The 1,153,433-nt window shown below is 43.3% G+C and overlaps 2 protein-coding genes and 1 pseudogene across 3 annotated transcripts; 1 reads left to right on the top strand and 2 right to left on the bottom strand.

The window, feature by feature from the left end:
- The first annotated feature begins 79,393 nt into the window (after window positions 1-79,393).
- Window positions 79,394-710,615, top strand: SH3RF3 (SH3 domain containing ring finger 3). 2 transcript variants are annotated; one of them, XM_073590505.1, is made up of 10 exons: window positions 79,394-80,256; window positions 355,135-355,410; window positions 402,029-402,124; window positions 491,409-491,762; window positions 591,218-591,327; window positions 613,557-613,727; window positions 657,399-657,646; window positions 659,068-659,405; window positions 692,168-692,502; window positions 709,122-710,615. In XM_073590505.1, the coding sequence occupies exons 1-10, from the start codon at window positions 79,738-79,740 to the stop codon at window positions 709,288-709,290; spliced, it is 2,616 nt and encodes an 871-aa protein (XP_073446606.1). In that variant the 5' UTR covers window positions 79,394-79,737; the 3' UTR covers window positions 709,291-710,615. The 2 variants fall into 2 exon arrangements, with proteins under 2 accessions (XP_073446606.1, XP_073446607.1); XM_073590506.1 differs by lacking the exon at window positions 491,409-491,762 and having other exon boundaries at window positions 79,396-80,256.
- On the bottom strand, window positions 111,434-112,729 carry LOC141101476 (ras association domain-containing protein 8-like; annotated as a pseudogene).
- A 326,176-nt stretch (window positions 710,616-1,036,791) lies between the features above and the next one.
- Window positions 1,036,792-1,137,120, bottom strand: CYBB (cytochrome b-245 beta chain). Its single transcript, XM_073590508.1, has 13 exons — window positions 1,137,012-1,137,120; window positions 1,128,435-1,128,530; window positions 1,126,576-1,126,686; window positions 1,123,025-1,123,109; window positions 1,119,986-1,120,134; window positions 1,110,062-1,110,252; window positions 1,107,891-1,108,017; window positions 1,093,684-1,093,776; window positions 1,093,253-1,093,506; window positions 1,088,610-1,088,772; window positions 1,058,846-1,058,992; window positions 1,047,338-1,047,462; window positions 1,036,792-1,037,476 (listed from the first exon to the last, which is right to left on the bottom strand). The coding sequence occupies exons 1-13, from the start codon at window positions 1,137,054-1,137,056 to the stop codon at window positions 1,037,350-1,037,352; spliced, it is 1,713 nt and encodes a 570-aa protein (XP_073446609.1). The 5' UTR covers window positions 1,137,057-1,137,120; the 3' UTR covers window positions 1,036,792-1,037,349.
- Window positions 1,137,121-1,153,433: the final 16,313 nt, after the last annotated feature.

Raw genomic sequence — 1,153,433 nt, forward strand, 5'->3', positions numbered from 1 at the left:
CAGTGGAAACCCCCACAAATGACCCCATTTTGGAAACTAGACCCCCTAAGGAACTTATCTAGATGTGAGGTGAACACTTTGAACCCCCAAGGGCTTCACAGAAGTTTATAATGCCAGGGCATGAAAATAAAAAAAATCGTATTTTTTCCACAAACATGATCAATTAGTCCCCAATTTTTTTATTTTCCCAAGGGTAACAGGAGAAATTGAACCCCAAAATTTGTTGTCTAATTTGTCCTGAGTATGCTGATACCCCATATGTGGGAGAAAACTACTGTATGGGCACACGTCGGGGCTCGGAAGGGAAGTAGTGACGTTTTGGAATGCAGACTTTGATGGAATGGTCTGCGGGTGTCATGTTGCCTTTGGAGAGCCCCTAATGTACCTAAACAGTGGAAACCCCCACAAATGACCCCATTTTGAAAACTAGACCCCCTAAGGAACTTATCTAGATGTGAGGTGAGCACTTTGAACCCCCAATGGCTTCACAGAAGTTTATAATGCCAGGGCATGAAAATAAAAAAATCGTATTTTTTCCACAAACATGATCAATTAGTCCCCAATTTTTTTTATTTTCCCAAGGGTAACAGGAGAAATTGAACCCCAAAAGTTGTTGTCCAATTTGACCTGAGTACGCTGACACCCCATATGTGGGAGAAAACTACTGTATGGACACACGTCGGGGCTCGGAAGGGAAGTAGTGACGTTTTGGAATGCAGACTTTGATGGAATGGTCTGCGGGTGTCATGTTGCTTTTGGAGAGCCCCTAATGTACCTAAACAGTGGAAACCCCCACAAATGACCCCATTTTGGAAACTAGACCCGCTAAGGAACTTATCTAGATGTGAGGTGAACACTTTGAACCCCCAAGGGCTTCACAGAAGTTTATAATGCCAGGGCATGAAAATAAAAAAAATCGTATTTTTTCCACAAACATGATCAATTAGTCCCCAATTTTTTTATTTTCCCAAGGGTAACAGGAGAAATTGAACCCCAAAAGTTGTTGTCTAATTTGTCCTGAGTATGCTGATACCCCATATGTGGGAGAAAACTACTGTATGGGCACACGTCGGGGCTCGGAAGGGAAGTAGTGACGTTTTGGAATGCAGACTTTGATGGAATGGTCTGCGGGTGTCATGTTGCCTTTGGAGAGCCCCTAATGTACCTAAACAGTGGAAACCCCCACAAATGACCCCATTTTGAAAACTAGACCCCCTAAGGAACTTATCTAGATGTGAGGTGAGCACTTTGAACCCCCAATGGCTTCACAGAAGTTTATAATGCCAGGGCATGAAAATAAAAAAATCGTATTTTTTCCACAAACATGATCAATTAGTCCCCAATTTTTTTTATTTTCCCAAGGGTAACAAGAGAAATTGAACCCCAAAAGTTGTTTTCCAATTTGACCTGAGTACGCTGACACTCCATATGTGGGAGAAAACTACTGTATGGACACACATCAGGGCTCGGAAGGGAAGTAGTGACGTTTTGGAATGCAGACTTTGATGGAATGGTCTGCGGGTGTCATGTTGCTTTTGGAGAGCCCCTAATGTACCTAAACAGTGGAAACACCCACAAATGACCCCATTTTGGAAACTAGACCCCCTAAGGAACTTATCTAGATGTGTGGTGAGCACTTTGAACCCCCAAGGGCTTCACAGAAGTTTATAATGCCCGGGCATGAAAATAAAAAAATCGTATTTTTTCCACAAACATGATCAATTAGTCCCCAATTTTTTTATTTTCCCAAGGGTAACAGGAGAAATTGAACCCCAAAAGTTGTTGTCCAATTTGTCCTGAGTACGCTGACGCCCCATATGTGGGAGAAAACTACTGTATGGACACACGTCGGGGCTAAAAAGGGAAGTAGTGACATTTTGGAATGCAGACTTTGAGGGAATGTTCTGCGGGTGTCATCTTGCCTTTGGAGAGCCCCTAATGTACCTAAACAGTGGAAACCCCCCACAAATGACCCCATTTTGGAAACAAGACCCCCTAAGGAACTTATCTAGATGTGTGGTGAGCACTTTGAACCCCCAAGGGCTTCACAGAAGTTTATAATGCCCGGGCATGAAAATAAAAAAATCATATTTTTTCCACAAACATGATCAATTAGTCCCCAATTTTTTCATTTTCCCAAGGGTAACAGGAGAAATTGGACCACAAAAGTTGTTGTCCAATTTGTCATGAGTACGCTGACACCCCATATGTGGGAGAAAACTACTGTATGGACACACGTCGGGGCTCGGAAGGGAAGTAGTGACGTTTTGGAATGTAGACTTTGATGGAATGGTCTGCGGGTGTCATGTGCGTTTGGAGAGCCCCTGATGTACCTAAACTATTGAAACTCCCCACAAGTGACCCCATTTTGGACACTAGACCCCCCCACGGAACTTATCTAGATGTGTCGTGAGCACTTTGAACCCCCAAGTGCTTCACAGAAGTTTATAACGCTCGGACATGAAAATAAAAGAAACATTTTTTTCCACAAAAATGATATTTTTGCCCCCAATTTTTTATTTTCCTAAGGGTAACAGGAGAAACTGGACCCCAAAAATTGTTTTGCAATTTGTCCTGAGTAGGCTGATACCCTACATGTGGGGGTAAAACACTGTTTGGGCGCATGGCAGAGCTTGGAATGGAAGGAGCACCATTTGATTTTTTCAACTCAGAATTGGCTGGAATTGAGATCAGACGCCATGTTGCATTTGGAGAGCCCCTGATGTGCCCAAACAGTGGAAAGCCCCAATTCTAACTCCAACCCGAATCCCAAAACACCCCTAACCCTAATCTCAGCCCTAACCCTAACCCTAGCCCTAACCCTAGCCCTAACCCTAACCCTAGCCCTAGCCCTAACCCTAGCCCTGGACCTAACCCTAGCCCTAATGCAAAAATGGAAATAAATACATTTTTTTTATTTTATTATTTTTCCCTAACTAAGGGGGTGATAACGGGGGGGTTTGATTTACTATTTATGGCGGTTTTTATGTTTGGCAGCTGTCGCACGCTAAAAGACGCTTTTTATTGTAAAAATAGTTTTTGCATCACCACATATTGAGAGCTATAATTTTTCCGTATTTTGAGCCACCGAGTCATGTGAGGTCTTATTTTTTGCGGGACGAGTTGACGTTTTTATTTGTACCATTTTCGGGCACGTGACATTTTTTGATCGCTTTTTATTCCGATTTTTGGGACGCAGAATGAACAAAAACCAGCGTTTCATGAATTTCTTTTGGGGGGGTGCGTTTACACCGTTCCGCGTGCGGTAAAATTGATAAAGCGGTTTTATTCTTCGGGTCAGTACGGTTACAGCGATACCTCACTTAGGTCGTTTTTTTATGTTTTGTCGGTTTTTTGCAATGAAAACTATTTTATATAAAAAATAGTTATTTTTGCATCGCTTTAGTCTGCGAGCTATAACTTTTTTATTTTTTCGCTGATGATGCTGTGTGGCAGCTCGTTTTTTGCGGGACAAGATAACGTTTTCAGCGGTACCATGGATATTTATATACGTCTTTTTGATCGCGCGTTATTGCACTTTATGTTCGGCAGTATGATAATAAATCATTATTTTTTGCTTTGTTTTTTATTTTTATTTTTTAAGGGGTTCGCTAAGGGGTTAACTAATGGGACAGTTTTATAGGGCGGGTCGTTACGGACGCCGCGATACCTAATATGTGTACTTTTATTGTTTTGGGTTTTTTTATTTCCAAAAAATGGATTTATTAGGGGAATATTTTTTTTTTTTTTCTAATTTTTTGGCGATTTTTTTTTAATTATTTTAACACTTTTTTTTATTTTTTTTTTTACTTTATTACATAGTCCCAGGTGGGACATCACTGTCCTGTGACAGATCGCTGATCTGTCACAGTGATCTGTGATAGATCAGCGATCTGTCACAGGCAGTGCAGAAGGCTTCCTCATGCCTGCGCTTTGCAGGCACTGAGGAAGCCAGCTTCCTGCAGGCCCCCGAAGGCCCCCGTCGCCATCTTGGATTCGGGGGCCTGCAGGAAAGGAGCCCCCCGCAGCAGCGCTGCACATTGCGCTGCCGTGGGGGGCTCAGGGAAGCACGGAGGGAGCCCCCTCCCTGCCGATGCTTCCCTTTAACCCCCAATACACCGCGATCATGTTTGATCGCGGTGTGCAAGGGGTTAACGTGTCGGGGGCGGTCCGTGACTGCCCCTGACACATTGTGCCGGGTGTCAGCTGTGATAATCAGCTGACACCCGGCCGCGATCAGCGGCACTCACCACGTGGGCGCCGCTGATCGCGGTAGACGTACTATCCCATCCATGGGCATAGGGTCCCGGGTCCCATGGACGGGATAGTACGTCGGATGTCAGGAAGGGGTTAAAGGAACTCAACAGGGAGAATGTTACAAATATCTAAGAGAACTAGCTACAGAATTGCTCAAATCCTTCTGTCTCTTCGTATAATCTCACACAGACTTGATGAAATTAGGGCTCGGTAGAGGGCCGTATCATCGTTTCCGAGACTACTTCTTTGTTCTATGGTATTGCATGATGGATAAATATCTGCCTGTATTTCTCAGTATTGAGGACACCATTAATATTGACCAAATGCCCAACTCCATTTGCTGAAATGCAACCTCAAACTTTCAAGAAACCTTAACCATACCTCATTGTTACTGCTGAAACTCATTATTGTACTAGTTTCCTATTTACTTTTTATAGACAAATATTTTACATTCTGACTCATTAATTCAGAGCACCTGCTGCCATTTTTCTGATGCCCAGACCCTATTTTTTCATGTATGGTTGAGTCACTCTGCCTTGTTTCCAAGTTGAATGTGTGGCTATTTCACTACAATTCTTCCATGAAATCTCCTTCTGTCCAGAGTTCTCCAAACAGTAGATGAGTGTAACTGGGTCTCACTGGCAGTTGATAGTTCTGAGCTTATGGCATTGCTGGATATCTTCTGATTTTGAAGGGAAGTATGGTGTACCTTTCATTTGCTGTACTAAGTTTTTTTAGTTGACCATTGTGTCTACGATCTTCAAAATGTACCATTACCTGATGCTTCAAAATAGCATGAACATTACATCTTAACACCCCATTCTTATTTGAAATGTATGCCCAGAAGAAACCTTGCTGATGCAGCATAATTACCCTGTGTCTTGTTGCTGTGCTCATTCTTGCTGTGGTATATGACCTATGACATAAAACTGTCTTCCATAATGTCAGCTTTGTAACATACTGTAGTTTGACTGTTTCTCCCCCAGTTTTAAGCCTCCTACAAAGCTGTTTCCATTTCAGTTAATGACTGCATTTCAACTAACATGGAAATATTGATCATTATCACCTATTTTGTATTGGTTAATTATTCACTGTACTTTAATTCTACAAAATTCCTGACTTTGACTAGAAGAACTGATGCTGTTTTGAAGGCAAACGGTGCTCACATCTAATATTGAGTTAATTTAGATTGTCTTCATTCACTTTAAATTGAGGTAATTGATAAAAAAAAATAAACTACTAACGCTTCTACAGTATAGTTGAAAAAAAATCTAATTTTGCTGTATTTTTTCCACAAGCGCCTAAAACTTTATTTACAGTACTCTATTATTTTTTTTTTTGTGAAGATGTCAGTTGAAATTAATAGGCGGTAGATATGGTAAAGGAAATGTTGGGAGGCATAACTGAAATATGCTTAGCAAACAAGCCAATAAAAACACATCCAAAATTCCGTAATTATTTTCTGATTATTCCTGACACATATTGACCTTTATGGATCCATACAAATTCTATAACCATTAAAGAGCTCCAACATTGTTCTCTGGGGGCTCCACTGTACCCCTGTATACTGTATCGCTATAATTTTATACATCGTGTATTATGAAGGCATTCTCTGCCAAACGGTACCACACAAAACAAGAACTGTGAGGTAAAAGGGAGTTTCATTAATTTTTGGCACTTTAAACTTTTTTTTATCCAAAACTATTTTGCTTACATTTTCAAACTATGTAAAAATATACGATGCTCACAAACCACAATTTCATAATTTGCACTGCTAACTTTGTGGAGCAAAGTTTCTATTTGCTGTTGTGGGGTTAATTAGTAGATTAATCCTTTATCTGAAACTCAAAGTGAGTCAAAAGAACATGTTAATTATATTATATTCTGCTAATTGTATTTTATGCACCCTCATCAGGAAGGATATTTCTCATACTCTGAGGCTTGATATTTGACATTGTTCCAACCTTTCTACAAAGACTAATGTTTCCTCTCAGTCAGACAAATTAGTGGATTAATCAGCTTGTAAAGAATTATGTATTAGAGTTTATGATTAATAGCAATAGTTAGTGTATAGTGCAGGGTCTGGTTCAATGGGGAAGCCGAGCTCATGTGAAATGTTCTCTCCATAAGTCACTTGCAACCAACACAACAGTGTGAAACTAGAAAGAATTATAATTAATCTATTTAAGAACCAATACACAGTGCCCCTCGTAATCTATTTATTATATACCTGAGATTTACACCAAGAACAATTAGAGCGGATTGACCTTCTACACTATGAATCACTGCTGAGCTGCAGAAGGTGTCTTGCTATTCAGTGATATACTGTCATTTTTAGTTTAGCTCCTATTGTCTTCTAACACTTACGAAAAAGGAGAAGTCTGCATGCTGAAGAAAATCCATGTTCATTATGGAAAGAGCAATTAATAAGTGGAAACATTTTTGCATATAAATACATTCTTTGCTGAAGTTGCCTTGGTTTCTTGAAGCTAAGAAGAATAATTTCAGTCCAAATGCTGAAAGTCTGGATACCCCCACTGATGGATCCAGCACTGCCTACTAATATTACCCCCGCTACCTCTAAGGTCTCAGCCAGACAATCACAATTTTGGTTATTTTGTCCATGTGTGTGATGGGCCACATACAGACAGCACATGGACCCACTGTATCCAATGTGGCAGTGCACATGAACTATTTTCTTAATTTTTTGAACATGAGCAGTGTGAGCAATAGAAGCGGCTCCTTCACTCGTCTGTTGATGTGAACGAGAACATGGAGGTGTGCATAGCACAATCACATCCACAATTTTGGATTTTGCATACAGCCATCTAAACAAGCCTTAGAGATTTCTATGGCATTGTGAACTTTCTGGTCTTTGACGAGAATGATAGAACTGCAGTGAAAGCCTATGGATATACATATACTGTACAGTTGTGTCTAAAAGTATTGACACCCCTGCAATTTTGTCAGATAATACTCAGTTTCTTCCTGAAAATGATTGCAAGCACAAATTCTTTGGTATTATTATCTTCATTTAATTTGTCTTAAATGAAAAACACAAAAGAGAATGAAGCAAAAAGCAAAACATTGATCATTTCACTCAAAACTCCAAAAATGGGCCAGACAAAAGTATTGGCACCCTCAGCCTAATACTTGGCTGCACCACCTTTAGCCAAAATAACTGCGACCAACCGCTTCCGGTAACCATCAATAAGTTTCTTACAATGCTCTGCTGGAATTTTAGACCATTCTTCTTTGGCAAACTGCTCCAGGTCCCTGATATTAGAAGGGTGCCTTCTCCAAACTGCTATTTTTAGATCTCTCCACAGGTGTTCTATGGGATTCAGGTCTGGACTCATTGCTGGCCACCTTAGAAGTCTCCAGTGCTTTCTCTAAAACCATTTTCTAGTGCTTTTTGAAGTGTGTTTTGGGTCATTGTCCTGCTGGAAGACCCATGACCACTGAGGGAGACCCAGCTTTCTCACACTGGGCCCTACATTATGCTGCAAAATTTGTTGGTAGTATTCAGACTTCATAATGCCATGCTCACGGTCAAGCAGTCCAGTGCCAGAGGCAGCAAATTAACCCCAGAACATCAGGGAACCTCCGCCATGTTTGACTGTAAGGACCGTGTTTTTTTCTTTGAATGCCTCTTTTTTTTCTCCTGTAAACTGTATGTTGATGCCTTTGCCCAAAAAGCTCTACTTTTGTCTCATCTGACCAGAGAACATTCTTCCAAAATGTTTTAGGCTTTTTCAGGTAAGTTTTGGCAAACTCCAGCCTGGCTTTTTTATGTCTCGGGGTAAGAAGTGGGGTCTTCCTGGGTCTCCTACCATACAGTCCCTTTTCATTCAGACGCCGACGGATAGTACGGGTTCACACTGTTGTACCCTCGGACAGCAGGGCAGCTTGAACTTGTTTGGATGTTAGTCGAGATTCTTTATCCAACATCCGCACAATCTTGCGTTGAAATCTCTTGTCAATTTTTCTTTTCCATCCACATCTAGGGAGGTTAGCCACAGTGCCATGAGCTTTAAACTTCTTGATGACACTGCGCACGGTAGACACAGGAACATTCAGGTCTTTGGAGATGGACTTGTAGCCTTGAGATTGCTCATGCTTCCTCACAATTTGGTTTCTCAAGTCCTCAGACAGTTCTTTGGTCTTCTTTCTTTTCTCCATGCTCAATGTGGGACACACAAGGACACAGGACAGAGGTTGAGTCAACTTTAATCCATGTCAACTGGCTGCAAGTGTGATTTAGTTATTGCCAACACCTGTTAGGTGCCACAGGTAAGTTACAGGTGCTGTTAATTACACAAATTAGAGAAGCATCACATGATTTTTCAAACAGTGCCAATACTTTTGTCCACCCTCTTTTTTATGTTTGGTGTGGAATTATATCCAATTTGGCTTTAGGACAATTCTTTTCGTGTTTTTTAATTTAAGACAAATTAAATGAAGATAATAATAACAAAGAATTTGTGTTTGCAATAATTTTCAGGAAGAAACTGAGTATTATCTGACAAAATTGCAGGGGTGTCAATACTTTTGGCCACAACTGTATGTCATAAGACTTTGTAGCAGAGCTCATAATGAGCTCCACTCCTAATAGAAAGCTTTGTCAAATAATCAACAACTTTATTAATTATTATGTCCAACGTTCTATTTTTTGTCCAAAATTATGTACTGATTACCTAATACATATGAATAGAAGAGTTTTTGACATGGACCTTTGACCTTTGACGTGCACTTCCTTTTGGAAGTGCATTGAGCAGCAAGGTGGTGTGCTGGTAAAAGGGGAAAAAAAAAAAAAAAACCTCTTTTAAATCTTCTTCCTGAGCGAGTGTGAATGAGCTGAGTGTGACCTGAGTGTAAGTGCGAACTGTGGTAAGTGTGTGACTTGAAATTCAGTGAAGAGGTATTTGGAAAACCTTTAACAAATACCTGTGTGAGTTGCTGAATTGTAAGTTGCTGAGTGCTTTCTACCTGTTCAATTTTTGTGGGGCTTTGGGGGCTTGTTTAACCTATATTTTCTCTCTTCAGGGTTAATCTCTTATTTTACTATCTGTGTTTTTAAGGGTAAACTATATTGCATTTAAATCTTGAGGTGTAACTATATTCACAAGGGGTTAATTAAGGGTGGGAGTTCATACAGTAATTAAGGGTTTATAAGGGGCAGCTGGTTGGGGCTCAACTCCTTTTGGAAGTGCATTGAGCAGCAAGGTGGTGTGCTGGTAAAAGGGGGGTAAAAAAAAACCAAAAAACTCTTTTAAATCTTCTTCCTGAGCGAGTGTGAACGAGCTGAGTGTGACCTGAGCGTAAGTGTGAACTGTGGTAAGTGTGTGACTTGAAATTCAGTGACTTTAGATTCAGGGAGTTTCCAAGGGAGGTCTTACTGAATTGCTGTTATATTAATACTTTTTTTTTTTTTTTTTAATTTATTTTTGCTTATCTTATTGTCTGGTGCAATCCCCATTAGGATGTGCTCCACTATTGCCAATGCCATCCAGTGCACATCTTGCCGCATGTATGAAATCCTTGAACAGCCGGTCGAGGGTGCATACTGCTGTGCAAGATGTGAGCACGTTGTGCATTTGGAAGCCCAGATACTGGATCTAAATGTGCAGCTGGCAACACTGAGATCCATAGACAATATGGAAAGGAGTCTTCTGCTCACTGAGCAGACGCTCAATGGGATAGATGAGGGGGGGGATGCTAGGTTGGAGCTGCAGGACAATGAAGCAGCTAGCTGGGTGACAGTTAGAAGGCGGGGTAGAGGGAAGAGCACCAGGGAGGCTAGTCCTGATCTGGCACACCCCAATAAGTTTGCTAAGTTGGCAGATGAGGGGAGTGTTAGTGCAGGAGTAGCACTGCTGCAGCAAGGCATGTCCTCTGAAAGCCGGAGGAGTGTCTGCTCCAGTAAGGGGGGAAATAGGAGAGTAGGGCAGGCCAGACAGGTTCTGGTAGTGGGAGACTCAATTATTAGGGGAACAGATAGGGCAATCTGTCACAAAGACAGGGATCGTCGAACGGTGTGCTGCCTACCTGGCGCTCGAGTCCGACACATCGCTGATCGGGTTGACAGATTACTGGGAGGGGCTGGAGAGGATCCAGCGGTCATGGTGCACATTGGCACAAATGACAAAGTTAGAGGTAGGTGGAAGGTCCTTAAAGATGATTTCAGGGAATTAGGCTGTAAGCTTAAAGCAAGGACCTCCAAGTTGGTATTTTCGGAAATACTTCCTGTACCACGTGCCACGCCAGAGAGGCAACGGGAGATTAGGGAGGTTAATAAGTGGCTCAGGAATTGGTGTAGGAAGGAGGGGTTTGGGTTCCTGCAGAACTGGGCCGACTTCTCAGTTGGCTACAGGTTCTACGCTAGGGACGGGCTGCACCTCAATGGGGAGGGTGCCGCTGTGCTGGGGGAGAAAATGGCTAGAAGGTTGGAGGAGTGTTTAAACTAGGGACGGGGGGGGAGGGTATTCCTTTTATAGGAGGGGAAGACAGTCCAGATAGAGACCTGGGCACAAATAATGACATTGGGGTGGAGGTGGCATGGGGGGTGGGGTTAGAACAGTTAATAATTTAAGAAAGAATAGAGGTACAGAGAGATACATAAAGTGCATGTATACTAATGCCAGAAGTCTCACCAACAAAATGGAGGAATTGGAGTTAATGTTGTTGGAACATAATTATGACATGGTGGGGATATCTGAGACATGGCTGGATGAGAGCCATGACTGGGCTGTTAATTTACAGGGCTATAGTCTGTTCAGAAATGACCGAACAAATAAGCGAGGGGGAGGCGTGTGTTTATATGTAAAATCATCCTTAAAACCCATCCTTCGTGATAATATATATGAATCTAATGAAAATGTAGAGTCCCTGTGGGTAGAGATAAGGGGAGGGGGGAAAAATAATAAATTACTGATAGGGGTTTGTTATAAATCTCCAAAAATAATGGAAGCTACAGAGAATATCCTCATAAAGCAAATAGATGGAGCAGCGACTCAAGGAGAAGTCATTATTATGGGGGACTTCAACTACCCTGAAATACATTGGGGAACCGAAACCTGCAGTTCCAGCAAGGGTAATAGGTTTCTGACAACGATGAGAGACAATTACCTTTCACAACTGGTTCAGGACCCAACAAGAGGGGGGGCACTGCTAGACCTAATATTAACCAACAGGCCAGACCGCATATCAAATGTAAGGGTTGAGGGTCACTTGGGTAATAGTGATCACAAATTAATAAGTTTTCATGTATCCTTTAATAAGATGTGTAGTAGAGGGGTTACAAGGACACTAAACTTCAGGAAGGCAAATTTCCAACGGATGAGAGATGATCTTGGTGCAATTAACTGGGACGATATCCTGAGACATAAAAATACACAAAGAAAATGGGAGACGTTTATTAGCATCCTGAATAGGACCTGTGCACAATATATACCGTATGGGAATAAACATGCGAGAAATAGGAGGAAACCACTATGGCTAAATAGAGCAGTAAGGGGCGCAATAAGAGATAAAAATAAAGCATTTAGAGAATTAAAGCAAGTAGGTAGTGATGAGGCATTAAATAAATACAGAAGATTAAATAAATTCTGTAAAAAGCAAATCAAGACAGCAAAGATTGAGACAGAGAGACTCATTGCCAGACAAAGTAAAAATAATCCCAAAATATTCTTTAACTACAAAAATAATAAGAAGCTAAAAAATGATAGTGTTGGTCCCCTTAAAAATAGTCTGGGTGAAATGGTGGATGAGGATGAGGAAAAAGCCAATATGCTAAATAACTTTTTTTCAACAGTATTTACACAAGAAAATCCCATGACGGATAACATGATCAGGGATAAAAATTCTCTGTTAAATGTCACCTGCTTAACTCAGCAGGAAGTACGGCGGCGTCTAAAAATTACTAAAATTGACAAATCCCCGGGCCCGGATGGGATACACCCACGAGTACTGCAGGAATTAAGCACAGTCATAGATAGACCATTATTTTTAATCTTTAAAGATTCCATAATAACAGGGTCTGTACCACAGGACTGGCGTATAGCAAATGTGGTGCCAATATTCAAAAAGGGGACAAAAACTGAACTTGGAAATTATAGGCCAGTTAGTTTAACCTCAACTGTGGGTAAAATCATGGAGGGTTTTCTAAGAGATACTATACTGGAGTATCTGGAGAAGAATAACCTCATGACCCAATATCAACATGGGTTTACAAGGGACCGTTCCTGTAAGACTAATCTGATAAGCTTTTATGAAGAGGTAAGTTCCGGACTGGACCAAGGGAATGCAGTGGACGTGGTGTACATGGACTTTTCAAAAGCTTTTGATACGGTGCCACACAAAAGGTTGATACATAAAATGAGAACAATGGGGATAGGGGAAAATATGTGTAGGTGGGTTAAGAGCTGGCTCAGGGATAGGAAACAAAGGGTGGTTATTAATGGAGCACACTCGGACTGGGTCACGGTTAGCAGTTGGGTACCACAGGGTTCAGTTTTGGGCCCGCTTCTTTTTAACATATTTATTAATGACCTTGTAGGGGGCATAGAGAGTAGAATTTCAATATTTGCAGATGACACTAAACTCTGTAGGGTAATTAATACAGAGGAGGACAATTTTATATTACAGGAGGATTTATGTAAACTAGAAGCTTGGGCTGATAAATGGCAAATGAGCTTTAATGGGGATAAATGTAAGGTCATGCACTTGGGTAGAACAAACAAGATGTATAATTATGTGCTTAATTGTAAAACACTGGGCAAAACAGTCACTGAAAAAGACCTGGGTGTATGGTTGGACGACAAACTCACATTTAGTGTCCAGAGTCAAGCAGCTGCTGCAAAGGCAAATAAAATAATGGGATGCATTAAAAGAGGCATAGATGCTCATGAGGAGAACATAATTTTACCTCTATATAAGTCACTAGTGCGACCACACTTAGAATACTGTGTACAGTTCTGGTCTCCGGTGTATAAGAAAGACATAGCTGAACTGGAGCGGGTGCAGAGAAGAGCGACCAAGGTTATTAGGGAACTAGGGGGTCTGCAATACCAAGACAGGTTATTACACTTGGGGTTATTTAGTTTGGAGAATCGAAGGCTTAGGGGTGATCTTATTACAATGTATAAATATATGTGGGGACAATACAAAGACCTTTCTAATGATCTTTTTACTCTTAGACCTGTGACGGGGACAAGGGGGCATCCTCTACGTCTGGAGGAAAGAAGGTTTAAGCATACTCACAGACGCGGATTCTTTACTGTAAGAGCAGTGAGACTATGGAACTCTCTGCCATATGATGTTGTAATGAGTGATTCACTACTAAAATTTAAGAAGGGACTGGATGCCTTTCTTGAAAAGTATAATATTACAGGGTATATACACTAGTCTCCTTAATATTGCGTTGATCCAGGGAGCTAGTCTGATTGCCGTATGTGGAGTCGGGAAGGAATTTTTTTCCCCAATGTGAAGCTTACTGTTGCCACATGGGTTTTTTTTTGCCTTCCTCTGGATCAACATGTTAGGGCAAGTTAGGATAGGATATGGGTTGAACTAGATGGACTTAAAGTCTCCCTTCAACCTTAATAACTATGTTACTATGTTACTATGTTACTATGTTACTATGTATTATAGCCAAAATATTGACCAATACATCATGCATATTTTATACATTTTATTGCAATTTTTTCCTTCTTATGCAGGATGCAGCCTGGCCCATCTATGTTGATCTTGTAAACTAGGGTGCCTGTCCCTGTGGAGTGCACTTATTTAATGCTGGGGAGGCCGCCTGATCTAATAGTTTAGCTGTAAGCCAGACACTGTGCACTACACCTGTGTGACTGGTGCCCTACGCAAGCCTTATCCGTTTTCAATTCTAGTAATAGGCGACCACCCACGCCATGAATTGGTAGGTGAGTGGGTGGCTTGTTTCATTGGTATTTTGCACCTGTGTTGCCTCTGCCTTTATCAAGGGAGCCTGCTGTATCCTGTGAGAGCTTTAGGTTTCTGACCTGTGATGGTAAATATGGCTACCCTTTTTTCTACTATGCTTTTCTAAATTTATGTGTCATTTTGCTGTGTTTTTGTTTTTGAACCTAGGTAAGAAGGTATACACTGTAGGAAAAGGGGTGCCATCAACAAGTTGAGTTGCTTTGGGCCCCATGGTTAGATACTCTGGAGCTGTCTTCTTGAGAATAAAGGAGCTTCATATACAGCTAAACTTATAATTCACTTAGTGGTACACTACGAGCCATCTTTGAAATTCGACTCCATCTTCATTGTTACTTATTAGTGATCTCCATCTACATGGTTCTTTAAGTCATAAATCATGTTGATTGATACTTCTCTCCAGGCCCGGATTTAGGGGGGTGCCCAAGGGGCCCGGGCCCTGGGTCACCAACCAATATAGGGATAAATATCTCAAAAGATGTAAAATACACATCTCTCTTTGCTGTGAACCGTTTCTAATGATAAGGAACATTTAACAAAAGAGAAACTATTGAAAGTGTAGGGACCTGGCTACGGTCCTACATCTCAGTGGCTGGTGCAGAGCGGCTGAGTCATGGCACCTGCATCAGAATCCACTGACCTGGCTAGCCAGACTTCCTTAGTACCTGTACCTAATGCTTAGCTTATGGCAAGCGGCAGCCAGCCTTCTCCGATCCCAACAGAAGCTTCTAGGCGCGCCGCGCTACCTATTCAGCTATATCGCTCCCTCGGATTAGATCAGATGAGAGTTTGTTCAGTTCAGCTACCTTCGAGGAAGGAGGCGGAGCCATGATGTCAGCGCAAGAAGAGGATTCTCCACTCCGTCAAAACTTATGAGAAGCAAGGCGAAGAGCTGTCTGGTTCATCTGAGTATGTTCAGACGATAACTCAACACAGGCGCCGAAACGTGTGTCTCAATCCATTGGATTATGGCCATACGGAAGAAGTACAACTCAGCCCTTCTGAAAAATGCAGAACAGAAACTTTCTTGCCTATCATTGATCAGTTTATCGCTTCTCTTGACCAACGTCTTCAAGCATATAAAGATATATCAAGCAAATTTAGCTTTTTTAGCCATGTGAAAGAACTGTCTTCAGACGAGATTAAGGCCACAGCAGAGCAACTCATCAGGTGTTATTCAGATGACTTGGACATTACATTTATCGATGAACTGTGTAGTTTGTAACATTTGCCAATTTCTTCACAGACGAGGAGCCAAAAGATATCAGCACTGAACTTTTCATGTACAAGCTTATCGTGAAAAAGGGTGTGCAGGACACTTTCCCAAATATTGAGATAGCTCTAAGGATAAAGCTAATTTTGATGGTAACAAATTGCAGTGGTGAGCGTTCCTTCTCAAAACTCAAATTAGTTGAAAACTGATTAAGGACATCCATGAAGCATCATGAGCATCGAGTAAGATATACTGAGTGAATTGGACTTTAGTGACATCATTAGTGATTTTGCAGCACGAAAATCAAGGAAAGTGCCTGGATTGTAAAAAATGAATGATTTTACCTGAATTAATCTGCGTAAATGATTTTTGTAAATAAACTTGCATTTGTTTCATTTTGTGTTTTTGCATTATATATTGTAACACCTTGAAAAATGGGCCATCCTCCAAAATGGGCCACGGACCACCCACCTCTTAAATCCGGCCCTGTCTACACATACTAACGACATTACGTAATACCAATAAATATATGCATATATATAAATTTTGTACACTTTACACAGGGACATGCTTAGAGTTCCAGGATGGCTACCGTGACCCCCTTACACAGAGAAGAACTGTGTATGTGAAAAGTCACCAAGGCATCTGGACGAGTTAGCGATGAAAAGAAAGAAAAGACTTAATCAGAGAAGATATACAAAAGTTGACTCACAGCACCTTACTGAAAGATAGGGTCAACATTACCCAAAGATGAAGCACAAGTCACATCCAAGGAGTCCTTTTTGGAACACGTCCAAATACCAGAAAATAAATAAGGACAGGGCCTCACAAGTTGGTGAATTTGCATCACATTTATTCCACCTCACATCGCAACTGAAGGTGGAATAAATATGATGCAAATTCACCAACTTGTTTGATGCTGTCCTTATTTATTTTCTGGCACTCAATCAGAGAAGATGTCACCCATAAGGTACCTGGAATTAAATATTTACTTGTTGATATGGACTACGTCTCATAAGTTCTGTGGTTCCTGTATGGTCTGCAGTCTGGTAATAACGGATTATAACAACTGCCAGCATCTCCTTACCATTGTTAAGGACATACTGGAAGTTGTAGGTTCGTGAGATACAAATGCATATGGACCTGACTAAGACAGATTCAGTTCATCAGTTTTTAATCAAGACTTAATGGAAAAGGGAAGAATTAACTGGATGCAAAGGCAAAATGAGCAATTGTAAGTACACAGTGCTATACAATAAGATGGTTGTGATATATTAGGATAAAAACTTTGATGAAAGGAGGGGGAGGATGAGGATGAGGAGGAGGAGTGCTTCTTTAAAAATAAGAATACATATCCGTATCCCTTTAACTGTTTTGTATCCATTAGGGCATCTGCCAAATGATGGACACTTTTGAAACCAAATGGCCCCACTACCTGTTGAGCCTCACCCCTAAAGTACATCACTTTTTTTTTAGTTTTGCTAGAATTTTTTGGTAAAAAAGGGGGGTTACTTTAGGGGTCCTTTTACCTTAGTCTCTGACCCATTTCTTTACTTGGGTGCTGAGGGTTCATCGGGGTGGGTTGTAGCGTGCGCCGTCAGCTTCATCTGCCTAGGGCATCAAAATACCTTGTCCCGGCCCTTATACAGACACAAAATAATTGATATAAATCACTATGTGTGCATATGTATTAGTATGAACACCAACTGGTGTGCGAAATCATATAATAAAGATGCTATACACTAGAAAAACACAACATGTGGAATCCATGAATATTCATACATTACAAAAGTAAAGTTATAAAGATGCGCATATTATAATGACCATACATTATACAGAAAGTTGTATGCTAATAAATGAATAAAGGATCTAATGATTAATGTAATATCACACCATTAAAACATAACATACATATCAAAGATGAAAATCCAAGTAGAAAGCAAGTATATCCTAAAATCAAGGAAAAACATCTCCATGCACCAAATATACGGTATGCGGAAACTGATGCAAACATAAAAATGAACAAGAGACTGCACAGTGTGTGAACAGGTGTCAAGTTGCATCATAAGTTAGGGGCCTATAAAAAGTAATAGATCAAACATCCCGATATTAGATAAAATCCATAAGAATAGAGCATCTATAAACTGTTTGAAAACAAAAAAAGCACATGTGCTCTGAGAATGGCAGTAGGGGGATGAGGAATTGGTGTCACCTGATTGCACCAATCATGTCCCACCGAGTCGGGTGCATAGATGACATGTGTATGATCGTGCTGGTGGTGGTTAGGTTTTTAGTGGTCAGGCCCCTGCTGATCTTGGCATGACACAGGTTGCAAATAGCCATTTAATTTGTCTCAGAACAAACCTTAAAAAAGTCCCAGACTGGGCAGCATCTAAATCGTTGACAGAGAAATTCAAGACTGTCTTTGCTCTGCAGAACAATTGCCCGCCTTCTCCCTCTGGTTACCCCACTGCCTCTTCCTGTCTGTTTCAGTGATGCCGATCTTACCCCTTAAGCACTGCTGCCCTTGCTCTGCATGCCAGCTTGCCAGGTTGGGTCGGCGAATTTGTAATCCAACACCTCGTCATTCACCACCGCACCCTGGTAATCTTGACTTCATAACTTAACAACATTAAGACTTAGCGGCATCTGAATCTCATCATCATCTTCCTCCTCATCCCATATTTGCCATTCCCCACCGTCATGTTTTTGTGGTCATGGCTGCTCTAAGTTTTGTTCATATATAGGAAGGAGAGAAGTCCGGCTTTCAGGATCGCGCTGTTCCAGTCCAAAGTTCACAAGGAGTTAATCCAAGGACCAAGCAGTGATTATAACTTTCTTTTTATTCCATAAACTCTACGCGTTTCGTGTACACACTGTACACTTCCTCAGGAGCAAAGTTACACTGGCATCACATTCCATTCTCCTTATATACTAACTCCCCCAGGAAGTGAGGTAGGTGCTCATTGCACTTAAAAAAATTCACACATAACTATCAACATAATGTAAAATCACAAAAATCACTAAAATTCATCTGTAAAACACACTTCTATAAAAACACACATAGGTAAAACTTCACACTAGAAAAAGTGTAAAACATTATAATAAAATTATGATTATACTCAATAAAAATCTAAAATTCTTGGTACATCATATCAATTAGCAGAACAACATACACAAATCTCTTATATAACCGCACTTATATTTTCCTTCCAGTATTAACCCTTGATTCAACATATTATACTTTCCTTATATTTCAGGCAGATGATCATATACTAATTAATGTATGTACTCCTATGCGGATTCAATCCTGCACAGCAGGCCCATGCTCTGCACTCAAGAAACGTTTCTGTTCTCTCAGCCAAAGGCTCCACATCTCCAGAGCTGTCAGTTCCTTTTCAAGGCACCAGCCAACTATTCCAATCATAGTAAAATACTGCCGATTGTATCTCTTTATATGTTAGCAATATGATCATTCCCTTGCTGTAATGTTATAGCATGGACATCACACAATTATCAGATGCCAATACTACTCTAATCCTTAGCAGACAAATATGCAGAGCACCAAAATTATTTAAAGATGTCAGATATTTCATTTAAACCGTATGGTTGCAGAGTCTGCAACCTATGAATCCAGTAAATTTCCTTTCTCATCAGAATGACACTCCGGTTCACAGTGTCTTCTGAAACATAATCAATTGGGGCCACTTTAATACATGGTTTCTTCCCATGTTTTATAGTGCAATGTTTTGATACTCCATGGAACATAAAACCTTCAATTATATTGTGTCTGTGCGAATTCATGCGGTTATGCAGTTCTTGTGTGGTTTTACCCACATACTGTAAACCACATTCGCATTCTATCAGATATATCACAAAACTACTTTTACAATTCAGGGAAAACTTTATATCAAACACCTTATTATTCTGAATTGATCTGAATGTGGTCATATTATGCATAATCATGCCACAACACAGACACCGAGCGGTATTACATTTAAAGACTCCTGGTTTTTTGCATTGTTCATCCCTAATTTTTTCTTTTTTCAGGCGACTGGGGGCCAGTATATTTCTAAGAGTAGAGGATCTTCTAAAGGTTAGTCCTGGTTTGTTCGGTAGCATACTCCCCAACACTGGATCATTAAGAAGAACAGACCAATGATCCTGTAAAATATTCCTAATTTTTTGATTTTGTTTAGTAAAATTAGTTAAAAAGTTTAAGGAGAAACTATCATTCTCTTTTTCTTTTTTCTTAGGATTTACTAGGTCCATCTGTTCCAAACCTGCGCACTCATTATATGCTTTTTCTAGCAGTTTTTTTGGGTAGTTTTTCTCAATAAACCTATTTTTCAATTCCTTGGCTTGTGATACAAAATCTGACTCTAAACTACAATTTTTCTTAATCCTTTTATACTGGTTCTTCGGGACATTGATTAACCATTTATAATAATGGCCACTATTAAAATCTAACAAACTATTTGCATCACACTTCTTAAAAAAAGTTTTAGTAAAAATCTTCCCTTCTGAATGGAAAATGGTCAGATCCAAATAATCTTTACTCTCCATATTATATACCCATGAAAAGGTGAGACCCCAATCATTCCTCTGAATGCTCTCCAGAAATTGTTCTATGTTATTACATTTATTATCAAAGACTATCATAAGGGCATCTATGTACCATTTAAAAAATATAATATGCTCTAAAAATAGGGAATTTTCTATATAAATGAATTAAAAAATGGCCATAAATAGGTTAGCGAAAGTAGCGCCAACTTTCGCTAACCTATTTATGGCCATTTTTGAATTCATTTATATAGAAAATTCCATTTTTTCAGAGCATATTATATTTTTTAAATGGTACATAGATGACCTAATGGTAGTCTTTGATAATAAATGTAATAACATAGAACAATTTCTGGAGAGCATTCAGAGGAATGATTGGGGTCTCACCTTTTCATGGGTATATAATATGGAGAGTATAGATTATTTGGATCTGACCATTTTCTATTCAGAAGGGAAGATTTTTACTAAAACTTTTTTTAAGAAGTGTGATGCAAATAGTTTGTTAGATTTTAATAGTGGCCATTATTATAAATGGTTAATCAATGTCCCGAAGAACCAGTATAAAAGGATTAAGAAAAATTGTAGTTTAGAGTCAGATTTTGTATCACAAGCCAAGGAATTGAAAAATAGGTTTATTGAGAAAAACTACCCAAAAAAACTGCTAGAAAAAGCATATAATGAGTGCGCAGGTTTGGAACAGATGGACCTAGTAAATCCTAAGAAAAAAGAAAAAGAGAATGATAGTTTCTCCTTAAACTTTTTAACTAATTTTACTAAACAAAATCAAACAATTAAGAATATTTTACAGGATCATTGGTCTGTTCTTCTTAATGATCCAGTGTTGGGGAGTATGCTACCGAATAAACCAGGACTAACCTTTAGAAGATCCTCTACTCTTAGAAATATACTGGCCCCCAGTCGCCTGAAAAAAGAAAAAATTAGGGATGAACAATGCAAAAAACCAGGAGTCTTTAAATGTAATACCGCTCGGTGTCTGTGTTGTGGCATGATTATGCATAATATGACCACATTCAGATCAATTCAGAACAATAAGGTGTTTGATATAAAGTTTTCCCTGAATTGTAAAAGTAGTTTTGTGATATATCTGACAGAATGCGAATGTGGTTTACAGTATGTGGGTAAAACCACACAAGAACTGCATAACCGCATGAATTCGCACAGACACAATATAATTGAAGGTTTTATGTTCCATGGAGTATCAAAATATTGCACTATAAAACATGGGAAGAAACCATGTATTAAAGTGGCCCCAATTGATTATGTTTCAGAAGACACTGTGAACAGAAGTGTCATTCTGATGAGAAAGGAAATTTACTGGATTCATAGGTTGCAGACTCTGCAACCATACGGTTTAAATGAAATATCTGACATCTTTAAATAATTTTGGTGCTCTGCATATTTGTCTGCTAAGGATTAGAGTAGTATTGGCATCTGATAATTGTGTGATGTCCATGCTATAACATTACAGCAAGGGAATGATCATATCGCTAACATATAAAGAGATACAATCGGCGGTATTTTACTATGATTGGAATAGTTGGCTGGTGCCTTGAAAAGGAACTGACAGCTCTGGAGATGTGGAGCCTTTGGCTGAGAGAACAGAAACGTTTCTTGAGTGCAGAGGGTCTGCTGTGCAGGATCGAATCCGCATAGGAGTACATACATTAATTAGTATATGATCATCTGCCTGAAATATAAGGAAAGTATAATATGTTGAATCAAGGGTTAATACTGAAAGGAAAATATAAGTGCGGTTATATAAGAGATTTGTGTATGTTGTTCTGCTAATTGATATGATGTACCAAGAATTTTAGATTTTTATTGAGTATAATCATAATTTTATTATAAAGTTTTACATTTTTTCTAGTGTGAAGTTTTACATATGTGTGTTTTTATAGAAGTGTGTTTTACAGATGAATTTTAGTGATTTTTGTGATTTTACATTATGTTGATAGTTATGTGTGAATTTTTTTAAGTGCAATGAGCACCTACCTCGCTTCCTGGGGGAGTTAGTATATAAGGAGAATGGAATGTGATGCCAGTGTAACTTTGCTCCTGAGGAAGTGTACAGTGTGTACACGAAACGCGTAGAGTTTATGGATTAAAAAGAAAGTTATAATCACTGCTTGGTCCTTGGATTAACTCCTTGTGAACTTTGGACTGGAACAGCGCGATCCTGAAAGCCAGACTTCTCTCCTTCCTATATATGCAATTCTAGTGACCGGCTGATTGCTGCAGTTTATCGGATGCTACCCATTTGTGCTTATGGTTGTTGTGTTCCACACAACTGAACCAAGTGAGTGGATCCATATCTGTGAAACGTTTATATCATTGGATAAGACCCTATTGTGCGCTTCTGTCTCCCCCTTTTTTCTAAGTTTTGTTCATGCAGGTTGAGAATCTACAATCAAGAAATGATGTTGTAAAGATCTGCTCAGAGTGTCTTGGTGTGGGATCACTAGCCTCCTGAAACTAAACCTGGTGGGAGGAAGGAGGATTAGGGTGACAATTAAGTGATCGAGACTTTAGGCTGGTGAGACTGGACAATGTGGAAGATTGTGTGGTGCTGCTAAACATGCTGGAAGTATTATCTGCTATATAACCAACCACTTGTTTACACTGCTCTGGCTTCAGGAGTGTGGTACCATGCCTCCCTGCAAAGTGGGACTGGAACCTATGTGTCGTGAATGGACATGTTTCTTCTGCTCCAGCAACACGTGTAGTCGCATCTGCCCCACATCCTTGGCATCTGCATGCACCGTCATCAACACTTCCACTTCCCCGTCCCTTAATACATGCCTTATGCATTTTGCAATTGCTTGGTCTCTTGAAACCAAGTTTATTTTTAATAAAAGAAAAAATTGGTCACCTGCAGCAATCAAAGCTGTTTTTGTGAGTTTACTCCACCATAATGTAAAAGAAAGAACACAAAAGATTTTGGATGACAATCAAATTCAATCCAGAAAAATGTTTCAATGCTTTTTCTCATTTTTAGAGATCACAGAAATGTTCGCTGACCACGTAACACTGTATGATTGATAAATGGAAGCCTAATTTTTTTAAAAAGCTTTTTATCAGTTTTAGAGATCACAGAATTGTTCAAAGACCATATAATACTGTCTGTCTAAGAAATAGAGGCCTACAAAATTTCTAAAAGCTTTTTACAGATCACAGAAATGTTCACAGACCACGTAACACTGTATGTCTGAGAAATGGAAGCCTACAAAATATTTAAAAGATTTTGTTCACTTTTAGAGATTACGGAAATATTCACAAACCAAGTAACACTGTATGTCTGAGAAATGGAAGCCTACAACATTTAAAAAAAAAATTTTTTAGCAGTTTTACAGATCACAGAAATGTTCACAGACCATGTAACACTATGTTAGGCGTCGAGTTCCCACCTCCACACAGGGGGAATCTCAAGCCATCTCCTCTGCGGTCTCCCATTCTTCCACAGCCGCAGAGGTTCCTGCTCAGCAGATACATCGGTCCCAGCGTTTTGCTCAGAATAATGCTACGTGTCTGGGTGCTGCTGCTGCCCCAGGTTCATCTTTAGCATTCAGCATTAGTCAGCAGCAAGCAGACACTCCTGGGACTGTCCTGCTTTTCTCCTTCTGAGCATGCCCATGAGACAACCGCTCATTGGTGGTCGGAGGTCACATGCTCAGGTCCTCAAGCAGCTCAGGTTGGCCCATTAGCAAGGTCCTGGAAGGCTGCGGTTATAAAAGGATCGCGGAAAAAGAAAAAAGGTCCAGCTTTGCAAAATTCAAGTCCAATTTATTGTTAAAAACAAGTCCAAAACAGAGCAAAAAATGGTGTGTTCACATGAGTAACAAGTAGAATTGTTGTTACTCATGCCATTCATGCTGGTGTCACTCTGAATATCATTTGAGCTAATATCAGTGGATTCCACATCTGAGGAGCTAAAGGAAACCCGTCGTTCAGGTGTGTTAGAAAAAACATAGCTGCGTTTTAAAATTGACCTGGGAGTTCTTTGAGGTTTCTGCCATCTTCCCCATTCATAAACTTGATTCATCTGATAATCATCCAAGTCACGCTGGAACTTATTCCGCTTACGTTTCATAATAATTTCTTCCAACTTGGAGATAGATTTTTTTATGTTGGCAAGTTCTTCCTCAAACTTAGCATTATTATTCAACTCCAACTTTGACTTAATTTGGTCAATTTCAGTTTGAAAATCCTTTAGCTTGGTGGACTCATATTTCATGATTAATTGCATGAGCTGTATAGAGCAATTGCTGAGAATCAGATTCCATTCTTTGACAAAGTCTTGGGAGTACACAGTAGTTGGAACCTTTATTATGCGTAAACCCCTTGGAATCATATTTTTATGGACATAGTTCTCCAGGGTTGTATAGTCCCACCATACTTTGGTTTCATTAATCATTGTTTTCTCTAACTTGCTAATATCTGTCACAGCCATGTGCTAGTATAGTCCATGTGGAGTGAGTGTTGTATGCACATATGAATGTCTCTGGTGAGTGACTCATTATGAAACGCCTACCCTTGGTACGCATGTGTTGGTCAGCCTTGCCAGTTAGTGCCCAGGCTGATAGTGCAGGTAGGAGGTAGAGTCAGGAACTAGATTCAGGGCCAAGTAGTGGCTTGCCTGTATGCCACTGTGCATTTGGTCTGCACTCCACAGTAGCCAGCCTTTATTAGTGGCGTTCGCAGGTGCGACGCCGTGCGCTTAGTGGGTCTAGAGAGGCAATTACCCCGCATCCTTGGGGCAGAGTCTAGTGACCGTACACTAGCGCTGATTCAGCAGCGCCTTGTGACAGTTAACAGGGTACGGCATTTGTGTTATGCGGTACCGTGGCTCTGTGAAGCAACAGAGCCCGTCGCTACTACATACTGGGTGGCATCGAACCCACGTGTGTCCAGTGCGATACCGCCATTTAGTGTCCTCCATTACCGAGCTGCAGTTAACATCTCTGCACGGTGGACCCCGGACTGCGAACGCACCTTATTACCATCTTTATATTACTTGGTGCGTTCCGCCAGCCCTAACACACTGTATGTCTGAGAATTTAAAGCTGTGAGGCGGTGAGGGGAATCATATGCGAGGGTCATTATGTGTCCCCCAGGATGTGCATAGAAGCATATTAAACCCACTGGAGTGCATTGTAAGTTTAGCCTCGCCTGTGGTTACAATACAGATTAATAGTGAGTGTGGATTTGATCTAACTATTTGACCAAGTCAGATTTTAGGAAAGATTTTTGGAGAGATTTGCAGGTTTGGTAGTGAGGCGAATCTCTCCCTCAACTCCGGTGTTTGGAAATAACCATGTCCACAATTCACATTTAAACTTTGAGTTGAGGTTTGGGTGTGTCAGTGTTTTGTTTACAAGCTGCAGAGCAGTCGCTATGCAATACAGGCCTTTGTATGGTTGAACACAAAGCCAGGGAAAGCAAAGCTTCTGACGCACCCAAAAGTGGTATGGTGGGGCAGACGTCCACGGAAATGAGTTTTGATACGGACTATTTGGATGACCCGGTTGCGATCCGGTGGATAACGGTTGCCTTTATTTTGTGAGTTTTGGAAATAAAGACGTTTTAGTTGAACTTTCTTAGGTTTATCGGACTGTGTGAATACTGCTGCACTACAAAGCCTATACAATTTTCAAAAGCTGTTGTTCACTTTTAGAGATCACAGAAATTTTCTCCACACTATGGAATATTGTATAGCTGAGAGATGTAGCACAGGAAAATGTTTCAACGATTTTGGGTTTTGTTATATAACACAAAAAAGGACCTCAAAGCACCTAATACTTGATGGATCAAAATATGTTCAATTTCTCCAGCACCCAGAAAAAAAACTGTAGCTATCTATTTGCCAACAGACTGCACTGGCCTAATCCTTGTCTACATACTGGAGTCTGTCATCCTTCCTGCTCCTGCGAATCTCTCTCCCTCTCTAGGCTAAATGCAGATTGTATGTGCTGCAAACGATTAGACCTTAGAAGGGCTGTTAGGCTGGGGTCACACTTACGAGAAACTCGCACGAGTCTCATGTCTCAATACCCGGCACTGCCGCCGGCACTCGGACCGGAGTGTGCGGCTGCATGTATTTCTATGCAGTTGTGCGCTTCGGTCCAAGTGTCGGTGGCAGTGCCAGGGATTGAGACGCGAAACTCGTGCAATTTTATTGCAAGTGTGACACACTCTTTGTATGATGGCTCAGCTTCACCACCAGTATCTACACTACAGGCCTCTGATTCGTTTTATTGTGGCACACAGGCCTTGACAAGCACTCTCACCCTCCAATATGAAGTGTCACAGAGCTGTGCAATGGGGTCAGTGTGCCAAGCCAGGCAGTACCTGTCCTTTTATAATCTCTGCTGATGTCAGACAACCAGCCAATCACATTAATGCCACAACCAAGATGGCCATGGCATCACAGTGACTCACAGGTATCGGCTGTGCCACAGGCACCAAAAAATGCGGGGAAGGGGTTTGAGTTTCACATTGAGCACCTCCCATTGCTCACTAAGTAATGAGTACATCTTAACACCGTGATTCTCAAGTGATGACTGAGTATCACTGAGCATGTTCGATCATCCCTAGTATATTCCTCTGAAATGCCTCAGCATTTCAGAGTCAAACATACTTGGCTAAAATCATGCAGCCAGCATCTGATATTTGCTGCCCGTGGATCGATGTGATGTTACCACAGGCCAGTGAGGTTTCTAAATTGACAGTTAATTGGCACACGGTTTTCTGGATTAAACCTACAAAAGCATGCAGACATTAACAAATAAGTTGTAAATTGCGCAAAAAATGGAACTTAACACAGGCCAGTGGCCACTAGTTATGCTCTTACTCTGTACAGGTTATTACTGTCACTGGCATTTTCAATTACTGGGGTGATGTCTGTAAAGCGCTGTGGAATTAATGCCGCTACATAAGTGAGTAAAATAAATAACTAAATGTGAGCCCATAATTTCCAGTCTGCCACATTCTGACACATCCCAGAAACAACTTTACTGGTGGGCCATTGGCACCCCAATCAAACACTGGTGGTTTGGATGCCAGCAGTGAGGGAATAAAGCATTTTCCTACAAATTATGTACAGTATAAAAACTTTTGGATGGAAATTACCAATCATTCATTGCTAGAACAATACTTCAATGTGTTCCTGAAAAGAAGAAAAAAAACATATTTCAAGTGATGATCTGTTCAACTGTACTTTTTTTTCACATTGTGTGAACTTAGCTTTATTTTTAATCAGAGATGCAAATATAGAGCAGTAAACCCTATATGCAGTAATATTGCCAGTGCAGTAATAATTACTCTCTCAGAATTGCGTCTAAGGACAACTTCTCTCTAGATTTCTGGTCTCCGCTTTTCTATTTTGATCACGCTGAACAAGCAACATTATAGCTTCTTTGATTATGTTTATTTCTTGAGCAAACATTCATCAGCATGATTTTCAGCATAGTGTTTATGCATGTAAATTACCTATGTACGGGAGCTGATGTATATATTGTGTGAGAAATCACATTAAAAGGCCATTTATGTGCAAAAAGAGCCTTCTTGGTAAAATTAGCATTTATTAAATTGCTAAAACTCATAAGGCTGAATTGACTACCCCCCCTCTTCTGCCGGATGTAAATACCAACACTACTGTGATCGTATAGATTAAAGGGCTTTCCGGAAAACTTCACAGCTATATAAATATATTTAATAGAAATTCACATGTGGACTCTTTTTCAATTAAACAAAAAGCCCTAAAGCAAGCAGCTGCATTAAAACAGGGAAACATTTTTAACATATTTTTCCTAAAATATTAAAGAGTATTTTCCCTACTTGGATCCATTATTAGTAAAAATGTAACAATGCTCATTCTACTAACATACCATCCAACACGTATAGCTGAAAAATATACATATCAGAAAATAGGCTAAAGTAAGCCATAAATGCCCACCAAATGCCACCTATACCTACCAGAAAGGTTCTTTAAAATGATTTTCTAAGAATTACTTGTTTACGCCATAGGCTTGCTGACATTAAAAATAACAAACGCAGTTACTGTATTCTCATCTTCCTGTCTGCAAAAGGTTGGAAGAGAAGTTGACTGCCATTGATTATGTGCTGTCACAAGATATGTTCTCAAGTGTGGAAGCTTTGGGGGGGTGAAATTCTGCTGACAGATTGCGTATTCTCAAATTTGAACGTTATCTCCTATCCATGGGATAAGGGATATCTTTATAATCGCTAATGGTGCAACCGCTGGGACACTTACTGATCCCGAGAAGCAGGGATCTGAAGAGCCCCACTGTGAATGGTGGTTGGTCATGTGCGCTGCAGCTCCATTCATTGTTATGGGAATGCTGACTACCAGTGAAGTGCAGTGCTCAACAATCTCCAGCAGTCCCTTTAAAATTGAATGAGACAGCAGCATGCATGTTTGACCACAGCTCCATCCTCATGGGGCTCTTCAGAGTCCCGGCTCTTAGGACTGGTGAAGGTCTCAGTGGTCAGATATTTCTTATTCCATGAAGAGGAGATGACTTTTAATCTTGATAATACTAAAAGGAATCTATCAGGAAGATTTCACACCCCAAACTATCTAAATATGCATGTAGTGTGGCTTGCAAAAATATTCGCTCCCTTGACTTTTTACCTATTTTGTTACATTGCAACCTGTGTTTAAATATTTTTGTAATCTGATTTGTGTGTGATGGATCAGCACTAAAATGTCTAGGTTCGTGAAGTGAAAAAATATAGGCATAAATTTACTTTATGGGATCTAATAACCAATAATTGGCATGTGCATATGTATTCACTCCTTTTACTGTGAAGCCCCTAAAAATTTCTGGTGCAAGTAATTACCTTCATAAGTCTCATACATAGTGAAAGGACGTCCACCTGTGTGCAATCTAAGTGTCACATGGTCTGTCAGTATATACACACCTTTTCTGAAAGGCCACAGAGGCTTCCAACACGATTAAGCAAGAGGCTCCTCTAACCAAACCACACCATGAAGACCAAGGAGATCTCCAAACAAGTCAGGGACAAAGTTGTTCAGAGGTAGAAATCAGGGTTAGGTTGTAAAAAAAATCACAATCTTTGATGATTCCCCAGAGTTTTATCAAATCTGTTACAATTAAATGGAAAGAACATGGTACCACAACAAATTTGCCAAGAGAGGGACGCCCATCTAAAACTCTCATCCCCGGCAAGGAGGGCATTAATTAGAGAGGCAACACAGAGGCCAAAGGTAAACCTGAAGGAACTGCAGAGTTCCCAAGCAGAGACTGGAGTATCTGTCTGTACAACCACACTACCCCGTACACTCCATAGGATTGGCCTTCATGGAAGAGTGGGCAGAAAAAAAGCCTTCACTTACACACACATACTGTAAGGCTTGTTTTGAGTTTGACCAAAAGACATGTGGGAGACTCCCCAAATGTATGGAGGAAGGTGCTGTGGTCAGATGAGAACAAAATTGAACTTTTTGGCCGCCAAGGTAAATGCTATCTCTGGAACAAAACCAACAGAGCCCATCACCCCAAGAATGCCATGTTTTTCACCAGGCGGGACAGAGAAAATGGTCTGAGTCGAAAGGAAGATGGATGATGCGAAATACAGGGATATTCTTAAGCAAAATCTGTTTCAGTCTGTCAGTGATATGATCTGTCAGTGACTTGCAGCTCTAATCACCTATTTTAATTATTTGTTGTTTGCTTTACAATAAAAAGAACACCAAATGTTCACAGTAGTAGGCATGTTATTTATATGCACTGTTGCAAACCCTCAAAAAAAAATTGAAATTCAAGATTGTGAGTAGAGTTGAGCGAAACGGGTCGAAAAATTTCAAAAGTCGCCGACTTTTGGCAAAGTCGGGTTTCATGAAACGAAACCCGACCCTAGGATGAGGTCGGCCACGAGGTCGGCGACTTACGCGCCAAAGTCGCGTTTCAAAAGTTTGTTTTGTGCTCTTTTTCAGCCAATCAGGATCCACGGACACTGTGGGCAACGTGATGACATAGGCAGGGGTCACCACCATCTTTCAGAAGGGCATGCAAGTGATTGGCTTGCTTTGGTGGGCGTCACAGGGGGTATAAAAGGGCGTGCACACCGACCGCCATCTTACTTCTGCCGATCTCAGTATAGGGAGAGGTTGCTGCTGATTCTGTAGGGAGAGCGTTAGGCAGGGAAGAAGACAAAAAAACTGCTTCTGCTGCTAGCAATTTGGCCTGCACAACACACCAGTCACTGTGTGTGCAGTGCAAGGGGAGGCTATATAGTGGTGTATCAGTGGTGTTGGTTGTTGGGCTGCCTTCTAAGGCTTCCTGACATTCCTGCATTGCTGTTTACCAACTGCTCCGCAAACTGCTTTTTTAAAAGCAATCCCAATTTTTTTTTTGTCCTGCTGAGAAGAAAAAAAAACTGCTTCTGCTGCTAGCAATTTGGCCTGCACAACACACCAGTCACTGTGTGTGCAGTGCAAGGGGAGGCTATATTGTGGTGTATCAGTGGTGTTGGTTGTTGGGCTGCCTTTTAAGGCTTCCTGACAGGCTGGCATTGCTGTTTACCCACTGCTCTGCAAACTGCTTTCTTAAAAGCAATCCAATCTCCCTTATCCTCTAGTCACTTTTGTCACAGCTGTGCCATCGAGCCTGTGACATAGCGCTCAGATATCAGTGGGCCTCACACAATCCAAAAGTGTCCAGTGTCCAAAAGTGTGTGCAGAGATTCAAAATCTCCCTTATCCTCTAGTCACTTTGGTCACAGCTGTGCCATCGAGCCTGTCACATAGCGCTCAGATATTCATTGGGCCTCACACAATCCAAAAGTGTCCAGTGTCCAAAAGTGTGTGCAGAGATTCAAAATCTCCCTTGTCCTCTAGTCACTTTGGTCACAGCTGTGCCATCGAGCCTGTCACATAGCGCTCAGATATTCATTGGGCCTCACACAATCCAAAAGTGTCCAGTGTCCAAAAGTGTGTGCAGAGATTCAAAATCTCCCTTATCCTCTAGTCACTTTGGTCACAGCTGTGCCATCGAGCCTGTCACATAGCGCTCAGATATTCATTGGGCCTCACACAATCCAAAAGTGTCCAGTGTCCAAAAGTGTGTGCAGAGATTCAAAATCTCCCTTATCCTCTAGTCACTTTGGTCACAGCTGTGCCATCGAGCCTGTCACATAGCGCTCAGATATTCATTGGGCCTCACACAATCCAAAAGTGTCCAGTGTCCAAAAGTGTGTGCAGAGATTCAAAATCTCCCTTATCCTCTAGTCACTTTGGTCACAGCTGTGCCATCGAGCCTGTCACATAGCGCTCAGATATTCATTGCGCTTCACACAATCCAAAAGTGTCCAGTGTCCAAAAGTGTGTGCAGAGATTCAAAATCTCCCTTATCCTCTAGTCACTTTGGTCACAGCTGTGCCATCGAGCCTGTCACATAGCGCTCAGATATTCATTGGGCCTCACACAATCCAAAAGTGTCCAGTGTCCAAAAGTGTGTGCAGAGATTCAAAATCTCCCTTATCCTCTAGTCACTTTGGTCACAGCTGTGCCATCGAGCCTGTCACATAGCGCTCAGATATTCATTGGGCCTCACACAATCCAAAAGTGTCCAGTGTCCAAAAGTGTGTGCAGAGATTCAAAATCTCCCTTATCCTCTAGTCACTTTGGTCACAGCTGTGCCATCGAGCCTGTCACATAGCGCTCAGATATTCATTGGGCCTCACACAATCCAAAAGTGTCCAGTGTCCAAAAGTGTGTGCAGAGATTCAAAATCTCCCTTATCCTCTAGTCACTTTGGTCACAGCTGTGCCATCGAGCCTGTCACATAGCGCTCAGATATTCATTGGGCCTCACACAATCCAAAAGTGTCCAGTGTCCAAAAGTGTGTGCAGAGATTCAAAATCTCCCTTATCCTCTAGTCACTTTGGTCACAGCTGTGCCATCGAGCCTGTCACATAGCGCTCAGATATTCATTGGGCCTCACACAATCCAAAAGTGTCCAGTGTCCAAAAGTGTGTGCAGAGATTCAAAATCTCCCTTATCCTCTAGTCACTTTGGTCACAGCTGTGCCATCGAGCCTGTCACATAGCGCTCAGATATTCATTGGGCCTCACACAATCCAAAAGTGTCCAGTGTCCAAAAGTGTGTGCAGAGATTCAAAATCTCCCTTATCCTCTAGTCACTTTGGTCACAGCTGTGCCATCGAGCCTGTCACATAGCGCTCAGATATTCATTGGGCCTCACACAATCCAAAAGTGTCCAGTGTCCAAAAGTGTGTGCAGAGATTCAAAATCTCCCTTATCCTCTAGTCACTTTGGTCACAGCTGTGCCATCGAGCCTGTCACATAGCGCTCAGATATTCATTGGGCCTCACACAATCCAAAAGTGTCCAGTGTCCAAAAGTGTGTGCAGAGATTCAAAATCTCCCTTATCCTCTAATCACTTTGGTCACAGCTGTGCCATCGAGCCTGTCACATAGCGCTCAGATATTCATTGGGCCTCACACAATCCAAAAGTGTCCAGTGTCCAAAAGTGTGTGCAGAGATTCAAAATCTCCCTTATCCTCTAGTCACTTTGGTCACAGCTGTGCAATCGAGCCTGTCACATAGCGCTCAGATATTCATTGGGCCTCACACAATCCAAAAGTGTCCAGTGTCCAAAAGTGTGTGCAGAGATTCAAAATCTCCCTTATCCTCTAGTCACTTTGGTCACAGCTGTGCCATCGAGCCTGTCACATAGCGCTCAGATATTCATTGGGCCTCACACAATCCAAAAGTGTCCAGTGTCCAAAAGTTTGTGCAGAGATTCAAAATCTCCCTTATCCTCTAGTCACTTTGGTCACAGCTGTGCCATCGAGCCTGTCACATAGCGCTCAGATATTCATTGGGCCTCACACAATCCAAAAGTGTCCATTGTCCAAAAGTGTGTGCAGAGATTCAAAATCTCCCTTATCCTCTAGTCACTTTGGTCACAGCTGTGCCATCGAGCCTGTCACATAGCGCTCAGATATTCATTGGGCCTCACACAATCCAAAAGTGTCCAGTGTCCAAAAGTGTGTGCAGAGATTCAAAATCTCCCTTATCCTCTAGTCACTTTGGTCACAGCTGTGCCATCGAGCCTGTCACATAGCGCTCAGATATTCATTGGACCTCACACAATCCAAAAGTGTCCAGTGTCCAAAAGTGTGTGCAGAGATTCAAAATCTCCCTTATCCTCTAGTCACTTTGGTCACAGCTGTGCCATCGAGCCTGTCACATAGCGCTCAGATATTCATTGGGCCTCACACAATCCAAAAGTGTCCAGTGTCCAAAAGTGTGTGCAGAGATTCAAAATCTCCCTTATCCTCTAGTCACTTTGGTCACAGCTGTGCCATCGAGCCTGTCACATAGCGCTCAGATATTCATTGGGCCTCACACAATCCAAAAGTGTCCAGTGTCCAAAAGTGTGTGCAGAGATTCAAAATCTCCCTTATCCTCTAGTCACTTTGGTCACAGCTGTGCCATCGAGCCTGTCACATAGCGCTCAGATATTCATTGGGCCTCACACAATCCAAAAGTGTCCAGTGTCCAAAAGTGTGTGCAGAGATTCAAAATCTCCCTTATCCTCTAGTCACTTTGGTCAGAGCTGTGCCATCGAGCCTGTCACATAGCGCTCAGATATTCATTGGGCCTCACACAATCAAAAAGTGTCCAGTGTCCAAAAGTGTGTGCAGAGATTCAAAATCTCCCTTATCCTCTAGTCACTTTGGTCACAGCTGTGCCATCGAGCCTGTCACATAGCGCTCAGATATTCATTGCGCCTCACACAATCCAAAAGTGTCCAGTGTCCAAAAGTGTGTGCAGAGATTCAAAATCTCCCTTATCCTCTAGTCACTTTGGTCACAGCTGTGCCATCGAGCCTGTCACATAGCGCTCAGATATTCATTGGGCCTCACACAATCCAAAAGTGTCCAGTGTCCAAAAGTGTGTGCAGAGATTCAAAATCTCCCTTATCCTCTAGTCACTTTGGTCACAGCTGTGCCATCGAGCCTGTCACATAGCGCTCAGATATTCATTGGGCCTCACACAATCCAAAAGTGTCCAGTGTCCAAAAGTGTGTGCAGAGATTCAAAATCTCCCTTATCCTCTAGTCACTTTGGTCACAGCTGTGCCATCGAGCCTGTCACATAGCGCTCAGATATTCATTGGGCCTCACACAATCCAAAAGTGTCCAGTGTCCAAAAGTGTGTGCAGAGATTCAAAATCTCCCTTATCCTCTAGTCACTTTGGTCACAGCTGTGCCATCGAGCCTGTCACATAGCGCTCAGATATTCATTGGACCTCACACAATCCAAAAGTGTCCAGTGTCCAAAAGTGTGTGCAGAGATTCAAAATCTCCCTTATCCTCTAGTCACTTTGGTCACAGCTGTGCCATCGAGCCTGTCACATAGCGCTCAGATATTCATTGGGCCTCACACAATCCAAAAGTGTCCAGTGTCCAAAAGTGTGTGCAGAGATTCAAAATCTCCCTTATCCTCTAGTCACTTTGGTCACAGCTGTGCCATCGAGCCTGTCACATAGCGCTCAGATATTCATTGGGCCTCACACAATCCAAAAGTGTCCAGTGTCCAAAAGTGTGTGCAGAGATTCAAAATCTCCCTTATCCTCTAGTCACTTTGGTCACAGCTGTGCCATCGAGCCTGTCACATAGCGCTCAGATATTCATTGGGCCTCACACAATCCAAAAGTGTCCAGTGTCCAAAAGTGTGTGCAGAGATTCAAAATCTCCCTTATCCTCTAGTCACTTTGGTCACAGCTGTGCCATCGAGCCTGTCACATAGCGCTCAGATATTCATTGGGCCTCACACAATCCAAAAGTGTCCAGTGTCCAAAAGTGTGTGCAGAGATTCAAAATCTCCCTTATCCTCTAATCACTTTGGTCACAGCTGTGCCATCGAGCCTGTCACATAGCGCTCAGATATTCATTGGGCCTCACACAATCCAAAAGTGTCCAGTGTCCAAAAGTGTGTGCAGAGATTCAAAATCTCCCTTATCCTCTAGTCACTTTGGTCACAGCTGTGCAATCGAGCCTGTCACATAGCGCTCAGATATTCATTGGGCCTCACACAATCCAAAAGTGTCCAGTGTCCAAAAGTGTGTGCAGAGATTCAAAATCTCCCTTATCCTCTAGTCACTTTGGTCACAGCTGTGCCATCGAGCCTGTCACATAGCGCTCAGATATTCATTGGGCCTCACACAATCCAAAAGTGTCCAGTGTCCAAAAGTTTGTGCAGAGATTCAAAATCTCCCTTATCCTCTAGTCACTTTGGTCACAGCTGTGCCATCGAGCCTGTCACATAGCGCTCAGATATTCATTGGGCCTCACACAATCCAAAAGTGTCCAGTGTCCAAAAGTGTGTGCAGAGATTCAAAATCTCCCTTATCCTCTAGTCACTTTGGTCACAGCTGTGCCATCGAGCCTGTCACATAGCGCTCAGATATTCATTGGGCCTCACACAATCCAAAAGTGTCCAGTGTCCAAAAGTGTGTGCAGAGATTCAAAATCTCCCTTATCCTCTAGTCACTTTGGTCAGAGCTGTGCCATCGAGCCTGTCACATAGCGCTCAGATATTCATTGGACCTCACACAATCCAAAAGTGTCCAGTGTCCAAAAGTGTGTGCAGAGATTCAAAATCTCCCTTATCCTCTAGTCACTTTGGTCACAGCTGTGCCATCGAGCCTGTCACATAGCGCTCAGATATTCATTGGGCCTCACACAATCCAAAAGTGTCCAGTGTCCAAAAGTGTGTGCAGAGATTCAAAATCTCCCTTATCCTCTAGTCACTTTGGTCACAGCTGTGCCATCGAGCCTGTCACATAGCGCTCAGATATTCATTGGGCCTCACACAATCCAAAAGTGTCCAGTGTCCAAAAGTGTGTGCAGAGATTCAAAATCTCCCTTATCCTCTAGTCACTTTGGTCACAGCTGTGCCATCGAGCCTGTCACATAGCGCTCAGATATTCATTGGGCCTCACACAATCCAAAAGTGTCCAGTGTCCAAAAGTGTGTGCAGAGATTCAAAATCTCCCTTATCCTCTAGTCACTTTGGTCACAGCTGTGCCATCGAGCCTGTCACATAGCGCTCAGATATTCATTGGGCCTCACACAATCCAAAAGTGTCCAGTGTCCAAAAGTGTGTGCAGAGATTCAAAATCTCCCTTATCCTCTAGTCACTTTGGTCACAGCTGTGCCATCGAGCCTGTCACATAGCGCTCAGATATTCATTGGGCCTCATACAATCCAAAAGTGTCCAGTGTCCAAAAGTGTGTGCAGAGATTCAAAATCTCCCTTATCCTCTAGTCACTTTGGTCACAGCTGTGCCATCGAGCCTGTCACATAGCGCTCAGATATTCATTGGGCCTCACACAATCCAAAAGTGTCCAGTGTCCAAAAGTGTGTGCAGAGATTCAAAATCTCCCTTATCCTCTAGTCACTTTGGTCACAGCTGTGCCATCGAGCCTGTCACATAGCGCTCAGATATTCATTGGGCCTCACACAATCCAAAAGTGTCCAGTGTCCAAAAGTGTGTGCAGAAATTCAAAATCTCCCTTATCCTCTAGTCACTTTGGTCACAGCTGTGCCATCGAGCCTGTCACATAGCGCTCAGATATTCATTGGGCCTCACACAATCCAAAAGTGTCCAGTGTCCACAAGTGTGTGCAGAGATTCAAAATCTCCCTTATCCTCTAGTCACTTTGGTCACAGCTGTGCCATCGAGCCTGTCACATAGCGCTCAGATATCAGTGGGTCTCACACAATCCAAAAGTGTCCAGTGTCCACAAGTGTCTGCAGAAATTCAAAATCTCCCCTGTCCTATAGACACCTTGTACCTTGTTTTACATTACTATATAGTTTGTTGGATTTTGTCTACATTTCTACCAAAAATGAGGAAGGCTGGTGGAAGAGGCCGTGGAATTGGGTGGGGGTTGGCAGCTGGTAATGATGGTGTTGGTGGTGGATCTGATGGTAGTGGCAAGAGCAAAATAGGACCGAATGCAGGAGGTGATGAGCCTGCGTCATCGTCTGGCTACATAAGGCCTCGAACGCTTAGTTTTCTAGGAGTTGGCAAACCGCTATTAAAGCCAGAGCATCAGGAAAAAGTTTTGTCTTACATTGCTGACTCAGCCTCCAGCTCTATCGCCTCCTCTTCTTCAGTTGTAAAAAGTAAAAGCACTGAGTCGTCATTGGAGGCTCATGTTCATGAACCACACCTTGTGTCCTTCACCCCAACCAAGATTGAAGGATGACGCAGGCCATACTACTGTTTACTCCATGGCGCTGTTTTCACATACCATGCCTGGATTATCAAGTCAAATGGTGAATTACCCAGGCCAAGATGAATCTGACATGGAGTGCACTGATGCACAGCCGCTGATGGATGATTCTGCTGGTACATTCACTCAGAGCACTACATTGTCCTCGCAGTGTACAGAGCCAGATTCTGACCCTGATGAGACTCAGGTGCCCCTTCCCGCACACTATACCACCATACACGGTGACACAGAGGAAGGTGCACATGACATAGAAGAGGAGGTGATGGATGACCCAGTTGTTGACCCAGATTGGCATCCATTGGGGGAAGAGGGTGCTGCTTCCAATAGCTCAGATGAGGAGCATCCACAGCAGACATCGACATCGCAACAGCTGTTATCTGGCAGGCCCGGAGCACTCCAAAGACAGGTTCCAAACATCAAAAGAGTTGCTGGACAGCTTGTCCAGAGGGTCAAAAGATCACAGCGTGCTAGGCCGCAAAATGTCTGCCAAAGTAGGAAGAGTGCAGTGTGGCACTTTTTTGAACAAAATCCTCATGATCAGGCCAAGGTTATCTGTAAGAAGTGCGCAAAGACCTTTAGCCGAGGGAAAAATCTGAAAAATTTGAATACCAGTTGCATGCTTAGACATTTAACCAGCATGCACTTGCAAGCGTGGACACAACACCAAACCTCAAGTGCCACATGTGCAACTGATCACAACGAAGGTAGTCAGCAACGCTACATTGTTTCCCCCACTGTAAGCCCACCGGTTAGCACAGCAGCAAATGTTGAGGTGTCGTTGCAAGGCCACAGCAGTCAGGGAATCCCACTGTTATATCAACGAAAGACTGATTCTAGGCCATCAGAAAGAACACCAACTCCATCACCATCATCAACCCTCTCTCAGTCCGCCCTGTCCACCGCTACTTCCACCATATGCAGCTCTCAAGTCCAGCTCACCCTCCCACTATGTTATCACACTATGAATAGGTCAAGAAAGTACTCAGTCTCTCATCCGCGTACACTGGGTTTGAACGCCCACATTGCCAAACTAATCTCGTTTGAGATGATGCCCTTTCGGTTGGTGGAAAGCACAGCTTTCCGCGAACTCATGGCCTATGCAGTACCACGCTATGACCTACCCAGTCGCCACTTCTTCTCTCGCAAAGCCATCCCAGCCCTCCACCATCATGTGAAAGACCGCATTGTCCATGCACTCAAGCAGTCAGTGAGCGGAAAGGTGCACCTCACAACTGATGCATGGTCCAGTCGGCATGGCCAGGGCCGTTACGTGTCCATCACTGCGCACTGGGTTAATGTGGTGGATGCAGGGTCCACAGGGGACAGCGGTGGTGGGACAGTGCTGCCTAGCCCACGGTATAGGAAACAGTTGGCTGTAGGCGTTCGACCCTCCTCCTCCTCTTCCAGAAGCGAAAGCTCGTCCACAGAGCGCAGTCGTACGAGCACTCCATCTGCAGCTGCCACTGTTGCACACGATGTGTCCCCCTATCGAGCAGCTAGTGGAAAGCGTCAGCAGGCTGTGTTGCAGATGATGTGTTTGGGCAACAGACACACCGCCGAGGTGCTGGCCGAGTACTTGAAGCGACAAACTGAGTCATGGCTGGGCAGTGTACATCTTGAGGCAGGCAAGGTAGTTAGTGATAACGGCCATAATTTTGTGGCAGCCATAGCCCTTTCAAAACTCAGCCATATACCTTGCTTGACTCACACCTTGAACCTGGTGGTGCAGTGCTTCCTCAAAAATTATCCGGAGTTAACAGCCCTGCTTCACAAGGTGCGAAGACTGTGCGCGCACATCCGCCGGTCGCCTGTACACTCCGTTCGTATGCAGAAGCTGCAGCGATTGCTCCACCTTCCCAACCACCGCCTCATTATCGACATTGCAACAAGGTGGAACTCCACCCTGCACATGGTGGAGCGGCTGTGCGAGCAGAGGCAGGCCATAATGCATTTGTGGGAGGATACACGGCCAGGCACTTTGAGAGCAGACATGGAGTTGACAGGTGTGCAGTGGTCGAAGCTGAAAGACCTCTGTAAAGTCCTTCAGTGTTTTGAGGAATGCACACGGCTGGTAAGCGCAGACGACGCCATCCTAAGCATGAGCATCCCACTTATGCGTCTGCTCATGCAAACTTTGACGCACCTTAAGGAGCAGGCGTCTGCAGCCAATGTTGATGAGGAGGAAGAGGAGGAGGGAATCCTTGATGACATTCAGCCATTGTCTGCTCAGGGACCTCTCCTGGACGAGGTGGAGGAAGAAGAGGAGGATGAGGAGGATTATGGGGATGATTACTTAGGGGAGGAGGATGCATCTCGTGGGGCAAGTGAAAATGTTGGCGTGGCAAGGTCTGGTACAGGGTTTGTGCGTGACTGGAGGGATGTGGATTTGCCAGAAAGTGCTCCTCCAACCAGCACTCGCAGTGCATCATTGACACCGGGAACATTGGCCCACATGTCAGATTATGCCTTGCAGATCCTAAAAAGGGACCCACGCATTGCCAAAATGATGAACGATGACGACTACTGGTTGGCCAGCATCCTGGATCCACGCTATAAAGGCAAATTACAAAACATCATGCCACAGGAGAACCTTGACCTAATATTGGCTAATAAACAAGCAACTCTGGTAAATCGGTTGCTTGAGGCATTCCCAGCACACAGCAGCGGTGATGGTTCTCACACGAGCCGTACGGGCCGGGGGCAGCTTGGCAGAGGTGTTCGTGGTGCACACAGCAGAAGTGGCGTTGGAGACAGGGGTTTCATGACAATGTTGTGGACTGATTTTTCAAGTACCGCTCACACAACTGGTAATACTACATCGATGGAAAGTGACAGGAGACAGCAGTTGTCAACTATGGTTACAAACTACTTTTCCTCCCATATCGATGTTCTCCCACACAGGTCATTCCCCTTTGACTATTGGGCCGCTAAACTGGACACCTGGCCTGAATTGGCACAATATGCCTTACAGGAGCTCGCTTGCCCAGCTGCAAGTGTGCTATCGGAAAGAGTCTTCAGTGCAGCTGGATCAATCCTGACAGAAAAAAGGACCCGTCTGTCAACCCAAAATCTGGATGATCTAACCTTCATTAAAATGAACCACGCATGGGTTTCCAAGGATTTTGTCCCACCTTCCTCTGATGACACATAGGGTGACAGAAAAATGGCTTGCTTTGGTCCACCTCTTCCTGGGACTTGACCTATTTCACCTTTTGCATCAGCTGAATGTCCAACATCAACATATGCCACTTTCTAAAACTCCCTAACTGTGCTGCCTCCCCCCCCCCATGGCCGGGGTCACCACCTAGCTCACGACACCGTGCGAGTGCCGTTGCCCTGGACAGGTGGGTAGGCCGACTCTTGGGCGCGGGCACTGGTACAGGGTCCTTCATAGTGCAATCAAGTGTCTCTGACGGTGGTGGTGCACACCCGCCGTCAGACACACCGCCGTACTATGAGGGGCCCAGTGCCAGTACCGACGCCCACGAGTGGGCCCCCCTTGCTTGGGCAGGGCCCCAGCATTTGCAATCTTTACCTCTCCCTGCTCCTCCGCTGTGTAGTCTGGGCCGTCAAATCCATACTGTGCCTGACACCGTCTGAGCCTGCCTCCTGATGTATAGACATATATTTTGAATGTGTACGCTATCCATACATGTTATCCGGGGAAACGGTACCCTTTCTAACCTTTGTGCAATCACGTGCAATCCATACTGGGCCTAACACCGTCTGAGCCTGCCTCCTGAGACATATATTTTGAATGTGTACGCTATCCATACATGTTATCCGGGGAAACGGTACCCTTTCTAACCTTTGTGCAATCACGTGCAATCCATACTGGGCCTAACACCGTCTGAGCCTGCCTCCTGAGACATATATTTTGAATGTGTACGCTATCCATACATGTTATCTGGGGATACGGTACCCTTTCTAACCTTTGTGCAATCACGTGCAATCCATACTGGGCCTAACACCGTCTGAGCCTGCCTCCTGAGACATATATTTTGAATGTGTACGCTATCCATACATGTTATCCGGGGATACGGTACCCTTTCTAACCTTTGTGCAATCACGTGCAATCCATACTGGGCCTAACACCGTCTGAGCCTGCCTCCTGAGACATATATTTTGAATGTGTACGCTATCCATACATGTTATCTGGGGATACGGTACCCTTTCTAACCTTTGTGCAATCACATGCAATCCATACTGGGCCTAACACCGTCTGAGCCTGCCTCCTGAGACATATATTTTGAATGTGTACGCTATCCATACATGTTATCCGGGGAAACGGTACCCTTTCTAACCTTTGTGCAATCACGTGCAATCCATACTGGGCCTAACACCGTCTGAGCCTGCCTCCTGAGACATATATTTTGAATGTGTACGCTATCCATACATGTTATCCGGGGAAACGGTACCCTTTCTAACCTTTGTGCAATCACGTGCAATCCATACTGGGCCTAACACCGTCTGAGCCTGCCTCCTGAGACATATATTTTGAATGTGTACGCTATCCATACATGTTATCCGGGGAAACGGTACCCTTTCTAACCTTTGTGCAATCACGTGCAATCCATACTGGGCCTAACACCGTCTGAGCCTGCCTCCTGAGACATATATTTTGAATGTGTACGCTATCCATACATGTTATCCGGGGATACGGTACCCTTTCTAACCTTTGTGCAATCACGTGCAATCCATACTGGGCCTAACACCGTCTGAGCCTGCCTCCTGAGACATATATTTTGAATGTGTACGCTATCCATACATGATATCCGGGGATACGGTACCCTTTCTAACCTTTGTGCAATCACGTGCAATCCATACTGGGCCTAACACCGTCTGAGCCTGCCTCCTGAGACATATATTTTGAATGTGTACGCTATCCATACATGTTATCCGGGGATACAGTACCCTTTCTAACCTTTGTGCAATCACGTGCAATCCATACTGGGCCTAACACCGTCTGAGCCTGCCTCCTAAGACATATATTTTGAATGTGTACGCTATCCATACATGTTATCCGGGGATACGGTACCCTTTCTAACCTTTGTGCAATCACGTGCAATCCATACTGGGCCTAACACCGTGTGAGCCTTCCTCCTGAGACATATATTTTGAATGTGTACGCTATCCATACATGTTATCTGGGGATACGGTACCCTTTCTAACCTTTGTGCAATCACGTGCAATCCATACTGGGCCTAACACCGTCTGAGCCTGCCTCCTGAGACATATATTTTGAATGTGTGCGCTATCCATACATGTTATCCGGGGATACGGTACCCTTTCTAACCTTTGTGCAATCACGTGCAATCCATACTGGGCCTAACACCGTCTGAGCCTGCCTCCTGAGACATATATTTTGAATGTGTACGCTATCCATACATGTTATCCGGGGATACGGTACCCTTTCTAACCTTTGTGCAATCACGTGCAATCCATACTGGGCCTAACACCGTCTGAGCCTGCCTCCTGAGACATATATTTTGAATGTGTACGCTATCCATACATGTTATCCGGGGATACGGTACCCTTTCTAACCTTTGTGCAATCACGTGCAATCCATACTGGGCCTAACACCGTCTGAGCCTGCCTCCTGAGACATATATTTTGAATGTGTACTCTATCCATACATGTTATCTGGGGATACGGTACCCTTTCTAACCTTTGTGCAATCACATGCAATCCATACTGGGCCTAACACCGTCTGAGCCTGCCTCCTGAGACATATATTTTGAATGTGTACGCTATCCATACATGTTATCCGGGGAAACGGTACCCTTTCTAACCTTTGTGCAATCACATGCAATCCATACTGGGCCTAACACCGTCTGAGCCTGCCTCCTGAGACATATATTTTGAATGTGTACGCTATCCATACATGTTATCCGGGGAAACGGTACCCTTTCTAACCTTTGTGCAATCACGTGCAGTCCATACTGGGCCTAACACCGTCTGAGCCTGCCTCCTGAGACATATATTTTGAATGTGTACGCTATCCATACATGTTATCCGGGGAAACGGTACCCTTTCTAACCTTTGTGCAATCACGTGCAATCCATACTGGGCCTAACACTGTCTGAGCCTGCCTCCTGAGACATATATTTTGAATGTGTACGCTATCCATACATGTTATCCGGGGATACGGTACCCTTTCTAACCTTTGTGCAATCACGTGCAATCCATACTGGGCCTAACACCGTCTGAGCCTGCCTCCTGAGACATATATTTTGAATGTGTACGCTATCCATACATGTTATCCGGGGATACGGTACCCTTTCTAACCTTTGTGCAATCACGTGCAATCCATACTGGGCCTAACATCGTCTGAGCCTGCCTCCTGAGACATATATTTTGAATGTGTACGCTATCCATACATGTTATCCGGGGATACGGTACCCTTTCTAACCTTTGTGCAATCACGTGCAATCCATACTGGGCCTAACACCGTCTGAGCCTGCCTCCTGAGACATATATTTTGAATGTGTACGCTATCCATACATGTTATCCGGGGATACGGTACCCTTTCTAACCTTTGTGCAATCACGTGCAATCCATACTGGGCCTAACACCGTGTGAGCCTGCCTCCTGAGACATATATTTTGAATGTGTACGCTATCCATACATGTTATCTGGGGATACGGTACCCTTTCTAACCTTTGTGCAATCACGTGCAATCCATACTGGGCCTAACACCGTCTGAGCCTGCCTCCTGAGACATATATTTTGAATGTGTACGCTATCCATACATGTTATCCGGTGATACGGTACCCTTTCTAACCTTTGTGCAATCACGTGCAATCCATACTGGGCCTAACACCGTCTGATCCTGCCTCCTGATGTATAGACATATATTTTGAATGTGTACGCTATCCATACATGTTATCTGGGGATACGGTACCCTTTCTCACCTTTGTTCAATCACGTGTAATCCATACTGGGCGTGAGAACGGCTGGCGAGCTGTTAAGCAAGCTACAGCACCTGTGGTTTGCACACGTAAGTTTTTCATTTTTTCAGGAATGACGGTTAGGCCTAATTCCGGAACTGCGGTTGACCTGCACTTACTGGGAAATCATTGTTCGCGGGTAATAATTGTAATCAGTGATCCCCATCACTAACGTTGTTCAGCGGGTTATCTGCACCTGTAAGCGACAAACGCTGGCCTTTTCAGTGTAGCGCACATGCAGCCACGGACATGTAAGGGAATGACACACCAGTTATTGGCCAATCTCATGTGCCAGAGCCTCACGTGTCCCTCTAGTAAGCCGGACTCGGACAGCGGGGCATGACGGAGTCTCGTTCGTTAACGGAATTAAGCTTGCAATGTGTGCATCTGTTCTGTAGCTGGCATGGTTGAGGTTTCCCAGGTGGAGTCGAATTTAACCGTAGGCTCCACTCCTGGTAGTGCCCTTCTGGACATTCCTTTAAGGTTCAGCTTTGCAACCATACTGCCCACGTAAAACAAACACTTTGCCTTCATGAACGCTGTTTGGAGGGTCATGACTCGTGGGAATAACGCCGCCCAATCAGTTAACCTGCTAGAGAGATCCTTCGTTGCTCCCAAGCATGACATCACACTCCCTAGGAAGAAGGTAATGCCACTGTGGCGACTGTACTCCTGGGGGCGACACAAGTGCACTGATGCCCAGCCACTGCTCGATGAATCTGCTGGTACATTGACCCAGACCACTACATTCCCCTCGCACGCTACACGACCTGAATCTGACCCTGATGAAACTCAGGTTACCCTTCCCATATACAGTTCCATCTTACACGGTGACAAAGAGGAAGCTGCAGATGAAAGTGCAGGTTTGGCCCACCCGCCATCAGACACACCACCGTACTATCAGGGGCCCTGTGCCAGTGCCGTCGCCAACGAGTGGGCCCCCCCTGCTTGCCCAGGATCACAGCACTTGCAAAGTTGAAATACTGTGCAGTGAGATGGAAGATGGGGACGACGAGGAATCCAGACAAGTACAGGGATTCCCTAGCGAGGAGACTTATTTGATTGTTTTCAATGTTGGGACAGCAATTTTTGGGGAGCACTATACTCTGGAGAATGATAGATGGGGCCCACCATACACTGGAACATTCCAAAGGTGGACATCAGACACTGGAGCAGCATTTACAGGGCCCATTATACACTAGAGCATTAGAAATGGGGCCCATTATGTTTGGAGCATTATTTGGGCCCATAAGACAGTGGAGCTTCATCCATGGGGACCAACATATACTGTAGCATTATGTGGAGCTCATCATATACTGTTTCAAACATTATATGGGACCAATGATTCTGTATGGAGAAATAGATGGGCCTCGTCATGAGATGTAAAAAGTGAGGTATTTTTCATTGTACTATACCGCTATTTCTCTGCCGTATCGGAGCATGATGAGTTGTGGTATGTGTTAAAGGGGCGCTCTTTCGCCCAGGGCACATGAAAACCTGCAGCCAGCCCTCCCCCCCCACAACTTTAGCCAAATAACCCCCATTTTTCAGTGCGTAACTTGTATTATGAAGTTAATTAAGGTTGACAAGCTTAAGTAAGAAGAATTGATGCTTTTGGCATTCAAATGGGCACTGTAGGTGTGTTTCCTGTCCTCCTCTCACTGCCGACTTTTATTCCCCATTGACTTACATTGGGTTTCGTGTTTCGGGACGACCCCGACTTTTCCCTATAATCGGACGATCTTGCTCGACCCGACTTTTGGAAAAGTCGGGTTTCACGAAACGAAACGCGACCCTAAAAAATCAAAAGTCGCTCAACTCTAATTGTGAGGAAGCAAAGCACAAAAAATATCTAGAGGGGTGGGGGGATGGCAATAATTTCACTAGCTACTGTAGCTCTTTCAAAGACAAGCTCAGCACCACCTCTATTTGGCCAGTCTATTCCTCCTTTACTGATAAATTGGTGCTTGAATTGATATGTAAATGAGGCTGTGGATCTGAAGCCTCCGTCACTCCACATCTATTCCCACTCCTGCTTGACTGACAGCCTGTGTGACTTCGGGAAAAAAGAGCCGTCAGTCAAGCAAAAGGAGGCATGTGAAATCCTTCTGACAGATTCCCTTTAAGTACTTTAGGTGGCAGAATTGTGAATTGTTGGCTGCAGCTTAAAATTTCAGTTTAGGTGTTTAAAAAGGCTTATTTTATACAATTCCTGGTGCATTTCATGGCATAGGTTGCAGATACTGCTCAGATTAATAACTGTTAATAATATAGCAGCTATACCCGTCCAACATATTGACTAGACACATGCCCAACCAACCTCTAGACTAGATGATCCACATCTGTTTCACCTATGTCCTTGTTATACACCTCTAGGGGTGGCCAGCACAATGAATATTAGTATCTTTGTAATTTTGCTGGTACCTTTGTAATATTGTTCTAGATTATTATTTTTTAAGAAGCTCTAAGCATAATGTCTATTTATCTTTCATGTGACTGCTATTGTTTTCTGTAACTAATGTTGACATTTTAGTGTTATTATTGTTTACCCTGTCCCGCACCCTGACGTTATAGCTTGTCAAAGATTTCAAGTAATTAATCACAGGTAGAGATTCTGTATAGTATGTGGAGCATTGGTCTGCTGAAGATGAGAACCAGGAGACACTTGTCAGATACTAAGCATCCATGTAATAAACAATGCACAAATGTCCGAAATTTTATGTACAGTTGTGGCCAAAAGTATTGACACCCCTGCAATTCTGTCAGATAATACTCAGTTTCTTCCTGAAAATCATTGCAATCACAAATTCTTTGGTATTATTATCTTCATTTAATTTGTCTTAAATGAAAAAACACAAAAGAGAATGAAGCAAAAAGCAAAACATTGATCATTTCACACAAAACTCCAAAAATGGGCCAGACAAAAGTATTGGCACCCTCAGCCTAATACTTGGTTGCACAACCTTTAGCCAAAATAACTGCGACCAACCGCTTCCGGTAGCCATCAATGAGTTTCTTAAAATGCTCTGCTGGAATTTTAGACCATTCTTCTTTGGCAAACTGCTCCAGGTCCCTGATATTTGAAGGGTGCCTTCTCCAAACTGCCATATCTAGATAAGTTCCTTAGGGGGTCTAGTTTCAAAAATTGGGTCACTTGTGGGGGGTTTCCACTGTTTAGGTACATCAGGGGCTCTCCAAACGCGACATGGCGTCCGATCAGAATTTCAGCCAATTTTGCATTGAAAAAGTCAAACGGCGCTCCTTCCCTTCTGAGCTCTGCCATGCGCCGAAACAGTGGTTCCCCCCCACATATCAGGTATCAGCGTGCTCAGGACAAATTGCACAATAATTTTTGCAGTCCAATTTCTCCTGTTACACTTGGTAAAAAAAAAAAATTGAACCTGAAGTAATTTTTTTTGTGAAAAAAAGTTAAATGTTAATTTTTTTTAAATATTCAAAAAATTCCTGTGACGCACCTGAAGGGTTAATAAACTCCTTGAATGTGATTTTAAGCACCTTAAGGGGTGCAGTTTTTAGAATGGTGTCACTTTTGGGTATTTTCTATCATATAGACCCCTCAAAGTGGCTTCAAATGTGATGTGGTCCGTAAAAATAAAATGGTGTTGCAAAAATGAGAGATCGCTGGTCAACTTTTAACCCTTATATCTTACTAACAAATAAAAATTTTGGTTCCAAAATTGTGCTGATGTAAAGTAAACATGTGGCAAATGTTACTTATTAACTTTTTTGTGTGCCTTATCTCTGTGATTTAAGGGCATAAAAATTCAAAGTTGGAAAATTGCGGAATTTTCAAAATTTTCGCCAAATTTCCGTTTTTCTCACAAATAAACGCAAGTTATATGAATGAAATTTTACCACTAACATGAAGTACAATATGTCATGAGAAAACATTGTCAGAATCACCGGGATCCATGGAAGCGTTTCAGAGTTATTACCTCATAAAGGGACAGTGGTCAGGATTGTAAAAATTGGCCCGGTAGTTAACGTGCAAACCACCCTTGGTAGTGAAGGGGTTAAGCATAAAAGCACGGTCAGCCACAGTTTTGTGCACTTCTGAAAAGAAGGACATTGTTGAACAAAGACCAGTCACTTGTTGTGGTTTCCACTATTTAGGCACATTAGCGGCTCTGCAAACGAGACATGGCGTCCGCAATCTCTTTCACACAATTTTGTGCTTCAAAATTCTAATGGTGTTCTTTCACTTTTGAGTCATGACATGCACCCAAACAGTAGATTTCCACTACATATGGGGTATAGGCGCACTCAGGAGAAATTGCACAACAAATTGTATCGAGCATTTTCTCCTGTTACCCTTGTGAAAATGCCAAATTTGGAACTAAAGTAAAAATTTTGTGGGAAAAAAATAACATTTTCATTTTTTCCTTTTTTCTTTCCACATTGCTTTAGTTTCTATGACGCACATGAAGAGTTAATAAACTTCTTGAATGTGGTTTTTGAGCAGTTTGAGGGGTGCAGTTTTTAGAATGGTGTCACTTTTGGGCATTTTCTTTCATATAGGCCCCTCAAAGTCACTTTAAATGTGATACAGCCCCTAAAATTATGGTTTTGTACATTTTGTTGGAAAAATGAGAAATTGATGAGAAACTTTTAATCCTTCTAAATTCCTAACAAAAGAAAAGTTTCAAAAATTGTGCTTATGTAGACATGTGGGAAATGCTATTTATTAACTACTAGATGGTGGCCCGATTCTAACGCATCGGGTATTCTAGAATATGGCCAGCGGGAGACCGACTTTCAAAAGATGGTCCAAGACGATCCACCGCAATTGACGATCTCACAACGGGGGCCTGGTCGCTGCTGCGTGTCACACTGAGGCTAAGTACCCACGTTGCAGAAATGCTGCGGAAATTTCGCATGCTCTCCCTCTCCTCCGGACTCTGGGTACCATCCGCACATTGAGCGCTGCGCTGGTCATCTCCCGGCTGTGTCTCTGCAGACCTCCATGCGGCAGGAGATGACCTAGAGCTGCAGATCTCCCCACAGTAGCGGTGGCATGCGTCGTTCGAATGCCGCGCCAATTCGCGACCGGACTGCACCTGTCGCTGATTGGTCGCAGCCAGCCGGGATTTCCGTTACAGACAGACAGTATTAGGCGATTAGATAGTAGATTTTGTGTGATATATCTCTGTAGTTTAGGGGCATAAAAATTAAAAGATTGGAAATTGCGAAATTTCTGAAATTTTCTCAAATAAATAAAAGTCATATGGAACAAATTTTACCACTATCATGAAGTACAATATGTAAGGAAAACCAGTCTCAGAATCACTGGAATATGTTGAAGTGTTCCAGAATTATTAACTCATAGGCCGGAGTCACACTACAGCGAGATACGGCCGAGTCTCGCAGGGTAAAACCAAGCTCTGGCACCGGCACTACGGAGTGGAGCGTGCAGCTCCATGTATTGCTGTGCGGCTGCCCGCTCCGCTCCAGCACCAGAGCTTGGTTTTAACCTGCGAGACTCGGCCGTATCTCGCTGTGTGTGATCCCGGCCATAAGCTGACACTAGGCAGATTGGCCTGGTCAGGATGGTGAACACATGCTGGTGGTTGAAAGAATTAAAGGGGTTGTCCACTACTAGGACAACCCTTTCTTGATCAAAATGTTTGGCCCTCATAATATAATAAAGCTTAATCTCACTTCCCTTGCAGACGCAGTTCCCGCTGTGTTGGCACTCGCGGTCCCAAGGCTCTCGTGCTGTGTTGTGACACATGACCCCGTCACCCAATCAGCGCTGGCGTCACTGTCTCCGCCTTCGGACAAATCAAACATGAATAGGAAGTGAAGGCTGCAGCTGATCTTGGACTTCCTGTTCATGTTCAAATCGACAGTAGGCGTGTCATTAACACCAGCGCTGATTGGGCGACGGCGTCACGTGTCACAAGATCAGCAAGTGAGTCCCGGGAGAAGGAGTGGCAACACCGCGGGAACGGCTCCAGAAAGGTAGGTGAGTTTTAGCTTTATTATTTATGAGGCCCTAGTAAGGAGAATGATTAGAAGTTGCCCAAGTAGTGGACAACTTCTTTAAGGTACATATGTTGGATTTGTAGCATGAACCGAATGAAAGAGGTTAATCCACTGTCTTTTCCGTGCAGAATCTATGCAGAAAAGGAGCAAGTTACTTATTAACATGAAATTTTATTTTCTGTTTTGTGGACATTAATCTGCACAGATTTTTTTGCTGGTGCATGTGAACATTGTTACAAAAACCACATCAATATACACTAAATGCTACTTGCTATTACTGTAGATGTCACGTGGATATTACAAAAGAAAATCTGCATCAGATCCTGAACTTGTGAATGAACCCTAAGGAATAGTTTACTCTGAATTAGGTCACTGAGCCTTGCTACCTGCATTTATATTATGAAGCTGAATTATTGATTTTTAGCTGCACCAGTAAAGGAAAACACATGCTTGTGTATTGGCCTCACACTTCTAGGGAAAGCTGGCACTAAGGTCACGTTCACACGTTCAGTATTTATTCAGTATTTTACCTCAGTATTGGTAAGCCAAAATCAGAAGTGGGACAATCAGAGGAAAAGTATAATAGAAACACGTCACCACTTCTGTATTTATCACCCACTCCTGGTTTTGGCTTACAAATACTGAGGTAAAAAACTCACCAAATATTGGATGACTGCATGTGGCCTTAACCTTTTGAAAAACACCAGTTACTTAAGGCCACGTTCACACGTTCAGTATTTGATCAGTATTTTACCTCAGTATTTGTAAGCCACAACGAGGAGTGGGTGATAAATACAGAAGTGGTGACGTGTTTCTATTATACTTTTCTGCTGATTGTCCCTCTCCTGGTTTTGGCTTACACATACTGAGGTAAAATAATTCATCACATACTGAACATGTGAATGTAGCCTAAGTAACGTTTTTTTTTCAAAAGGTTAAAGCCACATGCACACGTTCAGTATTTGGTCAGTATTTACCTCAGTATCTGTAAGCCAAAACCAGGAGTGGGTGATAAATCCAGAAGTGGTGATGTGTTTCTATTATACTTTTCCTCTGACTGTCCCTCTCCTGGTTTGGGCTTACAAATACTGAGGTAAAATACTGAACATGTGAACGTGGCATTATATCAATTAGTGAACTGTGTCTTTCTGCCCACTTTAATACCAGTTTTTAACGTCCAGCTGTAAAGGTCGGCCAGGGCAGTAGTCGTGGCTGAGCTTAACAGGCTTTGCGTGCCCTGGCCTCCCTTTACATAAAAATAACGTTTAACTTTCAGCTTACTTGCCTCTCCGTTCTCTGCGCCGTTAGAGTTCTTCCTTTGCTGTCTAAAGTCACCTTTGGCTGTTTATGGAATAACAGAGACACAGTCCAGTTGTAACTCAAAACGCAAAACTTTACTCTCATATCTTCGCAGCACATCCAGGTTCAATACAGCATCTACAGCAGATTCCACATTACACATCACTCCAGCTTTTCCTTCACTTCTCTCCCTGTCACACAGCTTGAGGTCGGGTCGTAACTTCTTGTACGTTTTCTCGGCGTCCTCCATGTCCAGACTCACTGCCACCGGGTGTTGCCTCAGCCGTTTCACCCCGAATCTGAAGGCATCAGTTCATGCCATGACCTGCCACATGGTGAGCGACCCGCCCGCCTTTCCTGCCGTGTCTTCTCCTGTAGCTTACACACTTGTAGCTCCTGCAGCTGGACTGTGCCATCCCACTTGCCCTGGATGTGTGGACTCCTGCTTGGACATAACATTATGGGGTATCTAAGTTGCCCGGGCTATTAGCCGACCCGAGCTCTATGGGCGTCCTCTCCTTTCTGCTCCTAATCAGGAAGCTCCCTTCCCTTAACTACAATGACCCCTCTTATATTAACTATTTACACTAATACACTACCATGCTAAACTAGGTGCACTAAAATGCCCCCATCTAGTGGCCTAACACAAATATTACACTTTACATCGGGACATGCGTAGAGGTCCTGGACGGCTACCGTGACAACCTTATACAGCACCCGTTTGGACGCCATAGCTGTGTGACTGCAATGTTGGTTATTTAAATCAGTGAAAAGTATAACTTTGCCCATTTTGATGGCGGCCTTTATGCCAGTCTGAACCAGCCCTGAGAGAACTGAATTTAATGAGATGAGGGGCATTCCTATCTGTGTGTTGGCAGAGTGAGTCAGCAGCTTAACCCCTTAACGTCCATAGCCCGTCATGGCAGGATGTCAGTTCACTCATTAGGATGGACTATGCCTGTCATGCAATTAAACTATCATGTGTGTAGTAGTAGTTCAGTGCTGACAGCTTTCTGTGACAGATGAGAGGTATGGGAAGAGGTGCAGGGACCCATGCCGTAGGACCCCGCACCGAGATCGCTGTGATCGGTCAGTCAAACTGACTGACCGATCACACAGGAGATGCTGAAATATCAGCATCTCCCGCCCAATCAGTGCAGCAGCTCAGCTCTGCCAGTGGCTGGGCATCTGCAAGAACAGTCAGGAGCGGTGTCCGCACCGCCCCTGGCTGTTAACCCCCTAATTGCTGCGATCGAGCATGATTGCATCGTTCAGGAGGGAGGCAGAGGGATGGGAGCTCTCTCTGTCTTCAGATCGGCGTCGCCGTGACATCAATGCGGGGCCCAATCGTTGCCATGGTGATCAAGCTACAGAAAGCCTGGTGTCAGTATAGGTATAATGCACTGCAATGCTGGAGCATTGCAATGCATTATACCTTCAATCAAAGTGAAAAAAGTGAAAGTCCCATAAAGGGACTAGGTAAGAAAGAAAACATTCTTTAAAAAATAAGTAAAAAATTATTACATAATAATAATAATAATAATAATAATAATAATAATAAATCCACTAATAAATACACATTTTTATGTAAAAAAAAAATATAAACAAAAAAAGTACACGTTTGGTATCACCGTGTCCGGAACAATTCGATCTATAAAAGTGTCACACTAGTTAACCTCTTCAGTGAGGGCTGTAAAAAAAACACAAAAACGTAGCAAATTATGCTTTATCATCATACTGCTTGGAAAAAGTGGAGTAAAACGTGATAAAAAAGACGAATGTAAATAAAAATAGTGTCACTGAAAACGCCATCTTGTCCCGCAAAAAAAAAGCCGCCATACAGCTCCATCAGCGGAAAAATAAAAAAGTTATTGCTCGCAGAATAAAGCAATGCAAAAATAATTATTTTTTCTATAAAAGTTTTTATTGTGTAAAAACGCCAAAACATAGAAAAGATATAAATGAGGCATTGCTATAATCGTACTGACCCGAAGAATAAAACTGCCTTATCATTTTACCACACACAGAATGAAGAAAAAAGACAAACAAAAATGAAACAATTCCTGAATTGCTGGTTTTTGTTTATTCTGTCTCCACAAAAATCGAAATAGAAAGCGAACAAAAAATGTCATGTGCCCGAACATGGTACCAATAAAAAAGTCAGCTTGTCCCGCAAAAACAAGCCCTCATATGACTTTGTTTATTCTGTCTCCACAAAAATCGAAATAGAAAGCGAACAAAAAATGTCATGTGCCCGAACATGGTACCAATAAAAAAGTCAGCTTGTCCCGCAAAAACAAGCCCTCATATGACTCTGTGGGCCGGAATATGGAAAAATTATAGCTCTCAAAATATGCCGATACAAAAATTTCTTCTTGCAAAAAAAGCATCTTTTAGTGTGTGACAGAAGCTAAACATAAAAAAAGGATATAAATCTGGTATCGCTGTAATCACACTGACCCAAAGAATAAAGTTGACTAATCACTTATACTGCACAAGGAACGGTGTAAAAAATAAATAGCACCAATTCTTCACCTGCTGTGGATTTGTTCATTCTGCCTCCCAAAGATCGCAGTAAGGCTTGGAGCACATTTATCCTGCGCTCTATGCTGTGCCTGCATCGGGGTTTCCATGTAAATCTCTGAAAAACGTAATTCAGACAGAACCACCAGCGGAAGATTCCTTATAATGAGGCAGATGGAGGCACTGTGAACGCCATAGGACCTGTGATCCGGCGGTGTCCATCTTTTACGTTGTGCATAAAAACGCAGTCCACCATAGTTTTATGCACCTCTGAAAGGAAGAAAGACGCTGAACAGAGGCCAGACTGAGTCCAGAGTAACTCTGCTAGCCTCAATATAGTGAATGAATTCCTCAGGGGTTTCATCTGTCATGTAGCTCAGAGATTTAGAAGAAAACCCCAAAGTATGTGCTCAGCGGAGAGCGCCAGATAAATGTGATCACAAACGTTATGTAAAATGTTCCCAATAAAAGCTTCATGCAATCCACAAAAAAACTCCCCACTCAGGTCTGTCATCTGTTAACAGAAATATAGGAGGCTTCACGTTACTGGTAGTACAAAGGCTCTGGAAAAGCCAAAAGAAATTCTGAAAATTCTGCACTAACAAATCCAAATGCCCCCCTTGCTTCTGAGACCAAGTGTGCATAAACCACCTTTAGCATTCACATTTGGCAGGGGTATAATTTCCAAAATGGGGTCACTTGGGGGGGAATTCTGCTCTCTAGCACTTAGAGGGCTCTGTATATGGAGTCTGCAAACTATTTTAGAAAAATCTGTGCTCCAGAAGGCAAATAGCACTCCATCCCTACTGAGACTCTCCATATGGCTAACAGTACTGTACAGCTACATATGGTGTATTTCTACTGTTTATTCAGCAGAAATTGTGGGACACATTCTGTTGTCAATTTTACCCACTTCTTGTATGAAAATGTTAAATCTGGGGCCAAAAATTTTTTTTTGTGGAAAATGTAATTATTTGTTCTTCACTGCCCAATGGTATAGAATTCTGTGACACACCCTTGGTATCAATATGATCATTACACCCCTATATGAATTTATTGAGAGGTGTAGTTTGTAAAATGGGGCTACTTATGGGGCGTTCTACTGTTCTGGCACCTCAGGGGCTCTCCAAGTGGGTCATGGCACCCTCAAACCATAATAGTAAAATCTGCACTATAATATGGCGCTCCTTCCCTTTTGAGCTTTGCACTGTGCCTCAAAAGTAGTTTTCACCCACGCATGAAGTAGTGGCACATTCAGGAGAGATTGCACAACAAATTCTGGGGTCCATTTTCTCCCGTTACCATTTAGAAAATAAAAAAATTTGGGGCTAAAAGAAAAATTTTGCAGGAAAAATGTTTTTTTTTAATTTTCTTACTTCTGTAAAGCACCCGGTGGTTCAAGCTACTCACCACACATCTAGATAAGTTCCTTGAGGGGTCTAGTTTCCAAATTGGTATCACTTGTGGGGGGTTTCCACTGTTTGGGCACATCAGGGGCCATCCAAAAGTGACATGGCTCTTGATTCCAGCCAATTTTGTGTTCAAAAAGTCAAACCTTTTTCCTTCCGTTCGGGGTCCTGCCATGCACCCAAACAGTGATCTTCCTGCACACATGGGGTATCGGCGAACTCAGGAGAAATTGCACAACAATTTTTGGGGTCCATTTTCTCCTACTACCTTTGTTAAAATAAAAAATGTGGTGGTAAATATGATTTTTGAGGAAAAAATGTGATTTTTAATTTTCACAGCTCTATGTTATAAACTTCTGTGAAGCATCTGGGGGTTCAAAGTGCTCACCATGCATCTAAATACATTCTTTGAGGGGTCTAGTTTCCAAAATGGGGTCACTTGTGGAGGGTTTTCACTGTTTAGGCACATCAGGGGCTCTTCAAATGCGACATGGCGTCCGATCTCAATTCCAGCCAATTTTGCGTTGAAAAAATCAAACGACGCTCCTTCACTTCTGAGCTCTGCCATGCGCCCAAACAGTGGTTTACCCCCATATATGGGGTATCATCATACTCAGGACAAATTGCACAACAACCTTTGGGGTCCAATTTCTCCTGTTACCCTTGGGAAAATAAAAAATTGGGAGCAAAAAAGATAATTTTTGTGGAAAAAAATATGATTTTTTATTTTCACGGCTCTACGGTATAAACTTCTGTGAAGTATTTGGGGGTTCAAAGTGCTCACCACACATCTAAATAAGTTTCTTTGGGGGTCTAGTTTCCAAAATGGGGTCACTTATGGGGGGATTCAACTGTTTAGGTACATCAGGGACTCTCCAAATGCGACATGGCATCCAATCTCAATTCCAGTCAATTTTGAGTTGAAAAAAATCAAATGGCTCTCCTTCCCTTCCGAGCTCTTCCATGCACCCTAACAGTGGTTTACCCCCACATATGGGGTATCAGCATATTCAGAACAAATTGCACAACAACTTTTAGGGTCCAATTTCTCCTGTTACCCTTTGGAAAATAAAAAATTGAAATTGGGGGTGAAATTATCACTTTTGTGGAAACAATATGATTTTTTTATTTTCACGGCTCTACGTTATTAACCCTCCGTCAGGAACGATATTCGCACTAACTCGTAATGGAACAATGTGCCTGTCAAGCGCAGGCTAGAAAAATGCCTAGAATATCTAATTTTCTCAATTTCACAATTTCAGTGATCTAAAAGTGATCAGAGACCTTCATAGGGATGTAATAAAAGAGACTACACATTATCAGGTGCAAAACAAACCCATTTACTCAACATAAAAGTAATAACTTTGATATACACAAATTTCAAAACTCCTGAGAAGTACACTTTCATTTGTAAGAAAATCTGCCTTATTTATATGAAATATCCACAAACCTTTCTCTATCCATTCATAAAACAAGCTAAATAAACAATAGTAATGACTAAAAATATTACATACCAACCTTATAAAGTGTGATGTATTCGGGACCAATGAGCCTGAGAAGCCAGCACAGCTATATCTTCCTTCCTGAAGCTCTGCAGACCAACTGTGGTATCAGGTTTCACACAGCAGCTAGAGCCAGGAGACTATCTAGAGGGAGGGGGTTTCCTGAAAATCTGGTGAGAAGGGAGAAATGAATGTAGAAGAGCTGCGCCTGTCAGATCCATTGTTCCTGATGGAGGGTGAACTACTGTGAAGCACTTGGAGGTTCAAAATGCTCACCACACATCTAGATAAGTTCCTTTGGGGGTCTAGTTTCCAAAACGGGGTCACTTATGGGGGGTTTCCACTGTTTAGGTACATCAGGGCTCTCCAAACGCAACGTGGTGTCCGCTCTCGATTCCAGCCAATTTTAAGTTCAAAACCTGAAATGGTATTCCTTCCCTTTCGAGCCCTGCCGTGCACAAAAAGAGTGGTCTTCCTTCACACATGGGGTATCGGTGTACTCAGAAGAAATTGCACTACAAATATTGTGGTTCATTTTTTCCTGATACCCTTGACAAAATAAAAAAAAATTGTGTCCGAAGTAAAATTTTTGTGGAAAAAAGTAAAATGTTCATTTTTTCCTTCCACATTGCTTCAATTCTTGTGAAGCACCTGAATAGTTAATAAACTTTTTGAATGTGGTTTTGAATACTTCGAGGGGTGCAGTTATTAGAATGATGTCACTTTTGGGTATTTTCTGTCATATAGGCCCCCAAAGTGACTTCAAATGTGAAGTGGTCCCTAAAATAAATGGTTTTGTAAATTTTGTTGTAAAAATGAGAAATCGCTGGTCAAATTTTAACTCTTATAACTTCCTAACAAAAAAAATATGTTTCAAAAATTGTGCTGATGTAAAGTAGATATGTGGGAAATGTTTTTTATTAACTATTTTGTGTGACATACCGCTCTGATTTAGGGGCATAAAAATTAAAAGTTTGAAAATTGTGAAATTTTGAAATGTTTTGCCAAATTTACATTTTTTTCACAAATCAATACAATAAATTTTGAAGAATTGTTACCACTATCATAAAGTACAATATGTCACGAAAAAACAATCTCAGAATCAGCGGGATCCGTTAGAGCGTTCCAGAGTTATAACCACATAAAGTGACAGTGGTCAGATTTCAAAAGTAAAACACAAGCCGCGGAGTCACCATCACATGTTTCTCAACGCAAGCAATGACTAGCCAGGTCTTTCCCCGGGAAGGAACAACCAAGGGAAGGGCAGTCTCCAATGAAGGAAACCACCTATGCCAAAACATGGTATCCATCCACAGACAGCTGTTTCAGGGTATTGCCCCTCATCAGTGTGGAGTAGGAAACTGGCTAGTAGGAGCAATGCCTAGTAAAAGACTGTGAAAAATGAGGATGAATGAACTCATGGAGATCAACATCCAACACTGCGGAGACACCATCACATGTTTCTCAATGCAGTGATCTAGAGCAATGCCCCCATCCCTTATGGGAAATATGCAAAAACATGCAAAACACAAGCCGCGGAGACACCATCACATGTTTCTCAACGCAAGCAATGACTAGCCAGGTCTGCGTTGAGAAACATGTGATGGTGTCTCCGTGGCTTGTGTTTTGCATGTTTTTGCATATTTCCCATAAGGGATGGGGGCATTGCTCTAGGTCACTGCGTTGAGAAACATGTGATGGTGTCTCCGCAGTGTTGGATGTTAATCTCCATGAGTTCATTCATCCTCATTTTTCACAGTCTTTTACTAGGCATTGCTCCTACTAGCCAGTTTCCTACTCCACACTGATGAGGGGCAATACCCCGAAACAGCTGTCTGTGGATGGATACCATGTTTTGGCATAGGTGGTTTCCTTCATTGGAGACTGCCCTTCCCTTGGTTGTTCCTTCCCGGGGAAAGACCTGGCTAGTCATTGCTTGCGTTGAGAAACATGTGATGGTGTCTCCGTGGCTTGTGTTTTGCATGTTTTTGCATATTTCCCATAAGGGATGGGGGCATTGCTCTAGATCACTGCATTGAGAAACATGTGATGGTGTCTTCGCAGTGTTGGATTTTGCTCTCCATGAGTTCATTCATCCTCATTTTTCACAGATTTCAAAAGTAAGGCCTGGCCATTAACCTACAAAGTGGCTTGGTCTTTAAGGGGTTAAACTAATGTAATCCTTTGTATACACCACATACTTATTTGGAGCAGTGATAAATAGCTGTTTGAACACTTTGATGCCAGCTTTTATACCTAGTGCCCAATTGGGACAGTTTAGAGTGAAATGAATTTGATGCAGCACATCCCTTTTTCTGTGCTCTGGCTTCTTGAGTTTAGCGGACCAAAGTTACTAAATTCTTTGACAACGCCAGTTATTTAATCAAGTTATTGAAGTGGTCGTCTGTCCACTTTGATGAAAGCTTTTATGCCCAGAACTCACTGGGTATAGTGTGGTGTGAAATTGTGACACGTTGCAATCCTTTCTGTGTGTTGGCAGTGTAGTATCAGTGACTCAAAGTTATTTAACCCTGTAAATAAAAGTTGGGGCTTATTCAGATGTCAATTTTTCACATACAAATTTTGTTCATGATTTTCAACGAAATAACGTGAACCTATTATAGTCTATGAGGCTGCTCACATGTCTGTGGTTTTTTTGTAGACTGAGTGGTCCACACCAAAATGCTGCGAGATATCCATTTTTGATTGTAGTCATGGCTCAAAGTTGCCTATCCAAGTCTAGGGGTCTGTGGAAAGCAAAGCCAACACTTCGATGCCATCTGCGCGCTGCCCGTGTGCTGTCTGTTTTTCACTGACTGATAGGAAAAGCTTGAGAAACCTCCATCAGTATTTATTTTTGCAGATGAGGAAAACTGATTAAACTCTGATGGTAAAAATTACACAGTGACTAAACACTGGTGAAAATCTGATCCAAAACGTGGCTGAACAACGGACTGGTATTTTGCATACAAAAAAACTGATGAAACTCTGATGCAAAAATCTGATCCCAAACACTAATGAAAATCTGATCAAAACCACTGATGAAAATCTAATCAAAAACACTGATAACATCTGATAAAAACACTGATAACATCTGATAAAAAACACTGATGACATCTGACCATTTTTGCATACGAGAAAAATCACGGACTTATGATTGAAGCCCTATGGCATACGTTTGTGGATTTTGGTTGGATCACACACTGCAATGCACATGACAGCATCATCTCTATATTTAAAACTGAATGTATGTGTGTGTGTGTGTGTGTATTACCAACCAATCACGAAGCATCTTTCATTTCACCAGAGCTGTTCAAAAGAAGCAGAGCTGTGATTGGTTGCTATGAGCAACAGTTTTCCTTGCAACCAATCATTAAGCATCTCTCATTTCACAAGAGCTGGTTAAAATTAGCTGAGCTGTGACTGGTTGCTATGACCAAGTTTTCCCACTTGACAACACCTCAGCAGACATTGACATGGTGGGAGAAATCTAGCATCCCCGGGAACATAAGCTCCCAGCCATTGTCTGCTCACCTGAAAGGAGCAGAGAGCACATGACAGAACTGAATCCCCACCTCCCTGCCCATATCCCCATTACACATCCTCCATCCCATAGGCACATCTTTCCTCATAAAGGGATCGTTGGTATGGAAGTCAGAGCAAATCCATCGAGGGCTTTGGTTTTGACCCCAGGCCTCTCTTAAAGGGATCCCTGGTATGGAAGTTAGGACCGTTCCACTCAGCTCTGTGGTTCTGACCCCAGGGTCTCTTAAAGGGATCATTGGTATGGAAGATAGGGCAAATCCACTCTGCGCTTTGGTACTGACCACAGGCCTTTCTTAAAGGGATCTCCGGTATGCAAGTCAAGGCAAATCCATCCAGCGCTTTAGTTCTGATCCCAGGCTCTCTAAAAGGGATCTCCTGTATGGACGTTAGCGCAAATCCCTCAACACTCTGATTCTGACCCCAGGGTTGTATTAAAGGGATCATTGGTATGCAAGTCATGGCAAATCCACTCAGCGCTCTGGTTCTGATCCCAGTCTCTCTTAAATGGATCCCAGGTATGGAAGTGAGGGCAAATCCACTCAGCGCTCTGGTTCTGACCCAAGGCCCCTCTTAAATGGATCCCCGGTATGGAAGTGAGGGCAAATCCACTCTGTGCTTTGGTACTGACCCCAGGCCTCTCTTAAAGGGATCTCTGGTATGGAAGTTAGGGTAAGTCCCTCAGCACTCTGATTCTCACCCCAGACTTCTATTAAAGGGATCATTGCAAATCACAACATTATATATTGCCTAGATATGAGGCACTTCCGATTATCAACAAATCATACAAAAAAGGAATGGAAGCTATATACCATAAAATCAGTAAAGTTTTATTAGAAATAAGTTAAAAATGCCTTATAGCACAGTACAATACATATGGGGGCAATAAAATGCAAAAAGAAAATGGCCTTAAATACCAGTACATGAGGTTCAAAAAGATATATACAGTGGGGCAAAAAAGTATTTAGTCAAGTCAGCAATAGTGCAAGTTCCACCACTTAAAAAGATGAGAGGCGTCTGTAATTTACATCATAGGTAGACCTCAACTATGGGAGACAAACTGAGAAAAAAAAATCCAGAAAATCACATTGTCTGTTTTTTTTTCATTTTATTTGCATATTATGGTGGAAAATAAGTATTTGGTCAGAAACAAAATTTCATCTCAATACTTTGTGATATATCCTTTGTTGGCAATGACAGAGGTCAAACGTTTTCTGTAAGTCTTCACAAGGTTGCCACACACTGTTGTTGGTATGTTGGCCCATTCCTCCATGCAGATCTCCTCTAGAGCAGTGATGTTTTTGGCTTTTCGCTTGGCAACACGGACTTTCAACTCCCTCCAAAGGTTTTCTATAGGGTTGAGATCTGGAGACTGGCTAGGCCACTCCAGGACCTTGAAATGCTTCTTACGAAGCCACTCCTTCGTTGCCCTGGCGGTGTGCTTTGGATCATTGTCATGTTGAAAGACCCAGCCACGTTTCATCTTCAATGCCCTTGCTGATGGAAGGAGGTTTGCACTCAAAATCTCACGATACATGGCCCCATTCATTCTTTCATGTACCCGGATCAGTCGTCCTGGCCCCTTTGCAGAGAAACAGCCCCAAAGCATGATGTTTCCACCACCATGCTTTACAGTAGGTATGGTGTTTGATGGATGCAACTCAGTATTCTTTTTCCTCCAAACACGACAAGTTGTGTTTCTACCAAACAGTTCCAGTTTGGTTTCATCAGACCATAGGACATTCTCCCAAAACTCCTCTGGATCATCCAAATGCTCTCTAGCAAACTTCAGACGGGCCCGGACATGTACAGGCTTAAGCAGTGGGACATGTCTGGCACTGCAGGATCTGAGTCCATGGTGGCGTAGTGTGTTACTTATGGTAGGCCTTGTTACATTGGTCCCAGCTCTCTGCAGTTCATTCACTAGGTCCCCCCGCGTGGTTCTGGGATTTTTGCTCACCGTTCTTGTGATCATTCTGACCCCACGGGGTGGGATTTTGCATGGAGCACCAGATCGAGGGAGATTATCAGTGGTCTTGTATGTCTTCCATTTTCTAATTATTGCTCCCACAGTTGATTTCTTCACTCCAAGCTGGTTGGCTATTGCAGATTCAGTCTTCCCAGCCTGGTGCAGGGCTACAATTTTGTTTCTGGTGTCCTTTGACAGCTCTTTGGTCTTCACCATAGTGGAGTTTGGAGTCAGACTGTTTGAGGGTGTGCACAGGTGTCTTTTTATACTGATAACAAGTTTAAACAGGTGCCATTACTACAGGTAATGAGTGGAGGAAAGAGGAGACTCTTAAAGAAGAAGTTACAGGTCTGTGAGAGCCAGAAATCTTGATTGCTTGTTTCTGACCAAATACTTATTTTCCACCATAATATGCAAATAAAATGAAAAAAAAACAGACAATGTGATTTTCTGGATTTTTTTTTCTCAGTTTGTCTCCCATAGTTGAGGTCTACCTATGATGTAAATTACAGACGCCTCTCATCTTTTTAAGTGGTGGAACTTGCACTATTGCTGACTGACTAAATACTTTTTTGCCCCACTGTACATGAATTCTATTATTGATCCGTAAAGGTGTCCCAAAAAAATAATCAATAATTAATGGAGCTGGTAATATAACGCTTCCAAAAGGAATGACTCCTAAAGCAGGTCAATATATGAGTAAATAACAATTGATCTTGTGAAAAAACCCCATTGAATCAGCCGAATCCTAATTCTGAAATGGCTATGATAGCCATATGCCGTATAAATGCATAGTGCAGTATGTAGACAGACGTGCTATATAGGGTAATGCATAGTGCAATAAATGAACATGCTGGCTAGATAAGGCAAAGTATGTAAACCGCCAGAAAGGAAAGGGTTACTGCTGATAATAATAATAATAATAATAATCTTTATTTATATAGCGCCAACATATTCCGCAGCGCTTTACAGTTTAACAGCTGATAAATGGATAGTATACCTGGAAGGCCGTGGCACCCCTGACGCGCGTTTCGCGGCTAAGCTTCGTCTTAAGGGATCATTGGTATGGAAGTCAGGACAAATCCACTCAGCGCTCTGGTTCTGACACCAGGCATCTCTTAAAGGGATCCCCGGTATAGAAGTTAGGACCGTTCAACTCAGCGCTCTGGGTCTGACCCCAGGCTGACGGGTGATGTGGGATATTAGGGGTAGTAGTCCGGTGACTCTGGCTGACAGGGTGATGTGGGATATTAGGGGTAGTAGTCCGGTGGCTCTGGCTGATGGAATGATGTGGGATATTAGTGGTATTAGTCTGGTAGCTCTGGCTGACGGGATGATGTAGGATATTAGTGGTAGTAGTCTGGTGGCTCTGGCTGACGGGATGATGTGGGATATTAGTGGTAGTAGTCCGGAAGCTCTGGCTGACGGGATGATGTGGGATATTAGTGTTAGTAGTCCAGTGGCTCTGGCTGATGGGATGATGTGGGATATTAGGGGTAGTAGTCCGGTGGCTCTGGCTGATGTGGGATATTAGGGGTAGTAGTCCGGTGGCTCTGGCTGACAGGGTGATGTGGGATATTAGGGGTAGTAGTCCGGTGGCTCTGGCTGACGGAATGATGTGGGATATTAGTGGTAGTAGTCTGGTAGCTCTGGCTGACGGGATGATGTAGGATATTAGTGGTAGTAGTCTGGTGGCTCTGGCTGATGGAATGATGTGGGATATTAGTGGTAGTAGTCCGGTAGCTCTGGCTGACGGGATGATGTGGCATATTAGTGGTAGTAGTTCAGTGGCTCTGGCTGATGGGATGATGTGGGATTTTAGGGGTAGTAGTCTGGTGGCTCTGCCTGACGGAATGATGTGGGAAATTAGTGGTAGTAGTCCGGTAGCTCTGGCTGACGGGATGATGTGGGATATTAGTGGTAGTAGTCCAGTGGCTCTGGCTGACGGGATGATGTGGGATATTAGGGGGAGTAGTCCGGTGGCTCTGGGCTGATGGGATGATGTGGGATATTAGGGGTAGTTGTCCGGTGGCTCTGGCTGACAGGATGATGTGGAACATTAGTGGAAGTAGTCCGGCATCTGTGACGGGATGATGTGGGATATTAGTGGTAGTTGTCCAGGGCTCTGGCTGACGGGATGATTTGGGATATTAGTAATCCAGTGGCTCTGGCTGACAGGATGATGTGGCATATTAGAATGAATGTGGCTATGCGGATTGGGCGGGGCTCTACACTCAGCTTTATATCTATATATATAAGAGGCATCGTGATTACTTGCTAATCCCGCCCCCTGCACAGTAGCTCCGCCCCCACCACATTACCATACAATCCCGCCCCCCACACCATTACCACACACAATCCCGCCCCCCACCACATTACCACACACAATCCCACCCCCCACATTACCACACACAATCCGGCCCCCACACCACATCACCACACACAATCCCGCCCCCCACCACATCACCACACATAATCTCGCCCCCCACCACATCACCACACATAATCCCGCCCCCCCACCACATTACCACACATAATCCCACCCCCCACCACATCACCACACATAATCCCGCCCCCCCACATCACCACACATAATCCCGCCCCCCACCACATTACCACACATAATCCCTGCCCCCACCACATCACCACACATAATCCCGCCCCCCCACATTACCACACATAATCCCGCCCCCCCACCACATCACCACACATAATCCCACCCCCCACCACACATAATCCTGCTCCCCACCACATCACCACACATAATCCCTGCCCCCACCACATCACCACACATCCCGGCCCCCCACCACATCACCACACATAATCCCGCCCCCCTCATCACCACACATAATCCCGCCCCCCACCACATCACCACACATAATCCCGCCCCCACATCACCACACATAATCCCGCCCCCCCACATTACCACACATAATCCCGCCCCCCACATTACCACACATAATCCCGCCCCCACCACATCACCACACATAATCCTGCCCCCCCACCACATCACCACACATAATCCCGCCCCCACCACATCACCACACATCCCGGCCCCCACCACATCACCACACATAATCCCGCCCCCCACCACATCACCACACATAATCCCGCCCCCCCACCACATCACCACACATAATCCCGCCTCCCACCACATTACCACACATAATCCCTGCCCCCACCACATTACCACACATAATCCCACCCCCCACCACATCACCACACATAATCCCGCCCCCCCACATCACCACACATAATCCCGCCCCCCACCACATTACCACACATAATCCCTGCCCCCACCACATCACCACACATAATCCCGCCCCCCCACATTGCCACACATAATCCCGCCCCCCCACCACATCACTACACATAATCCCACCCCCCCACCACACATAATCCTGCTCCCCACCACATCACCACACATAATCCCTGCCCCCACCACATCACCACACATCCCGGCCCCCCACCACATCACCACACATAATCCCGCCCCCCTCATCACCACACATAATCCCGCCCCCCACCACATCACCACACATAATCCCACCCCCACATCACCACACATAATCCCGCCCCCCCACATTACCACACATAATCCCGCCCCCCACATTACCACACATAATCCCGCCCCACCACATCACCACACATAATCCTGCCCCCCACCACATCACCACACATAATCCCGCCCCCACCACATCACCACACATCCCGGCCCCCACCACATCACCACACATAATCCCGCCCCCCACCACATCACCACACATAATCCCGCCCCCCACCACATCACCACACATAATCCTGCCTCCCACCACATTACCACACATAATCCCTGCCCCCACCACATCACCACACATAATCCCGCCCCCCCACCACATCACCACACATAATCCCGCCCCCACCACATCACCACACATAATCCCGCCCCCCACCACATCACCACATTCGATAAGATTGGCGTTCTCCTACCTGATCCTGTATTCACACATGGTCAATTATACACTGCATTCTCTAGAGTAACAAGTTGTAAAGGTCTTTCAGTTCAAATTGTACCTGGTAGAAGTCAAGGAAAGATCTTTGAAAATGACTATACATTTAATTGTGTTTACAGAGAAATTTTAACTTAATTTATGTTTCGTTATGAAATTTGTTTAGATGCTGGAATGAATAAAAAATGCACATCTTTGGGTCGTTTCACATTAGCGTTTCAGGGCGCAGCGACAGCCTGTGCACGGCCGCCGCTATGCCCCGCCCCTGCCGCGCCTCCTTCGGTAGCGCCGCCTATCGGCGCATGACGCTGAATGTGTCCTGCGTCCCCTATCTTTATCACTGGGGACGCAGGCCGTGCGCAGTATGCGTTTGGCGGCGCATGCCTCCTTTTGACGGTGCGCTGACCAGCACCAAACGCAACCTGTTGCAATTTGGTTGCGCTCGGCGCACCGTCAAAAGGGCGCATGCGCCGCCAAGCGCATACTGCGCACGGCCTGTGTCCCCAGTGATAAAGATAGGGGATGCAGGACACATGCAGCGTCATGCGCCCGTAGGTGGAGCTACCGGAGGAGGCACGGCAGGGGCGGGGCTTAGCGGCGGCCATGCGCAGGCCATCGCTACACCCTGAAACGCTAATGTGAAACCACCCTTACTGAATCCAGTTTATTTTTGATTTTACACTGTGAATAAAATGTATCATTAGTATTACTCAGATTTTTGATGATTATTATTGTTATTAACTTCATTTTAATTTACCACCTGCGTAAGCGCTATTGAATGTTGTCATTATTTACTTTAGTTTAATCACCAGCAGCGTTAATTAGATAGCAATGACCGTGCCGAGCGTTAGCTGGCTGGAAACAGCTAGTCTAATATATAAAGCTCAATGTGTGTGTTTATGTACTGTATATGTGTATGTCCAGGATTGGCATCTGCACCGTCGAATCTACAGCCACAAAATTTTGCACAGTCACACGTCTGGACCCCGAGAGCGTCATAGGCTATGTTGTGAGGCAAAATTTTAACCTCACCCGTTCCAATTCACCAAGCAATTTTGCCGCTATGTACATAATGGGGAAAAAGTGTATGTATGTCCGGGATTGGCATCTGCACCGTCGCAGCTACAGCCACAAAATTTTGCAGTCACACGTCTGGACCCCGAGAGCGTCATAGGCTATGTTGAGGCGAAATTTTAACCCCGCGCCTTCCAATTCACCAAACAATTTTGCCTATTAGGCTGGAGTCACACACCACGATTAAAAAATCAGTCCGATTTTTACGGTACGAAATCGCACAAAGATTTCTTGTCAGAGATCCGTCTGTCATCCCATTTTCTGGCGATGAACCAATTTTATTCGCATCTAAGCATCAAATTGATATCCAATGCCTGATGCTCTTTCCTGTTAACCAGGAGAAGTCTTGCGATTTAATCGCAAGTCACACGTGTGGTCCGTTTTCAATGCGATTTTTAATCGCATCCATAGACTTGCATTGTCGATTCCGATCCGAAAATCGGTGACAATTGCAGCATGCTGCGATTGTCTCGGTCCGAGGAACGGATCCGATCAAAAAACGGATGATGGGAGCAGCACCATAGAATAACATTGGGACGAATGCAATGCGATTTTTCATCGCATTGCATTCGTCCGATTTAATCGCTAGTGTGACTCCGGCCTTATTCTTATCATTTCTATGGTGTTATCCTCCTTCTGTAAAGCTGGAAATAACACAATTTATTACCGTGCCAACACAGACCACCCTCTGACACAGACTGCAGGGGGAGCCCAGTAGCACACAGGATAGGATTAGATACACGGCTCAGCAGTCAGTATCACACAGGATAGGATTAGATACACAGCTCAGCAGTCAGTATCACACAGGATAGGATTAGATACACGGCTGAGCAGTCAGTAACACACATGATAGGATTAGGTACACGGCTCAGCAGTCAGTATCACACAGGATAGGGTTAGATACATGGCTCAGCAGTCAGTATCACACAGGATAGGATTAGATACATAGCTCAGCAGTCAGTATCACACAGGAGAGGATTAGACACATGGCTCAGCAGTCAGTATCACACAGGATAGAATTAGATACACAGCACCGCAGTCAGTATCACACAGGATAGGATTATATACACAGCTCAGTAGTCAGTATCACATAGGATAGGAATAGATACGACGCTCAGCACACAGTATCACACAGAATAGTATTAGATACACGGCTCAGCAGACAGTATCACACAGAATAGGATTAGATACACGGCTCAGCAGTCAGTATCACACAGGATAGGATTAGATACACGGCTGAGCAGTCAGTATAACACAGGATAGGGTTAGATACATGGCTCAGCACACGGTATCACACAGGATAGGATTAGATACACTGCTCAGCAGTCAGTATCACACAGGAAAGGATTCACGGCTCAGCAGTCAGTATCACACAGGATAGGATTAGATACACAGCTCAGCAGTCAGTATCACACAGGAGAGGATTAGACACATGGCTCAGCAGGCAGTATCACACAGGATAGGATTAAATACACAGCTCAGCAGTCAGTATCACACAGGATAGGATTAGATACACAGCTCAGTAGTCAGTATCACACAGGATAGGAATAGATACACGGCTCAGCAGACAGTATCACACAGAATAGTATTAGATACACGGCTCAGCAGACAGTATCACACAGAATAAGATTAGATACACGGCTCTGCAGTCAGTATCACACAGGATAGATTAGATACACGGCTCAGCAGTCAGTATCGCACAGGATGGGATTAGATACACGGCTGAGCAGTCAGTAACACACGATAGGATTAGGTACACGGCTCAGCAGTCAGTATCACACAGGATAGGATTAGATATACTGCTCAGCAGTCAGTATCACACAGGATAGGATTAGATACACGGCTGAGCAGTCAGAATCACACAGGATAGGATTAGATACACGGCTGAGCAGTCAGTAACACACGATAGGATTAGATACACGGCTCAGCAGTCAGTATCATCACACAGGATAGGATTAGATACACGGCTCAGCAGTCAGTAACACATGATAGGATTAGATACACAGCCCAGCAGAAAGTATCACACAGGAGAGGATTAGGTACACAGCTCAGCAGACATTATCACACAGGATAGGGTTAGGCTACTTTCAGACTTCAGTTTGGAAGCATCAGGTGCGATGCGGCGAAAAATGTAAAAGCCGGATCCGGCGCCGGTTGCCACCGGATCCGGCTTTTCCCCCATAGACTAGCATTATCGCCGCATTGCGCCTGATGGCCATGCGGCGTGTCCGGCTTTTGCCGGAAACGGCAAAAAATGCCTGTCCGGCGTCTGCAAAAAACGTTCCCTGCAACGTTTTTTGACAGCGCCGGACCGCTTTTTTCCACTGCGCATGCCCGAAGTCTCTCTCGCCCTCTCCCTCTCCTACACCGTCTCCGGCCTCAACAGATGATCCGGCAGGCTGCGGCTTCTACCGGATCAGGTTTGACAACTTTTCGCCACAGCCCGCCGGAATTAAAAATCTGAAGTCTGAAAGTAGCCTAAGATACACAGATACACATGTCGTTTATCAAGAGACTCTTGAATGAGTTGAAAATAAAATACTATCAATACTTGGGTAATCGTTTAGGTAATTTGTGTTGCAAATCTGTAGTGTTGAATATATGATGTGAAATGTTTTTACGTGCAATATAATCATTATAATTTGTTATACCTAACCACAGTTGGTTACTCTGACCAGGCAACGCCGGGCTCTTCAGCTAGTATCTATAATAATAAATGCCCTAACCAGCTTCCCGTTGTAACAACTTCCGTCCAGTTGTAACCGGTGACGTCACCACACACACACGCACGTTAACCCTCAACACACCACACCGCCTCAACACACACTCCTCTCACCTTTCACCTCCACTCATGTCCACTCACTCTTTCACTCCACATACGTTCCTTTCTCTCACTCCGTTTCTCATACTCACAACGTCATCGTCGCTGCCCCGACATCTTCCTCCACCACCGCGATCCAGGATCCAGACGTTCTCCAGGCCGCCGACATCGGGATCCAAAAAGATGGCGTCGGCGAAATCTCGCGAGATTACGCCGACGCCATTTTGGATCCCGATGTCGCCCATGCCAGCGACATGTTGTTGCGGCGACGCCATCTTGAATATCGCGGGACTTCACGAAATCAAAGATGGCGTCCCGCAAGAACATGTCGGCGGCCTGGAGAACGTCTGGATCCTGGATCGCGGCGGCGGAGGAAGATGTCGGGGCAGCGACGATGACGGTGTGAGTATGAGAAACGGAGTGAGAGAAAGGAACGTATGTGGAGTGAAAGAGTGAGTGGACATGAGTGGAGGTGAAAGGTGAGAGGAGTGTGTGTTGAGGCGGTGTGGTGTGTTGAGGGTTAACATGGCAAGAGGTGTGAGGCTGTGTGCACACGCTGCGGATTTTGCTGCGGTGTACAGTACCATGATTCCCTATGGGAATCAAAAACCGCAGTGCAGACGGTGTGGAATTTTCCGCGCGGATTATCTGCGGTTTTCAATCCGCAGAAAGAATTGACATGTCAATTCTTTCTGCGGATTCCCCTGCGGTTTGCCATCTCCTCCATTGAGGAGATGAAAAACCGCAGGGCAAAACCGCAGAGCAATCCACAGGTAAAACCGCAGGTCTTTTGACCTGCGGTTTCACCTGCGGATTTTACAAAATCCGCGCGGATGAATCCGCACCTAATCCGCAGCATGTGCACACAGCCTCAACGACGTCGGCGAAATCTCGCGAGATTTCGCCGACGCCATCTTGCATTCGTGAAATTGCGTCATTTACCTCACGCCGACTTGCTGTGCGGATGCTTGGCATTGCCTGTACCACCATAACTACTGCTGCCTTGGTCCTATGCCTGTTTACTGCCGGTGTCTAATTACAGGGCCAATTTGCCTATACTGCCATAACTATTGCTACCTTGCTACTCTGCCGGTGTCTAATTACAGGGCTAATTTGCCTCTACCGCCATAACTACTGCTGCCTTGCTCCTCTGCCGGTGTCTAATTACAGGGCTAATTTGCCTCTACCGCCATAACTACTGCTGCCTTGCTCCTCTGCCGGTGTCTAATTACAGGGCCAATTTGCCAATACCGCCATAACTACTGCTGCCTTGCTCCTCTGCCGGTGTCTAATTACAGGGCCAATTTGCCTATACCGCCATAACTACTGCTGCATTGCTCCTCTGCCGGTGTCTAATTACAGGGCTAATTTGCCTATACCGCCATAACTACTGCTGCCTTGCTCCTCTGCCGGTGTCTAATTACAGGGCTAATTTGCCTCTACTGCCATAACTACTGCTGCATTGCTCCTCTGCCGGTGTCTAATTACAGGGCCAATTTGCCTATACCGCCATAACTACTGCTGCCTTGCTCCTCTGCCGGTGTCTAATTACAGGGCTAATTTGCCTCTACCGCCATAACTACTGCTGCATTGCTCCTCTGCCGGTGTCTAATTACAGGATCAATTTGCCTCTACCGCCATAACTACTGCTGCCTTGCTCCTCTGCCGGTGTCTAATTACAGGGCTAATTTGCCTCTACCGCCATAACTACTGCTGCCTTGCTCCTCTGCCGGTGTCTAATTACAGGATCAATTTGCCTCTACCGCCATAACTACTGCTGCATTGCTCCTCTGCTGGTGTCTAATTACAGGGCCAATTTGCCAATACCGCCATAACTACTGCTGCCTTGCTCCTCTGCCGGTGTCTAATTACAGGGCCAATTTGCCTCTACCGCCATAACTACTGCTGCCTTGCTCCTCTGCCGGTGTCTAATTACAGGATCAATTTGCCTCTACCGCCATAACTACTGCTGCATTGCTCCTCTGCTGGTGTCTAATTACAGGATCAATTTGCCTCTACCGCCATAACTACTGCTGCCTTGCTCCTCTGCCGGTGTCTAATTACAGGATCAATTTGCCTCTACCGCCATAACTACTGCTGCATTGCTCCTCTGCTAGTGTCTAATTACAGGGCCAATTTGCCTATACCGCCATAACTACTGCTGTCTTGCTCCTCTGCCGGTGTCTAATTACAGGGCCAATTTGCCTCTACCGCCATAAGTACTGCTGCCTTGCTCCTCTGCCGGTGTTTAATTACAGGGCCAATTTGCCTCTACCGCCATAACTACTGCTGCCTTGCTCCTCTGCCGGTGTCTAATTACAGGGCCAATTTGCCTCTACCGCCATAACTACTGCTGCCTTGCTCCTCTGCCGGTGTTTAATTACAGGGCCAATTTGCCTCTACCGCCATAACTACTGCTGCCTTGCTCCTCTGCCGGTGTCTAATTACAGGGCCAATTTGCCTCTACCGCCATAACTACTGCTGCCTTGCTCCTCTGCCGGTGTCTAATTACAGGGCCAATTTACCTCTACCGCCATAACTACTGCTGCCTTGCTCCTCTGCCGGTGTCTAATTACAGGCCCAATTTACCTCTACCGCCATAACTAATGCTGCCTTGCTCCTCTGCCGGTGTCTAACTACAGGGCCAATTTGCCACTACCACTTCATAACTACTGCTGGGCAATTACAGGGTCAATTAGTATCTGTTTACTCTACAATACTCCAGGACGCCTTCTTCACTGCCAGATAACTGCCAAATAGACTCCTTTACCTGTGCCAACATGAGTCATAACAAAAAGTATGCCAATGCCAGTGAAAGGAAAGCAGCTTTAGCACTACGACAAAAACAACGCCGTGCTAATGAGACTCCTGAGGAAAAACACCATCGCCTTGAGAAGATTAAGGCTTATAAACGCCGTCGCCTCACACATGAATCCCCTAACTCTAAATCCATAAGATTGGCTGAAGAAGCCTCTGCACGCCGTCACCGCCGACAACAGACGGCCTCTTCCTCATCATTATTATTAGACTCACAACAGGATGCTTCCACATCAGCATGTGGAACAATTTACTGCTACACTTCATCCCATATGCCGTTCACTGACATAACTAATCAGCAATCTGTTTCTGCCCTATCAATACCACCATTCAATACCAATGCACAGTATGCCAATGCCAGTGAAAGGAAAGCAGCTTTAGCACTACGACAAAAACAACGCCGTGCTAATGAGACTCCTGAGGAAAAACAGCATCGACTTGACAAGATTAAGGCTTATAAACGCCGTCGTCTCACACACGAATCCTCTAACTCTAAATCTATTACATTGGCTGAAGAAGCCTCTACACGCCATCACCGCCAACAACAGACGGCTTCTTCCTCATCATCTATAATAATAAATGCCCTAAGCAGCTTCCGGTTGTAACAACTTCCGTCCAGTTGTAACCGGTGACGTCACCACACACACGCACATGTTAACCCTCAACACACCACACCGCCTCAACACACACTCCTCTCACCTTTCACCTCCACTCACGTCCACTCACTCTTTCACTCCACATACGTTCCTTTCTCTCACTCCGTTTCTCATACTCACACCGTCATCGTCGCTGCCCCGACATCTTCCTCCGCCGCCACGATCCTGGATCCAGACGTTCTCCAGGCCGCCGACATGTTCTTGCGGCGACGCCATCTCGGATTTCGTGAAATCCCACGAGATTCAAGATGGCGTCGCCGCAAGAACATGTCGCTGCCGTGGACGACTCGGGATCCAAAAAGATGGCGTCGGCGAAATCTCGCGAGATTACGCCGACGCCATTTTGGATCCCGATGTCGTCCACGCCGGCGACATGTTCTTGCGGCGACGCCATTTTGGATCGGCGAAATCCCGCGATAGTCAAGATGGCGTTGCCGCAAGAACATGTCGCCGGCGAGGACGACGTCGGGATCCAAAATGGCGTCGGCGAAAACTCGCGAGATTTCGCCGACGCCATTTTGGATCCCGACGTCGTCCACGCCGGCGACATGTTCTTCCGGCGACGCTATCTTGACTATCGCGGGATTTCACGATACTCAAGATGGCGTCGCCGCAAGAACATGTCGCCGGCGTTGACAACGTCTGGATCCAGGATGGCGCCGGCGGAAGAAGATGTCGGGGATCGTGGAGCAGCGGCGATGACGACATGAGTATGAGAGATGGAGTGAGAGAAGGGGTCGTATGTGGAGTGAAAGAGTGAGTGGAGATGGTGAAAGGTGAGAGGAGTGTGTGTTGAGGAGTGTGTGTGTTGAGGGTTAACATGGCAAGAGGTGTGATGCTATCGCATCCTCCCGATGCGATAGCATCGGGCCATAATCTAGTATAGATATAATCATTATAATTTGTTATAACTAACCGTAGTTAGTCAATATGCCCGGGCAGCGCCAGGCTCTTCAGCTAGTAGATATATAAGAAGTTGTCATGCTCCGGTCAGGAGACCTGCAGCCGATCTGTGCATTGCGGTCCGTGATCCGACATCTGCATGAGCCCTTACGTATGTAAATCAATAAAACGTGTTGTACTGCCAAACTTGGTGCCACCTTTTATGCCCAGATCCTATTTGGACCAAGCTATAATTGCTTTCAAGGAGAGGAAGAGATGTCAGCACTCACGCAGTCTGCAGATAAATCAGAACGTAATTACAGACCTGTAGAAGCGCAAAACAATTGTTGTCCGCCATGTCTCGCGTTTGTTTCTGTAATCCCTGCTCCTGCATTTGCAATATTAGCATTACCGCACTTTATGATATTGTCCAGGATTTACCTGCAGACTGCGTGAGCGCTGCCATCTCTGGGAAATAGCTATATGTGTCATGCAGACACTAAAAATAGGCTTCAGAAACTGGTGCCCGGGTATTCATCTCTTGCATATTATGATAATAACTGTGGTTAATAAGAGGAATCTCTCTCTGCGTTAACCCTTTCTATAACACCAGGGTTGTTCTGTCCAGCTTGATACCAGCTTTGTGTCCAGAACCCCTCTGGACCAGCCAGCCATTTATTGTCCCTCTCTGTTAGGCCTGTTTCACATTTCAGTTTTTTTACGTCAGTCAAAATCCGCCAGAGTGTGAAAAAACAGATCCGTTTCCGTTTTGCCACAAACGGATGACACAGGATCCGTTTTTTGACGGATCCGTTTTTAGCTGATAGTTCATGAAATGTAAAGTGACACGACTCTGGAAAAGAGAGAGAGAGAGAGACTCTGGAAAAGAGAGAGAGAGCCAGAGAGAGATTTTGCTGCCAAAGTTGTTTGAGGAGCCCCCACGTTACACGTCCCTGCATTGCCTCTTATGATGATGGCACCGTCACTGTAGGAGCAGGAACAGCAGAGATGAAGGCTGACTGCACCTCATCCCTGGCAGTCAGTCAGCCCCACCGTCAGTCAGTCACACCGTCAGCCCATCCCACTGTCAGTCCCACCGTCAGTCATTCGCAATTCCCACTGTCAGCCCCACCGTCAGTCAGTCCTACCGTCAGTCAGTCACACCGTCAGTCAGTCCCACCGTCACAGTCCCACCGTCAGTCAGTCCCACCGTCAGTCAGTCCCACCGTCACAGTCCCACCGTCAGCCAGTCCCGTCAGCAGGGCTGTGGAGTCGGAGTCGGAGTCGTGGAGTCGGAGTCGGAGCTCATTTTGGTGGAGTCGGAGTCGGAGTTGGAGTCGGTATAAAATGGACCGACTCCGACTCCTAAAATATATAATAAATTGGGCACAGTAGTTCAATGCAGGATGTGCTGAATATTTTTTCATAGGAGTTTGGGAAAGTTATGAAATGTCCTATAAATGGCTGTTCTATTCCTGATCTAAGGCTACATTCACACACAGCGTTTTTCCTGTGTTTTTTGAGGATATGTTTTTCAGCTGCAAAAGTTGATCATCTTTTTAAAAAACTGCATCACCTGAAAGGTTTTTGAGCTCATAGATAATGTTTTCAATAGCAAAAGCAGATTAGAAATCTGCTCTATCTATCCATTTATCCATATCTGTCTATCCATATCGTATCTGTACCAAAAAGAATGAAAACCGGGTAGTACACCAATATATATTCTGTTCTATCTAAATATCTTGATTATTGGATCATAAAAATGATTAAATGTCTGAGGTTCACATTGTACTACAATAAATTTTTCACTTAAATATAAGCAATATGTGTGGGAGTCGGAGTCGGAGTCGTGGAGTCGGAGTTGGAGTCGGAGTCGGTGTAAAGGAAATTGAGGAGTCGGAGTCGCAGGTTTGGCTTACCGACTCCACAGCCCTGCCCGTCAGTCAGTCCCACCGTCAGCCAGTCCCATCAGTCAGTCCCACCGTCACAGTCCCACCGTCAGCCAGTCCCACCGTCAGTCAGTCCCACCGTCAGCCAGTCCCACCTTTAGTCAGCCCAACCATTAGTCAGTCAGTCCCACCGTCAGTCCCACCATCAGTCAGTCCCACCGTCAGTCAGTTCCACCGTCAGTCAGTCCCACCGTCAGTCGGTCCCACCGTCTGTCAGCCCAACCGTTAGTCAGTCAGTCCCACCATCAGTAAGTCCCACCGTCAGTCCCACCATCAGTCAGTCCCACCGTCAGTCAGTCCCACCGTCAGTCAGTCCCACCATCAGTCAGCCCAACCGTCAGTCAGCCCAACCGTCAGTCAGTCCCACCGCCAGTCGGTCCCACCGTCTGTCAGCCCAACCGTTAGTCAATCAGTCCCACCATCAGTCAGTCCCACCATCAGTCAGTCCCACCATCAGTCAGTCCCACCGTCAGTCAGTCCCACCATCAGTCAGTCCCACCATCAGTCAGTCCCACCGTCAGTCAGTCCCACCGTTAGTCAGTCCCACTGTTAGTCAGCCCAACCGTTAGTCAGTCCCACTGTTAGTCAGTTCCACCGTCAGTCAGCCCAACCGTTAGTCAGTCAGTCCCACCGTCAGTCCCACCATCAGTCAGTCCCACCGTCAGTCAGCTCCACCGTCAGTCAGTTCCACCGTCAGTCAGCCCCACCGTCTGTCAGCCCAACCGTTAGTCAGTCAGTCCCACCGTCAGTCAGTTCCACCGTCAGTCAGTTCCACCGTCAGTCAGCCCCACCGTCTGTCAGCCCAACCGTTAGTCAGTCCCACTGTTAGTCAGTTCCACCGTCAGTCAGCCCAACCGTTAGTCAGTCAGTCCCACCGTCAGTCCCACCATCAGTCAGTCCCACCGTCAGTCAGTTCCACCGTCAGTCAGTTCCACCGTCAGTCAGCCCCACCGTCTGTCAGCCCAACCGTTAGTCAGTCAGTCCCACCGTCAGTCCCACAGTCAGTCAGTTCCACCGTCAGTCAGTCCCACCCTCAGTCAGTTCCACAGTCAGTCAGTCCCACCGTTAGTCAGTCCCCCGTCAGTCGGTCCCACCGTCAGTCAGTTGCACCGTCAGTCAGTCCCACAGTCAGCCAGTCCCACCGTCAGTCAGTTCCACCGCCAGTCAGTCCCACCGTCAGTCAGTCCCACAGTTAGTCAGTCCCACCGTCAATCAGTTCCACCGTCAGTCCCACCATCAGTCAGTCCCACCGTCAGTCAGTCCCACCGCCAGTCGGTCCCACCGTCTGTCAGCCCAACCGTTAGTCAGTCAGTCCCACCGTCAGTCCCACCATCAGTCAGTCCCACCGTCAGTCCCACCATCAGTCAGTCCCACCGTCAGTCAGTCCCACCATCAGTCAGTCCCACCGTTAGTCAGTTCCACCGTCAGTCAGCCCAACCGTTAGTCAGTCAGTCCCACCGTCAATCCCACCATCAGTCAGTCCCACCATCAGTCGGTCCCACCGTCAGTCAGTTCCACCGTCAGTCAGCCCCACCGTCAGTCAGCCCAACCGTTAGTCAGTCCCACCGTCAGTCGGTCCCACCGTCAGTCAGTTCCACCGTCAGTCAGCCCCACCGTCTGTCAGCCCAACCGTTAGTCAGTCAGTCCCACCGTCAGTCAGTTCCACCGTCAGTCAGTCAGCCCCACCGTCAGTCGGTTCCACCGTCAGTCAGTCCCACAGTCAGTCGGTCCCACCGTCAGTCGGTCCCATCGTCAGTCAGTCCCACCGTCAGTCAGTCCCACAGTCAGTCCCACCGTCAGTCAGTCCCACCATCAGTCAGTCCCATCGTCAGTCAGTCCCACCGTCAGTCAGTTCCACCGTCAGTCAGTCAGTCCCACCGTCAGTCAGTCCCACAGTCAGTCGGTCCCACCGTCAGTCGGTCCCATCGTCAGTCAGTCCCACCGTCAGTCAGTCGCACAGTCAGTCAGTCCCACCGTCAGTCAGTCCCACCATCAGTCAGTCCCATCGTCAGTCAGTCCCACCGTCAGTCAGTTCCACCGTCAGTCAGTCAGCCCCACCGTCAGTCGGTTCCACCGTCAGTCAGTCCCACAGTCAGTCGGTCCCACCGTCAGTCAGTCCCACCGTCAGTCAGTCCCACAGTCAGTCAGTCCCACCATCAGTCAGTCCCATCGTCAGTCAGTCCCACCGTCAGTCAGTCCCACAGTCAGTCAGTCCCATCGTCAGTCAGTCCCATCGTCAGTCAGTCCCACCGTCAGTCAGTCCCACCGTCAGTCAGTCCCATCGTCAGTTAGTCCCACCGTCAGTCAGTCCCACCGTCAGTCAGTCCCATCGTCAGTCAGTCCCACCGTCAGTCAGTCCCACCGTCAGTCAGTCCCATCGTCAGTCAGTCCCATCGTCAGTCAGTCCCACCGTCAGTCCCCCCGTCAGTCAGTCCCACAGTCAGTCAGTCCCACAGTCAGTCAGTCCCATCGTCAGTTAGTCCCACCGTCAGTCAGTCCCACCGTCAGTCAGTCCCATCGTCAGTCAGTCCCACCGTCAGTCAGTCCCACCGTCAGTCAGTCCCATCGTCAGTCAGTCCCATCGTCAGTCAGTCCCACCGTCAGTCCCCCCGTCAGTCAGTCCCACCGTCAGTCAGTCCCACCGTCAGTCAGTCCCATCGTCAGTCAGTCCCACCGTCAATCGGTCCCACCGTCAGTCCCCCCGTCAGTCAGCCCCGACCAGCCTGCTCCTCCTCCCTCCATTGGCAGGCTGCGCTCAGGTTACACAGCTGCTGTGGAGCTGCAGAGGGGGTGAGGGACAGGTCACCAGAAGGCAGCACAATGCCGCACATGCCCCGCTGCTGATCAGGGGCACTGCCATGAAGTTAGGGGCTGGCACGGAGGCGGTGAGGGGCTGCGCTGTGCTTCCATGAAGTGGCCCATGTGAGGCACCACAGTGCCAGGCAGCCTCCAGATTCCGGGACTGTGGAGTTGGACATTTCCCTGCCTGGCTTGTGCCCCCTCCGGCTGTTCTAGATGCTCCTCGGGGCATCCTGGCTGTGCACCTCTAAGGGACCACAGAAGCCATCCAAGGGGGAAGAGGAGGAGAGGAGACGGGGAGGCAGCAGGAGAGACGGGGCGGCAGACATGGACGAGTCCTCGCTGCTGGATCTGCTGGAGTGCTCCGTGTGCCTGGAGCGGCTGGACACCAGTGCCCGGGTATTGCCGTGCCAGCACACCTTCTGCCGCCGCTGCCTGCAGAGCATCGTCAGCTCCCGGAACGAGCTCCGCTGCCCGGAGTGCCGCATCCTGGTGGAGTGCGGGGTGGATGATCTACCGGCCAATATCCTGCTAGTCCGGCTCCTGGATGGGATCCGGCAGAGACCCAGAAACAGCCCCACGGGGAGCCCCACTGCTGGCGGGCACCACTGTGCTGGCAGTAACAACAGCAACAACCACAGCCCGGGATGTGCTGCCACCGGAGGGACTCACCCGCACACCTCCAGCCTGAGGGACCTGGCTGCTGCCAGCCAAAATGCCATCCTGCTAGCCAAGGTATGTGCCAGTGGCTCACGTGTTACGGATTTGCTTTGTGTGCCAGCTGATGTGGCATCTTCATACTGCCTGTGCCATGTGAGCGATCTACTGCTGTGCCCAGCTGTGCCAGTCTGCAGGTTCACGTATCACTCGGGGCACAGCTGGGGGCACGGTGCCATAGTGTCACCTAATGCAGGGGCACAGCTACACATGGCATTCACGACTCCTCTGCCATGTGAAATCAGGGGCTCCTGTCCTCATTCACTATGGTGCTGTGAATGGCACACATCTATGGACCATGGAATGACTCATTGGTTAGGGGGCTGTGGCAGTCCCAGCATGCCAGTGGTGGCATGTCATCCTGAGATGTAGGATGCCAGGCTTGTGCCCCCTGTTGGCACTGGGCACATAACTGATTACATGTATGGCCGGCATGTACATCGCCCAGGCTAGGAATCCAGTATAAATGATTTACCATGCGATTATTCCGCATTACATCACAATATTAACCCTGTCCTGCCCGGGAGACTCTCTACTCTTATATGTCTCACAGTTTCCATACAGGGCAGGAGTGATGGCTGACAGCTGTATTCTGCTGGCTTCTGCTTGTGCAGTGATATTTTACATGTATTTTATATTTTCTTGTTATATCACGTAGTCCCGTGTACTGACATGCTGCTATGGAGATGATGGTAGCCAAGGTGGCTGTTGTTGGGGGCTGTAGCTGGACGAGGTCCCCTGGAGACACCTGGGTCACTGGTAGCCCCACATATGATATAATATGTCCATAAAGTTTTATGGGCACTGTCACCATGCTGATGTCTGAATTGTCATGTACAGAGCTGACTCTGGAGGTGTCTCCTATCACAACTGAGGCCATGGAAACTGTTATACAAGGCGCTCCTGATGAAGGGCAGATGGAAGGGCCAGGACGAGCCTTACAACTCTGTGCTGTTCCCATTCCCTCTCTTCTGATGTCAGTATCTCAGCAGGGGCCATAGGTAGGTGGGCTCACCTCCAGCTCCACAGCAGTGAAGCCCCTGATGTGCATTGTAATGAGCTATGGGACTGCAAAGGGGCCATATACTGTTATTGCTGCTCCATCTTGGTCCGCCCCGCTTTGAACTGCCATGCCTTATGCCACTTACGCAGACCTTGCTCTTTAAGGGAACCATATGCTGAGAAGGTTCACATGATAGAAATCTCTACTAGCTAGACCTTTGCATCTGATTGGCCAGCGTTATTGGGGTCTGCCCTGGTGACAGGCGGCCGATAACTGCAGATCTGAAGGATGCTTTAGTTGCTGTAGATTTTTTGTCCCCAAGATTTTTTAAACTAATTTGCCATATTTGAACATACCTAAAGGCAGCCATATACTTTCATTAGCAGTTGGCTGACAGCTATTCTTCTTGACCTACCATACTTATGCATGCTTACTTGGGTGAGCATACGTGTATTCTTAGTGGAGAAAGGAATTTATGGACCAGCGACACTAAATGTCCACCCATCACTAAATATTTAAGGATTGGCCATTGTTTAAAGGGAATCTGTCACCAGGTTTTTGCTACCCAATCTGAGAGTACAATAATGTAGAGACTGAGACCCTGATTCCAGCGATGTATCACTTACTGAGCTGCTTGCTGTTCTTTTTAAAAATCCGTCTTCTCTGCTTCAGACCTAGCAGATATCCAAATGTCTGTATAACCCAGTCCACATCCCTGATTGGCAACTTTCTGCTAATACATAAAGCTGCCAATCAGAGATGGGGGTGAGACTATTCCGAGCGCATGAATATGGAACATTACATGGCAGCAGGTTTACTAGTCCTATAATGTTCATCTCCTGCTGATAAAACAGTGATTTTATCCAAACTACAGAAAGCAGCCCAGTAAGTGACTCATCGCTGGAATCAGGGTCTCTGTCTCTACATTATGCTGCTCTCAGATTAGATGGCAATACCTGGTGACAAATTCCCTTTAAAAGCCTGTTTACACGGACCGATTGCACTAAACGATGCGACCTGAGCAATGTGTAATAGATCGCTCAGTGTGCATAGACCGCCATTGTTCTTGGCAGCACAAGTTATATTTACGTTGCCAAGAACGATGATTTTAAAGGAAGCTTAAAAATAATTTCACCCGATGAAGAAGCGTTTTGCTGATAGTCGGGTGATTGTCAGCCTGTTTACACTGCGAAATTACTGTGAAACGAGCGTTCTTACAAAAGCTTGTTCACGAGAATCTCAGTGTAATGCGCTGTAAGTTACTACCAAACACCTCTGAGAACAAAAAGAATATTAAGGTTGTACAGAATGTAGACCACCCTTTGGACCCTCTATAACTACTGTATACTATTATTTGATTGCTGGTGACATTACTGACGTTATTAGAACAATCAGTGATGTTACTTGTAGCCCAATGTAAAATGTGAAACAGGACCTCCAACCATCACCGTCATGAATATTGTTCTTCTTCTATGTGTCAATGGGACGATTTGTGCCCACTAGGCTCCAAGGCCCAGCTGCAACTTCACGCCCTGCACCCGCTATTGTTATGCCCCTAAGAACAATGCTATAATGATCTATATCTATCTAATGAGAAATACTATAAACGGTAATATATCCATATTTAGGGGCGTACCGCCATGTGATAACTGCTTTCTATTGACCCCCGCTCTCTTACAGCTTCTTGTCAATGGAATGCTCTACTACTTAAAGGGCTTGTCCATGTACTTTGGAAAGGGTAAAATATTAGATCCCTGGAGGTTTGACTTCTGGTATCTCCCCAGCCCGTTGAACCATCTAATCGGTGGAGGTGCTGGGAGTTGGACATATAATAACGGGCCGATAATGGTAAACTGTGCTGAAGAACATCGGCCCACCTAAACATGGTGCTAATCAGCAGACGTACAGTATGATGACGACTCTTTCATTGTGTGATTGGATCTTTTATGCCGCCACTTTACAGGGCACGCATGCTGCATGGGAGCAGAACAATGGCATTAACGGTCGTTCTGTCCCATATACTATGTGCCGGCCAATGTGATGAATGCCCATTGACCTGTATATAGTCGATTACAGCTCATTTATGGCCTATATAAGAGGGCACTACTTTGATTTTGGGTATAAATAGCTCAACTGTTTTCCTAAACAAAGATACTAAAATCTCCATCTTAAATTGAGTGTAAATCCAACTACCAGCAGTAGTATAGTACTGGAGCCAGGCCAAGCACCTGAACACGGGCAGTAAAATGCGTCACAACGCCAAAGGCTTGGATGATTGTGTCCCTACAGCTGTCTGTTCTTTCCTACATTTCAGATTAAATGAGGGATGTATTATGTGTGCAGTGTAATCCAATGCCAGCAATGCTAAAGACATCAAGAGCCATTCATTGTGCTGTATATTATAATGGTGACCTGAAGAAGTCAACAGTAATCCTGAGAATTGTACGAGTATGGTACATTAATGTCGCTTTATATGACTGGTTACACATTAATATAAAAGAAATGCGCACAATGTACATTGTCCTAATTGTTATGTAACTCACTATGTCCGACAGTTACCATACTGCTATGCCAGGCGGCACAAGCGCAACGGGCACCATGTAGTCTCATTCTTTGTATCGGAGGAATCTAGCCCTGATACCCCGGTATCATCTCTAAACTCTTAAAATGCCATGATTTTCCAATCTCAGGCATCTTCTGTCCTATTAATAATAATAATAAATTTTATTTCTATAGCGCCGACATATTCCGCAGCACTTTACATTATAGAGGGGACTTGTACAGACAATAGACATTACAGCATAACAATAATCACATACAGTAGATTATAACAAATACCAAGAGGAGTGAGGGCCCTGCTCGCAAGCTTTCAATCTATGAGGAAAAAGGGGAGACACGAAAGGTGGATGGTAACAGTTGCCCTGATTGTATGGACCAGCCATAATGTTAAGTGTGTAACAGTACAGACACAGAGGGCTAATGGATGCATAAAGCATGTGGGAACATGATGTGGGGAACCTGGTTATGGTAAAACTTTTGGCTGTGCCACACAGGGATAGATTAGGTTAATGTGTTGGGGCGGTAGGCCAGTCTGAATAAATGCGTTTTCAGGGCACGCTTCAACTTGTGGGGATTGAGGACTAATCGTATTGACCTGGGAAGTGCATTCCAAAGAATTGGCGCAGCACGTGTAAAGTCTTGGAGACGGGAGTGGGAGGTTCTGATTGTTGAGGATGCTAACCTCAGGTCATCAGCAGAACGGAGGGTGTGGGTAGGGTGGTAGACTGAAACAAGAGAGGAGATGTAGGGTGGTGCTGAGCCATGGAGAGCTTTGTGGGTTAGGGTAATAAGTTTATACTGAATTCTGGAGTGGATGGGTAGCCAGTGTAATGACTGGCACAAGGTAGAGGCATCGGTGTAACGATTGGTGAGGAATATGATCCTGGCTGCAGCATTCAAGACAGATTGGAGAGGGGAGAGTTTGGTAAGAGGGAGACTGATTAGAAGAGAGTTACAATAGTTGAGACGAGAATGGATTATAGAAACAGTAAGAGTTTTTGCGGAGTCAAAAGTAAGAAAAGGTCGAATTCTAGAGATGTTTGTGAGGTGCAGATGACAAGAGCGAGCCAGTGATCGGATGTGGGGGGCAAAGGAAAGCTCAGAGTCAAGTATGACCCCAAGACAGCGGGCATGTTGCTGAGGAGTAATAGTGGAACCACACACGGAAATGGCAATGTCGGGTATAGTTACATTAGTAGTGGGAGGAAACACAAGGAGTTCAGTCTTTGACAAGTTCAGTTTCAGATATAGTGAGGACATGATGTTAGACACAGCGTTTAGACAATCGCCGGTGTTTTCTAGAAAGGCAGGCGTGATGTCAGGACAGGAAGCGTATAATTGGGTGTCATCAGCATAGAGATGGTACTGGAAACCAAATCTACTGATTCTTTGACCAATAGGGGCAGTGTACAAGGAGAAGAAGAGGGCGCCTAGGACTGATCCTTGAGGAACCCCAACAGTAAGGGGAAGGTGAGAGGAGGAGGAATCAGCAAAAGATACAGTAAAGGAGCTATTAGAATATCTATAATTAATGCAGGATGACTGTGTATAGTGAACCTCACAGAATTTCCATTTCTGTGCTGTTGCCTGATCTTCTCCTTATCACTGTTAAAAGGAATTTGTCTGCAGATTTTTGCTATATAATCTGAGCACAGCATATTATAGAGCAAGGGAGCCTGATTCCAGGGATGTATCACTTATTAGGTTGTGTGATGTAGTTTAAATACAATCAGTGTTTTATTAGCCGGAGATTATCACTGCCTGACTAGGTCTCATGTGCAAGCCAGTCCAGCTAATCTGTGTAACCCCGTCCCACCAATGATTGGCAGCTTGTTGACAGTGTAAAGTGTACAGAGGAGGATGTTATTCAGGGCTGAGGGCTGGGTTATACACAAAGTAGAATTCTAACCTCTGCTACATTTTTAATAACAAAGAAAACAAGGATTCTATCAAAAATACACCAAGCAGTCCAATAAGTGATACATCACTGGATCGGAGTTTTTGCCTCTATATCATGCTACTGTCAGATTACATAGCAAAAAAATGCTAACAAATTCCCTCTACACAAGCAGCCTCAGTGCAGGAAAGGTCATCTTTTAGTTTGCAGGTAATGGATGGTATATGTCATTTTCTTTTTTCTGTCTTTTGCTTGATTCAGAGGATTCTTAAGAAGTTTTAAAACCTGTGTTGTCAAACAATCTAATGAAAAACATCCACAACCCATTGAGTCATAGAATGAATATCCAGATAGCCTGGTATCAGATCACATTACCGCAAGAAGAGCCAGAGTTCTCGCTAAAAGGCCAGTGCAGATCATTCATCAACTATTCCTTGTTCATGCCGCCAGACCGTGCAAACTCTCCAGGCTGCTACAGATGATTGGAGCTCAGCATTTTCCTAAGAGGAAATTTAGTCTGAGTAGACAATCCCCTTTGGAAAATATTCGTAAAGATCTAGGTCACTTTGAAGCCTTTCATCGTCGTGAGGAGGACTGTACTATCGTCCTTTTGCTGTTCGGAAGAGAAGGGTTAATGCTTCATAGATGTATGTCAGAAGGGTATAGGGTCAGCAGATTTATAGTAATTAGTGAACACTAGTGAGCCGTGGCGCTGATTCTCAGCATGTGCATCTAGATTTGTCTTCACGTATGGAAATTGTGGATATTCCTGTTTTCCTTAAAGGAAATCTGTCACCACTTTTGAGCTATGCAATCTACTATTATGGGCATACAGGTGATAGACGGCTGAAAAAAGTCCTCCCTGTGTCTCATATCAGATACTCTGTTGTTGAGAAATCTGCTTTTATCACTGGGGTGATGGTGCCCGGAAGATAACTCTGCCCGTACTTCATTATCATGTGAGTCGCGTCCCACAGCGTCACTGTGTGCCTGTGATGTCGGGTTCTTGTTCTGTAATCTGGGAGCGGAAGTACCGGTGACTCGCCGGCACCATAGGGAAGTACGGAGGCAGAGTTATCTTCCAGGCAGCGTCCTCCCCAGAGTCGGGAAGAAGGCATTTATATAAAGTGATAAAGGATGATTTATCTACAGCAAGGCATCTGATATGAGACACAGGGAGGACTGTTTTCCGCCGTCTATAACCTGTATGCCCATATTCATAGGTTACGTAGCTCAAAAGTGGTGACAAATTCCCTTTAAAGAAGGTCAAGTTCTTTGCTATTTTTTTTAAAACTAGTAAGAGGGAAGAGTTTGTAAAAAAGTGGAAAATAAAAGAAAAAAAACAAAAAAATTGTTGCTTACCAGATTGTACCACCTTCCCTTTGCTACTGCCAGTGGCGTAACTTGAAGCACATGGTCTATAATGCAAACGCTCCAATGGGCCCCCAAGTTTTTATTAACATTGGTCTTTTCACTTAGGCCAAAGGGACGTCATGAGCCCTTTAGGCTCCAGGGCCCGGGTGTGATTGCAGATCCCCTGACTAGTGCATCTGTCTATAAAGTCGACGCACTGCAGTGCTGAGGCCATTGATTGGCTCTAGGGTTGGGCGACTTATATCAGATGTCAGTACTGCTGCCGGTGCCATCAAAAGCCAGCATGGTGACAGCGCTGTAGAGGCAGCAATTCAGATTGATAAGTAACGCTGATTTCATCATATTTGACAACCCCTTCCCAATACTCAGTTTTGAGAAAGAGATCGAAACCCACTTTGCAGGGCAACTTGTTAGTTGCTGCTTTGATGGAGGAATGCCCAATGTGCAACATGTTTTTCTTTTCTTTTTTATTGTCCTATAGCATGTTAAATGATGAAGCAACTTTGCCAAACATCATTAAAACTGACCTATTGCTTTGTGCCTACAGCTCCGACACAGACCGGTGTGTCTCCATGGTAATAGACAACAAACCAAGGTCCTGTATGTTCTACATCAGTTATATTTCCTTTCACTTTCATTCTTTCCACGGGCAATGAGACAATAAATAAAATTGCAAAAGTGGACGTGCGGTGCACTTCAGCATAAGAGCTTGCGCACTCAGTCCATGTGTGATCCAACAAAATGTTATTCTGTGGGACCGTGCACATGTTCAGTTTTTCCTCGGAGCGAGGAAAAAATCTTTGTATGCTCATTTGATCCAATAGTAGGATAGTACTTGGCCATGCAATTCAATGAGTGCGTGAAAAACATCAGACTATACTCGGATGACATCTGAGTGCAGTCCAATTTCAGAACAGAGAAGAAAGATCTCATTATGATCGCATGCTGATCTGAGTGTGATTAGCATAATCCGCCCGATTGTCTCGGATGAGAGAATGTACGCTCGTCGGCACGTTAGCTAGACGTGGTATGATGTGGAGAGTGGCGTTACATAGCTCACCAAGTAATGCATTCTCTTTTAGTAAATGGAGTATCTTGCTTACTGTAATGTTGGTTTGCGTTATTGATCAAGGTGGTTACTAAATTGTCAAAGCTTCATTGACGATATAGATTGCGCTAGATTCAAGGCTAGAATTCTCCTTTATATTACTTATGTAAAATACACACTGGTGAAATCAATAGCGTCTGGCATTGAAGGGGAAGTCTGGACAACTTACAAGTGCATTCATGCTGTTCATTATTGGAAGTCATTAAGCCGGTGTTGTCCCAGTTTTTCCATGGAGTGGGCAGCTTTCTCACACAAAGAACTAGATGCAGGTGACTCCTGCTGATGTAAATGGAGCTTTTCCCTTTAGTTTTTCCGTATTAATGCATATTTTAAATTGAGTGCAGACTGTAAAGCGACGTTCAGACCAGTGACTGCGCACGCTGGTGTGGATTATTCTAGAGCTGAGGGTGATAATTCCTCGCATACAAGGATTTTTGGGAGGAAATTACAATCCAACCCATTATCAACGTTAAAATTTGCCTTTACTGGCTGAGCGTGCCCAGAAAAAGGAATGGCCCAGCGGTTCTAAAAACTGTCGTTACCGAAAATGTTCCATAAAGACAACCCTTCGCCGTGTGCCCCATATGGCCAACTCTCGACGCTCCCTCCATGGGTTGGAACGGAGACACTATCTAATGCAATGGTCACACATTTTGGATGTACCTGGGGCAGATAGGACATGCATTTTTTGGAGAATCTGCGGCAGAAATCAGAGTTTTCTGCCGATGTGAATGCAGGTCCGCACATGGATTAGCCCCATTGTCATTATAGTTATTAAAGGGAATCTATTTGTAAGTTTTTACTGTGTACTCTGAGAGTATCATGATATAGGGACAGAGATCCTGATTCCAGCGATACATCCCTTACAATACTGGTTGCTGCAGTGTTGATAAAATCATTGTTTTTGCTGCTGCAGATCTACGAATTCTATACAAGCTGAGCTTTTTATAACCCTGATTGGCAGCTTTCTGTATACACTGTGCATAGGCAGACAGCTGTTAAAATCAGTTGTTGGGAGTGTGGTTACACACAGCAGGACTACATGGCAGGAGACAACTAGTCCTCTTGGGATAATCTCCAGTTGATAAAACACTGATTTTACTGAAACTACACCAAGCAGCCTAATAAGTCATACTGATCACTGGAATCAGGGTCTCTGCCCCTACATCATGCTGCTCTCAGATTACATACCAAAAACCTGCTGATAGATTAACACTTGATAAGCTTTACTGTGTATACCTTTAGAGTGTACTGTAATTGACCTAAGGAACAAAAATGACTGAACTACATCATTTGTCTTTTTTAAAGTTTCAGTCTAAAGTGTTGTTGAAAATAAAGAACTTTTGTTTCATACACAAAACATAACAGGTTCTGAATTTGCTTGAACCTAAATGATGTCTTTATGTTTTGATTTTCATAATGTATATGCATTAATATGACATAATCAGGCCCCAAATGCATAAAAAAGGTTAAAAAATATTTGCAGATTTTGTTGAGCTTGTTTTTTGACATCTGTTTCCAATTAGTCATGCCGATGAACGGAGTGTTGGATTTTCAAACCTTTCCAAGTGCTGTCATCCTGGGATATTTTGAATATGTCTGGATTATAGTTTGGCACAATGCTCTTGAAGCATCGCAATGGAATGCATGAACAATTCTTCGTTGGAAAATCATTGTGTTTCACATTGATGTTTTTTTCTTTCTGGCTGATTTTAATCGTGAGTCACGTTAGATATTTATATATCTGGTCAGATGGTGAAGACATGTAAGGCATCCTATACAAATGATGTTATTGGCTTTATTTTGTTTTTGCCTTCAACCTAAAAGGTGTCTTCAGCCTTGTGTTGTCTGCTTATGTGGATCGTGTGCCAAAACTCAAGATCTTGCCCTGCTTAGCGGGGATAATTAACACTTGGCAGTTATTAGCGCATAACCAGAACTGACAGTAGGATGATCGAGAAGCCGGCTGTGTATCCTATGGCTATACAAAGATGCTGAAGTGCAAACCGCTGCTAAAGAGGGCAATTTGATACATAAGTCATGCACTGTAACATGGAGTTTATACAGTACAACACTTTGAGGTCACGGAACAAGCTGTTTTTGGTAATAACATTAAAAATCTTCAACCAACGTTTGCAGGAAATTTGTTCCAACAGCTGCATATGTGGGAGGCAGAAGTGACATGGATTGTTTCATGCCTCAAGGTCTGGATGATTGGTGATGACCTGAACTCCATTCAGGACAGTCCAAGTTGTGGGATGCCTACATAAATAATATAAGTTGTGCATGTGATTCAGACCATGCTTCCCGTCTGGAAAAGAGCAGGTGAAGTTAGAAACTATTGCTTATGACGGCGGTAGCCATCACGGGCAATAGTATAGATGGTATATGACCCACTGTATGATGCTCTTATATCTCATCATTTGGCTTATTAAATTTCTAGCTTTTTTAGGCTATGTATGGTACAATTATTTGGGTACTGTAATATAGTAATATTGTTTTACTCTATGGCAGATCCAATACTGAAAATACATGACAATTTACAGTACAATATCATACCTCCCAACTTTTGAAGAAGGGAAAGAGGGACAAAGGCTGCGGCAAATTTTAGGCCATGCCCCTGGCCACACCCATGTCTGCGCCCCAACCGCACCCATTTAGCACTGCTGATCACACTGACTGGTACTGAGAGCACAGTGGCTGGCATTACGGGCACAGTGGCTGGCATTATGGGCACAGTGGCTGGTACTGTTGGCACATTGACTGGTACTGAGGAAAAGAAAGAACAGAGAGAAAGAAAGAAAGAAAGAAAAAACAGAGAGGGAAAGAAATAAGGGGAAAAAAGAAGAAAGAAACAGAGAGAAAGAAAGAAAGAACAGAGAGAGAAAGAGAAAGAAAGAACAAAGAGAGAACAGCGAGAAAGAAAGAACAGAGAGAAAGAAAGGAAAACAGAGAGCGAGAAAGAAAAAGATTACAGAGAGAAAGAAACAGGGGACAGAAAGAATAGAGCGAAAGAAAGAACAAAGAGAAAAAGAAAGAGAGGAACGAAAGAAACGGAGAAAGAAAGAACAGAGAGAATGAAAGAGGGGACAGAAAAAAGAACAGAGAGAGAGAAAAAAAGAAAGAGGGGAAAGAAAGAACAGAGAAAAAGAGAGAGAGGATAGAGAAAAGAACAGAGAGAGAAACAAAGAAAGAGGGGAAGGAAAGAAAGAACAAAGAGGGAAAGAAAGAGAAAGAAAGACAGAACAGAGAAAGAAAGAAAGAATGAGAAAGAAAGAACACAGAGAGAGAAAGAAAGGGGAAAGAAAGAAAGAAAAGAGTGAAAGAAAGAGAACAGAGAGAGAAAGAAAGAAAGAGGGGAAAGAAAGAAAGAACAGAGAGAGAGAGAAAGAAAGAACAGAGAGAAAGAACAGAGAAAGAAAGAACAGAGAAAAAAAGAACAGATAGAGAGAAAGAGAGGAAAGAAAGAATGGAGAGAGAGAAGGAAAGAGGGGAAAGTAAGAGAACAGAGTGAGAAAGAAAGAACAGAGAAAGAAATAACAGAGAGAGAAAGAAAGATTAGAGCTCTCTTGATTTAGGGGAAAGAAAGATAGAAAGAACAGAGCGAAAGAAAGAACAGAGAGGGAGAAAGGAAGAGGGGAAAGAAAGAAGAGAGAGAGATAAAGAAACAGAGAGAGAAAGAAATACAGATTCTATAAAGATACTATAGCAGCCCGGCTCCCATTGTAGTGCCCACCTGAGCCTCCCGATGCAGGACATATCATGATCTGCTCACATGGCCGGCATCCCCGATTCCAAGGCAGTCCCGCTCTCCACGCTGTCGGAGGAGGACACGGTGATGGATCTGAAGCACTCCCTGAAGTGCATTCATGGTTCCGTCATAATCTCCTCCTGAAATTACCTCATTTCCGGTCAGCTTCCAGCACGTCACTTCCGGTGGAATGTCACGTGCGAATTTTAAAGTGCTCCTCGGGGCTCCGCCGTGTACTCCTGTGTCCGCGGGAAAAGTAACCTCCTGGCCGGGGCAGTGTGGCAGACTCAAGTCGGGACTGTCCTGCTGGATCTGGGACAGTTGGGATGTATGAATGCTCGCCACCATACACCTTGTACACGCATGGCTCCGCACACCTCATACACAAGCGGTTCTGCTCCGTACACCTCGTACATATGCGGCTCCGTTCCATACACACGCAGCTCCACTCCGTACACCCCGTACACAAACGACTCCGCTCCGTACACACGTGGCTCCACTCCGTACACCCCGTACACACAAGGCTCTGTTACATACACACGCGGCTCCACTCCGTACACAATGCTCTGCTCAGCTCTGTAAACACACGGCTCAGCTCAGTACACTTTGTACACACAGGGCTCCGTTCCATACACCTCGTACACACAGGACTCCGTTCCGTACAACTCGTACACACAGGGCTCCGTTTGGTATACCTCATACACACGCGGCTCCACTCTGTACACCTTGTACACAAGCGGCTCCGCTCTGTACACACGGCTCTGCTCAGCTCCGTAAACACACGGCTCAGCTCCGTACACCTCGTACACACAGGGCTCTGTTCCGTACACCCCATACACACAGGGCTCTGTTCCGTACACCTCGTACACACAGGGCTCCGTTCCGTACACCTCACACACACGTGACTCTGCTCCGTACACCTCGTACACACGCGTTTCCGCTCTGTACACCTCGTACACACGTGACTCCGCTCCGTACACCTTGTACACATGTGGCTCTGCTCCGTACACCTCTCCACTCCGTACACCTCGTACACATCTCCCCTCCATACACCTCATACACATCTCCGCTCCGTACACCTCGTACACATCTCTGTTATGAACGGGTCACCGAGGAGGATGGCAGGAACAGGCTAAGTCACCAGGAAACCAGAGAGGTTGGTAACTCAGCGGATTGTAGACCCCTAATCCTAACAACACAACTAGCAGTAGCCGTGTAGCATTCCTACAATACCCTAGATGCTTCGTCACAGCCGGAGAACTAAGTGAGCCTAAATCCAGAAAGGTGAAATCTAAACTGCCCCGGAGCATATCCCCAAAGGAATAGACAGCCCCCAAACATATATTGTTGGTGAGACAAGATAACACACAAACGCAGGCAGAAAACAGACTGAGCAAACGGTGGGGCCCAAGCTGTCTAGACGGGACAGGACAGAAAAGATACTGTCTGCAATCACGCACAAAACCCTAAAAGAAATCCAACACTTCTGATATACAAAAAACCTGAGGCCACACAACCTCACCCCCGCTAGATCATCTCTCTGGTATAAACTGGAAGCAAAGCAAAAGATACTAACATAACAGGGGACTGAACAAACTGACACAAGCTGTAACATATGGAGCAAGGTCCAGCGCTGCCCCCAGCAGGGAGTACGCTGAACCCTAGCAACAAAGCAGAAAGCAAAAAAAAGGCACAACCAGATTAGATGCAAAGGATTAGCAAAAGAATAACTTAACATGCAGATCAGGCTGGGGACAAAAGAACTCCAAATGCACAGGGAGGAAATCACCAGCAACCAGCAAGAGCAGCCAGCTCACTTATATGCTCCCAGCCAGTAATCCCAGGTTCCCAATTATCGTCAGGTGGGGAACTTCCATCAACCTGGCCAGCTCCACTACTCTCAGTAGCCACCAGAGGGAGCAGAGGGAGCTTCGGCTCAGAAATCTGAGCAAGAGAATTCACAACACAAAACCCTATCACATTGCATGGGTTCAGAAGTTTGTTCAAAAGGCAGCACCACCTCTCGCGTACTTTTACGTTCACATAAAAGTCGATCAATTTGAATGGCTAATGACATGGAGTCATTAAGACCAGAGGGGACAGGAAATCCCACCATAACATCTTTTACGATTTCTGCCAGGCCTTTCCAAAAGAGAGCTGCTAGGGCATCATCATTCCATTTAGTAAGCACCGCCCACTTTCAAAACATCTGGCAATATAACTCTGCAGCATCCTGACCCTGGTTCAATGCCAAAAAGGTTTTCTCAGCTTGATCAATAGCATTAGGTTCATCATACAACATCCCCAGGGCCTGAAAAAAAGCATCTACATTAGCCAGAATAGGATCTCCAGGTGTCAGAGAAAAAGCCCAATCCTGGGGATCGCCGTGCAGCAGGGAGATGACAATTTTAACCTGCTGCACTGAGCTCCCCAATGAATTAGGTTTGAAAGCAAGAAATAGTTTACAGTTATTCTTGAAATTCAAAAATTTTGACCGATCCCCCGAAAACACATCAGGAGTAGGGATCTTTGGTTCTACAGCAGATGATTGAGCGAGAAAGGCAGAAATTCCCCGCACTTAAGTGGTGAGCTGCTCAACACGATCGGACAATTGCTTAGTCTCCATTAAGGAAAAAATCCTCCTACGGCCCCAGAGAAAAAGAGGAAAAAAATATATAAAAACCTGACCCTTTTTTTTTTTTACAATTCTTTCTTCTTTTGAGTACCCTAGAGTCTACAGTTTTGGCTGGTGATTCTGTTATGAACAGGTCACCGAGGAGGATTGCAGGAACAGGCTAAGCCACCAAGAAACCAGAGAGGTTGGTAACTCAGCGGATTGCAGACCTGATCCTAACAACACAACTTGCAGTAGTTGTGGAGTGTTCCTACGATGCCCTAGACGCCTCGGCACAGCCAGAGAACTAACTAAGCCTAAAGCCAGAAAGGTGAAATCTAAATTGCCCCAGAGCAGATCCCCAAAGGAATAGACAGCCCCCAAACATGTATTGTCGGTGAGACAAGATGAGACACAAACATAGGCAGAAAATAGACTGTGCAAATGGTGGGGCCAAACCTGTCTAGATAGGACAGCGCACAAAAGATACTGTCTGCAATCACGCAAAAACCCTAAAAAATCCAACACATCTGATATACAAAAAACCTGAGGCCACACGACCTCACCCCCGCTAGATCAGCACTCTGGTGTGAACTGGAAGCAAAGCAAAAGATACTAATATAACAGGGGACTGAACAAACGGACACAAGCTGTAACATATGGAGCGGGGCCCAGCGTTGCCCCAGCAGGGAGTACGCTGAAACCTCGCCACAAAGCAGAAAGCAAAAAAAAGGCACAACCAGATTAGATGCAAAGGATTAGCAAAAGGATCACTTAACTGAACCATGCAGATCAGGCAGGAGACAGAAGAACTTAAAATGCACAAGAAGGAAATCACCAGCAACCACTAAGGGAAACCTGCTCACTTATATGCTCCCAGTCAGTAATCCTAGATTCCCAATCATCGTCATCAGGTGGCAAACTTCCATCAAACTGGCCAGCTCCACTACTCCCAGTAACCACCAGAGGGAGCTCCAGTTCAGAAGTCCGAGCAAGGGAATTCTCAACACATCTCCGCTCCGTACCTCTCATACACACGCGGCTCCGCTCCGGACACCTCGTGCATACGTGACTCTGCTCCGTACACCTCGTACACACATGGCTCCCCTCCGTACACCTCGTACACACGCAACTCTGCTCCGTACACCTTGTACACATGTGGCTCCTCTCCATACACACACGGCTCCGCTCTGTACACCCCTTACACACGCAGCTCCGCTCCGTACACCTCGCACACAAAAGGCTCCACTCCGTAAACCTCGTACACACCCGGCTCGGCTCTGTACACCTTGTACATGCGCAGCTCCGCTCCGTACACCTTATACACACACGGCTCTGCTCCGTACACCTTGTACACACACGGCTCTGCTACATCCACCTTTTAAACCCCTCCTGACCCCACACAAACTTTCCTCAATCAGCACCATGACAACCAGCACAGCAGAGTCCTGCATACACCGAGGCTTCTGATCATGTGACCCCTGACTCCTCCCCTCCTGTGACCTCATCACCTCCTGTGACCTCATCACAGGTCCTGTGCCACAGAAGAGAACAGCCTAGCGACGTCATTGCAGGCTATAAGGGGCTGCGGTGGGTCTCTGGAAGGGCGATGATGGGGTCGGTGCATGGGGGCTTGCGGCTTATCTCTCTGCAGTACGGGAAAAATAGAGTCCTGGGCGGGACAGCGGGTGGGTGGGGCAAAAACGGGACTGTCCCACGGAATCTGGGAGGATTGGGAGCTATGCAATATGTGTGGGTGGTAGACTTGGTTTGAATCAAATAGAGAGATGGAGAAATCTGCAACATGATCTGTTTTGGAAAATCTTTACTATAGTTGTACTTGTTCGTTAGAAGGTGATATTTACCATTGCTTGGTGTAGTATCATAAGCACCCTGATAATTTCTTGTTTTGCGGATTAAAGGGAATTTGTCACCATGTTTTTGTTACCCCATCAGAGTCTGGGATCATGTAGGTGCAAAGACCCTGATTCCAATATATATCACGTACTGAGCTGTTCATGATCATTTTGGTAAAATCACTGTTTTATCTGCTGCAGATCTAGCAGTTCTCTGAATACTGAGCTCTGTAAAACCCCGCCCGCACCACTGATTAGCAGCTTCCTCCCCATGTACAATGTATACACAAAGCTGCTAATCAGTGATGGGCAGGCTGCAGGTTTACTAGTCCTCAAATGATTATCTTCTGATAAAACAGTGATTTTATCAAAACTGTACTAAACAGCCCAGAAAGTGACACATTGCTGGAATCAGGGTCTCTGTCTCCATATTATGGTGCATTCAGATTAGGTGGCAAAAACCTGGTGTCAGATTCCCTTAAAGATCTTTTAAAAAGCTTCCAGTACCTTTAATGGTAGCAGACATTACCTTTATGCAATGTGTATTTTCTATGGGCTTTAAAATCGCCTGTGTCTATAATATGCACGCCACCTTACCCAACAACACCTGGCTTGTGTTCTGCTTGCTTCTTTTTTGGCAAACGTGGCCTTTACTACATAACTGGTGTATATTTAGCTTGCGTCTGCTACCTAATCCATCACTCGTGTCTCTGGATGATGTTTTCGTTCGTTCTTCATCTGTAAACAGCAAACTGTTGTGAAGTTCTTACCATTACCACAGCCCTCAGCAATTTACCAACGTCTAATTGTTACTGGTCATTAAGCGAGCACCGGAAAGTTTATACACTGTCAGACACACACACATCCTGGCTAGATTTGTATATGCATGGACCCTCGTGGTCAGTCAGTGCTAATAGGGTTATGACAAGTTTTAAATGATTATTTGTCATGATAGATATGCTGAAATATACAGAAAATGTTGTAGACTGTAGCAATTCATTAAAAATTCAATTAAGTATCTCCGGCTCTGCTAATCTCCAATACAGCACATTCATAATTAATCTGTTACTTTGTAAACAAAATTGACCTCTTTTAGACACAATTATATGCTCATTGGTCACTCTAATACTTGAAGTCTTCTGTAATAATACTCTCCAGCAAATATGTGGTGGGGTGGAGGGTGGAAAACAAATGAGTGCTTAAGGAAGATCTGTCACCACCCTTGACATGTTTGTCCTAGTAAATACTTGTATTCCCCAGGAACATATTATTTCTAGCTGATTTAAGCGGTTCTTCTGTTATTTCTCATGAAAACATATGAATCAATTGACAATTGGGAGCTGCGGTACTCCGTGTCATTGTAAGCATTGGAGAGTGGCAGAGTGTGTGGAGGTATGTCCCCCGCTGGTCTGCCCTGACACGTCTAGGAGACATACACATTTAACTTCTCTGAATTTCACCAACATTCCCATCTGACTCCATATCTGGCTGATACCCCATGCTGTGCCTGTTGCTGTTGGTCTTGTCCATTTTATTCCACATACTGTAACTAGTTATGAGCGAGTACACTCGTTGCTTGGGTGTCCTCCAAGTATTTTGGATGTGCACGGAGATTTAGTTTTCGTCGCCGCAGCTGCATGTTTAGTAGCAATGCCCCTTGAGTTCCCCGACAAAAAAAAGCAATCATGCTTCAGAAAATAAAAATGTATATATCCTCACCCAACACCAGATTCTGGCAAATTCACACTTAGTCTCCTTGTGCAGGCAAAGCGTTGTAGTAACATGATTGCGCGTCCTGCGTCAAGATGCTGATTGACATCTTGGGTGAAGTAAGTCCTAAAAAAAGGAGAGTAGGATTTAACTATCGGTGCACTATGCAGTCCATTACAGTTGAGAATGGCAGTTGCTTGGGTGGGCCGCACTGTCCCTGGACGACCTTATTTCGCCCTACTACCTTCGCTAGGTATGTTACTGAGCACAGTGTAAAATTATCGGAACATATGTTAGAGATATATATTTATTAAACAGTTATTTACTAAAACACACATCAGGAAAGCTGACCGGTCTTTTTCAAGTAAGGGCATGTTTCCACAGTCAGGAAGCACTCAGAATTTGCTGCGGACTGAACGCTGCATCCTTCCACAGCGTTTAATCCGCAGTGGCCAGGTGTTCCTGCATAGTGAAGGGGATTTTATGAAATCCCGACTCCACTTTGCGTCCGATTACGTAGGTGGCACACCGGACATGCGGCGCGTCTTTCCAAACCGCAGCATGTTGGTTTACCTTGTGGAGACGCTCAGTCTCCACAAGGTAAACTGCCTACTTTATGGCAAACCTGCGGTGATTCCGGATGTGTTCACTGAGCACATCCGGAATCACCGCATGGCCAGAAAGGGGTGGGGCTTTGGGTGGAGCAAGGTTTCCGCTCCGTCCAAAACGCTGCCATTACGGTGCGTGGAAACGTACCCTTAGGGCAGGGTTCCCCAACTCCAGTCCTCAAGGCCCACCAACAGGTCATGTTTTCAGGATTTCCTTAGTATTGCCCAGGTGATAATTGCATCACCTGTAGAATGCAAGAGAAATCCTGAAAACATGATCTGTTGGTGGGCCTTGAGGACTGGAGTTGGGGAACCCTGCCTTAGGGTCATTCCGCACATGTAGTGTCAACTGTTTGCCTATTTCCGGTTGTGACACATCCAAAATTATGACATAGAATGAGCACTAATTTTATTAATGTTGAATATACCAAATCCCACAATGCACTTAGAGCGCCAATTTTGTCTGACAAAGAGCTCATTCACACCACTGTATCTCCAGTCTGAGTGCTATCCATGACAAAAATGGACAGCACCCGGACCAATGTAATTCAGTGGGGCAGGGCAGATGAAAATTTTTTATCGCTGACTGAGTCTGCATGTGACAAAAACAGCAACTTGCCCTAGTATCTAACGTAACTCGGATGAGACTCGCCCATTAATGACTATGGGTGTAAGAAAAAAAATCGGATGCTATGCAGACACAATACATCATCCAATTTTTACGGATACATTGCAATTCTGTAAGATAGGAAACTGTAAATGGTCTTGTGAATGATTAGTAGCTGCTGTATATATACTTCACACGGATGAAAAATCAGAAATCATCACGGTGGCTCAGTGGTTAGCACTGCAGCCTTGCAGAGCTGGGGTCCTGGGTTCGAATCCCACCAAGGACAACATCTGCAAGGAGTTTGTATGTTCTCCCCGTGTTTGCATGGGTTTCCTCTGGGTACTCCGGTTTCCTCCCACACTCCAAAGACATACTGATAGGGAATTCAGATTGTGAGCCCCATCGGGGACAGTGATGAAAATGTGTGTAAAACTGTAAAGCGCTGCGGAATATGTTAGCGCCATATAAAAATAAAAGATTATTATTATTAAATCATCCCATTTAGGCCTGGATCACACTTCCGTTTTTTTAAAATCTGTCTAAATCCGTTGTTTTCCGTTAAAAAACAGATCCGCCATTTTTTTGGAGGATCCGTTTTTTTGTCCCATAGACTTCCATTAGCGGCTACCGCGGATCCGTCCAAAAAACGGATCCGTTTGCGGCAAAACGGAAACGGATCCGTTTTTTCACACTTTGACGGATGCATGCGGATGCCAAAAAATGGATGTGTGAAACAGGCCTTATCTGGATGAAACTGACCGATTTTTTTTTCCTATGTTTGTGTGACCCTTACTAGGATGCCAAATTTATATTTGCATTTGTGGTGCCTTACATTTGTGTATGTACATTGGATTCTACGTCTTTTGCTCATTTTTAATTTTTTTTAAAGACTTGTATTTATAAATGTCACTAGGTACAATCACTCATGGCTGATGTCTCTTAAGTGTAATGCAGCTAGAGATGTTGTGCCCAACCTGTATACTATGTTATTTTTCCTTTCAATTATTTCCATATATGTACATTTTGTCTCTGTAACTGTGCAGAATGAGGAGCTTTTTGCTGGTGTGGAACTTTGACCAGTCACCTACCCCACCCTTCTCTTTAGTAGTTGAGCTTTTCATCATGTCCCTGAACTTCAATGAAGTGATATGTCTCTTAATGACCTATGGTATAGACAGTCATGGCCAAAAGTGTTGGTACGCTTGAAATTATTCAAGAAAATTAAGTATTTCTCCCAGAAAATTATTGCAATTGCACATTTTATTATATATGCATGTTTATTTCCTTTGTGTGTGTGTGGTAAGAACACCCCCCCAAAAAAATAACAGAAAAACAGGCAAATTGGACAGAATTTGACTCAAAACCCCAAAAATGGACCGGACAAAATTGCTGACACTTTTGCAAAATTGTCGATAAACAACTTTGTTTTAAACATGTGATTCTCATTCAAAGTCACCTGAGGCAAGTGATAAGTGTGACCAAGATGAAAATCACACCTGAAACCAGATAAAAAGGGGAGACGTCGACTCAATCTTTGCATTGTCTGCCTGTGTGTCACACTAATCATGGAGATCAGAAAAAGGAGAAGAGAACTGTCTGAGGACTTGAGAACCCACATTATTAAAAATTATGAACAATCTCAAGGTTACAAGTCCATCTCCAGAGATCTTGATGTTCCTTTGTCCACAGTAAGCAACATAATTAAGAAGTTTATATATAACCTTAGACATATTCACATATATACAGGTATATGTTTCAGGCCAGATTCTGAGGTATGGAGCAGGTTCAGGAACTGAGCCCCCAACTATACTAATGGGGTGCCTGATGTTACCGGACGTTATACAGCCAGCTTCTGCCTTAAGCAGCAACAACCATAGCTAACTCCAATTGCTGCTGTTTTTTTGAAGAGTTCAAAAACATGAGTTTTTCAAGCAGAAACTGTTTTTAAGGAAATCTCACTGCTTTGGGCTATGTGCACAAATTTCTTATTAACTCAGGCGAACCCAACAAAGGTTTTCAAGCAGAAAACGCATCACGAATCTCTATGGAGTTTCTTCATGAGGCGTCTGTTTGTCGCTTTTTGGCTGTGTGCACACAACATCTTTTTGAGATTCTGCGGAAACTGACTGAAAAACCTTTAAAAAAAAACGTTCAAAGCAATGATCATAAGCAGTTCTATGTAAAAACGCCTTTGCTCACGTGCTGACTTTTCAACATCTTTTAATTATTTTAGATTTCTTTTGGCGTTTTCCACTGTGAAGACGCTCAGTACTTTACAATACAAATCAATGGGAAAACTCAAAAAAACTTATTTGAAATTGTAAAATGGCCAGATGTTTTTTGGAGTGCTTTGCCATCCTTTTTGGCTTAAAAAATACTAGCGGTTTCTCCTTTAATGGGATAAAAAAAAAAGGAAAACAGCAGCAATGGCAGTGAAAAGGTTACATTAATTTGGTATTTATTTGCAATTTAAAATTATTAGGAACAGCAAATAAAACCCACATTACAAAGTGAAAAATAGAGAAAAAAACAAATACAAGCTTCATATAATTGGAAATGTGCAAAGTCCTGAAATCAAGGTATTGAAAGGAGATGGCCAGGTATTGTTTCAACTTTATATTGATGTTCTTAGTAATTGAGTGTTTCCTTTTAGAGGCCATGTTATTTAGTGGAATTTACAAATCCGCCTTTTAGCTAGGCAGTTTGTTAAAAAGAGGAGCCGGTCTGAAGAGGCTGCATAAACTGAACTGCTGTGACTGCAAAGACATTGTTTGGCTCAGACACTTATTCAATCAGCTCTTTTACTCAATCAAAGTCAAGCACTGCCTAAAATAGCAGAGTTAGCACCCTCCACTCCTCACTCCTGGCTCTGTTCCTTTCAAGTTGAAGTTACAGAGATATGAAAGTGTATAGGGATGACACAGCACTCCTCTGGATGAGAAGCATTAGTCTTAGCCCTGGCCAGAAGGGGACTGATGGTGCACAAGTTATGCTTTCAGGCTGAGATTAGAGCCCAATATGCAACCAATAGGCTAACCAAGTCTTCTAAAGGGGTCTAGCCATTTCAGTGTCAGACTGAAGAACAATGGGCCCACCAGAGAATTTGATTCTGAGGGACCACCTTTCTCCCTCACTGAAGAGCCCCATGGCAACTGCAAGGTTTGCACTATGAACTCTCCTGAAGGAGAAGCCAGGGTCCACAGGAGGATTCTCCGGTCAATGGGTGTCTAGTATTTCAAGGAACTTTTGAGGCTCCCCAGAGCTGGGAGCTAATCCAGATTCAATTTTTATGGAGATTAGAAATACTGAAGTATGGAAGAGTGGTATTACCCTAGGATACCATAGCTAATAAATTAACTGGATAACGACCACGTGTCATAAATTTATGGCGCTTGGTCCTGAGCTTTAACCCTGCGCCATTGTAAATTTACGGCACAGAGTTAAAGATCTTGCTTCTGTAATTTAGCCAGTCAGACACAGCTGATGGCAGCAAGGGACCCTTAGAAGGTGACAGAAGCAGTTTATTACTGCTTCTGTCTTCTCCCTTGCCTGCTAATTAGCGTTTAGCGCTATACAGTGAACAGAAGCTACATTACGCTTAGTTACAGAAGCTTGGGCATTGTTGATCATTCTGGTGTTGTGAATACATGTAGTATAACAAGTTTAAGCACTCTCTGAGATGTAAAAGATGTTAATGAATTAATGGAAATTGTCCTTTGTGTTGGTTTTGGTTCTGTTTCAAATCAATGATGTAACTGTTAATTTTCTAAAAGGGAACCTGTCTGTAGACTTGTTGATTCTAGCATCATGAATCAGAGCCCGACTGCGCCTTTTCAGCCAGGTATCTTTCTCTGAAACTCTGTCTTCAGAGAAAACATAGTTTGAAAAGAAGGTTGAGGACTATAGGAAGAGATGTGACCAGTACGGCACGGCCCCTTTCGGCTTCTCCCTTCCCTACTCCAATTGATTGATAGGTCTCTTCTTATGTACACAAATATAAGAACCATGGCAATCATCTGGAACAGAGAGAAGTCGGCTAGGAGCCACATCAGACTATTCTCGTCTCTGCCTATGGTCCCCGACAGGCTTTTCAAACTATGTTTCCTCTGAAATGCCACCCAGTTTCATACACAGACATACACGACTTTATTAGTGCAGCCAGGCTCTGATTTATGCTGTACATGGTTCAGGCAGGATGAATCTTGTGGCATGATACGGTACTTATATTTTTTTGTTTGCTTACCAAACAGTTTTGTTTTCAAGACAACTACTGTATACTTAGGATGACTTTCCCTTAAGTACATTTCACATTGATGGAAATATGTAGTAAGGTATGATTACTGTTTCAGTTTTATAGTTATTTCATTTTTCATGCCACCTTTAGGCACACATTAAGTGCCCCATCATCTGTTGACAGCAGGAGACAGAAGTTGAGGTGTAGTAAATAAAATCTCAGAAAATGAAAAATGTGCAAATTTGGCAAACGTAATATATTATTTCTAAAACCCTTTAGCTCATACATAAAACATAACAGCAAAACACCCTCATCGACTAAACCTCAGGTTGTAGGGATGTCCAAAACCAACAATGCTCTCTGCGATGAATCTGAAAATGGAAGTTGTTATGTAGTTGCGTATCTATACATACAGTATAACTATTAGATCTGTTTTATATGGATGATTCATTGAAAATTTCTATTTGACTGATGTTTCTCGAGTCAGGAAAGAATTTATGAAGTGTAATTATTTAGCGATGTCACAGCCAAAAGTGTTGGCACCCTTGAAATTGTTCCAGAAAATGAAGTTTTTCTCCCATAAAATTATTTCAATTACACATATTTATTTCCTTTATGTGTATTGGAGCAACAAAAAAAAACTGAGAAAAATGGAAAATTCGACATAATTTCACCCTAAACACGAAAAATGGGCCTGCCAAAATTGTTGGCACCATTCCAAAAATGTGGGTAAACAACTTTGTTTCAAGCATGTGATGCTCGTTCAAACTCACCTGTGGTAAGTAACAGGTGTGGGTATTATGAAAATTATACCTGAAACCAGATAAAAAGGGGTGACGTTGGCTCAATCTTTGCATTGTGTGTATGTGTGTGCCACACTAAGCATGGAGAACAGAAAGAGAAGAAATCTGAAGCTTACAATTCCATCTTCAGAGATATTGATGTTCCTTTGTCCACAGTGCACAACATAATCAAGAAGTTTACAACCCATGGCACTGTAGTTAATCTCATTGGACGTGGACAGCAGAGAAAAATTGATGAAAGGTTGCAACACAAGATTGTCCAGATAGTGGATAAGCAGCCTTGATCAAGTTACAAAGAAATTCAAGCTGTCCTGCAGGTTCAGTGTTAATCAGTTGTCAGCATGAACTATTCATCGACATTTGAATTAAATGAAACGCTATGGCAGGACACTCAAGAGGACCCCACTGCTGACACAGACAATAAAAAGCTAGACTCCAGTTTGCCAAAATGTACTTGAGTAAGCGAAAATCTTTCTGGGAAAGCGTCTTGTGGACAGATGAGACCAAGATAGAGCTTTTTGGTAAAGCACATTATTCTACTGTTTACCAAAAACAGAATGAGGCCTACAAAGAAAAGAACACAGTGCCTACAGTCAAATATAGTGGCAGTTCAAAGATTTTTTTTTTGTTTTTGCTGCCTCTGACACTGGGTGCCTTAAGTGTGTGAAAGGCATCATGAAATCTGTAGACTGCCAAAGGATTTTGGGTCACAATGTAGTGCCCAGTGTTAGAAAGCAGAGTTTGTCTTATAGGTCATGAGTCTTCCAGCAGGACAATGACCCCAAACATACTTCAAGAAGCACCCAGAAATGGTTAGAAAATAAGCGCTGGAGAGTTCTGAAGTGGTCAGTTATGAGTCCAGATCTAAATCCCATTGAACACCTGTGGAGAGATCTTAAAATTGTGCATCTATCTATTATCTATCTATCTATCTACAGTGGGAAAAAAAGTAGTGCCATTACTACAGGACTACAGGTAATGAGTGGAGGACAGAGGAGCCTCTTAAAGAAGAAGTTGCAGGTCTGCGAGAGCAAGAAATCTTGCATGTTTTTAGGTGACCAAATACTTATTTTCCACCATAATTTGCAAAATAAATCTTGCCAAATCAGACAAGGTGATTTTCTGGATTTTTTTTCCTCATTTTGACTCTCATAGTTGTGGTTTACCTATGATGTCAATTACAGGCCTCTCATCTTTTTAAGTGGGAGAACTTGCACAATTGGTGGCTGACTAAATACTTTTTCCCCCCACTGTATCTATCTGTCTGTCTGTCTATCTTATCCACATGGGTAAGGATCATTCCTGAACTAGCCATTACACTTTTAGCCTTTTAAAGGTGTATTTACACATTTATTTGACTTGGGTCTATTTCTCAGGAACATGATTCCCCCGATCCTTTTACCATAATGTCTTGTGTTGACTCCCAGACCCGCTCTGCCTGAGTCCTTTACAATATACCTGTTGTTTTGTACTATTCTGGTGGAAAATATTTTACTAAATGTTGTTGTATTATAAAGGAAAAAGACTTTATTTTTGTATTCGTTATAGACAGACTTTTTGATTCCATCTTTCTAAGTTTTCATGTTTCAAATAAAGCAGTCCATTCTCCCACAATGTCTTGAGTGCTGATGATTCTGCAAAAAAGATGAAATCTGCAAGTGGCATGGAAGATGAGAATATCCCTTTAAAGGGACTCTGTCACCAGGTTTTTTTCTACATCATCTGAAAGCAGCATAATGTAGGGAAAGTTTATTGGGTGCAACAGTATTGACACAATCAGAGTTTTTTTACATGCAGTGTGTAGCAGTACTCTGAAGGCTAACCCTGCCCACACCACAGCTCTCTGTGTATAGTGTCTATTGACAGTAAGTTGCTAATCAGTCCCTGGGCAGAGTTGGACCAGGATGCACATGAGCTGTAGTCCTGTAGTGTTAATCTCCTGCTGATGAAACACTCATTGCATTGAAGCAGCAGTACACAACATATTTAGTGGCACATTGCTGAAATCAGTGTCTCAGCCCATGCTACAACATGCTGCCCTCCGAATAAATAGCAAAAACCTGCTGACAGATTCCCTTTAATTAATAAAGACAAATAGGCCCTGGGTTATGTTATCACTATCACATTAAAAAGCAGTACCCCATAACCCTGATATCAAGTAACAATGTATGCTTGTGCCTCCACTCTGCCTGTAGCGTGAGAGAAGAGCTCAATCTTTCTCTGATCATTATGGCAGCTGCGCTGGCACACCCTTCTGTACAAAAAAGCCCCACTGCCAATCAGCTGTCACAAGATTGGCATCTTAAACCTCTAGATTAGCCAAGAGTACATGGCCTGGGTGGTCCTCTAGAGTAGCAGTTATGCTTAATTAGCAGTTTTCTGCTTTGGATTATACTACAGGGTGGGCCATTTATATGGATACATCTAAATAAAATGGTCACCACCCATCTTGAAAAGTTTCCCCCCTCCCATATACTAATGTGCCACAAACAGGAAGTTGATATCACCAACCATTCCCATTTCATTTAGGTGTATCCATATAAATGGCCCACCCTGTACTGTAAAAAGAATAGAGTTGTTTGGTGAAACAACTATTAAATATTATATGAAGACTTTTCAGAAGGATGGAAGAAGGTGCTTGGTCAAAATCGGTAATAGCAGCCTTTACTGGCTGGGCCTACACTCTCTAGCCACCGAAGAAAGGGAGACACAGATGTCAGTTCATTGCTTAGATGCTTAGCGTGACCCTTACTTGTACTTACAGTATAGATCCGTTCATATGGACTGCCCAGCGGCATGATACAACTGTTGATCAGTAACCTTTACCAATCGGCGGTGAATTGACTTCCTGTTTACACAAGCAGACCAAAGCAAACGATGTGCAGTGAGCGATCATTGCTGATTGCACATAGGCTGCCATAGTTCTGGGCAGTGGGTCCTATTCACACCTCACGTTGTACTGCCCTGAGCGGCGATCTCATGTACTGCATTCTGCTCATTCATCGGTTGATCGGCAGCCTGTTTAGGCTACTTTCACACATCCGGTGTGTGGGGTCCGGCGGCGTGCGGCGAAAAGCCGGGCCGCCGGATCCGGCCTGCAGCCGTGACACCGGATGTGTGTGCGGCGTCTGATACGGCTCGGACGTGATTTAAAGGAGCCGCAGCAGGAGGTGGACAGAGACAGCCGCTGAGAGAGACAGCTGCTGAAAGGGAGGTGAGGGGAGGGTAGGAGAGGAGAGGGGAGAGGAGAGGGGAGGGGAGAGGAGAGGGGGTTGGAGAGAGAGAGAGACATGTGGGGTTAACACTCAGTGTCCGGGCGAGAGAATCTCTCTCTCTTGCCGGGCACTTGTGGGGTTAACCCCACAGAGAGATCTCTCTCTCTCACCCAGACACTGTGAGTGTTAACCCCACAAGTGCCCGGCGAGAGAGATCTCTCACAAGTGTCTGGGTGACAGAGAGAGATCTCTCTCTCTCTCACCGGGCACTTGTGGGGTTAACATTCACAGAGTCCGGGCATGCGCTGTGGAAAAAGCCGGTCCGGCGCTGAGAAAAAACGTTGCAGAGAACGTTTTTTCCAGACGCCGGACCGGCTGTTTTTGCCGGATCTGGCAAAAACCGGATACGCCGCATAGGCATCAGGCGCAATGCGGCGATAATGAAACTCTATGGGGAAAAAACCGGATCCGGTGGCAACAGGCGCCGGATCCGGTTTTTACACTTTTCGCCGCATCGCGCCTGATGCACAAAAACTGATGTGTGAAAGTAACCTAAATCAGCAAGTTAACAGTGAAGTGAGCATTTTAATAACACTCATGCACGATGATCTTGCAGCATAAATGCCCTTTATCCCTGTTATTGTTAATGCACAGAGCATTCATGTAGAGTTAACATTGTTTGTCTGGTCATTATCACCGTAATGTAATAAACAATCTATTGCATTTGTAATGACTAACAGGTGCGGGGGATAAAATACGCTAAGATTATTTTTTTCTCTTGACTGCGGATGTCTTTCAGCCTACAGTCTAAAATGAATTCAACAGCTGCAGATAGCACGACAATGTGTTGGCACGGCGGAGTCCCATTGTCTGCTTACAGTTATAGGTGGAGATTGTCAGTATGGGCGTTTCTGGAAGGGTTAAGGTATGATCTTAGGTGGTCTAATTAATCTCTGGAACTAAAGGGTCTTCTTTTCTGGCTTTGCATGCTGACGTGACTAGCAATGTGGAAAGCTGTGTAGAAAGGTTTGACTAGTCGAGTTCACATATTTGAGTTTGCTACCCAAACCAAGAAAGCCCTGTAAGTCCTGGAGACACTTATCTGACCTCTATCCTATCACTTACTACGGGCATATCTATTTCCATACAGATGGCACTGAAGAAATGTAATTCTCAGCATGCACATCTGCCTCATGCTAAGGGCGCGTTCACGTTGCGTTCAGGCACCCGGTTGTTGGTCTCCATAGGGGCTTATGTCCGAACCCACCAGCAAAATGGGGCCATAGACTATAATGTGCCAACAGAGTGATATAGAAAATGTGATGGTGCCTCATTCATCATTCCTACACTGGTCTGTATGATGATGATCTCTAGTTCCACTGTCCACCTCTACTGGTTCGTAAGGGTAAAGATTGTTAGCAGGAGGCATGGAATGTCCTTGGCATTGCCTGGTTTTGTAGATCTCTGAATCTTTCACTTGAAGGCAGAATTATTATTCTAAGAAACCTTGGCCTGCACAAGCCTGTTTTCATGATTACCACTTCCTATTTCTATCCCCCCTTATTTCATTACTTCAGTCCTAAACCTCTGTCTGCTCCTTTGTTGCCAACATGTTTCTTTTTTTTCCACAATCTGTGAAATCACCCAGGCATAGATTACACATACTGTACCTTAGCCTGAGCAGAAATAAAATATGTCCTAATCATCCATCTATCTAGCTAGAAATATAGAGCATCAGTTTTAGGAAATGAAGGTGCACCGTCTCCCTGGTACGTACCAACCATCCAGCATAAAAAAGGGTGCAAAAGTTGATGGTTTTGATTCCAGTTTGTGAAAAAGGAACCAAAACGTCGTCACAGTGGGCTCATAAATAACTTTTGTACACTCTCGTGGTGTGCTGCCTCCAGTTTTTTTTCTTATCTATTTGTATCCATCTATCATCTATATATATAATATCTGTATATCTCAGATCTATGTATCCATCTATGTCTAATTATATCTATCTTATTTATCTTATCTATCTTACGTATCTATCTAATCTACCTATCTTATCTATCTCTATATTTTATCTATATATCTATCTATCTATCTTATCTATCTCATCTATCTATATATTTTATCTATCTATCTATCTATCTATCTATCTATCTATCTATCTATCTTCTCTATCTATCTAATCTATCTACCTTATCTATCCACAGGTGAGATACAGAGGTAGAGTCTAATTTTCTAGCTAAATTACATAAAAAGGGCTTGGTATGAAATGAACACAAGAGTTTAGCAGCCTAATCTTAAACATGCACTCCTCCCATCAAAGTTTGTATCCTCTTACTATATTGTAATCATCATATCATATAGCACTGTTCACTTACAATTGCTCATTTTGCCTTTCTATCCAGCTAATTCTTTTTTCTCTGCTCTAGTCTAGAGACAGGAAGTCTCTTTCCATGCATGAGTCATTCCCCTCTTCAACTCCTGACCCAGCTGCTCTCCTCCTCACCCTTGCCAGGAACTTTTGCAATGTTGACTCATGTAGGGAAAATTGACCTCCTGTTTCTACATAGATCTTAGAAGTTTTTAGCTAGTCAGTTTCTAATCACGTGATTTCAAAGACCTAATGGGAAACGGAAGAAATAACAGAACAAAGGCAAAATGAACAATTGGAAATACACAGTGTTATTTAATATGATGATTGCAAAATATTAAGAGAATAAAAAGTTTTGATGGGAGGAGGAGTGCTTCTTTAATTCAGAAAGTTTCTCGACACTGAAGATTTCAGGGTTACCATAATTCTGTGTAAATGCAGAACTATTTAAAGAATAAGATTTTTTTTACTAGTATTAGCCTACAATAGATGTTTGCTGGTTTAATGGAGCATAATAGCTTTTTTCTTTGCTAAATATACAAGGGGAATTTTACATTTTTTAAACATCACTCCGGGCTTGTATAAAAATATTATTTTTGTCAGATGTCCTCTTCTATTCTGCTTCCATCTGCTGAAGTTGGTCCTTAGCCAGTAATGTATTTTAATGGTGTAGCTGAGAGAAGATGATGGGACTCTGTGACATGACTGAAGTTCTTGGAAACTAGAATGATGCTTGAATGCAGTGATGGAGGATTTATCTGCACTTTCACACTTTTCCGCCTGATAAAGACCAGTGCTGATATTAATGAAGAAGGAACAGAGTTTATACACTACACGTAAAGCAGACGACAACGCTACAAGGAGGAGGGTGTAAGGATTTTGTTATAAATCAGTGATAGTTTACACCCATGTGCCAAAGGGTAATTAGTTCTTTTTTAACTCATTGTCTTCCTCAGGGTGCAGTATTATGTTCTAGCAGACACTGCTTTTGACAGTTAAAGTCTTAATATCTGATGTCATATGGTTTCTTGCCATCAGATATAGTTACTGTAGCAGCATATAAACAGGACACAAAACAGTTTTACGTGATTACTTGACAAGTCAGACAACCATCAACTTCATGTTTATTTTTTAACATTGTGTGCAGAACATTTTCCATAATAAAATAAACATAAAATGATATTTTGGGCAGGGCTGTGGAGTCTGTAAGCCAAACCTCCAACTCCGACTCCTCAGTTTCCATGACACAGACTCCGACTCCAACAAAATGGGCTCCGACTCCACGACTCCGACTCCACAGCCCTGGTTTTGGGACGCTGCTTGTTTCTGGAGATGTGTCCAGAATGCTCTGTATGGGTGCTACAAAATTATATAAACAATTAGATAAATACATAATATATAGATATACTTTTTCAACAATGTCATTTCATATATAGATATAGTATTTAAACAAAGTGGAGATACTGGTCGTAGTTTCGATGAGATCCTTCAAATCCAAGAGGTATCCCGGGATGGTAAAACCTCAGGGTTCCGGGTGGAGAGGAGAGGATAAAGCAAGTTCCGTGGGTGACCTGTGAGATGGTTGGGGGTTGATCACGGAAGGGAATCTGTGCGTCCGCTACATCTATGCACTTCTTCCCATTGTGAGCTGCTTTGATCAAAGAGACTCTTCGTCTAGGTGTCCTTGGTCATTCGTGACTGTAGAACCGGTCTGTAGGATGAACTGTTGGAGGTTACACTGTCTGAAGTCCTTATTTAAGCTTCTCCACGTCCTGATTTCTTGTCTCTTCGTTTCGTCTGGCCTCCTCACAAGCTCTTTCCACATTAGATAGATTACTTTCCAGTTCTGGGCTCTGTCCAATTTTGGCTACCAATTCTTTTCTCATTTTTGCTACCATTTATTCAATATCAGCAGGGCTGGGTTGCCCTAAAACTCTTTTTGAGGTTTCTTTTTGAATTTCCTGCTCTAAGGCCTCAGTCCTTTTGCTCAGTTCTTTAATTTTACGGTTGTAATCCTCCATCGTAGCTCGTAGTTGTCTAATTTTATCTGGCCTTTTTTTGTTCATCTAGCCGCTCGCTTTCGATTTCATCCAAGCAGAACATCTCTGTCAGCCCTTCATCATTTCGGCGGATAAGTCGTTCCAAATAAGCGATCTCGTCATCCTCCTCGTGAGGTCCGCCAGCTCTGTCCCTTTCCCATGTTTGAATGTCCTTGCCGATGGAGGAATTTTGTATTTCCAGGGCTTTGAGTTGTTCTTGTTGTTGCAGCACCTGCTTCAATATTTCCTCTTTGGTTGGTTGTCTCTGGGCAGTTTCTTTACCAGCAGTGCCATTTTGATACTTTTGTCTGTGCTTATGTAAAATATCATTTGAATTCATAGGTCCCAAATTAAAAGTCAAAGATTTTTTGGGTTCTTTTAACTTTGTAACTTCTGTACTATGTGTCCGAGGATTAAGATGCAAACTAGACCTGACAAAAGTTCTTTCTGGAGGAGGAGGAACACGTCTGAAGAAGGGCGTTCTGTTAAGCTGGGTTCAGTGAGCTTTAATACAAAATGGTCATCATTGGCATATTTTCCACTCTTGGACAAGAATTCCAGTGGTTTCTTGTGAGGCAGAAGTTGCTTTTCTTTCTCCCTCCCATCTTAGAGTCTGGATCAGGACATATCGTCCTGTCTGACCAATGGCCTGCGCCAAGGCGATGACCACATCCTGGCAGGATGTCTGCTCCGTTACCCCACACATGACTCTTTGTACCCCATCTACCCAAACTTTTAGTTCCATGATGTAGTCAGATGATTTGGAGCCGCAAAGACGACTGGGCAAAATGGCTCAGTCCTTGCCAGCGCAGGGTGGGGGAAGAATCAACTGATCGGCGCTGCTGCTGCTGGAGGTGCAGGAGTGACGGGAGCCGGGATCTCTCCTTCTGCTTGTTGGATCTCCTTCAGTCCTGGGATCCGGTTTACATCTTGGGAACTGTGATGAGATACTAAACAGACCATCGGCCATTTTGCCCAGTCGTCTTTGCGGCTCCAAATCATCTGACTACATCATGGAACTAAAAGTTTGGGTAGATGGGGTACAAAGAGTCGTGTGTGGGGTAACGGAGCAGACATCCTGCCAGGATGTGGTCATCGCCTTGGCGCAGGCCATTGGTCAGACAGGACGATATGTCCTCATCCAGACTCTAAGGGAGAAAGAAAGGCAACTTCTGCCTCAGGAGAAACCACTGGAATTCTTGTCCAAAAGTGGACAATATGCCAATGATGTCTTTTCTACTAAGCATGTTTCGGTTATCAATTCCCATACATGATCAAAAACCGTGTGACGAACAAGCCAATCACCTCAAAGGTCAGGTTGTGGAAGACAGTTGAAGTCACAGTTCCACAATGTAGTTAGCCTGAGCACAGCAACTTAATGTAGTTATACTGTATCATCAAAGTCTCTCCCAGGCAAAGATTTCAAAGCAAATTTGGGTTTCAAGATGTGTAATCTTTTTGAAGAAGTGACAGCTGTAGAGCGGTACAATAATGAGTGTCTGCAGACAATAGTAAAGCATGGTGGAGGCTCCTTGTAAGTGTGGGGCTTCTTTTCCACTACTGCAGTTGAGAATTTGGTTAGAGTTATTGGTGCCCTCAATACTGAAAAATAAAGGCATCTAGTTATACATTATACAATAGCATCAGGGAGGCGTCTGATTGTCTGCAATTTCTATTCTACAGCAGGTCAATAACCCCAAACATACATTCAATGTCATTAAGAACTATCTTTGACTTAAAAATAAAGAGTCCTGGAAGAGACATGGCCCCCATAGAACCCTGGTTTCAGCATCATTGAGTCTATCTGGGTTACATGAAAAGACAATAGAATTGACATAAATCTACATCCAAAGAAATCCTGTGGTTAGTTCTCCAAGATGCTTGGAAAAACTTAACTTGTCGAGTTCCTTCAAAAACTGCATACATGTGCATCTAGAAGAATTGATGGTGCTTTGAAGGCAAAGTGAGGTCTCACCAAATATTGATCTGAATTAAGGTTTCTCATTTGAACAATCACTTTGCATTTTGCTAATTAAAATTACATTAACACTTCTATTTGTGAAATCATTCTGATTCTACAGATTTTTTTCCATACCTTCTTAAAGGGATTTTGTGACCAGCTTTTCGACATAATGTAGGAAAAGAGACCATGAATCCAATGATATATCACTTATTTTACTGGATGCAGCCTTTTTGACACAATCAAGTTTTGAGGGTGTGTTCACACGTAGTTTTCTTGGTGTGCGGATTTTGTAGAGAAAACCGCAGGTAAATCCGCAGGACAAAAGTCCTGCGGTTTATCTGCGGTTTTGCCTGCGGTTTTACACCTCATAATGGATGAGGTGTAAAACTGCAGCGTTTCTGCACCAAACAATTGACATGCTGCGGATTGTAAACCGCAGCAAAACCGCGCGGAAAAATCTGCAGCATGTGCACTGCGTTTTTTTTTTTTCCATAGGAAATAAAGGTACTGTACAACGCAGCAGAATCTGCTGCAGACCCGCAGGTGCAGAAACGCTGCGGAGCCGCAGCAGAATCCGCACCGTGTGCACATACCCTGAGATGTAGAATGCAGCAGAGATCAGAAAGCTAACCCTACACCAGGATTTATATGTACATAGTTTATTAACAGTGTTCTGCTTATGACAGGAGGGGGCTGAAATGGGCCAGGAGGCAAGCGCCAGCTGTTCACAGGTATGATAATATCCCGGTGATAAAACCTTCATTGTAAATAAACATCAGCACACAGCTTGATAAGTGACACCGTTGAATTCAGTGTTTTAACCCCTACCTCATGCTGTCCTTAGATTATATAACAAAAACCTGCTGACAGATTCCCTTTAAACTTTTATACAGTACTAAATATAAAATGCACAGTAGGGACATGTATCCTAAATAATTTCTAATAATCAGTGCCAATACCATTGTAGTATTTCTAGGATGTGAATATGCTGAGATTTGACATTCATCTCTACTATACGTGCACAATATACAATTTGGTATAATGATGCAAGGCAAATACAATAGTGCTCATTCCCTGGAATTAGGGTGTCCGGATATAGAATAACATGCAGGATGGGAAGACATTTACAAACATTCACTATTTTCGGCTTGATTTTCTTTTTGTACAGTGAAGTTTTGTTTCCTATTGTAATCGTATTTGCTTCATGTTTGAGAACAGCAAATGCAGAATCGGGAGAACAGTTCTAGGAGTTTGTTTAATCTGTAAAGCATTGTGAGTGCCAACAGGGATAGAAACATTACTTCCTTAACTGTACTTTGTATGCAGCTTTTCATCTTTGCCAGTACTGTGATATGGAAAATCATGTGAAAGCTGCCTATGGCAAGCAGCTTTACTGAGACATTGGCAGTGTACAACTCAAGCTTTACGAATTATGAATTAGCTCTAAAAAGCATCAAGGCCACAGGGTTTAACCCTTTAAGAACAAGGAAAATGTTTGCAATATGGCTGCATAACTGAAACATTATGTCATGTTTCCAGTTATAGAATGCATAGGTACAGTATATCAATTGCAAAATGTTAGGCACATCTTGTCGATTTATATATTCTCTTCATTAGTTAAAGGGAAAATGCCAGCAGGTTTTTTTTATGTAATCTGAAGACAGCATTAGGGTAGGGGCTGAGATACAGTTATCAGCGATGTGACTTCAGTATTTTTCTATCAGACGTGTTGGGCATTTTTTGCAGCGTTTTTTTGCGTGATTGCAGACAGTGTCTTTCCATTCCTGTCCTGTCTAGTTAGTGTGGACCCCATCGTTTTGCTCAGTCTATTTTTCTATCTGTGTTTGTGTTTTCATCTTGTCTCACCGACAATACATGTTTGGGGGCTGTCTATTGCTTTGGGGTCTGCTCTGGGGCAGTTTAGATTCCCCCTTTTCTTGCTTTAGGCTTATTTAGTTCTCCGGCTGTGTCGAGGCGTCTAGGTTCATTGCAGGTACGCTCCACGGCTACTGCTAGCTGTGTGGATAGGATCAGGGGTCTGCAATCCCCTTAGTTACCAACCTCTGGTTTTCTGTGGCTTAGCTTGGTCTTGCTTTCCTCCTCGGTGACCCATTCATAACAGTACCGGCTACAGTTATCTTTTCAATGCCAGAACACCCCCCCTGGACGTTTTTCTTACAAGCAAGAGATGATATCTTGGAAACCCTGCAAACTGGCCACAGAAGGTAAATTACTTATTGTCAACATTCTGCAGCCCAGATATGCACTGAGATTATGTGAAAAGCCCAGACAACCCCTTTAAATTTTACATTATTTACCTCTTTGTATTATAGTTTTCTTCGTCAGGTAGTGGAAACTACTGTATGTGAGATGCTGAGATATTTGACATTACATCATAAAATTCTTCTACAACTTATGATGAAAATAAAAAAAAAAATCGTAAAACCATCATCATAAAGTCATGATAAACTTTGATCCTTTTTGAAAAAATTATCGCAGGCACATGCTGTGTGGTGAAGGAAGCTGAAGGACATCTGGTGTTAGCTGCATGAAAGAATTTTACTTCTTTTTTTTCTGCTGCAACCAGAAGAAACATCCCAGGAGCTTATAAAAAGGGATGATGAAGAGGTTTCTTTCAGCCGCGCTACAAGGTCTTGAAGTACCGTGATTACCACCACGCATTTGCCTCCCTTTAATAACCAAGGGTAGTTTGATTGAAATATGAATGAAGATGATATTGGCAAAGATGAAAATAAGAAATCGTGTTCTGCTCTATTTATTGCTCATACATTCATGTACAGTTTGTCTAAAACAGACAAGAGAATAAATCCCTGAAAAATGCATAGTGTATAGTATCTGAATTCCACTTACATATTCTGTTATGCATTATGTATATTTTCCTTGCACAAGGTGAACCAACCATACTGGACACCTTTTTATGATTTGTGAAAATTTGAAGAACTGTGTTCTGGTTTTGGGATAACATTTTCAGAATTTACCACCGTACTTTTATTTGCTGCAATAAAACCTAATGAGGGTAAATATGTAAGGGATAGCCACAGTATAAGTAGTAGAAGATACACCACACTGTAATACATGAGTGCAGGAGAAGGTGCCTAACGCTGTCGTATACATAGTCTGCCCTCAAAGTGCCATAACTACAGCGATGCTGACCCATTCCTTACTGCTTGGCTGCTATTCTTCTTTCTTCACCTCTGTTTTTAACATCTGGATGACAATCTGTGTTTGATAGACGTTTGTTATCTGAGGAACCTAATGTGACAAGTTTATTTGTACTGACTTGATTGTGGAGTTCTTCTTTATGTGTGGTGATACTATAAGCTATCAAGAATAATTTGTGTGGGGGTGTCATTTCTGGTGCTACCAATTATCAGAAGAAACAGAATGTTCCATTCCAGATAAACAGTGCCCTTTTTCATTTCAGTTCCTCTATTCCAGTTCCAGATATACAGTAGTCGCTCAGTAATACTAGAGAAACCAACATCACTAAAGAAACATATAACATTAGAAAAACCAATAACACTAGAGAAACCAATAACTCTAGAGAATCCAACAGCACTGGAGGAACCAACAGCACTAGAGAAACATAAAACACTGGAGAAACCAACAGCACTAGAGAAACTAATAACACTAGAGAAACCAACAGCACTTTAGGAACCAACAGCACTAGAGAAACTTATAACACTAGAGAAAACAACAGCACTAGAGAAACCAATAACACTAGAGAAACCAACAGCACTAGAGAAACCAACAGCACTGGAGGAACCAACAACACTAGAGAAACTAACAGCACTAGAGAAACCAATAACACTAGAGAAACCAACAGCACTGGAGGAACTAACAGCACTAGAAAAACCAACAACACTAGAGACACCAACAGCATTAGAGAAACCAACAGCACTAGAGAAACCAATAACACTAGAGAAATCAATAACACTAGAGAAACCAACAGCACTGGAGGAACCAACAGCACTAGAGAAACCAACAGCACTGGAGGAACCAACAGCACTAGACAAATAAACATCACTAGAGAAACCAACAGCACTAGAGAAACCAACAGCACAAGAGAAACCAACAGCACTAGAGAAACTAACAGCACTAGAAAAACCAACAACACTAGAGACATCAACAGCAGTAGAGAAACTAACAGCACTAGAAAAACCAACAACACTAGAGACACCAACAGCACTAGAGAAAGCAATAACACTAGAGAAACCAACAGCAGTAGAAAAATCAATAACACTAGAGAAACCAACAGCACTGGAGAAACCAACAGCACCGGAGGAGCCAACAGCACTAGAAAAAACAACAACACTAGAGAAACCAACAGCACTAGAGAAACCAACAACACCACAGAAACCAACAGCACTAGAGAAGCCAACAGCACTACAGAAACATAGTATCTTTAGATTTTTCCCATTTCCATCATTCCTGTATTGCATTTTCTTCCAGAGGCTTTTAAGGGCCATCCCAATAGTTTTTGGGGTGAGAAGATCCATTAAAAGTTGAAGGTGACGCCTTTGATTTATTATGGGACTGATAATACAAAATGCTCATATAATTCTGTTATTAAGCTTGGGCAGTTGCCACATTATGATGCATTTTAAAAGATTGTTTGATGTGTAGAAGCTGAAGGCAACAAGCTGATATAAGACGATTTGCACACAATCTCTTTTTCAGGCAGATTCCGCCCAGAATCCACCTAAGGCTATGTGCACACTGAGTCTTTTATATGCTGCCTCAGCCGTCAAGGTTTCCCAGGCAAAGTTGTTTCAGGAAAATGCCAGTAGTCATTGTCCTGGGGCTGACTTCAACTGCGGTGCCTTTCAGTCTATAATGTTTATAGAGAGCAGGTGGCTTCCACAATGCTTTTACTTTTTGAGATGTCTTGTGCACATAGCCTGAACGAGCACCTTAAAAACATCTCATGAAATGAACATAGTGCACAGCAATGTTGTTTTGATATTGCTGTGCGCTTTCTTCCTTTTATGAGCGGTTACGCCTTGTGTCACTTTTTTTTAGTTACTCAGGGTTCGGAAGCCTTGAAGTGGATAAAAGAAGTAACGTTTATTTTTCTCAGTAGCCTCCAGCTATCTATACTTGGCCGCACAGAGTAAAAGACATTGGCGGTGAAGCTGCTGCAAGAACGACGACACAGCCCATTTGGGAAAGGCCTGCTGGCATTTTCCTGAAAATGGGAAAACTATGCAATATAAAAGATATATGTGCATACAGTCTAAGAATTATTAGAAGGTTATGAAGTTACCACCAGTTAATTCTGCCATTTTTTCCCACAAAATGCAATTTATAGAAATATTCCAGATAAGTAGATTTTTGTTTGGATTCACTCTCACCCCAGCTGGCACGGTGGTTCCATGTATCCCACTGGTCATTTGTATAATGTAGAGACGGTGCTTTATATGTTGTGTGCGATGGCTTAGAAGACATAAAATGGAAATCTTGTCTTGCTGGAACCCCCTACAAGTAAATGCCTGTAGTAATAATAACTCCATAGTGCTTGAGAATAAAGAAGTGGTCGGAAGCCGTCTTTTCAGAATGCAGATACCCAGCGTTCATGAATTTGCAGGAGGAATCAAAGTCCTTGCAGCAGGAGACCTGTTTTATTATGTCATTTTCAGTCCCCAGAAATCATGTAATAATACCATGTACGCCTCGCTAGCAGCGAGAGGATTAAACTCAGCTCTGTCGATTTCCTGACTCTTTTTGGGGTTTAGATGTCTACCAAGGGCTGTTTGAAGGAGCGCACTGGCATCCAGAGGCCCATAACTGTTTGCAGCTGTGTTTATTTTCTTGGATTTTGACTCTTCTTGGCTGAAATCCATTGCTGAGAAATGAAATCCTTAAAGCAGCAGTTCATTTCCTACCGCCTGCTAGACAGAACGGGGTTGCTCTGGCGTACTGTATACTGATGTTGAGCGTTGTTTTAATAATGGTAATAACTATAAAAATATAGAATATTCTATATTTCTGGGCATTGCTTTATTTTCATAAGTTGATAAGAAGTAGTGTAATTATAGCTTTGTGTATATATAGAGACATTTGTGATATGCCTTGGGATTTATAACAATAACGTTAGGCCTAAATTCCAGAAAAACGCAGTAAAGCTGGATAGACTGTAATAATCACCGTTTTCCCAATTTATATGGAATAGTTCCGAATATGTTTTATATACGGTATATCCTTATACTCAGATGTTCACTTAATTATGCCAAAAAATAAAAATGAAATGCTTCCCATATAGGAAATAATCCTGGGCATTGTTTAGTAGCATGTGGAACGTTTGATCATACCTTTGCGTAAGACCTACAATCCTTATTATTGGGTAAATGATCTTAAACAATCTATTCTGTTTCTTCACATATCTGTGAATGCGGATGTGAGGTTACGGTAAATTCTGAAACACATTGAAAGGATTTCCTGGGCTTTAAAAAAGGCATATGTGAAAACATAATAAAAGAGCAACTAGTCAACTTTTTCCCTTGTGGTTTAGTGCCAGGATCCAGTAGCCCTCCACTAGTCTGTTTCTACTTTTCTGAAGCTACAGTGTGATGACAACTGGAATACATGTGCCTTGTGACCATTTCTGATGGAATAGAGGAGCGCTAACACACCGGCGTCACCTCTCCAAGATCAGTGGAATGTACCGGAGGACTACCGGAGTGACGGCACAGGAGAAGAAGAGGATTTCATAGGTAAGTAATATGTTATATCATGTGCAGATGGGTCCATTAACTATTACCAGCAAAACTGAAATATAATGATATTACTATTAGAAATGTTGCATCAGTAATTAATGATCTTGATTTAATTTTTTGGTAAACCACGAACAAGTCCAAACTTTTTAAACAAAGTTATCAATCCAAGCTTAGGCCTCTTTCACACTTCAGTTATTTGCATCAGTTACAATCCGCCAAAAAGGCAGACAAGCGGATCCGTTCTCAACTGATGTGAACGGATGGCACAGGATCCATTTTTAGACGGATCCTGAAAATGAGGAAATTTAAAGGAATTGCTGGGAGAGAGAGAGCGAGAGAGAGATTTTTTTTTTGTCCGGCACCCAGACAGAATTTAGGGTTAATTCAGTGTGTGGCGGATCCTCAAAAAAACGGATGCAACGGACGGCAATCAGTCAGGATCCGCCAATAATGAAAGTCAATGAGGAAAAAAACGGATCCGCAAAGAAAAATGGCGGATCCGTTTTTTTTCAAAATTGGCGGATCTTGACTGATTGTCAAAAACGGAAGTGTGAAAGAGGCCTTAGTGTCTACATTTTTCTAAACCCTAAATAGATTTTCAGAAAAATCCCATAAAAGCTAAGTTTATATACTGATTCACAATTGTAAATTAAGCTTATTATTAATATTGATTTGAATTTGCTAATATCCATTAACTTAGAAAATTTGACGATGCAATGATCCTCCTAGTACCAAATTAGGCTATGCGCACACAACAGTTTTTAAAGGCAAATCACGCTAAAAAGCTTCATGAAAGCGCCCCGTAAAATGAGAATAATGCACAAGAATGTTAAAACTACATAACTGGGTACATGTTCCATCTGATGTCACTTCTTTTAACCGCATCAGGGTTTGGAAACCTTTAAGTGGTTAAAAGAAGTGAAATGTTCATTGTTCATGTAGCTGGAACTGGGAAGCCACCTGCTCTCTGTACGTCGCAGTATAGAGTAGAAGACCCCGGTGGAGACACCGCAAGAACATTGGCTTGCGTTGTCATGTAGCTTTGCCTAGGAAAGCTTGTCGACTGCGCCAGTGGCTAAAATACACCATGCGCACATAGAATTAAAGAGTTTTTCAGATGACCGGAAGTGCTGTCAAAAGCTATGAAATCCACTAATAACTAGAATGAATGGGTTTCTTTACTGTAAACTGCTCACACTCCTGACCTGGTGATGGTCAAGAACTGAAGCTCAACTACATTGGATTGTGTTGGCTCTGACAATTTGTAAGTGAAAACATATAGTAAAAACAAAGCAAAGTCACTAAGAGCTAATTACATCTTCACGGGAGAAAGTAGCAAGATGTAAAGTGGGAAATAGCCATTTTGCGTTCACTAACGCCTTCTCTAGGCCTTCCTTTGAAAGCAAATCTTAGCAATGTACTATAATTTACTTTAACCCCGGGAAGGAATTTTATAATACATAGAGCATGTCGGGTCCGAGACAGTAACATAGGCCAGAATATGCTATTGTAATAGATGTAAATTATGCTCTCTATAACAATATATATTAAATTATCATAATACAACGTAAAACACAAAACCTACAAGTGAATGACTTAGGATAAAGTCATATTGTCATATTGCAAGACTCGTTAAGGGTCAACTGTGACTTGTAGGATTGCTCCTTCCAATAGATGGTGCTATAGAGTTCAAGTCCTCTTCCTCTCTGAAGAGGCAAATTGCATATAACATTTCCGAGAGGAGACTAGCACAGCGAGTAAGCCTCCTTACCTTGGCATGCCAGAGCTGGCATGTCACTCTCCTCAAGGAGAAATGTTATCCCTTAAAATAAAGAAATACAGTCAAGTTGCGCTCTCTCTGTCCATCATTTTCTTACTATTTAAATCTAAAGCAGTTAAGATATGTTCCCACGGTCAGTAAACGCAGCGGGTTGGACGCTGCGTACATCCACAGCATCCAACCCACAGCGGCCAGATGTTACACCATAGTGGATGGGATTTCATAAAATCTCATGTCCAATATACGTGCTCAGACGCCTCCGGCTTCCCTGCGTAGACGCATATGCGGCGCATCTTTCCAGACAGCAGCATGTTAATTTATCTTGCAGAGACGTGAGTGTCCGCAAGATAAATATCACCAGTGCAAAGTATAGGACACAGTGATTCCGCAAGGTTCAATGAAAACATGCGGAATCACCTGCGTTCAAAAGTCGACAGCGCTTTGCACGGAGCGGACATGTGCTGCGTCTAAACTGCTGCTGGTTACTGACCGTGGGAACGTAACCTTAGTCTTGAAGACATCCTACAGGAAACAAAGAACAGGACACAGGCAATATGGTGTCCCAGGCAATCACAGGCAATATGGTGTCCCAGGCAATATTTTGTCCTATTGCAGATAGAGCTTTGGGGGAGGTTCCTGCTGCAGCAACTTGTTTTATAGCTAGCTACAGGACAGGAGTAGAAAATGGGACATTGGTGATCTTGTAAGACAAGGAGAGATCTGTTTGTCTACAGTATTTCTCAGTGTTAGGGTACCGTCAGATTTAGCGATGCACCAGCGATCCCGACAACGATACGACCCGGTCAGGATCGCTGGTGCATCGCTAAATGGTCGCTAGTAATCTGCCAAACAGGCAGATCTCACCAGCGATGCAGCAGCGGTCGGCAGGCGTTACTTACCTGTCAGACGCGGCGATGAAGACGTCCTCCCGCCCGCGTCCACGGGTCACTCGTCGGCGCCAGCAGGAAGCCCAGCAGGAAGCGGCCAAAGAGAAACGGCCCAGGACGTTCTCGCGCGATCAGCGACAGTCAGTGGGGGAGCCGGTCGGAGGTAAGTATCACATTTAGCGATATCGCTAGCAATATCCCTGCTGCGTCACAAAATCGGTGACACTTAAGCGATATCGCTAGCGATCTCGCTTAGTGTGACGGGGCCTTAAGTTGTAAAGTAGGACAAAATAGGAGCAATAGAGAGAGGAGATTAATTAAGGAATTGCTTGGATATTTTTGTGCATTTTCTATGTTTATTCTGTGAATAAGCATTGACATTGTGATCATAATATCTTGTAGAGAATTATCTCTACGTACGTGTGAGATCAGCAGTGCTGTTTACAATATCTCAAATTTTTAGCTTGATTGTGTCATTAGTAAAAAAATATTTTTCTGTAATTCCTTGTTGGAGCAAAATCATTTGGGATGTACATTTATTTCCCCTACTTTCCAGGTGCTGATGTTACTGTGAGGTTTTGTGGCTTACTTGCAGTAAAGTCCCATCGTATAGAGTCATAATATAGTTTGAGAGTAATTCTTCACCAGAAATGGAGACTTGAGGGCCAATTCATTAAGCTTGCATTGCACACACCACTATTAATAAAGGGTTTACGCCTCTTAATAAATTCAGTGCCTCTTTGTTGTGGCACGCGCCTCATCAAAAATGCTAATTCAGTCAGAGACTGGAGTAGCATTTCTGGCCTCAGAAATGGCATCAGTTTATTTAAGCTGATGGGTGGGCACAGGGGTGGATTAAGGGTAGTCAGGGCCCCGGGCTGTTCAGACTCTGTGGGCCCCCCGATCATGTGACGGGGTCGGGAAGTCACTAGTTTTCATGACGCATACGGTGCGTCAAGGGACGGGAAGGGGTTAAATACTGAGGTAAAGAAACTCTGCAAATACGCAACGTGTGCACGAGGCCTCACAAATACTGAGGTAAAAAACACCAAATGCTCAGTGTGTCCATGAGGCCTTACAAATACTGAGTGAAAAACTCACCAAATACTCAGCGTGTGCACGAGGCCTTATAAACACTGAGGTAAAAACTCACCAAAGACTCAGCATGTGCATGAGGCCTTATAAATACTGAGGTAAAACCTCACCAAATACTCAGCATGTGCACAAGGCCTTATAAATACTGAAGTAAAAACTCACCAAATACTCAGCGTGTGCACGAGGCCTTATAAATACTGAGGTAAAAACTCAAATACTCAGCCTGTGCACGAGGCCTTACAAATACTGGAAGGCTTCCACTCAACATCTAGTCCTGACTCACCTGTACCTTACGTCGAAACCAGCTAATAGTGTGCAATCACCTGCTGACCTGGACCCATGACCTGTATGACCTGTCAGACAAGTTACTTCACATGAGTCACACAGAGGCTTCTGCTTCATGAACTTCCCCAGATAGAAGAAGCAGCCTCCAATGTGCAGCCTGTGGCAGGATACACAGGAAGAGATGCTCCTCGTCACAGGCTGTGCCCAACATGGCAGCAGAGGGGTTAACGCCACAGACAAGTTGCCGTCTCCTCACACACTGGACACGACGCTGCATCTGGCGACAAACAAGTGCACAATGCGCAATGTTAGTCATGTCCCAGATGTTCAGCATGTGGAGGACCAAGGGGGGACAAAAAAGACCCCAGGATTGGGTAGGGTTTATATAGGGATCGGAGTAAGTAAAAAAAAAAAAAAAAATTATATATATATATATATATACACACACACACAGACACATATTACTACATGCGGGCAGTGCACACATGCACAATCCTCAGGTTGTATAACTTTCAACTGGTCAAAACATTTCAGTAGGCCAAGAAAGAAATGTGGCAGGAATAACGTACACCTCATAGTAACTTATGTGTGAGGCAGAGGCGACAAGACCCGCCATCTCGTGCCCACCTTACTAGAGGTGCCCACTTCCCACATACTGTATAACAAAGTTGATGGAAACAGATGACAGCCACTATGATGATTGGTTACTGGCCGCCCGACCACACCCATTTCACAACTAGTCACACCCATGTCCATGCCCCAACCACACCCATTTAGCACTGCTGATCACACTGACTGGTACTGAGGGCACAGTGGCTGGCATTATGGGCACAGTGGCTGGTACTGTGGGTACATTGACTGGTACTGAGGAAAAGAAAGAAAGAACAGAGAGAAAGAAAAAAGAAAAAGAGAGAAAGAACAGAGAGAAAGAAAGAAGAAACAGAGAGAGAAAGGAAAAAAGAACAGAGAGCAAGAAAGAGGGGACAGAAAAAAAGAACAGAGAGAAAAAAAGTAAGAGAAGAAAGGAAGAACAGAGAGGGAGAGAGAAACAAAGAGGGGAAAGAAGGAACAAAGAGAGAAAGAAAGGTGACAGAACAAAGAGAAAAAAAGAAAGAAATGGGAAAGAAAGAACAGAGAGGGAGAGAGAAACAAAGAGGGGAAAGAAAGAACAGAAATTGAAAGAAAGAACAGAGAAAGAAAGAAAGACAAGGAAAGAGGGGAAAGAAAGATTCTATAAAGATACTATACCAGCCTGGCTCACATTGTAGTGCCCACCTGAGCCTCCTGTGCAGGACATACAGTCATGGCCAAAAGTATTGACACCCCTGCAATTCTGTCAGATAATATTCAGTTTCTTCCTGAAAATGATTGCAAACACAAATTCTTTGGTATTATTATCTTCATTTAATTTGTCTTAAATGAAAAAACACAAAAGAGAATGAAGCAAAAAGCAAAACATTGATCATTTCACACAAAACTCCAAAAATGGGCCAGACAAAAGTATTGGCACCCTCAGCCTAATACTTGGTTGCACAACCTTTAGCCAAAATAACTGCGACCAACCACTTCCGGTAACCATCAGTGAGTTTCTTACAATGCTCTGCTGGAATTTTAGACCATTCTTCTTTGGCAAACTACTCCAGGTCCCTGATATTTGAAGGGTGCCTTCTCCAAACTGCCATTTTTAGATCTCTCCACAGGTGTTCTATGGGATTCAGGTCTGGACTCATTGCTGGCCACCTTAGAAGTCTCCAGTGCTTTCTCTCAAACCATTTTCTAGTGCTTTTTGAAGTGTGTTTTGGGTTATTGTCCTGCTGGAAGACCCATGACCTCTGAGGTAGACCCAGCTTTCTCACACTGGGCCCTAAATTATGCTGCAAAATTTGTTGGTAGTCTTCTGATTTCATAATGCCATGCACACGGTCAAGCAGTCCAGTGCCAGAGGCAGCAAAACAACCCCAAAACATCAGGGAACCTCCACCATGTTTGACTGTAGGGACCGTGTACTTTTCTTTGAATACCTCTTTTTTCTCCTGTAAACTCTATGTTGATGCTTTTGCCCTAAAAGCTCTACTTTTGTCTCATCTGACCAGAGAACATTCTTCCAAAATGTTTTAGGCTTTTTCAGGTAAGTTTTGGCAAACTCCATCCTGGCTTTTTTATGTCTCGGGGTAAGAAGTGGAGTCTTCCTGGGTCTCCTACCATACAGTCCCTGTTCATTCAGACACCGACGGATAGTATGGGTTGACACCATTGTACCCTCGGACTGCAGGGCAGCTTGAACTTGTTTGGATGTTAGTGGAGGTTCTTTATCCAACATCCGCACAATCTTGCATTGAAATCTCATCAATTTTTCTTTTCCGGCCACATCTAGGGAGGTTAGCCACAGTGCCATGGGCTTTAAACTTCTTGATGACACTGCGCACGGTAGACACAGGAACATTCAGGTCTTTGGAGATGGACTTGTAGCCTTGAGATTGCTCATGCTTCCTCACAATTTGGTTTCTCAAGTCCTCAGACAGTTCTTTGGTCTTCTTTCTTTTCTCCATGCTCAATGTGGTACACACAAGGACACAGGACAGAGGTTGAGTCAACTTTAATCCATGTCAACTGGCTGCAAGTGTGATTTAGTTATTGCCAACACCTGTTAGGTGCCACAGGTAAGTTATAGGTGCTGTTAATTACACAAATTAGAGAAGCATCACATGATTGTTCGAACAGTGCCAATACTTTTGTCCACCCTCTTTGTTATGTTTGGTGTGGAATTATATCCAATTTGGCTTTAGGACAATTCTTTTTGTGTTTTTTCATTTAAGACAAATTAAATGAAGATAATAATACCAAAGAATTTGTGTTTGCAATCATTTTCAGGAAGAAACTGAGTATTATCTGACAGAATTGCAGGGGTGTCAATACTTTTGGCCATGACTGTTTTATGATCCACTCACATGGCCGACATCCCCGAATCCAAGGCGATCCCGCTGTCCGCGCTGTCGGAGGAGGATATGGTGATGATCTGAAGCATTCCCTGAAGTGCCTCCATGGTTCCATAACAATCTCCTCTGGTCAGCTTCCAGCACGTCACTTCTGATGGAATGTCACGTGCGAGTTTTCTAGTGCTCCTCGGGGCTCCGCCGTATACTCCTGTGTCCGCGGGAAAAGTAAGCTCTCGGTCGGGGCAGTGGGGCAGACACTCAAAATCTGGGATGGTTGGGAGGTATGAATGCTCCCCATCATACACCTTGTATACGCATGGCTCCGCACACCTCATTCACACACTGTCCCGCTTACACACGGCTTCGCTCCGTACACCTCGCACACACACGGCTCCACTCAGTACACACATGGCTCCACTCCGTAAACCTCGTACACATGCAGCTCTGCTCCGTACACCTTTTACACATGCGGCCACGCTCTATACACCTTGTACACACATGGCTCTGCTCTGTAAACCTTGTACACATGCGGCTTTGCTCCTTACACCTTGTACACATGCGGCTCCGCTCCGTAAACACATGGCTCAGCTTTGTACACTTTGTACACACAGGGCTCCGTTCCGTACACCTCGTACACATACGCGGCTTCGCTCCATACACACATGCAGCTCCACTCCATATACCTCGTACACACATGCGGCTCCGCTCTGTACATCTCGCACACCTCACCTCAGCTCTGTATACACAGGGCTCCGCTCCGTACAACTCGTAAACCTCGTGCGTGCGGCTCCGCTCTCTTCACCTCGTACACACACGGCTCCGCTCCACACACCTCGTACACCTCGCACATTCGCGGTTCCGCTCTGTACACCTCGCACATTCGCGGCTCCACTCTGTACACCTCGTACACACACGGCTCCGCTCCTTACACCTCGCACATTCGCAGTTCTGCTCCATACACCTCGCACACACACAGCTACATCCACCCTGTAAACCCTTCCTGACCCCACACATACTTCGCTCATCCAGCACCATGACAATGAGTACAGCAGAGTCCCGCATACAATACATTGATGGCTGTGTGCACAGGACCTGTGATGAGGTCACAGGAGGGGAGGAGTCAGGGGTCACATGATCAGGGGCCTCCGACTGAAACCCCTGATCATGTAACCCCTGACTTCTCCCCTCCTGTGACCTCATCACAGGTCCTGTGCACACAGAGCAGGGATTTATCAGTGAGGGGCTGGCGCTGCGGTGTCCGGTGGGTCTGAGAGGGGGAGGAAAGGGTCAGTACATGGGGGGGGCGTGGCGCTATGGTGGCGGATTATTATGGGCCAATTTTCCCTGGGTTCCTGGGCCCCCCCACACCACTGGGCCCTGGGCTACTGCCCAGATTGACCTCATTATAATCCGCCACTGGGTGGGCATATCCCTGGCTCTTTCCCAGCTCTACGCATTTTGGTGGAGCTGGCGCAATCTGGCATGAATATGCCAAGAGTCGCTACATTTTTGTGCAACTCCACACTGTGCAAAAAATTTGCAACTTTTCAAAATGTTGAATGAATCTGATGAATCAGCCCCATAGTGTTACAAATATTTAGCAATGAATTTTTGGATTACTTACTAATTTTGTGTGCTAGTTCACATGCATAGCAGCAGAGAACAGCCATGTTACATTTTAGAATAGAGCGAGTTGATCTAGATTGGTTACGAGCACTCTGATGTTCTAATGTTTAAGTATCCATTTGGCAGAAAGGTGACGTAATGTTTTTGATCTAAGTACCGGAACCTTTGAATCACCTCCCTCTCATTAAAGCTGAACTGTTTACTCACATTATCATATGAAAATGGATTTGTTCCATGTCAATTTGACATCATGTACAATTCTCCAGCGAGGATAGTTGCTAAGTAATTAGTGAGGCTGCAATAAGCATCCCCCTAATTGCATGAGAGGGAGCCAGACTTCATATTCTTGGAATTCCGGGAATACAATACTTATAGCATATTTGGCCCACAGCATCCATTTTATTGGACTGGATTTACTAATGTGTGTTTATAAAGGACATTCTGCATTTAGGATTGTAGGAAACATTTAATACAGTACATTGTAAAAAGTAAGTTGTAATACTGTACATGTATACAACGTACCACTTTATGAAACCGGAAGATGATGGCAGTAGCTATATGGTAGGCAAGTTATTTTCCATAGAGAAACTCCAGCTAAGGCCTGTTTCACACTTCAGTTTTTTTGTGTCAGTTAAAATCCGCCAAAATGGCGGAAAGCGGATCCGTTGCTAACTGATGTGAACGGATGCCACCGGACCGTTTTTTTGACGGATCCGATGAATGAAGAATTTTAAAGGAACCGCAGCCCGAGAGAGAGATTTTTTTTCCAGGCGCCAGAACAGACTTTAGGGTTAAATTTCAGGCTGAGTGAAGTCTTTCGGGCATGCGCAGTGTGAAGTGCGGATCCTGCCGCCCGAAAAAACGTTACATGCTCCGTTCGGACATGTCGGCGGACGGAAAAATTTTGGCAGATCCGCAAAAAAACGGATCCAACGGATGGCCGTCCGTCAAGATCCGCCGGTAATGCAACTCAATGGGAAAAAAAACGGAACCGCCAAACAAAATAGCGGATCCGTTTTTTTTGCGAAACGGCGGATCTTGACTGATGGACAAAAACTGAAGTGTGAAACAGGCCTAATGGACAGGAAATGTAAAGTTGCAAAGCTGGAGGGAAAGGGAAGACCAACTGAACAACCACAGATCTGCCACATCCTACTGTATGTAACAGTGCCTAGCATTTCTCACAAAATAAATGGAGGTTTGGGGCCAAATAAGATTTATATTTTTTTTATTTCTTACCCTTTGGAAATGATTACGGTATATATTTAAGAATAATACCTCTTATGACAATAGCATTAGGAGAGCTGGTATATCAGAGACACACAATACTCATGGGCAGCATGGTGGCTCAGAGGTGTTAGGCTATATGCACACGCTGCGGTTTTTGCTGCAGTTCCGCTGCGGTTTTGGGCCTGCGGAACTGCAGCAGTTCCGCAGACATGGTACAGTACCATGTAACCCTATGGGTTTTCAAAACCGCTGTGCTCACGTTGCGTTTTTTTCCGCGCGGTTTTGCTGCATTTTTTTTCCCGCAGCATGTCAATTGTTTCTGCGGATTCTGCTGCGGTTTCACACCTTTAACATAGTAGAGGTGTGAAACCGCAGGGCAAAACCACAAGCCAAACCGCAGCAAAACCGCAGGTCACTTGCGGTTTTACCTGCGGTTCCGCGGGAAAAAACCCGCAGGTGAATCTGCAGTGTGTGCACTTAGCCTTAATGCGCGGTTAGGACCGCCCCGTTTGGGTAGACCTTGTCACTAGTAGAACACAGAAAAAACACAGTATAACAAATGTGTAAAAATACTCTGTTGTAAAAATTCTATATAACAGTAAAGAACAAGTGCTAGTAAAAAATGATAACAAAAACAGGGTATTTAGTTGATACTTTTTTTTTGCAAAAAATGTTTGCTAAGCCACTCCACCAAACGTCAAGATATACCCATCTTAGAGCAGTCTTATCCAATGTATTTAAAACCAGATCATGCGAACAGTACCTATATGAGCAGGATTCAGAAAGGTAATGCCCGATGTGGATACGCTGTGCAAGACGGCTTTTTATGTGCATGGCTCACAAGAGAGGGGCGGGGATCTCCCAAACCTTGCAAAAGCAAGAAACTAATAGATTACAAACACATGAGCCACGCACAAAGTGAACAAGTCGGTAGAACAAGTAAACACTGTCCTACCGACTTGTTCACTTTGTGCATGGCTCATGTGTTTGTAATCTCTTGTCACTTGTGGGATGGCTTCAAGCTTTTTTTGATCAAAAACAGTGTTTACTAAGTACCCAGTGTTATTTATGCACATTATTGCTTTTACTTAATCAAGGTAGATGTTCATTTTGTTTTTATCTTAGGTTTTGTCTATTTAATGACCAGTGTGAACATGCTCCTACTCGTTGAATGTATACCAATGCATACTCAAGTTCATGTCTTTCTATTTTGCTCAGTGGTTAGCACTGTAGCCTTCTAGTGCTGAGATTGTGGATTCAAATCCCACCAAGGACAACATCTGCAAAGCGCTGGTATGTTCTTCTCATGTTTGCATGGGTTTCCGAGTTCCTTCCACACTCCAAAGACATAGGGAATTTAGTGAGCCCCAATGTGGACAGTGCTGATGATAGCTCTAAAGTGCTGTGGAAATAATGGCGCTTTATAAATTAGTAAAATAAATAAATAGACTGTAAAATAGCAATACATAGAGCCATGCAAAAAGTTTTACAGATCGTAGACCTCACACAGGTCCTTTTGAGCCAAGAGGATTTTTCATCATTTTATTGTAAAGAACAGAGATTTGATTTTGCCCATCCTACATAATAAAGATAATTGCAAGAATGGACAGAAAAGTGAAGTTGTCCCTAGCAAACATAAAATCATAAGTATCTGTTGGAATATAACAGATGTCGTGTAAGTTTTTGGAGTACATCAGCCGCATTACAGCAAAAACATCTCCACATGAGCAAAGTATAAATTGCAGAGGACGAGTCATTGGTATGAATATGGTGTCTTGTATAATGACTTTCCCATTAAGATATGAACAGCAGCTCTGCAGAACAGAGGCATGGCAGGGATGCTCGGCAGACTTTTACAGCCACAGAATGAAACAGCAGGAGAACTTTGGGAGTTTCTAAGTTCCAAAAGATCCCACTGTCTAGTCCGGTAAAAATCAGCTTCTCTTGTGCGGCACATGCTATTGTAGACTGAACTCAGAATAAAATTACTGCTATCAAAGGCAATCTACAATGCAAAATATTTCTCTCCGGCTCTCATTCGCCGACCTCTGCTGCTTGTTACTGCTTACTTACTGCCTGCATTCTTTCTAAAAGCATAGCAGCTCCTGCACTGTCATTAGTCACAATGGTTATATTCCCTGATTGTGACTTTTTTTGTCATATCATTTCTGATATGGATGTCTAAAATCGCATCACTGTTGCGAATAGATAACATCAATTAAGTGAAATTTTCTACTTTTATCACCACGGCAGGTCACAATAGAATGGTTGTGAGCTCTTTGCAGCATTTGATTTGTATCAGTATTGATAATAGTATATGTTTTCTGTACACTTTCAATGTAGTACAGCCTGATCTAGGTCTTAAAGCTAGACAATCCAGTGTGCTTAAAGCCTTTAGCCATTATTTTTTTATTGTTGGCCTAGCCTTAAAACAGGTCATCAATGTTTGATCATTGGGGATGCAATGTACAGCACCCCCACCAATCATCTGTTACCTTCAGCAGTGGCGGCCAGAAGTTCTCAGATGTGGACGAAATACAGCAACTCTGTCATATATATCTATATTGACCGCGGACGAATACTGCAGATCCAAGTCTATTCAAATGAATATGGGATGGATCTGTAGTGCCCGGCCTTGGCCATTACAACTCTGATGGAGCTGCCGTGTTCCAGCTGCATCCGAGAACTTCTGTCCGCCACCAGCGCTAGTAATAGCTGATTGGCAGGGGTGCTGAGTTTCACACCCCCACCGCGGACGAATACTGCAGATCCAAGTCTATTCAAATGAATATGGAATTGATCTGTAGTGCCCGGCCTTGGCCATTACAATTCTGATGGAGCTGCCGTGTTTCAGCTGCACCCGAGAACTTCTGTCCGCCACCAGCGCTAGTAATAGCTGATTGGCAAAGGTGCTGAGTTTCACACCCCGACCAATCAAATATTGATGACCTAGCCGAAGGACAGACCATCAATTAAAAAGTACTATCCAAACCCTTTAAGATGAACTACTTACTGGTGCATATATACAGAAGTATGGGCCATTTGAAGGCATTTTTACTTCAATTGTAACTGAACATCTGAAGAATTCACTATTATTTTTAGATTTTATTCACTATTGTATTTTATGATGATTTTTCATTCCAATACATCATTGTAGGGCCAATGACTTAGAAGTAAAGGTTGAGTACTTTGCAAATATAATATGTCCCCTATATAATAGGGCTCTCGTGCCACATTTTAACCGTATAAATGCAGCTGGTGATGATGCATCACAGTAGTCCATAACAAAGTTGCTGACATTATTCCAGTACATGAATAAATACTTACAGTCTACAGAAATCAAAATGTTGAAATTTGACAAACAGCAGGAAAAGTGATAAAATAAATGATCACTGATTAGTTCCCCACTGCTCCCCCTGGTATTTGTCTGTTTCCTTTCAGCATTGATGCCAAGTACATCCATGTAGATTGTACACCAATCACTGGACTCCGCAGTATTATGCCATGTATGACAAGCCGTACATTGCTGCAGGGAAGTAACTAAAGACCTTATTTTATTTTCTGCTGTTAGCTATTATTTAAAATCCCTGACAACCTCTTTCACCAACTCTTTTAAGCAACAGCAGCAACTGATAGTTCTTGTCTAGCTAAAAGGTAGATTGGAAACCCATTCTAATTTATTTGGAAACCTATTTATCACTTTTCCTAAAAAGACAAGGAGGCACTCCCTTCATTTGGAGAAAAAGAGGTTCAAACTCGAGAGGCAACGAGGCTTTTTTACTCTATTTGTAGAATCGCCTCCCTCAACGGTTGGTCAAACTGGTAACTGTTGGAGGCCTCAAAAAGTTTTAGATGATTTCTTAGAGCAAAATAACATCAATGTTTTTGTAAATGCATTAATATAGAAGTATTCTTCAAAATGTTAATCCGATCTGATCAACACTTGGGATAATGAGGGAAAGTTTTCACTCTTAGGCCAAATTGGTTTATTCATTCTATTTTTTTGTCTTCGTGTAGATCAATAGAGGATCAAATTTCCATTTAGTTCTAAGGGGTAGTTCACACTAAGCGAGATCGCTAAGTAGATCGCTGATGCGTCACCGATTTTGTGACACATCAGCGATCTCGCCTGCGACCTCGCTGTGTGTAGCATGCATCAGCGACCGCCCCCCCCCCCCGCTGGGTATCGCTGATCGTGCAGGAATGTCCTGGGCCATTTTTTGATCGTTGTTCTCCCACTGGCATCGCTGGGTGTGGCAGCGGGAGACCAACGATCAGCGAGCTCCCAGCTCTGTAAGCAGACTCTGGGAGCTGGTATCCAGGGAAAATAGCGGGTAACTAAGCACCGCTCGGGCTTAGTGACCCGCTGTTTACCCTGGATACCAGCTCCCAGCGCGAGCACGCTGGTATCCAGGGTAAACAGCGGGTAACTAAGGGACGCGCACGCTTAGTTACCCGTTATTTACCCTGGATACCAGCGTCCTCGCTGGTCCTGATCGCTGGTGAGTCTGCCTCTTTGACAGTTCACCAGCGATCATGTAACGACGCACCAGCGATCCTGACCAGGTCGTATCGTTGTCGGGATCGTTGGTGCGTCGTCTAGTGTAACGGGACCCTAACTCTCACCTTCCTTCATATTCTTTGGTCTGATCAACGCTCTGGATAATGAGGGAATGTTTTCACTCTTAGGTAAAATTGGTTTATTCATTTTGGTTTTTTGTTTGCCTTCTTGGGGATAAATAGTGGGTCAAATTTCCAAAGTTTGCTTACATCCCTTACCTTCCTTCATATTCTTCCATCCCTCGGTCGAACTTGATTGACATACCATATGTCTTTCTTCAACCCTACTATGAGTTATAAAGAATACTACTAATAGCAAATCATCTGAAAGATGTCATCACTTTTACATTCCTACTTTCAATATGTTTTTATACTACTTTGTCTGTGTGGAAGTGGCCCTGTCCTATACACATGGTCAAAATTATATGGAATCAAGTTGACCTTTTAGACTTTTTGATATCTGGAAAGGTTACAAGCCTCTCCTGATCCTGCCAGGCCACAAAGTCTCGGCTATTCAGGATTGAACATTGTTTTTCTTTAGTTTTTAGAGAAACGTTTTTATGTTTTAAACAACTGTAACGAGTTCTGCATGCCAATAAAAATTATTCACACAAAACTTCAATCAATAATTCAATTCAAAAATGCCATTTATTTGCTGAGCTGTTCTTACAAGGAGAAATATTATTAGAAAAGCTGTTTTTTAATGCTTAAGTCAGCATGATTTATTGAGCTGCCTCATTCATAGACAAACGCAACTACTTTTCTCAGTTTCATTTTTTTACGCTCGCCAGTATAAAAGTTGCATATCATGTTTTACAAGCTCTTGGTTATGTAACGCTACATCAACAATGCGATATCAGATCATGTACTTTACAAACTTTACCGGCAACTAGCACCTATGGGAAATCATTGCTATTAAGGCTGCATTCACACATCCACATGTCACATCATAATATTATCCGTTTTTTTATCGAACAGCACCTGGACCCATAGAATGGAATGGATGTACTAACACATCAGTTAAAATAATTGAGACTCAGATCTGTAGGACTCAGAGCATGTCCTATTCTGAACTGATTTTGTGGATCAGACTCTGCAATTAAAGGGGGTTTTCTGAAACTAGCAGTGAATTTCATTCTACGTGTCTATGTAATGTAATTATCTAGCCACTTTAATGAACTTTGACTAATGTACTCCAATGTACTTCAACTTAAAGAGCACTGCCATTCCCTTTCTACTCTGACTTCCTCTCTGTGCTTTTTTTCTTATTTCAAGTGACTGTTTGAGTTCTGGAAATTACTTACCATAGATGTTTTCACTGCCATCCCATGTTGACATCCTGTCTCAGTAGGGGTGATGTATGAACAAATGCAACTTCTATCACACGTCCACCAGTCCCTGCCAACCACTACACTTCTTCAGTCCCTGCTGCTCTGTATATTCAGTCCACACTGCCACATTGCTTTTGTTGTCATCATCTCTTTCACTGACATGATATCATCAGGGAGCGGTGATAGAAGCAGGGTGAGTGACAACAGCTCCATCCCACAGTTTCTGTCACTGCCGTTGAACAGAATATCCATGTTAAAAAAATCCATATTTTGGAAGAGACTCGCCTATCCAAGTTTATGGGTGCACAAAAATAATCGAATCCCATACGTATCATTTGTATTGCATCCAATTTTTATGAATATGTTGCAATTCCTAACATAGGAAACTGTTTGCTCTAGTAAATATTATTAACTGCTTAAGTATAGTTGCCTAAAATAAAGTCAGATAGTACGTAGAAAAGAGATTGTGTACTTCTATATACCAGTCATAGGTTTGAGTCCTTTCCTGGTTCAATCAGAAGTGTTATCATGTAGTATCCATCAATCACTTTATCTAAAAACTTCGTCCTGCAGTGTCAGAGTCTAGAAAATGGTGTAGGAATCATCATGGCAGTCAAATAGCCTGCATTGATTTTCCCATAATAGTGTCTTGACTCGTGACTATGGATATCACCCAGAGTAGATGCACCCGGACCACAGGCAGCAAAATAGGTTCATTTTGTATGTGTTTAATCACATATCTGGTTTTGACATGTTTGTCTGCCTTGTATTTACATTTTTGAAGCACGTTCTACCATATAATTCGAGTGCATTCTACCCCATAAATTTGCCCTGTTGGATATATTAAGACCTTTTTTGTCTGCTACAAAAACTTTATACAAGCTCAATGAAAATGCTTAAATAATGCTTATACATCTTTATCATAAGTCATTCGCCGTGGAGTCGATTTCAGCAGACATTTTTTTCCAGGTATATTAAATCTAGAAAATATAACTTATTAGTGATTTTTGCTATAGACCATTAGCTTGAAAAAAACCCTTATTTTATTTTTTAATAATATTACGTTGCCCATTTGGATTAAGTACTAAATGTCATTTTCCATCTTGGAGCTACCTTAAATCATATATTAGGGATCTGAACTTCCAGTGTCTTTTATTGACAGTGCTAATTTTAAGTGAAGGAAAATTGGGTTTTTGGTGAAGGAGTTTTTTCATGGCAGAATGTAAATGGAGAGAAATGAAAGGTTGTTGCAGAGTCCTGGAGACCATTGAGACAACTGCTGATATTGTCAGATCAACAATGGGAATTAGAACCTCCTGCAGGTGCCCTACTCTATTACCTAAATCTCTTCTACTTAGGAAGTCATTTACATAGTAGACACACAAGGAGCTACTGAAAATGTAATAGCCTAAAACAGGGTTCCCCAACTCCAGTCCCCAAGGCCCACCAACAGATCATGTTTTCAGGATTTCCTTTGTATTGCACAGGTGATGCAATTATCACCTGAGCAATACTAAGGAAATCCTGAAAACATGATCTGTTGGTGGGCCTTGAGGACTGGAGTTGAGGATCCCTGGCCTAAAATATTAAAAGGGATTTTCTACCTGGAGCATTTATCTAACATTTATGGAACATTTGTGTTTTGTAAGAGTCTTCATACTAGAGCCTCCACCAAAAACAAAACTGATCGTCATCTTCTCCAGTTCCCGGGCCGTACCAGTCCTCTCCTCACATATGTGACTTCTATTCCGACTCACACATACCTGTTTCTTGACCGGGGGGCAGGTCTTTCCCCCTCTGACACAGATGCCTCACTCAATCATTTCTTCCTGCCTTGTTTGGTCCGCCTCCTCATCTTTCTTTTCAAATCCTGGCGCCTGCGCTGTAGTATATATTCTTGGGCATGCGCAGCTAGCGCTGCCCGTTCTGTCTCATCACATCCTGGCCTTGCTATCGTGCCTGCGTGGACGCGCTGCCAGAGATCCCGCCCTGCAGTCACTTATGATTTATTCACACTGTGGGGTTGGGAATCTTGGGCATGAGAGCCGAAGAGAACTACTGTGCATGCCCAAGATTCCCAGCCCTGCAGGGTGAATAAATCATAAGCGACTGTGGGGCGGGATCTCTGGCAGCGCGTCCACGCAGCCACGATAGCAAGGCCAGAATGTGATGAGACAGAACGGGCAGCGCTAGCTGCGCATGCCCAAGAATATATACTACAGCGCAGGCGCCAGGATTTGAAATGAAAGATGAGGAGGCGGACCAAACAAGGCAGGAAGAAATGAGTGACTGATGTGAGGCATTTGTGTCAGAGGGGGAAAGACCTGCCCCCCGGTCAAGAAACAGGTATGTGTGACAACTTTTAAAAACGATTATTTCTGCGGTGGAAGGGACGATAAGTAAATGAGCCACCTTGACAAAATGCAGCATTAGTGCTGCACAAGGTGGCTCTTTTACTTAAAAACACCAGGAGGGTGACAGGTTCCATTTAAGAGTCAAAAAATAATATGTTCCTACACAGTGGAGTACTCCTTTAAATTGAAAACACAGAAAAGAACAACTGATGAAGTAGCCACAAACCACCAATCAAATATTAAAAATAACATTTTATTTAGAAAAATAAACATAGTAACCATTATATACATCAAGGTCTAGAAAGTAGGAAAAATATCTCCAATAGTGTATACCAATACCAGTTTAGACCACATAAAAATGGTCCTTTTAAACAGTAATTATAGTATATCATCAAAGTGCCCATAACCTAGAATCCAACTGTAAATGATATATGCTGTTTTAGTATAAGATGTATTGCTTACCTATGATAAGGGAGGATAGATGAGCCCACCACGCTGCCCCGATGCGCGCTTCGCATAATTGCTTTCTCAAGGGGAATGTCATATACATTTGCACAGGTCAAGCTAATTGAACATGTTTGGGAGTGCTTCTTTAAATTGGTATCACTTCCCTGCCAGCTGAATACATGGGCATAACACTTGGCATTCAGTCTGCTCTCACACACGCCTGAGGATCACATTCCAGTCACATTTCAGTTGGCAATATAGCTCTTCTATTTCTAGGGTTTACTCAAAATTAAATTGGGATTGAGCGCAGCAGCCTCGACAATATTTGCCTGGGTGCGTTCAGTGGCGGCTCTCACAAATATCCATCCAAATACTTCTCCTCCTAATCCCTGATCTTCTGCCTCTCTCATCTCGTCTTCCAGCACACCTTTATTGTTTTTCAAGGCGGGTAGAGACGTCAGTGAATTGCTGTAGTGCTAACTGTGGCTTTAGAGTTAGAGCACCATAGTGCTGTTTATTGCTTTATCACACCATTGGTTTGGGTTGTAATGGATGTCAGTATTGACAAAGCAAGGCGTTTTATGAAATCGGCGTCTATGACAATTTGTGTTCATGAGGACTTTTGGAAATCAGACTAAAGTAGTAAAGATTATGAGCCAGAAGAAGACTAAATATGACATCGGAAAATAATGGGGATTTATTTTGTCTGTTTATTTTTTAGAATTTGATTTTTGCACTTTCTCGTACTACAGATCCCGGTTTCTCTGCTGCCCTAGATTTTCTGGTCTCAACGAAAAAATAATTTGTTTCTAATAATATTTTCCAGCATTTTTGTATATTTATGGCTAAGCTTGCTGCATGCAAAATGCTTTTTCACAGCCCATAGTGAATTGGTACAAAGATTGCTGTAGCTTTCCCTTAGTGCCACCGATCTATGTATAATAAGGAATGGTTACTGTAAGGAGAAGGTAAAGGATGACCTCAGCACAGCCACTCAGCAGGCTACTAAATCACCTTGCAGCTTGCTTCATTACTGGCTACAATTTGATGGATTACCTGTTTTATCTCAAAGATTCTCTAGTGGGATATTTGATGACTATGATGAATGAGACTTGGAAATTTCAAAAAAGAACATATATATTTCTAAGCAAAATATATTATTGCGAAATATGATTTGTAATAACAGCGGATATTGCTCTATTTGCTTCACTGACTTGCATCATAACCTGCGCTGTACTTTAAAGGGACGTTATATAGATAAATTACTCATTGAAGTCCATGTTTTATAAATCAACCCCTATCGAATTAAGTAAGGCCTGTTTCACACTTCCGTTTTTGACCATCAGTCAAAATCCGCCATTTTTTTTGGCGGATCGTTTTTTTCCCCCATTGATTTGCATTACCTGCGGATCTTGACGGATGGCCATCCGTTGGATCCGTTTTTATGCGGATCCGTCAATTTTTTTGCATCCGCCAAGATGCCTGGACGGACCATGCAACGTTTTTTTTGCTGCAGGATCCGCATTTTTATAGTGCGCATGCCCGGAGGAATGAAGTCAGCCGGAAATTTAACCCTGAAATCATTTCTGGCGGACAGAAAAATCTCTCTCTCTCTCTCCTTCCTTCCCGGGCAGCAGTTCCTTTAAAATTCTTCATCCATCGGATCCGTCAAAAAAATGGATCCGGTGGCATCCGTTCACATCAGTTAGCAACGGATCCGCTTTCCGCCATTTTGGCGGATTTTAACTAACACAAAAAAACTGAAGTGTGAAACAGGCCTAAGGCTGATCACACGTCACACAGAGAGCCGTGCTTACCAATTGTACATTTAAGCATCTTATTCCTAAGTCATTGTTCAGCCATTATTCATCTTCCAGTCAGTATCCCCACGAAGCTGCACGTCAGTGTGGTTGCAATGCTTAGTGATTGGGCAGAGTGATCCTAAATCACTCAGCCTGATAGTAGAGAGAAATGTGGACATGTACCACAAGAGATCTCTCCATCCACTTACTGTACTTATGCCTGCACTATGATAGGGAGGAAACTGGAAGCTGAAAAATCGGTGTCTACTGTCCTGGTAGGGTCCATTGTCAAAACGTGCCGGGGCGCAGTTACAGCTGCCACTCGCTATACACAGAGCAGGTGACTGAACGCACGCCAGCGCCACCCGAATGCTGCCAGGACGAATAAAGTTCATTTCCTTCTAGCAGTGGGGCTCAAAGTGTCGGCACTGGGCAGGTTCAGAACCCTATTAACCTGCAGATTAACTCTACATCTGCAGAGTAATAGTGTTTTTTTTCACGTGACATGTTCATTTTAAAGCAAACCAGTCAGCAGGATTTTGCTAAGTAAACTAAAGGCATTGTCATGTTGATGTTGTAACACTGATTAAAATAATACCTGGGGTGAAGAAATCTGTCTTGTGGTACTTGTGTTATCAGTGTAGGAGTTTTTAGTTAATGAGATGCTGGTGCTTCAGGGCGATCCTGTAGGCAGGGTCTTATCTTTCTGCTCCAAGCCAGAGAAACCAATAAGAAACCTGCCCACAGGCCACCCCAAAGCACAAACAGTATGTCTCTATGATGAGGAACATGTTTGTGTTTTGGGGTGGGACTGTGATAATATCAGACCCTGCCTACCATTCCGGTCTGTAGCACAGGCATATCATTAACTGAAAACTTCTAACACTGATACAACAACCACAAGATGGATTTCTTCACCCTAGGTATCATTTTAATCAGTATAACAGCGGCAACATGACAGTGTCTGTAGTTTACTTAGCAAAATCCTGCTGACAGATTCGCTTTAAGGATACAGTCATTATACCTATACTATACCACTATGAGTGCTGAACTTAACCTTCACTGCCTTAGTTATGGATGCTATGTAACGCTACTTCTGTGAATGATATGTGGCCATGTATGTCTGTTTGCGTTATATCTAATTACTAAGGCTCTGTATGCTAATATTTAGTCTGTGCAGCACGCTGGTCCCAAGTTAATTCCTAAGGTATGATGGGAGGATTGGCTCCAATCCACTCATTTCTGAACTAAAAGTCCTTCATTAAAGCTTTTTGAATGAGACAAAATATCTCATGTGCAATCTAGAAAAATAATGTGCGTCTTACTGTATGTTATCACCTTTATTTTTTATATACCATAGCTGCCTTCTCCAGTCTTATGGTCTTATGTTTGTGTCAGACTTTAAAGGGGTTGTCCGGGCTTTTCACATAATCTCAGTACATATTTGGGCTGCAGAATTATGACAGTAAGTAATTTACTTTCTGTCACTAGTTTGCATGGTTTTCTAGATATTCTGAACAGAACGTCCAAGGGGGGTCTGTGTTATGGCATTGAAATGAGAACTAGTCGTAACCTCCTACTCTACTCCAAACATGCCCTCTATAGCAACAACCCCACCCTCCATAGCTACAGGCCCTCCCCGTCCACATGAAGAAGCCCTCATCACACAGTAACAAATCCTCCCCCTCTAGCAGTCTCACTGCAGAGAGCAGCTGCTCTTCCCCCAGACACACATTGACCAGTGATCTATGGAAAGTGAAACTAGTGAGGAGGGAAAATCGTCCCGTACTCTGGGCCACTCCATGATTACAATACATAACTCATTATCAGTAATTCCTTCCCTCACTGTCCCAGGCTGCTGGCAGCAGTGAGAACAGACTGTGTGATGGCCAGTGATGGGGGTCTGCAGCTTCTAATCTGCACAGGGGATGGCAGTCACTGATGTAATCTGTTCTGTGACAAAGCCTCTGCTGTGTGAATGAGACAGCTCTGTGTCACTGATGTCTTCACACAGCAGCAGATTTGGTACAGTGTATGTGTGAGCACTGTGTCTCTAATGACACAAATACTGATGGGAGCAGCCTGTCCAATCAGCAGTGAGACTGCTAGAGGGGGAGGATTTGTTACTGTGTGATGAGGGCTTCTTCATGTGGACGGGGAGGGCCTGTAGCTATGGAGGGTGGGGTTGTTGCTATAGAGGGCATGTTTGGAGTAGAGTAGGAGGTTACGACTAGTTCTCATTTCAATGCCATAACACCCCCCCCTTGGACGTTCCGTTCAGAATATCTAGAAAACCGTGCAAACTAGTGACAGAAAGTAAATTACTTATTGTCATAATTCTGCAGCCCAGATATATACTGAGATTATGTGAAAAGCCCGGACAACCCCTTTAAATGCTGCTTATATTATTTACTTCATGTAGGCAGATACTGTCATGTGAGTACTAATCTTCATTATTAAGAAAAAAATTCATTGAGAAGTAATATTTCATGGGGATGTAGTGAAAGTAGAAAATGTAGAGTTCCTACAGCTCTGTTCTTTAGTCTCAAAGCCTAATCATTTTCTGTGTATGACTGGATAACAAGGGGTCATTAATGTAATGTTTTGTAATAACACTTATAAAACCTCCTACCCTTACCAGTAATATTTGATGGAAGGTATTGGGTTACATTATTCATCTGCACATCACCAGCCCTAAAGGCTTATTATAACCCATTATTTGAGCTACTTGGACAGCTCAGGGGTAAATTACATCTTGTGATCTGCTTATTTTGGGTAAGATGTTTGGCACAAGAAGAATTTTCACTTTAAGGCTATGTTCACACATTGTGTTTATGCTACGGTTTTTTTTTCTGTAGGCAAAACCTGCTCTTTTGGAAGTATAGAATCTGCTTACAAAAAGCAGGTTTTGCTGTGTTTTTTTTTTTTGCTGCATTTTTCAGGATCCCATAGTTTAGCTTTGCTTCCACCAGAGAAGTATGAACACAGGTCACCAATGCATATGTGAAACCATAAAACCATTTTTGTAAAAAGGGTAATTAATTTGATCAAATTATTTAGGGGAATAAGATTTTTATGTCTGAAAAAATAGTGACTGTTCTAGACAAAAAAGTTCATGGGCAGAGCATTGAGTTTGTAGGACACTGTTTACTTTCACACTTGGGTCTGCCCTTGAGTTGGTCAGGTATTGTTCAATCTCACACCTTGGTTGGCCAAGGTTTACTTTGTACACTTCTGTAATTTAATTAAACTGTACAAATCCTAATTGCAATTCTCAACTGCCATAAACACAAGACATTATAGTTTAAATTTGAGAAAACCACAAAAATAAATGGGTTTCATATAGTGGTGCACACGCTTTTTTCACTAAATACACAGCAACACCTGATATCTACGCTTTTGCTGTGATATTTGCACTCATCCACTGTTTCTTATGGGTGAAAACATTCTGAAAGAAATCACATGCTGCATTTTTCAAAAACACAGCAGTTTTCCAAATTATTCAGGAAAATAAAACCAATGTGTGCATAAAATTTCTGAAATCTCATAGGCTTTGTAAAACGCAGCTTAAAATTTGCATAAAAAAGTGGCAAAAAAACGTGTGAACTTAGCCTGAGACAGGGAATAAAGTTCAAAACTTGTCATCACCAAGTGAATATCTTCGTAGATCAAGCACTTTGCACAAAACCCAAAATGGAGTGAATGGAAATGTCATGCCCCTTCCAACCTTCCAACCATTCCCTTAAAAATCCTGGCCCAGAAAATACAATTCTAAAAAACTCATAAAATTCATATTTCATGTACTTTTCTATCTCACCCTGGATAAGATGTATAGATCATTCCAGAAAACGTCATGATATTTGTTTGGTCATTGATTTAATCACTAAATAAACACTTTCTGACTAAGCAGCTTTTTTGGCTTACATATTATATCTGTATAGTAATAACTTCATTGCGCAGCTTTAGGATAGCTCATTTACCAAACACTCTGCTCTGCTTTCTTCTCCAGAGGACTAACATCTTGAATGTTAATACTAGAGTGGAGAAGCAGTGAAGGATTTCTGGCTGGCCTGCCAATGTGGGTCACATGGGAAGAAGCGAGGATTTTGGAAAAACTTCAGGCATGCAGATGAGATGCCTGCTGTTCTCAGCAGGTGGACCTGCCTGACCTGCTGTGCACAACTGACACTGTGTGACCTTATGGGAAAAGAATCATTTCTCTGCAACTGTTACTGCTTCTAATCCCTCATCAACCGTTTAGCACACCCCTCTTAGAGCCCAAATCCAGACACGGCCCTCAGGTTCTGATGGCTGCTTCTGGAAATGCTAAGTAGTGGTTAATGGTATCCCCAGATGGTATACATCGGGGGTCTACCTTACCGGCAAATCATTTCACATGTCATTTTGTATAGAATGATGGTGGTTATGGTTTTGAAAAAATGTCTATGTGTCAAAACTAGTGAATAATCTCCACGAGAAGCAATGTAATAAAACTGAAAGGGAGAAGCTACAGATTAGATATTAGAAAGAGCTTTTTGACAGTGAAGGTGATCAATGAGTGGAACAGGCTGCCACGAGAGGTGGCAAGTTCTCCTTCAATGGAAGCCTTCAAGCAGATGCTGGACAGATATGTGTCTGAGATGATTTAGTGAACCCTACATTGAGCAGGGGGTTGGACACGATGACCCTGTAGGTCTCTTCCAACGCTAACATTCTATGATTGTATGATTCCATGTAGATGTTATCTAAATTTGCACTCACACATGTCCTCAGCTTGACAAAAATGGTATATGTTATACAGACTGATTTCCCGGGTGTTATAAGCTTCTGTGAAGCACTTGGGGATTCAAAGTGCTCACCACACATCTAGATAAGTTCTGTGGGGGGTCTAGTTTCCAAAATGGGGTCACTTGTGGGGAGTTTCAATAGTTTAGGTACATCAGGGGCTCTCCAAACGCACATGACACCCGCAGACCATTCCATCAAAGTCTGTTTGCCTTTACACTGTTGCTGGAATTTCTAGAAGACATTTTCTGAATGACCTGTCCTGCACTTCTTGATCGTAAAACTTGAAGCTTTGTACTGAAAATGAAAAGATAATACTAAATTACAAAATATTTTATAATATTCCAGAATGTTCTAGATGTGAATAAAATACCACTTTTTGTTACAACTTAGAAAGATATTTTCTTTATAGATTTAAATTAAAACACGAAAAATCTTTTTTTTTTAAATTTTGAAATGAAAAAGAGGGGGAACTTTTTTGAATATTTTACAAATTTGATGATACTAATGTCATTTGTATGGAATTGTTCCACCAATGTTGCAAAATTTTTAAAATAGTCATCACCCTACTGAACACTCTTGTCATTTTACTAACCCTTTCCCTTGCATTCAGATTTTAATAGAAAGTATTAAAATTAATAAAACGTACATTCAGGCATTACTGACAATTGCCAATTTCTCATCCTTTCACAGCTATTATTAAATGGCTGCTTCTATGAAATAATTACGTTTTTCCTATGCCTAGTCAGTCCCTGCAGCTTGAAGGCTTTTGTTGGTGAATGTTTAAGTGAGTGTATTAGTCAGCGGGCAGCAAAGTTCCTGTGAATAGATTGGCAGTCTATGCATATATTCACACTGCACTGGCTAGCATCCAGCACTCATTCCTACGGTAATGTGCTTTGATGGGGATTTAACTGCATTTCTTAGATAGGATGAGATAAGGTGCTGGAGAAATTCAATAAATTGTTCTGTGAACAAATGGATTTATAAAAGTGTCAAATTTACTACCTACCGAGCAAGAAAAATTCTGGAAGCCAAAGACATGAATTTCCCACTTCGCAATAAGAGCTATTGGCTTCCTTGGTTAATATGTAGCTAAAAAATATGTAGTACTTTTGTGTCATTGTTCATGTCTTCTATAGGAACAGCGACAGACATCATTTTTAATTGAACTGAAGAATTTATTTCCACTGTTCTTTGTAAATAGGTCCGGTTGGATAGGAATAAGATGGATTTATTTGGGCTCATATCATTGGTGGAGATTAGTTTTATTATCCCAGATATTTCCTACTAATATAATCATTTATCAAAGTAGTCTGCTTATGAAAAAAATGTATAGACACGTGATTGTTTTATTTGCTTTAATATGGCAGATATTTTATTATACTTTGTACACATACTCATTTGGATCTTTGGGATCTGCATTTCCTCTGTGTTTCCTCTAAGTTGGCATTCTGTTAGGTTGTTTATACTTACAGGATAAAATCCAGAGTGAGGACACAAATCACCAGTTATTCTTCACATAAAAACGCATTAAAGTGCAGTTTACAGATCGTCTGGAGAGAAAACTTTTCCATGTATTGATTACGTCTCCGCTAACAGTGAAGCATTCCGTTTTACTCTGTCACTTGTAAATTAGTGTACAAAGAGCATCTGGTCAGGGATTGCATATTTTCAGCTTTTTTTTGCGCATGGTGACATCTGCACAATCTTTTATGGTGTAAATAAAAGACAAAATTGGGAACCTTGGTAAGGGTTTTGTTGTTTTAGAGAAATTGTGCTGTAGGATTTGGAAAAGTGCATTGCTATGTAGGTAGTCTCTAAGTCTTTATTATTATTAATAATAATAAGCAGGTTGCTTGCTTTTATACAAGTACACATATATACTGTATGTTGAATATTTGTGTATATCTGGTGCATATGAATAAGGTTATGAATATCTAGAACCAGGGGTGGACACTGAAAGTGCAGGGCTCTTGTGCAGGACTTGTGTCTCGGCCCCCCATCCTCCCACAGAAACTTACACACATTTAGGGGTCACTCACACTGGAGTATAACACGGCCGAGTGCTATTTGATGTTATACTATGCTGTAGTGCAGTGGTCCCAAAGCTTTCTGATCTAGAGAGCCACATTCAGCTTAGAGAGAGCGTCACGAGCCACATTCAGCACTGAGAGAGGGGCGCGAACCACATCCAGCTCCCACCCCCTTCAAAGTAGTGTCAACCAAAACCCCCATTACAGGTATAATGATAACCAAAGATTTTCCACAGAAATCACTCCAAAGCAGTACACTGAGATCCATGGGTTCCCTCAGTACCCCCCATTCAGGATTCTCACATCAAGGACTCTCAACACACTGTGACATCCAGCTTTGAGCACCTCCTCTAACCGGTACTACCATCCTCCAGCGTACCATACCTAAAATATCTCTAAACCCCTAAGACCACTAAATGTGCATCCATCTATTTTGAGATGTACTCTTCATAGTTGTTTGCTAGACCTGGACCTAACGCACCAAGCTGGCAGACAGTTGCGAGCCACAATTCATGGGACCGCGAGCCACATGTGGCTCCCGAGCTACAGGTTGGGGACCCCTGCTGTAGTGCATAGATGCGATTATTTTCTCAGGACGATTCGGCATTGTGTGGTGGTATCCAATAATCATATCACACGCACTCACACAAGTCTATGGATGTGATCTGAGGTCTGATGTGCACTCATAGAGACATTAGAGAAGTTAAGTTCTTCCGTCTTCTCCGCACCTTTGCTGCGATCTCTCATGTGAGACAATCCAATCCCACTCAGATGACGGTGATCTCTGAGAGAGTTGGAGTCGAGTATTATTAGCATAATCGGCCTGATTCTCTCATATGATAGAATATATTCCAGTGCGAGCGAACCCTAACACTTATATTCACATTAAGCACGATACAATAAAATATGGACATACTCATTTACATAGTATTACTGTACATAGCACACACCACCATAGAAAACATCACTTTCAGATCATGAGAAATTTTAAAAAGACAAAAACAAAGACGAGCGCATTATCTTCCCGTATGTAAAAAGCGCGCGATGCAGACAGCACACTGAGCAGTGCATGTCAGTGATGTAGTGAGTCTAGAGATGAGCAAATTTGTTCGGGTTCCCTGTTATTCGGCAAGTTATAGCGCTTAACGAATAAGCTGCAGGGGGGAACCCAGCTTCCTGGATCACACCGGCTGATCGGCTGATCAGCTGATCGGCTCTGCAGCTGCATGTGTCGCGGCTGTGTGAAAGGCACAGTACATGCATGGACAGCCTGTGTGTTGGTTCCCCATGCATGTGTCGTGACTGTGCCCGCACCCATGACTGACACTCACCCTACATTGGTGTTGGCTGTCAGTCAGGGAAGGGGGCACGGTTACAGCCGCTGCTCTGTATACTCAGGGTGGTGACTGAACCGGCGCCACCCCCGTGACTGAAACCAGAACGCTGTGAGGGGAATATGCAGTAGTTCAGCTACATGACAGTGCCAGGCAGGTTAGCAACGCTATTAACCTGCAGATTAACCACATATCTGCTGGTTAATAGCGTTTTTTCTGGTGACAGGTTCCCTTGAACACATGAAACTGCCTTTGTATGGTATTTTATTGATGAGGTATTTCTGTTCATACTAGTAGAGACAGTGGCTCTGGACTAGACTATGGTTCAGGATCACAACAACAGAATGTAATGGAATGTATGTACATTTTATGTCTATGTAATCTGTGAAAATAATGTTCATGAAAATACCCCGTGGGAATCTTTTTTTAAGTGCATATCTTTCCTAGATCCCAGAAATACTAGGTTGGCTTCTAAATTCTACATCCGTCTAGGATAATTAATTATATATGATTGCCAGATAAATAAAACGTATGAATCAGACATTAAGGCTGTAATGCTCACCTTTTCTGTAATATACTGCTGTTCTTACATACATCAGACCTATGGTAGTTGTATAGCTTGTGTGCCTAAGACTCTTTAGTGTAAAATTTAGAAGAATAGGACTAGTTAGCCACTACTTTGTCACGCCGCCACCGCTTACTCATCCGGCCTCCGCTCCGCGCCGCAGCCCCCCACCGTCCGACGTCCACGGCGGTCCCTTCTGGCAGGTCCGCGGCAGACGGTGTCTCTCCTCTGAACTGGTTTGGAATAACGTGGCATTGGTGGGGGCGTTCTAGCGCAGGGTTTTGAGTAGAATAAAGGATGAACTCGCGGGTCGGGATACCCCGACCACCCTAGAGGACCTTATCTCACTGGCCACCTGCATCGACCTGCGCTTCCAGGAGCGCGCCCAGGAATGAGCGAGAGACAAGGTCTACTAGACCGCCTTCCCTTTCCTACCGGTCCGCTAGTCCCCGTCCTGCCGGCCCCCTTCTCTCTCCTCGGTCGTACCCATGCAGGTGGATCGCCTCAAGTTGGCCGAAATGCGTCGGAGGGAGAGACGGGCTCTAGGCTTATGCCTCTATTGCGGGAGTTCGGCTCATTTTGTCCGCACCTGTCCTGAGAGACCGGGAAACTCCTCCACTTAGGTCATGTAAGAGAGGCCTCCCTAGGTGCTAATGATTCCTCTCAACCTCTTACTATTTCTGTTCTTGTGGTTTCAGGGCAGAGACGTGGGTCCGAGGTGGCCTACGTGGATTCGGGCTCGGCAGGTAACTTTATCCGGCGTGAAGCGGTGGACAAGTACCAAATTCCCATGGTTACCCTATGTAATCCTCGCCTGATTGCCGCAGTGGATGGCAAACCGTTACAGGAGACTGTCACCTTGGTCACTGCGGAAGTGAAGTTACAAGTCGGAGCCTTACATCGAGAGAAGATAGCCTTTTACGTTTTGCCCAAGCTCTCCCATGCGATTCGGTCTCCCTTGGTTAAGGACTCATCAGCCTGTCCTAGACTGGTCTTCAGGGGAGGTACTCCGCTGGAGCCACCCGCGCCAAGCTCGCTGCCTGACTCCAGTCCGTCTTGCGGCCGCTCCTCAGCCACCTCCTGACCTTGCAGGCCTTCCTTCAGCCTACAATTCTTACGCTGATGTCTTTGATAAGAATGAAGCGGAGGTTCTTCCTCCACATCGGTCTTTTGACTGCCCAATTGAACTAATTCCTGGTTCGAACCCTCCTAGGGGCAGAATCTACCCTCTGTCTCCCGCAGAGACTGTAGCCATGTCCGAGTACGTCAGGGAGAACCTTGCTAAAGACTTTATAAGGAAGTCCTCTTCGCCCGCGGGAGCCGGGTTTTTCTTCGTCAAGAAAAAGGACGGATCTCTACGGCCGTGCATTGACTATAGGGGCTTGAATGAAATCACCATCAAGAACAGATATCCTCTTCCACTCATTCCGGAGCTGTTTGACTGTCTCAGAGGGGCTTGGGTTTTCTCCAAGTTAGACCTTAGGGGAGCTTACAATCTGGTCCGTATCCACGCAGGTGACGAGTGGAAGACGGCTTTCAACACTCGAGACGGCCAGTACGAGTACCTGGTCATGCCCTTTGGTCTTTGCAATGCTCCTGCGGTATTTCAAAAGTTCGTCAACGATATCTTCCGGGACCTTTTGAACTCCTGTGTGGTCGTGTACTTAGATGACATTCTCGTCTTCTCTCCGGATCTCGCATCCCATAGAAAGAGTGTTCGCCTGGTGTTACAGCGTCTTCGGGAGAATCGCCTGTACTCCAAGATTGAGAAATGTCTGTTTGAGCAAACCTCTCTACCGTTTCTGGGATACATAATCTCTGACACTGGATTAAGGATGGATCCCGAGAAGCTGATTGCCATACTCAAATGGCCTTGCCCCGTTGGAGTAAGAGCGATACAACGGTTTCTCGGATTTGCCAATTATTACAGGCAATTCATTTCTCACTTTTCCGCTATAACCAAACCAATTTCCGCCCTCACTCGTAAGGGGACAGCTCTCAATTCTTGGACTACTGAGGTGGAGGAGGCCTTTCAGACCCTAAAACGGGCTTTCTCCACGGCTCTGGTGTTGCACCGTCCTGAAAGCAATCAACCCTTTGTACTCGAGGTGGATGCTTCTTCAACAGGTGCCGGGGCAGTACTGTCCCAGAGATCCGCCTCCGGTCGTCTGCATCCCTGTGGCTTCTTCTCGAAGGCCTTCTCTCCATCCGAGTGCAACTACTCTATCGGCGACCGTGAGCTGTTGGCCATAAAATTGGCCCTGGAAGAATGGCATCATCTCCTGGAGGGGGCTGTCCATCCATTTGTAATCTTCTCTGACCACAAGAACTTGGCCTATCTCCAGTCTGCCCAGAGACTCAATCCTCGTCAGGCCAGATGGTCCTTATTTTTTGCCCGATTTGACTTCGAGCTCCACTTTCATCCCGGCAACAAGAACACCAAAGCCAATGCCCTATCCAGGGTCTTTCAGCCAATCGAAACAGTGGAGGAACCTTCACACATTATTGAGCCCACTAAAATCATCACGGTGGCTCCCGTGAACTGGCTTTCTCCACCCCTTTGGCAAGACCCTTGTGCCTGAAAATCTCAAGCAAAAGTTCCTTCTATGGGGACACTCTTCCAGATTGGCTGGTCATGCCGGAACCAAGAAGAAGCTTGCCCTTATCACGCGTCACTACTGGTGAGCTATGCTTCGCCAAGATGTGCTTGATTTTGTGGCTTCTTGTCCCTCCTGTGCTAAGAACAAAGTGCCGCGACAACTTCCATCCGGTTTATTGCTCCCGTTGCCTGTTCCAGCAGTTCCTTGGGAACAGATAGCCATGGATTTCATCACCGACCTACCCTGTTCTTCTGGCTGTACAGTCATCCTGGTGGTGGTGGACCGTTTCACCAAGATGGCCCATTTCATCCCTCTGTCCGGTCTCCCCTCGGTTCCTGAGTTGGCTAAAGGTTTTATCCACCAGATCATCAGACTACCGCAACGTATTGTGTCTGATCGGGGGGTTCAGTTCACCTCCAAGTTCTGGCGGGCACTTTGTAAGCTCATGAACGTTTGCTTCGACTTCTCCGCTGCCTACCATCCACAGTCCAACGGACAGGTGGAGCGTACCAACCAGACGTTGACTGGGTACCTATGCCATTTCTCCAACGCCCACCAGAACGACTGGGTTGACCTACTTCCCTGGGCAGAATTCGCCTATAACAACCACACTGGCGAGGCCTCGGCCAAGTCTCCGTTTTTCATTGTGTTTGGTAGACATCCTGCTGTTCCCCTTCCGGTAACCCCTGCCTCCGAGGTACCCGCGGCCAACGTCTTGTCCTCAGAATTTTCCAAGATCTGGGCTGAGACCAACACGTCACTCAAGAGAGCCGCTGACCGGATGAAAAATTATGCCGACAAGAAGAGATTGGATCCCCCACCGTATCATATCGGGGACAAAGTCTGGCTCTCGTCCAAATTTATCCGCTTGAAACTGCCCTCTTACAAGTTGGGCCCACGCTACATCGGTCCGTTTGAAATTCTTGGGCATGTTAATGAAGTTGCTTACAAATTGAGGTTGCCTACTTCGCTCCGGGTCCCGAACACCTTCAACGTCTCTCTCCTGAAACCCGTGGTACTGAACCGCTTCCACTCCGTGTCTGATCCTGTTTCTCAGCTGGTTGGTGCCGATAATATCTTTGAGGTGCAGGACATCATCGCCATGAAAAAGGTTAGAGGTAGGACTCTTTTTCTTATTGATTGGAAGGGCTTTGGTCCTGAGGAGAGATCATTGCTCCCCGTATCCTCAAGAGATTTTTTGCTAACCTCAGGAGAGGGCGGCTTAGGAGAGGGGGTACTGTCACGCCGCCACCGCTTACTCACCCGGTCTCCGCTCCCACGCCGCAGCCCCCCCGCCGTCTGACGTTCACGGCGGTCCCTTCTGGCAGGTCCGCGGCCGACGGTGTCTCTGGATGCAATGCGCATGCGCCATAGGCCGCGGCCACGCCTCCCTCCTGTCACCCGGAAGCAACACCGGACCATTAGCAGTGCAGACAGGAGCATATCAGGCTGTCCTCCTTTGAGGGAGGTGCCTGATCGCTGTGTTTGCTAGCACACTCAGTCCTGTACTCCGTGGTTCCTGCTGCAGTCTCACAGCCCTGTACTCCGTGGTTCCTGCCACAGTCTCACAGTCCTGAACTCCGTGGTTCCCTTCAGTCCTACTCTAATCCTGCCTCCTGTGTTCCTGCTCCGTCCTGCTATCTACGCTCCAGCCCTGCAGTTCTACTCCAGTCCTGCCTCCCGTGTTCCTGCTCCGTCCTGCTATCTATGCTCCAGTCCTACAGTCCTACTCCAGTCCTGCCTCCGGTGTTCCTGCTCCGTTCTGCTGTCTATGTTCCAGTCCCGCAATCCTACTCTGGTCCTACCTCCTACAGTCTCGTGCTCCTACTCCAGTCCATTCTGAGCCGCCCCTCTTGGTACCGGCTATCGTGGTACCCGAACCCCTGGGCCTGCTCCTAATGATCCCTGTATAGGGGTCGGCTCCACCTGGCAGCTCGCCCAGGGCCTCTCGGTGCCACGATCCAGAGGGTCCACTCCTGGAGATTTTCCTCACCTGACCAGCCGTGGTAACATACATCATCTTCAAAAATCACCATTAAAGGAAACCTGTCAGCAGGATTGTGCACAGTTATCTACAGACAGTGTCAGATCTGCGCTGTTATACTGATTAAAATGATACCTGGGTTGATGAAATCCGTCTTGTGGTTGTTGTGTAATTTTTGCTTTCAGTTTTGAGTAAATGATATTCTTGTGCCCTGGGGCGGCCTGTGAGGGGGATGGGGGGTCTTTATGTGGTGCTCTGATTAGGTATTCATCTGTATGGCTTCTGACAGGTCATTGATCCCTCAATGACCTGCCCACTAGTTTACATAATGAATATTATATTTACATGCTAAAAAAACACCCTTCTACAGGCAGTTACCAGCAACCGCATGGTTGAGGTAACCCTGATAGTTAAAAAAAATAAATCCATTTGAAAACGGCACCTGCTGTGACTGCACAGTAGCAGCTATCGGTGTATATAGAAGTGATCCGATAGCTGCTACTGCGCATGTGCCGGCGGATCCATCTTGCTAGAGAAGAAAAAAAATTTCCTCCTCTGAGATGGCGCCGCTGAGCCTGCACAGTAGCAGCTATCGGATCACCTCTATATACATCGAAAGCTGATACTGCTCAGGCACGGCGGGCGACATTTTCAAATGGATTTTTAAATGTCAGGTCCTAAACACACGTCAAAATCCACAATAGGCTACTTCAAAAGGCGCAAGCTGAAGGTTTTACAATGAACCTCACAGTTCCCTGATCTGAACATCATTGAAAATCTGTTGCTAGACCTCAAAATACCAGTGTATTCAAGACCACCCACAAATCTCACAGAAAGAATTTTCTAAACGAGAACGGATGAAAATCCCTCAAACATGAATTGAAAGACCCTTGTTTGGCTACAAAAAGCATTTACAAGCTGTGATACTTGCAAAAGGGGGCGCTACTAGGTACTAACATACAGGGTGCACAAACTTTTTAATCGGTCAATTTTCCTTTTTATAATTGACTGTATAAAATGTAAGATTATATATATATATATATATATATAATATATATATACTGTGTATATATTATTTTTTATTTTATTTTTTACCTAAAATAGAAAGGAAATGTGTCATCTTTTAGAGATCATTTAATCTTCAACTTGGTTAACTGTTCACAATAACGGTAATTTTGACCAGGGGTGCCCAAACTTTTACATGCCACTGTAGAATCAATTTACTCATCCCTGTTAAACAGAAGTTAGCAGAGAAAGCTCCAGTCGCTGCTGTTGCAGGCAGATAAAACACAGCCGACATCTGCCATATGATAAGCAGGCTACCATCCTGAGCCAATTCTGTACATGTGTTACCCACGGTGGACAGTTACGTCCTAATGCACCAAGGGGTTATGGACTGGAGCAGTATTGAATTTGTGGAATACAACATTTTTTTATTTAACAGATTTTATAATGCTTTGGGTTTTTTTGCAGAAGTTGTACGTGAGTTGCAGGTGCCTTTTTTGGTTAACGAAAGTGTCCAATCTCAGACATTTATTCACAATACGTGCCATCACTGTGTCCAACATTTTTCACCTATAAGAGTCCGTGTTGTCATTTCTATGGGAGATCCAACAATTGGCTAACATACAGGTTCTGCAGTTTCTGGAACTCATGTACAAGTGAATTAATAATTCCACCAATGCTAGGATTGTGCCATCATTTTGGCACTGCCTATAAATAGAGTTATAAATAGAGTTTTATATTGCATGTTCAATCCCTTTGACACTGCCTAAATATCAAAACTATGAGAAATGGCCAAATGGTTGAAGGCACTTTGTAGATTCGGGATGAAAAAAATAATAGCCTTCATCAGTGTCATGTTGTCATATGTATCTGTGGCATATCATTGGGGTGACCTTGACTTTGTATGTTAATATAGTGTCTGCTCACTTATTCAAACTACAATGTGTTGCACTATGGTCTCGATTCATCAAAGCTATTATGCCAGAAATCTAGGGTAAATCGTTTTGAAGAGTCGGAAAATTTTTGTTCAAAAATTGTGCAACGTAAGTTTCATTTAGCTCCGCAAAAATGGCGAGGACGAGGGCATGACGCCAGAGCTCGTCTAATTCATGACGAGCTGTGGCATACGTTACACCAGAAGTCTTATTCCAGTCTTTGGAGTAAGATTTGTGGCGAGTTACAAGGAGGCGCACGCAATGTGTCAGACGCTCCTGATTCATTACGAGGCACATGCTCAGGAGCGTCTAACTCCATGACACCCCATGATCAAGACCGGCATAAACATAGACGGTCTTGATGAGTACGTTTCTGATGTACCTTTTAATAAAGGAAGTAAAAATAAGAGAAGACAGTAAGATTAGACTGACGGTTCTAAATAATTTTCATAAAGGCTCAAGATTCCTTTACATTGTAAAGAAGGAGAAAAATCACTTTTGACTTGACATCTTCTACTTTATATATAAGACATTGGGGAAGCTTTTAAGTACCGTAAATAGAGTTTTGTGCCTTGTGATTACTAAAACATGCAGAACTGATTTCCATCGCCTCTAGTGTATATTTTGTCACTCTCACCTGAAGATGAGTGCTTGGTTACTATGGAAACAGTATGCAGCAGGAACGCGGACCAAGCTGACATCACTCGCAATGTGGAGCCACAGTGCCATAGAACAGTGAAGAGGTGCTAAGCCGACCATGGTAACACAAGCCCCACCCTTTTATAAAGAAATACACATGAACACCAATACCTGTGGAATAAAATGGCCGTGGCGTCTATTTTTGAGTTACTTTAAATTAAAATTTATTCAATCATAACAGATAAACCATTTAAGAATTCAGTAAAATGAAGTAAATCCTATCCAACTCTTCCAAATCCACCCCGGAAGCTGGGTGATTTTACCACAAAATAAACGACACGACAAAAAAGGTGCAAAGAAAGGGGAGGGATCTTCAATCTTCTTGAGGTAATTTAAAAAAACAGCTGTTATTTATAGCATCAGTCTTCCCGCACTTTTTGACAGGAGCCAATCAAATTGACAAGAAAAAGCGGGAACAGAAACTAGATAAAACCAGATGAAACCTGCTCATGCATAGCATAGCTTATCACTGGTTCCTTAACCCTTTGGATACCCAATTAAGGTTATGCACCAAATATCTATATATATAAAACTGAGTGTATGTGTGTTTGTATCAGCCTCGCCCACTCCACATAGCAACCAATCACTAAGCATCTTTCATTTCACCAGAGCTGTTTAAAAGAAGTTGAACTGTTATTGGTTGCTATGAGCAACAGTTTTCCTTGTAGACAGTTGTGGTAACTGAGGCCTATTATTCTTATCATTTCTATGGTGTTTCCGTCCTTCTGTAAAGTTGGAAATAACACAATTTATTACCGTGCCGACATAGACCACCCTCTGACACAGACTGCAGGGGGGAGCCCAGGGGGAGCCCAGTATCACACAGGATATGATTAGATTCATGGCTCAGCAGACTGTGTCACATAGGATAGGATTAGATACACGGCTTTGCAGACAGTATCACACAGGATAGGATTAGATACACAGCTTAGCAGACTGTATTACACAGGATAGGATTAGATACACAGCCCAGTATCACACAGGATAGGACTAGATACACACCTCAGTAGACAGTGTCACACAGGATAGGATTAGATACACAGCCCAGTATCACACAGGATAGGGCTAGATACACACCTCAGTAGACAGTATCACACAGGATAGGATTAGATACAGCTCAGCAGACTGTATCACACAGGATAGGATTAGATACACAGCCCAGTACCACACAGGATAGGATTAGATACACAGCTCAGCAGACAGTATCACACAGGACAGAATTAGATACACAGCTCAGCAGACATTATCACACAGGATAGGGTTAGATACACAGCTTAGCAAACAGTATCACACAGGATAAGATTAGATACACAGTTCAGCAGACTATCACACAGGATAGGATTAGATACACGGCTTTGCAGACAGTATCACACAGGATAGGATTAGATACACAGCTTAGCAGACTGTATCACACAGGATAGGATTAGATACACAGCCCAGTATCACACAGGATAGGACTAGATACACACCTCAGTAGACAGTATCACACAGGATAGGATTAGATACACAGCCCGGTATCACACAGGATAGGGCTAGATACACACCTCAGTAGACAGTATCACACAGGATAGGATTAGATACAGCTCAGCAGACTGTATCACACAGGATAGGATTAGATACACAGCCCAGTACCACACAGGATAGGATTAGATACACAGCTCAGCAGACAGTATCACACAGGACAGAATTAGATACACAGCTCAGTAGACATTATCACACAGGATAGGGTTAGATACACAGCTCAGCAACAGGATGTGCCAAAGGAGAGGACATTTTCATTCCAAGAATTCCACTCATTCCATCTGATTTGCCTTTTGATTTTAAGTGCATCCAGTTTCCACTTCAACTGGCATTTGCAATGTCGATTAACAATGCTCAGGGACAGTCCTTGGATGGTAGGGATCAATTTGCAATCTCCATGCTTTTCTCATGGTCAACTTTACGTGGCCTGTTCAAGAGTTGGAACTGCCAAAAATCTGTTCATCTTTGCACCGAAAGGAAAAAACAAACATGTTGTTTATCAAAAGGCTCTTGAATGAGTTAAAAATAAAATACTATCATACTTGGGTAAACGTTTAGTTAATTTGTGTTGCAAATCTGTAGTGTTGAATATATGCTGTGAAATGTTTTTATGTGCAATATAATCATTATAATTTGTTATAACTAACCACCGTCAGTTACTATGCCCAGGCAACGCCGGGCTCTTCAGCTAGTAACAAATATCCATAAACTGGGGGCTGTGTTATCATGCGAACCCTCTCATATTCATTTGAGGGGAGGGCGTTCATTAGCCATTACAAGCCATGCCAGGCTATGAATGCATGCTAGCATTTTACTACTGTGTTCCTTTCATTTGAGAAATCGTGCAGGCAGTGATTCACTGTGGAGTGGGAGCCCAGTCACATTCCTTCTTAGACAGGCAGGACAGTGGGCGGATGACATGAATCAGGTGTAAGTGGAGAAAGCATTACACTTCCATTCAAAATCTATTCAAGAGTTGCTTAAGTGGTATAGACAGGACTTTTTATTCCAGATGTGTGTGTCTAAAGGGGATTTTCTTGGATTGGATGACACTAAAACACCAGTAAATATAGAAAAATCAGGATTTTCCTACTGACATAAAGGTGATGAAAAGAATTAGTAGAACCATTTGCTGCGATTACTTACACCAATAGTTATACCTGGGTTTCATGATCATTATAGGTCTGGCTCCAGAGGTGCCGAATTATCAGCGCTAATTATTTGAAAAAATTGGATGTTCCAAACTTTTCAGTACATTTAATATTTTGTCCATACAAATGAATGGTCAGCTACCTAATACATGGGTTTTCCGGTTGCGTTTGAAAAAGTGGCTCGATTTACAGGGGGGAACTGACTAATAGAGGAGGTTTGTGATTGTAGAACCCCACCCAGGCTATGATGTCTATAGTCTCTTCTATGTTATATTGCTGTGGGTTGTCACAATGAAACAACACTTTTATGAAGAAAGACTTGGAAGTTTACTTGTAAATCAATGGCCTATTCGTAGAATGGGTCATCAATATCAGATTGTGGGGATCCAAAAGCCAGCACCCCTACCGATCAGCTGTTTTCATCTCTGACGTAAGCATTTGAGGGGGCTGTACAGAACGGCTCAGTAAACTGTGTAATGACTGGGTACTGCAGCTCAGCTCTTATTGGAGAGAGTAGGAGCTGATATACAGCCCTCGGTAGCAGCCACTAAACAGTATGCAGTTGTGGTGTTCCCTCTGTTTACATCCAGCCGCCACCAAAGGTGATAACAGCTGATTGTGGGGGAAATTCAGAAAAATCCGATGCCCCATATAGAGATCCTTATAAAATGTTAATCTTTATTCCAATATTTAAAAGATATCATAATAACAAGGAGACAAAATGAGGCAACGTTTTGGCTATATTTGGCTTTCCTCAAGCCTAAAACATACAGCTTTGCTGTACATGGCTGAATTTTTGTAATAATCACTCTGGGGCGCCTCAAATTTTTCTGAATTTTTACAGCTTTTGGACCTAGTGGGAGGCCCTACTGAGTAAACATAATTTTATCAATGGTGCGTAGGAACAGTACGTTGAACGATCCCGGGGATAGGTCATCCATGTAAAAGTATTGGATATCCCCCTTAATCTGAAATTTAGGCTGTGGCTAAGATCACTAACAAAAGGATGTGACAATGATCAGCTAAATACGTGCTTCAACATAACTGTACAGAAAAGAAATGGACTGCACATCTAGAATTTTTACATTGATCTATTGCGGTTAAGCAACAGTTGATCACAAGGTTCTTAGTTAACATTATGATCAGACTGTATAGCGCCACCTGCAACATCACAGCAAAACTCTATGTGGGTCCCTAACCTTAATGGTGCCGTGCTGTGCAGCAAACACCACCACCACCTGAATAAAAGACACCTGTCCACACAATCACTCACACTCCAACCTCGCCACCATAGCCAAGACCAAAGAGCTGTCTAAGGACACCAGGGACAAAATTGTAGACCTGCACAAGGCAGGGATGAGCTACATGACAATAGGCAAGCAGCTTGGTTAGAAGGCAACAACTGTTGGCTCAATTATTGGAAAATGGAAGAAACACAAGATGATTGTCAGTCTTTCTCGGTCTGGGGCTCTGTGCAAGATTTTGCCTTGTAGGGTAAGGATGAGTCTGAGAAAGGTCAAGAATCAGCCCAGAACTTCAAGGAAGGACCTGCTCAATTACCTGAAGAGAGTTGGGACCACCTTCTCAAACATTACCGTTAGTAACACACTATGTCGTCATGGATTAAGATCCTGCTGCTCACCACAGCACATCTAAAGGCCTGATGATCCAGAGGAGGCATGGGAGAAGGTCAGATGAGACCAAAATAGATGTTTTTGTTATCAACTCCACTCGCTGTGTTTGGAGGAAGAAGAAGGATGAGTACAACTCGACGAACACCGTCACAACAGTGAACTTTTCTGGGGGAACATCATACTTGGAGGATGCTTTTCTGTGACAGGACAACTGCACCGTATTGAAGGAAGGATGGTTGGGGTCATGTATCGTGAGACTTTGGCCCACAACCTCCTTCCATCAGTAAGAGCATTGAAGATGGGTCATGGCTGGGTCTGTTTTTCTATTGTATCAAATACTTATTTCATGCAATAAAATGCAAATTAGTTATGTAGTAATCAGATAATGTGATTTTCTGGATTTTTTTTAAAGATTCTGCCTCTAACAGTTGAAGTGTGCCCATGATAAAAGTTACAGACCTCTCCATTCTTTGTAGGTGGGAAAAGTTGTCAAATCGGTAATGTGTCAAATACTTATTATCCCTACTGTATATCCATTACCCTACCTGGGATGTTGAAGAACATCTGGAAGTTCGCTTTTTGACAAAATATAAGCAAACTTTTAAACCTAGTTCTAGAGGTAAATACCTATATTTACTGTACATGCCATGTGGGAACAAGCTGCCATTTTTCATCAGTATGTACTCCCACTTTTGCATGATAACCTCATAATTCCTTATGTCATCAGTTGTGTAGGGACATGAATGATACCCCTCCAGGTCACGTTATCATACTCGTACATCCTTATGAACATTTTTGTGAGAGCAAGCTGAAAAATAAAGCTTGAATTGTAGCCACTATGCATGACTAATCAGTATCATCTGGGTGGGATAAAACAGCTATGTATAGAGTTTATTATTAAAGGTTTTCCCTGGAATTTATGTGGTCGCTGATGAGATTTCCAATGAGAAAACACGCAAGCATAACATGCTACATTTCCCCTGCAGCAGCAGATGATGACCAGGCGGGTTACAGTTTAAAAAGAGGGTCAGACACCCCTCTTAATAGAGAAATTTGCCGTGTATGCAAAATAAGTACCCATTGACATGATTGACACTACTGAAACCTTCAAGGGTTAAACATGCAAGTGCAGAGAAGAGCAGAAAGTCATGATTAGATTACAAAGAAGGATATACAAAATCCTGGTAAATAACTGGTAAGTTTATTTGGCGTAATATTAGTTTTAAAGAGGTAAAATACTGGTAGATACATTTATAAATTAGTCTACATATATAACTTCAAATGACTACGCGCTCCATAGAGCTGTCACAGTGGGAGTGGGAAGTGGACTTGTTTGCCAATAACCTCAGAGAAGAAATTCCATAACCTGCCGTGCAGAAAAGGTCAAAGTCATTTTTGCAAACAGGAGTTCGGTTGGTTTAACCAGCGCATTACAGAACTCAGCTTCATTACTAGTAATTAATCCTCAAGGTTCTTGAATGTCAGTTCAGGGAGGCAATACCATAATGCAGGTAGGCTATGAAAAGTAATTGCTATTTTTCTTAGCTGTGTGTGACCTAATTGAGAGCCAATCCCGACTCTTGTTTTCTCTCTTTCTCACGTAGATATACCCTTAGCTAAGGACATGGTGGGGCAATAAAATGCATCTTCATCCTGGTGATTGTATGTACTAGATGAACGTTCTCCTGTTAGTAATTCCATTTTATTTTTTTAAGCCTGCCTGATACATGAAATATTCCAGATCTTACAGAGAAAATATGTTTTCCGGGGGAAGGAAGTAAGGTTTGTTCTATCTGGCTACAAAGATGTCATATTGCGCAGATGAATTCATCGTTTATATTCTGGGCTGAATGAAAAGATCTGCTTAATGTTATTGTGGTGTTTGCTGTTGGAAATCTGATTTCTTCTAGAACGTTAATACAAAATCATTTCTGGTGTGATGGTCACTGTCCATAACAATACCAAAAGGCCTTTATAAAACATAAATGATTGTTACCATATATGAGACATTTTCAACATACTGAAAGTGTTAGGAACGGCGGAACGCACTAAATAAAAATAAGAATAAAGTGTGTTCGCCGCTCGGGGTCCACCGTGCAGTAGGTGTTTCACCGCTGCTTGGTAATGACAGACGAGCAATATGGCGGTATAATGCGCACTGGTTAAACTTCACCCGAAGTGCGCAAAGCAGGCTCTGTTCACACACAGAGGCGCCGCAACATAAACATACAAAAACACTGAGCCTGTTAGTATCACAGGCCTCAGGTAAATGCACACACGGTATCTGATCACAGGAGCAGGACCCAAGACAGAGGAGTTGCATCCGTCTAGACCTACCGTGTGTGCGGTGTCGCTACTGCGGACGCCAAGGAGGGCTGCAACTGCAGCGCGGCATAGGACACTGCCGCAGGACGACACAGCTACAAAGCAGGCGCAATGTCGGACGCTAGCACAGAGGTGCGGTGTGCACAGTGGCCTAAGGCTTGCCACTGACTGGCGCTGACTGCTGAACTAATTCCCTATCCACATGCGTAATATCAGAGGGAAGGGGTTTCTTAATAAGTCAGTCACCAGAATCATACATCCGTCACCATTCACACATAGCAAGTATAGTCTATACTAGCGCATGGCCGAAAGGTCATGCGCGCTTTTTATAGCCATGCGGGACCTTCCAGATCTCCGAGATGGACCAATGAGATCTGGAGCAGGACCTGGGCACATGACTCCCAATCTCCAATGGGAGATCGTCTCATGAGCATGGCCAGTATGAGCACAGAGGAACTTAGTCTCTGGAGCGGTCTGCTGCAAAGTAATCTCTGCAGTAGATAGACAGTAGGAGACCGCAGAATGTGAGGCTCTGGATTCCTGCAGAGCAGACGCAGAAACCTGACGCCTAACAGAAAGTATATGCCATAACTGTATCATTGGCTTCCACTGAGATTCCCACCTATCAGGAGAATGGAAGTCTCCATTTTTGTGCACCAAAAAAAGGAAAATACCATGCATGCACAAGGCCCTCACCCAGATTGGTAATAGATACTCTTAAGAAGCACTACCATGAAGAATATTTTTTAATAAATCTGTGTATATGTACATGTAGTGTAGTATGTGCTAATATACTCACCAAACACCACCTTCTCTAAGATCCATCGCCATTCCGCTCCTCATTGACGTCACCACTGTTCCAATCAACTATCTCGGTTTCTATACTACACAAGCTTGAAGTCTATTTTACAATGTTAACTTATGGAGCCTAGTTCTGACGCTCTAGAGGTTTATATTTTAAAAGCAACTTCTGGAGTCAACAGAAGAGTCTGAAGAGCGGAGATGTCACTGAGAAAAAGAGCAGGACGGTGCTGGATACTGGAGAGTGGGCAGTAGGTGAGGATGTCAATGCACTGTCACTACATTACATGCACATATACACAGATGCATACAAAAATAATCTTCATTGGAGGGCTTCTTTAAGAGCTTTGGTGTTTTTCTGTGATGTCTCCTTCCAACCAATTGGCTGTGCTTTTCTTCATGTAGGAGAGCCTTTTACATGCAATACTTCCACTAGGCAAATCCAATCCCACACAATGGATACTGGTTTTCTAAAATGTTGATATTCTTCTACCAATCAGATAATTGACTTGTGATTAGACTTGAACACTTCTTTATAGCGAACCTTTCACCAGTTTTGGCCGATATGGGTTACAGCCATCACTTTTCAGGGCTGATATACAGCATTCTATAATGCTGTATTTCTGCCCCCAACCCAACCTGGAAGAGAAGAAAAATTACTTTTATTATATTCACCAGCGGGGCGTTCCAGTCCGAGGGGTGTCGCTCTTCTTGGTCTGGCGCCTCCCATCTTCTTGCATGGCCGCCCTCCTGCTTGCTTCATGTGGATGACGCGGCCCTACATCATCCACACAGTCTCCTTTGCATCGCGCTACTGTGCAGGTTTACTTCTCTGTCCTGCTGAGGGAAGAGCAAAGTACTGCAAAGAGCCCCAGCGCATGCGCACTGCAGTACCTTGCTCTTCCCTCAACAGGCAGAGAAGTGCGCTTGTGCAGGAGCGCGATGCCGAGGAGACTGTGTGGATAACGCAGGAACACATCATCCACAAGAACCAAGAAAGAGGATGGCCACAAGAAGATGGGAGGCCCCGGACAAAGACCTGCGACATACCTCAGACCGGACCGCCCTGCAGGTGAGTATAATAAGTTATTTTTCTTCTCTGTATATCAGCCCGGAAAGTTGGTGGCCTTACTTCTTAATGGTCAAAACTGATGACAGGTTCCCTTTAAGGTAATACTTCAGCTCAGCTGCTGGTACCTCCTGCATCATAGAATCCTAACTAATTGGGGTTCTAGAGATGTTTCACATGCAACTTGCCTGCTTACTCAGGTAATGGGTTGTGATGAGCATGGCTCACCGTGAATCCCATACCAGAAATAATTCACAATTTTCTGTTATTGCGCAAAATACATTTGAGTAATGCTACATATTGTTATAAAATGGTGGATAGCCATGATGAACGATGGGAAGAAACCCTTCTATCACGACTAGCCCACAACGCTCCTACTGCCGCTCGCTAGTACCTGCTTAATAGAATATAATTAGAGTCCAAAAAAGCATCTTAGTTTTACTGATAAATGTGTCACATCATACCAACTTCAGTAGTTTTTAGGATGTCTATTTTTTACTTACAGCATATTAATAATCCTGCCCGAATCTGCCCAAAATAATCTAGGCCCTAAAGGGAGTTTGACTCCAGGTTGTAACCCAGTGTGTGCTGTTTCTGAAAGGATGGCATGTTTCTTAGTAAAGCTAGCAATATGGTGAAGAACATAGGAACACTTAAAACTGTTTCCTTGCTGCCTATAGAGCAGTATAAGGGGGCAGACTCTCTAATTCCATTATTTCTGTGGGATAGCTTTTACTAGAAATCCTCATAAGACACAATGTAGGTCATGAAGTTTGAGTCTTGTAGTCACTCATTAATTGCAGATTAGTAGACTGCTTATAACCTAGGATTCTGTTTTGTCATCAACATTAGTTTCATCAAGGAAAAATAAGACACTAATTGAAATTTATCACTGCTGGGCTTTAGATTAATTGGCAGTTATGAAGTTTCTTATTAAAGTCAATGAAAAGGCCGTAGCAGAGATCTAATCCTAATGCTTGCGTCTCATATCTCATGGCTATATGTGGAAGTGGGGTATAATACTGAAACATTACAGGGCAAGTTATGTAAAGATAAAAGAAAACTGATGTCCCAACAGGTACATAGTATTGTTTCTTTTCTCTGATTTGTGAATGTGTTATGCTTTACGTTTATCTGTCTGCTTGCCTTTATACCCATATTCACATTTGCAGCCGTGCACTATGCATGAGCATAACAATCTGATTTGGAAAACAATAGATGCTGGCTAGTGATGAGTGAGCGTGCTCGGGTAAGGCCTGTTTCACACATACGTTTTTTCCATCAGTTGCAATCCGCGAAAATGGCGGGACACGGATCCGCAACTGTTTTGGAAGCAACGTGTGCTACCGGACCGTTGCTTTGACGGATGCGGCGACGGGAGAAATTTAAAGGAGCCCGGGGAGGAGAGAGAGATTTTTACCAGCCGCCAGAATGGGATTTAGGGCAAAAGCAATGCTTCCAGGCATGTGCAGTGACAAATGCGGATCCGGCCAGCCAAAAAAACGTTGCACTGTCAGTCCTGTCATGTCAGCGGATGCCAAAATTTTGTCGGATCCGTAAAAAAACGGATCCAACAGATGACCATCCGTCAAGATCCGCCGATAATGAAAGTCAATGGGGAAAAAAACGGATCCGCCAAGAAAAATAGCGGATCCGTTTTTTTTGCAAAACGGCGGATATTGACTGATGGACACAAACAGATGTGTGAAACAGGCCTAAGGTGTTAGCCGAGCATGAGTGTTAATAGGGCATCCTCAGTGCATTCTAATACTATGCTTGAGTCCCCGCGGCTGCATGTCTCAATACTATTCGACAGCCGCAACATATACAGGGATTGCCTAACAAAAAGGCAGTCTTTTTTTTTGCCTAAACTACAAAGAAAATGTGTCATCTTTTAGAGATCATTTCATCCTCAACTTGCTTAACTGTTCACAATAACAGTCATTTTGACCAGGGGTGCCCAAACTTTTAGATGCCTCTGTACTTACTATAGTAAAATTTCTCCTGCTCTCCATAACATATTCTTCCCCTACACACCAACTCGTTCTCCCAGCTGCCACTCTGCAAGTCTCAGTTCCACTAATACATTTTCTTCGGGTTGTGTGCTGTCGTTGCTGCTTGTATATTGATCTTCGAACCTGGCTTGTTTCACTAGTTTTCCTCATAAACCCTTATCGTGCTATGAACCTAGGGCGTTATCATTATATGCTATCAAAATCCGTAACGATGCAGACCACATCACAACCACTTCAGTATATCATAGACAACTTTTGATAGAGTATCACAAAATCACAATTGCTTATCTTGGGTCACTTACTGCCCCTCAGTATATGTCAAGGCAGGACGACATGTAAAGAAACACATATGTAGACCACCATTGCTGAACCCTTGGTTTGTTCTCAGCTACCTAAAACTATATGGTTCACCTGTTCTCTTTGGCTAATTTTTGGTTTATCCAGCTTGCTGTTTGCCCCTAATATGGTATCTGTATTTTACTGACTGCCTGGAAATACATAGTCTTCCAGGTATATTATAGAGACGGTTATGGTTGGCTAAACATTGTCCAAGGATTTAAAAAAAATGGAATACCTAACAATACCTAAATCTTTCTGCGAACTGAGTCAGCTGCACCTAAAGTACAGGGAAAGGAGGTTACTACAGGTATTTGGTACTTTCTCAACACCGAAATTAAAACCATTGCACTTACCAAAATTATGTAAAACTAGTGAATGTATGTCAACTGTGTCACATCCTCTATTCATCTCAAACTTTATATACAGTATCTAAAATTTAGCTCCTTGTGTTTTCACCTTTTTCTTCCTCTACTAAAAATGTTTCCATCTCCATCTATAACATAACTATCCTCTGCAGATATCAGAGTTGGCTTCTTCTCGTATACCAATAGAATGGTATTTGGGTTCCTAGCTTTGGACAACCCCTTCTTGATAGAAGGGACATATGACAATAAGCTGATCCCAGAATGTCCCTCTGTTCGGACCACCAGTGATCTTTTCTCAGTGAGGAAAGCAGACAGTAAGCATCACAAGGGAAAATAACTATTATTCAGTGCCCATTCTCATTAGTGGGCAGTCTGTATAATGCAGGACAGGCAAAAAACATTGAAAATGGATATAGAAACGATCACCAAAAATTTTCTAGCTGAACGTGCTAACAAAAAACACATTTATTTTGGCTTTATGTAACTCCACTATCTTTATGTTACTCCTTTTAAATCAGACCCCTTATATGAGAATACTGAAATAGGGACCCCTGTTATGATTGGGTCACCGAGGAGGAGCAAGCCCAAGCTAAGCCACAGAAAACCAGAGAGGTTGGTAACTAAGCGGATTTCAGACCCCTGATCCTATCCACACAACTAGCAGTAGCCGTGGAGCGTGCCTACAATGATCCTAGATGCCTCAGCACAGCCGGAGAGCTAACTAAGCCTAAAGCAAGAAAGGGCAAATCTAAAATGCCCCAGAGCAGACCCCAAAGGAATAGATTGCCCCCAAACATATATTGTCGGTGAGACAAGATGAAAACACAAACGCAGGTAGGAAAATAGACTGAGCAAACGATGGGGCCCACACTGACTAGACAGGACAGAACAGGAAAGACACTGTCTGCAATCATGCAAAAAACCCTGAAAAAAATTCCAACACGTCTGATGCAAAAAATACTGAAGTCGCACGACTTCGCCCACTATATCAGCACTCTGGTATATTCTGAAAGCAGAGCAAAAAGAGGCCAATCTAATAAGGGACAAAAACAAACTGGCACAAGCAGTAACATATGGATAGTGATTCAGCACAGCCCCAGCCGGAGCTGGCTGTCCCACACAAAACTGAATTAGACAAAACCAAATCAAATGTAAACAGAATAGCAAATGAACACTTAGCTGAACATGCAGGGACTGAGCTGGAAACTAAGACCTCTGGAGGCAGGAAGAAAATCACCAGCAGGGATAGAAGGAGTCGGCTGTCTTAAATCCCAGTCTGAAACCCCAGATCTCCAATCGTCGTCCTCATTATCAGGTGGCAAGCCTCTGTTAATCAGATCAGCTCCATTACCTCCAGTAACCATCAGATGGAGCCGAGAAAGAGAACTCGCAACCCCTCTGTCAATTTGACCAGCTCCACTACCTTCAGTAGTAACCAGAGGTATGCCAGAAAGCGAATTCACAACAGATCCCTTCTTTTAACTCGGTATTCCCTAAAAGGGTATGTGAAAATTGGTAAAACTTTAATGGGCCTCCAAAACAAATTTCTTGAGGGAGCCTTCTATAACATCAGATTTACCATATCATGCCACAAAATTATCTGTAATGCTCTACTGAGTTCTAGTTTTGTAAGGCTACGATTGTAGGCAAGTACTGGGCACCTGTAAGGAACCTCAAACTAGGAGATAAGACCCTCAAGTGCTATTATTTAGAAAGCAGAGGTAGTCGGTTTTGGTTTAAATGTAGAAAACCCTTCTGAGTGCTCTCAAGAAAGAGGTTAATTCAAGAAAAGCAGTCTTGACTTCTATTGTATAACTGTGAACGTGGGCTATGATGAAACACCGGCTAAGTCTCCATGGGCTTCTTTAATGACAAGCGCTTTGCAGAAAAGTACTCTGGAAAAACAAAAGGCAGTCTACAAATCATGTTACTTTGCAGTCTGTCATAACAGGATTTAGCCATGCTGTTTGAGTGTTTGTTTTGGCATGAGGAATTGATGAAAATGGTTTTTATTCTTACATAATATTGCATATGGCATACTTGTTCTATCTGTAACCTATAAGGCCAAATTATATTATAATTTAATGTATAGTCTATCTTTAAGTTACTTCCATATTTTTTTAGTTGCGTTTGCACTTTTTTTTTAACTTTTTGTTAAGAAACATAGTAAGTTGAGAAATAGTTTTAAATAAGGACTAAATCTATATTCTCATGTGTCAGTCATTGTACCATATGAGGCAGGCACAGTGGTCTATTTGATATTAAAGCCAACATACGTAGAAAGATGAATGGCGCTCACCAGTCAGGATTTGGAACTTTATTGAGAAATCTTCAACGGAAGAATGGGAACAGGGGTGCAGGAATGACGACAGCTGTTTTGCGCAAAGACGCCACAGATCGCGCAAAGACGCCACAGATCAAGCGTTTTGTTCAGTTTTAGGGCAGTAATTGCATGCTCCATAGTAGAGAGCTTACAAGCATTGCACTCCTTGCATAGGAGACTTCCGATAGACTGCAGAGGCGGCAGGTAACCTACGCAACAAGTAGTAAACAAACTATAGAATCGCTCCATTCTTATAAACGGAGAGGAATTTTAATAAGGTAATTTGCAAAGTTGTCTTTACAAGTACTTTGTAATTGATAAAATGAGACAACTTCTATAAATAACATACACAGTGTTTTTTTACATTACATACATGGTTGTTCTTTAGCTCACCCTAAAGTTTACACTAAATGATTATAGTGAGCGAGCCCTCTTAAAAATTCTTGTTTCATGATAATGGTTCAGTATAAATGACTGCCAATCACCTAATTAACGAGCAAAATGCTTGTTCATCAGGTGAAATGATCTTTTATGCTGCACAAACGATCATCATTCTCGACAGTGCATCATCCTATGTAAACAGCTGTGCTGCAGAGAGATACGGCAGCCTATGCGCACAGAATGATCCATTACAGATCGCTTAAGCCCCCGTTACACATAACAATGTTCCAGCGATCCCACAAACGATCCGACATGGATGGGATCGCTGGGACATCGGTAGGCTGATCGCTGGTGAGCTGTCACATAGACAGCCCCTCCAGCGATCAGGACCAGCGAGCAAGCTAGTTTCTAATGTAAACATCGGGTATCCAGGAGCCGCGGCTCCTGGATACCCGATGTTTACATTAGAAACCAGCGTCACTGATCGCTGGTCTCTCGCTGCCACACGCAGCGATGCGCGCTGGCCAGCGGGAGACCAGCGATCAAAAAATGGCCCAGGCCGATCGAGGACGATCAGCGATAACCGGCAGGGGGGCCGGTCGCTAATCCCCGTCACACACAGCGATCTCACTGGCGATATCGCTGTAGCGCCACAAAATCAGCGATCTTGCTGGTGATATCGCTGTGTGACAGCCTGGCTGTGGAGTCGGTAAGCCAAACCTGCGACTCCGACTCCGACTCCTCAATTTCCCTTACAACGACTCCGACTCCAACTCCGACTCCGACTCCTCGACTCCGACTCCCACACATATTGCTTATATTTAAGTGAAAAATTTATTGTAGTACAATGTGAACCTCAGACATTTAATCATTTTTATGATCCAATAATCAAGATGTTTAGATAGAACAGAATATATATTGGTGTACTACCCGGTTTTCATTCTTTTTGGTACAGATACGATATGGATAGACAGATATGGATAAATGGATAGATAGAGCAGATTTCTAATCTGCTTTTGCTATTGAAAACATTATCTATGAGCTCAAAAACCTTTCAGGTGATGCAGTTTTTTAAAAAGATGATCAGCTTTTGCAGCTGAAAAACGTATCCTCAAAAAACACAGGAAAAACGTTGTGTGTGAATGTAGCCTTAGATCAGGAATAGAACAGCCATTTATAGGACATTTCATAACTTTCCCAAACTCCTATGAAAAAATATTCAGCACATCCTGCATTGAATTACTGTACCCAATTTATTATATATTTTAGGAGTCGGAGTCGGTCCATTTTATACCGACTCCAACTCCACCAAAATGAGCTCCGACTCCGACTCCGACTCCACGACTCCGACTCCGACTCCACAGCCCACTGACAGGGCCTTTAGTGTGCACCATTTACAGCGGTCTGCCTGTGTATACAGGCTATTAAATGATTGGTGATAAGTAAATATTTACCTTTTGGGGGTAATTTAGTGCTGCCCATTGGTCCGTGTAAATGGATCTCTAGCCGATACATACAAAGAAATAATGCACTTTATGGTTTGAGTCGCTAAACCCTGAGAGACCTACCGTACTTCTTTACAGACTCTTTCCTCATTTTTTTAAACTCTGTAACGTACACATTTTCTTGAAATGCAAAGCTCTTAAAATATGTGCTAAAAGCAGAAAGGCAACAAATGCTCTTTAATCACTTATACCAGGATCTGACAATGGGGCATTCAAAAAGAAACATTTTTATTCTGTTTGATTTACATTTATCAGATCTCAGTTTTGCAGATGCACATGCTGTAGAATCGATGATTTATCTTAAATCTGGGAATATTTTGGTTGAAAGACCTTTTAGCCATTAGTATTTTAAAGGGAACCTGACAGCTGATATATGCAGCTTGTATCAGGCATGATGTCAGCCAGGTATGTTTAACTCTGAAGCGCTGCGGCATTTTAGGGAAAAAAAAGTTTAAAAGCCAACAGAGACCGGGCAGCACGGGAAACTAGTCAGATAGGCAAGTCCCTGGTGGCTTCTCCCCACCCAGTTCCCTGGAGTGACAGGTCTCTTCCTATACACACACTAGTCTCCTGTGCGGCTCAGTCCTCGGTGGCTATTGAGCTGTGTTCGTCTCTGACACACTGCAGCGTTTCATAGTTACACATGCATGGCAGAGCGTTTTCGCCTTTAATTTCTTGCGGTCCTTTCTTTGAACTGGAGGAAGTTTTGGTGTGATCACAGAGTTGCTGTAAGGTGTGTCACCCCCTGTCGGCATACACCATGTTGCCTGCTGTCTGGACACTCCACATCTGCAGGCACTGCCACTAGTGACACCGTTTCTCAGCTATGTGGATTGCAGATTAATTGGAGCAGCTGTGACAATGACTCTCAAGCTGTTCCTGTATTGACAGACAGAACGGAGCACGTGCAGAAGTGTTACTAATTTATTTCATTCTGCTACTCTATTCCCTGCCACGATAAAACACTTGACAGATATGCACAAGCGAGACGTATGGGACGGGAAATCTTGGAAAGCGTGTCCTCTGTAGTAAGCTGTCATTTTCTAGTGACAATATTATGTCATCGTTTTCTGACTACTTTAACACTTTTGTTTCTTTAGCTGGTCATAGACTTAAAGATTATTTCTTCATTTTGTAATAATTAGAAATGATTTTTATGTAGTGAGATCAGATGGTAATGACTCATGCATGCCATGTCCAATATGTACCGCTGTGGACATTAGCGTGTGGATATGACACCTCAGTCACCAGCTGCGTCTCAGTAGACGTTGTGCCGGGACTCAATTTTTCCTACATTGGCAATTTGAAGCATATCAAGTTATTTTTGATTTCACATTTAGTCCGAAACTCAGAAAGAAAATATGGTTGCAGAAAAAAACAACATTACAGAGCCGGGGTGCTAGATAAATTTTCTTTTGAGAGACAAAATAACAAGATGTTGCAATTTGAAAAGCTTCAAAGGGAAAACTACATATAGAAAATTGAGGAAGTAGCTCATTAGATTGATATACATTTTAATTGTAAAAAGTACGTTATAGTCATTGAAGTCCCTGCTGCTTGTAGGCGGGCCTATTCAGTGATGGACAGGCTTCACTGTATCGTTGTACATGGCAATCTGAGAAGAAACCGACTTTACAACCCAAAATATAGCAAAATTAAATAAACAAGACAACATAAGGTAGGGACGGAAACAATTATTCAGGGTCATGATCCCCTGACAAAGGCTTACGCCGAAACGCGCGTCGGAGTGGACGCATCCCCGTGACTGTGGTGGACCCCCACTCATTACCGTTCATAGGTAAATCGTACATGCCATCCTTTTACTAGTTTACTATGGTTGCGTATTATATACCATACAAATGGTCATTGTACTTAGAAAATGCACACTGCACTTTATTTGATTTTTCTGCACCACAGTAATATTGTTCTAATGAGTCCACATTAGTTATATATCTATGTTGTGATCCACAGCAGCGCCTTATATTACCTATTTATTTGGAGACAGAGACAACACTCTGCACTCTTTACACTTTTATAGTTTTTTATTCCAACATCATTTGAAACATCATTGCCTATAACTGCTTATACTTGCTATTGTGAGGTAGCGCTGTCATTCACATAGGGGATCACTCGCTTAGCCGCCACAAAACCAGATCCGGCACGGGTTTTCTATAAAACCAAAGCAAGCAACATAAAGTTCCTATCAGCATAGCGTCCTTGACAGAGCTTCTCTCTGTCCTCCCTGTGGTCACACAGGTTGGCATACACAGGCTCTTCAGTCTCATAGTTATCTCACCCACGTCCGGGTTTCCTCATGGCTGTTTCTCCATGCTGCAGACATCCATTCCCTCCTGGGAATCACCAGGCACGTGCAGCCATTACACACAGCCACTCCACATGCTGTTAGCCAGGAGACACATCTTCCAGTGGGACCTTTCACAACGGACCAACCAGGTCCCTGCATTCACCACATGTGACCTATCCTGGCCACCTTATATGGTCCATAGCCACGCCCACCGGGTCACATGTCTATGACCTCATCACAGGTCCTTGAACCCTTCACAGACACTTTGCAACAGCGTTCTTAAACACACTCCCTGGGTTTGTTTCTAGGTAACTGGGTCCGCCCGTCTCCCCAGTTACCTGGAGACTTCTCCCGGACATATTGACACAACACGTCAGCAGTATCACTGCTGATCAACACACACATCAGTCTCCATCTCAAGGCCACCCACCTTGAGATACATAATGGTCATTCATGACTCTGCCATTCATCCTTTCTCCTCGGACATCCACACAGCTCCCCCTAGCGAACACAGTGGTCACTACACCACAGTATACAGGTTTATATTGTGATTTATTAGCTAATTGCACATGTGCACGTTTGTGTTATATTACATCCTTGCTGTTACCATTGTTAATTGTCCCTTGAGTAAAGCGTTCCTTCTTTCGTGCCCCTGAATATTTGTTTCCGCCTCTACCCTATGTTGTCTTGTTTTTTTAATTTTGAAGATTAATAAAACATTTTGCTACATTTTGGGTTGTAAAGTCGGTTTCTTCTCAGATTGCTTTGCCATTTTCCGATATGCCCCTTTAACATATCCATGTTATACATGTTCTGCCAGTATAATTATATAATTTTTTTTAGATATATATAATCATATAAAAAATCTTTTAGTATAATCAATCATATTACATTTATATTTGTTTTTTGAGGTATCGTGATGTATCATTGTCCATGCAGCGCGCTGTCAGTCACTGAATAGCCCACCATCTGGACTCACATGTAATAAACTCCATGGATTACAATGAATAAAATACAAGTTATACTGATTTTTATCCAACCTATATATCATTGTGCTCAGTGTCTCCATCTCTATACCATTCTGTCCACAGATCAGATTGCATGAACAAAGTGACAGCTTCGATTTAACCATAGAGTGATGGTTCATCTATGGCCATGCTCTTTAATACACTACCTTGAATTTCTTATCAATAAGCTGCCGCATTTATTCTGCGGTTTTAATCGTCAACACTTTTCGAGGTGATCCAACCTCTTCTTCAGGACAATCCACAATCAATGAAATAAGATTAGGAGAACTGTTTTGGTGACAAAAGCGCACACATAGAGCAGTATCGCCTGGTGAGGATGGTGAAAGGCGGGAGTATGCGCTCACCTTGTGGTGCTGTGTGAGGGCAAAACATCTATAGACGCCTGCGGCCTCAAGGTTGGTGGAGAAAAACTTCCAGGTGAATCGTAGTAGAGGAGGGATATCACATTGAACAGCTATGCTGCGGTAAATGAGAAACTTTTTGTGTTCTAAAACAATTCTTTATTGTCCCAATGCATTTCGGCACTTTTCTCAAGGTGAAAAGCCATATGACGCCGAAACGCGTTGGGAATTACGGTAATCCCTTCACCCCCGGTTGATTTTTTTTTTTTTGTTTTAGTTTTTTCCTCCCCTTCTGCCAAAAGCCATAACTTTTTTATTTTTCCAGCCATATAGGCGTATGAGCACTTGTTTTTCGCGGGACAAGTTGTACTTTTAAATGACACCATTTATTCTGATTTTTTGTTTTTTTTATTTACCTTGTTTAATATATGGTAATGTATGGTAAAACTGACCTGGCAATATGATTCCTCAGGTCAGTACGAGTAAGCAGACATGAAACACATATAATTTATTTTTATTTAAGTTGGGGAAAAAAGTCAGAAATCTGTAAAAAAAAAAGAAATTCTTTTGTCGCTATTTTCCAAGACCTATAATGTTCAAATTTTTAGGGATCTAAAGCTGGGTGAGGGCTTATTTTTTGCGCCCTGAGCTGATGTTATGGCTCTCAGTATCATCTCTATGCTGATGACACACAGATCTACATCTCTGGACCAGATATCACCTCCCTACTAAACAGAATCCCTCAATGTCTGTCTGCTATTTCATCCTTCTTCTCCACTAGATTTCTAAAACTTAATATGGACAAAACAGAATTAATCATCTTTCGCCCATCTCACGTGACCCCCCCAACGGACCTATCCATTAAAGTAAACGGCTGCCCACTCTCTCCAGTCCCACAAGCTCGCTGCCTCGGGGTTATCCTTGACACTGATCTCTCTTTCAAACCACATATCCAAGCCCTTTCCGCTTCCTGCCGACTTCAACTCAAAAATATTTCATGGATCCGTACATTCCTCAACCAAGAATCTGCAAAAACCCTAGTCCATGCCCTCATCATCTCCCGCCTTGACTACTGCAACCTCCTGCTTTGTGGCCTCCCCTCTAACACTCTCGCACCCCTCCAATCTATTCTTAACTCTGCTGCCCGACTAATCCACCTGTCCCCCCGCTATTCCCCAGCCTCTCCCCTCTGTCAATCCCTGCACTGGCTCCCCATTACCCAAAGACTCCAGTTCAAAACCCTAACCATGACATACAAAGCCATCCACAACCTGAGTCCTCCGTACATCTGTGACCTAGTCTCCTGGTACTTACCTGCACGAAACCTCTGATCCTCACAAGATCTCCTTCTGTACTCCCTTCTTATCTCCTCTTCCCACAATCGCATACAAGATTTCTCCCGCGCATCCCCTCTACTCTGGAACTCTCTACCACAATATATCAGACTCTCGCCTACCATGGAAACCTTTAAAAAGAACTTGAAGACCTACCTCTTCCGACAAACCTACAACTTGCAGTAAGTACCGATCCACCAAACCGCTGCACGACCAGCTCTACCTTCACCTACTGTATCCTCACCCATCCCGTTGTAGACTGTGAGCCCTCGTGGGCAGGGTCCTCTCTCATCCTGTACCAGTCGTGACTTGTATTGTTTAAGATTACTGTACTTGTATGTATTATGTATACCCCTCCTCACATGTAAAGCGCCATGGAATATATGGCGCTATAATAATAAATAATAATAATAATAATGTCATTATTGACACCACTTTGGCATAGATACGATCTTTTGATTGCCTGTTATTGAATTTTATTGCAATGTTACGGCGACCCAAAAAATGTAATTCTGTAGTTTTGATTTTTTTTTCTTGTTACATTCATTTACCGATCAGATTAGTTTATTTTATATTTTGATAAATTGGACTTTTCTGAACGTGACTTTTCCAAACTTGTATTTTTTGCAATTGTTTTTTTTAATGGGGCAAAAAGAGGGTGATTTGAACTTTTGAGTTTTTTTATTTATTTTACTTTTTACTATCCCCTTAAAAGACTTGAATCTGCGCTTGTCCAATCGCCTTTGCTATATATAGCAAAAATCACGATCTCCTATGAACGTAGGCCACTGATCGTGATGACAGGCACGATGATCTTCTACAGACCCTCGGCTGTCATGACAATCTTTCGGTGCCCAACAATCACATGACAGGTGTGCCTATGGGTGGGATCAATGATGGTTTTCCTGTCAGCGCATGTTAAATACTGCTGTCCTTGCTTGACAGTTTTTAAATAGATAACAGCTCCCATCTGTAGTGCCGACGTCACTTCGAGCTTCCCCCCTCTCCCGGCAGGTACACCGACTTACTGCTGTGGCCCTCGTCCCACACTTTTTCCTCCTGCTGCTGCCCGGGGTCTGCGTACTGTTCTGTGCTTAGTGCATGCGTGTGTTCCCACTCTTTTACAGGTGTCAGCATTCCTAAAGTGTCCCCAGTCAATGACTTGGAGAAACTTATTATTTAAGGCACCATCACCTGTTGGGAGGTGCCTGAGCTATGTGCATAATCTGGTTGTTGCATGCTTGCTATTTCTCAGGTCTCGTGTTATAGTTTCTTTTCCATTATCTGCCTGGGCCTGCCTGTATACCAGCCATGTTTGCCATACCAGCTGGCATGTGTCGTGCTCACCTGTATACCATCCTACCACATGCCATGCTCACCTGTATACCAGCCATATCAGCCTGCACCCGCCAGTGCCTACCTGTATATCAGCCATACCAGCCTGCACCTGCCTTGCTCACTGGTATATCGGCCATACCGGCCTGCACCCACCAGTGCCTACCTGTATATCAGCCGTACCAGCCTGCACCTGCAGTTCTTGTGTTCTGGCTGTGCCTGTCTGTGCCAGCTGTATTCCCCTTCTGCGCCATTCCAGCTTGCTGCCCTTTGGGGATCAGCTGCCGTGTGTCCATGGTCTGTCCTGGTGTAGCATCTGGTGTCCACCAACAGTGAGTGATAAATACAGAAGGGGTCCACGTGTTTCTACTATACTTTTCTTCTGATTATTCCTCTCCTGGTTTTGGCTTACAAATACTGAGGTAAAAAGCTCATCAAATACTTATCGTGTGCACATGACCTTAGATATATTCCAAATTGCTTATTATTGTTTGTACTATTGATTTATTAAATAAAAATTAAAATGATGCTTAAAATATCAATGTATATAATGCATGCCTTATTCAGACATCAGGTTTTTTTTGGTCAATATTTCATCAATGTTTATAATGCAAATCCATGCGTAGGTGCGAAACATAGAACAGGTGTGAATCTTACAGTCACAGTTTTTCTCTGTGTAGGTTCTACTCCTGATTTTGGCTTACAGATACTAAGGAAATTCAGGCCATAAATGTCTGACGTATGAAAAAAGAATTATATGTAATGAATTATTCATATACTTCAATTAACAAATCTGACCCTAACTAGAGATATCAGTGCAGCCCTGGATCCCCTTCCAGTGTACATGCAACACAAAACAGCATTTCATCATCGCTGCAGTCTATAATGGGGCTTTAGTAGCTATATCAGCCCACTTCTCTCTCTTTTTCATGGGACATAACAGAGAAAAGAGATGGTAAGAAGTGATATATTGATATCTTAAAGGGAATCTGTGACCTCATTTACGGCCTATAAGCTGCGGCCACCGCCATCAGGGGTTTATCTACAGCATTCTGTAGTGCTGTAGATAAGCCCCCGATGTAACCTGAAAGATAAGAAATACGAGTTAGATTATACTCACCCGGGGGTCCGGTCCAGTCCGAAGAGTGTCGCGGTCCGGTCCGGAGCCTCCTATCTTCTAGAGATGACGTCCACCTTCTTACTTTCAGGTTACATTGGGGGCTTATCTACAGCATTGCAGAATGCTGTAGATAAGCCCCTGATGGCGGTGGCCGCAGCTTATAGGCCAAAAATGAGGTGACAGAGTCCCTTTAAGATAAGGCTGAATTTACACAGCAGTTTCTCCTAAGTTCAGTGGTTATGTTGGGGCTTATGGCTGAACCCAACGAGAAAACAGGATTTGGGCGTATGCTTCAACTGGGCGATTGACTATAATGATACAAACGGAGTCACCGCGTGCTCTGTCTGCATCATCTTCGGTCGTGTACACCTATTGGAGGTGGGTACCAAGACTACGTCAATTCAGGTCAGTTGACTGTTGATATCAGTTGCACATGAGTTTGTTATACTTGGTATATAGGGTCTACGTTTAGGTGGCTTGCAGTGCCATTCTTATTTATGTTATCACTATGTGCAAACAAATCTTAGTTTGTCTAGTTTTATTGGTATATTTGGTGGACTGGAATCTACTATTTTGCAGCAATTTTTATTTTACTCACTTTTATAGCAATATTAATTCCTCAGCACATTACAGATATTATCATCACTGTGGCTATTTGGGCTCACAATCTAGATTCCCTATCAGTATTTCCTCATATTGTGGAAGAAATGCTGAGAACCCGGAGAAAACCCATGCAAACAAAGTCAAGAACATACAAACTCCCTGCAGATGTTGTTCTTGATGAGATTTGAACTCAGGAACCCAACACTGCAGACATACAGTGCTAACCACTGAGCCACCGTGCTGTTGTGACAATATTAATTGAAGCTCCAGTTATGGATTTGTATGTTAGACTTATACTTCCTGACCTTTTCAGGAACAGTTTTCAGCAAGGCTCCTTATCAAGGGCAGGATTACAGTGACAGCTGATAGTACAGGATCCACCAAGTACAATAAATGATGTCACAACTGACCCTGCTCCTCCTCTTATCATATTGACTGTTGCACATGGTCATTAGATGCTTCAATGCAAAAGATAGGGTCAGAGTCTATTCATTGTGGCTATGTACAGTGTTGTTTCCTTAAGCAACAGTAAGGTAGAGTCTAAAAAAGCCTGAGTGACCAGTGTAAAAACTGCCAGATTTTTATTTTATTTTTTTTTTTACTAATGATATGGAGAAAAAAAAACATTGCCAAGAATAAATAAGTGAAGATGACACAAAAATTGGATTTTTGATTTACACTAGTTCAATTTCTGATGGTACAGTAACATTAACTGCATTTTTAACACTGTGTAAGTTTGGATTTTCCATTCACTGCTGATGTGATTCTTCTAAATGTTCTAAAAAAAGACCATGTTGAATATTGTATTTTTATATAAGATCATAAAAATTCATCATTATTTTCCCCTATGAATTAGAAACATCTTTATATTAATATGGTGCTCGTATCACAATTTTTTTTTTGCTGTTGTTGTATTTATGGCATTTTGTAGGTCATTCAAATGCTTACAACAGCAAAAAAATAACATTGATTGATCTGACAGCAATTGTATGTTCATGTACCATTCAACACTCAACAGGAACTGCGCCTCAGGTAATTATAACCTTGCACACTTCAGATACAGGCAACAGGAGACAGCCTGCAGAAGCAGGGGCTACTGGCTACACCATAAAATGTCATTTGTCTCTTTGATGTTTGTGTTCAAAGAACAAACCTCCTGTCCCACAGCACTCCAAGTTTCTGGTACACTTCCAATTAGTTGTTTTAGGACAGCTGAAAGTCTGGCATATCTACTCATAGACGTAGGATCTAAAAAACGACTGTCCAAGTCTCATAAATTAGTAGCGTAAAATATTACGAGATTCACAATTTTCTCTGTGTGCAAGTACACTACAAGTACAACATATAGACAGACTGATCGATACTGATAACAAATATATAGAAAGACAGATCATAAATAAATAGATCAATGGATAGATGGTAGATTAATGGAAATGTAATGGACAAATTTATAAATTGATTGATAGAGTAGATGACTGAACTATCTATTGATCACAGCTCACACAATAATAGATAATTACATAATAGCGAGATTTAAATCCAGAGAAAGAAAGAAATAGCTAGACAGATAGGATAGATAGGGGACATACAGGAGTTAGATGCTCCTGATTCATGAAGAGGTGCACACTCAAAGCGAGCCTTACAATTTGTGTGTGTAATAAAAGGCTTTTTTTTTCTGCCCACTCTTCCATAAAGACTGCCTCTATGGAATGTACGGGTTATGATAGTCGGATAGACAGATACTCCAGTTTGTGCTCTGGAACTTTGCAGCTTCTCCAGGTTACCTTTTCTTTCTGAGCTGCCTCTCTGATTAATGCCCTCCTTGCTCGAGCTGAGAGTTTTGGTGGGGTTCCCTCTCTTGGCAGGTTTGTTGTGGTACCATGTTTTTTCCATTTGATGATAAAGGATTTGATGGTGCTTCGGGGATCATCAGAGATTGGGATTTTTTATAACCCATCCTTGACTCGTACTTTAAACAACTTTGTCCCTAACTTGTCTAGAGATCTCCTTGGTCTTCATGGTGGTGTTTGGTTAGTGGTGCCTGTTACCTAATGGTGTGGCATTCTCTGTGGCATTTCAGAAAAGTTGTGAATATACTGGCAGAGCATGGGACACTTAGACCACAAACAGGTGGACTTCCTGTCACTAAGTATGACGCGAGTCACGGTAGTAAATATATATATACACTACTTACTGTAAGTAAAGGGAAGTCAGAGACAAAGTACAATACACAAGCCAAGGTCAGGAAAGCCAGAGAGACATTTTACAGGGAGCAGGCACAAGCAAAGTCAGGTCACATGCAAAGGGTCTGAGTCCGGGAAGAGAATCAAGTCAAGCTGGGTCAGGCACAGAGCGCAGAGGGATCAATGTTCCACAGGCAACAGCAAGTGTACGATTGACACTGAGGGGAGGAACTAGCATGCTTAAGTAGAAGCCTGAGTAAGGAAAATGAACACAGGTGATTGCAGCACAGACTGACAGCCCCGACACAAAGTAACAAAAAGACAGAAACAGAGTGTAAATTGTGACACTAAGCATGTGACTTATTGTGACTTATGAAGGTAACTGCTTGCACCAGAAATGTGTAGAGGCTTCACAGCAAAAAGGGTGAATACATATGCATATATCAATTTTTAGTTATTTGATCCCTTCACATTCTCACTTCACGAACTTAGACCATTTAGTATTGATCCATCACACACAAATCGGATTACAAAAATATTTAAACACGGGGTGTCTTGTAATAAAATAGGTAAAAAGCCAAGGGGTGAATACTTTTGCAAACCTGTGTATATAGTCAAAGCAGTGTCCAATTTTATTAAATAGATCCAGACAGGTCCGCCAATGCCCCAAAATGGCCACCATGTGTTTATTCTTATGTTAATACTCTACCTGACAAGTCCTTTGAATGGTATATTTGATTGTTAGTATATGGCAAAAGACAATTTTATAAATCCATTGTTGATATGCTATTTAGTCTGAGACTTGTGAAGGGAGCATTGGTTTCTACATTTCCCCAGATTAGTCGTCCTAATATTAATGTTGTCATGCCTCTATGGCCATGAGAAAATGATTTACAATAGTCAGAAGCTCCTCCGTTTCTTTACAGATCTTCCGCATATGCACAACTTTCATCCTTTATTTTCACTACACAGTGAAGCCAAGTGCATGTTCCCTGGCTTCATAGGAGCGCTGTATGATTTGGTGGTGACAGATTGGAGCTAGTAGCAAGCCGTGCTCGTAGCGTTCTCATTCCGGGGATTGTCTCCAGCTCCTTCGTGGATGGCACATTATGTCATAACGATGTGCTCCCCGGACATACTCTGTGCATCTATGAATCCTGGCCATGTACACCTGGCTTCATTGTTCACTGGCATTACATGAAAAAAGTCACGCACATGCGCGAGATTCGCAAAGTTAAGGCAGTGTCGTCATCATCATCTCTTGCAAATCATGATATCACGCCCACAGGGGCATGATAACATGATTAATGGGACGTCTTGTCTGGGATAATCAACTGCCCCTCGAATAGTCTGACATTAATTAGTGTATTGCAAGTGGTTTATAAAATTATTTTTTGCCATACACCGCATTCTAATATACAGTATAAAGGCCTCGTTAGGAAGGGTATTACCATAAGAATAAACACCTGGTGGTGGTTAGTACATGGTAACAGTTAAAACATTGCTGTGTATTTGTGAACATGAACTAGATGAAAACTAATGTCCTGTATGTTGTAATTGCTAGGCATAACAAGTACTTCATCTCTGTACCGTTCACCTGATTGCAGGATTTATTTTCATTTTTCCGAAAGTCTTTGTATGTTTTAGTCAGCCATAAAATTGTGTGGGCGGAATAAAGAGACAAATGATTGTTCTTTAATGTACTTCACTTGTGCAATTCAGATCTTACATGTTCAGGATAAATTGTCTCTTCACTTAAGTTTTTTTTAATTTATAAAGTTGTTATCAAGGTCTTTAAATAAAAAAATATTTTATGTGTTTGATATTATAAAGTGGTAAAAATGTTACAGCTTGATGTTAATTTTAAAATGTATTGCGAAATATTGAAAAGTCTAATTACACAGAGGCTTGATGAGGGATGTGCTGGAGTCAGATGCTCCTGATTCATAAATCTGGTGCTGGTAATGATTGGCGTGTGCCACCATGCACTACACCAACAATCTCACTCCAGTCAGGTACTGAATTGTGATATCTGCTATGGAGAACTAAGTTTGTCATGGATTAAATGAGGTGAGACCTCACAACCCGTCATGCCCTGTCCCACCACTGTGTCACCTCCAGCTTCATTTTGACAGAGTTGGGTGAACCTGGCAAGACAACAAAAGTTTTGCAACTTTTTCAAAACTGTTAAGACAGACTTCTGGCATGAAAGCTTTGATGATTCTGGCCTGTTGTCTTTTGATTGTGTTTTTGGGGTCAGTGATATTTTTCTATGTCAAAATAACACATATTCTTAGGGCGCAGTCAGATGGCCATATTACACGGATAACGGTTGCATTGCAATGCTCGGACTGGCCTGCGGTTTTCCTGATCTGAGCATGACAGTATATATTTCTGTGCAGCTGTCACGCTCTGGTTAGGAGAGCCGCTAGCCAGTCCATTCATTGTGAATCGATCGTCGTCCGTGTTAAACAATCATCTGACTGCGCCCATTATATGAAGTTACACCTGTCATTTTTCACATAGGTTTCTCTATATGACTTCAAAACACCAGAAAATGTATTTTTTTACAAAATTTGACAAAACTTGTATAAAAACTCTTCTAAAAAGTACTGTGATCAATTCACTCTCATAAATGTATTATCATATCATTTATTTATTTTTCTCATTTATATAGCGCCATTAATTCCACAACGCTTTACAGACATTATTAACCCCTTCACCCCCAAGGGTGGTTTGCACGTTCATGACCGGGCCAATTTCTACAATTCTGACCACTGTACCTTTATGAGGTCATAACTCTGGAATGCTTCCATGGATCCCGGTGATTCTGACATTGTTTTCTCATGACATATTGTACTTCATGTTAGTGGTAAAATTTCATTCAAATAACTTGCGTTTATTTGTGAGAAAAACGGAAATTTGGCGAAAATTTTGAAAATTTCGCAATTTTCCAACTTTGAATTTTTATGCCCTTAAATCACAGAGATACGGCACACAAAAAACTTGATAACTAACATTTCCCACATGTTTACTTTACATCAGCACAATTTTGGAACCAAAATTTTTTTTGTTAGGAAGTTATAAGGGTTAAAAGTTGACCAGCGATTTCTCATTTTTACAACACCATTTTATTTTTAGGACCACATCACATTTGAAGCCACTTTGAGGGGTCTATATGATAGAAAATACCCAAAAGTGACACCATTCTAAAAACTGCACCCCTTAAAGTGCTCAAAACCACATTCAAGAAGTTTATTAACCCTTTAGGTGCGTCACAGGAATTTTTTTGAATATTTAAAAAAAAATGAACATCTAACTTTTTTTCATAAAAAAAATACTTCAGGTTCAATTTTTTTTATTTTACCAAGGGTAACAGGAGAAATTGGACTGCAAAAGTTATTGTGCAATTTGTCCTGAGTACGCAGATACCTGATATGTGGGGGGGAACCACTGTTTCGGTGCATGGCAGAGCTCAGAATGGAAGGAGCGCCATTTGACTTTTTCAATGCAAAATTGGCTGGAATTCAGATTGGACGCCATGTCATGTTTGGAGAGTCCCTGATGTACCTAAACAGTGGAAACCCCCTACAAGTGACCCCATTTTGGAAACTAGACCCCCCAAGGAACTTATCTAGATATGTGGTGAGAACTTTGAACCCACAAGGGCTTTACAGAAGTTTATAACGTACAACCGTACAATTAAAAAATCATATTTTTTCCACAAAAATGATCTTTTCACCCCAATTTTTATTTTCCCAAGGGTAACAGGACCCTAAAAGTTATTGTGCAATTTGTCCTAAGTACGCTGATACCCCACATGTGGGGGTAAACCACTATTTGGGCGCATGGCAGAGCTCGGAAGGGAAGCAGCGCCATTTGACGTTTTTGGCTGGAATTAAGATCGGACACCATGTCGCGTTTGGAAAACCCCTGATGTACCAAAACAGTGGAAACCCCCCACAAATGACACCATTTTGGAAACTAGACCCCCTAAGGAACTTATCTAGATGTGTGGTGAGAACTTTGAACCCCCATGGGCTTCACAGAAGTTTATAACATAAAGCCATACAATTAAAAAATCATATTTTTTCCACAAAAATGATCTTTTCACCCTCAATTCTTATTTTTCCAAGGGTAACAGGACCCTAAAAGTTATTGTGCAATTTGTCCTGAGTACGCTGATACCCCACATGTGGGGGTAAACCACTATTTGGGCGCATGGCAGAGCTCGGAAGGGAAGCAGCGCCATTTGACGTTTTTGGCTGGAATTGAGATCGGACACCATGTCGCATTTGGAAAACCCCTGATGTACCAAAACAGTGGAAACCCCCCACAAATGACACCATTTTGGAAACTAGACCCCCTAAGGAACTTATCTAGATGTGTGGTGAGAACTTTGAACCCCCATGGGCTTCACAGAAGTTTATAACATAAAGCCATACAATTAAAAAATCATATTTTTTCCACAAAAATGATCTTTTCACCCTCAATTCTTATTTTTCCAAGGGTAACAGGACCGTAAAAGTTATTGTGCAATTTGTCCTGAGTACGCTGATACCCCACATGTGGGGGTAAACCACTATTTGGGCGCATGGCAGAGCTCGGAAGGGAAGAAGCGCCATTTGACGTTTTTGGCTGGAATTGAGATCGGACACCATGTCGCGTTTGGAAAACTCCTGATGTACCAAAACAGTGGAAACCCCCCACAAATGACACCATTTTGGAAACTAGACCCCCTACGGAACTTATCTAGATGTGTGGTGAGCACTTTGACCCCCCCAGTGCTTCACAGAAGTTTATAATGCCCGGGCGTGAAAATAAAAAATTCGTATTTTTTCCACAAACATGATCTTTTAGTCACCATTTTTTTATTTTTCCAAGGGTACCAGGAGAAATTGGACCCCAAAAGTTGTTGTCCAATTTGTCCTGAGTATGGTGATACCCCATATGTGGGAGAAAACTACTGTATGGGCACACGTCGGGGCTCGGAAGGGAAGTAGTGACGTTTTGGAATGCAGACTTTGATGGAATGGTCTGCGGGTGTCATGTTGCCTTTGGAGAGCCCCTAATGTACCTAAACAGTGGAAACCCCCCACAAATGACACCATTTTGTAAACTAGACCCCCCAAGGAACTTATCTAGATGTGTGGTGAGCACTTTGAACCCCCCAGTGCTTCACAGAAGTTTATAACGCCCGGGCGTGAAAATAAAAAATTCGTATTTTTTCCACAAACATGATCTTTTAGTCACCATTTTTTTATTTTCCCAAGGGTACTAGGAGAAATTGGACCCCAAAAGTTGTTGTCCAATTTGTCCTGAGTATGCTGATACCCCATATGTGGGAGAAAACTACTGTATGGGCACACGTCGGGGCTCGGAAGGGAAGTAGTGACGTTTTGGAATGCAGACTTTGATGGAATGGTCTGCGGGTGTCATGTTGCCTTTGGAGAGCCCCTAATGTACCTAAACAGTGGAAACCCCCCACAAATGACACCATTTTGTAAACTAGACCCCCCAAGGAACTTATCTAGATGTGTGGTGAGCACTTTGAACCCCCCAGTGCTTCACAGAAGTTTATAACGCCCGGGCGTGAAAAAAAAAAATTCGTATTTTTTCCACAAACATGATCTTTTAGTCACCATTTTTTTATTTTCCCAAGGGTACTAGGAGAAATTGGACCCCAAAAGTTGTTGTCCAATTTGTCCTGAGTACGCTGGTACCCCATATGTGGGAGAAAACTACTGTATGGGCACACGTCGGGGCTCGGAAGGGAAGTAGTGACGTTTTGGAATGCAGACTTTGATGGAATGGTCTGCGGGTGTCATGTTGCCTTTGGAGAGCCCCTAATGTACCTAAACAGTGGAAACCCCCCACAAATGACCCCATTTTGAAAACTAGACCCACTAAGGAACTTATCTAGATGTGAGGTGAGCACTTTGAACCCCCAAGAGCTTCACAGAAGTTTATAATGCCAGGGCATGAAAATAAAAAAATCGTATTTTTTCCAGAAACATGATCAGTTAGTCCCCAATTTTTTCATTTTCCCAAGGGTAACAGGAGAAATTGGACCCCAAAAGTTGTTGTCCAATTTGGCCTGAGTACGCTGACACCCCATATGTGGGAGAAAACTACTGTATGGACACACGTCGGGGCTCGGAAGGGAAGCAGTGACGTTTTGGAATGCAGACTTTGATGGAATGGTCTGCGGGTGTCATGTGCGTTTGGAGAGCCCCTGATGTACCTAAACTATTGAAACTCCCCACAAGTGACCCCATTTTGGACACTAGACCCCACACGGAACTTATCTAGATGTGTGGTGAGCACTTTGAACCCCCAAGTGCTTCACAGAAGTTTATAACACTCGGACGTGAAAATAAAAAAATCATTTTTTTCCACAAAAATGATATTTTTGCCCCCAATTTTTTATTTTCCTAAGGGTAACAGGAGAAATTGGACCCCAAAAATTGTTTTGCAATTTGTCCTGAGTAGGTTGATACCCTACATGTGGGGTAAAACACTGTTTGGGCGCATGGCAGAGCTTGGAAGGGAAGGAGCAACATTTGACTTTTTCAACTCAGAATTGGCTGGAATTGAGATCAGACGCCATGTTGCGTTTGGAGAGCCCCTGATGTGCCCAAACAGTGGAAACCCCCCAATTATAACTCCATCCCTAACCCCAACACACCCCTAACCCTAATCTGAGCCCTAACCCTAGCCCTAACCCTAGCCCTAGCCCTAACCCTAGCCCTAAACCTAGCCCTAACCCTAGCCCTAACCCTAGCCCTAACCCTAACCCTAGCCCTAACCCTAGCCCTAACGGGAAAATGGAGAAAAATACTTTTTTTTTAAATTTTATTATTTTTCCCGTGATGACGGGGGGTTTGATTTACTATTTATGGCGATTTTTATATTTGGCAGCTGTCGCACGCTAAAAGACGCTTTTTATTGTAAAAATAGTTTTTGCATCACCACATATTGAGAGCTATAATTTTTCCGTATTTTGACCCACCGAGTCATGTGAGGTCTTATTTTTTGCGGGACGAGTTGACGTTTTTATTGGTACCATTTTCGGGCACGTGACATTTTTTGATCGCTTTTTATTCCTATTTTTGGGACACAGAATGAACAAAAACCAGCGTTTCATGAATTTCTTTTGGGGGGGTGCGTTTACACCGTTCTGCGTGCGGTAAAATTGATGAAGCGGTTTTATTCTTCGGGTCAGTACGGTTACAGCGATACCTCATTTATGTCATTTTTTTATGTTTTTGTCGGTTTTATGCAATGAAAACTATTTTATATAAAAAATAATTATTTTTGCATCGCTTTATTCTGTGAGCTATAACTTTTTTATTTTTTCGCTGATGATGCTGTGTGGCAGCTCGTTTTTTGCGGGACAAGATGACGTTTTCAGCGGTACCATGGATATTTATATGCGTCTTTTTGATCGCGCGTTATTACACTTTTTGTTTGGCAGTATGATAATAAATCATTATTTTTTGCTTCGTTTTTTATTTTTATTTTTTAAGGGGTTCGCTAAAAGGGTTAACTAATGGGACAGTTTTATAGGGCGGGTCATTACGGACGCGGCGATACCTAATATGTGTACTTTTATTGTTTGTTTTTTTTATTATTTCCAAAAAATGGATTTATTGGGGGAATATTTTTTTTTTTTTTTCTAATTTATTTGGCGATTTTTTTTTAATTAGTTTAACACTTTTTTTTATTTTTTTTTTTACTTTATTAAATAGTCCCAGGTGGGACATCACTGTCCTGTGACAGATCGCTGATCTGTCACATCACAGATCACTGTGACAGATCAGCGATCTGACACAGGCACTGCAGAAGGCTTCCTCATGCCTGCGCTTTGCAGGCACTGAGGAAGCCAGCTTCCTCAGGCCCCCGAAGGCCCCCGTCGCCATCTTGGATCCGGGGACCTGGAGGAAAGGAGTCCCCCGCAGCAGCGCTGCACATTGCGCTGCCGTGGGGGGCTCAGGGAAGCACGGAGGGAACCCCCTCCCTGCCGATGCTTCCCTTTAACCCCCGGTACACCGCGATCATGTTTGATCGCGGTGTGCAAGGGGTTAACGTGTTGGGGGCGGTCCGTGACCGCCCCTGACACATTGTGCCGGGTGTCAGCTGTGATAATCAGCTGACACCCGGCCGCGATCAGCGGCGCTCACCACGTGGGCGCCGCTGATCGCGCTAGACGTACTATCCCGTCCATGGGCATAGGGGCCCGGGTCCCATGGACGGGATAGTACGTCTCATGTCAGGAAGGGGTTAAATTGGTTTAGTTAGTTAAACAGTAAGATAATTGTCATGATCCAGGTTGGATATGACAGAGATAAAGCACAGGTAACCTTTTTTTCTGTGCTTAGGTTTGGTTTTTGCCCCCGGTGGCCAATAGGATTATTGCACTGTGGTGTCTTTTGTTCTAAATTTGCCCCCCGGTGGTGGTGAGCGTCATTGCACTTGGTTACTTTAGTTTTGTGCACGTAATTATAAAACAGGTGTGATTTCTCTATAAAAGAGTGTCAGGTGTGGTAATCACTGTTGGTGATAGTCATCAGTTACAAGCAAGCCTGGGTGAAGGATGGAGCTGAAGGAGAGTCCCGGGCAGCTCAGTGAGAGTCCTGGAGTGGCAGCTATGGTGTCTGCGAGGAGGGCTGGCATGGCTTGGTGGAGTTGCAGCTATGGTGTCAGCAAGGAGTTCTTGCATGGCTTGGTGGAGTGGAAGCTATGGTGTAGAGCTGCACTCATGATGCTGGACTCGGTTGCTGGAAAGCTGGACTCAAGATGCTGGACTCTTTTGCTGGAAAGCTGGACTCATATGCTGGACTCTGTTTCTGGACAGCTGCACGCAGGTGGTGGACTCTGTTTGCTCCAAGGCTGCACTATGGTGTTTGATCCGGTCGGAGGAAAAGATGTACGCAGGTGGTGGGCTCTGCTGCTGGGAGCGTAAGCAACAGAGCAAAGCTAAGTGGTGTTTCCCTGTTTTGTCTCTTTTCCATATGTGTGTTTTAGTGCAGTGGTGGGATTAGTTTCCGCACCGTCCAATTCACTAGTGAGGGTTTAGGTGCAGGGCGAGTCAGGGTTTTTAGGTTCCTGATCATCGCCCGGTGCGGAACCGGCCTAGGGAACGTTAGGAGTGCAGAGACACTGACGCAGGGGAGTGCAGGAGGTCTCCACGTCCCCCGTTCCCTATTGCAAGGCCACCATTGTTATTGTTACCAAGGTTTTCCCTTTTATTGTTTAAATTCGCCTTACTGGAGGTGGGGTTTCCAGACATACGTGTATTTCCGAAATTCGCCTGTTGGAGACGGCGTATCCAGCTGCACGTTTTATTATTTAAATTCGCCCAACTGGAGGCGGTGTATCCAGGGCCACGCGTGTCATCTAAATCCGCCTTGCTGCAGGCGCTGTGTCCAGTCGCGCGTGGCCGTGACAATAAGCTAGATTGTAATTGACTTGCTTTTTCTACATGTTCTCATTTTCCTTCTGTGAGAGCTTTTACCTTACATAGTGTACAGATTGTTGCCTCTGAGATTCCAGACTGAGGAGTTGATCAGGATTGTTTTCAATGCAGCCCTTAGCTGCGCATCTCCCTCTCCCTACCTCTCGATTCCTTACTTGTTATCCAACAATTCCCGAACCCTCACTACTTGCAGTTTGTGCAAGAATGGATTTTCCCTGATCCATTATCCATATCCACCAATCTTTCACAAACAGGTTTAAATTAGCACTAAACTGGATCCTATTTCTTCCCTGACTAATTTGAGGCATAGATAGGTACCAAAAGAGGTGAGCCAATAGAAACCAAAGAGGTCACATTGTCATTAATGATGGCTTATGCAATTATGAGTAACACTGTAATCTAAGTATCTCATATATTTTATGAGTGCAGCAGTCACGTATCCATTAATTGAAGAGTGTTGTTGCATAGTGTTTGTATTTTTATAAATCTTCCAAAATGCATGATGTTTTCATTAATATTGAACCTTTTTTTTTAATTAATATTTAACCTTAAAGAGTAACTATTCTCTGAAAAAATAAATAAAGCTATGGATATTATTTTAAGCACCACTCTAGCAGGTTTTTTTTATTTCAGTGCTAGAGTGGTGCCACTAATCTAAGTTCCCTTACCTTAGTAATATACTCATCAGTCACCGTCTTCAGCTTTCCCTGATACCTCTCCGGTTCGGCACTGTCATCTTGTGACCGCAACTTCTGACTAGTCGGAAGCCTGAGTAAACAATCACAAGCTCTTTATGTAAGTCTATGAGATCTGCATTCTGGCCTTGTTCTGGCTCTCATAGGCTTACATTGAATTGTGATTTGCGGATCGCTGCAGCAAACACTGAAGCCATCTGGTAAGTCACAAACTGCTGAAGACTGACAGCAGCAGTGCCGATAATAAACTGCATGAAGATGGTGGATGGTAAATATATGACCAAGGGCAGAGAACTTCATTTAGTAACACCACTCCAGCCTTAAAACCCTTAATATTAAAGAGGCTATCTGAGACTATTTATTTCATTTTCTACCTTGAGCCTAAGAACTAACAGGCATGTAGTTGCTAATTGCCTGCTTGCTTTGCCTGCTGTTGATCTCTGCTGGCTCAAAATGGCCACAGTCTGCTCTTGCCGGTGATTCTGTGGCTTCCGCTGACGCAACTTTGACAGAGTAGCTGCTTCTCTTCCGTTTGTTATGTTGACAGGGTGTAGCTGCCGATGGTAATGTTGATTGTCAGCTGGCTCTCCACTACCTAAGTGCGAATGGCGAGCTGTCAATCAGCATGACATCAATAGTCACATCCCATCGACAGAGCAGCCCGGAAAAGGGAGAGATGTTCTGTTGACGTGAGCAGCTGGAGCTGTCCATGACCGCTCTGAATCAGCGCTGGGTTAATAAGGCAAGCACTTGGCAATTTCCTTGCTGATAGTTCTTAGGTTCACATTAAAAAAAAATTGTCCCCGAAGAGCCATTTACGCTGTTTTTGCTGATCTAAGCCCATAAAACATAGAAAATAGTAGTTTCATTTCAGGCCCGACCACCAGGGATCCTCACTTGAGCTAACATCCTCATAGGAACAGGTAAGGCATTTAGCTCAGGTCATAAGACTTGGAGGTCAGGCTGGGTAGTCTGATGCGAGCATGGTCCATGTTTCATGGATGTGTTAAACCAGTCTTAGGAAGGCTTAAAACAGTCCATAAATATTTCTTATCTAAGGAATGATATCCCTCTATTATATCTGGACTTCATTGGAGCAAATGCTTTCCACCTGCTCGTAATACATCATGAAGCATCTATGGAATTTGGTTTGATGCCTATAGATGAAGCCGTCCGTTATGCCTGATGTTCTCAGCGTATTACATATTGTATTATGTAAGTTTATGTTTTGATGGAAATGTAATACTCTAACTCGTTTTATAGACTTAGTAAAATGATCTGTATGTAATGCTCATATGAGCACAATAACAATAGCTAGAAGTGTGATATGGGCTTTGTGATACATTGTGGGCAGGCACTTCTAAAACTAATAACTAGGAGAATCCATTATCACAGTGCAAGGAACTCTGCACCAAGTTCTTTGAAATAGAATCAATTTTCCCACCGTTATGAATTATCGGAAAACACATTTGTACAAATGTACCTTCGTCTGCTCTTTGCTACTCCATCAAGTTTATTAGACTTAAATAATTAATCTACCTATTTCCAATGCTGGTGCAATTTACCATAATCAGGAAGATATTAACCTGTCTCAGCCTTTTATCTTTTGTCAATAAGCTTTTGTGGTAGTTCTCTGCTTTGTACTAACGCTTTACATACGTGCTAATTATACTCTCGAGGTGTCACCGTTAATTCATCAACATCTGAGCCTATAGTATGGGCTAAAAATATCCTACAAATCTCTATCTTTCTCGCTTTCCACCTCTATATATTATGTGTATGTAAATCACCAGCTCTCTTTTGTTTTAGTTGTTCGCTATCTCCTCACTTGTAAAGCTCTAAGCTCTTATGATATAAAAAATTTTATAAAATTTTGAAAACATCTCCATTAACTCAGTATCGAGGATGAGAGCTACTCGCGGATATACATACACTTGCACATCTTGGCACACTATCAGTGAGGTTATTGATGGTTGTTCAAGGCATGATCTGTGACACCGAATGCACTTGGGCATGTAAATCGTTAAGATCCGCTGCTGGGAGCTCCTTTGTATTTGTCCACTAATGACGTCCTACATGTGCTTGATGGTAAATAATCCCGGAGATGCTGCAGGCCATGGTAGCGCATTTATGCTGTATAGCCTGCTCACAGTAGCATGAGCAGCATGCATCCTGGCATTGTCATGTTGAAAAACTGCTCCTTGGATAATTTTGCAATTCACTGTCTTCAAGACCAAATAATTATTATTCTGAGCCAGTAGTATGCTTGCAATAAAAACAAGACGGGTCTGGTTGCTTGCTGTCATTTTGATAAAATTACAGTTTTTTTATGCTACAGATCTAGCAGTTTGTCAGCACCGCTCCCCGTTCCGCTGCCCCCGCTCCTGCAGCCATTCTCACCGCCTCCGCTCCCGGCCCGACTCCCTCCTCTGATGCAGCCTGGACGCGCGCCCCCGCTCCTCTCACTTTCCGGCAGCTGGCGTCCCGACGCACTCCTCCACTTCCCTCGGCCGCGCGCACTGTTCCTCTGCGCATGCACCGGAGGGTTAGCCCACGCACCTCTGCCGTCAGCCGCCTGACCTGCGTGACCTGACCCGGACCAGTCTCCTGACCTATCAGACACCACCACCAGGTATTTCAGGCCGCCCTCCCTTAGTGGAGGCGCCTGACTATTGAGTTACCTCTCTGTTGTCTAGGCCGCGCTCGCTGCTACTAGCTGCTTGCTAGCAGCTCGCCACCCTGGTTGCCCTTGAGTCTTCGCCTCTTCCTCCTGCTTACCCTTGTTTCTCCCGCCTGTGCCTCCTGGTAATCCTCTGTGTCTCCTTCCCTTTTCAGTTTGCCTCTTCCAGGTTCCTGCCATCCGCCTCCGTCCTTCACCTCCCTCCGGCTCTGGACCCTGGTCATCCTGTTTCCTCTCCGGATCTTCCGCTGCTCCTCATCCTCTGCTCAGTCTCCTGAGCCGACCCCTGGTCCTGGCTGCCGTGGCGCTTGAACTCCCCGAGTCTGTTCCCTAACTGTTATGAATGAGTCACCGTAGGAGGCAAAAGCAGAAATACAAGCTAAGTCCAGAAAACCAGAGAAGTTGGCAACTATCAGATTGCAGACCCCTGAACCTATCAACACAACTAGCAGTAGCCGTGGGGGTTCCTACGATGCCCTAGACCCCTCGATCACAGCCGGAGAATTACATAGGCCTAAAGAAAGAAAGGGGAAATCTAAACTGCCCCAGAGCAGACCCCAAAGCAATAGGCAGCCCCCAACATATAATGACGGTGAAGCAAGATGAAAATACTAACACAGACAGAAAGATAGACTGAGCAAAGACGGGGCCCCAAACTACCTAGATAGGAAAGGACAGGAAGGCTGCTGTCTGCAATCTGCCAAAACCCTATCAAAGACATAAGCCAACAAGCTGATATGAAAAAGGCCCTGAAGCAGCTAGGCTTCAAAAACTAAATCAGCACTCAGGTATTTTCAGAAGACAGAGCTAAATGAATTCAGCACACCCCAGCAGGGAATGGCAGAAATCCAGAAAAACAAAGCAAAACAAAGTCAAAGCACCAAAGCAAAAGGCCGAGCAGAAAACTTAGCTTTAGAGGAGCAGGAATTCAGACTGGTCTCCAAAGATGCCACAGAGAAGTCACCCGCAGGGCAGAAGGGCGTCGGCAGCCTTATATCCAGTCAGTAACTCCACTCAGCCAGTCATCATCATCATCAGCCTCAGGTGTTTGATAATCAGGCTCACTACCTTTCTTTACCAGAAGAGGGAGTTCCTCGGGCCTCAGTAATGAAGGGGAAAATGAACTCACAACAGTACCTCCCCCTTGAGGAGGGGTCACCGAACCCTCAACTACGCCACCAGGGCGATCAGGGTGAGCCCGATGAAAGGCACGCACCAATCTTTTGGCATGAATATCAGAGGTAGAGACCCCGGAATTATCCTCCTGACCATAACCCTTCCACTTAACCAAATACTGGAGTCTCCGTCTAGACAGACGGGAATCCAGTATTTTCTCTACCTCATATTCCATGTTACCTTCAACCAATACAGGGTCTGGAGGTGCCACCCCCGGAACAACAGGTTCAACAAACCTCTTCAACAAAGATTTATGGAACACATTATGGATTTTAAATGTGACAGGAAGAGCCAAACGAAAAGAGTCCGGATTAATAATCTCCAGAATCTTGTAAGGTCCAATAAATCTAGGCTTAAACTTAGGAGAAGCCACCTTAATAGCAATATTTTTTGATGATAACCACACCATATCACCAACCTTAAACTGGGGACCAATGGTCCTATGTCGGTTGGAAAACCGCTGGGCCTTTTCCTGGGAGAGAGATAACTTATCCACCACTTGGTCCCAGATCTGGTGCATTCTCTCCACCACAGTGTCAACACCTGGGCAGGCAGAGGGCTCCACCTGCCCTGAAGAAAATCGAGGATGAAACCCAAAGTTACAAAAAAAAGGTGACATCAAAGTGGCAGAACTAGCTCTATTATTTAAAGCAAATTCGGCCAAGGGCAAAAATGAAACCCAATCATCCTGATCAGCAGAAATAAAACATCTCAAATATGACTCCAAGGTCTGGTTTGTTCTCTCTGTCTGCCCATTGGTCTGAGGGTGAAAAGCAGAGGAGAAGGACAACTGAATTCCCAGCCTGGAACAGAAAGTTCTCCAAAATATAGACACAAACTGGACTCCTCTGTCAGATACAATGTTCTCAGGAATCCCGTGCAAACGAACCACCTGTTGTAAAAACAGGGGCACCAACTCAGAGGAAGACGGCAACTTAAGGAGTGGTACAAGATGAACCATCTTAGAGAACCTATCACAAATCACCCAAATAACAGTCATCCTCTGAGAGACAGGCATATCAGAGATGAAATCCATTGAAATATGGGTCCATGGCCTCTTGGGGACAGGCAAAGGCATCAACAACCCACTAGAGCGAGAACACGATTTAGACCGGGAGCACGTCCCAAATCGGGCGAAATGGCAGAAAGAACTACCCCTTCACCTAAGATGGTAGCAGGCTTGGTCACCACAGGAGAATCAGCAAAGAAGCTCCTAGAGAGGGCGTCTGCCTTGACATTCTTTGTTCCAGGAAGAAAAGAAACCACAAAATCAAAACGTGTAAAAAACAAGGCCCACCTAGCCTGTCTAGGGTTCAAGCGCTTAGCCGACGCTAGGTAAATCAAATTCTTGTGGTCAGTGAGGACCACGACTTGATGCTTAGCTCCCTCCAACCAATGTCTCCACTCCTCAAATGCCCATTTCATGGCCAACAGTTCCCTATTCCCCACATCATAGTTACGTTCAGATGGAGAGAACTTTCGGGAAAAGAAAGCACAGGGATTCATTTTAGATGTTACAGGATCCTTTTGGGACAAAACAGCTCCTGCATCAATCTCAGAAGCATCCACCTCTACCTGGAATGGAAGTGAGACATCAGGTTGCCGCAAAACCGGGGCGGAGGTGAATCTTCGCTTCAGCTCCTGAAAGGAAGAAACAGCCTCCGGAGACCAATTTAACACATCAGCACCCTTTTTAGTCAAATCAGTCTATGGCTTGGCAATACTAGAAAATTTTGCTATAAATTTCCGATAAAAATTAGCAAAACCCAAAAACTTCTGGAGGGCCTTCAAAGAAGTGGGCTGAACCCAATCGTGAATGGCCTGTACCTTGGCCGGGTCCATTTCAATAGTTGACGGGGACAAAATAAATCCCAAAAAAGAAATTCTCTGTACTCCAAAAAGGCATTTAGATCCTTTGACACACAGGGAATTCTCCCTCAAGATCCGGAACACAGTCCGAACATGTTCCACATGAGAATCCCAATCCTTGGAGAAGATCAAAATATCATCCAGATAGATAATCAAAAATTTATCGACAAAATCTCGGAAAATATCGTTCATGAAGCACTGGAAGACAGAAGGGGCATTAGTGAGCCCAAAAGGCATCACCAGGTACTCAAAATGTCCCTCCGGAGTATTAAACGCCGTCTTCCATTCATCCCCATGCTTAATGGGAATAAGATTATACGCCCCCCTGAGGTCAAGCTTGGTAAACCAGCAAGCACCTTTAACTCTGGAAAATAGATCAGAAATCAGGGGTAACGGATACTGATATTTAACAGTAATTTTGTTGAGGGCACGATAATCAATACAAGGTCTTAATGATCCATCCTTTTTGGCTACAAAAAAAAAACCGGCACCTAAGGGTGACGAGGATGGTCTAATATGACCCTTCTCCAACGCCTCCTTAATATAGGATTGCATAGCCTCGTGCTCGGGTACAGATAAATTGAAGAGCCGACCCTTGGGAAATTTACACCCCGGGCTCAGTTCAATTGCACAGTCATAACTCCTATGAGGAGGCAGAGACGCAGACTCATTCTCACTAAATACATCATAAAAGTCCGCCAAATAATCAGGAACATCATGCGACTGAGGAGAGGTGGAAAACACCGGAGCCTCACTAAAGGCACACCGACAACCCCAACTCACCACAGACACAGATTTCCAATCCAACACTGAATTATGAATCTGTAACCAGGGAAACCCCAGAACAATAGTATCATGCAGATTATGCAACACCAAAAATCTGCAATTTTCTTGATGGTCTGGGGCGACACGCATTACCACCTGGGTCCAAAACTGGGGTTTATTTTTAGCCAAAGGAGTAGCATCAATCCCCCTCAAAGGGATAGGCGTCTGCAGAGGTGTCATCGGAAATCCACAACATTTAGCAAAATCCAAGTCCATTAGGTTTAGGGCTGCTCCTGAATCCACAAAAGCCTTGGCGGAAAATGTGGACAGGGAGCAGATCAGAGTAATAGCCAGAAGAAACTTAGGTTGAACACCCCCAACAGAAAACGTGTGTGCAAAGCGTTTCTCTCGTTTAGGACAGACAGAAATAATATGCGAGGCATCTCCACAGAAAAAACACAACTTATTACGCCTTCTGAACTCCTGACGCTGCTCTCTGGAAAAAACTCTATCACATTGCATAGGTTCAGACATTTGTTCAACAGGTGGCAACACCTCTCATGCAGCTTTGCGTTCGCGCAAACGCCGATCAACCTGAATGGCTAATGACATAGAATCGTCAAGACCAGAGGGAACAGGAAATCCCACCATAGTATCTTTTACGGCTTCTGACAACCCCTTCCGAAAGAGAGCAGCCAAGGCATTATCATTCCAGGTAGTAAGTACTGCCCACTTTCGGAATTTTTGACAGTACAATTCTGCAGAATCACGACCCTGGCTCAATGCCAGCAGGGTCTTTTCAGCCTGATCAATGGCATTAGGTTTGTCATACAACAACCCCAAAGCTTGAAAGAATGCGTTCACATTAGTCAGAATAGGATCATCTGGTTTCAAAGAAAACGCCCAATCCTGGGGATCGCCACGCAGCAAAGAGATGACAATTTTAACCTGCTGCGCGGAGCTCCCTGACGAGTTAGGCTTCAAGGCAAAAAATAATTTACAATTATTTTTGAAATTCAAAAATTTAGACCGATCCCCAAAAAATACATCAGGTGTAGGAATCTTTGGTTCAGCAGCATGTGAATGAGCAAGGTAGGCGGAAATTCCCCGCACTTCCGCAGCGAGCTGCTCCACACGATCAGACAATTGCTTTATCTCCATTGAGAGAAAAAAAATTCCCCCTACGGCCTCAGAGATATAGAGGAAAAAATATACACACCTTTTTTTTTTTTTTTTTTTTTTTACAATTCTTTCCTGCTATTGAGTACCCTAGGATCTGCGGTATGGCGGGTGATTCTGTTATGAATGAGTCACCGTAGGAGGCAAAAGCAGAAATACAAGCTAAGTCCAGAAAACCAGAGAAGTTGGCAACTATCAGATTGCAGACCCCTGAACCTATCAACACAACTAGCAGTAGCCGTGGGGGGTTCCTATGATGCCCTAGACCCCTCGATCACAGCCGGAGAATTACATAGGCCTAAAGAAAGAAAGGGGAAATCTAAACTGCCCCAGAGCAGACCCCAAAGCAATAGGCAGCCCCCAACATATAATGATGGTGAAGCAAGATGAAAATACTAACACAGACAGAAAGATAGACTGAGCAAAGACGGGGCCCAAAACTACCTAGATAGGAAAGGACAGGAAGGCTGCTGTCTGCAATCTGCCAAAACCCTATCAAAAACATAAGCCAACAAGCTGATATGAAAAAGGCCCTGAAGCAGCTAGGCTTCAAAAACTAAATCAGCACTCAGGTATTTTCAGAAGACAGAGCTAAATGAATTCAGCACACCCCAGCAGGGAATGGCAGAACAGAAATCCAGAAAAACAAAGCAAAACAAAGTCAAAGCACCAAAGCAAAAGGCCGAGCAGCAAACTTAGCTTTAGAGGAGCAGGAATTCAGACTGGTCTCCAAGGATCCCACAGAGAAGTCACCTGCAGGGCAGAAGGGCGTCGGCAGCCTTATATCCAGTCAGTAACTCCACTCAGCCAGTCATCATCATCAGCCTCAGGTGTTTGATAATCAGGCTCACTACCTTTCTTTACCAGAAGAGGGAGTTCCTCGGGCCTCAGTAATGAAGGGGAAAATGAACTCACAACACTAACGGTCCCTGTATAGGGGTCGGTCCACTTGGTGTGCTCGCTCGGGGAGGGTTCGGCGTCACGGTCCAGAGGGTCCACTCTCGCTACCGTCATCCGCAGCGTAACACAGTTATTGGATTGTTGAGCTTTGCTTAACCCCACCTCCACCTCTGATTGGCAGTGTACACAGAAAGCTGCCAATCAGTGGTGGGGGCGGGGTTATACAGAGCTCATGAAAATGGGTCGCCCTCCCAGGGCTGTGGGGTACTCGGTGCCGGGCCGGTGTCAGCGGGATGTGTCACAGCAGCGGTGACCCGGTCCGTGGCCCTGGGCGCCCAATCAATACTGGAAGTTTGAATGGTGGAATGTAGTTGATTAAATGAATAGTTTGTGACGCCATCTGTGGTGTTTGGCAAGTGAGGTGTTAAGCCGACGCTGCATGCAGATCCTCTGGGACTGGTGGTGTGTTGCAGCCAAGATGGTGTATCTCCCCACAGGTAGAGCTGTAGTCCCAGGGCAGTGTAGATGTAGGGGTAGAGGAGAGGCACAGGCGGTGTAGAAGCTGGTACCCCAATGTAGTGGTACAGGGTGTGTTAGCGCAGGAATAATTGGAGGACACCAGGGCATGTAGTTCCAAAGCTTTACTCACAGTCTGTAGTACACACAGGTGCCTGCCTCCGTGCTGTGTCCTCCGGGTCAGGGACTCAGTCAACCTCCAGGTCAGATGGAATGCTCCCTTCCAACACTCCGCCAACATGTGTCTTTCTGAACGTCTCCTTTTATAGCTCCTTTGGTGTGAAGTACTCCTAGTACTGAGTTACACTGGAGTTCCTCCTAACAGATGTTCCCAAGAACCATACTTGTACGGCAGACAGCTGTAGCTTGCTTCGGGGACTCATTACTCCTGAGTCCTGGCTCTCTATCCAAGTTGCTGTTGTGCCCCCAAGTCTTAGATGGGAGTAGTGTATTTACAGCTCACTACTCCACCGGTGTCTGCTGTAGGACCATTAGTATCCATACAACCTTGGGGACCGGGCCCCGGCCTTGCGCTTAGAACTTCTAGGCAGGGTTCTCTCCTAACCCACGTCCTCTGTTCCCTTTTACTCCTTCGTTCTGTACTAGTCTCTCCTTCTTATGGAAGATCAGGTTTCTGTTGAATGCCTTTCTCCTTCTTTCCTTTCCCGTGCCAGCAGACCCAGGTCACTGAGGTCTGCTGCAGCACCTCCTTCCTCCATCCCCCTCCCAGGGATCTTCTCTCCTCACTCTCCCACTGACTGACTGACTGACCTGAAATCCTAAACCTTCCCGCTTTTTTATGTATTCTAACTCCACCCGCCTCCCCGCACGTTTCGTGTTCCAAGCAGGGAGCCACCAAAGGTGCTCTGCTACACTCCAAGCAGGGAGCCGTAATGTGGCTTTGCTGAACTACTGTGTTGTGTGGGATGCAGGTGTTGGAACGTGATCAGGAGTCTACCTGGATGGTGGGGTACCACACCTCAGGAGGAGGTGCAGTACCTCTGTGGCAACTGAATCCTCAGGGGCGCCACAAATATGCTTGACTACCCAGCAGAAGGGTTACTAGTCCTCTAATGATAATCTCTTGCTGATAAAACTGATATTTTATCAAACGTACACTCAGTAGCCCAGAAAGTGATATATTGCTCTAATCAAGGTCTCTGCTCCTACATTATGCTGCTCTCTGATTAGATGGCAAAAAACCTGCTCACAGATTCCTTTAAATAATGTGATCGTGACTCATGACTAGCAAAGAATGTCAGACAAGTGTTTATAGAGAATAGTGAAAGAAATTGTTGAACTGCGACCATTACATCATGACATCGAACATTGTGCACTGTGTTCACACAGACAAATAATTAGTCTAAGTGTGTTCAACGCTCAGTCAGCTGAAAGTCAAATTTATCATGCACGTGAAGGTTACCGTAATTTCAGTGGCCAGAATGTGGTGACTTTTTTACTTTAATTTATATGGCACTAATTGTACATTGATTTCGAGTTAAAAAAAACATTTAATACGATCTGGACGGTAAATAAACTGTAAGAGGATTTGACTTACTTGGACTGAAATGATGTGGACTAAATAGATATTCTTTAGCTAATATTGTGGTTTGGATGTACAGCATAACACCTATTAGCTCTGGTCATTTGTGTATGGATCACTTGCATTTTTGTTTTTTGTTTTTCTATTGATAATTTTATTGTTTATGACTTTGTAGCCATCCATTTTGCTGATGTTCCGCAGTTCTTACTATAAATTAAGGGGGTTGTCCGGTCTTAAGCTATAAGTCTTGTGATTTGTGAATTGTGAATCTTGTGATTTGATGGTTTCCACCCCCATCACTCCACTGAGACAGCCCTGACCAAAATTACTAACGACCTACTTACAGCCAAAGCAAACAGACAATACTCTATACTCCTACTTCTAGTCCTGTCCTCTGCTTTCGGCACAGTTGACCACTGCCTCCTACTACAGATTCTCTCCTCCTTTGGCATCAAAGACCTTGCACTATTCTGGATCTCCTCATACCTTTCCAACCGCACATTCAGCGTCTCCCATTCTCACACTACCTCCTCATCCCACCCTCTCTCTGTTTGAGTCCCCCAAGGCCTGTTCTAGGACCTCTACTCTTCTCAATCTATACACTTGGCCTAGGGCAACTCATAAAGTCCCACAGATTCCAGTACCACCTTTATGCCGATGACACTCAGATCTACCTTTCTGGCCCAGACGTCACCTGTCCGCAGACCAGAATCCCGGAGTGTCTATCAGCCACATCCTCCTTCTTCTCCTCTCGCTTCCTCAAGCTCAATGTGGACAAATCTGAACTCATCATCTTTCCTCCATCTAACAGATCTTCCTTACCTGACCTATCTATAACAGTTAATGACATCACACTTTCCCCCGTACCGGAAGTCCGCTGCCTCGGAGTAACCTTTGACTCTGCCCCGTCCCTCAAACCGCACATCCAAGCTCTTTCTACCTCCTGTTGCCTTCATCTCAACCCTCAATAAACTAAAATGCTTGTGCATGCCCTCATCATCTCCCGCCTCGACTACTGCAACATCCTTTTCTGTAGCCTCCCTGCTAACACCCTCTCACCTCTCCAGTCCATACTTAACTCTGCTGCCTGACTAATTTATCTCTCTCCTCGCTACTCCCCCGTTTCTCCTCTTTGCAAATCTCTTCACTGGCTCCCATTCCCTCAGCGTATCCAGTTCAAATTACTAATACTTACCTACAAGGCCATCTACAACCTATCTCCCCCATATGTCTCTGAACTAATCTCCTGATACCTTCCCTCATGTAATCCCCGGTCCTCCCAAGACCTCCTTCTCTCCTCCACACTTGTTCACTCCTCACCCAACCGCCTCCAAGACTTCTCCCGAATATCCCCCATCCTCTGGAATTATTTGCCCCAACATGTCCGACTATCAACCACATTCGGATCCTTCAGACGGAACCTGAAAACCCACCTCTTCAAGAAAGCTTACAGCCTGCAATGACCCTGCTACCTCCTCACCACTACCGGAGATATCACCTCAACCAACACCGGAACTGATGCAACCCACCAACCTACTGTCTTCTTCCCCACCATCCTGTAGAATGTAAGCCCGAAAGGGCAGGGTCATCTCCCCCCTGTATCAGTCTGTCATTGTTAGTTTGTTTACTGTAAGTGATATCTGTAATTTGTATGTAACCCCTTCTCATGTACAGCACCATGGAACTAATGGTGCTATATAAATAATAATGATAATTTCTGAATCCTTACATTGAGTGCACTGCATGCTATGAGGATTTTCTGCTGCTGGCATCTGAAGTTCATGGTTATGTGACCGCAAGTATGCAGTTTGCATACTTCCTGCCACATTCCTACTAGACTGTGTCCTTCCTCTCTCAATACACTCACTTGCACTGAGAAAGGCTGTGCCCATCTAGTCTGCACATGACTGCGTGTATGCAAATTGCATACCTGCTGTCACATGCACGCTGCTCCTGGCGCCGGCATCGGAGGTTCCTCAATAGCCTTAAGTGTGCGCAATGTGAGAATTCACAAGTTTTCTGATATCAGATACCACATTACTGAGGTTTTTATTACCCACATTGATTTCAGAATAGAGGTCTCCAACACGCGGCTTTCGGGCCGCTTGCACCCCACGAGACTGCAGCTCCCGTGATGATAGTGCCCCAGTCCTGGGGACCACAAGTGTCAGCTATTCTTTTCAGTTGAATGTCATCCTAAGATGCACATTCAATTAAAATGTATACCAATACAAGCCACCGGTCAATCAGAGTCCGGCAGCTGACGTTGGGCAGCTTGTGATGTCACTGTCATGTGCCACCCAGGCTTCGGGGAAGAACATGCTGTTTGCCGAGGTAGCGGAGACCAAGTGAGAATGGTTTTTTTAGATATGTATGTGAAGCGTGGCAGAATTTGTGGCTGATGGGGACCATGATGGGATATTACTACAAGATGGGGTCATTACTTCAAGATGGGAACATTACTACAAGATGGGGACATTGCTACAAGATGATGACCAGGATGGAGGACATTAGTACAACATGGGAACCAGGATGGAGGATATTACTAGGGGATGGGGATATTACTACAAGATGAGGACCAGGATGGAGGACATTACTAGTTACTACAAGCTGGGAACCAGGATGGAGGACATTACTAGGGGATGGGGATATTACTACAAGATGAGGACCAGGATGGAGGACATTACAAGATGGGAACCAGGATGGTGGACATTACTACAAGATGGTCAGAAATAATATATGGTTCTAACTGCAATGCAAAATTACTGTATGTGGCCAATTAGGGGACACAAAAAGGAAATAATTGTAAAACTATTTAAAAAAAATTCAAAATAATGCATGAATTAATTTTTTTACACTAAAAGTTCTGGTTTATATATAAACTAAAGTAAACAAAAAAGTGCATGTTTGTTATCGCTGCCCCCATAATGACCTAAGCTGTAAAACTGTACAATAACCCATATGATGAATGCCATTTAACATAATAAAATAAAAAACAATCCAAAAATGGTCAAAAAATGATCAAAAGGTATATAGAAAAAAAATATGTTATCACTGAAAAAGTCATCCCATCCCGCAAATAATTTGGCCCTTTAAATTCACATTTTTTCTATGTGTGGCCTATGTACCCACCCAAGTGTGAGAACCCTCCTCAAGAACATCTCCTTCTTCATGATTCTGTACAGAGGCCCCATTTGGTTATGCTTGCAGTTTTCACGTTAACACTGTTGTAAACCAAAATCACATACCGTATATATTTCACAAAGTATATTTGTTAGTATGCAACAAGAAAAGTTTACAATGTGCTTGGACTATGCTTTACTATATGCGATTCATCCTGACACATCCAAACATCGCATCAGTCAAGCTGATTGCTGATCTTTTGGACTTTTCTGGATAAGCAAAGCCTTAGGTACTTGTTGACATGACATGAACTGAGCTGAACTTGAAGAATGAAAAGGAAACCTCTATTTCCCTGACATAAGATCTGAGAACACAGGCAGCAGGTGGTGTGCTTAACAGTTTTTGCCATGAAAATTTCCTTCAGGATGATAAAAATCAATTTTTAGTTAAGAAGTGTGTGTAACCGAGTCCTTTTGAAAACAAAGCAAATGCGATTAGATCAAAAGTGCCGTAATAAATAATAAATCAGTTTACCTTCTAGTGTTGTGAAACGGTTTAATTATAGATCCCTCAATTAGATTAGATGTATTACAATGGGTAATTAAAACTGTATCAAAGAAGCAGCTATCATGAGAACAAATGTAACCATCTCCTGAAATGTATCTGGTAATTCCGTGTGACAGAGCGTCGCCTAAACTTTAACAACCATGTAATAAACAATATGTATCTCATTTATTTGCCCTTTCAAAATAACTATAGAACAATTCTGACATGGATCTTAAAAGTATGTACAAAAGATCTCTTTATTGAGTGTTTTGATTCATATGCAAATGAGGCGTTAAGTTCTCTGGGCATGACAAGGCACTTATAGGGAACTTGACAGCTGATACAACATGTTTGGTCACTAAGGCCAAATTAGACCCCATCCTTAAGGAGTTAAAACTGTTAGGCGTCGGGTTCCTGCAGCTGCACAGCAGGAATCCAGAGCCACCCAGCGGTCTCCCATTCCCCTCCAACCTCTCAGTGACCTACACAGCAATCTCGGCAATCCAGACGCCCTGCTCAGACCAGTTCTCTGGGTCTGGTTGTTGCTGCCACCTCTGGACCAGCAATAGTAGCGCAGCCTGCTCTGCAGCAAGCCACTCCAGAGGCTAAGTCCTCTCGCCGCGCTACTGGGCATGCTCAAGAGACGATCTCCCAATGGAGATCGGGAGTCACGTGCTCAGGTCCTTCTCCTGATCTGATTGGTCCATCTCAGAGATCTGGAAGGTCCCGGAAGCGCACGGCTATAAAAGGCCCGCATGGCCGCTCGGCCATGCGCTAATATAGACTCTTATTGCTATCTGTGTGAATGATGATGAATGCATGTGCCTGCGAATGACTCAATAAGATCCCCTCCCTCTGATATTACGTGTGTGGATAGGGACTTAGTCATAGAGTCAGCGCCAGTCAGTGGCGCGCTACAGGCCACAGTTCACATCTTACAGCACTAGCGTCCGACAGTGCGCCTCCTTTTGGGCATTGTCACGTGGCGGCTGGGTCGGTCGCCACGCTGCAGTCAGCAGCACTTGTTGGCGTCCGTGGTAGCGACGCCGCAAGCACGGTAGGTCTAGAGGGACATTGACCCTGAGTCTTGGGCCTAGTCCCGTGACCGTATACCGTGTGTGCACACCGCTGAGACCTGTGAGGTCAACAGGCTCAGCATTCACATTTAAGTTCTAAGCGTCTCTGTGGTGATAACAGAGTACGCTCAATACACACCGGGTGACGTTCAACCGGTGTGCAATATACCGCCATATTGTGCGTCTGCCATTATCTAGCAGCGGTGTAACACCTACTGCACGGTGGACCCCGGGCGGCGAACGCACTTATTATTATTTATTTATTAGTGCGTTCCGCCGTCCCTAACAAAAACATCTATAGGCCTTATTCACACCTTTATATTTTTGTTTTGGTCAGTATTTCATCAGTATTCGTACGCCAAAGCCAAATGTAGTTCTAAACCACAGAATATGCGTAAATCATTCCGTTATAGAAAAGGTTGCCCTGAACAAATACAACCTGTCGAACAAAAATCAAGCCCGCATACAGCTACATTGTTTAGAAAAGAAATGTATTATGGCCCCTAAAATACAACTACTGACAAAAAATTATGGTTGGTTATTAAAGGGAATCTGACAGCTGATACATGTGGTCCGTAGATCAGGTAGAGTATGTCAGACAGCAGCTGCATGATTTCTGCCATGTATGTTTGACTTCAGATTAAAACATACTTCAAAAGTAGCCAAATGAATGACTAGTCGCTGTGTTTCAGAGTGAAACATACATGGCTGAAATCATGCAACCAGTGTCTGATACATGCTGCCGCCTGTCATTTTGCCTTTAAGAGCCAGTGCCTCCCAAGTTTGTTTTTTTTATCTGGCACCAACCTCTTTAGCTTGATAGCTCACTTTATGGGGTCATACACAACCTTTTTAATTGGACGAGAGCGATCCATAGTTTTCACAGATAGCATTCGTACCCATGTTATTCTATGGGGTAGTTCACATGTCTAATTTTTTTCTCTGACTGAGTAATCTAAGGAAAAAAATTTGCAGTATGCAAGATTTGCTTCCGAGAATCGAATGGCACTCACCCTTTCATGCCAATGGGTCAGTGAAAAAAATCGGATTGCACTTGGGTGACTTCTGATTTTCACGAACTGGCATAATGGAGATGGTGGATCATTTTTTTTTTCTCTCCAGCTCAGAGAAAATCGGATCCCATTCTGATCAAAATCTGATCAGCATGTGATTAGCATAATCAGACCAAGAAAACGGTCTCCTCCTGCCCTATGTGTGAAACCAGACAGGGGAATTAGACAGTGAACTATCAATTAAGCTAAAGAGATTGGTGCTAGACCGAGAAACAAGCTCAGGAGACAAAGTCTAGTTAAGTGCTCTTCCACTCCTTGAGCACTTAAAGCCAAATTTGTATATGAATCAAATTACTAATTTCTCAGGAGTGCAGCAAAACATGGAAGATGTAAAGTTGTCGACAGATTTATGTTTCAAAGACCTGCATGCCCATATGTGCTGTTTGGGGAGGGAGGTTGATCTTACTGACAGGTTAGGGAATTTAATTTAAATTTGATGATTTTAGTTTAATGACTTTAGTTAAAATGAATTATTTTATTATAGGATGAATGATGCCAATACATTAGTACTAGTGATGAGCAGATCGGCCGAAATTCATCAGATTCATTTGAATTTGGATAGGAAACTGGAATTGGATCAATGGGATCAACATTTATTTCATGCACATCTGATTGGTGTGAGGTTTCTTGATAGCCCACCTGTCTTCTTCACCCCACAGCTGCTCTTGGGTCTTTAGCACCTCCGTTGCCCACTAGAATTTGGAGTGTGATAACGTTAGCGCCCAATTCATGACGTGGCGTGAGTCTAGACCTCACATGACGTCATGGTGTGCATGAGTCTGACATTATGATGTGGGTGCTGGAGGCACTGATGACCTGAAGGGACCCATAGCATGAAGAAGACCATGTGCTTGAGCATGAAAAGGGTGAAGTAGCGCAGAAAAGGTGATGGCCAGGGAAAGGTGAATATTCTTTTTTTATATACGGTATTTATTTTTTTATCCGTACCAAACCCTCTTAAATTTAGCAATAAGGTGGTCCATCCGCAATTTAGCTGGATTAGTGCACGTAGAAAACAATATTGGATTCTACTGAATCATTACATTATTATTATTACAGTTACATTCCTGATGAAATTATATAGATTTATTGATGTTTGAGGCAATCATTACCTTTGACAGTTTTCATTGATTTTACTAATTATATCTGCTGAAGGTGGTGGATTAGAGTATGCAGTGATAATAGATATTGAAGTTATTGTTGTGTGAATGATCATTTTATGCTCAAAAGGGAACATAACCAGGCCTATAGAAAGAAGGTGTTGTTTGTGTGACCGGGATATTGTGTAACCAGCAATGTGAGATAAAACATTTCTGAATGCCTTCCATAAAAAGATAACACTGCTCTATCTCACCAAATTTGTCACCTAATCAAATTATTTTTGTTGCAGCGCCAACAATTAAATTAATTCCTTGAAAAATAAGTCTAGCAGGAATAAGGTACAGTTTGAAATTAGTGATGAGCGAGTATACTCGTTGCTCGGGTTACCTTCGAGTATTTTGGCGTGCTCGGAGATTTAGATTTCGTCGCCTCAGCTTCATGATTTACGACTTGTAGACAGGCTGAATACATGTGGGAGTTCTCTAACAACAGGCATTCCAAACATGTATTCAGCCTGTCTGCAAGTCGCAAATCATGCAGCTGAGGCGACGAAATCTAAATCACCGAGGACTCAGAGGACACCTGAGCATGCTCGGGGAGACCCAAGCAACGAGTATACTCACTCATCACTATTTGAAATGAATGGGCCCAATTTATTAAGACTGGCATGATGAGTGAACATGCTCAGGTAGCGTCCTATCCGAACACACTCGAGTGTTATGCGAGCATCTGAGAGTGCTCCTATATTAAGTTCGAGTTTTTTTTTTACATATCTAAGGCTATGTTCACAGCACTTTTTACCCTACATTCAGTGACTTTGTCGGGGATTACTTACAGTATGATTTCAGGCATATTCACTCATGGGGTCATTGTCTATAAAGATAGAGAGTCACGGTGTGTTCTATTGTACATCATTTTCGCCTATCGGCGGCAGGTAGCCAGACGTAGTAGACTATATCTTACCTCCAGCCTCAACTAGACTTAAATGGACGAAAATCATGTACGACTGAACGCACTGTGACTTTATATAATGTAGACATTATAGACAATGGCCCCATCAGAGAATATGCCCAAATCCCATTTTAGGCTAAGTGCCCACGTTGAAGAAATGCTGCGGAAATGTCCGCAGCATTTCCGCAACTCCCTGCCTCTGGTAAAACGCATGCGGAATTCGCATGCGTTTTCCAGCAAAACACAAAAGTTTTGAGCTTGCAGAATGCTTGCAGCTTTTCCAAGCGATTTGAAGCATCGCTTGGAAAAGTGATTGACAGGTTGGTCACACTTGTCAAGCACTATGACCAACTTTTTACTATTGATGCTGCCTATGCAGCATCATTAGTAAAAGATAGAATGTTAAAAATGATAAAAAAAATAAAAATAGGGATATACTTACCCTCTGTCGGCCCCGGAGTTGCCCTGCCCCTCAGCCACGCTGCCAGCATCTTCCGTTCCCAGGGATGCCTTGTGACAATGACCTCTGATGACGTAGCATTACGCGAGACCGCTACGTCATCGGAGGTCATTCGCGCAATACATCCCTGGGAGCGGAAGATGCTGGCAGCGTGGCTGAGGGGCAGGACAACTCCGGGGCCGACAGAGGGTAAGTATATCCCTATTTTTTATTTTAATTCTATTTTTTACAGGAATATGGTACCCAGGGCCTGGAATAGAGTCTCCTCTCCTCCAGACCCTGGGTACCATCCGCACATGAAGCGCTCACTTTACACATGGTGGGCATAGCCACATGCGTAAAGTGAGCGTTTCAATACAATCCTATGGCGGCGGAATCGCCACGATTCCACAGAAATAATGGACATGCTGCGGATTTTACCGCTATGCGATTCCGTAGAGGTAATATCTGCAGCATTGGCACAGCAACTGCGGAATCCCATAGGATTGCATGGGGGTGCGTTTTATTAGTGTTTTTTTAAGCATTTCCGCTGCGGCAAAAATGGGGCGAAAACGCTTAAAAAAATGCAACGTGGGCACAGAGCCTAAGGTTCAGACCTAAGCCCTGACGGAGCCAATGAAAATGGGGTCAAACAGGATGTGAACCTTACCCAAAGGGTCATCAAGAGTTTATAAAGTGGCACCAAATTTCAAGCTACAATCTCTGTTATATTTTCCGACCCCCCATGACGTGCAGTTGTAAACCTGCTCCTAAAATTAAAAGTTGTCATTCTCTAGAATACCCCTACATCATCTGGACAGGGAAGGAGATCTCCTATATGGATACAAAGGTAATGGCTGAAAGAGTATAGCACACGGACAGGCTTAGCGTGGTAGACAAATGCAGTTGAATGTGTACTGACATGTGCATGATTTCAGTCTGGTCTGAAAAGCGTTTGCAGATGTTTAGTAATGATACATCTATTTAATATAATGGATGATCTGCTACTTAGATAAATTCTTGGCTTGCTCAAGCAGAAGTGATATGCAGTGCTGTTCCTTATGACTGCAGGGTTGACCCTTGTAGCTGAGTGTTGAACAAACCCATGATCTTGAATAATACAATGCATTGGATAAACCAGTTTTTTATATCTACATATAATACAGAAAATAAAATCCGATCTGCAGATTATATATGTGTGTGATGTGTGTAATATTCAGTTACTGTACAGATGTGACAGATGAGTTTTTTCTTTTGCCGTTGTATGGCATGTTTTGCATCTTTCTTTTAGAAGAAAGCCTTGCGCGTCATTCTGCGAATACATGCATTTCATTGTTAGTCTGTTCTCTGCACAGCACTGCAATAAATAGCAACTCCACGACCACTGTCTGGAGGAAAAACCTCAGCCATGTGAACAAACAGCTTGCAAAAACATTTGTAATTAGCATTGGTGATGATAATTACAGTAACATGCCGTATGAGCACCAAGGGGAATTCTTTTTCCCAGACCATCTTGCCGCCTTCTATTTTTCCTCAATTCTGTGAGAAATAGTAGAGGAAATAAGCCATGTAAGGTTTTTGGTCTCCTTTCGTAGAGCCATAACTCTTAAGTGGTGTGTCCTCCCGATTTAGTGGTTTCGGGTTTTGAACTGCAGAGTTCTTGGTGCATTCTGAATGAAGCAAGTGTAATAACAAACATAAGCAAAAATGATTATATATATATACACGGTACAGACCAATAGTTTGGACACACCTCATTCAAAGGCATGCTATTCCATCCGGTTTGCGTTTAGTTGGACCAGCATTTATTTTTCAACAGGACAATGACCCCAATCACACCTCCAGGCTGTGTAAGGACTATTTGACCAAGAAGGAGAGTGATGGGGTGCTACGCCAGATGACCTGGCCTCCACAGTCACCAGACCTGAACCCAATCGAGATGGTTTGGGGTGAGCTGGACCGCAGAGTGAAGGCAAAAGGGCCAACAAGTGCTAAGCATCTCTGGGAACTCCTTCAAGACTGTTGGAAGACCATTTCCGGTGACTACCTCTTGAAGCTCATCAAGAGAACGCCAACAGTGTGCAAAGCAGTAATCAAATCAAAAGGTGGCTACTTTGAATAACCTAGAATATAAGACATACAGTATTTTCAGTTGTTTCACACTTTTTTGTTAATTATATAATTCCACATGTGTAAATTCATAGTTTTGATGCCTTCAGAGTGAATCTACGATTTTCATAGTCATGAAAATAAAGAAAACTCTTTGAATGAGAAGGTGTGTCCAAACTTTTGGTCTGTACTGTATATATACATATATATATATTTATATAATAAAATTACAATAAATACATCTTTGCTATACACTCCTCAACATTGAAACTGCAACACAAAGAAGGAAAAGTTGTAGGGCTATGAAAATCACATGATCGGTAATCATGTTAATGATGCGCAAATGATGAAAAATTGGAAACAAAATTTTCAATACATCTCGATTTATTCTGCATCGAGTATGAACACCATGTGCAGAAATACGTACACTTATACATCTTTGCATTTTATCAATGAGGTTATTATTGGCTGTCTAAAATGTTCTGTTATCAAGATCTACTGTTGGCAGCTCCTTTTACAAGTGTTCGTAGAATCATGAAATGGTAGAGTTGGAAGGGATCCCAAGGGTCATCGTGTCCAACCCCTGCTCAAAGCAGGATTCACTAAATCATCCCAGACAGATGTCTGTCCAGCCTCTGTTTGAAGACTTCCATTGAAGGAGAACTTACCACCTCTCCTGGCAGCTTGTTCCACTTATTGATCACCATCACTGTAAAAAAAATGTTTTTTCTAATATCTAATTTTTCTAATATCCCCTTTGTCAATAAGCTTCATTTATTATAATGTGGAGGTACAACATGTCCTGAATTGTCAAAGATAAAAATATTCGCAATCTAAGGAAAGAGAATTTGCATGTGTTTTGCATAAACCGTACTACACTGTTACTGCATCCTCTGCCGCAGTTATACATCAGGCGCAGATTCTATGGCTGCACAGTTGCCCTTGAGTAATGAAAGGCTCTTCAGCTCCGGAGGATTCAGATTTCATTGTATTCTGTAAGGATAATAACGAAGATATCAGTAGAAACTGATGAGAAAATCTGTTCCAGCCATTCAGTCATCTTCCAGTGAGACAATTGTTCAGCCATTGTCACTATTAGAATAATCTCAGAGAGTACATGAAGTGTGTCGTTATGGTTGGATTCCGACAACGCAGAAGAACGTCTCGTGGGCCATGTTCAGGTCACAGACCTATAAATCCTCCAGAAGCACCTTGATGTTTAGATTGAATAAGACAAATGGAAAAATATTAATGATTTTATTATGTTCTCTAATTATGTGAGCTTCCTCTAGATACTCTGATTTTACCTAAAAGCTCTCCATTCATACCGTAAATTATAAAATAATCAATTCACAATAAAAAAGACCTTTCAAAAATGTTACCAGAATAAAATGAAAAGTCCAAATAAAATTTCAGAATATTGCACATGTAAAGCCTGTGCCTGAAATTCACGCTTCACTAATTTTGCATCAGTGTTTGTATGCCGAGACCAGGAGTGGAACATTCAGAGAAAAACTATAATTGAAAGTTACACTTGTTGGAGACATGATTTTGCACAAAAAAAATACTGATCAAAAATACTGATGTGTGAATAAAGCCAAACCTAAACATTGTGTAAAACCATTAACAAACGCTTATTCTACCATGCATTTAGCCAGTGGCCTATTGAGTTTTTTTCTGACGCCATTCAGTTAGTGATGGCGTTGAGCAGGCCTATTTTTTTTTTTAGATTTACCGTAACATTGGCATTCATTTTTTTCCCCTTTAAAATGCAGAACAATGTATGGACAGAGACTGATTTGAGGGACTGCAGTGTGTGTATGTTTCATAACATACTGTGTCTGAATTGCTAAGTAATAATATTTTTGTGTAGTAAGCCAGTACTAAAATCACTCTTTAGCCATGGGACTGCCATATTGCCCTTGGAAGGTTAGGCGTTGGCTATATTATATTAGTTACACTCTTATCTGTGAAGCAGTTATGAAATTAAATGTCAACCTTTACCACTATTTCTGAGTTTATATATAGAATTTTGATAATAAATTGCTTTTCCTATCTTGTGCTAATCCCGAGTCCCAACTATATGTAACTGTAAAATGGTATCCGGATGTTGACATATACGTTCAGAAAAAAAGACTGCTGTGTACTTGGCCAATAATTCTAACACTACACAATTTCTATTTGGGCAAAAACCTTGATTCTGATACTAAAAAGTTGGGGATTTTATGGACATTTGTGGCAATTATAATCATGGTGTCAGTTCCATCATTTGGTCAGATATAGGCCTTGTTATCAAGTCTCTTTTTTGGCTTAAATTTAAGACGTAGACCAGCTCTCAACGTACATGCCAAAAGTGTCGATAGGAGGTCATTAGCCAGACCTTGACCAAAAGAGTGTACTTTTAGCCTTCCATCTGGCTGTTATGTGCTGGTATAATGCAGGGAAAAGGTATAGAATAGAGTCGTAGATGGCTTTTTTCCATATATCAGTGTCCTGCAAAAAAATATATAATACAGAACTTGTTTTTTTTTAACATGGAAATCTATGGATGTCAACATAAGACATCCATCGCAAGCGTCCATTAACTGCATACATCTTGAGCCATTCGTGACGTGACCACCAGTACGACTCAAAACTGACCTGCAATATAAGTGAATAGCATCCCCCAATGGGTGATAGTGCCGCTGCTGTACACTACAGCTGACCCTCTCCTGCATCAGCCACGATCGGTGTTGGCACCAACCATGGCAGTTTAACCCCTTAGATGCGGCTCTCAAAAGTTATTACAGCATTTAAATGGTTAACAGAGTGTGGGGGCTCCCTGTTTAACCCCATCGGCACCCAGAGATCATGATTGTGTGGTCCTGATGTCTGCCATGGCAATTCACGGGCAAATAACAACCTATGAGTCTGCCGGCTATAGGGGCCTGTTCCAAAGTTAGCGATATTTAGGTTGTAAAAGTACGGTAATATTTTTCTCTCCTGTCATAGGTTAATAAACTACCTGAAAGCAGTTTATAATATGTTGAGGGGTGCTGTTCTTAAAATGTTATCACTTTTGGGTGTTTTTCAATGTATAGGACCCCTCAAAGTCACTACAAAACTAAATACCGTATTTTTCGCTTTATAAGACGCACCTGATTATTAGACTCACCCCCAAATGTGGTGAAGGAATAGAGAATTTTTTAATAAATGGGGTCCGTCTTATAATGCCAGTGTCCGTCTAACAAATCATATAGGGTATATGTCCCTCATAGCCCCCCCCACCCTAAAATTAGCCCCCTTAATCTGGATATGGCCACCTTATATTGAATATAGCCCCCTTGTGCTGGCACACGGGCCCCCTGTGGCTGGCACACATCACCCTGTGGCTGGCACACTGGCCCCTGTGGCTGGCACACATCACCCTGTGGCTGGCACACTGGCCCCCTGTGGCTGGCACACATCACCCTGTGGCTGGCACACTGGCCCCCCTGTGGCTGGCACACTGGCCCCCCTGTGGCTGGCACACTGGCCCCCCTGTGGCTGGCACACATCACCCTGTGGGCTGGCACACTGGCCCCCTGTGGCTGGCACACATCACCCTGTGGCTGGCACACTGGCCCCCCTGTGGCTGGCACACTGGCCCCCCTGTGGCTGGCACACTGGCCCCCCTGTGGCTGGCACACATCACCCTGTGGCTGGCACACGGCCCACAGTGGCTGGCACACATCACCCTGTGGCTGGCACACTGGCCCCCCTGTGGCTGGCACACTGGTCCCCCTGTGGCTGGCACACATCACCCTGTGGCTGGCACACTGGCCCCTGTGGCTGGCACACATCACCCTGTGGCTGGCACACTGGCCCCCTGTGGCTGGCACACATCACCCTGTGGCTGGCACACTGGCCCCCCTGTGGCTGGCACACTGGCCCCCCTGTGGCTGGCACACTGGCCCCCCTGTGGCTGGCACACATCACCCTGTGTTAGATATCGCCTCCATGCTGCTGCTTTTAGTAAAATAAACTCTTTCCTTACCTTCTCAGCGCTGTCCCTCCTTGTGTCTCCCTCAGTGTGGTTGAGCTCCTCCTCCACTTCCTGGTTCTCAGAGCCGGTCATGTGATCAGCACAGCAGAGTGCTGATGACAGCAGCAGCAGAGACACCGGGAGATCAGCGCTGGAGGAGGTAAGGAAAGAGTTTTTTATTTTACTATGGGCAGCAGCATGGGGGCGATATCTAACACAGGGGATCATGTGCGATCAAAGGAGGGCGCAGGCAGCTATAATATGCACCGCTCCCCCAGCCAGTCACCGTGGTGCGGTTTCAGCACCATGGTGATGGACAGCGGCAGTGCATATTATATGAGCGGGAGCAGGAGATCAAAGGCTCCCTTCGGCAGCTTTTACCAGCTCACAGCACCGCTCCAAAGCTGCCCCCACCTCCCCTGGACCCTGCAGTACATATATATATATACACCCCCTCCCCCGTATATTCGGATTATAAGACGCACCCCCTACTTTCCCCCAAAATTTGGGGGAACAAAAGTGCGTCTTATAAAGCGAAAAATACGGTAAGTCCCTAAAAAATAAATTTGGTAAATTACCTTGAATAAAAATGAAAACTAAATGCTAAAATTTGAAAGCTTCTAACATCGTAACAAAATAACAGAACGCTTTACATATGGTGCTGATGTAAAGGAGACATCAGGTAATTGTTATTTATAAACTATTTTGTGTGGTATAAATTAAGTGTTTAATCATTCAAAGGTTGAAAATTGCCCATTTTTAGACATTTTTGTCAAATTGCTGATTTTTTTTTTTTATAAATAAATGAAAATATATCTACCTAAATCTATCATTATCATAAAATACTGTATAATGTCTATGTGTAAAAATCACTGGGAAATGCTGAAACATTCCAGAGTTATTGCCACATTAAGTGACTCTTGTCAGATTTGAAAAATTGGGCCTGGCCACCAAGGGGTTAAGTACATCCAATAGTAGTCTATGGGTGATGGATTCCAGTGACGAATGCACCTGTTTAATGGGAAAGCTCATGACTAGTGATGAGCGAGTATACGCGTTGCTTGGGTTTTCCTGAGCATGCTCGGGTGTCCTCCGAGTATTTTTGCGTGCTCGGAGATTTAGTTTCTGTCGCCATAAATGCATGATTTGACAGCCTGAATACATGTGAGGAATGCCTGTTTGTTAGGGAATCCCCACATGTATTCAGCCTGTCTAGCAGCCGCAGATCATGCAGATAAGACAAGGAAAACTAAATCTCCAAGCACACCAAAATACTCGGAGGTCACCCGAGCAACGAGTATACTTGCTCATCACTACTCATGACATTTACATGAATGGGCCATAACAGTCCTTTTGTAGAACATGGTAGCGTTCTCCACTTTGGAGTCCATTATGTTCTAACTTGTAAAACTTTTCAGTTTTGGACTAGTTTTCCCCCTGTCCCATCGGTCTTCCCTAGCCTATAATACGCGCTTTAGACCAATGAATGCTCCTCTCACTCCATGGATGAGTGATGATGAGGAACATATGACAATATACATTGATATTTATGTGTTTAATTTGAAAGACGCCACGTGTAATCCATTCTCACAGGGAGACAGTACTGTCTTACATACAATTTTCCTGCTGATGTTTGCATGTATAGTTAATTAGAAGCAGGTAATAGACACCACATTTATCACCGTAATGTACGTCGCTAGAACACTAAGTTTGCTGAGCTTGTCAGCAGAACATGGGTCTTGTGGTGAGGAATGGAAAAGTTAAGGCAAACTTTATTAATGAACACAAGCTCCCTTGACACTACAGCATTAGTATTACCTCTGTAGGTGATGTACGTCAGGTATGATCAATGACCTGACAGAGAATTGATGAGCCTTTCTAATAGAAGGTCAGGTCATCCACAAGCATGGCGGTCACTTTGGTTGTGTCTGCCACAATCGTTATATATTTAGATTTTAAAGTAAATGATGACGTTTTATTATATGGACAGCCCACAATACAGGACCTAAAATGACCACCATGTGTCTAAATATAATATTTACGTACATCACTTTCTGTAAATGTGAATGAATTTGTAGCACAACAGTGCAATTATCCATTCATGGCTGTTGGGAGAAAAAACTAAGGACAACTGAATTTTCCACTATGTCAAGGAGGAGCATGTATTCAACACAAAATACCCTTAACCTCTAGGAAATCAAAGTTAGCAGTAAACATTTTTTGGGGTCTTGGAATGCTTCATATTAAACCATACAGTATTCATCCAGATAACTAGTATGTATAATTCTCCAAACCCGATCTAGTGACTCTTATGCAAATCCCATCTCCCCAATTTTGTATACCACCCAGTTGTTCATATAACTGGAGTTGAGCGAATATCTTTGGTTCCCCGCTTATTCGGCAAGGTACAGTGCTTGCCGAATAAGCTACAGCGGGAACCCTGCTTCCTGAACAGCTGATCGCCACCGCAGCTGCATGTGTCGCGGCTCTGTCACAGTCACATCACATGCATAGAGAGCCCAACACACAGGTTCTCCATGTATGTGCTGTGCCTGTCACACAGCCGCGACACATGCAGCTGCGGTGGCGATCAGCTGTTCAGCTGGCGCTATCCAGGAAGCTGGGTTCCTGCTGTAGCTTATTCAGCAAGCACTATACCTTGCCGAATAAGCAGGGAAATGAAGATATTTGCTCAACTCTACATATAACATCCATGGGCTGATGTGTGAGATTTTTCTGCTTGTAATAAAAAAATACTTGTTTTATTAGTGCTCAACGTCAACTATATATTTCATAATATGTGGCATACTTTATATTGACTTTTATATCTATCCTTGTAGGCAAACCTAATCTTCTGTATATCTATAAAGTATTGCCCTGATTCATCATTTGCATTTTTCGTAATTTTTTAAACCTGTCTCTATGTTTTCGATAAGGGAGTTTGTGCCAAATTGATCTAAATGGTGCAAAAAGTTTGATGCACTGGGTTCAAAAGATTTGTGTGTTCTTTTTGTTGATGCTTTTTTAGCAAAACGTTGCACAATCCTTTCAAAGAGCTTTACAATTAGAGATGAGTGGATTGTTCCGCAGAGAATCGAGATTGAGTCAAAATTCCTGAAATTTGCAGTTTCACACAAATTCAAACATTTTGAGGTTTGACTAGCGGTATTCAAAAATTAAACTTGCCCGGCACCATTTGCCATCCTGCTGATACACTAGAGAGTGGGCTTCCATAATACCCTGCAGCTGTCGCATTTAGCGTATTATCATACTTTGTACAGTGGTGGGCAGTACTTGGGTCATCAGCGGTTCACAGCGGAGTACATTTTGTATGGCAGAATAATTTTCAAGCTCCAGAGTCATTGAGTAAGTCTCTCTCCTGTAGAGTGTAAGCTCTTGTGGTCAGCAGGGTCCTCTCTCTATCTCTCTCCTATAAAGTGTAAGCTCAACTCTTATGATCTTTGGGGCCCTCTCGCTCTCGCCTGTAAAGAGTAATCTCTTATGATCTTCAGTGCCCTCTCTGTCCTGTAAAGTATAAACTCTTATGGTCAGCAATTAGAAACTTTACAGTATTGCCGCAAATCAATTTTTTAAGCGAATTGTGGGAAGTCGATGAATTCAAATTTCACACTATCCACTCATTGCCATGAAAATCAATGAAGATTAAAATAAACTAGTATAAAAATGGAACAAAAGCCTTAATGAATTTGACACAAAATGCCTAAACTCAAACTTTTACTGCCAAAAAGGAGCAAAAAGACCTATATTTGTAATAAAATGTTCAGATTCATAGAAATTCTTTAACGGATTTTTGTAATTTTATTTTAGCTGTGGCACTTTTGGATTTGGTATCAATGATTACTGTATGAAAAATCAGATGATATTTACTGAAATATTTTAAAAATATTAGTTGAAAATATTATGGCTTAATTTGTTATATTCATAATTGATCAAAAGGTGTAGTTATAGATAGCTGATGGGTGTTTTGCACAATTGTATCCATAAATTCATTGCCACTATGTATTTGGTTAGGGGACATTTGGTTACTTTAAAACAAATCTGTATTGGATGTAACATCCTTTCCGTTAGTAAAGAATGAATAGTGAAAGCTGGGGGCTCCTGTATGTTTGGGGCCCCGGCTGTCTGAAATTTCACAGAGAGATAGGGAGTTTTACAAGTTTGGAGGTGTTGAGTCTTGATATGCCTGTTAAAGAGGACCCATCATCAGAATTTTATACCCATTCTAATGGCATGTATGTAAAGGTGCTTAAATGCCAATTAAATCCTTACCTTTATTGTACAAATCCATTTTCCTGTTTTAGGGAAATCCATCGTTGTAATTGTATGCTAATGAGTTGTGAGTGCAGAGGGGCGGACATTGCTCTTACAGCTCTCCTGACTCTCTGCCGCTTCCCAGCTGCCACCTGTCTCATGTCTCTGACTGATAGGTCACCCAGAGAAAGGAGGGCGGCAGTGGGTGGGGAATAGGAAGAGAGGGCGGGAGAGATAAGTGCAGAGCCTGCCCCACTGCACTTAGATTAACAGACCATTGCAACCATGGATTTATCTAAACAGCATAACGAGTTCCTACAAGAAAAGTAAGGATTTAGTCACCTTTACATACATGCTATTAGTTTGGGATAGAAAATCCTTACGAGAACCGAATGATGATTTAGAAACATTTTTTTAGATAATGACAGTAATTTTTTTTCAGCATCTCAAAACTTTTATGTCTGAATAAAAAAGTCACATCTTTATTTGTGGAAAGTTGAAGACGAGCTATAGGTTAGTGGGAGAACTGAGCCTGACAATGTCTGAGCAATGTCTCTGCAATGAGAGAAATCAAATCCTGAAATTACCGTACTTGCAGTAAATTACTCTATATACTATTTTTTAACTCAATTTATAAAGTTCAGATTGCATGGAGGAAAAGGGCAGCCACGGCGGAGAAATGGGGAGAAGTTATAGCAGGCATTTTCCTTTGCGGTTAATAGAAGCTATCTCTATTCATGGCTCTGTATGGCACAATGACTGCAGCCTACAGGGAGGGTTCAATCTGTTACCCGTCTAGAAGTGCACTAAATAAAAAAGGAGCATATTTCCATGGAAAATCTGTGCAGATCACAAAGATCGACTGTTTGATGTGTGCCTCTTTGAAAACAGTGATGAAACAGCAGTAAAAGCGAGCACATGCTTGCATTGGCAATCTCAATTTTGCAATTATTTTTCATCTTCTCTCGATGTGGCTCACATGTAAACTTACATCTTTCATGTTGTACTAAATATCCTACTTTGCTCGTCCTGGAAAATGCAACAACCGTAAATAATATTTTTTTCTATATCATTTTTGACAAGCCAGATGTGTATGCGTAAGGCGTAAGCAAAACCTGTTAAACAGTAAAACATAGGTTTTCTGATGTATGCTGTTTTATTAATGATATATCACTTGAATATTTGTACCTGATGGACTATCCATTGACATTACATTGAAATAAATATTTGGTCCAGCTTTATTGTAGATGGGTGCATAGAGAGAAAACACACTTGAACCCCTTAGTAAAGATTGTATGTGTTAAAATTGTGCATTATACGATATATCGAAACTAAATGAAATTCAGTATTGGATGTATATTTGCTTCTTCCTGCCGCAAGACGCCATAGGAAGTGAAGCAGATGTGGCTTTGGGCACATGGTGTGACTAGGGAGGCTACATGCAGTACTATATATGTCTCAGCAGTAAAGATGAGGAAGCGTGATTGGATATGGTGTTATCCGAGCATGCTCATGTCCTAATCTAGTATTTTGGTTGTGCTAAAAAAATGCTCGAGTCGCCGCTCCTGCAGTCTCGTGGCTGTTTGACAGCCACAACACATGCAGGGATTGACTAACAAACAGGCAATCCCTGCATGTGTTGCTGCTGTCGAACAACAGTGAGACATGCACCCGCAGCGTCTCAAGCATTATTTTCCAAGGACGCCGAAAATACTAGATGGACACGAACATGCTCGGATAACACCATATCCTATCACGCTTCCTCATCACTACTCAGCAGTCAGCTGTAAGCCTGTTTAAACAGCAGCTATCACCAATTTGAGGAGGTGAAAGTGGCCATATCATTGCATAATGACTGCTGAGCTGCGTATAATTTTATTATTTAATTTCTCATCTCCGTTATCGAGATATTAAAGTGAAAAGTTGTAAAAGTCATAATTTATGTGAAGTCCACGCTGGTGTTACCAGAGACTTTTCACTTGGTGCATTTACTTTATTTCCTGTATGACACTGACCAATCATAAGCATGCAGCAACTAAGGGGAAAGAAGTACATGCCCATAGATAAGCTTAGAGTAGGTTTCTCAGTGTGAGACATGTAATAATAGGCCGTCTCCTCACTGATCTTGTAGGTGTTGGTGTGCGGGGACTTACTTGTGCTCTGCGTCCCTGTGCTTACCTTCTTAATAAAATCGGGTATGTTTTGTATATAAAGTGTCTTGTACTCTGATATTGTTTTACCGTGTATTGACGTGTCAATCAGGATACTTATGTATATGTACTGTGAATTTATGTATATATCTTTGTGAGCTAGGGATAGAGTTAAGCCCCCGTCACACATAGCGATCTCGCTAGCGAGATCGCTGCTGAGTCACAAGTTTTGTGTCGCAACAGCGATCTCACCAGCGAGATCGCTGTGTGTGACACTGACCAGCGACCGCCCCCCCTGCCGGGTATCGCTGATCGTCCTGGAATAGCCAGGACATTTTTTTGATCGCTGGTCTCCCGCTGGCCAGCATGCATCTCTGCGTGTGACAGGCGGGAGACCAGCGATCAGTGCGCTGGTAACTAAGGTAAACGCAGGGTTTCTAAGCACGGGGCAGTGCTTAGAAACCCGATGTGTACCTTAGTTACCAGTGCGCTGATGCAGGGAGCTGGTAGCCAATGTACACATCGGGTTTCTAAGAGACGCACGCCCCTTAGAAACCCGATGTGTACCTTAGTTACCAGCTCCCTGCATCAGCGCGCTGGTAACTAAAGTACACAGCGACGCTGCGCGCTCGGCATCGCTGGTGCTGATCGCTGGTGAAGCTGTCTGTTTGACAGCTCACCAGCGATCATGTAGCGACTCACCAGCGATCCTGACAAGTTCATATCGTTGTCGGGATCTCTGGTGAGTCGTTATGTGTGACGGTGCCCTAGGGTTCAGTATTAGTAAGGGGTAATATAGGATTTAGGACAGTGAGGGGCACTGTAGATTAGGAGATTAGATTGAGTTAAGATAAGAACTAGTTAATAGAATAGGAGATCTCTAGTGGGAAGAGCTAGAGAAGGCTGAGGAGAATGTGCTCCTGAGGTAGTTTGTAGTGAGTAAGATGGAAAACTGTTAGGTTGTGAAAAGAAACTGTGTTTAGTACAGTAGCTCATCAGTCCAGGCGCTATGGGTGGAAAGACACATGAGCACGAGCAAATCAGAGCAGCAAGAGGGAAACAGCGGCTCGGCTTTATGGAAATTCCTGTGACATCCAAGACCTATGGTCTGGGAATGATTGGCAGCGGCATCCTTTGGTTTCGCCCATGAAGGGGAAAATGGACGGGGAACACCAGGACAAAGTTAGCTCGGCTACTCAGGGAGTACCGGAGGATACGGTACGGAAACAAGTGATGACAGGAAGAACCAGGGACAGTTCAGGGAAAGGAATGTCTGTAACATGTAAAGATTGCTGTGCAGTGTCTGTGACTAAACTGGACGAGCTAAGTAAAGTTGTTAAAAATGAACTTGGACTCTGATGGTCTTGTGAGATGCTGAAGAACACAGGAACGTTGCCACCTGAGGAGGGCTCTAATGTACAAGTGAGTGAAACGCACTGCACACAGAGCACACATCAGACTGGACATTGTGTTTATGTTGCGAGGTGCCAGGGTGCGCCGGAACAGCAGCCCCTCGCCGTGTCTATCACCTTGGCGTCCCCGTTACAGTCTCACTGCAGAGCCATTACAAGTCCTATAAATAGAGCAGAGCTGACATGATTGCTAACAATTCTTCATTTTTCATCTTGCGACAGTAAGTTTGGAGTTAGGGGTAGTACAGCAGAACTGAACTTTGTCTCATTACAAACACAGCTGCAGCTATACCGTTCTTCTCAGTTCTCACTATTGTCAGCTTTGCTCCTCCCACACTGACAATTGTGAGATGAAAGATGCTAGAAATCTCTGCTCTAATCTACTCCCAGCACTTGTGATCACTCTGAAGTAAGACTCGTGAGGATAGCAGGCTGCCCATCATTACATTTCTCACATAGTAGAAAGCCTGTTTTAAGCTATTGTATGTTGCTGCATACTTGTGACTGGTCAACATAATGCAGGGAAGAAGTGCACACTCCCAGTGAAAAAAATTCTGATAACACCCTTTTGTATTTAACATAAAACCTAAATGTTATAACTAAACTAATATCTCTGCAGGGGTAAGGAGAAATTCAAAAAATAGAAAGTTGTTTTTGGCTCTGTATATACTATTCTATGATGTGGCCAATTTAATATGCTCTTATAAATAATCCTCTTTCACTAAATTGTAGCCTGGCAACATTGTGACGCAGCAAAGGAAAGCTGCAGAGAAAAGGAGCAGAAAATGTGCATCAGTGCATAACACAGCGCCATAGCACAGCTCAACTCTGTACAAGTGCCAGGAACAAAAGCAAATGTTTGGCACTGATCCTAGTAAACAGTGACACAATGCAAGAGCAGGCCATCAATCTTAACGTCCCGCAACACCTCTTTAACTAATATGCATTTTCTTGATCCCTAATTCAAAGAGTACTTCAAAGGCTCTTCAAAAAAGTTTGGGCACCCCTGGTCAAAATTACTGTTATTGTGAACAGTTAAGCAATTTGCAAATGAAATGATCTCTAAAAAGCCTAAAGTTAAAGATGACACAATACCTTTGTATTTTAGACAAAAAAAATGAATCTTTTAAATTTTAAAATTTACAAAAGCTAAAATAGGCCGATAACAGTAATTTTGACCAGGGGTGCCCAAACTTTTACTTGCCACTGTATAGGCCAGAGCCTTACTACAAATCCAAATCCAAGACCCTTATCAAAATAAAGATGGGAGGTTCAGTTTTCCATTTGTCAATTTCAACCAAATATCAGCATATTATTTCTCAACCAAATGCTTATCTCTGATAGAGCATACAGACAAAAATATTGTATTCCCAGTTGACCCATGAAAAACCCTGATTTGATTGCAAGTGTTTTCCTAATGTCTAAAAGTCTTCTTTTGGTAGATAAAGGGAATTGTTTCATACGGAACAGAGGCATACAAGTATTGGCTATAGCGCTCTCGTTGGCTTTTCCTCATTGAATAACATCACCTGCTAAATGTACAAAGTTTAACCATTAGGGCTCGTTCACACATCAATGTTCAAGTTCTATCCGGTTTTTTTTAGAATTCGTATCTATCAGCCTATCGGGTTGTTCACATGTTCACATATTGATTATTTTTTGCAGACCGAGTGGATTGTGTAAAATTGCAGAGACGTGTTCAATATTGATCAGAGTGTCGGATGAAACTCGGCAATGATAGTGAAAAGTTACTGACTGATAGGAGGAGATGGAGAAACCTTTTTTTTCTCATCAGTGAATAAAACTGATGAAACTTGGACCAAATTCGTGAAAATCACGAATGAAACATAGTCCGATTTCCTCGTACGCAAAAAAACCTGACGTCTGAATGAGGCCTTACTACAGAGGTAGAGCCTGATCGACCCTGCAGAGCCGCGATGTTGTCAGTCAGGGAGGTAAAGTACCCAGTGACATGCAGACTGACGATTTTATGGGTAGTAACTAGTGATGAGTGAGTATACTCGTTGTTCGGATTTTTCCGAGCATGCTGGGGTGTCCTCCAAGTATTTTGGCGTGCTCGGAGATTTAGTTTTTGTCGTCTCAGCTGCATGATTTACGGCTGCTAGACAGCCTGAATATATGTGAGAATTCCCTAACAAACAGGCAATCCTCACTTGTATTCAGGCTGTCTAGCAGTCGCAAATCATGCAGCTGAGACGACAAAAACTAAATCTCCGAGCACGCCAAAATACTTGGAGGCCACCCAAGCAACGATTATACTCGCTCATCACTAGTAGTAACATGTTGTTATCAGGCAAAATGATTATACAAACCATCTTACTAATAAATGGAATTTTTCTGAAATTAGCGCCGTGTGTTCTTCCTGGTTTCACGTGATGCAGTAAACACTAATTATTTTACTAATTGCCAGGTTTTTGCGGTACACTTTTGCATTAGAAATCCTATCATGGTAGTAAGGGTATATGAATAAGTCGTATATGTGACAGTTTTGTGTCACTTTTCATTTCTGTATACGCTACTCACCACTCATGGACTTAAAAAACAAAGCAAATCTGTCAACATAAAATGTGAATATGTGAGAGGCCTGTGATCAGGATTACATGGCTGCCATGGTCAGATGTCATTCAGCCTAGCGTGCAGACCCCACAGCTCCAGCCATGCCTGCGCGCTAACACACAAAGCACATGTCTGACATGGGAGAAATGGAATTCTTGGTGTCCATCTGTTCAAGTTCAAAGTTGTTGCCAAGGTCACAGGAAGTGAAAAGAATGAACTGTCGGGAGACACAACAGGTGCCACATAAACTCGTCAATTCTTTAACTTTTCTCCTTGGACAGAACATATTTTTTTAAATTTTTTACAGATATGAAATGACTTATATCCTTGTCATCTTATGATATGTCTTATTGTATTGGAGGATAATTATTATGGAGAGTGGACTATGCCTGTTATGATGACAGATACATAAAAGATGTTATATTTAAAGGAGAATTCCATTTCAAATGTTAAAAAAGAGCAAGTGTTAAGGGAATCTGTCACTAGGTTTTTGCTACCCTATCTGAGAGAAATGTAATGTAGGAAAAGAGACCCTGATTCCAGCGATGTATTACTTCGATTACTGGGTGCAGCCATTCTCATACAGTTAGAGTTCTTTGATATAGCATGCAGCAGAGCTGAGAAAGCTAATTCCACCCACACCAGGTTCTCTATGCACATTGTATATTGATAGTAAGCTGCATTAGAATCACTCCAGGCAGTGATAATCTCCTGCTGATAAAACACTTATTGAGCTGTGTGCTGTTATTACAATAGTGTAAGACATCGCTGAAAAATTGTCTCAGTTCGAAGCTCATTCTGCCCTCAGATTAAATAGCAAAAACCTGCTGACAGATTCCCTTTAACAATTAAAAGTGATTTCCACCAAAGCAAAAATACACTGCTAAAATAATAAAGGGAACACCTAAACAACAGAATATAACTCCAAATAAATCAAACTTCTGTGAAATCAAACTGTCCACTTAGGAAGCAACACTGATTGACAATCAATTTCACATGCTGTTGTGCAAATGGAATAGACAACAGATGGAAATTATTGGCAATTATCAAGACACCCTCAATAAAGGAGTGGTTCTGCAAGTGGGGACCACATCTCAGTACCAATGCTTTCTGGCTGATGTTTTGGTCACTTTTGAATGTTGATTGTGCTTTCACACTCATGGTACCCCTCCTACGGCCCCCTCCACGTCTCCTGGTGTACTGGCCTGTCTCCTGGTAGCGCCTCCAACCTCTGGACACTACGCTGACAGACACAGCAAACCTTGTTGCCACAGCTCGCGTTGACGTGCCATCCTGGATGAGCTGCACTACCTGAGCCACTTGTGTGGGTTGTAGAGTCCGTCTCATGCTACCACGAGTGTGAAAGCACAACCATCATTTAAAAGTGACCAAAACATCAGCCAGAAAGCATTAGTACTGAGATGTGGTCTGAGGTCTCCACCTGCAGAACCACTCCTTTATTGAGGGTGTCTTGATAACTGCCAATAATTTCCATCTGTTGTCTATTCCATTTGCACAACAGCATGTGAAATTGTCAATCAGTGTTGCTTCCTAAGTGGACAGTTTGATTTCACAGATGTTTGATTTACTTGTAGTTAGATTCTGTTGTTTAAGTGTTCCCTTTATTTTTTCTGAGCAGTGTATATATACAGAATGTTTCCTATATACAATTCTTTGATATCCTGTTTTCAGTTTTTGAGATGTCATATTGTAATAGATCCTACATTTCCAAATAAATGTTGTAATGTAATACAGATCTGTATGTAAATCAGATTTCTTATGGGATGCAGCCTAAGGCCGGGATCACACATGCGAGAAACTCGGACGAGCCTCGCATGTTAATACCCGGCACTGCCGCCGGCACTCAGGAGCGGAGCGTGCGGCTCCATGTATTGCTATGCGGCCGCACGCTCCAATGCGAGTACCGGCAGGAGTGCCGAGTATTAACATGCGAGGCTTGTCCGAGTTTCTCGCATGTGTGATCCCGGCCTAATATAAAAAAATTTCAGCTATAACATTAAGGGTGTGTTCACACAGCACTTTTTTGTAGTGTTTTGTTCCCCAGAAAAACACTGCATACATTATATGTGTTATTTTGATGTTTTTTTATGCATTTAAATAAATGTGTAAAAAAATGAAGCAAAAACTCTGAAAGAATTGACATGATGTGGTTTATAAAGAAACAATGCATCAAGAAACGCAAGAAAAAAATGCACTGTGTGAATGAGATTATTAAAATTTAATTACTGTAAAATCCTTTCTTTTTTTTTTCTGCATGAAAAAATGCAGCTAAACCGCCATGTGTATGAACAAGCCCTAACAGACAGATCAAGTGAATAACATTTGTAATCTTCTTTCAATTGTACCTGTCAAGTGGTGGAATATATGAGGCAGCAAGTGATTAGACAATTCTTGAAGCTGATGTGTAGAAAGCAAGAGAAACAAGTAAGGCCTGTTTCACATTTCCGTTTGTTTCCAATCCGTTTGTTTCCATCAGTCAAAATCCGCCGTTTTGCAAAAAAACGGATCTGCCATTTTTTTTGGCGGATCCATTTTTTTCCCATTGACTTGCATTAGCGGTGGATTTTGACGGATGGTCATCCGTTGGATCCGTTTTTTGACGGATCCGCCAAAATTTTGGCGTCCGCTGACTTGAGTGGACGGACAATGAAACTTTTTTTGTCTGCACGGATCCGCTTTTTTACACTGAGCATGCCTGGAAGAATTTGCTTGCCAGAAATTTAACCCCAAATCCCGTTTGGCAGAAAAAATATTCTCTCTCTGTCTCTCTCCTTTTCCAGGCTGCGGTTCCATTGAATTTCCGACTTCAGCGGATCCGTCAAAACAACGGTCCGGTGGTATACGTTGATGTCACAATGGAAACAGATCCGTCTTTTGCATTTTTTCACGGATTGCAACTGACCCAAAAAACGGAAGTGTAAAAGAGGCCTAAGCATAAGGATTTGAGCGGCTTTGACAGTATCTAAATTGGAATGATTGACTAAAATATTAATCATGACTATGACTTATATTTCAGATAGGTAATCAAGATCAGATCAGTGCCTGGAACTCCCGCCAATCAGCTGTTCCTATGTTTCTCAGCTACCAAAAGTACAGGGTGGGCCATTTATATGGATACACCTGGGTGGGCCACTTATATGGATACACCTAAATAAAATGGGAATGGTTGGTGATATCAATTTCCTGTTTGTGGCACCTTACTATATGGGAGGGGGAAACTTTTCAAGATGGGTGGTGACCATGGAGGCCATTTTGAAGTCGGCCATTTTGGATCCAACTTTATTTTTTCCAATGGGAAGAGGGTCATGTGACACATCAAACTTATTGAGAATTTCACAAGAAAAACAATGGTGTGCTACTAATGTGCTACAAACAGGAAGTTTATATCACCAACCATTCCCATTTTATTTAGGTGTATCCATATAAATGGCCCACCCTGTATAAAGGGTGTGCAGTCAGAACATCACTGTGTCATATTCTGTATAGTTGACAAACTCACGTACTGCAGTCCAGTTCCCATTGAGGTGCATGACCGCTGTGCTGCAGTGTATGAAGCTATGGTGTTCCAGCTTCAGAAACTGCACTACTGGTAGCTAAAGGACCTGGTAATAGCTTATCAATGGAGATGCTCCTTCCTTGGACAACTGTTTAACCTAAAGTGTTTGAGTCAGAAGAGGAGCGAAGGCTTGCTGATTCTTTCTACACGTTAACGCTGACTAATACTGGCTATTACTAGTGTATGGAAAACTACCGTTAGTAACACACTATGCCATCATGGATTAAAATCCTGCAGAGCACGCAAGAGCCTCCTGCTCATCCCAGCATATGTCCAGGCCCATTTGAAACTCAATAATAACCAGCTGGATGATCCAGATGAGGCATGGCAAAATATCTTTTGACGTCATATGAGAAAATGGAACTTTTCGTTATCAACTCTACTCACCGTACTTGGAAGAAGAATGGTGAGTACAATCCAAAGAACACTGACCCAACCATTAAGCGTAGTAGAGTAAACATACTTTTGGGGTGCTTTTCTGCAAAGGGGATGATGACTGCACCATATTGATGGGGTCATGTATCTCGTGATTTTGGCCTACAACCTTCCTCCCTCAGTAAGAACATTGAACATAGGTCGTGGCTCTGTAAGAACTATTTAAAGTCCTGGAGTGGCCAGACCTAACCGTAATAGAAAATCTTTGGAGGGAGCTGAAACTCAGTGCTACCCAGTGACAGCCCTGAAACCTGAAAGATCTGGAGAAGATCTGTATGGAACAGTGGGCAAAAATCCCTGCTGCAGTGTGTGCAAACTTGGTCAAGTAGTTCATAAAACGTCTGACCTCTGCAATTGTAAACAAAGGTTTCTGTACCAAATATTAAGGTATGTTTCTCTATTGTATCAAATACTTATTCCATGCAACAAAATGCAAATTAATTATGTAAAATCATACTGTCACAATTCCGTCCCTCAGTTTGTCTGGCATGCAGTTACTGACAGCTCGGCAGTCCAATCTTGTACAGGGGTGTGCTGAAGCTGTCACTTCTTTGATTGACAGTTTGGCCATCCAATCTGGTACAGGGGTATGCTGAGCTGTGAGTGTGTTGATAGACAGCTCGACTAGCCAATCTGTGACTGGGAGGCGTTGGCTGTCTCCAAGTGTTCATTATTCCAGGTAATTGCCATGCTACTTAACTGAGTTGCTTCTCTCAGATCTCTGCCAGACGTACATTCAGCTTGTGAGGTTTGTTCTCCTGTACCTTGAGTTCAGTATGCTTGATCTGTTGCCTGACCTTGGACTTCATTCTGACCATCCGTCTGTTTAACGCCTTCAGCTCTAATCCGTTATCCTCCCGTTTCCCTGACCTCCGAACGTTACCTGACTACGCTTTTGTCTCTTCCTTCTGTTTATGACGTACCCTCCTGGCTTCTGACCTTGGCCTCGTGCTCATTCTGACTCACAGCTACAATGTGATTTTCTGTATTTTTTTTGTAAGATTCTATCTCATATTTAAATTGTACCTACAATAAAAACTACAGCCCTCTCCATTCTTTGTAGGTGGGAAAACTTGCAAAATTGGCAGTGTATCAAATAATTATTTTCCCCACTGTATATATATCACAATGGGGAAAATATACTTGGAAATTGTTCTCTTGACAGAGAAAATATGACAGTGCCACATTAAGAAATCTTGGTACTAACATTCTTGTGACTAAATGATCATTTTGCTGAATTCATTGCATAGTTGCACAATGTAATTTTGCATAAACACTTAAATCCTTCATGGCCTATACTTGCTGAGGTTCCCTGGAGACAACCAGTAGATGGTAATTATAGAAAGCTGTGCCCATTTCTGTGTTATGTATTATAGCAGACTGAATGCCTAAACTGCTTTTTTTCATATTGATTTGTGCATATGGATTTATCATATATCCAAATGTATCATATTCCATCGCGTCTTTTCTATGAATGATGGATTTTTGTTTTGGCTGCATATTAAACTTGCAGGTAAGGCTGACATGTGGTAACATCAGCTGTCACGCTGCATTGTGGTCATTTGTTACTGGTTTCGCACTTCAATTACAGAAATATGAATTAATTATAACTTTTAGATATCTAAAAATATATTTTTCCCATAAGCCAGGAACCTTTCTTTTCAGCGGCTCCACGTGTCGTGTAATAGCCGTAATTTTAGTGTAATTTTATGCTGTATTTCAGTCACCTACATAAATGCCTGGGGTGTTTTCGCGAATTACCTTCCCTTTGTACATTAATTTAGCCTAAGCAGATAGAGTCTATTAAGAAGGTATAGGGCTGAAATACCAACCAGTCCAACGCTACTTCCACATGCATGTCATGAATGTGACTTTCTTCACATGCTTCATAAGCAGAAAATGACTGCTTCATGCACCATTTAGTGACTAAGTCATACCATGCACTGCATACTTGGCTGTACAAACTTAAAAGTAAAGATAATTCGAGCGAAATGATAGAATGAGTCAATCTGCGCTCAAATCCTTATAAAAATGTTGTCTATCTGTTCTATCTTTTGTAAAGGAATGCTAAACACAGAACATATACAAAAAATTAATAATATTCCAGCAATTTTGCCCACAATCTCCCCCTTTTCTTTCATCCTATTCAGTCTCACATTGCAATTAAAAATGAGAAATATATGCAACCCCAATTCCCCAAAAAGCAGGAGCACTGTATAATGTAAAGGAAACAAGAATGCAATGATTTGGAAATCTCTTACACATTTTTTTTCCCTGGCTGATGTGGAAAAGTAGTGCGTTTTTGAAAACTGCAGCATATCAATTCTTTCAACGTTTTTGTAGCGTTTTTTCACTCATGGAAAGCAATGAATAGGTGTAAGAAAGCAGTAAAAACGTTGACATCAGTGTCCTTACCTGAGCATGGCTGCCAGTATTATTAGTACATTAGTGATATGTGTGAAAGTAAACAAAGCCTTAGCTTCTCATTGGCCCGAGCAGTGTGAAAAAGTAAACTATGCCCTACAGTGCAAACTCAATGCACTGCCAATGTGTTAGGTAAACAATGCCCGCCCAATTCAACTCCCCCTGCTATTTTTACATTTACAATTGTGTATTTTTTCAGCAACTCATATATACCTTTTTGTTCTGAATAATCACTATTTTTTGAGACATAAAATCTTTTTCCACTAGCTAATTTGATCAAATTGCCTTTTTTTTTTCCAAAAATGTTTTTGTTGTCACATACATCTTGCATTTGTGGCCCAACACCATGTATTGTTCATGCTTGCAAGGTGGAAGCAAAACATTTTGTGGCCAACATTTCGGATTTTAAAATCATTTTTCAAGCTGATGTTATAAAGTATTCTAATTTACTGAGATAATGACTTTTGGGTTTTCATTGGCTGTAAGCCATAATCATCAACATTAACAGAAATAAACACTTGAAATAGATCACTCTGTTTGTAATGACTCTATATAATATGAGTTTCACTTTTTGTGTTGAAGAACTGAAATAAATTCACTTTTTGATGATATTCTAATTTTGTGAGAAGCACCTGTATGATGACATGGGAGCTAAGGATCCGGCATGTTCATTTTTGCACTGCTGTCCCTTTTGTTCTCGGCAATATAACCTACCATAAGAAGTCTCCCGGCAGTTCTCTCGTAGAGAACACAGGAGCTCTCAGCTAAGCGAATGTTCCTGCGTATGGATGAGTCGGTAGACATAACTGCTAGCCAACTGATCAGCTGAGCCATCAATCAGCTGATGGCTATCTATTGTCATAGTGTAACAAGAGACTAGAACTAAGCGTGGATCAAAAAGGCATCAGTGATGGGAGTCTCCATGCTGACCATTTTTATTCTGGCCGTGCACATAGATTGTAAGAATATAAAATAAAGAAATGTTATGGATTCATAAGTCAATGTATTTCCTCTTCTACTAAATCTTCTGGAGTTAGTTCCTGATCACAGAGCTGCTAGAAGGACTGTGCAATACTTAGCATGGAAGCCTGACATTTACCATACTTTTGGAGAAATCATTAGTCAAAATGGGAAGTTTAAAAAAAAATAAAAGATTTTCTTTTAGAATGGTTTAAAAATAGGCAGCGGAAAAAAGTTGACTTTTAGATGATAACTTAGGGCTGACATAACACCAGTGAGTGAGCTCATGTGGTGAGAATGTCATTGCTGCAGACCACTGGGCTGGAGACATGGAGGAATTTAGTCTGATCATCTATTTGGTGGTCAGTGTAATTTATTTTTACTGGGGAAAGGATGGCAGCTGTACCAACATTAGTAACAGACCTCCATGTGGAAAAGCCCTTCTCACCGTCATTTATTATATTATCCCAAAAAGCTGGAAAGTGAAACTTAGGGCCCCGTCACACGACTCACCAGCGATCCCGACAACGATATCAACGTGTCAGGATCGCTGGTAAGTCGCTATGTGATCGCTAGTGAGCTGTGTCAAACAGGCAGCTTCACCAGCGATCAGCACAGCAATGCCGAGCTGATCCCTGCATCAGCGCGCTGGTAACTAACGTACACATCGGGCTTCTAAGGGACGCACGTCCCTTGGATACCCGATGTGTACGTTAGTTACCAGCTGATCGCTGGTCTCCCGCCTGTCACACGCAGCGATGCGTGCTGGCCAGCGGGAGACCAGCGACCAAAGAAAAGTCCTGGGCTTTCCTACAGCGATCAGCGATACCGGCAGGGGGGCCGGTCGCTGATCGCTGTCACACACAGCGATATCGCTGGTGAGATCGCTGTTGTGTCACAAAACTTGGAGAGGTATTTACCTACCTGCTTATTCCTATTATATTTTGAGTTTATCTTTTGTGCTCTGTCCACATTTATGTTGTCACAGAGTCTGTCATATTTCAATCAAGCCAGAGTATCTGACTACAATGCAAATATGAACAACAGCCTTACTTTCTGCATGTAGCTTTCAGTATGTAGTCCAACTAGGCTTTTTCTGCTGCTGAATTTCATGGGGCTTTTTACCATTTTTCCCTCTTTAAAGAGAATCTGTTATCATATTTTTACTATGCAATTTAAGAACAGCATGAGATTCTGAGACACACATTTCAGGGATGTTTCACTTATTTGGCTGTGTTGTTTCAATACAATGAATGTCTTATCACCAGGAGATTAAGCTGATACTCCCGTGAGCCTGGAACCGACCACGCCCCCTTCTCTGATAAGCAGCTCACTGTCACTATACAATGTAGACAAAAGCTGTGGTGTTTGGGCGGGGTTAGCTTTTGAGCTCTGCTACATCTAAAAACTCTGATTGTGCCACAACTGCGGCACCTAATTTACAGTTGTGGCCAAAAGTATTAACAGCCCTGCAATTCTGTCAGATAATACTCAGTTTCTTCCTGAAAATGATTGCAAACACAAATTCTTTGGTATTATTATCTTCATTTAATTTGTCTTAAAAATGAAAAAACACAAAAGAGAATGAAGCAAAAAGCAAAACATTGATCATTTCACACAAAACTCCAAAAATGGGCCAGACAAAAGTATTGGCACCCTCAGCCTAAGGCCGGGGTCACACTGGTGAGGAATACGGCCGAGTGAGAGGCGCTAAAAGCACGCATTAGACACGGACCAATGATTCTCTATGGGGTCCCTCGCACCAGCCGTATATTTCTCATCCGTATTCTACGGTCCGTGCTAATTGCAGCATGCTGCGATTGTCAGCGTACTACGGCCATAGTACGCCAATGCAAGTCTATGGGTGCGCAAAAAATACAGATTACACACGGACCACACATGTGACTTGTGAGAAATACGCACCCGGTGTCTTTTAGAAAAGCCGGCAATTCAGTGCGCTATACAGTAAACTCACACTGACAGGTTTAATAAAGAAACGAAAGAATTGATATATACACATAGAATACATATATATATATATATATATATATATATGCATTCTATGTGTCTATATCTAATCTTTGGTTTCTGTTAGAAACCCTGTCATAGGGCTCCATTATATGTCCATTTTGCAAGCCTGCGAGAAAATCTCGCCATACGGATGCCATACGGATGCTCACATGCGCAAAATACGCGACCACACCTTGCTTACGGATGACCTACGGAGCACTATTTAGGGGTCATTCATCCGTATTTTGCCTGTAAACTACGGACCGTATTTTGCGCAGGTAAGTGTGACCCCGGCCTAATACTTGGTTGCACAACCTTTAGCCAAAATAACTGACCAACCGCTTCCGGTAACCATCAATGAGTTTCTTACAATGCTCTGCTGGAATTTTAGACCATTCTTCTTTGGCAAACGGCTCCAGGTCCCTGATATTTGAAGGGTGCCTTCTCCAAACTGCCATTTTTAGATCTCTCCACAGGTGTTCTATGGGATTCAGGTCTGGACTCATTGCTGACCACCTTAGAAGTCTCCAGTGCTTTCTCTCAAACCATTTTCTAGTGCTTTTTGAAGTGTGTTTTGGGTCATTGTCCTGCTGGAAGACCCATGACCTCTGAGGGAGACCCAGCTTTCTCATACTGGGCCCTACATTATGCTGCAAAATTTGTTGAAAAGAACAACTACTGATATAGGGAGAACCGGAATAATGGGAATGTGTATATAAACACAAAATAGAGGCAAAATATATAAAATAAGCCTTTATTAAAATTATGGCCAAACAACAACAACAGCGATGTATGAAAAAACATATATAAAAAAAGGCAAGAAAACCGCACAATAAATGGTATAAATATTTGATATAATAATGATATCACCACTTTGCGGCTTGGTTTTTTGGTCCTGGCTTATTTATCATTCTTTGCTAATAGCGCTCTTCAGGATAAATTTTTGTATAGCTACTAATGGGCGCATACTTATTATTACTCTCCTTTTTTTGCACTATTTGTTTATACATATATATAATTTTTTTGGTGCACATTATATCACTTTTATATATGCACACACACATATTTTATTTATTCATTTCTTTTCATCTATTTTGGGTATAGTTATATCATCTTTTACTATTTATTTTCATATCTTTCATTTTATTGTACCCATTATGTGCTCTGATTGCTATATATAGGGACTATTACATATGACCTATTCTACTTTCTCTATTCCTCAAGTGGTGATATCATTATTATATCAAATATTTATACCATTTATTGTGCGGTTTTCTTGCCTTTTTTTATATATGTTTTTTCATACATCGCTGTTGTTGTTGTTTGGCCATAATTTTAATAAAGGCTTATTTTATATATTTTGCCTCTATTTTGTGTTTATATACACATTGCCATTATTCCGGTTCTCCCTATATCAGTAGTTGTTCTTTTCATATATACCGGATGGTCTGCCATCCACTCTTTGGAAGAAACACATTGGTCAATTATTAATTCATTAATTTTTAATTTTCATTTGGTTGTATAATTATTTATACTCTACATTTGTGTTGTTTCTTTCTGTGTTCTTCTGCAAAATTTGTTGGTAGTCTTCAGACTTCATAATGCTATGCACACGGTCAAGCAGTCCAGTGCCAGAGGCAGCAAAGCAACCCAAAAACATCAGGGAACCTCCGCCATGTTTGACTGTAGGGACCGTGTTCTTTTCTTTGAATGCCTCTTTTTTTCTCCTGTAAACTCTATGTTGATGACTTTGCCCAAAAAGCTCTACTTTTGTCTCATCTGACCAGAGAACATTCTTCCAAAACGTTTTAGGCTTTTTCAAGGTAAGTTTTGGCAAACTCCAGCCTGGCTTTTTTATGTCTCGGGGTAAGAAGTGGGGTTTTCCTGGGTCTCCTACCATACAGTCCCTTTTCATTCAGACGCCGACGGATAGTACGGGTTGACACTGTTGTACCCTCGGACTGCAGGGCAGCTTGAACTTGTTTGGATGTTAGTCGAGGTTCTTTATCCAACAATCTTGCGTTGAAATCTCTTGTCAATTTTTCTTTTCCGACCACATCTAGGGAGGTTAGCCACAGTGCCATGGGCTTTAAACTTCTTGATGACACTGCGCACGGTAGACACAGGAACATTCAGGTCTTTGGAGATGGACTTGTAGCCTTGAGATTGCTCATGCTTCCTCACAATTTGGTTTCTCAAGTCCTCAGACAGTTCTTTGGTCTTCTTTCTTTTCTCCATGCTCAATGTGGTACACACAAGGACACAGGACAGAGGTTGAGTCAACTTTAATCCATGTCAACTGGCTGCAAGTGTGATTTAGTTATTGCCAACACCTGTTAGGTGCCACAGGTAAGTTACAGGTGCTGTTAATTACACAAATTAGAGAAGCATCACATGATTTTTCGAACAGTGCCAATACTTTTGTCCACCCTCTTTTTTATGTTTGGTGTGGAATTATATCCAATTTGGCTTTAGGACAATTCTTTTTGTGGTTTTTCATTTAAGACAAATTAAATGAAGATAATAATACCAAAAGAATTTGTGATTGCAATCATTTTCAGGAAGAAACTGAGTATTATCTGACAGAATTGCAGGGGTGTCAATACTTTTGGCCACAACTGTAAGTGACACATCACTGGATGCTTGTCTCTTTTCCTACATTATCCTGCTCTAAGATGAGGTAGCAAAATCCTAATGACAGATTCCCTTTAAAAGCAGCCAAGAAACTTGATTAACAAGCTATAAGAAAGATGATTTATGATAAGATGTTGGGATGTATGATGTGCAGCAAGACAACAGTTAAAGCACCACTCCAGCGGGGTTTTTTCAGCGCTGGAGTGGCTCTTTAAATGTAAGCCTCCTGCCCTTATTCTTATACTCATCTGGCGACTTCAACTTTCACTGACGCCGCTCCAGTCCTGTGGCGTCAACTTGTGCCCATAACTTCTGAATGGTCAGAAGATATGTCACAAGAGCTTAATGCAAGTCTTTGAGAGCCAGAACGAGGATCCCACAGAGATTTATTGAAAAGTGACCTCCGACGCACTCTGGAGCTGCCGGCAGGTAACTTTTCACCGGAGACTGAGAGAGTGAAGCTGGAAAAGGATAAAAGCGGCGGCAGGTGAGTATGAAACAGGGGGCAGAGAAATTACATTTAAAGCACCACTCTAGCGGTGCACTAAAAATAATCTTGAGTAGTGCTATAAAAACATGATAAAGTATATCTGTGCGTATCTACTTGGGTCCTATACAGTGTCGGACTGGCCCACCGGAGAACCGGAAGATTTTCCGGTGGGCCCTGGCATCTAGTGGGCCCTGGCACCTGCTGGCATACAGGGCCAGCAGTTGCCTAGGGCCCCCGCTGCTCCAGGGGCCCCCAGCCAGTGGTGTGTCGCTAATATGTGGGCCCGTGCCAGCGGAGCAGCAGCGGGTGACAGGAGGCAGGAGCCCCTGTCCCCGCTGCTAAAGAGAAATGAATATTCACTGCTTCCCACGCCCACATGGACATGGGAAGCAGTGAATATCATTTCACTTTAGCTGTCTCCACTCCTCCGGGGCCCCGCCCCAAGCCTAGGATAGCCGGCGCCGCCCTCAATTGGAATGGAAGAGAGAGCGTCTCTCTCCCATCAGTCCCCTCTTCTGACTCCCAGCCGGTGAGCGATGGCGTCACTTCATCGCACACCCGCTGTGTATCTGGCAGATGGGGCAGCTCCTGAGACTGAAGCAGGCACTGCATCAGCATGGGAGCGAGGAGGAGAGGTGAGTATTGTGCTTTGTTTTTTTATATCTCTATATCTATCTCTATATCTATCTATCTTTCTCTATATCTATCTCTCTATATCTATCTATCTCTCTCTATATATCTATCTGTCTCTATCTTAAATCAAGAAAAAAGGGCAGCACTACCAAAATAATACAGCAGGTGCAAAACCTGTTCAGCTGTGTCCAAACAGCCAAAATGACAAAAGGAAAAAAAATAGGCAGCACTCAAATTAAATGTGAAAAAAACATCAGTAGCACATACAACACACAGAAGTCAGGCTACATGGAAGGTTATAGTCAAAAGGAGGCAAGTTCAGTCTTTTTAAAGCACTGTATATGCACTGTTGCACTTTGTATTCTAGATCTTTGGTCTTATGCACATATGTTTAATGGAGCACTTGTAAACTTTACTATGACAATGGCTATTTTGAATATGTAAAACGGATTAATCATTGCAATTTTATACACATGTGTTACTACTATTTAAGTCTGTATTGACTATGAGCACATTGCTTGAGAAAGACGGGTCACAGTTGAAACGTTGCCATCTGAGGATCAGTAAAGTATCCACTTTTTTCACATTTAATTTGAGTGCTGCCTATTTTTTTTCCTTTTGTCTCTATCTTACATATAGAGATAGATAGATATAGAAATAGATATAGATAGATATAGAAATAGATAGATATAGAGATATATAGATGTAGATAGATAGATATAGAGATTGATAGATATAGACATAGATAGATATAGAGATAGCTAGATAGATAGAGATACTGTAGATAGAGAGATAGATAAATAGATATAGAGAGAGAGATAGATAGAAAGATAGATAAATGTAGAGATAGATAGATATAGAAATATATATAGAGATAGAGATAGATATATAGATATAGATAGATATAGATAGTCTATCTATCTCTATATCTATCTACATATCTATCTATCTATCTATCTATCTATCTATAGCTATCTACAGTATATCTATCTATATCTATCTCTATTATCTATTTATATATCTATCTATCCATAGATCTATCTATTTATCCCATATATATCTATCTATCTACCTATCTATCTCTATCTAGCTATATCTATCTATCATCTAACTCTATCTTTCTATCTCTATATCTATCTTTATATCTATCTATAGCTATCTATCTATATATCTATCTATTTATCCATTATCTATCTTCTATCTATCTATCTATCTCTATATCTATCTCTATCTATGGTATCTATATCTTTCTATCTATTTCTATCTATCATCTATCTCTATCTTTCTATCTCTATATCTATCTTTCTATCTATCTATAGCTATCTATATCTTATATCTATCTCTATATCTATTTATCCATTATCTATCTTCTATCTATCTATCCATAGATCTATTTATCCCAGATCTATCTATCCCTATATCTATCCATCTCTATATCTATCCATTTATCCATTATCTATCTTCTATCTACCTATACATCTATCCATAGATCTATCTATAGCTATCTATCTATATCTATATATCTATCGCTATATCTTTCTGTTATCCATTATCTATCTATCTATCTATCTATCTATCTATCTATCTATCTATCTATCTATCTATCTATCTATCCATAGATCTATTTATCCCACAACATCTATCTATCTATATATCTATATCTATCTATATACAGCATTATACCCTATGAGGGGGGCAGCATTATACGCTGTGAGGGGGCAGCATTATACTCTATGAGGGGGTGCATTATACCCTATGAGGGGGGCAGCATTATACCCTATGAGTGAGCAGCATTATACCCTATGAGGAGGCAACATTATACCCTATGAAGGGGCAGCATTATACCCTATGAGGGGGTGCATTATACCCTATGAGGCGGCAGCATTATACCCTATGAGGGGGTGCATTATACCCTATGAGGGGGTGCATTATACCCTATGAGGGGGTGCATTATACCCTATGAGGGGGCAGCATTATACCCTATGAGGGGGTGCATTATACCCTATGAGGGGGCAGCATTATACCCTATTAGGGGGTGCATTATACCCTATGAGGAGACAGCATTATACCCTATGAGGAGGCAGCATTATACCCTATGAGGGGGCAGAATTATACCCTATGAGGAGGCAGCATTATACCATATGAGGGGGTGCATTATACCCTATGAGGGGGCAGCATTATACCCTATGAGGGGGCAGCATTATACCCTATGAGGGGGTGCATTATACCCTATGAGGGGGCAGCATTATACCCTATGAGGGGATGCATTATACCCTATGAGGAGGCAGCATTATACCCTATGAGGAGGCAGCATTATACCCTATGAGGGGGCAGAATTATACCCTATGAGGAGGCAGCATTATACCCTATGAGGGGGTGCATTATTCCTTATGAGGGGGCAGCATTATACCCTATGAGTGAGCAGCATTATACCCTATGAGGAGGCAGCATTATACCCTATGAGGGGGCAGCATTATACCCTATGAGGGGGCAGCATTATACCCTATGAGGGGGTGCATTATACGTTATGAGGGGGTGCATTATACCCTATGAAGGGGCAGCATTATACCCTATGAGTGGGCAGCATTATACCCTATGAGGAGGCTACATTATACCCCATGAAGGGGCAGCATTATACCCTATGAGTGAGCAGCATTATACCCTATGAGGAGGCAACATTATACCCTATGAAGGGGCAGCATTATACCCTATGAGGGGGTGCATTATACCCTATGAGGGGGGCAGCATTATACCCTATGAGGGGGTGCATTATACCCTATGAGGAGGCAGCATTATACCCTATGAGGGGGCAGCATTATACTCAATGAGGGGGTGCATTATACCCTATGAGGGGGGCAGCATTATACCCTATGAGTGAGCAGCATTATACCCTATGAGGAGGCAACATTATACCCTATGAAGGGGCAGCATTATACCCTATGAGGGGGTGCATTATACCCTGTGAGGGGGCAGCATTATACCCTATGAGGGGGTGCATTATACCCTATGAGGGAGTGCATTATACCCTATGAGGGGGCAGCATTATACCCTATGAGGGGGTGCATTATATGAGGGGGCAGCATTATACCCTATTAGGGGGTGCATTATACCCTATGAGGAGTCAGCATTATACCCTATGAGGGGGCAGAATTATACTCTATGAGGGGGTGCATTATACCCTATGAGGGGGGCAGCATTATACCCTATGAGTGAGCAGCATTATACCCTATGAGGGGGCAGCATTATACCCTATGAGGGGGCAGCATTATACCCTATGAAGGGGCAGCATTATACCCTATGAGTGAGCAGCATTATACCCTATGAGGGGGCAGCATTATACACTATGAGGGGGCAGCGTTATACCCTATGAGGGGGTGCATTATACATTATGAGGGGGTGCATTATACCCTATGAAGGGGCAGCATTATACCCTATGAGTGAGCAGCATTATACCCTATGAGGAGGCAACATTATACCCTATGAAGGGGCAGCATTATACCCTATTAGGGGGTGCATTATACCCTATGAGGGGGCAGCATTATACCCTATGGGGGGGTGCATTATACCCTGTGAGGGGGGCAGCATTATACCCTATGAGGGGGGCAGCATTATTCCTTATGAGGGGGCAGCATTATACCCTATGAGTGAGCAGCATTATACCCTATGAGGAGGCAGCATTATACCCTATGAGGGGGCAGCATTATACCCTATGAGGGGGCAGCATTATACCCTATGAGGGGGTGCATTATACGTTATGAGGGGGTGCATTATACCCTATGAAGGGGCAGCATTATACCCTATGAGTGGGCAGCATTATACCCTATGAGGAGGCTACATTATACCCCATGAAGGGGCAGCATTATACCCTATGAGTGAGCAGCATTATACCCTATGAGGAGGCAACATTATACCCTATGAAGGGGCAGCATTATACCCTATGAGGGGGTGCATTATACCCTATGAGGGGGGCAGCATTATACCCTATGAGGGGGTGCATTATACCCTATGAGGAGGCAGCATTATACCCTATGAGGGGGCAGCATTATACTCAATGAGGGGGTGCATTATACCCTATGAGGGGGGCAGCATTATACCCTATGAGTGAGCAGCATTATACCCTATGAGGAGGCAACATTATACCCTATGAAGGGGCAGCATTATACCCTATGAGGGGGTGCATTATACCCTATGAGGGGGCAGCATTATACCCTATGAGGGGGTGCATTATACCCTATGAGGGAGTGCATTATACCCTATGAGGGGGCAGCATTATACCTTATGAGGAGGTGCATTATATGAGGGGGCAGCATTATACCCTATTAGGGGGTGCATTATACCCTATGAGGAGTCAGCATTATACCCTATGAGGGGGCAGAATTATACTCTATGAGGGGGTGCATTATACCCTATGAGGGGGGCAGCATTATACCCTATCAGTGAGCAGCATTATACCCTATGAGGAGGCAACATTATACCCTATGAAGGGGCAGCATTATACCCTATGAGGGGGTGCATTATACCCTATGAGGGGGCAGCATTATACCCTATGAGGGGGTGCATTATACCCCATGAGGGGGTGCATTATACCCTATGAGGGGGCAGCATTATACCCTATGAGGGGGTGCATTATACCCTATGAGGGGGCAGCATTATACCCTATTAGGGGGTGCATTATACCCTATGAGGAGGCAGCATTATACCCTATGAGGGGGCAGAATTATACCCTATGAGGAGGCAGCATTATACCCTATGAGGGGGTGCATTATACCTTATGAGGGGGTGCATTATACCCTATGAAGGGGCAGCATTATACCCTATGAGGAGGCAACATTATACCCTTTGAGGGGGCAGCATTATACCCTATGAGGGGGCAGCATTATACCCTATGAAGGGGCAGCATTATACCCTATGAGTGAGCAGCATTATACCCTATGAGGAGGCAACATTATACCCTTTGAGGGGGCAGCATTATTCCCTATGAGGGGGCAGCATTATACCCTATGAGGGGGCAGCGTTATACCTTATGAGGGGGTGCATTATACGTTATGAGGGGGTGCATTATACCCTATGAAGGGGCAGCATTATACCCTATGATTGAGCAGCATTATACCCTATGAGGGGGTGCATTATACCCTATGAGGGGGCAGCATTATACCCTATGAGGGGGCAGCATTATACCCTATGAGGGGGTGCATTATACCCTATGAGGGGGTGCATTATACCCTATGAGGAGGCAGCATTATACCCTATGAGGGGGCAGCATTATACTCTATGAGGGGGTGCATTATACCCTATGAGGGGGGCAGCATTATACCCTATGAGTGAGCAGCATTATACCCTATGAGGAGGCAACATTATACCCTTTGAGGGGGCAGCATTATACCCTATGAGGGGGCAGCATTATACCCTATGAAGGGGCAGCATTATACCCTATGAGTGAGCAGCATTATACCCTATGAGGGGGCAGCATTATACACTATGAGGGGGCAGCGTTATACCCTATGAGGGGTTGCATTATACATTATGAGGGGGTGCATTATACCCTATGAAGGGGCAGCATTATACCCTATGAGTGAGCAGCATTATACCCTATGAGGAGGCAACATTATACCCTATGAAGGGGCAGCATTATACCCTATTAGGGGGTGCATTATACCCTATGAGGGGGCAGCATTATACCCTATGGGGGGGTGCATTATACCCTGTGAGGGGGGCAGCATTATACCCTATGAGGGGGGCAGCATTATACCCTATGAGGGGGTGCATTATACCCTATTAGGGGGGCAGCATTATACCCTATGAGTGGGCAACATTATACCCTATGAGGGGGGCAGCATTATACCCTATGAGGGGGGCAGCATTATACCCTACAAGAGGGCAGCATTATACCCTATGAGGGGGTGCATTATACCCTATGAGGGGTCAGCATTATACCCTATGAGGGGGGCAGCATTATACCCTATGAGAGGGCAGCATTATACCCTATGAGGGGGTGCATTATACCCTATGAGGGGGGCATCATTATACTCTATGAGGGGGCAGCATTATACTCTATGAGGGGGTGCATTATACCCTATGAGGGGGGCAGCATTACACCCTATGAGGGGGGCAGCATTATACCCTATGAGGGAGGCAGCATTATACCCTATGAGGGGGTGCATTATACCCTATGAGGGGGCAGCATTATACCCTATGAGGGGGTGCATTATACCCTATGAGGGGGGCAGCATTATACCCTATGAGAGGGGCAGCACTATACCCTATGAGGGGGTGCATTATACCCTATGAGGGGGCAGCATTATACCCTATGAGTGGGAAGCATTATACCCTATGAGGGGGCTACATTATATTCTATGAGATGGCTGCATTATATTCTATGAGGGTGCTGCATTATATTCTATGAGGGGGCTACATTATATTCAATGAGGAGTCTGCATTATACTGTAAGAGGGGGCTGCTTTATATTCTATGAGGGAGGCTACCCCAACTCCTGCTACGTAATTAAGGTTTGTACTACCTTATATTATACCCGGATATTAGTGCGTTTTACCACACAATTGGTGGTCTTGCATTTATTTCTATGTAGCTACATTGGGCCCCAAGAAAGATTTTCTCTGGTGGCCCAAGGTGCTCCAGTCCGTCGCTGGTCCTATAGCATCTGTGTGATAACGCTGCTTTATAGCATAGTAGTAAACTAATAAGCTGCAACTCCCTTTATACAGCATGTCTTTTTTCTCTCCATGCTAATGATTATTCATAAAGGTTTCTGCTATGCTTCATTTCTTGATATTTCATTTGTCAGTCCATTGCTTTGTACAGTACATTTGTGAGCATTTGTCTCCACTTCGATTGTGCGGTCCACATATTAACATGAAAATGGGGATGCTTGCTTTATAGCTCTCTATTCTGGTCTCAAATTTTATTAAAATGGCATTTTATATTTGCCCATGCGGTTTTCTAGCACACATAAAGACATAGAAACATAAATTGTGCTCACCTGCAAGGATGAAATGGGCTTTTAAATAGAAGTCTCATATACAGTAATGTCTGTGGAATCATGTATATTTTATTAAAGTCCATAAAAGAGAAACTCCCGCACAGCCAGTACAATCACGGAGCCATATGCAGAGGAATCACTCGATGCTCCTGGGGCCCAATACAGCACTTATAACCAGACCTACAGTGTCAGTGTGCCATTTATAATGCTGCCGTCATCTCATGTGGCAGTATGGCCTTGGGGCCGCTGCTTCCTCTACACTTCCAATACCTATGTACTTGCCTGTCTTATGCTTTACAAATAATAAAACATACTTACTTCGTAATCTTAGTAAAGTTTTGTAAATACTATTATTGAGTGCGATGCTATTTCATTCATTAAAAAGGCGGAAACATACTGTAATATCTGATGAAAACCCTAAAGGCCCCGTTACACATAACGATGTCCCACGATCCCACCAATGATCTGACATGGATGGGAATCGCTGGGACATCGTTAGGCTGATCGCTGGTGAGCTGTCACATAGACAGCCCCTCCAGCGATCAGGAGCAGCGAGCAAGCTGGTTTCCAATGTTAACAGCGGGTATCTAAGAGCCATGCGGCTCTTGGTTACCCGCTGTTTACCTTGGAAAGGCCCAGGACGATCCTGCACAATCAGCGATACCCGACAGGGGGGCCGGTCGCTGATCCATGTCACACACAGCGATATTGCTGGCGAGCTCGCTGTGGCGTCACAAAATCAGTGATCTCGCTGGCGATATCGCTGTGTGTGACGGGGCCTTAAAGGGAATCTGTCACCTATATTTAGTGATATCATGTAAAGATATCACTAAATTGTGCATCCCATAAGGATTCTAGTCGGGCCTTTGACTCCCCCCGACCCCGCACCTTTGAGGCATAAATACCTTTTTTAGCTTCTTGTGGATGCATGCAAATCGACCCGGTCTGGTCCGATGGGTGTGGCTTAAGAGTCTTCTCCCCCGCACCTCCTCAGCTTGCTTCACGTAATCTTCGTCTGTGAATACCACAGACACCATTGGTTTCCGCGCTTGCACAATGTAAAGGCCCCTGGCGCCTGCGCAGTATACTTTGCCCGACTGTGGGCGAAGCATATAATCGATACTGCGGAAGCGCCAGTATTTTCCAGCGCGGTCTATGCCCCGGAAGTCTTCACATGCAGGACACACTTTCGGGGTATAGACCACGTTGGAAAATACCGGCCACGCCCATCGGTCCGGACCGTGGCGATTTTCATATCTCTGGTACTTTATGTCACCATTGTGCTTTACTATTTTGATATACATGATACATTTTTTATCATATTTCTATCATTTTATGTCACCATTGTTTGTGCTTTATTATAATGTGCTTATGTGTTTTTTTTTTCGGGAGTCTGGATTTTGTAGGTTTTTGTAGCTACAGTAATGGGCCACCATCCTTGAGGCAGATGTGTTGCTGCTTGGCTGAAGCCAGTGGCTTTCTTTGTCTTCCATATAATTGTTTTATATGTTTGCAGGCTAAATCTAGACAATTGTTATGATGACACTATCCATGATGGCTTTTTCTCAAGTGACATCCATCGCTCATTTAGGAACGTTGTTGGTTTCCTGTTAACAGTGCATTCTGGGAGCTCCGGTGACATTAATAGTTGGGTCAAATGTCTGAGAGCTCAGAGAAAAGAAACTCCTGGTAGCTGGAAAATAAATGTAGGCTACTATGTATATGGAAAATATCACATGTTGTAATTCGGAATCATTACGAGATGGAAAATAGAGATGTGCACTAAGTGCCACAGGTGGACTAAAGTAAGAGAAAAAAATCCAATTTTCAGTATGATGGATGACTGTTCTGCCGTCACTCACTTCTACACCCCACCTTGCATTTGTGGGATGCTCCTGTAATTGCTGGAGGCCGGCCAGATAGTATCTCTTTTCCAGAAAGCTGAAATGGACAGGAAGCATCACCTTCTGTTTTTCGCTCCAGAGGGACCTAATGGCTAAAGCTCTCACTGACCCTGTAACAAGGGGGCAAGTGCAGATCTGCAGGTGTCTTAACGGTGAAATTCGCAGGTGTCGAGAGCGGCTGAGACGTCCCAGATCGCGTAAGGAAACCAGAAGCATTGAATAACTGCACAGTGTTTACCCCCGTAATCCCTCTGTTTTTCTTACATGCTTTTTTTTTTACTTCCGCGGCTATTAAATCTCACCTTCTTACAACCAGAAGCTACTTATGTACAGCATAGTACCCTATGTTAAAAAGAACAGCTCTTGTTAGGAAACAGTAGTCCATAACCTGCGTAATAGTCATTTTTTCCAAAGTAGAATAATTTGCCTTTCACAGTGAAAACAACATCATGCAGAATAGAGGACGTCAGGTCACACAGCAGGAATAACGCACTGACAATGGCGTCCCTAGATTTGTCGCTATATATTTTGCCGTGCCTGCTATAAGATGTGCTTGAGGATTCAGACAAGTATGAACTTGCTAGGATTTGGAACAATGCTGCGCATTTTTTTTTTTATATTTGATGGTTCCCATGTTTTATAAAGCATCATTCATATGGGGTAGCATTGTGGCTCAGTGGTTAGCACTGCAGCACTGGAGTCCTGGGTTCAAATCCCACCAAGGACAACATCTGCAAGGAGTTTCTATGTTCTCCCCATGTTTCCTCCCACACTCCAAGGACAGGGAATTTAGGTTATTGGGGACAGTAACAATAATGTATGTAAAGCCCTGCAGAATAAGATGTAAGCAATGCATACTAAATCAATATGGATGTTTAATAATAATTTCATGTGGAAAATAGTATCTGACATTTGTAAGTGGCAGAATTTTCACCACATCTTTAATGTACTCACATCATTTTGGGCACTTTGAATTTATCAAATATTGCGCCTAAATGATGTGGTTTAAAGATCACTAATGCATAGTTTATTTTTTTCGTCTTCAAATCTTTAAATAATTTTTGACTCTTTTTTTTTATTTAGTAAAGCAAAAAGCCAAAATTTTAGGTATTTTAGGTTAAGTTTTTGCCTATAACATCGAAACATGTAAAAAAAAAAAGTGTCAGTTTTTCAAATTCTTTAACTTATTTTTTCACGACCTCAAAGGATTACTAAACAACATTTTAGGTTATGTTCCCCTTTCACATAACAACTATCTTATATCTATTACAATGGACACGTGTTTTATTTTTGAGGGCAAGACTAGAAACCGATTTTAACTAGCAGTTGCTTTTTATTTTGTTTTTATTTCCTGCCTTTTTTTATTCCAGAAGGAATAATAATAATCTTTATTTATATAGCGCCAACATATTCCGCAGCGCTTTATAATTTAACAGTTTCAAACACAACAGTCAAAAGTAACAGCTTTAACAATAATACAATGATTAACGCAAAATAAGTCGACCCTGCTGGTGAGAGCTTACAATCTACAAAGAGTTGGGGGAGATACAAAGTACAGGCGTGTATTTACAATGATGGTCCAGCCATCTTGAGGGAGTGGGGGATAGATAGAAATAGTGAATGAGCTACACATGCACACTAAAGGCCCCGTCACACTAAGCGAGATCGCTAGCGATATCGCTTAAGCGTCACCGATTTTGTGACACAGCAGCGATATTGCTAGCGATATCACTATGTGTGATACTTACCTCCGACCGGCCCCCCTGCAGTCTATCGCTGATTGCACGAGAATGTCCTGGGCCGTTTCTCGTCGGCCGCTTCCTGCTGGCGCCGACGAGCGACGCGTGGACGCGGGCGGGAGGACATCTTCATCGCCGTGTCTGACAGGTAAGTAATGACTGCTGACCGCTGCTGCATCGCTAGTGAGATCTGCCTGTTTGGCAGCTCACTAGCGACCATTTAGCAATGCACCAGCGATCCTGACCAGGTCTTATCGTGGTCGGGATCGCTGGTGCATCGCTAAATGTGACAGTACCCTTACACATAAAATGACTGATTAGGGAACATCGTCGGCCGCGCTGAACAAATGTGTTTTGGGGGAACGCCTAAAACTGTGCAAGTTGTGGCTGGTCCTAATTTCTTGGGGTAGAACATTCCAGAGGATTGGCGCTGCACGAGAGAAGTCTTGGAGTCGGGAGTGGGAGGTACAGATTAGTGCAGAGGTTAGTCAAAAGTTGTTTGCAAAGCGCAGGGGTCGGTTAGGCCGATAGACAGAAATGAGGAATGAGATCTAATGGGGTGCCGCACCATGGAGAGCTTTGCGGGTGAGAACAAGTACTTTGAATTGGATCCAATAATGAATGGGCAGCCAGTGTAATGACTGGCAAAGAGCGGACGCGTCCGAGTACCGATTGGCCAGATGGATGACCCTGGCTGCTGCATTAAGGATGGACTGAAGAGGGGAAACTCGAGTAATGGGGAGGCCAATTAATAGAACATTACAATTGTCCAGGCTTGAGTGGATCAGGGCGACAGTGAGGGTTTTTGTTGTTTCCATGGTGAGAAAAGGGCGGATCCTAGAGATGTTCTTTAGGCCTGTTTCACACTTCCGTTTTTGTGTCCGCCAAACGGATCCGTTTCCGTTTTTTTGACGGAAACTGATGCAAACGGATCCGTTTTTTTAAAAACGGATCCGTTTTTTTGACGGATCCGCGGTACAGTAATTGAAGTCTATGGGACAAAAAAAACGGATCCTGCAAAAAATGGCGGATCCGTTTTTTTACGGAAAACAACGGATTTTGACGGATTTGAAAAAACGGAAGTGTGAAACAGGCCTAGGTGTAAGGGGCAAGAGTGGGCAATAGATTGTATATTATTATTGTTTATTATTATTATTATTATTATTATTATTATTACATGAGGTGAAGGAGAGATTGGTGTCAAACATAACTTGCAGACAGGGCACCTGCTGTCAGGGTGTTATTATGGTGCTGCCCACGGAGAGGGCAATGTCAGATTTAGGGATGTTAGTGGACGGCGGGAGTAGAAGAACTTCAGTATTGGAAAGGTTGATTATCAGATAGAGAGCGGACATGATGTTGCAGTCAGACAGTCACTGGCATTCTGTAGTACAGCGGGGGTAAAGTCGGGGGATGACCTGTGTATAGTTGTCTCATCAGCATTAAACTGATACTGAAAGCCAAATCTGCTGGTGGTCTGTCCAATTGGGGCCGTGTAGAGAGAAGAGAAGGGGGCCAAGGACTGAGCCCTGAGGTACCCCAACAGCGAGAGGAGGAGGAGATGAGGTGGAGCCAGCGAATAAAACACTGAAAGAGCGGTCAGAAAGATAGGAAGAGAACAAGGCGAGGGCAGTGTCCTTAATGCCTAGTGACTGGAGCCTAGAGAGTAGGAGATGGTGGCCAACAGTGTCGAAAGCTGCAGAAAGGTCAAGGAGAATGAGCAAAGGAATAAAATCTTTTTAATAAAAACAGCAACCTCTTTTTTTTATACGTTTTATGTTTTGCATAGATACTAAAAAATGTGTAATAAAGAAAGTAATACATTGATCAATTTGGCTTATACATTTACGCCAATGAAATGTCACAATTTGCACAAAAAATGTTAACACATGCACAATGATAAATTTTGCCCAGCATGTTTCAGCTCCGATAGCTGCTACTGCACAGGCGGCGCCATCTTGGAGGAAGATTTTTTTTTCTTATCCAGCAATATGGCGCCGTCGGCACATGCGCAGTAGCAGCTATCGGATTACCTCTATATACACCGATGGCTGCTACTGCGCAGGCACCATTTTTAAATTGATTTATTTATTTTTTTCTAGCTGAATAATATGAAGGACATGTATTATTGGGACATGAAACATGAGGTTATGCTTCAGCGCAGGTGCCACGGCCGGAACCTGCCTGCTGAGGGTTTTTTTTTACGTATGTACAGATATTCTTTATGTAAACTAGAGAGCAGGTCAGTGAGGGAGCAATGACCTGTCAGCAGTCTGCGTTATGAATTCCTAATCGGAGCACCACATGAAGATCCTCCACAGGCCACCCCGGGGCACGGGCATATCATTAACACAAAACTGAAAATCAAGATTAAACAACAACCACAAGACGGATTTCATCAACCAAGGTATCATTTTATTCAGTATAACGGCGCCGACCTGACGCTGTGTGTAGGTGACTCAGCACAATCCTGCTGACAGGTTCCATTTAAGGAGAGCCGATCCCCACTTTGAAGCTGTGATAGAAAAAGACACTCATTTATACATATGTGACATTAGGAATGTGTTTTTCTCACCTAATTTGCAGGAAGAATAAAGCAATAATTGTTTTATAATTTTGATGCAAATTTTTAATTTACACATTTCCTGGTTTACAACAAATATGATTCTTGTTTCCAAACCGCACATTAGATCGCGGCCTCTCCTCATTGAGTACACAGGTATGTGAAATGAGTGTGAAGAGATGTTCGGCTTCATTCACACTGTGCATCAATGGGCTGTGTAAGATTAATGTCTTATATCAAAATCAGATCAAATCATGTTATAGGAAATCAAACTACAATCCAAATAGCCAGTATACTTTACAACTTTCATACTGGCTATAAATACGTTCAAGTGGATACTTGTGTTAGTAAATGCTTGTGTCACGGGGTGACTTGCCCAGTGTGACCTGACCTGACGATCGGTCGGGCACAAAACCAATGAAGACAAAAAAGGGGACACCGGGGAAACAATTACAATGGTGGGCCCTATAATAGGGAATGGTGAAGTGGACACCTTCTGCACTCTCCTAAGGAAGAGCCCTGAACTCTCCTCACGTTCCCTATACAGGTTCTTTCAACCTGTCGCCGACCAGGATACCTAGGTCCCTCATTTGCCCTGCACCTATCCCTTACTAGGGAACTGGCAAGTGTGGACACTGGTCCCACCGCTGTACTAAAAAGACACCAGGGAAAAATAACAGACAGGGAAAAACAACCATACTTAGCTTGCTCTGCACTGGACCGCAGAGTAAGGCGCCTGGACACCGCTTCCTGCAGGAAAACCACTTCTCCCGATAAACTGCAAACACCACTGCTCAAGATAGCCCCTCTCTTCAGAACGGTTGGCTTCCAGTTGACCAGTATAACCAACAGGGAGCTGCAGCAGCTGATGACCTTTTATAGGAGGGAGGGGGGAGGTCACCATCTGCTGACTAATTAAACATGTAGTAACACCAGCGGCCACCGGGGGGGGGGACCCCAGAAGCAGACTCACTAACTTGTAGTAACACCAGCGGCCACCGGTGGCAAAAAACCATATTAACCCCCGAGGGCCAGAAAGGAAAAAGGTTTCTATAAGAGAATCCAGACTCTGCCACAGCTTCAAAAATGGATCATGACAGCTTGATTCACACTCTAAAACCCAAGTTGATGAAAGTCTTTTTCTCATAAAGCACATTTTCTTTTTGCATTTTGTGGACCAGTTTTGTGTGGTTTAGATTTAATTTGGCCCCCTTCACATATGTTTGGAAGGTAGCAAGCATCTTTTATAAAGAGATCCAGTCACTTGCAATAAATTTGTAATTGTTTCACTTGGTATAAAGTTCTTGGTTTTCCTGAATCTGGAGCTCTTTTTCTTTTGTTCTGTCGTCTCCCCGCTCAGGAGATATTGCCCTTTCTTCCCTTGATATAAATCTTGTCTTTTAGCCAACAAGGCATTGTTTTCATGATGACGCCTTGAGACAAGAGTGTAGGTACAATGACCGCTAGGCGACCAAGACTAGATTTATATATAGGGAAGAGGGGACCATATCTTAGGATTAAAGAGGAGCAAAGTAATAAGCCACCAAATCAAAAAGAACAGCGGAATTTACCCTAGATAAAAAATGCATAAATATGGCAAGTGACCGTTCAAGATCCAACATCTTAGCTGTTCTCTATCCGTTGGCCTTAAGTAATTTTGAAATGTTATGTCGTCCATAGCTGCCCGCTGTGACTCTCTTCCTGCCATTGTATAGAGTTGTCTGAGCCATTTGGAATGATTTATCGTCAGGATTTGTGGCTGTGTTAAGTACTTGTCACTTATTGCTTTATTGAAAGTGCAAATACCACGACATTTCCAGCTTCTATTGTTTCTTAACATTGGAGTCATAATTTACTGTCATGAACTTATACAATGCTAGTGGGAATGATCCTGAAAATTAAAGCTGAAGTCATCCTTCATGTGGTTTAATAAAGTGTGTTTTCGGGAAAGCAGCATTCAGCACCATGACCGATGAGGCATAATAAGGCTAGTGCCGAGAGAATGTGTGCGCCCGCTATTGACAATGGAGCAACATTGTAATTGGCACTGTCTTGTGAGATCCGCTTACCTGTAACAGACTTGAAATTGACAGTATATTCTAGAGAATGGATTGGGACCGGTTCATAAGCTTGATTGTAAACTGATTGTGGAAAATAGCAGAAATAAATTTTATTTTATTCTGTAGTCCAAGAAAATGTAATGAATCTTCTTATTACTTTTTTGAATCGCATTAGCCATGTTTGTGAGCTAATAACCTTTCTAGCAAAGTGTGGAATACAAGCTGCCGCAAACACTCCATTGCATAATTTCACACATGTAGATGAAAGAGCTGACTAGAAAACTTTGTCATCTCTATTGTCATAACGGCTACAGAAAACCAAGTACATTTTTGTGAATAAAGTACACTGAAAAGCTTACTCCAAAAGCACATTACAGGGAATAGCTTGCTGATCTCTGGGGTCTGACCGCTGGGACCCCCAGTGATCCCAAGCTTAGGGCTCTGTAACTCTGAGAACAAGGCTCTGGAGGTCTGTCTAGAGTCGCATGTTCAGCGTCTACTTCATTCATTGTCTATGGGACTGCAGAATACAGAATTCGGCGATTTTTGTCAGTCCCATAGACAATGAATGGAGCGGAGCTTGATTATGCACACACCCGCTCCATTCAAAACAAGGCTCCAGAGATCTGTTCTTGGTTCCAAAGGCACCATCTTGAGATCCTTTGGATTTGTACCTCTAATGATCTGCAAGGTATTCCCTATCCTATGAATAGGGGATAATAGTTTTGGGAAAATAACCATTTATTTTGGATATGCAGAGTCTCTCAGATACAAAAGTCTGAGTTTCTCAGATTGTGTCCTTTCCTCTTTCTTAAACATTCCTAAAACATGAAATTGTATATAATTTGTGCTTTTGTGTGCTTGTACTGACAAGAAGTGCACTAGAGAAGAAGCTAGAAGGGACAAGTGTAATGTTTTAACAGCCAAACCAGTATTCCATTCAGAACAGAGCATTGCCAACATTGTATTGAGAACATTGCTACCCATTCATAAACACACCAAAAATAATACTGGAAATGTAATTTAAAGGGGCTGTCCACTGCTAGGACAACTGCTTCCTGATCTAAATGTTTGGCCCTGATAAAATAAAAAAGCCTATTCTCATTGAACATGAAGAGGAAGCTGGTGCTGCAGCTGATCTCTGACTTCCTCTTCATGTTCAAATTGTACAAAGGTGGGGACAGTGACGCCAGCGCTGATTGGGTGCCAGGCTCACGTGTCATAATAACCCACGAGAGTCCCGGGAAAGCTAGTGTCAACACCACTGGAATGGAGGTAAGTATTTATTTATTTTACTCATTTATATAGCGCCATTAATTCCATAGCGCTTTACCTACATTATTATCATCGATGTCCCCGATGGGGCTCACAATCTAAATTCCCTATCAGTATGTCTTTGGAATGTGGGAAGAAACCGGAGAACCTGGAGGAAACCCACACAAACACGGGGAGAACATACAAACTCCTTGCAGATATTGTCCTTGGTGAGATTTGAACCCAGAACCCCAGAGTTGCACAGACGTATTTTTTATTTTATCAGGGCCAAACATTTCGATCAAGAAGTAGTTGTCCTCAAAAATTCCCTCCATCTCACAACTATATGAAAAAGTTGATATGTTGTATAATGTGGCTAAACTTGTGGCCCTAGTAAACTGCTCCCAATCAACATTTGAAGAAAACTGGCGTCCAAGATTAGCTTTACAATTACAAACCAATACAACATTCTTATTAATCGTGCCAACTCCCCCTCCCCTTCCCTCTTAGGTTCTTTCCTGTTATCCACTCCCTTTACACTCTCCTTCTTTCCTTCCTCCTTCTTATACTAAATATTTCTTATGTATTCGACGTCGTGATGCGGGTTATCAGATGTCGACTTTTTTTCGTAGCAACTTAAAGGCTCTATATTTCCTTAGGAAACCGTTATTTGATAATGTTTGCGATTAGGGGAAGACGTAAACTGTCATGGCTTATGCTATATATCCAATGCTTGTTAAAGAATGATTGCCAGTTGTACACTGAGTAATGCTACAATTAGTTGTTACATGTTTATTTCAAATATCAATAAAAAAAACTATTGAAAAGAAAAGAAGGGGTTGTCCTAGTAGTGGAGAACCCTTTTAAATACGTTGTCCACTACTTGGACAACCCTTTCTCATACCCCAAGCTTGGCCAGGATAAAATAATAAAGCTTATACCCCCCTAAGGTGACAGCATCATTCCAGTGTTGTTGGCATTTGCATTCCCGGGACTCTCGTGCGGTTATGACATGTGAGCCCGGCACCAAATCAGCGCTGGCGTCACTCTTCCAGCCTTCTTACAAATTGAACATGAAGAGGAATTGAGACAGCAGCCTCAGCCCTGACGTCCTCTTCATGTTCACTTTGTACTAAGGCAGAGACAGTGACGCCAGCGCTGATTAGGTGCCGGGCTCACATGTCATAACCGCACGAGAGCCTTGGGAATGTGCAAGTGCAGACACCGCTGGAATGACACCGGCATGGGAGGAGAGTATAAGTTTTTTTATTTTATCAGGGCCAAACATTTAGCTGAAGCAAGGGTTGTCAAATTTTCCTGCAGGACTCATCATTAGAACTACAATTTTACATCGCTGCAAAGTCTCTGAAAGGGGGAGGAGCGGGGCAGCTGAGTCACCAGCTGAAAAGTAGAGGGAGCTGGGCTGTCTGGGACTTAGCAGTGATGTTGAATTGTAGTTCTAATGATGACTCATGCTGTTTTTTACATAGAGCTTAGAAGAATTCAGCTATTTAATATTTAATCTTGTGATGTTATAGCCCTAATAGAAAAGTGAAGAATATTAAGTCAAATAAAATAAATGGAAGATTTAAAGAAAATGTTAAAACCATATGGTTATACTCTGCAAATGACATAAGGCACTATACTATATAATACAGCTCTCTGCCTTTTTATTCAGCATGCATAGAGTAGTAGATGAGATCTCCTTTTGTCTTGGCTCTGCTACGCGCCACATATGCTAATGATTGTATTCTAAAAAGTGTTTTATAAATATCCTGAAATGTGTTTCTAGCTTATCTGTGTGATATACCCGGAGTGTTGCAGAGCCAGCATCCTCCAGAGTACAAGCGTAAATAATAGGCTGCGAGTCAGCATGATCTATGGCTTCTCTTCAGGCATCGCTATAAAATAAAATCACATCTCAGCACACCTGAAGCCCTGAACAGCGTACCCCCCTCAGAATCCAGTCCTGGGACAAGGAACTAAATAGCAGCACAGCTATCCTAGCTGGTGGTTCTAGGACGCTAAATGTTTCCTTTTAATGAAATATTACTTTGTGCTGGCATTTAAAGGGTTACTTAGCAGTGCTGCGAAGGCCAGGCTTTGTGAAATGCATTTTGTTTTCTTATAAACCACATAGATTTTATTGTATGGCTTCTACTTTAAGACATGAATGGTGTGGTGTCTGCTGTTCTGACGGCGTGTCACAGGGGAACATCTTCATTTAATAGATTAGCTTGTTCTTCTGGGACTCCAGCTCCAGTCCTTACAGTGGTGGCCAGATAATGCAATATTCAGACTTTTTAAAGCCTCAGGATGCTAATTAACAGATCCTTCCATATTGTAGGACCTCATTCAGACATCCATGTTTCATGTTTTTCATGGCTAGAAGAACATGTACTCAGTATATCTTATGTTATTTTGTGTCTGTATTTTGAAAATCTGATCCAGTACTTTGATGTACCATTTTTTTTTTTATCATTATTCCCCCCTCACCCAAAAAAGGATGTGTGAGTGAGGCGTAGGTCTTAGAGCTCGCTCACACGACCGTATAACACGGCCAAGTGCTCTCCAGCGTTTTATCGGATAGCACTCAGCCCAATGTTATGCTAGTTGGATCATACGCTGGGTTCTGGTATTTGTCCATGTTTAGAATGGAAAAAAGTGCATCTTGTTTATCTTTTTGCTAAAAATTGGCACAAAATGGAACCCAGACATAATCCTTTGGGCCTCTGTGTTTCTGTTTACATCTGTCATGCAATGCATACTTTTGGATATTAATTGAGTTTGGACAAATGGATTCCCTCAGGTGTGAACAGAGCCCGACAGATACATACAGGTTCTACATACTGTGGGTCTCTCATGTCTACCATTATGGGAGGCTATCTTTGTAATATAATATTGAGATATATATACAGTGTGTGTGTGTATATATATATATATATATATATATATATATATACATATATATATATATACACTATATGACTGAACCTTGCTGCGTTTTTTTAATTTAGTTTATGCTCTTCAGTGGATAAAAAAACTTCTATTACCCTGCGACCATCCACAAGCAGGCCAACCGCAGTTGAGAAACCATACAATGCCCTAAGTGTGAAGTGTCAGTAAAACACAAATGCGAGTTATATGTGAGATTTGAGATATTGTGACAAGCGTGAGATTGTCCAGCTACATACATGGATCAATTGGGCAGGCCAACCTATTTGCAAATGTGGCGCCCCTGAGGGTTCAGAAAAGAATTGTTTATCAGCATTCAAAAATTTTTGTATGTTCCTTTGTTTGTCTAACTTTGTTCACTTGCGGCCCGCGGATGTGCTGTGTTTAACGGGGGGTATGTGGTGCCCCTGAGGGTTCAGTCACCACAGAGGTACTGCACCTCCTCCTGAGGTGTGGTGCCCCACCATTCAGGTAAGGTGGAGACACCTGACCACACTCCAACACCTGCATCCCACACAACAGAGTAGTGTAGCAAAGCACCTTTGGTGGCTCCCTGCTTGGAACACGAATAGTGCTGTGAGGTGGGTGGAGCTTAGTCTGCACCAAAAGATTGGGAAGAGTTTAGGATTTAGTCAGTCAGTCAGTCAGTGAGTCTGACGGGGTGAGAAGGAGAGAGAAGATCCCCAGAGAGGGATGGATGAGGGAAGTGCTGCAGCGGACCTCAGTGACCTGGGTCTGCTGGCACAGGAAAGAGACATTGATGGAAAGCCTGATTCTTTATAAGAAAGATAGATTTGAATGGAGCGTAAGGAGAAGAGGAGGACTGAGGATTATGGTTAGAGGAGAACCCTTCTCAAGTTCAAATGCAAGGCCAGGGTACGGTCCACAAGGTTGTATGGATACTAATGGTCCTGCAGCAGAGACACGGGAGGAATAGAAGTTGTCACCACTTGATTCCCACACAAGACTTGGGGGAACAACAGCAACGTGAGTGAGCCGGGACTTGGTAGCAAGGAGTCCCCGAAGCAGGCTACAGCTGTCTGCCGTACAAGTAGAGTTCATAGGAACATCTGACAGGAAGAACTCCAGTGTAACTCAGTACTGAGAGTACTTCACTATAGGCGCAAAAGGGAGACGTTCAGAAAAGGCACATATGTTGGCGGAGTGTTTGAACGGAGTACTTCATCTTGCCTGGGAATTGACTGAGCTCCTGACCCGGAGGACACGGCACGGATGCGGGCACCTGTATGCACAAGAAACTGTGAGTAAAGCTTTGGAACTACATGCCCTGGTGTCCTCCGTTTAGTCCTGCGCCAACACCCTCAGCACTGCTACATCTTTGTGCCTGACACTGCACCATCTTGGTCTCTCCCCTATTTCTGCACCTACACTGCCCTGGGACTACTGCCCTACCTGTGCAGGGCCACAACATCATTGCTGCACTACACCATCTGTCCCAGAGGATCTGCTCGCAGCGTCGGCTTAACACCTTTCTTGCCGAACACCACAGGTGGCGTCACGAATCATTCAATGAACATTTCTACTATTTACAATGGGCGCCCAGGGCCACGGACCAGGTCATAGCTGCCGTGACAACAACCCCACTCGTGGAGATCCGCGGGCCCGGTACCGAGTACCCCACAGCCCTGGGTGTGAGGGCGACCCACAAACATTTTGAAGGGGTGGTCCGAAGGCCAATTTAATTTTCATTTAAATTCCAATCTGCTTAATGCCGTTATCTAAACTATTTCCTAATATGCTTGAATTAAAAATTCCTCATCATTCCCTCACTATACTATCTAACAATTATTGTATTTTTTCCCTACTACTGTCTGACGCTTCATTTGAGAATCCCAGTACATGCTGGGATATTTAAAAAAAGTGTCATCAGGGGCAGAGACTGCTGAGGTCACTGTCATAGCCCCTGCCTTCTTCAGTGACGCTCGTTTCAGGTGCTGGGCTAGTCCCTGCGCAATGTACACTGAGTGATGTGCACAATGACAGCGCACGCTATGTGTTGCCAGCTCAGATCAGTGGTAACAAGTCAACAGCACAAAGGCGAACTTGGTATCAGGATACCTGGCATGCAGAGACCAGTGCTGCCCCCACAAGTGACGTAATTTGCAGAGACGATGCTGTTCTCTACAAGTTGCAGGGTAATTTGACACTGCACCCTGACAGTGCACTTTGTGTTGCCAACTGGTTACTACTACTTTTCTGAGTCGGCAGTGCTTCATTTCAGGGAGTAGGCAGGGGCTGCAGCAGCCTCTGCCCCATGGTTACAGGTGCAATTAGTAAAGGTAATGAATGCAGAGTAAAAGGGCTTCTTAAAGAAAAACTAACAGGTCTGTGTGATCCAGAATTCTTGCTGTTAGTAGGTGATCAAATACTTATTTCATGACATAAAATGCAAATTCATTATTATACAAGGTGATTTTCTGGATTTTTTTTAAAGATTTTGTCTCTCACAGTTGAAGTATATCTATGATAAAAATTAGACCTCTCCATTCTTTGTAGGTGGGAAAAAACTTGCAAAATCGTCAGTGTATCATATACTTATTTTCCCCATTGTATATTAGAAATTAGTTTAGGTTACAACTTACAAGACTAACTAGATAGGGATTGAGATGAAAATTTCTTAAGCCTTCGGGCCACCCCTTTAAGGTATAAATGAGCAGTTGCTCTTCATAACACCATATGCACATAAAGCAGTAGATACGGACACATTATTAGAATAACAGATCAGTCAACAGCAGTTTGTTGACTGTTTCTAGGCAACAACACTAGATTTTCTGTGCTGAAAATATGTGAAAACATGAAATGTTAAAATACTTGTACAGCACAGAAAAGGCAATGCAAATGAGGATTTCCTAATTAGCAAATACGGTATAACTTGTTACCATTCATAACCGCTATCTTAATAGATAAAGTCTCTAGATTGTTTTGGGTAATAGCGTGAATAAATTACTGGCTAAAAGGTGCCTTTTCCCCAGAAAATATGAGATTTCCATTTCATTCTGGATGTGTTTTCTTCCTCATCATCCCTATGGAAACCTAAAAGATAGACAATGAGGTAGAAAAAGACAATGGTGAGAAGCATCGTAGAGAAGGCGATGTGCCTGGGATACATCACATAATTGGGAAATTTGTTATATCTGTATCTAGGGATATGACTATTCATGCTATACATCTGAGCAATTATATTGTTCTGTCCAGCAGAAATCACAGACGATACATAAACCAAAGCAACTTTTGGCTTTTTACATTTATGTGCCCCAAATGAAAACATCGAAAGGCGTTTTTCCAAGGCAGAAAACTCCCGTAACGATATTTCATAGCAATCAAATTTGGTTACTGGGTTATGATGGAAATTTTTGCAAACTCTAAGCTATGACGAGCATATGTCTGTCTATGGGGATATTCAGCTTTCTATATAGACAAGCATTTCTCAATTCACTGACATGAAATAATAATAGAAAAAACCTTAAACAATATATTAGAAAGTTCATAACATTTAATTATACATGGATTGCTTACAGCAAAATTTAATCAAAGGGGTCAGCCAGCACCTCAGGCACTGCCGGTATTGCGTCTCGTACGCGACTGACAGGTATCATGTACATGGCTGATTCAAATTATTGAAATATGCCAGGCATACCCAGAACCTGCCGATATTTGGTAGGCGGCCGTTAGCACCATGTAAGGAACATCTCTGAATGTGGGAGTAGAACCGTTAGCATCACGTAAGGAACATCTCCGAATGTGGGAGTAGAACCGTTAGCATCACGTAAGGAACATCTCCGAATGTGGGAGTAGAAAGCACATTGGTGCAAATCGATTTGCAGGACTGGGGCTCATCGGCCACGTCAGTAATCTGTGGCTGATGGATGGAAGCCTTGAGAACCATCTCCTACCTAACTGCACTCATGGCTCTGGACGGGGGCTCCGAGGACCACATCTTACCTGCCGGCATTCCTGGTTCTTTGTTTTGAATTAATTTGTAAAAGACCCCTATACGAGTTGCATAATAAACAAAAACTTTGCTTGGATAACAACAAAGGATTCATTTTAAAAAGTATTAAAAAAGAACCCACCGGGACTTTTTGAAGACACGGAAGGACAAAAGCACACAATGGTTTATAACACTGCATATATAAGGTCCAATTTTATTCTCTTGGTCATGAGAAGAGAAATAGTAACAGTAATAATATCATGAATAATCATTCCCAGTGGGGCTGCTTAATAATGAATATTCTCCGATAGCAATGACTCACACATGTGACAGCAGAGTATTACATATGTATCATAATGTCATAGTGAATGTATATCACAATTGTGCATATGTTTCACTTTGGGCAGTCACCCTACCCAGAGAAAAGAAGAGATGGTCATCATCTATCATGGCCCATGTAAACACATAAGGTGCCTGGTGCATGTAGGTGTTAATTCCGTATAGATGTATAGATAAAATTGCTTAACAAGAATAACACAACTTTAAATAATTAGAAAATAGAGTGCTTAGTCGAATGTTATGCCAATAACTTAGTTAATCAAGACCTCATAGACCACATCAGGAAACCAATCATACAGTTTCTCCAAATATCACATATCAATGATTGCCCCTTGACGCGCGTTTCGCATCTGGCTTCATCAGAAGTGGATGGACTGGGTCCAGAGAATCGATTCGCACAAACTCTACCTGGCATGTTTCGTTACAACTGCTACAGATCCATAAATTAAATTAGCACCCATCCTGTTGGAAAATAAAAGTTCTGTCTTTAAACGAATTGTTTTAATCCTGTATTATGGTGAATTGTAGAATCGCCTCTGAACAAAGGAGATGTTAAAGCTGCAGAACATTCTGAGTCCTGTATAAATTAATTTAAAACTTGAAGTGTTACGCAGCCATTGTACAACTTACATTTCCACTAGGCACAAGGCGCACTGATGATAATGCGTTTTCCCTATAGCTTGTGGCAATATTCTCAGCCATGATTCTAATAACATTTTAATGATGATAATCTATATTATAATTCAATTTCTAAAGAAATGATATATTGTAGCAGATCCGGAATAGTGGATTTAGCATGTCTTCTATTTTTATTCCTTAGATGTTGCAAAGTCACATTCGTATCGCTTGCTACATTTTTTCAAACCTTATAAACCTATCAAGACATGTTTCATGCTTAATGCCAGGCTATTCTAATCTTGCTCTACAAGATTAACCTGAACCAATAGGATCAGTTTCAATTTCCCATTAAGTATTAGCATAAATATCCCATGATTCCTTCAAACGTACAATTTTCTTTTCAGTATCTTATTATTGAATGTAAATTATGTTTCTTTTTATCTTAATTTAGGCTCTGACCATTTTCCTACAGTTTTCAGGGGCTATTTTTAAACAATACAATATCCTGTTTTATAACCTTATACCCTGATTTGTCAAGATTGGCCTTTCTTGTGCCTTTTTTGAAGTGTGCACTGGAATAAGATGCGCCAAATTATATCTCTACTGAAAATTTACGCCACTTGTATGATGGTCCTGGCCATGCTGCATCAGGCTGAGCGCTCTACACTTATCAAAAACTTGGCATGGCTGGTCAAAACTGGTAAAAATCTGCTAAATTTCACAAAATTGGCGTAAACTGCTTGATGAACCTTTCACAGAGCATATTGAGTTGTAAGTCAATTGCTCCATTGGTGTCTGTTTCTTGAGAGCGATGATAGCTATTTTTCACTCCTTCTACATTTTCAGATGTATGCTCTAAATGGAGTACATTTGTGAGGGGGACATTATTAATGGTTTCAACCTTGTGAGTTCTGGTAATTCTGATATGGATGTTGTCCGAAGGGACACTTTCTAGAATTGTGCTTCATATTCTTACACACAAGCGCTCTAAAGGCCCCGTCTCACATAACGAGATTGTTAGCGAGATCGCTGAAGCGTCACCGATTTTGTGACGCTACGGCGACCTCGCCAGCGATCTTGCTACGTGTCACACATAGCGGCCACTGGGCCCCCACTGGATATCGCTGATCGTGCTCGAATGTCCTAGGCCATTTTTTGATCGTTGGCGTCCCGCTGGCCAGCATGCATCGCTGTGTTTGACGCCTTTTCTTTGACACCCGGAGATCCTATTCTGGCTAATGTGGACGCATTTTTTCAAGCCTTGGGGTTGTTGTATGATGAACCTAATGCTATTGATCAAGCTGAGAAAACCTTACTGGCATTGAACCAGGGTCAAGATTCTGCAGAGTTATATTGTCAAAAATTCCGAAAGTGGGCGGTCCTTACTAAATGGAATGACGATGCCCTAGCAGCTCTCTTTCTCCTGTTTTCTCCATCTCTCCCCAGTCTCATGATATTCCTGACTATTTGGCTGATTTTTCTGATGTATTTAGTGAGAGTAAGTCTGCATCTTTGCCTCCTCATAGGAGTTATGACTGTGCAATTGAGTTAATGCCTGGGTGTAAATTTCCCAATGGTCGGCTTTTCAATTTATCGGTACCCGAACATGATGCTATGCGATCTTATATCAAGGAGTCGTTGGAGAAGGGTCATATTAGACCTTCCTCTTCACCTTTAGGTGCTGGGGTTTTTTTTGTGGCCAAGAAAGATGGCTCTTTAAGGCTATGTATTTGACTATCATTCCCTTAACAAAATCACTGTTAAATATCAGTATCCGTTACCCCTGATTTCTGATTTATTTTCTAGAGTTAAAAGTGCCTGTTGGTTTACCAAGCTTGACCTCAGGGGGGAGTATAATCTTATTCGCATCAAGCACGGGGATGAATGGAAGACGGCGTTTAATACTCCGGAGGGACATTTTGAGTACCTGGTGAGGCCTTTTGGGCTCACTAATGCCCCTTCTGTCTTCCAATCTTTTATGAACGATATTTTCTGGGACTTTGTGGATAAGTTTTTGATCATTTATCTGGATAATATTTTGATCTTTTCCAGTGATTGGGATTCTCATTTGGAACATGTCCGGACTGTGTTCAGGATTTTGAGGGAAAATTCTTTGTATGTTAAGGGATCGAAGTGCCCCTTTAGTGTACAGAGGATTTCATTTTTGGGATTCATTTTGTCCCCGTCTGCTATTGAAATGGACCCGGCCAAGATACAGGCCCTATATGATTGGGTTCAGCCCACTTCTTTGAAGGCTCTCCAGAAGTTGTTTGGTTTTGCAAATTTCTACCGTAAATTTATAAGTAATTTTTCTGGTATTGTTAAACCACTGACTGATCTGACCAAAAAGGGCGCTGATGTGGTGAATTGGTTTCCAGAGGCAGTCTCGACATTTCAGGAGCTTAAGCGGAGATTCAATTCTGCTCCTGTTCTACGGCAACCTGATGTCTCACTCCCATTTCAGGTGGAGGTAGATGCTTCTGAGATTGGTGCAGTATCTGTTTTGTCCAAAAAGGATCCGGTGACTTCTAAGATGAATCCCTGTGCCTTCTTTTCTCGAAAATTCTCCCCATCTGAACGTAACTATGACGTGGGGAATCGAGAATTGTTGGCCATGAAATGGGCATTTGAAGAGTGGTGACATTGGTTGGAGGGAGCTAGACATCAAGTTGTGGTCCTCACCGACCACAAGAATTTGATTTATCTTGAATCAGCCAAACACTTGAATCCTAGACAGGCTAGGTGGGCCTTGTTTTTCACGCGTTTTAATTTTGTGGTCTCTTTTCTTCCGGGCACTAAGAATGTCAAGGCGGACGCCCTTTCAAGGAGTTTCTTTGCGGATTCTCTTAATGTGACCGAGCCTACTACCATTTTAAATGAGGGTGTAGTTCTTTCCGCCATCTCACCCGATTTGAGACGTGCCCTGGAGGAATTTCAGGAGGACAAACCTGAACATTGCCCTATGGGAACATTGTATGTCCCTGACCAGTGGAGGAAGAGAGTAATGTCTGAAATTCATTGCTCCGCGTTGGCTGGTCATCCAGGTATTTTTGGTACCAGAGATTTGTTGAGTCGGTCTTTTTGGTGGCCTGCCTTATCTCATGATGTCAGGAATTTTGTGCAGTCCTGTGGGACTTGTTCTCTGTCCAAGCCCTGTTCTCATTCTAGTAGGTTGTTGATGCCCCTGCCAGTGCCCAGGAGGCCATGGACCCATATCTCAATGGATTTTATTTCCGATCTTCCTGTCTCTCAGAGAATGACTGTTATCTGGTTGATTTGGGATAGATTTTCTAAGATGATCCATCTTGTACCACTCCCAATGTTGTCATCTTCTTCTGAGTTGGTGCCCTTGTTTTTACAACAGGTGGTTCGGTTGCACGGGATTCCTGAGAACATTGTGTCAGACAGAGGAGTTCAGTTTGTTTCCAGATTTTGGAGAGCTTTTTGTTCCAAACTGGGAATTTAGTTATCTTTCTCCTCTGCATTTCATCCTCAGACCAATGGGCAGACTGAGAGAACAAACCAGACTTTGGAGTCATATTTGAGATGTTTCATATCTGCTGATCAGGATGACTGAGTCTCATTTTTGCTCTTGGCCGAATTCATGCTAAACAATAGAGCTAGTTCTGCCACTTTGATGTCGTCCTTTTTCTGTAACTTTGGGTTCCATCCTCGATTTTCTTCAGGGCTGGAGGAATCTTCGACCTGCCCAAGTGTGGACACTGTGGTAGAGAGAATGCAGCAGATTTGGGACCAAGTGGTGGATAAGTTGTCCCACTCTCAGGAAAAAGCCCAACGGTTTTCCAACTGGCATTGGACCATTGGTCCCCGGTTTAAAGTGGGTGATATGGTTTGGTTGTCTTCAAAGAATATTCCTATTTAGGTTGCGCCTCCAAAGTTCAAGCCAAGATTCATTGGACCTTATAAGATTTTGGAGATCCTTAATCCCGTTTCTTTCCAATTGGCTCTTCAAGTTACGTTTAAGATCCATAACGTGTTTCATAAATCTTTGTTGAAGAGGTTTGTCGAGCCAGTAGTTCCTATGGCGGCGCCTCCTGACCCTGTATTGGTTAAAGGCAGTTTGGAATATGAGGTAGAGAAAATACTGGATTTTCGTTTGGCTAGACGTAGACTCCAGTACTTGGTCAAATGGAAGGGTTATGGCCAGGAGGATAATTCTTGGGTCTCTGCTTCTGACATTCATGCCAAAAGAATGGTTCGTGCTTTTTACCGGGCCCATCCTGATCGGCCTGGTGGCGTGGATGAGAGTTCGGTGACCCCTCCTCAAGGGGGGGTACTATTGTGAATTCGCTTTCTGGCCTCCCTCTGGTTATTACTGAAGGTAGTGGAGCTGGTCAGATTGACAGAGGGGTTGCAAGTTCTCTTTCCAGGCTCCCTCTGGTGGTTACTGGAGGTAATGGAGCTGATCTGATTAACAGAGGCTTGCCACCTGATAATGAGGACGACGATTGGAGAAATTCAGATTGGGATTTAAGACAGCCGACTCCCTCTATCCCTGCTGGTGATTTTCTTCTTGCCTCCTGAGGTCTGATGTTTCCAGCTCAGTCCCTGCATGTTCAGCTAAGTGTTCATTTGCTGTTCTGTTTGCATTTGATCTGGTTTTGTCTATCTCAGTTTTGTGTGAGCCAGCCAGCTCCGGCTGGGGCTGTGCTGAATCACCGTCCATATGTTACTGCTTGTACCAGTTTGTTTTTGTCCCTTATTAGATTGGCCTCTTTTTGCTCTGCTTTCAGAATATACCAGAGTGCTGATATAGTGGGCGAAGTCGTGCGACTTCAGTGTTTTTTGCATCAGACGTGTTGGACTTTTTGCAGGGTTTTTTGCGTGATTGTAGACAGTGTCTTTCCTTTCCTGTCCTGTCTAGTCAGTGTGGGCCCAATCGTTTGATCAGCCTATTTTCCTACCTGCGTTTGTGTTTTCATCTTGTCTCACCGACAATATATGTTTGGAGGCTATCTATTCCTTTGGGGTCTGCTCTGGGGCAGTTTAGATTTCCCCTTTCTTGCTTTAGGTTTAGTTAGCTCTCCGGCTGTGCCAAGGCATCTAGGATCATCGTAGGTACGCTCCACGGCTACTGCTAGTTGTATGGATAGGATCAGGGGTCTGCAATCCGCTTAGTTACCAACCTCTCTGGTTTTCTGTGGCTTAGCTTGGGCTTGCTCTCCTCCTCGGTGACCAATCATAACATAGTTCTGTCTGTTTGACAGCTTTCTAGTGACCATGTAGCGACGCACCAGCGATTCTTACCAGGTCGTATCATTGTCGGGATCGCTGGAGCATCGCTTAGTGTAACGGGACCCTAAGAATAGTTAATGTTTAGGTATTGACCAAGTTTTCACTTTTCTTTGAAAAATAATGAGGTTCTGAATTAATAAAAGGCTTGTGGGATGAGTCTAAAAGTGTCTGATACTGTGTGACCATTGGGTGATGAAGTATTCACTGCAGAAATGTAAGGGCAGGGATGTGTTACACTGTGATTTAAATTGTCAGCTGCCTGATCCACGAGTACCACAAGCAGCCGAGCGCCATCCACGTTAGCTTATTGTGTTGGACAACTGAGACAGCTGCCGGGATTAGCGATAACTCCAATACTGGAAGTTAAATCCCTTACAAGCCAAAGTCAATAGTGATCAGGGCATCTAAACACAGACAGAGTGGGAATAATTGTGACCACTGAATTATCACGGCAGGCCAAGGCCTAGTAAATTACCCCACATTTACTATATTAGTACTGCTATCAAGCCTTACCACCAGGTACTGACTGGGGGTGAAATTCAGCCCAGGCATTTGAAATCACACAGGCCCATGCTGTCCCTGTCCTCAAGCACTAGATGGGATATATTACTAATATTACCCTGGATGGAGGAAAGCAAGATTTACTACAAGACCAATATTTCTAATGATACCCGTGGCCTGCTGGGGTAAGTGACGGAGTCAGCCACTTTGTGCTCTGTCACAACTCTTAACAGTATGGGTGTCTTGAGAACTCCGATTCTGTTGACAACGTAGCAGACAAGGCAGCCCACGACCAGACAGGCCCTTCTGGCATTTGCCTGATGGCCAGTCCGGCCCTACTTACCACTAATAGGACAAAATACTGCAATACAAATGTATTGTATCCATACAATTTGTATTAAAGAGAACTTATTTCCTCCCGGGAGCCACTTGTAAAGTGTCAGTGTGTGCTTATAGCTGCTTCTCACAGTATAGTGATTGGGGCTGTGGTGACTGAAGCCGCTGTGTGAACACCCTTGTAACTGAAAGCCGGTGGGCCCCAGGAGGAAATAAGTTCATTTTCTCCCTGTAGCTGCCTTTTCAATGCCTGGACCTGAAAGCATTTTAAAGCTATTTGCCTGCAATTAACCCAATATCTTCAGGTAAATAATATTTTTCCAAGGTGACAGGTTCCCTCTAAATAATGTGATTTTTTTAGCAGTGAATATTACTCAATATTTTCCCTTTTAGAATACATATTCAAGCGGACTCCTGAACATTGGCAATTGATCGGCCTATCAGGAAGCTTTTATTCATATCTGTGAGATTTACCATCTTGCACCACATCTGTTACATATTTTATTTTACACTATTTTAGCCTCTCACTCAACAAGGGGTCATGGTTTCTCTTCTGGGTTAGGAGACTCGGGGTCAGTCCATGCATCGGGGTCCGAGTAAGGATCGTGACACCTGGATGTGTGCCACTGACTCTAGGGTTACCCAGTAAGCCCCTGGATCTATATTATTCTGTGCATTTTTCATCAGTGCTAACTTCAGATGTTCTCATGGTTGTTTTTGGAAAAGTGCACACTATATAAACTTTCCTGACTGCCGCATTTGAAGTCCTTTGAGACTAAATCTTCCCATATGTTATGGGATTACAATTCTCAGATCAGTCAAATGGTATTTACATTTCAGAAAGAAATATGAAGGTAATAAATATCAGATTGATTATGTGTGGGTTATGCTGCATATTTTCCAAATCTGTGCATGGAAAAAACATGACCTATTTTACAGAAAGACTAGACATGAATATATACTTGGATAAAATGTATATTTTCTGCATTTTGCAATTTGATAACATTTTCTTTTTTTTACATAAGTTCTTTGTCAAACCTCGTGATTAAATATTCTTGGAATGTATGCTCTGTCGGTTTGTCAATTTACTTGTCATTATGGATATGATCTGGGAATGATGAGGCTGGTAAAACCATTATCCATTGCAATGGGGTGATCAAGAGCTAGACTGAGTCTTTTTACTTGACTTCCCTACAAACATTACCTTTGTGGAGAGGTGGAACTGGCTTTTCTTTACTTGCTGCCAAAACCACAGGCAGCATAAAATCCCGACATACTCACTTATTACAGAAAGCTTTATTTTATTCTAAAATTATACAGAATATATAGTTTAAAGGGAACCTGTCCCTTCTGAAGACACAATTTACCCGCAAATACCGTATAATGGTAATCTGTAAGTAAATAGTATGTAAATCATGTTGGGCTAGTTTACATGAAGCATGGACACAGGGAAAACATGAAGTTCTCTTTTCCCCTGAGCTGCTTTTTTCCTACCGTTAGAGTGGCACAGGGGACTGTAATAGTTGGTGCTTACTACTTAGTGAACTCATTGTAATCACTCCCTCTGGACCTTGATTGATATCCTGCTTTGTAGATTGTGTGTGCAGAATTAGCTGAAATACTCTCCCTGCAGCTGTTCACTTCATGTCATGGCAGCTTTAACAGTTGATGCTTACCACACAGTGAGCGCACTGCAATCACACAAATATGCTGCAGAGCTGCTGTCTATCAAGGTGTAAGGGGAGTGATAACAGTGCGCTCCCTTTGTAGTGAGCTCGAACTTACAGATACTTCAATGACTAGCAGCGATCGGCTGCAGGGAAAATATAACTTCATGTAGCCGTACTTCCAATAAACCGGCCTAACACGATTAAAATGCTATGAACCTGCAGATTACCACTATATTTGCAGATAAATATTGTGGGAAGAACTAGGTTGGCCATCTACCACTCTCCTCAAACAGCTTACCTTGATTCTATAAAATGCCACAGGGTTTTCTATGAACTGCTACAGCTGTGCATGGAGTCTAGCTGGCCTCACTCTATGGAAGAGAGCTTATTTGCATGTTAGAAACATTACTGAACTGCTGTTAAAGAGAATCAGTCAACTACGAGCAGCACGAATCACAATCTGATTGCACGATTGTTTCCAGGTATGGTTTTGTTCTGGAATTTCAGAGAAAATATAGTTTGAAGATCCAACCGGGGACCATAGCCGGAGACAAGACTAGTCTGGCGTCATCCCAGGTTGGATCTTCCCATTGCTGCTGGAGGAGACTGACAGTTCTCTCCCTATATACAAGCAAGGGAGTGACCTGCCAATCTCCTGCAACGGTGCAAGTCTATTGCTGGGACTAGTCTAGTTTCTAGCTATGGTTTCTTGATAAGAAAACATAATTTCTCTGAAATTTTGAAGCTTTTCCGAGATTAATATGACTGGCTGTAATCATACTGCCAGGCCGCCATTCATACTTACTGCAGTTTTGGCAGTATGAGTCACCTGACAGGTTCCCTTTAAGTAATGTAATGCAGAGATTTTAGGCTACTATGGGACTATACTGTTCAGCTTTGTGTTTCTCTGATGGCGTGTTCCAACAAATGTTCTGTTATCAGGTACTCTCCTCAGAAACATTGCTTCTAGGGAAGAATATGGCACCTTTTCGAGGCAGTGAGTGGAACACTCAGTTCCTTCATTGGGAACCATAAGGACTCTCTTTATTACCATGAGGCTTTTTACTATTTTTACTATTTGGTAAATGGAAGTGTACTTGTCCCGGCCATGAGCTGCATACTGTACTGTAAGTAGGTTTCCAGAAGTCAATATGCATTACAGCCGCTGACACGGAGAGGATAGTATTTCAACATGTGGGACACTTAAGAGTAAGTTATGCAACTTTAAAGAAAGCTCTAATTTTGTCAAGATGCTTTGGGACGTGATCTTTTTAATCCGTCATGTCAGATGTATATCTATTGTAGAAAATATGCGGCATCTGTTAGCATTCAATCCCAGAATGGAGTCCGATTCAGTGACCCCCTGGTCTAAGAGACGGGGGCATCAGGTGTCTGCGGTGTGCATTGTTTTTTCTCACTGCTATCATTTCATTATGTCGACTGGAGAGCAGTTGCATAAACTGGAAGAAATACAAATTAATGTTGTAAACTTCTATATTTTTTTGGCTGGCAATATAATAGATGATGTCTTAAAGCTACAGTATTGCTAGATGCACATTATCAAAAGAGGTAGCAGATGGCAGCAATTCTACGAAACAAATAACATGGCCAAATGGAATAAATTTGCTTTTCTTGAATCTTAATATACGAGAGAGAAAGGCAGATGCGAGGACTTGCACTTGCAAAGAGTTGGATATTATAGCTTTTCTGGGAGCCCATACCTATGAATAAATTGACAAATATATTGTAGACTTATCTGATCTGGTTGGCAGACCTTAATGGCATTCGTTGTGAACCTGAGGCTGCAGGCCGTGCTTTCAAATCGTGTTAAATGATATTGCAATGGCTGGCATATAAAGCCTCAATATGATTTTCCAAGCTGTCACCAGTGTTGAAAATATATAATTCAAAAGGAGACAAATCACTGGTATCGTAACGTAGTTTATAAGACGCAAAGAACCTCCAAGTGGCGATGCGCCAACAAATGCCACTCCGATCCCATGGCCAGGAGGGAAATATCGACTTTTATTTTTCTTACCACCATATTGGTGTTCTTCTATTGAATAGAGGACAATGTGAATAGTATCGAGACAGTGCATTCATTTAACAGCTAATATAACTTTTCAGAATATAAAAGAATCGACTGAAAGGGCTGAAAATTGCATATTCTGTTTGAAAACAGGCTTGAAAGGCTAAGCCGGGGTTTTATGTCATCGCGCTGTGGAATGCATTATATGTGATAGAAGAAAACTATATAAGTTTCATGTTAACCATTAAAAATTAAATTGTTTTACTAGATGAGCAAAGTGGGCAATCTGCGGTGCTTGTATCACGCATCTGCCTGCTCGGCACGGCCTATTTGTATGCATTAGGCGTCATAGTGTACATTATATGTCACCCATTGTATATCATGCATTATGCATGATGATCTCCACTGAAGTCACAGAATAGTGCCACATTTTTTCAAGCTTTCTATAAATAAATTCTGCTTTCCCTTGTAACAATAGTTTCTCAGACTATGTAATTAAGCACTTGCTGTTGTAAGGCTTTCGGCATCTTGCAGATCATTCATCTGAGTGCCGCCACTGGTACCTGGAGACTTTACTAGAGTTCCAGGTTTTGTCCATAGACGTGATTTTCAGTAACGTCAAACAGTCAGTTAACTGGTACATTAATACTGTGGTCAGACGTCAATACGCCGCTGTACGTTGCCGGACGTGTAAATAAGACTTGGCCACACAACACAGAACATTAGCTTTAGGACAATTACTGTGACCATCAAACTGGGAAAGGCTAAGACTAAAAATACATTCACAAAACTTGGGTGAAAAATAGCTTTACTGAGATGTAAAGGGGGGGCGTTTCTCTAGAATCACTTTATAAACAGTGGCGGTCCAAACTTCGGTGCCCCGACTGATTCTAAGAATCGCATTTTTTACCTATTTTTCCACGTGTTTGTGCCACATTTAACTGTCCCCACAAAATAAATGGGATTTGAAATCTCATGCACAATTTGCTATTTTTTTTCCTTGCAGATTTGAAGCAGCATGTGCAGCATGTCAATTCTTTCAGAGTTTTTGCATCTATTTTCACCCATTCTAATGAATGGGAAAAAAACGCATTAAAAAAACAAAGACCATGCGAAAACACAGTAAAAACACTTTTTATACAGCGCTTTGATGCAGAAATGGCTGCACAGATACTTATCGTGTGCCTATCCTCTAAATGGGATGCAGTGCGGATGCATGGTTTTGCCCCTTCACAGCACAGCCCCTCAGTTGAGCAGGAAAAAATTGAAGGTGGAACGCTACGCACAGCCTACATCCCCTTCATTCTATGATTCAGTGAGAGTCGCGGAGGTCAGACGTTACCAATCTGAAAGAGATTTTAATCAGAGGCTATCAATTTTTTGAGACCTGCAAATTCCATTATGTGATTGGTGCACTTAAACCTCATACCACATGCTAAATATATAGAGAAGTCAAAAAAACTTTTTGGTTGCATAATTACATTTTTATATCTCTACTAGATTATGACCCGATGCTATCGCATCGGGAGGATGCGATAGCATCACACCTCTTGCCATGTTAACCCTCAACACACACACTCCACTCACCTTTCACCATCTCCACTCACTCTTTCACTCCACATACGACCCCTTCTCTCACTCCGTCTCTCATACTCACGCCGTCATCGCCGCTGCTCCACGATCCCCGACATCTTCTTCCGCCGGCGCCATCCTGGATCCAGACGTTGTCCACGCCGGCGACATGTTCTTGCGGCGACGCCATCTTGAGTATCGTGAAATCCCGCGATAATCAAGATGGCGTCGCCGCAAGAACATGTCGCCGGCGTGGACGACGTCGGGATCCAAAATGGCGTCGGCGAAATCTCGCGAGTTTTCGCCGACGCCATTTTGGATCCCGACGTCGTCCTTGCCGGCGACATGTTCTTGCGGCGACGCCATCTTGAGTATCGCAGGATTTTGCTGATCCAAAATAGCGTCGCCGCAGGAACATGTCGCCGGCGTGGATGCGGTCGGGATCCAAAATGGCGTCGGCGAAATCTCGCGAGATTTCGCTGACACCATTTTGGATCCCGACGTCCTCCACGCCGACGACATGTTCTTGTGGCGACGCCATCTTGACTATCGCGGGATTTCGCCGATCCAAAATGGCGTCGCCGCAAGAACATGTCGCCGGCGTGGAGGACGTCTGGATCCAGGATGGCGCCGGCGGAAGAAGATGTCGGGGATCGTGGATCAGCGGCGATGACGGCGTGAGTATGAGAGACGGATTGAGAGAAAGGGTCGTATGTGGAGTGAAAGAGTGAGTGGACGTGAGTGGAGATGGTGAAAGGTGAGAGGAGTGTGTGTGTTGAGGAGGAGTGGTGTGTTGAGGGTTAACATGGAAAGAGCTGTGCGGTGACGTCACCGGTTACAACTGGACGGAAGTTGTTACAACTGGAAGCTGCTTAGGGCATTTATTATTATAGACTAGATTATGGCCCGATGCTATCGCATCGGGAGGATGCGATAACATCACACCTCTTGCCATGTTAACCCTCAACACACACACTCCACTCACCTTTCACCATCTCCACTCACTCTTTCACTCCACATACGACCCCTTGTCTCACTCCGTCTCTCATACTCACGCCGTCATCGCCGCTGCTCCACGATCTCCGACATCTTCTTCCGCCGGCGCCATCCTGGATCCAGACGTTGTCCACGCCGGCGACATGTTCTTGCGGCGACGCCATCTTGAGTATCGTGAAATCCCGCGATAATCAAGATGGCGTCGCCGCAAGAACATGTCGCCGGCGTGGACGACGTCGGGATCCAAAATGGCGTCGGCGAAATCTCGTGAGTTTTCGCCGACGCCATTTTGGATCCCGACGTCGTCCTTGCCGGCGACATGTTCTTGCGGCGACACCATCTTGAGTATCGCAGGATTTCGCTGATCCAGAATAGCGTCGCCGCAGGAACATGTCGCCGGCGTGGATGCGGTCGGGATCCAAAATGGCATCGGCGAAATCTCGCGAGATTTCGCCGACGCCATTTTGGATCCCGACGTCCTCCACGCCGGTGACATGTTCTTGCGGCGACGCCATCTTGACTATCGCGGGATTTCGCCGATCCAAAAAGGCGTCGCCGCAAGAACATGTCGCCGGCGTGGAGGACGTCTGGATCCAGGATGGCGCCGGCGGAAGAAGATGTCGGGGATCGTGGATCAGCGGCGATGACGGCGTGAGTATGAGAGACGGATTGAGAGAAAGGGTCGTATGTGGAGTGAAAGAGTGAGTGGACGTGAGTGGAGATGGTGAAAGGTGAGAGGAGTGTGTGTGTTGAGGAGGAGTGGTGTGTTGAGGGTTAACATGGAAAGAGCTGTGCGGTGACGTCACCGGTTACAACTGGACGGAAGTTGTTACAACCGGAAGCTGCTTAGGGCATTTATTATTATAGATAATGTGGCAAATGAAAAAATAGCTCCCAGTTGAGTTCTAGAATAATTTCCCTTGAGAAAAGAGTCATTAAGGTTATCTGCACCCACTGCAGCAGCCGTAGTCCAACTATGTATTATTTGTTTGCCCAATAGTATGAATTGGCGTTATGTAATACCATATTCCCCTGCAATGGTTGTTGGAGGAGAAAGGGGTGGATGGTCCCTACTTGAGTCGTAACTGAAGTGATTAGCTGATCCTCATAAGGCTATGTGCACATGATCCGGGGAGTTGCTGCGCTTTGGACGCTGCGTATTTATGCAGCGTCCAACCCACGTCGGCCAGATGTTACAGCATAGCGGATGGGATTTCTAGAAATCCTATGCCCACTACGTATCCACAGACGCCCGCAGATCACCCGCAGAGACGGACATGTGACGTGTCTTTCCAGACCGCAGCATGTCTATTATGTGGAGACGCTCAGTCTACGCAAGATGAATCTCACCCATACAATGTACTTGACACGGTGATTCTGCACGGTTCAGTGAACGCTTGCGAAATCACCTGCATTCAATAGACGGCAGTGCTTTAGATGCAGCGGACATGTACCCGGCCTAAGACTTCCTTTTACAAATGGGTTGTCTTACTTGGAAATTGTTTTTTAAATGTTTGGTTTTGTTCCCATGGTTCAGATGTCCATTTACATTACTAGTTTTCTATTTTACCAAAGGAGACCCTAAAGTGATGAATAGTCAGATCCATCACCTGATTGACAGCAAAAGAGAAGGATGTTTCCCATTAAGTTCTCAGTTTGCACCATGGCGTACATCATTTTACCTATACGTCAATTTAATTATAAAAATAAAACTGAATTTTGCTCCATTTTTTCTAGCAAAGACACAACTGAACCTCTGACAGGAGCTTCCATCACAGTTGAGAAGATAGCCTTGGTCATCAATGACAACAATTTTCCAGTGATTTATTATAAGTCTTAGTCCTAATCGCAGAATCATGTAAAGTGCTGTTGAATAATTTCACCGTAAAGTCTACCTTCTTAAGACTCCGGCTACTTAATTCTTCCATAGAATTTCAATTATGGAGTGTAATAAAATCCCCTTGGGGTTAGGACCGGAGAGAGTTAGAAATATTGCTGTGGGAAAGTTTCAGTCATCCAGTTATCAAATCTAATTTGTATTCCAATGCATACTCTGATTTTAAATGGCACCTATGCAATTTAATATTCATTTCTTTTGTTCTGTATCACAAGAGACTAGTGTGTAGCGAGATATAAAACATTGGTTTACGAAGAGTGTCCAGAGACTGGATACCAACAGTGAGAATAAATTTGGTTTTGCATTCAGAATAATGAATGGGATTTATGTGATTTATATTCAGCTTGTTTTCATGTTTTCAGCAATTATTTGGTGAACATTGGTTATCTATTACATGGCTTTTCTTATTCTGCAGTTTATATAACCTCAAATCAATATTGCATTAACCGTTCAAATATTATTTCTCTAAAATTGCTTTCCAATGTAATCGGCTGTGAATACTGTAGCTATTGTTATTATTTCAGCCTTGTTATTTGCACAGAGCAATTGTTGTAATTGGACTGTTTTTGGTAGGTTTTTTTTTTATACATTATCTGTGTATTCCATTATGTGTCCATGATAGTACAGTTATTTTATCAGGTAACAAATGGTAAGCATGCTTAAAATCTCGGCTTATGTCTATCAATGCATTTTGTGTCTACACTAAGTATTTTAAGATATCCTGAAAATATGGTAATTGAAGATGAATGTATAGATATATACACAGTATATATAATAAATAGTTTCCCACAGTAAAAAAAGCTGAAAAAAATTTATAAATTTATATTACATTTATATTATATATATTATATTACATTGTGTGTGTATATATATCTATATAGATATATGTATAATAATAATACTAATAATCTTTATTTTTATATAGCGCTAACATATTCCGCAGCGCTTTACAGTTTGCACACAATTCATCACTGTCCCCTATGGGGTTCACAATCTAAATTCCCTATCAGTATGTCTTTGGGATGTGGGAGGAAACTGGAGTGCCCGGATATATATATATATATATATATATATATATATATATACACAGTGGGTACGGAAAGTATTTAGACCCCTTTAAATTTTTCACTCTTTGTCTCATTGCAAACATTTGGTAAATTCAAAAAAGTTCATTTTTTTCTCTGCACCCCATCTTGGAAATTTATTAAAAAAGAAAAACTGAACTATCACATGGTCATAAGTATTCAGACCCTTGCTCAGACACTCATATTTAAGACACATGCTGACCATTTCCTTGTGATTCTCCTGGAGATGGTTCTACTCCTGCATTGGAGTCCAGCTGTGTTTAAATAAACTCATAGGACTTGATTTGTAAAGTCACACACCTGTCTATATAAGACCTCACAGCTCACAGTGCATGTCCAAATGAGAATCATGAGGTCAAAGGAACTGGCCAAGGAGCTCAGAGACAGAATTGTGGCAAGGCACAGATCTGGCCAAGGTTGCAAACAAATTTCTGCTGTACTCAAGCTTCCTAAGGGTCCCGTTTCACATAGCAATGCACCAGCGATCCTGACAACTATACGACCTGGTAGGGATCGCTGGTGCGTCGCTACATGGTCGTTAGTAAGCTGCCAAACAGGCAGATCTCTTCAACGATGCACCAGCGATCCCGACAATGATGCGACCTGGTAAGGATCGCTGGTGCATTGTCACACAGCAGTCACACAGCAGCTATTCTGAACGATTCCAGCCTGCGGCCCTGAGTTCTGCGTCACCAACGAGGTCTCCTTTCGGCGTCAAACACAGCGATGCATGTTGGCCAGCGGGATGCCGACTATGAAAAAATGGCCCAGGTCATTCGAGCACGATCAGTGATATCCAGCAGGAGGGCCGGTCTCCGCTATGTATCACATGTAGCAAGATTGCAGGCGAGATTGGTGTTGCGTCACAAAATTGGTGACGCATCAGCGATCTCACTAGTGATCACGCTATTTGAGACGGGGTCTTAAGAGTACTGCAGAAGAGTACTAAGTACTAAGTCTCCGCTACATAAATTGACATGTTACGGTCTGGAAAGACGTGCCGCATGTCCGTCTCTGCAGGGAAGCCGGAGGTGTCTCAGGACGCATAGTGGAGATAGGATTTTATGAAACCCCATCCACTATACTGTAACATCTGGCCGCTGCGGGTTTGACGCTGCGGATGTATGCAGCATCCAACCCGCAGCGTTTACTGACCGTGGAAACATGCCCTAAGGCTGTGTTCACACACAGCGTTTTTTTAGCGGTATTTTTAGCGGATTTTCCAATAAAACCACTAAAAATAAGCTTCCCATTCATTTCTATGCATTTTGCACTTTTTGTGCATATTGATGTGTTTTTACCGCGAAAAAAACGCTTTGCGGTAAAAAACGCAGCATGCTCATTAATTTCGCAGATTTTTCCGCGTTTCTGGCTATTTCTATGCGTCTTGAAAACGCGCTGGAAAAAACGCGCATTTTTTGCGCGGAAAACGCGCAGAAAAAAATGCGCGGTTTCTGGGAAGGGAGTCAGGTTTTTCAGCAGAAATTTTCTGCTACGTGTGCACATAGCCTAACAGTAATTTTGACCAGGGGTGCCCAAACTTTTACATGTCTCTGCATATTCACAGTATAGATAATTGTCCAGAACAACCTGTGTGTACTATTAGGCCTGTTTCACACTTCAGTTTTTTCAAATCAGTCAAAATCCGCCAAAAAGTGAAAATGGCGGATCCGCAAAAAATGTGTAAAAACAGATGCCAGCTGATGGTACGGATCCGTTTTTTTTACGGATCCGCTATATGGATTTTTGTACGGATCCGTACAATCAGCTGGCATCCGTTTTTTCCATCCGTTGGATCCGTTTTCTTGCGGATCCGTTTTTCCACACCTCCAAAATGGGATGCTCCCAAATATGATTGGCTCTTGGAAAATGCTCCCAAATGTGATTGGATACGGAAAACTAGGGAAAACTATATCTAGGGTGTTGTAGTACAATATCTTTGAAAGGTTTTAGAGCTAGTGGCAGCGATGGAAGGCGTTATTGCAAGTATTGACAGCTTCTGTGTGGAATTTGATCTCCACTGCAATCGGTTGGCAATTATTGCTCTCCAGAGGGAGAAAAGAAGACTGCGAATCCTGCGTATGAGGAGACGACAGCAGTGGATTCATCCGATTAATGCGCAGAGGTTTACCCATGGCGTGTTTTCAACACTATACCTGGAATTGAGGGATAACCCTGACAAGTTCTTCAACTATGTGCGCATGAGGCAGGACTTGTTCGAGATATTGGTGGAGCGTGTTGGAGAACAAGTCCGGAGAAGGGACACCTACATGCGGTTTTCTATTTTGCCGGCAGAGCGTTTCGGTAACTTATCTATTTTTTAAAATGTTTCAGATTCTGCAGACTTTTATTGTTATGTTATGGCTTGTATTTTGTATTAATTTTACTTTTTTCCCTTTTTTTCCCAAGTTTCCAGGCAACTGGACAATCATTCACCTCCCTCCATTACCAGTTCCGGCCTGGGATTTCAACTATGTCTGGAATTGTACAACAAACCTGCCGTGCATTGGTCGGATTGTCTACAGGAGGAATACATCCCAGAGCCAACACAGGAGAGGTGGCTGGAGATTGCCGACAACTTTCAACAAATCTGCCAGTTTCCAAATTGTATTGGTGCTGTGGATGGGAAGCATATCAGTATTGTGAAACCCATTGGATCTGGTTCAGAATTTTACAACTACAAGAAATTTTTCTCCATTGTACTTATGGCCATTGCAGACGCAAAATGCAAATTCATTGCCGTGGACATTGGTGCATATGGTCGTTCAAATGACTCTCAGGTCTTCAAGATGTCCGCTATGGGCCGTCGTTTGTATGGAGACAGTTTTGCTTTCCCACCTCCCAGACCACTCCCTGGGACAACCGGCCCACCAATGCCATTTGTGTGCGTCGGTGACGACGCATTTCAGCTGTCCAAACACCTACTCAAGCCATATGGTAGTCGTGGATTGACACACCGCAAAAAAATATATAACTATCGATTGACCAGAGCGCGCAGAGTGGTGGAGTGTGCTTTTGGCATTTTAACTGCAAAATGGAGAGTCCTGTTAACGGCCATAAAAATGAAAACAGAGACTGTGGATGAGGTGGTGAAGGCGTGTGTCATCCTGCACAACTTTGTACTTTCAAAGGAACCTATTTCCATAGAAGAAAATCTGTCTGAAACCACATTGTGGGATTATCAGCAGCCAACTGTTCGGAGTACTGGGTCAGTGGTAAGAATGAGGGACACATTTGCAGATTATTTTCTGACACCAGAGGGAAAACTTGCCTGGCAAGATTACATGGTATAATTTTGTTTTTTTATACCAATTGTGGGTAATAACAGTGTTGTGTTTTCACCAATGGTCTACTGTAAAATGTTACCAAGTATTGTGTTTTTTTACCTTGTACACCACCGATGTACCTTTAAATGTTACCAAGTGTTGGTTTTTTTTTTTACCTCACTACCAGTGTACTTGTGTTTTTTTTTTACCTCACCACCAGTGTACTTGTTGTGTTTGTTTGTTTTTTTTACCTCACCACCAGTGTACTTGTTGTGTTTGTTTGTTTTTTTTTTTTACCTCACCACCAGTGTACTTGTTATGTTTGTTTTTTTTTACCTCACCACCAGTATACTTGTTGTGTTTGTTTTTTTTTTTTACCTCACCACCAGTGTACTTGTTGTGTTTGTTTTTTTACCTCACCACCAGTGTACTTGTTGTGTTTGTTTGTTTGTTTTTTTACATCACCACTAGTGTACTTGTTGTGTTTTTTTTTTTTTTACCTCATCACCAGTTTACTTTAAAATGTTACCAAGTGTTGTGGTTTTTTTCCCTTTTACACCACTGATGTACTTTCAACCTTTACCAAGAATTAAATAAAAAAAAATAAACTACACAATAAAGTTTTTTTTAACAAAAAAATTTTATTTGTCAAATTTTTTTAAACTTTTTTATTGGAATATAAAAAATTTTTTGTACAAATTTTTTTTTTTAAATATATATTTTTTTTTTATTACAAACACCTTACAACTGTTGGTATTGTTGGGTGGAGATACTATCGGAGGGGATAACAGGGCTGACCACATCAAGGGGGGGTGGAGGACTGGGAAGGGAGTTGGTGAGGATCAGAGGTGGAAGGGGGGGTTGAAAACATGAGGTTGGGATGGGAGTGGATGGACAGATGAGGTTTGTGGGAACATTGAAGGTGTTTGGGGGGGTATGGTGAGGGCATTGAGGTATAATGCAATGGGGAAGGAAGGTACTGGGAAGAATGGAATGGGGAACTAGAGAAAGGAGAGGGAGTGGTAGGAGGAGGGATGGTTGTATGATCGATGGTGGTGGAAGGATGGACGGTGGAAGGATAGATGGGGAAGGATGGACAGAGGGAGGACGGACAGAGGGAGGATGGACAGATGGAGGATGGATAGAGGGAGGATGGGATGCTTCTGAGAGTACCTCCACTAGAGTATTGTGACAGGCTTGCATCACACGCATCTGCTGGTGAGTACTTAAACCTTCCATTTGCCGGACAACGGATTGAAAAAAGATATGTCTCGGCATCTGGTTTGACTCTGAATTCATCTGTTCCATGTATCTTCTGAGTTCCATGATGCTTTGATTGATCATGGTCAACCCAGAAGATAACCGTTCTCCATAAGTATGGAAACCATGCTGGACAGATGTGTTCAGACTCAAACAGTCAGACAAGGTCATCCTTTCCTGACTCCTCAGACGCTGCCGGGCAGAACCAAAAAGTTGGTCGAGATGTTGCGGCAGTGTCAGAGGGGTGGGGTAAAGGGTACTGTAAGTTGTCACCAGCAGCTTCATGTGATGAAGTCTGCCCTGCTGCTCCAGTGCTGGTGGAGGGGATAGAGGGATGAGACAAGAGGGAAGGTAGGGAGGAATTGGGGTCGGATACATCGATGTGGTCACCGGGGGCGGTCTCCGAAGGGATCCCTTCTGAGGGAGGCAACACAGAAGCAGGCTCCCGAGTGCTGCAGACAGTGCTAAAAAAAGAGAAAAATAGTATATTAATATCTTTATATTTCATTTAGCATTGCTGAAAAAAAATTAGGTTAAACATGTCAACATTTGTACTACAGAAATGGTGTGTGGAATATTTACCTTCTGCTCACCATCGTCGACCGGAGGAACGCCAGGGCTCTGTAATTTTTGCACTGGGTTCTCCTGATCCACTCGGGGCCTGCATCTCCTTGTTGAAGTCCCTCTTGAAGCGATCCCTGAGCGACCGCCACTGTGTGATAACCCTCTCACCTGTGAAGGAAAAAAACAAAGTGGTTAGTATTCAACACTTCACATGCTGTAAATCAAGTTACTGAAATTGGAATACTTACGCACAGAATCCCTGGCCCTCGCATCGAGCTCCGCCCAGTTGACTACTACCTCCGAACACACCTCATCCCAGAGCCGTCGGGTGGTCGGTTGGTCGGTTGGTCGGCATGTAAACGGTCTGCCATATTCCATAGCGGCTCCCGTGATTGCACTGCCTGGATGAGGTCGTCCGTCTCTATTATGAGACCCTCCTCAAACAGTCTCTGGGGAGCACGCTGTGAAACCTGTGAAGAAAAAAAATAAAAAAATAAAAAAATTTACATTCAATTCAAGCACGAGGTTCATTAATCAATTAGCTAAGGGTTACTTACCGTTCGACCACCAGAGCCAGCACCTCGATGACGCTGGGATGTCCTGGGAGTCGCTCTTGTGCGGGCACCAGATTGTGAAGACTGTAAAAAAAAAATAAGATAAATTTGGGTTGGATGGATGCGTAGTTATTGTGTGTGCTGTGATGAATGTTTGTGTTGGGTGTAGCATTATGTATGTATGTATGTATGTATGTGCTAAACTTACAATCTGCGCGCCCCCTCCTTGCGTCTCTCCACCCTGCATGTTTCCTCCTGGAAGCTCCTCAGATTCAGGTTCCTGTGAATACATATTAAATGTATATATTGTAAAAAAAAAAAAAAAAACCTGTAAAATAATAGTTAAATAAAAACATTTATCTAACCTCAGTTGGCTGTTGCTGTGAGGGGGAGCTCCCAGAAGAAGACATTTCTCAAACTGCTGTGGCCTAGCTGGCGGATTTCTTCTGCTGCTGCTGTGTTCTTCCAGGAGGTGCTGCTGCTTCCTGAACGGATCTGCAAGTATAAAAGACACTTGTAAAGTTACTATACAAAGGATATCAAAGCTTTCAGGTCAATATACTTACAGGAAAATAGAAGTGCTTTGCTAACTGCTGCGGCCTAGCTGGCGGATTTCTTCTGCTGCTGCTGTGTTCTTCCAGGAGGTGCTGCTGCTTCCTGAACGGATCTGCAAGTATAAAAGACACTTGTAAAGCTACTATACAAAGGATATCAAAGCTTTCAGGTCAATATACTTACAGGAAAATAGAAGTGCTTTGCTAACTGCTGCAGCCTAGCTGGCGGATTTCTTCTGCTGCTGTGTTCTTCCAGGAAGTGCTGCTGCTTCCTGAACGGATCTGCAAGTATAAAGAGAATTATCATAACATAAAAAAATAAAACCTTCATTGGTATTAATGTGTGTAAATTCCCTGAAAATCTCTCACTGACAGTAACCACACTGTGATTGCATGTGTGTAATTCCTGAGTATACCCACACTTTTAGTGTTTGGATGTGTGTAAATTCCCTTACAATCTCTCACTGAGAGTAGCACACTGTGATTGGGTGAGTAATTCCCCAAAAGTCATATAGTATACCCTTGTATTTTCATGTGTGTACATTCCCCTAAACTCTCACTGAGAGTATACCCAAGTGTTTTCATGTGTGTAAAATTCCCTTAAACTCTCACTGAGAGTATACCCAAGTCTTTCCATGTGTGTAAAATTCAAAGTGTTTTAATGTGTGTAAATTCCAACTCTCACTGAGAGTAAGTGTTTTCATGAGTAAATTCCCTGAAAAACTCTCACTTGAAAGTAACACTTGTATACCAAAACCAACACTTCATATACCCATACATAATTTTACCTGGTTTTTAAATAATACAACGGACAGTTTTTAAAAACAGTTTTTATTAATTTTTTTTTATATTTTTATTTTTTTTTCACAAGTAGGAGCTACTCTGCTCTTTATTTAAAATACCACAATAAATAAAAAATAAAAAAACAGTGATATACAACAGATACACCACATACAATACACAACACAATCACATCACAATTGCAAATATGAAAATAAAATGCAATACACATGCAACAGAAAAACAATTAAAGTATGAAAAAAAAAAACCCACACACACAAACACGCATGCTACACACACACAGACAGGCCACACACACACAGACAGGCAACACACACATGCAGACAAGCTACAGACAAACAGACATGCCCCACACAAATAGTTTAGCACAATTGCAAATATGGAAAAACATTACATTACTATGAAAATAAAATTCTGTACACATGCAACAGAAAAACAATTAAAGTATGAAAGAAAACCACACACACACAATCACTCATGTCACAGACAGACAGGCCACACACACACACACACACACACACACACACGCCACAGACATGCTCCAGGGGTCTTGCAGGTGGAAGTCTTTGCAGCTGGGCAGGCAGGTTTTATAGCTCTAGCTCGGTCTCCTTCTATCAGTCTGGCTGGTGCCGGATGTCTGGCTCTGTGTCTTCAGTGTGGCTGGTGCCGGATGTCTGGGCCCAATAACACCACATACAATACCAGTTACACCACATACAATGCGCACAGAACACAATCCCAGCATACTTGCAAATATTAAAATAAAATTACAGCAGTATGAAAATAAAATTCTGTACACATGCAACAGATAAACAATTAAAGTATGAAACAAAAGCATAATAATAATACACCCAGATTTTACATTTTCACATGTGGAAATTGGTAAAAATGGCAGCTTAATTTGTCCCACAATTTCTGCTGAATGTGGAAATACCCCATATGTGGCTGCACTGTACACCTTAGCCTCATGGCAAGACTCGGGCAGGAAGGAGGGTTATTTGACTCCTGAAGAACAAATTTTTGTAAAATAATGTACAGATTCCATCTACTAAGCCCCTACGTTCCAGAATAGCAGAATCCTCCTCTCAAGTGACCATCTTTTGGAAATTACACCCCTATGGGAATTTATTTACAAGTGTAATGACGATTTTGACTCTGTGTGTTTTTTTTTTACAGAAACAAGTAGCAATGGATGTTGCTGAGATAAAATTGCAAATCTGCCATTGTAGTGCCCATACTTTGTAGTGCACAGTACGTTGTAGTGCCCATACATTCTGCCCAGCTTGTGCTTGTGGAGACATGGGCCACATAATTTATGCAGGCTCTTATAGCTACAGAAATGCCAAATGTGGATGCTATCTGTGGTTTAGGCACACTGTGAGTCTCGAAAGAGAGAGGACGTTAGGATTTGGGAGTGTAGAATTCGCTAGATTTATTTTGGGGGGTGAGGAGCCATTTTGATTTTCCAAATCCTTTGTGCTACCAGTTTTGTTGAAGACCCCTATATCTCCATTTACAGATGGCAGACCTGAGTGGGGACTTGCTTTTTTGTGGATTGAGTTGAAACTTTTATTAGGGACATTTTACATAATATTTTGGATCATATTTCTCCTCTGCTCTACACTGAGCACTTGTATTGGGGTTTCCATCCAAATCCCCAAATAATGTGATTGAAATGAAACCCCTGTGGCATCTATTCACTATAATGAGGCAACAAAGTTACTCTGGAGTCCGTTTGGCCTCTGTTCAGCGATGACCTTCTTTTCAGATAGACTGTGATCTACCGTGCTTTTGTGCACGTCTAAAAAGATGATCTCTGCCGGATCATAGGCAAGATGGTATCCACAGTATCTCCATCTGCCTGATTGTAGGGAATCTTCCAGTAGGGGTTCAATCTGAATAACATATTTCAGATATATACACAGAAACCCCTGGTGGAAGTGCTCAGCATAGAGCGTAGGATAAAAAAGAATTGGTTCTGTATACAGCGATGAGTAACAATGTTTTGTACTTTTGACTTCAGGCTCCATATCTCAGCTTCAAATGTGAGACTACCATCATTTTATAGACTATTATCTTGGCTATCTCATACATAAATTTGACCTGCAACTTTTTAGCATATCATTACTTATACATGGTCTCTTCTACACATTCCCAAAGTTGGTGCATATTGGTCGATTCACTTTTGTATGTATACATCTTTTTCTTCATCTCTACCCACAAGTGTTCGATTGGGTTGAGGTCTGGAGACTGTGGGGGTCAATCCTGCACCTCTACTTCATTGTCATTGAACCATTTCTTCACCAATCTTGACATATGCTTTGGGTCATTGTCCTGCTGGAACACAAAGACGTCTTTTTCATACGCATAGTAATCAAGTGTACGAAGTAACTTGTCTTGTAGGATACGCACATATAGCTCAGCATTGAGACCACCATCGATCGTGGTCAAGTACCCAATGCCTCTGGCTGTGAAAAAACATTATTAAACTGAACTTGACAGTTCCTTCAATTTCTCTGTTAGCCCCTTTTTCCTTTGTTTCTTCAAGACCGATTTGCACCCATCAGAGCTAGACTATTGACTGTCATCTCACTGCTCCAAATTATCCATTTCCTATCTTCTGTTGTCCACTTTTCGTACTTTTTTTTGCAAATTCGAGTCAAGGCTTCTTTGCTTTTTTTGGGCCACAATGCTAGACTTGTGTAATGTGTTTTACACGATGCTTGTATTGTCTGTGATCTCACTGTTACTAAGCATACAAGCCACCTCCACTGTCACCTTTTTCACGCCAGAACTGATAGACCTTGTGATGAACTGCCTTGTTGACCCTTATATTTTGCCTGAACACCTCTTGACTTTTGAATGGATGGGTGGACTTCATTCATTTTGTATTCTTTCAACTGTCATGACACTTACATTATGCAATTTTCTTGGCTGAGAGACGGCTATCGATGAGCTGAATGATGCTATTTCTCTTTTCTTTGTGAAATCTTCTTCATGGCTGCCCCGCGATTCGAACGAGTGACCTTTTGCTTGAGAATCAACCTAATAACGCAATGAGCTATTAGGGAATGTGAGAACAGATTCTATTTTGTAATATAAAAGGAAAAAAAGAAAGATTTTTCCACCACCAGGAGCAAAACAGTAACAATGCAGTGACATGACATGAATCTGCATAACTAATCAAATGCAAAACAGTTGCAAGTCAAAGTTATGTATTAGATAGCCAAGATGACTGTCTATAGAATGATGGTAGTGTCACATTCAATGTAGTAGTGGATGGTGAGATATGGAGCCTGAAAATCAAAAGTTCAAAACATTGTTACCCTATTGCTCCTCGCTGTATTTTTTCTGCTGTTCCTCGTGCGGTATAAGTAATTAAACAATTTTATTTTTTGGGTAGATGCGATTACAACTATACCAGATTTATATAGTATTCTTTATGTTTTTATGTTTCGCTTCCATCACGCACCAAATTACACTTTACAAAAACAAGGTTTTGCATTGCCATATTTTGAGAGTTATATCAGGAAAACTGTGTCTCTTCATGCAATCCCATACAGACTCGATGTTGAGATTAAAGCTCTGTGGGGGCCATATCATCAATTCCAGGACCCTTGTTTGTCTTTACCCAGAAATTAGTTCTTAATTGCATTGGTTATATATTTGTGGTCTTTTAAAGTCAGTCAGACACCTCCCTAATGGTATTGCATGATGCATAAGTATCTGCCTATGTTTCTCAACATTGAGTACACTATTATTCTTGACAAAATGTCCATCTCCATTTGCTAAACTTTTGCCCTAAATGGGCAAGGAACCTCCACCATGCTTCATTGTTGCCTGAAGGCTTTAGGAAAACAAACTACCCACTGTTCCAGCCAAATATAACAGATTTTGACTCATCAGTCCAGAGAACCGGCTGTCATTTTTCTGCACCTCGGTTCCTGTTTTGTTCATGCATAGTTAAATTACTTGGACTTGTTTCCAAGTCAAAAGTATGTTTTTTGGCCCCAATTCTTCAATGAATACCAGTTCTGTCCCCAGACGTCTCCACAAAATAGATCGGTGTAGCTAGGTCCCAACTGGTCGCTGTCCATCTTGAGCTGATGGCATTTCTGGACATCTTCAAATTTTGAAAGGAAGTAAACATGATGTGTCTGCTAATGTGTCATTTCCTTAGCCAACAAGTGGTCTTCAACATCACTTTGGTTTTCTCAATGCTGAGAAATACAGTTACTTATCCATCATGTAATACCATTAGGGAGGTACCTGTCTGATGGTATTTGCCTCCAAATTCGATTCTTCAGAAGGATAACAACCCCAAACATACAGCCAATGTTATTAAAAATTATCTTCTGAGTAAGGAAGAGCACAAAATCCAATAAGTGATGTAATGGCCCCCAAAGTGTAATCTCAACATCATTGAGTCTGTATAGGATTACATGAAGAGACACAATGATTTGCAGAAGCCTTTATGCACAGAAGATCAGTGGTTAATTCTTCAAGATATTTGGAACATGCTCCTTGCTGTCTTCTCTTAAAAATTGTGTGCAAGTGCACCAAAGAATTTCATGCTTTGATGCTGTTTTGAAAGCAAAGAGTGGCCACACCAAATATTGATTTGATTTAGATTTCTCTTTTGTCTATTCGCTCTGGAAAGTGTTCATCAATAATAAGTGTATATAGGGTGAACACATAGACCTCAGGATAACCACAGCAAAAAATAATCTGCCACCCCTACTATAGGTGGTCAATGCTATTCCATGACAACAGCCTCTAACACTTCTAGCTACCATCCTCTTCCTATATCGTTAATGAGGGTCTTTGGCTTATATTGCTGTGACTGTTGTTGGTAGCGGAGGCAGTTATATTTTTACAGAACCTATGGGAAATAATGAAGCTACTCTGAACTCCACTTTCTTCTCATTCAGTCCAGACCAGCTACATAGAGGGCTTCATGATATATACATCCTTGATAAAGTAAATTTATAAGGAGGGAAATTCATTGCTTGCAGCTACCATTGAAACTTTGGATCTGAGTCTTACATAAGGAGTCCAGAATAATAGATTTTTTAACTTCTTTTGGGCATAGTTCACCTTTGCAGGCAATTCAGCATGAATGATGCATATAAAATGAGTCCTATTTATCAATGTCTCTGTACTTTCTTGAGTTTTCATTATATTTGTAAACCTTGTAAAGGACACATTGTACTTCAAGACATAAAACAACTCTATGAAGAATAGATTACGATTTTCAGTGTTAGACATGGCTTGATGTATTGTGCATCCTAGTGACCTCTGACAGAAACAAGGGACAAATTGATGTAACCAACATGTCCATGTACACTGCTTGTTTTTCTATATTTTGATTCATGACAAAAGGCTGCGTGACTCCATTCAATACTGTGAAACTCTTTTAATAAGAATGGGCATCACAGCAATTCGTTGTCTGCATTGCACCAGTTCTGTCTGTGTTTCTCAGCGAATACAATTTACAGTACAATTACTGAAATCTAGTGTCTGTTAGCCAAGATAGTCTGATAATCTGGTGCTTGAATTAAGGAATAGAACTATAATCTCACAAGATCCAGAGCACCACAGTGAGAAGCGGCATTATTTATTTTTTGCTGCTCAGTAATAGCTGTAAAGCCCCACAAGTGTCAGATTTAATGGAGGGGGTTTATTTTAAACAGTTTCTCTCCCTGAATTTGAGGTCAGAAGGGAGCAAATGTCAAGACTGTGCAACAGAAGGAAGAATTTCTGGAGGTAAAGTTTTAGAAATCACGCTAGGATAGGAATTATCATTGTGTTTGTAGTGAAATTATAAAAGCTCGATTAAAGACATAGACAGTCAGGGGCTCCATGCACGATAGATATCGTAGCTGTCGGTTTAATGATGGTTCAGCCAGTTGTTCGGCCTGCAGCTATTATTTCCTGACCTGACTCCTCCTTACACAGGAGCGCTTGCTCTGTTGATCACTCCTACACTCCTATTTTCTTTATGAGAGAGCTGCTTCTAGACTCCTCTGAAAGTGACATGCTGGATTCAACTCCCCCCGGCGTTACCTGTCAGGGAGTCAGAAACCCCTCATATACATTACATTGTTTGCTGAGTCCGCCAATATCAGTGGGTTTAGCCAACATTAGTTGAATATAGCAGTCCCCAACCTTTCGTATCTTTAGCGCCACATCCAACTCTGTGACATGGTCACAAGCCACATTCAAGCCTGCCCCCCACAGTAGCGACCCATCATTTGTAAGATAACAGTCAAAGCTTCCCCACAGAGCTCACACTGAGACATTGTGCCATTCTACAATTTAGCCAGGCGTTTCACAATTTACCCTTAATCTGTATTCTCGTATATCGCAGACCCTCCACGCTATCGCATACAGCTTCAAGCTCCCTTCTGACTAACAGTGCCGTCTAATTTCCAGCTCACCACCAGATCTTCTCTTCCATGCAAGTCACCATCTTAAAACAGTCACCATCTAGAGACCTTCTCCTCATAGTTGGTTGCTAGACCAGATTCTAATGTACCCAGCTGGCAGACAGACGCAAGTCACATGTGTCTCTCAAGCCACAGGTTGGCGACTCCTTGTGTAATGGGTACGGGGGCCTTTAGACTTTCATGTTGGCAATTCAACTTTTACAATCATTCTTTAAAGAGTAACCAACGTTTAAATTTTTATTCTATAGATCAATAATACACGTGAAAATAAGCAGCTTTGTAATATATCATAATTCTCAATTCTGAGGTAAAATCTGTATTCAGAGCAGAGAAGACAGACTGTTACATTGCTGAGTTGGAAAGGCAGTTGCTACAGATACAATTCTATGTAGATGGGAGGAATGAGGAGCTAGAGGCCCAGCTTCTCCTTCCCTCCTGTCTACATAGAATCTTATCAGTAGCAACTGCCATCTCCTATCTCAGTAATGGGAGAATCTGTCTTCACTGAATACAGATTTTACCTCAAAATTGAGAATTTTGAGAATGACTGATCAATTTTGGCAGAGAAAGAATCACATTTTTCTGATAAAGCATATTACAAAGTTACGTTTTTCACATGTATTATTGATTAATGAAATAAAAATGAAAGCAACGGTTGCGCTTTAACCCCTTCATGACCAATGACGTATATTTACATCAGCCACGTCCCTACCTTTGATGCGGTCTATGGCGCTGAGCCTGCATCTCTCCCAGCTCTTGATGGCTGATTTAATCAGTCATCAAGTGCCTCTAACAGTCGCTGATGGATCTGTGACGGGTGGAAGCGCGTCGCAAGTCCCGCACAACAGCCCCCCTGTTACTTGTTCATAGGCGCCAATGGGTTGTCATGACAGCCGTGTGTCTGCAGAAGACCCTCGTGCCTGTCATCACAATCCTCCTGTGATAGGAGATCGTGATTTTTGCTGTAAGAGGCAATCAGAACATCATATGTACCCCAAAATGGTAAAAATAAAAAAGTCAGATTAATTCACAAAAAGTAATCCATCACCCAACTCCATATCCCGAAAAATTTAAATGCTACAGGTCTTCGAAAATGGCGACATACGCAAAATCTTTTTTTCATACAAATTTCAGGTTTTTTTTTTCACCATTAAATAAAAAATAACTTATACATGTATGTTATGTGCATACTGGTGCTGACCTGGGGCATCATATTGGCAGGTCAGTTTTACCATATATTGAACATGGTAAATTAAAAAAACAATTGTGGAATTGCAACTTCACCACACTTGGGATTTTTTTTTAACATTTTCCAGTACACTATGTGGTAGAATCGATGGGGTCATTCAAAATAACAACTCGTCCCATAAAACACAAACCCTCATTCGGCTATATTGACAAACAAACAAAAAGTCATGGCTTTTAGAAGAAGGGAAGGAAGCAACAAAATCGGAAACTCGCCCTGAGGTAAAGGGGTTAAGGTGTTTTCCCATCTTGGTAATCAATGGCAATTGGTATTATATTGTTGTTGCCCAAGAATACTCATCTGCAGAGGAAGAACTGAAGAGGGTGTAACATTGAATAAGGGGTGTGACCCTGTAGTTTCCGGATCTATGTAGGTCCGAAAGATCGACCCAGCTGCTCATTTGGTTAAGGCATATATTTGTGACATACCATTGGTTTCTGAGATGAGAATAAACCTTTAATTCTACCTTTTTAAAATTCTTATAGTTTTCAAAGCCATTCAACTATGGACTGTTGCGTGATCTGGAGTAGTCCACACCGAGGTCAGGATGGCTACCAGAGTCCATTTTGCCAAAAACATTAGTAAATGTCAGAGGTATAACCTTTTCCTTGGGTAATGATTCGGTTTTCTTTGTTAGCTCTGTATGTAAGGACAGGTGAAGGTAGAGGAACTTGTTTTCATCACCTGGTCTCCAGCAAACAGGGCATGTTCCTTGCCACATCTGCAGCAGTGCCATTGGAAGAGAAATATTAGGCATTGACCGTTTATAGAAGGAACAATAATTTGTTTTCACTGATAATAAATTAAGGATAGAAACCTTTCTATAAACCTAACCTGGGCATTTTCTGCCATTAGCTCAAGAGTCGTCTTCTAATGTTCAAAGAGTTAGTTGCTAATAGCAATAGGCTTTGATGATGCCACCATTTCCCTGTCTCTGGAAGCCGATTAAAAGGGTTTATATTACACTAAATCTTCCGGTTTGTGTCCATGATAAATGGGAGTAATAATCTTCATTATGCAGCTTCTAATATTCCTTTGTTAGGGATTAGTGCATATAGAACGGTATACATTTACAATTGGAGATGCTTGTCCAGCAATCATAAAACCTTTCAATACTTTGAGTAGGAAACAGGAATAATCAATTTTTTCTCATTGGTTCCAGTGTCATAAATTTCTGTATTGGCATGAAAAGTACGGCATTTGGAATGGTCATAGTTTTATAATCTTTTCATTACTAATTCATTGTTGTTCTGTAAAAAGATTCAACCTGAAGGTGAAGTATCTGCGGGGAGGTTCTCTGATTATGGAGACTGTCTGTTCCAGGTAAATCTTAGCTTACATATCTTTGAAAAGATTTTCTTGACAGCAGTATCAAATTGTTTTCCTGTTTCTTCCCTGCTGCTATTAACGTACATATAGTCATATTTCATTCCTGCGGATTGTTGTTTTCTGCATGCATAATATTCACGAATTTCATGCAACCACATTAGGGAGGAGTAGTCCGAATGGAGGGCGTTCTAGCACGCTGTTGCTCCTCCTTACCACAGCTGAGGAAGTGCAGTGGAACAGAGGATTTGGGGTTGCTTTGCTAGAATTTGGTGGGGGTCACAGCAATAGGCTTTCAATATTCTAACATTATTGACCTGTGAATAAAAATATTTGTTGGAAAAATCTGCCTTACTACTTTATTACACATGCCCTAAATTTAAAAAAAAAATCCATTTAGTGACAGCTATGCATTTCACTTGGGATGTTGAAATAACAGGGATCCTCATGTAAAAAGCTCTCGTACTTCATATTCTCCCTGCACATAGTATCACCACTCACCACTTCTACATTTCACATCGTTTTTCTAACATGCAGAGATATATAACAGAAAGTATAAATATGTATAAGATCCTCAAAGCTCTTTTAAAGATTTAGGTCACTTTCAGGAAGAAAGATTTGGCTGTTTCCCTGAAGGCCGCAAAGTAACATTAATTATATTCAAGGACTTTCCATGATAACTTAAAGTTCTTTAAAGGTATTTTGATTCACTTACAATTCATGGACAATCTTGTTAAGACATAATATATTTAGTAATGTACTTAAAGAAATGTAATATTTAACACCTTGATTTCCCTGCACATTACTCAGTGCAATTTCTGTACTCCCGGCACTTTAACACCCGGAACATGATAGCAGCGTTCCGGAGCTGATGAGGGGTCCCAATCACTGCCATGGAGACCCGATGTAGTCTTGACAACATCCAGGTCTCCAGACCTGAGAGACTTCCTGTCATGCGCAGTGATGACCAGGAAGTCTCTGCACAAAATGAGTGTCCCATAGTGGGACACAGTGTAAAACTTAAAATGAAATATTTTTTTTTAAATAATTGTAAAAATATAAAAATAATAATAAAAAAATCAATATTTATTTGATCACTAAATAAATATTTGAATGAAAAAAAATCTAAGCTATAAAAGTACACATATTTGGTATCGCCGTGTCCATAATGACCCGGCCTATAAAACTATCCCACTAGTTAACCCCTTTAGTGAACCCCATAAAAAAACCAAGGTAAAAAACAATGCTTTATCATCATACCGCCGAACAAAAAGTGGAATAACACGCAATCAAAAAGACGGATATAAATAATCATGGTACCGCTGAAAACGTCATCTTGTCCCACAAAAAACGAGCCGCAATACAGTGTCATCAGCAAAAAATGTAAAAAGTTATAGCTCTCAGAATAAAGCTATGCAAAAATTATTTTTGTATAAAATAGTTTTTATTATATAAAAGCGCCAAAACATAAAAAAAACATAAATGAGGTATCACTGTCATCGTACTGACCCAAAGAATAAAACTGCCTTATCAATTTTACCACACGTGGAACTGTGTAAACACCCCTCCAAAAGAAATTCATGAATTGCTGGTTTTTGCTCATTCTGTCTCCGACAAATTGTAATAAAAAGCGATCAAAAAATGTCATGTTCCTGAAAGTGGTACCAATAAAAAACGTCAACTCGTCCCGCAAAGGGCAAGACCTCACATGACTCTGGGGGCCAAAATATGGAAAAATTATAACTCTCAAAATGTAGTGATGCCAAAACTATTTTTTGCAATAAAAAGCATCTTTTAGTGTGTGACATCTGCCAAACATAAAAGCCCGCGATAAATAGTAAATCAAACCCCCCTTTATCACCCCCTTAGTTATGGAAAAATAATAAAATAAAAAAATGTATTTATTTCAATTTTCCCATTAGGGTTAGGGTTGGGGCTAAAGTTAAGGTTAGGGTTGGGATTAGGGTTAGGGGTGTGTTAGGGTTAGGGGTGTGTTAGGGTTAGGTTTGTGGTTAGGGTTATGGTTAGGGTTGGGATTAGGGATAGGGGTGTGTTGGGGTTAGGGTTGGAGTTAGAATTGGGGGGGTTTCGACTGTTTAGGCACACCACGGGCTCTCCAAATGCGACATGGTGTCTGATCTCAATTCCAGCCAATTTTGCATTGAAAAAGTCAAATGTTGCTCCTTCCCTTCCAAGCTCTACCATGTGCCCAAACAGTGGTTTACCTTCACACATGGGGTATCTGCGTACTCAGGACAAATTGTACAACAACGTTTGGGGTCCAATATCTCCTGTTACCCTTGGGAAAATAAAAAACTGGCGAAAAGATAATTTTGGTGGAAAAAATATGATTTTTTATTTTCATGGCTCTACGTTATAAACTTCTGTGAAGCACTTGGCTTTTTAAAGTGCTCACCACACATCTAGATAAGTTCCTTAGGGGGTCTAGTTTCCAAAGTGGTGTCGCTTGTGGGGGATTTCCTCTGTTTAGGCATATCAGGGACTCTCCTAATGCGACATGGCGTCTGATCTCAATTCCAGCCAATTTTGCATTGAAAAGTCAAATGGCGCTCCATTCTTTCCGAGCTCTTCAATGCGCCCAGTGGTTTACCTGCATGTATGGGGTATAAGCGTACTTAGGAAAAATTGTACAACAACTTTTGGGGTCCAATTTGGCCTGTTACCCTTGGTAAAGTAAAACAAATTGGATCTCAAGTAAATTTTTTGTGAAAAAAAATTAAATATTCATTTTTTTTAAAACATTCCAAAAATTCCTATGAAGCACCTGAAGGGTTAATAAACTTCTTGAATGTGGTTTTGAGCACCTTGAGGGGTGCAGTTTTTAGAATGGTGTCTCTTTTGGGTATTTTCTATTATTTTCAACATATAGACCCCTCAAAGTGACTTCAAATTTAACCCTTATAACTTCCTAACCCCAGAAAATTTTGGTTACAAAATTGTGCTGATGTAAAGTAGACATGTTGGAAATGTTATTTATTAATTTTGTGTGACATATTCCTCTGTTCTAAGAGCATGAAAATTCAAAGTTGGAAAATTGCAATATTTTCAAAAATTTCGCCATATTTCCGTTTTTTTCACTAATAAACGCAAGTCATATCAAAGACATTTTACCACTATCATGAAGCACAATATGTCACGAGAAAACAGTATCAGAATCACCGAGATCCATGAAAGCGTTCCAGAGTTATTACCTCATAAAGGGACAGTGGTCAGAATTGTAAAAATTGACCTGGTCATTAACATGCAAACCACCCCTTGGGTAAAGGGGTTAATAAGGGAAAGTGTGGAAGTGAAACAATCAATAATTCATTAAGAAAATATTTTATGCCCTCTCTGCAGTTCTTCTTATATCTATCTTACAATCCAATAAAGTTTCAATATATGAAATATGGTCTGTCATCTGTAAAGGGAATCTATCACCAGGTTTTTGCTACAGCATCTGAGATCAGCATGCTGTACGGTTTGAGACTGTGTTTTCAGCATTTCTCTGAACACTGAGCTCTGTATAACCCTGCCCACACAATTTTTTGTGTGCCCTGTGCATAGGTAGAAATCAGCCAACCAGTGGTGGGGGTGGGATTATACAGAGTTCATGAATATGCCTGACTACCAGGCAGCAGGTTTACTAGTCCTCTATTGATGATCTCCTGTTGATACAATGACTTTAGTAAAACTTCAGTAGGCAGCTCATTAATAGACACGTCGCTTTAACCCCTACCTGACATAGTGATTTTCTTTTTTTGTTTTTTTCCTCTTCTTCTTCCAAAAACCATAACTTTTTTATTTTTCTATCAAAATGACCAACTAGGGGCTTGCTTTTTGTGGAATGAATTGTAATTTTGAATGAAACCATTTATTTTATCATATGATGTGCTAGAAAGCAGGAAAAAAAATCCACATGTGGCTTATTAGTGAAAGTATTTAAAAAAAAAAGTGCACTTGCACCCTTTTTTATATATATATATTTACCTTCTTTACTATACAGTGAAAAAGTCCTGGCAATATGATTCCCGAGGTCAGTCCGATTATGTATATTTTGATTTTCTCTTATAGCTCTTTGTTGCAGTGTTGTGGCAAACAGAAGTAAGATTTTTGGCGTAAGATAGCCACAGCTGGACACCCCCATTGAATTAGACACCCCCTTTCTGCATTAGCTCCGCCACTTATGCCAGAGCTAGGCGAAACTGACATGAAAATGCCAAAAGTTGCAAGCTCCGCAGTACACACATTTTTTAAAAACTTTTCAAGGCGATTTACATCAGAATTCTGGTGTAATGACTTTGATAAATCGAGGTCAGAGTGTTTCGTTTTCTCATACCGGCCATCATATTAAAACATTAAACAGACAACATATTGCTTTTAACCCCTTCACAACATATAATGTATAATTTCTGATTTTTTTTTGTCATCACGTAGATAAAAAAAAACGATGCATGTTTGGCATGTGTGTACTCGTACTGACCTGGAAAATCATATTGCCAGGTGAGTTTTACTATATATTGAACATGGTAAATAAACAACTCAAAAAACAATTGTGAAATTGCACTTTTTTTGCAACGCACTTGGAATTTCTTTGCCTGCTTTCCAACGAATCACAGAAGATGAATGGCGTCATTCAAAAGTACAACTTGTCCAACAAAAAAACAAGCCTTCATACTGCCATGTTAACAGTAGAATAAAAATGTTATGGCTCTTGGAGGAAAGGGAGGAAAACACGAAAACAGAAAATCGCCTGATCATGTAGAGATTAATAGTCTTATATAGACAACATGTAATGCCCAATTCCCATTTCATGGTATTGCTGAGCTATTGACCACTTAGTGCCTGGTTACCCATAGATTAAAGCTGTTTGCTAGGCGTTGTTCAAGGTGGGCAATGACTTTCTTACAACATGATAGCAATGTTGTGTATTGTAATAATGTAATTAAATAAATATTTGCCTATATATTATATAATATACTATTCATGTGAATTTAATCTCTGGATTTATATGTACTGTATATTTACTGGATGCCATCATTTGCAAACTATATGAACTTTTTTATTTATTTTTTTTTTCTGTGATTTATTGTAGAAAAATATATTTGCAAGGAAAACCGTTTTTTTCTGTGCAGCATGTTGTGAAGATCATGGATGTGTCAGATCTTTTCTCACATTTCTTACTATCGCATAAGAAAGCTTCAGTTTGATTCAGTGGACTTTTAACTCCGATATAAATACACTCTGACCACAGTGATGGCAAATAAGCACCATTTGCCCTTCTCTGTCAGCAGGAGGTTGAGTTATGAGCAACATATAACTTGCTGATGAAAGAGCCTCACAGGGTGAATTAGCTACTGGTTTAGGTTAGAACCTATGAATTCTCTGAATATCACCGCTCGTTCTCCGACTTATAAAAAGATGAGCTGCTATCAATGCAATGCAGCCAGTCAGATTAAAACAAGGAGCCTATTACTGCGTATTGATTCTCTTGAGCTAGAATGGGAACTACTATGTCAGGTCATCCATTTCTGTAGCTCATGTGCTAATAAAGGTTTACAAAATACAAGCATGCCTACGATGCTACAGAGATAGAAATGCTGCAGACTCAGCAAGAAGGATGAGGGAGGGGGCAGTGCAGTTATTGGCCTTGGACCCAGGCATTAAACTTGATTAAGATTCCAGTTAAAGTAAAATATCTCCTAATGATCCTCATCTGTCCTTTCTCTTCAACATTCTTACTCTTGTGCTGTCTAGAGATATCTTCTTTATTGCGACCTCAAAATATAAGAAAAATAAAACCGCCATCCTTGTATTTTATTTTTATATATATATTTTATGATTAAGTATACTGGGGACCGATTGGTTGTGAGTTGGCCACTATTTCCCCTTCATTGCTATGATAAAAAGAGAACAATCAAAGACATTAATATCACATCAGTGGGGGTCACAAAATCCTTCTGCGAAAGCATCTTATGGACAGATGAAACCAAGATAGAGCTTTTTGGTAAAGCACATCATTCTACTGTTTACCGAAAACAGTATGATGCCTACAATGAATATAACCCAGTACCTACAGTGAAATGTGGAGGTTCAAAGATGTTTTGGGGTTGTTTTGCTGCCTATGGCACTGGGTGCCTTGACCGTGTGCAAGGTATCATGAAATCTGAAGATTACCAAAGGATTTTGGGTCGCAATGTAGTGCCCAGTGTCAGGAAGCTGGGTTTGTGTCCTAGGTCATGTGTCTACCAGCAGGAAAATGACCCCAAACATACTTCAAGAAGCACCCAAAAATGAATAGAAACAAAGCACTGGAGAGTTCTAAAATGGCCAGCAATGAGTCCGGATCTAAGTTCCATTGAACACCTGTAAAGAGATCTTAAAATTGCTGTTGGGAGAAGGCGCCATTCAAATATGAGAAACATGGAGCAGCTTTCAAAGAGAGTGGTCCAAAATTCCAATTGAGTGGTGTAAGAAACTTGTTGATGGTTATAAGAAGCGATTGATTACAGTTATTTATTCCAAAGGGTATGCAACCAAATATTCTGTTGCGGGTGCCAACAATTTTACCTGGTCCAGTTTGAACATGTAGATGATGTCAGAGAGCAGTCGCAAATCTTACTTTCTGTTGATGTTTAATACATCTGAAGGTGGGGAGATTGTGGCTGCTGCTGATTGGACGCAGGGCTCGCATGACGTAAGAACCTCACGTGAGTCCTGGGAATGCAAGTGCCGACACAGCTGGAATGATGCTGGCACTGGCGGTGAGTATAGGTGTTTTTATTTTAACAGGGCCAAACATCAATAATGAGAAGGAGTTTTCCAAGTACTGTAATTAATAACACCTTTAAGTGTTGGTCTTTTATGTCAGATCGTTTTATGGATGGGGCCTATTCAATTTTCCCTCAAAGTGATGCCTGCCATCTATTTACTTACTGCTGATTGTAATATACTCTAATAACCCATATTCATCTAGGCTAAGTTTAGCTGAGTTTGGCCATTGATGGCTTAAGAGACGTAAGGTCTGATTTGTGCCCTAACCCATTTATTCTAGTTATTATGGTGGGAAATAGTGTGCGCATGTCTCACCAATAATAATTTCTATCACGTACCTAGGACATGTCAGACGTACTCTACAACTGGAGGCATGCTTTAAGTTCTCCTATTACATTGATTTAAACCTGCGTACATCTGAATTATAAAAGGAGCTGATGTCCCCAGATCACAAAAAGTTGATTAAATAATTATAAGTTAAATCATTCTGTTAGATATTGTATATACTTAAAAGCCCAACACTTATCCGTCTGGAACCGAAATGTGATAATCTCTGCATCCTGTTCTATAATTAAGCATTCACACTACATTAGATTTATTTTTTTAGTGTGATGTCCTGTACAGTTGCTGTCCACCCTAATATTGTTGATTTAAAAGATCCTCCTTTCTCCCTTCTGGAGCCTTCTTTATTTGAAAGGATGTGCCAGTCCCAATTACCTTCCTTTATTACTCGGTGCAATCACTTTGGAAACCAATTAATCGACAGTCACAGACTTATTTAATATAAATATGCTTTTATGATGGATTAAACATCTGCTTGTGGATCCTCCTACAACACGGGAACACTTTTTAGAAACCACAATATAATACTACAAGAAATAGTTATTTTATTCTATTTTCTTCCAGCTGCTATTGGCACTTGAATTTTAGGCCCCAAAAGCACTGTACCAGTGCCCCCCAACACACTTTTTGTATTACTGGTCTTGTCACAAGCATCATTGGAAATGATAGGCCACCTCAAGCACCAATTACTGGGTACAGCAGAAGTTTCTGCCCCTTATACAATTATGGACCTAAAAGTATACTGTCCCAGTACAGAGTAATACAACCACTAGTGCAAAAAATGTTATCAGGCACAGGAAGAAGGGTACATTGTACTGTGTGGTTTGCCCTAATGGTATCCGCTGTAACACATACATAAGCATAGTGGTTCGACTTTGAAGAGACACAATAATAGCAATATTCACAGAGAGGCGCAATTGTTTCGTTTGGACTGTACAATCTATGTGAGCTACTTAGAAGTGGTTTCCCTTTCCAAATCATTGCTGGTTAGGCGATCATAGTCTGATCCCCCCAAAAAAATCAGTTCTCCACCCATTGTGTTTCAAAATCGCTATGCATGGAGATTATCTGTCCACTTGCCCTGGTTCCTGGCATGAGGAGTTTCTTACTCAAAACCTGCTCATCCCAATTGCACCTCGATTTCCCTGCTGCCATTGTGATTGGGTATGCAAAGCTTACATGTTACACATTACAGACTCACGCCAAAGTCCAGAAATGCCTCAAAGTACTACCCTTAATATCTGTCAGCCATACACTGTGTCGCCAGACTCAGCACCATGAGATTATGTCACATCCAACCCTCCCTACCAGAGGAGCTGTGACAGCAGTCACCAGCATCATGGCATGAGGGCAAATTCCCCAAGCACCATGTCATTTAACAGGAGACAACCAATTATAGGGAAAAGCCTGAGTTTTGCCTGCAAGATAGAACACAGTGACAAAGACTTTGACACATATAACATTGAAATAAGAATAGGTGGGTAAAGCATGTCAACAGCATATTGGAAGATTTCAGTAAAAATGGGAGATGACATGTGGTTTTCACATTCTTCAGCTGGAATAATTCTTAGAGTTATGTTAAAGAGCTAGATAACACAAGATAACACAGTGGTATCCTAATACAGAGATAATAAATATGGTGATGACAAAGTAGAAGTGTAGTAAAGTCATTTCACAGTACAGAGGTAATAAATATGGTGATGCCACAGTAGAAGTGTAGTAAAATCATTTCACAGTACAGAGGTAATAAATATGGTGATGCCACAGTAGAAGTATAGTAAAGTCATTTCACAGTACAGAGATAATAAATATGGTGATGCCACAGTGGAAGTGTAGTAAAGTTATTTCACAGTGCAGAGATAATAAATATGGTGATGCCACAGTAGAAGTGTAGTAAAGTCATTTCACAGTACAGAGGTAATAAATATGGTGATGTCACAGTAGAAGTGTAGTAAAGTCATTTCACAGTACAGAGATAATAAATATGGTGATGTCACAGTAGAAGTGTAGTAAAGTCATTTCACAGTACAGAGGTAATAAAAATGGTGATATCACAGTAGAAGTGTAGTAAAATGATTTCACAGTACAGAGATAATAAATATGGTCATGACAGAGTAGAAGTGTAGTAAAATGATTTCATAGTACAGAGATAATAAATATGGTCATGACAGAGTAGAAGTGTAGTAAAGTCATTTCACAGTACAGAGGTAATAAATATGGTGATGTCACAGTAGAAGTGTAGTAAAGTCATTTCACAGTACAGAGGTAATAAAAATGGTGATATCACAGTAGAAGTGTAGTAAAATGATTTCACAGTACAGAGATAATAAATATGGTGATGCCACAGTAGAAGTGTAGTAAAATGATTTCATAGTACAGAGATAATAAATATAGTCATGACAGAGTAGAAGTGTAGTAAAATTATTTCATAGTACGGAGATAATAAATATGGTGATGACACAGTAGTAGTGTAGTAAAGTCATTTCACAGTACAGAGGTAATAAATATGGTGATGCCACAGTAGAAGTGTAGTAAAATCATTTCACAGTGCAGAGATAATAAATATGGTGATGCCACAGTGGAAGTGTAGTAAAGTCATTTCATAGTACGGAGATAATAAATATGGTGATTCCACAGTAGAAGTGTAGTAAAGTCATTTCACAGTACAGAGGTAATAAATATGGTGATGTCACAGTAGAAGTGTAGTAAAGTCATTTCACAGTACAGAGATAATAAATATGGTGATGCCACAGTGGAAGTGTAGTAAAGTTATTTCACAGTGCAGAGCTAATATATATGGTGATGCCACAGTAGAAGTGTAGTAAAGTCATTTCACAGTACAGAGGTAATAAATATGGTGATGTCACAGTAGAAGTGTAGTAAAGTCATTTCACAGTACAGAGGTAATAAAGATGGTGATATCACAGTAGAAGTGTAGTAAAATGATTTTACAGTACAGAGATAATAAATATGGTGATGCCACAGTAGAAGTGTAGTAAAATGATTTCATAGTACAGAGATAATAAATATGGTCATGACAGAGTAGAAGTGTAGTAAAGTCATTTCACAGTACAGAGATAATAAATATGGTGATGCCACAGTGGAAGTGTAGTAAAGTTATTTCACAGTACAGAGATAATAAATATGGTGATGCCACAGTAGTAGTGTAGTAAAGTCATTTCACAGTACAGAGGTAATAAATATGGTGATGCCACAGTAGAAGTGTAGTAAAGTCATTTCACAGTACAGAGATAATAAATATGGTGATGCCACAGTAGTAGTGTAGTAAAGTCATTTCACAGTACAGAGGTAATAAATATGGTGATCCCACAGTAGAAGTGTAGTAAAGTCATTTCATAGTACAGAGATAATAAATATGGTGATGCCACAGTGGAAGTGTAGTAAAGTCATTTCACAGTACAGAGGTAATAAATATGGTGATGTCACAGTAGAAGTGTAGTAAAGTTATTTCACAGTACAGAGATAATAAATATGGTGATGCCACAGTAGAAGTGTAGTAAAGTCATTTCACAGTACAGAGGTAATAAATATGGTGATGTCACAGTAGAAGTGTAGTAAAGTCATTTCACAGTGCAGAGGTAATAAATATGGTGATGCCACAGTAGAAGTGTAGTAAAGTCATTTCACAGTAAAGAGATAATAAATATGTTGATGCCACAGTAGTAGTGTAGTTAAGTCATTTCACAGTACAGAGGTAATAAATATGGTGATCCCACAGTAGAAGTGTAGTAAAGTCATTTCACAGTACAGAGGTAATAAATATTCTGGTGCCACAGTAGAAGTGTAGTAAAGTAATTTCACAGTACAGAGATAATAAAGACGGTGATGTCACAGTAGAAGTGTAGTAAAGTAATTTCACAGTACAGAGATAATAAATATGGTTATGCCACAGTAGAAGTGTAGTAAAGTTATTTCACAGTACAGAGGTAATAAATATGGTGATGCCACAGTAGACGTGTAGTAAAGTCATTTCACAGTACAGAGATAATAAATATGGTGATGCCACAGTAGAAGTGTAGTAAAGTTATTTCACAGTACAGAGATAATAAATATGGTGATGCCACAGTATTAGTGTAGTAAAGTCATTTCACAGTACAGAGGTAATAAAAATGGTGATGCCAGAATGAAAGTGTAGTAAAGTTATTTCACAGTACAGAGATAATAAATATGGTGATGCCACAGTAGAAGTGTAGTAAAGTCATTTCACAGTACAGAGATAATAAAGATGGTGATATCACAGTAGAAGTGTAATAAAATGATTTCACAGTACAGAGATAATAAATATGGGGATGCCACAGTAGAAGTGTAGTAAAATGATTTCATAGTACAGAGATAATAAATATGGTCATGACACAGTAGAAGTGTAGTAAAGTCATTTCACAGTACAGAGATAATAAATATGGTGATGCCACAGTAGAAGTGTAGTAAAGTAATTTCACAGTACAGAGATAATAAATATGGTACTGCCACAGTAGACGTGTAGTAAAGTCATTTCACAGTACAGAGATAAAAAATATGGTGATGTCACAGTAGAAGTGTAGTAAAGTGATGGCACCGTACAGAGATGATAAAGAAAGTAATGTGACAATAAAGATTTAATAAACAGTGATGTCATTGTACAGAGAGTAAGAAGCAATGATATCCCAAATCAGTGCTGGGATACTGATGTTACATCATATTGGTAATAATCTAAGTGAGGGTAATAGTTTGATATAATGGTCTGAATGTTGTCACAGTCCAGAGATGATACATGCAGTAATTATAGTAGGGGAAAACAGGGATAATGCAATACAATGTGGTGTTGCAAACACAAGTGAGTGATGTCACAGTACATGAGTAATAAATACTGTAATAAACACTATACAGTCATCAGACAGGTTTTTGGACCACAATGAAATTAAAGTATAGGAAAAATGTGCACAATGGTGTCACAGGATGGCATAGTATTACAGAAAGGTTATAATAGACTTGTGTCATACTAAAAGGCTAAGGCCTGTTTCACATTTCAGTTTTTTTGTGTCAGTTAAAATCCGCCAAAATGGTGGAAAGCAGATCCGTTGCTAACTGATGTGAACGGATGCCACCGGACCGTTTTTTTTGACGGATCCGGCAAATGAAGAATTTTAAAGGAACCGCTGCCCTGGAAGGAGAGAGAGAGAGAATTTTTTCTGTCCGCCACAAATGATTTCAGGGTTAAATTTCCGGCTGACTTCATTCCTCCGGGCATGCGCACTATAAAAATGCGGATCCTGCAGCACAAAAAACGTTGCAAGGTCTGTCCAGATATCTCGGTGGACGCAAAAAAAATTGACGGATCCGCAAAAAAACGGCTCCAATGGCCATCAAGATCCACCGGTAATGCAAATCAATGGGGGAAAAAAACGGATCCGCCAAAAAAAAGGTGGATCCGATTTTTTGCAAAAACGGCGGATTTTGACTGATGGTCAAAAACGGAAGTGTGAAACAGGCCTAAGGGCCACATAGTATTGTAATACCAAAATAATAAACAGGACAGAAAAACTGGACACTTGTAATCCCTTACACATCGAAGCCACAGTTAGGTCATATCAGCACTAGGGCACCGATAGGGCTGCAACTCCCCTGAGAATTTCCTAAAATGGACATACAAAATCCCACCTCTCATTTCCACCTCATAGTAATTAACATTTGGTTATTGATCAGTGTTCCTCAATATGTGCTTCTGTCATTACCTGCTGGGACATTCATAACTGTTGGCGAGCTGCTGGTTGCACTAGATTGAGCTAGATGATTTCTTCTCCTTTGGCTGGCCATACACGTAATGATGTTCAGCCTATATCATGCCAGAAGGAAGGTGTTGCTTGGAATTTCTCTTAGATTACTTTCTGGCTGGTTTATAGCGATTAGATCATTATTGGACAAGATGTCAATACGGTTGCGAAGAGCACAGTAACAAGCCTCACTAGGGATAGTCCTGCATTGACATCTTATTCTGGGTAGTCAAGTATCCAAGTCTCATGGGTGTAGGTTTATTAAACTGCTTGGTTTCTCTGTGTTGGTAATGTAATGGAGTCAATAATGGAAATGTCACTGGAAAGAAACACATTTTAAGAGTCTTCATGATCTATGTGTCTCCATTTAGTTTTGTTCGCCATAATGTTGCTATTCAAATTATGGTGCTGTTATTAGATTTCTAGGGTTGTTGAATACCAGAATAGTACCAGGGATTATAAAGGTAAAGAGAAAAGTAATGTTTCATGTCAATGTCATGAATGATCGTGTAAAATATTTCTAGGGTATTAGATAATCCTATGCAGATGTTAGTGTTGGTGAAAATGTTTTATACTTGTTAAGCCAACAGCGAGGCCTTCCAAAGACATACGTACGACTCATGCCAAACCCTGAATATTTCTACATACTCAAAGGTGTTAACATCAATAAATTACTAATTATTTTATGTAGTAGAATGGGTACCAATGAGTTTCCTGTACAAAGTATTATTTTTGTTATCCTTCAAAGTCTCTAAAATTTCTATAATGTCTTTTGGGTAAAAAATCAAATAAGACAATAAGGCTACCTAACAATTACTGCACTGCAACCAGGTGGTGTCTACTGTCGATGTGACCGCACTATACTAGCTCCGTCATCATGCATTAAAGGGTTATTCCTATCAGCCATTCTTTTAGCCAGACTGCTATATCTGTCAATATATGCTCACCATAGAAGGTTGGGTCCAACTCTTGGCTGCTTCTGGAATCTTAATTTCCTGTGACTGATCCACAGAAACAGATATTCCCTCGTCTTCCATGAATGGCTGAGTTGAGAATGACTATTTAAAGGGAATCTGTCAGCAGGACTTCAGCCCCAAACTTTTTATATGTGCACGTAGCTCTTTCAAAGACAAGTCCAGCAATTCCTTTAAATGGCAAGTTTGCTCCTAGGTAACTGAGAAATTAGCATTTTAATTGATATGCAAATGAGTTTGACAAGTTACTTGTAGCCACTATGCTTTGTGACTTCAGGCAAAGGAGTCCTCAGTCAGTCAGGAGGAGGCAGCAGCAGGAAGGGATTAGAGCTGGAGTGACAGAGGTTTCAGATCTACCGGTACAATATTTTTTTAGTTTTTCAGCTTCATTTGCATATCACTTCAAATATTAATTTCTGAGTAATGGAAGAATGGACCGATCATGTACAGCTATTGCCTGACTTCTCTTTAATAGAGGTATATGTGCATATAAATAGGGTAGTTTTTTTTTGGAGGAGGTGAAATCCTGCTGACAGATTTCCATGAAAGAAGTCTTAAAAATATGAACCTATAAAAATGAATAGCACTGGCTAATGATGGCTCCTGGTCCAAAATGCTTAAGCTAAACGTCCAAGATATCCACTGCACTTTTAAAATTTTGCCACATTTGAAGGAGAAGGAGAGTGGAATACTAAATGGACGGGTTTTTTTTAGTTGTTGAGTGAAGTATTTTTTATCTGTACATAAAAGTAAAGCCAGTTATATTTTGAATGAATTGTAAATTAATAGACATTACATTATTCTGCATTTCTTTCATTTAAGTTTTCATTTGCTTTCATGTTTGGATTTGTCATTATCATTTATATGATTTCATTTTTTTTTTAATCTTTTCTTCATTGTTTACTATTGTTGAAAATGTCAAACCTAAAATGTCCTTTTCAAGCTCTGGATTGATGTTTTTAGATAATAACATTATTCACTATTTATTTCTGAAGCTATTATATTCTGAGCACTCAGCCAGCAATGATCCGAGTCATTAACATTTTGACATTTTTATTGTGTGGTTGATGGGGAAAAGCATTTTTTTTGATGATTGTTTAATTTATCATTACATTTGGTTTTTATGAATGCAGAACTCAGTACTAGAAATGCCAGGATGAAAAGTGAAGTATTTTATGCAGGCGCTGTTTCTTTTTAGGGTACAGAATAAAAATTTGTTGGGAAGATTTTAATTGAAAAGTTTAATGCTGTGCATTACGAGGCTTCCCATGATCTTGCCTAGATGAAGACGGTAGCAATTACTAAACGACAAAGCCATAAAAGACGAATACTTCATACTCAGTAGCTGGTAACTATAACTTGGTGGGTGGGTCTTATCGTGGTAATATTGACCACCTCAGATATTAAACATTTATGGTCATGAATGTCATAACCATCATACTATTTCCAATATGCTTTTTATGCCGCCAGGTTTCTTTTTCGAGGATATTTTGGGTTTAGTTTTTATTGCGTTATTAGTGACCTTATCACATGATTCTATGGGTTTTATTATTTTAGTAGCGTAAAAAACTCTGAACTTTGTTAAAAAATTTAATATTTTTTTGTAGCCATCTTCCTATACTTTTTTATTTTTCTGCTTGTCTTTTTTGCATGTGAAGCACGATTTTTATATGATGCACACGCAACATTATGATCACTTTTTATTGCACTTTTTGGTAAAGGTGTGGCAACCAAAACTGGCAATTTTGGAATTTCAAAGTGTTTTCTTAGCGTTGTTTACCTTGTGGGTTAAATAATTTTAGATTTTGATACATCATAATTTTAAGGATACAGGTATACTGAATATATTTTTCTTTTTCTTTATTTTAGCTGGGAAAAAGACAGATGATTCAACTCTTTTTTTTGCCTTACACTTTATTTTTTAGTGCCCTTAAGAGACTTGAACCTGAAATTGTCTGATCACTAGTACTATATGCTGCAATAATTCAGTATTAAGATATCTGTCTTTATTTCTCAGCATTGAGGACACCGTTAATCCTGCCTATGAATGAGCAGACCCGAGCAAGTTCGGGTTCTGGTACCCGACCTCAACTTTATTGCAAAGTTCAGTTCGGGTACCAGGACTGTACCCGAACTTGGACAAGAATCCGAATTTCATTGAAAATAATGGGAACCCAAACTTTTCAGCTGGAAAATTTTCTCTCTGTCTCTCCTCTGAACATTGCAACTTCAGGGAGAAGTCTGTGTCCAGCGTTTAGCACCGGACACTAACTGTCCAGTATGAATCCTGAACTTTTTATTCCTGACTAGGGATGAGCGGATCGGTTGAAGTTTGGGTTCTGGTACTCAACCTGAACTTTATTCCAAAGTTTGGTTTGGGTATCTGAACTTGAACCAAGACCCAAATGCCATTGAAAACAATGGTGATTTGGAGTCTGGATAAGAAAATAAATTTCTCTTTATCTCCAGTGAACTTCCCCTTTACCATGTATCACTGTGGCTTGCAGACATTCATCATTGTACGTTTTTCAAGCCTTTCAGTGAACAAACTACCTTTTGTTGCAGCCAAATATTTGTAAATTTAACTCATCAGTCCAGAACACCTACTACAATTCTTCTGGACCTCAGTTCATATGTGTTTGGCATAGTTAAGTCTCTTGGTCTTGTTTTCATGTCAAAGCAAGGTTTTTAGGCAACAATTCTTCCACAAAGGCCATTACTAGCCAAATTTCTCCAAGAAGTAGGTGGCTACTGCCAGTTGGGAGCAGATGGTACTGCTGGACTTCTTCCGATTTCAAGGGAAGCATGAAGTTTTCTTGGCCAACCACTGCGTCGATAGTGCTCAACATTGCCCTCACCTGTACAATACAAAGGAGATCCTAAAAACATGATGTGTTGGGGGGCCGTAAGGATGGGGTTCGGGAAACACTGCAGTAGAGTCTCGGGTCTGATCAGATTCTTGTAGTTGTATCACCTATTGCAGACTTCTGTAACATTTATTTGACGTTTCTATTGAAAAACTTTCCATTTTAATGTAGATTCACATATATTACAATGCAACTACCATTTCAGCGTGAAATACACTGTAACTGAATGGTGTAGAACTAAAGTGATTAGTATACAGAGCCTTCATTACTCTACATTGAATTGGAATGTTATACCTGGGCTATGTTGAAAAAATTGTTTTTCACAAAAATGGGGTCTGCTTTTTTCCCATATACATAGCATTGCCTCTCTATCCTACTAGCTGTATCTTGTATTTTACCTTTGTACCAATAACCTGAAAGCAGATTACCTCCAGGACCTTACAGAGGCCATAAACAACAGAAGCGTTTTATGAAAACAAGAGCATCCTTTCCAATCACTAAAACTTTTTTTTATATAAACTGTATATCTGACACTATTTACAGTATTTAGACTTAATGATATAACAAGATATTTCTATACAAATTTAATGGACTTGTCTATATTTATTTCCAAGACCCAATGAATAAAAAAATTATTAGCCAAGAAAATGAATTGGTTTAACTATAGACAGAGTTTTAGAGATGACAGCTTCTCCATTTATATGTTATCAGTGTCAGACACGAAGCCTTATTGTTTTATGTTAGATTATTCTAAGGACATGTTTAATTTATCATTGGGACTTTATGAAATGCTGAAAAATCTGCTCCTCAGCTTATTGATATAAAACCCATACCCCATGCCTTTAAAAAACTTTTATTTATAATATATTACTTGCAATCTATGTTGTTGTTTTTTTCTCAGTTATAATAGTAAAGATACCGTTTGCTATTTTTTACCATTTAGGTCTGCATGGAAAGAAGAAAATTTTGCCATCATCATGTAATGTTCCTCCACAGGAAAGGAGTATTGCAGTCATTTGACATTCTCTATAACATAATTTTTATGACAAATGAGTAAAAAAAAATGTGGCATCCATTAGCATATAATTTTATACATTTTTTTTTTGTCTGAAAAATAGAGCACTTATTTTACATATGGCTAGGGAATGGTGGATGCCATTATATAGTAATAGACCCCTTTACAGAGTTGATAAATCTCCTGCCATTCTGGTGCTGCCGCTGTGGTGCTCCTTACCTGTCTGTCTTCGTTCCATTACCCTAGGCAGCACGGTGGCTCAGTGGCTAGCACTGCAGCCTTGCAGAACTAGGGTCCTCAGTTCAAAGACAACATCTGTACTGAGTTTGTATGTTCTCCCTTTGTTTGCATTAGTTTCCTCCCAGTAGTCCGGTTTTCTCCCACCCTACAAAGACATATTGATAGCGAATGTAGGAATGTAGACTGTGAACCCCGATGAGGACAGTGATTATGATGTCTGTACTCTTCCTCCTTATCTGTGGTGAGGTTCATCATTTTCGGGAATATCCATTGGACCCTAAGCAACAATTTTTCAAACAAACCTCCATTCGTCAATGGATTGAAAAATTGTTGCTTGAAAGTGGTCCTCACTGATCGTCTAGAATTTAAGACACGTTCACATATTGCATATTTGTTTTTGTCATGGATTCTACATATATTATTGTCAGAGAAATAAACATCATCTAGATTTTGTAAAATTGGATTTCTTCCTCAGACCTTATAGTAAAAGCTTATGACAACTCTGATCCATGTAATAATAATAATAATAAATTTTATTTCTATAGCGCCGACATATTCCGCAGCACTTTACATTTCAGAGGGGACTTGTATAGACGATAGACATTACAGCATAACAATAATCACATAGATCATAACAGATACCAAGAGGAATGAGGGCCCTGCTCGCAAGCTTACAGTCTATGAGGGAAAAAAGGGAGACACGAAAGGTGGGTGGTAACAGTTGCCCTAATTGTATGGACCAGCCATAATGTTAAGTGTGTAACAGTACAGACGCAGAGGGCTAAGGCTGGTTTCACATTAGCGCTTTTTAAGCGCACGCATGGCCGGGGGTAGCTCCGCCCCCGAGCCGGCTCTCTGCCCGGCGTGCCCGCCCCTTGCTTGTAGCGCCGCCTCCTAGCGGACAGCGGCGCCTGCGATCGGCGCACCCTATCTTTAGCATAGGGTGCGCAGATCGTGCGCAGGCCATGCGCTAGTTGCGCTTTGACCTGCGCTGCGCACTTTTGACGGTGCGCCGTGCGCGCCAAAATCGAACTTTTCAGATTTTGCGCGCACGGCGCACCGTCAAAAGTGCGCAACGCAGGTCAAAGCGCAACTAGCGCACGGCCTGCGCACGATCTGCGCACCCTATGCTAAAGATAGGGTGCGCCGATCGCAGGCGCCGCTGTCCGCTAGGAGGCGGCGCTACAAGCAAGGGGCGGGCACGCCGGGCAGAGAGCCGGCTCGGGGGCGGAGCTACCCCCGGCCGTGCGTGCGCTTAAAAAGCGCTAATGTGAAACCAGCCTAATGGATGCATAAAGCATGTGGGAACATGATGCGGGGAACCTGGTTATGGTAAAAACTTTTGGCTGTGCCACATAGGGATAGAGTAGGTTAATGTGTTGAGGCAGTAGGCCAGTGTGAATAAATGAGTTTTCAGGGCACGCTTAAAATTGTGGGGATTGGAGACAAATCGTATTGACCTGGGAAGTGCATTCCAAAGAATTGGCGCAGTACGTGTATAGTCTTGGAGACGGGAGTGGGAGGTTCTGATTATTGAGGATGCTAACCTCAGGTCATCAGCAGAACGGAGGGCATGGGTAGGGTGGTAGACTGAAACAAGGGAGGAGATGTAGGGTGGTGCTGAGCCATGAAGAGCTTTGTGGGTGAGGGTAATAAGTTTGTACTGGATTCTGGAGTGGATGGGTAGCCAGTGTAATGACTGGCACAAGGTAGAGGCATCGGTGTAACGATTGGCGAGGAATATGATCCTGGCAGAAGCATTCAAGACAGATAGGAGAGGGGAGAGTTTGGTAAGAGGGAGACCGATTAGAAGAGAGTTACAATAGTCGAGACAAGAATGAATAAGAGAAACAGTAAGAGTTTTTGCGGACTCAAAAGTAAGAAAAGATCGAATTTTAGAAATGTTTTTGAGGTGCAGATAACAAGAGCGAGCCAGTGATCGTATGTTGGGGACAAAGGAAAGCTTGGAGTCAAGCATGACCCCAAGACAACGGGCATGTTGCTGGGGAGTAATAGTGGAACCACACACGGAAATGGCAATGTTGGGTATAGGTACATTAGTAGCGGGACCCTTTCTGACTGTTTGCCGAGAGATAACCTTTGACCCTAGCATATATGGAGGAAAAAAAAAGAATTATATTTCATTATTCAGTATTAGAGTTAGAGCACATTTAGTTTCCTATTATCTGTAACACATTTGTAAAAATTATCTTTAAAAGGAATTTGTCAGAAGGTCTTTGCCAGGGGCGGACATACCATTGCAGCCGTCCATGGGCCCAAGTCTTAAGGGGGCCCATTTCCACCCCCAAAGCAGCAAGCAGCTTCTGTCACAGGCACATTGAATTGCAAAGTGCTCATATAGTGTTATTGCACAGGGGACCTCAACTGTCAGTGTCCGCCCCGGTGGCCATTTCCGACACTATGACTAATCTTTTTCTTGTAATATCTAAATGTACCATCCATGAATTTTCACTTCACACTTACAAAATAGCTGTCATCATCCTGTAGTCTTACAGCTCCTCAGTCTTAAGGGTGAATTGGTGTCATTCAATTCAAACACTTAACCTCTCGGTGTGAACCAGAGTAGATTGCGAGGCAACATCTGTCCTTCTCATGCACCCTAATGGAGTCTGCAGTCACTAAAAGCAGGATTTGTTGTATGCTGGCATCATACATTTTATTTTTTTTTTACTTACCAGGACTGATTTTTCCAAAAGAGTGGAAATTAATTACTCATGGTAAAATAATTTTAGTAGTAATTAGTGATGAGCAGTGAGTATGCTCATTACTCGAGTTTTCCGAGCATGCTCGGGTGGTCTCCGAGTATTTGGATGTGCTCAGAGATTTAGTTTGTGTTGCCTGCAGCTGCATGATTTGTGTCTGCTAGACAGCCTGAATACATGCAGGGACTGCCTGTTTGTTAGGGAATCCCCACATGTATTCAGGCTGTCCAGCAGCCACAAATCATGCAGCTACGGGGACTCAGACATAACTTATGAGCACACCCAAGATACTCGGAGAACACCCGAGCATGCTCGGAAAACTCGAGTAACGAGCACACTCGCTCATCACTAGTAGTAATGTCCATACTACAAAGACTGAGTTGGTAGGAATTAGTGATAGTGATGAGTAAATCTGCCAAAATTCAAACCGTATCAGTTCACTCAAATTCGGCCAGGAAATTCAGTTCAGATTTGATCTGAATCTGTTGGACATTATTATTCTCTGCTTGCACAATATTCTCTTAAATCATCACTTAATGATAATAAATGGATATTTCAATAGCCGATTATAACAGAGGGATTTATGGCTATTGTTAGGGTTAGCTTGACTCTATTGTACAGCTTCCCTTGTACTTTACATCAATCATAATTGCTGTCTCTCATCCTTCTACTGTCATTTAACAAATTCACGACATCAGCTGTACATGCACTGCTCAAATCAGAAGCGGGTTTACGGAGTGGTCTCACAGGGTGAATCCACCTCGAAACTGGCAGGTCATGGCTGCATATTACAGCGAGGACCTGCCTCTAACAATTACTGTTACATACCGCTGTCAAACACCGACATGTGGGCACGTCATTCTGAGCGCTCATTGGTGCACCCATGACATGATCGCTGATGGGTTGCTATGACAGCAGGAGGTCTGCTGAAGACCCCAGTGCTTGTCATTATGGTGCTCCTTTGAAACCCTGCCTGTACTGGGCTTCAAGGGAGACCTTGATTTTTGCTATATGCAGCAAAAATCGTGGTATCGCTGTATATAGAACAAGCGATCAGACGATAGCAGCTTCAAGTCTCCTAAAGGGATGAACAAATATTGTTAAAACAAAAAAAAAGTTAAAAAAAAACATAAAAGTTCAAATCATTCCCCTTTTCCCCTATTAAAAATAAAGATATTAAAAAAAACATATATGTGGTATGGTCGCATTCGGCAAGGTCTGATCTAACAAAATATAAAAATAATTAACTCAATCAGTAAACACTGTAAGCAATAAAAAAATCAAGGACACCAAAAATACCTTATTTTGGTCAGTGCAAATCCACAAAAAAATGCTGTAAGAAGCGATCAAAATATCACATCTATCCCAAAATGGTATCAATAAAAATGTCGCTTCATCTTACAAAAAATAAGCCATCACATAGCTCCATCGACCCAAAAATTTTTTAGCACTAAAATAATATTTCAAAATTGGATATGTTTGGTATCACCATAATCCTACTGATGTGGAGAATCATACAACGAGGTTATTTTGACCACAAAATGTACATCGTAAAACAATTCCCAATAAACAATGTCAGAATTATCCTTTTTTCACAATTTCTCCCCATTTGGATTTTTTTCCCCCCTTTTTCAAGTACACTAAAATGACTGGTGCATGTACTGGTTGCATTGCATATTTTTGGATTATTACCAGAGATGAGCTGACCTTTTGAAATTCGAATTTGCCGACTTTACTAAATTTTCCCAAAAAGTCGATTAGCTGTGAATACATTTTGCACAAATTTCATTACCTAAAAGGTTGTAATTGCTTCTAAAAACCATGGGAAAGAGGAGATAGAACCTCACAGACCATAAGAGCTTATAATTTAGACGCTAGAAAGAGGGGACCCCAATGACCATAAGAGCTTACACTTTACATGGAAGAGAGAGAAGACCACACTGACCATAAGAGCTTACACTCTACAGGAGAGAAAGCGAGAGAGGGAGGGGACTACAGTCACTTTAAGACCTTACACACTACAGGAGAGAAAGCGAGAAAGAGGGGAATACAGTGACCATAATAGCTTATACTCCACAGGAGAGAAAGAGAGAGAGGACTACAGTAACCTTAAGAGCTTGCACACTACAGGAGATAAAGAGAGAGGACTACAGTGACCTTAAGAGCTTGCACACTACCAGAGATAAAGAGAGAGAGAGGACTACAGTGACCTTAAGAGCTTACACACTATAGGAGATAGAAAGAGATGACCCCACTGATCATCTGTGATGGCCCAGCTACTGACCACCAGTGTACAAGGTATGATAGTCCGTAAGATGACATAGCTGCCGGACATTATGGGAAAACCCGCATGGCGACACAAAATGATATTTGCCTACTCTCTGATGCTTCAGCAATATAGGATATAGTGGTGAGCCAGTGTTTTTTTCTTGAACCGCAAATTGAATCTCAAAATGTTCAGAAAATTTGTGTGATACCGCTAATTTCTGGAAAGTCAGCTAAAACTTAATCCTCTGCTAATAGATCCGCTCATGTCTAATTTGTACCATTGGCCTAATAAGTCTATCTGCATACTTTTTCTTTATTTTACCATTGTTTCCACTACTGTACTGTGTTTTAGAACAAAGTAATCTTGACAGATTGATATACAATTTATCGGGTAAGAATCAGTACAAGTTGCATTATATTCTTTTACACCTGTGTTCATTCTGATCTTAGGAGTCCAGTGGGCAGCCGGACTTAGGCATTGACAGCTCTCCCTGTATGTACAGTCACTGAGGAGCTGACTAGGCCCGCCTACTGGACTCTTCAGCTCAGAATAAGTGTTACTTTACAGGAATAAATATCTACTTATACTTCACCTTTTTCCACAAATATGTAAATCAATCTGCTCAGCTCATCCTGCTCTAGATGATGCTGCCTACAGATTGCACTGCATTTTCAGTGGACAGATCCCCCAAGAGAAAGAGAAATGTCCAAGTTCAGAGCAGACATTCATAGTGCCAGGGCAAATAGTTTTCAGTATGACAAAGGTGGTTTTGAGATTTGCTGTGTGAAAACTGTTCTCCCTTCCTTAATAAATCATCCTGATACTGGTAAGAAACAGAGTAAATCTATCCGCAAGAGATATTGCCAGAGGCAGTCATGCTTCTGCTCCAAGTGCTTTCAGATTACATAGAATGCGGTATTAATGACCCCGCCACATAGTGAGAGTTTAATCAGCGGCTCCCACAGCACAGATATGTGAGCTCAGAGTAGCGTGTCTGTCAGGTCTGCTTATGACACTCCATAATACCCTCTCTTACGTAACACAGACATAACTATCATTGACCATTTTAAATGACTCTTACCGTAAAATGTGTCACATGCGTGATGCATATACTGTATTCTGGGGGGCCGCACACGAAACACCATGGTTTGGTTGGTCATATGAGTGTATTTTCCTTTAGTTCCATATCTGTATATATTTGAATTTGAAATTAATGGTTTAACCCAATATGTTGTACCCACGTTTAACCCCTTAGTGAACAAGCTAATTTTGACTAATGACCAGGCCAAATTTTACAATTCTGACCAGTGTCACTTCATGAGGTAATAACTCTGGAACGCTTCAACATGTCTCACTGATTCTGAGCATATTTTTTCAAGACACATTGTACTTCATGAAAGTGGTAAAATTTGTTCAATATGACTTGCGTTTATTTGTGAAAATATCTCAATTTTGGCAAAAATTTTGAAAAAAAAAAATACACATCACAATTTTCAAACTTTCACTTTTTAGATCCTTAAACCAGTTAGTCATGCTGTGCAAAATAATTAATAAGTAACAGTTCCTACGTGTCTACTTCACATCTGCATCATTTTTCAAATGTAATTTTATTTTGTTAGGATGTTATAGGGGTTAAACGTTTAGCAGCAGTTTCTAAATGTTTCAAATATTCAGAATTGAGAGTCCTGAATATTTTTTCAATCTACTGGCTACCGTGTACAAAGATATACATCTTTCCTGTATCTAAATTTTTCAACACCTTTACCAAACCTGTTTCTTTAGGGAGTCGATCTATTCAGATTTCAATGGACTTTGAGGGCCTTTATATTGGAAACTCTCCAAAAGTGATACCTTTCTAAAAACCACATCCTTCAAATATGCAGTACTGTTAATAGGAAATTTTTTAACCCTACACGTGCTACACAGGAATTAACGCAAAGTGGAATGAAAATAACATAAATTTAAATTTTACCTGAAAAATGTTGCTTTACCCCAATTTTTTCACTTTTGCAAGAGGCAACACCAAAAAGTGGATCCCACAGTTTATTACCCACTTTCTTACAAGTGCAGCGATACTCCACATGCAGTTAAAAAGTTATGTTTGGACAAACATTCGTGTGCTGTGCTTGTATCACATGTGCACTGTGTTTGTCATGTGTTCGTTGTGCTTGTGTGACTTTTGCTCTGTGGTTTTGTCCTGAGTGTGTTGTGCTTGTGTAATGTGTGTGCTGTGCTTGTGTGACTTGTGCTTTGTGATTGTGTCATGAGGGTGCTGTGCTTGTGTCACATGTGCACTGTGGTAGAGTGACATGTACACTGTGCTGGCGTGACATGGGGAGTGTCATTTTCGGATGCATGTAACATATGTTATTCTTATGTGTGTACATGTTTTTATTGTATGTCGTGTTTCTTGAGGGATGGGGCCCATATGCCTTTCTTCCACAGGTGCCTCCTGATCTCATTAGTGTCTGCCTCTGACTGGTCGTTCTGTATGTGTGCAATATGCATATTCACAATCCATAATGCTAGTCTTCCATTATATATGCTACAGAGTATTGTATATAAATCTAAAACCCAAATGATAAGACCATCACGTGGAGGGGTCCTACCTCAGTGTAGGAATGCTGTGTTGGGATGATGGGATAAATATGACATGCTATTTATTGAGGTGATTTGCTCATAGTAAGATTTTGTATATGAATTGCATTGCCGGGTTTACACTGCAAGGAGTTTCATGACATTATGCTGGAGCTACTGTACATGATGACTTTGCCATGGCACAGTTTTCACCACCATAGATCACAGTATGGGGCTGATGGAAGGCTTTGCAATGTTAGTGAACGTACAATGCAACCCCCCACATACACAGTATAGTGCAGCCCCCACACACACAGTATAATGCAGCCCCCCCACAGACACAGTAAAGTGCAGTCTCTCTACACACAGTATAGTGCAGTACCCCCACACAGACTATCGTGCAGCAGACACACACACATTCTGCAGAGCGTCTCAGTGTCTCATCGGCTCGACTGCTGAAACACGCTGAGTCAGAGGCAGAGTGATGGGAGAGGGAGCGTCACATGACACTCTCTCCATCACTGCTTTCAACTTTATCGGCAATAAGTTGAATGCGTGATGCGGGGAGGGGCCGGTGCCTCTCTTACTCTGTGGCCCCATAGCGGCCACTGTTTGGGGGACCCTGGAGGAGCGGGGGCCCTAGGCGGCTGTCTGGTCTGCCTGCAACTAAAGCCGGCCCTGATTGCAGGACCACGACACATACATGGAAAGAAAACCAAATCATGTGGATTACTTCATTCTGCATCCACTTACATTCCAGTGAATTGTTGTGGCAGCATAACACAATCTTTTTTTGGCCAAAGTCATTGTGTTCTCTCAGCCTAAGTGTTGCTCGCTTGCAGTCTTTTAAAAAGTTATTTGTGTTATTTTTTGTGTCGTTTTTACAATGTTTTTGCTTTTCTCCAAACTGTTAGTTTTTGATGTTTCTTTAAATTGGTTTTCCAGTGTTAAATGTTTTTAGTGTACAGGTCTGCACTGTGCAAAATTAACAAACACAGCTATATTCATCCACCCCTGATTCATCAGCCACTCCATCTTCAGTTGTGAGGTCAGGAGTCAATGATTGTAGTGCACATCACTGGCCTCAGTGGTCTCGTCTTGTCTGCCTCTTTATGACTGCTGATCCCAATAATTGGCAGCAGCGGTCGCTTGCACTGTACTCATGATGTTACCACTACAGCCTGTCAACAGCATCGGAGAGGTATCGCTGGACCTGGTTAAGGAGGAGAGCTGTTGTGTTTTTTTATTTTCTACGTCAATGGGCAAATAAAAATGAATGCTGGACAACCTGTTTTTGAGAGCGGTGATTATAATAAAATAAAGCAAACCTTGCATTACGCATTGTCCATTTTTTCTTCATGGGGGGAGTGGATATATTGTATGTGGGCTGGTGGGCTTGTTTGCCACTGCTACATTTTAGTCCCAATGCACCCCTGTAATGCGCCTATGAGATCCGATCGGGCTAGAATATGTGTTTCCTTGCACTATGCACTATATTCTGCATGACATTGTTAGACAGATGCAGTTTGTGACTTCCCTTACTTATTGTAACAATTCCACCTACTATAGTTACTTTACATTTGAATTGGATTACTCACATTTTTGATGGCTACAGTTTTAGTTTTGCTAGTAATATGGTATATTTCTATTTTTTCCTTATTACCATGGATCTATATCGTATACATGGTAGTAGACATGACGGTTCCAAGTGAGAAGATGGATGTTATTTAGACGGATGTGTTTGTTGAATTAACTGGAAGGATACATGATGTTTTATAAGCCTAATCATTAAATGTGGATAACTCGCAGAAGAGAGAGAACATCACAGAGATTACCAGTTAGCAGACATCTCATCTTCTCAAGCTGCGGAGGGTACAGAGTGCATTTTGAGGACACCAGTCCCCAGCATGAGCAATGTCATAATATGTATTAGGTTTATTAAAAAGATAATTATAAACAAATGGAAAGGAATGCATGTAATATATATATGGCTCTACTTTATTTCCCAATAAAAGGATATGCATTTAATGCTGTATCACATATCTTAAAATCCTAAGGGCTCAGTTTTACATTTTCCAACAACAACTGGACAGTAGTTTACTGAGAATTTTGTCGAGTAAGAATAAAAAGAATTTTTACCATTAAAAATCCTAAACTGAGGTTGCTTTTCCTATCATATATGGTAAGCGTCCTTTAATTCAGCCTCTCTGGTATTAGCTATTCTGGATTATTGTCTGGTTATAAAGAAAAGCATATAGTAATGAACCTTATGAGAGGTCAAAAGTAGTTGTGAGTGGACCCGTGGAAGTATGGGTTCTGGTACCCGACCCGAACTTTAGTCTATCGTTTGATTCTGGTGCCAGTGTCATGACTCTGTTGTCGGGTGACCCGGGACCAAGGGCTCCTACTCTGTCCCTAATGCTAGGGGCCACCCTAGCTCGCCCTGTTCCCCGGGTTACTTCTGAAGGTGAAGATGTCAGGGCCACATGCCTTGCCTTATTTCTTGAATCCGCCCTCCATCTGTACCATTCGCCCACTCAGGGAAGAGGGGAGTAGCATTGCACCGTAGTACACCAACCAAACAAACAAGATTACACAAACAGGGGACACGAAAAATACCAATCATGCAAATATACACACATAAACAACAGAGGAATGCAGCTGGGAGTGGAGGATGGGGTAAAACCAAAGTAGGAGAAGAAATGGAATTATCACACGCCTACTCTTATAACCACCAGATACTATCCTCCCAGCCATGCAGCATAAGCTAGCTCTGAAGATGTGTGTCAGTCAGGACCCAGATTATATAGGGCATAGGAATGGCTAACAGTGCTCAGCTGAGAACCTTAGCTCCCAGAGCTCTCAACATGGCCAATTAACCCCTGTAGTGCCAAAAGAAATTTACACTGTTTAAAAAGAAGGTGAAGTGCTTCTATTCAGCACAGGAGTAGGAGCAATCAGACTCTATGGTCTCCTGGCTCTTCTCTGATGCGGCAACTCCATGACAATCAGAACTGTACTCGAACTTGAACCAGATTCCGAACACCAATGAAAACAATATATACCCGAACTGTGGATCTAGAAAAAAATAAATATCTCTGCATCTCTCTTTAGCCTCCCTGACCACCCCTGGAACTCCAAACATTGCAATGGACTTCCGGGAGAAGTCTGTGTTCGGCGTTATGCACCGGTCACTAACTTTTAAGTTCAGGTTCGCTCATCTCTAGTCAAAAGCACTGATTTTATAAAAGTGCAACAAGGTGGCAAAATGCACAGGGTTGAGGCAGTTTCATGTGGGTAGTTGCACCCACAAGTTCAAGTTTCAAAGAGAATCCTACAGATTCCATTTGTATGGCTGAGTGGTTAGCATAGGCAGCCTTGCAGTACTGGGCCCTGGATTCCAATCCCACCAAGATCAATATCTGCATGGAGTTTGTTTGTTCTCCGGTTTCCTCCCACATTCAAAGCACATACTGATAGGGAATCTAGATTGTGAGCCCCAATGGTGACAGTGATTATAATGTATGTAAAGCTCTGTGGAATTAATAGTGTGATATAAGTAAAATAAATAAAAAAAAGTTATAGAGGCTAAGCGTGCTTGTAGCATTGGTGAACCCAAATGAGTATCTCCTGTCCACATGGAAGTTGAAATCTGCTGTGTATTACGGTACATGGGTGTGAGATTTTCCAAATTTCATCCACACACTGTGTAAAAAAAATCTGCATTAAATTCTGAGATATTGACCAACAGTGCAAATGTACAGCATGTGAACTTATGCTATGTAGGGTGACATCAGCAACGAATTTGCCTGTAACGCATGCATTTTGCTAATTTTGTAAATGGTTCAATTTACTTCATTCAATTTTTGACCTGTATGGATGGACATAAGGGCCTCAGGAAATTCAATGAATTTAAAAAGATTTGAAATAGAGTATAGCAGATTGATTAAGGATACATTTGAGGCACGGAAATGGTTTGTTAGATAGCAATGACATTTCAGCTTACTTATTTCTTATCAAAGGATGTCTCGAGAAAGCTCCAGCCGCACCGAAGGACGAGACAGAATAATAAGACTGTGCCCAGAAGGAGGAGCCCATGTCAGCACATTCACACTTTAAAGTGTCTCTTAATCACTAAGAGGAAAGTGTATGTCAAGATATTGCATTTAATGAGCTGTCTGTGTGTTGTACTCTGGAAAACAACCAGTCAACATCACGTTTAATTCAAAGTCCAAGTTTAAAACATTCTCAAGTGGAACTGTTTCTTTAACCACATTGATTCATTTTGTTTGAAAATAATATATCATTCTACAGAAATTCTCAGTGGATTTATATCCAGGTCATTTATTTTTATCAAATTTGTTTTATTCACAATATGAAGAAAGAGCTGAATGCACTATTAAACATGAGTGATCTCATAAACTGATATGTATAGCAGACATGAGCACGTCATTTGAAATGCAAATTTACTAGCTTTGTCAAATTTGATTTGTGTTGAATAAATTCTCCTCAAATCGCAATACTAAAAAACTCTAATTGCATGCAATATATTTGTATAGCACTATGAATTCTCTTTGAAGTGTACTGACCCCATTTTGAGCTCTGTATTGCAAACTCATCCATTTTAATTTCAAAGTGACCTCAACCCCCCTGGCTAGGGGTAAACAGATGTTAAGCTGGGGTAACCAGCAGCCTATTTAACCACACACCTTAGTTTCAGACTTTGTAGCATACTTATATTGTATAAATGGTCTAAAAATTATCCCTTCTCAGGGGCAGATGGCTGCCTTGCTATTGTTTATACACAGGCTGAAACCTAGGCATTTTCACACATTGGGGTGCAAAAATAATCCCTGTTTGGGGTAATCAATAGCTTAGCTCTTTGGTAAATGAAGAAGAGATTTTGTCACATGTCCTTCAAAAAGTATTTCTTAGCTAAGGAGGCAAAACAGGTGTATCTTTTTTTGGCACTCACAACAGGTTTGGTAATTACAGAATGATTAACCATTTACAAAGTCTTTTTCTTGAGGTGTCCAAAAATTATCCCTCTTTTTAAGGGGGCAAAACAGATGTACTGTTTTTAAAGGAAAGAAACAATGGCTTGTCACCCAGCCTTATTAAAAATCATCCCTATTTTGGTAGCTGTTTGATGTTTATGTACCCTCAACAACGTACGTTCCTCAACATCAGTAGTATTGTTTAGTTCTATAAACTACAGTGGACAGTCAGGAATTGTATATATATATTATGTTTAAAAAACAAATCTGAACTGAGAAAAGTAAGTTAATGTGTATGCACAATGTAAGTGCATATTAACACATGACCATTAACCAGAGAAAACAGAAAGCAAAAAACACAAATATCCTGAACTAAAAGTAAAAAATGTATACTGCAAATAATGCATAAAGGTAATAATAATAATAAGGGTATTTAGTAAACATAATTTTGATCAAAATAATGAACAAGCCATCCCGCCACGTCACGGCAACCCTTGTGGGACAGTCCCTACTCTAGTATTTAAAACCTTTTCACTTGCCAAGTGGCGTGAATGTGAATAAGGGTCGAGCGGCTGAACCACTAGTAACAGCTTAGGCCAGACTGGATGGCTTTCCCAGCTCAGAAAGAGGGCGGTCACAGCCATATATGCACTGAATGCACAATGAAATGAATACAAAACAAATCTGAACTGAGAAAAGTAAGTTAATGTGTATGCACAATGTAAGTGCATATTAACACATGACCATTAACCAGAGAAAACAGAAAGCAAAAAACACAAATATCCTGAACTAAAAGTAAAAAATGTATACTGCAAATAATGCATAAAGGTAATAATAATAATAAGGGTATTTAGTAAACATAATAAAAAATAATCCCTGTTTGGGGTAATCAATAGCTTAGCTCTTTGGTAAATGAAGAAGAGATTTTGTCACATGTCCTTCAAAAAGTATTTCTTAGCTAAGGAGGCAAAACAGGTGTATCTTTTTTGGCACTCACAACAGGTTTGGTAATTACAGAATGATTAACCATTTACAAAGTCTTTTTCTTGAGGTGTCCAAAAATTATCCCTCTTTTTAAGGGGGCAAAACAGATGTACTGTTTTTAAAGGAAAGAAACAATGGCTTGTCACCCAGCCTTATTAAAAATCATCCCTATTTTGGTAGCTGTTTGATGTTTATGTACCCTCAACAACGTACGTTCCTCAACATCAGTAGTATTGTTTAGTTCTATAAACTACAGTGGACAGTCAGGAATTGTATATATATATTATGTTGTAGTGCAGCGGTATCCACACTGAGAAGTGATGAGGCAGTGACTCAGCAGAGTTCAAAACAAGAGTTTCTTTAATGCTTCAGTGTACTCACAAAAATACACAGCAAGTGATATCCTCCGGTTTGCAGCCGGGAAACAGGACAGTCCACCTCCGGATTGCAGCCGGGAACAAAACAGTCCACCTCTGGTTTGCAGCCGGGCACATATCCTCCAGATTGCAGCCAATAAACACACCAGTCCATCTCTGGTTTACAGCTGGGCACAAGACAGTCCACCTCCGGATCACAGCCAGCCACAGGAGAGTCTACCTCCGAGACCGGTTTCTGTTGATGACTGCACCGCCATGTACTCTGTGGGTGCCAGGCCTTTCAGCTCTGCTTGGCTGTGTTGCCTCACAGGTAGGGCCCTGCAGATGCTTCAGCTCTGCACTCTTGCAAAAACCAAACTGACACTGACACACCCAAACCCTTCACTGCAGGGTTTTCACCTGAAATTTGAGGCCATGGGCCACATGGAAAACCCGGGCTGGGAATGAAATGGACTGCACCACTACCATCCTGTAGTCCGTTTCAAAACACAAAAGCCCAGAGCAGGTTGTCCCTAAATCTGTCGTGGACAACCAACACGTACAAGATCTATACTCACTTCTATTCTACATTGCAATCACAGCTACGCCTGTGACTGTAATGCACTCCCATGGCCCCAATACGCCTCCGTGCGCATCCTGGGGGAATACACAGCTTCCCCTTCATGTGACAGCAGTCACTGCCTTACAATGTATAGAAGAATTCAATTGAAGCAACAATGATGCAGTCATGTAGCAGGACTACTGTAAAATTCTAGGGACAAATCACATATCTGTACAAAGAAAAAGTAGGAAAAAAAACGATTGAACGTACACAGTTATTATCAAACTAATAAATACTGTATTGAAGGACCAGTAGTTGGGGGAGGAGTGTACATACACACAAAAAAGGGGCTCACATTCCATAATGACATATATCGATCATGCTACATGTATCTCAGGGAGTAACATGCGAGCTTCCCCAGAATCACAAATGTAATGTTTCCCTATCCTGCATAGTTATGCATAGTTAGACAATTTAATAACTTGAGACAGTATAATGTGGAGACTCCTTTCTGGAATGGCATTTCCCCCGATGCTCGATAAGGCGGTCTGAGTTTAATTTTTTTTTCATTACTTTCATGGGAAATTCTCCCACCCTATCCCACCTTTAACCAAGATTTACTTCACCTTAAAGAATATAGCCAGATACTTAGATGCACACACAGAAGGTAATTTTTAGCAACATCCAACAGTATTGTTGTGGCCCCTACGATTGAGAAATCTGACTAGTAAAACAGTCAGATTTTTATTATTTGTATTTTTTGAATATTAATAATCCCTGTCAACCTAACTGCAACATAATTTAAGGAACCCTAAAATGTTAATTGCAAAGAAACTACATGTACATTCAGGACCAGAAATCAACACTCAGCAACAGAATGCAGTATGGTTCGGGGGATGTACAGTTGATAAATTAGACAGTTAAACAGGTATTCAAAAGCTAAAATGGGGACTTTATTTAAAGACTAGCTGAAGAGTCCGGCGCTGCCCGGGCATAGTAACTAACTACGGTTAGTTATAACAAATTATAATGATTATATCTATATATATAAAGCTGAGTGTAGAGCCCCGCCCACTCTGCATAGCCACATTCACTATAAGATCCCTCATCCTCCCTTCAGCCAGAGGTACCGGATTACTACCCCTAATATCCCACATCGTCCTGTCACCCAGAGCCACCGGACCACTACCCCTAATATACCACATCATCCCGTCAAAGCCACCTTACTACTACCCCTAATATCCCACATCATCCCGTCAGCCAGAGCCACTGGACAACTACCCCTAATATCCCACATCGTCCTGTCACCCAGAGCCACCGGACCACTACCCCTAATATACCACATCATCCCGTCAAAGCCACCTTACTACTACCCCTAATATCCCACATCATCCCGTCAGCCAGAGCCACTGGACAACTACCACTAATATCCCACATCATCCCGTCACAGCCACCGGATTACTACCCCTAATATCCCACATCATCCCGTCAGAGCCACCGGACTACTACCCCTAATATCCCACATCATCCCGTCAGCCAGAGCCACCGGACAACTACCACTCATCCCACATCATCCTGTCAGCCAGAGCCACGGACTACTCCCCCTAATATCCTGCATCATCCCATCAGCCAGAGCCACCGGACTACTACCCCTAATATCCCATATCATCTCGTCAGCCTGGGGTCAGAACCACAGCGCTAAGTGGAACGGTCCTAACTTCCATACCGGAGATGCCTTTAAGAGAGGCATGGCATCAGAACCAGAGCGTTGAGTGGAATTGCCCTGACTTCCATACCAATGATCCCTTTTATAGAAGCCTGGGGTGAGAATCAGAGCACTGAGGGATTTACCCTAACTTCCATACCAGAGATCCCTTTAAGAAAGCCTGGGATCAGAAAGAGAGCGCTGAGTGGATTTGCCCAGACTTCCATACCAATGATCCCTTTAATAGAATCATGGGATCAGAATCAGAGCGCTGAGGGATTTGCCCTAACTTCCGTACAGGAGATCCCTTTAAGAGAGGCCTGGGGTCAGTAACAGAGCATTTGAAGGCAATTGCCCTGACTTCCATACCGGAGATCCCTTTAAGAGAGGACTGGGGTCAGAACCAAAGCACTGGATGGATTTGCCCTGCCTTCCATACCAGAGATCCCTTTAAGAGAGGCCTGGGGTCAGTACAAAATATTTAAAGATTATAAAAAAATGTAAAACTTGTGGCTTGCGCATCTCAAAAATCAGAAATCACACTTTCTGTGACACACACATCACACTTTCTGTGACACACAAGCCTTCAGAATTTGGTTTTAGCAGCAAAATTATTTTCTGGGTTGTCTGGGGGCAGATTCTTGTAGCCAGGGGGGGCAAAAACAATGGTCCCTCTCAAGGCTATTAATAACTGCCCTTAGTCACTGGCTTTCCCTCTCTGGTTGATAATTTACGGCAGGAGCCCACACATTTTTTTTCAACGAATTTACCCCTTAATTTAACACCTAGATGTCCCAAATTTTACACACAAACCCTAATCTAATTATTAGTCAAAGACATGGAAAAAAATAAATGAACTGTATGTAAACCATGTGTCATTTCATGTCAGATTTTGTATTGATTTTACAGAAGCCGGCAATTGATTTTGCGGCTATTCTGCTATGTGGAACTCTGTGAAATATAAATATATATATATTGTGATGCAGTGACCCCTTTGACAGCTAGGGGGTGCTGTATGGGACATGCATGCAGGCGTTCTTTCATGGTAATAGGGAAAATGGTGACCGGCAGGGTTATAAATGGTCGATATGTATCACAGGGGTGGGTGCCATGTGATGGAAGCTGAATCTTGTTGTGATTAGCAGATTTACTGCTACTGAGGTTTTTTGTTTTATATGGGGCGGCTTTCAGGTGACTTGGTGAGATGGTTGGGACCAGTCACCTACAAACCCACCCAGTCCCACCCAGGGGCGTGGGACTGAACGCCAAGGATAAAGCCTGCATGTGTCTGTGTGAAATAGGACCTGCGATGAGGTCATAGCCATGTGATCCACCGGTGGGTGTGGCTACGGACCATATAAGGTGACCAGGGTAGGTCACAGAGGGATAGTGCCTGGATCTGATTGGTCTGTGTGGAAGGTCCCGGAAGGCCACATGTGAGAGCAGCGTCTGTGCCAGACTGCGTTTTGGGGAGCCACTGTCCGGCTGTGGTTCTGGAACCGTGAGGCGGCCTAGTGAATAAGGCACTGTCCGGAAGGGTGAGGCCAGTGCGGCCGCTCCCCTGAGAGAAAGGACTAACAGTGAGTCGGCCTCTGGAGCCGGAGCTCCAAGAGGTAACCCGGACAGGGGGAATTAACTGAGAGACTGTTTAGTCTGATTGCTGGACAAAGCACAGCCTGTGTGAACACAGGGCTACCGGAGCGGAACTCAACTATGAACATTTGTATGGTCGGCTGTAAGACTGTTATCATTTCCTCATGCTGCCATGGTTTATGCCGTATACAATGAACCGTATGTGAGCGCTACCTTACTATATATATGTCTCAATGGCTTGTGTATATATATGTATTCTTTGTGTATATATCTATTCTTTCGTTTGAGTTTTAACCTGTCATTGGGCTCCATTATTTGTCCATTTTGCAAGCCTGCGAGAAAATCTCGTCATACGGATGCCGTACGGATGTCATATGGATGCTTACATGCGCAAAAAACGGAGCCACACCTTGACAACGGATGACATACGGATCACTGTTCAGGGAACATTTCTGCGTATTATGACTGTAAAATTCGGTCAGTATTTTTATACGTTGGGTCTGACCCCAGCCATAAGGATATTATGGGGAAGCTCGCGTGGCCATGCCTGACACCATTAACTCTCTCACTGAGTATTCAGCAGTGTGAAATGGTTCTGGGTATTTTTTATTTTTGCCAATCCTTACAAATTGAATTGCAAGGTGTTCAAATTTGTGTGGAATCCCGAATTTCAGGAAATTCGACTTAAATTCGATCCTTCCCGATCCAATATCAGCTATGTATGTAACTACGGTACGTAGCAGTGTTACCTGCTATACAGCTGTCAAATACTCTCAGTCACTGAAACTAGGACAAGCCATCTGAGAATCTATTATATTTCCGTGCCATACAGTCTACTTGATGCCCTTGTCGAATAATGTTTGAACTGGTTTGTTTAATTGGTGAGGGCATCTCGACCCTGTGTTTTTTATAGCTGTAGAGACCCTGAGTTTGTCAAGTGTACAATGGATATTTCTCTTATCCGTACCCCTAATGGGTTTACTTGCAGTAACTCAGCGTTATCACAGTGCTCAGCTGTAGAAGCTTGGTCTCCTTTTTCTGATCTGCTACATCTGGGACTTGGTAATGCCGTAATGATTTGATTACTAATTTTGATTAACATAAATGGATCATATATTTGTAAGTAGTTGTAAATATAAATGATATTGGGATTTGTGCTCTTTAAATGTTTCTTTTGTGTGCGATCAATCTGAGAAAGCATCTACATATAGATTGTAAGCTGGTTAGCAGGACCCTCACTGCTCTTGGTATCTGTTGAGTTGTGTTATTCTGTAATGTCTTTTTTGTCTGTACAATTATATGTAGAGTGCTGCAGAATATGTTGGTGCTATTGAAATAAAAATTATTCTATATTTCTTTTCCATAGATCGTTTAGGGAACTGTACATTATTACATGCTTTTATGATGTTTGAAGGGTGTTAAGTGTTGTGTGTAGAAAAAAGGTCTACATAGAGGTCGTGCCTCCTTCTTCTCCATGAGATCATTTCCTACTTTCCCACCTCACAATGAACAGTATTTGGGATGGGCAGTTTGTTTGTTTTTTATGTGCAGCAATTCTTCTACTGAACCTGGTGCTGTCCACAGTACTGAACTTCGAAAGTGAGCTCCTGTTTGGCAACTTATGATGAAAGAATCCTTATTTTGGATAAACTATTAATACTAATAATCAAAGTGCATTACTTAGATGGTTTTTCCCTAACCTTAAGTCCCCTGCATGTGACTCCCCGGTGGATAGCAGCTGTGGATATTATTATGCACCGGTGGCGGCATTACTAGAACCTGGTACTGTTATATCATTGGAAGTCAGCACTATAATAAATGTCTCCATGTCACATCTTTAATGGGATGTGCCTTTATTAATGTTAGAGTTGGTCCTACTCTATCTGCAATGTATGAGCGGGTCTTGCCGCCATAAGGGGTTAGTGACCTGTGACATAATGCATAAAAATAAAATTAAAGTTATCTGTTTTATTAGTATACCTACAGTAAAAAAAGACATCTGAAAATTAATAATCCCTACTATTATCAGTGACATCCTGACCAGTATTTGTAAGTTTTCCAGGTTGTAATTGCATACAGATTGGAATCTTTATTGAATATACTTGTAAATTATTTTGACTTTTGTGGGAACTTCATGGCCCTTTTCAAATATAGTACTTATACATCATCAATATAGTACAATGATAGTCAGTTTGTTCCAAAACCTTCCATAAAAAGTTATTTTTACCCTGACTAGTGTATTTGTTGATTTATCACTTTAATGGTATTTTGTTCCCTTTTATCTCATCATTTAATATGTTTTATTCTGTCAATTCATTAAAGGTTTTTTTCCACAAAGAAAAGTTCATTTTAATCAACAGATCTGGGAATAATAAGCATTTCCACAATTGGATGTGCTTCTCTCTGCTAATGGACTCATCAGTCATTCATTCCCAAAATTCTCAATTCAATGAAAAAAATCTGTCTTCAGTGAAGACAGATTTTCCCAATGCTGAGAAAATATTTTATAGTGAACTGTAAATGTTTTGTCAGGAGAACTTGCAGCAGAATGTCTGGGTTTGCTTCTAGCTTTTAGTTCCTTCCCCTTCTCCTCCTCCATAACATTTTAAAAGCACCAAATGTCATCTCCTGTCACAGTAATGGGATAAATCTGTCCTCACGGAATACAGACTTTACAGATTTTACCTATTAATTGACAGTGGAAGATCAGTCCTGGAGGGAACAGAAGGAAAGTTTTCTGACTAGATATATTATAGAGTTGCTTATTTCCATTTGTAGTATTACAGATTTTTCTTTAATTTAATGACCATCAGCTATTACAAGTATGCTTTGATTGGCATGGGTGATCCTTGGTCTTCTTAGTAATGTACTCTGCAATGATATCTTATAAATACTTATGGTTATGGAATTACCTTCTACTTTTCTGTCCATGCTGCTTATGTTTATCACTGTAGTTTTCCCCTCATTTTAAAGAACCTACTTTCTGCTGTAAGGAAGTGTTTTTCAGCCACGATCTGGAGAGGCACATTACATTTGATATATGATATTTATTAGTCCATGCAGTTACAGAAAGCACCGTAGGGTAGCCTAGTAATGCTTCTTTCCAACACAGCATGAGGTACTCATTGCACTATTATTTTAGTAATAAGCGAAATTTGCAAAAGAGCTAAGTAAAAGTAGGTATATTTAACTAGTTCATATAATGTGTTAGCGGAACTAAGGGAGCATTATTTTACTTCAGTCTGCGGGTGTGGTATTACATTGCAGTTCTTGATGAGGACAAATCGATAGGTTGATCATTAAAGGGTTGTCTGGTTTACAAACCTCATTTTCAAATACTGTGTCAAATACTAAGGTAATAGGTAATAGATACTCTTAACAGTATGGGTGTCTTGAGAACACCGATTCTGTTAACAACGTAGCAGACAAAGCAGCCCATGACCAGACAGGCCCTTCTGGCATTTGCCAGAATTGCCAGATGGCCAGTCCAGCCCTGCCTCCATATGCTACATTTCCATGGGAATTATACAATGTTTATTTTCCATTTTGGGGGGAACTGTCGTGTAAAACCTGTCATGTAAAATAGCGCTATTAACCTAGAGATATAGGGTTAATTTGCAGGTTAATAGCGTTCTGACACCATGCAGTGTTGGCAGTGGGAGCCCCCCGGCCAGGAGGAAATTAGCTTTATTCCCAGAGCAGCATTCAGCGTTCAGTCACAGGGGTGGCACCGACACAGTTTCAGTCACCGCTTTGTGCAGAGTTCAGCGGCTGTAACCACGTCCCCTCACTGACTTACAGTCCGATCTAACACTAATCCTGCTGTCAGTCAGTGCCGGGGCGCAGTGTACACTGAGCGGTGACTGAAACTGTTCCGGTGCAACCTCTGTGACTGGGAGCCATATTCATAAGCTCTGCATAACCCTAACACTGGATGGCCACTTTCTGCCTATGCACAATGTACACATAAAGCTGCCAATAAGTGTTGTGGGTGGAGTTATACAGAGCTCAATATTCAGAGAACTGCTAAATCTGAAGAGAAATGAGAAAACAGATAAAACAGTGATTTTATAAAAACTGCAGAAAACAGCCCAGTAAGTCATACATAGCAGGAATCAGGGACTCTTCACCTACATTATGCTGATCTCAATTTACATAGCAAAACTCTAGTAGCAGATTCACTTTAAGATGCAATAAATCACAGATCAATCAATTCACAGTCACCCTACGTGACTATACAGGTGCCACATTTCACTTATATATTACTTGGATGTTTGGATTATTATTAACAATCTGAAGCTACTACTCACATTTACAATGTGGTTCAGCACTCCTGTACTACAGCAGAGTCAGGATAGACCTTTTTCTATCCGTATGTGATGTGGCATGAGCTGTGTGCTCTGAACTCCTATCCCTACACTGTACAAGCATAAAATGACACTCTGTGGCCAGCCGCCATCTTCTATACTGGCTGTGATAGCCAACTCAAAGTTCATCCTTTGTGAATTGATCTGCTCATCTTTAATAGTTACAATAACAATTATATCATTATATTGAATTATAGGTTGAATTATACAGCTTTTTCCACTTCTTTTTGATTTGCCAATAGATACAAGTGCTTCCAACTAAATTAGAATATCATCAAAATGTTAATTTATTTCAGTTCTTCAATACAAAAAGTGAAACTCATATATTATATAGAGTCAGTAGCAACAGAGTGATCTATTTCACGTGTTTATTTCTATTAATATTGATAATTATGGCTTACAGCCAATGAAAACCCAAAAATCATTATCTCAGTAATTAGAATAATTAATTAAAAAAACCTGCAAAGGCTTCCTGAGCATTTAAAAAGGTCCCTAAGGCCGGGTTCTCACTGCGCTTTGACAGTCCATTTAATGGACTGCGTTACACCGCGGTATAACGCGGTGTAATGCAGTCCGTTAACGCTGCCATACACCACCATTATGTGGCGCATCGCGACGTATGCCGTAAAGCGGCACGTGTTCGCGATGTGCCGTTAAGCACTGACCGAGCCTCGGATGCGGCCTGCAGCGTCTGAGGCTCCATCACAGCTAGCTCTGATGATTCATTAATGGACAGTTGAGTGGAAGGAAAAAGTGCGGTAGAAAAAGGTTCAAACAACTGGGATATTCACAGGTTTGAAAAGATTGTTAAGAAAAAACATTCAAAAATTTGGGGGAGATTCACAAGGAGTGGACTGGCAGCTGCTGGAGTCATTGCTTCAAGAGCCACCACACACAGACGTATCCAGTACATGGGATACAAGTGTTGCATTCCTTGTGTCAAGCCACTCATGACAAATAGACAACACCAGAAGCGTCTTACCTGGGCCAAGGAGAAAAAGAACTGGACTGTTACTCAGTGGTCCAAGGTGTTGTTCTCAGATGAAAGTAAATTTGCATTTCATTTGGAAATCAAGGTCCCAGAGTCTGGAGGAAGAGTGGAGAGGCACACAATCCAAGCTGCTTGATGTCCAGTGTGAAGTTTCCACAATCAGTGATGGTTTGGGGAGCCATGTGATCTGCTGGTGTAGGTCCACTGTGTTTTATCAAGACCAAAGTCAGCGCAGCCATCTACCTGGAAATTTTAGAGCACTTCATGCTTCCCTCTGCTGACAAGCTTTTTGGAGATGGAAATTTCATTCTCCAGCAGGACTTGGCACCTGTCCACACTGCCAAAAGTTCCAATACCTGGTTTAAAAGCAACAGTATCACTGTGCTTGATTGGCCAGCAAACTCACCTGACCTTAACCCCGTAGAGAATCTATAGGTATTGTCAAGAGGAAGATTAGAGACACCTGACCCAACAATGCAGACGAGCTGAAGGCTGCTATCAAAGCAACCTGGGCTTCCATAACACCTCAGCAGTGCCACAGGCTGATCACCTCCATGGCAGACCGCATTGATTTAGTAATTGATGCAAAAGGAGCCATGACCAAGTATTAAGTGCATTTACTGAATATAGATTTCAGTAGGCCAACATTTTGGATTTTAAAATCATTTTTCAAGCTGGTGTTATAAAGTATTCTATTTTACTGAGATAATGACTTTTGGGTTTTCATTGGCTGTAAGCCATAATCATCAACATTAATAGAAATAAACAGTTGAAATAGATCACTCTGTTTATAATGGCTCTAGATAATATATACGTTTCACTTGTTGTATCCAAGCAGTGAGATAAATTAACTTTTTGATGATATTCTAATTTAGTGAGAAGCACTTGCAATTGCTTTAACGGTATTCTTCTAGACTTCCTTAATGATTATCGTTAAGATAGGTCATCAATAACAGAATAGTGGGGGGTCTGACCCCTGGCAGCCATGCCACGGAATAGCAAATTGAAGGTGCCTTGAAGCATTGGAAATAGAACAACTTTACACATTGTATGGTAACTGTGGGTGGTACTGCTATTTCTCTGCCATGCTTTTCTATAGAAGAAAGTCTTAACACAATTTGCGGAGCTGTGCCACTTGTGGTGCACTGGGCCCCCTTCAATCAGTTTAACACTGAGGATGAGAGGAGTTGGCCCACAACTGGCTTGATATTGATAACCTAACCGAATAAGGTTTCAAATATAAATCCTAGAAAAAACCTTTTAAAGTGAACCTGTCAACACTTTTGGCCGATATAAGATGTGGCTGCTGCCTTTCAGGGCATATCTACAGAATTCTATAATGCTGTAGATAAGCCCCTGGTCTGACCTGAAAGATAAGAAAAATAAGTTTCATAATACTCACCCGGGGGGGCGGTCCGGTCCGATGGGTGTCACAGGTCCGGGACAGCGCCTCCCATCTTCTTGTGATGCCGCCCTCCTGCTTGCTTCATTGCTCCCCGGCATCATGCTCCTGCGCAGGCGTACTTATCAGCCCTGTTGAGGGCAGAGTAAAGTACTGCAGTGCGCAGGTGCTGGGCCTCTCTGACCTTTCCCGGCGCCTGCGCACTGCAGTACTTTCCTCTGCCCTCAAAAAGAGAAGAGAAGCACGCCTGCGCAGAAGTGTGATGCCGGGGAGAGCTGTTGTGAACTCATTTTCTGGTCTACCAGTTGTGAGTTCTCCTTCCGGGCTCCCTCTGGTGGTAACAGGAGGTAGTGAGGTTGATTTAATTAGTAGAGATCTGCCACCTGATGATGAGGATAATGATTAGATCTCTGGAATCTCAGACTGGATTTAAGACAGCCGACGCCCTATTCTGGTGCTGGTGATTCCTTCTGGCTTTTCAGGTCTTGGTTTTCAGCTCTGTTCTAGTCATCTCAAGCTAAGTGTTTCTGCTAATGTTCACACTTGATTTTGTTGGTATATTCAGTTTTTTGTGTGGTCAGCCAGCCCCGGCTGGGGCTGTGCTGAATTTCCACTCTTATTTATCTGTATTTGCCAATTTGCTTTTTGTCCCTTATTAGATTGGCCTCTTTTTTGCTCTGTCTCAGAATATTTCAGAGTGCTGATATAGTGGGAGAAGTCTAGTGACTTCAGGGTTAATTTTGTTATCAGAAGTGTTGGACATTATTTTTGTAGGGTTTTTTGGGCAGATTGCAGACAGTGTCTTTCCTTTCCTGTCCTTTCTAGTTAGTTTGGGCCCCATCGTTTGCTCAGCCTATTTTCCTGCCTGTGTTTGTGTTTTCATCTTGTTTCACCGTCAATACATGTGTGGGGGCTGTCTATTCCTTTGGGGTCTGCTCTGGGGCAGTTAGTTTTCCCCTTTTCTTGCTTTAGGCTTATTTAGTCCTCCGGCCGTGACAAGGCATCTAGATTCATCGTAGGAGCATTCCACGGCTGCTGCTAGTTGTGTGGTTAGGATCAGGGGTCTGCAATCTGCATAGTTACCAACCTCTCTGGTTTTCTGTGACTTAGCTTGTTTAGTTTTCCTCCTCGGTGACCCATTCATAACAGAATCACCAGCTCTCTGAGAGACAGGAAGATCAGACATAAAATCCATTGAGATATGGGTCCATGGCCTCTTGGGCACCAGCAGGGGCTTCAGCAACCCACTAGAGTGAGAACAGGGTTTAGACCAAGAACAAGTCCCACAGGACTGTATAAAATTCCTGACATCACGAGATAAGGCAAGCCACCAAAAAGACCGACTCACCAACTCAGCGGAAGATGGCAACTTTGGGAGTGGTACAAGATGGACCATCTTCGAAAATCTATCACAAATCACCCAGATAACAGTCATTAGGTTGCCGTAAAACTTGCTGCTGAAGTGCAGGGAATTTCCACTTACTACCATTCTAGGTGAGGGGGTAGTTCTTTCTGCCATTTCGCCCGATTTGAGATGCGCCCTGGAGGAATTTCAGGAGGATAAACCTGAGCATTGCCCTATGGGAAAATTGTATGTTCCTGACCAGTGGAGAAAGAGAGTGATGTCTGAAGTTCATTGCTTCGCATTGGCTGGTCATCCAGGTATTTTTGGTACCAGAGATTTGGTTGTCGTCTAAAAATATTCCTATGAAGGTTGCATCTCCAAAATTTAAGCCAAGATTTATTGGACCTTATAATATTTTGGAGATTCTTAATCCTGTTTCTTTTCGATTGGCTCTTCCAGTTACGTTCAAGATCCATAACGTATTTCACAAATCACTGTTGAAGAGGTTTGTTGAGCCAGTAGTTCCTATGGCAGCACCTCCTGACCCTGTATTGGTTAAAGGCAATGTGGAATATGAGGTAGAGAAAATATTGGATTCTCGTTTGGTTAGACGGAGACTCCAGTATTTGGTCAAATGGAAGGGTTATGGCCAGGAGGATAATTCTTGGGTCTTTGCCTCTGATATTCATGCCAATAGATTGGTTCGTGCTTTTCACCGGGCCCATCCTGATTGGCCTGGTGGCGTGGATGAGGGTTCGGTGACCCCTCCTCAAGGGGGGGTACTGTTGTTTACTCATTTTCTGGTTTAACAGTTGTGAGTTCTCCTTCCGGGCTCCCTCTGGTGGTGACAGGAGGTAGTGAGGTTGATTTAATTAGTAGAGATCTGCCACCTGATGATGAGGATAACGATTGGATCTCTGCAATCTCAGACTGGATTTAAGACAGCCGACGCCCTATTCTGGTGCTGGTGATTCCTTCTGGCTTTTCAGGTCTTGGTTTTCAGCTCTGTTCCAGTCATCTCAGGCTAAGTGTTTCTGCTAATGTTCACACTTGATTTTGTTGGTCTATTCAATTTTTTGTTTGGTCAGCCAGCCCCTGCTGGGGCTGTGCTGAATTTCCACTCTTATTTATCTGTATTTGCCAATTTGCTTTTTGTCCCTTATTAGATTGGCCTCTTTTTTGCTCTGTCTCAGAATATTTCAGAGTGCTGATATAGTGGGAGAAGTCTAGTGACTTCAGGGTTAATTTTGTTATCAGAAGTGTTGGACATTATTTTTGTAGGGTTTTTTGGGCAGATTGCAGACAGTGTCTTTCCTTTCCTGTCCTTTCTAGTTAGTTTGGGCCCCATCGTTTGCTCAGCCTATTTTCCTGCCTGTGTTTGTGTTTTCAACTTGTTTCACCGTCAATACATGTGTGGGGGCTGTCTATTCCTTTGGGGTCTGCTCTGGGGCAGTTAGTTTTCCCCTTTTCTTGCTTTAGCTTATTTAGTCCTCCGGCTGTGACGCGGCGTCTAGATTCATCGTAGGAACGCTCCACGGCTGCTGCTAGTTGTGTGGTTAGGATCAGGGGTCTGCAATCTGCATAGTTACCAACCTCTCTGGTTTTCTGTGACTTAGCTTGTTTAGTTTTCCTCCTCGGTGACCCATTCATAACAGAGAGCAATGAAGAAACAGGAGGGTGGCATCGCAAGTAGATGGGAGGTGCCGGACCCGGACCTGCGACGCCCATCGGACCAGACCGCCCCCCCGGGTGAGTATAATAAAACGTATTTTTTTTATCTTTCAGGTCGGATCGGGGGCTTATCTACAGCATTACAGAATGCATTATAGAAATCTGTAGATAAGCCCTGAAAGGCAGTGGCCGTATCTTAGATTGGCCAAAACTACTGACAGGTTCCCTTTAAACCAGAGCCTATGATAATGATGTGTCTTCTATATGGTGTACCATGTTTTGTATTAGATATAATTTATAGTTAAAATGTTTTGATTTTCATTCGTCAAGAAAACATACAGTATGTGTAAGTTAGAAGAATCCAACTAGCCCCAAGAAAACTCAGAAACAGCATACTAACACCATACAGATTTTAGCCAGTGCTGCAAGGTAACAGCTAAATACTGAGCCATTGTCCAGCCCCATCATGTAGCATGGTGGACTTAAATCGATATAGCTGTAAATATTCAGAGACCTTTTCTCTGTGGTGTGATTAAAAGATGAACATGTACGATGTAATGCACAATGCACTGTGACACTCATCAGTCACGGTCATTGCTGAATCACATTCAATTTACAACACATTATCGCAAGGTGAAGGTTCTCTCCCCACTGACGAGCGCTCTGACAGAAGCTCAAGTAAAGATGAGAGAGATTGCTAGGACGTACTATATGATCTGTGAAATTACAGCTACCTGTCTGCGTTATCAGCATTTCTGAAGGAACAGTCATTTCGCTCTTACAGGATAAGACAAAGCTCGCCATTTGTTCTCTTGCAGTTATCTTTAAATCTGAATTACACATAATATATTATTTAAATTGTCAAACCTACTTTGGTACTTTTGCTCAACGTAGCCGTGATACAAATATATACAGTGGGGAAAATAAGTATTTGATACACTGCCGATTTTGCAAGTTTTCACACCTACAAAGAATGAAGAGGTCTGTAATTTTTATCGTAGGTACACTTCAACTGTGAGAGACAGAATCTAAAAATATAGAAAATCACATTGTATGATTTTTAAATAATTAAATTGCATTTTATTGCATGAAATAAGTATTTCCTCACCTACCAACCAGCAAGAATTCTGGCTCTCACAGATTAGTTAGTTTTTCTTTAAGAAGCCCTCCTACTCTGCACTTATTACCTGCATTAATTACACCTGTTTGAATGTGTTACCTGTATAAAAGGCACCTGTCCACACACTCAGTCACACTCCAACCTCTCCACCATGGCCAAGACCAAAGAGCTGTCTTAGGACACCAGGAACACAATTGTAAACCTGCACAAGGCTGGGATGGGCTACAGCACAATAATCAAGCAGCTTGGTGAGAAGACAACAAATCTTGACACAATTTTTAGAGATTGGAATTAACTTAAGATGAATGTCAATCTTCCTTGGTCTAGGACTCCATGCAAGATCTCTGCTCATTAGGTAAGGATGATTCTGACAAAGGTCAGGAATCAGCCGAGAATTACGTGAGAGGACCTGGTCAAAGACCTGAAGAGAGTGGGACCACAGTTTCAAAGATTGCAGATAGTAACTCACTACACCACACATGTTCAGGCCTGTTTAAAATTTGCCAGTGACCATCTGGATGATCCAGAGGAGGCATGGGACAAGGTTATGTAGTCAGATGAGACCAAAATAGAACTTTTTGGTATCAACTGCACTCGCCATGTTTGGAAAAAGAGGAGGGATGAATACAACCACAAGAATATGGTCTCAACCATGAAGCATGGTGAGGGAAACATCATACTTTGGGGGTGGTTTTCTGCAATAGGGGACAGGATTGAAGGGAGGATGTATGGTGTCATGTGTCTCAAGATTTTGACCAACAGCCTACTTTCCTAAGTAAGAGCATTGAAGATGGGCCATGGCTGGGTCTTCAAGCATGATAATGACCCAAAACACACAGCCAGGGCAACTAAAGAGTGGCTCCATAAGAAGCATTTCAAGGTCCAGGAGTGGCCAAGCCAGTCTCCAGACCTGAACCCAATAGAAAATCTTTGGAGGGAGCTAAAACTCAATGTTGCCCAGTGACAGCCCTGAAACCTGAAAGATCTAGAGAATATCTGTATAAAGTGGTGGACCAAAATCCCTGCAGCAGTGTTTGCAAACTTGGTCAAGAACTACAGGAAACGTCTGACCTCTGCAATTGCATGGAAAGGTTTCTGTACCAAATATTAAAGGGAGCTTGTCACCAGAAATAACGCTTTTAATCTGCAGATATGCAGTTAGTCTGCAGGTTAACAGCATTATTATGCCGTCCGGCGCCTGCACACAGCCGAATACAGCTGGGAGAAAATGATCTTCATTTTCCCCGCCAGCATTCGGTAATCAGTCATAGGGGTGGGGGCTCTGCAGGTAACCGCACCCCCAGCATTGGCTCTACATTGAGGCCGACTATATATATATATATTTTAGGGATTCGACTCGCTCAGGTGCAGCGGCAGACAGTCAAGAGGCAGGTTCCTTTAAAGTTAATGCGGTTTATTTGTGTCATAAACCATAAATCAGCATATCACAAAAAAATAGCCTCTAGCTTAGGCAAAAAAGAACATAAAAATGTCCATTACTTCAGGCTCAGTCCTGGAGCCTCAGCAAAACACAGGAGGCTTATCCCTCCTCTCCCTCCTCACATACAGCCAGCATACATAGGCCTCACCGGGTCAGCAGCCTCAGCACGTGGTCTTCAGGAAGGTAGCCCACCTTCCTCCACCTAGGCCTGCCGGGACCTTCCACATGGCCCAATCAGATCCATGCGCTCTCTCTTCATGTGACCAGACCTCAGGTACCTTATATGGTCCATAACCACACCCACAGGTGATCACATGGCTATCACCTCACTAAAGGCCCTATTACACACATCCACACACAGGCTTCCCTGTCACATTGTAACGGAAACATCAGCAGTACCTCTGCTGATGAATACTCAAGCCCTCGAGCCTGCATCTCAAGGCCACCTACCTTGGGATACATAGCGGTCATTCAGCATCCTATACCCATTGGATATGCCTGTAGGCCCGTCCTGGGACACCCACACAGCACCCCCTAGCGAACATAGTGGTCACTACACCACAATATATATATATATATGTATATATATATATATATATAATTTCTGCACCTTCACACTCTTTTTCTTCTCGAAAGTCAGAATACAAAGTTCATAAAATTATTATTATAAGGCATAAGAATGCTAACAAGATATGATAATCACTGAAGACAACGTAGTAAAGGAGTAGTAATGCTAAGTATCCAAACTAGGTGCTCTCTAACCACTAATCCTCAAAACTCTTTTACACAAGGATGATAACCTGCCAAATTAGCGCTAGTAAGACCCTCGTTCACTGTCACTGACGTGTGTAAACATCACTGTGATCAGCTTATGACCGAGCAAACACTAGTTCATCGCCTGATTGCATTTTATATGTGACATAAAAGATTATCGTTGTCAGTAGCACACCTATCGATGTAAACGGGATGCGCTGCCGACAATATGCATACAGTTTGTGGAATGAATTAAAGGTATTAAAGGGAATCTGTCACCAAGTTTTTGCTATGTAATCTGAGAGCTCTATAATGTAGGAGCAGAGATCCTGACTACAGCGATGTGTCACTTACTGATGCTGTGTTATACTGTTTCAATCAATCAGTTTTTTAGCAGCAGGATATTATTACTACAGGACAACTGGTCTTGTGCCACCTAGTCCAAACATGACCCCAGCATGTATTGGCAGCTCTGTTTCATAATACAATGTACACAGAGTGCTGTGGTGTGGACTGGGTTACACACAGCTCAACAACTGAGCTCTGCTAGAACTACAGCAGAGAAAACTGTGACTCTATCATAACCGCTGCTCCCCCATTAGAGGATGGGGATCCTTATCAGCCAGTCAGAGTAGAAAGCAGATGCATAGTGCCATTCGCTCTCTCTGAAAGGCCTATCTATTCAATATCCGGCAACTCTAGAGCTGCCTTTCCAGTGGTCTCTCCCGATCCTGCAGCAATGACATCACACGTTCATAATATTCAGCCAATTACTAGCTGCCAATTAATGTATGAACCATTGCATGTACAGTATGTGACTATTGAAGCCAGAGATTTATTGTAGAGGTTATGTGAATGGTGGACTTGATATTTACTGAAGAACTGGTAGAGAGTATTCAAATGGGTTGTTATCTTTCCAGACATTCCAAGTCAGTAAAAACACGGCACTTTTTTACCCTGTGAGAGGTCTGTGATTTTTTTGAAGCTGAAAAAATGTATACAGATAATTTTGACTGTAATTATCCTTATTTTACAGTTTGCAGTGAATGTAGATGATGTCTCCATATCAAAACTATGGGCATTAGGCGTGGATTGTATAATCATAATGATTTTTTATGGGTTTCCAATGTGTCTGTAAAAAATATTGTCAGTCCGTGATTTTTTGTTATCTGTCCGGAAGACATAAGCCAAATTGGCAACCCTGGTACTGAAATGGCGGTGCTCAACTGATGGGTGGTGGTCAAATAGGTAAATAATGATTATTTTAGAGATGAGAGATGAGCTAAAAGATTTGCAGGTCACCGATCCATCGGCCATGTCTGTAGTTAGTGGCCACCAGACCAGAACCCTATGAGCTACCTGCAACATCCCATTCTGATTGCTGGCCACAGCAGTGTCCTTCCATTGTCGATAAGGCATGAAGGACATCATGGTGGACTATTACAAGAATCAGGTAGTCGGAGATTCACAGGATTTTGGTTTAGCGGCCATTGACTTCCATAGATGTTGCTTAACCAGGGTCCTGTGTATATTTTTGTTATTTTACTATTATAACGCATTTCCAGCTCTTAGAAAGATTTTTTTTTAATCCTGTTTTAAACCCCCTGTGATGGCACTGCAGAGGAAATTAACAGAGATGACAGTTGATTCCTGAGAGTCCCGGCTGGGGGGCACTTTGTGATCAACGTTTTATCAAGAGAGCCTTCTAACAAATTGTCATTAACCCCTTTAATCTTCATTCATAGATGACTTATCTGCCAGCCAAAAAGGGACCATTGAGACAAGTAAATGGCTTCTAGACGTTACCCGTAGCATAACTCTAACCAAAAAACGGTTTATAAATGCTGTAATGAAAAATAAAACTTTTTTGGATCAATACAAACTGCTTCAATAACATGAATGCAAATATGAACAAAACACTTAAAACATTAAATGAAAGCCATCAGATGGCATGATAAGAATTAAGTAGATAGGATTTCTTGTGGTTGTTTGCAGCAGTAATTCTAGTCCGGCGTCATATACAAGTGTTTCCTTGAATTTTTAATCATTGACCAATGTTTAGCTGATTTACCTGCAAATAAAACCTGGAAAAGGAAAAATGGAAACATATCAGAAGACCCAATTATATAAAGCGAGTGCTTTGTGATGTCTGTAATTAGGGAAAGTTCTTGCAATCTACATGTAGTTTCCATAGAAACTGGTATTGACAGCGCGTCACCTACATCAGCATGCATGTGAAATGGCATCAACATCCATGCTCTAAGTGTGAACTTGAAGTGAAATGTTTTCCTTTAGGAATCAGCAAAGACTACTAAGAATGGTGTAGAGGTTCTTGTCTGTGACTTGTGTGTACCTCATTAGTTTGTGTGCACCTCATTAGTTTGTGTGCCATTTCGTGGTTGTCTGGCATGTTGGTTATTTCTTCCTCTCTAACATGGTTCCCGTAATGCAGACTAAATGTCCCAGAATGCCTCTTTCCTTGCAGGAGCCCTGAAATAAGGGCATTACATGGTAACATAGTTTTGAAGGCTGAAGGAAGACCTTATGTCCATCTAGCTCAGTCTATTTTTAGTGCAGCTGTTCTGCATTGTTGATCCAGGGGAAGGCAAAAAAACCACAGAGTAGAAGTCAATTTTCTCCATAGGGAAAAAAATTCCTTCCCCCTAAGCTGGGTCAACCATCTACCTATAATATTCTGTTATTCGTAACCTTCTATACTGTTACAAGAAAAGCATCCATTCCTTTCTTAAATTCATTCAGTGAGTTGGCCATAAAAAGTGGATTTGACGCATGTATATTAACGCTAAAGGTATCGCCCTCCTCAATATCCCTTTTAACATCAACCTTTTCTCCCTGATTGACTCATTAGTCTACACTATGTCAGGCTAACATTTTTACCGCCTGAGCTATTGTGTATGTGCGGTATGTGTATGTGTGATAGGGCAGTGATGTAGAACTGCAACCCTCTGCAGATCAAGGCTGAGTTCACGTACATCACTTTTTTCATTGTAGCTCACAGCAGGTCTTGTTATGGCACACATGATGAGGTGGATTTTCTAAGCTTGCACTGGAGGTGTTGCAGTAGGGATCTATAGCTAAGGTGGACAAGCTCGAGGGCTTAAGGAACAGCACAGATGGATATGCAGGGCGGCTCCTGGAATGATGGAGCTGGATATGATGGTTGGCACATGAAAGAGCGTGGAGCAGCAGAGCTGGATATGCTGAACAACGTGTGCAGCAGCATGGAATAAAGGAGCTAAATATGCTGAACAGCACATGGAGCAGCAAGGAACAGGGGATCTGGATATGCTGATCAGCACGTGACGCAGCATGGAGCAGTGGAGCTGGATATGCTGAACAGCACGTGGTGCAAAATGGAACAAGGGAGGTGAATATCCTTAACAGCATGTCAAGCCACATGGAAAAGCAGAGCTAGATATGCTGAACAGTACATGAAGCAACACGGAACAGTAGAGCTGTATATGCTGAACAGCACATGAAGCAGCATTGAACAGGGGAGCTGGATGTGCTGAACAGTGCATGAAGCAGCATGGAACAGGGGAGCTAGATGTGCTGAACAGTGCATGAAGCAGCATGGAACAGGGGAGCTGGATGTGCTGAACAGTGCATGAAGCAGCAAGGAACAGGGGAGCTGGATGTGCTGAACAGTGCATGGAGCAGGATGTATCAGCAGAACTAGATATGCTGAACAGCATGTGGAGCAGCATGGAACATTGGAGCTGGAGATGCTGAACAGCACCTGCATCAACATGGAACAGGGAAGCTGAATATGCTAAACAGCACATAGAGCAGCAAGGAACAGGGGAGCTGGATTTGATGAAATGGGTGCAGAGTCAAGTTTGCAGTCATATAGAGTTGTGTTTGACAAGAGACACGCTTTTTTAGAACTGAAGCAAAGTCCAATAATAAGCAGGGCTGGATTTCTCTTGTGGCACAAACTGAGTCCAATCAACATTGTTGTCAGCATTTCGCCACCTGATCTGGCCTAAAAAGGCCAAAGTGACTGATGTCAGAGGTGCACACTGGATTAACATGATAACCTGATACACACAAGAGCAGAGGAAGCTTGTAAAGAGCCTGGTGCTCGAATCAGGACAGGTAACACTTCCACACAGCAGATACTAACGTCTGTCTACACAGGAGACAATGTGCTGGAATGGTGAACATGTGACTATGGTATTTGGAATAAACAGTTTAAAATGTATCAACATTGACATAACAAATTTCTCTTGTTGAACTTAGCAGGTGAGTTAGTATTACATTTGCAAAAAACATTCCTGACTTCTGATTGGTGGTGGTCCAAGCCACTAATACTCCTTAGGGCCACAAGGATCCCTAGAAGTCAAGTACTTCAATACAGAAAAAAAGAGGAAGATCATCGTGTACCTCTGGTAGTGACCTACAACCCACAGCTTGAAATACTGAGAAAAATGGCTAAGAAACTTCACCATATCCTACACAAGGATGACCGGTTAAAAATACTATTCAAAGACCCCCCTTGCTATGTTACAGGCAACCTCCCAATCTAAGAAACATCATTATCCAAAGTTCAATGCCCTCAGATTCACCAAGAGGAACATATCCTTGCAATGGGAGAAGATGCAAAACCTGCATTCATATAGAGACCAAAGACAAAATCCAAAGCCCCAACACACAGCAGGACTATAAGATCCCTGGGACATTCACATGTTCCTCTTCCAATGTGGTGTATTTAATTCTATGCAATATATGTCCTGTGGGTGGCCTCTATGTTGGAGAAACAGAAAAGAGACTAAGAGCAAGGATGAGGTCTCATCGTCATACAATTGCAGGCAAAAAAAAACCATTTACATGTGGCCAAACATTTCTGTGATCCAGGACACAACATAGACAATATGAAAGTTGTCATTTTTAAAAGGCAATTTTAAATCACAGAAACATCGACGGGTGTGGGAACATAAATTCATTACAATCTTTGACTCTATTCACACAGGACTCGATCTGTCAGAAGGTTTTATGGCCCATTGCCATATCTGAGCTATTTCCTCCAAATAGCCCTTTGATCTCACAGAACTTTCACACCACCTATCTAATCTTACTTAATTAAGAATTCTCTCTTCAAGCTCATTGTTCGTTTATTGAAATGTCCATGTATCACACCAGCATGTGCTCTCCACTGTATATAAATAAGGTTTCTTCAAATATTTTGTTATATCAGCCTGATGAAGGGACGTAAGCAGTCCCGAAAGCTTGCTTTGTAACATCATTCACTATTATTTGTTAGCCATTAAAAGGTATCATACCCACAAGATTCCTATTTTATTTCTCACTGAGAGCACTTTATATATTACTAATACTCCTAAAATGATTACAATGGAGGGACTGTAGCACCCAAGCACTTGGCTCCATAACAACTTTGCTGCTCCGTAACAAGTCATTATAATTTTCTAGCTGGTACTAGATGATAAAACATTGAGTTATAACAAGATATTGTTTCATACAAAACCTACAAAAGACAAAATGAAAAAAAACCCTGCAATAATTAAATAAGTAAAAAGCAAAAGTGCATTTAAATCATACAGAGTTCTTAGTAATACTGTATTTGATCAAACATAGCATAAAAGCCGTCCCACCATCGACAAGGTGACTCTGTGGTCGGGGCGGTCCTACACTGTCTAGTATTAATAACCTTATCATGTGTCAAAGCTGACGTCTGTGTGAATAAGGGCAGAAAAGGACCGGGTCCCAACCGCTGGACACCAGTCAGGGGAAGCCTTTAGATACAATTTCCAGCTCAGGAGAGGGAGGCCGCACCCTGGCTTGCACAGAATGCAAAGATACAAAGAATAAACACAAATATTGAGCTTGGTTTGAGTTGGTACACATGCAGCATATAAATACATGTTTACATGGACAAAAAGCATACAAAACCTACAATAGACAAAATGAAAAAAACCCTGCTATAATTAAATAAGTTAAATAGCAAAAGTGCATTTAAATCATACAGAGTTCTTAGTAATACTGTATTTGATCAAACATAGCATAAAAGCCGTCGCACCATCGACAAGGTGACTCTGTGATCGGGGCGGTCCTACGCTGTCTAGTATTAATAACCTTATCATGTGTCAAAGTTGACTTCTGTGTGAAAAAGGGCAGACAAGGACCGGGTTCCAACCACTGGACACCACTTTTGCTTTTTACTTAATTATAGCAGGGTTTTTTTTCATTTTGTCTTTTGTAGGTTTTGTATGCTTTTTGGCCATATGAACATGCACTTATATGCTGCATGTGTACCAGCTCAAACCAAGCTCAATTTTTGTGTTTTCTCAAGATATTGTTTCATCTATAAATGTTTTGTTGTAGACATCGACATGAACAACCTTATGTATAAGAAAGTTCTATTGTCAGTATTACTGAAATTGTGATGAGTTTGTGTTCTGCATTTAATATAAGAAAATATTAGCAATATGTAATATAGGAAAACATAGTTCATGACCAGTCAGCATTTCTAATGTGCACTTCTGAACATTAAAATTGCAACACCAAGAAGGAAAAGTTGTCGAGCTATGAAAACCACAAGACTGAATTACATTTTAATGATATGCAAATGATGACAATAGTAACAAAAGGAGTTAGTTTCCAACACATGCCAGGCCTCATGTTGCTCCTCATGGTACTGTGAGCAGGCTTCATGGCCTAAATGTTCTACCGCAGCCTGCAGCATCTCTGGACTTATCTCCCATCAAACACAGCTTGGGCAATATTGGTTGACAATTGCAAAAGGAGCTGTCAGCTGCGGATCTTGATGATTTCTGTGTCCAAGTATATTCAGCATGACAGAACATTTCTCAGACAACCATTAATAGCTGCAATTATAGCATGCCAAGGCATGTAAGAGCATGTATTTCTGCGCATGATGCTCACACTTTATACTGAATAAATCAAGGTGTTTTGAAAATTCTGTTTCCATGTTAACATGTCTATTAATCCTACTATTTTCTTAATGCCACGATTTTTCCTTCTAGGTGCAATTTTATTGTTGTAGTTAAACACTGGTATATATTAAAACTGTGGGGATTCAGGTATTAACCTATGGCAGAACTGTTTTTTAACCCGCAAGGCATGAATGAAAATCAATGCCTTCAATTACTAAAAACCATGTTCTGAGATGAGCTTTAGTATTGTTAATCTACGCTTCAGAACAATGAGATTTAGTGAGTGCATGGCGGATAAATAAAAGGATTTAAAAAGCCGATTTGACCTACGCGATTTGAAGAAACATTATCTATTATAAGAATCAATCCAGGATTAACATACTTTAGAATATTTTATTTAATCTATACTGGTAACTAAGCTCTGGTCATGCCAATTTGCATTATCCTTTATTATAGTGCCCTGAAAAGAACCAGTAATGCTGATGTTTTCTAGAATGTTTGCATCACATTATTCTCCTCCTTGCAGACCATTGTGCACTGTGACAAATTCCTAATAGTAAACTACTAATAAGGTTTTTACCTTGGATAATGAAATGGCAGCTTAGAACTTTACCGCAGTGCCACACATCATCTAGGAACAATAAATAAAACTTGATAACAATGCAATTTATTAGTTTCCTCTGGCTTTTTCCCGCTCCAGACTCAAATGTATCATGATGGGCTTTTTCTTTTTTTTTTATTACAGCAATGATTTATTACCAATGGGCAATATAAAAATTACAGTTCTTATTAGTAAACATTTAGAATTTTAATGTGATCGCAAATTCCTTAAAGGAACATTGCTGAAAGACTGACTTGTGCCTACTTCAGGAGCTGATGCTCATCTTGCGTTCTGCACTCTGCTTAGACAGCTCTTATAAGCAGGACCATCTCTATGTATTGTACATTGATCAGGTGCATCACTGAGAGGTGTAGGCGGGTTATACGCAGCTAAGTATTCTGAGCACTGCTACATCTACTGTACAACAGAGAAAACAGGGTTTCTATCAGAACTGCACAAAGCAGCTAGGTAAGTGATACATCCCTAGAATCAGGCTCACTGCCTCTGCACCATGTTGCTCTTATATAACATAGCAAAAACCTGTGACATATTCCCTTTAACTCTTTCCCAACTGTGTGATTTACCATTTGTACACTTTTCTTTTTCTCCCCTTCCCAAAGCCGGAACATTTTTATTTTTCCATCCACATACCGATATGAAGACTTGATTTGTAAGACAAGTTGTAGTGCTGAATTACACCATTCATTTTACCATTAAAGGGAAACTTTCAGCAGGTTTTTGTCCCCTCATCTGAGAGCAGTATGACGTAGGCAAAGAGAAGCTGAGTCAACCATGTATGACTGGTACTGGTTGCAGCCGTTCTCACACAATTAGAGTTTTTAGATTTAACATGAAGCAGAGCTGAGGAAGATAACCCTGCCAACACCAGGCTCTGCATATGCAAAGTCTATAGACAGTGAGCTGCCTATCACAGGAAGGGAAGTGTGGGACCAAGGGGCACACCTGACCAGCTGGTCATAGCAATGATAAGCTCCTGGTGCTAAAACAATCATTGAAGCATACAAAACCTTGGAGCTTGATAAGAGAATTATCATTGAAATCTGTTTTAACCCCTACGGCATGCTGTCTTCAGATTACATAGTAAAAACCTGCTAACAGATTGCCTTTAACCAAAAAATCCAAATGAGGTGAAATTGCAAACAATCTCTCAATTCCTCAGTTTTTGTGGGGGTTTGTTTTTATGATGTTCATTGTGATGTAAAATGACCTGTCAACGTGATTCTTCAGGTCAGCATGGCCTATTGTAAAGTTTATTTTTTATATAAATTGTGAATAAAATTTGGAAATTTGTAAAAGAGAAAAAAAAATGTCACCAGATATCTGCCTCATGGACTAGCCATCAGACACTTGGTCCTCGCATGGCTTGTCAAAGTACCGGTATGTTTCTCTGAACCGCGCCAGCCAGCATCTAATTCCTTCTGTTGTGGTTTGGGCAGTACAGAATTCCTATCAGGTCTCCTTTGAACAATTCATGAAGAGTTGGACATCTGATTTTTTTCTGGTCAAATTACTGTTTAAACACCTTTATGAGCTTTCATTTCATTGTTTTTCTTTTTTTCAGAATATTTCTCAGCTTCCCTGTGGAAGAGCGCTTTATGCTTATGAAGGAAAAGAGCCTGGTGATCTGAAATTTAACAAGGGGGACATAATCATTCTACGACGGAAAGTGGACGAGAACTGGTACCATGGAGAACTGAATGGAAATCGTGGCTTCTTCCCAGCAAGTTATATCCAATGCATCAAACCTCTCAGCCAGCCTACTCCACAAGGGAAAGCACTTTATGACTTTGCAATCAAGGATAAAGATCAGGATAAGGACTGTCTAACATTCACCAAGGTAAATAGACAATAATCCGCTCTACATGAATATTCTATTGATCTCACTGCTGTAATAATTGCATTTAGCTTAAGAAACCACACTTCAACTTTTCAGTTTTTATGTATTGCACCAATTAGTAAGAAAACGATCTAAAAAACTGACAAATAAGCCTTCTGTTCTATTCTCAGCATGATACAAGTAAGATGAGAAGTGCAAAATATGCACACCATCACAGAATATGTTGGTCTGATTTCTGAGGATTTATATAATAGGAACATAGGAACATTTACTAAGCTTTTTTTTTTAACGTTTTGTTCGGTGAGTGGCATGGCCAGGATGGAAAAGGGATGGTATGTAACAGAGATGGGCAATGTAAGCAAACCAAATATTGGTGTAAGTGTCGTGTGAACATATAACCTTTAAAAAGTATGTTTATTAGAATTGCATATAAAATATCACCAAAAGATAACTTTAGTGCACATATAACGTGAAAGACTCACTGACAATTTAGATAAAATATTTCATATGTGACTGTTTTGATACATCATTTCTTTAAAACAGTCAAACATATATTCCAAAAGATAGCCACTATAATGTCTCCTCCTGTTCACACCAGACCATAGATAAGGGGATTGTGGGGTAGCAGGAGGGACAAAAGGGCTAGATAGACTCTAATGGAGGAAATCCCATGTCTAATCACACATGGCCTAGGAAGCTCTTTGTGTCCTCTATCATCCCTGCCTACCAGCAGAGGTTGGAACCCTACAATACGATGTTTGGCACCCTCACTCCACGGCGGCTGTCCCTCACTTACACTGCAAGCTCTGTGCTGATATATGTGCAGGGAGACTAACCCAGACAATAAACAACTAGGATAAAAGTGGAGATGGAATGCTGGGTATCAGGTTCTAGGTCAAGATAGAGATTACTTATCATTCTGATGCGGATAAATATAAGACTCTTCTATGCCTCTGCCTCAACGCGTTTCTCCTTGGGTGGTTCACCGGGAGGCTACAGTATGTTCATAAGAGGTGTAAATATATCCAAAAAGACAAAAGAAGTTGAGCCATAAAATATACAACTTTATTAAAGCACAATAGCCAATCAATAAAAACACCATAAAAGGAGATGCCAATCCAATATAACCAAACAAGGTAAGTATGTGCATATATCCCACATGTTACATGTATACCAGTAGGAGATACAGAAAGTCTTTAAACTAAATATAGTATCACTATGATTGATCAATCATGACTACCTACATGGTACATTCGAGTCCTCTCTGCAAACAAATGACATAAATGCACTTATGCAATGCTCTAACCGCTCTCACTGGATTATCGTACAGTGCTAATTATCATGTATTGTAGCCAAGACATATATGACCTGTATTGGTATTGTTCAACTTGTGTTTATGTGCTTTATATACATATTCATGTCTACCACGCTGAGTCTGTATGTCCAATAAGTAGCTATGTAGGCTCATGTTTCTTTTGTCCAGTCCTTAGTTGTCTCTATAATATTTGCTTATACACTTGTTCTCACTGCGGCACTCATTGTGCGGACACATCCGTCTGGCTAGCCCATGCAGCTCCCCTGTCCTGACACGTCGGACGGGGGTGTGGCTGGACGGCCGACGGCGGGTCCTCGTGATGTGGTACACTGTTGTGTGGTGCGTCACCCTGGGCGTCTCCGGTTCCTCCCCTCTCCTGACATGTCAGAAGGGGGAGTGACGGAGCGGTGGGTGGGCGCGCCATATGGCGGCGATACATGCCGTATTCACACTGCTGCTAGCTAATTGCCTTGAATGATGGCGGGGACGTGCTATATGGCTGTGGTATATGCCGGGTTCACACTGCTGTGAGGTAATTGCTCTGCTCGATAGGGTGAATGTGCTCGTTGGTGGCAATATATGGCGGTACTACAGTTGTGGCCAAAAGTAATGACACCCCTGCAATTCTGTCAGATAATACTCAGTTTCTTCCTGAAAATGATTACAAACACAAATTCTTTGGTATTATTATCTTCATTTAATTTGTCTTAAATGAAAAAAACACAAAAAGAATTGTCCTAAAGCCAAATTGGATATAATTCCACACCAAACATAAAAAAGAAGGTGGACAAAAGTATTGGCACTGCTCGAAAAATCATGTGATGCTTCTCTAATTTGTGTAATTAACAGCACCTGTAATTTACCTGTGGCACCTAACAGGTGTTGGCAATAACTAAATCACACTTGCAGCCAGTTGACATGGATTAAAGTTGACTCAACCTCTGTCCTGTGTCCTTGTGTGTACCACATTGAGCATGGAGAAAAGAAAGAAGACCAAAGAACTGTCTGAGGACTTGAGAAACCAAATTGTGAGGAAGCTTGAGCAATCTCAAGGTTACAAGTCCATCTCCAAAGACCTGAATGTTCCTGTGTCTACCGTGTGCAGTGTCATCAAGAAGTTTATAGCCCATGGCACTGTGGCTAACCTCCCTAGATGTGGACCAAAAAGAAAAATTGACAAGAGATTTCAATGCAAGATTGTGCGGATGTTGGATAAAGAACCTCGACTAACATCCAAACAAGTTCTAGCTGTCCTGCAGTCCGAGGGTTCAACAGTGTCTGTCAACCCATACTATCCGTCGGCGTCTGAGTGAAAAGGGACTGTATGGTAGGAGACCTAGGAAGACCCCACTTCTTACCCCGAGACATAAAAAAGCCAGGCTGGAGTTTGCCAAAACTTACCTGAAAAAGCCTAAAACGTTTTGTTAGATTGTTCTCTGGTCAGATGAGACAAAAGTAGAGCTTTTTGGGCAAAGGCATCAACATAGAGTTTACAGGAGAGAAAAAGAGGCATTCAAAGAAAAGAACACGGTCCCTACAGTCAAACATGGCAGAGGTTCCCTGATGTTTTTGGGTTGCTTTGCTGCCTCTGGTACTGGACTGCTTGACCGTGTGCATGGCATTATGAAGTCAGAAGACTACCAACAAATTTTGCTGCATAATGTTGGGCCCAGTGTGGGAAAGATGGGTCTCCCTAAGAGGTCATGGGTCTTCCAGCAGGACAATGACCCAAAACACACTTCAAAAAGCACTAGAAAATGGTTTGAGAGAAAGCACTGGAGACTTCTAAGGTGGCCAGCAGTGAGTCCAGACCTGAATCCCATAGAACACCTGTGGAGAGATCTAAAAATGGCAGTTTGGAGAAGGCACCCTTCAAATATCAGGGACCTGGAGCAGTTTGCCAAAGAAGAATGGTCTAAAATTCCAGCAGAGCATTGTAAGAAACTCATTGATGGTTACCGGAAGCGGTTGGTCGCAATTATTTTGGCTAAAGGTTGTGCAACCAAGTATTAGGCTGAGGGTGCCAATAGTTTTGTCTGGCTCACTTTTGGAGTTTTGTGTGAAATGATCAATGTTTTGCTTTTTGCTTCATTCTCTTTTGTGTTTTTTCATTTAAGACAAATTAAATGAAGATAATAATACCAAAGAATTTGTGTTTGCAATCATTTTCAGGAAGAAACTGAGTATTAGCTGACAGAATTGCAGGGGTGTCAATACTTTTGGCCACAACTGTATCTGCCTTATTCAACAGACATGTTAGGTAATTACTTGGCAGTTTAGGGCTATTTAAGGACATTAACCTATGAGAGCCACACACTTTACCCCCTTGGACGAAGCTGGAGCGAAACACGCCGGGGATTGTGCCTCACAAGGTTGTATGTCTCCTCAATGCACTCTGCACTTTTTATGAATCGAGCTGGCGCTTAGATCATTACATTGTGGACATTGGTTTGTGTGCCTATTTTAGCAACTATTAGCTGCAGTTATACGTTGGCCCTTGCCTGCACTGAAGCAGTAATATATATACATTGGTGTTTACCTTTACCATATGTGCACCTCTATCTGTGAGGCTATATTTTTCATTGCCATTTCTTGTATTGCAAGCCATATTTGCACTATACATGTATATATTTGCACATTTTAACCATATGTCCACCTTTATCTGTAAGGTCATATATGTCTTGGTTACAATACATTATCATTAGCACTGTGCGATAATCCAGTGGGAGCAGATAGAGCATTGCATAAGTGCATTTATGTCATTTGTTTGCAGAGAGGACTTGAATGTACCATGTAGGTAGTCATGGTTGAGCAATCATTGTGATACTATATTTAGTTTAAAGACTTTCTGTATCTCCTACTGGTATATATGTAACATGTGGGATATATGCACATACTTACCTTGTTTGGTTATATTGGATTGGCATCTCCTTTTATGGTGTTTTTATTGATTGGCTATTGTGCTTTAATAAAGTTGTATATTTTATGGCTCAACTTCTTTCATCTTTTTGGATATATTTGCACTTTTGAAGTGCCATTGTTGGTAGACCCATTTCTTTGGATATATCATAAGAGGTGTAGCTGCTGCAAGATGATTAAAGGCCCATGGTGGTGTACCTGGGCTACACAACATGTGCTTTTAAATATGGCCCCACCATGTGTCATGATAGGTGCCATGCAGATCCTCCCCAAGTTAAAAACTATTGGTTAGTTAAATATGTAGGAGTTTGTCCAATAAACCCCTCCCCCTTCCCCACATACTAATGATATACTTGAACTGACTCCATGCCAGAATATACTAGCATCACAAAAGTGGGATAGCCCATACCTCTCACTCCAAATTGTTTTGCCCAAGGCATCGGGTAGAGTCGATATGCGATGATGCTTCCATACTGTGCCGGCGTGATGATCTGCCAGATACTGGAAATGTTTGCGTTCCAGGTTGAGGCACATATGCGCTACATGCACGTTTGCAAGAGATATACACTTCCGCCGATTACCGGAAGAGATTGCACTCCAGACTGGAACGCAGAGCAAAGAGCGCTTTAGTATATAGCGATGGAGAGGAGGATCTCCCTGATCAATGCAGGAGCGCAAACACAACAAGACTGCTAGTGTAGACAGAATGTAACCCTATGTCCATGGCTGAGATGTCAGTCCATGGGCAGTGGCAGGCGATGCCACACAATGGTAACAGCACATTCTGGTATATGAGTGGGTAGGTAGGAGGAATTACTATGAGATAGATTATTACATTAATAACCAGGAGGTGGGATAAAAAATTAATGGGGCCAAGGTTTTCTTATAGTCCATTATCATTGATATAGATATAACTCATAATAAGGATGTCACATAAAGTGATACATTCCAGCTTCAGAGGTTACAGTGGAACCCATGGTTTATTGGGAGGGGGCGCCCGGGATGTACACTATTTACAGGAAGCATGTTTACAGGATTTGTTCATTTAGCCCCTTGAAGCTCAAGGATTGGATCCTAAAGGTCCTTTCAGCTTCCTTCTTAATAATCCTTCTATGCAAATCCCCCCCTCTAACAGATGGTTTGTCAATCTCCACCATACAGAAGGAAATATCACTGAGATGGCCATCGTACTCACTGTATATGTGCCTAGCTATCGCAGTATCTCTTTTATTCCTAGTGTCCCCCAGATGTTCACCCACCCGGCTCCTCAGTTCTCTCGTAGTATTCCAGATGTAATCAAGAGGGCAAGTGGAGGTGGCCTTATAGATGTCATGTGGACCCGTCCTGTGTGACGCGACCCGCAGGCCGGTAACTGAAACAACCCGACGCGGCACGTGAAGCTGTCCTGTGTGACACGGCCCGCAGGCTGGTAACTGTAAACAACAAGACAAGGGGGAGGGACAACAGTTACAACGGTGGGCCCTGCGATAGGGAAAGGGGACATGGAGACCTCCTGCACTCCCCTGAGTCAGTGTCCCTAACGCTCCTAACGTTCCCTATACCGGTTCCGCACCGGGCGCTGCTCAGGACATCTGTCTACCTAGCACACCCTACACCTATACCTTGCTAGGGAGCTGGGTGGCGCAGGCACTGGCCCCACCGCTGTACTAATACACACGAAGGGAAAACACAAACAGGGGAACACCACTTAGCTTTACTCTGTGCACTTGCTCCTGGCAACAGAGTCCACCACCAGAATGCAGCTCTCCTCCTGAAATGCTGCCACCAAGCTCTGTGAGAGCTACAAGGAAATCCCCTATGACTCCTTCCATACCAGGGCTAAGACAGTGCTGCAAGGAACGTTCTCCAGCTCCTTCCTCCACCAAGGATGGTTGAAATGAATACTATCACCAACTATGATTGCAACACCAGTGGCTCTTTTATAGCAGAGCCAGCAATCACACCTGCATTATAAATGTGCACGTAACTAAAGAAACAGAGTGCAATGACGCTCACCACCACTGGGGCAAACTTAGAACAAACGGCACCACAGTGCAATAATCCAAATAGCCACCAGGGGCAAAAACCTCTCTAAGCACAGCTTGAGAAAAAAAAAGGTTACTAGTGCACTATATCTGTCATGATCCAGCATGGATCATGACAATAGAGTAGACCAGATGATTTACAGTTTCCAAAGTCCCTTATAGACCTTCCCAGATGCTGAATTAGTGAAGGTCTTGCAGGGGGTCATCCACCTACAGTTGCAGCAATTTCCAGATCTGTATGAGTCACATAGTTTTCTATATAGCCATGTGCCTAGTGTTGGTGGTCTGGAGTACAGGCTATGAGTCACTCTGTAACCTATTAATCTCCTCCTCGGGTAGGTCACCCTCGGAGTTAATGGAACCAGTCTATTATTACTTCGGTCTACTAATAAGACATTCCAATGTTTCTTAAGTATGTTAAATACCCTATCCGAATGGCAGTAATATATACCTATGACCCTAGTGGATAGCCTCTATCTAGGAACCTCCATATGAGGTCCCACGCCTGTGTCCTTAACTCACTTGTGTGGGTACAGTTCTTTCTGATGGGGAGGAACTGCTCTTTAGGTATGCCCCTCTTAAGGGCTAACGGGTGGTGGCTGGTCCATTTCAGGAGACTGTTGGTAGCATTCGGCTTCCAATACTTGCGTATGCTTAGATGGCCGTCAGCTTCCATGCGTATGGTGAGGTCTAAGATTGCAATTTCCCTATTATTCTTTTCACAGGTGTATTTAAGACCAATACAGTTAGTGTTGAGGAGCTCCATGAAGGAGAGGAATTCGGCCCTTGAGCCAGACCAGCACCAAGATGTCATCGATATATCTGGCCCAGAGGCCAAAGTATGTATGCCACCATCTCTCCTGATCCTCAAACACTATGGTTTCCTACCACCAGCTGAGGAGCAGATTAGCATATGTGGGAGTACAAGGACTCCTGTTATGATTGGGTCACCGAGGAGGAAAGCAAGACCAAGCTAAGCCACAGAAAACCAGAGAGGTTGGTAACTAAGCGGATTGCAGACCCCTGATCCTATCCACACAACTAGCAGTAGCTGTGGAGCATACCTACGATGATTCTAGATGCCTCGACACAGCCGGAGAACTAAATAAGCCTAAAGCAAGAAAGGGGAAATCTAAACTGCCCCAGAGCAGACCCCAAAGGAATAGATAGCCCCCAAACATATATTGTCGGTGAGACAAGATGAAAACACAAACGCAGGCAGGAAAATAGGCTGAGCAAATGATGGGACCCAAACTAACTAGACAGGACAGGAAAGAAAAGACACTGTCTGCAATCATGCAAAAAACCCTGCAAAAAATGCCCAACACGTCTGATAGAAAAAATACTGAAGTCACTAGATTTCCCACTATATCAGCACCCTGGTATATTCTGAAAGCAGAGCAAAGAGAGGCCAATCTAATAAGTGACAAAAACAAACTGGCACAAGCAGTAACATAAGGATGGAAATTCAGCACAGCCCCAGCCGGGGCTGACTGACCACACAAAACTGAAATAGACAAAACCAAATCAAATGTGAACAATAGCAAAAGAACACTTAGCTTGAGCATGCAGGGACTGAGCTGAAAACTAAGACCTCAGGAGGCAGGAAAAAATTACCAGCAGGGATAGAGGGAGTCGGCTGTCTTAAATCCAGTCAGAAACTCCCAATGTCCAATCGTCCTCCTCATTATCAGGTGGCAGGCCTCTGTTAATTAGATCAGCTCCATTACCTTCTGTAACCACCAGAGGGAGCCCGGAAAGAGAACTTGCGACCCCTCTGTCAATATAACCATCTCCACTACCTTCACCAGTAACCAGAGGTAGGCCAGAAAGTGAATTCACAACAGACTCCCCATAGCGAGCTGGTGGAAGTACTTCCTATTTAATAGAAAATAGTTGTTTGTGAGGGTAAAGGTAAGGATATCCAGGAGGAACTTGTTATGTTCTGTGCATTGCACTGCTGGTACTGAGATAGTGCTTAGTGGCTGCCAAACTGATCTCATGTGGGATACTGCTATATAGGGACTCTTCAACAATGGATGCCAAGATGACATAGCTATCCACTACCACATCCTCTAGTTGGGTGAGGGTGTGTAGTGTATCCCGCACATGAGATGGGGGTGCAGTCACAAACGGTCACAGAACCCTATCAATCTACACCTCTAGGTTTAGTGTGATGGAATTTATGCACGACACTATAGGGCGGCCCTTCAGGTGCTCCAGGCCCTTGTGTATTTTGGGCAAGGCATAGAACCTAGGTGTGTCAGGTCCACTGGGAACCACAAATTTGAATTTATTGTCAGAGATGAGCATCTTCCCCCTGGCTGTTTCAAGGATGGCCGATTTACACTAACCGACTTACGGCATTCAACGACCGCCAACTAGTAAATATGGTATGTCTTACCGCTGATTGTTTAATATCCTGTTTACAAAGGAAGACCCCAATTCAGATGTTCAATGAACAATCTCTAGTAGCTCGTTCAGTGTGCATAGTCGGATATTGTTCTTGGCAACACAAATCTTGTTTACACAGGAGAATGATGATATTTTGTGCAGAAGATCATCACAAAACAACTTTTCACCCAAGGAATGCTCATTCATGATAATCTTGCAGAATAAAATGACCTTTAGACTATACAGTCTAAAAATGCATTGTATTTACCAAACTGCATGAGCCACTATGATAAATGTGATTCATTTTCAGGAGGAAATTTCATCTAAGAGGATTATTTAGTGTAATTTTTTTACTTGCTTTATCAATTTTTAGACAAATGTATGAAAGTATTGCAAAATGTACAGCAAATTTTGCACAATTTACTTTGTTGCCCATTTAAAAAAAATGTGACCGGAGACTAAAATAAATTCCACAGTTGTCAAAAATGCATCTACTGTAATTTAGCATAAATGGATGTTAGCAAGAAATAGCATAGAAATTAGCAAATATTGAGCAGTTATTCAAAAATTTTAGGTCAACATTTAGAAAAGAAAAGTTCAAAGGAGTGAACATTGCCTTATTTTTTTGTTTTATTTTAACCTTTGTGGTCCACCAAAATGGCGACAAGCCAGCTACCATTCTGATGAAACGAAGCAAACTACAAAAAAATTGCATTTATAGAGTAGGTATTTTTGAATAATTTGAGTAGAAATTAAACCCTTTTGAATGAATGTACAGTCTATGCTTATGTACATGAAACACAGAAAAACACAGTATTAGGCTGGTTTCACATTTGCGTTTTTTAGCGCTGGAAAAAAACGCATACCTGCGCATGCGTTTTTTCCCCTATATTTAACATGGGTGCGCATACCTGCGTGCTGGTAAGCGCATGTATGCGATTTTCATGCGCTGCGTTTTTTTGGGGTGTGCGTTTGGATTTTCCAGACGCAGCATGTTGCATTTTTTGGCCCTGCAAAAAAGCGCATGCGCACATATGCGCACGTTTTGCGCTAAAAATGGCCATTATAGCCTATGGATGCGCATACATGCGCACTGGCATGCTCATGTATGCGTTTTTTTGCACATGCGTTTTTTTTTTAACCATGGAATTTAGGGGTTTAGGGTTATGGTTAGGGTCAGGGTCAGGGTTAGGGTTGGGGTTAGGGTCAGGGTTAGGGTTAAGTATGGTTTGGTTAAGGGTCAGGGTCAGGGTTAGGGTTAGGGTTAGGGTTAGGGTCAGGGTTAGGGTCAGGGTTAGGGTTAGGGTCAGGGTTAGGGTTAAGTATGGTTTGGTTAAGGGTTAGGGTCAGGGTTAGGGTTAGGGTTAGGGTCGGGGTTAGGGTTAGGGTCAGGGTTAGGGTTAGGGTCAGGGTTAGGGTTAGGGTTAGGGTTAGTTAGGGTTTAGGGTTTGGGTTAGGGTTAAGTATGGTTTGGTTAAGGGTTAGGGTCAGGGTTAGGGTTAGGGTCAGGGTTAGGGTTAGGGTTAGGGTTAGGGTCAGGGTTAGGGTTAGTAAAGTCATGGTTTGGGTTAGTGTGAGGGGCCAACTAATGTTGGAAAAAAACGCAAACGCGGTAAAAACGCACTAAAAACGCATACAAACGATAAAAACGCTGCGTTTTTTTCATGCATGCTCATAAAAATGCTTGAAAAAAACGCAGCAGTTGTATGCTTTTGTATGCGTTTTTTCAATGCGTTTTTTTGCGGGAAAAACGCGCTGCAAAAAAAAGCAAGTGTGAAACTAGCCTAACAAACGTGTAAAAATACTCTGTTGTAAAAAGTAACAGTAAACAGTATGTGCTAGTAAAAAGATGATAACAAAACAGGGTATTTGGTTGATACGGTTTTTGCAAAAAATGTATACTAAGCCGCTCTGCCAAACATCAAGGTATACCCATATCAGAGCAGTCCCTAACTGATGTATTTAAAAACCTGACCATGTGTATGGTACCTATATGAGCATGATTCAGAAAGGTAATGTCCGATGTGGACACGCTGTGGAAGACGGCTTATATGTGCACGGCCCACACTGGAGGGGTGGAGACCTCCATAATCTTGCAGAAACAAGAAACCAATTGAATATAAACACATGGGCCATGCACATAGTGAACAAGTCTGTAGGACAGTATTCACACCACCAAAAGACTGAAACACAGAAAAACACAGTGTAACAGACGTATAAGAATACTCTGTTGTAAAAGCGGTTTGTGTACATTTTTTGCAAAAAATGTATCAACCAAATTCCCTATTTTGTTATCATCTTTTTACTAGCACTTGCTGTTTACTGTTACTTTTTTACAACAGAGTATTTTTATAGGTTTGTTATACTGTGTTTTTCTGCAGTCTTTTGGTAGTGTGTTCACTGTCCTACAGACTTGTTCACTGTGTGCATGGCCCATGTGTTTATATGCTTATGTGCATGTATATTAGGGCATCTGTTAATGATTTTGGAAGGCTCATTCAAATAATGTCAGGCCATATGTAAATTTAGAAAATATAATTTCCCATTTAACTGATCTTCAATGTATTTTAGCTTATATTATACAGAAGTCTCTAAATATTTTCTCCTATTAAAATAAATAAAACATACAAACCCCTTCACAACATTTGCGTATTTGCGAAAATATTCAACCCTTGGCATTTTTTTCTGAGGGTTTGCATCAGTTCATGTAAAGAACATGCCTATAACAGTGAACATTTGTTTTCTTTTTATTGTGAAGCAAACAACAACTAGGACAAAAAAAATGAAAACTTCAGTGTTAACAACTATTCACCCCCCCAAAGTCAGTACTTTGTAGAGCCTCTTTTTGCAGCAATTACAGCTGCAAGTCACTTTGGATAAGTCTCTATGAGCTTTCCATGTCTTTCCACTGGGATTTTTTTTTCCATTCCTCAAGGCAAAACTGCTCCATTTCCTTCAAGTTAGATGGCTTCCACTGGTGAACAGTAATCTTCAAGTCTGACCACAGATTCTCAATTGGATTAAGGTCTGGGGCTGGAACTAGGCCACTCCAAAACATTTACCTTATTTTTCGGATTATAAGATGCAACCCAAATTTTGAGGAGAAAAATAGGAATTTTTTTTTTTAATAAAATGGTGGTGCCTCTTATAATCCATGCGTCTTATTGCTTACCGGGGGTGGTGGCTGCGGTGAAGCTGGGTCCCCGGGTCGCTGCTGGAGTAGGCAGGAGTGGGGTGATGCTGCAGGCCGCATGCTGAGATGAGGTGGTGTTTCGATGTGCGGCGCACCGCTGCGGGTGTCTGGTGCTGCTGCTGATGTCTGGCACTACTGCTGGTGTCCGGCGCTGCTACGGGGGTGTCCGACGGTGCTGCTAAAGGTGTCTCCGGTGATGCGGGTGCCCAGCGATGATGCGGGTGCCTGGCGGTGCTGCCCGATGCTGCCGCGGGTGTCTCTAGTGCTGCCGGGGCTCTGGCGACATTTTGTGAAAGGCCAGAGCCCCGGCAGTTCCATGGTTTCCTGTGCGGTGGACTCCGGGAAAATGGCCAAAGGGGGCGGCACATGCACAGATGGAGATCTCGGCACCAAGATCTCGCGAGATGAGATTTCAGATTTCAGCGCTGAGCTCTCATCTCCTGAGATCTTGGGACCAAGATCATTATAACTACCTAAATTCACACGTTTAAAAAAAATAAAACACATACTCACATCGCTCCCGTTTCCCTAGCACTCTGCTTTGGTCTTTGCTGCGTGCCCTGAGGCTCCACACAGAAGACGCGATGTATTGACCTGATTGCGTTTGCTGTCTCAATTGCGCACACAGAGTGATGGAGTCGGTGGCTCCTCCTCACTTATTATACTCACTGCTTTCTGTATAATGAGGATGCGGATAACTGTGAAATCAGAACGCCAAGCAGGGGAGAGTGGTCGCTTGGTGTCGATGTTTTCAGCTCTTTGGGTGTCTAAGTTCGGAGGCCAGATATGAACAGCCAGAGGGTCGGATATGGCCAGCTGGCCGCATATTGCCCAGGTCTGCTCTGGACTTTAAAGGGAATCAGTCACCCCATTTTTGCCCCATAAGCTGCGGCCACCGCCATCCGGGGCTTATCTACAGCATTCTGTAATGCTGTAGATAAGCCCCCGATGAAACCTGAAAGATAAGAAAAACATGTTAGATTATACTCACTGGGGGGCGGAGTCGGGTGCAGTGGTTGGCGCGGTCGGGTGCGGTGGGTGGGTGGCGCGGTCCGGTCCGGCGCCTCCCATCTTCATACGATGATGTCCTCCTCCTTGCTTCTCCCTCGGCTCCGGCGTAGGCATACTTTATGTGCCCTGTTGAGGGCAGAGTAAAGTACTGCATTGCGCAGGCGCCAGGAAAGGTCAGAGGGGTCCGGCGCCTGCGCACTTCAGTACTCTGCTCTGACCTCAACAGGGTAAATAAAGTACGTGTGCGCAGGAGCCAAGGGAGAAGCAAGGAGGACATCATCGTATGAAGATGGGAGGCACCGGACGGGACGGCGACACCCATCGGACCAGGTCGAATGCCGGGGTGAGTATAATCTAACTCTTTTTTCTTATCTTTCAGGTTTCATCGGGGGCTTATCTACAGCATTACAGAATGCTGTAAATAAGCACCTGATGGCTGTGGCCGCAGCTGATAGGCCAAAAATGGGGTCACAGACTCCCTTTAATTTGTCTAATAACTGCAGTAGTGAATAACAGTGAGTGTGTTAGGCTTATGTTCACGCGACAGTATTTGACATCAATATTTGTAAGCCAAAATAAGGAGAGGAACAATCAGGTGAAAAATATAATAGAAACACGTCACCAGTTCTGTAGTTATCACCCACTCCTGGTTTTGGCTTACAAATACTGGGGTAAAATACTGACCAAATAATGAACGTGTACACGTGGTCTTAACCTGTGAATATCACAGGTCTACAAAAAAATATTTTTTGTAATCATCGCAGGTGACTTTGTACTTTTCTGAATCATCTTTTTGTCCTGATTTCAAAAATGTATATAGTTTTTCTGTAGCATGTATAGTTTCCATGGAGCAGCATCATTATTATAAGGTATAAGAAATATACTGGCGACATTAAAGGGAATCTGTCACCTATTTTTTCGTATATAAGCTGTGGCACAGCCATCAGGGCTTATCTACAGCATTCTGTAATGCTGTTGATAAGCCCCGGATGTAACCTGAAAGATAAGAAAAACGAGTTACAGTGGTGGCCAAAAGTATTGACACCCCTTCAATTCTGTCAGATAATACTCAGTTTCTTCCTGAAAATGATTTCAAACACAAATTCTTTGGTATTATTATCTTCATTTAATTTGTCTTAAATGAAAAAACACAAAAATAATTGTCCTAAAGCCAAATTGGATATAATTCCACACCAAACATAAAAAAGAGGGTGGACAAAAGTATTGGCACTGTTCGAAAAATCATGTGATGCTTCTCTAATTTGTGTAATTAACAGCACCTGTAACTTACCTGTGGCACCTAACAGGTGTTGGCAATAACTAAATCACACTTGCAGCCAGTTGACATGGATTAAAGTTGACTCAACCTCTGTCCTGTGTCCTTGTGTGTACCACATTGAGCATGGAGAAAAGAAAGAAGACCAAAGAACTGTCTGAGGACTTGAGAAACCAAATTGTGAGGAAGCATGAGCAATCTCAAGGCTATAAGTCCATCTCCAAAGACCTGAATGTTCCTGTGTCTACCGTGCGCCATGTCATCAAGAAGTTTAAAGCCCATGGCACTGTGGCTAACCTCCCTAGATGTGGACGGAAAAGAAAAATTGACAAGAGATTTCAATGCAAGATTGTGCAGATGTTGGATAAAGAACCTTGACTAACATCCAAACAAGTTCTAGCTGCCCTGCAGTCCGAGGTTACAACAGTGTCAACCCGTACTATCCGTCAGCGTCTGAATGAAAAAGGACTGTATGGTAGGAGACCCAGGAAGACCCCACTTCTTACCCCGAGACATAAAAAAGCTAGGCTGAAGTTTGCCAAAACTTACCTGAAAAAAGCCTAAAACGTTTTGGAAGAATGTTCTCTGGTCAGATGAGACAAAAGTAGAGCTTTTTGGGCAAAGGCATCAACATAGAGTTTACAGGAGAAAAAAAAGAGGCATTCAAAGAAAAGAACACGGTCCCTACAGTCAAACATGGCGGAGGTTCCCTGATGTTTTGGGGTTGGTTTGCTGCCTCTGGCACTGGACTGCTTGACCGTGTGCATGGCATTATGAAGTCTGAAGACTACCAACAAATTTTGCAGCATAATGTAGGGCCCAGTGTGAGAAAGCTGGGTCTCCCTCAGAGGTCATGGGTCTTCCAGCAGGACAATGACCCAAAACACACTTCAAAAAGCACAAGAAAATGGTTTGAGAGAAAGCACTGGAGACTTCTAAGGTGGCCAGCAATGAGTCCAAACCTGAATCCCATAGAACACCTGTGGAGAGATCTAAAAATGGCAGTTTGAGAAGGCACCCTTCAAATATCAGGGACCTGGAGCCGTTTGCCAAAGAAGAATGGTCTAAAATTCCAGCAGAGCATTGTAAGAAACTCATTGATGGTTACCGGAAGCGGTTGGTCACAGTTATTTTGGCTAAAGGTTGTGCAACCAAGTATTAGGCTGAGGATGCCAATACTTTTGTCTGGCCCATTTTTGGAGTTTTGTGTGAAATGATCAATGTTTTGCTTTTTGCTTCATTCTCTTTTGTGTTTTTTCATTTAAGACAAATTAAATGAAGATAATAATACCAAAGAATTTGTGTTTGCAATCATTTTCAGGAAGAAACTGAGTATTATCTGACAGAATTGCAGGGGTGTCAATACTTTTGGCCACAACTGTATATTATACTCACCCGGGGGTCCGGTCCGATGGGTGTCGCAGTCCGGGTCCGGCACCTCCCATCTTCTAGCGATGACGTCCTCCTCCTTGCTTCTGTCGCGCTCCTGCGCAGGCATACTTTATCTGCCCTGTTGAAGACAGAGCAAAGTACTGCAGTGCGCAGGCTCTGGGAAAGGTCATTAGAAAATGCTGTAGATAAGCCCTTGATGGTGGTGGCAGCAGCTTATATATGAAAAAATAGGGGACAGATTCCCTTTAAGAAAACAGTAATCTACATTTCAGAAAAAAATGCTTCGCCTTACAAAACCAAAATAATTTCGCATGCAAAATAGAAACCATAATATGAGCAGAAATTAAAAGTGCTTGACATTAGACTGTCGTTGATACGATTTTTCAGGGTTGTCCCTGTATAATATCCAACAGTAATCTGCCATCATTCAATCCAAAAACCCTGGTAGCGGTGTTCCATTACTTTAAAGGGAAAGTGCCATGATTTTAAATTTTTTATTAATAATTATTGATTATACAATCAATTATTTTTAATATAAAATTAAATTAACTACTTTAATAGGTTTTTTATTTATTAATATTTATGTTTGCCACTGAGGGCTGCCATTTCCATTTGTGTGGGCTTAAGTGTCTGGACACCACACTTGCACACCTCACTTATGGTGGCCATGGACATAGGAGCCAACGGTCGGACTCTGACGGAATCTCTTGCATTGAGGTCGCTCCTCCTGCTTCTTAGCTGTGATCTGGGCATGCCCCCCTAGGCTGTCCAGGTCACAGCTGTGAGAGGAGATCGCGACCATTTTGTTGTAGCCCGCAGCGTATGCTGTGGGCTTTATTTTCCCCTGTCATTGCACACTCTGTTCAGTGTGTGCGATGACAGGAGCTGCCAGTAAGACCACCCTTCAGAGCACTGCGGAGTCATGCTGTCTGATGTCAGCGTGACCCCGCATCAGTGACTGTCACTCGCGGTAACGCTACCGCCGGTACTGTCGGTCACAGCTCTGCAGGTTGATGCTGGCAGATGTTGAGAAAAACATTCATATGTGTCTTTTTAACCCCTTATTGTCTATGGATGTGCAGAATCCGTCATGGCAGGAGGTAACTTCCCGCACCATGACAGACTCTGCACGTCCTGCGTTTGAACTGTTACTGCGTGTAAACATGCAGTTTCAGTTCAGTGCCGACAGCTGTGTATGACAGCTGAGAGGCACAGCAAGGGGGGCAGGGACCCTTGCAGTCGTTCCCTGCCCCCCAAGCTCTGTGATTGGTCAGTCAATCTGACAGACCAAACACAGCAGCGATGAGCAGGAGAGGCTCAATTGTCAGCCTTTCCTGCCCAATGATCAGTGCAGGAGCTCAGTGGCTGAGCATCCTGCATTGAGAGCTAGGAGCGGAGCCCCCTCCTCCCCTGGCTGTTAACCCCATCCTGCTGCGATTGCAGCGTTCAGAGGGGGAGGAAGTGGGCCGGGGGCTCCCTCTGCCTCAGGTCGGCGTCCCCGCGATGTAATTGTGGGGCCCAACCTGTGCCATGATGACCCGGAGGTGTCATGACAACCTCCAGGTCATTTACATACGGAGAGCTACAGAGACCATGCTCATAGCAAGGTGTCTGCAGCTCTCAGCATAGGCAAAATGCATTCCAATGCTGGAGCATTGTAATGTATTATACCTAAAGTGAAAGTAAAAGTCCCATGAAGGGACAAGGTAAAAAAACACATTTTAAAAAATAATAAAAAATAGTAAAAAAAAAATCCCCTAAAATTCCCCTAAAAATACACATTTTTATGTAAAAAAATAAACAAAAAAATACACATGTTTCGTATCACCGCCTCCGTAAAAATCCTATCTATAAAATTGTCACCCTAGTTAACCACTTCAGTGAACGCTGTAAAAAACCCCCCACAAAACTGTAGCAAATTATACGTTTTCCAAGCGGTATGATGATACCGCTTGGAAAAAGTGCAATAACACGCGATAAAAAAAGCGGATTTAAATAATCATGGTACAGCTGAAAACGTCATCTTGTCCCGCAAAAAACGAGCCCGCACATGACTCTGGCGGCTGGAATACGGAAAAATTATAGCTCTCAAAATACGGCGATGCAAAAATTTCTTACAAAAAAGTCTTCCAAAAAAAAGCGTCTTTTAGTGTGTGACAGAAGCTATACACGAAAGGATATAAATATGGTAACGCTGTAATCGCACTGACCCGAGGAATAAAGTCGCCTCATCACTAATACCGCACGAGGAACAGCGTAAAAAATAAAACCAATTCTTCACCTTTTGTGGATTTGTGCATTCTGCCTCCCAAGTATCACAGTAAGGCGATCACAGTGGTTCCCCCCCACATATGGGGTATCAGCATACTCAGGACAAATTGCACAATAACTTTTGGGGTCCTATTTCTCCTGTTACCCTTGTGAAAATAAAAATTTGTGGGCAAAGAGATCATTTTTGTGGAAAAAATTATTTTATGTACACGGCTCTACTTTATAAACCTATGTGAAGCACTTGGGGGTTCAAAGTGCTCACCACACATCAAGATAAGCTCTTTGGGGGGTCTAGTGTCCAAAATGGGGTCACTTATAGCGGGTTTCCAATGTTTAGGTACATCATGGCCTCTCCAAACGCAACATGGCGTCCGCTCTCGATTCCTGCCAATTTGACAATCAAAATCTCAAATGATGCTCCTTCCCTTCTGAGCACTGCCGTGCGCCTAAAGATTGGTCTTCCTCCACACATGGGGTATCGCTGTACTCAGGAGAAATTGCACAACAAATATTGTGATTTATTTTCTCCTGAAACCCTTGACAAAATAAGAAAAATTGTGTCAAAAGAAAAATTTGGGGGAAAAAAAGGTGAATGTTATTTTTTTCCTTCCACATTGCTTCAATTCTTGTGAAGTACCTAAAGGGTTAATGAACTTCTTGAATGTGGTTTTGTGCACCTTGAGGGGTGCAGTTTTTAGAATGGTGTCACTTTTTTGTATTTTCTGTCATATTGACCCCTCAAAGTGACTTCAAATGTGAGGTGGTCCCTAAAAAAAATGGTTTTATAAATTTTGTTGTAAAAATGAGAAATCGCTGGTCAACTTTTAACCCTTATAACTTCCTAACAAAAAAAATTTAGGTTCGAAAATTGTGCTGATGTAAAGTAGACATGTGGGAAATGTTATTTATGAACTATTTTTTGTGACATATCTCTCAGATTTAAGGGCATAAAAGTTTGAACATTGCAAAATTATAAAAATTTTCGCCATATTTCCGTTTTTTCATAAATAAACTCAAGTCATATCGAAGATATTTTACCACTAACATGAAGTACAATATGTCATGAAAAAACAATGTCAGAATCAGCGGGATCCATTGAAGCGTTCCAGAGTTATAAGTGTTATGAATGGGTCACCGAGGAGAAAAAAGCAAAACAAGCTAAGTCACAGAAAACCAGAGAGGTTGGTAACTATGCAGATTGCAGATCCCTGATCTTACCACACAACTACCAGTAGCCGTGGAGCGTGCCTACGATGTTCCTAGACGCCTCATCACGACCGGAGGACTAAATAAGCCTATAGCAAGAAAAGGGGAAACTAACTGCCCCAGAGCAGACCCCAAAGGAATAGATAGCCCCCACACATGTATTGACGGTGAAACAAGATGAAGGCACAAACACAGGCAGGAAAAAAGGCTGAGCAAATGATGGGGCCCAAACTAACTAGACAGGAAAGGAAAGGAAAGACACTGTCTGCAACCTGCAAAAAATCCTACAAAAAACATGTCCAACACTTCTGATAGCAAAATTTACCCTGAAGTCACTAGACTTCTCCCACTATATCAGCACTCTGAAATATTCTGAGACAGAGCAAAAAGAGATTGAACTAGTAAGGGACATAAAGCCAATTGGCAAAATACTGATAAATAAGAATGGAAATTCAGCACAGCCCCCAGCAGGGGCTGGCTGACCACACCAAAAAAACTGAATAGACCAACAAAATCAAGTGTGAACATTAGCAGAAAAACTTAGCTTTAGGTGACTGGAACAGAGCTGAAAACCAAGAGCTGACAAGCCAGAAGGAATCACCAGCAACTGAATAGGGCGTCGGCTGTCTTAAATCCAATCTGAGACTCCTGAGATCCAATCGTCATACTCATTCTCAGGTGGCAGATCTCCACCGATCAAATCAGCCTCTCTACCTCCTGTCACCACCAGAGGGAGTCTGGAAGGAGAACTCACAACTGGTGAAGCCGAGAATGAACTCACAACATATAAGCACACAAAGTGACAGTGGTCACAACAGTACCCCACCTTGAGGAGGGGTCACCGAACCCTCATCCACGTCACCAGGCCGATCAGGATGGGCCCGGTGAAAAGCACGAACCAATCTATTGGCATGAATATCGGAGGTAGAGACCCAAGAATTATCCTCCTGACCATAACCCTTCCATTTGACCAAATACTGGAGTCTCCATCTAACCAAACGAGAATCCAATATTTTCTCTACCTCATATTCCACATTGCCTTCAACCAACACAGGGTCAGGAGGTGCTGCCATGGGAACCACTGACTCAACAAACCTCTTCAACAGAGATTTGTGAAATACGTTATGGATCTTGAATGTAACTGGAAGAGCCAATTGAAACGAAACAGGATTAAGAATTTCCAAAATCTTATAAGGACCAATAAATCTTGGCTTAAATTTAGGAGATGCAACCTTCATAGGAATATTCTTAGACGACAACCAAACCATATCACCCACTTTAAACCGGGGACCAATGGTCCTATGCCGGTTGGAAAATCGCTGGGCCTTTTCCTGCGAGAGTGACAACTTATCCACCACTTGGTCCCATATCTGCTGCATTCTCTTAACCACAGTGTCCACACCTGGGCAGGATGAAGATTCTACTTGCCCTGAAGAGAATCGAGGATGAAACTCAAAATTACAGAAAAAGGGTGACATCAAAGTGGCAGAACTAACTCTATTGTTCAGCCCGAATTCGGCCAAGGGCAAAAATGAGACCCAATCATCCTGATCAGCAGATATAAAACATCTCAAATAAGACTCCAAGGTCTGGTTTGTTCTCTCAGTCTGTCCATTGGTCTGGGGATGAAACGCGGAGGAGAAGGATAACTGAATTCCCAGATTGGAACAAAAGGCTTTCCAGAATCTGAAAACAAACTGGACTCCTCTGTCGAACACAATATTCTCAGGAATCCCATGTAACCGAACCACCTGTTGTAAAAACAAGGGCACCAACTCAGCGGAAGATGGCAACTTTGGGAGTGGTACAAGATGGACCATCTTCGAAAATCTATCACAAATCACCCAGATAACAATCATTCTCTGAGAGACAGGAAGATCAGAAATAAAATCCATTGAGATATGGGTCCATGGCCTCTTGGGCACTGCAGGGGCATCAGCAACCCACTAGAATGAGAACAGGGTTTAGACCGAGAGCAAGTCCCACAGGACTGTACAAAGTTCCTGATGTCATGAGATAACGCAGGCCACCAAAAGGACCGACACCAAATCTCTGGTACCAAAAATACCTGGATGACCAGCCAATGCGGAGCAATGAATTTCAGACATCACTCTCTTTCTCCACTGGTGAGGAACATACAATTTTCCCATAGGGCAACGCTCAGGTTTATCCTCCTGAAATTTCTCCAGGGCGCGTCTCAAATCGGGCAAAATGGCAGAAAGAACTACCCCCTCACCTAGGATGGTAGTAGGCTCGGTCACACTAAGAGAATCGGCAAAGAAACTCCTAGAAAGGGCGTCTGCCTTAACATTCTTAGTGCCTGGAAGAAAAGAGACCACAAAATTAAAACGCGTGAAAAACAAGGCCCATCTAGCCTGTCTAGGATTCAAGCGTTTGGCCGACTCCAGATAAATCAAATTCTTGTGATCGGTGAGGACCACAACTTGATGTCTAGCTCCCTCCAACCAATGTCTCCACTCCTTAAATGCCCACTTCATGGCCAACATTCCCAATTCCCCACGTCATAGTTGCGTTCGGATGGGGAGAACTTTCGAGAAAAGAAGGCACAGTGATTCATCTTAGAAGTCACAGGGTCTTTTTGGGACAAAACAGCTCCTGCACCAATCTCAGAAGCATCTACCTCCACCTGAAATGGAAGTGAGACATCAGGTTGCCGTAAAACTGGAGCTGAAGTAAATCTCTGCTTAAGCTCCTGAAATGCTGAGATAGCCTCAGGAGACCAATTCAGCACATCAGCGCCCTTCTTGGTCAGATCAGTCAGTGGTTTGACAATACCAGAAAAATTACCTATAAATTTACGATAGAAATTAGCAAAGCCCAAAAACTTCTGGAGGGCCTTCAAAGAAGTAGGCTGAACTCAATCATAAATGGCCTGTACCTTGGCCGGGTCCATTTCAATAGTCAGTGGAGATAAGATAAATCCCAAAAATGAAATCCTCTGTACACCAAAGAGGCATTTCGATCCCTTAACAAACAGGGAATTCTCCCTCAAAATCCGGAACACAGTCCGGACGTGTTCTACATGAGAATCCCAATCACTAGAAAAGATCAAAATATCATCCAGATAGATGATCAAAAACGTATCCACAAGGTCACGGAAAATAACTTTCATAAAGGACTGGAAGACAGAAGGGGCATTAGTGAGCCCAAAAGGCATCACCCGGTACTCAAAATGTCCCTCCGGAGTATTAAACGCCATCTTCCATTCATCCCCGTGCTTGATGCGAATAATATTATACGCCCCCCTGAGGTCAAGCTTAGTAAACCAGCAGGCACTCTTAACTCTGGAGAATAAATCAGACATCAGAAGTAACGGGTACTGATATTTAACCGTCATCTTCTTAAGGGAACGATAATCTATACACGGTCTTAATGAACCATCTTTCTTGGCCACAAAAAAAACCCCAGCACCTAAAGGTGACGAGGATGGTCTAATATGACCCTTCTCCAATGACTCCTTAATATAGGATCGCATAGCATCATGTTCGGGTACTGATAAGTTGAAAAGCAGACCCTTGGGAAATTTACACCCAGGCATCAACTCAATTGCACAGTCATAACTCCTATGAGGAGGCAAAGACGCAGACTTGCTCTCACTAAATACATCAGAAAAATCGGCTAGATAATCAGGAATGTCATGAGACTGAGGAGAGGTGGAGAAAACAGGAGCGTCCCTAAGAACACACTGACAACCCCAACTCACCACAGACCCAGATTTCCAATCCAAAACTGGATTATGAGTTTGCAACCAAGGAAAACCCAGAACGATAGTATCATGCAGATTATGCAGCACCAAAAATTTACAATTTTCTTGGTGGTCTGGGGCAACAAGCATTATCACCTGGGTCCAAAACTGAGGTTTATTCTCCGCCAAAGGAGTAGCATCAATACCCCTCAAAGGAATAGGCGTCCGCAGCGGCGTCATGGAAAAATCACAACGTTTAGCAAAGTCCAAATCCATCAGATTCAACGCCGCTCCTGAATCCACAAAAGCCTTCGTGGAAAACGTGGATAAGGAGCAGATCAGAGTAATTGCCAAAAGAAACTTAGGTTGCATATTGCCCACAGCAAATGTGTGTGCAAAACATTTCTCTCATTTTGGGCAGACAGAAATAATATGAGAGGCGTCTCCACAGAAAAAACACAGCTTATTACGCCTTCTAAACTCCTGACGTTGCGCCCTAGACAAAACCCCGTCACATTGCATAGGTTCAGACGTTTGTTCAAAAGGTGGCAGCGCCTCCCGTGTAGTTTTACGTTCACGTAAACGCCGATCAACTTGAATGGCTAATGACATAGAATCATCCAGACCAGAGGGAACAGGAAATCCCACCATAACATCTTTTATGGTCTCTGATAAACCCTTCCGAAAGAGAGCTGCCAATGCACTATCATTCCATGTAGTAAGGACCGCCCACTTTCGGAGTTTTTGACAGTATAACTCTGCAGAATCCTGACCCTGGATTAATGCCAACAGGGTTCTCTCAGCTTGATCAACAGCATTAGGTTCATCATACAACAACCCCAAGGCTTGAAAAAATGCATCCACATTAGTCAGAATAGGATTTTCAGGTGTCAGAGAAAAAGCCCAATCCTGGGGATCGCCGCGCAGCAAGGAGATGACAATTTTAACCTACTGCACAGAGCTCCCCGATGAGTTAGGCTTCAAGGCCATAAATAATTTACAATTATTCTTAAAATTCAGAAATTTAGACCGATCCCCAGAAAACACATCAGGAGTAGGGATCTTAGGTTCAGCAGCATGTGACTGAATGAGGTAGGTGGAAATTCCCTGCACTTCAGCAGCCTGCTGCTCCACACGATCAGACAATTGCTTAATCTCCATTAGGAAAAAGAAAAAAAAAATCCTCCTACGGCCCCAGAGAAAAAAGAGGAAACAATATACAAGAAAAAAAATTCTGACACTTTTTTTTTTTAACAACTTTTTCCTGCATTTGAGTACCCTAGAATCTGCGGTATGGCTGGTGATTCTGTTATGAATGGGTCACCAAGGAGAAAAAAGCAAAACAAGCTAAGTCACAGAAAACCAGAGTGGTTGGTAACTATGCAGATTGCAGATCCCTGATCTTACCACACAACTAGCAGTTGCCGTGGAGCGTGCTTACAATATTCCTAGATGCCTCGTCACGGCCGGAGGACTAAATAAGCATAAAGCAAGAAAAGGGAAAACTAACTGTCCCAGAGCAGACCCCAAAGGAATAGATAGCCCCCACACATGTATTGACGGTGAAACAAGATGAATGCACAAACACAGGCAGGAAAATAGGCTGAGCAAATGTTGGGGCCCAAACTAACTAGACAGGAAAGGAAAGACACTGTCTGCAACCTGCAAAAAACCCTACAAAAATCACGTCCAACACTTCTGATAGCAAAATTAACCCTGAAGTCACTAGACTTCTCCCACTATATCAGCACTCTGAAATATTCTGAGACAGAGCAAAAAGAGACCGAACTAGTAAGGGACAAAAAGCCAATTGGCAAAATACTGATAAATAAGAGTGGAAATTCAGCACAGCCCCCAGAAGGGGCTGGCTGACCACACCAAAAAAACTCAATAGACCAACAAAATCAAGTGTGAACATTAGCAGAAAAACTTAGCTTTAGATGACTGGAACAGAGCTGAAAACCAAGAGCTGACAAGCCAGAAGGAATCACCAGCAACTGAATAGGGCGTCGGCTGTCTTAATTCCAATCTGAGACTCCTGAGATCCAATCGTCATCCTCATTCTCAGGTGGCAGATCTCCACCGATCAAATCAGCCTCTCTACCTCCTGTCACCACCAGAGGGAGTCTGGAAGGAGAACTCACAACAGGTGAAGCCGAGAATGAACTCACAACATATAAGCACACAAAGTGACAGTGGTCTGATTTCAAAATTAAGACCTGGTCTTTAACCTACAAAATGGCGTGGTCGTTAAGGGGTTAAATAGTGTATGTAAACTTTTGGTTTCAGCTGTATCTATACTGTGGCCTGCTGCCACATTTTGTTTCATGTACCTGTGCTTACCAACCTAAATATTATTGCTGCATTTTTTTATAATAATTGGGAATGAAAAAATTACTAGAAAGATAATTATAGTGTTGTACAAAAAACATTTGGTGAAAGAAAAAGCTGCAATGGCAATGGACAAGGTACTGTATTAAAAAAATATATAACCTCGCTAAGCATGTGGGAGCCGCTAACAGCAGCAGAAGCACCAACACCACTGTCGCCAGCTGTAAGGACAGTAGTACTAAAAAAGGCAAGTCACAATCGGCCTCCTTTTCTTGCACCAAGCTCATTAATGGGGAGGAAGTGGAGGACATTTTGTAATACATGACACATCATTTGTTTCACAGCAAGATGATGTTACCTCTGACATTGACAACTTCAGACGGTCAGTGTTCTGCACAGAATGGATTGCCTATTCCCAATAGTTTTGAACAGTTTTTTTTAAATTTAAAAGATACATGAAAATTCAGTTTGTTGTAGATGAGTCCGTTTTCCTGGTGTTGTAACTTTTACTAAGGCTAGTTTCACATTAGCGTTTTTTAGCGCTGCGCTTCGTGCGCAATAGAAACGCATGCAAAAAACAGATCATGCATTTTGCCTGCATTTGCGTTTTTTTAGGCGCATACATTTTAACCAGTTTGAAGCCATGTTAACTTTTAAAAAGCATGTGATTTCAAATGCTGGCGTGCGCATGTCCATGCGCACGCCTGCGCTCCCATAGACTGCAGTGTGTTATTTTTGCTCATTCTGTGTGCTAGCATGCACATGCGTTTTTTTTTTTTACGCTGTTGGATGGACACAAAAATGCAACAGGTTGCGTCGGGCGCGCCTAGGCGCACACTACAAAAAAAGCATGCGCACAAAAACGCATACGTGCGCGTGCAAAGTTTAGACCATGCGCCCGCCATGTTAAACACAGGGGCTCATGGCGCATGCGCATGGACGCGCACGATGCGCTGCGCTAAAAATGCTAATGTGAAAGCAGCCTAAGGGCCCCGCCACACATAGCGACTCACCAGTGATCCCGACAACGATATCAACGTATCAGGATCGCTGGTGAGTCGCTACATGATTGCTGGTGAGCTGTCAGACAGAACAGCTTCGCCAGCTATCAGGACCAGTGACGCCGCACGCTGTGTACTTTAGTTACCAGGACGCTGATGCAGGGAGCTGGTAACTAAGGTACACATCGGGTTTCTAAGGGACGCGCGTCACTTAGAAACCCGATGTGTACCTTAGTCACCAGCTCCCTGCATCAGCGTGCTGGTAACTAAGGTACACAGAGGGTTTCTAAGCACAGAGCTGTGCTTATAAACCCTGCGTTTACCTTAGTTACCAGCTGATCACTGGTCTCCCGCTTGTCACACGCAGTGATGCGTGCTGGCCAGTGGGAGACCAGCGACCAAAAAAATGTCCAGGACTTTCCTACAGCGATCAGCGATACCGACAGGGGGGCCGGTCGCTGATCGCTCTCACACACAGCGATCTCGCTGGTGAGATCGCTGTAACGTCATAAAACTTGTGACTCAGCAGCGATCTCGCTAGCGAGATCGCTATGTGTCACGGGGCCCTAAGACTGTGTTTGTGTCAAAGAGCTTGAATGGAGATAGATTGTTTACACACATCTTTTTTGATGGGGCATTGGAGGATTTTGCTTGGTGAATCAATTCTCTGTAAATCAAATTTTTTTTAAGAATTTGTCGAACCTGTCAATTTTGAATTTCAAAAGATTTGATCATCTATTTTACAATATGAAGTTTTTATATCAAATCATTTTGGGTAAGAATAAGGTGCGTGAAATGGCTGTATGTACTGTATGCTAAAACCTATTTTGAAATAACAGATCCCCTTTGAAGATGGATTTGACATGTAGTCCAGGACAACTGTGGGGTTTATTAATGTTTTAAGCACTGAAATGAAAAACATGCTCCTTTGCTGCTGTCTTATCACACATGCATGACCCAGCACTATGTGAATCGATACCACCTTAAAAGAAGTACTTGGTAAGATTCCTAGATAAGATTACAAAGTGCCTTGAGTGCTAGACTCAGTACTGCCCCTTTGTTATGAGGATCGATGGGGGTCCCAGCTGTTATCTACTGATATGTCTCTATTATCATAGATAGAAAGTGAATGGAACTCCACAGATAGAGGTTCATGGATAATTCACATTATTCCAGTAAGGTAACATTAACTATAGACTTGGCTGTTTGTATATATCAGATACGCGTATATTAGCATGGCTCGATTCATTTTAATATTCATTTTGAAGGAAAAAAAAACTAAAATATGGTCAGCAGTATTGAAGAGTGGTTTATTTAGGATTCGAATTTGCCAGTATAGACAAATTTTTCAAAGCAATGTATTCGCGATGGAGAAATTTGCTGCAAATTGAATGTTCCTTACTATGTTCTGGGGTCCCACCAGACCCCAGAGCATAATAACTGTAAGATGTAAAATAAATAGTACCTCTTCTTTCCTACCACCACAGTGCTTGCTACCATTCGTCCATTGTTCGTCTTTCTGCCATCACGCGGTGCACATCTCCATCCTCTTCACTGCAGGCCAGACTTCCAGCCTGGTCACTGTGCACTGTAAAGTTATGGAGCGTGTTTTGGCATAAAAACTTGCAATTCCAGTGATACAAAAGGAATGATTGTGGTCAAAAGTCCTGACCTTTAGAGAAGAGATCAGCGATGTGGTGCACAACCGCGGAAAGAAAACTAAATGGCAAATAGGTGAGCAGCCAGGTGAGTATCCTTTATAGTTTTTAAGTCTTTTTTTTACCATTTACCTAAATTGTTCAACAAAATGTCGGCTGGATATTTATTTATTTTCTGCAAATCATGAATTGAATCTCAAAGAGTATGAATTTACGTGGAACCGTGACTTTTAATTTGATCCACTGCAGATCAAAGCAATCATCAGCGGAGAGGAAAGGTATGAAATTGCCTAAGTTTACCCTCTTAAAAGTTTGAGCATTTCACAACCAATGTGGATGCTCTAGGGGGTTGCAAGAAATAGAAGAGCGGCAATTTGCTGTGAGTTCCAGAAGAAGACTGAAAACATAAAGGGACACAGAACAGAGAAAAGGCGAGGCGAGAGCATATGGTTTAGTGACAAAGCTGGCTTAGGAGGGTCAACTTCAATACAATGAACAGGGTAGAAGTTTAATTGGGAAAAAAATTTCAAAGGCTGAGCTGCTGATCAAATGGACTGTGCAAGGGATGCCAGACAGAAAGGAATTAAATAAAATGCCGTCTAGGAGTCTGCAAGGTACTTTATGAGACAAGAAAGAACAAGAATGAACATTGTTCAAGGGCAAATATAATAATGTAATAATAATAATAATGTTCATTAACTAAAAGGTTATAGAAATTAACAGAGGAATAGTTGGACTGGTATTTTGCTTTGCACTTCAATTAATTACAGATATTTATGTAATTTTCTATTATATGTAAATTTTAGCAATCAGAATTGTGGGATTCTTCTCTTATTTGCTTTACTATTTATAGATCTTATAGTGTAATACAAAATGTAAATAGCAAAAAAATAAACTACGGGTAGACGTAGAAAGTCTAGCCATTGCTTCTACTTGTAGTAATTTTCCAACTGACCTGTGAAGTACAAATGTTGTCAAAATTCTTGTTTTGGTGTTGACTGTTCCCAAGTAATGACAGAACTCACACATGCATGAGTTGTTAAAGTGTATTATTACGCAGTCAGTATAGGTGAGTGTTCCCATCTTGCCTGTGACCTTTGACTGGCAGAACATATACACAACGCAATGAGGGTTGTGCTTGGACCTGAGAGTGAGTCGATGAATTCTCAAGCGTATAGTATTCTGCTCAGAACAAGTATATTGTTGCACAACTGATAGGATGGGCGTTTGCAGTAAAGATGGATAATATGCCAAGAGCAATCCAATAGTTTGTTAAAGGGAACCTGTCACCCCCCCAGGGTGTTTTTAACTAAAAAAGCCACCTTCAGCAGCACTAAGGCTGCATTCTGTGAAGGTGGCTCTTCTGTTTTTGACCCCCATTAACGGCGAAATATTGACTTTTATAATTAGGTCCTCATACCTGGAATCAGTCACAGAGGTATGGTGTGTCCCTCTGTATAATTCGCCTCCCAGCTGTTCATCAACCCCCCTGTAGCATCCGGCACCGCCTCCTCCTGTGTTGGATTCCGGAGGGCGCCTGCGTTGTTCCAACAGTTCTCGGGCATGCGCAGTGTGCGGTGCCTGAGAACTGACATCAGGCTGTCAAGCCTGCGTGTTTTGGAGTCCCCTGATCCCGCCCCTCAATGTGCTATGAAGTATTCACACTGCGGGGCTGGGAATCTTGCACCTGCACATTGAACAGCTTTAGCTTTGCCTGCCCCCATCTCCCTCTTTCATTTTCCTCCTTTGGCAGTGTACGATGAGCTGAGCGTTCACTGGCAGTTCAGCTCATCCAGGGATTTAGCAGAAAGTACACACTTGATAGGCTTAGGTACAATAGCTCAGTAAGCATCTTGCAATATAGGTTTAGATACAACATCTCAGTAAACAATATTGCACCTCAAATTAGGGTTGACAGCCACCTTGTTTTCTTATTAGAAGTTTTGTATTTTGCATGTTTTCATCCATAGTATGTACTAATCAAGGAGCCTAAAGGGGTATTCCCATTTCATACCTTTTTGCCAAATCCACACCGTAGACCATAAATGAATAATAAAAGCGGTTCCACCAATGCGATCTACATTTATCTCAACCACGGGGCCCTGATATGAACTTCTTGTCAATAGAGAGCTAGTTGGAATTCCTATTAATTTCTATGTGAACTCCTTCCACCTCAGCAGCATGTCACAGGACCCTGTTATTGAGCTCTGTAGTTAGCATTGTTGCTTTGCCGCATTGGGGTCCTGTGTTCAAATCCCATCATGTACATCTGCAAGGAGTTTGTTTGGTTTCTTAGAGTTTGGGTGAATTTCCTATGATACTCCAAAGACATACAGGTAGGGAATGTACAGGGTGGGCCATTTATATGGATACACCTAAATAAAATGGGAATGGTTGGTGATATCAACTTCCTGATTGTGGCACATTAGTATATGCGAGAGAGGAAACTTTTCAAGATGGGTGTTGACCATGGCGGCCATTTTGATTGTGGCCATTTTGGATCCAACTTGTTGTGTTGCTATCAGTGTGTCAAGAGTGGGAGAAGAGGGTTGCACTGACAATCCAACACAATGGGCATAATAATAATAATAATTTTTATTTATATAGCGCCAACATATTCCGCAGCACTTTACAATTAAGCGGGGACATGTACAGACAATAAATTCAATACAAGTTAAGACAATTTAAATAGTGACATTAGGAGTGAGGTCCCTGCTCGCAAGCTTACAATCTACAAGGAAATGGGGGGGACACAGTAGGTGAAAAGTGCTTGTTATTTCAGGTCTGGCAATTATAATCACTTTGAACACATTTTATAAGTGGTCATAAACTTGTAAATAACTCATGAAAGAATAAAGTTACGTTAAAACCAAGCACACCATTGTTTTTCCTGTGAAATTCTCAATACGTTTGATGTGTCATATGACCCTCTTCCCATTGAAAAAAATAAAGTTGGATCCAAAATGGCCGAATTCAAAATGGCTGCCATGATCTCCACCCATCTTGAAAAGTTTCCCCCCTCCCATATACTAATGTGCCACAAACAGGAATTGATATCACCAACCATTCCCATTTTATTTAGGTGTATCCATAAAAATGGCCCACCCTGTAGTTTATGAGCCCATGCGCCCTAATGGGGTCATGTCAGTTGGCGGCTTTCTCATAGAGAACACAGGAGCCCTTGGCCGAACAAGTGCTCCTGTATATGGGACAGTCGGATGAGATAGTTGTCTGCAGTACGATTGGCCAAAGCATCGTTTGGCTGACAGCTGTCTAGTGTTTGGCCAGCATAAGCAAGTTTATGAATAAACTGAATGGTACATGTTGAAAAAGGGATATGCAAAAAGAGAAATGTCTTCATAAAGTTTTCTAAGGTTTGGGGACCTTGGTCAAGCCCATCTGGCCTACCATCAAAAACCTCTTGAGAGATAATATGATGTACATGTTAATTTCAACATTCTAACTTTCGAATTAGCTCATGTATGTGTATATTTATCCTATATGTTCAAGCAATAAGTGGATATACCATATAGTTTGCATCTACATAGGGAAACCTCCTGGTCTCCCAGGGACACAAACTCTCTTGGTTTATGTAATTCATTAGTGGATTCACTGCTGAGGAGGGGCTGCAGAAATGGTGTGGCTAAGCATCTCTAGGGAGAGAATACATTAGGCCTTTATTGCAAAGTATTTCTATTCCAGCATTAAAAATAATGTTTATATTTATAATGATGTTAGTTTAGCCAATTATTGTGAGCCACTGGAAAATAGAGTCCATAATTCCGAAACATTTAATGCAATATTAATTTTAAAAACTTAGAATTACATGTTGAAAGCCCTCTATCTTATTGGAATGCATAGGCTAAATTATGAAACTTAAATTTCTGTCCAAATACAACCATAACTCCAAAATAGTTGGGACGCTGTGTAAAATTTAAAGAAAACAAGAATGCAATGATTTTGAAATCTTTTAGAGCCATATTTCATTTTTAAAACAACAAAGAACGTGAATCAGAAGATGAAAGTTAGACATTTTTCCATCTCATTTGAAAAAATTAATACATTTACAAATTGATGGCATATCTCAAAAAAATTCTTGTTACAACAGTCAGTAAATATCTGTGAAGTGATGAGACAATTGCTGTACTTTTGTGAAAGGATTGTTGTCCCATTGTGTAATGTAGGATTCTTGCTGCTCCACAGTCCTGGGTCTTCTTTGCTGGAGTTTTTATTTCATAATGCACCAAATGTTTTCTTTTGGTGAAAGGTCTGGACTGCAGACCGCCAGTTCATCACCAAAACTCTTGTGATGGGTGCAATATGTGGTTTAGCATTGTTTTCTTGCTAAAATATGCAAGGCTTTGCCTGAAATGGACATTGTCTGGATGAGGGCAGAAGTTGTAAAACCTCTCTATAATGATCAGTATTGATAGTGCGCTTCAAGATGTATAAGCTGCCCATGCCATAGGCACTAATGCTGCAACCCCATACCATCAGATGTGGAGAGTTTTGAACTGTGCGCTGATAACAAGCTTGATGGTCCCACTCCTCTTGAGTCCCTAGTACTCAATGTCTGTGGTTTCCATATAGAGTTTCACATTTTATTTCATCTGATCACAGAACTGTTTGGCCTACAGAAGACGACAGTGTATTTGGATTGTGTTGACATGTAGCCGTCTCATTGCATGATAGAGCTTTTACTTGCACTTGTGGATTATACTGTGTTCACAGACAATGATTTCTGGATGTGTTCTTGAGCCTATGCAGTAATTTACACTGTCACACACTTGTTTTTCACGCAGTGCCATCTTAGGCCTGTTTCACACATCCGTCTGTTACCATCAGTCAAAATTCGCTGTTTTGCCAAAAAAACGGATCCGCCATTTTGCTTGGCGGATCCGTTTTTTTCCCATTGAGTTGCATTACCGGCGGATCTTGACGGATGGTCATCTGTTGGATCCGTTTTTTTGCGGATCCGCCAAAATTTTGGCGTCCGCCGACATGCCTGGACGGACAATGCAATGTTTTTTCGGCCGGCCGGATCTGCATTTTACATTGCGCATGCCCGGAGGACTTGCCTCGGCCGCAAATTTAACCCTAATCTCTGTTCTGGCGGCTGAAAAATTATTTCTCTCTCTCTCTCTCTCCTCCCCAGACAGCGGTTCCTTTAAATTTCTTCCTTCGCCGGATCCGTCAAAAAAAGGTCCGGTGGCACACGTTGATGTCCCTACGCAGGCGGATCCGTTTTCCGCCATTTTGGCGGATTACAACTGACACAAAAAACTGATGTGTGAAACAGGCCTTAGGGCCCATTTTTACTTCTGTGAATCACTGCCCTTCTAACATTCTATTTTATACACAGTCATTTGCCTTAATTGAAAATTGACCTTTTAGCTGTTTTACTTTCCTGCCACTTACTATTTTAGCCTTTTTTTATCCCTGTCCCAACATTTTGAGATATGTTGCTGTCATCAGTGTCAAAATTAGTTAATTTTTCCAAATTTAATGTAAAAATGTCTAACTTTCAGCTTCTGATCTGTGTTCTATGTTCTATCGTGAATAAAATATGAGTGAGATTTTAATATCATTCCATTCTTGTTTTCATTTTATACAGTTTACAAACTTTTTTGGAATTCGGGTTGTCATTCTCGACCCAACTGCATCATCATTTTCTCATTATTCCAAGAATATTTAAAGGGTAACTGTCACCTGATTCATTTAGAGGATGGCTCAGCGATTGCAGTCAGGTCTGTTTTTTTCCTGAAATGCTTCGGTGTTTGAGAGAAGTTGTAGTTTAAAGAACTTAGTACAGTGCTGTACCCAGCTCACTTATCTTAGCAGTGCTAAAGGTTATTGACATGTCTCTCATTATGGTAGAGAAGTGTCAGTCACTTGGAACTGTTCTTGGAGAGGCCAGGCACAGGCAAAGCCGGCTAGGGTCCCTGGCCAGATCCTTAAAGTATATTTTCTCAGGCATTTCTGGGTAAAACATTAAAGCATTTTGGTGTAACATATACCTCACTGCAATCGTGCAGTTAGGCTCTGTTCTGGCCATGATTTGAGTGACAGGTTTCCTTCAACCCCTTCATGACATACGCCATATACACTCACTGGCCACTTTATTAGGTACACCTGTCCAACTGTGTGTTAAGACTTAATTTCTAATCAGCCAATCACATGGCGGCAACTCAGTGCATTTAGGCATGTAGACATGGTCAAGACAATCTCCTGCAGTTCAAACTGAGCATCAGTATGGGGAAGAAAGGTGATTTGAGTGCCTTTGAACGTGGCATGATTGTTGGTGCCAGAAGGGCTGGTTTGAGAATTTCAGAAACTGCTGATCTACTGGGATTTTCACGCACAACCATCTCTAGGGTTTACAGAGAATGGTCCGAAAAAGAAAAAAAATCCAGTGAGCGGCAGTTCTGTGGCCGGAAATGCCATGTTGATGCCAGAGGTCAGAGGAGAATGGGCAGACTGGTTCGAGCTGATAGAAAGGCAACAGTGACTCAAATTGCCACCCGTTACAACCAAGGTAGGCAGAAGAGCATCTCTGAACGCACAGTGCGTTGAACTTTGAGGCAGATGGGCTACAGCAGCAGAAGACCACACTGGGTACCACTCCTCTCAGCTAAGAACAGGAAACTGAGGCTACAATTTGCACAAGCTCATCGAAATTGGACAGTAGAAGATTGGAAAAACGTTGCCTGGTCTGATGAGTCTCGATTTCTGCTGCGACATTCGGATGGTAAGGTCAGAATTTGGCGTAAACAACATGAAAGCATGGATCCATCCTGCCTTGTATCAACGGTTCAGGCTGGTGGTGGTGGTGTCATGGTGTGGGGAATTTTTTCTGGGCACTCTTTGGGCCCCTTGGTACCAATTGAGCATCGTTGCAACGCCACAGCCTACCTGAGTATTGTTGCTGACCATGTCCATCCCTTTATGACCACAATGTACCCAACATCTGATGGCTACTTTCAGCAGGATAATGCGCCATGTCATAAAGCTCGAATCATCTCAGATTGGTTTCTTGAACATGACAATGAGTTTACTGTACTCAAATGGCCTCCTCAGTCACCAGATCTCAATCCAATAGAGCATCTTTGGGATGTGGTGGAACGGGAGATTCGCATCAGGGATGTGCAGCCGACAAATCTGCGCCAACTGTGTGATGCCATCATGTCAATATGGTCCAAAATCTCTGAGGAATGCTTCCAGCACCTTGTTGAATCTCTGCCACGAAGAATTGAGGCAGTTCTGAAGGCAAAAGGGGGTCCAACCCCTTACTAGCATGGTGTACCTAATAAAGTGGCCAGTGAGTGTATATACGGCACTGTGAGCGCTGCATCCCTGCAAACTGCAGTATACATATGTAAGGTTCAAGCAGGAACGCGGGATACAGTGATGGACGGGAGGCAGAGCAAGTTTTGACAGGTTTATTTACAAGGAAATACTCCATGCAGGGAGGTAAGGGGTTAATCAGGGGATTAAACAGAATAAAAAGCAAAAGACATGGAAAAGTGGAGAACTAAGTTTCAGATAACGGCAGTTACTTAGCATGTGTGTCAGGAAGTCCTTAAACTGCAGCTCCTGCTGCGAACTCAATAGCTTGGGCAACGGCTGGCACGGTGTATCTTCCGAGAAGGTCCTGTGTGCAACAAAACCCCATCTTCTGGTGACAGCAGTCAGCCTCCGGCACCTTCCACTGCCCCTTGTGAAGTCAGGTCACAAGTGTCAGGGCAGCTGCTCACTGCCAATGTCAGGGCACAAGTGTCAGTTTCATATGCACTCTCTCTTGGGCAGCGTGTGTGTGGTACTCACAGTCATGTAGTGTACGGCACCCGGTTCTCTGGCAGTCACTGGACACACACTGCACGTCCCGCTCTGCCTGGTCCCCGCTTTTGGTGGCAGATGACGGTGGTCTGTGTGGCACTGATGATCCCGGCCGGTGCGCTACTCTCTGTGGCTGCTGTAACACCCGGCACGGCTCTGCTCTGTGTGCACGGCTCTGCTCCGCACAGCTCTGCCCTGCACGGCTCTGCTCTGCAGCCTTCTCTGGATTGCTGCTGGGCACACAACTCTCAATGCAGCTGTCCCTGTTCTTCAGGTCTGCTGCAGCATGGCCTGTCACAGCCCCGGCACTCTCTGGAGAGGGAAGCAGAGCACACTGCTCTGCGCTGACGCCACACTGACTTGCTTTGTGCACTTTTTCCTCTGCTGCTGCGTGCGCTTTTCTGGCTCTCCCTGTCCCCCTTGGTCAGGAGGAAGGTCTGGCTTACTCAGGCTTCCCCCAGGCTGTAAGGGAAGGTCCGCCTCCTTCAAGCTTCCCCCCAGGAACAGTGGATGCAGCCTCTCAATTTCTAGACCAGGCATGCAGGTACCCAATGTCTCTTTGTCCCCCCTACACTCCTCCTCTCCTTTAGCTCGCCATTCCATGGGCGAGAACACTTGGTATTTCACTATGCTCATCTAAGGGGTGACAGATGCCCACAATTTCTGCATACACTCCTGCCTCCCTTTCACCACATTCTGCCAGTAAGGCTGGTTAGGGATACTACAGATTTCAGGTTGAGTGGTAGAGTACAGGAGTTCATCCGGATTCCTCGGAGCAGCAATCTCTGAGGCCTGTTCCTCTTCTGGGTCAACATATGACCGGTCAAGAAATTCTTCCTCTTTACTTTCCACAGCTGCAGGAGGAAACATCCTGATGCACTTTGTATCTCCTCCATTTGGTCAGGATCCCTTGGGCTGGCGAGCGGCAAACTTTCCACTTCAGAGGACGAGATAAGTGGTTCTTCCTTCTCACAATCGGGAACTGTGGGAGCGGGCATTTCAGGGACATTTGACTCTTTCTCTTCTTCGGGCTGAGTCTCACAGATCGAAGCTTCGGATCCAAGTTGGAACTTCAACAGACTTGCTTCCATGTGCCTGATGAACGCAGACATCCCACCGTAGACACCTTACCTATCTCTTCCCAGCGTCCGATGTTGTGGCTCTGTCTGGCTTTGGGTGCGGCTTCTCTCTTCCCGCCATACCATTTCTCCCAGGGGAGGCGTTCTCTCCAATTAGCCGGACCTTTGGAGGGAAGAGTGGATCTTCTCCGTCGTTTGTCTCGGGTAGGGCAACTTCTGGACAGGTGTCCCATTCTTCTACACGTCCAACAATCTCTTCTGCACCTGTCTGGTGAACGTATTGGTCTGGATCGCATTTCTGCCGCGGGTATCCTGAGGAAGGGACCCTGTTCAGGTACACTCCACACTGCCCACCGCCGCAGCATCGCCACACCTCTGCCGCCGTTACACCACTGCTGCAACCCCGTCCGGTAAGCCTGCTTTCGCACTTTAAAACGCACCCCCCATTTTCCTAAATTTTGGGAAAAAAGTGCGTCTTATAGTCCGAAAAATACGGTATGACATTACAGAGTAAACAATCCTTTATACCAAGAAGAGTGAGGTTCATGCTCGCAAGCTTATAATCTATGAAGACATAGTGAAGACACAATAGGTAAAAAAGTAAAAAGTGCTTGTATTCTATGGTCCAGCCATTAATATTAATAAATAGGATACTCACACATAATGCTGCATGAACCAGTCACCAGCCAGCATGTGTGCAAGTACAGACACAAACTGCTATTAAATGGATGGAAGAGAGAATAGGGAATGGTTAGATTAGTAAACTGAGGTGATTTGCTCGTCTAAAGAAATGTGTTTTTAAGTGACGCTTAACCCCTTCACCGCCGGGTGACTTTTCATTTTTTTCTTTTTTCATTTTTTTCTCTCCTTTTCTTCCAAATCCACAACTTTTTTATTTTTATGTCCACATAACCACATGAGCACATTTTTTGTGGGATGAGCTCTGCTTTTGAATGTCATCATTCATTTTATCATATAATGCACTGGAAAACGAGAAAAAAGTTCTAAGTACGTTAAAACTGCAAAAAGAAGTGCAATTCCACAATTGTTTTTGTTTATTTTTTTACCATGTTCTTTTTATGATTAAACTGACCTGGCAATATTATTCACCAGGTTTGTACAAGTACGCAGATGCCAAACATGCATAATTATACAGGTCTGCGACTAAAAAGCTGTTTGATTATTTTCATCTAATTTCCATGTATTTTGGTGTGCTGAAAACGAAAAAAATATTGAAAAAAATCCTGGACGTCAGGATTTGCCACAAAATGCAAAATTCTCTTCAAATTTAGTAAATTTTTCTCAATTTTTGTTTTTTTTTTATCTTAGGGTTTTGAAAGTCAAAATTACTATTAATTAATTCACATCAATGCATTGAAGATATACAATGCCAAAAAAATATAACTTTCAAAGAAAAGAACTTGCAGAGTGAGCTAATGAAACCAGCATCAACATGTTGCAAGCTGAACGAGCGGGCTCTGACATGCCCGGGCTTGTTTCAATTGTTTTATCTTGGTTCTCGCCTGTTTACACTTTTTAATCTCAGTTCGTGTTAGCTCGTCATATTCAACCGTGATTTCCAAAATTAGCATTATGGCTCAGCGGAAGTGTATTAATTCGCCAGACAGTTTCTGTTACATTTGTGGTGAATATACAGTGTTGAAGCAACAGCTGAATATTACAGACTTTGTGAAAAAAGTATACTTCGCATATTTCGGACTAAAGCTTGGAGATCAAGATATAGCTTGGGCGCCTCATAAAGTGTGCAAGCGGTGTGTTGAGGACCTCTGAAATTGGTTCAAGGGTAAGAAAAAAGCTTTCCGTTATGGGATTCCTATGCTATGGCGAGAGCAAAAGAACCATAGTGACGATTGTTACTTTTGTTCATGCGATGTGAAAGGGTATAATTCAAAATGGAAGCATTCCATTTCATACCCCAATATTCACTCAGCAATTCGTCCCATCCCCCATGGCACAGATATACCAGTACCCAAGGCCCCTGCTACCTTGGAAGAGATAACTAGCTCTGATGAAGGTGGAGTCATACCTGAACCAGATGATGAATCAAGTTCTGACTTTGAAGATGATACAAGACCAAAATTGTTTTCCCAGGAGGAGATGAATGATTTGGCAAGAGACTTGAATCTTCCCAAAGATGCCGCTGAGTTACTTGGATCAAGGCTCAAAAGCAAGAATTTATTGTTGCGAGGAGTGTCTTTTTCATGGTTCAGACATCGTGAAGACGAGTTCGTTCCTTACTTTGCCCAGGAAGATAAGTTGGTTTATTGCATCGATGTTGAAGGTTTGATGGGTCAATTCAAAATCCAATATGATTCAGTGCAATGGCGTCTTTTTATAGATTCTTCAAAAAGAAATCTCAAAGCAGTTTTACTCCACAACGGCGGTTTTATACTTCCATCCCTGTAGGTCATTCCGTACACCTCAAGGAAACCTACGAGAACTTGGAATTGGTTCTTCGTAAACTTAAATTTGAAGACCATGGATGGCAGGTGTGTGGGGATTTGAAAGTCTTGTGCATGTTGCTCGGGCAACAAGCTGGGTATACCAAATACCCTTGTTTTCTGTGTCTATGGGACAGTCGAGACCGACAAAATCACTGGACCAAGAAGAATTGGCAGCCGAGGGTGCTCACAGTTGGTGAAAAAATGTCCTCCGAGAAACTTTGGTTCCTCCCGATAAAGTTCTTCTACCACCTCTCCACATCAAATTGGGATTGATGAAGCAATTCGTAAAATCACTTCCAAAAGATGGAGAATGCTTCAAATACTTGGTCACCAAGTTTCCAAGCCTCTCGAAGGCAAAATTGAAGGAAGGTGTGTTCGTCGGACCAGACATTAGAAGGCTTATAGCTGATTAAGAGTTTATCAATACCATGACGCATCCTCAAAAAGAAGGGTGGATTGCATTTAAAGAGGACGTAGAGAAATTTTTAGGCAATAACAAAGACCCTGACTACAAAAAAATCGTCGGACAAATGCTGAAAGCATTTCAAGCGTTAGGTTGCCTGATGAGTTTGAAAGTGCATTTCCTCCATTCCCACCTTGACAACTTTCCTGAAAATTTGGGAGCTGTGAGTGAAGAGCAAGGTGAACGATTCCACCAGGACATTAAAGAGATGGAAAGAAGATACCAGGGAAGATGGAGCATTACATTGATGGCAGACTACTGTTGGACGCTTCAGAGAGACATTACAGATGCTACTCACAAGCGTAAATGGACCAAGAGAAGCCTCACAGGGAAGAAGAATCGATTTTAGTGTGTGTTAGTGAGCTCATTGCAGTTAAAAAAATGATTTTCATGAAACATTTGTAATAAAAAATTAATTTTATGAGTCTATTTTAATTTATTTTGAGGTATTGTCTTATTTAACATAGTTATTTAAATTGTCAGAAAACGTGATGTCCTATGACAAAACCAAGGTCATTTTTGGATTCAGCGCACTCAAAAACATAAAGATTACGTGGAATAACTAAAACAGCTCTTGAAAAATTTTTTTTTTGCAGACCTCTATATTTTTATTTAAGTAATGAGAAACAATTCAGTAATTTGTACGAAAAAAAAATGTTTCCTTTGGTCGCCATATTCCGAAACCCAATTTTTGGGATATGGGGCTGTAGGATCAGCTGAGAAGTCTATTTTTAATCAGATAAATTTTATTAACGAAATTCAAACAGAGAACAATGTCCAGACATTACAATGTCCAACAAGGTCACATATTTAACAATCTCTTGTTAACGGTTCCACTTTTTGTGACTCTGTAGCCTGACACTCTCTGAAGTCCCCGTGGGTAGCAGAATGTCGGTGGTGTTCGGTGTAATGTCTGTTGGTGTCCTCGCCTAGCACACGTTCCTTCTTCTGGCGACTGTGGGCGGGCTCCGGTTCTACCTGCTTGAGCCCCTAGTCCATTTGTGGAGTAAGAGAGTATAGCTCCCCACAAGATTCCTCTCGGCGAGGGTTTCCTTAAGCAGCCATTGTGACCTGAAGAGCTGCCGTCCTTTCTCTTCATGCCGCCGCCTGTCGCTCCCCTCTCAGCGTTTGTGGTCTGTACTTCTTCAACGTACTGGCGTGAAGACCGCTTCCGTTGCCATGCAACCCATTTTACCTCACACTGACTGGCCACTCCCCTTTCACCCTGGTTACTTACTCGCTCTGGCTACAATCTCATTCCCCCCTGGAACAGGAGGTTTGGCCCCAGCTGTTCCGGACCCAGCACTTCAGCAGCTCTGGCAGCCCAGTCTTCCCTTCTACAATACAATCAGGAACTTACAGCAAGAGCATGGTTAACCACAGGACAGCATAAACCTATATGCAGTCAGGAACTTGCAGCAGGGACATGGTTAATATTTGTTTAGCAGCGATGTATTGGCAAATTAGTAACTTGCTAGTCGATGTTCTGTAAGACACAAATACATTGATAACATCGACTTGGTGTATGAACAACACCAAGAACAGTTGAAAGAATTTGGTAATCTGTAATCTTTATAGCAGAATAGAAGGTGTTGAGAACACCATCAGAAGCTGACCAAGCCTGGAAATAAATGCTGAAGGCAAAATGGAATTGAAGAGTCACATTGGAGATTAGACATCTGTTTGAACCAAGTAGAAGGAGAATCAATTCCTGATAAATACATAGTTGCTGAGCGCTATGCTTTCCTTACAATCAAGCAATGTAAAGCTGTCTCCACCGATCTTAAAAAGATTAGATGATGACATGAATGGTGCGTTTCAGGATACCACAGTAAGGCTAGTTTCACACTTGCTTTTTTTTGCAGCGCGTTTTTCCCGCAAAAAAACGCATTGAAAAAACGCATACAAAAGCATACAACTGCTGCGTTTTTTTCAAGCATTTTTATGAGCATGCATGAAAAAAACGCAGCGTTTTTATGCGTTTGTATGCGTTTTTAGTGCGTTTTTACCGCGTTTGCGTTTTTTTCCAACATTAGGTGGCCCCTCACACTAACCCAAACCATGACTTTACTAACCCTAACCCTGACCCTAACCCTAACCCTAACCCTGACCCTAACCCTAACCCTGACCCTAACCCTTAACCAAATCATACTTAACCCTAACCCAAACCCTAAACCCTAACTAACCCTAACCCTAACCCTAACCCTGACCCTAACCCTAACCCTAACCCTGACCCTAACCCTTAACAAAACCATACTTAACCCTAACCCTGACCCTAACCCTAACCCTGACCCTAACCCTAACCCTAACCCTGACCCTAACCCTTAACCAAACCATACTTAACCCTAATCCTGACCCTAACCCTGACCCTAACCCTTAACAAAACCATACTTAACCCTAACCCTGACCCTAACCCTAACCCTAACCCTGACCCTAACCCTGACCCTAACCCTAACCCTGACCCTAACCCTTAACCAAACCATACTTAACCCTAATCCTGACCCTAACCCTTAACAAAACAATACTTAACCCTAACCCTGACCCTAACCCTAACCCTAACCCTGACCCTAACCCTAACCCTAACCCTGACCCTAACCCTTAACCAAACCATACTTAACCCTAATCCTGACCCTAACCCTAACCCTTAACAAAACCATACTTAACCCTAACCCTGACCCTAACCCTAACCCTAACCCTGACCCTAACCCTAACCCTAACCCTGACCCTAACCCTTAACCAAACCATACTTAACCCTAATCCTGACCCTAACCCTGACCCTAACCCTTAACAAAACCATACTTAACCCTAACCCTGACCCAAACCCCAACCCTAACCCTGACCCTGACCCTAACCCTAACCCTAAACCCCCTTAACTAACCCTAACTCTAACCCAAACCCCTAAATTCCATGGTTAAAAAAAAAAACGCATATGCAAAAAAACGCATACATGAGCATGCCAGTGCGCACATATGCGCATCCATAGGCTATAATGGCCATTTTTAGCGCAAAATGTGCGCATATGTGCGCATGCGCTTTTTTGCAGGGCCAAAAAATGCAACATGCTGCGTCTGGAAAATACAAACGCACACCCCAAAAAAACGCAGCGCATGAAAATCGCATACATGCGCTTACAAGCGCGCAGGTATGCGCACCCATGTTAAATATAGGGGAAAAAACGCATGCGCACATATGCGTTTTTTTCCAGCGCTAAAAAACGCAAATGTGAAACCAGCCTAAGGCAGGAAAACACTAGCGTTGAATACGGATGAGTGCTATGCGATAAAACATTGCATAGCACTCGGACCGCTGTTAATCTATGGGGCAGCTCCCATCACTGTTTTTTTTCTCAGGCATATTCGGCATGCTGTGATTGTACGCGTATATCGGCCGAGTCTCACCAATGCAAGTCTGAGGGTATGTAGGGTTCTAGCAGGTTCTTAGGATACAGAGACGAGACACGAGACAGGGTATGACTTGTATAATAAACTTTTATAAATTGATGCCACTGGGGCTAGGCTGAGCGGGCAAAACGGGTTATCAAACAATCTGTCCTCGCAGGGACTCAATAAGATAAACAATACTTTCTGTGTAACTGGGAGTAACCCGGCTAGTCCGGGTGTCAGAGGCCAGAATATGGCCAAACTAATACACTTATCTCTAATGTCCACTTATCCTTCCATGCGTCGCTCGGGATTTCAGATGCAGCCGCTTAGAGGTCGTTGATGCGGCTGCCTTGATGCCTCGATTTTCCGGGAAGGTTTGGGCTCGTCGGGCCCTGTAGAAACTGTACTGGTGGGGCGCAACAGGCCCTGAAGAAACTATGCCGGTGGGGCACAACAGGCCCTGAAGAAACGGTGCCAGTGGGGTGCAACAGGCCCTGAAGAAACAATGCCGGTGGGGCACAACAGGCCCTGAAGAAACGGTGCCGGTGGGGCGCAACAGGCCCTGAAGAAACGGTGCCGGTGGGGCGCAACAGGCCCTGAAGTAACGGTGCCGGTGGGGCGCAACAAGCCCTGAAGAAATGATGCCGGTGGGGCACAACAGGCCCTGAAGAAATGATGCCGGTGGGGTGCAACAGGCCCTGAAGAAATGATGCCGGTGGGGCGCAACAGGCCCTGAAGAAATGATGCCGGTGGGGCGCAACAGGCCCTGAAGAAACGATGCTGGGGAGGGGCACGGTAGTGACGCAGTCTCTAAATCTAACCGCTCACCAATCTCGGCCCAGAGTCCCTCAGCAAACCGGATGGGGGCCTCTACGGATGCCTGTAGCAGGGTGGCGCCCCCTGGGGCCGGTGATGACGGGGCCGCAGCTGTGGTAGAAGGCAGGGGGGTAGTGCCCTGGACGCTGTAACGGAATGATCTCGCATTGCAGCGGTCACTTGAGGTAGCGGCCTTGTCACAACAGGGTGGGAAGCAGCGTGAGTGGCTGTATGCGACCGTATGCGGGGAGCGGCCGCCGGTGCCAATCTCTCACGTGTCACTTGTCGGTAAATCTGTAACTTTCCCCTCACAGACCCCTCCCGGTCTCTCCAAAACACACCGTCTGCTCCCTTGGTCCTCTCTCTTTCACACGGCTCCCTGTCTGTTGTCCGGCTCTCTGTCAACTGCCACTTCAGCGTGCACCCAGCTCCTTTAAAGCTTGCGCCGCCCCCTGTTTCCCTGACAACTCCAGTCAAGTCTTTCCTTTTACTGTCCTCCCAGTATCGTTCCCTCAGGAACCCTGATGGCGGTCCCCTGGGTACCTGCCCATTCACTGTCTGGGAGTCCTCCTCCCCACAGGTGCAAGAAAAAATCGGATACCACACGGACCATCAGTGTAGCTTGCGAGAAATACGCATACATTTTCTTCATTGCAGCCCATTGAGCCATTTAATTCAAAGGGGGAAATCAGTGAGAAATGCATAGCCATACGGATATCATACGGTTACATAGATGCGAGGAAATCGCATCATTGCATTGCAAACGGATTACACACGGATCACCATACGGAGAACATTGGTGCGATTCTCGGCTGACAGAATCGGACTGATTTTTCATACGTTAAGTGTGACTCTGGCCTATCCCTGAGCAATCTAGCACAAATGGAGTCAACCATAGAGGAAGGTTACAAGGCCGGCCGCCGCTGGAGCCAGGATATGTGAGTAACAGTTATTTGGCATAAGACCCATAGAGTGTTGTTAGATAACATTCAGATTTCTATATCTGTCTGTAATTATGGTTTTTTTATTTTATGCTTTTTTGTACAAAATGTATTTTAGCATATTTATTTCAATTTATGATCTGTACTTGACCCTTTTTTGGTGCAACAGTTACAATGTATGTTGCTATATGCATTATTCTAAACTATGTGTAACTATTTTTATAAGGCAGCAGTTATTCTATTTTTTTATTGCATTCATTTTTTTTTCGTATGTTATTTTACACACTCGATGGTACAGCAGTTACTATAATTTTTGGTGGTTTGGAACAAAGACCATCTCAAATTTGGAATCAAGCTTTGCCGTTTCAGATCCCAGCGTGACTTGCACGTAACAGCATATATATTATGCTACTCCCGGTGTGCAGTGTAATAACATTGCGGGGTGTTACATAAACATTGCATCATGTTTGGTAAAAATATGTTTAAATATAATGTCTTTTTGCTAGATTCCATTGATTCTGTCAGGCTCCTCCAGCAATTTTGAATGAATTATTTGAAAAATAGTTGTAATATTTTAATATGACATCTGTATATCATCCCTGACAAATTAGATTTATCAGCTAGGTATTAAAAAAGGAAATGTGAGAATCCAGAGGAGTTCATTACTTTCAAAGTAGGTCACTTGCAGGGAGACCAGAAAACTCCCACAGAGGAAAATGCTTGAGGTTTCAAAAAAAAAATTGAAAAATAGTGAAAGCGCATCAGTTATACAGTGTAGAGAATCTTCCCAACCTTAGTCTGCCGGCTCCACTCTGCCTTTGATTATCTAGCAGTGGGTGGCTATTGAATGTTATCCTCTACGCTACAAGTAAAGCGGGTTAATATGGAGCTTGTTATGTCACTCACATCATTCACTATGGAGTGAGTTGAAAAGAGACCTTCTCTAGTGACCCCCATACAGCAAGGCTCAGTTCTGTGGAGCCCTGCTGAATACTGGCATGTTCAGCAGCGCCAGTGTAGTTTTATCTACCTCAAAAGACTCCTTGCGGAAAATCCTTAAAAAATTTTTTTCATAATAGAACTAAACAAATCTTTTTTTCTTTCTGTATATTACATTCTCAACTCTCATCAAATATATATTTTTGTGCGCTGCATTAACAAGTGACATGCACATGGTAAATGCCATCACGGTAATGCGCCTCTCTTATTAATCTTGACCAAACCCGATTTAGCAGAGATAATAAATCGCTTAATGCTTCAATGACAGTGTGCCGTAAAAAAAGACTTTAATCCCGCGCACAGTAATTTTGTGCTTGTTACTTACATGCAGCCGCAGGTAGGGGGTCCGCCTGTTAGTGCCGGCAGGACACCTCAAAGAGGGACTTTATTTAACTGCTTCCACCTTTTGTGATCATTTTGTAGAAAGCATTCGCTGAGTGGTGAAGTTTTACCACTCTATTTTAGGGACACTTTATGTTATTAAGGACTAGAACAGTTCAATATTGGAAAAAGTGCCTGGTATTATTATTACCTACCTTATCAATAATGACAGATCCATTTATTATCCAGCACATTTTAAAATAGCTAAGTTACATCTGGAAAATAGTTTTCAGGATGGACATTAGCTATAAGATTATGGATATTTTTTAAGAATTATTTACAATTACACTAGTCAGACACCCATGGTAATTCTTACAGTATGTGAGTGTGTCCGGCATAATGTGCATGTCCTTTATTCACTTTACAGCAAAATTTGGCTGATGAACTTGAAGTTCAACAAGGTCCTATCAAGTTCTTCACAACAGTTGCTCTGAGCGGTGTAAATGCTAACTTTGCAAATCATACGTGATAAATTTATTTCTATGCATCAAAAATTGTAAATGTATAACCCTTTGAAATCTACATGTTGTTTTTCAGGATGAAATTCTGACAGTGATCAGACGTGTAGATGACAATTGGGCTGAAGGAATGTTGGGAGAAAAGATTGGGATTTTTCCAATTCTCTATGTCGAGGTGAGGAATTTTCAGTCGTGGAAATACAAATAGTAACAAGAGTCTAAATTATTTTAAATCAGACAATTAAAGTTATATTCTGTAGATGGTAAAGTGAAATATCAATCAATCAATCAATCAAATTTATTATCGCCAAGTACATACTACATATATACAAGGAATTCTTTGTGGCAAAGAGGCAACATAATATATAACAACAGATACAACAAGTAACATCTAACAAGACAGATACAGTATATAGTCTACACATGACGATTTAATTGTTGAACAGAGTGGATAAAAGCTGTTCATATGGCGGTTGGTGCTGCATTTGGGGACTCTGAAGCGACGTCCTGAAGGGAGTAGTTGGAATAAGGAGTGTCCCGGGTGAGAGGGATCGGATGAAATTTTCAATGCGTGGGATCGAATACTCTTATCATAAAGATCCTGGATTTTAGGCAGGGGGGAACCTATAATTCTCTCTGCTGTTCTGAAAGTCCTTTGTAAGCGGAGTTTGTCATGCGCAGTGGCTCCCCCATACCAGACTATATGCTGTACTAAGTGTGAAGATTTATGGACTTGATGGACCTAGGTCTTTTTTCAACATTTGTAACTATGGAAGTGAAGGAATATATTTGAGTACAACTGAATTTTGATATCACACAAAGTGCAAAATATGAGAAGATAGTCCTGATGCCCTAAGGGCCTTCAATGATTTTTATGGACAGAAGATTCATCATTTCTGTCTTGTGACATTGTTGACCTATACTCTTGCATTCCGCACGAATTTGCCCCTTTGGCAGTTGAGTACCACCTTGCCACCTGCAGCATCTATAGCCTTGAATACAGAAGTTTATTTTAAGTGTGATTGAGTTTTTATTCCATCATAATTATTTCATTTTTTGATGACACTTATTATTTTCAAATTAAGGGCGTCCCAACGGGCGTCAAATTCACACCATCGTTGGCAGCGCTGTATGTGTCATGGTGGGAAGTATGGTTCATTTTTATTTTTTCACCTAGTACCCATAGCCTGGTATGGTCGCTTCATAGATGATATTTTTCATGTGTGGATTGGTGGTGAAGTGACCATGCCGGGCTTTTGTGATTATAGCAATAGGAATGATCTAAACCTGAAATTCACTAATATTGGTGCAGTAAAACAGATTTCCTTGTTAGATTTATGGCTGACAGGGGACATTGTTTCATAAACAATAACCACCACCATTTACAGTAAACCCAATACCGGTAACACCAGTTTGAAAGCAACAAGGAGGGGCTGCCGCTGTTGTTGTAGATGTCGGTAGGAGAATGGAGGGCAGAACGCTCTGACTCCACCCAAATATGATCTCCTGACGATGGCACATCCCAGGATGTAAGCTTACATTGCATGTGCTGCAGCGTTCAGAAGTGCATGCATTGTCAGGAGCGAGTAAAGCTCCTGAGCTCTGCGACCCCCTGGAATCTGTCAACCCTGCTCGAAATCATGTCCCATTTTCAAACGAGACATCAAAAGGGTCTAACACACATAATATACAATATATGGTACAAGGCATGTAGTCCATTTTTTTAATGCAAATTTAGCCAAATTTTTGGCTCCTCTTTCCCCTTGTCATTTTCAGTTTATAAAATTATGTTTAATGGATCTGAAATGTACAGCAGATGTATTATGTCACAGTCATTTTGTTTTGCCCTTTTCACATCTAGGCGTGTACACTCTTACCACATGAAGCAATCCACAGTCCTTGAGGTCATTTACATAAATCATACCATTCCATTACTATGCTTGGCCTAAGTCGTAACTTTCCAGTGTAACTGATCCTGTTCTCCATGACACACAGTAACCTTAAATTACATGTGACAAGTAACAAATAATATCAGATAAATAAAACAATGATATATAAATAGTTGTTTATACAGTATATACATATATTGTAGATATATACGGTAAATATATGAATAAATTGTATATCCAACATGTGTAATCACATTTTAACTTGCAGCATAATCACATTTTTGTTGAAGTATCTATTCATGGTTAATGTGTGGAACACTGTAGAACAAACAGAAATGTCAATATGTATTTCCAATTTTGACCGGGCAATAGTAAACTATGCTTTTATGCACTTAAATGGTTTGGTCACTTTATATTTCTTTTGACAAATGTGGTGGGGACATGATTTTCTTGTACTTACTAATATTTACTGTAGGAATTAAAGTGAACCTGACGGCTCATACATACTGCCCGTGCATTGACTTCAGCCATGTATGTTTGACTATGGAACGCTGCAGCATTCCAGAGAAAAACATACTTTAAAATCCATTTGGGACCAAGCAACATGGCTTGTGTATAGGCAGAGACCTGTCACTCCAGGGCAGTAGGTAGGGAGAAGCCACCGGGGATCCACCTTTCTGACTAGTCTCCTATGTGGCTTATTCCCTGGTGGCTTTTAATGTTATTTTTTCTCTGAAATGTCGCAGTCTTTCAGAGTCAAACATACATGGCTGATATCATACATCCAGTGTCAAACACATGCTGCCTGTGGATCAGGCAGCATGTATCAGTTGTCAGGTTCCCTTTATTTCTCTTCCTGTTTGTCTTAATATAGCTTTCCTCTCTGCATAGAACTTCTAGTCTCAAAATAGCTGTAGGTGGAGGTTATGTGAACCGACCTGTCCATCAGTCAACAGGAGAGCCCGCAGTCTGTGAGAACAGCAGCACTAACAGGTTCAGAAGAACCTGTAATACTTCAAAAAGTCCTACAAAAAATCATGTCTCTAAAAAATATGATAAAGTAAAGATAAACAAGATATACAATTTGTTTAAGTATATTTCATAGAGTGGTCTTTGGATCCATGGCAAGCATGCATGTCCAATTTACAGTGGATTTCTAGATAAGATTACTCAATAATACCTTCAAAGATTAGAAATTTATGGCACTTACACTATACAATACAGCCATTCACTCAGGCTAGGTGTACACAAAGCAGAGTGCCGAAGAGATCCAAAATATTAAAAAAATACATTTTTATTGAAAAATGTTAAAAAACAATAAAACAGAATGTCCTATGGGAAACCCTAGAGTGGCCAACCAAAAGTAAGCGATATGTGCAGTCCCGGAAGATGTCTAGCAATCTAATATATAAAGCACAAGTGTATGTATGTATGTATGTGTGTATGTGTGTGTGTATGTATGTGTGTGTGTGTGTATGTCCGGGATAGGTATCCGCACCGTCGCAGCTACAGCCACAAAATTTGGCACAGTCACACTTCTGGACCCCGAGAGTGTCCTAAGCTATGTTGTGAGGCGAAATTTTAACCCTGCGCATTCCAATTCACCAAACAATTTGACCTATTATTCTTATCATTTCTATGGTGTTATCGTCCTTCTGAAAAGCTGGAAATAACACAATTTATTACCGTGCCAACACAGACCACCCTCTGACACAGACTGCAGGGGGAGCCAAGTATCACACAGGATAGGATTGGATACAAGGCTCCGCAGTCAGTATCACACAGGATAAGATTAGATACAGAGCTCAGCAGTCAGTATCACACAGGAGAGGATTAGACACATAGCTTAGCAGTCAGTATCACACAGGATAGGATTAGATACACAGCTCAGCACACAGTATCACACAGAATAGGATTAGATACACGGCTCTGCAGTCAGTATCACACATGATAGGATTAGATACACGGCTGAGCAGTCAGTAACACACATGATAGGATTAGGTACACGGCTCAGCAGTCAGTATCACACAGGATAGGGTTAGATACACGGCTCAGCAGACGGTATCACACATTTTTCAGGATCGTGAGCACCTGGCCAAAGACTCTTGGCTGACTGTAAAAAGCATTTATAAGCTATGATGCTGTGACAGTTTTGAAAGGGGGTACTACTAGGTACTCACCATGCATGGTGTCCAAACTTTTGCATCAAGTTATTTTCCTTTTTATAATTTTTAAAATGTAAACAATTACTATATACCAAATATACTTGAGGATAAGCTGACCTGAGTATAAGCCAAGGCCCCAAACTGGGAAAACTTATTGACTCAAGTATAAGCCTAGGAGGAAAATGCAGCAGCTACTGGTAAATATCAAAAATAAAAATAGATACCAATAAAAGTAAAACTAATTGAGATATCAGTAGGTTAAATGTTTTTGAATATCCATATTGAGGCTATGTGCCCACGATGCAATTTTTAAGCGTTTTTGCTGCGATTTTCGGCGTGAAAACGCAGCGAAAACGTTTAAAAATCGTATACAGAACGCCCCCCCATGCATTCCTATGGCATTCCGCACATGCTGTGCTAATGCTGCGCTTTTTTCCGCGGCGGAAACTCATCGCGGAAAAAAATCGCAGCATGCTCATTCTTTTGTGCGGAATCGCAAAGAATTGCCACGATTCCGCACCCATAGGAATGCATGAGAATCGCTTACTTCCCGCATGTGGCTATGCCCACCATGCGGGAAGTTAAGCGCCTCATGTGCGGTTGGTACCCACAGTGTGGAGGAGAGGAGACTGTCCTCCAGGCTCTGGGTACCATACCCTTGTAAAAAAAAGAATAAAAAATCACCAGCCGACTCCCTAGTTTCTTGCTGGTGATTTTTCCTGACTGTGGCTTCTGGTTTCCAGTTTGGTTCCTGCCTTGTCTGGTTTTCTTAGTTTTTGTGTTCAGCCAGCCCTGGCTGGGACTGGGCTGAATCCCCATTTTGTCTCTGATCAGTTGATCTCTTTTGCTCTGTCTTCAGAATATACCTGAGTGCTGATATAGTGTTTTGAAGTCTAGCGACTTCAGGGCCTTTTTCTATCAGACGTGTTGGACATTATTTTTGGCAGGGTTTTTTGCGTGATTGCAGACAGTGGCTTTTCTTTCCTGTCCTTTCTAGTTAGTGAGGGCCCCATCGTTTGCTCAGCCTATCTTTCTATCTGTGTCTGTGTTTTCATCTTGTTTCACTGACAATACATGTTGGGGGCTGTTTATTGCTTTGGGGTCTGCTCTGGGGCAGTTTAGATTTCTGCTCTGGGGCAGTTTAGATTTTACCTTTCTTTAGGCTTATTTAGTTCTCCGGCCGTGACGAGGCATCTAGGACCACCGTAGGGACGCTCCACGGCTACTGCTAGTTGTTGTGGATAGGATCAGGGGTCTGCAATCCGCTAGTTACCAACCTCCGGTTTTCTGGGCTTAGCTTGCTTTTTGTTTTTTCCTCCTCGGTGACTCATTCATAACATATTAAAATATGCCCTGTATAATGCGCCATAAAGGTTGCTGACCCCATAAGATGCTCCATATTAAAATACACTCCATATAATGCTCCATAAAGGTTGATGGTCCCATAAGATACTCCATATTAAAATATGCCCCATAGAGTGCTTCATAAAGGTTGATGGTCCCATAAGATGCTCCATATTAAAATATGCCCCATATAATCTAATATATAAAGCTCAAGTGTGTGTATGTATGTATGTCCAGGATTGGCATCCACACCGTCGTAGCTACAGCCACAAAATTTGGCACAGTCACACGTCTGGACCCTGAGAGTGTCCTAGGCTATGTTGTGAGGTGAAATTTTAACCCCGCGCGTTCCAATTCACCAAACAATTTTGCCCCTATCTACATAATGGGGAAAAAGTGTGTGTGTCAAGCCCCGCCCCTCATTATAATGTCATAATGGTTGCCATGGCGACGCTGATGTCATCATAGGTTGCAAGCCCCGCCGCTCATTATGTTGTCATAATGGTTGACTATGGGATGTAGGATGTGTGATGGGTATATGGGCACTGGACTATGGGATGAGGATATGTATGACGGGTATATGAGCATGGGACTATGGGATGGCGGATATGTATGATGGGTATATGGGCACGGGACTATGGGATGGAGGATATGCATGATGGGTATATGGGCATGGGACTATGAGATGAAGGATGTGTGATGGGTATATGGGCACTGGACTATGGGATGAGGATATGTATGACGGGTATATGAGCATGGGACTATGGGATGGCGGATATGTATGATGGGTATATGGGCACGGGACTATGGGATGGAGGATATGTATGATGGGTATATGGGCATGGGACTATGAGATGAAGGATGTGTGATGGGTATATGGGCACTCGACTATGGGATGGCGAATATGTATGATGGGTATATGGGCATGGGACTATGGGATGGAGGATGTGTGATGGGTATATGGGCACCTGACTATGGGATGGAGGATATGTATGATGGGTATATGGGCACGGGCCTATGGGATCATGGATATGTATGATGGGTATATGGGCACGGGACTATGGGAAGGAGGATAATTATAATTTGCTATAACTAGCCACAGTTAGTTACTATGCCCGGGCAGCGCCGGGCTCTTCAGCTAGTCTAATATATAAAGCTCAAGTGTGCGTATGTATGTATGTCCGGGATTGGCATCCGCACCGTCGCAGCTACAGCCACAAAATTTGGCACAGTCACACATCTTGACCCCGAGAGTGTCCTAGGCTATGTTGTGAGGCTAAATTTTAACCCTGCGCGTTCCAATTCACCAAACAATTTTGCCCCTATCTACATAATGGGGGAAAAGTGTGTGTATCAATCCCCTCTCCTCATTATGATGTCATAATGGTTGCCATGGCGACACTGATGTCATCATAGGTTGCAAGCCCTGCCACTCATTATGATGTCATACTGGTTGACTATGGGAAGGAGGATGTGTGATGGGTATATGGGCACTGGACTATGGGATGGAGGATATGTATGATGGGTATATGGGCACGGGACAATGGGATGGAGGATGTGTGATGGGTATATGGGCACTGGACTATGGGATGGAGGATATGTATGACGGGTATATGGGCACTGGACTATGGGATGGCGGATATGTATGATGGGTATATGGGCACGGGACTATGGGATGGAGGATAAGTATGATGGGTATATGGGCATGGGACTATGAGATGAAGGATGTGTAATGGGTATATGGGCACTCGACTATGGGATGGCGAATATGTATGATGGGTATATGGGATTGGGACTATGGGATGGAGGATGTGTGATGGGTATATGGGCATGGGACTATGGGATGGAGGATGTGTGATGGGTATATGGGCACGGGCCTATGGGATCGTGGATATTTATGATGGGTATATGCGCACGGGACTATGGGATGGAGGATAATTATAATCTAATATATAAAGCTCAAGTGTGTGTATGTATGTATGTATGTGTGTATGTATGTGTGTGTGTGTGTGTGTGTGTGTATGTCCGGGATTGGCATCCGCACCGTCGCAGCTACAGCCACAAAATTTGGCACAGTCACACTTCTGGACCCCGAGAGCGTCCTAAGCTATGTTGTGAGGCGAAATTTTAACCCTGCGCATTCCAATTCGCCAAACAATTTTGCCCCTGTCTACATACTGGGGAAAAAGTGTGTGCGCGTCAAGCCACACCCCTCATTATGATGTCATAATGCCCCTATCTACATAATGGGGAAACAGTGTGTGCGTATCAAGCCCCACCCCTCATTATGATGTCACAATGGTTGCCATGGTGACGCTGATGTCATCATAGGTTGCAAGCCCCGCCGCTCATTATGATGTCATAATGGTTGACTATGGGATGGAGGATGTGTGATGGGTATATGGGCACTGGACTATGGGACAGGATATGTATGATGGGTATATGGGCACGGGACTATGGGATGGAGGATGTATGATGGGTATATGGGACTATGGGATGGAGGATGTGTGATGGTATATAGGCATGGGACTATGGGATGGGGGATGTGTGATGGTATATGGGCATGGGACTATGAGATGAAGGATGTGTGATGGGTATATGGGCAAAGGACTATGGGATGGCGAATATGTATGATGGGTATATGGGCATGGGACTATGGGATGGAGAATGTGTGATGGGTATATGGGCATGGGCCTATGGGATGGAGGATATGTGTGATGGGTATATGGGCATGGGACTTTGAGATGAAGGATGTGTGATGGGTATATGGGCACTTGACTATGGGATGGCGAATATGTATGATGGGTATATGGGCATGGGACTATGGGATGGAGAATATGTATGATGGGTATATGGGCATGAGACTATGGGATGGAGGATGTGTGAGGGGTATATGGGCACTCGACTATGGGATGGCGAATATGTATGATGGGTATATGGGCACGGGCCTATGGGATGGTGGATATGTATGATGAGTATATGGGCACGGGACTATGGGATGGAGGATAATTATAATTTGTTATAACTAACCACAGTTAGTTACTATGCCCGGGCAGCGCCGGGCTCTTCAGTTAGTTTGCTATAACTAACCACAGTTAGTTACTATGCCTGGGCAGCGCCGGGCTCTTCAGCTAGTACTCCATAAAGGTTGATGGCCCCATGAGATGCTCCATATTAAAATATGCCCCATTATAATGCTCCATAAAGGTTGATGGCCCCATAAGATGCTCCATATTAAAATATGCCCCATATGCTGCTGCTGCGATTAAAAAAAAATGACATACTCACCTCTCGTCGCTGGGGGTCAGGTGCCAGTGTTGCTGCTGGCTCAGTCCCCCGGCATTTACGATATTCACCTGTCCCCGTTCCACCGCTGTGTCTTCCCGGTCTCTGCAGTGACTGTTCATTCAGAGGGCTCGCACTAAACATGTCATCGCTCCCTCTGACCTGAGCCAGAAGACGCGGAAGACAGCACAGCGTGGCGGTTTAACGGTGACAGGTGAATATCGCATGGCTCACCCTCCCCCAGTCCTACTCACTCTCCTGGCGCTGCTACATCTCAGTCCGGGGTGGGTGTAAAATACAAAGGAAATTTGTAATCTTTAACTTTAACTCTTTTAGAAATCATTTAATCTTCAACGTGTTTAACTGTTCACAATAGCAGTCATTTTGATCAGGGGTGCCCAAGCTTTTACATGTCACTTTAGTATACTGGAAAATGGACAAAAAATGAGAAATGCAGTGAAATTTTAAAAAAGTGCATGCAATTCCACGATTTTTTTTTTGTTGCCATGTTCAATGAATGATAAAACTGACCTGGCAATATTATTACCCAGCTCATTACGAGTTCGCACATACCAAACATGTATAGGTATACTGTATGTAAAATCCAAAGTTTGTAAAAGAAATAAATTTAAAAAATAGTGCCATTTTCCAAGACCCGTAGCATCTATATCTTTAAAGATCTATGTCTGGGTGAGGGCTTATTCTTTGCACACCAAGCTGATGTTTTATTGTTACAATTTTGGGGTAGACACAATATTTTGATTGCCTCTTATTGCATTTTATAACAATGCTGCTGTGATCAAAAAACGTAACTCTGGCGTTTTGATTTTTTTTCTCGTTACGCCGTTTGCCTATTAGATTAATGTACTTCATGTTTTGATGTATCGGACATTTCTGAACGTAGCAGTACCAAACATGTATTTTTCAATTTTTTTTAATTTTATTTTGAATGGGGCAATAGGGCGGTGGTTTGAACTTTTACATTTTTTTAATTTTTGAAATATTTTTTAAAACTTTTTTTAACTTTTTGCTTGCTTCAATAGTCCTTTTAGGAAGACTTGAATCTGCGATCTTATCATCGCTTGTGCTACACATGGCAAGGAATCAGCCCTGCTTTGTGTAGCAGAAATGATCTCCTATGAACGAGGATTATAATCTCAGGCACAGGGGTCTTCGGCAGAAACCTGGCTGTCATGCCAACCAATTGGCTTCCTGCAATCATGTGACAGAGGCATTGATGGAAGGGTCGCTTCCAGTGTGCTGGAGTCAAATGCCACTCTCACTGATTAACAGTGGAATTTAACATGTTAACGGCCATGGGTGGATTGGGATTCCACCTGCGTTTGTTAGGGGAACATGACAGCTGATCAAAACAGCTGTCATGTGCCAGGAAACATGCGGGCTCAGCACCAGAGCCTGAATCAAAAGGGGTTAGACAACCTTTAACGTACCTATATAGTTGTGTTCAAAAGTTTACATACCCCGGCAGAATTTTTGCTTTCTTGGCCTTTTTTTCAGAGAATATGATTGATAACACCAAAACTTTTTCTCCACTCATGGTTAGTGGTTGGGTGAAGCCATTTATTGTCAAAGTACTGTGTTTTCTCTTTTTAAATCATAATGACAGCCCAAAACATCCAAATGACCCTGATAAAAAGTTGACATACTGCATTTCTTAATGCAGTGTATTGCCCCCTCTAACATCAATGACAGCTTGAAGTCTTTTGTGGTAGTTGCAGATGAGGATCTTTATTTTCTCAGATGATAAAGCTGCCCACTGTTCATGTCAAAAAGCCTCCAGTTCCTGTAAATTCCTGGGCTGTCTAGCATGAAGTGCGCACTTGAAATCTCCCCAGAGTGGCTCAAGAATATTGAAGTCAAGAGACTGAGGTGGCCACTCCAGAACCTTTACTTTGTTCTGTTGTAGCCATTGACAGGTCGACTTGGCCTTGTGTTTTGAATCATTGTCATGTTGGAATGTCCAAGTACATCCCATGCGCAGCTTCCGGGCTGATGATTGCAAGTCTACCTCCAGTATCTGCCAATAACATGCTGCATTCATCTTTCCTTCAACTTCGACCAAGTTTCCTGTGCCTTTGTAGCTCACACATTCCCAAAACATCAGTGATCTACTGCCGTGCTTTACAGTAGGAATGGTGTTTCTTTCATCATAGACCTTGTTGACCTCTCTCCAAATGTATTGTTTACATTTGTGGCCAAAAAGTTAAATTTTGGCCTCATCACTCCAAGTTACCTTGTTCCAAAACTTTTGAGGCTTGTCTCTGTGCTGTTTTGCGTATTGTAGGTGAGATACTTTGTGGCATTTGCACGTTATGGCTTTCTTCTGGCGACTCGACCATGCAGCCCATTTGTAAGGATTCCAGACTTTCCTTTGTGCCTGTTTGCCCTTATTCAAGATGGAGTCTTGTATCTCGCCTTGTCATGGAACTTCCTGTCTGTTCTGATTATTGAAGTCTGGGCCGTGTGTTCATCTTTGCCTGAGTATTTTGTTGCTGTTGGCTCTGAGTTCCTTCCTGTCTACTGGTGGACTCCCTGCTGCTGCTGCTCATTACTCGGTGCTCTGCCTCTTCACGTTATGCTGTCTACAGTCCTCTGTGTGTCTCCTTGATGCTGTCTGTGCTTTACTACTGTCTGGACATCTAGTGTGGAACTATTCGCCTCTGGATCTGCTGTGGCCTGTAGTGAATCCTGACATCACGATCTCCTCTAGGCCTGTGTTTGTTGGCTGCAGTGCTGGACTTATGCAGGTCTTTCAGCCCGAAAAGGTACATATAGTGACCTTCTCCTGTTAATGCCACTCCTGTATAATGCTGGTCTTCTACGTTTAAGTGCCATGTGCAATTCCACCCATATGGTTGCTGGACTTCTACACTTTAGTGCTGTGGGCGTGCTCATTCATAATATAGCTGGACTTCCTTATTAAACGTGGTGTGCTTACTCTAATACTTATTGCTGGATTCCCACGTTTAGTGCCTTGTACATACCTGCGTCATATTACTGTTGGACTGGTTCATATTAGCGGTCACGCCCCGTTCTTCAGTCACACTGGACATTTCCATATTGTGCTGTGCATTCGTTACTGTTGCGGGAAGTGCTCTGTTAGTTTTGCTTTACGTGCATCATTCTATATTGTGCTGTGTTTTTATTTCTATTGCAGGAAGTGCTCTGTTAGTTTTGCTTTACTTGCATCATTCTGTATTGTGCTGTGTTTTCATTTCTATTGCAGGAAGTGCTCTGTTAGTTTTGTTTCACTTGCATTATTCTATATTGTCCTGTGTTTTTGTTACTATTGCAGGAAGTGCTCTGTTATTTTTGTTTCTCTTGTTAATATACTCATTTGTATCAACTTTAGTCTCAGTTTTGTATTATTCCACGCAATCAGCTTCCGTAGTACCCATACAATTGTTACACCATTTTTCGTCAAGTGCCTCCTTATTGTGCATCTTGAAACAGCTACGCTGCTAGTTTTCAGAGAATTCAGTATTTCAGCTGATGTTATTTGTGGGTCTTTCTTTGCATCCCGAACAATTTTCCTGGCAGTTGTGGATGAAACTTTTGTTGGTCTACCTGACCGGTTTTGTTTTTGCAGAGCCCCTGATTTTCCATTTGTTAATAACATTTTAAATCTACTGACTGCCATTATTATTTTCTTGGATATCTTTTTGTATCCCTTTCCTTTTTTATACAGTTCAACTACCTTTTCCTGTAGTTCCTTTGACAATTCATTTGCTTTCCCCCTGACTCACAATCCAGAAACATCAGTGGCTGGATGAAAGGTGCAAGAGTCTTTCTAGATCCCAGAAACTCACTCAGCTTTTATGCACACACACTGATTATATGCAAACAGGTCACAGGTGAGGATGTTGCCTTTAGTAGCCATTCAAACCCATTTGTGTCAACTTCTGTGCATGTTATCAGGCCAAAATCACCAGGGTATGAAAAGTTTTGATCAGGGTCATTTGGATGTTTTGGGTTGTCATTATGATTTGAAAAGAGAAAACACAGTAGTTTGTTAAATGGCTTCACCCAACCACTAACCATGAGTAGAGAAAAAGTTTTGGGGTTATCAGTCATATTCTCTGAAAAAAGGTCAAGAAAGCAAACATTCTGCCGGGCATGTAAACTTTTGAGCACAACTGTACACCCAAGGTCATAAAGGGGTTAAACCTCAAATTTAAATGAGCTTTGAAACAACTCATTTGAAAACCACTCATGCAAATCTGTGTAATGTTCTTCTTCATTGTGGTCATGTGACATCCACTTCTTAGGACCCTACTATTTTTATGCATGCATTTTAGTTAATTCCCTTCAACTGTGCATAATAACACAGCACTGTGCCATTTTTATAAAATATTTGGAGATGTCAAATACTGCGTCTTAAAGATGTTTAACATTAGTGCTTGCAAAATCTTTTTCAAAGTGCTATATACCAGAATTTTCATAAAAAAGGACTTGCAGACGTTTTATTTGTTCATGAAATTGTTTGAGGAATGCTTTATGCAAACAGCAGAGCCGCCTTCCAGTGAATACCGAGATATCTCCCTGTGGATGCGAACGAGGGAAGGACATGAATTTTATACTGATGTTATTACTGTGTTTGTGATGTTATTATAATATATTATGTTATATTTTGTATTATGAGGTTTTAAAACCAGCTTGATTCAACAACATAGAAGACAAAACTTGCTCATTTCAGATTCTGGGAGTAGAGGAATATTGTTCAAAACTTGCTTCCTAAACTAAATATTTCATTTATCATAAAAATTGGTCTTGGATTTCAAAAAAAGATCTGTTTTTATTTCATAAGCAGCCCACCTTTTGTACAAAGGCCGTACCTGGTAATACAGGTCATCCTCTGAAGTGATGGAAAAAGGTAAACTTTAATTAAGCTTAATGGGAACCTGTCAGGTGGGACTGGTACAATGGACAAGTCAAGACCTGATTCATTAACCCCTTTCTGACATAAGACGTACTATCCCATCCATGGGACCCGGGCCCCTATGCCCATGGACGGGATAGTACGTCTAGCGCGATCAGCGGCGCCCACGTGGTGAGCGCCGCTGATCGCGGCCGGATGTCAGCTGATTATCACAGCTGACACCTGGCACAATGTGTCAGGGGCGGTCACGGACCGCCCCCGACACGTTAACCCCTTGCACACCGCGGTCAAACATGATCGCAGTGTACCGGGGGTTAAAGGGAAGCATCGGCAGGGAGGGGGCTCCCTCAGTTCTTCCCTGAGCCCCCCACAGCAGCGCAATGTGCAGCGCTGCTGCGGGGGGCTCCTTTCCTGCAGGCCCCCGAATCCAAGATGGCGACGGGGGCCTTCGGGGGCCTGCAGGGAGCTGACTTCCTCAGTGCCTGCAAAGCGCAGGCATGAGGAAGTCTGCAGCAGTGCCTGTGACAGATCGCTGATCTGTCACAGTGATCTGTGATGTGACAGATCAGCGATCTGTCACAGGACAGTGATGTCCCACCTGGGACTATGTAATAAAGTAAAAAAAAAAAAGTGTTAAAATAATTTTAAAAAAATCGCCAAATAAATTAGAAAAAAAAAAAATATTCCCCCAATAAAACCATTTTTTTGAAATATAAAAAAAAAACAATAAAAGTACACATATTAGGTATCGCCGCGTCCGTAACGACCTGCCCTATAAAACTGTTCCATTAGTTAACCCCTTTAGCAAACCCCTTAAAAAATAAAAATAAAAAACGAAGCAAAAAATAATGATTTATTATCATACCACCAAACAAAAAGTGCAATAACGCGCGATCAAAAAGACGCATATAAATATCTATGGTACCGCTGAAAACGTCATCTTGTCCCGCAAAAAACGAGCTGCCATACAGCATCATCAGCGAAAAAATAAAAAAGTTATAGCTCGCAGAATAAAGCGATGCAAAGATAATTATTTTTTATATAAAATAGTTTTCATTGCATAAAACCGCCAAAAACATAAAAAAAGACATAAATGAGATATCGCTGTAACCGTACTGACCCGAAGAATAAAAGCGCTTTATCAACTTTACCGCACGCGGAACGGTGTAAACGCACCCCCCAAAAGAAATTCATGAAACCCTAGTTTTTGTTCATCCTGTGTCCCAAAATTCAGAATAAAAAGCGATCAAAAAATGTCACGTGCCCGAAAATGGTACCAATGAAAGCGTCAACTCCTCCCACAAAAAATAAGACCTCACATGACTCGGTGGGTCAAAATACGGAAAAATTATAGCTCTCAATATGTGGTGATGCAAAAACTATTTTTACAATAAAAAGCGTCTTTTAGCGTATGACAGCTGCCAAATATAAAAACCCGCCATAAATAGTAAATCAAACCCCCCGTTATCACCCCCTTAGTTAGGGAAAAATAATAAAATTAAAAGAAAATGTATTTATTTCCATTTTCCCATTAGGGTTAGGGCTAGGCTTAGGGCCAGGGCTAGGGTTAGGGCTAGGGTTAGGGCTAGGGTTAGGGCTGAGATTAGGGTTAGGGGTGTGTTGGGGTTCGGGTTGGAGTTAGAATTGGGGGTTTCCACTGTTTGGGCACATCAGGTGCTCTCCAAATGCAACATGGCGTCTGATCTCAATTCCAGCCAATTCTGAGTTGAAAAAGTCAAATGGTGCTCCTTCCCTTCCAAGCTCTGCCATGCGCCCAAACAGTGTTTTACCCCCACATGTAGGGTATCAGCCTACTCAGGACAAATTGCAAAACAACTTTTGGGGTCCAATTTCTCCTGTTACCCTTAGGAAAATAAAAAATTGGGGGCAAAAATATCATTTTTGTGGAAAAAAATGATTTTTTTATTTTCACGCCCGAGCGTTATAAACTTCTGTGAAGCACTTGGGGGTTCAAAGTGCTCACCACACATCTAGGTAAGTTCCGTGGGGGGTCTAGTGTCCAAAATAGGGACACTTGTGGGGAGTTTCAATAGTTTAGGTACATCAGGCGCTCTCCAAACGCACATGACACCCGCAGACCATTCCATCAAAGTCTGCATTCCAAAACGTCACTACTTCCCTTCCGAGCCCCGACGTGTGTCCATACAGTAGTTTTCTCCCACATATGGGGTGTCAGCGTACTCAGGATAAATTGGACAACAACTTTTGGGGTTCAATTTCTCCTGTTACCCTTGGGAAAATAAAAAAATTGGGGACTAATTGATCATGTTTGTGGAAAAAATAAAAAAAAATTATTTTCATGCCTGGGCATTATAAACTTCTGTGAAGTCCTTGGGGGTTCAAAGTGCTCACCACACATCTAGATAAGTTCCTTAGGGGGTCTAGTTTCCAAAATGGGGTCATTTGTCGGTGGTTTCCACTGTTTAGGTACATTAGGGGCTCTCCAAAGGCAACATGACACCCGCAGACCATTCCATCAAAGTCTGCATTCCAAAACGTCACTACTTCCCTTCCGGGCCCCGACGTGTGCCCATACAGTAGTTTTCTCCCACATATGAGGTATGAGCGTACTCAGGACAAATTGGACAACAACTTTTGGGGTCCAATTTCTCCTGGTACCATTGGGAAAATAAAAAAAATTGGTGACTAAAAGATCATGTTTGTTGAAAAAATACGAATTTTTTATTTTCACTCCCGGGCGTTATAAACTTCTGTGAAGCACTGGGGGGTTCAAAGTGCTCACCACACATCTAGATAAGTTCCTTGGGGGGTCTAGTTTCCAAAATGGTGTCATTTGTGGGGGGTTTCCACTGTTTTGGTACATCAGAGGTTTTCCAATCGCGACATGGTGTCCGATCTCAATTCCAGACAAAAACGTCAAATGGCGCTGCTTCCCCCCTTCCGAGCTCTGCCATGCGCCCAAATAGTGGTTTACCCCCACATGTGGGGTATCAGCGTACTCAGGACAAATTGCACAATAGCTTTTAGGGTCCTGTTACCCTTGGAAAAATAAGAATTGAGGGTGAAAAGATCATTTTTGTGGAAAAAATATGATTTTTTATTTGTACGGCTGTATGTTATAAACTTCTGTGAAGCCTTGGGGGTTCAAAGTTCTCACCACACATCTAGATAAGTTCCTTGGGGGGGTCTAGTTTCCAAAATGGTGTCATTTGTGGGGGGTTTCCACTGTTTTGGTACATTAGGGGTTTTCCAATCGCGACATGGTGTCCGATCTCAATTCCAGCCAAAAACGTCAAATGGCGCTGCTTCCCTTCCGAGCTCTGCCATGCGCCCAAATAGTGGTTTACCCCCACATGTGGGGTATCAGTGTACTCAGGACAAATGGCACAATAACTTTTAGGGTCCTGTTACCCTTGGGAAAATAAAAGTTGGGGGTGAAAAGATCATTTTTGTGGAAAAAATATGATTTTTTAATTGTACCGCTGTACGTTATAAACTTCTGTGACGCCCTTGTGGGTTCAAAGTTCTCACCACATATTTAGATAAGTTCCTTGGGGGGTCTAGTTTCCAAAATGGGGTCACTTGTGGGGGGTTTCCACTGTTTAGGTACATCAGGGGTTCTCCAAACGTGACATGGCGTCCGATCTGAATTCCAGCCAATTTTGCATTGAAAAAGTCAAACGGCACTCCTTCCCTTCTGAGCTCTGCCGTGCGCCGAAACAGTGGTTCCCCCGCACATATCAGGTATCAGCGTACTCAGGACAAATTGCACAATAACTTTTGCTGTCCAATTTCTCCTGATACCCTTGGTAAAATAAAAAAAATTGAACCTGAAGTATTTTTTTTGTGAAAAAAAGTTAGATGTTCATTTTTTTTTTAAATATTCCAAAAATTCCTGTGACGCACCTAAAGGGTTAATAATCTTCTTGAATGTGGTTTTGAGCACCTTAAGGGGTGCAGTTTTTAGAATGGTGTCACTTTTGGGTATTTTCTATCAGATAGACCCCTCAAAGTGGCTTCAAATGTGATGTGGTCCGTAAAAATAAAATGGTGTTGCAAAAATGAGAAATCGCTGCTCAATTTTTAACCCTTATAACTTCTTAACAAAAAAATTTTGGTTACAAAATTGTGCTGATGTAAAGTAAACATGTGGGAAATGTTACTTATCAAGTTTTTTGTGTGCCGTATCTCTGTGATTTAAGGGCATCAAAATTCAAATTTGGAAAATTGGGAAATTTTCAAAATTTTCGCCAAATTTCCGTTTTTTTCACAAATAAACGCAAGTTATTAGAATTAAATTTTACTGCTATCATGAAGTACAATATGTCACGAGAAAACAAAGTCAGAATCACCGGGATCCATGGAAGCGTTCCAGAGTTATGACCTCATAAATGGACAGTGACTCACCCGCAATGTAGGGGTACCGGGGTCAGGTACAGCCAGAAAGTACCGATGCACAGGACCTGTGGATGCTGAAGTTTAGGAAGCCAGCATAGGACCTATGGTCATGTGAATGGTCATGTGACTGCAAGGGGGCGGGGCTTAGTGTCCTGCACACAGAGAAGGAAGAGAACTCAGAGTCCAAGCAAAGCAGAGGTTATGCACAGTACAGACCAGCGAGGTACAGGAGAGATAAACAGATGGGAGGTCAGACAAAGCCAAAGGTCATACACAGGATCACAGTACAGTACCAGGGAGGAGACAGAGCGGATAATCAGGGCCAAGCAGAGATCAAAACCAAACAGACATAGGAGGTACCAGGCAGAATCCAAAGCGATATCCAGGGAACAGACCGAGTCGTACACAGAGTATCAAGCAACCAGAACACAGCACAAACACACTCAGGGGTCACCACACAATGCCAAGGGCGAAAGTATAACTGACAGGGATGGGAGCGTCCTGAGGCTATAAGAAGCCTCCCCCAGAACCAGGGAGAGGCCACAATCATAGCCCCAGGTGTGCAGGTAAGCCTGCACCGGGATCACAACCTTTAACCCCAGAAATGCCAGTCATCAGCACTGGTTCCAAACATTAACCCCACGTGTGCGAGTCAAACCCGCACTGAGATCATGACAAGAGTACAAACTTTTGTTTATAAAGAAAATACAGATGAAGGATATTGAGGGGAAGCAAAAGGGAGAGAGGGTGGGGGGAAATATGCCCATGCAGTAGAGGGCCTTAGAGAAAAAAAAAGCTTGCATCCTTCTCTGAAAGACCTGAACTCCTTTTTGTCCCCTGAGAAAAAGTCTGGCAATTTGACCGGAGATTCGGGGGACGCCAATGACACATCCCTACCCCCAGAACTAGAAGCCCCTGCATCGACAGCCTCCTGCACAGTAACTACCAACTGTTGCTGGGTCTGGGCCATCGTGCGTTGTTCCACATTGAGCTTATGGAACATTTGGGTCAGGTACTTGACCTGATCAGACAAGGCTTGTATGGGATCCATGAGGATAACACACACCTTTTTTTTTTTTTTTTTCTGAAGAAAAAAAAACTGAAATGGTCAGTTATAATGTCAGGAACACCGCACTGTACTTGCTCACTGAGCCAGTGCGCGTGTCCTGAGTGTCAGCGCCGGCGTGCAGCCTCCGCTGAGCAGTGACTCACCCGCAATGTAGGGGTACCGGGGTCAGGTACAGCCAGAAAGTACCGATGCACAGGACCTGTGGATGCTGAAGTTTAGGAAGCCAGCATAGGACCTATGGTCATGTGAATGGTCATGTGACTGCAAGGGGGCGGGGCTTAGCGTCCTGCACACAGAGAAGGAAGAGACCTCAGAGTCCAAGCAAAGCAGAGGTTATGCACAGTACAGACCAGGAGGTACAGGAGAGATAAACAGATGGGAGGTCAGACAAAGCTAAAGGTCATACACAGGATCACAGTACAGTACCAGGGAGGAGACAGAGCGGATAATCAGGGCCAAGCAGAGATCAAAACCAAACAGACATAGGAGGTACCAGGCAGAATCCAAAGCGATATCCAGGGAACAGACCGAGTCGTACACAGAGTATCAAGCAACCAGAACACAGCACAAACACACTCAGGGGTCACCACACAATGCCAAGGGCGAAAGTATAACTGACAGGGATGGGAGCATCCTGAGGCTATAAGAAGCCTCCCCCAGAACCAGGGAGAGGCCACAATCATAGCCCCAGGTGTGCAGGTAAGCCTGCACCGGGATCACAACCTTTAACCCCAGAAATGCCAGTCATCAGCACTGGTTCCAAACATTAACCCCACGTGTGCGAGTCAAACCCGCACTGAGATCATGACAGTACCCCCCTCTCAACGTGGGGCCTCTGGACCCCCAGGCTTGCCCGGGTACTTAGCATGGAAAGCCCGCACCAGGCGATCAGCATGCATCAACCGGGCTGGTACCCAGGACCTGTCCTCCGGTCCATACCCCTTCCAATGAACCAGGTACTGTACCGACCGCCGTACCAACCTGGAATCTACGATATGACCAACCTCGTACTCCACCTGCCCCTCGACCAAAACCGGAGGAGCAGCAGACTCGGAGTCTCCCCGTACTGCTTCAAAAGGTTTCAGTAGAGATTTGTGGAAGACGTTAGGGATCTTGAAAGAGGGTGGAAGGCACAGCCTATACGCCACTGGATTGATTTTTTCCACAATCTTGTACGGGCCAATGAATTTGGGTCCCAACTTGGCTGACGGAATCTTTAACTTAATGTTTCGCGTGGAGAGCCAAACTTTCTCTCCCACCCGAAACATGGGACCAGGTGTTCGTTTCCTGTCCGCGAAAAACTTATACCTGCCTTGAGACCTAGATATACGCCGCTGGACTTCTGCCCATGTATCTTTTAACCGCTGAACAGAATCCTCAGCCCCGGGACACCCCGAATCCAGACGAGAAAACTCACCAAAATGAGGACTGAACCCATAGTTAATCAAGAAAGGGGACCTACCAGTGGATTGACTCACCCGACTATTGAAGGCAAATTCAGCCAACGGCAGTGCATCGCACCAGTCATTCTGTCTAGCAGAGGTTAGACACCTGAGGATCTGTTCCAGGGACTGGTTAGTGCGCTCCGTCTGCCCATTGCTCTCAGGATGGTATGCAGACGAAAAGGACAGAGACATATCTAATTTTTTGCAGAAAGCACGCCAAAACTTAGCCACAAACTGCACACCACGATCAGACACCACATTCAGGGGTACCCCATGCAACCGGATCACATGCTGCACAAACAACCTGGACAACGTCTCAGCTGACGGTAGTGCGGACAGGGGTACGAAATGAGCCTGCTTAGAAAACCTGTCCACCACTACCCATACCACTGTATTACCCTTAGATGGAGGGAGATTGGTAACAAAATCCATGGATAAATGAGTCCATGGCCTTTCGGGCACTGCCAAGGGTATCAGCTCCCCTGCCGGCCAGCTATGAGAGCTTTTAGAACGAGCGCAGACCCCACAACCAGCAATGAATTTTTTTATGTCCGAACCAAGGGTAGGCCACCAAAAGATCCTAGCCACCGCCAGACGTGTGGCTGAAATACCAGGGTGAGCACTCAGCTTGGATTCATGGAACTCCTGCAAGAGTTTCAGGCGAAGTTGCTCTGGGACAAACAACTTCCCCTCCGGCTTGGCCGCCGAGGCCTGCGACTGGGCCCCCAGAATCTCCCGTTCCAATTCAGATGAGACCTCTGCTATCACAACCCCAGGGTGAAGAATGGAGGACGGTGGCTCAGGGGGCGACACCGGCTGAAAACTGCGTGATAAGGCGTCAGCCTTGACATTCTTAGACCCTGGACGAAATGTAATCGTAAACTGAAAACGGGAAGAAAAAATGTGACCAACGGGCCTGTCTGGGCGTTAGTCTTTTAGCAGACTCAATGTATGACAGATTTTTGTGATCCGTGATCACCGTAACCGGGTGACTGGCCCCCTCCAAAAAGTGCCTCCATTCTTCAAACGCCAATTTGACCGCAAGAAGCTCTCTATTGCCTACGTCGTAATTTCTTTCCGCAGCAGAGAACTTCTTGGAAAAGAAAGCACATGGCCTGAGGTTGGTTAGAGTGGCAGGCCCTTGGGACAACACCGCCCCCACCCCCACCTCAGAGGCGTCCACTTCCACGACGAATGGTTTGGACGGATCTTGCTGCACTAACACAGGAGCAGACATAAAACATTTTTTCAGCGTTGCAAAGGCCTCTTTTGCGAGCGAGGACCAATTTCTCACATCCGCACCTTTGCATGTTAGATCCGTGAGAGGTTTGACCACTTGCGAAAACCCCCGGATAAATTTGTGGTAATGGTGAACCCCAAGAAGCGCTGAAGACCCTTAAGATCTCGGGGTTGCACCCAATCCGCAATGGCCTGCACCTTCTTGGGGTCCATGCGAAAACCCTCCTTAGTGAGGGGAGATGAGTCAATGGCCATCACCTTGATCGGAACCTTGAGCCTAACTGTCCCTATCTTGCAGTGTGTGACCAATTGGGAGTCAATGAGGTTAATAGATGATCCGCAGTCGACGAAGGCTGTAGAGGAAAAAGAACTACCGTCCACAAATAGTTCCACAGGCAGTAATACTTTAGAAAACGAGGAAAATGGTACCTGAGGGTCTGAGCAGCCTCCCCGTTGACTACCCAGACCTAGTCGTTTCCCGCCGACCGGGTTTGAAGACGGGCAATTCGGGCACTCCCTTTTCCAATGTCCCGTTTTACCGCAGTAAAAGCATAACTGCTTGTCCTTCCGGCGTTTCCTCTCCGTATCCTTCAGGGAGAGGGCGCCTACATCCATGGGCTCAGGGGCAGTCTCTTTTCCACTGGGGAATAATGGAGTATCCACCTGCATCACCCCTCTGGCCCGCAGCCTGCGGTCCATCCGGACGGCCTGGGTCATGGCGTCCTCAAGAGAGTTAGGTGGGGGATGTAACTCCAAGGCATCCTGCAGCCACTCGGACAAGCCTCTGCGAAAGAGTCCTCGGAGTGCGGCGTCGCTCCAAGAGACCTCTGCCGCCCAGCGGCGGAACTCAGAACAAAACCACTCAGCTGAATGTTTCCCCTGACAGACACTCATCAACATATCCTCTGCCAATCGCACTCGGTCAGGTTCATCATAAATGTGCCCGAGGGCCTCAAAGAATGCGTTCACTGACATACATTCAGGAGCAGAGGAAGACAGAGAGAAAGCCCATGCTTGCGGAGCCCCCCGAAGTAGGGAAATAATGACCCCCACCCTCTGGAACTCATCCCCGGAGGAGCGGGGCCTTAGAGAAAAAAAAAGCTTGCATCCTTCTCTGAAAGACCTGAACTCCTTTTTGTCCCCTGAGAAAAAGTCTGGCAATTTGACCGGAGATTCGGGGGACGCTAATGACACATCCCTACCCCCAGAACTAGAAGCCCCTGCATCGACAGCCTCCTGCACAGTAACTACCAACTGTTGCTGGGTCTGGGCCATCGTGCGTTGTTCCACATTGAGCTTATGGAACATTTGAGTCAGGTACTTGACCTGATCAGACAAGGCTTGTATGGGATCCATGAGGATAACACACACCTTTTTTTTTTTTTTTTTCTGAAGAAAAAAAAACTGAAATGGTCAGTTATAATGTCAGGAACACCGCACTGTACTTGCTCACTGAGCCAGTGCGCGTGTCCTGAGTGTCAGCGCCGGCGTGCAGCCTCCGCTGAGCAGTGACTCACCCGCAATGTAGGGGTACCGGGGTCAGGTACAGCCAGAAAGTACCGATGCACAGGACCTGTGGATGCTGAAGTTTAGGAAGCCAGCATAGGACCTATGGTCATGTGAATGGTCATGTGACTGCAAGGGGGCGGGGCTTAGCGTCCTGCACACAGAGAAGGAAGAGACCTCAGAGTCCAAGCAAAGCAGAGGTTATGCACAGTACAGACCAGCGAGGTACAGGAGAGATAAACAGATGGGAGGTCAGACAAAGCTAAAGGTCATACACAGGATCACAGTACAGTACCAGGGAGGAGACAGAGCGGATAATCAGGGCCAAGCAGAGATCAAAACCAAACAGACATAGGAGGTACCAGGCAGAATCCAAAGCGATATCCAGGGAACAGACCGAGTCGTACACAGAGTATCAAGCAACCAGAACACAGCACAAACACACTCAGGGGTCACCACACAATGCCAAGGGCGAAAGTATAACTGACAGGGATGGGAGCATCCTGAGGCTATAAGAAGCCTCCCCCAGAACCAGGGAGAGGCCACAATCATAGCCCCAGGTGTGCAGGTAAGCCTGCACCGGGATCACAACCTTTAACCCCAGAAATGCCAGTCATCAGCACTGGTTCCAAACATTAACCCCACGTGTGCGAGTCAAACCCGCACTGAGATCATGACAAGAGTACAAACTTTTGTTTATAAAGAAAATACAGATGAAGGATATTGAGGGGAAGCAAAAGGGAGAGAGGGTGGGGGGAAATATGCCCATGCAGTAGAGAATCCCTACATAGTGGACATGTATATTATCCACTTGTTTGCGTGGTTCTCCTCAGGGTTCTCCGGTTTCCTCCCACACTTCAAAGACATGTCCCAACCAGTGCCGATAATGTCTGTTAAGTGCTGTGGAATTAATGGTGCTATATAAGTGAGATGAATAAAAGAAATAATTGATTTGTTAAAAAAAATCAGAAGCTATGGATTCTTGTAGGAGTTGGGGTGGTACAGCAAAAGGAGTATAACTGCTGTATTCTGACCAGGATGACCAGATTTTCCCAAATGTATCTACTTTTGTCAGATAATATAGCTGAAAATATCTTGTTAATTATGTACCAGGAAATTTGTTTATTGACATCCATGAGGTCTAAAGGGCCCGTCACACTAAGCGATATCGCTAGCAATATCGCTATAACGTCACTGGTTTTGTGACGTAGCAGCGATATTGCTAGCGATATCGCTATGTGTGATACTTACCACCGACCGGCTCCCCCGCTGGTTATCACTGATCACGCGAGAACGGCCGGGGCCGTTTCTCGTCATCAGCTTCCTGCTGTGGCAACGAGCGATGCTTGGACGCGGGCGGGAGGACGTCTTCATCGCCTCGTCTGACAGGTAAGTAGCGACCGCCAACCGCTGCTATATCGCTGGTGAGATCTTCCTGTTTGGCAGCTCACTAGCGACCACTTAGCGATGCACCAGCGATCCTGACCGGGTCATGTCGTTGTCGGGATCGCTGGTGCATCGCTAAGTGTGACAGTACCTTAAGCCTAGTTTTCTCCAGGTTGAAGCAATGGATTTCTTTGAGTCCATGAAATGTCAGCATGGGAGTATTTAGAAATTTTGGGGATATGTTTATTTAGCAAAGCTTCCAAGGGGTTTTTATGTTAGATTGTAGCCTGTAACTGAGAGGATAAGAATGTATACTCTAATCCAGTGCCTATGCACTTTGGGGCAAAGGCACCATATTATTATTCAATTGATACAACCTATGAGATTCACAGAACGTAAGCTATAAGAACCTACTAAGAATGTAATGCCATTCAGTGTCTTCAATTTTCCTTAATAAACAGCAGTGCTATTTCATGTACTTTCACCAATCTGGGTTTGTACGGCCCAGAAATGAGACCTGCAGAGATCCACTAAAGAGACAAGAGGATGAGTATCAACAGATAAATTTTGGCTGTCATTGCCAACCTCCTTATTGACAGCTTGACAAAATTGAAGTTACTAAAAAAATTGATTGTGTGAAAAAACATGCTCAGATTGTAATTTTGAGAATTACCGGTAAGTGTTCCATTCATCATTAAATGTGCTATCCTACAATGTTCTTCCATTTCCAATTCCTGAACCCCACCAGACTAGCTAGCTGCAGTAACCACACTAGGTGTAATACAGGTGCATAGCACAAAATTAGAATATCATCAGAAGTAACCTGGGCTTCCATAACACCTCAGCAGTACCACAGGCTGATTGCCTCCATGCCACGCCACATTGATGCATTAATTCATGCAAAAGGAGCCCCGACCAAGTATTGAGTGCATTTACTGAACATACATTTCAGTAGGCCCACATTTCAGATATTAAAATCGTTTTTTCAAGCTGGGGTTATAAAGTATTCTAATTTACTGAGATAATGACTTTTGGGTCTTTATTGGCTGTAAGCCATAATCATCAACATTAACGGAAATAGACACTTGAAATAGATCACTCTGTTTGTAATGACTCTATATAATATGAGTTTCACTTTTTGTATTGAAGAACTGAAATAAATTAACTTTTGATGATATTCTAATTTTGTATGATGCACCTGTATGTGCCAAGGTTTTGATGTTTAAAATATAAGATAGTCCTGCATTGGCAACAAGATTTTGTTGATCAAGAATAAAGTGGGAATAGGTTAAGGATTAGATTTGAACATGTGTAACACCGACACTACAAACAAGTTATTGATGTTTTGATAGTGGCTAATCATCACTTTGATAGAGTTTCTCAACCTTTGAGTAGCTCCAATATTATATGTGCAGAAATTTTGGACAGCTAGTTTGTCCTCCTGTTTAGACCTTTGCAAGGTGTGTAGTTTAATTCTGGCAATGCCTCCATTCCATTTTAGATCTTTAAGGCCATTTTCCCAGATAGTGTAAATACTGTGAATCTTCCTCTCCAGTTTTGTGTGCAGAAAATCTGCTGCATTTCACTATCCAAGTAAACTGAATGTGATTTTATGAAAATTCACCACCATTGTGCTTTAAAAGACACTGTTGAGCTGTGCATATTTGGTGCGGTTTTTTCCCTATATGCTTTTTTGGGGAGTTTGAAAAACAAATATAAAAACAAAGTTGCATTTTTTGCTCAGACATTCATATTTAAGTCACATGCTGTCCATTTCCTTGTGATCCTCCTTGAGATGGTTCTACTCCTTCATTGGAGTCCAGCTGTGTTTAATTAAACTAATAGGACTTGATTTGCAAAGGCACATACCTGTCTATATAAGACCTCACAGCTCACAGTCCATGTCAGACCAAATGTGAATCATGAGGTCAAAGGAACTGGCCAAGAAGCTCAGAGACAGATTTGTGGCAAGGCACAGATCTGGCCAAGGTTATAAAAGATTTTCTGCAGTACTCAAGGTTCCTAAAAGCAGAGTGGCCTGCATACTCCTTAAATGGAAGAAGTTTGGGACCACCAGAAGTCTTCCTAGATATGGGCATCCAGCCAAACTGAGCAATCATGGGAGCAGAACCTTGGTGAGAGAGGTAAAGAAGAACCCCAAGATTACTGTGGCTGAGCTCCTGAGATTCAGTAGGGAGATGGGAGAAAGTTCCACAAAGTCAACTATCACAGCAGCCCTCCACCAGTCGGGCCTTTATGGCAGAGTGGCCCGACGGAAGCCTATCCTCAGTGCAAGACATATGAAAGCTTGCACAGAGTTTGCTTAAAAACACATGAAGATAGAACTTTTTGGTGATAATTCTAAGCGGTATGTGTGGAGAAAACCAGGCACTGCTCATCACCTCCCCAATACAATCCCAACAGTGAAACATGGTGGTGGCAGCATCATGCTATGGGGGTCTTTTTCAGCTGCAGGGACAGAACGACTGGTTGCAATTGAAGGAATCATGAATGCGGCCAAGTACAGAGATATCCTGGATGAAAACCTCTTCCAGAGTGCTCTCGACCTCAGACTTGGCAGAAGGTTCACCTTCCAACAAGACAATGACCCTAAGCACACAGCTAAAATAACAAAGGTGTGGCTTCAGAACAACTCTATGACCATTCTTGACTGGCCCAGCCAGAGCTCTGACCTAAACCCAATTGAGCATCTCTGGAGAGACCTGAAAATGGCTGTCCACCAACGTTCATCATCCAACCTGACGGAACTGGAGAGGATCTGCATGGAAGAATGGCAGAGAATCCCCAATTCCAGGTGTGAAAAACTTGTTGCATCATTCCCAAGAATACTCATGACTGTACTAGCTCAAAAGGGTGCTTCTACTCGATACTGATCAAAGGGTCTGAATACTTATGACCATGTGATATTTCAGTTTTTCTTTTTTAACAAATTTGCAAAAATGTATATATTTCTGTTTTTTTTTTTAAATCAAGAAGGGGTGCAGAGTGTCATTAATGAGGAAAAAATGAACTTTTTTGAATTTACCAAATGGCTGCAATGAAACAAAGAGTGAAAAATTTAAAGGGGTCTGAATACTTTTCATACCCACTGTATGTTCAAATCTAAATAATTATAATCTATATTTTAATCAACTTTGGATTTTTTGAAAGATGATCTCTTAAATATTTGATTGTGCTTTTGAATTCTTTTAGAATCCTATAGTTATCTAGTTACACCCCCTGCCCATCAGTTGTCAAAAGTTCCGAATTATTCCAATTAATGAAAAGACCAGAATACTTTTTAGAAGATTCAATAGTCAAGATAGTGTGACAGGAGTGTCTTTTCAATAAACTCTTATTCTAAAAGTTTAATATAGAAAATGAAGAATATGTGGTAACAGATTTAAGCAAAATACATAGAAACTTTGTAACATGCAAACTGCATTGAAGCAAATTTATTAATACCAAAACAACAATGAATTCTTCCAAATTTGCCATACTAATGTACAACCTTACCTCCTAAAAAGTTGGGATGCTGTGTAAAATGCAAAGAAAACAAGAATGCAATGATTTGGAAATCTCTTATAGCCATATTTTATTCACAACAAAAAATAGATCAGAAGATGAAAAACATTTTACCAGTTTCTTTGAAAACAAAAAACTCATTTAGAAATTATGGCAGCAAGACATCCACTCCACCAGCAGCTGTATGGCTACAGAGAAGACCTGGCAACCCAGCAATGTGCCCCTGTCCAACCCAAAAGCTACCATGAAAGCTCTGTGAATCTGAACCCTAACATTCTGATCAGATCGTACGAAGGCCACTTCCACGTCATAGCGAACCTCTCAGTGGATACCTAATTTTTTCTAGCTTTAAAGATGCAGTGCCTTGTGCTAACCACAGATGCTCCATTATTGCACCAGCAGGGTGGGTGACCTGGTGCTTCACAGAACCTATACTGCAAGGCTGAATCCTCATGATTCCAGGCCACACCAACCCACAGGCACAGCACCACAGCAACAATGGCTGCCACAACGCACCAAAACCAAGTGAAAAGAGCTGAAAAATTCCTCTTCCGCAAGTTCTCAGACTGTTAACTAAGCATATGGTATGATTTTTAAATAATTAAATTGCATTTTATTGCATGATATAAGTATTTGATACAATAGATAAACAAAACTTAATATTTGGTACAGAAACCTTTGTTTGCATTTACAGAGGTCAGACGTTTCCTGTAGTTCTTGACCTACTCCTCCATACAGATCTTCTCCAAGTCTTTCAGGTTTCGGGGCTGTATATAGTGCCAGTGTACAGGTACCACAGTGATTACCAGCGATATTATAAACAGGATCTCTGTATATAATATATAGATTACTGATAACACAGCGATCACCAGTGACGTTACAGTGGCATTTAAAAGTTTGGGCACCCCTGGTCAAAATTACTGTTATTGTGACCAGTTAAGCAAGTTGAAGATGGAATGATCTCTAAAAGGGCTAAAGTTAAAGATGACACATTTTCTCTGTATTTTAGGCCCAAAAAATTATATATTGTCATTTTTTACATTTTAAAAATTACAATAAGGAAAATAGGCCAATGCACTCCCTTTTAAAATATCACAGCTTGTAAACGCTTTTAGTAGCCAGCCAAGAGTCTTTCAATTCTTGTTTGATGGATTTTCATCCATTCTTCCTTGGAAAATTCTTCCATTTCTGTGAGATTCCTGGGTCGTCTTGCATGCACTGCTATTTTGAGGACTAGCCACAGATTTTCAATGATGATCGAATCGGGGGACTGTGAGGGCTATTGAAAAACCTTTAGCTATCGCCTTTTGAGGTAGTCTATTGTGGATTTTGATGTGTGTGATCATTATCCATTTGTAGAAGCCATCCTGTTTTCAAATTCAGCTTTTTTACACATGGTGTTATGTTTGCATCAAGAATTTGTTGAAATTTCATTGACTCCATTCTTCCCTCTACCTGTGAAATGTTCCTTGTGCCATTGTCTGCAACACAACTCCAAAGCATGATTGATCCATCCCCATGCTTAATGGTTGGAGAGATGTTCTTTTCCTGAAATTCTATGCAATTTTTTCTCTGCACATACCTTTGATCATTGCAACCAAAGAGTTTTATTTTAACTTCAGCGATTCACAGTACTTGTTTCTAAAATGCATTGGGCTTGTTTAGATGTTCTTTTGCATACCTCTGATGCTAAATTTTATGGTGAGGGTGCAGAAGAGGTTTTCTTCTGATGACTCTTCCATGAAGGCCATATTTGATAAGGTGTCTCTGAACAGTAGAACAATTACCACAACTCCAGAATCTGCTAAATCTTTCTGAAGGTCTTTTGCAGTCAAGTGGGGGTTCTGATATGCCTTTCTAGCAATCCTACAAGCAGCTCTCTCGGAAATTTTGCTTGGCCTTCCAGACCTTATCTTGACCTCCACTGTTCCTGTAAACTTCTATTTCTGAATTACATATTGAACTAAGGAAAGGACAACTTGAAAAAGCTTTGATATCTTCTTATAGCCTTCTCCTGCTTTGTGGGCCTCCACCATTTTCATTTTCAGAGTGCTAGGCAGCTGCTTAAAAGAACCCATGGTGGCTGTTTTTTTGGACAAGGTTAGAGGAGGCTATGTGTTTCTAAACCTGTGGAATCTGCATCAGCTGGCCTTTCCTAACATTGAGGGTGAACAAGCCATATCCCTTACAGGCTAATTGAGGTCTGAAACCTTGGTCAAAGTTATCTGAGCACACAAATCTCCAAAGGTGCCCAAACTTTAGCATCGGACCATTTTTCTTTTTGTAATTTTTAAATGTGAAAAAATTACAATGTGTATTACTTTTTAGCCTAAAATACAAAACAAATGTGTCATCTTTAACTTTAGGCCTTTTAGAGATCATTTTATCTTCAACTTGCTTAATTGTTCACAATAACAGTAATTTTGACCAGGGGTGCCTAAACTTTTGCATGCCACTGTATACACAGGAGCTCTGTATATCATGTAACGTGTGCGTGTACATGTGATACAGTGACTCACTAGTGATGTTTGTAGGTAAAGTCCTTCATCTTCGCTTTTCTTCTTCATCTGCACAGACCACCATCACTTTTTCCTGCCAAGACTTGTCTCTGCAGAAAATAGCAGTCAATTATAGCTGATATCTTCTTGAGTACATTGCCCACTTTTTTCCCGATTTCTATGCTACATGAAGAAAAAAAGCCACATAGTGCCGCCTTGCACAGTAATAGCATCCCCTTTTGCACCCACCCCCATGGAAAACAGTCTCCTAAAAAGTAAATTATATTACAGGATAATAATGTCCCCCTCTTACCATCATAAACTAATAATGCATGTTCCTCAATCTGGCACCCATACATACAGTAGTTAAATCCCTCATCCTGGCTCCCTTTATTTAATAATGTGCCCTATCCTGGTCTACGAATGTCCCTTGGCCTGGCTGGCCCCCTATGTCCCTTAGTCTGGCTGGTCCCCTATATCCCTTGGCTTGGCTGGCCCCCTTATGACCCTTGGCCTGGCTGTACCCCCCTGTCCCTTGGCCTGGCTGTACCCCACTGTCCCTTAACAGAAAGATAAAAGTAGTAGGCAGATCTTAAATAGTAAACTTCAGCCAATAAGAGATAATGTCTCACAATCTGTGAAAGGTATGTTGCTGTAGATTGGTGCATGCAGTGTTGATGTGTTCTGGGGATCTGCATCACCGAAGGCATCATTGGGACAAGCAACCCCCGGCACATGTCACCGCTGCATGTGTGTTGTCATGTTGAATAATGGCTCCTGCGACACTTTGGATAAATGGCTGCGCCTCTGGGGCCAAAATCAAATTAATGTGAGCGTGTTTTTCTGTGCATCCTGCTCAATACTGAATAAATCAAGATATTTTGAAAATTTTCTTCCCATTTTCTCATCATTTTCATCATCATTAACATGTCTATTGATCCTGTGATTTCAATAACTACAAAACTTCATTTGTGGTGCCGCATTTTCACTGTTAAGGAGTGTGTAATATATATTTATAGAATAACTTGAACTTCTTTGTACTGTGGTACAGTAAAGGGTGTTTTACTGGATGGGAGATACATTTCTCCCAGCAGGTTAAAGTTTGGCCAGGTTTTTCCCTAAAGACAGGACCTGCGATGATGTCATGGTCACGTGATAAGCCCATGTGATGTTTACCTCACTTGTAGGAGGGGTTATGGGCTATGTAAGGGAGGTTAGTGTTTGGCACATGGTGAGTGTGTCTGGAAGTTACAGGAACATGGCTGGACTTAGCCTGAACTTGTATACAGGATCCCCGTGCTGCAGGACTATAGAAGCAAGACTCATCAACCCTGGGAATGGCACCTGGCGGATGCAGCAGACCTGGCAGCCGCTTAGTTAAGCCCGTCCCGTGCAAGGGGTGAGTCTGGGACCAGTGGTTCTCCAAGCTGGAGTATATTTACGTTTTTCCTTACTTTCTGTTAACCTACTGTTTGCGACGTGACATTAAACCACTGAAATTGGACTTTAAGACTGTGTTGCCTCATTACTGCAGCCCTGCCATTACCTACCAGAGCGAATCCCTACAGTACATATGAAACTTTTCATACTTTAAATTTGTTTTACTTCATTATTATGTTTTCATTCATTTCCTTTTAACTGCCATTTTTAGAACAAATAATTATATCGGCATTTATATGGTAATGCAAGCCTTCCCTACCTCCTGCACCTAGGATACTTGTGTTACAGCATAATTACTCCAGAGCTTTGATTGTACAAAGTTCTGAACAATAGATCTTCAGAAAAAGACTTCAGTAATAAAGGGTTTGTTAGTTAATTGCTTTGTGCAAAACTGGACCAATTAGCCCAAAAGAAACCTTATTAATCAGACAAGCAGAATAACATTTCTTCTTTCATAACAGCTCAGGAATGAATATTATATCTTAAATATAGAGAAAATAACACTCCAGTTATAATCATCGCATTATTCTGTGTTATTTTGCAGAGGCAATTTTTCAAAATTTCCAAACTTCCGAATATCCAGAACTTCTTGAAGAGTTGGACATGTGCAGTATCGGACAGGGGTGGCAAGGGTCCACCAATAACATTGACTCTGGAGCCCCAGTTTTCTACTATGTGAAATTATTACATTACTTTCTTTCATAATTTTTCCTATTCTTCAGTTTAATAATAAACTAGGTATTTTGTTGACTGAATGATGAAATGTTGCTTTTTCTATTCATAGTAAATCACATGTATTGGGTCAACTACTGCTGATGTTGGGGATAAGTGGCTTACTTCTGCACAGGGGTCCAACTAGGGATTCACCTGTTCACCAATCCAAGCAGAGACATGGGCAGCAGCATCTCTTGCTTGGAAAATCAGATCTGGGCCACTGCACTGTCATCTTCATCCTTATTTCCAGCAGCAGAGTAGCTTTTATAGGCAGAATAACATAATTAAGCTGAAAAAAGAGAGAGGACAGCACCTCCCAAAATCATACAATGATATAATGCCTCTCAGCAAAATTATATAACTGAACATGAGGTTCTTAGTTTAGCATTTTGATCAGACTGTATGAAGCCCACTGCCACGTCACGGCAAACCTCCTAGTGGGTCCTACCGCCCTAACGGAGCGGAGCCATGCGCTGACCACCGCCACCGCGGCAATGCGCCATCAGAGCAGATGGTTCGGTGTCTTGAGACCACACAGCTCCACTATCACAAAACCACAGCAACAATGGCCACCACACAGCACCAACACCAAATGAAAGGAGTCCCCATTGCCCCCATGGTGCAGAGCTGTGCACCAACCACCGCCACAGCGGCAATGCAGCAGCAAGGCAGGCGGCCTGGTGTCTCACAGCACCCTTGCTGCAAGACCGAGTCCCCATGACTCCATACGGCACCGCCCCACCATTACACAACAATGGCCGCCACACAGCACCACACCAAACGTAAGGAGTAAAGAAACTCACCTCTATCAAGCTCTTCAGTGAGAGCAGAAATGGGCTAGACCCATTACTTTGCAGTCGCCTGCTATTTAAAATCACCTGTGTCAAATGGGAGGAGTGCACATCCAAAGCAAAAAAAAGGACAGATCAGGCAACCGCCGGCAATTCACCATTAGAGCAGACGGCCCAGTATCACCAGACCGTGCAGCTCCACCAGCACAAAACCACAGCAACAGTGGCTGCCACACAGCACCAACACCAAATAAAAGGAGTCCCCAACACACCCACAGAGCAGAGCCGTGCGCTGACCACCTCCACAGCAGCAATGCAGCAGCAGGGCAGACGGCCTGGTGTCTCACAGCACCCATGCTGAAGACCGAGTCCCCATGACTCCAGACCACGCCGCCCCACCATTACGCTATCACAGCAACAATGGCTGCCACTCATATCAAATGTAAGGCGTAAAGAAACTCACCTCCATCAAGCTCTTCAGTGAGAGGCGGTAGGACCCACTACGAGGTATGCCGTGACGTGGCAGTGGGCTTCTTACAGTCTGATCAGAATGTTAATCTAAGAACCTCATGTTGTCACGTGGGGCTTAGTCCCACTAAGGCTGTAATACCCGGGGGCCCTGTGATGTCCCTATAACTAGGGGAAACCCTGTCTGACCCTCAACCCAGGGTTTTTGCTGAAGGTGCAAATGCCTGAGCCTCCACCCTTTCCTTGTCTCCTGCTCAGCCCTGCACTTAACCCTCCACCCTCCACCCAGTGAGGAGACACACCACCAAAGCCCCCACACAAATAATGACAGACAGGGAGAACTTAAACTGCACCGCGCCGCATACACACAGGACTATACAGTAATGTGAACAGGGCACAACTAAACACAAATATGGGAAGGAGAAAGGATAACAACGGATCATACGACACCAGATACGAATCTCTCTCTCTGCAACACCTCCACTCCAGACCGGAACCACTTGGTATGAAACACAAGCTATAATCGGCGACGCCCATAGGCCAGCATGACTATTTAAAGACCGTGGGCGTGACTAACCATCCAACCTGGTCTCCAGCAGGATTAACCCCCGAGAGCCTACAGATCAGGCCGGCGCCACTGAGGCTATAGTGGCTGGAGGTGGAACTACCTCTGCCTGCCGGACGCTGTGGTGTGAACAGCGTCCGACATGACACATGTTCAGTTATATAAATTTTTGACTGACAGCATTAGATCAACTTATGATTTTTGGAGGTGCGGTTCATGTTCTTTTTTTTTGGAGTATAACATAATTAAGACCTTGTCTGCTATAAGGTGACGTTGACACGATAGGATGGCATTTGTAACAATTGTTCAAGAGTCTTGTTACTCGGTGTGAAGTTTTTCTTTAGCAAAATGATGCTTGCCTTCTTGAACTTCAGTGCTATCACCATTAGGGCTTCTTCTAATGATAAGTGATCTGTAAGGTGCTAATGTACAGAAGTGTATCCAGTGTGACAGGTCCTCTTTAAAGCTACAAATCAATGAACTATTGAGTAAAGCATAAAAGCTAACTGTTACATTATCCTCTTAGATAAAAGCTTGGAATATACCATTTTAGTGATTCATCCTTAATGAAGGCCTATTGTATTTCATAAGATGCCATTTCTCCAAACAACTTTTTATGAATCCCCATTTTGGTAGACAGTTGAAGATAGATTGCAATGGATTTTGTGGCAGAAAGCCTACATTTATGTTGCTCATCACCATCTTCATCCTGACCCTAATGACATAATTGAGATGATTAAGAACAGCTCTTAGAACAGAGTGAGGCTTTTATTGACTTGTCAGACAATAACTTGTGTGATTACTTCTTCAAATTGTCTTTTACTAAAGGTCATTTTAGCAAATACCAATATAAAGCCTCATTTCATCTTTCCAATGTTTTATTGCCACAAATATAAAGAAGTTGCTTTTATTCTGCCTGTGCACATTTTTGCTAATGGCCATTCAATGAATGGCTGGAGAAAATTGACTTGCTTTTTAAGCATGAGCCTGTTGATAAACTTTTAGCACCACTTTGGTTAGGAATAGGAAATTATGGTACTTTACTTGCTTGACTTGAGGGACAAAGTTACTTTCTGCCACTTTTCTCCTAAGATTTGTAGCAATTAACAGAGTTCTATTGTAGCGAGTCCTACTAGATTATTAAGTCAATAGTTGATTTTGTCTTTTTTGGAATAGCATAGGATGAGTGTACTAAAGGGAACCTGTCTCATACTTTTCCATGCTGCTTCTACGTAGTCAGTGTAATGAGGCCTAATTCTCTTGACCCCCATCGGATAATGGAGTACCATTCACTGTACATAGATGAGCCAATTAATTTAGCTATTCTATAGTGTATAGCACAAGAACATACAGTGGGTGCGGAAAGTATTCAGACCCCTTTAAATTTTTCACTCTTTGCTTCATTGCAGCCATTTGGTAAGTTCAAAAATGTTCATTTTTTTTCTCATTAATGTATACTCTGCACCCCATTCTGTCTCTGAGCTACTTGGCCAGTTCCTTTGACCTCATGATTCTCATTTGGTCTGACATGCACTATGAGCTGTAAGGTCTTATACAGACAGGTGTGAGCCTTTACAAATCAAGTCCTATCAGTTTAATTAAACACAGATGGACTCCAATGAAGGAGTAGAACCATCTCAAGGAGAATCACAAGGAAATGGACTGCATGTGATTTAAATATGAGTGTCTGAGCAAAGGGTCTGAATACTTATGACCATGTAATATTTCAATTGTTCTTTTTTAATAAATTTGCAAAAATTTCTACATTTCTGTTTTTTTTAGTCAAGATGGGGTGCAGAGTATATTAATGAGAAAAAATGAACTTTTTTAAATTTACCAAATTGCTGCAATGAAACAAAGAGTGAAACATTTAAAGGGGTCTGAATACTTTCCGTACTCACTGTAACTACATAGCTATCCCCCCTAAACTAATAAATAATAAATAGTATAAAATCATGTCAGCTTTATTCATACTACTATATACCAATCTAAACTATATTTACACCATCATATATACAATATTATATACAATCATAAACACTATAAACACATAACACTAAACCTAAATATTATACAATGGACACATATAACTGCAAACAGAACAAATGCTTTCTACTGGTCCCACTGCCTTACCTTACAGTCACTCCCTTACATCACTACATTCACACTACAACAAATTTAAATACAACAGTTTATAAGCATATGCAAAATTAACAGAATTCTTTTTTTTAATAAATTTTCAATTTTTACATTTTTTTCCCTATATATAAACACACACCTACACTAAATATCTCTCCACCCCTGATACAGCTCTGGCCACAAAGTTCAGGATTCTCCAAGATAGGATCCGGCAATGTCTAGTATGGTTATAACCCTTTGAGTACTCATTTCTGAAAATAATTTGTAGGATAAATTTCTGATTCGTAAAACTAGATGCTGTAATACTGATGACATTGTAGATGAAATTATTGACTCTTCCATCTAAGCCTTCACACTGTTCCGATGTGCGTGCGTTTTAAATAATTTGTTTATTGCCTGAGATTTATTGCCTTCATACCTTTGTTTATACCTATTTGCTGTTTTTTATCAATTATGATCATATTTGAGGCAGTTCTTAATTACATAATTGGAACCTGATTATTTCATTAACTCTGATACAGTAAAATTAATTTCCTCTTTTATCTAGTAACATTCATTTTATCTGGCATTCATGGCACTTGGCAGATGACAGATGATAAAACATTGCAGTTTATATAACAGATATGGACAAGTAAAATATATGTGAAATATACAGTATGTAATGTAGCAGGAAGAAATGCAGCCTAATAAAACTGATGTAGCATAATTTTAATATTCAATATGTAATTTGTTCTTGGATCACAAGTGTCTTCTACTTGTTTATTTTGCTAAAACCTTTACTTAAAGGGGTTGGCCACTACTAGGACAATCCTTTCTCACTCTGAATGTTTGCCCCCTTTAAAATAAAAATACCTATACTCGCCTCTGGTGTTGCCGCCATTCCACCGGTGTCAGCGCTCGCATTCCCGAGCTCACATTAGGTTGTTATGCGACGTGAGCTCTGTACCCAATCAGCACTGGCGTCACTGTCGCCACCTTCGGATGTATAAGCAGGGCTGCCACTAGGAATTTCGGGGCCCCATGCTGGCAAAATTTTTGGGGCCCCCTTGAGACTCCAACCAGGCTCCACCTCAGCCCCATCTCTACCCCTCGAGCTGCCCACAGTCCCACCGCCCTCTCTTAGAAAAACTCTATTTCTGCACCACGTCCTCACCAATCACACATTATCAGTTCCCATCACCATATCACATGCATAGCCAGGAGCATTTTTTAATCCACCACCACGGCAAAATAAACTCTTTTGGCTAAGCCCTGCTCTACTCTATCTTATTTATCATTTGTTAAAATATCCAATACAATTTAGGTACATTTTTATTTAATTTTCAATATTTAAAATTACCAATAATACCAAATACAAGGGACAAATACTACTGCACCATGACCAGACAACATATTACCACCACAGTGACCGAATAATAGCACATGCAAGAAACAAATACCGCCACACCATGACCAGATCACAAATTACCACCACAGTGACCGAATAATACTACATACAAGGAATAAATAACACCGCACCATGACCAGACAACATTTTACCACCACATAGTGACCTACAATCCCACATGCAAAGAACAAATACAGCCACACCATGGCCGGACCATATATTACCACCACATAGTGACTGAATACTACAATACTGATTATTAATAAAAAAAACACAATACTAATATCACCATAAATGCCAATATACACAGGAGATCTGTACTTAGTATGCAGTGTTCGTATACAGGTAATAAATACAGTGATCAGTGACATTACACACAGGATCTCTGTGTACACTGTCAATGTGCAGGTAATACAGAGATCATCAGTGACATTATACACAGGAACTCTATATATAGTGTAAGTGTACAGGTAATACAGGGATCACCAGTGACATTATACACAGGAGCTCTGTATATAGTGTATAGTGTACAGGTAATACAGTGATCACTGGTGGCATTATACACAGGAGCTCTGTATACAGTGTCAGTGTACAGGTAATACAGTGATCACTGTTGACATTATACACAGGAACTCTGTATACAGTGTCAGTGTGCAGGTAATACAGTGATCACTGGTCACATTATACACAGGAGCTCTGTATACAGTGTAAAGGTAATACAGTGATCACTGGTATTATACACAGGAAATCTGTATATAGTGTCAGCGAATAGGTAATACAGTTATCACTGGTGACATTGTACACAGGAGCTCTGTATAAAGTGTACAGTGTATAGTGTCAGTGTACAGGTAGCACACTGACTCATGTGACGTCTCTAGGTGAAGTCCTTCATCTTCACTTTTCATCTTTATCTAGCACAGACTGCCATCACTTCTTCCAGCCAGGGCTCATCTCTGCAGTAAATAAAAAGTTATCTAGAGCACCGCTTGCAGAGCACAGTACTTAATTTTTTGCCAACTTCTACACTACACCAGATGAAGAAAAAAAGATGCCATAGTGTCATTCTGCACAGTAACAGGACCCCCCATTGAAAACAGTATCATAAAATACATGATTGTAGTAATAATATCCCTTAATTAACCCCTAGGAAAATAATCTTCCCCATCTTGGCCCCTGTGAGTCTCATTCCTGGCTCCATCCATATGTTTTCCCACCCTGCCATCATGAGTATCCATTCTCCCCATGTGATGTCTCATCCCGCCCCATATGATCTCCTCAACCTGCTCAATCTGTCTCCATCCTGCCCCATCTGTCTACATCCTGCTCCATCTGTCTCCATCCTGCCCCATCTGTCCCATGATCCTGCCCCATCTGTGCCATGATCCTGTCTCATCTGTGCCATGATCCTGCCTCATCTGTCCAATGATCCTACCCTGTCTATCTCCATCGTATTCATCCTCCATGAAACTGCACAATGTGTCTCCATCCTACCCCATGTTTCTGCCCCATCTGTCTCCATCCCTCCCTATCTCTCTCCATCCCTCCTATCTGTCTCCATCCTGCCCCATGAATCCTGTTCCATGTGTCTCCATTTTGCCACATCTGTCTCCATCCCTCCCTATCTCTCTCCATCCCTCCCTATCTGTCTCCATCCTGCCCCATGATCCTATGCCATCTGTCTCCATCCTGCCCCATCTGTCTCCATCCTGCCCCATGTTCCTGCCCCATCTGTCTCCATCCTGCCCCATCTGTCTCCATCCTGCCCCATGTTCCTGCCCCATCTGTCTCCATCCTGTCCCATCTGTCTCCATCCTGCCTCATGATTCTACCCCATCTGTCTCCCACCTGCCCCATCTGACTCTTTCCTGCCACATGTTCCTGCCCCATCTGTCTCCATCCTGCCCCATAATCTGGCACCATCTATCTCCATCTGGCCCCATGATCCTGCACCATCAATTGTTTCCTTCCTGTACCATGTCTCCATCCTGCCCATGATCCTGCACCACCTATCTCTATCCTGCACCATGTCTCCATCCTACACCATGTGTCTCCATTGTGTCCCATCTGTCTCCATCCTGGCCCATGATCTTGCACCATGTGTCTCCATCCTGCACCATGTCACACAGTAATAGAGTTTAACTGCGTCTCGGACGCAGGTTCAGTTACTGCACCGGCAGAATCCTGCTGTTGGGGCCCAGTGAGCAGAAAAGAGGGGGTGCGATGAAGGCCCCCTCTGCTCAGTGGGACCCATATGCCTGTCAGGGGAGTAATACCCTGATGGCAACCATGGTGATAATTCTTGCATGGAGAGAATCGGCTCAATTATGCTACTGACACTCAACTAAAACCCTCATTCGAGTGTCATCTTGGTGTGCTCCGAGTTTCTTAGATGAGGGAATATGATAACATTGAGAAGACAGAGAACTTAATTTCTCTATCTTCTCCATTGTTTGAGGCCGTGGATTTCGGATTGCGCTTAGATGACAGCTGAGTGCAGTCCGATGTGTCACTCGCGACCATAGACTTGAATAGGTGCGTGTGATCCGAATTTCGGAGTTACTCAAGTTACAGCATACTGCAGATTATTTTTCCACAGACCAATTTGGTCTGTGGAAAAAAATCACAGATCTGCACTGCCCCATAGTATAACATTTGGCCGATTGCTATCTGATAAACCATCAGATAGCACTCGTCCATGTTATACGCTCGTGTGAGTGAGGTAAGACCCTTTATTCCCCCTGCAGATCTTCTCCAATTAGCCTTTCAAGCTGGAGTCCAGCCTCAATTACTTTTTTTTGCAATACTGTCAAATTTTCGATACTTCTACATATACTGTGCTTATGATATATGTACACTATAGATATATTGTGTGTTTCTGTTACATGATATCCCTAGAAGGTGAATCTATTTGTCAGCTATAAATCATGATGCACAGTGTCCTGCTGACCCCCTGACACTCTACAGAGGAGGATAAGGCTGCTGTGCCCCATTTGCCTTCTGACAGGACACAGCAGCTCAATTCTGAAGACTGAAGTTTTTCAGAGCAGTTCGGAGAGTAAATGCCACCTGTAGGGATCTTGAGAGGAGGCTGCTGTGTCCTGTCAGGGGGTAGATTGGGAACAGCAGTCTTATGCTTCTCTGCAGGAGGCGAGAGGGGAGGGATCACCAGCACAGACCACGCTGTGCTCTTATCAGGACCTATTGCTGACACATAGACAGGAGTCAGGACATGGCCGCATCCTCAGTGATCCGGCCGCTGTGCTGATACAATGGCTGATGCAGTGACTGAGCACACCAGCCGGCTCACTGACAATGCATCTGCTGCAGGGACTGGACTGGAGCCTGTCAAGACACCATCCACCAGCACAGGCTCAGGCACTCACCCTGCGGGGGCTGTGCTGCTCCTGCTGCTCTGTGATGACTGCCTGGGGAGAATACTGCAGGAGCGTGGGCTCAGCTGGAATTGAATGTTGGAGAGTCTCGCCCTCCTGTGGCTCAGCATTGGTTGCCTCTCCTAGCTGTCTGTCACAGTGACGCTCCTCCTACTGCTTCCTCCACACGCCGCTCCTGTTTATAAAAGCCCTGATACCGGGCCCCTCCAGCTCACGGGCCTCATACATCAGTAGGGGTAATAATGCCCTGATGGCTGCCCTGTGTATAAGTAATCGAGAGGAATTGAGATGCGATCTCCTATGAACACCAGCTAAGGGCTGGTTTTCATAGGAGGATCATAATTACAGGCACGGGTTAGACTCAAGGCTGTCATGTCAACCCATCAGGACGTCACGATCACGTCACGGGCATGGAACTATGAGCCCCCCTGCTGGAGCATGTTAAGTGTTGCTGTAAGAGATTATCAGCGGTATTTAAAAGGTTAACAGTCACGGGCAGAGAACCACTCCACCTATGGCTGTTAAAGGTACATGCGAGCCCGCATAAAAGTCAGGGACACCACATATTATGTAAGTTTATGTCATATGTCATGAAGTGTTTAAGAAGGTTATCACCTTCTAAAGATCTCCTCCTTAAAGGGAATCTGTCACCCTATTTTTCGCCTATCAGCTGCCGACACCGACATCAGGGGCTTATCTACAGCATTCTGTAATGCTGTAGATAAGCCCCCCCAATGTAACCTGAAAGATAAGAAAAAGGAGTTAGATTATACTCACCAGGGGGCGGTACGGTCTTGGTCTGATGGGTGTGAGCTCCTTGTAGCAAATAACAGAGTTCTATTGTAGCGAGTCCTACTAGATTATTAAGTCAATAGTTGATTTTGTCTTTGTTGGAATAGCACAGGATCAATGTACTAAAGGGAACTTGTCTCATACTTTTTCATGCTGCTTCTACGTAGTCAATGGGATGAGGCCTAATTCTCTTGACCCCCATGGGATAATGGAGTACCATTCACTGTACATAGATGTGCCAATTAGTTTGGCTATTCTATAGTATAGAACAAGAACATACAGTGGATACGGAAAGTATTCAGACCTCTTTAAATTTTTCGCTCTTTTGTTTCATTGCAGCCATTTGGTAAGTTCAAAAATGTTTTCTCATTAATGTACACTCTGCACCCCATTCTGTCTCTGAGCTCCTTGGCCAGTTCCTTTGACCTCATGATTCTCATTTGGTCTGACATGCACTGTGAGCTGTGAGGTCTTATATAGACAGGTGTGTGCCTTTTCAAATCAAGTCCTATCAATTTTATTAAACACAGCTGGACTTCAGTGAAGGAGTAGAACCATCTCAAGAGGATCACAAGAAAATGGACAGCTTGTGACTTAAATATGAGTGTCTGAGAAAAGGGTCTGAATACTTATGACTATGTGATATTTCGATTTTTCTTTTTTAATAAATTTGCCAAAATTTCTATATTTCTGTTTTTTTTCATTCAGCAGAAGTTGTGGGACAAATTTTGATGTCATTTTCACCCATTTCCCAGTATGAAAATGTAAAACTTAGGGCTAACACACAATCTTGGTGGTTAAAATGTAAATTATTTTTTCTTCACTGCCCAATGGTATAAAAGTCTGTGACACACTTATGGTGTTAATATAATCACTGCACCCCTAGATCAATTCATTGAGAGGTTTAGTTTGCAAAATGTAGTCACTTATGGGGGTTCTGCTGTTCTGGCACCTCAGGGGCCCTGCCAATGCAACATGGCACCCTCAAACAAGTGCAGCAAAATCTGCACTGCTATATGGTGCTACTTCCCTTCTGAGCTTTGCACCGTGCCTCAAAGGTAGTTTTTGACCACATATTGAGTATCGGTGAAGAATTTGCAGAACAAATTTTGTGGACCATTTTCTCCTGTTACCCTTATGAAAATGCAAAATTTAGAGCTAAAAAAGATTTACTTGGGAAAAATTTATTTTTTTATTTCCATGGCTGTACATTATAAACTTCTGTACCGGTGGGTTCAAGTTGCTCAATACACATCTAGATATGTATATAGGGATATAGTTTCCAAAATGGGGTAAGTTGTGGAGGGTTTCCACTGTTTAGTCACATCAGGGGCTCTCCAAACATGACATGGCGTCTGCTAATTATGCAAGCAAATTTTACATTCAAAAAGTGAAATGGCGCTCCTTCCCTTCCGAGCCCTGCCGTGTGCCCAAACAGTGGTTTTCCCCCACATATGGCATATCGGCATGCTCAGGAGAAATTGCACAACAAATGTTATGCTCCATTTTCTCCTGTTACCCTTGCGAAAGTAAAAAAAAAATAGGTCTAAAGGAAAATTTTTGTGAAAGAAAGTTAAATGTTTATATTTCCTTCCACATTCCATTAATTCCTGTGATGCACCTGAAGGGTTAATAAACATTTTGAATGTGGTTTTGAGTGCCTTGAGGGGTGCAGTTTTTAGAATGGTGTCACTTTTGAATATTTTAATAATAATAATAATTTTATTTCTATATCGCCCACATATTCCGCAGCGCTTTACATTATAGAGGGGACGTCTACAAACAATAGACATTACAGCATACCGATAAACACATAGATCAAAGCAGATACCAAGAGGAATGAGGGCCCTGCTAACAAGATTGCAATCTATAAGGAGAAAGGGGAGACACGAAAGGTGCATGGTAACAATTGCTATTATTGTTCGGACCAGCCATAGTGTAAGATTCGGGTGTTCCTGTGATGCTGCATGAACTAGTTAACAGTCTAAATATGTAACAGTACAGACACAGAGCGCTCTTAAATGCATAAAACATGTGAGAACATGATGCGAGGACTCTGGTTATGGTAAATAATTTTTTATGAGCCACACAGGGATATTTAGGTTAATGTGTTGAGGCGATAGGCTAGTCTGAACTAATGCATTTTTAGGGCACGCTTAAAACTGTGGGGATTAATCGTATTAACCTGGGTAGTGCATTCCAAAGAATTGATTTTTTTTCTACTAGAGATCACAGCCAATGTCTGATGGGACTACTATCCCATCAGCGGCAATGCTGTCATTGTGAGTATTCATTGACGGATGGGAGCAGTAGTCCCATCAGATAATGGATGCCTACACAGACCCACACACAGGGACACACACACATATGCACACACAGACCCGCACACACACAGCCCTGCAGACCCCGCCCACACACAGACACGCACAGTCACCGCCCACACACTTCCCTCTTCCCGGTCCGCAGCGTTTCTTGCACCCACATCTGCAGCAAAACTGCAGATCTTTTTTACATCTGAGGTTTTGATGCGGATGTGCCTGACTCAGTGCAAGTCAATGGGTGCAGAAACGCTGCAGATCTACAAAAAGAATTGACATGCTGCGGAAAATAAAACGCTGTGATTCCGCGTGTTTTTTTCCGCAGCATTTGCACAGTATTTTTGGATTTCCGATTGATTAACATTGTGTGCACACTACCCTGCGGATTTGATGCATTTCCGCGCGTCCAAAAGCGCTGCAGAAACGCATCAAAATCCACAACGTGTGCACATACCCTAAAACATCTGGTACATTCAGTTCCAATCATGAAAGAGAGATAATGTAGTGATATTTATGGTCAATCTGCAGGATTGTGTACGTAGGAAGCCCCCTGCAGAGAGGAGAAAATACACACATACCCCTTACCAGATTCAGTACTTGAAATGCCAATGGATGGCCAGATTAGGTTATGGTCCATGATGACAGATTGGGGGTGATACACTTTTATATGCTGATTAAAGGAGGACCATATCTGCAGGCACAGGTTGGTGTTTAATCATATTTCTTTGAACATTTTGAAATATATGTTTGCATTTATTTCATATGGTTTTTATGTACATGTGCAATGCATGAAACTATATCATGGCTTTATTTGTTGAAAGTAACATTATCTGGTGGAGGTGAAGATATATGTCAGGGTAGCTTTGTATGATGTAAGAAGAACACAGAGTTTCAGCTTCCAGAACACCATGAATGTCTCTTTCCAAGCTCTCCGAGCAATAAATCTGCCAGTGATAAAGGTCACAGTATGTTGTAGCATAAAGTAAGACAACAAATGTTAGTGGAGTAAATAGTAATAGAAGGCACATGGAGAACCAGAATATCTGCTCTGAATCTTCACAATGGCTTGTGGGATGCTGGCGTAGCAGTATCATAAACCATTTTATAGGACTTATTGTTCTTTCTCGGAAGCCTCCAACCTGCTACGCCAAAAAACAGCTGGCAGCTCATGTTTCCCATGGACTGTACTTCAGAAATAATGTACGATGGATGCAGCTGGATGTTACTTATATGTGGGAATAAATGCAAAGCGGCACAGTACTATAGCTATAAACCTGATCTGTGGCTTATAGATACAATGTTGTATATACAGTGAAGAAAATAAGTATTTGATCCCTCGCTCATTTTGTAAGTTTGCCCATTGACAAAGACATGAAAAGTCTATAATTTTAAGGGTATGTTAATTTTAACATTGAGAGATAATATATCAAAAATAAAATCCAGAAAATCACATTGTATAAATTATATAAATTTATTTGCATTTTGCAGTAAGAAATAAGTATTTAATCCAATACTAACCATTAAGAGTTCTGCTCCTACAGACCAGTTAGACACTCCTAATCAACTCGTTATCTGCATTAAAGACAGCTGTCTTACATAGTCACCTTTATAAAAAGACTCCTGTCCACAGACTCAATCAGTCAGACTCTAACCGCTACAACATGTCTAAGACCTGCACAAAGCTTTAATGGGCTACAGAACCATACGTAGGGCGCTGGGTGATAAGGAGACAACTATTGGTGCAATAGTAAGAAAATGGAAGAAATACAAAATGATTGTCAATCGACATCGTTCTGGGGCACCATGCAAAATTTCATCTCGTGGGGTATCCTTGATCATGAGTAAGGTGAGAGATCAGCCTAAAACTACACGGGGGAGTCTTGTTAATGATCTCAAGGCAACTGAAATCACAGTCACCAAGAAAACCATTTGTGACACTTTACGCCATAAAGGTTTAAAATCCTGCAGTGCCCACAAGGTCCCCCTGCTCAAGAAGGCACATGTGCAGACCCATCTGAAGTTTGTCAATGAACCCCTGAATGATTCTGTGAGTGATTGGGAGAAGGTGCTGTGGTCAGATGAGACAAAAATTGAGTTCTTTGGCATTAACTCAACTCGCCGTGTTTGGAGGAAGAGAAATGCTGCCTATGACCCAAAGAACACTGTCCCCATTGTCAAGCATGGAGGTGGAAAGATTGTGTTTTGGGGGTGTTTCTCTGCCAAGGGCACTGGACTACTTCATCGCATCAATGGGAAAATTGATGGAGCCATGTACCTAAAAATCCTGAGTGACAACCTCCTTCCCTCTGCCAGCTGATCTGTGCCGCAGGGGCATGTGTCGCAGCTGTGTCACAGTCACAACACACAGGCTCTCCATGAATGTGTTGTGACTGTGACAAACCCCGACACATTCAGCTGTGATGCAGATCAGCCAGCGCACTCCAAGTATCCGGGTTCCCTCTATAGCTTATTCGGAAAGTGCTATAGCTTGCCGAATAAGTGGGGACCCGAACAAATTTGCTGAACTCTAATAATGAGTCAATGGTTTTCACTAAATTAAAAATGTTGGAAGTGTTAATATTCCTAATATTTGAGGAAGAAGATAAAAGTTTTGGAGATATTTTATAATACGTGAACCTCTCATTCATTTAAAGATTAAAAAAAGCAATAGCAACACAAAATATCCAGTATATAAATTTGAAAAGTGACCATTTCTCAAGACCAAGCCTCTTTAGATTGGATCTGAGTGATGGTGTGCTGTGCTTTTCATTCTTCAGTGGTTATCTGTGACAGTTAAATATGATCCAGCTGTCTTGTTAAACTCCTTGTGCAAAAATAAGCCATTCCGTTATTTCATGTTTTTTAGCTTTTGGATCCTAAATATATGAAATGGATTGAATCCAAACTTTGAAAATGGTTTACAGATCATAAAATGTGGATGACATTTTTCAAGCTTTGGAGAAAATGTCAGATCAGAATTTCATTTAGCAACATTTTTATCATTCTAAATACAATTTCCAGGGCCATTTCAATGCTTGGCAGGTGCTTCCATATACATCACTTATGCTGCTATTTAGAAACAAGTACTAAGGCTACTTTCACACATCAGGTTTTCGGCGTCAGGCGCGATCCGGCGTCGTGCCGGAACGCCGGATCCGGCAAATGTTTCGTAAAACCGGATGTGACGGATCCGGTTTTCTGGCGGATCCGTCTTTTTCTGGACAGACAAAACCGGATCCGTCTCATCCGGTTCATCCGTTTTTCTATCCGTTTTTCGACGGATTACGCCGGATCCGGTTTTTAAAATTGACCCTTGTGGCCTTCCGAACGGGATTGGCTACTGGAAAACTATATATAGCATGTTCCTACAGCCCTTCTTTGACAGGTTGTAGAGGAGAAAGTGCAGGTTGGAGAGAAGAGCAAGTTACTGGCGAAGATGGATGTTGTCATTGGAAATATTTTGAAGAATTTGGCGGATTTTACAGCGGAGGCAAATCGTTTGAGGGTGATTGTTCTGGAGAAGGAGAGAGCGAGACAGCAGCGCATCAGGCATCGTAGACAACGTTTGTGGATCCACCCCATCACAGCGAAGAGAATGAGGCGTGGGGTCTATTCTACACTATGCATGGACCTTCGACGAAACCCGGATAAATTTTTTGGATATGTTAGGATGAAAATGGAGAATTTTGATTACTTGGTGGAGCGCATTGCACACCTCATAAGAAAAGCGGACACCTATTGCCGCTTCTCTGTTTCACCCGCAGAGCGTCTGATGGTGACTTTAAGGTAAGCCACATTTATTGGATATGATCGCATCAGAGCACACTTTCACTGCAATCTTGTTGGTGGTAATTTGTATCTCCAAGTGTTATAGGTCAGTTTTGGTATGTAATGCTGTGATTTAAAACTAATTTATTGTTTTTTAATTCCCCACAGATTTCTTGCAACTGGAGAATCCCTTTCGTCACTGCATTTCCAGTACAGACTCGGGATTTCCACCATATCTGGAATTGTGAAGTACACATGCCGTGCACTGTGGGACTCCTTAGCTGAAGAGTTTTTACCAGAGCCCACAACAGAGAGGTGGATTGAAATTGCTGACAAGTTTCAACAGATATGTCAGTTTCCAAACTGCTTGGGCGCTGTGGACGGGAAACATATCTGCATTGTAAAGCCAGCTGGATCGGGATCGGAATATTTCAATTACAAGAAATATTTTTCAATTGTCCTCATGGCCATCGCTGACGCGGAATACAAATTTATTGCTGTTGATATTGGGGCCTATGGCCGCTCCAATGACTCTCAAGTTTTCAAACTGTCTGCCATGGGGCGTAAACTGTATGGAAACACCTTCCAGTTCCCACCACCTAGACCGCTGCCGCAAACATCTGGTCCACCTATGCCATTTGTCTGTGTAGGGGATGAAGCCTTCCAGCTGTCAGAACACCTTTTGAAACCGTACTCTAGCAGAGGATTGACAAGACCAAAACGCATTTTTAATTACCGCCTCACAAGAGCAAGAAGAATGGTTGAATGTACCTTTGGTATTCTGACAGCCAAATGGCGGGTCCTATTGACTGCGATCAACCTCAAGACAGAAACTGTGGACGAGGTGATCAAAGCGTGCGTGGTACTCCACAATTTTGTTATCTGCAAGGAACCCATTTCCATTGAGGACACCTCTGAAGAAACCACCTTGCAAGATTACCATGACATTACCACTAGAAGTTCTGTGACGGTTTCAGTAATGAGGGACAATTTTGCACTATACTTTATGTCACCTCAAGGCAGAGTACACTGGCAGGATGACAGAGTGTGAAAGATTTGTGCCCTAACCAAACTTGTGTACCTTCTGTACCAACAGTATATACCTTTGCCAACCAAAGTTGGCTATCTTGTCATGGTCTCTATTTTTAGGCCACAGGTGTGTACCTGGTTGTGTTTTATGCAAAGTATTTCACCTTTTAACAAAAGTTGTGTACATTGTTAGGAAATCATCAACAATAAACACAACTTTTTAGGTGAAATACTTTGCTTCAAACACAACCAGGAACACAACTGTGGCAAAAAGCTAAAATTTACCCACAGTTATATACCTAGTTTTGAATACCATTTCACCTTTTAAATACCCTGTATTTAACCTTTTTCGCCGCAGAAAGAAATGACAGACAACCAGTGTAAAATAATTTAACTTTTATTGAAAAATGTTTTTTTTAGTAAACTTTTTTAAAATTTTAATAAACTTGTTTAATAAAACTTTGAAACTATAAAACTGAAACCATAAAACTGGTCATTTTTATTTAAATACACACATTATAAATCTGTGTAGTGTGTGGTGGAAATACTGCTGTAGGGGCTGCGGGACACTTCGACACTGGGAGTGTGGAGAGAGGACTGGGATCGTGGTGGGGAAGGAACAGTTAGAGGTGAAGGTGTGGAAAAAACTACAGAATGGGTGGACATGTGGGAAGCAGAAGAGGTGGTGGGTGGTGGAGTGGAGGGTTGGGCAGGGACTGTAGGAGCAGATGATGTTGATGGCAAGTTGTATGGGGAAGGAGTTTGGTACGGGGCAGGTTGCTGGAAGTGGGGAGATGTCTGGTACGGGGCAGGTTGCTGGAAGTGGGGAGATGTCTGGTACGGGGCAGGTTGCTGGAAGTGGGGAGATGTCTGGTACGGGGCAGGTTGCTGGTGCTGGGGAGGTTGCTGGTGCTGGGGAGGTGGATGGTGCTGGGGAGGTGGATGGTGCTGGGGAGGTGGATGGTGCTGGGGAGGTGGATGGTATGTAATAGGAGGGGGAGGATGGAAAGTGGCTGGAGGTGGATGGTATGTAATAGGAGGGGGAGGATGGAAAGTGGCTGGAGGGGGTGTAGATGTAATAGGAGGGGGAGGATGGAAAGTGGCTGGAGGGGGTGCAGGTGGAGGAACTACTGTGGTGGGAGGAGGAGGTTGGGAGGTAACTTGCTGGAGAGCAGCGTGGCATGAATGCATTACATGCATCTGCTGGGCAGGAGAGAGCGTTTCCATGCGCTCCACAACAGACCTGAAAAAGGTGTGGTTTGGCGAAGATCTTGCTTCTGAATGCATGGTTTGCAGAAGTGTCTTCACCTCCAGAATGCTGGAGTTGATCTGCTGATAGCCTGCGGAGATTTGCTCTGACAAGACTTTTAGACAGTTCTGGAAAGATGCATTCAGATGCAATAACTCTGGCGCATAAGTCTTTTCCTGACCCCTCTGCCGCTGCCGCCCAGTACCCGCAGGTGTACTAGAGGTGGCAGGGGCAGAAGGGTGGGGTAAAGGGAAAGCGATCTCCTCACCAGCAGCTTCATGTAATGTAGGCGGCCACGATGCTCCTGTGCTGGTGGATGGGACAGATGGGTCGAATGTGTGGGAAGGCTGGGAAGGTGCAGATGTACCGGGGCGGTCGAAGTGTCCCTCGGTGCCGGTCTCCTCAGGGATCGCCTCAGAAGGGTCCAATCGTGCCGGCTCCCGAGTGCTGCTCACCGTGCTGTGGAATAAAGAGAAAAAAAAACAATTAAAATACTGACATGGTATGGCCCTGGCTGAAAAAAAAATTTACATATAACATTTTTTTTCACATGTGGTGTGTAATATTTACCTTCTGGTGACCATTGTTTCCCGGAGGAACGACAGGGCTTCTGCGTACTTGTACTTGCTCCTGCGTCCTCCAGATCCACTCGGGGCCCGCATCTCTTTATTGAACTCCTTCTTGAAACGATCTCTCACAGACCGCCACCGATTCACAATTCTGTTCCCTGAAACGAGAAAGGAGTGGTTAGTATACAACATCAGTGTTTCCCAAACTCCAGTCCTCATGGTCCCCAGGGGTCATGTTTTCAGGATTTCCATAGTAAATAGAAATCCTGAACACATGATCCGTGGGGACCACGAGGACTGGAGTTCGGGAAACACTGGTTTACATCAAGCAACCGGTACTGTATATACTTACGCTCTTTAATCTGGGCCCGAGCTTCGAGGTCCTCCCAGCGGCCCACAAGGAGCGAACAGATTTCCTCCCAGAGTCGTCGGGTAACGATCAGGTCAGCGTGGCGGCGGTCAGCCATATTCCAGAGCGGCTCCCTTTCTCTGACGAGATCGATGAGGCGGTCCACATCAATCCCTCCATCCTCACCGTCAGAGTCAGGAGCACGCTGTGAAGGCTGTTAAAGAAAAAGACAAAAATAACATAATTAGCCTCCACAAAAGAAATGAAATAAAAAGTGCAAAAAAACAAAGCAAAAATATTTATACTTACACGCTGGTGACCGCCGCGTTGCTGTCGCCGACGACCCTGGGAGGCACTGCGAGGACCTCTTGGCCAAGCACCAGATTGGGAAGACTAGAGAAGAAAACAAAAAATGTTATGTCTTTGGATGTAGGCATTTGTTTGCTGTGTGTGGTCTGCAGAACATTGTTTTCTATGTGTTGTGTGTAGTGTGATGTTGTGTTTCTGCGTTTGATGCAAAAAACTTACCAATTGTGAGCCCACTCCAGGTGTCTGTCCACCCCTTCCTTCTTCTTCTGGGAGCTCCTCTTCATCTTGTGATTCCTGTTTTGAAATAAAAGGCAATGAATAGACATATATTACAGAGAAGATTGATTTTGGAAATAAAAACTTACCGTCAAACGCTGACGATGCGAGGGAGGGCTCCCAGAAGAAGATGTGCTGTCTTCCTGGTGGCCACACTCCATGCCTGTGGGTGGTGTTCCAGCTGCTGCCATTGCTGCTGCTGCTGCTGCATCTATTGGGTGGCTGTTGAATAAAGAAAAACAAAGGGCCAATGAATATCTTGATATTCAATAGCCCTAGTTTGGAGGAATGGGTTATTTGATAATTACCGTCTCTCATCTGCTGCTGGCCTCCCCTCCTCAGCATGTTCTATTTGCTGCTCCATTTGGGGTGGTGGTGGTGCGGATGGTGCTGCAGTGGTCTCCTGCCTTCTCCTGCTTCGCTTGGTTGCTTTCTTGGGTGGCATGTTGGGTGTGGCTGTGGGTCCCACTGTCTTGCTTTTATATATGTCTTGTGGGCAGAGCTACTGAGCATGCTCAGACCAAAAAACCAGATCCGGCCGCCGGATCCGGCGCATTGCGGCGCTCATAGGCTTTTATTGTGTGAAAAAGCCGGACGCGCCGGATCCGGCGTGTCCGGCTTTTTCGCCGGAGACAAAAAACGTTACAGTCACCGTTTTTTCCAGACGCCGGATCGCGACACATTGCCAGATCCGGCGAAAAGCGGATGAAACGCATGGCCATCCGGCGCGATCCGGCGCAAATGCAAGTCAATGGGGGGGAAACCGGATCCGGCATTGCATTTCGCCGGATCCGGTTTCTGTCAAAAGCGCCGGATCGCGCCTGACGGCGAAAACCTGATGTGTGAAAGAGGCCTTACATATATATTTCCTCTCTGAACATGATGTCCATAAACCAGATATATATTCTGTTCTGTTAAACTAAGGCCTCTTTCACACTTCAGTTTTTTACAATCAGTCACAATCCGCCAGGTTTTGAAAAAAACGGATCCTCAATTTTTTTTTGAGGATCCGTTTTTTTTCCCCATTGACTTGCATTAATGGCGGATTGTGACGGATTGCTGTCCGTTGCATCCTTTTTTTGTGAGGATCCGCCAAAAGTTGCTGTCCGTCACCATCCTCAAAGATTTCAAAACGGAGCTTGTAACGTTTTTTTCTCTGACGGATCCTCAATAAGTAGGACATTTGAGGCCACTTAAAATTTGCATTTCAAAGTTACAAAGAAATTAGAAATTGTAATTGTTTTACAGACAGGATATTTTAGAGAAATTGTGACATAACCAATGTGTTACCTATCAGCTTGTTGACTTTTGAAAGTTTAAATTGCATATCAAGTATTTATTTTTTGTTTTGAGCCAAACCCAGAAGTGGATCCAAGTAAAAAAAAAAACAGAAAAAAATACCAATCATTAGTATTGGCCGAGTCTCACAATAAACTCAATTTGGTAATATGTCAAACAGATACTGTAAGTGACTTATTCATCCCTATTCCGAATAGGTGCATTTTCAATTTTGATTTAAATATGTCAATGGAGGATATCTGTCTGAAATGGGTCGACAAGCACATTTAATTAATAACCCTTAAATTAATCAAGAGATATTACAGATTCCACAGCTCATTTTTCAGACTTCAAGAAACATAAATAGTCCACAATTCTCTTATATTATAATTTTTTTTCCTGTATGTTTATCAGTAAGAAATTAATCACTTATACAACATGAACAAATTTAAAAAGTTCACAGACCTTTGGTAATACTGTTTCTGCAGTGTGCAGTCCAGTCCTGCATTCAATCATTATTTCTTCCATGTAGACCACAATAAGGAAACTGCCACTTCCACAGCAGAGACATTAACCAGACCTCAGATCTTACACTTATAGGCACCCAGCATCACAATAAGCATGTAACTTTATAAGGAAATGTAAGGAGGTTGGGGGGACCATAATTTGCCTCCTCTCTCACCTATATGCCGGACATGAGTACTCCCATGCGGTGCCCTGACGGCTTGGTTACAAATTAATGTAATCATCCTGTGTATTATTGTTTTATTAATGTGCTCTGTCTGTATGTCTGATGTTGTAGTGTAAAAACCTGTACTGCATATGTTAGATTAGGGTTAGAACAGGTTAGCAAAAAGGGGGCTGGGTTAGCAGCCTGAAAGAGGCAGAGAGTTTCTGCTTCTGGAGCAGTACCTGGGCAGGCTTGCCCAAAGCAGGACATGCTCCCTTGTTGGGAGTGGAGGATATCCCTGGTTACTTACATACCGCCAAGGACTGCCGGGTAGTTAAACTGCCAAATACTGCCAAGCAGTGAAAATGGGCCCCAGGACTGTGAAAGTGGCCACCAAAGGACTGTCAGTTCTCAGGAACCGTATGGGAACTGATGCTGTGACAGAACTTAATAGAGAAAGCGCAGGAAGTAATACCTCTTCTATTTCACCTTTATTAAAGTTTTCTACTGTTGGAGCTGAAGCGTACAGTGTGATACATCTGGAGGACGCTGTTAATGTGTGGAGGATAACCGTGTGCTGGAGGTAATTGATTGTGCTACAGGGCTGGGACTTTATATGCCTTTTCATGTACAAGGGGCCGGGGTGCTCGCTGACTGTGACCTAGTGGACTCGCCCATAACTACCACCCCGCGCCACCTTGTTACAGAGACACACCATCAACCTGAAATGTGAATGTTGCCTGTGCTGTATAAACTATGTCTCTGATTAAGGTCCAGAGAGCAAGGGCTACATGATAGAAAGCTCTGACTCCAAGTTAATTTGTCTTTGATCTCTTTGATTTTGGCTAGTAGACTACTGAAAGGTGGTGCTTGATCAAAGTTCTAAAGCTTAAAGGGATTGTTATGAACCTTAGAAAACTATTTATTTTTACTTAAATACAGTATTTGTGGCTAAAGATCATTCTTGCTTTTGGGTTTCATTAAAAATTGTACATCGTTTGGCATCTACAGCATCTGTATTGCATTATGTTTTTCTGGCTGCAAAAAGTCAACAATCTGTTTGTCAGATAATTTGTAACTCGTTTACCTGCCTATTTCTGTGCTTCTCTCAGCTGATTTATGACCACAGACCACATTGAAGTTGGCTGTGCAGTGAAACAGATAGATCATAAAAGATAAATGGTGCAACATGTTTAATGAAAAGCAAAAATGATATTTAGCCCCAAATGCACTTAAAAGGGCTTGCTAGTCTAAAATTAAAAATTTGCAGTTGCGGTTTTGCCGGTTTCTGAGCTAAGAATATCGGTGATGTATGCGTTATGCATACTCCCAGCCAGAGCCTGTCAAGTGGATGCGACCTCGCTCCGTACACTTATATGGAGCGAGACCGAGAACACTCCCCCGTCCAGTGACTCGGCCCAACTAGTGGGGTTCTGCCCGGGTGTATGCATAATGCATACATCATCGCCGTTCCCATCTCAGAAATTGACAAATCCTCGCAGAGCACTGTGCATGCACTTGGGGGGCTTCATAGGTCTACAGTCACTCGGTGACCAGACAACCCCTTCAAGTAAAAAATCCAACCCCTTTTTTCATTGATCATCTCCAAGTCCAGACTGAGCAGAGGGGGACGCTCCTTGTGCAGCCTTTTGTCTACACAGGATTTTAAGTTGGAGAAGGAAAAGGGCTAACCTCTTCCATAGAAACTATTTCTCTGTTCAGATTGCATTGTGAGACAGAAAAAAATTCAGAAGAGGAAAAGGTTTTGGCCGGGTCACACTTGTGAGTGTGATGTGGGAAACTCGTGCGAGTCTCTCGCATCAATACCTGGCAATGCCGCTGGCACTCGGACCGGAGCATTCAGCTGCATACTAATACTTGTAACCGCACACTCCGGTCCCGAGTGCCGGCAGCAGTGCTGGGTATTGATGCGAGATATTCGGGCGAGTTTCTCGCATCACACTCGCAAGTGTGACCGCGGTCTTAAGGATAAATTGCTTGGATTTGTTGTATCTGTAAGCAGGCTTGTGTGTCGGTTATTGACTTTAAATATCCCTCAAAAGTGATTGTGTGGTTGAATTGTCAACTTATCTGTGTAAACTGAATACACTTGTACTAGAAATCTAGTTTGGTAGAACTCAGATCTTTGCTGTAATATATGATCCACTTTATAGGGCCGTGTGGAATCATTCTTTTCTTTTCCTTTAGTTTTTCAGGTCATTGTAAAGCTATCATCACATCTTTGTATTTATGAGCAATAGACAATGCATAGCCTGATTAATGGACATAATGGGACATATAACTTCCTTGCTCTCTACTTTGATGGCTCTGTGTGCCTTTTCATTTGTATTATTTACTTCGTGAATGATGACACATATTTTCCAGCTCATGCTGTTCCGGTATAAAACATTCTTTCATTCCCACGATACAGATGAAATCATTTCCAGCTTTGAAATAGAGAGGAATTTGTTCAGCGCAGAACTTCAAATAAAACATGCCAGAAAATTACTAACTACTGAGCATAAAAAAGATTGCAATACAGAAAACAACATATTTCAAGTGCAATAATTTGTCTGTAGACAATACAGTATAACACCACTAAGGTTCTTCTGGGTTGTGTTCATGCAGAAAACATAGTTTCTTCTGAGGTAGAAACCCCCCATCTTATATATGAGCCTAGGGTCATCAGTCATGTTAAAGCCTATGTCAGACCCCACATGTCAGACACTGGCATCACTTTTCTTCACTTCTTTCCAAGCAGAACACTGATAAAAGTTGTCATTTTTGGAAGACCTTTCTTCTTATTTCTTGAAAATGAGGTTTTTGCTTTAGCATTTGTTTTTTATTTAATATCCAGACCTAATTGATGGGGTAATTTTGTTTTCTGAAGCTTCACTTTTACAATAATATATCTATTTTTCCTGGAATTTTTTTTATCAATATAGTATGCTGGTCGCATTTTTTTTCCTCCATAAAAGGAAGCTATCATCAGAAAATGAGCTCTTGTTTAAATCAGGTTATGCGTTAAATGTATTTAAAAAAAAAAAAGCAATATTTAATTTTCTTTAGTTCTTACAAGGTATTAAAAATAAAAAATAGAAATCTTACAATTTTCTCGCTGGCCACAGCTGATTTTTAAACTCTAATTTCCTATTGTTTCAGGAAACAACACATATACATAGCCATAATGGTCAGAATCCTCTATCTTTGGTATTTAAGTAGCCAATGAGCATGAGCAAAAGTCACTGTGAAAGAGGGAGAGCAGGGACAGCTGTGACTAAAGGCCCTTTTACATTTAGCGATGCACCAGCGATCCAACCAGCGATCCGACCCGGTCAGGATCGCTGGTGCATCGCTAAATGATCGCTAGTGAGCTTTCATACAGAAAGATCTCACAGCGATGCAGCAGCGATGCAGCGCACGATACTCACCTTTCACACACAGCGATCCTGCGTCCTCCCGCCCGCCTCCACGCGTCGCTGGACGTCACAGCAGGAAGTCTCAGCAGGAAGCAGACGACGAGAAATGGAGCCAGACATTCTCGCGCGATCAGCGATGAGCAGCGGGGGAGCCGGTCGCTGGTAAGTATCACACATAGCGATATCGCTAGCAATATCGCTATAACGTCACAAAACCAGTGACGTTTTAGCGATATTGCTAGCGATATTGCTTAGTGTAAAACCCCCTTAATATATTGTGATTGGTGGATCCTGTTTTATCAGTTGTGTGTAGAGGTGTTGCCTGACATTTTAATCCTGCCTCTGATAAGAAGACTTGCTGAAAACTCTTTCTGAAAGGACATAAAGTATGAGTCTAAAAAAAAATTACAATTTTACTAATTTAGTTTTAATTTTAAATATAGATCTTGATATAAAAAAATTGCCTTTTTTAAATATATAATCCTACAAATATATATATAGGAAGAAGAAGAGGTCCCAATAATAAAACAGCAGTTTTATTTATATCATGTTAAAATACATAAAAAAGCAAAAATGCCGTAGGGGACACCACAAAATTACCAAATACAATCAGTAGGACGGTATCTCATTAACATATTCACCAAAGGACAAAGGTTAACCAGAAAAAATAACTCACGCCCCCCCGAAGAAGCAGGAGCGAAACGCGCGTCGGGATGAGGGGACACCACGCTTACCTATTTAGGTAAATGAATCCCTCTTTTATATGGTATTTACTTGGGCTAAGAACAGTGGATGTTAATGTATAGTGCTCCTATTATATTGTATGCCATCTCTTACCTAGAAGAGGCTATATATTTGGTACCTTTTGCTCTCGTGAGTTATTTTTTCTCAGAGGCATGTGTGGGTTATACTGTTATTAGAATGGCACAATTTACTGATTATATTGCCACATGAAGGGGAATCTTCACTGTTGGAGGGTTTTTTTCAGTTAACAATTGTATATACCTTCATGTTATCTATGCTTATTGGAAGTTATTATATGGATACAGTGCACATTTTTTCTTGTTAACCTTTGTACTTTGGTGAATATGTTAATGAGATACCCTCCTACTGATTGCATTTGGCAATTTTGTGGTGTCCCATACAGCATTTTTGCTTTTTTATGTATTTTAACATGATATAAATAAAATTGCTGTTTTATTATAGGGACCTCCTCTTCTTCCTATATATATATTTTTGTAGGATTAGTGGTATTATTGATGTGAAGTGCCCTTTGCATTTAGGACATAGGTTGATATTTTAAATATATGTAAGACAAATTCCTGATTAAAAAGATTAGTCATTTTCTGATGAAAGTGTCCCTTTTAAATGAATGCTTGAAGCAACCAACTTTGCACGGTGTGAAAACGTGCCAACATATTTTAACTGCTCATATGAACCACATATAAAGTATATTTGTACAAAGAGACCCAATGTTATTAACCTTACATTGGAATTATAACAGGTGTCTTTAATAGAGACTAGTGATGAGCGAATAGCTTTGGATAACTCCTTATCCGAATAGCTATATCGCTTTCCGAATAACTGAATCGGGAACCTCGATACCTGGAGCGCTCCCGATAATTAGCTGTTCAGTCCCGCAGCTGCATGTGTCACATACGCTCATCCCTAGTTGAGACCTATGAATTTTTTTCATGTTTCTTAATGTAGTTTGCTGAATTATAACTGACGTTGAAGACTTTGATTCTACAACATCTTCTAATATGCAGATATTCACCGTAATTCACTACATGCCTTGTCTGTCCTCCAAAAAAGAAATACATTTTAGGCTCTTGGCCTATTAATGCAACCACTACTATAAACCATATGCCATTCTCCAATGGCAGACAGCTGAGATATAACTTGACTGTGGTGTAAATCAGTAGAAAATGGAAATTGTAGTGTAGATTAGAAGATTAGGTTATGACAATAGGTGTAAAGTGTGTAGAATTCATATGTTTAGAAGTAAGGTTGGTTCTATGTCCTGCCAATCAAAACAGCGCAACAGATTATATTATGTACAGTACAGAGAACAGCAATGGTGCACCTGCAGCAGAGGCAGAGCGGGCAGCTGGGATCAAGAGGAATCACCTACAGCTTTCTACCAAGTTCATAAATTCTTGACTGTAAAATCTGGAGGCTATACATTTTGCCTAAGAGACCTTCTCTCCATTCTTGTCCGCTGTACAAATCATACAACTCATTTATAATGTCTTCACAGAATTGTAATGGGAAAGTTATGATTTTGTTATGGAGTCTTAAATCTAACGATACATCCCAGCTAAAAAAAAAACTACCCATTATAATTAAGATGAATGTCAGTATTAAATTGTCATTTAAATTTTTGTTTCATAAATCAATAGTACCTATGAAAATAAGAAGCAGCTCTGTAAAAAATGTTATCAGAGAAATTCTTTCATTTTGTGCATTGATCTTTTACTCTCAATTCAAGGGTAAAATCTGTATAAGGCCTCCTTCACACGTCCTGATATTTCCAGTACTGGAAAAAACAGAACTGGTGCTATCCGTGTGTCCGTATGTATCATACGTGTGGTTTCTGTGTGCTCCATCATTGTGACACTTACTGGGATAGAATGCAGAATAGAAATTACATGTTTAGGTGTTAGATAGAGAAAGATAGATAATAGATAAATATATACATAGAAGGAACGAAGTTCATGAGATACATAATTAGTACCGTGCGTGTGTAGTTTACTGTACATGTGTGTTTATTTCTTTGGACTACAGGGTTAGTAATGGAGTGTCAGACACCTCTCCATTACTAACCCCAGGGCTTGATGTCAGCGGCAACTGACATCAACCCCACAATCCCATTAACCCGATTGTCACTAAACCAGGGCAGTTGGGAAGAGCCAAGGCTAAGAGCCAGCATTGACGCATCTAATGGATGCAACATTTTTGGGTTTACTGAGAGCTGGTCTTATTAGACTGGGAATGAGCCAATATCCACGAACCTTCCTAGCCTATTAATATCAGCCTGCAGCTGTCTGCTTAGCCTTTGTTGGTTATTAAAAATAGGGGTGACTTCAAGTCATTTTTTTAGGGTCCCCCCTTTTTTAATAACCAGTAAAGGCAAAGTAGACAGTTGTGAGCTGATATTAATAGGCTTGGAAGCTCCATGGTTATTGGACCCTTTCCAGCATAATAACACCAGCTCACAGCTGTCTGCTTTCCCTTAGCTGGTTATTAAAAATAAGGGGTACCACACGCCATTTTTTTAATCTATTTATTCATTTTTTAGCTAAATACATGTACAGTAAACAACTACAGGCATGGCACAAATTATATATCTCACAGATATCTTTCTATCTACACCATATCTCTCTATGTATTTTTCATCTTTGCACATCTAACACTTAAACATCTGTCATTACTAGTCTGCATTCTATTCTGGTACGTGCCACACGGATGACATGTGTGTGGGACATATTGACATTCGTTCTGCCAGAAAAAACGGACACGTCCAAGTATTGGTCACACGGACATGTGCACAGCCCCACACACATGTCATCCGTGTGGCACGTACCAGAATAGAATGCAGACTAGTAATGACAGATGTTTAAGTGTTACATGTGTAAGTATCTCCAGTATGTGTGAAAACTGTCACCACTATACAATATGGAGGACTATGAGGAGTGCATCCTTAAGTATTTATGGCAAAAGTATTATCTCTCTAAACAGAACATTACCAACTTTACTAATGAAGCAGTAGGAACATTGATGGACAAACCTATGTCAGTATATATATAAAAAATGAGATATGCCCTCCAGCAAGAGTCAAAGCATTGGTTTTTACAATATATTGTACAGATAAAAATCTAAAAAAATTATAGAATCATAGAATCGTAGAGTTGGAAGGGACCTCCTGGGCCATCTGGTCCAACCCCCTGCTCAAAGCAGGATTCGCTAAATCATCCCCAGACAGATGTCTGTCCAGCCTCTGTTTGAAGACTTCTATTGAAGGAGAACTCACCACCTCTCGTGGCAGCCTGTTCCACTCATTGATCACTCTAACTGTCAAAAAGTTTTTTCTAATATCTAATTTGTGTCTCCTCCCATTCAGTTTCATCTCATTGCTTCTAATCTTTCCTTGTGCAAATGAGAATAAAGATGATCCTTCTACAATGTGACAGCCCTTGAGATATTTGTAGACAGCTATTAAGTCTTCTCTCAGTCTTCTCTTCTGCAAGCTAAACATTCCCAAATCCTGCAACCTTTCCTCATAAGACAGGGTTTGCAGACTGGTCACCATTTTGGTCACTTTTTTCTGAACTTGCTCCAGTTTGTTGATGTCTTTTTTAAAATGTGGCACCCAAAACTGGACACAGTATTCCAGATGAGGTCTGACCAAAGAGGAGTAGAGGGCAATAATGACTTCATGTGATCTAGACTGTATTCTTCTGTTAATACATCCTAGAATTGCATTTGCCTTTTTTGCTGCTGCATCACACTGTTGACTCATATTCAGTCTGTAATCTATTAGTATACCCAAGTCTTTTTCACATGTGCTGTTGCTTAGCCCTATTCCTCCCATTCTGTATATGCTTTTTTCATTTTTATTGCCCAGATGTAGTACTTTGCATTTGCATTTTATTCCAGATTATGCTGGAGCTGAGCAATGTTTTCAATAATGTTGTACCGTTTGGATACCTTTTTGCTTTCTACTTTAACTAAACTTTCTATGCATAATATTTAATTTTCTGATAATACAATATGTAATATCGATTTTGTTAACCTATGTATTGCATTTCTCTATAATTGATTATCATATAAAATTGACATGGCCTTCAAGAGCAGAATGTAGAAAAGGTCAGATATTTTGCACTGATGCATACCTATTAGGCACATCTACTATACTTTTTGCCAGGTTTAATACACTACTGAATGATCAGTAATTTCAGTAACTGTTGAGTTGCGAGTATCTGGTGGGTATTTCAGCCAGTACAGTCATTGTACAAATACAGACATATTTGAATCCAAGTTATTTTTCATGTAAATGCCAAAGTCACTCTTTCCTGTACACTAATATTAAAATAAATAAAAAATAAAATTGCCCCAAATAGGTTATTTTTTCGCATATATGAATGTGAGTATTTTCAGCATACATGAGCAACCATTTATGAAAGATTGCACTGCTTTATGTATGGAATGAGTATAATATATAATTATGTCCATATTGTATGCCCATAAACATTTAAAAGTTCTCTTAAATGTATCCATAGTCCCCTATAAACCCCACCGGGGTCGTATGCATCACCTTTTTTACATTTTATAAGAAAGCACAGTAGACCGTTCTTTTATTTACAGTGGGTCACCACAAAAAAATACATATACTGCACACAGTAGCGTAGCTACCAGGGGGTCAGAGAGTGCGGTCGCCCCGGGCCTTTTTAACTGTATTGGCGTGCGACGATCTCTGTGCAATGCCACAAGCTGCGTGGTTGCTATGGAGCCTGAATGGCCAGCCCATCATTGGACTCATTTGTTGCACTGTATGTAATACTTACTGCTTTAGATCCATGACTGGGGCCTCGGTAGATGTTATCAGGTGGAAGGTGCTATAGCACATTGACACCGCCTGGTCTAGTGCCTTTGATCATCTAACAATCCCCTGGTGTGCTGGCCCCAGCTGCCAAATTATACCCAACCAGCTCCCACAATCCCTCTCCCCTGGCCCTGTAGTGTGGCCTATATATGTAATAGTTGCTAAGGGGAATCACGCAGTGTGGCGTGCAGCACGCAAGCATCCCATAAGCAAAGCATCACAGAAGCTAAGCATCATGAAAACGGCAGTTATACATGGCAGTTAGTCAGGGCAAGAGTCAGGTAACCCACACTTTGCTCTCCCCTTTAACCATGTGCTTTATTTTTATCCTCCTGTGTTCCTTTGCCATCCATATTCACCACCCTATCCCCCCTCCATCACGACTCATACACATCAGCCCCTCATACATACGGGATGTTGAGAGGGCTGAACTTTTGGATTCCTGTTTTGCATCTGTTTTCTCTCAGAGGGGAAGTGTAACATCAACTGTTCTTCACAGTCCTATTAAGGGAATAGAAGAATCCAGGATATCTATAAACAGAAAGATAGTGAGGAAACACTTAGCTAACCTAAATGAATTCAAGTCTCCAGGTCCAGATGAATTACACCCCAGAGTACTGAAGGAGATAGCAGAAGAAATTTTTGAACCCCTCTCCATAATCTTTGAAAATTCTTGGAGAACAGGAGAAGTGCCAGAAGACTGGAGAAGAGCAAATGTTGTTCCTATCTTCAAAAAGGGGAAGAAGGTGGACCCAGGCAACTATAGGCCGGTGAGTCTGACTTCTATACCAGGAAAGATCTTTGAACAAATTATTAAACAACATGTATGTCAATACCTGGATAAGAATGGAGTGATTAAACAGAGTCAGCATGGGTTTGTAACTAATAAGTCATGTCAGACTAACTTAATTTCCTTCTATGACGGTATCACTGATTGGGTGGATCAAGGAAATGCTGTAGATATATCTTGACTTCAGCAAAGCATTTGACAAAGTATCTCATACAATCCTTATTGAAAAAATGACTAAGTATGGAATGGACAAGGCAACTGTTAGGTGGATTCATAACTGGCTTAGTGATCGGACCCAAAGAGTGGTCGTAAATGGCTGCACATCCAGTTGGAAGAATGTTTCAAGTGGGGTACCACAGGGCTCTGTCCTGGGCCCTGTATTGTTCAACATCTTTATCAACGATTTAGATGAAGGAATTGAGGGTAAACTAATTAAATTTGCTGATGACACAAAGCTAGGAGGGATAGCTAATACTAGAGAAGAGAGAGAGAGGATTCAAAAAGATTTAAATAAACTGGAGAAGTGGGCAGCAACTAACAGAATGGTTTTTAACAGGGAGAAATGCAAAGTACTACATCTGGGCAATAAAAATGAAAAAAGCATATACAGAATGGGAGGAATAGGGCTAAGTGACAGCACATGTGAAAAAGACTTGGGTATACTAATAGATCACAGACTGAATATGAGTCAACAGTGTGATGCAGCAGCAAAAAAGGCAAATGCAATTCTAGGATGTATTAACAGAAGCATACAGTCTAGATCACGTGAAGTCATTATTTCCCTCTACTCCTCTTTGGTCAGACCTCATCTGGAATATTGTGTCCAGTTTTGGACGCCACATTTTAAAAAAGACATCAACAAACTGGAGCAAGTTCAGAAAAGAGCGACCAGAATGGTGACCGGTCTGCAAACCCTGTCTTATGAGGAAAGGTTGCAGGATTTGGGAATGTTTAGTTTGCAAAAGAGAAGACTGAGAGGAGACTTAATAGCTGTCTACAAATATCTAAAGGGCTGTCACATTGTAGAAGGATCAACTTTATTCTCATTTGCACAAGGAAAGACTAGAAGCAATGGGATGAAACTGAATGGGAGGAGACACAGATTAGATATTAGAAAAAACTTTTTGACAGTTAGAGTGATCAATGAGTGGAACAGGCTGCCACGAGAACTGGTGAGTTCTCCTTCAATGGAAGTCTTCAAACAGAGGCTGGACAGACATCTGACTGGGATGATTTAGGGAATCCTGCTTTGAGCAGGGGGTTGGACCAGATGGCCCAGGAGGTCCCTTCCAACTCTACAATTCTATGATTCTATGATTCTATGATCCTCTCCCATGTACAGCTCCCATGCACTCCTCACCTTCCTGAGAAACCTCAGCCCATCTTGCCCAAACACATCGCAAAAAAAAACTACCTACAATTCCAACAACTATTTGCTCTTTTTCTTCCTAAGCCTACTGATTTCAGGTGACATCTCCCCCAACCCTGGTCCCCCATCCCCCAACCTCAACCCCTACCCTACCTCATATCGATACCATAATAATCTTATTAATATTACTTGCACTCCCTCATCTCAATCTTTTAATTGTGCCCTCTGGAATCCACGGTGTGCTTGTAACAAGCTTCCTTTCCTACACAACTACTTTCTGAACAACTCTCTTAATCTGTTGGCCCTCACTGAAACCTGGATTCAGGATTCTGACACTGCCTCTCCTGCTGCCATTTCCTACGGTGGCTTACAATTCTCCCACTCCCCGAGACCCACAAACAGACATGGTGGTGGAGTCGGCATACTCCTGTCTCCACAATGCACTTTCCAGGTCATCCCCCCGGTTCCATCACTCTTATTCCCTTCTTTTGAGGTCCACACCATCAGGCTCTTTCGTCCCCTCATATACCGGCCCCCAGGCTCACCCACCCACTTCCTTGACCACTTTTCAGCCTGGCTGCCGCACTTCATGTCCTCAGAACTTCCAACCCTTATCCTGGGAGACTTCAACATCCCCATTAACAGCCCTACTTCCACATCTGCATCCCAGCCTCTTTTGAGGTCCACACCATCAGGCTCTTTCGTCCCCTCATATACCGGCCCCCAGGCTCACCCACCCACTTCCTTGACCACTTTTCAGCCTGGCTGCCGCACTTCATGTCCTCAGAACTTCCAACCCTTATACTGGGAGACTTCAACATCCCCATTAACAGCCCTACTTCCACATCTGCATCCCAGCTTCTATCACTAACCACCTCTCTAGGCCTCTCACAGCTTTCAACCTCTGAGACACACAAGGACGGTAACACCCTTGATCTGGTCTTTGTCCGGCTCTGCTCAATCTCCCACCTAAATAACTCACTGCTTCCACTCTCTGACCACAAAATTCTCTCCTTCACACTCACAAATCCTCGCCCACCCCAGCTCACTCCTACCTACCACACAGTCAGAAATCTACAAGCCATTAACCCTCAGACACTTTCAGACTCCCTACGCTCATCACTGTCCCCAATCTCCTCTTCTTCCTGTCCTAATCTGGCTGTTCATCACTACAATGACACTCTTAGAAGCACCCTTGACCAAGTAGCTCCCCTCACCCTCAGAACCTCCAAGCACAGAGTAAAACAGCCTTGGCTCACATCGCAAACTAAACTTCTCCAGCGATGCTCTAGGAGTGCTGAACGCCTATGGAGAAAAACCTGCACACCAGAAAACTTCATCCACTTCAAATTTATGTTAAGAACCTATAACGCTGCCCTTCACCTCGCTAAACAGACCTACTTCACCACCCTGATCTCACTAGCCAACAACCCCAAGAAACTTTTGACACTTTTCACTCCCTCCTCAGGCCAAAAGCACAAGCCCCTATCACAGACATTTGTGCTGATGACCTGGCCTCCCACTTTACAGAAAAAATAGATAATATCCGTCAGGAAATCTGCTCTCAACCACCAAGTGCTGTGACTCCCATCCCTTCCTGCATCTTCCCTGGCTCACTTTCCACATTTGATCCCATCACAGAAGAAGACTCCAGACTCCTCTCTTCTTCTCGTCCGACTACATGCACTACCGATCCCATTCCCTCACATCTCCTCCAGTCTCTCTCTCCAGTCGTCACAACCCACCTAACTACAATCTTTAATCTCTCCCTCTCCTCGGGCATTTTCCCATCCTCCTTCAAACACGCCATCGTTACTCCATTACTAAAGAAACCCGCTCTCGACCCATCCTGCACAAACAACTACAGACCAGTCTCCAATCTCCCCTTCATCTTTAAACTTTTGGAGCGCCTTGTCTACTCCTGCCTTACCCGTTACCTCTCCACTCACTCCCTTCTAGACCCTTCACAGTCCGGCTTCCGCCCCCTGTATTTGACTGAAACTGCACTCATCAAAGTGACCAATGACCTTCTGACAGCAAAATGTAATGGTCACCACTCTCTGCTCATTCTTCTTGACCTATCTGCAGCTTTCGATACTGTTGACCACCATCTCCTACTCTCTAGGCTCCAGTCACTAGGCATTAAGGACATTGCTCTCTCCTGGTTCTCTTCCTATCTCTCTGACCGCTCCTTCAGTGTTTTGTTCTCTGGCTCCACTTCATCTCCTCTTCCTCTTGCTGTCGGGGTACCTCAGGGCTCAGTCCTTGGCCCCCTTCTCTTCTCTCTCTACACAGCCCCAATTGGACAGACCATCAGCAGATTAGACTTTCAGTACCATCTTTATGCTGATGACACACAACTATACACTCCATTCCCCGACCTTACCCCCTCTGTACTACAGAACGCCAGTGACTGTCCGCAGTCTCCAATATCATGTCCACTCTCTATCTGAAACTCAATCTCTCCAAAACTGAACTTCTTCTGCTCCCGCCATCTACTAACCTCCCTAAATCTGACATTTCCCTCTCTGTGTGTGGCACCACAATAACACCCCAGCAGCAGGTGCGCTGTCTGGGTGTTATGTTTGACACCAATCTCTCCTTCACATCCCATATACAATCTCTTGCCCGCTCTTGCCGCTTACACCTAAAGAACATCTCTAGAATCCGCCCTTTTCTCACCATGGACACGACAAAAACCCTCACTGTAGCATTGATCCACTCCCGGCTGGATTACTGCAATGCTCTATTAATTGGCCTCCCCGTCTCTCGACTATCCCCTCTCCAGTCCATACTTAATGCAGCAGCCAGGGTTGTCCATCTGGCTAATCGGTACTTGGACGTGTCTGCTCTTCGTCAGTCATTACACTGGCTGCCCATTCATTATAGGATCCAATTCAAATTACTTGTTCTCACCCACAAAGCTCTCCGTGGTGCGGCACCCCCCTACATTTTCCCTCATTTCTGTCTATCGGCCTAGCCGATCGCTGCGCTCCGCAAACGACTTTCGACTAACCTCTGCACTAATCCGTACCTCCCACTCCCGACTCCAAGACTTCTCCCGTGCTGCTCCTATCCTCTGGAATGCTTTACCCCAAGAAATTAGGACTAACCACAGTTTGCACAGTTTTAGACGCTCCCTCAAAATACATTTGTTCAGAGCGGCTTATCACGTTCACTAATCAAAGTCATTCTATGTGTAATGGTGCGTGTGTAGCCCATTCACTATCTCCATCCATCTTTCACTCCCTCAAGATGGCTGGACCATCATTATAAATACACCTGTCACGCTCACGCCTTGGCTGAGTGGCGTGAGCCAGGGGGTTGTGCCCCACTGTGCCACAAACCAGGCTACCCTGGAAGGGGCATGACTACGACAGCTACCTCGGTCTTCACTGGAGCCTCTGATGGTGAGGTCAGGCTTGTGCGGCAGGTAGCTGTCGGGTGCCACTCCAGGGTGGTGTCTGGCTGCGGCTGCTGATCCCACTCGGGGACAAGTCACTTGGACAGGTGTGACTAACAGGCAGGCTGAGACACTGGGCAAGCAGGCACGGCTTGGTACACTGGCAGGCAGGCATGGCTTGGAGACACTGGGCAAACGGGCACGGCTTGGAGACACTTGGTAAGCGGGCATGGCTTGAAGACACTGGGCAAGCGGGCACGGCTTGGAGACACAGGGCAGGCGGGCACGGCTTGGAGACACGGGACAGGCGGGCATGGCTTGGAGACACAGGACAGGCGGGCACGGCTTGGAGACACAGGACAGGCGGGCACAGCTTGGAGACACAGGACTGGCGGGCACGGCTTGGAGACACAGGACTGGCGGGCACGGCTTGGAGACACAGGACAGGCGGGCACGGCTTGAGACAGAGCAGGTAGGTGACGGCTTGAGACACAGGGCAAGCAGGAGTGGTATATGAGAGAACAGGTTTGGACCTGTTCACACAGGAGGTGCAGGTATGGATATAGGCAGGGAGGAGTGGAATATGAAGGAACAGGTTTGGACCTGTTCACACAGGAGGTGCAGGTAGGCAGAGCCGCAGGAGTGCGGAGTAGGCAGACCCGCAGGAGTGCAGTGTAGGCAGAGCCACAGGAGTGCGGAGTAGGCAGAGCCGCAGGAATGCGGAGTAGGCTAGGCTCCAAGGGAGCCAGGCAGGCAGAGCGGCTAGGTAGCCGTGCAGGCAGAGCAGCTAGGGAGCCATGCAGGCAGAGCGGCTAGGGAGCCATGCAGGCAGAGCGGCTAGGGAGCTGTGCAGGCAGAGCGGCTAGGGAGCCGAGCAGGCAGAGCGGCTAGGGAGCCGATCAGGCAGAGCGGCTAGGGAGCAGAGCTGCAAGGGAGCAGAGCAGGCAGAGCTGCAAGGAAGCAGAGCAGGCAGAGCTGCAAGAGAGCAGAGCAGGCAGAGCTGCAAGAGAGCAGAGCCTCAGATAGGAAGGACACAAGGAAAGACACAGCAGAGAAGGAACCACAGACAAGGAGACTGACAGACAGAGGTAAGACTGAGTTCAGACAGACACAGGGACAAAGACACAAGGGCCAGGATATTCTGCCTCCTGGCAGGCAGACAGAGAAGTACTAGGCTAGGTACCAAGACACAGGAATTAGCAATAAGAGCCTTCAGAGGGCAAGACATAGGACAGGGCCTGGCTAGCTCAGCAGCAAGGAGCTAACTGAGATTAGGCATTGCACAGGCAATGTTTCAGTGGGTGTGGTGGAACTAAATAGTCAAGGGCTCTAGGTGATTGGTCAGGGACAGATTAGACCGGTGCACCCTGACTGCATAAGAACCAGAGAGTTCTGGTGCCGCCCCCCTATACACACATAGTCAGGAAACATACAGGAGAGCAGAGGCACGGAGCACAGAGCACAGGACTGGCAACAGACAGAATTCACAGCATGACACAGAGCAGCGAGTAAGTTGATGTGCGGGGGATGGGAGGCCATGCAGTGACACCAGCAGGGTTGTTACAACACCATTGTAAATACACCCCTGTACTCTGTATCTCTCCCACCTCATTGTAGATTGTAAGCTCTCACGAGCAGGGTCATCTTATTTCATCTTATTTTGCTTAAATTATTGTATTGTTAATGTTGTTACTTATGACTTGTGTTTTGAAACTGTTAAACTGTAAAGCGCTGCGGAATATGTTGGCGCTATATAAATAAAGATTATTATTATTATTATTGGACCCCCCCGCCCATCATTGCAGGTTAAATTATTTCGGTATTCTTGATGCCGATGCAGTTGTAATCAGTGATGAAAGGGAGTGTCAGCTGATGCTTCCTCCCCATCATTCTTCATTTGCGTTTAACGTCTCAGTGCAGCAGGCGCAATGAAGCAACTACATGGCGCCCTCAGTGCCATGTGCAGTGCTTTAGAAGAACACTCACTGTGGAGACTGGAGCAGTCGAGAAACGATGAGGAAAGGTGATTATTATATTTTTTTTTCTTTTCACATCAGTGAGAAAATTGTGCTGGCCAGAATACTGTATGGAGGACTAATGGGAGTGCATTTTACTATATGGGGGACTATGGAGAGTGCAGTATACTGTATGGAGGAGTATGGGGAGTGCATTATACTATATGGAGGACTATGGGGAGTGCAGTATACTGTATGGAAGACTATCGGGAGTGCATTATACTATATGGAGAACTATGGGCAGTGCAGTAACCTGTTTGGAGGACTATGGTGAGTGCAGTAAAGTGTGTGGAGGAGTATGGGGAGTGCATTATACTACGTGCAGTATGTAGTATGGGGAATGCGTTATGTGCGCATGGGGAATGTGTTATACTGTATACATTAAAATGGGGAGTGTGTTATACTACAGTCATGGCCAAAAGTATTGACACCCCTGTAATTCTGTCAGATAATATTCAGTTTCTTCCTGAAAATGATTGCAAACACAAATTCTTTGGTATTATTATCTTCATTTAATTTGTCTTAAATGAAAAAACACAAAAGAGAATGAAGCAAAAAGCAAAACATTGATCATTTCACACAAAACTCCAAAAATGGGCCGGACAAAAGTATTGGCACCCTCAGCCTAATACTTGGTTGCACAACCTTTAGCCAAAATAACTGCGACCAACCGCTTCCGGTAACCATCAATGAGTTTCTTACAATGCTCTGCTGGAATTTTAGACCATTCTTCTTTGGCAAACTACTCCAGGTCCCTGATATTTGAAGGGTGCCTTCTCCAAACTGCCATTTTTAGATCTCTCCACAGGTGTTCTATGGGATTCAGGTCTGGACTCATTGCTGGCCACCTTAGATGTCTCCAGTGCTTTGTCTCAAACCATTTTCTAGTGCTTTTTGAAGTGTGTTTTGGGTCATTGTCCTGCTGGAAGACCCATGACCTCTGAGGGAGACCCAGCTTTCTCACACTGGGCCCTACATTATGCTGCAAAATTTGTTGGTAGTCTTCAGACTTCATAATGCCATGCACATGGTCAAGCAGTCCAGTGCCAGAGGCAGCAAAGCAACCCCAAAACATCAGGGAACCTCCGCCATGTTTGACTGTAGGGACCGTGTACTTTTCTTTGAATGCCTCTTTTTTCTCCTGTAAACTCTATGTTGATGCTTTTGCCCTAAAAGCTCTACTTTTGTCTCATCTGACCAGAGAACATTCTTCCAAAATGTTTTAGGCTTTTTCAGGTAAGTTTTGGCAAACTCCAGCCTGGCTTTTTTATGTCTCGGGGTAAGAAGTGGAGTCTTCCTGAGTCTCCTACCATACAGTCCCTTTTCATTCAGACGCCGACGGATTGTACGGGTTGACACCGTTGTACCCTTGGACTGCAGGGCAGCTTGAACTTGTTTGGATGTTAGTGGAGGTTCTTTATCCAACATCCGCACAATCTTGCGTTGAAATCTCTTGTCAATTTTTCTTTTCCGGCCACATCTAGGGAGGTTAGCCACAGTGCCATGGGCTTTAAACTTCTTGATGACACTGTGCACGGTAGACACAGGAACATTCAGGTCTTTGGAGATGGACTTGTAGCCTTGAAATTGCTCATGCTTCCTCACAATTTGGTTTCTCAAGTCCTCAGACAGTTCTTTGGTCTTCTTTCTTTTCTCCATGCTCAATGTGGTACACACAAGGACACAGGACAGAGGTTGAGTCAACTTTAATCCATGTTAACTGGCTGCAAGTGTGATTTAGTTATTGCCAAGACCTGTTAGGTGCCACAGGTAAGTTACAGGTGCTGTTAATTACATAAATTAGAGAAGCATCACATGATTTTTCAAACAGTGCCAATACTTTTGTCCACCCTCTTTGTTATGTTTGGTGTGGAATTATATCCAATTTGGCTTTAGGACAATTCTTTTTGTGTTTTTTCATTTAAGACAAATTAAATGAAGATAATAATACCAAAGAATTTGTGTTTGCAATCATTTTCAGGAAGAAACTGAGTATTATCTGACAGAATTGCAGGGGTGTCAATACTTTTGGCCATGACTGTATATACAGGACTATGTGGAGTGCATTATACTATATGCAGGAATATGAGTGCATTATATTATATGGAGGACTATGGGGTGCATTATAATGAATGCAGGTATGCAGTACTATACGGTACATTATACTATTATTATTTATTTATATAGCACCATTGGTTATGTTATATGCATTATACTATACTAAGGGTTGCATTATACTATATGCCGGACTATGGGGTGCATTATACTATATGCAGTACTATAAAAGGTGCATTATATTGTGTGGAGGACAATGGGGTGCATTACACTACAAGGAGGACAATAGGGAGTGTATTATGCTATATGCAGGACTGTTGGGGAGTGCATTATACTATATACAGGACTATAGGGAGTGCATTATACTATATACAGTGCTATGGGGAGTGCATTATACTATATGCAGTAGTCTGGGGAGTGCATTATGCTATATGGATGACTATGGGGAGTGCATTATACTATATACAGGACTATGGGGAGTGCATTATGTTATATGCAGAAGTATGGGCAGTGCATTATACTATGGGGAGAGCATTATACTATACGCAGGACTATTGGGAGTGCATTAAACCATATGCAATATTGTGGGGTGCATTGTACTGTATGGAGGACTATGGGTGTGTAATAAGCAGGTACTGGGATGCAGTAACACAAATGCTGCATAGCAGGGATTAACTATATTTAATTATCCAACACCAGTAAACTCCTCGCAGGGAGATAACAGCGGAAAAGGAGTATAAAAACTAAAATGAATAACGGTTGTTAAACTAGACAGTCTTTTGATAACAGTTCACTTATTGTGGCTCCACAGTCCATCACTCTCTGAAGGTCCCGTGGGTACTAGAATGCCGAAGATGGTCTGTGCAGCGTCTTTGGGCATCCGCGTTACAGGTTCACATAACCAGGCGGCAGCATGACTACAGGTATACTGGCAGCATACATATGGTGATTTTCTTCTATGTGCCACATGATATGGTGATATGTTGCACTTTGGAACTTGCCTATTTTTTCATTACATGGGATATGTAATCCTTCTATATGGTGCACATTGAGAGCCATTAAGATTACGGGCCACTGCTGCTTTTGTATCTGGCTATTGTGATCCTTTTACAGTTTGTCCTTTATTCACAACTATGACCTTTTGTATTTAGGGTTAGGTATTTCCCTCCCTTTATGTACTCTGTATCTTATAAATTAGTACATGGTGTTGCTATGATATATGCTTTTTATCTATAGTATAATAAAATTTGGTATTTTTTGGATCTTTTGCTCCTTCGTTTGCTTTGGTGTTACAGTATATGCAGAAAAATGGGAAGTACATTATACTATATACATGACTATGGGGAGTGCCTTATGCTATTAGAAGGACTTTGGGATGCATTATACTATGTGGAAGTCTATGTGGAGATTATTATAATATTTGGAGGGCTATGTAGGAGCCTTTATACTGTATGCAAACAATTATACAGTGTGAAGGTTTGTGTGGGGTCCATCATACTGTGAAAAGATGGAAAAGTGAATGACTCCACCAGAAAGAACATCAGCTGTAAGTCACCTTCAATAACTGTACTGTAATCTCTTACATGTTCTGCAACACTGATATCTACCACTATATAGTGGTAATATCAATGGTGGTCTTTGTATAGAGATTTTTTTTAGTAACAGCGTGGTTATCTGCTGAGGTTCTCCTACATCTACTATTAAGGTGCAGCACCATGGTTGTTATCAGGATTACCTGGCTAGTGGCCCACTCAGAAGTTTCTCCCTTCACTCCCAAACCAAACCCTAGCTACACCTCTGACTGCACACTATATCTTCTTTTTACATTGGGACCAATTGTCAATACAGCCAGTAACAGTACAGTAACATACATAAACCTTCCATCCAAGGGTGAAGAATACTATACATCACATCTGAGCCTTTCTTCTGGCGTATACATCAGAACAGAGCCTTAAATGCCCTTTTAAACTGATCAATGATTTGCTGAATTAACTTTTACAGAAAAGTCTGTTCTTGATCATTGCTTCATGTAATCCATGGCAATGGCAGGCCCCAAAAATTACTTTAATAAAAGAGAGGGAGAAAGAATTATCATTAATGTCAACTGTCTTATAACCATTTTCCAATGGAAATAAAAGCAAACATGTAATGGTGGGCCTTAAGGTTGGAGGTGATATTGGATGGGTATTTTGCGACTCAATCAATATGCAGAAACCTTGCTAATTAGCTTTTTTCATGAAAGACAATTAAGGGCAACTAATGCATTAGAAATTAGTAATCTTGCCTTCAGCAGATTGAAGACCTACAGAACTGCAAGAGAACAATAGCTAGAAGGTGATTCTTAGCTTTGGATAAAGAAATCAGAGTTCATCAGGACAACCAGAGCCCTAATGCATATAACAGGTCAATGGTGCAGTGATGCAATGTCAGGCTTCTGTCTTTACCATATCACGAAAAATAAGAAATAACCTCAATACCTGCTTTAAAAATACATTAAAAACAATATTTCAACACCAAAATGGATCTTTATCTTAGTTGTCTTTATAAGTAATCTTAGATATTCTGTTTGTGTTAGGAAAAGAAAAATCTTAACATGTGTGCATTATTGTTTCCCACTTATCTTCAACATATTTACTGACTAAACCTGTAGAGTTGTTTGTTTTGGATTTTTACTAGATCCATGATAGCCGATTCTTTTAATGGCTGTGACATGGTCAAAACTCATTTTGGCATTTTGGAATTATTAAACAGAGCTTTGATTGTCAACAATTCACAAGGATAGTACAGAAGCTCAACTCTGTGAGGTTGCCATCAAACTACTTTTTGTATCTCAGCTTTCCTGATAATTGTCAGATTTCAGAGGTTGATCAAGATTAGACAATGGTAACGTATCACTACAAATTGTTGCAAATTTTCAACTATAACCACGTCAATCGTTAAATTGAAGTAGCTATGCTCCTGGTAGCTTTTTTCTGTTATGAAATGTCCATTAAAGTCAATGGCTGACCACGTGGTCACCTGCTTAAAAAAGAAGAGAAAGAGACAAATGTTATACTTCAATGATAATGCACTGCTTACTAAAGAATCTATTGAAACTTGAATACAACGTACTGTACACTTAAGACAGAAGTTGTTGGATTCGTACCTAAGCAGTGGCAATGATTACCCCATTTTCCATGAAGTACATATTACAACAATAGCCATGTATTCAATATTGACATATTAGAAAGAAAAGTGCGGTGTGGTGGGCGCTGTCATATAAACACTATCGTATAACACAAAATCACAGGTTTACTTAAAGTGAACCTGTCACCAGGTTTGGCTGATAGGAGTTACGGCCACCGCCTTTCAGGGCTAATCTAAGGCATTCTATAATGCTGTAGATAACTTTTATTATACTCACCTGCTTGGTGGTCCGGTCCAATGGGTGTCACAGGTCTTGGTCCTGTGCCTCATCTTCTTGCGATGCCACCCTCCTCCTTGCTTCATGGCTCCCCAGCATTGCGCTCCTGCGCAGGCGTACTACTCTGAACTCTTGAGTGCCGAGCAAATGACCTTTCCCGGCGTCTGCGCACTGTGGTACTTTGCTCTGCCCTCAACAGGGCAGATAAGTATGACTGAGCAGGAGCGCAATGCCTGGGAGCCTGTGTGAATGATGCAGGGACGCGTCATCCACATGAAGCAAGAAGGAGGACGGTATCACAAGAAGATGCGTGGTGCCGGACCAGGACCTGCAACACCCATTGGACTGGACCGCCCGCAGATGAGTATGATAAAAGTTATTTTTCTTCTCTTGCAGGTCGGATCGGGGGGCTTATCTACAGCGTTATAGAATCCCTGAAAGGCAGTAGCCGTAACTCGTATTGGCCTAACCTGGTGACAGGTTTGCTTTAAAAGCAACGCATTTTAAAGTCAGTCCGACTTCTTCCTTAATTCCTTCTTCATTTGAAATGCGTTGCTTTTAAGTAAATTAGTGATTTTTATTATAAAACGGTCTTTATATGACAGTATCCACCACACTGCAGTTTTCTATCTAATACTTCCCACCTGTTTTATTTTATAGTACTGTATTAGATAAGCATTAATGTCACGTGGACCCGTCCTGTGTGACACGGCTCGCTTGCCGGTAACTAAAACAACAAGACAAGGGTATAGGGAAACATTTACAATGGTGGGCCCTGCGATAGGGAACGGGGGGATGTGGAGACCTCCTGCACGCCCCTGAGTCAGTGTCCCTAACGCTTCTAACGTTCCCTATGCCGATTCCGCACCGTGCGCCGATCACGAACCTGTCGCCCTAGCACACCCTTCACCTATCCCTTGCTAGGGAGCTGGGTGGTGCAGGCACTGGCCCCACCGCTGTACTAACACCAACATGAGGAAAAGTGACAAACAGGGAAACACTTAGCTTTGCTCTGATGCACTTGCTCCAGGCAACAGAGTCCAACACCTGAGTGCATATTCCTCCCACCATGTCCAACACCTGGGTACAGCTGTCCAGCACCTGAGTGCAGCTGTCCAGCAATGGAGTCCAGCACCGGAGTGCAGCTTCCAGTAAGAGTCCAGCAACAGAGTGCAGCTCTACACCATAGCTGCCACTCCACCAAGCTTTGTAAGAATTCTTCACTGACACCATAGCTGCCACTCCACCATGCTTTACACGAACTCCTCGCCAGTAATGGAGTCCAGCACCTGAGTGCAGCTGTCCAGCAACGAAGTCCAGCACCTGAGTGCAGCTTCCAGCAAAAGAGTCCAGCAACTGAGTGCAGCTCTACACCATAGCTGCCACTCCACCAAGCTTTGCAAGAATTCTTCACTGACACCATAGCTGCCACTCCACCATGCTTTACATGAACTCCTCGCTGACACCATAGCTGCCACTCCAGGACTCTGACTGAACTGTCCTGGACTCTTCTCAGCTCCTTCCTTCACCCATCATGGTTGGAAAAGCCCAACAATATCACCAACGTGAGTCAGAACAACTGACACACCTTTATTGAGTAAACACACCTGTTAGTGATTCCCATGCAATTACACTAACCACCACCGGGGGAAAACTGTCTCTAAAACACCAGTGCAATGACCATACTGGCCACCGAGGCAAAACTATCTCTAAGCACAAAGCTTAGAGAGAGGAAAAAAAAAGGTTACCAGAACTCTTATCTGACATGATCCCGCAGAGATCATGACAATTAATAATGCAGGTTAGCTAATATTTATCTTAAACAAAATTGCTTAATGAGGCATTTTCCCTTTGAGCAACTATGTAAAAATGGGGACAACTCTCCTAATGCTGCCGCCATTTTGTTCTAGAAGGAAGTGGGTCACCATGATAATCCTCTGATCAGACGTTGTTATTTTAACAATATGCCATGAATGGCGACAACCTATCCTGTGACAACCCAGTCAACTGTGGTCATACCGGTATGTGATTTTTAGTAAAGTTAGACTTTAAAATGCTCCCCCTGAACTTCCATTATCAAGATAAAAATTCTAATTAGTAGAATTGTACTATCTACACAGTCACTAGCTGTGAGATGTCACCTTATTGTACTAACATTTTTCATGTATTTTTAAGGTTGGGTGTAGTAGCTTTCATACTAGGTAGATTTCAGATATGTAATAATGCACAGCCTTACAATAGTCTTTGGTTTATCTTAAATCAATTGTGAAACATGAAAACAGCGTGTGTGAGATAATAAATCATCCCTCTATGTGAAGGGTGTTTTATTGATCCACAAAAGATCAGTTTTCTTAGAATTATATGTGTAGTGAAAGAGCACAATAAATCTAAGAAGCGTTCCATGTATAACATCAATTGAAAGGGAACATTTGCACCATCTGGTTGTTCCGAGTACACTTGGGATGTAAAAAATTTGTTCTAAAATCTTTTTATTTGGGAAGCTTAGAAAAGGCTAATAACTAAGTAAGTAAACATAGTAGTGTCACTGATGTCTTTACATATCATGGGGGGATGGTTGCATGTACTACTTTACCGTTTACCAGTAGATTCAGTTACAACGAAAGTTGGCCTTACACTATAGATTAAAACAACAACAAAAAAACAGAACCTGCTGATTTTGATGGGATTAGCAGACCCTAACTCACTCCTTTTCCTTTGATGGAAGGGCTAGAAATATATTGTATTTGTCTATTTCATTGACATTTCCAGAAACATGACAAAGTATACTTAGTTGTGTCATAAGTGATATCAAAGGTATGGCCATCAAAAGTTATATTCATTAATCAGATAGAGATATTAGATTAATCTCTATAGTGCAAAAGATAATCAGTTTTTAGAAGAATAATGCAATAAATATAATTTACTAGTGTTATTCATTCTTGGATTAGACACCAGACATTCAAGACAATCTGCATGATAGAAATATTTTTTATTGCTAGTCTCACAACTATGAATTGCCATAGTTTTCTCATATGGTGCTGTTGGCCCACCTATTGTACCAAGTTCAAGGTGTGATTGCAATTTCTTCACCATCTAAAACCTTGCCTCTGCAAATCACTTTACTTGTGTATAAGATATATTAAAACAACTTGTTGACATGTATTTCTCCATTAGTTGAAACTACTGTAATTTTTAGTTTACTGTATTTAATTTACTGTATATATGCTGTCATAGCCGAAAGTGTGGGCACCCTTGAAGTTGGTCCAGAAAATTAAGTAGTTATCGGAGGAAATTATTGCAATTACACATTTTGTTATACACATGTTTATTTCCTTTGTGTATATTGGAACAACTCAAAAAACAGAGAAAAAAGGCCAAATGGACATAATTTTACACAAAACCCCAAAAATGGGCACCCTCAATTTAATATTTGGTTGCACGCCCTTTGGAATAAATAACTGCGATCAATCTATTCCTATGAACATCAACAGGCTTCTTACACCACTCAACTGGAATTTTGGACCACTCTTGTTTTGCAAACTGCACCAGATCTCTCATATTTGAAGGGTGCCTTCTCCCAACAGCAAATTTAACCCCTTTACCCCCGAGGGTGGTTTGCCGATGAAGCAGCATCTGCATGCTATAGAAGCTGTCAGCGCTGCACTTACTGCACTGACCCGAGTAACTTGCTGATCATTCACTACGCATGACCGGGAAGTTTCTCAGCTCTGTTAACCTGGATGTTGTCATGACGACATCAGGTTACCATGGCAGTGATGGGGACCCGCGTCATGCTGTGGGGTCTCTGATCCAAAGGCAGAGGGGCTGTCAGCCCTTTGCCTGCTCCCGGAATTCTGCGATCGTGTTCAATCGCAGCATTTCGGAGGTTAAAGTTCCAGTAGCAGTCTGTGACCACTCCTGGCACTTAGTGCCGGGTGTCAGCTGTGAGAATCAGCTGACACCCGGCCGCTATCGGCCGCACACCCCGGTGTGCGCGGCCGATCGCTGAGATGTACTATCCCGTCCATGGTCAAATAGGCCCAGGGCACATGGATGGGATAGTACGTCTGATGTCAGAGAGGGGTTAAGAACTCTCAGATGTTCAATGGGATTTAGATCCAGACTCATGCTATCCACTTCAGAACTCGCCAGCACTTTGTTTCCATCCACTTTTGGGTGCTTTTTGAAGCACGTTTGGGGTCATTGTCCTACTGGAAAATCAATGACCTTGGACACCAAATCCAACTTTTTGACATTGGGCACTACATTGTGGCCCTTTGGTAATCTTCAGATTTCATGATGCCTTACACACAGTCAAGAAACCCAATGCCAGAGGCAGCAAAAGAAACCGAAAACAACTCTGAACCTTCACCGTATTTGACTGTAGGTACTGTCTTCTTTTCTTTTTGGCTTCATTCCATTTTCAGTAAACAGTAGAATGATGTGCTTTACCAAACAGCTCTATTTGGTGTTATCTGTCCACAAGACGCTTTCCCAGAAGGCTTTTGGCTTACTCATGTATATTTTGGCAAGCTGCAGTCTCGCTTTTTTTATATCTCTGTGTTAGCAGTGGGGTCCTCCTGGGTCTCTTTCCATAGCATTTTCAGTTCACTCAAATGTCGACGGATAGTACACGCTGACACCAATGCACCTGAGCCTGCAGTACAGCTTGAATTTCTTTGGAACTTAATTGAGACTCCATCATCCAGACTATCCTGCATTGCAACCTTTCATCAATTTTTCTCTACCATCCATGTCCAGGGAGATTAGCTACAGTGCCATGGGTTCTAAACTTCTTGATTATCCTGTACATCATGGACAAAGGAACAACAAGATCTCTACAGATGGATGTATAACCTTGAGATTGTTGATATTGTTCAGCAATTTTGGTTCTCAAGTCATCAGACAGTTCTCTTCTCCTCTTTCTGTTTTCCATGCTTTGTGTGGTACACAGGCACACAATGCAAATATTGAGTCAACCTCCCCCCCTTTTTATCTGGTTTCAGGTGTGATTGTCATATTGACCAGACCTGTTACTTGCCACAGGTGAGTTTGAACAAGCATCACATGCTTGAAACAAAGATGTTTACCCACAATTTTGGAAAGCTACAAACAATTTTCTCCAGCCCATTATGGGGGGTTTTGTGTGAAAGTTTGCCCAATTTGCCTTTTTTCCCTGTTTTTTTGTTGTTGTTCAAATACACACAAAGACAATAAACATGTGTATAACAAAACACGTGTAATTGCAATAATTTTCGGCCATCACTGTATTTAGTAACCAGATTTGATGATTACACAAGTTTTGCTAAAGATTTGTTCTGTACTATGCCACATATTAAAAACAAAATGAAAATTCTCAATAATAACCTAAGTCTTTACAGTAATGAAATGTGTGTTTAACAGAAATTGGTATATCACTTAGAAAAATGTTCTGTAACAAGTTAGAAGTTATACAGGCATTACATCAAGGGCTCCTTTCAGATTTCCCCAAAAACTTGGTTCCCATTGGAATACAGTTTTTTGGTATTCCTATGGACACCCCAATGTAGTTCTCAATGTAGAGCACTGTTTCTGTGAACCTACCTTTACTGTGCAGATTCTTATGTGCTGATTATCCAGATAATCTATGACCTAGCAAATATTTTGGTGGACTTGATATAAATCTCTGAAATTGGGAAATTTAATCAATAGTCTCCACTAAAATGTAAAAAATAAACCTAAATGATGGAATCAGCTAGAATAGAGAATTTGTGAAAAATTGGGACAGCAATTTAAGTTTTTAATTAAAAAAAATCTGCAAATATATGCATTAGAGATAAGCGTATATATTTGATGCAAATCGAATTTGTGGGGAATTTTTAAGAGTTTGCTTAAACCCAGCTAATTTGAATATGTTGTAATTCAATATACATGAATTGCTAAAAATGAGCACTGCCATTTTACACATTGCAGAAGATTGCATCAGCCATAAAAGGCTCACATAACATTGGGCAGAGCTGGATGGCCTTCCCCATAATGCCTTGCAGCTTTTACGTTACGTTATGCAGCGTAGATAACGAGGAAGCACTATCATAGCTTGTATAAAAGCAGAAGCAGGGAATGCAGTAGCCATTTGGGGTAAATATGGATAGTGAGAGGACATCACAGCTCACAGCTTAGCAATAGATATAGGGAGAAAAAGCTATAAAATATTGATTAAACATTACAGATAGTCACAGCATAAAAGTGAAGAACAGTTGCCATTTCATATATGAAAATGGTACTTGTACAATACTAAGGAAGTGTTTGCAATAACAAGATTAAAAGGGATTACATGCAGTCCTAGGAGAACCCAGAGTGGTATAGACATCTTTTCAGGGCAATTGTCATATTTCTGATTCATTTCGAACTGATTCTCCATTAATCAATTTTTTTTAAAATGTGCTGAAGCTTGCTGAATTGAATTTCAAAAGATTTGCTCATCTTTGAATGGCATATGTCTTAGCTTACTGCACTCATATTAATATTGAAGAAAGCAAAACACCAGTTGCTACCATCAGGTGGTCACTCCTATGTCCTAATGTACAGTCATATGTTAAAGTTTGGGCACCCCTATTAATGTTAACCTTTTTTCTTTATAACAATTTTGGTTTTTGCAACAGCTATTTCAGTTTCATATATCTAATAACTGATGGACTCAGTTATATTTCTGGATTCAAATTAGGTTTATTGTACTAACAGAAAATGTGCAATCTGCATTTAAACAAAATTTGACCGGTGCAAAAGTATGGGCACCCTTATCATTTTCTTGATTTGAACACTCCTAACTACTTTTTACTGACTTCCTGAAGCACTAAATTGGTTTTGTAACCTCATTGAGCTTTGAACTTCATAGCCAGGTGTATCAAATCATGAGAAAAGGTATTTAAGGTGGCCACTTGCAAGTAGTTCTCCTATTTGATTCTCCTATGAAGAGTGGCATCATGGGCTGCTCAAAACAACTCTCAAATGATCTGAAAACAAAGATTATTCAACATAACTTTTCAGGGGAAGGATACAAAAAGTTGTCTCAGAGATTTAACCTGTCAGTTTCCACTGTGAGGAACATAGTAAGGAAATGGAAGAACACAGGTACAGTCCTTGTTAAGCCCAGAAGTGGCAGGCCAAGAAAAATATCAGAAAGGCAGAGAAGAAGAATGGTGATAACAGTCAAGGACAATCCACTGACCACCTCCAAAGACCTGCAGCATCATCTTGCTGCAGATGGTGTCACTGTGCATCGGTCAACAATACAGCGCACTTTGCACAAGGAGAAGCTGTATGGGAGAGTGATGCGAAAGAAGCCGTTTCTGCAAGCACGTCACAAGCAGAGTCGCCTGAGGTATGCAAAAGCACATTTGGACAAGCCAGTTACATTTTGGAAGAAGGTCCTGTGGACTGATGAAACAAAGATTGAGTTGTTTGGTCATACAAAAAGGCGTTATGCATGGAGGCTAAAATGCACAGCATTCCAAGAAAAACACTTGCTACCCACAGTAAAATTTGGTGGAGATTCCATCATGCTTTGGGGCTGTGTGGCCAATGCCGGCACCGGGAATCTTGTTAAAGTTGAGGGTCGCATGGATTCAACTCAGTATCAGCAGATTCTTGACAATAATGTGCAAGAATCAGTGACGAAGTTGAAGTTACGCAGGGGATGGATATTTCAGCAAGACAATGATCCAAAACACCGCTCCAAATCTACTGAGGCATTCATGCAGAGGAACAATTACAATGTTCTGGAATGGCCATCCCAGTCCCCAGACCTGAATATCATTGAACATCTGTGGGATGATTTGAAGCGGGCTGTCCATGCTCGGCGACCATCAAACTTAACTGAACTGGAATTGTTTTGTAAACAGGAATGGTCACAAATACCTTCATCCAGGATCCAGGAACTCATTAATAGCTACAGGAAGCGACTAGAGGCTGTTATTTTTGCAAAAGGAGGATCTGCGAAATATTAATGTCACTTTTATGTTGAGGTGCCCATACTTTTGCAGCGGTCAAATTTTGTTTAAATGCAGATTGCACATTTTCTGTTAGTACAATAAACCTCATTTGAATCCAGAAATATAACTGAGTCCATCAGTTATTAGATATATGAAACTGAAATAGCTGTTGCAAAAACCAAAATTGTTATAAAGAAAAAAGGTTAACTTTAATAGGGGTGCCCAAACTTTTACATATGACTGTAATAGCGAAACAGTCCAGGTTCTCAGCCTGATCCAAATACTTTATATACTCTATATATTAAAATTGTGGTGGACAAGAATTAATATGACTAAATCGACTTACACCTGAATTTATAGTGTTTTGGTTTAGGTTTACTTGAAAGGGAACCCGCTATCTGATTCTTGCTTCCCATACTGCGATTGTGGGTATATTGTTCTCTGAAACGCTGTGGTATTTCAGAGAAGGCATAAGTAGAAGACCTGCAGTGCTGGGAAGAGCTGAACGTTGGCGGCGGTCAGCTCCGGTTATGGTCTCCGGCTATGGTCCCCTGATCTATATGTCTTCTGATACACCGGAGCGTTTCTGAGAACAATATACCTGGCAGCAATCAGTCAGCCAGGCTCTGATTTATGCTGCCCACAGTTTGGGCAGAGTGAATAAGATGACAGGTTCCCTTTAAGGTCCTGTTCATAGTCCACTGGTAGACAACCTGTATATGGCCAGAGTATTGCTACTAAAAGAAGAACTCTGGGAATCAGGACTATGACATGTGTGTGCTCTCTGGGGTGTGAAGGAGCTTCTTAAAATTCAAAATGGCACAATTTAGTTTTCAATACAGATTACAAATAATCACCTCAGGCCTCTGGAGGAATGGCAGACATAATATACAGAGTGAGAATGCAGAACATATAACAAAAGAATCTCAAGAAGTAATCTGTTATACTGCCACAAGTTAGGAACAATTGTTTGCAAAGAAATCAAAAGCAGGGCATTTGTTATTGTCTCGATGCAAAACTTTAGAAATCAAATCCCAATAGCGACATATACAGATGTGGCGGGCTCCAAATGAACTGAATTAGTGGGTTGAGCTGGTAATGAAACATGCAGAACCTGTTTATAAATGCACAATTTTGTCTGATTTCGGAAAGGAGGACAGAGACTGTTCACATAGGCGATAACACACAAGTAATTTCAGGCCGTGCTCTTTTTCAGCTGCGCAAAAGCTTGTGTAGTGCTTTAATGGCTACTGATAAAATGTGGCATTTAAAGCAGTCAATGTGTTTTATACACTCCGGCATTTCATCTCAGGCTGAAAAGTGCGAGGGGGTTAAAGTACTCTACATGGCAGATTCTTCTCAGAGAACACTGTTTTCACATTAACGTTTTTCCCATTGTCTTTAGATGATGCGATCAACAATAAAACAGCTGTGCTGATCATTTTTTTTCCTGCATATACCCAGCAACCTGGATGTACACATTTATGGCATAGGATAATGTAATTTTTCTATAAGGGCTTCAAAACGACCAACTAAGCTGGAAGGAACATGCATTACATTTACTTAATCTTGCATTAGATGGTGGGATGCTGGCACAATTCCCTGAGGACAATACCTACATCACACCTGATATCTGTCCAAGACATATCACATTTATCACTGAAAGCATCAATTTGTGAGGTTTTTACTGCACGTCATGCATAATGTACCAAATCTATGTTAGGAAGGTGCAGCATATGTAAAGAACTGACCGGTTGCCAAGATGATAAATAGGATAATTACTTTAAAGCATTTTTAATGTGCTGCAGGCAGCAGTTTAGCTGATTTTCAGATATTTATTGACACTGAATAGAGAGGCAAAGAAAGCATTTTTATTTTTAGGAAGACAACCCATTCACATTTACCATGTTGATACATATGGTTATCATATGGTTATGATAAAGGGCAATCCACTTTTCCAAACTTCTTAGATGAACTACAACAAATAGCATCCTTTCTCCTCCTTATCTAGCCCGTGCATGTATTATGCTTCCAGCTGTTACAGTTTTTGGCCAAAGATCAAGAAGTGAGATCTGCAGAAGTAATCTAATCACAGCATTTTTGTAAGGTGCCTGTCATCTTGGCACAACTTTAAATTCTAATTCCTAAAAGCTAAAAAAAATATCAAGTAAAATAGGATTTAAACTGGTTTTAACTGCGAGAAAGACTATTTATACTTATTCATCCAATTGTCAGCCATATCCCTGCCAATTACTCTTGTTTAAAAGGCAAATTATCAAGTCTTTCAATTTAATTTGCCATGTATAATTTGTCTTCTCGAAGGTTTTGTACCTATTTATTTTAGAATGCGGAAAGAACAGGATCCAGCAGTCTGCATTGCTGTGCATTACATGCAAGCTCTACGTATGAATCAGAAATTTTGTAATAAATACAATTAAAATCTGTTTTATTCATTCATACAATTGAAAAAAATGTTATAAGGTATATATAGCCTTTACTACCCACCAATCAGCTGTTTAGATAATGTAGCATCATTTTGACACCTGTTCGGTTTTAGATGTGATGAATCTGTTCCAACAGTGTTTGACTATGTTCTGCCAGATCTGTCCCAATGTGGATTACCATTGATGCCCATTGGACCTTAAGACTTACAAAACTTTTTATTGAGTACAATTGTAGTGTGCATGCAGCAACATTCTTCCCATCAAATCAAACCAAAATGCACAGAAGGCTACAAATGGAGCCTCCAATGCAAATATGAAGTATGGAATATGACTTTGAGTGTATAACTCTTAATAAATGTCCTAAAACATGATTTTATGATGTGAGAGAATAATAATATGTACTAAGGAGAAAGCAACGCAAATAAGCTTACTGCCAGGAAGATAATAGTTGGTATTCTAGTCAACTTTTAGAGGCAGCTATAATAAAAGTCAAACAACAACAGGCTCTTCAAAGTACCTACTGTACCTGGGGTTGAATAAAAGCTTCTTCCATATAATGGCTTCCTTCACCTAGCAATCCCTTAAAGAATAAGCAGGCTTAGTGACAAAATTGATTATTTTGTGCATATATGAATCTTTCACTGGTTTATGAAACAAAAAATAGACTAAGCAATATTGGCCTGGATTTCCACTGTCATTGTTAAAGGGAATCTGTCACCCTCTGGACACTTTTAAGCTATTACTATGGGCATACAGGTAATAGAATGGTTAAACCAGTTCTACTTGTATGCCTCATAGCTGTGATCTAGATGTTGAGAAATGCACTTTTAATGTTTTATGTTAATGATTTTGTCCCTGCAAGAAATCCCTGCCTCCTCTCTTCATTACAATAGCGCCTCCTCGTGTCTTCATCCTGCTTCTTGCGTCGGCAAGTCTCTGCTACGGCACATGACTTACAGCGCCTGTGCAGAAGCAGGATGAAGACACTGCCCATAGAAGGGCGGAGAAGGCACCCATAACCACTTGAGTGCAAAACGCATGCGCGGGATTATGGTGCCGCAACTGCACGTCACAGGGCAGTGTGCCATGTATGGGAGGGGAGTTGGTATTGTAATGAAAATAGGAGTCAGGGATTTCTTAAAGGCACCGCATACCCCGGAGCCTGGAACAAAATCATTAATATAAAAATTAAAAGTGCATTTCACAATATCTACACCGCAGCTATCAGGCATACAAGTAAAACCTAGTTTAACCATTCTATTATCTGTATGTATAATGATAGCTCCCAGGAGGTGACAGATTATTATTATGCAATTATATAGCGCCATTTATTTCATGGCGCTTTATATGTGAAAAGGGGAAATATAGACAAGAATAATAAACATGTGTAAGACAAGGGACACACAAGTACATAAGGAGAGGGGACCCTGCCCGTGAGGGCTCACAATCTACAGGGATGGGTGAGGATACAGTAGGAGAGGGTAGAGCAGGTCGGGTGGTGGTTCAGTAGACCGAGGATCATTGCAGGCTTTAGGCTTGTCGGAACAGGTGGGTCTTCAGGTTCTTCTTGAAGGTTTCCGTTGATTGTGAGAGTCTGATGTGTTGCGGCAGAGAGTTCCAGAGTATGGGGGAAGCACGGGAGAAGTCTTGTATGCGGTTGTGGGAAGAAGAGATAAGGGGAGAGTAGAGAAGGAGATCTTGAGAGGATCGAAGGTTGCATGCCGGTAGGTACCTGGAGACCATGTCACAGATGTATGGAGGAGATAGGTTGTGGATGGCTTTGTATGTCATGGTTAGGGTTTTGAATTGGAGCCTCTGGGCAATAGGAAGCCAGTGAAGGGTCTGGCATAGGGGGGAAGCTGGGGAATAGCGGGGAGAGAGGTGGATTAGTCGGGCAGCAGAGTGTAGGATGGACTGGAGTGGTGCCAGAGTGCTAGAGGGGAGGCCAGAGAGTAGGAGATTGCAGTAGTCGAGGCGGGAGATGATAAGAGCATGCACTAGTGTTATTGTGGTTTCGTGGTTGAGGAATGAGCGGATCCGGGAAATATTTTTGAGTTTGAGGCGGCAGGAGGAGGCGAGGGCTTGGATATGTGTTTTGAAAGAGAGCGCAGAGTCGAGGATCACCCCAAGGCACTGAGCGTTCGGGACTGGAGAAAGCGAGCAGCCATTGACATTGATGGATAGGTCTGGTGGAGGGGTAGAGTGAGATGGGGGAAAGATGATGAATTCTGTTTTGTCCATGTTCAGTTTGAGAAAGCGAGCAGAGAAGAAGGCTGAGATAGCAGACAGACATTGTGGGATTTTGGTCAGTAAGGAGGTGAGGTCGGGTCCAGATAGGTAGATCTGCGTGTCATCGGCATAGAAGTGATACTGCAAACCGTAGGATATTATGAGCTATCCCAAGCCGAATGTGTAGATGGAGAATAGTAGGGGTCCTTGGACTGAACCTTGAGGAACACCGACAGACAGGGGGCAAGGTGAGGCGGTGGTGTGTGAGAGGGAGACACTAAATGTTCGGTCTGTTAGTATTCCCTATAAAGCTAAGGAATCCTTATTTTATATCTGTTGAGGCCTTTATAGAAAAAAATAAGAAAATACCTGAGGTCGTTAGATCTTTTTTAATCTTACAGGTGTCATATCTGGATATTTTGGCTAAAGGTAATTGGAAAATGTTGGTTAATACAGTAACTAATAATGAGAATAATGCAGATACTTTACTGTTAGATTTTTTTAATTATTGTGTTCACTTATCTCAGCAAATGGCACGGAAATATAGGCAACAGGATACAACTTGACAGCCATTTAATTTCTTTTCTTTTTTTTTCTTTCCCCTTAATGTTCCTTGCACTCAGCTGAACGAGGCAGCCAAACAACTTATTGAGAAGGACAAGACAAGCTTATCCTCAGCACCAGGCTATGAGGTCCCTGTCTCTGTTGATGCCAACATGGTACTCAGTGTGACCCAGACTCCTATTCTAAACAATACCGGAGTTGTCAGTGACAACCAGAGGCATGTCGACATCAAGAAGAATGCCAAGAAACGACACTCATTCACAGCCCTCAGTATGATGCACAAATCCTCCCATGCCATGAATAACAGGCATTCCATGGAAATTAGTGCTCCAGTATTGATCAGTTCTAGTGATCCTCGCGCTGCTGCCAGAATCGGAGGCATGGCTCAACTTTCATCCAGTGCACCAGTCCAGGTAACTGTTTCTAGAACAGCCACATGAGGGCATAACTAACCATTAGGAGCCCATTCAGATGGCGTATAGAGAAAACTAGCCAATATTTGCAATCTATAACTATAGTGTGTTGCCTGTGCTGTGCGATATATTTATTTTGTGCGTAATGCATACATGTATCCTTCATACATGTGCCCATTATGGGAATCTCAACATGCTTTCTTTCAGATCCCTTTTGCATGTATATCTCTACTACTATTAAATCTAATATATAACATATTCCAATACTAAACCTGTTCTGCCCTCATTATGACAGCATAAGCAGGATCACATTATAATATTCTGTTGACTCTCCTTGTTATTCATGGCTGTTGGAAGGTTAACTAGTCACATAAATTATCATTTATTAGCCTAATAAAATGTAATGCTTATTAAACCCTGCATATAGATGGACCTAATCCATAGAAATCCCAGGCCTATTAACACCCTGCTATTTCCATTGACTATTTTGTGCCTTTGTCCTTAATGCATGGGCAAGTACAGTACTTGATTTATACTGCACCTTACTAACCGTTTGTAGGAACAGCATTTCAAAGCTACTCGGTTCATTAGTAATCTGTTGTAACTATTTTATTTCTAAGGTTTTAATATTTTTTTCCTATTTGATCTAGTCCGGTGGAAGCGTAAGTATTGTCAAATACGTATTAAATATTGTATTGTATCAGTATCTGTCTAAATCATGGTTGGGGTCACAGGAACAAAGCTCAATAAGATTGCTTGTTAGATATGTGTATCTGCTTACTTTCTATACCGTTTCATAGCTTTTCCTACAAGTAGAAACTTTTGGATGAAAAACATTAATCTTGTTTCTTAATGTCTCCTAAAAGGCATAAACTTGGTTGTTATGCAACAGCAGTAATCATTACAATGGAGCCTCTCTTGTGTCATGTATGCGCGATGGTGCTTAGAATGTCAGGTCTCAGATGGTGGAGGCTGCGGTCCTATTATTAACAATTAACTATTCTTGACAGATGCTTGGCAAGGTGCTGACTTGCATTTATCTCAAAAGGATCTCATGAATAATGTAGCATCGCTTAATGCCAATACTGGTAACATTGTGCCAGTTTGAGGCTATAGCCATACAACATAAAGTAGATATGATGAATTAAAATGACGATGTTTATAAGATTTATTCACCCATCATTATAAGGTTAGGTGTTGTTCTAGGGACATTGATCACCTGCAGTGAGTTCCTACATATTGTCATTTAGGTTTATATGGTGTTTAGTTATTTAAATATAGTAGCTATAAAACATTCAGGAGCTGTCATACTGTATGTGGAACCCGTTGAACTGCACAGGAGCCCCTGAAATAAAGGAGCTCATGTGCATCATTAAGGGGACTATGTCATAATTTTTGTTTCAATGTTTGGACTTTATGTTAAAAGGTTTATTTATTAGTGTATAAAATGTAATGGTTTTATGTTTTTTTGTAAACTTTTTAACTCGGCTACTAGCTGGGTCCTGCCATTTTTATTTGCTGGTGAATGTTTCAAAGTATGGGATATACCACAAATACGGCAGCCCCATGCCATTGGAGACCGTGGTTGGCATCCGACCATATCTCTTATACTGTGGCTACGTAAACGGTGAACTGGGCACGCCCCCTTGTGTGCCCAGTTAACAGCTGTAGGTGGAGCCTGACACCATTTTATAGTAACCCAGCACTGTGCATTTGGCTTCAATTTCCCCTGGTCACCTGCAATTGCTGTGATCGCAATGAAGCTGTCATGTCACTGCAGCGCTCATATCACAGTAATGAGCGGTAAGGACAGGTTCCGGAACCAGCTTTGTGGCAGTTATTTACCTAATGATAGGTATTCACCCCTAGATGAAGTCACCACTGCAGTCCTGGCGCCAGACCTGGTGAGTGCTCTCTGGAAATTACTGCGATCTGAGCAGAGCAGTCATGTCACTGTGGAGCTCAGATCACAGTAATAGCCAGTAAACGCTCATCAGATCCAAGTAACAGAACTGGGGCAGTGACTCTTTCTGCAATGCGTACATGTCTCCACAATGATTCCTCCCCCCACAGTTTCACCCAACACATAAAGTATGATGACTCCACAGTGCCTCCAACAAAGTATGATGCCTGTACAGTGCCACAAATGCAGTATACCACCACAGCATTATGTTTCTGATGTACCCCCCTATGATATCCCCATAGTGCCCCCACACACACTCACACAGTATTATGCCACCCACACTGTATGATGACCTTTCAGTATAATGCCCCCCACTCAGTATGATGGCCCTTTTCTCATTATGAGGGTCCTAACAGCGTCCTACTTAGTATGAGGGCCCCCACATCACCCTACTCACTATAATGGCCCCAGAGCGCCCTACTCAGTATAATGGGCCCCTACAGCCCCTCACAGAGTGAGACCCCCACGCAGAAAGAGAGCCTCCATAGCCACCTAGTATGTCTCTGCACTGTGATCTTAAACTTCATCCTTCCTTATCTTTTTGAAAACACCCAGAAGAGGAGGGAAGGGGAATAGTGACATCACACACGTGTGAGCATTTCCTGCCCACATACATTTACTGCAGTCGTAAAGGAGCTAGCATTACACTAGGTTTTCATGACAAATGTCAGCTGCTGTCATCCCAGTGTTTAAAAGTTGAAAATATAACACAAATTAAATCATTTTTCACATTTTATACCATTAAAAATTTTAAATATTTTAAACAAATTAATATTTACTTTTTTCAATTGTTGAAAAAAATAGTTTTGATATATTACCTTTAAAACTTTGTTCTAATGCCCATTAGATTGTATGCAATATTGTCCTCAGCTAGAGGTGGTGCACTATAATGAGCTGTATAATGACCATATACTCATCATGCATGGGGCCCTCTGCTGTTTTCTAATAAACCAGTGTTTCTTACTGTTATTAAGCTAAGTGCCCCCTGCTGAAATAACTGTACCTCTAGTGATCTTACACTGAGATTCCTACTGCCCAACAAGAATGCACATGTCCGTCTTAGGGGTAAGGTTTCTCCTTGTGGTGAATGACGAACCAGCTCTGGCTTGTCATGGTAAGGAGGCTTATTCGCCGTGCAATGCTCCTCTGGGAAATTTAATATGCAAATTGCCTCTTCAGGGAGAAAGAGGACTTGAACTCTTTAGCGTCACCTGTTGGTAGTAGCGATCCTACAAGTCACAATCAACCCTTTAACGAGTCTTTTAATATCATTTAGGATAAAAGCCAAATCAGAATCTCAATTTGCAGACACGGTGTTTTGGGCTATTGGCCACTCATCAGTGCAAAGTATGAGAACTGATTTGTCTAGGTGAGAGGCTCTGGACTGAGGTCTAAGGGGTAGTACAAGTAAGAATCTAGGGTATATACCGCTTGTCTAGTGAACACAAATATTGTGGTGTACACCAATATTACAACTTGACACATAATAACTATAGCAATATCACATTTTCAATTTTACCTCATGCCATAAATACCAGCTAAATGTCCTTAGGCTTTGAGGTTGAAGTGATTCATATCAATAAATAAATTAATTATGACAATCGTACATAGGTGTAGCTTGTTACAAAGTGTAATTTCGCAAGCAAACATTGCAGGTTAATTGGGAAGAGGGGTCAGTGGCTTCTGAATTTTGATTAAACGAGGAGCTATAGTTTGCAATTTCCGCAGTGTTGGCTGAGGGTCGCAAATTTCACATTATGTTTTTTTCATCCGCGTGAAAAATAGAATGCTTTTTTGTTTGTTTGCTGGTTTGATATTTGGTCCATGTATCAGTTTTTACAATTAGCGCTGATTCCGCTTTTGTTGTAATAATTCAAAGTTTCTTCTATCAACTACTTAGCGAAGAACAACATTCAGACGACACATGAGTCCTGTCCCTTTTATTTCACGGACCATTGGCTTGAATCAAAGATCCTTCATGTGAAATTCCTATCAAAATAGGACATGTTCATTGTTTTTTTTTTAAAGTTAGAATGGTCCACAAAAAAATGATATATTAATGTAACAATCGAAATGAATATGTCTGGGTTTAGTCCGCAAAAAGGGAAAGCATACATATGACAATCACTGTCTGAATGAGCGCCAACGAATACAATTAGATATCTACAGTATTTAGAAATACCGATAAGGAGAATATCAGCATTCACCAAGTTTCCCATCTTTTCTAATTTTTTATAAAATGACTGATTACCTTGTAAATGTATGGAAATTATTATTATTATATGTTTTATCTTTGTGGAATGTAATTCGCACTGAATAATTTGAAATTGAAATTCCTTCATTGAGAAACCAAGCAGAAAGAAATGCAGGTCCGGTTGAGGTCCGTTAATATTTAGTCAAGCAGTTGAATGCACATATCTAATGAGGTCGCTTTTTATCCCACTCATGTGGACATCTTGAGTTGAAGCATGTGAGGCGTTTTAATATGTGGCAAGCAATTTACTCAGGTAACTGCGCAAATTGCATCTGACATCTAAAACGTGAGTGGAGAGAAGCGCACTGAAGAGGTGGAGGAGGAAGAGGCCTTTCCAAGTAGCAGTCACATTAATTCAGCAAATGCATCAATACATCTGTTCTGTGTGATATCGCCTAATGCAATAACAACATTGACAAGCTCCACTGAACTAATCTTCTTTTAGCAGGGCAGAAATGCGCTTCCAATTTTAATACCATTTACCTGGCGACAGGTAACAGGAGATACCAGGGAAAAAGATTAAAAGAGAACTTTAATGTTTCCTACATTTGTAATGTCTGTCAATTCGGATTTAGCGGGTACAAGGTAACAGGATTACGGAAGGCATACAAGGTGGAAACAAAGCAGCATCATGTTAAACATATGAAGTGGTTGAGTAATGTGCCGTCTTTTCTTATAAGACATTGATTATCCATCTGCTTTTTTGAGTACACCCTGTCAAGGAAAGGATAAAGCCTGGCAATGATTTCATGAACATGCATTGATGCATCGGTAAGATATCCTTCTTCCCAAAGCCTGTTGAGACAGAATTATACAAAAAGTTTGAAGAATATTTAGTACCGTAAATAGCCGCAATTTCTTCACTTTGGCACATAAGTGAACACAGTGATATATTGGATGAAAGATATATAGCAACAGCAAAAACATATCTACTGCACAGTAGATTTTGACCAATTGAGCTACAGAAAATCGATGTAGAAAGCGTTATATCATTTTCTAGGAAAGGCGAAGCATATGGCTTGCTAGTTGTAGTGTTGCTACATACTCATACCAGTTATTCAACCGTCTAGTCCATTATCAAATATTACCGTTGCTCGGCCTGTGCCAAATTTATGCAGTGAAATAGGTTGCTGATGTCAATATTATTGTTGCCATTTCCAGAAAAATGAACTTGCTGTGCAAATGATACTATTTATCCATAGATTATTTATTCACTCTGAAACATCAGGTCTTTTATGTATTGGTTTCTCCATCTTGACCTGCCAGGGAAGTGACATTTAACCAGGGGGTCCATGGCAAAATTTGACCTTGTTTTCCAAGCATCAGCTGGGAATTTTAGGATTTGGGATGATATAATATGCACATAGCTAATATGATGACATATTAGTAAATAGAAGTTTTGGTATGTTGGTGTCTTTATTTTCTTTTATTACTTTGCTATAGCTTCTGAATACTTAAAGTGGCAGTCCAGGTTGGTTTGTTTGGTAATTAATCCTGTAAGTAGTCCCCCAGTATATATAATTCACCTAGTATTTTCTTATTTAGCTGTTACTTTCTATCTGGAAATTCATAGTATACTTATTTTTAGTTAAATCATGTAATCCCATGCTGGCCCTCTGGGAATAGTATGCCTTTTTGTTCTCTGAAGTTGATCACCATCTCAAACAACAGAAGTTGTCTGATTAACCATCAAAGTCAAGTGAAGACAGAAGCTTCTATCAGAGATAAAGATGATCATTTCACAGCTCCTGTTTTGTTGTCAATTATAATGAATGATATCACAGTTCTTCCTCCTGACTGTATAATTATAATCAAATTTTCATCTCCGCATACAGAAATTGTATAACTATACTGGCTTTAACTGGTCATGTGATTTAGCACTGGCGCATCATAGTTTTTTTCTAGCAGTGCATAAAGGAAAAAATGCAAGATGAAATCTAAGAAACAAAATAGTATCTGCAGGGAAGAAATCCAGGCTTAGCTAAATGTAAGTGAGCACTATAAGCATAAAAGAAGTACATTAAAGAAAAATAGTAAATGCTATTTTAAATTATATTGTTTTACAACCAAAAAGTACCAGTAAAAACATTTTCAATTGTCTTTGCCTCACAGCCCCCAACACATTATTATGCATCTAAAGAGAAGAGTAACAGTAATATGTTCTCACAGTACCACACACAGTATGATGCTCCCACAGTATAATGTCCTCCAGGGGCCCCAAACTCAAAGTGTAATGACCACCAGAACCCCCCATATGTTATGATGGTCCCCATAACCTCCAAAACAATGTGATGCCCACCACACAGTATGATTGCCCCTACATCCCATCTTATAGTATGATGGCCCCCACAACACCTCAAACAATATGATGGCCCCCACAGCCCTTTACACAGTCTGATGTCATCATGGCCACCCCTTCCCCATTTTAAGATGCCCCTAAATATTATTACTTTTTATCATGCTATGCTTATATAGCGCCATCATATTCCTCAGGGTTTTAAAGACATTATAATCGCTGTCCCGAATGGGGATCACAATCTAAATTCTCTATCAGTGTTTTTTTGGAATGTGGGAGGAAACCACGCAAACATGGGAAAGAACATACAAACTCCTTGTAGATGTTGTCCCTGGTGGGATTTCAACCCAGGACCTCAGGACTGCAAAACAACAGTGCTAACCTCTAAGCCACCTTGTTGTACTTTGTACAGTAGGATGGCCCTCACAGCCTCCCGTACACAGTATTATTGACTGACAACGTCACCTATACACAGTATCATTGCCCCTACTCACAGCATCATGCTCATACAGTTCCCTCACAAGTACTGACAACATTAGTAGAAAAAAAGCTCACCAAACTTAGTTCCCTCAATGTGTGGCTCTGCTCTGTGTAGCGTGTGGTTTGAGGCTTTGCACAGTAGATGTGATCTAATGACATAATTTCACCTGCTGTGATGAGACTGAGAAACACAAACTGAATGGTGGAACAGGGAGCAAGTGTCTTCATGCCCTTCCCTTGAATTCAACTGTATCTGCATCCTCAGGATGCAGATATAATTGAAATTCACATGCTGGGCAGTGAAGGTACCATTCACCTCTTGTCTCGGGGTGAGAATCCTCTAACGAGCCCTGGCTTCTCCTTCAGGGGTATCCATCTTAGCAGACCTCGTGAGTTGGGAAGAACCCAGTGCTCAACAGCTGCCCACAAAGCAATGCTGCCACCGTCATTTCGATTTGAACTTTACATGCACCCTGAGGATGCAGATGCCGTTGAATACAATGGTCTAGGAGAGAGTTGATATCACTCTCTTTCATCATTTAGCATATGTACTTAAGCAAGGATGTGGTAGGCATGAGGATGGGATATGGAAAGGCGTTACTGTATATAGGGAGCTTTTGAGGCCATCATAATGTGGGGGCCTTCATACTTTGTATACGGAGTTGTGGGGGCTATCATACTGTGTATAGAGGAACTGGGGGGAAATCATACTGTATATAGGGATCTGTGGTGCCATCATGCAGTGTATAGGGCGTTAAAGGGGCCATCATGCTGTATATAGGAATCCATTGTACTGTGTATAAGGAGCTGTGAATGGCATTATATTGAGTATAAAGGAGCAGTTTGGACATTATACTGCATATAGAGGGCTGTAGGGCATCATACTGGAAATAGGGAGCTGTGGGCCATCATACTATTTGTAGGGGACTTGTCACGGGGCGACTGGTCCTGCGTGACGCGACCCAACGATCACAAAACCAACAAAGACAAACGAGGGGACACCGGGGACACAATTACAATGATGGGCCCTGCAAATAGGGAACGGGGAAATGGACACAGTATAAAACGTGCACAGTATATTCACTAAACAGCACAAGCCCCTCGAGGGAAGCTGGGCGAAACGTGCACGTCGGGGTGGAGGGATCTGTCTCCCTTGTGACTTTCACTAACGCTGCCAGGATCCAGGTAATGGCCTCAGTAGCTCTAGCGCTAATTAGTTAACATAGATACATTCTCTATGTTGTTATAAATTATAAACTGAATTTTGGTCTAGCATTCGGATAGCCCAGACTATTGTTTATCTTGGCCCCTGGGCTTGTGCTGTTTAGTGAATATACTGTGCACGTTTTATCAAACAGCAGACACTTCAGTATAGGTTTCTAGCAGCAAATACAAATGGATTGCTTACCAGCCATGAGGTTTATTACTATGCAGCTAAATATATATAATGGGAGTTGTTGGTCTCTTTTTTTGCACTGATCTTGAGAACATGTATGTCTTTTAAATGTTTGACTTTTGTACTAATAAAAGATTTAACATTTTACCATTTGAATGCTCTGGTGGTGATCTGTACTTCAATTGGAGGTGATCCTTAGGTTTTTCTCACTAAAATTGTAGTAACACCAGCGGCCACCGGGGGCAAAAACCCATATTAACCCCCGAGGGCCAGAAAGGAAAAAGGTTTATATAAGAGAGTCCAGAATCTGACAGATTCAAAAAAGGATCGTGACAGTACCCTCCTTACAATAAGGGACCTCTAGACCCTCAACACTGCACCTCACCGGAAAACCACCTACAGTGAGGATGCCTAGAGTTCACCTCAGCCACCACCTGACTCTCAGGTTTATGGCAAACATGGACTGATGGAAGTGACAATAACGTATGCTCCGGAGGTGCCACAAATCTCCAGGGCGCCGACCTGGGGAATGAGTTGTATATGGGCAGTCCCCGGGCCGAGGATGGCCGATACCAGATACGGCCCGATCACCTGAGAACTCCAGATCCCAGCAGCACACTTCCACTGGATGTTTTTGATGGACACCCATACGTACTCATTCACACAAAGGTTCGGACCTGAACGTTTATTGTCACATACACGTTTGCCACAAGATGGTGAACTCTTCAAGGAACTCACAACAGAGGCGTCCCCCTGTGTCACCACACTCACACCCCCACAATTCTGAGAGGGAACCACCACCCTCCACCAACCCCTCCTCCTACGAGGACTCCGACACTCAGGGTTAGCTTGTGGTGAGGGTTGAGACTTGCTCCTACTCCCTGGCAGCACCTCTGCTGCCTCCATTGGAGAAGAAGGGAACAGCTGTAGAATGACGGCAGAGACAGTAGCCCCCAGGCAGCAGCCCTCACATGACTGACCCCAGCCGACTACTTCCCTAGACCGCCAATCTATTACCGGGTTGTGTTTTTTCAACCAAGGGAGGCCTAAAATGATAGGCGATGGCATTCCCCCCAAGACGTAGCATGGCAGGGACTCTTCATGATGAATCCCTATACGCAGATGTATATTATCCATAACTTGGGTCAACCTCCCCTGGCTCAGTGGGACAGAATCAATGACCTGGACGCTTAGGGGATTAGCTAGCGTCCTACACCTCAGGCCATGGGTCTGGACAAAGCGGGCATCCACCAAATTGACTCCTGCTCCACTGTCCACAATCACCGGTATGCACTCAGTTACCCCGCCAACCACCACCTCTGCTGACAAGGTACACTGAGGAGACAAAATGGAGGAAATATACACTCCCTGGTCGCCTCCCTCCACACGACCAGGGGGACGCGGCTTCTTAGCTGGTACAGATGATTTGGCGCACGCTGGGCAGACCCCGATGAAATGACCAGTCTGCCCACAGTGAAAACATACCCCCACACCACGACAAACCGCAGGTGACACCATTTGGGAACTAGCTCCTCCCACTTGCATGGGTTCGTCCGTCGGCTTTGGTGTGTCCTCCTCCCTAACAAGGACTACCAGGGGCACATTTGGTGTATGTCTCTCCCTGAGGCATCTATCCACCCGGATGGCAAGGGACATGGAGGCTTCCAATGACCTGGGGGTGGCATACTGCACCAGAGTATCCTGCAACTTAGGGGACAGACCCTGCACAAAATGACTCGTAAGAGCAGGGTCGTTCCACTGTGTGTTGGTGGCCCACCTCCAGAACTCTGAGCAGTACTCCTCAGCCGGCCGGCCCCCCTGCTTGATTTTACGGAGTCAGGATTCCGCCAGGGAGACGCCATCGGGATCTCCATACACCAGCGCCAGAGCCACAAAAAACCCGTCCACCGACCGTAACGATGGTGACATGGTCGGCAGGGAGAAGGCCCAGGATTGGGGATCACCGTTAAGAAGGGAGACCATAATCCCCACACACTGTTCCTCACTCCCTGATGAACGGGGGCAGAGCCTGAAATATAATTTAAAGGCCTCCTGAAACACAAGAAATTGTTCTCTCTCTCCAGCAAACCTGTCAGGAAGAGATATCTTGGGTTCTGGTTGAGCCTGCACCTGAGCCGAGGCCCAGAACCCCACTAACTGCTGCAGCTGCTGCAGCACCATAAGCTCATCAGTGAGGGACTGAAGCAGTGTGGCAAAGGCCTGCATTTGGGCCATGGCTCACCAGAAAAAAAAAGTGTGGGTTAGTAATAATGTCACGGGGCAACTGGCCCTGCGTGACGCGACCCGACGATCGTTCGGTCACAGAACCAAAAAAGACAAGGGGACACCGGGGACACAATTACAACGATGGGCCCTGCAAATAGGGAACGGGGAAATGGACACCTGCACTCTCCTAAGGATGTGCCCTGAACTCTCCTCGCATTCCCTATACAGGTTCTTTCAACCTATCGCCGACCAGGATACCTCAGTCCCTCTCTTGCCCTGCACCTATCCCTTACTAGGAAATTGGCAAGTGCGGACACTGGTCCCACCGCTGTACTAAAAAAACACCAAGGAAAATAACAGACAGGGAAACGCAAACAACATATAGTTTCCTCTGCAGTCATGCACTGGACCGCAGAGTAAGTCACCCGAACACAGCTTCCAGCAGGAAAACCACTGCGCCAGATCTGCTGCAAACACCACTGCTCAAGATAGCTTGTCTCTTCAGAACAGTTGGCTTCCAAATGATCTGTATCACCAACAGTGAGTGCAGCACCTGATGACCCTTTATAGGAAGGAGGGAGGGGTCACGCCTGCTGACTGATTAAAAATGTAGTAACACCAGCGACCACTGGGGGGGGAAGCCCAGCAGCAGACTCACTAAACTTGTAGTAACACCAGCGGCCACCGGGGGCAAAAACCCATATTAACCACTGAAGGCCAGAAAGGAAAAAGGTTTATATAAGAGAGTCCAGAATCTGACAGATCCAAAAAAGGATCGTTACAGGACTGTGAAGCTCATCATACTGTGTATAATATTATGAGGCCATTATACTGTGTATAAGTAGCTGTGACATCATCATACGGTATATAGGGAGCTATTGGAACATTATAGTGTGTATAGAGGCAGTTGGGACATCATATTGTATATAGGTGGCTGTGGGAGCCATCATTCTATGTATAGTTGGGCTGTGGGTCATCATAAATTATACTGTGTATAAAGAGCTGTGGGGTTATCACACTTTTAATAGAAAGCTGTCAGCACATTATACTGTGTGTATGTGGGCTGTGCAAACAAAAACAAAGGGTGTGCAACCAAGTATTAAGTTGAGAGTGCCCACAATTTTGATCTATTTTGGGGGTTTTGTGTAAAATTATGTCCAATTTGCCCTTTTTTCTGTTTTTCTGTGTTCTTCCAATACACACAAAGGAAATATACATGTGTTTAACAAAACGTGTAATTGCAATAATTTTTTGGGAGAAATACTAGATTTTCTGGAACATTTTCAAGGGTGCTAACATTTTCGGCCATGACTATCTCTTTCTGTTCCATCTTTTTACATCATATTCTTCAGTATATCTTTCCTTTCTGTCCCTTCTATACAGCCCATTCTGCATTATAACTAATAGTAAATCATAGAGTTGAGCGACTTTTGGTTTTTTAGGGTCGAGTTTCGTTTCGTGAAACCAGACTTTTCCAAAAGTTGGGTCGAACAAGATCGGCCGATTATAGGGAAAAGTCGGGGTCGTCCCGAAACACGAAACCCAATGTAAGTCAATGGGGAATAAAAGTCGGCAGTGAGAGGAGGACAGGAAACACACCTACAGTGCCCATTTGAATGCCAAAAGCATCAATTCTTCTTACTTAAGCTTGTCAACCTTAATTAACTTCATAATACAAGTTACGCACTGAAAAATGGGGGTTATTTGGCTAAAGTTGTGGGGGGGTAGGGCTGGCTCCAGGTTTTCATGTGCCCTGGGCGAAAGAGCGCCCCTTTAACACATACCACAACTCATCATGCTCCGATACGGCAGAGAAATAGCGGTATAGTACAATGAAAAATACTTCACTTTTTACATCTCATGACGAGGCCCATCTATTTCTCCATACAGAATCATTGGACCCATATAATGTTTGAAACAGTATATGATGAGCTCCACATAATGCTACAGTATATGTTGGTCCCCATGGATGAAGCTCCACTGTCTTATGGGCCCAAATAATGCTCCAAACATAATGGGCCCCATTTCTAAAGCTCTAGTGTATAATGGGCCCTGTAAATGCTGCTCCAGTGTCTGATGTCCACCTTTGGAATGTTCCAGTGTATGGTGGGCCCCATCTATCATTCTCCAGAGTATAGTGCTCCCCAAAAATTGCTGTCCCAACATTGAAAACAATCAAATAAGTCTCCTCGCTAGGGAATCCCTGTACTAGTCTGGACTCCTCGTCGTCCCCATCTTCCATCTCACTGCACAGTATTTCAACCTTGCAAGTGCTGTGATCCTGAGCAAGCAGGGGGGGCCCACTCGTTGGCGACGGCACTGGCACAGGGCCCCTGATAGTACGGTGGTGTGTCTGATGGCGGGTGGGCCGAACCTGCACTTTCATCTGCAGCTTCCTCTTTGTCACCGTGTAAGATGGAACTGTATATGGGAAGGGTAACCTGAGTTTCATCAGGGTCAGATTCAGGCCGTGTAGCGTGCGAGGGGAATGTAGTGGTCTGGGTCAATGTACCAGCAGATTCATCGAGCAGTGGCTGGGCATCAGTGCACTTGTGTCGCCCCCAGGAGTACGGTCGCCACAGTGGCATTACCTTCCTCCTAGGGAGTGTGATGTCATGCTTGGGAGCAACGAAGGATCTCTCTAGCAGGTTAACTGATTGGGCGGCGTTATTCCCACGAGTCATGACCCTCCAAACAGCGTTCATGAAGGCAAAGTGTTTGTTTTACGTGGGCAGTATGGTTGCAAAGCTGAACCTTAAAGGAATGTCCAGAAGGGCACCACCAGGAGTGGAGCCTACGGTTAAATTCAACTCCACCTGGGAAACCTCAACCATGCCAGCTACAGAAAAGATGCACACATTGCAAGCTTAATTCCGTTAACGAACGAGACTCCGTCATGCCCCGCGGTCCGAGTCCGGCTTACTAGAGGGACACGTGAGGCTCTGGCACATGAGATTGGCCAATAACTGGTGTGTCATGCCCTTACATGTCCGTGGCTGCATGTGCGCTACACTGAAAAGGCCAGCATTTGTCGCTTACAGGTGCAGATAACCCGCTGAACAATGTTAGTGATGGGGATCACTGATTACAATTATTACCCGCGAACGATGATTTCCCAGTAAGTGCAGGTCAACCGCAGTTCCGGAATTAGGCCTAACCGTCATTCCTGAAAAAATGAAAAACTTACGTGTGCAAACCACAGGTGCTGTAGCTTGCTTAACAGCTCGCCAGCCGTTCTCACGCCCAGTATGGATTACACGTGATTGCACAAAGGTGAGAAAGGGTACCGTATCCCCGGATAACATGTATGGATAGCGTACACATTCAAAATATATGTCAATACATCAGGAGGCAGGCTCAGACGGTGTTAGGCCCAGTATGGCTTGCACGTGATTGCACAAAGGTGAGAAAGGGTACCGTATCCCCGGATAACATGTATGGATAGCGTACACATTCAAAATATATGTCTATACATCAGGAGACAGGCTCAGACGGTGTTAGGCCCAGTATGGCTTGCACGTGATTGCACAAAGGTGAGAAAGGGTACCGTATCCCCGGATAACATGTATGGATAGCGTACGCATTCAAAATATATGTCTATACATCAGGAGGCAGGCTCAGACGGTGTTAGGCCCAGTATGGATTGCACGTGATTGCACAAAGGTGAGAAAGGGTACCGTATCCCCGGATAACATGTATGGATAGCGTACACATTCAAAATATATGTCTATACATCAGGAGGCAGGCTCAGACGGTGTTAGGCCCAGTATGGATTGCACGTGATTGCACAAAGGTGAGAAAGGGTACTGTATCCCCGGATGACATGTATGGATAGCATACACATTCAAAATATATGTCTATACATCAGGAGGCAGGCTCAGACGGTGTCAGGCACAGTATGGATTTGATGGCCCAGACTACACAGCGGAGGAGCAGGGAGAGGTAAAGATTGCAAATGCTGGGGCCCTGCCCAAGCAAGGGGGGGCCCACTCATGGGCGTCGGTACTGGCACTGGGCCCCTCATAGTACGGCGGTGTGTCTGACGGCGGGTGTGCACTACCACCGTCAGAGACACTTGATTGCACTATGAGGGACCCTGTGCCAGTGCCCGCGCCCAAGAGTCGGCCTACCCACCTGTCCAGGGCAACGGCACTCGCACGGTGTCGTGCGCTAGGTGGTGACCCCGGCCATGGGGGGGGAGGCAGCACAGTTAGGGATTTTTAGAAAGTGGCATATGTTGATGTTGGACATTCAGCTGATGCAAAAGGCGAAATAGGTCAAGTCCCAGGAAGAGGTGGACCAAAGCAAGCCATTTTTCTGTCACCCTATGTGTCATCAGGGGAAGGTGGGACAAAATCCTTGGAAACCCATGCATGGTTCATTTTAATGAAGGTTAGATTATCCACATTTTGGGTTGACAGACGGGTCCTTTTTTCTGTCAGGATTGATCCAGCTGCACTGAAGACTCTTTCCGATAGCACACTTGCAGCTGGGCAAGCGAGCTCCTGTAAGGCATATTGTGCCAATTCAGGCCAGGTGTCCAGTTTAGCGGCCCAATAGTCAAAGGGGAATGACCTGTGTGGGAGAACATCGATATGGGAGGAAAAGTAGTTTGTAACCATAGTTGACAACTGCTGTCTCCTGTCACTTTCCATCGATGCAGTATTACCAGTTGTGTGAGCGGTACTTGAAAAATCAGTCCACAACATTGTCATGAAACCCCTGTCTCCAACGCCACTTCTGCTGTGTGCACCATGAACACCTCTGCCAAGCTGCCCTCGGCCCGTACGGCTCGTGTGAGAACCATCACCGCTGCTGTGTGCTGGGAATGCCTCAAGCAACCGATTTACCAGAGTTGCTTGTTTATTAGCCAATATTAGGTCAAGGTTCTCCTGTGGCATGATGTTTTGTAATTTGCCTTTATAGCGTGGATCCAGGATGCTGGCCAACCAGTAGTCATCATCGTTCATCATTTTGGCAATGCGGGGGTCCCTTTTTAGGATCTGCAAGGCATAATCTGCCATGTGGGCCAATGTTCCTGGTGTCAATGATGCACTGCGAGTGCTAGTTGGAGGAGCACTTTCTGGCAAATCCACATGCCTCCAGTCACGCACAAACCCTGTACCAGACCTTGCCACGCCAACATTTTCACTTGCCCCACGAGATGCATACTCCTCCCCTAAGTAATCATCCCCATCATCATCCTCCTCCTCCTCTTCTTCCTCCACCTCGTCCAGGAGAGGTCCCTGAGCAGACAATGGCTGAATGTCATCAAGGATTCCCTCCTCCTCTTCCTCCTCATCAACATTGGCTGCAGACGCCTGCTCCTTAAGGTGCGTCAAAGTTTGCATGAGCAGACACATAAGTGGGATGCTCATGCTTAGGATTGCGTCGTCTGCGCTTACCAGCCGTGTGCATTCCTCAAAACACTGAAGGTCTTTCAGCTTCGACCACTGCACACCTGTCAACTCCATGTCTGCTCTCAAAGTGCCTGGCCGTGTATCCTCCCACAAATGCATTATGGCCTGCCTCTGCTCGCACAGCCGCTCCACCATGTGCAGGGTGGAGTTCCACCTTGTTGCAATGTCGATAATGAGGCAGTGGATGGGAAGGTGGAGCAATCGCTGCAGCTTCTGCATACGAATGGAGTGTACAGGCGATCGGCGGATGTGCGCGCACAGTCTTCGCACCTTCTGGAGCAGGGCTGTTAACTCCGGATAATTTTTGAGGAAGCACTGCACCACCAGGTTCAAGGTGTGAGCCAAGCAAGGTATGTGGCTGAGTTTTGAAAGGGCTATGGCTGCCACAAAATTACGGCCGTTATCACTAACTACCTTGCCTGCCTCAAGATGTACACTGCCCAGCCATGACTCAGTTTGTCGCTTCAAGTACTCGGCCAGCACCTCGGCGGTGTGTCTGTCGCCCAAACACATCATCTGCAACACAGCCTGCTGACGCTTTCCACTAGCTGCTCGATAGGGGGACACCTCGTGTGCAACAGTGGCAGCTGTAGATGGAGTGCTCGTACGACTGCGCTCTGTGGACGAGCTTTCGCTTCTGGAGGAGGAGGAGGAGGGTCGAACGCCTACAGCCAACTGTTTCCTATACCGTGGGCTAGGCAGCACTGTCCCACCACCGCTGTCCCCTGTGGACCCTGCATCCACCACATTAACCCAGTGCGCAGTGATGGACACGTAACGGCCCTGGCCATGCCGACTGGACCATGCATCAGTTGTGAGGTGCACCTTTCCACTCACTGACTGCTTGAGTGCATGGACAATGCGGTCTTTTACATGATGGTGGAGGGCTGGAATGGCTTTGCGAGAGAAGAAGTGGCGACTAGGTAGGTCATAGCATGGTACTGCATAGGCCATGAGTTCACGGAAAGCTGCGCTTTCCACCAACCGATAGGGCATCATCTCAAACGAGATTAGTTTGGCAATGTGGGTGTTCAAACCCAGTGTACGTGGATGAGAGACTGAGTACTTTCTTGACCTACTCATAGTGTCTGGGAGGGTGAGCTGGACTTGAGAGCTGCATATGGTGGAAGTAGCGGTGGACAGGGCGGACTGAGAGAGGGTTGATGATGGTGATGGAGTTGGTGTTCTTTCTGATGGCCTAGATTCAGTATTTCGTTGATATAACAGTGGGATTCCCTGACTGCTGTGGCCTTGCAACGACACCTCAACATTTGCTGCTGTGCTAACCGGTGGGCTTACAGTGGGGGAAACAATGTAGCGTTGCTGACTACCTTCTTTGTGATCAGTTGCACATGTGGCACTTGAAGTTTGGTGTTGTGTCCACGCTTGCAAGTGCATCGTGGTTAAATGTCTAAGCATGCAACTGGTATTCAAATTTTTCAGATTTTTCCCTCGGCTAAAGGTCTTTGCGCACTTCTTACAGATAACCTTGGCCTGATCATGAGGATTTTGTTCAAAAAAGTGCCACACTGCACTCTTCCTACTTTGGCAGACATTTTGCGGCCTAGCACGCTGTGATCTTTTGACCCTCTGGACAAGCTGTCCAGCAACTCTTTTGATTTTTGGAACCTGTCTTTGGAGTGCTCCGGGCCTGCCAGATTACAGCTGTTGCGATGTCCATGTCTGCTGTGGATGCTCCTCATCTGAGCTATTGGAAGCAGCACCCTCTTCCCCCAATGGATGCCAATCTGGGTCAACAACTGGGTCATCCATCACCTCCTCTTCAATGTCATGTGCACCTTCCTCTGTGTCACCGTGTATGGTGGTATAGTGTGCGGGAAGGGGCACCTGAGTCTCATCAGGGTCAGAATCTGGCTCTGTACACTGCGAGGACAATGTAGTGCTCTGAGTGAATGTACCAGCAGAATCATCTATCAGCGGCTGTGCATCAGTGCACTCCATGTCAGATTCATCTTGGCCTGGGTAATTCACCATTTCACTTGATAATCCAGGCATGGTATGTGAAAACAGCCCCATGGAGTAATCAGTAGTATGGCCTGCGTCATCCTTCAATCTTGGTTGGGGTGAAGGACACAAGGAAAGGTGTGGTTCATGAACATGAGCCTCCAATGACGACTCAGTGCTTTTACTTTTTACAACTTCAGAAGAGGAGGCGATAGAGCTGGAGGCTGAGTCAGCAATGTAAGAAAAAACTTTTTCCTGATGCTCTGGCTTTAAAAGCGGTTTGCCAACTCCTAGAAAACTAAGCCTTCGAAGCCTTATGGAGCCAGACGATGACGCAGGCTCAACACCTCCTGCATTCGGTCCTATTTTGCTCTTGCCACTACCATCAGATCCACCACCAACACCATCATTACCAGCTGCCAACCCCCGCCCAGTTCCACGGCCTCTTCCACCAACCTTCCTCATTTTTTGTAGAAATGTAGACAAAATCCAACAAACTATATAGTAATGTAAAACAAGGTACAGGGTGTCTATAGGACAGGGGAGATTTTGAATTTCTGCACACACTTGTGGACACTGGACACTTATGGATTGTGTGAGGCCCACTGAATATCACAGCGCTATGTCACAGGCTCGATGGCACAGGTGTGAAAAAAGTGACTACAGGATAAGGGAGATTTTGAATTTCTGCACACACTAGTGGACACTGGACACTTTTGGATTGTGTGAGGCCCACTGAATATCAGAGCACTATGTCACAGGCTCGATGGCACAGGTGTGAAAAAAGTGACTACAGGATAAGGGAGATTTTGAATTTCTGCACACACTAGTGGACACTGGACACTTTTGGATTGTGTGAGGCCCACTGAATATCAGAGCGCTATGTCACAGGCTCGATGGCACAGGTGTGAAAAAAGTGACTACAGGATCACAGAGATTTTGAATTTCTGCACACACTTGTGGACACTGGACACTTATGGATTGTGTGAGGCCCACTGAATATCAGAGCGCTATGTCACAGGCTCGATGGCACAGGTGTGAAAAAAGTGACTACAGGATAAGGGAGATTTTGAATTTCTGCACACACTAGTGGACACTGGACACTTTTGGATTGTGTGAGGCCCACTGAATATCAGAGCGCTATGTCACAGGCTCGATGGCACAGGTGTGAAAAAAGTGACTACAGGATCACAGAGATTTTGAATTTCTGCACACACTAGTGGACACTGGACACTTTTGGATTGTGTGAGGCCCACTGAATATCAGAGCGCTATGTCACAGGCTCGATGGCACAGGTGTGAAAAAAGTGACTACAGGATAAGGGAGATTTTGAATTTCTGCACACACTAGTGGACACTGGACACTTTTGGATTGTGTGAGGCCCACTGAATATCAGAGCGCTATGTCACAGGCTCGATGGCACAGGTGTGAAAAAAGTGACTACAGGATAAGGGAGATTTTGAATTTCTGCACACACTAGTGGACACTGGACACTTTTGGATTGTGTGAGGCCCACTGAATATCACAGCGCTATGTCACAGGCTCGATGGCACAGGTGTGAAAAAAGTGACTACAGGATCACAGAGATTTTGAATTTCTGCACACACTTGTGGACACTGGACACTTATGGATTGTGTGAGGCCCACTGAATATCACAGCGCTATGTCACAGGCTCGATGGCACAGGTGTGAAAAAAGTGACTACAGGTAAGGGAGATTTTGAATTTCTGCACACACTAGTGGACACTGGACACTTTTGGATTGTGTGAGGCCCACTGAATATCAGAGCGCTATGTCACAGGCAGAAATTGGCTAGTGTATCACAAACTACAAGGTGTATGTAGAATTGGGCAGAATAGGAATCTCCCTAGAGTGTAGGTCTGTAAGAACGGAACAAGTCCTCCACTTATCCTTCCACAGTGACACACAGATAGCTTCACTATGGCCGTGATAACAGCCGTTACACGGTACTGAGAGGAGCGTGCACGTACACGGCTGTCCGGTGTACGTAAAATTGTCAGGCTCCGTGTTTTTTAAGTATACGGACTGACACACGCTGTCTCTCTATAGTTTTGAATGTGATCAAACAGCAATTATATTTAACTGTTTGAAAGCTAGACAAAACTAGTAGGTGCAGGTCTGTAAGAACGGAACATGTCCTCGACTTATTCTCACAGAGTGACACACAGATAGCTTCACTGTGGCTGTGATAACAGCCGTTACACGGTACTGTGTAAGGAGCGTACACCGCTGTATGGTGTGAAAAAATGCACGCTCAGTACCTCAGCAGGACAAAAAAAAAAAATTGGGATTGCTTTTAAAAAAGTAGTTTGCAGAGCAGTGGGTAAACAGCAATGCAGCTGTCAGGAAGCCTTAGAAGGCAGCCTAACAACCAACACCGCTGATCCACCACAATATAGCCTCCCCTTGCATTGCACACACAGTGATGTGGTGTGTTGTACAGGCAAAATCGCTAGCAGCAGAAGCAGTTTTTTTTCTTCCCTGCCTAACGCTCTCCCTACAGAATCAGCAGCAGCAACCTCTCCCTATGCTAAGATCGGCAGAAGTAAGATGGCGGTCGGCGTGCACGCCCTTTTATAACCCGTGACGCCCACCAAAGCAAGCCAATCACTTGCATGCCCTTCTGAAAGATGGTGGTGACCCCTGCCTATGTCATCACGTTGCCCACAGTGTCCGTGGATTCTGATTGGCTGAAAAAGAGCGCAAAACAAACTTTTGAAACGCGACTTTGGCGCGTAAGTCGCCGACCTCGTGGCCGACCTCATCCTAGGGTCGGGTTTCGTTTCATGAAACCCGACTTTGCCAAAAGTCGGCGACTTTTGAAATTTTTCGACCCGTTTCGCTCAACTCTAGTAAATCACTCTTCTCAATTAACAGCACACACATGCTGCTGTTTCCTGGTATTACCCCTGCACTGTAATTATGGAGGCTCTGTTCCTTTCTGTTGACATAATCTTTGTCAGTAGAAGCTCCGATTTAGATACTGAACAACTATGCTGGCAACATGACAGCTGTCACTCTGTGACTGTTTGTGATTATTAGGGAAAGTGGCCCTACACTGTTCCTAGGGCTAGAGTCCTAACTATCCCTGCTCCCAAAGGTACCTCTAATGGTGAGGAGGCTTGGGCCACCAGCCTTACTGTTCTTCTGTTATAACCTAAGCTGTCCCCTCCCCCCTCCCACAGGAAGCTGGGAAGAAATGCTAGTGTATAAACATGTAAGATAAACAGGGATAACAAAAAAGCAACTAACATGCAAAACACTCACCAAAGATACTGAGGTATATAGGGAAGGGTAGGTGTCACGGGGTCCTTCTCTGGTAACACACAATCAACAGAGCAAGCGAAGAGTGAACAATTCCAAGACCTTTATTCAGGCAAAAATACGAAAAGGTCCATATTCAGTCCACCACACAAAAGATAAGATAGTCCAGAGTAAGAATGCAGTCCAGTATCAGGATAAAATGTCCAGGGAAACGAGATTTCAAAACTCTAGCACCAGAGGATAAAAATTGGTCCTTCTCTCTGAAATGCAGCCTTTTCACCATCTTGTCTCTACCGGAACTGACTTGTCCAGCTGCCGTTCTTCCCCCCACCCCCCCTTCCTTGTCCAGGGGTAGTCAAACAAGTTGCCTCCCAGAGGAGAACAAAGAGCCTTAGGGATTAATGCACTACAGGGGGTCATCAAGAGACAGATACAGTGAGGCTGTAGGCTTACAATGTAATAAGAAAAACACTATGAAAATAACTGGAATTGTTACAAATAGGAATATACAAAAAATGACATCCACATAACATATCACACCATCACAACCTCTCCCCCCATAATAAGTGAGCACGCCATGAGGTCTACACAGACCTCTGGCCTGCTCACTTTAGTCCACATTGCTCAGTTATTTATAGTTCCTTGTACAGTGGCAGGGGTAGGTCGGCCTGGGGAGCCTATGGTTCTTCTTGTCGAGACAGTCCATCAGCGTTCTGGTGTTGGCTTCCTCGCTTGTATTGGATGGAGAAGCTGTAGGGTAGTAAGGACAAGCTCCACCGCAGCAATCTTCCATTGTCCCCTGATACTCGATTCAGCCATGTGAGGGGGTTGTGGTCTGTAACAATTGTAAAGTCTCTGCCATACAAGTAGGGTTGCAATTTTTTTAGCGCCCATACGATGGCAAGGCACTCCTTTTCAATAGTGGCATAGGCAGCTTCCCGATCCAGTAGTTTCCGACTGGCAAAAGCAACAGGATGTTCTTCTCCGGCGGCGTTCACTTGGCTAAGTACTGCCCCAATCCCAAAGGTGGATGCATCTGTCTGCACGAGGAACCTGCGTTTATAATGCGGGGCAGCCAAGACAGGAGCAGTGACGAGGGCAGTCTTTAACGCTGAAAAGGCATCCTCGCATGCCGTCGTCCACGTCACATTCCTAGGCATGTTCTTGCGGGTCAGGTCGGTTAGGGGCTTGGCCAAGGTGCTGAAATTAGAAACAAATTTGCGATAGTAACCAGCAGTTCCTAAAAACGCAAGTACCTGCTTTTTAGTCTGGGGTCTACACCAGTTGCTAATGGCTTCCACCTTGGCAGGCTCAGGCCTTAGTGTCCCACCCCCTACTCTATGCCCGAGGTACTGCACCTCAGCCATCCCTATTTGGCACTTATCAGGGCGAATGGTCAGTCCCGCAGTAAGGATACAGTCCAGCACTATGCCCAAGTGTTTAAGATGTTCCTCCCAGGTTGTGCTAAAAATGGCGATGTCGTCTAAGTAAGCACAGGCAAAGTCCTGACATTGTTGTAACAGTCGATCCACCAGTCTCTGGAAAGTAGCGGGGGCAGTTTTCATCCCAAAGGGCATTCCCAGGAACTCATAAAGCCCAAATGGAGTAATGAAGGCTGAGCGCTCCCGAGCGTCCTCCGTTAGGGGTATCTGCCAGTACCCCTTGCTCAAGTCTAAGGTGGTCACAAATTGGGCACTGGCCAGATGATCCAATAGATCATCAATCCTGGGCATGGGATAAGCATCACTCTTGGTGGCATCATTTAGTCATCTGTAATCAATGCAGAATCGTGTTGTACCATCCTTCTTGGAGACCAGGGCGACAGGAGAGGCCCAAGAACTGTGAAATGGCTGAATAACTCCCAGCTGTTTCATCTTCTCCAGTTCGTTCTTTATCATGCCTTGAACAGCCTCTGGAACCCGGTAGGCAGCCTGCTGGATGGGGCATTGTCCGGGGGTTTCCACATGGTGACTGGTGAGGGTAGTCTTCCCCAGCTTTGAGGAGAAAGCAGCAGCCCTCGGCCTTAGTACGGCGACAATATCGTCCTTTTGTATATCCCATAAATGGGAGCCCAGGGGCACTTGTTCCAGTGATCCTCCCACTTGGGCAACCTGGAGGAGATCTTGGAGATACTCGTCGTCGACGGTATCACTAGGGGGGTGGCAGACAGCTAGAACAGGCAGAGATCGGTCGTGGTAGTCTTTCAGCATGTTAATGTGGACGGTTTTCTGTCGTCGACCACTAGAGTCCAGGGCAATAACATAGTGTCATTAATTTTCTTGACAACCTGATAAGCGCCTTCCCACACTGCTTGAAGCTTGTTGGCAGGGGAAGCAGTAATCATGAGCACTTGCTGTCCTTCCATAAATTCCCGGTTCCTGGCATTACGGTCATACCAGGTTTTTTGTCTGGACTGGGCCATTCGCTGATGTTCTTTAGCGAAGGTAGCTAGCTGGGCGAGATGGTTTCTGAGCTCTAGAACATAGGGAACGATGGGCATTCCGGTATCTGAGATGTCTCCCTCCAAATGTTCTTTCAGAAGAGTGAGAGGCCCACGGACCTTCTGGCTAAACAGTAGTTCGAAGGGAGAGAACCCTGTGGACTCTTGGGGAACCTCCCGATAGGCGAAGAGGAGATGTGGCAGGTACTTTTCCCAGTCTTTTTCAACGTCAACAAAAGCCCTCAGCATATTTTTTAGGGTTCCATTAAAGCGTTCACATAGTCCGTTGGTCTGCGGGTGGTATGGGGTGGTGCGAATGGCTCGAACACCACAGGTATGCCATAGGGACTGGACCAGATCTGACATGAACTGAGTGCCTTGATCCGACAATATTTCACTAGGAAACCCTACCCGGGTAAAGATGGTAACAAGGGCCTTGGCTACCTTTATTGCTGTAATACTGGACAGGGCCACAGCTTCAGGATACCTAGTGGCATAATCCACCACGGTCAGGATATATTTTTCCATGACCTGCTGGGGTGGGCCAGAGGACCTATGATGTCGACGGCTACACGTTGAAATGGTTCCTCAATTATGGGCAGGGATTGCAGGGGTACCTTATGTCGAGCTCCTGGATGCCGCATTCGCTGGCACACATCACAGGTGCAGCAATAATGGGCTACCGACTGCGAGACGCCCGGCCAGTAAAAACTTTGGGTGAGTCTCTTTTCAGTCCTTTTTCTCCCTTGATGCCCAGCCAAAGGGATGTCATGGGCCAGTTGAAGTAGCTGTGCCGTGTACTTCTGAGGGACAATGAGTTGCCTGGTCGTTGCATCAGGGTTGCCCTGGTCACTGCCCTTTGTTACATGATAATACAGTCCGTTTTCTCGAGTGAAGCCATCCCCATTATCTCCCATGTGCCTAGTTTCTGCCTTTCGCCTAAGGGCTGCTAAGGTAGTGTCACCATCTATTTCTCTCCTAAACTCCTCTCTGTCCCAAGACTCTTCCAATGTAGTAGCAGCGAAAGTATTGCTTACTGACTCTGATGCGGTTCGTGGTGGTTGCTCCCCGGTGGGGTCCGGATGACGTAGTGCTTGAAGGGCCTGTAGTCGGGTGACTGCTCCCACAAATTAGCACTGTAACTCCCCAATGTCGTTCCCAAGGAGGATATCTGCAGGAAGTCCTCCCATAACTCCAATCCAACACAGTTTTTCTCCACAACCATAATCCAAACGCACAGAAGCTCGCTGTATATATTTGCGGGCACCGCCCGCCAGGACAATGGGAATTCCCAGACCCTGGTAAATTGCCTCGGGTCGAACCACACGGGGGTCAGCGATAGTCAAGAATGCCCCCGTGTCTCTAAATCCTGACACTTTGTATCCATCAATAAAGACATCCTGCAGGTGGCGTTGCCGTTGCTCTGAGTAGCTAAAGGACAGAGGCCGGAGTCCGTACACTCCAGGAGGGGTATCTATGGTGCCGTGGTCGGTAGTCCATTCTGGTGGTGGTGGTGGTAGCTCTTCCTCAGGTGTGGTGGAATGTACAAGATGCACTGGACGAGGTGGGGCTGCGTGGGGCTCCCTCCGTATCCTGGAGGGACAGCCAGACTGCAAATGTCCAGGTTGCCCACACCCATAACACCTCCTCTCTGTGATACCCCCAGGTCGTGGTCGGAACTGTTGGGGCCTAGGATTGTGAGGCGTAATTGTCATCGGCTTGCGACTAGGTGGAAGGGCAGATATAATTGGAGGGGGACGGGGCGCGGGAGCAGGTCGTGGTTCATTGTCCAGAAGCCTCCTCCATTGCAGCCGGATAGTAAGGGCTTCATCGGCCAGGGCTGCAGCTCTATCCACGGTACACGGCGTGCGCTCCCGGACCCATTCCCATACCTCTGCAGGGCACTTGGCAAGAAATTGTTCTATAAGGAACGCCTGTATAACATCTTCCACAGTAAAGGCGTTTTCTGCTTCCAGCCATCTCCGACATGCCTCGGACATCTTATGTGCATACATCCTAAATGATCCCCCCGTGGTGCATGGGAGGTCTCGGAACTTGGCCTTATTTGAGTCTGGGGGTGATAGCATGGTAATCCAGGATAGTCCGCTTTACAATGTTATAATCCCGATTCCGCAGTGCATCAATGGTTCGGTAAGCCTCCGCCAAGCTTCCGTTCAGGAGCCCCACTAACAAACGCATCCAGCTAGAGTGGGGCACCTCCATCACAGCACACTGCTGCTCAAAGTCTTTGAAGAACCCCTCCACATCTCCAGAAGCCTCATCAAATGGCTTAAACTCTGTCCGGGTGATCCGTACAGGCTCCCGGATTGTTGGGGTTACACTCCACATTGCATTACTCCCTTTTTCAAGCTCCATTGCTTCCTGTCTCCGCTGTGCCCGGCGGGCAGCCTCCTTGTACTCCTGAGAGACGCCGGGGCCCAGAACCGCCATCTCTTCTTCATACCACACCAACCACTGGCTTTTCTGGATGGGGATCCTTGTCTCCAGTGCTCGTCCTTCAGACATCTGGGAGGAGGTGGCCGGGCTAGCGCCCACCAGTAGATCGATTAAGGCCTCTTTAGTCAGTCCCTGGTAGATCAGGCCCAGGTCTCTGGCTCTCTCCTGTAAACTGCATACAGTCCAATTTCTGTACTCACTCTGTGGGTGGTTCTCCATTGGGTGACGCTCTGTTGATCCCACTGCTGCCACCAGTTGTCACGGGGTCCTTCTCTGGTAACACACAATCAACAGAGCAAGTGAAGAGTGAACAATTCCAAGACCTTTATTCAGGCAAAAATACGAAAAGGTCCATATTCAGTCCACCACACAAAGGATAAGATAGTCCAGAGTAAGAATGCAGTCCAGTATCAGGATAAAATGTCCAGGGAAACGAGATTTCAAAACTCTAGCACCAGAGGATAAAAATTGGTCCTTCTCTCTGAAATGCAGCCTTTTCACCATCTTGTCTCTACCGGAACTGACTTGTCCAGCTGCCGTTCTTCCCCCCACCAGGGGGTAGTCCAGGGGTAGTCAAACAAGTTGCCTCCCAGAGGAGAACAAAGAGCCTTAGGGATTAATGCACTACAGGGAGTCATCAAGAGACAGATACAGTGAGGCTGTAGGCTTACAATGTAATAAGTAAAACACTATGAAAATAACTGGAATTGTTACAAATAGGAATATACAAAAAATGACATCCACATAACATATCACACCATCACAGTAGTAATGTACAAACCAAATGGGAATAGGAAAATGAGGAAAGTATACACCCAAAAACAGCATACAACAATCTCCAGTATCAAATCGATTTCCAACACCGCACAACAACTCCAGGGAACCAGGAAGTGAACTTTCACTGGTGAAAAAGAGAAGGTCTGGCCAGATTTTAAAGAGATAGGAAATTACCAGGTCAGGAGCAGCTGTGAAATGGTCGAGTTTCAGCCTTTCTTACCTTCACCATGTCTCTGAGCAGTGAACACCTTGGTCTTCTGGGCACTCCAGGGAGGTTACAGTTCTGAAATATGACAACACTGGAGGACAATGGGTACCTGGTCTTGGTCGCTTCACGTTTGATTCTTCTCAAATCTTTTGCAGTTAGTGTGTGAGGCGTCAGGATTCTCCCGCTGCAAGGCATAGATCCTAAGCCTTGTCTGCCTCTGCAGTCTCCCATTCAGACTTAGCCGCTGCAAGTGCTGCTCAGCATAGACGTTGGTCCCAGCCTCTTGCTCAGGCTCATGCTGGTCGTTTGGTTTCTGCTGGCTCTCCAGCCAAGTCTATGGTTACCAGCGATAGGCAGCAGCGACTTGATGCTTTGGAGCCAAAGTCCAGAAATCACCTTGCTGAGCATGTCTGTGATGTTGTGTCTGCTCATTGGTGGTCGGACATTTGCTGCACTGTTGAGGTGGCGGCTCCGGATTGACCCACGGGTGATGTCTCGTCCGGCTGGACGTGAGTGTTTGGGGAGGAGCCTGATGCGTAAAAAGCTTCCAGTGGCGCCTGCAAGTGCGCTTGTATCATTTTGTGACTGTGAGTGGATACACTACCACTCTGTTTATTCGTGTGTGTGTGCCGCTCTTATACCAGTGACTGTGTGTCTAGGCAGGTAGTGTAGGGTGGGAAACCTCCGCTTGGCTTAGCATCTGTTTCCGTCGTGTGTGCAGTTAGTACAGCTGAGTTACAGAGCAAGTCCAACCTTCAGCCTAGACTTCCCTAGGAAAGCAATAGGGTTCCAGTCCTAGCGTCCTATTAGCTTTTACCCCTGTGATGTTTAACAGGATTAGTACTTGCTTACTGTTTGTAGTTCCGCTCTGTGGAGTAACAGAGCTTGGAACTCAGCTCACTGTTCACACTAAGTGGCGTTAACTCTGTGTGTACAAGCAATTGCTCGCTGTGTGTTCCGTCATTGCTTTCTAGCAGCAGTTTAACATCTCTGCACGTGGACCCCGGTTTGCAATTGCACTTTCATATTAATTTTGATTTTGTGCAAACCAAACCTAACATGGTGTGCGTCGTTTTTCTCAATATATTTTTTTGTCCCTGTTGACTATTTGCTTCAAAATGTTTGAGAGTTCTGTGATTGCATCCTAATATCTTAGGCTGGAGTCACACTGCGTTAAGGTATTCCGTTTAATGGATTGCGTTACACCGCGTAAAGTAGTTTAACGCCATCCGTTAATGCTGCCAATAACCCCCATTATCGGGCGCATCGCCAATGCATGCCATTATCGGCATGCGCCATTGATGTGCGGTCATTCAGTGACGGACCCTCGGACGCGGGCTGCAGCATCCGAGGGTCCATCCCCGCTAGCACAGATGAAGCATCTGCGCCAGCGTTATAGCATAACGCGATCGCGTTATGCTATAGCGTTAATGCAGCCCGTCAACGCTATGCGTTGAACGGGCAGCTTTAACACAGTATGAACCTAGCCTTAGCAATTTTTAGAGTTCTGCATTCCTCTCTAAGACTTAGAACAAATTTTGACTTTTCCGAGTCACTGAAATCTCTTTTTTGGCTCATTTTGCATGAGGGAAACAAGCTGCCTAATAATTATGCACACCTTAATAAAGATTGTTGATATCTTTAGTCAACAACCTTCCTCTTTGCAGAGATACCCTGGCCTAATAATTATGCACCCAGGGTATGTATGGCATGTAATGAACAGGTGATACTATATGTCCTATTTCCAAGATTAGCAATGTTGTAGTTAATTCACGTGATTTTCTGCAGAATTTTTTTACTATATACTAAAGTACATGTAAATGCGCTTTCCTTTTTATGTAAATACAACTTAACTATAGCAGTTAAAAAGCTGCTATAATGCGTGTTGTAGTTCTTCAGTATGATACAATATCTTCTATTTGGTAGTGGGAAAATTCTACTCTTAGTTGACAATTGCAATAAACATATCCAGTCTATGCAGTTTTTGAGATAAACATCACTATTTCATAGATAACTGGTTGATATATTTTAATCGAAGTAAGTTTCAGTAAACAGCGTCAAGGATCCATCTTTAAAAGGTTGAATCAGAAGCCATAAAAGTGAATGTAATAAAATGTAAAAACTGCCAAAAATTACAGAAAGCAAATGGAAAGGAGACTGATGGTATCAGAAAAAGTCATTGAACTCAGTAAAGCATGTAACAGAAAAGTTTTTAACAAATTGTTGTAAACTTGACATTTCACAATAATATAGAGAAAATATCCAATGTGAAAAGTCCCTTCCACCCACTCTGTTGGATACTTAGTAATCCTATACACTTGGAAAAGGCACCAACTTTTACATTTTAAAGCTGCGTTCTCACTTCAGTTACGATGAGGTTTTCTTTTTTTGCGGCAATCACAATAAAATTACATTTTTGCTGATATTTTCGAAAATTGAGGCACATTCTGTTTTTTTTTCTGCTATGGTTGCTAGAATGTGTGAGCTCAACCTCTGATTGGGGTGTCTCCATAACTCTCACACCCTGCAGTGGAGAGGGCCATGTACATGCGATCAGTTGGGGATGGGTCCCAACTGATCCCACAAACTTTAATCCAGCTCTGAATAATAATAATAATAATAGGCAATACTATTTATTTATAAAGCCCTACCAAGCTTTGGTCCATTTTACAATAATAAAAATAGTATTGAAAAAATAATACTAATATTGATAAACATCTATGAGTTTAGTATTAACGACCGCTGATACGCCTTTTAACTGCGGCAGTTAAGGGTACTTATTCCTCAGTGCCGCTTTTTAGGGGCACTGAGATATAAATGTATAGTGCCCCCCAGCGTCAGAATTTCTTCGGGGTCTCAGCTGATTTGGGTCAGTTGTTACCGACCCCAGAGTTGCAATCGCCGTTATTAACAGAATAACCGCAACCGCAAAAGAAAGTCAGATTTCCCATTTAATTTCTCTCTATTCTGATGTGATCACACATTAGGGAAGAGAGAAATGGGGTCCCCCGATCCACCACCCCGGTACTTCCACTGTCCTTGGATCCTCCTGTATCCCCTCGTTATGTCCCTTAGCCGGCGGCATCTTCTGGGAAGAAAATGGCGGGCACATACGCAGTGCGCCAGCCAAGATCTGCCTGCCGGCACCCGGCAACAGTAGGAAATTTTTCCTATTTGTTCATTTTGATCACTGTGATAGACCCTATCACAGTGATTAAAATAAAAAAATAGTAAATCGAACCCCCTTTATCACCCCCTTAGTTAGGTAAAAATAATAAAATATTTTTTTTTTATTTCTATTTTTCCATTAGGGTTGGGATAGGGCTAGGGTTAGAGTTGGGGCTAGGGTTAGGGTTGGGGCTAGAGCTAGGGTTAGAGTTGGGCTAGGTTTAGGGTTGGTCTAGGGTTAGGGTTGGGGCTAGGGTTAGGGTTGGGCTAAAGTTAGTGTGCTAAAGTTAGTGTTAAAATTGGGGCTAGAGCTAGGGTTAGAGTTGGGTTAGAGTTAGGGTTAGGGTTGGATTAGGGTTAGGGCTGGGCTAAAGTTAGTGTTGGGCTAAAGATAGGGTTAGGGTTAAGATTGGGGTTAGGGTTAACGTTAGGCTAGGGTTAGGGTTTGGCTAAAGATAGGGTTAGGCTAAAATTAGGGTTGGGCTAGGGTTAGGGTTGTGGCTATGTTGGGATTAAGGTTAGGGATGGGATTAGGGAGGGGGGGTGTTAGGATTTTGGTTGTGGTTAGGCTTATGGTTAGGGTTGGGAGTAGGGTTAGGGGTGTGTTGGGGTTAGGGTTGGAGTTAGAATTGGGGGTTCCACTGTCAAGGCATCTCCAAACGCGACATGGCGCCACCATTTATTCCAGCCAATTTTGCATTAAAAAAAGTCAAACGATACTCCCTCCCTTCTGAGCCCTGCCATGCACCCAAACAGGGGCTTTCCCCCTCATACGGGGTATTGGCGTACTCAAGAGAAATTGAACAACAAATTTTGTGGCCAATTTTCTCCTGATACCCTTGTTAAAATAAAAAAATGTGGTTCCAAAGTAAATTTTTTGTGGAAAATGTAAAACGTTCATTTTTTTCTTCCACATTGCTTTAGTTCTCGTGAAACACCTGAAGGGTCAATAAACTTCTTGAATGTGGTTTTGCGCACCTTGAGAGCTGTAGTTTTTAGAATGGTGTCACTTTTGGGTATTTTCTGTTATATTGTGATAAGTATAGCGTGGCACTACCGCAGGGTGCACAAGTAGGTTACCCAGACCCAAATGAATAGCAAATAGTAACTTGGCACTCAACTTGAATGATCCTTTTTGAAAGAAAATTTTATTATGTGCAGTCTCAGAAACGTTTCAGCCCACAACTGGCCTTCGTCGGTCTGCTGTATCAGATATGAGACAGAGATATAAAACAATCATAACAAGTCCTCATATACAATGCATAGATGACAAGTATCCAGTCACAAAAAAAAGAATCACAAAATCATAGAGATTACACATAAAGAATACATCATATAACATAATGACCAAATAGCACAAAGAACCAGGTGGCGAGAAAAAGGTGATTATTAAAAAGGTGGCCTACCCGACTGATGTCACAGTATGGTGACTAAATGCAGGTCCAAAATTTCGTATATATTGATTCCTAAATAGGTAAATGCAGCGAGGTAAGATAATTGTGGTTCATAGTAATCAAGGTCTTAAAGAGATTAATATTCTAAATATACCTGTTATCAAGGTTGGTGCAGGTGTGCACTGTGCACTCACTTGGTACTGTTTGCGTATGGACTATAATATAAGTAAAGATAACATTAAGAAATATACAACGGTGGGCAAATGATAAGGACTCGTGGGTAATATATACCTGGTAAACTAGCCAGACTCAATATATATTGATTTTGGTGCGGTATCTAACTCCTTGGATTCAAATTAGGATGATGCACATTGTGAGATGCTTGGCCTGAAATAGTCAGGAGAGGGTAAAGATAAAATATACCTGCTTTTTTCTTTTTCTTTATAATGCTTTAAGTTTCAATGCCCATAAAGGGCTAATAATAAGACAGAGCGCATCACAATAAGAACTGAGCATGGCAGTATCAGTAAACTGAAGACAGGCTGGCACATCACTGCTTACCATATAAGAAAGGCGTTTGATATGAAAAACTAAGTGCTCTTGAACCATAGGTCCATCCAGGACTGTAACTGAGAGGGAGCACAAGATAAGCGGTGTGATCAATGTGGTGGTATCCCCTAAAGCTGTAATACAGCAGGAGCACAGGTAAATACTAGTAACAGCAGTTGTGGTGAAAAAGAAAGGGTGCGCTATTAATCAGGAACGCTTACCTTGTGAAGGTCGGTTTGGGGTGTGTAGATCAAAGCGCGGTATCCACCGCTTGTATGACAGCTCAAATAGCCATAACCGGCATGTTTATATGCTGGTGAGGCGGGACTAAGATCGCGCCGACAGGAAGTAGTAAACCAGAAGTGCCGGCTGAACATGTCAATCAACATTGCCCTGTGTGTTCAGTCATAGAAAGAATAGGAGCAGACGTGCTCCAATAGAATGAGTGAAACAGGGTCACATGTCAGGAATGGGAGGGGCAATGGGACTCACATTGTCAATCACATTGCCCTATGTGTTCAGTAATGGAGAGAATAGGAGTAGATGTGCTCCAATAGAATGAGTGAAACAGGGTCACATGTGAGAAATGGGAGGAGTAATCGGACTCCATGTCAGGGCTGGCAAGTGGCCCATAGTTATAAAGGGAATAATGTAACGTTCATGTTAAAGAAGAATAGCCCTGTCAAATAAAGCGGGTTTTGTGAGGAGAAATATCAAATTCTGGATATATTTGTAAATCATTAGTTAGGATATGTAATATATTAGAGAAAGGATAGGTTTACCAGGTCAGGTAAGAGAGTAATAAGTGGTGGGATATAAGCTGAATATATCACAATGTATAATATGAACCTACCCATCACATTTATAATATAGAAAAGTATAGTAAGGTGAATTGCTGATAATCATAGTCGGGTGAGATTGGTGGTGCAGTGAAGTCCAGATGGACGTGACCCGTGAAGGTAATCGATTTGTTATCAGTAGAGACGACTCTAAAATAGAGGAAAAAAACAGTATTAATATTCATGATGGCAATTATATAATCCTACGAAATAAAGGTATAGACGCTTCTATAACCCTCTGAAAATCAAGAAAATCAAGAAAAACCATAGTTACTGTAAAGATAACATACACATTATTATACAATAAAGTCACATTACAGATAACAAATCATATTCCCTATTTAACCCCTTAGGGGCCAATGTTTGCAGCTCATGTATCCAGGATGTTTCCCTCCATTTTAAAGTCTTAATGCGGTCTCCTCCGCGTCTGGGGATGGGGATGTGTTCAATGACTTGGAACTTAAGCTGCGTGACTTTATGTCCATGTGTATGAAAATGATGGGGTAAGGGGAGAAGTAGATTCTGACATCTGATAGTAGATTTATGTTTACTAATCCTATCACGTATTGCCTGAGTTGTTTCTCCCACGTAGAGGAGCCCGCAGGTGCATTTAATCAGATAAATTACGTAGTTCGTATCGCAAGTGAAGAAGTCCTTAATCGGGTATTTTTTACCTGAATGTGGATGAAAAAAAGCGTCACCTTTCTGTACGTTATTGCATTGATGACAATGCAGACAGGGATATGTGCCCATACGAGGATTCTGTAAGAACCTCTGTGTAGATATTCTCTGTTTCGGACCAATATCTGCCCTGATGAGGGAGTCTCGTATGTTGTTCGGTCTCTTGTAGCAAGGAAGAAAAGGATTACGAAATTCAGGAATCTCTGGATGTGCAGTAGAAAGAAGGCTCCAATGTTTCCTTATGGTTTTATGAAGGATATTAACGTATGGGTGGTAGGTATGAATAAATGGTAAACGGGAAGATACTTCCGTACGAGTGGTCGTATGTGTGTCCAAAGCTTCTGTAAGTATGTTTGGTGGATAGCCGCTTTCCCTGAATCTAGAATCCATCTGTTGTAAGCGTATTGCTCTTTTCTCAGGGTCGGAGACTATCCTTTCTACGCTTTTAAATTGGCATTTGGGAATTGCCTTTTTCACTGCGGGTGGGTGTAGACTAGAATAATGATTGTTTTATATCTCTGTCTCATATCTGAGACAGCAGACCGACGAAGGCCTGTTGTGGGCCGAAACGTTTCTGAGACTGCACATAATAAAATTTTCTTTCAAAAAGGATCATTCAAGTTGACTGCCAAGTTACTATTTGCTTTTCTGTTATATTGACCCCAAATTTACTTCATATGTGAGGTGGTCCCTAAAAAAAAATGGTTTTGTAAATTTTGTTGGAAAAGTGAGAAATCGCTGGTCAACTTTTAACCCTTATAAAGTCCTAACAAAGAAAATATGTTTTCAAAATTGTGCTGATGTAAAGATGACATGTGGGAAATGTTATTTATTAACTATATTGTGAGGTTTGACGCTCTAATTTAAGGGTACAAAAATTAAAAGTTTGAAAATTGCTAAATTTTCAACATTTTTGCAAAATTTCCATTTTTTCATAAGTAAACATGTTATATTGAAGAAATTTTAGCACTAACATGAAGTACAATATGTCACGAAAAAAACAGACTCAGAATCAGTGGGATCCATTGAAGCTTTTCAGAGCTATAACCTTATAAAGTGACGCTGGTCACAATTGTAAAAATTGGCCTGGTCATTAAGTACCAAATTGGCTCTGTCACTAAGGAGAACTAAACCATGCAAGAAAATACTTCTAAAAAAAGGCCAGTTTGAACCCAGCATAACACTGGCAATATATTGGCAAAAAAATAGAGATGCAGCAATTGTGTAAAAGCAGAAGTATAATAAATTATGGCTATAAAAACATTTTTTTCCAGCAGTGATAACGTATTACCCCTTTGCCCCTTTTCTTTCAGAAGGTACAGGTGTAAATACTGTTTTCCCAAGGCCGCCACAGAGAATGCTGCTAATCTACACCAGTCATGATTATTATCAGCTTTACAGAGGCTTACTGAGTCTTAAGGGATTGCAGCAGGCACTTAATCATTTCCAGAGCACAAAGACCAGAGTGATGCTCCAGTGCCCTGGCGATCCCAGAAGTGTATGATTTTTCTGGAAGTAAAACAGTTCTCCCAAACCAGTAATAGCGAATCATATTCCAGAATTCGCATTTCATATCTAGAACTGTTTCTTATAAAATATTAAACCTATTGTATAAAATGAAGGCAAAAGAGTTTCTTCCTAAATGTCTCAAGTACATTGCAAAAGTAGAAAAAAAAACATACTGTTAATGAAAAGAAAAAATTCAATTGATTTCTCTCAGATTGTTTTATAAATTCACTTAAAGTGAGCACAGTCATAAAATAAACTACTGGCACAACTGTGAGGATAGTGCTCCAACTACAAAAAGTGGCATATTAACAAATATGCTGTAGGGTTAGGCCATGCTCACGTTGCCCGAACTTGGCAAATCCAGAACAACATATTGTGTGACATTTAGATTTGTGCCATGAATTAGCAATTAGATTATGGGCACCAGAGGCGTAGCTAGGGTTTTGGCTCAGGGGGGCAAAACTTCTCAGTGGGCCCCTAACCAGGTAACCTTGATTACAGCTGGGTGACGTACCCTTATAGTAGATGTAGGAGAACCTCAGTAGATGACTATGATGTTACTGAAAATAATCTCTATATAAAGACGAACATGGATATTACCGTCATATGGTCAGTGGTAGATACCAGTCCTACGCAACATGTAAGAGATCACAGCACAGTTACAGATAATGACTTACTGCTGATGTTCTTTCTTATTGGAGTCATTCACTTTTCACGTCTTTTCCATTTGGTCCAGACCGACATTACAACTTCTTCCAGCCAGGACTCGGCTGCAGAGAATACAACAAAGACACATTTTACATCTCATATTTTCAGCACTGTCACCAATGGGACTATTCCCAACCTGCACAAACTCCTCATCCTGCTGATACCCTAATGCTGAGCCGCTGCTGCCGTGTGTCCCAATTACTGCACCTGCTGTATGGTTCTGTGTGATCTATAAATTCTAAAGCAACCCTGTAGAATATAGTAATGCCAGATGCAAGTGCCCTAGAAAACAGTGCCCACATGTTGTCCCCTAAAAAGTAATATTACCCTGTGTATGACCCTTTGACAGTCACAGTCACCTGAGTTCCCCTATAACAATAAGTGCCCACTTTACATTTAATAATGTCCCAAGTCTTCCGCCTGTACAGCTCCCCTATACACAGTATGCTGCTCTCTTATACACAGTATAATGCCCCCTCACTGTATATACTGACCCCTTAATATCCCCCAAGCTGTTAAATGGCTCCAACACTGTATGATGGCCCCCTCACTGTAATCTCCACACTGTATTATGGCCCCCTAGATAGCCTCCATATAGCATAATACACCAGATAGCCCTCAATGTAGTATAATGCACTCCCCATAAGCAGACTCTATATAGTATAATGCAATCCCCATAGGCAGACTCTATAGTTTAATGTACCCCCTATTGGCAGACTCTACAGTATATTGCACTCCTCATAGGCAAACTCTATAGTGTAAAGTAGTTCACATAGGTAGACTATAGTATAATGCACTTCCCATAGGAAGACTATATAGTATAATGCACTTCCCATAGGAAGACTATATAGTATAATGCAACTTCCCATAGGCAGCCTCTATAGCGTAATGCATGCCCATAGGCAGCCTCTATAGCGTAATGCATCCCCATAGGCAGCCTCTATATTGAAGGCTGTAAATCTGTCCCCAGTCTCCCCTGCAAGGCATAAAAATGACCTTTCATTATACTCACGGCGCTCACCAAGGCATAGCTGTTTTTTTTTCCAGTAAATATATTTATTGAAGTTTTAAACAGTAAAAGCAGTACAAAGAGCCGTTACCATGTCCAGGGCTAAACATTACATCTCTGTAAAAGCAGCACACTTATAGTCAAACAAGGACTCTGGCATATATAGGATACATACTTGCACTCTTGAGAAACATCTCCAGATATGAACCTTATATACAAAGTAAATAACCTGTAAGAAAAGCAGTTATAGAGATAGAAGAAGAAGGAAAGCAAGAGAAAAAGAGAGAAGAGAGAAAGGAAAAAAAAAGGGGGGGGATAGGAAAAAGGGGAGTAGGGAGGGAGAGGGTTAAAGGGGACCCAATAGCATCAGTGTCCACGTATTGAGGGTTGTGAATATGTACGTAGCCTGTTCAGGAACCCCGCGCTGTCCTTGAAGGATTGCCAGAGGAACCAGGTGCGCCCCTGTTCAAATGCAACATCACCGTCACCACCGCCACCCGCCGCCATTGACTCCAGACGATGAAGTCTCTCCATTTCAGATATCCATTCCTCCGTGGAGGGAACCTCAGTGGACCTCCAATGCCGAGGAATAACTGCTCTGGCAGCCGTTAAATAGAATCTTAGAATCCCCTTTTTAACCGAAGCTATCGAATTGGGAATCAGGGACAGTAGGGCAATTTGGGGGGAGGGCTCATGGCGGACCCCAGTCATCAGATGAAAGCCATCAAACACCGAGCTCCAGAAGGGTTACAGGAGACCACAGGACCACCAAACATGAAGCATAGAGCCTGCGGTGGATCCACATCTCCAACAGGCATCCTGGGTCTCCGGGTTAATCCTATGGAGAAGTGTGGGACACCTATACCAGCGCGTCAGCAATTTATAATTCCTCTCCTGCGACTGACTGGACATTGTCATCTTGTGCGCAAGAGTGAAAATTTTTAAACTATCCGCCTCAGAAAAGGTGATCCCCAGGTCCCTCTCCCAAGCCTCCTTGAAGCCAAGCGTAGTAGAGGGAAGTCAGTTCGACCAGGCCATAGAGCACCGAAACCACATGAGAGGGATCTTCGGTAGGGAGCATCAGGGACTCAAATGGCGTCGGCTCCCCTAATGGTATACTGAGAAGGAAGCTCCGCAATTGCAGAAACTCCAGCCAGGACAGAGGCGTCACTTGACCAGGGCCTCGCAACCCCCGCACATCGGAGAGCCCCGCAAGTTTATCCCTCACCTGACCCAGTACCACCTCGTCAGGTCGCGACCAACACAAAAACGTAGATCTATTCATTGCTGGGGGAAAGGCCGGATTGTCAAAAAGGGGACTCAATCAGCTCAATCGAGAGGTCAGGCGTAATTTCACGTAGGATCTGTCCCAGAACCTCAGAACAACCTGTGTGAGTGGAGCATAATTTGACACAGGCGGGCGTCCGATCCCCCCCAGCCAAGGTAGCCAATACAAAGAAGAGGGTGATAAAAGTTTCTCCAAGAACACCCACTGTTTATGAGCATCGCCAAACCTCCAATTGACTATCCTAGAGAGCAAGACTGACTGATAATAACGTTTAAAATCAGGGAGGCCTACCCCCCTTTAGTCTTGGGTCTCACTAGTACCGAGAACCGAGTCCGTGGTTTCCTAGTTCCCCAAATAAAGCTATTGATAGCCGATTGCAGGCGCCTGAAAAAGCAATCCGGGACCTGCACTGGAGCCGTCTGAAAAAGATAGAGGAATCGGGGCAAGATTTCCATCTTGATCACTCCCACCCATCCGAACCAAGATAGCTGAGGTCCAAGATAGTTTTCCACAGGAGCGGGACATAGTTCAGAGCATATGTTGCGTTAATGTCAGCAGGAATTAAGACTCCTAAATATTTCAAGGCGGCCGTCTTCCACTTAAAAGAAAAGGACGTTTGGAGCTGAGAAACCAGATCATCAGGCAAGGAGATACTGAGCGCCTCCGTCTTGGAGTAGTTGACTTTAAAATTTGAGACCTCCCCAAACCTACGGAACTCTCGGAGGAGTACAGGAAAGGCCACAATCGGATTGGTAATGTATAGCAGTAAGTCATCCGCATATAGGGATATCTTAAACTCATGTTGACCAATCCGCAAACCCTCAATATCGAGTGTCTTCCGTAATGCCACTGCTAGGTGCTCCATCGCGAGGATATAGAGTAAAGGAGAGAGGGGGCAACCCTGGCGAGTCCTGTTCCTTATATTAATGGATGGGGAGAGGGTGCCATTAACTCTGAGACAGGCTGTAGGTCTATGATACAGAGCAAAAATCCTCTCCATCATGTTAGGACCCACTCCTAGTTGCTTCAGAGAAGTACGCAGAAAGGGCCAACCTAGGTGGTCAAACGCCTTCTCAGCGTCAATGGATAATAAGCATGCTGGTACCTTTCCTGTGCGCATGTACGAAGTCAGAAGCAACGTCTTCACCGTGTTATCCTTGGCCTCCCTGTGTGGCACAAAGCCCGCCTGATCATTATAGATGGACCCAGGGAGAACAGGGTTCAGTCTGCCAGCTAATATTTTCGCGAACACCTTCACATCTACATTAATAAGGGATATGGGCCTATAACTTGCACATAAGAGGGGATCTTTACCCGGTTTAGGAATCACGGTGATTGTAGCCATCAGCGTTTGGTGGGCAAAGGGACAGCTGGCCGAGATAGAGTTAAACAGTTTGATCATGAAGGGGACCAGGGAGTTCGCAAACAATTTATAAAAGGCAGTGGAAAATCCATCCGGGCCAGGACTTTTACCATTAGCTAAGGATTTTATTGTGTCGAGAACCTCCTGCTCCGAAAGAGGACTCTCCAGGGTCTCAGACTCCTCCACCGACATAGTCGGGAGCTCAGTACCCTGGATGTAATCATCCACCCGTGCTTGAAACTCGGGGGGGGGGGACATCAGACAACGGGCCATTTAAATTATAAAGAGAGTCGTAATATGCTCTGAATGAGTCCACAATCTCCCCAGGAAAATGGACCAGTTCACCCGTAGCAGATCTCATGGTAGGAATATAAGTGGTAGGGGCACGGGGATGCAAAAACCTCGCCAGGGCTCTCCCAGGTTTATCAGAATATTTGTACAAAAATTTACGGAAGCGGTCCCTCTGTCGTGCTAACGTCGTGTCCAACAAGGTGCTCAACTCACAGTGCGCCCAGAGGAGATCAGTCAGCACACCAGCATCTCTAGTCCGTTTATGGTCCGTCTCCAAAGCTTGGACACGAGTCAACAAACCCATTATATTAGTCTCCCTCTCTCTTTTCAGTCTGGCCCCTTGTGGTATAAATACCCCCCGTATGACTCCTTTCAAAGCTTCCCATTGATACGGAATAGCCGTAGGGTCGTGTTTGTGAAAATCTAGAAAGTCCGAGATTGCTGTCCGCACGGCCGCCTGACACGTTAGGTCTCCATGGAGACCAGGGTTTAAGGACCAAGTCCATTCTTTCGGAACGAGACTCGGCAACCGCAGGGAGAGCAAGACCGGGGCATGGTCCGACCACAACATAGTGTCAATGTCGGACCTAGGGTCAAAAAATAATCCAATCTACTGTAGGAATTATGTATTGTGGAAAAATAGGTATAATCCCGGGCAGTGGGGTGCAGTAACCTCCAGACATCCACCAACCTTGATTCCGTCAGGGCCCGACGTAGTCTCTCCATCTGCGAGGGGGACACCGCCGACCTGCCCGAAGAGGAATTCATAGCGCGGTCCAACACCTCCCATGATCACGTAGCCCTCCGCAAAAGCCGATAGGTCCCACAAGTACTTTCTGCATGCTCGGACCTGGTCTTGATTGGGGAGATAAATGTTAGCTATGGTGAACAGATCGTGGGCGATTTTAAACTTCAGAAACACATATCGATCACCAGAATCCGTCTTAGAGGCGACAACCTGAGCCTGCAGAGACTTATGTAATGCAATGCTGACTACTTTAGACTTGGAATCAGAATTACTTCCATGCAACCACTGTGTGTAGTATTTATTGCTAAGCGTAGGAATTCTGTCTGATTGGAAATGCGTCTCCTGTAGCAAAAGTACGTCAACCCGTTGCTTATGCATACCGTATAGAACTTTCAATCTCTTTTCGGGGACATTAAACCCCCTGACATTAAGTGAGCAGAGTTGTAGGGATGCCATATGAACTATCGGGCCCACAGGTGGCACAATCGGGTCAGGGAGGATAGAGATAGTAAAAGTAAAGCACCAAGGAAAGAGAGTAGTTCAGCCGGGGGACAAGGAACCGACCGAAAAGAGAAAAGAAATAAAGGGAAGACCAAGAGGCCACTAGACCTCTGGTGTAAAGAACAATATCAGAGAAAACTCTGAGAAGTAGTGTCACAGACTCACCCTAGTGGGGAGGTGATTGGGCAAAGAGCAAGCAGCCAACAGCCAAGCCCTTGCAGCAAAAAAAAAATAAAGGAAAAAGAAAGAAATCCAAACTCTACCCCATAGGTCCGTAGACCTGTCAATATATTATTAACAAACACAACAGGACGAGTCATAAACCAGTTACATTTGCAGAAGTGAACACAGTCGGAACAGGTCTCCGAAGTGGCATCTCCGAGTGCTAAATTTAGGAGAGAGAGTAGCGTTAGTCAGCCTAGGATATAATTAGTGGAATTATAAAGTAATACAACAGGTAAGTACATCATTTGGGGTGCCCATCGGAGTAGGAAACCATTCATAAACAGTGTAAAATAGGCTATGCTGGGAGCTCCGTTCAAGAGTCCCAGATAGAGTCAGATGAAAATGAAACCACTACCAAACATATGGTTCCATTCCCCCTGCATTAATCAAACTTGAGCAAAGTTACGACCAGACTCCCCTTGGGAGCCCGACAATATGCAGGGGCAATGCAGGCGGAACAAAAGAGACAATAGAAAACATATAGTCTAGGATAGATGATCAAGTCTCATTGGCCTGAGTGACAGATCCATGTTTCCGGCGGGAGCTCCACTTCCTCTTTCCCATAGACCCAGCAGGAGGTCCTCCATCGCGACGCAGTCCCCATAAGTCAGACGCAGTGAGGCGAGGCCAGTCCCCCAGCGCAACCGTGGGTAAGCCCAAAGCAGCTGTGAAGTTCCGGAGATCCGGCGGGGATCTCAAAGTTGTCAAACCCTTATCACTGCGTACTTGCAATTGGAATGGGTAGCCCCAACTATAGGGGATCCTCTTTTCCCGCAACATCTCCAAGAGGGGACGTAGAGCCCTCCGTTTGAGAGATCAGACAGAAGAAGAATATCAGATCCATAAAGTCTATAGCATCGTGGTCCCTCGCCTTACGCATGATGTCATCCTTAGTTTGGAAGTAGTGGATCCTGCATATGACGTCCCTCGGCTTAGATGTGTCGGGGTTCCTTGGCCCTAGCGAGCGATGAGCTCTATCAATTTCAATGTGTTCAGTGGATGGTTTCCCTAAGAGAGAATTAAAAATGCCGTGAAGGGCCAAGGAAAGGTCATGTGGGGCCATAGACTCAGGGATCCCACGGAGCCTGATATTATTCCTCCGGTTCCTGCTCTCAGAGTCCTCCAGCATATCTAGGACCATATTAAAATACTCCGAGTGTAGATCCAAAAGTTGTTGCTGGCTCTGTAATTGTGAGGAGAGCGACTCCACTTTCGCCTACAATGCAGAGACGTTAGTAGTAAGGTGGGACACGTCCTCCTTAAGGGACCCTATTTCACCCCTGCACACCGCCTCCAGGCGCTGAATATAGCCCTCCATATCGGCCCTGGTGGGGATGGCACTCAGCTGCGCTCTCAGCTCTGAAGCATTTATGGAATCATCAGGGCCCACAGGTCTAGAAGGAGCTTGTGCAGGGGGGCCATGAGATGTAGTGGTGGCGGGGACACGGTCCTGGGACACCAGACAGAGAGAAGCCCCACTTTCATATCCCCCTGATGGTAGTGAAGGGACCGCTTCTGTCATCTGGGTCTGGTAGGGCTGTAATATAGGAAGAGACCTGTCCTCAGCCTGTTCAGACTGTGCCATGGTCTGACCAGGGGGTGGGGGGCAGGACGCAGCTCTCACTTCTCCCATGCTTTGTGCCAGGCTCCCTCCTGTCTGCATCTGCGGTGAACGGCCAGTCTCAGGAGCAGCAGTCCTCCCTCCCCCATCCAGCTCCTTCCCTGCTGCAGCTCCATTCTTCTGTGTGCTCGTGGTCCCAGGCGAAGGGCGCCCATGTGCGTCCACACAGGGGAGGCACCTCCCCCCTCCACCATTGCCGAGGGCGCCGTTCTCTTTCCCGCGCCTCCCTGGGCCGACATGTATCTGGCTATTCCGGCGCCTCTGGGACCCGCAGCAAGTTCTCTGGGTGCCTGGGAACGGAGACCAGTCTTGCCCTTCATAACGACGGGTGAGTGGAGCTAGATATAGCTGATTAATTGCTGCAGGGGCCTCAGGCACGCCGGAGCTCAGCAGAGATGCGGCAGAGATGCGGCCTCACAGCTCCATGTCCAAGCCACACCGGCATAGCTGGTTTTGACTCAAGATCGCCATCCTCCATTACTGCATCATCTGGATGACGCGTCCTTTGTCATCCAAACAGTGTCACCAATTGTGCTCCTGTGTGCAGGCGCACTTTTCTCTGGGCTGCTGAAAGCATTGCTACGTACTGTAGTGTGTATGCACTGGGAAAGGCCAAAGGGCGCTGATGACCTGGAAATAAAGCCGGCGCATGCGCACTACAATACTGTGCTCTGACTTCAGTAGGGCAAAGATAAGTGCAGCTGCACAGGAGTGGGATAAAGGACACTAAATGCATGATGTAAGATGCATCATCAACATGTAGCGGGACAGTGATCACAAGAAGAGGGTAGGCGCTGGATCAAGACTAGAGACGCCCAGACCGCGTCGTCTGTGAGGATAATAAAAGCACTTTTTTGCACCTTGCATAGAGGATTGAGGACATATAGAGAGCATTCTAGATCACTGTATGTGAGGGCGTACAGATGCTAGCCGGACCTTATATGGGGACAGCCTGCTGAAAGGCTCCCTTTAATCTGTAAGACCTGTAGCCACCGTCTTTTAGCCACATTTAAAGGCCAGCTGCTCGCAAACAAGAAAATAATCAATCTCCTTCTCGTAAGCTAATCAGCAGCATCCAGATGAGTGTCTATGGTCCCTGCTCAGCACCTCCTCTGACCCCACAATTGCCATCCTCCTGCCTTTACTGACGTGGCTGACATCTCCTATGTCATCCAGTCTGTTGTGCTGCGCAGCTCCTGTTCCCTCCTGTGCAGGTGCGAGAGCTGGACAGACAGTGGATGACATAGGAGACGTCAGCCATGTTAATCAAGGCTAGAGAGACGGTGAATCAGGCCCATAGTGAGCAACTGTTGACCACACAACCCCTATATCTGGGGAGCTGGCTCAGCCCCTCTTTCTCTTCACTAGTGCTCTCTGTTATCAGCTTGGCCATTTAGATACTTCAGATTACAGAGTATATAGTTTTACAAGGATACAGGACTAACTTCTAACATAAACATCCCCTAAAATATAAACTTTATTAAGATAATTCTAAAATGTCCAAGCAAAAACTCCACCGAAAGCAACTGTGAAAAAATGTGTAAAAAGATAAATATTATTACACTTTGAGTCCGTACCACAGCCAATACAATCATTGATCCTGAGTTACTGGTCTAACACGTGGCCATCTTGTCCACATGATCAATGCGTTGGCCACTGCCAAAGAGGATCTCCATATTATTGTAGGCAAGTTAGTGAATGTATATATAACATAACCTACCAGATGGGACCTGCATGATAGTCAAAACCTATAAAACTGAAAAGCAACATGGTTTCTTGAACTTACATGCCTATACACAGATCAGATAAATCTTTTTATGCTTTGGTGTGCCTACATAAAATAAATGTCATTTCCCAAGATGCTTGTTAATCCACATGTCAGTCTTTGATTTTTATCATGTCAAGCAATAAAATTTCAAAAAACTTGTATGACCCCTACAGATCTGATATAGCTTTGTGCTAGTGTAAACTCATGAAATAAATTATGTGCCAACACACTTATCAATCACGTCAGTTTTCAGTCTTTGTCCAGCTAGTATTGCTTTATATACCTGTATATATATATTCGACCAACAGATGAGACATATCAAATAGTAAATGACATGTGCCAAGATACTCATCAGTCCTCATGCAGTGTAGTGTGTCCTCTGGTCCTGGGTGCTGCTCCTCGGCTGTCAGGCTCCTCCCAGGCAGAAGCAGACAAGTGCCGACAGTAAGCTGAGCTCACAGGCAGAGGCAGAGCGGAGCTGCGTCCCAGCTGCTGCTGGAGCTGTTCACTTCTCTGCAGCAGGGAGCTTTGCAGGAGAGCGCGCTCAGCCAGGATTGGGTGGGTGCGTGACCTACCTTCCCCCTCTCCACAGACTGCAGTAGAGTGGTCACATGACTCACTCCCTGCACTCTGATTGGAGGCCTGTCATTCCTTCTCTCTGTTGACTCCCTGTGATCGCATTTGTACCGTGCATGTTACTTTAGATACATGCGCAGTACAAACGCAGGGGAAATAAAAGATAATCATTGATCGGAGGCAGAGGCCCCTTAGGGGATGGGGCCCCTAATGCCGGCCTTGACAGTGGTGTAGCTCCCGGTGGGCCCCCTCAGAGCGCAGGGCCTGGGGCGACCGCCCCCTCTGCCCCCCGGTAGCCCTGATTTATTAAGACTGGTATTGTACAGGCCAGTCTAAATAAATAGGTGTAGCAGAATAAGAGGAGCCTGATGTGCCACTTAATGAATTAGGCCTCGTTCACACATTCAGTATTTGGTCAGTATCTTACATCATTATGTGTAAGTCAAAACCAAGAGTAGAACAATCAGAAGAATACTATAATAGAAACACGTCACCACTTCTGTATTTCTCATCCACTCCTGGTTTCGGCTTACAAATACTGATGTAAGATACTGACCAAACACTGAATGTGTGATCAAGGCCTTAGGCGCATCTTACAAGTAGTAATGACAATCCCACGGCACTCATAGGGATCCAAGTGATATTCATATTTATTAATGCAGCATGCGTCTGTAGAGAAGAGGGCCAACCTTTTGGCAAACAGGCCTTTTTCACAGTCAGTTCTAACCTGCCTCACATTTTTCACTGACCGTGAAAAATATCTGTTGATGAAACGTTGGTCCTCTTTTTTACAGATGCGTTTCACAAAACAATTGTGACTTTTCAAAAAGTTTTTACGCCAGGAAACTGTCTTTAAACACTTTCGTGTATTGGCCTCTACATCTTACCAGGGTGAAATTCATGGAACTAATGTGAGGAGACAGCCGGCACGTAGGATGCAGTAATAGACCATATACAGACCAAGGGTAACAGGGATTTATTGTATAATTGATTCTCCATGCAGGGAGGGAACAGAGCGATAATTTTCCCTAATACAGCCATTAACAACAGACAATAACTTAATTAACAGAACAAACTAGACAGCAAGTTCAACGATCAACACTTATCATTCTGGCGCCAGTCACTGTTGAACTCCTGAAGGTCGCTAGTGGCGCCTAGACTGTGAAGCAGTAAGGGTCTGACGCAGTCCTAAGGTAGTTGGTGTTCTGAATTCTGACAATGGTGGTGCTTCCTTGTGTCCTGACGTTGGCGGTGTTTCCTCAGGGTCCTGATGCGGGTCTTCGGCATAGAAGTCATGGAGGAGGAGAAGAAAACGTCCTTATCACCAGCTGTGATTGTCCCAGCACGACGGAGGCGTGCAGCACTCTCAAAACACAGTTCACAATGGACAGCCCGGTTCATCATACCGTATAGATGTGCTCTTACATCCCGCTCACAGACCTTATCCCTCACAGTCAGTGATGATGGCAGAGTCATCTGTGACAGTGGTGTCAGTGGTGTCCGTACAGCACTCAGTAGACAGTTTCTATAGGTATCTCTGTCACGTCCCAGGTTTGGACCTAATTCTCCGTGCCGCCTCACAGCTCTCTCCTTCCCACAGGTGTCTCGTTCGTTCGACGTTCCCTCCCAAACTGTCTGATTACACGCGCACTGCAGTTTGCTCCGCTTAACCACGCCCTTTTTTCTCAAGTGCAGGGAACGGTTCAGGGCCCTACGCTCCCTCTCTTACAACATAGGTGACAGCCCCAATGGTTTCGGACCCTCCACAGAGGAAGCACGCCTAGCTGGGTTCTTCTCCTTACATATGGTATGTTTCCTCTGGTAATGAATTAGATGGCTGAGGTTTGCCAGATTCCGGTCCTGCCGCAGCACCACCCATTATGGCACACATTGATGAAAATGAAAAGGTAACATTTGTGCACAACTTTGCGTTTCACAAAACAATTGTGACTTTTCAAAATGTTTTTTACACCAGGAAACTGTCTTTAAACACTTTCATGTATTGGCCTCTACATCTTACCAGGGTGAAGTTCATTGGACTAATGAACATGTTTTGGATTTTAAAACCCTGCACTGCTTTACTCAGTTTGCAACGATATTTTCATGTGTGCATTAGGTACAAATTATCTTATTCACCTGCATTTCAAGAGAATTAGGCATGAAGTTTATGTCTGAATATTCACCATAAGTTGGCGTTTGGTTCTTACTAAAACCTAACGGGTTTAAGAAAAGTATACAGTCATGAATAAGCAAAGAAATGGTAAATATGTAATTGTAAAAATGAGTACAACACATCACCATCACCCTTTGAACAATCTCTATCAAAAAGAAAATAAAAGGAAAGTGAAGAATATGTTAGGAAGTTTCTCAGAATATTAATTTAGGGGTACATTTTTAAATTTTTAATTGTAATTCCTAATAGTTGATTTTAGATATACAACTGTACACTTTCCCTTCTTCATTTTTCCCTTTTCTAATGAACTATATGTGGATATACATCAAATATTCCATTAGGTTATTGATAATTACTATTTCATGGTATTCATCAAGTAACAACCCCCACCCTGATGTGGTATCTGAATCCAAATCCCAAAATAAGTTCAGACTCTAAACACTAAAATTAATGCAGACTTTGGACCCTAAAATCAATTGTGACTCGGAAGAGAATTGAAACATCAGATTTCAGACCCTATCGTGTATTACACTGAAGCCGTCCTTTTTTTAGCTTCACCCAGAGTGCATCGACATTAGGGCAACATAGAAAGGTATTCATCATCATCTCTAGCTCATCTCCAGCATCTCGGTGACACTGAGATAGATACTGGATGACAGCAAGAAGTAACACTTGTCTTTTCTTTTAGTAATCCAAAATAGATTCCCTTTAACCTTTTACCCTTCTTTGAGCAGGAAGCTACATACCACCAGCAAATTTTCAACTGTTGACTTCTTCATCAGTCTGACTAAAAGACCAATGCAAGACGTACATATAGCATGATCATTATATGCTGTCTAAACCTGGTATATACCAAGTTAAAGAGGTGGTTCACTACTTTAATATTGATAACCTATCGTGATGATAGGTCATCAATGTCTGATCGGCCAGGATCCAACACCCGGCACCCACGCTGATCAGCTGTTATCGACAGTGGCCGCCGGCCGGAAGTACTCACTTGCTGAGCTGATCCGTCTTCTAGTAGTGGGCGGAGCTTGGAACTGCTCATGTGCCTCTTATTCAAATCAACAGGAGGCGGATGTGTCGTACTCTGCAGCAGCCACTATCAGAAATCGGAGCAGCTCGGCAAGTGAGCACTTCCAGCCCGCGGAATACCTCTTTTTATTAAAACGCTGGAGTAAAGTGTTGCAAATTTATTAAAAGGATATTTCAAAATTGTATCAAAACTAAGTGAAAAATGTTGAAAGTATGGAGGGTTTATGGAGTTATTTTGCGCCGCTAGTTATTGAAGACGTCAATTGCCAGGAAATATTAAACATGCGTTTTTATTTGATGCGTTTTGAAGTATAACACACTTCTTATTCGTGAATTATCCACATATCTATTTGATTTATTTAATATTTCCTGGCAACTTACGTCTTCAATAGACAGCAGCACGGAATAACTCCACAAATCCTCCATGCTTTCATTTTAATTGGTGTGAAGACCTGTAGATTTGCAGCAGCAGAGCAACATTTTAAAGTGCATAATTCTACGGATCAGGTTATGATAATCTGTTATTTATTATTAAATGTTTGTCGGATAAGCTCCGATTTGCGCTACTTTCTCTCCAGCCTCTCTATCTTTATGAAAAATATTGCGAGAGACCCCAAAATTGCAACAGATTTGTAAAATATGTGGTAATTGCCTCAAAATGGTGTAATGTGGTAAAATTGCCCATAATTAAGCCAACCAAAAATGTGGCTTACCGGTCCAATTTTTTCAATTCTGACCAGTGCCACTTTATGTGGTAATAACTCTTGAATGCTTCAAATGATGCCAGTGATTTTGAGACTGTTTTTTCATGACATGTTGTACTTCATATTAATGGTAAATTTTGTTGTTATGGTTTGCGTTTATTTATTAAAATATTGAAAATTTCACAAAAAATTGTTAAACTTTGAATCTTTAAGCCTTTAAACCAGATAGTTATACCATTCAAAATAGATACTAAATAACATTTTCCACTTGTCTACTTCACATAAGTATCATTTTTGAAGCATAATCTTTTTGTTAGGAAGTTAGAAATGTCAAAAGTTTATCAGCAATTTCTAATTTTTCCCCATCCCTTTTGAAGTGAATTTGAGGGCCCTATGTGAAAGAAAATACCCCAAAGTAACACCATTTTATAAGTTGCACCCCTCTAAGTGCTCAGAACCACATTAAAGAAGTGTATTAACTGTCAGGTAGCGCTGTCATTTACTTAGGGGATTCTCGCTTGCAGCGAACAAAAACCAGTTCCGGCACGGATTTTCCATCAAATCATACAGTCCTTGCGGTTTATTCACGCCTCATAAACCACAGGAGCAACAGAAAGTTCACTTAATAGCATTACCAGCATAGCGTCCATTATAATGCTTCACTCTTATTATCAATGTCCAGTACGCAGACTCACTTAGCCTCACAATTATCTCACCCACGTCAGGGTTCCTCATGCGGCTGCAGCATTCCGCACATGTTCGTTCCCTCCAGGGAACTCTCAGGCACACATCGCCATTGCTCCCAGCCACTTCACACGTGCTGTCTGGCAGGAAGTTCCATCTCTGCAGGACCTTCCACACTGGACCAACCAGGTCCCAGCATTCACCACATGTGACCTACCCTGGCCACATTATATGGTCTATAGCCACACCCACCGGGTCACGTGACTATGACCTCATCACAGGTCCTTCACACCCTCACATAGTCTTTTACTACAGGCGTTTTCAGACACACCCCTGGGTGGGTTTGTAGGTAACTGGCCCGCCCAACTCCCAAGTTACCTGGAGACTTCTCCCTTATACCTTGAAATAACACAGCAGCAATATCATTGCTGCTCAATATGCATAACTAAGTCTCCCTCTCAAAGCCACCCCTTTGAGATACACAACCATCCTTCAGGATTCTGCCACTCATCCTCTCCCTTGGAACCTCCACACAGCGCCCCCTAGCGGACATAGTGGTTACTACACCACATAACCCTTTAGGGTGTTCATCAGAATTTAAGCAATGTGGAGTGAAAAAAATGAAAATTTTACTTTTTCCTACCAAAATATTGATTTAGCCCCAATTTTTGCATTTTCTAACTGGCAACAGGAGAAAATGGACAGTAGAATTTGTTGTGTAGATTCTCCTGAGTACACCGATATTCCATATGTAGTAGAAACCTACTGTTTGGGCAAACGGCAGGGCTCGGAAGAGAAGAAGCGACCTTTAACTTGTGCAACTCATAATAGGCTGGAATAGATAGCCAATTCCATGTCACATTTGCAGAGTCCCTGATTTGCCTAAACAGTGGAAATTCCCCACAAGGTACCCCACTTTGGAAACTACAAACCTTAAGGAACTTATCTAGAGATGTGTTGATCACTTTGAACCTGCAGATCCTTCACCGAATTTTATAATGTTGAGCCATGAAAATAAAAAATCACATTATTCCCACAAAAATGATACTTTAGCCCCAAATTATTAATTTTAACATGGGTAATAGTAGGAAATGGATCATAATATTTGTGGTGCAATTTCTCTTTCATACACTGATACTCTATATGTGGTGGAAAACTACACTTGGGTGCAAAGAAGTGATTGGAAGGGAAGAAGCACCAATTGAGTTCTGGAGCACAATTTTTGGGTGGAATAGATTGCGGATGCCATGTCACATTTGAAGACCCCTGACAACGCAAAACAGCAGAAACCCCCACAAGTGACCCCATTTTGGAAACTGCACCTCTTGAGTAATTCATCTTGGGGTGTCGTAAGCATTTTTAACCCTCAGGCAAATCACAGAATTATATAACATTGCTGAGTCAAAGGAAAATCACCATTTTTTCCACTAAAATGTTGCTTAGGACTCAAGTTTTTCATTTCCAAAAGGAATAATAGGAGAAATTGGACTGTATAATTTGTGTGTCACAGAAAATGTGTCACAGAATTTTATACCATTGGACAGTGATGGAAAAATGATTACATTTTTACCACAAAAATTTTGTTTTAGCCACTGATTTTACATTTTCACATGTGGAAATGAGTAAAGCTGACAGCAAAATTTGTCGGGAACTGCTATCTGACCATGTCGTATGGGCACGCCAAAGGTTGTGTAGAAAGATGTGCCAAATCTATTACAGAAACTGCTCTACTGTGATAAATTTGGTGAATATTTTCTTGCCTAATTTAGCTTATTGCTGTCTAGATTTCATATTAATAATAATAAATCTCACTAAATTTTTTCGTTCCTGCTGTTTTTGCTGATTTATGTTTCTTACAGTAGCCATTCTACGAGATGTTTTTAGAGACGCATCAAAAACTAAAGCAGTGGGTTTTTTTATGCTTCATTTATGTTGCATTTCTTTTTCCCATTGAAATCTTGCAGACAATATCTTAGCCATCGAAGAACACTTTAAATTCCTTCTATGCGAGTAAAATATATAAATTCATAGAGGAAGCTAATTTGAAATTCATACTAAGTTATGCAAATGAACTAAGACCATGTAAATTTCATGATGTTGATGAACAGATCAAACACTGAGTTATTATATCAGGAAAATGATCTAAATTACCCAGACATGAAACAAGATTATTTCAATCTCAATATATTACTAAAATGTTTGCAAGTGACATTTTCTAAAGACTTTTTGCAGGGATTTTATAGTGTTTAGTAGGGTAAATACACACCAATGTATCATACATTTGTTTCATTCATTTGGTGAATCCTGTGATTTAATAATTGCCATTGTGTTATTTAATGGGGTTTTTCAGTTCCACTCACGTTACTGTGGCTGGTTTCATACACAGCATTAAAAAAAAAAAAACACTGTAGGTTTTGACATTTGTTTTTTAAGCAAGCCAGATGTACAAGGTGGGCCATTTATATGGATACACCTAAATAAAATGGGAATGGTTGGTGATATCAACTTCCTGTTTTGTGGCACATTAGTTTATAGGAGGAGAAAACTTTTCAAGATGGTTGGTGACCGTGGTGGCCATTTTGAAGTCGGCCATTTTGGATCCAACTTTATTTTTTCCAATGGGAAGAGGGTCATGTGACACATCAAACTTATTGAGAATTACACACAAAAAACAATGGTGTGCTTGGTTTTACTGTAACTTCATTCTTTCAAGAGTTATTTACAAGTTTATGACCACTTATAAAATGTGTTCAAAGTGCTGCCCATTGTGTTGGATTGTCAATGCAACCCTCTTCTCCCACTCTTGACACACTATTGAAGCATGTCAATATTAAAAAAATGTTTTAAAAAATATGAAAAAAATAAAAAAAATATAAAAGTTTAATTCACCCTCCTTTCGCCCCATTCAAAATAAAACAATAAAAAAAAATCACACATACACATGTTAGGTATCGCCGCATTCAGAATCTCCCGATCTATCAATAAAAAAATGGATTAACTCGATCGCTAAACGGCATAGCGGGGGAAAAAAATAAAAAACGCCAGAATTACTGTTTTTTGGTCGCTGCGACATTGCATTAAAATGCAATAATGGGTGATCAAAAGATCGTATCTGCACATAAATGGTATCCTTAACAACGTCAGCTCGGCACGCAAAAAATAAGCCCCCACCCAACCCCAGATCATGAAAAATGGAGACACTACGGGTATCGAAAAGAAGAAGTTTTCACCACTTAGATAAAAAAGAACCTAGATATGTTTGGTGTCTACGAACTCATAATGACTTGGATAATGTTAATGGCAGGTCAGTTTTAGCACTTAGTGAACCTAGCAAAGAAGCCACCAAAAACCCAGCGTGGGATTGCACTTGTTTGCAATTTCACCGCGCTTGGAATTTTTTTTCCGTACATGACATGGTGCCGTTCAAATGTACAACTCGTCCTGCAAAAAATAAGCTCTCACATAGCCATAATGACAGAAAAATAAAAAAGTTATGGCTCTGGGAAGAAGGGAAGCGAAAAACGAAAACGCATAACTGAAAACAGCTCTGGTCATTAAGGGGTTAATGGACTATAATAAATTTTATTTGTTTTGCATCATCAACCCTATGAGTGTGCGGTGAACGATCCTCCTCACAGTAGTGGCAGCCAAAGCCCTCATTATGGGTATCATGATAACCAAAGTTTTTCCACACAAATCATCCCAAATCAGTATACCAAAATCCAAGGTTTACCACAATACCGCTATTCAGTATTCTTCCATAATGCACTCCCAGTACACTGTCACATCCTGTTAGTCTTATATTTATCTTCGGACAGTGTGTTCTTTCTCCACTGAGATACTCCAAAGTAGACTAGTAGCTCTCTAGTAGAGACATGAAGCATGTAACAAGGATGTAATATCATTTTTAGGCACTGGCACTTTACTATTACTGTTTTTCTAAATATATACTTTTTCTTGGCGTATATCCCATACCCCTTACATAGAATTTTTGGATGAACTAGTCCTATCACCTAAGATTTTTTATTGACCTTGTCTATTCATATATACTGTATATGTATTTGTTTGTATAGCTGTTTTGTAATTTTTGGAATAAAATTAAGATATTTTTACTGGATTTTTTGACTCCATGTTTTTCGGTGATCAAACCTTAATAATTTTAGTTTATCTGAGATCTAAATCTGTATGTAACTTCACCCCAACCATAAACCCCTTCACACTGCTTTCCTCCCATGTTTTATCTCACTAGATTCGCCACACCATCATTTCTAACTGTTGTGTAGTTTGAGCTATTATTGAACTTGGCATCCGTTTCATTGCCTGGTAGTAATCACATCATCATAATCATCAATTTGCATGTTCACACTAATCATGGTTATTGCTTCAATTAAACAGTTAAGGCCAAAGATTGCTCCAGAAAGGATGAGTAAGAGCACAGCCTAATTGCAGCTCATAAATAACCAAACAGTAGTTAGCGTAATAGGCGTTATTCATCGTAGTGTTTGACTCTACATCTCAATCTCTATTCTGCCATTTTTTCACAAAGTTATAAACAAGTAGTGATGAGCAAATCGATTTGACATAAATCAAATTTGAATTGAATTTGTGTCCCCATCTTCATGAATCCGCTATATCCATCTTAAACTACAAGTCTGCAGTCAGTCCATGTGATTGAAGACTTGTGAATCCTCACATTGCACGCACTGCATGTTCTGAGGATTTTCTGGGGCCAGCGCTGGGAGCCGGTGGTCATGTGACCACAAGTATACAATTTGGATACTTCCAGCAAGACTTATCCGGACAATACACTTGCATTGAATGAGGTGGCGCTAATCTAGTTTGCACGTATCCGCATGTATGCAAATAATATATATTTTGGTCAAGCGCTCGCCTTTAACAGTGCTGGAATCGGAGAATCCTCACAGCACTCAGTGTGCAAAAGGTGAGGATTCACAAGCTTGCAGTCACATAGAATCACTTGTAGCCTAAAGCCTGACAACCCCTTTAAATTTGAAAGAAGAGTTAAGTCCATCAAGTTCCTCTGACACTTCCTCTATATTGGGGCTGGCTATCAGTCAGGGCCGGCGGCACGATTACAGCTGGTCTTCTGTATACTTAACGGTGTGGCTGCACCAAGGCTGGTGCCTCCATTTGGCTACGTGTAGGCGCCGGGCAGTTTGGTGACACTATTAACCTGGAGACTAACCTCATATCTGCAGGTTAATAGCGTTATTTCTGGTGACAGACTCCCTTTAAAGATTTTTTGTAATGTGCTTAGGGAAGAATAGGAGATAAAAGATAAGAGAGGGTGTTACCTGCTCTTTTATTGTGTATGAATATGGAAATTTCTATGGATTTTGTAAGAAAAATATTAAAATATATTTAAAGTATACTTTTGCTAACAATAAATGCGAAGTCAGTCTTACCTCATATGACGTTAGCTTTTTTAAGAAAGCAAGTATGATAATGACGTGTTCAGAAAAGCTGTTAAAGTTATTTTCTAATATATATATTTGTAGTCATCAAAGCTGAATTTATACTGTTAAAAAGGCAGAATAAACAATTATATGCACCACTAATAATGGCAGATACAATAACAATTGTATAACCTTCGTCTGAATGAACTCTATATATATTACTCGTATATGTTTAATCAGTGAGATACCCTTTTTCTCTGGACACTGTATTTTCACTTTTTTTGGAATGGACTTGTTAGTTTTCTTCCAAGCTTTTTGCTCCGTTCAATGAAAATAATAACATTTGTATAAAAATTATGCAAAAATGTAGTAGATTGTGATAAATTGCCTCCGCCATGGCTATGTGTCCTAGGCACAGTTCCATGGAAGGTTATAGAGTGATTGCCTACGTCTTTGTTTTATTGAGTGTATGAATTTACTGAACTGAGTCTCAAAGGTCATTAGAAATTTACCAAATCATATACATCTAGGAAGCAAGCCTCTATATACGCCATGAGCCAGCCCCGTCTGCACCACTTATGTAACTAAAGGAATTAATAAATAAAGCTGAGCACAAGATAAGATGTAAGTAAGCATCTGAGACATAGAAGTACATTTTCCCTCTGAATTAATGAAAGTGGCAGTGGCCTGCGGTGAGACAGTTCTAGATTCACTTTGAAGTCAGAATAGAGATTTCAGGCTGGTGATTTTATTGATGATAATAACACTGAGCTTATTGCTGAAGCAATTACTTTTAGTGTGTTTCTGGAATTGCTGCTATGTCTTGTACTTGCACACTTATCAATTCAGCCATCAAATATCTCATTCGGATGGCAAGATGCATTCTCGAGCAGTATTGGAGCAGTGTTAAACTGAAATCCAGTGGGCCATGGGCACTTAAGAGTCTTCAAATGTTTAGTTCACTATGCTTATGGCACATGGGCAATCATGTATGATGGGGGTGAAGGGTGAAACGCATCATATGGAAATGTAGATTATTTGTCTTAATTCATGAATTGATATTTTAATATTACGATGGGTGAGTTTAGAATTTTAACAACTGGGAACTTGAAGGAAGAAGGAAAAAGGGGGGGGTGCACATTTTATGAGCTATTTGAGCATTGCATAATAAAAACTAAGGCCCCAATCCATCAAAACTTGAATTGTTCATGCTAGGCTTGATGAGGAGATGTTCTGGAGTAAGACGCTTCTGATTTATGAAGAGGCGTACGCGTCTTCATGATTCAGGAAAGTTGGACGAGTGGAAGGCAACTTTATGTGCCCCACCATAAATCCTACTCCAACTTCTGCTCTTCATGAATTTGACGAGCAGCGGTCAACATGCCCCTATCCCATCCCTGCTTTTCCCATTTTGTTGGAGTTGGACGAAAAAGGTGTGAGAATGCCAAAAGTCGCATAATTTTAGGACAGCCTCTGGTTGCACCAAAATTATGTGACTTTTCAAAACTGACATTGTACTTGTAAAACATAAATACGCTTTCAACTTTTCTTTTTAACAATGTCCACACATCAGTATCACATTACAGTCACCAACAGAATGTCTGTTATCCTACAGGAAATATGTATATCTTTGTACCGTGTTTGCCAGTAGATAGAAAAATATTCAGAATTGAGAGACCTCAGTGGTTGATACCTTTTAGACTGTGTGCACATGTTGCTACTTTTAAGCGTTTTTCGCCACAAAAACGCTGCGAAAACGCTTAAAGACACATACAGAACGCACTCCATGCTTTCCTATGGCATTCTGCACATGCTGTGCTAATGCTGCGATTTTTCCCGAGGCGGAATCGCATCGCGGAAAAAAACGCAGCATGCTCATTCTTTTTGCAGAATCGCCACAATTCACATGCACAAAGTGAGCGGCTCATGTGTGGATGGTACCCACGGTGTGGAGGAGAGGAGACTGTCCTCCAGGCCCTGGATACCACATCCTTGTAAAAAAAAAGACTAAAAAATAAAAAATCGGGTTATATTCACCTTCCAGCGTCCAGCACACCCTTCCCAGTCCTCAGCGGTGCTACCGTTCCCAGTAATGCCTTGCGGCAAGGACCTTTGATGACGTAGCGATCTCACGAGACCGCTACAGTATCGCGAGACTTTACGTCATCAAAGGTCTCGCAAGGCATTACTGGGAACGGGAGCATTGCTGAGGCCTGGGAAGGCTGCGCGGGATGTCGGAAAGTGAGAATATCATGATTTTTTATTTTTTTTAATTTTTAACATTCTATCTTTTACTATTGATGCCGCATAGGCAGCCTCAATAGTAAAAAGTTTGTCACACTAGTCAAACACTATGTTTGACGAGTGTGACCAACCTGTCAATCACATTCCAAGTGATGCTTCAAATCGCTTGGAAAGTGCTTGAATTTCGCACGTGAAAATTGCGGGAAAAACGCGAAAAAACATGCAAAAAAATCACAATTTTTTTTCCCTCCAGAACTGTCACTTAAGGAGGAGAGCACACCCTGTCAGAAACCAGAAAGTAAGGAGACTGTAAGGACACCACAAAGCTCTGAGCTGCTCAAGCGACAACTTGATAATATCCCTTTAATATGTTTTAATGGTACAAAAAATTAAAACTTATTAAAAAAGTTTTGACGCTTTCAACTTTGAAACACTATAGAAAGCAGATCACATTTGACATGAAAATTTATTGTACTGCTAGCTGGTACTAAGATTGCTGTAAATGTTGGCACACAGGATCTATTCACATGTGTTGGATGTAACTCCTTTCCTCCCCTTCTGGGTGTTTGCAAAAGAAGGGTAAAAAAGTTTAGGATAACAGAAAAATATTCAGAATTGAGAGTCCTCAGTGGTTGATACCTTTTAATGGCTAACTGAAAAGATGGTAACACATTGCAAGCTTTCGAGACTACTCAGGTCTCTTCATCAGGCATTGACTAACACATAATCTGAAGAATCACATATTTATACACAACACAGCACAGAAAAAGTGCAATAGATAAGACAAGTGACGCGAAGCAGAACTATCATTGTGGGAGAGGGAGAAACATAAATATTGGACCAGTCCAGAAAGGAGATATCAAAGTGTCAGAGCTAGCCCTATTGTTTAGCGCGATTTCGGCCAAGGGCAAAAATGAGACCCAATCGTCCTGATCAGCAGATATGAAACATCTCAAATAGGACTTGTTTGTTCTCTCAGTCTGCCCATTGGTCTTAGGATGAAATGCAGAGGAGAAAGACAACTTCCCAGTTTGGAACAAAAAGCCCTCCAAAATCTGGAAACAAACTGGACCCCTCTGTCCGACACAATGTTCTCAGGAATCCCGTGCAAATGAACCACTTGTTGTAAAAATAAGGGCACCAACTCAGAAGATGGCAACTTTGGGAGTGGTACAACAAGGACCATCTTAGAAAATCTATCACAGATCACCCAAATAACAGTCAATCTCTGAGAGACAGGGAGATCAGAGATAAAATCGATTGAGATATGGGTCCATGGCCTCCTGGGCACTGGCAGGGGCATCAACAAACCACTAGCACGAGAACAGGGCTTAGACCGAGAACAAGTCCCACAGGACTGCACAAAATTCCCGACATCACGAGATAAGGCAGGCCACCAAAAAGACCGACTCACCAAATCTCTGGTACCAAAGATACCTGGATAACCAGCCAACACAGAACAATGAATTTCAGACATTACTCTTTTCCTCCACTGGTCAGGGACATACAATTTTCCCATAGGGCAACGTTCAGGTTTATCCTCTGAAATTCCTCCAGGGCACGTCTCAAATCAGGAGCGATGGCGGAAAGAACTACACCCTCATTTAGAATGGTCGTAGGCTCGGTCACGTCAAGAGAATCCGCAAAGAAACTCCTAGAAAGGGCGTCTGCCTTAACATTCTTAGTGCCCGGAAAAAAGGAGACCACATAATTATAACGCGTGAAAAACAAGGCCCACCTAGCCTGTCTAGGATTCAACCGCTTGGCTGATTCAAGATAAATCAAATTCTTGTGATCTGTGAGGACCACAACTTGATGTCTGGCTCCCTCCAACCAGTTTCTCCACTCTACAAATGCCCAGTTCATGGCCAATAATTCCCGATTCCCCACGTCATAGTTACGTGCAGAAGGAGAACATTTTCGAGAAAAGAAGGCACAGGGATTCATCTTAGAGGTTACCGGATCTCTTTGAGACAAACCGTCTCCTGCACCAATCTCAGAAGCATCTATCTCCACCTGAAAAGAGAGTGAAACATCAGGTTGCCGTAGAACCGGAGCAGAAGTGAATCTCTGCTTAAGCTCCTGAAATGCCGAGACTGCCTCTGGAGACCAATTTACCACATCAGCGTCCTTTTTGGTCAAATCCATCAAAGGTTTAACAATACCAGAAAAATTACTTATAAATTTACGGTAGAAATTAGCAAAACCCAAAAACTTCTGAAGAGCCTTCAGAGAAGTGGGCTGAACCCAATCATAAATGGCCTGTACCTTGGCCGGGTCCATTTCAATAGCAGACGGGGACAAAATGAATCCCAAAAACGAAATCCTCTCACCAAAAAGACATTTCGATCCCTTAACATACAGAGTATTTTTCCTCAAAATCCGGAACACAGTCCGGACATGTTCCACATGAGAATCCCAATCACTGGAAAAAGTCAAAATATCATCCAGATAAATGATCAAAAATTTATCCACAAGGTCCCGGAAAATATCGTTCATAAAAGATTGGAAGACGGAAGGGGTTTTAGTGAGCCCAAAAGGCATCACCAGGTACTCAAAATGTCCCTCCGGAGTATTAAACGCCGTCTTCCATTCATCCCCGTGCTTGATGCGAATAAGATTATATGCCCCCTGAGGTCAAGTTTGGTAAACCAACAAGCACTTTTAACTCTGGAAAATAAATCAGAAATAAGGGGTAACGGGTACTGATATTTAACAGTGATCTTGTTAAGGGAACGATAGTCAATACATGGCATAAATGAGCCATCTTTTTTGGCCACAAAGAAAAAAACAGCACCCAAAGGCGAAGAGGATGGTCTGATATAACCCTTCTCCAATGATTCCTTGATATAAGATCGCATAGCATCATGTTCAGGTACAGATAAGTTGAAAAGCCGACCCTTGGGAAATTTACAACCTGGCATTAACTCAATTGCGCAGTCATAACTCCTATGAGGAGGCAAAGACGTGGACTTACTCTCACTAAATACATCAGAAAAATCAGCCAAATAGTCAGGAACGTCTTGAGACTGGGGAGAGGTGGAGAAAACAGGAGTGTCACTAAGAACACATTCACAACCCCAACTCACCACAGACAAAGATTTCCAATCTAAAACAGGATTATGGGTTTGCAACCAAGGAAAACCCAGTACAATAGTATCATGTAAATTGTGCAACACCAAAAATTTACAGTTCTCTTCATGGTCCGGGGCGACCCGCATTACCACCTGGGTCCAAAACTGGGGTTTATTCTCCTCCAAAGGGGTAGCATCAATCCCCCTCAAAGGAATAGGGGTTCTCAGGGGCACCATGGGGAAACCACAATGCTTGGCAAAGTCAAGATCCATCAGATTCAAAGCTGCTCCTGAATCCACAAAGGCCTTAGCAGAAAAAGTAGACATAACTGGCTTAGTGATCGGACCCAAAGAGTGGTTGTAAATGGCTGCACATCCAGTTGGAAGAATGTCTCAAGTGGGGTACCACAGGGCTCTGTCCTGGGCCCTGTATTGTTCAACATCTTTATCAACGATTTAGATGAAGGAATTGAGGGTAAACTGATTAAATTTGCTGATGACACAAAGCTAGGAGGGATAGCTAATACTAGAGAAGAGAGAGAGAGGATTCAAAAAGATTTAAATAAACTGGAGAAGTGGGCAGCAACTAACAGAATGGTTTTTAACAGGGAGAAATGCAAAGTACTACATCTGGGCAATAAAAATGAAAAAAGCATATATAGAATGGGAGGAATAGGGCTAAGTGACAGCACATGTGAAAAAGACTTGGTTATACTAATAGATCACAGACTGAATATGAGTCAACAGTGTGATGCAGCAGCAAAAAAGGCAAATGCAATTCTAGGATGTATTAACAGAAGCATACAGTCTAGATCACGTGAAGTCATTATTTCCCTCTACTCCTCTTTGGTCAGACCTCATCTGGAATATTGTGTCCAGTTTTGGGCACCACATTTTAAAAAAGACATCAACAAACTGGAGCAAGTTCAGAAAAGAGCGACCAGAATGGTGACCGGTCTGCAAACCCTGTCTTACGAGGAAAGGTTGCAGGATTTGGGAATGTTTAGTTTGCAAAAGAGAAGACTGAGAGGAGACTTAATAGCTGTCTACAAATATCTAAAGGGCTGTCACATTGTAGAAGGATCAACTTTATTCTCATTTGCACAAGGAAAGACTAGAAGCAATGGGATGAAACTGAATGGGAGGAGACACAGATTAGATATTAGAAAAAACTTTTTGACAGTTAGAGTGATCAATGAGTGGAACAGGCTGCCACGAGAAGTTGTGAGTTTTCCTTCAATGGAAGTCTTCAAACAGAGGCTGGACAGACATCTGACTGGGATGATTTAGCGAATCCGGCTTTGAGCAGGGGGTTGGACCAGATGGCCCAGGAGGTCCCTTCCAACTCTACGATTCTATGATTCTATGATTCTATGATTCTAGATCAAGGTAACCGCCAAAAGGAACTTAGGCTGTACACTGCCCACCGCAAATGCGTGAGCAAAACATTTTTCTCATTTAGGGCAGACAGAAATAACATGAGAGGCGTCCCCACAAAAGAAGCCTAACTTATTACGCCTTCTAAACTCTTGACGTTGCGTCCTAGACAGAACCCTATCACATTGCATGGGTTCAGAAGTTTGCTCAAAAGGCAGCACTGCCTCTCGTGTACTTTTACGTTCACGTAAACATCGATCAATTTGAATGGCTAATGACATGGAGTCGTTAAGACCAGAGAGGACAGGAAATCCCACCATAACATCTTCTACGGTTTCTGCCAGACCTTTCCGAAAGTGAGCTGCTAGGGCATCATCATTCCATTTAGTAAGGACCATCCACTTTCGGAACTTCTGGCAATATAACTCTGCAGCATCCTGACCCTGGTTTAATGCCAATAAGGTCTTCTCAGCTTGATCAATAGTATTAGGTTCATCATACAACAACCCCAGGGCTTGAAAAAACACATCCACATTAGCTAGAATAGGATCTCCAGGTGCCAGAGAAAAAGCCCAATCCTGGGGATCGCCGCGCAGCAGTGAGATGACAATTTTAACCTGCTGCACCGAGCTCCCCGTTGAATTAGGCTTCAAGGCAAGAAATAGTTTAGAGTTATTCTTGAAATTCAAAAATTTAGACCGATCCCCAGAAAACACATCAGGAGTAGGGATCTTTGGTTCTACAGCAGATGATTGAGCAAGATAGGCAGAAATTCCCCGCACTTCAGCAGCGAGCTGCTCAACACGATCGGATAATTGCTTAGTCTCCATTAAAGAAAAAAAAATCCTCCTACAGCCCCAGAGAAAAAGAGGAAAAAATATATTTAAAAAAATTCTGACACTTTTTTCTTTTTTTTTTTACAATTCTTTCCTTCTTTTGAGTACCCTAGAGTCTGCGGTTAGGCTGGTGATTCTGTTATAAATGGGTCACCGAGGAGGATGGCAGGAACAGGCTAAGCCACCAGAAGACCAGAGAGGTTGGTAACTAAGCGGATTGTAGACCCCTGATCCTATCCACACAACTAGCAGTAGCCGTGGAGTGTTCCTACGATGCCCTAGACGCTTCGTCACAGTCGGAGGACTAACTAAGCCTAAAGACAGAAAGATGAAATCTAAACTGCCCCAGAGCAGATCCCCAAAGGAATAGACAACCCCCAAACATATATTGTTGGTGAGACAAGATGAGACACAAACACAGGCAGAGAACAGACTGAGCAAATGGTGGGGCCCAAGCTGTCTAGACAGGACAGGACAGAAAAAGATACTGTCTGCAATCATGCACAAAACCCTGAAAAAGTCCAACACTTCTGATATACAAAAAAACCTGAGATCACACGATCTCACCCCGGCTAGATCAGTACTCTGGTATAAACTGGCAGCAAGCAAAAATATACTAATATAACAAGGGACTGAACAAGCTGCAACATATGAAGCAGGGCCCACGCTGAACCCTAACAGCAAAACAGAAAGCAAAAAAGACACAACCAGACTAGATGCAAAGGATTAGCAAAAGAATCACTTAGCTGAACATGCAGATCAGGCAGGGGACAAAAGAGCTCCAAATGCACACAGAGGAAAAAATCACCAGCAACCTTCAAGAACAGCCAGCTCCATTATATGCTCCCAGCCAACAATCCCAGATTCCCAATTATCATCATCAGGTGGAGAACCTCCATCCACCTGGCCAGCTCCACTACTCTCAGTAACCACCAGAGGGAGCAGAGGGAGCTTCAGCTCAGAAATCCGAGCAACGGAGTTCACATCACATGACCAGTCTATAATTTTAAGGGTAGGTTAATGTTAACTTTGAGAGATAGAATATCAAAAATAAAATCAAGAAAATCCCATTGTATAAATTACATAAATGTATTTGCATTTTGCAGTGAGAAATAAGCATTTGATCCCTCTGACAAACAAGACTTAATACTTGGTGGCAAAACCCTTGTTGGTAAGCACAGCAGTCAGATGTTTTTTTGTAGTTGATGATGAGGTTTGCGCACATGTCAAAAGGAATTTTGTTCCACTCCTCTTTGCAGATCATTTCTAAATCATTAAGATTTTGACACTGTTGCTTGGCAACTCAGCGCTTCAACTCCCTCCATAAGTTTTCTATGGGATTAAGGTCAGGAGACTGGCTAGGCCACTCCATGACCTTAATGTGCTTCTTTTTGAGCCTCTCCTTTGTTGCCTTGGCTTTATGTTTTAGGTCATTGTCTTGCTGGAAGACCCAGCCACGACCCATTTTTAATGTCCTGGCGGAGGTAAAGAGGTTGTCACTCAGGATTTTAAGGTACATGGCTACATCCATTCTCCCTTTGATGCGGTGAAGTAGTCCTGTGTCCTTAGCAGAGAAACACCCCCAAAACAATGTTCCCACCTCCATGCTTGACAGTGGGGACGGTGTTCTTTTGGTCATAGGCAGCATTTCTCTTCCTCCAAACAGAGAGTTGAGTTAATGTCAAAGAGCTCAATTTTTGTCTCATCTGACCACAGCACCTTCTCCCAATTACTCACAGAATCATCCAGGTGTTCATTGACAAACTTCAGACTGGCCTTCACATGTGCCTCCATGAGCAGAGGGACCATGCGGGCACTGCAGGATTTTAAACCTTGACAGTGTAATGTGTTACTAATGGTTTTCTAGGTAACTGTGGTCCCAGCTGCGTTGAGATCATTAACAAGTTCCCCCCATGTAGTTTAAGGCTGATCTCTTACCTTCCTCATGATCAAGGATAGCTCATGAGGTGAGATTTTCCATGGTGCCCCAGATCGATGTCGATTGACAGTCATTTTATATTTCTTCCAATTTCTTGCTATTGCACCAACAGTTGCCTCCTCCTCACCCAGCACCTTACGTATGGTTTTGTAGCCCATTCCAGCTTTGTGCAGGTCTATGATCTTGCCCCTGACATCCTTAGAAAGCTCTTTGGTCTTGCCCATGTTTTAGAGGTTAGAGTCTGCCTGATTAATTGAGCCTGTGGACAGGAGCCTTTTATAAAGGTGACTATGTAAGACAGCTGTCTTTAATTCGGGTAAAGTTGATTAGGAGCATCTAACTGGTCTGTAGGAGCCAGAACTCTTAATGCTTGGTAGGGGATCAAATATTTCTCACTGCAAAATGCAAATAAATTTATATAATTTATACAATGTGATTTTCTGGATTTTTTTTTTATATTCTATCTCTCAATGTTAAACTTAACCTACCCTTAAAATTATAGACTGTTCATGTCTTTGTCAGTGGACAAACTTGCAAACTCAACAAGGGACCAAATAACTATTTCCTTTACTGTGTAAAGCTCAGTACAAGTATGGCAGGCACAATACTAAGTAAGGAACATGCCTCTGACTGGGGAGCCCATATGGCTAAAGTTAGAACAAATGCAGTTCAGTGCCCAATTCCCTCCTCCCACTACCCCCCAGGTGATGCACTAATTGGGATGCCCAGCTATCCAATGGGTTTAAAGGGGTAGGGTTCCATAGTCACTCCTGCAGGGGTTAATTCCAGATGCCTGGATCAGTGACTTCCTTTTCCTCTGGAATCCTGGAAGCTTATTGTCCCACCCTCCCTCTCTTATATATTTCAACGGTGCTTAGATTGCCATACTAATTGTACGTATATATATATATATATATAAATATGTATATAAATAAAATTTAAAAAACCCAGTTATATATATATAGCCCTTAATCAGAAAATTCAGAAAAAATTCATAACACGGAGGACCGTGAAGCCAGAAACAAAGAACAAGAGAAAAGGATCTCCAAAGAAGGTTTAAAAATTGTAAATTTTATTAATCAAGTAAATGCAAGATAAAATAAGACTAGGCAGACCATACAGAAATATGATAGCAAGAAATAAGCACACTGGGTGACTACATAAGTAATTAAAAATGAATTACATTATAAATAGCACATGTGGGAACACAGAAAATTGACATCAAGACAATACATAAAGTGCTTTAGTGCAAAGATATCCTTTCATAAGTCTTAAACATCTATATTAGTCCATGCTGATATTGCTGATTATACCCAAATCCAGCCTGCTCAGAAAGGGATCAAAAGACCCTTGAATAAAGAATGTAAATAAAAAACAAAGAAAGCCGGGTATAAAAAAGTTCACTTCATGGCTGTAAAGAAAAATAAATGTAAATTATAATTACCACAATGCAATGTCACCCAGGGACCCCCTGACGTGCGTTTCGATTGATATCTTCCTCAGAAGGGGTGCTGCTATATATAGCCCTTGTTAATGCTATTAAGTCACAGTGGAAGATGTGGAGGAAGGCAAACCGCTCATTGGCCTGCGCGCCTGTCGGTCACGCGATGAGCCTGGTATTACATGTAATTACCTTTCTCTGTTTCTCTACCTTTCCAAGTAATTAATAAACTGTGACCAACCTGTTTCAACCCATCTAGGCCTGGTTGTGTTTCATTACGGGATTGGGGGAGGGGGGAAGGCACTGTTTAGGACACACAGTCTTGGTGTTACACATTCAGCCATCAGTGTTTTGTTCTGGGGCCTACACTACTGTCACTATAGTTATATATGGAGATAAAACATTTGAGCAAGCAGGCAGCTCTGGACAGCAAGAGCTAGAGCTGTTATTAGAAGACCTGATCTGAAAGCTGCATAGCTGGTGATTTTGCAAACTTAATAACAGCAGCTCCTCAGAAACTGAGAGAGAGGGAGGAGGACGTGAGCAGCTAACTGCTGAATAGAATGGGGCTGGAGAGTGGTGACTGGGATAGGAGGAGGCAACCATTCTCCTGCAATGTAGCTATGGAAACCAGCTATACACTATGTAAACTAAAAGCTGTCATTGCATTAGAATGACAATAGATGGAACAAGCAAGTCAATTGCAAACTTGCTTATTTCCTTGCTGTCTAACTAAAGCAATTTATTGACTGTAGAATACCCCTTTAAATATTTGTGTAAGTCCACATCCCTTTACAAGGGTTAAAGGGTGAAAACCGGGACATTCCCTGGAATCTAGTAAATGCAGTGGCTAGAGGTAAGTCTGTCATTTAAGAGCTGCCAGGCTAACATGAACAGTGCCCTTATGACAGCTCCCCAACTAATGCGTCATGAATGGTGCCTAGGCTCCTCGCTTCTGATTCTGACGTCAATGATAACTGCAATTATTATTGTAGACCATTGACAAGTGGTGGGTATAGAATAGGGTCCTCATTTTTTTCTTCTATTAGCCTTAGCTAGACAGAAGATGCTGATAACTGGGACTCAAGTGTGCTTGAAGTCCATGAAAAAAAAGGTTAATTTGCTGACAACCTTGACAGTTGGGATAATATCATGCTTTATTAGTACATGGAAGAGTACAACCCAAAAATACTCCTGTTTGGGGTTGTGCATATAGTGGAGATTGCATCCACAGTTTTTACCCTTCATAAAAATCTTGACGACCTACTGTAACTGTTTAGTGAACTTATATTTCAGGAAAAGTGCAAAAACATCAAAGAGCACTTAAAACATCAAAACTGTTTTGTGATGTGACATAATTCAGATATGTTCATTCAATATTTCATCTTATTACCCTGTTATTTAATCTTTTCTGAGTTAAACAATAGGATATTTATATCATGCCCAGTTGGTAAGGCAAATACAGCAAAATGTCGCTAATATCTCCTTGGTGGCCTCTTATTCAGGCCCGTGTAGCTCTCTTAGTGTGATAACACAATCTAGTTAAAAGTAGAGGTTGTGAATTGCAGAGTGACAGCTTCTTATCTGAACTCACAGACCATGTCAGCTATTACAGTATAAATCACTTATATCCACTGCCATTAATCCTTTATAGTTACTTCACGTATTGGGTGATAAGTGCCTTCTATCAAATGTCTTAGGCTAGATAATGCTTTTTTTCTGGACTCCTATACTACTTTGTGGAGTTAATAACTTGCATTAGTAACACTCTGCTCTTTATATTTCTAAGCAAAAGGTCATATACAGTGGATATAAAAACTCTACACACCTATGTTAGAATAACAGTTTTTTGTCATTTAAAATAATCATACCAAGAAGAAGAATTTCAGAACTTTTTTCACCTTTAATATCACCCATAATCTGTAAGTCATTGCTCATATGTTCAGTAATGATCCTTTAGAACGGATCCAGCTTAGAAATCCAGCTGCAGCCCGGACTTCCTCTTCATGTTCGGTTCGTCCGAAGGTGAAGACAGTGACACCAGTGCTGATTGGGCACCTGGGTCACATGTCACAACACCGTGGGAATGGGCCTGGCACGGGAAGTAAGTATAGGCTTTATTATATTATGAGGGCCAAACATTTTGATCAACAAGGAGTTATCCTAGTAGTGGACAACCCTTTAATGATTGTTCTGTGTACTTTGGAGGAGAACAGACCTCCATAGCTGGGCTCTTGATAAACAGAGCTGAATCCTGTTTTCTGTGTGGGCAAACCCCACAGCTATAAGCAATATAGTGAGTGCTCTTTGGTTTATGTCAAGAAGACTGAATATGATATCAATTCAGAGATGGCACACAGCACTTCATGGAGATATAGGGTCAACTTTACCCAAGGGAAGCTCATGTCCTATCCAAGGAGTCCCTCTTGGAAAGAAGTCCAATATCCATAAACAGAGGAGACAGCGCCTCACAAGTTGGTGATAAGAAATTCACATTTATTCTGCCTTCTGTGGCGACATTTCAATCCAATGATCTTTATCAGTCTCTGACCTTTCATCAGTAGTGGTAAATATGTACTTTTGACATGTGCATTTTATGTCCTTATTAGCTCCCATTAAACCATGATTAAGTTGTTTTATATATTTTTATATTTATTGTTCCCATACATTTTCAGAATGCAGGCACAATGCTACATGTAGTATATGATCTATTGGTAGCAGCTTCACATGAGGTACAAGCATTTTCAACAATTATTTAATTGCTATTTCTCTCATGCATTAGCTGCTTGCTTTGTTCAGTCACCACAGGTACTACCTATTCATTTGCAGCAGCTTCATGTGAAGCATATCAACATTCATGTAATATTTGATTGGTATTTTTAATTCATGTACCTGTTGATTACTTTATTCAGCCATTATGCTATTCACAGGATTCACGTCATCCACGTTTACTTTTTTCTTTTGTGGACAATATAAAGTTGTTATATTTCATTTTCAATATAACACAACTTATATGCAATATTGTTAAATGATTGTTACTTTTCGTGCCTGTAGTGTTCCAGTTTTTTTTGCACGTCTTGTTACTCTTTGGGATCATCTATCCTTTATTTGTCTGCCCTTGCTTTCTCACACAGTCATTCCACAGGGTGATTGTTTTTAAATGTGTGTTTTTGTTTGTACTTACCTGGTCAATAAAGTTTTTGCAATTTGATTATATTGGTGTGAATGCACTATTTGCACAAGTTTCTCAGGCTGTCTGCAATGTGCCTTAGGCTAGTTTCACATTTGCATATGGAGGAGCTGCAGAGGGCTGTGGACTTCCTCCATGAAGCTCCGCCCACTGCCATACCTCCTCCGGTCAGCTCCGCCTACATCCGCATACTTCTGCATGCAGCCTGCGTACCCTATCTTTGACATTGGGTACACATTTCGTGCGGATGTATGCAGATGCGACCCGCGTTGAACGCAAAATGATGGAATTTGAAGCAGTCGCCGCATCATCAAAACGACACATGCAGAGGCATCCGCATACATGCACATGACCTGCGTACCCAATGTCAAAGATAGGGTACGCAGGCCACATGTAAAAGTATGCGGACATAGGTGGAGCTGATCGGAGGTGGTGCGGCAGTGGGCGGAGCTTCATGGAGGAAGTCCGCAGCCATCTGCAGCTCCTCCATACGCAAATGTGAAACTAGCCTTACACAGTCCTCTTCCTCTGTTTTTGAGTGACAGCTCGAGCGGTTCCCTGGGTGGATAAAACAGCTGTCACTCTGGAGGGCGTTTTCTTGTGTGATCTACAGAGTGATGTTATTTGCTTGTGTATGGCCACTGTATGGTAGAATTATTTTTGTACTAGTATAGTGGTAGTATACATTTGGCCCCTGATTGACAAAGCAACCATGTGTTTTCCCTGAATATCTGACCTCTGTGTTTCTGTGTACCACTTTTATTTTCTTGTGTTGATAGTTTGGTTTACATTCTGCACTTGAAAGACTGGCGCGAGGCATGACCAAACAGCAAAATTTGCTCAAGCATGCATATTGCCCTGCTTTTTTTTCTGGAATATAGGAGGGGGCCGTCATTGTTTGTGGGTTGGTGGGGTTTGTGCCACAGAACTGCTTCTTAGTCCCAGTCTGTCCCTGGCTGCGGGACTGAGGTTAAACAGGGTTGGAAGGTAAAAGTGTGTTTCCAGCTATCCCGGTCAGCCACTTTATAGTGCTTACAAGTTCAGGGCCGAAGAGCTTGCAAGCGCTGCTCATATTTCCCGTGACAATGAGCAGTAAATAAAATAAAGAAGGAGTGATATCTGGGTAATGGAGAATAATTTTTATAAAAGCTAAATAGCAAAGTTGCTTGTTACATTTTTTTTACCCATCCTAGAAAAAATGAGAATGACTATTTAAATATGTGCAATAGTAGTATAGCTAGACATTTTTGTAGTCAGTTATAAGTATTTTCTGGTGATTAATTATGGGCAATAAAGCATTTGATTTATCAGCATGTCATGACTTGAAAAGCAGAAAGTTTATTTAAAGTTACTCGACATTATGTATAGGACAATGTACAGCTCTGGCAAAAATTAAGAGACTACCACATCAAAGCCCTGTCATGGGTAACCCATTCTCCAGACCTGAACCCCATTGAAAACCCCTGGAATGTAATCAAGAGGAAGATGGATAGTCACAAGCCATCAAACAAAGAAGAACTGCTTGAATTTTTGCACCAGAATCAGTATTAAAGACTAGTGGCAAGCATGCCAAGACGCATGTAAGCTGTTTTTAAAAATCATGGTTATTCCACAAAATATTGATTTTAGGACTCTTCCTGAGTTAAAACATTAGTATTGTTGTTTCTAAATGATTATGAACTTGTTTTCTTTGCATTATTTGGGGTCTGAAAGCACTGGATTTTTTTTTTAATTTTGACCATTTTTCTTTGCCAGAAAAAAAAAAGAAAAAATGTATTGCTTGGAATTTCAGAGACATGTTGTCAGAAGTTTATAGACTAAAAGAACAATTTACATTTTACCCAAAAATATACCTATAAAGAGAAAAATCAGACAAACCGAACATTTGAAAGTGGTCTCTTAATTTTTGCCAGAGCTGTATCAGGAATCTCATGACCTTATAAATAAATAAGGCTATAGGCAGTGGGTTTATACCGTGCATAGAACTGGGCGAATCCTCAGGTGGATTGTAATAGGTTTTACAACTTATACTTTTTTGCATGTGTTTTCCCATAGATTTCCCTGTAAGAAAGAATACTTATGATGAAGCACTCCTCCTCCCATCAAAATGTGCATGCACTTAGTATATTAGAATCATCATATTATATAGCACTGTGTACTAACTATTGCTTATTTTTCCTTTCTACCCAGCTAATTCTTCTTTTTTTCTATTAGGTCTGTGACCTCATATGATAAAAACTGACTAACTTAATCCTTCTAAGCTCTATGTAGAAACAGGAGGTCCATTTTCTCTACATGAGTGATGAGTCACTGCAAAAGTCCCTGGCTGAGGGGGCAGGGAGCAGCTGGGTCAGGAGTTGAAGAGGGGAATGGTAAATGCAGGAAAAACAAGACTTCCTGCTTCTACACAGAGCTGAGAAAAGAGAAAAATTAACTGGGCAGAAAGGCAAAATGAGCAATTGTAAGTGCACAGTGCTATATAATATGACAATTGCAATATATTAAGAGGATAGACATTTTGATGGGAGGAGAAGTGCTTCTTTAATGTGAATACAAAGTACAGGCTGACGGCAGAGGCATCTGGAACATCTGAGCTTATCATCTGAAGGGAAAGAAATAAAATCCCAAGGTTATATTCAACACAAGGACATTTAGGAAGAGAGAGGCGTTTGGAGACAAGAAACTGCATTAAGGGATAATATTTACTCATATTTTGGAGTATGATCCCATAGTTTAGACACTTCTAAGCCATTTTTCAGTATGATACAGACATCAGGTTAGAAATATATTGGAATTGGGAAGAGTTGTTATGTTGCTGTTTGCTTGGTGAGTGCTACGTAACTTACTGGAAGTTAAATATTTATGTCTTGCTGAGGACGTGGTCTAAAATTCCCATCTAATTGGTGGTATGATCTCATGAAACAAAATTGTATATTGCATGTTAGTGAGCACTCTTTATTAAACTGATGAATGTGTTAAGCAAGTCGTCGTTTTCTTGCTGGCGCTGAATGGCTGAATAATTATCTCAGCCTTATGAAGCAGCAAACAGTTGTAGATCTTGAAATAATGTTTCTCCAAGAAGAAGCATTCTCAATTTACATGGAGAATTTGCAGTTCTTGATATGTGTAGTAAAGTGGCATAATGTGTGTTTATAGTGAAGGAGAATGTTTTATCTGATGCCTGACATGATGCAGTTGCTGGGAGATGGGATTGGGGAATTGGGAATATTTCATGTAATATTTTACATTCTAGTGAAGTTTTGCCCTCTCATCCTACACATACGGTACATCTGATTTGTGCAGTTGTATATTTAGCCCTTGATTTGGTGATGTGAAGGTTTAATAATTTCTGAAGTGGATTAGCTATAAAATTTGTTTATTTCATAGGGAGCTGGAGGAAATCTCAAAGATATACACTTCTTGGTAATTGTCTTATCTGTCAATGTGTTGTACAGTATATGTTTTTGCTTTTATCTGGTGTTCAGGAAATCTGACTCTTCTTTATTGAATTATTTCACAGTTTTGTTTGCCATCAGGGTCCTTTATGATCTATAGATGGATAAATTCTCTATAAAAACGATATACACTCTTCTTAACACAGCGTTGCAGTCTTCATTATAATCAAAAGCTGCATTAGTACGATAATTTTGCATCTTCAGAGCTGAAATCTTCTACCATTAATGATTTGCATTTTTGGAAGTTAAGTCCTTTTTTTTCAGTTTTTAGTGTAAAAAAAAAAAGTTACAAACCTTTCAAATTTCAAGCGTTAATATATTGCAGTGGACTACCTAATAAGTTAGGTATTAATCTACCAATATCTGTGGAATTCAACTAAATAGGGTGTTTACAGTAGATACTGTACAGTAATTAAATGAAGAAAAAACAGACTCTTCCCGTCTATTTGTGAGACGACTGTGTAATAATAAAAGAGGGTGAAGACATTGGCGGTAGTTCTAGCAGTTAATCCACTATGGGAAATGTACTTTACACTTTCAGTTATACTCATGTTAATGGCTCCTTTAACACCTTACCCCTCGGAGCTTTTTTTGGCTTTGCGTTTTCGTTTTTCGCTCCCCTTCTTCTCAGAGCCATAACTTTTTTATTTTTCCGTCAGTATGGCCATGTGAGGGCTTATTTTTTGCGGGACGATTTGTACGACACCATTGGTTTTACCATGTCGTGTACTCGAAAACGGGAAAAAAATTCCAAGTGCGGTGAAATTGCAAGAAAAGTGCAATCCCACACTTGTTTTTTGTTTGGCTTTTTTGTTAGGTTCACTAAATGCGAAAATTGACCTGCCATTATGATTCTGCAGGTCATTACAAGTTCAGAGACACCAAACATTTCTAGGTTTTTATTTATCTAAGTGGTGAAAAAAAATTCCAAGCGTTGCTAAAAAAAATAAAAAATTTGTGCCATTTTCCGATACCCGTAGCGTCTCCATTTTTCGTGATCTGGGGTTGGGTGAGAGCTAATTTTTTGTGCGCCGAGCTGGCATTTTTAAGGATACCATCTATGTGCAGATACGATCTTTTGATCACCCGTTATTGCATTTTAATGCAATGTTGCAACGACCAAGAAAACCATAATTCTGGCGTTTTGATTTTTTCCCCCGCTGTGCCGTTTAGTGATTGGATTAATCCTTTTTTTTATTGATCGGGTGATTCTTAACGCAGCGATACCGAATATGTGGATGTGTGAATTTTTTTTATTGTTTTATTTTGAATGGGGCAAAACTTTTATTTTTTTTATTTTTTTCATATTTTTTAAAACATTTTTTTAAAATTTTGGCATACTTCAATAGCCTCCATGGCAGGCTAAAAGCATCCACAACTCGATTGGCTCTGCTACATATAGGCAATGAGCAGATCGACTATATGTATCAGAATTACAGCATTGCTATGTGCGCTGACCACCTGGTCATAGCAATTCCTCATCAACAACCATTGAGGTCTCTATGAGACCTCAGGTTGTTATGGCAGCGCATCGCTGACCCCCCGATCACGTGACGGGGGGTCGGCAATGCACTCATTTCCGGCCGCGTGGCCCGGAAGCTCTAGTTAGAGCCCGCTGTCAGCGTTTGATTGGGATTTAACTAGTTAATCGGCGCAGGCGGATCGCGATTCTGCTCGCGCCTATTGCGGGCACATGTCAGCAGTTGAAAACAGTGGACATGTTGTGGCTTTGAGGTGGGCTCACCGCCGGAGCCCACCTCAAAGCGGGGTATACCGACCGCTGACGCAATAGTACGTCAGCGGTCATTAAGGGGTTAATGTTCATGTGTTTCTTATAGAATGCAATTTGATGTTTGGCTCTGTCAAATATGAAGTTCAGAGTATAGAATATCATAAAGCTTTCTTTGGGACTTTATTACTGACCCTGCACCAACATTAAAAAGCTGCAGAAGTCATAACTTGCACAAAACATTTACAGTGGGTACGGAAAGTATTCAGACTCCTTTAAATTTTTCTCTCTTTGTTTCATTGCAACCATTTGATAAATTCAAAAAAGTTCATTTTTTTCTCATTAATGTACACTCAACACTTGTCTGGAGAAAAAAAACAGAAATGTAGACATTTGTGCAAATTTATTAAAACAAAAAACTGAAATATCACATGGTCATAAGTATTCAGACCCGTTGCTCATTATTGAGTAGAAGCACCCTTTTGAGCTAGTACAGCCATGAGTCATCTTGGGAATGGTGCAGCAAGTTTTCCACAAGTGGATTTGGGGATTCTCTGCCATTTTTCCTTGCAGATCCTCTCCAGTTCCGTCAGCTTGGATGGTGAACGCTGGTGGACAGCCATTTTCAGGTCTCTCCAGAGATGCTCATTTGGGTTTAGGTCAGGTCTCTGGCTGGGCCAGTCAAGAATGGTCACAGAGTTGTTCTAAAGCCACTCCTTTGTTATTTTAGCTGTGTGATTAGGGTCATTGTCTTGTTGGAAGGTGAACCTTTGGCCAAGTCTGAGGTCCAGAGCACTCTGGAAGAGGTTTTCATCCAGGAAATCAATGTACTTGGCCACATCATGTTTTCTTCAATTGCAACCAGTCGTCCTTTTCCTGCAGCTGAAAAACAACCCCATAGCATGATGCTGCCACAACTATGTTTCACTGTTGGGATTGTATTGGGCAGGTGATGAGCAGTGCCTGGCTTTCTCCACACATACCACTTAGAATTATCACCAAAAAGTTCTATCTTCATCTCATCAGATCAGAGAATCTTATTTCTCATAGTCTGGGAGTCCTTCATGTGTTTTTTAGCAAACTCTTTGCGGGCTTTCATATGTCTTGCACTGAGGAGAGGCTTCCGTCAGACCACTCTGCCATAAATATATAGTAAACACTGGGCACACTCAGATGAGTTGATGTGAAAAAAAGGGATTTTTTAATACATACAGTAGTCACAAGTCACAAATGTTTTGGTAGTGGAAGACCTTCATCAGTGTACTACAAAAGAAAAAAATGAAATAAAGTGGAACTAAAATAAAATAAAACTATACCAATACAAAACAAAAGTATATACAAGAGGTCAAAAGGTCACATGTATAGTAACAATAGGCACTCTAGAGGATATATCCAGCATTATTAAACATGATTGTAGAGGCAGACATGGTAAATGATAGATGCAAAGGAATAGAAGCTGAGTTAAAGAGCTACCTAGAGACAATAGTAGGGAATGGGGTGATGTCACGCTCGCGCCTTGGCTGATTGGCACGAGCCGGGGGGTTGTGGCCCCACTGTGCCACAAACCAGACTACCCTGGAAGGGGCGTGACTACGACAGCTACCCCGGTCTTCACTGGAGCCTCTGATGGTGAGGTCAGGCTTGTGCGGCAGATAGCTGTCGGGTGCCACTCCAGGGTGGTGTCTGACTGTGACTGCTGATCCTACTCGGGGACTAGTCACTTGGGCAGAAGCTACAGACAAACAGGCAGGTAGGCACAGCAGGCACAGCTGAGACACAGGGCAAGCAGGCGTGGCTTGGAGACACAGGGCAAGCAGGCGTGGCTTGGAGACACGGCAAGCAGGCACGGCTTGGAGACACTGGGCAAGCAGGCACGGCTTGGAGACACTGGCCAAGCAGGCACGGCTTGGAGACACTGGGCAAGCAGGCACAGCTTGGAGACACTGGGCAAGCAGGCACGGCTTGGAGACGCTGGGCAAGCAGGTACGACTTGGAGACACTGGGCAAGCAGGCACGGCTTGGAGACACTGGGCAGGTACGGCTTGGAGACACAGGGCAGGCAGGTGTGGTGTATGAAGGAAAAGGTAGGGACCTGTACACACAGCAGGAACTGATACTGTCAGGAAGGAATGGAATATGACGGGAAAAGTTTGGACCTGTTCACACGGTAGGAGCAGGTATGGATACAGGCAGGAGTGCAGAGTGGGCGGAGCCGCAGGAGTGCGGAGTAACACTGCAGCAAGAGGTTCTCCAGCGACAGCAGGAGCGGAGCAAAGCTGAACCACAAGGTCTGTGGAGAGAAGCTGCAGTAAGAGGTTCTGCAGCAGCAGGAGTGGAGCAAAGTTGAATCACAAGGTCTGTGGAGAGAAGCTGCAGTTAGAGGTTCTGCAGCAGCAGAGCAAAGCTGAACCACAAGGTCTGTGGAGAGAAGCTGCAGCAGGAGGTTCTGCAGCAGCAGGACTGGAGCAAAGCTGAATCACAAGGTCTGTGGAGAGAAGCTGCAGTAAGAGATTATGCAGCAGCAGAGCAAAGCTGAACCACAAGGTCTGTGGAAAGAAGCTGCAGCAAGAAGTTCTGCAGCAGCAGGAGCAGAGCAAAGCTGAACCACAAGGTCTGTGGAGAGAATCTGCAGTAAGAGGTTCTGCAGCAGCAGAGTAAAGGTGAACGGGTGCAGAGCAGAGACAGAACTTGCAAAGGTGCTGAGCACAGACAGGGAGGACACAAAGAAAGACACAGTGGGGAAGGAAGCCACAGACAAGGAGACAGGGAGACAGTACAAGACAGGGTACAGGGAACAAAGACTCAAGGACCAGGGTATACTGCCACCTGGTGGGCAGACGGGGGTACTAAGCAAGACAAGGACAAGAGGAATAGCATAGAGTCCAGGATATGCAGCCTCCTGGAGGGCAGACAAAGAGCACAAAGCAAGGCTGGAAGTATTCCTCCAGAGAAGGAGATACACAGAACAGGGCCTGGCTTCCTCAGCAGCAAGGCACTAACTGAGTTTAGACATTGCACAGGCCATGTTCCAGTGTGTGTGGCAGACATAAATAGTCCCGGGCTCTAGGTCATTGGTCAGGGACAGATTAGACAGGTGCTTCCTGACTGCATAAGAACCAGATAGTTCTGGCACCGTCCCCCTATACACACATAGCCAGTAAGCATGCAGGAGAGCAGAGGCACAGAGCACAGATCATAGGACTGGCAGCAAACAGAATTCACAGCATGACCCGGAGCAGTGAGTATGTTGGTGTGCGGGGGATGGCAGGCCATGCAATGATGCCAGCAGGGTTGTTACAGTACCCCCCTTTACGGCCCCTCTTCCTCAAGCCTGCCAGAATGACTTGCAGAAGAAGGATAGGAGCACACAGTCCAGGCTGACAGGGCATCCTTCAGGTGAGATGAAGTAGGCGTGCCATTCGAAATCACAGAGTGCCAAGTTTCTTGGTGCCCGATAGAATCAGCTTCCAACACAGAGGGTACAAGGGCCAGGACCTCCTCCTCCTGGTTAGCAGAAAGCAGGGATTTGAAAGCTTCTGTTTCTACCTCTACATCAGCCGGCCATTTGAAAACTGAAAACCCGATCAGAGGGTCCAACTTCAGCCCGATATCCCAAGAAAATTGGACCTCCTCCTTAGGATCAGAGGGAAGCATCTCCGCCCTGGTATCTTCACCAACTGGCAAAATGGAAGCTGAGGGTACCTGCACAGGATCCATCCTCTGCACGTAAACAAAAGAAAATTGGATTTCTTCCTCTGGGTTGGTGAAAAACGGAGATACATAGGCCTCTGTTCCAACCTCTTCATCCACCTGCCACACGGAGGCTGTAGGCATACATACAGGGAGCCATTTCAGCCTGTTACCCTGAAAAAACTGGACCACCTCCTCCTGGTTAGAGTTTGAGTGAAGCTTTGTCTTGGGACCTTCACACATAGGCCACAGGGGAGCTGAAGGCATACACTTCGGATCTATTTTCAGCCCTTTCTCCGGGGGAAGACAATCAAGAGGCAGGGATGCTCCAGGGAGCAGATCACCGGAATAATCACTGGGGATGTGTGAGGAGACTGAGACCACCTCACCCTCTTCAGAGACGTCCTCACACCTTGACTCAGCGCTCAGCAGACTGGATGAAGAAGACGATACTGCCGACTGACTCTGATGCAAGGGAACCAGACACCTTTTGTCACTTGGATGTTTCAAGTGAAGCACCTTGCTGGGTCTCCAGACATAAATGGGTACATAATTCTCTGGTTCAGAATGACCCATGGGAATATCAGAGAGCATGTGGAAGACGAACTTCTTCATGTTTAAAGCTCCGATCTGGAGCTGTAGTTGTCCTTGCAGGACTCCACTGTTCTCAAGTAGGGTTCGGCCACCTCGAGACAACGCCCACGCGGGCTTCAGGAGCTGTATGACAGAGACCACACACTGACTCTGTGTGGCTGGCGGCTTAAACACACCAAAGCTCCCTGAAGGCAGAGAAACAGTCATTGGCTTCACAGGAAAGAGACCGTCAGGATGTTCCTTCACCAGACCAGATTGCAGCTGCAAGCTTGCTAGCCGCTTTTTCTTAGACCTCTTTGCTCTTACACGGGAGGCCGACTTGGCAGGCTGTGGAACAGAAGTGTCAGGGGTGGTCACAGGCGGTTGAGATGATTCACCCACAGGTTCCTCTTGTCTGGTCTGTCTCTGGAAGCTTGGAGGGGAAGACTTTTCAGGAGCAGCTGGACGAGGCATGTCGAACACTTTACGGAAGGCCACCAGGAAGGCCCCCAGGCTCATGACGACAGGGTCCCCTGTTTCCCAAAGGGGACAGATCCACATCAAGGCGTCACCAGCTAGGTAGGACATGATGTATCCCACCTTGGCCCAGTCAGAGAGAAAACAAACTGTATTCCGCAGGATGAAGCGCGGGCACATTTTCAGAAACCCTTGGCACTCTTTAGGGTCCCCATAGAACCTAGGAGGGTCATCTGGGTTGTGCTCCTCATAGGCCAGAAGGTGCTCATACATAGCCCTGGAGACAATGAGTGGTTCAGAAGTCTCAACAATTGGAACCACGCAAGGCAGAACAAATTATTCCGGTGGCTCATACTGGCAGGGAGAAAGTTCATCATGCTCTGCGAGCGGAAGGACATGGGACTCAGCGGGGACCATGGCCTGTGCAAACTGTCACGCTTGCGCTTTGGCTGACTGGTTCGAGCCAGGGGGTTGTGGCCCCACTGTGCCACAAACCAGACTACCCTGGAAGGGGCGTGACTACAACAGCTACTCCGGTCTTCACTGGAGCCTCTGATGGTGAGGTCAGGCTTGTGCGGCAGATAGCTGTCGGGTGCCACTCCAAGGTGGTGTCTGACTGTGCCTGCTGATCCCACTCGCGGACTAGTCACTTGGACAGAAGCTACAGACAGTCAGGTAGGCACGGCAGGCACAGCTGAGACACAGGGCAAGCAGGCGTGGCTTGGAGACACAGGGCAAGCAGGCGTGGCTTGGAGACACAGGGCAAGCAGGCATGGCTTGGAGACACAGGGCAAGCAGGCACGGCTTGGAGACACTGGGCAAGCAGGCACGGCTCGGAGACACTGGGCAAGCAGGTACGGCTTGGAGACACTGGGCAAGCAGGCACGGCTTGGAGACACTGGACAGGTGTGGAGTAACACTGCAGCAAGAGGTTCTGCAGCGACAGCAGGAGCGGAGCAAAGCTGAACCACAAGGTCTGTGGAGAGAAGCTGCAGTAAGAGGTTCTGCAGCAGCAGAGCAAAGCTGAATCACAAGGTCTGTGGAGAGAAACTGCAGTTAGAGGTTCTGCAGCAGCAGAGCAAAGCTGAACCCAAGGTCTGTGGAGAGAAGCTGCAGCAAGAAGTTCTGCAGCAGCAGCAGGAGCGGAGCAAAGCTGAACCACAAGGTCTGTGGAGAGAAGCTGCAGTAACCGCGCAGAATTTTGGCTCATCGTTCATCGTTTTTAAGAAATCTCAAGATGGAAGAGGCCAGGAGCCATTTGGTGAGCTGCATTTCTTGCTACATGTTCACAGATTTACCAGTGGAAAAGCCAAACTTCACATGCCACAAATGCAAGCTTGTGTCCCTGTTGGAGGAAAAGTTGCAAAATCTCGAAGAGAGGTTAGCTACATTGAAGATCATTAAGGAAGGTGAAGAGTTCTTGGACAGAGCAGAATTATCTCTTCATGTTACAGAAAGAGAAGAAATTCGAAGTGCACCTGAAGAAACAGAGGAATGGAGACATGTGACCCAGAGAAGCAGGAGGATCAGGAGGTAGTCAGCACCCATACTGCTCAGAAACCAGTACCAGGCTCTCACGCAGGAAAACGATGAAGAAATACATCAGGATAAGACTTTACCAACAAACAGCAACCTTGTACGCCTTCAGAGTCCTCCTGGATGGAGAAAGAAATATGTTGTGAAGAAGAAACGGAGAGTGGTGGTCATGGGGGATTCCCTGTTGAGAGGAACAGAGGCCGCTATCTGCAGACTGGATATAACTTCAAGAGAAATGTGCTGTCTTCCAGGTGCAAAAATTAAAGATGTGTCTGACAGGATATCAGGACTCTTCAGACCTACAGATGACTACCCATTCCTGCTACTACATGTGGGGACAAATGACACCGCAAGAAACGACCTGGAAACCATCTTCAGAGACTTTGAAGACTTAGGCAAGAAAGTGAAAGAACTGGGAGCGCAGGTGGTCTTCTCTTCCATCCTCCCAGTGGATGGCCATGGAACAAGGAGGTGGAATAAGATTCTGCAGGTGAACAACTGGCTACGTCGATGGTGCCGTCAGGAACGATTTGGATTTCTGGATCACGGAGTGAACTACTTATACGATGGACTACTTGCTAGAGATGGGGTGCACCTTACGAAGACTGGAAAGCATGTATTTGGAAGTCGCCTTGCTACACTTGTAAGGAGAGCTTTAAACTAGAACAACATTGGAAGGGAAGCAAAAGACCAGAAAAACCCATACACCTGACAAATGCTATTGAGAACTCTGCTATTAGAAGTGGAAAGGAAGAACAAAGACGAAAGAATCTAATTAATAAAAATATTGGAGAAAGAGAAACCAATCACAAACTAAAATGTTTCTATACTAATGCACAAAGCATGGGCAACAAACAAGGAGAATTGGAACTACTAACACAGGAAAAGAAATATGATGTCATTGGAATCACTGAAACTTGGTGGGACAATACACATGATTGGAATACAAGACTAGAAGGATACAACTTATTTGCAAGAAACAGACTTGATAAACGAGGAGGGGGTGTCTCATTGTATGTTAGAAACGTGTATATCTGCACAGAGATTGAAGCTTCAGAGACTGGGAGTTCTGTGGAAACTGTTTGGGTAAGAATACAAGGACAGAACAATGGAAAGGACACCATTGTAGGCATTTACTGCAGGCCGCCTGTGCAAGCTGAAGATATGGATGAACTCTTTATGCATCAAATGGCCAAGTTCTCCAAAAAATATGACATAGTTGTCATGGGAGATTTCAACTATCCAGACATTTGTTGGGAATCTCTCTCAGGCAAAACTAACAGGTCAAGGAAATTCTTATCCTCTCTTGCTGACAACTTTATCTTCCAAAAGGTAAGGGAGAAAACAAGGGGAACTGCTACCTTGGATCTGATCCTTATAAACAGGGAGGAAATGGTTGAGGAGGTAACAGTGGCTGGGACCCTAGGAGGTAGCGACCATGCTATTTTGGAATTTTGGATAACTAGAGGCGGAAGACCTGTGAAGACTCAGACGTCAAGGTTAGATTTCAGAAAGGCAGATTTTAAGGGATTCAGAAAGAGAATTGGAGGGATCCAATGGCTGGATATCCTTAAAGACAAAAATGTCCAGGAAGGATGGGAAATCTTGAAAAATGAAATTCTCAAAGCACAGTTGTTAACAATTCCGAAAAGAGGGAAGAATAGGAAGCATTTAAGGAAACCAGGATGGATGAACACAGAACTTAAGCACATGCTAAAAAGGAAGAAAAAAATGTTTATAAAATGGAAAGAGGGAGGCATATCTAAAGAAGAATATAATGCTGTCTGCAGGACCTGCAGGGCACAAATCAGATTACTAAAGCTGAAAATGAATTGAGGCTTGCAAGAGATGTCAAAAGCAATAATAAAGGATTTTGGGGATATGTCAAAAGTAAAAGAAAAGTCAAAGATGCTATAGGAATTTTACAGGATGAAAATGATGAAATGGTAAGACAGGATGTTGAGAAGGCTGAACTTTTAAATTCCTATTTTGCATCTGTTTTCTCTCAGAAAGGAAATGTAACATCAACTGTTATTCACTGTCCTATTAAGGGAATAGAAGAATCCAGGATATCTATAAACAGAAAGATAGTGAGGAAACACTTAGCTAACCTAAATGAATTCAAGTCTCCAGGTCCAGATAAATTACACCCCAGAGTACTGAAGGAGATAGCAGAAGAAATTTTTGAACCCCTCTCCATAATCTTTGAAAATTCTTGGAGAACAGGAGAAGTGCCAGAAGACTGGAGAAGAGCAAATGTTGTTCCTATCTTCAAAAAGGGGAAGAAGGTGGACCCAGGCAACTATAGGCCGGTGAGTCTGACTTCTATACCAGGAAAGATCTTTGAACAAATTATTAAACAACATGTATGTCAATACCTGGATAAGAATGAAGTGATTAAACAGAGTCAGCATGGGTTTGTAACTAATAAGTCATGTCAGACTAACTTAATTTCCTTCTATGACGGTATCACTGATTGGGTGGATCAAGGCAATGCTGTAGATATAGTATATCTTGACTTCAGCAAAGCATTTGACAAAGTCTCTCATGCAATCCTTATTGAAAAAATGACTAAGTATGGAATGGACAAGGCAACTGTTAGGTGGATTCATAACTGGCTTAGTGATTGGACCCAAAGAGTGGTCGTAAATGGCTGCACATCCAGTTGGAAGAATGTCTCAAGTGGGGTACCACAGGGCTCTGTCCTGGGCCCTGTATTGTTCAACATCTTTATCAACGGTTTAGATGAAGGAATTGAGGGTAAACTGATTAAATTTGCTGATGACACAAAGCTAGGAGGGATAGCTAATACTAGAGAAGAGAGAGAGAGGATTCAAAAAGATTTAAATAAACTGGAGAAGTGGGCAGCAACTAACAGAATGGTTTTTAACAGGGAGAAATGCAAAGTACTACATCTGGGCAATAAAAATGAAAAAAGCATATATAGAATGGGAGGAATAGGGCTAAGTGACAGCACATGTGAAAAAGACTTGGTTATACTAATAGATCACAGACTGAATATGAGTCAACAGTGTGATGCAGAAGCAAAAAAGGCAAATGCAATTCTAGGATGTATTAACAGAAGCATACAGTCTAGATCACGTGAAGTCATTATATCAGCAGACCAACTACAGATGTAGTAAACCCCAGCGGCCACCGGGGGCAAAAACTCATATTAAACACCCAATGGGCGAAAAGAGAAAAAGATTTAAATGTGAGGAAATTCAGACCTGACACAGATCCAAGAAATGGATCGTGACAGTACCCCTCCCACAAGGAGGGGCCTCTGGACCCTCAACCAAGAGCCTCACCCAAAAAAAAACCACTATGATGAGGACGCCTGGACACAGTTGAGTTTACCTAGATAAACACCTGACTCACAGGTTTATGGCAAATGTGGTTATATACATGTTCCGGAGGCGGCACACATCTCCAGAGCGCCGACCTGGGGAACGAATTGTGTATGGGCATGACAGAGGGTAACTCCAGCTGGTAGGTTGCTGGGCCGAGAATGGCGGACACCCAATAAGGACCGATAACTCGAGAGTTCCAGAATCCAGCAGCACACTTCCACCGGATGTGATTGGTGGACACCCATACAAACTCGTTCACACACAAGTCCGGACCTAAACGTTTAATACGACTCATGCATCTGCCACAAAATGGTGAACTCTTTGAACGACTGACCACAGAGGCGTCCCTCTGTCACCACACTCACACCCCCACGATTTTCAGCGGAAACCATCACCTTTCGCTGACCCCTCCTCCTACGAGGACTCCGACTACCAGGGTTAGCTACTGGTGACGGTTGAGACTGGTCCCTACTCCCGGGCAGCACCTCTGCTGCCCCTATTGAGGAAGAAGGGAACGGTTGTAGCAAGACGGTGGAGACAGTTGTCGCAGGGCAGCAGCCCTCACACGACTGCCCCCCAGCTGACAACTTCCCCAGACCACCAATCTATCACCGGGTTGTGTTTCTTTAACCAAGGGAGGCCTAGAATGATGGGTGATGGTATTCCACCCAAGACGTAGCATGACAGGGATTCCTCATGATGAGTCCCTATATGAAGATGTATATTGTCCACGACTTAGGTAAGGCTCCTCTGGCTTAGAGGGACAGAGTCAATGGCCTGGATGCTTAAGGGTTTGGCTAGCGTCCTACACCTGAGGCCATGGGTCTCGACAAAGTGGGCATCCACCAGGTTGACTCCAGCTCCACTGTGCACAAGTACCGGAAGGCCCTCAGTTTCCCCACCCACCATAAGCTCTGCCCATAGGGTACAATGAGGGGAAGAAATGGAGGAAATATACACTCCCTGGTTGTCTCCCTCCACACGACCAGGGGGGGCTGCTTCTTCGGTGGTATGGAAGATTTGGCGCACACTGGGCAGACTCCAATAAAATGGCCAGTCTGCCCACAGTAAAAACATGCCCCCACACCTTGGCAAACCGCCGGCAACTCCTTTTTGGAAACCACTACTCCAAGCTGCATGGGTTCCTCCGATTGTTCAGGTGTGTCCTCCTCCCTAGCAAGGACTATAGGGGGCACATATGGTGCATGTCTCTCCCTGAGGTGTCTATGCACCCGGATGGCAAGGGACATGGTGGCCTCCAGCGACCTGGGGGTGGCGTACTGCACCAGAGTATCCTGCAACTTCGGAGACAGACCCTGCACAAAATTACTTCTCAGTGCAGGGTCATTCCACTGCGTGTCAGTGGCCCACCTCCTGAACTCTGAGCAGTACTCCTCAACAAGCCAGCCTCCCTGCTTGATCTTACAGAGTCAGGATTCCGCCAGGGAGACGCCATCAGGATCATCATACACCAGCGCCAGAGCAGTAAAAAACCCATCTACCGACCGTAAAGATGGCAAACCGGTCGGCAGGGAGAAAGCCCAGGCCTGGGGACCACCCCTAAGCAGGGAGACAATAATTCACCGACATAAAGGAGACCACATGGGCATTTAATCAGGTATACCACAAAATTCGAGTCACATGTGAAAAATTGGTTGATGGTATATCTTTTGCCAGTGTGAGGGTGGTGAATGATGTTACCCTTGAGAATATTGCTGCACTGATTGCAGTAAAGGCAGGGGAATGTGCCCATTTTTAGGTTACGTAAGAAGCGTGTCATGAATGGCTTGGTAGTGCCAATATCAACTCTAACAAAGGTGTCACGTATATTACGTACCCTCCTGAAGCAGGGTAAAAAGGGCTGTTTGTATGCCTCAATGGCTGGATGGGCAGTTTGTAAGATATGCCAGTGTTTACGTATTGCTCTGTGATGATATATGCTGATGGATGGTAGTGGTGAATGAATGGAATGCGGTTACCAATGTTATTATGCCTGGTACTGGAAGTGTTATTGGAATCCAGGATCCGTGATGGGTAACCTCTATCCAAAAATTTTGATTTCATTTCCCTGATGCAGAGTTGTTGTGAATGGGAACTGTAATTATTCTGGTGACTCTTTGAATTTGGGAGTGTGGTATAGAGTTCTTCATCTTGGTAGGGTGGAAACTATCATAGTGAGGTAAACTATTCCTGTCTGTAGGTTTCGAATACAGGTCCGTTGTTAAGTTACTCAGGGGGTCTTTAATTACTAGGGTGTCAAGAAAATTAATATGATCACTGTGGTACGTCATAGTAAAATCTAGTCCTGGCTAGGAGGCCTTAAGGAATGAGAAAAAGCATTCAAGGGACATGAGGTCTCCTATCCAGATACAGAAGATGTCATCTATTTATCTTTTCCAAACTAGAACGTTAGTGTGGAAAAGGTCATTGGTATAGATTAGAGAATCTTTGTAGAGAGCCATGTAGGCATTGGCGTAAGGTGGCGCAACGTTTGAGCCCATTGCTGTGCCCTTTATCTGGAGGTAATAAGTCTCCTCAAAAAGGAAAAAATTCCTGGTGAGGACTATGGAAAGAAGGTCACAGCTAAGGTCATTTTGTCTGGATCCATATTGGGGTTGGATAGACGATGGCATGCGGAGACTATGCCGTTGGAGTTAGGACTTGTCTGCCTCTACAATCATGTTTAATAATGCTGGATATATCCTCTGGAGTGCCCATTGTTACTATACATGTGACCTTTTGACCTCTTGTATATTCTTTTGTTTTGTATCGTTGTAGTTTTATTTTAATTTAGTTTCACTTTGTTTTATTTTTTTCATTTGTAGATCACTGATAAAGGTCTTCCATGACTGAAATGTTTGTGTCTTGTGACTACTGTATGTATTAAAAATCCCTTTTTTTCACACCAACTCATCTGAGTGTGCCCAGTGTTTACTATATAGTTTCAAAGTTTGGGAACATACTGTTTGGCACCTCCCCCATTGGCTGTGCTAACATCTACTATAATGCCATTCTGCCATAAAGACCTGACTAGTGGAGGGCTGCAGTGATAGTTGACTTTGGAACTTTCTCCCATCTCCCTACTGAAACTGTGGAGCTCAGCCACAGTGATCGTGGGGTTCTTCTTTACCTGTCTCACCAAGGCCCTTCTACCACGGATTGCTCAGTTTGGTTAGACGGCCAGGTCTAGGAAGACTTCTGGTGTTCCCAAACTTCTTCCATTTAAGGATTATGGAGGCCACTGTGCACTTAGGAACCTTGAGTACTGCAGAAATTCTTTTGTAACCTTGGCCAGACGTGTGCCTTGCCACAATCCTGTCTCTGAACTCCTTGGCCAAGTCCTTTGACCTCATGATTCTCATTTGGTGTGACATGCACTGTGAGCTGTGAGGTCTTAAGCCCTCGTCACACATAGCGATCTCGCTAGCGAGATCGATGCTGAGTCACAAGTTTTGTGACGCAACAGCGATCTCACCAGCGAGATTGCTGTATGTGACACTTCTCAGCGACCGGCCCCCCTGCCGGGTATCGCTGATCGTCCTGGAATGGTCAGGACATTTTTTTGATCGCTGGTCTCCCACTGACTAGCACGCATCGCGGGAGACCAGCGATCAGCGAGCTGCAGCTGGTAACTAAGGTAAACATCGGGTTTCTAAGCGGCGCGCAGCGCTTAGAAACCCGATGTGTACCTTAGTTACCAGCGTGCTGGTGCAGGGAGCTGGTAACCAAGGTACACATCGGGTTTCTAAGTGCCGCGCGCCGCTTAGAAACCCGATGTGTACCTTGGTTACCAGCTCCCTGCACCATCGCCCTGGTAACTAAGGTACACAGTGGGTAACTAAGCGACGTGCGCCACTTGTTACCCACGTGTCGCTGATGCTGATCGCTGGTGAAGCTGCCTGTTTGGCAGCTCACCAGCGATCATGTAGCGACACACCAGCGATCCTGACAAGGTAATATCGTTGTCGGGATCGCTTGTGTGTCGCTATGTGTGACAGGGCCCTAATATATACAAGTGACTTTCCAAATCAAGTCCTATCAGTTTAATTAAACACAGCTGGACTCCAGTGAAGGAGTAGAACCATCTCAAGGAGGATTACAAGGAAATGGACAGCATGTGACTTAAATATGAGTGTCTGAGCAAAGGGTCTGAATACTTACAGTATGACCATGTGATATTTCAGTTTTTCTTTTTTAATAAATTTGCAAAAATTTCTACATTTCTGTTTTTTTCAGTCAAGATGAGGTGCAGAGTGTATATTAGTGAGAAAAAATGAACTTTTTTGAATTTATCAAATGGCTGCAATGAAACAAAGAGTGAAAAATTTAAAGGGGTTTGAATACTTTCCATACCCACTGTACATATTTTCATCCTCTTTACAGAGCTTTTACTACTTTTCATCCTCTTTACAGAGCTTTTATTACTTTTCTAAAAAGTGGTTGGTGCTTCGCAGGTTAGGGTCACCCATTGGCTGATAGACTATAATTTATATTGGAATTGGCTTAAATTATAATGGAAATCAAGAGTTTTTGGTGCACAGGCTGCACAACATGCACCAAGTCTCATAAGCGGTATTATTATTATTTATTAATATAGTGCGCTTTATTCCATGGCGCTTTACATGTGAAAGTATACATAATAAAAACAAGTACAATAATCTTAATACAATTCACGACTGGTACAGGAGGAGAGATGATCCTGCCCTCGAGGGCTGACAATCTACAAGGACTGGATGAGGATACAATAGGTGAGGGCAGAGCTGGTCGTGCAGCGGTTTGGTGGAATGGTGGTTACTGCAGGTTGTAGGCTTGTTGGAAGAGGTAGGTCTTCAGGTTCCTTTTGAAGGTTTCCATGGTAAGTGACAGTCTGATATGTTGGGGTAGAGAGTTCCAGAGGAGGGGGATCCGCAGGAGAAAACTTGTATGCGATTGTGAGAAAAGGAGATGAGGAGAGTAAAAGATCTTGTAAGGATCGGAGGTTATGTGCTGGTAGGTACCAGGAGACGAGGTCACAGATGTATGGAGGAGACAGTTTGTGGATGTCTTTGTATGCCATGATTAGGGTTTTGAACTGGAGTCGCTGGGTAATGGGGAGCCAGTGAAGGGATTGACAGAGAGATTTGGTGGATCGGTTTGGTGGATCGGTGGTTACTGAAGGTTGTAGGCTTGTTGGAAGAGGTAGGTCTTCAGGTTCCTTTTGAAGGTTTCCATGGTAAGTGAGAGTCTGATATGTTGGGGTATAGAGTTCCAGAGGAGGGGGGATGTGCAGGAGAAAACTTGTATGCGATTGTGAGAAAAGGAGATAAGAGGAGAGTAAAGAAAGAGATCTTGTAAGGATCGGAGGTTGTGTGCTGGTAGGTACCAGGAGACGAGGTCACAGATGTATGGAGGAGACAGGTTGTGGATGTCTTTGTATGCCATGGTTATGGTTTTGAAATGGAGTCGCTGGGTAATTGGGAGCCAGTGAAGGGAATGACAGAGAGATGATGAATTTTCCTTTGTCCATGTTAAGTTTTAGAAATCTGGCAGAGAAGAAGGATGAAATAGCTGACAGACATTGTGGGATTTTGGTTAGTAAGCAGATGATAGCTGGTCCAGAGAGGTAGATCTGTATGTCATCTGCATAGAAGTGATACTGCAAGCCATGAGATTTTATGAGCTGTCCCAGGCCGAAGGTTGTAAATGGAGAAGAGCAGGGGCCCTAGGACTGAACCTTCCAGGACTCCGACATATAGGGGGCGAGGTGAGGAGGTGGTGGTTGAGTGGGAGACACTGAATGTCTGGTTTGTTAGGTATAACGCAATCCAAGAAAGGGCCAGGTCTGTGATGCCAAGAGATGAGAGGGTCTGTAGTAATAGGGAGTGGTCCACTGTGTCAAAGGCAGATGACAGGTCCCAGAGAAGGAGGACAGAGTAGTGTCACTTGGCTTTGGCAGTCAGCAGGTCATTGGTGACTTTAGGTAGGGCAGTTTCAGTGGCGTGATGTGGTCGGAAGCCAGATTGTAAGCGGTTGAAGAGGGAGCAGGAAGAGAGGAGGGTGGACAGTTCAAAATGGACATGTTGTTCCAGTAGTTTTGAGGCAAAGGGGGAAGTGATATGGGGTGATAGCTAGAAACAGAGGATAGTTCAAGAGAGGGCTTTTTGAGGGTTGGTGTGTTTGAGGCATATTTGAAGCATGAGGGGAAAACACCAATTCTTATTGATAGGTTGAAGAGATGGGTTAGAGATGAGATGAAGACTGTGGTGAGGTTTGGGATGAAGTGGGATGGGATCAGGTTAAGCAAACAGGTGGTAACATGTGATCTCGAGAGTAGGAAAGGAAATTGGACTTCTATAATGGTAGAGAAGCTAGTTTTGGTGGAGGAGGGCTGAGTAGTTAGGAAGAGGGGTTGTGGGGTTGGAGGACAAAGCTTTCTCTGATGTTATCAATCTTATGTTTGAAGAATGAGGCAAAGTCTTCAGCTGAGATGAGTGAGAGGGAGGAGGTGCTGGCAGATGGAGGATAGTATTGAAGGTGTTGAATAGCTGTTTAGGGTTGTGAGACAGGGAGGATATGAGAGTTGAGAAGTAGGTTTGTTTTGCTGCAGCGAGTGTGGCCTTGAAAGTAGTGAAGGACTGTTTGAATGCAATGAAGTGCTCGTTGGAGTGGGATCTTTTCCATCTCCACTCAGCAACCCTGGAAGCCTGCCTCAGTTCTATGGTCAGGCTGGTGTGCCAGGGTTGTCTGTTGATTTTGCGAGCTTTGGTATGTGTGAGAGGGGCGACTGATTCAAGAGCTGCAGCTATTATGGTGTTATACAAAAGCAGCAGCGGTATCCGCATTGTGTAGGGAACTTATGTCTGTAAGAGGGAAAAGGGATTCAGACAGTGAGTGTAGATTAAGGTGTTTAAGATTTCTGCGAGGATGTGCAAGTTTGTGGGGTGGGGATTGTGGATCTGGAGAGGAGAGGGAAGAGAATATAAGCAGGTTGTGGTCAGAAAGAGGTAGAGGTGAGTTAGGGAAGACCATTGAGCGACGCTGAAGGAGGAAGTGAGAGATAGAAGATTAGTGACAACTGAGAGGGAAGTGTCAATGGCGATGTTGAAGTCGTCCATGATGATAGTGGGGATGTCAGCAGAGAGGAAATGAAGTAGCCAAGTGGTGAAGTGGTCAAAGAAGGTGGTGACTGGCCCTGGGGGGCGGTAAATGATGGCCAGTAGGTGGGGTAGTAGATGCACACAGAGTGAATCTCAAAGGAAGGGAGGGTAACAGAGGGTGGCAGTGGGATGTGGGTGAAGGAGCAGTTATCTGACAGGAGAAACCCAACTCTTCCACCATGCTTGCTGCTGTGGCGGAGGGTGTGGGAAAGGTGGAATCCACCATATGAAAATGCAGCTGGAGAGGCTGTGTCAGAGGGGGTGAGCCAGGTTTCGGTGATAGCGAGGAAGGAAAGCTTGTTAGTAATGAAAAGATCATGGATGTAGAAAAGTTTGTTGCAGACAGAGCGAGCGTTCCATAGAGCTCCTGTTACTGGGACTGGAGAAGCTGGGGCTGGGCGGATGGGTATAAGGTTAGAGAGGATACAGAAATTTGTGATAGCGCGTGGATGAGAGGTAGAAATGACTGTGGGGATGTGGTGAGGAGGGCCAGGATTTGAAGAGATATCACCGTCAGTGAGGAGGAGCAGAGAAAGTGATAGCAGGTGGAAGCATGAGGGGGCTGTCTGTGTTTGGAGACAAAGGATTGTATGTTGAGGAACAGTTTGAGGAGGAAGTGAGATGGATGGGGAGGATGGACGGAGAGATAACCTGTTCCTTTATTCCAATTCATTATTAAAAGGTATGCACCTTTTAATGAATTAAGCACATCTCTAGCAATGTTTTGATTCATTTAATAAATCTTCCCCTATGTGTCTTCTGACAGTGAGTTAGTGAGGATTATTAATTCCTAAGTCTGCCATGCACAAGTATTAGAGTTATCCAGATGCCTGAAAAAGGTCTTTAATATTGAATTGTTATTCATATTCTAGCCTAATGGACTGGCTTATTAGCACTTCAAATTAGTTTTTAGCAAGTGTGTGAAGTTGGCTGAAAATTCATTTTCTTTCTCTGTGCTGAACTGGCTGGATCTTGTATGCAATTCAATTTCATTGCACTATTTTGCTTGTAATAGAATAAGATTTTTGCGTTTTGTGGTGTCTGAAGTAGCCTGTAACCCCTTAGCCAGCAGATAAGCCAAAGTAAGGTTGCTTACCTTCCAGCTCAGGACCACTAGCCACAGAGTGCGGAAGCTGACACAATAATGAGGTGTTTGGTTGCTTTCTTCTTCCCATTTAAGTTCCAGTAGAGAAGCTTTACTGAGCCTGTAGAGAATCTGTTAACAAGCTGATGTCCCTTGTGGCAACATGGGATTGCTGGAGTTTCAAAAAAGAGCTTGGAGTCATGCTAACATGTCATGCATTGCAGTGACAAATTGTCAGATCAACCCCCCTGTGCTGCCGAAAGGAGCAGACAATTTTCTTGATGTCTACAATGATCATAGTCATTTATCTAGAGAGTGATATATCTGAATAGGACCATAAAGGCCCGGGTTGTATGTTTCTATACCTATATCATGTTACATTAAATACAATTGCATTGATGCTCTCTGAATAGCAGGTATCTATTATAGCATATGATAAGAATAGGTTCTGCTTGACACATAAGTGTAGAAGGATTTGTAGCGTGCAGTATTCATATGCTACTCATGCTCATTATAAAGACCTAAATTCCCTATTACCAATGGAGAAAAAGTGATCTAGCTCACCGCAATAGTTCCTCCCTACAGTCCGGAGCACCGAGGCGTCTCTGCCAGGACGTGATGCACATAGAATGGAAATCCAGCCCTGTAAACTCATAATCTTCTTCATGTAAGTGTATACAAATGGATAATATGGTTAAAACATGCCTGCTACTGACATCTACGCATTTCAGGTGCAGTGAGACCCTTAATGCTAGTGGCATCTACGCGTTTCAATTGCCGTGAGACCCTTAATGCTACTGACAGCTATGAGTTTCAGGTGCCGTAGCATCCTTAATGCTACTGGCATCTCCAAGTTGCAGGTGCCGTTAGACTCATAATCATGATTAAGGGTGCTACGGCACTTGAAATGCAAAAGATATCAGTAGCAAATGGCACGTTGCTTTGTTTTAAAATCATAACACAGTGGCAATTCTATTTGTTTTGCAGCTCACATACAAATTGAAGGAGTGTCTGCCTCAGGACTTAGTGTGCCACACTCATTTGAGTTCTCCTACATCTGTATATGACATGTATAGGTGAAAAAATAAAACGTCCAACTACACACCTCTATCAATTAGATTAATTTTATATTTTGATAGATCAGACTTTTATGAATGCAGCAAAACCAAATATGTGTATTTTTTTGTTTTATTTTTAATGGCGCAAAGGGGAATGGTTTGAACTTGCGTTTTTTGTTTTCTCTTCATATTTTTTAAAATCTTTTTTTATTTCTTACTGTATTTAATAGTCCCCTTAGGGGACTTGAAGCTGCAATTTGATAGTTTGTGCTATACATAGCAGAGCATCAGTACTCCTATGTATAGAGAAAATCACAATCTCCTATGAATGCTATCTAAAAGCTGGCTTTCATAGGATGATTGTAATGACTGGGGTCTTCAGCAGCCACTCAGCTGTCATAATAACCTATTTTTGCCCCACAATCACGTCATGTGTGTGGAATGATGCGCTCACTGCCATCTTGTGTTAAATCCCACCATCAGAGACTTATAGTGAGTTTTAACAGGTTAACAGCAGTGGACGGAGCTCCGCTCCACCCGCGACTGTTAAAGGCACATGACGAATGATGCCACCATGTGCTGGGATCGATGCCAGATCAGCATCAAAGTCAGGGAGCTGACATATGACGTACCAGTATGTCATATGTCGGTAAGGGGTTAATAATAATTAAGCTACTATGCATGATAACTGGGTAGCTATGATTAGATAATCTAATCTACCATAATTATATGCATTGCTAATTAGATATGTGGATCAGTGAGGCTCAAAGAAAAGGGAAGAAAGGCAAAAAGTACTGTATATATTAAAAACTACCTGGAACAAAGACACATGTGCAGTATTAAATTTTGCATTATCGCTAGTTACTGTGTATGTCATATTTAAATAGCCAGAATGCCCATAATGTGATCTCCATGTTATATTTAGTTCCCACCCCCTCTTGTCTTCGTCTGTAAAAGGAATCTGACAACTGATACATGCTGCTCGATTCCCGTACAGCATGTATCAAACACTCAGCACATGTGCATGCAAGGAGGGTACTGTCACTCAAAGACATCGGTTGGGGAGAAGCTACCGGGGACCCGCCTGTCCGACTAGTCTCTCACCACAGCATTTCAGAGTTGAATGTATATGGCTGACATCATGCAGCCAGTGTCTGATTCATGCTGCTCGTGGATCAGGCAGAGTGAATGAGCTTTCAGATTCTCTTTAGTGCTGAGTCTACGAGCAGATGTCAGAGCAGACTTTATATGTGAGATATGTTTATGGTGGGTTGTGGGTCCCCTTAGTAAACATAAGGCAAATATGTGCATTTGGCTGCACCAGAAAAGTTTCCTTATATAACAATTAGACCCCTATTATACTTACTATACGTCTGAAATGAGATGAAACCATGGCACAGATATGTAACATGTAGTTATGGTATAATTGTAATGTAAAACTATATTTACAAATTCTACCCGTTTTCTGACATAAATGACATAAGAAAAAAACACTCAGGAAAACTCTTGTGACAAGGTTATTGAAAAACTGGAACTAGAAGATGAAGTCACTGAATATTTCTTGGAAAGCAGATAAGTTAATCAATAAAAAGCAGAAAGAATATTACAATATGCTACAGATATAAATCTGACCAGAGATAACTGTTCTCAGTACTGAGACAATGTAAAGAGGGCAGTGGTAGTAAAAATATCAGGCATTTTTGCATTATTTCTATGTTCTTTTCATTTCATTGTTCTTTCTACTGAAATATTAGTTGAAAGAAACAAAGAACTTCTTAGTAAAAATCTTGAGACGTTCTTAATACAAATCTAGTCAGACAATGTGAATGATTACAATGCCATTATTGTTCAAAGTTCAGTATAACACAAAAAAGTTCAATGTTAAGGTGATCAGAGGAGCCACAGTTGTTTTGCTCAACAAAGGTTCCCACTAAATGCTTATTTAGTTGATTATTGTTGATGCAATTACATTTTTCTTAAGAGAATAAATAGGAAGTGGAGGGGCGGGGGAGATCGGTGGTGTTGCGGCAGTCGCTTAATGTTTATTCAATTGAAACAGTGTAGTAAAGTTAACTTGTAACAACACAGTAACATCAGGATGTTGAGATTGAAGAGTGGGGTTATATAGCGGTATTATGTAGTTATGTCTTATCCACTCTTATGGGAGTTCCAAAGACCAGCCTAATGCCTAATGACCTGCTGGTCCTATTAAGAATGGATAGAGCAGTATTGTGCTGATAGACCACCCCACCAAAATCATAAATGGCTCTTAAAAACCTAAGTTCTCAAGATCAGTGGAGGTCCTATCAGTCTGATCCCCAACGATGAATAGGGGATAACATTCAAACTTGAAAGTATGTCTTTGAGACTTTGTGCTAATCTCTAAAAAGAGGGGAATGAAGGTCCCCTTAAACATTGGACTAACGTCAGCCAAACCGGACAATATTGGCCTTCTCAGCCAACAGTCTAATGTCTATGAGGTCCTCCTGACTCTTTCCCAACATATAAAGTTGGGAGAGGTAAGGATCCAGCATGTCTGATTTTTGATTGCCAATCCTTTTATACTTGGTGAGATAAGCCATCATTAGAGGACTATGTTAGCGGCTCTGTCTTAAGAAGCAGAGGAGTACGTGGCAGAACAAGTACTCTTATGTATAGAGTACTTGGGAAAGCAATTGGGTATGGTGTCTCAACAGTTTAGTCCCTTCTAGTAGATGGATCAGAGATATTTTCACATTGAGAAAGATAGTTTGTAAAGACAATTGTCTTGGTATCTGGCAGATTTTAGATGAGAGGTCAAAGACCAAAAAGTTTTAAGGCAGGAGCAGGACCACCATACTTGTAGATGTGTCCTCTTGTCTAGGTTGCACCGTCAGCACACCTTTGTGATATATTGATGACATTTTTGAGACAGACAAGGTGTACCAGCACAATCTACATTCGTTTGTTATTCTACTTCCGTATACAGTTTCATGCCCAATGGTAGGATTGTTATATGCGTTGAATTTTGCTTTCTGAAAGAGTTGTGTTCAGATCTCTTTAATGATAGATAACATGGTTCCAAAGGTGTATTCCTTTAAAGCAATATCTGATATATGGATGATAATAATTTATTTGGGTCTCATGATTGAGCTAAGAGCACCTTGTATTGGCTAATGGACCCATAACAATTTAGGATAAAATCACCTTCTTATGAAGTATTAGAAAATGTATTTTGGGAAGCAATAGGTTATTTTAAAGAGTCAATGTGGATCACAGTTCTTTTAGTTAGGAAACAGTTGTGCATGACCTGTAATTTGTAGGGAGACATACAATCTGAACATTGGATTTAATATTATAAAAGTCTAGCGTTGTGTTGGACTGAGGATCTTTGAATGGATGGTCAAAGTTTTATTGTTTTTTTTTTATTGTAAGCCAGCTTGTGAATGTTATCATTTTGTGGTCTTCTATTGTGGTCCAGATCTTGTTGTTGGCTTGTCATGTCCAGTCTAATGTTCTCATGAGAAGAGATGCTTTGGTTGTAAAAGTATAGGTTGGTATAGCCAAAGTTTGAAGGACCAGTATAAGAAGGATTTGGAAAAAGTAATTCAATTTAGGGTGGCTTAAGACTTTCTCTAGGGTTTTTCTGCCCATTTAGGAGATGATGGATGCTGATCAAGAACGTAACACATTCTTAGCAGTGGGCAACTGCAAGTAATGTCCTAAAAACAAGTCCGACCAATAAGTGCTCAACTTTTTCCTTAAAAATGTGATGCATTTAGGGAGTTTATAAAATATATACCGTATTTTTCGGACTATAAGACGCACCGGACCATAAGACGCACCCCAAATTTTCAGAAGGAAAATAGGGAAAAAAATAATGTGTCAAATGGGGGTCCGTCTTACAGTCCAAATTCAGCTTACCAGGGAAGGGATCCAGAACAGGTGGAGGAGAGGTCACAGGGGTCATTCAGTGGTCCAGGCTGGTGCGGTGGTGGCGGCTCTGTGCTAGGGCACTGTGCTGGGGCAGGTGGGCTGCGCTGGGGCAGCTGGGCTCTGTGGTGTGGTGGTGGCGGCGGGCTGTGCTCTGGTGCAGGGGCGGCGGCTCCGATGCAGGAGCAGCGGCTCCGCCAGCATTTCCTCAGAGCCCGGAGGCCCCCGCACATGCGTTGCTGGCTGCTGCCATGTTGCGGTGGCCTCCGGGAACATGGACGCTGGGAAGATGGTCGCCAGTCCGGGGACAGCGCATGCTCAGGTTCAGATCTCATCCCGATATCTCGGGAGACGAGATTCAAATCTGAACCTGAGCATGTGCCGTCCCCGGACCGGCGGCCAGCAACGGATGTGCAGGGGCCTCCGGGCTTTGAGGAAATGGCGGTGGAGCCCCCCACAGAGCACAGAGAGCCGCTGCCCCTGCACTGGAGCACAGCCCGCCACCACAGAGCCCCACGGCACCCGCACCAGCCACCAGCCATGGTCGCAAGTGAGTATATGGCGACCATAAGATGCACCCCCCACTTTCCTCCAAAATTTTTTGGGAAAAAAGTGCGTCTTATGGTCTGAAAAATACGGTAGTTTTTGGTTTATTTTCATGATCAGTGCTTCTTTTTTATCTACATTTCTCTTGAAATTAGATATTTTTTTAAATTGCTTGAAAAAGTTTTTATAGCTGGTACTTTAACTTTTGGATCAGACATAAATAGGGCTAATAAAAAAGCAGCCAGCAGTTATGTGTTGCATGCATCTAATTTCTATGTGTTTGACAAATGGTTTTCCATGATACTTTGTGTAATTGTCTCCATAACGTACATGAAAAGATTAGCAACTATTGTGTAAGTAAAAATACACTAATTATACTATGGTGCATGGTGTCTCATATCTCCTCCCCACCACCTAAATGAGAATTCAGGGGGCCAGTCACTTGAGTAATAATACTAACCAATCCCTTAAAGTAAGAAGATGTTAGCATAAAAGGGGAATCGTAGGGAATTCTTAAAGCAAGCATATTAGAAAATAGTTTAGATTATGGCATCAAGTAGATTGGGATTTAGGTAAAATTTGCTTTATCTTTGGACCACCGCTTTTTCCATAGATTGCGCCTTAGGGAAGAATGGTGTATTGGAATTGTTTCTACTTTCAACACACTTATAACCTTCAGACTAAGGCCTGTTTCACATTTCCGTGTTTTTTTGTCAGTCAAAATCCGCCAGAGGTGGGAATAATGGATCTGTTTCTGTTATGGGCCAAACGGATGCTACAAGATCCGTTTTTAGGTCGGATCCGTTGCAGACTGGAAGTGGAAGAAATTTAAAGAAATCGTGGTCTGGAAAAGGAAGGAGAGAGAGAGATTTCACGGACTTTCCGGAACACTATTCAGGGTTAAAATCCCTGGCAGAGCAAATCTGGCGGCCATGCGCAGTAGAAAATAGCGGACGGTCGCTCAGAAAAAACGTTTCAGAGTCCGTCTCCTCCGCCCGGGAGCCGATACAATTCTGACGGATCCGTCAAAAAACGGATGCGACGGACGACCGTCAGTCAAAATCCACCACTAATGTAAGTCTATGGGGGAAAAATGGATCTGCCAAAAAAGGGGCGGATCCGTTTTTTCTAAAACTGACGGATTTTGATTGACGTCAAAAAACGGAAATGTGAAACAGGCCTAAGTCTGTTTTCTGCTATATAGGGTTGCATATTTGTTATATTATTGATGGTATATTACATATTGTATTCTCCAATGTGCTGAGTATGTTAAAGTTATATAAACTATGGGAAATAAATGAATTTGCATATGTCACAACAGATCCTCAGATAACGTCTTGTAATAGCTCCTTTCTGTTAAAGCCATCCCTTATGTTGTTTTTCTGCAGGATTCGTCTACATTTGGCACTGCAGCTGCTGCTGGTGCCGCTAGTCCAAAAACAAGCACACTCAATGGAGAACAAGCAAATTCATCAAAAGTTCAAATACCTCTTAATGTGTAAGTAGAAATGTTATGTGTTGTATGTATTTATGTACACTCATTCAAAATGGAAATCAGTGTTTCTTCTCTTTAGGTAGTTGACAGATGAGTTTGCTTAGCTGTAGAGCTGAATAAAACATAATTGTATTTTTGAATTTCTCATCTCTGTTGTGGAGATATTAACTAGTAAAGTTTATATGCTAATTTTTGCCAAGACCAAGGGGCCATTAGCAGAGATTCTCATTTATGGGCACTTATTTTTTACCCTGCATGACATTATCCAATCATAAGCAAGAGGCGTCAAAAAAGAACACGTCCCCAAAAATATTCAGACCTCTCTGTTTGAGACATGTAATGGCACACAGCGTTGCTCATCTCACTGACCTCACTGCTGCCACATAATGTGATTACAAGTTAAGTAGGGAAATAGAGCAGAGCTGTGTGTCATGACATACACTTCTTGCAGCTTTCATCTCATGGTAGTCAGTGTGGTGGGAGGGAGAGTAGAGCAGAGTTGATAGTGTTGTGAGAAGAGAACTGAACTTGTAATGACCCATATTCCTGTTCTACTTCTCTGCTCATAATCACAATAGATGCTAGCAGTGAGAACAGCTAGGAGAGCAGGGCTGTGTGTTTCACACAGAGAAAGCCAGGTCTGGCCATCTCTGGGGAGGGCCTGGTCATTTTTTCCTCCTGTATTCCTCTTGCTTATGACTGATCATTTACATGTAGCGGTAAAAGTAAATGCCACCCGGAAGCGAATCTCTGCTAACCTTTTCATGATCTTAGCAAAGCTTAGCATATACAAGAAATGAAAAAATTAAAACTATTCCATAATGTGACCACTTTAACCTGCTAACTGGAAAAAGTTATTGTTTAACTAGTCGCAGACCATTCCCACCATGTGTTTAATATTTTTATACCATAAAGTCTTTAAAGTTTTTTCGAGCTTAGAATGGTTTAAAACAACAAACTGACCAATATTCACCTTGTCTTTTCTGTGCCAAGACTTACTGGATCCTTTAGCAGTCCTCATCCATTTCGGATTTTAAAATCATTTTTCAAGCTGGTGTTATAAAGTATTCTAATTTACTGAGATAGTGACTTTTGGGTTTTCATTGTCTGTAAGCCATAATCATCAACATTAGCAGAAATAAACACTTGAAATAGATCACTATGTTTGTAACGACTCTATATAATATATGAGTCTCACTTTTTGTATTGAATGTATTGAATGCTTCTTAAGGAAGCTCTGAACTACCAAATTCGGCACATGTGCCAGACAAGCGATGTACGTGAAACTGGCTAGGCCCATAGCTAATACAAGATGCCGCCCGTTATCGCATATCACCAGGCCGGTCTACACATTGCAGAAATACGCTGCAGTTGGCAACTGTATTTCATCATCTTCTGAGATATTCTGCGGTGGTCCACTGACGGTGTGCATTAGTCCTCCCACATACTCATCCTCCAACATAACAAGTGGTTGGGCATCAGTGCACTCAGTCTGTGTTTTTAAGCATGCATAAAAGCGTGGGCAACCACAATTTTGTGTACCTCTGAAAAGAAGGACACCACTGAACAGGAACCAGACATAGTTCAGAGTAACTCTGCTGCCTCAGTATAGGGAATGGATCCCTTAAGTGTTTCATATGAATCACGCCTTTTGGAGATATAGATGGAAACCCCGATGTAAGTGCTCAGCATAGAGTTCAGGATAAATTTCCTGAGAACGAAGAGAAGAGGTGGCACTCACTGTCCCTTTAAAAGTCCTTTATTGCATGTCATTAAAACATGACAGCAAGAGAATGGAGTGGATACTTGATGGACTGCAGCCGTTTTGCACCTTCTGTGCAACCAATTGAAGCACAGAAGTCGCGAAATGACCATCGTCCATCAAGTGTCCACTCCATTCTCTTGGACAATTTTTGTTACATTCATTGATTTCCATTTTTTTGGGGTGTCTGGTCTATTTTGGGGTCTTTTTGGCCGCTTGGAGCATGGACCCTTACAAGAAGAAACATATTAAAGCAATTTTCCATCTATAAAATATTTTGGAAAAAAAACATGCAACAGACCCTAAAGATATAATAATATCCTACTCTCTTGACTTCGACCATATGCCCGTTCTGTCTGGAGGAGAAAGCACTGAGTCCAGCGAAAGACATAGGCAATGTTAAAAAAATATTTGCAGGGTTCAGTACAGTGATTAGGTTAAAAGCCCCTCTAAATGTTTTTATTTTCTTGTCTTTTTTTTGTAATTTACATTTTTAAACTTAGAGTAAAAATCCTCTTTAAAGCTGACAGATACACCCTAGTTAGATTTCAGTTGATTGAAGATTAATAAACAATTTATTTTTGTTCTTTTTTTAATTGTTTTAGTCATCTCATTTTTATATTTTTAAACGCTTTTCTGGGCACATTTTTATTTTAGACACAAACTTTCTTTTATAGACTGTGGAATAAAATAACTAAATTGGAGTCAATTGACAGGGAGATGTTATAGATTATTACAGTCCCTGTGACGTGATGGTGTACAGCCCTATCCCCAGAGATTAGAGAGTGGCAGAGGAGATGCATATGGAGACTTATGTGCAAGTATTACTTTGTTGTACTGCCACATTTGTGCAAAAGATTGTGTGATTTTCCTCTCATAGCGGCGGGAGATAACAAAAGCTGTGGACCAACCAAAAGTTGGGAGAAAGTGGATATCGCCTGGGATGGGGGCAGTGGAACTACTGATCCAGGTTGGAAGATTGTGTTGATTTGTGTAATAAAGAAATGCAGAGTTGGTGTAATAAAAGTCCAGCCAGTGACATGCACACTTTATGGAACTTCAGTAAATTGGCCCAAGACTTGCTGTCATGAATCTGGGCACCTCTTTAACCAACCCATAATTGAATGAGGCCCAGTATGTTGGATTTCTAGGGTTTGTCCCCTTTAACACCCTTTAATTCGCCTGTATAGGAAGTAACTTATCGAAAGGTGGACATTTGCTTTGAATATAACCAAAACATCCTACATTATAATGATAATTACATATTTTGATTGTTTTTCGGGTCCAATATAAGGGAGCCAGAACAGCAGACAATTGGGAAGAAACTATACAATATTTTTTTATATTTTGGTATTTCAATATAGCCTTTGAAGCGAAAATAACTAATGTGAGGCGTGGAGTCCACAGCTCTACGGGATGAGACTTTTTCCAGCACGGAGCACAGGTTATGTCGATATCATTGCTGTGTTTTGTTAAGAGATTTCCTTGCTTTGATGGATTAGAGATTTGCTGGCTTGTCAATTTAGCTTCAGGAATCAAAGTGTCCATTAATTGACAGCAAGCAGAGGAAGACATGCTGGATGGATCTTATGTATACATAAGGCCAGACAGGAGATTGCTAAAGGTAATATGTAAAGCAATCATTCTATTAATCTCATCAATATCCCGGGGGGCCTCAAGCGATTGTTCTCCCAGCTCCTAGGCCCATTGTGTGGATGGGGATAGTAAACCCAGGGGAGCCGTCACCACAGGGGGTCCCATATGCATTACCAGGTGATGGGGCTCAGCCTGAGTGAGACACCCACCAAAGCAGTTAGGTTTGGAGGAGGATATTTCCATAGGGCCGGGCTTAATTCCAGGGGGTGGCTTGAGGTATTGAGGAGACTCACAAGGAAATGTTGTTGTTGCCTGGAGGGATAACCATTAGCTATGGTCATGATATCCGTCATCTGGAGGAACATAGGCTGTGACTGCACACCGTACCGGCGGGAGATAGCAAAAGCTGTGGGCCAACCAAAAGTTGGGAGAGAGTGGATATCGCCTGGTATGGGGGCAGTGGAACTACTGATCCCAGGTTGGAAACTTGTGGACTGAGGACATTGTATTTTGGACATCTACATTGATTTGCTGTATAACCGTGGATGAAAGAAATAAAGCAAGTTAGTTTTATCGTTAATCTGCCTAGGTGATTATTACAACCCACAACCTCAGATCTTCATAGCTAAATAAATAAATCAATAACATTTGTTATCCATCGGTATATTTAGAAAAGATATTTGAATATAGCTTTAATGGCGCAGCTGAGACATTAGTTATAAGTGAGAAATCGCAAAGCTTTCTTCTTTTATGTACTGAAATAAGTGTGACTTGTTATCTGCATCCATTCAAATAGAAAAGAGCTAGAGTGAAGGATTTCATTATACTATAGTCTAGGATAGTAACATAATTAAGATGGCAATATGAGATAGTAAAGAAAATGAATGGTATCTAATAAGACTGCTCATGTGTGAAAAATGCATGTAGGTGCTTACTTTGAAAAAAAAACAGCAAAAAAGTACAGAGAGGCTGATATATTCAATCAGCTCCATTTTCTTCTTTAATTCATCTAACCCTTCTATAATAATCATCAAGTTATAATAATGACATAAAGAATATCTTGATGTGGTGAAGTCAAGGAGTCCGAGGTCAAAAGCCAGGAAGGTACATCATAAATAGAGGGGTGAGGCAAATGCGCTCAAGTCACAGTACGGGGTCAGAATTCCAAGGAGGGTAGCGGATAAGACAAAGGGGGTAGGCAAACGGATGGCCAAAAGCAAATCCAAGGTCGGGCAACAAAGATCAGAATACTTGAACCCAAACCACACAGTAACACAGACCACTTGAGTTTTTAGGCGTCAGGTTTCTGTTTCTGCATTGGAGATCGGGAGTCATGTGCCCAGGTCCTGCTCCAGATCTCATTGGTCCATCTTTGAGATCTGGAAGCTTCTGGAAGGTCCCGGCTATAAAAAGTGCGCATGACCGTTCGGCCATGCGCTAGTATAGTCTCTAGTTGCTACTGTGTGAATGATGATGGATGTATGAACCTGCGAATGACTCATTAAGATCCCCTCCCTCTAATATTACGAATGTGTACAGGGACTTAGATTAGAGTCAGCGCCAGCGCGTGGCAAGCCTCAAGCCACTACACCATCATCCACAGTGCTAGCGTCCGACATTGCACCTGCTTCTTTGCTTTGACGACTAGCGGCAGTGTCCTACGCCGCGCTGCAGTTGCAGCTCTCCTTGGCGTCCGCAGTAGTGACGCCGCACGCACGGTAGGTCTAGACAGACGCAGCTCCTCTGCCTTGGGTCCTGCTCCTGTGACCAGATTCCGTTTGTGCATTTACCTGAGGCCTGTGACACTAACAGGCTCAGCTTTTTGTATGTTTATGTTACAGCGCCTCTATGAGTTAACAGAGTCTGCTTTGAACACTTCGGGTGAAGTTGAACCCATGCGCATTATACCGCCATATAGCACGTCTGCCATTACTCAGCAGTAGTTATAACACCTTCTGCATGGTGGACACCGAGCGGCGAGCGCACTTTATTATTTTATTTAGTGCGTTCCGCCGTTCCTAACATTATACTAGCGCCAGGGTCTGGCTAGTAATTTGCGATCAGCAGCATCTCCTACAGTACATTCGCCAGCTAGAGGGCTGGTTGGCTACTCTTGAGAGTGCTATCTCAGCTGCGAAGTCTACTGAGGCTGCTTTACAGGCAATCGCAGAGGCGGTTCCACGTATGTCCACGTCCTCCCCTGCGCCGACAGTTTCCCGCCTCCTGTTGCCCGATAAATTTTCTGGCGATGATGCCTCCTGCAGGGGTTTTGTAAGCCAGTGCCCTATCCAGCTGGAGATACTGGCTGCGCGATTCCCCACGGAACGGGCTAAGGTGGGGTTTATTGTTTCCCTTCTGTCGGGCAGGGCGTTGGAGTGGGCCACGCCACTGTGGGAGCGTGTTGACCCAGAGGTTCGGACCGCTGCTCAGTTCTTAACATCTATCAAGCAGGTCTTCCTGGGACCACGGGTCACGCACAACACCTCTCTTCAGCTCCTTGCATTAACTCTGGGATCTCTTTCGGTCAGTCAGTATGCTGTTCGTTTTCGGACACTGACTTCTGAGCTGGAGTGGTCTGATAAAGCCCTCTTCCCTGTGTTTTGGAGAGGTTTAGCGGAGCATGCTAAGGATGCTCTTTCTACCAGAGAGGTTCCTGCAAGTCTGGAGGAGCTGATTGCCATTTCCACCCGCATTGATCTCCGTTTTTCGGAGCGTGGGCTGGAGCGTGCTCATTCCAGACGGAAAGTTACTCCGGCTCCCAATCGCTTTGAACCTCTGGAATCACCTGAGCCAGAGTGTTCACTCCCAGAGCCCATTGAGGTGTCTCGCGTCAGTCTTGAGGCATGTCCGGCACTAAGCTCCACTTGCGGTTACCACTGTCAGCACTGTTCCCCAGGATAACGGGGCCACGCAATGGCCAAATTCTGTGCCGCTGGGCAAGACCTTTGTCCCCCCTCACCTTCGGCCGGAGGTTCTCGCGTGGGCACACGCATCCAGGGCGGGTGGTCACTGTGGCTACATGCAGACCACAAAACTCCTGGCAGGGTCTTATTGGTGGCCGCACAGGGCTCAGGACATTAAAAAGTATATTCGGGCATGCGCCTCTTGTGCTCGGAATAGCCTCCTTAAACAGAGAGAGAAGACGCCTGCAGACACACTGCGGCGTTCCACTTCAATTTCTGCTGCTGGTGGTTTTGCCGCTCCCGTTGTCTCCCTAGTGTCTCTTCTTAAACCTGGCGATTTTGCCACCTCTGATGCCTTCCACGTGTCCCGGTTATCTGTGTCACCTGCCGGGACATCAGACTTGCCTTCGGCCGAGTCTGAGGCCTATGCCTCTGATGGGCACAAGGTGGTGGATTGGAAAGCTCAGAGGGGAGGGGACCCTAGGGGGGGTAATGTTAGGCGTCAGGTTTCTGCATCTGCTCTGCAGGAATCCAGAGCTTCACATTCTGCGGTTTCCTGCTGTCTATCTACCGCAGAAGAGATTGCGTTGCAGCAGATCGCTCCAGAGACTAAGTCCCTCTGTTCTCCTACTGGGCATGCTCACGAGATGATCTCCCATTGGAGATCAGGAGTCATGTGCCCAGGTCCTGCTCCAGATCTCATTGGTCCATCTCGGAGATCTGGAAGCTTACGGAAGGTCCCGGCTATAAAAAGCGCGCATGACCATTCGGCCATGCGCTAATATAGTCTCTAGTTGCTACTGTGTGAATGATGATGGATGTATGAACCTGCGAATGACTCATTAGGATCCCCTCCCTCTAATATTACGAATGTGTACAGGGACTTAGATTAGAGTCAGCGCCAGCGCGTGGCAAGCCTCAAGCCACTACACCATCATCCACAGTGCTAGCGTCCGACATTGCGCCTGCTTCTTTGCTTTGTTGACTAGCGGCAGTGTCCTATGCAGCGCTGCAGTTGCAGCCCTCCTTGGCGTCCGCAGTAGCGACGCCGCACGCACGGTAGGTCTAGACGGATGCAGCTCCTCTGCCTTGGGTCCTGCTCCTGTGACCAGATACCATGTGTGCATTTACCTGAGGCCTGTGACACTAACAGGCTCAGCTTTTTGTATGTTTATGTTACAGCGCCTCTGTGAGTTAACAGAGTCCGCTTTGCTCACTTCGGGTGAAGTTGAACCTGTGCGCATTATACCGCCATATAGCACGTCTGCCATAACTCAGCAGCAGTTATAACACCTTCTGCACGGTGGACCCCGAGCGGCGAACGCACTTTATTATTTATTTTATTTAGTGCGTTCCGCCGTTCCTAACATGAGTAGAGCTACAACTATCAGAGATCAGAGGCAGACAGACAGCTAAATAGCATGAAAATAGTTCCGAACAGTAGATACCTGTAGGAAACCAGCACACCCCGGCATTGATTAGGACTGTCACTCACACCACTGACAACTCAGCACGCCCCTGCTCTAGATTGGACAGCTGAGCTGCCACTCACCACACTGAGTGGAGAAATCATGATATTGAGTCAGTGGAATATTAAACTGCAGCCCATCTGGTGATAAGTATATTTAAGAAATCCTCCTGTTCTTCACTAGGGACTCACACAAGGAAGGTTAAACTTAACCGGTCAGACTCATAGGCCGGAATCACACATGTGAGGAATACGGCCGAGTCTCATATGTTAATACCTGGCACTGCCGCGGGCACTCAGGAGCGGAGTGTGCACCTCCATGTATTGCTATGCGGCCAGACACTCCGATCCGAGTGCTGGCGGCAGTGCCGGGTATTAAAATGTGAGAATCGGCCGTATTCCTTGCATGTGTGATCCCGGCCTTAAGGTCAATGTACTCTGCAGGATTATAGTAAATAAGCTTTCTTAGGAACGCTCGTTTCCTGAAAATTGTACAGTCTAAACATGCTATAAAATGATCTTTTGCGCTGCCCCAAAGATACAGTAAACAGGACTCACACTGCCAAGAAAAAAAAGTCAGTCTCAGTGTGCACTAAATTATCTATTCCAAATCAGTGTTCAGTGCACATTTAAACATTCACTAATCAGCAAGCATGTTGCCAGGTGGCGTTCATATAACTCTGTGCATCAATGAATTCAAATAGACTCTTAGATTGCATAGTTCCTATTTACACAGAAAAAAACAATTTCAAGATCTGCATCACTGTACATCAGAACATATTCACATTGAATATCGACCTATTAAAGTCAATGATCCAAGTCAATGATCCAATTCACATGTGCCAATATTTTCCTCAACCTATAACAAAATCACAGCATGTTACTTTGGCCCTGTTCTCAGGAAAGTCTACACCTAAGCTTGCTCAATAGGTCAGCAAAGGGATACAAAAGTGCTGACCTATTGAATATCACAACAGCAAGAAGAAAAAAAGCATTTTTCAGCAGCAAAAGCATGTGGTCATGGAAAAGGGATAGCGTAACGTACATAAATCACCTATAAAATGTATTTTCCCTTCCCAAGAATATATCAACTTATTTTGTAACATCATTGAATCACATTGGACTCCTTTTCGAAAAAGGAAACCTTTAACTTCAAAGTAAAATATACCGGTACTTCTGTACCTACAAACATTTGATACATGGATTAGTCCCCTTGAACAGAAGTCCTGTAAATGTAGAATGTACATTTAAAGTATCAAACACAGAAAAAATAATATTTTCCGTATTATGTGCAATTTTAACAGCTAAACCTAGTTTTGGGAGAGATAACTCAATTTTCTTTTGCCATGGTACATTGACTGTTATCCTGGCTTTGGCTTTTACTGTCTCTTGTTTCATAAAATATGTGCTGGCATGTTCTCATACAACAGATTTTTTCCCCTCCCAGAGTCATGAGTCATCTTGGGAATGATGCAACAAGTTTTTCACACCTGGATTTGGGGATCCTCTGCCATTCTTCCTTGCAGATTCTCTCCAGTTCCGTAAGGTTGGATGGTGAATGTTGGTGGACAGCCATTTTCAGGTCTCTCCAGAGATGCTCAATTGGGTTTAGGTCAGGGCTCTGGCTGGGCCAGTCAAGAATGGTCACATAGTTGTTCTGAAGCCACTCCTTTGTTATTTTAGCTGTGTGCTTAGGGTCATTGTCTTGTTGGAAGGTGAACCTTCGGCCAAGTCTGAGGTCCAGAGCACTCTGGAAGAGGTTTTCATCCAGGATATCTCTGTACTTGGCCGCATTCATGTTTCCTTCAATTGCAACCAGTTGGCCTGTCCCTGCAGCTGAAAAACACCGCCATAGCATGATGCTGCCACCACCATGTTTCACTGTTGGAATTGTATTGGGCAGGTGATGAGCAGAGCCTGGTTTTCTCCACACATACCGCTTAGAATTATCACCAAAAAGTTCTATCTTCGTCTCATCTGACCAGAGAATCTTATTTCTCATAGTCTGGGAGTCCTTCATGTGTTTTTTAGAAAACTCTATTATTATTATTATTATTATTTATTTATATAGCGCCATTAATTCCATGGTGCTGTAAATATGATGGGGGGGTTACATACAAAGTTATAGATATCGTTACATACAAAGTTATAGATATCGTTAACAGTAAACAAATTTACAATGACGGACTGGCACAGAGGGGCAAGGACCCTGTCCTTGCGGACTTACATTCCACGGGATAGTGGGGAAGAGACAGAAGGTCAGGGGTGCAGCAGCTCAGGCAGTGGTGAGGCGGCAGAATGGTTATTGCAGGCTGTAAGTTTTCCTGAAAAGATGGGTTTTCAGGTTCTGTTTGAAGGATCCGAAGATGGTGGATAATCGGATGTGTTGAGGCATGGTATTCCAGAGGATAGGGGATATTCGGGAGAAATCTTGGAGGCGGTTATGTGAGGAACGAATAAGTGTGGAGGAGAGTAGGAGGTCTTGGGAGGATCGGAGATTACGTGAGGGAACATATTGGGAGATTAGTTCAGAGATATAGGGAGTGGAAAGGTTGTGGATGGCTTTGTAGGTCAGTGTTAGTAGTTTGAACTGGATTCGTTGGGGAATTGAGAGCCAATGGAGGGATTTTCAGAGGGGAGAGACAGGGGAGTAGAGAGGAGAGAGGTGGATTAGTCGGGCAGCAGAATTGAGGACAGACTGGAGTGGTGCAAGAGAGTTGGCAGGGAGGCCACAGAGGAGAGTGTTGCAGTAGTCAAGGCGGGAGATGATGAGGGCATGTACAAGAGTTTTAGTAGATTGAGAACTGAGGAAGGGACGGATTCTGGAAATATTTTTGAGTTGGAGGCGACAGGAGGTGGTAAGAGTTTGGACGTGTGGTTTGAAGGATAGGGCAGAGTCAAAAGTTACTCCGAGGCAGCGGGTTTCAGGTGCGGGAGAGAGCATGATGCCGTTTACCATAATAGATAGATCGGGTAGGGAAGATACGTGAGATGGAGGAAAGATAATGAGTTCAGTTTTGTCTATGTTCAGTGTCTATGCGGGCTTTCAAATATCTGGCACTGAGGAGATGCTTCCGTCGGGCCACTCTGCCATAAAGGCCCGACTGATGGAGGGCTGTAGTGATAGTTGACTTTGTGGAACTTTCTCCCATCTCCCTATTGCATCATAAAAGCTCAGACATAGTGATCTTGGGGTTCTTCTTTACCTCTCTCACTAAGGCTATTCTCCCACGATTGCTCAGTTTGGCTGAACGGCCAGTTCTAGGAAGACTTCTGGTGGTCCCAAACTTCTTCCATTTAAGGATTATGGAGGCCACTCTGCTCTTAGGATCCTTGAGTACTGCAGAAATTCTTTTGTAACCTTGGCCAGATCTGTGTCTTGCCACAATTCTATCTCTGAGCTCCTTGGCCAGTTCCTTTGACCTTAATATTTCTCATTTGGTCTGACATGCACTGTGAGCTGTAAGGTCTTATATAGACAAGTGTGTGCCTTTACAAATCAAGTCCTATCAGTATAATTAAACATAGCTGGACTCCAGTGAAGAAGTAGAACCATCTCAAGGAGGATCACAAGGAAATGGACAGCATGTGACTTAAATATGAGTGTCTGAGCAAAAGGTCTGAATACTTATGACCATGTGACATTTCAGTTTTTCTTTTTTAATAAATTTGCAAAAATGTCTACATTTCTGTTTTTTTCAGTCAAGATTGGGGTGCAGAGTCTACATTAATGAGAAAAAATGAACTTTTTTGAATTTACCAAATGGCTGCAATGAAACAAAGAGTGACAATTTTATAGAGGTCAGAATAGAGTCTGAATACTTTCTGTACCCACTGTATTACTTCAACATCAATTTTTTGGCTTCTGCTTTTAAGGTTGCTTTAAGTTGTGGCCATACCTCAGGCCATCTTGAAAATCACACAAGCATAGGCATACTGTACTCATATGTGCTTATCTTTGGTAACAATGTTAAATCAAGCTGCAGTTGCTGGAGCGGGTACAGTGGCTTTGGGTTGCATCCTTGCAGGTCTTTGTCAGTCTTTCGCAATTAGGTTGTAGAGGGACAGACACTACAGGCAGAAACATATGCAGGAACAGTCTGACTGAACCATGGTTTTAGTGAATGTTGATTTGCCAAACTTACCATGTCTTCTGTAGCACAGGCCATGGTTCAAGTGCCTGTAACTGCACTAAATGCCTTAAGCTTTTCCTCCTGCACTGAACAGGAAAGCAGAGGTGCTTCTTGTATCAAGACTTCTTCAAAAGGTATGCAGTACCTTGAGGCTATGTGCACATGCCGCGAATTGGTCTGCGGATTTTTCCGCGCGGATTTTGCAAAATCCGCAGGTAAATCCGCAGGTCAGAAGACCTGCGGTTTATCTGTGGATTAGCCTGCAGGTTTGCCCTGCGGTTTATCACCTCTACAATGGAGGAGATGGCAAACTGCAGCGGAATCCGCAGAAAAGAAAGACATGTAAATTCTTTCTGCGGATTGGAAACCGCAGAAAAAAACGCACGGAAAATTCCTCACCGTGTGCACTGCGGTTTCCATTTTCCATAGGTTATAATGGTATTGTACAACGCAGCAGAATCCGCAGCATGTGCACATACCCTGAGCCACTTTAACCCCTTCATGACCCAGCCTATTTTGACCTTAATGACCTGGCTATTTTTTGCAATTCTGACCAGAGTTCCTTGATGAGGTAATAACTCAGGAACACTTCAACGCATCCTAGCGATTCTGAGATTGTTTTTTCATGACATATTGGGCTTCATGATAGTGGTAAATTTAGGTTGATAATTTTTGCGTTTATTTGTGCAAAAAAAAGCGGAAATTTGGCGAAAATTTTGAAAACTTCACCATTTTCAAATTTTGAAATTTTATTCTGTTAAACCAGATAGTTATGTGTCACAAAATAGTTAATAAATATATTTTCCACATGTCTACTTTACATCAGCACAATTTTGGAATTTTTTTTTATTTTGTTAGGAAGTTATAAGAGTTAAAAGTTGACCAGCGATTTCTCATTTTTGCAACAAAATTTTCAAAACCATTTTTTTAGGGACCACCTCACATTTGAAGTCACTTTGAGGGGTCTATATGGCAGAAAATACCCAAAAGTGACACCATTCTAAAAACTGCACCCCCTCAAGCTACTCAAAAATACATTCAAGAAGATTATTAACCCATTCAGGTGCTTCACAGGAACTAAAGCAACGTGGAAGGAAAAAGTGGACATTTTAATTTTTCCAACAAAAATTTTCTTTTAGCATCAATTTTTTCATTTTCACATGGGCATCAGGATAACATGGATCAAAAATTTTGGGCAATTTCTCCTGAGTACACCGATACCTCAAATGTTGTCATAAACCAATGTTTGGGCGCATGGCAGGGCTCAGAAGGGAAGGAGCGCCATTTGACTTTTTGAATGGAAAATTAGCTCCAATCGTTAGCGGACACCATGTCGCATTTGGAGAGCCCCTGTGTGCCTAAACATTGGAGCACCCCAACAAGTGACACCATTTTGGAAACTAGAGCCCTTATGGAACTTATCTAGAGGTATGGTGAGCACTTTGATCCCCCAAGTGTTTCACAGAAGTTTATAACGCAGAGCAGTGTAAATAAAAAAAAAATTTTTTTTCAAGAATGATTTTTTATCCCGCTATTTTTTATTTTCACAAGGGTAACAGGATAAATTGTTGTTGTCCAGTTTGTCCTGAGTACGCTGGTACCCCAAATGTGGGGGGAACCATTGTTTGGGCACATGTCGGGGCTCGGAATGGAAGTAGTGACGTTTTGAAATGCAGACTTTGATGGAATGGTCTGCAGGCGTCGTTATGTTTGCAGAGCCCCTGATGTGCTTAAACAGTAGAAACCCCCCAGAAGTGACCCCATTTTGGAAACTAGACCTCCCAAGTAACTTATCTAGATGTCTGATGAGCACTTTGAACCTCCAAGTGCTTCACAGAAGTTTATAACACAGAGCCGTGAAAATAAAAAATCATATTTTTTCCACAAAAATAATTTTTTAGCTCCCAATTTTTTATTTTCCTAAGGTTGAGTTCACACGTGGCGTTTTTTTCGCGTTTCTGCGGCGGTTTTAACCGCGCGACTTTGCCGCGAAAGTGTGAAAAATAAGCATCCCATGCATTCCTATGGGATTCCGCAATCCTGTGCTAATGCTGCGGTTTTTACCGTGGCAGAATCGCTTCGCGGTAAAAACGCAGCATGCTCATTAATTTTGTGGAATCGCGGCGATCCCGCACCCATAGGAATGCATTGTTCTGCTTACTTTCCGCATGTGGCTGTGCACACCATGCGAAAAGTAAGCAGAACATTTGCGGATGGTACCCACGGTCCGGAGGAGAGGAGACTGTCCTCCGGGCTTTGGGTACCATATCCCTGTAAAAAATAGAATTTAAAATAAAAAATATTGTTATTCTCACCATCCAATGTCCCGCACAGCCTTCCCGCCTCTCTTCACGCTCCCGATCCCAGTAAGCCTTTGTGAGTGATGACGTCCCTTCTCGCGGGATCGCGAAGTCTCGCGGTCATTCGCGCGATGTCATCGCGAATGACCGCGAGAAGTCGCGATCCCGCGAGAACATCATCGCGGTAATTCTCGCAAAGGATTACTGGGACCGGGAGCGTGGAGAGAGGCAGGAAGGCTGCGCGGGACATCGGAAGGTGAGAATAATTTTTTTTTTTATTATTATTTTTTACATCCTATCTTTTAGTATTGAGGCCGCATAGGCGGCCTCAATAGTAAGAAGTTGGTTAGACTCGTCAAACTATGTTTGACGAGTGTGAGCAACCTGTCAATCAGTTCTCCAAGCGATGCTCCAGATCGCTTGGAAAACGCCAGCAATTCTGCAAGCTAATTACACTTGCAAAATGCTAGTTTTTCCACAGGAATATTGCAGGAATTTAAAATGCGATTTTCCTGCGGAATGGAATTCCGGAATTCTTGCGGTAATTTCCGCGAGAGTTCCGTTACGTGTGAACCCAGCCTAAGGGTAACGGGAGAAATTAGACCCCCAAAGTTGTGCAATTTTTCCTGAGTACGCTGATACCCCATATGTTGGGGTAAACCACTGTTTGGGCACACATCAGGGCTTGGAAGGGAGGGAGCACCATTTGACTTTTTGAACGCAAAATTGGCTGGAATAAATGGTGGCACCATGTCGCGTTTGGTGACCCCCTGATGTGCCTAAACAGTGGAAACCCCTCAATTCTATCTCCAACCCTAACCCCAACACACCCCTAACCACAACCCTAACCCCAACACATCCCTATCCCTAATCCCAACCCTAACCATAACCCTAACCACACCCCTAACCCTAATCTTAACCCTAATGCCAACCCTAACCCTAATTCCAACCCTAACCCTAATTCTACCCCTAACACTAATTCTAACTTTAACCCTAATTCTAACCCTAATAGAAAAATAAAAATATTTTATTTATTTTATTATTTGTCCCTACCTATGGGTGTGGTAAGGGGGGGTGATTTACTATTTTTTTATTTTGGTCACTGTGATAGGATCTATCACAGTGATCAAAATGAATGAATGCCATTTGGCAGATTCGAGGGGTGCACTGCGCATGTGCCCGCCATTTTGGAAGATGGCGGCGCCCATGATCCGGGACACCGGGAGCCACAGTGGAACTCAGAGGGTACCGGGGGAGGGGGGGTGATCGGAAGGCTGGGGGAGCGGAGGGAGTTGGAGCAGATGATGACTGCGACGGCAGATCGCAGCTGTCATTCGGTGGGAGGGTCGGATCGGTGTCTCCAGCCATGCCCGATGCTATTTCAGCATCGGCCATGACTGGATTGTAATATTTCATCAAATTTCATTGACGAAATATTACTATCGCTCTGATTGGCTGTTTCACTTTTAACAGCCAATCAGAGCGATCGTAGCCATGGGGGGGCGAAGCCACCCCCCTGGGGTGAAGCACAATGGGTACTGTAACTGCGGGTTGGGTGACCTTTCAGTGACCCCAGTCACCCGACCCGCAGGAATTCTATTTATACCATGATGCCAATGTAGGCGTCATGGGTCGTATTGGCACAGATTTTCATGATGCCTACATTGGTGTCATGGGTCGGGAAGGGGCTAAAAATGCTCAAAATATGCATTAGCAATTGGGATTTTCATAAAGTTCATAAATCAATAGCAAATAAGCAACTTTGTAATACATCTCATCAGAGAAATTTGTTTTTTTCTCTGCCAGAATTGATTCGTCATTACCAAACTTCTCAATTCTTCGCTAAAATCAGTATTCAGTGAAAACAGACTTTCCCGGTACTAAGATAGGAGATGGCAGTTGCTGCTGATAAGGATCTATCTAGATAGAAGGGGAGGAGGAAGGAGATCTGCCACTAGCTCCTCCTTTCCGTCTACGTAGAATTCTATCTGTAGCGGTTGCCATTTCATTTCTCAGTAATGGGAAAGTCTGTCTTCACTGAATAGAGATTTTACCTCAGAATTGAGAGTTTTGATAATGGCTGATCAATTATGGGACAGAAAGAAGCAAATTTCTCTGATAAGATGTATTGCGAAGTAGCTTATTTTCATGTGTACTACTGAGTTATGAAATAAAAAATACAGCAACGGTTCCACTTTAAACAACAATAATATATGATTGAAAACAAAAATTAAGCAAGTTCAGTTCATGATACATAATAACTTAGAATGCTGTAGATAAGCCATGAAAGGTGGTGGCCCTAACTCGTATCTGCCAAACCTGATGACAGATTCGCTTCAATGGAGGTGTTGGAACCCCATCAATCTGATATTGAAACCTATGTAGGTCTTCAGTAATACTGTAGTGGTCACCCCTATCAACTATCTAACTACTACTTTTGTCTGGAGAAATGTGCTGGGTTGCGGAGGTCCTTTTGGATATGTGCAGTTCTGGCCACCTCATTGCTGCAATTGATCATAGGCCCCAGTGGTCAGGAGGCCAACCAAATAGTAGGTCACCATTTTCTGTCCTGAGATAGTCCACCAGAGTGGCCTACACTGGATCTAAGAGGGTTAGAGCAGGAGAACTCCCCTTATTTTATTATTTTGTAACTATCCCTGCCTCCAGTAAAGTTTATGTTGAGGCAGGTAAACAGTTGAAAAAGGACATGTCACTAGATGAAAAGTAGCTAGTTTTTTCACTTATTTTATTGTCGCTACTCCACTGAGTATTCCTTTTATTTAACCCCCTACTGACATAGGACGGTATAGTATGTCTGATATTAGTACCCCCGCTTTAATGTTTGCCTCGGCCCCAATAGGCGCGGGTGGAATTGCAATCCATCCGCGCCTATTAACTAGCTAAATGCCGCTGTCAATTCAGTAATTCTGTAGTAATTCTGCTACATATAGGCGATCTGTAGCAGAGGTGATCGAGCTATGGCAGCTTCTAGCCTCGCATTGAGGCTATTGAAGCATGCCAAAAGTTAAAAAAAAAAAAGTGTTTAAAAATATTAAAAAAATAAAAAAAAAGCATAAAAGTTCAAATCACCCCCCTTTTGCCCCATTCAAAATAAACCAATAAAAAAAAATCACACATACACATATTTGATATCGCCACATTCAGAATTGCCCGAACTATCAATAAAAAAAAGAATTAACCTGAACGCTAAACCATGTAGCGAGAAAAAAATCGAAACGTCAGAATTACTTTTTTTGGTCTCCACGACATCGAATTAAAATGCAATAATGGGCGATCAAAAGAACGTATCTGCACAAAAGTGGTATCATTAAAAATGTTAGCTCGGCATGAAAAAATATGCCCTCACCCAACTCGAGATCACGAAAAATTTAGTACATTAAGAAGGTTATAATGCAAAGAAGAAATCCTTGGTTTTGACTTGGTTTAGTAACAGTAATGTCAACAACTTAGTCCAGGAGGTCCCATCAGTTTTTCCTTAATTTTATGTCGGTGGGAATTTAACCGACAATGAAGTGGGTGGTACGTCCAACATAGATTTTGGGACAAGTGCATGTAATGATATAGAAGACATGTGAGGACAGACAAGTGAGGTGGTATTTGATGGGGAATTTTTCTTGAATGATGGGATGTGAGAAAGTGATAGTCTGATGTGCAATATTGTGACAGCAACTACATTTAGAGTGATGACATTTATAGATGCCAGGAGATAAGAAATTGTTCTGCTTGTGAGATGGAATGTGAGCCTGCTGGGTGCCAGTGTGTTTTTTAAGGATTTAGCCTTCCTGAAGGTTTAAGCAGGTTTATCTGGAATGATTTTGTTTAAAATGGGGTCTCTTTTGATAATATGCCACAGACCCTCCATGATGTTCCTGATAGATTTGTGTTGTGAACTGTAGGTGGTGATAATGTTGGTACAGAATTTGTCACCTGAGGGTTTGGGAGTGGGTTTTCTGGACAGTAAGAGATCTTGATTAGAATTTTTAAAAACATTCTCACATGTGGAAGAAACTAATTTTCTAGGATATTTCTGACTTAAAAACCTCTCCTTTAAAATGTTAGCCTGGCTAGTAAAATCATCATCACTAGTACAGTTCTTGCAGATTCTTTGGAACTGGTTGTGAGGGATATTAAAGACTATAAAAGTAGCACTTAATAAAAAAGTGCATACTTCTAGATCTGTATGATGCAGTAAAAAAATAGCGCAGCAGGAATAAAAAAGAGCTAAAACTGGCAACTTTAGACGTGGTGCCAGGTTTTCTGTAATGCATTCGTGTGTGCTGAAACGGTCCATTAATAGCTATACTGGTAAAATCTCTACATTAAGGTCTGTATGTTACCCCTAATCTAAAGAAGCTTTATGGCCAACTGCAGATTTTAGTGTCATGGAGATTAACTGGGTGCGGCGATGGTATCTGAAGTGCTTGTTATGTCCAGACCGAAGCATATTAAACCTTTGAAACCTTTGTGGTTCGGTTGGGCAGACTTGTAAAATGCATGTACAGTTTACTATAAAGCATATAAGAGAGTGAAGTCAAGTGGTCAAGGTTATGTTATCTTATAGGATAAAAACTTATGTAGATGAAAAACAACATTTAAACATCGAAAACAAACAATGCTTAGTTCATTGGAAGCTAAATGTAGCATAAAACATATTCGATCTACAAAGCTAGTTGTGGCAGTAAAGAACAGCAAAAATCTAAAGTAAAGCCTGCAGCATAAAGAACTGAAAAAAATAATATTTTTTTTTCGTTAAGATGATGCCAAAAATAAAACCAAATCTACAGAGAACATCTGAAAAATGCAAGGTTTATGTCCAGAACTTTATCCAATTAAGAACTTATGGTTTGACTTGACAAAACTTAATCACTAACAGTCCACATGCAACTCAGCAGAACACTATTGTAAAGAATAATTGGCACACATTATAGAGAGGCAGCAATACAGCAAAAAAAGAACTACACAGTTATGAACAGTGGCCGGTGTCCCATAACGAGAGCACAGTGCTAGACTTAAGCAAAATTGTCACGTAGTCAATAGGGACTGTGGGCGCTTACCTGATCCATCAAAGTTAAGGGCGCCATACTCTCTCTCACTGTTCCCTAGATTATGCCGGGGTCACAAACCTTGCTATGCTTTTATCTTAGCCCTTATCTGTTCCCTCCCTCACCCAGGGAGGTATGAGGCCAAAGTGAATAGGATTAAACTAACCAGACAGACTGGGATAAAAGATAATTACAATCATTCAAATACAGTCACAAAACAACAGAATAAAACACAGGGGAGGGATAGGTAGGAGAATCCAAATAGGTGAGGATAAGCACTCAAACCAACTCCAAGCAGCAATTTCCAGATTATGTCTCCAAACACCTACTCCAAACATGAACTACACCTCCAACACCAAACCAGGCAGAATAAACTATCTCTGGCAAGGTCAGAAGCAAGGAGGAGGGTTCTTATACCTGTTGGGAGTAATGAATTTAGAACAGCTAATACCACCAAAATCCAAGAACTCCATGAGTCCAACTAAGCAGTTTAACCTTTGCGGCGCCAGAGCAAAGAAAGCCAAAACTGCTTAAAGGACAGTTAAGCTGTTCTAACTACCCCAGGTGTACGTGTCACCAGATACTGAAATTGTCTGACCCCACTCTCTCATGATATCCCTGTGACAATAACTCTGATTAACAGTACAAGAGAACACTTTTAATTCACCTTTGAATTTTACCTCCTACGGATTTTACAAAAAGCTATAAAATTAGCATTTGACTTTTTAACAGATCAAACTAAAAAGTACAAAGTATGTAAATTGCGAGAGACAACAGTAATTTGAGAGATTGAATGATAACTACTGCCAATCTGAAATCAATGGGGCCATTAAAGAGGACCTGTCACCAGGTCAAAAGTGGCTATTTTTTGTTCATACTTTATTCTTGTAGAGCAGGGTTCCCCAACTCCAGTCCTCAAGGCCCACCAACAGATCATGTTTTCAGGATTTCCTTAGTATTGCTCAGGTGATAATTAGAGATGAGCGACTTTGGTCGGATCGGGTTTCGTGAAACCCGAATAAAACAGAATTTGAGTCGGATGAAACTGGTCCAACTAGGGCAAAAAAAAGTCGGAGTTTCATCCGAAACCTGACCCCAGTGCAAGTCAATGGGGAATAAAAGTCGGCATTGGGTGGATGAATGTCATCCGCTCAATGCCGACTTTTATTTCCCATTGACTTGCATTGGGGTCAGGTTTCGGACAAAACGCCGACTTTTTTTGCCCTAGTCGGACCAGTTTCATCCGACTCAAATTTTGTTTTATTCGGGTTTCACGAAATCTGATCCGACCAAAGTCGCTCAACTCTAGTGATAATAGCTTCACCTGTGCAATACAAACGAAATCCTGAAAACATGATCTGTTAGTGGACCTTGAGGACTAGAGTTGGGGAACCCTGTTGTAGAGTATATATGTGTGTGTGTATATATATATATATATATATATATATATATAAACATACAGTATATATGTATTATATAATTCCCTATGTGCTAAATTTTGTGCTCTTTATCAAGAAGGTGTTGCTCATAGGATTCTCTGGGGTCATGTCTTGAGGCTGCTTTGCATTATTACTCAATGAACCACGCGCCCATAGTAAAGAGTTTGGTAAAGACCATAAAAGTAGCAAAAAAAATAAAGAAATAAGTAAATAAAAATGGCCCTATTTCTGGTACCATATAATGGTTCAAGAAAAAAAAACAATACCTAGGGGATTGGTGGAATAATATAAGAGCAAAAACTGGCCACTTTGACCTAGTGACAGGTCATCTTTAATTGAAAGTTTATTTCCTCTTTTGTCAGTGTCCTCTTAGTGCCCCGTCACACATAGCGACTCACCAGCGATCCCAACAACGATATTAACGTGTCAGGATCGCTGGTGTGTCGCTACATGATCGCTGGTGAGCTGCCAAACAGGCAGCTTCACCAGCGATCAGCACCAGCGACGAGCGCTCGCGTCGCTGTGTACCTTAGTTACCAGAGTGCTGATGCAGGGAGCTGGTAACCAAGGTAAGCAGCGGGTTTATAAGCGGCGCGCGGCGCTTGGAAACCCGCTGTTTACCTTGGTTACCAGCTCCAGCTTGCTGATCGCTGGTCTCCCGCCTGCCACACGCAGCGATGCGTGCTGGCCAACGGGAGACCAACGATCAAAAAAATGTCCACCCCTTTCCACAACGATCAGCGATACCCGGCAGGGGGGCCGGTTGCTGATAGGTGTCACACACAGTGATCTCGCTGGTGAGATCGCTGTTGCGTCACAAAACTTGTGACTCAGCAGCGATCTCGCTAATGAGATCGCTGTGTGTGACGGGGGATTTACTTAAAGGGAACCTGTCACCTGTTTTGGCCACTATAAGATACGGCCACTGCCTTTCAGTTCTTATATACGGCATTCTATAATGCTGTAGGTACGCACCCGATCAGACCTTCAAGTGAAGAAAAATAAGTGTTATTATACTCACCCGGGGAGGGGTCCGGTGCGGTCTTGTCCAAAGGGCGTCAAAGGTCTTGCAGTGCAGGACCTGTGACAGAGCACAGGCGCTGGGCCTCTGACCTTTACCGGCGCCTGTGCACTGCAGTACTTTGCTCTGCCCTCAACAGGGCAGATAAGTACGCCTGTGCAGTAGCCCGATGCCAGGGAGTGATGAAGAAGCAGGAGGGCAGCATCGCAAGAAGATGGGAGGTGGCGGACCTGGACCTGCGACATCAGCCCCGACCGCACCAGACCGCCCCCCCCTCCAGGGGTGAGTATAATAAAACTTATTTTTCTTATCTTTCAGGTCAGATCGGGGGCTTATCTACAGCATGATAGAATGCTGTAGATAAGCCCAGAAAGGCAGCGGCCGCATCTTATAGCGGCCAAAACAGCTGATAGGTTCGCTTTAAAACATGTATAAATTGAAATATTGTAGATTAAATAGAATGGTTGAAAATGATTTTGTATTGCCTAATGCATTCACTTTAGTGTGACCTGTTATTTTGCATTACAATGGTATTTTCTTTCTGCAGGTATTTAGCCCTATACGCCTACAAGCCACAAAAGAATGATGAGCTGGAACTGCGGAAAGGGGAGATGTACAGAGTCACTGAAAAATGTCAAGATGGTTGGTTTAAAGGCACATCGCTCCGTACTGGGGCATCAGGAGTTTTCCCTGGAAATTATGTTACTCCAGTTTCCAGGTGACTGGTTTTACCGTAGTCCCATTGATAACTAAAGTAACTGAGTGTGCTTGTACAAAAATATGACTATTCTATGTGTCTCCAGGGTAATAGACTACAATCAAATCCTGCTTAGTCTTAGGGCCGGTTTTAGGCAAAGTGGAGCCCTAGGCAAAAGTTTAAAATGGGGCCCCAAATGCTAATATATTGCACATCACACAGAAGCATTTCTGTTGTATTTACATGCGCTGAGTTCAGGCCGCTAAACGAGTGTGATCGACAATATTGAAGTCGTTCGCGTGTTTCCCTGCCTTTTTACACCAACTGAGAAAGAAGGATGGGAACAGAACAATCACTGTTAGATCAGTCTGTCCCCATACAGTATCATGTTATCAGCAGCACATCAACAGTTTACACTGGCGATGTGCTGCTGAGAACAATGATTTTTGTTCCGGCATAAACAATCCAATCACTCGATGAATATGCAGCATTTTGCTTGTTTAGTATAATACACCCCATATAATATAATGTGCCCCATAGTCCGCCATATAGTATAATACACTCACCATAGTCCTCCATATAATATAATACATCCCTATAGTCCTCCATATATATCCATAAATTAAAATACACTCCTCAGTCCTCCATATAGTATTATGCACTACCCATAGTCCTCCATATAGTATAATACATCCCTATAGTCTTCCATATATATCCATAAATTAAAATACACTCCTCAGTCCTTCATATAGTATTATGCACTACCCATAGTCCTCCATATAGTATAATACACTCCTCATAGTCCTCCATATAATAAAATACACTCCTCAGTCCTCCATATAGTATTATGCACTACCCATAGTCCTCCATATAGTATAATACACTCCTCATAGTCCTCCATATACTAAAATACACTCCTCAGTCCTCCATATAGTATAATACACTCATCATAGTCCTCCATATATTATAATACACTGCTCAGTCCTCCATATAGTATAATACATGTCTCATAGTGCGCCATACAGTTTTTACACTCCCCATAGTCCTCCATATAGTATTATACACTCCCCATAGTCCTCCATATAGTATAATACACTCCTCAGTCCTCCATGTAGTATAATACACTCCTCAGTCCTCCATATAGTATAATACACTCCTCATAGTCCTCCATATATTAAAATACACTGCTCAGTCCTCCATATAGTATAATACACTCCTCAGCCCTCCATATAGTATAATAAACTCCTCAGTCCTCTATATATTGTAATACACTCCTCATAGTCCTCTATATAGTATAACACACTGCTCATAGTCCTCTATATAGTATAACACACTCCTCATAGTGCTCCTTATTGTATAATGCATCTCCATAGTCATCCATGTAGTACAATTCACTTCCCATAGTATACTGCACCCCATAGTTCTTCATATAGTATAATGTATTCCCCATAGTCCTTGATACAGTATAAAGCAGCCCACATATAGTATAATGCAGCCACCCCACAGAGTATAATGCAGCCACCTCACAGAATATAATGTAGCCCCCTGAGTATAATGCAGCCCCGCCATACAATATAATGTAACCTCCCATAGAATATAATGCAGCCCCTCTCATATAATATAATGCAGCCCCTCCATAGAATATATGGTAGCCCCCTCATAGAGTATAATACAGCCCCTATAGAATATAATGCAGCCCCCAAAGAATATAATGTAGCCCCTCCCATAGAATACAATGTAGCCCTCCTCATATAGAATAATGCAGCCCCCATAGAATATAATGTAGTCCCCTCATAGAGTATAATGAAGCCCCCCCATACTATATATAATCTAGCCCCCCATAGAATATAATACAGCCCACCTCCCCATAGAATATAATGTAGTCCCATAAGAGTATGATGCAATCCTCCCTCATAGAATATAATACAGCCTCCCATAGAATATAAAATAGCCCCCATAGAATATAATACAGCCCACCTCCCGATAGAATATAATGTAGCCCCATAAGAGTATGATGCAATCCTCCCCCATAGAATATAATGTAGCCCCCCATAGAATATAATACAGCCCACCTCCCACAGAATATAATGTAGCCACCCCCGAATGGCCCCACAGTCCAGTACTCACTCACTTATTTATTTAAAAAAAACCACAATCCTCACCTTTCTTCGTGCCCCGCACTGCTTCAGTCTCAGCGGCTGCAGTCTACCCAGCACACAGCGGGGTACATGATGAAGTGACATCATCGCGCACCCGCAATGTCAGAGGCAGAGGGGAATGATGTGAGAGGGAGCATCAGCTGACGCTCTATCCTCCATCATTGCTTTGAACTGAGTCGGCGCTGGTGAGGGGGAGTCGGCGCTGTCTGCAGGCGACTGCCTGGGGGAGCGGGGGCCCTAGGCATCTGCCTGGTCTGCCTGCCGCTAACGCCGGCCCTGTCCTGCAGTCATACTAGTTCCATTAGTCCATTAGTTATTAGTTAACCTAAAAAGAATAAAAAATGGCAGATGTTAGCAAGGCTGAATTATCAGAAACTATATAGAGTTTCTTTCAATTTGCATATACAAAAATAATCATAAAGAAGGAATCATTGCAAAATAAAAAAAGAAGTGTTAGGGCAGAGTCACACTGCCGTATTTTTCGTCCGAGAATCGCATTGTAAAACTCACACTGGCTGTCTGCTCTCCTGACCTGAGCTTGACAGCTGCATAGTAATCCATCATGCTGTCATGCTCAGGTCAGGAGAGGTGCCGGGCCAGTCCGTTCAGTGCAATGCGATTATAGCACAAGAAATATGCCAGTGTGTCTCTGCCCTTACCTCTCTAAACTCTCACCTCTCCAGCGCCCCCAATCACATGCTTTCCGCCAAGAGTGAAAGTGATAATGTCTGTCCATACAGTCATTTCATGGCAAAGGCTACCGATTTGAGTCCCAGTAGAATCAAGTAGTGAAATGGCTGGGTTTCAGGGAGGTGTAATTAGCACTTTGTTCTTTATTTTATATTGAGCACTTCCCTCTGTACACTTTTCCAAAAGTGATGAAAACCCCCTTAATTTTTTTTAATCTCGGCTGTATTGCAGTATTAAAAACCAATTAGAAAGTAAAGGACGTTTTAATCTCTATTTGATAAATCAATAGTACACCTCAAAATAAGTAACTTTGTTAGATATTTTAGTAGATTAATTTACTTCTTCATTGGTAGAATGTGTATTCAGTGACGACAGGTTTCACATTACTGAAAACGTAGTTGACAGTTGGTGCATTTAAAGTTCTATGGAGTGACGATCTAGAGGCAGACACAGACATTCTGCTGCAAGTTCTCCTGAGTCGACAGTTACCGGTTTTCATAGAGCTTTATGAGCACTAATTGTCATCTCATATCTCAGTAGAATGGGATCATTAATATTCACTGAAGACAGAATTTAGCAATGAACTGAGAATTTTTTTCAGGAAAAGAAAAGGATATTTCTCTGATAAGATAGACCATATTTCAAATTTTCATGTATACTATTGATTTCTGAAAAAATGACGGATACTGTAACTATGTTTTAAGGCATTCCTGTCTTTACATTAATTTTATTTTAGTTATAGAAAACAATCTAAGAAAAAACTTTACATTGTTGTTTTCATCCTCTTCTACTGCAATAAGATTTAAAATATCTTGTTTTTCAATTAATTTATGTTTTTAATTAGGAAAACCATAGGCATTTAGGTTGCATACTCGTTAGAGTTGAGCGACTTTGGTCGGATTGGGTTTCATGAAACAAAATTTGAGTCGGATGAAACTGATCCGACTAGTGCAAAAAAAAGTCGGAGTTTCGTCCGAAACCCGACCCCAATGCAAGTCAATGGGGAATAAAAGTCGGCATTGAGCGGATGAATGTCATCCGCTCAATGCCGACTTTTATTTCCCATTGACTTGCATTGGAGTCGGGTTTCGGACGAAACTCCGACTTTTTTTTGCACTAGTCGGATCAGTTTCATCCGAAACAAATTTTGTTTCAGGAAACCCGATCCGACCAAAGTCGCTCAACTCTAATACTCGTCACTATACATTACTAATTTTGTTTCTAGGAAGAAAAAGACCCAAACACCCAATGCAGTGCTATGAAAAGTATTTTCCCTTCATAGGCTATACAGTCATGTAAATTGTTTTCACTTTTGTATGATCTACATAAGGTGGTTGAAGATTCTGCTTCCATTATAACAGGGAGTCATTATTCTAATTTCTACTTATTTATTTTCTGCTGCCTTTCGGACATGCTCAAAAGTATTGGACACATTGTGGGTTTTTTTGTGTGTGTGCAAAAAGTGTGCGTTTAACAGTGAAATCTAAATGGATGAGATTAGTGATGAGCGAGTATACTCGGTGCCCGGGTTTCTTGTGATGAGCGCGTATACTCGTTGCTCAGGTTTTCCCAAGCATGCTTGGGTGATCTCCGAGTATTTTGGCGTGCTCGGAGATTTAGTGTTTGTCGACGCAGCTGCATGATTTATGGCTACTGGACAGGCTGAATACATGTGTGGAATTCCTAACAAACAGACAATCCCCACATGTATTCAGGCTGTCTAGCAGCCGCAAATCACGCAGCTACGTCGACACAAACTAAATCTCCGAGCACGCCAAAGTACTTGGGGAAAACCCAAGCAACGGGTATACTCGCTCATCACTAGATGTGATTTAATGCAAACTCCTGTCCACTGTGTTTTTAAAGATGCTGATGAATTATGCATTTTTGGTGCATTTAGTCCATTTTAGTGAATCCCTATGTCTCTGCGCTAAACAATGAATTAAAAAAATGCTGCTTCAAATCTGCACCACGAAAACATAAAATAGGGGGAAAGCAGGAAAAAAAAACCAAATAAGACACATTATCATAGAATCATAGAATCATAGAATTGTAGAGTTGGAAGGGACCTCCTGGGCCATCTGGTCCAACCCCCTGCTCAAAGCAGGATTCGCTAAATCATCCCAGTCAGATGTCTGTCCAGCCTCTGTTTGAAGACTTCCATTGAAGGAGAACTCACCACTTCTCGTGGCAGCCTGTTCCACTCATTGATCACTCTAACTGTCAAAAAGTTTTTTCTAATATCTAATCTGTGTCTCCTCCCATTCAGTTTCATCCCATTGCTTCTAGTCTTTCCTTGTGCAAATGAGAATAAAGTTGATCCTTCTACAATGTGACAGCCCTTTAGATATTTGTAGACAGCTATTAAGTCTCCTCTCAGTCTTCTCTTTTGCAAACTAAACATTCCCAAATCCTGCAACCTTTCTTCATAAGACAGGGTTTGCAGACCGGTCACCATTCTGGTCGCTCTTTTCTGAACTTGCTCCAGTTTGTTGATGTCTTTTTTAAAATGTGGTGCCCAAAACTGGACACAATATTCCAGATGAGGTCTGACCAAAGAGGAGTAGAGGGAAATAATGACTTCACGTGATCTAGACTGTATGCTTCTGTTAATACATCCTAGAATTGCATTTGCCTTTTTTGCTGCTGCATCACACTGTTGACTCATATTCAGTCTGTGATCTATTAGTATACCCAAGTCTTTTTCACATGTGCTGTCACTTAGCCCTATTCCTCCCATTCTATATATGCTTTTTCCATTTTTATTGCCCAGATGTAGTACTTTGCATTTCTCCCTGTTAAAAACCATTCTGTTAGTTGCTGCCCACTTCTCCAGTTTATTTAAATCTTTTTGAATCCTCTCTCTCTCTTCTCTAGTATTAGCTATCCCTCCTAGCTTTGTGTCATCAGCAAATTTAATCAGTTTACCCTCAATTCCTTCATCTAAATCGTTGATAAAGATGTTGAACAATACAGGGCCCAGGACAGAGCCCTGTGGTACCCCACTTGAGACATTCTTCCAACTGGATGTGCAGCCATTTACGACCACTCTTTGGGTCCGATCACTAAGCCAGTTATGAATCCACCTAACAGTTGCCTTGTCCATTCCATACTTAATCATTTTTTCAATAAGGATTGTATGAGAGACTTTGTCAAATGCTTTGCTGAAGTCAAGATATACTATATCTACAGCATTTCCTTGATCCACCCAATCAGTGATACCGTCATAGAAGGAAATTAAGTTAGTCTGACATGACTTATTAGTTACAAACCCATGCTGACTCTGTTTAATCACTTCATTCTTATCCAGGTATTGACATACATGTTGTTTAATAATTTGTTCAAAGATCTTTCCTGGTATAGAAGTCAGACTCACCGGCCTATAGTTACCTGGGTCCACCTTCTTCCCCTTTTTGAAGATAGGAACAACATTTGCTCTTCTCCAGTCTTCTGGCACTTCTCCTGTTCTCCAAGAATTTTCAAAGATTATAGAGAGGGGTTCAAAAATTTCTTCTGCTATCTCCTTCAGTACTCTGGGGTGTAATTCATCTGGACCTGGAGACTTGAATTCATTTAGGCTAGCTAAGTGTTTCCTCACTATCTTTCTGTTTATAGATATCCTGGATTCTTCTATTCCCTTAATAGGACAGTGAATAACAGTTGATGTTACATTTCCTTTCTGAGAGAAAACAGATGCAAAATAGGAATTTAAAAGTTCAGCCTTCTCAACATCCTGTCTTACCATTTCATCATTTTCATCCTGTAAAAATCCTATAGCATCTTTGACTTTTCTTTTACTTTTGACATATCCCCAAAATCCTTTATTATTGCTTTTGACATCTCTTGCAAGCCTCAATTCATTTTCAGCTTTAGCTAATCTGATTTGTGCCCTGCAGGTTCTGCAGACAGCATTATATTCTTCTTTAGATATGCCTCCCTCTTTCCATTTTATAAACATTTTTTTCTTCCTTTTTAGCATGTGCTTAAGTTCTGTGTTCATCCATCCTGGTTTCCTTAACTGCTTCCTATTCTTCCCTCTTTTCGGAATTGTTAACAACTGTGCTTTGAGAATTTCATTTTTCAAGATTTCCCATCCTTCCTGGACATTTTTGTCTTTAAGGATATCCAGCCATTGGATCCCTCCAATTCTCTTTCTGAATCCCTTAAAATCTGCCTTTCTGAAATCTAACCTTGACGTCTGAGTCTTCACAGGTCTTCCGCCTCTAGTTATCCAAAATTCCAAAATAGCATGGTCGCTACCTCCTAGGGTCCCAGCCACTTTTACCTCCTCAACCATTTCCTCCCTGTTTATAAGGATTAGATCCAAGGTAGCAGTTCCCCTTGTTTTCTCCCTTACCTTTTGGAAGATAAAGTTGTCAGCAAGAGAGGATAAGAATTTCCTTGACCTGTTAGTTTTGCCTGAGAGAGATTCCCAACAAATGTCTGGATAGTTGAAATCTCCCATGACAACTATGTCATATTTTTTGGAGAACTTGGCCATTTGATGCATAAAGAGTTCATCCATATCTTCAGCTTGCACAGGCGGCCTGTAGTAAATGCCTACAATGGTGTCCTTTCCATTGTTCTGTCCTTGTATTCTTACCCAAACAGTTTCCACAGAACTCCCAGTCTCTGAAGCTTCAATCTCTGTGCAGATATACGCGTTTCTAACATACAATGCGACACCCCCTCCTCGTTTATCAAGTCTGTTTCTTGCAAATAAGTTGTATCCTTCTAGTCTTGTATTCCAATCATGTGTATTGTCCCACCAAGTTTCAGTGATTCCAATGACATCATATTTCTTTTCCTGTGTTAGTAGTTCCAATTCTCCTTGTTTGTTGCCCATGCTTTGTGCATTAGTATAGAAACATTTTAGTTTGTGATTGGTTTCTCTTTCTCCAATATTTTTATTAATTAGATTCTTTCGTCTTTGTTCTTCCTTTCCACTTCTAATAGCAGAGTTCTCAATAGCATTTGTCAGGTGTATGGCTTTTTCTGGTCTTTTGCTTCCCTTCCCATGTTGTTCTAGTTTAAAGCTCTCCTTACAAGTGTAGCAAGGCGACTTCCAAATACATGCTTTCCAGTCTTCGTAAGGTGCACCCCATCTCTAGCAAGTAGTCCATCGTATAAGTAGTTCACTCCGTGATCCAGAAATCCAAATCGTTGCTGACGGCACCATCGACGTAGCCAGTTGTTCACCTGCAGAATCTTATTCCACCTCCTTGTTCCATGGCCATCCACTGGGAGGATGGAAGAGAAGACCACCTGCGCTCCCAGTTCTTTCACTTTCTTGCCTAAGTCTTCAAAGTCTCTGCAGATGGTTTCCAGGTCGTTTCTTGCAGTGTCATTTGTCCCCACATGTAGTAGCAGGAATGGGTAGTCATCTGTAGGTCTGAAGAGTCCTGATATCCTGTCAGACACATCTTTAATTTTTGCACCTGGAAGACAACACATTTCTCTTGAAGTTATATCCGGTCTGCAGATAGCGGCCTCTGTTCCTCTCAACAGGGAATCCCCCATGACCACCACTCTCCGTTTCTTCTTCACAACATTTTTCTTTCTCCATCCAGGAGGACTCTGAAGGCGTACAAGGTTGCTGTTTGTTGGCAAAGTCTTATCCTGATGTATTTCTTCATTGTTTTCCTGCGTGAGAGCCTGGTACTGGTTTCTGAGCAGTATGGGTGCTGACTGCCTCCAGATCCTCCTGCTTCTCTGGGTCACATGTCTCCATTCCTCTGTTTCTTCAGGTGCACTTCGAATTTCTTCTCTTTCTGTAACATGAAGAGATAATTCTGCTCTGTCCAAGAACTCTTCACCTTCCTTAATGATCTTCAACGTAGCTAACCTCTCTTCGAGATTTTGCAACTTTTCCTCCAACAGGGACACAAGCTTGCATTTGTGGCATGTGAAGTTTGGCTTTTCCACTGGTAAGTCTGTGAACATGTAGCAAGAAATGCAGCTCACCAAATGGCTCCTGGCCTCTTCCATCTTGAGATTTCTTAAAAACGATGAAGGATGAGCCCAAATTCGCGCGCCGATAGGCGCGCAGTTTTTCCGATTTCCTCTTTTCAGCTGCAACGGCCAAAACCCAGTGATCGTTGAGCTCGCGGAGACTCTTCACTTATCCCAGAAGGCACTGGGAATATGCAAATGATCTCCTCAAGACTCTTCCCCTGGTTTTCCGATTTCCTCTTTTCAGCTGCAACGGCCAAAACCCAGTGATCGTTGAGCTCGCGGAGACTCTTCACTTATCCCAGAAGGCACTGGGAATATGCAAATGATCTCCTCAAGACTCTTCCCCTGGTTTTCCGATTTCCTCTTTTCAGCTGCAACGGCCAAAACCCAGTGATCGTTGAGCTCGCGGAGACTCTTCACTTATCCCAGAAGGCACTGGGAATATGCAAATGATCTCCTCAAGACTCTTCCCCTGGTTTTCCGATTTCCTCTTTTCAGCTGCAACGGCCAAAACCCAGTGATCGTTGAGCTCGCGGAGACTCTTCACTTATCCCAGAAGGCACTGGGAATATGCAAATGATCTCCTCAAGACTCTTCCCCTGGTTTTCCGATTTCCTCTTTTCAGCTGCAACGGCCAAAACCCAGTGATCGTTGAGCTCGCGGAGACTCTTCACTTATCCCAGAAGGCACTGGGAATATGCAAATGATCTCCTCAAGACTCTTCCCCTGGTTTTCCGATTTCCTCTTTTCAGCTGCAACGGCCAAAACCCAGTGATCGTTGAGCTCGCGGAGACTCTTCACTTATCCCAGAAGGCACTGGGAATATGCAAATGATCTCCTCAAGACTCTTCCCCTGGTTTTCCGATTTCCTCTTTTCAGCTGCAACGGCCAAAACCCAGTGATCGTTGAGCTCGCGGAGACTCTTCACTTATCCCAGAAGGCACTGGGAATATGCAAATGATCTCCTCAAGACTCTTCCCCTGGTTATCAAAGCGTATTCTGATGTGCACAGCTGAAGAAAAAAATGCAGTGGAAAAAAGCAGCTTGTTTGTACCTAGGAATATGGCTTTCTATTACTAACATATTCCTCAACATTAGACCATGTTCACACGGTCAGTATTTGGTCAATATTTTACATTAGTAAGGCAAAACCAGAAATGGGTGAAAAATGCACAAGTGTCTCACAAGTATCTATTATACTTTATCTTGAAGGGCGCAGTCAGATGGATGATCGCATCACAGTGCTCGGACTGACCGGCAGCTCTCCTGACAGCCTCATGTATTTCAATGCATGTGTCACGCTCGGATCAGGAGAACCACCAGCCAGTCCGTGCACTTTGATACGATCGTCGACTGTCTTATACGGCCATCTGACCACGCCCTAAATGTTCCACTCCTGATTTTGGGCTTATAAATACTGATGTAAAATACTCACCAAATACTGAACATGTGAACATGGTCTTAGTAAATTTGTAATCACAAATGTCCCCATTGGAGCTCAGACACTGATCTCAAACACTGCTAAACTAGCTATACATCTTAGCTTTATCAAAAAAGCAGAGCTGAAGAAGCTAACACCGCCCACACCAGGCTTTGCATATACAGTGTCCATAGGCAGTGAGCTGCCTATCACAGGAGGGGGCCTGTCAAACTAGCATGCTCGGGCTGCTGTGTTCCAACAATGAAAAGCTGGCAGGTGCTAAAACAATCATTGCAAGCAAACAAAACTACAGATCGTGATAAGAGAGGCATTGCTGAAATCTGTGTTTTAAACCCTACCTCCTGCTGTTATCAGATTACATAGCAAGAACCTGCTGACAGATTCCCTTTAACAGAAGTTCACCAAAGGATAAACTAAGAAGTGTCTTTCTAAACACAATGCCGTAAGTTAAAGAGGCCCCTTGATGTAACACATGACGTACTCGTCCAGAAAAGATACTTGAACATTGAGATAGCTTATGTCTAAAATATGCATACTGTACACTTTCTTAGAGAGCCTTTTAATTTTGGTGTTTGCAAAAAACAGGAGTACTCATAGGAAACTCATGAAAGCACAAGGAGAATATGAAAAAAGGACCCTAAGGCCGGAATCACACATACGAGAAACTCGAATGAGTCTCGCATGTTAATTGCCGGCACTGCCGCCGGCACTCGGGAGCGGAGCGTGCGGCCGCATAGAAATACATGGAGACATACACTCCGCCCCCGAGTGCCGGCGGCAGTGCTGAGTATTAACATGCGAGACTCATCCGAGTTTCTCGCATGTGTGATCCCGGCCTAAGACTGCAAAGCAAAAGTCCTATCCCCTATAATATAACTACTTTTTAAGACAATAATCTGGACAAACTTTCTAAAGGCTACCGTTAGAGTTAATATTTTAAGATAAGAAATACATTAAAATTGTTGTGCTGCAGCTCTGCTCTTACAAATCTGGTAGCTGCTATACCACCCCGTAGCTGTTTCTTTAAGATATTGGCTTTGTATTCTAACCCTATAGAACCTATCTGATATATTTAACTCTCACTTTGCAGCTTAACAGTTCAAATATAAAATTTCAGCTCAGCCATATGTACTCATTTTATATACATGAGTGTTTATACAAAACAATGACTAACTTTTTAGCCTTCATCTGAACTGTCAATGGAAACATCAAGTGCAAGAAAAAAAAAAGTGTTCAGCTCACCCTTTGTACTTCCATGTTGCTTTCAAGCACGGGCCACAGCTCTGTCAGGCAGTAGACAAAATATGGAAAAGACGGTCCAGCTCAAAAGGGTAAAATCCAAAATATTTTATTTAGATATCCATAAAATAGGTATACAAAATACGAAAAATGCATATACCGGGGGGAAGGTTGAGGAGACACTGTACGCGTTTCTAACGAAAAGTTCTTAAACTTGGAAACATGACAACTAATATTATTTGGTAGCTTTGACATATGCTTTGTTATGTCTAGAGCTCTCTTAAAGAGAACACAGGCTCTCTCGGCTGAACGAGCTCTCCTGTGTGTGGGAGAGATGGCTGAAATGGATGCCTACCGAACCACATGGCCATCTAATGGCTATGGCGTGCTTTATTTTGTTTATTTGTATATTACTGTAAGGCTGCCTTTGTACATCCATGTTTCATGGTCTAAGTACAGACCACAACGTATGGAATGGTCATGAATCTCGTTACCCGAACTTGACAGCGTCAATATATGCCTATGAGGATTTGGCTCGAGAGTTGGAGCACGGGGGGACCATAAAACATGGATGTAAGAATCTGGCCTTACTGACTCATAAATGGTGATACTTGTACCCATCTGAGTTTCTTGACACCTTTTATAGCCTAGCCCACGGTGATACCTCCTATACTGGGCTAATCACAAATCTCCCACTACAGTGTTGGCCGCTGACCTCAAAAAGTGCCAGCCAGAGTGCTTGCTGTGAAATGGACGCACCTCGGCTATGCTTTTTATATTGGCACAATTGGCAAGTTCTAACAACAGAATGTAAATTATTTATATAGACTTTAATGTCAAAAGTCAATTAGTATTGTGTATGTGTATTACATAATAATGATTAATAATTGTTTTTATAGTGTTGCTATGACTGGCTCGTGTCCATTTTTTCGTTATTCCATGCTATAGAGCAGTGCTTAGGGCATCTACTCCATATGTTTGTAATGGCATTGTGTTGTCATAGCATCAGATTGTCCCGGGGATTTATTTGCATCTCTTAACGGTTGGCAATAGTAAAAACATGGCAAACCAAATGAGTTCCCGGGGACCAGTCTTGAACCAACACTTTTTATGTAAAACTGCTGCAGCAGCACAGCTTCACTGGTACACGATCATATGTAATATTTATCTGTGCTTTCTGGTAAGGATAGCATAGACCTTACGGGAAATAATTTGCCGGTCTGAATGGCTTTTTGCACAATCAATACTTTAAGTCAATTGCCTGCTGACTTTCTCACTCATTTAACCATTCGCTGCCAAAGACAATTTTGACTATAGGACTTGGGGACTATTTTTTATATTTTAATATATTTACCATAGATTGTTGGGTTGGTTGATATGGCCTTCTTTGTAGGTCAAATTTACATTGTATATTGCACTATAGAAACATATTTTGCTCATATTTTTCCTTGTTGTTATATTTTTAGAGCCATATCTTGTTTTCCCTTTCTTTTGACCGAGCTATTAGAGGGATTGTTGTTTGCAGGTTGTGCTGATATTTTTATTGTTGTTATTTAGGACCGGGGTGTGTTTTTATGGATTTTGGTAAGGTGGGTGAACAAAAACAGCAATTCTGATATTTATGGCTATATGCTAGAAGAGTACGATGCATATAGTAATGGCTGAAAATATTGGCACCATTGAAATTGCTCCAGAAAATGAAGTATTTATTGTTTGCCCCCTGTATTGTCTGTCTTGGGACCCTCATTTTTATTGCATTTTTAGATGAAAAAGTTTTTCAATTGATTTTAACCAGGAGCTGGAAGTTCTACTTTTTTCTCTATACATTGCACAAGCAGTTGTATCTTGGTTTCCGTGCACACTAAACTACATTTTGGTGAGCTGGCAATTACCTTTTTTTTTTTTCTTCAGAACTCTCTAGCGCTTTGTTTCCATCCATTTCTGGGTGCTTCATGAAGTGTATTTGGGGCCATTGTCTTCCTGGAAGACATATTACCTAGGATGCAAACACATCTTTCTGATACTGGGCACTACATTGCGACCCAAAATCCTTTGGTAATCTTAAGATTTTATGATGCCTTGCACACAATCAGGGCACACAGTGCCAGAGTCAGCAAAACAACCCCAAAACATCTTTGAACGTCCACCATATTTGATTGTAGGTACTGTGTTATTTTCTTAATAGGCCTCGTAAAGGTCTCGGTAAACAGTAGAATGGTGTGCCTTACCAAAAAGCTCTATCTTGTTCTCCCCTATGCACAAGATGTTTTCCCAGAAGGATTTTGGCTTACACACATACATTTTGGCAAACTGTAGTCTAACTTTTTTATGTTTCTGTGTACAGTAGTAAGATTTTCCTGGATCTTCTGCTATAGTGTTTCATTTCATTCAAATGTCGACAGTTAGTTCACGATGACAATGATGCACCCTGATTCTGTAAGATAGCTTGAATTTCTTTGCGACTTTATTGGATGTGCTTATCCACCTTCCAGTGTTGCAACATTTCATCAATTTTTCTCTGCTGTCCACGTCCAAAGAGACTGGCTACAATGCCATAGGTTGTAAGCTTCTTGATTATGTTGCACACCTTGGAAATAGGAACATCAAGATCTCTGGAGATGTAGTTGTAACCTTGAGATTGTTTATATTTTTCAACACACACAGACAAACAATGCAAAGATTGAGTTAACTTCTCCCCTTTGTATCTGATTTATGGTGTGATTTACATATTGTCCACATCTGTTACTTGTCACATGTGAGTATGAACGAGCATCACGTGCTTGAAACAAAATTGTTTACCCACATTTTTGTGTGAAATTAAGTCCAATTTGCCTATTCTTATCTGTTTTTTGTGTTGTTCCAATACACACAAAGGAAACAAACATGTGTATAACAAAAAATGTATAATTGCAGTAATTTTCTGGGATAAATAGATCATGTTCTATAACAATTTCAAGGGTGCCAGCACTTTTTGCCTTGATTGTATAGATTGTATAATATGTGCTTTTCCATACTTTTTAAGTTTTACATACCATGTGCTTTAATTACTAACTATTTTTAAGTCCTGAGCTGGCTGCTGTTTAACCACTTCAAGACTGCGCATACAAGACCTAAAGTTAAAGATAACACATTTCCTTTGTATTTTAGGCCATATACTGTATATATCTATTATATAAAGCTCAAGTGTGTGTATGTATGTATGTGTGTGTATGTATGTATGTGTGTATGTCCGGGATTGGCATCCGCACCGTCGCAGCTACAGCCACAAAATTTGGCACAGTCACACGTCTGGACCCTGAAAGCGTCCTAGGCTATGATGTGAGGTGAAATTTTAACCCCGCGCGTTCCAATTCACCAAACAATTTTGCCCTTATCCACATAATGGGGAAAAAAGTGTGTGTGTATCAAGCCTCACCCCTCATTATGATGTCATAATGGTTGCCATGGCAACGCTGATGTCATCATAGGCTGCAAGCCCCGCCGCTCATTATGATGTCATAATGGTTGACTATGGGATGGAGGATGTGTGATGGGTATGTGGGCACTGGACTATGGGATGGAGGATATGTATGACGGGTATATGGGCACGGGACTATGAGATGAAGGATGTGTGATGGGTATATGGGCACTCGACTATGGGATGGCGAATATGTATGATGGGTAAATGGGCATGGGACTATGGGATGGAGGATGTGTGATGGGCATATGGGCTTGGGACTATGGGATGGAGGATGTGTGATGGGTATATGGGCACTCGACTATGGGATGGAGGATATGTATGATATGTATGATGGGTATATGGGCACGGTCCTATGGGATCGTGGATATGTATGATGGGTATATGGGCACGGGACTATGGGATGGAGGATAATTATAATTTGCTATAACTTACCACAGTTAGTTACTATGCCCGGGCAGCGCCGGGCTCTTCAGCTAATATATATATATATATATATATATATATACCAGCTGAAGAGCCCGGCGCTGCCCGGGCATAGTAACTAACTGTGGTTAGTTATAGCAAATTATAATTATCCTCCATCCCATAGTCCCGTGCCCATATACCCCTTATACATATCCACGATCCCATAGGCCCATGCCCATATACCCATCATACATATCCTCCATCCCATAGTCGAGTGCCCATATACCCATTACACATCCTCCATCCCATAGTCCCATACCCATATACCCATCACACATCCTCCATCCCATAGTCCCATGCCCATATACCCATCATACATATTCGCCATCCCATAGTCGAGTGCCCATATACCCATCACACAGCTTTCATCTCATAGTCCCATGCCCATATACCCACCATACATATCCTCCATCCCATAGTCCCGTGCCCATATACCCATCATACATATCCGCCATCCCATAGTCCCGTGCCCATATACCCGTCATACATATCCTCCATCCCATAGTCCAGTGCCCATATACCCATCACACATCCTCCATCCCATAGTCCCGTGCCCATATACCGGTCATACATATCCTCCATCCCATAGTCCAGTGCCCATATACCCATCACACATTCTCCATCCCATAGTCAACCATTATGAAATCATAATGAGCGGCGGGGCTTGCAACCTATGATGACATCAGAGTCGCCATGGCAACTATTATGACATCATAATGAGGGGCGGGGCTTGACACACACACACTTTTTCCCCATTATGTAGATAGGGGCAAAATTGGTGAATTGGAACATGCGGGGTTAAAATTTCTCCTCACAACATAGCCTAGGACTCTCTCGGGGTCCAGACGTATGACTGTGCCAAATTTTGTGGCTGTAGCTGCGACAGTGTGGATGCCAATCCTGGACATACACGCACACACATACATACATACATACATACACACACTTGAGCTTTATATAATATATATATATTTATATATATATATATATATACAGTGTATATATACACTGCCCAAAAAAATAAGGGGAACACTAAAATACTACATCCTAGATATTACTGAATGAAATATTCCAATTGCAAATCTTTATTCATTACATAGTGGCAAGCATTGAGAACAATTAAATATAGAAATGATCAATGTAAATCAAAATTAATATCCCATGGAGGTCTGGATTTGGAAGTATACTGAAAATGAAAGTTGAAAATCAAATTACAGTCTGATCCAATTTCAGTATAAATGCTTGAAGACAAGGAAATGATGCTCAGTAGTGTTTGGCCTACACGTGCCTGTATGACCTCCCTACAACGCCTAGGCATGCTCATGGTGAGGCGGCGGATGGTCTTCTGAGGGATCTCCTCCCAGACCCAGACTAAAGCATCCACCAACTGCTGGACAGTCTGTGGTGCAACGTGACATTGGTGGATGGAGCAAGACATGATGTCCCAGATGTGCTCAATTGGATTGCGGTCTGGGGAACGGACGGGCCAGTCCATAGATTCAATGCCTTCAGCTTGCAGGAACTGCTGACACACTCCAGCCACATGAGGTCTGGCATTGTCCTGCATTAGGAGGAACCCAGGGCCAAATGCAGCAGCATATGGTCTCACAAGGGGTCTGAGGATCTCATCTTGGTACCTAATGGCAGTCAGGCTACCTCTGGTGAGCACATGGAGGGCTGTGCGACCCCCCAAAGAAATGCCACCCTGTTATGAATGAGTCACCGAAAAGGGAAAAAACAAAAATACAAGCTAAGTCCAGGAAACCGGAGAGGTTGATAGCTATCGGATTGAAGACCCCTGATCCTATCCACAACAACTAACAGTAGCCGTGGGGGCTTCCTACGATGCCCTAGACCCCTCGATCACATCCGGAGAACTAAATAGGCCTAAAGAAAGAAAGGGGAAATCTAAACTACCCCAGAGCAGACCCCAAAGCAATAGGCAGCCCCCAACATATAATGACGGTGAAGCAAGATGAAAACACTAACACAGATAGAAAGATAGGTTGAGCAAACGATGGGGCCCAAGCTAACTAAAAAGGACAGGATAGAAAAGCTGCTGTCTGCAATCCGTAAAAAACCCTACCAAAAAATGTCCCAACCGTCTGATAAGAAAAACATGCCCTGAAGTCGCTAGGACTTCAAAAAGACTATATCAGCACTCAGGTAAATTCTGAAGACAGAGCAAAGAGACAAACTGATCAGAGACAAAAATGGAACTCAGCACACCCCCGACCCGGGATGGTTGAACTCCAAAGAACAAGGTAAACAAAGCAAAGCTAATAAGTTCAATAGCAGAGCAAAAACTTATCTTTGGGAATCAGGAATCAGACTGGTCTCCAAGAATCCAGCAGAGAAATCAACAGCGACTCAGAAGGGCGTCGGCTGCCTTATATCCAGTCAGAATTTCCTGTTACCCAGTCATCATCTACCAGATCAGGTGTTTGGTAATCAGCCTCACTACCTTCCTTCACCAGAAGAGGGAGTTCATCAGACATCGACTGTGAAGTGGAAAATTAACTCACAACAGTACCTCCCCCTTGAGGAGGGGTCACCGAACCCTCATCCACGACACCAGGGCGATCGGGATGGGCCCGATGAAAGGCACGAACCAATCTTTCGGCATGAATATCGGATGCAGGGACCCAAGAATTATCCTCCTGGCCATAACCCTTCCATTTAACCAAATACTGGAGTCTCCGTCTAGCCAGGCGAGAATCCAGTATCTTCTCAACCTCATATTCCACATTACCTTCAACCAATACCGGGTCAGGAGGTGCCACCACAGGAACTACTGGCTCAACAAACCTCTTTAACAGAGACTTATGAAACACGTTATGGATCTTAAATGTAACAGGAAGAGCCAATCGAGAAGAGACTGGATTAAGAATCTCCAAAATCTTGTAAGGTCCAATAAATCTAGGTTTAAACTTTGGAGAAGCCACCTTCATAGTGATATTCTTTGATGACAACCAAACCATATCACCCAACTTAAACTGGGGACCAATGGTCCTATGCCGGTTGGAAAACCGCTGGGCCTTTTCCTGGGAGAGAGACAACTTATCCACCACTTGGTCCCAGATCTGGTGCATTCTCTCCACCACAGTGTCAACACCTGGGCAGGCAGAAGGCTCCACCTGCCCTGAAGAGAATCGAGGATGAAACCCAAAGTTACAAAAAAAAGGTGACATCAAAGTGGCAGAACTAGCTCTATTATTTAAAGTAAATTCGGCCAAGGGCAAAAATGAAACTCAATCATCCTGATCAGCAGAAATAAAACATCTCAAATACGACTCCAAAGTCTGGTTTGTTCTCTCCGTCTGCCCATTGGTCTGAGGGTGAAACGCAGAGGAGAAGGACAACTGAATTCCCAGCTTGGAACAGAAAGTCCTCCAAAATCTAGACACAAACTGAACTCCTCTGTCAGATACAATGTTCTCAGGAATCCCGTGCAAGCGAACCACCTGTTGCAAAAACAGGGGCACCAACTCAGAGGAAGATGGCAACTTAGGGAGTGGTACAAGATGAACCATCTTAGAGAACCTATCACAAATCACCCAAATAACAGTCATTCTCTGAGAGACAGGCATATCAGAGATAAAATCCATTGAAATATGGGTCCATGGCCTCCTGGGCATCGGCAAAGGCATCAACAACCCACTAGAGCGAGAAAAAGGTTTAGACCGAGAGCAAGTCCCACAGGACTGCAGAATATTCCTGACATCACGAGACAAGGCGGGCCACCAAAAAGACCGACTCACCAAATCTCTAGTACCAAAAATACCTGGATGACCAGCCAATGCAGAGCAATGAACTTCAGACATCACTCTCTTCCTCCACTGGTCAGGAACATACAATTTTCCAATGGGACAACGCTCAGGTTTGTCCTCCTGAAACTCTTCCAGAGCACGTCTCAAATCGGGCGAGATGGCAGAAAGAACTACCCCCTCACCTAAGATGGTAGCAGGCTTGGTCACAACAGGAGAATCAGCAAAGAAACTCCTAGAGAGGGCGTCTGCCTTGACATTCTTAGTGCCCGGAAGAAAAGAGACCACAAAATCAAATCGTGTGAAAAACAAGGCCCACCTAGCCTGTCTAGAATTCAGGCGTTTGGCCGACTCCAGGTAAATCAAATTCTTGTGGTCAGTAAGGACCACGACTTGATGTTTAGCTCCCTCCAGCCAATGTCTCCACTCCTCAAATGCCCATTTCATGGCTAACAGTTCCCGATTCCCCACATCATAGTTACGTTCGGATGGGGAGAACTTTCGGGAAAAGAAATCACAGGGATTCATTTTAGATGTTACAGGATCTATTTGGGACAAAACAGCTCCTGCACCAATCTGAGAAGCGTCCACCTCTACCTGAAACGGGAGTGAGACATCAGGTTGCCGCAAAACCGGAGCAGAAGTGAACCTTCGCTTCAGCTCCTGAAAGGAAGAAACAGCCTCCGGAGACCAATTCAGCACATCAGCACCCTTCTTAGTCAAATCAGTCAATGGTTTGGCAATACCAGAAAAATTAACTATAAATTTACGATAAAAATTAGCAAAACCCTAAAATTTCTGGAGGGCCTTCAAAGAAGTGGGCTGAACCCAATCATAAATGGCCTGTACCTTGGCCGGGTCCATTTCAATAGTTGACGGAGACAAAATAAATCCCAAAAATGAAATCCTCTGTACACCAAAAAGGCATTTCGATCCCTTGACATACAGGGAATTCTCCCTCAAAATCCGGAACACAGTCCGAACTTGTTCCACATGAGAGTCCCAATCCTTGAAAAAGATCAAAATATCATCCAGATAGATGATCAAAAATTTATCCACCAAGTCTCGGAAAATATCATTCATGAAGCACTGGAAGACAGAAGGGGCATTAGTGAGCCCAAAAGGCATCACCAGGTACTCAAAATGTCCCTCCGGAGTATTAAACGCCGTCTTCCATTCATCCCCATGCTTAATGCGAATAAGATTATACGCCCCCCTGAGGTCAAGCTTTGTAAACCAGAAAGCACCTTTAACTCTGGAGAATAGATCAGAAATCTAACGGATACTGATATTTAACAGTAATTTTGTTGAGGGAACGATAGTCAATACAAGGCCTTAATGACCCATCTTTCTTAGCCACGAAAAAAACCCAGCACCTAAGGGTGAAGAGGATGGTCTAATATGACCCTTCTCCATCGACTCCTTAATATAGGATCGCATAGCCTCGTGTTCGGGTACAGATAAATTGAAAAGTCGACCCTTGGGAAATTTACACCCAGGGCTCAGCTCAATTGCACAGTCATAACTCCTATGAGGAGGCAAAGACGCAGACTCATTCTCACTAAATACATCATAATAATCAGCCAAATAGTCAGGAACATCATGCGACTGGGGAGAGGTGGAGAAAACAGGCGCATCACTAAGGGCACACCGACAACCCCAACTCACCACAGACACAGATTTCCAATCCAAAGCTGGATTATGGATTTGCAACCAGAGAAACCCCAGAATGATGGTATCATGCAAATTATGCAACACCATATATCTGCAATTTTCTTGATGGTCTGGGGCGACCCGCATTATCACCTTGTTCCAAACCTGAGGTTTATTCTTCGCCAAAGGAGTAGCATCAATACCCCTCAAAGGGATAGGCGTCCGCAGAGGTGTCATAGGAAACCCACAACGTTTAGTAAAATCCAAGTCCATCAGGTTCAGAGCTGCTCCCGAATCCACAAAAGCCTTAGCGGAAAATGTGGACAGGGAGCAGATCAGAGTAATTGCCAGAAGAAACTTAGGTTGAACACCACCCACAGCAAATGTGTGTGCAAAACGTTTCTCTCGTTTAGGGCAGACAGAAATCATATGCGAGGCATCACCACAGAAGAAACACAGCTTATTACGCCTTCTGAACTCCTGACGTTGCGCCCTAGACAAAACTCTATCACATTGCATAGGTTCAGACAATTGTTCATCAGGTGGCAACACCTCTCGTGCGGTTTTGCGTTCACACAAACGCCGATCAACCTGAATGGCTAATGACATAGAATCGTCAAGACCAGAGGGAACAGGAAATCCCACCATAGTATCTTTTACGGTTTCTGACAAACCCTTCCGAAAGAGAGCTGCCAAGGCACCATCATTCCAGGTAGTAAGGACCGCCCACTTTCAGAATTTTTGACAGTACAACTCTGCAGAATCCCGACCCTGGCTCAATGCCAACAGGGCCTTTTCAGCCTGATCAATAGCATTAGGTTCATCATACAACAACCCCAAGGCCTGAAAAAATGCATTCACATCAGTCAGAATAGGATCATCAGGTTTCAAAGAAAACGCCCAATCCTGGGGATTGCCGCGCAGCAAAGAGATGACAATTTTAACCTGCTGCACGGAGCTCCCCGATGAGTTAGGCTTCAAGGCAAAAAATAATTTACAATTATTCTTAAAATTCAAAAATTTAGACCGATCCCCAAAAAACACATCAGGAGTAGGGATCTTTGGTTCAGCAGCATGTGAATGAGCAAGATAGGCGGAAATTCCCCGCACTTCAGCAGTGAGCTGCTCCACATGATCAGACAATTGCTTAATCTCCATTGAGAAAAAATTCCTCCTACGGCCTCAGAGAAATAGAGGAAAAAATATACACAAAAAAAAAAATTCTGACACTTTTTTTTTTTTTTTTACAATTCTTTCCTGCTATTGAGTACCCTAGAATCTGCTGTATGGCTGGTGATTCTGTTATGAATGAATCACCAAAGGAGGAAAAAACAAAAATACAAGCTGAGTCCAGAAAACCGGAGAGGTTGGTAGCTGTCAGATTGCAGACCCCTGATCCTATCCACAACAACTAACAGTAGCCGTGGGGGGTTCCTACGATGCCCTAGACCCCTCGATCACATCCGGAGAACTAAATAGGCCTACAGAAAGAAAGGGGAAATCTAGACTGCCCCAGAGCAGACCCCAAAGCAATAGGCAGCCCCCAACATATAATGACGGTGAAGCAAGATTAAAACACTAACACAGATAGAAAGATAGGTTGAGCAAATGATGGGGCCCAAGCTAACTAAAAAGGACAGGATAGAAAAGCTGCTGTCTGCAATCCGTAAAAAACCCTACCAAAAAATGTCCCAACCGTCTGATAGGAAAAACATGCCCTGAAGTCGCTAGGACTTCAAAAAGACTATATCAGCACTCAGGTAAATTCTGAAGACAGAGCAAAGAGACAAACTGATCAGAGACAAAAATGGAACTCAGCACACCCCCGGCCGGGGATGGCTGAACTCCAAAAAACAAGGTAAACAAAACAAAACTAATAAGTTCAATAGCAGAGCAAAAAATTATCTTTGGGAAGCAGGAATCAGACTGGTCTCCAAGAATCCAGCAGAGAAATCACCAGCGACTCAGAAGGGCGTCGGCTGTCTTATATCCAGTCAGAATTTCCTGTTACTCAGTCATCATCTACCAGATCAGGTGTTTGGTAATCAGCCTCACTGCCTTCCTTCACCAGAAGAGGGAGTTCATCAGACATCGACGGTGAAGGGGAAAATGAACTCACAACACCACCCCACACCATTACTGACCCACTGCCAAACCGGTCATGTGCTCAGTGTGAACCTGCTTTCATCTGTGAAGAGCACAGGGCACCAATGGAGAATTTGCCAATCCTGGTGTTCTGTGGCAAATGCCAAGCGTCCTGCACGGTGTTGGGCTGTGAGCACAACCCCCATCTGTGGACATTGGGCACTCAGACCATCCTCATGGAGTCAGTCTAACCGTTTGTGCAGACACATGCACATTTGTGGCCTGCTGCAGGTCATTTTGCAGGGCTTTGGCATTGCTCCTCCTTGCACAAAGGCTGAGGTAGCAGTCCTGCGGCTGGGTTGTTGCCATCCTACGGCCCCCTCCACATCTCCTGGTGTAATGGTCTGTCTCCTGGTAGCGTCTCCAGCCTCTGGACACTACGCTAACAGACACAGCAAACCTTCTTGCCACAGCTCGCATTGATGTGCCATCCTGGATGAGCTGCACTACCTGAGCCACTTGTGTGGGTTGTAGAGTCCATCTCATGCTACCACGAGTGTGAAAGCACAACCAACATTCAAAAGTGACCTAAACATCATCCAGAAAGCATTGGTACTGAGATGTGGTCTGTGGTCACCACCTGCAGAACCACTCCTTTATTGAGTGAGTCTTGATAATTGCCAATAATTTCCATCTGTTGTCTATTCCATTTGCACAACAGCATGTGAAATTGATTGTCAATCAGTGTTGCTTCCTAAGTGGACAGTTTGATTTCACAGAAGTTTGATTTACTTGGAGTTATATTCTGTTGTTTAAGTGTTCCCTTTATTTTTTTGAGCAGTGTGTACACAGGGTGGGCCATTTATATGGATGCACCTAAATAAAATGGAAATGGTTGGTGATATCAACTTCCTGTTTGTGGCAGTTAGTATATGTGAGGGGGAAACTTTTCAAGATGGTTGGTGACCATGGTGGCCATTTTGAAGTCGGTAATTTTGGGATTCAACTTTATTTTTTCCAATGGGAAGGTCATGTGACACTTGAAACTTATTGAGAATTTCAAAAGAAAAACAATGGTGTGCTTGATTTTAACGTAACTTTATTCTTTCATGAGTTATTTACAAGTTTATGACCACTTATAAACTGTGTTCAAAGTGCTGCCCATTGTGTTGGATTGTCAATGCAACCCTCTTCTCCCACTCTTGACACCCTGATAGCAACACTGCAGAAGAAATGCTAGCACAGGCTTCCAGTATCCATTGTTTCAGATGCTGCACATCTCGTATCTTCACAACATAGACAATTGCCTTCAGATGACCTCAAAGATAAAAGTCTAAGGGGGTCAGATCGGGAGACCTTGGTGACCATTCAACTGGCTCACAGCGACCAATCCAGTGTCAGCCCCCAGCTATCTGCATAGCTTTTGCTTGTTATTATGGAAGGACCCTACGTCATTTTTTTGCAGTCCCTCATTTTAATAGCCAGTAAAGGCTATGCAGACAGCTGTGAGGTGATACTAATAGCCTGGGAAGCTCAATGGGTATTATCCCCTTCCCAGGCTATAAACATCTGCTCTCAGCCATCGGCTTTCCCTCTGCTGGTTAAAAAATTACGTGGGAGCCCACACCATTTTTTTCAGAAAAATATTTTTTAATTAAATACATGTACAGTAAGCTGCACACACACTGCACTAATTCTATATGTCACTGACATCTATATATCTATCTATTCTATGTGTATTTACTGTGTGTAATCCATCTCTTCTATCCTGTTGGTTCCTACTGTGATTTTACACTGCACGGCTGCTGAATTGCCGGCTTTTATATCTATCTATCTATCTATCTATCTATCTATCTATCTATCTATCTATCTATCATCTATCTATCTCTATTTGAAAAATATTTCCTTAGAGAATTGCTCTATGTAAAAGCTCATGTTAAAATCGCATTGCAGTCGGATAGCAATCACACTGCATTCAGATTGTACTCCCACGAAAAACACATGACACTTGCATTACACTCGTCCAACTTTGCAGGAACAAAATCTGACCGATTTCTGCCCCTTTTCCTTTTTGTAATTTTTAAAATGTAAAAGATAACTACAGTTAGGTCCATATATATTTGGACAGAGACAACATTTTTCTCATTTTGGTTCTAGACATTACCACAATGAATTTTAAACAAAACAATTCAGATGCAGTTGAAGTTGAAGTTCAGACTTTCAGCTTTCATTAGAGGGTATCCACATTAAAATTGAATGAAGGGTTTAGGAGTTTCAGCTCCTTAACATGTGCCACCCTGTTTTTAAAGGGACCAAAAGAAATTGGACAATTGACTCCAAGGCTATTTCATGGACAGGTGTGGGCAATCCCGTCGTTATGTCATTCTCAATTAAGCAGATAAAAGGCCTGGAGTTGATTTGAGGTGTGGTGCTTGCATTTGAAGGTTTTGCTGTGAAGGAAACAAGCGGTCAAAGGAGAAATGAAAATGAAATGAAATCAAGATCAGCCTCTACCAGAATGATGGAAAGAGAAAAGTATGGCGAAGGCGTGGTACAGCTCATGATCCAAAGCATACCACATCGTCTGTAAAACACGGCGGCGGCAGTGTGATGGCTTGGGCATGCATGGCTGCCAGTGGCACTGGGTCACTAGTGTTTATTGATGATGTGACACAGGACAGAGGCCGCCAAATGAATTCTGAGGTATTCAGAGCCATACTGTGTGCTCAGATCCAGCCAAATGCAGCCAAACTGATTGGTCGTCGTTTCATACTACAGATGGACAATGACCCAAAACATAAAGCCAAAGCAACCCAGGAGTTTATTAAAGCAAAGAAGTGGAATATTCTTGAATGGCCAAGTCAGTCACCTGATCTCAACCCAACTGAGCATGCATTTCACTTGTTAAAGACTAAACTTCAGACAGAAAGGCCCACAAACAAACAGCAACTGAAAACCACCACAGTGAAGGCCTGGCAGAGCATCAAAAAGGAGGAAACACAGCGTCTGGTGATGTCCATGAGTTCAAGACTTCAGGCAGTCATTGCGAACAAAGGGTTTTCAACCAAGTACTAGAAATGAACATTTTATTTACAATTATTTAATCTGTCCAATTACTTTTGGTCCCTTTAAAAACAGGGTGGCACATGTTAAGGAGCTGAAACTCCTAAACCCTTCATCCAATTTTAATGTGGATACCCTCAAATGAAAGCTGAAAGTCTGAACTTCAACTGCATCTGAATTGTTTTGTTTAAAATTCATTGTGGTAATGTCTAGAACCAAAATTAGAAAAATGTTGCCTCTGTCCAAATATAAAAAAAAACTGAAATGTAGACATTTTTGCAAATTTATTAAAAAGAAAAACTGAAATATCACATGGTCATAAGTATTCAGACCCTTTGCTCAGTGTTGAGTAGAAGCACCCTTTTGAGCTAGTACAGCCATGAGTCTTCTTAGGAATGACGCAACAAGTTTTTCACACCTGGATTTCGGTATCCTCTGCCATTCTTCCTTGCAGATCCTCTCCAGTTCCATCAGGTTGGATGGTGAATGTTGGTGGAAAGCCATTTTCAAGTCTCTCCCGAGATGCGCAAATGGATTTAAGTGGTCAGTGCTCTGGCTGGGCGAGTCAAGAATGGTCACAGAGTTGTTTCAAAGCCACTCCTTTGTTATTTTAGCTGTGTGCTTAGTGTCATTGTCTTGTTGGAAGGTGAACCTTCGGCCAAGTCTGAGGTCTAGAGCAATCTGGAAGAGGTTTTCATCCAGGATATCTCTGTACTTGGCTGCATTCATGTTTCCTTCAATGGCAACCAGATGTCCTGTCCCTGCAGCTGAAAAACACCCCCATAGCATGATGCTGTCACCACCATATTTCACTGTTGGGATTGTATTGGGCAGATGATGATCAGTGTCTGGTTTTCTCCACACATACCGCTTAGAATTATCACCAAAAAGGTTTATCTTTGTCGCATCAGATTAGAGAATCTTATTTCTCATAGTTTGGGAGTCCTTTGTGTGTTTTTTAGCAAACTCTATGTGGGCTTTCATTTGACTTGCACTGAGAAGAGTGTTATGATTGAGTCACTGTAGGAGGCAAAAACAGAAATGCTAGCTAAGTCCTGAAAACCAGAGAAGTTGCCAACTATCAGATTGCAGACCCCTGAACCTATCAACACAACTAGCAGTAGCTGTGGGGGGTTCCTACGATGACCTAGACCCCTCGATCACAGCCGGAGAGATACATAGGCCTAAAGAAGGAAAGGGGAAATCTAACTGCCCCAGAGCAGACCCCAAAGCAATAGGCAGCCCCCCACATATAATGATGGTGAAGCAAGATGAAAACACTTACACAGACAGAAAGACAGGCTGAGCAAAGACGGGGCCAAAAACTACCTAGATAGGAACGGATAGGAAGGCTGCTGTCTGCAATCTGCCAAAACCCTATCAGAGACAAAAGCCAACAAGCTGATATAAAAATGGCCCTGAAGCAACTAAGCTTCAAAAACTAAATCAGCACTCAGGTACTTTCAGAAGACAGAGCTCAAGGAACACTGCACACTCCAGCAGGGAGTGGCAGAATCCAAAAAGCAAGAAAAACAAAAACAAATCTTAGATGCAAAAAGGCAAAACAGAAAACTTAGCTTTAGGAGAGCAGGAAACAGACTGGTGTCCAAGAGTCCACAGAGAAATCACCCGCAGGGCAGAAAGGGCGTAGGCTGCCTTAAATCCAGTCAGTGACTCCACTCAGGCAATCGTCCTCATTAGTCCCAGGTGCCTGACAATCAGGCCCACTACCTTCCTTCACCAGAATAGGGAGTTCACCAGGCCTCAGTGACGGAGGGGAAAATGAACTCACAACAGTACCCCCCCTTGAGGAGGGGTCACCGAACCCTCAACAACGCTAGCAGGGCGATCAGGGTGAGCCCGATGAAAGGCACGCACCAATCTTTTGGCATGAATATCAGAGGCAGAGACCCAGGAATTATCCTCCTGACCATAACCCTTCCACTTAACCAAATACTGGAGTCTCCGTCTAGCCAGACGGGAATCCAGAATTTTCTCTACCTCATATTCCAAGTTACCTTCAACCAATACAGGGTCTGGAGGTGCCACCTCAGGCACAACTGGCTCAACAAACCTCTTCAACAAGGACTTATGGAACACATTATGGATCTTAAATGTGACAGGAAGAGCCAAACGAAAAGAGACCGGATTAATAATCTCCAAAATCTTGTAAGGTCCAATAAATCTAGGCTTAAACTTAGGAGAAGCCACCTTCATAGCAATATTTTTTGATGATAACCACACCATATCACCAATCTTAAACTGGGGACCAATGGTCCTATGTCGATTGGAAAACCGCTGGGCCTTTTCCTGGGAGAGAGATAACTTATCCACCACTTGGTCCCAGATCTGGTGCATTTTCTCCACCACAGTGTCAACACCTGGGCAGGCAGAAGGCTCCACCTGCCCTGAAGAAAATCGAGGGTGAAAAAAAAAGGTGACATCAAAGTGGCAGAACTAGCTCTATTATTCAAAGCAAATTCGGCCAAGGGCAAAAATGAAACCCAATCATCCTGATCAGCGGAAATAAAACATCTCAAATACGACTCCAAGGTCTGGTTTGTTCTCTCTGTCTGCCCATTGGTCTGAGGGTGAAAAGCAGAGGAGAAGGACAACTGAATTCCCAACTTGGAACAGAACGTCCTCCAAAATTTAGACACAAATTGAACTCCTCTGTCAGATACAATGTTCTCAGGAATCCCGTGCAAGCGAACCACCTGTTGCAAAAACAGAGGCACCAACTCAGAGGAAGATGGCAACTTAGGGAGTGGTACAAGATGAACCATCTTAGAGAACCTATCACAAATCACCCAAATAACAGTCATTCTTTGAGAGACCGGCATATCAGAGATAAAATCCATTGAAATATGGGTCCATGGCCTCCTGGGGACCGGCAAAGGCATCAACAACCCACTAGAGCGAGAACAAGATTTAGACCGGGAGCAAGTCCCACAGGACTGCACAAAATTCCTGACATCATGAGACAAGGTGGGCCACCAAAAAGAGCGACTCACCAGATCTCTAGTACCAAAAATACCTGGATGACCAGCCAATGCAGAGCAATGAACTTCAGACATCACTCTCTTCTTCCACTGGTCAGGAACATACAACTTTCCACTGGGGCAATGCTCAGGTTTGTCCTCCTGGAACTCTTGCAGAGCAAGTCTCAAATCGGGCGAGATGGCAGAAAGAACTACCCCTTCGCCTAGGATGGTGGCAGGCTTGGTCACCACAGGAGAATCAGCAAAGAAACTCCTAGAGAGGGCGTCTGCCTTGACATTCTTAGTTCCAGGAAGGAAAGAGACCACAAAATCAAAACGTGTAAAAAACAACGCCCACCTAGCCTGTCTAGGGTTCAAGCGTTTAGCCGACTCTAGGTAAATCAAATTTTTGTGGTCAGTGAGGACCACAACTTGATGTTTGGCTCCCTCCAACCAATGTCTCCACTCCTCAAATGCCCATTTCATGGCCAACAGTTCCCGATTCCCCACATCATAGTTACGTTCAGATGAAGAGAACTTACGGGAAAAGAAAGCACAGGGATTCATTTTAGATGTTACCGGATCCTTTTGGGACAACACCGCTCCTGCACCAATCTCAGAAGCATCCACCTCTACCTGGAACGGGAGTGAGACATCAGGTTGCCGCAGAACCGGGGCGGAGGTAAATCTACGCTTCAGCTCCTGAAAGGAAGCAACCGCCTCCGGAGACCAATTCAACACATCCGCACCCTTCCAGGTCAGGTCAGTCAATGGTTTGGCAATACTAGAAAATTTTGCTATAAATTTCCGATAAAAATTAGCAAAACCCAAAAACTTCTGGAGGGCCTTCAAAGAAGTGGGCTGAACCCAATCATAAATGGCCTGTACCTTGGCCGGGTCCATTTCAATAGTTGACAGAGACAAAATAAATCCCAAAAAAGAAATTCTCTGTACTCCAAAAAGGCATTTTGATCCTTTGACATACAGAGAATTCTCTCTCAAGATCCGGAACACAGTCCGAATATGTTCCACATGAGAATCCCAATCCTTGGAGAAGATCAAAATATCATCCAGATAGATAATCAAAAATTTATCGACAAAGTCTCGGAAAATATCGTTCATGAAGCACTGGAAGACAGAAGGGGCATTAGTGAGCTCAAAAGGCATCACCAGGTAATCAAAATGTCCCTCCGGAGTATTAAACGCCATCTTCCATTCATCCCCCTGCTTAATGCGGATAAGATTATACGCCCCTCTGAGGTCAAGCTTGGTAAACCAGCAAGCACCTCTGACTCTAGAGAATAGATCCGAAATCAGGGGTAACGGATACTGATATTTAATAGTAATTTTATTGAGGGCACGATAATCAATACAAGGTCTTAAAGAACCATCCTTCTTGGCCACAAAAAAAAAACCGGCACCTAAGGGTGAAGAGGATGGTCTAATATGACCCTTCTCCAACGCCTCCTTAATATAGGACCGCATAGCCTCGTGCTCGGGTACAGATAAATTGAAGAGCCGACCCTTAGGAAATTTACACCCCGGGTTTAGTTCAATTGCACAGTCATAACTCCTATGAGGAGGCAAGGATGCAGACTCATTCTCACTAAATACATCATAGTAGTCCGCCAAATAGTCAGGAACCTCATGCGACTGAGGAGAGGTGGAAAAAACCGGAGCCTCACTAAAGGTACCCCGGCATCCCCAACTCACCACAGACACAGACTTCCAATCCAAAACTGGATTATGAATCTGCAACCAGGGAAACCCCAGAACAACGGCATCATGCAGACCATGCAACACCAAAAATCTGCAATTTTCTTGGTGGTCTGGGGCGACCCGCATGACCAACTGGGTCCAAAACTGAGGTTTATTTTTAGCCAGAGGGGTAGCATCAATCCCCCTCAAAGGGATAGGCGTCTGCAGAGGTGTCAACGGAAATCCACAACGTTTAGCAAAATCCAAGTCCATTAGGTTTAGCGCTGCTCCCGAATCCACAAAAGCCTTGGCGGAAAATGTGGACAGGGAACAGATCAGAGTAATCGCCAAAAGAAACTTAGGCTGAACCCCACCAACAGAAAACGTGTGTGCAAAGCGTTTCTCACGTTTAGGACAAACAGAAATAACATGTGAGGCACAGAAAAAACACAGCTTATTACGCCTTCTGAATTCCTGACGTTGCGCCTTAGACAAAACTCTATCACATTGCATAGGTTCAGACGTCTGTTCAACCGGTGGCAACACCTCTCGTGTAATTCTGCATTCACGTAAACGCCGATCAGCCTGAATGGCTAAAGACATTGAATCGTCCAGACCAGAGGGAACAGGAAATCCCACCATAGTATCTTTTACGGCTTCTGACAAACCCTTCCGAAAGAGAGCAGCCAAGGCACTATCATTCCAGGTAGTAAGGACCGCCCACTTTCGGAACTTTTGACAGTACAACTCTGCAGATTCTCGACCCTGGTTCAATGCTAACAGGGTCTTTTCAGCCTGATCAATAGCATTAGGTTCGTCATACAGCAACCCCAAGGCTTGAAAAAATGCGTTCACATTAGTCAGAATAGGGTCATCTGGTTTCAAAGAAAACGCCCAATCCTGGGGATCGCCGCGCAGCAAAGAGATGACAATTTTAACCTGCTGCGCGGGGCTCCCTGACGAGTTAGGCTTCAAAGCAAAAAATAATTTACAATTATTTTTGAAACTCAAAAATTTAGATCGATCCCCAAAAAATACATCAGGTGTGGGGATCTTTGGTTCAACAGCATGAGAACGAGCAAGATAGGCAGAAATTCCTCGCACTTCAGCAGCGAGCTGCTCCACACGATCAGACACTGGCTTTATCTCCATTGAGAGAAAAAAAAAAAATTTCCCCTACGGCCTCAGAGATATAGAGGAAAGAATATACAAACACCTTTTTTTTTTTTTTTAAACACAATTCTTACCTGCTATTGAGTACCCTAGGATCTGCGGTTTGGCGGGTGATTCTGTTATGATTGAGTCACCGTAGGAGGCAAAAACAGAAATGCTAGCTAAGTCCTGAAAACCAGAGAAGTTGCCAACTATCAGATTGCAGACCCCTGAACCTATCAACACAACTAGCAGTAGCCGTGGGGGGTTCCTACGATGACCTAGACCCCTCGATCACAGCTGGAGAGATACATAGGCCTAAAGAAGGAAAGGGGAAATCTAACTGCCCCAGAGCAGACCCCAAAGCAATAGGCAGCCCCCCACATATAATGACGGTGAAGCAAGATGAAAACACTTACACAGACAGAAAGACAGGCTGAGCAAAGACGGGGCCCAAAAACTACCTAGATAGGAACGGATAGGAATGCTGCTGTCTGCAATCTGTCAAAACCCTATCAGAGACAAAAGCCAACAAGCTGATATAAAAATGGCCCTGAAGCAACTAAGCTTCAAAAACTAAATCAGCACTCAGGTACTTTCAGAAGACAGAGCTCAAGGAACACTGCACACTCCAGCAGGGAGTGGCAGAATCCAAAAAGCAAGAAAAACAAAAACAAATCTTTAGATGCAAAAAGGCAAAACAGAAAACTTAGCTTTAGGAGAGCAGGAAACAGACTGGTGTACAAGAGTCCACAGAGAAATCACCCGCAGGGCAGAAAGGGCGTAGGCTGCCTTAAATCCAGTCAGTGACTCCACTCAGCCAATCATCCTCATTAGTCCCAGGTGCCTGACAATGAGGCCCACTACATTCCTTCACCAGAATAGGGAGTTCACCAGGCCTCAGTGACGGAGGGGAAAATGAACTCACAACAGAAGAGGCTTCCGTCGGGGCACTCTGCCATAAAGGCCTGACTGGTGGAGGGCTGCAGTGATAGTTTACTTTGTGGGATTTTCTCCCATCTCCCTACTGCATCTCTGAGGCTCAGCCACAGTGATCTTGCGGTTCTTCATCTCTCTCACCAAGGCTCTTCTCCCAAGATTGCTTAGTTTGGCTGCAGAATGCTGACAATAAGTAATTTACCTTCTGTGGCCAGTTTGCAGGGTTTGCTAGATATCATCTCTTGCTTGTAAGAAAAACGACCAGGGGGGTGTGTTCTGGCATTGAAATGAGAACTGGTCGTTTCCTCCTCACTAGTTTCACTTTCCATAGAACACTGTTCAGTGTGTGTCTGGGGAGGAGCAGCTGGGTGGTTCTGCTCTCTGCACTGAGGCTGCTAGAGGGGGAGGATTTGTTACTGTGTGAGGAGGGCTTGTTCATGTGGTCGGGGAGGGCCTGTTGCTATGGAGGGTGGGGTTGTTGCTATAGAGGGCAGGTTTTTAGTAGAGTAGGAGGAAACGACCAGTTCTCATTTCAATGCCAGAACACACACCCCCGGACGTTTTTCTTACAAGCAAGAGATGATATCTAGCAAACCCTGCAAACTGGCCACAGAAGGTAAATTACTTATTGTCAGCATTCTGCAGCCCAGATATGCACTGAGATTATGTGAAAAGCCCGGACAACCCCTTTAAGGATTATGGAGGCCACTGTGCTCTTAGGAACCTTGAGTACTGCAGAAATTCTTTTGTAACCTTGGCCAGATCTGTGCATTGCCACAATTCTGTCTCTGAGCTCCTTGGCCAGTTTCTTTGACCTCATGATTCTCAATTGGTCTGACATGCACTATAAGCTGTGAGGTCTTATATAGACAGCAGTGTGCCTTTACAAATCAAATCCTATCAGTTTAATTAAACACAGCTGGACTCCAATGAAGAGGTAGAACCATCTCAAGTAGGATCACAAGGAAATGGACAGCATGTGACTTCAATATGAGTGTCTGAGCAAAGGGTCTGAATACTTAGGACCATGTGATATTTCAGCTTCTCTTTTTTAATAAATTTGCAAAAATTTCTACATTTCTGATTTATTTTTCCTGTCAAGATGGGGTGCAGAGTGTATATTAATGAGAAAAAAAATGAACTTTTTTCAATTTACCAAAAGGATGCAATGAAACAAAGAGTGAAGAATTTAAAGAGGTCTGAATACTTTCCTTCCCTGGGATAAATATTCATAAGAACACCAAGATAGAGGCACTGCTATAGTACAGAAGACTCAGGTGCACCTAGGCCCAGTCATCAAAAATGTGGAACTTAAAACCGAATTGAAGTGTAGCAACAATAGTAAAAAGGGGCTAGTATGTACAAATCTGCAAATCTCTAAACAAGACACAATTAAAAATAAAAAGGCACAGAAAAAAGGCAGCCTGAAGGATGTAGCAGGTCCACATGATAAACGTCTAGTATTATAGATACACATGGATAATGGCTTGCATAGAGCACCAGTCACACAGATATGTGTAATGCTCAGTGTCTAGCTTACAGCCTATAAGATCAGGCAGGCTGATCAGCACTATATAAGTGCACCCCACAAGGACAAACACCCAAAATTCACCCAGCCAACACTAAAGCACTGCATAAGATCAAAAAACAGAATAGGATGAAAAAGATATACAAAGGACATGAGGTATTGGTCAATTTTGGCCAAAATACAGAAGCTGGCAACCTTATTGTTTTGCAAGCTTCTGGAGTAAAATTCAAAGCAACTCCCCGAAACAGACATAAAATTCAAAAAACATCAAAGAAAAAAGGCAAATGTATTTACAAACACTAGGTCACTGTACTAATGCACTATAGGATACAGCAGGCCCCCATGAGAAAGGTGCCGGGAACACAGGTACAAAATCCTGATGAGGAACCACTCACACGCCTACCCTTCATGGAGGGGGTGGTTAACTAGTGTTATATATGCTTGGATAAGCCCACCTGATCTAGTAGGATGGGTGTCACTAGTAGGCTGTAAGCTGGACACTTTGCAATATACTTATCTGTGTGACTGGCGCCCTACAGAAGCAACCACCCCCACTATGAATGGTAGGGGGGTGAGTGGTTGTTTGCACCTGTTAGTATTTTGCACCTATGTTCTGTCGCCTTTATCATCTAGCTCATTAGTATTGTGACCTGGTCTAGGTTATTACACCTGGGTTTTTTCTGTTACATCTTAATAATTTTATTTTCCTACACAAAGACGCAATATGCTGTCTTTTTTCTTATTCCACCTGCCACCATTACCCACGTCCCTTGTTCGTGCAGTTCTACTGTTACACTCTCCTCTTATAGCACCGTGACAGCGTGTGTGAATCGGTGTCATTACCGCTGTGATCGCAGGACCTTATTAAATAGAAAGTTTCCTCTAAAACAACGCAAATCTTTTTTCATTCCGTTTGTGTAAGGGTGGCAGGGGTTCAAGTCTCCTGTTTTACGTCATAATGAAATGAATGAAGTGTGCAGCCTGCAAGCGAATGAATGAAGATGACTGATCATCTAATTGTAATTTCCACCATGAGCTATATATCCTATAGATCCTAGGAGTGCCGTTTTGTAGGTACTCTTAAAGTTAGTGGGCAAAAGTCCTGATTAAACAGGAGGTAAGATTTGAAGTTCGATATGACACTTGATAGGGATAAAATGATAGAAAAATGTTTGGAATGACATTCGGCCATAAATGTGACATATCGTCTATTTGATGCTATTCTGTAAAAGGGAAAACAGCTGCTTCTTCACTCAGGCATTGCCGTTTATGGGATGTTTGATGCAACTAACATGTTTTTGCCAATAAATAGAGAACATTGAGAACAAAGAATGCCAAACAGCCCAGAAGCTGAATACAGAACATCTGCTTTTGTTTTTTCCTTTTCTTTCCAGGAATCTTTTTGTGCCTCCTCTTTTGCTATATGAGATGGTGATTTGTATGTTTAGTATATAGCTGGTGTGAAAAAATAAACTATTGTGAATTTACTAGTTTCCTTAAAATTTTTAAAATGAAATATTGATGTTTTGGTAATATTGGGAACCTAGAGAAAAGGTTGGTTTGTGGTTACTTTGATGATTCTAAAGCCACATTCAGCCATCTGTTTTTGTATGTGTTATATCCATGTTTTTCACAGATACAGTTAGGTCCAGATATATTTGGACAGAGACAACATTTTTCTAATTTTGGTTCTAGACATTACCACAATGAATGGCCAACAAAGGGTTTTCAACCAAGTACTAGAAATGAACATTTTATTTACAATTATTTAATCTGTCCAATTACTTTTGGTCCCTTTAAAAACAGGGTGGCACATGTTAAGGAGCTGACACTCCTAAACCCTTCATCCAATTTTAATGTGGATACCCTCAAATGAAAGCTGATAGTCTGAACTTCAACTGCATCTGAATTGTTTTGTTTAAAATTCATTGTGGTAATGTCTAGAACCAAAATTAGAAAAATGTTGTCTCTGTCCAAATATATATGGACCTAAGTGTATAGAATGGTAAAGAGGACACACAAATCAAAAACAGATGAAAATAAGATAAAAATAAGATGAAAATCGATTTTTCTCAATCCCAAAAAAATGGACGTGTGGCTGGCATGTTGTACACTGTATGCATGACTATTAGAAAATTTGTATTTTTGATGATTAATTTCATTATTGAACAATTACACTGCTGTCAGTCAATCCATCAACCTGAAAATGTCAGGCCGGCGTCACACTTGCCGTATGAAAAATCGGTCCGATTTTCTCGGCGGAGAATCGCAGGAGTGTTCTTTGTATGGTGATCCGTATGTAATCCGTTTGCAATGTGATGATGCAATTTCCTCGCATCTAGTATCGGTATGACATTCGTATGCAATCCATATGCAATGCGATTTTAACATAAGCTTTTATATACAGCAGTTCTCTGTCATTGACACATTGTTTTAAAACAAAATATTCTTTAAAACATACAGTATATACAGCTCTGGCAAAAGTTAAGAGACCACTGCACAGTTTTATAAAAATTAGCTTCTCTACATGTCTGACAGCCATTCCATTCCAGTGTCAGTTGAATTCCAACCAGAGTACACCTCATTCTACTTAATGTGCTTCTGATTAGGTGATCACCTGAACCAAATCTTATTTAACGAAGAAAAGTATAAAAAACCCTGCTGTGGTGTTCACAATCCTCTTGCAATAGGACAAGCTATATGGCAAAACAAGTGCTAGTAATATCCCAAAAGTAATAGGAATGAAAAAATAACTTTTAACCATGCAAAAGGAGTTTAAAAGAAAAGTTCAAGCAGCAGATATTGGGAACAACAAAGCTACAGACCGGCAGAGGGTGAAAACGATTTTCCACTCACCGGGATGACCGTCATCTTATTCGAATGTCACTCAGCAATCATAGGATGACATCAAGTGACCTACAAAAGGAATGGAAAATGTGCACGGCAAGAACAGTACCTAACAGGATCCTAGAGGCAGGGCTCAAGTCATGTAAAGCTAGAAAAAAGCCTTTAATCAATGAGAAGCAAAGGAGAGGCAGGCTGAAGTTTGCCAAAGACCGTAAGGATTGAATCATAGAGGAATGTAGTAAGGTAATCTTCTCTGATGAGTCTAATTTTCAGCTTGGCCAAACACCTGGTTGTCTAATGGTTAGACGGACATCTGGTGAGGCATACAAGCCACAGTGTCTTGCACCCACTGTGAAATTTGGTGGAAGATCGGTGATGATCTGGAGATGCTTCAGCAAGGCTGGAATTGGGCAGGTTTCACCTTTGCGAAGGATGTATGAATCAAGCTGCATACAAGGTTATCCTGGAAAAACCGTTGATTCCTTCTGCTCAGGCAATGTTCCCCAACTCTGAGGACTGGTTTTAACAGCAGGACAATGCGCCATGCCACACAGCTAGGTCAATGAATGTGTGGATGAAGGACCACCACATCAAATCCCTGTCATGGCCAACCCAATCTCCAGACCTGAACCCCATTGAAAATCTCTGGAATGTAATCAAGTGGAAGATGGATAGTCACAAGCCATCAAACAAAGACAAAGTGCTTACATTTTTGCACCAGGAGTGGTATAAGGTCACCCAAAAGCAGTGTGAAAGACTGGTGGAAAGCATGCCAAGACGCATGAAAGCTGTCTGACCGATTACAGCATGACCGTGAAGGAGATTCTGAAATATCAGCACCTCCCACCCGGTCAGTGCAGGAGCTCAGCGCTGCCAGTGCTGAGCTTCTGCACTAACAGCCAGGAGCCACCCCTGGCTGTTAACCCCCTAATTGCTGCAATCGAGCGCGATCGCCACATTCAGGAGGGAGGCAGAGGAACGGGTCATCAAGCTACGGAAAGCCTCTGAGACCATGCTCACAGCATGGTGTCAAAAGCTTTCAGCATAGATATAATGCACTGCAATGCTGGAGCAATGTATTATACCTGCAACCAAAGTGAAAAAAGTGAAAGTCCCATAAAGGGACTAGGTAAAAAAGAAAACTTTTAAAAAAATATGTAAAAAAAAGTATTAAATAATAATAACAATTAAAAATATCTACTAATAAATACACATTTTTATGTTTAAAAAATTAAAAAAAGTACATATGTCTGGTATCCCAGTGTCCGTAAAAATCTGATCTATAAAAGTGTCATGCTAGTTAACCCCTTCAGTGAATGTTGTAAAACAAAAAAAATAGTAGCACATTATGCTTTATCATCATGCCGCTTGGAAAAAGTGGAATAAAACACGATCAAAAAGACGAATGTAAATAAAAATAGTATCAGTGAAAGCACCATCTTGTCCTGCAAAAAAACAATCCACCATACAGATCCATCAGCAGAAAAATTAAAAGGTTATAGCTCAGAATAAAGCAATGCTAAAATAATTGTTTTTTCTATAAAAAATGTTATTGTCTAAAAATGCCAAAACATAAAAAAGATTTAAATGAGGTATCGCTGTAATCGTACTGACCTGGAGAATAAAACTGCCTTATCAATTTTACCACACGCAGAACGTAGAAAATTTTTTTTTCCTGAATTGTTGGTATTTGTTCATTCTGCCTCCACAAAAATCAGAATAGAAAGCGATCAAAAAATGTCATGTGCCCGAAAATGGTACCAATAAAAAAGTCAGCTTATCCCACAAAAAAACAAAAAACAAGCTCTCACATGACTCTGTGGGCCGAAATATGGAAAAATTATAGCTCTCAAAATATGGCAATGCAAAAACTTCTTACAAAAAAAGTGTCTTTCAGTGTGTGACGGAAGCTAAACATAAAAAAGGATATAAATCTGGTATTTCTGTAATCGCACCGACCCGAAGAATAAAGTTGCCTAATCACTTATACCAAAAGATGAACGGTGTAAAAAATAAAACCAATTTTTCACCTTTTTGTGGATTTGGTTATTCGGCTTCCCAAAGATTGCAGTAAGGCAATCACAGTGGTTTAACCCCATATATCGAGTATCATGTACTCAGGACAAATTGCACAACAACTTTTGGGGTCCAATTTCTCCTGTTACCCTTGGGGAAAATGAAAAATTTGGGGGCGAAAAGATCATTTTTGTGGAAAAAATTTCATTTTTTATTTTCCCAGCTCTACGTTATAAACTTCTGTGAATTACTTGGGGGTTCAAAGTGCTCACCTCACATCTAGATAAGTTCCACGGGGGGTCTAGTTTTCAAAATAGTGTCACTTGTGGGGGGTTTCCTCTGTTTAGGCACATCAGGGACTCTCTAAATACAACATGGCGTCCGATCTCAATTCCAGTCAAATTTGCGTTGAAAAAGTAAAACGGCACTCTTTCCCTTCCGAGCTCTGCCATGCGCCCAAACAGTGGTTTACCCCCACATATGGGGTATCAGCATACTCAGGACAAATTGCATAAAAACAATTTCTCCTGTTACCCTTGGGAAAATAAAAAATTTGGGGTAAAAAGATCATTTATGTGGAAAAAATATGATTTTTTATTTCCACGGCTCTAAGTTATTAACTTCTGTGAATCACTTGGGGGTTCAAAGTGCTGACCACACAGCCAGATAAGTTCCTTGGGGGGTCTAGTTTCAAAAATGGGGTCACTTATGGGGGTTTCCACTAAGGGACATCAGGGGCTCTACAAACTCGACATGGCATCTGCGCTCGATTCCATCCAATTTTACGTTCAAAACCACAAATGATGCTCCTTCCCTTCCGAGTCCTGTCATGCGCCTAAAGAGTGGTCTTCCTCCACACATGGGGTATCAGTGTACTCAGGAGAAGTTGCAAACAACACATATTGTGGTTCATTTTCTCCTGATGACAAAATATAAAAAAATTGTGTCTGAAGTAAAATCTTTGTGAAAAAAAGTTAAATGTTCATTTTTTCCTTCCATATTGCTTCAATTTTTGTGAAGCACCTGAATAGTTAATAAACTTTTTGAATGCGGTTTTGAGCACCTTGAGGGGTGCAGTTTTTAGAATGGTGTCACTGTTGGATATTTTCTGTCATATTGACTCCTCAAAGTGACTTCAAATATGTGGTTCATTAAAAAAATGGTTTTGTAAATTTTGTTGAAAAAATGAGAAATCGCTGGTCAAATTTTAACCCTTACAACTTCCTAGCGAAAAAAAAAATATGTTACAAAAATTGTGCTGATATAAAGTAGACATTTGGGAAATGTTATTTATTGACTATTTTGTGTGACATAATGCTCTGATTTAGGGGCATAAAAATTAAGACATTAAAATTAAAATTGTGACATTTTCAAAATTTTTGCCAAATTTACGTTTTTTTCACAAATAAACACAAGAACTTTTGAAGATATTTTTACTACTGTCATAAAGTACAATATATCACGAAAAAACATTCTCAGAATCAGCTGGATACTTTCCGCAGTTATAACCACATAAAGTGACAGTGGCCAGATTTCAAAATGAAGGCCTGGTCATTAACCTACAAAGTGGCTTGGTCCTTAAGTGGGTTAATCTTATTAGGACTGCCAGAGATAGCAAGGTGTGGCCCTCGGTTACCTCAGTCCCATAGTCCAATGTGCATATATGCACATTGTACAGACAGCCCAAGTTTCTAATGACTTTTACAGATCTTAGAGGTCAGATTGTCAACCATCTGCAAGTTATCACCTACCTATCCTGTGGATAACTGTTAACGTATTATAACTGTAATACCCCTTTTAATGCTTTTGTTTTTTTGTTTTTTTTTTCTAGAAAAGCTTTCAACTTCATATACTTTAATTACAACCATATCAAATTAGCCTTGAGTGCAGGTTTTGCTTTAATTGGTTTAATACAGCATACACTTTCATGCTGCGCAGCTAGATTACCACTGTGAGCAGGCAGCAGCATTAGCATATAAACTGCATCAAACATTAGGCATACCTGCTTCCTCTTCTACCTTGCAGAGTGCGCAGTATGTCTGCTGTATGGCTATGGATGTGTAATTAGAATATAGGTCAGGTTCTTGCTCATTTAAAAATATTGTAGAGTAAAGACAAAAGTACACGGAAGATATGTTGTGTTTGTATCATCGTAAAGGGAGGTTGATTTTTTTTTTATCAAGACTTTAAGCATCAGTAAAACCCACGCCCAGAATTGGACATGGAGCAAAACCAAATATTTCAAATTATGTCTCCCTTGTTGGATAACACAAGTAAGAGATAATTCATTAAGACTGGCCTAGCAAACGCCTGTCTTAATAAAGAGCTCACTGGAGTACAATATGCCAACTACATCAAACCACTTAAAAGGAATCTGTCACCTATTCTTAGCCCTATCAGCTGCCGGCACCACCATCAGGGGCTTATCTACAGCGTTCTGTAATGCTGTAGATAAGCCCCCAATGTAACCTGAAATATAAGAAACACAAGTTAGATTATACTCACCCTGGTGTCCGATCCAATGGGTGTCGTGGTCCGACACCTCCCATTTTCTAGTGATGCCGTCCTCCTTCTTAATTCTGCTGCGGCTCCGGCACAGGCGTACTTTACCTGCCCTGTTGAGGGCAGAGTAAAGTACTGCAGTGCGCAGGTGCCGGACTCCTCTGACCTTTCCAGGCGTCTGTGCACTTCAGTACTTTACTCTGCCCTCAATAGGGCAGAGAAAGTACACCTGCGCAGGAGCCGCAGCAGAAGTAAGAAGGAGGACAGCATCGCTAGAAGATGGGAGGTGCCGGACCGGACCGCAACATCCACTGCACCTGACTGCGCCCCCCGGTAAGTATAATCTAACTCGTTTTTCTTATCTTTCAGGTTACATCGGGGGCTTATCTACAGAATTACAGAATGCTGTAGATAAGCCCCTGATGGCGGTGCCGGCAGCTGATAGGGCTAAAAATAGGTGACAGATTCCCTTTAAAGGCTATGGTGCATCTCATCAGTGCTGTGCACCTTCGTGTATCTCCCCAGAAATGTTACTCAGGTTCTTGACTGAGTAGCATTTCTGAGGTACAAAACTCATAAAGTTTTAGTTAATTGGGTGAGTGGGCGTTGGGCACACCTTACCCTGCCCAGACTCCTTTTACGCTTTGCGCAGGGTATCAGTGTACTCGTACTGACCTGGAAAATCATACTGCCAGGTTAGTTTTGCCATGTAGTGAACCTGGTAAATAAAAAACAACCCAAAAACAACTGTGATTGCAATTTCAACCCACTTGGAATTTGTTTCCTATTATCAGTAAAAGATGCAGTAGAGTTAATGGTTTTATTCAAAAGCACAACTCATCCCACCAAAAAAAGAAGCCCCTGTATTACTATATTGTTGGAAAAATAAAAAAGTTATGGTTCTTGGAAGAATGGTAGAAAAAAAACAAAAACGGAAAATGGCCAAGGCATGAAGGAGAAAATGGGTTGTACCAAGAACAAAGTACATTTTAATCATTATATCTAGAAAAAAAATAAGTTCCACAATTGGATGTGTTAAAAAAAATGTTGCTGTGCATAGATACTCTTATAAATGTACCATGTAATGGATATGTGCAATCATGCAGCGCTGAATGAAAATTCATGGTCTGCACATACCACAGCTCCTAACCTGCTGATGACGCAAAAGAGTATACAGACAGGACAGCAGGGGATCTCAGATGATTCTGTGAAGAAAAACAGTTTTTTTTTAAAACAGAAATATGTTTTACCTCACAGAAAATATATGTGATCCCCGGTTGTCCTGTCTTTATACTCTCTTGCTTCCTCCCCTGCCCAGGAGCTCTGATATGATCAGACCATGTTCCCGTACGGTCAGACACGGCCATTACACAGGATACAGCAGGGACACATTTATAAGATTATCTCAGCACAGGAACATTTTTTTAAAACACCAAATTATAGAACTTATTGATCTGTTAGTAAAAATGTATTTGTTCATGGGACAACCATTTTAATATAGATGGCTTAGAACAGGCCATAAATACAGGATCAGTTGCAGTCGAACTCCTGGCACCTCCACAGTTGATTAAAAGGGGTGCAGCAGTAAGCACTACGTCCACTTCATTATTTATCCGGCAGTGTCTTCATGCATTTTTTAGTGGCTGTATCTAGTATTGCAAGTCACTGTCATAAACCTGAGCCCACCAATTTGATATTGAGGACTTATCCTAAGGTAGGCCATAAATATTAACGTCCCATAAAATTTCTCTTTCTTCACTCCTCAAGGTATCTTATCTGTCCACCTGTATGTCAACACCAATAGTATGATTGCATAATGCCACAATAATACAGTTAACCATTTTATTGTTCATAAAAACGTAATTAAAAATAAAAAGAACAATAAAAGTTACAAAAAATAGCCAAATAATTTAAAGTCATTCTGTAAAAAAACAGTTTTGCTCCCAAAAAAAAAATCTGGAGTGAATGTGATGTTATAGAAATACTTTATTACGTGAAGCATAGGGTACAGAATTTTACGTCATGTTGCTTGTTTTTGTTTTATTGCTTTAGGATGCCTGCTGGACTTGCCCAGTCACGAAACTGCACCATGGGAGTTCCGCTAACAAGCAGAAGTTCTCCGCTAGCTACACATGCGTCACCTGGTGGGATGACAAATTGTACCAATGTTGTCAGACCTGTTCTCCCTATTACTGTACCTCAGATACATGCTCACCAATCTCCAACATCCTCTCTGAACAATTCATCCAAGATTTCCAACCAGCAAGCTATTAATCACACGCGCACCTGTGTGCCGATAGGTAAGTTGTAGGAAAAAAATGAAATGCTTGTGATATTTGATTGCACAAATATATAAAGTTTGCACAATATATTGGATGTTCTTTTAAAATGCAGAATTGGTGAGAAGAGCAGATCTTTAGTTCATGTAAATCTAATCATTTCATTTTGGCTGTACCTTAAAGATGAACAGCAATTAAAAGATAGCCCCTCAGCCCTTTTTTTCTGTGAGTCTTGAAGATCACATTGGCGCATCTACATTTTAACTGCATGCAGACAGTTATAGCGTTTTGTTATTACAGGTTTGAAGGAATTCTTTCAAGTAGATAAGCAGCTTGGGCTCTCAGCAGGGGTTCATCCTTCCAGAAAGGCCTTGGTACCAGCTAGGCTGCTACCAGTGTGAGCTTTTTCGCTTGGAGCTGTTGAAGCTGGATCACCTGCTAAGCCAGGTGTCCTTTATCAGCTTCACATTTTGAAGGCGGCCTACAATCTTGAGCCAGATATGATACAGTCAATTGGCATGCAATTATATCCCTTATATTCTTCAGAGGGCTATGTGTGGGCCATTATACTATTTGGAGGGCTGTGTGGGGGCCATTTACTATATTGAGGGCTGTAGGGCGGCCTTATACAATTTTGAGGGCTAAGTGGCTGCCATTATACTGTTTGCAGGTCTATATGGGGTCATTATACTGTTTGCAGGTATGTGTTGGGGGCCATTATACTGTTTGCATGGGCTGTGTCGAGGGCCATGATGCCATTTGGAGGGCTAGATAGAGAACATTATACTGTTTGAAGGGCTGTGTGGGGGCTATTATATTGTTTGGAGGGCTATGTATGGGCCATTATACTGTATGTAATTATACAGTGTGAAGGTTTTGTGAGGTCCATAATGCTGTGTGGGGGTCAGTATGCTGTTAGAAGGGCTAGTGAAGGACACTATAATGTGTGCATGGTTATATAGGGGACATCATACTGCTACTGCGTGGAGGTGTGTGAGGCCCATTATACTGTTTGGAGGGATGTATGGCGATCATGATTGGGGCATCATACAGTGTTGGGGTCACCATACTTTGACGGGGTAGGGTTGAGGGAGAGGTGGGTACAGTAGATTCATCATACCGTGTGTGGAGGGTACTGTGGAAGAATTCGCTGTGGTGGTATCATGCTGTGTTTCGAGGGAACACTACAGTTGGCATAATACTTTATGGTGGAAATTAAAGGGAAATCCAGGGGCTTCAATATGAGGAAAATTACTTTGCAAGAGCAGCAAGATTGTGAAATATGTTCTTCTATGACTCTGTCGAATATTAAGGTTTTTCTTTGTGGGAGGGGCCAAGTAGAACTTCTGCATTGGGGCTCCATGATTTCTATGTACACCCCTTTATCTGTTTGTGTGTATATTTGTATATATTAATTGATGTATTTTTTTCATCCTTTATAGCACATCCTTTGGCACAACCTCAAGAACGTCCCACAGCTACCGTGTCCCCTATAAGAACTCACAATTCACCATGTCGACTTCCTACTAGCCCACATAGGTCACAAACAACGGTTTCTCCACAACACATACCCCAGCAGCAGTCCTCCATACAGACTACTATTGCAGTACACTGTACTCGGCCAGTTATCCCTCTCACTTCAGCAGCAGCAGCCATCACCCCGCCAAATGTTACTGCAACCAGCATTAGTGCCGAAGCTTGTAATGGCCCAGTCAACTGTATGCCAACGGCCAGCCCCACAAACACTGGCTGCAAGACAGAAGAGAGGAAGACTGAGAAAGTAAGTGCCTTTTAGGTGTAGGAAGAGTAACATGACCTCATTTTTTCAGACCTCTACTAGAATAATTTATTAATTAAAAGGCATTGGCACGGGAGGAATATACAGAGAGTGGACAACGGCCGTTTCACGCACTTGCGCTTCAACGGGCCCTGAGACGGAAGTGCGTGAAATGGCCGTTGTCCACTCTCTGTACGTTCCTCCCATGCCAATGTCTTTGAATTAATAAAGAATTTTCACGACAGAATGATACAGGAAAGATGTATATCTTTGTACCGTGTTAGCCAGTAGATAGAAAAATATTCAGGATTGAGAGTCCTCAGTAGTTGATACCTTTTAATGGCTAACTGAAAAGATGGTAACACATTGCAAGCTTTCGAGACTACTCAGGTCTCTTCATCAGGCTAGACTAATACAAAATCTGAAGTCACATATTTATGCACAATACAGCCTAGAAAAAATGCAATAGATAAGACAAGTGACGTGAAGCAGAACTATCAATATGGGAGAGGGGGAAACATAAATATAAACATTGGACCAGTTCATAGATAAGGAGTCCGCATGTTTTATGGTCCTCTGATTGGACCATAAAATCAGAGGACCATAAAACATCCGGACTCCTTATCTATGAACTGGTCCAATGTTTATATTTATGTTTCTCCCTCTCCCATATTGATAGTTCTGCTTCACGTCACTTGTCTTATCTATTGCATTTTTTCTAGGCTGTATTGTGCATAAATATGTGACTTCAGATTTTGTATTAGTCAAGCCTGATGAAGAGACCTGAGTAGTCTCGAAAGCTTGCAATGTATTACCATCTTTTCAGTTAGCCATTAAAAGGTATCAACTACTGAGGACTCTCAATCCTGAATATTTTTCACGACAGAATGGTGAGTGCCATCACTTTTTTTTTTTTTTCTCTTTTGTACAAAATCAGATTACATGTTTGCTTTTCTGGATTGAGCACCTGTTCTGACGGTATTTTGGCGGTCGGTCCAGGTGTGTGATTTTCGACTTGAATAGCAGTCATGGAACTGCTTTGGGGTTAAGGAGTAGTGCCGAATCTTCTGTCTCCCTTATGTATTTTGCTCTACTAGAATTAGTATAGATGTGCATTAGTCCTTTTCTGTACTGTTAATCTCAAATGCCTCCAATTTCAACCAGAATAATGTATAGTTCTTTTTTGACAGACTTGTATAGGATTGAGACAGAATAATTCCATACATAAGGCTCTTTAGAAACCTTCTATTCCATCATTGCCGTATAGGCCCCGCTGGGTGCATGAGGTTTTAAGAGAATGAAATCATTCCATGTTTTGTACAATATTCCAATTTAAAGAGCGAATTATTAGAATGAAATTGCTTATAGACGAATGTTGTGTAGCTAGAGCTGTGAGTTTCCAGCTCTGTGTAGATGTTTATATACTGTAATGAAAAAAGAAAGCCTGTCTATAGCAAGTGTTTTCAGCCTTGGGTGATTTAATAGTTTAATATAAGTTCATCCTCTTTGGATAACTAATTCTTTATTTTTATTGAATTTTTTCCATGCCTTCCATGCCACACTCTTACCTTTGATTTGTTCTTTACTTGTGCATAAGTGTTTCTGTGCAGATGGAACATATCCATAGATACAGTATGCAGGTGGTTTATCTATAGAGCACAAATGGAGAATTAAATGCACGGTGAGAATAAGCATTGGATCTAAAGGAATAGAAAATCCTTCTCATATAAATAAGATGTTGTCGTGTTGAAGACATGATGATTTATAAAAATCTCTAGATGCACATAATACATTTTATATCCTGTTTCAAGGAAATTTGTAAAAAAAAATCTGTTAGTTATGAGCAATATAGAGTGTGCTGTGCCATGATGTTTTGTGACACTAATGTGAAACGCAGAGCGCAAGGAACCGAGTACATTGGGCATGGGTCGGATCCTTCTGGTTATAGGTGGTGGCGGCCATGCTTGGCACCAGGCGCTCTGGTGTAGTGAAAAGGGCACATGCTATGGATGTGTGGGGATTTATGCCGGCAATTTATTGTTCCCTCATATGTAGGTGGTAGTGCCATTCCCCATGATGTAATGAAGTAGAGGAAACAAGAGAGAGTCAGCAGGCAGGCATTGTAGGAATGCAGATGTAAAACTTTACTAAATGGCAGCAGGTGGTAACACAGCAGTAGAAGGTAACAGCAAATGATGGTACAATTTCTTAAAGGAAGTTTCCATGATACAGACCATCAGCAGCAGATGTAGAAACTAGGAGTACATGAGGAGTGCATTATAGCAAGTCCGTCCAGTGTCTAAAGCTGGTGTCCAGTACTGACACTATGGATGTTATTGTCCTTTCTAGGGCCGTGACCCCTAGCTGGCCTCGGTGTCCCAAATCCCACTAACCTTCACTATTTGTGGGTAGCTAATATCCCCATTTGCTCTATGGATGATTTACTTCAGTCCATGAGTACTCCTCCTGCGTCCATGGTGTACTTATTACTACACTGAGTGCACTGGGGATCAGGGTATTTCTCCGATGGGTACTGCAAGTATTCCATGTGCTGTCCCACATCTTCTCAGATTAGTCTGCTCCATCCGGCCTGCTGGAGCAGGGAGAGCAAATCTCCTACATGTGCTGGCTGTTCGCTGCTCTTCTCTGACTGAACTCTGCCCAACAGTCAGAGGCTGAAGCTTTTACAAATTTTATTCCCTCCAATCAATCATTACCTAGTTACCAACTAAGTGATGTGATTAACTACTTAACTACCTGAAGCTGGGAACTCTACGGTATATGAAATACTTTATGGAGTATGAATTGCTGAATCATCCTTCTTAAAATAATACACACATTAAAAAAAGCAAATAGTAAATCTAAATACATAAAACAATGCAGTTCTCTACAGGAAAGAGTGCAAAACTTCAAGTATTTAAAGAAATATATAAAACATACTTCACTTTATTGTAATCCCCAACTTTGGGGTATTAAACTAAGATCAGGTTCACATCATGTTTTTGCCAACCGTCATTGGCGCCGTCGGGATTCTTGCCCTGTAAAACAAGATTCAGGTGTATCTACCGACAGGGCCATTGACTTTAATGAAGCAGACAGAGTCACTTTGTACTCTGACTTCTTTTCCACCTTTTTCAGGTTCACACAAAAATGTGGTCGGCTACGTTTTTGTGCCCTCCTCAAAAAGGCAGACATAGCAGAAAATAAGGCTAGACAGGAGGCATAGTGACTCCATGTACTTTATTAAAATCAGTGGCTAAAACATGATATGAGCCCGACCTTAGAAATACTCTAGCATCAAAGGTTGCAGATTTCTGAGACAGCATATAGAATACTTGCAGTACCCATCGCAGAAATACCCCGGTCCCCAGTGCACTCAGTGTAGTTACAAGTAGACATGAGCAAATTTGTTCGGGTCCCTCCTTATTCGGCAAGCTATAGCACTTACTGAAGAAGCTGCATCGGGAACCCGGATTCCTGTTGCGCTCCTGATAATCATGTGTCCAGCACCACAGCTGCATGTGTCATGGCTGTGTGACAATCACAACACATGCATGGAAATGAATTAATTTTGACTACAGGAAAATATTTAGTTAGAATCTCCAGCTTTTTCATCTGATGGATCTGTTTGCCAGCCTTAGTCAGTGGGCATTCTGGAGATCTTATTGTTTGGTGAGGTAAGCAAACTGATGAGCTGTTTCCCTATTGAACCAAAAAATTTGTTATTGACTATTCAAAAATTGTGAGGTTGTTTTGCAGACTGACATTCCCCATGATATTCCAAAATGGCACCGTAGCATTTTCATGATATTCTAACATAACACCATGACATAATAAATAAGAAATGCTAATGTTTTTGCGACAGGAGCCATAGGTGGTTTTCTAAGCATTCATCTGTGCATGTTAATCTTGAACTCCTAATTCTCAAATGACCTGCCTTTTTGACATTAAGGGCCCGTTACACTAAGCGATATCGCTAGCAATATCGCTATAACGTCACTAGTTTTGTGACGCATCAGCGATATTGCTAGCGATATCGCTATGTGTGATACTTACCTCCGACCAGCTCCCCCGCTGGTTATCGCTGATCGCGCGAGAAGGTCCAGGGCCGTTTCTCGTCGGCCGCTTCCTGCTGTTGGAACGAGCGACGCGTGGACGCAGGTGGGAGGACGTCTTCATCTCCTTGTCTGACAGGTAAGTAGCGACCGCCAACCACTGCTATGTCGCTGGTGAGATCTGCCTGTTTGGCAGCTCACTAGCGACCACTTAGCGATGCACCAGTGATCCTGACCGGATCATATCGTTGTCGGGATCGCTGGTGCATCGCTAAGTGTAACGGTACCCTTAGGTTACAAGCTCTCTGTCTTCAACTTTCAGAATCTGTTATCACCCACCTGACGCTTTTCAGCAAGAAGCACCTGGATCGTTGTGTTTAATGTTCATTTTATACATTATTGGTTTTACATTTTGATGAGTTTGTACTGCAGAAAAGCATGGTATCACTTTCCTTTCTCTTAGCTGACATGTTTATGAATTAGGGAATGAGACCTTTCTGAACGACACAAGTTCATTCCATCTTCTATATGTAAAACTTTTACTAGAAATTACTGAAGTTTTCACTTGTAAGGAGATAAAATTTCAGTCTATAAATTGTTTGGCCCATACATCAGTTGAGAATAGTCTGACATGCAAAGGGAGGAAACTAAGTAAAACACCAACACCCCCTTACAAAAAAATGTAACCTTGAACTACACTCAAGACATTGAAGTAACTTTCAATCCTGAGGTATGATCCATCATTTTTTTGTGGGTTCTCTCCTTTTGCAGAGAACTTATGTGACATTAGGCTGTAAGAACATAGCCAGGCTTATAAATGATTCTATATAAATATATGTATAAATATATACAACTCTGGCAAAAATTAAGAGACCACTCCTCAGCTTCTCTACATGTCTGACAGTCATTCCATTCCAGTGTCAGTTGAATCCCAACCAGAGTACACCTCATTCTACTTAATGTGCTTCTGATTAGGTGATCACCTGAACCAAATCTTATTTAACGAAAGAAAGTATAAAAAACCCTGCTGTGGTGTTCATAATCCTCTTGCAATAGGTCAAGCTTGATGGCAAAACAAGTGCTAGTAATATCCCAAAAGTAATAGGAATGAAAAAATAACTTTTAACCATGCCAAAGGAGTTGAAAAGAAACGTTTTAAGTGAGGAAAAGATGGGCTCAATTCTGGCTTTACTTACAGATGGATACAGTAAGTATCATGTTGCCTCCACCCTTAAAATTTCTAAGATGGAAGTCCATTACAACAAGGTCAAGCAGCAGAATTTGGGGACATCAAAGCTACAGACTGGCAGAGGGCAAAAACGACTCTCCACTGACCGGGATGACCGTCATCTTATTCGAATGTCTCTCAGCAATCGCAGGATGACCTCAAGTGACCTACAAAAGGAATGGCAAATGGCAGGTGGGGTGAAGTGCATGGAAAGAACAGTTCGTAACAGGCTCCTAGAGGCAGGGCTCAAGTCATGTAAAGCTAGAAAAAAGCCTTTCATCAATGAGAAGCAAAGAAGAGCCAGGCTGAAGTTTGCCAAAGACCGTAAGGAATGGACCATAGAGGACTGGAGTAAGGTAATCTTCTCTGTTGAGTCTAATTTTCAGCTTTGCAAAACACCTGGTCGTCTAATGATTAGACAGAGACCTGGAGTGGCATCCAAGCCACAGTGTCTTGAACCCACTGTGAAATTTGGTGGAGGATCAGTGATGATCTGGGGATGCTTCAGCAAGGCTGGAATTGGCAGGTTAAACTGTGTGAAGGACGTGTGAATCAAGCTGCATACAAGGTTATCTTGGAAAAACAGTTGACTCCTTCTGCTCAGGCAATGTTCCCCAACTCTGAGGACTGTTTTTTCCAGCAGGACAATGCACCATGCCACACAGCTAGGTCAATCAATGTGTGGATGAAGGACCACCACATGAAATCCCTGTCATGGCCAGCCCAATCTCTAGACCTGAACCCCATTAAAAACCTTTGGAATGTAATCAAGAGGAAGATGGATAATCACAAGCCATCAACCAAAGAAGAACTGTTTACATTTTTGTACCAGGAGTGGCTTAAGGTCACCCAAAAGCAGTGTGAAAGACTGGTGGTAAGCATGCCAAGATGCATGAAAGCTGTGAATAAAAATCATGGTTATTCCACAAAATATTGATTTCTGAACTCTTCCTGAGTTAATACATATGTATTGTTGTTTCTAAATGATTATGAACTTGTTTTCTTAGCATTATTTGAGGTCTGCAAGCACTGCATTTTTTTATTACTTTGACCATTTCTCATTTTCTAAAAATAAATACAAAATTTAGTGCTTGGAAATTCGAAAACGTGTTGTCAGTAGAGTTGAGCGATACCGTCCGATACTTCAAAGTATTGTATCGGATGGTATCGGCCGATCTTTAAAAAAAGTATCGGTATCGCCGATTCCGATACCGGAAGTCCCATTCAAGTCTATGGGACTTCCGGTATCGGAATAAGAAAAACCCTTTCCTGCCCTTGTACAGCCTCTCTGGGGTCTGTACGGGCCTTTCGGGGGGCTGTGCCGGCCTGCCAGGGGGTCTGTGCAGGCTCCGGTGGTCTGTGCCGGCCTGCCGGTGGTCTGTGCAGGCTCCGGGGGGCTGTGCCGGCCTGCCGGGGGGCTGTGCCGGCCTGCCGGGGGGCTGTGCAGGCTCCGGGGGGCTGTGCCGGCCTGCCGGGGGGCTGTGCCGGCCTGCCGGTGGTCTGTGCAGGCTCCGGGGGTCTGTGAAGGCATCGTCCGATGGGACTACAAGTCCCATCGGGCGATGCCTGCTACCATGACAGTGATTGACACATTAGCCAATGATGGGACAGTAGTAGTCCCATCATCCGGCTAATGTGTTAAATGTAAAAAAAAAAAAAAAAAAAAAAAAAATTACATGCTACATACATACAACATGCATACTACATACATGCTACATTCATACTACATACTACATACATGCTACATTCATACTACATAAATACTACATGCAACATACATACTACATACACTCACTGGCCACTTTATTAGGTACACCATGCTAGTAACGGGTTGGACCCCCTTTTGCCTTCAGAACTGCCTCAATTCTTCGTGGCAGAGATTCAACAAGGTGCTGGAAGCATTCCTCAGAGATTTTGGACCATATTGACATGATGGCATCACACAGTTGGCGCAGATTTGTCGGCTGCACATCCCTGATGCGAATCTCCCGTTCCACCACATCCCAAAGATGCTCTATTGGATTGAGATCTGGTGACTGAGGAGGCCATTTGAGTACAGTGAACTCATTGTCATGTTCAAGAAACCAATCTGAGATGATTCGAGCTTTATGACATGGCGCATTATCCTGCTGAAAGTAGCCATCAGATGTTGGGTACATTGTGGTCATAAAGGGATGGACATGGTCAGCAACAATACTCAGGTAGGCTGTGGCGTTGCAACGATGCTCAATTGGTACCAAGGGGCCCAAAGAGTGCCAAGAAAAAAATTCCCCACACCATGACACCACCACCACCAGCCTGAACCGTTGATACAAGGCAGGATGGATCCATGCTTTCATGTTGTTTACGCCAAATTCTGACCCTACCATCCGAATGTCGCAGCAGAAATCGAGACTCATCAGACCAGGCAAAGTTTTTCCAATCTTCTACTGTCCAATTTCGATGAGCTTGTGCAAATTGTAGCCTCAGTTTCCTGTTCTTAGCTGAGAGGAGTGGTACCCAGTGTGGTCTTCTGCTGCTGTAGCCCATCTGCCTCAAAGTTCGACGCACTGTGCGTTCAGAGATGCTCTTCTGCCTACCTTGGTTGTAACGGGTGGCAATTTGAGTCACTGTTGCCTTTCTATCAGCTCGAACCAGTCTGCCCATTCTCCTCTGACCTCTGGCATCAACAAGGCATTTCCGGCCACAGAACTGCCGCTCACTGGATTTTTTTTCTTTTTCGGACCATTCTCTGTAAACCCTAGAGATGGTTGTGCGTGAAAATCCCAGTAGATCAGCAGTTTCTGAAATACTCAGACCAGCCCTTCTGGCACCAACAATCATGCCACGTTCAAAGGCACTCAAATCACCTTTCTTCCCCATACTGATGCTCGGTTTGAACTGCAGGAGATTGTCTTGACCATGTCTACATGCCTAAATGCACTGAGTTGCCGCCATGTGATTGGCTGATTAGAAATTAAGTCTTAACACACAGTTGGACAGGTGTACCTAATAAAGTGGCCAGTGAGTGTATATACTACATGCATGCTACATACATACTGCATGCTACATACATACCACATATATACTACATATATACTACATGCATGCTACATGCATGCTACATGCTACATACATAACACATATATACTACATACATACTACATACATACTACATGCTACATACATACCATATACATACTACATGCATGCTACATACATACTACATGCATGCTACATACATACTACATGCTACATACATACTACATATATACTACATGCATGCTACATACATACTACATGCTACATACATACCATATACATACTACATGCATGCTACATACATACTACATGCATGCTACATACATACTACATGCTACATACTACATATATACTACATGCATGCTACATACATACTACATGCTACATACATACTACATATATACTACATGCATGCTACATACTACATGCTACATACATACTACATACATACTACATGCTACATACATACCACATATATACTACATACATACAATACATTCATACAATACATACATAGACATACAGTACATATAACATAGAGTAACATACTTACCAATACTTGTCACATTGTTCCCCGAAGCCATTGTCTTTTCCGGGATAAATATTAACATAACAAACCACAAAAATACTCACCCACGATCCGAAGCAGTCCACGAGTGTGTCCCACGACGATCTTGGGTAGAGAACTGCAGCATCAGATGATGCTGCCGTTCTCTACGGGCTGCAGGAATCCAATGACGGAAGGTAGGTATCCTTCCGCACTGTATTCCTCCGCCACTTAAAAAAAAAAAAAGTCCCTAGTCTCACTTTATGCCATTGCTGTGTGGGAAATTCCCACGCAGCAATGGCATAAAGTGAGACTAGGGACTTTTTTTTTTTTAAGTGGCGGAGGAATACAGTGCGGAAGGATACCTACCTTCCGTCATTGGATTCCTGCAGCCCGTAGAGAACGGCAGCATCATCTGATGCTGCAGTTCTCTACCCAAGATCGTCGTGGGACACACTCGTGGACTGCTTCGGATCGTGGGTGAGTATTTTTGTGGTTTGTTATGTTAATATTTATCCCGGAAAAGACAATGGCTTCGGGGAACAATGTGACAAGTATTGGTAAGTATGTTACTCTATGTTATATGTACTGTATGTCTATGTATGTATTGTATGAATGTATTGTATGTATGTAGTATATATGTGGTATGTATGTAGCATGTAGTATGTATGTAGTATGTATGTAGCATGCATGTAGCATGTAGTATGTATGTAGCATGCATGTAGTATATATGTAGTATGTATGTAGCATGCATGTAGTATATATGTAGCATGTATGTAGTATGTATGTGGTATGTATGTAGCATGTAGTATGTATGTAGCATGCATGTAGTATATATGTAGTATGTATGTAGCATGTAGTATGTATGTAGTATGTATGTAGTATGTATGTGGTATGTATGTAGCATGTAGTATGTATGTAGCATGCATGTAGTATATATGTAGTATGTAGTATGTATGTAGTATGTATGTGGTATGTATGTAGCATGTAGTATGTATGTAGCATGCATGTAGTATGTATATAGCATGCATGTAGTATGTATGTAGCATGCATGTAGTATGTATGTAGTATGTATGTAGTATGTATGTAGCATGCAGTATGTATGTAGCATGTATGTAGTATGTATGTAGTATATATGTAGTATGTATGTAGCATGTAGTATGTATGTAGCATGCATGTAGTATATATGTAGTATGTATGTAGCATGCATGTAGTATGTATGTAGTATGTATGTAGTATATATGTAGTATGTATGTAGCATGCAGTATGTATGTAGCATGTATGTAGTATGTATGTAGCATGTAGTATGTATGTAGCATGCATGTAGCATGTATGTAGTATGTATGTAGTATGTATGTAGCATGTAGTATGTATGTAGCATGCATGTAGTATGTATGTAGTATTTTTTTTTTTTTTTTTTTTTTTTTAACATTTAACACATTAGCCGGATGATGGGACTACTACTGTCCCATCATTGGCTAATGTGTCAATCACTGTCATGGTAGCAGGCATCGCCCGATGGGACTTGTAGTCCCATCGGACGATGCTTGCACAGACCCCCGGACATCAGCACAGCCCCCCGGCAGGCCGGCACAGCCCCCCGGCAGGCCGGTACAGACCCCCACAGGGTGCACAGACCACCGGCAGGCCGGCACAGCCCCCCGGCAGGCCGGTACAGACCCCGGGCAGTCCACACAGCCCCCCGGCAGGCCGGCACAGCCCCCCGGCAGGCCGGCACAGCCCCCCGGCAGGCCGGCAGAGACCCCCGGAAGGCCCGAAATGACGGCGCATCATGATGCGCACACACCGCGCATCATGATGACGTCAGGCCGTCAATCAACTGAACTTCCGATTCCGATGCCGAATTCCGATATTGAAAAAATATCGGAAGTCGGTATCGGAATTCCGATACAGCAAGTATCGGCCGATACCCGATACTTGCGGTATCGGAATGCTCAACACTAGTTGTCAGTAGTTTATAGAATGAAAGAGCAATTTACATTGGACTAAAAAATATACCTATAAAAAGAAAAATCAAACTGAAAATTTTCCAGTGGTCTCTTTATTTTTTTGCCAGGGCTGTATATTTGATTTTTTTAAAGACCTCTATGGGAGCAAGAGCGCACAAGACCATTGGGTGATAATCTATTGGGTACAAGGAAAGTAAAGGGATGGTGCTCACCTGAGCAGGTTTTGTGCAGGCACAACCTCTATGAACACCTGAAAATATCAGCTGCTGCTGTATCGCGGCTTTGGGATGCCTCTTCTAGGATAACTGACCAATTTGGATGATATCAGGCGGCGCTGCTGTAATGAACAATCTTTAGAACCAAAACAAATTAAATGTTTTTTTATTTCCACAATGTGTTTCAATGCAGGACTAGTATCTTTCAAGTGAAAAAAACAATTGCATATCCAGGATGCCAAAGAGGTCACTTGCGGGTGGTGGCTCTGGTCTCTGCTTTTCTTGCACACCAGGTATTCCTTTTACAATGCACACTGACAGTGCGCTCTATTGCTAACTTGTCACTTATCAAAGCCAGTGAGGGAGCGCATCGTCACTATGCATGTTGCACAGTGAAAAGAATCTACTGAGCATACGTCAAAATTGACAACCAAAGCTTGCTCAGTAGAGCATTAACTAGCCTGGCCCCTGAAATGGATGTCATTGATGACACTTCATTTTGGAGAAGGGGCAGAGGCTGTGACACTAACCTCATTCTCTGCCCCCTGATGAACACTCGTTTGACTATCGCAGCAATCACTGAGATTTTCAAACTAAGTGTCATCAATGAGGAAGTAAAAAGAACCAAAATTATGCAGATGGAGTAGTAAGGGAAGTATAGAGATCTTTTAGTATATTACAAGAGATTAGATTATGACATTATATAGACATTTGGGAGTAAAATAAATTTTAGCTTCAGATCACCCCCCCTTAAGTGGAAAAGGAAAAATATATCAACAGAGATGTAAATAAAAATCATTCAGTTTCAGACTAATCGCTGATTACTGATTTTCCTTGAGCAACTTTACTATTTGTTATCATGCATTGTGTCACCCAGGGATGTTATCAGGAAACCAGCAAACACTGCATTTCCTATTCCTTTGCACTAGATGTATAAATGGGTATTCACCATAAACATACTGGAATATTTACCATGTAAATGGATTATAGTCTCAATACAATCCAAGTTAACCCTGTCAGGTCCATGGCTAAATAATTACTGCTGTCAGTCTGTAGGTCTTCAAGGCCACTGATGATTTATTTGCTTTGTCTGTTCATGTTTACGCTGAATAAATAGATAGTTGACATTGCTGTAGGGGTAAATTACAATCCAGCCTTGGCTGCACTGATGTCTTGCATTATCTTGTGGTCATACTTTGTATACTGTAATGGAATTGTAATGCGTTTCTGCGCTGGCTGTCAGAAGGACCAGCAACATGTCGTGTGCATTGGCAATTATTAACCTCTGTGTCTGCTGAACCGGAGCAGCTGAAATCTGTATTCTGAATGGTGTGGTCAATACCTCCCTTTATTTGTGGAATATAAAGCAATGGAACAGATTCATAGTGATGGTTTAAATGGAAATGTAAACTTGCAAAGTTAAGTGTTCAGACCAAGGCGAAACCATCTATTATAGTGATTTGCTGAGGAAAAAGGACATGTCCCCATAAACATCTATGACACGGACAACTTTCCCAATCAGGACTTGTATATTAAAACTATTGCAAGAAAAAAATAAGTGTCTCAGACTCCAAGTCTCATTACTAAAATTGGGACATAAAAGCAGAGATTTGACACTTGCTTTATTTTTTGTCAGTGCTTGTTTTGGTACAAGGAGCCCGGTAAGTTTAATAACTGGGCACACTTAAAAGAACCTGTCACATGGATAATGCTATTTATCTGCTGATATGGGGTTCATCTGTAGATAAATAGCCTATGATAACAGGGCTGTGGAGTTGGATTCGGTGTCCACTTTGGTGGAGTCGGAGTCTGTATAACATGGACCGACTCCTAAAATATATAATAAATTGCGTACAGTAGTACAGTGCAGGATGTGCTCTAAATGTTTTCATAAGAATTTGGGAAAGTTATGAAATGTCCTATAAATGTCTGTTCTGTTCCTGATCTAAGGATCTTGGTTCTTAGTGGAGATGAATCTGTGCTGCACTTTATGGACATGCTCAGTAGTGACCAGTGCTGTGGAGTCGGGAGTCTGAGTCAGAGTCGGAGTTGGTGGTCTGGCTTCCCGACTCCACAGCCCTATTTGAAAAGTGTCCGGACGACAAACTGAAAGTGCAGCTACGAAGAGTAAATTTGTTCTTCCCATGAGTCATTGGCTTTCAGTCATACAGATGTGGGTGCGCGACTTCAGTCATGGCTCACAGTACTTTGAGTGAAGGATGTAAGCATGCACTTTCACTGAGTGCTGGCTCCCGGAAGGAATAAAGTTAATTTTCACCAGAGTGCTGCACTTTCACTATGGTGGCTATGAACCTTTATAATGCTTCTTTACTTGTAGATTAATCCTTTATTTGCAGGTGGACAGGTTCCCTTTAAGGCCCTTATAAACATTAAACTAAAGTTGGCTGAACCTACCAATATCGGCGAGATCGGATGACAGTCTAGTATGTATGAGAGTCTTCCAAATCTTTTGGGACAGATTATGTCCGTGGAAAGAAGCATTTGGCTTGTTGGAATTCTGACGACTGATGGTATTATTCTCTCTGGAAATAAGCAGCAGAGGCGGCTCTCTTGTAGAGAACACAGGAACGCTTGGTTGATCCAACGATTGCTGTGTCAGGGGGAGTCGGGAGAGATAGTTGCCTGCCGGACAATCACTCAGCGAGAGCTAGCTAATGTGTATGGGTGCCTTTAGAGTGAATTGTAACTTGTTCAGAAATGGCGGATTTATTGCTCTTTTTCTGTTTCGAAATTTGTGACAGCTTACACTACTAGATTATATATATTTAACACTCATTATTTGGCAATGTCAGAATTGTTTCCAGCTTGAGTTAGCAGTCACATAGTCATATGTATGCAGTTTGCATACATTCAGTCACATGGCAACTAACTTCTCATTCACTTCTCTCAGCACAAGGAAAAGCTAGTTAGCCGCTCAAGCTGGAAATAGAGGGGAATCCACACAGTGTGCACATTGTACACTGTCAGGATTCAGCAATCTGCATGCACAGTTACTGCATACAATTATTTTGAGCTCAGAAAACCCCTTTAAGGGTACGTTACCGTTGTCAATAAATGCTGCCGATTGGACTCTGTGTACAGCCGCAGTGGACAGATGTTACAGCATAGTGGAGGGGATTTTATGAAATCTCATCTCCACTATGCGTGCAGGGACGCCTTCGGCTTCCCTGCATAATCGGACATGCAGCGTGTCTTTCCAGATCGCAGCATGTCTATTTATCTTGCAAAGACGCTCAGTCTCTGCCAAGATAAATATCGCAGTCCTATGTATAAGACGCAGTGATTCCGCATGGTTCAGTGAACACATGCGGAATCACCACACGTACAAAAGCCGGCAGCGTTTTGGACGAAGCTGCGTCCAAAGCGCTGCCAATACTGACCGTGGAAACATACCCTAAGACCTTAAATGGAATCTATCACCTATTTTATCGACTATCAGCTGCTAAAACGAGTTATATTATACTCACCTGGGGGCGGTCTGGGTCTGGTCTTGGTCTGATGGGTGTCGCGGTCCGGTCTGGCGCTTCCCATCTTCTAACGATGACATCCTCTTTGCTTTCCGTCGCGGCTCCTGCGCAGGCGCCGGACCTCTCTGACCTTTCCCGGCGCCTGCGCACTGCAGTACTCTGCAAGTGAGCATTTTAACTACATAGAGCAGGGCTGAAACCCTGCTCTGTGTAGCACAAGCGATCAGATGATCGCAGTTTCTAGTCTCACGTGAAGACTATTGAAATAAAAAGTAAAAAAAAAGTTTTAAAAAATATTAACCCCTTTCCGACATCGAGCATATTAATATGTCATTGTCGGACACCCTTCCTTTGATGTGGGCTCCGGCGGTGATCCCACATCTTTTCCGGCACATGCCAGCTGACATGTGCCGCTAACAACTGCAGGAAGAATTGCGATCCACCCGCGGCTGTTAACCTGTTAAATGCCTCTGTCAAACTCTGACAGCGACATTTAACACGTGCATCCGGCAAGTGTACCGGAAATCCTGCACATTGGCGCCCATGTCACATGACCGCGGGTCGCCGATGGGATGGCATGACAACCAGAGGTCTCCAGCCTGGTGGTCGGCGCTCATACAGTAGCAAGTGAGCAATTCTGCTACATACAGGCTATTTGATCATCGCCTGTATGTAGCAGATGCGATTTGGTTATAGCAGCTTCTAGCCGACCAAGGAGACTATTGAAGTGTGTCAATAGTAAAAAAAAAGTTTTTAAAAATATTTAAAAAATAAAGAAATATAAAAGTTCACATCACCCCCTTTTCGCCCCATTCAAAATAAAACAATAAAAAAATCAAATATACACATATTTGGTATCACCGCTTTCAGAATTGCCTGATCTATCAATATAAAAAAAGAATTAACCTGATCACTAAACGGCATAATGAGAAAAAAATCAAAACGCCAGAAGTAAGTTTTTTTTAAAATGCAATAACGGGGGAATCAAAAGATCGTATCTGCACCAAAATGGTTTCTTCAAAAACGTCAGCTCGGCGTGAAAATGTACCGTAAGCCTTCACCCAACCTGAGATCATGAAATGGAGATGCTACAGGTATCGGAAAATGGCACAATTTTTTTTTTAACAAAATTTGGAATTTTTTTCACCACTTAGATAAAGAACCTAGATTTGTTTGGTGTCTATGAACTCGTAATGACCTGGAGAATCATAATGGCAGGTCAGTTTTAGCATTTAGTGAACATGGTAAAATAGCAAAACAAAAAAACAGTTGTGGAATTGCACTTTTTTTTGCAATTTCACCGTACGTTTAATTTTTTTCCTGTTTTCCAGTACACTATATGGCAAAACCAATGCTGTAGTTTAAAAGTGCAACTCGTCCTGCAAAATAACAAGCACTCACATGGCCATATTGACGGAAAAGTATAGAAGTTATGGTGCTGGGAAGAAGAGGAACAAGAAACAGATACTCAAAAATGGAAAAACCAAAGGTTGTGAAGGGGTTAATGTATAAACTTGATTTTAAACAATAGCTCATTTTCTTTAAAAAAATAAAGAGACTCAGGCAGTCTCGATGTAGAGGTTACCCACATTGACATGCCATTTCCGACAAATCTGTGAGGTTTTTACATTGATTGTTAATGACCACATGATGTCAGTTTTATTTAAAACTCCATGTACAGTTTTAGGTCGTTGTGTAGCCACGTTTTGGCTCCTGAGGCAAGAATCTATGACTCGTCGTAAATTAAAAATAAACTACACCAGAAGGTGTTAACTAGGCTTTAGGCATACAATGTAATGTAAGTGACTTTCACACTTTCTCATGCATGTATTGTTGCAGAAAATACAGCAGTTGTATGAATGGGCAGATATATGGACATACTGTCATTCATGTTCTGTATGTAGGAATACCCATTTCTCCAGGGCTGAAATTAACGAGGACGTAATATCTAACTTATGCATACTATTTTATAATATACCGGTAATTACGGTATGTCTTGTAAGGCCTACTTAGTACATGTCTGACGCATCCATTAGAGCCTCTTACAGTTTGTCAGAGTGCGGCTTTTCCGATTTAGCAACCAGTGACTCATGTCTCAATGATGTTGTCTTCTGGCTTCACCTGCTGCAAGCTTCACATTTGATGGATGGTCGGTCGGACAGCTGCCACTACTGTCAAGTACATCAAGTAGATTGCAGAGTTACTGTAGATTAGAATAATGAGAATACTTTTTCATCTTCCACATGTAATAGAATGGTGCAGAATATGTTTTAGTACAGACGAGGCTGTACACGTGACCATGGGGATTGCAGACATGTGATCATGTAGCTTTTTTCTCCAGCCCAACATGGGCAAGGAAGGTTAGGATGCAATCGGTACATATAGTATGTTGGTGTGAAACAAACCAAATGTATTACTGTCGGCCCCCTCGTCTTCACGAATACCCCCAAATAGGATGATTCATAATGAAATTTCAGAAAAATATTTCTTATCTGCTTGACTACAGAAGCCATCACAGATTTACCTGCTGTGATGAATGCCAAAGGATATATCACTTGAAATAAAGCTTACCTACACTTTTTTTTTTACAGAATACGTAACAGGGCCTGTAATACCCTGCAAATCATTGAAGGTCTGGGTCCTGAAACCACCACCGAATGCTCAATTTATTTGTCACACATGTGCTGGTCATGAAACAAGAGCTTTCTGCTTGTTCATGGGTACAGTTTATGGACTAGCAAGACCTGTCATATACTGGAAAATATGTATTTTCTCTTTAAAGGGGTTATCCAGATGTAAACATTTTTTTTATTATGAGCCAAGAAACTAACAGGCAGGAGGTTGCGAACTAGTTAGCAACTACCTGACTATTTTATCTGATGCTGGCTCAGAGAGGTCACTGACCACTGCTTCTTCACGTCAACAGAGCAGCTTTTCCTCTTCTAGACTGTTCTGTTGACTGGGCATGACTGCCAACTTCATGCTAATTCACAACCGGCTCTCCACAGTGAGGCAGCGGGTAGCCAGCTGTCAATCAGCCTGACATCGTCAGTCACCAGCCCGTCATCAGAGGAGAGTGGAAGAGAAGCCACTGCTCTGTTGATGTGATGTCAGAGGAAGCTTCAGAATTGCCAGTAGGAGCAGTCAGAAAAAGCAGGTAGTTGACAACAACTGTTAGTTCTTAGGCCTACAGTAAAAATTAATATAGTCCTTGATAACTCCTTTTAAAGGGAAACTGTCACTTGTTTTGGCCACTATAAGATGCGGCCACCGCCTTTCAGGGCTTACCTATAGCATTCTATAATGCTGTAGATAAGCTCCTGGTCCGACTTGAAAGATAAGAAAAATAAGTTTTATTATACTAACCCAGGGGGGCAGTCCAATGCGGTCCGGTCCGATGGGTGTCACAGGTCCGGGCCCGGCGCCTCCCATCTTCTTGTGACGCCGCCCTCCTGCTTGCTTCCTCGCTCCCGGCATAGCACTTGTTGAGACAGAGCAAAGTACTGAAGTACTGCAGTGTACTGTGTCGGGAAAAGGTCAGAGGCGCCGGACCCGGACCTGCGACACACCACCAGATCGGACCGCATTGGACCCCCCCCGGGTGAGTATAATAAAACTTATTTTTCTTATCTTGCAGGTCAGACAGGGGGCTTAGCTTTAGCATTATAAAATTCTGTAGATAAGTCCTAAAAGGCAGCGGCCGCATCTTATAGCAGCCAAAACAGGTGACAGGTGCACTTTAAGTATAGTTTGAACTCGATAGTCCTCAAGTAAAAATTGTGCTGTGGTTATGGTTGGCAATAATCTGCCTCATAAAAAGCAGAACCAAGTGTAGGAACTAATGAAGAAAGCAGACTACATTCCAGTCTTGAATGTAGGAATTGCCGTGTGCGGTTTGAAGCTCTCTCAATGTTCTCATGGCTTTTCTCTGTGCACACTGTACATTTGAAAAACATAATTAAGTTAATTGGATTCTAGAATTTGGCTGTAATATGCAATTTCATGTTTGCATGATACATGGATATTGAATTGTGGCGACTGAAAAAGATGTGTGTAAATACATGATACGTACAGCAATGCAGAGTATAGCAGCACTGTGTAATAACAGATAATGACTAAATAAGCATCAAGATTGGTGGCCAACTGGCAAGGCAGCAGAAATCTAATTCTATGTCTGGAACTTCACATTAAAAAAGCCTTTCTGCAGAAAGACAACACATAAGACCGCTTTACCCAAACTACAATAATGTGAATAGTGAAAGAGTTGCGGCTGCTCCTGGATACCCGATGTTTACTTTAGAAACCAGCGTCCAGCGTCGCTGATCCTGATCACTGGGGCTGTCTATGTGACAGCTCACCAGCAATCAGCCTAATGATGTCTCAGCGATCCCATCATGTCCGATCGTTGGTGGGATCGCTGGGACATCGTTATGTGTAACGGGGGCTTAACACAACGAGCAATGACACCTACTGCTACATATTAGCACCCTGTGTGTTAAGGCCCCGTTACATTTAGCGATGCACCAGCTATCCCAACCACGATATGACCCGCTCAGGATTGCTGGTGCATCGCTAAATGGTCTCTAGTGAGCTGCCAAACAGGCAGATCTCACTAGCGATGCAGCAGCGGTCGGCGATCGTACTCACCTGTCAGATGCAGCGAGGGTGACCGTCTTCCGCCTGCGTCCATGGCTCGCTCGTTGGCGCAAGCAGGAAGTCGACAACGAGAAATGGACCAGGCCGATCTCGCGCGATCAGCGATAGCCAACAGGGGAGCCGGTCGGAGGTGAGTATCACATGTAGCGATATCGCTAGTGATATCGTTGCTGCGTCACAAAATCGGTGACGCTTTAGCGATATCGCTAGCGATATCGCTATGTGTAAAGGGCCCTTTACCCTTACCACTTGGCAGAAGTTGCACCCCACAGAATTCCCGCTGTATGCTATGTACATTCCAGTAATGTCGAGGACTTTCTGCTCTATTGTAACTGCATCATCATGTTTTTGGCTAAATATCTATTTATATTACTGAATATTGCACGTAGCTGCTATTATGAAATGATTCATTTTTATAGATGTCTTTTACTGGTAATACTTTCAATCGTAGACTATATTTAAGCTAATTTTCTGTACACTTTCATTCCTAGAAAATGGTCTAGAATTAGAAATTACAAAATAATAGTATAATTGCATGAATAGATGATTTTTAGCAGACTTTACTAAAATATAATTGCAGCCGAACAATTCAAATGGAAGAATAAAATTACATGAGTTGGTGTTTCCATTGAATAAAACAATGAAAATCCATTATTTTGTGAATAGTTGCTTTTTACAAACATTGCGTTTTACAAGTTTTGTTCCCAGTAGATTTCCGACACTCACAATGTTGGAAATGTACTGTATATATCCAGAAAGAAGGCAGCATTAATTGTAATAGATTTAGTAAAGGGACCAAGACTCAAGTTTCCAACCCAGCATCTTCTATATGCATAGAGCTAAAAATAGAAGCAGTCCAGGTGTAGGATAGTGAAAAATCTGTTCTTACATAAACAAATAAAGATCTGTATATATATATATATATATATATATATATATATACAGTGCTCAGCATAAATGCATTCACCCCAAAAAAACTAATTTGTCAGAAAACCTTTGGTTTAGAATAAACATTTTCTATGAGATAGAACCATGCAAAATACTCCACAATTGAGCCATTGATTTCAAACAAGAATTGCTACTTTGCGCATCAAATAAAGTATTTTTTATAATAAATTCATTAAAGACCATATTACAAAAATGAGTTTGCCACAATGAAAGTCTTAAGAGCATAGCTAAAGTTTAGACTAGTCTACAAAATTTTAATTAACAAAAATTCAATCACAGGTAAAACAGGTGTCCAGAAGGCAGTTGACTATAGAATGTTGTTACTTAACACAGAAAACCCCTTCCCATTTCATTCTGTCAGCAATGGCACCACATGGAAGAGAAATGTCACAAAACTCAAGAAATAAAATAATTTTTTTTACACATGAAAGGTGAAAGCTGCAAAAAGATCAGCCATGCTTTACTCATCAGGCCACATACTGTAGCAAAAGTGATGCAAAAATTTAACAAAGATTGAACTGCAACCATCTCACATAGACATCCAGGCTGACCACAGAAGTTAACATGTAAGCAAAAGCGTATTCTGATAACAAATGCTGAAGAAAATCGACATGCAAGTTCATTCCAGTTAGCTGAAGAAGAATAAATCCAAACCGGAGTGAGTGTTTCCCGGGACACAATACGGTACACACGGCAAAGGAATGGAATGCGTGAGTGTTATCCACAAAGTAAGCCTCTCCTAAAGCTCATGCATTAAAAAGCCTGCATAAAATTTGCCATGCTTAAAAATATAGATATTATTGAGACTGTTTATTCTGGAGACCAAAATAAATGAACTGATGACTTCAAAATTATACATCGCAAGGAAATATCCATGGGGACTACTGTGAAATTTGGTGATGGCAGTATCCTTTGCAGGGCTGTATGACTGCTGCTGGTGTCGGGGAGCTAAATTTCATTGATGGTATCATGAATTCACAGATGTACTGCTCTATATAGATCGGGTGATTCTGAATGCAGCAATACCAAATATGATATTTTTAATTTTTTTAATTGTTTTATTTTGAATGAGGCGAATGGGGGGTGATTTGAACTTTTATATATTTTTATTTTTTTAATATTTTTAAAAACATGTTTTTTTTTACTTTTAGCATGCTTCAATAGTCTCCATGGGAAACTATAAGCTGCAGTTGTCCGATCGCCTCTGCTACACACAGGCGATGATCAGATTGCCTGTGTGTAGCAGAAATGCTCACTTGCTATGAGCGCTGACCACTGGGCGACGCTCATAGCAATCTGGCTATGACAACCATACATATCTGCTGGAGACCTCTTGTTGTCATGCCAACCCATCAGTGACCCGCGATCAGGTGACAGGGTCACTGATAGGTGGGATTTCCAGCATGCTTGCCGGAAGCGCGAGTTAGTATTTTTCAGACTATAAGACGCATCTAGGTTTTAGAGGAGGAAATTAGGAAAAAAAATTGAAGCAAAAAATGTGGTCAATTCTGTACGTAATATCCCCTATCCTGGTATATACGATCCCCTCATCCCCATCCTGAATCACATGGCCCCCTCATCCCTACCCTGGTATGCATGGCCTCCTCATCCCTTTCCTGGTATGCATGGATCCTTCATCCCTATACTGATATGCATGTCCCCTCATCCCTATCCTGGCAGGAATAATCGCCCTCATCCCTATACTAGTATGCATAGCATCATCCCTATCCTGGTATGCAGGGCCCCCCATCTTGTCCTAGTATGCATGGCCCCATCCCTATCCTGGTATGCAGCACCCCCTTCTCGTCTTGGTATGCAGGGCCCCCATCTCATTCTGGTATGCAGAGCCCCCTTCTCGTCCTGGTATGCATGGCCCCAAGCCCTATTCTGGTATGCATGGACCCATCCTTATAATTGGCCCCCACCCCATCCTGGTATGCATGGCCCCATCAGAAAACATTAAAAAAACAAACCATTACGCTTACATTCCTGCACTGCCTCGCAGCGTCCTGCTCCGATGCCAGCAACTGCTTTATGCTTGTAAGCAGCGCATGGCAGGGCCGTCATGCGCTGCTCACAAGCAGAGCACAGCTGCCGGAATACTCACCGGAACTATGCGCGCTGAGAGCAGTGAGTATTCATTGCTCTTCAGTAGCATGCAGTGTCAGCCACCGGCTTCCTGCTGCTGCCGGTGGTCACGTGTGCTGCTATTTAAGAGAAATTAATATTTAATGAATGAATACTCACTGCTCTCTGAGCACACAGTCTCCCTGCTCTGCCCCAAGGCTTAACCGTATCAGCATTCTGAGCACGTCATTGCATTTAAATAGCTCCGTGTAGGCCCTCAGAGTGTGGTGCCCAAGACAACCGCCCCCCTCTGCCTCCCCCGGAAGCTACGCTGCTAATTTACACACTACATGGCCTAATGAATTGGGACATCTACACATTACACCCATAGGAGCTTTTATGACATTTAATCCTAAATCAATAGGCATTAATATGGAGTTGGTCCCACCTCTGCAGTTATACAGTTTTTCCACTCTTCTGGAAAGTGTTTCTACAAGACTTTGGAGTGAGTCTGTGGATATTTTTGCCCATTTATCCAGAAGGTCATTTGTGAGGTCAGACACTGATGTTGAATGAGAGAGCCTGGCTTACAATCACTATTTTAATTTATGCCAAAGGTGTTCGATGGTATTGAGGCCAGAGGTCTATGCTGGTCAGTCAAGTTCTTCCCCACCAAACTCATACAACCTGTCATGATCTGCTTAGTTTGTGGGATTAGGTAGTTCAGAGGATAATCTGGACAGCCTCACTCTAAGATTCTGGGAGGCTTTTTATAGCCTCATTGTGGGCTTATTCCCCGTTGCTTATACTCAGACCCTTGGCCCAGTGTGTCTGACCCTGCTGTGCTTTGTGTCTGTGTTACTTTATGCTTGTTTGGTTTTGATCCGGTTCTGTCCCTGTTACAAGTTCTGCCTGTCCCTCTTGTACTGTGCTAACCTCTCTGTGTATGACTCATTGCCTATGACCTGTCTATTCTCTGATTGCCCCTCTTGTACTGCGCAGCAATCTCCGTGTATGACTCATTGCTTACGTTCTGACTATTTTCTGCTCGCCCCTCTGGTACCGCGCCGCCGTCTCCGTCTATGACCCCCCGTTTGTCTGACCTGAGTTCCCCTCGCCTCTACTCCAGGATTCCTGTAGTAGAATCCTACAATCATCTCCAGCAGTGGGACGCTAAGTCCCGTCCCCTGTGGTCACATGATTGTAGGTCCTTGTGCTTCTTACAACCTTCAACGTCGCAGGTCCCGTCTGCCTGACCTTTCCCTGCAGCATCTGACCCCGGGCCCTCCCGCAGTGTGGGTGAGTCACCCTGCTCAGCCGTGGCAGTTCGCCGGCGCTGACAGGATCCTGATATTACCGTGTCTTGCCTTTATAATTTTTTTTTTGCAGTAGCTCACAGTTTTGCTGGAACAGAGAAGGGACTGCCACAAACTCTTCCCACAAAGTTGGAAGCATACAATTGTTCAAAATATGTTATAATGTATGCTGAAGCTTTACTGTTTACCTGCACTGAAACTAAAGTGTCTAGGCAAACCTCTGTAAAACAACCCCATAGCATTATTGTAATGCTGTGTCACAAATGTGACGCTGAGTCACTACTCACAGACAAGTCTTGAAGCAGGGTAGTGAAGAGGTCTGGGGTCAAACGCAAAGAGAGCTCATCAAAACAAGAGTAGTAAGACAAAGGCGTAGTCAGGTCACAGTCTGAGATCAGAATTCCAGTAAGATAGCGGATCATGACAAAGGAGCTAGGCAAACAGATGGTGAAAGGCAAGGTCCAAGCTATGACTGGCAATCAGATACTGACAGCCAGCTATATCACCACGTAATCATCCAGACACATGGAAGAAACCCAGCACACCCCTGCCCTGCTTAGAGGCTGGACTGTAATTCACAGTACTGACAGCTCAGCACACACCTGCCCATATTGGACAGCTGAGCTGTCACTCACAATACTGACAGCTCAGCACCACCTTGATACTATAGGGCGGATGAGCTGTCATTCATTGCGACTATGACACAGTGAGTGGTGAATCTTGACATTTCTCACTTCTCCTCTAAACTTTACAGTTGGCACAATTCTATCAGGCGGGCAAAGGTGTATCTAGGCTTTCTGGCACCCGGGGCAAGAATTCAGTTTGGCGCCCCCCCAAGTACATATGCGATTTGTAAACTTAGTCATGTACCAAGGAGATGCTCTCCCTATTGCTGTCAATGTTCAGTGAAAAACTGAGAGAAGCAGGAAGAGAAGCTAGTGGTCACAGGACCATAAGTATGAAAGTCGCATATAAGTGAAGTGTCCATGTGATGACTATTGGAACCTGCAGAGCTGAATCCTGACATTGCAGGCTTCTGAATTCTCACAACTCACTGCCCACTTTTAGGAATCTCCCTTGCCGGTGGCAAGAGTGGACAGTCATGTCAGCACAAGCATGTGATTTTTATACTTCTGGCCACATTCCGACTAGTCGTGCCCGGCCTTGCTCTGTTCATTTTCATTGAATGAGACCACACATGTCTAGTCAATATGTGACCGCATGTATGTATGTAAATCACCGGTACCAGAAAATCCTAACAATGTGCAGTGTGCACTGTGAGAATTCAGAAGTCTTCAGTCACATAAAATGACTGCAGACTCATCACAAACCTGGACAACCCCTTTAATGCTCCTAACATAAATAAAAACATGAGAAGTCAGTTTCACAAATAATATTTACATCCAGGTACCTTATAGATGACGTAGTCTCTGGAGTCGTTCTCCTTCTTGTCTTCATCTTGTCCAGACTCCATGAGTTTTCTCATCCACAGCCCAACTCTGCAGACCTCCATCTTCTCCGGTCTTGAGCAGCACATCCCCACACGATGCCCTTAAAGATAGTAGTGTCATTATAATGCTCCTGAATAAAAATATCTGCCCCACCCTGAACCCCTGAATAAATAATTGCCCCTCACTATATTGTCTGTACAAAATATGACCCCACACTGTCCCTCTTATGGTACATGCCCTCCACACTGACCTCTCCTTTCCATACTGGACCCCTTTTCACACTGTCCTCTAACAATGTCCTTCCTATAGGGCTCAGTCTCTATACTCTACCCTTTCATCACACTCCCCCTCCTTGGAATACTGTCCCTCCTGGCTGTACCCTTACAATGTCGCCCCATACTACGGCCCCACTACTCAGTCTCTATTCTGTGCCCACTCGCTTTTCTCCTCACATACTGTCAGCTCACACTATTCCCCTCACTCCTCATACTGTCTCCTCTCACATCCCCCCTGTTCACCATACTGTCTCCTCATATATTTACCCCCTCAAACATACCCCTGACTCCCCATACTGTGTCTGCACACATCCCATCACCCTCACTCCCCATACAGTGTCCACATACATTGTTCCCATCACTTCTCATACTGTGTCCGCATACATTCCCCATTCGCTCCCTATACTGTCTGCACCCATCCTCCACTCACCACACTGTCTGCACCCATCCCCCATACTGTTTCCTCATACATGTCCTCCATTCCCCCATACTGTTTCCTCATCCATGCCCCCATTCTCCCATAATGTTTCCTCATACATGCCCCCCATACTGTTTCCTCATACATGACCTGCATCTCCCCCTTTGCTCCTCATTTTGCATCCTCAAATCCCCCCACACATTAAATCCTCCATCCCCACTCCAAATTTCCCCAACATATTAAATCCCCCTATCCCCACTCCAAATCTCCTGCACACATTAAATCCCTCATCCCCACTCCAAATCTCCCCACACACATTATATCCCCCACATCCCCACTCCAAATCTCCCCATACATTAAATCCCCCACATCTCCACTCCAAATCTCCCCCCACACATTAAATCCCCCATCCTCACCTCAAATCTCCCCACACACATTAAATCCCCATCCACACTCCAAATCTCCCCACACACATTAAATCCCCCACTCCAAATCTCCCCCCACACATTATATCCCCCATCCCCAATCCAAATCTTCCCCCACACATTATGTCCCCCCATCCCCACTCCAAATCTCCCCACACACATTAAATCCCCCATCCACACTCCAAATCTCCCCACACACATTAAATCCCCCCCATCCCCAAGCTAAATCACCCCCCCTGCACTTAATCTTCTGAAGCACTTACCACCAATGTGTGCACCTGCAGGGCGGGGAGTAATGTCAGCAGCATGATCACATGACCTTGATCATGCTGCTGGTGTCGCTCTGACCCAGCGATCAGAGCTTCAATTGTACTTGCGTCTTACACGCGAGCACAATTGATCCCTGGGAGCTGGTGCTCTGCAGCTTCTCTGTGTCGGCTGTCAAACTGACAGCCGACACAGAGAACAGCCGACTCACATTCCGAGGGTCAGCAGAGTGCAGCCGCTTGGGGAGACACTGCGGACTGCCGCATTAGGTGGCTTGACTGCACCCACATGCCCCAGCTGCCCCCCCTAGGTACACCTCTGCAGGCAGGTATTATTCTAGCATTTGCTGAACCAAGATCCATCCATCAGACTGACAGAAAAAAAAGCAATGCTTTGTCTTTCCACAGAACATGTTTCTACTGCTCCATAGTTCGGTGGCAGCATGATTTATAAGCCATTTGATGCCTTGGATTGTGCTTAAAATGTAAGGCTTGCAAGCAGCAGCTCAACCATGGAAACCCATGCCATTAAGCTCCCATAACATAGTTTTAGTGCAGGTGTAAATCCCCAAGGAGGTCTGGAACTTGACAGTTATTGAATTAGCAGTGGGTTGATGACTTTTATGCACTATGCGCCTCAGCACTCAGCGACTCCACTCTAACTTTACGTGGTCTGCTACTTTGTGGATATGGGGCTATACCTCCAAACTCTTCCACACACCAGTAACAACACTCACTGTTTATTGTGTAATATTTTGTTGGGGTAAAAAATCTCAAAATAGCTTGTTGCAATGGTGGCATCACATTACAGGACCCTGTGCTTTCATATTTTTGTCCATATAACATATATATAGCCAATCAGCCATAACATTTAAACCAAATTAAGTGAAAGAAGTGACTTAGACAATTGTAAGGAACTGAGTAACTTTGCAAAAAGTTTACATTTTGATGCCTAGGTGACCTTGTCAGAGCATCTCCAAACTGACAGGCATTGTGGAGTTTTCCCAGTATGCAATAGCAAGTTAGCTAGTAAGCAGGTATAAGAATATGCTAATCCATCTTGTCTGCATCACAGATTGCTGCCTGTGGGTCTGTGTGATCACAGCAAGTTAAAATGTCAGTCCTGAAAGTATCTGCTATGGGCAAATGACCATCAAAACTAGACCATGGAGCACTGGAAGGAAGTGGTCTGTTCTGTATTCTTCCTTTAACATCATGTATATGGTTAGGTACATGTAGATGAGGCAGTAGGATTCTCTGGTCAATGTTCTGTTGGGTAGTCTTGAGTACTGACATATACAGTTGTGCTCAAAAGTTTAAATACCCCAGCAGAATTTTTGCTTTCTTGGCCTTTTTTTTTTTTTTAGAAAATATGAATGATAACATCAAAACATTTAATCCACTCATAGTTTGTGGTTGGGTGAAGCCATTTTTTGTCAAACTACTGTTTTCTCTTTTTAAATCATAATGACAACCCAAAACATCCAAGTGACCCTGATCAAAAGTTCACATACTCTGGTGATTTTGGACTGATAACATGCACAGAAGTTGATACAAATGAGTTTGAATTGCTACTAAAGATAACATCCTCACCTGTGACCTGTTTGCTTGTAATCAGTGTGTGTGCATAAAAGCTGAGTGAGTTTCTGGGATCCAGACAGACTCATGCATCTTTTACTCAACCACTCACATATCTGGATTGTGAGTCATGGAGAAAGCAAAACAATTGTCACTGGATCTGAGGGAAAAGGTAGTTGAACTGTATAAAACAGGAAAGGGATACAAAATTATAGCCAAGGAATTGATAATCGCAGTCAGCAGCATTCAAACTGTGTTTAACAAATGGAAAATCAGGGGCTCTGTTAAAACAAAACCACGATCAGGTTAGACCAAAAAAAATTTTGGCCACAACTGCCAGGAAAATGTTCGGGATGCAAAGAAAAACCTACAAATAACATCAGCTGAAATACTAGACTCTCTGAAGACTAGCGGTGTGGCTGTTTCAAGATGCACAAAAAGGAGGCACTTGAAGAAAAATGGGCTGCATGGTCGAGTTGCCAGAAGAAAGCCATTACTGCGCAAATGCCACAAAGTTTCTCACCTATAATATGCAAAACAGCACAGAGACAAGCCTCTAAACTTCTGGAACAAGGTAATTTGGAGTGATCAGACCAAAATGTAACTTTTTTGGCCACAACCATAAACGCTACATTTGGAGAGAGGTCAACAAGGCCTATGATGAAAGGAATAAACATTCCCACTGTAAAGCACGGATGTGGATTGTTGATGTTTTGGGGATGTGTGAGCTACAAAGGCACAGGAAACTGGGTTAAAGTTTAAGGAAAGATGAATACAGCATGTTTTCAGCAAATACTGGAGGCAAATTTGCAATCATCAGCCCAGAAGCTGCACATGGGACGTACTTGGATGTTCCAACGTGACAATGATTCAAAATACAAGGCCAAGTTAACTTGTCATTGGCTATAGCTTAACAAAATTAAGGTTCTGGAGTGGCTAAGTTTCCTGACCTCAATATCATTGAGCCACTCTGGGGAGATCTCAAGCGCGCAGTTCATGCTAGACAGCCCATGAATTTTCAGGAACTGGAGGCTTTTTGCCAAGAAGAGTGGGCAGCTTTACCATCTGAGAAAATAAAGAACTTCATGCACAACTACCACAAAAGACTTCAAGCTGTCATTGATACTAGAAAGGGCAGTACACGGTATTAAGAAATGAGGCATGTGAACTTTTGCTCAGGGTCATTTGAATGTTTTGGGTTGTCATTATGATTTAAAAAGAGAAAACACAGTAGTTTGACAATAAAAGGCTTCACCCAACCACTAACCATGAGTGAAGAAAAAGTTTTGGTGTTATCATTCAAATTCTCTGAAAAAAGGCCATTTAAGCAAAAATTCAGCCGGAGTTTGTAAACTTTTGAGCACAACTGTATATTGATGTTACTTTTAAGTGTACAACTTACCTAAACATTGTTGCAGATCAAGTATACCTCATTATGGCAATGCTATTTCCTAATGGCAGTGGTCTTTTTTAGTAGGATAATTTTGCCACTTGGCTTCCACATTTTCTCTCCTGTGACATCCCTACCCTCATCATGGGCAATTTCAACATCCCCGTTGCTCTTCCCCTCTCCCCATCTGCTACTCACCTTTTATCTCTAACCTCCTCATTTGGCCTTTCGCAGCATACTAACTCCCCCACGCATGAAGATGGAATCTCCCTCGACTTGGTCTTCTCTTGGCTTTGTGCAGTGGATGATTTCGCAAACTCCCCTCTCCCGCTCTCTGACAACAATCTTCTTTCATTCTCTATCACGAACTGCCAGGCCGCTCAGGTCAACCCCACTGTCCATACTTATAGAAACATACAGGCCATTAACACCAGTCTTCATTGGCCCCTATCTCCTCCCTCTCATGTCCTGATTCTGCACTGAAGCATTACAATGAAACACTTCAAAGTGCCCTGGATGAATTTGCATCTCCTATACATAGAACAACAACGACACAGATGGCGACAACCCTGGCACACCCTGGAAACATGTTTCCTGCAGCGGTGCACCGGGTGCACCGAACATCTGTGGAGAAAATCCAATCTACACGAAGATTTCATCCATTATAAGTTTATGCTTAGAACATACAACATTGCCCTTCACCTCTCCAAACAAACCTATTTCAACACCCTCATCACCTCACTGTCCAATAACCTTAAACGTCTCTTTGACACTTTTCATTCCCTGCTCAACCCAAGAGTGCAGGCCCCAACCACAGAAGAAAAAATTGACCTTATCCCACAGGAAATTATCTCCCAATCACCTTATACCATGCATTTTCCTTCCTCCCCCACTGCATCTAGCTCACTCTCTGATTTTGATCCAGTCATAGAAGAAGAAGTAAGCAGGCTCCTTGCATCTTCTCGCCCAACCACTTGCACTAGTGACCCATTTCCGTCACATCTCCTCCAGTCCCTTTCCCCTGCTGTCACCACTCACCTAACTAAAATATTTAACCTCTCTCTCTCTTCTGGTATCTTTCCCTCTTCAATTAAGCATGCCATCATACATCCACTACTTAAAAACCATCCCTCGATCAAAACTGTGCCGCTAACTATAGACCTGTCTCTAATCTTCCCTTCATCTCTAAACTCCTGGAACGCCTGGTCCACTCCCGTCTGATCCGCTATCTCTCTGATAACTCTCTTCTCGACCCTCTCCAATCTGGTTTCCGCTCTTTACACTGTACTGAAACTGCACTCACTAAAGTCTCTAATGATCTACTAACAGTTAAATCTAATGGTCACTACTCCATGCTAATTCTCTTGGATCTCTCTGCAGCATTCGACACTGTGGATCATCAGCTCCTCCTTACTATGCTCCGCTCCATCGGCATCAAGGACACCGTTCTCTCATGGTTTTCCTCCTATCTCTTTGACCGCTCCATTACTGTATCTTTTGCTGGTTCCTCCTCCTCTCATCTTCCCCTTACTGTTGGGGTTCCTCAAGGATCAGTCCTAGGCCCCCTCCTCTTCTCTATGTACACTGCCCCTATTAGTCAAACAATCAGTAGATTTGGTTTCCAGTACCATTTCTCTGCTGATGACTCCCAATTATATGCTTCTTCTCCTGACATCACACCTGCCTTTTTAGAAAACATCAGTGATTGTCTAAACGCTGTGTCTAACATCATGTCCTCACTATATCTGAAACTGAACCTGTCAAACACTAAGCTCCTTGTGTTTCCTCCCGCTACTAATGTACCTATACCTGACATTGCCATTTCCGGCTGTGGTTCCACTATTACTCCCCAGCAACATGCCCGCTGTCTTGGGGTCATACTTGACTCCGAGCTTTCCTTTGCCCCCCACATCCGATCACTGGCTTGCTCTTGTTATCTGCACCTCAAAAACATTTCTAGAAGTCGACCTTTTCTTACTTTTGACTCCGCAAAAACTCATACTGTTTCTCTTATTCATTCTCGTCTGGACTATTGTAACTCTTCTAATCGGTCTCCCTCTTACCAAACTCTCCCCCCTCCAATCTGTCTTGAATGCTGCAGCTAGGATCATATTCCTCGCCAATCGTTACACCGATGCCTCTACCTTGTGCCAGTCATTATACTGGCTACCCATCCACTCCAGAATCCAGTACAAACTTATTACCCTCACCCAGAAAGCACTCCATGGCTCAGCACCACCCTACATCACCTCCCTCGTTTCAGTCTACCACCCTACCCGTGCCCTCCGTTCTGCTGACGACCTGAGGTTAGCATCCTCAATAATCAGAACCTCCCACTCCCGTCTCCAAGACTATACACATGCTGCGCCAATTCATTAGACTGCACTTCCCAGGTCAATACGATTAGTCCCCAATCCCTACAATTTTAAGCGTGCCATGAAAACGCATTTATTCAGACTGGCCTACCGCCTCAACACATTAACCTAACAATCCCTGTGTGGCACAGTCAAAAGTTTTACCATAACCAGGTTCCCGCATCATGTTCCCACATGCTTTATGCATCTATCAGCCCTCTGTGTCTGTACTGTTACACACTTAACATTATGGCTGGTCCGAACAATGAAGGCAACTGTTACCACCCACCTTTCGTGTCTACCTTTTTTCCTCATAGATTGTAAGCTTGCGAGCAGGGCCCTCATTCCTCTTGGTATCTGTTATGAGCTATGTGATTATTGTTATGCTGTAATGTCTATCATCTGTACAAGTCCCCTCTGAAATGTAAAGTGCTGCAGAATATGTCGGCGCTATAGAAATAAAATTTATTATTATTATTATTATTATTATTACCCTGCAAAAAATGTTTAAGATTAATTTGAGAAACATGACAAAAGTTGAGTTTGTTCTTGTGGACTGCATATACTCCAGCTTCAAAACCAATCATACATCTATCCAAATCTGGCTGCCAGACACCCAGGATTTGTTCGGAGGTCTTGTGGAGTCCATGCATTGATGACTCAGAACTAATTTGGCATCATGAAGGAGATTTACACCATATTAATCATGTGGTTTAACTCCTTACTGACATTTGGCGTACATGTACTTTTCAAGGCTATAGTGTGTGTATGGAGCCTCATACCTGGCAGAAAATGGCTATGACACACAGGCAGGCCCTGCCTCTAAAAGCCACAAGTGGAGCGTAGCTCCATCTGCGACTGTTAACCTGTTTAATGTAGCTATCATTTTTTGACAGATGCCTTAACAGCATGCTGACATAGGGGCGCTACATTCTATTTTTCTATGCGCACATCAGTGCCCCTGTGATGCAATAGATAGAGTAATTTTATATACTGTATGTGTTGACAAATAGTTTTTCTATTGTGCGGTTATTTTTTTAATGTATCCTATACACCCTGTCACTGTATAATTAAATATTAAATATATTATCTTCCAGAGAGAAAAAAAGGGTGGATTGCTGAAACTTCTTGCTGGAGCCTCTGCAAAAAAGAAATCCCGTTCTCCGCCTTCTATCTCACCAACTCATGATCCCCAGGCTATGATGGAAGGAGTAATTCAAGGTGCAATAGGACTTGAGTTCTCAATAACCAATCATGGAAGAGCGGGGTCATGTCCCATTGAAAGTGAAATGCAGGGAGCAATGGGAATGCACCCGCTACACAGAAAAACTGGTTCTTTAGATCTAAATTTTTCAATTCCATCTCCAGTAAGACAGCCTGCCTGTGCAATGGTAGCCGTACGCCCAGAACCTAAATCACTCTCCAGAGAAAGGTAAGAACAAATAATAATGTTTGATTAGATGCTAACTTGTTAGTTTGAGTAATGGAAAGAAAACATACAGCTGAAATTTATAAGTTATTGGGATATAACCACATTTATGGTTAAAATTGAGGATTTAATTTATATTGTGTATATAACATCAACATATTCTGCAGTATTGTAGAGAAATTGTTAGTCCCTTTCCTTAGTGTGGCTCTGCTATGAGCACTGTTCCTGGATTATGGAAATTCTTAAGAGGGCTTCCATGGACATTTTTCATGCTAGGCAGTCCACAAAGTAGGTCCCAGGGAATGGTTTTGTATTCAGCCTTTCATCACTGTATAGAGATCTGTCATTCTCTGCAAAACCCACTGGGCTGCATTTCATCCTCAAGTAGTTACTGGCTAGTTAAGCAAGTTGGCAGTCAAAGTTTCTATCCAGCTAACACAGCAGAGTGGTAGTTAGTGAGGCAGGTCAGGTATCAGAAATAGTGATCAGGAATCTAGCAACAGTAGTAGAATAAAAGTAGAATAAATATACAGGTGCTTCTCACAAAATTAGAATATCATCAAAAAGTTAATTTATTTCTGTTCTTCAATACAAAGAGTGAAATTCATATATAGAGTCATTACAAACAGAGTGATGTATTTCAAGTGTTTATTTCTGTTGATGTTGATGATTATGGCTTACAGCCAATGAAAACCCAAAAGTCATTTTCTCAGTAAATTAGAATACTTTATAACACCAGCTTGAAAAATTATTTTAAATCTGAAATGTTGGCCTACTGAAATGTATGTTCAGTAAATGCACTCAATACTTGGTCGGAGCTTTTTTTGCATCAATTACTGCATCAATGTGGCGTGGCATGAAGGTGATCAGCATGTGGCATTGCTGTAGTGTTGGGGAAGCCCAGGTTGGTTTGATAGCAGCCTTCTGCTAATCTGCCTTGTTGGGTCCTATCTTCCTTTTGACAATACCCCATAGATTCTCTATGAAGTTAAGGTCAGGTGAGTTTGCTGGCCAACCAAGCACAGTGATACTGTTGTTTTTCAACCAGGTATTGGTACTTTTGGCAGTGAGCACAGGTGCCAAGTCCTACTGGAGAATGAAATTTCCATCTCCAAAAAGCTTGTCAGCAGAGGGAAGCATGAAGAGCTCTAAAATTTTCTGGAAGATGGCTGCGCTGACTTTGGTCTCGATAAAACACAGTGGACCTACGCCAGCAGATGACAAGGCTCCACATACCATCACTGATTGTGGAAACTTCACACAAGACCTCAAGCAGCTTGGATTGTGTGCCTCTCCACTCTTCCTCCAGACTCTGGAAACTTGATTTCCAAATGAAATGCAAAATTTACTTTCATCTGAAAACAACACCTTGGACCACTGAGCAACAGTCCAGTTCTTTTTCTCCTTGGCCCATTGAAGAAGATTCTGGCATTGTCTATTGGTCATGAGTGGCTTGATACAAGGAATGCAACACTTGTAGCCAATGTCCTCGATATGTCTGTGTGTGATGGCACTTGAAGCAATGACTCCAGCAGCAGTACAGTCGTTGTGAATCTTCCCCAAATTTTTGAATTGCCTTTTCTTAACAATCCTTTCAAGGCTGTGGTTATCCCGGTTGCTTGTGCATCTTTTTCTACCATACTTTTTCCTTCCACTCAACTATGAATTAATATGCTTGGTTACAGCATTCTGTGAACAGCCAGTTTCTTTAGCAATGACCTTTTGTGGCTTATGTTACGTGCATGCCGCTAGGTTCAGATAGGGGCGGAACAGGTCTCATGAATTCTTTGGAACTCTGGGGGAACCGTTACTCAGGGTGACCATGTACTGCAGCTCCCTTAGGCACAAGATGAATCCACTTGCTCACACATATACAAATAATAGAGTCCTCATGAACATGAACAGTGTAGTTTAATGTCACAGCACATTCAGTACAATTCAAGTCTCTTAAGTACAGACTTTAAAACAGTACAGCTGCTTCTTAGAGGCACATTGACTAACAGTCTCTTGTTAGCACAGTTCAGCACAGATCAGGACAATACAAAGGCACAGCAGTACACAGCATTTCTTCTAGCACAGTGAGATGGAGGAGGGGGGAGGGTTTGCTGAGGGAGATTATCCCTGTAACACAACTTCTTATCGTATTTATCTTTCTGCTCATGATAGGCTTTCTCCAGTAGCAGTATAGGGATTATCCCAGTTCCACTCTGTAATGGAATCCTGTGTCCCTCTGGTTCACTTGCCTGAACATATTTTAGGGACAGATTATACACCACTCATCACTTTTGGCTGCTGCCAGAATGTAATCAGGTTTCCCATAATCCCCCTGGGGCTCTGCTAACCACTCCCTGTCTCCTGTGACTGTGTTAACTACCTCTACTTGCTGGATGATTTTGAAGCAGAAGCAGTTAGCACTATTTCTGCGTGTCTCACTTACGCTCCTTTGTGGAGTGTGTCAATGACTGCCTTCTGGACATCTGTTAAGTCAGCAGTCTTCCCCATGATTGTGGAGCCTGCTGAAACAGACTAAGGGGCCTTTTTAAATGCTTAGGAAGCCTTTGCAGATGTTTTGTTTGTTAATTATTCTTATTTACTGAGATAATGACGCTTGAGTTTTCATTGACTGTAAGTCATAATCATCAACATAAGCAGAAATAAACACTAGAAATAGATCACTCTGTTTGTAATGACTCTATATAATATATTAGTTTCACTTTTTGTATTAAAGAACTGAAATAAACTAATTTTTTGATGATATTCTAATTTTGTGAAAAGCACCTGTAACTTTCATCAGAAGAAAATATAAAAAGGATTCCATGCTCTGCCACAGGCCACTAAGCTCCACTGGCCAGGCTGGGCATTGAGCGCACTGCCCAGCAATGATACAAGCACTGCCCTGGTTTCCTCCATCACCAATCAATTAGTAAAAGTGGTGGCTCACGATAGCATAGGCAGCTATTACAGGAAAGGGCCAAGTAAGTATATTACAGGCTCAGTTTCTAATGTGCACATTTCAAATACACAAATGGGCACAATTTCATTTAAAGCCAATTACCCTACTGGCATCTTTTACCTGCAGGAAACATGGGGAGAACATACACATTTATATATAGTGATTCCAGCTCAAATAAGCACCAAAGATGAGCGGTTTCCAACAGTATATTAGGTCAATAGATGTGATTAGATTTTTCTTGGAACTTTAAAGTATTAAATATTTTCTACATGGAGACTCCAAGGGAATATTTTCCCGTCACCTCTAGAACATCTGAATCTTAACAAGTTTTTCACAGTAAAATACCTACACAGGTCAAGGACATTTTCTTTTAAGCACAAGAAAATTCATTCTAAAGACTCAAAATGAATTTACATATATTAAAAAATGAATTCCCAAGAAATACGTAGAACTCTTTTTGAGTTAAAATTAGTATGTTTAAATGTGATTTCAGTCTTTTGTGAAAGTGGCCATTGATGTGATTTTATGCTGTCAATGCAGAATTATTACTCTCTCCATTCACTTGGAAAGATAGTGCCAGGCACTAAAACCATCTAAGCAATTTCACGTTAACTGGTCCCTTCTTATGTATTCACAACACGATGACACTTCTAGCTAAGCTAATAAACTCATCTGCAGCACACAATGATTTTCTTGAGCTAATTTTACTTTTCACTGTCACAAGCTGACATCTGGAAGGCAGGGGCTTGTGTCGGTGTCTAAGAGGGCTCATAGAGTACTGCATGGCTCAGAAGTTGAAATACTCCTTAATTAACATGGGTTCGAAGTCACATGCAGCCCACACAATATCATCTTTAAGTCACGTTATCTACAATATACACGAAAATATAATTTAATTTCCTTACAAAATGTAAACCCAATTTTATTTTCTTGCTTGAAAATTATTAAGTTCACCAAGATAGTTAATGATTAAAGGGAATCTGTCAGCACAGAATGACTATTCCAATCAAGCAGAAGCACTTGGTGTGCCCTTGGCATGGCCAAACATTAAGTGCACATTCCCACCTATTTGTTTTTCTTCTCTTTTTCCCCCATTTTCTTTGATTTACAGCTCTGGCTTTATAGAGCTAGAGAAGGGCTGAGATGGATGGAAAACAAGTAAGTGGGAAGGTACACTTAATGTTTGGCCACACCAAGGGCGCACTAAGCGACTGTACTTGGTATGAATAGTCATTCTGTGCTGACAGACTGTCTTTAAAGATCCTGAATTATTCAAATAATTTTATTTTTGACCCCTAATTTTAATAATGTGTGTCCAACACGTACTGAAATAACACTCTCCACAACCTGTTATCGTAGCAGCCGATTGTATATAACTGTGACGCTAAAATAAGCTTGCAACTAAGACTATATATTGCTTCAGTAATGATAATTACTGGTTATTTAGTTGCACTGGCTCTAGGTAAGTTTTTAACACACTTAGACATAATTGTGATGGCATAATCAGGCGGAAAAGGAAACGTGACAGTGCTGTGGAAGCTTTATATACATTGGTTGTGTGTAGCACTCACCTAGGAAGCTGAGCCATTTGTTCCCTATGCATCTCATCAATTTCAACCATAATAGTTCCAAGAGGTCAGTGTTTACTCATATTAGGTGTCCTAGCCTTCCTTTAATTGGATCACTCATAAATAGTGTTGAGCATTCCGATACCGCAAGTATCGGGTATCGGCCGATACTTGCTGTATCGGAATTCCGATACCGACTTCCGATATTTTTTCAATATCGGAATTCGGCATCGGAATCGGAAGTTCAGTTGATTGACGGCCTGACGTCATCATGATGCGCGGTGTGTGCGCATCATGATGCGCCGTCATTTCGGGCCTTCCGGGGGTCTCTGCCGGCCTGCCGGGGGGCTGTGCCGGCCTGCCGGGGGGCTGTGTGGACTGCCCGGGGTCTGTACCGGCCTGCCGGGGGGCTGTGCCGGCCTGCCAGGGGGCTGTGCACCCTGTGGGGGTCTGTACCGGCCTGCCGGGGGGCTGTGCCGGCCTGCCGGGGGGCTGTGCTGATGTCCGGGGGTCTGTGCAAGCATCGTCCGATGGGACTATAAGTCCCATCGGGCGATGCCTGCTACCATGACAGTGATTGACACATTAGCCAATGATGGGACAGTAGTAGTCCCATCATCCGGCTAATGTGTTAAATGTTAAAAAAAAAAAAAAAATACTACATACATACTACATGCATGCTACATACATACTACATGCTACATACATACTACATATATACTACATACATACTACATACATACTACATATATACTACATACATACTACATACATGCTACATACATACTACATGCTACATACATACTACATGCATGCTACATACATACTACATATATACTACATACATGCTACATACATACTGCATGCTACATACATACTACATACATACTACATACATACTACATGCATGCTACATACATACTACATATATACTACATGCATGCTACATACATACTACATACATACTACATACATACTACATACATACTACATACATACTACATGCATGCTACATACATACTACATGCATGCTACATGCATGCTACATACATACTACATGCTACATACATACCACATACATACTACATACATACTACATACTACATATATACTACATGCATGCTACATACATACTACATGCTACATACATACCACATATATACTACATACATACAATACATACTACATACATACTACATGCTACATACATACTACATATATACTACATGCATGCTACATACATACTACATGCTACATACATACTACATACATACTACATACATACTACATGCTACATACATACTACATATATACTACATGCATGCTACATACATACTACATGCTACATGCATGCTACATACATACTACATACATACTACATGCTACATACATACCACATATATACTACATACATACAATACATTCATACAATACATACATAGACATACAGTACATATAACATAGAGTAACATACTTACCAATACTTGTCACATTGTTCCCCGAAGCCATTGTCTTTTCCGGAATAAATATTAACATAACAAACCACAAAAATACTCACCCACGATCCGAAGCAGTCCACGAGTGTGTCCCACGACGATCTTGGGTAGAGAACGGCAGCATCAGATGATGCTGCCGTTCTCTACGGGCTGCAGGAATCCAATGACGGAAGGTAGGTATCCTTCCGCACTGTATTCCTCCGCCACTTAAAAAAAAAAAGTCCCTAGTCTCACTTTATGCCATTGCTGCGTGGGAATTTCCCACACAGCAATGGCATAAAGTGAGACTAGGGACTTTTTTTTTTTAAGTGGCGGAGGAATACAGTGCGGAAGGATACCTACCTTCCGTCATTGGATTCCTGCAGCCCGTAGAGAACGGCAGCAACAGCTGATGCTGCAGTTCTCTACCCAAGATCGTCGTGGGACACACTCGTGGACTGCTTCGGATCGTGGGTGAGTATTTTTGTGGTTTGTTATGTTAATATTTATTCCGTAGACGACAATGGCTTCGGGGAACAATGTGACAAGTATTGGTAAGTATGTTACTCTATGTTATATGTACTGTATGTCTATGTATGTATTGTATGGATGTATTGTATGTAGTATGTATGTAGTATATATGTGGTATGTATGTAGCATGTAGTATGTATGTAGTATGTATGTAGCATGCATGTAGTATATATGTAGTATGTATGTAGCATGTAGTATGTATGTAGCATGCATGTAGTATATATGTAGTATGTATGTAGCATGTAGTATGTATGTAGCATGCATGTAGTATATATGTGTTATGTATGTGGTATGTATGTAGCATGCATGTAGCATGCATGTAGTATATATGTAGTATGTATGTAGCATGTAGTATGTATGTAGTATGTATGTAGCATGCATGTAGCATGCAGTATGTATGTAGCATGCATGTAGTATATATGTAGTATGTATGTAGCATGTAGTATGTAGCATGCATGTAGTATATATGTAGTATGTAGCATGTAGTATGTATGTGTTATGTATGTAGCATGTAGCATGCATGTAGTATGTATGTAGTATATATGTGGTATGTATGTAGCATGCAGTATGTATGTAGCATGCATGTAGTATATATGTAGTATGTATGTTGCATGTAGTATTTATGTAGTATGAATGTAGCATGTATGTAGTATGCATGTTGTATGTATGTAGCATGTAATTTTTTTTTTTTTTTTTTTTTTTTTTTACATTTAACACATTAGCCGGATGATGGGACTACTACTGTCCCATCATTGGCTAATGTGTCAATCACTGTCATGGTAGCAGGCATCGCCCGATGGGACTTGTAGTCCCATCGGACGATGCCTGCACAGACCCCCGGAGCCTGCACAGACCACCGGCAGGCCGGCACAGCCCCCCGGCAGGCCGGCACAGCCCCCCGGCAGGCCGGCACAGCCCCCCGGAGCCTGCACAGACCACCGGCAGGCCGGCACAGACCACCGGAGCCTGCACAGACCCCCTGGCAGGCCGGCACAGCCCCCCGAAAGGCCCGTACAGACCCCAGAGAGGCTGTACAAGGGCAGGAAAGGGTTTTTCTTATTCCGATACCGGAAGTCCCATAGACTTGAATGGGACTTCCGGTATCGGAATCGGCGATACCGATACTTTTTTTAAAGATCGGCCGATACCATCCGATACGATACTTTGAAGTATCGGACGGTATCGCTCAACTCTACTCATAAATGAAATTGAATGAGATGTTAATTCATTGTACTTCATAGGCTTAAGGCCCCTTTACATTTAGCGATGCACCAGCGATCCGACCCGGTCAGGATTGCTAGTGCATCGCTAAATGATCGCTAGTGAGCCGTCACACAGGCAGACCTCACAGTGATGCAGCAGCGATGCAGCGCACGATACTCACCTTTCACACACAGCGATCCTGACGTCCTCCCGCCCGCCTCCATGCATCGCTCATCGGCGCCAGCAGGAAGCCCAGCAGGAAGCGGACGACGAGAAATGGAGCAAGACATTCTCGCGCGGTCAGCGATAACCAGCGGGGGAGCCGGTCGGAGGTAAGTATCTCACAAAATCGGTGACGTTATAGCTATCGCTATGTGTAAAACCCCCTTAACACCAAGTAACAATTCTTCTAGAATGGTATCTCTGGAGTTGGCATCCTGGAAGGCACAGGTCTCTGGGAGATCCATAAAAATGGGAAATAGCAAAGTGGACAGAATTGCCTTATCAAGGTGAAACAGTGGGGTGAGGTCTCATCACAAGTCAGCTTGATAGGCCTTTGCCTGGACCTCTAACTCAAGCTGGGAAACCCTAAATCTCTTCTATCTATGTACAAAGTATTGGTTCACTTTTTGTTCTTGCTCAGTAATGCATTTACCTGTACAGTCATAGGGAAGGAGTAAGGAAGAATTGTCGTACATTGATTGACTGACCCAGTGAGCTGATAAAGGGAAGGGCCATTACATTAGCTCATCTTACCCTATAGGAGGTGTCAAAACCTGGACTATTCAACTTACTATTATAGCGCTTCAGTAAACATTTTTTAATCAACACTTTAAAGGGCATGAATAGACCAAAGCTATAATTTTACACACTCCACATACCAATAGAGGTTAACCCTAAGCTCGGGAGAAATATTATGCAAAACTCAATAATGCATGTCAAAAGAAATGTAGTTACTCTATATATCCTTTACAAACAATGTGCATCATTCTATATACATTATATTTTCATTTGTAATAGTACCCTCTTGCGTGTCCAAGTGTATTCAGCATGGCAGAACATTTGTGTGACAACAATTAATAACCTTATTAATAACATGCCAAGGTGTATAAGTGCGTGTATTTCTGTGTCCTGTTATTTCCATAATTCTATGACTTTCCTTCTTGATGATGCAATTTCACTGTTGAAGACTGTACTTTGCGTATGATGTATTTAATACGCACATAGATTCTGCTTTACATAAATTTCCGTCTCTTTACAATACTCCTGCCAGGCCAGTACTTACTGATCTTTCTTTAGGATCATTGCCTCAGATAGTCTCCCTCTACTATGCCGGGCTTGAGATGTGTAATAAGTAGCTTGTACTAGAGTTGGCTTTGCACCATTGTTATTGGAATTGTGTTTTGATGCTAAAAATTCCAGTACATAAAGTGGCCACGTTGTTATCTGCTACTAGTCTTGCTGGCCATCTGTAAGAATTCTTTAGTTTTAATGAGGAATCTCTAAGATTATTTTGGAGGACACAATAAAGGCTTATCAGGGGGAATAATCAAAAAAGAATAAGTAAACCTAGAAATGAATGTTTAAATGAAACAAGAAATACAGTATTGTTTCCTTTGTTATTCTGCTGTGTTTTCTGCATGATCCTGAACTAGTCAGTCTTATAGAGCTTCCGCAGAGGACAGAGGGGCTAGGCACTTGCTTATTAGTTTCTGCTTTGGTTGGTGCCTGGCTGAAGGGCTTTGCTATCCTTGGTCCCTTATAGCTAGACTCAAAGAGTAAGGAGCAGGAGTCAGAGCAGATATTCTGAGACATGGTTGATTTTTTTATGTTATAACTATAATAGGAGACAAAATATCTTCAAAGAAAGCAAAAAAAATTAAGGAATTGATTCCTCAGACATTTTTCATTTTTTTAATCAAATCATTTTTATTGAATACTCTCTAAATACAATTTTTCCATTGTTAGTTATCATGTATAACATGTAATTCCATATCATAAAACATCACAACTTCCAATCCTTAGCCATCCTTTTAACCAAATCACAACATTCCTGATAGAATCAATTTCATTTACAGTGCATTTCTAGAATAAAGGAGTATCAAATTTGTCTGGGGAGGACGAGGGAGGGAGAAAAAAGGGGCTAACGACAAGGGAGTAACATTGTATATACCGTATTCTAGCTCTAATGAGAAGATTTTGTTGGTAGCCCAGGAGTATCTTTGAACATTTGGTTTTCTTTTTATTGTGAGCAAACATCAAGTAGGACAAAATAACTGAAAACTTCTGTGTGCATAACTATTCAAACCCCCTAAAATCAGTACTTGCAGAGCATCCTTTTCTGGCAATTACAGTCTCTATGAGCTTTCCACATCTTGTCACTGAGATTTTTGCCTATTCCTCACTGCGAAACTGCTCCACTCCTTCAAGTTAGATAGTTTCCTCTGGTGAACAGAATCTTCAAGTCGGACCCCACAGATTCTCAATTTGATTAATGTCTGGGCTTTGACTAGGCCACTCCAAAACATTTATACGTTTCCCCTTAAACCAACCACTCAAGTGTAGCTTTTGTAATATGCTTTGGGTCATTGTCTTCTTGGAAGGTGAACCTCCATCTAAGTCTCAAACCACTGACAGACTGAAACAGGTTTTGCTCAAGAATATCCCTGTATTTTGCACCATCCATCTTCCCCTTGACTTGGACCATCTTCCCTGTTCCTGCTGCCAAAAAACATCCCTGTAGAATGATGTTGCCACCATCATGTTTCATTGTGGGCATGGTGTTTTTGGGGTGATGAGCTGTGTTGGTTTGGCTCCAAACATAGCATATACTGTACCTTAGGCTACTTTCACACATCAGTTTTTTGCCGTCAGGCATGATCCGGCTTTTTTTAGAAAAAACGGATCCGGCATAAATTTTGGAGAACTGTAGAAACGGATCCGTTTTTTTGCTGGATCCGTCTCTGTTCCTGGAGGCTGGCCAATTGGATCTGAGCATGCGCAGACTTACAAAAACCGGATCCGGTTGCTGGATCCGTCTTTTTCTGGATCCGGCGCATTCCGGCGCCCATAGACTTTCATTGTAGCAAAAAGCTGGAAGCGCTGGATCCGGCGCTTCCGGCTTTTTCGCCGGAGACAAAAAACGTTACAGTAGACGTTTTTTCAAGACGCCGGAATGAGACAAGTTGCCGGATCCGGCAAAAAACGGATGAAACGCAATGCCATCCGGCACGATCCGGCGCTAATGCAAGTCAATGGGGAAAAACCGGATCCGGCATTGCATTTTGCCGGATCCGTTTTTTCCAAAAAAAGCCGGATCGCGCCTGAAGGCAAAAAACTGATGTGTGAAAGAGGCCTTAGTGGCCAAAAAGTTCAATTTTGGTCTCATCTGAACATAGCACCTTCATCCATACATTGTGGAGTCTCCCACATGTCTTTTGGCAATCTCAAAATGAGCCTTACAATTTATGCGTGTATGGAAAGGGTTTTTTTCTGCCCACTCTTCCATAAAGGCCACCTCTATGGCGTGTAGTAATATGGATGTATACTCCAGTCTTTGCTTGGGAACTCTTCAGGGTTACCTTTTCTTTGTGTGATGCCTCTCTGATTAATACCCTCCTTTCCCAGGCTGAGAGTTTTGGTGGGCGGCCCTCTCTTGGCAGGTTTGTTGTGGTACCGTGTTCCATTTCATGATATTGGATTTGATGGTCCTTTGGGGGATCATCGGAGATTGGGATATTTTTTATAACTTATAACCCTCACTTGTACGTCTCAACAACTTTGTCCTTGACTTGTTTGGAGATCTCCTTGGTCTTTAAGGTGTTATTTGGTTAGTGGTGCCTCATTCTTAATGGTGTTGCAGCCTTTGTGGCTGTGAAGGAGACCGGTTTCTCCCACATCACCAATGTGACGTAACTACACAGGCACAGCTCTCCGGCGCCCCCTTTGTCTCTCAGGTCAGTGAGGGAACTGCACCTAGAGCAAATGGCCGCCGGGGAGGATGTCCTGTTACCCACTGGGTATTCTAAGATTTGTAATCAGAGTAAAAGCATCAGCCCAAGATTAATTTTATGGTTTAATTGCCTTAAGGGCGCAATAGATAATTACAGAAATATACAGTAAGCTATACAATAGAATTACAGTGGATTTGCAGTCAGAGTAAAATCTAACAATAATGGTACAAGACTTAGAGATATTAAGCTGGAGGTCAATTTACCAGGTTGTAGGTTGCATGTGGATGCCGGGAGCTCTGCAGTCCACAGGTATAAGAATCTTAGTTGCTGGACAGACCCCAAAGCACGTGCCGCTGCTCCCTTGGCAGATCCGTCCCCAGTTCCTTGTTAGATCATCATCATCTGGTTCTTCTGTGAGGGTGGATGAGTCTGCCATGTGCTCTCAGTTCTTAAGCATGATGGGTTCCTCCCCCCTGTGTCAGAGGGTGGGCTAATAATCTCCACCCTTTAGCTCCCTGCAGAATTCATTCCCAATATTTAAGAAAGGGGTAACTTTCTCCAGGATGATCGGATCAGGACACGAGAGGTACCAGTGAATGCGGTTTGTTTTGCCTGTCGTGTGGAGAGCAAACGGCCCCATTGGGTCGCTGTGGAGGGCCAATCTCTATATCTCAGGTCCCAGAGCCCTCACCGACTCGGGAGTCGCACTGACAGATGAGTGATTTCCTCAGGGTCACGCGGATATTTTTATGAGTCTGTAACTCGAAAGGTGTGCTCATAATCCATGATCCTAGGATGGAGTCGGAGTGGCTGGGAGAGACAATGGATGTGTATTTCTGTGTCCAGCTGACAGGTATATTCTAATTGAAGCCCCATGGCGTCACTGGGACAGGCCAAGCTCAGACATGAGATGAGCATTATGCTCCATATCCAAGATGGCGGCTGCTCCTTCATCACAGTGGCCTTTCAGAAAAGGTGTGTATATACTGACAGACCATGTGACACTCAGATTGCACACAGGTCTACTTCCTTTCACTAAGCATGTGACTTATGAAGGTAATTGCTAGCACCAGAAATTTTTAGGAGTTTCATAGCAAAAGGGGTGAACACATATGCACATGCCATTTTTTAACTATTTGATTCCATACATTTAATTTATACCTATATTTTACCCACTTCACCAATTTAGGCTATTTAGTGTTGATGTATCACACACAAATCCGATTACAAAAATATTTAAACACAGGTTGTAATGTAACAAAATATGTAAAAGGCCAATGAGGTGAATACTCCCACAAGCCATTATACCGTATATGGTAGAGATTAAACCCTTTGTGTGGCCTAAAGCAGCAATAGTATCTAATATGATTTATTATTATAGTGCCATTTATTCCATGGCGTTTTAAATGTGAAAAGGGATATACAAAATTATAAAAACAAATACTATAATCTTAAACAATACCAGTCACTGACTGGTACTGGAGGAGAGAGGACCCTGTAGGCTTGAAGGCTTAGGGGATCTATTAGGGGATGATGTTGTATACTAAGGTCTATCAGTCCTGATTGCGCAGAGAAAGCATGTTGGATTTGTAGATATTGGTAAAAAGAGTTACGTGATAAATTAAATTCCTCTTGGAGTTGTTGAAAGCTTTTAAGAACAGAGATTGCCCAGAGCCTTCTTTTGCTCCCAGTCAGAGAAACCTTTTAGCTTTGACACTTCACCCAGAGTTTGATTACACCATAGCAGTATGTATTTAGTGTATTCCTTAAATCCAATGAGGGACCAAGAGTATTTCCCCTGGGAGGAATTCCAGCCTCCAGAATTCCTTTCCAACTATAACATTCTATGATTCTATGATGGTTTAATGAATCCTGCATTGAGCAGGGGGTAGGACCCTGGAGGTCCCTTTCAACTCTTAAATTCTATGAATACACAGAAGAAAGGCCCATTTCACATTCTGTATAAGAAGAGCACCCGATTTGCCTATGCCATTTTTATTTCCTCATCCATGGAAGTGTTGTAGTTGGGATGTAATAACTTACAACCATGGATCAATAATAGACAATCCACCCTCATTCTTATTACTGGAAGTTGTAAAGTTTGTAGTATTATTCGAGCATGCTGTTTACTCCATAGTAATACCCTAAATATGGTTTGTACTTTACGAAGTATGTGTGGAGGTAGCCACCAAGGAGCGCTATGTAGCACATATAACAATTGTGGCATATGGATCATCTTGATAAGATTTCCTCTACTTATAACTGATTGCGGGAGTTTGGACCGTGCATTCACCCTAATTCTAAATTGATCTAACAAAGGTTCTACGTTTAATGTTACATACTTTTTAGGCTTAGTACTGACAGTTATTCCCAAGTATTTAACCCTTTTCCGTCATCGAGCATAATAGTGTGCCGATGTCGGACTCCCTCGCTTTGATGTAGGCTCCAACGGTGATCCCACATCTTTCCCGGCACATGTCAGCTGTTTTAAACAACTGACAAGTGCCCGGAACAGCCGCGGGTGGAATCTCGATCCATCCGCAGCTTTTAACCCATTAAATAATGCTGTCAAACGCTGACAGCAGCATTTATCATGTGCTTCCGGCAACCGTGACGGAAATCCGCCCACAGGTGACCTCCGTCATGTGATTGAGGGTCATCAGTGGGTTGGCATGACAACCAGAGGTCTCCTGGAGACCTCTATGGTTGTCACTGCTGGCTTGCTGTGAGCGCTGACCAGTGGTCGGCACTCATAGCAAGTGAATAATTCAGCTACATATAGGCGATCTGATCATCGCTTGTATGTAGCAGTGCCGATTGGGCTAAAGCAGCTTGTAGTCTCCTATGGAGATTATTGAAGCATGCCAAAAGTAAAAAAAAAGTCTTTAAAAAATATAAAAAAATTTTTTTTAAAAATGTTAAAGTTCAAATCACCCTCCTTTTGCCCCATTCAAAATAAAACAATGAAAAAATCAAACATACACATATTTGGTATTGCTGCATTCAGAATCGCCCGATCTATCAATAAAAAAGATTAAACGGCGTAGGTAGAGAAAAAGTCAAACAAAACACCAGAATTATGTTTGTGGTCGCCGCGACATTGCATTAAAATGTAATAACGGACTATCAAAAGATCATATCTGCACCAAATTGGTATCATTATAAACGTCGGCTTGGCACCCAAAAAATAAGCCCTCACCCAACCCGAGATTGAGATCACAAAAAATGGAGACGCTATGGTTATCAGAAAATGGCGCAATTTTTTTTCTTTTTTTAACAGAGTTTGGAATTTTTTTCACCTCTTAGAGAAAAAAGAACCTAGACATGTTTAGTGCCTATGAACTGGTAGTTATGTATGAAAACGTTGTAGCACAACTAGAAAGTGGTGGTGCACAAGTAGGATCCCAATCCATATACTAGTATAGAAGAACTTGGCACACACATAGATGATTGCAAGTGATTGCAAGCGGTGGAAACCGTGTCTAGGTTATTTACCGATCCACGTTATCACCAACGGCTCTTTTACAAGGAGACTAATTAACCATTTATGCTTCTAGCATCTTTCCCTTATGAACAGGTTGCCCTGTATACAAGTGCAGTCAGTACATTATATAGTACGTTGACGAAGGTCGTTTGTGACCGAAACGTTTACTGTATGTACTGTATCTTATTAAAATACCCCCTTTTCACTTGCAATCATCTATGTGTGTGCCAAGTTCTTCTATGAACTGGTAGTGACCTTGAGAATCATAGTGGCAGGTCAGTTTAAGCATTTAATGAACCTAGCAAAAAAGCCAAACAAAAAACAAGTCTGGGATTGCACTTTTTTGCAATTTCACCGCACTTGGAATTTTTTCCCGTTTTCTAGTACACAGCATGGTAAAACCAATGGTGTCGTTCAAATGTACAACTCATCCCACAAAAACAAGCCCTCACATATTGACGGAAAAATAAAAAAGTTATGGCTATGGGAAGAAGAGGTGCAAAGAACGAAAATGCAAAAATGATAATACCTCCGGGGGTTAAGGGGTTAAACTTGTCAACAATTTGTAATTGAGATTTTTCCACTCTTGGAAAATGGGGCAGAGGATCTATTGGCATCAGGACAGATTTGTTCCAATTGACTGATAAACCTGACATCCTTCCGAAGTTTGTTATAACTGACATTATTGGACTCGTTTAAGATGTTCCGTTAAAAATCTGCATATAATCTGCATATAGGCTCACTCGCTTCCATATTTCTCCATATCTAAACCCAGTAAAACCCTTTGACTGTCTTAGGTGACACGCCAAGGGTTCAATGGCCAAAGTAAAGAGGACGGGTGACAATGGACAGCCCTGTCTAGTCCCTCTCCGAAATGTGATAGTCTCATAGATTTGGCCATTCACTCAAAGTTTAGCAACTGGGGAATGATACAACAGCTTGGTTAAAGCAATGTAGTAGGGATCAAAGCCCATCTTTTTCAAAACCACCGACAAATAATTCCATTCTACACTGTTAAATGCTATGGCAGCATCCAAGGACATGATCGCCCTTGTACCATCTCTCTTTCAACTCCTTTGGAGTTTGAGAAATAGACGTCTTAGATCTATAGCAGTAGATGCATTTCGGCACAAATCAAGAGTGTCCCTCATCTACTACTTTTCTAATAAGTTTAATCTATTGGCTAAAGCCTAAGCTGGTAGCGTTATTTAAGTTTTGCATGCATTTTCTGTCTTTAGTGTTCTTTTAATAGATTTGCTTCTATTAAAACCAATATTAAACATTCATGCCATCTTTTACATGACTGCATCCAGTCGGCACAGTCATCCTATCACTATTGGTCCGATGCAACGGTTTTAATATACTTACAGAGACAATTAATGCAAATAGTATGTTCAAATATCTGTCAATTTGTTTTACTGTTTTAATTTATCACTTAAATGTCCTGAATTTCAGATATCGAGTTGTTGTTCCCTATCCACCACAAAGTGAAGCAGAAATTGAACTAAAAGAAGGCGACATTGTATTTGTTCACAAGAAGCGAGAAGATGGTTGGTATAAAGGCACATTGCAGAGAAATGGAAGGACAGGGCTTTTCCCTGGAAGCTTTGTGGAAAGTTTTTGATTTTGTCAAGCACCATTTCTAATACAACAAAGGAGCATCCAGCAAAGTATCATATGCTAAGTTGGAAACATGGTGGGAGAAAACACACAATAAGCACAAAACATCAGAGAAAGAAAGCGGATGCCAAAACAAAATGAGTTGCCATTTTGACTTCCAAAGATACCCTTAGCCCATCAGCCTATGATCTAAAGAGAAAAGTATGTTGGATGTCCATCACTGAGAAATGGCAGACTACAAAATCCCTCGGTATGTTGGAGTAGTGCCTTCTGCTTGGAACCATGAACTGAGAAGATGCACATTTTGACCATGTTTGCGAATTGTGATGTATACATGATAAATGAAATTACTTTCAAATGAATCTTTTATTGTATGCTAACTTATTTGTATACACTGCAGTGTTCTTATTACTTGCCTATGCAAGAGGAATAAATTATATGAATCGGCCAATGGGCTTTGCACATTGTACATTTGATGTACCGGATTATGGTAGATTCTTCTACAGTAATACCTGCACAATAAAAGGCACAAGATCATTGTTGTTTTTAAAAAATCTGTTACGATGTAGGGAATATTTAGCAACCCATTGAATGTTGGTCTTTCATTTACTTATCAGATGAGTTGTTGGTAGGAAGGTTTCTATATTATGTTTACATTTTTAGATATTATCCATTATAGTCATATTACATTTTGCTGAATGGTTTCGCTCAATGATCTGTCAGTACGAATAAAACTGACATCGAGAACCAACGTAATAAAAGAAAGCACAAAGGTAGAGAAGGGAAGGTGAGGTTTGACAAGGCATGACATCTGAAAAACACAGCTGCTGCCATGAACTGCACCACTCATGTCCGTGGGCCGTGTCTGCTGTCACAGCTCCGCTGTATTTAACTGAGCGAATCTGTGCTGTAAACCAGGACACATCCAATGGAGAAGATTGGCATGTTTTTGGAAGGTAGCCTCCATGTTTTTTTTTTTTAAATCTCCTACAATCTTAAAAATCTGACAAAGAAAATGATATGTAAATGCAGTTGTAAGTTATTTGTGAAATGAAGAAAAGCAGTATTTAAAGTATAAAAAAAATAATAATTCAGAATCATATATTTATTAATGACACATTTAGGGGGAGGAGAATTTAGTTAGATACATGTTAAAATGATATAGTAAAATGTGCTTGTAAAAAGAACACTGCAAACCCCGTGAGGAAAATGTTTGTGTACAGATTGTAAAATCGTGTCCTCATTTAGATAATGTTCTGGAACTGTGTTAATGAAATACAATGTCTGGCTAGTCTTCATCTACTCTAAGCCATTAAAATAATCAACAACATGTAGACCTATCAGTGCAATAATTATGACGGGCAAATTATTATTAAAGTCAATCTGTCACCAGACTTTTGCTATGTAATCTGAGAACACCATGATGTAAGGGAAGAGAGCCCGAGTCCAGGAAGGTGTCACTTACTGGGCTGCATTTTGCTGTTTCAATACAATACAATCAGTGTTTTATCAGCAGGAGATTATCACTACAGGATAAGCTGCCTCATGCCTCCTAGTCCAGCTATGTCTCCAGCACTGATTAGCCGCTTTCTGTCATTATACACTGTACACAGAATGCTGTAATCAGTGGTTTGGGTAGGGCTATATACAGTGCTCGGCATTCTGAGCTCGCCAAATCTGAAATGTAGAAAATGTGATTATATCATAACTACTGCACTTAGTAAACTAAGTGATACACCACTGGAATCGCTCTCTCTGTCCCAATGTCATGCTGCTGTCAGATTACATGGCAATATCCTGCTGGCGGATTCCCTTTAACACAAGGAAAAATGTTAAGTGCTAGATGTATTTCCAGCAGTGTAACTGTATGACACCATACCTGAGCAATCAATATGAATTGTCAAAAATAAGCTAAGGAAAATGATGATCGACAGTGGGGATTATTTATCTACTGTATTCTGCCTACCTTTAAGACATTGTATGCAGCCTTAAAATGTGCCATTTTTATTAAGGTTCATGCTACTTAGTAAAATTAGCGCCTCTATACTGTCTAGTCTAAGTTTACACCAACTATTACTTGGTTCACTTTGTGCCAGAAATGTGCACCACCATTTTGGTACATTTTTGGCATACCTTGTCATATTTGGACCATACCCCTTTCCAATGAAATCACACCCTTTTCCTGTGAAGCCACATCCTTTGTTGGACAAGGAACAGTTGTAAAACACAGTTGTTGGCACATATTGCACCAGAATGCTAATCTGAACCAACCCACTGGAAATAAATGCTGATCCTCTATGGAGCCATACAGTCCACATGCACTGCTCTACGCGCTAAATCCGACTCCACTTGTTTGGAAATGTTCTTCCCTAAAATCAAAAAGCAATGATTCTAGAGGAGAATACCTGTGTATATCCGATATCCAGTAAGGTATATCATTTGCTTTTGTTGAAATTGTTCAGATTTTTATAAAGAACTTAAAAAAAAGTAATGCCTGTGTGTGAAATCAGAGACATATGAAGGTTGAGTACAAGGGTCATGGACCTCAAGAAAGTCCTTTTATAGTCCCATGAACAAGCACCATGCTCATGAGCCCTTAGGACTGGCTACAGTAATAAATCTTTAAGTGAAATATTATGTATATGCATTCAATCTGAGGGAACAATAACACAATTATTTATCAAAATCAGGCTTCACACAACAATGTAGACAGCAATGAGGATTTACAATAATTGTACTAGAAAACAATTAGGAAAAAGGTTTGTTTAATACTGTACATTGAAATATAGGGTTGTGTCATGTAATCAACGTATGAAATCTAAGATGTTAATATATTTGATGATGTCGTGCATTAAAGGATAATTTCACCCAAGAAACATTAACAAAATTTACTAACACTCAATAGACACAATTGAAACCGATATCCATGGTATTCAGCACTGCTTGATCTCTACTTGAGTCATACTTTTTTCTTCCGCTTATCTTTTGCACTGTCTGTTATTCAACTTTTTTGCTTAAAGAGGTTTTCCAAGATTATGAAAAATCAGACCTGTAGGGTTCTGAAACCCAGCAAGCTCACCAATCAGATGCCTTCAGCTCCGGTGGCAGCTGGATGTAAACTGTACAAAGCAGGAACAGCACAGCTCCATACGCTGTGCAGAGACCATTTTCCGGTCCTCCCTTACCTGAGCACCAGTTTTGATAAATCTTCCCAAATCCTATTTGCTGCTTATTTTCACAGTGAGAAAAAGCTAAAGTTTACTATCGACATTGCATGTACTTGTGTATTTCTATAGTTTTTTTATTTTGCTGTAAACTATGAGAACTTGTGAAATTACATTGAATACTATAGGACTGTACTAATTAATAATGCCGCTTTATAGTGCACAAAAAACCCATCCATATAATGATAGCCTGAATGCCGTGGATAACAGCACCATCCGAGGACCCCAGTTAATAGTGTCATCAAAGCCAGCAGAGTGTTCCTCTAAGCAATAGTGGCAATAGAGTGCCCCCTATTCACAGTGCCAGCAGAATGTCCCCTTATACACAATAGTGCCAGCAGAGTATTTACTGTAAAGTGTTAAGGTATTATCTATGACTCTCTAGGGCAGTAAATGGGTTACATTTTCACCATCATTTAGTTTTTTTACTAATACAACCACTATGTATCTATGTATTTTATAGGGGTTGGAGCTTTATTTTCTGGGGTATAGCCATAGAGAATGAAATAGTAAAGAAATCTCACTTTATGAAAACGTATACAGCCCCCATTAGTTATAGGATCTCTACAGTAATGGTTGGCAGCCGACAACTGAATCAGAGAAAGGGGAGTTATCACAATTTAACAACCACATCCTGCCTTGGGTATGCTCCTGTGTACAATATGAGAGGCCTGCCCCCATTTAATTTCTGCATTATAAATAAAATAAAAATGTAAATGGTGAAATAAATTCTTTGTTCCATCTGGGAAAGGTCATCTTTATTTAAAGGGGTATTTTCACGCTTGTAAGTTGTCCATGAGATAGGTGGTGACTTACCAATCAATAGGGGCCCAACTGTTGGGACCTCATAGATCCTGAAAACTCTAAAGAGCCCCATGTGAAAGAAGTGGAGGTTGATAATATGCACCGCCGCTCAGTTCATTGTTATGGATGTGCTGAAGACCAGCTGAGTGCTTCGCTTAGTGTATAGGGGATAATGTTGGAGCTTAAGAGTACACCTTTAAGTAGCCTTAGAAAAGGAAGTACTGGTGACTTGTATTTATTATGTGTTTCCTCAAACTACAAAAGTATACTACCACTGATATTCACATTATATTAACTATGATGATACATTTTCTATAATAAATTAGATGAGAAGTATGCAAGATCTTTCCAAAACAACTCCCTATTGAGAAGACCACACCTGATCTAGGCCAGATAACTCTCTGTGGTATATTTAAAATTCTTAAATTTCCTTAGTATATTGACTTTCTCTTTTGAGAGGAACAGCCCTCTAGAAGACCACTTTTTCAGAATTTTAAGTGATTGGTCTAATCAGATTTCACTGTATAGCATACTTTTAAAATTGATGCTGTGACGTTAACACATAACTAATCAGGCTCCTTCTTAAAGTGCAAAATGAAGCAACAGCAAGAAGGGTACGCCCCTATACAGATGCAGTAAAGCTATAGAACATTAAAAGAAACTTGCTAAGAATTATTTACTTGGTGCAGTTATGATATAAATGAGAGGTTGGCATGAAGTGCACTTGTATTGTCAATTTCAGATTTTGTTATTACAGTGTATATGTCCATTTAAGCTGTTGCAAGTGTCAGAGTGCTTGCTTTAATCATTTTCCCTTTTTTATTCATTTTAATTAACATTTTAGAGCCAAAGCCAAAAAAAATAATTTCTAGAACAAAAAGTTCAGCTTAGCTAAAAATACAAATTAACCTTATTTTAGGGCATAAGCATTCATTTGAGTATTTACAAGCCCAAACATTTTCTTTTTCATTGGTGGTTTTGGCCTAATGATTCAGCTTTTTTCATTAATATATTCTTTGCCTTCAGACATTTTCTGTGGTTTGTTATACCATTTTATTTTCATAATTTATTAATTTATCATGCAATAATTTCTCAGCATTACAGCTTTGCTAAAATCTAGATCATTTCCCCAAATATATATGTCTGTACAACGCACACACTACTTGGCATAAAGAATGTCACTAATATGGAGTAAGCTTGTTTGTAGTTGGCATACTTCTTTTGAATTTTTCTAAAAGCGCATTTACAATTTACTTTAATGCTAATGTTTACTCATAATTTCTACTGATTAAAAGAATAAATAACAATTATTGGATTATCCTAAAAAAATCAAATCTGCAGTAGATGTGATTAAGTAATAAAATAAATTATACTTCCCTCTAGAAATCAGGCACTCGTGATCCGGTGGTTCACCCAGTCTGTGTTTACAAGAGCTGGCATGTGAACTTGGTGGGCATTCATTGGACTTGGCGATCACGTTCCATATTACTGGCATCACTGCTTGGCATTGAGAGCCATACTAGTCCCTTGTAAACACAGACTAAGAACGTCAGCTGAGCTTCTTTGTTGAATCTCCAGAGTAAGAAAGAGGTGAGTATAGTTTATTTTGCTTTTTTATCACATGTGCTGCAGCTTTTTTTCTAAAGCTGAATAATCTCATGAAGTTATTGCTTTAGTTCAGATTTGGCTGCAAAAACAGATTTAGCAACAACTAAACCTAAAAAGCACAAAAGTAAAAGTCACAAATTGCAACACATAACACTGGGCTGATAGCAGACCAAGCTTCATCTATACAATAAAGGTATGTATCTGTACATATAACAAAGTATAAAGACTAACTGTCCAGTATCTTTAGGTTTCTATTGTGGAGACATATACTAAACATTGTACTTTTGGCAGTCCTGCAAAAGAAGTAATAAGTTTGCACACTAGACCATCAATAGTAGACAGATGACATGAACATTTGTATAGTAAATGTTTAGATTGATTTGAGGAAAAAAAAGAGCAAAAACACTTCAATTCCTCAAAAAGGATCAACAGTGTAGGAGCTATATGTAATCCTATCTGCATAGTGCAGGTACAATCTCTTGGGGTTAGGTGCTTGTTTTGATGGCTTGGTACCTTAAGAAGAAATGATTGACTTGAAAAATTCACGGCAATACCCCACCACTATATCTTCTGCTTTCAAATGTAATCACTGATATTGAATCAAATTCCAATTGCTTTACTGCAGGGCTATTTTACTTCTGAGTACTATCCATAAAGTGTAAGCATGTATAAGAAGAGAAGGTCCAACCTTGGATGGTCTCATGCTCTTTCCACATAGGACTCCCATGTCTGTAGTAACCTGATTGTTAAAAGCAAGCTTTTTGAGAATCAATCCAAAGAGAATGGAAAGGGATTCCATCTTTTTTGCCAAAACCCAGCACCATAATCTTTACATTGAATAAACTTATGTTACACCTTCTTAAAGTTTATGTTAATTTCTCATGATGTTACCATTGTGTAAAATTGGGTTCATCATAATATATAATGTGTACATTAGGCTAAACTACAGTCATGGGCAAAAGTGCTTGCACCCTTGTTCCAGAAAATTATGTATTGCTCCCAGAAAATTATTGCAATTACAGCTTTGTTATACACATGTTTATTTATTTTGTGTGTATTGGAACAACAAAAAAACAGAGAAAAAAAGAATTGGATATCATTTCACACAAAATCTCCAAAATGGGTTGGATAAAATTATTGCCACCATTCCATAATTGTTGGTAAACAACTTTATTTCAAGCATGTAATGATCATTCAAACGCACATGTTGAAAGTAACAGTTATGGGAAATATGAAAAGCACACCTGAAACCAGATAAAAAGGGGATAAGTTCACTCAATCTTTGCTTTGTGTGTCTGTATGTGCCGTACTAAGCATGGATAAAAAGAGAAGAAAACTGACAACTTGAGAACCAAAATTGTTGAAAAATATCAAAAATCCCAAGGATACAAGTTCATCTCCAGAAATCTTGTTGTTCCTTTGTCCACAGTACTCAACATAATCAACAAATTTATACCCATGCCACAGTAGCTAATCTCCCCCGACTTGCATGGCAGAGAAAAATTGCTGAAAGGTTGCAATACATGATAGTCTGGATGGTGGATAAGCAGCCCCAATCAAGTTCCAAAGAAATTCAAGCTCTCCAGCAGGCTAAAGGTACATCAGTGTCAGCACAAACTATCCATCAACATTTGAATGAAATGAAATGCTGTGACATGAGACCCAGGAGGATACCACTGCTGACACAGAGACATAAAAAAGCTACACTGCAGTTTGTCAAAATGTACGTAAGCCAAAATTCTTCTGGGAAAGCTTCTTGCCAACAGATCTTTCCAAGATAGAGCTTTTTGGTATGTCACATCATGCTATTGTTTAATGAAAAGGGAATTAGGCCTACAAAGAAAAGAGCACAGTACCTACAGTCAAATATGGTGGAGGTTCAAAGATGTTTTATGGTTGTTTAGCTGCCTCTAGCACTGGACACCTTGTGTGTGCAAGGCATCGTGAAATCTGAAGATTACCAACCTATTTCGGGTCACAGTGTAGTGCCCAGTGTTAGATAGCTGTGTTTGCATTCTAGGTCATGGATCTTTAAGCAGGACGATGACCCCATACATTCTTCAAGATGCACCTGGAAATGGATACAAACAAAGCACTGGAGATTTCTGAAGTGGCCAGAAATGAGTCCAGATCTAAATCCCATTGACAACCTATGGAGAGATCTTAACATGGCTGTTGGGAGAAGGCACCTTTAAAATATGAGAGACCTAGAGTAGTTTGCAAAAGAAGAGTGGTCAAACATTCCAGTTGAGAGTTATAAAAAGCTTGTTGATGGTTATAGGGAGAGATTGATTACAGTTATTTATTCCAAAGGGCGTACAACCAAATATTAAGTTGACTGTACCAACAATTTTGTCTGTCCCATTTTGAGGATTTTGTGTGGAATGATGTCCAAATTGCCATTTTTTCTAGGGTTTTTTTAGCGTTGTTCCAATACAAATAAAGCAAATAAACATGTGTAAAACAAATCATGTGTAATTGCAATAAATTTCTGGGAGAAATACTTCATTTTCTGGAACAATTTCAAGGGTGCAAACACTTTTGGCCATGACTGTGTATATGTTAAGTTTTCCACAGTTACTGTCACAAATGGAATGTGCCAGATGAGGTTTTTTATCCATTTTCAAGTTTTATATTATATGTAAATTACATAAAATAAGTTAGATATAAATACCATAAGAAAGTAAGAAATCTTGCAGCTTGTTGCTCAGACGGTCTTTTCCAGACTTGAGGCAGTAAACAAAATCAATTTGCAGTTTATTCCCAATGATTGCAATAAATGACTAGCAATCATCATCTTAATCACCACATTTGCTTCTAAACATAATTTGGTCATGTTCGACTTGATGAATGATGCACTTTTCAGAGAAACTCACAAGATTTATGACAAGCTTCATTCACTAAATCACTTCCAATTTTTTAGATTGCCTTAAAAGTGATCTTCCCGAGAATTAAACTTTCTGAACTGATGGAAAATTAGGAAAGCTTTGTAAACTTTACAAACAAAATTATGACTGAATCTAAACAGTATGAGTACATCCTTCATGATTTCATCTTTTTGGTTAGAAAACGATATGCTGAAGAATTTACTCATATTTTTTGGGTCAATTCATAATTTTATTTGTAAAGTTTAAAAAGTTTTCCTAATTTTCCACCAGATCAGAAATTTAAATGAAAATCTGAGATTGATACAGACATACAAGTACTTACAAATTAGGATCACCCATGTGGCTGACACATAGCACAATTTGCTATTGGATATGGAATTGTCCAAATCATAAGGAATTGGCAAAGAAGGTAGAAAAAAAACTCCAGGTAATTCTAAACCCACCATCAGAATAGCTATACAGTAAACATATATAGATTTGGTGAAGCTCATATGTCAATTTCTGTTTTTTCTTTCTGTTTTGGTGTCACTCATAAAATTCCTACTTAGGCTTCTTTTACACTTGCCGTGTTTTTGCTGGCCATTTTTGCGGCCCCAATGCATTTCTATGGGGCCGTAAAAACGGCCTGCAAAAATTAGTAGGAAGGCCGTGCTCCGTATGGCCGTATTTGCTGCCGTGAAAATATATCGAGCTTGCATTTCAATGGTACAGTAAAAACAAGGTTAAGTTGCTTTTAAGGTACACCGTATTTGCAGATCGCTGTTTTTTCCCTGCTATTTGTTATAACAGGGAAAAATGGTGATCCGAGATGGTTTTTTGAGGCCCATTTTTGCGGAATACCGTGAAAATCATGGCAATACGGGCCGCAAAACATACGGCAAGTGTAAAAGCAGCCTTAGGCTAGTTTCACATTAGCGTTTACGGCCGCAGCGTTGGGCTGCGCACTGCCGCCGCTAAGCCCCGCCCCTCCGCCGGTAGCTCTGCCTACGGACACATGATGCTGCATGCCTCCTGCGTCCCCTATCTTTAGCACTGGGGACGCAGCCCATGCGCAGGTATGCATTTGGCGGCGCATGCATCCTTTTGACGCTGCGTCGAGCGCACCAAACGCAACAGGTTGCAATTTGGTGCACTCGGCGCAGCGTCAAACAGACGCATGCGCCGCCAAAATGCATACCTGCACAAGGCCTGCGCCCCAGTGCTAAAGATAGGGGATGCAGGACGCATGCAGCGTCATGCGCCCGTAGGCGGAGCTACCGGCGGAGGCGCGGCGGGGGGCAGGGCTTAGCGGCGGCCGTGCGCAGCCCGACGCTGCGGCCGTAAACGCTAATGTGAAACTAGCCTTAGATGTATATTTCAGCCAAGTACAAATTAATGTGATGTACAAGCAAAACACTTACACAGGATCGATGAAGCAGCTATCGTCACACATAGGATACTCTTGGACTTGACAGTACAAGAATGAGTAATTTTATTTAAAAACCATGTATTAAGATCCAGCAATGAGAATTGTGGTCTGCCACATGTTAGCTAACTACAAAAAATCGCGTAAAGTAGGGATAATTGACAACCTAAGCTAAAAGGGGTGTTATCCACTTTAGGATTATGTTCACAAATGGGCTGTAAAACAATTATAAGGTACTTAGTAAGATATTGTTAAAAAAGCCAATATCTTTGTAAAGTGCAGCCCCTTTGTTTAATATAGTCTTTTGAACAGACTGCTTGGCAATCTTGTCCTCGACATGGCAGCTGATGGAGGATCATGTGACCCTTAACGTCTATTAGAAACCTCAATTAAGACACACTAGTAGGTCTGTGATAGTAATGTTAGGTCTTTTGCCCTTCCATTAGGGGCCATGTTTGAGATTTCTGTCCAAAAAAAAGGTACTAAACAAGGGTGTAGCACACATATCGCTAAGTACGGTACTTTATTATGCAGTTTACAGTATAATTGTGAAAATTATATTAAATTTACAATAAAGTGGACAACCCCTTTAAAGGACATGAGCTATAGTATAGCAATATGCAGCAGTGCTTGATATGTTTCTGGTTTATCTACTTTCCCACACTCCCTCCTTAAAAAGGTTGTCTTAGGAAAAATGTCTGCAGTCAGTCTATGTGAGAGCAGTCAGTCACATGACCACAAGTATGTGATGTGCTTCATTCAATTCATTTGTATTGAGCAAGGCCAAACACACCTAGTTGGGATGTGTAACCAAAATGGGCCAACCAATTATTTTATTAGTATTTACAAAAAAGATTACCATGTCATTTTATAAAAAATGACCTATACTTCAGAGAATTCAACAAATTTTATTGATACAAAAATAACAATACACCATAAAAGCTATAAGCCTGTGAGGTGGTACATAAAAACTGCATCACGTGGCCATACATAATTGGTATAGATGAGTGGAAGGTAATAAAACGTGATTCTTGTACATATGATTTCACAATCTCTCATATGTGCTTATACAATGAGGAAAATATGAATTTGATACCCTGCTGATTTTGCAAGTTTTCCCACTTACAAAGAATGGAGAGGTCTGTAATTTTTATCGTAGCTACACTTTAACTGTGAGAGACAGAATCTAAATAAAATCCAGAAAATCACATTGCATGATAATTAATTTGCATTTTATTGCATAAAATAAGTATTTAATACAATAGAAAAGCAGAACTTAATGCTTGGTACAGAATCCTTTGTTTGCAAATACAGAAGTCAGATGTTTCCTCTACTCTTGATCAAGTTTGCACACACTGCAGCAGGGATTTTGGCTCACTCCTCCATACAGTTCTTCTCCAGATCTTTCAGGTTTTGGGGCTGTCGCCAGGCAACATTGATTTTCAGCTCCCTTCAAAGATTTTTTATTGGGTTCAGGTCTGGAGGCCGCTCAAGGACCTTGAAATGCTTCTTACGAAGCCAATCCTTAGTTGCCCTGGCTGTGTGTTTCGTTCATTGTTATGCTGGAAGACCCAGCCACAGCCAAACTTCAATGTTCTTACTGAGGGAAGGAGGTTATTGGACAAAATTGGACATGACCCCATTCATCCTCCCTTCACTATGGTGCAGTCATCCTGTCCCCTTTGCAGAAAAGCACCCTCAAAGTATGATGTTTCCACCACTATGCTTCAAGGTTAGGATGATGTTATTGGGGTTGTACTCATCCTTCTTCCTCCAAACTCGGTGAGTGGAGAAAAAGTTCTATTTTGGTGTGATCTGTCTACATGACCTTCTCCCATGCCTCCTCTGGATCATCCAGATGGTCATTGGGGAACTTCAAACAGGCTTGGATATGCTGGACTTGTGCTGGCATGAGCAGGGGGACCTTGCATGCCTTGCAGGATTTTAATCCATGATGGCATAGTGTGTTACTAACAAAAATGTTTGAGACAGTGGTCCCAGCTCTCTTCAGGTCATTGATCAGGTCCTCCAGTGTAGTTCTGGACTGATTCTTGGCCTTTCTCAGAATCATCCTTACCCCACGAGGCAAGATCTTGCATAGAGCCTCAGATCGAGGAAGATTATCTTGTGGTTCTTCCATTTTCTAACAATTGCACCAACAGTGGTCCCCTCAGCAAGCTGCTTGCCTATTGTTCTTTAGCCCATCACAGCTTTGTCCAGATATACAATTTTGTCCCTCATGTCCTTAGACAGCTCTTTGGTCTTGGCCATGGTGGATAGGTTTGAGTGTGATTGATTGAGTGTGTGAACAGGTGTCTTTTATACAGGTAGCAAATTCAAACAGGTGCAACTAATACAGGTAATGAGTACAGAGTAGGAGAGCTTCTTAAAGAAAAACTAACTGGTCTGTGAGAGCCAGAATTTTTACTGGTTGGTAGGTGAGCAAATACTTATTTCATGCCATAAAATGCAATCTAATTATTTAAAAATCATACAATATGATTTTCTTTTTTTATGTTTAGACTCTGTCTCTCACAGTTGAAGTGTACCTACGCTAAGAATTACAGACCTCTCCATTCTTTGTAGGTGGGAAAACTTGCAAGATCAGCAGTGTATCAAATATTTATTTTTCCCACTGTAGATCTGAGTTTAAAAATGTCAACACCAATATGCAAACAATTTGGATATGACCTAGTAAGGATTCATATAGAATTGTCTAGAATTTGAACATCACTGCAATGGGCTAATAAATAATAAAGTGCATAGTGCACCCAAAAAGAGGTATTATACAGATCGAACTATATTACCATATGAAATGCAATAAGATATAACCATCAAGTGATATAGAAAATTAATCACATTAGTCTTTAGCTCATTAGAAAAAAGGGGAACTCTTAACAGTGGTAATCAGTATGCTTTGGTATGTAAAATGGATGTTTCACATACATATACTACACTACACATGGTAAAAATCTCTACTGGGAATTTGCTTATTTTTGCACTTGGTGCTTTGTAAGTCTATGATGTTGAACCACTAGCAACAGTATCTCATATAATTTATCCCGTTTGCCGCGGTATATATCTTACCAAACATCCATATTTGGGAGTATACTGCATGTTGTTTATAACCAAACACTTTATTTTTTTGGTGAAAATTCCAGACTAATACCTGGATTGTAGACCCTAGTGGATTAATAATGGAAAGGATCTTGTCTGAGCATTGACCTATTGAATTAGGTATATACCATTAGGTTGCAGTATTTTATGAAGATCAAATTTGCATTATGCACTTTTTTCTAATGATCTAAAGAGTAATGTGATTAATTTTCAATATCACTTGATGATTATATCAAGTAGTACCTTGTAATATAGTTCGAACTGTATAATACCTCTTTTTGGATGCACTATGCACTTTAGTTTTATGAGTCCATTGCATTGATATTCACATTCTAGGCAATTCTATATGAAACCTTACTAGGTCCTATACGATTTGTGTGTATATTGGCGTTGACTTTCAAAATCCAGATTTATAAGCACATATGAGAGATTATGAATAGTGATTAGCGAGTATGCTCGTTGCTCGGGTTTCCCCAAGCATGCTCGGGTGGTCTCCCAGTATTTGGAAGTGCTCGGAGATTTAGTTTCTGTCACCGCATCTGCGTGATTTGCAGCTGCTAGACAGCCTGAATACATGTGGGGAATGCCTGTTTGTCAGGGAATTCCTACATGTATTCAGGCTCGTAGGTCGGGAAAACCCAAGCAACGAGCATACTCGCTCATCACTAATTATGAAATCATGTGAACAAGAATCCATTTAACTTCTGCTGTTCTATACCAATTATGTATGGCCACGTGATGCATTTTTTATGTACCACCTCACAGTCTTATAGTTTTTATGGTATACAGTCGGAATGTTGCCAGATGTATGCAAATCACATACTTGTGGTCACATGACCATCGCCTCATCAAAAAAGTTGGTGAATCCTGGCAGTGTGGACAATGCCTTAAATGGTATTTCATGTGTATTGGCTCATTTAGATTGTTAGTCTATAGATGCTAAAGTCACATTCTGTTCACATGTTGCAATCAAATCACGTTCCTTACAGTGTTTTTGTGAAAAATAATGACCGAAAAACTATTATGACCACCATGTGTGATGAGACCCTTATACAATGCTGCTCTACATGGTCACTGGGCACCTGCATATTGAGCTACACCCTGTACCAACCTGAAGAAAAGAGGGTTTTATAGAGTTTTTTTTATAAGTAACATGTTTTTGTGCGTGAAAGACATACATTTTCATTCTTCAACACAATGTACAAGGATTACACAATCATTACTGAGTATGCCATGTGTATCATATTACTCTATAAGACTTAGGGCAGAGATGATGACTAACCAGATTAGCATTTTCATTTTTCATTTCTAATTCTACATTGTGGAAGTACTTACTGCCCTGAGTCATCTGTGGACTTTTATTGAAAATGTTCTGTATATTCAATGATTGCAGCAGTGTTTTCTGTTTTTTTATAAGCTGGCATTAAATGGATGACATAATGTAAGTTAACTTGTGAAAATGTTAGATGTTCTCAAATTTCAGTGCCAATAAAGAAAGCAAGTATGATTTCATATTGTGCACCTTAACCTATGGGGTCCATGGAAGCTTGTGTAGTCACCTCTGATGGACTATTTTGTACAAAGCATTATCTGGTGTATTCAACTTGTACATGATGAATTCCTTTGTAGTTTGCACAAACCTCAAAATGTTTCTACCAAGTATGAATGTTAACATTGAGTCTTGGACATGCCAGCCCACCTGGTGACCATCGAACAATGAGAGTGTGTTTTGTTCTTCAAATAAAACAAAGTATTATAATGTATTCATATGAGTAAGTGTTTCATTGTCTACAACTATGACATGTTTTTAGATGCAGTGAAACTGCTTACATTTTAAGATGTAATACATTACCAAAATAATAAAACTGCAATTCACTGATTGTACACCTGGGGGAAACTGTTATAAGTATTTCAAATTAGTATCATGCCTTAGCATTGTACTGGTGAAAAAGTAAAAAGTTGCAAATACCCCTTATGCCAAATTTTATGACTTTTTGATACCAGAAAGTTAGAGTCAGTTCTGTACCTAAAATATCCTTTCTAAAGAACTATATTTTCATCCTAACTAGGGATGAGCATTAAAGTGCTTGGATGTTCGTTACTCGAACCGAGCAATTCCTAATGCTTGGATGCTCATTTTGAGTAACGAGTCTAATTGGAGTTAATGGGAATTCTGTGGATTTTTCCAGCAGACTCTACAAGGAGGTCTGGTGAGCAGTGAAAATGTTGAAATGGATGGTAAAAGTGCTGACTGGAGGGAGAACAGAGTGGGGAAGACCCCTGGAAGCATGTCTGACTCCAAGATCGCTGCTGAGAACAATATTGTCACACTTTTGCTCCACATAAAGCCACATAAAGGACTCACCATAAAACATCCAAAATTGAAGAAGAATTGAAGTTTACAGGAAACATTTTTTAAGAAACATTCATGTTTAATGAAAGGCACAATGTATGTAAGGCACAATTTAAAACGGATTAAAAATGAATTAAGAGTACCAAAATTTAAATTTTCCCCCAAAAATTGGAAGTTTCAGTGTCATTTATAATTGATGGAAGAGGGATTCAGATACACCATGTATTAAATATAAAGAAGGGCCTCATACATATTCTGTTCAAATTGTCAAGTAGTGGTACTCAAAGACTCATCAAGGCTATCCACTAAGTGCAAATTCTGCCAAAAATTACAAGCAGGGTCATCCATACAGCCTTGAAGGCACCAACTGTAGTGCCCCATTCAAATATTGTGAACAAAGTGTAGTTGTGGTACGCCTACACTCAAAAAAATTCTGCATATAGTGAAAATCCTGCCAAAAATTACAAGCAGGGTCAATCATACACCCTTGCCGGCCCCAACTAGAGTGCCTCATTCAAATATTGTGAACAAAGTGTAATTGTTTTGCTCCCATACACAAAAATAATCTGCACACAGTGCAAAATCTGGCAAAAATTACAAACAGGGTTACAAATATACCCTTGAAGGCACCAATTGCAGTATCCCATTCAAATATTGTGAACAAAGTGTAGTTGTGGCACTAAAGAAAAAAAAGTTTTCAACTCACCGCTTCTGCATCTTGGTAATGCCTGGAGCACAGACCCGCTGTGTCAGGGCATGGGAAATTCAAATGAAGAAGAATGTCCAGCTCAACTGCGTAGTGAAAAGCAGAGTTTTTTATTCACTACAAACACATTCCATAGAGAGGATAAAACATCAGAATGACACCTTACACATGGTCGGATAGACGCGTTTCTGGAGATCAGATTTTATTGTTTTATTTTATGTGCTTCAGTGTCCTATTTTGTATGTTTTATGTAGACACATTTCACTCATGTGCTGTGTTTCCACCTTGTTCAATTTGTCTTAATTATTTCACCTGTGTGTATCCCGGATCTCAGCATAAAAGTGCTGTATTTTCAAATGTCGGTCATCATGATTAAGGGAGCTTGGTCTCCAGAAACGCGTCGATCTGACCATGTGTAAGGTGTCATGCTGATGTTTTATCCTCTCTATGGAATGTGTTTGTAGTGAATAAAAAACTCTGCTTTTCACTATGCTGACATTCTTCTTCATTTGTAGTTGTGGCACTCCCACACTCATAAAATGTCTGGACATAGTGCAAAGTCTGCCAAAAATTACAAGCAGGGTCATCCACACACTCTTCAAAATTTCAACTGTATATACGTGACCAAAAACTAATAATTTTATATAAATATATATATATGTATATATATATATATATATATATATAATTTGAAAACAACATGGCTCATTGAACTGTGAGGCTTATTCATTAAAACTATATTTTATACAGTGCTTAAGAGGCAGTTTAGCATTGGTTTTGAAATGTTTCAGTTAGCTGTAGGGTAGTTTTTTTTTCTCTCCATTACCTTTGTTATTGGATTGCGACATTTTTTTCTGGTTTGTCCCCTTTCTGCCATTTTATATTTTCTGATGTTCATCTTACTATGTATAACACAGCTCTGTGAATGAAAAAGGAAAAGGGAAAAAAGGAACCAAAATTACGATCAGTGTCAGTGGTTGAGGACAAAATTATTTATTATAAAATTAATAGTATGCAGTGGTAATGCAACAGAGATGCAACCACTGACCTCAATCTCAGTTCATTTTTTTCCCCTTACCTACATCGTCCTGGTTTCTTCTGTAATTACACGGCACTAGAATAGCATGGCACAAAAAAGTGCAATTTGACATCTAAATTGAGGTCATTCAATGGCATAAGCAATGTTTAGTAATCTTAAACCTCTTAAAGGGATTGTTTCATATTTCTGTTTTCAGGAGCACACCACTTCCGTGTCTCTTGCTTCCCTGGTGCAGTGTGCTAAAAAGCAACGCTGAGCCTCTGGTTTGAAATGTGCATTCTACCATGCTATCAACAGAGGCACCTTTGGTTCTGCAGCATAGGAGAAGCACAGGGTCGCTCAGGCTGGCCTAATCCTGTGATCCTGCCAGCTTCAGAGCAACGCATACAAGCCGTATATCAAAGAGCTTGGAAGTGCATGCTTCTTGCCTAGGAAACCAGACACCTGAGGTGAACAGTAACCTAGAAGCATATCTGGGGGGGCAGGTGGGCATCTACCCTGGGAGTCGTTGGCAAGGGAGCGCCATTGGGCCACCTAATGGGGTAGTCTGAAGTGTTTTCCCTGGCGGCTGCATTTTGTTGCCCTCGGACAGGGAGTCAGTCATTCTCTGAGCCGGCTGTCAGCTCACAGAATGTGCAGGGTGCAGGCTTCGAGCGATGAATGAAGCTCTTACCGCTGGGTCGGAGCAGCAGCATGATCAGGTCATGTGATCACGCTGCTGACATCACTCGCCAGTGCACAGAGGCGAGCGATGAACATCGGTGGTAAGAGCTCCTGTGGAGCTGAGAAAACTGAAGATTATGTTTATTGGGGGAGATATAGTGTGGGCATGGGGGTATTTAGTGTGTGGGGAGATTTATGATAGGTTTATTTAGTGTGTGTGGGATTTAGTGTGGGGATGGGGGTATTCAGTGTGTGGGGGAGATTTATGGTAATGCGGATGGGGAAGCTTTGAGGATAAAGTTTTGGGAGCAAGGAAGGGACAGGTGCAGACACAATATCGGGAGCAAGGGTTGGGTGGGGACCATGTATGACTAAATGGAATGGGGATAGTTGCGGACACAGTAGTGTGAATGTTGGGATGTGTGCAGATACCATTTGGTGAGTGAAGCAATGGTGCGGAAAAAGTATAAGCAGCAAGGGGAAATGTATGAGGGAGATACGGGTACAGACACAGTATGGCGAGGGGGGATGGGTGCGGACACAATATGAATAGCAAGGGGAAAAAATGTATGGGTAGCAGATGAGAAGCAAAATGTTCCTACAATATCCTAACCTATTTATGACTAAACTAAAGGAGGAGTTTTGTCATCTGCTCTATTAAACCTCCCGTATACTTCCGCTACATTGATGATCTGCTAATAATCTGGACAGGCTCTAAGATGATCTGCTTACCTTCCACAATAATTTCAACAAGTCCCACCCAACCATGAAGCTCACCCTCAACTTCTTAAATTCCTAAATACATTTTCTGGACAAGACCATATACATCAAGGACAACACCATACAATCATCAATTTACAATAAGCCCACAGAGTGTCCTGCGTATCTTATATGGAACAACTTTCATCCAAAACACACAGAAAAATCCATGATCTCAGTCAAGCTCTGAGGTACATTCTAAGGAAAATTGGTGCTGATCTCCAACCCATATTCCACAGAGACCACTAATTGAAAGAAATATTCCCAGAACAACCACTTCTCTCCTACAAACAGCCCCCTATCTTAATGAATCTCCTTGTCAGATGTGTCCTCTCATCACCATCAGTGACAGGCACATTCCAATGTAACAATAAAAAATGCAAAACTTGTACCCACATATTACCCACAAATACAGTCCACTTACCAAACTCAAATCAGGACTATAATCTCATGGATTTCTATTCATGTACATCCTCCAATGTGATTTTCATGATACAATGAACAAGGTGCCCTGGAGGTATCTATATTGAGGAAACCATGCAAAAACTACCAACAAGGATGAATCTACACAGACACACAATCAGGAATGAAATGAACACACCTGTGGGAAAACATTTCTTTGGACCTGAACACTGCATGTCAGACTTACAGTGGAGGAAATATGTATTTGATCCCTTGCTGATTTTGTAAGTTTGCCCACTGACAAAGACATGAACAGTCTATAATTTTAAGGGTAGGTTAATTTTATCATTGAGAGATAGAATATCAAAAATAACATTCAGAAAATCACATTGTATAAATTACATCAATTTATTTGCATTTTACAGTGAGAAATAAGTATTTGAACCATCTGGCAAACAAGACTTAATACTTAGTGGCAAAAGTCTTGTTGGCAAGCACAGCAGTCAGATGGTTTTTGTAGTTGATGATGAGGTTTGCAGACATGTCAGGAGGAATTTTGTCCCACTCCTCTTTGCAGATCATCTCTAAATCATTGAGGCTGTTGCTTGACAAATCAGAGCTTCAACTCCCTCCATAAGTTTTCTATGGGATTAAGGTCTGGAGACTGGCTAGGCCACTCCATGACCTTAATGTGCTTCTTTTTGAGCCACTACTTTGTTGCCTTGGCTGTATATTTTGGGTCATTGTCTTGCTGGAAGACCCAGCCATGACCAATTTTTAATGTCCTGTCGGAGGGAAGGAGGTTGTCACTTAAGGTTTTATGGTACATGGCTCCATCCATTCTCCCATTGACACGGTGAAGTAGTTCTATGCCCTTAGCTGACAAACACCCCCAAAATATAATGTTGGGGACAGTGTTCTTTGAGTCATAGGCAGCATTTCTCTTCCTCCAAACACGGCGAGTTGAGTTAATGCCAAAGAGCTCAATTTTTGTCTCATCTGACAACAGCAATTTCTCCCAATCAATCACAGAATCCTCCAGGTGTTCATTGGCAAAATTCAGACGGGCCTGCACATGTGCCTTCTTGAGCAGGGGGACCTTGCGGGCACTGCAGGATTTTAAACCTTTACGGCGTAATGTGTTACTAATGGTTTTCTTGGTGACTGTGGTCCCAGCTGCCTTGAGATCGTTAACATGTTCCCCCCATGTAGTTTTAGGCTGATCTCTCACTCACCTTCCTCATGATCAAAGATACCCCACGAGGTGAGATTTTGCATGGTGCCCCAGATCGATATGAATTGACAGTCATTTTTTATTTCTTCCATTTTCTTACTATTGCATTATTGCAGTTGTCTCTTTCTCACCCAGCGTCTTACTTATAATTTTGTAGCCCATTCCAGCTTTGTGCAGGTCTATGATCTTGCCCCTGACATCCTTAGAAAGCTCTTTGATCTTGCCCATGTTGTAGAAGTCAGAGTCTGACTGATTAATTGAGTTTGTGGACATGAGGCTTTTATAAAGTTGACTATGTAAAGGCCCCGTTACATTTAGCGATGCACCAGCGATCCCGACCACGATATGACCCGGTCAGGATCGCTGGTGCATTGCTAAATGGTCGCTAGTGAGTTTCTAAACAGGCAGATCTCACTAGTGATACAGCAGCGGTCGGCGGTCGTACTCACCTGTCAGACGTGGCGAGGGAGACCGTCTTCCACCTGCGTCCATGGCTCGCTCGTCGGCACCAGCAGGAAGCCGACGACGAGAAATGGACCATGCTGATCTCACGCGATCAGCGATAACCAGCGGGGGAGCCGGTCGGAGGTGAGTATCACATGTAGCAATATCGCTAGTGTTATCGCTGCTGCGTCACAAAATCGGTGACGCTTTAGCGATATCGCTATGTGTAAAGGGCCCTTAAGATAGCTGTCTATAATGCAGGTAAGTAACGAGTTGATTAGGAGCATCTAACTGGTTTGTAGGAGCAAGAATCCTTAATGGTTAAACTTACTAAATTGGCAAGGGATCAAATACTTATTTCTTCCACTGTAAAAGTCTTAATACTAAAAGGTCATTTTAAGAATGACAGAGAGAGAAAATTTGAGAATTCAAACTGATAAAGATGTTCAATTCTTTGACACTAGGACTCAGTTTAACACCAGGATTTATGACTCACTCAGCCCCGGATTGATAATCTGCCCAACCGGGCATTTTCCCGCTGGGCTGGGATGTGTGCGACTCTGTGGGCCGCTGGAGTGGCAGCACCCGCTCATCTGGCCGCCGCCGATTCGGTCACTGGCCCGTTTTAAATTTTTGCCGCCGGCCCTTTAAATCTGCGGGCACGGCGGTTTTACACAGGCTCGCACTGGCAGCAGTAGCTGCATCATCACTCACCACAAGTCATTGGCAAGGAAGGGGTTAAGAATGTCTGACGTTGCAGTCAGGACATTCTTTGTGGGAGGAGAGAGCCGCTCTGCTCTCCTGCTCCAGGCTGCAGCACTGACGTATCAGAAGAGACTCAGGACACCTGGCCTACCTTCGCGTGCTTGCAATAATCACTGGATGCTGCCAGGATTGGAGTGATGGACGGGTCTGGGACCTGGTGAGTGAGTGAATACAGGTGCTGCTGGGCTGCAGTGGGGTGGCTGGCTGGTATATACAGTGCTGCTGGGCTGCAGTGGGGTGGCTGGCTGGTATATACAGTGCTGCTGGGCTGCAGTGGGGTGGCTGGCTGGTATATACAGTGCTACTGGGCTGCAGTGGGGTGGCTGACTGGTATATATAGTGCTGCTGGGCTGCAGTGGGGGGGCTGGCTGGCATATACATTGCTGCTGGGCCACAGTGGGGTGGCTGGCTGGTATATACAGTGCTGCTGGACTGCAGTGGCATGACTGGCTGGTATATACAGTGCTGCTGGGCCGCAGTGGGGTGGCTGGCTGGTATATACAGTGCTGCTGGGCTGCAGTGTCGTGACTGGCTGGTATATACAGTGCTGCTGGGCTGCAGTAGGGTGGCTGGCTGGTATATACAGTGCTCAGTGCTGCAGTGGGGTGACTGGCTGGTATATACAGTGCTGCTGGGCCGCAGTGGGGTGGCTGGCTGGTATATACAGTGCTGCTGGGCCGCAGTGGGGTGGCTGGCTAGTATATACAGTGCTGCTGGACTGCAGTGGTGTGACTGGCTGTTATATACAGTGCTCAGTGGTGCAGTGGGGTAACTGGCTGGTATATACAGTGCTGCTGGGCTGCTGTGGGTTGGCGGGCTGGTATATACAGTGCTGCTGGGCTGCAGTGGGGTGACTGGCTGTTATATACAGTGCTCAGTGCTGCAGTGGGGTGACTGGCTGGTATATATAGTGCTGCTGGGCTGCTGTGGGGTGGCGGGCTGGAATATACAGTGCTGCTGGGCCGCAGTGGGGTGGCTGGCTGGTATATACAGTACTGCTGGGCTGCAGTGGGGTGGCTGGCTAGTACATACAGTGTTGCTGGGCTGCAGCGGGGTGGCTGGCTGGTATATACAGTGCTGCAGGGCTGCAGAGGGGTGGCTGGCTGGCATATACATTGCTGTTGGGCAGCAGAGGGGTGGCTGGCTGGTATATACAGTGCTGCTGGACTGCAGTTGGGTGGCTGGCTGGTATATATAGTGCTGCTGGGCTGCAGTGAGGTGGCTGGCTGGCATATACATTGCTGCTGGGCCACAGTGGGGTGGCTGGCTGGTATATACAGTGCTGCTGGACTGCAGTGGCATGACTGGCTGGTATATACAGTGCTGCTGGGCCAGAGTGGGGTGGCTGGCTGGTATATACAGTGCTGCTGGCCTGCAGTGGGGTGGCTGGCTGGTGTATACAGGTGCTGTTGGGCTTCAGTGGGGTGGCTGGCTGGGGTATACCTGTGCTGCTGGGCTGCAGTGAGGTGGCTGGCTGGCATATACAGTGCAGCTGGGCCGCAGTGGGGTGGCTGGCTGGCATATACAGTGCTGCTGGGCTGCAGTGGGGTGGCTGGTTGGTATATACAGGTGCTGCTAGGCCGCAGTGGGGTGGCTGGCTGGTATATACAGGTGCTGCCGAGCTGCAGTGGGGTGGCTGGCTGGTGTATACAGGTGCTGCTGGGCTGCAGTGGGGTGGCTGGCTGGTGTATACAGGTGCTGCTGGGCTGCAGTGGGGTGGCTGGCTGGTATATACAGTGCTGCTGGCCTGCAGTGGGGTGGCTGGCTGGCATATTCAGTGCTGCTGGGCTGCAGTGGGGTTCCTGCCTGGTATATACAGGTGCTGCTGTGCTGCAGTGGGGTGGCTGGCTGGCATAAACAGTGCTGCTGTGCTGCAGTGGGGTGGCTGGCTGGAATATACAGGTGATGCAGTGGGGTGGCTGGCTGGTGTACACAGGTGCTGCTGGGCTGCATTGGGGTGACAGGCTGGTATATACAGTGCTGCTGGGCCGCAGTGGGGTGGCTGGCTGGTATATACAGTGCTGCTGGGCTGCAGTGGGGTGGCTGGCTGGTTTATGCAGGTGCTGCAGTGGGGTGGCTGGCTGGTGTATACATGTGCTGCTGGGCTGCAGTGGGGTGGCTGACTGTTATATACAGTGCTGCTGGACTGCAATGGCGTGACTTGCTGGTATATACAGTGCTACTGGGCTGCAGTGGGGTGACTGACTGGTATATACAGTGCTGAGTGCTGCAGTGGGGTGGCTGGCTGGTATATACAGTGCTGCTGGGCTGCAGTGGGGTGGCTGGCTGGTATACACAAGTACAACAGTGGGGTGGCTGGCGGGTGTATACAGGTGCTGCTGGGCTGCAGTGGGGTGGCTTGTTGGTATATACAGGTGCTGCTGGGCTGGAGTGTGATGGCTGGCTGGCATATACAGTACTGCTGGGCCACAGTGGGCTGGCTGGTTGGTATATACAGTGCTGCTGGGCTGCAGTGAGGTGGCTGGATGGCATATACAGTGCTGCTGGGCTGCAGTGGGTTGGCTGGCTGGTATATACAGTGCTACTGGGCTGCAGTGAGGTGGCTGGCTGGCATATACAGTGCTGCTGGGCTGCAGTGGGGTGGCTGGCTGGCATATACAGCTACAGTGGGGTGGCTGGCTGGTATATACAGGTGCTGCAGTGGGGTGGCTGGCTGGTGTACACAGGTGCTGCTGGGCTGCAGTGGGGTGGCTGGATGGCATATACAGTGCTGCTGGGCTGCAGTGGGTTGGCTGGCTGGTATATACAGTGCTACTGGGCTGCAGTGAGGTGGCTGGCTGGTGTATACAGGTGCTGCTGTGCTGCAGTGGGGTGGCTGGCTGGCATATACAGCTACAGTGGGGTGGCTGGCTGGTATATACAGGTGCTGCAGTGGGGTGGCTGGCTGGTATAAACAGTGCTGCTGGGCCGCAGTGGGGTGGCTGGCTGGTATATACAGTGCTGCTGGGCTGCAGTGGGGTGGCTGGATGGTATATACAGTGCTGCTGGGCTGCAGTGGGGTGGCTGGCTGGTATATACATGTGCTGCATTGGGGTGGCTGGCTGGTGTATACAGGTGCTGCTGGGCTGCAGTGGGGTGGCTGACTGGTATATACAGTGCTGATGGACTGCAATGGCTTGACTGGCTGGTATATACAGTGTTGCTGGGCTGCAGTGGGGTGACTGGCTGGTACAGTATATACAGTGCTGCTGGGCTGCAGTGAGGTGTCTGGCTGGCCCAAACAGTGCTGTTGGGCCACAGTGGGATGGCCGGCTGGTATAAACAGTGCTGCTGGGCCGCAGTGGGGTGGCTGGCTAGTATATACATTGCTGTTGGGCTGCAGTGGGGTGGCTGGCTGGTATATACAGGTGCTGCAGTGGGGTGGCTGGCTGTTGTATACATGTACTGCTGTGCTGCAGTGGGGTGGCTGACTGGTATATACAGTGCTGCTGGACTGCAGTAGGGTGGCTGGCTGGTGTATACAGGTGCTGCTGGGCTTCAGTGGGGTGGCTGTCTGGTGTATACAGGTGCTGCTGGGCTGCAGTGGGGTGGCTGGCTGGTTTATACAGTGCTGCTGGCCTGCAGTGGGGTGGCTGGCTGGTGTATACAGGTGCTGCTGGGCTGCAGTGGGGTGGCTGGTTGGTATATTCAGGTGCTGCTGGGCTGCAGTGGGATGGCTGGCTGGCATATACAGTGCTGCTGGGCCGCAGTGGGGTGGCTGGCTGGTATATCCAGTGCTGCTGGGCTGCAGTGGGCTGGCTGTCTGGTATATACAGTGCTGCTGGACTGCATTGAGGTGGCTGGTTGGTATATACAGTGCTGCTGGGCTGCAGTTGGTTGGCTGGCTGGTATATTCAGTGCTGCTGGGCTGTAGTGAGGTGGCTGGCTGGCATATACAGTACTTCTGGACCACAGTGGGGTGGCTCGCTGGTATATACAGGTGCTGCTGGGCTGCAGTGGGGTGGCTGGCTGGCATATACAGTGCTGCTGGGCTGCAGTGGTGTGGCTGGCTGGTTTATACAGCTGCTGTAGTGGGGTGGCTGACTGGTGTATACAGGTGCTGCTGGGCTGCAGTGGGGTGACTGACTGGTATATACAGTGCTGCTGGACTGCAATGGCGTGACTGGCTGGTATATACAGTGACTATACCAGAAAAAAGGTGAACACAAGGCCAAAATAGCATATAAAAAATACAATTTTATTAAAGCATCTAGTAAAATCCAATCGACAGGTATATATGGGAAAGATGTAGAAAAACGCACACATAATGGAGGTACATAAGCACATGCAAAGGGACGTACACATCCAGATTGATATATACTAGCAATATATACAATGATCACACAATTGTGATTTAACCCAAACGGGGAAGAAAAAACCACTATAGTATATAATATCAAAGGGGAAATAATGGACACACAAGCGCACAGCTGGGATATATACCACAATCATTTCCCTTAGCTATGTCCATAAAGATCCCACCCTGCTTGCTGCAAGTGACCTCCCATGTTATTAATCACTACCCCAAAATTACCAATCAAATGAGGACTTAAATTACCAGCAAGTCGCGGCAGCAGCAGGGACAGTGGTATAACCCGGATGAGCACGTCAGCCCCGACACGCGTTTCGATCCTCCTTCATCAGGGGGCATAACTACATTGATGACTGCCTGTCTTTTTATACCGCCTGGTCAAAGCGCGTTTGACCGCGCGACCGGAAGTATCGGTCCTGGACCGGAAGTGATGCGCTCCGTTGTCAAGACACCAACAACGCCAGCCAGCGTCGGCGTCATGCTGGAGGAGGAGCCGCGAGGAACCACCAACGCATAGAGACGCCGAAAGCAGGCGGGCGCAGGAGGGTAGTGACAAACAGGCGCGTACAGGTCGGGAGAGCTGATCACACAGAAATAAACAAATACAATTAAAAAGTACACCAAGGTGACTAAAGTGTGAAACTGGAAGCATCATAAATAGAAAATTATGCAGAAAATATACAAAGAAATATAGATACCGCATATATATAGGGAAAAGAAGAAAGATTGAGAGAATCCTATATACATACTGTATATACCAATATAAAAGGAAGTATTCAATAACAAGGTAGACATATGTATGAATATCAATCACTTCTTCATCAGCGCTTCCAACACTGATCATACGGCGTAGTTTCTCATACGTTGTCAGAAAAACCGCTGATCCGATACACATCTAGCACACATAGGCCATCATCATGATGATAATTTTACTAAAACATAAAATCAAAAATTAAAATATGGACCACACAAAACTTGAGCGTTCTCTCTAAATCAGAACAGTGTGATCAAAGGAATAGGGCAAAACTAATATGTTCATTTAATCCAGATGGATGGACAGTGCCAAGTGTCCAAATCCACCTGGATTCTAACTGGGCCAACCTTTTAGACGTGTCTCCACCCCAAATACCAACATTCAACATGTCTATGCCTCTAACCCTGAGAAGACTACCATTGCAGTTATGGAACCTCCTGAAATGACGGGGGATGGTTTTTAGCGATGCGGGGACCTCAGTGGACACCGCTGCCTCGATCCCCAATACGTGCTCACGTACACGTTTTTTAAGCTGTCTAGTGGTCATGCCCACATATATCAAATTACATGGGCAGACGGCATAGTAAATCACGTTTCGACTCTCACATGTGATATGTTTTTTAATTTTATATTCATGTACATCATCTTGGCTCATGAATACCTCAGTGCGGTCCATATTGGGGCAGGCCACGCAATGTCCACAAGAGGAACTCCCACATCGCCTGGCCATCTGATCCAAAAACGTATCAGGTATCACACCCGTATAGTGACTACTGACTAATGTATCACGTAGGTTCCTAGATCTCCTAGCCGCAATGGCAGCCCTCTCAGGGAGGAACCCAGATAGTACCGGGTCAGCCTTCAAGATATGCCAGGATTTATCCAATATTTGCCTCATATGAGAAAAATGTGAGTGAAAATTGGTAACAAATCTAACTTTATTTGTCTCATCCCTAGACTTCTTCCCATACAAGAGCACATCTCTCGATGAATGTCTAGCCCTGTTGAATGCTCGTTTAATCCTTCTATTACTATACCCACGTTCAGACAGTCTTACTTTTAGGTCATCACTCTGTCTAAAGAAATCCTCGTCGGTGGAACACAGCACACGTAATCTCAAGAATTGACCCATTGGAACAGATTGAATCATGTGGCCAGGATGGGAAGAGGTCGCATGCAATAACATATTCGTGGAAGTTGGCTTCCTAAATATGTTAGTCTGTATTTCCCCTCTAGCGTCTTTTTTCAAAGTGACGTCCAAAAATTCAATCGTCACAGGATCAAATTTGTACGTAATAAAAATATTCATTCCATTAATGTTGAGTGACCTCATGAAAGTATGGAGATTGTCACCTGAACCCTGCCAGATCAGTAAGATTTCATCGATGTACCGCGTCCATGAGAGGACGCGGCACATCGGCGATGATCCATCTGGCAGGTTAGCATACGCAGGGGAGAAAGACGCCCCCATAGCTGTCCCCTGGAGCTGTAGGAAGAAGGACCCCTTAAAAATGAAGAAATTATGAGTTAACGTAAAAGTTAATAATTCCAAAATCAGTTCTCTGATGTCACCCGGCAGATTTGACATATTAAAGAAGAATGATGTGGCACGGATGCCATCTTCATGCTTAATACTGGTGTATAGAGACTCGACGTCTCCAGTCACCATTAACATATCATCCTCCAATTGGAGTCCATCAACCCGCCTAAGTAATTCACCTGTATCCATCAAAAATGATGGCAACGCCTCCACAAGCGGTTGCAGTTTGGAGTCTATCCATCGATTGACGTGTTCTAAATAGTTACCTCTCCCTGAAATAATTGGGCGACCTGGGGGTGTCTGCACGTCCTTATGGATCTTAGGTAATAAATAAAAAGTAGAGATAGTTGGTTCAGATACAATTAAAGCACTAGCCAACTCCTTAGATATTACACCAGCCTCCTTAGCTCTATTAATAATCGTAGAGAGCTGTGTGGAGTAGGCGGACAAGGGGTTAAACGTTAATTTCTTATAACATATTTTATTGTCGAGTTGTCGAAAGGCTTCCTGCTCATAAAGCACCTTTGGCCAAACGACCACGTTACCCCCCTTGTCCGCCGGCTTGAACACAACATCATCAAGATCCTGTAGGGCGCGCAGACGTCCCCGCTCCTCTCTGGTCAAATTGTCGCCATGGATATATCGTGGAATCTCAAGAAATTCCCTACTCACAATTTGTACGAAAAGGTCCACATTAGGACATGAAGATAGAGGAGGGAATTTCCTAGACCTGGGACGTATCGATGGTGGTACCTTACCTCCTTCAGGGGTGTCATGTTCGGCGGACAGTTCCTCCAAAGTCTGCAGCGCTATTTGCTCTTCTTCTGTAGGAAAAAATTTGGAGAGGTTGCGATCAAAGAAATGTTTTTTGAAGATAAGGGAACGGGATGTGTATGTCCCTTTGCATGTGCTTATGTACCACCATTATGTGTGCGTTTTTCTACATCTTTCCCATATATACCTGTCGATTGGATTTTACTAGATGCTTTAATAAAATTGTATTTTTTATATGCTATTTTGGCCTTGTGTTCACCTTTTTTCTGGTATAGTCTATGTGTTGTTGGTGATAGGTAGCTAAATCCGCAAAAAAATTATGGTAGATGTACAAGTAAAATACCATGTACATGTGTTTGACCTGCTGGTGTCTGGTATATACAGTGCAGCTGGGCTGCAGTGGGGTGACTGGCTGGTATATACAGTGCTCAGTGCTGCTGTGGGGTGGCTGGCTGGTATATACTGTGCTGCTGGGTTGCAGTGGGCTGGCTGGCTTGTATATAGTGCTGCTGGGCTGCAGTGAGGTGGCTGGCTGGCATATACAGTACTGCTGGGCTGCAGTGGGTTGGCTGGCTGGTATATACAGTGCTGCTGGGCTGCAGTGAGGTAGCTGGCTGGCATATACAGTGCAGCTGGACCACAGTGGGGTGGCTAGCTGGTATATACAGGTGCTGCTGTGCTGCAGTGGGGTGGCTGGCTGGAATATACATTGCTGCTGGGCTGCAGTGGGGTGGCTGGCTGGTTTATACAGGTGCTGCAGTGGAGTGGCTGGCTGGTGTACACAGGTGCTGCAGGGCTGCAGTGGGTGGCTGGCTGGTATATACAGTGCTGCTGGGCCGCAGTGGGGTGGCTGGCTGGTATATACAGTGCTGCTGGGTTGCAGTGGGGTGGCTTGCTGGTGTATACTGGTGCTGCAGTGAGTTGGCTGGCTGGTGTACACAGGTGCTGCTGGGCTGCAGTGGGGTGGCTGACTGGTATATACAGTGCTGCTGGGCCGCAGTGTGGTGGCTGGCTGGTATATACAGTGCTGCTGGGTTGCAGTGGGGTGGCTGGCTGGTATATACAGTGCTGCTGGGCTGCAGTGGTGTGGCTGGCTGGTTTATACAGCTGCTGTAGTGGGGTGGCTGACTGGTGTATACAGGTGCTGCTGGGCTGCAGTGGGGTGACTGACTGGTATATACAGTGCTCCTGGACTGCAATGGCGTGACTGGCTGGTATATACAGTGCAGCTGGGCTGCAGTGGGGTGACTGGCTGGTATATACAGTGCTCAGTGCTGCTGTGGGGTGGCTGGCTGGTATATACTGTGCTGCTGGGTTGCAGTGGGCTGGCTGGCTTGTATATACAGTGCTGCTGGGCTGCAGTGAGGTGGCTTGCTGGCATATACAGTGCTGCTGGCCTGCAGTGGGTTGGCTGGCTGGTATATACAGTGCTGGTGGGCTGCAGTGAGGTAGCTGGCTGGTATATACAGTGCTGCCGGGCCACAGTGGGGTGGCTGGCTGGTATATACATGTGCTGCTGTGCTGCAGTGGGGTGGCTGGCTGGAATATACATTGCTGCTGGGCTGCAGTGGGGTGGCTGGTTGGTTTATACAGGTGCTGCAGTGGGGTGGCTGGCTGGTGTACACAGGTGCTGCTGGGCTGCAGTGGGTGGCTGGTATATACAGTGCTGCTGGGCCGCAGTGGGGTGGCTGGTATATATGGGTCGCCCTCCCAGGGCTGCAGGGTTACTCGGTACCGGGCCGGTATCAGCGGGTGGTGTGTCACAGCAGCGGTGACCCGGTCCGTGGACCTGGGCGCCCAAGTAGTGGCGGGATAATGCTTATGGTGGAATGTAGTTAATGGAATAGTTTGTGACGCCACCTGTGGTGTTCGGCAAGTGAAATGTTAGGCCGACGCTGCATACAGATCCTCTGGGACAGATGGTGTGGTGTAGCAGTGATGTTATAGCCCTCCACAGGCAGGGCTGTTGTCCCAGGGCAGAATAGGTGAAGTGACACTTAGATGGTGTAGTGTCCAGCGCAGGGGATGCAGCAGTGCCAAGCAGGCGGACGCAGGAAGGAATGGAGGACACCCGGGCATGTAGTTCCGAGGCTTTACTCACAGTCTGTAGTGCCCGCTTCCATGCCGTGTCCTCCGGGTCAAGGACTCAGTCAACCTCCAGGCAAGATGGAATGCTCTCTTCCAACACTCCACCAACTTATGTACCTTTTCTGAACGTATCCTCTATAGCACCTTTAAGTTTGAAGATCTCCTAGTACCGAGTTACACTGGAGTTCCTCCTATCAGATGTTCCCAAGAACTCTACTTGTACGGCAGACAGCTGTAGCCTGCTTCGGGGACTCCTTACTCCTGAGTCCCGGCTCTCTATCCGTGTTGCTGTTGTGCCCCCAAGTCCTAGATGGGAGTAGTGCATTTACAGCCCACTACTCCACCGGTGTCTGCTGCAGAACCATTAGTGTTCATACAACCTCGGGGACCGGGCCCTGGCCTTGCGCTTAGAACTTCTAGGCAGGGTTCTCTCCTAACCCACGTCCTCTGTGTTCCCTTTTCTCCTACGTTCCGTACTTGTCTTTCTTTCCTATGGAAGCTCAGGCTTCAGTTCAATGTCTTTCTCTTTCTTTCCTTTCCCGTGCCAGCAGACCTGGGTCACTCAGGCCTGCTGCAGCACTCCTTCCTCCATCCCTCTTCCAGGGATCTCCTTCCCTCACTCCTCTCCGACTGACTTCCTCTGACTGACTCTCCTTCAAACTGACCTCTAATCCTAAACCTTCCCACTCTTTTATGTATTCTCAACTCCACCCACCTCCCAGCACATTTAGTGTTCCGAGCAGGGAACCACCAAAGGTGCTCTGCTTTTCTCTAAGCAAGGAGCCGCAATGTGGTTTTGCTGAACTACTCTATTATGTGGGGTGCAGTGTTGAAGTGTGGTCAGGAGTTCCCACCTTACCTGGATGGTGGGGCACCACACCTTATGAGAAGGTACAGTACCTCTGTGGCGACTGAGCCTCAGGGGCGCCACATATACAGTGCTGCTGGGCTGCAGTGAGGTGGCTGGCTGGTATATACAGTGCTGCTGGGCTGCAGTGGGGTGGCTGGCTTGGATATACAGGTGCTGCAGTGGGGTGGCTGGCTGGTGTATACAGGTGCTGCTGGGCTGCAGTGGGGTGGCTGACTGATATATACAGTGCTGCTGGACTGCAGTGGCGTGACTGGCTGGTATATACAGTGCTGCTGAGCTGCAGTGGGGTGACAGGTTGGTATATACAGTGCTCAGTGCTGCAGTTGGGTGGCTGGCTGGTATATACAGTGCTGCTGGGCTGCAGTGGGGTGGCTGGCTGGTATATGCAGTGCTGCTGGGCTGCAGTGGGGTGGCTGGCTGGTGTAAATGTGGTGATTGCAAGTACGCAGGATGCAGTGACGAGTCGCGAGACAGTTAGGTGCTTTCTATATTAACGTTTATAAGACCAGAGGGAACTTTCCTCAGTCCCGGCCTGATCACCAAAAGGGGTAACATGGGTTGCCCTCGCAGGGGGTTCTGTACAAGCACATACAAACGGGTAGAACACGACTACTTCCGGCAACAGCCGGTCACAATAGGGCCACGGTATGGCCGACTACGGGTCCTTAATTATAAAGTCAACTTAGCCGTCCAGACGTCCCTCGCCATCCGGGTTGGTGGTCTTTCGGTGTAGTAGTTGCTGGGCCCAGTTGCTGAGGTGATGACGAAGACTTCGCGCACTCCGGCGCGCTGATGACACTGGAGCCCCACAGGCTCCGGCGTAGTCCTTAGACAGTTGGGCCGCAGCCCCTGCCCTGGGGCAAGCGACAGCAATGTATGGTGGCGAATGACTGGCCACCTGCGCAGCTAAAAGCTGCGATGGGGAGTCCGCGGTCAGCAGAGGCCGGCCCCTGCTGCGGACCGGAGCGGGACAGTGGCAGCTGCCGGCGGTACTGTACTTGCCGCAGCCACTGGTGAGAACAGGGCGGCTGTAGGTGGCGGGGAACAGGCCGCAGCTGCGAGCTGGAGTGAGACCGCAGCGGCCGCGGGTGACCGTGGGTAGGCCGCAGCCGCGGGCTAGAAGAAGGCGGCGGCCGCTGGTCGACGCAGGGCAGCGGTTCTCGGACGGGCGTCTCGGCGCCGTCCCACTGATGACGAGGGGAAGTATCCCTCCTGTCTCTGGCCTCCTTTCTGGCTCTGGTGAGTCTCTGGCTCTCAGTCGCTCCCACAATCTCCTGCTCCTTCTGTGTCGTTCTGCTGACTTATCCCGGGAATTCCCCTCCTCCCTGTCACAACGGTCCGTCCCCAAACTCTGTCCCCGGAAACAGTTTCCCCCGGAACCCAGGTGACGGTCCCCTTGGTTCCGACCCGGACACTCGATGGGGACCCTCTCTCCCACACTCCCCCACCCTGTATGCTCACCAGTCCTCGGGTGAGGGCTTTAGTACAGTAGACTCAAGTTAGTCTTTGGAGATGACAGTTCTTGTCACCATACGAACTGGTCCTGTTCGTAACGTTCAGGGGGTTTGCCAGCTGTTGACCGCTTGGAGTGTCTAACCAGAGTGGAGCTTTCTGGGGTGGTGGATGGTGGTGGGTAGGTCGATTCTGGCATGCTAACTGGGCCTGCTGCAATGTCATTACTTGGAGAGCCCGCAGATGTGGCTGGGAAGTCCTCTTCGTCATCCAGGTCCCAGACCGTTGACGGGGGGTCGGGTACCTGAGTGATCGGCTCAGGTCGCATGGGATCAGTGGACGCACAGGGGCGCAACATATTTCGGTGCACAGTACAAGTGAGAGGTGCACCGTCTCTTTCCGATTGTATTTCATACACAGGCCCGTCGGGGCTTATCCGGCCCAACACTCGGTACGGGTTCTCCTCCCACCGTGGTTCTAACTTGTTTTGGGGGTGTTGATCCAGTACGAGTACCCGATCCCCAGCCTGGAAGTCAATTGGTGGGGGCAGCTCTCCCCCCGGGTGTTCTAGATCCTGGAGCTTTGTATGGACGATTCGGTGGAGGGTCTGCAGCCGGTGCCGGTGGTTTCGGACCCACGAGGATACTCCAGTCCAGGGTAGAGGTTCCTCCGGGTTTAACTCCACTTCCGTGATTCCTTTGCCTTCCCGTCCAAACAGCAATGAGTAGGGGGTGTAGCCAGTCACCCGGTGCACCCAGTTATTATATACATTATATACCCACACCAGCTCAGGGACGTATTCAGGCCAGCGGGCCTTTTGGTCACTCTCCAGGGTACGCAGCATTTTGGATTAGTGTCCGATTGAATCGCTTGCAGGCTCCGTTTCCCTGCGGGTGGTATGGTGTAGTCCGAGACTTATCGATACCGTAGAGATGATGTAGTTCTTCCTTGACTCTTCCTAGAAACACACTCCTTGGTCCGAATGTATTCGTTGCGGGCAGCCGTACACTTGGATAAAGTTTTTACAAATCGCGTAGGCGGCAGACTCTGCTGTCTGGTCTCGAGTGGGGGTGACCATGGCGAACTTGGTGAAATGGTCCACCATAACGAGACAATGTTCATAGCCCTGATAGGCTGGACCTATGGTTAGATAGTCCACCGTAAGAAGCTCCAGAGGGGCTGATGTTGCAATAGTTTGCACCGGGGCTCGGGGGGTTTAGCAAGCTTGCACGGGCGGCAGGTTCGACAAACTTCTTCTACAGCAGCGTGCAAGCGTGGGTGGTATGCTATCTGCTACAACCTTTGTAAAGTCTTTTGAGCACCAAAATGAGCCCCCTTCTCATGGGCTTCCCGGGCCAGTTGGTTGAGATGGGCTCCAGGCACGATCACCTGCCATATCGTAGCTGACGTGGTTTGTGACATGGCTTTTCGATATAAAAGTCCCTTTTTGATGACTAGTTTTTCCCACTGGCGCAACATCAGCAACATATCTTGGGTCAAAGTCTGTCTCTGTGAGTCCATGGGCAATTTACTGGTGGCCACCCATCGGCGTAGGAGTCCAACTTCTGTATCTTCCTGTTGCTGATGAATCAATTTGTCCTAGGAGTCCCGGATGAGGCGCTTCTTGCGTGTTGACTGTAAGCACGGCGGTGGTGAGGGCAAACGGTGTCTCATCTGCTTCTAATTCGTTGTCTCGACTTCTTACTGGGGTGGTATGTCGGATTCTGGAGAGCACGTCGGCGTGCACGTTTTCAGCTCCCCGTTTGTAGATGATCATATAATTGAATTTGGCCATCCGAGCCACCCGAATTTGGCCACCCGAGCTGCTCTAGGGCCCCCAGTTTGGCATTCTCCAAATGGGCTCCGTCATTGCTCACACTACCGTGAGGAGCTCGAGCTTACAGGAGCTGTAATTGTCCGGGTTGCGTTCTGAGTCGTGCAGCGACCGACTACCATAGGCGATCACTTTCTCCTGGCCGTCCTGCACCTGTGACAACAAAGATCCTAATCCCTGGAGGCTCCCGTCGGTATGCAGGATGAACGGTTGCGAGAAATCCGCATATGCCAATACCGGGGAGTCTGAGAGAGCAGCTTTGAGATCTTGAAACGCATCCTCTTGCGGTTGCTGCCACTGGATCTTCCGTCCATTCGCCCCGGCGGGAGCCCCCTTCTGCAGGTCTTGCAGAGCTCGAGCTCGGCATGCAAAATTCTTCACAAATCTACGGTAGTAGCCGGCCAACCCCGAGAAGGTCCGCACGTCCTTCACCGTCTCGGGGGTAGGCCACCCCTTGATGGCAGCGACCTTTTCCAGGGATGGTCGGACACCCTCTGCCAAGACGATATGCCCCAGGTATTCAATCTGGGTGTGGAACAGGTGGCATTTCTGGGGCTTTACCTTTAACCCGTACTTCTGCAGCCGGCCGTGCACCTGCCCCAACCGCTTCAGGTGTTCCTCAAACGTGGCGGAATAGATGATAATATCGTCCAGGTATATCAATGTGACTTCAAAGTTGAGGTCTCCTAGACACCGCTCCATCAACCGCTGAAAAGTTCCTGGGGCGTTGGCCAGCCCAAACGGCATCCGATTGAACTTGAACAGTCCCATGGGAAGGATGAATGCCGTCTTGGCCCTGTCTTCCTCCGACATCGGCACTTGCCAGTACCCACTGGCCAGGTCAAGGGTTGAAAAGTATGTTGTGTTCCCAGGGCGGACAGAGACTCTTCTATGCGGGGCAGTGGATACGAATCCTTGATAGTGCAGGCGTTCAACTTCCGATAATCCACGCAAAAACGCAAAGTGCCATCTTTTTTCCGAACCAGGACAATAGGGGCCGCCCAAGGGCTTTGGCTTTCTCTTATGACCCCCTTCCGGAGCATTTGGGCTAGCAGAGTTTTCACTTCCTGGTATAGCTGCGGTGGTATTTGCCGATATCGATCCTGGATGGGGGCCACTCCTGCCTTGAGGATCCCATGCGTGATGGCCGTGGTACATCCGAAGTCGTCCTCGTGGCTGGCGAAGACACTAAAATTGTCCAAGAAGTGTCTCTACTTGGAGAAGCTGGGCTGGCGTTAGGCCAGAAAGTTCAGCCCGCATTCTCTGCAGGTTGACTCGACCTTTCTCCTGGGTCGAGGATACGGCAGTCTGTTGGGTTCGTACCGTTACTGCCCAAGGATCTTCAGGCTGCACCTTCAACTGGACCGCGGGGTCCGGCAGCATCTCCTCCAAAGGCCTCACTAGTTTGGCCATTTCGGCCCGGGGCTTCAGGGCGATATCTTGGTCTTCCAAGTTGACACAACGCACCAGGACGGTCTCCTCCAGCACCGTGGCCAGGGAGCGGGCTACCAGTATGCCAGGGTGCAGGTGCTCCAAGTAACATGGTTCCACCTGCACCTCCACGCCCTCCAGTGGCATTGGGGCGCGGATCGGCAGAGCTACCACCGTCTGCCCTGGAGGAAGCATGAGCGGGGGGGCCGCCGGCACGATGACCTTGCCCAGCGCCTCATCCTCCTGGCACTCCTGGAGCACTCACGCCTCCTGCACCAACCGCTGGAAGACCTGCCCTTGGGCCGTGCGAGAACCCCAGTGGCTCAGAGTCTCTTGTGTGGGTTCGCTGAGGAGGAGGTTGATGAACTCTCGTAGTATGTTCATACCCTGAATAACCGAATGTTTGCTGTTTGTGTCTCCCTGGGTCAGGACCACTCCCCAGCGGCCGAGTGATTTGCCGCTTATCGAAATCTGCATCCAGGCTACTCCGACGACAGGAACTGGTAGCTGGTTGGCGGCTACCAACTTTATCACTGTCCCCCACTGAGGTCTCACTGCTTCGGGAAAATGCTGCCAAAAATAAGTCTCTGGCATGGTCATAACCTGCGATCCCTTGTCCACTAGGCATCGCACGGCACGGCCCTCGATCTCTGCCCATACCACTGGGCACCGTGCGACCAGGTCTTCGTGACTTCCTCCACCCCGTGTGACAGGCTCCAGCTCCGGGTGGCATCTCCATGGCTCAGGGTCCTCTGCTGCCCTGGAACGTGGGAACTCTCGGGTGGAGCGTCCCAATTCTCCACAATCGTAACAGGCGAACGGTCATGGGGACCAACTTGGGTGGGGGCCGCGATGGTTCATGCCCCCTTTACCCGGCCCTGGCCGACTCCTTGTGGCCGCTTTCTTGGCTTCGGCCAGTTCACCTTTAATACACTGTATCTCTCGCTTCACCTCTTGTACCCAGTGGGGTTTGCTCAGGGCGCTTGCGGATGCTTCGATACTCCGAGCCATCCCCACCGGGACCGTCACCGCTTGCTCCTGTTCCCGAACCCGTGCCTCCTTCCCTATCCCTAAAAAGGTCAGATGTGGGTCCACTCGCACCCGCTCTCGCAAAGCCTGTCTTGTCAGGGTGTCTCGTAACCTGGTCACTAACAGGTCACGTAATGTTACATCCACGGTCCCCACGACGACTCCATCCTTCCTTTCAATGGCTAAAAACAGTTCCTGCAAAATATTCATATACTGGGTCACTGTTTCCCCCTCTTTCTGCATGCGTCCAAACATCAGGTTTCTCAGTTTCCCCCACAGAAATGCTAGGCCGGGGGCCCCCGTTGTCCGCGCTCGGAGACTGCATCCTGACGACTACGCCAAATGTGGTGATTGCAGGTACGCAGGATGCAGTGACGAGTCGCGAGACAGTTAGGTGCTTTCTATATTAGCGCTTAAAAGACCAGAGGGAACTTTCCTCAGTCCCGGCCTGATCACCAAAAGGGGTAACACGGGTTGCCCTCGCAGGGGGTTCTATACAAGCACACACAAATGGGTAGAACACGACTACTTCCGTCAACAGCCGGTCACTATAGGGCCGCTGTGTGGTCGACTACGGGTCCTTAATTATAAAGTCAACTTAGCCGTTCAGACGTCCCTCGCCAACCGGGTTGGAGGTCTTTTGGCGTAGTAGTTGCTGGGCCCAATTGCTGAGGCAATGACGAAGACTTCGCGCACTCTGGTGCGCTGATGACACTGGAGCCCCACAGGCTCCAGCGTAGTCCTTGGATGGTTGGGCCGCAGCCCCTGCCCTGGGGCAAGCGGCAGCAATGTATGGTGGCGAATGACAGGCCACCTGCGCAGCTAACGGCTGCGACGGGGAGTCCGCGGTCAGCAGAGGCCCGGCCCCAGCTGTGGACCGGAGCGGGACAGTGGTGGCCGCCGGCGGTACTGTACTTGCCGCGGCCACTGGTGAGAACAGGGCAGCTGCAGGTGGCGGGGAACAGGCCGCAGCCACAAGCTGGAGCGAGACCGCAGCGGCTGCGGGTAGGCCGCAGCCGCGGGCTGGAAGAAGGCGGCGGCCGCTGGTCGACTCGGGGCAGCGGTTCTCGGACGGTCGTCTCGGCGCCGTCCCACTGATGTACAGGGGAAGTATCCCTCCTGTCTCTGGCCTCCTTTCTGGCTCTGGTGAGTCACTCTGGGTCTCAGTCGTTCCCACGATCTCCTGCTCCTTCTGTGTCGTTCTGCTGACTCATCGTCCTGGGAATTCCCCTCCTTTATACTGGTCCCTCCCCCAGCCCATCTGTCTGTCACAACGGTCCATGTTATGAGCTCATTTTCTGCTCCTCCACTTGAGAGTACTCCTTCCGTTCTCCCTCTGGAGGTGACAGGAGGTAGTGAGGTTGGTTTAAGTGGTAGTGATCTGCCACCTGATGAGGATAACGATTGGATCTCTGGAGTATCAGACTGGATATAAGACCACCGACGCCCTATCCTGCTGCTGGTGATTCAGTCTGCTTCTCAGGTCTTGGACTTCAGCTCGCTTCCAGTCTTCTTAAGTTAAGTTTGTTAATTTGCTAATGTTCACACTTGCGCTTGTTGGTCAATTCAGTTTCTTGTGTGGTAAGCTTGCCCCTGCTGGGGCTATGCAGAACTTCCACTCCTATTTATCTGAATTTGCCTTTTTGTCCCTTATTAGATTGGCCTCCATTTGCTCTGTTTCAGAATATTTCAGAGTGCTGATATAGTGGGAGAAGTCTAGTGACTTCAGGTTAATTTTGCTATCAGTTGTGTTGGACATTATTTTTGGTAGGGTTTTTTGGCAGATTGCAGACAGTGGCTTTCCTTTCCTGTCCTTTCTAGTTAGTCGGGCCCCATCGTTTACTCAGCCTATTTTCCTGCCTGTGTATGTGTTTTCATCTTGCTTCACGTCAATACATGTGTGGGGGCTGTCTTTTCCGTTGGGGTCTGCTCTGGGGCAGTTAGTTTTCCTTTTTCTTTCTTTAGGTTTATGTAGTCCTCCGGCGGTGACGAGGCGTCTAGGAGCAACGTAGGAAAACACTCCACTGCTGCTATTAGTTGTGTGGATAAGATCAGGGATCTGCAATCTGCATAGTGACCAACCTCTCTGGTTTTCTGGGACTTAGCTTTTTGTTGTTCCTCCTCGGTGACCCCTTCATAACAGGTCCGTCCCCGAACTCTGTTCCCGGAAAGAGTTTCCCCCGGAACCCAGGTGACGGTCCCCTTGGTTCCGACCCGGACACTCAACGGGGACCCTCTCTCCCACATATACAGGTGCTGCTGGGCTGTAGTGGGCAGTAAGGCAGATAATGATGATATATATACAGGTGGTGCTGAGCTCAGTGGACTGGACCTGGTGATATATATATACAGGTGGTGGTGCTGGGCTCAGTGGGCTGTGGACATGGTGATGATATATATACAGGTGGTGTTGGTCTCAGTGGGCTGGTGCTGGACCTGGTGATGATATATATACAGTTGGTGGTGCTGGGCTCTGTGGGCTGGGGCTTTACCTGGTGATGTATATACAGGTGGTAGTGCTGGGCTCAGTGGGCTGGTGCTGGACCTGGTGATGATATATATACAGGTGGTGGTGCTGGGCTCAGTGGGCTGGGGCTTTACCTGGTGATGTATATACAGGTAGTGCTGAGCTCAGTGGGCTGGTGCAGGACCTGGTGATGCTATATATACAGGTGGTGGTGCTGGGCTCAGTGGGCTGCGGCTTTACCTGGTGATGATATACTGTATATATACAGTTGGTGTTGGGATAAGTGGGCTGGGGCTTTACAGGTGGTGGTGCTGGGCTCAGTGGGCTTGTGGTGGACCTGGTGATGATATATATACAGGCGGTGCTGGGCTCAGTGGGCTGGGTCTTTACCTTGTGATGTATATACAGGAGGTGCTGGGCTCAGTGGGCTGGTGCAGGACCTGGTGATGATATACTGTATATATACAGTTGGTGTTGGGATAAGTGGGCTGGGGCTTTACAGGTGGTGGTGCTGGGCTCAGTGGGCTTGTGGTGGACCTGGTGAAGATATATATACAGTAGGTGCTCGGCTCAGTGGGCTGGGGCTGGACCTGGTGATGATTTATATACAGGTGCTGGGGCTGATGTATATACACCAGCCCCCAGCACCTGTATATATCAGCCACAGCACCTGTGTATACACCAGTACCTCCATATACTTATAAAATAAAAATACTTTATTATAAATAAAACAAAACAGTTTTAATTTAAAAATAACAAACAGTTATATTCGGCTAACGCCTAATTCCACCAAAGCCCCTGTTCTTCTGTAATAAAACAGAAATAAAAAATAACAATATACCATACCCGTCCATCATTGTGTCACACGCCGTAATCCATGTCAGTGAGAAAGGCCTAGTAGACAGTCAATTGGGGTTTCCCCTTACAAAACTAAAAAATGTCAGTGGGGTCACACTGCAGTCACAGAAGTCTGTATCTCCCAGATCTTAAAGGCAGGGAGAGGGACATGTATTGTAGCACTTACAAAGTCATTTTCCCCTATTGAACCCCCTTAGTGTTCTCACCTACTACGATAATCAATTAATGGCCACCATAAAGCATGATACCAACACATTTTTCCCACAAACGCATTATTATTATATATTTATATAGCGCCATTGATTCCATGGTGCTGTACATGAGAAGGGGTTACATACGAATTACAGATTTCACTTACAGTAAGCAAACTAACAATCACAGACTGATACAGAGGGGAGAGGACCCTGCCCTTACGGGCTTACATGCTACAGGATGGTGGGGAAGGAGACAGTAGGTTGGGGGGTTGCAGCAGCTCCAGTGATGGTGAGGCGGTAGCACCAGCAGTGCTGAGGAGGCAGCGGGGTCACTTGACACCCTCACCGTTAATGCCTCAACACTTGTTTTTCCACAATGCTAATATAATTACAAATGGTAGCTTTGTATTATTGTTTATTCAAGTTAGAGCAATCCACCTTGATAAAACTGTAACATGAAGCAGAATTACCACACGCAAACCTGCAACCAAAAATTGTGTTGTGAATTTATCCTGTAGGACCTTACTTTAAAGATGTCTGTTTTATTGAAAATGTGTTTCTGTGGATCTGTAGAATTTCCCAGATATTTCTGATTAATCAAACTGTAGAGAAAAGGTTGTATTGAAAAAGATATCCTCACAATTTATTTATTTATTTATTTTTTTAAATGTATGTGGGCTGCTTTGGTTGGTGTGCCAGGGCTGATTTTCAGTCCCAGTCTGGCCCTGCTCACTACATGGTTACAATTCACACCTCCACCAGAGGGACTCTAGATAACTAAGAACATTCCCACTGCTTCTCCATTTGTAACAAAATGCCTAATTTGATATCTTAGGCTTATCTTTAGGCGGTATCACCCCTCCCACCTCATGATCAAATGTCCTGCTGTAATATCTCTTAAATGTTGTGCCTTTTTCTTATTAATTAATTTGTAATTGTGTTCTGAAAGTTTGCAAACATACAGTATTTTATTTTCTGGGTAGCCAATAAAGGTATCACTTCAAGAATACTTTTGTCATCATTGGCAGAAAAGTATTCACATTGATTTGTGATACTAATTCTCATATTTTTATTTATGTTAGGAGCATTAAAGGGGTTATCCAAGTCATCAGTCATTCCATGTGACTACAGACTTCTAAATTTTCACAATGCACACTGCACGCTGTCAGCATTCTCTGGCGCTGGCGATTTTTATATATGCGGTCACATGCCGACTAGACATGTGTGGCCTTACTTAATTAAAATTAATTGAGTGAGGACAGACATGTCTAGTCGAAATGTGGCCAGAAGTATACAAATTGCATACTTGTGACTGTCCACTCATGCCAACTGAGAATCCTAAATATCTGCAGTGAGTGCACTGTGAAAATTCAGAAGCTTGCAGCCACCTATAGTGACTGCAGACTTTCGTCTCAAACCTGGACAAGCCCTTTAGTTATAAAATGCAGCCCTGTAGCATGTCAATCATAGCAGTGTGTAATATACTCACTGTCAGCATTCTGCGCTGCTTGCTGGTTCCAGCAGTCTTCACACGGCTGAACATTGAAGAATTAGGGAGAGCACCGAAGTGACATAAATTTCACGAGAGTAGAAATAGTATAAAAGGGACCGATCCATCTTCCAACCCAGCAGATGGAGACCAACCATGACTGTTCACATTTCCACAAATTTGTGTTAACATCTGAAGCAGCAACAGCAGGCATGGAAGATTAATGCAGCACACTAAAAAATGCAACATCGCCGAGTCTGTACACTCTGCGATTGGGGTGCAAAAGTCCTTGGAGATCCATGACTTATTCATCTTCACTACATCACCGATGAAGGCAAGAAATTTGTTTCTTACAAACTCTGTGTCTTCATTTGTCTCACAGTCTGCAGACGGGATTCCGGGTACGCTATAGCTGTCTTCTTACATTACCAGCTCATATTGTTTGGTAAAGAACCATAGAATATCCTAGTGATATGTAAACAGTATATTGGATTGGTTGATTCTCTGTAATTTCTATTATATATTATTATATATTGTAGTTTGATTGTATGATTTTGTCTTGTCTAGACTGACTTTTGTGTTGTTGGATAACTGTGTGAGAGAAGGCGATTGACATATGAGACTCCTTGAATGAACTGAATGGCCGTGTGCTAGTAATAAGGATTTAAACATACAAATCCTGATTGTATAAGGGAGTCCAACTAGGTGTGCTAAGGTGTGATCCTTTGGTCACCTGGCACGAAGGATAAAAGTAGAGGAACACTAGAAAGTGAAGCACATAGTCACACTGGTAAGAGTGAGATAAGCTGAAACCATAATATTGTGTTGTTGTGAAGCTAAGCAGAAAGACTGGGAGCATGTTGTCGGGTTTGTCCTGTCCGTGTCTTCTGGTGGCCTATGGTTTTGCAATAATCTAGCCAATATTTGGGGAGGTTGCGAGTTGAGCAACTGTGGTAAAAGTTCCGCATCTGCAAAGTTTGTGTGGATTGTGCATGACAAGAATCGGGATCTTTTATGGTGTAAGTCTGTCTGTCTTCTGTCATGTTGTATGCACACAAGCTGCTCCCACATGGTGTTAGAGAGTCTTGAGACAGTTTGGATCATATTAGTCTGCCTATGGTTAGTTGGGTTTGCTCTCTGGTTGATATATATAAAATTTCTGTGTATGCCAGGCTAAATTTTAAGGGCATGCCATTTCTCACTGAGAGACCACCCTAACATTTGGTGACCTAACATTTGATGTCCGTGGGTGGGAAAAGTCTAAAACTGATATTGTACATATGCCAGTCCCTCCAGTAATGATTCACCTGAAGCCAGGAGCAAAGCCTCCTCAAATTAGACAATATCCACTAAGAGCTGCCCAGGACGTCGCAATAGGGAAAAACATTACAGATCTCATTGCTTCTGGGGCCACAAAACCAACAGTCTATAGCAAACACTCCCTTATTTCCAGTAAAAAAAGTGCAAGAAACGTGAGCCAGTCAACTACAGGATGGTTCATGATCTCAGAGACATAAATGAAGTCACCGAACTGCTAACACCAGTGATACCGAACCCCCACACGATTCTGTTACAAATTCCGATCACTGCAGCTTGCTTCACTTGCATTGCCCTAGCAAATGCTTACTTTTCTGTGCCTCTACACCCTGATTGTCAATATATGTTTGCTTTCACGTTCATGGGTCAGCAGTATACTTGAATGGTGCTGCTGCAGGGAGCCCATAACTCCCCAACCCTTTATACTGCTGCGTTACAACTTGTGTTGCAGGACTGGGTCATTACATATGCTGAGGTAGTCTTGCTCCAGTATGTGGATGACCTACTCCTTTGCGCCCCAAATAGAGATGTATTCTGTGAAGCTACAATCTCGCTGCTTCAACACCTCTCTTCCAAAGGGTGTAAGGCGTCAAGAGAGAAATTACAGTTCTGTCAACTAAAAGTTGTATTTCTGGGACATTGTATATGAAAGGGAGCATGCCACTTGACAGAGGATAGGAAGAAGGCAATTGAACTGCTCAAACCACCCACAGGTGTTCAACACCTACGCACCTTCCTGAGGCTGCCATCATATTGTAGGCCTTGGATTCATTCTGAATCCATTCTCATGCAGCCACTCTATGATTGTCTACCCACACAACCTTTCCAACTCAATCAGGAAGCATTAGACAGTTTTTACTCACTCAAACTGGCAATTGACTCTGCTCCAGCCCTTGGCAGCCCAGATTATGCTAAACTTTTTCTCCTCTACTGTACAGAAATCCTGGGACATGCTACAGGGGTCCTAGCCCAGAAACATGGCCAACAGAACAGGTCTGTAGCATATTACTCTGCTCGATTGCACCCTGTTGCACGAGGAGCCCCATCAAGTGTCCAAGCAGTGGCAGCTGTCTCACTTCTACTAGACAAAGCCTCAGAGATTGTACTGGACTATCCAGTAAGTAACTACACTCCACATGATTTACACAGCATCCTCAGCCAGGTCCAACCCAAGCACTTCGCTGTAGCCAGACATCTTAAGCTTCAATGTGCCCTCTTAATGCCTCCCAATGTCACCTTAAAACGATGCATGACTTTGAATCCAGCTACCCTAATTCCAATTGATGTAGCAGATTCAAAAGGGGGAGAAGGAAGGGAAGGACAAGGAAAACCATTGTTTTTGAAAAATTTGTCAGAGCATGAACTATTTGACCCATACCATGAGCATGACTGTATAGCTCAAGAGACTGCAGGGTTTTCACATGTTTCTGATGTACCTCTCACTAATCCAGATGTTGAGCTTTTTGTAGATGGTTCAAGGAGCATCGGTGAGGACGGCTGCTTCTACACTGGTTATGCAGTGGTCACACAGCAGGAGGTAATAAAAGCAGAACCACTCCCTCCTCACATGTCTGCAGAAGAGGCAGAGTTGACGGCACTCATTGAAGTGCATAAAGGGGCTGAAGGTAAATGGTAAACCATTTACACAGATTTGAGGTATTGTTTTAGAGAGGCCCATGACTATGGTCCCATATGGAGGGCGAGAGATTTTCTTACATCAGCAGGCACTCCTATCAAACATGGGCATCTCATCAAACAATTAATGAAGGCACTCCTGCTCCCAAAAGAGGTCGCAATAGTTAAGGTAAGGGCACATAAGAAATTCACTACAGATTAAGCAAGAGGCAATGACAAGGTGGACCAGACAGCGAAGGAAGCTGCAAGAAAGCTGAGGCAACATAAGACCTCTGGTGCATCTCCACTGATCATGGTAAGCACTGAGTGTCACCAGGTAGACTTCAATATCTTACAGGCCCTGACTCGGCAAGCCACCAGGGAGGAGAAAAAGGTCTGGTTGAAAGCTGGAGCTCAGGACCATGAAGGTTTGTGGATGGTGGGACAACAGGTATGCCTACCAAGATCCTTGTACCCCATGATGACTCAAGTGGCCCATGGCCCAACACACCTATCCAAGAATGACATGTGTGCATTGGTAGATAGACAATGGGTCACCCCTGGTTTCACAGTGGTTGCAACTAGATCTACACAGGCATGTCTAACGTGTGCACAACACAATCCAAGTAAGTGTAGTGAAGGTACCACAGAAACACACACCTAAGCCCCTCTACCCATTTCAACTGCTGCAGATCGACTTCATACAGTTACCTAAAGTGGAAACATATGAATATGTTCTTGTTTGTGTTGACCTCTTCTCAGGGTGGCCAGAGGCTTCTGTAGATTTCGAAGTGAGATGTTTGTTAGTAACTCAACAAATATTTTTTTTAGTGTGGAGGACACCTGTATAACCTAGAAGATATGCTCCAAACAATTTCAAAATCGGATTTAGCCTGCTGTATCACGCTTGTAAAATCAAAAAATGTTTGTTTTTTTATGTGCAATAGCTCTGCACACCCACAACAATTTCACAGCCACAAAAGTATTAGAACGTGGGATATGGGTTCTATCACGTTTATCAATAGAAATTATTTTATACTGTAAGTGCATGAGGTCTGCAGACAGCGTAATTTCAACCCCAAAAAATTACAACAGGGAATATGGCAAGCTGTATAACGTTTAGCAACAGAAAAAATATTTTTTTTTAATGTGCGTGAGGTCTGCAGACAGGTTCATATCACTGCTACAAAATTACAACTTGGGATACGGCGGCCTGTATTACGTTTACAACAGAAATTTTTTTTATTTTTTTGAAGTGCATGAGCTATGCAGACTGTGGAATTTCACCACCACTAAATAACAAGATGAGATATGGCATGGTGAGTCACAGTAGCAACTGCCCAAAAAAGTATTTTTTTGCAGCTCAAATCACAGAACAATGTCACCAGACCACTAAATGACATTGTGGGATATGGCATGCTGTTTCACATTTAGCTAGTGAAAAAATAAGATTTAGAACGGTCTGCTCATGCATGGAGCATAATAGAAGTAGTGCAAAACATACTGTTAGGCACCGGGATTCTCCCACTGCACAGGGTAGATTCCAAACCTTGTCCGCCTCTGCAGTCCCCCATTCTGCTCCAACCGCATTGGGGTCTGTTCGGCAAAGACGTCGGTCTCAGTGTCTTGATCAGACCCATGCGGTTCACTTAGTTACTGATGGCCTTCCAGCCAAAGCTATGGTAACCAGCAATAAGCAGTGGCTAACAGACACTCCAGAGGCTAAGTTCAGAAATCACTCTACTGAGCATGCTCATGAGGTGGCGACCTCTCATTGGTGGTCGGTCGTCAGCTGCTCAGGTGATGTGGCAGTTCCAGATTGGTCCACGAGCAAGGTCCTGTCTGACTGGACTTAAGCAGAGCATATAAAAGGGTCTTTGGGGCGCATGTCGGCGCGCTAAGATCCTTTATGCTATGTGTGTGTCAGTGGACACGGTACCACCCTGTGTGCACATGTGCCGCTTCTAGCACGGCGATTGTGTGTCTAGGCAAGCAGTGTAGGATGGGAACCCCACTTGGCTCAGCATCTTACTCTGGGTATCCTAAGTTGCGTGTTCCATTACCACAGCGAAGTGTCAGAGCGAGCACAACCACCAGCCTAGATTTTCCCATGGGGTAGCTATAGGGACCCCAAACTAGTGTCATTATTTGCTGTACTCCTGTGACATCTAATCTAACAGGGTATAGCTCCGAGTGCTCTATGTTATTGTACTGCTCTGTGAAGCAACCGAGCAGGTACTTTGCACTCTGTCCACACGGAGTGACCTTTAACTCCGTGTGTTTACGGTGCTTGCACGCAGCATTGCTCCATCATTGTTCTTTAGCTGCTGTTCTCCATCACTGCGCGGTGGACCCCGGGTTGCAATCGCACCATCTCATAATTTATATTTGGTGTGATCCGCAAACCCTAACACATACTTGTTTGACATGTGCCCTGTTGTCGTTGTGTGTGAACCTCAGTAATGGCAAAAAAAATGCTGGAAGGTCGATTTCACAGCCACACAGGACACTACCTAGCTAAACTATCTGACTAAGGCCAGGGTCACACTTGCAAGAAACTCGCACGAGTCTCACGTCTCAATACCCTGCACTGCCGCCGGCACTCAGAACCAGAGTGTGCGGCTGCATATATTTCTATGCAGCTGAGCGGTCCGAGTGCCGGCGGCAGTGCCAAGTATTGAGACTCGTGCGAGATTCTCGCAAGTGTGATCCCGGCCTAAGAAACAACCACCTAGCTATCTACCTAAAATCTAGCTGCTAACACTGCCAGCATCAGGAGCAGCCTCTCTGCACGGCTACTGTGTCAAAATGGTGCTAAAACAAGATGTCCACTCTTTATATGGAGAGGGACATGTGTTTTCAGGAGCTAATGACACAAGCCATTGTGTCAGGACATTGTGGATGTTTCCTGGACCCTGATTTCCTAGCCGCAAAGTGCACACTTAAAGTTTGAAAAAAAAATTACAGTTTACAAGCACGCCGCGCCTCTGAGCTCTGCAAATCTCCTACTCTCATCAAACACGTGCCCCATGGTCATGATACACCACATTTATCATAGCCAAAGTGCAACGCAGATATTTCCCTGCACTTTTTACCGAATGTTACCGATTTTTTCAAATTTTGCTTTTATTTCTAATCACGAATCTAATGTGCCATATTCGTGTCGAATTTATGTTTGGTGATCGTTTTTTTGAACAAATTCGCTCATCACTATGAAAGTCGGTTCATTAGTGTAATGTACAACAGAATTCAGCCACATTTACCTTAATTCATCTTCCCTTATGTTTCTATTAGGTAACGAGCAGAAAGACAGGAACTAAGAGCAACTTGAAATTCAATACCTTTAGGTTATCACAGGGCGTGATATAATGCTAAATGGGCCAACTAGTCTGAGGAAATGAACGCTCCATCCACTTCTCAAAGCCCTCATTTACATTTCATAAACAGACTTTAGAAATACTTTTTCAAAAGATCTGTTCCTGTATGTAATGTAATACAGGGACTGTTAGGTAGGGTGCATCACGATCCACCCGCCGCTGTTAACTAGTCAATCTCTGACAGTGGCATTTCACTCATGGAAACCGGACGCAAGTCTTAGCTCTGCCCATCGCCGTCCGTGTTACCTGATCGCAGGTCGCCAGTGGGTTGTCATGACAACCCGGGGTCTGCAGAAGACCCCTGTGGCTGTCATTACCGAACTGCTACGAGCGCCACAGAGCAGGGCTTCAGCACTGATATCTGTAAGAAAAGCATTCAGAAGATTGCAGCTTCTAGTCTCCCATGGAGACTATAGAAGGAAGTAAAAAGTAACAAAAAATTTAAAACAAATATAAAAAAATATAAAAGTTCAAATCACCCCTTTTTGCTCCATTCAAAATAAAACAATAAAAAAAACAGATATTTGGTATCACCACATTCAGAAATGACCGATTCATCAAGATATAAAAAGAATTAACCCCATTGGTAAACGACGCAACGAGAAAACAAATCAAAACATCAAAATTAGGGGTTTTTTTGGTTTGAAGCAACATTGCAATAAAATGCAATAACGGGCAATAAAAACATCGTATCTATCCTAAAATGGTATAAAAAAAAATGTCTGCCCCAGATCACGAAAAATGGAGACTCTACGGGTCTCGGAAAATGGCGCCTTTTCTTTTGAAAAATGTTGGATTTAAATAAAATAGAACCCATACATGTTTGGTATTTACAAACATGTAATGACCTGGAGAATCATAATGGGAGGTCAGTTTTAGCATTTTGTGAACATGGTAAAAAGAAAAAAATCTGTTGTGGAATTGCACTTTTTTTTGCAGTTTCACTGGACTTAGATTGTTTTTCCCATTTTCCAGTACACAATATGTTAAAAGCAATGGTGTTGTTCAAGAGTAAAACTTGTCCCGCAAAAAATAAGCCCTCACTTGGCCTTATTGACAGAAAAGTAAAAAGTTATGGCTGTGGAAAGAAGGGTTGCAAAAAACAGACCCTGTTGCGTCTCGTCCACCTATACTGGATATTTTTCAAGAAACCATTGAAGAAGAATTTCCGTCATTAAAACGAAGGAAAAAATGCAACATTCAACTACTATTTTACTAAAAAAAAACTTTTGGAAGTGTTGTCTGAGGGTACAGTACCTAAAAACCAGTACATAGATTACATGTGATGTAATAGCTCTATATACCCTTCCATTCCTCATGAGTTAGCTATTAAAGCTTTACCCTATCATTTGCAAAAATATAGTACATATTTACCACTAATCAACAATTCGTTATTATGGCCATGGAGTATTTATTAAGACGTAATTATTTTTGTCCAATGGGGTCTTTAATTTACAACAACAAAGAGCATCTATGCAAGTGGGCTTCTCCCCATCCATAGAAAATATTTTTATGTAATATTGGGAAGATTTTTTTTTACGCTAATCCCTTCTCCTCCCATATCAGGTGGTATGGTCACTTCATTAATGACCTGCTCCTGATATGTAATGGACCAAGGGCATAGGCATCTGAATTTCTGTCCTACATTAATAACAACAATTTATATCTAAACTTCACTCAAAATTTTCCAAAGAATTATATCAGTTTTTTGGACATTACTCTCAACTTTGATCATGACATGAGAGCTATAGCGTCCCCCTGTCGGAAAGAGACAGCAACCAACTCAATCCTTTATGCCACATCTTGTCATTCTAAAAAAGCAGTGAATAATATCCCTGTGGGCAAATTCTTTAGTTACAAACACAATTGTACTTTAGAGACGCCTTACAAAATTGAATTACAAGCGGCAAAGAATAGACTACTAGCCCGTCATTTACAACAATGGATATTAGATAGAGTAGAATGTATAATCAGTGGAAAAAATTGAGAAATAATATTGGAAGATAAAAAAAATTGGCAAAAATAGATAAAAAATTAGTGCCTATATTTAGTCCACAATTTTAAGCTTTCAGTAAAATCATTAAGGAACGCATACCGATGTTATTTCAAGATAAAAATCTCAAGCCCACCTTTTCCGAAGCAGTGTGGTTTGCTGCTAATAAAGCGCCCACTGTTAGAGATATTCTGAGATATTCTTTCACCCAGTATGTATTTGAGCGAACCCTTGAATTCTAATCACACATGGTTGGCCACTAAAGGATCGTACAAATGTGGACATTATATTTGTAAATGTGGTAAATATATGCAGAACACAAAAAATGTATCTTCCTCAGTGACCAATAAAATTCAACTGCAATACTACACACGTAGTTTATCTAATCACCTGTACTCACTGCAATTTGCATTGTGTTGGCTTCACAGTTGGTCCATTAAGGGTACGTTTCCACGTACCGTAATCCCTGCGTTTTGGACGGAGCAGAAACCCCGCTCCGCCCAAAGCCCCGCCCCCTTCTGTACATGCGGTGATTCCAGATGTGCTCATTGAACACATCCGAAATCGCCATAGCGTATCCATAGAGTAGTCTATTTACCTTGCGGAGACTGAGCATCTCCGCAAGGTAAACAGACATGCTGCAGTCTAAAAAGACGCGCCGCATGTCCGGTTTAGCGGGTGTGTCACCCGCGTATTAGGATGCATAGTGGAGACGGGATTTCATAAAATCCCCTCCACTATGCTGGAACATCTGACCGCTGCGGATTAAACGTTGCGGCAGGACGCAGCGTTCAATCTGCAGCAAATACTGAATGTTTCCGCTACGTGGAAACATGCCATAAAGATCAGAATCCATAGACAACTAGCGGAATGCTGTGAATAAACTGCTATTTAAAAGCCAGCTGTGTGGAGATGTTTCTCCCTTTCAGACACATGGTATAGAGAGGTTTAAACAACCACACTGTGGTGGTTATCATAAGGAAAAACTCAACAATAGGGAAACGTGTTGCATGTATATTTTAAAAACGTGGCCTCCTTCAAGTATGAATGTAGGGCAAGATTTGATCTATCATTATGAATAGTTCCACCTATTTACTCCTCATCTGTGTATTGAATCTCTTCAGTAATTGGTTTGATTTAGACAGCTGTCAAGTACAGGATATGACATAACACACCGTTTTTTTTACTCAGTTTAGTGCGATGACTACGGACATGCATCCGAAAAGCGTCTGATAATTTTTTAATGGACATGGGTGGTGGTGGGATAGGTTGCTTTTTGACTTTTATAAATGTTTTCTAATAAAATATTGGATTTTACTGGATCCTCCTGCTGCTGGAATCGCTTGTCTTCAACAACCTCTGGAATTTTCCACAAAATTAGATTTCTGAAGCACCTTCTAATAGTAAAACTCAGTTGTAAACGTTCCTGTGAATTTTCAAGAGGAATAACAGAGAAGCACATTGTAGTATTCTAAAAGATGTTCCATATTTTTTATTTCATTGGGAATATAATTATTTACTGAATCAGAAATGTCAGATTTGTTGACAGGTCTTCCTTAATATGAAAGCTTTTTGTTTTGACGTGGTTTTTTTTTCTTTGGTGTTTATTCATGTTGCATATGTAGATTAGCAGTGTGAAAATCCACTGTAAGAAATTGTTGAAAACTCATGTTGCCTCTATATTGTTTTCTGCACAGATAATGTGCATATTTATGGGATGAAATTGCTTAATGTTCCACTAGCTGTGCTCACTGTCAGCAGGAGGGGGGTCAGCATTAATGCTTCATATAAATTGTACCTAAGGCATAAAGTCTTTCAGCCAGAAAATGTTCTTCCTCTGCTTCCAACAGAGCACTTTCCTGTACTTTGTTTCTAAAGGGTTTTGTGGTGCTTAATATTTTAAAGCATTTTATGAATACTATTAATTATAATATAATGCAGAAACACAAGAACATTGTATGAATGTAATCAAATGTTTACTGCAGTAGCTAGACAATTTAATTAAAAGGCTCGATAACCCTTGTGCTCATATGTATGACCGTATGGAAATATCATGGCTTAAACAGTTTGAGGGCATCTATGTACCACTAGTGGATTTATCATGACTGGGAAATTAAACTTTTTTCTATATTTTGTTTTGTACATGTGTTACAATATTTGTAGAAATCATACTGTGATTAGGGATGAGTGAGTGTGTTCAGTGACACTCGGATATCACTTGAGCATGCTAGATGAGCATTGGCTGATGCTCAGATTTGGAGCTAAAATGCCCACCCTGCATGTTTGGCGTCTGTTAAACAGCCAATAAACTTGTGGGGATTACCTGTCATTCACTGTAATGCCATAGCCATCTTGGTAGTGGCATTACTATGATTGGCTGGTCGCATGCCCTCATGAGAGGTTAAAAAAGAATTTGGGTTGCCATGATCGACACACTGATGCCATTGCACAGCTCAGGGACAGGTGTGATTGGAGGAAGAGAGCAGTTATCCAGGCTTGTGTGTGCACAGTTTAATAAGAGTCCTCTAGTGTTGATACTGGTGCTGAAGCTGAACCATAATACTAACAGTCCTTCTAAGGATTAATCTTTTGTTTTGCTATTTGTATCAGATACATTATGCATTTAGCCTAGGGACAGTTGCAGCAGCAGGGAGCGTGGCAGAATACAGCCTCAAGGCAGGGCTTAAGGCCCCATCTCACATAGCAAGATCGCTAATGTGTCACCGATTTTGTGACGCAACAGCGATCTCGCCTGCGATCTCGCTACATGTGACATGCAGCAGCGACTGGCCCCCCTGCTGGATGTCACTGATCGTGCAGGAATGTCCGTCGGCGTCCTGCTGGTCAGCATGCATCGCTGTGTTTGATCGCTGGATCATTGCTGCGTCGCTGAAGAGATCTGCCTGTTTGGCAGCTTACTAGCGATCATTTAGCGACGCACCAGTGATCGCTACAGGCCGTATCGTTGTCAGGATCACTGGAGCGTCGCTAAGTGAAACGGGACCCTTTTGCAGTCTGTTGCTAAATATATAGCTGCTGCTCATGACCACATTCTTTTTTGGGGGGGTGAAAAAATTTTCTATATCGTCAAATACAGTTTAACGTGTTTAGTGTTACATTACGGTGGTATATAAACCTCTTAAAAATGGTAAGAAAAAAAATTCTGAATTGAATTAGCCATCCATAGGCTTTAACTCATTGCTTAATGTAATATTACGGTATGTGATAAAACACTCCGGGATCGACTTTGCTGGGGTCAAAGGTCACGTGCGTTCAGCATGAAACTCAGGCGCAGAGCTGGGATTCGGGTGTAACTGACCCTGGGTCAGGTTTATTAATGGTGAAAGCAATGCAAAAGGAAATAAAACATAAAACAAATCCTTGCCTGTCTGGCACTAACTAAACAATGGACAACCTAACTACCAACTGGCGGGCTTCTCCCGTCCAGCCAAACCACAGTTGCAGTGGGCACTGCTTTCACTCACGTGTGTCTCTCACACAGACAGGCTCTCTGTGTTCCCAGGCTGAGACACTCACACAACCACCTGGCATCCTTTTATATCCACCTCCCATTATTCATTAGCAAGCAGGTGCGATACTGACCAGACTAGGCCACATAGGAAAGGAATCTGGGTGAGATATACCTGCCCTCATCCACTATTCTCACATGATTCTCACATATCCCCCCCCTCTGCTCAGACCACTCCGGTCGAGCAATGACACCCACCAAACAGTGCACTCGGGACAGGGCATCTGCATTTCCCATCTGTGCCCCTGGGCGGTGCTCCACCGTAAAAGTGTAGGCCTGCAGGGCAAGGAACCACCAGGTCACCCGGATATTCCGTTCCTTGTTCAAGTGCATCCACTTGAGAGGGGCATGGTCAGTGATCAGCCTGAACTTTCGGCCCACCAGGTAATATTTGAGGGCCTCTAGAGCCCACTTAATGGCGAGGCACTCTTTTTCTACGACTGCATACCTTTGCTCGTGTTTATTCAGCTTCCTGCTGAGATAGAGGACTGGGTGTTCCACTCCGTCCCTCACTTGTGAGAGTATGGCCCCGATACCGGTATCAGAGGCATCTGTTTGTACCACAAACTCGCTGCGGAAGTCCGGAGTTACCAGCACGGGCTGAGAGCAAAGTGCCCGTTTTAGGCCATGGAAGGCTTCTTCAGCTGCTAAACTCCATTTAATCATGACGGAGTCCTTCCCCTTTGTAAGATCCGTCAGGGGGGTAGCGATGGCTGCAAAATTGGGTATGAACCGGCGATAATAGCCGGCGATCCCCAGGAAGGCTTGCACCTGCTTCTTGTTGACAGGTTGTGGCCAGTCCTGAACCGCCTGAATCTTATCAACCTGGGGTTTAACAACACCCCTCCCAATTACATACCCCAAATACCGGGCTTCTTCTAGCCCGATGTGACATTTCTTGGGGTTCGCGGTTAGACCTGCCTCCCACAGGTTGTCAATCACAGCTTGTACTTTCTGGAGATGAGTCTCCCAGTCCAAGCTGTAAATGACAATGTCGTCCAAATAGGCCGAAGCGTACTGCCTATGTGGCCTCAGGACTCGATCCATCAGTCTCTGGAAGGTCGCCGGTGCTCCGTGCAGTCCAAACGGCATATACACATACTGAAATAGACCTTCTGGGGTAGCAAATGCCGTCTTTTCTCTGGCACCCTCCGCCAGAGGGATCTGCCAATACCCCTTTGTTAGGTCTAGGGTCGTAATATACCGGGCTTTTCCTAACCGATCTATTAACTCGTCGACCCGGGGCATAGGATAGGCATCAAATTTTGAGACCACATTCAGTTTCCTGAAGTCATTGCAGAACCGGATGGTGCCGTCCGGTTTAGGAATTAGCACAATCGGGCTGGACCAAGCACTGTGCGATTCCTCAATGACACCTAACTCTAACATTGCCTTCACTTCTCGGGAAACGGCTTCACGGCGCGCTTCCGGGATTCGGTAGGGCTTTACGTGAACTGTGACACCAGGTTCCGTTACGATGTCATGTTTCATTAGCGTAGTCTGCCCGGGTTTTTCTGAGAAAAACTTTTGGTTGTGAAGTAGAAACTGCCTGACCTCAGTCTTTTGCCGCTCCGAGAGAGTCTCTGCAACCCGTACCTCCGGTACGGTATGCGAGCAGACGGGACGGGCCAGCTCCGCTGACAAGGCAGACCGATCTTTCCAGGGTTTTATCAGATTTACATGATAAATTTGTTCAGGTTTCCGTTTACCTGCCTGGTATACCTTGTAGTTTACTTCACCAACTCTTTCCTTAATCTCAAAGGGGCCCTGCCACTTTGCCAGGAACTTACTGTCCACCGTGGGGACCAGGATCAACACCCTATCTCCGGGTGCAAACATACTGATCTTGGCGCCCCTATCATAGATTCTTTTTTGGGCTCCTTGAGCCTGTGTCATGTGTTCTTTGACGATAGGCATAACAGCCGCAATACGGTCCTGCATTTGTGTGACGTGATCTATCACTGTTTTAAACGGAGTGACCTGACCCTCCCAGGTTTCTTTTGCAACGTCTAACAGTCCGCGAGGACGTCGGGCGTACAATAACTCGAAAGGCGAGAATCCCGTGGAAGACTGGGGTACTTCCCTGATGGCAAAAAGCAAATATGGAAGTAAATAGTCCCAGTTCTTCCCATCCTTGTCTATCACCTTTCTCAGCATCTGCTTCAGAGTTTTATTGAACCGTTCGACCAACCCGTCTGTTTGAGGGTGATACACGGATGTGCGTAACGGTTCGATTTGTAACAATCGGCAGAGCTCCTTCATTACCCTGGACATAAAGGGGGTCCCCTGGTCGGTGAGTATCTGTTTTGGTATACAGACCCGACTAAACACATGTACCAGTTCCTTGGCAATCGTCTTGGTGGCCGTGTTACGCAAAGGGATGGCCTCCGGGTAATGAGTGGCATAATCCAAGATGACCAGGATATGTTGGTGTCCACGTGCAGACCGTGGAAGGGGCCCAACTAAATCCATCCCAATCCTCTCAAACAGGACTTCAATAATAGGTAGGGGTACCAAAGGGCTACAGAACCGGGGCTTAGGTGCAGAGGCTTGGCAGTCAGGACAAGACTCACAATATACACGAATATCGTGATGCATGCCTGGCCAAACAAAACAGTGTAATATCCTTTCGGTGGTTTTCTGGACTCCCAGGTGACCTCCCATCACATGTCCATGGGCCAGGTCCAGCACCTGCCGCCGGTAGGGTTTTGGCACGACTAATAGTTGCACCGTATCTTCCCCCTTTTTCTCTATCTGATAGAGTAAATCATTCTCCAGAACCATGTAAGGATATGCCAGCCTAGAGCCAGGTTCTACGGGTACCCCATTTATCACTTTTACATTTGTCCTAGCCTGAGAAAGGGTAGGATCCTTTATTTGCTCGCTTTGGAAGTCATCTTTCTGAACTTCTAAATCCGGCAAACGGGGAGGTGGACGGCTGTCGGCCTCCTCCTCTTCCCCGGTCTCCTCCGTATCACCCGCCATGACTGAAAACGGGAACTGCAGGTCATTTTCCGCAGACTCTTCCCCCGAGTCTTCCAGGGAGACCTCTTCCAGGGGTTCGGGACCCACACGCGCCCTGGGAGAAGAATCATGTACACTATTACCCTGGGGTATCAACTGATTCTCCCACAATTGCCAGAAGTGGGGAAAATCCCGGCCCAGGATAACATCATGCAATAACGCCGGGACGAGTCCCACTTTAAGTTGCACAGACCCATAGGAAGTAGTAATGCATATGACCATGGTGAGGTACGAACAGGTGTCTCCATGCACACACGTAACAGAAAATTTGTCTGATGGTCCAGTCGGGGCTGACACCAGACTGGCCTTCACCAGAGTCACCACACTTCCCGAGTCTAACAATGCCACCACATTTTTGCCATCAACAGTTAAATCACACAAGTGTTTTTCCACATCCTTTTGACCGGCATTGACACTCACTACCCGTGCAACCATAGACATGCGGTTTTTAGAGTCTGTGACGTCGCACTGCATGGGTTCAGTAGTGACCGGACAGTTCGCAGCAATATGTCCCATCTCTTGGCAGCGGAAACACCTAACGGGCCCCTTGCTTAGACCATAGTTCGTTACTCTCGGCCTCACAGTGGGGGCAGTCCCGTTTTCCTCCCCCACTGTCTTAGGGATTTTTCCATCTCCCCTACTCCCTGGAACAGTCTTACCGGTTCCACGTGGAGATGATGAAGAACGAGGTGGGGTAGCGTCGTCTCGGAGTCCTTCCGCCACGGAGTAACGTTCAACCAGATCCACCAGTTAATCTGCCGTCGTAGGATTTCCATGGCTTACCCACTTCCTCAGGGCTGGCGGTAGAGCTCTCAGGTACTTGTCCATGACGACTCTCTGGATTATCTCTGGCGCTGTCAACACCTCGGGTTGTAGCCACTTCTTCGTCACGTGGATCAGGTCGAACATCTGTGACCGCGGTGGTTTATCCGGCTGATAAGTCCATTGATGCACTCTCTGTGCACGGACAGCGGTCGTCACTCCCAGCCGGGCCAAGATCTCGGCTTTCAGTTTGTCAAAGTCCTGCGCAGCTTCAGGTTCCAAGTCATAATATGCCTTTTGGGCCTCACCGGAAAGAAACGGGGCAATCAGGCCGGCCCATCGTGCCTTCGGCCATTTTTCTCGCACTGATGTCCGTTCAAACGTGGTCAGGTATGCCTCGACGTCATCTTCGGTCGTCATCTTCTGCCAGTTCCGACTCACGTGAATCACTCTCGACTCTGCTTCCAGGTTAACCTCAGGTAAGCTTGCCAGGCGCTGTGCCACCTGCTGGAGAAGCGAACGATCGGTAGCTGTCATGTCCACCAACTCCTTCAGCTGGGCCATCATCACCCGATTAGCTTCTTGCTGGACGGCGGTGGACTGTACCAGCACTTTCACCACGTCCTCCATGCTCATGCTTGCAACGTGATGCCCGCGTTCTCCACCACAATGTGATAAAACACTCCGGGATCGACTTTGCTGGGGTCAAAGGTCACGTGCGTTCAGCATGAAACTCAGGCGCAGAGCTGGGATTCGGGTGTAACTGACCCTGGGTCAGGTTTATTAACGGTGAAAGCAATGCAAAAGGAAATAAAACATAAAACAAATCCTTGCCTGTCCGGCACTAACTAAACAATGGACAACCTAACTACCAACTGGCTGACTTCTCCCGTCCAGCCAAACCACAGTTGCAGTGGGCATTGCTTTCACTCACGTGTGTCTCTCACACAGACAGGCTCTCTGTGTTCCCAGGCTGAGACACTCACACAACCACCTGGCATCCTTTTATATCCACCTCCCATTATTCATTAGCAAGCAGGTGTGATACTGACCAGACTAGGCCACATAGGAAAGGAATCTGGGCGAGATATACCTGCCCTCATCCACTATTCCCACATGATTCTCACAGGTATTATATAAAACTCAAAAGAGACGTTCAACAAATTTTCTGGATTCAATGAGTCATTTATAGAGTTTAACGTGCTTAGTGTTACATTACAGTGGTATATAAAGCTAAAAAAAAAATGTATCTGGATTCAATTAATCATCTGTAGACCTTAACGCACAAAGAAACCAAAGTATATACATGCATGAACACAGTCATTCATAGGATCTTTGATTTTTATAGAGAGGCATGGTAAACCACAAGCAAACATGGTACAGAGTATAAGTGCCAAAAGGGTAAAGAGAGTAAGTTGATAGATGGGTGGGTATTGAAGTAGTGTAAAATATAGGATTTCCTATGAATGCTTGGTTGAAAAAACAAGTCTGGAATGGATGTGTCAGCATCTGGGATAAGAAGGTGGTGTTACTAAGTGTAAAGGCAATAATATGTAACTGTTATGGGGTGGAACACCTACCCGTGGGGATAAAGTACTAGAACTCATTCCACAAGGTAATCTTTTTTTCGGTGGATTATTTTAACTTTAAACTATATACTGGTGGTCTCCACTTACAAAAGTCTTCATTATTTTCAGATCGCTTATTAAGGCCTACTAGACAGTTCTAGTACTTAATCCCCACGGGTAGGTGTCCGGATAAGAGCTTATCCGAATAGCTATAGCGCTTACCAAATAGCTGCATCGGGAACCCGGATACCTGGAGCGCTTCCTATGATCAGCTGTTCGACTGTGTTTCATAGTGCTAGATAGTACTAGTGATACTGGGCAATTAGAGGATTTTATGTGATTCCCAGCAAATTTATTCTGCGCAAATCAATTTTATTTTGGGCAAACTCTGTGAAACCAGAGAATTTCAATTGCAAATGATTCACTCATCTCTAATTATAATAGGTGTCTTTATAATTTCCACCTTTTAGAGCAATAAAAAGTAGTTTTCACTTTACCAAAACTGGTCTTCAAATGCTTTTACTTATGTGAAATAACACAACAGGTATTCACTCTTTCCAGATACAGCTCCAGCTCTCCACCGCTGCTCTGTTTTTTTTTTTTGATTGCAGTAATGACATCACGACTACATCACACCACAGCTGCCTCCAGTCACTGAGTTCAACAGCTCTGCTGATGTATAGGCACAAGCCGGTGACCTAAGTGATTGGCTGCAGTGTTGATGTGTGCTGTAGTCATGATGTCACCACTGCAGTCAAAATAAAAAGTCTAGAGCAGCAGCAGATACCCAGGGATGGTGCTATGCTTATTATTTTACATGTATAAAAGCGTTTGGGGACCAATTTTGTTCATGTGGAAAATACCTTTATAGTTATCAATTTAACTGGTTAATTTAGTTACCTTGACACTAAATATCTAATTTTTCCAAGGGCTGAAAGTGCACATTGCAGAACTTCATCCTTTAACCATTTCTAGAATCGACTGTTCTGTGCAATGATAAAAGCATGGTGTGAGCAACTTTAATATTAAATGCTTGCACTCTGCACATAAATTTGTAGCTAAGAGCTCATTTTTAGAGATCAAATTTTAAGCCATCAAAGTTTATGAGGACAATATTTATTATTTCAGTAATTCTTGACTAGACTGTAAATTTGCCATTATCATAATCAATCTAGAAGACTTAAAGGAATCTCCCAAGAAAAGTTATGTACAAAACTCAAAAAAGCTAGTAAAATGAATTGTATTTTGTAGTGCATATCCATTAAAAAAATTGTGTAATTTTGTATTTACATTACATTTTCACCTGTAAAAGTGATTGGTGCTAGATAGATAGACAGATAGATAGACAGACAGAGAGATAGATAGATAAATTCTAGTGATAGGCGAACACTAAAATGCTCAGGTGCTCATTGCTTGGGTCGAGCAAATTGGAATGCTTGGGTGCTCGACCTGAGCAAAGAGCCCAATGTAAGTCTATGAGAAACCCGAGCATTTTTGCCATGACCCCCCCGGGTCTTTTTAGGTTCTGAAAACGTCTGAAATCAATGGGAACAGTGCTGAATTGACATGGGAACATCCTGGGGAAGACCCCTGTAAGCATTTCTGACTCCCAGGTCACTGCTATGAACAATGTTGTCAGAGTCTTACACCACTTTTCCGGGCGAACAATAAAACATACAAAATTTTAACCAAAATTGATTTTCCTGGGAAATATGTTAAGGAACATCCTTCCAAGGATAAGAATTTGTATGTAAGGCCAAATAAATAAATTAAAACAAAAATGTTCCTCCTCCACTTGGGCTATGTATTCTCTTATCTTGGCAACCAGCGCAACCTTCCCAATTGTTTCCTAAATGCATAGTATTTCATACTCACAGTGCTACTGTGTTAAGCCCCCCGTCACACTAAGCGAGATCGCTAGCGAGATCGCTGCTGAGTCACAAGTTTTGTGACGTAACAGCGATCTCGCCAGCGATCTCGCTGTGTGTGACACGTATCAGCGACCGCCCCCCCGCCGGGTATGGCTGATCGTGCTCTAATGTCCTGGGCCATTTTTTGATCGCTGGTCTCCCGCTGGCTAGCACGCATCGCTGCGTGTGGCAGTGGATGACCATCGATCAGTGAGCTCCCATCGCTGTAAGCAGACGCTGGGAGCTGGTACCCACTGTGTACCCTGGATACCAGCGTGCTCGCGCTGGGAGCTGGTATCCAAGGTAAACAGCGGGTAACTAAGCGCTTGATACCCGTGTCATCGCTGGTCCTGATCGCTGATGAGATCTACCTGTTTGACAGCTCACCAGCGATCATGTAGCGACACACCAACGATCCTGATCAGGTCATATCGTTGTCGGGATCGCTGGTGTGTCGCTATGTGTAACGGGACCCTTAGCATTTCTTTTTCTTTTACTTTTTTTACTATGCTTCCAAATCAATGGATATTGAACTCTCTGGACAGTTTTGAGTGGTAACTCTTTAATAATGATAAACCTTGACATGTGATTGTTTTTTCACCAGTTTAATACAGTCTTGACCAAGATGTGTCTGACAGGATATCAGGACTCTTCAGACTTACAGATGACTACCCATTCCTGCTAGTACATGTGGGGACAAATGACACAGCAAGAAACAACCTGGAAACCATCTGCAATGACTTTGATAACTTAGGTAAGAAAGTGAAAGAACTGGGAGCGCAGGTGGTCTCCTCTTCCATCCTCCCAGTGGATGGCCATGGAACAAGGAGGTGGAATAAGATTCTGCAGGTGAACAACTGGCTACGTCGATGGTGCCGTCAGCAAGGATTTGGATTTCTGGATCACGGAGTGAATTACCTATACGATGGACTACTTGCTAGAGATGGGGTGCACCTTTTGAAGACTGGAAAACATGTATTTGGAAACCGCCTTGCTACACTCATCAGGAGAGCTTTAAACTAGAACAATGTGGGAAGGGAAGCAAAAGGCCAGAAAAAGCCATACACCTGACAAATGCTATTGAGAACTCTGCTATTAGAAGTGGAAAGGAAGAACAAAGACAAAAGAATCTAAATAATAAAAATATTGGAGAAAGAGAAACCAATCACAAACTAAAATTTTTCTATACTAATGCACAAAGCATGGGCAACAAACAAGGAGAATTGGAACTACTAACACAGGAAAAGAAATATGATGTCATTGGAATCACAGAAACTTGGTGGGATATTACACATGATTGGAATACAAGGCTAGAAGGATACAACTTATTTGCTAGAAACAGACTTAATAAACGAAGAGGAGGTGTCGCATTGTATGTCAGAAACGCGTATATCTGCACAGAGATTGAAGCTTCAGAGACTGGGAGTTCTGTGGAAAATGGGTAAGGATACAAGGACAGAACAATGGAAAGGACACCATTGTAGGCATTTACTACAGGCCGCCTGTGCAAGCTGAAGATATGGATGAACTCTTTATGCATCAAATTGCCAAGTTCTCCAAAAAATATGACATAGTTGTCATGGGAGATTTCAGTTATCCTGACATTTGTTGGAAATCTCTCTCAGGCAAAACTAACAGTTCAAGGAAATTCTTATCCCCTCTTGCTGACAACTTTATTTTCCAAAAGGTAGGGGAGAAAACAAGGGGAACTGCTACCTTGGATCTAATCCTTATAAACAGGGAGGAAATGGTTGAGGAGGTAAAAGTGGCTGGGACCCTAGGAGGAAGCGACCATGCTATTTTAGAATTTTTGATAACTAGAGGAGGAAGACCTGTGAAGACTCAGACGTCAAGGTTAGATTTCAGAAAGGCAGATTTTAAGGGAATCAGAAAGAGAATTGGAGGGATCCAATGGCTGGATATGGGATCCAATGGCTGGATATCCTTAAGGGCAAAAATGTCCAGGAAGGATGGGAAATCTTGAAAAATGAAATTATCGAAGCACAATCGTTAACAATTCCGAAAAGAAAGAAGAATAGGAAGCGGTTAAGGAAACCAGGATGGATGAACACAGAACTTAAGCACATGCTAAAAAGGAAGAAAGAAATGTTTATAAAATGGAAAGAGGGAGGCATATCTGTTGTGAGTTCATTTTTTCCCTTCACCATTGAGGTCTGATGAACTCCCTCCTCTAGTGAAGGAGGGTAGTGAGACTGATTACCAAACACCTGGGCAGCTAGATGATGACTGGGTGGCTGGAATTGAGGACTGGATATAAGGCTGCCGACGCCCTTATTCCTGGCTGGTGATTTTCCTGCTGGATTCTTGGAGACCAGTCTGATTCCTGCATCTCATAGCTAAGTTTTTCTGCTCTGCTTTGTACTCTTCAGTTTTGTTTTTGTTTTGCCTTGATTTTTGGGAGTTCTGCCATCCCCGGCCGGGGGTGAGCTGAATTCCATTTTTGTCTCTGATCTGTTGATATTTTGCTCTGTCTTCAGAATATACCTGAGTGCTGATATAGTCTTTTGAAGCCTAGCGACTTCAGGGCCTGTTTTTCCTATCAGTCGGTTGGCTCATTTGATAGGGTTTTTGCGGTTGGCAGACAGCAGCTTTCCTATCCTGTCCTATGTAGTTAGCTTGGGCCCCATCATTTGCTCAACCTATCTTTCTATCTGTGTTAGTGTTTTCATCTTGCTTCACCGTCATTATCTGTTGGGGGCTGCCTATTGCTTTGGGGTCTGCTCTGGGGCAGTTTAGTTTTTCCCCTTTCTGTCTTTAGGCTATATAGTTCTCCGGCTGTGATCGAGGGGTCTAGGGCACCGTAGGAACCCCCCACGGCTACTGCTAGTTGTTGTGGATAGGTTCAGGGGTCTGCAATCCGATAGCTGCCAACCTCTCTGGTTTTTCTGGACTTAGCTGGTATTTTGTGTTTTCCTCCTTTGGTGACTCATCATAACAGAATCACCAGCCATACCGCAGATCCTAGGGTACTCAATAGCAGGAGAGAATTGTAAAAAAAAAAAAAAAACAGTGTCAGAATTTTTTTTTTTTTTCTGTGTGCATATTTTTTCCTCTATATCTCTGAGGCCGTAGGGGGAATTTTTCTCTCAATGGAGATGAAGCAATTGTCTGATCGTGTGGAGCAGCTCGCTGCTGAAGTGCGGGGAATTTCCGCCTATCTTGCTCATTCACATGCTGCTGAACCAAAGATTCCTTCTCCTGATGTATTTGTGGGGGATCGGTCTAAATTCTTGAATTTCAAGAATAATTGTAAATTATTTTTTGCCTTGAAGCCTAACTCATCGGGGAACTCCGCGCAGCAGGCTAAAATTGTCATCTCTTTGCTGTGCGGCGATCCCCAGGATTGGGCGCTTTCTTTGAAACCCGATGATCCTATTCTGAATAATGTGAATGCATTTTTTCAAGCCTTGGGGTTGTTGTATGATGAACCTAATGCTAATGATCAGGCTGAAAAGACCCTGTTGGCATTAAGCCAGGGTCGGGATTCGGCAGAGTTGTACTGTCAAAAATTCCGAAAGTGGGCGGTCCTTACTACCTGGATTGATGGTGCCTTGGCAGCCCTCTTTCGGAAGGGTTTGTCAGAAACTGGAAAAGATACTATGGTAGGATTTCCTGTTCCCTCTGGTCTTGACGATTCTATGTCATTAGCCATTCAGGTGGATCGGCATTTACGTGAACGCAAAACTACACAAGAGATGTTACACCTGTTGAACAAATGTCTGAACCTATGCAATGTGATAGAGTTTTGTCTAGGGCGCAACGTCAGGAGTTCAGAAGGCGTAATAAGCTGTGTTTTTTTTGTGGAGATGCCTCGCATATTATTTCTGTCTGCCCTAAACGAGAGAAACGTTGTGCACACACGTTTTCTGTGGGTGGTGTTCAACCTAAGTTTCTTCTGGCAATTACTCTGATCTGCTCCCTGTCCACATTTTCCGCCAAGACTTTTGTGGATTCAGGAGCAGCTCTGAACCTGATGGACTTGGATTTTGCTAAACGTTGTGGATTTCCTATGACACCTCTGCGGACGCCTATCCCTTTGAGGGGTATTGATGCTACTCCTTTGGCGAAGAATAAACCTCAGTTTTGGACCCAGGTGGTAATGCGGGTAACCCCAGACCATCAAGAAAATTGCAGATTTTTGGTGTTGCATAATTTGCATGATACCATTGTTCTGGGGTTTCCCTGGTTGCAAATCCATAATCCAGTTCTGGATTGGAAATCTTTGTCTGTGGTGAGTTGGGGTTGTCGGTGTGCCCTTAGTGATGCCCCTGTTTTCTTCACCTCTCCCCAGTCACATGATGTTCCTGACTATTTGGCTGACTTTTATGATGTGTTTAGTGAGAATGAGTCTGCGTCTTTGCCTCCTCATAGGAGTTATGACTGTGCTATTGAGCTGAACCCGGGGTGTAAATTCCCCAAGGGTCGGCTTTTCAATTTATCTGTTCCCTAGCACGAGGCTATGCGATCCTATATTAAGGAGGCATTGGAGAAGGGTCATATTAGACCATCCTCTTTACCCTTAGGTGCTGGGGTTTTTTTTGTGGCTAAAAAGGATGGTTCATTAAGGCCTTGTATTGACTATCGTGCCCTCAACAAAATTACTGTTAAATATCAGTATCCGTCACCCCTGATTTCTGATCTATTCTCCAGAGTTAAAGGTGCTTGCTGGTTTACCAAGCTTGACCTCAGGGGGGCGTATAATCTTATTCGCATTAAGCATGGGGATGAATGGAAGACGGCGTTTAATACTCCGGAGGGACATTTTGAGTACCTGGTGATGCCTTTTGGGCTCACTAATGCCCCTTCTGTCTTCCAGTGCTTCATGAACGATATATTCCGAAACTTTGTGGATAAATTTTTGATTATCTATCTGGATGATATTTTGATCTTCTCCAAGAATTGGGACTCTCATGTGGAACATGTTCGGACTGTGTTCCGGATTTTGAGGGAGAATTCCCTGTATGTCAAGGGATCGAAATGCCTTTTTGGGATTTATTTTGTCTCCGTCAACTATTGAAATGGACCCGGCCAAGGTACAGGCCATTTATGATTGGGTTCAGCCCACTTCTTTGAAGGCCCTCCAGAAGTTTTTGGGTTTTGCTAATTTTTATCGGAAATTTATAGCTAATTTTTCTGGTATTGCCAAGCCATTGACGGATTTGACTAGGAAGGGTGCTGATGTGCTGAATTGGTCTCCGGAGGCTGTTTCTTCCTTTCAGGAGCTGAAGCGAAGATTCACTTCTGCTCCGGTTTTGCGGCAACCTGATGTCTCACTCCTGTTTCTGGTGGAGGTGGACGCTTCTGAGATTGGTGCAGGAGCGGTGTTGTCCCAAAAAGATCCTGTGACATCTAAAATGAATCCTTGTGCTTTCTTTTCCCGAAAGTTCTCCCCATCCGAACGTAACTATGATGTGGGGAATCGGGAACTGTTGGCCATGAAATGGGCATTTGAGGAGTGGAGACATTGGTTGGAGGGAGCCAAACACCAAGTCGTGGTCCTTACTGACCACAAGAATTTGATTTACCTGAGTCGGCCAAGCGCTTGAATCCTAGACAGGCTAGGTGGGCCTTGTTTTTCACACGTTTTGATTTTGTGGTCTCTTTTCTTCCGGGCACTAAGAATGTCAAGGCAGACGCCCTCTCTAGGAGTTTCCTTGCTGATTCTCCTGTTGTGACTATGGCTGGTTTCACATTTGCGTTTTTTTTCGCGGTAATTTAGCGCTAAATAGCGCATGCGTTTTTTTTCCTATACTTTGCATGGGATGCGCTTATGTGCGCATACACATGCGTTTGTACGCGTTTTACCGCGCATGCGTTTTTTTGCGGTATGCGCTCGGGCGCACAAAATGCAACTTGTTGCATTTTTTGTGTGTCCAATTTGCCTCAAAAAAACGCATGCGCGCGCAATGCGTTTTTTTACAGCAAGACACCCAATATAAGTCTATGGGTGCGCATATGTGCGCATTGGCATGCTTATGTATGCGTTTTTTTGCAAATGCGTTTTTTTTTGTTAACCATGGAATTTAGGGGTTTGGGTTAGAGTTAGGGTTAGTTAAGGGGGTTTAGGGTTAGGGTTAGGGTCAGGGTTAGGGTTAGGGTTAGGGTTAAGTATGGTTTGGTTAAGGGTTAGGGTCAGGGTTAGGGTTAGGGTTAGGGTCAGGGTTAGGGTTAGGGTTAAGGTTAGTTAGGGTTTGGGTTAGGGTTAAGTATGGTTTGGTTAAGGGTTAGGGTCAGGGTTAGGGTTAAGTATGGTTTGGTTAAGGGTTAGGGTCAGGGTTAGGGTTAGGGTTAAGTATGGTTTGGTTAAGGGTTAGGGTCAGGGTTAGGGTTAGGGTTAGGGTCAGGGTTAGGGTCAGGGCTAGGGTTAAGTATGGTTTGGTTAAGGGTTAGGGTCAGGGTTAGGGTTAGGGTTAGGGTCAGGGTTAGGGTTAGTAAAGTCATGGTTTGGGTTAGTGTGAGGGGCCACCTAATGTTGGAAAAAAACGCAAACGCGGTAAAAACGCATACAAACGCATAAAAACGCTGCGTTTTTTTCATGCATGCTCATAAAAATGCTTGAAAAAAATGCAGCAGTTGTATGCTTTTGTATGCGTTTTTCAATGCCTTTTTTTGCGGGAAAAACGCGCTGCAAAAAAAAGCAAGTGTGAAACAGGCCTAAGCCTGCTACCATCTTAGGCGAGGGGGTAGTTCTTTCTGCCATCTCGCCCGATTTGAGACGTTTCAGGAGGACAAACCTGAGCGTTGTCCCAGTGGAAAGTTGTATGTTCCTGACCAGTGGAGGAAGAGAGTGATGTCTGAAGTTCATTGCTCTGCATTGGCTGGTCATCCAGGTATTTATGGTACTAGAGATCTGGTGAGCCGATCTTTTTGGTGGCCCACCTTGTCTCGTGATGTCAGGAATTTTGTGCAGTCCTGTGGGACTTGCTCCCGGTCTAAACCTTGTTCTCGCTCTAGTGGCTTGTTGATGCCTTTGCCGGTGCCCAGGAGGCCATGGACCCATATTTCAATGGATTTTATCTCTGATATGCCTGTCTCTCAGAGAATGACTGTTATTTGGGTGATTTGTGATAGATTCTCTAAGATGGTCCATCTTGTACCACTCCCTAAGTTGCCATCTTCCTCTGAGTTGGTGCCCTTGTTTTTGCAACAGGTGGTTCACTTGCATGGGATTCCTGAGAACATTGTATCTGACAGAGGAGTTCAGTTTGTGTCTAGATTTTAGAGGACTTTCTGTTCCAAGCTGGGAATTCAGTTGTCCTTCTCCTCTGCGTTTCACCCTCAGACCAATGGGCAGACGGAGAGAACAAACCAGACTTTGGAGTCGTATTTGAGATGTTTTATTTCTGCCGATCAGGATGATTGGGTTTCATTTTTGCCCTTGGCCGAATTTGCTTTAAATAATAGAGCTAGTTCTGCCACTTTGATGTCACCTTTTTTTTGTAACTTTGGTTTTCACCCTCGATTTTCTTCAGGGCAGGTGGAGCCTTCTGCCTGCCCAGGTGTTGACACTATGGTGGAGAGAATGCACCAGATCTGGGACCAAGTAGTGGATAAGTTGTCTCTCTCCCAGGAAAAGGCCCAGCGGTTTTCCAACCTGCGTAGGACCGCTGGTCCCCAGTTTAAGGTGGGTGATATGGTTTGGTTTTCATCAAAAAATATCGCTATGAAGGTGGCTTCTCCTAAGTTTAAGCCTAGATTTATTGGACCTTACAAGATTTTGGAGATCATTAATCCGGTCTCTTTTCGGTTGGCTCTTCCTGTCACATTTAAAATTCATAATGTGTTTCATAAGTCCTTGTTGAAGAGGTTTGTTGAACCAGTAGTTCCTGTGGTGGCACCTCCTGACCCTATATTGGTTGAAGGTAACATGGAATATGAGGTAGAGAAGATACTGGATTCCCGTCTGGCTAGACGGAGACTCCAGTATTTGGTTAAGTGGAAGGGTTATGGTCAGGAGGATAATTCCTGGGTCTCTGCCTCTGATATTCATGCCGAAAGATGGGTGCGTGCCTTTCATCGGGCTCACCCGGATCGCCCTGGTGGCATGGATGAGAGTTCGGTGACCCCTCCTCAAGGGGGAGGTACTGTTGTGAGTTCATTTTTTCCCTTCACCATTGAGGTCTGATGAACTCCCTCCTCTAGTGAAGGAGGGTAGTGAGACTGATTACCAAACACCTGGGCAGCTACATGATGACTGGGTGGCTGGAATTGAGGACTGGATATAAGTCTGCCGATGCCCTTCTTCCTGGCTGGTGATTTTCCTGCTGGATTCTTGGAGACCAGTCTGATTCCTGCATCTCAAAGCTAAGTTTTTCTGCTCTGCTTTGTACTCTTCAGTTTTGTTTTTGTTTTGCCTTGATTTTTGGGAGTTCTGCCATCCCCGGCCGGGGGTGAGCTGAATTCCATTTTTGTCTCTGATCTGTTGATATTTTGCTCTGTCTTCAGAATATACCTGAGTGCTGATATAGTCTTTTGAAGCCTAGCGACTTCAGGGCCTGTTTTTCCTATCAGTCGGTTGGCTCATTTGATAGGGTTTTTGCGGTTGGCAGACAGCAGCTTTCCTATCCTGTCCTATGTAGTTAGCTTGGGCCCCATCATTTGCTCAACCTATCTTTCTATCTGTGTTAGTGTTTTCATCTTGCTTCACCGTCATTATCTGTTGGGGTCTGCCTATTTCTTTGGGGTCTGCTCTGGGGCAGTTTAGTTTTTCCCCTTTCTGTCTTTAGGCTATATAGTTCTCCGGCTGTGATCGAGGGGTCTAGGGCACCGTAGGAACCCCCCACGGCTACTGCTAGTTGTTGTGGATAGGTTCAGGGGTCTGCAATCCGATAGCTGCTAACCTCTCTGGTTTTTCTGGACTTAGCTGGTATTTTGTTTTTTCCTCCTTCGGTGACTCATCATAACACATACAGTGGGGCAAAAAAGTATTTAGTCAGTCAGCAATAGTGCAAGTTCCACCACTTAAAAAGATGAGAGGCGTCTGTAATTTACATCATAGGTAGACCTCAACTATGGGAGACAAACTGAGAAAAAAAAATCCAGAAAATCACATTGTCTGTTTTTTTTTCATTTTATTTGTATATTATGGTGGAAAATAAGTATTTGGTCAGAAACAAGCAATCAAGATTTCTGGCTCTCACAGACCTGTAACTTCTTCTTTAAGAGTCTCCTCTTTCCTCCACTCATTACCTGTAGTAATGGCACCTGTTTAAACTTGTTATCAGTATAAAAAGACACCTGTGCACACCCTCAAACAGTCTGACTCCAAACTCCAGTATGGTGAAGACCAAAGAGCTGTCAAAGGACACCAGAAACAAAATTGTAGCCCTGCACCAGGCTGGGAAGACTGAATCTGCAATAGCCAACCAGCTTGGAGTGAAGAAATCAACTGTGGGAGCAATAATTAGAAAATGGAAGACATACAAGACCACTGATAATCTCCCTCGATCTGGTGCTCCACGCAAAATCCCACCCCGTGGGGTCAGAATGATCACAAGAACGGTGAGCAAAAATCCCAGAACCACGCGGGGGGACCTAGTGAATGAACTGCAGAGAGCTGGGACCAATGTAACAAGGCCTACCATAAGTAACACACTACGCCACCATGGACTCAGATCCTGCAGTGCCAGACGTGTCCCACTGCTTAAGCCTGTACATGTCCGGGCCCGTCTGAAGTTTGCTAGAGAGCATTTGGATGATCCAGAGGAGTTTTGGGAGAATGTCCTATGGTCTGATGAAACCAAACTGGAACTGTTTGGTAGAAACACAACTTGTCGTGTTTGGAGGAAAAAGAATACTGAGTTGCATCCATCAAACACCATACCTACTGTAAAGCATGGTGGTGGAAACATCATGCTTTGGGGCTGTTTCTCTGCAAAGGGGCCAGGACGACTGATCCGGGTACATGAAAGAATGAATGGGGCCATGTATCGTGAGATTTTGAGTGCAAACCTCCTTCCATCAGCAAGGGCATTGAAGATGAAACGTGGCTGGGTCTTTCAACATGACAATGATCCAAAGCACACCGCCAGGGCAACGAAGGAGTGGCTTCGTAAGAAGCATTTCAAGGTCCTGGAGTGGCCTAGCCAGTCTCCAGATCTCAACCCTATAGAAAACCTTTGGAGGGAGTTGAAAGTCCGTGTTGCCAAGCGAAAAGCCAAAAACATCACTGCTCTAGAGGAGATCTGCATGGAGGAATGGGCCGACATACCAACAACAGTGTGTGGCAACCTTGTGAAGACTTACAGAAAACGTTTGACCTCTTTCAATGCCAACAAAGGATATATCACAAAGTATTGAGATGAAATTTTGTTTCTGACCAAATACTTATTTTCCACCATAATATGCAAATAAAATGAAAAAAAAACAGACAATGTGATTTTCTGGATTTTTTTTTCTCAGTTTGTCTCCCATAGTTGAGGTCTACCTATGATGTAAATTACAGACGCCTCTCATCTTTTTAAGTGGTGGAACTTGCACTATTGCTGACTGACTAAATACTTTTTTGCCCCACTGTATCTAAAGAAGAATATAATGCTGTCTGCAGAAATTGCAGGGCACAAATCAGATTACTAAAGCTGAAAATGAATTGAGGCTTGCAAGAGATGTCAAAAGCAATAATAAAGTATTTTGGGGATATGTCAAAAGTAAAAGAAAAGTCAAACATGCTATAGGATTTTTACAGGATGAAAATGATGAAATGGTAAGACAGGATGTTGAGAAGGCCGAACTTTTAAATTCCCATTTTGCATCTGTTTTCTCTCAGAAAGGAAATGTAACATCAACGATTCTTCACTGTCCTATTAAGGGAATAGAAGAATTCAGGATATCTATAAACAGAAAGTTAGTGAGGAAACACTTAGCTAATCTAAATGAATTCAAGTCTCCAGGTCCAGATGAATTACACCCCAGAGTTCTGAAGGAGATAGCAGAAGACATTTTTGAACCCCTCTCCATAATCTTTGTAAATTCTTGGAGAACAGGAGAAGTCTCAGAAGACTGGAGAAGAGTAAATGTTGTTCCTATCTTCAAAAAGGGGAAGAAGGTGGACCCAGGCAACTATAGGCCGGTGAGTCTGACTTCTATACCAAGAAAGATCTTTGAGCAAATTATTAAACAACATGTATGTAAGTACCTGGACAAGAATGAAGTGATTAAACAGAGTCGCATGGTTTTGTAACTAATAAGTCATGTCAGACTAACTTACTTTCCTTCTATGACAGAATCACTGATTGGGTGGATCAGGGAAATGCTGTAGATATAGTATATCTTGACTTCAGCAAAGCAATTGACAAAGTATCTCACACAATCCTTATAGAAAAAATGGCTAAGTATGGAATGGACAAGGCAACTGTTAGGTGGATTCATAAATGGCTTAGTGATCGGACCCAAAGAGTGGTCGTAAATGGCTGCACATCCAGTTGGAAGAATGTCTCAAGTGGGGTACCACAGGGCTCTGTCCTGGGCCCTGTATTGTTCAACATCTTTATCAACTATTTAGATGAAGGAATTGAGGATAAACTGATTAAATTTGCTGATGACACAAAGCTAGGAGGGATAGCTAATACTAGAGAAGAGAGAGGATTCAAAAAGATATAAATAAACTGGAGCAGTGGGCAGCAACTTACAGAATGGTTTTTAACAGGGAAAAATGCAAAGTACTACATCTTGGCAATAAAAATGAAAAAAGCATATACAAAATGGGAGGAATCGGGCTAAGCAACAGCACATGTGAAAAAGACTTGGGTATACTAATTGATCACAGACTGAATATGAGTCAACAGTGTGATGCAGCAGCAAAAAAGGCAAATGCAATTTTAAGAAGTATAAACAGAAGCATACAGTCTAGATCATGTGAAGTCATTATTTCCCTCTACTCCTCTTTGGTCAGACCTCATCTGGAATACTGTGTCAAGTTTTGGGCGCCACATTTTAAAAAAGACATCAACAAACTGGAGCAAGTTCAGAAAAGAGCGACCAGAATGGTGACCGGTCTGCAAACCCTGTCTTATGAGGAAAGGTTGCAGGATTTGGGAATGTTTAGCTTGCAGAAGAGAAGACTGAGAGGAGACGTAATAGCTGTCTACAAATTTCTCAAGGGCTGTCACATTGTAGAAGGATCATCTTTATTCTCATTTGCACAAGGAAAGACTAGAAGCAATGGGATTAAACTGAATGGGAGGAGACACAGATTAGATATTAGAAAAAACTTTTTGACAGTTAGAGTGATCAATGAGTGGAACAGGCTGCCACGAGAGGTGGTGAGTTCTCCTTCAATAGAAGTCTTCAAAAAGAGGCTGGACAGACATCTGTCTGGGATGATTTAGCGAATCCTGCTTTGAGCAGGGGGTTGGACGAGATGGCCCAGGAGGTCCCTTCCAACTCTACGATTCTATGATTCTATGAGATATTGATGGTTTTTTGTAAATGCACTATGTCAACTGATTTGTCAGTATGATATTTTGACAATTTTTCCCCCCTCCCTTCCCCTCCCTTTTTTTCCTTTCCTGTATACCCATGATTCCTTTTTAGTTCTGATGAAGGTCCCCAGTAGGACCAAAAATGTTCAACAACAATGAATGCATATTAAAATAAAAGGAAATTCTCAAAGAAATTGCCGTCTGAGTGCCAAGTTTATTTGAAACTAGTAGAATACATGAGGCTTCTCTCGAGTAAAATATGTTAAATTGTTGGTTATGGTAGCTAAAGTAAAATTTTCAGTGTCAGCCTGAAAGTGATATTTTCAGAGGAGAAAGAAAGCTGTCAATTTTGTATTGGGTGGTCGAGCAGCTCTTTCCTCTGCATTGTTGGGAGTAAAATAAACTGTTCTATTTTCAAGATGGACACTGAGATGAACTACAGTCGGATGTCTTTCATGGATGGGAAAATTTAGTAATCGCCACATGGCTTCATTACTACCTTCCCATCTGATACAGCATAATCTCATCAGATGTACATTTTTGATTCTCTAGCTGGAAAACTGCCATATCACTGCCATTGTTAACATATTTGCAAATGTATTTGATTGATGTAACAGAGTTACAATATTCTACGTTAATGTGCACATCAAACATTTTTGAAAGTAGTGGAGAGTAAGGTACAACCCATCGATTGTCTATTTCAATATCTGTGTTTTGTTTAACCCTTTTTAAATCTGATTGTTGCAGTATATCCTCCCTCTTCAGGTTTCCATCTTCTGTAAAGAGGATAATTATCATCTCCTGTTTGTGTTTTCTACAATCAAGTTGTGAGGATACTTTTTACTACATTTTCCTTCCTTCATACTTGGCGATCTTAGGTTAAGTGGCCCCACATGGGCCATGGATCATATTTTTTAGAAATAGTTTCAAAAAGTACTGGGTCCTCTTCTGGACTTGGAAGCTCAGCAGAAATAACACTGTCAATTTGATCAGGGCGTATCTTAACCTTTAACCATATCAGTAAATGAACATGTGGAAGACCTCTTTTTGGCCACTCAATTGAATACATCCAACACTGACTTTCACCAAAAATGTAACACTTTGTAATTGCATCCATGAGCTTGATTAGTTTTTGTTTAAAAACCCTTGCTGTTAAATCATGTCGATCAGAGGGGCCCTGACCATTCTGAAGCTCTTCCCTTATCTCTGGCCAAGTTGGATTACATGTAGCTGTAATAAACAAATCAGGACGACCATACACGCACTGGCCACTTTATTAGGTACACCTGTCCAACTGTGTGTTAAGACTTAATTTCTAATCAGCCAATCACATGGCGGCAACTCAGTGCATTTAGGCATGTAGACATGGTCAAGACAATCTCCTGCAGTTCAAACCGAGCATCAGTATGGGGAAGAAAGGTGATTTGAGTGCCTTTGAACGTGGCATGATTGTTGGTGCCAGAAGGGCTGGTCTGAGAATTTCAGAAACTGCTGATCTACTGGGATTTTCACGCACAACCATCTCTAGGGTTTACAGAGAATGGTCCGAAAAAGAAAAAAAATCCAGTGAGCGGCAGTTCTGTGGCGGAAATGCCATGTTGATGCCAGAGGTCAGAGGAGAATGGGCAGACTGGTTCGAGCTGATAGAAAGGCAACAGTGACTCAAATTGCCACCCGTTACAACCAAGGTAGGCAGAAGAGCATCTCTGAACGCACAGTGCGTCGAACTTTGAGGCAGATGGGCTACAGCAGCAGAAGACCACACTGGGTACCACTCCTCTCAGCTAAGAACAGGAAACTGAGGCTACAATTTGCACAAGCTCATCGAAATTGGACAGTAGAAGATTGGAAAAACGTTGCCTGGTCTGATGAGTCTCGATTTCTGCTGCGACATTCGGATGGTAGGGTCAGAATTTGGCGTAAACAACATGAAAGCATGGATCCATCCTGCCTTGTATCAACGGTTCAGGCTGGTGGTGGTGGTGTCATGGTGTGGGGAATTTTTTCTGGGCACTCTTTGGGCCCCTTGGTACCAATTGAGCATCGTTGCAACGCCACAGCCTACCTGAGTATTGTTGCTGACCATGTCCATCCCTTTATGACCACAATGTACCCAACATCTGATGGCTACTTTCAGCAGGATAATGCGCCATGTCATAAAGCTCGAATCATCTCAGATTGGTTTCTTGAACATGACAATGAGTTTACTGTACTCAAATGGCCTCCTCAGTCACCAGATCTCAATCCAATAGAGCATCTTTGGGATGTGGTGGAACGGGAGATTCGCATCAGGGATGTGCAGCCGACAAATCTGCGCCAACTGTGTGATGCCATCATGTCAATATGGTCCAAAATCTCTGAGGAATGCTTCCAGCACCTTGTTGAATCTCTGCCACGAAGAATTGAGGCAGTTCTGAAGGCAAAAGGGGGTCCAACCCCTTACTAGCATGGTGTACCTAATAAAGTGGCCAGTGAGTGTATATCTGAGCATATGTCATTGCGTCCTGAGCATACTCATGCATATGTCTGGAACTTCCAGCAAATGTAGCCGGTAAAATAAACATACGCCCAATGTCAGCCACGTTGCCATCATTAGCAACAGCATCCCTTAACCCCTTCACTACCAAGGGTGGTTTGCACGTTAACTACCGGGCCAATTTTTACAATTCTGACCACTGTACCTTTATGAGGTCATAACTCTGGAACGCTTTCATGGATCCCGGTGATTCTGACATTGTTTTCTCGTGACATATTGTACTTCATGTTAGTGGTAAAATTGCATTCAAATTGCGTTTATTTGTGAAAAAAACGGAAATTTGGCGAAAATTTTGAAAATTTCGCAATTTTCCAACTTTGAATTTTTATGCCCTTAAATCACAGCGATACGGCACACAAAAAACTTAATACATAACATTTCCCACATGTTTACTTTACATCAGCACAATTTTGGAACCAAAATTTTTTTTTGTTCGGAAGTTATAAGGGTTAAAAATTGACCAGCGATTTCTCATTTTTGCAACACCATTTTATTTTTAGGGACCACTTCACATTTGAAGCCACTTTGAGGGGTCTATATGATAGAAAATACCCAAAAGTGACAACATTCTAAAAACTGCACCCCTTAAGGTGCTTAAAACCACATTCAAGAAGTTTATTAACCCTTTAGGTGCGTCACAGGAATTTTTTGAATATTAAAAAAAAAATGAACATTTAACTTTTTTTCACAAAAAAAATACTTCAGGTTCAATTTTCTTTATTTTACCAAGGGTAACAGGAGAAATTGGACTGCAAAAGTTATTGTGCAATTTGTCCTGAGTACGCTGATACCTGATATGTGGGGGGGAACCACTGTTTCGGCGCATGGCAGAGCTCAGAATGGAAGGAGCGCCGTTTGACTTTTTCAATGCAAAATTGGCTGGAATTCAGATCGGACGCCATGTCACGTTTGGCGAGCCCCTGATGTACCTAAACAGTGGAAACCCCCCCAAGTGACCCCATTTTGGAAACTAGACCCCCCAAGGAACTTATCTAGATATGTGGTGAGAACTTTGAACCCACAAGGGCTTCACAGAAGTTTATAACGTACAGCGGTACAATTAAAAAATCATATTTTTTCCACAAAAATGATCTTTTCACCCCCAATTTTTATTTTTCCAAGGGTAACAGGACCCTAAAAGTTATTGTGCAATTTGTCCTGAGTACGCTGATACCCCACATGTGGGTGTAAACCACTATTTGGGCGTATGGCAGAGCTCGGAAGGGAAGCAGCGCCATTTGACGTTTTTGGCTGGAATTGAGATCGGACACCATGTCGCGTTAGGAAAGCCCCTGATGTACCAAAACAGTAGAAACCCCCCACAAATGACACCATTTTGGAAACTAGACCCCCCAAGGAACTTATCTGAAAATAAAAAAAACATTTTTTTCCGCAAAATTATATTTTTGCCCCCAATTTTTTATTTTCCTAAGGGTAACAGGAGAAATTGGACCCCAAAAGTTGTTTTGTAATTTGTCCTGAGTAGGCTGATACCCTACATGTGGGGGTAAAACACTGTTTGGGCACATGACAGAGCTTGGAAGGGAAGGAGCACCATTTGACTTTTTCAACGCAGAATTGGCTGGAATTGAGATCAGACGCCATGTTGCCTTTGGAGAGCACCTGATGTGCCCAAACAGTGGAAACCCCCAATTATAACTCCAACCCTAACCTCAACACACCCCTAACCCTAATCTGAGCCCTAGCCCTAACCCTAGCCCTAACCCTAACCCTAACCCTAACCCTAGCCCTAACCCTAACCCTAACCCTAACCCTAGCCCTAACCCTACCCTAACCCTAACCCTAGCGGGAAAATGGAAATAAATACATTTTCTTTTAGTTTTATTATTTTTCCCTAACTAAGGGGGTGATAACGGGGGGTTTGATTTACGATTTATGGCGGTTTTTATGTTTGGCGGCTGTCGCACGCTAAAAGACGCTTTTTATTGTAAAAATAGTTTTTGCATCACCACATATTGTGAGCTATAATTTTTCCGTATTTTGACCCACCGAGTCATGTGAGGTCTTATTTTTTGCGGGACGAGTTGACGTTTTTATTGGTACCATTTTCGGGCACGTGACATTTTTTGATTGCTTTTTATTCCGATTTTTGGGACGCAGAATGAACAAAAACCAGCATTTCATGAATTTCTTTTGGGGGGTGCGTTTACACCGTTCCGCGTGCGGTAAAATTGATAACGGGTTTTTATTCTTCGGGTCAGTACGGTTACAGCGATACCTCATTTAGGTCGTTTTTTTATGTTTTGTCGGTTTTTTGCAATGAAAACAATTTTATATAAAAAATAATTATTTTTGTATCGCTTTATTCTGCGAGCTATAACTTTTTTATTTTTTGCAGATGATGCTGTATGGTGGCTCGTTTTTTGCGGGACAAGATGACGTTTTCAGTGGTACCAAGCATATTTATATGCGTCTTTTTGATCGCGCGTTATTGCACTTTTTGTTCGGTGGTATGATAATATATCATTATTTTTTGCTTCGTTTTTTATTTTTATTTTTTAAGGGGTTCGCTAAAGGGGTTAACTAATGGGACAGTTTTATAGGGCAGGTCATTACGGACGCGGCGATACCAAATATGTGTACTTTTATTGTTTTTGTTTATTTTGAAAAAATGGATTTATTGGGGAATATTTTTTTTTTTTTTTTACTAATTTATTTAGCGATTTTTTTTTAAATTATTTTTAACACTTTTTTTTTTTTTTACTTTATTACCTTGTCCCAGGTGGGACATCACTGTCCTGTGACAGATCGCTGATCTGTCACATCACAGATCACTGTGACAGATCAGCGATCTGTCACAGGCACTGCTGCAGACTTCCTCATGCCTGCGCTTTGCAGGCAGTGAGGAAGTCAGCTCCCTGCAGGCCCCCGTCGCCATCTTGGATCCGGGGGCCTGTAGGGAAAGAGCCCCCCGCAGCAGCGCTGCACATTGCGCTGCCGTGGGGGGCTCAGGGAAGCACGGAGGGAGCCCCCTCCCTGCCGATGCTTCCCTTTAACCCCCGGTACACCGCGATCGTGTTTGATCGCGGTGTGCAAGGGGTTAACGTGTCGGGGGCGGTCCGTGACTGCCCCTGACACATTGTGCCGGGTGTCAGCTATGATAATTAGCTGACACTCGGCCGCGGTCAGCGGCGCTCACCACGTGGGCGCCGCTGATCGCGATGACGTAATATTCCGTCCATGGTAATTAGGTCCATGGTCACATGGACGGAATATTACGTCAATTGTAGGTAAGGGGTTAAATGAATGTATTCGTCCACTCTAAGTTTTTGTTGGTTTAATCGTCTGTACAAAAGACGCTCACTTTCCACCTTGGCAAACATATCAACTATAAATTGATGAAAAGGTTGACTACATTGTAAAATGTGGTTAGAAGACCCATGTCCGATCATTATTTGGTAGACATAAAAGTCCATAGCTGATATTTTTTATTGGTTGGCCTAGCAATCTTGGGATCAGTCTGTGTTAGATTAAAATGATAGCCATCTTGGCAATTCCAAAATATTGTCGGATACCTCAGAGCATCATATGATCTATGTGTTTCTGCAATATGTTGAAGATTGTCGCTTGGTTGCTGAATAATTATATCTCGGCTTTGAAAATCCTGTCCAACCATTACAATAGTTACTTCGTTAAAAGTGGGAGAATTAAATCGCCTTTCATGCTCACCAACCGGTGTCTTGTCTGCTCTTATTACAACTTGATATTCATTACTTGGCATTCTTCTAAAAAATTTTGAAAAGGTTTACTAACTAATTGTGCTGATGGAAAAATCTTTGCAATTCAGCACAATCTCTTTTTTTGTCTCAAGTATAGCTTCGCAACATCTATCAGCTTGCATTTGTTCATCTCCCAAAAAATACATTTGTAAAAACTTTGGATCTTCATTTGCTACAGGAAGCATTGAACCGATTTTGTGATATATTTGGCCCTGGACTTTAAAAGTTGGCATAAATCCTGCTTCCTGGAGTACAGCTGTCGTACCAAAGGATGTCATCTGGAAGGATGAATTGTATCTCCTAATATTTTTCAGAAAATGCTTGAACTCGAGACTTGTTCCTGACATGTATGAAAGAAGTGGTTCAGGAGGTAGCTCTAAAGGTGGCATACTGACTTTGCCTTTTGAGCAGCACATACAAGGCAATTCCAAATTAAACTTCTTTGCTTGACAATGCTTGCATATTATGTCCATTTTGCCAATTATGACTTTCTGATGTGACCTATAGTCTTGAATTGTGTTGTTGTGAAATGCTTCCAAACTCAAATCAGCCTGCCTACATCTTTGCACACGTTGCATATGTTGTATGCGGTCATTTTCCAACGGTCATCCTTCTGTTCAGATGTTTCCATATTCCTTGCTTCAGCCTGCCTTATCCGATTCTTGTGAAGACGACGTTCCTGTTCCTCTGATGTCTCAGCTACCTTACATTTATCCTGTCTCATCTGTTTCTTTTCAAGCCACGAGTCATGTTGTTCACTTGTCTCAGCTCTTTGACACAATTTTGCTTTCTTAGCTTTTGGATGAACTTTCCCAATAGATGGTCGTTTTTTGGGCAGCATTTTAAAAAAACAGTCCTTAGTATTATGACCCTTTAGTATTCACCTGACACTGATAAGAGATGTAATAGGATGAATAGTAAATACATAGCAGCCCTCACACAGTATTACTATGACCTGAAGGAGCTCACATCTCAGTAATGAAAACCGCCTCAAAGGTAGACTTGTCTAGTTGCCCATAGCAACCAATGAGAGCTCAGATTTCACTTTACCTCAGCAGCTTCAGTGATGAAAGCTCCCTGTATAGTGAGCAATAATGACAATCTTACGATGAGGCATTTTTCAACTGAGCAATATTGCTGCTCAGTAATGTTCGTCCGTGTGCGAAGGGTGCATCCATCTGAATGTGTTTGCATGCGTGTGTGGTCCTTGCGTGCGTGTGTGTTGTGTGGTGGTGGAGCCCCTTTAGCAGTGACTCTTTGGCGCCGTTGCTATAATCCATCCCTGTCATTCACAACTGGTGTTTTCCTCTCAGCACTTTTACTTTCACCTTCACATTTCTCCATTATATGTATAGGGCCTAAATCCGGAGGCCACAATCTCATGACAGGGGGACACTAGGGAGATTTAACATGATCAGTATTCTGTCCCTCTGGGTGGAGAGGGGGCGTGCCAAATTTCACCCAAAGACTTTGAAGACTTAGGCAAGAAAGTGAAAGAACTGGGAGCGCAGGTGGTCTTCTCTTCCATCCTCCCAGTGGATGGCCATGGAACAAGGAGGTGGAATAAGATTCTGCAGGTGAACAACTGGCTACGTCGATGGTGCCGTCAGCAACGATTTGGATTTCTGGATCACGGAGTGAACTACTTATACGATGGACTACTTGCTAGAGATGGGGTGCACCTTACGAAGACTGGTAAGCATGTATTTGGAAGTCGCCTTGCTACACTTGTAAGGAGAGCTTTAAACTAGAACAACATGGGAAGGGAAGCAAAAGACCAGAAAAAGCCATACACCTGACAAATGCTATTGAGAACTCTGCTATTAGAAGTGGAAAGGAAGAACAAAGACGAAAGAATCTAATTAATAAAAATATTGGAGAAAGAGAAACCAATCACAAACTAAAATGTTTCTATACTAATGCACAAAGCATGGGCAACAAACAAGGAGAATTGGAACTACTAACACAGGAAAAGAAATATGATGTCATTGGAATCACTGAAACTTGGTGGGACAATACACATGATTGGAATACAAGACTAGAAGGATACAACTTATTTGCAAGAAACAGACTTGATAAACGAGGAGGGGGTGTCGCATTGTATGTTAGAAACGCGTATATCTGCACAGAGATTGAAGCTTCAGAGACTGGGAGTTCTGTGGAAACTGTTTGGGTAAGAATACAAGGACAGAACAATGGAAAGGACACCATTGTAGGCATTTACTACAGGCCGCCTGTGCAAGCTGAAGCTATGGATGAACTCTTTATGCATCAAATGGCCAAGTTCTCCAAAAAATATGACATAGTTGTCATGGGAGATTTCAACTATCCAGACATTTGTTGGGAATCTCTCTCAGGCAAAACTAACAGGTCAAGGAAATTCTTATCCTCTCTTGCTGACAACTTTATCTTCCAAAAGGTAAGGGAGAAAACAAGGGGAACTGCTACCTTGGATCTAATCCTTATAAACAGGGAGGAAATGGTTGAGGAGGTAAAAGTGGCTGGGACCCTAGGAGGTAGCGACCATGCTATTTTAGAATTTTGGATAACTAGAGGCGGAAGACCTGTGAAGACTCAGACGTCAAGGTTAGATTTCAGAAAGGCAGATTTTAAGGGATTCAGAAAGAGAATTGGAGGGATCCAATGGCTGGATATCCTTAAAGACAAAAATGTCCAGGAAGGATGGGAAATCTTGAAAAATGAAATTCTCAAAGCACAGTTGTTAACAATTCCGAAAAGAGGGAAGAATAGGAAGCAGTTAAGGAAACCAGGATGGATGAACACAGAACTTAAGCACATGCTAAAAAGGAAGAAAAAAATGTTTATAAAATGGAAAGAGGGAGGCATATCTAAAGAAGAATATAATGCTGTCTGCAGAACCTGCAGGGCACAAATCAGATTAGCTAAAGCTGAAAATGAATTGAGGCTTGCAAGAGATGTCAAAAGCAATAATAAAGGATTTTGGGGATATGTCAAAAGTAAAAGAAAAGTCAAAGATGCTATAGGATTTTTACAGGATGAAAATGATGAAATGGTAAGACAGGATGTTGAGAAGGCTGAACTTTTAAATTCCTATTTTGCATCTGCTTTCTCTCAGAAAGGAAATGTAACATCAACTGTTATTCACTGTCCTATTAAGGGAATAGAAGAATCCAGGATATCTATAAACAGAAAGATAGTGAGGAAACACTTAGCTAGCCTAAATTAATTCAAGTCTCCAGGTCCAGATGAATTACACCCCAGAGTACTGAAGGAGATAGCAGAAGAAATTTTTGAACCCCTCTCTATAATCTTTGAAAATTCTTGGAGAACAGGAGAAGTGCCAGAAGACTGGAGAAGAGCAAATGTTGTTCCTATCTTCAAAAAGGGGAAGAAGGTGGACCCAGGTAACTATAGGCCGGTGAGTCTGACTTCTATACCAGGAAAGATCTTTGAACAAATTATTAAACAACATGTATGTCAATACCTGGATAAGAATGAAGTGATTAAACAGAGTCAGCATGGGTTTGTAACTAATAAGTCATGTCAGACTAACTTAATTTCCTTCTATGACGGTATCACTGATTGGGTGGATCAAGGAAATGCTGTAGATATAGTATATCTTGACTTCAGCAAAGCATTTGACAAAGTCTCTCATACAATCCTTATTGAAAAAATGATTAAGTAATGAATGGACAAGGCAACTGTTAGGTGGATTCATAACTGGCTTAGTGATCGGACCCAAAGAGTGGTCGTAAATGGCTGCACATCCAGTTGGAAGAATGTCTCAAGTGGGGTACCACAGGGCTCTGTCCTGGGCCCTGTATTGTTCAACATCTTTATCAACGATTTAGATGAAGGAATTGAGGGTAAACTGATTAAATTTGCTGATGACACAAAGCTAGGAGGGATAGCTAATACTAGAGAAGAGAGAGAGAGGATTCAAAAAGATTTAAATAAACTGGAGAAGTGGGCAGCAACTAACAGAATGGTTTTTAACAGGGAGAAATGCAAAGTACTACATCTGGGCAATAAAAATGGAAAAAGCATATATAGAATGGGAGGAATAGGGCTAAGTGACAGCACATGTGAAAAAGACTTGGGTATACTAATAGATCACAGACTGAATATGAGTCAACAGTGTGATGCAGCAGCAAAAAAGGCAAATGCAATTCTAGGATGTATTAACAGAAGCATACAGTCTAGATCACGTGAAGTCATTATTTCCCTCTACTCCTCTTTGGTCAGACCTCATCTGGAATATTGTGTCCAGTTTTGGGCACCACATTTTAAAAAAGACATCAACAAACTGGAGCAAGTTCAGAAAAGAGCGACCAGAATGGTGACCGGTCTGCAAACCCTGTCTTATGAGGAAAGGTTGCAGGATTTGGGAATGTTTAGTTTGCAAAAGAGAAGACTGAGAGGAGACTTAATAGCTGTCTACAAATATCTAAAGGGCTGTCACATTGTAGAAGGATCAACTTTATTCTCATTTGCACAAGGAAAGACTAGAAGCAATGGGATGAAACTGAATGGGAGGAGACACAGATTAGATATTAGAAAAAACTTTTTGACAGTTAGAGTGATCAATGAGTGGAACAGGCTGCCACGAGAAGTGGTGAGTTCTCCTTCAATGGAAGTCTTCAAACAGAGGCTGGACAGACATCTGACTGGGATGATTTAGCGAATCCTGCTTTGAGCAGGGGGTTGGACCAGATGGCCCAGGAGGTCCCTTCCAACTCTACGATTCTATGATTCTATGATTCTAAGAATTGGGTGAGAACTGTGGATTTGTATAGAGCGCGCTACTACAGATTTCACATTTCCCCATTATATGTATAGGCCCTAACTTTGGGGGGGCCCAATCTCATGACGGGGGGACGCTAGCGAGATGTAACATACTCAGTGTTCTGCTCCTGTGGGTGGACAGGGGGCATGCCAAATTTCACCCAAATCGGGTGAGAACTGTGGATTTGTATAGAGCGGGCTACTACAGATTTTGAGTTTTATATATATATATATATATATATATAAATATATACACACACTTGTGGCCAAAAGTATTGACACCCCTGCAATTCTGTCAGATAATACTCAGTTTCTTCCTGAAAATTATTGCAAACACAAATTCTTTGGTATTATTATCTTCATTTAATTTTTCTTAAATGAAAAAACACAAAAGAGAATGAAGCAAAAAGCAAAACATTGATCATTTCACACAAAACTCCAAAAATGGGCCAGACAAAAGTATTAACACCCTCAGCCTAATACTTGGTTGCACAACCTTTAGCCAAAATAACTGTGACCAACCGCTTCCGGTAACCATCAATGAGTTTCTTACAATGCTCTGCTGGAATTTTAGACCATTCTTCTTTGGCAAACTGCTCCAGGTCCCTGATATTTGAAGGGTGCCTTCTCCAAACTGCCATTTTTAGATCTCTCCACAGGTGTTCTATGGGATTCAGGTCTGGACTCATTGCTGGCCTCCTTAGAAGTCTCCAGTGCTTTCTCTCAAACCATTTTCTAGTGCTTTTTGAAGTGTGTTTTGGGTCATTGTCCTGCTGGAAACCCATGACCTCTGAGGGAGACCCAACTTTCTCACACTGGGCCCTACATTATGCTGCAAAATTTGTTGGTAGTCTTCAGACTTCATAATGCCATGTACAGGGTTAAGCAGTCCAGTGCCAGAGGCAGCAAAGCAACTCCAAAACATCAGGGAACCTCCGCCATGTTTGACTGTAGGGACTGTGTTCTTTTCTTTGAATGCCTCTTTTTTTCTCCTGTAAACTCTATGTTGATGCCTTTGCCCCAAAAGCTCTACTTTTGTCTCATCTGACCAGAGAACACTTTTCCAAAACGTTTTAGGCTTTTTCAGGTAAGTTTTGGCAAACTCCAGCCTGGCTTTCTTATGTCTCGGGGTAAGAAGTGGGGTCTTCCTGGGTCTCCTACCATACAGTCCCTTTTCATTCAGACGCCGACGGAGAGTACGGGTTGACACTGTTGTACCCTCGGACTGCAGGGCAGCTTGAACTTGTTTGGATGTTAGTCGAGGTTCTTTATCCAACATCCACACAATCTTGCGTTGAAATCTCTTGTCAATTTTTCTTTTCCGTCCACATCTAGGGAGGTTAGCCACAGTGCCATGGGCTTTAAACTTTTTGATGACACTGCGCACAGTAGACACAGGAACATTCAGGTCTTTGGAGATGGACTTGTAGCCTTGAGATTGCTCATGCTTCCTCACAATTTGGTTTCTCAAGTCCTCAGACAGTTCTTTGGTCTTCTTTCTTTTCTCCATGCTCAATGTGGTACACACAAGGACACAGAACTGAGGTTGAGTCAACTTTAATCCATGTCAACTGGCTGCAAGTGTGATTTAGTTATTGCCAACACCTGTTAGGTGCCACAGGTAAGTTACAGGTGCTGTTAATTACATAAACTAGTGAAGCATCACATGATTTTTCGAACAGTGCCAATACTTTTGTCCACCCTCTTTTTTATGTTTGGTGTGGAATTATATCCAATTTGGCTTTAGGACAATTCTTTTTGTGTTTTTTCATTTAAGACAAATTAAATGAAGATAATAATACCAAAGAATTTGTGTTTGCGATCATTTTCAGGAAGAAACTGAGTATTATCTGACAGAATTGCAGGGGTGTCAATACTTTTGGCCACAACTGTAGATTCTCCTAGATGAGTTGAGCACCCTACTTGGGCACCTTATCTTTTACTTCAAGAGTGCTGTATATTACCTTATGTAGTGCTTTTATAGTCCAAAAAAATACGGTACTTAAAATGCATTTTAACCCCTTCTCGGCCTGTGACACAGTTTATGCGCCATGAAAGTCGGTGCCAATCCGACCTGTGATGCATATGCGGTGTCATGGGGGGGATCGTGGTCCTGCAGGTCGGGTGACTGGGGTCAATGAAAGGTCACCCAACCCGCAGGTACAGGGCTCTTTGTACTTCACCCCAGGGGGGCGTGGCTTAGCCCCCCATGGCTACGATCGCTCTGATTTACTGTTAATAGTGAAACAGCCTATCAGAGCGATTGTAATATTTCACCAATTAAATTTGGTGAAATATTACAATCCAGCCATGGCCGATGCTGCAATAGCATCGGGCATGGCTGGAGACCGAGATCCAACCCACCCACGACTGACGGGAGCGATCTGCCGCTGCCGTCAACATCTGCTCCCTCTCCCCTTCCTTCCGCTCCCCCCCGCCTTCCGCTCCCCCCCAGCCCCCCGGTACCTCCCATCTCCCAGTGTCCCTCCCAATGTCCCTCAGTCTTCCATCATGGGTGCCACCATCTTCCAAAAAGACGGGCGCATGCGCAGGGCGCCCGCCGAATATTCCACTGGCAGATTCATTCATTCAGGTACAATTTTGATCACTGTGATAGACCCTATCACAGTGAACAAAATAAAGAAAAGGAAATAAACCCCCGTTTATCACCCCCCTAGGTAGGGACAAATAATAAAATAAAGAAAAATTTTTTTTTACCATTAGGATTAGAATTAGAGTTAGGGTTAGAATTAGGGTTAGGGTTGGAATTAGGTTTGGGATTAGGGTTGGGGTTGGAATTAAGGTTAGGGTTGGAATTAAGGTTAGGGTTGGAATTAGGGTTAAGATTAGGGTTAGGGTTGGGATTATGGTTAGGCTTGTGGTTAGGGTTGGTATTAGGGTTGTGGTTAGGGTTAGGGGTGTGTTGGGGTTAGGGTTGAGTTAGAATTGGGTTTCCTTTATTTAGGCACATCAGGGGGTCTCCAAACGTGACATGGCGTCACCATTGATTCCAGCCAATTTTGCGTTAAAAAATCAAACGGTGCTCCCTCCCTTCCGAGCCCCGACGTGTGCCCAAACAGTGGTCCACCCACATATGGAGTACCAGTGTACTCAGGACAAACTGGACAACAACTTTTGGGGTCCAATTTTTCCTGTTACTCTTGTGAAAATAAAAAAATTGCGGGCTAAAAAAATCACTTTTTGAGGAAAATTTTTTTTATTTTCACAGCTCTGCGTTATAAACTTCTGTGAAGCACTTGGGGGTTCAAAGTGCACACCACACATCTAGAGAAGCTCCATGGTTGGGTCTAGTTTAAAAAATGGGATCACTTGTGGGGGGTTTCTACTGTTTAGGCACATCAGGGGCTCTGCAAACGCAACATGACGCCCGCAGACCATTTCATCAAGTCAGCATTTCAAAACGTCACTACTTCCCTTCCGAGCCCTGACGTGTGCCCAAACAGTGGTTCCCCTCCACATATAGGGTACCAGCGTACTCAGGACAAACTGGACAACATCTTTTGGGGTCCAATTCCTCCTGTTACCCTTGTGAAAATAAAAAATTGCGGGCTAAAAAATCTTTTTTGATGAAAAAAAAGATTTTTTTATTTTCACGGCTCTGCATTATAAACTTCTGTGAAGCACTCTGGGGTTCAGAGTGCTCACCACACATCTAGATAAGTTCCCTGGGGGGGTCTATTTTCCAAAATGGGGTCACTTGTGGGGGAGCCCCAATGTTTAGGCAGACAGGGGCTCTCCATTCTCGACATGGTGTCCGCTAACGATTGGAGCTAATTTTACATTCAAAAAGTCAAATGGCGCTCCTTCCCTTCCGAGCCCTGCCGTGCACCCAAACAGTGGTTCCCCCCACATATGGGGTACCAGCGTACTCAAGACAAACTGGACAACAACTTTTGGGGTCCAATTTCTCCTGTTACCCTTGTGAAAATAAAAAATTGTTTTCCTTCCATGTTGCTTCTGCTGCTGTGAAACACCTGAAGGGTTAATAAACTTCTTGAATGTGGTTTTGATCAGCTTGAGGGGTGCAGTTTTTAGAATGGTGTCACTTTTGGGTATTTTCAGCCATACAGACCCCTCAAACTGACTCCAAATATGAGGTGGTCCCTAAAAAAATGGTTTTGTAAATTTTGTTGTAAAAATGAGAAATTGCTAGTGAACTTTTAACCCTTATAACTTCCTAACAAAGCAAAAAAATTGCTTCCAAAATTGTGCTGATGTAACATAGACATGTGGGAAATGTTATTCATTAACTATTTTGTGTCACATAATTCTCTGGTTTAACAGAATAAAAATTAAAAATTTGAAAATTGCAAAATTTTCGCCAAATTTCTGTTTTTTTCACAAATAAATGCAAAAATTATTGACCTAAATTTATCACTAACATGAAGCCCAATATGTCATGAAAAAAAGTCTCAGAATCGTTAGGATCCGTTGAAGCGTTCCTGAGTTATTGCCTCATAAAGGGACACCGGTCAGAATTGCAAAAAATGGCCAGGTCATTAATGTCAAAATAGGCTGGGTCATGAAGGGGTTAATACATTAAATAAGTATTTAATCACCTACCAACTAGCAACAATTCTGGCTCCCACAGACAGTTTTTTTTTTAAGAAGACCTCCTACTCTGCTCTCATTACCTGTATTAATTGCACCCGTTTGAACTTGTTATGTGTATAAAAGACACCTGTCCACACACTCAATCATTCAAAGTCCAACCTCTCCACCATGGTCAAGACCAAAGAACAGTCTAAGGACACAAGGAGCAAAATTGTAGACCTACATAATGTAGGGATGGGCTACATGACAGTAGGCAAGCAACATAGTGAGAAGGCAACAACTATTGACACAATTGTTAGAAAATGGAACACAAGATGACTGCCAATCTTCCTCGGTCTGGCACTCCATGCAGGATCTCACTTCCTGGGGTATGGATGAGTCTGAGAAAGATCAAGAATCAGCCCAGAACTACAAAGGAGGACCTCGTCAATGACTTGAAAAGAGCTGGGACCACAGTCTCAAACATTACCCTTAGTAATGCACTAAATTCCAGCAGGGCACGCAAGGTCCTCCTGCTCACACCAGCACATGTCCAGGCCTGTTGGAAATTTACCCATGACTCACTGGATGATCAAGAGAAGGCATGGGAGAAGGTCATGTGGTCAGATGAGACCAAAATAGAACTTTTTGGTATCAATGCCACTCTCCGTGTTTCGAGGAAGAAGAAGGATAAGTGCAACTCCAAGAACAGTGTCCCAACCTGTCACAGGTGTGTTAGAAGTAACAGACAGTCTCCTTTCATCTGGCTGTAGTAGGTCTCTGCATTTGGCATTGCAGACGCCTTATTAATCCTTCTGAAACTTGGACCCAGCGTCAACCTCCCTCCGGCTCTAATTGACACACCTGGACCTTGGTGTTTATAAACCTCCAGTCTGCTTCAGGTAGTATCCGGTGATATTCCCATTTTTCCTTGTGAAGGCTTGGAGCTATAGCAGTCGGCTATCTTCCTCTCTGGTGCTGTTGGAGGACGTTTGGTGTTACCTCTCTGAGTCTACTCAAGATAAGTTTCTTCCCCCTTGATTGTCTCCCTTCGGGTCTTTAGTGTAGAGTGGGGACTGACCAGTGCTCATCCCCCATTCCCTATCCAGGGCCTAACTCTAAGGATATACAGGTCTTAGGTTCCTGCTTGGCGATTGGTGTGGAACCAATTTACGGACGGTAGGGGAGGCAGGGTGTTATTACATCTTCCTAAGGGTCTCCATTCTCCCTTTCCCTAGCGTTTGGGCTTCCTTCCCCTCTTCCCCTCAAGTTGCACTTCGTCTTCCCTCACTGTGTGTGACAATATCACCGGCTGTGCATATTTAGGAAAAAAAAACCTGACACGGTTTTATTTGTGTATGTTTTTTCCCTTGGTTGTGTTCTTTTTTTTTTCATTTTCTCCCTTGTTATGGATCCGGTTGCAGGGCTGGCAGAGCAGCTGCACTGTGTCTCTGGAGGTGCCTGACCTCTACTCTGAGGTTCAGCAGCAGCAACAGCGAATGCAGGTCGCTAATGTTGGAGTCTCTGCAGGTAGGTCTGTCCAGCTGGAACCCAAGCCCATTCCCATCGACTCAGAGCCACATGCACAGAAATCTCTCACTCAGATTGTACATAATGTAAGAATGAGGGTGGGGTTGGTTCATTTTGAGATAATTCATTGCTATGTCCTGATTGGTCTTCCCACACCAATTGTATTGGGTCTTCCCTGGTTGGTGAAACATAATCCATTGATGGATTGGTAAGCCAGGGAGATCAGTGAGTGAGGAGATAACTGCCATGAAAACTATTTAAATATATCCCTTTCTACAGTCTCTGCAGAAACCTTACTTGCATTATTGTCTGGGTTTGAGGACGTTTTTCTGAGAGAGGGTGTCAGGATCTGCCTCCTCATCATGTATGTGACTGTCCTATTAATCTGATAGCCGGAGCTAAAATACCAAAGTCCAGACTGAATAATCTTTCTGGCCCTGAGAGACAAGCCATGAAGGATTTCATTGCGGAAAGTCTGGAGAAGGGACATATCAGACCCTCATCTTTGTGTGTGGCAGCAGGGTTCTTCTTAGTGAAGAAAAAAGATGGTGGTCTCTGTCCCTGTTTAGATTTCTTGGAATTTAATCAAATTACCATCCAAGATCGATACCCCTGTTTAGATTTCCGGGAATTTAATCAAATTACCATCCGAGATCCATACCCTCTTCCTCTGATTCTGGATCTGTTCAGCCAGGTGGGGAGAGCTCAGGAGTTCTCCAAGTTGAATTTAAGGGGGCCTATATCCTGGTTACAATCAGAGAAGGGGATGAATGGAAAATGGCATTCAATACTCCTGAGGGTTGTTTCGAGAGTTTGGTCATGTCTTTCGATCTGACCAATGCACCTGCTGTTTTCCAACATTTCATTAATACTTTCCATCATTTGTTGGGAAGGTTTGTAGAGGCCTATCTACATGATATTTTGGTTTACTCACCTTATCTTGAGACACATTGGGGGCATGTTAAACTCGTGTTGCAAATATTATGGTATTAAAAATTATATGCCAAACTTGAAAAATGTGTTTTCGCCATCCAGGAGTTACCGTTTTTGGGGTGCCTGTTGTAATCTTCAGGTTTTCAGATGTATCCGGAGAAGATCCGTGCTGTCCTGGATTCGGACCATCCTGAGAACGTGAAGTCTCTACAACATTTTCTGGGCTTTACTCATTTTTACCGGAAATTTATCCAAAATTATTCAGGAATTGTGAAACCCCTGGTGGTGGCGACCATGAGAACCCTGCCCCGATTTTGCAGAAGGGGGTAGTCATTTTGCCATTGTACCCTGAGCTGAAGAGTGAGGTGTTGGAGGCCCAGGGGGACGCCCCTGCCTCCTGCCCCCAGGAAGGTTATTTGTACCATTTAATCTGTAACGCAAAGTAATTATGGAACATCACAACTCTGTGCTTGCTCTTCATCCAGGTGGTAAGGCAACTATGGACCTCCTTTCTCATCACTTTTGGTGGCCGGGGTTGCATCAGGTTGTGTTTGAACACGTATCTGCTTGTAGTATCTGTGTGCATTCTAAAGTATCACATACTCATCTGTCTGATACTCTTCTTCTGCTAACTATTCCTAGCAGACCATGGACACACTTGTCAATGGATTTTATTACTGACCTACCAATATCTGAAGGCTAGACTGAGGTTTTGGTGGCTGTAGATAGGTTCAGTAAAATGGTTCACTTCGTCGCATTACAGGCACTTCCGAATACCAAGACTCTTCCTCAATACAAAAAATGGTGGGGGGAACAAGAGGCGCAATAGTGCCCTATCAGTGACACTTGAAATATGAGCGGTATAATACAGTTCCACTCACCTATTCCAGTTGTGTAACCCACAACTGGCTTGAGAGCATATCACAGAATCAGCTGCTGCAGGACCTCCACCAGCCACTCACACGTGAAAAAACCTTCAGAAAGTTGTGGGAAGCAGGGTTTGTTGCAGTCCGTGCTGCCGAGATTCACAAATCACCTGGGATACAAGATGTTGTAGCAGTATACTCCTTTATTTCCAGGTGCCAGGAAGGGCGCCGAAACGCGTAGGAGGAAATAAAGGAGTATACTGCTACAACATCTTGTATCCCAGGTGATTTGTGAATCTCGGCATCGCGGACTGCAACACACCCTGCTTCCCACAACTTTCTGAAAGACTCTTCCTCAGGTATTTATTAATGAGATTGTTAAGCTTCACGGGGTTCCCTTCGATGTGGTGTCAGATCGGGGGACCCAGTTTGTTTCCAAGTTCTGGAGGGCGTTCTGTACTTGACTAGGGGTGCAACTGTCCTTTTCCTCTGCTTTCCATCCTCAGTCGAATGGACAGACTGAACGCGATAATCAGAGACTTACCTCAGGTGTTTTGTCTCCAAAAATCAGGAGGATTGGGCAGTCTACTTTCCACTGGCAGAATTTTCTATTAATAATCACCATATTGATCGTGCGGCAATTATGCAGCATGGTGATCAAGAAGTGTTTAAAAATAGGATTAGACTTACCGGTAATTCAGTTTCTAGAAACCTTCCACGACAGCATATCAGCATAGGAGGTTGTCTCCACGCCCTAATGGGGGACAGGAAGCACAAAGAGGTTAAAAGGTCCCTCCCACCTCCCTCTCACTTATAACTGAACACCATAGCACCGGTTACCTTAAGATTCTCAGAATTTGTCCAAGAATACAGGGAGGGAAATAGTGCTGTCGTGGAAGGTTTCTAGAAACCAAATTACCGTTAAGTCTAATTCTATTTTCTCTGGCAACCTTCCACGACAGCATAGGAGGAATACCAACCTATACTACACTAGGGGGGACAACGGCCTGAAGAACTTTTCAGCCAAAGACTAAATCCCTGTTGGACACAAGGTCCAACCTATAATGTTTAGTAAAGGTATGTAACGTGGACTAAGTTGCAGCACTGCAGATCTGCTCGGAGGATGCACCTGCCCTTTCAGGCCATGAAACAGAGGTGGACTGTGTTGAATGAGCCTTAATTCCTGCAGGGGGTGTGATGTTCTGTGCCAGATATGCTTCAGAAATGGCTTTCTTGATCCAGTTGGAAATGGTGTTTTTTGTCACCTTCTTTCCCTTATTTGTGCCCGACAAATGGATGAACAGATTGTGGTCGATTCTATAGGGTTTAGTAAAACTCAAGTAATGCAGGATTATATGCCTTACATCCAGTGTATGGAACATTTCCTCTTTTTGCTGGGTTTTGGCAGAATGAGGGAAGTATTATATTCTGCGATCTTTGGAAGTCAGACACAACCTTCGGAAGAAAGGATGGATTAAGAGAGAGAACTAGGGAATCATCCCTAATAGTTAGGTAGGGCTCTCTAATTGAAAGAGCCAGCAGCTCTCCTATATGCCTTGCTGAGGTTATTGCGACAATTAAGGCGGCTTTACAAGAGAGGAGCTGAGGAGTACAAGATGACAGAGGCTCAATTGGGGATTGTGTAAGCCCCTTAAGCACCACATTTAGGTCCCATGGGGGAATGACAATTTGTTTCTTCGGATGTAGTCTGGTGGCTGATGTCATAAACCTCTTTATCCACTGGTGGTTGGCTAAGTCCCAGTCAAACATGGAGCTTAAAGCCGAGACTTGCACTTTCAAGGTGCTAGGCTTTAAGCCTAACTCAATCCCCTTCTGTAAGAATTCCAGGATGTGAGAGACATTAGGATGTGCTGGGTCAGGAGGATTCGGCAGACACTATGATGAAAATCTCTTCCACACCTTGCTGTAGATGGCATTGGTGACTGGCTTCCTTGAATTCTGAAGGGTCACAATTACTGCATCCGATATACCTTTGGCCCTTAGGACCTGGGCCTCAGTAACCAGGCAGATAGTTTCATTCCCCGATGGTTTGGGTGGTGTAGGGGGCCCTGCAGGAGGAGGTCGTCTTCCAAAGGTAAGAGGAGTGGTCCATCTAACTGTAGTTCTGTTATTAAGGAAAACCAACTCCTTTTTGGCCACACTGGAGCCAACAAGATGGTCGGAGTTCGATCTTCTCTGATCTTTTTCAGGGTTACGGCTAGGATTGGAATTGGGGGAAAGGCATATGCCAGATGGAATTCCAACTTGTGAGAGAAGGCATCTACCCCCCGTGATCTGTCCCTGGGGTTCAGGGAGAAGTAGTTTCTTACTTGAGCATTTCTGCTTGATGCTAGCAGATCTACCTCCGGAAGGCCCCACCTGCTCACCAGCTTCTGAAAAATTCTTCCATTCAGACTCCATTCACCAGGCTGGATACATCTTCTGCTCAGGAAGTCTGCCTGAAGATTGGAGGTTCCCTTTAGGTGGACTGCCGTTAGTGAAAGGAGGTGCCTTTTGGCCCAGGAAAATATTCGTCCTGAAAGATTATTTAGGCTGTTGAACTTCAAGCTATCCTGGTGTTTGAGGTGTGCCACTGTTGTCATATTGTCAGAGTAGACCTTGATATGATGACCCTGGACCAGGTCCCTTGCGGTCAGGAGAGCTTCCTCCATGGCCTTCAGCTCTCTGAAATTGGAAGGTCTCGTACTTACTTCCTGACTACATAACCTCTGGAATGGTATCTGGGATAATATGGCTCCCCAGCCTTTTTTGCTGGCATCTGACGTTACCGTGACCAAGGGGAATCGAGACCAACTGACGCCTTTGCGCAGATTCTTGTGGTCCATCCACCACTTTTCCTGGAGTCAGGACCCTTTCTGTTTAAAGAACGGTGATCTCTGTTCCAGTTTCCCAGGATATGGGACTGGAGGATTGTGGAATGGGCCTGCGCCCAGGGCACTGATGGAATGCAGGTCGTCATTGACCCTAGCAATGACATGGCTGACCGGAGGGTCGGGGACCTCTGTTTTCTGAAATTCAAGATCTTTGACATTATAGCAACTTGATGATCCTCCGGAAGAAAGGACATCTGTCTTCTTGAATCTAAGAGGACTCCCAGAAATCTTACTCTCTGAGAGGGTTGAATCTAGGATTTTTTTTATATTCGGGATCCACCCCAGGGATCGGAGAATATCTAGAGTTTGGGCTACCTGGTTTTCCAGGGCCTGGTAGGAGGTTCCTATTATCAATAGGTCATCCAGGTAAGGTACGATGCATATACCTGGGCTCTGGATGTGGGACACAGCTTCTGCCATTATTTTTTAAAATACTTGTGGGGCAGAAGATATACCAGAGGGAAGCACGTTGTATTGGTAGTACTTGATCTCTGGACCCTGACAAACCACAAACCTCAGATATTTCTTGTGAGCAGGATGTATAGGAATATGAAAATAGGCATCTTTCAGGTCTATAGTTGCCATGAAGGAGTGAGGGCCTATCAGGGGAATGGCAGTTTTTACTGACTCCATTTTGAATCTGCGGTATGCAATGTATCGGTTGAGGTTATTTAAGTTTATTATTATCCTCGCCTCTCCTGTGGGCTTTTTTTTAATAAATTCTTTATTTAAGAATGCTGTTACAGAAATATTATCAGAATACAAGTCAATATAATCAACATTCAAATTTTCTTTAATGAGGGAATTCAGGGAAGGAATGGGAGAAGAGGTGGGAAGAGGAAACATGGAAACCAGTGTTTTTTTTTACTAGGAATAGTCTGGAATAATGACCCTTTCCGTGTTCTCCCACAGGGACCTGAGAAATGGCGTTTGATTGTAGGAGGAGCTGTATGCCAGATTTTAGCGTTGTCAGAGCCTCCCGAGATGGTAGGGAGGTGACTCTCAGACCTCAGGGGGGAAATCCAACTCCAGAAGAAGGCCCTCTTTGATGACACGGAGGACCCAAAGGCAGTTGGAGATCAACTGCCAAGTGTGGAAAAAATTTGAAAGCCTTCCCCCCACTGGGTCGGAGTCATTCTTTCTCCTGCTGTTGCTGATGCTGGGGAACAAGGATATTCCTACCTCTCCCCTTAGCATAGCTCCATCTCCCTGTCTTCCCTTTCCCTTTTGGCTGGGATGACTGGCTCTGGGGTGCTCGAAAAACCCGCTTCCTTGGGGTCTTCTGCTCAGGAAGAGCTTTCTTTTTATCCGTGGCCTTTTCAAGGATCTCATCTAGAGCCAGGCCAAAGACATGTTCACCTTTGAAAGGGATGGAGCAGAGTTTGACCTTGGAGGTAGCGTCCCCACTCCACGTTTTAAGCCAGAGAGCTCACCTGGCAGAATTAGACTGTACTAGAGACCTGGCAGAGGTACGGATTATCTCCATGGATGCGCCCGCCAGGAAGCCCGTAGCCCTCTGTAGTATGGGAAGGGAGTCAAGAAGCTCACCCCTTGAGGTCCCTTGGGAAATATGATTCTCTAGCTCCTCGAGCCACCAGAAGAGGGATCTAGAAACACATGTGGAAGCAATTCCCGATTTTAAGGCAGAGGTCTCCCAGGCTTTTCTTAGAAGGCTCTCTATTTTACGGTCCATTGGATCCTTAAGCTGGGATGCATCGTCAAATGGAAGACCTGTCTTTTTTACTACTCTTGCCACTTGGACATCCACTTTCAGAATGTCCCATTTATATGCATCACCCTCCAGGGGGAACCTATGTTTAATTTCCAATGGAGCGGAATAGCGTTTTTCCGGGTATTCCCATTCCTGGGAGATCATATCCACTATGCTCATATGCACTGGGAAACCTGCCTGTTTGGCTCCCTCCAAACCCCCAAATATCTTATCCTGGGCCGACTGAGGGACTGGCTCGTCCTCTAGTCCCATGGTGGCATGAACTGCACTAACCAGCTCCTCCACATACTCTGAAGAAAAAGGATATCTTCTGGCTTCAGAGGCTCTAGGGGCTCTCGACTCTTCCCATCTTTCAGAGCATGAGTCACATGAGTGCTCCGACTCAGAGTCCGAGTCTTCTAGCTGAAGCTTCCACTTTTTTGAGGGAGATGAGCCCGCAAGTGGAGGAGGTGGAGGAGGGGAGAAAGCAGCTAAGGAGGTCTGAACCTCCTGTTTGACCATGCTGCGGATTTCATCAATCAATGAGGGATGCTCAGCCCTGACCACTCCATCTGTGCATGCGTGACACAATTTCTTCCTCCATGCTGTGGGAAGCTTTATGTTACATATGGCGCATTTAACTGCTTTTTTGGTGGTGTTGGTGCCTTTATGGAAAGACTTGCCTCCCTACAAGAGAGGAGAGAAGTATTTCAAGAATTTAGACCCCTATACCCAGGACAGCACCACTAGGACCCACCCCATTAAACACTCACTGTGGCTGGGGCAGCGCTGGGCTCTGCAGATGCAGGGCAGGAAGAGCTATAATATAAAGATATGGGCTGAAAAACCCTAGCCAGCTCACCAACCAAACAGCCGGAGCACGGAACCTCATCTGGACTTCAGCGAAGCATTGATTCCAGCTACTAAAAAACTTGCTTTATTGAAGAAAATTTAAAATAACAGCATGTCTGCTTTCTCCTCTCCAGCAAAGGATACACTGGGGGGCGCTAGAAACAGCTACGCGTTTCGATCCACTAAGGATCTTTTTCACAGCTGTAGATTGATGGAGTAACACAAATCTTATACACATCAGGAACCAATAGCATTGGTTAAATTTTCTTCAATAAAGCAAGTTTTTTAGTAGCTGGAACGATCCCTTTTTTTTTCTCTTCAGGAAGAGCTATCCATGCTGACAGGGGATTTTCGCCTTACCTGTCGGCGTCTTCCAGCGGGGTCGGAGTGGGCACAGTCATTTCTGGCATGCTCTGCACACTGTCAGCTGTCCAGGGGCCGCCATAGGCCGGAACGGAAGTCACCTGCGCTCCAGGGTGGAACGCGTACCCCAGAAGTGACCGCGCATGTGACGTCACTTCCGGGACGCCGACAGCGTGTGTCAGGAGGAGGAGAGACTGGTGGGCTGCGGGGGGCCTGCGGTCAGGGATCACTGGCCTGCTTTACCCCCGAGGGGGTGCGGGTGGGCCAGGAAGGTCCTGAATTAAAAGAAAACCGGAGCAGCACGGAGGAGGGAAGGCAGAGCCACTGACCACCACTGCCCAGCTACTGGAATTCTCAGGTACACTGCAGCAGCCTGCCACGCAGCATACCCCTTAACCTCTCCATGCCCCATGGGGGACAAGAAAGACACTGGTAAGAGGGAGGTGGGAGGGGCCTTTTAACCTCTTTGTGCTTCCCGTCCCCCATTAGGGCATGGAGACAACCTCCTATGCTGCTATGCTGTCGGAGAAGGTTGCTAGAGAAAATGGCGACATAAAATAAAACACTTTATTTCAACATAAGTTAAAAAAATTCACAAAACACAGACAGTAATAATAAAAAGGTGCCTCAAACCATACCCCACATAAAATGGAAGGACAGCTACAGCAGTTACCACCACCAGTGTATTGGTAAATGTATGCCTTATTTGTCATTAGGAAAGTCTCCTAATTAGGAGAAAGTATCGCCACATTGTGCAGGATCTGATAGTGTTGGGGGATTGATAGATTAGCTGCATTACACACAAGACTTCATCACCATGTCAGAAATGATAAATAGAATATTCAAAAACACCCCCATATGGATGCATGGGGGTACAAATTTGTAGTCCCCCCAAAAGGAGCATGTTCCTGAAAAAAAAAAAATATATATATATTTATACATATATATACGTGTACACACTGCATACCGCCATCTCCGACGCCATACTTACCTAACCGGGAGGAGCGTTGCCACGGCGCTTCTCTTCGGCCGGAGACCGGGGCAGGAGTGCAGCTGGAATCGCGCATACGCATAGCGTGATCCGGCGTCATTTTACTGAAGACACATTTGCAGTGTGTCTTCAGCAATATGGCACCGGACAGCGCTATGGACATGCGCATACTCCGGCGCCAGACTATTCCCCCGGCCTCCAGCAGAATGTGACAGCGCTGGAGCACAAGAAAGAAGGGTGAGTATGTTTTTTTTGTATGTGTGTAGTTTAATAGGGGTGAGGGGGACCATGCATATCACGAAAGGGGGGAGAGGGGACCATGCATACCATGAAAGGGGGGAGAGAGGACCGTGCATACCATGAAAGGGGGGAGAGAGGACCGTGCATACCACGAAAGGGGGGAGAGAGGACCGTGCATACCACGAAAGGGGGGAGAGGGGACCGTGCATACCAGGATAGGGGGGTGGGGGGACCATGCATACCAGGAAAGGGGGGGTGAGGGGACCATGCATACTAGTATTGTGGGGTGAGGGGACCATGCATACCACGAAAGGGGAGTAAGGGGACCATGCATACCAGTATTGGGGGGTGAGGGGACCATGCATACCATGAAAGGGGAGTGAGGGGACCATGCATACCACAAAAGGGGGGTGAGGGGACCATGCATACCACGAAAGGGGAGTAAGGGGACCGAGCATACCAGTATTGGGGGGTGAGGGGACCATGCATACCATGAAAGGGGAGTGAGGGGACCATGCATACTACGAAAGGGGGGTGAGGGGACCATGCATACCATGAAAGGGGGTGAGGGGACCATGCATACCATGAAAGGGGGTGAGGGGACCATGCATACCATGAAAGGGGGGTGAGGGGACCATGCATACCACGAAAGGGGGGTTGGGGGACCACGCATACCAGGAAAGGGGGTGAGAAGACCACGCATACCAGGAAAGGGGGGTGAGAAGACCACGCATACCAGGAAAGGAGGGTGAGGGGACCATGCATACCACGAAAGGGGAGTGAGGGGACCATGCATACCACGAAAGGAGGGTGAGGGGACCATGCATACCATGAAAGGGGGGTGAGGGGTCCATGCATACCACGAAAGGGGAGTAAGGGGACCATGCATACCACGAAAGGGGGGTGAGGGGGACAATGCATACCAGGATTGGGGGGTAAGAAGACCATGTATACCTGTATAGGGGGGTGAGGGGACCATGCATACCATGAAAAAGGAGTGAGGGGACCATGCATACCACGAAAGGGGGGTGAGGGGACCATACATACCACGAAAGGGGAGTGAGGGGACCATGCATACCACGATAGGAGGGTGAGGGGACCATGCATACCACGAAAGGGGAGTGAGGAGACCATGCATACCATGAAAGGGGAGTGAGGGGACCATGCATACCACGAAAGGAGGGTGAGGAGACCATGCATACCAGGAAAGGGAGGTGAGGGGACCATGCATACCACGAAAGGGGAGTGAGGGGACCATGCATACCACGATAGGAGGGTGAGGGGACCATGCATACCATGAAAGGAGGGTGAGGGGACCATGCATCCCATGAAAGGAGGGTGAGGGGACCATGCATACCGCGAAAGGGGAGTGAGGGGACCATGCATTCCATGAAAGGGGGGTGAGGGGGACCATGCATACCAGGATTGGGGGGTAAGAAGACCATGCATACCACGATAGGGGGGGTGAGGGGACCATGCATACCACGAAAGGGGAGTGAGGGGACCATGCATACCATGAAAGGGGAGTGAGGGGACCATGCATACCACGAAAGGGGAGTGAGGGGACCATGCATAGCACGAAAGGGGGGTGAGGGGACCATGAATACAAGGATTGGGGGGCAAGAAGACCATGCATACCACGAAAGGGGAGTGAGGGGACCATGCATTCCACGAAAGGGGGGTGAGGGGGACCATGCATACCAGGATTGGGGGGTATGAAGACCATGCATACCAGGATAGGGGGGGTGAGGGGACCATGCATACCACGAAAGGGGAGTGAGGGGACCATGCATACCATGAAAGGGGAGTGAGGGGACCATGCATATCATGATAGGAGGGTGAGGGGACCATGCATACCACGAAAGGGGAGTGAGGGGACCATGCATAGCACGAAAGGGGGGTGAGGGGACCATGAATACAAGGATTGGGGGGCAAGAAGACCATGCATACCAGGATAGGGGGGGTGAGAGGACAATGCATACCAGGATAAGGGGGTGAGAGGACCATGCATACCAGGATACAGGAGTGAGAGGACCATGCATACCAGGATAGGGGGTGAGGGGACCACGCATACCAGGATTGGGGGGTGAGGGGACCATGTATACCAGGATTGGGGGGGTGAGAGGGCCATGCATACCAGGATTGGGGGGGTGAGAGGACCATGGATACCAGGATACGGGAGTGAGAGGACCATGCATATCAGGATAGGGGGGGTGAGGGAACCATGCATACCAGGATTGGGAGGTGAGAGGACCATGCATATCGGGATTGGGCGGTGAGGGGGCCATGCATACCAGGATAGGGGGGTGAGGGGACCATGCGCACCAGGATGAGGAATAGGCTGCCATGCTTACCAGGATTGGGGGGGTGAGGGTACCATGCATACCAGGATAGGGATGAGGGGTGCCATGCACACCAGAACAGGAGGGGGGGCAGCACATACCAGGATGGGAAACCATATACCAATAAAAATGCTTGCCACCTGGCCGTAGAACGGGTTCATAGCTAGTATATATATACCCACGCATACATACAGCTCTGGCAAAAATTAAAATACCACTTTCAAATGTTCAGTTTGTCTGATTTTTCTCTTTATAGGTATATTTTTGAGCAAAATGTAAATTGTTCTTTTCATATATAAACTTCTGACAACATGTCTCCGAATTTCCAAGCAATAAATTTCGTATTTTTTTTTCTGACAAAGAAAAATGATTAGAAACAACAATACTAATGTTTTAACTCAGGAACAGTTCTGAAATCATTATTTTGTGGAATAACTATGATTTTTAATCACAGCTTTCATGCGTCTTGGCATGCTTGCCACCAGTCTTTCACACTGCTTCTGGCACAAAAATTTAAGCAGTTCTTCTTTGTTTGATGGCTTGATTACACTCCAGAGGTTTTCAGTGGGGTTCAGGTCTGGAGAATCGGCAGCCCATGACAGGGTTTTGATGTGGTGGTTTCTTAATTTTTACCAGAGCTGTATATGTAGCTTTGCTGCCATAAAAAGATGGGGGCCCAGTTGCATTTCATGCACAGGGTCCCAAGCTGTTAGTGTCAGCCCCTGACCCAAAACACACTGCAAAAGCAACCCAGGAGTTTTTTTTAATGCAAAGAAGGGAAATATTCTACAGTCGGCGAGTCAGTCACTAGATCTCAACCCAATCTAGCATGCATTTCACATGCGTAAGACAAGAATGAAGGCAGAAAGACCCAAAACAAGCAACAACTGAAGTCAGCAGCAGCAAAGGCCTGGCAAAGTATCACAAAGGAGAAATCCCAGTGTTTGGTGATATCCATGGCTTTCAGACTTCAGGCAGTCATTGCCTGGAAATAATTTGATCAGCTGACATGTGCCTGGAACACCCGCCTGTGGAATCGCCTTTCACCCGTGGCTGTTAACATGTTAAATGCCACTGTCAAATGCTGACAGCAGCATTTAACATGATCGTGCAGGAAGCGCGCCACTATCTCCTCCCATCGGTGCCTGTGTCACATGACCTCGGATCGCCAATGGGTTCGCATGACAGCACAGGGTCAGCAGGAGATCCCTGTGGTTGTCATTGCTGGATCGCTATGAGCATCGCCTGGTGGTCAGCGCTCATACCAAGTGGGCATATCTGCTACATAGAGCAGGGCTGCAGCTTCTAGTATATACAGTATATATGCACAAAGGTAAAATAACTGGAAAATCCCTAGTACCTTCAAACATCAGTTTAGCAGCTCAGGTGTTAACACACATGAGTTAAAGTGCAGTGCATATATAAATAGATTCCACTAGGGAAAAGAAATGCTCCTATACTGGAACACAGATCCAGCAATTGATATACGATAAACCTTAACCATAATGTTTATTTGCATACTGAATCAGGCTGTGCTTCATACATATTGTCTGTGAATGTCATGCTGCACATATGGATGTCAAGTGGCACGCTGTCTCTCCCGACTCCGATACTCGTTTCGGTTGTGCTTCTTCCTGGGGGAAAACTTGCAAAATTGGCAGTGTATCAAATAATTATTTCCCCCACTGTATCGTGTTTATTTTATGGTAATTGTTTTTGTTTTATCTTTTTTAGTAATTCGTTGGTATCCACCATGATGTGTGGAAGGCCTTTGAATGCTGAGAACCTGCTGCAAGATACAGACATGCAAAGTCACCTACAGATTGAAGAATCTCTTCCTGGAGGTCTAGAAAGCTGGGGACATTTTTAGTTATGAACTCTTCTTACATTACTTTAATTTACATGTACCCTCACCAGTTTTTCTTTTTGTGAGACTGTTAGACGATATGGAGATGTTGCATCATTGTTTTAATGGGGAAGATTTTCGTGGAAGTCAATAAGTTTTAGACTGTTCAAAATATGGACATTTTTTCTCCATTCAAATCATAATGCATCAATTGAATTAATATTTATCCTTTCCTGCTCTACATTTGCATATTGTTGGTCACATGGTTTGAGTGGCTTTTAATAGGATATATGAAATAATACAACTCTGGTATTCCTACTTTACAACTATTTAGTAAGATGTGTTTCAATATTTTTCTATAATAGGGCACTATTTATTATGAGGGCCAAACTGGTATCACAGGACTAATAAGTGCATTGATTATTTAAACTTAGTGAAGTTGGTGTAAAAGAAATAAAACAATGTTGTATGTATATAAATTAATAATATATACTAAATATAATATACCTAAGTGTATAGAATATGCACTACATGATCAGATGATTGTATGGAAATGTGATATGACAAAAAAAATTACGTAAATATATTATATACTAGATGGAGGCCCGATGCTATCGCATCGGGAGGGCGATAATGTCACGATGGGGGCAGACTTTGCAGCATTGAAAATCTCTCCCCCCCATGTGCTCACCCACCTATCCACGCTCTCTTTCCCCATGTGTTGCCTTCTCCCATCTGTGCTCTCTTACATAGTTACATAGTTACATAGTTTTGAAGGCTCAAGGAAGACCTTATGTCCATCTAGTTCAGCCTAATTTTAGTGCAGCTGTTCTGCATTGTTGATCCTGGGGAAGGAAAAAACTCACAGAGTAGCAGCCAATTTTCTCCATAGGGAAAAAAGTTCCTTCCCCTAAGCTGGGTCAACCATCTACCTAGAATATTATGTTATTCGCAACCTTCTTTGATCTGTCTACCCCATGTGCTATCCTCCTTGTCTGCTGTCTCTCTACTTCCTGTGCTGTGTTCTCCCCTCCTGTGCTGTCCCTTTTGAGCTGTCTCCCCCCTGTGTTCTGTCTCTCACTCCTGTGTCTTACCATGTGCAGAACATACCACAGCTCCTGGGCAGGGGAGGAAGCAAAAGACAATACTGATATTACATCAGGAGATCGCAGAGGATACATTTTGTGAGGTAAAATATTGTTTAAAAACCATCAGTGAAATATTTTACCTCACAAAATTAATCCTCTGTGATCCCCTGCTGTAATGTGAGCATGCCTCTTTTGCTTCCTCCCCTGCCCAGGAGATGTGGTATGCGCTGTACATGGTCAGACACAGACAATTTTTAAAATGAACTTTTATTCTTGGGAGAACCCCTTTAACGTGACTAGCTTCCTCTACCTGTAGACACATCGCGCATCTGCCTCCAGGATCAGCCGAATGATTCACTGCGCCTGTGCAGAATTTATGCAGGCGCAGTGCGACGGTGTTCCGCTGGTGGTACCGTGCAAGAGACTGCATGTGAGTGTGAGTCTGAGTGTGTGAGTCTGAGTGTGTGAGTCTGAGTGTGTGTATGAGAGCGTGTGAGTGTGAGAATGAGTGAGAGAGTATGAGTATGAGTGAGAGAGTGTGAGTATGAGAGCATGAGTGAGAGAGTGAGTGTGAGAGTGTGAGTATGAGTGTGAGAGTGTGAGTATGAGTGAGAGCATGTGAGAGTGTGAGTATGAGTGAGAGAGTGTGAGTATGAGAGCATGAGTGAGAGAGTGAGTGTGAGAGTGTGAGTGAGTGTGAATGTGAGTGTGTGTGTGTGAGAGTGAATGTGAGTGTGTATGAGTGTGAGAGTGTTAGTATGAGTGTATGAGTGAGTGTGAGTGTGTGAGAGAGAGAGTGTGAATGTGAGAGTGAGTGTGTGAGTCTGAGTGTGAATGTGAGTGTGACTGTGAGAGCGTGAGTGAAAGTGTGTTTGAGTGTGTGAGTGTGAGTGTGTGAATGTGAGTGTGACTATGACTGTGAGTGTGAATGTGAGAGTGTGATGCGTACGGCGTATAGAGTGTGTGTGTGGTGCGACGGTGTTCCACTGGTAGTACCGCATAATAGGTTGGTACCAGCAACAGTTTCCATATTGAGACACCCATCACTTGGGTGTCCCAATATGGCAGTCGGTGAACTTCCTCTGCTTGGAATTCTGGGATACGGTGACATCTGGACAGAACATGAAATGAAAACATTACAAGGCAATTATATAAATAGATAATATGAGATGAGATTGATGGATGAATAAAGTGAACTAGTCCATTAATGAATATATATAGGTCAAGATTATAGACCTACTTAAAGTGAGTATGTGTAACCAATACATGTAATAGTGAATACTATGTCCATAGTAAAATATGTCTATTCTATGTCATCAGAGACCTGGTCCATGTTAAGAAAATCTAAAACACTATATAAACGAAACACATTCAGATGTGAAAAATTTTATTAGTCAAGTAATATACCAGACTTGTCCTAATATATACCTATCATTCAGTGTGGCAATCCATTATTTAGCATGGTTTTTCTTACCCCAGCATGAGGCTATGATGGGAATTGTTATTATATTAAATATGTAAGAGTGCATACCCGTGGACATCTCCTAGTGTCCCTCTAGTACAGACATCCTAATGATTGCTCTATAGTATGGGTTTAGGTTAGGAATTCTATTGTACCAGGTATACAATCCAGAGAGGGAGAAAGAAGCCAGTGGCACTGAAAGGTCAGTAGAACATAAATCTTCTTTTATTTGAGACAAATCATGGATGCAAGGGAGCGGGGAAAAACGTGTATGAGGTATAATATCAGATATATAAAGTATCCCCTTTTAGAAGCCTCCGTTTTAATTTTGGATTGCATATAGTGTTATGTATCTCCTCGTTGTTTGCAAAATGGTGCTTAACGTGTATGGGTCGACCTCCCAGGGCTGTGGGATACTCGGTACTGGGTCAGTGTCAGTGGGATGTGTCACAGCAGCGGTGACCCGGTCTGTGGCCCTGGGTGCCCAAGTATTAGGGGAGATTGAATGGTGGAATGTAGTTAATGGAATAGTTCGTGACGCCACCTGTGGTGTTCGGCAAGTGAGAAGCTAAGCCGACGCTGCATGCAGATCCACTGGGACTGATGGTATGGTGCAGCACAGACGTAAAAGCTCTCCACAGGTGAAGCTGTAGTCCCAGGGCAGTGTAGATGTGGTTGGCACGGGGATGTAGCAGTGCCGGAAGGGTAGGAAGCAGACAAAGACACAGTGCAATTTCTGTACCTTTACTTGATAATAGTTCAGGGTCCTGATTACAGATGGTACTGGAGCAGGCTAGCCTGGAAGCAGCTCAGGGATTCTCTCTCAGCAAATGGGCTGTGCAGTCTCCTTCCCTAGTGCTTATTTGAGTGAAGTACTCCTAGTACTGAGTTACACTGAAGTTCCTCCTAATTCTCTTCTACTAGCACTCCTCGTATGGCAGACAGCTGTAGCCGCTATTCCTCTCTTGGCTCACTCCGTGCTGTTGTGCCTCTGAGTCTTAGATGGGGGTAGGGCATTTACAGCCTCCTACTCCTCTGGTGTCTGTTGCAGGACCATTAGTATCCGTACAACCGTGGAGACCAAGCTCCAGTTCATGCGCTCTCACTGGAGATGAGCCTTTCCTCTCTGCTCAATCTCCGCGCTTCTCCACACGTCTGCACACATGGACCTCCTCACACTAACTGACCACTCCTTCATCTTGGCCCTCAGAGAGCACTCCTCCCTTCAAATCCGGTTCAGAGTCCCCTCTGCTGGCCTGGAGTGGAACTGTGTTGCATGTATAGGTTAACTGCGAGAGAGACCCTTTACTGCTTCCAAGCCTGGCATTACCCTCCCTGGAGGAGGGCAAAGCCACTGTGGCGGCCATACTCCTGGGGGCGCCACATGTACATTCTTAGAGACAACTCCACTTCAGACTCATTGAACACGTTACGCAGCCAGGGAGAGGTGGTGACAGAACAAATATATTTAAGCAACTTGAACTCAAATGGATATTGTAGGGATTCTACTCACTCAGGTGCAGCGGGAGACAATCAGGAGGCAGGTTCCTTTAAAGTTCATGCGGTTTATTGCGTCATAAACCCATCAAGCAGCAAGTAACAAAGAAAATAGCCTTTAGCTTAGGCAAACGAGAACAGAAATGTCCGTTAAGTCAGGCTCAGACCTGGAGCTTCAGCACACACGGGAGGCTTAGTCCTCCCCACATACAACTCCCTGGTTCAGGAGCAGGCTACATTATAAGGGTGTAGCCACACCCACGAACCCAGCAGCTGACTGGTCATGTGACTGTGACATCACCACAGGTCCTTGCAAAACAGTAATATAGCAATATCTATTATGCCTTACATTACGGAGACAAGCCATCTCAGAGACACATGTCTCTCATCGATTATACAACCCTTAGCCACACCACAATATATAGATTTAAAACACTGGTAATGCCTTTATTGCTGTCTCCTTATATGTGTAAATTTTCTCAGGATACTTGCGGTGATCCCCTTGAGATCACCGCAGTTCATGAGGCTGCTCACAGTGAGGTGTGGGAATGCAGCTTCAATGACAGGCGTAACCTCTATGACGTCACCGCTCGTCACTGAAACTGCTCGCAGCACTTCATTGTATCCTGCTCTTCAGACAGTCACATCATGGCACCATTCAGGTTGTAAAGCACTTATCGCTGAGATGTATTACGGCGTGGGACATTATGGATTATCATCACTTCGGGTAGATGAGGGATATGGTTGTTCATTTTTTTAAAAAAATTTTTCAGTGGACAATGTCTTCAATGGAATGGGCGTAAAGTGAGCATAACTGTGTTTTTTTTTTAAATAAATGTGTTAAACAGGGTGTTTTGTATTATTTCAAATAAAGGACTTTATTCTTGCTGTGTGTTTACTTACGAACTTACTATGAGGTCAGTAATGGGGGCTTCTTATAGACGGCTCTCCGTTAGTAACCCCTGAGCTTGATGTCACCTGACAATACAAAGGTAACATCAATCCCACAATCCTATTACCCCACTTGAAACTGCCACAGGGTAACTGGAAAGAATGAAGCTAAACGCCAGATTTGGCATATCTTATGGATGCGCCATTTCTGGGGTGATTGAGGGCTGACATTGGTAGCCTCGGGGGGAGGGCAATATCTCTGACCTCTTCCCAGGCTATAAACATGAACCCACAGCTATCTGTTTAGCCTTTGCTGGTTTGAATTTGTAGGGGGGACTCTATGTCATTATTTTCTGGGGTCCCCCGTAAATTTTCCTGGAAAGGATAAGTAAACAGCTGTGAGCTGTTTTTAATAGCCTGAGTACCTTATGGGGTATTGTACCTTGTTTCAGGTTATTAACATCAATCCAGCCGTGGGCTTTCCCTCTGCTGGTTATAAAAAGTGCACGGGAGCCCCTGACGTTTTTTATTTAATTATTTATTTTACACATGGGTTACACAGCTGCTGCTGAATACATATCCCATCATTGTTTCCTTGTCGTGCTGATTTCATAGCGAGCAGAAGACAATGATGACAGCTGCCTCCAGCAACAGCCGGTGACTGGGATCAGCGAGAACTGTACCGCTTCTCATTCGCTTCTTTTCTCATTACGCCGTTTACCGATCAGATTAATTTGCTTTATATTTTAATAGATTGCAACACAGACATATCAAATATGTGTATTTTTATTTTTTTATTGTTTTATTTTTAATGGAGCAAAAAAGGGGTGATTTGAACTTTTTTTTAATGTTTTTTCCTTTATTTAATAGTCCACTTAGGAGACTTGAAGCAGGGATCATCTGACCACCTGTGCTATACATAGCAGTGCTTCAATATAGCTATATATACCAAAAATCACTATCTTGTATGTTCACAGAAGCATATTGATGACAGGAATGGGGATCTTCTGCAGACCACGGCTTTCATGACAATCCATAGGCACCCCGAGCTGTGATCGCGCTATGGGGCACCGATGGGCGGGGTTTGTGACACGCTTCTGGCCAGCACCTGTTAAATGCCATTGTTAGTAATTTACAGCGACATTTAACTGGTTAACAGCTTTGGTTGGATCACCCGTGGCTGTTAGAGGCACTTGATGATTGATTAAATCAGCCATCAAGTATGGTTGAAAGATGTAGGCTCACCGTCGGAGCCTGCATCAAAAGGCTAGGACACTCACTACCAAGGACGTAAATATACATCATGAAGGGGTTAATACTGTACTTTCCTTTCTTTACAAGTCAACTATTCTCTATAATGAATTTTTATTTACATTATATCTTTTTCTGCTCTATCTATATTTCCTATGCTCTGTCATCTTTTGGTAATACAGCTTTATCTTTTGTTAGATATTTCTGTTTGTACAGAATCAGGTTATGAGTTTGCATGAGATTTAAAGAACAAAAAACTCCTTTATCTTGTATAGAATATCTCAACACTTTGTCAGATCTGATGAAAGACTGGCTGCAGACTGGAAAGTTGGAAAGTCAGTTTTTGTAATTAATTTTGCTCTTGTCCATGAAAAGAAATGTTCATGACCTTTACTTAATTAAAAAAATCAAAGGGACTAAAGACTTTCTATTAATATTGCTGTATTTAAATCACTAGCAGATCACTACACAGATATGCAGAGAACAGCTGACTAATGTTGCTGGGTTGGCATTTTGACTGTTGGGTCCATCATTTTTAACTAGAGTTGAGCGAAACGGGTCGAAAAATTTCAAAAGTCGCCGACTTTTGGCAAAGTCGGGTTTCATGAAACGAAACCCGACCCAAGGATGAGGTCGGCCACGAGGTCGGCGACTTACGCGCCAAAGTCGCGTTTCAAAAGTTTGTTTTGCGCTCTTTTTCAGCCAATCAGGATCCACGGACACTGTGGGCAACGTGATGACATAGGCACGGGTCACCACCATCTTTCAGAAGGGCATGCAAGTGATTGGCTTGCTTTGGGGGGCGTCACAGGGGGTATAAAAGGGCGTGCACGCCGACCGCCATGTTACTCATGCTGATCTCAGAATAGGGAGAGCTGCTGCTGCTGCTGATTTTGTAGGGAGAGCGTTAGGCAGGGAAGAAGACACCAAAAACTGCTTCTGCTGCTAGCGATTTTGCCTGTACAACACACCAGTCACTGTGTGTGCAGTGCAAGGGGAGGCTATATAGTGGTGTATCAGTGGTGTTGGTTGTTGGTCTGCCTTCTAAGGCTTCCTGACATTCCTGCATTGCTGTTTACCCACTGCTCCGCAAACTGCTTTTTTAAAAGCAATCCCAATTTTTTTTTTTGTCCTGCTGAGAAGAAAAAAAAACTGCTTCTGCTGCTAGCGATTTTGCCTGTACAACACACCAGTCACTGTGTGTGCAGTGCAAGGGGAGGCTATATAGTGGTGTATCAGTGGTGTTGGTTATTGGGCTGCCTTCTAAGGCTTCCTGACATTCCTGCATTGCTGTTTACCCACTGCTCCGCAAACTGCTTTTTTAAAAGCAATCCCAATTTTTTTTTTTGTCCTGCTGAGAAGAAAAAAAAACTGCTTCTGCTGCTAGCGATTTTGCCTGTACAACACATCAGTCACTGTGTGTGCAGTGCAAGGGGAGGCTATATAGTGGTGTATCAGTGGTGTTGGTTGTTGGGCTGCCTTCTAAGGCTTCCTGACATTCCTGCATTGCTGTTTACCCACTGCTCCGCAAACTGCTTTTTTAAAAGCAATCCCAATTTTTTTTTTTTGTCCTGCTGAGGTACTGAGCGTGCATTTTTTCACACCATACAGCGGTGTACGCTCCTCACACAGTACTGTGTAACGGCTGTTATCACAGCCACAGTGAAGCTATCAGTGTGTCACTCTGTGAGAATAAAACGAGGACATGTTTAGTGTTGAGCATTCCGATACCGCAAGTATCGGGTATCGGCCGATACTTGCTGTATCGGAATTCCGATACAGACTTCCGATATTTTTTCAATATCGGAAGTCGGCATCGGAATCGGAAGTTCAAAGTTGATTGACAGCCTGACGTCATCATGATGCGCGGTGTGTGCGCATCATGATGCGCCGTCATTTCGGGCCTTCCGGGGGTCTCTGCCGGCCTGCCGGGGGGCTGTGTGGACTGCCCGGGGTCTGTACCGGCCTGCCGGGGGGCTGTGCCGGCCTGCCGGGGGGCTGTGTGGACTGCCCGGGGTCTGTACCGGCCTGCCGTGGGGCTGTGCCGGCCTGCCGGTGGTCTGTCCACCCTGTGGGGGTCTGTACCGGCCTGCCGGGGGGCTGTGCCGGCCTGCCGGGGGGCTGTGCTGATGTCCGGGGGTCTGTGCAAGCATCGTCCGATGGGACTATAAGTCCCATCTGGCGATGCCTGCTACCATGACAGTGATTGACACATTAGCCAATGATGGGACAGTAGTAGTCCCATCATCCGGCTAATGTGTTAAATGTTAAAAAAAAAAAATACTACATACATACTACATACATACTACATGCATGCTACATACATACTACATGCTACATACATACTACATATATACTACATGCATGCTACATACATACTGCTTGCTACATACATACTACATACATACCACATATATACTACATACATACTACATGCATGCTACATACATACTACATACATACTACATGCATGCTACATACATACTACATGCTACATACATACTACATACATGCTACATACATACTACATACATACTACATATATACTACATGCTACATACATGCTACATACATACTACATGTTACATACATACTACATATATACTACATACATACTACATACATACTACATGCATGCTACATACATACTACATGCATGCTACATACATACTACATGCATGCTACATACATACTACATACATACTGCATGCTACATACATACTACATACATACCACATATATACTACATACATACTACATGCATACTACATACATACTACATGCATGCTACATACATAACACATATATACTACATGCATGCTACATGCTACATACATACCACATACATACTACATACATACTACATACATACTACATGCATGCTACATACATACTACATGCTACATACATACTACATATATACTACATGCATGCTACTTACATACTGCATGCTACATACATACTACATACATACCACATATATACTACATACATACTACATGCATGCTACATACATACTACATACATACTACATGCATGCTACATACATACTACATGCTACATACATACTACATACATGCTACATACATACTACATACATACTACATATATACTACATGCTACATACATACTACATACATACTACATGCTACATACATACTACATATATACTACATACATACTACATACATACTACATGCATGCTACATACATACTACATGCATGCTACATACATACTACATGCATGCTACATACATACTACATGCATGCTACATACATACTACATACATACTACATACATACTGCATGCTACATACATACTACATACATACCACATATATACTACATACATACTACATGCATACTACATACATACTACATGCATGCTACATACATAACACATATATACTACATGCATGCTACATGCTACATACATACCACATACATACTACATACATACTACATACATACTACATGCATGCTACATACATACTACATGCTACATACATACTACATATATACTACATGCATGCTACATATATACTACATGCTACATACATGCTACATACATACTACATGCATGCTACATACATACTACATACATACTACATACATACTACATGCATGCTACATACATACTACATGCTACTTACATACTACATATATACTACATGCATGCTACATACATACTACATGCTACATATATACTACATGCTACATACATGCTACATGCATGCTACATACATACTACATACATACTACATGCATGCTACATACATACCACATACATACTACATACATACTACATACATACTACATGCATGCTACATACATACTACATGCTACATACATACTACATATATACTACATGCATGCTACATACATACTACATGCTACATACATACTACATACATACTACATGCATGCTACATACATACTACATACATACTACATACATACTACATGCATGCTACATACATACTACATGCTACATACATACTACATATATACTACATGCATGCTACATGCATACTACATGCTACATATATACTACATGCTACATACATACTACATGCATGCTACATACATACTACATACATACTACATGCATGCTACATACCTACTACATGCTACATACATACCACATACATACTACATATATACTACATGCATGCTACATGCATGCTACATACATACTACATACATACTACATGCTACATACATACCACATATATACTACATACATACTACATACAATACATTCATACAATACATACATAGACATACAGTACATATAACATAGAGTAACATACTTACCAATACTTGTCACATTGTTCCCCGAAGCCATTGTCTTTTAAAGGAATAAATATTAACATAACAAACCACAAAAATACTCACCCACGATCCGAAGCAGTCCACGAGTGTGTCCCACGACGATCTTGGGTAGAGAACTGCAGCATCAGCTGATGCCGCCGTTCTCTACGGGCTGCAGGAATCCAATGACGGAAGGTAGGTATCCTTCCGCACTGTATTCCTCCGCCACTTAAAAAAAAAAAGTCCCTAGTCTCACTTTATGCCATTTCCCACGCAGCAATGGCATAAAGTGAGACTAGGGACTTTTTTTTTTTTAAGTGGCGGAGGAATACAGTGCGGAAGGATACCTACCTTCCGTCATTGGATTCCTGCAGCCCGTAGAGAACGGCGGCATCAGCTGATGCTGCAGTTCTCTACCCAAGATCGTCGTGGGACACACTCGTGGACTGCTTCGGATAGTGGGTGAGTATTTTTGTGGTTTGTTATGTTAATATTTATTCCTTTAAAAGACAATGGCTTCGGGGAACAATGTGACAAGTATTGGTAAGTATGTTACTCTATGTTATATGTACTGTATGTCTATGTATGTATTGTATGAATGTATTGTATGTAGTATGTATGTAGTATATATGTGGTATGTATGTAGCATGTAGTATGTATGTAGTATGTATGTAGCATGCATGTAGCATGCAGTATGTATGTAGCATGCATGTAGTATATATGTAGTATGTATGTGGTATGTATGTAGCATGTAGTATGTATGTAGCATGCATGTAGTATGTATGTAGTATGTATGTAGCATGCATGTAGTATGTATGTAGCATGTAGTATATATGTAGCATGTAGTATGTATGTAGCATGCATGTAGTATATATGTAGTATGTATGTAGCATGTAGTATGTATGTAGCATGCATGTAGTATGTATGTAGTATGTATGTAGCATGCATGTAGTATGTATGTAGCATGTAGTATATATGTAGCATGTAGTATGTATGTAGCATGCATGTAGTATATATGTAGTATGTATGTAGCATGTAGTATGTATGTAGTATGTATGTAGTATGTATGTGGTATGTATGTAGCATGTAGCATGCATGTAGTATGTATGTAGTATATATGTAGTATGTATGTAGCATGAATGTAGTATATATGTAGAATATATGTAGCATGCAGTATGTATGTAGCATGCATGTAGTATATATGTAGCATATATGTAGTATGTATGTAGCATGTAGTATATATGTAGTATGCATGTTGCATGCATGTAGTATATATGTAGTATGCATGTTGCATGCATGTAGTATATATGTAGTATGTATGTTGCATGTAGTATATATGTAGTATGTATGTAGTATGTATGTAGCATGTATGTAGCATGTAATTTTTTTTTTTTTTTTTTACATTCAACACATTAGCCGGATGATGGGACTACTACTGTCCCATCATTGGCTAATGTGTCAATCACTGTCATGGTAGCAGGCATCGCCCGATGGGACTTGTAGTCCCATCGGACGATGCCTGCACAGACCCCCGAAGCCTGCACAGCCCCCCGGCAGGCCGGCACAGCCCCCCGGCAGGCCGGCACAGCCCTCCGGAGCCTGCACAGACCACCGGCAGGCCGGCACAGCCCACCGGAGCCTGCACAGACCACCGGCAGGCCGGCACAGCCCAACGGAGCCTGCACAGCCCCCCGGCAGGCCGGCACAGCCCACCGGAGCCTGCACAGCCCCCCCGGCAGGCCGGCACAGCCCCCCGGCAGGCCGGCACAGACCACCGGAGCCTGCACAGACCCCTGGCAGGCCGGCACAGCCCCCCGAAAGGCCCGTACAGACCCCAGAGAGGCTGTACAAGGCAAAAACAGGGTTTTTCTTATTCCGATACCGGAAGTCCCATAGACTTGAATGGACTTCCGGTATCGGAATCGGCGATACCGATACTTTTTTTTAAGATCGGCCGATCCATTCCGATCCCATACTTTGAAGTATCGGACGGTATCGCTCAACTCTAGACATGTTCCGTTCTTACAGACCTGCACTCTAGGGATATTCCTATTCTGCCCAATTCTACATACACCTTGTAGTTTGTGATACACTAGCCAATTTCTGCCTGTGACATAGCGCTGTGATATTCAGTGGGCCTCACACAATCCATAAGTGTCCAGTGTCCACAAGTGTGTGCAGAAATTCAAAATCTCCCTTATCCTCTAGTCACTTTGGTCACAGCTGTGCCATCGAGCCTGTGACAGAGCGCTCAGATATTCAGTGGGCCTCACACAATCCAAAAGTGTCCAGTGTCCACAAGTGTCTGCTGAAATTCAAAATCTCCCTTATCCTCTAGTCACTTTTGTCACAGCTGTGCCATCGAGCCTGTGACATAGCGCTCAGATATCAGTGGGCCTCACACAATCCAAAAGTGTCCAGTGTCCACAAGTGTCTGCTGAAATTCAAAATCTCCCTTATCCTCTAGTCACTTTTGTCACAGCTGTGCCATCGAGCCTGTGACATAGCGCTCAGATATCAGTGGGCCTCACACAATCCAAAAGTGTCCAGTGTCCACAAGTGTCTGCAGAAATTCAAAATCTCCCTTATCCTCTCGTCACTTTTGTCACAGCTGTGCCATCGAGCCTGTCACATAGCGCTCAGATATTCATTGGGCCTCACACAATCCAAAAGTGTCCAGTGTCCACAAGTGTCTGCTGAAATTCAAAATCTCACTTATCCTCTAGTCACTTTGGTCACAGCTGTGCCATCGAGCCTGTCACATAGCGCTCAGATATTCATTGGGCCTCACACAATCCAAAAGTGTCCAGTGTCCACAAGTGTCTGCTGAAATTCAAAATCTCCCTTATCCTCTAGTCACTTTTGTCACAGCTGTGCCATCGAGCCTGTGACATAGCGCTCAGATATCAGTGGGCCTCACACAATCCAAAAGTGTCCAGTGTCCACAAGTGTCTGCAGAAATTCAAAATCTCCCTTATCCTCTCGTCACTTTTGTCACAGCTGTGCCATCGAGCCTGTCACATAGCGCTCAGATATTCTTTGGGCCTCACACAATCCAAAAGTGTCCAGTGTCCACAAGTGTCAGCTGAAATTCAAAATCTCCCTTATCCTCTCGTCACTTTTGTCACAGCTGTGCCATCGAGCCTGTGACATAGCGCTCAGATATCAGTGGGCCTCACACAATCCAAAAGTGTCCAGTGTCCACAAGTGTCTGCTGAAATTCAAAATCTCCCTTATCCTCTAGTCACTTTTGTCACAGCTGTGCCATCGAGCCTGTCACATAGCGCTCAGATATTCATTGGGCCTCACACAATCCAAAAGTGTCCAGTGTCCACAAGTGTCTGCTGAAATTCAAAATCTCACTTATCCTCTAGTCACTTTGGTCACAGCTGTGCCATCGAGCCTGTCACATAGCGCTCAGATATTCATTGGGACTCACACAATCCAAAAGTGTCCAGTGTCCACAAGTGTCTGCTGAAATTCAAAATCTCCCTTATCCTCTAGTCACTTTTGTCACAGCTGTGCCATCGAGCCTGTGACATAGCGCTCAGATATCAGTGGGCCTCACACAATCCAAAAGTGTCCAGTGTCCACAAGTGTCTGCAGAAATTCAAAATCTCCCTTATCCTCTCGTCACTTTTGTCACAGCTGTGCCATCGAGCCTGTCACATAGCGCTCAGATATTCTTTGGGCCTCACACAATCCAAAAGTGTCCAGTGTCCACAAGTGTCAGCTGAAATTCAAAATCTCCCTTATCCTCTCGTCACTTTTGTCACAGCTGTGCCATCGAGCCTGTGACATAGCGCTCAGATATCAGTGGGCCTCACACAATCCAAAAGTGTCCAGTGTCCACAAGTGTCTGCTGAAATTCAAAATCTCCCTTATCCTCTAGTCACTTTTGTCACAGCTGTGCCATCAAGCCTGTGACATAGCGCTCAGATATCTCAGATATCAGTGGGCTTCACACAATCCAAAAGTGTCCAGTGTCCACAAGTGTCTGCTGAAATTCAAAATCTCCCTTATCCTCTAGTCACTTTTGTCACAGCTGTGCCATCGAGCCTGTGACATAGCGCTCAGATATCAGTGGGCCTCACACAATCCAAAAGTGTCCAGTGTCCACAAGTGTCTGCTGAAATTCAAAATCTCCCTTATCCTCTTGTCACTTTTGTCACAGCTGTGCCATCGAGCCTGTCACATAGCGCTCAGATATTCATTGGGCCTCACACAATCCAAAAGTGTCCAGTGTCCACAAGTGTCTGCTGAAATTCAAAATCTCACTTATCCTCTAGTCACTTTTGTCACAGCTGTGCCGTCGAGCCTGTGACATAGCGCTCAGATATCAGTGGGCCTCACACAATCCAAAAGTGTCCAGTGTCCACAAGTGTCTGCAGAAATTCAAAATCTCCCTTATCCTCTCATCACTTTTGTCACAGCTGTGCCATCGAGCCTGTCACATAGCGCTCAGATATTCATTGGGCCTCACACAATCCAAAAGTGTCCAGTGTCCACAAGTGTCTGCTGAAATTCAAAATCTCACTTATCCTCTAGTCACTTTTGTCACAGCTGTGCCATCGAGCCTGTGACATAGCGCTCAGATATCAGTGGGCCTCACAGAATCCAAAAGTGTCCAGTGTCCACAAGTGTGTGCAGAAATTCAAAATCTCCCTTATCCTCTAGTCACTTTGGTCACAGCTGTGCCATCGAGCCTGTGACAGAGCGCTCAGATATTCAGTGGGCCTCACACAATCCAAAAGTGTCCAGTGTCCACAAGTGTGTGCAGAAATTCAAAATCTCCCTTATCCTCTAGTCACTTTGGTCACAGCTGTGCCATCGAGCCTGTGACAGAGCGCTCAGATATTCAGTGGGCCTCACACAATCCAAAAGTGTCCCGTGTCCACAAGTGTGTGCAGAAATTCAAAATCTCCCCTGTCCTATAGACACCTTGTACCTTGTTTTACATTACTATATAGTTTGTTGGATTTTGTCTACATTTCTACCAAAAATGAGGAAGGCTGGTGGAAGAGGCCGTGGAATTGGGCGGGGGTTGGCAGCTGGTAATGATGGTGTTGGTGGTGGATCTGATGGTAGTGGCAAGAGCAAAATAGGACCGAGTGCAGGAGGTGTTGAGCCTGCGTCATCGTCTGGCTACATAAGGCCTCGAACGCTTAGTTTTCTAGGAGTTGGCAAACCGCTTTTAAAGCCAGAGCATCAGGAAAAAGTTTTGTCTTACATTGCTGACTCAGCCTCCAGCTCTATCGCCTCCTCTTCTTCAGTTGTAAAAAGTAAAAGCACTGAGTCGTCATTGGAGGCTCATGTTCATGAACCACACCTTTCCTTGTGTCCTTCACCCCAACCAAGATTGAAGGATGATGCAGGCCATACTACTGATTACTCCATGGAGCTGTTTTCACATACCATGCCTGGATTATCAAGTGAAATGGTGAATTACCCAGGCCAAGATGAATCTGACATGGAGTGCACTGATGCACAGCCGCTGATAGCTGATTCTACTGGTACATTCACTCAGAGCACTACATTGTCCTCGCAGTGTACAGAGCCAGATTCTGACCCTGATGAGACTCAGGTGCCCCTTCCCGCACTCTATACCACCATACACGGTGACACAGAGGAAGGTGCACATGACATAGAAGAGGAGGTGATGGATGACCCAGTTGTTGACCCAGATTGGCATCCATTGGGGAAGAGGGTGCTGCTTCCAATAGCTCAGATGAGGAGCATCCACAGCAGACATCGACATCGCAACAGCTGTTATCTGGCAGGCCCGAAGCACTCCAAAGACAGGTTCCAAACATCAAAAGAGTTGCTGGACAGCTTGTCCAGAGGGTCAAAAGATCACAGCGTGCTAGGCCGCAAAATGTCTGCCAAAGTAGGAAGAGTGCAGTGTGGCACTTTTTTGAACAAAATCCTCATGATCAGGCCAAGGTTATCTGTAAGAAGTGCGCAAAGACCTTTAGCCGAGGGAAAAATCTGAAAAATTTGAATACCAGTTGCATGCTTAGACATTTAACCAGCATGCACTTGCAAGCGTGGACACAACACCAAACCTCAAGTGCCACATGTGCAACTGATCACAACGAAGGTAGTCAGCAACGCTACATTGTTTCCCCCACTGTAAGCCCACCGGTTAGCACAGCAGCAAATGTTGAGGTGTCGTTGCAAGGCCACAGCAGTCAGGGAATCCCACTGTTATATCAACGAAAGACTGATTCTAGGCCATCAGAAAGAACACCAACTCCATCACCATCATCAACCCTCTCTCAGTCCGCCCTGTCCACCGCTACTTCCACCATATGCAGCTCTCAAGTCCAGCTCACCCTCCCAGACACTATGAGTAGGTCAAGAAAGTACTCAGTCTCTCATCCGCGTACACTGGGTTTGAACGCCCACATTGCCAAACTAATCTCGTTTGAGATGATGCCCTTTCGGTTGGTGGAAAGCGCAGCTTTCCGCGAACTCATGGCCTATGCAGTACCACGCTATGACCTACCCAGTCGCCACGTCTTCTCTCGCAAAGCCATCCCAGCCCTCCACCATCATGTGAAAGACCGCATTGTCCATGCACTCAAGCAGTCAGTGAGCGGAAAGGTGCACCTCACAACTGATGCATGGTCCAGTCGGCATGGCCAGGGCCGTTACGTGTCCATCACTGCGCACTGGGTTAATGTGGTGGATGCAGGGTCCACAGGGGACAGCTGTGGTGGGACAGTGCTGCCTAGCCCACGGTATAGGAAACAGTTGGCTGTAGGCGTTCGACCCTCCTCCTCCTCCTCCTCCAGAAGCGAAAGCTCGTCCACAGAGCGCAGTCGTACGAGCACTCCATCTGCAGCTGCCACTGTTGCACACGAGGTGTCCCCCTATCGAGCAGCTAGTGGAAAGCGTCAGCAGGCAGTGTTGCAGATGATGTGTTTGGGCGACAGACACACCGCCGAGATGCTGGCCGAGTACTTTCAGCGACAAACTGAGTCATGGCTGGGCAGTGTACATCTTGAGGCAGGCAAGGTAGTTAGTGATAACGGGCGTAATTTTGTGGCAGCCATAGCCCTTTCAAAACTCAGCCACATACCTTGCTTGGCTCACACCTTGAACCTGGTGGTGCAGTGCTTCCTCAAAAATTATCCGGAGTTAACAGCCCTGCTCCAGAAGGTGCGAAGACTGTGCGCGCACATCCGCCGGTCGCCTGTACACTCCGTTCGTATGCAGAAGCTGCAGCGATTGCTCCACCTTCCCAACCACCGCCTCATTATCGACATTGCAACAAGGTGGAACTCCACCCTGCACATGGTGGAGCGGCTGTGCGAGCAGAGGCAGGCCATAATGCATTTGTGGGAGGATACACGGCCAGGCACTTTGAGAGCAGACATGGAGTTGACCGGTGTGCAGTGGTCAAAGCTGAAAGACCTCTGTAAAGTCCTTCAGTGTTTTGAGGAATGCACACGGCTGGTAAGTGCAGATGACGCCATCCTAAGCATGAGCATCCCACTTATGCGTCTGCTCATGCAAACTGTGACGCACCTTAAGGAGCAGGCTTCTGCAGCCAATGTTGAAGAGGAGGAGGGAATCCTTGATGACATTCAGCCATTGTCTGCTCAGGGACCTCTCCTGGACGAGGTGGAGGAAGAAGAGGAGGAGGAGGAGGATGATGGGGATGATTACTTAGGGGAGGAGGATGCATCTCGTGGGGCAAGTGAAAATGTTGGTGTGGCAAGGTCTGGTACAGGGTTTGTGCGTGACTGGAGGGATGTGGATTTGCCAGAAAGTGCTCCTCCAACCAGCACTCGCAGTGCATCATTGACACCGGGAACATTGGCCCACATGTCAGATTATGCCTTGCAGATCCTAAAAAGGGACCCCCGCATTGCCAAAATGATAAACGATGACGACTACTGGTTGGCCAGCATCCTGGATCCACGCTATAAAGGCAAATTACAAAACATCATGCACACACAGGAGAACCTTGACCTAATATTGGCTAATAAACAAGCAACTCTGGTAAATCGGTTGCTTGAGGCATTCCCAGCACACAGCAGCGGTGATGGTTCTCACACGAGCCGTATGGGCCGGGGGCAGCTTGGCAAAGGTGTTCGTGGTGCACACAGCAGAAGTGGCGTTGGAGACAGGGGTTTCATGACAATGTTGTGGACGGATAGATTTTTCAAGTACCGCTCACACAACTGGTAATACTGCATCGATGGAAAGTGACAGGAGACAGCAGTTGTCAACTATGGTTACAAACTACTTTTCCTCCCATATCGATGTTCTCCCACACAGGTCATTCCCCTTTGACTATTGGGCCGCTAAACTGGACACCTGGCCTGAATTGGCACAATATGCCTTACAGGAGCTCACTTGCCCAGCTGCAAGTGTGCTATCGGAAAGGGTCTTCAGTGCAGCTGGATCAATCCTGACAGAAAAAAGGACCCGTCTGTCAACCCAAAATGTGGATGATCTAACCTTCATTAAAATGAACCACGCATGGGTTTCCAAGGATTTTGTCCCACCTTCCCCTGATGACACATAGGGTGACAGAAAAATGGCTTGCTTTGGTCCACCTCTTCCTGGGACTTGACCTATTTCACCTTTTGCATCAGCTGAATGTCCAACATCAACATATGCCACTTTCTAAAACTCCCTAACTGTGCTGCCTCCCCCCCCATGGCCGGGGTCACCACCTAGCGCACGACACCGTGCGAGTGCCGTTGCCCTGGACAGGTGGGTAGGCCGACTCTTGGGCGCGGGCACTGGCACAGGGTCCTTCATAGTGCAATCAAGTGTCTCTGACGGTGGTGGTGCACACCCGCCGTCAGACACACCGCCGTACTATGAGGGGCCCAGTGCCAGTACCGACGCCCACGAGTGGGCCCCCCTTGCTTGGGCAGGGCCCCAGCATTTGCAATCTTTACCTCTCCCTGCTCCTCCGCTGTGTAGTCTGGGCCGTCAAATCCATACTGTGCCTGACACCGTCTGAGCCTGCCTCCTGATGTATAGACATATTTTTTGAATGTTTACGCTATCCATACATGTTATCCGGGGAAATGGTACCCTTTCTAACCTTTGTGCAATCACGTGCAATCCATACTGGGCCTAACACCGTCTGAGCCTGCCTCCTGATGTATAGACATATATTTTGAATGTGTACGCTATCCATACATGTTATCTGGGGATACGGTACCCTTTCTAACCTTTGTGCAATCACGTGCAATCCATACTGGGCCTAACACCGTCTGAGCCTGCCTCCTGATGTATAGACATATATTTTGAATGTGTACGCTATCCATACATGTTATCCGGGGAAACGGTACCCTTTCTAACCTTTGTGCAATCACGTGCAATCCATACTGGGCCTAACACCGTCTGAACCTGCCTCCTGATGTATAGACATATATTTTGAATGTGTACGCTATCCATACATGTTATCCGGGGATACGGTACCCTTTCTAACCTTTGTGCAATCACGTGCAATCCATACTGGGCCTAACACCGTCTGAGCCTGCCTCCTGATGTATAGACATATATTTTGAATGTGTACGCTATCCATACATGTTATCTGGGGATACGGTACCCTTTCTCACCTTTGTGCAATCACGTGTAATCCATACTGGGCGTGAGAACGGCTGGCGAGCTGTTATGCAAGCTACAGCACCTGTGGTTTGCACACGTAAGTTTTTCATTTTTTCAGGAATGACGGTTAGGCCTAATTCCGGAACTGCGGTTGACCTGCACTTACTGGGAAATCATTGTTCGCCGGTAATAATTGTAATCAGTGATCCCCATCACTAACATTGTTCAGCGGGTTATCTGCACCTGTAAGCGACAAATGCTGGCCTTTTCAGTGTAGCGCACATGCAGCCATGGACATGTAAGGGCATGACACACCAGTTATTGGCCAATCTCATGTGCCAGAGCCTCACGTGTCCCTCTAGTAAGCCGGACTCGGACTGCGGGGCATGACGGAGTCTCGTTCGTTAACGGAATTAAGCTTGCAATGTGTGCATCTGTTCTGTAGCTGGCATGGTTGAGGTTTCCCAGGTGGAGTTGAATTTAACCGTAGGCTCCACTCCTGGTGGTGCCCTTCTGGACATTCCCTTAAGGTTCAGCTTTGCAACCATACTGCCCACGTAAAACAAACACTTTGCCTTCATGAACGCTGTTTGGAGGGTCATGACTCGTGGGAATAACGCCGCCCAATCAGTTAACCTGCTAGAGAGATCGCTCGTTGCTCCCAAGCATGACATCACACTCCCTAGGAAGAAGGTAATGCCACTGTGGCGACCGTACTCCTGGGGGCGACACAAGTGCACTGATGCCCAGCCACTGCTCGATGAATCTGCTGGTACATTGACCCAGACCACTACATTCCCCTCGCACGCTACACGACCTGAATCTAACCCTGATGAAACTCAGGTTACCCTTCCCATATACAGTTCCATCTTACATGGTGACAAAGAGGAAGCTGCAGATGAAAGTGCAGGTTCGGCCCACCCGCAATCAGACACACCACCGTACTATCAGGGGCCCTGTCCCAGTGCCGTCTCCAACGAGTGGGCCCCCCCTGCTTGCTCAGGATCAGAGCACTTGCAAAGTTGAAATACTGTGCAGTGAGATGGAAGATGGGGACGACGAGGAGTCCAGACAAGTACAGGGATTCCCTAGCGAGGAGACTTATTTGATTGTTTTCAATGTTGGGACAGCAATTTTTGGGGAGCACTATACTCTGGAGAATGATAGATGGGGCCCACCATACACTGGAACATTCCAAAGGTGGACATCAGACACTGGAGCAGCATTTACAGGGCCCATTATACACTAGAGCATTAGAAATGGGGCCCATTATGTTTGGAGCATTATTTGGGCCCATAAGACAGTGGAGCTTCATCCATGGGGACCAACATATACTGTAGCATTATGTGGAGCTCATCATATACTGTTTCAAACATTATATGGGACCAATGATTCTGTATGGAGAAATATATGGGCCTCGTCATGAGATGTAAAAAGTGAAGTATTTTTCATTGTACTATACCGCTATTTCTCTGCCGTATCGGAGCATGATGAGTTGTGGTATGTGTTAAAGGGGCGCTCTTTCGCCCAGGGCACATGAAAACCTGCAGCCAGCCCTCCCCCCCCACAACTTTAGCCAAATAACCCCCACTTTTCAGTGCGTAACTTGTATTATGAAGTTAATTAAGGTTGACAAGCTTAAGTAAGAAGAATTGATGCTTTTGGCATTCAAATGGGCACTGTAGGTGTGTTTCCTGTCCTCCTCTCACTGCCGACTTTTATTCCCCATTGACTTACATTGGGTTTCGTGTTTCGGGACGACCCCGACTTTTCCCTATAATCGGACGATCTTGCTCGACCTGACTTTTGGAAAAGTCGGGTTTCACGAAACGAAACTCGACCCTAAAAAAACAAAAGTCGCTCAACTCTATTTTTAACATATCTTTATTTACATACTGCCACAATCCATTCAGAAATAATGATTTTGCTATCCAAAATGCCTATATGAAATATAAAATGCTTGTTTATCTTAGATGAGACTGTGAAATGTCTGTATAAGTAAATGTGGCCAAGATTTATGACTCACAACTCGAATTGATAAGAAAGTATGAACTCCTCAATTAGTAGAGATATCATATTACCATTGAAAGGAACCTGTACTCTGGTTTTTGACACTAAATTTTTTTTATTTTAGCAAAGGTATCAGGAGAAAATGGACCTCAAAAATTGTTGTAAAGTTTCTCCTGAGTTCGTCAATACCCCATGTGTCGAGGAAGACCTCTGTTTGGGTGCACAGCAGCCGGCAGGACCCGGAAGAGAGGGAGAAAGGCTTGACTTTTTGAACACAGAATTGTCTGGAATCAAGAGCAGATGCCATGTCACATTTGGAGTGACCCTGATGTGCCTAAACAGTGGAAACCCCCCACAAGTGATACCTTTTTGGAAACTAGAACCTTCATGGAACTTATCTAGATGTGTGGTAAGGATCTTGAACCACCAGGTGCTTTACAAAAGTTTATAACAAAGCTACGATACTTAAAAAAATACATTTTTCCAGCTAAATTTTTCTTTTAGCCCCAAATTTTTTATTTTCTCCAGTGTAACTGGAGAAAGTGGACCTCAGAATTTGTTGTGAAATTTCTCCTGAGTGTGCCAATACCTCATGTGTGGGTGAAAACTACTTTTGAGGCACAGTGCAAAGCTCAAAAGGGATGGAGCGCCATATTATAGTGCAGATTTTACTATTATGGTTTGAGGGTACCATGACCCACTGGGAGAGCCCCTGAGGTGCCAGAACAGTAGAATGCCCCATAAGTGACCCCATTTTACAAACTAAACCTCTCAATAAATTCATCTAGGGGTGTAATAATCATATTGATACCAAGGGTGTGTCACAGAATTTTATACCATTGGGCAGTGAAGAAAAAATAATTACATTTTTACCACAAAAATTAAGTTTTGACCCCAGATTTAACAGTTTCACACAAGAAGTGGGTAAAATTGGCACCAGAATGTGTCCCACAATTTTTGCTGAATATAGAAATACACCACATGTGGCTGTACAGTACTGTTTAGCCATACAGAAAGTCTCAGTAGATATGGAGTGCTATTGGCCTCCTGGAGCGCAGATTTTCCTAGAATAGTTTGCGGACTCCATATACAGAGCCCCCTAAGTGCTAGAGAGCAGAATACTCCTTCCCTCCCAAGTGACCACATTTTGGAAATTATACAGCTGCCAAATGCGAATGCTAAAGGTGGTTTATGCACACTGGGGCTCAGAAGCGAGGGGGACATTTGGATTTGGGAGCATAGAATTTGCCAAATTTCGTTTGGTTGTTCCAGAGCCTATGTGCTACCAGTAGAGTTGAGCGATACAGTCCAATACTTCAAAGTATCGGATCGGAATGGATCGGCCGATCTTAAAAAAAAGTATCGGTATCGCCGATTCCGATACCGGAAGTCCCATTCAAGTCTATGGGACTTCCGGTATCGGAATAAGAAAAATCCTGTTTTTCCCTTGTACAGCCTCTCTGGGGTCTGTACGGGCCTTTCGGGGGGCTGTGCCGGCCTGCCAGGGGGTCTGTGCAGGCTCCGGTGGGCTGTGCCGGCCTGCCGGGGGGCTGTGCCGGCCTGCCGGGGGGCTGTGCAGGCTCCGGGGGGCTGTGCCGGCCTGCCGGGGGGCTGTGCAGGCTTCGGGGGTCTGTGCAGGCATCGTCCGATGGGACTACAAGTCCCATCGGGCGATGCCTGCTACCATGACAGTGATTGACACATTAGCCAATGATGGGACAGTAGTAGTCCCATCATCCGGCTAATGTGTTGAATGTAAAAAAAAAAAAAATTACATGCTACATACATACAACATGCATACTACATACATGCTACATTCATACTACATACTACATACATGCTACATTCATACTACATATATACTACATGCAACATACATACTACATATATACTACATGCAACATGCATACTACATATATACTACATGCTACATACATACTACATATATGCTACATACATACTACATATATACTACATGCATGCTACATACATACTACATACATACTACATATATGCTACATACATACTACATGCTACATACATACTACATATATACTACATGCATGCTACATACATACTACATGCTACATACATACTACATATATACTACATACATACCACATACATACTACATACATACTACATACATACTACATGCTACATACATACTACATATATACTACATGCATGCTACATACATACTACATGCTACATACATACTACATATATACTACATACATACTACATACATACTACATGCATGCTACATACATACTACATGCTACATACATACTACATATATACTACATACATACCACATACATACTACATACATACTACATACATACTACATGCTACATACATACTACATATATACTACATGCATGCTACATACATACTACATGCTACATACATACTACATATATACTACATACATACTACATACATACTACATGCATGCTACATACATACTACATGCTACATACATACTACATATATACTACATGCATGCTACATACATACTACATATATACTACATGCATGCTACATACATACTGCATGCTAAATGCATGCTACATACATACTACATACATACTACATGCTACATACATACCACATATATACTACATACATACTACATACAATACATTCATACAATACATACATAGACATACAGTACATATAACATAGAGTAACATACTTACCAATACTTGTCACATTGTTCCCCGAAGCCATTGTCTTTTACGGAATAAATATTAACATAACAAACCACAAAAATACTCACCCACGATCCGAAGCAGTCCACGAGTGTGTCCCACGACGATCTTGGGTAGAGAACTGCAGCATCAGCTGTTGCTGCCGTTCTCTACGGGCTGCAGGTATCCAATGACGGAAGGTAGGTATCCTTCTGCACTGTATTCCTCCGCCACTTAAAAAAAAAAAAAGTCCCTAGTCTCACTTTATGCCATTGCTGTGTGGGAAATTCCCACGCAGCAATGGCTTAAAGTGAGACTAGGGACTTTTTTTTTTTTAAGTGGCGGAGGAATACAGTGCGGAAGGATACCTACCTTCCGTCATTGGATACCTGCAGCCCGTAGAGAACGGCAGCAACAGCTGATGCTGCAGTTCTCTACCCAAGATCGTCGTGGGACACACTCGTGGACTGCTTCGGATCGTGGGTGAGTATTTTTGTGGTTTGTTATGTTAATATTTATTCCGTAAAAGACAATGGCTTCGGGGAACAATGTGACAAGTATTGGTAAGTATGTTACTCTATGTTATATGTACTGTATGTCTATGTATGTATTGTATGAATGTATTGTATGTAGTATGTATGTAGTATATATGTGGTATGTATGTAGCATGTAGTATGTATGTAGTATGTATGTAGCATGCATGTAGCATGCAGTATGTATGTAGCATGCATGTAGTATATATGTAGTATGTATGTAGCATGTAGTATGTATGTAGCATGCATGTAGTATATATGTAGTATGTATGTAGCATGTAGTATGTATGTAGCATGCATGTAGTATGTATGTAGTATGTATGTAGTATATATGTAGTATGTATGTAGCATGTAGTATGTATGTAGCATGCATGTAGTATATATGTAGTATGTATGTAGCATGTAGTATGTATGTAGCATGCATGTAGTATATATGTAGTATGTATGTAGTATATATGTAGTATGTATGTAGCATGTAGTATGTATGTAGCATGCATGTAGTATATATGTAGTATGTATGTAGCATGTAGTATGTATGTAGCATGCATGTAGTATGTATGTAGTATGTATGTAGTATATATGTAGTATGTATGTAGCATGTAGTATGTATGTAGCATGCATGTAGTATATATGTAGTATGTATGTAGCATGTAGTATGTATGTAGCATGCATGTAGTATGTATGTAGTATGTATGTAGTATATATGTAGTATGTATGTAGCATGTAGTATGTATGTAGCATGCATGTAGTATATATGTAGTATGTATGTAGCATGTAGTATGTATGTAGCATGCATGTAGTATGTATGTAGTATGTATGTAGTATATATATAGTATGTATGTAGCATGTAGTATGTATGTAGCATGCATGTAGTATATATGTAGTATGTATGTAGCATGTAGTATGTATGTAGCATGCATGTAGTATGTATGTAGTATGTATGTAGTATGTATGTAGCATGCATGTAGTATGTAGAGTGAACTACTTATACGATGGACTACTTGCTAGAGATGGGGTGCACCTTACGAAGACTGGAAAGCATGTATTTGGAAGTCGCCTTGCTACACTTGTAAGGAGAGCTTTAAACTAGAACAACATGGGAAGGGAAGCAAAAGACCAGAAAAAGCCATACACCTGACAAATGCTATTGAGAACTCTGCTAATAGAAGTGGAAAGGAAGAACAAAGACGAAAGAATCTAATTAATAAAAATATTGGAGAAAGAGAAACCAATCACAAACTAAAATGTTTCTATACTAATGCACAAAGCATGGGCAACAAACAAGGAGAATTGGAACTACTAACACAGGAAAAGAAATATGATGTCATTGGAATCACTGAAACTTGGTGGGACGATACACATGATTGGAATACAAGACTAGAAGGATACAACTTATTTGCAAGAAACAGACTTGATAAACGAGGAGGGGGTGTTGCATTGTATGTTAGAAACGCGTATATCTGCACAGAGATTGAAGCTTCAGGGACTGGGAGTTCTGTGGAAACTGTTTGGGTAAGAATACAAGGACAGAACAATGGAAAGGACACCATTGTAGGCATTTACTACAGGCCGCCTGTGCAAGCTGAAGATATGGATGAACTCTTTATGCATCAAATGGCCAAGTTCTCCAAAAAATATGACATAGTTGTCATGGGAGATTTCAACTATCCAGACATTTGTTGGGAATCTCTCTCAGGCAAAACTAACAGGTCAAGGAAATTCTTATCCTCTCTTGCTGACAACTTTATCTTCCAAAAGGTAGGGGAGAAAACAAGGGGAACTGCTACCTTGGATCTAATCCTTATAAACAGGGAGGAAATGGTTGAGGAGGTAAAAGTTCCTGGAACCCTAGGAGGTAGCGACCATGCTATTTTAGAATTTTGGATAACTAGAGGCGGAAGACCTGTGAAGACTCAGACGTCAAGGTTAGATTTCAGAAAGGCAGATTTTAAGGGATTCAGAAAGAGAATTGGAGGGATCCAATGGCTGGATATCCTTAAAGACAAAAATGTCCAGGAAGGATGGGAAATCTTGAAAAATGAAATTCTCAAAGCACAGTTGTTAACAATTCCGAAAAGAGGGAAGAATAGGAAGCATTTAAGGAAACCAGGATGGGTGAACACAGAACTTAAGCACATGCTAAAAAGGAAGAAAAAAATGTTTATAAAATGGAAAGAGGGAGGCATATCTAAAGAAGAATATAATGCTGTCTGCAGAATCTGCAGGGCACAAATCAGATTAGCTAAAGCTGAAAATGAATTGAGGCTTGCAAGAGATGTCAAAAGCAATAATAAAGGATTTTGGGGATATGTCAAAAGTAAAAGAAAAGTCAAAGATGCTATAGGATTTTTACAGGATGAAAATGATGAAATGGTAAGACAGGATGTTCAGAAGGCTGAACTTTTAAATTCCTATTTTGCATCTGTTTTCTCTCAGAAAGGAAATGTAACACCAACTGTTATTCACTGTCCTATTGAGGGAATAGAAGAATCCAGGATATCTATAAACAGAAAGATAGTGAGGAAACACTTAGCTAACCTAAATGAATTCAAGTCTCCAGGTCCAGATGAATTACACCCCAGAGTACTGAAGGAGATAGCAGAAGAAATTTCTGAACCACTCTCCATAATCTTTGAAAATTCTTGGAGAACAGGAGAAGTGCCAGAAGACTGGAGAAGAGCAAATGTTGTTCCTATCTTCAAAAAGGGGAAGAAGGTGGACCCAGGCAACTATAGGCCGGTGAGTCTGACTTCTATACCAGGAAAGATCTTTGAACAAATTATTAAACAACATTTAAGTCAATACCTGGATAAGAATGAAGTGATCAAACAGAGTCAGCATGGGTTTGTAACTAATAAGTCATGTCAGACTAACTTAATTTCCTTCTATGACGGTATCACTGATTGGGTGGATCAAGGAAATGCTGTAGATATAGTATATCTTGACTTCAGCAAAGCATTTGACAAAGTCTCTCATACAATCCTTATTGAAAAAATGACTAAGTATGGAATGGACAAGGCAACTGTTAGGTGGATTCATAGCTGGCTTAGTGATCGGACCCAAAGAGTGGTCGTAAATGGCTGCACATCCAGTTGGAAGAATGTCTCAAGTGGGGTACCACAGGGCTCTGTCCTGGGCCCTGTATTGTTCAACATCTTTATCAACGATTTAGATGAAGGAATTGAGGGTAAACTGATTAAATTTGCTGATGACACAAAGCTAGGAGGGATAGCTAATACTAGAGAAGAGAGAGAGAGGATTCAAAAAGATTTAAATAAACTGGAGAAGTGGGCAGTAACTAACAGAATGGTTTTTAACAGGGAGAAATGCAAAGTACTACATCTGGGCAATAAAAATGAAAAAAGCATATATAGAATGGGAGGAATAGGGCTAAGTGACAGCACATGTGAAAAAGACTTGGGTATACTAATAGATCACAGACTGAATATGAGTCAACAGTGTGATGCAGCAGCAAAAAAGGCAAATGCAATTCTAGGATGTATTAACAGAAGCATACAGTCTAGATCACGTGAAGTCATTATTTCCCTCTACTCCTCTTTGGTCAGACCTCATCTGGAATATTGTGTCCAGTTTTGGGCACCACATTTTAAAAAAGACATCAACAAACTGGAGCAAGTTCAGAAAAGAGCGACCAGAATGGTGACCGATCTGCAAACCCTGTCTTATGAGGAAAGGTTGCAGGATTTGGGAATGTTTAGTTTGCAAAAGAGAAGACTGAGAGGAGACTTAATTGCTGTCTACAAATATCTAAAGGGCTGTCACATTGTAGAAGGATCAACTTTATTCTCATTTGCACAAGGAAAGACTAGAAGCAATGGGATGAAACTGAATGGGAGGAGACACAGATTAGATATTAGAAAAAACTTTTTGACAGTTAGAGTGATCAATGAGTGGAACAGGCTGCCACGAGAAGTGGTGAGTTCTCCTTCAATGGAAGTCTTCAAACAGAGGCTGGACAGACATCTGACTGGGATGATTTAGCGAATCCTGCTTTGAGCAGGGGGTTGGACCAGATGGCCCAGGAGGTCCCTTCCAACTCTACGATTCTATGATTCTATGATTCTATGTAGTATGTATGTAGTATGTATGTAGTATATATGTGTTATGTATGTAGTATGTATGTAGTATGTATGTAGTATGTATGTAGTATGTATGTAGCATGTAGTATGTATGTAGCATGCATGTAGTATATATGTAGTATGTATGTAGTATGTATGTAGTATGTATGTAGTATATATGTGTTATGTATGTAGTATGTATGTAGTATGTATGTAGTATGTATGTAGCATGTAGTATGTATGTAGCATGCATGTAGTATATATGTAGTATGTATGTAGTATGTATGTAGTATGTATGTAGTATGTATGTGGTATGTATGTAGTATGTATGTAGTATGTATGTAGTATGTATGTAGCATGTAGTATGTATGTAGCATGCATGTAGTATTTTTTTTTTTTTTATTTTTTATTTTTTTTAACATTTAACACATTAGCCGGATGATGGGACTACTACTGTCCCATCATTGGCTAATGTGTCAATCACTGTCATGGTAGCAGGCATCGCCAGATGGGACTTGTAGTCCCATCGGACGATGCTTGCACAGACCCCCGGACATCAGCACAGCCCCCCGGCAGGCCGGCACAGCCCCCCGGCAGGCCGGTACAGACCCCCACAGGGTGCACAGACCACCGGCAGGCCGGCACAGCCCCCCGGCAGGCCGGTACAGACGCCCACAGGGTGCACAGACCACCGGCAGGCCGGCACAGCCCCCCGGCAGGCCGGTACAGACCCCGGGCAGTCCACACAGCCCCCCGGCAGGCCGGCACAGCCCCCCGGCAGGCCGGCAGAGACCCCCGGAAGGCCCGAAATGACGGCGCATCATGATGCGCACACACCGCGCATCATGATGACGTCAGGCTGTCAATCAACTTTGAACTTCCGATTCCGATGCCGACTTCCGATATTGAAAAAATATCGGAAGTCGGTATCGGAATTCCGATACAGCAAGTATCGGCCGATACCCGATACTTGCGGTATCGGAATGCTCAACACTAGCTACCAGTAATGTGGAAGCCTCCTATATTTCTAACAGATGACAGACCTGAGTGGGGACTTTTTTTTGTGGATTGAGTTGAAGCTTTTATTGGGAACATTTTTCATAACGTTTGTGACCACATTTATCTGGTGCTCTACGCTGAGCACATATTTTGGGGTTTCCATGTAAATCTCCGAGCTAAGTGACAGATGAAACCCCTGAGGGATCCATTCACTATAATGAGGCAAAAGAGTTAGTCTGGACTCTGTCTGTCCTCTGTTAAGCGTCGTCCTTCCTTTCAGAAGTGCACAAAACTGTGGTGGACTGCATTATTTGGCACCCCGAAAAAGACGGACACCGCCGGATCACAGGTCCTATGGCATTCACAGTGCCTCCATCTGCCTCATTATAGGGAATCTTCTGCCAGTGGTTCTGTCTGAATCACGTATTTCAGAGATTTATTTGGAAACCACGATGCAAGCGCTCAGCGTAGAATGCAGGATAAATTTGCACCAAGCCTTACTGAGATCTTTGGGAGGCAGGATGAACAAATCCACAGCAGGTGAAGAATTGGTTTTATTTATTTTTTACACTGTACCTTGTGCGGTATAAGTGATTAGGTGACTTTATTCTTTGGGTTGCTGTGATTACAGTGATACCAGATTTATATCCTTTTCTAATGTTTAGTTTCTGTCACACACTAAAAGATGCTTTTTTTGCAAGAAGTTTTTGCATTGCCATATTTTGGGAGCTATAATTTTTACATATTTCAGCCCACAGAGTCATATGAGGTCTTGTTTTTTGCAAGGCGAGCTGACGTTTCTATTGTTGGTACTATTTTTGGGCACATGACATTTTTTGATCGCTTTCCATTCTGATTTTTGTGGATGCAGTATGGACAAAAATCAGCAATTCAGGAATTGTTTTCTTTTTGTTTTATTTCCCTCCGTTCTGCGTTGTTTTATTCTTCGGGTCAGTACGATTACAGCAATGCCACATTTATATTTTTTATGTTTTGGCGCTTTTACACAATGAAAACTTTTATAGAAAAAAAATATTTTTGTATTGCTTTATTCTGAGAACTATAACTTTTTTATTTTTCCACTGATGTAGCTGTAAGAAGGTGCTTTCAGTGATTTGTCTTTTTGATCGCGTTTTATTCCACTTCTTCCAAGCTGTGTGATGATAAAGTATAATTTGCTACTTTTTTTGTGGTTTTTTTACGGCATTCACTGAAGGGGTTAACTAGCGTGACACTTCTATAGATCGGATTGTTCCGGACGCAGCGATGTGTATTTATTAGTGGATTTTTTATTATTATTATTATTTTGTAATTTTTTTGTTACATATTTTTAAAAAAAAATGTTTCCTTTTTTACATAGTCCCTTTACGGGACTTTCAGTTTTTTCACTTTAATTGCAGGTATAATGCATTGGAATGCACTATGAATTGCAATGCATTATGTCTATACTGAAAGATTCTGACACCATGCTGTGAGCATGGTCTCAGAGGCTTTCCATAGCTTGATGACCCGGGGGGTCATCATGCCGACCCCTGGTCACCATGGCTGCAATCGAGCTCCGCGATGACATCACGGGGACTCCGATCTGAAGGCAGAGGGAGTTCCTATCCCTGTGCCTCCCTCCTGAACACTGCGATCATGCTCGAGCACAGCAATTAGGGAGTTAACAGTCAGGGGCGGCGTGGACACTGCTCCTGGCTGTTAGTGCAGATGCTCAGGGCAGGAAGTGCTGATCGGGCAGGAAGTAACTTCCACCTGATGAAGACGGATCCTCCATCGAAACGCGTTGTGGTTTAAACCCATCTCTTGTCTGAGTCTCTTTCCTGCGCTCCTAAGACCGTTTTTCATTTTCTCAGAGTCTTCGTAGTGACAGACAACATCAGTGTCTGACAAAAGTCTTTGATTGGTAGTGGGGTCTGAACCGTTCCAATGTGGTTTTCAGCTTTACAAGTGAATCAAGAGTAAGTGATCAGTGCAGCAGACAGGGATAATAAGTCTGATAGAGAAAGAAAGATTCATTTTTTTCTGTAGTAACATATTATAAAGTTTCATTCCAATAAAGATAACTCGTATCCAAATAGACAGCTGCACATTTGGTGCATTAGAAACTAAAAGATTCCACCAGATACAAAGACATCTAAAAACAAAACCATCAAAATACCTGAATATTCTGGTCCCAGCCCTGAATTCCGGCTCAATTCCATATACGTATTCAGGAAGCAACCGCAGTACAGATATAGAAACAGTCATGGCTGAAAGTGTTGGCACCCTTGAAATTGTTCCAGAAAATGAAGCATTTCTCCCAAATTATTGCAATTACACGTTTTTGCTATAGACTTGTTTATTTAATTTGTGTGTATTCCATCAATGCAAAAATAAAACAGAGAAAAAATGGCAAACTGGACACAGTTTCACACAAAACCCCCAAAATAGGCCAAACAAAATTGTTGGCACCTATTATGGTGGTGGGAGCTGATGGATAGTTCCCTTACATTCAAGGGTCTGAAAACAAAGTTGTTCATCATTAATTTTGGAAAGGTGCAAACAATTTTGCCCATTTGTGGCATTTTGTGTGAAATTATGTCCAATTTGCCTTTTTTTCTGTTTTATTTTGTGTTGTTCCAATACACACAAAGGAAATAAATATGTGCTTAACAAAACATGTGTAATTATAATAATTTTCTGGGAGAAATACTTCATTTTCTAGAACAATTTCAAGGGTGCCAACACTTTCGTCTATGACTGTATATAATTTGATATTTCTATGTTTGTTTTGTGATTGCATCGTAATTTCCTATGTGCAGTTGCTAATGTATGTGAGGGGGATTCAAAGAGATTGTCCACAACTAGGAAAACCCCTTCTCAATCTGTATGTTTGCCCTCATTAAAATAACAACACTTATACTCACCTCCGGTGCCAATCTGGCGCTGTCATTGTTGGCTCTTCCAGCGATCATGTGACATTGTTACATCACTCAATCTCTGTTGCCAAGAAGTGGCCTCTTCTCTCTACTCGCCTTCAGACAAATTGCTTCCATCCGGAGTAAATGAAAGAGCAGTAGTGCTATGTGTCCGAAGAAGGGGAGAGTGAAGCTGCCACAGATTGGTCGCAGGGATTGAGTGATGTAATAATCACGCTATCGCAGGGAGAGCAGACACCACTGGAACGGCACCAGAGGTGAGAATACTGTAATTGTTATTGTTTTAATGGTGGCAAACATACAAACTGAGTAGGGCTTATCCTAGTAATGGAAAACCCCGTTAAGCCAGATTTCTAGGTTGAGACAATGACATTCTTGCCTTTTATGGAGATAACTGTTTTTAGATATCTTTATATATACGAGAGACTGCAGTCTGCAGCTTCTACTGTAGTGCTTTACTGTCTCACCATCATGCTGGATTTACAAGCATCACAATATGGCTCCATAGGCTTGTATTGTAAAAGTGACTTCCTTCTCACACATGACCTCCAATCGGAACAGAAGTCACGTTGAGTGAGAAGATTGGAGAAGATCTGGAAACTGAAGAAGAAGGTGATTGGTAAGTATATTAACACGTTTGCAATACATTACACACACTTAAGGGCCTGTCACACTAAGAGATATCGCTAGCAATATCGCTATAACTAGTGACGTTATAGCGATATTGCTAGCGATATCTCTGTGTCTGATACTTACCTACGACCGGCTCCCCCGCTGCTTATCGCTGATCGTGCGAGAACGTTCAGGACTGTTTCTCGTAGTCAGCTTCCTGTGGTGCTTCCTGCTGTGAAGACGAGCGACGCGTGGAGCCGGGCGGGAGGACGCAGGATCGCCTGGTGTGACAGGTAAGTAGCGACCCCCGTCCCCAGCGATGTCGCTAGTGAGATCTGCCTATGTGGCAGCTCACTAGCGACCACTTAGCGATGTACCAGCGATCCTGACCGCGTCATATCGCTGGTCGGGATCGCTGGTACATCGCTAAGTGTGACAGTACCTTTACACATGTTTAGCTAATAATAAAATATTGGGAATTCTTCGTTTAGGAGGCAGGGGGAGCAGGAAAGGCCGTGCGACATAATCTCAGCACAGTGCCACCGCTTGCTTATGAAGGCCCATCATGGCATTATTTATTGAACTAGAGCCATCTTCATCACATGCTGCCCTACGGATGTCTGCTACAAAGTTCCTATGAGGCACTAGTAATAATGCCTCTTTCCTATTGTGTTTTAGTCTTGCCATTGAATTTTACACCAAGCCTAACACAGAGACTAAGAAAAAGACTTTCAGAAAAGATAGCTTTAATAAATCCATGTAGCAGCAATGTTTTTATTCATCTCATCTTAAAATTTCAATTATGAAATGGAAAAGAAAATCATAAAAGGATCTTTAGTGCTCTTTAAATCTGATATAAAGCAAATAGTCTATGAAAGAACCATAATTAGAGGAACACTGTACAGCCAAATACCTGAATGCATTTATATTGCAGCCATAACTCAGAACAACGCTCAAAAACAACACATTGCAATAAGAAGTGTTTATCTGTAATGCACGTAATACAGGACATGTAAGGATGCACAAGACTGTAAAACTGCAATCTACAACAAATTAATGTGCAGTCCTAGTGGATAGGTTTTTCAAAAGTTCAATGATAGAAAGAAATAAAATCTGCGTGGTGACGATTTTAGACTCACAAGATTTAAGTGAAGACCTTACCTGTCTGCTCTCTTCACATCAGTAATTTAAAGGCAAGGCAGACATGTTTTAAATAGAGTCACCTTGTTTTCAGCCTCCCTCAACATGTTCGATATAGTCATCACTGTTTCCAAGAAAGAAATGTAGGACCCAAAGCTTAAAGAAAACAATAAATGCATTTTAATAATAAACATCAGTTAAAGGGAATCTGTCAGCAGGTTTTTGCTAGGTAATCTGATAAAATCTACAATTTGTCACATTCTATCACCAAGAAAATATCAATGTCAGGACTGGTCCTCACATGAGTAGTTGTCTGACCACGCTCCCTCCTCTGATAAGCAGCTCACTGTCTATAGACAATGTATATAGAGAGCCTTGTGTGAGTGGGGTTCGTTTGCAGAGTTTTACTATGTCCTACATCTAAAAACTCTGATTGTGCCACAACTGCTGCACCCAGTAAACTAAGTGATACATTGTTGGAATTAGGGTCTATTTTCCTACATTATACTGCTTTCAGATGAGGTAGAAAAAACTTGCTGACAGGTTCTTTTTAAACAGTAATTGGGGTAGAGGAGGTGTCCTGGTGGAGGGCTCCAGTTTTTCTTTAAATTTTTGTAAGGGGTGCTATGCTATCAATAATATTTATAGCGTGTACTCAGAATGTCCCAAATTAGATATGACTGCCCCTATTTTGTGTTGCGCTTTAAAAATAAAGTGGTAAAGTCACACAAATTCAATCACAGTGCAATCGCATTTTGGCTGTGAATTGATCGATGCCTACAGGAGTGATGGACTAAGTCAGAGTCAGAAACATGAAGGGTAAGCGTATAATCTGCTATAGGGGCAAGATTGAGTTAGGGGTTGACATCTCAATAAAGGGGTTGACTCATCAGGACAAGCCCCCATAGTGCAGCAACCCTGATTATTTTCTAACACTCGCAGAACAGCCGTTATTGCCAGAATGTATTAACATATGGTGTGGATAGAAATCAATTAGCAAGTATATAATACTTAGTATTGCCACGTCCTGCCAGATAAGAGACATTTTTGCTGTGGCTATTCACTCTGACTGATAAGTGGGTAGGATCCAACAATGGGCACTCCTCTATAACAACTGCCCCATGATGGGCAGGTGTTCATGCAATAGCTGCCCTGCTGTAAGTCACCTGTGACCACTGTCTTCTTTGTCATGCTGTGATTGGGGGCTGAACTGCAGAACTTGAGATTTGCCACTGCATGCCCACCATGAGTCCTGTAAGCAGCTGCTCAGCAGGGATGCTAAGTGTACCCCACCGATCTCCTATTAGTGAACTGTTTTGAAGGGGCAAACCACCGCTTTGATAGAATAGTTAAAACTGCAGCCAATCAGTAGGTCAAGAGATAAAAAACAACACTACAATACTGGCGACACAACCCACTTTTAACTGCACTTCTATAGAAGGTACTTTCAGACGTGGTGCTGAAGCTGAGTCCAAGGGTTTCATAACACTCTATAATCATACCTTTGGCATTAATTCTGTGTGCTGCATAACCTTATGGTTTTGCTCTAAGGAAATGTTTTCTGCTTCTAAAATGAATTGTCATTGACTTTTAACATGAATATTAGGAAAAAGAAGAGACATAGGCGATTCCAAAATATGAACTCAGTGATGTACGGATGATAGCGATACATACATATCAGTCCATAAATAACCTTAAATATCATTGTCACACTCCGTATCACAATAAGCCCAACATACCCTCACACACAACAAAAGGGAAAAGGAGTGTATATTACAAATTCATTTTATTAAACATATCAATACAAAATTGATAAAAGGATGCCTCAAGTCAATAAAAAGACTGGGCAAAAAGTGACTACCACTGATCACGGAAGGTTTTTTCACCCTAAATAAACCTAAATGGTTCCATACATAAATTATGTGTTAAAGGCACCCAAAACTGCCTAAACACCTATTTCTATAAAATTAATAAATAACTAGCAATTAATAATATCAAAAACGTATGAACATGCCCCACGGAAAAAGAATCGGCGAAACGCATGTTGGGGTGGGAGACATGGCAAACCCCAGGCTTACCATTGAGGTAAAATGACTAATATGCACCTTTTCCATTTGGTCCGCTGCTTTGCTGGTAGTTCAGGTTACCATGCATTGAGGCACTTTCTGACCAATTAGTCTGCTTTATCCAATTAGACACAAATTTAAACTCTAACATTGACCTCTATACTGTCCTTTACCTCTTTACATGTCACCTGCCTAGGGTGTATATATATATGTCACAAATATAAAGAAAAGGCATTTTGAAATGATTAATTCCCAGTTATTTATTTATTTTTATATAAATTCTCATCCACTTGGCTGCTACTTTATTCTGCTGCAAATTATCATCCTGAAAATTCATACAGAAAATTCACAGCATCTCTGTTATATGTGAAGAAGTCTTAGACTGTGTTCACACACAGCGTTTTTTTAGCTGTTTTTACTTCGGTTTTCACTATAAAACCGCTATAAAACCGCTAAAAATAAGGTGCACAGTCATTTCTATGCATTTTGCACTTTTTGTGCACATTGATGCGTTTTTTTCCGCGAAAAAACCGCATCGCGGTAAAAACCGCAGCATGCACATTAATTTTGCGGTTTTTTCCGCGGTTTAGGCTTCTCCCATGCTTTTAGAAACCGCTGCGGTAAAAAACGCATCAAAAACGCATCAAAACCGCGCAAAAAACGCACCGCCGCGGAAAAATAGGTGCGGTTTCTGGGAAGGGATTCAGGTTTTTGTGCAGAAATGTTCTGCAATGTGTGCACATACCTTAAACTCCTCCCCAGATTAGCCTGTACAAACGTAGAAACGGGGAAAGTAAGATAAACGGTTGGGGAGTTATCCCCTTTTTCCCTTCCTCCTCCTGCCCCCTCCCCAATGACCAGCCTCTATGTATCTAAATATATATGCCTCAATAGTGAGCAGGGTATGAGGAACTGGACCATCTGTCTGCTTTACTCTTCATTAATTGCTGGTAACCAAGTAGCACAATAGTTTTGTGCCCTTTGGGTTAACATCACAGCAGATCAGTCCCTTTAACATGTTGCCCTTGAAAGACATTGAAGGTGAAAAAAAAATATCTTTCGTAGGGTCATGTAAATTAAGCATATAAAATAATCAGCGCACAAATCTTGGCTAGAAGGTTACAAATTGTATTTTACTTCTGCTCCTTCAAAGAAGCCAATTCGAATGGAGAATTTTTTTCATTTCCAATACTTCATCACCTGTAATAGCACTAGAATAATCGTAAGAGATGATTATCATTAATAATATTAACATCACAGAGCTATTATCAGTCTCTACCTAGATTTTTATGTCTATTATTCTAGGTGTATTTCCTTTTGTCTCACTTTTCCTCTTCTCTCACTTATTCACTGGAGTCGATTTCTGTAAATTAAATTTTTCAGACAGTGGCTTGTTTTATTAAGAATTTTTCCCAGATAATTGTCTTGGACCTGCCTTAATGGAAATGTAATTTGACTGCCTCTGTGTTAAATAACATTCTGCTTTGCTTTGACAGAGACGGAAAGTATCTTATTCAGAAGTTGGCACTAAACAATCTAAATGCAAATGTAAGAATTTTTGGGAAAGAGTGGTGAACTTTTCCATTAACCCCTTATATCCCATGTTTCTTGTCCCTAAATCATCTTTGCTTTATTCTATAAATGCATCCACTGTGCCATTATGTGCTCTGCTAAAAGAGCTGTGGATTGTTATTTCTAAAGGTTAACTTCTCAGTTAAACAACAGAATATTGCAAAATTCTAAAACATTAGTTCCCTCACATAGTAGCAACATCCATGCAAACCTCTGTCCACATCTGTATCAGGGTTGAAGGAAGAAATAGCACCGTCCCGTTGTGTAACTACAATGGATATTATTGTAGGTCGACAGGGATTGGGACCCTGGCAAAAAAAAGTGCAGTGTCTTCCATGAAAAATGGAAGCCACTACCCAGATGTGAACGAAGATGTGAAAAGAGCTTTATGAATGTTTGTATCATTTGTATCAATTGATTACAACTTTGATAAAATGTGTTGGTCTGCTTCCATACATGTTGTATGTTTTGCTTACATATACAAACAAGTTCTATTGTGATTTGCCATAATGCATTATTGCATTAATTGGAAATACACAACACATGCAAAAATTGATCACAACGACCTCAATATTGTTTTCAGTCATGTATATACACCATGGTTCTGGAGTTTGAAACTTCTCAGGGTTCCCGTGGGTACATTGTAGCATTTCCAGTAATTTTAGGGAAAGAATATAACCAATGACTACATCATTCCGTCCAGGCAGCTAACACAGATCTCCTGTATGAGGTAGACACTAGTGTTTGAGCAGTGAAATGCTTGACGTGCTCAACTTTTAACATCCGTACCCGTACCTCCTGGGGTCTCCATTGGGGTCCCCACTCTCACACTGCTCTCTGCTGCTCAGCCTCGGCTCCTGGTGGCTCTCCTGTTCCTGCTTCCTGGCATGCGGCCAACAGATCTCCAGGGATGACACTGAGGTCGCACGCACACTCCTGGTCTCTTAAGGAAACAGCGTGCATTTTTAAAATATGCTTCTATCCAATGGTGTTATAGTGTGTACTATTTCTGGCTCCTCTGTCATAGAGAGGGTGCCGGAGCAACAAGTCTATCCTGTTGCTAATTTACGGTTTAGTGTTCTGTAGTACTTGTGTTCAGTTGTACACCGCTAGTGTTTTGCCTGTACCCAGCTAAGATTGTTTGTCTTCTCAGACTACCAGCGGCCCTATGCTCCATACCTGGGATGATACCAGTGCTGCTTGTGCAAGTTCCATTCTGCTTAGCCGTCCGTCAATCTGTTCTCCTGTGCAAAGTCATTACTGCCTGTGCCAGCTGCGTTCCGTGCTGCTGCCTACCATCTGTCAAGTTCGGTGCTTCCTGTTATCCCTGCCTGTTCACCTGTTCTGCTGGGCCAGTTTCCACGTATCTGGGGTCTAACTGGAGGTAGCACCTGCATCCTCTGAACACTTCAATCTGATCCTGTTTGAGGGGTCTTGCTACGGGTGTCTGGGGCTCGCACAGTCATGCCCCCTTTCCTTGCCCCCCCGGTCCATGGTCCCATAAAAATAGCAATATAGAATGTGCACTACAACATTTGTGCCTCTGTTTCCAGTCATTACACAACATGAATAACGAGTAGTCAAGGGTGGACCTGAACAGTAAAGTTTGGGGTCCATAGCGAACACCTACTCTTTAGGCATGTACTTCTCCAGGAAATCCATGTAACTGTTTGGGTTTGGCACCCTAAACATTAAATTTTTCCCATGCAATCATCTACGTGACAGCGCAAGAAACACTGGCGGCTCTGATCTGTGGTAAGATTATTCTCAGGATTCGAACTCAGCAGCTCTTGTGCAACAGGTGGCAGCTCTTCCCTATGAGCTATTCAGCTCACTAGACAGGTCCTTGTTAAATCAAGTACTAGTACCTTTGTTGTTCCTCTGGTCTCCAACCTTAGTTCCTAATGTCTCCACCCCAGGTTCCTGACTGGCTCACTCTGTGATCTCCTGATTGAGTACCCTAATTAAATCTGGCACTGCACTTGCTTTATTGCAAGATTAGTGAGCTCCCAGCCTTTTTTGTCTACCTTCTTCCCAACTGCCGCTTATCCTCAAGATCCTACTATTGCTCCATGTACCAATCTCTGGCTATATCCTGACTACATCTGCTTAACCTCCAAACTATATTGCACTCCGTGTACCAACCTCTGGCTATATCCTGACTATGATTGCAACTTACCCTCAAGATCCTACTGCTGGTCCGTGTACCAACCTCTGCCTAAGTCCTGACTACATTACCTGCTTATCCTCCTAATTATACTGCTGCTCTGTGTAACGACCTTTAGCTATATCCTAACAACGCTAACTGTCGGTGCTGCCCCTAGTGGTTGCAATATCACAATTGCAACCCAGGACAGTTAATAACAATTATTAACCCCCAGTAAGAGCGCCAGTATCTGTGACCGGTGGTAAAAAGTTTTCCACCGGTCACAAAGGCGTTGGCTGATGAGGGAGTATTACTCCTCCCAGCCTATGCCTGCTGCTGCTAATAACAGCTAGTGCAGGTGCCGCTGATGGGTGTCTTCATTAACCAGCACCTGCGCTATAAATAAATAGATTAAAGAATGGCATGGGGTCTGTTCTATTTTTGATAACCAGCATAGCAAAACTGACAGCCTAGAGCTGCAACCCTCAGTTGCCAGCTGTATCATGGCTAGTTATCAAGAATAGAGGGGTCCCATCCCTTTTTTTTACATTATTTAAATAAATAATAGAAAAAAAACTAGTGGGGTCCCCCTATTTTTGGCAACCAGCCATGCTCAAGCAGACATCTTGGGTCTGGTGATCTCAGGCTGGTAAGGGGTCATGGATATTGCCCCCCAACCAAAAAATAGCAGCCAGCAGCCGCTATAGAAAAGGCACATCTATTAGATGTGACAATTAGGGCACTTTGCCCGGCTATTCCCACTTGTCCTGTGGCGGTGGCAAGTGGAGTTAATATTTGTGAGGTACCGCAGGGGTCAGTGTTGGGACCTATTGTCTTCAACATATTTATTAACGATCTGATAGAAGGCTTACACAGTAAATTATCAATATTTGCAGATGATACAAAACTATGTAAAGCAGACAATACAAGAGAAGATAGTATTCTGCTACAGATGGATCTGTTTAAGTTGGAAACTTGGGCCAAAAGGTGGCAGATGCGGTTTAACAATGATAAATGTAAGGTTATACATGGGAAGAAGGAATCAATATCACCATTAAACACTGAATGGGAAACCACTGAGTAAATCTGACATGTAGAAGGACTTAGGGATCCTAGTTAGTGATAAATTTACTTGAAACAGCCAGTGCCAGGCAGCAGCTGTCAAGGCAAACAGGATCATGGGGTGCATTAAAAGAGGTCTGGATACACATAATGTGAGCATTATACTGCCTCTGTACAAATCCCTGGTTAGACTGCACATGGAGTACTGTGTACAGTTTTGGGCGCCGGTGCTTAGGAAGGATATAATGGAACTAGAGCGAGTACAAAGGAGGGCAACAAAATTAATAAAGAGGATGGGGAACTACAATACCCAGAGTGATTAGCAAAATTAGGATTATTTAGTCTAGAAAAAAGATGACTGAGGGGCGATCTAATAACCATGTATAAGTATATAAGGGGTCAATACAAATATCTCTCCGAGGATCTGTTTATACCAAGGAAGGTGACGGTCACAAGGGGACATTCTCAGTGTCTGGAGGAGAGAAGGTTTTTCCACCAACATAGAAGAGGATTTTTTTACTCTTAGGGCAGTGAGAATCTAGAATTCATTGCCTGAGGAGGTGGTGATGGTGAACTCAGTCGAGGGGTTCAAAAGAGGCATGGATGTCTTCCTGGAGCATAACAATATTGTATCTTACAGCTATTAGGTTCTTTAGAAGGACGTAGATGTGGGAATTTATTCTGACGGAATATAGGCTTAACTGGATGGACAAATGTGTTTTTTCGGCCTTGCTAAGTATGTTACTATGTCACCTTTGCATTGTCAGGTGACATCAAGCCCACAGGTTAGTAATGGAGAAGCCTATCCATTATTAACCCCATAGTCATATTGTAAATAACAAACACCCAGAATAAAGTCCTTTATTTGAAATAAAAATCCACACCATGTTTTACAAATTTGTTTAAAGATACAAAGACAGTTATATCCACCATCCCATTCCAATTCTAAATTTGGTAGACATTATGGCAATCTAAACCGTAAATTTTTAACACAATGAAGCGGTCCAAAATCCCTGCTATAGTGTGTGCAAACTTGGTCAAGAGCTACAGGAAATGTCTGACCTCTGCAATTTCAAACAAAGGTTTCTGTACTAAATATTAAGTTAAAATATTAAGTTAATATTATTCTATTTTTCTATTGTATCAAATACTTATTTCATGTAATACAATGCAAATTAATTATGTAAAAATCATACAATGTGATGTTCTGTTTTTTTCTTTCTTTCTTTCATTCTCTTTCTTTCTTTCTTTCTTCCCTTTAATAGTCCTTCTCTCATCACAGTTGAAGTGTACTTACGATAAATATTACAAACCTCTCCATTCTTTGTAGGTGGAAAAGCTTGCAAAATCAGCAATGTATCAAATACTTATTTTTACCACTGTACATGTCATACCATATACTCACCATATGGCATAATTAACAATGGTGTATATATAATTATATGCATTTTTCAAATTTGCACTTTAGTATCCTTAGTTAAGTTTCATTTAAATAATTAGCATACCATTGATATAATCATCAACTGTTCAGCACTATTGCACTTTGATTTGAGTGCTTGCAATCATAATACTACTCTATATCATATACATATAGAGTGGGTTTACTTTAATGTGATATATTTTTATTATGTTGATTGTTCAGTATTTGTATTTATTTGGATGTGCTATGTATCTAACAATCATCCTTATTGAAAAAATTATTTATTTATCATGAATATTTATATGATGTTTGTACAATATCACTTTATTATACATCAAATGAATATGTGAAGTACGGTATATCTTTTTCAATGTGCAGCTATGAATTTAGTGTGATCCTTTTGGCATTCTCATAATTTACACCTATTTATATATGATTTATCCATACATATATATGAGATTTGTGTGTTTGGATTATCCTCTGGGTGTTTAAAGATAGCGGGCAGATGTGAGCATGCGCTCCCTGTGTCCTGTCATCTTCCTTTGCCCATATCTCTATGCGGCCCAGCCTACCCGTCATGTGATGTGTCAGCTGATGTGTCATGTGGCTGATGACGTCTGCAGCTGCATGACTCGGGTGCCGGCTGACTGCTGAGTCCTTCTGGGACCGGATCCACTGTTACCCCTCTGCTCTCCCCCACTGGACTGCGGGATGTACATATACCACACTTCCCCAAACAGATGCCACCTTCTGGCAAAGGTTTGGCCTAAAATATGAATTGGGGTTTGGTGCCACACCACCAGCAGCTTTCTAAATTTTATAGGTATATACAGTATGTCTAATTATACCTACCAATGACCAATATATTATGATTGCATCCTATGTCTAATCCCTGTAATATGTGGTCTACTGATTGATTCATACACCTCATATATTCTGCAGTATATGTCTATTGGACTGTGATCTTAATTAGATTTTCCATATACACAGCGTAGGTCTAGTAAACTGTAGAAGATACAGTAAACAGGCTTATTGCGTCAACAGATCTATTGTTTTATTAGCAATTGTGTATATATGATTATATATATTTTTCAAATTTGCACTCATTCATTCATGTGATCCATATACCATTCATCTAATAATCAATTGTTGTTCAGCACTATTGCACTAACATAGACCAAAAAATTGTGATTTCATGGACCAAACATTCTATGCTGCCTTATATGATCTATTTTGTCAATGTGTAATTCATTGTTTTAACCATTGTGTGTGTGCCTTCAGTGCCATCACATGGTCAAATATACTACAATAAAGATATTTTTATTTAAATTATCTTTTTGTATTTATTCTATTAACCGGTTCTTGGCTGCTCTCTTTTGGTATTCTTTCCCACACATGGCATGCAGAGTAGAAAAATAGGTTAGGCACACTACACCCACAGACACAGGTGCAGAGTACACACAGAGGTTTTTTTGAAAATCACGCACACACAAAACTTAATATTGTCCTTCTATCCAGCTGTGTCCTGTTTATATGCTAAGAAAAGAAACGAAAACCCAAAACATGGAAAGCCAAAAGATATCCAGACAACGAATATATAGTCAAAAGATATATCTTTGTTCAATAAAATAACAGAAAATGACAAAAAAAAGTGGCACATTAAAAGATGTGCACGTGCCAAGATACATAGATGGTTTAGCGTAACAAGAAGATATAAAAGAGAGTATTTTATATATACTATATATATATATACAGTGGGGCAAAAAAGTATTTAGTCAGTCAGCAATAGTGCAAGTTCCACCACTTAAAAAGATGAGAGGCGTCTGTAATTTACATCATAGGTAGACCTCAACTATGGGAGACAAACTGAGAAAAAAAAATCCAGAAAATCACATTGTCTGTTTTTTTTTCCTTTTATTTGCATATTATGGTGGAAAATAAGTATTTGGTCAGAAACAAGCAATCAAGATTTCTGGCTCTCACAGACCTGTAACTTCTTCTTTAAGAGTCTCCTCTTTCCTCCACTCATTACCTGTAGTAATGGCACCTGTTTAAACTTATTATCAGTATAAAAAGACACCTGTGCACACCCTCAAACAGTCTGACTCCAAACTCCACTATGGTGAAGACCAAAGAGCTGTCAAAGGACACCAGAAACAAAATTGTAGCCCTGCACCAGGCTGGGAAGACTGAATCTGCAGTAGCCAACCAGCTTGGAGTGAAGAAATCAACTGTGGGAGCAATAATTAGAAAATGGAAGACATACAAGACCACTGATAATCTCCCTCAATCTGGTGCTCCACGCAAAATCCCACCCCGTGGGGTCAGAATGATCACAAGAACGGTGAGCAAAAATCCCAGAACCACGCGGGGGGACCTAGTGAATGAACTGCAGAGAGCTGGGACCAATGTAACAAGGCCTACCATAAGTAACACACTACGCCACCATGGACTCAGATCCTGCAGTGCCAGACGTGTCCCACAGCTTAAGCCTGTACATGTCCGGGCCCGTCTGAAGTTTGCTAGAGAGCATTTGGATGATCCAGAGGAGTTTTGGGAGAATGTCCTATGGTCTGATGAAACCAAACTGGAACTGTTTGGTAGAAACACAACTTGTCGTGTTTGGAGGAAAAAAGAATACTGAGTTGCATCCATCAAACACCATACCTACTGTAAAGCATGGTGGTGGAAACATCATGCTTTGGGGCTGTTTCTCTGCAAAGGGGCCAGGACGACTGATCCGGGTACATGAAAGAATGAATGGGGCCATGTATCGTGAGATTTTGAGTGCAAACCTCCTTCCATCAGCAAGGGCATTGATGATGAAACGTGGCTGGGTCTTTCAACATGACAATGATCCAAAGCACACCGCCAGGGCAACGAAGGAGTGGCTTCGTAAGAAGCATTTCAAGGTCCTGGAGTGGCCTAGCCAGTCTCCAGATCTCAACCTTATAGAAAACCTTTGGAGGGAGTTGAAAGTCCGTGTTGCCAAGCGAAAGCCAAAAACATCACTGCTCTAGAGGAGATCTGCATGGAGGAATGGGCCAACATACCAACAACAGTGTGTGGCAACCTTGTGAAGACTTACAGAAAACGTTTGACCTCTGTCATTGCCAACAAAGGATATATCACAAAGTATTGAGATGAAATTTTGTTTCTGACCAAATACTTATTTTCCACCATAATATGCAAATAAAAGGAAAAAAAAACAGACAATGTGATTTTCTGGATTTTTTTTTCTCAGTTTGTCTCCCATAGTTGAGGTCTACCTATGATATAAATTACAGACGCCTCTCATCTTTTTAAGTGGTGGAACCTGCACTATTGCTGACTGACTAAATACTTTTTTGCCCCACTGTATATATATATATATATAAACCAATATTACAAATGGCAAATTATAGGTATTAGTGACATAATTATCTAAAATATAATTAGAATCAGAATAAATAAATGCCAAAAAAGTTCATCAAAAAGTACCAATAAAGGAATAAAATTATTTCAAATGTGTAAAAAAAATAAATATAAATAAATAAGAGCCTCACATGGAAGCAAAGGAATAAATAAGGTGCACAAGTGTCAAAATATTAATGACCTAAAATAATCAAATGAACAATCAAAGTCAGGGGCCATAAATAGCGGTAGAGACTAAAGTGCACGTGTCAGAGTAAACGATCAGTAAGGTTGTGAGGTATTGCATATGCATGTGTAATTCATTATTTCATGGGGGTTGATTCAACTTCCACTTCCATTTTTTCAAACATTTGGCAGCAGTGGTCATGTGCAATAACAGCTGATGAATTTTGCAATTGATCGGAAATGGTAGAACATTGAGTAAATAAAATTTAGGATTGAGTTGAGGGGAAACCAGTGAACTTAAAAATTAGATCCTTAACGGATTCCCAAAAGCCTTGGACACCTACACATGATCAAAATGTGTGAGGTAAATCCCCCTCAGTGTTTCCACATATCCAACAGCAGTTAGGAATGTTAGGGTCAAATTTATGCAGCAGGGAAGGGGCGTGATACAAAAACATAAGTAGCATAAAATGAAAGAAAAAATGCGGACGGCACCACTATTACCGTATATCCTCAGCTGGTGTGCGGCATTCGGAGTGCTGATAACTGGCAGCTTCGGGTGCTAGACCTGAGAATTCACAATGCTCTGTATATCCAAGTAGAAATGAGGTCGCACTCAACGAGCTGGTGAAGATATTGCTTGAATTATTGGCACATGTTACACATGTCGGGCTGGGGGAGTGACATCAGGAGTGCACAGGGAGCTGACAATGATCGTTTCGCGCTATCCAAGCACTTGGATAGCACGAAACGATCGTTGTCAGCTCCCTCTGCACTCCTGATGTCACTCCCCTGGCCCGACATGTGTAACATGTGCCAATAAATCAAGCAATATCTTCACCATCTCGTTGAGTCCGACCTCATTTCTACTTGGATATAAAAAACATAAGTAGTTTATATTGGTTTTCCCTACTGGCGAACCCAAAACACTTCCCACTTACTCATACAGTGTCATGTAAATGTTTGGGCACATGATCAAAATTAGTTATTGTGAACAGTTAAGCAAGTTGAAGATGAAATTAATTCTAAAAGGCCTAAAGTTAAAGATGACACATTTACTTTTTATAATTTTCATTTTATAATTTTAGCTATAATTTTTCAACTTAAGCATATTACTGCGAAGTTTAAATAAAAAATGTGCTGAAAATTCATTGAATCCATTCTTCCCTTTACCTGTGAAATGTTCCAGGTGCCGTTGGCTGCAACACAAACCCCAAAGCATGATTGATCCACCCCCATGCTTAATGGTTGGTGAGATGTTCTTTTCTTGAAATTCTGTGCCCTTTTTTCTCCACAAGTAGCTTTGATCATTGTGGCCAAAGAGTTCTATTTTAACCTCATTGATCCACAGGATTGTTTCTAAAACGCATCAGGCTTGTTTAGATGTTCTTTTGCATACTTACGACAATGATGACTCTTCCATGAAGACCGTATTTGTGCAGGTGTCTGAACAGTAGAACAATGTACCACAACTCCAGAGTCTGCTAAATCTTTCTGATGGTCTTTTGCACTGAAGTGGAGATTCTGATTTGCTTCTGCAGCAATCATACAAGCAGCTCTCACTGAAATATTGCTTGGTCTTCCAGACCTTTTCTTGACCTCTACTGTTCCTGTTAACTGTCATTTCTTAACTACATTTTGAACTGAGGAATGGGCAACTTAAAAATGCTTTACTATCTTCTTATAGCCTTCTCCTGTTTTGAGGGTCTCCACCATTTTTATTTTCAGAGTAATAGGCAGCTGCCTGGAAGAACCCATGACTGCTTTTTTTTTGGCACAAGGTTAGAGGCGACTGGATTCTTATAACGCTGGGAAATTTGCATCATATGACCTTTCCTAGCAATAATAGTGAATAATCCCTAACATTAACAGTCAAATGAAGGTCTAAAATCTTTGTCAAAGTTATCTGAGCATACAAATCTCCATGCCTAAATTTATGCATCGGCCTATTTTCCTTCTAGTAATTTTTAAATTGTAAACAATTACAGTATATTTTTTTTGCCTAAGTTAAAAAGGAAATGTTTCATCTATAACTTTAGTCCTTTTAGAGATCATTTCATCTTCAACTTGCTTAACTGATTATAATGCCTAATTTGCATGTTATGATAGTGAAAGTTAAATGGTATATCAAACTGGGATTGTAGAGTCTCAAAGGATAGTAGAACCATAGAACCATTGTATGCATGTCAACTGTATCCGCAAAGCAAAAAAGTAACTTATTGAACCACGGCCTAATGAATTTACTTTTCAAATTGTCAAGTAATGGAGGGTTAAATAGGAATGAGGTCATCTGGGAATGTTCAGACATTAGTGGAATATTTTAGACCATGTTTTCAAGATTATTTTAGTGAAAGTTAGTTATTGATCCCAATATGGAAGAGTGGAATTTGCTTGAGGTGGTTGCCCAAAGATAGGAGTTTGGGTAGATGGGGGCCAACCACAATTTTTCAATTACCATCCAACTGGAGAGTAGTCCAAGCTGGAATATGATGCAGATGAGTTGCCCAGTAATATTTAATCACATCTGGTACCCACAGGCCACCTCTCGTCTTGCTTGTTATTAGAATCTTACTTCTGTGTCTTTTATGGGTCCAAATAAATTGTAGAATAAATGATTGAAAGCTTTCTAACTCCATATAGGGAACACAAATAGGCAGTGTTTCAAACAAGTATAAAAGTATTTACAGTATTTACACAAGAAAATCCCATGACGGATAACATGATCAGGGATAAAAATTCTCCATTAAATGTCACCTGCTTAACTCAGCAGGAAGTACGGCGGCGTCTACAAATCACTAAAATTGACAAATCCCCGGGCCCGGATGGGATACACCCCCGAGTACTGCAGGAATTAAGCACAGTCATAGATAGACCACTATTTTTAATCTTTAAAGATTCCATAATAACAGGGTCTGTACCACAGGATTGGCGTATAGCAAATGTGGTGCCAATATTCAAAAAGGGGACAAAAACTGAACTTGGAAATTATAGGCCAGTAAGTTTAACCTCAACTGTGGGTAAAATCCTGGAGGGTTTTCTAAGAGATACTATACTGGAGTATCTGGAGAAGAATAACCTTATGACCCAATATCAACATGGGTTTACAAGAGACCGTTCCTGTCAGACTAATCTGATAAGCTTTTATGAAGAGGTAAGTTCCGGACTGGACCAAGGGAATGCAGTGGACGTGGTGTACATGGACTTTTCAAAAGCTTTTGATAAGGTGCCACACAAAAGGTTGATACATAAAATGAGAACAATGGGGATAGGGGAAAATATGTGTAGGTGGGTTAAGAGCTGGGTCAGGGATAGGAAACAAAGGGTGGTTATTAATGGAACACACTCGGACTGGGTCACGGTTAGCAGTGGGATACCACAGGGGTCAGTTTTGGGCCCGCTTCTTTTTAACATATTTATTAATGACCTTGTAGGGGGCATAGAGAGTAGAATTTCAATATTTGCAGATGACACTAAACTCTGCAGGGTAATTAATACAGAGGAGGACAATTTTATATTACAGGAGGATTTATGTAAACTAGAAGCTTGGGCTGATAAATGGCAAATGAGCTTTAATGGGGATAAATGTAAGGTCATGCACTTGGGTAGAACGAACAAGTTGTATAATTATGTGCTTAATTGTAAAACACTGGGCAAAACAGTCACTGAAAAAGACCTGGGTGTATGGGTGGACGACAAACTCACATTTAGTGGCCAGAGTCAAGCAGCTGCTGCAAAGGCAAATAAAATAATGGGATGCATTAAAAGAGGCATAGATGCTCATGAGGAGAACTTAATTTTACCTCTATATAAGTCACTAGTGCGACCACACTTAGAATACTGTGTACAGTTCTGGTCTCCGGTGTATAAGAAAGACATAGCTGAACTGGAGCGGGTGCAGAGAAGAGCGACCAAGGTTATTAGGGAACTAGGGGGTCTGCAATACCAAGACAGGTTATTACACTTGGGGTTATTTAGTTTGGAGAATCGAAGGCTTAGGGGTGATCTTATTACAATGTATAAATATATGCGGGGACAATACAAAGACCTTTCTAATGATCTTTTTACTCTTAGACCTGTGACGGGGACAAGGGGGCATCCTCTACGTCTGGAGGAAAGAAGGTTTAAGCATACTCACAGACGCGGATTCTTTACTGTAAGAGCAGTGAGACTATGGAACTCTCTGCCATATGATGTTGTAATGAGTGATTCACTACTAAAATTTAAGAAGGGACTGGATGCCTTTCTTGAAAAGTATAATATTACAGGGTATATACACTAGTCTCCTTAATATTGCGTTGATCCAGGGAGCTAGTCTGATTGCCGTATGTGGAGTCGGGAAGGAATTTTTTTCCCCAATGTGAAGCCTACTGTTGCCACATGGGGTTTTTTTGCCTTCCTCTGGATCAACATGTTAGGGCAAGTTAGGATAGGATATGGGTTGAACTAGATGGACTTAAAGTCTCCCTTCAACCTTAATAACTATGTTACTATGTTACTATGTTACTATGTTACAGGCCACCTCTCGTCTTGCTTGTTATTAGAATCTTACTTCTGTGTCTTTTATGGGTCCAAATAAATTGTAGAATAAATGATTGAAAGCTTTCTAACTCCATATAGGGAACACAAATAGGCAGTGTTTCAAACAAGTATAAAAGTTTAGCGAGTACAGTCATTTTGACATTCTCCCAAATATAGGTAGTGGAAGACCATTCTACTTATTCAGTAATTGTTTAAGTTCAAGAAACAACTGAAAATAATTATGTTGATACAGTGATTTACAGTTGGAGGTCAAAGGAACCCCCAAATATTTCAGAGATGAGTGCATCCATTTATATTTATAGTGTTCTATTAACGAACTTAACAATGTTGGCTGGCCATATTTAGGGGAAGATCTTCTGTCTTATCGTTATTAGCCTTATAGCCTGGGAGGTAGTGAAATCTCTCTAAAAGGGCATGCAGGTTGGGAAGAGTGATATCCAATTAGTCAGTAATACATCATCTGCAAATTAAAACAGTTTGAATTCATTATCTCTTACAAACTCACCATTGATATTTGGGTTGAGGCGTATAACAGCTGCGAGGGGCTCTAAATACATTACAAAGACCAAGGGTGATAGGGGACAACCTTGGCGAGTTCTATTATAGATTTGAAAGGGTTGAGATAACGCAAGTGGTAGTTTATCTATTGCTTAGGGTTGTGAATAGAAACTCTTTAAAGCAGTAGCAAATGGTGCTGATATTCCAAAGTGAGTTTCAGACATGAATAAGCAACTGACGCGATCAAATGCCTTTTCAGCATCTAGGCTGAGTAATAGTTCTGTACGCCCAGTCCTATTTACCATGTCAATATCCTTTCTAGTCTATTACCTTTCTAGTGTTATCTCCAATTCATGCCATGTAAATGCCATGACACTTTCCAATGCCTACTGTAACAATTATAGTGGAACACTCAGGAACCTCTTGGCTTGAGACAAATGAGTCAACAAGAGTACAATTAATAAGTCTGTATTACACAAATAGACGTAGGTGCAGCAAGTGAGCAACAGCAAACAGGGATATACTAGAAGTAGTACATATGGAGTACTGCTGCAAGCAAAGTCTCTTGGGAGAGGCACACACTAGGGAGTGCTGATCAGAAGACACAGTCACAACAGGGCTGGCAGTCTCTGAATAAGAGCCCTGAAAACAGTGCAGAGCTGTGAGTCTCTTAGGAAGTCCAGAACAGTCAAATATACTGCCACTGCACACAAATAAAATTAGCTGAAGCAGGCCGAGCTTACGTATACTAAGCAGGTAGGCTGAGGCAGATGCAGAGAAACACACACACAGCTTACTACTGAGAGCTGGGGAGGTTTGCTGGAAGGGCTGAACCGGATCTTCTAGAGAGGAGAAGTCTCTTGCAGCACAGAGGCATGGATTCAATCAGAATACACAAGCATGGACTGGAAGGCAAACCAGGGTTATAAAGACAAGGAAAGCGGATCACATGAGCAGGAATGAGGCAGACGCCATCTTGAAAAAGGGCGCTAAAACACCCAAGTTGAACAGAGAATCCAGAGTTCTGACATTTACATTGTGTAAACAATAAACATACATATTTTACATACATACATACATATATACAACCACAAACAGGCAAGTCATACTCTATACAAGGCTGTTTTTACTGTGACTCTAACGTTGTTGAATATTTTAATCAAACCTCCATGTGGCGGAAATCATACAACACATATAATACTGGATTGCCAGACACAAGTCAACAATTACATGTAAAAAAAAATCTGGCTACTTATGCCACACCATTTTCAAACAGCAGTTCAATTTGTCTTCCAATTGTGATATCAGATCATTAAACAGGTTCCTAGACCCAGACGAGGAAGCATGTTTACTTAAGCTATGTTAGTTATTTTGCCTAATATAAGTTAAAAATCACACCAAAATGATGAAACAGTAAGCTTTACATAGTTTTCCCAAATAATATAAGTTGCCCCTGCCCCCCTTTAAAGAATCCTCCTCTGTGCTATTTATGCATGATAAATTATTTGTCAGAGACACCGCACTGCACTTGCTCATAGAGCCAGTGCGCGTGTCCTGAGTACAGAAGCAGTGCTAACAGATACCTGTGGAGCAGGGCAGCAGAGGTGACCAGGCGTGCTTCAGGCTAATAGTGTCAGGGTCCAGTCAGCGCTGGAAAGTAAAGAGGCATAGGACCTGCGGACACTGAAACTGAATAGTCTGCACGGGACCTATGGTCATGTGACTGCAAGGGGGCGGGGCTTAGCGTCCTGTATTCAGATAGGACAGGGCACCATACAACAACTCAGAGTCAGGCAAAACAGAGGTCACAGCAGTACGGGCAAACGAGGTACAGGAGGGACAAACAGACGGGTAGTCAGACAGAGCCAAAGGTCATACACAAGAGGGCGACGTGGTACCAAGGGGACGAGCAGAGAGAAATCGGGTCACAAGCAGAGAGTCATACACGAGAGGTAGCGCAGTACAAGAGGGTCAGGCAGAACTCGTAACAGGGACAGAACCAGATCACAACCGAACAAGCAAGCAAGATATCAGGCACAAGGCACACGTATACAAGAGGTCACTTAACTCAGCCGAGGGCAGGAGTATAACTGACACCGGACCCAGGTCCAGTGAGCACTAAATAGCCTCCTGCTGCCAGAGAGAGGCAGCACAATTAACCCATAGTCTAACCAGGACGGGTCAAAGCGAAATCCCGTCCTGGATCATGACAGTACCCTCCTCTCAATGGGGGGCCACCGGACCCCCAGGTCTCTCAGGGTACTTGGCGTGAAAGGCTCGGATCAACCGATCCGCATGAACTAATCGAGCAGGAACCCACGAGCGTTCCTCAGGACCGTAGCCCTTCCAATGTATCAGATACTGAAGGGCGCGACGGACCAACCTGGAGTCGACAATTCGTTCCACCTCGTACTCAGCCTGCCCATCTACCAGAACCGGTGTCGGGGAAGATGATGATCCCTCCCCACTGGACCTCACAGGTTTCAAAAGGGCCTTATGGAAAACATTAGGGATCCTTAGAGATGGCGGAAGACTCAACCGAAAAGCCACCGGGTTAACTGCTTCGGTAATTACATAGCGACCTATAAACTTGGGTCCAAGCTTCGCAGAGGGGACCTTGAGCCTTATATTTTTGGTGGATAACCATACCTTATCTCCGACCTGAAACACTGGACCCACGGATCGTTTTTTGTCCGCAAAAAATTTAAATTTGTCCTGGGCCTTCGTAATGTTATTCTGGACCTCCCGCCATACCTCCCCCAACCGCTGGATCGTCTCGTCCACCCCAGGACACCCAGAATTCAAGCGGGAAAATTCTCCAAAATGAGGATGAAACCCATAATTGCAAAAAAAAGGAGATGTACCCGTAGACTGGTTAGTGCGGTTGTTAAATGCAAACTCAGCCAATGGTAACACAGAACACCAATCATACTGTCGGGCTGAGGTCAAACAACGCAGAATTTGCTCCAGAGACTGATTGGTCCGCTCAGTCTGCCCATTAGTCTCTGGATGCTAGGCGGATGAAAAGGACAGACCAATACCCAACCTCCTACAAAAAGCTCTCCAAAATCTGGACACAAATTGCACTCCCCTATCAGACACCACATTCAGGGGTACCCCATGCAACCGCACCACATGCTCCACAAACAATCTGGACAATGTTTCCGCATTAGGTAGAGCTGCCAAAGGTACAAAATGTGCCTGCTTAGTAAACCTGTCCACTACGACCCAGACCACGGTATTACCCTTGGAAGGGGGAAGGTTGGTGATGAAATCCATGGACAGATGAGTCCATGGTCTCTCAGGAATTGGCAGTGGTACCAATTCCCCGGCCGGCCGGTTATGGGGAGTTTTCGTACGGGCACAAACCTCACACGCAGACACATACTCCCCAACATCAGAGGCTAAAGAAGACCACCAGAATATTCTAGCAATGGCCTTCCGGGTCGCAGAGATCCCGGGATGTCCACCCAGAACTGAGTCATGGAACTCCTGGAGGACCTTGAGACGAAACTGAGCTGGCACAAAAAGTTTATCCAACGGCTTAGCTGGAGGTGCAAGAGCCTGGGCTTCTCAAATCTCCCGTTCCAACACATTAGAAACCTCTGCCACCACCACCCCAGGCTGAAGAATGGAGGATGGAGGTTCCGGGGGGGGACACCGGATCAAGACTGCGTGACAATGCATCCGCTCTGATATTCTTGGATCCTGGTCGAAAAGTGATCGAGAAGTTGAATCGGGAAAAAAAAAGTGACCATCTAGCCTGTCTGGGTGTCAACCTTTTAGCTGACTCAATGTAAGCTAGGTTTTTGTGGTCCGTGATTACCGATATAGGATGAACAGCCCCCTCCAAAAAATGCCTCCATTCTGCAAAAGCCAATTTTACGGCCAGAAGTTCCCGATTCCCCACATCATAGTTTCTCTCCGCAGGGGAGAACTTCTTTGAGAAAAAGGCGCAAGGTCTTAAATTGGTCAAAGTGGCGGGTCCCTGGGACAATACCGCCCCCACCCCCACCTCTGAGGCATCTACCTCAACAATAAATGGTTCAGAGGGGTCCGGTTGGACAAGAACCGGGGCCGACATGAAACATTTTTTCAAAAACTGAAATGCCGCTACCGCTGCGGTTGACCAATTCTTGATATCGGCCCCCTTTTGAGTCATGTCTGTGAGGGGTTTTACCACCTGTGAGAACCCCCTTATAACTTTCCGATAATAATTAGCGAACCCTAGGAAACGTTGCAGACCCTTCAAATCACACAGTTGAACCCACTCGAGAATGGCCTGCACCTTATTAGGATCCATGCGATACCCTTCAGCAGACACGATGAACCCCAGAAAGGACAGTTCCTGAACAAAAAATAAACATTTTTCAAGTTTAGCAAACAGACAGTTCTCCCTGAGCCTTTGGAGAACTGCCCGAACATGACCAATGTGAGTCTGTTTATCAGGCGAGTAGATTAAAATGTCATCCAAATACACCACCATAAAACGTCCAATCAAATCGGAGAACACATGATTTATGAAACTTTGGAAGACCGCTGGAGCGTTGGTCAGGCCGAAGGGCATGACCAAATTTTCAAACAACCCTTCAGTAGTGAGAAAAGCGGTCTTCCATTCATCTCCGTCCCGGACTCTGATAAGGTTATACACTCCCCGTAGATCTAATTTCGAAAACCACTTAGCTCCGGACAACTGATTGTATAAATCAGGAATAAGTGGAAGGGGATAAGTATTCCTCACAGTTATTTTATTTAACTCACGAAAATCGAGGCATGGGCGCAAACCACCGTCTTTTTTTTTTACAAAAAAGAACCCTGCCGCCACAGGAGAAACAGAAGGACAAATATGTCCCTTACGGAGGCTCTCGGAAATATATTCCTTCATCACAGCCCGTTCCGGACCCGAGAGGTTATACAGGCGGGTTTTGGGCAATTTAGCACCTGGAACCAGGTCAATGGCACAATCAAATGGGCGGTGTGGTGGTAAAACCTCAGCCTCTTTTTCGGAGAAAACGTCAGTATAATCTATCAGGCACTCCGGAATGCCTTCTAGACCCACGGACGACACAGACACAGAAACAAGACATTTCTCAGAGCAATAGGGACCCCATTTAACAATATCCCGAGATTCCCAATTAATCACAGGATTATGCAGCTGTAACCAGGGGAACCCCAACACCAGTCCCGCAGGCAGGTTGTTCATTTCAAAACATGAAATACGTTCCTGGTGTAAGGAACTCACTTTAAGGAGAAACTCTTCAGTACAAAACACAATGTCATTCTTAACCAGTGGTGTTTTGTCAATAGCAACAAGGTGAATCGGAGTTTCCAACCTAAGTGTCCCTAACTTACACCTGGCCACCAAGTCAGAGTCAATAAAGTTCAATGATGAACACGAAGGCAGAAGTGGATGTGGAGACACCCCCACAACAAAGTTCCACTTGAAATGACATTTTAGAAAATGCAGAAAAGGGTACCTGAGAGCCTGGGTGACCTCCACGAAAATCACCCGGGCTCAGTCGCTTGTTGGTTAGTGGCCGGGAGGGGCAATCCTTTTTCCAATGTCCAGACTCGCCACTGTGAACACAGCATTTTCTCACGTGCCGTTGTCTCCTTTCTTCCTCCTTAAGGTTGATGGTTCCCATCTCCGTGATTTTCAATGAAGAACTGGCTCCCCTTCCTTGGGAGAATAATGATGTCTCGGTTTGTATCACTCCCCTTGCCCGTAACCTGCGATCCATTTGGACGGCCTGTGTCATAGCTTCCTCCAGGGCATCAGGTGGGGGGTGGAGAGCCAAGGCGTCTTTCAGATGCTCAGACAGGCCTCTACGGAACAACCCCCGGAGAGCGGCGTCGTTCCAGCAGACCTCAGCAGCCCAGCGTCTGAACTCTGAGCAAAACCACTCGGCTGAGTGTTTCCCCTGGCAAACATTCATCAGCCTGTCCACAGCCATACGCACCCGATCAGGCTCATCATAAATATGCCCCAGGGCCTCAAAAAATGCATCCACAGTCAAACGCTCAGGGGCCGTGGTAGGAAGGGAGAAATCCCAAGCTTGGGGGGCTCCCCTTAACAGAGACATAATGACCCCCACTCTCTGACTTTCATCCCCAGAAGAGTGTGGTCTTAAGGAAAAAAAAAGCTTACAGCCTTCCTTGAAAACTCTGAAGTCATTTTTATCTCCAGAAAAGGTATCTGGTAACTTCACTGGAGACTCAGGGGAAATTAATGTAACATCCCGAGCCCCCCATGAAAGAACTCCCTGCATAGTGTCGGCGATCAGCTGCTGAGACTGAGCCAGGACTCTTTGTTCTCCAAAGAGTTTCTGAGACATCTGTATCAGATGCTTAACCTGCTCAGAAAGAGTGTGCATAGGATCCATCACACACACAGGTGAATGGGAGCAGAGAAAAAATAATGGCTTGGGTCAGTTATAATGTCAGAGACACCGCACTGCACTTGCTCATAGAGCCAGTGCGCGTGTCCTAACAGATACCTGTGGAGCAGGGCATCAGAGGTGACCAGGCGTGCTTCAGGCTAATAGTGTCAGGGTCCAGTCAGCGCTGGAAAGTAAAGAGGCATAGGACCTGCGGACACTGAAACTGAATAGTCTGCACGGGACCTATGGTCATGTGACTGCAAGGGGGCGGGGCTTAGCATCCTGTATTCAGATAGGACAGGGCACCATACAACAACTCAGAGTCAGGCAAAACAGAGGTCACAGCAGTACGGGCAAACGAGGTACAGGAGGGACAAATAGACGGGTAGTCAGACAGAGCCAAAGGTCATACACAAGAGGGCGACGTGGTACCAAGGGGACGACCAGAGAGAAATCGGGTCACAAGCAGAGAGTCATACACGAGAGGTAGTGCAGTACAAGAGGGTCAGGCAGAACTCGTAACAGGGACAGAACCAGATCACAACCGAACAAGCAAGCAAGATATCAGGCACAAGGCACACGTATACAAGAGGTCACTTAACTCAGCCGAGGGCAGGAGTATAACTGACACCGGACCCAGGTCCAGTGAGCACTAAATAGCCTCCTGCTGCCAGAGAGAGGCAGCACAATTAACCCCTAGTCTAACCAGGACGGGTCAAAGCGAAATCCCGTCCTGGATCATGACATTATTTACCCATGAGTTTTCTATCTTGAAACACCTCTAGGTTTAGAATATCTCTAAATTTTGCTATCTTCCTATCACATGTTGCATTCTTTAGATTGGCTGTACCTGTATCAGAGATTACATACACAATTCAATGGGCATGCTAGACAAAAAAATATTTGTGCTGTGCCTCAACCAAGCCGTTTGAAGTGTCTTCATGTTCTTTCTTCTTTATCTCTAGAGTATATGCAATATTTTATGTGGCATTTCCACAGTATTAAATGTAGATATGGCACATTCTCTAAAGTTAACTCCACTGAGTGAAATGTATTGTAATATGTTTTATTGAAATGACATGCATTCAATTGAAAGTAAAAACGTGCTTTGTGCAATTTACTGTAACTTTTCCATATCTCTTCTTTTCATACCAAGCTCCTGAATATTTTCTTTGTATGTATTTTGTTAACACAATGCAAACAATTTAAATTCCTTTAAAAAAAAAAAAATATTGAATTTGTATAGAAGTGACTTTCTGCCAAGAAATCTTCTAGATAAATTAAAATAACTGTGCAGTTAGCTAAAGACTGGACACATAAAGTTGTTCAGCTGGATGAAAAAAGACATGTCTATCAAGCTCAACAAGAAGAAGGGCGATGGAGTGAATTTTAAATCCAGAAGTAGGTAAAAGCACATGAACCAATCAGCCCTAAAATGGAAATGTAATCCTTCCTGATCCCATGTGACAATATGACTAGAAAGTTGAACAATCGTTATACTGCAGCATATAGGCACTGATCTTATTTAGCATTAACCTTCCTTAACTCAACCTACACTACCGTTCAAAAGTTTAGGGTCACTTAGAAATTTCCTTATTTTTTAAAGAAAAGCACAGTTTTTTCCAATGAAGCTAACATTAAATGATTAAGAAATACACTCTATACATTGTTAATGTGGTAAATGACTATTCTAGCTGCAAATGTCTGGTTTGTAGTCAATATCTTCATAGGTGTATAGAGGCCCATTTCCAACAACCATCACTACAGTGTTCTTATGGTACTTTGTGTTTGCCAACTGTGTAAGAAGGCTAATGGATGGTTAGAACACCCTTGAAAACCCTTGTGTAAGTATGTTAGCACAGCTGAAAACAGTTTGACTAATTAGAGAAGCTATAAACCTGACCTTCCTTTGAGCTAGTTGAGAATCTGAAGCATTACATTTGATGGTTCCATTAAAACCTCAAAATGGCCAGAAAAGAAGAACTTTCATGTGAAACTTCCTTAGTGTTCTTCCTCTCATCTCTTTGTGCTTTAAGGTACTGTCACACTAAGCGATATCTCTAGCAATATCGCTATAACTTGTGACGTTATAGCGATATTGCTAGCGATATCGCTGTGTGTGACACTTACCTTCAACCGCTCCCCCGCTGGTTATCGCTGATTGCGCGAGAACGTCCAGGACCGTTTCTCGTTGTCAGCTTCCTGCGGCGCTTCCTGTGGAGAGGCGAGCGACGAGCGTGGACTCAGGCGGGAGGACGCAGGATCACCTAGTGTGACAGGTAAGTAGCGACCCCCGTCGCCAGCGATGTCGCTGGTGAGATCTGCCTGTGTGGTAGCTCACTAGCGACCACTTAGCGATGTACCAGCGATCCTGACCGCGTCATATCGCTGGTCGGAATCACTGGTACATCGCTAAGTGTGACAGTACCTTAACTCCCAGAGGTTCTTGCAGAGGTACATGGTTCATGACTAGGTACTGGCTGTGTCACCATACACCAGCTGCCAGGCGACAGGTGGCCTGGGAAGTGCTCTCCCGAAGTTTCCCTTCTGTCTCTGGGAACTGGTTGAAGAGTTTTTGTGGCTCTCCAAAAGTCCTCCTAGCTGTACAACTTGCGCCAATTGCATCTGTGGCTTCGCCTTTGCTGATTAGGTGCCAGTCTTGCTGGGTCCTCTGCCTAGTGCATAACAGTTATGACTGATATTGCTAGAGATATCGCTTAGTGTGACAGTACCTAAAAACACAAAAAGACGAGAGGAAGAACACTAAGGAAAACCCTGAAAAGATAGCTATCAATATTGCCAACACCACTCACCTCCAAAGCACATAAGAATTGCAATAAACAGCAAAGAACTGAGCAGTGAGTAGTGTTAAACAGCCTGCCGGATGCTGAAGTAACTGATCTGATGTTAACTACCTCCCAATCATCCTCAGATAACCACTCCCTGCTAACTTGCATAGTGGAATGGACACAATCCCACCACTGCCTAGTACAAGACACAGCAGTGTCCTGCATTGCCTGGCAACTGGGGAACATAGCGTCCCATATTCACCCAAGCAGTGGAATCTGAGGGAGATACAGAAGCAAACTGCTCCAAAATGCAACGCTCCAAGAAATTGAAATTCTTTCCCTGCGCATGTGGTAGCTCCGCCTCAAAGGTCAGGACAATGGTGGCACTTGTGACCGAAGCAGCATTGCATTTGACCCAAACCATTCCCAGGTGAGTGCCCAGAGCCACAATTCCTAACAAAAACGCCCCCTGAAGTGGCAGGGTGAAATGTGCGTTGAGGCTTCCATATACAGTGCCTTGCGAAACGATCTCCATCAAACCTCACTGAGCTCGAGCTGTTTGCCAAGGAAGAATGGGCAAGAATTTCAGTCTCTCGATGTACAAAACTGATAGAGGCATACCCCAAGCGACTTGCAGCTGTAATCACAGCAAAAGGTGGCGCAACAAAGTATTAAGTTAAAGGGGTCGAATAATATTGCACGCCCCGCTTTTCAGTTTTTGAATTTCCACAAAAATTTAAAATAACCAATAAATTTCGTTCAACTTCACAATTGTGTCTCTCTTCTTGTTGATTCTTCACCAAAAAGTTACATTTGGTATCTTTATGTTTGAAGCATGATACTGTATGTGGGAAAAGGTTGAAAAGTTCCAGGGAGCTGAATACTTTCGCAAGGCACTGTGTGGACATGGTAAGCTCAACTTTACTTTCTAATATCTGAGTGACTGAGATCTACATAAATTTCATGCCTGGTATACCTGTATACAATATTGAGTTTTATCACCATTGGGAACGTTGCTTACTATAGGCATTCATGGGTAATGGTCAGGATTATTATATGCAATTTTTTCTGATATGGGTATCTTGACATTAACTAACATTATCATGCACATGCACAATGTACTTTAGTCTTCCACAAGGCCTTTGCAATTTACCTACCATTTGGTGACACTAGCTATACAGACTGTTATACTCTTTAGAGCAATATTTGCTATCTCTAACTTTCTATGTCATTTTAAGATACGCAACAAATATACGTGTACATTTTGGGAAATAAGGAAAAAATATCTGGCAGACATATGTCCAGGGTTTATATATACTTGCATGTACGTGCATGTTTCTGAGGTATTCTTGCTTTTTAGTGATTTGTGTATGTACGTTTTTTTTTCTGATTTTAGAAAATATCTAATAAAAAAAAATTTTTTTATGTGAATCTTGGCATTGGATTGATCTTATTTAGCTGAAAGAAACCATCTAAAGGCCCCCATACCATATAGAGCACAGGACAAAAAGAGATTCCAGCTCATAATTCCACTTTTGCGCACACAGAGAGAAGCAGCAGCATTGGGGAAATTATACAACAGTATTGGCTGTGCATGAAGCTCTGTAGTGAAGTAAAAGACGTGTTAGAAAGAAGAGCAGTATGATCTTTTTGTTACTCCTTCTGATTATTTTCTCTCTTTGCTCCTCATTCCTCCTCTACCCTTCTCTTTCCATAGAGTATAATTGGAAGCATAATCCGACACCACATTGAGCTGACAGTCTTGCTCAAGACAGAGTTGACCTTTTTTCCATTTTTTTCCACTGAAAGGGAATCTGTCCCACATTTGACAATCTAAACCATTAATAAGGGCATACAGGTTATAGATTACTGGGTTACTCCATCTGGCCTCTGTTCAGCGTTTTTTTCAGAGAGCGCTCAGCACAGAGCGCAGGATAAATGTGTGCCATGCCTTACTGCGATCTTTGGGAGGCAGAATGAAAAATCAACAGCATGTGAAGAACTAGTTTTATTTATTTGCACACATTTTACACACTAAAAGATATTTTTTATTGTAAAAAAATAGTTTTTGCATCACCACATTTTGAGAGCTATGATTTTTCTATATTTTGGCCCACAGAGTCATGTTAGGTCTTGTTTTTTGCAGGACAAGTTGACATGTTTATTTGTATCATTTTCGGGCACATGACATTTTTTGATTGCTTTCCATTCCGATTTTTAGGAGGCAGAATGAGCAAAAATCAGCAATTCTGGAATTTCTTTTGGGAGGAAGAGGGTTTATGCCTTTCCGTTTGTGGTTAAAATTGATGAGGCAGTTTTATTCTTCAGGTCAGTATGATTACAGCGATACCTAATTTATATTTTTATTATGTTTTGGCGTTTTTATACAATAAAAACTATTATACAGAAAAATTCATTATTTTTTGCATTGCTTTATTCTGAAAGCTATAACTTTTTTATTTTTCCACTGATGGAGCTGTTTGGTGGCTTGTTTTTTTGCAGGATAAGATTACGTTTTAAGCGGTACCATGTTTATTTATATCTGTCTTTTTGATTGCGTTTTATTCCACTTTTTGTTCAGCAGTATGATGATAAAGCATTGTTTTTGCCTTGTTTTTTTATGTTGTTCACTGAAGGGATTAACTAGTGGACAGTTTTATAGGTCGGGTTGTTGCAGACACAGTGATGCCATATACTGTATGTGTAACTTTTATTGTTTATATTTTTTTCATTCAAATATTTATTTAGAGATAAAACATCTTTTTATTTTTCTATCATTATTTTTGATTTTTTAAATATTTATTACAATTCTTTAAAAACTGTTTTTACTTTTTTCTAACTTCTTTACTTTGTCCCATTATGGGACAATCATTTTTTGCAGGCTGATCGCTTCCACAGCATAGAGCAGCATCCCCATGCTGTAGAAACTGTGAGCTCTGCACTGACAGGCAAACTTGCATTGGGCATGATCAGCAAGTTTTCTAGGTCTGGTGACCTGGATGTCATCAGGACCACATCAGGTCACCATGGCAACGATCAGGACCCCACGTTACCGGTCTCCGAGCTAAAGGCATAGGTACTGTCAGTTCCCTGCCGGCTCCTGGATTACTGTGATCTCATTCAATCGCAGCATTTCAGGGTTTAAAGTGAACGCTCCTGGCACTTAGTGCAGGGAGTCAGCTGTCATTCACTCTGGAGAGCAGAATTTTTTGTAATAGTTTGCGAACTCCATATATGGCCTCTAAGTGCTAGAAGAGCAGAATTCCCCCTCAAGATACCCCATTTTGAAAATTATACCTCTTTGGGAAATTATCTACAGATGTAATGATGTTTTAGTCTCCATAAAGGTTTTCCAGAAACAAGCAGCAATGAACGTTGCTGAGTGAAAATTGCAAACATCCGTTGTAATGACCAGTACATTGTAGTTACAAGTGCGTTGAACCCAGCTCATGCACCAGTAAATTATGCGGGCTCTCATCGCTACAGAAATTACAAACATGTGGATGCTAAATGTGGATTGGGCACACTGTGGGGCTGAGAATTGAGGGGGCATTTGGATTTGGGAGCACAGAATTTGCTGAATTTCTTTTGGAGGGTGAAGAGTCATTTTGCTTTTCCAGAGCCTTTGTACTGCCAGTAATGTGGAAGCCCCTTATATTTCCGTTAACAGATGACTGACCTGAGTGGGGACTTGCTTTTTTGTGGATTCAATTGAAGCTTTTATTGAGAAGATTTTGCATAACATCAATAGCAGGTGAAGAATTTATTTTATTTATTTTTTACGCTGTTCCTTGTGCGGGATTTTAATTGGCTGCTGTCACACACTAAAATATGCTTTTTTATTTTTAAAAACTAGTTTTTTATCACCATATTTTTAGAGCTATAATTTTTCAATATTTCTAGACCCCATCCAGACCTCCGGGGGGCCACCGGAAAAATGATCGAGTTTCCTCATTGATTATCCAAACATTTTAGTGCTCGCTCATCACTAATAATGACTCCAAACACACGTCAAAATCCATAATAGACTACCTCAAAAGGCCAAAGCTGAAATGTTTACAATAGCCCTCACAATCCCCTGATCTGAACATCATTGAAAATCTGTGGCTAGACCCCAAATTAGCAGTGCATGCAAGATGACCCAGTTATCTCACAAAACTGGAAGACTTATCCAAGGAAGAATTGATGAAAATCCATTGAACAAGAATTGGCTGGCTACAAAAAGCATTTACAATGTGATATTTTCAAAAGGGGGTGCCACTAGGTACTAATCAAACATGGGCCCAAACTTTTGCATAAGCCCATTTTCCTTTTTGCAATTTTAAAATTGCAAAATATGACAATATACAATCATATGTTAAAGTTTGGGCACCCCTATTAATGTTAACCTTTTTTCTTTATAACAATTTTGGTTTTTGCAACAGCTATTTCTGTTTCATATATCTAATAACTGATGGACTCAGTTATATTTCTGGATCCAAATGAGGTTTATTGTACTAACAGAAAATGTGCAATCTGCATTTTAACAAAATTTGACCGGTGCAAAAGTATGGGCACCCTTATCATTTTTTTTATTTGAACACTCCTAACTACTTTTTACTGACTTCCTGAAGCACTAAATTGGTTGTGTAACCTCATTGAGCTTTGAACTTCATAGCCAGGTGTATCAAATCATGAGAAAAGGTATTTAAGGTGGCCACTTGCAAGTAGTTCTCCTATTTTATTCTCCTATGAAGAGTGGCATCATGGGCTCCTCAAAACAACTCTCAAATGATCTGAAAACAAAGATTATTCAACATAGCTTTTCAAGGGAAGGATACAAAAAGTTTTCTCAGAGATTTAACCTGTCAGTTTCCACTGTGAGGAACATAGTAAGGAATTGGAAGAACACAAGTACAGTTCTTGTTAAGCCCAGAAGTGGCAGGCCAAGAAAAATATCAGAAAGGCAGAGAAGAAGAATGGTGAGAACAGTCAAGGACAATCCACAGACCACCTCCAAAGACCTGCAGCATCATCTTGCTGCAGATGGTGTCACTGTGCATCGGTCAACAATACACCGCACTTTGCACAAGGAGAAGCTGTATGGGAGAGTGATGCTAAAGAAGTCGTTTCTGCAAGCACGCCACAAACAGAGTCGCCTGAGGTATGCAAAAGCACATTTGGACAAGCCAGTTACATTTTGAAAGAAGGTCCTGTGGACTGATGAAACAAAGATTGAGTTGTTTGGTCATACAAAAAGGCGTTATGCATGGAGGCTAAAAAACACAGCATTCCAAGAAAAACACTTGCTACCCACAGTAAAATTTGGTAGAGGTTCCATCATGCTTTGGGGTTGTGTGGCCAATGCCGGCACCGGGAATCTTGTTAAAGTTGAGGGTCGCATGGATTCAACTCAGTATCAGCAGATTCTTGACAATAATGTGCAAGAATCAGTGACGAAGTTGAAGTTACGCAGGGGATGGATATTTCAGAAAGACAATGATCCAAAACACAGCTCGAAATCTACTCAGGCATTCATGCAGAGAAACATTTACAATGTTCTGGAATGGCCATCCCAGTCCCCAGACCTGAATATCATTGAACATCTGTGGGATGATTTGAAGCGGGCTGTCCATGCTCGGCGACCATCAAACTTAACTAAACTGGAATTGTTTTGTAAACAGGAATGGTCACAAATACCTTCATCCAGGATCCAGGAACTCATAAATAGCTACAGGAGGCGACTAGAGGCTGTTATTTTTGCAAAAGGAGGATCTACGAAATATTAATGTCACTTTTATGATGAGGTGCCCACACTTTTGCACCGGTCAAATTTTGTTAAAATGCAGTTTGCACATTTTCTGTTAATACAATAAACCTCATTTGAATCCAGAAATATAACTGAGTCCATCAGTTATTAGATATATGAAACTGAAATAGCTGTTGCAAAAACCAAAATTGGACCCCGAGGGGCTATACCCACAAAATCAGACCCTGAGGGGCCCCACCCACAAAATCGGACCCTGAGGGGCCCCACCCACAAAATCGGACCCTGAGGGGCCCCATCCACAAAATCGGACCTTGAGGGGCCCCTACCATAAAATCGGACCCTGAGGGGCCACACCCACAAAATCAGACCCTGAGGGGCCCCGACCACTAATCCGGACCCTGTGGGGCCCCGCCCACCAAATTAGACCCTGAGGGGCCCCACCCACAAAATCGGACCCTGAGGGGCCCCGCCCACCAAATCGGACCCAGAGGGGCCCCGCCCAAAAAATCGGTACCAGAGGGGCTTCGCCCACCAAATCGGACCCAGAGTGGCCCCGCCCACGAAATCAGACCCTGAGGGGCCCCGCTCAGCAAATCGGACCCTGAGGGGCCCCGCTCACCAAATCAGACCCTGAGAGGCCCCGCTCACCAAATCGGACCCAGAGTGGCCCCGCCCACCAAATCGGACCTTGAGGGGCCCCGCCCACCAATTCAAGCCCTGAGGAGCCCAGGCCACTGAATCGGATCCTGAGGGGCACCACAGGCCAAAGTGGCCCCTGAGGGGCCCCGCTCACCAAATCGGACTCTGAGGGGCCCTGCCCACCAAATCGGACCCTGAGGGGCCTCGCCCATCAAATCGGACCCTGAGGGGCCCCGCCCACCAAATCGGACCCTGAGGGGCTCCACCCACCAAATCGGACCCTGAGGGGCCCCGCCCACCAAATCGGACACAGAGTGACGGCGCCCACCAAATCGGACCCTGAGGGGCCCCGCTCAGCAAAGCGGACTCTGAGGGGCCCCACCCACCAAATCAGACCCTGAAGGGCCCCGCCCACCAAATTAGACCCAGTGGCCCCGCCCACCAAATCGGACAAAGTGGCCCCGCCCACCAAATCGGACCCTGAGGGGCCCCGCTCACAAATTGGACTCTGAGGGGCCCCGCCCACCAAACCAGACCCAGAGTGGCCCTGCCCACTAAATCGGACCCTGAGGGGCCCACTCAACAAATCGGACCCTGAGGGGCCCCACCCACCAAATCGAACCCTGAGGGGCCCACTCACCAAATCGGACCCTGAGGGGCCCCGGCCACGAAATCGGACCCTGAGGGGCCCCACCCACAAAATCGGACCCTGAGGGGCCCCAGCCATAAAATCGGACCCTGAGGGGCCCCACCCACAAAATCGGACCCTGAGGGGCCCTGGCCACAAAATCGGACCCTAAGGGGCCCCACCCACAAAATCGGACCCTGAGGGGCCCCGGCCGCAAAATCGGACCCTGAGGGGCCCCACCCACAAAATCGGACCCTGAGGGGCCCTGGCCACAAAATCGGACCCTAAGGGGCCCCACCCACAAAATCGGACCCTGAGGGGCCCCGGCCACAAAATCGGACCCTGAGGGGCCCCACCCACAAAATCAAACCCTGAGGGATCCCAGCCAGCAATTCAAGCCCTGAGGAGCCCAGGCCACCGAATTGGATCCTGAGGGGCCACACCCACCAAATCAGACCCTGAGGCCAAAGTGGCCCCTGAGAGGCACCCACAGTTAAAACGGATCCTGAGTTGAAAGTCTTGCAGGGGCAGCAGGCAAGTCTCTCTTAAAGGGGCAGCCCAGGCACCATTTCAAACCACTATCTGTACTTCCTTCAGGAAATACACGTCTAGTTACCATTGAAAAGCATTGAGACAATGCATTCCAATGATGGGAAAAAAAAATTTCTAACCCTAATTGCGCAAAAACTGCAAATCCGATCGACACAAAAAATACTTAGCACACCACTCATGGACGCTGGCTTCGAAACGACACCTCAACGGAGTCTGTGCGTGTAGCGGTTTGGGCCGCATTAATTGCAGAAATCAACTGAATAATAAGAATAAGTTAGCAGTAGAGTTGAGCGAAACGGGTCGAAAAAATTCAAAAGTCGCCGACTTTTGGCAAAGTCGGGTTTCATGAAACGAAACCCGACCCTAGGATGAGGTCGGCCACGAGGTCGGCGACTTACGCGCCAAAGTCGCGTTTCAAAAGTTTGTTTTGCGCTCTTTTTCAGCCAATCAGGATCCACGGACACTGTGGGCAACGTGATGACATAGGCACGGGTCACCACCATCTTTCAGAAGGGCATGCAAGTGATTGGCTTGCTTTGGTGGGCGTCACAGGGGGTATAAAAGGGCGTGCACGCCGACCTCCATCTTACTTCTGCTGATCTTAGCATAGGGAGAGGTTGCTGCTGATTCTGTAGGGAGAGCGTTAGGCAGGGAAGAAGACAAAAAAACTGCTTCTGCTGCTAGCGATTTGGCCTGCACAACACACCAGTCACTGTGTGTGCAGTGCAAGGGGAGGCTATATAGTGGTGTATCAGTGGTGTTGGTTGTTGGGCTGCCTTCTAAGGCTTCCTGACAGGCTGGCATTGCTGTTTACCCACTGCTCCGCAAACTGCTTTTTTAAAAGCAATCCAATCTCCCTTATCCTCTAGTCACTTTGGTCACAGCTGCGCCATCGAGCCTGTCACATAGCGCTCAGATATTCATTGGGCCTCAAACTGCTTTTTTAAAAGCAATCCCAATTTTTTTTTTTTGTCCTGCTGAGAAGAAAAAAAAACTGCTTCTGCTGCTGATAGCAATTTGGCCTGCACAACACACCAGTCACTGTGTGTGCAGTGCAAGGGGAGGCTATATTGTGATGTATCAGTAGTGTTGGTTGTTGGGCTGCCTTTTAAGGCTTCCTGACAGGCTGGCATTGCTGTTTACCCACTGCTCCGCAAACTGCTTTTTTAAAAGCAATCCAATCTCCCTTATCCTCTAGTCACTTTGGTCACAGCTGTGCCATCGAGCCTGTCACATAGCGCTCAGATATTCATTGGGCCTCACACAATCCAAAAGTGTCCAGTGTCCAAAAGTGTGTGCAGAGATTCAAAATCTCCCTTATCCTCTAGTCACTTAGGTCACAGCTGTGCCATTGAGCCTGTCACATAGCGCTCAGATATTCATTGGGCCTCACACAATCCAAAAGTGTCCAGTGTCCAAAAGTGTGTGCAGAGATTCAAAATCTCACTTATCCTCTAGTCACTTAGGTCACAGCTGTGCCATCGAGCCTGTCTCATAGTGCTCAGATATTCATTGGGCCTCACACAATCCAAAAGTGTCCAGTGTCCAAAAGTGTGTGCAGAGATTCAAAATCTCACTTATCCTCTAGTCACTTAGGTCACAGCTGTGCCATCGAGCCTGTCACATAGCGCTCAGATATTCATTGGGCCTCACACAATCCAAAAGTGTCCAGTGTCCAAAAGTGTGTGCAGAGATTCAAAACCTCACTTATCCTCTAGTCACTTAGGTCACAGCTGTGCCATCGAGCCTGTCACATAGCGCTCAGATATCAGTGGGCCTCACACAATCCAAAAGTGTCCAGTGTCCAAAAGTGTGTGCAGAGATTCAAAATCTCACTTATCCTCTAGTCACTTAGGTCACAGCTGTGCCATCGAGCCTGTCACATAGCGCTCAGATATCAGTGGGCCTCACACAATCCAAAAGTGTCCAGTGTCCAAAAGTGTGTGCAGAGATTCAAAATCTCACTTATCCTCTAGTCACTTAGGTCACAGCTGTGCCATCGAGCCTGTCACATAGCGCTCAGATATTCATTGGGCCTCACACAATCCAAAAGTGTCCAGTGTCCAAAAGTGTGTGCAGAGATTCAAAATCTCACTTATCCTCTAGTCACTTAGGTCACAGCTGTGCCATCGAGCCTGTCACATAGCGCTCAGATATTCATTGGGCCTCACACAATCCAAAAGTGTCCAGTGTCCAAAAGTGTGTGCAGAGATTCAAAATCTCACTTATCCTCTAGTCACTTAGGTCACAGCTGTGCCATCGAGCCTGTCACATAGCGCTCAGATATCAGTGGGTCTCACACAATCCAAAAGTGTCCAGTGTCCAAAAGTGTGTGCAGAGATTCAAAATCTCACTTATCCTCTAGTCACTTAGGTCACAGCTGTGCCATCGAGCCTGTCACATAGCGCTCAGATATCAGTGGGCTTCACACAATCCAAAAGTGTCCAGTGTCCAAAAGTGTGTGCAGAGATTCAAAATATCACTTATCCTCTAGTCACTTAGGTCACAGCTGTGCCATCGAGCCTGTCACATAGCGCTCAGATATCAGTGGGCCTCACACAATCCAAAAGTGTCCAGTGTCCAAAAGTGTGTGCAGAGATTCAAAATATCACTTATCCTCTAGTCACTTAGGTCACAGCTGTGCCATCGAGCCTGTCACATAGCGCTCAGATATCAGTGGGCCTCACACAATCCAAAAGTGTCCAGTGTCCAAAAGTGTGTGCAGAGATTCAAAATCTCACTTATCCTCTAGTCACTTAGGTCACAGCTGTGCCATCGAGCCTGTCACATAGCGCTCAGATATCAGTGGGCCTCACACAATCCAAAAGTGTCCAGTGTCCAAAAGTGTGTGCAGAAATTCAAAATCTCCCCTGTCCTATAGACACCTTGTACCTTGTTTTACATACTATATAGTTTGTTGGATTTTGTCTACATTTCTACCAAAAATGAGGAAGGCTGGTGGAAGAGGCCGTGGAATTGGGCGGGGGTTGGCAGCTGGTAATGATGGTGTTGGTGGTGGATTTGATGGTAGTGGCAAGAGCAAAATAGGACCGAATGCAGGAGGTGTTGAGCCTGCGTCATCGTCTGGCTACATAAGGCCTCGAACGCTTAGTTTTCTAGGAGTTGGCAAACCGCTTTTAAAGCATCAGGAAAAAGTTTTGTCTTACATTGCTGACTCAGCCTCCAGCTCTATCGCCTCCTCTTCTTCAGTTGTAAAAAGTAAAAGCACTGAGTCGTCATTGGAGGCTCATGTTCATGAACCACACCTTTCCTTGTGTCCTTCACCCCAACCAAGATTGAAGGATGACGCAGGCCATACTACTGATTACTCCATGGAGCTGTTTTCACATACCATGCCTGGATTATCAAGTCAAATGGTGAATTACCCAGGCCAAGATGAATCTGACATGGAGTGCACTGATGCACAGCCGCTGATGGATGATTCTGCTGGTACATTCACTCAGAGCAATACATTGTCCTCGCAGTGTACAGAGCCAGATTCTGACCCTGATGAGACTCAGGTGCCCCTTCCCGCACACTATACCACCATACACGGTGACACAGAGGAAGGTGCACATGACATAGAAGAGGAGGTGATGGATGACCCAGTTGTTGACCCAGATTGGCATCCATTGGGGGAAGAGGGTGCTGCTTCCAATAGCTCAGATGAGGAGCATCCACAGCAGACATCGACATCGCAACAGCTGTTATCTGGCAGGCCCGGAGCACTCCAAAGACAGGTTCCAAACATCAAAAGAGTTGCTGGACAGCTTGTCCAGAGGGTCAAAAGATCACAGCGTGCTAGGCCGCAAAATGTCTGAAGAGTGCAGTGTGGCACTTTTTTGAACAAAATCCTCATGATCAGGCCAAGGTTATCTGTAAGAAGTGCGCAAAGACCTTTAGCCAAGGGAAAAATCTGAAAAATTTGAATACCAGTTGCATGCTTAGACATTTAACCAGCATGCACTTGCAAGCGTGGACACAACACCAAACCTCAAGTGCCACATGTGCAACTGATCACAACGAAGGTAGTCAGCAACGCTACATTGTTTCCCCCACTGTAAGCCCACCGGTTAGCACAGCAGCAAATGTTGAGGTGACATTGCAAGGCCACAGCAGTCAGGGAATCCCACTGTTATATCAACGAAAGACTGATTCTAGGCCATCAGAAAGAACGCCAACTCCATCACCATCATCAACCCTCTCTCAGTCCACCCTGTCCACCGCTACTTCCACCATATGCAGCTCTCAAGTCCAGCTCACCCTCCCAGACACTATGAGTAGGTCAAGAAAGTACTCAGTCTCTCATCCGCGTACACTGGGTTTGAACGCCCACATTGCCAAACTAATCTCGTTTGAGATGATGCCCTTTCGGTTGGTGGAAAGCACAGCTTTCCGCGAACTCATGGCCTATGCAGTACCACGCTATGACCTACCCAGTCGCCACTTCTTCTCTCGCAAAGCCATCCCAGCCCTCCACCATCATGTGAAAGACCGCATTGTCCATGCACTCAAGCAGTCAGTGAGCGGAAAGGTGCACCTCACAACTGATGCATGGTCCAGTCGGCATGGCCAGGGCCGTTACGTGTCCATCACTGCGCACTGGGTTAATGTGGTGGATGCAGGGTCCACAGGGGACAGCGGTGGTGGGACAGTGCTGCCTAGCCCACGGTATAGGAAACAGTTGGCTGTAGGCGTTCCACCCTCCTCCTCCTCCTCCAGAAGCGAAAGCTCGTCCACAGAGCGCAGTCGTACGAGCACTCCATCTGCAGCTGCCATTGTTGCACACGAGGTGTCCCCCTATCGAGCAGCTAGTGGAAAGCGTCAGCAGGCTGTGTTGCAGATGATGTGTTTGGGCGACAGACATACCGCCGAGGTGCTGGCCGAGTACTTGAAGCGACAAACTGAGTCATGGCTGGGCAGTGTACATCTTGAGGCAGGCAAGGTAGTTAGTGATAACGGCCGTAATTTTGTGGCAGCCATAGCCCTTTCAAAACTCAGCCACATACCTTGCTTGGCTCACACCTTGAACCTGGTGGTGCAGTGCTTCCTCAAAAATTATCCGGAGTTAACAGCCCTGCTCCAGAAGGTGCGAAGACTGTGCGCGCACATCCGCCGGTCGCCTGTACACTCCGTTCGTATGCAGAAGCTGCAGCGATTGCTCCACCTTCCCAACCACCGCCTCATTATCGACATTGCAACAAGGTGGAACTCCACCCTGCACATGGTGGAGCGGCTGTGAGAGCAGAGGCAGGCCATAATGCATTTGTGGGAGGATACACGGCCAGGCACTTTGAGAGCAGACATGGAGTTGACAGGTGTGCAGTGGTCGAAGCTGAAAGACCTCTGTAAAGTCCTTCAGTGTTTTGAGGAATGCACACGGCTGGTAAGCGCAGACGACGCCATCCTAAGCATGAGCATCCCACTTATGCGTCTGCTCATGCAAACTATGACGCACCTTAAGGAGCAGGCGTCTGCAGCCAATGTTGATGAGGAGGAAGAGGAGGAGGGAATCCTTGATGACATTCAGCCATTGTCTGCTCAGGGACCTCTCCTGGACGAGGTGGAGGAAGAAGAGGAGGATGATGATGGGGATGATTACTTAGGGGAGGAGGATGCATCTCGTGGGGCAAGTGAAAATGTTGGCGTGGCAAGGTCTGGTACAGGGTTTGTGCGTGACTGGAGGGATGTGGATTTGCCAGAAAGTGCTCCTCCAACCAGCACTCGCAGTGCATCATTGACACCGGGAACATTGGCCCACATGTCAGATTATGCCTTGCGGATCCTAAAAAGGGACCCCCGCATTGCCAAAATGATGAACGATGACGACTACTGGTTGGCCAGCATCCTGGATCCACGCTATAAAGGCAAATTACAAAACATCATGCCACAGGAGAACCTTGACCTAATATTGGCTAATAAACAAGCAACTCTGGTAAATCGGTTGCTTGAGGCATTCCCAGCACACAGCAGCGGTGATGGTTCTCACACGAGCCGTACGGGCCGGGGGCAGCTTGGCAGAGGTGTTCGTGGTGCACACAGCAGAAGTGGCGTTGGAGACAGGGGTTTCATGACATTGTTGTGGACTGATTTTTCAAATACCGCTCACACAACTGGTAATACTGCATCGATGGAAAGTGACAGGAGACAGCAGTTGTCAACCATGGTTACAAACTATTTTTCCTCCCATATCGATGTTCTCCCACACCGGTCATTCCCCTTTGACTATTGGGCCGCTAAACTGGACACCTGGCCTGAATTGGCCCAATATGCCTTACAGGAGCTCGCTTGCCCAGCTGCAAGTGTGCTATCGGAAAGAGTCTTCAGTGCAGCTGGATCAATCCTGACAGAAAAAAGGACCCGTCTGTCAACCCAAAATGTGGATGATCTAACCTTCATTAAAATGAACCATGCATGGGTTTCCAAGGATTTTGTCCCACCTTCCCTTGATGACACATAGGGTGACAGAAAAATGGCTTGCTTTGGTCCACCTCTTCCTGGGACTTGACCTATTTCGCCTTTTGCATCAGCTGAATGTCCAACATCAACATATGCCACTTTCTAAAACTCCCTAACTGTGCTGCCTCCCCCCCCATGGCCGGGGTCACCACCTAGCGCACGACACCGTGCGAGTGCCGTTGCCCTGGACAGGTGGGTAGGCCGACTCTTGGGCGCGGGCACTGGCACAGGGTCCCTCATAGTGCAATCAAGTGTCTCTGACGGTGGTGGTGCACACCCGCCGTCAGACACACCGCTGTACTATGAGGGGCCCAGTGCCAGTACCGACGCCCACGAGTGGGCCCCCCTTGCTTGGGCAGGGCCCCAGCATTTGCAATCTTTACCTCTCCCTGCTCCTCCGCTGTGTAGTCTGGGCCGTCAAATCCATACTGTGCCTGACACCGTATGAGCCTGCCTCCTGAGACATATATTTTGAATGTGTACACTATCCATACATGTTATCCGGGGATACGGTACCCTTTCTAACCTTTGTGCAATCACGTGCAATCCATACTGGGCCTAACACCGTCTGAGCCTGCCTCCTGAGACATATATTTTGAATGTGTACGCTATCCATACATGTTATCCGGGGATACGGTACCCTTTCTAACCTTTGTGCAATCACGTGCAATCCATACTGGGCCTAACACCGTCTGAGCCTGCCTCCTGAGACATATATTTTGAATGTGTACGCTATCCATACATGTTATCCGGGGATACGGTACCCTTTCTAACCTTTGTGCAATCACGTGCAATCCATACTGGGCCTAACACCGTCTGAGCCTGCCTCCTGAGACATATATTTTGAATGTGTACGCTATCCATACATGTTATCCGGGGATACGGTACCCTTTCTCACCTTTGTGCAATCACGTGCAATCCATACTGGGCCTAACACCGTCTGAGCCTGCCTCCTGAGACATATATTTTGAATGTGTACGCTATCCATACATGTTATCCGGGGATACGGTACCCTTTCTAACCTTTGTGCAATCACGTGCAATCCATACTGGGCCTAACACCGTCTGAGCCTGCCTCCTGAGACATATATTTTGAATGTGTACGCTATCCATACATGTTATCCGGGGATACGGTACCCTTTCTAACCTTTGTGCAATCACGTGCAATCCATACTGGGCCTAACACCGTCTGAGCCTGCCTCCTGAGACATATATTTTGAATGTGTACGCTATCCATACATGTTATCCTGGGATACGGTACCCTTTCTAACCTTTGTGCAATCACGTGCAATCCATACTGGGCCTAACACCGTCTGAGCCTGCCTCCTGAGACATATATTTTGAATGTGTACGCAATCCATACATGTTATCTGGGGATACGGTACCATTTCTAACCTTTGTGCAATCACGTGTAATCCATACTGGGCGTGAGAACGGCTGGCGAGCTGTTAAGCAAGCTACAGCACCTGTGGTTTGCACACGTAAGTTTTTCATTTTTTCAGGAATGACGGTTAGGCCTAATTCCGGAACTGCAGTTGACCTGCACTTACTGGGAAATCATTGTTCGCGGGTAATAATTGTAATCAGTGATCCCCATCACTAACGTTGTTCAGCGGGTTATCTGCACCTGTAAGCGACAATCGCTGGCCTTTTCAGTGTAGCGCACATGCAGCCACGGACATGTAAGGGCATGACACACCAGTTATTGGCCAATCTCATGTTCCAGAGCCTCACGTGTCCCTCTAGTAAGCCGGACTCGAACCGCGGGGCATGACGGAGTCTCGTTCGTTAACGGAATTAAGCTTGCAATGTGTGCATCTGTTCTGTAGCTGGCATGGTTGAGGTTTCCCAGGTGGAGTCGAATTTAACCGTAGGCTCCACTCCTGGTGGTGCCCTTCTGGACATTCCTTTAAGGTTCAGCTATGCAACCATACTGCCCACGTAAAACAAACAATTTGCCTTCATGAACGCTGTTTGGAGGGTCATGACTCGTGGGAATAATGCCGCCCAATCAGTTAACCTGCTAGAGAGATCCTTCGTTGCTCCCAAGCATGACATCACACTCCCTAGGAGGAAGGTAATGCCACTGTGGCGACCGTACTCCTGGGGGCGACACAAGTGCACTGATGCCCAGCCACTGCTCGATGAATCTGCTGGTACATTGACCCAGACCACTACATTCCCCTCGCACGCTACACGGCCTGAATCTGACCCTGATGAAACTCAGGTTACCCTTCCCATATACAGTTCCACCTTACACGGTGACAAAGAGGAAGCTGCAGATGAAAGTGCAGGTTCGGCCCACCCGCCATCAGACACACCACCGTACTATCAGGGGCCCTGTGCCAGTGCCGTCGCCAACGAGTGGGCCCCCCCTGCTTGCTCAGGATCACAGCACTTGCAAGGTTGAAATACTGTGCAGTGAGATGGAAGATGGGGACGACGAGGAGTCCAGACTAGTACAGGGATTCCCTAGCGAGGAGACTTATTTGATTGTTTTCAATGTTGGGACAGCAATTTTTGGGGAGCACGTTACTCTGGAGAATGATAGATGGGGCCCACCATACACTGGAACATTCCAAAGGTGGACATCAGACACTGGAGCAGCATTTACAGGGCCCATTATACACTAGAGCATTAGAAATGGGGCCCATTATGTTTGGAGCATTATTTGGGCCCATAAGACAGTGGAGCTTCATCCATGGGGACCAACATATTCTGTAGCATTATGTGGAGCTCATCATATACTGTTTCAAACATTATATGGGACCAATGATTCTGTATGGAGAAATAGATGGGCCTCGTCATGAGATGTAAAAAGCGAAGTATTTTTCATTGTACTATACCGCTATTTCTCTGCCGTATCGGAGCATGATGAGTTTTGGTATGTGTTAAAGGGGCGCTCTTTCGCCCAGGGCACATGAAAACCTGGAGCCAGCCCCCCCCCCCACAACTTTAGCTAAATAACCCCCATTTTTCAGTGCGTATCTTGTATTATGAAGTTAATTAAGGTTGACAAGCTTAAGTAAGAAGAATTGATGCTTTTGGCATTCAAATGGGCACTGTAGGTGTGTTTCCTGTCCTCCTCTCACTGCCGACTTTTATTCCCCATTGACTTACATTGGGTTTCGTGTTTCTGGACGACCCCGACTTTTCCCTATAATCGGACGATCTTGCTCGACCCGACTTTTGGAAAAGTCGGGTTTCACGAAACGAAACGCGACACTAAAAAACCAAAAGTCGCTCAACTCTAGTTAGCAGCATTCGGATTGCAATATAGTGGATTTTTCAAGCCACTATAAAGAAGAAGCAGAACAAGAATAAGTTAGCAGCGTTCGGATTACAAGATAATGCTTTCTTCAAAGCACTATAAAAAATGACTGGAACAATTTCCTACATTGGTGATGCATCAGAAAACAGATTAACCTCATTTTGCATTGCTGCATGGGCCTCTCTCTCCTGTAAAGTGTAAGCTCTTTCTGTCAGCAGGTGTGACGCTAGTCACTACTCAATGTGATACCAGTCACTAGAGTTGAGCGACTTTTGGTTTTTTAGGGTCGCGTTGAAAACAATCAACATTGAAAACAATCAAATAAGTCTCCTCGCTAGGGAATCCCTGTACTAGTCTGGACTCGTCGTCCCCATCTTCCATCTCACTGCACAGTATTTCAACCTTGCAAGTGCTGTGATCCTGAGCAAGCAGGGGGGGCCCACTCGTTGGCGACAGCACTGGGACAGGGCCCCTGATAGTACGGTGGTGTGTCTGATGGTGGGTGGGCCGAACCTGCACTTTCATCTGCAGCTTCCTCTTTGTCACCGTGTAAGATGGAACTGTATATGGGAAGGGTAACCTGAGTTTCATCAGGGTCAGATTCAGGCCGTGTAGCGTGCGAGGGGAATGTAGTGGTCTGGGTCAATGTACCAGCAGATTCATCGAGCAGTGGCTGGGCATCAGTGCACTTGTGTCGCCCCCAGGAGTACGGTCGCCACAGTGGCATTACCTTCCTCCTAGGGAGTGTGATGTCATGCTTGGGAGCAACGAAGGATCTCTCTAGCAGGTTAACTGATTGGGCGGCGTTATTCCCACGAGTCATGACCCTCCAAACAGCGTTCATGAAGGCAAATTGTTTGTTTTACGTGGGCAGTATGGTTGCAAAGCTGAACCTTAAAGGAATGTCCAGAAGGGCACCACCAGGAGTGGAGCCTACGGTTAAATTCGACTCCACCTGGGAAACCTCAACCATGCCAGCTACAGAACAGATGCACACATTGCAAGCTTAATTCCGTTAACGAACGAGACTCCGTCATGCCCCGCGGTCCGAGTCCGGCTTACTAGAGGGACACGTGAGGCTCTGGAACATGAGATTGGCCAATAACTGGTGTGTCATGCCCTTACATGTCCGTGGCTGCATGTGCGCTACACTGAAAAGGCCAGCATTTGTCGCTTACAGGTGCAGATAACCCGCTGAACAACGTTAGTGATGGGGATCACTGATTCCCAGTAAGTGCAGGTCAACTGCAGTTCCGGAATTAGGCCTAACCGTCATTCCTGAAAAAATGAAAAACTTACGTGTGCAAACCACAGGTGCTGTAGCTTGCTTAACAGCTCGCCAGCCGTTCTCACGCCCAGTATGGATTACACGTGATTGCACAAAGGTTAGAAAGGGTACCGTATCCCCAGATAACATGTATGGATAGCGTACACATTCAAAATATATGTCTCAGGAGGCAGGCTCAGACGGTGTTAGGCCCAGTATGGATTGCACGTGATTGCACAAAGGTTAGAAAGGGTACCGTATCCCCAGATAACATGTATGGATAGCGTACACATTCAAAATATATGTCTCAGGAGGCAGGCTCAGACGGTGTTAGGCCCAGTAAGGATTGCACGTGATTGCACAAAGGTTAGAAAGGGTACCGTATCCCCGGATAACATGTATGGATAGCGTACACATTCAAAATATATGTCTCAGGAGGCAGGCTCAGACGGTGTTAGGCCCAGTATGGATTGCACGTGATTGCACAAAGGTTAGAAAGGGTACCGTATCCCCGGATAACATGTATGGATAGCGTATACATTCAAAATATATGTCTCAGGAGGCAGGCTCAGACGGTGTTAGGCCCAGTATGGATTGCACGTGATTGCACAAAGGTTAGAAAGGGTACCGTATCCCCGGATAACATGTATGGATAGCGTACACATTCAAAATATATGTCTCAGGAGGCAGGCTCAGACGGTGTTAGGCCCAGTATGGATTGCACGTGATTGCACAAAGGTTAGAAAGGGTACCGTATCCCCGGATAACATGTATGGATAGCGTACACATTCAAAATATATGTCTCAGGAGGCAGGCTCAGACGGTGTTAGGCCCAGTATGGATTGCACGTGATTGCACAAAGGTTAGAAAGGGTACCGTATCCCCGGATAACATGTATGGATAGCGTACACATTCAAAATATATGTCTCAGGAGGCAGGCTCAGACGGTGTTAGGCCCAGTATGGATTGCACGTGATTGCACAAAGGTTAGAAAGGGTACCGTATCCCCGGATAACATGTATGGATAGCGTACACATTCAAAATATATGTCTCAGGAGGCAGGCTCAGACGGTGTCAGGCACAGTATGGATTTGACGGCCCAGATTACACAGCGGAGGAGCAGGGAGAGGTAAAGATTGCAAATGCTGGGGCCCTGCCCAAGCAAGGGGGGCCCACTCGTGGGCGTCGGTACTGGCACTGGGCCCCTCATAGTACAGCGGTGTGTCTGACGGCGGGTGTGCACCACCACCGTCAGAGACACTTGATTGCACTATGAGGGACCCTGTGCCAGTGCCCGCGCCCAAGAGTCGGCCTACCCACCTGTCCAGGGCAACGGCACTCGCACGGTGTCGTGCGCTAGGTGGTGACCCCGGCCATGGGGGGGGAGGCAGCACAGTTAGGGAGTTTTAGAAAGTGGCATATGTTGATGTTGGACATTCAGCTGATGCAAAAGGCGAAATAGGTCAAGTCCCAGGAAGAGGTGGACCAAAGCAAGCCATTTTTCTGTCACCCTATGTGTCATCAGGGGAAGGTGGGACAAAATCCTTGGAAACCCATGCATGGTTCATTTTAATGAAGGTTAGATCATCCACATTTTGGGTTGACAGACGGGTCCTTTTTTCTGTCAGGATTGATCCAGCTGCACTGAAGACTCTTTCTGATAGCACACTTGCAGCTGGGCAAGAGAGCTCCTGTAAGGCATATTGGGCCAATTCAGGCCAGGTGTCCAGTTTAGCGGCCCAATAGTCAAAGGGGAATGACCTGTGTGGGAGAACATCAATATGGGAGGAAAAATAGTTTGTAACCATGGTTGACAACTGCTGTCTCCTGTCACTTTCCATCGATGCAGTATTACCAGTTGTGTGAGCGGTATTTGAAAAATCAGTCCACAACATTGTCATGAAACCCCTGTCTCCAACGCCACTTCTGCTGTGTGCACCACGAACACCTCTGCCAAGCTGCCCCCGGCCCGTACGGCTCGTGTGAGAACCATCACCGCTGCTGTGTGCTGGGAATGCCTCAAGCAACCGATTTACTAGAGTTGCTTGTTTATTAGCCAATATTAGGTCAAGGTTCTCCTGTGGCATGATGTTTTGTAATTTGCCTTTATAGCATGGATCCAGGATGCTGGCCAACCAGTAGTCGTCATCGTTCATCATTTTGGCAATGCGGGGGTCCCTTTTTAGGATCCGCAAGGCATAATCTGACATGTGGGCCAATGTTCCCGGTGTCAATGATGCACTGCGAGTGCTGGTTGGAGGAGCACTTTCTGGCAAATCCACATCCCTCCAGTCACGCACAAACCCTGTACCAGACCTTGCCACGCCAACATTTTCACTTGCCCCACGAGATGCATCCTCCTCCCCTAAGTAATCATCCCCATCATCATCCTCCTCTTCTTCCTCCACCTCGTCCAGGAGAGGTCCCTGAGCAGACAATGGCTGAATGTCATCAAGGATTCCCTCCTCCTCTTCCTCCTCATCAACATTGGCTGCAGACGCCTGCTCCTTAAGGTGCGTCAAAGTTTGCATGAGCAGACGCATAAGTGGGATGCTCATGCTTAGGATGGCGTCGTCTGCGCTTACCAGCCGTGTGCATTCCTCAAAACACTGAAGGACTTTACAGAGGTCTTTCAGCTTCGACCACTGCACACCTGTCAACTCCATGTCTGCTCTCAACGTGCCTGGCCGTGTATCCTCCCACAAATGCATTATGGCCTGCCTCTGCTCTCACAGCCGCTCCACCATGTGCAGGGTGGAGTTCCACCTTGTTGCAATGTCGATAATGAGGCGGTGGTTGGGAAGGTGGAGCAATCACTGCAGCTTCTGCATACGAACGGAGTGTACAGGCGACCGGCGGATGTGCGCGCACAGTCTTCGCACCTTCTGGAGCAGGGCTGTTAACTCCGGATAATTTTTGAGGAAGCACTGCACCACCAGGTTCAAGGTGTGAGCCAAGCAAGGTATGTGGCTGAGTTTTGAAAGGGCTATGGCTGCCACAAAATTACGGCCGTTATCACTAACTACCTTGCCTGCCTCAAGATGTACACTGCCCAGCCATGACTCAGTTTGTCGCTTCAAGTACTCGGCCAGCACCTCGGCGGTATGTCTGTCGCCCAAACACATCATCTGCAACACAGCCTGCTGACGCTTTCCACTAGCTGCTCGATAGGGGGACACATCGTGTGCAACAGTGGCAGCTGCAGATGGAGTGCTCGTACGACTGCGCTCTGTGGACGAGCTTTCGCTTCTGGAGGAGGAGGGTGGAACGCCTACAGCCAACTGTTTCCTATACCGTGGGCTAGGCAGCACTGTCCCACCACCGCTGTCCCCTGTGGACCCTGCATCCACCACATTAACCCAGTGCGCAGTGATGGACACGTAACGGCCCTGGCCATGCCGACTGGACCATGCATCAGTAGTGAGGTGCACCTTTCCGCTCACTGACTGCTTGAGTGCATGGACAATGCGGTCTTTCACATGATGGTGGAGGGCTGGGATGGCTTTGCGAGAGAAGAAGTGGCGACTGGGTAGGTCATAGCGTGGTACTGCATAGGCCATGAGTTCGCGGAAAGCTGTGCTTTCCACCAACCGAAAGGGCATCATCTCAAACGAGATTAGTTTGGCAATGTGGGCGTTCAAACCCAGTGTACGCGGATGAGAGACTGAGTACTTTCTTGACCTACTCATAGTGTCTGGGAGGGTGAGCTGGACTTGAGAGCTGCATATGGTGGAAGTAGCGGTGGACAGGGCGGACTGAGAGAGGGTTGATGATGGTGATGGAGTTGGCGTTCTTTCTGATGGCCTAGAATCAGTCTTTCGTTGATATAACAGTGGGATTCCCTGACTGCTGTGGCCTTGCAACGACACCTCAACATTTGCTGCTGTGCTAACCGGTGGGCTTACAGTGGGGGAAACAATGTAGCGTTGCTGACTACCTTCGTTGTGATCAGTTGCACATGTGGCACTTGAGGTTTGGTGTTGTGTCCACGCTTGCAAGTGCATGCTGGTTAAATGTCTAAGCATGCAACTGGTATTCAAATTTTTCAGATTTTTCCCTCGGCTAAAGGTCTTTGCGCACTTCTTACAGATAACCTTGGCCTGATCATGAGGATTTTGTTCAAAAAAGTGCCACACTGCACTCTTCCTACTTTGGCAGACATTTTGCGGCCTAGCACGCTGTGATATTTTGACCCTCTGGACAAGCTGTCCAGCAACTCTTTTGATGTTTGGAACCTGTCTTTGGAGTGCTCCGGGCCTGCCAGATAACAGCTGTTGCGATGTCGATGTCTGCTGTGGATACTCCTCATCTGAGCTATTGGAAGCAGCACCCTCTTCCCCCAATGGATGCCAATCTGGGTCAACAACTGGGTCATCCATCACCTCCTCTTCTATGTCATGTGCACCTTCCTCTGTGTCACCGTGTATGGTGGTATAGTGTGCGGGAAGGGGCACCTGAGTCTCATCAGGGTCAGAATCTGGCTCTGTACACTGCGAGGACAATGTAGTGCTCTGAGTGAATGTACCAGCAGAATCATCCATCAGCGGCTGTGCATCAGTGCACTCCATGTCAGATTCATCTTGGCCTGGGTAATTCACCATTTCACTTGATAATCCAGGCATGGTATGTGAAAACAGCTCCATGGAGTAATCAGTAGTATGGCCTGCATCATCCTTCAATCTTGGTTGGGGTGAAGGACACAAGGAAAGGTGTGGTTCATGAACATGAGCCTCCAATGATGACTCAGTGCTTTTACTTTTTACAACTGAAGAAGAGGAGGCGATAGAGCTGGAGGCTGAGTCAGCAATGTAAGACAAAACTTTTTCCTGATGCTCTGGCTTTAAAAGCGGTTTGCCAACTCCTAGAAAACTAAGCGTTCGAGGCCTTATGTAGCCAGACGATGACGCAGGCTCAACACCTCCTGCATTCGGTCCTATTTTGCTCTTGCCACTACCATCAGATCCACCACCAACACCATCATTACCAGCTGCCAACCCTCGCCCAATTCCACGGCCTCTTCCACCAGCCTTCCTCATTTTTGGTAGAAATGTAGACAAAATCCAACAAACTATATAGTATGTAAAACAAGGTACAAGGTGTCTATAGGACAGGGGAGATTTTGAATTTCTGCACACACTTTTGGACACTGGACACTTTTGGATTGTGTGAGGCCCACTGATATCTGAGCGCTATGTGACAGGCTCGATGGCACAGCTGTGACCTAAGTGACTAGAGGATAAGTGAGATTTTGAATCTCTGCACACACTTTTGGACACTGGACACTTTTGGATTGTGTGAGGCCCACTGATATCTGAGCGCTATGTGACAGGCTCGATGGCACAGCTGTGACCTAAGTGACTAGAGGATAAGTGAGATTTTGAATCTCTGCACACACTTTTGGACACTGGACACTTTTGGATTGTGTGAGGCCCACTGATATCTGAGCGCTATGTGACAGGCTCGATGGCACAGCTGTGACCTAAGTGACTAGAGGATAAGTGAGATTTTGAATCTCTGCACACACTTTTGGACACTGGACACTTTTGGATTGTGTGAGGCCCACTGATATCTGAGCGCTATGTGACAGGCTCGATGGCACAGCTGTGACCTAAGTGACTAGAGGATAAGTGAGATTTTGAATCTCTGCACACACTTTTGGACACTGGACACTTTTGGATTGTGTGAGGCCCACTGATATCTGAGCGCTATGTGACAGGCTCGATGGCACAGCTGTGACCTAAGTGACTAGAGGATAAGTGAGATTTTGAATCTCTGCACACACTTTTGGACACTGGACACTTTTGGATTGTGTGAGGCCCAATGAATATCTGAGCGCTATGTGACAGGCTCGATGGCACAGCTGTGACCTAAGTGACTAGAGGATAAGGGAGATTTTGAATCTCTGCACACACTTTTGGACACTGGACACTTTTGGATTGTGTGAGGCCCAATGAATATCTGAGCACTATGAGACAGGCTCGATGGCACAGCTGTGACCTAAGTGACTAGAGGATAAGTGAGATTTTGAATCTCTGCAAACACTTTTGGACACTGGACACTTTTGGATTGTGTGAGGCCCAATGAATATCTGAGCGCTATGTGACAGGCTCGATGGCACAGCTGTGACCTAAGTGACTAGAGGATAAGTGAGATTTTGAATCTCTGCACACACTTTTGGACACTGGACACTTTTGGATTGTGTGAGGCCCACTGATATCTGAGCGCTATGTGACAGGCTCGATGGCACAGCTGTGACCTAAGTGACTAGAGGATAAGTGAGATTTTGAATCTCTGCACACACTTTTGGACACTGGACACTTTTGGATTGTGTGAGGCCCACTGATATCTGAGCGCTATGTGACAGGCTCGATGGCACAGCTGTGACCTAAGTGACTAGAGGATAAGTGAGATTTTGAATCTTTGCACACACTTTTGGACACTGGACACTTTTGGATTGTGTGAGGCACACTGATATCTGAGCGCTATGTGACAGGCTCGATGGCAAAGCTGTGACCTAAGTGACTAGAGGATAAGTGAGATTTTGAATCTCTGCAAACACTTTTGGACACTGGACACTTTTGGATTGTGTGAGGCCCAATGAATATCTGAGCACTATGAGACAGGCTCGATGGCACAGCTGTGACCTAAGTGACTAGAGGATAAGTGAGATTTTGAATCTCTGCACACACTTTTGGACACTGGACACTTTTGGATTGTGTGAGGCCCAATGAATATCTGAGCACTATGAGACAGGCTCGATGGCACAGCTGTGACCTAAGTGACTAGAGGATAAGTGAGATTTTGAATCTCTGCACACACTTTTGGACACTGGACACTTTTGGATTGTGTGAGGCCCAATGAATATCTGAGCGCTATGTGACAGGCTCGATGGCACAGCTGTGACCTAAGTGACTAGAGGATAAGGGAGATTTTGAATCTCTGCACACACTTTTGGACACTGGACACTTTTGGATTGTGTGAGGCCCAATGAATATCTGAGCGCTATGTGACAGGCTCGATGGCACAGCTGTGACCTAAGTGACTAGAGGATAAGTGAGATTTTGAATCTCTGCACACACTTTTGGACACTGGACACTTTTGGATTGTGTGAGGCCCAATGAATATCTGAGCGCTATGTGACAGGCTCGATGGCACAGCTGTGACCAAAGTGACTAGAGGATAAGTGAGATTGGATTGCTTTTAAAAAAGCAGTTTGCGGAGCAGTGGGTAAACAGCAATGCCAGCCTGTCAGGAAGCCTTAGAAGGCAGCCCAACAACCAACACCACTGATACACCACTATATAGCCTCCCCTTGCACTGCACACACAGTGACTGGTGTGTTGTGCAGGCCAAATCGCTAGCAGCAGAAGCAGTTTTTTTGTCTTCTTCCCTGCCTAACGCTCTCCCTACAGAATCAGCAGCAACCTCTCCCTATGCTAAGATCGGCAGAAGTAAGATGGCGGTCGGCGTGCACGCCCTTTTATACCCCCTGTGACGCCCACCAAAGCAAGCCAATCACTTGCATGCCCTTCTGAAAGATGGTGGTGACCCGTGCCTATGTCATCACGTTGCCCACAGTGTCCGTGGATCCTGATTGGCTGAAAAAGAGCGCAAAACAAACTTTTGAAACGCGACTTTGGCGCGTAAGTCGCCGACCTCGTGGCCGACCTCATCCTAGGGTCGGGTTTCGTTTCATGAAACCCGACTTTGCCAAAAGTCGGCGACTTTTGAATTTTTTCGACCCGTTTCGCTCAACTCTACCAGTCACTACTCACGGACTTACTGTGAGGCAGGATAGTCAAGAGGTCTGGGGTCAGTAGCAAGAGGGCATGTAATAGACACAAGAAAATGACAAAAGCGTAGTCAGGTAACATATAAACCAAAACAACTAGAAAAATCAGGGATTTTAAAATGCGTTTTGATGAAGCTGACACAAATTATCGTAGAAAAAATAAATTATGACTCACGGATCAAATGTCCAAGGGTCACAAATCTCTCACCAAAATAGTGTTACTATTAACAGCAAAATGCCAAGTAGTCCCTGATAAAAGTAGAGGCTCAGATCAAAATATCGTGAAAATAACATATTTTATTGGTGATAATACATATATAAAGTGACAACAAGCACAGCATGAATCCAGGAAGGAGCAAGAGGTGGCAATTAGAATATAAAAGGTATGACACAGTACATGATATAGTATAGGTAGATAGAGAACTCCTCATAAACCATATAAATATATTGATATATTGAGTCCGCAGCTAATAAGAAGTAAATAGCAATGAGTCTCAAAAGAATATTGCCTAAAAGAAATTACTAATAAGGTTGCTAGAGACAAAGTATCTGCAGTATGTGTGGTGCGGCTCATCAAAGGTAAGAATGGTATGGGAGGCTAATATCTTCCCATGTAGAAGTTGGTAAGCGTGTATACCAGACAGAGAATGGAAGAGTCTCACTTAGCTAGATTGCACGTGCCCAGCTGCTCTACAGCAAACGAAAAGAGTGATCTCATCACAGTCTGACACATTGTTGCTGGCTATTAAATAATAAAGTAGCCATACGATCGCTAGTCAGTGGATAGCAGTAACTTAGAGGTAGAGAAAACTCTAGGGTTAAATACCTTGGGTCATGTTGTGGCTGGATCTCGGTGCAAGGAGCACAGGTGAGACACGGAGAGCCTCAACACGCGTTTCGCCTATGGCTTCGTCGGGAGGTGCGCCCGCCCCTCCCCGCCGTGGGCGGGAGCATCACACAGGATGCGCGTCGATTCGCTGAGAAGCTGCAATGTCTAGCATAAATACCCACACCTCTTTTAATTAAGCCATGCCTCCCAACGAAGTTGGGGCACCCCTGGCCAAAATTATTGTTACTGTGAACAGGTAAGCAAGTTGAAGATGAAATGATCTTTAAAAGGAGTAAAGATAAAGATGACAAATTTACTTTGCTTTTTAGGCAAAAATATAACTATATTGTCATCTTTTACATTTTGAAAATTACAAAACGGAAAATGGGCTTATGCAAAAGTTTGGGCCCATGTTTGATCAGTACCTAGTGGCACCCCCTTTTGAAAATATCACATTGTAAATGCTTTTTGTAGCCAGCCAATCCTTGTTCAATGGATTTTCATCAATTCTTCCTTGGATAAGTCTTCCAGTTGTGTGAGATAACTGGGTCATCTTGCATGCACTGCTAATTTGGGGTCTAGCCACAGGTTTTCCATGATGCTTAGATCAGGGGATTGTGAGGGCTATTGTAAACATTTCAGCTTTGGCCTTTTGAGGTAGTCTATTATGGATTTTGACGTGTGTTTGGAGTCATTATTAGTGATGAGCGAGCACTAAAATGCTTGGATAATCAATGGGAAACGCAAACATTTTTCCGGTGGCCCCCCGGAGGTCTGGATGGGGTCTAGAAATATTGAAAAATTATAGCTCTAAAAATATGGTGATGAAAAAAACTAGTTTTTAAAAATAAAAAAGCATATTTTAGTGTGTGACAGCAGCCAATTAAAAAACCCGCACAAGGAACAGCGTAAAAAATAAATAAAATAAATTCTTCACCTGCTATTGATGTTATGCAAAATCTTCTCAATAAAAGCTTCAATTGAATCCACAAAAAAGCAAGTCCCCACTCAGGTCAGTCATCTGTTAACGGAAATATAAGGGGCTTCCACATTACTGGCAGTACAAAGGCTCTGGAAAAGCAAAATGACTCTTCACCCTCCAAAAGAAATTCAGCAAATTCTGTGCTCCCAAATCCAAATGCCCCCTCAATTCTCAGCCCCACAGTGTGCCCAATCCACATTTAGCATCCACATGTTTGTAATTTCTGTAGCGATGAGAGCCCGCATAATTTACTGGTGCATGAGCTGGGTTCAACGCACTTGTAACTACAATGTACTGGTCATTACAACGGATGTTTGCAATTTTCACTCAGCAACGTTCATTGCTGTTTGTTTCTGGAAAACCTTTATGGAGACTAAAACATCACTACATCTGTAGATAAATTCCCAAAGAGGTATAATTTTCAAAATGGGGTATCTTGAGGGGGAATTCTGCTCTTCTAGCACTTAGAGGCCATATATGGAGTTCGCAAACTATTATAAAAAATTCTGCTCTCCAGAGTGAATGACAGCTGACTCCCTGCACTAAGTGCCAGGAGCGTTCACTTTAAACCCTGAAATGCTGCGTTTGAACGAGATCACAGTATTCCTGGAGCCAGCAGGGAACTGACAGTACCTATGCCTTTAGCTCGGAGACCGATGACGTGGGGTCCTGATCGTTGCCATGGTGACCCGATGTGGTCCTGATGACATCCAGGTCACCAGACCTAGAAAACTTACTGATCATGCCCAATGCGAGTTTGTCTGTCAGTGCAGAGCTCACAGTTTCTACAGCATGGGGATGCTGCTCTATGCTGTGGAAGCGATCAGCCTGCAAAAAATGATTGTCCCATAATGGGACAAAGTAAAGAAGTTAGAAAAAAGTTAGAAAAAAGTAAAAACAGTTTTTAAATAATTGTAAAAAATATTTAAAAAATCAAAAATAATAATACAAAAATAAAAAGATGTTTTATCTCTAAATATTTGAATGAAAAAAATATAAACAATAAAAGTACACATACAGTATATGGTATCACTGTGTCTGCAATGACCCAACCTATAAAACTGTCCACTAGTTAACCCCTTTAGTGAACAACATAAAAAAACAAGGCAAAAACAATGCTTTATCATCATACTGCTGAACAAAAAGTGGAATAAAACGCGATCAAAAAGACAGATATAAATAAACATGGTACCGCTTAAAACGTAATCTTATCCTGCAAAAAACAAGCCACCATACAGCTCCATCAGTGGAAAAATAAAAAAGATATAGCTTTCAGAATAAAGCAATGCAAAAAATAATGAATTTTTCTGTATAATAGTTTTTATTGTATAAAAACGCCAAAGCATAATAAAAATTAGGTATCGCTGTAATCATACTGACCTGAAGAAAAAAACTGCCTTATCAATTTTAACCACAAACGGAAAGGCACAAACCCTCTTCCTCCCAAAAGAAATTCCAGAATTGCTGATTTTTGCTCATTCTGCCTCCTTAAAATCGGAATGGAAAGCAATCAAAAAATGTCATGTGCCCGAAAATGATACTAATAAACATGTCAACTTGTCCTGCAAAAAACAAGACCTAACATGACTCTGTGGGCCAAAATATAGAAAAATCATAGCTCTCAAAATGTGGTGATGCAAAAACTATTTTTTTACAATAAAAAATATCTTTTAGGGCAGTTTCACACGTCAGTGTCTCCGGTACGTGTAGTGACAGTTTTCTCACGCATCTGAGACACTGACACACGTAGACACATTCTCAGGAATGTGTCTATGCAGATGTCAGCGTGTTTTCACGGACCGTGTGTCCATGTGCAAAACACGCTGACATGTCCGTTTTTGTACAACAGCACGGATCACACGGACCCATACAAGTCAATGGGTCCATGTAAACACGTACCGCACACGGATGCTGTCCGTGTGCTGTCCGTGTGCGATCCGTGTGCATTTTTAAAAGTCAAAAGGTTAACATTAAAAATAATTTTTCAAAAACACGGACACACGGACAGCATACGGACAGCACACGGACAGCACACGGACATACAGATAGCACACGGATGTCACACGGATGACCTCCGTATGCACACGGACACGGATAGCTCCGGTACCGGTTTTTCCGGTACCGGAATTATCTGCCCTTAGTGTGTAAAATGTGTGTAAATAAATAAAACTAGTTCTTCACATGCTGTTGATTTTTCATTCTGCCTCCCAAAGATCGCAGTAAGGCATGGCACACATTTATCCTGCGCTCTGTGCTGAGCGCTCTCTGAAAACACAGCTGAACAGAGGCCAGACGGAGTAACTCAGTAATCTATAACCTGTATGTCCATATTAATGGTTTAGATTGTAAAATGTGGGGACAGATTCCCTTTCAGTGGAAAAAAATGGAAAAAAAACAGGTCAACTCTGTCTTGAGCAAGACTGTCAGCTCAATGTGGTGTCGGATTATACTTCCAATTATACTCTATGGAGAGGGAAGGGTAGAGGAGGAATGAGGAGCAGAGAGAGAAAATAATCAGAAGGAGTAACAAAAAGATCATACTGCTCCTCTTTCTAACATGTCTTTTACTTCACTACAGAGCTTTATGCACAGCCAATACTGCTGTATAATTTCCCCAATGCTGCTGCTTCTCTCTGTGTGCGCAAAAGTGGAATTATGAGCTGGAATCGCTTTTGGTCCTGTGCTCTATATGGGAGAGATCATAGCAGCTTTCCTTCCACCAACTCAAAGTCAATTGTATATTAAACGATAAAGCCTGCAGAGGAAAAAGCTGGCTAAAATGCAGGATAGAGTTATATAAGGGTCAGAAATAGTATCAATCCTTATTTATGTGCACATGATTACTTATTTTGAAAAGTTATTTAAAAGTAAAGTTACCCTTTCTCCTCGCTATACACATGAAACAGTTATGGCCAAGCAGTAATATGTATTCAACAGCGAGAGAGAGGAGAAGGCTACTGCCAGATAATTGATGCAGGGGTTTATGACCCCTGAAAATAAAAATATTAGGGATTGAAATTCCAAATCACTGCATCCAGATGACATTCATATAATGCGTATGGGGGCCTTTAGATGGTTTCTTTCAGCTAAATAAGATCAATCCAATGCCAAGATTCACATAAAAAAATATTTTTTATTAGATATTTTCTAAAATCAGAAAAAAAACGTACATACACAAATCACTAAAAAGCAAGAATACCTCAGAAACATGCACGTACATGCAAGTATATATAAACCCTGGACATATGTCTGCCAGATATTTTTTCCTTATTTCCCAAAATGTACACGTATACTTGTTGCGTATCTTAAAACGACTTAGAAAGTTAGAGATAGCAAATATTGCTCTAAAGAGTATAACAGTCTGTATAGCTAGTGTCACCAAATGGTAGGTAAATTGCAAAGGCCTTGTGGAAGACTAAAGTACATTGTGCATGATAATGTTAGTTAATGTCAAGATATGCATATCAGAAAAAATTGCATATAATAATCCTGACTATTACCCCCATGAATGCCTATAGTAAGCAATGTTCCCAATGGTGATAAAACTCAATATTGTATACAGGTATACCAGGCATGAAAATTATGTAGATCTCAGTCACTCAGATATTAGAAAGTAACGTTGAGTTTACCATGTCCATACAGTGCCTTACGAAAGTATTCAGCTCCCTGGAACTTTTCAACCTTTTCCCACATATCATGCTTCAAATATAAAGATACCGAATGTAAATTTTTGGTGAAGAATCAACAACAAGTGGAACACAATTGTGAAGTTGAACGAAATTTATTGGTTATTTTAAATTTTTGTGGAAATTCAAAAACTGAAAAGTGAGGCGTGCAATATTATTTGACCCCTTTAAATTAATACTTTGTTGCTCCACCTTTTGCTGCGATTACAGCTGCAAGTCGCTTGGGGTATGTCTCTATCAGTTTTGTACATCGAGAGACTGAAATTCTTGCCCATTCTTCCTTGGCAAACAGCTCGAGCTCAGTGAGGTTTGATGGAGATCGCTTCACAAGGCACTGTATATGGAAGCCTCAACGCACATTTCACCCTGCCGCTTCAGGGGGCGTTTTTGTTAGGAATTGTGGCTCTGGGCACTCACCTGGGAATGGTTTGGGTCAAATGCAATGCTGCTTCGGTCACAAGTGCCACCATTGTCCTGACCTTTGAGGCGGAGCTACCACATGCGCAGGGAAAGAATTTCAATTTCTTGGAGCGTTGCGTTCTGGAGCAGTTTGATTCTGTATCTCCCTCAGATTCCACTGCTTGGGTGAATATGGGACGCTATGTTCCCCAGTTGCCAGGCAATGCAGGACACTGCTGTGTCTTGTACTAGGCAGTGGTGGGATTGTGTCCATTCCACTATGCAAGTTAGCAGGGAGTGGTTATCTGAGGATGATTGGGAGGTAGTTAACATCCGATCAGTTCCTTCAGCATCAGGCAGGCTATTTAACACTACTCACTGCTCAGTTCTTTGCTGTTTATTGCAATTCTTATGTGCTTTGGAGGTGAGTGGTGTTGGCAATATTGATAGTTCTAAGTGGTGAAAAAAAATTTCAAAGTTTGCTTAAAAAAAAAATTGTGCCATTTTCTGAGACTCGTAGCGTCTCCATTTTTTGAGATCTCAGGTTGGCTAAGGGCTTATTTTTTGCGTACTGAGCTGATGATTTTAGTGATACTGACGTTGTGCAGATACGATCTTTTGATCGCCCGTTATTGCATTTTAATTCAATGTCACGGCGACCAAAAAAAATGTAATTCTGGTGTTTTGATTTTTTTTCTCGCTACGCCGTTTAGCGATCAGGATGGCTTCGTCGGGAGGCGTGGCTTAATTAAAAGAAGTGTGGTTGTTTATGCTGGACATTGCAGCTTTACAGCAAATCGACGCGCATCCTGTGTGATACTCCCGTCCATAGCGGGGAGGGGTGGGCGCACCTCCCGACGAAGCCATAGGCGAAATGCGCATCGAGGCTCTCCGTGTCTCACCTGTGCTCCTTGCACCGAGATCCAGCCGCAACATTACCGAAGGTATTTAACCCTAGAGTCTTCTCTACCTCTAAGTTACTGCTATCCACTGACTAGCGATCATATGGCTACTTTATTATTTAATAGCCAGCAACAATGTGTCAGACTCTGATGAGATCACTCTTTTCATTTGCTGTAGAGCTGCTGGGCACGTGCAATCTAGCTAAGTGAGACTTTTCCGTTCTCTGTCTGGTATACACGTTTACCATCTTCTACAAGGGAAGATATTAGCCTCCCGTACCATCCTTACCTTTGTTGAGCCACACCACACATAGATACTTTGTCTCTAACAACCTTATTAGTAATTTCTTTTAGGCAATAATCTTTTGAGACTCATTGCTATTTACTTCTTATTAGCTGCGGACTCAATATATCTATATATTTATATGGTTTATGAGGAGTTCTCTATCTCCCTATACTATATCATGTACTGTGTCATACCTTTTATATTCTAATTGCCGCCTCTTGCTCCTTCCTGGATTCATCCTGTGCATGTTGTCACTTTATATATGTATTATCACCAATAAAATATATTATTTTCACAATATTTTGATCTGAGCCTCTACTTTTATCAGGGACTATTTGGCATTTTGCTGTTAATAATAACACTATTTTTGTGACAGATTTAGGACCCTTAGACATTTGATCCATGAGTCATAATTTATCTTTTCTACGATAATTTGTGTCAGCTTCATCAAAACGCATTTTACAATCCCTGATTTTTCTAGTTGTTTTGGTTTATATGTTCTTGGTCTAGAGGCTTTTTCCACCTGATCATGTGGAATTCTCTTTGTTCGGCTTAAGTAGTCAGGTAATAGTCTGAAACCAGAGCACCAGGAAGGTAGCAGATCAAGACAAAGGGGTAAGTCAAAAGGATAGTCAAAGTTTAATCCAAGGTCAGCAACAGAGATCAGAATACAACTCAGAGCAGAGAGCAAAAACACACATCACTACAAAGCTACATTGGGCAATGGCCTGACAATTATCAGAGTGCTAAATATCCCTGTAATCACCTAGATTAAATGAAACCTGGAAGAGATCCCATAGACCCAGCTAGATAGGATGGCTGAGCTGTCATTCACAATGCTCACACCTCTGCCTCAGATTGGGCAGTTGAGCTGTCACTCACAATCCTGGCAGTTCAGAAAGTCCTTGATCCCATATGGTGGCAGAGCTGTAATTCACAGCGTCCATAGGACCAATTAGTCGTGGTATCATGATAGCAGGGTTCTCTCGCTCTTTTCTCCCTACATGTATTTTACAAATAATTACAAGCTTTTCAGTATTGACATTTGTTAAAATTTATTCACCGCAATCCAAGTTTTATTGGAAAATTTGGAGAAGTCAGAGAATTTGAATCTCAAAAGATCTGTTCATCGCTACCTAGAACAATCAGGCTTTTTCTGACTTTTGTACATAAAGTGGAAAATCCGTTCAAAGCATTGTCATGGTCAGTTATGTATGGCAGCAACATCACACTTAGGTCATGATTTCTGTGTTAAAAAACCCTCAAATATAGTGACCGTGTCACAGGTTTACCGTGATAGAGAGGAGACAGAAGACCGCAGCATCTGATACTCCTTCTCCTGCTCTGATTAGAAGCACTTCACCTTCCAATTTAGCAGTGTAAATTTCTTTTAGAAGTGCAGGGGATAATCTGCTGATTTCAGAGCTCATGGAATCTTTCCTGCATTAAGGCTCTCAGCCTGCACAGTTAGCCACTCCCATCTCCTATATAAACTAGAACCTAGCAAGCACTCATTGTCCTCGAAAGCTTATGCTGCATGGCTGGAAGTTGTTGGTGGTTGCTGTTGGAGAAGGTGTTTTGAGGATTAATCTGTGACTGTTGCTAGGTTTTGAGTGTGTGATAACTCCCTTTCTTCTCCTTCTTTGGTACTCCATCCTCCACTCCCTGGTGTTTATCTCTGCTGTTTATGTGTGTATATTTGCATTATTGGTATTTTGCTTTATCTCTGTTCGTATTACCTTGTTAGTCTGGTTGGTGCATTGCGGTACACTATTACTCCCCTCTTCCCTGGGTGGGGGAAGGATACAGACTGAGGGTGGCCTGTAAGCTATACTTCAGGTTACATCCCTGTACCTCAGGAACAGAGTAGCAACGATGGGGATAATAATCTCTCTTCTTCAGGGTGACTCCCCAGGCATGGATATTCTCTATCCCATCTGACTCCCAGTCACCCTAGAAGATGGAGGAATTTTTTCTGGCACTGGGTCATAAAAACGACGACCCCAACCTCATCTTCCTGGCAGAGTCTACACTACATCAGCTTCCGCCGGTGAGTCTGGCTGGCAGAGGAGTATTGCTCTGAGTTTCAGAGGTGGTCCACTGACACTAAGTGATAAAACCCAGTGCTCCGCAGCCAGTTCAGTGAAGGACTATCAGTAAGGATGTAGGATGCCTTAGCCCTGCAGTAGACTACAGTTTTCCTTGAGGCTGCCATGTCTCTGGCTACCCATGGGGATCGCTGTCTTCGCCAGAGACATAAAAAGACACCTCAATGTGCGGGAGGTCCAGGGCCAAGGAAAACCTGGTCTGAGGCATATGAGAAACCTATGCAGTTGGGTGGGACAACTCGTTCTGGAAAGCAATATATTGCTCGGCACAAAGGTGGAGTATGTTTTTACAGTTTTAGAAAGGGCCACTTCATGGGCATGTGTCCTTTGCTATCTCACTGTAAACAACTGTTGGAAGACTAAGGAGCACAGGTTGCAGGGAGATTAGCAACTTGGGTGTACATATATCCTCAATGGGTGGGGCACCATTTCTATTGCCTGCTGAAATCCATCTGGTCAAAAATAGGGTGGCTGTTTCTGCCTTTCGGGACCATGGGACAGGGTTTAACTTGATTGATGATAGGTTCGTCCATGTCCAGGGCCTCAAACGACATACACTGTCCGGACCTATACCTAAAATCTACATCGACTCTGGGGGTATTTTACTCAAGTCATCTGAGGGTTACATCTACAGGTAGGGGCCATGCACTCAGCAGATATTGACTGTTATGTGCCAGAGGGCTTGCCCTCCTCTGTGGTTCTTGAACTTCCTTGGCTCACTCTGCCCAACCCTGTGGTAGATTGGCAGACTCGGGAGGTGGTACAGTGGAGTGAGTATTGTCAAGATCACTGCTTGGGCACCAACCTTGCAAGGGTGGATACCTAGTCTGTGCCTAAATACCGGTCTGACTTTGGGGATGTGTTTTTGGAGCAGGTATGCCAAGAAATTCCTCCCCATTGTCCTTATGACTGCAATATTAGTCTTTCCCCTGGGGCCAAGTTGCCAAGCAGACTATATAATATTTTTGGTCCTGAGAGGCAAACCATGAAGCACTATATCTCAAAAAGTTTGGCAAAGGGTCATATCAGATTATCCTCATCCCCCATTTCTGCAGAGTTTTTCTGAAGAAGAAAATCAGGGGGTTATGCCCCTACCTAGATTTCTGTGAATTCAATCAGATCACGGTCCAGGATCCGGATCTGCTCCCTCTCATCGCGCACCTCTTGAATCAGATTGAAGGAGCAAAATGGTTTTCTAAACTGGATCTTAGGGGGCATATAATCTTATTCTTATTAAAGAGGGGGATGAGTGGAAAACAGCTTTCAATACGCAGGAGGAACACTATGAGATGCCATTTGTGATGACTAATGCTCCCGCCATCTTTCAGCACTTTGTAAATGACATGTTTAGTCACCTGGTAGGTAGATTTGTTGTAATCTATCTTGATGACATATTAATTTAGTCACCTGACCTTGAGTCACGTCAGGTACATGTCAGGCAGGTATTACAGATACTCAGACACAAATAATTATTTGTCAAACCAGAGAAATGTATGTTCTCGGTTGAGGAGATCCATTTTATAAGATATGTTTTATCGTTCACTGACTTTCGCATGGATCCAGCGAAAGTCCTGGTGGTACTGGATTGGTATCATCCTGAGGATTTGAAGGCGTTACAAAGGTTTTTGGATTTCTACAATTACTACCGTAGGTTCATCAAAAACTTTTCGGTAGTGGCCAAACCACTGACGTATATGAGCAGGAAAGGGACAGACTTTTCCAGGTGGTCCATTCCGGCCAGGTAGGCATTCGATACCTTGAAGGAGAATTTTACATCTATGCCAATTCTCATACAGCCTGATGTCACTCAGCCTTTTATTGTAGACGTTTATGTGTCTGAAGTGGCGCTGGGGGCTGTATTGGCACAGGGTGTGCCTACGGGTAAATGGCGTCCATTTGCATACTTTTCTAAAAAAAAACTGTCATCTGCAAAGAGAAATTATGACATTGGTAACAGGGAACTCTTGGCTATCTAGTTGGCCTTTGAAGAGTGGCATAATTTTTTGGAGGGGGCAGTTCATCTAGTTATAGTAATCACGGATGATAATAAGAATCTCCTATATATAGAGTCTGTGATACGTCTTACGCCTCAACAGGCAAGATGGGCATTGTTCTTCACCAGGTTTAACTTTTTTGTTACATATAGGCCAGGGAACAAGAACATTAAGGTGGATGCCTTATCTCATTGTTTTCCTGGGGGTGGAGATAATTATGAACTGGTTCCTATACTACAAAAGGGGTGGTAATTGTGTCTATATGCTTCAATCTTGAGAAAGAGGTTGTTGAGGCGCAGGGGTACACCCATGCTGTCTGTCCATTAGGGAGACTGTTTGCACCTGTGAATCTCGGTCTGAGAGTTCTTAGTGAATCTCATGATTCAATCCTGGCCAGACATCCTGGTTATAAAGCTACCACAGATCTTCTTACCCTGCATTTTTTGTGGTCAAGGGTACATCAGGATTAGTGATGAGTGAATAGTAAAATATTTGAATTTGGGAAAATCAGCACAAATATAGAAAATATTCTACCTAATAACGAATCCAATGCAAGTCAATGGAATAGCCGAATACTTTTCTGCTGGACCCAACAAACAGGTCTGGGGGCCTGAGAAAAAAGCTAAAATGGATGGGAAAGAGCTAAAACTAAATGGGAACAGCATGGAGAAGATGCCTGCATGCCTTTCTGACTCACATATGGTATCTGGGAATAATGTTGTCAGACTATTTAGCCGGTTTTACAGATTTATTAAAAGTATTAACACGAAAAGCATCCACTAAAGTAAATTAATGGCACTTCAAATCAAGCATAAACAACAATCCTTGAGACTAGTGACTCCAAGAGGAAGAAGAGATCCATAACATGTATAAAGCTTTATTAATAACAAAAAATTAAAATACAGAAACATAAATAAAAAACAGAGAACCCGGAAGAAGCCAGTGGTGAAACGCGCATTGGGGTGAGAGGAGTCCACTTTATTGAGGTATTAATTTATGATCTTCTTGCCATTTACTCTTCTCACTGTGGATTAGTTGCAATCTTGCGATGAAGTGTATTATATAGGTCTATATCCATTGGCTATAAGGATTTGATAATGTTGTAGTGCTTTAATTTACTTGAGGGGTTAAAATGGATATTGTGATTCACATGTCTTATTATTTTCATCCATTACCCCTCTACACTTATTCATATTATTGCTATATTTAAATCCAGGTTTTTGCCTTTTGGATATATACCTGTATATACTTTTCTGCCTCAATTTTTGTATAATTTACATGATTTCATACAATTGAATATATTGATTCATTGAGTGGTACTCCCCTTGAGGTTCTCTGTTTTTTTTTATTTATGTTTCTGTATTTTAATTTTTTGTTATTAATAAAGCTTAATACATTTTATGGATCTCTTCTTCCTCTTGGAGCTACTAGTCTCCAGGACTGTTGTGTAGATTTAAAAAAAGACCTACCAAATCAAACCTATTTTTTTAACCCCTTACTGACATCGGGCGTAATATTACACCAATGTCAGTATCCCCCGCTTTGATGTGGGCTCCAGCGGTAAGCCCACCTCAAAGCTGGGACATGTGAGCTGTTTTGAACAGCTGACATGTGCCCGCAATAGCCGTAGGTGGAATCGTGATCCACCCGCGGCTATTAACGAGTTAAATGCCGCTGTCAAACTCTGACAGAGGCATTTAACAAGTGCTTCCGGCCATCCGGCCGGAAATGCGCACACCGGTGACCTGTATCACATGATCGCGGGTCACCGGTGTGTCAGCATGACAACCAGAGGTCTCCTTGAAACCTCTATGGTTGTTGATGCGGGATTGCTGTGCGCGCCACTCTGTGGTCAGCGCTCATAGCAAGTCTGCAATTCAGCTACATAGAAGCGATCTGAGCATCGCCTTTATGTAGCAGAGCCGATCAAGTTGGCAAAAGTAAAAAAAAGTTTTTAAAAATATGAAAAAAATAAAAATAAAAGTTCAAATCACCCCCCTTTCGCCCCATTAACAATAAAATACTAAAAATAAAATCAAACATAGACATACTTGGTATCGCTTCGTTCAGAATTGCTCAATCAATAAAAAAAGATTAACCTGATCACTAGTGTTGAGCGATACCGTCCGATACTTAAAAGTATCGGATCGGAATGGATCGGCCGATCTTAAAAAAATATTGGGTATCGCCGATTCCGATACCGGAAGTCCCATTCAAGTCTATGGGACTTCCGGTATCGGAATAAGAAAAACCCTATTTTTGCCTTGTACAGCCTCTCTGGGGTCTGTACGGGCCTTTCGGGGGGCTGTGCGGCCTGCCGGGGGGCTGTGCCAGCCTGCCAGTGGTCTGTGCAGGCTCCGGGGGTCTGTGCCGACTGCCCGGTGGTCTGTGCAGCCTGCCGGGGGGCTGTGCCAGCCTGCCGGTGGTCTGTGCAGGCTCCGGGGGTCTGTGCCGACTGCCCGGGGGGCTGTGCCGGCCTGCCAGTGGTCTGTGCAGGCTCCGGGGGTCTGTGCAGGCATCGTCCGATGGGACTACAAGTCCCATCGGGTGATGCCTGCTACCATGACAGTGATTGACACATTAGCCAATGATGGGACAGTAGTAGTCCCATCATCCGGCTAATGTGTTGAATGTAAAAAAAAAAAAAAATACATGCTACATACATACTACATACATAATACATATATACTACATGCATGCAACATACATACAACATATATACTACATGCATGCAACATGCATACTACATATATACTACATGTAACATACATACTACATATATACTACATGCAACATACATGCTACATACTACATACATGCTACATACATACTACATGCTACATACATGCAACATACATACTACATACATACTACATATATACTACATGCATGCAACATACATACAACATATATACTACATGCATGCAACATACATATATACTACATACAATACATACATATAGACAAATAGTACATATAACATAGAGTACATACTCACCGTCACTTGTCACTTTGATCCCCGAAGCCATTGTCGCCTGAGGAATAAATATCAAAATAAAAAAACACCAATATACTTACCCCGATCCGCAGAAGTCCACGAGGGTCCCACGTCGATCTTGCGTGGAGAACAGCAGCATCAGCTGATGCTACCATTCTCTACCAGCTCCAGGAATACAATGACGGACGGTAGGTATCCTTCCGCACTGTATTCCTCCACCACTGTAAAAAAAAGTCCCTAGTCTCACTTTATGCCATTGCTGCGTGAGAAAGTTCCCACGCAGCTTTTGCCATAAAGTGAGACTAGGGACTTTTTTTTCAGTGGTGGAGGAATACAGTGCGGAAGGATACCTACCTTCCGTCATTGTATTCCTGGAGCTGATGCTGCTGTTCTCCACGCAAGATTGACGTGGGACCCTCGTGGACTTCTGCGGATCGGGGTAAGTATATTGGTGTTTTTTTATTTTGATATTTATTCCTCAGGCGACAATGGCTTCGGGGATCAAAGTGACAAGTGACGGTGAGTATGTACTCTATGTTATATGTACTGTATGTCTATATGTATGTATTGTATGTAGTGTTGAGCATTCCGATACTGCAAATATCGGGTATCGGCCGATATTCGCTGTATCGGAATTCCGATATCGAGTACCGATATTTTTACAATATCGGATATCGGAATCGGAAGTTCCCATAATGCAAAGAGCCACTGCTGTGGCTCTGATTGGCTGCCGAAATGACGTCATCATGATGCGCAGTCTGTGCGCATCATGATGCGCCGTCAGTTTGGGCCTTCCGGGGGGGTCTATGCCGACTGCCCGGGGTTCTGTACCGGCCTGCCGGGGGTCTGTGCCAACTGCCCGGGGGGTCTGAGCGGACTGCCGGGGGGCCGTACCGGCCTCCCGGTGGTCTGTGCCGACTGCCCGGGGGTCTGTACCGGCCTGCCGGGGGGCTGTGCCGGCCTGCGGGTGGTCTGTACCGACTGCCGGGGGGCTGTGCCGGCCTGCGGGTGGTCTGTTCCGACTGCCCGGGTGTCTGTGCGGACTGCCGGGGGGCTGTGCCAGCCTGCCGGTGGTCTGTACCGACTGTCCGGGGGTCTGAGCAGACTGCGGGGGTCTGTGCAGGATCGTCCGATGGGACTACAAGTCCCATCGGGCGATGCCTGCTACCATGACGGTGATTGACACATTAGCCAATGATTGGACAGTAGTAGTCCCATCATCCGGCTAATGTGTTGAATGTACAAAAAAAAAAAAATCCCTACTACATACATGCTACATACATACTACATGCTACATACATGTTACATACATACTACATGCTACATACATGCTACATACATACTACATACAAGCTACATACATGCAACATATATACTACATACATACTACATGCTACATACATGCTACATACATGCAACATACATACATACTGCATATATACCACATGCATGCAACATGCATACTACATATATACCACATATATACTACATGCATGCAACATGCATACTACATATATACCGGGGGTCTGAGCGGACTGCCGGGGGTCTGTACCGGCCTGCCGGGGGGGGCTGTGCCGGCCTGCCGGTGGTCTGTGCCGACTGCCCGGGGGTTTGTGCGGACTGCCGTGGGTCTGTACCGGCCTGCCGGGGGGCTGTACCGACTGTCCGGGGGTCTGTGCAGGCTGCGGGGGTCTGTACCGGCCTGCCGGGGGGCTGTGCCGGCCTGCCGGTGGTCTGTACCGACTGTCCGGGGGTCTGAGCAGACTGCGGGGGTCTGTGCAGGATCGTCCGATGGGACTACAAGTCCCATCGGGCGATGCCTGCTACCATGACGGTGATTGACACATTAGCCATTGATGGGACAGTAGTAGTCCCATCATCCGGCTAATGTGTTGAATGTACAAAAAAAAAAAAAAATCCCTACTACATACATGCTACATACATACTACATGATACATACATGCTACATACATACTACATGCTACATACATGCTACATACATACTGCATACAAGCTACATACATGCAACATATATACTACATACATACTACATGCTACATACATGCTACATACATGCAACATACATACATACTGCATATATACCACATGCATGCAACATACTGCATATATACCACATGCATGCAACATGCATACTACATATATACCACATATATACTACATGCATGCAACATGCATACTACATATATACCGGGGGTCTGAGCGGACTGCCGGGGGTCTGTACCGGCCTGCGGGGGGGATGTGGCGGCCTGCCGGTGGTCTGTGCCGACTGCCCGGGGGTTTGTGCGGACTGCCGTGGGTCTGTACCGGCCTGCCGGGGGGCTGTGCCTGTCCGGGGGTCTGTGCAGGCTGCGGGGGTCTGTACCGGCCTGCCGGGGGGCTGTGCCGGCCTGCCGGTGGTCTGTACCGACTGTCCGGGGGTCTGAGCAGACTGCGGGGGTCTGTGCAGGATCGTCCGATGGGACTACAAGTCCCATCGGGCGATGCCTGCTACCATGACGGTGATTGACACATTAGCCAATGATGGGACAGTAGTAGTCCCATCATCCGGCTAATGTGTTGAATGTACAAAAGAAAAAAATCCCTACTACATACATGCTACATGATACATACATGCTACATACATACTACATGCTACATACATACTACATACAAGCTACATACATGCAACATATATACTACATACATACTACATGCTACATACATGCAACATACATACATACTGCATATATACCACATGCATGCAACATACATACATACTGCATATATACCACATGCATGCAACATGCATACTACATATATACCACATATATACTACATGCATGCAACATGCATACTACATATATACCGGGGGTCTGAGTGGACTGCCGGGGGTCTGTACCGGCCTGCCGGGGGGCTGTGCCGGCCTGCCGGGGGGCTGTGCCGACTGCCCAGGGGTTTGTGCGGACTGCCGTGGGTCTGTACCGGCCTGCCGGGGGGCTGTGCCAACTGTCCGGGGGTCTGCGCAGGCTGCGGGAGTCTGTACCGGCCTGCCGGGGGGCTGTGCCGGCCTGCCGGTGGTCTGTACCGACTGTCCGGGGGTCTGAGCGGACTGCCGGGTGTCTGTACCGGCCTGCCGGGGGGCTGTGCCAGCCTGCCGGGGGGCTGTGCTGGCCTGCCGGGGGGCTGTGCCGACTGCCGGGGGGTCTGTGCCGACTGCCGGGGGGTCTGTGCCGACTGCCGGGGGTCTGTACCGGCCTACCGGGGAGCTGTGCCGGCCTGCCGGGGGGCTGTGCCGACTGTCCGGGGGTCTGTGCCGACTGCCCGGGGGTCTGTTCGGACTGCCGGGGGTCTGTACCGGCCTACCGGGGGGCTGTGCTGGCCTGCCGGGGGGCTGTGCCGACTGTCCGGGGGTCTGAGCAGGCTGCGGGGGTCTGTGCAGGATCGTCCGATGGGACTACAAGTCCCATCGGGCGATGCCTGCTACCATGACGGTGATTGACACATTAGCCAATGATGGGACAGTAGTAGTCCCATCATCCGGCTAATGATTCAAAGATTCAAAGATTCAAAGAAGCTTTATTGGCAGGACTAAATACACATTAGTTTTGCCAAAGCAGGTGTACAGAAGGGAATAGGGATAGGGACTGTAGGGATGTTGGGAAGGGGCTGTAGGAAAGGTGGATGGGGCAGATCCAGGATGGGGCTATAGAAGTCCATGGCATAGGGAAGGTGGATGTGGGCATGGGGGCAGATCCAGGATGAGGCTATAGAAGTCCATGGCATAGGGAAGGTGGATGGGGGGTTGGGGCATATCCAGGGTGGGGGCCATAGAAGTCCATGGCATATCATAGTTCTCTTTCTCGCAGTCTATGGCATTCGCTCACATATTGCGCTGCTATCTCCACTGCTCTCTCTTCTTCCCCCAGCAGGATGTATGTTTTCTCTTCCTCCTTCATGGTGGTGAAATCCGGGAAGAGATGTGAGAGTCTCCTGAAGTGAGTGTCCCTCACTGCTGAGTACTTGGAGCAGTGTAGCAGGAAGTGGGTCTCATCCTCCAGGGCCTCCTGGTCACAGTGTTGGCATACTCTTTCCTCCCTGGGCTTGTAGCTCTGCCTGTGTCGGCCGGATTCGATGGCCAGACTGTGGGCACTGAGTCTATACCGGCTCAGGATCTTGCGGTCTTTGGGGTCCGGGAGTTTCTCCAGGTATGGAGCCAGTCTGTAGTCTCTCTGTAGACTCTGGTACATGGTCAGTTTCTGTGAGCTGATGATGTCGTTCTTCCAGTCACTTACGTACCTCTCCTGGCCTTCGTCTACCATCTTCCTGATACCGGCTTTTGTCAGGTTGTTGTGATTGGTTTTCTGGTCAGGTTGGGTTTGGGTGGGTTGTTCCGAGGGTCCTGGTTTTTCTGTTTCCCCTACATGTGTCAGGGCTTTATGGTGATGGGAGCTTGGATTGCTCCTACGTAGGTGAGCCCAGAATGACAGTGCCCTCTTTAGAACCGTTAGGTGTAGAGGGAATCTGCCCAGCTCGGCCTGGCAAGCACTGTTGGAGGTGCTCCGATGGACTTGGAGAAGGTGCTTGCAGAATTCCAGGTGGAATATTTCTGTTGGGCTTGAATCCCACCTTGACCAGTCTGGGTAGGTGTGAGGACCCCAGACTTCGCTGCCATACAGGAGGATTGGGGCGATGATAGAGTCGAAGATTTTTAACCAGACCCTCACTGGTGGCTTTAGATGGTAGAGTTTCCTTCGGATGGCATAGAAGGTTTTGCATGCCTTTGTCTTTCAGGGTCTCTATGGCTTGTTTGAAGCTCCCTGATCGGTGAATCTCTAGGCCCAGAAAGGTATATTTGTCCGTTCCTGTAAGGGCGCAGTTGTTGAGGATAAATGAAGGGTGCTGGCCTGATTTTCTCTTTCTCTTCTGGAACACCATGATGTTGGTTTTCTTTAGGTTGACCGGTAGAGCCCAGGTGGAGCTGAATTTCTCTAAGATTTTCAGGTTGTCTTGGAGGCCTTTCTCGGTTGGTGACAGAAGCAGCAAGTCATCTGCATACATCAGGAATTTCACCTGCGCGTCATGGAGGGTGAGACCTGGTGCTGTGGAAGACTCCAGAGCGGTAGCCAGCTCGTTGATGTAAATGTTGAAGAGCGTTGGGCTTAGGCTGCAGCCTTGTCTGACTCCCCGGCTCTGCTGGAAATAAGTCGTTCTTCTGCCGTTCACACTCACACTGCAGAGGTTCTCGGTGTAGGAGCTTTTGATAACATCATAGGTCTTTCCTCCTATTCCGCTCTCCAGCAGTTTCAGGAATAAGCCTGGGTGCCACACCGAATCAAAGGCCTTTTTAAAGTCCACAAAACAGGCGTATATCTTCCCGTTCTTTGTATTGTGGACGTGGCTCTGAATGAGGCTGGGCAGGGTGTAGATGTGGTCAGTAGTGCGGTGGTTTGGCATGAAGCCTGCTTGGCTCTTGCTGAGGACGTTGTGCTCGGTGAGGAAACTGAGGATCCTCTTGTTCAGGATGCTGTTGAACAGTTTTCCCAGGTTGCTGCTGACACATATTCCTCTGTAGTTGGCTGGGTCATACCTGTCCCCACTCTTGTGGATGGGTGTGATGAGGCCTTGATTCCAGGTAGGAGGGAAGTAGCCGGCACTTAGCACAATATTGAAGAGTTTAACCATTGCGGCCTGTATTTCTGGTGGGCTGTACTTCAGCATTTCTGGTAGGATTCCATCCAGGCCACCGGCTTTTCTACATCTTATGGAAGAGATTCTCTCTGCTACTTCCTGTAATGTAATAGGTGCATCCACGGGGTTTTAGAAATTTTTTACTTTTTCCTCCATTGCTTTTAGTTTTGCCATTATGTTTTCCTGTTCTTGGCTTAGTTCTTCCTTTGGAATGTCTTTATAGAGGTCTCTGAAGTACTGGAGCCAGATGTTGCCATTTTGGATATGGATGTTGTTTTTCTTGTCTTTTGTGCCCATGTGGTTCCATAGTTCCCAGAAGGAGTTGTCTTGGAGGGCGTCTTGGAGTTGGTTAAGTTTGGTGGAGATGTAATTCTGCTTCTTCCTACTGAGGATGGTTTTGTACTGCCTTTGTATGGTTTCATAGGCTTCCCTCAGACCCGGGTGGTTGGGGTCTCTGTGTTTCTTGTTTGAGGCTGTTCTCAGGGTCTTCCGTATGGCTTTACATTCTCTGTCAAACCATCCATTGATCTGTTTTTCTTTTGGTCTCTTGTAGTTGAATTTTTTAAGGTCGGACAGTCTGGCCATTGCATAGAATATATTGTTGAGGTCTTTTGCAGCTTGACTCACTCCCTTTGGGTTAGGCTGGTACTCGTAGTTGTAGAAGTGGTGGAGCATCCGCTGTATTTCAGGTCTGCTGGGAACCTCTTTATACTTTAATGCCGACGTTTTGTGCCATTTATAGGATGGAGGCCGGGTGAAGAGGCCGCTCTGCTGTGGCTTTTGAGTGGATGGTTTCTCTGTAGATTTCAGGTACAGAAGAAGTTTGTTGTGGTCTGACAGGTGCGTTTGTGGGGAGACTATGAAGGCGCTGACATTTGCCAGGTTCATATCTGTAATGGCATAATCTACTACACTCCTCCCTACATGGGAGTTTAGTGTGCACCTCCCTAAGGTGTCTCCTTTGGTTCGTCCGTTAAGAATATGAAGTCCTAAACTTCTGCATACATTCAGGAGCTTTTTACCACTTTTGTTGACTGTACTGTCATAGCTGTTTCTCTCTGTGACTATTGAGTCTTGGCCGTTATTCTCTGCTCCAAATATGTAGATGTTCCCATCTGTGGTCAGGAAGTCGTTTTCTCTCCCTGTTCTTGCATTGAGGTCTCCAAAGATGAGAACTTTGCCCAGGCCCTGATAGTGGGCGGCTTCTCTTTGTAAGATCTCGAAGCAGTCTGGATTGAAGTAGGGTGACTCTGGCGGTGGTATATAGGTGGCGCAGAGATAGACATCAGACTGAGAGGTGAGGATGGAGCTGCTGATCCTGATCCATATGTGGCTGCCTCCTCTCTTCACTGGTTTGATGTACTGGTGGAGCTCCTCTTTATGCCAGATCAGTATTCCTCCTGAGCTCCGGCCCTGTTTGATGTTTTTATTTTTCAGGGCAGGGACAGAGATTTCCCTGTATCCGATGGGCACCAGAGATTCGTCTTCGGCTCTGGTCCATGTTTCCAGGAGGATCTGAATGTCTATATTTCTCAGTCTTTGTATAAAGTCAGGGTCATTTGTTTTACATCCAAAGGCCGAGGTGTTGAGACCCTGAATATTCCAGCTGCTGATTGTAAGTGAGGTCATTTTTTTTTTTTCTATATCTCTTGGGTGTATATACCTTGTAATGAGTATGGCTGTGTAGGACACACCGGATCTCTGACTGGTTTATTAATGGTGTTGTTTCCGTCCAGTCACATTAGTTTCCTGCACTGTGTTGAGTAGAGTCTTTATCTCCTCCATATCTCTGCTCTGTATGTCTCTGCTCTGTATGCCTCTGTTTCGCATGTCTCTGTGTGAGGTCGGTGAACTCCTCCATGGTGGTCTCCTCCTCTGATGGTCCAATTTTGGGTGAGGGTGTATGTTTTCAGCTTCCTTTGATATAATTGTTGTTTCTTTCCTTCTTATTGTCGGGGGTCTTTTCATGGGATTCTGGTTGGTGTTGGCTCCAGGCCTAGGGTGGTCTCTGTTTAGTACAATGTCCTTCAGCTCTTTGGCCAGAAGGCTGACCCCTGATTTGTTCAGGTGCTTACTGTCATAGAGGTGATGGTGATTTATGGAGGGGTGTTGGGCCAGAATCACTCCTGGCACAGATTTCATTCTTGCTGTTAGGTCCATATTGATGTTCTGGATGTTGTGGTTGGATATGTCCTTTCTTGGGAGCAGAGATGAGTTGAATGTGTTGAATGTACAAAAAAAAAAAATCCCTACTACATACATGCTACATACATACTACATGCTGCATACATGCTACATACATACTACATGCTACATACATGCTACATACATACTACATACAAGCTACATACATGCAACATATATACTACTTACATACTACATGCTACATACATGCTACATACATGCAACATACATACATACTGCATATATACCACATGCATGCAACATACATACATACTGCATATATACCACATGCATGCAACATGCATACTACATATATACCACATATATACTACATGCATGCAACATGCATACTACATATATACCGGGGGTCTGTGCCGACTGTCCGAGGGTCTGTACCGGCCTGCCGGGGGGCTGTGCCGGCCTGCCAGTGGTCTGTACCGACTGTCCGGGGGTCTGAGCGGACTGCCGGGGGTCTGTACCGGCCTGCTGGGGGGCTGTGCCGGCCTGCTGGTGGTCTGTGCCGACTGCCCGGGGGTTTGTGCGGACTGCCGTGGGTCTGTACCGGCCTGCCGGGGGGCTGTGCTGACTGTCCGGGGGTCTGTGCAGGCTGCGGGGGTCTGTACCGGCGTGCCGGCCTGCCGGTCGTCTGTACGACTGTCCGGGGGTCTGAGCCGACTGCCGGGTGTCTGTACCGGCCTGCCGGGGGGCTGTGCCGGCCTGCCGGGGGGCTGTGCTGGCCTGCCGGGGGGCTGTGCCGACTGCCCGGGGGGCTGTACCGGCCTTCCGGGGGGTTGTGCCGACTGCCCGGGGGTTTGTGCCGACTGCCCGGGGGTCTGTGCCGACTGCCGTGGGTCTGTACCGGCCTGCCGGTGGTCTGTACCGACTGTCCGTGGGCCTGAGCGGCCTGCCGGGGGCCTGTACCGGCCCGCTGGTGGTCTGTACCGGCCTGCCGGGGGGCTGTGCAGGTTGCGGGGGTTTGTGCAGGCATCGTCCCATCGGGCGATGCCTGCTACCATGACGGTGATTGACACATTAGCCAATGATGGGACAGTAGTAGTCCCATCATCCGGCCTATGTGTTGAATGCAAAAAAAAAAAAAAATACATACTACATACATACTACATGCTACATACATACTACATACATACTACATGCTACATACATACTACATATATACTACATGCTACATACAACATATATACTACATGCATGCAACATACATACATACTGCATATATACCACATGCATGCAACATGCATACTACATATATACCACATATATACTACATGCATGCATACTTCATATATACCACATATACCGGGGGGCTGTGCCGACTGCCCGGGGGTCTGTACCGGCCTGCCGGGGGGCTGTGCCGGCCTGCCGGTGGTCTGTACCGACTGTCCGGGTGTCTGTGCAGGCTGCGGGGGTCTGTACCGGCGTGCCGGCCTGCCGGTGGTCTGTGCCGACTGCCCGGGGGTTTGTGCCGACTGCCCGGGGGTCTGTGCCGACTGCCCGGGGGTCTGTGCGGACTGCCCGGGGGTCTGTGCGGACTGCCCGGGGGTCTGTACCGGCCTGCCGAGGGGCTGTACCGGCCTGCCGGGGGGCTGTGCCGACTGCCCGGGGGTCTGTACCGGCCTTCCGGGGGGCTGTGCCGGCCTGCCGGTGGTCTGTGCCGACTGCCCGGGGGTCTGTGCGGACTGCCGTGGGTCTGTACCGGCCTGCCGGGGGGCTGTGCCGACTGCCCGGGGGTCTGTACCGGCCTTCCGGGGGGCTGTGCTGGCCTGCCGGTGGTGTGTACCGACTGTCCGGGGGTCTGAGCGGCCTGCCGGGGGTCTGTACTGGCCTGCCGGGGGTCTGTACCGGCCTGCCGGGGGGCTGTGCTGGCCTGCCGGTGGTCTATACCGACTGTCCGGGGGTCTGAGCAGGCTGCGGGGGTCTGTGCAGGATCGTCCGATGGGACTACAAGTCCCATCGGGCGATGCCTGCTACCATGACGGTGATTGACACATTAGCCAATGATGGGACAGTAGTAGTCCCATCATCTGGCCTATGTGTTGAATGTAAAAAAAAATAAAAAATACATACTACATACATACTACATGCTACATACATACTACATACATGCTACATACATACTACATGCATGCAACATACATACATACTACATGCAACATGCATACTACATGCATGCAACATACATATATACTACATATATACATGCATGCAACATGCATACTACATATATACCACATATATACTACATGCATGCAACATACATACATACAACATATATACTACATGCATGCAACATGCATACTACATATATACCACATATATACCACATGCATACAACATGCATACTACATATATACCACATATACACTACATGCATGCAACATATATATAATACATATATACTACATGCAACATACATACTACATACATACTACATATATATACCACATGCATGCAACATGCATACTACATATATACTACATATATACTACATGCATGCAACATACATACATGCTACATATATACCACATGCATGCAACATGCATACTACATATATACTACATATATACTACATGCATGCAACATACATATATACTACATACAATACATTCATACAATACATACATATAGACATACAGTACATATAACAGAGTACATACTCACCAACACTTGTCACTTTGATCCCCGAAGTCATTGTCGTCTATGGAATAAAGATTAAAATAACAAAGCACAAATATACTCACCCCTGATCCGCAGAAGTCCACGGGTGTCCCACAACGATCTTGCGTGGAGAACAGCAGCATCAGCTGATGCTACCGTTCTCTACGGGCTCCAGGAAACCAGTGTCGGGAGGTAGGTATCCTTCCGCCCTGTATTCCTCTGCCACTGTAAAGAAAAAAAAAAGTCCCTAGTCTCATTTCATGGCATTGCTGTGTGAAAAATTTCCCATGCAGTCGGAAGGTCCGTACACCCCCCCGAGAGGCTGTACAAGGAGAGAAAAGGGTTTTTCTTATTCCGATACCGGAAGTCACATAGACTTGAAAGGGACTTCCGGTATCGGAATCGGCGATACCCGATACTTTTTTTGTATCGGGCCGATACCATCCGATCCGATATTTTAGGGTATCGGATGGTATCGCTCAACACTAATTGTATGTAGTATATATGTATGTTGCATGCATGTAGTATATATGCAGTATATATGTAGTATGCATGTTGCATGCATGTGGTATATATGCAGTATGTATGTTGCATGCATGTAGTGTGTGTATGTAGTATGTATGTAGCATGTATGTAGTATGTATGTAGTATGCATGTAGTATGTAGTATATATGTAGTATGTATGTTACATGTAGTATATATAGTATATATGTAGTATGCATGTTGCATGCATGTAGTATATATGTAGTATGTATGTAGCATGTATGTAGTATGTATGTAGCAAGTATGTAGTATGTATGTTGCATGTATGTAGCATGTAGTATATATGTAGTATGCATGTTACATGTAGTATATACAGTATATATGTAGTATGCATGTTGCATGCATGTAGTATATATGTTGTATGTATGTAGTATATATGTATTATGTATGTAGTATGTATCATGTAGTATGTATGTAGTATGTAGCATGTATGTTGCATGTAGTATATATAGTATATATGTTGTATGCATGTTGCATGCATGTAGTATATATGTTGTATGTATGTTGCATGCATGTAGTATATATGTAGTATGTATGTAGCATGTAGTATGTATGTTGCACGTAGTATATATGTAGTATGTATGTTGCATGTAGTATATATGTAGTATGTATGTTACATGTAGTATATATGTAGTATGCATGTTGTATGTATGTAGTAGGGATTTTTTTTTTTTTTACATTCAACACATTAGCCGGATGATGGGACTACTACTGTCCCATCATTGGCTAATGTGTCAATCACTGTCATGGTAGCAGGCATCGCCCGATGGGAATTGTAGTCCCATCGGACGATGCCTGCACAGACCCCCGGAGCCTGCACAGACCACCGGCAGGCCGGTACAGACCCTCGGGCAGTCGGCACAGACCCCCGGAGCCTGCACAGACCACCGGCAGGCCGGCACAGCCCCCCGGCAGGCCGGTAGACCCCCGGGCAGTCGGCACAGCCCACCGGAGCCTGCACAGACCACCGGCAGGCCAGTACAGACCCCCGGACAGTCGGCACAGCCCCCCGGCAGGCCGGTACAGACCCCAGGACAGTCGGCACAGACCCCCCGAAGGCCCAAACTGACGGCGCATCATGATGCACACAGACAGCGCATCATGATGACGTCATTTCGGCAGCCAATCAGAGCCACAAAAGTGGCTCATTGCATTTTGGACTTCCGATTTCGGTATCCGATACGAAAAAAGTATCGGTACTCGGTATCGGAATTCCGATACGGCAAATATCGGCCGATACCCGATACTTGCGGTATCGGAAAGCTCAACACTACTGATCACTAAACGGCGTAATGAGAAAAAAAATCAAAACACCAGAATTACGTTTTTTTTGGTTACCGTGACATTGAATTAAAATGCAATAACGTGCAATCAAAACATCGTATCTGCACAAAGACAGTATCACTAAAATCATCAGCAAACTTTGAAATTTTTTTTTCACCACTTAGATAAAAAGATCCTAGACATGTTTGGTGCCTATGAACTCATAATGACCTGGAGAATCATAATGGCAGGTCAGTTTTAGCATTTAGTGAACGTAACAAAAAAGCCAAACAAAAAACAAGTGTGGGATTGCATTTTTTTTTTGCAATTTCACCACACTTGGAATTTCTTTACCATGTTCTGTTACAAGACATGGTAAAACCAATGGAGTCGTTCAAAATTACAACTCGTCCCGCAAAAAGTAAGACCTCACATGGCCATATTGACGGACAAATGAAAAAGTTATGGCTCTGGAAAGAAGAGGAGCGAAAAACAAAAATGCAAAACCGAAAAAAGCTCTGGTTATGAAGGGGTTAAAGGGAAAAATGCTAAGAAACATTTTTTTCCTTCATAATTACATGTGTATAAAGCAAAATTAAACAAAAAAAATATGTCCCTTTAGCATATGTTCAGACGGAGCATTTTAGCTTTAGTTTTTCCTTTAACATTTGAGAGGGCTTGCAGTCCTATATTTGGGAGGTTCCTCCATAATTCCAAATTGCTAGCTAGATAGTGGAATACATATTCCCCATCACTTTACAATGCCAGCTAAATTATGACCATTTGAATTTTGGGCTTCACCCGCCACCACCACTACATCCACCACCATGTCATTATGCGATCCTCGCTTCACATTTTCAAAATGCCAGCAGGTGCCATGAAACCTGAGTTTTGTGAGTGCCATAGTTCATTTTGACCACCGGATTCCAATGGAGCCACTGCCATAGTGGGTAGAGCCGCTCTAACATGACTATAATACAGGAGTTGTGTGAGCTGTATGCTCAATGTCAGTAAATTCGATTGTACCGGACACCAAAAGCATTAGAATTAAATTCTGAATACAATGTATGCAAGCGAGGGCCTGTATTGTGGTCAGAGTTGAGCGAAACGGGTCGAAAAATTTCAAAAGTCGCCGACTTTTGGCAAAGTCGGGTTTCATGAAACGAAACCCGACCCTAGGATGAGGTCGGCCATGAGGTCGGCGACTTACGCGCCAAAGTTGCGTTTCAAAAGTTTGTTTTGCGCTCTTTTTCAGCCAATCAGGATCCACGGACACTGTGGGCAACGTGATGACATAGGCAGGGGTCACCACCATCTTTCAGAAGGGCATGCAAGTGATTGACTTGCTTTGGTGGGCGTCACAGGGGTTATAAAAGGGCGTGCACGCCGACCACCATCTTACTTCTGCCGATCTTAGCATAGGGAGAGGTTGCTGATTCTGTAGGGAGAGCGTTAGGCAGGGAAGAAGAAAAAAAAACTGCTTCTGCTGCTAGCGATTTTGCCTGTACAACACACCAGTCACTGTGTGTGCAGTGCAAGGGGAGGCTATATTGTGGTGGATCAGCGGTGTTGGTAGTTAGGCTGCCTTCTAAGGCTTCCTTAAACAATATACAGTCACTGCACACGCTGATTGTAGTTAATGTGAAGTAAATTTATTGCTTGACAGTGAGGAAGCGACATCAAACGACGTTTCGGCCACATCGGCCTTTATCACAAAGTCACCTTTTCAATTGAATGTAGGGTCTGTTTTCACCAAATCGATAGTGTCACTGCTAGGCATAAATGAGTTGATAGCATATTCAGAGTTGCCGATAAATCCTGTTCCTTGAAGAGGTGGTGGACTGGTGAATATGCCACAGAATTATTGGTGGCTCAGTGGAGTATGAAGTCTGCACAGAGGTGCCAGAGCAGTGACTCACTGCTCTGGCACCACTGTGCAGACTTCATACTCCACTGTGACATAGCGCTCTGATATTCAGTGGGCCTCACACAATCCAAAAGTGTCCAGTGTCCACTAGTGTGTGCAGAAATTCAAAATCTCCCTTATCCTGTAGTCACTTTTTTCACACCTGTGCCATCGAGCCTGTGACATAGCGCTCTGATATTCAGTGGGCCTCACACAATCCAAAAGTGTCCAGTGTCCACTAGTGTGTGCAGAAATTCAAAATCTCCCTTATCCTGTAGTCACTTTTTTCACACCTGTGCCATCGAGCCTGTGACATAGCGCTCTGATATTCAGTGGGCCTCACACAATCCAAAAGTGTCCAGTGTCCACTAGTGTGTGCAGAAATTCAAAATCTCCCTTATCCTGTAGTCACTTTTTTCACACCTGTGCCATCGAGCCTGTGACATAGCGCTCTGATATTCAGTGGGCCTCACACAATCCAAAAGTGTCCAGTGTCCACTAGTGTGTGCAGAAATTCAAAATCTCTGTGATCCTGTAGTCACTTTTTTCACACCTGTGCCATCGAGCCTGTGACATAGCGCTCTGATATTCAGTGGGCCTCACACAATCCAAAAGTGTCCAGTGTCCACTAGTGTGTGCAGAAATTCAAAATCTCCCTTATCCTCTAGTGACATTTTTCACACCTGTGCCATCGAGCCTGTGACATAGCGCTCTGATATTCAGTGGGCCTCACACAATCCAAAAGTGTCCAGTGTCCACTAGTGTGTGCAGAAATTCAAAATCTCTGTGATCCTGTAGTCACTTTTTTCACACCTGTGCCATCGAGCCTGTGACATAGCGCTCTGATATTCAGTGGGCCTCACACAATCCAAAAGTGTCCAGTGTCCACTAGTGTGTGCAGAAATTCAAAATCTCCCTTATCCTCTAGTGACATTTTTCACACCTGCGACATCGAGCCAGTGACATAGCGCTGTGATATTCAGTGGGCCTCACACAATCCAAAAGTGTCCAGTGTCCACAAGTGTCTGCAGAAATTCAAAATCTCCCCTGTCCTATAGACACCTTGTACCTTGTTTTACATTACTATATAGTTTGTTGGATTTTGTCTACATTTCTACCAAAAATGAGGAAGGCTGGTGGAAGAGGCCGTGGAATTGGGTGGGGGTTGGCAGCTGGTAATGATGGTGTTGGTGGTGGATCTGATGGTAGTGGCAAAAGCAAAATAGGACCGAATGCAGGAGGTGTTGAGCCTGCGTCATCGTCTGGCTCCACAAGGCCTCGAAGGCTTAGTTTTCTAGGAGTTGGCAAACCGCTTTTAAAGCCAGAGCTTCAGGAAAAAGTTTTGTCTTACATTGCTGACTCAGCCTCCAGCTCTATCGCCTCCTCTTCTGAAGTTGTAAAAAATAAAAGCACTGAGTCATCATTGGAGGCTCATGTTCATGAACCACACCTTTCCTTGTGTCCTTCACCCCAACCAAGATTGAAGGATGACGCAGGCCATACTACTGATTACTCCATGGAGCTGTTTTCACATACCATGCCTGGATTATCAAGTGAAATGGTGAATTACCCAGGCCAAGATGAATCTGACATGGAGTGCACTGATGAACAGCCGCTGATAGATGATTCTGCTGGTACATTCACTCAGAGCACTACATTGTCCTCGCAGTGTACAGAGCCAGATTCTGACCCTGATGAGACTCAGGTGCCCCTTCCCTCACACTATACCACCATACATGGTGACACAGAGGAAGGTGCACATGACATTGAAGTGGAGGTGATGGATGACCCAGTTGTTGACCCAGATTGGCATCCATTGGGGGAAGAGAGTGCTGCTTCCAATAGCTCAGATGAGGAGGAGCATCGACATCGCAACAGCTGTTATCTGGCAGGCCCGGAGCACTCCAAAGACAGGTTCCAAAAATCAAAAGAGTTGCTGGACAGCTTGTCCAGAGGGTCAAAGGATCACAGCGTGCTAGGCCGCAAAATGTCTGCCAAAGTAGGAAGAGTGCAGTGTGGCACTTTTTTGAACAAAATCCTCATGATCAGGCCAAGGTTATCTGTAAGAAGTGCGCAAAGACCTTTAGCCGAGGGAAAAATCTGAGTCCGCCCTGTCCATCGCTACTTCCACCATATGCAGCTCTCAAGTCCAGCTCACCCTCCCAGACACTATGAGTAGGTCAAGAAAGTACTCAGTCTCTCATCCGCGTACACTGGGTTTGAACGCCCACATTGCCAAACTAATCTCGTTTGAGATGATGCCCTATCGGTTGGTGGAAAGCGCAGCTTTCCGCGAACTCATGGCCTATGCAGTACCACGCTATGACCTACCCAGTCGCCACTTCTCTCGCAAAGCCATCCCAGCCCTCCACCATCATGTAAAAGACCGCATTGTCCATGCACTCAAGCAGTCAGTGAGTGGAAAGGTGCACCTCACTACTGATGCATGGTCCAGTCGGCATGGCCAGGGCCGTTACGTGTCCATCACTGCGCACTGGGTTAATGTGGTGGATGCAGGGTCCAAAGGGGACAGCGGTGGTGGGACAGTGCTGCCTAGCCCACGGTATAGGAAACAGTTGGCTGTAGGCGTTCGACCCTCCTCCTCCTCCTCCAGAAGCGAAAGCTCGTCCACAGAGCGCAGTCGTACGAGCACTCCATCTGCAGCTGCCACTGTTGCACACGAGGTGTCCCCCTATCGAGCAGCTAGTGGAAAGCGTCAGCAGGCTGTGTTGCAGATGATGTGTTTGGGCGACAGACACACCGCCGAGGTGCTGGCCGAGTACTTGAAGCGACAAACTGAGTCATGGCTGGGCAGTGTACATCTTGAGGCAGGCAAGGTAGTTAGTGATAACGGCCGTAATTTTGTGGCAGCCATAGCCCTTTCAAAACTCAGCCACATACCTTGCTTGGCTCACACCTTGAACCTGGTGGTGCAGTGCTTCCTCAAAAATTATCCGGAGTTAACAGCCCTGCTCCAGAAGGTGCGAAGACTGTGCGCTCACATCCGCCGGTCGCCTGTACACTCCGTTCGTATGCAGAAGCTGCAGCGATTGCTCCACCTTCCCAACCACCGCCTCATTATCGACATTGCAACAAGGTGGAACTCCACCCTGCACATGGTGGAGCGGCTGTGCGAGCAGAGGCAGGCCACAATGCATTTGTGGGAGGATACACGGCCAGGCACTTTGAGAGCAGACATGGAGTTGACAGGTGTGCAGTGGTCGAAGCTGAAAGACCTCTGTAAAGTCCTTCAGTGTTTTGAGGAATGCACACGGCTGGTAAGCGCAGACGACGACATCCTAAGCATGAGCATCCCACTTATGCGTCTGCTCATGCAAACTTTGACGCACCTTAAGGAGCAGGCATCTGCAGCCAATGTTGATGAGGAGGAAGAGGAGGAGGGAATCCTTGATGACATTCAGCCATTGTCTGCTCAGGGACCTCTCCTGGACGAGGTGGAGGAAGAAGAGGAGGAGGAGGATGATGATGGGGATGATTACTTAGGGGAGGAGTATGCATCTCGTGGGGCAAGTGAAAATGTTGGCGTGGCAAGGTCTGGTACAGGGTTTGTGCGTGACTGGAGGGATGTGGATTTGCCAGAAAGTGCTCCTCCAACCAGCACTCGCAGTGCATCATTGACACCGGGAACATTGGCCCACATGTCAGATTATGCCTTGCAGATCCTAAAAAGGGACCCCCGCATTGCCAAAATGATGAACGATGACGACTACTGGTTGGCCAGCATCCTGGATCCACGCTATAAAGGCAAATTACAAAACATCATGCCACAGGAGAACTTTGACATAATATTGGCTAATAAACAAGCAACTCTGGTAAATCGGTTGCTTGAGGCATTCCCAGCACACAGCAGCGGTGATGGTTCTCACACGAGCCGTACGGGCCGGGGGCAGCTTGGCAGAGGTGTTCATGGTGCACACAGCAGAAGTGGCGTTGGAGACAGGGGTTTCATGACAATGTTGTGGACTGATTTTTCAAGTACCGCTCACACAACTGGTAATACTGCATCGATGGAAAGTGACAGGAGACAGCAGTTGTCAACTATGGTTACAAACTACTTTTCCTCCCATATCGATGTTCTCCCACACAGGTCATTCCCCTTTGACTATTGGGCCGCTAAACTGGACACCTGGCCTGAATTGGCACAATATGCCTTACAGGAGCTCGCTTGCCCAGCTGCAAGTGTGCTATCGGAAAGAGTCTTCAGTGCAGCTGGATCAATCCTGACAGAAAAAAGGACCCGTCTGTCAACCCAAAATGTGGATGATCTAACCTTCATTAAAATGAACCATGCATGGGTTTCCAAGGATTTTGTCCCACCTTCCCCTGATGACACATAGGGTGACAGAAAAATGGCTTGCTTTGGTCCACCTCTTCCTGGGACTTGACCTATTTCGCCTTTTGCATCAGCTGAATGTCCAACATCAACATATGCCACTTTCTAAAACTCCCTAACTGTGCTGCCTCCCCCCCCATGGCCGGGGTCACCACCTAGCGCACGACACCGTGCGAGTGCCGTTGCCCTGGACAGGTGGGTAGGCCGTCTCTTGGGCGCGGGCACTGGCACAGGGTCCCTCATAGTGCAATCAAGTGTCTCTGACGGTGGTGGTGCACACCCGCCGTCAGACACACCGCCGTACTATGAGGGGCCCAGTGCCAGTACCGACGCCCACGAGTGGGCCCCCCTTGCTTGGGCAGGGCCCCAGCATTTGCAATCTTTACCTCTCCCTGCTCCTCCGCTGTGTAGTCTGGGCCGTCAAATCCATACTGTGCCTGACACCGTCTGAGCCTGCCTCCTGATGTATAGACATATATTTTGAATGTGTATGCTATCCATACATGTTATCCGGGGATACGGTACCCTTTCTCACCTTTGTGCAATCACATGCAATCCATACTGGGCCTATCACCGTCTGAGCCTGCCTCCTGATGTATAGACATATATTTTGAATGTGTACGCTATCCATACATGTTATCCGGGGATACGGTACCCTTTCTCACCTTTGTGCAATCACGTGCAAGCCATACTGGGCCTAACACCGTCTGAGCCTGCCTCCTGATGTATAGACATATATTTTGAATGTGTACGCTATTCATACATGTTATCCTGGGATACGGTACCCTTTCTCACCTTTGTGCAATCACGTGCAATCCATACTGGGCCTAACACCGTCTGAGCCTGCCACCTGATGTATCGACATATATTTTGAATGTGTACGCTATCCATACATGTTATCCGGGGATACGGTACCCTTTCTCACCTTTGTGCAATCACGTGTAATCCATACTGGGCCTAACACCGTCTGAGCCTGCCTCCTGATGTATAGACATATATTTTGAATGTGTACGCTATCCATACATGTTATCCAGGGATAGGGTACCCTTTCTCACCTTTGTGCAATCACGTGCAAGCCATACTGGGCCTAACACGGTCTGAGCCTGCCTCCTGATGTATAGACATATATTTTGAATGTGTACGCTATCCATACATGTTATCCGGGGATACGGTACCCTTTCTCACCTTTGTGCAATCACGTGTAATCCATACTGGGCGTGAGAACGGCTGGCGAGCTGTTAAGCAAGCTACAGCACCTGTGGTTTGCACACGTAAGTTTTTCATTTTTTCAGGAATGACGGTTAGGCCTAATTCCGGAACTGCGGTTGACCTGCACTTACTGGGAAATCATCGTTCGCGGGTAATAATTGTAATCAGTGATCCCCATCACTAACGTTGTTCAGCGGGTTATCTGCACCTGTAAGCGACAAACGCTGGCCTTTTCAGTGTAGCGCACATGCAGCCACGGACATGTAAGGGCATGACACACCAGTTATTGGCCAATCTCATGTGCCAGAGCCTCACGTGTCCCTCTAGTAAGCCGGACTCGGACCGCGGGGCATGACGGAGTCTCGTTCGTTAACGGAATTAAGCTTGCAATGTGTGCATCTGTTCTGTAGCTGGCATGGTTGAGGTTTCCCAGGTGGAGTCGAATTTAACCGTAGGCTCCACTCCTGGTGGTGCCCTTCTGGACATTCCTTTAAGGTTCAGCTTTGCAACCATACTGCCCACGTAAAACAAACACTTTGCCTTCATGAACGCTGTTTGGAGGGTCATGACTCGTGGGAATAACGCCTCCCAATCAGTTAACCTGCTAGAGAGATCCTTCGTTGCTCCTAAGCATGACATCACACTCCCTAGGAGGAAGGTAATGCCACTGTGGCGACCATACTCCTGGGGGCGACACAAGTGCACTGATGCCCAGCCACTGCTCGATGAATCTGCTGGTACATTGACCCAGACCACTACATTCCCCTCGCACGCTACATGGCCTGAATCTGACCCTGATGAAACTCAGGTTACCCTTCCCATATACAGTTCCATCTTACACGGTGACAAAGAGGAAGCTGCAGATGAAAGTGCAGGTTCGGCCCACCCGCCACCAGACACACCACCGTACTATCAGGGGCCCTGTGCCAGTGCCGTAGCCAACGAGTGGGCCCCCCCTGCTTGCTCAGGATCACAGCACTTGCAAGGTTGAAATACTGTGCAGTGATATGGAAGATGGGGACGATGAGGAGTCCAGACTAGTACAGGGATTCCCTAGCGAGGAGACTTATTTGATTGTTTTCAATGTTGGGACAGCAATTTTTGGGGAGCACTATACTCTGGAGAATGATAGATGGGGCCCACCATACACTGGAACATTCCAAAGGTGGACATCAGACACTGGAGCAGCATTTACAGGGCCCATTATACACTAGAGCATTAGAAATGGGGCCCATTATGTTTGGAGCATTATTTGGGCCCATAAGACAGTGGAGCTTCATCCATGGGGACCAACATATACTGTAGCATTATGTGGAGCTCATCATATACTGTTTCAAACATTATATGGGACCAATGATTCTGTATGGAGAAATAGATGGGCCTCGTCATGAGATGTAAAAGTGAAGTATTTTTCATTGTATTATACCGCTATTTCTCTGCCGTATCTGAGCATGATGAGTTGTGGTATGTGTTAAAGGGGCGCTCTTTCGCCCAGGGCACATGAAAACCTGGAGACAGCCCTACCCCCCCACAACTTTAGCCAAATAACCCCCATTTTTCAGTGCGTAACTTGTATTATGAAGTTAATTAAGGTTGACAAGCTTAAGTAAGAAGAATTGATGCTTTTGGCATTCAAATGAGCACTGTAGGTGTGTTTCCTGTCCTCCTCTCACTGCCGAATTTTATTCCCCATTGACTTACATTGGGTTTCGTGTTTCGAGATGACCCCGACTTTTCCCTATAATCGGCCGATCTTGCTCGACCCGACTTTTGGAAAAGTCGGGTTTCACGAAACGAAACTCGACCCTAAAAAACCAAAAGTCACTCAACTCTAGTGGTCAGTCTGTCAGGCCTGAAACCCATGTCAGGAACATGCACAAGCCTCATTTTCTCGTGTCTCAGAGAGTGACAAGGGCTGTGTATTACTCAGGTGACAGGCAATGCTACAGAGTTCAGATAAAGGCCTTAGCGGGACAATGACCATGTTCCAACATGTGTAAGGCTGCGGCCTGAATAGGTCTGTAGAGTGTATTAACTCAGTCTCTTAGACGTGCTTAAAATGTACAGAAACTGGACAATACCCCACCACCATTTTTTTTGTACCCAAATTTAGAACATTTAAGGGAAGCGACAGTTTAATAAAGATACATGAGTCTCATTTAGGAGCCTGGAAAAGCCAGCAATGGTCTTTGTCCAGCACCGAACAATGTAAAGTGCTAACGAATATGTATGCCCTATCTAACTAACAATTTGGGAAGAGAAATATATGCTTACAAGGGACAACTGAACGCTGCGCTGGGACAATGAACTGGACGTGGTTGCTGACTGTTGTGTCTGTGCAACTGCAGATTGTGGGCAAGAAACATCAGCGCCTCCATCCTGGACAGCAGATTGGGAAGGATGTAACACAGGGAAGGGACAGTGGTTTCACCCTCAGACACAGATTATGCACCCATGCATTCCGCCCACCTACTGGAGTGCTGCTTATGTGAGCAGTAGAGTTGAGCGACTTTTGGTTTTTCAGGGTCGCGTTTCGTTTCGTGAAACCCGACTTTTCCAAAAGTCGGGTCGAGCAAGATCGTCCGATTATAGGGAAAAGTCGGGGTCGTCCCGAAACACGAAACCCAATGTAAGTCAATGGGGAATAAAAGTCGGCAGTGAGAGGAGGACAGGAAACACACCTACAGTGCCCATTTGAATGCCAAAAGCATCAATTCTTCTTACTTAAGCTTGTCAACCTTAATTAACTTCATAATACAAGTTACGCACTGAAAAATGGGGGTTATTTGGCTAAATTTGTGGGGGGGGAGGGCTGGCTGCAGGTTTTCATGTGCCCTGGGCGAAAGAGCGCCCCTTTAACACATACCACAACTCATCATGCTCCGATACGGCAGAGAAATAGCGGTATAGTACAATGAAAAATACCTCACTTTTTACATCTCATGACGAGGCCCATCTATTTCTCCATACAAAATCATTGGTCCCATATAATGTTTGAAACAGTATATGATGAGCTCCACATAATGCTACAGTATATGTTGGTCCCCATGGATGAAGCTCCACTGTCTTATGGGCCCAAATAATGCTCCAAACATAATGGGCCCCATTTCTAATGCTCTAGTGTATAATGGGCCCTGTAAATGCTGCTCCAGTGTCTGATGTCCACCTTTGGAATGTTCCAGTGTATGGTGGGCCCCATCTATCATTCTCCAGAGTATAGTGCTCCCCAAAAATTGCTGTCCCAACATTGAAAACAATCAAATAAGTCTCCTCGCTAGGGAATCCCTGTACTTGTCTGGACAGGTGCTGTAGCTTGCTTAACAGCTCGCCAGCCGTTCTCACGCCCAGTATGGATTGCACAAAGGTTAGAAAGGGTACCGCATCCCTGGATAACATGTATGGATAGCGTACACATTCAAAATATATGTCTATACAGCATGAGGCAGGCTCAGACGGTGTTAGGCCCAGTATGGATTGCACGTCATTGCACAAAGGTTAGAAAGGGTACCGTATCCCCGGATAACATGTATGGATAGCGTACACATTCAAAATATATGTCTATACAGCATGAGGCAGGCTCAGACGGTGTTAGGCCCAGTATGGATTGCACGTCATTGCACAAAGGTTAGAAAGGGTACCGTATCCCCGGATAACATGTATGGATAGCGTACACATTCAAAATATATGTCTATACAGCATGAGGCAGGCTCAGACGGTGTTAGGCCCAGTATGGATTGCACGTCGTTGCACAAAGGTTAGAAAGGGTACCGTATCCCCGGATAACATGTATGGATAGCGTACACATTCAAAATATATGTCTATACAGCATGAGGCAGGCTCAGACGGTGTTAGGCCCAGTATGGATTGCACGTCATTGCACAAAGGTTAGAAAGGGTACCGTATCCCCGGATAACATGTATGGATAGCGTACACATTCAAAATATATGTCTATACAGCATGAGGCAGGCTCAGACGGTGTTAGGCCCAGTAAGGATTGCACGTCATTGCACAAAGGTTAGAAAGGGTACCGTATCCCCGGATAACATGTATGGATAGCGTACACATTCAAAATATATGTCTATACAGCATGAGGCAGGCTCAGACGGTGTTAGGCCCAGTATGGATTGCACAAAGGTTAGAAGGGGTACCGTATCCCCGGATAACATGTATGGATAGCGTACACATTCAAAATATATGTCTATACAGCATGAGGCAGGCTCAGACGGTGTTAGGCCCAGTATGGATTGCACGTCATTGCACAAAGGTTAGAAAGGGTACCGTATCCCTGGATAACATGTATGGATAGCGTACACATTCAAAATATATGTCTCAGGAGGCAGGCTCAGACGGTGTCAGGCACAGTATGGATTTGACGGCCCAGATTACACAGCGGAGGAGCAGGGAGAGGTAAAGATTGCAAATGCTGGGGCCCTGGCCAAGCAAGGGGGGCACACTCGTGGGCGTCGGTACTGGCACTGGGCCCCTCATAGTACAGCGGTGTGTCTGACGGCGGGTGTGCACCACCACCGTCAGAGACACTTGATTGCACTATGAGGGACCCTGTGCCAGTGCCCGCGCCCAAGAGTCGGCCTACCCACCTGTCCAGGGCAACGGCACTCGCACGGTGTCGTGCGGTAGGTGGTGACCCCGGCCATGGGGGGGGAGGCAGCACAGTTATGGAGTTTTAGAAAGTGGCATATGTTGATGTTGGACATTCAGCTGATGCAAAAGGCGAAATAGGTGAAGTACCAGGAAGAGGTGGACCAAAGCAAGCCATTTTTCTGTCACCCTATGTGTCATCAGGGGAAGGTGGGACAAAATCCTTGGAAACCCATGCGTGGTTCATTTTAATGAAGGTTAGATCATCCACATTTTGGGTTGACAGACGGGTCCTTTTTTCTGTCAGGATTGATCCAGCTGCACTGAAGACTCTTTCCGATAGCACACTTGCAGCTGGGCAAGCGAGCTCCTGTAAGGCATATTGGGCCAATTCAGGCCAGGTGTCCAGTTTAGAGGCCCAATAGTCAAAGGGGAATGACCTGTGTGGGAGAACATCGATATGGGAGGAAAAGTAGTTTGTAACCATAGTTGACAACTGCTGTCTCCTGTCACTTTCCATCGATGCAGTATTACCAGTTGTGTGAGCGGTATTTGAAAAATCAGTCCACAACATTGTCATGAAACCCCTGTCTCCAACGCCACTTCTGCTGTGTGCACCACGAACACCTCTGCCAAGCTGCCCCCGGCCCGTACGGCTCTTGTGAGAACCATCACCGCTGCTGTGTGCTGGGAATGCCTCAAGCAACCGATTTACCAGAGTTGCTTGTTTATTAGCCAATATTAGGTCAAGGTTCTCCTGTGGCATGATGTTTTGTAATTTGCCTTTATAGCGTGGATCCAGGATGCTGGCCAACCAGTAGTCATCATCGTTCATCATTTTGGCAATGCGGGGGTCCCTTTTTAGGATCCGCAAGGCATAATCTGACATGTGGGCCAATGTTCCCGGTGTCAATGATGCACTGCGAGTGCTGGGTGGAGGAGCACTTTCTGGCAAATCCACATCCCTCCAGTCACGCACAAACCCTGTACCAGACCTTGCCACGCCAACATTTTCACTTACCCCACGAGATGCATCCTCCTCCCCTAAGTAATCATCCCCATCATCCTCCTCCTCCTCCTCTTCTTCCTCCACCTCGTCCAGGAGAGGTCCCTGAGCAGACAATGGCTGAATGTCATCAAGGATTCCCTCCTCCTCTTCCTCCTCATCAACATTGGCTGCAGATGCCTGCTCCTTAAGGTGCGTCAAAGTTTGCATGAGCAGACGCATAAGTGGGATGCTCATGCTTAGGATGGCGTCGTCTGCGCTTACCAGCCGTGTGCATTCCTCAAAACACTGAAGGACTTTACAAAGGTCTTTCAGCTTTGACCACTGCACGCCTGTCAACTCCATGTCTGCTCTCAAAGTGCCTGGCCGTGTATCCTCCCACAAATGCATTATGGCCTGCCTCTGCTCGCACAGCCGCTCCACCATGTGCAGGGTGGAGTTCCACCTTGTTGCAATGTCGATAATGAGGCGGTGGTTGGGAAGGTGGAGCAATCGCTGCAGCTTCTGCATACGAACGGAGTGTACAGGCGACCGGCGGATGTGCGCGCACAGTCTTCGCACCTTCTGGAGCAGGGCTGTTAACTCCGGATAATTTTTGAGGAAGCACTGCACCACCAGGTTCAAGGTGTGAGCCAAGCAAGGTATGTGGCTGAGTTTTGAAAGGGCTATGGCTGCCACAAAATTACGGCCGTTATCACTAACTACCTTGCCTGCCTCAAGATGTACACTGCCCAGCCATGACTCAGTTTGTCGCTTCAAGTACTCGGCCAGCACCTCGGCGGTGTGTCTGTCGCCCAAACACATCATCTGCAACACAGCCTGCTGACGCTTTCCACTAGCTGCTCGATAGGGGGACACATCGTGTGCAACAGTGGCAGCTGCAGATGGAGTGCTCGTACGACTGCGCTCTGTGGACGAGCTTTCGCTTCTGGAGGAGGAGGAGGAGGAGGGTCGAACACCTACAGCCAACTGTTTCCTATACCGTGGGCTAGGCAGCACTGTCCCACCACCGATGTCCCCTGTGGACCCTGCATCCACCACATTAACCCAGTGCGCAGTGATGGACACGTAACGGCCCTGGCCATGCCGACTGGACCATGCATCAGTTGTGAGGTGCACCTTTCCGCTCACTGACTGCTTGAGTGCATGGACAATGCGGTCTTTCACATGATGGTGGAGGGCTGGGATGGCTTTGCGAGAGAAGAAGTGGCGACTGGGTAGGTCATAGCGTGGTACTGCATAGGCCATGAGTTCGCGGAAAGCTGTGCTTTCCACCAACCGAAAGGGCATCATCTCAAACGAGATTAGATTGGCAATGTGGGCGTTCAAACCCAGTGTACGCGGATGAGAGACTGAGTACTTTCTTGACCTACTCATAGTGTCTGGGAGGGTGAGCTGGACTTGAGAGCTGCATATGGTGGAAGTAGCGGTGGACAGGGCAGACTGAGAGAGGGTTGATGATGGTGATGGAGTTGGTGTTCTTTCTGATGGCCTAGAATCAGTCTTTCGTTGATATAACAGTGGGATTCCCTGACTGCTGTGGCCTTGCAACGACACCTCAACATTTGCTGCTGTGCTAACCGGTGGGCTTACAGTGGGGGAAACAATGTAGCGTTGCTGACTACCTTCGCTGTGATCAGTTGCACATGTGGCACTTGAGGTTTGGTGTTGTGTCCACGCTTGCAAGTGCATGCTGGTTAAATGTCTAAGCATGCAACTGGTATTCAAATTTTTCAGATTTTTCCCTCGGCTAAAGGTCTTTGCGCACTTCTTACAGATAACCTTGGCCTGATCATGAGGATTTTGTTCAAAAAAGTGCCACACTGCACTCTTCCTACTTTGGCAGACATTTTGCGGCCTAGCACGCTGTGATCTTTTGACCCTCTGGACAAGCTGTCCAGCAACTCTTTTGATGTTTGGAACCTGTCTTTGGAGTGCTCCGGGCCTGCCAGATAACAGCTGTTGCGATGTCGATGTCTGCTGTGGATGCTCCTCATCTGAGCTATTGGAAGCAGCACCCTCTTCCCCCAATGGATGCCAATCTGGGTCAACAACTGGGTCATCCATCACCTCCTCTTCTATGTCATGTGCACCTTCCTCTGTGTCACCGTGTATGGTGGTATAGTGTGCGGGAAGGGGCACCTGAGTCTCATCAGGGTCAGAATCTGGCTCTGTACACTGCGAGGACAATGTAGTGCTCTGAGTGAATGTACCAGCAGAATCATCCATCAGCGGCTGTGCATCAGTGCACTCCATGTCAGATTCATCTTGGCCTGGGTAATTCACCATTTCACTTGATAATCCAGGCATGGTATGTGAAAACAGCTCCATGGAGTAATCAGTAGTATGGCCTGCGTCATCCTTCAATCTTGGTTGGGGTGAAGGACACAAGGAAAGGTGTGGTTCATGAACATGAGCCTCCAATGACGACTCAGTGCTTTTACTTTTTACAACTGAAGAAGAGGAGGCGATAGAGCTGGAGGCTGAGTCAGCAATGTAAGACAAAACTTTTTCCTGATGCTCTGCCTTTAAAAGCGGTTTGCCAACTCCTAGAAAACTAAGCGTTCGAGGCCTTATGTAGCCAGACGATGACGCAGGGTCAGGACCTCCTGCATTCGGTCCTATTTTGCTCTTGCCACTACCATCAGATCCACCACCAACACCATCATTACCAGCTGCCAACCCCCGCCCAATTCCACGGCCTCTTCCACCAGCCTTCCTCATTTTTGGTAGAAATGTAGACAAAATCCAACAAACTATATAGTAATGTAAAACAAGGTACAAGGTGTCTATAGGACAGGGGAGTTTTAGAATTTCTGCACACACTTGTGGACAGTGGACACTTGTGGATTGTGTGAGGCCCACTGATATCTGAGCGCTATGTGACACGCTCGATGGCACAGCTGCCTGTGACCAAAGTGACGAGAGGATAATGGAGATTTTGAATCTCTGCGTACACTTTTGGACACTGGACACTTGTGGATGGTGTGAGGCCCACTGATATCTGAGCGCTATGTGACACGCTCGATGGCACAGCTGCCTGTGACCAAAGTGACGAGAGGATAATGGAGATTTTGAATCTCTGCGTACACTTTTGGACACTGGACACTTGTGGATGGTGTGAGGCCCACTGATATCTGAGCGCTATGTGACACGCTCGATGGCACAGCTGCCTGTGACCAAAGTGACGAGAGGATAATGGAGATTTTGAATCTCTGCGTACACTTTTGGACACTGGACACTTGTGGATGGTGTGAGGCCCACTGATATCTGAGCGCTATGTGACACGCTCGATGGCACAGCTGCCTGTGACCAAAGTGACGAGAGGATAATGGAGATTTTGAATCTCTGCGTACACTTTTGGACACTGGACACTTGTGGATGTGTGAGGCCCACTGATATCTGAGCGCTATGTGACACGCTCGATGGCACAGCTGCCTGTGACCAAAGTGACGAGAGGATAATGGAGATTTTGAATCTCTGCATACACTTTTGGACACTGGACACTTGTGGATGGTGTGAGGCCCACTGATATCTGAGCGCTATGTGACACGCTCGATGGCACAGCTGCCTGTGACCAAAGTGACGAGAGGATAATGGAGATTTTGAATCTCTGCGTACACTTTTGGACACTGGACACTTGTGGATGGTGTGAGGCCCACTGATATCTGAGCGCTATGTGACACGCTCGATGGCACAGCTGCCTGTGACCAAAGTGTCGAGAGGATAATGGAGATTTTGAATCTCTGCGTACACTTTTGGACACTGGACACTTGTGGATGGTGTGAGGCCCACTGATATCTGAGCGCTATGTGACACGCTCGATTGCACAGCTGCCTGTGACCAAAGTGACGAGAGGATAATGGAGATTTTGAATCTCTGCGTACACTTTTGGACACTGGACACTTGTGGATGGTGTGAGGCCCACTGATATCTGAGCGCTATGTGACATGCTCGATGGCACAGCTGCCTGTGACCAAAGTGACGAGAGGATAATGGAGATTTTGAATCTCTGCGTACACTTTTGGACACTGGACACTTGTGGATTGTGTGAGGCCCACTGATATCTGAGCGCTATGTGACACGCTCGATGGCACAGCTGCCTGTGACCAAAGTGACGAGAGGATAATGGAGATTTTGAATCTCTGCGTACACTTTTGGACACTGGACACTTGTGGATGGTGTGAGGCCCACTGATATCTGAGCGCTATGTGACACGCTCGATGGCACAGCTGCCTGTGACCAAAGTGACGAGAGGATAAGGGAGATTGGATTGCTTTTAAAAAAGCAGTTTGCGGAGCAGTGGGTAAACAGCAATGCCAGCGTGTCAGGAAGCCTTAAAAGGCAGCCCAACAACCAACACCACTGATACACCACAATATAGCCTCCCCTTGCACTGCACACACAGTGACTTGTGTGTTGTGCAGGCCAAATCGCTAGCAGCAGAAGCAGTTTTTTTGTCTTCTTCCCTGCCTAACGCTCTCCCTACAGAATCAGCAGCAACCTCTCCCTATACTAAGATCGGCAGAAGTAAGATGGCGGTCGGCGTGCACGCCCTTTTATACCCCCTGTGACGCCCACCAAAGCAAGCCAATCACTTGCATGCCCTTCTGAAAGATGGTGGTGACCCGTGCCTATGTCATCACGTTGCCCACAGTGTCCGTGGATCCTGATTGGCTGAAAAAGAGCGCAAAACAAACTTTTGAAACGCGACTTTGGCGCGTAAGTCGCCGACCTCGTGGCCGACCTCATCCTAGGGTCGGGTTTCGTTTCATGAAACCCGACTTTGCCAAAAGTCGGCGACTTTTGAATTTTTTCGACCCGTTTCGCTCAACTCTAGTGAGCAGTATATGGCGTATGCTAACAGAGATATTATGTCGCATTTCCCTTTATAAAGTGATGTGTGGGTAAGATTTTCGAACTAGCAGCATATATATAGAGCATGTTTCATCACTCATATTATTATTCTATTTAAGGGTGAAACCTGAAGAAGTGTGTGGAGCATATTAATGCATTAATGTTCCACAATGTCCAAGTGCAGACCCAAAAATCAACATCAGGCTCCCAGATATTGACTTAAAGAGACCATGAGAAGGGCAACAAAATATAAAAATTCTAATATAATATAGAGAGACTGAGAATACAACTTTCATCATGTGCAAAGTTTTCCAAAAATTACCCAAGGGGTCTGTATCATACATGCTGAAAGAGACCGTGATGGGGACCTCACAATACATTTTGCAGTTATTACAATATGTAGAGTTAAGGAGTACAAGCTTCACCATTGCACAATGTGCAAATGTTTCCATAAATGTTAAAACATTACCCAAGTGAGGTATACATATATGACCACTAAGTACTTGTTGCAGAAGCAGGAGGCGAAGGACATGATTTCCTGAACAATATGGGTTTGGATGCTAAGGCATGAACGTTAAGACAATTTCCATAAAAGAACATTTGGGAATAATTTATGTTGGGTTGTGGTCATCCATAGGGCTTACAAAGTGAGAGGAAATCCAGCCCTTACTTAATTTTAGAAGAGTCAACCTGTCTGCATACTCCGTTGATGCCTATCCTTTATGATTGCACCAGCCGAATTAAAACCCGCTCAGACCACACTTGCGGCAGGGCATGGCAGCACCTCCAAGGCGTACAAGGAGAGGTTGGCCCAAATGTGAAGCTTGGACAACTAATATTTAAAGGACACTGAAGAATCAGGAAGGAAGCTGGTGTGGTCACTTAAGTACTCCTTCACCATCTTGATCAAACTCTCATTCCTCATCATAGTTACACCCACAGATAGCTGCTGATGTGCTCAGATGGTGGATATTCCTCCCCCTGGGTTGCACCTGGTGTGCATGTCCCTCCACTGTAATCCTTGTGGGTGAAAAGAACTGGTACCTCTGCCAGCAGCGTTGTCTAAGGCCGGAGTCACACTAGCGAGAAATACGGACTAGTGCCATGCACAAAAAAAACGCATGGCACTCGTCCCAATGTTAATCTATGGGGCAGCTCCCATCAGCTGATTTTTTCTCGGCCGTATTATATGGGCTGAAAAAAATCGCAGCATGCTGCGATTGTTACCGTATTATGCCCGTAAAACACTAATGCAAGTCTATGGAGATGAGAAAAATACGGATTACACATGGACCAGATGTATGACTTGTGAGAAAATGTTTTGTAATGATTTTACAGAAGCCGGCAATTGATTTAGCGGCTATTACGCTATGTAGAACTCTATAACCTATATATATATATAAATATGTGTCTCAATGACATGTATATATATATATATATATATATATATATATACACACACCACACTCGGATCCTTCAGATGGAACTTGAAAACCCACCTCTTCAGGAAAGCCTACAGCCTGCAATGATCCCCGCTGCCTCCTCGGCACTACTAGAGCTACCACCTCACCATCACTGGAGCTGCTGAAACCTTCCTTCCCCACCATCCTGTAGAATGTAAGCCCGCAAGGGCAGGGTCCTCTCTCCCCTCTATATCAGTCTGTGATTGTTAGTTTGTTTACTGTAAGTGATATCTTTAATTTGTATGTAACCCCTTCTCATGTACAGCACCATGGAACCAATGGTGCTTTATAAAAAAATTATAATAATAAAATATACTGTATATATCTATTCTATGTGTCTATAGCTGTTCTTTCATTTGTGTTTTAAAACCTGTCATTGGGATCCATTATGTGACCATTTTGCAAGCCGGCGAAAAAATCTCGGCATACGGATGCAATACGGATGTCATACGGATGCTTACATGTGCAAAAATCACATCCTAGCATTGACAACGGATGAAATATGGATCACTGTTCAGGGAACATTTCTGCGTATTTCGACGGTAAAACACGGATCGTATTTTTATTCGTTATGTCTGACTCCAGCCTAAGGGTAATCTTTTGAGCAAGTTTTCCACAACAGCCGTTTGGCATGCATGCATGAAAATGGCACGTCTGCATCCTACATGAGAGAAGGAAATTTCTCCTTGTACCGTGGGTCAAGAAAGTTGCACAGCCAGTATTTCATGGTGTACAAAAAGTCTTTCACGTGAAGGGTCATCTTGGGAAAGGCATCTGGACATGAACTGTACCATGTGTGGCAGACTACAAAGAGTCAAGCGTTCATTTTTTTTACATCGCTTTTATGACACATGCCAACAGCAGACTCAGAGAAATTACTGGTAAATAGTGATGTTTGCTTATTTCTGTGTGCTTTGCTCCAGTCGCACAACTGCTAGATAAATATATAAAATATAATATGCATTATATATATATATATATATAATATTTGCATTTTATATCACCTTTACAACACACTCTGACAGCAGATTAAGGAAAATCATTGCCACTGGTAAATTGTGGCATTTACGTATCTCTGCAGGGTTTGCGCCAGTCGCACAACTGCTAGAGAAAGAAACGCGATTTATTTAACCAATAGAAAACTGAAGTTTTTAATGTACCCTTTGCGACACACACCAATAGCAGATTAAGGAAAATGATTTCCACTTGTAAATTGTGCCATTTGTGAATCTCTGCAGGCTTTGCCCCAGTCGCACAACTGCTAGATAAAGAGACGCTATTTATTAAACCAAAATAATTTTTTGGGGATTTTTTTATCTCGCTTTTATGAGACACGCCAACAGCAGACTCAGGGAAATTACTGGCAAATAGTGACTTTTCCATCGCTCAGCAGGTTTTGTGCCAGTTGCACAACTGCTAGATAAATATTAGCTACTTCAGCAATAGGCAAGGAATATTATTTAGGAATTTTGCTTTTGAAAAGAAGGTTTACTATATGCTGGCACTGAAGAATATTATTTAGATGTAAAAAAAATTATATTTTGGTAAGCAGGAATATTATGTGGCTCCAAAAAATTTGTTTAGTGTATGCTGGTACTAACTAATAACATTTGGCTCTAAAAAGAGCTGCTGTGTATATTATGGTAGTGGATGAAACCATGTCTATCTCTCCCTAATCCCACAGTCTGTTCCTAAACTATACAACACTATGCAAACTAGCAAGTACTTGCAATAATGATAACACCCAGGTGCCTGACTTTCACTCCTATTAAATCTCTCCTTACGCTATCTCCACCTAACAGAGAACTAATCCTTTAGGCTGTGTGCAGACACTGCGGAATCCGCTGCGGATTCATCCGCGCGGATTTTGCAAAATCTGCAGATAAAACCTTTTTTATCTGCGGATTAGCCTGCGGTTTCACCATCTCCACAATGGTGGAGATAGAAAACCGCTGCGGATTCCGCAGAAAGAATTGACATGTCAATTCTTTCTGTGGTTTCAAAACCGCAGGAAAACCGCGCGGAAAAATCCGCACCGTCTACACAGCGGTTTTTGTTTCCCCATTCAATTGAATGGTACTGTACACCGCAGCTAAAACTGCTGCGGGTCCGCAGCGGCCAAAACCGCTGCAGAACTGCAGCAGAATCTGCAGCGTGTGCACACACCCTAAAAGAGCTTTTTGGAATCACAACCTCTCCCTATACGCTGCTTTCACTCTCCCTACGCGCACACTACGCTCTCACTGCGCTGTTTATGGCTGTAATGTGCGCAAGATGGCGCCGGCAGGGATTAAATATCCCCTATAATGCTGTAAGGCCAGCCAATCACAGTAATGCCGGTGCCATCTTTGGTGTGCCGGCAAATATAGCACCAAACATGCGGGACAGGTCACTTGAATATACCGAGGTAAATAGCAAGTTACTCGCCGAGTAATGAATATCCCGAATACTGTACTATTCGTACGAGTAATGAACAGTGCCGAATGTATTCGCTCATCACTAATCAAGATGTCTGGGAGCATGTAGCCGCCTACAGTGTCTGTGTGCATTCTAAAACCTCTCATACTCCTCTGTATAGATCTCTCCAAACGTTGACGATTCCCAGTAGACCTTGGCTCATTTATCGGTCGATTGTATCACTGATCTACCCGTGTCGGCAGGTAATACTATAATTTTGGTGATGGTGGACAGATTCAGTAAAATGTCATATTTTATTGCCCTGCCCGCTTTACCTAATGTGAAGACCTTGGCGCAAATTTTCATCAGTGAGATTTTAAAATTACATGTCTACCGATATTGTTTCTGATCGGGTGCAGTTTATTTCCAAATTTTGGAAGGCATTTTGCACTCATTTGGGGATACATCTGTCTTTCTCTTCAGCATTTCATCCGCAGTCAAATGGGCAAACAGAACACGTTATCCAGAATCTTGAAACTTATCACGCTCGGGTGACCTCCGAGTATTTTGACGTGCTCAGAGATTTAGCTTTTGTCAAAGTAGCTGCATGATTTACGGCTAATAGACAGCCTGAATACTTGTGGGGATTCCGTAACAAACAGGCATTCCTAACATGTATACAGCCTGTCCAGCAGCCACAAATAATGCAGCTGCGTCGACACAAACTAAATTTCCGGGCATGCCAAAATACTCAGAGGACACCCGAGCATGCTCGGGAAAACCTGAGCAACGAGTATACTCGCTCATCACTAATAAACACCAATCTTATTGACCAAAATTTACCACTAATGAAGTACAATTTGTCATGAAAAAAAAACTATCTCAAAATCACTGGAATATGTTGAAGCATTCCGGAATTGTTACCTCAAGTGACTCATCTCAGATTACAAAAACGAGGCTCGGTCATTAACCTTCAGGGTATGTGCACACTTTGCAGATTTGCTGCAGATTATGCACAAGTGATTTACAGTACAATGTTATTCTATGGGAAAAAAAACGCTGTACACATGCTGCGGAAAAATCTGGGCGGAAACGCAGCGGTTTTTTTCCGCAGCATGTAAATTCATTGTGCGGATTCCTCAACGTTTTCACACCCATTCCATTATAGGAATCCACAGGTGTAAAAATGCATACCAAATCAGCACAAAATCCGCATTAAATCCGCATAAAAACGCGCGGATTTTGCCAAAAGACGCGTAAAATTCGGCACAGCAATCCGCAACGTGTGCACATACACTCAAAGTGGCTCAGTCCTTATCATATAATGATACCATTCAATTGAGTGTCACATAAGGATTCTCTTAGTACTTTTGCTTCCCCCTGACCCCGCACCTTTCATGCATAAATACCTTTTTTATATCGGTTCAGATGTATGTAAATTTCCGTGGCTGGTCCGATGGGCGAGGCTTATTCACCTGCTCCCCCCTCCCTGCCTTGCTCTACGCATTTTTTCTTTCTTCCTGCGTTCACATATTGTTTCTGCGCTCGCGCATTGCAAAGGCCTCCGGAGCTTGCGCAGTATGCTTTGCCAAACTGTGGGCAGAGCATATAATCGTTCCTGCACATGCATCGGTATTTTTCCCTGCGTCTATGCAGACTTCCGGGTCATAGATGCAGGGAAAAATACCGGCACTGGTGTTTGCTAACAGAGCAAGAAGAAATTAATGAGCTGGTTGCAATCAAAATAAAACTTACTGCCCAAGAATGCAGTCCCTGAGAATCTGCTCGGGGGCCTGATAAAAGGTCATCGAGGGCCGTAGAGTCTACCAGAATGATGGAAAGAGAAAAGTATGGCGAAGGCGTGGTACAGCTCATGATCCAAAGCATACCACTTCATCTGTAAAACACGGCGGAGACAGTGTGATGGCTTGGGCATGCATGGCTGCCAGTGGCACTGGGTCACTAGTGTTTATTGATGATGTGCCACAGGACAGAAACAGCCGAATGAATTCTGAGGTATTCAGAGCCATACTGTGTGCTCAGATCCAGCCAAGTGCAGCCAAACTGATTGGTCGTCGTTTCATACTACAGATGGACAATGGCCCAAAACATAAAGCCAAAGCAACCCAGGAGTTTATTAAAGCAAAGAAGAGGAATAATCTTGAATGGCCGAGTCAGTCACCTGATCTCAACCCAATTGAGCATGCATTTCACTTGTTAAAAACTAAACTTAAGACAGAAAGGCCCACAAACAAACAGCAACTGAAAACCACCGCAGTGAAGGCCTGGCAGAGTATCAAAAAGGAGGAAACACAGCGTCTGGTGATGTCCATGAGTTCAAGATTTCAGGCAGTCATTGCCAACAAAGGGTTTTCTACCAAGAACTAGAAATGATCATTTTATTTACAATTATTTAATCTGTCCAATTATTTTTGGCCCCTTTAAAAACAGGGTGCACATGTTAAGGAGCTGAAACTCCTAAACCCTTCATCCAATTTTAATGTGAATACCCTCAAATGAAAGCTGAAAGTCTGAACTTCAACTGCATCCGAATTGTTTTGTTTAAAATTCATTGTGGTAATGTCTAGAACCAAAATTAGAAAAATCTTGTCTCTGTCCAAATATATATGGACCTATATGTATATATGCATTCTATGTGTCTATATCTATTCTTTCGTTTGTGTTAGAAAACCTGTCATAGGGCTCCATTATATGTCCATTTTGCAAGCTGGCGAGAAAATCTCGGCATACGTATGCTGATATGCGCAAAATACGCGACCACACCTTGCTTACGGATGACATACGGAACACTATTTAGGGGTCATTCATCCGTATTACGCATGTAAAATACGGACCGTATTTTGCGTCGGTTAGTGTGACCCCGGCCTTAAGGTGAGTATAATGGGTTTTTTGTTTTTAAGTGAAAATATATGTAATTTTACTTCTTTTTTTTTTAACTGTGAGTACAGGTGCCAGCAGATGATACTACTCTCCCATCAACGACACCTGTTGTCACTGTTACAGCAGACATAGCCCAATGGGAGCAGTAGTCTCATCAGCCCACATCTGCTTTTTTACCACAGGTCACCGCTGCGGGTCACAGTCAGCTGCGGGATCACGCTGACATGTGCCAGCATGATCCTGCAGCGCTGTGACCGACAGTACCGGTGGTAGCGTTTCCGTGGATGACAGTCACAGCTGCGGGGTCATGCTGACATGTGACAGCATGACCCCCGAAGCTCTCCGACCGGAGGTCTTACCGGCAGCTCCTGTCATCGCACGCACTAAGCAGTGTGTGCAATGACAGGGGAAAATAAAGCCCACAGCATACGCTGCAGGCTACAGCAAATTGGCCGCAATCTCCTTCCACAACTGTGACCTGGACAGCCCAGGGGGTGTGCGCAGATCACAGCTAAGAGGCAGGAGGAGCGGCCTCAATGCAAGAGATGTGGTCGGAGTCCAACAGCTGGCTCTTATGCCCATAGCTGCCGGAAGTGAGTTGTGCAAGTGTAATGCCCAGACACTTATGCCTACACTAACAAAAATGGCAGCCTCCAGTGGCAAACATAAAAGTCAATAAATAAAAGTCTATTCGAGTAGTTAATTTAATTTTCTGTTAAAAATAATTGATTGTATAATCAATAATTATTAATGCAAAAATTAAAATAATGGCACCTTCCCTTTAACAGTAGACTTGTTGTTCCAGGTGTTTTCAGATTCAAACAATGTTCCATATTTCCTTATTCTTTCTCATGTTTTATGCTGCAAATCAAATTTTATGTATTTATTTAAGAGCAAACACTGCTATGAAACCCAAAGTCAGTGCAAAATATATTTTACTGGTTAGACAAAGCAATTTTTTAATGAAAAATGAGATGTGCCACAGGTCATTTTTTTTCTTAATCTCTACATATGTCTTTGCATTAAGTATATCCAATGTCAGCCAAAAATACAAGCTTATTTGACCTGACTGTACATCTGGAATATGTATAGTGTGTATTGTGATTTTTATGTTATGACTGCATCCTGTTAGTTCATGTATGCATATGATGAATATGCTGCCAAACATCCCACCTGTCTTAACAGAGAACATTTTTTGGACTCAGTACTTGAATCTTGACATCCTGCTGATCAGTGAAAACTAAGGAACTCTATTTCTGTCTCTTGATCCAGAGATTAAAATAGATACAGATCAACCACTTTCATCATGTCCTCTTGTCAAACTACCACTGTGATTTAATTACCGGGCGACGGTATGATCAGGCGTGTTTGTAGCCTAACAGACAGACATTAAATTAATAGACTTTTCATTCCCTACTGTGTCGATTCATGGGAGTGCACACATTTTATTGCAATTTTTCCTTCAGGATATTGTAACATAACACAAAGATTGGTAAGTATGTCATGTTTCATTTGACAGCTTAATGTGGAATATTTAATAAGTTTATAAGACCTTGAAGGATAGTGTTTGTATAGCTGCTGTAAGTGGTAATGGCTGACATTATGTTAGTAGCCTCCCTAAAGAGAACCTGTCAGCTTTCACGGCATGTCCTCCTTACTAAATATGTGTGTTCTTCAGAATAGAACTATTCTAAAACTCTGATTCCTTTTAGAAATGTATGAATACATTGACAACTGGGTGGTACTAGCTGGGAGTGTGTCCTCCTGAGACTCTGACTCTGTCAATGAAAAGACACACACAAGAAGAATTGTAACAACTAGTTGTCAATTTGTTAGTACATTTCTATTAGGTGTACAAAAAAAGGAATGGAATAACGCAGAGTTATAAGAAAAGATGCCCCACAGTTGCTTAATGAGAATAAATTTGGTCAGTGCTTTACCCAGGAGTGGGTGATAAATACAGAAGTGGTGACGTGTTTCCATTATACTTTTCCTCGGATTGTTCCACTCCTGGTTTTGGATTACAAATATTGATGTAAAATACTGACCAAATACTGAACATGTGAATGTGGTCTAAAACTGATTTTTCAAGAGTAATGAGTAAGAGTAAAGGGGTTTTGCAGGACAAACATGTTGGAGTATCACAGCCAGCACTTACCACATGTAAAGTGGGCCAAGCTCCTGTTTGAGGTTTTTTTATAGCATGTTCACTAAATGCAAAACTGAACAGACAATATCATTCTCCAGGTTACTACAAGATTGCAGATACCAATAGGACCAATAGGTTCTTTTTTATTTAAGTGATGAAAAAAATACAAATTTTGTAAAAAAAAGAAAAAAATAAGTCACTTTCCAAGAACTGTAGTGTATCCATTTTTCAGGATCTGGGGCTTGGTGTGTATTTTTTAGGCGCCGAGCTGATGTTTTCATTAATACTATTTTGGGATAGACATGATATTTTGATCGCCTTTTATTGCACTTTATTGCAATGTTATGGAGACCAAAAAAGCGTAATTCTGGCATTTTTATTTTTTTTCTTGTTACGCCATTCACAGATCGGATTAATTCTTTTTATATTTTGATAGATCGGGCATTTCTGAGCACAGCGAAACCAAATATGTGTATTTTTTTATTATTATTATTATTATTGTTATATTTTGAAACTAAAGGCGGGGTGATTTGAACTTATTTATTTATTTTTAATATCTTTTTTTAAAATTTTTACTTGCTTAGGAGACTTAAAGCTACGATCTCCTGATCGCTTCAGCCCTGCTATGTATAGCAGAAATGATCATCTGTTATGAATGCTGGCCACGCTGGTCATAGCAGATCAGTAATGATATTCTGCAGACCCCCGGTTGTCATGCCAACCCATCGGTGCCCCACGATCATGTGACAGGGGCGCCGATGGGCAGGGTTTGTGATATGCTTCCGGCATGCTCATGTTAAACGCCGCTGTCAGAGATCAGCATGAGAAAATAATCGCAGATCTAATCTGCCCCACAGAATAACACTGGGCAGAGTGCTGTGCAATGTTTTATCACATAGCACTCGGCCATGTTACATGGTAGTGTGAGCCCGGCCTTATACTGAGCCCGATGAAGAGGTCTGCTATTTATAACCATCTTTTTAGTTAGCCATTAAAAGGTATCAATCACTGAGGACTCTCACAATGTAATATTGTTGAGGTTTTTGATGCATTTATCACTTATTTGATGCATTTTTAAGCACATTTCAGGCTACATTTTATAATGCGTTTTTTCATGCGGAAATGTATGAATTATTCACTGACAAAAACAACTGTGTTATACCTCCTGATGAACCGCCACGGCGGGGAAACGCGTTGAGAGTTCTCCATAGACATTACGATTGTCGAGGATGACAATAGACAAAGGAAGGGAGAGTGTAGGGAAGGTGACCGGACGGACGGACCTGTCAGAATAGAGAAAGGAAGGTTTGCACAGCTTAGACAGGTGACAGTTATTACAGTGGGGAAACAGCTAGGAAAGAGTAGTGGACGTGCAGTACCTTGGGTTGACCATTAGAGGGCAGGGAGGAGTGTGAGCATAGGACTTGACATCAGCTTAGGGCTTAAGAAACCGTTGGTCATGGGGGGCGGAGTCAGAGGGAACCTGGAAAGTTATAAATTTGACAGGAGAGTTCCAGAAAGTTCCAGTCCCCAGGGGGAGCTCAAGTGACAGGAGGACTATGACAGTTTGTGCACTGTGAGAGAACCAAACCAGGGGGACTGAGGAGAGAGAAAGTCAGGGGGGTGGTCCTGACACGAAAGTACCGCAGCATACACGAGGCAAGGAGGAAAAGCATACCATACTGAGAGAGATGACTGATCAGCAAAAGTACTGTTGGTTTACGGGCCTAAGGCGGCCACAGTGACGGATCTGACAGGAGCGTCTAAGAGTGAAGAGGACAGTGCATACATGTACGTCCCCGGTGTAAAGTACGGTGTGCGTGAAGCGGCCATAAAAATGGAAGGCCGCGAAGGAAATATTGTGGTGTACTGTGAGGGCCGTCAGTCGGACGGTGAGAGAATAAACTTGGACCTGTTGAACCCGAAACCTGCCTCATCTTGTGTCTTTACCCCCCAGTCCGGCCCACCGACCCTACACTAGGGCATTCTTATTTTTCATCTCTGCACTATCTGAGAATTGTTTTCCCTTCTGTGATCTAGGGGATTACTAGGGAAGCGAGGGATATTCCTCATTGAGTGGGGGCGCCAATATCGTACTATTAGGGTGCCAACCTCCACCGCCAGTTAGGTATCAGATAGGCCTTAGTATAGGGCTGTGCAGCACTTTAGACCAGGGCTTTTTTCTATTTGTGGCATTTGCCAGTTTTTCACTGGGAAGGTGTTTTTTTAGCAATTATCCTAATAAACTGTGTTTTTAAGGGGATTTGCATGTTCACAAAATTTGATACATTTTTAAGCACATTTTAGGCTACATTTTATAATGCATTTTTTCATGCAGAAATGCATGAATTATTCACTGACAAAAAACAACTGTGTTTTTTACATGCATTTTTCCAGGCTCCCTACAGAAGCGCAAAAACACAAAGTTCAAAAACATTTTGGCTTTCAAATACTGATATAAATTACCGATCAAACATTAAAGTGTGAACATGGCCTTAATGTGCCCTAATAGAGCTATTTATACTTCACATCATATTTAGACATTTAGACATATCATAGATGACATTCTAGTCATAACTTTTTTGTTACTCAGTGAGGGGTATTATAAAGAAAGAAGGAACAATGGTTTGAACAATATTGATGGCATAAGACATGATTGTAGAGAAGATAAACAAAGAGAAATCTACCAGTTAATGAGTAGCTAATGATCCATGCAGTCTACTAGTTTTCCGATACACATTTATAATGTAAGCAATGCTTATTCTTAAATCTAAGGGAATGTGCGGAATGTAGCACTTGCATGTGCCCAGCTCTGTAGGTTGTAATGAGGATGCAATGTTTATCCATGTTCCCTTTACAAAGTGATGCATTCACATGTTGCATTTTTTTTTTGGGGGGGGCACCTTTTACCGAGATTTTCCAAAATCATGGGTAAAATATTGCAAATGTGGCATTAAAAAACACATCTCAGCCACAATATGGGAATGCAGTATGAAAAAGATATTGCCAGTGTTCCAATTCAGAAAAGATTATAGAGTATAGTCGGACTTAGTCATTGCTGTGCAGATAACAATGTTTTAACAGCATCAGAAAAATTACTTGCAGTATTGACAGTTTACAGTGCAGTTACACTTTTTACAGGTATCAAAACTAAAACTAAAAAAACGCAACAACCATTGAAAATTGCGGCAAAGCAGAAAGTGGTTTCTAAATGCTATTTTCCATGAGGCAGTGTGTGAATGTACCATTAGATCCTGTTTAAAGCAATGTGTACACATATTGTAGATTTGTCATTGAGCAAGCCAGGTAGATTGTGAATGATTTGTTGGATCATTTGAAAAAAAATCTCAGTAAATTAGAATACTTTATAGCACCAGCTTGAAAAATGATTTTAAAATCTGAAATGTGGGCCTACTGAAATGTATGTTCAGTAAATGCACTCAATACTTGGTTGGGGCTTCTTTTGCATCAATTACTGCATCAATGTGGCGTGGCATGGAGGCGATCAGCCTGTGGCATTGCTGAGGTGTTATGGAAGCCCAGGTTGCTTTGATAGCAGCCTTCATCTTCCTCTTGACAAATATCCTATAGATTCTCTATGGGGTTAAGGTCAGGCGAGTTTGCTGGCCAATCAAGTACAGTGATACTGTTGTTTTCAAACCTGGTATTGGTACTTTTGGCAGTGTGGACAGGTGCCAAGTCCTGCTGGAGAATGAAATTTCCATCTCCAAAAAGTATGAAGTGCTGTAAAATTTCCTGGTAGACAGCTGCGCTGACTTTGGTCTTGATAAAACACAGTGGACCTACACCAGCAGATGACATAGCTCCCCAAACCATCAGTGATTATGGAAACATTCACACTAGACCTAAAGCAGCTTGGTTTGTGTGCCTCTCCACTCTTCCTCCAGACTCTGGGACCTTGATTTCAAAATGAAATGCAAAATTTACTTTCCTTGTAGAGTGTGTCAATGACTGCCTTCTGATCTTCTGTCAAGTCAGCAGTCTTCCCCATGATTGTGGAGCCTACTGAAACAGACTAAGGGACCTTTTTAAATGCTTAGGAAGCATTTGCAGGTGTTTTTTGTTAATTTGGCTGGAGTCACACTGCCGAATTTCTCATGCGATAATCGCATAGCACGTACTGGCCGGCACCTCTCCTGACCTGAGCATGACAGCGTGATGGATTACTATGCAGCTGTCAAGCTCAGGTCAGGTGAGCAGACAGCCAAGGCGAATTTTACGATGCGATTCTCGGACGAAAAGTACGCCAGTATCTGCCCTTATTCTAACTTACTGAGAAAATGACTTTTGGGTTTTCATTGGCTGTAAGCCATAATCATCAACATTAACAGAAGAAAACACTTGAAATAGATCACTCTGTTTGTAATGACTCTATATGATATATGAGTTTCATTTTTTGTATTGAAGAACTGAAATAAACAAACTTTTTGATGATATTCTAATTTTGTGAAATGTACCTGTATATTATGTCCTTGTACAACAAAGAACAACCCTTCAGTCCATAAATGGCCAGTCAAGTGTCAGTGCAATTAAAACCTTAAAACATCCATATATCTCATAGTCTCATTTATATGGACATGGACTATCAGATACAGGGCCGCCATCTGGGCTTTACTGCCCTTACTCATGTATGGGACCGGTTCCCCCTCTGCTCACAGGGCCCCAGGGGCAGGATCTTGCTGGGTCAGTAACTGAACGTGTATCCTCAGATGCACGTTAACTTCAAAATCTATTGCTGTGCAGGCCCTCACGGCAATAAAAGCCACCAGACAATTACTGTCCGGCAGCTGACATCAGTGGCACAACGCCGGTGTATGACGTCATTGTCATGCTCTGGCGAGTCCACGATTCACATGCACAGAGGAGACTACGCCACTGGACTGCAGCAAGGGAAGGAGAAAGTGGTTTTTTTTTCTTTTTTTACTGAAAGTAGCAACCTGCAATATGGAGGGCAGATTAGGCAGGACAGATGGGACAGGATGAAGACAGATGAGGCAGGATCATGGGACACATGGGGCAGGAAAGAGACTCATGGGGCAGGGTCATGGGATAGATGGGGCAGGTTCATGGAACAGATGGGGAAGAATCATGTTACAGATGGGCAGGATCATGGGACACATGGGGCAGAATGGAGACACATGGGACAGTATCATTGGACACATGGGGTTGGAATGGAGACACATGGGGTAGGATCATGGGACACATGGGGCATGATCATGGATCAGATGGGGCATCATCATGGGACAGATGGGGCAGGATCATGGGGCAGGATCATGGGACAGATGGGACGGGATCATGGGACAGATGGGACAAGATCATGGGGCAGTATCATGGTAGAGATCGGGCATGATCATGTGATAGATAGGAAGGATAATAGGACACAAGGGGCAGGATCATGGGATACATGAGGCAGAATGGAAAAAGATGAAGGAGCATCATGGGACACATGGGGCAGGTTCATGACACACATTGGAGAATGATGGAGACAAATGAGACAGGATCATCGGACAGATGGGGCAAGATCATGGAACAGAAGGGGCAGGATCATGGGACAAGATCATGGGACAGGATCATGGGGCAGAAGGGAGATGTCATATGGCACAATATGGGACATCACTTGGGGGCAGAATGGAGACACATGGGGCCAGGATGAGAGTGTGGCACCCCAGGAATCCAGTTGCCACAGTGGCATTGCCTCCCTCACAGGTGGTGATGTCATGCCTGGAAGCAAGGAGGGTTTCCCTAGCCAGGTAACACCAGCATACAACACCTTTCCTGACTCCAGGTCAGAAAGGGGAGCTCAAAACCTGGTTTCAGGAAAGCTTCCTTATTGTTCTGGCCTGTAGGCGGGATTAGTCGGTCTGTGAGAGTCTGCACACGGGACAGGAGCTGTGAGGAGCACGTCCAAAGAGCAGAGTGAAGAGAGAGGAGAGTGGAAGTTTAGGAAAGCCTAGGGATTGGAGCTGTGACCAAGCTCACCCCAGGGAAGAGCACTTGACACCGGACACCAGAGTCTGAGGCTGCATGGGTACAACAGTCCCAGTGTGGCGTCCATCTGCGGTCTGGGCTGCGGCCAGCCAACACCCCGAGAAACACTGATACCCTTTACCCCTATACAGGGATCTGGATTTATAGCAGAGCCCAGGAGGCGCTGTCTGAATAGGAGCAGTGGCCAGAGCAGGACGGTCGCCAGAAAGGTGTTCCAAAAACAAGACAAAAACGTAGTGGTATCCGGGTCAAAACCAGTCAGGCAGCAAGGTACAAAAACAGTAGACAGTAGCAGAGTCAGATTCAGGCCAAGGTCAGAGTTATAAACCAGGAGGGCAGCAGAGGTACAGAATCGTTAGGCAGAAGCAGAGGCGGAAATCCAGGCCAAGGTCAGAGTCATAAACCAGGAGGGCAGCAGAGGTACAGAATCATTAGGCAGAAGCAGAGTCAGAAGTCCAGGCCAAGGTCAGAGTCAGTCAGCTATAGCAATTCACACAGTAACACGTAGGGGAACCAAGAATATATCTGGCGGCTTGCAAGCCCAGTCCCAAGGTATTTGAGGGATCAGGTCATCCCTCACAGGCTCCCGGGCTGATGATGTCATCAGGACCGCCCCCAGGACCAGACCTGATGACGATGCACCAACCCCTTCATGACTGACAGAGGAGCGGAGCCTGTGTCCACTAGACGCCTGCGCAGAAGCCCTTTCACTGTTGCCGCCATCACTCGGGCGCGAGCCACGGCGCCTCCTAGTGGCTGAGGGCGGAACAGCAGGCCCTGAATTCGACGACGACATGTCAGTCCGGCGCCTCCTGGTAGCCGAGGCCTGAACAGCAGGCCCTGAGCCCGAGGGCGGCGTGACAGTCCGTCGCCTCCTAGTGGCTGAGGGCGGAACAGCAGGCCCCGAGTCTGACGGCGACGTGACAGTACCCCCCTCTCCAGGAGGGGCCTCCAGACCCTCAAAACCCGGTTTGTCAGGGTGAAGAAGATGAAATCTCCTAATTAATGCCTTGGCATGGACGTTCCCCGCAGGAACCCAGGACCTTTCTTCTGGGCCGTAGCCCTTCCAGTGTACCAGATACTGTACTGAGCCCCTCACAAGGCGGGAGTCAAGGATACCCTGGACTTCATACTCCAGAGCTCCCCCGACTGAAACAGGAGGAGGAGGGGACTGAACAGGGTGAATGGGAGAACGATAAGGTTTGAGGAGAGACCTGTGGAATATGTTAGGCAATTTGAATGACTGAGGAAGTTTTAAGCGGAAGGCTACTGGGTTAACCACCTCGATAATTTCGTATGGGCCGATGAACCTGGGACCTAGTTTGGCGGACGGTACCTTAAGCTTGATATTTTTAGTAGAGAGCCAAACCTTGTCGCCAACTCCCAGGTGCGACCCCTTAGATCGTAGTCTATTTGCAGCCGAAGCCTGTCTAACCTGAGCCCCTTTCAAATTTGAATTAGCTCAGACCAAATCGTTTTTAGCCGATGTATATTTTGCTCAACCCCAGGGAGCTCCGACATCCTGGCCGAAAACGACCCAAAGCGCGGATGTAGTCCAAGGTTACAAAAGAAAGGGGTAGTTTTAATGGAGTCTTGATATCGATTATTGAGGGTGAACTCAGCCAATGGCAGATGTTCCACCCAATCGGTCTGATGTCCTGACACATAACAGCGGAGGTATTGTTCCAGGGCTTGGTTAGTACGCTCAGTTTGACCATTAGTTTCGGGATGGTATGCCGAGGAAAACGACAACTCCACACCAATGCGTCTACAGAATGCCCTCCAGAACTTCGAGACAAACTGGGTACCCCTGTCGGACACAATATTTGCCGGAACGCCGTGCAGACGTACAATGTGCAGGATGAACAACTTACTTAAAGTCTCAGAGTTAGGCAACCCAGACAGGGGAATAAAATGGCCCTGCTTGCTGAACCTGTCTACCACCACCCAGATACAAGTTTTCCCATCTGATGGCGGCAGGTCTGTAATGAAATCCATGGAGATGTGGGTCCATGGAGTCTCAGGGGTGGGCAAGGACTGAAGCCAGCCGGCAGGGCGGCTATGGAGGGACTTGGCGCGGGCACAGACTTCACACGCTGAAACAGTCCTTACAGTCCTTGACCACCGTCGGCCACCAAAAGTTCCTAGTTACCAACCTGGTGGTATTATTGAGACCCGGATGGCCTGCCAGGACAGAGTCGTGTGATTCTTTTAGAACCTGCAGACGAAGGTTAGCCGGAACAAACAATTTTTTGGGGGGCGTAGTGTCAGGAACTTGCTCTGAAGACCTACGGATCTCCTCCAGAAGGTCCAAAGACACTGCCGACACGACGATTCCATTAGCCAATATTGGGACTGGTTCACAGTCCTCGGTCTGTGTGGGGCAGAAACTGCGAGAGAGGGCATCTGCCCTCACATTTTTAGTCCCGGGGCGGAAGGTGATTATAAAATCAAACCTGGAGAAAAACAAGGCCCACCTAGCCTGCCTGGGATTTAGTCTTTTAGCTGACTCTAGGTAGGTTAGGTTTTTGTGGTCTGTAATAACAGTGACCTTGTGTTTGGCACCTTCGAGGAAGTGGCGCCATTCCTCAAAGGCCCATTTGATCGCCAGTAATTCCCGATTACCGATGTCATAGTTTCTCTCCGTGGCAGAGAATTTGTGGGAGAAAAACGCACATGGGCGAAGCTGAGTGAGGGATGCAGTGCCTTGTGATAGCACTGCTCCCACTCCGACTTCGGAGGCATCAACTTCTACAATAAACGGGCAGTCTAGGTCCGGTTGAATCAGAACCGGATTGGCCACGAAGCACTCTTTTAGTGTGGAAAATGCCCGAATAGCCTCAGGATTCCAATTAGTCACGTCCGCCCCTTTTCGGGTAAGGTCCGTGAGTGGCTTGGCAATCTCAGAGAAACCCCTGATAAACTTGCGGTAATAATTCGCAAATCCCAAAAACCGCTGCAGCGCTTTCAGCGATTTTGGTTGCACCCAATCCTTAATGGGTTGAATCTTGGCAGGGTCCATGCGAAACCCCTTGCCTGAGACCATGTATCCTAAGAACTGTACCTCTTCGGCAAAAAAAACACATTTTTCTAGTTTCGCAAACAAAGAGTTTTTTCGCAGTCTCTGCAATACCGAACGGACGTGTTGAGCATGCGTCACAGGGTCAGCCGAATAAATCAAAATGTCATCAGGGTACACGACGACATACACCCCACAAATGTCCCTGAAAATGTCATTGACAAAGTGTTGAAATACGGCAGGTGCGTTACTGAGTCCGAACGGCATTACAAGGTACTCAAAGTGACCAAGAGGTGTATTAAAGGCCGTTTTCCATTCGTCACCGCTTCTTATGCGGACCAGATTATATGCCCCCCGGAGGTCAAGTTTAGTAAACCAGCGGGCTCCCAGTAGCTGATTAAACAGATCAGGAATGAGTGGGAGCGGGTACTGATTTTTTACAGTAATTGCGTTCAGCTCACGATAATCGATGCATGGTCTGAGTCCACCATCTTTTTTTTCTACAAAGAAAAACCCAGCTCCTACAGGTGAGGTGGAAGGTCTAATAAAGCCTTTACGTAGGCTGTCTGCTATGTAGTCATTCATGGCTACACGCTCCGGACCAGAGAGGTTGAATATTCTCCCCTTAGGGAGTCGGGCACCTGGGACCAAGTCTATAGGACAGTCGTACTCTCTATGAGGAGGTAGTTTCTCAGACTCCACTATGGAGAAGACATCTTCACAGTCTCTGAATGCATATGGAATGGAGGGGGTTTTAATTTTAATTTGGTTCACTGACAGTGACATACAGTGATTCTGACACCGTGGACTCCAGCGCACGATATCACCTATGCGCCAGTCAATAACTGGATTATGCTGGTGCAACCATGGCATGCCTAACACAACTGGATTAGATAAATTATGTATAACAAAAAATGACATCTGTTCAGTGTGTAATGCCCCCACTGACATTGCAATGTCTGTAGTAACAAATTCCACTCCACCCTGGATAATGGATGTACCATTAATCGCAGTGGTCCGAATAGGGGCATTAAGTTTTAGCAGAGGTACACCAAGATCCTTTGCAAGCAAAAAATCCATGAAGTTGCCTGCGAACCACAATCCACATAGGCCTTCACACACAGAGATTTATTAGAAAACGAGAGAGAGACGGGTAATAAAAGTTTAGCCGCATTTGCGGGCAATACCTGAGCCCCTGGGCCAGCACGACCAGAGCTGCCCAGAGGCCGACGTCCCAGAAATGTGGATCTCTGACGCTCAGCACTTCCCTTGAAGCTTCCAGGCTGCAGCATGCTGGTGTAGGAAGATGGGAGTATTCCTTCAGGCTGTGCTCTGGAGCAGGTGTTAGGCCAGGAAATCAGCTCAGTCAGAAGAAGAAAGAAAAAAAAATTCAGGAGACTGCTTTTATGTAAGATGGACATATACACAAAAAGCAGTTTTTTTTTGGTTTTTTTTTTATATATGTGTGGTCGGATATAATGTGGCGTCCGTCTGCGGTCTGGGCTGCGGCCAGCCAACACCCCGAGAAACACTGATACCTTTTACCCCTATACAGGGATCTGGATTTATAGCAGAGCCCAGGAGGCGCTGTCTAAATAGGAGCAGTGGCCAGAGCAGGACGGTCGCCAGAAAGGTGTTCCAAAAACAAGACAAAAACGTAGTGGTATCCGGGTCAAAACCAGTCAGGCAGCAAGGTACAAAAACAGTAGACAGTAGCAGAGTCAGATTCAGGCCAAGGTCAGAGTTATAAACCAGGGGGGCAGCAGAGGTACAGAATCGTTAGGCAGAAGCAGAGGCGGAAATCCAGGCCAAGGTCAGAGTCATAAACCAGGAGGGCACCAGAGGTACAGAATCATTAGGCAGAAGCAGAGTCAGAAGTCCAGGCCAAGGTCAGAGTCAGTCAGCTATAGCAATTCACACTGTAACACACAGGGGAACCAAGAATATATCCGGCGGCTTGCAAGACCAGTCCCAAGGTATTTGAGGGATCAGGTCATCCCTCACAGGCTCCCGGGCTGATGATGTCATCAGGACCGCCCCCAGGACCAGACCTGATGACGATGCACCAACCCCTTCATGACTGACAGAGGAGCGGAGTCTGTGTCCACTAGACGCCTGCGCAGAAGCCCTTTCACTGTTGCCGCCATCACTCGGGCGCGAGCCACGGCGCCTCCTAGTGGCTGAGGGCGGAACAGCAGGCCCTGAAAACCAGGGGAAGAGTCTTGAGGAGATCATTTGCATATTCCCAGTGCCTTCTGGGATAAGTGAAGAGTCTCCGCGAGCTCAACGATCACTGGGTTTTGGCTCATCTTTCATCGTTTTTAAGAAATCTCAAGATGGAAGAGGCCAGGAGCCATTTGGTGAGCTGCATTTCTTGCTACATGTTCACAGACTTACCAGTGGAAAAGCCAAACTTCACATGCCACAAATGCAAGCTTGTGTCCCTGTTGGAGGAAAAGTTGCAAAATCTCGAAGAGAGGTTAGCTACGTTGAAGATCATTAAGGAAGGTGAAGAGTTCTTGGACAGAGCAGAATTATCTCTTCATGTTACAGAAAGAGAAGAAATTCGAAGTGCACCTGAAGAAACAGAGGAATGGAGACATGTGACCCAGAGAAGCAGGAGGATCAGGAGGCAGTCAGCACCCATACTGCTCAGAAACCAGTACCAGGCTCTCACGCAGGAAAACAATGAAGAAATACATCAGGATAAGACTTTGCCAACAAGCAGCAACCTTGTACGCCTTCAGAGTACTCCTGGATGGAGAAAGAAAAATGTTGTGAAGAAGAAACGGAGAGTGGTGGTCATGGGGGATTCCCTGTTGAGAGGAACTGAGGCCGCTATCTGCAGACCGGATATAACTTCAAGAGAAATGTGTTGTCTTCCAGGTGCAAAAATTAAAGATGTGTCTGACAGGATATCAGGACTCTTCAGACCTACAGATGACTACCCATTCCTGCTACTACATGTGGGGACAAATGACACTGCAAGAAACGACCTGGAAACCATCTGCAGAGACTTTGAAGACTTAGGCAAGAAAGTGAAAGAACTGGGAGCGCAGGTGGTCTTCTCTTCCATCCTCCCAGTGGATGGCCATGGAACAAGGAGGTGGAATAAGATTCTGCAGGTGAACAACTGGCTACGTCGATGGTGCCGTCAGCAACGATTTGGATTTCTGGATCACGGAGTGAACTACTTATACGATGGACTACTTGCTAGAGATGGGGTGCACCTTACGAAGACTGGTAAGCATGTATTTGGAAGTCGCCTTGCTACACTTGTAAGGAGAGCTTTAAACTAGAACAACATGGGAAGGGAAGCAAAAGACCAGAAAAAGCCATACACCTGACAAATGCTATTGAGAACTCTGCTATTAGAAGTGGAAAGGAAGAACAAAGACGAAAGAATCTAATTAATAAAAATATTGGAGAAAGAGAAACCAATCACAAACTAAAATGTTTCTATACTAATGCACAAAGCATGGGCAACAAACAAGGAGAATTGGAACTACTAACACAGGAAAAGAAATATGATGTCATTGGAATCACTGAAACTTGGTGGGACAATACACATGATTGGAATACAAGACTAGAAGGATACAACTTATTTGCAAGAAACAGACTTGATAAACGAGGAGGGGGTGTCGCATTGTATGTTAGAAACGCGTATATCTGCACAGAGATTGAAGCTTCAGAGACTGGGAGTTCTGTGGAAACTGTTTGGGTAAGAATACAAGGACAGAACAATGGAAAGGACACCATTGTAGGCATTTACTACAGGCCGCCTGTGCAAGCTGAAGCTATGGATGAACTCTTTATGCATCAAATGGCCAAGTTCTCCAAAAAATATGACATAGTTGTCATGGGAGATTTCAACTATCCAGACATTTGTTGGGAATCTCTCTCAGGCAAAACTAACAGGTCAAGGAAATTCTTATCCTCTCTTGCTGACAACTTTATCTTCCAAAAGGTAAGGGAGAAAACAAGGGGAACTGCTACCTTGGATCTAATCCTTATAAACAGGGAGGAAATGGTTGAGGAGGTAAAAGTGGCTGGGACCCTAGGAGGTAGCGACCATGCTATTTTAGAATTTTGGATAACTAGAGGCGGAAGACCTGTGAAGACTCAGACGTCAAGGTTAGATTTCAGAAAGGCAGATTTTAAGGGATTCAGAAAGAGAATTGGAGGGATCCAATGGCTGGATATCCTTAAAGACAAAAATGTCCAGGAAGGATGGGAAATCTTGAAAAATGAAATTTTCAAAGCACAGTTGTTAACAATTCCGAAAAGAGGGAAGAATAGGAAGCAGTTAAGGAAACCAGGATGGATGAACACAGAACTTAAGCACATGCTAAAAAGGAAGAAAAAAATGTTTATAAAATGGAAAGAGGGAGGCATATCTAAAGAAGAATATAATGCTGTCTGCAGAACCTGCAGGGCACAAATCAGATTAGCTAAAGCTGAAAATGAATTGAGGCTTGCAAGAGATGTCAAAAGCAATAATAAAGGATTTTGGGGATATGTCAAAAGTAAAAGAAAAGTCAAAGATGCTATAGGATTTTTACAGGATGAAAATGATGAAATGGTAAGACAGGATGTTGAGAAGGCTGAACTTTTAAATTCCTATTTTGCATCTGTTTTCTCTCAGAAAGGAAATGTAACATCAACTGTTATTCACTGTCCTATTAAGGGAATAGAAGAATCCAGGATATCTATAAACAGAAAGATAGTGAGGAAACACTTAGCTAGCCTAAATGAATTCAAGTCTCCAGGTCCAGATGAATTACACCCCAGAGTACTGAAGGAGATAGCAGAAGAAATTTTTGAACCCCTCTCTATAATCTTTGAAAATTCTTGGAGAACAGGAGAAGTGCCAGAAGACTGGAGAAGAGCAAATGTTGTTCCTATCTTCAAAAAGGGGAAGAAGGTGGACCCAGGTAACTATAGGCCGGTGAGTCTGACTTCTATACCAGGAAAGATCTTTGAACAAATTATTAAACAACATGTATGTCAATACCTGGATAAGAATGAAGTGATTAAACAGAGTCAGCATGGGTTTGTAACTAATAAGTCATGTCAGACTAACTTAATTTCCTTCTATGACGGTATCACTGATTGGGTGGATCAAGGAAATGCTGTAGATATAGTATATCTTGACTTCAGCAAAGCATTTGACAAAGTCTCTCATACAATCCTTATTGAAAAAATGATTAAGTATGGAATGGACAAGGCAACTGTTAGGTGGATTCATAACTGGCTCAGTGATCGGACCCAAAGAGTGGTCGTAAATGGCTGCACATCCAGTTGGAAGAATGTCTCAAGTGGGGTACCACAGGGCTCTGTCCTGGGCCCTGTATTGTTCAACATCTTTATCAACGATTTAGATGAAGGAATTGAGGGTAAACTGATTAAATTTGCTGATGACACAAAGCTAGGAGGGATAGCTAATACTAGAAAAGAGAGAGAGAGGATTCAAAAAGATTTAAATAAACTGGAGAAGTGGGCAGCAACTAACAGAATGGTTTTTAACAGGGAGAAATGCAAAGTACTACATCTGGGCAATAAAAATGGAAAAAGCATATATAGAATGGGAGGAATAGGGCTAAGTGACAGCACATGTGAAAAAGACTTGGGTATACTAATAGATCACAGACTGAATATGAGTCAACTGTGTGATGCAGCAGCAAAAAAGGCAAATGCAATTCTAGGATGTATTAACAGAAGCATACAGTCTAGATCACGTGAAGTCATTATTTCCCTCTACTCCTCTTTGGTCAGACCTCATCTGGAATATTGTGTCCAGTTTTGGGCACCACATTTTAAAAAAGACATCAACAAACTGGAGCAAGTTCAGAAAAGAGCGACCAGAATGGTGACCGGTCTGCAAACCCTGTCTTATGAGGAAAGGTTGCAGGATTTGGGAATGTTTAGTTTGCAAAAGAGAAGACTGAGAGGAGACTTAATAGCTGTCTACAAATATCTAAAGGGCTGTCACATTGTAGAAGGATCAACTTTATTCTCATTTGCACAAGGAAAGACTAGAAGCAATGGGATGAAACTGAATGGGAGGAGACACAGATTAGATATTAGAAAAAACTTTTTGACAGTTAGAGTGATCAATGAGTGGAACAGGCTGCCACGAGAAGTGGTGAGTTCTCCTTCAATGGAAGTCTTCAAACAGAGGCTGGACAGACATCTGACTGGGATGATTTAGCGAATCCTGCTTTGAGCAGGGGGTTGGACCAGATGGCCCAGGAGGTCCCTTCCAACTCTACGATTCTATGATTCTATGATTCTATGAATTCGACGACGACATGTCAGTCCGGCGCCTCCTGGTAGCCGAGGCCTGAACAGCAGGCCCTGAGCCCGAGGGCGGCGTGACAGTCCGTCGCCTCCTAGTGGCTGAGGGCGGAACAGCAGGCCCTGAGTCTGACGGCGACGTGACACCCAGCAGCCAAATCCAGAGGGCAGGAGACTGCAGGTCTCCTGGCCCCATCATCACACACCTAAAGGCACAAGGGGGTCAGGATAGAGGATATTATTATTGCAATGATATACAGCTCTGGCAAAAGAAACTACCACATCAAAACCCTGTCATGGCCAGCCCAATCTCCAGACCTGAACCCCATTGAAAACCTCTGGAATGTAATCAAGAGGATGATGGATAGTCACACTAAGACTATTCCCCCTTCCACCACCATTTCACTTTTTCCCATTCATGTTGGATGCACCCTTCCCCTCAGTTTGCCAGCTGTTTCACAACCCTAGGCCCAGACCTGTCAGTCATCTGTCACTTTATTACCAATCAGTATTTGTTTGCTGAAACAGTATGTCTGGACCACACTATTAGCAGAAAGGATTCAGATTCAGAAATGTGAGCTGGTATCTCAACAAATGATTTAGAATCTGAAATATGGCCTGGTGTCTGGCCAACACTATTAGCCTAAACAATTTAGATTCTGAAATGTGGCCTGGTCTCTCACCCACAATATTAGCACAAACAATTTAGATTATGAAATGTGGCCTCGTGCAAGGCCCACACTATTAGCAGAAAGGATTTAGATTCTGAAATGTGGCCTGCTGTTTGGCCCACATTATTAGCATAAACTATTTAGATGCTGGAAGGTCGATTTCACTCAGGACCCTATCTATCTGAACTATCTGACTACTTGCAGCAGCAGCAGTAGCAGCCTCTCTGCATTGTTACATTGACAAAATGGCGCAAAAACAACATGTTCACTTTTTATATGGAGAGGGGCATGTGACTTTGACAGCCAATTACAGAAGCCGTTGTGGATGATTTCTGCACCTTGATTGGCTGCCAGAATCTCTAATCTTTAAGTTAATTAAAAAAATAAAAATACAGTCCGCTGCTACTCTGACCTCTCCCCACTCTCTCTTCCCCTCATCAAACAAGCTCATCATACAGCACTAATATCCTAGCCAATGTCCTAACAAAAGCATTAGTGGAGAATCCGAACACAAATCCATATGTGTAATGTTAGTGCTGAATTTGAGATTGGCAAATGTTTTCTGAACAATTTCGCTCATCTCTAGTGAAGAGCATATCACCAGAATCATCATTACTACATGAATACAGCACCAGAAAAACCATCACTGCATGAATATGTCACCAAAATTGGAATACGTCACCAGAACCACCATCAGTACATGAATATATCACCAGAACCAACATCAGTTTTGTGCAAGCTGTATTTGTCACATGACAGACACAAAAACCATATCCTTTCACAATTAACCCCTTCCTGACATCATACGTACTATCCAATTCCATGGGACCCTATGCCCATGGACGGGATAGTACGTCTCAGCGATAAGCGGCATCTACGTGGTGAGCGCCGCTGATCGCGGCCGGATGTCAGCTAATTATCACAGCTGACACCTGGCACAATGTGTCAGGGGCGGTCACGGACCGCCCCCGACACGTTAATCCCTTGCACACCGCGATCAAACATGATCAAGGTGTACCGAGGGTTAAAGGGAAGCATCCCTCCGTGCTTCCCTGAGCCCCCCACAGCAGCGCAATGTGCAGCGCTGCTGCGGGGGGCTCCTTCCCTGCAGGCCCCCAAATCCAAGATGGCGACAGGGGCCTTCAGGGGCCTGCAGGGAGCCGGCTTCCTCAGTGCCTGCAAAGCGCAGGCATGGGGAAGTCTGCAGCAGTGCCTGTGACAGATCGCTGAACTGTCACAGTGATCTGTGATGTGACAGATCAGCGATCTGTCACAGGACAGTGATGTCCCACCTGGGACTATGTAATAAATTTTAAAAAAAAAGTGTTAAAATAATTTTTAAAAAATCGCCAAATAAATTAGAAAAAAAAAAAATTCCCCCAATAAATCCATTTTTTGGAAATAAAAAAAAAAACAATAAAAGTACACATATTAGGTATCGCCGCGTCCGTAACGACCTGCCCTATAAAACTGTCCCATTAGTTAACCCCTTTAGCGAACCCCTTAAAAAATAAAAATAAAAACGATGCAAAAAATAATGATTTATTATCATACCGCCAAACAAAAACTGCAATAACGCGCGATCTAAAAGACGCATATAAATATCCATGGTACCGCTGAAAACGTCATCTTGTCCCGCAAAAAACGAGCTGCCATACAGCATCATCAGCAAAAAAATATAAAAGTTATAGCTCACAGAATAAAGCGATGCAAAAATAATAATTTTTTATATAAAATAGTTTTCATTGCATAAAACCGAAAAAACATAAAAAAAGACCTAAATGAGGTATCTGTGTAAACGTACTGACCCAAAGAATAAAAGGGCTTTATCAATTTTACCGCACGCGGAACGGTGTAAACGCACCCCCCAAAAAGAAATTCATGAAACGCTGGTTTTTGTTCATTCTGCGTCCCAAAAATCGGAATAAAAAGCGATCAAAAATGTCACGTGCCCAAAAATGGTACCAATAAAAACGTCAACTCGTCCTGCAAAAAATAAGACCTCACATGACTCGGTGGGTCAAAATACGGAAAAATTGTAGCTCTCAATATGTGGTGATGCAAAAACTATTTTTACAATAAAAAGCGTCTTTTAGCGTATGACAGCTGCCAAACATAAAAACCAGCCATAAATAGTAAATCAAACCCCCTGTTATCACCCCTTTAGTTAGGAAAAATAATAAAATTAAAAGAAAATGTATTTATTTCCATTTTCCCATTAGGGTTAGGGCTAGGGCTTGGGTTGGGGTTAGGGCTAGGGCTAGGGTTAGGGCTAGGGTTAGGGCTAGGGTTAGGGTTAGGGCTAGGGTTAGGGCTGGGATTAGGGTTAGGGGTGTGTTGGGGTTAGGGTTGGAGTTAGAATTGGGGGTTTCCACTGTTTGGGCACATCAGGTGCTCTCCAAATGCAACATGGCGTCTGATCTCAATTCCAGCCAATTCTGAGTTGAAAAAGACAAATGGTGCGCCTTCCCTTCCAAGCTCTGCCATGCGCCCAAACAGTGTTTTACCCCCACATGTAGGGTATCAGCCTACTCAGGACAAATTGCAAAACAACTTTTGGGGTCCAATTTCTCCTGCTACCCTTAAGAAAATAGTCTAGTGTCCAAAATGGGGTCACTTGTGGGGAGTTTCAATAGTTTAGGTACATCAGGGGCTCTCCAAATGCACATGACACCCGCAGACCATTCCATCAAAGTCTGCATTCCAAAACGTCACTACTTCCCTTCCGAGCTCCGACGTGTGCCCATACAATAGTTTTCTCCCAGATATGGGGTATTATTGTACTCAGGACAAATTGGACAACAACTTTTGGGGTCCAATTTCTCCTGTTACCCTTGGGAAAATAAAAAAATTGGGGACTAATTGATCATGTTTGTGGAAAAAATATGATTTTTTTATTTTCATGCCCGGGCATTATAAACTTCTGTGAAGCCCTTGGGGGTTCAAAGTGCTCACCACACATCTAGATAAGTTCCTTAGGGGGTCTAGTTTACAAAATAGGGTCATTTGTGGGGGGTTTCCACTGTTTAGGTACATTAGGGGCTCTCCAAAGGCAACATGACACCCGCAGACCATTCCATCAAAGTCTGCATTCCAAAACGTCACCACTTCCCTTCCGAGCCCTGACATGTGCCCATACAGTAGTTTTCTCCCACATATGGGGTATCAGCGTACTCAGGACAAATTGGACAACAATTATTGGGGTTCAATTTCTCCTTGTACCCTTGGGAAAATAAAAAAATTGGTGACTAAAAGATCATGTTTGTGGAAAAAATACGAATTTTTTATTTTCACGCCGAAACAGTGGTTCCCCCCCCCCACATATCAGGTATCAGCGTACTCAGGATAAATTGCACAATAACTTTTGCAGTCCAATTTCTCCTGTTACCCTTGGTAAAATAAAAAAAATTGAACCTGAAGTATTTTTTTTGTGAAAAAAAGTTAGATGTTCATTTTTTTTTTAAATATTCAAAAAATTCCTGTGACGCACCTAAAGGGTTAATAAACTTCTTGAATGTGGTTTTGAGCACCTTAAGGGGTGCAGTTTTTAGAATGGTGTCACTTTTGGGTATTTTCTATCATATAGAACCCTCAAAGTGGCTTTAAATGTGATGTGGTACCAATAAAAACGTCAACTCGTCCTGCAAAAAATAAGACCTCACATGACTCGGTGGGTCAAAATACGGAAAAATTGTAGCTCTCAATATGTGGTGATGCAAAAACTATTTTTACAATAAAAAGCGTCTTTTAGCGTATGACAGCTGCAAAACATAAAAACCAGCCATAAATAGTAAATCAAACCCCCTGTTATCACCCCTTTAGTTAGGAAAAATAATAAAATTAAAATGTAAAAATAAAATGGTGTTGCAAAAATGAGAAATCGCTGGTCAATTTTTAACCCTTATAACTTCCTAACAAAAAAAAATTTTGGTTCCAAAATTGTGCTGATGTAAAGTAAACATGTGGGAAATGTTACTTATCAAGTTTTTTGTGTGCTGTATCTCTGTGATTTAATGGCATAAAAATTCAAAGTTGGAAAATTGCGAAATTTTCAAAATTTTCGCCAAATTTCCGTTTTTTTCACAAATAAACGCAAGTTATTTGAATGAAATTTTACCACTAACATGAAGAACAATATGTCACGAGAAAACAGTGTCAGAATCACCGGGATCCATGGAAGCGTTCCAGAGTTATTACCTCATAAAGGGACAGTGGTCAGAATTGTAAAAAATTGGCCCGGTCATGAACGTGCAAACCACCCTTGGGGGTGAAGGGGTTAAAATATAGGACGTCTGGGATTAATATAACTATTTTTTCCCCCGTGTTGTGCAAATGGTCCCCAAAAAATTATTGATTCTGCGTGTAACTTTGAAATTGCATTCCCTGTTAAGTCACATCCCTAAAGCACCTTATGTTTTACTTTTGCTGACATTTTATTGTGAATAAAAAGGCAATTCTAGTGAGAGTGGTCATCTTGTTGCTTAACCCATTGCAGGGGGAGTGGGGAGGTGCATTAGAGGACCTGGTACCTTAGTCTATAACTCATTCCGTTGCTTGGGAGTGGGGGTGCCATTGGCTTCATCTGCCTAGGGCACCAAATTACCTGGTAGAGACACTAGATTTTGAAAAGTAAGCTATAATAGGGGTGACTGGAAGGAAGAGGAAGGCCCTGATTCATCTTTAGCATTTTTTTAAGTCACTTTCCATTTTTTGTCTTGTTCTATTCATCGCCTTTTATTGGAGCCAAATTCTTCAAAATTGCACTCATAGTTCATGAATGTGACGCAAAGAAAAACAATTTTTTTTCTGTCTTGAAAAGTTTTGCAACGATTCAGCTCAAAATATCTCATGTTTCATAAAATGGTGCAAAAGTTGTGCCAAAAAACTAATGCGCTCAAAAAAATACTAGGGATTGAGTGGAGTTTTGACAAATCTTGTGACTTTTTAAAAAGTCGCTCATGAGGAATCAGCCAAAAACATCTGGAATCACAAAACAAAATTTCACCCACCAATTGGAAAAAACAGGTAAGTAGAGTTGTGCGACTTTGGTCGGATCGGGTTTCATGAAACAAAATTTGTTTCAGATGAAACTGGTCCGACTATGCCAAAAAAAGTCGGAGTTTCGGCCGAAACCCGACCCCAATGCAAGTCAAAGGGGAATAAAAGTCGGCATTGAGTGGATGAATGTCATCCACTCAATGCCGACTTTTATTCCCCATTGACTTGCATTGGGGTCCGTTTTCGGACGAAACTCTGACTTTTTTTTGCCCTAGTCGGACCAGTTTCATCTGAAACACATTTTGTTTCATGAAACCCGATCCGACCAAAGTCATTCAACTCTACAGGTAAGCATATATAAAATGGGCTTAAAAAAAGGCACAAATAGAATAATGAATTGGGTTAAAAAAAAAAAAGGTGCAAAAGTAGACAAGAACGAGGAGCAAAGACAATGATGACTTAGGGCCAAAGTGTTATCTTTCTTCTACATTGCTTTCGGTTTTGTCTTTTAAAGTATCAATTCAAATATTGGAAAATGTGCAATCTTTTATCTCCCCCTTGTGGCCAACTTGTAAACTTCAAGATTAAGAGTGACCTTTTTATTCCTGCATGTATACTGCATTTATTGTATTTATTTGCTATAGTTTCTTACATTTTAGGAATGATGTATCGCATTCATCTTTGTACGTTGAGGAACAAATGCATATCAGGCTAATGTAAAACAGAAATGTTGCTCTCAAGCCAGGAACTTTACTTTAAGCATATTAACTGGCTTCTATATGTTTTTTCAAATATTATTATTAATATTATTAATATTTATTTATATAGAGCCATTGATTCCATGGTGCTGTACATGAGAAGGGGTTACATACAAATTACAGATATCACTTACAGTAAACAAACTAACAATCACAGACTGATATAGAGGGGAGAGAGGACCCTGCCCTTTCGGGCTTACATTCTACAGGATGGTGGGGAAGGAGACAGTAGTGTCATGATCCCAGTGCAGGTTTTTGAGCTGCACGTCAGGGGTTAATGTCTGGAGCTCAGTGCAGGTTTTGACCTGCACACATGGGGTTAATGATGGTGGCCTCTTTCTGGTTCTGGGAGAGCTTCTTAAACCCCTGGGAAGCTTCAATTCCTGCCAGTTATACTTCTGCCTTTGGCCTAGTGTGCTGACTCCTGTGTGCCTGTGCCTGTTTGTTGTTATAGCTTGTTTATATGGTTCTGACCCGGTTCCATTTCCCGTTGTGAGTTTGCCTGCTGATTCTGTACTGCGTTATTATCTCTGTGTATGACTCATTGCCTGTGACCTGACTACTCTCTGCTCGCCCCTTTGGTACCTTGCAGCTATCTCTGTGATTGACTCATTGGCTACGTCCTGACTATCCTCCCTGTCTATGCCCCTTGGTGACTTTGTCTTGCAGTTACCCTGCTAGGAGTTCTCTTGCAGCTCCTAGCTCTCTGGAGTTTAGGCCACGCCCCCAGCAGTCACATGCTTCAGGTCCTGCGGCTCTGAAGTACGCAGCTACCCGGCTGCTGCCCGCTCCACAGGTATCGTTGAGCACAGTTCGCTTTACTCAGGACACGCGCACTGGCTCAGTGAGCAAGTTCAGTGCGGTATTCCTGACAAGTAGGTTGGGGGGTTGCAGCAGCTCCAGTGATGGTGAGGCGGTGGCTCCAGTAGTGGTGAGGGGGCAGCAGGGATCATTGCAGGCTCTAGGCTTCCCTGAAGAGGTGGGTTTTCAGGTTCCGTCTGAAGGATCCGAGTGTGGTTGATAGCCGGACGTGTTGGGGCAAAGAATTCCAGAGGATGGGGGCTATTTGGGAGAAGTCTTGGAGGCGGTTGGGTGAGGAGTGAATAAGTGTGGTAGAGAGAAGGAGGTCTTGGGAGGATCGGAGATTACGTGAGGGAAGATATCGGGAGATTAATTCAGAGATATAAGGAGGAGACAGTTTATAGATGGCCTTGTAGGTCAGTATTAGTAACTTCAATTGGATACGCTGAGGGAGTGGGAGCCAGTGAGGAGATTTGCAGAGGGCAGAAGTGGAGGAGTAGCGAGGAGAGAGATGAATTAGGATGGACTGAAGAGGTGCGAGGGTGTTAGCAGGGAGGCCACAGAAAAGGATGTTGCAGTAGTCGAGACGGGAGATGATGAGGGTATGCACAAGCATTTTAGTAGAGTGAGGGTTGATGAAGGGTCGGATTCTGGAAATATTTTTGAGCTGGAGGTGGCAGGAAGTGGAGAGAGCTAGGATGTGCGGTTTGAAGGACAGGGCAGAGTCAAGGGTTACTCCAAGGCGGCGGACCTCCAGTACGGGGGAAAGCGTGATGTCTTCAATTGTTATAGATAGGTCAGGTAAGGAAGATCTGTGAAATGGGGGAAAGATGATCAGTTCAGATTTGTCCACATTCAGTTTGAGGAAGCGGGAGGAGAAGAAGGTTGATATGGCTGTTTAGCAGAGTTGAGAGCTGATTTGAATGCAAGTGTTGCTTGTTTGAGTGCAGTGAAGTCATCTTGGGAATGCATTTTCTTCCAGCGCCGTTCAGAAATTCTGGATGCTTGCCGAAACTTTTTAGTGGTGTTATTGTGCCAGGGTTGTCTATTGATTCGTCGCACTCTGTTATGCATGACAGGGGCGACCGAGCCCATGGCTGATGCAAGAGTAGCATTGCAGAAGCTAGTGGCAGTGTCTGTGTTGTGGAGTGAGGATATGGAGGACTGTGGTAGGATAGAGTCAGAGAGTGTGTGAGTGTTTAGATGTACAAGGTTTCTGCGAGGGTGTGCGTGTTGCTGGGCATGGGTGATAGGTGAGGAGGACAGGGATGAGAAAGTGAGTAGATGGTGGTCAGATAGAGGGAGAGGGGAGGTTGTGAAGTTAGATAGGGAGCAGAGACGGGTGAAGACCATGTCTAATGTGTGTCCATCTGTGTGGGTGGCTGAGGAGGACCACTGAGTAAGTCCAAAGGAAGAAGTAAGGGACAGGAGTTTGGAAGCTGCTGACTGGTGGGTATCAATGGGAATGTTGAAGTCACCCATGATGATGGTGGGAATGTCAGCAGAGAGAAAGTGAGGGAGCCAGGTGGCGATTTGGTCAATAAAGGCAGTGGTGGGGCCTGGAGGTTGGTATATGACAGCTACTTGGAGGTTGGAGGGAGAGTAGATGCTGACAGAGTGGACTTCAAAAGAGGGGAGGACAAGGGAGGGAAGAGGTGGGATTGGGTTGAAGGTGCAGTTGGAAGAAAGGATAAGGCCCACTCCTCCACCATGTCTGTTGCCAGGGCGAGGAGTTACATTAACAAAGTGGATAGCTTTTGCTACGTATGCAGAGATTTCACTTTTGCCTTACAAAGGCAAAAATTGACTACCATGAAATAAACATTTCACTTTCTTTCATAAACATTTTCTTTTAGACCTTTTTTTTTTTAAACTTTTGCAAGGGTACCAGGAGAAAATGGACCATACAATGTGTTGTGCAATTTCTCCTGAGCATGCTGATACCCATATGTGAGGGTCGTCATGTCATGTTTGAAGAGCCACTGATGTGCCTAAATAGTGGAACCCCCCACAAGTGACACCATTTTGGAAACCAGACCCCTCAGGAAACTTATCTAGATGCATAGTGAGCACCTTGAACTCACAGGTGCTTCACAGAAGTTTATAACGTTGAGCAGTGAAAATAAAAAAATCATATTTTTCCCCACAAAAATTTTTTTAGCTCCAAATTTTGCATTTTCTTAAGGGTAACAGGAAAAAATTGCTGCATACAGTTTGTTGTGCCTTTTCTCCAGAGTGCGCAGATACCCAATATGTTGAAACAAGGCCTAAATCCTATTGAGCATCTTTGGAAAGAGGCAAAACATGCTGTCTGGAAAAGACAACCTTCAAACACGAGACAACTGGAGCAGTTTGCTCTTGAGGAGTGGGCCAAAATTCCTGTTGAGAGGTGCAGAAGTCTCATTGACATGTGGGGAATGTGACTTGACGGACAGACATGACTGGCAGTAGGAGGGGACGGTTTGTGCATTAGAGACGGAGATTGAAAGGTTAGAGGGGTGACAGCTAGGAAAGGGAGATAGGAGAGCACAGTACTGAGAAATGACCACAAGATGGCAGGGGAAAGTAGTTTTGGACTTAACAACAGTTTATGGCTTGAGAAACGCACAGTCATGGGGGGCGGGGAGATAGGAACCAAGGAGGGGAATTCCCAGTGAGAGAGGGGATAAGTAGGAGTGGTTGGGGTTCCAGAGAGTTCAGTCCCGGGAGGAGCTTAGCAGAGGAAGACAGAAGACGGGGAACAGAGATAGCTTGACCAGGGGACTAACCAGAGAGGACAGTCAGGGGGGTGGCCCTGACACGACGTACCGCAGGACAGGCGAGATGACGTACCGCAGGACAAGTGAGGCCCCGGGAGTACCGTCTAAAGGAAAGGTGAAAAGGTACCCGGTCCTAGAAACAGAGAATTGTGCAGGCGGCTGCGGTGCGTGGCAGTGGTCGTCAGGAAGACGATGAATAAAGCTGGAACTGTTACAACTGAGATCTGTCTCCACCTTATCCATCCATCACCTGGTGTCCGTGTCATCTGGTCGTGGTAAACAGCGGTGCACCCCCCCAATCCGGCCCCCTACCACAGACAGTTATAGGAATCTTGTGATTGCAGTGATTGCCTCAAAAGGTTAAGTTAAAGGTTAAATATTAAGTTAAGTGTGCCATCATTTCTGTCCAGGCCTATTTCATGAGTTTTATTTTATTTTAAATTCTGTAGAAGCATGGCTAAAAAGCAATGTCTGACGTTCATTTGTTCATTTTCATAGAATTTTGATTTATTATTACTTTTGTCAGATTCAAGTTATTTCTGTCACCATTGTGGGTTTTTCTGTCATTAAGCGAGGGGTACCAACAATTTTGATCACATGTGTACATAGATATAGACAATGAGCTGCCTATCACAGGAATGGGCATGTCAGACTAGAATGCAGGCACTGTTGTGTCCCAGCAATGAAAAGCTTCTGGTGCTAAAACAATCATTGTAAATATGCAACAGTATGGAACTTGATAAGAGAGGTATAGCTAAAATCTGTTTTAACCCCTACAGAATGCTGTCTTCAAGTTATACAGTTGTGGCCAAAAGTATTGACACCTCTGCAATTCTGTCAGATAATACTCAGTTTCTTCCTGAAAATGATTGCAAACACAAATTCTTTGGTATTATTATTTTCATTTAATTTGTCTTAAATGAAAAAACACAAAAGAGAATGAAGCAAAAAGCAAAACATTGATCATTTCACACAAAACTCCAAAAATGGGCCAGACAAAAGTATTGGCACCCTCAGCCTAATACTTGGTTACACAACCTTTAGCCAAAATAACTGCGACCAACCGCTTCCGGTAACCATCAATGAGTTTCTTACAATGCTCTCTAGAATTGTAGACCATTCTTCTTTGGCAAACTGCTCCAGGTCCCTGATATTTGAAGGGTGCCTTCTCCAAACTGCCATTTTTAGATCTCTCCACAGGTGTTCTATGGGACTCAGGTCTAGACTCATTGCTGGCCACTTTAGAAGTCTCTAGTGCTTTCTATCAAACCATTTTCTAGTGCTTTTTGAAGTGTGTTTTGGGTCATTGTCCTGCTGGAAGACCCATGACCTGTGAGGGAGACCCAGCTTTCTCACACTGGGCCCTACATTATGCTGCAAAATTTGTTGGTAGTCCTCAGACTTCATAATGCCATGCACACGGTCAAGCAGTCCAGTGCCAGAGGCAGCAAAGCAACCCCAAAACATCAGGGAACTCCACCATGTTTGACTGTATTGACCGTGTTTTTTTCTTTGAATGCCTCTTTTTTTCTCCTGTAAACTCTATGTTGATGCCTTTGCCCAAAAAGCTCTACTTTTGTCTCATCTGACCAGAGAACATTCTTCCAAAAAGTTTTAGGCTTTTTCAGGTAAGTTTTGGCAAACTCCAGCCTGCCTTTTTTATGTCTCGGGCTAAGAAATGGGGTCTTCCTGGGTCTCCTACCATACAGTCCCTTTTCATTCAGACGCCGACGGATAGTACGGGTTGACACTGTTGTACCCTCGGACTGCAGGGCAGCTTGAACTTGTTTGGATGTTAGTCGAGGTTCTTTATCCAACATCCGCACAATCTTGCATTGAAATCTCTTGTCAATTTTTCTTTTCCGTCCACATCTAGGGAGGTTAGCCACAGTGCCATGGGCTTTAAACTTCTTGATGACACTGCGCACGGTAGACACAGGAACATTCAGGTCTTTGGACATGGACTTGTAGCCTTGAGATTGCTCATGATTCCTCACAATTTGGTTTCTCAAGTCCTCAGACAGTTCTTTGGTCTTCTTTCTTTTCTCCATGCTCAATGTGGTACACACAAGGACACAGGACAGAGGTTGAGTTAACTTTAATCCATGTCAACTGGCTGCAAATGTGATTTAGTTATTGCCAACACCTGTTAGGTGCTGCAGGTAAGTTACAGGTGCTGTTAATTACACAAATTAGAGAAGCATCACATGATTTTTCGAACAGTGCCAATACTTTTGTCCACCCTCTTTTTTATGTTTGGTGTGGAATTATATCCAATTTGGCTTTAGGACAATTATTTTTGTGTTTTTTCATTTAAGACAAATTAAATGAAGATAATAATAACAAAGAATTTGTGTTTGCAATCATTTTCAGGTAGAAACTGACAGAATTGCAGGGGTGTCAATACTTTTGGCCACAACTGTAAAAGCTTTGATTAATTAGGGTCATGGTATTTTCAAGACACGAGGCTCTATATGGGAAAAGAAATTGCCATTGTCACTTTGGTGAGCAAGGTATTGGTTTATCCTTTCTTGTGGAAAGACCAGTACTACTGCTCTTGAAGTAGACATACTTGAGGAAAGGAGAGCAGTCCTGGCTTAATGTAGACAAAAACCTCAGCACCGAAAATGATGAGAAAGAACTTCTTGATGCAATAAGTGAATATTGTTTTAGTTTGATCCAGCAAAAAAAGGTTCAAAGTTTCAACCGACAACATTTTTTATCAATGACATTTGTAAGGGCCAGGTATGGAGTAGATGCGGCTGAGTGCAGTATAGATGAAAATAAAAAGCTTTTTCAATCAAAAACAGCTTGACGGGTCAAGTGACATGTTAACATAAGAACCCCTTCTTTTATGTTCCCTTCAGAATTCTTGCATCCATTGAACTTATGAGTTTTTGGATAGCTTCTGCTTGAATGTCTTTGCTGAATGTCAGAATAGCATCCCAGACGTCCTGTTTTGATTCACACCATCATAGGTCTTTTACTTGATGATAATCTAAAGGTTCCAATATGTTTGTGGTCAGGGGAGGATTGGGGCCATAACATGAGTTTCTTCCCTTTTATGCCCATAGCAGTCAATGACTCAGAGGTATTATTTGCAGCATGAGATTGTACATTTGTAAGCAGGTGACCGGATGCAACGCAAAGACAAAGCACAAGGTGGAAGCAAACACTGAAACTATTTATTTCCCTGATTTGGTGGGAATTATGGTGACTATAGCAATAGCATTTAATGCTAAACAGCATGATTACAGCCTAAAATATGCAATAACAAATGTACAAATAATCCTCAGGTTCACTCTAGCTACTATGGCAGTCTCTGGTTATAACTTCTTGCAAAGGGGATGATACTGGTACTTTAGAAAGTCACTGTATTATCACTTCTTCCTATACAGGCCCCAGCGGGAGTCTTAGGCTCTTCCCGATAAGCTGTAAGTCCTTCTGACAAAGTCTAACAAGGTTCGCCAATCTGCCTTCACTGCATTAGGCCCCCACCCTGTCTGCTGTACTAGCCCCGACCAAATGTACATCGGTGCTGGAAGCAATGGCCTGGCTCACTCGCGACTCCCGCTCATCACCTCGGGCATCCACATCCAAGCGGAGTCTTATCCCAGATTTTTGGTGATTGACCGACAGCGGATGTCTCTTTTACCTGGCTGGGCCTTGGCTCTTGACGGACGTAGTCTGGAATCCAGGTGTTGACCTCTGTGGGTCGGGTTTTCGGAATTTGACCGACGTTGTCTGGATTCTGAAATTTGCCTGGCATGGATAGGGTCTTCAGGTCTTGACCAGCATCTTCTAGATATTTGAACTCACTGGCCACAGCCCGGGTTGTTATTACAGGCACCCCACAGCCCACTGCCTCGGGCCTTCTGCTACGACCTATCACCTCAACCTCAGCGCCTTCCTTGATTCACATCCTGCCTGTTCCTTCACTTTGTGGTAAATCCCCTCCCGTTTTAGTGCACTATCCTTTCATAACAGGGAATTGCGTTCCATTCAAATTCTTCCTCTCTGAAACTGTGTTTCTTCTGGTGGGTTCCACAGAGTCACGTTTGGACAGTATATGGCAGACTTCTTGTACAAATGCCACACAACACTGAGGATTCACATTGCACCTTCTAAAACATTGTCATGCATGAAGATAATTCTCTATGGATGGCATGGTTCTTCTTTTTGTAACATGGAAAAAAGTGGTGAGTTAGAAACTATTTCCAGAGGTCTTTTTTCACAACTTCAGGGACCCCAATGGGGCCAGCAAGCTTTATCACCATAATTCTGGCCCAAAACATGAGTCGACGTTGCAGCCTTGATCGAACATGGTGGCCATCCACTGCTTTATCCATCTGGACCATCCAGGAATGCACGGCACTCATAAGTAAATCAGTCTGTTTTAAAATTAGTCTTTATTTATATCTGGGCCCACTACGACTAATTCTGCTTGTGAGTAATGTTTAAGGGTGTCCGAATAGTAGGTTTAGGCACACAACTGCAAGTCTCTGGAGTATCCTACACCTTAAGGTTTGCAGAACTCCAGAGGCACCAGTAGCTTCATATACCTGTTTGCTGCTTTATAATGGTACTAGCTGAAGAGCCCGGCGCTGCCCGGGCATAGTAACTAACTGTGGTTAGTTATAGAAAATTATAATTATCCTCCAACCCATAGTCCCGTGCCCATATATCCATCATACATATCCACGATCCCATAGTCCCGTGCCCATATACCCATCATACATATCCTCCATCCCATAGTCGAGTGCCCATATACCCATCACACATCCTCCATCCCATAGTCCCATGCCCATATACCCATCATACATATTCTCCATCCCATAGTCCCATGCCCATATACCCATCATACATATTCTCCATCCCATAGTCCCATGCCCATATACCCATCATACATATCCGCCATCTCATAGTCCCGTGCCCACATACCCGTCATACATATCCTCCATCCTATAGTCCAGTGCCCATATACCCATCACACATCCTCCATCCCATAGTCCCATGCCCATATACATATCCGCCATCCCATAGTCCCGTGCCCATATACCCGTCAAACATATCCTCTATCCCATAGTCCAGTGCCCATATACCCATCGCACATCCTCCATCCCATAGTCCCGTGCCCATACACATATCCGCCATCCCATAGTCCCATGCCCATATACCCGTCACACATCCTCCATCCCATAGTCCCGTGCCTATATACCCATCACACATCCTCCATCCCATAGTCCCGTTCCCATATACATATCCGCCATCCCATAGTCCCGTGCCCGTATACCTGTCATACATATCCTCCATCCCATAGTCCAGTGCAAAAATATACCCATCACACATCCTCCATCCCATAGTCCCGTTCCCATATACCCATCATACATATCCTCCATCCCATAGTCCGGTGCCCATATACTCATCACACATCCTCCATTCCATAGTCAACCATTATGACATCATAATGAGCGGCGGCAGGGCTTGCAACCTTTGATGACATCAGCGTCGCCATGGCAACCATTGTGACATCATAATGAGGGGCGGGGCTTGATACGCACACACTGCTTCCCCAGTATGCAAATAGGGGCATTGTGACATCACAATGAAGGGCGGGGCTTGACGTGCACACACTTTTTCCCCCAGTATGCAGATAGGGGCAAAATTGTTTGGTGAATTGGAACGCTCAGGGTTAAAATTTCACCTCACAACATAGCTTAGGACGCTCTCGGGGTCCAGACGTGTGACTGTGCCAAATTTTGTGGCTGTAGCTGCGACGGTGCGGATGCCAATCCCGGACATACACACATACACACACACACACACACACACATACATACACACTTTGAGCTTTATATATTAGATTTTAGCAGCTACTCTCTTTATCAAATCAATTTGTCTGGCAGAAACCTTCCTCACTATGCCTTTATCTACATGAACCTGTCTCTGTCCTGTATCAGCCTCAAATCTCTTCAGAGTATGATGATCACACTTAAGCTTGTATGTGTAATATCTAATGTTTTCATTCCTAATCCAAGGCATTTCAGTATTTGATGATTAGATTGACACAAACCATCCATGAGTTTATTTGAAAGACAAAAAAGTACATCTTTATGGTGTAAGGCGGCCAGGGTGGTAGTCGTGGCAAAAAACGGTAGCGTTCCCACACCCTAGCGCCCCACAGATGAAATGTAATGTCCCTTCTGCTGCATGTGCAGCGTGCTCAGCAATACACTCACATTTACAGTCAGAGTCCCCTCAGCTTCTATTACTCCAGCTCCGTGTCCACGAGCTCCACAAACCACTTCAGAAACAGTGTCCTTTTTCAACAGTTCAACTTTATTTAGCAGTAGGGTATCCATCACATATGCAGCACAGTGTACACAGAATACAAACACATGGGCCATGCACACAGCGAACAAGTCTGTAGGACAGTGTTCACACCACCAAAAGACTGTAACACAGAAAAACACAGTATAACAAACATATAAAAACACTCTGTTGTAAAAAAAATAAATCATTAAACAGCAAGTGCTAGTAAAAAGATGATAACAAAACAGGGTATTTGGTTGATATGTTTTTTGCAAAAAATGTATACTAAGCCGCTCTACCAAATGTCAAGGTATAACCATATCAGAGCAGTCCCTAACGATGTATTTAAAACCTGACCATGTGAATAGTACCTATATGAGCAGGATTCAAAAAAGTAATGTCCGATGTGGACACACTGTGGAAGACGGCTTATATGTGCATGACCCACAAGGGAGGGGTGGAGACCTCCCAAATCTTGCAAAAACAAGAAACCAATTGAATACAAACACATGGGCGATGCACACAGTGAACAAGTCTGTAGGACAGTGTTCACACCACCAAAAGACTGAAACACAGAAAAACACAGTATAACAAACATATAAAAATACTCTGTTGTAAAAAATAACAGTAAACAGCAAGTGCTAGCAAAAAGATGATAACAAAACAGGGTATTTACCTTTTTGAATCCTGCTCATATAGGTACTATTCACATGGTCAGGTTTTTAAATACATCAGTTAGGGACTGCTCTAATATGGGTATACCTTGACGTTTGGTAGCGCGGCTTAGTATACATTTTTTGCAAAAAACGTATCAACCAAATACCCTGTTTTGTTATCGTCTTTTTATCTTTCAGACAATCCCTGCCCCTTTCCAGCAATTACTGCTCTTTTGGACAATCCCTGTCCTGTGCGTGCCTTTAGGCCCACCAGCTTTCTGCCATTCCCCTGGTCCGACTTCGAGTTATAGGGTAATGGGCTCGCTGTGTCAACTGCCCCCTAGTCCCTGCCGTAAGCTTTGGATCCTCCTCGGAACACTTCTGTCTAATCTGGTGTCTGCCTGCACAACACTCAGCCTGGGGTCCCTTCCTGCTTTAGCAGCTTTACCCCCACGGCTCTCAGACTGTCACTTCTAACTGCTGCATCTGTCCTGCACTGCTTCTTGTCCTGGCCAAGACTGCCCAGGCTTTGCTCACTAACCAGGAAGTGTCTGCACAATATCCTATTGCTGTGCATTACACTACACTGTAAACCCTTCCTCGTCTGGAAAACCCCTACAATAACTAAACCTAAACTAATACTCCTTTTCCCAATCTCTAGTATGCCCCCTCTATTCTAATCCCACTATTGTCCTATGCTGTCTTCTATTCTATCCCTACTTCTATGCATAACACATATCAAATATATTCACTTTGTAGTACATAAACAATACAGCAGCATTACATTAACGTTAATAAACGACAAGGTGCCGCATGTGATACATGTGTACAGTGTCCAAAAAGGGGAAAACACACAACAGATTTGGTCACCTCCTTACAATGACACTTAAATCCAGGTTGCACAGTGATTTGGAATGTAGTGCATACTTATCATGTTCTTTTTCCGGTATCTGCATCCTCTGTAATGTCAACTGTGTCATACAACCAGCTACCTTTTTGCCCTTCCAATTGGTTGAAGGATGAATAAATATCCTGTGACATTATTCATCAACCAATCCTGGCAATTCCATGTGTGAAAAGCGCATTGGGTTGAAGGGTGAACCATATTTTTATACTTCAGGCTATTATTGTTTAATTCTTTTTTCATTTTTAGGACTATTGTTTTTTCTATTGGGGCATTTTTCCTCTTTCTCTTGCAAGTGTCCACTTAGTAAATTGATTGCGATGATTCCGGTGCTCCAGTCTGGTGATTCAATGGATTTTTAACTTAAAAATGAATACTAAGTTTGTAATTTAATGGATTTATTGACTCAGTCCTATTTGATTCATCTATGTGTCTTGTCTGTGTATGTGTTTGACTTTTAATCATGTTTTAATACATATGAATAAAACTGTATATTTTGTTTTATTAGTCCTGCACACTATTTCTTTTTGGTTGTAACTTATTAGAACTAATACAAGAGTTCTCATTGTGCGGTTAGATAAAAAAAATTGTCATAATTTGAAGAAATAGATGAGAGTGAATTATTCAATCATTATTCTTGTGAATAGCTACCTGTAAAAAATGTTAGTTTATATCAGTAGTAGAAAAAGAAAGCAAAAGATTAGTGCATATGAACTGAGTATTCTTTCTAACCTCTTTGATCCGTCGAGGTCAGCGGAGTGCCAACATGTTCAGCCGAAACCTTTGGCTTTGTACTGTACTGCCAATGACCACACTGTAGGAAAGTGTGCATCTTAGGCTACTTTCACACTAGCGTCGTGCACTGCACGTCGCTATGCGACGTTGCAGCGCACCGACGCATAGTGTGGAAGTGCCGCACAACGGGGGCAGCGGATGCAGTTTTTCATCGCATCCGCTGCCCCATTGTAATGTCCGGGGAGGAGGGGGCGGAGTTTCGGCCGCACATGCACGGTCGAAAATGGCGGAGACGACGCACAAAAAAAGTTACATGTCACTTTTTTTGTGCGTCACGGCCGCCAAAACACGGCGCATCCGTCGCACGACGGATGCGACGTGTGCCCAAACGTCGCAATGCGTCGCTAATGTTAGTCTATGGAGAAAAAACGCATCCTGCGGGCAACTTTGCAGGATGCGTTTTTTCTCCAAAGCGACGCATTGCGACGTGCAGTGCACGACGCTAGTGTGAAAGTAGCCTTAGGCTACTTTCACACTTGTGTTTTTTTGCGCTGCGCACAGTGCGCAGTGCAAACGCACATAAAAAACGCATCATGCGTTTGTGTGTGTTTTTTGCGGGTTTGGGTGCATTTTTTTAAAAACCGCATGCTTTTTTTGCGCATACGTGCGCATTACCATGCGCACGTATGCGCACCCATAGACTATAATGGGTGTTTGGCTATAAAAAAACGCATTGCGTGCGGGGCAAGTCGGACGCACAAAAAATGCAACAGGATGCATTTTGTGTGCCCGAGCGCACACTACAAAAAAACGCATGCGCATACAAACGCGTACAAACGCATGTGTATGGCACCTATGCGCACCCATGTAAAAGATAGAGGAAAAAACGCATGCGCTTTTTTGCACTAAAGAACAGCGCAAAAAAACGCAAGTGTGAAACCAGCCTTAGTGAGAAGTATTTCATCATTTTAATATAATTATCCTAAAGCAAATCATTTATGCTACATTCTTATACAAAGACCAATGGTCTTGTACCAATTAGCATATACTGTAAATAGATGCCTGGGACTTTTGACATAAGGTACAATAGCTTGCAAGACAAATTACATGAGATGCAATGCACTGTAAGACAAGTGACTTGGGGTGCAATCTGCTACAGGATAAGTGACATGAGGTGTAACATTCTGCAGGACAAGTCACATCAAGTGTACTACACTGCAATTTAACTTACGGTAAATGAGGTTCTAAGGGTTAAGTCACATGGAATATGCTGCTGAAAAGGTGACGTGTTGCAACATGCTGCAGAGGAAAGACATGGTGATATGGTGACAAGTGTCATGGTTATTAAATCACACGGTGTACTCTGAAATAGTAGTTTACGCTGATTTAATACTTAATTATTTTGAGAGTTCAATGAAAATGCTACAAATTTGATTGCAAATAGTTAACTCATACTTAAGTGAACCTATCACACCAGATTATTTTAGCAATTACCCATCTCTAGAACACCTTTGCAACACTACAAGCACTGAGTACTGTCATTATAAAATACTTATGTAAATTGCTCTAAATAATTAAGAGAAAAGCATCTGCCTTGGAAATGTGTTTAATATTCTGCTTATCTTTACAAATTGTGCACGAAACAGAAGAATTCTCAATTATTAAGACAAACAACTGCTAGGTTACTGGGGCGTAAATCATGGGCCCCACAGAAAAAGTCCTAATTGGGCCTACGTTCATCCTCTCAAAAAAATATTTGGTGAAGTCGGTGGGGTCATTGCACATAGGCGCAGGCGCAGACAGGGATACCTCCCAACTTTTTTAAACAGGGAGAGGGACAAATATTGCAACACTTAAACAACATTATTATTATTATTATTATTATTTATTGTTATAGCGCCATTTATTCCATGGCGCTTTACAGGTAAGGAGGGGTATACATAAAAACAAGTACAATAATCTTAAACAATACAAATCATAACTGGTACAGGAGGAGAGAGGACCCTGCCCGCGAGGGCTCACAATCTACAAGGGATGGGTGAAGATACAGTAGGCGAGGGTAGAGCTGGTCGTGCAGCGGTTTGGTCGATCGGTGGTTACTGCAGGTTGTAGGCTAAATATTGTCCCTATCAATGCCCCATAATGTTTACACACACTATTATACTCATTTCATGGCCCCCTAAGAGCATGATGTCAACAAAAATGCCCCTCACAAACAATGATACTCCTAAATTGAAGTTCAGTGACTTCTCCATAATAAACATAATACCATCAACATACACAATATGATGACCCTCACAGTGATCCTGGAAAAGTATGATTCCCTCATTTTATGCAAATATATGTTGCCACAAGACCCTACACACAGTATGATTCTCCTGCAGTGCCTGCTTCATAGAATCATAGAATCATAGAATCGTAGAGTTGGAAGGGACCTTCTGGGCCATCTGGTCCAACCCCCTGCTCAAAGCAGGATTCGCTAAATCATCCCAGTCAGATGTCTGTCCAGCCTCTGTTTGAAGACTTCCATTGAAGGAGAACTCACCACTTCTCATGGCAGCCTGTTCCACTCATTGATCACTCTAACTGTCAAAAAGTTTTTTCTAATATCTAATCTGTGTCTCCTCCCATTCAGTTTCATCCCATTGCTTCTAGTCTTTCCTTGTGCAAATGAGAATAAAGTTATTCCTTCTACAATGTGACAGCCCTTTAGATATTTGTAGACAGCTATTAAATCTCCTCTCAGTCTTCTCTTTTGCAAACTAAACATTCCCAAATCCTGCAACCTTTCCTCATAAGACAGGGTTTGCAGACCGGTCACCATTCTGGTCGCTCTTTTCTGAACTTGCTCCAGTTTGTTGATGTCTTTTTTAAAATGTGGTGCCCAAAACTGGACACAATATTCCAGATGAGGTCTGACCAAAGAGGAGTAGAGGGAAATAATGACTTCACGTGATCTAGACTGTATGCTTCTGTTAATACATCCTAGAATTGCATTTGCCTTTTTTGCTGCTGCATCACACAGTTGACTCATATTCAGTCTGTGATCTATTAGTATACCCAAGTCTTTTTCACATGTGCTGTCACTTAGCCCTATTCCTCCCATTCTATATATGCTTTTTTCATTTTTATTGCCAGATGTAGTACTTTGCATTTCTCCCTGTTAAAAACCATTGTGTTAGTTGCTGCCCACTTCTCCAGTTTATTTAAATCTTTTTGAATCCTCTCTCTCTCTTCTCTAGTATTAGCTATCCCTCCTAGCTTTGTGTCATCAGCAAATTTAATCAGTTTACCCTCAATTCCTTCATCTAAATCATTGATAAAGATGTTGAACAATACAGGGCCCAGGACAGAGCCCTGTGGTACCCCACTTGAGACATTCTTCCAACTGGATGTGCAGCCATTTACGACCACTCTTTGGGTCCGATCACTAAGCCAGTTATGAATCCACCTAACAGTTGCCTTGTCCATTCCATACTTAGTCATTTTTTCAATAAGGATTGTATGAGAGACTTTGTCAAATGCTTTGCTGAAGTCAAGATTTACTATATCTACAGCATTTCCTTGATCCACCCAATCAGTGATACCGTCATAGAAGGAAATTAAGTTAGTCTGACATGACTTATTAGTTACAAACCCATGCTGACTCTGTTTAATCACTTCATTCTTATCCAGGTATTGACATACATGTTGTTTAATAATTTGTTCAAAGATCTTTCCTGGTATAGAAGTCAGACTCACCGGCCTATAGTTGCTTGGGTCCACCTTCTTCCCCTTTTTGAAGATAGGAACAACATTTGCTCTTCTCCAGTCTTCTGGCACTTCTCCTGTTCTCCAAGAATTTTCAAAGATTATGGAGAGGGGTTCAAAAATTTCTTCTGCTATCTCCTTCAGTACTGTGGGGTGTAATTCATCTGGACCTGGAGACTTGAATTCATTTAGGTTAGCTAAGTGTTTCCTCACTATCTTTCTGTTTATAGATATCCTGGATTCTTCTATTCCCTTAATAGGACAGTGAATAACAGTTGATGTTACATTTCCTTTCTGAGAGAAAACAGATGCAAAATAGGAATTTAAAAGTTCAGCCTTCTCAACATCCTGTCTTACCATTTCATCATTTTCATCCTGTAAAAATCCTATAGCATCTTTGACTTTTCTTTTACTTTTGACATATCCCCAAAATCCTTTATTATTGCTTTTGACATCTCTTGCAAGCCTCAATTCATTTTCAGCTTTAGTTAATCTGATTTGTGCCCTGCAGATTCTGCAGACCGCATTATATTCTTCTTTAGATATGCCTCCCTCTTTCCATTTTATAAACATTTTTTTCTTCCTTTTTAGCATGTGCTTAAGTTCTGTGTTCATCCATCCTGGTTTCCTTAAATGCTTCCTATTCTTCCCTCTTTTCGGAATTGTTAACAACTGTGCTTTGAGAATTTCATTTTTCAAGATTTCCCATCCTTCCTGGACATTTTTGTCTTTAAGGATATCCAGCCATTGGATCCCTCCAATTCTCTTTCTGAATCCCTTAAAATCTGCCTTTCTGAAATCTAACCTTGATGTCTGAGTCTTCACAGGTCTTCCGCCTCTAGTTATCCAAAATTCTAAAATAGCATGGTCGCTACCTCCTAGGGTCCGCGCCACTTTTCCTCTCAGAGTATGAGACTTTACAGTGCCTCCCCCATTTAATGTAATGAATCTACCATTCCCCCATACACAGTTAGATGCCCTCAGAGTTCCCTTATATACATTATGATGGCCCACAGTGATACCCGCCCCCCAGTCTTATGCCCCCACACTTTCGTCATATACATTATGAGGTTGACTTTCAATGATCCCCTGTATAGTATGATGTCTCCAGTGATCTGAGGCAGTTTGATGCACCCCACACACATAGTATGATCCCACAGTCTCTCCATAGACTATGCTGTTACCACAGGCCCCCAGATAGTATGAAGCCCCACAATGATGCCTTTCACAGTACGAGGTCACCACTACACCACACTGTATGATGGTTCTCAAAGCTGTAGCACCTCCGTCACACACCAGTGCTCGCATGCCATACCAGCATATGTACGCTACACTTCGAACTCTTGGCACATCGTTTCAGTTCAGTTCAGACAGAGCCAAAGTGGCCTTCTTTCGGTCCCACCTCACTCGCGAGGCTCTGACATGGCTCAATCCCCTACAAAAGAGAGGGGACCCTCTTGTGTCAAACTTTCAGTCATTTCTTGAGGCCTTTTAGAAGGTTTTCGATGAGCCCGGCCATGCGTCCTCAGCAGCCTCCTCTCTACTCCAACTACGTCTAGGAAACCTAACAGTGGGACAGTACGCTGTACGTTTCCACACACTCTCTCATCTGAACTTGCATAAAATAAAGAGGCTCTGGTAGCCACCTTCTTGGAGGGCCTTTTGGACGAATCAAAGATGAGCTGGCTGGTGGTGAAATACCCACTTCACTGGATGATCTAATGTCTCTGGCTACATAGATTGACGTCAGGTTCTAGGAGGATTTCAAGGAGGTTACCCGTGACAGAAGACCTTTACACCTGGCACCTACCTTTCAAAGGCCTCTCTTACAGCAAGCCTCAGCCTCGGTATCCTTAACAGAGTTTATGCAAGTTGACCAGGTGACAATGGCGGAGGAGGTCCATTGTGCCGAGGGAAGATGCTTCGATTGTGGCAGTTCTGAGCATGTAATCCGCTCCTGTCCAAAGAGACCGGGAAGCTCCAGAATCTAGGGTCTGTTGGAGAGGCCACCCTTGGCAAGAATTACCTCTCTCCGTCACTTACTCTGTCAGTAGCTGTTTTCTGTGGCAACGTTTGCTTTGTTAAGTCAACCTACCCGGAGACTGGTTCTCTAGGTAATTAAATCTAACAGGCCCTCGTGGAGTGATATAAAATCCTTATTCAATGTCCACAGGATCCGTTGGTGATGTCTTCAGTGAATGGAAGACCTTTCTCTGAAGTCATCCTTTCTGTTCTGTTGAAACTTTAGGTAGGAATGCTGCACTCAGAAAAGATTCCTCTTTATGTGCTGTCCAGTCTGTCTCACCCTCTGTTTCTAGGTCTGCCAAGGCCGCAAAAACATGAGCCATTCTTGGACTGGAGGTCCGGATCAGTACTCCGCTGGGGTCAAGAGTGTCATGAGAGTTGCCTTGCTGCTATTTGTCCTGCCTGACCTCTTACTTCTCCTGCTAATTTGCCTGGTTTGCCTCCGGCATACTGAATGTATGCGGCCATCTTTGATAAAAAGGAGGCTGAGACTTTACCACCACATATGCCATATGACGGTCCGATTGACCTTCTGCCGGGTGCATTCACTCCATAAGACCGAATCTGACCCCTTTAATGGGCTGAGACTCCTTCCATGTGTAAATATATTGAAGAGTACCTTGCCAGGGGATTCATCCAGAAATCTTCCTCCCTGACTGGAGCAGATTTCTTCTTTGTGAAAAACAGGATAGTTCTCTACGACCTAGCATCAATTGTAGGGTCTCAACCAAATCAAGATCAATAATCAATATCCTCGCCCTCTCATCTCCATACCATCAGCTTTTTGACCGCCTTAAAGGTTCCAGAGTCTTCACGAAACTCGACCTATGAGGGGTGTTTAACCTGATTCGAATTCACCAGGTAGACGAATGGAAGATGGCCTTTAACACCCGTAATGGCCATTACGAGTATCACAATATGCCGTTTGGACTGTATAAAGCCCCATCAGTCTTCCAAGAACTAGTAAACAACATCTGCCTAGTCCTCTTCTACTCGTGTGTGGTAGTTTACCTTGATGACATCTTGGTGTTCTCTCCCGATCTGTCAACACTCAAGAGGGATCTTCACCAGGTTATGAAAAGGTTAAAGTGAACCTGTTAACAGGATTGTGCTCAGTATACTACAGACACTGTTAGCTGGGCACTGTTGTACTGATTAAAATGATAACTTGGTTGATGAGATCCGTCTTGTGATAGTTCTTTAATTTATAAGGATGTTCTCTATGTTTCCAGCCTTGAAAGCAATCATCTGTCTGTAAAGAAGCTCACACAAAAGGGGACTGTAGTTACTTTTAGAGATATCAGCTGCATCATCTCAAAAAAGGGTCACACTCTTGCAGAAGGAAAAATTCAGCTAAACTAAAAATCGCTGCTGCGGATCCGCAAATAGAATTGACATGCTGCGGAAAAAAAAAGCTGCAATTCTGTGCAGATTTTTCCGCAGCATTTGCACAGCAATTCTTAATTTACCATTGACTAACACTGGCTGTGCAGTACACTGCGGATTTGATGCAATTCTGCGTCCAAAAATGCTGCGGATCTGCATCAAAATCCGCAATGTGTGCACATAGCCTTATAGAAACAAAAAAATCTGACTTCTTCTTCACCTCTAGTATACAGGGAACATAAAAATACACTGATAGGTCAAGATTAACAAATTCTCCTATCTAGATCATTGTGAGCTGTGGCTCACAGCCAGAGTAACTCTGAACATGAAAACGTGAGTTTGAGACTCAGGGAGACCCGAGAAGAAGCTAATAGTTTAATTTAATTTATGTATGAGCCGAGATGCAGCCCCACCCCTTAGGGTGTGTGCACACGCTGCGGATTCTGCTGTGGATTGATCCGCGCAGATTTTGTAAAATCCGCAGGTGAAAAGACCTGCGGTGTATCTGCGAATTATCACCTCTACAATGGAGGAGATGGTAAACCGCAGCGGAATCCGCAGAAAGAATTGACATGTCAATTCTTTCTGCGGATTAGAAACCGCAGCAAATCCGCACCGTCTGCACTGCGGTTTCCATTTCCCATAGGATATTATGGTACTGTACACCGCAGCAGAAACTGCTACGGATCCGCAGGGCCAAAACCGCTGCGGATCCGCAGCAGAATCCGCAGCGTGTGCACACCCTTAAGGAAGAGGAGCTATGATGATGATAGAGCACAGGGAGGAGAATTAGAAGTAGGTGACAAAGCTCTGATGTGCCAGGACGGCAGAACTGAACCCTCAAATTGGTACAGTTCTGGTAATCCGGGATGGTTGGGAACTATGCTCTTACTGCAGATTCTTTCTGGATTTCTAATCAGTTCCTAATAGACTTGAAAACATTAACAAATTGTAAGGCCAAAAAATAAAAATTACTAGAAAAAATATTTTCATTTCCTCTGTTACAGCAGAAGTAAACACTGCAAAAAATCCCTTCAGAGTGACTCACAGTTTCATATTTATTCTTAGAATATTCTTCAAATTATAACTAATTTGTGCTCTTTGATTTAAAACTGCATGGCGATGGAAACCTATGCCATAAAGCTTCTGGCACACAGTTTTTGTGCTGATGTTAATGCCAGAGGAGAACTGGAAATCATAGTCCTAATGCAGGCTTACCGGGGGGGTTGCAGTGGTGGTGGAGCAGGGCCTGCTGTGGCTGGTGTCGAAGGTGATCATAGCGAAGAGCATCATTGATTTCGCCGTGGCTATTTTCCTGAAGCCGTGGGCTGCCTCCAGCGGCCATTTTCCTGAGGCTGTGGGCTTCAGGGAAATGGCACGTGCCGCTGGAGGTGGCCCACAGCTTCAGAAAAATGGCAGCGGGGAAACCAATGATGCGTTCTGCTCTGATCACCGCCGACACCAGGCCCACAGCATTGCCACATTTCTGCCGCCGTCTCCCTGAGGAAGGGACCCTGCTCTGCACTGAATCATCGCCAACAGTTGGCCCTCAGCATTGCACCGCTGGGCTACAACATCCTCCCTCTCGGGGCCTACGGCATTGTCCTTATTCTGCACTGTCAGCTTCCTAAGGAAGGGACCATGCCTCCTGTGATCCCGCTCCACTGTTGACGTCCCACAGGTAAGATACCTTAAATTCGAACTATAAGACAGACCCCCATTTTATATAAATCTTTATTTTTCCTATTTTGGGGTGCATCTTATAGTCCAAAAAATAAAAAACGGTAATTCCTCATTCACATACCCTTTTGAAAAGACAGATACCTTATTGTGTTCTATTGCTCCATCAGCATTTTTCACAATCCCATTTTTCAGAGATTCAGATGGGTCACTCAACAAAAGAGCCCTAATGCAGTATGAATTACGGAACGGCATTTCATGGTTAAAATGTTCCCGGAGCAAAGCTTCCGGGCATGCGCACTTCAAAATAGCGGACTGTGAAGCAAAAAAAAGTTGCAGAGTCCGTCTCATCCGCCCGGGAGACGCTAAAATTTTGACAGATCCGTCAAAAAACAGTTGGGACGTACAACCATCAGTCAAGATCCACTGCTAATGTAAGTCTATAAGGGAAAAAAACGGATCCACCCCTTTTTTGGCAGATCCGTTTTTTTTCGAAAATTGGCGGATTTTGACTAACGTCTAAAAACAGAAGTGTGAAACAGGCCTTACAAAACTCCACGATCTTCTTTACACTGAAGATAATTCTTAATAATATTGACTGTATATTTGGGGTTGTTGTTCTTTTGCAGAATACATTTGGAGCCAGTCAGATTCCTTTATGATGGAATAGCACGATGGATAATGATCTCCTTATATTTCTTAGCCTTGAGGACACCAATAAATGGGCAACCTTGAGACACACTTGGTGTAGCAGGTAAAAGAAACATCATGCTTACTTCATTTCGTAATCGGAAGATGTTCCACAGTGCCATCAGTTCAGAACTGACAGCAACCAGTGGTACAGTTATACCTATCTACTGTTTGGAGAAGTCTGGCCAGAAATATTCTTTAAGAAAAAATACCAAAACCCATAACATGGAAACAAAGCCAAGTGGCTCGAACATGCACGAAAACATAGCAATCAGTGTGCAGAAAAATGACAGCAGGTGCTCTGGACTGATAAGTTAAAATGTGAAATATTTGGTTGTAACAGAAGGCAGTTTGTTCCCCAAAGGGGAACCAATATCATCAAGTCTTTGTGGGGTTACATGAAGAGACAAAAGGATTAGCACAAGAATTCATCTACATATCTGTGTTTAGTTCTCCAACATGTTTTGGAAAAACTACCCTGCCAATTTCTTTCAAAACATGTGTTCAAGTGCACCCAGAGGAATTGATGCTGTTTTGAAGGCAAAGGATGGTGACTAGAGATGAGTGACTTTGCTTTTTTAGGGTCGAGTCGGGCTTCATGAAACCCGACTTTCGCAAAAGTCGGGTCGAACGAAATCGGCCGACTATAGGGAAAAGTCGGAGGTCCGACTGAAACACGAAACCCAATGCAAGTCAATGGGGAAGCAAAGTCGTCAGGGAGTGGAGGACAGTAAACACACCTACAGTGCCCATTTCAATGCCAAAAACATCAATTCTTATTACTGAAGCTTGTCAACCTTAATTTACTTCATAATAATAGTTACGCATTGAAAACTGGGGGTTATTTGGCTAAAGATGTGGGGGGGTAGGGCTGGCTCCAGGTTTTCGTGTGCCCTGGGCCAAAGAGTGTCAGTGCACCCCTTTATCACATACCACAACTCATGATGCTCTGATACGGCACAGAAATATAGGTATAGTACAATGACAAATACTTCACTGCTTACATGACATGACATGACTGATCTATTTTAAATTCTACAATAGCTCAAAAAAAGGAGAGTATATTACTCCATACAGTATTATGGCCACCACATTGTGCGCCATACAGAATAATGAGCCCCACATATTTCTCCATACAGAATAATTGGTCACATATAATGTTCCATACAGTATATGATGAGCTCCACATAATGCCACAGTATATGATGGTCCCTATGGACGATGCTCCAGTGTATGATGGGCCCTAGTAATGCTCCATATATAGTGGGCTCCATTTGTAATGCTCCAGTGTATAATGGGCCCCGTAAATGCTGCTCCAGTGTCTGATGTCCCCCATTTGGAATGCTTCAGTATATGATGGGCCTCATGGATGATGCTCCAGTGTATGACGGGCCCTACTAATGCTCCATTTATAATGTGCTCCATTTCTAATTCTCCAGTGTATAATGGGCCCGGTAAATGCTGCTCCAGTGTTTGATGTCCCCCATTTGGAATGCTCCAGTATATGATGGGCCCCATTTTTAATGAACCGAGGCATGGTATGTGAAAGGAGCTCCATGGAGTTATCTTAAGGGTGTGCTGCCGCATCCTTCACTTTTGATGTGGGTGAAGGACACAAGGAAAGGGGTTGCTCCTGACCAGAAGCCTGCACTGACGATTCAGTGCTTGTTTTTTTTTTAAACTTCAGAACAGTAGGCGATAGAGCTGGAGGCTGTTTCACCAATTAAGGCAACACCAGTTCCTGGTGCTCCAGCTTTAAAAGCAGTCTACCTACTCCCATAAAAGGGAGCCTTACAGGCCTTCTGGAGCTACACCATGACACAGGCTCAACACCTCCTTCCCTAGCTGCTATTGTGTTTTTGGCACTACCAGCAGATGCATCACCACCACCATCACTAACAGGTGGCCCCCCATGCCCACATCCGCGTCCTCTTCCACCATACTTCCTCATGTTTTTTAAAATGGACCCAAAATACCAGCAGATATATGGTACTATATCAGAAGCGTACAGCTCTATACAGTCAACAGATAATAGTAAATCTCCGTATATATTTCATGAGTCATACACAGACGCTCACAGGCTCAGTATGGATTACCCAATAAAATAACATGTTGAAAAAGGGTTCAGTATCACCAGATACAAGGTATATATAGTATAGTGTAAACATTCTGAATCTCCGTATATATTTCAGAAGGCAGACACAAACGCTTTCAGGCCCAGTATAGATAACACAAGAATATGAAAAGCTGTAAATGGGTAATGTAACACAAGCGTACAGCTGTATACAGTGTTGGGGTAATCTTAAATCTCCAAATATATTTTCGGAGTAACAGACAGACGTTCACAGGCTCATTATGAATTACACCTGAAACTAAATAGCAAAAAAGGTTACTGTATCAGAAGCGTACTTCTGTAATCAAATGCTGTTGGCCATATTTGCGGAGTCACCCTCATACGCTCACTCAGTCAGGGTTTGACCATAATAAAAAATGTTGTTAAAAAGGTACTGGATAACAAGATAGCAAGTATATATAATATAGGGTACAATTAAAATCTCCGTATACATAGTCCCATAGTCACTCTCAGACACTTACTCAGTGTGGATGTGACTGTAACAGTAAATGTCGACCAAAGGTACTGTATAACAAGAAGCAAGCTGTATTGCGTATAGAGTAAAAATTGGTATCTCCGATTCACCGTCTGTATAGAAGGCGGAAACCACACATGCTCACTCACTATGGAGGATACCTTACTAAAACATTTGGAACAAAGGTACTGTATAAGCACATACCAGGTGTATCCAATCGATGGTTAATGGTAAATTTCCATCTACACTTTCGGATTCAGACACAGACAGTATGTATTACACCATAATTTAAAAAGTAGAAAAAGGGAAAGGTATTCGAGGCGTACACCAGCATACAGTGTTGTGGTACTTTTAAATCTTTGTATATTTTTCAATTTCAGTAAGCCAGTCCAGACTCTCCGCTACTGCAAACTACATGGATAAAAGTACAGACAGAAAGTCGATTGTTTGCAGAAATTTGGGAATAACTCATCGCGGGAAAACCTCATGGTAGATGTTGCAGAGGCAATGCAGACCCTCAATTACTGTGTCTGTGGAGACAGTGAAATGCTTCCTTGTGAAGAAAGGATAGCTTTATCGCAGTAGCGTGGATCACATCACCGTTACTCGTCTCCATCAAATTGTGATCACAGGGAGAGATGTACACATGGTCCTCACTGCCTATCATGATGTGTCTGGGCATTTTGGAGGGCAAAAGACAGAAAAAACAGGCCTTAGGCAATTCTATTAGATTGGCATGAGAGGAGACATTGGAAAATGGTGGCAGGAATGTCACACGTCTGTGACTAGGAAAACTGTGAAAGCTGATCATAAAGCACCACTGCATCCGATTGTGAGTTGACATCCATTACAAATGGTAGCCAATGATCATCTGAAGGTAGAGGCCGGAAGGACAGGCCATAGCTACATCTTAACCATCATCGATCGATACACCAAATTTCTATTGGCCGTCATTGTGAAAGATTTAACTGCCCAGACTACACAGCAGTGGAGCACAGAGAGGTAAGTATTGCAACTTGCAAGTGCTCATGGCCAAGCAGGGGCGGCACACTCGTGGGCGACGGTACTGGCACAGGGCCCCTCATAGTACGCTGGTGTGTCTGACGGCGAGTGGGCCCCCCCACCGTCAGAGACACTGTGTTGTACTATGAGGGGTCCTGTGCCAGTGCAGTCGGCCATCTGTGGGCCCATCCACCTGTTCAGAGCAACGGCACTTGCCCTGGTGCGCCAGGTGTTGACCCTAGCCCTTGGGGAGGTGGGCGGCCCATTTACGGAGGTTTAAAAAATGGCATATGTTGATGTGTAGGCTATACATTCAGCAGCTGTAAATGGCAGAATAGGGCAAGTCAGAGTAAGAGGAGAACAAAAGTGAGGCAGTTTTCTGGCAACCTGTGTGTCATCAGGGGAAGGTGGGACAAAATCCTTGGAAACCCATGCATGGTTCATTTTAATGAAGGTTAGATCATCAACATTTTGAGTCGACAGACGGGTCCTTTTTTCTGTCAGGATTGATCCAGCAGCACTGAAGACTCTTTCAGATAACACACTAGCAGCAGGGCAAGCGAGCTCCTGTAAGGCATATTGTGCCAATTCAGGCCAGGTGTCCAGTTTAGAGGCCCAATAGTCAAAGGGGAATGACCTGTGAGGGAGAACATCGATATGGGAGGAGAAGTAGTTTGTAACCATAGTTGACAACTGCTGTCTCCTGTCACTTTGAATCGATGCAGTATTAGCTGTCGTGTGAGTGGTACTTGAGAAATCAGTCCACAACATGGTCATGAAACCCCTGTCTCCAACGCCACTTCGGCTGTGTGCACCACAAACACCTCTTCCATTGTGCCCACTACGGCTCGTGGGAGAAACAGCACCGCTGCTGTGTGCTGGGAAAGCCTCAAATAAACGGTTTACCAGAGTTGCTTGTTTGTTAGCCAATATTATCTCTAGGTTCTCCTGTGGCATGATGTTGTGTAATTTGCCTTTGCAGCGTGGATTGAGGATGCTGGCCAGCCAGTAGTCATCATCCTTCATCATTTTGGCAATGCGGGGGTCCCTTTTTAGGATCTGCAAGGCATAATTGCACATGTGGGCCAATGTTCCAGGTGTCAATAATGCACTGCCACTGCTGGGTGGAGGAGCACTTTCTGGAAAATCCACATCCCTACAGTCACGCACAAATCCTGTACCTGACCTTGGAACGCCAACATTTTCTCTTGCCCCATGAGAAGCATCCTCCTGCCCAAAATAATCACCCCCCTCATCATCCTCCTCCTCCTCTTCCTCTTCTTCCTCCACCTTGTCCAGGACAGTTCCCTGAACAGACAATGGCTGACTGTCAGCAAGGCTTCCCTCCTCCTCCTCCTCCTTCTCCTGTTCCTCCTCCGCTGCAGATGCCTGTTCCTTAATGTGCGTCAAACTTTGCATGAGCAGACACATAAGTGGGATGCTCATGCTAATGATGGCATCATCAGCGCTTATCAGCCATGTGCATTCCTCAAAACACTGAAGGACTTTACAGAGGTCTTTCAGCTTTGACCACTGCACACTCGACAATTTCATGTCTGCCCTCAAACTGCCTGCCCGTGTATCCTCCCACAAATGCATAACAGCCTGCCTCTGTTCACACAGCCTCTCAAACATGTGCAGGGTGGAGTTCCACCTTGTTGCAACATCTATAATTAGGCGGTGCTTGGGGAGGTGGAGCAATCTCTGCAGCTTCTGCATACGACTGGAGTGTACGGATGAGCGACGGATGTGCGAGCACAGTCTTTGCACCTTATGGAGCAGGGATGTTAACTCCAGATAATTATTAAGGAAGCACTGCACCACCAGGTTCAAAGTGTGAGCCAGGCAAGGTATGTGTGTGAGTTTTTCAAGGCCTATGGCTGCCACAAAATTACGGCCGTTATTACTGACTACCTTGCCTGGCTCAAGATGTAGACTGCCCAGCCACGACTCAGTTTGTTGCTTCAAGTAGTCGGCCAGTACCTCCGCGGTGTGTCTGTTGTCGCCCAAACACATCATCTTTAACTCGGTGGACGAGCTTTCGCTTATAGAGGAGGAGGAGGCTCAAAAGCATACAGGCAACTGTTTTCTATACCTTGGGCTAGGCAGCACTGTTCCACCGCCGCTGTGCCCTGTGGAGCCTGCATCCACCACATTAACCCAGTGCGCAGTGATGGACACGTAACAGCCCTGGCCATGCCTACTGGACCATGCATCTGTTGTGAGGTGCACCTTTCCACTCACTGATTGCTTGAGGGCATGAACAATGCGGTCTTTCACATACAGGTGGAGGGCTGGGATGGCTTTTCGATAAAAGACGTGTCGACTGGGTAGGTCATAGCGTGGGACAGCGTAGGCCATGAGCTCGCGGAAAGCTTTGCTTTCAACCAAACGGTAGGGCATCATCTCTAACGAGATTAGTTTGGCAGTGTAGGCGTTCAAACACAGTGTACGCGGATGAGAGGATGAGTACTTTCATGTCCTACTCAGAGTGTCTGGTAGAGCTGCATATGGGGGAACTAGTGGTGGACCGGATGGAGTGAGAGGGGGTTGGTGATGTTATTGGTGTTGATGGCCTAGGTTCAGTGTTGTGTTGCAAAATCATTGTGATTCCCTGAGTGCTTTTGCCTTGCGACGACACCTCAACATTTTGTGCTGGTGGTGTGATTAACCGTGGCAGTGGTGTTACAGTGGGGGAAGTGATGGAGCGTTGCTGGCTACCTTTAGTTGGAGCATGTGCACATGTGCTACCTGACGTTTTGTAGTCCGTCCATGCATGCAAGTGCATGTTGGTTAAATGTCTAAGCATGCAACTGGTATTCAAATTTCTGAGTTGTTTACCTCGGCTAAAGGGCCTTCCGCACTTCTTACAGGTAACCTTTGCCTCATCAGTAGGATTATGGACAAAGTAGCCACACTGCACTATTCCTACCATGGTAGACATTTTCTGGGCTTGCACGCTCTGCTAACTTGACCGTCTGGCCAAGCTGTCCTGCAACTCTTTTATTTTTTGGTCCACGTTTTTGGACAGCTACAGGCATGTCAGATAGCCGCTGTTGTGATGTCAATGCCTGCTGCGGATCCTTCTCCTTATCTGAACTATTGCCAGCACCACCCTCCTCCCAAAATGGATGCCAATCCGGGTCAAGAACTGGGTCACCCATCACCTCCTCTTCAAAGTCATCTGCACCTTCCTCTTTACCTTCCTCTGTGTCACCGTGTAAGGTGGTATAGTATGCGGGAAGGGACACCTGAGTTTCGTCAGGGTCAGATTCTGGATCAGTAGAGTGCGAGGGCAATGTAGTGCTCTGGGTCAATGTACCAGCAGAATCATCTAGCAGTGACTGTGCATCAGTGCACTCCATGTCAGATTCATCTTGGACTGGGGAATTCAGGATTTGACTGGATAACCCAGGCATGGTATGTGAAAAGAGCTCCATAGAGTACTCTGAAGTGTCGGCTGCCGCATCCTTCACTTTTGATAGGGGTGAAGGACACAAGAAAAGGAGTTTTTCCTGACCAGAACCCTGCACTGATGACTCCGTGCTTGCAGGTTTGGAACGTTCAGAAGAGGAGGCAATAGAGCTGGTGGCTGTTTCGGCAATGTACGTCAAAACCTGTTCCTGATGCCCCGGCTTTAAAAGCGGTTTTCCTACTCCAAGAAAAGGTAACCTTACAGGCCTTCTTGGGCCAGACGATGACGCAGGCTCAACACCTCCTGCCTTAGCTGCTATTGTGCTTTTGCCAGAACCAGCCGATGCACCACCACCAGCAGTACCAGCCGCGCCCCCCTGTCCAAGTCCATGGCCTCTTCCACCATACTTCCTCATGTTTGGGAAAATGTACCCAAAATACCAGCAGAGAGATGGTACTGTATGAGGAGCATCCAGCTGTGTAAGGTGTATTAAAAAAATTAAATCTACGTATATTTGTTGTTAGTCACAGACGCTCTCCCAGTAAGTATTTGACCGTAATACAACAAGCAGATATATGGTACTGTATCAGAAGTGTACAGCTGGATACGTTTTTTGTGTAACTAGCAATCTCCGTATATGTATTTAAAGAGTGTCACACACATCCGCTGTCTCTGTATAGTTTGGACCGTAATCAAACAGCACATATACTAAACTGTTTGCAAAGTCGACAGCTCTATACGGTGTAGGTCTGGAAAACTGGCAAATCGCCTTGGCTTGTTTTTCCAGAGTCACACACAGATAGCTTGCATTCATTCGTGATCCCAGCCGGGTCAAGGTACTGTGTGAGGAGCGTACACCGCTATACGGTGCCTGTATGGAAGATTGTAAATCTCAGGCTATGTTTATATGGAGTGACACATGCTGTCTCTGTATAGTTTGGACCGTAATCAAACAGCACATATACTAAACTGTTTGCAAAGCCGACAGCTCTATACGGTGTAGGTCTGGAAAACTGGCAAATTGCCTTGGCTTGTTTTTCCAGAGTCACACAGTTAGCTTGCATTCATCCGTGATCCCAGCCGGTACAAGGTACTGTGTGAGGAGCGTACACCGCTATACGGTGCCTGTATGGAAGATTGTAAATCTCAGGCTATGTTTATATGGAGTGACACATGCTGTCTCTGTATAGTTTGGGCCGTAATCAAACAGCACATATACTAAACTGTTTGCAAAGCCGACAGCTCTATACGGTGTAGGTCTGGAAAACTGGCAAATCGCCTCGGCTTGGTTTTCCAGAGTCACACACAGATAGCTTGTATTTGTCCGTGATCCCAGCCGGTACACGGTACTGTGTGAGGAGCGTACACCGCTATACGGTGTGTGAAAAAATGAACGCTCTGCAAATGAGCAGAACAAAATAATAAAAGTTGGAGTACTTTGAAAAAAGCAGTTTGAACAGCAGTGTGCACACACCAATGCAGCTATCAGGTAGCCTTAAAAGGTAGCCTAATCACCACCAGCGCTGCTGCACACAACTAAAATCCTCCACTTTCACTTCACACTAACTGTGCAGTGAAAAGCGCTAGCAGCAGAAGCTATTTTTTTTTTCCTTCTTCCCTGCCTAATGCTCTCCCTATTCAGCATCAGCAGCAGCACCTCTCCCTGTTCGAAGATCGGCAGAAGTAAGATGGCGGTCGGCGGTCACTGCCTTTTATAGCCCCTGTGACGCCACACAAAGCCAGCCAATCACTTCAATGCCCTTCTCTAAGATGGTGGTGGCCGCTGCACATGTCATCACATTGCCCACAGTGTGCGTCCTCCATCATTGGCTAAAGAAAGGCGCTGGACGCATCATTTGAAACGCGACTTTGGAGTTTGGATCGGCGACCTCATGGCCGACCTCACACTATGGTCGGCTTTCGTTTCATGAAACCTGACTTTGGCGAAAGTCGGTGATTTTTAAATTTGACCGACCTGTTTCGCTCAACTCTAATGGTGACACCAGACACCAATTATTGATTTGAATTTAACAATTTAACTTCTCTTTGCATTTTATTAGCAGACTTATACAAACTATTCTTCTATTTTTGATAATATCCTCATTTTGCAGTATTTTTTTGACACCTAACATTTTTGTACAATACTGTGTATGTACATATACTGTATGTATGCACATTATGCATTATACTAATTTTTTTTATTATTTATACTCTCTCTGTAAGTAATCCATGATTGTACAATGCCCCCATGTTTTGTTGCCTTCAGGGAATATTTACACGTGGCAAATTTCTCACAGAAAATTCATTTCATACATTTGAAAGGATTTATCTGCGTTATACCTATACAGTAGATTCCTGCAATAGAACAGTAAAACTGCCGCAAGAGAATAAATAATTATAGCTGAAATCAAATGTGCCATTTTTGAAGCCATTCTTGTATTTGATTTAAATTTTTGAGACAAATTATGGATAACATCCAGTCACAGGTTTTATCTCTTCTAATATATATTACAAAGTATAAGTTCCTTAAATTAAGACATTCTAGGATAAAAATGTAAACGATTGGTACTGAAACTTCTTAGAGAAGTTTCCATCTACAGTATTTTCTTATTAATAGCATAGCTAAAAAGCAGAAATACTTTACATCCATATTCTGAGTATTTCACAGAAACTCATAGGTCAAAACGCTTTCATTTCTTCCTGTTTTCTGTTTTGAAATACATTGTGTAAAACATATTACAAATGACATGTCTCAATAATGGACACTACAGTATATCAAATATCAGATGTAAGGTATCTGTAAGCATCTATTATATAGAGAAGGGGGAACCTTTTCTAACTCACTGATACAGCTAAACAGGTGTAAAAGACAAAAGTTCACAACTCTCTATAGAACATGAACTTTTCTTTAGAAAATGTATTTTTATGTTATGTTACATAGAGGTTTTAAAATGTATTTTCTGATATGTCACTTGTGGAAAGACATAGAAACCGGATCAGCCTTTCGGGATGCTGTTGTGGGGAAGAAAGGAAGAGACCGAAACTAATATTAGCTTTTTTTCCCCCAAATGAATGTACTGAGGGATGCTTTAGATTTACTTCAGAGTCCCCAAGATTCTTAAAAAAATAGTCATGTCTAGGGATGAGTGGACCCTTGGATATTCAGGTTTGTTAGGTTCAGCTGAACTGTAGTTCAAAGTTCAGTTTGGCATCTGAACTTAACCCCAAACTTGATTCCGAACCTGAACCCAATAGAAGTCAGTGGGGACCAGAACTTCAGTGCTTTAAAATGGCTGTAAAATGGTCATAGTAAGGGCAATGGGGCTGCAAAAGAAAGTAAAATGGGGGTAAGAGCAGGACAATTGCATAGAATAAAAATTAATAATCTTTAACCAGGAGGCGGAGGTCCAATTAAAAGAAGGGGTGGAGGAGGTGGAGATGGACATGGCGGTGTAGGCATAAGAGGCAGGGGAGGAGATATTCAACACTATTTTATCATTTTTTTTTTTTTTTTTTAGGGAACTGACTTAAAAAAGCAGAGAACTTAAAAAAATCTAGAATTAGGAGGCAGAGGTCCAAGTGGAGGAGGAGATGGAGTAGATGTAGAAGATGGAGGTGAACTTGGCAGTGTATTTGGAAGAGCCGGAGGTAGCCAACACTGTTTTTGTGTTTTGCATTTAGTTTTGGTTTTTGGTTTTCTTTTGTTTTTGCTCTTTCATTTTTTTTTATTTGGGGAGGCTCCAAAATTAAATGAATGGCAAATATAGTATAACAATGACTGTGTGTGGCTAGAATAGTTGTCTAGTCAGCCAAAGGTATGAACAAGTCCTGTGGGATCCTCGCCTGATTCATTTTAGTGAATGTTAGCTTCTCAAAATTGGCTGTGGACAGGCGGATGGGCTTGTCTGTAGTCACACTCAGTGCTGTACTAAATACACATTCCAACAGTACACTTGACACAGGGCAAGCCAGCACCCAATTGCAAGTTCAGGCCATGTGTCCAACTTGGAGGCCCAGAAGTTAAATGAGTCAGACCCATCAGTTTGTACGTGGACTCGTACTCTTCCACGATGTTGTTGTAACGTTGCCTCCTGCTTATACAGACCATATCAGATGGTGGTGTCGGATATTGTGGCATGCTGAGAAAGTTATACCACATTACGAAAATGCTAACCTTCACTTCTGAGGTGGTAGCGGTGCACCAGATGCGTTGCCGACTTCCTTCTCTACTTTATTCTTTCACTGACCTCCATTGTCAGATGGAAACGACACCAGTAGCTTCTCTACCAGTGTTCACTTGTATTCAGGCATTTTGTGATTCTGCTCCAGTGATGGAAGTAATGATGGTATGTTGTCCTTTTAGCAGGGATCCAGCAGGGTGGCCATCCAGTAATTAGCAGTGGCAATAATCCGGGCAACTTGGCAGTCATTGTATAGGCACAGCAGCATGTATTGGCTCATGTGTGCCAGGCTGTCGAGAGGTAACAACAAGTTGTCCTCAGTGAGAGGTGAATGGTCTGGGTCTTCTGTATCCCCCAGTCATGCTCCAGTGATGCCCGTGAGCTGCTTTGAGGGCCACCCTGCTGTGAACATTTTTCCTTCTCTTCATCATCCGCCAAAACTGTTGCCTGATTGGATAGCTATGTACCTGGCCGCTGTTGGTACTGTAACGCACTCTCTAAGCCATATGTGGATGACAGGCCTGATAATGGTGTGAATTGGCCCTGTTCTTCCTTCTCCTTTTTCTCCTGTACAATCACCTCATCCATCTTGCGCAGTCTCTCCACCATATGTAAGGTGGAGGTCCACTTTGTCGATACGTCGCATATGAGGCAGTGAGTGGGAAGGCAAAAGTGACGATGCAGTGCAGACAGGGGAGCAGCAGCAGAGAACGCTGAAAGCACGCACACATTGCCTGCACTTGCAGCTGCAGCTCTGACACATGTAAGTAATTTTTAATTAAGCTGTGCACCACTAAATTCAGCTAATGCGCCAGACTAATGTGCATCAAACAAGCTACGCCCGGAGCTGCTACGAGATTTCTTCCATTATTGCACACCACTAGGCCAGGCTTAAGATTCTCCGTCACTACCACTCATCTGCTGTTTGATACTCATTCACAGGTCATGTGTAATAACCTGCAGGTACGGAAGGATGTCACCACGTATCTGAGGCAGACCGAGAGTTAAAGGTTTATTTACAAGGATATTCACTCAACGTAGTGAGGAGCAAACAAGGGGAATTAATTGCAACAAGTAACGGTAATAGGGTGATTAAAAAGATAAACGTAAGCAGGAATAAACTTATCAGTCTATGGAAGGCTTGATTGAAGGGTAAACTTCTCCAACGTTGGCACCATCAGCAGCGGAACATGCAATATCTACAGTCTCTGTCCATGATGAGGAAATGGCGGGGAAAACAACAGGATGCTGGAAAGTGAGAGGGGGTCCTGCTCTCACAACTCTTAGTCACAAGGTCACACTCAGTACGTGTCACGGCAGGAACATTGCCAAGCTCCCCAGTCAGTCCGGTTACTTCTCTCAGGGGCTCAGGTCTGTCACGGCGCACTCCGGGCCTGCACACACTAGTGACTGTCTCTGACCTGTCAGGGGAGTTTCCTCCGGTCACGGAGGCTGGCAGGTCCACGTTCACACAAAGGGCGCTCACCACGTACTGTCTCTCTGTCTCAGTCCTCAGCCGGAGGGCTCTCTCCGAGAGCGCGGTGCAGCTGTCCACACTCTCTCCAGTGTGCTCTGCTTTCCCGCCCAGACTCTCCTCAGTTTCCTGTCCGCAGCCCTTTCTAACCAGTCACCACCCCCCACGGTACAGGTCTGATAATCTTCCCCCAGGAAACGCTGCTGCCTGGCCAGGTGGTTCTGGGCACAGAGCAGGGGAGGTAACCTCATTTAAGTTTGGGATTTTTTCTCCATACAGATGAGTTTCAAAACAACCTGCTGTTATTTATCCATGGCTGTGCTGAAGTTGGTGGTGCAGCTCTTGCTGTGACTGGATGAGGAGGCAGTTGAGGAAGTGGAGGAGGAGGAGGTTACCTGGACAAAGAAACATCCAGCAATCCTCTGTGGTGGAAGGACATGTGCTAGAATGCCTTGCGTCTCTGTCCAAGCCGCTACTACATTTACCCAGTAGGCAGTTAGGGAGATGTAACGTCTCTGGCCATGCTTACTGGTCCACATTTCGGTGGCTATATGGACTTGCCACTGATGGCGTTGAGCAGTTCACACCTGATTTGGTCCGCAACATGTGTGTGCAGAGCAGGAATGGCCAGTCTGGAAAATTAGTGGCGATTGGGAACAACGCAGAGCAGGACAGCCACCGCCATCAGTTTTTTAAAGCTGCTCATCTCCACCAGTTTTTTTTTAAACTGCTAATCTCCATCAGTTTTTAAAACTGTTTGTCTCCAATAGTTTTTTAAAACTTTTCGTCTCCACCTGCCAGAATGGCAGCATTTCAAAGGTCAAGAAATTGGAAATGCTGTCATTCAGGACCATAGCTCATGGGTGGGTAAGGTGATATTTCTGCCTTCTCTCGAAGGTGGGGCAGTGTGGAGATGCTTGGTGACACTGGTGGTGGTGGTGGTTTTGTCACATTCTCTCTTTGTGGGGAGTCAGGTGGCTCAGTTGATCGTAAGAGGGAGGAAAAGGCCAAGATCGCAGTAGAAGAGTCAGCAAGAGGAGCCTCAGATCTGTCATGCTTGTTAAGGTGTGTTAAAAGGGCACCTCGTGCTTGGAATTCAGATGCCTCGTCATGCAGGTGGCACTCAAGTTCAGAACATTTATGCCTCGCTTCAGGCTCTGACGACACAGCGTGCAATCCACCCATGTCTTGTCAGCAGCACATTAGCTGAAGAAATTCCACACCAGGGAGCTTCTTTGAGCTGGGTTTGGGTTGCACATTTCACTCTGTGCTTTTGCATCCTGCTCCCTATTTTTCTGTGCTGCTGTGGCATCGTGACCACCTACTCTTTCTCCAAATTGTGCATGTCACTAGAATAGCATTCACTCCATTTGGGGTCTGGAACTTCATAATACCATGCATCATCTTTCACCTCTGCCCTCCTTGCCAGTCTGCACGCCGCAGAAAGATGCAGCAGTTGGCACCTATGTTTCATCATCCTCTGAATGTGCTGCAGTGGTCCACTGACCATGTGCACTAGTCCTCCCATGTACTCATCCTCCAACATATCAAGTGGTTGGGCGTCAGTTCACCCAGTCTCTTTAACTTCTGGAGCATGTCCAGGTGGATGGGCCATGGAAACACAGCCAGCAGAGTCATCAAAAAGCAGAAGAGACTGCTGTATCACTTGAGGCTCAGACTGCTTGGCTGATTTGCAAGGGGGTGAAGTGGAAGCCACAAGACCATGGTCCTCAGCTGCCGACACTATGTTTTCTACAGTGGACCGGGTGGAAGATAATGTGAAAGAACTGGAGGCACTCTCAGTCATCCAATCTAACACTGCCTCATCATGTTCTTTGGTTACCATACCTGTAGCGGTAGTTGGCCCTAAGAAATGATGTAGAATGTCCTGTCACCAGCGTGTCTAAGGTTGTGAGCAGGAACGCGGGATGGAGTGACGGGACGCAGGCAGAGCAAGGGTTAACAGGTTTATTTACAGGGGAATACTCCACTCAGGGAGGTAAATAGTTAAACAGTCGGGATGTAATAATGTGCAGGTGCTGAGTATGTCACCATGGAATAGACAGACCAACAGTTAAAGGGAAGTTTATTTAAAGGGATGTAAACTGGTAATATAACAGTGTGAGCATTGGAAAAGTGAAACAGGTTATCAGATAGGCAAACAGTATGAACAGTCATAAACGGTATCTCTTGGAAAGAACTTATCAGTCTGAAGGGGACTTGCTTGCAGGGTCGTCTTCTCCGACGTAGGCGCCAAACAACAGCGGCACTTGTCGTCTAAAGTCTCTGTGAACTCTGTGGTCTTAATAATCCTCCGCTGGGGTCTCAAGGGTTACTGCAGGAGGCAGCGGGGGTACTGGGCAAACGGGGTCCCCTCTGCTCTGAGTCTTTTGTTTAAGCATAACAGCCTCTCCCAGGGGAAACAACACTCCGTCCCTTGTTAGGTCTCTCGGCAGGAATCAGGGGCTCTGCACTAGCCACTGTCTCTGCACGGGCTACAGTCTCTGCACAGGGCACTGTCTTTGCACGGGCTGCTGTCTCTGCACAGGGCACAGTCTCTGCACAGGGGTCAGAACACACCTCAACTGTCACTGCAGACTCCAGCTTCACATAGTCACGGGCTACGGTCTCTCTGTGCAGTACCCCGGCCTTGCCTTCTGAATGGGAGCTCTCTCCCCCGGTCTGTGGCTGCGTCTTGTCCTGACCACTGCCCAGGCTGCTCTGAGGTCTTCGTGCCCACTTTTCCCACTCTCTGCTCTGCTTCCTTCCTGTGCAGCACCACTTCCTCCTCCTCACTGCTACTGACAGGCCCCTAATGCAGTCGGTCCATGTACAAGAGTCTTCCCCCTGGCAACCCTATTGTGCAGCTACAGTTGTGACCAAAAGTATTGACACCCCTGCAATTCTGTCAGATAATACTCAGTTTCTTCCTGAAAATAATTGCAATCACAAATTCTTTGGCATTATTATCTTCATTTAATTTGTCTTAAATGAAAAAACACAAAAAAGAATGAAGCAAAAAGCAAAACGTTGATCATTTCACACAAAACTCCAAAAATGGGCCAGACAAAAGTATTGGCACCCTCAGCCTAATACTTGGTTGCACAACCTTTAGCCAAAATAACTGCGACCAACCGCTTCTGGTAAACATCAATGAGTTTCTTACAATGCTCTGCTGGAATTTTAGACCAATCTTCTTTGGCAAACTGCTCCAGGTCCCTGATATTTGAAGGGTGCCTTCTCCAAACTGCCATTTTTAGATCTCTCCACAGGTGTTCTATGATTCAGGTCTGGACTCATTGCTGGCCACCTTAGAAGTCTCCAGTGCTTTCTCTCAAACCATTTTCTAGTGCTTTTTGAAGTGTGTTTTGGGTCATTGTCCTGCTGGAAGACCCATGACCTGTGAGGGAGACCCAGCTTTCTCACACTGGGCCCTACATTATGCTGCAATATTTGTTGGTAGTCTTCAGACTTCATAATGCCATGCACACAGTCAAGCAGTCCAGTGCCAGAGGCAGCAAAGCAACCCCAAAACATCAGGGAACCTCTGCCATGTTTGACTGTAGGAACCGTGTTCTTTTCTTTGAATGCCTCTTTTTTTCTCCTGTAAACTCTATGCTGATGCCTTTTCCCAAAAAGCTCTACTTTTGTCTCATCTGACCAGAGAACATTCTTCCAAAATGTTTTAGGCTTTTTCAGGTAAGTTTTGGCAAACTCCAGCCTGGCTTTTTTAAGTCTCGGGGTAAGAAGTGGGGTCTTCCTGGGTCTCCTACCATACAGTCCCTTTTCATTCAGGCGCCGATGGATAGTACGGGTTGACACTGTTGTACCCTCGGACTGCAGGGCAGCTTGAACTTGTTTGGATGTTAGTCAAGGTTCTTTATCCAACATCCGCACAATCTTGCGTTGAAATCTCTTGTCAATTTTTCTTTTCCGTCCACATCTAGGGAGGTTAGCCACAGTGCCATGGGCTTTAAACTTCTTGATGACACTGCGCACGGTAGACACAGGAACATTCAGGTCTTTGGAGATGGACTTGTAGCCTTGAGATTGCTCATGCTTCCTCACAATTTGGTTTCTCAAGTCCTCAGACAGTTCTTTGGTCTTCTTTCTTTTCTCCATGCTCAATGTGGTACACACAAGGACACAGGACAGAGGTTGAGTCAACTTTAATCCATGTCAATTGGCTGCAAGTGTGATTTAGTTATTGCCAACACCTGTTAGGTGCCACAGGTAAGTTACAGGGGAAGTTAATTACACAAATTAGAAAAGCATCACATGATTTTTCGAACAGTGCCAATACTTTTGTCCACCCTCTTTTTTTTGTTTGGTGTGGAATTATATCCAATTTGGCTTTAGGACAATTTTTTTTGTGTTTTTTCATTTAAGACAAATTAAATGAAGATAATAATACCAAAGAATTTGTGTTTGATATCATTTTCAGGAAGAAACTGAGTATAATCTGACAGAATTTCAGGGGTGTCAATACTTTTGGCCACAAATGTATGTAAGGCAGTCCTTAAACTGCAGCTCCTGCTGCAAACTCAATTGCACCATAACAGCTGCTGCGGTGTCCTCTCTAGTGGGGTCGGGTAGATGACAATACCCCATCTTCTGATAAGAGTGGTTGGTCTCCGAACCCTTCCACTGCCCTTTGTCTATATACTGCTGTGGCTAATAAAGGCACGGGTCACAGACTGGTTGGAGCCCAACATGGCTCCTTAACTGTCTTAACTGATGTAGTGAGCTCACAAAGGTCAGAAAAACTATTCTGTGTCCACATCAGGGTGTGAATGTCAGTCCTATGTGGTCTCTCTTAGGCAGCGCGTGTGCGGTCAGGTCGTGTATGGCACCTGGTACTCTCTGGCTGTCACTGGACACACACCGCATGTCCTGCTCTCCCTGGTCCCCGCTGTTGGCGGCGGACGATGCTGGTCTGCCTGGCGCTGGTACTCCCGGCCGGATCACTCCTCTCTTGGTCTGCTGTGACACCCGACTTGGCTCCGCTATGGGTGCACGGCTCTGCTCCATACGGCTCTCACTGCTGGTATGGCTCTGTTCTGCTGACATGGCTCTATCTGCTGACACGGCTCTGTTCTGGATGACTCTCTCTGCTGACACAACTCTGTTCTGCAGACAACGGGGGCTCCTTCCATACACCCCCTCGCTAAGTCAGTCCTCTCAGATGGAGGATGCAGAATGCACTGCTCACCGCTCTGCGCACTGCTTTCTGCGCTGTTCCCCGCCGGCGCCAGACTCCAGTCTTTCACATGCCTTTTCCTTTTATCCCCCTGCTGCTGTGTGCCCTTTTCTGGCTCTCCCTGCCCCCTCCTGTCAGCAGGAAGCTCTGTCTCCCTAGGGCTTCCCCCAGGCTTCAGGAGAAGTTCTGCCCTTCACAGGCTTCACCTTGGGAACAGAGGATGAAGCCCTTTCAGTTCCGGACCCGGCCTGCAGGTAGCCGCGGTCCGGTCTATCTCCTTACACTTGCACCAGAGGAAATTATTTCATTTGAACACATAGCAGGAGTTTGTATGTTCTCCCCGTGTTTGCGTGGGTTTCCTCCGGGTACTCCGGTTTCCTCCCACACTCCAAAGTCATACTGATAGGTAATTTAGATTGTGAGCCCCATCGGGGACAGTGATGAAAATGTGTGTAAAGCGCTGCGGAATATGTTAGCGCTATATAAAAATAAAGATTATTATTATTATAGCAGGCACAGAACAACCCCATCCTTTCCTCGCAGCAGCTACACCACCACTATCAGCATCACCACGGCCAAGACCATGTCCCATATTTGATGCTCTCCTCATTTTTTTAAGTTGCGTTTAGGCCTGAGTACAGAGTACAAAAATTTGTTTTTAGGCACATTACTCCCACAGACACAGGTGCAGAGTAGAACAATTTGTTTTTACACACTTTACACCGACACACAAGGGTACAGATTAAAAAAAGTGGCTTAAAGGCACAATACTCAGACAGAGACGGGTGAAGAGTAGCAAGTATAAGCCGACCCCCCTAATTTTGCCACAAAAAACTGGGAGAACTTATTGACTCGAATATAAGCCTAGGGTGGGAAATGCTCCATAGATTATTCCCCCATATGGTGTCCCCAGAAGAAACTCCATAGATTACTCCCCCATATGCTGCTTCCATAAAAAAGCTCCATAGATTGTTCCCCCATATACTGACCCCATAAGAAACTCCATAGATTGTTCCCCCATATGCTGCCCCCATAAGACGCTCCATAGATTATTCCCCCATATGCTGCCCCCATAAGAAGCTCCATAGATTGTTCTCCCATATGCTGTCCCCATAAGAAGCTCCATAGATTGTTCCCCCATATGCTGCCCCCATAAGAAGCTCCATAGATTGTTCCCCCATATGCTGACCCCATAAGAAGCTCCATGGATTGTTCCCCCATATTCTGCCCCCATAAGAAGCTCCATAGATTGTTCCCCCATATGCTGCCCCCATAAGAAGCTCCATAGATTGTTCCCCCATATGCTGCCCCCATAAGAAGCTCCATAGATTGTTCCCCCATATGCTGCCCCCATAAGAAGCTCCATAGATTGTTCCCCCATATGCTGCCCCCATAAGAAGCTCCATAGATTGTTCCCCCATATGCTGCCCCCCATAAGAAGCTCCATAGATGGTTCCCCCATATGCTGACCCAGAAGAAGCTCCATAGATTATTCCCCCATATGCTGCCCCCATGCTGCTGCATGTAAAAATAAAAAAAAAAGACATACTCACCTCTCTGTCGCTGGGTGTCTGGTGCCGGTGTCACTGCTGGCACCTGAGATACTCACGTGTCCTGCGTCCATGGCTGCTCACCGCTATCTGCCACGTCATCAGTCAGTGACGTTCAGACTGCAGGGGGCGCGGCGCGCACTAACCACGTCACTGCGCCCTCTGCTGTCTGAAGTCACTGACCGATGACAGACAGCAGCAAGCAGCCATGGACGCAGGACAGGTGAGTATCGCTATACTTACCCGTCCTGACGCTGTGTCTTGAGCCCCCAGCTTCTCCGCGCTTTCTCTTCCTGCCTTCAGCGGTCATGTGGTACCTCTCATTAAAACTCATGAATATGCGCATATTCATGAGTTTTAATGAGCGGCACCACGTGACCTCTGAAGGCAGGAAGAGAGAGCACGGGGAGAAGCTGGGGGCTCAAGACACAGCGTCAGGACGGGTAAGTATGACCTAACGCCCCCCCTCCCCCTACAACCCCCTTTGTATATGACTCGAATATAAGACGAGAGGGGGACTTTCAGCCCAATTTTTTGGGCTGAAAATCTCGGCTTATATTCGAGTATATACGGTATTTGTTTTTACACACACTATGAACACACACGGGTGCAGAGTAAAAAATGTGTCTTAAAGGCACACTACTCCAACAGACACGGGTGCAGAATAAAAGAATTTGTTTTTGCACATACTACTCTCACACACATGGGTGCAGCGTAAAAAAGCTGCTTAAAGGCACACTGCTTCCACAGACACAGTGCAGAATAAAAAAAAATATTTTGACGCATGGTACTCCCACAGGAACGGGTACAGAGGAGTTTTTGCAAAGTGCGCACACAGAGAACCTAACACTGTCCCTCACTGCAGCTGTGTCCTGTCCCTATGCTAAGCAGAGCAGAATGGTGGTGGAACCCATGATCCGGCTTTTATACAGGCCAGGTCACATGGACCGCCGGCCAATTACAGCCATACCAATACTTGACATGGCTGTGATGGCTCCAGAAGTGCCCACAGCCTAAAAGCTTGTTGATGGGATTGGCTGCACTGCACGTATATTCCAGGATGGGAGACATATATATCAGGAAGGGGAACAGGATAAGGGAAAAATATAACAGGATGGGCCCTGATGGGATACATATACAGTGGCATGTAAAAATTTGGGCACCCCTTGTCAAAGTTACTATTATTGTAAACAGTTAAGCAAGTTGAAGATGACATGATCTCTAAAAAGCCTGAAGATAAAGATGACACATTTCCTTTGTATTTTAAGCAAAATATATATACCAGCGGCGCACTTCGGAACACCCCCCCATCCCAGCCTTCGGCCTGCAGCAACACGCCACTCTTTCCTCCTCCAGCAGCGACCCTGGGACCCTGCTCCGCCATGGCCGGTAAGGTATATCTGCATTATAAGACACACCCCCATTTTCCCCCAAAATTTGTGGAAAAAAAGTGCATCTTATAATCCGAAAAATACAATATATTTTGATCTTTTACATTTACAAATTGCAAAAAGGAAAATGGGCTTATACAAAAGTTTGGGCACCCTTCATGGTTAGTACCTAGTATCTCACCTTTTTGCAAGTATCACAGCTTGTGAACGCTGTTTGTAGCCTAACTGTTCACATTAACAGTAATTTTAACCAGGGGTGCCAAAACTTTTTACATACCACTGTATTCAAGGATGGGGGACATATATACCAGGAAGGGGCCCGGGATAATAGACAGATATATCAGGATGGGTCCGGGATGGGGAACATACAGTATATACCATAAAGGGGCCCAGAATGGGGAACATTAGTAGAGGATGGTGGACATTACTACATAATGGGAGAATGGGGAGCAACACATATGGATGTAGGATTTAGAATGCTACAAGGACCCATACATCTGACCAACATGTAGAGAGGGGGATGCAAGTCCAAACATTGCATCGGGCCTATTGGGCTCTAGTTACGCCACTGCACAGAAGTTGAAACTTGACTCATCATGGGAGTGTGCAGTAAGCTCAACAGCAATTTTTTTGCAATGCTGTTGCACCTTATTGATAACATGTGAATTGTGCTGACTAAGAACTCCATTTTTTTCCTATGGTGAGGTGTAGTTCTACCTGTCGTGTGTTAAATTTTGAGGGAAATACTTGTATATTGGTCACGTTACTGAGGTAAGTTAGCTGAATAATTTTAAAATTGATAAAATTATTGGATGCCGACAGCATTGCATCCCCTTCTTACTCAGAATGAATAGGGGGTCCCTCAAATTGAATGTTGGGTTCCAAACAGTTTCCTTTTGACTATAAGGCTATGTGCACACGTGCAGAATTGCCGCAGAAATTTCCGTGGCAATTCTGCAACTCCCTGTCGCGGGAAAAACGCCGGAAATTCGCATGTGGAATTCCAGCGAAAAACTAGCATTTTGCAAGCGTAATTAGCTAGTGTTTTCCAAGCAATCTGTAGCATCACTTGGAAAACTGATTGACAGGTTGGTCACACTTGTCAAGCATAGTGCTTGACAAGTGTGACCAACTTTTCACTATTGATTCTGCCTATGCAGCATCAGTAGTAAAAGATAGGATGTAAAAAATAATAAAAGAAAATTAAAAATATTGTTATTCTCACCTTCCGCCGGCCACCGGAGTCCTTCCCGCCTCTCACCACGCTCCTGGCATCTTCTGGTCCCAGTAATGCTTTGTGCGAATTCCCTGAGATGACGTCACGCTCGCAATAGCACGACGTCATCAGCGGTCATTCGCGCAAAACATTACTGGGACCGGAAGATTCTGGGAGCGTGGAGAGAGGCGGGAAGGACTCTGGTGGCCGGCGGAAGGTGAGTATATCTCTATTTTTTATTTTTATTCTATTTTTTACAGGATTATGGTACCCAGGGCCTGGAGGAGAGTCTTCCCTTCTCCAAACCCTGGGTACCATCCGCACATGAAGCGCTCACTTCGCGCATGGTGGGCATAGCCACATGCGTAAAATGAGCGTTTCAATGTAATCCTAAGGGTGCGGAATCGCTGCGATTACGCAAAAAGAATGAGCATGCTGCGGATTTTTCCACTATGCGATTCCGCAGTGGAAAAATCCGCAGCATTAGCACAGCATTGCAGAATCGCATAGGATTGCATGGGATGCTTTTTGGGGGGTTTTCGCGGCGATTCTGCACTTAAAAAAATGCTGCGAAAGCGCAAAAAAAACGCAATGTGTGCACACAGCCTAAAGCTTCCCCTTACTCAGCTTTCATATTCATTTTCTCTGATAATTACACCTAAAGGTGCAAAATTATCATGACCAATTGTTTCTAGAAATGTCGATGGTCATGCAGAGTAAACAGGCTGCCAATCTTTTGGTTGCTTAAAAGATCATCATTCTTGGAAGCACACTGTCAGACCTGTGCTGTCAAAACAATGGCAGCATATGTGCACTAAAATAATCTATTATTGATCGTTCTGCTCCAATCAGTAAATTTTTACCGATTGGCGGTCGTTTAGCTCTTCTAAGAGGGGAAGTGTAAGATCACCTTTAGAATTAGAAATCATGAACCTGTCAACTTTGGACAATTAAACATTCATGTTTTTTTCCTGTAATAATTATGTTACTAGAGTCTTTTCACATGAGATGGCTTGATAAGAAAAACAATGACACTTGCTTGACAAGGCCCCACCATCTAGTTACAGACATATATAATTATATGTGTAAAATACAGTCTTAATTCCACACCAAGCGTAAATCTGACATAAATAGGTAGAAATCAACAATACAATGTCAAGTTTTACATAGGAATCTCTATGCAAAAATGTAAGATTGTGGAAGTGTAAGATTTGCAAACCACAAACATGGTTACTTCATGGTTACTGTGCCTTGGAAACTATATAGAACAATGAAGTGCAAGACATTGCAAAAAGAGGAAACCTTTCATTACATAACCATGTCAGGACCGTATGGAGTAACTGCTGCTTTGTTCATGCCTTTGATATTTGACCTGAATTAATTCATCTGCTTTTCCCAAAGTACGGTGTTTATTAACAGTTTTACTAAGAGTGTACCTAGAGAATTTTTAGCAATGAAATAATATAATTGGGGACATGTCATAGAGACCTGGCTTGGTGACAGTGCATTAGGTATCTACTGGATTGACATTGATATTAATGGCAATATTAGTGTTAGATTTCTCTTCTGTTAGAACATATACATTTTGTTAATATTTTACACTGATATTGCAACTATTCATTACTATATTATTTATGTGTAACATTTCTCCGGTAATTAAACTACAGCTAATATATCAAAAGCATATCGTTACGCCTACAGTACACTGTATCATTCTGCCTATGGAGACATCACTAATAGAGGTCTACCGCACAACAGAAAACATTTTCACCTAAAATGTCACATAATTCCTAGTCAGCTGCTCTGCATAACCCAGCCCCAACCATTAATCAGCAGGTTTCTGCCTATGCACAGTGTACAAAGAACTCTGCCAATAAGTGGTGGGGGAGGGGTAATACAGAGCTCAGCGTGACAGTACCCCCCCCCTTACGCGCCCCCCTCCGCGGACCGGAAAAAAATTTAGCCAAGATTCGAGGAGCTCCCAGGACCTCTCCTCAGGGCCAAAGTCCTTCCAATCAACCAAAAAAAAGGTTTTCCCTCTTTGCTTTCTCATGGCCAAAATATCTCTAACCTCAAATACATCATCTGCGGAGGCAGGCGGAGGTGAGAGAGGAGCCTTAGAAAGAAAACGATTGAAGATGACAGGCTTAAGCAACGACACATGAAAAGCATTAGGGATGCGGAGAGAGGCGGGAAGCCGCAGTTTGTAGGAGACATCATTAATACGGGACAAGACCTCAAAAGGTCCAATATAGCGGGGACCCAGCTTATGGGACGGGATTTTGAGGCGAATAAACTTGGAGGCTAGCCAAACTTTATCACCTGGGTGATATGGCGGGACATCCAGGCGCCTCTTGTCTGCGTGTCTCTTAACCCTGTTACGTACCAACTCGAGAGCGGTCTTGGTCTCCTGCCAGATCCTGGAGAATTCACCGGACAGAAGATCAGCCGCCGGTACACCCGAGGCGGGAGGAATCGGTAGAGGTACACCAGGATGTTGACCGTAGACGACAAAGAATGGGGATTTGCCAGAAGACTCACTGACGTGGTTATTATAGGCAAACTCAGCCCACGGGAGTAATTCAGACCAGTCGTTCTGGTGGACATTAGAAAAGTGCCGGAGGTAGTTCACCAAACTCTGATTCGTCCGTTCTGCCTGACCGTTGGACTGTGGATGGTAAGATGAGGAGAAGTCAAGAGTGACATCCATCGATTTGCATAGGGCTCTCCAGAAGCGAGAGGTGAATTGGACTCCTATGTCCGAAACAATATGTTGGGGCAGTCAATGAAGACGGAAGATGTGCTGAACGAAAATCTTCGCCAAGGCTGGGGCCGATGGCAAGCCGGGTAGAGGGATGAAGTGTGCCATTTTAGAAAACCTATCTACCACCACTAAGACGACAGTACAGTTGGCAGACGAGGGTAGGTCCGTAATAAAGTCCATGGCAATGTGTTGCCAAGGAGACGAGGGTACTGGAAGCGGATGTAGAAGACCAGAAGGCAGCTGCCTAGGCACCTTGATCTTGGCACACGAGAGGCAGGAGGCGACGAAATCCCGGACATCCTGGGAAAGAGTCGGCCACCAGTAATAGCGGGACACCAGGAGAAGTGTCTTTTTATGGCCGAGATGACCAGCCAGCTTGGAAGCATGACCCCAGTGGAGGATTCGTCTTCAGTCCTTCTCCGAAACAAAAGTCTTGCCTGGTGGGGTTGCGAGGAGAGAAAGCGGTGACACGGTGATGAACCTGGATGGGTCCAAGATATGCGCAGGTTCTTCCTCGACATCCGCGGAAAGAGAGGACCTGGACAAGGCGTCGGCTTTGAGGTTCTTGTTACCTGGACGAAAATGCAGGTCAAAATCGAATCGGCCGAAGAACAGAGACCACCTGGCCTGCCGAGGGTTGAGTCTTTGAGCAGACCGAAGGTAAGCTAGATTCTTATGGTCTGTGAAGATTGTGAAGGGATGTGCGGCGCCCTCCAATAAGTATCTCCACTCCTCTAGGGCTAACTTGATGGCAAGCAGTTCTCGGTCTCCGATGGAATAATTCCGCTCTGGGGTGGAGAATGATTTGGAAAAGAAACCGCACGTAACGAGCCTACCAGAGGAAGACTTCTGAGACAAAACCGCTCCAGCTCCAGTTGCGGATGCATCTACTTCGAGGATGAATGGTTTGTTGACCTCAGTGCGATGGAGTACGGGAGCCGTGGCAAATGCACGTTTCAGAGATAGAAAGGCTCCCTCCGCTTCAGGGGTCCAGACGTGTGGGTTGGCTCCTTTACAGATCAAAGACGAGATAGAGCCAGTCAAAGAGGAAAAATGGGGGATGAACTGCCGGTAATAGTTTGCGAAGCCGAGAAAGCGCTGAATGGCTTTCACCCCTTGAGGACGTGGCCAGTTAAGCACGGCAGAAACCTCAGGATCCATACGCAGGCCAGAGTCGGAGATGATATAGCCCAGAAATGGAAGAGAAGACTGTTCAAAGGCGCACTTCTCCAATTTGGCATACAGACGATTCTCCCTCAAACGGAACAGTACTCGGCGGACATCTCTTCTGTGGGTGGACAGATCAGGAGAGAAGACAAGGATATCGTCGAGGTACACGACCACACAGGAATACAGAAGGTCTCGGAAAACGTCGTTCACAAATTCCTGAAAGACTGCGGGAGCGTTGCATAACCCAAAGGGCATGACGAGATACTCGTAGTGTCCATCCCTGGTGTTGAAGGCGGTCTTCCACTCATCTCCGGAGCGAATACGGATGAGATTGTAGGCTCCACGGAGATCCAATTTAGAAAAGATTCGCGCCCCACGTAGCCGGTCGAACAACTCGGGGATGAGAGGTAGAGGATATCTATTCTTAACGGTAATCTCGTTGAGACCACGATAGTCAATACAGGGGCGCAGAGACCCGTCTTTCTTCTTGACAAAAAAGAACCCAGCTCCAGCGGGGGAAGATGACTTCCAGATGAAGCCCTTGGCCAAATTCTCCTGTACATATTCGGTCATGGCCTGGGACTCGAGTGGACTCAACGGATAGATCCGCCCCCGGGGCGGAGTCGAACCGGGAACAAGCTCGATAGGACAATCATATTGCCGGTGCGGTGGAAGGACCTCTGCTTCCTTTTTATCGAAGACGTCCGCAAAGGCCCAGTAAGCCGAAGGCAACTCCGCAGGGCCCGAGACAGGAGACGAGCATTTGAGGGGTTGTACTGGGCGGAGACATCTAGTCTGGCAGAAGCAGCCCCAGCGAAGAATGTCTCCGGACCGCCAATCCAGGACAGGTTCATGCATCTGCAACCACGGAAGGCCCAGGAGCACGGTGTGGGACAAAGACGGCAGCACGAAGAAGGTTATCCTTTCACGGTGCAGAACCCCGATCTGTAACTCCAGCTCTTCAGTGACCAGTGTAACGGCCTCGCGCAAGGGAGCGCCGTCGACAGAGGCTAACTGCCGGGGAACCTCCAAGGACCTGACAGGTATCCCTAATCTCTTCACCGCCTCGAGTTGGATGAAGTTTCCAGCAGCCCCTGAGTCAATATAGGCTATCTCCGAAAAACGTTTGGAGCCCAGGAGAAACACAACAGAAAGGGTCAAGGGTAGAGAGGTGTCAATGACACCTAGGGAGGCCTCTCTTACCTGTCCTAGGCGGAGGAGTTTCCCGGCCTCACAGGACAGGAACACAGGAGATGGGAGGCGCTGCCACAATAAAGACAAAGGCCATGAGCGAGTCTGTCCTGGCGGCGTAGCTCCGCGGGCCTGAGTCGGTCCACTTGCATGGGTTTGGGAGCTGCGGCCGAGGCAGAGGACCGCGAGCATGGAGGGCTGTGTGTCGGAGGAGAAAAACGAGTGGGCCTTCTCTCCCTGGCGACCTCACGGGAACGCTCCCGGAAACGTAGATCAATTCGTGTTGCCAGCGAGATGAGATCCTCCAAAGACGTGGGCGTATCCCTGCCTGCCAGCTCGTCCTTGATTCGGGCCGACAAGCCACGCCAAAAAGCCCCTACCAGGGCCTCATTGTTCCACCCAAGCTCAGAGGATAACGTACGGAACTGGATGGCGTACTGTCCCACCGAGAGAGTACCCTGGCGAAGGCAAAATAAAGACTCGGTGGCGGAGACCAGACGACCGGGCTCATCGAAGACCTTACGAAAGGTCTCCAAGAAGGTCGCAAGCTGGGAGACTATCGGGTCATCGCGCTCCCACAAGGGATTTACCCAGGCCAGTGCCTCACCCTCAAAGTGGGAAATCATAAAGGCCACCTTGGCCCGGTCGGAGGGATACTGTAGGGGTGCCAACTCGAAATGCAACTGGCACTGGTTAATGAACCCCCGACAGAGTTTGGGATCTCCGCTATAGCGTGGGGGTTTGGCCAACCGGGGGGAGGAGTGTGGGACTGCCACAGGCGCCGGGACAGCGGCTGCCGTCTGTAGAGCTATTAAGCGGTTATCTACAGAGGCTATATAATTCAAAATATGGGCCTGGGTGTCGCGCTGCTGAACCAGTTCCTGCTGCAAGCCGGAGATTTGGGAGGCAATTCCCGGATCGGAGGTCTGCAAAGACGAAAGTCGGGACTCCATCGATTTGAGGAACGACATGATCCTCGCCTGGTTCTCACGAAGGAACAAAAGTTCCTTTTGGGTCGGGGTCGAGGTACCAGCGGGATCCATGGCCTGACTATACTGTAAGGTACTCCTGGGGTGGACCCACTAGACCATGGCAATGAACCTCCCGAGGGCGAGCTGACCAGGTGGACCACCCCCTATACAGGGAGTGTATGGGGCAAGCCCGCGGGTAACTATCACCACGGCAGCTGGTACCCAGGGAAAGTATAAGCGGACAGACAGGTAGATCCGGATGGGATGCACTGGACAGACGGCACGGCTTGGAGACACAGGAGTGACGGCACGGCTTGGAGACACAGGAGTGACGGCATGGCTTGGAGACACAGGAGTGACGGCACGGCTTGGAGACACAGGGGTAACGGGCAAGGCCTGGAGACACAGAACGTAGGAGAGAGAACAAGGAGGAATGAGTAAACGCACAGACAGGGAGCTGGGAAGCACAAGGAGAGCGGGCCAGAGTCACTAGCAGGATCTAGTGATAGTCAGGCATCGCCCGCAGGAGGAGGCGGCCTGATATAGGAAGTGGGAGGGCTTCCGGGTCATGACCTCCAGTTGGAGGAGGAGGAGGCGTGCGTCCTCAGGTGTAGGAGAGCGCGCGCCCGACCATAGAGTGGAGACGCGCCCGCCGAGGAGGAGGAGCGGGGGAGCGCACCAGGCGCGATCCAGAGGGCCGGACGGAGGCGGTCGCCGGCCGAGGAAGGATGACCGGGGGAGACCGCGCTGAGGCCCGCAGCGGCCGGCGCCGAAGCGAGGAGACCACTGGGGAGCGGGTGAGCCGGGGCCGGAGGGAGGTAAGGGAAGGAGTGCGCGGAAGCCGCCGCGTGACATTTTCAAATTTGAATTTTTATGCTTTTAAATCACAGAGATATGGCACACAGAATACTTAATAAGTAACATTTCCCACATGTCTACTTTACATCAGCACAATTTTGGAACCAAATTTTTTTTTTTGTTAGGAAGTTATAAGGGTTAAAATTTAACCAGCGATTTCTCATTTTTACAACATTATTTTTTTAGGGACCACATCACATTTGAAGTCACTTTAAGGGGTCTATATGATAGAAAATACTCATAAGTGATACTATTCTAAAAACTGCACCCCTTAAGGTGCTCAAAACCACATTTAAGAAGATTATTAACCCTTCAGGTGCTTCACAGGAATTTTTGGAATGTTTAAAAAAAATGAACATTTAACTTTTTTTCACAAAAAAAATTACTTCAGGTCCAATTTTTTTTATTTTACCAAGGGTAACAGGAGAAATTGGACTGCAAAAGTTATTGTGCAATTTGTCCTGAGTACGCTGATACCCCATATGTGGGGGGAACCACTGTTTCGGCGCATTGCAGAGCACAGAAGGGAAGGAGCGCCGCTTGACTTTTTCAACGCAATATTGGCTGTAATTGAGATCGCGTTTGGAGAGCCCCTGATGTGCCTACACAGTGAAAACCCCCCCACAAGTGACCCCATTTTGGAAACTAAACCACCCAAGGCACTTATCTAGATGTGTGCTGAGAACTTTGAAACCCCAAGTGTTTCACAGAAGTTTATAACGTAGAGCCGTAAAAATAAAAAATAATTTTTTTCTACAAAAATGATATTTTCACCCCCAATTTTTTATTTTCCAAAGGGTAACAGAAGAAATTGGGCCCCAAGAGTTATTGTACAATTTGTCCTGAGTACAGTGATACCCCACTGTTTTGGCGCATGGCAGAGCTAGGAAGAGAAGGAGCACCGTTTGACTTTTTCAACGCAGAATTGGCTGGAATTGAGATCAGACGCCATGTCGCATTTGGAGAGCCCCTGATGCGCCCAAACAGTGGAAACCACCCAATTCTAACTCCAACCCTAACCCCCAACACACCCCTAACTCTAGCCCTAACGGGAAAATGGAAATAAATACTTTTTTTTAATTTTATTATTTTTCCCTAACTAAGGGGGTGATAAAGGGGGGTTTGATTTACTATTTATATCGGGTTTTTATGTTTGGCAGCTGTCACGCTAAAAGATGCTTTTTATTGTAAAAAATAGTTTTTGCATCACCACATTTTGAGAACTATAATTTTTCCATATTTTGGCACACAGAGTCATGTGAGGTCTTATTTTTTGCGGGACGACTTAATGTTTTTACTGGTACCATTTTCGGGCACATGACTTTTTAGATCACTTTTTATTATGATTTTTGGGAGGCAGAATGAACAAAAACCAGCAGTTCATGAATTTCTTTTGGGGCGGCATGTTTATACCATTCCGCGTGTGGTAAAATTAATAAAGTGGTTTTATTTTTTGGGTCAGTACGATTACAGTGATACCTCATTTATATCTTTTTTTAATCTTTTGGCACTTTTATACAATAAAAACAATTTTATATAAAAAATAATTATTTTTGCATCACTTTATTCTGCGAGCCATAACTTTTTTATTTTTTTGCTAATGACGCTGGCTCGTTACTTGCAAGACAAGATGACGTTTTCAGTGGTACCATGTTTATTTATATCCGTCTTTTTGACCGCATGTAATTCCACTTTTTGTTCGGTGGTATGATGATAAAGCATTGTTTTTTTGCCTTTTTTAAGGGGTTCACTAAAGGGGTTAACTAGTGGGACAGTTTTATAGGGCAGGTTGTTACGAATGCAGCGATACTAAATATGTGTACTTTTATTGTTTATTTTTAACATAAAGAAATTAATTTATTGGGGAATATTTTTTTCTCTTTAGATTTTTTTTTTTTTTACTTTTTTACATTGTCCCAAGGTGCGACATTACTATGTAAAGTCAGAACGCTGATCTGACACTTTGCAGAGCACTGCATCAGATCAGTGATCTGACAGGCAGTGTAGGAGGCTTCTCAGCACCTGCTCTCAACAGGCACTGACAAGCCACCTCCCTGCAGGACCCGGAAGGACCCCGTGGCCATCTTGGATCCGGGGGCCTGCAGGGAGGAGGCCCTTGGAACAGCGCGATCACATTGCGGTGTTCTGAGGGTCTCAGGGAAGTACGCAGGGAGCCCCCTCCCTGCCCGATGCTTCCCTGTGCAACCGGAACATTGCAATCATGTTTGATCGCAGTGTTCCGGGGGTTAAAGTGCCAGGAGCGGTCCCTGTAAATTACCATATATTTCTTCATTCAGCTGCATGAAACCTTACTTTAAAGCATTTGTTAAAGGGAACCTGTCAGGTGCACCCAGAACTGCCAACAGTTGTGCCTACATAGCTAAACACCCTGCTTAACAGTCCCTGTATTACATTACACACATAGAGAAGTGAAAAAAAATTTGGATCATGCACAGTGCGCCTCTCTGAAGTCAGGAAGCATATACCTGGCTTCAGAGGAACAATGCAGTGAGGGAAAGAAGCGCATGGTATTTATAGTGCTGATGACGACGCTAGTGCTTGTAAGTCATATTATCAGGCTTTTCCTGGTGCTTCTCCCTACCCCTCTGTCCTTGAGCGACAGGTCTTTCCCTACATGAGTGTAGCTATCAGGTGCACTTTAACCTGAAGAACCAAAATGAAATGTATTATGTGCAAAATGCAAAGGAAAACATCTAAAAAAAAAATAATACTAGTTATCAAATATTCTTTATTTTTAATAAAAAAAATTGAATAATCTGTGGCTAGCAAAGTAAATGAAATTGGATGCATAAACATAATATTTGTAGAGTCATGATTCATGAATCTTCAACTGTAAAGCATTCATAGAGGAATTACACCTTACATCTTATTATCGACAATTTACATTTTCAGACATTTTTTGAAAGCAATAAGCTTGGCTGAAAGCGAATCGGAAGCAAATCAGTAATAATTAAGTATTCTATGCTAGTGTTCAGAATATTATACGAGCAAGTGCTCCAAAGTACTCTAGAAAAACCACAATAAAGGTATTCAAGGCAAAGGATTCCCACATATTGAATTTGGTAGAAACTAGTGTACAGAGCTCATTGGACCTAGTAGTCTGCAATTATTCATGCAATAGAAGAAGTCACATTCTCAAAATACTGAGGGAGAGAGGATAGGTAGCTAACAAGTTTTCAGGCAAAGAACCTCAAAGAATCAGAATCTTTAGGGTTATGAAATCAAAGGATACTTTTAATGAATACATGAATGGAAAATTTCTGCTGAACTAGAAGTTTTCTTTATTGAAAATAAAGTGCACCGCTCTAGGATCCACACTCGAGTTGGCAATGGACAATTTGCTGAGGGTCTCTGCGAGGGTTTCCGGTCCACACAAGAAAACGCCAACTCTGGAGCTTAATTGAAAAAAAATATGTTTGATTGTAACAAAGCAACTTCTTAAACAGCTTAGGGTGGTTTCACATTAGCGCTTTTTAAGCGCACGCACGGCCGGGGGTAGCTCCGCCCCTGAGCCGGCTCTCTGCCCGGCGTGCCCGCCCCTTGCTTGTAGCGCCGCCTCCTAGCGCACAGCGGCGCCTGCGATCGGCGCACCCTATCTTTAGCATAGGGTGCGCAGATCGTGCGCAGGCCGTGCGCTAGTTGCGCTTTGACCTGCGCTGCGCACTTTTGACGGTGCGCCGTGCGCGCCGAAATCCGAAAAGTTTGATTTTGGCGCGCATGGCGCACCGTCAAATGTGCGCAGCGCAGGTCAAAGCGCAACTAGCGCACGGCCTGCGCACGATCTGCGCACCCTATGCTAAAGATAGGGTGCGCCGATCGCAGGCGCCGCTGTGCGCTAGGAGGCGGCGCTACAAGCAAGGGGCGGGCACGCCGGGCAGAGAGCCGGCTCGGGGGCGGAGCTACCCCCGGCCGTGCGTGCGCTTAAAAAGCGCTAATGTGAAACCACCCTTAGAACAATCTAAAACAACAATTATTTTACAACCTGTCTACAAAATAATTCTTCCATGCAAAATAACCCCTTTAATCCTATGTACATGTTCGCATACAGCGGGTGAACTATATATTGAACATGTCACCAAGTAAATATATTTCTAAAGGTGCTATTGACATGAAATTCTCACCAGACGTCGTCAACAACCAACCCAATCCACAGTGGCAAAGAAATCAAAACATATAAGCCATATATTAAGTTATGCGTAATAATGAGAAATGACACAGGGAAAAAATATTGAACACATGCAGAAAGAGAAGTGCAAAAAGCGAAGTCATGACACCAGCTGAAATCTATCAGTAATTAGAAAGAAATCCTGCCACTTAGTGAAAAATAATATCAGCTGATTCAACTAACGGTCTATAAAAAGGTGCATCCTTACCATGGTGACACACAAGAAACATCTCATGATGAGTAATACCGGTGAGATGTCTCAAGAACTTTGTAACCTTATTGTTGCAAAATATACTTCTGGCATTTGTGATGACACAGCATTTTATCTTAATTAACCAGACTTCTCAGTAAGCCATGAGGAATAGACTTATCTATATGTTGACTTTTGAATTTATGTGTTTCTTTCTTCAGTTAGTCAAGAGTCTGAAATGTTGACTCTTCTTGTAGGTTAAATTGATATTTATAAATTGATGAATGGTTGTTATTTACCTCTTATATCAGCTCCTACAGTTTAGTGTATGGTTATCTTTGCAAAACTGGTATGCAGGGTCACTGAACAATGATATTTGCTGATATGTTGATTACACATAGGCTTGAAGGACAATAGTTATGAACTATGTAAGTGGGATATGCCTCTGTAACAGGTTATCCAAGTCATACAGATATCCAATAGAACCAGAGACACTTTACAAAACCACAGCCAGGAAAACTCTAAAAGACAGCAGCCAAGACATCATGGCTCCATCATAAGGGACACAGATTTGACATTCTACAGGATGCCAGCTTCTGGGACCACGGTTGAAAAAATACAAATCTGCTCCAATGACCATCACTGAAGCCATGGATATGTTTGGGATAGTCAGGATTTGGACCCACTGATCACCTGAGCCCATCGATACGTTTGGGAAAGCCAGGATTTGGACCCACCGGTCACCTGGCTCCATGAAGATGTTCGTAGAAGCCAGGTTGTGACCCTCCGGTCACTTAACCTTGTACCTCAATGGACTGTCAGCTTCCAAAGCTTGTCATTACCTCCTCTCTGTGTGTGCCACAGGTGGAGGAAAATGGTCCTGCAAATCACAGCTGCTTTAATCCTGGTGAGTCAGCCGAAGGGTGAGACTCTGTAATTTTGCACTTGGGTGTTTTGCTGGGTCTCTTCTATATATTATTTGCCTGTTTTGTAGTTCAATAAAGTATTGTCACACTGTTTTACCCTCACCATGTGTTGTCTGAGTAGCATTATGCCCACGGTAAAAGGAGAGTGGGGGTTCGGTGGGATAAGCCCTGGTCCATGCGGTTTTAGCTAGTGGACTACTGATCCCCGTGTCTCCACAGCATTGGATACAGAAGAATTTCTAATCTACTGAAAGTTCCATTGAACACAGTTGGGGCCATAATCCAGAAGTTCAAAGAACATCACTTACTTAACAATAAACTGGCCACAATCTGATGTTCCCTGCAAGATTGCAATTTTTTTTAAAGAACACAATACAGTAAGTAATGCACTCAACCTACATGGATTGCTTGCACTCTCACCACTCAAGATTCCATTGCTGAACAAAAAGCATGTTCAAGCACGTTTAAAGTTTGTTCAACAACATTTAGACAAGCCGGTGAAATAATGGGAGAATCTAGTCTGGTCAGATGAGACCAAAACTGAACTCATTGGATGACACAATACACACCCTGTTTGGAGGCCAAAACTCACTGCATAAAATCCCATGAACACCATACCAACAGTGAAGTTTGGAGGTGGGAGCATCATGATGTGTGGGGCTGTTTTTCAGATTACAGCAGTGTAAATATGCTGCCATCTACCAGGATGATGAAGATGAAACATAGGTGGACATTTCAGAAAGACAATGATCTCAAACCCACAGCGAAATAAACTCTCAATTAGTTTCAGAGAAAGAAAATAAAACTGTTAGCACCTGACCAGAATCTAACAGAAAATGTATGGAAGGAACTTAAGCTCAAAGTTCATAGGAGTCCATTGAACCTACAATTGGTTCTGTAGAAGAATAGGCCAAAATTACACATGAGCAATGCATGTGACTAGTTTCTCAATACAAGAAGCTTCTTGAAGCTGTCAACACCAGCAAAGGCTTTTTTGTATGAAATACTAAATGCTAGTAAGCATGTTTAATACTTTTCCCTGTGTAATTTCTCATTATTACATCTTACTTAATTTATGGACATCTATGGTTTGATTTCTTTGCCTGTGTGGATTGGATGTGTTGTTGCCAACATCTGGTGAGAATTTCATAATTTCATGTTAATACCACCTTTAACCCCTTCACTACCAAGGGTGGTTTGCACGTTAACTACCGGGCCAATTTTTACAATTCTGACCACTGTACCTTTATGAGGTCATAACTCTGGAACGCTTCTATGGATCCCGGTGATTCTGACATTGTTTTCTCGTGACATATTGTACTTCATGTTAGTGGTAAAATTGCATTCAAATAACTTGCGTTTATTTGTGAAAAAAACGAAAATTTGGCGAAAATTTTGAAAATTTCGCAATTTTCCAACTTTGAATTTTTATGCCCTTAAATCACAGCGATACGGCACACAAAAAACTTAATACATAACATTTCCCACATGTTTACTTTACATCAGCACAGTTTTGGAACCAAAATTTTTTTTTGTTAGGAAGTTATAAGGGTTAAAAATTGACCAGCGATTTCTCATTTTTGCAACACCATTTTATTTTTAGGGACCACTTCACATTTGAAGCCACTTTGAGGGGTCTATATGATAGAAAATACCCAAAAGTGACACCATTCTAAAAACTGCACCCCTTAAGGTGCTTAAAACCACATTCAAGAAGTTTATTAACCCTTTAGGTGCGTCACAGGAATTTTTTGAATATTAAAAAAAAAATGAACATTTAACTTTTTTTCACAAAAAAAATACTTCAGGTTCAATTTTCTTTATTTTACCAAGGGTAACAGGAGAAATTGGACTGCAAGACTTATTGTGCAATTTGTCCTGAGTACGCTGATGCCTGATATGTGGGGGGGAAGACCACTGGGGAGCGGGTGAGCCGGGGCCGGAGGGAGGTAAGGGAAGGAGTGCGCGGAAGCCGCCGCGTGACATTTTCAAATTTGAATTTTTATGCTTTTAAATCACAGAGATATGGCACACAGAATACTTAATAAGTAACATTTCCCACATGTCTACTTTACATCAGCACAATTTTGGAACCAAATTTTTTTTTTTTGTTAGGAAGTTATAAGGGTTAAAATTTAACCAGCGATTTCTCATTTTTACAACATTATTTTTTTAGGGACCACATCACATTTGAAGTCACTTTAAGGGGTCTATATGATAGAAAATACTCATAAGTGATACTATTCTAAAAACTGCACCCCTTAAGGTGCTCAAAACCACATTTAAGAAGATTATTAACCCTTCAGGTGCTTCACAGGAATTTTTGGAATGTTTAAAAAAAATGAACATTTAACTTTTTTTCACAAAAAAAATTACTTCAGGTCCAATTTTTTTTATTTTACCAAGGGTAACAGGAGAAATTGGACTGCAAAAGTTATTGTGCAATTTGTCCTGAGTACGCTGATACCCCATATGTGGGGGGAACCACTGTTTCGGCGCATTGCAGAGCACAGAAGGGAAGGAGCGCCGCTTGACTTTTTCAACGCAATATTGGCTGTAATTGAGATCGCGTTTGGAGAGCCCCTGATGTGCCTACACAGTGAAAACCCCCCCACAAGTGACCCCATTTTGGAAACTAAACCACCCAAGGCACTTATCTAGATGTGTGCTGAGAACTTTGAAACCCCAAGTGTTTCACAGAAGTTTATAACGTAGAGCCGTAAAAATAAAAAATAATTTTTTTCTACAAAAATGATATTTTCACCCCCAATTTTTTATTTTCCAAAGGGTAACAGAAGAAATTGGGCCCCAAGAGTTATTGTACAATTTGTCCTGAGTACAGTGATACCCCACTGTTTTGGCGCATGGCAGAGCTAGGAAGAGAAGGAGCACCGTTTGACTTTTTCAACGCAGAATTGGCTGGAATTGAGATCAGACGCCATGTCGCATTTGGAGAGCCCCTGATGCGCCCAAACAGTGGAAACCACCCAATTCTAACTCCAACCCTAACCCCCAACACACCCCTAACTCTAGCCCTAACGGGAAAATGGAAATAAATACTTTTTTTTAATTTTATTATTTTTCCCTAACTAAGGGGGTGATAAAGGGGGGTTTGATTTACTATTTATATCGGGTTTTTATGTTTGGCAGCTGTCACGCTAAAAGATGCTTTTTATTGTAAAAAATAGTTTTTGCATCACCACATTTTGAGAACTATAATTTTTCCATATTTTGGCACACAGAGTCATGTGAGGTCTTATTTTTTGCGGGACGACTTAATGTTTTTACTGGTACCATTTTCGGGCACATGACTTTTTAGATCACTTTTTATTATGATTTTTGGGAGGCAGAATGAACAAAAACCAGCAGTTCATGAATTTCTTTTGGGGCGGCATGTTTATACCATTCCGCGTGTGGTAAAATTAATAAAGTGGTTTTATTTTTTGGGTCAGTACGATTACAGTGATACCTCATTTATATCTTTTTTTAATCTTTTGGCACTTTTATACAATAAAAACAATTTTATATAAAAAATAATTATTTTTGCATCACTTTATTCTGCGAGCCATAACTTTTTTATTTTTTTGCTAATGACGCTGGCTCGTTACTTGCAAGACAAGATGACGTTTTCAGTGGTACCATGTTTATTTATATCCGTCTTTTTGACCGCATGTAATTCCACTTTTTGTTCGGTGGTATGATGATAAAGCATTGTTTTTTTGCCTTTTTTAAGGGGTTCACTAAAGGGGTTAACTAGTGGGACAGTTTTATAGGGCAGGTTGTTACGAATGCAGCGATACTAAATATGTGTACTTTTATTGTTTATTTTTAACATAAAGAAATTAATTTATTGGGGAATATTTTTTTCTCTTTAGATTTTTTTTTTTTTTACTTTTTTACATTGTCCCAAGGTGCGACATTACTATGTAAAGTCAGAACGCTGATCTGACACTTTGCAGAGCACTGCATCAGATCAGTGATCTGACAGGCAGTGTAGGAGGCTTCTCAGCACCTGCTCTCAACAGGCACTGACAAGCCACCTCCCTGCAGGACCCGGAAGGACCCCGTGGCCATCTTGGATCCGGGGGCCTGCAGGGAGGAGGCCCTTGGAACAGCGCGATCACATTGCGGTGTTCTGAGGGTCTCAGGGAAGTACGCAGGGAGCCCCCTCCCTGCCCGATGCTTCCCTGTGCAACCGGAACATTGCAATCATGTTTGATCGCAGTGTTCCGGGGGTTAAAGTGCCAGGAGCGGTCCCTGTAAATTACCATATATTTCTTCATTCAGCTGCATGAAACCTTACTTTAAAGCATTTGTTAAAGGGAACCTGTCAGGTGCACCCAGAACTGCCAACAGTTGTGCCTACATAGCTAAACACCCTGCTTAACAGTCCCTGTATTACATTACACACATAGAGAAGTGAAAAAAAATTTGGATCATGCACAGTGCGCCTCTCTGAAGTCAGGAAGCATATACCTGGCTTCAGAGGAACAATGCAGTGAGGGAAAGAAGCGCATGGTATTTATAGTGCTGATGACGACGCTAGTGCTTGTAAGTCATATTATCAGGCTTTTCCTGGTGCTTCTCCCTACCCCTCTGTCCTTGAGCGACAGGTCTTTCCCTACATGAGTGTAGCTATCAGGTGCACTTTAACCTGAAGAACCAAAATGAAATGTATTATGTGCAAAATGCAAAGGAAAACATCTAAAAAAAAAATAATACTAGTTATCAAATATTCTTTATTTTTAATAAAAAAAATTGAATAATCTGTGGCTAGCAAAGTAAATGAAATTGGATGCATAAACATAATATTTGTAGAGTCATGATTCATGAATCTTCAACTGTAAAGCATTCATAGAGGAATTACACCTTACATCTTATTATCGACAATTTACATTTTCAGACATTTTTTGAAAGCAATAAGCTTGGCTGAAAGCGAATCGGAAGCAAATCAGTAATAATTAAGTATTCTATGCTAGTGTTCAGAATATTATACGAGCAAGTGCTCCAAAGTACTCTAGAAAAACCACAATAAAGGTATTCAAGGCAAAGGATTCCCACATATTGAATTTGGTAGAAACTAGTGTACAGAGCTCATTGGACCTAGTAGTCTGCAATTATTCATGCAATAGAAGAAGTCACATTCTCAAAATACTGAGGGAGAGAGGATAGGTAGCTAACAAGTTTTCAGGCAAAGAACCTCAAAGAATCAGAATCTTTAGGGTTATGAAATCAAAGGATACTTTTAATGAATACATGAATGGAAAATTTCTGCTGAACTAGAAGTTTTCTTTATTGAAAATAAAGTGCACCGCTCTAGGATCCACACTCGAGTTGGCAATGGACAATTTGCTGAGGGTCTCTGCGAGGGTTTCCGGTCCACACAAGAAAACGCCAACTCTGGAGCTTAATTGAAAAAAAATATGTTTGATTGTAACAAAGCAACTTCTTAAACAGCTTAGGGTGGTTTCACATTAGCGCTTTTTAAGCGCACGCACGGCCGGGGGTAGCTCCGCCCCTGAGCCGGCTCTCTGCCCGGCGTGCCCGCCCCTTGCTTGTAGCGCCGCCTCCTAGCGCACAGCGGCGCCTGCGATCGGCGCACCCTATCTTTAGCATAGGGTGCGCAGATCGTGCGCAGGCCGTGCGCTAGTTGCGCTTTGACCTGCGCTGCGCACTTTTGACGGTGCGCCGTGCGCGCCGAAATCCGAAAAGTTTGATTTTGGCGCGCATGGCGCACCGTCAAATGTGCGCAGCGCAGGTCAAAGCGCAACTAGCGCATGGCCTGCGCACGATCTGCGCACCCTATGCTAAAGATAGGGTGCGCCGATCGCAGGCGCCGCTGTGCGCTAGGAGGCGGCGCTACAAGCAAGGGGCGGGCACGCCGGGCAGAGAGCCGGCTCGGGGGCGGAGCTACCCCCGGCCGTGCGTGCGCTTAAAAAGCGCTAATGTGAAACCACCCTTAGAACAATCTAAAACAACAATTATTTTACAACCTGTCTACAAAATAATTCTTCCATGCAAAATAACCCCTTTAATCCTATGTACATGTTCGCATACAGCGGGTGAACTATATATTGAACATGTCACCAAGTAAATATATTTCTAAAGGTGCTATTGACATGAAATTCTCACCAGACGTCGTCAACAACCAACCCAATCCACAGTGGCAAAGAAATCAAAACATATAAGCCATATATTAAGTTATGCGTAATAATGAGAAATGACACAGGGAAAAAATATTGAACACATGCAGAAAGAGAAGTGCAAAAAGCGAAGTCATGACACCAGCTGAAATCTATCAGTAATTAGAAAGAAATCCTGCCACTTAGTGAAAAATAATATCAGCTGATTCAACTAACGGTCTATAAAAAGGTGCATCCTTACCATGGTGACACACAAGAAACATCTCATGATGAGTAATACCGGTGAGATGTCTCAAGAACTTTGTAACCTTATTGTTGCAAAATATACTTCTGGCATTTGTGATGACACAGCATTTTATCTTAATTAACCAGACTTCTCAGTAAGCCATGAGGAATAGACTTATCTATATGTTGACTTTTGAATTTATGTGTTTCTTTCTTCAGTTAGTCAAGAGTCTGAAATGTTGACTCTTCTTGTAGGTTAAATTGATATTTATAAATTGATGAATGGTTGTTATTTACCTCTTATATCAGCTCCTACAGTTTAGTGTATGGTTATCTTTGCAAAACTGGTATGCAGGGTCACTGAACAATGATATTTGCTGATATGTTGATTACACATAGGCTTGAAGGACAATAGTTATGAACTATGTAAGTGGGATATGCCTCTGTAACAGGTTATCCAAGTCATACAGATATCCAATAGAACCAGAGACACTTTACAAAACCACAGCCAGGAAAACTCTAAAAGACAGCAGCCAAGACATCATGGCTCCATCATAAGGGACACAGATTTGACATTCTACAGGATGCCAGCTTCTGGGACCACGGTTGAAAAAATACAAATCTGCTCCAATGACCATCACTGAAGCCATGGATATGTTTGGGATAGTCAGGATTTGGACCCACTGATCACCTGAGCCCATCGATACGTTTGGGAAAGCCAGGATTTGGACCCACCGGTCACCTGGCTCCATGAAGATGTTCGTAGAAGCCAGGTTGTGACCCTCCGGTCACTTAACCTTGTACCTCAATGGACTGTCAGCTTCCAAAGCTTGTCATTACCTCCTCTCTGTGTGTGCCACAGGTGGAGGAAAATGGTCCTGCAAATCACAGCTGCTTTAATCCTGGTGAGTCAGCCGAAGGGTGAGACTCTGTAATTTTGCACTTGGGTGTTTTGCTGGGTCTCTTCTATATATTATTTGCCTGTTTTGTAGTTCAATAAAGTATTGTCACACTGTTTTACCCTCACCATGTGTTGTCTGAGTAGCATTATGCCCACGGTAAAAGGAGAGTGGGGGTTCGGTGGGATAAGCCCTGGTCCATGCGGTTTTAGCTAGTGGACTACTGATCCCCGTGTCTCCACAGCATTGGATACAGAAGAATTTCTAATCTACTGAAAGTTCCATTGAACACAGTTGGGGCCATAATCCAGAAGTTCAAAGAACATCACTTACTTAACAATAAACTGGCCACAATCTGATGTTCCCTGCAAGATTGCAATTTTTTTTAAAGAACACAATACAGTAAGTAATGCACTCAACCTACATGGATTGCTTGCACTCTCACCACTCAAGATTCCATTGCTGAACAAAAAGCATGTTCAAGCACGTTTAAAGTTTGTTCAACAACATTTAGACAAGCCGGTGAAATAATGGGAGAATCTAGTCTGGTCAGATGAGACCAAAACTGAACTCATTGGATGACACAATACACACCCTGTTTGGAGGCCAAAACTCACTGCATAAAATCCCATGAACACCATACCAACAGTGAAGTTTGGAGGTGGGAGCATCATGATGTGTGGGGCTGTTTTTCAGATTACAGCAGTGTAAATATGCTGCCATCTACCAGGATGATGAAGATGAAACATAGGTGGACATTTCAGAAAGACAATGATCTCAAACCCACAGCGAAATAAACTCTCAATTAGTTTCAGAGAAAGAAAATAAAACTGTTAGCACCTGACCAGAATCTAACAGAAAATGTATGGAAGGAACTTAAGCTCAAAGTTCATAGGAGTCCATTGAACCTACAATTGGTTCTGTAGAAGAATAGGCCAAAATTACACATGAGCAATGCATGTGACTAGTTTCTCAATACAAGAAGCTTCTTGAAGCTGTCAACACCAGCAAAGGCTTTTTTGTATGAAATACTAAATGCTAGTAAGCATGTTTAATACTTTTCCCTGTGTAATTTCTCATTATTACATCTTACTTAATTTATGGACATCTATGGTTTGATTTCTTTGCCTGTGTGGATTGGATGTGTTGTTGCCAACATCTGGTGAGAATTTCATAATTTCATGTTAATACCACCTTTAACCCCTTCACTACCAAGGGTGGTTTGCACGTTAACTACCGGGCCAATTTTTACAATTCTGACCACTGTACCTTTATGAGGTCATAACTCTGGAACGCTTCTATGGATCCCGGTGATTCTGACATTGTTTTCTCGTGACATATTGTACTTCATGTTAGTGGTAAAATTGCATTCAAATAACTTGCGTTTATTTGTGAAAAAAACGAAAATTTGGCGAAAATTTTGAAAATTTCGCAATTTTCCAACTTTGAATTTTTATGCCCTTAAATCACAGCGATACGGCACACAAAAAACTTAATACATAACATTTCCCACATGTTTACTTTACATCAGCACAGTTTTGGAACCAAAATTTTTTTTTGTTAGGAAGTTATAAGGGTTAAAAATTGACCAGCGATTTCTCATTTTTGCAACACCATTTTATTTTTAGGGACCACTTCACATTTGAAGCCACTTTGAGGGGTCTATATGATAGAAAATACCCAAAAGTGACACCATTCTAAAAACTGCACCCCTTAAGGTGCTTAAAACCACATTCAAGAAGTTTATTAACCCTTTAGGTGCGTCACAGGAATTTTTTGAATATTAAAAAAAAAATGAACATTTAACTTTTTTTCACAAAAAAAATACTTCAGGTTCAATTTTCTTTATTTTACCAAGGGTAACAGGAGAAATTGGACTGCAAGACTTATTGTGCAATTTGTCCTGAGTACGCTGATGCCTGATATGTGGGGGGGAACCACTGTTTCGGCGCATGGCAGAGCTCAGAATGGAAGGAGCGCCGTTTGACTTTTTCAATGCAAAATTGGCTGGAATTCAGATCGGACGCCATGTCACGTTTGGCGAGCCCCTGATGTACCTAAACAGTGGAAACCCCCCCAAGTGACCCCATTTTGGAAACTAGACCCCCCAAGGAACTTATCTAGATATGTGGTGAGAACTTTGAACCCACAAGGGCTTCGCAGAAGTTTATAACGTACAGCGGTACAATTAAAAAATCATATTTTTTCCACAAAAATGATCTTTTCACCCCCAATTTTTATTTTTCCAAGGGTAACAGGACCCTAAAAGTTATTGTGCAATTTGTCCTGAGTACGCTGATACCCCATATGTGGGTGTAAATGACTATTTGGGCGCATAGCAGAGCTCGGAAGGGAAGCAGCGCCATTTGACGTTTTTGGCTAGAATTGAGATCGGACACCATGTCGCGATTGGAAAACCCCTGATGTACCAAAACAGTGGAAACCCCCCACAAATGACACCATTTTGGAATCTAGACCCCCCAAGGAACTTATCTAGATGTGTGGTGAGAACTTTGAACCCCCAAGGGCTTCACAGAAGTTTATAACGTACAGCAGTACAATTAAAAAATCATATTTTTTCCACAAAAATGATCTTTTCACCCTCAATTCTTATTTTTCCAAAAGTAACAGGACCCTAAAAGATATTGTGCAATTCATCCTGAGTACGTTGATACCCCACATGTGGGGGTAAACCACTATTTGGGCGTATGGCAGAGCTCGGAAGGGAAGCAGCGCCATTTGACGTTTTTGGCTGGAATTGAGATCGGACACCATGTCGCGTTAGGAAAGCCCCTGATGTACCAAAACAGTAGAAACCCCCCCACAAATGACACCATTTTGGAAACTAGACCCCCCAAGGAACTTATCTAGATGTGTGGTGAGCACTTTGAACCCCCCAGTGCTTCACTGAAGTTTATAACGTCCGGGCGTGAAAATAAAAAAATCGTATTTTTTCCACAAACATGATCTTTTAGTCCCCATTTTTTTATTTTCCCAAGGGTAACAGGAGAAATTGGACCCCAAAAGTTGTTGTCCAATTTGTCCTGAGTACGCTGATACCTCATATGTGGGAGAAAACTACTGTATGGGCACACGTCGGGGCTCGGAAGGGAAGTAGTGACGTTTTGGAATGCAGACTTTGATGGATTGGTATGCGGGTGTCATATGCGTTTGGAGAGCCCCTAATGTACCTAAACTATTGAAACTCCCCACAAGTGACCCCATTTTGGAAACTAGACCCCCCACCGAGCTTATCTAGATGTGTGGAGAGCACTTTAAACCCCCAAGTGCTTCACAGAAGTTTATAACGCCTGGGCGTGAAAATAAAAAAAACATTTTTTTCCGCAAAATTATATTTTTGCCCCCAATTTTTTATTTTCCTAAGGGTAACAGGAGAAATTGGACCCCAAAAGTTGTTTTGTAATTTGTCCTGAGTAGGCTGATACCCTACATGTGGGGGTAAAACACTGTTTGGGCACATGGCAGAGCTTGGAAGGGAAGGAGCACCATTTGACTTTTTCAACGCAGAATTGGCTGGAATTGAGATCAGAAGCCATGTTGCCTTTGGAGAGCACCTGATGTGCCCAAACAGTGGAAACCCCCAATTATAACTCCAACCCGAACCTCAACACACCCCTAACCCTAATCTGAGCCCTAGCCCTAACCCTAGCCCTAACCCTAGCCCTAACCCTAGCTCTAACCCTAACCCTAACCCTAACCCTAGCCCTAACCCTAGCCCTAACCCTAGCCCTAACCCTAACCCTAGCCTAACCCTAACCCTAGCGGGAAAATGGAAATAAATACATTTTCTTTTAGTTTTATTATTTTTCCCTAACTAAGGGGGTGATAACGGGGGGTTTGATTTACGATTTATGGCGGTTTTTATGTTTGGCGGCTGTCGCACGCTAAAAGACGCTTTTTATTGTAAAAATAGTTTTTGCATCACCACATATTGTGAGCTATAATTTTTCCGTATTTTGACCCACCGAGTCATGTGAGGTCTTATTTTTTGCGGGACGAGTTGACGTTTTTATTGGTACCATTTTCGGGCACGTGACATTTTTTGATCGCTTTTTATTCCGATTTTTGGGACGCAGAATGAACAAAAACCAGCGTTTCATGAATTTCTTTTGGGGGGGTGCGTTTACACCGTTCCGCGTGCGGTAAAATTGATAAAGCGGTTTTATTCTTCGGGTCAGTACGGTTACAGCGATACCTCATTTAGGTCGTTTTTTTATGTTTTGTCGGTTTTTTGCAATGAAAACTATTTTATATAAAAAATAATTATTTTTGTATCGCTTTATTCTGCGAGCTATAACTTTTTTATTTTTTTGCGGATGATGCTGTATGGTGGATCGTTTTTTGCGGGACAAGATGACGTTTTCAGCGGTACCATGCATATTTATATGCGTCTTTTTGATCGCGCGTTATTGCACTTTTTGTTCGGTGGTATGATAATAAATCATTATTTTTTGCTTCGTTTTTTATTTTTATTTTTTAAGGGGTTCGCTAAAGGGGTTAACTAATGGGACAGTTTTATAGGGCAGATCATTACGGACGCGGCGATACCAAATATGTGTACTTTTATTGTTTTTGTTTTTTTTTATTTTGAAAAAATGGATTTATTGGGGAATATTTTTTTTTTTTTTACTGATTTATTTAGCGATTTTTTTTTAATTATTTTTAACACTTTTTTTTTTTTACTTTATTACCTTGTCCCAGGTGGGACATCACTGTCCTGTGACAGATCGCTGATCTGTCACATCACAGATCACTGTGACAGATCAGCGATCTGTCACAGGCACTGCTGCAGACTTCCTCATGCCTGCGCTTTGCAGGCAGTGAGGAAGTCAGCTCCCTGCAGGCCCCCGTCGCCATCTTGGATCCGGGGGCCTGTAGGGAAAGAGACCCCCGCAGCAGCGCTGCACATTGCGCTGCCGTGGGGGGCTCAGGGAAGCACGGAGGGAGCCCCCTCCCTGCCGATGCTTCCCTTTAACCCCCGGTACACCGCGATCGCGTTTGATCGCGGTGTGCAAGGGGTTAACGTGTCGGGGGCGGTCCGTGACCGCCCCTGACACATTGTGCCGGGTGTCAGCTATGATAATTAGCTGACACTCGGCCGCGATCAGCGGCGCTCACCACGTGGGCGCCGCTGATCGCGATGACGTAATATTCCGTCCATGGTAATTAGGTCCATGGTCACATGGACGGAATATTACGTCAATTGTAGGTAAGGGGTTAAAAATATATTTACCTAAAAAATTGGTGACATGTTCAATACTTATTTGAGCCGCTGTATATGGTAAATACCACTGTAAAGTCTAAGGACAGTTTTGCTTTTCTCTGTGTTATGTACGGTATTTTTTAACATAACATACCATGTATATCTGTTCTACAGTATTAAAAAAGTTTGCTTACATAGTTACATGACAAAGTTCCAGGACAAGTACTACACATGCACACATTTTGTATGTGCTATTGAAGTTTAATGCTGTTAATACACAGGTACAGCCCACAGATGGATGTGACATTATTTTTGCAAGACAACAGCCATGTTTTTCTTACCCTGTATAAGGGTTGGAATCGGTAGGTTCTTGTTATCTCTTCTAAAATGGTTGTTAAAATAGCCAGTTCACAGTGCAGGTAAAAAGAATGATGCTGGTTTGGTTTTTAGCTCCCAGCCTAACCTCAGCTACAAAAGGCATCCAAAGATATTGCTGGTAAGTCATGGTAGGAAAAAGTAGTTATCATATGGGCAGTGGTTAACCTGACTTTGCAATTGATCTCTATCACAAACGTGTTGTTTAGGATTTTCCGGTACAGTATTGCTGAAGGAAGTGATTGACTGCAGCAGCCATAAGAACGTATATCATGTGATCAGTGCAGCAAGGTAACTAAAGACCATTGAAAAACTTTGGAGTGATTCGTAATTTTTATTTACCCTAACCTTTGTTAAATTGGATTATGTTATATAATTTGTTCAATTTACTACAATCTTGAGTCATCCACTACAAAATGTAGATGTTAAACTTTTTTTTTAACGCGGGAGTCTATTTCCAGGTCAACGGAAATCTGTCACAGCATCTTTAAAGGGAACAAGTCAGCAGGATTGTGTTGAGTAACCTACAGACAGTGCCTCAGGTTGGTGCCGTTATACTGATTAAATGATACCTTGGTTGATGAAATCTGTCTTGTGGTTGTTGTTTAATCTTTTTTTTCAGTTAATGATAGATATGCTTGTGCTCCAGGGCATCCTGTGGTGGTGGTCTTTATGTGGTGTTCTGCTTAACTATTTATCTGTATGGCTTCTGACAGGTCACTGATCCCTGAGTACTAAGAAAACACCGTATGCACTACTTGGAGAGATGCACAAATAGGGTCCCACACCTTGTGTAAAGTAAGAAAGAAATTTTACACTCAACTTCTGAATGAATGCAGTTGTATTTAATGCAGCCAAATTAAACAAAACGTTTCGGCCTCATGTGGCCTTCATCAGTTAGCAGACTGCTCAGAGAGAGGAAAAGACTTTGGTCAATGAAACAGGTAGGGGAATATATCCCATTTAAATGCAGCCGCTGGTAAGCAGCAGTAGGTGTGGGACAATGCTGTACAGTGTCCTTACAGACGTCAAAAGAGTGTGTGCGTGCTGCCTGCAGTGACGCGGTTTCCACCGTTCGTCGAACGGTGGAAACCATGTCAATGTCAATGCAGGCAGCACGTGCACACTCTTTTGACATCTGTAAGGACACTGTACAGCACTGTGCCCACACATTCCCCTACCTGTTTCATTGACCAAGGTCTTTTCCTATCTCTGAGCAGTCTGCTAACTGATGAAGGCCACATGAAGCCGAAATGTTTTGTTTAATTTGGCTGCATTAAATACAACTGCATTCATTCAGAAGTTGAGTGCCAAGTTTCTTTCTTACTGATCTCTGAATGACCGGCCCCCCTATTTTACATAATAAATATTCTTTATATTGAAAAAACAAAAATCACCTTCTGCAGCATTATTGCATCTATAATGTATGTTTAATTATTTTTTATGATATACATAAATGGTATACATTAATTCCTTAAAAAAAAAAAAATCAGTCTGAAAATGGTGCCTGCTGCACCTGCTACCGGCGATCCAATAGCTGCTACTGCGCAGGCGCCAGCAGCACCATCTTGCTAGAGAGAAAAAAAATGCCTCATCCAAGATGACACCACCGGCGCCTGTGCAGTAGCATCTATCAGATCGCCGATTTTCAGGCTGATTTTTTCTTATTAGGAATGTATACCATAAAAACAAATAATTAAATACATATTATAGATGCAATCATGCTGCAGCGCCGGCACCTGCCTGCAGAATGTGATTGATTTATTTTTTTAATATATATAATATTCATTTATGTAAAATAGGGGGCAGGTCAATGAGGGATCAGTGACCTGTCAGAAGCCATACACATGAATACCTAAACAGAGCACCACATAACGACCCCCCTCCCTCACAGGCTGCCCCGGAGCACGAGCGAGCATATCATTAACTGAAAACTGCAAATAAAGATTAAACAACAACCACAAGACAGATTTCGTCAACAAAGCTATCATTTTAATCAGTATAACGGCACTGACCTGACAATGTCTGTAGGTTACCTAGCACAATCCTGCTGACAGGTTCCCTTTAACATCTCATTCTATATATGTTTGAATTAGCTGTAGACACAAAGAATAAGGACATAGGGAAGGACAATTCTGTACAGCTAATTATATTCATAATCTGCCAAACCAGTTGCAAGCTGGGTGTAGGCCTGACAATTTTTCAAAATGTGCTATATATCATTGCTGTTATGAAAATATTCACTAAATAAATGAATTTGGAATAATGGAACAGTTGATTACAGTGGTAATCATTTTTGGTGGCATTCTACACTGTGAGCCCACATATATCAATATTGTAGGTATTGAGGACAATTTGGATCACACCCATTGGACACAGCTAGTATAAATCCAATACATACCTTGCATGTGCACTTGCAATATTTTTAAATTCATTTTCCCAGTTAGGTCTTCCATACAAGGTCTTCTGTTTCAGGCCAGTGATCACATCCTTTTCTTGGTCATGGTGTAAAGAGAAAGCTGTGGCCTAATAAAATACATTACAAATAAGTAACAACTAACAAAAGATCAGTGATTTGAAATGAAATTAAAGCTTTGATGCATATTACTTTTTCTCAGTATGATTTGCACAACTCACTTATTGGGACACCATTGCATTTAAAAAAGGGCATTCTAACTAAGGCCACGTTCACACAATCAGTATTTGGTCAGTACTTTACATCAGTACTTGTAAGCCAAAACCAGGAGTGGGTGAAAAATGCAGACGTGGTGATATGTTTCTATTATACTTTTGCCCTAATTGTTCCAGTTCTGTTTTGGCTTACAAATACTGATGTAAAATACTGATCAAATATTGAAAGTATGAATGTGGCCTTAATGTCATAGTTATTCCATGAGCTTAGAAAAGAGACCATGTGCTATGACAGGTAAGAGCATGTCATAGTGTGGTGCCCTGTGTCTTTACCGCCACAAAATGGTTAAATATGTACTGTTTTGAATGTGTTTTGTGAGCAATGGGAGTTATGCTTTCTCTGCTAGAGACCACAACACACACAATTTGCCACACTCCTTTACTTGTCTGAAGGTTAGAGCTTTGCAGACATACCCTAAATGGGAGGGGGAGGAGTCGTGAGTTGTTGTTTCAGTGAACAAAAAAAGGAAGTAAATGCTCCTGGCAGCCATGATGACATGTGGTCCCTCTAGGAGCAAAGCAAAGAAGCATCAGGGTATCAGCCCCTAGGCCATCCATGCTTTCAGAGCAGGGTGGTAAGCTGAGAGACTGTGTGAGTTTATACAACGTACAGTGGAGTGTTTTCCCCGGGAATACAGCAGCAAACTAGGATCAGTGAAGGATTTTGCAAGAAGGAACTTCACACAGGATCCAAGCTACAAAACACAGTGAGTAGTGGCTATACTAGAAGTTCCAATCTCTGGGAAGCCTTGGTCCCAGAAGGGATTAGAATAGCGGGGAGCTTACACTGAGTCACAAGCAGATTGAAGGATAACTCCCATTCTCCAGCAAAGACTGTAACCTGGTGAGAGTTGTAATATCTCCCTGAACTGCACCTGAACTACAGTAAATGATAAAGTGACTTTCCTTGTCTCCTGCCTTATTACTCTGTGCCTTCTACTTCCATCGCAATCTCTGGGGGTTAGCCCTGGTTGGAGAGGGTTTAACATCTGCACTGCCAACACCATCTACTCCCCCAGGGATCATCTGCAGTGTCGGCTATACTACAGTCGAACACTCCAACTGGCATCACGAATCAATACATAAACTTTATCCCCATTCAATTCAACCCCTTTTATATGACCGCCTGAGGCCACGGACCGAGTCACTGCCACTGTGACTTTTCCCATTGAAGTTAACGGGCCTGGTGCAGAGTATCCCACAGCCTCTGGGGTGCGTCAATAGGATAAATAAAGCCGTAAATACTCAGTAGTTGTGTCAACATGACATGCACCTATGGATATATAGCATGCATGAGGCATTTAAAATACAGTTGTTGTCATAGCTCAGTTTAGGGATTTGATCGGTTCCCCTGTCTACTGAGCTATTGACCTTTCTTCCCTGTCCAAATGCTGATGGTTTCCACAGCCTTTGTTTTGCTTTCTTGGTTTTCTCCTTTCCAGGTGTTTTTTGTTTTACCGCTTTGGTTTGCCCTATAAAAATTCAGCGTGGGGTTTTATATGTTCACCCTTCACTGCACTTTAATGCTGGCTATATCTCTTTGTGGATGTGTGTTCAGACATTTCAGCCCTTGAGCTAAGGGGTTTACCCAATTGTATTCTTGCAGCGAGTCTGTTTGCACCAACATCAAACTTGATCCTTTTTTGCTTCTTCTTAGTTTTCCTCCTCTACCCTTTATTTTTTTTTGTCATTTTTCACCTTGGAGTTTCTTTTTTTACTTCACCACTTCCTTTACTCTTGTTGGCAATGTGTTGTGGTCTCCCCTTTGGTTCCCCAGATAAAAGAAAGCCCTTGATGGCCTTTTAGGGAGTTAGGTCTAAGGTGGGGTTTTCAGTTGTGCAGCTAGGACCTTTCTAGTTTGTACAAGGATCAGGAGGGTATATGTGCATGTGTGTGTGTGTGTATGTGTGTGTACACTTTCACAACATTGTAGCCAGCCTATTAGTACATTCTGAGGCATCAGAATGGATCCAGTAAATGTCTTAGCCATACAACTGCAATCTTGATCCTTGGAGGTTGCAGGTCTACAACAGCTCGCATGTTCTGCTGCTGTGAATGACTCAGCCCTAGAAAGCACTGCGTATGAACCCAACTTAAAGTTGCCGGATTTCTTCAACAGGGACAGAAGTAAGTTTTCAGATTTTTTTTTTTGCCACGTGTAAATTATACTTTCACCTTCATCTTGTCTCCTCTGGGTCCGATACACAACAAGTAAGCATTGTTTTGTCTTTACTCCGTGGAAAGCCACAGACTTGGGATTTGTCTTTTCTTTAGGATTCTCCTGTGTTTTTCTCTGTTGATACATATTTCTCCGCTCTTGACCTAATTTATGATGACCATGACAGAGAGGACTACTGCTCAGTTTAGATGCTGGGTATTAGAGACTTCCTGGAATGACCCCGCTCTTCAGAGTCCATTCTGACATGGAATTTCGGATCAGATTATGGATATGCTGGTCTACAATCTCTGACCACAGTCCCTGGAGGAAGCTATGACACTTGCTGTCTGTTTAAATAGATGTCTGAGAGATAGGGACACATTTAAAGGTGTTTCAATGGCATCTTCCTCACTATCGGTTGAAACTTGTGAACATAAGCAAACAGATGTTTGCAGAGATATAGTGAGGTTACTGAACTTGACACATCAGCATGTTTTTTTTATACTGTGGTCGTTCAGGTCATGTCGTGGTTGAATGTTTTCAAATCTAATAATAAACTTCTTAAAAAGGAGACTTTAAAGGATAAAGTTGTAGGTTCCAAGAGTGTGAGATTGTCTCTTGTATTTTTTTCTTACAGGCATACTTAGAGATTAAAACCAGTTTTATTTTTATGCCTGATTTTATAGATTCATATTCAGCCTTGAATCCAATTGATTATGATTTTGCTTTAAACTGTGGTTATGATTTATCTTACCTCTGTCTTCCCATTTAGGTTTCAGCAATTGATAACTCTACTTTTTCACAAGGTCACATCACTATGAAGGTCAACAATGTATATATGACAGTAGGAGACTTACATATTGAATTCATCTCATTCATGATTTTTTCCTTATCTACCTTCCAAATTAGCACTAGGCCTGCCATTGTTAATTAAGCATAATCTTGCAATTAATTGGGAGACTCAGGATTAGGTCTTTGGGTGACTCTTGCTTTTCCAAATGTTCGGCAAGATCTTTGGCTTCTGTGAGCACTTGTTAGGCGTTGGATTCCTGGCACTACACAGCGGGAGTCCAGAGCCAGACATCCTGCGGTCTCCCATTCTTGCTCGACCGCTCCGGGTGTTGCTCAGCAAACACGGCGAGCCAGGCTTGCTGCTCAGACTCGCTCTGACAGCCTGGATGTTGCTGCCACCTCTGGTGCAGCAATAGCAGCGCAACCTGCTCTGCAGGGAACTGCTCCTGAGGCTAAGTCCTCATGCCGTGCTACTGGGCATGCCCGCAACTTGACCTCTCACTGGAGAGCAGGGGTCACATGCTCAGGTCCTACGTCGGATCTGATTGGTCCTTCCCAAGCTAATGGAAGGTCCTGGAAGCGCATCGCTATAAAAAGCCCGCATGGCGGCTCGGCGATGCGCTAGTGTAGCATATTATGCTGTGTGTGTATGGTGACGGATGTGTGGACTGGTGACTGACGCATTATGAAACCCCTTCCCTCGGATATTATGAATGGTGACAGAGAGTTGGATAGTCAGTCTCAGCTTGTGGCAAGCTACACGCCACGTGATCCTCGCCTACACTGGCGTCCGTCTGCGCCTGTGTCTCAGCGCCGACGTCTGCGGCTTTACCTGCCGCTGCGCTGCACTAACCGCAGCTACTCTTGGTCGCTGTTGCGACGCCACATGCAGGCCTCTGTGACATTAACAGAGCCGCGTCTCGGCATCACATTGCCTCTTGCGACTCTGTGCCAGAACAGAGCCGTCCTTAGCATTCGGGTGACGTTAACCCGAGCGCAGTACCTCATTGATTAGGTGCATCTGCCATTGTTCAGCAGCGGTCTTGTCACCTACCGCACGGTGGACTCCGGGCAGCGAAGGCACCTCCTGTTATTTTATATTTGGTGCGTTCCGCCGTACTAACAGAACTCACCTTCCAAAATTCATTCAGAACTTCTGTTATGTTTTTTCTCAGAAGAAGTGTAATGTTTTTTCTCCGCACAGGTCATGTGATTGTGCTATCGATTTCATACCAGGAGCTAAAATACCTAAAGTTTGTTTGTTTAACCTTTCTCTTCCAGAGCGAGAGGCCTTAAAAGACTATATTCAAATGAGTCTGGCTAAGGGTCATATATGGCAATCCTCCTTTTCAGTAGCCATGGGGTTTTTCTTTGCTAAGAAAAAGGATGGAGGGCTGGTAGGATTTTAGAGAGATTAATAAAATCACAGTTCACAATACTTATCCTATGCCCCTTATACTTGAGCCTTTTTAAATCAATTATCTGGAGCTAAATGGTTTTCCAAACTTGAATTGAGAGGGCCATATAGCCTTATACATGTTTGTCAATTTGATGAATGGAAGCCCGCATTCAATACAATTGAAGGTCATTTTGAAAAATTGGAGATGCCGGTTAGGTTAACCAATGCTCCAGCAGTCTTTCAAAATTTCATAGATTCAATTTTTTTGCTCTCTGGTGGGTAGATTTGTGGTAATTTACCTGGATGACATATTGATTTACTTGCGTACTATGGAGAAGCATTGTGAACATGTGAGGCAGGTTCTCCAGGTTCTACCTGACAATCATTTATTTGCTGAACTGGAGAAATGTCAATTTGAATTAGAGAAAGACCTGTTCTTAGGACATTTAGTTTCTGCATCAGGGTTTCAGATGGACACTGTTAAGGTACAAGCCATCCTTGATTGAGTTCAACTGAGTAGCATGAAAGAATTACAGAGATTTCTTGACTTTGCAAGTTTTTATTGGACATTCATTAAGAACGCTTCAGTCATAGCCAAGCCTTTAACTGACATGACTATGAAGAGAACAGATTTTTCTTCTTGGTCAGCAGAGACAGTAAATGCTTTCTCTGCTCTCATATCAGCTTCCCTAACGCTCCTGTTCTCAGCCAACCTGAGGTTGATCTGCCTTTCTTTGTCAAAGTAGACACTGCTGCTATTGGGATGTAGTTTTTGCTCCAGGTTGTGTATCAAGCTTTCTTTTTCCTCAGGTTATCATCCAGAGACTAAAGGTCAACCAGAAAGATGAATCTGGAGGTAGAGCTGTATTTGAGATCTTTTGCTTCCTTTAATCAGGAAGACTGAGGGAGGCGTCTGCCCCTTGCCGAGTTTCCACTAAATTACTGATCTTTTGCGGCTACTGTGACCTCACCTTTGATTTTTGCTGCAGGGGTTTTCATCCAGTGTTTGGGAACTTTTCAGAGTTTCAGACCTCCAAGCCAGAAGAGGAGAGATTTTTTTTCCTGTTTAATTAAGGATCTGGAGGGAGGTTGAAAGGGTCTTTTGGTAGCTACTGACAGGGCCAAGAGTGGTGCTAACCACAGATGTAAGAAGGCTCCTGACTTTGGGGTCAGGAATTTTGTGTGATTGTCCTCAAAACATTTGCACTTAAAGGTCACGTCTTGGAAATTCGCATCTAAATTTGTAGGTCCTTATACAATTATTAGCATTTTAAATCCTGTGACAGTTAAGCTGCAACTTCCTATTGCCTGGAGAATCAATAATCCTTTCCATTCTTACTTTTTTTTAAAAAATTGAGGGGCCACCTGGTCCTCAAGACATAATTGAGGTGGATTTGGAAGGGAATAGGGAGTATGAGGAAGAGTGAGTTCTTGGTTCCAGGTGGGTTAGGTGTCGTCTGCAGTATCTAGTTAAGTGGAAACGTTATGGTCCTGAAGATAACTTAATTCAGAGGATCTTCATGCAGATCGCTTGGTGAAAGACTTACATCAGTGATGTTGGATGGTAGGAGCTTCTGAGGATCCTTTGGCCCCTTGTAGAATAGAGGGTACTGTCATAGCTCAGTTTGAGTATTTGATCTGGTGACCTGTTGCTGTGTGGTCAGTTCCCCTGTCTGCTGAGCTATTGCCCTTTCTTCGCTGTCCAAATGTTAATGGTTTCTATTGTCTTTGTTTTATTTTCTGGGTTTGCTCCTCCCTAAGTGTTTCTTGTTTTACAATTTTGGTTTGCCCTATGACATTCAGAGTGGGGGTTTATATGTTCACCCTTTACTGCACTTCCTTGCTGGCTATACCTCTTGATGAATGTGTGTTCAGGAGTTCAAGACCTTCAACTAAGCGATTTATCTTGTTTTGTCAACTCCAGTTGTATTTTTGCAGTCAGTCTGTTTGCTTTCCCTCAAAGCATCTTTTCTTTTTTACCACTGATAGGTTTCTTGGAGGTTAAACTTTTCTTTTGGTTCTCCTACGCTTTGCCTCTCTACCCCATTTAAATATGTTTTAGTTCCTTACCCTGGGTTTTCATATCTTATATTACATCTTCCTTTGCTCATGTTGGCAGTGTGTTGCAGCCTTCCCTCTCCTGCTTTCCAAGAGGTACAAAAAACCCCTCAATGGCCTTTTAGGGAGTTAGGTCCATGATGGTGTTTTCAGTTATGTGGCTAAGGTCTTTCTAATCTGCACAGGGACCGGTAGGGTGTAAGAGCAGCATTTCCCGTGTGTCAGTGTGTACACTTTCATAACAGGTGTTCTCATAGGTAAATGTGCTAAGATATACCATCACTTTCTATTTAGTGGTGGACTGATTACCAAGAATAACTCTTTATCACAGAATGACCCACAATCGATGGGGTCCCAAAGGTTGGACCCTAAATTACTTAGGGGATTTACCGGAAATCGGAACACACGTGTCCCTGGGGTGCAGATTATTTGAAAACAAAAACTGTAGTTTACTCACCATTCTCAGGTATAGCACTGAGTCTTCAACTCTATTCCCAGTGTCTGTTATTGTCTGCAGCACTGACATACAGGGCCGCCATAATTACTGCCCTTACTGCTGTATGGGCCCCGGTCAGCAGCAGTACAGAAGAGGGCCCGCAAGCCCCACTCCTATGCTTCTACTCATCATCATCGGGCCCCAACTATTGTGCGCAGGCCCACACATCAGCACAGCAGCCGTCACCTGAAATGTTAGAAAGGAAGAGCTGAAGGACCTGTGGAGACGTCATCATTATCATAGGTCCTTCACCATTTATCAGCTCCACCTCCTGATCAAATGATGATGACGTCACCACAGGTCCTTCAGCTCTCAGAGCAGCAGCTCCATCCTGGTTGTGTGCAGCTTGTGTTCTCTGGTATCAGCAGCAGCAGATTTCCGGTTCCTGCCATTCCGGTGAGATTACAGGAGGGTTTGGTGGAGTTTTTTTGGTGCTTGTGGTAAATCTGTGAGAGGAGAGTGTGGGGTGAGATCAGAGCTGTTCCTGTGGAGGCTCCTGCTCCATGTTACTGTTGCTCCTCAGTGTTTTGGACATGCAGCATTGTATGGGACTGCACATGATGAAGTGGGGGGAAGGGGCAGATGGGGCAGAATGTGAAGTCAGATGGGGCAGAATGTGGAGTCAGATGGGGCAGAATGTGGAGACAGATGGGTCAGAATGTGGAGACAGATGGGGCAGGATCAAGGGGCAGGATGTGGAGACAGATGGGGCAGGATCAAGGGGCAGAATTTGGAGACCGATGGGGCAGAATGTGGAGACAGATAGGGCAGAATGTGGAGACAGATGGGGTAGGATCAAGGGGCAGGATATGGAGACAGATGGGGCAGGATGTGGAGACAGATGGGGCAGAATGTGGAGTCAGATGGGGCAGGATGTGGAGTCAGATGGGGCAGGATGTGGAGACAGATGGGGCAGCATGTGGAGACAGATGGGGCAGCATGTGGAGACAGATGGGGCAGCATGTGGAGGCAGATGGGGCAGCATGTGGAGGCAGATAGGGCAGAAGGTGGAGTCAGATGGGGCAGGATATGGAGACAGATGGGGCAGGATGTGGAGACAGATGGGCAGGATCATGGGGCAGGATGGAGACAGATGGGGCAGATGGGTCAGGATCATGTGACAGATGGGTCAGGATCATGGGACAGATTGGGCAGGAGGGGGTGATCATATGGGGGCAGAATAGATTCTCATGAGGGCAGGATAGGAGACCATATGGCTGGAGCCAGGAATGAGATACACGGGGCCAGGATGGGGGATATTATTACCATAAGAGCTAATTAAGGGATATTATTAATGCAGTGATGTATTTTATTTTTTGAGGATACTGTTTTTAATGGGGGGCAGTCCTGTACCTGCGCGGAGCGACACTATTTCGCCTTTCTTTCTTCATGTGGTGTAGTGTAGAAGTTGGGAAAAAAATAAAGTAATGTACTCTGCAAACTGTGCTCTAGATAGCTGTGTTATTTCCTGCAGAGAAGAGCCCTGGCTGGAAGAAGTGATGTCAGTCTTTGCTGGATGAAAGATGAAAAGTGAAGATAAAGGACTTCACCTAGAGAAGTCACTGGTGAGTCAGTGTGTTACCTGTACACAGACACTGCATACTAAGTACAGATCTCCTGTGTATAATGGCACTTATGGTGATAGTATTGTGTTTTTTTTAATTAATTTTCAGTATTGTAGTATTCAGTCACTATGTGGTGGTAATATGTGGTGTGGTCATGGTGTGGTGGTATTTGTTCCTTGTATGTGGTATTATTGGTCACCATGTGGTGGTAATATGTGGTCTGGACATGATGTGTCTGTATTTGTTCCTTGTATGTGGTATTACTGGTCACCATGTGGTGGTAATATGTGGTCTGGTCATGGTGCTATGGTATTTGTCCCTTTCGATGTGATATTATTGGTCATTTTAAAAATTGAAAAATAAATAAAAATATACCTAAATTGTATTGGATATTTTAACAAATGTTTAATAGGTTAGAGTAGAGTAGGGCCCAACTAGAGGAGTCTACCTTGTTATGGTGGCAGTTAAAAAAAAATCTTTTGGCCAAAACAAGAGCTGCTGGCTATATGTGTGATTTGGTGATGGGAACTGTTAATGTGTGACTGGTGAGATTTGGAGTTTTCCAAGAGAGCAATGGGACTGTGGACAGTTCGAGGGGTGGAGGCAGGGCTGGGGTGGAGCCTGGGCAGAGTCTCAAGGGTGCCCCAAAAATTTTGCTAGTATGGGGCCCCGAAATTCCTAGTGGCAGCCCTGCTGACATAACACCAACAGCACTGCAGCCAATAACTGAGCTTAGTTGCTCTGCCAGAGTATATGTCATGAGCCAAAATGATATCAGTGCTACAAACAATAACAGCTGCAGTGACTGCTAGACCCAGAGAGAGTGAGTAAAGCACAGTTTGTTTTTTTAAATAACAAACTGTAACAAAGGGACAAAGACCTTCCAAAAGCAGTTTAAAGGGGTTCTCCAAGATTTTAATAAAATGGCTTCTGTAACATAATTTAAATGGCAGCCTGTCGTAGTCATGTGTCAGGAAGGGCAGCAGTATAAATAAATAAGGCTACTGAGACCAGTGTCTCAACAGACATAAGAGCAGTATTATAAGCACATATAACTCAGTGAGACAAAGAGAAGGTCTTTGACATCAGAAGAAATATATTTTCACTTCAGAATAGTGAGCACAAAGGATTTTTCTCTAGCCTCAGTACTCCACACACAGCCAGCCAAGGAGAAGATTTATTTCTTCTCCTGTCTCAACACCTTTACAGTAGCTCACCAGTATGTGTATTTAAAATACAGCTCCTCTATCATTTAAGACACAGACCTCGGAAACTGTGTTTCTTCTGACAGCAGCATGTCCTGACATATGACTAGGATGTACTGCTGATTGAATTACGTGATGGCTGACATTTTGTGACAATTTTGGAGAACCTTCCTAAGCTATACCCTAGTGATATCATTCAGTTTATCGTCCAATGATTGAAAAGTACCTTTAGGTTATGTGCACACGTTGCGGAATTGATGCGTAAATTTCAGCGGGAATTCCGCCACTCTCTGCCACGGGAAATGCTCTAGAACTCCGCATATGTAATTCCTGCATATTTCCCGCGTTTTAACTAGCGTTTTGCAAGCATAATTTGCTTGCAGAATGCTAGCGTTTTCCAAGCGATCTGTAGCATCGCTTGGAAAACTGATTGACAGGTTGATCACACTCGTCAAACATAGTGTTTGACAAGTGTGACCAACTTTATACTATTGAGGCTGCCTATGCAGTTTCAGTATTAAAAAGATATAAAGTTAAAAATAATAAAACAAATAAAAAATGGTGTTTTTATCTCCTTCCGGCGTCCCGCGCAGCGTCCCCGATCCTCGCGATGCTCCCGGCGAGTCCCATTCCCAGCGATGCCTTGCGACAATGACCTTTGATGACGTAGCGGTAGGGTATCCGCGACTTCATCAAAGGTCATTGTCGCAAGGCATCACTGGGAACAGGAGTTGACGGGAGCATCGCTGAGGCCTGGGAACGCTGCGCTGGACGCCAGAAGATGAGAATAACACCATTTTTTTTTTTATTCTGTTTTTTTACAGGGATATGGTACCCAGAGCCTGGAGGAGAATTTCCTCTCCTCCAGGCCCTGGGTACCATCCGCACATTTTCCACTTACTTTGCGCATGGTGGCCATAGCCACATGCGGAAAGTAAGCGGAACAATGCTTTCCTATGTGTGCGGAATTCCCGCGATTCCGCACAAAGAATGAGCATGCTGCCGATTTTTCTGCAATGCGATTTTGCCACGGAAAAATACGCAGCATTAGCACAGCATGTGGGAATGCCTTTGAATATAATGGCTTGCTTATTTTATGCATTTTTGCTGTGTTTTCGCCGCGTTTTTGCGGTGAAAAAACGCGGCAAAAACGCATAAAATCTGCGGGAATTCCGGACGTGTGCACACAGCCTTAATCTACATATAACTTACAACAACGGTGGCCAAATAGACAATCACATACAGAACAGTAGTAAATTTCTATGTTAGATCACCAGGCTTATCTGCTTACTTCAAATCAGTTGGTTCCTGTTTTAATGTTCCTGTCAGTGCCCTTTTCTATTTAAAAACTCATTGGCAAATCTTTGTCTTCCCTTGTCTTCTAGAAAACATCTACAAAAAGTATATCCCATCCTGAAAAAGCTTGGCACATGTTCTAAGTGCAGATAAACCTGTTATGTGGTGTAACATTTTTAAATTGTAGATTTTTTTCTATTCTTCCTAAGAACTAAAAATCTAGAAAATAAAGTACGGTATGTTCCTTGCCTGATTTTCATCCCAACCAGTGAGATAAATGTTGTAGCTGAGGAAATCCGCATTATTAAGCTCTTGCATTTGATTCTCCAATGATTGGAGCAAATCTGCAAACCACTCAAATGCTTGTGTGTCACGGCACAGCCAGTAGAAATAGATCTGTAAAAAATGAATAGAAACAAGGTAAGAGTTTTCCTCCATTTTAGCATACATAATTGTTGGAGAAAAAAAACTACAAGATAAAGTGTTTATACATTATTTTTTTGCAAATTAAAGGATTTTGCACTGCAACAATTTCACATAAAGCAACAGTTTTGTCCTATTGTGACTTAAATTTCTATAAATTTTGCATTATGTTCACCTTCCATTCACATAAACATAAATTACTAAACCTAATAGCTCCTGTGCCTTTCGGTAATAAACGCATTATGTAGTACATTCTAGTGTATTTTACTTTTCCACTAAATATTTATGCAAGTCCACTAATGGACAAGGAGGAGCAGTGAATTGCCTTCATACAATATACAGTTCGGAGTCCTAGTGCAGCCAATTAAGACCAGCCATCATGCAGAAGGGAACAACTGGAAGCAAATGTCCCTAGCAGTCATTCATCACAGACAGAGTGTTTTTACCAGAAATATTTATGATGGAGAGTAATGAATAATAGGACAGGTTTTGATGTAAATGTCCATTAATGGGCCACAATCTTTATTGGCATTTTTCCATCTAATCACCAAAAACCATATCACCTGGTAGCAGTAGATATTTCTATACATATACAGTATCTGTGCTTTAGCACAAGTTTAACAATAATGATGACATTTCTTACACTAATTGTTGAAAGCTATTCTCTGTTACCTAAAGGGATGTCAGAATCTGTTATACAATGTAACTACACTGACAAAACCTAAGATAAAAGAAAATGAGCAAATATGCTGCAGTAAATAAATAAATAGTAATAGTGTATGAAAATAACATAAAGAACTTAATTAACATAATTTTGATTAAAAAAAAAACGTAAATGCTATCCCACCGCATCAAGGTGACCCTATTCGGGATGGTCTAAACCTCTAGTATTAAAGCCTTACCATATGTCAAATGGCATAAATGTGAATAAGGACTGAGCAGGACAGAGAATAATGGACACCCACCCTTCGGAAGCTATATAAACGTTATATTCAGGTCAAAGAAAAGGGAGGTCACGCCGTTATTTGCACATAGTGCAAGAACCTGAAACAAAAACGTAAAGAGTTGATCTGGAATATAAGTTGGTATGCATGCAACATGTAGGCGCATGTTCACACTGGCCACTAAACAGTCAACACTTAAAATAAAACAAAATGAGCAAATACCCTGCAGTAAATAAATAGTATTAGTGCATGAAAATAACATAGGGTACTTCGTTAAAAATAAAAAAATGTAAAAGCCATCCCACTGTGACAAGGTGACCCTGTTAAGTAGAGTTGAGCGAAACGAGTCGAAAAAATTCAAAAGTCGCCGACTTTTGGCAAAGTCGGGTTTCATGAAACGAAACCCGACCCTAGGATGAGGTCGGCCATGAGGTCGGCGACTTACGCGCCAAAGTCGCGTTTCAAAAGTTTGTTTTGCGCTCTTTTTCAGCCAATCAGGATCCACGGACACTGTGGGCAATGTGATGACATAGGCACGGGTCACCACCATCTTTCAGAAGGGCATGCAAGTGATTGGCTTGCTTTGGTGGGCGTCACAGGGGGTATAAAAGGGCGTGCACGCCGACCTCCATCTTACTTCTGCCGATCTTAGTATAGGGAGAGGTTGCTGCTGATTCTGTAGGGAGAGCGTTAGGCAGGGAAGAAGACAAAAAAACTGCTTCTGCTGCTAGCGATTTGGCCTGCACAACACACCAGTCACTGTGTGTGCAGTGCAAGGGGAGGCTATATAATGGTGTATCAGTGGTGTTGGTTGTTGGGCTGCCTTCTAAGGCTTCCTGACATTCCTGCATTGCTGTTTACCCACTGCTCCGCAAACTGCTTTTTTAAAAGCAATCCCAATTTTTTTTTTGTCCTGCTGAGAAGACAAAAAAACTGCTTCTGCTGCTAGCAATTTGGCCTGCACAACACACCAGTCACTGTGTGTGCAGTGCAAGGGGAGGCTATATAGTGGTGTATCAGTGGTGTTGGTTGTTGGGCTGCCTTCTAAGGCTTCCTGACATTCCTGCATTGCTGTTTACCCACTGCTCCGCAAACTGCTTTTTTAAAAGCAATCCAATCTCCCTTATCCTCTAGTCACTTTTGTCACAGCTGTGCCATCGAGCCTGTCACATAGCGCTCAGATATCAGTGGGCCTCACACAATCCAAAAGTGTCCATCCAGTGTCTAAAAGTGTGTGCAGAGATTCAAAATCTCCCTTATCCTCTAGTCACTTTTGTCACAGCTGTGCCATCGAGCCTGTCACATAGCGCTCAGATATCAGTGGGCCTCACACAATCCAAAAGTGTCCATCCAGTGTCCAAAAGTGTGTGCAGAGATTCAAAATCTCCCTTATCCTCTAGTCACTTTTGTCACAGCTGTGCCATCGAGCCTGTCACATAGCGCTCAGATATTCATTGGGCCTCACACAATCCAAAAGTGTCCAGTGTCCAAAAGTGTGTGCAGAGATTCAAAATCTCCCTTATCCTCTAGTCACTTTTGTCACAGCTGTGCCATCGAGCCTGTCACATAGCGCTCAGATATTCATTGGGCCTCACACAATCCAAAAGTGTCCAGTGTCCAAAAGTGTGTGCAGAGATTCAAAATCTCCCTTATCCTCTAGTCACTTTTGTCACAGCTGTGCCATCGAGCCTGTCACATAGCGCTCAGATATTCATTGGGCCTCACACAATCCAAAAGTGTCCAGTGTCCAAAAGTGTGTGCAGAGATTCAAAATCTCCCTTATCCTCTAGTCACTTTTGTCACAGCTGTGCCATCGAGCCTGTCACATAGCGCTCAGATATTCATTGGGCCTCACACAATCCAAAAGTGTCCAGTGTCCAAAAGTGTGTGCAGAGAATCAAAATCTCCCTTATCCTCTAGTCACTTTTGTCACAGCTGTGCCATCGAGCCTGTCACATAGCGCTCAGATATTCATTGGGCCTCACACAATCCAAAAGTGTCCAGTGTCCAAAAGTGTGTGCAGAGATTCAAAATCTCCCTTATCCTCTAGTCACTTTTGTCACAGCTGTGCCATCGAGCCTGTCACATAGCGCTCAGATATCAGTGGGCCTCACACAATCCAAAAGTGTCCAGTGTCCACAAGTGTCTGCAGAAATTCAAAATCTCCCCTGTCCTATAGACACCTTGTACCTTGTTTTACATTACTATATAGTTTGTTGGATTTTGTCTACATTTCTACCAAAAATGAGGAAGGCTGGTGGAAGAGGCCGTGGAATTGGGCGGGGGTTGGCAGCTGGTAATAATGGTGTTGGTGGTGGATCTGATGGTAGTGGCAAGAGCAAAATAGGACCGAATGCAGGAGGTGCTGACCCTGCGTCATCGTCTGGCTACATAAGGCCTCGAACGCTTAGTTTTCTAGGAGTTGGCAAACCGCTTTTAAAGCCAGAGCATCAGGAAAAAGTTTTGTCTTACATTGCTGACTCAGCCTCCAGCTCTATCACCTCCTCTTCTTCAGTTGTAAAAAGTAAAAGCACTGAGTCGTCATTGGAGGCTCATGTTCATGAACCACACCTTTCCTTGTGTCCTTCACCCCAACCAAGATTGAAGGATGACACAGGCCATACTACTGATTACTCCATGGAGCTGTTTTCACATACCATGCCTGGATTATCAAGTGAAATGGTGAATTACCCAGGCCAAGATGAATCTGACATGGAGTGCACTGATGCACAGCCGCTGATGGATGATTCTGCTGGTACATTCACTCAGAGCACTACATTGTCCTCGCAGTGTACAGAGCCAGATTCTGACCCTGATGAGACTCAGGTGCCCCTTCCCGCACACTATACCACCATACACGGTGACACAGAGGAAGGTGCACATGACATAGAAGAGGAGGTGATGGATGACCCAGTTGTTGACCCAGATTGGCATCCATTGGGGGAAGAGGGTGCTGCTTCCAATAGCTCAGATGAGGAGCATCCACAGCAGACATTGACATCGCAACAGCTGTTATCTGGCAGGCCCGGAGCACTCCAAAGACAGGTTCCAAACATCAAAAGAGTTGCTGGACAGCTTGTCCAGAGGGTCAAAAGATCACAGCGTGCTAGGCTGCAAAATGTCTGCCAAAGTAGGAAGAGTGCAGTGTGGCACTTTTTTGACCAAAATCCTCATGATCAGGCCAAGGTTATCTGTAAGAAGTGCGCAAAGACCTTTAGCCGAGGGAAAAATCTGAAAAATTTGAATACCAGTTGCATGCTTAGACATTTAACCAGCATGCACTTGCAAGCGTGGACACAACACCAAACCTCAAGTGCCACATGTGCAACTGATCACAACGAAGGTAGTCAGCAACGCTACATTGTTTGCCCCACTGTAAGCCCACCGGTTAGCACAGCAGCAAATGTTGAGGTGTCGTTGCAAGACCACAGCAGTCAGGGAATCCCACTGTTATATCAACGAAAGACTGATTCTAGGCCATCAGAAAGAACACCAACTCCATCACCATCATCAACCCTCTCTCAGTCCGCCCTGTCCACCGCTACTTCCACCATATGCAGCTCTCAAGTCCAGCTCACCCTCCCAGACACTATGAGTAGGTCAAGAAAGTACTCAGTCTCTCATCCGCGTACACTGGGTTTGAACGCCCACATTGCCAAACTAATCTCGTTTGAGATGATGCCCTTTCGGTTGGTGGAAAGCACAGCTTTCCGCGAACTCATGGCCTATGCAGTACCACGCTATGACCTACCCAGTCGCCACTTCTTCTCTCGCAAAGCCATCCCAGCCCTCCACCATCATGTGAAAGACCGCATTGTCCATGCACTCAAGCAGTCAGTGAGCGGAAAGGTGCACCTCACAACTGATGCATGGTCCAGTCGGCATGGCCAGGGCCGTTACGTGTCCATCACTGCGCACTGGGTTAATGTGGTGGATGCAGGGTCCACAGGGGACAGCGGTGGTGGGACAGTGCTGCCTAGCCCACGGTATAGGAAACAGTTGGCTGTAGGCGTTCGACCCTCCTCCTCCTCCTCCTCCAGAAGCGAAAGCTCGTCCACAGAGCGCAGTCGTACGAGCACTCCATCTGCAGCTGCCACTGTTGCACACGATGTGTCCCCCTATCGAGCAGCTAGTGGAAAGCGTCAGCAGGCTGTGTTGCAGATGATGTGTTTGGGCGACAGACACACCGCCGAGGTGCTGGCCGAGTACTTGAAGCGACAAACTGAGTCATGGCTGGGCAGTGTACATCTTGAGGCAGGCAAGGTAGTTAGTGATAACGGCCGTAATTTTGTGGCAGCCATAGCCCTTTCAAAACTCAGCCACATACCTTGCTTGGCTCACACCTTGAACCTGGTGGTGCAGTGCTTCCTCAAAAATTATCCGGAGTTAACAGCCCTGCTCCAGAAGGTGCGAAGACTGTGCGCGCACATCCGCCGGTCGCCTGTACACTCCGTTCGTATGCAGAAGCTGCAGCGATTGCTCCACCTTCCCAACCACCGCCTCATTATCGACATTGCAACAAGGTGGAACTCCACCCTGCACATGGTGGAGCGGCTGTGCGAGCAGAGGCAGGCCATAATGCATTTGTGGGAGGATACACGGCCAGGCACTTTGAGAGCAGACATGGAGTTGACAGGTGTGCAGTGGTCGAAGCTGAAAGACCTTTGTAAAGTCCTTCAGTGTTTTGAGGAATGCACACGGCTGGTAAGCGCAGACGACGCCATCCTAAGCATGAGCATCCCACTTATGCGTCTGCTCATGCAAACTTTGACGCACCTTAAGGAGCAGGCGTCTGCAGCCAATGTTGATGAGGAGGAAGAGGAGGAGGGAATCCTTGATGACATTCAGCCATTGTCTGCTCAGGGACCTCTCCTGGACGAGGTGGAGGAAGAAGAGGAGGAGGAGGATGATGATGGGGATGATTACTTAGGGGAGGAGGATGCATCTCGTGGGGCAAGTGAAAATGTTGGCGTGGCAAGGTCTGGTACAGGGTTTGTGCGTGACTGGAGGGATGTGGATTTGCCAGAAAGTGCTCCTCCACCCAGCACTCGCAGTGCATCATTGACACCGGGAACATTGGCCCACACGTCAGATTATGCCTTGCGGATCCTAAAAAGGGACCCCCGCATTGCCAAAATGATGAACGATGACGACTACTGGTTGGTCAGCATCCTGGATCCACGCTATAAAGGCAAATTACAAAACATCATGCCACAGGAGAACCTTGACCTAATATTGGCTAATAAACAAGCAACTCTGGTAAATCGGTTGCTTGAGGCATTCCCAGCACACAGCAGCGGTGATGGTTCTCACACGAGCCGTACGGGCCGGGGGCAGCTTGGCAGAGGTGTTCGTGGTGCACACAGCAGAAGTGGCGTTGGAGACAGGGGTTTCATGACAATGTTGTGGACTGATTTTTCAAATACCGCTCACACAACTGGTAATACTGCATCGATGGAAAGTGACAGGAGACAGCAGTTGTCAACTATGGTTACAAACTACTTTTCCTCCCATATCGATGTTCTCCCACACAGGTCATTCCCCTTTGACTATTGGGCCGCTAAACTGGACACCTGGCCTGAATTGGCCCAATATGCCTTACAGGAGCTCGCTTGCCCAGCTACAAGTGTGCTATCGGAAAGAGTCTTCAGTGCAGCTGGATCAATCCTGACAGAAAAAAGGACCCGTCTGTCAACCCAAAATGTGGATGATCTAACCTTCATTAAAATGAACCACGCATAGGTTTCCAAGGATTTTGTCCCACCTTCCCCTGATGACACATAGGGTGACAGAAAAATGGCTTGCTTTGGTCCACCTCTTCCTGGTACTTCACCTATTTCGCCTTTTGCATCAGCTGAATGTCCAACATCAACATATGCCACTTTCTAAAACTCCCTAACTGTGCTGCCTCCCCCCCATGGCCGGGGTCACCACCTAGCGCACGACACCGTGCGAGTGCCGTTGCCCTGGACAGGTGGGTAGGCCGACTCTTGGGCGCGGGCACTGGCACAGGGTCCCTCATAGTGCAATCAAGTGTCTCTGACGGTGGTGGTGCACACCCGCCGTCAGACACACCGCTGTACTGTGAGGGGCCCAGTGCCAGTACCGACGCCCACGAGTGGGCCCCCCTTGCTTGGGCAGGGCCCCAGCATTTGCAATCTTTACCTCTCCCTGCTCCTCCGCTGTGTAATCTGGGCCGTCAAATCCATACTGTGCCTAACATCGTCTGAGCCTGCCTCCTGATGTATAGACATATATTTTGAATGTGTACGCTATCCATACATGTTATCCGGGGATACGGTACCCTTTCTAACCTTTGTGCAATCACGTGCAATCCATACTGGGCCTAACACCATCTGAGAATGATATATGGGGCCCACCATACACTGGAACATTCCAAAGGTGGACATCAGACACTGGAGCAGCATTTACAGGGCCCATTATACACTAGAGCATTAGAAATGGGGCCCATTATGTTTGGAGCATTATTTGGGCCCATAAGACAGTAGAGCTTCATCCATGGGGACCAATATATACTGTAGCATTATGTGGAGCTCATCATATACTGTTTCAAACATTATATGGGACCAATGATTCTGTATGGAGAAATAGATGGGCCTCGTCATGAGATGTAAAAAGTGAGGTATTTTTCATTGTACTATACCGCTATTTCTCTGCCGTATCGGAGCATGATGAGTTGTGGTATGTGTTAAAGGGGCGCTCTTTCGCCCAGGGCACATGAAAACCTGGAGCCAGCCCTCCCCCCCCACAGTCTGTAGCCAAATAACCCCCATTTTTCAGTGCGTAACTTGTATTATGAAGTTAATTAAGGTTGACAAGCTTAAGTAAAAAGAATTGATGCTTTTGGCATTCAAATGGGCACTGTTGGTGTGTTTCCTGTCCTCCTCTCACTGCCGACTTTTATTCCCCATTGACTTACATTGGGTTTCGTGTTTCGGGACGACCCCGACTTTTCCCTATAATCGGACGATCTTGCTCGACCCGACTTTTGGAAAAGTCGGGTTTCACGAAACGAAACGCGACCCTAAAAAACCAAAAGTCGCTCAACTCTACTGTTAAGGACAATCCTAACATCCAGTATTAAAACTTTTCCGAATAGGGTCACCTTGATGTGGGGAGATGCCGTTTACATTTTCTTGATCAAAATTAGTTTAACTGAGTACCCTGTGTTATTTTCATTCACTATTGCTATTGTTTTACTGCAGGGTATTCGCTCATTTAGTTTTTATCTTAGGTTTTGTCATTTTATACCAGATTCTGGCATCCCTTTAGGTAACAGAGAATAGCTTTCAACTGTTAGTGTAAGAAATATCATCATTATTGTTAAACTTGTGCTAAAGCACAGATATTTCTGCAGAAATATCTACTGCTTCCAGGTGATATCGTTTTTATTGGCTAGATGGAAAAAAATTTGATGTTTGGTATCTAATGGTGTCGTTCAAAAGTATAACTCCTGGCGCAAAAAACAAGCCCTCACATGGCCATATTGACGGAAAAATAAAAAAGTTATGGCTCTGGGAAGAATGGGAGCAAAAAATGGAAACTCAAAAACATAAAAACCCAAGGTGGTAAAGGGGTTAAAGGAATGTTCCAATACCTATGACACACCATATAAATATATATGTTTAAGCTCAAACTACTTTTATAATTTGTTTTACTAGCTTGGCTCGTGCAAAATTTTCACACATTGGTCATCGGGGGTGCAGGCAATTTCAGAAAAAGCAAGCTGGTCAAATGTAAATGATGAACACAGACAGGTATTTATATATGTAGATTGGTAATACAATAAATTGATTTGCTAAGTAGAGGCCAAAAAAGTCTTCCGGTTGAGGTGCCACCTGCAGATCATTGTGTCTTTCTGCAGGTTTATGAAAATTAATGTTTAAACTGTATTTAGATATAAAATCGTGAATGTGTGGTTTGTTTGGCTCTTTTCTTGCTAAAGGGAGCAAGTTTACCTTTCAAATGGTGTATCATTTGTGTGTGTGGGGAGAAGTAATCAGTGAAAAAGCAGTGCATGTTTACAAATGTGTTTGCATATGTGACTCACCATTTGTGTGTGTGGGGCGAAGTAATCACCAAAAAAGCAGTTCATGTATACAAATGTGTTTGCATATGTGACTCACCTGCAGTGAAGAGTGCAATCCTCCAATATGCCTGAAATAGGCTGGGCAAGTACTTGAGCAAGCTGGAAAGACCCCAAGGCAAATGATTGGATTTGTTTGTGATGTCTTAAAGCAGCTTTGTGGTAGTGTGCTTTGGGATAGTGTGCTGCCACCTGCAGGTAATTAGACCTTTCAACTGTTGTATCATTTGTTTGTGTGGGTGGAGTATGAACGGAGCAAGTGTGCAATTCAATAGGCAAATGTGTTTGCATATGTGCCTCACCTGCAGTGAAGTGTGCAATAATCCAATTTGACTAAAATAGGCTGGGCAAGCAGTTGGGCAAGCCTTAAAGCCCTCAAGGCAAATGTTTGGATTTGTTTGCGTTGTCTGTAAGCAGCTTTGTGGTAGTGTGCTTTGGGGTACTGTGGTGCCACCTGCAGGTCATTTTTCCTTACTGCAGGCTTATAAAAATTAATGTTTAAACTGTATTTTGTGATCAAATTGTGGATGTGTGGTTTGTTTAGCTATTTTCTTGTTGAAGCGGGCAAGTTTACCTTTCAAATGATGTATCACATGTGTGTGTAGGTGCAGTATGAACGGAGATACAAAGTAATCACCGAAAATCAGAGTTTAGAAATTATAGACTAGATCATAAAATTCCCAACCATTCTCCCTATCCTACTAATTCCTATCCTATTGTTCTTTTTTTCTTTACTTCCTGTTTGGCTTGAGGGGAGTCTCAAATGGGATGTTATAGGAGAATGGCACTGCAGTCACTTTTAAAAAAACTTCTATTATTCCCCTTGAAAGAGGACATCATTGGAAAGCAGCTTTGCTGTCACTTACTAGAGACAGAATTATGACTGCAACTTCAGTAGTCATTGCAACTAGAGTTGAGCGACTTTTGGTTTTTTATGGTCGAGTTTCGTTTCGTGAAACCCGACTTTTCCAAAAGTCAGGTCGAGCAAGATCGGCCGATTATAGGGAAAAGTCGGGGTCGTCCCGAAACACGAAACCCAATGTAAGTCAATGGGGAATAAAAGTCGGCAGTGAGAGGAGGACAGGAAACACACCTACAGTGCTCATTTGAATGCCAAAAGCATCAATTCTTCTTACTTAAGCTGGTCAACCTTAATTAACTTCATAATACAAGTTACGCACTGAAAAATGGGGGTTATTTGGCTAAAGTTGTGGGGGGGTAGGGCTGGCTCCAGGTTTTCATGTGCCCTGGGCGAAAGAGCGCCCCTTTAACACATAATACCACAACTCATCATGCTCCGATACGGCAGAGAAATAGCGGTATAGTACAATGAAAAATACTTCACTTTTTACATCTCATGACGAGGCCCATCTATTTCTCCATACAGAATCATTGGTCCCATATAATGTTTGAAACAGTATATGATGAGCTCCACATAATGCTACAGTATATGTTGGTCCCCATGGATGAAGCTCCACTGTCTTATGGGCCCAAATAATGCTCCAAACATAATGGGCCCCATTTCTAATGCTCTAGTGTATAATGGGCCCTGTAAATTCTGCTCCAGTGTCTGATGTCCACCTTTGGAATGGGCCCCATCTATCATTCTCCAGAGTATAGTGCTCCCCAAAAATTCCTGTCCCAACATTGAAAACAATCAAATAAGTCTCCTCGCTAGGGAATCCCTGTACTAGTCTGGACTCCTCGTCGTCCCCATCTTCCATCTCACTGCACAGTATTTCAACCTTGCAAGTGCTGTGATCCTGAGCAAGCAGGGGGGGCCCACTCGTTGGCGACGGCACTGGCACAGGGCCCCTGAGAGTACGGTGGTGTGTCTGATGGCGGGTGGGCCGAACCTGCACTTTCATCTGCAGCTTCCTCTTTGTCACTGTGTAAGATGGAACTGTATATGGGAAGGGTAACCTGAGTTTCATCAGGGTCAGATTCAGGCCGGGTAGCGTGCGAGGGGAATGTAGTGGTCTGGGTCAATGTACCAGCAGATTCATCGAGCAGTGGCTGGGCATCAGTGCACTTGTGTCGCCCCCAGGAGTACGGTCGCCACAGTGGCATTACCTTCCTCCTAGGGAGTGTGATGTCATGCTTGGGAGCAACGAAGGATCTCTCTAGCAGGTTAACTGATTGGGCGGCGTTATTCCCACGAGTCATGACCCTCCAAACAGCGTTCATGAAGGCAAAGTGTTTGTTTTACGTGGGCAGTATGGTTGCAAAGCTGAACCTTAAAGGAATGTCCAGAAGGGCACCACCAGGAGTGGAGCCTACGGCGTAATTTGACTCAACACGGGCAACCTCAACCATGCCAGCTACAGAACAGATGCACACATTGCAAGCTTAATTCCGTTAATGAACGAGACTCCGTCATGCCCCGCGGTCCGAGTCTGGCTTACTAGAGGGACACGTGAGGCTCTGGCACATGAGATTGGCCAATAACTGGTGTGTCATGCCCTTACATGTCCGTGGCTGCATGTGCGCTACACTGAAAAGGCCAGCGTTTGTCGCTTACAGGTGCAGATAACCTGCTGAACAACGTTAGTGATGGGGATCACTGATTACAATTATTACTCGCGAACGATGATTTCCCAGTAAGTGCAGGTCAACCGCAGTTCCGGAATTAGGCCTAACCGTCATTCCCGAAAAAAATGAAAAACTTACGTGTGCAAACCACAGGTGCTGTAGCTTGCTTAACAGCTCGCCAGCTGTTCTCACGCCCAGTATGGGTTACATGTGATTGCACAAAGGTGAGAAAGGGTACTGTATCCCCGGATAACATGTATGGATAGCGTACACATTCAAAATATATGTCTATACATCAGGAGGCAGGCTCAGACGGTGTTAGGCCCAGTATGGCTTGCACGTGATTGCACAAAGGTGAGAAAGGGTACTGTATCCCCGGATAACATGTATGGATAGCGTACACATTCAAAATATATGTCTATACATCAGGAGGCAGGCTCAGACGGTGTTAGGCCCAGTATGGCTTGCACGTGATTGCACAAAGGTGAGAAAGGGTACCGTATCCCCGGATAACATGTATGGATAGCGTACACATTCAAAAGATATGTCTATACATCAGGAGGCAGGCTCAGACGGTGTTAGGCCCAGTATGGCTTGCACGTGATTGCACAAAGGTGAGAAAGGGTACCGTATCCCCGGATAACATGTATGGATAGCGTACACATTCAAAAGATATGTCTATACATCAGGAGGCAGGCTCAGACGGTGTTAGGCCCAGTATGGCTTGCACGTGATTGCACAAAGGTGAGAAAGGGTACCGTATCCCCGGATAACATGTATGGATAGCGTACACATTTAAAATATATGTCTATACATCAGGAGGCAGGCTCAGACGGTGCTAGGCCCAGAATGGCTTGCACGTGATTGCACAAAGGTGAGAAAGGGTACCGTATCCCCGGATAACATGTATGGATAGCGTACACATTCAAAATATATGTCTATACATCAGGAGGCAGGCTCAGATGGTGTTAGGCCCAGTATGGCTTGCAAGTGATTGCACAAAGGTGAGAAAGGGTACCGTATCCCCGGATAACATGTATGGATAGCGTACACATTCAAAAGATATGTCTATACATCAGGAGGCAGGCTCAGACGGTGTCAGGCACAGTATGGCTTGCACGTGATTGCACAAAGGTGAGAAAGGGTACCGTATCCCCGGATAACATGTATGGATAGCGTACACATTCAAAATATATGTCTATACATCAGGAGGCAGGCTCAGACGGTGTTAGGCCCAGTATGGATTGCACGTGATTGCACAAAGGTGAGAAAGGGTACCGTATCCCCGGATAACATGTATGGATAGCGTACACATTCAAAAGATATGTCTATACATTAGGAGGCAGGCTCAGACGGTGTAAGGCCCAGTATGGCTTGCAAGTGATTGCACAAAGGTGAGAAAGGGTACCGTATCCCCGGATAACATGTATGGATAGCGTACACATTCAAAATATATGTCTATACATCAGGAGGCAGGCTCCGACGGTGTAAGGCCCAGTATGGCTTGCAAGTGATTGCACAAAGGTGAGAAAGGGTACCGTATCCCCAGATAACATGTATGGATAGCGTACACCTTCAAAAGATATGTCTATACATCAGGAGGCAGGCTCAGATGGTGTTAGGCCCAGTATGGATTGCACGTGATTGCACAAAGGTAAGAAAGGGTACCGTATCCCCGGATAACATGTATGGATAGCGTACACATTCAAAGTATATGTCAATACACCAGGAGGCAGGCTCAGACGGTGTCAGACACAGTATGGATTTGACGGCCCAGACTACACAGCGGAGGAGCAGGGAGAGGTAAAGATTGCAAATGCTGGGGCCCTGCCCAAGCAAGGGGGGCCCACTCATGGGCGTCGGTACTGGCACTGTGCCCCTCATAGTACGGTGGTGTGTCTGACGGCGGGTGTGCACCACCACCGTCAGAGACACTTGATTGCACTATGAGGGACCCTGTGCCAGTGCCCGCGCCCAAGAGTCGGCTTACCCACCTGTCCAGGGCAACGGCACTCGCACGGTGTCGTGCGCTAGGTGGTGACCCCGGCCATGGGGGGGGGGAGGCAGCACAGTTAGGGAGTTTTAGAAAGTGGCATATGCTGATGTTGGACATTCAGCTGATGCAAAAGGCGAAATAGGTCAAGTCCCAGGAAGAGGTGGACCAAAGCAAGCCATTTTTCTGTCACCCTATGTGTCATCAGGGGAAGGTGGGACAAAATCCTTGGAAACCCATGCATGGTTCATTTTAATGAAGGTTAGATCATCCACATTTTGGGTTGACAGACGGGTCCTTTTTTCTGTCAGGATTGATCCAGCTGCATTGAAGACTCTTTCCGATAGCACACTTGCAGCTGGGCAAGCGAGCTCCTGTAAGGCATATTGGGCCAATTCAGGCCAGGTGTCCAGTTTAGCAGCCCAATAGTCAAAGGGGAATGACCTGTGTGGGAGAACATCAATATGGGAGGAAAAGTAGTTTGTAACCATAGTTGACAACTGCTGTCTCCTGTCACTTTACATCGATGCTGTATTACCAGTTGTGTGAGCGGTACTTGAAAAATCAGTCCACAACATTGTCATGAAACCCCTGTCTCCAACGCCACTTCTGCTGTGTGCACCATGAACACCTCTGCCAAGCTGCCCCCGGCCCGTACGGCTCGTGTGAGAACCATCACCGCTGCTGTGTGCTGGGAATGCCTCAAGCAACCGATTTACCAGAGTTGCTTGTTTATTAGCCAATATTAGGTCAAGGTTCTCCTGTGGCATGATGTTTTGTAATTTGCCTTTATAGCGTGGATCCAGGATGCTGGCCAACCAGTAGTCGTCATCGTTCATCATTTTGGCAATGCGGGGGTCCCTTTTTAGGATCCGCAAGGCATAATCTGACGTGTGGGCCAATGTTCCCGGTGTTAATGATGCACTGCGAGTGCTAGTTGGAGGAGCACTTTCTGGCAAATCCACATCCCTCCAGTCACGCACAAACCCTGTACCATAAATTGCCACGCCAACATTTTCACTTGCCCCACGAGATGCATCCTCCTCCCCTAAGTAATCATCCCCATCATCATCCTCCTCCTCCTCTTCTTCCTCCAACTCGTCCAGGAGAGGTCCCTGAGCAGACAATGGCTGAATGTCATCAAGGATTCCCTCCACCTCTTCCTCCTCATCAACATTGGCTGCAGACGCCTGCTCCTTAAGGTGCGTCAAAGTTTGCATGAGCAGACGCATAAGTGGGATGCTCATGCTTAGGATGGCGTCGTCTGCGCTTACCAGCCGTGTGCATTCCTCAAAACACTGAAGGACTTTACAGAGGTCTTTCAGCTTCGACCACTGCACACCTGTCAACTCCATGTCTGCTCTCAAAGTGCCTGGCCTTGTATCCTCCCACAAATGCATTATGGCCTGCCTCTGCTCGCACAGCTGCTCCACCATGTGCAGGGTGGAGTTCCACCTTGTTGCAATGTCGATAATGAGGCGGTGGTTGGGAAGGTGGAGCAATCGCTGCAGCTTCTGCATACGAACGGAGTGTACAGGCGACCGGCGGATGTGCGCGCACAGTCTTCGCACCTTATGGAGCAGGGCTGTTAACTCCGGATAATTTTTGAGGAAGCACTGCACCACCAGGTTCAAGGTGTGAGCCAAGCAAGGTATGTGGCTGAGTTTTGAAAGGGCTATGGCTGCCACAAAATTACGGCCGTTATCACTAACTACCTTGCCTGCCTCAAGATGTACACTGCCCAGCCAAGACTCAGTTTGTCGCTTCAAGTACTCGGCCAGCACCTCGGCGGTGTGTCTGTCGCCCAAACACATCATCTGCAACACAGCCTGCTGACGCTTTCCACTAGCTGCTCGATAGGGGGACACCTCGTGTGCAACAGTGGCAGCTGCAGATGGAGTGCTCGTACGACTGCGCTCTGTGGACGAGCTTTCGCTTCTGGAGGAGGAGGAGGGTGGAACGCCTACAGCCAACTGTTTCCTATACCGTGGGCTAGGCAGCACTGTCCCACCACCGCTGTCCCCTGTGGACCCTGCATCCACCACATTAACCCAGTGCGCAGTGATGGACACGTAACGGCCCTGGCCATGCCGACTGGACCATGCATCAGTTGTGAGGTGCACCTTTCCACTCACTGACTGCTTGAGTGCATGGACAATGCGGTCTTTCACATGATGGTGGAGGGCTGGGATGGCTTTGCGAGAGAAGAAGTGGCGACTGGGTAGGTCATAGCGTGGTACTGCATAGGCCATGAGTTCGCGGAAAGCTGCACTTTCCACCAACCGATAGGGCATCATCTCAAACGAGATTAGTTTGGCAATGTGGGCGTTCAAACCCAGTGTACGTGGATGAGAGACTGAGTACTTTCTTGACCTAGTCATAGTGTCTGGGAGGGTGGGCTGGACTTGGGAGCTGCATATGGTAGAAGTAGCGGTGGACAGGGCGGACTGAGAGAGGGTTGATGATGGTGATGGAGTTGGTGCTCTTTCTGATGGCCTAGATTCAGTATTTCGTTGATATAACAGTGGGATTCCCTGACTGCTGTGGCCTTGCAATGACACCTCAACATTTGCTGCTGTGCTAACCAGTGGGCTTACAGTGGGGGAAACAATGTAGCGTTGCTGACTACCTTCTTTGTGATCAGTTGCACATGTGGCACTTGAGGTTTGGTGTTGTGTCCACGCTTGCAAGTGCATGCTGGTTAAATGTCTAAGCATGCAACTGGTATTCAAATTTTTCAGATTTTTCCCTCGGCTAAAGGTCTTTGCGCACTTCTTACAGATAACCTTGGCCTGATCATGAGGATTTTGTTCAAAAAAGTGCCACACTGCACTCTTCCTACTTTGGCAGACATTTTGCGGCCTAGCACACTGTGATGTTTTGACCCTCTGGACAAGCTGTCCAGCAACTCTTTTGATTTTTGGAACCTGTCTTTGGAGTGCTCCGGGCCTGCCAGATAACAGCTGTTGCGATGTTGATGTCTGCTGTGGATGCTCCTCATCTGAGCTATTGGAAGCAGCACCCTCTACCCCCAATGGATGCCAATCTGGGTCAACAACTGGGTCATCCATCACCTCCTCTTCAATGTCATGTGCACCTTCCTCTGTGTCACCGTGTATGGTGGTATAGTGTGCGGGAAGGGGCACCTGAGTCTCATCAGGGTCAGAATCTGGCTCTGTACACTGCGAGGACAATGTAGTGCTCTGAGTGAATGTACCAGCAGAATCATCTATCAGCGGCTGTGCATCAGTGCACTCCATGTCAGATTCATCTTGGCCTGGGTAATTCACCATTTCACTTGATAATCCAGGCATGGTATGTGAAAACAGCTCCATGGAGTAATCAGTAGTATGGCCTGCGTCATCCTTCAATCTTGGTTGTGGTGAAGGACACAAGGAAAGGTGTGGTTCATGAACATGAGCCTCCAATGACGACTCAGTGCTTTTACTTTTTACAACTTCAGAAGAGGAGGCGATAGAGCTGGAGGCTGAGTCAGCAATGTAAGACAAAACTTTTTCCTGATGCTCTGGCGTTAAAAGCGGTTTGCCAACTCCTAGAAAACTAAGCCTTCAAAGCCTTATGGAGCCAGACGATGACGCAGGCTCAACACCTCCTGCATTCGGTCCTATTTTGCTTTTGCCACTACCATCAGATCCACCACCAACACCATCATTACCAGCTGCCAACCCCCGCCCAATTCCACGGCCTCTTCCACCAGCCTTCCTCATTTTTGGTAGAAATGTAGACAAAATCCAACAAACTATATAGTAATGTAAAACAAGGTACAAGGTTTCAATAGGACAGGGGAAATTTAGATTTTCTGCACACACTAGTGGACACTGGACACTTTTGGATTGTGTGAGGCCCACTGAATATCAGAGCGCTATGTCACAGGCTCGATGGCACAGGTGTGAAAAAAGTGACTACAGGATAAGGGAGATTTTGAATTTCTGGGAGATTTTGAATTTCTGCAGACACTTGTGGACACTGGACACTTGGATTGTGTGAGGCCCACTGAATATCACAGCGCTATGTCACAGGCTCGATGGCACAGGTGTGAAAAAAGTGACTACAGGATAAGGGAGATTTTGAATTTCTGGGAGATTTTGAATTTCTGCAGACACTTGTGGACACTGGACACTTGGATTGTGTGAGGCCCACTGAATATCACAGCGCTATGTCACAGGCTCGATGGCACAGGTGTGAAAAAAGTGACTACAGGATAAGGGAGATTTAGATTTTCTGCAGACACTTGTGGACACTGGACACTTGGAGTGTGTGAGGCCCACTGAATATCACAGCGCTATGTCACAGGCTCGATGCAGCAGGTGTGAAAAAAGTGACTACAGGATAAGGGAGATTTTGAATTTCTGCAGACACTTGTGGACACTGGACACTTGGATTGTGTGAGGCCCACTGAATATCACAGCGCTATGTCACAGGCTCGATGCAGCAGGTGTGAAAAAAGTGACTACAGGATAAGGGAGATTTTGAATTTCTGCAGACACTTGTGGACACTGGACACTTGGATTGTGTGAGGCCCACTGAATATCACAGCGCTATGTCACAGGCTCGATGGCACAGGTGTGAAAAAAGTGACTACAGGATAAGGGAGATTTTGAATTTCTGCAGACACTTGTGGACACTGGACACTTGGATTGTGTGAGGCCCACTGAATATCACAGCGCTATGTCACAGGCTCGATGGCACAGGTGTGAAAAAAGTGACTACATGATAAGGGAGATTTTGAATTTCTGTGAGATTTTGAATTTCTGCAGACACTTGTGGACACTGGACACTTGGATTGTGTGAGGCCCACTGAATATCACAGTGCTATGTCACAGGCTCGATGGCACAGGTGTGAAAAAAGTGACTACAGGATAAGGGAGATTTTGAATTTCTGCAGACACTTGTGGACACTGGACACTTGGATTGTGTGAGGCCCACTGAATATCACAGCGCTATGTCACAGGCTCGATGGCACAGGTGTGAAAAAAGTGACTACAGGATAAGGGAGATTTTGAATTTCTGCAGACACTTGTGGACACTGGACACTTGGATTGTGTGAGGCCCACTGAATATCACAGCGCTATGTCACAGGCTCGATGCAGCAGGTGTGAAAAAAGTGACTACAGGATAAGGGAGATTTTGAATTTCTGCAGACTCTTGTGGACACTGGACACTTTTGGATTGTGTGAGGCCCAATGAATATCAGAGCGCTATGTCACAGGCTCGATGCAGCAGGTGTGAAAAAGTGACTACAGGATAAGGGAGATTTTGAATTTCTGCAGACACTGGACACTTTTGGATTGTGTGAGGCCCAATGAATATCAGAGCGCTATGTCACAGGCTCGATGCAGCAGGTGTGAAAAAAGTGACTACAGGATAAGGGAGATTTTGAATTTCTGCAGACACTTGTGGACACTGGACACTTTTGGATTGTGTGAGGCCCACTGAATATCAGAGCGCTATGTCACAGGCTCGATGGCACAGGTGTGAAAAAAGTGAAATGTAGAATTGGGCAGAATAGGAATCTCCCTAGAGTGTAGGTCTGTAAGAACAGAACAAGTCCTCCACAGTGACACACAGATAGCTTCACTGTGGCTGTGATAACAGCCGTTACACGGTACTGTGTGAGGAGCGTACACCGCTGTATGGTGTGAATAAATGCACGCTCAGTACCTTAGCAGGACAAAAAAAAAATGGGGATTGCTTTTAAAAAAGCAGTTTGCAGAGCAGTGGGGAAACAGCAATGCAGCTGTCAGGAAGCCTTAGAAGGCAGCCTAACAACCAACACCGCTGATCCACCACAATATAGCCTCCCCTTGCACTGCACACACAGTGACTGGTGTGTTGCACAGGCAAAATCGCTAGCAGCAGAAGAAGTTTTTTTTTCTTCTTCCCTGCCTAACGCTCTCCCTACAGAATCAGCAACCTCTCCCTATGCTAAGATCGGCAGAAGTAAGATGGCGGTCGGTGTGCACGCCCTTTTATAACCCCTGTGACGCCCACCAAAGCAAGCCAATCACTTGCATGCCCTTCTGAAAGATGGTGGCGACCCCTGCCTATGTCATCACGTTGCCCACAGTGTCCGTGGATCCTGATTGGCTGAAAAAGAGCGCTAAACAAACTTTTGAAACGCGACTTTGGCGCGTAAGTCGCCGACCTCGTGGCCGACCTCATCCTAGGGTCGGGTTTCGTTTCATGAAACCCGACTTTGCCAAAAGTCGGCGACTTTTGAAATTGTTCAACCCGTTTCGCTCAACTCTAATTGCAACACTTCATCTGTGCTCGCCGCCTGCATCTTCAATGGCTGCCAGCACCCTCCTTCTGACACCACTGTCTTTTTCTGTGAAATGAGATGTCATTAGGGGCGGTGACAGAAGAAGGGTGAGTAACAGCAGTGCCGCCCCACAGCTCCTAACATTACCCTCAAATGAATCGTCATCGGGGGTGGTGCTGGTGTTGCTCAGCCTGGTTCTTTCACTACCCACTGATGACTTCTTACCTCTGCACATAGCATTCACTTGGTATGTCTCTCAACTAAGCCCCTGCTTTACCCCAGTATTATTTATGACCTTGTTTACTTTGGCTTGATCATATGCATCTGGTCCACTCTTAATTATCTGAACAAGAGGAGCACAGACCACTCCTCTCAGCTTCACACCTGAATACACTTTGTAGCACCTATATTGCATAGCACAAGGCTGCCAAGACTTTAGTCTGCAGTGTGTATCCTAGAAGTGTGAGATGATATGAAAATATGAATTAATCCAGAATTGAACCAGAAGGGAACAGAAGGTAACTGGAAAGAGTCACTGTAAACAATGTTTTTGTTTGTTTCCACTCTAACCCCTATAATCCTTCACTTTCTGATAACCCCACTAATCCCTACACCAAGCAAGGAACTGTTCATCTCTTCTTCAATCCTTCCAATCCATCTCACCTCTTCCTCAGATCTGTTCCTCAACATACAATCCTCTGTCTCCAAACACAGACAGCCCCCTCATGCCCTCTCCTGCTCCCACCTGCTAACACTCTCTCTGCTCCTCCTCACTGCCGGCGATATCTCTCCAAATCCTGGTCCTCCTCACCACATTCCCACAGTCATTTCTACCTCCCATCCACACCCAATCACAACTTTCCATAACCACTCCAACCTTATACACATTCGCCCAGACCCAGCTTCCCCAGTCCCACTAATAGGAGCTCTGTGGAACGCTCACTCTGTCTGCAACAAACTTTCTTTCATCCATGATCTTTTTATTACTAGCAAACTTTCCTTCCTCGCCATCACCGAAACCTGGCTCACCTCCTCTGACACAGCCTCTCCTGCTGCACTCTCATATGGTGAATTCCACCTTTCCCACACCCCCCGCCCCAGCTGCAAGCATGGTGGAGGAGTTGGTTTTCTCCTGTCAGATAACTGCTCCTTCACCCCAATCCCACTGCCACCCTCTGTTACCCTCCCTTCCTTCGAGGTACACTCTGTGTGCATCTACTCCCCCTCCAACCTCCAACTAGCTGTCATATATCGCACCTCTAGGGTCATCCACCACCTTCTTCGACCACTTCACCACCTGGCTACTTCATTTCCTTTCCACTCATATCCCCACTATCATCTTAGGCGACTTCAACATCCCCATTGACTCTTCCCTCTCAGCTGCCACTAAACTTCTGTCTCTCACTTCCTCCTTCGGCCTTACTCAATGGTCTTCTGCAGCCACTCACAAAGATGGCCACACACTAGACCTCATCTTCATCCGCCTCTGCTCCCTATGTAGCCTCTCTAACTCACCTCTTCATCTCTCTGACCACAACCTACTTACATTCTCTTCCCTCTCCTCCTCAGGTCCACAATCCCCACATCAAAAACTCGCACACCCTCGCACAAATCTTTAACACCTCGATCTACACTCACTGTCTGAATCCCTCCTCCCTCTTACAGACATAAGTCCCCTACACAATGCGGATGCCGCTGCCGCTCTATATAACACCACAATAGCTGTAGCTTTGGAATCAGTTGCCCCTCTCAAACATAGCAAAGCTCGCAAAATCAACAGACAGCCCTAGCACACCAGTCTGACCAAAGAACTGAGGCGTGCTTCCAGGGCTGCTGAGCAGAGATGGAAAAAATCCTACTCCAATGAGGACTTCATCACATTCAAACAGTCCCTCACTACTTTAAAGGCCACACTCGCTGCAGCAAAACAAACCTACTTCTCATCTCTCATATCCTCCCTGTCTCACAACCCTAAACAGTTATTCAACACCTTCAATTCTCTCCTCCGCCCCCCAGCACCTCCTCCCTCTCCACTCATCTCAGCTGAAGACTTTGCCTCATTTTTCAAGGAGAAGATTGATAACATCAGAGACAGTTTTGGTCAACAACCCCCAGTGCCCTTCCTCCTACCTGCTCTGCCCTCCTCCCCCAAAACCAACTTCTCCACCATTACAGAAGATCGACTCTCCACTCTACTCTCAAGATCACATCTCACTACCTGTGCACTTGACCCGATCCCATCCCACTTCATCCCAAACCTCACCGCAGTCTTCATCCCAACCCTAACCCATCTCTTCAACCTATCACTAACAACTGGTATTTTCCCCTCAAGCTTTAAACATGCCTCAATCACACCTATCCTCAAAAAGCCCTCTCTTGACCCATCCTCTGTATATAGCTATCGCCCTATATCATTTCTCCCCTATGCCTCTAAACTACTGGAACAACACGTCCATCTTGAACTATCCTCCCACCTCTCTTCTTGCTCCCTCCTTGACCACTTGCAATCCAGCTTTCGGCCACACCACTCCACTGAAACTGCCCTAACTAAGGTCACCAATGACCTACTAGCCGCCAAGGCCAAGCGACACTACTCTGTCCTCCTCCTCCTGGACCTGTCCTCTGCCTTTGACACAGTGGACCATTCCCTATTACTACAGACCCTCTCATCACTTGGTATCACAGACTTGGCCCTATCTTGGATTGCGTCATACCTAGCAGACTGGACATTCAGCATCTCCCATTCGCACACCACCTCCTCACCGCTCCCCCTATCCGTCAGAGTCCCACAAGGTTCAGTCCTAGGGCCCCTGCTCTTATCCGTTTACACCTTCGGCCTTGGACAGCTCATAGAATCTCATGGCTTTCAGTATGATCTCTATGCTGATGACACACAGATCTACATCTCTGGACCAGTTATCACCTCGCTACTAAACAGAATCCCTCAATGTCTGTCTGCTATTTCATCCTTCTTCTCCGCTAGATTTCTAAAACTTAATATGGACAAAACAGAATTACTCATCTTTCGCCCATCTCATGTGACCCCCCCAACGGACCTATCCATTAAAGTAAACGGCTGCCCACTCTCTCCAGTCCCACAAGCTCACTGCCTCGGGGTTATCCTGGACACTGATCTCTCTTTCAAACCACATATCCAAGCCCTTTCCGCTTCCTGCCAACTTCAACTCAAAAATATTTCACGGATCCGTACATTCCTCAACCAAGAATCTGCCTAAACCCTAGTCCATGCCCTCATCATCTCCCGCCTTGACTACTGCAACCTCCTGCTCTGTGGCCTCCCCTCTAACACTCTCGCACCTCTACAATCTATTCTTAACTATGCTGCCCGACTAATCCACCTGTCCCCCACGCTATTCCCCGGCCTCTCCCCTCTGTCAATCCCTGCACTGGCTCCCCATTACCCAAAGACTCCAGTTCAAAACCCTAACCATGACATACAAAGCTATCCACAACCTGAGTCCTCCGTACATCTGTGACCTAGTCTCTTTCTGTACTCCCCTCTTATCTCCTCTTCCCACAATCGCATACAAGATTTCTCCCGCTCATCCCCTCTACTCTGGAACTCTCTACCACAACATATCAGACTCTCGCCTTCCAATGGAAACCTTCAAAAAGAACTTGAAGACCTACCTCTTCTGACAAGCCTACAACTTGCAGTAACCACCGCGTTTCGACTAAGATAGTCTTTATCAAGATCTTATCCCACATCATACCGACCATAAATAAATAGAGTATACAAGAAAATCATTGGACAGACAATTAAGAAAATTAGAATATGTAAATGAATCTGCAAAGTCCGGTGAACCTGTTAAAAATAATTAAAAACAAATTGAATGCACGAGGACAATATACAAATATACACATAATTTCTCCAATAGATATCAGATAAAGAATATAGAATTGTACTCAATGATAATGTCTAATAAGATCCTGTCTGGCATTTAGACCCAGGGGAATTCTCCTATTTAATGTGAAGATCCAATAAGATTCCCTACTAAATAATTTATGCTTATAGTCATCACCCCGATAGGGTTTGTGAACCTTTACAATAGCATTAAATTTAAAAGGAATTAACATTACCTTTATGTACTGTTGCAAAATGTTTAGAAGCCACAGAGGGAGAGATCGCATTTGTTTTTGCTGCATCTGATAAATGTCTCCTGATGCGGACTTTAAGGGGACATGTGGTGCAGCCGATATATTGGAGCTTACAAATAGTACACTCTATCTGATAAATTACATATGATGAGTTAGTTCATAAAATCTTTTATCTGAAAGGTTGTGAAATCATGCATAGAAAAAAATGAATCCGTTTTGCGTGCATAAATGCAAGCTTTGCATTTATTAGCCCCACACTTGAAAAAGCCTCTGGTATTAAAGCCAATTACCACATGACAGATTGGAATTATTTCTGAAAAGGCTAGGAGACAACATCGATCCTAAGGTTGGGGCTCTCTTTGCTGAAAAACGCACAGGACTCTTAAGAATTTCTTTAATTTTTTTGTCCTGATCCAATATTGGTAGCTATTTCTTTATAATGGAAACTATCTGATTATACTGTGAGCTGTAATTCGTGGTAAAACTAACTCCAGCTGAAAATTTATTCTTATGTGGACCTTTTTTCTTTTTGTTTATTAATAAATGGTTGCATTTCACCTTAGAAATTTTATTGATCCTTGTGTCCAAAATTTCACTAGTATAACCACGTTGTGCTAATCTTAAGCAGGTTTTATCACATTCCTCTTTAAATTTTTTAGCATTACTGCAGTTGAGTTAGTCTTGTTAATTCACCATACGGTATATTATTAACTACATGTGCAGGCTGGCAGGAACTTGCCATCAGTACATAATTGCTTGCACTTGGTTTTTGTAAGGTGAAATTTCAAAAAATTGTCCAAAAAATTGATTGACAATTCATCATAACAAAATGTGAATTTTAAGTTAAACTGATTATGATTAATATAATCTACAAATTCCATGGCCTCCCCCTGTGTGCCCCCCCACACCAGGAGGAAGTCATCAATATAGCGGCAATACCATACAATTGTTCCACTAAATTGATTATCCTCATTGAACAAAAAAATCTTCTCCCAACGTGACATGACTATGTTGGCCAAAGAAGGGGAGAATTTGGTCCCCATACTCACGCCGCTTTTTTTCAGAAAAAACTGTCATCAAAACAAAAATAATTATGTTTTAACAAAAAATCAACCGCCATTAGAAGAAATTCCTTAGTTTCAATATTATACAAACTGTATGTATCAAGATGATAAGAAAGACTATCCAGGGCCACATTGTGAGGAAAGGAGGGGTATAACCCCACAACGTCACAAGAAAGCCATTTATTATTAGTCTGCCATCTGAATTCATTAAAGATACAATAAATTTGGAATCTCTAACATAGTTGGGAGTAACCTGTATCAGTGGATTGAAATCTTCAGTAGGATCTGAGCTAATTTCATCATACAAATTATTATTCTCCAAATCTAAAAGATTTAATATTTTATATAAATTATCATCCAATAAAACCACTGTTCCTCCCTTGTCAGACTCCCTAATTATCAGATCTATATTATTTTTTAGTTCCTGCAGAGCCTGTTTTTCTTTTTTAGTTAAGTCAGTAATTTTTCATATCTGTTTTTTCTTTAGATCAATCAATTCCATTTCAATAAGATCTTGAAAACTGTCTAACACCAAAGGTCTGGACTGAAGGGGGTAAAACAATGGGTTACTAGTCAAAAAAATCATCAGTAAAAGCAATACCATCAATACACGATTCTTTACTTAAGGCATTAAAATGTAGCAACGTTTTGTGTTCCTCAAAAGTTCTTAGAGAGTCCGTAATAGGTTCCTCATTAGCAGTAGCAGGAGAGATGATCTGTTCATCCATATTTTAAAAAAAAAATGGCATTTGACAGTCATGTTTCGGGCCAATTTGTTCACATCCAATATGGTGGAAAAGATACAGTGTCAGGTCGGTGCCGTTATACTGTATAAAATTATACCTGGGTTGATGAAATCTATCTTATGGTTGTTTCTTAATCTTTATTTTCAGTTTTGTGTTAATGATATGCTTGTGTCCTAAGGTGGGATTGGTGTATGTGGTGCTCAGATTATATATTCATAATGCAGACTACTGTAATGTCACTGCTCCCTCACTGACCTGCCCCATAGTTTGCATAATGAATATACTAATGTGTGTATCTGAAAAAACATGTCACTTCATCAAAATGGCGGCACCTGTGCCATTTATCAGTTAGTGCCTACTATATTGCTGCGCTGAAAAGAAAAAATCACCATCAAAATGGCACCGTCGGCTGTGTCTGTGCATTTGCATCTATCACTTTCCTATAGATGCTACTGTGCAAGCGCTTCCACCGGCTCAGTGTTGCTGCAGACAAAATGAAATTACACTACCTCAAAATGGCGCCGTCGGCTGCGCCTGAGCATTAGCATCTATTGTGTACCGATAGATGCTACTGCACAAGCGCCCCCGATGACATTTTGTTGAAGTGTAACTTTTTTTGGCTGCAGCGACAAGGGGTGGGGCGGAGGCGCTTACACAGTAGCATCTATTGGAACACAATAGATGCTAGTGCGCAGATGCAGCTGATGGCGCCATTTTGATGGTGATTTTTGTTTCTTTTCAACAGCGCAAGATAATAGGCACAAACTGACAAGTGATGGTGCCGCCATTTTGATAAAGTGACATGGTTTCTTAAAATACACACATTAGTATATTCATTATGCAAACAAGGGGGCAGGTCAGTGAGAGAGCAGTGACCTGTCAGCAGTCTGCATTATGAATGTATAATCAGAGCACCACATATGCCAACCCCACCTTAGGACATGAGCATATCATTAACACAAAACTGAAAATAAGAATTAAGAAACAGCCACAAGACGGATTTCATCAACCAAGGTATCATTTTATTCAGTGTAATGGCGCCGATCTGACACTGTCTGTAGGTTACTATGCACAACCCAGCTGACAGGTTCCCTTTAAATAGGACTTGTAACCAGGTCAAAATGACCAGTTTTTGTTCTTATTTTATCCCAATTTCTTCCTTGAGTATTCTGGCTTCATTTGTTTTGTTTTAAATTCACCATATGGTTCCAGAGATATGGATCTTTATATTTAATTCTCTTGTTTTATGGTTTTACTAAGGGGGCAAGACTCACAGGATTTTATGGGAGAGTGTCTTCAGGCAGCTTTGAATTATTAGTGTAACACTCCCTTTGTAACGATAATAAAAATTAGCATTACCGTAAACAAAAAATGCCAATATTTCTGGAACTCTGTGACGAATTTAAAAACAAAGAAATAAAAAAAGAATACTCAGAGGAACAGCAAGGATAAAATATGAGGAAAAACAGTGCACATTTGACCTGCTGTCAGGTCCTTTTCAAAGGGGTTTCTAGTTTTATTTTTATAAAGCTTATTTCTCCAACTTTCTAATATATTTTATTTTCAGTTCCTCATCCTTTTCTGTGTTAGTTTGCAATAAGTAAATGGGAGTAGTTTTGTGGACTTGCAAACTTTGAAGAGCTGTACATACAGTAGCTACAGAAGTGGCTGCAACGGTATCCACTATATCTAGAACTCTTATTAAACTAGATACAATTGTTTCCATTTCCCAGCTAAGAGCTGACCTTGCAATGTATGAGCTTCATCCATTACATAAACAACACATGTCATCATTCACTCATGCCTCATCCATCCAAACCTTAAAAATGCCTAAAAAGGGTTAAACATAAAATATCCATTCATAGAGCTTTTCATTTATACAGAAAATAGGAATTATTAAGCTTAAACTTTGAAAACTACTTAAAATGTTGATGGCCTAGAGTTTGGATAAGTCATCACTGTTTGACAAGGGAGTTGCAAATATGTACAACAGCCTTTTTCCACATTCACTAATTAAAGGATTAGGCTTCTTTCACACATCCGGTGTCAGGGTTCCGGCGGCGTGCGGCGAAAAGCCGTGCCGCCGGATCCAGGCTGTAGCGGTGACACCGCATGTGGATGCGTCGCCTGATGCAGCTTGGATAATATTTAAAGGAGCTGCAGCACTGGGGGACGAGAGCCAGCTGTATGGAGCGGAGCCGCAGCAACGAGAGCCACCTGGAGAGAGCGGGGGACAAGCGAGGCAGACAAAGAAAGGTATGGAGGAAGGAGAGAGAGAGACTCAATCACTTGCGCTTGTGGGGTTAAATCTCACAGTGTCCGGGCATGCGCACTTTAAAAAGCCGTTCCGGCGCTGCAAAAAAACGTTGCAGGGAACGTTTTTTGCAGACGCCGGACGGCACATTTTTGCCGTATCCAGAAATAACCGGTGCCGCCACATGTACATCCGGCACGATGCGGCAATCATTACTTTCTATGTGACAAAACCGGATCCAATTCCGGATCCGGTTTTCACACTTTTCGCCGCATCGTGCCGGATTCAAAAAGCCGGATGTGTGAAAGTAGCCTTAGCAGCATGATATCACACTTCAAACTATTTATATGTGCATGTGGCTCTTTCAAAAACTAACCCAGAAATACCTTTACATGGCCGGTCTGCTCCTCCTTTACTGAGAAATCAACATTTCAATTGATATGCAAATGAGGACAAACAACACCTCCTCATGTGTGACTACCAGCTTCTAGGCTGTGTGAATTTAGGCAAAGGGGTCAACAGTTAAGTAGAGGTAGGTGGCACTGGGTGGGGAAAAGAGCTTGAGTGACAGAGTCCTCATTGGCAAATCAATTCAAACGCTAATGTCACGGTAAGGCCACCTTCACACATTCAGTATTTGGTCAGTATTTTACCTCAGTATTTGTAAGCCAAAATCAGTAGTGGGTGATAAATGCAGAAGTGGTAACGTGTTTCTATTATACTTTTCCTCTCATTGTCCCTCTCCCAATTTTGACGTACAAATACTGATGTAAAACACTGACCAAATTCTGAATGTGTGAAAGTGGCCTAACAGAGGAACAAACTGGCCATGTAAAGGAATTACTGGACTTGTCAAAGGAAGCCCATTTGCCATTACATACGTGAAGTATTTACGCAGAGAATGATGGTTAAGCAGCAATCTTATCACCATACTTTATCAGCCCTGACCCTGCTCACCTGAGTGAGCAGGGTCAGAGCTGAGAGAGAGTTGAACAGGCCCAGCAGAGGTACATGAATGTGCACGGTCACTTCCAGTGTAGGTGTACAGTATAAGGTGGGGATCAGGGCCATGCTTCAGGGAACAAAGGTGGCTAGAGGGGCAGGTGTGCCAAGTGATTCCTCAATCTGGGACTCATGGCCTAACGGGTAGTATTGTCAACCCCTGTTGGGGCCTGTGACAAATTGTGTTGCCTAGAGAGTCACAATGGTGACGTGCCCGATAGTGACGGTGACACTCTTTAGGTTAGGGTATTAGGAATAAGACATCACTGACGATAATAGCTGTTTAATTTGAATAATAGAGCAGTGGTATGTAAGTATCAATGTGTTAAAATTTTGTTTATCCGAATTGTTGTATTCTCCATGTAACATAACTTGCTCTATTTTTACCGTTTGAAGTATCCCCAGATATTATGCCGCAGCCACTACTGTGATTGTGCTTATCAAATTAATAGTTGTCTCCTCATTTTCTGACAACTATGCAAAATCTAAAAAAACCTTTTTCTAAGTAGTTTACATATTAGCTGCAGAGGAATTAAAGATACATACCTTTTTTAGCCTTAAGGTTGACGCATTACTGCAATATTTGTACCAGACAGATTTCAAAACAGAAGCAAACGGAGTAACACCAATGCCTGCTCCTACCAGCATAGCCACTTCATAGCTAAAAACATCCTCACTTGCTGTTCCAAAAGGACCATCTATAGAAATTCTTAAGGGAACATAACACAATAATACCCATTAATACTTCAGTACACATTAAGATAATAACCTTGAAAATATAAGCTACAGCGTAATGTATTCAAAGTAAAATTCTAATCTTTTTTTAATACGGCAACCCACTGTTCACTGCTGTCAGGATTAATAAGGATTGACTGTGTTGCATTTTTATAAAGACAATTCCTTTTCTTCAAGAAGGAATTGCCTTTGTCCTATATTCCGTAAAAAGACATGTACAGAGGTTAGTTAGGAGAAGTCCTCTATGGGTCCATACTGTATCGCCATTTGCATTCTATTTAGTGCAAGAACATAAATCCTGGCATGTACCAACTCATTCCATATATTGGAGGTATTCTCGTCTAGATCAACTGCCCCTATTAGAGAATACAGTGCTGCACAGAGGCACAATATGGAGGCACACTGCCTATGGCTCTGAAGTATAGTTCCATGCAGACTCCATGTGGTTTTATGTAGGTCTTAAAGAGCATCTGTCAGAAGGTTTTTGCTATATCCTGTAATCTAAAGACAGCACGAGGGGTGAAAACATTGAATTTAGTGGTGTTTCACTTAACGGGACCTTATAACTGCTTGGACTCCAGCAGCTACAGCAGCACGTGAATCCTGTCTGACTCCGCCCCCTCTTGTGATAAGCAGCTGACTGTCAATAGACAATGTACATACACAAAAAGCTGTAGTGTGGGTGGAGTCAGCTTTCTCAGCTCTGCTTCATGTTGCATCTGAGAACTGTAATTGTGTCACAACTGTTACAACCAGTAAACTAAGTGATACATGGTTGATTTAGGGTCTCTTTGCCTACATCAGGATACTCTCAGGTGAGGTAGCAAAAAGCCATATGTTTTCAGCTAATAAAAGGGACTCAGTGAGTAATAAAATAGTTTCCCAAATTTCTAATAAATTCCCAGTATCTAGTTCTCACTCATTTAATAGAAACTATCTTTATCTATTTCCAGGGCATAAAAATCTATCCTGGTCATGTAATAGATACATAGGTTCATGGAAGGTTACTGTACACTTCTCCCAGATGTGTCTTATAAGAAGCCTAGCACCAATGTGAACATCTTCTAACCAAGACCTCATGACCTTTGTGGTAGCTAGAGGCAATGAATATATTTATTTCTAAGGCCTCATTCAGATATCCATTTTTCAAGTAGGTATTCTGTCCATGGGTTTCACAGAAAAAACATACCTAGTAATCCCTTCCTGACGTGGCTAATTTAATTTTTTGCAATTTAGTTTTTGTATACAATTTACCAGTTCAGTATGAATACAGCAATGCCAAACATGCATAGTTTTCTTGGTTTTTTAGTGGTGAAAAAAAATTAGAAATTTATTAAAAAAATTAAAAAAATTTAGCTTGTGTATTTACACAAGAAAATCCCATGACTGATAACATGATCAGGTATAAAAATTCTCCATTAAATGTCACCTGCTTAACCCAGCAGGAAGTACGGCGTCGTCGAAAAATCACTAAAATTGACAAATCCCCGGGCCGGGATGGGATACACCCCCGAGTACTGCAGGAATTAAGCACAGTCATAGACAGACCATTATTTTTAATCTTTAAAGATTCCATAATAACAGGGTCTGTACCACAGGACTGGCGTATAGCAAATATGGTGCCAATATTCAAAAAGGGGACAAAAACTGAACTTGGAAATTATAGGCCAGTAAGTTTAACCTCAACTGTGGGTAAAATCCTGGAGGGTTTTCTAAGAGATACTATACTGGAGTATCTGGAGAAGAATAACCTGATGACCCAATATCAACATGGGTTTATAAGGGACCTTTCCTGTCAGACAAATCTGATAAGCTTTTATGAAGTGGTAAGTTCAGGACTGGACCAAGGGAATGCAGTGGACGTGGTGTACATGGACTTTTCAAAAGCTTTTGATACCGTGCCACACAAAAGGTTGATACATAAAATGAGAACAATGGGGATAGGGGAATATATGTGTAGGTGGGTTAAGAGCTGGCTCAGGGATAGGAAACAAAGGGTGGTTATTAATGGAGCACACTCAGACTGGGTCACGGTTAGCAGTGGGGTACCACAGGGGTCAGTTTTGGGCCCGCTTTTTAACATATTAATGACCTTGTAGGGGCATAGAGAGGAGAATTTCAATATTTGCAGATGATACTAAACACTGCAGGGTAATCAATACAGAGGAGGACAATTTTATATTACAGGAGGATTTATGTAAACTAGAAGCTTGGGCTGATAAATGGCAAATGAGCTTTAATGGGGATAAATGTAAGGTCATGCACTTGGGTAGAACGAACAAGATGTATAATTATGTGCTCAATTGTAAAACACTGGGCAAAACTGTCACTGAAAAAGACCTGGATGTATGGGTGGACGACAAACTCACATTTAGTGGCCAGTGTCAGGCAGCTGCTGCAAAGGCAAATAAAATAATGGGATGCATTAAAAGAGGCATAGATGCTCATGAGGAGAACATAATTTTACCTCTATATAAGTCACTAGTGCGACCACACTTAGAATACTGCGTACAGTTCTGGTCTCCAGTGTATAAGAAAGACATAGCTGAACTGGAGCGGGTGCAGAGAAGAGCGACCAAGGTTATTAGGGAACTAGGGGGTCTGCAATACCAAGACAGGTTATTACACCTGGGGTTATTTAGTTTGGAAAATCGAAGGCTTAGGGGTGATCTTATTACAATGTATAAATATATGCGGGGACAATACAAAGACCTTCCTAGTGATCTTTTTACTCTTAGACCTGTGACAGGGACAAGGGGGCATCCTCTACGTCTGGAGGAAAGAAGGTTTAAGCATACTCACAGACGCGGATTCTTTACTGTAAGAGCAGTGAGACTATGGAACTCTCTGCCATATGATGTTGTAATGAGTGATTCCCTGTTAAAATTTAAGAAGGGACTGGATGCCTATCTTGAAAAGTATAATATTACAGGGTATATACACTAGTTTCCTTAAAATTGCGTTGATCCAGGGAGCTAGTCTGATTGCCGTATGTGGAGTCGGGAAGGAATTTTTTTCCCTAATGTGAAGCTTACTGTTTGCCACATGGGTTTTTTTTTGCCTTCCTCTGGATCAACATGTTAGGGCAAGTTAGGATAGGATATGGGTTGAACTAGATGGACTTAAAGTCTTCCTTCAACCTTAATAACTATGTTACTATGTTATATCACCATTCTCCAAGACTTAACTGAAAAAAATGAACTGGCGTATAAATTGGTAAGCATGCAAAATAGGAGTATGTTCACACTGGCATTAAAGAAATAAAACCTAAAATAGAAACAAACTGAACATATACCCTGCTGTAAGTAAATAAGTAAAAGCAATAGTGCATATAAATAACAACATAGGGTAAATGCCGTCAGGAACACCAACGTCAAGGTGTACTCAAATCGGGATGGTCGTAACCTCTGCTAAAGTTTTTATACTAGAGGTTAGGACAATCCTGATATGGGTACCTTGACGCTGGTGGCATGGCTTTTATGCTTTTTCTTTCATCAAAAATGTTGTTTACTAAGTCCCATATGTTATTTATATGCACCATTGCTTTTACTTATTTACTTACAGCAGGGTATATGTTCATTTTGTTTTTGTCTTAGGTTTCATTTTCCAAGACTTGTAGCATTTTCAATTCTTGGTCTATGGAGGTGTGTGAGGACTTGTTGTTTGCACCCCAAGCCGGTGTTTTAATTATATAATTTTGGAATGCATATGATGCTTTGATCGCTTCTGATTTCTTCTTTTTTTTTGCAGTGTTGCAGCAGCCAAAAAAAGTATTTCTGGTGTTTCAGTTTTTTCTCATTATGCCTTTTACCAGTCAAAAATTATTTTAAGAATTTGATAGATCAGACTTTTACAGATGTATTGATTCTATACTCAATATGTGTATTGTTTTATTTTTTTATTTTTATATGAAGTAACTATGTCAGTTATTGGTAAGGGGTTAAATTCTTATGTGCTGTCCAGAAGTCTGTTTGTAGTGTTTTTGCCTACATATAGTCGGCAAAAAAACATAAAATCAGAAACATATGTCCTTTCTCAATCCGCTTGACAGATCAAAATCACCCACACTAGTCTACGGGTCTATGAAAGTCATATGCAACTCATGGATGGCATCAGTGTGTAATTTGAATGCTGTACTGTTTTAACATTATGGTTAGGAGAAACGTATGAATTTTTACGTTATTTTTGGCTTATGAGAAAATCACTGATGGCAAAAATGTACACACTGACCAAATATTGATGACAATCTGATCCAACACAATGTAGAAAACTGGTCCATACTTTTCAAGTATGAGGAACGGACGTATGAATGAGGCTAAGTCTGTACATTAGATCTGGACCTTTGTAATGGAAAAAAGCACAACTCCAATCCCTTAAAAGACATATTATGAAATTAATAGAATTATACTTTTTGATCTACTTAGATGACATTCTGTATTAGGTGCAATAATTACTTTGGTAATTTCCATGCATCCTGAAATTCGGTCTTGTCACAACCACAAACTTTAGCCAAACCCTCTGTCCAATCTCCAACTATACGAATATGAATACTGAAGAAGTCTTCCTCTGGAGCAGAAGTCAAAGTGAATGGATGCCACTCAAGGCTAGATACTGCAGGACACTGCACAAATACATATTGTCCAACTTCCATTTTGAAACCTTTCATCTTCATTTGCAGCTCGAATGTTTTGAAAGGATGCGTAACAACCTGTTAATAGTAAGAATCAAGATGTACAACATTACAAACATTACATTACAAATGTACAACATTATTCAAATCCTTAATTGTAATGCCAATTATCTAGATAGACATACAGATACATAGTATATTGCTGTTACAGGTTTTGTTACATTGGCAGTCACGCCAAACATGTGATAACATTACCTTTGTGATAACAACTTTTTGTTGGGATCTCCAAAATCGGATGAGTCTTTCAATGACATATAGGGCCATAGGCGCTACAACCCACTTCCATGTCTATAGGAGAAAAATATATTCAGTTTTTTTAAATTAAAAATTAAGAATACTACACTGTATATAACGAAGCAATATTATATTCCAAATCACATCAGTAGTACAATCATAGTTATTAATTATTCATATCATTAACCTCAAATCCCAATTAAACTCCTCAATATTTAACATTGCAATACCCAGAAGGAAAAGTAATGGAAATATAGAAAGCACAGGATTGATAGACATGTTAATGATATGCAAATGATGAAAAAAATGGAAACAAAATTTTCAAAGCTTCTTGACTTCATAGAATGTTAGAGTTGGAAGGGACCTCAGGCTCATCGTGTCCAACCTTCTGCTCAATGCAGAATTCACTAAGCCATCTTAGAGAGATGTCTGGCCAGCCTCTGTGTGAAGACTTCCATTGAAGGAGAACTCACCACCTCTCGTAGAAGCCTGTTCCACTCATTGCAAAGGCTAAAAGATTGCGGTCATCAGAGAGCGCTGGGAATACGGCCACAAGAGGTTGGTTTTAAGGGAATGAGTCCACTGCAGCACCAGCCGTGTACTACCCAGAGGAGGAAAATTATGACAGGTTGCAGATAGTCACGGTCAAACGGAGCGCTCAGGACACAATATGGGTGAATATTTACTTTAATCCACAACGTGTTTCGACAGTCAGGCACCGTCTTTATCAGGTGGCAGTATAATTATGACAAACAGGAAGGGGTATTTTAAGGCAGATCAACCAATAGAAATACAGGTCCAATCTGCCAATCAAATACATTCAAATAATAAGATAAAATTGCAGTCAGAGTAATAACATGCAAACAATGCTGGAAACGGTTACAAATCATAAGAACAAGACAATGTATGATAAAAACAAGATATAAATAAAATCAAATACAACATATTATATAAAAAGAATGGTAATGTTATTTAGTCACATTTTCAATAGTAAGGTTCAATCCCTCAGGAGCCAGTGTGTCCAGTTTAAATATCCAAAAACTCTCTCTATTGATCAAACTTCAATAAAGATCAAAAACATTATCCGGAATTTGATCAATAATTGTAAGTCTTAGTTATCTAGGATTTTTCTGATGCACAGTTAAAAAATGTTTTGATAAACTATGCGGTAGGAAACCATTCCGAATATTCTGACGGTGCTTGTTTAACCGTGCATGTATAGTTTGTATGGTACGGCCTACATATTGGAGTCCGCAGGCACACTCTATTAGATATACCACATAAATTGATAGGCAACTGACATGATTGATTTTGTAACTATTGCCCGTGGTATTAGATCTAAATTCTTTAACCCCATGTGTAATGGATGCACAGCAAAGACATTTAGCAGTTCTGCACGCAAAACAACCTAGATTCTGATCAATATGAGTTATAGAAGGGGAAAGAGGGTTGAGAGTAGTATTACTAGGGGCGATCAGATTGCGGAGCGTACGATTTTTTTCTGAAGATCATTCTTGGCCGGGTGGAGATATGCCTCAAGAGGATAGGATCACCCTTCAAGATAAACCAATATTTATCAAGGAGGTCACGTATAGTCACAAGGGTCTGATTAAATGTGGTAACAAAACTCTATTTACCTATTTACCAGATAATGTTTCTGATCGCTATAGAAGTTTGATCAATAGAGAGAGGTTTTAGATATTTAAACTGGGCACACTGGCTCCTGAGGGATTGAACCTTACTATTGAAAATGTGACTAAATAATGTTACTATTCTTTTATATAATATGTTTTATTTGATTTTATTCATATCTTGTTTTTATATTATTATTATTATTTATATAGCACCATTGGTTCCATGGTGCTGTACATGAGAAGGGGTTACATAAAAATTACAGATATCACTTACAGTAAACAAACTAACAATCACAGACTGATATAGAGGGGAGAGAGGACCCTGCCCTTGCGGGCTTACATTCTACAGGATGGTGGGGAAGGAGACAGTAGGTTGGGTGGTTGCAGCAGCTCCAGTGATGGTGGGGCGGTAGCTCCAGTAGTGGTGAGGAGGCAGCGGGGATCATTGAAGGCTGTAGGCTTTCCTGAAGAGGTGGGTTTTCAGGTTGCGGCTGAAGGATCCGAGTGTGGTTGATAGCCAGACGTGTTGGGGCAAGGAATTCCAGAGGATGGGGGCTATCCAGGAGAAGTCTTGGAGGCAGTTTGGTGAGGAGCGAATAAGTGTGGAGGAGAGAAGGAGGTCTTGGGAGGATCGGAGATTACGTGAGGGAAGATATCAGGAGATTAGTTCAAAGATATATGGAGGAGACAGGCTATAGATGGCCTTTTAGGTCAGTATTAGTAATTTGATTTGGATACGCTGAGGGAGTGGGAGCCAGTGAAGAGATTTGCAGAGGGGAGAAGCGGAGGAGTAGCGAGGAGAGAGATTAATTAGTCAGGCAGCAGAGTAAAGGATGGACTGAAGAGGTGCGAGGGTGTTAGCAGGGAGGCCACAGAAAATGATGTTGCAGTAGTCGAGACGGGAGATGATGAGGGCATGCATAAGCATTTTAGTAGAGTGAGTGTTCAGGAAGGGACAGATTCTGGAAATATTTTTGAGCTGGAGGCGGCAGGAGGTGGAGAGAGCTTGGATGTGCGGTTTGAAGGACAGGGCAGAGTCAAGGGTTACTCCAAGGCAGCGGACCTCCGATACGGGGGAAAGCATGATGTTGTCAATTGTTATTATTAGATCAGGTAAGGAATATCTGTGAGATGAGGGAAAGAAGACCAGTTCAGATTTGTCCACATTCAGTTTGAGGAAGCTGGATGAGAAGAAGGAGGATATGGCTGATAGACACTCCGGGATTCTGGAGAGCAGAGAGGTGATACAGTGGGGCAAAAAAGTATTTAGTCAGTCAGCAATAGTGCAAGTTCCACCACTTAAAAAGATGAGAGGCGTCTGTAATTTACATCATAGGTAGACCTCAACTATGGGAGACAAACTGAGAAAAAAAAATCCAGAAAATCACATTGTCTGTTTTTTTTTCATTTTATTTGCATATTATGGTGGAAAATAAGTATTTGGTCAGAAACAAAATTTCATCTCAATACTTTGTGATATATCCTTTGTTGGCAATGACAGAGGTCAAACGTTTTCTGTAAGTCTTCACAAGGTTGCCACACACTGTTGTTGGTATGTTGGCCCATTCCTCCATGCAGATCTCCTCTAGAGCAGTGATGTTTTTGGCTTTTCGCTTGGCAACACGGACTTTCAACTCCCTCCAAAGGTTTTCTATAGGGTTGAGATCTGGAGACTGGCTAGGCCACTCCAGGACCTTGAAATGCTTCTTACGAAGCCACTCCTTCGTTGCCCTGGCGGTGTGCTTTGGATCTTTGTCATGTTGAAAGACCCAGCCACGTTTCATCTTCAATGCCCTTGCTGATGGAAGGAGGTTTTCACTCAAAATCTCACGATACATGGCCCCATTCATTCTTTCATGTACCCGGATCAGTCGTCCTGGCCCCTTTGCAGAGAAACAGCCCCAAAGCATGATGTTTCCACCACCATGCTTTACAGTAGGTATGGTGTTTGATGGATGCAACTCAGTATTCTTTTTCCTCCAAACACGACAAGTTGTGTTTCTACCAAACAGTTCCAGTTTGGTTTCATCAGACCATAGGACATTCTCCCAAAACTCCTCTGGATCATCCAAATGCTCTCTAGCAAACTTCAGACGGGCCCGGACATGTACAGGCTTAAGCAGTGGGACACGTCTAGCACTGCAGGATCTGAGTCCATGGTGGCGTAGTGTGTTACTTATGGTAGGCCTTGTTACATTGGTCCCAGCTCTCTGCAGTTCATTCACTAGGTCCCCCCACGTGGTTCTGGGATTTTTGCTCACCGTTCTTGTGATCATTCTGACCCCACGGGGTGGTATTTTGCGTGGAGCACCAGATCGAGGGAGATTATCAGTGGTCTTGTATGTCTTCCATTTTCTAATTATTGCTCCCACAGTTGATTTCTTCACTCCAAGCTGGTTGGCTATTGCAGATTCAGTCTTCCCAGCCTGGTGCAGGGCTACAATTTTGTTTCTGGTGTCCTTTGACAGCTCTTTGGTCTTCACCATAGTGGAGTTTGGAGTCAGACTGTTTGAGGGTGTGCACAGGTGTCTTTTTATACTGATAACAAGTTTAAACAGGTGCCATTACTACAGGTAATGAGTGGAGGAAAGAGGAGACTCTTAAAGAAGAAGTTACAGGTCTGTGAGAGCCAGAAATCTTGATTGCTTGTTTCTGACTAAATACTTATTTTCCACCATAATATGCAAATAAAATGAAAAAAAAACAGACAATGTGATTTTCTGGATTTTTTTTTCTTAGTTTGTCTCCCATAGTTGAGGTCTACCTATGATGTAAATTACAGACGCCTCTCATCTTTTTAAGTGGTGGAACTTGCACTATTGCTGACTGACTAAATACTTTTTTGCCCCACTGTATCTGGACCAGAGAGGTAGATCTGAGTATCTTCGGCATAAAGGTGGTACTGGAATCCTTGGGACTTTATAAGTTGCCCCAGGCCAAGTGTATAGATTGAGAAGAGTAGGGGTCCTAGGACAGAGCTTTGGGGGACTCCAACAGAGAGAGGGCAGGATGAGGAGGTAGTGTGGGAGTGGGAGATGCGGAGTGTGTGGTTGGAGAGGTATGAGGAGATCCAGGATAGGGCGAGAACTTTGATGCTAAAGGAAGAGAGGATCTGTAGTAATAGGCAATGGTCAACTGTGTCGAAGGAAGAGGACAGGTCTAGAATCAGGAGTATAGAGTATTGTCCGTTCACTTTGGCTGTAAGTAAATCTTCAGTTATTTTGTCTCAGTGGAGTGATGGGGGCGGAAACCAGATTGTAGATTGTCAAAGAGCAGGTTAGATGAGAGATGGGAGGAAAGTTCAGCGTGGATGTGCTGCTCCAGGAGTTTAGAAGCGAATGGGAGCAGCGATATTGGGCGATAGCTGGACATAGCGGTTGGGTTGAGAGTTGGCTTTTTGAGGATAGGCGTGATTTCAGCATGTTTGAAAGCAGAAGGGAAGGTACCGGAAGTTAGTGATAGGTTGAAGAGGTGGGTTAGGGATGGGATAAGAGTGGTGGCGAGGTTTGGGAGGAGGTGGGATGGGATGGGGTCGAGTGCACAAGTGGTGAGGTGTGATTTGGAGAGAAGATGAGCAAGCTCCCCTTCAGTGATGTTGGATAAGGAGGTTATGGGGTTTGGGCATTGGTCTGGTATACAAAGGGGTCGTGGTGGTTGAATAATGAAGACTTGCCGTGTTTGGTCTATCTTGTTTTTGAAGTGCATGGCGAAGTCCTCAGAGATAAGGGAAGTTGGAGGGGGCAGTGGTGGGCGGAGGAGGGAGTTAAAAGTATTGAGCAACTGTTTTGGGTTGTGGGATAAGGAAGAATAAAAGGATAAGGGATGTAAAGAAAGCCTGTTTAGCAGAGGTGAGAGCTGATGTGAATGCAAGTGTTGCTTGTTTGAGTGCAGTGAAGTCGTCTTGTGAGTGCGTTTTCTTCCAGCATCGTTCAGCAATTCTGGATCCTTGCCAAAGCTTTTTAGTGGTGTTATTGTGCCAGGGTTGTGTGTTATTATTGGGTCACCGAGGAGGAGAGCAAGCCCAAGCTAAGCCACAGAAAACCAGAGAGGTTGGTAGCTAAGCAGATTGCAGACCCCTGATCCTATCCACACAACTAGCAGTAGCCTTGGAGCGTGCCTATGATGATCCTAGATGCCTCGGCACAGCCGGAGAGCTAACTAAGCCTAAAGCAAGAAAGGGGAAATCTAAACTGCCCCAAAGCAGACCTCAAAGGAATAGATAGTCCCCAAACATATATTGTCGGTGAGACAAGATGAAAACACCAACGCAGGTAGGAAAATAGACTGAGCAAACGATGGGGTCCACACTGACTAGACAGGACAGGAAGGGAAAGACACTGTCTGCAATCACGCAAAAAACCCTGCAAAAAAAGGCCAACACGTCTGATGCAAAAATACTGAAGTCGCACAACTTCGCCCACTATTTTTTTTACTATTATTTATTTATTTATATAGCACCATTGATTCCATGGTGCTGTCAGCACGCTGGTATATTCTGAAAGCAGAAAAAAAAGAGGCCAATCTAATAAGGGACAAAAGCAACTGGCACAAGCAGTAACACATGGATGGTGATTCAGCACAGCCCCAGCCGGAGCTGGCTGACCCACAAAAAACTGAAATAGACAAAACCAGATCAAATGTGAACAGAATAGCAAAAGAACACTTAGCTGAGCATGCAGGGACTGAGCTGGAAACTAAGACCTCAGGAGGCAGGAAAAAAATCACCAGCAGGGATAGAGGGAGTCGGCTGTCTTAAATTCAGTCTGAAACCCCAGATCTCCAATCGTTATCCTCATTATCAGGTGGCAAGCCTCTGTTAATCAGATCAGCTCCATTACGTCCAGTAACCACCAAAGGGAGCCCAGAAAGAGAACTCGCATCCCCTCTGTTAACTTGACCAGCTCCACTACCTTCAGTAGTAACCAGAGGTAGTCCAGAAAGCGAATTCACAACAGTTGTCTATTGATTCGTCTCACTCTGCATGACAGAGGCGACCGAGTCGATGGCTGATGTAAGAGTGGCATTGTAGAAACTAGTGGCAGTGTCTGTGTCGTGGAGTGAAGATATGGAGGACAGTGGTAGGATAGAGTCAGAGAGTGTGCGAGTGTCTAGATGTGCAAGGTTTTGGCGGGGGTGTACATGTTGCTCGACATGGGTGACAGGTGAGGAGGACAGGGATGAGTAAGAGAGTAGATGGTGGTCAGTTATATCTTGTTTTTATCATACATTATCTTGTTATTATGATTTGTAACCGTTTCCAGCATTGTTTGCATATTATTACTATGACTGCAATTTTATCTTATTTTTTGAATGCATTTGATTGGCAGATTGGACCTGTATTTCTATTGGTTGATCTGCCTTTAAATACCCCTTCCTGTTTGTCATAATTATACTGCCACCTGATGAAGACATTGCCTGACCGTCGAAACACGTTGTGGATTAAAGTAAATATTCACTCATATTGTGTCCTGAGCGCTCCGTTTCACACTGTCAAAAGTTTTTTCTAATATCTAATCTTTATCTTGTCCCTTGCAGTTTCATTCCATTACTTCTCCTGTTTCCTTGTGCAAATGAGAATAAGGATGATCCCTCTACACTGTGACATCCCTTCAGATATTTGTAGACAGCTATTGAGTCTCCTGTTAGCCTTCTTGTTTGCAAGCTAAACATTCCCAGATATTTTAACCATTCCTCGTAGGACATACTTTGCAGTCCGCTCAACATCCTGGTAGCTATTCTCTGAACTTGGTCCAGTTTTTCAGTGTATTTTTTAAAATGTGGTGCCCAGAACTAGACACAGTATTTCAGATATGGCCTGACCAAGGAGGAGTAGAGGGAGATAATTTGACAGTTAGAGTGATCAATGAGTGGAACAGGCTGCCACAAGAAGTGGTGAGTTCTCCTTCAATGGAAGTCTTCAAACAGAGGCTGGACAGACATCTGACTGGGATGATTTAGCAAATCCTGCTTTGAGCAGGGGGTTGGACCAGATGGCCCAGGAGGTCCCTTCCAACTCGATTCTATGATTCTATGATTACTTCACGTGATCTAGACTCTATGCTTCTCTTAATATATCCTAGAACTGTGTTTGCCTTTTTTGCTGCTGCATCACACTGTTGAGTCATGTGCTGTCTGAATAATTAAGTTTGAATAATGACATATTCAGTATTGACTCTGAATGCAATATTCATGGATGACTTAGGTATTTTTTGCAATTCATCCCATCACTAATTTCAATCTAGAATTAATGCATTGACAATAAAAAATTTGTGAAAACCAAAATTTGTGTCAGTCTCAAAACTTATTGCCACAACTGTACATACTGCAGGTGTCCTTCATATATGCCGTACATGTATTGAGTTATTACGCATTGACCAGGAAATTCAGTGTTGTTGCACCATTGACCTTAAACAGGACCTTTCATTTTTCATGTTGAACTGGACACAGGATGTATGGTAATTGTGGATGCAGAGCGTTCACCTCTCTGTATTAATAGTCAAAGTACCTTGGACCTAATGTGTTAACTTTTGTTAAAACTAAGTGGGTGCTTTCAGTTAGTTTTTAGGAGGTGTGTGTACTTCTTTTGCCTGTATGAGATAACCAATCATAAGCAGGCAGCAACACACTGGAGAAAGAAGAACATGAGCCCACAAAAGAACTTGGGTTTCTCAATGTGCTAAAAATAAAATGACACAATCCTGACCTCCTGGCCTAAACTCTTGCGTGATTAGAAAGTGCAGATGAGTTTGACGGTGTCACATTACCATCCGTTTCTATCAGCTCACCTCCTCTCATAGCACTGTCAGCTCTGATGTAGTAATAATAATAAATTTTATTTCTATAGCGCTGATATATTCTGCAACACTCTACATTTCAGAGGGGACTTGTACAGACGATAGACATTACAGCATAACAATAATCACATAGATAATAACAGATACCAAGAGGAATGAGGGCCCCGCTCGCAAGCTTACAATCTATGAGGGAAATAGGGGAGACACGAAAAGTGGGTGGTAACAATTGCCCTGATTGTTTGGACCAGCCATAATGTTAAGTGTGTAACAGTATGGACACAGAGGGCTAATAGATGCATAAAGCATGTGGGAACATGATACGGGGAACCTGGTTATGGTAAAACTTTTGACTGTGCCACACAGGGATAGTTAGGTTAATGTGTTGAGGCGGTAGGCCAGTCTGAATAAATGAGTTTTCAGGGCACGCTTAAAATTGTAGGGATTGGGGACTACTCGTATTGACCTGGGAAGTGCATTCCAAAGAATTGGCGCAGCACGTGTATAGTCTTGGAGACGGAGTGGGAAGTTCTGATTATCAAGGATGCTAACCTCAGGTCATCAGATTCAAGCAGGGAATTTTTATGGAATAAACGTGCGCTACCAGACCATCACTCCTCACAAGTTGTGTGGTTAATACATTTATTTCCCTACGCGTTTCAAAGTTAAAAACTTCTTCCTCAGGGGATGATATGTACATATCATCCCCTGAGGAAGAAGTTTTTAACTTTGAAACGCGTAGGGAAATAAATGTATTAACCACACAACTTGTGAGGAGTGATGGTCTGGTAGCGCACGTTTATTCCATAAAAATTCCCTGCTTGAATCTGAAGATTTATGGCCACTGCGTGGTCATTTGGATGTGCAGCAAGCTGACCTTTGTTCCTTTATGCCTGATACTCTCCTGCAGAGGGTGAGTATAAATCATTGTTTTATATCTTTGTTTTCTCGGGTAAGACCCTATTGCGCTCTTTTTCTTTCAGTTTCTACTAACCTCAGGTCATCAGCAGAACGGAGGGCACGGGTAGGGTGGTAGACTGAAACAAGGGAGGAGATGTAGGGTGGTGCTGAGCCATGGAGTGCTTTGTGGGTGAGGGCAATAAGTTTGTACTGGATTCTGGAGTGGATGGGTAGCCAGTGTAAGGACTGGCACAAGGTAGAGGCATCGGTGTAACGATTGGCGAGGAATATGATCCTAGCTGCAGCACTGAAGACAGATAGGAGGGGGAAAGTTTGGTCAGAGGGAGACCGATTAGAAGAGAGTTACAATAGTCCAGACGAGAATGAATAAGAGAAACAGTAAGAGTTTTTGCAGAGTCAAAGGTAAGAAAAGGTCAAATTCTAGAAATGTTTTTGAGATGCAGATAAGAAGAGCGAGCCAGTGATTGGATGTGGGGGGTGAATGAAAGCTTGGAGTCAAGTATGACCCCCAAGACAGCGGGCATGTTGCTGGGGAGTAATAGTGGAACCACACACGGAAATCGCAGTGTCGGGTATAGGTGCATTAGTAGAGGGAGGAAACACAAGGAGTTCAGTCTTTGACAAGTTCAGTTTCAGATATAGTGAGGACAAGATGTTAGACACAGCGTTTAGACAATCGCTGGTGTTTTCTAGAAAGGCTGGCGTGATGTCAGGAGAAGAAGCGTATAATTGGGTGTCATCAGCATAGAGATGGTACTGGAAACCAAATCTACTGATTGTTTTACCAATAGGGGCAGTGTACAAGGAGAAGAGGATGGGGCCTAGAACCGATCCTTGAGGAACCCCAACATTAAGGGGAAGATGAGAGGAGGAGCCAAAAAATGATACAGTAATGGAGCGGTCAGAGAGATAGGAGGAAAACCAGGAGAGAACGGTGTCCTTGATGCCGATGGAGCGGAGCATAGTGAGGAGGAGCTGATGATCCACTGTGTCGAATGCTGCAGAGAGATCCAAGAGAATTAGCATGGAGTAGTGACCGTTAGATTTAGCTGTTGGTAGATCATTAGAGATTTTAGTGAGGGCAGTTTCAGTAGAGTGTAGAGAGCGGAAACCAGATTGGAGAGGGTCGAGAAGAGAGTTATCAGAGAGATAGAGGATCAGACGGGAGCGGACCAGGCGTTCCAGGAGTTTAGAGATGAAGGGAAGATTAGAGACAGGTCTATAGTTAGCGGCACAGTTTTGGTCGAAGGATGGTTTTTAAGTAGTGGATGTATGATGGCATGCTTAAATAAGGAGGGAAAGATACCAGAAGAGAGAGAGAGGTTAAATATTTTAGTTAGGTGAGGGGTGACAGCAGGGGAAAGGGACTGGAGCAGATGTGACGGAAATGGGTCACTGGTGCAAGTGGTTGGGCGAGAAGAAGCAAGGAGCCTGCTTACTTCTTCTGTGACTGGTTCAAACTCAGAGAGTGAGCTAGATGCAGTGGGGGAGGGAGGACTGTGCATGGTATGAGATGATTGGGAGAAAATTTCCTGTCGAATCTGGTCAATTTTTTCTTTGAAGTAATTGGCCAGATCGTCAGCTCGAAGCTCTATGGTTGGGGCCTGCACTCTTGGGTTGACCAGGGAATGAAAAGTGTCAAAGAGCCGTTTCGGGTTATTGGACAGTGAGGTGATAAGGGTGTTCAAATAGGCTTGTTTGGAGAGGTGAAGGGTAGTGTTGTATGTTCTAAGCATGAACTTATAATGGATGAAATCTTCGTATAGATTGGATTTTCTCCATAGACTTTCAGCACACCTGGAGCACCGCTGCAGGAAACGTGTTTGCAGGGTGTGCGAGGGTTGTCACTGTCTTTGTCGTGTTGTTCTATGTATAGGAGGTGCAAAATCATCCAGGGCAGATTGAAGTGTTTCATTGTAATGCTTCAGTGCAGAATCAGGACATGAGAGGGAGGAGATAGGGGCCAATGAAGACTGCAAGTTCATCGTAAGTTTCTAGGTGTTAATGGCCTGTATGTTTCTATAAGTATGGACAGTGGGGGTGACCTGAGTGGCCTGGCAGTTCTTGATAGAGAATGAAAGAAGGTTGTGATCAGAGAACGGGAGAGGGGAGTTTGTGAAATCATCCACTGCACACAACCGAGAGAAGACCAAGTCGAGGGAGTTTCCGTCTTCATGCGTTGGAGAATTAGTAAAAAAAAAGGCCAAATGAGGAGGTTAGAGATAAAAGGTGAGTAGCAGATGGGGAGAGGGGAAGAGCAATGGGGATGTTGAAGTCGCCCATGATGAGGGTAGGGATGTCACAGGAGAGAAAATATGGAAGCCAAGTGGCAAAATTATCCAGGAACTGATGGGAGGGGCCGGGGGGGACGATACAGTACCGCCACTCACATGGAGAAGGGGGTGTAGAGTCTGACAGCATAGACCTCAAAAGAAGGGAAGACTAGTGAGGATACTTGAGGGATAACCTGAAAGGTACATTTGGGTGATAGAAGTAGACCAACGCCTCCACCTGCTCTTTTGTCTGATCTTGGGGTATGAGAGAAGTGTAATCCCCCATATGAAAGAGCAGCAGCAGCAGTAGTGTCTGACTGCTGGATCCAGGTTTCAGTAAGAGCCAGGAGGTTTAGAGAATTAAAGAATTAGAAAGGAAGAAGTCATGGATGAAGGAGTTTATTACACACTGAGCGAGAATTCCAAAGGGCACAATTAAGAGAGAAAGAAGGCATGCAGGAAATATTAATAAGATTAGAGGGGTTTCTGAGTGCATCAGTTGGGGGGTTTGACTTTCTATAACATGGGGGACCAGGGTGGGGAGCAATGTCTCCTGCGACTAGGAGAAGGAGGATAGAAAGAGTGAGCAGATGGTTGAGTGATTTGTGGGAGCGTCTCTTATGTTGAATGGTGGGACTGAATGGATCTGTGCAATTTAACAATGTGAAAAGAGTGTGAGTGCTATACATAGGAGAGGAAAGGAATGAGGGGCCGATATGGATGGAGTGTGGAGAGTTAATGCCAGGGCGGTGGATGTGTGTGAATGCAGCGGCCAGGATATAAGTTACACAAATGCATATGGTATATATTTGTTGTACTCCAAATGTACAGGGAGTAGATTTATATAAATGTCATACCTGTCTCCTGTCCTGCCCTGTCTAACTGCCATGATATAACTGCCAGTACTATGATAAACTGTACTTCGATAAAGTGTGCATAAATGCCCCGTGCATAAATGCTCCCCCAAGCTAGGTCTGAATATATAGGAATCTAAGGCTTAGATTTTTTTTTTTCTCTCTCTTCTCGTTAATCAATCAAACTAAACTAAGACAGCAGGGCACAATAAAGGTAATTATCAGACAAACCAATGTCCAGGCCTACATGCATCATAAACCACTTTGAAAAGTTTCTTGACCTCAGAGCAAAAGGGGACAAGCAGAGTAAGTACTGCTGTTTCTCCCACACAGCCTGTCCAAAGATGTGTCACACTGATGTCTGCTGTGTTCACAGCATCTTGGAATCACTCTGCAGTGATACTAGAGCTGGGTGGCATTACATCTCACACAGGAATAGCTTGTTGTGTTTTCATTGCAGAGCAACTACAAAAAGTCTTACAGAAATGTTGGATCAATAAATTGTGGCTTAGCACAAAAAAGTGCCAGTTAAGATATACAGTAACTTTTAATCATTAATTCCTTTAAAATTGATCCCCCCCCCAAAAAAAATAAAAAAAATAATAGAAATTAGAAAAGTGAATATGCATTTTTTCTGGTAAGCCACAATTACAAGTTGCCTGTAGCAGAATAGACATAAACATGACTAATCTCCAAACATGCAGTGTAGGGGGACAGGTAGTACAGCAGAGCTGACACTACTATGAGACGAGAACTGATAGAAGGGTATGTAATATGACACAGCTAAACTCAGTTGTGTTTCCCATCCCCCATCGATCTTAACTGAAAGCTGTTATATCTGTGATCCAAAGGAGGTTGGACCAGGCAATCAGAGCTATATCCTTACATCTCGCACTGAGAAACCAAAGCTAAGGTGGGGGTGTTTTCTTTTTGCTGTGTTGCTGACCCCAGCTTGTATTTCAACTAACCACTTATCTCCTGATTTTGTCCAAGACGCAACTTTTCCGATTTGACTCTGCTTGGTGTCCATCCCTGCCTCTGGTTCACATTTTTAGACAGCAGCCTTTCCATGGAAGCAATCCACTGAACCCCATTGTAAGACCAGATTCCTGTACAGGGGTTTCTCTGGAATCAGCCAAGCGTCTGTCCGATGTGCCTGTGGCATCTGACAGATAGAAATTTAGAGATGTCGACACGGGGCAAAATTAGCACATACCACTCTCCGCTCCTGAGCTGCCGGCCGTTACTCTTCTGTGTGTAGCTGTCCAAATATACTCAACCTGTCAGTCAAGCATTTTTATGTCTATATGGTTGAGGCAGCATAGAATGACATAATGGGCTGCAGGTTGTGCACCACTTTCATTTGGAAAAACTATATTGTTTTAGCAAACCAGAAAGTGGGAAATATTCCCTAAGGTCATGGAAAGTGCCCGCAGAAGGAAAAAAAAAAAAGGCCTTTGATGACAAATTCTGACACCATACCCATGTTTTATGTAGATAGATAGAAGATAGATAGATAGATTAGATTAGATTAGATTAGATATTCAATACATTGTGCACAAGAATTCTATAAAGAATACAAAATTTACCCACACTAAATTACGGTGAAAATTTGTATTTGGGTTTGATAGTGAGTGGCTGTAGATATGTTGTAAATGTTCCAAAATATTTAGCTACATCTTAAAAAACACATACCATTGGTTCATTTCCTGCAAATTGTGGAACTGGACATAGCTCAGATCCCCATTGTGTAAAATTTTCACATATTTCCGGATTAGAAGAAACATTTTTGTGAAGATTGGTCTGACCTCGTACAATACGCCTAAAACACAATATATATATATATATATATATTACTAAAAAATCATAAGTAATTCAAAGGATTTATGTTACATTGTTGTACACACTGATATAACCTATTAATTTTGTAATATGCAAGGGAAACCTGGCATTAGTTTTAAGTTGTCTTTACCACAGACAGCATTGAACACCATTGGACTAGGCTGGTGTTTTGCATGAGGGACATACAGAAATAAGATGCACCTACTTCATTGATAGTCGCATACCACTTAATAAATGAGGGCATCTTATCAGTAGCATGTGCCTCCATACACTTTCCTAAAGTGTTACTACAGTCGAGGCCAGGATTAACATTTATTGTATAAGGAACGCTGCTACTTTTAATGAAGTTGTGGACTGGCATTGTCACACCTGGTTACACCTAAGCTCTTCCCATTTTGACTGAGCTGCCCAAAATTGGTGTGAAAACAACAAGTCGCAAAATTTTTGTGCAACTTCACATTGGGCAAAAATTTTTGCGACATTTGAAGATGTTTTACTCTGTGGCAAAGATCTGTGTTGCATGCTGTATCATTTCAGATAAAACATGGATTTCAAAAGAGTCAGACATGCTGATAAGTGTCTGTTGACAACTCTTTTGACTTCTCTCTGGTTCCACTTCATTAACAAGTCTTAAGGGCCTGTCACACTAAGCGATATCGCTAGCAATATCGCTATAACGTCACTGGATTTTGTGACGTAGCAGCGATATTGCTAGCGATATCGCTATGTGTGATACTTACCTCCGACCGGCTCCCCCGCTGATTATCGCTGATCGCGCGAGAACGTCCTGGACCGTTTCTCGTCTTAGCTTCCTGCTGGGCTTCCTGAGGCGCCGACGAGCGACGCGTGGACGCGGGCGGGAGGACGTCAGGATCGCCTCGTCTGACAGGTAAGTAACGACCCCCGACCGCTGCTATGCCGCTGGTGAGATCTGCCTGTGTGGCAGCTCACTAGCGACCACTTAGCGATGCACCAGCAATCCTGACCGCGTCATATCGCTGGTCGGGATCGCTGGTGCATCGCTAAGTGTGACAGTACCTTTATACACAAGCCTGATGGAGTAATTGACAGGCCTCTTTGCTTAATCCATCTGCACTAGAAATACTATCTCATTGCTATCTATCCATCTATTGACAAACTAGATTATATACAACAAAAGGGGTTGTGTTTTTTTTTTTTAAAGTGTAGTGCACTTCCAGAATTTGAAGTTTTCCAAGCTATAAATTATATTTATTTAGGACACAGGCTTGCTGTATAAGAAAATCAGCATTAGGTCTCATTCAGATGTCAGTTTCTCTCGTACAATTGCTATCCGTGTTTTTCACAGATAGCACTTGTACCTATGACAGTCTATAGGGCTGTTCAGGTGTCCAATTTTTTCCCTCGACTTGGTGGTCCATTTTAAACGGAAATAGGTCTGATTTTGTTCAGAAGGTCGGAACAAAATCGGCTATCCAAGTCTAAGGTTCTGTGACAAAACTGACAATAACAACTATCAGAAAGGAGAAGGTAAAGAAACTTTTGGGGGGTTTTCTCCATGTATGAGAAAAACTGACCCTCGATTCACATTCTGACCAAAGTCTGATCAAAATCGGTTAGCTTTTCTCATACTTGAGAAAATCGGAAATCTGAATGAACCCTTACCCCCTGATTCTCTAGCGCTGCCTCTCGACCGCTGCCCCTGGTATTTGTTGTCACTGCTGGGCTGTCAGCAGTCATGTCGGAGTGGATGTCACAAAGCTACTCAAAATGGTAACTGGCTAAAGGCGTCACATACTGGACGTTACTGCTGCGATCATGTCAGCAAATACCAGGGACAACTGTGGAGAGGCAGCACTACAGAGGCAGGAGTTAGGAAAGGCTGATTTTCTTATATTTATATAGAGCAAGCCTGTTCCCTACATAAACTAAACCTTTAAAACTCCTTTAATGTAAAACTACAGCACACGAATTTTATTGTACACTATGGACTTTCTATCACGTAAAGTAACCTAAGATAGATTAGTATACAGCAAAATACAGACCCTGCTCCATGGATGACAAGACCAATGAAGAAGACGACAAAAAGATGATGCGTGTACCAAAACACTTCAAAGTATGACCTTCGAATAAGTTTTGTGGATGAAGTTATTATTAGGATCAACGCAAGAGTGATCACTACTCCTGTAAGTCCAGCCAGAAATGTGAACGCCACATTGATTCCTCCTATTGGATTCTGTTGGAAAACGGAAATGTATAACATAAGAGTTCCAATCATTTACCAAGTGATGTAAGTACTATGTATACATTACACTGACGCTTTACTCAAGGTGCAACAACTTAGAGCATTTTTAGAGGGAAATAGATGCATTTAAAAAGTACAAAGCATTCTTGGGAATTACTTCTTTCTTTAAAGGGAACCTGTCACCAGGTTTGGCCTATATGAGTTACGGCCACTGCCTTTCAGGGCTTATCTACAGCATTCTATAATGCTGTATATCTGCCCTCGATCCGACCTGCAAGAGAATAAAAATAACTTTTATTATACTCACCTGCGGGGCGGTCCGGTCTGATGGGTGTCACAGGTCCTGGTCCAGCGCCTCCCATCTTCTTGCAATGCCATCCTCCTTCTTGCTTCATGTGGATGATGCGTCGTTGTGACATCCACACAAGCTCCTGTGCAGGTGTACGTATCTGCCCTGTTGAGGGTAGCGCAAAGTACTGCAGTGCGCATGCTACGGGAAAGGTAAGAGAGGTCAGCCCCTGCGCACTGCAGTACTTTGCTCTGCCCTCAACAGGTCAGATAAGTACGCCTACAATGCAAGGGAGCCTGTGAAGCAAGCAGGAGGACGGCATCGCGAGAAGATGGGAGGCGCCAGACCAGGACCTGCGACACCCATCGGAACGGACCTCCCAGCAAGTTAGTATAATAAAAGTTATTTTTCTTCTCTTGCAGGTCGGATGGTGGGGGATTATCTACAGCATTATAGAATGCTGTATACATGCCCTGAAAGGCAGTGGCCATAACTCGTATCGGCCAAATCTGGTGACAGGTTCCCTTTAAGTTATCATTCAGAAGAATCCTTAGTTATACACTGATAAGTTGCCTCACATTCCTTTATAACTAAACAGATAGTTATGTTCTTTGCGATCTTGTCATGTAGAATTACATAGAAAATATTTTAAATATACAAATCACTTAAAAAGAGCAAATAGAAATAAATATCCTATAGCACATAGCTATAATCAAGGCTTTGTTTTTCTGTGACAAGCAGTACAGTATGTGGAAATATAAAAATTAGACTGGTTTTCCCCTGGATTTAATACACTGTTTTCTCCTTACAATGCCAACTTCTGACTGGATTATTTCATCATGTTTGTCCTTTGTTCTCTGTTTACTTCTGCTTGGCGGTTAAATGGTAATGCTTGGTGATTTTTCCATATCACCATTTTTATTATAAACTTTTACCACTAAACATAACATTAGTCTGATAATTCCTATTCTGTAGACATCGCTTTTCAGTGGTTACTTTCATTATCATCCTAGGCAGGATTATAATGAAAAGTATGACTGTTTTACATAGATAGCATTTTATTCATAGTAGCTTTATTGACCTTTGTGGGAGTTTTCTAGCCATGTCCTGTGATCTATGCAGAAGTCACTGTGCAGGCGTGCAGTGGAGGAGGGGAGTTGTGAAAATCATCTGTATGGAAAAGTAGCTCCACTTCAATATACAGGGTGGGCCATTGATCAGGGTCATTTGGATGTTTTGGGTTGTCATTATGATTTAAAAAGAGAAAACACAGTAGTTTGACAATAAACTGCTTCACCCAACCACTAACCATGAGTGGAGAAAACGTTTTGGTGTTATCATTCACACGCTCTGAAAAAAGCCCAAGAAAGCAAAAAATCTGCCGGGGTATGTAAACTTTTGAGCACACACACACATATATATATATAGCTCAGGCAAACGCAGAAATGTCCAGTCCTTTAGGCTCAGTCCTGGAGCCAGAACACACAACGGGAGGCTTCCCCTCCCCACATACAGCCCTGTGTTTCAGGAGCAGTCTACGTTATAAGGGTATAGCCACACCCGCGAACCCAGTAGCTGACTAGTCACGTGATTGTGACCTCACCACAGGTCCCTGCAATACATTAGAGGTATAGTAAAATCCATTATGCCTTACATTACGGAGACAAGCCATCTCTGAAACACATACCTCCCATCCCATTGACTATACAACCCTTAGCCATGCCACATACCTCCCCCCTCTGCCTAAAGCTGTGGGGCTTGGCACTTTCACCTACCAGACAAGGGATTCTTGAGAGGGCATTGGCATTACCATGTAGCTTCCCAGCCCTATGCTCTACACGGAAGCTGAAGTCTTGCAGGCCTAAGAACCAGTGGGTGACCCTAGCATTCTTACCCTTTGTTTCCCTCATCCATCTGAGTGGGGCATGGTCGGATATTAACCTAAACTTCCGTCCCACCAGGTAGTACCATAAAGTATCCACTGCCCATTTCATGGCCAAACACTCCTTCTCTACAACTGAGTAATTTCTTCCACAAGGAGACAACTTCCTACTCAGGTAGAGAACAGGATGCTCCTCCCCACGTATCTCCTGGGAAAGGACTGCTCCTACCCCGACATCTGAGGCATCTGTCTGAAGGATAAATTCAAGTTTAAAGTCTGGGACCACCAGAACGGGTTGCTTACATAGAGCCCCTTTCATTTCTTGGAAGGCTGACTCTGTCTCTTTGGACCATCTGACCATTACTGACTTTGTAACCTTTAGAAGATCAGTTAGAGGTGCCTCCATCATGGTGAAGTTTGGGATGAACCATCTGTAATATCCCACGAGCCCCAGGAAGTATTTAACTTGCTTCTTGGACAGAGGTCTCGGCCATGTTTAAATTGCCTCCACTACATATCCTAGGTACTTGGCTTCTTCTTTCCCCTAGGCACACTTCTTTGGGTTTATCGTAAGCCCGCCTCTCTTAGAGCATCAAACACTGCTTGGACCTTTTCCAGGTGAGTCTCCCAGTTCGGGGTAAAGATGACGATATCATCCAGGTACGCGGCAGCGTATAGCTTATGAGGTGCAAGGATTCTATCCATAGCCCTCTGGAAGGTCGCCGGAGCTCCCTGCAGGCCAAACGGTGTCCGGACATACTGGAAGCACCCGTCTGGTGTAGAAAATGCAGTCTTATCCTTGGCTTCCTGTGGCATGGGGATCTTCCAATATCCCTTTGTCAAATCCAAGGTGGTTATGTACCTGGCAGGTCGAAGTCTCTCGATGAGCACATCAACGTGTGGCATGGGATATGCATCGAACTTGGAGACCTCATTCAGCTTCCGGTAGTAATTGGAGAACCTCCATTCACCATCAGGTTTTGGGACCAGGACAATCGGGCTCGACCATCCACTCTTGGATTCCTCCTCAATGACCCCGAGCTTCAACATACGCTGCACCTCCTTGGAGATTACTTCTCGACGGGCCTCAGGAATTTGATAAGGCTTCACGTTCACCCGCACATGTGGCTCGGTCAGAACTTCGTGCTCCACGACCTTCGTGCACCTCGGCAATTCTGAAAACAGGTCTCTGTTTCTTTGGAGTAACTCCTGACCCAGCTGTTTATGGGCCTTCAATAGCGCCTCCGCTATGGTAACCGCTACAACCTCACCTTCTAGGTTGCCCAGCAAGCTTAGAGTTACTGCTGGCTCTCTATCTTGCCACAGCTTGATGAGGTTGACATGGTAAACCTGGTAGGGTTTCCGTCTTCCGGGTTGGTGGATCTTATTGTTTACCTTTCCAAGCTTCTTCACGACCTCATATGGCCCTTGTCATTTGGCCAAGAACTTGCTCTCTACTGTCGGAACCAGCATGAGAACTCGGTCTCCCGGATTGAACTGCCTCACTCTTGCTGTCCCGGTTGTAGACCCTGGCCTTCTTGTGCCTGGCGGAGGTGTTCCTTTACGATGGGCATCACCTTTGCAATCCTCTGCTGCATCAGTGCCACGTCCTCAATTATGCTTCTGTGGGGCGTGACTTCGGCTTCCCAGGTTTCCTTGGCTATATCTAGGAGACCTCGCAGATGTTGGCCATACAGCAACTTGAAGGGCAAGAACCCCGTGGAGGTCTGGGGAACTTCAAGGATAGAAAACAGTAGATACGGTAGGAGACAATCCCAGTCTCTACCGTCTTTCTCTATGGCTTTCTTAGCATGCTCTTCAGTATCTTGTTAAATCTTTCAACAAGGCCATCTGACTGCGGATGATACACTGAAGTCCTCAGCTGGGAGATTTGCAGAACCTTGCACAACCCCCCACATCACCTTGCTCATAAAAGGGGTCCCCTGGTTGGTCAGGATCTACTTCGGCAAACCCGTCCGGGAAAACACATGGACCAACTTGCGGGCTATACTCTTCGCGGAGGAATTTCTCAGGGGAATTGCCTCAGGATAGCGTGTGGCATAGTCCAGGATCACTAATATATACTGATGGCCCCGGTCTGATTTAACTAAGGGACCGACCAAGTCCATGGCAATTCTCTCAAATGGCACCTCAATAATGGGCAATGGCACAAGGGGGCTCCGGAAATGAGGGGTGGGGGCAGTTAACTGGCACGTAGGGCAGGACCTGCAATAGATTACTATTTCCTGGTGACACCCAGGCCAATAGAACCTCTGCACAACCCATTCCTGCGTTTTTTCCACCCCCAGGTGTCCCCCCCAAGATGTGTGAATGGGCCATGTCCAACACTTTCTGTCTATAGGGGCCTGGTACTATTAACTGCTCTACCAACTCCTCCCTTATTTTCCTGACCCGGTATAACAACTCCCCACTCATCATAAAATAGGGAAACCTTGTGTCTGCTCCCGGCTCTTGTGCAACCCCATTGATGACGGTGACATTGTTGAAGGCTTCTCTCAGCGTTAGGTCCCTATGTTGGGCAGTCCCAAAATTCTCACCGGCCACCCCTAACTCCAGAATGTCAGATACAGGGGACCCCTACTCCTCATCCCCCACAAAGACACATAAAGGAAACCCATCTGCCTCTGGTGGTGGCAATACCTTATTGGGGTTCATTGGTTCCCTGCTCTTGCTAGCAATCTCAGAACCCTCACCCCACAGCTCCCAAAACAGACAGAAATCCCGGCCTATAATTATAGGATGCAACAAGTCCCTAATGATGCCAACCTCATGGGACTCGATGCCATGCGCCGTTTCAATGTTGACCCTAGCCATAGGGTAGTCCTTTGCATCACCATGAATGCACCGAACACTGACCTTTTTACCCGGGAGTAGGTTGAGAGGAAAAGTGGCCCTTACAAGAGTCACCAAGCTCCCGGAGTCCAGAAGCGCCATTGCTGCTCGACCGTTCACCTTCACGGGACACACCTGAAGCCCCTCGTTGGGTGGAGAGTTCACATTGCAGGCTGGGTATGCATAATACGAACTACGGCATTCCATGATGCAGTCCATCTGCTTGGTGGTCTGGGGACAATGGGCAGCTATTTGTCCTGGCCCCTGGCATCTCCAAAAAATAATATCACCCGTGGGGACCTTGGGCACCGCCTCCCCGCCCCTTTTGACCTGGGATGCCCCACCCCTTTCTGGGACTCCACCCCCTGCTGGGACCCCCAATACAGAATAGGCTGCTTCCCCAAGGAGCCTTCCATCCCCTGGTATCTCTCGACCAGCCCAACCAGTTCATCGTCATTTTGGGGATCACCCTGGGCAACCCAAGTCTGTATGGGTTTTGGCAGGGAGTGCACAAACCGATCCATCACCACTCGTTCTACCATCTGCGCAGGTGTAGAAGACTCTGGCTGCTGCCATTTCTGGACCAGGTGCAACAGGTCAAACATTTGAGAGCGAGGCGGTTTGTCCTGGTGATAGGCCCAGCAGTGAACTCGCTGTGCCCTGACAGTCATTGTCACCCCCAAACGTGCGAGAATCTCGGCTTTTAGTTTGGGATACTCCATGGCATCTTGCAAAGTCAAATCATAGTACGCCTTCTGGGGCTCCCCATCAGGTATGGGGCCAGTACCTCTGCCCACTGCTCTGGCTGAAGTTTTTCCCTCTCTGCCACCCTCTCAAACACTGTCAGGAAGGTCTCAACATCATCCTCAGGGGTCATTTTTTGTAATGCGCGTCTGACCGCCTTCCTGACTTGGGTGTCATCAGCCAGACCTGTGGTTGGGCCACCCTGGATGGCGGTTGCCAGGAGCTGCATCTGCTGCCATTGCTCCTGCTGACTCTGCTGGATCTGCAGTAACAACAGCCTGTTGGTCTCCTGTTGCTGTGAATGGGACTGGACCAGGTGTTTCAGCAGGTCCTCCATTATTCCAGGTAATGCTTGCTGCCTTGCTGCAAACTTGACCCAGAACATGCAGCAACTGTCTCAAGTCTCTGCCGGGAATGCTGCCCGCACGTCTAGCACCAATTTTAGGGATTCTACTTGCTCAGGTGCAGCGGGAATCAATCAGGAGGCATGTTCCTTTTAAAGTTCATGGGGTTTATTGCATCATAAACCCATAAAACAAAAGAGCACAAAAGAAATAACCTTTAGCTCAGGCAAAACGCAGAACAAATGTCTAGTCCTTTAGGCTCAGTCCTGGAGCCAGAACATACACGGGAGGCTTCCTCTCCCCACATACAGCCCTGTGTTTCAGGTGCAGTCTACATTATAAGGGTATAGCCACACTCACGAACCCAGCAGCTGACTACTCACGTGATTGTGACCTCACCACAGGTCCTTGCAATATATTAGAGGTATAGTAATATCCATTATGCCTTACATTTTGGAGACAAGCCATCTCTGAGACACGTACCTCCCATCGACTATACAACCCTTAGCCACACCACAATATATATATACACACTGCTCAAAAAAATAAAGGGTACACTTAAACAAAAGAACATAACTCCAAGTACATCAAACTTCTGTGAAATCAAACTGTCCACTTAGGAAGCAACACTGATTGACAATCAATTTCACATGCGGTTGTGCAAAAGGAATAGACCAGTACACCAGAAGATTTGGAGGGGGCCGTAGGAGGGCAACAACCCAGCAGCAGGACTGCTACCTCTGCCTTTGTGCAAGGAGGAACTGGAGGAGCACTGCCAGAGCCCTGCAAAATGACCTCCAGCAGGCCACAAATGTGCATGTGATCCCTCTCCATGGCATCTCCAGACTGTGTCACATCTGTCACATGTGCTCAGTGTGAACCTGCTTTCATCTGTGAAGAGCACAGGGAGCCAGTAGCGAATTTGCCAATCCTGGTGTTCTGTGGCATATGCCAAGCATCCTGCACGGTGTTGGGCTGTGAGCACAACCTCCATCTGTGGACGTCGGGCACTCAGACCATCCTCATGGAAGTTTTATGTTTGTTTAAAAACCTTTGAAATAAATAACTGCAATCAATCGCTTCCTATAACCATCAACAAGCTTCTTACACCTCTCAACTGGAATTTTGGACCACCCTTCTTTTGCAAACTGCTCCAGGTCTCTGATATTTGAAGGGTACCTTCTCCAAGCAGAAATTTTAAAATCTCTCCACAGGTGTTCAATGGGGTTCAGATCCAGACTTATTGCTGGCCACTTCAGAATTCTCCAGCGTTTTGTTTCCATACATTTCTGGGTGCTTTTTGAAGTATGTTTGGGGTCATTGTCCGGCTGGAAGACCCATAACCTAGGACGCAAACCCAGCTTTCCGATGACTATCTTGCAACCTATAATCCTTTGGTAATCTTAAGATTTCATGATACCTTGTACACAGTCAAGACATCCAGTGCCAGAGGCAACAAATCATCTTTGCACCTCCACCATATTTCACTGTAAGTACGCTGTTCTTTTCTTTGTATGTCTCATTACATTTTCAGTTAACAGTAGAATGATGTATTTTACCAGAAATCTCTATCTTGGTCTCATCTGTCCACAAGACACTTTCCCAGAAGGATTTTAGCTTACTCACGCACATTTTGACAAACTGCAGTATAGATTTTGTCCTGAGGAAGAGGTCCTGCTTGACTTTGAAACGCGTTGACTATATAACCTGTTTTGAAATAAAGCTTTGAAGAATATCGTCTGCCAACAATCCTTGTCAGCAGTGCAGATTTGGACACATACACCCTGGGCTCATTCAGATATGTTTTTCTCCTATGGGTGCTATCTGTGTTTTTCATTGATAGAAATAGTTCACATGTCTTATTTTATTTTCCTTGGACTGAATGGTCTGTACAAAATAACAAAGATTTGTCTGATATTGATCTGCGTTTCAGATCAAATTCGCCAGTGCATGTCTATGGGTCTGGCAAAAAATCGGTGATTGAAATAGGGAATATGAAAAACCTCCAGCATTTGTTTTTTTATCTGAGAAAATCCAATGAATCTCTGACCAAACTCTAATGGTAAAACTGGCATACTGACCAAATTCTGTTGACATTCTTAACAAAGTCACAGATGAAACTTGGACCGATTTTTGTGTATAAGAAAAATCACTGACGTGAATGAGCCAATAAGATGGACTAAATTTATCATCCAGCATTCACCAAAGGAAGGGCACAATAGAGTGATAAAAATAACTATTCTGTAATGTCTTTTCTTATCAGAAACACTGGTATATATAAAACAGATGTCAGGAGAAGTGTCAAGTTCTCTTTAATGATCTATTACTCCTGTCATGGCTGCAAAAGGAACTCTGTTTACTTGCAACTCTCTACATCTATTCGATATGGAAGAACAAGGGCCGGGAGGACAGAAATTTTCAATAGTAAATAATATTACATTTATTATGCACAAAATGAATCTTATTGCATTGAAATCATTTGAGTGCTTCTCCCACTGAAGTCAATTCCTTGTTTTCTGATCCAGATTTTCTATGCCATAAAGGTTGCCGTTAAACAAATTTGTGGAACAGTGGTTCACAGCTCAGACCATCAGTTCAGCCACAATAACTACCCTCGCAATTATGCTAATTGAGAAAAAAATGCACTATACTAGGTAAATACAGACACTGCTACACAGTCAAAATCTGCCTTAAATGCCGCTGTCAATCTCTGACAGCGGTATTTAAGGTGTGTGGTTCTGAGTGCATGCCATTGTGGGCCTGCTGAAGACCCCAATGGCTGCCATTTTTGTACTCCTGGAAATTCCAGCTATCATTTTGGCTACATACTGACATACAATTGTATGACAGTACATAGAATTATAGATAAGATGATTGCATGTTCAAGGATGCCTAACAGAATTTAAAAAAAGGTAAAAAGTAAAAAAAAATATACGTAATTCGGCCCCAAGTTCCCCCACCATTAAAAATACACATTTTAAAAATTAAACATATTTGGTATTGCCATGTCAATAAAAGTCTGGGTTATCAAAAAATAAAATAATGTGACCTACACAGTAAGCACCGTCATGCCAAAAAAAAAAAAATGAAATGCCAGAACTGCTTGATTGAAAAAAAAGTGCAGTATAAAGTGGTCAGACTGAAAACATCATATGTGCCCCAACAAATGTCAGCTTGCCATGCAAAAAAAATTGCTTAATCATTAAACCTACGGAAAAATCAAAAAGTTGCAGGTCTCAGAAATAAACTATGCAAGTTTGACATTGCCATAATTAAACTGACTTGAAGAATCATCTGACAAGGTCATTTTTACCACACAAGGAACGCCGCAAAGACAAAACGCAAAAAACAATGGTGGAATTGCGGGGTTTTTCACGGCACTTGGAATTTTTTGGTTTTCCTGTACATTTCATGGTAAAATGAATGACATCATCTCAATATTACAACATGTTACAAAAAAGCAAGCCCTCAAGTGGCTATGTCAATGGAAAATTAAAAATGTTATGGCTCTTGCAAAAAAAGGGGAGGTAAAAAACTAAAGCTTGAAAAAAGAAATTTGCCTGCGGAAGGAAGGTGATAAAGATTTAATGAAAAGGAGTTAAGATATCTTACCGGCACTCTTGAACGAACAAAGTTGACATATGATTCATTGTCTCTGTCTCCAAGGTCAGAAAGAACAGTTTGTATTGAACCGTTTACTGACTCAACTCTTGCATCCACAAGCCTTTCCACATTAAATAAATGCGCCACGGTGTGAATAGCTGGAGCAAAGCAATAAACAATAATTATTATTATTATTGCAGAAGACTGCCTTTCTTTGTGGTGCAACTATGAACTTACCAATACAGTGGAAGCGATTTGAAGACCAGGCCCAGTAACCACGTCAGTAATTTGTGGCTGCTGCACGGGAGCCCTGAAAACTGTCTCCTACCTCCAGGCATCTGCAGCTCTGCCCTTGAAAAGCCGGCGCGTTGCAGCATAACGTACATGTGATGTTGCACTAGGCTGGGTCATCAAAGCGAGATGGTTCTTAGGGCTCACATCCAGCAATTGATTCACCCACCTGGACTGTGGGGTACTCGGAATCGGGCCGGTAGGTTCTGCGACTAGGTTATGGTGGCTGTAACCCGACTCCATGATCCTGATCGTGCCGTTAATTGAGGGGGGTTATTTACAGGGAATAACGTGACGCCACCTGTGGTGTTCGGCCAAAAAATAAATAAATAAATGTCCAATGCTGCAGACTAAGACTTCTGGAGCAGTTGGTGACGCAACAAAAAAGTTTTGGCTCCCCATAGGTGGAACAGTTACTCCAGGGCAAAAAGCACAGTCTTTTTTCAGGTAGTAGCTATTGAGGTGCAGAACCGAGGGTGCAGTGAATAAGCAAGGGATACAAAATAGTGCAGTTTTCTTTACTTTTTACTTTGTGGCAAATGATTATGCGATCCGGGACACTAGTTACAGATGATAAAAGGAGTCCGGCTAACCTGGAAGCATTCGGGGGTCCACTTCGTCAGGTGGGATTGGAGACCTTCCCGATGCCCTCTCTCTTCAGGACCCTGCTGCCTGTAGCTACACTGCGGCCTTCTCCTGCATTTTGATTCTAACCTGTATGGCAGACAGCGTGAGCCCCTCACTGGCACTGCTTTACCACTGGCAGCCCTGGACTCTTCATCTGCTGTGATGCCTCCGGGTGCACAGTGTGGCCAGAGGGCTTGCAGCCCCCTGTCCTCCGGATTCGGAGACACCCCTCAAATTCCCCAGAGCCCTTGTCTCCCCTCCTCTCTCCTTTCTCACCTTCAACTAATATCTCTAACCGACCTAAATGCCACATCCTCCAGACCAGAGAGAGCAGCTCCCTACAGTTGGGTTGTAGAGCTCCCTCTTCTGGCCTGGAGTAGGAGTTGTGTTGCATGCTGTGTATTACCTGACGTGGGAACCTCCTCCTGCTTCAAGGCATAACATCACTCCCCTGCGAGGGAGGCAACATCACCGTGGCAACCGGACCCTGGGGTGCCACACAATCATTGATTGCTAAAGCAGCAGCTCGACCAGGTCCAGCAAATCGATTTAGACCAACTCGACTTTCGGCTGAATGAATATTGGATATTACTTTTTAAACAGCAAAACCATGGAAAAGAAGACGTGCTGCAGTTTTTAAAAAACTGTAGTATGCACCGAAAACTATGTGACTGTTGCCAGCATTCAGTGTATCAGATTTTTTTTTTTATCTTGTTTTTTTTTGCAGAAGTGGGATAGCCAAACAAAGCTCAAAGGCTTCTAAAAGTTTGTTGGTAAGTTTAATGTTTAGATATGACAGAGTGCATACACAATGGCAGTTTTTGCCAGTTTTCTGAAATGTGGTAACATTATATACACACCTCATAATTAGACAAAAATGTTATGACTCTGTTCACAGACTTTTTGAAAAATGGGGGAGCTTAGCCACACAAAAAAAAACACGCTTTCATGCAGCTAAATTAATTAAATTTTTTTTAACGTTAGGGGGTCTCAGAAAAATAGAGACACAAACCAACCTTTTTTTTTTATTTTGCAATTTTTTGCTTTTACCGCCAGGTTCACAAACTTTTTGAAAAATGGGTGAGCTTAACCAATCAAAAAGCAAATCCTCATACAGCTAAATCAAGACTGACAAATTCATTATAATTTATGCCAAAAAATGGAATAAATGCACTCAAGTACCGAACTGAAGCACTATTTTTGTGGTTGTGCTTGACAGCTGAAAGATACCCCAAGTTAATTAAGGCTATGTGCACACGCTGCGGATTCACGCGCGGATTAGTATCTGCGGATCTGCAGGTAAAACCGCTGGTAAAATGACCTGTGGTTTACCTGCGGATTGGCCTGCGGTTTGCCACCTTGACAATGGAATAGGTGGCAAACTGCAGAATCCGCAGAAAGAATTGACATGTCAATTCTTTCAGCGGATTCAAAACCGCAGCTTTTCCGCAGTTGAAAATCCGCAGCATGTGCACATCAGATTGTAAATCACATAGACTTACATTGTACTGTACACTGTCTGCAGAAATGCTGCGGATCTGCAGCGGCCAAATCCGCAGCGGATCCGCTGCAGAATCCGCAGCGTGTGCACATAGCCTAAGGGCTTGTGCACACAACACTATTTTCGGTCTGAGTGCTATGTGTTAAAAACAGATCACGCTTGGACCAATGTTATTCAATAAGGGAGTACGATGAGAGATTTTTTTTCCACTGGCCAAACCTGTGTGTGAAAAAAAAATTGCAGCATGCACGATTTTCCTCCGGAAATCATGTGAGACTCACTCATTCAAAACTATGGGTGTAAGATAAAAATTGCATGGCACAGTACAGCACCCAATTCTTACAGATACATTGCAATTCTGTAAAATAAGAAACTGTAAATTGTCTTGTAAATTATTAATAGAAAAAAAAGATTGTACACAGATGACAAGAGAGAAAAAAACTCGTCCCATTTTTCTGGATGAAACTCTGAACAATTTTTTTGTGTGAGCCTACTTTAGGAGGCACATGCATTGTATTGAATTTTGCACATCTTACTTCAGCACATTGTTCATGAAGACTGCCATGCAATGTATTTTATGGTTTAATATATATTACATGACTGAATTCGGATTTTTTTTTCATACTAACCTGTATGCAAAGCAATCATCCAAGCAACCATTTTGTGAAAAGTGAGGTTTCTATCAAGCTGCCTTCTTACACTTCTCCCACAGCACTAGAAAAAGAAAGCAAAAAAAATCAAAACCAAAACAGTAATGTTATGCTACGATTATCCAATATATTGTTATTGATCCTTAGTTAACCAGTTTCAAGATCTCTGATTTGTGAGAGTCTCTCTCAAGTGAGTATAAGCCCTTAATCCGATTATTCCCATTAATGACAGAGATTTTGGAAGTTTCCAATTTCCTGTCAATGCTACTCTAGCAGCTCAAATTATGGCTAATGACAATTATTTTATGAAGGACAAAACAGAATCAGGTTTTGATGAGTGGCATATGGAGTTTATGAGTAAAAAAATGTTGCCAAAATAAATACATAACAATAGGACAAGACAAATATATATGAAAATTGTATCCAGCTGTCAATGTTGACTCCAGCAGGAGCCATTCACAGGACTGATACATTGGTGTTAGAAATTCAGATTTAGGTAAAGTAACATAATGACTAGATTTTTGGGGCTGTTTATGAGAGAAAAATAATTTTTTATGTTGTTTCTTTTCAAAATTTTAGAGCTTTGTGCTAACCATTCAGTGGGAACCAGACAGCTAATACATGCTGTTAATCCATGAGCAGCGTGTATCAGATATTTGCTGCACAATTCCAGCCATATGTGCACACGTTGTGTATTTGCTTGTAAGGTTTCTGCATCTCTATGATTCTATCTCTTGGCAGCAAAAATGCTGTGGAAAATCCTGAAAGGAAAATTACTGATCATGTGCGCAACAATTCAGGATTCTCATTCACTTTTCTGGCATATGGATTCACTACCCTTTTTACAGACGTCACCATTATGGTCCCACTTGGGGATCACAATCTACATTCCCAGAATGTCTTTGTAGTGTGGGAGGAAACCGGAGAACACCCAAGCAAACACAAGGAGAACATACAAACTCCTTGCAGATGTTGTCCTTGATTGAACTTGAACCCAGGACCCCAGCACTGCAAAAGTGCTAATCACTGAGCCATTGTGCTGTTCAAACAAACCTCTGAGGTCTTCACAGAACAGCTGTAGTTATACTGAGAATAAATTACACACAGGTGGACTCAATTTTGTGACTTCTAGCGGCAATTTTTTACTCAGCGTCTTATTTAGGAGTATCAGACTGCAGGAAGCTGAATACATACGCACACCATGATTTTCAGACTTATATTTTTAAAATAATTAGAAAACTATGTATCATTTCCTTTACAATTCACAAATACTTGCTACTTTGTGTTGATATATCACATAAAATCCCAGTAAAATACATATAATTAAGTGGGTGTAACATGAAAAACTGTAGTGGGGTATTAATATTTTTTCTAGAGGGCAGGCAAAGGCTTAGGAGCAATTTTTATTCAAGGTGAATCAATTCACTCAAACCTTTGAGCCAAATCAGCAAATCAAATGCAAATAGAATTTCGAAAAATTTGCTGATCACTAAAAGGGACATCCCAACTGTCCCCCAACAGATGATGTCAAGGGAAATAGGGAAGTGGTGATTGGAATTAATTTGTTGGATCCTGTTGTTCAGCAGAGAAATAAGATGACGCTAGATTAATAATAATAATAATAATAATAATAATAATAATTAACTCTTTTTGCTTTATGGTGTTTCAGCTCTGTAGTCAATGTGCCCTTTGGTCAAACCTTGTAATCTAGCATAGTTCCTGATATTCACACTCTCAGACTGGTTTCACACATCTGTGTTTTGAGTTCCATACTTAGACAGAGGTGCACAGACTGGCTGTTGGTTTCTGTACCCAAACTCGGTAGCTTCATATATACCTATAAGACCTTATCCTTGCACTGCGGCCCGCACTCAGACTGTGAAGCAGAAATGTGTGAATTCAGCCTTATCTGCACAGTTGTCGCAGACCACTGTCATCTCTACACTGAAAATGGTACAGCTAAATAATACTAGACTCTGCAGATAGGTGATTCTGTGATTGGGATCTTCAGGCTGTCTTAACTATTTCTGTTCCTGAATACTACCATATTGATGCCCGATCTTTAGGACAGGTCATTAATATCACATCAGTAGGGTGTCTGACACATGGCACATGAACTGATCAGCTCTTAACAAGTTCCATAGGCTCTAGATGCACATAGCGTAGGGATCAAGAACTTCAAAGCTCAGAAAGCTATAAAGTGGCCTTGTGGTTGGGTACTGCAGGTATCTTCAATCAAAACTGAACTGCAGTACCAGATAACAGCTACTTCACAATATGCAGAGCTGTGACATTCTGTTTCCATATATTATGTACTGTACTTTCGGAAGTGTGGGACCTGCTAACAGATGATAACTAGAGTTGTCCGGTGTTGAGCCTATGTAGTGATCTGGTCCAGGTTATGACTGTCCCTTTAAATACCCCTGGACCATGTGTAATCCTGTGCACTACAGCTCACATTCTAGCTACCCCTTTTACTGTTATTAGACATGTGCTTTCCATGTATTTTTCTGGGTATTTTCTCATTTATTGTGTTTCAGAATCATCTGCTGGTGAAATGTATACAATGTAAAGTTTTGACATGAGAACTGAGGTTTCAAGAGGAGGGACTATTTTAGTTTCCACCTAGTCTAGACCAGGAGAGCTGGAAAAACCCCAGTCTAGGACATGCTGTCTCTGGGAGTAGAGCACATGTGGAGACTCCCTTTCTCAAAGATACCCTGGTAGGCCTGACAAGCTTAGAAATTACCCCAGGACTCCCAGGTCCGTGAAATACTCTTGCTATGTAAAATCTTCTGCATAAAGCTACAAAAGACTCTGAATCTCTCTATAACAACTTAAAAGCACTACATCTAAAGGCGAAGGTTCTTAAAGCTCTGAAGCCTCAATTCCATGTTAGAATCTAACTCTGTACTGTATTTGCTGTGGTTTACCCACGTGAGCTGTGAAGATTTTACTCTGTGTCATATTTCCCCATTCCTGCGAAAGTAAACGCAACTGTTATCCCCGAAACCTGTGTCTGTGGTCATTATCGTGGATGCTGCGTGGGGGTGGATAGCAGTGAACAGAAAGTCCCCCATTACAAGGGCTTTACACCCACACTAATCTAGTAATCTAGTACTGATGATGACCAATCCTATGGATAGATCATACATATATTAGTCATGAAAACCCTCTATAAGAAAATATTTAGAAATAAAATTGCCATTTAAGAATTGCATCGTTAGAAATGCCTTATTGTGTATGCCCTTTTCCTAATGAACATTTCAACTTAAAATGCACAAAATGTTTTTAAACATTAAAAATAAGAAATAATGTTAATTATTCTGAATACCGGTAAGTGGTAAATACACACAATGATTTCATCTTTATATATAGATAAAAAATATTTTAAATTTAATTAAAAGGGACTATAGGTTTACAAGTTAAAAAACATGAGTATAACCATTGACTTATGGTAGTTCAACGGGAAACAACAGAAGTCAATATTTTTTTCCGTATTAAAGAGACCAATATTGCTATGGTCTTACCGCACTGGATCCACGCAGAAACGAAAGCAGATTTCGACATACTGGAAGAAGGATAAGGAGGCAGTTAAAGTTCAAGCAGGCGGCTGGTGCTCTGGCCCAAGCTAGAGCAGACTGCAAAAAAAAGGAAAAAAAATTATACAGTATATGTGAAAGACACAAAATATGGAACATTAATTGTAATGATTCCATGATCTAACAGTACACAAACTTAAAAAACTGATGTGTGAAAGAGCTCTTATTCATAAATCTCAGTGGGATTTCTAAATACCTTTACTTGATGTGAAAGTTTCCAAAAGAACATAAAGAGCATTTGTCCATATTCTACAGAAACAGAATACTGTACTGCTTCTACGGACCGGGACTGAAATTCAGCCCTGGCATTTGTAATCACACAGGCCCATGCTGTCCCTGTCCCCAAGCACCAGATGGGATATATTACTAATATTACCCTGGATGGAGGAAAGCAAGATTTACTACAAGACCAATATTTCTAATGATACCCGAGGCCTGCTGGGGTAAGTGATGAAGTCAGCGACTTTGCTCAATCACAACTCTTAACAGTATGGGTGTCTTCAGAACACTGATTCTGTTAACAACGTAGCAGACAAGGCAGCCAGCAACAGGCCTTTCTGGCATTTGCCTGAATTGCCAGATGGCCAGTCCGGCCCTGCTGTACTGTGTATTAATTTAGGATTTCCACAGGGGATTCGGTCTAAGAAGAAATGTTGGCAGTTTTCATAGTAGCCTTGTGGTTCCTTTAATTCATCGTACATGGAAAAAGGTAAGACTATTTGCTATAAATTACACCACATTTTGTGTTTAATTAATTGTGGAAATATTTTTATAAGTGTAACTGAATGAAAAGTCCACCTATAACATATGTGAATACTTTCAAGTTAAAGGGGTTATCAATTACTACGACAACTGCTTCCTAAATACAATATTCCCCCTTGTAAAATAAAAACACCTTATCCTCACCTCCCATACTAGCTCACGTGACATTTTTATGCCATTTGAGTCCTGCAAACAATCAGCGACCACTATTGAGCCATTATGCTTTCTCCACCTTCAATCGAACCTTGTAAGTCTGGAGAAGGTGTGTGCCCAGGGTGGACATATCATTGGGGCCCAGTAGACAAGAGGGCCCACTTCCACCTCCAAAGCAGTTGGAATGGTGTGTTATGATGAAATATTGGAATGCAAAGGGATCTTATTATGTTCTTGCACAAAAGCCCTCTTTTGTCTGTGTCCATCCGTAGTGTGAGCACTGCAACCCATTAGCGGCCACTGATTGGCTCATGTGGTATAACAATGTCATGCAAGCTTCTGGCAGGTCCAGCCCCAACATCGCCAAATCTGCGATGATACGTAAGGTGAGTATAAGTTCACATTCAGTATTCGGTGAGTTTTTTACCTCAGTATTTGTAAGACCAAATCAGGAACGACTGATAAACGTAGAAGTGGTGACGTGTTTCTATTATACTTTTCATCTGATTGTTCCACTCCTGATTTGGGCTTACACATACTGATATAAAACACTGAGCTAATACTAAATGTGTGAACGTGGCCTAAGGTGTTTTTATTTACAAGGGTGACTGCAATATTTCAGAAGGAGTTGTTCAAGTACTACTCCCCTTTTCCCTCATAGATTGTAAGCTTGCGAGCAGGGCCCTCATTCCTCTTGGTATCTGTTTTGATCTATGTGTTTATTGCTATGTTGTAATGTCTATTGTCTGTAGAAGTCCCCTCTAAATGTAAAGTGCTGCGGAATATGTTGGCATTATAGAAATAAAATTATTATTATTATTATTAGTCAACCATTTTAACAGTTACATTCTAAAAAAGATTAAGATACTTACACCATAAAGTTTTCTGGAGAAGAAATATCTTGGGCCTACATCATAGACAAGGTAGTAGTTCCAGAAAAGAAATGCGTTTATTCCTAACCAAGCCAGCTGAAAAAAAAATATTTGTGATAATTATGTGTTATCAATGTTAGGCATGGAAAACTTAAAAGCGTATGCGTATATAGAAGTTGCTGATTGGCAGGTATTGGCAGGTATTTTATTGTTTTTTTGACATGGCTTTATTATAGCTCTACATATCATCACAAGCAAACGGTGTAGGGTATTTTACAGGAATTAAAGATGGATCTTTTAGTACTACCTTTTACAAGTACTAGGTTGCATTATAAAAGTGTGATTTACCTTTATTCTAAATGATTGAGGACATGGTTGCTATGAAATTTTCCCATGTAGCAAAGGACTTTTCCACACGCAAACTCTTTAAGTATAAACGCCTTCACCAAATCCATTTAAAAAAGAGAAAAAATATATTTTTCTAGGAATAATTTAAGGGGTGGGTTGTGGGAGGCTTATCCAGCTTGGAGGGTGGCTTTTTTTTAAGCTGCTGATATTAGGTGGAGTTTTCTAGAGGCCTTAGCACATTTATATTTTAAAGGGCCTACCACCACGAAGATTCCCCAAAGGATGTCAAAAAAGGATGAAGGTACTTCAAGGTAAGGTGCTTATCTCTTGACCAAAACCCCCTTGATTATCTCGCATGCCCACAGGCAGTGTGTAATTTAACCCCTTCATGACTTAGCGAAATTCAGTTTTTTTCATTTTCATTTTTTCCTCCCCTTCTTTCAAGAGCCATAACTGTCTTACTTTTCTTTCAATATAGCCCTTTGAGGGCTTGTTTTCTGAGGGATGAGTTGTAATTTTTGAATTGCATCATTCATTTTATCATGTGATACAATGGAAAGCAGGAAAAAAAAATTCCAATTGTGATAAAATTGCAAAAAAAAGTGTAAGTTAAAAGCTGTTTTTTTTTGTTTGTTTTTCTTTTAAATTACCATGTTCACTATACAGTAAAACTGACCTGACAATATGATTCTCCAGGTCACTACAAGTACGCAGATACCAAACATGTATAGATTGAGATTGTAAAAAATTGGGGGGTTAATTTGTAATTAAAAAAAAATTCCTTGTGTAATTCTTTTCAGAAACCCATAATGTTTTCATTTTTCGGGATATGAGACTGTGTGATGGCTTATTTTTTGCCCCCTGAGCTGATGCTTTTACGGTTACTATTTCGGGGTACAATGTTTTGATCGCCTCTTATTGCATTAATTCTGAAGTTTTAGGGGTTTTTTTTCGTTACATTGTTTACTAATCAGATTAATTTATTTTATAGTTGATAGATTGGGCATTTCTGAACTCAGCGATACCAAATATCTGAGGTTTGTTTTATTATTATTGTTTTATTTCCAATGGGGCATTGACGTTTTGTAGGTTTCTTATTTTTCCATATTTTTAAAAACTTTTTAAAAATTTTTTTTACTGTATTTAATAGGCCCCTTAGGGGACTTGAAGCTGCGATCTTCTCGTGCTATACATAGCAGTGCATCAGCTCTGTTATATATAGCAGAAATCACAATCTCCTTGGCCTGCGTTTACAGGAGGGTCATAATGACAGCATCAGCAGCCCCCTGGCTGTCAATGCAACCCATCGGCACCCAGTGATCCCGTCACTGGCACGCCAATGGGATCGTGGAATGACGGGCACCCTTGTTAGCAAGTGTTAAATGCTGCTGTCAAAGACTGACAGTGGGATTTAAAAGCTTAAAAGTTGCGGGCAGCACTCCACTCCACTTGCGAATGTTAAAGTTACATAATGGCTGATTATATCAGCCATTATCTGCCGGGAAAGATGTGGGCATGGTGTGCATCAAAGGCAGGGACATGACTTTTGATGTACAAGTAGGCAAAGGTTGTGAAGGGACTAAGCCTGAGGAGCCACATTTGAAACACGTGTCTGTGGATAAATACCCATCTTCTAGCCTCTGGCTGGAGACTTCTATGACCTGCGGAAAATTCTTAAAGGGAACCCATCAGTGGGATTTTGTTATTTAATCTGAGAGCAGCATAGTATAGGGTACAAGGGCCTGATTCCAGGGATATATCACTTATTGGGGAGTATGTTGTAGCTTCACTGCAATCAGTATTTTATCAGCAGGAGATTTATACGACAGGACTACATCTCACATGCCAGTCAGAATAATCTGTGTAACCCCACCTCTAACACTGATTGGCAGCTTGCTGACAATTCACATGACGCTGCCAGTCAGTAGTGTGAGAGGGGTTATACACAGTTCAAAAGTCTTAGCTTTGCTACATCTACATCAGACAAACAACGATTCTATCAAAACTACACCAAGCAGTCCAGTAATTGATAAATCACTGGAAGCAGGCTTTCCTGCCCTATAATATGCTACTCTCATATTATATAGCAAAAACCTGCTGACAGATTCCCTTTAAAGCATTTGTTCATTTTAAATTAAGCTTCTAGCCTGTCTGTAGTTTGTTATAAAAAAACAACAACATCAGGCTGTACTTTCCCCTGGTCTACCGGCAAGAATCTGCTGCTACACCCAGTGTCTGACATTACCTTGACAGCACAGCAGCCAATCAGTAATCAAAGCAGCTCTCCTATCGTAGACAGAAGCAGGAAAGACGGTGTTTTGCGGCCTGTGCTAGAGATGGTGTGCGGCGCCACCAGAGGGTGGCCGCACCCAATCTCCAGCACAGGCCTCAAACCGCGGTCTTTCCTGCCGGCTGTGACTGCACGGAGGTGGGTGGGCAGGCAGCGGCGGGATCCCGCACGTGTAGTCAGGCAGTGGGTCCTGGCGGGGGTCCGGCGGCGGCATCCCTCTCATTACTCCCTCCTCATTACACCCTCTCATTACACCCCCTCATTACACGCTCTCATTATACCCCCTTCATTACACCCCTTTCGTTATATCCCCTCGTTACACTCCTTTCACAGTCTCGTGATCGCAGCGTAGGCCTGGATCCGAGCGGCAGCTGGGATATGAGCGGCGGATGGGATCCAAGCAGCGGACGGGATCCCAGCGGCGGTCGGGAACGCAGCGGCATCCTGGATCCGAGCGGCATCACTTGGGTGTTCCGGTGCGGCACAGTGGATTGTGGGATTCGGGGACATCCAGACGGAAGTGGATGACAGACAATTTAAGGTAATTATATATATATAGAAAAAATAAGTCCAGCGCTGTAAGTCCATAAAATCCATTTTTCTTTTATTCCATCACTTCCAGTAGTATAAAAGCAATTACGTCATAGTCCAAAACATTAAAATCAAACGCGTTTCAACGCAAAACCGTGCGTCTTAACCATTGACAGAGATCTAATGGCAGACTGAACATTTTAGACTAGTTCACAGTTCAATTCCACCGACCAGATCCAAAATTTTTGCTTCTTGTGCAAATAAAAAAGAGTATATGATTAATTCATAAATAAACTGCAACACCAGTATTGTGGTGTACACTGTGCGCTGCGCTGTGTGTGACCTCCAGTATGTCGGCTGCACAGGAGGACCATTGAAAATCAGGATAAGACGTCACCTCTCAGATGCCACCAGCAAAATCATTAATAAAAGCTCAGCAATTTCAAAACATTTTATTAATAGTCATGGAGGGGATGTGTCCGCTTTTGAGGTGTCAGGTATAGAAAGGGTTAAAATTCCAGCCAGAGGTGGCGATATTAAAAGAAAACTGATAAGCCGGGAAACATGGTGGATTTATCAGCTAAACACCAGGGTCCCGCATGGCATCAATATTAGGCCGGAGTCACACTACAGCGAGATACGGCCGAGTCTCGCAGGTTAAAACCAAGCTCTGGCGCCGGCACTCCGGAGTGGAGCGCGCGGCTGCATAGAAATAAATGGAGCCGCACGCTCTGCTCCCGTGTGCTGACAGCAGTGCCGGGTATTACCATGCGAGACTCGGCCATATTCCTCGCATGTGTGATCCCGGCCTCAGACAGGATCTGATTTATCACTATGAATGAAAGGAAAAAAAAAATACCTATCTGATGTCATATATGATCCCAGCCTGTAAGGGGTTGATTTTAATGTTTTGGACTATGACGTAATTGCTTTTATACTACTGGAAGTGATGGAATAAAAGAAAAATGGATTTTATGGACTTACAGCGCTGGACTTATTTTTTCTAAGTTCTGAAAACTTGCGGCACAACAGGATCCGTGCACTCCAGGAGGAGGTGAGCAGACACTAAACTTTTTTGTATATTTTTAATTATATATATAATCCCCTGCATGTGGACAAGACATAAGTAAGATATATCACTTTTGACAGGGGTCACTATAAAACACTGAACATATCAAATGATGGCAGCTCGTTTCATCCATTTCTATGAAAACACTTAGGGTCCGATTCTTTAAGGTGTTTACCATCACTCAGAAATCTCCTTCTCAATCACTATATTTCGCCCATGTAATAGCAGCTTATACTCACCTCTGGTGGGATGTTATGTCACGTGAACTCTGCAGCAAATCAATGGCTGCTTCACCCTCACTTCCTTCAGATGAACCTGACACCCGGGAGAAGAGCTGCTGCTGCTCTCTGACTTCCTCTGAATGTCAGTCAGAAATATGAGAAGAAGCCACTGATTGGCTTCAGGGATGGCGTGACATAACAATATCATAACAATGTCATGCAAGCCCTGGGACATCACTGTAACAGAAGGTAAACATAACTGCTATTATTTTACATGGGGGAAATAAAGTGATTGAGAAGGGTGTTATGATTAGGTAACCGAGGAGGAGAGCAGGGGAATAGGCGAGGCAACCAGATAACCAGAGAGGTTGGTAACTTAGCGGATTGCAGACCCCTAAACTGACAACACAACTAGAATTAGCCGTGGGAAGTACCTACGATGCCCTTGACGCCTCGGCACAGCCAAAGAATTAACTAAGCCTAAAGAGGGAAAGGGGAAAGCTAAACTGCCCCAGAGTAGAACCCCAAAAGAATAGATAGCCCCCAAACATATATTGCCGGTGAGACAAGATGAGGCACAAACACAGGCAGATAATAGAGTGAGCAAATGATGGAGCCCAAACTGTCTAGCTAGAACAGGACAGGAAAGGATACTGTCTGCAATCACGCAAAAAACCCTAAGAAAAATTCCACCACGTCTGATATGCAAAAATACTGAGGCCACACGACCTCTCCCCCACTAAATCAGAACTCTGGTGTAAATTGGACGCAAAACCAAAGATACTAATAAAACAGGGGATTAGAAATACTGAAAAGATTGACATAAGCTGTGGCAAATGAAACGGAGTCCAGCACAGGTCCCAGCAGGGAACAAGGCTGAACTCACACCAGCAAGGTAGAAATCAGAGAAAAGCAAAAAAATCGATCAAATGCAAAAAGATTCAAGCAGACAAATAACTTATCTGAAAGATGCAGGACGAAGCAGGAGGCAAGCAGACTTCCAAAATGCTCAGGAAGAAAACCAAATCACCGGCAACAACTGAGGGAAGGTTGCTCACTTAAATCTCTCCAGTCTGTAACACCTGACCTCCAATCATCCTCCTCAGGCGATTGACCTCTGTCAGCCAGACCAGCTCCACTACCAGCAGCAACCACCAGAGGGAGCCCAAACTCAGAAGCCAGGTCAAAAGTGTTCACAACAGAAGGGGTTGTCAGAGTAGTAGACAACCCCTTTAAGAATAGCATTTTCTATGCCAGCCATTATAAATGAAAGCTTGTGTAGGATGCGCCTAATTTACTAGAAGGTGCATGCCTCTTAAAATGAATCTGTCAGCAGGTTTTTTTTATTTATCCTGAGAACAGCAGAATATAGGCACATAGAGACTGATTCCAGTGATGTGTCACTTACTAGTCTGCATGTTGTAGTTCAAAACAATCAATGTTCTATCAGCAGTAGATTATCTTTGCACGATTCGGTGTCACCTGCATGCTAGACCAGATAATCTGTGTAATCCTACCACACCAATGATTGGCAGCTTGTTCAGAATATACAGTGTACACAGGAATCTGCCAATCAGAGGTGTGGGTGGGCTTACAAATCTATAGTGTACACAGGAAGGTGCCAATCAGTGATGTGGGTGGGCTTACAAATCTATAGTGTACACAGGAAGCTGACAATCAGTGATGTGGGTGGGCTTACAAATCTATAGTGTACACAGGAAGCTTCCAATCAGTGATTTGGGCGGGCTTACAAATCTATAGTGTACACAGGAAGCTTCCAATCAGTGATGTTGGTGGAGTTACAAATCTATAGTGTACACAGGAAGCTGCCAATCAGTGATGTGGGCAGGCTTACAAATCTATAGTGTACACAGGAAGCTTCCAATCAGTGATGTGGGCGGGCTTACAAATCTATAGTGTACACAGGAAGCTTCCAATCAGTGATGTTGGCGGAGTTACAAATCTATAGTGTACACAGGAAGCTTCCAATCAGTGATGTGGGCGGGGTAATACACAGCTCAACATTCTAACCACTGCTAGATCTACAACAGAGAAAGCAGGGATTTTACTAAAACTGCACCAAGCAGTAGAGTAAGGGATACATGCTGGAATCAGGGTCTCTGCCCCAACAACATGCAGCTCTCACATTACATAGCAAAAATCCGCTGACAAATTACTGTTAATTCATAGGAAGAATTTTACAATTGCTGTGCTCAACCTGCTGAAATTTTACTCAAATCAGGTACATTTCTCACATAATTTAAATCCCTAATGTTGGGTAAATTTTTTTAAATTTTTGCTCCAAAATGTTGTGACATTTGGAGATGTTTTAAGCCAGAAGTTTGTCAAAAATACCTTCATGGATCGGGCCAATGGACCACAAAACAGTTGTCATGCCTTCCTATATTGTAGCATGACATACAGTTAACAATTCAAAACGTTATAAAATACACTTAGAGAAATTAGCTAGTAGAAATTGTGAGTTTTACAAGTAATATATCAGGTGTTTTTCCTGCCTTTATTGAAAGGTGATACCCCTGATAAGTTTCCGACACCTATACAAAGTGTTTGATAAAAGTGGACTGTTGTAATTTACATTATATTATTACACTTTTTTTTTAAACTTTATTTATTTTAGATCAACAAGACACGAGGCAATTAATTGAGATTAAACATCACACAATATTCTGAAATTTGCTGTAAAGTGACCAGATCTACACAGAGATGCAAGCAATATTTTTCAACCACAAAAATATCAACCGCACAAGTCTTCAGTGTAAGATGAGCTACACGTCTGCATATAATTATTTACTTGTGAAATGTCAATAACTTTTATTAACAAGCTACTTAGAACTTAGCAAGATGTATTGGTTTTATTCAAATATTTAGCTTAGATATCACTTAAGGCATATTTTGTACAAATCTATTATTTTTAGTAACATGTCACCCGATTCTTGCTGCCCGAAACATGAACAGCTTGAATCCAGGTTGCAGCCAGGTATATTATTCTCTTAAACGTTACAGAAAACGATATGGAATATCAGAGAAAATAAAGTTAAATATGGCCGCGTCCTATAGGGACCCCACCGCAGCTTCCCCCAGCATCACTGCAGGTAATTGCGGGTTTCTCACTATGGAAGAAACTTTTCAACTGATTCAAGCACCTCTATCATCGCTAGGAAAAGCCAACAGGGTGGCACCAGACTGTTGTCATCTCCAGCCCGATCTCCAAAGTATATTTTACTGTTATACCTGCCTGCAATTCGGCAGCTGGGCTCCGACTCATGCTGCCCCAGATAGAAGGTGATAGGTTCCCTCTGAGTATTCTTACGCTTTGTTCACATGTCCAGGAGTTATTTGTATTTTTGGATCCACTTTGGGATCATAAACATGGAAATAAAAGTTTCCAGTATAGATCATATTCATTTAAATGGGAATGGAAGTGTCATAAAACGTCTTCCGATTGTCTCGCTTTCAACCATTATCCAGTTTTTAGCTGCATCCTAAAACGTTATCAGCAAAACCTTATTGTCAGGTAAAAAAAAAAAAACCCAATAGCAATAGGATCCATTTTGTTTTTACATTGAAGTCTCTGGGAAATGGATGTTAATGATGGTGGTCTGTTAATAGATCTGTTTTTTTAGGACTGTACATGCGCCGAACAGTAGAGGAGATCAGGGACACAGCTAGTAAAAATACGTCCATTAAAAATAGAACAAAAACGAATGCAAAGGGGAAACCAAAGTATCCGCTTTATAATGGATCCATTAATTTAAAAAGTTGCATCTACTCAAAAATGTGTATGTCTTCTATTGCATCCATTTTTGCTCCACTGGTAACGGATCAAGTAATACTTTAACACCGGATCTGTTACAATCAGATGATAACTGGACAAGTGAACAAAACCTGTGCTTTATAGTTGATAAATTAAATGGTACAAAAAGTATAAAAACTGATATTAAAGTTTGTTTAAAAAAATTACATTAGATCAAATGAATGTACTCTCCTTCGTTACAATGCATTGTAATAACACATTTTTTGCTTCCTCTTTGGTAGCAATCTAATAAACTGCTAAATGTAGTCTACAGATTGTACTCGGTCGCGATTTGTCTACTTACAATTACAATGATGGAAAGCCCCTCATTTACCACCCAGTTGCTCATCTTTGCTGAGTCTCACCACCTCCTCAAGCTGGAAAGACGTCTACTGTGTAGGTACAGTATCAAGCAGCTGTAAAGGAATATATCTAAGAGGAAGTGAAAATGCAGTTTCCTTTTTTTCATACATGACCAGCGTCTGTGATTACAATGTAGAACAAATGAACATCAAAAAGTAGAATATCTATACTGGGCAGGATTTCTACAACATTTAGATGCAATATACTAAAGGAACACAAAAGCGCAATATAGTCTTATCCGAGTTAATATTAAAAGATTAAAAGAAATTCACTCACCTATTTGTAGGAGAGATCAAGCACATAGGATTCGTGGTCAGCTGCTGCATATCCAAAGGTCAAACCGAGTGACCGCTGATACATCAATTCTTAAGGAAATAATTTATGGACTTCCATGCGCTGCTTGACAAAATACAGAATCCCACTTACGGTGAAAGATCTTTCACCATAAGTGGGATTCTGTATTTTGTCAAGCAGCGCATGGAAGTCCATAAATTATTTCCATAAGAATTGATTCAACATTTAGATGGCAGTGTATTTTGCAACACATAGCTGGGTGAGATGATTTTCAGTATGTTGACTGTTTACTAAATTTTCTTAATAACCAATATTATACTAAACTCTTTTCTTAACGTACTCAATTTAGGGTGGGAATGTCATGGATGTGCTTCAAAATTTCAAACCCTTGTACTACCAGAAATTCAGTTGATAAAACTCCTCAACCTCTGGGCTTGATTTCTCAAAAAAAAATAATTTTTTCAGTGCCACGTAAGGCCACTGGATAGTGACTGAGAAAAGTTCTTGAAGAAACATTCCAGAATTGTATTTTTTTCATGCTTTAGGGAGGAGTGATGTGTTCTTCACAATACAAAAAAGTCACACTTAAGGTCACGTCAAGCTACAGTACCACCAGGGGGCAAAGAAGCTCTAATGCTATTATTATTATTATTATTTTTATGCTTACTTTTATAGTGCCATCATATTACACAGCGCTAATGATATTGTCATCACTGTCCCCCTTGGGACTCACAAAATAAATTGCCTCTACTATGTCTTTGGAGTGTGGGAGGAAACCGGAGATCCCAGAGGAAACCCAAGCAAACACTTTGAGAACATACAAACTCTTGCAGATGTTATCCTTGGGGGATTTTAACCCAGGACCCCAGAACTGCAAAGCAACAGTGCTAACTGCTGAGCCACCATGCTGCTATAAGAAAAAAAGTCTCACATGTGCAATACACTGAAAATTATTTAATCATATGATGTAAGGTGCCACTTGATATTATGTGTTGCACCATGTTGGCTGACAGTGTATTGGTCATGCTCATTCTTAGATCAGGTAGTTACTTTCTGAGTACACCCTACAAAGTAGTGACAACCCATCCCCACTCAAGGCCAGATTGCATCCTGCAAAATGCTAAACATATTGAACTAATAGAGTCAGTACAAGCTGCTCAAGTGCTATGCACCAAGACCGGTAGCAGTCACGGTGGTCATCTGTGGTCATCAATAACGCATAAAGCTGAGTTCACACGTGGTGTTTTTTTCGCGTTTCCGTGGCAGTTTTAACCGCGCATTTTTTCCGCAAAAACGTGAAAAATAAGCATCCCATTCATTCCTATGGGATTCCGCAATGCTGTGCTAATGCTGCGTTTTTTACCGCAGCGGAATAGCTTCGCGGTAAAAAACGCAGCATGCTCATTAATTTCGTGGAATCGCGGCGATCCCGCACCCATAGGAATGCATTGTTCTGCTTACTTTCCGCATGTGGCTGTGCACACCATGCGAAAAGTAAGCAGAACATTTGTGGATGGAACCCACGGTCCGGAGGAGAGGAGACTGTCCTTCGTGCTTTGGGTACCATATCCCTGTAAAAAATAGAATTTAAAATAAAAAATATTGTTATTCTCACCTTCCGACGTCCCGCGCAGCCTTCCCGCCTCTCTCCACGCTCCCGGTCCCAGTAATCCTTTGCGAGCGATGACGTCCATTCTTGCGGGATCGTGAAGTCTCGCGGTCATTCGTGCGACATCATCGTGAATGACCGCAAGACGTCGCGATCCCACGAGAACGGACGTTATCGCGGTAATTGTCGCAAAGGATTACTGGGACCGGGAGCGTGGAGAGAGACGGGAAGGCTGCGCGGGGCGCCGGAAGGTGAGAATAACAATATTTTTTTTTTATTAGCATTTTTTACATTCTATCTTTTACTATTGAGGCCGCATAGGCGGCCTCAATAGTAAAAAGTTGGTCAAACTCGTCAAACACTATGTTTGACGAGTGTGACCAACCTGTCAATCAGTTCTCCAAGCGATGCTACAGATCGCTTGGAAAACGATAGCAATTCTGCAAGCTAATTACACTTGCAAAATGCTATTTTTTCCGCAGGAAAATCGCGGGAATTTAAAATGCGATTTTCCTGCGGAATGGAATTCCGGAATTCTCGCGGTAATTTTCGCAAGAGTTCCGCTACATGTGAACCCAGCCTAAGAGAAACGTCTCCAGAGAGAGGTATCATAGCTTCCAGTCCCAAAGCACATCACCAGAGTTGCCTGCACTGAATCCACAGGGATAACACTGAGTGAGTGTGTCTCAATTTATTATTTTAAAAGCATCCTGTGGTTGGCAGTTTTTGTTAACATGTCAGAAAACCACTATAACTAAAAATTAATGGCAATGAATCACGAGTACCATTACATTTTACCTTCAAAGACTTCAAAGAAAACATTTCTAATGGAGATTTGCGTTTGCATTTACAGGTATTTGGAGTTATGGCATATTTTCTGTCTAGTACGTGTTCACAATGTCTACAAATTCATGAATGTGCACCCTATGTCTTGGGTTATATTTTTCACTCCACAATTCTATTCTACTGAATTTTAAATTCCAAAAATAGTAGTTTCTAAACAAGAGCGACCAACAAACAAAACTTCCGTTTACACTATTATTATACTTTATATATCAACTGCTATGTGCAAGTTTCATATACCTGTTGTATATAGGCCACTAAGGATATGCAGCAATCATGCTTGTGTAAACTGGAAATGACAGTACATATAAAACAGTAACCATCCTAAGATGGGGGATTGCATCATCTGCGATAGTTTACTGCAAGGTAATAAACTGTTTATTTCAACTCATATTATAGTAGTGAAAGAAGGAATTTACAAGACATCAACCAACAATACAAAATCTTTCCAGTTTAAAAGATATAGAAATGTGAAGCTTTCTCTTTTTGCCAGTGCAGAACACTTTGTATAAAAGTTGGAGCGAAGAAGCAGTCGTTCGATTAGAGCTACTTGGCGACTTTGGCTGTGTCGTAGGTCACAAGGCCAAATATCTCTAGTAGTCTGCTGGATCACAGCACAATACAAATGAATGGGGCCACATTAAAACCACTGCGAAAAGCATTTTGCGAAAAATCATACCTAGCTGGAAATTGTATGACTTGCTTGCCATGGTATCAGTACCTTCAGGGTTCACAGTGTGAACCCATGTTTTTAGTCTGGGGTGGGCCAGTATCAATGGCCCCTTCCTAGGAGACTAATATCAGCCCACAGCAGTCAGCATAGCCTTTGCTGGTAATTATAGGGGACCCCATGTCATTTTTTAGGTGGTCCCCCATTTTAATAGCTAGTAAAGGCTAAGTATACAGTTGTGAGCTGATATTAATAGCCTGGAAAGCTCCATTGGTATTACCCCCTTCCCAGGCTATAAACGTCTGCCTTCAGCCATCAGCTTTCCCTCTGCTGGTTAGAAAAATTGTGCGAGAGCCCACACCATTTTTTTCCAAAATAGAATCTTTTATTAATTAAATACATATACAGTAATTTGCACACACACTGCACTAATTGTATTTGTCACTGACATCTATATACAGTCATGGCCAAAAGTATTGACACCCCTGCAATTCTGTCAGATAATACTCAGTTTCTTCCTGAAAATGATTGCAAACACAAATTCTTTGGTATTATTATCTTCATTTAATTTGTCTTAAATGAAAAAACACAAAAAGAATTGTCCTAAAGCCAAATTGGATATAATTCCACACCAAACATAAAAAAGAGGGTGGACAAAAGTATTGGCACTGTGCGAAAAATCATGTGATGCTTCTCTAATTTGTGTAATTAACAGCACCTGTAACTTACCTGTGGCACCTAACAAGTGTTGGCAATAACTAAATCACACTTGCAGCCAGTTGACATGGATTAAAGTTGACTCAACCTCTGTCCTGTGTCCTTGTGTGTACCACATTGAGCATGGAGAAAAGAAAGAAGACCAAAGAACTGTCTGAGGACTTGAGAAACCAAATTGTGAGGAAGCATGAGCAATCTCAAGGCTACAAGTCCATCTCCAAAGACCTGAATGTTCCTGTGTCTACCGTGCGCAGTGTCATCAAGAAGTTTAAAGCCCATGGCACTGTGGCTAAGCTCCCTAGATGTGGACGGAAAAGAAAAATTGACAAGAGATTTCAACGCAAGATTGTGCGGATGTTGGATAAAGAACCTCCACTAACATCCAAACAAGTTCAAGCTGCCCTGCAGTCCGAGGGTACAACGGTGTCAACCCGTACTATCCGTCGGCATCTGAATGAAAAGGGACTGTATGGTAGGAGACCCAGGAAGACTCCACTTCTTACCCCGAGACATAAAAAAGCCAGGCTGGAGTTTGCCAAAACTTACCTGAAAAAGCCTAAAACATTTTGGAAGAATGTTCTTTGGTCAGATGAGACAAAAGTAGAGCTTTTAGGGCAAAAGCATCAACATAGAGTTTACAGAAGAAAAAAGAGGCATTCAAAGAAAAGTACACGGTCCCTACAGTCAAACATGGCGGAGGTTCCCTGATGTTTTGGGGTTGCTTTGCTGCCTCTGGCACTGGACTGCTTGACCGTGTGCATGGCATTATGAAGTCAGAAGACTACCAACAAATTTTGCAGCATAATTTAGGGCCCAGTGTGAGAAAGCTGGGTCTACCTCAGAGGTCATGGGTCTTCCAGCAGGACAATAACCCAAAACACACTTCAAAAAGCACTAGAAATTGGTTTGAGAGAAAGCACTGGAGACTTCTAAGGTGGCCAGCAATGAGTCCAGACCTGAATCCCATAGAACACCTGTGGAGAGATCTAAAAATGGCAGTTTGGAGAAGGCACCCTTCTAATATCAGGGACCTGGAGCAGTTTGCCAAAGAAGAATGGTCTAAAATTCCAGCAGAGCATTGTAAGAAACTCATTGATGGTTACCGGAAGCGGTTGGTCGCAGTTATTTTGGCTAAAGGTTTTGCAACCAAGTATTAGGCTGAGGGTGCCAATACTTTTGTCTGGCCCATTTTTGGAGTTTTGTGTGAAATGATCAATGTTTTGCTTTTTGCTTCATTCTCTTTTGTGTTTTTTCATTTAAGACAAATTAAATGAAGATAATAATACCAAAGAATTTGTGTTTGCAATCATTTTCAGGAAGAAACTGAATATTATCTGACAGAATTGCAGGGGTGTCAATACTTTTGGCCATGACTGTATCTATCTATTCTATTTGTATTCACTGTATGTAATCCATCGTATGTAATCCATCTATACTATCCTGTCGGCTCCTGCAGTGATTTTACAGTACAGGGCAGATGAATTGCCGTGTTTTCTTCTATCTACAGTGAGTACGGAAAGTATTCAGAACCCTTTAAATTTTTCACTTTTTGTTTCATTGCAGCCATTTGGTAAATTCCAAATTTTTCTTTTTTTTCTCATTAATGTACACTTTGCACCCCATCTTGACTGAAAAAAAAACAGAAATGTAGAAATTTTTGCAAATTTATTGACATGCACTGTGAGGATCATGAGGTCAAACAAACTGTCCAAGGAGCTCAGAGACAGAATTGTGGCAAGGCTTAGATCTGACCAAGGTTACAAAAGAATTTCTGCAGTACTCAAGGCTCCTAAGAGCACAGTGGCCTCCATAAACCTTAAATGGAAGAAGTTTGGGACCACCTGAAGTCTTCCTAGACCTGGCCGTCCAGCCAAACTGAGCAATCGTGGGAGAAGAGCCTTGGTGAGAGAGGTAAAGAAGAACCCCAAGATCACTGTGGATGAGCTCCACAGAAGCACTAGGGAGATGGGAGAAAGTTCCACAAAGTCAACCATCACTGCAGCCCTCCACCAGTCGGGCCTTAATAGTACAGTGGCCTGACAGAAGCCTCTCCTCAGTGCCAGACATATGAAAACCCGCATAGAGTTTGCTAAAAAACACTTGAAGGACTCCCATACTATGAGAAATAAGATTATCTGGTCTGATGAGACGAAGACAGAATTTTTGGGTGATAATTCCAAGCGGTATGTGTGGAGAAAACCAGTCACTGCTCATCACCTGCCCAATACAATCCCAACAGTTAAACATGGTGAATGGCAGCATCATGCTATGGGGGTGTTTTTCAGCTGCAGGGACAGGATGACTGGTTGCAATTGAAGGAACAATGAAAGAGACAGATTACAGAGATATCCTGGATGAAAACCTCTTCCAGAGTGTCCTTGACCTCAGACTTGGCCGAAGGTTGACCTTCCAACAAAACAATGACCCTAAGCACACAGCTAAAATAACAGAGGAGTGGCTCCAGAAGAAGTCTATGACCATTCTTGACTGGCCCAGCCAGAGCCCTGACTTCTGGTGATCCCAAACTTCTTCCCTTTAAGGATTACGGAGGCCACTGTGCTATTAGGAATCTTGAGGACTGCAGAAATTGTTTTGTAACCTTGGCCTTGCCACAATTCTGTCTCTGAGCTCCTTGGCCAGTTTCTTTGACCTCATGATTCTCATTTGGTCTAACATGCACTGTGAGCTGTGAGGTCCTATATAGACAGGTGTGTGCCTTTACAAATCAAGTCATATCAGTTTAATTAAACACAGCTAGACTCCAATGAAGGAGTAGAACCATCTCAAGGAGGATCACAAGGAAATGGACAGCATGTGACTTAAATATGAGTGTTTGAGCAAAGAGTCTGAATATTTATTACCATGTGATATTTCAGTTTTTCTTTTTTACTAAATTTGCAAAAATTTCTACATTTCTGTTTTTTTTTCAGTCAAGATGGGGTGGAAAGTGTACAATAATGAGAAAAAAATGAACTTTTTTGAATTTACCAAATGGCTGCAATGAAACAAAGAGTGAAAAATTTAAAGGGGTCTTAATACTTTCCGAACCCACTGTATATTTCTTAATGATCATTGAACTCCTCTGAAATGAATGTCTTTATCTACTGTGAGGTGACTGCATCTGGGAAACCTGTTTTCTTTGCTGTATTTTTAATTGTTTTTAATCATGTTTTGTGTGCTTGCAGTGTCCAATAAAATCATCAGCTTTCTACATTATTGTCTGTGTGTGCACTATATTCAGGTAGCCTTATCCTCCCTCTTTTTTCTCTACAATTGTTTCCTACCTGATGTTGCATCTCTTGTATATGGATATTTTGAATTGTGGTGCACCCTATGCTTTAGGCCGGGATCACGCATGCGAGAAACATGGCCGAGTCTCGCATGTTAATACCATGCACTGCCTCCGGCATTCGGAGCGGAGCGTGCGGCCGCATAGCAATACATGGAGTAGCATGCTCCGCTCCTGAGCGCCGGCGGCAGGGCCAGGTATTAACATGCGATACTCAGCCGTGTTTCTTGCATGTGTGATCCCGGCCTTATAGTGATAAACTGTTGTTTTTAAACCAGGTATTGGAACTTTTGGCAGTGTGGACAGGTGCCAAGTCCAGAATGAAATTTAAATCTCCAAAACGCTTGACAGCAGAGGAAGGCATGACAAAACACAGTGGACCTACACCAGCAGATCACATGGCTCCCCAAACCATTACTGATTGTGGAAACTTCACACTAGACCTCAATTAGCTTGGATTGTGTGCCTCCACTCTTCCTCCAGACTCTGGGACCTTGATTTCCACATGAAATACAAAATTTACTTTCATATGAAAACAACACCTTGGACCACCGAGCAACAGTCCAGTTTTTAGTTTTTTTTCTCCTTGGCCCAGGTAAGACGCCTCTGACGTTGTTTATTGGTCATGAGTGGCTTGACACAAGGAAGTCCATGTCTTGGATACGTCTGTGTGTGCTGGCTCTTGAAGCAATGACTCCAGCAGCAGTCCACTCCTTTTGAATCTCCCCCAAATATTTGAATGGCCTTTTCTTAACAATCTTTTGCCTGTGCACCCTTTTCTATGACTTTCCATTAATATGTTTGTATACAGCACTCTTTGAACAGCAGCAAGCTTCTTTAGCAATGACCTTTTGTGAATTACTCTCCTTGTGGAGTGTGTCAGTGACTGCCTTCTGGACATCTATCAAGTCAGCAGTCTTCCCCATGATTGTGGAGCCTACTGAAACAGACTTAAGCATCATGGTGCGCATTAAAAGAGGTCTGGATACACATGATGAGAGCATTATACTGCCTATGTACAAATCCCTGGTTAGATCGCACATGGAGTACTGTGTACCGTTTGGGGCACTGCTGCTCAGGAAGGATATAATGGAACTAGAGCGAGTACAAAGAGGGCAGCAAAATTAATAAAGGGGATGGAGGAACTACAATACCCAGAGTGATTAGCAAATTAGGAATATTTAGTCTAGAAAAAAGACGACTGAGTGGCGATCTAATAATCATGTAAAAAGTATATAAGGGGACAATACAAATATCTCTCCGAGGATCTGTTTATACCAAGGAAGCTGACGGTCACAAGGGGGCATTCTCTGCGTCTGGAGGAGAGAAGGTTTTTCCACCAACATAGAAGAGTTAGTGCAGTGAGAATATGGAATTCCTTGCCTGAGGAGGGTATTTAATGGGGGGACAAGAAAAGCCGCTACTAGACTTCTCTCTCAGTGTCTTACCTTAATTAAAACAAAGGATCAGGCTTATAAAATCTATCTGCCTACGCCTTCTCATATGATGGAAGGAGAGAGTCAGGAGGTGCCAATACAAATCAAGTATAGTTTCGTCTCAATTCCTCAGGTTTGACCTGTTTTAATCGAGTGTCTCTGGGAGACATTAGGACAGTTTTCCCAGAGGGTTTCTCCTTAGACGAGTTTCTCAGAACTACAATTTTCCAATATTGCAATATTATCAGGCACGACACATGAAAAGCAAATCTTATAGGACTTTGTCTATCAAATGTGTCACAACTATGCATTTTAGTGGTGCTTGTATTCCGGTGTGTGACACTTTGTCTAGCTGATAAATACATTGTGATAACATAGAAGTATACGTCTTTAGATACCTGCATTCAGTACAAACTACATGCAACATACCATGATTCATTCGTGTCACTAGAGCACTATTGTGCAAAAGCAAAACCACAAACCACCCATTAGCAGCCAGGGTTAAGTAAAGTTTAATTTCTTAATTGCAGGCTGTTGTAATTATTTCTCAAACTTCCTCTTCTGGATGTGAATATTAGGCTACTTCCACACTGCTCCTAAACTACGCAATAGTCAGTTGGTCAGCTGTGTGTGTTACTTTACAAAGTGCAAAAACTGTCTGTTTAACCCCTTCCGATCTGCTATCCACCTGGTATTCTGACCCTGGAACATTACCTGACTATGCCTATGTATCTTCCTTCTGTTCTGATGTTACTTTCTGGTTTTTAACCTCTGACTCTTGACTATCCACTCATGTCCAATCTTCCTTTTTCCAATTTTTGTACTTTTTTGCAAACACCAGCAGACGCTTCTTACGACGATACTAAAATCCAGGCTTCTTCACCTTTTTTAAAGCCGTCATTCCAGACTTGTGTAATGTGCATCGCACGGTTCTTGCATGGATTTCTGTGATCTACCTACTATGAAGCATACGAGACTGTCACAGGCACTAAACGGTGATGTGCACACAGCACGGATCCGGTTAAGCCTGAGACGAGCGGGGCCGGGTTGCACCCCGCAGGCTACTGGGAGTGAGCGTACCCTGTTGTGAGTTCATTCTCTGGTTCACCAGTTGTGAGTTCCCCTTCCAGACTCCCTCTGGTGGTGACAGGAGGTAGTGAGGCTGATTTGATCGGTGGAGATCTGCCACCTGAGGATGGCGATGACGATTGGACCTCGAGATTCTCAGATTGTATTTAAGACAGCCGACGCCCTATTCAGTTGCTGGTGATTCCTTCTGGCTTGTCAGCTCTTGGTTTTCAGCTCTGTTCCAGTCTTCTAAAGCTTTTCTGCTAATGTTCACACTTGATTTTGTTGGTCTATTCAGTTTTTTGTGTGGTCAGCCAGCCCCGGCTGGGGCTGTGCTGAATTTCCACTCTTATTTATCAGTATTTTGCCAATTGGCTTTTTGTCCCTTAGGCTACTTTCACACTAGCGTCGTGTGACGTACATCGCAATGCGCTGTTTTGGAGAAAAAACGCATCCTGCAAAGTTGCCCGCAGGATGCGTTTTTTCTCCATAGACTTGCATTAGCGACGCATTGCGACGTATGGCCACACGTCGCATCCATCATGCGACGGATGTGTCGTGTTTTGGCGTCCACGACGCACACAAAAACAGACCCACAGACCTGAATCCCATAGAATACCTGTGGAGAGATCTAAAAATGGCAGTTTGGAGAAGGCACCCTTCTAATATCAGGGACCTGGAGCAGTTTGCCAAAGAAGAATGGTCTAAAATTCCAGCAGAGCATTGTAAGAAACTCATTGATGGTTACCGGAAGCAGTTGGTCGCAGTTATTTTGGCTAAAGGTTGTGCAACCAAGTATTAGGCTGAGGGTGCCAATACTTTTGTCTGGCCCATTTTTGGAGTTTTGTGTGAAATGATCAATGTTTGGCTTTTTGCTTCATTCTCTTTTGTGTTTTTTTCATTTAAGACAAATTAAATGAAGATAATACCAAAGAATTTGTGTTTGCAATCATTTTCAGGAAAAAAGTGAGTATCATCTGACAAAATTGCAGGGGTGTCAATACTTTTGGCCACAACTGTATATAATGCACCATGCATAATGGCCCCATATATTGCTCCATACAATATAATGGGCCCCAGATAATGATCCTTCTAGTATATCATGCCCCCATATAATACTCAATACAGTATAATGGCCCCCATATACTGCTCAATACAGTATATAATGAGCCCCATATAATGCACCATACAGTATATAATGTGCCCCATATATTGCTTCATACAGTAAAATGGGCCCCATATATTGCTCCATACAGTATTATGGATTCCATATATTACTCCATACAGTATAATCGGCTACAAATATTGCTCTATTCAGTATAATGGGACCCATATATTGATCCATACAGTATCATGGGCCCCATATATTGCTCCATACAGTATAAAGGGCCCCATATAATGCATCATACAGTATAATAGACCCATATATTCCTCCATACAGTATAATGGTCCCCATAAATTGCTCCATACAGTATATAATGGCCATCATATATTGCTCCATACAGTATGTAATGGGCACCATATATTGCTCCATACAGCATAATGGTCCCCATATATTGCTCCATACAGTATATAAAAGTATATAATGGGTCCATATATTGCTCCATACAGTATAAGGAGCCCCATATTATGATCCATATAGTATTTCATGGCCCCATATATTGCTCCAAAGAGTATAGATACCCTATATATTGATGCATACAGTATAATAGGCTCCATATAATGCTCCTTCTAGCATATAATGGCCCCCATATAATACTCTATACAGTATAATGGCCCTCATATATTGCTCCTTACAGTATATAATGGGCCCAATATAATGCTCCACAGAGTGCATAATGGGCCCCATATATTTCTCCATACAGTATAATGGGCCCCATATAATGCTGCATATATAAAAGGAATCAAAAACTCACTTCTCCAGTTCCCCGCAGGTCCAGTCTGCTCAGTGTTTCCTGACTCTCTGCAATGCTCAGGACAGATGGCACACTGTAGTGATGTCATCATGCTCTCTTTTCTGAGATGTCACAAAGTCAGAAGATGATGAGGTACTAGAGCTGTAGTGAACGGGAGAGGTGAGTTTTTGAGTGGTAAGTGGAAAACCAGTGCATTGGCCTCCCCATATTCACGGGCCCATAGCGTTTTGATGTCCCCGATGGCAAGTGGACCTCCTCCCGTTCACAGTGAGCTGACACCCACACATACCTGCAAGATCGCGTCGCTGTACCTATACGCCAGTTTGCGGGAATGCAGCACCCGCGGTGCCGTATATGTGGTGCATGTTGGGAAGGGGCTAATGTGTAAAAGCGGCAAAACATAAAAAAATTATAAATGTGGTATTGCTGTAATCGTGCTGACCCAAAAAATAAAGCTGTCTTATCAATTTTACCACATGCGGAACGACATATAAAAAAATTTAAAAAAATCCTGAATTGATGGCTTTTGTTCATTCTGCCTCCCAAAAATCAGACTCTTTTTAAGATTCTGTGCTAGAAAAGTAATTATAATAACATGGAAATCCATGGAAGTCCCCTGTATATACCACTACCTAAAATCCTCTCTACGAATAGGAGATGTGCTTATAATTTGATAAGATATGTGCACGATGGCTAGCAATAGCAGCCACTGCTCAATGTGATTCCCAGCAAAGTCTTCTGAATATTTAGTTCTTTTGCAAAGGGAAAGGAGAAAAACCCCTCACCGCAATCAATGTCCATATTATTCTGGATCACAGAAGGGCATTTTTGCTGTAACATAGTAGAAATGCTGTGACATAGTAGAAATGGCAGAAAGGATTAATCCAGCTCAACAGAATAAAATTGATTCCTTTATTATAGTGAATGACTTCAAAAGTGAAAAAAAAGTTAAAAACACATAGTAGAGCTACAAGGAAAATAGACCAAGAAAGACTCCAAAGTAAGGAAGCAGAATCAACGCGATCAGTCTAGTCGATCAACGTGTTTGTTCTGTCTCCGACATAATTCATGATCTTTGACTGTCTACTTGTTTATTTGATAACATACAATAATTTGCTGTATGTATAGAATGTACAGGTTTCTATATAGTTTACTATTTTCTGTATCTTTGGCTCCATCTACTGACCAAAGTCATAACTGCATGTTATTATGCATTGTACTTGCTGAATTCTCTTTCCTTCCTGTTATGAGTTCATTTTCCCCTTCACCATTGAGGTCTGATGAACTCCCTCTTCTGGTGAAGGAAGGTAGTGAGGCTGATTACCAAGCACCTGAGCTGGGAGAGGATGACTGGGTGACGGGGATCTCTGACTGGATATAAGGCAACCGACGCCCTTCTGCCTCGCTGGTGATTTCTCTGTGGAATTCTAGGAGACCAGTCTGATTCCTGCTCCTCAAAAGCTAAGTTTTCTGCTTTGCCTTTTTGCATTTGTGTTTTGGTTTTAGTTTGCCTTGCTTTTCTGGATATTGCCATTCCCTGCTGGGGTGAGCTGAATTCCTTTTTGCCCTTTTGCTCTGTCTTCAGAAAATACCTGAGTACTGACATAGTCTTTTTGAAGCCTAGCGTCTTCAGGGCCTTTTTCCCTGTCAGTCTGTTGGCTCTTATTTTTGATAGGGTTTTTTGCGGATTGCAGACAGCAGCTTTCCTATCCTGTCCTATCTAGTTAGCTTGGGCCCCATCATTTGCTCAGTCTATTTTTCTGTGTTAGTGTTTTTTCTTCTTGCTTCACCGTCATTATATGTTGGGGGCTGCCTATTGCTTTGGGGTCTGCTCTGGGGCAGTTTAGATTTCCCTTTCTGTCTTTAGGCTATTTAGCTCTCCGGCTGTGATCGAGGGGTCTAGGGCACTGTAGGAACCCCCCACGGCTACTGCTAGTTGTTGTTGATAGGTTCAGGGGTCTGCAATCCGATAGCTGCCAACTTCTCTGGTTTACTGTACTTAGCTAGCATTTCTGTTTTTGCCTCCTATGGTGACTCATTCATAACAGAATCACCAGCCATACCGCAGATCCTAGGGTACTCAATAGCAGGAAAGAATTTAAAAAAAAAAAAAGTGTGTATATTTATTCCTCTATATCTCTGAGGCCGTAGGGGGAATTTTTTTTTCTCTCAATGGAGATAAAGCAATTGTCTGATCGTGTGGAGCAGCTCGCTGCAGAAGTGCTGGGAATTTCCGCCTACCTTGCTCATTCACATGCTGCTGAACCAAAGATCCCTACTCCTGATGTGTTTTTTGGGGATCGGTCTAAATTTTTGAATTTCAAAAATAATTGTAAATTATTTTTTGCTTTGAAGCCTAACTCGTCAGGGAGTTCCACGCAGCAGGTTAAAATTGTCATCTCTTAGCTGCGTGGCGATCCCCAGGATTGGGCGTTTTCTTTGAAACCAGATGATACTAGTCTGACTAATGTGAACGCATTTTTTCAAGCCTTGGGGTTGTTGTATGACGAACCTAATGCTATTGATCAGGCTGAAAAGACCCTGTTGGCATTGAGCCAGGGTCGAGATTCTGCAGAATTGTACTGTCAAAAATTCCGAAAGTGAGCGGTCCTTACTGCCTGGAATGATAATGCCTTGGCAGCTCTCTTTCGGAAGGGTTTGTCAGAAGCCATAAAAGATACTGTGGTGGGATTTCCTGTTCCCTCTGGTCTGGACGATTCTATGTCATTAGCCATTCAGGTTAGTCGGCGTTTACGTGAACGCAGGACTGCACGAGAGGTGTTGACACCTGTTGAACAAGTGTCTGAACCTATGCAATGTGATAGAGTTTTGTCCAGGGAGCAACGTCAGGAGTTCAGAAAGCGTAATAAGCTGTGTTTTTTTTGTGGACATGCCTCGCATATTATTTCTGTCTGTCCTAAACGAGAGAAACGTTTTCCAAACACGTTTTCTGTGGGTGGTGTTCAACCTAAGTTTCTTCTGGCAATAACTCTGATCTGCTCCCTGTCCACATTTTCCGCCAAGGCTTTTGTGGATTCGGGAGCAGCCCTGAACCTAATGGACTTGGATTTTGCTAAACGATGTGGATTTCCTATGACACCTCTGCGGAAGCCTATCCCTTTGAGGGGGATTGATGCTACTCCTTTGGCGAAAAATAAACCTCAGTTTTGGACCCAGGTGGTAATGCGGGTCGCCCCAAACCATCAAGAAGATTGCAGATTTTTGGTGTTGCATAATTTGCATGATACCATTGTTCTGGGGTTTCCCTGGTTGCAAATTCATAATCCAGTTTTGGACTGGAAATCTGTGTCTGTGGTGAGTTGGGGTTGTCGGTGTGCCCTTAGTGAGGCTCCAGTTTTTTCCACCTCTCCTCAGTCGCATGATGTTCCTGACTATTTGGCGGACTTTTATGATGTATTTAGTGAGAATGAGTCTGCGTCTTTGCCTCCTCATAGGAGTTATGACTGTGCAATTGAACTGAGCCCGGGGTGTAAATTTCCCAAGGGTCGGCTCTTCAGTTTATCTGTACACGAGCACGAGGCTATGCGATCCTATATTAAGGAGGCGTTGGAGAAGGGTCATATTAGACCATCCTCTTCACCCTTAGGTGCTGGGTTTTTTTTCGTGGCCAAAAAGGATGGTTCATTAAGGCCTTGTATTGATTATCGTGCCTTCAACAAAATTACTATTAAATATCAGTATCCGTTACCCCTGATTTCAGATCTATTCTCCAGAGTTAAAGGTGCTTGCTGGTTTACCAAGCTTGACCTCAGGGGGGCGTATAATCTTATACGCATTAAGCATGGGGATTAATGGAAGACGGCGTTTAATACTCCAGAGGGACATTTTGAGTACCTGGTGATGCCTTTTGGGCTCACTAATGCCCCTTCTGTCTTCCAGTGCTTCATGAACGACATTTTCCGAGACTTTGTGGATAAATTTTTGATTATCTATCTGGATGATATTTTGATCTTCTCCAAGGATTGGGATTCTCATGTGGAACATGTTCGGACGGTGTTCTGGATCTTGAGGGAGAATTCCCTGTATGTCAAAGGATCAAAATGCCTTTTTGGGGTACAGAGGATTTCATTTTTGGGATTTATTTTGTCTCCGTCAACTATTGAAATGGATCCGTCCAAGGTACAGGCCATTTATGATTGGGTTCAGCCCACTTCTTTGAAGGCCCTTCAGAAGTTTTTGGGCTTTGCTAATTTTTATCGGAAATTTTTAGCAAAATTTTCTAGTATTGCCAAGCCATTGACTGATCTGACTAAGAAGGGTGCTGATGTGTTGAATTGGTCTCCGGAGGCTGTTTCTTCCTTTCAGGAGCTGAAGTGAAGATTCACTTCTGCCCCGGTTTTGCGGCAACCTGATGTCTCACTCCCGTTCCAGGTAGAGGTGGACGCTTCTGAGATTGGTGCAGGAGCTGTTTTGTCCCAAAAGGATCCTGTAACATCTAAAATGAATCCCTGTGCTTTCTTTTCCCGAAAGTTCTCCCCATCTGAACGTAACTTTGATGTG

Source organism: Dendrobates tinctorius, unplaced genomic scaffold (genome assembly GCF_039654945.1).
Source record: "Dendrobates tinctorius isolate UK_male_01 unplaced genomic scaffold, ASM3965494v1 ptg000117l, whole genome shotgun sequence".
Taxonomy (NCBI): domain Eukaryota; kingdom Metazoa; phylum Chordata; class Amphibia; order Anura; family Dendrobatidae; genus Dendrobates; species Dendrobates tinctorius.

Excerpts from the sequence above, each read along its gene's own strand:
- SH3RF3 (XM_073590505.1), top strand. The coding sequence starts at position 79,738 with ATGCTCCTCGGGGCATCCTGGCTGTGCACCTCTAAGGGACCACAGAAG. Across the intron at positions 657,647-659,067 it reads GCGCACCTGTGTGCCGATAG|CACATCCTTTGGCACAACCT; the intron begins GTAAGTTGTAGG and ends CATCCTTTATAG. Across the intron at positions 659,406-692,167 it reads AAGAGAGGAAGACTGAGAAA|AGAGAAAAAAAGGGTGGATT; the intron begins GTAAGTGCCTTT and ends ATTATCTTCCAG.
- CYBB (XM_073590508.1), bottom strand. The coding sequence starts at position 1,137,056 with ATGAGCAACTGGGTGGTAAATGAGGGGCTTTCCATCATTGTAATT. Across the intron at positions 1,123,110-1,126,575 it reads TTCTGCGTGGATCCAGTGCG|TGCTGTGGGAGAAGTGTAAG; the intron begins GTAAGACCATAG and ends TTCTTTTTCTAG. Across the intron at positions 1,108,018-1,110,061 it reads CTTGTCATCCATGGAGCAGG|GCGTATTGTACGAGGTCAGA; the intron begins GTCTGTATTTTG and ends ATTGTGTTTTAG.